This window comes from Bos mutus, chromosome 7 (assembly GCF_027580195.1).
Source record: "Bos mutus isolate GX-2022 chromosome 7, NWIPB_WYAK_1.1, whole genome shotgun sequence".
Classification (NCBI taxonomy): domain Eukaryota; kingdom Metazoa; phylum Chordata; class Mammalia; order Artiodactyla; family Bovidae; genus Bos; species Bos mutus.
Window position 1 is genome coordinate 26,533,244 of NC_091623.1, and position 1,059,192 is coordinate 27,592,435.

The following is a 1,059,192-nucleotide window of genomic DNA, read 5'->3' on the forward strand; positions in this document are numbered from 1 at the left end:
CATATGGTAAGTATATATTTATTAATAACTTTAAACTGTTAAACTACTTTCCAAAGTAGCTATCTCATTTCCATTTCTCTTTTTTGAGAGTTTGGGTTTCTCTGTGTACTTACCAACACTTTGTATTGTCAACTTTGTTTTTTGTTTTTAATTTTAGTCATTCTAGAGGATGAATAGTAGTGTCTTTTTATGGTTTTAATTTGTATTTCCTGAATGACTAATGACATAGGGTGCCTTTTCATATTTGCCATTCTCATATCTCCTTCTTTGAAGGATCTTTTCAGATCTTTTGTCAGTTTTTAAAATTGGATTGTTTGTCTTCATATTGTTGAGATTTGAAAATTCTTTGTGTAATCTGGATACAAGTTCTTTGTCAGGTATGTGATTTGCAAATATTTTTCCCTAGTCGCTAGCTTGTTTTTTAATTCTCTTAAAGTATCTTTTGCAGAGCAAAAAGTATCATTTTGTAGAGCAAAAAATGTTTTTAATTTTGATGAAGTCCAATTTATCAATTTTTAAAAAAGATATAGTGTTTTTGGTGTTAAATCTAAGAACTCTGCCTATCTCAAAGTCACAAAAATTCTCCATATGTTTCCCCTACATTAAAGTCTGTGGCCCATTTTGACTTAATTTTTATAAAAGATATAAGATAAATGTCTCGATTCATTTTTTTTTCCACGTAATACACCATTTGTTAAAAAGATGGTCTTTTCTGCACTGCATTGCCTTTGCACCTATGTCAGAAATCAGTGAGCCACAGTATTTATGAGTCTATTTCTGGACTCTCTTCTTTACTGATCAATGTGTCTATCCTTTCCCCAGTACCATACATTGTCATGATTATTGTAGGTTTATAGAATTAACTTTAGACATCTCTGCTAGGAAGAAACAAATTATAGCATTCTGGTCAATTTCCTTTAAACTCTTATTATTAAGCAAATGGATTATTTCTCAACAATTTCGTCTTCTGTCTTTATTCAGTTTATATATTGATATAAATTCAGAACAGGCTGTAGCCATACTTCTTATATCCCTTACCTGGATTGAAAAAGGTCCCCATGGACTATGATATTTAACTCAAGTTTTCTTTGCATCACAATTGTTAGTCACTCAGTCATGTCTGACTCTTTGCGACCCCATGGCCTGTATCCTGCCAGGGTCCTCTGTCCATGGGATTCTCCAGGCAAGAATACTGGAGTGGGTTGCTGTGCCCTCCTCCAGGGGATCTTCCTGACCCAGGGAATCAAACCCCTTTCTCCCATAATGCAGGCAGATTCTTTACCATCTGAGCCAAAAGGGAAGACCTCTGCATCACAGTCCAAATGCAAAAATTTGCAAAACAAGCAAACAAAAAAACCCATTACTAAGTTACTACCTGCAAAAGTTCCCTAGATGGGCTTCCCCTCCTCTCACAGGCCCCCCCACCACCCAGGCTGAGTTGCCTGGGCAGTGACACCCTACCACCCGTTGACAACCAGCTTCCTGTCTGGTGGAGTGGAAGCCAGCTGTTATGATTCATACCATTTAAGATTTCTGCCTTTTGCAAAGTGACGCTGATAGAGCCATGCTGAATGGTGTCTGATTGGGAAAATTTTCTTTATGAAGGGGGCTTGATTTCCAGTGCCTTAGCAGTAGAGTTTTTTTTTTTTTTTTTTTGGACAGGTACATTTCAATTTCTAGTTTCTGTGTGAGCTCAGATAGATAAATTTTCATCAAGTGTTTGTACTTGCTGTTATTTCTCCCTGAAAAACAAACGAGCATGGAAACTTCTGTAAAAAAGGTTCTTTCCTGTTACCGAGTCTTTAATAGTTTTATTTTTCAGGTTTCTGATATTTTCCAAAAGCCAAAAAATTCTCTGCCTATGATAGGATTATATTTTGGATTTGGTGAAATAATTCTCTTATGCCTGAGGGGATAGTGTCATGTATCTTGAAGGCACAGTCTTTCTCTTAGGCTCATGAAGCCAATTTCTTCCTGAGTTTATTGGTTCCTTTGTTCAAATTTTTCTCATTTTGTTAACTCAGTCAGTTCAGTCGCTCAGTCGTGTCTGACTCTTCGCTACCCCATGAATCGCAGCACGCCAGGCCTCCCTGTCCATCACCATTTCCTGGAGTTCACTCAACCTCACGTCCATCGAGTTGGTGATGCCAACCAGCCATCTCATCCTCTGTCGTCCCCTTCTCCTTCTGCCCCCAATCCCTCCCAGCATCAGAGTCTTTTTTGTTAGCTCAGTTAGACTTATTAATGGGGCTTCCCAGGTGGCGCTAGTGGTAAAGAACCCACCTGTCAATGCAGGTAAGATTTAATACACTCCAGTTCAATCCCTGGGTCAGGAAGATCCCCTGGAAAAGGGAATGGCTATCCACTCCAGTATCCTTGCCTGGAGAAATCCCATGGACCAAGGAGCCTGGTGGGCTACAGTTCATAGGGTTGCACAGAGTCGGACATGACTTAGCAACTTAGCACGCAGCAGACATATTTCAGTTCAGTTCAGTCGCTCAGTCATGTCCAAATCTTTGTGACCCCATGGACTGCAGCATGCCAGGCCTCCTTGTCCATCACCAATTCCTGGCGTTTTCTCAAACTCATATCCATTGAGTCGGTGATGCCGTCCAACCATCTCATCCTCTGTTGTCCCCTTCTCCTCCTGCCTTCAATCTTTCCCAGAATCCGGGTCTTTTCCAGTGAGTCAGTGCCTTGCATCAGGTGGCCAAAGTATTGGAGCATCAGCTTCAGCATCAGTCCTTCCAATGAATATTCAGGAGTTATTAATATTACTTAAAAGCAAAATATTTGTTGGGAGGTTGAAGAGTTTTGCCACCACAGGGACAAATTTTTGTGTCATTCAATCAGTAAATAAGCTGAAAAGAACAATACAATAAACAAATTAAAAATATCATCAAGGGACAATTGCACAGGTTTTTATATGACAGCTCAAATTAACACGTCCTTGCTTTAGAGAAACAGAGTACAATGATGAAGGAGAAAGACTGATGCAGTTTCCAGTTCCAGTTCAGTCGCTCAGTTGTGTCTGACTCTGCGACCCCATGAACCGCAGCACACCAGGCCTCCCTGTCCATCACCAACTCCCGGAGTCCACCCAAACCTATGTCCATTGTGTCAGTGATGCCATGCAACCATCTCATCCTCTGTCGTCCCCTTCTCCTGCCCTCAATCTTTCCCAGCATCAGGGTCTTTTCAAATGAGTCAGCTCTCCTAATCAGGTGGCCAAAGTATTGGAGTTTCAGCTTCAGCATCAGTCCCTCCAGTGAATACCCAGGACTGATCTCCTTTAGGATGGACTGGTTGGATCTCCTTGCAGTCCAAGGGACTCTCAAGAGTCTTCTCCAACACCACAGTTCAAAAGCATCAATTCTTTGGCGCTCAGCTTTCTTTATAATCCAACTCTCACATCTGTACATGACTACTGGAAAAACCATAGCCTTGACTAGACGGACCTTTGCTGGCAAAGTAATGTCTCTGCTTTTTAATAGGCTGTCTAGATTGGTCATAACTTTCCTTCCAAGGAGTAAGCGTGTTTTAATTTCATGGCTGCAATCACCATCTACAGTGATTTTGGAGCCCAGAAAAATAAAGTCAGCCACTGTTTCCACTGTTTCCCCATCTATTTGCCATGAAGTGATGGGACAAGATGCCATGATCTTAGTTTTCTGAATGTTGAGCTTTAAGCCAACTTTTTCACTCTCCTCTTTCACTTTCATCAAGAGGCTCTTTAGTTCTTCTTCACTTTCTGCCGATGCAGTTTGAGTCATACCAATCATGGTACCAGTCTAGAGGTGGGGAGGGAGCCTGTTTGCAGCAGCCTTTCACAGATGGACCAGATTCCTATAGTGATGTTGGTGGCATCTCAGCCATATGCTTAATCATGCCTCTAAATATGAGAAAGTCAAATTGTGACTGGAATTTTTCTAACACTAGGAATACTGATTTCCTGTAGCTTATTAAAGCTGTGCTATATGTTCAACATTTTATAACATTCAGTAGTAACAAGTGATACCCTAAGGCAGAAGTTCTCAAACTTTGAGGTATATAAGGATCCCCTGGAGAACTTGTTAAAATATAGGTCCCTAGACTCCAGCCCTGAAGGGTTGAATTTACTAGGCATGAGGAGTGGCCAAGAATCTGCATTTTAACCACAGCCTTACTTTGTTTGGCACTCTGAGTCATCTCTCAAGAAGTTACAAAATTCTCCTAACAAAAACTACTGTCCCTCAACTGAATTTTTAAAATACTATTTCACTTAGAACAGATAGGTGTTATGAAACCTAATGATTGAGCTTTAGAGTTCCAAAGCTGTTAGCAATAACTAGTTTAGATTCCCTACGTGTGAACTAAGATATAACATGCCATAAGCAGCATACAGAAGCTTAAGTTAGATTTCTTTCAATTAGAAGTTATTAGTTACACAATTTCCATTTCCAGGTCATCTGTGCATCCATAAAAGGTATTAGATAAGAGAGATAGACCGGCATAGATACCTAGGGAATTTCACTAGGTTCTTTATAATCATTTATTGCCTACTGTGCCCTTAATGATGCTATTCAGGATCCCATTAAGTTAGCTGTGAATGTAGTAATTGGTCCCTGGACAATAGCCAGAGGGTGTTAAATCCACCCCGTTCTGGTCATGTCGGAGACAAGATAGAAATTTTTGCCTATAATCCTTTCTGGGGACAAGGCTGCCTGTGCTCCACAGAAGATTTCTTAAAACACACCAGGAATCCCTAGAGAGTCTGCCTTTAAATTCAGGCTGATGACCTACTTTTAAAAGTAATTTGAAAATCCCATTAAACACAAGCAACCAAAATCTAGATTCTCCACCAGGTATTCTGTAGACCCAGCACTGCCTCCTTGATCCGTTTGCTTACACCAACAGCCTGAGTATATTTTGTTTAGAGTTTCCCCCTCTCTTTATTGACATTTAGGTAATGTGGAGAATTTCTAGTTTATGGATTCAAAGCAACTGCACAAATGGATATGATGTGATGGAAATTGATTCTTCCCATATGTAACAAAGGGAAAGCAATCAGATCGGCTGACTCAGTGTTCAAATTCAGACAAAGCTCTGAATTAGAACACCCAAGCCAGAGGTTCTTTCTCCCTCCTTGGAAACTTTGTGCTTGTGGTTTATGTAGTACCTTGTGAAATTTTTCTAACTTTGGCAAACAAAACTTTGATAAAGCTAAGAGATGCTTAGAATCTTCCAGATTTGAAAGATATTTTAAAGAACATCCAATCCCATCTCTAATCTTTGAATCTCATTTTGCTTCTACTTTGACTCTCCCACTTAACTGGCAGTTTCTTAAGGGAGAAATTCCTATTTTGTTGTTGTTCAGTTGCTCAGTCGTGTCCGACTGTTTGCGACCCCATGGACTGCAGCACACCAGGCCTTCCTGTCCTTTACCATCTCCCAGAGCTTGCTGAAACTCATGTCCATTGAGCTGGTGATGCCATCCAACCATCTCATCCTCTGTCATCCCCTTCTCCTCCTGCCTTCAATCTTTCCCATCATCAGGGTCTTTACCAATGAGTCAGCTCTTTGCATGAGGTGGCCAAAGGATTGGAGCTTCAGCCTCAGAATCAGTCCTTCCAAAGAATATTCAGGACTGATTTCCTTTAGGATGGACTGGTTGGATCTCCTTGCAGTCCAAGGGACTCTCAAGAGTCTTCTCCAACATTACAGTTCAAAAGCATCAATTCTTCGGCCCTCAGTCTTCTTTATGGTCCAACTCTCACATTCATACATGACTACTGGAAAAACCATAGTTTGGACTAGACAGCCCTTTGTTGACAAAGTGACCTCTCTGCTTTTTATTTTGCTGTCTAGGTTGATCAGCTTTTCTTCCAAAGAGCAAGCGTCTTTTAATTTCATGGCTGCAGTCATGATCGGCAGTGATTTTGGAGCCCACGAAAAAGTCTGTCACTGTTTCCATTGTTTCCTCATCTATTTGTCATGAAGTGATGGGACTGGGTGCCATGATCTTAGTTTTTTATTCACCATGAGATTGTATGAATAATCAAATTTAGCTTCTTAAAGAAGGCTTCATTTTGCACAGTTGGCCTAAATAAATATTTGTGAGTTTGATCACTAAGTTGGCTTGTTTTTCTCATTCCCTGTTTTCCAGTTGCATGGATTTGACTGCTACATTTCTTCAGTTCAGATCCCTGCCCTGTCGCTTAATAGTTGTTTGATCCTGGGCAAGTTACTTAACCTCTCTCTGCCTTAGTTTTCTTTTCTCTAAAATTGCATTCAATAAATGACAGCATTATCCTGGTCACTACCAGCCAGACTAGCTCCCGTAGTTTTTATTGTTTTAGGGTGTCTTTTACGAGATTTCTGTCATCACCTTTATTTTACTGTTTCTTTTAGCTCTCCTGCAAATCAGTCTGCATTTTCTACACTTATTCATTTCTGAGTGTATCTTGTGGGTATATATATTCTGGGCAAGAATGACATGGCAGTCCTCCAGTCTCTGGGAAGAGAGCTTGAGGGTTGTGAAACTGCATAGCATAAGGCAGGCTGTGTGCAGTCTGCCAAGGTCCTGGATGCTTACTTCAGTTTACCTCATTAGACCTCAATTCCTCAGAAGTAAGATGGAGATGATGAGAAATAGCACCTATGTTATGAGGTATAGTGTGAAATGATTATGTAAAAGCACTCAGAATGGTGATTAGTGTATAGATCACCATGCCTAAGCACTACTCCAAGAGTTGGATTTAATAGATCTGAGTTTGGACTCAGGCGTCTGTATATTTAAAAAAACCCTAGGTGACTCTAAGTGAGTACTGAGAACCACCCAACTGGATTTTTCTCAAAGTCTAGCTTCATTAGCCTTGTTACCACCTTAAATGCTTATGCTTCTCATCCTTCCATCTTATTAAATTCTATCTAGAAAATACTGTGGGAAGATAGAAGTTATTTGAAAGCTGTTGAAAGTAGGACATTCATAGTTACAATGATTTCGTATGTACGTACTGAATATACTTTATTGTGGTAGGTTCCCCATAATTCTAAGACAAACAGTTTTTCAGTTGAAAGTATAATAAGGAGTTTTCAGGCTGCCTCAACTCACTGTCCTCCAATATAATATGGAAATCACTGGTTTAAAAAAACAAGCTTGATGATTCAGTTAACAAAGTCAGGATGTGTATGCTCATGTAGAGGAGTTAATTAATTGAGTGTTTGGAGTCTGATAAGTTGTAATGAATTGGGTTATCAGATGGTGACTTAATTGGGCTGTTGAATGAATTAGCACCCCTTAAATGTGAGAAGTTCACACTTAGCTTTATCACTCCTGTTAGCAAACTGGTGGCTGTATCCAAAAGACCAAAGTACCTCTCTGAAAAAAAAAAAATCCAAGTTGTTCCTATCAAAAAATAATGAGTGTCAGAGGCATTGGGGCCCTACCTACCATGTAATGTTGCCAATGTCCTCTATAATATTCATTGCAGACAAACTGGGAAAATACGGAGGTAACAGTAAGAAGAAAACTAAACTCACCTGTTTTCCATACCCTAAGACAACCATTTCTAAGAACTTGCTACAAGACAATGAAGAATAAATGTGTGTTATTTCTGAATATCACTTTTTTTATTCATAAATATTAATAGAGTATGGGTAATAGTTGAAAAAGGCAAGCACTTAAGTTTATTTTTAGTGAAAGCTCTGCTGGTCTGGGACAGGCATGCCTGCCACACGCCTCGCCCTGAGATGTCTCAGGAGCTATGCAAGCCTTCCATCTGTGTTTGGACCCCTGCTGGGTTTGGAGGCCAGTAGCAATAGCTGGGTGAGTCCTGGGGGGTTGGGGTGAGGGCTTCTGAAGTGCCCGGGCAGCTGAGAGCCCGTCCCAGTGAGGCAGGGCAGTGGGCTCATTGGTGAGCTGAGGCTCCAAGCTCCGAGTGCATGTGCTGTGGTCTCACAGGACTTCACTAACAAAAGACAAAGGCAAAGGTCAAATTATTAAGAATTTCAAAACAAAGTACTAAATCTCATGTAGTAGGAGGGTCTTCTGAGCCAGTACCCTGTGTGACTATACTGGCTGCACACCAGTGAAGCAGACCCAGGCCTCTGAAATAGCCTATCTGAAGCTGAAAGGAAGAAACTTTTTTGAAAGAGTGAGGAATACTTGAATATTACTTTTGTCTCTTGTACACCAAACTTTAGTGTCCAAAGAAATCACCTGAGGTTCTTGTTAAAATGCAGATTCTAATTTAGTAGGTCTAGGGTAGGGCCTGAGATTCTGTATTTCTACCACGATCACAGCTGATGCCAAAGCTGGTCTGGGAACCACTCTTTCACCCTCCCCACCCCCACCATTAAAGCATTTTATCTTGAAAAAACTCGACTCACAAGAAATTGCAAAAATCGTTCATAGGCTCCTATGTAACCTTCATTCAACTTCCAATGATGACATCTTGTATGTGATACGATAGGTAATAAGATTGTAATATAATGTCAAAACCAGGTAATTAATATTGTATAATAGTGTTCACTGTACTACAGACTTGATTCCATTTTCATTATATTTTACTTGCATACGTTTGAGAGTATGTGTGCATGTGTGTATGGGATGCAGTTTCATTCCATGCATATGTTTGTGTACCTGCCATTGTAATCAAGGTATGGAACTGTTCTCGCAAGAGAGAGAAACTTCTTCATGCTACCCCTTTAATTCATGCCCCCAAAGATGTGTACAGTACATTGGAGATTCTCAATAATTCATAGAATAATGATGCCTATTCTTTTCTTATGGTGAGCATTGTCTCTAGAATGCAGCAGATCATGAGGTGGCAGTTCCAAGTGCACTGAAGCAATGAGGTAAGATGAAACTAAGAGTGAAAATACAGCACTGGCCATTGGAGAGAAATACAACATTCCTTGTGCTAGTGTTAATACCATCCACTCAATCTGGACCAATTTCAAATGCAGATTTGGGAGAATTGTTTTACTTAAAGGAGCCGTGATGAAAATAAGAACCAGAGACACCCTGTAGAGCTCCAGGGCTTAGTATAGAAGTTGAAGTATAGAAATTGACAAATATTAATTGATAAGGATGAAGTAAGATGCTTGTTATCATAATGTTCAGAGGACTTGCTAATTGCCTTATCTGTGCATCAGACAGCTTCCAACTTCACACAAGAGATAAAGCTTGTCACCCAAGAAATACCCTGTAAAAAGGCAATATATGCCAGAACTTCAATAAATATGACTCATAATTATCAGCTGTCCCAAGAGACTATGCTTGCTTCTGTTTGTATGTTGGTGGTATAGGCTAGTGGTTAAGCATATTACTCTTACCAGCTGTGTGACCTTGGCTAATTGACTTAACATTCTGTGCCCCAGTTTCCTTATCTGTAAACTGAAGATGATTGATTCTAATCATTCATGGCTCAGCAACCCTGGGCCTAACTCAGGGTTGCTGCAAGGGTGAAGCCCTTAGAACAGTGCCTTACAGAGTGTAAATGCTTAGTGTCAATTGATATTTTATCATTCTTACTAGGACTGGGCTAACCTTGAGTGTCATCTCCCAGTAATTGCCCCTAAATTTTGCTCCTTTATATCAAAACTCTTAATATCAGTCATTTTTATATTGAACATACATAGATTTTTAAGGACAGATGTTCTTTTAAATGTAACCCTTCACTGTGCAGACTAAGGTTAAGCACCTAGGCTTTGGGTTCAAGACTCAACCCTTACTAATTACAGACTAATTGTACAGCTTGGGCAAGGAAATTCCGTAAGTCATAGTTTTCTTATCTGTAGTCAAGGGGTGAGTAAATAGTACCTTAAATTTGTTGTAATGATTAAATGAAATAATTCATGTAAGATCCTTGGCACATAATTAGCACTTTGTTGATATTAGCTGATTTTGTTGTTCAGTCACTCAGTCATGTCCAACTCTTTGTGACCTCATGGACTGCAGCATGCCAGGCTTCCCTGTCCTTCACCATCTCCTGGAGCTTGCTCAAACTCATGTCCATTGAGTTGGTGATGCCATCCAACCATTTTGTCCTCTGTCGTCCCCTTCTCCTCCTGTCTTCAATCTTTCCCAGCATCAGGGTCTTTTCCAATGAGCTGGCTGTTCAAATCAGGTGGCCAAAGTATTGGAGCTTCAGCTTCAGCATCAGTCAGTAAGTGTAGGTAGCTCATGAGTTCTAGGGGTACTTGGGAGAAGGGACATTGAACCAAGTATAAAAGAGCACTTCTCCAGCCCAGTGACCAGACAGACACACCTGAGGACAGAGGACTTGGAGCAAGCACCTAACGATGTAGATGCCCAGGTGCTGCAGAAACTACTAATTGCCACCCCCACATCTCCATCCTCTTCTTCCTCTTAGTAATTGAACCCTGCCACTTGCCAGTGAAGAGGACACATGACCAGCAGAACCAAAGCCACACATTCCCAGCATGCCTTGTAACTAGCTGTGGCCATATTTCTTCTGGCAATGGAATCTGCAGAACTTGTGCACTTCCTGACAAATGGCTTTCCCTCTACTTGTTTTTCCCTTCCCTGTGCTGAAAATGTGATAGTCCATGGACATGGTCGGGGACCAGCTTCTCCCATGCCTCATAGATTAGCAGAGCAACAAGACAGCACTGATTTGTTGTGGAGTAGAGCTGCCTTCTCTATGTTGGCCAGCCCATGCTGTTCTGAACTGTTAAATGAGAAGGAAGTAAATGCCTATCTTGTTGGTGCCACTGTATTTTGTATTCTTGATTACAGTAGTTTAGACTGTATCCTAATTAATTTATCAAGACCATCTCCAAAGATGCTGAATGCTAGGAAATGTGCATTTTAATAAGATCCTCCAGTAACTGTGATGCTACCAATTTAGGACTATACTTTGAAAAACACTTCGACAATGTGCTCAAAAGATGTCTCTTTGCCTCTAAGCAAAGTTTAAGTTTTGGGAGGCAGTCTAGGATTTAGAAGATAGGATCATCCCTTGTTAAAATTTTATTGTATTGCAACTGAATTTGTTCAAGAATTCTGAAATAATTAACATGGCACTTCATTTCATTTTACATTAACAGTATGATTACTTTTTGAGTGAAAGTAATTGATTTATGAAAATGAATGCCCAAGATGTTCTTTATAATGTTATTCATAATGGCCAAAAAGAATGAAAATAACTTGATATTAGGTCATTTGTCCAATTCTATATCATGGAATTAAAAGGATGAGGTAATTCTCTATATATTGACTAAGATTCCCAAAATACAGTAAGCTAAAAATAAATAAATATTGCAAATAAAAGAGGCAAGACAAAAAAGAATACATATGGTATGACTTCATTTGCTTAAAAATCTAAAAATAGGAAAAGTTATATTTCCTTAATGATGTGTACTTAGGTGGTAAAATGAAAAAGAAAAACAAGGAATTGATTACTCTAAGTCTGGATAGCAGAAAGCTTTGAAACAGATGGTGGGAGAGGGCAGGGATTAGGATTGTAAAGAGGGCTTCTGAGAGGCTGTCAATGTTTTACTGTTCAGTCTGGGTGGTAATCTCAAGGGGATTCACTCTGTCATTTTGGATACTTATCTACATATATATTGATTTCCCAAATAAGTACCATATTATATATGTTTTAATACATTAAACATATATATATGTTCTATATATATTCATATGAATGTTGGGTATATGTATGTATGTATGTGTGTGTATATGTGTGTGTATTCTTGTGTAGTCATAGATAATTTCACAAAGAGAGCACACACACAAAAAGAACCGAGGGAACATTTTATTACCTTTGGGTAGAGGGAATGTGGGATAGGGAAAATTTTCACTTTGCATTTTACAGTTTGCTTTTTACCATAATTTGCATTTTCTTCAGAATCATGTGTTACTTTGTTTTAAGATCCTCCCTCAAATATTCTATGTGAATATGATTATTCCATTTTTATATGCTTCTGTGTTATTTGAATTTTCCTCATAATCTTGTTAATTTAAAATACTTTCTCAAAATTTGCGAATGTTTATACATCTGTGTATATGTATTTGTATATGCTTGGACAATTCTGGCATAAAATTCTGTAAGTGGTCACCTCTGAATGATCCACCTGGGAATAATGCATTAAGAGAGAGGAGAACTTTATATATTACTTTCTATACTTCTGAGTTGTTTGAATATCTTCTTTTACAATGAATTTGTACTATTTTTAAATTTGTAGCACACACTCAAAGTTGTAATATAGTGTATTTCAGCATATTTTGTTTTATAGGCAGAATAGACTTGGAGAGATAAGAAGGATTCTGTTTAAAAATGTGTCTGATTTGGGGATTTGTGGGGAAAGGCTTGTCTGTAGGAAAAGATACCCAGGGATGCAAAATTATACCCTTACTCCAATACATAAATTCCAGAGCCTCTAATAATGGGTTACTCTGATGGAATCTTTGAAATTAAACCACCAAGATAGGAATCCTCAAAACCAAGCACAGGTCCTGGCCTATGAAAGGTAATCAAGAGTTATTTGTTGAGTTTATTAAAAAACAGTACAATGATTAAGTAATATTTCACTTACTAAACTTTCATTGCTTGGTAATGCTATATGCTTTGTAATATGTTAGAGTTTTTTTTTAGTGAGAGGATTGAGAGGTGGAGAACATTATTGGTAGGATACAAGTGAGTGATTTAATCTGCTTTTAAAAGCTTGGAATACTTTTCAAATGGTTAATTAACAATGATACCTATCCTAATCATTCTGGATAGCTTGGGATAAATGATCTACAATTCAATAGGAATGACTCAGCCAGACAAGAAAAACTCACTTGAAGACTAAATGTATTATAGGAAAACAGCACTGATATTAATCAAAACTCTGATACTGAAACTCTATGAGTAGTCTAAATAGATTCAGCACTTAGTTGTTGATGATTAGATATTACTAACAAATGATAATCAACAATAATGTTTTGTTGACAACAGAGTCAATCAAGTATAGAGATGCAGAAGTGGGTTACACAGTGAAATAGAGCTTTTCTTCAGATAATGTCCGGCACTGATATAAAACTTTGCTGCTTAGATCAGATCAGTTGCTCAGTCGTGTCTGACTCTTTGCGACCCCATGAATTGCAGCACGCCAGGCCTCCCTGTCCATCACCAACTCCCAGAGTTCACTCAGACTCACGTCCATCGAGTCAGTGATGCCATCCAGCCATCTCATCCTCTGTCGTCCCCTTCTCCTCCTGCCCCCAATCCCTCCCAGCATCAGAGTCTTTTCCAATGAGTCAACTCTTCGCATGAGGTGGCCAAAGGACTGGAATTTCAGCTTTCGCATCATTCCTTCCAAAGAAATCCCAGGGCTGATCTCCTTCAGAATGGACTGGTTGGATCTCCTTGCAGTCCAAGGGACTCTCAAGTGTCTTCTCCAACACCACAGTTCAAAAGCATCAATTCTTCAGCGCTCAGCCTTCTTTACAGTCCAACTCTCACGTCCATACATGACCACAGGAAAAACCATAGCCTTGACTAGACAAACCTTTGTTGGCAAAGTAATGTCTTTGCTTTTGAATATGCTATCTAGGTTGGTCATAACTTTCCTTCCAAGGAGTAAGCGTCTTTTAATTTCATGGCTGCAGTCACCATCTGTAGTGATTTTGGAGCCCAGAAAAATAAAGTCTGACACTGTTTCCCCATCTATTTCCCATGAAGTGGTGGGACCGGATGCCATGATATTCGTTTTCTGAATGTTGAGCTTTAAGCCAACTTTTTTGCTCTCCACTTTCACTTTCATCAAGAGGCTTTTTAGTTCCTCTTCACTTTCTGCCATAGGGGTGGTGTCATCTGCATATCTGAGGTTATTGAGATTTCTCTCGGCAATCTTGATTCCAGCTTGTGTTTCTTCCAGTCCAGTGTTTCTCATGATGTACTCTGCATAGAAGTTAAATAAACAGGGTGACAATATACAGCCTTGACGAACTCCTTTTCCTATTTGGAACCAGTCTGTTGTTCCATGTCCAGTTCTAACTGTTGCTTCCTGACCTGCATACAAATTTCTCAAGAGGCAGATCAGGTGGTCTGGTATTCCCATATCTTTCAGAATTTTCCACAGTTTATTGTGATCCACACAGTCAAAGGCTTTGGCATAGTTTTGCTGCTCAAAACACTAGCAATTATTCACATGTGGCTCCTGAACACTTGAAATGTAGCTAATCTGAATGAAGATTTTTTTTTTGTCAAATACACACTAGATTTTGAAGACTTAGTTTGAAAAATAGAATATAAACTATTAATGTCAAATTTTAATGTTTTAATGTTGATTACAGGAAGCGTGGTGGCTCAGTAGTAAAGAATCCTCCTGCCAGTGCAAGAGACCTGGGTTCGGTCCCTGGGTCTGGAAGATCACCTGGAGAAGGAAATGGCAACCCACTCCAGTTTTCTTGCCTGGAAGATCCCATGCACATTGGAACCTGGCGAGCTAAAGTCCATGGGGTCTCAAAAGAGTGGGACATGACTTAGTGACCAAACAACAAACAACAACAAAACAAATGTTGATTGCATGTTGAGATGATAATATCTTGACTGTGTTGGGATGAAAATACTATAATTGCCTTCACCTTCTTTTTTATTTTTTAAATATGGTTATTAAAAAGTTTAAAATTATCAATGTGGCTCACATTTGTAGCTCAGTTGTGTTTCTGTTAGACAGTGCTAGTGCAGGAAGATTTGAATTCAGAGTGAACCAAGAACCAGCATTCTCATCTTCCTTACTTTTCAGACAAGGAAAAACTTTGCTGAAAGGCGCAAAAATGGTTGGGAAGAAGTGAGCAGCAGAGCCTCCAGCTTTTGATTTTCTGTCTCCTGTTTTCTAGCTTATACAACCAGCCCTAATAGAAATTATGAGTCCAGGGAAGCAAAGTTATGCACACTAGACACAATGTTTCTTTAATGTTTTAAGAGCTGTTGCTGCTGCCACTAAGTCGCTTCAGTCTTGTCCAACTCTGTGTGACCCCATATACGGCAGCCCACCAGGCTCCCCTGTCCCTGGGATTCTCCAGGCAAGAACATTGGAGTGGGTTGCCATTTCCTTCTCCAATGCATGAAATGAGAAGTGAAAGTAAAGTCGCTCAGTTGTGTCCGACTCTCAGCGACCCCATGGTCTGCAGCCTTCCAGGCTCCTCCATCCGTGGGATTTTCCAGGCAAGAGTACTGGAATGGGTTGCCATTGCCTTCTCCATTTTAAGAGCTAGACAATGATTTTTTTAAAAATTTTAGGAATTTTTAATGCTTCCCAGGTAGCTCAGCTGGTAAAGAATTTGCCTGCAATGTGGGAGACCTGGGCTCCACGCTGGGTTGGGAAGATCCACTGGAGGGAATGGCAACTCACTCCAGTATTCTGGCCTGGAGAATTCCATGGACTGTATATCCATGGGGTTGCAAAGAGTCATGACTTTGACTTTCAGGAATTTTTAATAGGATTAAGAGTAGAAAAAGGTTAGAAGGTTTTAACATTTTATTTTACATACCTCTGTGTTCTTTTTAAGCCTTGGGCATATATTACTATTACAAGAAAGGTGGGGGAAGGCCTGGGGTGAGGACAGGGAGTGAAGTAGACAGATAAGATTCAAAAGAAACCTTGGCTTGTAATTACAATCTGGAGATGTTTGAAATGACTTTTTCCTATCATTATCTTCTTTCACATCTCTAACATCCTTAGCTAATTCTTTCTGCTCTCTTTGGGGAGTTTTGCTTTTTACATTACTAAAGCAAAATCTAATGGTCCTAATTTTTGAATCTGCAGCTGTAGCTCAAAAAACCCTGTTTTCTTTACTTTTGTAAGCAGCAGGCCACAAGAATGATTGGTAATTTTGCTTCAAGAGAATTCAAGTCCTGCCTTCTAAAAAGCACTTGCCAACAGTCTAGATGTTTCTATTTGAAGCCATTTGCTACAATAATCCTTGAGATTTTTTTGCTCCTGGCTTTCAGAGCTGTTACTTCTAAAGGCAGATTCTTAGAACACAAGTTCATTTAGCTGCAGAATATACCCAGCCTCCTTATTGGCGCAGCTGTGCTGAGTTCCTAAATAGAGAGATGATTTCCATAGTGCATTTTATAGCACATACCATTGCTGAGGATAATCTAAATCACAAATTATTTTTATTGGTATTTATTGTAAGAGAGAGGGGCATACTTGGCTAGTCTGAAAGGTAATGTTGACAGCAGCAATTTTGTGGCAATTTCCTTCTCATCGTTGACTTTCTTTCCAACCCCTAGAGCTTGATTTAGTGGTCTCCTAACCTAGGATAAGGATAAATACAGGTTTCCAGTGCTTATCTGGACTCTTGAAATACATGAGTATGGTATAAATTCCTCTGCTTAACTTTTGGTCAGTATTCTCATTTTTTCTTCTTATTTTATCATATTCAAGCCTTTACAACCCCTGAAACAAAAAATACAGGCATACCAAAGAGATAACACAGGTTTGTTTCCAGGTGACCACGATGAAAGGCTTCCCAGTGGCACCAGTGGTGAAGAACTGGCCTGCCAGTGCAGGAAAGATAAGGCATGGGTTCCATCCCTGGGTGGGGATGATCCCCTGGAGAAGGGCATGGCCACCCACTCCAGTATTCTTGCCTGGAGAATCCCACAGATAGAGGAGCCTGGCAGACTACAGTACATAGGGCTGCAAAGAGTTGGACATGACTAAAGTGACTTAGCATGCATGTACGACCACAATGCAATAGATGGAGTCACATGAATTTTTTGGTTTTCCAGAGCATATAAACACTATGTTTATACTATATTGTAGGTTAAGTATATAATAGCATTATATCTAAAAAAAAAAAGCAAGATAGATACTTTAATTTAAAAATTCCATATCACTGAAAAAAAAAAAATACTAGCTATCATCTGAGCCTTCAGCAAGTTGTAATTTTTTTTGCTGGTGGAGGGTCTGGCCTTGACATTGATTGTTGTTCACTCGCTCAATCATGTCCTGACTCTTTGCAATCCTATGGACTGTAGCCCGCCAGGCTCCTCTGTCCATGGGATTCTCCAGGCAAGAATACTGGAGTGGGTTGCCATTTCCTTCTCCAGGGGATCTTCCCAACCCAGGGATCAAACCCAGGTCTCCAGTGTCTCCTTCATTGGCAGGCAGATTCTTTACCACTGAGCCACCTGGGAATATGATGCCGGTCTTAAAATAAGACAGTGATGAAGTCTGCCACATCAACTGACTCTTCCTTTCACTAATGAGTTCTCTATAGCATGCAATGCTGTTTGATAGCTTTTTACTTTTTTGAAAAGTAGAACTTTTTCAAAATTGGAGTTACTCCTGTCAAACCATGCCTGTTTGTTTATGAACTAAGTTTAGGTAATATTCTAAATTCTTTGCTGTCCTTTCAGCAGTTTTCCCAACAACTTTTTCTACCAGGACTTCCTTCTACCACAGAATCTACCTCTATCAGAGTAGAATTCATCTCAAGAAGCCACTTTCTTGGGGAAGTTCCCTGGTGGCCTAGTGGTTAGGATTCAGCACTTTTAAGTACAGAAGCCTCATTCGATGATCCCACGTCGGGGAACCATTCCTCAGGCTGCACAGTGTGGCCAAAGTACAAAAAGAAGAAAGAGAGAAAGTAACCACTTTCCTTGCTCATCCAGAAAAAGGAACTCCTCATTTGTTCAAGTTTTTTTCCTGAGATTTCAACAATATATATTCCGTCTCCAATTGTAATCTTAGTTTCTTACTATTTTCGCCACCTCTACAGTTACTTTCTACACTGAAGTCTTGAACCCCTCAAAATAATTTATGGAGGTTGGAATCAACTTCTTCCAAACTCCTGTTAAGTTGATATTTTGACTTAACCTATGAGTTACAAATGTTCTTAATGGCATCTAGAATGGTGAATCCATTAATGTTTTTCTGGATAATTTGCTACAGTGTCTGTGTTAGCACTTGCTGTTTCACCTTGCACTTTGATGTCATGGAGGTGGCTTCTCTTCTTTTAAACCTCATGAGCCAACCTCTGCTAGCTTGAAACTTTTCTTCAACAGTTTCCTTACCTCTCACAGCTTTCACAGAATTGAAGAGAGTTGGGGCTTTGCTGTGGATTAGAGTTTGACTTAAGGGAATGCTGTGTCTGGTTCGATCTTCTATCCAGACCACTAAAGCTGTCTCCATATCAGCAATAAGTCTGTTTTGCTCTCTTATCACTTGGTGTTCATTGGAGTAGCATTTTTAATTTCCTTCAAGAACTTTTCCTTTTCATTTACAACTTGGCCGACTGTTTTATGCAAGAGGCCTAACTTTCAGCCTATAACAGCTTTCAACATGCCTTCCTCACTGAGCTTAATCATTTCTAGCTTTTGATTTAAAGTGAGAAATATTCATCTCTTTCTTTCCTTTGAACACTTAGAGGCCATTGTATGGTTATTAATTGGTCTCATTTCAATGTTGTTGTGTCTCAGGAAGTTGAGAGGTTTGAGGAGAAGGAGAGAGAGTGGGGAACTTCGGGTCAGTGGAGAAGTCAGGACACACACAGCATTATCAGTTAGGCTTGCCTTTTTGAATAGGCATGGTTTATGATGTCCCCAAATAATTACAGTAGTTACATCAAAGATCACTGATCACAGGTCACCAAAACAATTGCAATAATAGTGAAAAGGTTTGAAATATTGTGAGAATTACCACAATGTGACAGAGACCTGGAGTGAGCACATGCTGTCGGGAAAATGTTTGCCAATAGATTTGTGTGATACAGAGTTACCACAAACCTCTGATTTCTATAAAATACAGTTATCTGCATAGTACAGTAAGAGGAGATATGCCTGTAACCCTGCCCTGGAAACTGACATCATCTTCTCCACCTACTTTTGTGAATAATGTGTAAAGGTTCTGAAGGGACTTTTTACTTTCCTTTTTTAAAAAGTTATTTACCAAACACATATTCGGATATCTGAACCCATCCAGAAGCTGAGTAATCTGTCTCTTGAATTGCAAAACCTGCTTAATTCATTTCATAGTCATAATTTTAAGCACATACTATGGGCCAAAGGTAAAATTATGTCTGTTAAGTATAACGTTGACAATTCATCACATGGCAAGGAAAAAATTTTTGTAGCTATTAATATGTTTGGTGGTCATTTTGTAATATATGCAAATAGTGAATCATGTTATAACGTTCTTTGTCAATTTTATCTCAATACAACAACAACAAAAGTATCTGAGAGAGTGAAAAATACTACAAAGAAGCCCTTGGATCACTCCTGAGTTCTTTGGAGCAGTGGAAAGAGGGGATAAGAGAAGGTGATGCTGACGAATCTGGAAGAGCCAGATATTCCCACCACTAGAAATAGTCAAATGTCACACACTCCTAGCCTTTGCTGCCTTGGGCTTCTCAGTTGCTGCTTAGGATTTTAAAGCCCTTAGTTGAGCTTTCCTGTCCTTTGCTTATTTGCTGTCCCCAGGGAACCAAAAACAGCAGCATTACATATAAACTTATACTTGGGTCCTTGTCTCAGCTCCATCAAAACACCAGCTATGTGACCTCATCCTAGCTCAGAGCAACTGCTCTTAGTCATTTACTTTGACCTGCAAAAGGAAGGAGTAGGACTCTGTTTAGCATTAAACTGTTGACCATGTTTAAGAGAAGAAATAGATGTAGAATTTCATTGCAGCTTCCTTTTGGAAACGGTTGTCTCCTACTAGAAGGTCTTGGTCACACTGGTGGTGTTGCATAGTGGAAATTTCAGAGGTATGCACATGCCTGAGCCCTGCCTCTAATTAAATAACAATTACTGGGTTATGGAACTTCAGTCAGTTCAGTTGCTCACTCATGTCCAACTCTTTGCAACCCCATGGACTGTAGCACGCCAGGCTTCCCTGTCCATTACCAACTCCCGGAGCCTGCTCAAACTCATGTCTATCAAGTCAGTGATGCCATCCAACCATCTCATCCTTTGTCCTCCCCTTCTCCTCCTGCCTTCAATCTTTCCCAACATCAGGGTCTTTTTCAGTGAGCCGGCTCTTCGCATGAGGTGGCCAAAGTATTGGAGCTTCAGCTTCAGCATCAGTCCTTTCAATGAATATTCAGGACTGATTTCCTTTAGGATTGACTGGTTTGATCTCCTTGCAGTCCAGGGGACTCTCAAGAGTCTCCTCCAATACCACAATTCAAAAGCATCAATTCTTTAGTGCTCAGCTTTCTTTATGGTTCAACTCTCACATCCATACATGACTACTGGAAAAACCATAGCTTAGACTACACGGACCTTTGTTGACAAAGTAATGTCTCTGGTTTTTAATATGCTGTCTAAGTTGGTCATAGATTTTCTTTCAAGGAGCAAGTGTATTTTAATTTCATGGCTGCAGTCACCATCTGCAGTGATTTTGGAACCCAAGAAAAGAAAGTCTCTCACTGTTTCCATTGTTTCCCCATCTATTTGCCATGAAGTGATGGGACCGCCAAAGTACTGGAGTTTCAGCTTTAGCATCATTCCTTCCAAAGAGATCCCGGGGCTGATCTCCTTCAGAATGGATTGGTTGGATCTCCTTGCAGTCCAAGGGACTCTCAAGAGTCTTCTCCAACACCACAGTTCAAAAGCATCAATTCTTTGGTGCTCAGCCTTCTTCACAGTCCAACTCTCACATCCATACATGACCACAGGAAAAACCATAGCCTTGACTAGACGGACCTTTGTTGGCAAAGTAATGTCTCTGCTTTTGAATATGCTATCTAGGTTGGACATAACTTTCCAAACTCCAGTACTTTGACCACCTCATGCGAAGAGTTGACTCATTGGAAAAGACTCTGATGCTGGGGAGGGATTGGGGGCAGGAGGAAAAGGGGACGACAGAGGATGAGATGGCTGGATGGCATCACTGACTCGATGGACGTGAGTCTGAGTGAACTCTGGGAGTTGGTGATGGACAGGGAGGCCTGGCATGCTGCGATTCATGGGGTCGCAAAGAGTTGGACATTACTGAGCGACTGAACTGAACTGAACTGAACTGATGGGACCGGATGCCATGATCCTAGTTTTTTTTGAATGTTGAGTTTTAAGCCAGCTTTTTCCCCGTCCTCTTTCACCTTCATCAAGAGGCTCCTCAGTTCCTGTTCGCTTTCTACCATAAGGGTGCTGTCATGGAACTTGGGGGTGAGTATTTCTGAAAAGCACACCAGCTGATAGCTAACCAGTGTTGGGAACCATTGGTAGTGAAAGCATCAGGCATTGAGAGGGACAGACATGGGTATAAAATCCAGAATTTACCACTTACTAGTTGTAAAGCCATAAGCAAGTCATTTTTTCTCTCTTAGCTTCAGTTTCCTTTCTGAAAAATGGGGGCAAAATTGGACCTTCCTCAAATGTAGTTTTGAAGCACATAGTAGATACTCAGTGAATGGTGGTTACTGAGATGAGTCTAGAGCTATTCTGTCCAAATGATAATCATTAGCTGTATGTGATGGTTTAAAATGAGAAAGTTAAAAAGTTTGTTCCCAAGTCACACTAGCCACCTTTCAAGTGCTCAGCAGACACCTGTGGCTAGTGGTTGCTGTATGAGACTAGGATGTTTAACGTCATATCCTTCATCCCTGAAAGTCCCTGAGACTGGAAAATGATAGCCTACAGGGTCTGCTTCACTAAGAGCTAAGTTTACTTGAGAGAATTCGTTTTTAATTCTGGTCTGGAAAGCCCACGACATTTGTTTCTCTTGGGTAAGCAGCAGGCCTTTTGGCTTGAGTAGAGATGGGAGGGAAATCCATGAACCAGCTCTTCTGTGGAGACTTTTTCTCTTATTCCTATATACTTGTAAATAAGTTTACCTAGAAGTAAACAAACAAGTGGGAGAAGATCTAATCGATTGTCAAATAAGAATCTCTCTTGCCCTCCCTACCCCCAAGGCTCTGAGGCCACACTTAGCATTTAGTCCATTTTTTGAATTAGAATATTACTTTTTCCTCCCCTATTTTTAAGTACCACCGATACTATTAGTGAAGCTGTGTGTGTATATGTGTGTCTGTGCATGCATACAAGTATGTTATGGAAGAGAAAGGGGCCAAGGGGGAAGAGTTAGCACTGGTAAGAGACGTCACTAAATATCTGTCAGTGGGAAAAGAAAGGCCACAGATGGGATGTGTTTTATGATTTTATTATCAGTCATGTTTATTTCGGGCTTCCCTTGTGGCTCAGTGGTGAAGAATCTGCCTGCCCATTCGGGAGACACAGGTTGGATCCCTGGGTAGGGAAGATCCCCTGAAGAAGGATATGGCAACCCACTCCAGTATTGTTGCCTGGAAAATCCCATAGACAGAAGAAACCGGGAGGGCTACAGTCCATGGTGCTGCAAGAATCTGACTTAGCAACTAAATAATAAGAACAATATTTATTTCAGGTATTTTTGTTATCGCTTCCATTCTAGAAATTCTTTGGTGTCATTTTGATTTGCCCACAATGGGTAAGAGCCACAGACTCTGAAGGCAGACCTCATGAGTCCGAACCATGCTCCAGTATTTAATCGTTGAATGACCTCAAGTCTCAGTTTCTCCATTTACAAAATGAATATAAATTCAGTCCTTCATAGGATTATTCCAAGGATTAAAGGAAAGAATACATGTAAAATTCTTAGTGCAATGTCTAACATTGGATAGATGCTAAGTGAATTAAAAAAAATATTTAGAGAAAAGAAAGATATTTTATTGTCAGTAAACAAATGACGTGATGCTTTTAACTTCAACAAGTTTAAGATGTATCTTCCTCAACAGGAGTTTTAAAAGGTAATGCTCTCAGCCCTTAGTCTTATCTTCTAGAATGAGTAGGCCCCTTTGTTTCTCAAAAAGATCATTTATAGTTTCTGTGTTACATAAATGTTCTACTTGTTCTACTGTACTTGTTTAGTTAAGCACAGGCCTAGCAGCTTGGGAAGTGTCAAAAGTCTGAAGAGCAAATGAGTTGTTGATTTGAGCTACTGTGTGTTAAAAATTGCTAATAAAACCAAGCAGTCTTACAAACAAGGGAAGTAGTGGTTCTTGAAGGAAAAGGGACCACAATCTACCTCTTAAATTCACTTTGTATTTGTTTTGTCTTCCTGCAATGATGTTTTTGTTGGCAAAGTTACTTTATTATTTTTTTAAATCTGAAAACATGGCATGTCTTTTGGGTTTTTTATTACTTAGATATTTCACACTCTTTGGTTTTATTATGCAGTGTGACATACTTTAAAAACTAACTCCCCAGGGAGTGGAAAGTGTTATCATTTATTTTTAGTAGGGAAGCTGTATTGGTTCATATAGCTGCTTTCCCAGCTGAAATAATATTGCAGATTGGTGCTGTTTGAATACCGTTAATTGCTTAAAGTTCTTAAACTAAGCCTGATTAGCTAGAATCCAAACAGTAACCCAAAGAGACCCGACTTTTGATAAGATAAACACTTTACTAACCTTATACATTCCCTTTGGATTATCTTCCAACGGTACCAAATGTTACACTAAAAATGTTTTTTATATTGAGAAAGACTTTAGGAAAAATTATTTGGGGTATTTGAAACCAAGTTAAAGGTTGTTATGTCCAATATATGATTAATAGATAATTATCAGTAATTTTGGCCTTATATCATTTAGTTCATGAGAGTTTAACAGTAAAAGTGAACCAGTTCATAACAGAAAGTCCTCATTTGTAAAATCACATTGTACCCTGTCGTTTCTGTTTGAGCAACTACGGACAAACAGGAGTAACTCGAACAAGGGAATAATGAGCTTTTAATAAATAAAATGTAGTGCACGCTCTTTAAATTTAAATCATGCATATTAAATCTCAAAACTAAAAAGCTTTCTAGGGTAAAACTCCTCTTTTACTCAGCATTTGATATAATCATTGGAAAAAACAACACTAAAATTTCTTCCATTTCCCAGATTCTAGGGCATCTATATAAAAATAACCTTGCTTGAGGTGTTTTATATAATAAATTTTAAATTGTTTTAAGTAAATATTGTTCATGTGAATTATGCCATCCCCTTAACCATAGAAATGGAGTCTGGGACACAACAGAAATGATCAGTATGTAGTATCATATCTAATGAGTCAGAATACAATCCGACTATACAATAGAGTACAAACAACATACTTTGTGTACTTAGACAAATATTTTAACTCTCTGTGATGTCTACTGATAAGGAAATTTTCTTATCATTGAAGTACAGGGGGTCAGCTAGTTTTATAAAGTTTTTTCCAGCTCAGAAATTTAATAATAAGGTAAATTTTTATAAAATTAAAACGTTTTATTGTTTTCTTGGCTCACTATTAAAAAACAGCAAGTAGGAAAATGAAGAAGTGAACAACTCCAGTCTCACTAGCCACCAATAAGATTATGGCATATTAACTTCTAGTCTTCTGTACTTAAAAAATAAAGCAGAACTCATACAGCATATACAAATATTTAATATTATAATAGGGCTTCCCAGGTGGCTCACTGGTAAAGAATCCGCCTGCCAATGTAGGAGACACAGGAGACATCAGGTTCGATTCGTGGGTGGGGAAGATCCCCTGGATAAGAAAATGGCAACTCACTCCAGTATTCATGCCTGGAAAACCCCATGGACAAAAGAACTTGGCGGACTACAGTCCATGGTGTTGAGAAGAATCGGACACAACTTAGCAACTAAACAACCCCACCACCAACAGCAATATTATAATACTAAATGCTTTTCATAAAATAATTTTTATTTATTTAATACATTTATTTTTGAAGTATAGTTGATTTGTTGTTGCTGTTTAGTTGCTAAGTCCTACTCTTCTGTGACCCCATGGACTGTAGCCTGCCAGAGTCCTCTCTCTATGGGATTTCCCAGTCAAGGACACTGGAATGGGTTACCATTTCCTTCTCCAGGGGATATTCTGGACCCAGGAATCGAACCCATGTCTTCTGCATAGCAGGTGGATTCTTGACCGCCGAACCACCAGGGAAACCTGATAGTTGATTTACGATATTGTATTAATATCATGTGTACAGCATAGTGATTCAGTATTTTTTACAGATTATACTCCATTAAACGTTATTACAAGATAATGGTTATAATTCCCTGTGCTATATAATATATCCTGTTTTTAAATATGTTTTATACATATTAATTTTTATATTTTAATTCCATACCCCTAATTTGCACCAGCCCCTTTCTCTCTCTACTGTAGCTACTTATTTGTTCTGCATATACATCCATTATAATTTAGATTCCACATGTAAGTGATATTATATACTATCTATCTGTCTCTGTCTGACTTATTTCATTAAGCATAGTATTTTCTAGGTCCATCCACACTGAGACAAATGGCAAAATTTCATTCTTTTTTGTGACCAATATTCCATTGTTTGTTTATGTACCACATCTTTTCTCTATTGTGTATTTTTGCCTCCTTTGTTGTAGAATAATTGCATAAACATCCTTTTTAAATGGCTGTGTGAATAGAATTATTTCTTTTCCTATTGGGCATTTAAGTATTATTTTCTTTACCTTATAAAAAAGTGCCATAGTAAAAATATTTGATTAAAGGGTAATTCTTCCCTCTGACTCTATTTAGTGTTGTTTTCATTGGATAGAGTATCTAAAGTGGAATTAATAGGTCAAGACAATAATTTTAATGCTCTTGTGTATTTGTGTTCCAAAAGTGTTAACAGAATGTATTCCCATTTAAAATTTATTACTCTACAGAGTTATGCCCATTTTACCCCAATGTGGACAACACTGAACAATTTTGTTAATATTTGAGTATAATTCTCATATGTTTGATCTTTTAGGATATGAAATTTTAACCATATATAAAGTCATCAATTTCATGTATTCAAACTCACTGACTCACAGAAAAAGTCTGTTTCTATTCAAACTGTGTATTCATTGTTGATGAATTTTAAGATTGCAGGTTGGCTCAGCACAGATAGTAGTTGCGATTCTATTTTAAGGGTATTTTAAGGATAATAATATAAATATGTCTGTCTACATTTCCCTGTCCACCTTTAAAAGTATTGAGGCAGTTTTAGGTTCTGTTTTCAGTAATGGCTGAGTTAGATCTTACTGAAGTGACCTTACCCAGATAACAACTGTACACTCTGGAACATATGAATAATAACCATAATAATAATGTCACTCCTTGAAGGTACAGGGCAGTGAACTGAAATACATGCTTAGAGGAGGTGAGAGAAATTAAAGAAGACCTAAATAAGTAAAAAGATAAACAATGTTTATGGGTTGAAAAACTCCATGTTATTAAGATCACAGTTTTCCCCATATTGACATGTGGAATCATTGCAATCCCAATCAGTGTCAAACAGGCTTTTGAAAAGAAACTTGACTTAAAGGTTAACATCATTAATGATGCCATTCTTAAAGAGATGGGAATACCAGACCACCTGATCTGTCTCTTGAGAAATCTGTATGCAGGTCAGGAAGCAGCAACTAGAACTGGACATGGAACAACAGACTGGTTCCAAATTGGGAAAGGAGTATGTCAAGGCTGTATATTTTCACCATACTTATTTAATTTCTATACAGAGTACATCATGAGAAACACTGGGCTGGAAGAAGCACAAGCTGGAATCAAGATTGCCAGGAAAAATATCAATAACCTCAGATAGGCAGATGATACCACTTTAATGGCAGAAAGTGAAGAAGAACTAAAGAGCCTTTTGATGAAAGTGAAAGAGGAGAATGAAAAAGTTGGCTTAAAGCTCAACATTCAGAAAACTAAGATCATGGCATCCAGTCCCATCACTTCATGGCAAATAGATGGGGAAACAGTGGAAACAGTGGCTGACTTTATTTATCTGGGCTCCAAAATCACTTTGGAAGGTGACTGCAGCCATGAAATTAAGATGCTTGCTCCTTGGAAGGAAAGTTATGGCCAACTTAGATAGCATATTAAAAAGCAGAGACATTACTTTGCCAACAAAGGTCTGTCTAGTCAAGGCTATGGTTTTTCCAGTAGTCATGTATGGATGTGAGAGTTGGACTGTGAAGAAAGCTGAGTGTCGAAGAATTGATGCTTTTGAACTGTGGTGTTGGAGAAGACTCTTGAGAGTCCTTTGGACTGCAAGGAGTTCCAACCAGTCCATCCTAAAGGAAATCAGTCCTGGGTGTTCATTGGAGGGACTGATGCTGAAGCTGAAACTCCAATACTTTGGTCATCTGATGCGAAAAGCTGACTCATTGGAAAAGACGCCGATGGTGGGAAAGATTGAGGGCAGGAGGAGAAGGGGATGACAAAGGATGAGATGGTTGGATGGCATCACCGACTCAATGGACATGGCTTTGGGTGGACTCTGGGAGTTGGTGATGGACAGGGAGGCCTGGCGTGCTGTGGTTCATGGGGTCACAAAGAGTCAGACATGACTGAGCAACTGAACCGAACTGAACTGAACTGTAGATAGTAGGTCTCCTCTGATACTATATGATGAGAAGTGTCATGCCAGGCATTAGTCTGGCATGATCCCAGTCTAATTATGAGAAAAATAATTTGAGGGACATTTTACAGAATACCTGACCAGTACTCCTCAAGACTGTTAATATCATATGTGAAAAACAAAGAAAGTTTGGGAAGAGAGAGGGGAAACATGACGATTAAAAGCAATGTGGTATTCTAGATTGGATCCTGAGACAGAAAGAGGATATTCATTAAAAAACCCAATGAAATTAAAATAAAGTCTTTAGTTAATAGCAATGTACCACTGTGGGTTTTTTAGCTTTACCAGGCGTACCACAATCAACCCTGAATGTTCATTGGAAGGACTGATGCTGAAGCTAAAGCTCCAATACTTTGGTCACCTGATGTGAAGAGCCAACTCACTGGAAAAGACCATGATGCTGGGAAAGATTGAGGGCAGGAGGACAAGTGGGCAACAGAGGATGAGATAGTTGGATGGCATCATCGACTCAATGGACATAAGTTTGAGAAAGGTCTGGGAGGTGTTGAAGGACAAGGAAGCCTGGCATGCTGCAGTTCATGGGGTGGCCAAGAGTCAGACATGACTGACTGAACAACAACATCTGGAAACAGAAACTGGGTGAAGGATAAATGGAAGCACTCCATAATATCTTTGCAACTTTTTGCAAATCTGAAATTTTTCAAAAACAGAAAGTTTATTAAAGAAAAAAAGAAATGGACAAGCTTGTTTAAAGATGTGTGGAAATGCAAAGGACCTGGATTAGCTGAAACAATTTTGAAAAAGAAGAATGAGGTGATTAGACTACCTAATTTCATGATTTATTTTAAAACTACAGTACTCAAGACTGTTTTATTGGCATAAGGCTAGAAATATGGAAATGGAATGTAATAGAGAGCTCAGTAATAGATCTCCATTTATAAGATCAAGTGATTTTTGAATAATGTCCCAAAGTAGTGCAATGAGGGTAAGGATAGTCTTTTTAACAAATGGTGCTAAAACAATGGGGCTTCCCAGGTGGCACCAGTGGTAAAGAATCTGCCTGCCAGTGCAGGAGATGAGAGACAAAGGTTTAATCCCTGGGTTAGGAAGATCCCCTGGAGGAGGAAATGGCAACCCAATGGCTAGAACAATTGAATATGTGTCTGGAAAAAATGCATTTTAATTCTTACATCAGCCTTACAGAGGAATTGACATGAACTATAAACCTAAATGTAGGAGCTAGAGCTATAAGACTTCTGAAAAAAAAAAAAGTTGTGACATTGGGTTCAGCCTGTGATTCTCAACCAGGGGCAACTTGTCCTTCAAGGGACATTTGGCAAACTCTAGAGACATTTTTGATCGTCACAATTGGTGGGGGGGATCCTGCTATTGGTATTTAATGAGTAGAGGTCAGACCTGTTAATAGATGTCCTACAATGTATAAGACCACCTATGTAACAAACAAGTATCTGGTCCAAACTGTCAGTAGTACAGAGGTTGAAAAGGCTTGGATTAATCAAAGAGTTCTCAAATAAATCACAAAAAATCTGAATTATGAGAGGAAGCATTTTACAAAGTTGACTTTGTGAAAATTGAAGGCTTTTGTTCCATGAATGACACAGTGAAGAAAATGAAAAGGCATCACAGACTGGTTGGAGGTATTTGCAAAACATATATCTGACAAAATGCTTGAGTTTAGAAGATATAAATAACTCATAATCAATAATAAGAAAACAAGCAACTTAATAAAAATAGGCAAAGAATTTGAATAGATACTTCAAAAAAGAATTTAAGAGCATGACCAATAAGCACCTGTAAAGATACTCAGCATCACTGGTCAGCAGGGAAATGCAAATTACTACAAACTTGGTAGACTGGCTAAAATTTAAAAGCCTGCCAACATCAAGTGTTGAAAAAGAACTCTTTCATCTATTGCTGGTGGGATTGCAAAATGGCTCAGCTATTTTGGAAAAGAACTTGACATTGTCTTATATGTGTAAACTTACCATAGGACTCCTACTTCCTAAGTATTTACCCATGAGAAATGAAAACATATGTCCATACAAAACTTGTATGTGAATGTTTCTAACCATGGTATTCATAATAGTCTCAAATGAAACAATCCACTTGTCCATCAACTGATTAATGGATAAACAAGTTGGTATATGGTATAACCATGGTATAACCATACCATGAAATTCTATTTGGTAACTAAAAATGTAATTAAATATTGATACACAACAACATGAATGTATTTCAAAAATCTTATGCTAAGTAAAAGAAGTCACATAATTACGTTCTGTGTGACCCCAACTCATTTAAAATTCTAGAAGGGATAAAACTATAATGACAGAAAGTAGATCAGTAGTTGCCTGAGGGTTGGTGTCAAGGGAAGCAATCAGCTGCAGAGAGGAAATTTTTTAGGGTGCTGGAAATGAGACAGTCTGGGCCTGGGACCTAGGACTCCTTGCTGCAGTGCTTGCAGCTGGACGGATGCCTGCTGGAGCAACAAAATACAAAGAAAGTATAAGAAACTAAAAAAGAAAACAAACAAAAAGAAAACAACAAAAAACAAAACAAAATGAAAACTGTGCATGCGCAGTTGGGGCAAATTATGGACAACAGGACACAAAAGACCAAAACAATCCAAATGACACTTCTGAAGAGTCAGGAGCAAATACAGACTGTCAAAAGCAAAACACATGCCATCTGCGCTCAACACCAGCAAAGGGGTGGGTAAACCAGCCAAGCCACCATAGTAAACACCCGGACACACCACACAGAAGGCATCAGCTTGCACGCACCTCAGGAAGCAGACAAGGGAAACTATTACTTGTTTTCACTCCCCACTGAAACAGGAGGGGCCCCAATAAAGCCTTTCCTGAATTTCTTGTCTGGGCTCTTATTAATTTCTATTGATTGGGGAAGGCCAAGGACCCTGATCAGTATCAGAAATATTCTATAATTTGATTGTGGTGACAATCCGTAACTGATTATATACAATTGTGAAAACTCATCAAACTGTACATTTAAAGGGACTGACTTTTATATTAAATTTAACCTATGGAAATATAAATTGAAAAAAATGAGACTTTAGAGTTAATAACTCTATTAAGAGAATATCAACCAAATAATAAAGGAAAAATTATATCAAAAAAAACAGCTAAAGGTAATTATTGCAGTTGAGCAGTAAATTTAGCTTCAAGGTTCCTGGTAGATAATAAAAAAAAAAAAAAACTGCATGTGCTATATACTTTTCATTATATGTCATAAATGGAAGGGTACTTGCCTGTCAGAAGACAACACATTTTTACAAGTAGGAGAGTAATTTTCTGTGAGAATCTTCACTTAAGAAGGTTAAGTATCACAATGGGTAATATTTTCTAAAGGACTTAAAAAAGTTAGAAATATTCTTCATGTGGTTGACTTTTATAATGACCATGAAAAAACGTTTTGTTTTTCTTTCTTTTTCTGGAAACAGAAGGAAAGTACACAGCTCCCCATTGTTCTACCCTCAGACCAGCTTTTTGGTTGTCAGTAACCTGACCAAGACAATTGAGATGAGCTCGAGAACAAAGGGCGTGTGGTTTAAGCGCATGGAGGAGGAGTGAGGTAGGAGCTAAAAATGAAGCCTTGTAGGTGTTCATGATTTTTTAAGAATAGAACACCCACCCCGGTGGAACTCATCCCATCCCACATAGGGTTTTACATGCTTAAATGTTTGGACAAGCATTGTGTTGAATTTCTTAAATTTTATATCACAAGCAGAAAAAAACAAGTTCCATTGATAAATATCAGTGGTTACCAGCTGCTTCTAGAGAACTGTAACATGAATCATGTACAATGTTTTAATTTGAGCTGATCTGCAGCCTGATCAGCCTACCAAGTTATCTTTAAGATATAACCTCAGATAATTACATTAGTTGCCTTGTTGAATGATTTAGTATTTGCCATCTGACTGCTGCTAAAATCTGTAAGTAGAAAATGAATATTTGGGTCTTGGCATGCATATTGGATTATTCATTTCTGAAGCAACTGATCAACAGACTCAGTTATTTCTTGTGATCTTAGGCCATTAACAGAGGGGAGGATTTTTGCATTACTTTTTACTGTGCCAGTTCAGTTGCCTTAGGTATGATTAAAGGAGAAGGGACTTTGGCAATAGCTATATTAAGTCCATTTGGGGGTTAGAATATCTGCTGTGAAGTGCTCATCCCTTCCTACTGCAAACATGTCTGCAGTGGACTGAATGTTTATGTCTCTCCAAAATTAATATGTTGAAATGCTAATCCTCAAGGTGATAGTATTGCCAGGTGAGGCCTCTGGCAGATGATGAGGGTGGAGTCTACTTGAATGGGATTGGTGCCCTTATGACAGGGACCACAGAGAGATCCCTCAGCTGTGTGAGGACACAGGGCAAAGACAATCTAGGAACCAAGAAGTGGGCCCTCAGTTCAGTTCAGTTCAGTCACTCAGTCGTGTCCAACTCTTTGCGACCCCATAAATTGCAGCACGCCAGGCCTCCCTGTCTATCACCAACTCCTGGAGTTCACCCAAACTCATGTCCATCGAGTCGCTGATGCCATCCAGCCATCTCATCCTCTTGTCGTCCCCTTCTCCTCTTGCCCCCAATCCCTCCCAGCATCAGAGTCTTTTCCAATGAGTCAACTCTTCGCATGAGGTGGCCAAAGTATTGGAGTTTCAGCTTTAGCATCAGCCCTTCCAATGAACACCCAGGACTGATCTCCTTTAGGATGGACTGGTTGGATCTCCTTGCAGTCCAAGGGACTCTAAAGAGTCTTCTCCAACACCACAGTTCAAAAGCATCAATTCTTCGACACTCAAGCTTTCTTCACAGTCCAACTCTTGCATCCATACATGACCACAGGAAAAACCATAGCCTTGACTAGATGAACCTTTGTTGGCAAAGTAATGTCTCTGCTTTTGAATATGCTATCTAGGTTGGTCATAACTTTCCTTTCAAGGAGTAAACGTCTTTTAATTTCATGGCTGCAATCACCATCTGCAGTGATTTTGGAGCCCCCAAAAATAAAGTCTGACGTTGTTTCCACTCTTTCCCCATCTATTTCCCATGAAGTGATGGGACCAGATGCCATGATCTTAGTTTTCTGAATGTTGAGTTTTAAGCCAACTTTTTCACTCTCCTCTTTCACTTTCACCAAGAGGCTTTTGAGTTCCTCTTCACTTTCTGCCATAAGGGTGGTGTCATCTGCATATCTGAGGTTATTGATATAAGTGGGCCCTCACTAGATACCAAATCTGCTGGGGCCTTCCTGTTGGACACACATCCAGAGCTGTGAAAAATATAGTGTATCTGTTGTTAGTAAATCATCCAGTTTATATTTTCATTATAGCAATCAGAACAGATGAAGACAACCTCTTACATTCTATGCAAGACTCAGAACTGGACAATAAGAGTACTGCACAGCCCTGGTGACAGTAGGAACAGTACAGCAGAGTGGCTGAAGCCTCAGGTTCTGGAGCTAGGCCTATGACATCCACAGCAGCCTAAAAACCTCTTCACCAGCCATCCACTCCATGTTTTGATAGTTCCCTTCATTATGAATTTCCCTTTCCCAGAGTAGCATAGAAACAAAAGCATGAAGCTACATTTCCTGTTCTCCCCTGTAGCTGCTGCTACTGCTGCTAAGTCACTTCAGTCGTGTCCGACTCTGTGTGACCCCATAGATGGCAGCCCACCTGGCTCCCCCATCCCTGGGATTCTCCAGGCAAGAACATTGGAGTGGGTTGCCATTTCCTTCTCCAATGCAGGAAAGTGAAAAGTGAAAGGGAAGTCGCTCAGTCATGTCCGACTCTTCGCAACCCCATGGACTGCAGCCTACCAGGCTCCTCCGTCCATGGGATTTTCCAGGCGAGAGTACTGGAGTGGGGTGCCATCGCCTTCTTCACTCCCCTGTAGCTAGTGTCTAGATATGTGGCTGAACGATACCAGTTTGCTGCATCCAGGAAGGCCTTGACTCAGAAATGAGCTAAAGGAAGATACAGGCTGGTTCCAAAGTATCTTTCTACTGGTTCCAGAGTGAATGGCAGAAGCCAACTCTTTTTAGGATCAGCAGTGGCAACAACAGCTTGATTTATCCAGTTCTTGAGTGTGATGCTTAGAAAATCATGACTCAGACAAAGCTGCAAAAGTGGCTGACCCAGCTTAAAGGTCTGGCTATAAGATCTAACTCAGGTGTTTCCTCTATGATACTTTTCCTGACTCTGGTGGATCCGTTTCATCCTGTTTTGTGTCCTCCTTTAACAGTGATCATTATTTTCATGGTATTGATAATTTTATACTGGCTAGAAGCTTATATGTAAACATTATCAGCACTGAGAATATTATACACAAGGGGACTCTGACACATAATTGGCAATAAATCTAATGGAGACATCTTGTATTCTGCTATGTTTGCTTATGATACAGATCATAAACATGTATGTAAAATTCCCTGTAGAACTTGTTATAGTGTATATTCCAGAGCTCTGCTCAGAGATTCTATTTCATTTTGGTTGAAGGGGTGCCCAGGAATCTGCATTTAAATGGCCCTTCAGGTTATTCTGAGTGCAGGTGGTCCACTGGCCATACTTTAATAAACACTGAACTATACTTGAATTTCTCACACATCTTTCATCCTTATTTATTTCATTCATCATGTTAGCCCAGCACTTGGTATATGGTATGTGCTACGTTTTCATTGTTCAGTTGCTAAGTCGTATCCAACTCTTTGTAACCCCACGGACTACAGCACGTCAGGTTTCCCTGACCTTCACTGTCTCCCGGAGTTTGCTCAGATTCATGTGCCTTGAGTCGATGATGCTACCTAACCACCTCATCCTCTGCCACCCTCTTCTCCTTTTGTCTTCAATCTTTCCCATGATCATGGTCTTTTCCTATGAGTTGGCTCTTTGCATCAGGTGGCCAGAGTATTGGAGCTTCAGCTTCAGCATCAGTCCTTCCAATGAATATTCAGTGTTGACTTCCTTTAGGATTAACTGGTTTGATCTCCTTCCTGTCCTAGGGACTGTCAAGAGTCTTCTTCAGCATCGCAATTCAAAGGCATCAATTCTTTGGTGCTCAGCCTTCTTTATGGTCTAACTCTCACATTTGTACATGACTACTGGAAAAACCGTAGCTTTGTCTATATGGACCTTTGTTGGCAAAGCAATGTCATTGCTTTTGAAGATGCTGTCTAGGTTTGTTATAGTTTTCCTTCTAAGAAGCAAGCATCTTTAAATTTCATGGCTGCAGTCAACATCCACAGTGATTCTGGAGCCCAAGAAAATAAAGTCTGTCACTGTTCCTATTTTTTCCCCCTTTTGCCATGAAGTGATGGAACCAGATGCCATGTTCTTAGTTTCTTGAATGTTGAGTTTTAAGCCAGCTCTTCACTCTCTTCTTTCACCTTCATCAATAGACTCTTTAGTTCCTCTTCACTTTCTGCCATTAAAGTGGAATTATCTGCATATCTGTGGTTGTTGATGTTTCTCCTGGCAATCTTTATTCCAGTTTGTGATTCATCCAGCCTGGCATTTCACATGATGTACTCTGTATATAAGTTAAATAAACAGGTTGACAATATACAGCTTTGATGTACTCCTTTCCCAATTTTGAACTGGTCCGTTGTTCCATGTAACTTGCTTCTTGACCTCAGGAGACAGGTAAGATGGTCTAGTATTCCCATCTCTTTAAGAATTTTCCACAGTTTGTTGTAATTCACAGTCGAAGGCTTTTGTGTAGTCAATGGAGCAAAAGTAGATGTTTTTCTAGAATTCTTTTGCTTTCTTTATGACCCAACAAATGTTGGCAATTTGATCTCTGGTTCCTATGCCTTTTCTTGTACATCTTGTTCCTCTGCCAGCTTGTACATCTGGAAACTCTACGTTCACATACTGCTGAAGCATAGCTTGAAGGATTTTGAATATAACTTTACTAGTATGCAAAATGAGTTCAATTATGCAATAGTTTGAGCATTCTTTGGCATTGCCTTTCTTTGGGGTTGGAATGAAAACTGACCTTTTCCAGTCCTGTGGCCACTGCCGATTTTTCCGAATTTGCTGCCATATTGAGTGCAGCACTTTAACAGCATCGTCTTTTAGGATTTGAAATAGATCAGCTGGAATTCCATCACCTCCACTAACTTTGTTTGTAATAATGCTTCCTAAACTCCACTTTACTTTACATGCCAGGATGTCTGCTATAAGTGAGTGACCACACCATCATGGTTATCTGGGTCATTAAGACCTTATTTGTATAGTTCTGTGTATTTTTGCCACCTCTTCTTAATCTTTTCTGCCTGTGTTAGAGCCATACCATTTCTGTCCTTTTTTGTGCCTATCTTTGCATGAAATGTTCCCTTGATATCTCCAATATCAAGGTACATAATTACGTACTGTAAGTATTTGCTTAATGCCTGAATTTGTTCATTGCATGATAAATGGTAAAGGACAGAAATGTTGAAAACAGTGACACTATCTATTTTCTTCAAAAAGCTGAGAATTCTTTGGAACCAAAGAAGCAAATAATATCCTTCCATACAGTGATTCAGCAGCTTCTCTAAGGGTCAAACTTCTGTTTTGGTGGGTTTCCTACCAAAGCTAGGGTTCATTTTCCATGCATGGTCAAACATAAGATACTACATCCTGACTTTTGATTCACATTTATTGGGGGAAAGTATACCCTTCTGGCATGTTTATCACTAATGAGGGTGTCTTTTTTCCAGAGCATTAGTGCATGTCTTCCGGCAGGACTTCCCCTTCTAGCCCCCTCTCTTTGACACCATCTCTTGGTGACAGGAGCTGAAGTTTGCGAAAAATATTATTTTTGAAATAGTACCTTCTAAGACACAATTATGTATTGACGATGTGGAGATAACCACAGGGCTGAAATGAAAGCTCAGTTATTTGCTTTTTGCCTGAGTTTGAGTAGTTAGCATGATAACAGAGCCAACAGCAAGTGAACATGGTTTGGCAAGAAAAGAGAAGGATCAGGAACAAAGATCTGTTGCTCACAGCACTCAGAGTAGAGGTACTGAGCCACTGGGCTGGCCAAGGAGGTCTTGTACTGTCCACTCCCAGGTGTGGGCATTCTGACTTTCATGCAGTGTCTTGTTTTGATGACGTCTCTTGCAGAAAGATTTCTCAAATTTCTCCCATCTGCATCCAGAAGGATCTTGCCATCCTCAGAACCTCTATCTCATGGTTGTTTGTGTGAATCCTAGTTTTTTTTTTTTTTTTCTGTAGAACTGTTAGCATTCTGAGGGCCAGGGACCCCTACAAAAATGTGAATGAGCCATTGTCAAAGGGTACATGTTTCTCTGTGAATTGAAGGACTGGGACAAGTGTGTTAAAATATAAGTGTGTTAAAATGTATTTTGAGAGAGTTTTGGTGGGGCTTGGGGAAAGGTGAGAATCTTAAAGATCAGGAGAATAGAGAGCTTCTAGTAATTGGTGCTGTATCCATTTAAGGGAATACTAAATGACAATGAAGAGAAGAATCTTTTCAATGGCTATAAATGGACCGGTGATCCAGTCAGTTGTCTTTTTCAAAAACAACATAGTGAAATACATTGTATGTATCATGAAACTCATCCATTTCAAGTGTACAATTCAATGATTATTAATAACTTTACCAAATGGTGTAACCATTGCTACAAATCCATTTTAAAACAGTTTCATCTTCCCAGCAAGATCCTGTATGCTCATTTACGATTATCTCCATCCCTAGGCCCAGGCAACTATTCATCTGTTTTATGTCTTCCAGTTTGTTTTTTCTGGACATTTCCTATCAATAGAATCATACAACAATATACAGTTTCTTTTCTTTTTTTAAATTTTATTTTATTTTTAAACTTTACAATATTGTATTGGTTTTGCCATATATCAAAATGAATCCGCCACAGGTATACACGTGTTCCCCATCCTGAACCCTCCTCCCTCCTCCCTCCCCATACCATCCTTCTGGGTCGTCCCAGTGCACCAGCCCCAAGCATCCAGTATCATGCATCGAACCTGGACTGGCAACTCGTTTCATACATGATAGTATACATGTTTCAATGCCATTCTCCCAAATCTTCCCACCCTCTCCCTCTCCCACAGAGTCCATAAGACTGTTCTATACATCAGTGTCTCTTTTGCTGTCTTATACGGTTTCTTGTATCTGGCTTCTTTCTCTCTGCCTAATGTTTTGAGTTTCTCTGTAGGTATCTTGTGTTGGTATTCCTTCCTTTGTCATGTTGAATAGGATTCCATCATATAGAAATACACATTCAATGTATCTGTTTGCCTGTTGACTGACCTTCAGGTTGTTTCCAGTTTAGGGCTCCTGTGAATAATGCTCCTGTGAGCTTTTCTCTGCTAGGCTTGGTATAGATGTATTTTGTTGTTGTTGTGTAGATATCTAGGAGTAGAATTGCTGGTTCTTCTGCTTAGCTTTAACAGACTGCTAAACTGTTTTTTTACAGTAGCTACCTGATTGTATATTCCCAGTAACAATGTATGAGGGGGTCTCATTTCTCCACACCTCATCAACATTTGTTATTGTCTGCCTTATTTATTATAACTATTCTAGTGGGTGTGAAATGATATCTCATACTTGTTTTAATTTGCATTTCCCCAATGACTAAAGATGTTGAACTTCTTTTCATATCTTTATTAACCATTATCTATTTTCATATCTTCTTTCATGAACTATCAGCTCATACATTTTGCACATTTTTAAGGGGATCATTTGCCCATTTATTATTGAGTTGTAGGAATACTTTATATATTTTGGGTGTAAATCCTTCATCATATATGTTTTTACAAGGATTTTCTCATAGTCTGTAGCTATTCTTTTTATTTTCTTAATGTCTTTTGTAATGCAAAACTTTTAAAGTTTGATGAGGTCCAATTTATCAATTTTTTTATGGAATGTGTTTTTGGTGTCTATCTGAAGAAAATCTTTGCATAATTTAATACCTCAGAGATTTTCTCCTATATATACTTTTCTATTTAGCTCTTATATTTAAGTCTCTGATCCATTTGAGTTAATTTTTCATTTATGGTGTGAGGTGAAGATCTAAGTCCATCACCTTGCATGTGATGGTCAATTGTCCTCACTTGTCTTAGAAACTGATATGTACTGAATGCGTGACTTTGGGGTAGGCACTGGTGATACAAAGATGAATGATACAATTTCCAGCTTCAGGTACAGTCTTGAGAGGTATATCTCCATAACTAAAGGACATAAAACAGAGGGGCACACCAACTCAAGATTTGGTGACTTCAAGAATAATGACTCTGAGGTAAAGTCAAGTGGGTGGTTTTGGTATCCTCAGGAAAAAGACCTATATACATTGGTCTAGTCTAGTGTAATGGTTCGGAGAAGGCAATGGCAACCCACTCCAGTACTCTTGCCTGGAAAATCGCATGGATGGAGGAGCCTGGTGGGCTGCAGTCCATGGGGTCACACAGAGTCAGACACGACTGAAGCAACTTAGCAGCAGCAGCAGCAGCAGCAGCAGTGTAATGGTTTCAGCTTATTTGGTGTCTTACATACTCATTTGTCACCAGGTGTTTTAAGGTATATCTCTAAAACCTTATAATTAATAAAAATTCACATACTAATGTTTGCTAATGATCATTAAAAAAACAAAACAAAACACTTGACATGCTAGAGTGGGGGCTACAGTGATATCTTAGAATTGACCACACATCAGTCTATGCCCTGAGAACATCTCTCCTAGGCACACAAAAATAGCTGAAAACTCTCATTTAGTGGATGAACATTATGGATCAAGAAACTTATTCCTGGGGTTCCCATTATTGGCTTTGTGTTCTTGGAACATTGCTTGACATCCCAGACCCTCAATTCTTCTTCCACTGTAAGACAGCAGCTCATTTCTAGCATCTTTTCCTTGGAATGCTCTACTTGTTCATTCAGCCAGCACTTATTGAAGACTCACCCTGTGCTAGACTCTGTGAGGCCATATCCCAGAAAGGTAAGACAAAGATGTCCGATGGACAGGGATGTGAGAACAAGTCATTAAATGATTATGTTGCACATTTATTGCTAGTTCTGTGATTCCCTGGGTCTAGAACTGCATACCTCTTTTGATTGAGGGATTAACTGAGGAGAATGAAGCAAGAGGGAAAATGATCCAAGGATCAGCTCACAGAATGTGCTCTGCAGAAGAGAATTCACACATCAGAAGAGTGACAGGAATTCCTGCCTATATAGCTGCAACCAAACTTTGGACAATGACATTTTTTTTTCACATTGCAAGAAAAAGATAGTTTTTCAGATTCTGAGTCACATACTCTAATTCATTTTATGGACTTTCTTTTTTAATGTAGTGCTTTCAGACTTGAACCAAAATAACCTAACAGTCTTTCATGTAGCATACGGACACTGAGCCTATGACTTCTGAAACTTTTCAGATTGGGGGAGCCTGTGCTTCTTTGAGTTCTCCATCTGATTTCCTCCTCTTTGTCTCTACATACTTTATTTTCTCTTCTTGAAAACAGACAGTGTGGGGCTGCTTATATGTGAGTAGTAGAAGTCTTTCCAAGGTTATAAGAAAAATAAGCTAACATTACATTCTTGTAACTTTATCATCTTTATTTGGCGGATGTACCATTTAGGAGCAAGTGTTGTTCAAGTGTACTTATATATACTTTAGTTATATGCTGCATTTGGAAAAGGCCTTGCCTTGGTCTGTTAGTCAGGTTGCTTTGTTATGAGTGACAGAAATCCAACTCAAATGAACTCAAGCAAAAAGAGAATTCATTGCCTCTTTTAACCAGAAGGGGCTTTGCAGGCGGCACTAATGATAAAGAACTTGCCTGCCAATGAAGGAGACACAAGAGATGTGGGTTCAGTCCTTGGGTGGGGAAGATCCTGTGGAGGAGGAAATGGCAACCCACTCCAATATCCTTGCCTGGAAGATTCTGTGGACAGAGGAGCCTGGTGGGCTGCTCCATGGGGCTGCAAAGAGTTGGACATGACTGAGAGACTCGCGCACTCTAACCAGTAAGACCAGGTGTAGAACTGACCGCAGCACAGCTCTATGTAAGGACGCAGCAGAATTCCTGGCTCTCTTGCCTCTGTCACTCAGTTCAGCATTCCTCTGGGTACCGGTATTAGTCTCAGACAGATTCTGTGTGTGCGGTTGTTAAAAACGGCCATTGGCACTGCCAGACTTACTTGGTCTGTATAAGTTGAGATCAGAGGGAGAGCCATCCTGTGTGCTGGGATTTCATCAGGGGACTCTGACTGCTCCTGTTTGAGTCCTACGTTCACCCTTTGCACCAATCTTTGCGAACAGCAGAAGATGGTTTAAAGATTTCCTGGCCCAGAAACTGTCCCAGCTCATGAAGCCAGAGCTGAGTAAGACCCTCTGATTGACAAACTCTCCAGATCCACATGGGGTAAAAGAGGAGGAGCAAGTGCCTAATGGATGCCAGGCAGACACAAACAACAGATGTCCACAGCATTTGGTAAGGTGTTATTAAACACTTTTAAGTGAAAGGAGCACTGGGTTTTATTTGCCACAAAAATGCAAAGCTGCTATTAATAATATTGCTGCATTTATTTATCTTTGAAAGCATCTCAGATATTCTAGGGATCTATTTAACTTATGCTTTCTTTATCTTTCTTATGGTAATGTAATACCTTTTCCGTGAATTAACATTCAGTGTCAATTTTCAATATCACTTTTTGAATTTTATCAAGTTTTTATAAATATTCTCATTATGATTGCTTGCACAGTCTGTTTATTTCACAATAAAAATCACAAGTGTCCTAGTTAAGAGAGATCATTTAAAAAGTAGTTCCTCTTTGATAACCTAAAGTGTGTTGATGATGTCTATTTACGTAGAGTTATACTTTTTTTTTTTTTTTTGAAATTTGTCTCAAATTCTTACTGAAGACTAGAAGACAGTTTCTAAGTGGCCACAATTTTAAGCTTCAGGTAAGCCATATTTTCCTTGTATAGAACATTCTCAGTTCTATAGACTTTCCGATAGGGGAAAATTCCAAAACACATATGAAGAAGAGAATTACATTCAGGAGTTTTAAATAGCAAGTCCAAATACAGTAATTTTTTTTTCATACTCGTAAATTAGGACAGCTCCAGCTTTTAAAATAGAGTAAGAAGAAAGGGTGGCACACGCACAGAACAAACCAGCATTTAAATATAGCACATTTAAAATTCTTTGCATATCAAAGACAAGTAATGAAATGTAAGTTGGTTTTGGCTTTAAAAAACATGATGGATGTTGGCTGGTTATGCCAAGTTGCTGTCTTCTAGAGCTTGGCGTGGGGTCTGTGTCACAGGAAGAAAGAAGAGGTGAGATCATTACAAAAAGGCCCTGCTATATTGTTATCATTAAATCTCGTTGGACTATTTCCAGTGTAGATACATTATATACAGGATTCCTATGCATGTGGTTAATTTTAGCAAGAACATATCTTGTTCCCTTAATCTACTGGTCATAAAATTAGAAGCATTATGTGATAGAGGGACTTGTTCTTAGGAAATACATGCTAAAATATTTAGTGGTGAAGGGCATGATGTCCCCAACTTGCTCTCAAATGGTTCACAACAATAATAACATGATGTTCTACTAGCTAAATGTTTAATAATTTATTTAATCAGTCCTTGTTGTTGTTCAGTCTCTAAGTCATGTCCGACTCTTTGCAACCCCATGGACTGCAGCATGCCAGGCTTCCCTATTCTTCACTATCTCCCAGCGTTTGCTCAAACTCATGTCCATTGAGTCGGTGATGCCACCCAACCATCTTATCCTCTGTCTTCCCCTTCTCTTCCTGCCCTCTATCTTTCCCAGCATCAGGGTCTTTTTCAATGAGTCAGTTCTTTGCATCAGGTGGCTGAAGTATTGGTGCTTCAGCTTTAGTATCAGTCCTTCCAATGAATATTCAGGACTGATTTCCTTTAGAATTGACTGGTTTGATCTCCTTGCTGTCCAAGGGACTCTCAAGAGTCTTATCCAGCACCACAGTTTGAAAGCATCAATTTTTTGTTGCTCAGCCTTCTTTATGGACCAACTCTCACTTCTGTACATGATTACTGGAAAAACCATAACTTTCTCTATACAGACCTTTGTCAGCAAAGTGATGTGTATACTTTTTACTATGCTGTCTTGGTTTGTCATAGCTTTTCTTTCAAGGAGCAAGCATCTTTTAATTTTGTGGCTACAGTCACCTTCCTCAGTGATTTTGGAGCCCAAGAAAGTAAAATCTGTCATTGTTTTCAGTTTTTCCCCATTTATTTGCCCTGAAGTGATGGGATCAGATGCCATGATCTTAGTTTCTTGAATGTTGAGTTGTAAGCCAGCTTTTTCACTCTCCTCTTTCATCCTCATCAAGAGGCTCTTTAGTTCCTCTTCACTTTCTGCCATTAGAGTGGTATCATCTGCATATCTGAGGTTATTGATATTTCTCTGGCAATCTTGACTCCAGCTTGTGATTCTTCCAGTCCAGCATTTTTCATGATGTACTCTGCATAAAAGTTAAATAAGCACGGTGGCAATATACAGCCTTGATATACTTCTTTCCCAATTTTGAACCAGTCCATTGTTCCATGTCCAGTTGTAACTGTTGCTTCTTAACCTGCATACAGGTTTTTCCAGAGACAGGTAACGTGGTCTGGTATTCCCATCTCTTTCAGAATTTTCCACAATTTGTTGTGATTCACGTAGTCAAAGGCTTTAGTGTAGTCAAGGAAGCAGAATTAGATGTTTTTCTGGAATTCCCTTGCTTTCTCTATGATGTTGGCAATTTGATCTCTGGTTCCTCTGCCTTTTTTTAATTCAGCTTGTACATCTGGAAGTTCTCAGTTCACACACTGCTGAAGCCTAGCTTGAAGAATTTTGAGCATTACCTTGCTAGCATGTGAAACGAGTGCAATTGTGCTGTACTTTGAACATTCTTTGGTATAACTGACCTTTTCCAGTTCTGTGACCACTGCTGAGTTTTCCAAATTTGCTGGCATATTGAGTGCAGCACTTTAACGGCATTGTCTTTTTTTTGGTAGTTTTTTGTTTTTATTTTATTTTTTATTTAAATTAAAATTATTTATTTATTTTAGTTAGAGGCTAATTACTTTACAATATTGTATTGGTTTTGGTATTTGAAATAGATCGGCCAGAATTCCATCACCTCCACTAACTTTGTTTATGGTAATGCTTCCTAAGGCCCACTTGACTTCACAGTCCTGAATGTTTGGCTCTAGGTGAATGACCACATCATTGTGGTTATCATGATCATTAATACCTTATTTATATAGTTCTTCTGTGTATTCTTGCCACTGCTTCTTAATCTCTTCTGCTTCTGTTATGTCCTTGCTGTTTCTGTCCTTATTTTACCCATTCTTGCATGCAATGTTCCCTTGCTTTCTCCAATTTTCTTGAAGAGATCTCTAGTCTTTCCCATTCTGTGGCTAATTACATGTGAAGGTGAATGAGAAAGCTGGATAACTTCAACTCCGGTGACTGGGTTTTCTTCAAAATAGCTTTATTATTTGGCTTGAAATACTATACATTTTGAAATTTTAGACCATATTCGAAAGACAATATACCTGCTTTTAGAATGAATAATTGATTTGACTAATGCATTTAAAATACTACCTCAAATGACTGCTGATAAAATATGGGGATGGTGTCATTAACAGAAAAGAGATTTCAACACAATTTTATAAGATAGAAAGCAGAGATCAAGATTCTGGAATATGAATCTTCCATTTGAAAAGGTCCTCTGGGTGCCTAGTACAGTGAATGAAAGTAGACCCTTATAAAGAAAGTCCTCATAACATTTTAGCACCCTAGGATTAAAGAGAAAATGCTGGAAGACCACGGCATGTATTATAGGAAATAAATTGGCACAGTACATCTTAGCAAAAGTTTTGAAAGATAGAAAACATGTCACTAGAAGTCTGAGAAAAATTAGTTTTCACCTTAGAATTCTATGCTCAGCTAAGCAATCAGTTGTGAGAGTAAAGACAATTTTAGATAAGTTAAAAAAAAAAAAGCTCCCTTGAGCCTTTTCTTAGGAAGATCTATTCCAGCAAAAATAAGAGCACAACCCAAGAAAGATAAAGTCTCAAGGTCCAAGGAGCAGGGAATTCCTATACAGGAGATTGGTGAAGGAAGTCTCAGCTTTGGCATCAGACCTAGAGTCACCAATTGCAGACTCGAGCAAGAAGGTAGGAGTTCCTTAATAGAAATGGGGAAGAAATGAAATGGATGGATTATCTTGTAACCCTAGACTGCTCATAAAATAATGTTGATAGGTCTATGATAAATCTGATGAAGCATTTGGAAAAAAAATCAGAATTTCTAATATTGATGAACTAAGGAATTTTAATATTAATAGGTTACTTAGAAGCTCAAAGGTTAAAAAACTAGAAGAAATAGCTAGAGATGGAAGTATTATGCATAGGGAAGAATAAAGTAAGTGCTGATAAATTTGATTATCAGTTTTTTAGTACCATTTGATTATATTATCATGTATATCAGTTATATTGATTAAGAATCAAGTGGAAATAAAAGTAGTTCAAACTAAAATAAACCATTGAAAGATGTTAATAGTGGAAACTGGGTATGGGGTAACTCTGTCATCACATTTTTCCTATCTCAATCTATTTTGAAAAATAAAATCTCAATAAATTTAATTGGAGAAACAAGAAAGATGAAACAAAGAAAAGAGTACAATATAATATGTACTATGTCACATATTATATATAATATAATAAAATTAATGAGCACCCAGGTATACAGAAAATAAAAATTAATTTTATGATTGATTTTTCAGAATAAACAGTTGAGATAAATATTGCATTATTTTTTAATAAATATTGCTTGTACATGAATGTTGTATATTTTGAATTATCCAGTATTACCAGTCTATTCTTCTGCATGGAAGCATATATTTTAAATAATGAATGAATATGTGTGTTTAGATTAAGTGACTAGCATTTTTACATCAGTGGATTGCTTTAGATTTGGATTACAATTATTTAAGTTCACTTCTGTCCTATTTAATCATCCTAAATCACTAAGAGCAGAGCACTTTGGAAGTTGTGTAGGACTCGCTGGGGGTGGAGTGGTCAGTGAGCGTATGTGGCTAGACCACATCTTCAAAACATTGTGCTTTTGTTGAGCATTTTGCTCCCCTGTTCATTTCTTTTTGGCTAAATGGTAAACTTATTCTATAGAAATTAAGCCATTTATTTGCTCATCTACCAGTAGAATGGGGTTTAGAAACCAAGCCTTCTGATGCCAGGAGCAGGAGTGTCCCGGGGCACCAAAGATACGTGGAGTTCACTGTTGCTGTCATCAAGACAGGCACTAAAGTTGGAGGCCTGAACGTTAGGACAGTGAGACTGAAGTGAAACCATGGTGAGCATACCGTGTTGGATTGAGCCTTCTAGCAAGTTTTAAGGCCAGTTTACTTTTTCTTTATTATAATTTTCTATCCTTTTAAAATCCCTTTTTATATGTTGAGAACTCGACATTGCAGGAAACTCCTCTCATTCTTTGTTTTCTCTCTGTAGATCTAGCAAATGAAAATGACAGCCCTGCAATAGCTAAATATCTAAGCTTTAAAAAACATTTTAAAAGCCCTAATTGGCACAATAACCTGTAATTTTCTTCTCTATTTTGGCATTACCCATTTTATATCTTGTACTTCCAGTTTCCCTCAATCACATAATTATCAGATATTCTTGTGGATTGTAAAAGGTGGTTTTGGTGTCATATTCTTCAATTAATTGACCAGTTTGCTTCCATTTTCTGTAATATGTTGTGACTTCAGCTTCCTGCCTGTGGGACATAGTTTATTTAGTTAGTTCCCTTTCAGGCTTTTTTCCTTGATTTGTTTACTTGTATACTAGTTCCTAGTCCAAGTGAGAAATCTTAGAGGTGCTACAGAGAATGTTTTTCTCATTGTATACGCACATTAAGCTTCCTTAAGAATAATGCTATTTCTGGGTGCAAGACTGAATGGAACGTTTGTTCTGTTGATTTTTATTGTGTGAATAGTAACTATATTTCATCCTGTTGGTCATTCCTTGACTTTTGAACTTGGTTACAGTTCTTTTCCTGCTTGGTATACACTGAATGTGCGTGTTCCCTCAAAATTTTTGTGTTGAAGCCATACCCCACAATGTGATAGTATTTGGAGGTAGGGCTTGAGGAAATATTTAGGTTTAGATTAAGTCATAATGGCAATGCCCCCATGGTGGAACTAATACCCTTACCAGAAAAGACACAAGAGCTCTCCAGTAGCCCATACTGAGGAAAGACCATCAGGGCACACAAGGAACAGGCTGCTGTCTGCAAGCCAGGATTGCCCTTACCAAGAACCAAGTCTGCCAGCACCTTAATCCTGAACTTCCTAGCTTCCAGAGCTGTGAAGTAAATGTTTGCTGTTTAAGCCACAGATCAGTCTATGGTATTTTGTTATAGCAGTCCAGATGTCTAACACACAGGCTTCTCCAACTTCTCCAGTTTGGGAGTTCATGAAGAGAATAAAGCAATTAAACCTTAGCCAGTATTGACCATGTGGAGGTGATATTCTCCTGCTTCCTTTAGACATAATACTAGTTCATTCACTTTTCCTAGGATCATGCTCTAAAAATATGAAAATATAAAAATACATATAAAATATACATACATATAAAAGTAAATTATCTTTAGAGACAATATCTTTATGTTTCTAAGTGCCTTTCATTTGACCATGCTGAGTATATTTTGTCAACAACCTAAATGACTGCTACAGTGCAAGTATCTCATTTTAACTTTCTCTGGTGTCCATTCTCTTACAACCTGGTTACAATGCTTTGTTTTCTTTGGGAAATTGTTTCCCTCGTCTTACTTCCTAGTCCACGTGGTTAGATGGAGGCCTATCTCATTCATGGCTCCAGACATGAGTATGTTATTCAGACAGGGACATTCAGAGAAATATATTCTCCTAACTCCACTGATTGGTTCTGAAAAGAACATGTGACTTATTTCAGGCAGAGAGCAATAAAAGATAGGTCCAAGTCTTTCTCTAAAATCACTGGGTCAGAGGTTCAAGCCCATACAGAGGAAAACAATGCTCAGAGGTAGGCAGAGGGAGAGCCCTCAGATGGTAATTGTTTGTTTACTTGGAGCCACATGTATCTGAATCTATGCTGGACTTTTTGATCATGTGAGCCAGTACATTTCCTCTCTTGTCTTAGGTCTGTTTTAACTGGATCTTTATTAATTATAACTGAAAGAGTGCTAAGTAGCATGATTACTAAGTTCACAAACAGTAAGAAGCATGAAGAAATAGAGAAATAGAGACAGAGATAGAGAATAGAGATAGATGATAGAATCAAAATCCAGAAAGATCTTAGCTAAAAGGAAGAGTAACAACTAATAAAACTAAAGTGTAATAGTGATAAATGTAAAGTCCCATGCTTACTTCAACACATCAACTGGGCAAAACAAGGATGATGCTGAACATGGATATAGTTACCTTTGTAAAAAAAATTATTGATTTTAGTGAACTCTCAGGTCAATCCCAATTATTAATGTGATGAGTCTGCCAAGAACACATTGCCTTCTGTTCCATTAACCTATTTGTCTATCCTTGTGCCATGCTGCGCCGTACCATACTGTCTTGATTACTGTAGCTATATGGTGAGTCCCAAAAATCAGGTGTGTCTCTCCCAACTTTGTTCTTCTAAACTGTTGGCTCTTCTATGTCCTTTGCATGCGTGTGTGCGTGCTCAGTTGCTTCAGTTGTGTCTGACTCTTTGCGACCCTATGGACTGTAGCCCACTAGGCTTCTCTTTCCATGGGATTCTTCAGGCAAAAATACTGGAGTGGGTTGCCTTGCCCTCCTATAGGGGATCCTCCCGACTTGGAGACTGAACCCACATCTCCTGCATTGCGGGGGATTCTTTACCCTCTGAGCCACTTGGGAAGCACATGTCTTTTGCATTTTGATATAAATGAAATATTGTCAGTTTCCTTAATTTAAAATGAATTATGTAAGAGTTGCATAAGTTTTCAAACCGATGGGTCTTGAAATTATGAATTGTTTTTTAAATGCCATTTGACACTTTAGTTGGTTAAAAAAAAAAATCTGTTATTTTTTAACAGCCCTATGTGAAAATAAGTATTGAAATTGTCCAGGTCTTTATCTCCATAAACCTAGAATGCATGTTATATTTATGGAGTAAAATAAGATATTGCTAACAGTGTTTTGCTTTGGTGCAGGGGGAGGGTAGAATTGGTGTCTGGTCAAAAAAAGGCATCTTTTGTATACCCTTGAAATCATTTAAATTAAAAAAAATCTAATAACAAATTTCAAAATAAATATATAATACACATTATTACTCATGTATGTTTGAAATTTATCTCTAAGTCAGAATTCCTTTGTCTGCATGAAATCTGTCCATATTTGTGACTGCGGGTACTGTTTGTAGTTAATGTCATTGGTGTTTGCCCTCTTTATTCCCTCAGGCAGCCAGTCATCTCGACTTTCAGGAAACTTGACCCGATCAATCTCTTATGCATCTTTGATGTACCTCCTAAGCTTATTATGACTGTTCTTTATTCCAGATAAACAGTTATGCTTTAGGGCTTACGGGTCTTTTTAGGTACTTCCTGTTGCTGTTCAGCTTATCTTATAGTTTATTGTGTATTCTAACTTTTATTTATCCTGGCGTCAGTTGCCTCATCCATGAAAAGTGTTGGGTGAAGTGTGGTCCAAAGTTCCTTCTCTTCCTGTGAGTTCCTAAGCCTGCCTTCCATTTCAGTCCATTCCATTTACGATCCAGATAGACAGCCATGACAGAATCTTGAAGACAAAATGTCACTAAATTTCATAGAGCTCAAACTTGAGAGAAGTTAGGACACTCTTTGCTACTCCTTAGGCCGGTGTTTCACAGTTCTAGCTTTAGAATGGTCAGGATGTTTGTAGTTACCAGCAGGTGTGATACATTGAACCATGGGCCCCTCCCTGCAGCCACACTCCTGTCATGACTTTGTTGTTTGGAGTGCACTTCCTCAACACTTGGCTTGCTTGTTTAATGGCATGTGATCAGCAGTTGTGCCATTTTTCAGTGATGGACTTAAGAGGTTTTAAACACTTCCAGCAGTCATATTATGCTTCTATTTCTGCTGGTTCAAGGAAAATGAGAGTCATGGGGGAGCAGACTTATAGGTCCGAGTGAGAAGCAGGGCTACCCTAGGCACTGAAGCCTGAAGAAGGATCTCTCAGTTGAGCCTAGGTGGAATCAGCTGAGTCCCAGCTGACCTATAAATCTTCAAGAGTAAATAACTATTATATCTTGGCATGGTCTGTGACAGCATTTTTGTGACAACTGATCCAACAGGCAACATTGAATTACTTCTATAAAAATGTATTTTTATTTTATTTCTTTTGAAGATTTGATTAATTTATCCATTTTTAGCTGTGCTGGATCTTCTGTGCCGGCTTCCTCTATTTGCAGGAAGCGGGACTACTCTGTAGTTGTGGAGTGCAGGCTTCTCATTGCAGGCACTTCTCTTGTGGAGGCCGAGCCCTAGGGCTCAAATGCTTCAGTAGTTGCAGCACACAGGCTTAGCTTCCCCATAGTATTTGGAATCTTCCCGGACCAGGGATCACATTTGTGTTTCCTTCTTTGGCAGGTGGATTCCCAACCACTGGATCATGAAGGGAAGTTCCAAAATGTATTTTTAAAATAGGAAACATCCACACAATTCATAAGTAAAAATATAAAAAGGTATACAGTAAAATGTTTGCTCCAAGCCCTGTTCTCCATTCCCCTGGGTCCCATCAATGTGCTGTCACCACAAATTGCCCATTTTATTTGTTTTTTTTTTTTTTGTATCCTTCTAAAGTTTCTTTATCTAAATACAGATAGACATGAATTTATAATCTTGGCCTCCATCCTCATCTTTTTTACATTGTTTTATGCTTTTCTTTTTTCATTTAATATACTTTCAATATATTTACATATCAATATACAGCTTCCGTATTCCTTTTTATAGCTACATTGTACATACCTTGAACATACTGTTTAGTTCCAGACCACTACAATAAACCAGATATTGCAATAAAGTGAATCACATGAACTTTTTGGTCCCAGAGCATATAAAATTTCTGTTTACACTGTGTTGTAGTCTATTAACTGTTCCATGTCTAACAAAACAAGGCCTATACCTTAATTTAAAAACACTACATTTCTAAAAAAAAATGCTAACCAGCATCTGAGCCTTTAGTGAGTTATAATATTTTTGCTGGTGGAGTCTTCCCTGGATATTGATGATTGCTGACTGATCAGGGTGATAAATGCAGAAGGCTGGAGTGTCTGTGACAATTTCTTAAAATAAGATTACAGAGAAGTTTACCATGTTGATTGATGCTGTTTCATGAGCAAATTATCTGTAGTATCCATTGCTGTTTGATAGCATTTTACCCACAGTAGAACTTTTTCCAAATTAGAGTCAGTCCTCTCAAACTCTGCTGCTCCTTTATCAACAAAGTTCATGTAATATTCTAAAACCTTTGTTGTCATTACAACAATTGTCACAACATCTTCTCCTACCAGGAGTAGAGTCCATCTCAAGAAACCACTTTCTTTGCTCATTAATAAGAATCAACTCTTCATTGTTTGTTTTTTTCATGAGATTGTCAGTCACATCCTTAGGATCTACTCCTAATCCTAGTTTTTGTATTATTTTCACCACATCTGTAGTTACTTCCTCCACTGAAGACTTGAGCACCTCAAAATCATTCATGGAATCAGTCAATCAATCCACTCTTCCAAACTCCTATTAGTGTTGATGTTTTGACTTTTCATATGAATTACGAGTGTTCTTAATGGCATTTAGAATGGTAAATGCTTTCCATGAGGGTTTCAGTTTACTTTGCCCAGATTCATTAGAGGAATCACTATCTATGCTAACTGAAGCTTTATAAAATGCTCTCAAAAATAAGACTTGAAGGTCAAAATGACTTCTTGACCTATGGGCTACAGAATGGAATGTAATGGGCTACAGAATGTTGTATTAGTAGGCATGAAGTCAACATGAATTTCATTGTACATCTCCATTAGGGTTCTTGAATGACCAGATGCCAATGAGCAGTGATATTTTGATTTTTTTTTTTCCTGAGTAGTAGTTCTCAGCAGTAGGCATAAAATATTCAGTAAAACATGTTTTCAACAGATGTACTTTTATCCAGGCTTTATTGTTCCATTTATAGAAAGCAGATTTAACGTAATTCCTAAAGGCCCTAGAGTTTTTGGAAAGGTCAGTGAATACTGGCTTCAACTTCAAGTCACCAGCTGCCTTAGCCCCTAACAAGAGAGTCCTTGGAAACCTTAAAGGCAGGCTTTGACTTTTCCTCTCGATGAAAGTCCCATCGGACATCTTTTTCCAATAGAAGTGTGTTTCGTCTACACTGAAAATCTGTTGTACAGTGTAGCCACCATCCTTAATGTTCTTAGCTAAATATTCTGGATAACTTGCTGAAACATCTACATCAGCACTTGCTGCTTCACCTTACACTTTGATGTTATGGAGAGAGCTTCTTTTTTTAAACCTTCTGAGCCAGCCTCTGCTAGCTTGCAACTTTTCTTCAGCAGCTTCCTCACCTCTTGCAGCCTTCATAGAATTGAAGCAAGTAAAGGCCTCATTTTGAATTATGGCTTGGCTTAAGTGAATTTTGTGGCCAGTTTGACCTTCTATCCTGACCACTAAAGCTGTCTCCATATCAGTAATAAGTCTGTTTTGCTCTCTTATCATTTGTGTGTTCACTGAAGAAGCACTTGTCATTTCCTTCAAGACCTTTTCCTTTGCATTCACAGCTTAGTCCTTTGGTACAACAGGCCTAGATTTCAGCTTATCTCAGCTTTCAACATGCTTTCCTTACTAAGCTTAATCATTTCTAGCTTTTGATTTAAAGTGAGACTCTAGTGTGGCTCTTCCTTTCCCTTGAACACTTGGAGGCTGTTGTATGGTTATTAATTGGCCTAATTTCAATATCATTGTGTCTCGGGGAATAAGGAGGCCAGAGGAGAGTGAGACCTGCCTGTTGGTGGAGCAATCAGAGCACAGACATTTGTCCATTAAGTTTGCTGTCTTATGTGGGTGTGGTTTGTGGCACCCCTTCCTCTCCCCCCAGTTTACAGAAGTAACATCAAAGATCACTGATCACAAATCACCATAAGTAATAAAACAGTAATATAGAAGTTTGGAATACTGAAAAAATTACTAAAATGTGACACTGAAACATGAATGAGCAAATGCTTGTTGGAAAAATGGTGCCAATAGATTTGCCTTACGCAAGGTTGCCACAAACCTTCAATTTTTAAAAAATGCAGTACCTATGAAGCTCAGTACGAAGAGGTGTGCCTTATATATAGGATGGATAAACAAGAAGGTCCTACTGTATAACACAGGGAACTATATTCTGTATCCCGTGATAAACTATAATGGAAAGGAATATATATATATATATATATGTAAGTAAGTCACTGTGCTGCGCTTAGAAATTAAATACAACATTGTAAATCAACTATATGCCAATAAAATAAAACAAGGGAGAGGTGTGCCTGTATACTATAGTAAAGAGAATCCTCTTGTTGGTCACTTGGTTTGTTTTCTGTCTTTTACTGCAGTGCAAGTATATGTATATTATAAATTCTCAGGAAAAAAGATATATGCAAATGGAATTTTGACAGTTACTACCAATTGTCCTTCACAGTGGAACAAATAAAATTTAATTTGTAAGAGATATTGTAAATAGATATCTATTTATGTAAACATATATCTATTTAGATATCTATTTGTAAATAGATATCTAAAAAATAGCCTTTCTTTAACCTGGAGGAAGTAATATTTCATACAGGAAACCATCCCACTGACCTTCCAGGAGGACATGAAATGATCTTTTCAGAGAGCTGACACCAAATAACAGAAAGTTCTCAGCACTTTACAGGTATCAGCTTTTTAAATCCTCAAAATATCCTCTGAAAGAGGTACTATTACTACCCTCATCTTAAAGATGAGGAGATTTCTGTGGAAGGAAGCTGAGTGACCTGCTTGAGTTCACTCGGCTAGAAAGTAATAAAACTGGGATTCTAACTTAAGCAGACTTACTCTAGGGTAAGACAGCTAAGCCATAAATTCTCTAAAATTGCTTTTAAGATAAAAGCATAATTAAACTAATATTACTATAATATCCTAAAATATTTTTTCTCACGTCGTGTTTTAATAATAGCTTTCAAAAAGTGATCCATAAATTGTGTGTGTGTGTGTGTGAATTTGGATGTTATTTGACTGTGTCTATAGGACTCTGGGGGAAATTCCATTTGTAAAACTGAAGATATATTAAGATATACTAGAAGCTGTTACGAGCTGGCCTCATTTTTAAAAGTCTGTGATTGTAATTATTGGTACTAAAATGTTTTGGAAAATGAATATAAGTTTCTATAATTTGCTAAGTAGCTAACTTGCCTTTGGCACAGTTTAAAAAAAAATCACCTCCTATATATTTACGGAGAAGGCAATGGCACCCCACTCCAGTACTCTTGCCTGGAAAATCCCATGGATGGAGGAGCCTGGTGGGCTGCGGTCCATGGGGTCGTTGAGGGTTGGACACAACTGAGTGACTTCACTTTCACTTTTCACTTTCATGCATTGGAGAAGGAGATGGCAACCCACTCCAGTGTTCTTGCCTGGAGAATCCCAGGGACGGGGAGCCTGGTGGGCTGCCATCTATGGGGTCGCACAGAGTCGGACACGACTGAAGTGACTTAGTAGTAGTAACTTGCCTTGGGCACGGTTTAAAAAAAATCACCTCCTATATATTTAATATTCATATCACTTCTGTGAATTGTAGGTATTAATATTCTGATTGTACAGGTGAGAAAATTGAAGCTCAGAGACAAGGGTTGATTTGCCCAGTTTGTGAGATGCTACTGATGCTGGGTAATGTTTACTGAGTATTTATTCTGCACTAGTCATGTTGCTAGGTCCAGTTTACAGGAGCTATTTAATCTTCACAACAATTTCAAGAGTAGTTATTCTTACTCCTTTCATTTTACAGATGATAAGGTAAGGATTTAAAGAAATTTAGAAGCTTTCTCGAGGCCACGTAGCTAGGACGTGGTAGTTAGGCACTTAATCTAGGTTTGTTTTGATGGTCCATTTAACGTATCTGTTTAGCTGGGCTCTGGTCCCCACAATAATACTCAGTTAAACACTGGTCTAGGTGTTGCTATGAAGAGTAGAGGTGATTAAAGTCCATCAGCATGTGACTTTAGGTAAGGGAGATCCTAGATAATCTGTGTGGGTCTGACTCAACCAGTTGAAAGGTCTAACGAGCAGAGCTGAAGCTTTCCCAAACAAGACATTCTGCCTGTGGACTGCAGCTTCAGCTGTCTGTGAGTCCAGACTGCCCCTCCTAATGGTTTGCCCTATGGACCTCAGACTTGCCTAGCCAGTCCCCAGTTCTTTGCAATAAATCTCTTAATATAAATCTCCTCCTGGATCTGTTTCTCTGGTTGAACCTGACTGATCCATTTGTCCAAATCTAAAGCTCAAGCACTAACCAGAATGCTAGTGAACCCAGGTCCTGAGCTTGTGCTGCTGTGCATCTGAACCACACATTACACTTATCACACCCTACTTCATACTGTTAGCATTTATATTTTGTATCCTCAGTCACGGGGTCTATGGGGTCTCAAAGAGGTGGACACTACTGAGTGACTGAACAACACCAACACCCACAATCATGATAAGCATATTGAATAAAGGCGGACACTAGATTTTACTTATCTCCTTGCACACCAGACCCACAGCTCTGCTGTCAAAATGATTTCTGTCATGTCTGCACACAGCCATTTGTCATTTGCCTTCTTGCTTTTGTCCGCTCTCATATTTGGAGGCCAGTGTTATTTTCCCTTTTCTATCTTTTCTCTCACTTTTCTATTTTAATTCTTAGCCTATAAGCTTTTAGTCAATATTGCTGTGCCCTGTCTTATCAATTATTAGATAATTTAAAACTTTAAGGGAGCAGGAGGTGATATTCTCTGAGTTGGGTGATGACTTGATTTAGCTGTTTAAACCTGTGCTACACTTTCTTCTGGGCCAGGCTTCTGACAAATATTGATATGTCAAATTCAAAACTTTTAATTCCTTAATGAGTTTAGTTGAATGGGAGGAATATGTTCCTTACTACAGATAAGCACTAATTCCATGATCAAAATATTGTAAGAGCAGATCCTAAGGGCTGGTTAAGTGATAGATCCCAAAAGACAACACTTTTCTGTTTTTCTTCTTCTCTATTTGTATTTTATTTAAGTAACATGGAACTCTCATCAATGTTATGTGGCAGCCTGGATGGGAGGGGAGTTTAGGGGGAGAACGGATACATGTAGATATATGACTGAGCCCCTCAGCTGTTCAGCTGAAACTATCACAGTATTGTGAATTGGCTATACCCCAGTACAAAATAAAAAGTTAAAAAAAATCCTTCTTTAACATTTTCTTATCTCCTGTCAATTAGGCTCAAAGTAAATGCTTTGCTAAGAGTATTAAGAGCTTATAACTTAGCTAGACAGTTTTCAGTGGTAATAAGTTCCTTAACTTTTATGTTTTATGGTCACATTTTCCATAGTTCTTAAAGATATTTCTGATATTAAAATTGATAATTTGCAGTTACATACACCTGGTGTTATTATCACGAATCAATAAAGCTTTTCTTCAGGACTTCAGAAAAAAAGATCTGTATGTTACTATTGTAAAGATTAAGAAAACAAGATATAAAGATAGTATGTCCCCTCTTAGCATTTACTTCAATCATAATAGAATTAAGACTAGAACTTAAAATTTTGATTCTGATTAGAGACTGTCATTCATTTTATTCATTTAGATGGATAATAGGCTGAGCCACAAAATGTGGAATGTGTCTCACTTTCCTAGGTTTATAGAAATTATATTAAATTTTACTTAGGATACATTTCTATTTTAGATAGAAAGTAAAACCATATACATGTTGTTTTGGAAAATCCTGGAGTCAGTATAAAAACCAAGGTAATTATTTAAGTTTACTCCAGGTAAGTTAGTTGCTGGTATTGTGTGGCATTCCTTACTTTGCCCTATGGAAAAAGTAGGTATCTATGCACTTAGACCTGTTGCTAATCTTGCTTTTCTTCTGCAAGAATTTTGTAAGGAACATTACCCTGCATTGGAGTCATGCAGAAGATATGTAAACATCCAACACACTTCTACAAATCTGTGAAGTATAAAGTTGGGAATGTTCTGCTCCTCCCAGTAGAAGCTACCAAGGAAAACTTGCAGAAAAAAAAGTGTTTTGAAATCTAAACCAATAAGATCCAATGCAAACTATCAAAAGAACCAAGAAAGAATAAAACCTCATTTGCTTATTTTCAAGTAATTTAGGGCTTCCCAGGTGGTGCAGTGGTAAAGAATCTGCCTGCTGATTCAGGAGACTCAGGAGATGAGGGTTCAGTCCCTGAGTTGGGAAGATCCCCTGGAGAAGGAAAAGGCAACCTATTCCAGTATTCTTGCTTGGAAAGTTCCATGGACAGAGGAGCCTGGTGGGCTACAGTCCACGGGGTCACAAATAGTTGCACACAACTGAGTGATAGAACATGCACAAATTGCTTAATAAGGAATTATTCAAATTAAATAAGCACAGACATGTGCTAGGGATGTCAGTGATTATTATTGTTGAACATACAAGGTTATAGAACACTTCATTAATACTAAAGCCAATTTCTTTTCTTAAAGAGATTCCACTTGTGTTATTCCAAGACAATGCAAAAGGCCATAGAAAATAAATTAAAATGATTATACTGTGTTGTTTCCATTGGTATTAAATGTAACTGCTAACCCCACGACTTGTACAAAGGGCAAGACTGCCTTCAAAGTTCATAATTTCTCTAGCATGATAGTATTTAAGCAAGACCTGGTAAAGAAAACTTTTGCAAGCAGCAAATGAAACTTTCTAAAGGATGTGGCTCACTTCTGTCTTTTCTTACTCACTCTCCTTGGTAGGCATACAAAACTTAAGAGATTTCTCTAGTCCTTACTCTAAACTCATATTTTTAGAATGCCTGAGTTTGAATCCTGTTCCCAAATTTCTAGTTGTGTGTTTGTGGCAAACAGTCATTAGGGCAATTCACTAATATTCTGGTCTCCTCCTTTGGACACATGGTAGGTTTGTACTTCTGCTCATTGAAATAGGTCATGGCCACATGACTGGATGGAAGGAGTCAGGGCATAAGTCACCACCCTTTTCTTCTCCCGGCATGGCAACCAGCTTTATTCCAGACAGTAGACACTCCGTCATTCTACAAAGAGCAGGGCCCTTGCCACGTCATATGGATAGGTATCATCAGTGAAAAATAAAGCTGTTGTCTTAAACCACTGAGATGTTAGAGCTGTTTGTTGTTGTAATCTCATTTACCTATCCTTACTAGGAAAGTGGCTTCACACAGCTACCTAACCTCTGTTAGTTTTCTTGTCTGTAAGGAAATGACAGTTGTACCTACCCTGGGTTTTGGCATGAGGATTACATGAAATTATCTAGGTAAAACACTTAACATGGTGTCTGGCAAGTGATAAATCCCCTATCAGTGTTGGCTGCTATTGTTGCAATCATTATCATTATCCAGAATCTTTGGGGCAAGATTATTATTGTTGTTGTTGTTCAGTCACTCAGTCGTGTCCAACTCTTTGTGACCCCATGGACTGTGGCACTCCAGGCTTCCCTGTCCTTCACTGTCTCCCAGAATTTGCTCAGACTCATGTCCATTGAGTCGGTGATGCCATCCAACCATCTCATCCTCTGTTCCCTTCTCCTCCTGCCCTCAATCTTTTCCAGCATCAGGGTCTTTTCCAATGAGTCAGCTCTTTGCATCAGGTGGCCAAAGTACTGGAGCTTCAACTTCAGCATCAGTCCTTCCAATGAACATTCAGGGTTGATTTCCTGTAGGATTGACTGGTTTGATCTCCTTACAGTCTAAGGGACTGTTAAGAGTCTTCTCTAGCACCACAGTTTGAAAGCATCAGTTCTTTGGTGTTTGGCCTTCTTTATGGTGAAAGTCTCACATCTGTACATGACTACTGGAAAGATCATTGCTTTGACTATATGGACCTTTGTCAGCAAAATGATGTCTCTGTTTTTTAAAACACTGTCTAGGTTTGTCATAGCTTTTCTCCAAGGAGCAAGTGTCTTTTAATTTCATGGCTGCAATCACTGCCCACAGTGATTTTGGACCCCAAGAAAATAAAGTCTGTCACTATTTCCATTTTTTCCCCATCTATTTTCCATAAAGTGATGGGACTGGATGTCATGATCTTAGATATTATTATTATATACTTATAAGTTAAATATACTTATTTAATTATATATAATATATATTATATATTTATTCCCAAAGTTTACCTTCTTTAAATGCAGCCTCTTTTTAAGAATTACTCTATTTGCATACATTTCTAAAAAATATTAGTCTTTTCTGCCTTAAATAGAGTTCTTAAGGACTTAGGTTCCTCATTGTTGTTGTTTAGTTGCTAAGCTGTGTCTGACTCTTTTGCAACCCTGTGAACTATAGCCTCCTAGGCTCCTCTGTCTATGGGATTTTCTAGCCAAGTTTACTGGAATGGGTTGGATTTCCTTTTCCCGGGGATCTTCCTGACCCAGGGATTGAACCCCCATTTCCTGCATTGGTGAGTTCTTTACCAGTGAGCCACCAAGGAAGCCCAGGTTGATTGTTATGAATGCCAGTTATTGTACTACAGTGTGATTTAAATAGACCTCCCAAGGACTTAGGGTCACCATCATAAATGTCAGCTATTATGCTGTAATACGATATAGTTCAGGACACTTTGAGGTGTGTAGGGCATCTGCTATGGTGTTTTGGGTTTTTTGTGTATTTTCATAGCATTTTTTTCTTCTCTGTCACCTATTGGCTATTCTCAGAAGATCCTCAAAATCTTCTTTCTAGTCCTATTGACCTCTTAATGTACAGCTTTCAATCTGCTGCAGTTTGGAAGGAATTAATCAGTTTTGTTAGGATTATACGTAACTTAAAGGAAATTAGCCTGAGGGAAGTGACCACTTGTTGAGTATGTGTTACTGTAATTCCTTGCAGTGGCTCACTGATACTTTTTTTTTTCTTTTAAGAAAGAATCCTATCTAATTCTCTGCTACTCTTGCGAAGGTTTCCACTTTACTGTAATTGGGAAACTAAACAGAATCTAAATTGGATAGTGTTCACATTATATCAGGGGCTTCCCTGGGAGCTCAGCGGTAAAGAATCCACCTGCAATGCAGGAGCCACAGGAGACACAGATTGGATCCCTGCGTGGGGAAGATCCCCTGGAGGAGGGCATGGCAACCCACTCAAGTATTCTTGCCTGGAGAATCCCATGGACAGAGGAGCCTGAGGGGCTACAGTCCATAGGGTCGCAAAGAGTGGTTCTTAACTGAAGCAACTTAGCATGCAGCATGCATATATTATACCAGTTTTTCCATCTATCAGAAATATGAGATGAGCATCACTAGAAGACCTCCAGTGTAAACAAATAAGCTTGAGTGTTTGTGGAGGTTCAAGGAACTGCCATTAATTGCTACCTCTCAAGCCCATCCAAACTGAAAGTTATAACTGGAAGATAGTGCCACCATTCCTGCCACTTTTGGAAGCCAGGGTGGCAAAGACCAGTAAAGAGGAGAAAAGAGGGTAGCTACCACCCTTATGGCAGAAAAAGAAGAGGAACTAAAGAGCCTCTTGATGAAGGTGAAAGAGGAGAGTGAAAATGCTGGCTTAAGACCCAACATTCAAAAAACTAAGATCATGGCATCCAGTCCCATCACTTCATGGCAAATAGATGGGGAAAAAATGGAAATAGTGATGGGCTTTATTTTCTTAGGCCCCAAAATGCTGTGGACGGTGACTGCAGCTATGAAATTAAAAGATTCTTGCTCCATGGAAGAAAAGTTATGACCAAATTAGACAGAGTATTAAAAAGCAGAGATATCACTTTGCTGACAAAGGTCTGTCTAGTAAAAGCTATGGTTTTTCCAGTAGTCGTGTATGGATTTGAGAGTTGGACCATAAAAAAAGCTGAGCACCGAAGAATTGATGCTTTTGAACTGTGGTGTTGGGGAAGACTCTGGAGAGTCCCTTGGAGTGCAAGGAGATCCAACCAGTCCATCCTAAAGGAGATCAGTCCTGAATATTCATTGGAAGGGCTGATGCTGAAGCTCTAACTCCAATACTTTGGCCATCTGATGCGAAGAACCGACTCATTGGAGAAGACCCTGATGCTGGAAAAGATTGAAGGCAGAAAGAGAAGGGAGTGACAGAGGATGAGATGGTTGGATGGCATCACCGACTTGATGAACATGAATTTAAGCAAGCTACGGGAGTTGGTGATGGACAGGGAGGCCTGGCGTGCTGCAGTCCACAGGGTCACAAAGAGTCAGACATGACTGAGTGACTGAACTGAACTAAACTGATGGTGAGCAGATTTTCCCAGCGCACTCTTAATGAACAAGTGGAAATGGAAATCTGTCATTACCCCTTCTGGGTGATAACAGCTTATTTGGGACTATTGCAGTCACCCAGAACCCTAGGTTCTCTATTATCATTGTTAGTGTATTGTGTATATTGAACATTAAACTACATAGTTTCTGACACTTATTTTCTATCGAATACATGTGATTATTGTAAATTGGCAGGGCATATGGTTTCTGAAAAACAGTAAAAGGCAGTACTTTTATACATATAGGGCATTTGTTTTCTCATTTTCACCGCTTTCTCCTGTGTAACAGCCCTTGGCCTTTGTTTGTGGGGGGACAAAGCAAACATGACTGGAAGTTCCACTTTCCTTCAGCCAGTCTAGACTGCTTAGATGTTATCTCTTGGAATTTGAAACACGAATGACAAAATGACTGAAGCAATTGGAATGGAATCAGCAAAATCCTGAAGAAGAAAAGGCAAGTCTGTTTAGACCTCTAGAACTGCCTTTCTTGATCTTTCCTGTGGCTTCTGGGGGTATTACAGCTTTCCAGAAGTTTATTTTCCATTTTAGTCTATTTCTGTTGCTTATAACAAGTTTTGTATTTTATGTTTCACAGTGGTGATAAGCCTAAACAGACATTTTATATGTTATTTGCTTTTAAAATATATTGAACAAGAAGATCTATTTTCTTAGAATAGAAGTTTAGTGACTTGGGGTAAAGACAATTTCTTAATTAGGAAGATATCTACCATTTATTGAGAATACAATATTTGCCAAAACTGTGCTCAACGCTTTATGTATTTAATGGGTATATGTGTATAGTTGCTTGTTGTTAAATATATGTATAAAGCTTTATTTTCCATTATAATGACTCACTGAGTAGGATATTACTGTCCCCAGTTTACGTATGAAGGAGCTGAAGCCTGGAGAGGTTAATTTGGCAAAGTCACACAGCTGGAAAGTGATGGAGCTAGATCTGGTTGCCTTAACCACCATGATATATTGCCTCTGATATCAGAAATAGTGTGATTTTTTGGGTTCAATTATAAGCCAATAACTGGTCAGAAATTAGATATATTTTCACTCTCTTTTAAAAACAGGGCTCTGAGAGCAAAGAAGACTAATAAAAAACAAGCAACAGATTTATAACACATCTTAAAAGTTAAAATGCTTGTAAATAGATCAGTCCTCTAGTCTTGTATGTTACTACATTTGCTTCACATTTTGTTTTCAAAAGAGAGATGCTTAATTCAATGACCCTAGATGATTCTAAGATTAGTCAGAACTTTGTTTAAAATTTTGTTCACATTTTAGTTGAATTAGAATTTCACTTCCTATTTTGTTAGGATCTGATATTTTTTCCTGTTTCTTTATAAACTATTGCAAATCTAGAATGTGCATAATGCAATATAGGGCAGGGAAGCAAGTGAGATTGTTCAACTAAGAATCATTAATAACTTCAGTATCATGGAATCAATGGAGAGAATTCTGTCAGTAAAACTGAGTGTTTTCTGAAGTTCCTAAACATTTTATGATGGAAAATTGGCTGACATGACATTTTTCACTAAAAGAATAATTAACGATTATAGCTGCCTCCGTGTATTTAGGATTCTAGAAGCATGCCACAGAAAACCAGCTTTATGCATAAAAGTCCAATTTTTCAGCTGTTAAATCTAGTATTACTTAAAAGATCCCTGATGATTATTAGTATTTTCTACTTTTACAATTCAGTCAGTTTTTGAAGCTTGTGTAAAATTTTCTAGGAAATGGGTTTGCATATTAAAAGAATGGCTGATTTTCAGTTAACTAATTAATGATCTAATTCAGTATAATTATATGAAATACACCTATACCCCAACACTATTAAAATGAAATACTTACATGCTAAAATATATGTCATACTGTCAATAATTATGGGTTTATATAACAAAAATATCTCGGAGAAGGCAAAGGCACCCCACTCCAGTACTCTTGCCTGGAAAATCCCATGGACGGAGGAGCCTGGTGGGCTGCAGTCCGTGGGGTCGCTAAGAGTCGGACACGACTGAGCGACTTCACTTTCACTTTTCACTTTCATGCATTGGAGAAGGAAATGGCAACCCACTCCAGTGTTCTTGCCTAGAGAATCCTAGGGACGGGGGAGCCTGGTGGGCTGCCATCTATGGGATCGCACAGAGTTAGATACGACTGAGGTGACTTAGCAGCAGCAGCATAACAAAAATATCTAATTTGTATTATAAATATTTGTCCAAAAATTAAGGCATATTTATGAGACCTTGCCAGTAGTGCAAATACAATTACATATTTAAAACAAGGTGGAAAAAAAAAAGCATAGGAAAGTCATCTATCTAATGCAGTAGTGCTCCACATATACATAGTCAAATATGGGATAAATCTGTGTTCTGGTTTCTTCCAGGAATCCTCCCAAGTATTAAACATAGTTCTTAGAACTGTAGTTATCCAACCTGAATATGCTTTTCTGTTCATGACTCCTTTTAACTCACAATATACAGCCCAATAAGGAAGAAGCAGGAATGAAATAAGGTTCTGTACCAGTCGTGGTTCTTCAGAGAAACAGAACCAATAGGTCTGTTTTACATGTGGGTGGTGGGCGAAAGGGCCTTCCCTGGTTGCTCAGTGATAAAGAATCCACCTGCAATGCAGGAGACTAGGGTTTGATCCCTGGATCAGGCAGATCCCCTGGAGAAAGAAACAGCAACCCCCTCTAATATTCTTGCTTGGGAAATCCACAGAAAAACCTGTGGGCTATAGTCCTTGAAATGTCAAAGAGTCAGACATGACTTAGTGACTGAGCATGAACACAGTGTGTGTGTGTGTGTGTGTGTGTGTGTGTGTATTTATAGGCCAGTTGGAAACTTAGTCAGAAGTTGATAGTTCAGTCTTCTTTCTTCTGGAAACTTCAATTTTTGCTCTTAGGCTTTCCAACTGACTGACTAGACCCACTCACATTATTGAGGATAATCTCCTTTACTTAAAGTCAACTGATTGTAGATGTTAACCGGATTTACAAAAATACTTTTACAGCAACACCTAGATTAGCATTTGATTAGATAACTTTGAACTAACTATAGCATAGCGAGTTGACAGGTAGATCTTCCATCACCAAGTCTCTGTGTGGCAATCATGATGGTGGAAGGAAGTCTCTGGAAGTTTTCCAGATGTAGCCCCACCTGTTCAAGGGTATCTGGGGAAGAGGGGGAGAACAGGTGTCATCTCTTGCCCATGCTTCCCTCAGGCATCCCTCACACTGCTTCCCTAGTGACTGTGTGGTCATGACGGTAAGCAAAGGGGAGGATGTGCTCTAGATATACTAGGAAACGACGTTTCAGTCACTTATGTGAAACCTAGGTGTACCGGGTCAGTATCTAGATTATTTTATGATGGCTTTCGAAAAATAGCTCTTGTCGGGTCAGGATGAAGGGCATTCTTTTTTTGCTGAAAATGATGTCCTTGGTTTCATTTTACTAATGAGAGTCTAAATAAGTTTTTACCTTGAAATGCCACTTGTGGAAGCTGTTTGGGCCTCCCTTCTCACCCTGGCCCAGTAATAAATTAATTTGCTGTTTAGTCGCTAAGTTGGAGAAGGCAATGGCCACCCACTCCAGTACTCTTGCCTGGAGAATCCCATGGACAGAGGAGCCTGGTGGGCTGCAGTCCATGGGGTCGCAGAGTCGGACACAACTGAGTGACTTCACTTTCACTTTTCCCTTTCATGCATTGGAGAAGGTTTTATTTATTTATTTTTATTTTATTTTTAAACTTTACAATATTGTATTGGTTTTGCCAAATATCGAAACGAATCCACCACAGGTATACATGTGTTCCCCATCCTGAACCCTCCTCCCTCCTCCCTCCCCATACCATCCCTCTGGGGCGTCCCAGCGCACCAGCCCCAAGCATCCAGTATAGTGCATCGAACTGGACTGGTGACACGTTTCATATATGCATTGGAGAAGGAAATGGCAACTCACTCCAGTGTTCTTGCCTGGAGAATCCCAGGGAGCCTGGTGGGCTGCCATCTATGGGGTCGCACAGAGTCGGATACGACTGAAGGGACTTAGCAGCAGCAGTCGATAAGTGATGTCTGACTCTTTGCGACCCCATAAACTGCAGCACTACCATCTCCTTTGTCCTCCACTATCTCCTGGAGTTTGCTTAAATTCATGTCCATTGAGTCGGTGATGTTATCTAACCATCTCATCCTCTGTCTCCCCCTTCTCCTTTTGCTTTCAATCTTTGTTAGTATCAGGGTCTTTTCCAGTGAGTCGGCTCTGCATCAGGTGGCCAAAATATTGGAGCTTCAGCTTCAACATCAGTCCTTCCAATGAATAGTCAGGGTTTATTTTCTTTAGGATTGACTGGTTTGATCTCCTTTCAGTCCAAGGGACTCTCAAAAGTCTTCTCCAGCACCACAATTTGAAAGCATTAATTTTTTGGCATTCAGCTTTTTTTATGGTCCAACTCTCACATACGTACATGACTACTGGAAAAATCATAGCTTTAACTATACAGACCTTTGTCAACAAAGTGATGTCTCTCCTTTTTAATATGCTGTCTAGGTTTGTCATAGCTTTCCTTCCTAGGAGCAAGCGTCTTTTAATTTTGTGGCTGCAGTCAGATACCTTCCGTGGTGATTTTGGAGCCCAAGAAAATAAAGTCTGTCACTGCTTCCACTTTTCCCTTCTATTTGCCATGAAATGATGGGACTGGATGCTATGATCTAAATTTTTATAATGTTGAATTTCAAGCCAGCTTTTTCACTCTCCTCTTTCACCCTCTTCAAGAGACTCTTTAGTTCCTCTTCACTTTCTGCCATTAGAGTGATATCATCCGCATATCGAGACTAGTGGGGCAATTTGAAGTTTCCAAATCTCTCTTGCTTTCAGAACCTCTGAATGTGTTTTTTTCTTTGGGCTGATTTACGCTAAAAACCTGTGAACTGGGACACAGAAAATAGGAACAGTAATGGAAATACTGGGTCCTGAATAAGCATAAAATTATTCTCTATTTAAAAGTCTTGAAGGTATAATCCAAAATATGGGTCATGGAAATTTTTAAGGACATAGCAATGTTATGAGACAATCTTACAACCCTATTATGTATAAAAGGCCAGTTAAATAATGAAAGGTAGGAAGAAAAAATAAGACTTAAGCAACATAATAAGGAGAAGAAATTTTTCTTCCACCTTTATCTTCAGAAACATGGATATTTAATAAAATCCCTTGGAAGTTACTTTCCTGGCTCCTCCAAATAAAACTGACCAATGAGAAAATGCAATGTATAACCCGTTAATGAAATAGTTACAAAATAAACACAGACTTTCCTTTATTTCAGGGTAATTTCAGCCAAGAAATGAAACAGCTAACAAAAACCACAGAATTATTATCACCCACGGAGGCAAAGTATATACTAAAACCGTAATCCCTAAAGTTAACGCTAACTTAAAACACTGCAGAATGATTGTCCAGTATTTGCCCCAAGTGACTTTTTAGCAGTCTATACCTCTAGAATACAATCAAAGTTTATTTTATTATTTTAAAGGAAAGGATTTCAATTTGCTACTCATATCAGAACCAGCACTTAACAAGTTCAGTCATTTCTTTGTTTATCCATGGTTAAAAAGTAACTGAAAAAACAATCCAAAGTGTGGCGGGGCGGGGGAGTGCAGAAAGGAAGAAAAGCATACTTACATGATGCTTTTGAAAAGGCAAAAAGTTAAGACATTCCTAAACTTGAAAATGATGAAAACATTTTAGTAATCTTTCATTGCCCAGTTGAAGCCAGGTGGGAAACAATATGGCAGTCCTATTTGGAATTCCTGGGAATTGGACAAGGCTTCAGTAGGATGTCTTCCTTGGCTCATCTCAACCACAGAGAAGAGTGCTTTGTTTGGTCTAAAGAGAACTTAGAAGCTCAAGAGAAACATCTGCTGTTTTATAGCAGATGAAACTGCTGAGGTGTGTCTCTTACAGCTAGAGGCAAGGTAATAGTCAGTTACTGCTGCTGCTGCTGCTAAGTCTCTTCAGTGTCCAACTCTGTGCGACCCCATAGACGGCAGCCCACCAGGCTCCCCTGTCCCTGGGATTCTCCAGGCAAGAACACTGGAGTGGGTTGCCATTTCCTTCTCCAAGTCAGTTACTAGTACCTCTGTTTCCATTGTACTACCTGATGAAAACAGATGAACTACACTTTCTACTTCTAACATATTACTTGATTTAAAAAATGTTAATGCTTTTTCTCATGAAGTAAAGACCTCAAAGCAATTTTGATCTTGTTTTTGTATGAGTTAAAAAAAAAAAAAGTGTAGATTTTTTTCCCCTTCTGTTTCTAAAGCCACACAGGGTGTGCAATGCATGTTTTCTCAGAACTCGATGGTACACTATTTTTGCCAGAATAAGTTCATTGATTACAAATGGAGGTCAGGCCTTCTGGCATGAGATATTTTTGCTAATTTATTTCTTAACACATTAACACGTTTCTTTGCTCCTGAGTCTTATTTAGTAAAGCTTCTGATTGGGCCGATGAACCAGAGCTTGCTCATTTGAGTTTGAGCAGAGTCTGATGCTTTCCCATATTTCCATCAACTAAGTTTAATAAAATCCTTCTTTGCCCTTCAGCGCCTTTGGGTAGAAAGTTCAGTTGTTTGAGACAAACTGGTCTGTCCCCCCAGGCCACATGGACACTCAGTAACTCATGAGAATGAGGTACCCCATTGACTGGATCCATCTTGACATTTCCATTATGCCATTGCTTAAAATAGATGAAGACTTAAAGTGAGAAAAAAAAATCTATCTACTAAAAAACTTTCACTGCTGATTCAACTCAACAACGGTTATTTTGTGGATTGTGATGTCAGTGTCCAATTATTATAGTCCAATTTTGCTGTCTTTCATTTTTTTTATTGCAAGGAAAATTGTGTAAAGAGACAGGGACCAAACATCCTATAGACGTGTATCAGAAAGCAGAAGAGGTAGGAATCTATATTAAAGTTTGGTCTGTAGTCACTAAATATTGGGAGCAGTGAGAAAATGGAGAGAGACCCTTTACCATCATTCTTGGTTCCTCTAGTTTTTCAAGTTCTCAGCAGAACCAGGATGAAAGTCATTCTATAATAAACAAATGATTTCATGGTAATGAAGTTAAATTGCAAAAAAAACAAAGAGTCAAGAAACTTTCTGGAAATATTTGTTTGTGTTTCCCTGGCTGCTTGGTGTCCAGGTAAAAATGGAATGCTGAGGATAAATCCTAAGCTATCTAAAGAAATGTGATCATATTAGAAAATGTATTTTCTAGTTCCCATGTCAGTCAGTGTTCGAAATACTTGATTTAGGGAAAATATACCTATTGCTAAAATTAGTCATGCTCTGTGTCCATCAGAGAAGGCGATGGTACCCCACTCCAGTACTCTTGCCTGGAAAATCCCATGGACGGAGGAGCCTGGTAGGCTGCAGTCCATGGGGTCGCGAAGTCAGACACGACTGAGCGACTTCACTGTCACTCTTCACTTTGATGCATTGGAGAAGGAAATGGCAACCCACTCCAGTGTTCTTGCCTGGAGAATCCCAGGGACAGTGGAGCCTGGTGGGCTGCTGTCTATGGGGTCACACAGAGTCGGACACGACTGAGGCGACTTAGCAGCAGCAGCAGTGCCCAAACTTAAGATGTGCTAAACCAGTGAAGTTTAGCAAAGTTTACTAAGTTTGTTGTAATGCAGTCTGCCCACCACAAAGCCAGTCTTCTTAGTGCAGTATTTTTTCACAGCTTTGGGGAGAGTTCACTGGAGCACAGGTGCTTAGGTGTAAACACATGATGTGAAATTATGTCGGGAGGCCAACTGGAGTTTACACTTTTTTCCAACATAAAAAAAAGGGGGGGGTGGTGGTATTTGAAGTAGTTAGTGTGGGAAAACTTTCCTGACATGATATTATTAAGCTGAGATCTAAAAGGCAAATAGATTTTTTTTTTAGCTGCATAATCGACCAACATCTAAAGGCAAGAAAGAAAACAGAATGTAAGATACAGCTGAGTGGCTCCCAGTTAATTAAATCTTGAGTGTCTTCTATGTGTGCAACGTGGGCTAAGCTCTGGGCATGTGATAGTGTGCTAAAACACACTCAGACACAGTCCTTGTGTCAGTTCTTCTCTATGGAGGAGACAAATGCTCGCCAAATTATGAGATGAATATAAAATCCTCGCTCTGTTAAGTAGAACTAGATGCTAAGGGGGCATATCCAAAGGGGATTGGAACTAATTGGGGCTGCCAAGGAAGGCTTTTCCATGGAAGTTACAACTGGGCTGAGATCTAAGTAAGTCTGAGAAGAGGAGAGCACAGTGTTTCAGATACGAGAACAGCACGTACAAAAGTGTGATGGCCTGTTCTCACTAGAGGGACTTGTGATCTTCTCACAAAGAATGTTGTAGAACTTGTGACAGTCTGAAGAACTTGTTCAGCTCAAATTCTCAATACATCATGGAGTAGCCAAAAGACTAAATCAATAAGTCAAGGCCTTAGCTGAGCTGAGGGGTGGGAGCCCTGATTCTGAGGTGCACTAAGTCAGTGGACTGGGAGAAGGCAATGGCACCCCACTCCAGTACTGTTGCCCGGAAAATCCCATGGATGGAGGAGCCTGGTAGGCTGCAGTCCATGGGGTCGCTAAGAGTCGGACACGACTGAGCAACTTCACTTTCACTTTCCACTTTCATGCATTGGAGAAGGAAATGGCAACCCACTCCAGTGTTCTTGCCTGGAGAATCCCATGGACGGAGAAGCCTGGTAGGCTGCAGTCCATGGGGTCGCACAGAGTCAGACACGACTGAAGCGACTTAGCAGCAGCAGCGGCAAGGCAGTGGACTAAGAAAGGGGGAGAGGAAAGATGGAAGCATGAGCTCAGTTTCCTACTTAGATCTGGGAAAATGAGGCTCTGGGCTCGGTGTGGCAAAGGACCCTCAAATCACAAACATATACAATACTTAGTAAGTTTTTAAGTGCCAGCAGGCCCTTCTGGCACTAAACATTCATGCTTGCGACCACCACTCATTAGCAATTGCATCCACATGCTCTGAAGTATCATTGGTTATGCTACCCTCAATATAAGAAAAGGAGAAAGCTTCAGCCGTCCAGAGAGAGTTTGAACAGCAGAACACTTAAAAAAGAGAAAAGATAAATTAATTAACTTGTCAAATCCTTTTCATAGCTTGAATACAATGGGTACTTGCATTATGAAGTTTCATTTCCCACTACTGCTGAGCATCTGTTTTCTTCCTTCTCTCCATATAAAAGCAATTCATGGTTCTGGACTTACTCCATATTTGTTTAGTATTTGCAGTTATTGCACATGATGGCTGAGGAATGTTTCACAGTATTAAACAATTCATATTACTCTTAAATTTGTATGCACCTGTGTCTAAACATAATATAAAGAATGATACTAGTTGTTAACATCGGCAACTAGATGGACGTTGAATGTGAGAGATGCAAATAGTTTTATTTTTGTAAAAATGTTTAATAAGATTAATTAAAATTTCAAATATTAAAATAAAAATTCCAGGATTATTTAATTTCATTTCATAATTTGATATTCATTACAGTTTGCATTGTATATACAAGTTTAATACTTGTATATATTTTAAAAGAGAAATAACTGTTAACACATGAAAAGTTTTTACTTTTCTGCATTTGAAATTTACTTTAAAAAATTTTTTGTTTTTTAAAAATATTTATTTATTTTTGGCTGTACTGGATCTTTGTTGCTGTGCGTGGGCCTTCTCTATTTGTGGCATTCAGGGATTACTCTCTGGGTGTGGTGTGAGGGCTTCTCATTGCGGTGGCCTCTCTTGCTGCAGAACACAGGCTCTTGAGGGCTTGGATTTCAGTAGATCTGGCATGTGGGCTTGGTAGTTGTGGCTCTCAGGATCCAGAACATGGGCTCGTTAGTTGTGGTACATGGGCTCAGCTGCCCCACAGCGTGTGGGGTCTTCCTGGGCCAGGGATAGAACCAGTGTCCTTGTATTGCAAGGCAGGTTCTTAACCTGGACCACCAGGGAAGTCCTACATTTTTGATTAATATAATCAAAATTTTATACCATTTAAATGTTAACATTTACTTTTAAATCTTTTAAATCATTGAGAATGAGGGCAGGGAAAGAATAATTATGATATAAATAAAGCTGGGGAGAAAAAAGAAATAGAAAAATTTCAAAGAAGAGTCCTGGGAAGTGAAAGGGTTAGTCGCTCAGTCATGTCCAACTCTTTGTGACCCTCTGGACTATAACCCACTAGGCTCCTCTGTTCATGGAATTCTCCAGGCAAGAATACTGGAGTGGGTTGTCATTCCCTTCGCCAGGGGATCTTCCTGACCCAGGAATTGAACCCCGGTTTTCTGCACTGCAGGCAGATTCTTTACTGTCTGAGCCAACAGGGAAGTCCAAGAAGATTCTACTTGATTTAAAATAAAAATATTGGAACAGTGGAAGTGAGCAGACTTCTGTTGAGTATGACCCTAACAGAATTTGCAAATAAGAGATTACAAGTTCTTATTTAATGAGGATTTAACCACTATTCAAAACAATGCAAATTAACATGAACATTATTCTCATCAAATCTACAACTTAAGTGGGTCAGATAAAAAACCTTGAAATTTTATATACTCTATTAAATGAAGATTTAATGACTAATTAAAACAATGAGAATGAAAAAGAATCAACTTTATATCACTTTCATAACTCAGAAACAACAAACATAACTCTGGCCTATCCTTTAGAAGATGGAGAAACAAATCATCTTAAAATCAGCAAATACATGAAGAAATCCAATTTGACTGGATGTTCTTGGAAATGGTGACACCATGTCCTTTTGACAGTTTGAATGTTGCTAATAAAACGCATTTAGTTTCAAATTAATGATTATGATTTTCCATTGCATGAACATGGCAGAATTTTTGTGTTTCATTTTATTCTGAATTTCTTTCAAATAGAATGTGATTTTATATTCTCTCTTTAGAAACTGTTTTGTTATCACTGTTAACATATTTCACAGTCAATCTTTATGATAGATTTCAGCCAATGAACGTATTTATAATAAGAAGCACTTAAATTCTCAATTAAAATGCCATGAAATGTCCTTTGCACACAAAAAATACAGATGTAATTACTAGAATTGAAAAAAGAGACAAGCAAATAGCAGACTAATAATATTTCACAAATAAATGTCAACTAGTATATGGTCATAATCTTTTTTACAGAATAATTGTGTGTCTAACATTCAACCAAGTTTAGTGATGCCTTTCATGGCAGAACAGCAAAATATTGATAGAATGTAATGGTAAGTGTTTAGGATTTGTATAAGTGGTTTTGAAATTTGAGGAAAGAATGACCAAAGACTTAGGATGAGTAAAAAATAATGAAACAAATGGTAATTCTCTAGTAAGGAGAAATAAAAATGAAATTATTAATTTAGGAGATATTAAAATGAGATAAAAAATCATCTCCCAAATTTTAAAAAGGGAAGAGTATTCAGTTCAACTTTGTTGTACCAGTATCCAAAGTCTAAGTGCCATGTGCTCAGTTACTAACTCATATCCAGCTCTTTGTGACTCCATGGACTGTAGCCCCCCAGGCTCCTCTGTCGTTGAGATTATCCTGGCAAGAATACTGCAGTGGGTTGCCATTTCCTACTTCAGGGGATCTTTCCAACCCAGGGACTGAACCCATGTCTCCTGTGTTGCCTGCATTGCAGGCATCTTCTTTACCTGCTGAGCCACCGGGAAGTCCCAGAATCCAAAGTATTGCTACATATATAACATTTATTTATTTATACACTGGTGACCAGGAGAATAAAGGAAGGAAGTTTAAATTAAGGAATCTCTCATTGGTTTCTAAACTGTTGTAAAAGTACAACTTTTTGACTGAAGGAAGAGTCAAAAAAAACCAATTTCAATTTTAGACTCTAATTTAAGAGATTGTTGAGAGCAAATCTGTGTTACTGATAATAACATGGTTGATAACAACAAAGGTGATTTTGGTGAAAAGTCCAGAAGGACTCTTCATGCCATTTACACTGCTGCTGCTAAGTCGCTTCATTCGTGTCCGACTCTGTTCGACCCCATAGACGGCAGCCTACCAGGCTTCTCCGTCCCTGGGATTCTCCAGGCAAGAACACTGGAGTGGGTTGCCATTTCCTTCTCCAATGCAGGAAAGTGAAAAGTGAAAGTGAAGTCACTCAGTCATGTCTGACTCTTAGCGACCCCATGGACTGCAGCCCACCAGGCTCCTCCGTCCATGGGATTTTCCAGGCAAGAGTACTGGAGTTGGGTGCCATCGCCTTCTCCAGCCATTTACACTGCATGGTTTGAATTTTCTACGAAGAGACATAGTCCCGATACCTCTGATATTGTTGACATTCTTTGGAACAGTTTAAACATTATATATAGTATTTTCAGGGTCCGTCCAAAGGTGGAACATCTTGAGAAAAACATAGAATTTGACCTAATAAATACTCACAGATAAACAATGGGAGTGCTGATCAAATGCTGCTAAAGTGGTTAGATTTAAACAAGGTTCAAAATGTCTTAGGACAGTCAAGTAAAATAACAGAAAGTTTCTCAAATAGTAAATTGTGGTTTTTGGCAGAAAATGAAATTAATTTTGAGTATGTCTAGTCACATATTTATTTTCTATTAATAATATTAGCAAAAGCTTAGGGAAAAAATCTAAATTTGGCTACTTTTAAAAGGATTGAAAAACTCTTAGAATTTAAAGAAGTGGTTTTTATAAATAGAAAGAAACTACATGTGCAATAAGTAGCAAAAATGACAATCCAAAAAAGTTAGAAAATTTAAATGAAGAAATAAAAATGCTCATATGACCCCAAAGGAGAAAATTCACATACAGAAAAACAAACACCCAAACTCACTTCTATAAAGGCTATTTTCTGACCATTAGAAACCAAAGAAAGATTTGAACAAACGAAGAGCACTACAATTTTAAATTTTTTATGATATTCTGAAGTTGAAAAATGTGAAAGCAGAAGAATTGAGAATTATTGTATGAATCTGAATATTGTCTTAAGAGATCCCGAAGAATCACATTGTGATAGCAACCTATGTGATGAAATTAAAATACTTTATAATATTTTTTGAGATGATAATTTATCACATGCAAACCCTTTACAGTGTTTGAGTCTGAAATGTGACATGAATGTTCACTTCTGAACTGAATGTTGCTTTGGAAATTTTATTGACAGTTCCATTTGCTACTATCTCAGCAGAGCTAAGGTTTTCCAAAGGAAATTAATAAAAAAACTCTGCAATAATTTCAATCTAAGAAAGGTCATCTATTTGGCATTTGCTGTCAGAATTCAAATTATGTGAAAGTTTTTTTTTTTTTTTTGCTGTGCCACACAGCTAGCCGAATCTTAGTTCCCAGACCAGGGATTGACCCTGGTCCCTCAGCAATGAAAGTGTGAGGTCCTAACCACTGGACCGTCAGGGAATTCCCTGAAAATCTTGATTTAACAACATAATTAATAACTTTGCTGAGCCAGAGGCAAGAAAAATGTATTTTATAGAATAAATGTATACTTTATAAATTATAGATGTCCTTATTACTCATCCAAATATCACTCAGACAGGTGCAATTATTCCCTTTAGTAGTCTTTGTTATTTTGCTGATTTTCAGTCACTTAAAACCCAAAGCTTCTGCACATATTTGGAAAAATTTTTGTTGGTATGAGAATTTCAAGGTAGGATGCTAAGACATTTTAGCTAACAGTTTTGTTAGCCTGATTTGTAGCTTTTAAATATGGCTCTCCATTTGTGTTCCTGCTCCAGTCCTGCAGATGTTAGAGGGGGGACCTGAGTAAACTGCTTCTCTCATGGGCCTGAGGTTGACTCGATAGAGGGCAATGGACCTGCCTGTTAAGGGTAACCTGGAGGCCCGTGCTGGGTCAGCCTCATTTAGGTTAATGATTGGTGGGATGGCATTGTGGACAGATTGGATTTAGGTCATAGGATGTACAGCAAGCAGCAGTATTTGCAGTCCCCTGACAGATTTAGAGCAGGATGGAAAGATCTTAGGAATACCAGAGTCCTGGGGATGAGGGTACGGAGGAAGAGGTTACTTTTAAGTAGTTTGCTTCACCACCTCTCCTCCCTTTCATCTCCCACCCCCATTCTGGGACTTGCCATATGAAAGACAAGTGCCCACGAGCTAGATACCATTACCCAGGTTTAGTTCTCAATGTTTATAGAAACCACTTTTGTACTTATCCAGCCCATCTGAGTTCCCTCATTTAGAAATTGTGAGTTGGACTATTAACCTATTATACCATATTGCTTTGATGGGTAGTAGGTACAAATAATGAAAAATATACTTGGCAAAAATAAAGCCCAAATGAACGTGCTGTGGTAATATTGGTATTCCTATGATATCATGTCGTTATGACCTGTTAGCTATATTTCCCTTAGGTATTCATTCCTTTCTTGGAAATATTTTTATATGGATGATTAAGAAATTATCACAGATTTAAATGAACTTTCTTTAGACCTAATTATAGGTTTCTTTTCCTAGAACATGACAAAAAAAAAAAAAAAAAGGAAAAGAAAAACAAAAAACATCTCCACCTTGGACGGAGGAAAATTCAGTTCCACTTATTTTTCTCTCTCTGGGTCTTCTGGTGGTAATTAACAGAATTACTTTGTTTTCTAGCTGATAAACCAATGAGCAAACATGTGCTTCAGCTTTAGCCTGAAGACATAGTTTGTCATTGGAGGCCATATGTCAGTTTGGCACAGCACTGAGCTGGGTTTACAAAACCACTTCTCCTGCCCACTTGGTAGGTTATTTTATTTTTCAGTCATACTGGTTCAAATATCAAATGTCGATATTTGCCCTCACTATTTAGTTGAAATGACCTTGCTCCGCTGCTTTTGTTCTGTTTTCCATACCAGTCCTTGATGAAGCAAAACAAAAAGTTAACAGTGTTTGGAAAGTGTAACAAAAGTCTTTTTAAAATACTTCATTTATTTATTTATTTTCAGGAAAAAAAAAATCTTACTTTTTTTTTTCTTATTTCAAGTGACTGTGGAATATATCAATGTAATAGAGGCAAATGCCTACTGTGTTTTGTTCTTCAATCCATGTATTAGAAACCTGTACTAGTTACATGTTGTTGTATAACAAATTACTACTACAATTAGAGGCATAAAACAATACGTTTGTTATTATCTTACAGTTTCTGTGAGTCAGGAATCTGGGAGCAGATTTGCTGGGGGGCTCTGACTCGGGGTGGCTTAGGAAGCTACAATTAAGAGATCAGCTGGGACTGCAGTCATCTGAAGACCTGACTGGTGCGGAAGGAGCTGCTTCCAAGGTGGTGCATTCCCAAGCCTGTTGGCACGCCCGACCTATGTGGGCCTCTCCATGAGACTGCTCAAGTCTCCTCACCTCATGGGAGCTAGAGTCTCCCTAACCTATCTTGGAAGTTACTTATCAGTGTGTCTTCTGTATTTTATTGTTTATACAAACCAATCCTGATATAATTTTGGAGGAGGAATATCAGAGCAGGAATGCCAAGAGGCAAGGTCACTGGGGTCAGCTTGGAGACTAGTGACTACAAAGAGAATTGTGTTCTGGCGTCAGCAACTAGAGTTGAAGACAAAATACATCCAGGAGAGTTGTGTCATTTGAGTTTTTCTTGAACATTCCTAATCTTTGAGCTATGTATTGGTTACCATTTGAGGCGATGCTAAAAAAATTTTGGACATAGGAGCCAGAAATGTCAGTTCAAATTCTAGTCTTTGACTCAATCTTTGGAAGAGGTTTGATCTAAAACCGACTGTCTTAGCTTTTCTTTAAAATGGAGGAAGTAATACACATTTGTCTATTCTAAGTAGATTGTAAGCAAGATAAAGCCTTAAAATATAGCACCACATATACAAGAGCTAAACAAATGCCACTTTCTTTTCTCCTTCCTCCCAAGGTACTTTCTTTTCTGCTTCCCCCCAAAGCAAAATTTCCCAACCATTGTACTATGAAATGCCACTTTTCATCTTGCCATGCTTCTAAAACCCCTGGATCTGTTGCTTCTGGCTGACAGTAGCCTCCTCCAGTGTGCCAAACAAGTATTAACTCTTAATATATTTATCATCATGAAAAACTTTGGGATGTTCTTCTCTAAAAGATGCCTTTAAAATAGCCATTAGAAAAAACACCTAATAAGATATTCAGAATCTAATTATAAGGACTAGTCCCTTAGAGAATTGTTTCAACATAGGCATGAAAATGTATTTAGCATCTTAAAACATTTTTCCCTAAAAGCATAGATTCAAATCTAGATAAGAATATCCAAGGGATGGGGGTGGGAATCCGAAGTTTTCACAAAACTCCTAACATTCTTGAGTCTAGGAAATTGCTTCTGTTTAGTTGCTAAGTCATGTCTGACTCATTTGTGACCCCTTGGAGTGTAGGCCATCAGGCTTCTCTGTCCATTGGATTTTCCAGACAAGAATACTGGAATGGGTTGCCATCTAGGAAACACTACATCTGGTAAATTCACCTCTGGAAAGTATAATGTGGAGAGTGGGCATAGAGGGGTTGGGCACTTAAAGAGAAGTGTTGAAATTTTCTTATTTAGGAATTCTAGCATGGTCACTGATTTAGTGTTTCCATGTCTGTGTGTGTGTGTGTGTGGGCAGCTAACAATCTGTGGCTGCTGTATTTGCAATTTGTTAATTGCAACTCATGTGTAGGATGATGACTTCTGATGTTTAAGACATCTTATTATGTAATGACCTCCCCACCCCTGCTTAGCTACTCTGATGTGATAAGTTGGGCAAAATAAGTCTCCTCTCCCACTCTGCCTTTGATAGTATTATCTCACTGCAGCTCAAATGGGATTCTCAGGTGGCAGTAGTGGTAAAGAACCTGCCTGCTAATGCAGGAGAAGAACAGATATGGGTTCAGTCCCTGGGACTGGAAGATCCCCTGGAGGATGGTTTGGCAACCGACTCTAGAATCCTTGTCTGTAGAATCCCATGGACAGAGGAGCCTGGGAGGCCACGGTCCATAGGGTCACAAAGAGTTAGACACAACTGAAGCGACTTAGCAAGTACACTTAACTCACACCTACCATGGCTGGGAATGAAATGTAGTGAATGAAATTGCCTAGTTTAGCATGACAGATAAAAAGATCTCTAAGTCTAAATTCAGTGAAAAAGCAAGATAAAAAGCAGCATGTATAAAAGTCTGTTGTTGTTCAGTTGCCAAGTCATGTCTGACTCTTTGTGACCTCATGGACTGCAGTATGCTAGGCCTCCCTGTCCCTCACCATTTCCTGGAGGTTTCCCAAGTTCATGTCCATTGAATCAGTGATGTTATCCAACTATCTCATCCTCTGTCGCCCTCTTCTCCTCCTGCCTTCAATCTTTCCCAGCATCAGGATCTTTTCCAAGTAGTCCGCTCTTTGTATCAGGTGGCCAAAGTATTGGAGCTTCAGCTTCAGCATCAGTCCTTCCAATGAATATTCAGGACTGATTTTCTTTAGGATTGATTGGTTTGATCTCCTTGCTGTCCAAGGGACTCTCAAGAGTCTTCTCTAACACCACAGTTCAAAAGCATCAATTCTTTGGTGCCCAGCTTTCTTTATGGTCTAACTCTCACATCCATACATGACTACTAGAAAGACCGTAGCCTTGACTAGATGGACCTTTGTTGGCAAAATGATGTCCTTGCTTTTTAATACACTGTCTAGGAACCTTCTTTCTCTAGACTCTAGTGGCCCTTCTTGGTGACTATTTAAAAAGAAGTATCCTTTTATTGTTTTGGCAACTTTAATTACTGTGTGTTTTTGTTGCTGTTGTTTTGTCACTCAGTTGTGTCTGACTCTTTCGTGACCCCATGGACTGCAGCCCGCCAGGCTCCTCTGTCCATGGAATTCTCCAGGCAAGAATACTGGAGCAGGTTGCCATTTTCTTCTCCAGGGCATCTTCCCATCCTAGAAATTGAATCCGTGTCTCCTACATTGGCAGGAGGATTCTTTACCACTGAGCCACCAGGGAAGCTTGCAGGTTAGCAGCGTGTATTTATAGACACAGTTAATATTTAGGACCCAAAATATTCTGACCTTAACTATTTGAAATAAACTCTTCTTAGCCTTGTTTATTCTATTAATTTGTTAGACAATACTTTGTTCATTATCTCAAGATAAACTTAAACCCAAGCCAAGTCAAATTATTTCAGATTTAGATAAAATGAGTACATAGTAGTGAAACTTAAGTATATTTGTAAATAAAATGAGAGCAAACTGTTTTCAATGAGAGATAGGAAATAAGAGTAAAGAGAGGAGGGGAACCGGGAGTAAAATAGAAATCCAAATTATCTTCTCTTGAAGGAAAAAAAAAATAGATGTCACAGCTTTCTTGAATCTGGTAATATAATCTGGACACTTATCTCTTCTGAAAGTGATTTTGGCTTCTTTCCTCACTGTGTCCTCGTCTCCCTCAGCCCCACCCCCTGTAACTCCCAGAAATGTACAGTTCAAGTAGAAAGGCAACAGTTTCCACCCCCTGTAAGAATGGAGACCTGCGTTCCCCACATCTCCGTGAAAGTGCCAATAGAAGTTTAGATTGTCTCAAATGTAGAAATATATTTCCCACCATGACACTAGGAAACACTTCTGGTTTCTGAATTCTTAAACATTCTGCCACCTGAAAATTCTACTCCAAAGTCTACTTTGCTGTGACTCATTGTTAGGCAGGCAACAGAGTTATTCAAGACAAATACTGCTGGTTTTGAACTGAGACTATTATTTTGAGAAAGCTCACTGTCCCTATGGAGCAATGTTTCTGATCAAAATGTTACCTCAAGAGCCCCAGAAGTTAAATAACTGTATTGGAGAAGAAAAAGATTCATTAACAGTTTTGTCACATATGTCTAGATAAATGATTTCTTCTGAGTGATAAAACAAGAAAATCATTACCATATGCTGTTTACTAAAACTTGTTCTAATTTGAGAGTTAATACTGCAGCTGATAGATTTTTGCATCTGTTTCAGTTATCTTTTACTGCATCACACCCCCTGTCCCCAAATTTAGTGCCTTAAAAGAGCAGTTCATTGTTGTCATAGATGGTTATGTAGATTGCCTGGACTCTGCTGAACTTGGAATTCTTGCTTGGAGCCTCTCATATAGTTGCATTCGGATGGTGGCAGAGCTAGAGTAATCTGAAGTCTTGAGTGGGTTAGATATCTAAGATGGCTTCTTGATTCACATATATGGGTCCTTAGCTAGAATGGCTAGATGGCTAGAAGAGTTAGAAGGTGGTATCTCTCTTTCTGTTAACACATGACCTCTTCATATGGCTAGTTTGGGATTCCTCACAGTACTACAGTCTCATTGCAGTTAGAATTTTAACAGGGTGGCTGTTTCTCCCAGAGTAAAGGTTTAAGATACTCTTGCAGAAGCTACAAAGCTTTTGATAACAAAGCTTTGGAAGACATATGGCATCATTTGTTTTATTCAATCAGTAGAAAGCTAAGGGCTTCCCCAGTGGTGCAATGGTAAAGAATCTGACTGCCAATGCAGGAGATGTGGGTTAGATTGTTGGGTTGGAATGGTCCCCTGGTGGAGGAAATGGCAACCCACTCCAGTATTCTTGCCTAAATTTCCGTGGACAGAGGAGCTTGGCGGGCTATAGTCCATGGGGTTGCAAAGAGTCAAATACAACTGAGTGACTGAGCATGCAAGTCACACACAGGTGCCAACCAATAGAACTCCCAACAGCCAAAGCAAAAATGATTTGAGCAATAAAACAAATACATAATATTGGATTATCACCGAAGTATAAGACAGGGATCCAGTGGATCCATACTAATAGAAATAAATGATTAAATTAATAAATAAATGTGAGAGAAGAGACAAACCTCCCTTGAAGAAGAACTCCAGATAATGTATGTGTGTAGATATTTCACTGCAAGAAGGGAAAGCATGAATCCCTAATTTGTTCATTTTGACTTCCTTCCAAATAGCACAGAATAGAACAGGGTAAATAAAGAGTATCTCAGCTGTATGATCAAGGTCAGTATCAACAGTGATAAGTCATGTTAACAGTATTTATCCTTGATATGTTGTGATAAAAATGGCACTTCTGTGCTGGTCCTTCCAAAACCCATGAAAATAGTAGTCAGTTATGTAGTCAGTCAATAATAGTAGTCAGTCATGTCCGACTCTGTGCGACCCCATGGACTGTAGCCCACCAGGCTCCTCTGTCCATGGGATTCTCCAGGCAATAATACAGGAGTGGGTTGCCATTCCTTTCTCCAGGAGATCTTCTTGATCCAGGGATCGAACCTGCATCTCTTAGGTTTGCTGCATTGGCAGGCGGGTTCTTTACCTCTAGCGTCACCAAAAACCCATAACCCCGGTCTAATTATGAGAAACACATCAAATAAGTTTCAGTAGAAGGAAATCCCACAAAATACTTGATACATATTCCCCAAAACTGTTAAGGTCATCAAAAGCAAATTTTGAAAAACTGTTACAACCAAGATGAACTGAAGGAGACAATGACATGTAAATGTAATGTGGTATTCTGATGTTAGGTGGAAACTAAGGAACTCTGACCTGCCTCTTGAGAAACCTGTATGCAGGTCAGGAAGCAATAGTTAGAACTGGACATGGAACAACAGACTGGTTCCAAATAGGAAAAGGAGTACGTCAAGGCTGTATATTGTCACCCTACTTATTTAACTTATATGCAGAGTACATCATGAGAAATGCTGGGCTGGATGAAGCACAAGCTGGAATCAAGATGGCTGGGAGAAATATCAACAACCTCAGATATGCAGAAGACACCACCCTTATGGCAGAAAGTGAAGAGGAACTAAAAAGCCTCTTGATGAAAGTGAAAGAGGAGAGTGAAAAAGTTGGCTTAAAGCTCAACATTCAGAAAACTAAGATCATGGCATCCAGTCCCATCACTTCATGGGAAATAGATGGGGAAACAGTGGAAACAGTGGCTGACTTTATTTTTCTGGGCTCCAAAATCACTGCAGATGGTGATTGCAGCCATGAAATTAAAAGATGCTTACTCCTTGGAAGGAAAGTTATGACCAACCTAGACAGCATATTAAAAAGCAGAAACATTACTTTGTCAACAAAGGTCTGTCTAGTCAAGGCTATGGTTTTTCCAGTACTCATGTACAGATTTGAGAGTTGGACTATAAAGAAAGCTGAGTGCCAAAGAATTGATGCTTTTGAACTGTGGTGTTGGAGAAGACTCTTGAGAGTCCCTTGGACTGCAAGGAGATCTAACCAGTCCATCCTAAAGGAAATCAGTCCTGGATGTTCATTGGAAGGACTGATGTTGAAGCTGAAACTCTGGTATTTTGGCCATCTTATGTGAAGAGCTGACTCATTTGAAAAGACCCTGATGTTGGGAAAGATTGAAGGCAGGAGGAGAAGGGGATGACAGAGGATGAGATGGTTGGATGGCATCACTGACTCAATGGACATGAGTTTGGGTAAACTCTGGGAGTTGGTGATGGACAGGGAGGCCTGGCATGCTGCAGTCCATGGGGTCACAAAGAGTCGGACATGACTGAGCGACTGAACTGAACTGAACTGAAGGAACTCTGGATAAACTACTATGGACTTTAGTTAATAATAATGCGTTAATAAGTTTTTATTTATTATAACAAATACACCATGCAAATATAAGATGTTATTATTAGTAGGAGAAATTCAGGGAGGGGGCATGTGAGAATTGTGTGTACTATGGCCTTATTTTTCTGACAGATCTAAAACCTTTCTTAAAAATTTTTGTTTTTGTTATTCAGTCACTAAGTCGTGTCCAATTCTTTGTAACTGCATGGACTGCAGCACACCAGGCCCCTCTGTCCTCCACTATCTCCCAGAGTTTGTTCAAATTCCTGTCCTTTGAGTCGGTGATGCTATCCAACTATCTCACTCTCTTTTGCCCCTTTCTCCTTCTTCCCTTAATCTTTCCCAGCATCAGGATCTTTTCCAATGAGTCGGCTCTTCGCATCAGGTGGCCAAAGTATTGGAGCTTCAGCTTCAGTATCAGCCCTTCTAGTAATTATTAGGGTTGATTTCCTTTAGGATTGACTGGTTTGATCTCCATGCAATCCAAGGGACTCTCAAGAGTCTTCTCCAGCGCCACAATTTGAAAACATCAGTTCTTTGGCTCTCAGTCTTCTTTATGGTCTAAGTTTCATATCTGTACGTGACTACTGGAAAAATCATAGCTTTGACTATACAGACCTTTGTCGGCAAAGTGATGTTAGTGCTGTTTAATATGCTATCTAGGTTTGTCATAGCTTTTCTTCCAAGGAGAAAATGTCTTTTAATTTCATGACGGCAGTCACCACCAGCAATGATTTTGGAGCCCAAGAAAATAAACTATGTTGCTTCTTCTACTTTTCCCCTTTTTATTTGCCTTGAAGTGATGGGACTGGATGCTGTGAACTTAGTTTTTTGAATGTTGAGTTTTAAGCCGGCTTTTCTACTCTCCTCTCTCACCCTCATCAAGAAGCTCTCCAATCCCTCTTCATGTTCTGCCGTTAGAGTGGTATCACCTGCCTGTCTCAGGTTGTTGATATTTCTCATGGCAGTTGACTTCTGCTTGTGATTCATCCAGCCCAGCATTTCACATGACACGCTCTGCATATAAATTAAATAAGCAGGGTGACAATATACAAAGGTCTGTTTTTTAAAAAGCTAGCTGGAGGCCCCCAAATTGAAGGGACAGAACTACAAAAGGTGTGCAAAACCGGAGGCGTGGTTCATTGGCACTGACATTTGCTTCACTGATTTTCTTCTGACGATCCACCTCTCTACATCTAATTTCAGATCATGTGGCTGAAGCCTCACTCTGGTGCTAAAGGTTGAGCCAGCGACTGTGGCCTAAGGCAACAAGTGAGTTTTATCTTCCTCACCAGAATCTCCTTGCTATGCTGTGCTGTGCTTAATTGCTGTTGTATCTGACTCTTTTCGACCCCATGGACTGTAGCCCACCAGGCTTCTCTGTCCATGGGATTCTCCAGACAACAGTACTGGAGTGGGTTTCTAGTTCCTCCTCCAAGGAATATTCCCAACCTAGGGATTGAGCCTGGGTCTCCCACATTGCAGGCAGATTCTTTACTGACTGAGTCATGGGGAAGCCCAGTGTTCTATGAATCCACTTTAATATAAAATAGCTTTTAAAGAACAAGCTGATGCTAATGTTTTAATTGTAATAGGACCATTTTGCTTGCAAGTAAGAAAATCTAATTAAAATAGTTTTCTCATCCGACAGGTCTGGAGGTAGGGTGGCTCCTGGCTTAGTGCTATAATGATTGACTCAGTTTTTTTTCAACTTTCATCCAGCTCCCTCCATGGTCAGGAGATGGTTGCAGCAGTTCTGGCTAACACAGTCTCACACAACTGTCCAGGTAAGAAAAGAGGGCCTCTTCTTTGTGTGTCTTGGAAACGTTTAGTAAGAAACCTTGTCAGAAGAAGGACCTTTCCACTGTTCCAGCCTGCACAGACTTCTCTTCAAGTCTCATTGGCTAGAACAGGGTCACAAGGGAAATAAAAGTACCAGATTAGTTTGGGTGACCTAAGAGTCACCTCTGGGGACTGGGGTTGGAGCACTTGTCCATGTAGATGAGCACAGTTAGTTGTCAGGATGGAAGAAGAGTGGAATGGGTGCTGAGCAAGCAAACAAAAACCTTCTACACTGACAAGTACAATTTCAAATAATCAGAAAAAATGATTCATTTATGAAGATATAATATTAAAATGTTATGCAGTAGTTAGAGGGAATAAGTCAGAGAAGGCAATGGCACCCCACTCCAGTACTCTTGCCTGGAAAATCCCATGGACGAAGGAGCCTGGTAGGCTGCAGTCTCTGGGGTTGCAAAGAGTTGGACACGACTGAGCAACTTCACTTTCACTTTTCCTTTCATGCACTGGAGAAGGAAATGGCAACCCACTCCAGTGTTCTTGCCTGGAGAATCCCAGGGACGGGGGAGCCTGGTGGGCTGCCGTCTATGGGGTTGCACAGAGTCAGACACGATTGAAGTGACTTAGCAGCAGCAGAGGGAATAAGTGAATAGCAACATACGTAGGTCTTAAAAGCACAGTATTCATGGCAACAGTGGGAAAGAGAACACAATCTATTGAATAATACAGTTATTTATGTTGCTTAAAAATACATGAACACTGGAGCTTTGACCTGCTGCTATAAGAAGTGTAAGGTGGTATAACCATTTGGGAAAACTTTTGGACAAAAGCATGCCTTACTTCCGAATAAATTCATCTTCTAGGTATATATACATGCATGCCTATGTGCTCCAGACATATCTGAGAGTTTTTATAGCAACACCATTTATACTAGTCCCAAACTAGAAACCAGTCACCCAAGTGTCCATCAGCTAGAAGAATGGGTAAATGAATGACGGTGTAGTTCCATGCTAGAAGACTAACTGAATATAGTATTCACTGGAATACTGTACGGCCATGAGAATGAATAAATGACTGCTCCATGCTGCAACTAGTGAAAGAAGTCTGTTACAATAGGGTACTAACTATATGATTCTATTTACATAGATTTTAAAAATAGACAAAATTAACCTATAATGATTGGAGTCAAGATAGTGACTACCTTTTGGGGAAGGTCAGAGTTATTGGGATGGACTTCTGGTGAACTGCTCATATTTCATTTCTTAATAGGGATGGTAGTTTCATGGATTTTATTGTGAAAATTCACTGAACTGTATATTTATGATGCTCATTTTCTGTTAATATATGCATGTTATACTTAAAACTTTTTCTGTAAAAAACTACATGCATGCAAAATAGCATTTATTTAATGAGTAAATGGGGATACAAAGAAAACTCAGTCCCTGCCTTCGTGAAGCTTAATTCTAATAATAAAAATAAATGTAGTAGTAGCAGCAGCAAGTAATACCTAAATAGTGTAGATTATGTTCCAGGTCAGACTGTAAGCATATGAAATAGATACTATTATCATCCCCATTTTAGAGCTTAGGAAATTGAGACACAGGGCTGCCTACTGAAGATCACACTGTAAGTGGTAGAGTGAGAAGGCAAGCCTTGTAACCCTGTCTCTACAGTCTAGCTTTTAACCAGGATGCCCTACTGCCACTCATGCTAGTGAAGGAGAAAGACAACAACAGATAGAGATAGGTACAAAAATATCTCAGTTCAGTTCAGTTCAGTTCAGTCGCTCAGTCATGTCTGACTCTTTGTGACCCCATGGACTGCAGCACACCAGGCCTCCCTGTCCATCACCAACTCCTGGAGCCTACTCAAACTCATCCAGTCAGTGATGCCATCCAACCATCTCATCCTCTGTCGTTCCCTTCTCCTGCCTTCAATCTTCCCCAGCATCAAGTGAGGTCTTTTCAGATGAGTCAGCTCTTCTCGGGTGGCAATAACTGCAACTGAGTAAAAGCAGAACACAGAGGCGGAAGGCGATAAGAAGGAATCGCTATTTAAAATAGGAAATTTTTCTCCCTCATGCTTGTCAAAAACAAAGCGATGTTTGGACGAAGACATGAAGGAAATGAGTGCGTCAAATGGACATGTGAGCAACTAGAGTGTTGGGCAGAAAAAAACAGCAAGAACGGATGCCCTGAGGTGCGCATAGTAAGTTCAAGAACTGGCTAGGAGGCCAGAGTGGCTAAAGCAGAATGAGATAGGGAGAGGAAGAGATAAAGTCAGAGCCAGCAGACACCAGATCGTGGGTTCCCTTTGGGCCAATGTTTGTATTTATAAAGAGACATATAGCCAATCATTTACATAGTAAACAGAGTGTACCTTTGGGAGAGGAGTGGCTGAAGGAACCTTGACCAAAAGAAATAGATACAAGGGAGGGACATAGCACCAGTCTATTAGACCAGAGTATCATGAGTATTATTAACTCAATTCTACACCTGAGTTGTGGGGCAGAGGTGTAGCTTGTTGTAGCTTTTAACCAGAAAGAACTCTATATTCCATCTCCACATCACCATAAATTATCCAAAAATTAAAATGCTGGCACCAAACCTCTTCTTCAGAGAAGAGAGATATACCCTCAGTGTGTTAAGACTTTTCCAATTCTGATGATTCATTCCCATACAGGCGGCAGTATTTATAATGGACGATACTGCCTTTGGCCTGCAATGTGCAAAATACCTCTTTTTCCTTATGACAAAGCATCTTACCAAAAAAGTAATAAGACATAGTTTCTACAAACATATTAACATTAACCTTTTCAAAACTATGTGATTTAATGGCTTAATTTTTTCCTGGAAATGTCAGGTATATTGAAAAACTACATGAATTGATGCCTAAAACATTGTGATTTCTTCAAAACAAATATTCTGCATGCACACCAGTAAACCCCAAGAAGGATCAAGCGTCATTATTTGTATTTAAACTTAAATAGGTTATTTTTTGCCCAGAAAAAAAGTTTACATTTTTACTGGTAATATGAAAGATCTTGCTTTAGGTTAGAGAGATTTTTAATCAGGAAAATTATTGCAAATTCTGCCTCCCTCTTTATTTTGGGGATCTCAAAACCCAGAAGAGTATCTTTTAAAAAGGAAAATTGTCCTGTAACTATTCAGATGAAGTTATATTTTAAAACATTGCCTCCTGGGAGTTCAGAAATTGAAGTTTTGACTTTTTCAAGGACTTTCAAAGAAAAAAGGGTAGGAAGAGACCCATCTTCTGTGATTTGACTCTCAGGCGAGCTTCTAGACTTCATAGCTATATTAAAATCTAATTGTAATAAGGGTGGGGACCCTGCATGTTAATTTATGATACATTTATTAATCTGTTCACTATTTATTAATCTGTTCACTGTCTTCTGAATATCAAACACTGTGCTAAGTACCTGGGGTATATTGACAGACACAGGGCTGCCGTCACAGCGCTACAGGCTAGGAGGACAGCAGACGTTAGTCATACAAGCACATATAAAACTGCAAGTGTGACGCGCACCGTGGAGGGGAAGCTCATGGTGCAATGAAAGCCTGTGCAGACGACTCTGGGCTAGTCAGGTCAGTTAGGGAAGGCTGCTCTGGAGACACGATGGTTACCTTCTGATCTGAAGGGAGAGGGTAGGAATTTTAACCTGGAGACGGAAGAAAGGAAGAGAGTGAAAAATAGAGGGAAAACCCTAGTGATTAGAGGGAATAGAACTGAAAGTCAGTTCTGGAATTCTTAATTAGAGAAAGGGAGAGTATAGATGAAGGTTATATTCATTCATTCATTTAATTAAAATGTATTGAGTAACTGCTCTGTGCCAAATCTTGTTCTACAGGTTGGAAATATTAAAGAGCTTTTAGTTTGTCATATGAGGAAAGATAAGACATTAAAAAGTTTTAATCATGCAGGGATGGAGGTGGAGTGGTGATGTGATCATATTTGTGTATGGCAAAGTTAACTAGCTCCAAAATGGAGAATGCATGAGAACAGGCCAGAGAGTATTCTAAGAGGCTCTCCCAGAACTCCAGGGTAGCTTGCATGAGGAAAGTGATGCTGGAGATGACCGGCATCATTGGGTGTAGACAGTTTCGAAACAGTTTAGGAAGCAAAATAGCACATTGTGATAGACTGAGGCGGGCAGAAAGGGAAATGTCAAGGATATGTCTGCGGGTTCTACTTGCATAGCTAGATGGGTTGTATAAGATAGTGGCAATAACAATAATTAGCATTACTAACCTCTTTGATCTGAGTTTTGGGATGGTGAGGGGCTGTGGGTGAAAATTACTGAGGTGCAGTCTGTAGTCAAAGTGGAGTCCTTTCTCCAACTCACCATCAGTGACCAACAGCAATTGCCTCAAATTTCCACTTTCTTTTTTTCTGGACGGAGTAGACATGTTCTAAGTATGTTAGGACTTCACTGGTGATCCATGTGAACAGCAGTCTCTCTCATGAGCTGTGCTGCTTTGGTCATGCAGTGTTGCCAAGAGTCCTTTTCTCTTTAGACACAGTTATCTTCTGAAAAGAGCAGTAAGACATGATTTCCCCAAAGCAAAGAAAGTATCCAATGGAGAGGTAAAGCAAGGAGTGGAGAAGAACCCACCCCAGATTCTCAGTTGGGAGCCAGGTCAGCTCAAAGTCCAGAGCGTGGAGATACGGTCTGTACTGCGGGAGCCTAGGGTGGGGCATGTGGCAGGAGATGAGCCAGAGTGCAGGCTGAGGTGGCATCCCAGAAGACCCTCTGCACTTTACTGAGGTTCGACTTTACCCGAAGGGCAGTGGGGAGACTTTGAAAAGGTTAGGAAAATGTCAGGAGTAAGATTAGATTTGCATTTTAGAAAGATGACTTTATAATAATTTAAGCTGTCATTTTATGAACTTTTTCTGATTAGGTGTTATTTTCACAATAAAAATGATTCTTAAAAAAGGAGAGCTGATTTTTGTCTGTTATATAGACTGGATTAGACTTGCAATGTGAGACAAGATAGAAGGAAGCTCGTTAGAAAGCTATCGCAACAGGAGGTTGCTAAAGTGGAGCAGAGGCTGTGGACTCTGGAGCCAAGAAGACTTGCATTTAGATAGACCCTGCCTTTGCCACTTCTCCACTGTGTGAGCCTGGGCGGCTGGTTCTCTTCTCTGGGTCTCAGTTTTTCTCATCTGTAAAAATATCGGCAACAGTACATCTGTACCTTCTTTTCCATTTTGCATATTATGTATATTAAGTTCTCAGTATCTAGTATTCCCTGTAAACATAGTTCTTATTTTAATGATGAAAAGAGTCTGAATTAAGGCAGAAGCAATGGGAATGGAGAAGGGAGGAGAGATGACAATGGTGTTAGGTAGGTTGATTGTATAAGCCTCAGGGACTGATGAATGGATGATGGGGAACTGCCACCATACTTCCCAGGGATCCCACTTGGGTAGAATTAGGCAAATAGCGATTCCAGTGTCTTTGAAAGAGAAATCAGGAGGGCCAGGTTACTGGTTTTGGTGGGGGAGGTTGGGAATGAGGGGGATGACGAGCGCAGTGTGAGCCTTGGTTCACACTTGAGATGCCCTGAAGACAGTTGGCTATGTGGGTCTATTTCTCTATGAGGAGGTGGGGCTTCGGAATGGATATTAGGGAGGAACTTGCTAAGGAAAATATGCTGAGCGTGATTAGTAGAAGGCCAGGCTTAGGGTCATGGGGAGCGTGAGCATTTTAAGAGGACAGAAGCAGAATAGGAGACAGGAAATAGGGGGATGGGGAAAGGCAAAATGCCAGAGAGATGAAGAGGAGGAGCAAGAATTATGAGTCAAGAGAGAAGAGAATTTCAGGAGGAAGGCAGTGGTTAATACTGCCAACTGACACAAATAGGTCAGCTAAGGTTTTCATGCAAAGGAAAAAAAAAAGCATTTGATTTAGCAACTTGGGGGTGGAGTGTGAGGGTGGTGTTCCAGTTTTGCCAGAGCCCCTTGAGTAGAGTTGTTAGGGTTGGAATCCAGATTGCAGTCTGTGGAAGAGTAGACAGGAGGTAAGACATGGATATGGGCTGAAATTGTCCTCTGTTCTTTTTATGAGGGGAAAGAGAAATAGAGGGATGGTAGGGTTTTGTTTGTTGGTTTTAAGAATGAACACTGGGGTGTGCGGGGAAGTAGCCAAACTAGGGAGAGAAAGAAAAGGGCTGATTATGCACCGTGTGGGAGGGGGGGACTTCGCCGGCACAGGTGAAGGAATTAGCCAGAAACCAGAAAAGGGAGCTCACTTCCTCTGGAAAGAGAGGAGAGCTGGCATGGCCGGATGCAGATAAAAATAAATAAAAGCGTGGGATGGAGAGGTGTGAGATGTTGAGGAAGTTCATGCTGATGATCTCAGTAGTCTCTGTGAAGAGAATGGCATTGGCCACAGGGCAAAAAAGGGTAGGATCTTGGTTCTACTGAGCTGTTTGTGGGGTCATGAGCAGTTGGTTGCTCAGTGGTAAAGAATTTGCCTGCAATACAGGAGATGCAGGAGATTTGGTTCAATCCCTGGGTTGGAAAGATCCCTTGGAATAGGAAATGGCAACCCAGTCCATTATTTTTGCCAGGAGAATCCCATAGACCGAGGAGCCTGGCAGGCTACAGTTCCTTGGGGTCTCAAAAATAGTCAGATGGGACTGAGCAACTGAGGCTGAACACTGCTTCTGTCCGGCTCTGGCTCTATAGGGCTCCAGAAGGCACCGTTGAGTAGCACTGCAGATCCTGCGGGCTGGGTGTCCTCTGCTGAAGGTCCTCATCGCAGCCTTGAGGAAAGGGGTTTCCGAAACAAAGGAGCTGAGCGGGATGGGAGGGCAAGGCTGAGTGCATGCGAGAGCTGACTGGGAGGCAAGGTGGACGGATGCGCTTGGATCCAGAGAATGTGGACCATGGTGGAGTGTGGTGAGGACCGGGGACTGTGTGTTTAGGAATTTGAGGCTGTGGTTTTAGCAAAACGCAAACCCTGAGCAGTTAACACCTGTAAACTGAACAGAAGGGTATAGGATGGGGGGTGGGGGGTGGGGCTGTGGTTATCTACATGGCTGGTTTTAGTTAGATGGTCCCTAGCTGGTGGTCCCGTTTTTCTCTTTCCTGAGTGGAGGCAGCAACTTTAAAAAACCGAATTAAAAAAAATGATTTCTGTAATTTGAGGTCTTTGGACAATGGTAACACCAGAAAAGATGATAAAATATTGATGAGACCAAAGCAGTATTTATACAGGCATTACAAAAAGCTTGGGCCATATTCTAAATTAAATTTAAAAAAAATCATTACAAGACAATGCATAGGTTATTCTTTCTTCTTTTCCTAAATTGCTTTAAATCTTTTATGTCATATCTTAGTGAGAGAAAATAAAATGGGCTACATGTAGCTACTGAAACTGGATTTTTTACTAAGGCTACTGTGTGTGTATGTGTGTGTTTACCCATCAAGGAGTCCATCTGTGCATTTTTGGAGCACTCGATGTCAAATATTAGTGATAAACAAGATTATGTATTGGAGTTAATATCAGTAGCTAAAACTCTCTTTGCAGTTGACTTTTTAAAATAGTAAGAATAAAGTATTGAAATCAAACTGTTCAGAAATTTGTCTTTCAAATAAAAATATCTTTAAAATTCTGGCAGGTGGGCAAAGTAAGCAGCCAGCCTGAGGTTGGAGGTAACAGAATAGTTCTGGAAGGGGCCAGTTATAGCAATAAATGTTTGCTGCCAAGAGCTGTCTTTTAAAAGGAGTGCTTTCCCTTTTCATAAGTTTCCTCCCTTGAACTGGTCTGGTTGCAGGAGGGACTGGGGAGAGAAATTAAACCTTTTAGGGGAGCCCATCAGTGATTCTTGTGGGTGATGGGGTTAGTGTGATGGAAGTCAGATTTCCTGCCAGAAGTTGACTTGGTGCTATAAAATAAGAGGAAGAGTGTGTATAGTACCACTGTTCTTGGCAGCCCAAAATGGAAACACGAAAATGCCGACTATAGGAGAATAGATAAATACACTATGATTAATCCTCACAGTGGAATATTTACTTGCCATCAAATAAAGTGCAGATAGACATGACACTCGGATGAATCTATCACAAAATGTTGGTGAAAAAAGAAAATCCCCCAAAACTATTTATAGTACAATGCTACTTTTGTAACATTTAAAAACAAGCAAAGGAATAAATAAACACAAAGCTCAGGACAGTGTTTACCCGTGAAGTGGTGAGGCTAGAGGACACACAGGGGATGGCGTGGGGAGAGCACATAAATAGATGTTAGCTGTTAGTATCACTGCGTTAGATGGTGTGTGCGTGTTTATACGTTATCTAAAATAAATAAAAGAAAGAAACATGAACGGATTGGTGGAGAAAGTGCATCAGAAACCAAAGAATTGTATGTATTCAGCAGAATGACATCACGGGCAACAAGTATGACCATAACTTGGGCCCTGTTGACAAGCCCAGCCCTTCTCACTGGCGAACAAGACTGAAGAGCCCCTTCCCACAGGGCTTTACCTTCTAGTATGAAGATAGTCTGCAAACAAAGAATTTGAGAAAGTAATAAGTTCTTTGAGAGAAAAATAAAACCAAAACCATAATAATATCTCTTTATGTAGGTATGTGTGGGTATGTCTCTAGGCTAGGTGCCCGGAAATGGATTAGTTGGATGGAAGAGTATGTGCATTTAAATTTTTGATAAATACTGCCAAATTGCTCTCCAAAAGAGGTTGTCCTAATTTATATTTCTACAACCTTCTTTTCCCACATTTTTGCCAACACTGGTGATTATCGATGATTATCAGTCTTTTGGTTTAGCCAACTGGCAAAATATGGCATCTTATTTTTGCTTCAAACAACCAATTTTTAGATGAGCGTTTGGCAGGAGAGTCATTAGTGAAATGAAGACTCTGCATATTTCTTTTCCATTATTGGTGAAAGAATGGCTGTAGTTGTCAGTCAGTTCAGTTCAGTCGCTCAGTTGTGTCCGACTCTGCGACCCCATGGAATGCAGCACGCCAGGTTTTCTTGTCCATCACCAATTCCCAAAGCCCACTCAAACTCATGTCCATTGAGTCGGTGATGCCATCCGACCATCTCACCTTTCTCAGCATCAGGCTCTTTTCAAATGGGTCAGCTCTTCGCATCAGGTGGCCAAAGTATTAGAATTTCAGCTTCAGCGTCAGTTCTTCCATAAATATTCAGGGCTGATTTCCTTTAGGATGGACTGGTTGGACCTTCTTGCTGTCCAAGGGCTGCAGTTGTATTTGCCTAAAATTTTGGGGGGAACAGTTGTGCTCTGTGTTTAGAGCTATTACTCTCTAATCCATTTGGTCAGAAGTAGTGTTTCCCTAAAACACTTGGAGGGATGGAAGCGGGGAGAAGGGAGATTTATTCAATGCTTTTATATGGTATTTTTATGTGGCATTAATGCTTTTAGGTGCTTTCACATGTTCTTTCTTTTAGTTTCTGCTTCATGGCAGCCCTTTGAGGAAGTTGGGAGACTCAGAATTGAAGACTTGCCTTAGTCATGGAGTTAGGAAGTGTTTCAGCTAGCTCTCACTTCATTGCACATACTCCCCACTCCATCCACCCCCCTTAAACCTTACAGAAGATGGCATTAATTTAAGGATTTAGTCCTTTAATGGTTCTATTCCAGTTGTTTCCAACCTTGGCTATATATTGAAATCTCCTGGAGAACCTGAAAAAATACTCACACCTGTGTTCTACTCCCAAAGATTCTGAGGTAATTCATCTGAGGTGTACCCTGGACATTACAATTAAAAAAATTACTGTTCAGCCAAGGTTGAAAGCCACTGGTCTAATTCTATGATCTCTTTTTAGACTTGTGTTCGTTACCTATAATGCAGTTTTGTGATACTCTTTTGCTATCTTATCTCCTAAAAGTTTTTCAAGTTTTTTTTTTTTTTTGGCTTGAGACTGTTGGAAAAATTCCATAATAGGCTTTGGAATAACTGCAGATATCCTGTTGTGAGATGGGTAGAAAGACTGCATTACTAAATTGGGGTTGGGAATTGCTGAACAAATTATTTCTCAGGTCTTTATTTTGCAGTTTTAAAAAATCAGCAAACCAACTGCAGCATGACATAAGCAGTCTCATCTTGAAGAAGAGTATCAGCAAAATATTAGTATCACAACTTTTTCATGAATATATTTTCATCTGTTACTGAAGATAAAATAGCACAGAACAGAGCTCAAGAAAGGAAATATGTCAGCTACAATAAATGAAATCTCATTCAAATATTATTCAGTTTTTCTGGGGATATTTACCCACTGCCCTATGAAAGTAATGGCTGCTGCTGCTGCTGCTAAGTCGCTTCAGTCGTGTCCGATTCTGTGCGACCCCATAGACAGCAGCCCACCAGGCTCCTCTGTCCCTGGGATTCTCCAGGCAAGAATACTGAAGTGGGTTGCCATTTCCTTCTCTAATGCATGCATGCATGCTAAGTAGCTTCAATCGTGTCTGACTCTATGTGACCTCATGGACAGCAGCCCACCAGGCTCCCCTGTCCATGGGATTCTCTAGGCAAGAATACAGGACTGGGTTGCCATTTCCTTCTCCATATGAAAGTAAAATACCTACTGATGGTCTACCCCATATATGATGAGCTTAGAAGTAAAATCATTTCTCCCATCTGTGATATCAAGATGCTCCCCCCACCTGTAGGACATCTTTAGAAAAGCTAGACATAATTATTTTGGCAACTTAAATGGGAATAATCATGCTTCTTACCTATTCAGTTGTTGTGGTTTATCCTCAATATATGTTGATCTTTGATGCTGATTTTCTTGGTGATGTGGGCTACAGTTATAGGAGGACTGTGTGGAGACTTTAGCAGAGACCTTGTTTTTTTCCTTTCCAAAGCACTTATTGTGGTTGTTGCTATTAATATATTCACTTGTAGGTTTTTTCATGTAATTCTGAATATGGAATCCTATTTGATCTCCGCATGTGCTGTGCATGGTAGCATAGGCCAAGCCAGACTTGGTGGACTTTGCTTTTAGTTCCACATCAGTGATTTCCTATAGAACTTTAAGTTATGCTATGTCATAATTTCCTAAATCTATAAAATGGAAATCACAGTTCCCGAAAAGTAAATAATAGACTATATGTGAAAGCGCTTTATGAGATAGTTCAGTACTATTTATTTTTAAGTAGTCCGTTTTCCTTCTAATATCTGTAAAATAAGCTGTTCTTGAATTTGCTCTCTTGTGTGTGATGAGTGTGTAAAATTGGAGTTAAAAGACCTGGTGTGAATCAGGGCAAGTCATTTAGTCTCAGCCTTACTTTCTGTCTTTAAGATGAGAACAGTAGATAGATGCTGCCTCAGGTGGTAGATGGATTAAATACTATCATCAGGATGAAAGTACTTTGTCAAGGGCAAAGCACTTCACAAGCATCAGCTAATTCCTCATTTAAATTTGGGTGCATGACCCATCCTTCAAGTCATGTATCTTTTTTCTCTGCACCACGGCCCAGAATCTCAGTGCTACCTCCAGAATTCCCATCTCTCTCCCACCTTACTGCTGCTTCACTAGGTCCTTCCATCAGGGCACCTCCACCTTTTGACCTTTTCTTCTTTCACCTTCATTAGTCCCATCCCTCTCCCACATTATATTGGCATTTTCTTTCCCTAGATTTCACTTTCTTCATTATAAAATTACACTTCTATTAATATAGATTAGGATTACACTTACTTTTTGACAGCTGATTTACTGCTGCTTGTGGCTAGCATTTTAGATGACTAATCTGTTGATTATCCCAAAATAAGCGTTACTCAATTGTGTTGTCCTTTCAGAGCGTATACTGTATTTTAGCAGTGACCAGAGTACCAGAACCCACAGTAATGACAAATATAAATATTTCGGATCTGTGTTAGATCTGACTACATGTTTAGGAATGTGCCTTTTGTTACCATCCAAGATACTCCTTATAGTCAGCACTCTAACTGGAGTGCTGCTCCGAGATGGAAAAAAAATCCATCCCCCAGCACCCCCCCTTTATTTTTGGCCTCACCGAGCCGCTTGTGGAATCTTAGTTCCCCAACTAGGGATCAAACCCAGACCTTAGGCAGTGAAAGCGCAGAGTCCTAACCACTGGATCTCCAGGGAATTGCCTTTTCTGGATTCAGATGAAAAGTTATTTAATAATATCTTGATTATATTTAAATAATTTTAACAACATCATATAATAATATATATTTTAATTCTTTTGTTGAACTTTGATTCAAATGGATGATAAACTTTTAAAATATTATACAAATCTCCTGAAACACATGTGTAACATAACATACCTGTCCTTAAAAAAAAGTTCCAGTCAGTTCTGTTCCTGTCATAATAGTATTTGTAGTCTACGATGTTTCCACCACCCCCAGAGTTTCCTGCTGCTGCTGCTGCTAAGTCGCTTCAGTCTTGTCAGACTCCTAGCAACCCCATGGACTGCAGCCTACCAGGCTCCTCCGTCCATGGGATTTGCCAGACAAGAGTACTGGAGTGGGTTGCCATTGCCTTCTCCTCAGAGTTTCCTAATGTCTCCTTTTTTTAAAAAAAAGTCATCATTTTTAGGTGGTTTTTTTTTTTTTTTTTTTAGCACAGAGTTCCTAAAGTCAGCTGACTTCCCCTAGTCATGTATACCTAACGCAGAGCAATTGATTTTTGAAACTTTTCTGTGAACTCACAGGAAAAGGTAAAAATGAGTAAAAACCAAGCCAAACACTCTGATTACTCTAGAGATTTTTCTTCTTGGGAGTTCTTTATCTTTTGCTTTCTTCTGGGTGTTTTACTAAGTCATAAATTTTAACAACAAATCTTCTACAACTGCTTTGTATAGCTACATCAACACACATACAAATTTGCTTCTAGATAACTAATAAATTTTAAGTTGTTCTTGATAAAAACAACGCCTCCTTCCTTTGGGCTGTGAGACTGCTTGGGCTGAAAGAGATCAAGCGATTATTTAGCCCTGACTCCTGTATTTATTACCAGAAGGGGAACTGGGCTCTAAGGAGGTGACAGTTTAATTGAGTTCACATGATGACTCACTTTATTGGGGAGTTCTTAAGAAAGAGTATTGTTAGGCATATCTATATAAGAGATAAAAAACATCTGAGTTGCATTGGTTTACTCATGAGCTGTTGGCCATTTCATCTTTCAGATGTTATTTAGCCATTCTTCTGTTCCCTTGGTAAGGGGAATAACAGAGGCAGAGTTCCTGCCCTGAGCTTGGAAGTTATAGGTAGGTAGGTAGATAGATAAATAGCTGGTTAGATAGATGTTCAAGGAGGAGTGAAGGAAAGTTAGCCTCTCTTTTTGAAATTTACTTTTCCGGCCTTGTATGGTCTTTGTCAATTCTCAACCTTAGAAAAATGAGATTTTAAAGGGTATGTCTGGGGAGGAGGACCCCAGCATCCCTGAAAGAAGCCTTGGTTGAGGCACTTTCAGGGCAGGGCTGTTCTGGCTCTGTTGTCGAACAGCTCTAATTGTTTGAAAATTTTTCATTATATTGTGTTGAAATAGTCCCTGTAATTTCTACCCACAAATCCTAGTTCTTTCTGGAAAAACTCAGACCCAGTATATTCAGTTGACTTCCTTCCTCCTCATGGAGGCCTCTTGTCTCTGGAGTAACCACTCCCACACCCTTCAGCTTTTCTCCATAGGGCATTATTTTCAGACCTCTGATTGCTATTCTTAGGGCTCAGTCTGGTTTTGAATTGTGTCTTTTAAAATGTGAGGTTGAGAACTGAGTATCTCTCCAGATGTGGTTGTCTCTCCATTATGGAATGTATGGCAGAACCATAACATCTGCTAGCAACTACATTTCTATTAATAGAGACTAAATGCATTTGCTGTCTTGGTAGCTGCCTTTGTACTCTTGACACATATTAAGCTTGAAAACAACTAACTCCCCTGGATATTTTCTGCATGAAATGTTATCATATCAGTTCTCTTCCAGTCGATGTTTGTGCAGTTAAATATTTTGAACTGACGTTTATCTATGTTAGAGGTTATATTATGGTTTCATTGGAGCAAGAGCATCTCAATTCTTGACCTTGTCCTTGATTTAAATTATTTGTGTACTTTCCTTGTAGTAAAAGAATAGTTTTCAGCATTTTGAAGGGAGGGTGTGCTTATTTTTGTTAGAAATACCTAGCAAAAGAAGCACTGTTACTTGACCTTAACATTAAAAAAAAAAAAAAGCTGTGTATGTATAGTATAGGGTTTATACTACATAGTGAATAGTATGGTGTATTACCCAGACTTCTCCTTCAGAACCAAGTCACTAGTAACCGGGAAAGGGTCCTCTCTGGACGTTGCCCTCAGGCAAAGGTTTATCTCACATAAATCATGCCACCTTCCCAGGGACCGCCTACATACAGTGACTGATCAGGCAGGAGAATGAAGACTCAGTTTCTTTGTTTTGAAGACGAGCCATCCTAGCTCCAGAGATCCCAGGGTGACAGCTGAATCCTTTATTGTGAAGGCACTGAAGTTCAACCTTCTCTCTGTTCACACCTGCTTCTTTGACTCCCTCAAAGGTGTGGATCCCAAATATACTGCAATAGACAGCCCTGTTGTGTGGTCTTACTTAGCTGTGGGCTGTAGCAGGCACTCATATGCCTTATTTTATTTAATCCTTTTATTTAATTTAACCCTGAGAGGTAGCTACATGTCATTCCCAAGTTACATAGGACAAACTGACGCAAGAGAAAGTGAGGTGTGTTGTTGAATGCGTATAAGTGTTAGCACTGACATCGGGATTGGAGGTCCATCATTCTGCCTCTTATTCTACTATGCTTTCAGAGGCTTTCAGAACACAACGTGTGCATGTTTTGCTGGAGGCTTCTAATCTACCCTTAGTTTGAACTGATTATGTGAGACTGTCGATAAGGTCCCCCAAGCAGTACATGGTCCATCCATAAGTTTACCTATAGGAAAGCTAGTCTAGTGGTCATTGTGGTTTGTTCTCTGATGGAGAGAAGGGAGTAATTTTACTTGGTAACTTCTTCAGGGTGGATACCTAGATTTGTGTCTCCTATAGGCCATGAGAATAAAAAAGAAAATGGCAGCCAAGGAACAATAGTTTTTTCTGCTTTGACCCCAGTGTTTCTTGACACTATCGACCAGGTAGTAATTGGAAGCCAGGCTTGGTGTTTCGTTGCCATGAACAATAGTGAATGTTGAATAGAAATTATGTCAGAGAGTGCAGAAAGTTACAGACCCTCATAAACCCAGGGAAGATTCAAAGCTAATTTTGGTTCTATTATGTAGCAGATAAATTTGGCGTTAGAGTACTGCAGACACCTGTTGAGTGGTGGGCTGATGAATGTAATTGCAGCTCTTATAAAGTTTTCAGTCTTGTACTTTCAGTAAGTTGATAATGATTAAATCGAAAAACTGCTCCTTGGAAGAAAAGCTATGACCAACCTATACAGCATATTAAAAAGCAGAGACATTACTTTGCCAACAAAGGTCCATCTAGTCAAAGCTATGGTTTTTCCAGCAGTCACATATGGATGTGAGGGTGGGACTATAAAGAAAGCTAAGTGCTGAAGAATTGATGCTTTTGAACTGTGGTGTTGGTAAAGACTCTTGAGAGACCCTTGGACTGCAAGGAGATCCAACCAGTCCATTTTAAAGGAAATCAGTCCTGAATATTCATTGGAAGGACTGATGCTGAAGCTGAAACTCCAATACTTTGGCCACTTGATGCGAAAAACTGACTCATTGGAGAAGACCCTGATGCTGGGAAAGATTGAAGGTGGGAGGAGAAGGGGACAACAGAGGATGAGATGGTTGGATGGCATCACCGTCTCAATGGACATGAGTTTGGATAAGTTCTGGGAGTTGGTGATGGACAGGGAGGTCTGGTGTACTGCTGCTGTCCATGGGGTCGCAAAGAGTCAGACACGACTGGGTAACTGAACTGGACTGAACCTTTACTAATTGCAGAATGTGCTTCAAACACTAACCTTGGGGGGCTATCTGCCTATAGCTTATTGCGTTTGTGAAACTTCTCTTCATTTTGCCTGATTTTCACCAGTGATATTTCTCGACTGTGGTTGGTATTATGTGGCCTAGGGGAAAAAAGCCACCTGCTTAACTATTTAAATAGTCATAAGTCTATAGTTTCCTGAAATAACCCAGTCTTACTTTCTTAGAAAGGTGTGAAATTCCCTTTTCTGGGAATTGTTTTTGCTTCTGATTCTTGTCCTCAGTGACATCTATGCTGGTATTTTATTTCCATGCTAAGTAAGGTAAAGTTAAAGCATAACAATTAACAAAAGATTCCACAAAAATATAGCCAGGGGACTTCCCTGGAGGTCCAGTGGATGACTCTGTGTGCTTCCACTGCAGGGGGCACGGGTTTGATCCCTGGTCAGGGAACTAAGATCCCTCATGCTGGTCAAAAAAAAAAAAAAAATTATATATATATATATATATATATATACATACATATATATAGCCAGACCAGATGACCCCTTTGTTCAACCCCCTTTGTCCTCTTTGCACTGACCGTACATGTTGGTAATGGCTGTATATTGGGGTATGTTTCTGACTTAAATTTTTTAAAGGCTAATAATTGTCTCCTGGTACTTGTTATTCCTATTGTCAATATTTCTTAGATATGATATTTTTCTAAAAATATATTTTTTAATCCCTAATGAGTGCATTCAAAAAGCTGGGGTTTGATGTGAGGGATAGGACAGTTTTTTCCTGGTGTAAACCAGGAACACAATAATATTTTTGCTCTTTTCCATCACTGTTTCTTGGAACTTTGAAAGCACATCAGTGAATCAGCTTTCCCAAATGTCAGTGGATTGAGCATAGCTGGGTGTTATTGTTTCTAACTTTAATTTTTATTAAAAAAGTCAGTGGAATGAAGAAAAAAAATTATTGAGAGGAGGCGCAGGAGAGTCTTTTGGGCTTGAAATGCTATATATCCTGACCTTGAGTGGTGGGTACATTCACTGAGCCTTGTGCATAAGAGCTGGGCTCTACCTTGTATATATATTATTCTTAAATAAAGGAAACTGATATTTCCTATTTTTGAAGAGTCTTTTATTTGAAAGCATTTAAGACATGAAATAAAGCAAGGGAAAGAAGATTTTAAAGTATAATGCACTGTGGAACTAAAAAATACCATGTTCTAGAAATATAACTAGCAATATTTGTTATGCAGAGTGGGTAGCCCTCCACCTTCCAGCCCTAGATCTTTGTGTTTTTTTTTGTTGTTGTTGTTGAACTATAGTTGATTTACAGTGTTGTGTAGTTTCAGGTGTACAGCAAAGCGATACACATACATACGTGCTGCCCTGATATCTCAGTGGCAAAGAATCCTCCTGCCAAAGCAGGAGACACGGGTTTAATCCCTGGGTCAGGAAGATCCCCTGTAGAAGGAAGCAACCCACCTCAGTATTCTTGCCTGGAGAATCCCATGACCAGAGGAGCCTGGTGGACTGAATCCCATGACCAGAGGAGCCTGGTGGGCTACAGTTCGTGGGGTCGCAAAAGAGTTGGATATGACCCCGTGACTAAACAACAACAAATATGTATTTAGGTATACACACACATACCCTTGCCCTGAAGCTTTTAGACTCTGTTTCAGCCCCTTGGCCTGGTGCCAGAGAGGAAGTGCTCTTTGTGCCAGATTGTTCTTACGTCTGCCCCTCCTGTGGGATTTAAAGCGTTAATTCTAGGGCAGTTAACCTGCAGCTCTTTCTCCATGTCTGTGATCTTACTACGAAGATGTACTACGTTACTACTATGTAACGAAAGAGCAAATATTGTCCCTGGGATGGTCATGCACAAAGTTTCCAACAGTCAGAGGGGAATTCAGTGAAGTCAGGGGTGGCATTAAGAATATCTGTTATAGAAACAGGAAGCGTCATGAGTATCTGTTATAGAGACAGGAAGCGTCATGAGTGTAATGAGGATGAGAACAGGCTGGAATACTTCCATTCCTGTTAAGACTTTATTAAGCATTTGTGGCAGAAAACTGCTAGTGCCGGCAGAATCAGGAAGAGAGAAGGAGGAACAGGGTTCTGTGAGTTCCAGGCTAGGTCCACCATTAAAAGAGGTTTGAATGTCACTGGGACACTGTGGAGTTTGCGCACCCTCTGACCGTGAATCCTGTGGAGAGAAGGAACCTCAGCAGCAGGGCCTGAGAGCCAGCCTGGTTGTGTTTGGCTGTTCTGGACCTTTTCTTAGGATTTGGGACTCTGTTTTCCCCTCTGACTCTACAGTGTTCTGTTCCTCCCCATAGCTTACTATGTGATCATAGTTTCTCTCCTGACATCTGTTTCTCTTTTTAAACTTCACTTTTTACCTTTTCTCTTCTATTTTTGAGTCCCATCCTGGACATTTTTTAAAGTAGCTTGGGTACAAATTCTTGGTTCAGCAGCCAGCTCAAGTTTCATTTCTCTCGCCACTTCAGCTGTTATTGGTTTCCCTTTTCTTGTTTTGCTTACTATCTGTTCTTTTTTTTTTTTTTCCACGTGGCACACTATAATTTCTGACCTTATTTCACAAGTGGTTCATATGACTTATGAAGAAGAATGATTTACTTCTTCAACTTCTTTGGAGGGAAAAACATAACCTTTATTTTGTATCCACTTCAGGGGATAGCACATTACTTTAGAAGTATTAAGTAACCAAGATTTATCTGTTGTTGTTCAGTTGTTAAGTCATGTCTGAGTTTTTGCAATCCCATGGACTGCAGCACACCAGGCTTCCTTGTCCTTTACTATCTATTGGAGTTTGCTAAAACTCATGTCCATTGAATCGGTGATGCCATCCAGACATCTCATCTTCTGTCACCCCCTTCTCCTCCTGCACTCAATGTTTCCCAGCATTAGGGTATTGTCCAATGAGGTGGCTCTTGCATCAGGTGGCCAGAGTACTGGAGCTTCAGCTTCAGCATCAGTCCTTCCAATGAATATTCAGGGTTGATTACCTTTAGGATTGACTGGTTTGATATCCTTTCAGTCCAAGGGACTCTCAGGGGTCTTATCCAGTACCACAGTTTGAAAGTACCAATTCTTTCGAACTCAGCCTTCTTTATGGTCCAACTCTCACACCCTTAACATGACTACTGGAAAAACCATACCTTTGACTATACAGACCTTTGTTGGCAAAGTGATGTCTCTGCTTTTAAATATGCTGTCTAGGTTTGTCATGGCTTTTCTTCCAAGAAGCAAGCGTCTTTTAATTTCATGGTTGCAGTCACCATCTGCAATGATTTTGGAGCTCAAGAAAATAAGATCTGTCAATGCTTCTACTTTTCCCCCATCTGTTTCAGTTCATTTCATTCACTCAGTCGTGTCTGACTCTTTGTGACCCCATGGACTGCAGCATGCCAGGCTTCCCTGTCCATCAGCAACTGCTGGAGCTTCCTCAAACTTATGTCCATCGAGTCGGTGATGCCATCCAACCATCTCTTCCCCTGTCGTCCCCTTCTCCTGCCTTCAATATTTCCCAGCATCAAGGTCTTTTCCAATGAGTCAGTTCTTCGCATCAGGTGGCCCAAGTATTGGAGCTTCAGCTTTAGCACCAGTTCTTCCAATGAATATTCAGGACTGATTTCCTTTAGGATGGACTGGTTGGATCTCCTCGCTGTCCAAGGGACTCTCAAGAGTCTTCTCCAACACCACAGTTCAAAAGCATAAATTCTTCAGTGCTCAGCTTTCTTCACAGTCCAACTCTCACATCCATGCATGACAGCTGGAAAAACCATAGTTTTGACTACACAGACATTTGTCAGCCAAGTAATGTCTCTGCTTTTTAATATGCTGTCTAGGTTTTTCATAGCTTTTCTTCCAAGGAGCATGTGTCTTTTGATTTCATGGCTGTCGTCACCATATGCAGTGATTTTGGAGCCCACTGTTTCCATTGTTTCCCCATCTACCCCATCTGTTTACCTTGAAATGATGGAACCATATGCCATGAACTTTGTATTTTTAGAGTTGAGTTTTAAGCCAGCTTTTTCATTTTTCTCTTTCACCCTTATCAAGAGGCTCTTATTTCCTCTTTGCTTTCTACTGTTAGAGTGGTGTCATCTGCATATCTGAGGTTATTGATGTTTCTCCCAGAAATCTTGATTCTAGCTTGTGATCTACCCAGATCAACGTTTCACATGATGTACTCTACACAGAAGTGAAATAAGCAGGATCACAGTATGTACTTTTGATGTACTCCTTTCCCAATTTTGAAGCAGTCCGTTGTTCCATGTCTGTTTCTAACTGTTGCTTCTTGATCTGCATATAGGTTTCTCAGGAGACAGGTAAGGTGGTCAGGTATTCCAATCTCTTTATTTCCCAGTTTCTTGTGATCCACACAGTCACAGGCTTTAGTATAGTCAATAAAGCAAAAGTTGATGTTTTTCTGGAATTTTCTTCCTTTTTCTGTGATTGGACGAATGTTGGCAATTTGATCTCTGGTTCTTCTGCCTTTTTTCAATTCAGTTTCTACATCTGTAAGTTCTCAGTTCACATGCTGTTGAAGTCTAGCTTGGAGAATTTTGAGCATTACCTTCCTAGCATGTGAAATGAGTGCAACCGTATGCTAGTTTGAACATTCTTTGGCATTGTCCTTCTTTGGGATTGGAATGAAAACTGATCTTCCAGTCCTGTGGCCACTGCTGAGTTTTCCAAATTTTCTGGCCTATAGAGTACAGCAGTTTAATAGCATCATCTTTTAGGATGTCAAATAGCTCAGCTGGAATTCCATCACCTCCACTACTTTTGTTTGTAGTAACACTTCCTAAGGCCCACTTGACTTCACACTCCAGGATGTCTGGCTCTAGATGAGTGAGCACACCATCGTGGTTATCTGGGTCATTAAGACCTTTTTTTTATAGTTCTTCTGTGTATTCTTATCATTTCTTCTTAACCTCTTCTGCTTCTGTTAAATCCTTGCTATTTGTGTATACTTCATTGTGCCCATCTTTGGTTGAAATGTTCCCTTGGTATTTCTAATTTTCTTGAAGACATCTCTAGTCTTTCCCATTCTATTGTATTCCTCTATTTCTTTGCATTATTCACTTTCTTATCCCTCCTTACTATTCCCTGGAACCCTGCATTCAGTTGGGTATATCTTTCCCTTTCTCCCATGCCTTTCATGTCTCTTCTCAGAAAAGAAGACCTTCTCAGACAACCATGTTGCCTTCTTGCATTTCTTTTTCTTAGGGATGATTTTGGTCACCGCCTCCTGTACAATGTCATGAACCTCCCTCCATCCATAGTTATTTAGGCACTCTGTCTACCAGATCTAATCCCTTGAATCTATTTGTCACTTCTGCTGTATAATCATAGGGGGTTTGATTTAGGTCATAGCCGAATGGTCTAGTGTTTTTCCCTACTGTCTTCAAGTTAAGCTGAATTTTGCAATAAGGAACTGATGATCTGAGCCACAGTCAGCTCCAGGTCTTGTTTTTGCTGAAGATGGAGAAGAGCTTCTCTATCTTTGGCTGCAAAGAATATAATCTATCTCATTTCTCTATTGACCATCTGGTGATGTCCATGTGTAGAGTCTTCTCTTGTGTTCTTGGAAGAGGGTGTTTGCTATGCTCAGTGTGTTCTCTTTGCAAAACTCTGTTAGCCTTTGCCCTGCTTCATTTTGTACTCCAAGGCCAAACACTACTCCAGGTATCTCTTGACTTCCTACTTTTGCATTTTAATCCCCTATGATGAAAAGAATATCTCTTTTTGGTTTTAGTTCTAGAAGGTAGGTCTTCATGGAACCATTTGATTTCAGCTTCTTTGGCATTAGTGGTTGGTGCATAAACATGGATTACTGTGATGTTGAATGGTTTGCCTTGAAAACAGACCGAGATCATGCTGTTGTTTTTGAGATTGCATCCAAGTACTGTATTTCGGACTCTTGTGTTGACTATGAGGGCTACTCCATTTCTTCTAAGGGATTCTTGCCCACAGTAGTAGATATTAGTGGTCATTTGAATTAAATTCACCTATTTCCGTTCATTTTAGTTTCCCGATTCCTAAAATGTCAATGTTCATTCTTGCCATCTTCTGCTTGACCATGTCCAATTTATATATGTGGAATGAGCAAATAATGTATTCATGGTTTCTGTAATATTAGGTACTCAATCTTTTGTTGAAAGTTAATGCCCTGTAAAAATGAGTCCATAAGGATATTATTTTGAATCTCAAATAATCTCATTCTTAAGGTTGCATTCTTTATTTTCTTTTAATTTTCCTTTTGCAAATCAATCTGACAAGAGAGACTATTTGTGTGTGTAGGAAATCCTTTGCCCAATTTAGGCTTCCAGTAAACACAAGTTTTAAATAATGCAACATGGATATGGCTCATTTTAATCTCTAAGTAATTACCTGGACCCTTCAATAGGGAAATAACTTTTCAGACAGATCATTAGAAGCACATTTGTGGTAGACTTTTAAGGCATTAATAATCATAGAGATTGTCTTAATTGCTTTTGGAGTGAAGAATTCTTTTATAAAATGAAGAAATACTTTCTCATTCATCTGTTTTGCTAGGCTGGGCTTTCTTAAATTGGCTTGCTTTAAAATGGGCATACTTAAGATTAAAAAAGCTCCAGAGACCTTCCATCCATTTACAAATACAAAAATAGCAATAATGACTGACAGAGACACCCCTTTTCGCCTGTCAGTTATGGGGACTATTTAAGGTTCTTTCTTTTTCATGCTCTAGAAGTAATGTGAGGTTTAAATTCAACTCCCTTTAATCTGAAACACTGACTGAGCTCCAAACCACTTAGCAGCCTGCCATTTTTCAATGGGAGGGGAAAACAGCGATATAATTTACTGTCCACATTTTATAGTTTTCCCTTTAAAAAACCTGCTTACACAGTTCCTGTATTTGCAGAAACTAGAGAGTTAGATGGCTTTTAAATGCAGCCCTGGCTGGGCAGTGCTGGCAAACTCAAAGCAGCTGAAGGGCCACCCTAGCTGGTGCAAGGTGCTGAGAGATAAGGGGCTCTGGTAATAAAGTCAGGGGAAGTATGAAGGAAGATGGAGGCATCATCAGGTTGATGAGCCGAAAGGGGAAGCAGTGTTCAGGAAGGACAGAGGGTCATGGCTGGGCTCCACTGCTGAACTGAAGTGCACACCAAGATAAAAGTCGTGTCATTGTTTTAGTCAGGCAGCAGCATTTACTGGGCACTGACTCACTGCTGGGGAGTTTGTTCTCCATTACCCTATCTGAACCCTGGTCTCTTAGAGATTCAGCCAAAAGAATCTCTGGCCTCATGATGCTTTTATTATTGAGCAGGCGGTGTCTGCCCTGGGCCTTGTCTAGGAAAACTGGAGAAGAGGTGGGATTCGTGAGGCCTCACCAGCAAGATGGTGTTCTACCCACCTGGACTTTTCCCACTGTCCTTGTCCCCAGGCTACCTTGCCTCACGTTCTTCAGCAGTTTTCATCTTCTCCTGTTCACTTCCAGCTCACCTCTTCATGAAGCAATTACTGAGTACATACCATGAGAAGGCAAACACTGGAGAAATACTGTATTCACCAGGGTTCTCAGAGAAACAGAATTAATAGGATATCCTATGTATGATATAGCATTTAGATATAGATATAGGTAGATACATATGTGTGTGTGTGTGTGTGTGTGTATGTGTGTGTATGTGTGTGTGTATCCCTGTCAATCTATCTATCCATCTGTCTCTACAGTTGACTCTTGAACAACATGATGGGAGGAACGTTAGGAGCACAGACCCCTGCACAGTTGAAAATCCGTGTATAACTTTGCACTTGGCTCTTTGTATCCAGGGTTCTACACTCAACCAACTGCAGATAGTGTAGTAGTGTAGTCTGGATTTATTGAAAAAAACTCCATGTATAAATGGACCTGCACAGTTCACACTGTGTTCACACAGTTCACACTGCTGTTCAAGATCTCTCTCTCTCTCACACACACACTAATAGGATTGATCAATCTGTTTTTCCATCTGTCTGTCTATCTGAACATCATCTATTTAGATTTATTTTAAGAAACTGGACTGTGGAGAATGGCAGGATCAAAGTTTTCAGGGTAAGCTGACAGGCTGGAGACCCAAAGAAGAGCTGATGTTGTATCTCAAGTCTGAAAGCAGTCCAGAGACTGCCTTTCCTCTTCACTGGGGGAAGTCAGTCTTTTTTTTTTTTTTTTTCTGTCAACATTTCCAACTGATTAGATGAGATCCATCTAAATTATGGAAAGTAATTTGCTTTTTGCAAAATTTGCTCATTTAAAAAAATATTTCACAGCAACATCTAGATTAGTGTTTGACCAAATATGTGTGTACCATAGCCCAGACAAGTTGACACATAAAATTAACCATCATGAGTCCTATGTATCTTACAAAGGAAAGTAATATAGGCCCTTGTCTGGAATGAAAATGTGTTTAATAAGAGAGATGGTCACATAAGTAAATGAAGTGAAGTGAAGTCACTCAGTCGTGTCTGACTCTTTGCGACCTCTTAGACTATAGCCCACCAGGCTCCTCCACCCATGACATTTTCCAGCAAGAATACTGGAGTGGGTTGCCATTTCCTTCTCCAGGATCTTCCCGACCCAGGGATTGAACCCGGGTCTCCCACATTGTAGGCAGACGCTTTACTGTCTGAGCCACCAGGGAAGTCACATAAGTAAGTAAATAACTATAAATCAAGCCATGATCTTTGTGATGAGTTCTCTGTTGGCTCTCAACAAAGAACTTTGGGAATCTAGAGCAAAGGATAATCAATTCTGACTGGGGGTCATCAGAAAGGCTTAATAAAAGGAGTGTGATTTGCGGTGGATGTTGAAAGCTAGATAGGAGTTTGCTAAATGAAAAAAGGTAAGGACAAGTGAGGGGAAAGCAGTCTAAGTCCAATAAAAACAGAATTTGTCCATGAATTCATATATTCTCTAAAAATTCATGAAGCACAATTTCCATGTCTCTTGTTTAGGTACTTATGATATATAGCAGAGAAGCATCTCTGCTCAGAATGAATAATGATAATGGTCACTATTTGTGGAATGCTTTGTTTATATGTATTATCTCAATTACTGTCCCACCATCGGTGGGAATGGTTCTCGTGGTGAAGCTCAACAGTAGAGTACAGTATCTGTGGAATGCGGAGGGTCTACTGAGCACACTCCTGGGACTAGGAGGACAGGGAGTTGCTGGCCTCGGAGGCTTGGGCTGAAAGGCATAGCCTTTCCATTGGCAGGCAGATCCTGAAACAGGCGAGTCTTAAGCCCAGCTTTTCTTCACACCCCAGGTGACTCTACAGGTGTTCTAGAATAGCTGGAAGCTTGTGTGACAGTATCCAGGGGAATGGAACCTATAATAATCTTGTCTTTGGTTCTCTTCCTCTAAGGCTAGTTTTCACTCCAACTCCAAAGAAGGGCAATGCCAAAGGATGTTCAAACTACTGTATAATTGCACTCATTTCACATGCTAGCAAGGTTATGCTCAAAAAAACTTCAAACTAGGCTTCAACAGTATGTGAACCGAGAACTTCCAAGATATACAAGCTGGGTTTAGAAAAGGCAGAGGAACCAGAGATCAAATTGCCAACATTCATTGGATCATAGAGAAAGCAAGATAATTACAGAAAAAATATCTACATCTGCTTCCTTGACTACATTAAACCCTTTGACTATTGAATCACAGCAAACTGTGGAAAATTCTTAAATAGATGTGAATACAAGACCACCTTACTTGCCTCCTGCAAAACCTGTATGCAGGTCAATAAGCAGCAGTTAGAACTGGACATATGGAATAATGAACTGATTCCAAATTGGGGAAGGAGTACAACAGACTGTATATTGTTACCCTGCTTATTTAACTTATACATAGAGTACATCATATGAAATGCCAGGCTGGATGAATCACAAGTTGGAGTCAAGATTTCCAGGAGAAATACCATCACCTCAGATATGCAGGAGATATCACTCTAATTGCAGAAAGTGAAGAGGAACTAAAGAGCTTCTTGATGAATATGAAAGAGGAGAGTGAAAAAGCTGGCTTAAAACTCAACATTCAAAGAACTAAGATCATGGCAACTGGTCCTATCACTTCATGGCAAATAGAAGGGGAAAAAGTGGAAACAGTGGCACATTTTCTTTCCTTGGGCTCCAAAATCACTGGGGACAGTAGCTGGAGCCACAAAATTAAAAGACACTTATTCCTAGAAAGGAAAGCTATGACAAATGTAGGCAGTGTATTAAAAAGCAGAGACATCACTTTGCTATCAGAGGTTCATATAGTCAAAGCTATGATTTTTCCAGTAGTCATGTAGAGATGTGAGAGCTGGACGACAGAAAAGGCTAAGCACGGAAGAATTGATGCCTTCCAAACTGTGGTGCTGGAGAAGACGCTTGAGACTCCCTTGGACAGCAAGGACATCAAATCAGTCAATCTTAAAGTAAATCAATCCTGTATTCATTGGAAGGACTGATGCTGAAGCTCCAATACTTTGGCCACCTGATGAGAAGAGCCAACTCATTGGAAAAGATCCTGATGCTGGGAAAGATTGAGGACAGGAAGAAAAGGGGGCGAGAGAGGATAAGATGGTTGGATGGCATCACTGACTCAATGGACATGAATTTGAGCAAACTCTGGGAGATAGTGGAGGACAGAAGAGCCTGGTATGCTGCAGTCCATGGGGGTTGCAAAGAATCACACATGTTTTAGTGACAATGGAAATGGAACATTAGAGAGATTAAATGAATTTCTCAGAATTCCACAGCGAGTAAGTTGAGGTTCAGCCACTGACTGCCTAACATCAAAACTTGTGCTGTCTTCACTAAGCCATAACGCCTTAACACCCAGGCTAATGGGAAAAACAGTAATTGTTATAGTCTGAATTTTTGGATTTCCCTACATCTAAATTCATATAATGAAGTTCCAGCGCTCAATGTGATAGTATTAGGAGGTGGGGCCTGTAGGAGGTGATCAGGTTATGACAGTTGAACCTCTAAATGGGGTTAGTGCTTTTATAAAAGAGATCCATAGATCATGTGGGGATACAATGAAAAGCCTGCAGCTCAGAAGAAGGCCCTCACCCAACTATGCTGGCACCTTGATCTCAGACTAGAAGTCTCCAGAACTAGGAGAAATAAATGTCTGTTGTTTGTAAGCTGTCCAATCTGTGGTATGTTTTTTAATAGCAGCCTGACAGACTAGGAGAAATGATTGAACAAATGGCTCCAAAGGAGTGGGGTCAGTGCTATCATGGAGGTATCTTTAAGGCTCAGATGATGGAGATGTGAACAAAGGTGTATGCATTGCAAAGTGTGCTGAAGCGAGGGGGCCAGGAGTCTATGCAGCTGATAAAGCCAGAACCAAGGTAGAGGCTCTGGGAAGAGGAAGGAGGGACTTGGCATTAGATGAGCATTCAGTAAGTCTAGGAGACAAAGTTTAGTAACTGATTTTGGGAAAGTAGAGCAACTTAGGTATTCAGATCAGATCAGATCAGATCAGTTACTCAGTCGTGTCCGACTCTTTGCAAAGGTATATCCTCAGCTAATTGAAGTAGAAGAATTATGAAAATATGTTTCCTAGGTTGTGGGATTTCCAAGAGGTCCAGAGAGTCAGGACTGGGAGCCATGCAGCCAGGAACTGTGCTCGTACCACACCGTGGGGTTGCTACAGTGAAGAGTCCACTATGTGTCACACCACAGATGACCACTGATGCTGGGCATGGGATTCCAGAACCTCCACCACTGCCTGCTCCAAACTGCATACGTCTACCTTCGACCTCATGAAAGTAGGTACTGTGCAGCTCTGGCTTCCTTCCTCACTGGGTCAGAAGCTTGCATCCTGGTTACAAGGGAGACAGGGAAAGGGGCATTCAGCCTTTTCTACTTTTGAGGATTTGAGGAATTTCTCAAATTTGGAATGGATGATCAAAAGATGCTGGTGGTCAGCAACATTCCTACTCAGGTGGAGAAGGAGAGGGAGGGCTCAGAACTGACCCCAAGGTTTCCCGCTTAGTGATTAGAGATACTGTGACTAAGATCAGGGGACTGGAAAGAGGAATATGTTTGTTGAGCTAAAAAATTTAGTTTGTCTTCAAATAGATTGAATTTAAGATATCTGAGCATATCAGTGTGGTGACAGTTATGCAAAAAGCAGCTAGAAATTTGGGTCCCAGGCTCAAAATCATCAGTATGGCTAGAGATGTATATCTGGGAACCAGTATACAGATGTGGGGGCTTCACAGGTGATGAGTCTGCCATTGCAGGAGATTCAAGAGATGGGGTTCAGTCCCTGGGTCAGGAAGATCCCCTGGAGTAGGAAATGGCAACCCACTCCAGCATTCTTGCTTGGAAAATTCCACATACAGGGAAACCAGGGGGGGCTATAGCCCATGGGGTCAAAAATTCATACACAACTCAGCACGCACATGAGCAGATAGATGTGGGAATGGACAAGGTTGATTGGGAGGTACATAACCCTGGTGAATGTTGCCTCTGAAGGGCAGATAGGAGAGAAGGAAGACCCACTCAAAGATTTTAAGAGGTAGAATGAGAATCTAAAGACCGAAAATTAGAGGGTCATAGAGCTCAAAGGTACACAGGAAGAAGATGGTGCTCAAGAGAGTGAAATGCTTGATCAGAGAAATGAATATAGTGAGGGTTAAGAGTCACTGTGTCTCTCAGTTAGGATTTCATTGGTGGTATGTAGAAGTTCTTTTACTTCGGGCCAAGACCATAACGAGTTTAAAGGCAAACACTCATATACCCTATACTTTTCTTTAGTTATCCTATATACAGCTTTCCTCCCTTTGTCTCCATCTGGTCCTCAAATTTCCTCCTCTTAATCCTTCCAGTGTCCCCTTTCAAGACCAGCTTACCATACTTTTCCTACTAACAAAACCTCTCCTCAAGCAGGATCCCATTTTAATGTCAGTCCCCAGCTATGCCTCTCCCACCCTCGCTGCTCCTGTCAGCTTCCACTTTCTTCTTCTGTGTCTCCAGTCCGTCTCTGTTTCCCTTTGGTGTTTCTTCAGTTGCAGCGTCCCTCATCTAGCACCCCACGTTGGTGCCTAGGCCCGACCTGGTTCCCCAACTCCTCGTTCTGAGTGTATTTCCCATCCACCAGTGGGACTCCCATTTGCCCCAGATTCTGCTCGTACTCCACGTACTGGAGCCTTCACCTGCACCCACCATCTACTCCCGTACTCCACGTACTGGAGCCTTCACCTGCACCCACCATCTGCTTGGCACTGGAGTTGGTCTCATTCTTTGGAGACTTTCCTGGCCAGCCATTGCCCTACTTTTCTCTGCCTCTCTCTCTCTCATTTCTAGTCCCTTCTCTCACTTTGCATTTTTTTTTTTTTTCTCTCCAGACTATGTACTTTTATACTTTGTACCTGTCCTTTTCCTTGATCTGCTAATTTTAGAAAGAAGTATACCTAAAGAAGTTCCTTACCTTTCAGAGGCCAACACTGATGTATTTATTGGTGCAATGATATGATGACTGGGATTTGATTAAAAATGTTCAGGATGGGGTTTGGTATAATTGGAGAAATGACTGGTTATGGATTGATAATTGTTGAAGCTGAAGAGTACCTAGGGGCTCCTTATGGGCTTCCTACTCCATATACTCTCTATTTTTGTATATGTTTAAAATTTTCCATTAAGATGCCTTAATGAAAATAGCTTAAATGTTTATACGTAAATGTATGTGAGTAAATAAAATGAATTGACATAAAAAACACTGTTAAGTAATACTAGCATAAATATGATTTGGCAAAAATTATGAAGGTGATATTTGATTGCTTGAAGTGGGGAAAACACTAAGATATAGACAATGAGCTTGGAATGAGTGGGGATATAGAGAACTTGAGGAAAGAAATCTCAGCAATTGCATCATTGGGGCTTGACCCTCTTGGTGAAGGGGTCCATATGCTCTCCAGGGAATGCGGGGGTGGGGAAGTCTGTAAGACTTGAGAAATTCTCAGACAGCTTTTGTGGGGAAGTGGAAGGAGCCAGCTAGAGATACACTGCAGCTGAGTTTAGAGAATGTGCTTCTGCAAAGGGCCACTCACCAGTATCTTAGCAATCTAAATAGTCTTCTTAGTGACTCCAGGGATCCTCATGGGTGCTTCATGAAGAGGAACTGAAGAGCTTCTTGATGAGGGTGAAGAGGAGAGCAAAAAAGCTGACTTAACAGTTAAAAAACTAAGATCATGACATCTGGTCCCATCACTTCATTGCAAATAGAAAGGGAAAAAGTGGAAAGAGTAACAGATTTTATTTTCTTGGGCTCCAAAATCACTGTGGAAGGTGTCTGCAGCTATGAAATTAAGACTCTTGCTTCTTGAAAGAAAAGCTATGGTAAACCTAGACAACATATTAAAAAGCAGAGACATTACTTTGCAAACAAAGGTCTATATAGTCAAAGCTATGGTTTTTCCAGTAGTCATGTATGAATGTGAGAGTTGGACTATGAAGAAGGCTGAGTGCTGAAGAATAGATGCTTTCAGATTGTGGTGCTGGAGAAGACTCTTGAGAGTCCCTTGGACTACAAGGAGATCAAACCAATTAATCCTAAAGGAAATCAACCCTAAGTATTTACTGGAAGGACTGATGCTGAAGCTGAAGCTCTAATACTTTGGCCACCTGATGTGAAGATTGAAAAAGACCCTGATGCTGGGAAAGACTGAGGGCAGGAGGAGAAGGGGATGACAGAGGATGAGATGGTTGAATGGTATTGCTGACTCAATGGACACAAGTTTGAGCAAACTCCAGGAGATAGTGAAGGACAAGGAAGCCTGGTGTGCTGCATTCCATGGGGTCGCATAGAGTCAGACACCACTTAGCAACTGAACAATGACAACAATGGATGCTTCATGTTTTCCGCAAAACAAGAAAAGTCTTTTCTGTGAAGACGTAAACTGCCTGTAGAACCTATTTGTTTAGAAAATCTGTTTTACATACTGAGTTTCAGGGAAGACATTTATTGCAACAAGTTCCATGGCTAAAATGAAGTTAATAAGCGTTGTCTCTGGCATAACTGTACTTTCTGGTGTATTAGGCACTTGTTGCTTCTTTTCTTGTAGATATTAGTGGGATACACTGTAGGATCGTGAATATTTGAGTCCACCTGAAAGGGAAGAAACATTATTTTTTACAATTTTTAATTAATTAATTAATTTGGGGGGTTTAAAATTTAAATTTCCAATTTTAAATGAAATCGTGTCTGACTCTGTGCGACCCCATGGACTGCAGCCTACCAGGCTCCTCTGTCCATGGATTTTCCAGGCAAGAATACTGGAGTGGGGTGCCATTGCCTTCTCCGAAAATTTAAATTTCCAATTTTAAATGAATTTTTATTAGAGTATAGTTGCTTTACAATGTTGTGTTCATTTCTTGCTATACCGCAAAATGAATCAGTCATACGTTTACATATATCCACTCTTTTAAGGGAAGAGAATTTGAAAGTGGCTGTTGCTCTTTGGAGTGGCTCATAGAGGTTTATTTGCTCTCTCTTTGGTTAAAGCAGTGGTTTTCGACCTACATGTATGCATGAACACACACAAATACACAATCAATTTCACATATAATTTCAAGAGTTCAAAGATCAGAAATCCCAGTTAAATTCCTAGATCTGAGCCGCTTGGCTGGAAGCTTTAATAGGGAACATGTCCATTGTGTTTAACAAACAGAAGGCTCATTTTTGACTCAGAAATGATGAGCAATATTGTCACTGAGACTGTTTATTCTCCATGCCTCAGAGGTCAAAGCTTGACCTTCTTACCTTAACCCGAGATTTACCAAAAGTTATTCATTTAAGTCTGACTCAGCCTGTTATCCCTTTGATTTCACATAATTGGCTAATATGCAAAACACTTGTAACAGTATAACATGTCCACATAGTACAAGTTGTATTTTATTTTGTAATTTAAAAAATAACCTGGCTTCTGAGGTGGCTCAGTGGTGAAGAATCCACCTGCCAAGCAGGAGACACAAGTTTGATCCCTGGGTTGGGAAGATCCCCTGGAGAAGGAAATGGCAACCCACTCCAGTGTCCTTGCCTGAAAAATCCCATGGACAGAGGAGCCTGGAGGGCTATAGTCCATGGGGTCACAAAGAGTCAGACACGACTGAGTGACTAAGCAGCATCAGCAGCATGTGTGTACAGACTAAAACAGTGAATCAGCAGCTCTCCTGCCATATTTAAGAATGAGAAGGAAGGGATCTAACCTTTATTGAGGATTTAGGACACATTAGTTGCTCTGTGAATAACTTACTTAGTCAACACAGTGTTGCCATTAGACAGATATTACTTTTTCCCTTTGCATGATGCAAAACCTGAGGTTTGGTAAGTCTAATAAATTTGCCTAAAATGACCAGTTAATGAGCCAGCATTGAAACCCAGGTTTCTTGTAAGTCTCTACTGAACAGAGAACACTGGATATTTGTTGCTCTTCGGCTACTTGTATTCATCTCTCTCTTTTCTGGAGAATTAGTTCTCCTGTTCCTATCTGCTGCCCCAGTCTAGTCTATGATGTGTCCTTATAAGTATTAACCAAGTTACCCTGCCTCAGGACTAAAGCTAGGATAATCACATTCTCTCTGATTTTTTTGTATCTTGCATGGAGAGACTCGAAGACTGAAAACTTAGTTAAAACTAATTCTTTCTAGTATTAACGTCATGAATGAACTAACTGTTGACTCCTGTTGCCTACCCACCCTCAGCTACCCTATTTGTTCTTTAGAATTCTTTTTGTTTCTGTGAGCTACTCAGTATTTTTTAATAAACTTATTTCTTCTGTAGGTTGTGTAGTTCTGTGGGCTGAATTGTGCTCCCCAAATTCGTATATTGATGCCCTGACCTCTGGTGTGATTGTGTTGGGAGATGGGGCCTTTGGGAGATAATTAAGTTTCAATCAAGTCATAAAAGGCTTCCTTGACAGCTCAGTGGTGAAGAATCCGCCTGCAATGCAGGAAACATGGGTTCAATCCCTGGGTCGAGAAGATCCCCTGGAGGAGGAAATGGCAACTCACTCCAGTATTTTTTTTTTTTTTTAATTGGAGGCTAATTACTTTACAATATTGTGGTGGTTTTTCCCATACATCAACGTGAATCAGCCATGAGTGTACATGTGTCCCCCCATCCTGAAGCCCCCTCCCATCTCCTTCCCCACCCCATCCCTCTGGGTTGTCCCAGTGTACCAGCTTTGAGTGCCTGTTTCATGCATCAAAGTTGTACTGGTCATCTGTTTCACATATGGCAATATACATATTTCAATGCTATTCTCCCCAATCATCCCACTCTCACCTTCTCCCACAGAGTCCAAAAGTCTGTTCTTTACATCTGTGTCTCTTTTGCTGCCTTGCATATAGGGTCGTCGTTACCGTCTTTCTAAATTCCGTATATGTGCGTTAATGTACTGTATTGTTGTTTTTCTTTCTGACTTACTTCACTCTGTATAATAAGCTTCAGTTTCATCCACCTCATTAAATCTGACTCAAATGCGTTCTTTTTTATAGCTGAGTAATATTCTACTGTATATGTATATGTACCACAACTTCCTTATCCATTCGTCTGCCGATGGACATCTAGGTTGCTTCCATGTCCTGGCTATTATAAACAGTGCTTCGATGAACATTGGGATACACGTGTCTCTTTCAATTCTGGTTTCCTCGGTGTGTATGCCCAGAAGTGGGACTGCTGGGTCATATGGCAGTTCTATTTCCAGTTTTTTAAGGAAACTCCACACTGTTCTCTGTAGTGGCTGTACTAGTTTGCATTCCCACCAACAGTGTAAGAGGGTTCCCTTTTCTCCACACCCTTTCCAGCATTTATTGTTTGTAGACTTCGATGGCAGCCATTCTGACTGGCATGAGATGGTACTTCATTGTAGTTTTGATTTGCATTTCCCTGATAAAGCCACTCTGGTATTCTTGCTGGGACAATCCCATGGACAGAGGAGCTGGGTGGGCTACAGCTGTGGGGTTGCAGAGAGTCAGACAGGACTGAGCACGCACACACGTATGCAAGATCATGCATGAAAACATCTCAAACCACTCCTGGCACACTCTAGGAAAACACACGTCATACAGGTGAGACTTTCATGGTGAGATTAGTGTCTTCATAAGAAGAAACACCAGAGAGCTTGCTTTCTTCTCTCTCTGCCATGTGAGGACATAGTGAGATGGTGACTGTCTGCAGGCCAGGAAGAGAGCCCTCACCTAGGAAATGAATTGGCCAGTGCTTCGATCTTGGACTTCTCAGACTCCTGACTCTGAAAAGTAAATTCCTATTGTTTAAGCCACCTGGTCTTGGTGCAGGAGACTTGGGTTCGATCCCTGAGTTGGGAAGATCCCCAGGAGAAGGAAGAGGCAATCTACTCTAGTATTCTTGCCTGGGCAATCCCATGGACAGAGGAGACTGGCAGGCTATGATCCCTGGGGTTATATATGGATATTTTCTGTTACTTGCTACCAACGAATTGACTACTATATAAAATGGCCAGTGAAAAGACATAGGTTTAACTCTTAGTACCGTGGTTTTGAGATGAAAGAGAAAAAAGGACAGAGGTCACAGCAGCAAATTTAATGACTTACTATCATTTCTAGGAGGAAAAGTTTTGTGAATAAGATGGGAGTTGAAACTGTTTAATAGTGTAGGATTTGGAAGTTATTTCTGGATTATGGCATGCTTGCTCTCGCTTTATCTCGGTTGCATGTTCCTCAATTCCAGCTTGACTGTGATTTAACCCTCCATGGTGTGCAGCGTTAGAAAATAAATTGGCTCAGGTTAGCTTTTCCTTTAGGCTGCAGAGGCGGGGAAATGAAAACTAATCCCTAAAAAGTGATCTGCCAGGGGGAAAAGCTGCACTGAAACGGGCACCTGAACTTTTTCTTTCTACTTGTTTGCTTTGGTCTTAAAGAATGAAAGAAATTCTTACTGCAGGAATTTCTTCACTGGCTCCTAGTCACTCTTCCTAATATAGGCTCATCTTTTATTTTTAGAGCTTTGTTTGGATCTATATGTCTTTTAGGTCTGAGTAGTACCTTCCATGAGATAATTCAATTCTGAGAAATCAAGTCAAGAGAAGATGAAATGTAAGGTTTGCCTCACCTCTGCTATACTTTCTGTCTGCTTTTAAGGTTGACAAAATTTAAAGTTTTAAATTTCCTCCAGGATTTCTTGGCATCATCTATATTTTTTCCTCTTAGTTACAGAACATTTTAAGTTTGATGGTATCCTAGCAATCATGCAGTCCACCCTTCTTATCTTACAGAAGAGGAAATAAAGGCCTAAAAAAGTATTTGGCTTGTCAATAATTATATACTTAGTGACTGAATGGGGACTTGAACACAGTTTTTTCAGATTTCCAGTTCTGCGTGCATTTTGCTTCCACAACCAGCCAACTAATTGACCAAGCCAAGAGAATAAAAGCAATTACCATTCAACCTAAACTAAAGAAAAAAATATGGAAAAGAAGAAGAAATAAAATTTTCAAAGTATTGAGTTTTACTAGGCAAAGGGGAAGATTTTGAGCCATGTGGAAGAAAGAGGCAGAGAGCTATCGGTTTTGGAAGGATTGCTTTTAAGCCCACTACCAGATTGCTTTATCCTCTGGGCAAGTGCCTGAATGTGTATTTCATGGGTTAAAGGATCCCTTCAAGGTGAACGAATGAAACACTGTCTCATTTCTATGTGAACAAAACTTTAAAAGGAATTTTTTCCTCTTGGGAGTTTGTCACATTAAATCTGCTTGGTTTGAACATCTATGTTGAAAACAGGCTAAGAGAACTTCATCTTATTTCTCTCCTTGGCTTTTTGCCTTCCTGTCTTGCAAGAAGTGACGCTGTCTGGGCGCCCTGTTCCTTCCACAGCTCGAGACTGAACGTCCCCTGTCCGCTGGGTAGCTCGTCTCTTTCTGGGGAACCACACCCTAGGTCAGGATGGTTTGTTTTCACTATAGGGCCAGCTGTTCCAGGATTACTTTTTCAGAGTTGGAAACCACAAATTTGAACCCTGAGGCAAAAGGCTGAGAATAAAAATGTAAAGAAAAATGTCAAAGAACTTTTTGTCAGACTGTCACCTTTCTGTTCAGAACTGAGTCTGTCTTTAGTGTTATTCAGTATCCCTGCTATAAACATATTGCTCTAAAGAACGTATGATGAAAAGTCCTAAGTATAAAGGGAAAACACACGTCCCTCTCCTTTCCTCTAGGCAACAAAAGCAAATATTAAGAAGGAGTAGAATAGTTGGAATTTATACTCTTCCTTTTGAATAAAGAGGCATTTCTTGATAACATGAAGGGTTTGGGCTCTGGGGTTGGACTCTCAAGTCCTTCGTTGTGTAATTAAAAGACAGTGATCAAAGCCAACATTTTGGTGAGGAAAACAACTTTGGAGCCATCCTTACCATAATGGGTTGCTGAAGTTGAGTAATTAGTAGCTACAGAATTTAGAGCAGGGTTTTAGGAAGTCAGTTTCTGTGGTTGAAAGCATATGCCATGTCATGAGAATTTACTGCACCATAAAAATATTCAATGAATTCTTTAAGACAAAGGAAAAAGAAAGAGATAAATATCAAGTTCAGTAATTGAAGCTTGTTGTGTTTTGGAAAGTAGGTTATTTTTTCCTTTGTATTTCGATTACACTTAGAAACTTTTGAATCATAAATCCCTGTGATTTTTAATAAAGGTCACCAACAATATAAACACACATTTAAAGACAATTCATAATCACATTTTCCCATTTAATGATACATATTTTTGCATAATAGTTTCTATAGTTCTTTTCATAAGCCTGTGTGTTTTATATTTTCAACCCCACTATTTTATGTTATGCTTTTTAAATATAACATTCTGTCTCTCACTATTAAAATTTCCAGTTTTTATTTATTTATTTTAAATTTTATTTTGTAATTTTACAATATTGTATTGGTTTTGCCATATATCAACATGAATCCACCACAGGTATACACGTGTTCCCCATCCTGAACCCTCCTCCCTCCTCCTTCCCCGTACCATCCTTCTGGGTCGTCCCAGTGCACCAGCCCCAGGCATCCAGTATCGTGCATCGAACCTGGACTAACAGTTACTATTTTAAATGATTGCATAATATTTCATATTATCTATCTTAATTTGCTAACTTCTACTGTTGAACCTTTAGATAGCTTTATTTTGGCAATTAGATGTGTGTTATAGATAACATTGCATTGAGCATCTTCTTGTTTGTAGGTATTTATTTTATTAGTGTTCAGTTTTGTCTCATAATTAAATTCCCACAAATGATTGTGATTATAAACATCTTTATGGTTCTTGCTGTATAACATGACATGTTGTTTTCTGAACTGTTTATGTAACATGACCGTATGACATCCTCGACAGTGCTACATATGTTGGATGTTGTTATCATTTCTTTGTTTTAATTTGCATTTCTTTGATTATTACTGGAATGAACATTTTTCCTTTGTGGATTTCCTTTTATTGTTTTTGCCAGTTGTATTTATTTGAATGTGCACTGTCTATGACAGTTCAACAGCTTATTTTTTCCTGTTTAATAGCTTCTCTGAGGAATAGTACACTTTGATCTCTGGACACTTGACTGTCTATTCTGAAGTCATCTTCAGGCCAGGAACACTTTTTTCTTAGGTGAGATTTATCTGAAAGCATCACACTACATTTTAATTGCAGTAACTCTTTGTACCATGAGGAAACTATTCCACGTCCTCACTGTGTCCTCTGAGAGAGAGAGACACCTCTGGAGACTCTTATACAGGCATTAACCCCATCATAGAGCTCCACCCTTATGACCTCATCCCACCCTAATTACCTCCCACAGGCTCCATGTCCACATATTACCACATCAAAGGTTACGGCTTCAACACATGAATTTTGAGGGGGATGCAAACATTCAGTCCCTACACTCTCTTTCTCCCTCAGGTCACTCCAACCTCTACCCAAATACACATCTTCTTAACTAAGGGGAACTTGATATGTGTTAAAGACAGAAGTACTAATAAAATTTCAGGAACACTTGATTGAGCTTATAAAAATTTAATCAATAGATATAGAACAAAATGAAATAAACAAGCGAAAGAACAGTGTGGGAGGAGATGGGGCATTTTATAGCAGGGCCAGTCTCGAAGCATGATTTGCCTTGTGGGTATGATGGCAGCATGTGGTTTTAAGAGTCCATTTAGAAGAATATTTTCATGTCTTGTAACTCATGCATTCTGAAGTTTGAGTCTCAGTCATGAATGGTAGGAATGGAGCTTCACAATACAGGGATCTCAACAGCACTAGGAATTACCCCTTGGGTGCCTCCACCCCTCCCCTCCCCTTCTCTCCCTTCCCTTCCCTGCATTCCCTACCCACGTCCCTTGCCCTAAGCTCCCACATTCCAACTGGCATCAGGCTAGTTACACATCTGGCTATTTCTTTATTTTCTTTTGTGAGTCAGAAATGAATCAATACCCTGGCAAGGAGTTAAAAAGGCTAGTCTTTACGAAGTGCTATTTTGTGGGTAAATACAAACACGATAATTTGAGTGTTTAAAAACTTAAGCTTGAATAGTTATTTTATGATTTAAAGAATCCTATTACTGATCATTAAAAAAAGTCAATTAGCTTGTAGGATCTGAATAAATCTTATTTGTACATGGTAAAAATGCAAGCATTAGAAAAAGGTGTACAGTCAAAAACAAATTTCCTTCCCATTCTACAACCCCAGTGCCTTTGTCTCTCTTTTTCTCAGAGGCAACCATTACTAATTTCTTGCTTGTGCCCTATGGAAACACTCTCTATATAGTCAAACTTAAATATTATTTATATAGTCCCCCTTAAAAACCCAAATAGGAAATACTGTATATACCTTGTGTTTATTCTTGTTTTTTCACTTTTAATTTAACTATGTTTTGCTTCTTGGAAACTGGTCTATATCTGCACACATAGTTTTATCCCATTCTTTTTACTGGCTGTATGATGAGAATGTGTTGTAATTTATTAAATTAGCCCCCTGCTAATAGGTACTTAGGTTATTTCTAGTCTTTTAAAAAACAAGCCCTAATGCATTGTAAAGACTTGTGTGTTTGTGCAAGTATGTTTGTAAATATATTTGCATGCTGAATAATCACATGAAGATAAATGTGGTATTGCGGTGATTAAAGCATGAATACTGGAGTTTTACTATCCACGACTACCTGCCTACCACTTATTAACCTAGGGGCAAGTTACTTAACTATCTGTACCTTATTTTCCTCATCTGTAAAATTGGTATAAATACAGATATAAATAAAGAGATATTGGAGATATACATATTACTGGTGCTAATACAAGTACAGCATTCTGACATCAGCATAAAAAATGGCCTCTATAATTTTCTTGTTGGGATTATTTCTTGGAAGCCAGAACCTTATCTTTTAGAAGTATCAATGCTATTACTGGAGAATACCTTTATTCCCCTCAACTTTGATAAAGAAGAACTCACTTCTAAACTTGTCCTAAGTATTGACATAATTGATGCTTAATTTTGGCTCAGAGAAGATGGTTGGGAAGGTAAACTGAGAGTAAGAGTTCCTGCTTACTCTCAGGTAGAAGCAGGAGGTTGAATTTAGCCTCACTTGTTTTTGAACGTTGGGTTGAAAGTCATCATTTTGGGCCTCAGTGTCCTTACCAGTTATACGCAGGGATTAGATAGATGATTCCTAAAGTAACTTCCAGCCCAAACAATTTTGTCTGTGCTTATTCCAGTCTCAAAATGAGGTATGATTTATATGACTTAGGCAATTCTGAGAGAGAAGTCTAAAACCTGACTCATAAACAGTGTCATTTTGCACATGTTGTTCCCTCTGTGTGGAATGACCTTCCCCCATCTGACTGTGTAGCTGAGCTCTGACTCATCCTCATAGACTTAGCTCCAGCTGGCTTTTCACCGTGAAGCCCTCCCTGGGTGCCCCAGCTCAGTTAGGCTCTCTATCCCTTTGAACTATCTTGGCCTCTGCATTACGTGGTGGGGTAAGGAGATCCAACCAGTCCATCCTAAAGGAGATCAGTCCTGAATATTCATTGGAAGGACTGATGCCAAAGCTGAAAATCCAATACCTTGGCCACCTGATATGAAGAGCTGACTCATTGGAAAAGACCCTGATGCTGGGAAAGATTGAGGGTAGGAGGAGAAGGGGACGACAGAGGATGAATGGTTGGAAGGCATCACTGACTCAATGGACATGAGTTTGAGTAAACTCCGGGAGTTGGTGATGGACAGGGAGGCCTGGCGTGCTGCGGTTCATGGGGTTGCAAAGAGTTGGACACGACTGAACTGAACTGAAGGGTTTTTAATTATTACCTGATAGCTTTTATTTGTCACCCCAGCCTCAGCCTTGATTTTGCATCTTTGATGCATCAAGGATGAGATGACACAGTCATTTCTTGGATTTTAAGTGTCAATCGAAAGTCTGGGCCCTTCAGAGAGGAGAAGGTATGTGTACGCAGATAAACACACTACCAGGAGAACACATGCTGAGCAACTAAAGCTCTGATGTGCCAGAAGGGAGAAAGCACTCTGGACAGGAGGGTGCCAGGGCTGAGGAGACGCTGTGGCCTCCGACAGAGGAGTGAAGCCCTCTGCCTGGTCCTCTCACCTGGTCCTTTCCTCGAACTCAGCACAGGACTAAGGAGAGTGACAGAAATACCCCAGGGGCATGAAGAATCTGAGCCCAGAGGGAAACCACGTTTCTTTTCCTCGAGAGTGCCCAGTGAGATGGGAAGAACCCAGAGTGGACATGGCCATGCACAGTACCCAGGTGCCCAGGCCTGAGGGGGCTCACAGAGGCTCAACAGTGTGGCAAGGTGTGGGAGCAGAGGGTGACTCCTGTGCTCCATCAGAGAGGGGCATGGGTGGAGAAGGGCTGAGCCTGGCTTTGCTGTATGTCCTGGGGCCCTGTGTGATGTGGGAGCCACCAAATGGTCCTGTGCATTGTAAAGGGGCAAGGAGATTAAACAGGGTTGGGCCCCAAGGTACTTTAGACCAGGAACATGGACAGAATCAACAGTTTGACCTACATGGCCCAACTCCTGAAGACCAGATGGAGAACAGTTCAGTAAATACCTGGACTTGTTGTTTACCCGCTCCCAACCTGCCCTTGACAAATGGCAGAATCCCAATTCAATTGAGATTCAGTTTCCATAACTTGGAGAAATAGGAACTCCGTGAAGTTTGGTAGAAATGGATGCTTTTGAACTGTAGTACTGAGAGTCCCTTGGACAGCAAGGAGATTAAACCAGTCAGCCCTAAAAGAAATAACCCTGCATATTCATTGGGAGGACTGATGATGAAGCTGAAGCTCCAATACTTTGGCCACTTGATGCAAACAACTGACTCATTAGAAAAAAAACCCTGATGCTGGAAAATATTGATGGCAGGAGGAGAAGGGGATGACAGAGGATGACATGGTTGGATGGCATCACCGACTTGATGGACATGAGTTTGAGCAAGCTCTGGAGTTGGTGATGGGCAGGGAAGCCTGGCGTGCTGCAGCCCATGGGGTCCCAAAGAGTCAGACACGACTGAGTGACTGCAATAAACTGAGAAATTAAAAATGTTTGATAAAGATTCCAAGGACTTCTAATTCTTCCATACTGTCTCAAATGTTTGACTCCTTATCTGCATTTCTGGATCATGAACTCTTTGAGGGCACTAAGTCTTCGGGCTTCCCAGGTGGTAAAGAATCGGCCTGCCAGTGCAGGAGATGCAAGAGACGTGGGTCCAGTCTCTGGGTCAGGAAGATCCCCTGGAGTAGGAAATGGCAACCCACTCCAGTATTCCTGCCTGGAAAATTCCACGGACAGGAGAGCCTGGGGGGCTAGAGTCCATGGGGTCTCAAAGAGTCCAACAGGACTAAGCTCAAACACACTGTATCCTCTATTTTATTTTTCCCTATGCTTTGCAAGTGCTGACACAGAGAAGGCCTGTAGTAAGCTTTTGTTGAATAAGTAAATGGACCTGTACTGGATAGCTCTTCTGTGCCACAACCTGTCCTAGGTGCCTTCAGAGCCCTGTGAACAAGACACTATTATCTCCATGTCGCAATCGAGAGCACTAAGTGAAGCACAGGAAGTGATGTAACCATCCCTGGGCAGATGGCAGGCAGATCTCATTCACATTCTAGGCCCTCTGACACTCAACTGCTTTCCTAGGCAAAAAGGATTCTCTTAGAGTCTGAATCGGAGAAGGCAATGGCACCCCACTCCAGTACTCTTGCCTGGAAAATCCCATGGATGGAGGAGCCTGGTAGGCTGCAGTCCATGGGGTCGCTAAGAGTCAGACATGACTGAGCGACTTCACTTTCACTTTTCACTTTCATGCATTGGAGAAGGAAATGGCGACCCACTCCAGTGTTCTTGCCTGGAGAATCCCAGGGACAGGGGAGCCTGGTGGGCTGCCGTCTCTGGGGTCGCACAGTCAGACATGACTGAAGCGACTTAGCAGCAGAGTCTGAATATACCTATGGAATTAGGATGAACATTAGTTTTTCACTTACTGTAGTAGATTTTTTTTTACCTATTTCTCGATTACTTTGAAAATAAACAGCAGGGTGTTCTCATTTTACTTTTCTTATTGATTACAAATTAGAAAAAAGTACCTATCACAATATAACTGTGATACTATATGATACTATAAGCATAATAAAGGTATGTGTGTGCTTAGTCGCTCAGTTGTGTCTGACTCTTTGTGACCATATGGACTGTAGCCTGTAGATTGAATCCATGGGATTCCCTAGGCAAGGATACTGGAGTGGGTGGCCATTCCCTTTTCCAGGGGATCTTCCTGACCCAGGGATCAAACCTGGGTCTTCTGCATTGCGGGCTGATTCTTTACCGGCTAAGCCACTAAAGCTTAATATTCTTGCTAATACTGCTTTGTTTGTTTATAAAAGAAATATAGGTTTTTATAGATGATATATAAAATTAGAAAAATACAAGAAGTTAGAATTCACTTATGATTTTACTTCATATAGATACCCACTACTAACCTTTAGTTATATTTCACTCTGATTGAAGAAAAATTAAAAAAATTGATGCTGACACTTTATATGTCATTATATCAAGAATGTTCTGCATAGTGTGGAGTGTTTAATATTCATTGAACCAAATCTATTTGGACTCTAGTGATCAGTGGGAGAAGTTATTAGAGTTACGGCTTCACAAGTAAATTGAAATATTCAATATGCAAATTCTTGCTTTAGATACTCTTCTGGAAAACTTCTAAAATTTCAAGGAAAAAAAAAAAAAAAAAAAAAAAAATATATATATATATAAAATTCAATAAGACTATCATGACTATACTAAGCTTTAATTGCAATTTGAAAACCAAGAAGATGATAAAAATCACCTACCTACCTGGTTTAGAAGTGGTTTAACAGTTCTGTGGGAGAGAGGAGGGGCCTCATGTCCCGGAGGACACAAGAGTGATTGAACAAGTGCAGTAACATCTCCCTCCACTCCAGAGGTGGTAAAACACTGGATTACAATAGGGAGTAAAAGTTTAGGACTAGATTTACATTTCAAGCTTTCTAAAAAATTAACATGTCTGTTTCAGGCCAGTTAAAGAAGCAAGGTACCTTCTACTTAAGGCATCAGAATTTTCTCAGTATGAATGGAAACTGCTATAGGATTGTTTTGGCTTGTGTCCATGGAGTTTAAGAAAGAAGGAGGCCTGGAGGGCAAGCTAAATTGACTTGATGTTTTTAGGTTTTTTGACATGTGGGGACTAATCTTATTTCCATGTCAATGGACCCTGTCAGCTGCTGCAGGTTAAAATATGATTAGCCCTTCCCTTTAATTGGCCATGTAATAAACTCATCATCCCCAAAGCCTGGCTTGGTGGTTCAGAGCACAGACTGAGAACCGGATTCCAATCCTAATTTTGCTCTTTATGGGTGTTGACACTTGGGGCTGATAAAGACCTTTATGCCTCATCCTGTTTGTCCTTATCTCACGGGGGGGTGGTTTATAAGGATTAAATGAGTAAAAGCACTTTGAATAATGCCTGGAACAGAGTAAGAACTCTAAACTTGTTAAATAAGAAGTAATATAATTAGGCTCCCCATTTGTGACTGCTGGTGAACCAAGAAACTGGGAGTGTGCTAATGACATATGGCTGACTTGGGAATCTCATAATAATGAAAAAGTGCCCATGTTTTTGTGGCAAAGTAGGTGGATATTTAAGCAACAAACTGGCAGGTTCGGGTTGAGTACTGCAGGGATCTTCAAGTCAACTGGGTTGTTTCACTAAACATGGTGTTGGGGCTGCCCTGGGGAGTATGTGGGACAGCTGCTTTACTTTAGGAACAGGATGCATATTTGAAAGGAGGATTTGTATTTCTCAGGTTATTTACCTGGACTGGGTGAGGTAAATTGAATCTGGGGATAGATTGGAGATATCCAGGGTTATTCTTTCTTGCTAGATTTTCAAATAAATCAGATAGAATTTTAATCTTCAATTCACTGTTTCTGTCAGTTACCATTTGTTGGCTGCTATCACATAAGCAGAATTGAAGTAGAAAAGTAGCTTATTGCAAGCAGAGAAGCTCAAACAAGCAAGAGGAAAGTCAAGGCAAGAGGCTTCGAAGGACCAGAAACTGTGGCTACGGGAGGTCTGGAAAGCAGGGGCTGCTGCTCTTGTCCCTTGTTCATATTCCAGAGATGAGAATCTGATCAGCTTTGCTCCAGCCAGGTACCCACCCTTGGCTAGAGGGCAGGGCGTCTAAACTGGCAGTCACACTTGCCTGTATCTGATGGAACAGTTCCTCCAAAGAAAAATCAGGATGCTATTTCCAGAAGAAGGAAAAAGGCAGCAGAGTGGAGAAAAACAGCAGATGTCTACCACGTTACTCTGTATTGCTTCAAGCAACTGATAAGGAAGACAAAAATCATAAGGAAGTAAAGAGGCACTGATTTTCAGTCTTTCTCACCTATTCCAGCTGCCTCTTCTCTGACCTTGAAGCTTGTCTCCAAAGCCTGGACTTACACCAGAAGATATCCTCTGATTCTGATGGAATTATCTCGTGATCCTACTGCAATCTGATTGAAAGAAAACAGCTTAAAACATCATATGGATTTTTATCAAAATGGTGATAGTTGTTTTTCCGTTAAGCACTTATTAGGTGTCTACTATCCATCAAAAAAGGCAAAGAGCCCTGTCTCCTGCATTTTAGAAATTTATAGTCAGGGAAACAAGACAGGCAAATTACATGATTACAATGTGGTGTGGAGAATAGCATAACAGAAACAAAAACCACACAGCCTAATCTGCTTAGGGGCTTCAGTGGAGGAGGTATTAGAACTAGGTCTTGAAAACTGAATGAGCATTTACAATTTCAAATTGAAGCATTTAGTATAAAGACAAAATTGTGACCCCAAATTATAAACATTATTTACATTGCTGTCAGTGGCACCAATTTCATCTACTGGCAGCAAAAATATTGTTCTCTGGTCTTCTAAGGTTAAGAAGTGAGCTCATCAAAAGAAAGTCAAAAACAGGAAAAAATACGCTGTTGCATTCTAGTAACAATTTTTAAACAAAGCCCTACTCCTAATCACCCTAGTTTCATGAACTTAACTAGAAGTAAAACGTGCCAGGTCCCTCCAGGGCTTCTGGAAGCCCTCAGCAGCTGTCACTCATTGACTGCGCAGCTTGAAGGTCAGAGCCCATCCTGGATGAAGCAGGAGCCTTGGGTCAGCTACTGACTTTTTAGTAGAGGCGCTACTTATGCATTTAACATTCATATCTTGGCTGGAACTCATTTCCAGTATGCTTTTGGGTTAGCGATGTGTCTGTATTTCAAGCTTCTGTGGAGACTGAAATGAGATTCAGGATATAATGGTTAAAAAAAACTGAAAATGCACATGGATAAGAAGAATCTCATCACAAAATGGAGTTCTAAAGCCTCACAAACTAAGTTTATTATTATTATTTTTTGCTTTTATATTCCCTTCTGTTATGGTTTATCACAGGACACTGAATGTAGTTCTCTGTGCTGTACAGTAGGACCTTGTTGTTTATCCATTCTGTTTATAAAAGTTGACATCTGCTAACCCCAACCTCCCACTCCATCCCTCTCCCAACCCCAGAACAGTTACAAGTCTGTTCTCTATGTCTGTGTGGCTGTTTCTGTTTCACAGGTAGATTCATTTGTGTCATATTTTAGGTTCCACATATAAGTGATATCATATGGTATTTGTCTTTGTCTTTCTGACTTACTTCACTTAATATACTCTTCAGATCCATTCGTGTTGCTGCAAATGGCATTATTTAGTTCTTTTCCATGATTAAGTAGCACTCCATTGTATATATGTAACACATCTTTATCCATTTGTCTGTAGATGGACATTTAGGTTGTCTCTATGTCTTGGCTCGGAGAAGGCAATGGCACCCCACTCCAGTACTTTTGCCTGGAAAATCCTATGGACGGAGAAGCCTGGTAGGCTGCAGTCCATGGGGTCGCTAAGAGTCGGATAAGACTGAGCGACTTGACTTTCACTTTTCACTTCCATGCATTGGAGAAGGAAATGGCAACCCACTCCAGTGTTCTTGCCTGGAGAATCCCAGGGACAGGGGAGCTTTGTGGGCTGCCGCCTATGGGGTCGCACAGAGTCGGACACAACTGAAGTGACTTAGCAGTAGCAGCAGTATGTCTTGGCTATTGTGAACAGCGCTAGCAAATTATTCTTAATTAGTGAAACTATTGTCAGAATTTCTTATAATGGAAGTGTGTTTTCCTGTGCCAAACGAATATTCCTAAAGTGTTGGAAAAAATTTTTTCTCTTATACTGATGCGTATGCTTTGCCTTGTTGCATCACATGTGTCTCTGTCTCAGATCACTTTTCAGACCAAGGTGGGAGAATAAAGAGGAAATAAATGAATGTAGGAATAAATAAGCTCCCAAAACAATTATCTAATGTGAGTTAATGAAACTGTTCTGAGTCCTATAAAATGAAAACTGTTCAGAGTCCTGTAAAATGGTTCCTTTAGTCTCATTCATTTGCAACAGGTTTACAAGAAGTTAGAATACCTGAATTTTGTCTTGGCTGTGCACCTACCTACCTGTGTGAGTTTAGGTGAAATACTAGGAGGACCCTGATGGATGAACTGACCTGTGAGGAAGTTTCTACATGAGATGGTTAGCCCTACCTTTTGTAATCTCTTTAAGTTACTTATCAATTTACCTCAAGTCTCACCACTACTTAAATCAACTGAATTCACATAATTTGTGTGGTTTAGTCTGAACATATTTGATTGAGGTCTGCTTTCATTTTAGTAAACATTCCTACCATCCGTTTTGCTTAAAACCTCTCTGAAATAAAATTTAATTTAAAGGCCATGCAGGCAAAAATAGCATCTTTAAAGGCTGTTGGTGGGCAGGGAAAGCTTTGAGGTGACCTGTGGATTTCCCATTTGTAGGAACACAGAACAACGTGCTCAGCAGTTACATGCTTACCTCTCATATAACTACTGTAATTGATAGTTTCCTCTGAGTTTAGTGGGCAGAAATCCTTAAGCATTACATATTGATAGATTCAATTTAGGTATTGAATCGCTTTATTATCAGAGGCTGTACTTACATTTTCCCAGAGTCATCTCAAGGTATATCACAGAAGAGAACTAAGAGTATATGCGCATTTTTTAAAAAGATGTATTCCACCTAAAACTTTGAAGACCAGTCTTCTTAGGTGAAATTTGATCTTCAACTTAGTTATTTCCTTCTGTCAGGATTCTAAATTTTCTTCATCTTTCTATTTTTTCTTAGATTCTTGCTCATTCTTGCTCATGGAAACTTTCTCTATCAGAGGTACCTAACAGAGAAAAGGCTCAGCAGAATGGAGGAAGAGAGATAATCATAGAAACCCACATTGAGCTAAATGATCCCTGGAATGCAATTTGAAGATGAATGTTCCAAATTATTTTTTCTCTGTCTAGTTGACAGACTAATAAAGAAATCCATCAATCAGTCAATCAGGCTAAATCAATGAGAACTGGAGTGAAGTTCATCTGAATAGTGATGGATGATACTTGAAAGTGAATTAGTGACTGATTTGGAGAGATTTCAGAGGAGTACAGCTAACAGTGGCAAATCAGGTTAACTCATATGTACTGCTGACAGGATGTGATCTGGGCAACAGAAAATTCTATCCAGCAGCCTCCAATTGCCTGTGAAGCTGACCTGGAGACTACTCCACATCCGATGAATTGAAACAGGTCCATCTGAAATAGTTTTTTTTCAGCCTTGTAATGTTTATAATAATATGTATCTAGCCTAGAAACCTACATTTAAGTATCTAAATACATCTGCAGGAGGCAAACAACTCCCACCAATGCCTCCATGACAATGTGCTGTTAGTTGCTAATTGGGAAAAAGCACAAATAATAATTAGAAGGCATTCTGTTGCTTGCTGGGGGAGGGGGGTGGTGGTGGGGGGCGGCTCCTTCCCTCAGTGATTAACATATTCAGCTCTATTGGGCAACCACCTGGTTTAAAAATCTTCGACAGGTGGTGTTAGCAATGCATATTTACTTGTTCACGTCATATCTGTGCAAAAGCTCAAAAATCAAGACCAGCTTCGAACAATCATTAATATGACCACTCTTGGGACCTCATCACGTCCTCTAGAGATAAAGTTCCTTCCATGTCAGTTCACCCTCAAAGATCTTCTAAGCCGCTGCCCTTCCTCTCTGTCCTCTGCAGGCCATGGTGCCATCAGGATATTTTTCCCAGGTGTTGATAATCAACTCTTAAGCAAGGTGATTGCCAAGTAGCAGAGGAACATTTTGTAATGCATCCTGAAAGGATGTCAAACCCAGGCTTTTAGCAGGTTCAAATAAGTAGAATGAAGACAAAGTATGTGGCTCATATCCTCTTAGCCTTTGAAGCCCAGGGTTCTGGCCCAGATCCTATAGTTTTGATTGGATTGCCCCACTGGATGGAGATATTAGTGTTGCAAATCCACTAGGGGTTTATTCACTCTAGAAGATTTTTATAAAAGTAAACTATAGGCTGTTCCATTTTCTACTATATCCATTTCCCCCTCATTTCAATAGTCAGGAAGTTGTTCAGTACTTGGCAGTATCTCTTTAGTTTTAAGTTTCTGGTGTATTGTCCCTCGCTCATGCTCTTTTCCCCCAAGAAACAGGGACTGAAAGTAGGTTGTGAGTGCTCCTGCTTGTGGCGGGCCTTCTCTTCCTGGCTCCCAGTTCACCTGACCATTTTAGACAGCAGGCTGGTGGGGTTACCTGGATACCCAGGGGTCACTTGTGTGGCTCTGATGGTCCCTTGGTGGATCGAGCTGATTAGTCATAGCCAATTGCTTATTTTCAGGGATTTTCCTACTTTGCCAACATCATCTAGCTGAGGACCAGATGCTTTTAGTCAGCATCTTCTACAGTTTAAGAATCTCCAAAAAATCTCCCATTACTCTGGGAATCTAATGCCCAGGTCTGAACAAATAGGTTTCTCCTCTTCTCTCTGAAGGAAGTATGTGATTTTTAAAGGGAGCAGATGAGCATATGGGTGCTTTTCTTTTCAACACAGGATGGAACAGTGTTTTAGAGACAGTGGGGGAGCAGGTATAAGTATACACTTTAAAGACTGTAAATTGGTGCACACTTTTTCTGGAGGCTATAATTTGATTCTATATCTACCAAGATTTAAAATGCAGATACTCTTGACTGAGGAATTTTACTTCTTACTGTGTATCCCCAAAGTATACTAGTGTGTGTTTAAGGGCAAATATATATTTATACAGTATTGTTTACAATAGCAAAAGATTTGAAGCTATCTACATGTCCACTTAATTGGGAACTAGTTAAATGATCGCACATTCATATAGCAGATTCTTTTACCAATTGTTAAAAAAAGTGAGGCAAGTCTATATATACCATTGTGGAAAATTTCCAAGATATACTTAGATACTGAGTATCTAAGAAGGGACAGACCATGATGCCATTTATTAAAAAAAAAAAAGCCATATATACACATGTGTATATTTGTGTACATGCAACCTATTTGGATTATCAGCAGTTGACTCTGTTGAAGGAACTGGGGAGCTGAGAGCCTTTTTATAAAGCTTTAAGTGTTTTCCTCGTACATGTAATTGCTATTCCAATAAATAGGTAATTAAACAAACAAACAATAAAGATGTCCATTTTTAAAAATCTCATCTTTACGATTTCTTCTCACTGCTCGCTTTCCACAGAAAGGATCCTCTTGCTGGTCATTGAGATCAGAGAGATCTTTAGCTCTGGCCCCCACTGACTAGTTGTGTGATACTCAGCAGATTATTTGGTATTGTCCAGAGCCTGACCACTTTTTTTCTCCTCCAAAAAGGATGAATAATATCTCAAGACTTGTGAGGCTTACATAAGTTCTCTTGCATCATACCTAGGACTCCATCCTTGATGGGGCCTTGAGTAAAGGAGGCAATGCTGGTGGGTCAGGTATTTCTAGCACCTTACTGCAGGCAAAAATCTTTCCTTTGCGTTTGTGTGAAGCAAGTCTTCTCCTCACAGGACACTGAACATTTTATGGCGTACTAGATTAAAACCAACAACAACAACAAAAATGAGGATACCATAAGGTAAACAAGCAAAGCCCCTTCTCCACTGGTGTTATGATTCAAAACAGGTCTCCCATGAGGGCCTTAGGCTGGCGTTAAAGCAGGTGGGGCCATGGTCCCACTAAGCCTGAAGCATCCTCTCCAGGGCCCCCGGAGCTTTACGGTTCTTTGCGGCCATGACCCTTAGAGGCTCCTCTTGGGTCCTCTTAGTTTGGCAGCTGCTCTGTCAGCCTAGGAGGACCAAACAGCCACTGAGCTATTCAGAGTCTTTTTTCCCTAGTCTCCTGGGGTCTTAACTTTCAGGAAGAGGTTTTGTGTTTTTGTTTTCTTTTTTTTTTTGCGTTCTATTTATTTTTAGTTTTCAAACATGTTTAAAATATTGTTTCTGTTTTGGTAGGAAGAAGGTACTTTTTCAATAACCTACTCTCTGGGGGAACTGTGTGGCAATGGAGTGTGTGTGTGTGTGTGTGTGTGTGTGTGTGTGTGTCTTTCAGAGTTCAGCAGAGACTCTGAAGCAAGGAAAGTGTTTTGTGTTCGTCCCGCTGTGGCCTTGGTCTAGTTGTAGATTACCACATCCTGGGTAGTTTTACACACACCAACTTCATGTGCTGCTGAAGCCAGAGGCTGTGAATCCGCAGAAAAAGACCTAGTTCTTTTGAGCTCTGGTGAGAGACCTGATACCCAACCATTTATTCCAGCTTTTCTAATTTGTGCTGGTTGCAGGTTCACAGGTACGTCTTGGTGAGGACGGATATGTCTGTGAGTAGCAGAGACCAGAGTATTTGCACCTGTCTCTGTTCCCACACATCACGTCAGTGTGTTGTGTGGGGCTGGGGTGGAGAGTGCTGGCTTTGGAGGTAGACTGACCTGGGTTTGAAAGCCCAACTTGTTACTTCCTAGCTGGGTAGCTTTTGCTGTCTTAGTTTGTTTCAGCTGTTCTAATAGAATACCATAAACTGTGTGGCTTATATACAACAGGCATTTTTCTTACACTTCTGAAGGTTGAGAAGTCCAAGATCCAGGCATTGGCAGATTTGCTGTGAGGGTCCATTTCCTCCTAGATTGTTCCTTCCTGCACGTAACCTCATAGGGCAGAGGAAGAAATGAGGAGTTTCTCTGTGATCTTTTGTAAGGGGACTAATCGGATTCTAATCACAGGCCCTGCCTCCTAATACCATTGTAATGGAGGTTACTATTTCAACATGACAATTTGTGGGGAGGACAGAAACGTTCAGATCGTAGCACTGGGGTAAGTTATGGAAACTCCCCAACTTAGTCTCTTCACCGTGGCACAGGGATAGTAAGGGTAGCTGCCTCCTGGGGCTGGTGAGCTCAGCACAGTGCCCAGCATACGATGAGTCCTCAGTCAGATGCAGTGCTAATGTAGACCCTGGTTGTCTTTCCACTCCATAATGAGTTCTCGCGGGGCAGACACTGTGTCTTTCCCTTTATTATATTCCAAGTGCCCAGCATATTACCTCAGCCCTTGATGAGTGAATGAATGAAAAATGAATCCATGCACTTGATCTCCAAAGCTGAATCATACTATGACTGATTTTGTGACACATTTGCCAATCTTACTTAACTAGCATCCATGGAAGAACTCCTTTTAACTTCATTTCCTTCTTGACTAGTCCTCTCCCCTTGGAAAACTCTCCTGCTTCTATGTATTTTTCTATAAATTATTTTTCACAGGTACCTTATGATAGTTTGTTTCTCTTTATTTTGTCTTTAAAAAAAAAAACTCTCATTTTCAAGATGAAAAGGAAAGAAAAAAGATCTCAAAGATTTATAGCAGATTTTGTTAGTATTTCTTAAAATACTGGCTAGAATATAGGAGAAATATTTGTTTTTCGGGATTTTATGTAGGTCTATTTTGTGGCATTCAACATGTATCCTTAGAGTCTTTCCTCTCCAAACTTGAACTGGGTATCTGTTAAATTTTCATGTAACTTCCTGAGGTAGCCTCATCATACCCAAATTCAAGAGTCACCATTACTGAGTTGATTCAAACTATACATTATAACTTCCGAATAGTGGAAACCAACCAGTTACCTGTTTTGTATTTGACCTGAAAATTCTTATCCTACCTAATGGTGGTGGTGGTTTAGTCACTAAGTCATGTCTGACTCTTGTGACCCCATGGACTGTAGCACACCAGGCTCCTCTGTCCATGGGATTTCCCAGGCAAGAATACTGCAGTGGTATGTCATTTCCTTCTCCAGGGAATCTTCCCAACCCAGGGATGGAACCTGCGTCTCCTGTATTGCAGGCACTTTCCTACGCTGCAGGCGGATTCTTTACCATTGAGTCACCAGGGAAGCCCTATACTACCTGCTGCTGCCGCTGCTGCTGCTGCTGCTGAGTCGCTTCAGTGATGTCCAACTCTGTGCGACCCCATAAATGGAAATAATTTGATATGAACTTTCCCCAAAATGTTAATATTTTGGTTACAAAGAGAAGGCACTGGAGTTTTTCTATTTCCTGGAGAGAAACCTCTTTACTTCTGCCTTTCAGACATGGCCAAATAGGGCTCTGATACCTTGTTGGCAGCTTTATAATCATAGAAAGAAAAAGCTGGAAGAGATCATAGAGGTCACCCAGTCCAACCCCTTCATTTTACAGAAACGCTGTGGCTTAACCAGGATCACAGAGCTGGTGACAGGGTGGTGCCTAGAAGCCGGATCTCTTAAACCACTGTTCAGTGATTTTTTTCCTAATTCATGCAATGCCTGTTCTCTTACACTCAAGATTTAGAAGCTCTAATGATTCACAATCTCATATTGTTATTCTTAAGTTTGATAATTTGGGGATTGATGGCAGAAGATTGATTTCACTGAGGAAATTCCACAGATAGTGATGAGGGTGTGCCAAAATATTAAAATGGGAAAAAGCAAAGATGAGGGATTGAACAAAATGTGCTTGGGGTTATATTAGATATGAAGACCAGCAATTTATGACCTAATTTATTATCTAATTATTGAGATGAGTCTAGTGCTCATGTAATAAGTGGTGAACAATAAGCAGATGGTTTGTGAAATGATAGATTATAGGGTACAGAGAAGATGCTAAATGAGTATTGTAGGAGTGAAAGAAGGCCTCGTGGAGGATGGAAACTAAATCCAAGTCCTGAAGAATGAGAAGGGTTAGGATTACATAGTTGGCGAAGCAGGGCATTTTGTACAAGAGCAAGCAGCGTGTGTGCAGCAGTGGAAGGCACAGTGAAGCGGTGTGGGTGTGTGGCCTGTGTGTTCATGGGAGATTGGTGAGGAAGCCAGTCTGACTGGAAAGTAAGGACAGGTTGGTAGGGTGGAGTCAGATTATAAAGGACTGCTTGTCATGCAGAAGAGCTCAGACCTGTAGACCACAGAAAGTTCACCTTGCGTTTTGTTCCAAAGTGTGACTATATAGACCTGTTCGAAACGGTCGCTTGGGCAGTTTGGGTTGGAGACTCTGAAACCCTAATTACCAGGCACTTGAGTGTAAAGGCAGGAGATGGTAAGATGGTAGAGACAGGTAGAAGTGGAAAATAAGAAGAAAATATATAGGCTCTCAAAGGAATAACCACTGGGGTATAGGTTTGGTAGGTCGAGAGAAGAAATTGTTCAAAGTTGGGTCCAAGGGTTTTATCCTGGGTCACCAAGCTCAGAAAAGTTTGTCTGTGTTCCTGAATTGCTTTTCTTGCCAAGATTAGAGTTTGAGCTGATTTGCTCTAACAGATCCTATTCCTATTGGCCAGTCTTTCTTTCCCTACATCTCTTTGCTTCTTGTTTCAGGTTACAGAACTGTTATGTTAAAGGTGTGTCTAATTTCCCTTAAGGAAAAATAATATTTGTAAAAAGGTTCTTGGTTCCTTGCACCTGCCCTCTGATTATTGTTGACTTTGCCACTTAGGTATCTCATGGTTAAATATATACAGAAAGATCCCTGGAGCCCATTAGTTCACTGCAGGTGAGAATGTATTTAATCTATGGGAGAGAACAACATTACTTACTTGGAATGTTTGTTCTCTGACTAATAATTTAGTCACATTGATCCACCCTCTATGCCCAATGAGTTCCCAAAAGATTTGGTATTGGAGGGGGCATAAGACATGGTTTAATTTACATATATAACTAAGGAGTTAGTTGAGGGATGTTGGATATTACTCACTAGGAGACTGATGAAGTTAAAAAAATATGTAGTGCACAGAGGCCTGAAGATCTTACATAACAGAGTGATACTTTTTTTCTGGTCCAGGAGACATCTCTTTCTACCACTGCCATATCCCCTTCATCCTGAGAGAGACTGAAAAGTAGGCTCAATAAAAGAGGACGGTGCTGCAGGTTTTCCTAATGCCAGCAAACATTTACATAGTATACATATTTATTCTTGCCGTTACTTAATCCTCCCTGCCGTTGTCATTCTCACTTTACAGATAACGATACCGAGAAAGGCTGAGAAATGATACTGAGAGAACTAAAAGGAGATGGGTGTCAAACCGGCTCTCTGACTTTAAATCCGAGATGCTTCACTCTGCTGTGGAGAGCATGGGCAGGAAGTCAGGCTCGCAGAAGCTGCCAGCTTGTTACATGTTTTATTTTTCAATTATGTGACACTGGTTCTTTATGGATTGTTTGGACTTGTCTATTACAACAAGTAATTCAGAGGGTTGTATATTTCTTTCCACCAGCTATTAGCTCCTGGGAACTAATTATGCTACAAGAGTCATCCTTACAGCTGTCTAAATTATCCAACAAATCCAAAGTCTTGTTTTGCTTTTTTTTGAGGTCCTGCTTGACTTGGGAAAAACTGGGTATTCCATTTCTCTCACTATATTTAGCTGTCTGGCATGGTAACTTCTACCTGCTCTTTGGGCGTCTGGCTCAAAGCCAAGGTGTTTGGGCGTGGGAAGGGTGAAGCGGCTAGTTTAGGCTACATCTTGGGTCAGCCATTTTTACAAGGGCAGCATTCTGAGAAAATGTCACCACATGGCTGAAGGAAATGCTGGTTTGGAAATATACTTGATGTGGTTTTCTATGAGTTTACTCATTTTTTTTTTTCCCTCACCTCATTAGGCTTTCTTAATCAGCTTGTCTTTTGGCCATGTGTTACTCTAAAATAGAATTCCACGAAAAGTGAATGTCCTTTCCTTGAATATGTGCAAATCATCAACATCACTCCTTCTAAATTCCAAGAAGATATCCTAGGCACCAAGGAGAAATTAGCTTGGATTTTTTTCTGCATGTGATATAATCATTGCCTTCCTTGACTGGAGGAGACCTTGAGAAGGCCAGCTTATGCTCATACTTTCTACCTTGCCCCTATCTTCTTGACATGGATCCATTAAAAACATCCTTGGGGAAAGAATCACATTGTGTTAAACCCCTAAAGACAGTCCAACTTCTTTTTATTATTCAGTCTACTGTTTAGCATTTAGACTGTGTTTAAATAACAGAAAAAAGCAGATGATGACAAAGCCGACCAACTTTGTGGCCATCTTCCTGTTTGTTTTGGCCTAAACACAGCCAGATGAGTTGATTATGTAAACAGCAGCTATTCACATAGAAGAAGATTGGAGTACGTGACACTCAGGTCACAAAGAAAGACCTAACCTTAGTGTCAGTAAATTCATCTTTGGGGGGTGTTATTTAAATAAATCTCCCGTGAAGCTACCCTAAATGGAGATGGGAATACCTTCCTGCCAACTACTGTATAGGAAACTTCTATAGGTACTGGAAGATAAGATAAAGAAGCTTTTGGATTCTTAGAGTAAATCATCAGAGATCTTTTTGTAGCTCAAGTCATCCTAGGGACCTAAAGTTGCTCATTAAATAAAATTGCTTATAAACAGTTTAGCACAAAGTCTAGCAGTTAATATATTTGGCAAAAATTAGCTATTATTCTTTAAAGAAACTGGAGCTTAAAATGAGCCCTCCACACAAACGAGTACAAAAGAAGGTGACAGAACAAGCTGAAGGTGTTAGGAACAGAACCAAGCCATTGGCCTGACAATTCCCTCTGAACAACGGTCATAACTTTAGGGAAGAGGCACTGTCACTCCCTGCCCAAACACACTTCTGTGCAGTACTGTGGCATTGCTTCCATTTTCTTTAACCACTTAGTAATCTGTTTCCTATTGACCCATGGCTGATCTTGTCATTCTCAGGTTATTTTGTTTGAAGACTCTGGCTTTAAGACCCTATTCCATTACCATCTGCAACAGAAGTGTCTGAAGCAAGACGGCCTCTGTCACCGAGCAGGGCTGTTCCTACTTCAGTCCAACAGATCCCTAAAGTGCCTGATCAGGTAACATCGGATGAGAACCTCACACCCATGCTCTGAGCAGGCCAGTGTCATGCACCTCCATCAGAGATGGCAGAAGGACGCAGCTCTGGGGAATATTCCCATCAATGGACTCCTGTTGGCAGTGTTTTGCATGGGTTCATGTAGATGAGTCACACAGATCACCAAAATTATCCAGGACACTTAAGGAAACCACAATTTCCTGTGCCCTACCACCTGATATTCTGATCCTTTAAGTTTGGGACAGGACCCAGGATAAAATTCTAGAAGCTTTATAAATGATCCTAGGGGCCTTTGATCTAAGTAATTGAGTTTTTCCAAAGGGATGATTCATCTTGAATGGGGAAGCTCTTTGAGCTTTAACAATTCACTCACCTGTCTACAAATGTAATGTTTTATATGGGGGGTGGGTGGGGGTGCCTGTGCAGGGCTCTGCTTTAATTCTGTGATTAGCCCTTACTGAATTCGTTGTGCCTTCTACAAAGTTCATGGCATCACCAAGGTCTTCACTGGGATTTCAAGGTAGGACAGGCCCTTCTTAAGTCACCTTCAGTTTCTGAGGCATGGGCAGGTGGACTGCATGAGGGGTAGCAGTGTCTGGTCAGCCCATCTTCCCAGGCCCCCTGCTGCAGGATTAACCTCTTCATTGTCACAGTCTTGCCCAGGCCTGGAAGTAGCCCTAGCTTTAACTTCCTGGGCCTGGCATGAGTTCTGCCACATGCACGCTGTACCTCATTTGCTGGATGTGAGTGCTGTGTGACCTCCCTGCTGGAGCCTGTCCTTCCTCTAACATGCTGGCTTCTGCCTCAGTTTCCCAGCCTAACTCTCCAGTTCTTCCGTGGGTCTTCAGCCTACCTTGAGCCTTATCCATTGGCCCAGCCCCCTACCTTACTGCCTAGCTCTTGCCTCTTCCCTCCTGTGGCCGCTCTCTGGATTCCCTACTGTGGATGGAGTGGAGTGTCCTGTGAGGCTGCCAGTACATCTCCAGACTTAAACCATGTTGCATTGGAAGCTTGGCTTGAGCACCTTCTAGCTGGAAGAACTTGGGCAAGTCCCCTAACCATTTAGTTTCTTCATCTTGGTCTCTCTATTTGTAAAGTAGAGAAATTATAGTATCTACCTCACAGAGTCATAAGAATTAAATAAGACAACACACGTAAAATACTTTAAAAGTGCTTAAGTGTAAGCTGCTCTCATCTTGTTGTTACTGGCTTACTTGGAATCATGAAACTGTTGCCCACTCAATCACAGATTTTGTCTGCTCTCTGAAGTTGAGTTCACCACACCCTTTGGTCATTGCTCTGCCCAGCACATGAGTTCCCAGCTGCTTATCCTCCCCTGTCCCCCAGCAGTGTCAACTGGGTTTCGGGGGACCCTGCAAATATCTCACCCAACCAGCCTCATTTATCACAATTTGTTCTCGTCAGTTGTTCTCTTTCCAGACTGAACTGACCAAGTTCCTCCAACTTCATAGGTTTTAATTTCCGGTCACTCAATCATCCTTCTCCCTCTACTTCAACCTTTTCCAAATTCTTTTCTCATTTAGTTGCTTCCACCAAATGCCATTTTTAAAAGGCTACACACTAGACGGAGGGCAACGGAAAGTCTATCTTTGAGTTTCTACTTGCTTCCCCTGATTCTCCCTTCAGGAACATGCTAACACGATGAATCTCAGAATGCAGCTGCTTATGTGTTCTCACTCATAACCAAGAATTTTCTGTATTTTGTTTCATTATTTTACAAAAATAAATAAGATCTCCTCAAGAAACTACCCATCTATTATGGGAAGCTTAGTGATAGGCTGCTGCCTTTTTTTCCCCCAGCCAGTGCTGAGGATGGAGAAGGCAATGGCACCCCACTCTAGTACTCTTCTTACCTGGAAAATCCCATGGGTGGAGGAGCCTGGTGGGCTGCAGTCCATGGGGTCGCTAAGGGTTGGACACGACTGAGCAACTTCACTTTCACTTTTTACTTTCATGCATTGGAGAGGGAAATGGCAACCCACTCCAGTGTTCTTGCCTGGAGAATCCCAGGGACAGTGGAGCTTGGTGGGCTGCCATCTATGGGGTCGCACAGAGTTGGACACAACTGAAGCGACTTAGCAGCAGCAGCAGCAGTGCTGAGGATATGGGAATAGTGATGAGAGGACAAAGAGTATAGGACATAAGACACTGAACATTCTTCAAGAGATGGGAACACCAGACCACCTGACCTGCCTCCTGAGAAATCGGTGTGTAGGTCAAGAAGCAACAGTTAGAACAGGACGTGAAACAACAGACTGGTTCCAAATTGGGAAAGGAGTATGTCAAGGTTTTATATTGTCACCCTGCTTATTTAACTTATATGCAGATTATATCATGTGAAATTCCAGGATGGATGAAGCACAAGCTGGAATCAAGATTGCTGGGAGAAATATCAATAACCTCAGATATGCAGATGATACCACCCTTATGGCAGAAAGTGAAGAACTAAAGAGCCTCTTGATGAAAGTAAAAGAGGAGACTGAAAAAGCTGGCTTAAAACTCAACTTTCAAAAAACGAAGATCATGGCATCTGGTCCCATCAATTCATAGCAAATAGGTGGGGAAACAGTGGAAACAGTGACTTTATTTTTTGGGGCTCCAAAATCACTGCAGATGGTGACTGCAGCCATGAAATTAAAAGATGCTTGCCCCTTGGAAGAAAAGCTATGACCAACCTAGACAGCATATTAAAAAGTAGAGACATTACTTTGCCAACAAAGGTCTGTCTAGTCAAAGCTGTGGTTTTTCCAGTAGTTATGTATGGATGTAAGAGTTGGACTATAAAGAAAACTGAACTGTTTATAATAGCCAGGACATGGAAGCAGCCTAGATGTTCATCAGCAGATGAATGGATAAGAAAGCTGTGGTACATATACACAATGGAGTATTACTCAGCCATTAAAAAGAACACATTTGAATCAGTTCTAAGGAGGTGGATGAAACTGGAGCCTGTTATACAGAGTGAAGTAAGCCAGAAAGAAAAACACCAATACAGTATACTAATGCATATATATGGAATTTAGAAAGATGGTAATGATTACCCTGTATGCAAGACAGCAAAAGAGACACAGATGTATAGAGCAGTCTTTTGGACTTTGTGGGAGAGGGAGAGGGTGGGATGATTTGGGAGAATGGCATTGAAACTTGTATAATATCATATATGAAATGAATCGCCAGTCCAGGTTTGATGCATGATAATGGATGCTTGGGGCTGGTGCACTGGGATGACCCAGAGGGATGGTACAGGGAGGGAGGATGGAGGGGGTTTGGGATGGGGAACACGTGTACACCCGTGGCGGATTCATGTTGATGTATGGCAAAGCCAATACAATATTGTAAAGTATTTTTAATAAATTAAAAAAAAACCCAAAAAACAAAAAACTGCCCAAATACAGATATTCCCTTGTTTTCAAGTCAGGTCTCAAAAAATAAATAAATAAATAAATAAAATAAAGAAAGCTGAGTGCTGAAGAATTGATGCTTTTGAACTGTGGTGTTGGAGAAGACTCTTGAGAGTCCCTTGGTCTGCAAGGAGATCCAACCAGTCCATCCTAAAGGAAATCAGTCCTAAATATTCATTGGAAGGACAGATGCTGAAGCTGAAACTCCAATACTTTGGCCATCTGATGCAAAGAGCTGACTCACTGGAAAATACCCTGATGCTGGGAAAGATTGAAGGCAGGAGGAGAAGGGGATGAAAGAGGATGAGATGGTTGGATGGCATCACTGACTCGAAGGACATGAGTTTGAGCAAGCTCTGGGAGTTGGTGATGGACAGGGAGACCTGGCGTGCTGCTGTCCATGGGATTGCAGAGTTGGACACGACTGAGCGACTGAACTGAACTGAACTGAAGACACAGAAGACATAGGATCCAACTTTTAAAATATTTCCTTCCTAATTACCCAGATAGAAACCCCATTTTCTCTCTCCTGTAATCCCCCAAAACTACCTTTTTTTTTTCCCACCAGCCTTCCCACCTGAAAAATCCTTGTTCTTCACAGTTGCCCTCTCTTAGGAAATATTTAATTAGTACCATTTTGTGCCAGGCATTGGTCTAGGAGTGAAAGTCACTATCAAAAATGGACACAAAATAAATAATTGTGTTTTAATAGAAAATATAAAGATTTGGAGGATAGAAATATTTTAAGATGTTTTAAAGTTTAAACAGATCATCAGGCATTGGGAATTATGACATTTTATAACATACTTGGCAAAATACAGATGCTAGTGATGTTTGAATTAGTAAATAATAAATATAATAAACAGTAATTATGTAATTACCTTGATTTTTTTTACATTTTCAAAAGTGAAACTGTATAATTAAAAGTACATAATTTTATTCTGGCAATCTGGAATCTTCTAGGAAATGTTGATAAGGCTCTAAGGTAAATTGTATGTGGTAAAATTTACAAATTTGACAGTGGTCAGCCATCCTCTATGAGGGACTGGAAATTTTGGGACTTAAAAAATCAGATCTTCTTTATTATGATTTTCTGAGTAGTAGAGGTGGCAGCGTTCCTATCTAAGAAGACTTAAGGATGACGGCAGCAAGAATAGGGGGTGAGGGCAGGTGTGAGTGCGGTTTAATCATTTTCTTCTCACATCTATGTTTTTAGGTTGTCTGGTGGATGTAGGGGTTATTTCAGGACACGCAGGGGGCAGCAAAACTGACGGAGGATACGGAAAAGAGAGAGTAGTCCCTTCCAGCCTTTCAGATCAGATCAGATCAGTCGCTCAGTCGTGTCCGACTCTTTGTGACCCCATGAATCACAGCACGCCAGGCCTCCCTGTCCATCGCCAACTCCCGGAGTTCACTCAGACTCACGTCCATCGAGTCAGTGATGCCATCCAGCCATCTCATCCTCTGTCGTCCCCTTCTCCTCCTGCCCCCAATCCCTCCCAGCATCAGAGTCTTTTCCAATGAGTCAACTATTTGCATGAGGTGGCCAAAGTACTGGAGTTTCAGCTTTAGCATCATTCCTTCCAAAGAAATCCCAGGGCTGGTTTCCTTCAGAATGGACTGGTTGGATCTCCTTGCAGTCCAAGGGACTCTCAAGAGTCTTCTCCAACACCACAGTTCAAAAGCGTCAATTCTTCGGCACTCAGCCTTCTTCACAGTCCAACTCTCACATCCATACATGACCACAGGAGAAACCATAGCCTTGACTAGACGAACCTTTGTTGGCAAAGTAATGTCTCTGCTTTTGAATATGCTATCTAGGTTGGTCATAACTTTCCTTCCAAGGAGTAAGTGTCTTTTAATTTCATGGCTGCAATCACCATCTGCAGTGATTTTGGAGCCCAGAAAAATAAAATCTGACACTGTTTCCACCGTTTCCCCATCTATTTCCCATGAAGTGGTCGGACCGAATGCCATGATCTTCATTTTCTGAATGTTGAGCTTTAAGCCAACTTTTTCACTCTCCACTTTCACTTTCATCAAGAGGCTTTTGAGTTCCTCTTCACTTTCTGCCATAAGGGTGGTGTCATCTGCATATCTGAGGTTATTGATATTTCTCCCAGCAATCTTGATTCCAGCTTGTATTTCTTCCAGTCCAGCGTTTCTCATGATGTACTCTGCATAGAAGTTAAATAAACAGGGTGACAGTATACAGCCTTGACGAGCTCCTTTTCCTATTTGGAACCAGTCTGTTGTTCCATGTCCAGTTCTAACTATTGATTCCTGACCTGCATACAAATTTCTCAAAAGGCAGATCAGGTGTTCTGGTATTCCCATCTCTTTCAGAATTTTCCACCGTTTATTGTGATCCACACAGTCAAAGGCTTTGGCATAGTCAATGAAGCAGAAATACATGTTTTTCTGGAACTCTCTTGATTTTTTGATGATCCAACAGATGTTGGCAATTTGATCTCTGGTTCCTCTGCCTTTTCTAAAACCAGCTTGAACATCAGGAAGTTCACGGTTCACATATTGCTGAAGCCTGGCTTGGAGAATTTTGAGCATTACTTTACTAGCGTGTGAGATGAGTGCAATTGTGCGGTAGTTTGAGCATTCTTTGGCATTGCCTTTCTTTGGGATTGGAATGAAAACTGACCTTTTCCAGTCCTGTGGCCACTGCTCAGTTTTCCAAATTTGCTGGCATATTGAATGTAGCACTTTCACAGCATCATCTTTCAGGATTTGGAATAGCTCAACTGGAATTCCATCACCTCCACTAGCTTTGTTCGTAGTGATGCTTTCTAAGGCCCACTTGCCTTCACATTCCAGGATGTCTGGCTCTAGGTCAGTGATCACACCATCGTGATTATCTGGGTCGTGAAGATCTTTTTTGTACAGTTCTGTGTATTCTTGCCATCTCTTCTTAATATCTTCTGCTTCTGTTAGGTCCATACCATTTCTGTCCTTTATCGAGCTTATCTTTGTATGAAATGTTCCTTTGGTATCTCCGATTTTCTTGAAGAGATCCCTAGTCTTTCCCATTCTGTTGTTTTCCTCTATTTCTTTGCATTGATCGCTGAAGAAGGCTTTCTTATCTCTCCTTGCTATTCTTCGGAACTCTGCATTCAGATGTTTATATCTTTCCTTTTCTCCTTTGCTTTTCACTTCTCTTCTTTTCACAGCTATTTGTAAGGCTTCCCCAGACAGCCATTTTGCTTTTTTGCATTTCTTTTCTATGGGAATGGTCTTGATCCCTGTCTTCTGTACAATTTCACAAACCTCATTCCATAGTTCATCAGGCACTCTATCTATCAGATCTAGGCCCTTAAATCTATTTCTCACTTCCACTGTATAATCATAAGGGATTTGATTTAGGTCCTACCTGAATGGTCTAGTGGTTTTCCCTACTTTCTTCAATTTAAGTCTGAATTTGGCAATAAGGAGTTTATGGTCTGAGCCACAGTCAGCTCCTGGTCTTGTTTTTGCTGACTGTATAGTGCTTCTCCATCTTTGGCTGCAAAGAATATAATCAATCTGATTTCAGTGTTGACCATCTGGTGATGTCCATGTATAGAGTCTTCTCTTGTGTTGTTGGAAGAGGGTGTTTGTTATGACCAGTGCATTTTCTTGGCAAAACTCTATCAGTCTTTGCCCTGCTTCATTCCGTATTCCAAGGCCAAACTTGCCTGTTACTTGCAAAACAAGGTGTTTCTTGACTTCCTACTTTTGCATTCCAGGCCCCTATAATGAAAAGGACATCTTTTTTGGGTGTTAGTTCTAAAAGGTCTTGTAGGTCTTCATAGAACCGTTCAACTTCAGCTTCTTCAGCATTACTGGTTGGGGCATAGACTTGGATTACTGTGATATTGAATGGTTTGCCTTGGAAATGAACAGAGACCATTCTGTCGTTTTTGAGATTGCATCCAAGTACTGCATTTCGGACTCTTTTGTTGACCATGATGGCCTCTCCATTTCTTCTGAGGGATTCCTGCCCACAGTAGTAGATATAAAGGTCATCTGAGTTAAATTCACCCATTCCAGTCCATTTCAGTTCGCTGATTCCTAGAATGTCGACATTCACTCTTGCCATCTCTTGTTTGACCACTTCCAATTTGCCTTGATTCATGGACCTGACATTCCAGGTTCCTATGCACTATTGCTGTTTACAGCATTGGACCTTGCTTCTATCACCAGTCACATCCACAGCTGGGTATTGTTTTTGCTTTGGCTCCATCCCTTCATTTTTTCTGGAGTTATTTCTCCACTGATCTCCAATAGCATATTGGGCACCTACTGACCTGGGGAGTTTCTCTTTCAGTATCCTATCATTTTGCCTTTTCATACTGTTCATGGGATTCTCAAGGCAAGAATACTGAAGTGGTTTGCCATTCCCTTCTCCAGTGAACCACATTCTGTCAAATCTCTCCACCATGACCCGCCCGTCTTGGGTTGCCCCATGGGCATGGCTTAGTTTCATTGAGTTAGACAAGGCTGTGGTCCTAGTGTGATTAGATTGGCTAGTTTTCTGTGAGTATGGTTTCAGTGTGTCTGCCCTTTGATGCCCTCTTGCAACACCTACCGTCTTACTTGGGTTTCTCTTACCTTGGCCGTGGGGTATCTCTTCACGGCTGCTCCAGCAAAGTGCAGCCGTTGTTCCTTACCTTGGACGAGGGGTATAACCTCACTGCCGCCCTTCCTGACCTTCAACGTGGGATAGCTCCTCTAGCCCCTCCTGCGCCCGTGCAGCCATGGCTCCTTGGACGTGGGGTTGGTCCTCCCGGCCACCGCCCCTGGCCTCGGTCGTGGGGTGGCTCCTCCCCGCCGCGGCCCTTGGCCTCAGGCTTAGGAGCCAGCCTTTAAAAATACAAATTGCTTGGGGGAAGAATCATATCTTAATTCTTTTCAAACTAACATCTTAATGTTATAGGAAGCAAAACCACATAAAACTGTGTTTTGGAATGGTTCTGATATTTTAGTATATTTACATTTACATATTAAAATATTAGAAAAAAAAGCACAGCTCTTAAAAGAAGTAGAGTGGAAATTTAGAAATTCAGAACAAATTCAACAAACTGTTATTGAAAATCCAGCCTGTATCCAGCATTTTGCCAAGGCTCTGCGAATACAAAAGTTGGCTAAGACACATCTCTATTTCTCAAAGAACTCACAGTATGGTAAAGTGGGAGGGTGAGACAACACCAAATAAATACTATCCAATGTTGTAGATGGTCTAGATTGCCTCAGATTACAGTGGGGTGGAGGAAGGGCTGGTCCTGGGAGTCAAAGTATCAGGTTTTTTCTCTCTCTCTCTCTTTTTTTTTAATCTTTATGGTTTGATTATATATGTGGCTTTTTGTGCAATTCATCTCAAGTTCTTTTAAGTAGGAAATGTCCTTTAACAGTCAATCAATAAAGATAATCCTCTGATAAAGTGGATTATCTTGAATGTGAATACACAAATTATATTAATCTTAAGCCATAATATAAAAACACCCTTCAAACAAATAGGCTGTTCAGAAAGAATTGCAGAATGAATTATCTGGAGGATTTATTCAAGGTCATGGTTTTTCCTGATTCAAAGAGATTCTCCCTAGGTAATTTCCTTGCATTCATATAACATCTCCTGTTCATTTTACTGTAGCTGAGGCACAATGAATCTGGCCACAATTGGGAAGAGAGGGCAACTGTGAAGAAGGAGGATTCTTCAGGTGGTAAAGCTGATGGGGGAAAAAAAAGATAGTTTTGGGGGATGGTAGGAAAGAGAAAATGGGGTTTCTACCTAGGTAATTAGGAAGAAGGTGTTTAAAAAGTTGGAACTTACCTATGTCTGATCTCAGAAAACAGGTTGAGAAGCTAAGATTTCACTGCATATCCCCAAAGCACAAAGATGTGCTTAGCTGCTCAGTCGTGTCTGACTGTTTGCAACCCCATGGGCTGTAGCCTGTCCATGGGGATTCTCCAGGGAAGAATACTGGAGTGTGTTGCCATGCCCTCCTCCAGGGGATTTTCCCAACCCAGGGATCAAACCCAGGTCTTCTGCACTGCAGGTGTTTCCTTTACCATCTGAGCTGCCAGGGAAGCCCAATCAGATGAGTATAGCCTAAGTGTTTCCAATTCTAAAAATTAAGACAGGGAGAAATTTTGGGTGTGAGAGGCAACACTGAATTAAATTAAACAAGTAGTGACAGCCATCAAAAAGTCATGTGATGGAAGGTACCAACTTATTTGTGTGACCTTATTTTATGTAGTTTTAAGAATATTTTATATTGTTTATAATTAGCAACGCTAATGAGTAGCTTCTTATTTATGTTTTTGGTTTAGTAAAAGCTTCTTTTATATAAAAATTAACTCAATTGTGTGCTAAATATTCTGAGAAACTTGTCTGAGGGAAAGTCAGCTGGAATACATGACATGATCCAGACTCTATTGTGTCCCCTACTGTCATCAACGCAAATTGAAGGCATAGGAATCCTGCCCAGGAAGAAGTATTAATACTAGCCTTGCAGATCCAAACCTATTAGTGACAGGAAACAGCAAATCATGGCAGGGATTGCTTGACGGCCACTTTAAATCAAGAATGGAGCACGCTACATTGTCATTGTGTGTGTGTGTGTGTGCAGTTGCCCAGTTGTGTCTGACTCTTTGCAACCCCATGGACTGTAGCCTGCCAGGCTCCTCTGTCCATGGGATTTTCCCAGCAAGAATACTGGAGTGGGTTGCCATTTCCTATTCCAGGGGATCTTCCTTAACCAGGGATCAAACCTGTGTCTCCTGCACCGGCAGGTAGATTCTTTACCACTGAGCCAACTGAGAAGCCCATATTGCATTACTTTTTCCTGTATTTCCCATTGGGTGATAAGTTTTGTGAGAGCAGGAACTGTATTTGATTTATTTAAAGTTACATCTCTAGAGCCTAACAGTTTGTGATGCATAGTTTGTATTTGAGAAAAGTTATTAAATAAATGAGACGCTAGGGTGAAGGGTAAGGAGAGAAGGAGAAAAAGGAGATAGGAGGGCCTCAATGCTGAACTATATTTATTTCCCAAATTTGCCTAGAATCCCCTTTGTCTTTTCCCATGAGCCTGGATGTTTAACTCCATCTAGAAGGGCTTGTCTAGTACTAAAAAGAGTCTTTATTTTAGTTTTCAAAGTATTGATTTGTCTCTATTGACAGCATGTTCTTTAATAACTATGTTAGTAATTTGATTTCTAATTTCTTTGCAGTCTTAGAACTAAGAATTCAGGGCAAAGATATGAGATTTCAGACCAAAACTTATTTTTCGTACACCAAATTGAATAAGATGACTGTCTCCAGAGAATTCTCAGCATGCAGGCCTATTTTATAGAGAGCTGGTAATGTAGCACCTTTATGAAAGTGCCTATTTATTTCATCCAAATTAAGTGGGAACAACAAACGGGAGAGATTTAACCACAGAGATAAAGTAACCATCTGAGTTACAAAGCCAAGAACGAGTCCAGGTTAATGGACACACATTAGGAAAGACTTAGGAGAGCCCATTAGAAGAGGCACTGCAAAAATACAAAGTGAGGTCTTACAAAGGATCTTCTCCATAAGGATTAAGGATTAGTGCTCTGAAAATACAATAACATGTAGAAAAATAGCATTAGGAACTGAAAAAAGCCATTTTCTAAAACAGCCGTCCTCACCCTGAGTGCAAAAGACGCCTTTCAGCCAGAGCGGCTTTTGCCATTGCTGGTGCCAGGGAGCTGCAGCATTGGCAGGCAGCTTCACATGGCTCCTTCCCTGCAAGAGTGCCAGCAAGGAGAGGCTTCCAGAGCATGTCTGCACAGGAGACCAGAGGGCTCAGGTTCCTGAAGGTCTGAATAAGGAGATTGATTCTGACTAAGATTCTTCCTGAGTCAATCCTTAATGACTGTAGAGACGGCAGTCCTTCATGTTTCATTATTTTATTTAAAAGAACATATGAAAAATGTTAATAGGACCCCATGACTAACTCTTGTACCTGCATTGTAACACAAGATAAGGTCAGTTTTACACACCCTTTGTCATCATGAAATCTATTTGATGTACTGCAAGCCAGACTCCATAGGTCTTCCTAGAATGTCAGTGAACAATTTCAGATATCGAAGAAACTTTTTTTTTTTTTAATTAAAAGTACTGTTTTTCAATAACTACTATACGAAAATAAAAACAGTTTGACCATGACCTCTCGGCAAAGGTACAACATTTTTAGACGGTCAATAAACAGAACGTTGTTTTAAGGTGCAGTAAACCTAGGCAAAAAAAGTAGTCTGGAGATGAATGCAAGAGCAGGAGGGAGGGTAGAAAGGGAAGAGAAATCCCGATGGTAGTTCTACAATCCTGTGGCTCCACTGTGCTCTGGGGGCCAGGGACATCTGCTACGACTGGCGGAGTCTTGGGGCCCCTTGTCGCCCCTTCAGTCGACTGAATGTTCGAAGGATTCCCAGGTGACTTGGATGCACACGCTGAAGTTTGAGAGCTTGGCTCTGGGAGAACTGGGAGGCTGGGTTCTGAGCAGTAAATCTATAGTTCTCAGGGCTTCTCAAACTTTGTTATGCATGAGAAACACCTGGGGAAATTGTTCAACAGGGAAGTTCAGGGCCCAGACCAAACAGGTTCTGATTCCTTAGGCTTCTGTGGTACTTAGCAAACTTGTATTTCTAATACATTTTCCAGGGGGCTTTGGCACAGATCGTCACTGGAACACACTTTAAGAAACCTTTGCCACTGATATTAAGATCTGGCAAAGTAAATGCTTACTAAGTCTATTGAAGCAGTGTGCGTGTTATTTGCTCAGTCGTGTCCGACTCTTTGTGACTCCCTTGGACTCTAGCCCGCCAGGCTTCTCTGTCCCTGGGATTCTCCAGGCCAATGGGTTGCCGGTTCCTTCTCCAGGGGATCTCTCTGACCCAGGGATTGAACCCCGATCTCCCACGTTACAGGCAGATTCTTTACCATCTGAGCCACTGGCAAGTAGGCCTTGAAAACATCCCGTCTGGGAGTAGTAATGGATTTCCTTGTCTGAGACATGATAACCAGTTGCGGTACCTCAAAGCACTCAGCTTCCTTGTTTGATTTGTGTTCTCTTATCTGTGTCACACTGAGCTTTTTGCTCTTTCCTACGATTCTGTGAGCTTTGACACCTGAGTCTTTGCTGCAGTTTTTTTTTCTCTCTGAGCAGGTTTCAGAGTCTGAAAGGCCGTGTTTGGATTTTAGCTTAAGGCATGCACTAATTTGGTAACCTTGGAGAAGTGATCATAATCTGTTTCCTCAAGTGTGAAATGGGTACTGTAGTATCTGGCTTATGGAGTTACTGCAACAATTACAAGAGAAATGGCCTGTGTCAGATTTACAGCACAGCGCGCAGCATCTAGCAGACCTCAGTGCTTGACCACAGCTACTGTTTGTACTACTTTCAGGGGGGATGTCTGGAGAACCCCCATTTTTTTCCCCAAAGTTTGCTGCTTGTAGCGGTCCTTCAAGAGCTTCCCTTAATTCCTTCATGGATTGCTCACACATCCACATTCTCATAGTACTTAACGATGTCTCTCTTTGTGTTCCTTTTTATTATGTATTATTAATTTGTTCTCTGTCTTTTCACTGAACTGTGAGCTCATCAAGACAAGCAAACAGCAACCATGAAAACAAACTCTTTCTTACGCTTGTAGTTTTAGCACCTTGCATGTAATAATTGTGAAGGCAGGGTGTTTGTTTATGTGCTACACACTGTTCTAAGCACTTTTAATGGATTAACTCATTTAATCCTCAGAACAAGCCTATGAGGTAGATGCTGCTATTATCTCCGTTTTATAGATGAGGAACTGAAACACAGAGGGTTAAGTAATGTCCAGGGTCATGCTGCTAAGCCATAGACCTGTAATTTGAACCTAGGCAGTATGGTTCCAGAATTTAAAACTTAGCAGACCCCAAACAAATGCTTGCTGAATTTCATTATATTGTGACTACATTGACTTTAGGTAAGGTCTTCTTCAGAAAATAATGTTCTGAAGATGAAAAATAAGCAAGTCAAATCATTGTTCAGTTTCTGAGGTGTCTGGTTATCTCGAAACAATATCAAAACAAATCATAGACATGAAATGGCTAGTGAGTGCCTTCTGAAAGGAAACCTCAGATCTAAGTACTGTGAATGTGATGATTAGTATTCAGATTATTTCTAAAAGCAAGATTTTGTCAAACGGCAGGAATAAATAAAGATTTCCTAACACTGAGGTTTCCTTTTTTGCTGCTGCTGCTGCTAAGTCGCTTTAGTCGTGTCCGACTCTGTGCGACCCCATAGACGGCAGCCCACCAGGCTCCCCCGTCCCTGGGATTCTCCAGGCAAGAACATTGGAGTGGGTTGCCATTTCCTTCTCCAATGTATGAAAGTGAAAAGTGAAAGTGAAGTTGCTCAGTTGTGTCTGACCCTTAGCGACCCCATGGACTGCAGCCCACTAGGCTCCTCCGTCCATGGGATTTTCCAGGCAAGAGTATTGGAGTGGGTTGCCATTGCCTTTTCTGAGGTTTCCTTTTTTAGCTTTATTGAAATATAACTGACATATAATAAACTTTCTCATTTGAGTGTACAGTTGGATGAATTTTGGTAATTATGTGTAGTTGCAAAATCCTCACACTGTCAAGATATAGAAAAATTCCATCATCCTAGAAAGGACCCTTGTGCCTCTTTGTAGTTGATCTTCTTCTCTGACCCCTGGGTCCAGGCAACCATTGATCTATTTTCTGTCTCTATAGTTTTACTTCTTCCAGAATGCCATATAAATGGGATCATATGATATGGTAGGCTGTTGTATCTGGATAGCTTTGCTCAGCCTAAAGCCTTTGAGATTTATCAGCGTTGTTATTTTTATCAGCAGTTTTCCTTTCTTATTGATATGGAGTGCTTCATATTATAGCTATACCGTGCTTACTTACCCATTCAGTAGTTAGTGAACATTTGTGTTGTTTCCAGTTTTGATTATTATGAATAGTGCTGCTATGAATATTCATGTACAAGTCTTTGTGGAAATCTGCTTTCGTTTCTCTTGGTTAAATATGTAGGAACAGGGGTGCTGGTCTACATGGTAAATCTATGTTTAACTTTATACTATCCCGCCACACTGTTTTCCAAGTGGCTGTACTTGGAATACTCTTCTGTATCTCCCGCAGCAACGTACTAGACTTGATAGAGTTCTGGTTGATTCTGTCTTGACATTATTTGACGTTGTCAGTCTTATTAACATTAGCTATTCTAGTAGCTCATTGTGGCTTTAGTTTGCATTTTCTTGATGACTAGTGATGTTGAACATCTTTTCTCGGTCTGTTGGCCATTTGATATTTTCTGTGATTGTTCACATCTTTTGTTCATTTAAAAAATTTAGAGTATCCTTTTCTTATTGATTTATATATATATATCTTTTCAAAAGAAAAAATACTGTTAATATACTCTTTTGTTAAATACATGGTTTGCAAATGTTTTCTCATAATCTGTGGCTTGCATTTTCATTTTCCTAATTGTGCCCTTTGAAGAGCAAACCTTTCACATTTTGATTCATTTTATCCATTTTTTTCTATTTTGCACTTTTGTGTCTTGTTTAAAAAAATATTTTTCTAACTCAGTGACACAAGGATTTTCTTCGAGAAGGCCAATTTTTTTTGCACTTAGGTCTGCTGTCATTTCATGTTAATCTTGAGTCTGACGTAGAGGTTGAAACTCTCTCAATAGAAATGCTTTCACTGGGGTCCTCTTTTCATTATTTTTTAATTAAAAAACTGTATATGTTTATTTGGCTGTGCTGGGTCTCCGTCGCTGCACAGGCCACTCTCCAGTTGCGCTGTGCAGGCTTCTCGCCGCAGTGGCTCCTCTCGTTGCTGAACACAGGCTCCAGGGTGCACAGGCTTTCGTCGTCGTGGCTTGTGGGCTCACGAGCACAATCTCGATAGCTTTCGTGAACAGGTTTAGTTGCTCCGTAGCATGTAGGATTTTCCCGGACTAGGGATTTAACTTGTGTCTCCTGCATTGGCAGGCAGTTTCTTTACCAGTGAGTAGTGTAGAAAAAATGAGAAGAAAATTGCTCACGGTAGATATGGTAGTTAAGAAATTTTAAAACATCTTTAAACTTTGGGTGGAGAGATATGTTTGAATCAAAGTTAACTAGCTAGGATAAGGATGACTGTACTTAGGACTCCAAGTTTTATTGAATTTTCTAAATATTAGGCCAAGTGATATTGTTTTGCTTGGTTTTTCCTTTTCTGCCCATTTCCAGGAAGCACAAAGTTTTTATTTAAAGAGAACAAACACTTTTCTTCTTGCTGCAAACCTATTTGAAACAGGGAAGGACCAGTCTCAGGAAAACTTTTCAGCTGATGTCTTTTTTCCTAGCCTGCCTTTTGCCCAAAACCACTCCCACACACTCTGTTCCTAAGATAGTCTGAAGTTTCAAAATGCCAACAAAAAATTCTCTGTGTTTAGGTTGTTTTGGATTGTTAATTATTGGTGGCAATGGATGAGTATTCAGCACCTTGGAACTTTTGCAAAAGAAACTTAATAAGGATACATTTGCTGTAGTTGGAAAAGTATTTGATGAACAGCTGACCTTTCAAATGTTTACATGAGTTGAATCTCTGAACTGCTAATGTTAGGAAGGTCCAAGTTCTAATTCAGACTCAGACACTGAATCTCTTTGTAGGGAAAGCTTTTAAATATCTTCAGTTTTCTCATTTGTTTTTTAAAAAAAGGCTGACTTCACTCACCCATTAATTGGTTAATGCTTGTGAATGTTTTGAGAGGATGAAAAGCACTTTCTCAGAGCACTGCCCTATCGTTCCCTCTCATGATTGTGGTTTGTCATCCACCTGAAGTAAGTGGGTAAGTCATGTACCAAGTTTGCATTGTAGAAAGGAAATGATTCTACAGATCCTTAACCACGAGAGGAAAAAAAATATGTTTCTTTCACGTGGAGTTGGCGAATAAAGCTTCCACTGTTCTGAGAGGAAAATGCCAAAGGAAGTCTGCTTGTGTGAATTAAGTCACTTATGAATACTTTTAAAAATATTTACATGAGTCTCTACTGACTAACCAATTCTCTGAGCACATTCCATAAAAATTTCTTCTCAGGCAATTTCTCTTAGAAATTCACACACATATATATTTTGTCCCTCGTGTCTTGCATGAGATTGTTTACGGTGCCCAACTGACAAAAGAAGCCAATGCAAGCAGCTAAAAGACCTAGGGAGATGTGCTAAGGAAGAAAGTGGGGTTGAGAAATTAGGAAGGGCTTCCTTTCTACTGTGGCCTTCCCCACCAGCACCCGCCACCCCTCCCCCAGGTCCTATTTCAGCATATTTTTTTCCTTAGGTTCAGTTGCTTCATTTCTCGAGTTCCTCGTTTAGATGACCTGTGTTCCTCTGCACGTGTCCCAGTCAACATGGCTGTCTCACCCTGAAGCCGTTCACTCCCTTTGTGGTTCTGGACATTATCCAGGGAGCAGTGAGTTGGTGCTTCCAAATCTTCATCGAACATGTCATCCTGAAATTGTTCTGAAAGCATTGATCATCTTGGTTGCAGCTGGAGTATGAAAGGAGTTCTTGGGGAATCCATGTCTTTGCCAAGTCCACATCTGGTTCCCATGAAGGGAAGAAAGAATTGTGGTTGTTAATTTTGGAAACAGAAAGAAAAGAAATGCAGGCATCTGCTTATCTCTGTTAAGGTTTGACCACACCTTGATGCAATGAAGAAAAGAGGTCACCTAAATTTAGGTTTTTATTTTACCTATAGACTATTCAAAAACTGAAAAACAAACAAAAAACCACACCAACTACAAGAACAACAAAACCCAAACTAAAATTTCCAGCATTTAAAAATCTAGAGGTTTCATGTAAAAATCTAGAATCTCAGCTTCTTTTGAAAAATCGGAAAGTCTGGCATCTCTGGAGCTGCATTCTGACATGGCAAGGGTGACTAGATTGGAGCATTGGCTGCCCCCTTAGGATGTCTAAAGTCTCATATCACCAGCCTGTCCTCTGGAGACATTATCTGTAAGGTTTTACATATTCTGATCCAAACATATTATTTTAAAATCGTTCTTTTCACTCTCTAGATAAGTTCTTTTCTTTTGAACAGGAAATAGACATGAGAAAGTAAGATAAGAGAATGAATGACGTTAGCATGTTTCCCATGTCTGTTTCCTGTTCTAAGAGTAGGAGTTACCTAGAAAGAGTGAAAAGAATGATTTAAAAGTATATATTTGGACCTTTATTCAGCTATTTACAGTCAGTAATTCACAAAGTTACCCTATAATTCAAATTCAAATATACTGATTTAAATATACATCCTTTGATTCTTCTGAGAGAAAGCTATACATGTGTTATGTATTGTCTGGCTTAAAAAAATGAAATTTCTTTCAAAATGTTTTATCTAGACATTTAGGACCTTTTAAGCAAAAACCTTCATGTGACCGCTTGACAGCTAAATAATCTCCACCATAGTCTGTTGAGTACCAGGGTTATCTTTATATCTAGAAAGAGTAAAATGACAATTTTACTGAAAATACCTTTTTGCTGAAAAGTATGTGTCAATTTATGAGACCACTTTTATTTTGAGCTATCTTTTGTCTGTAATTCTGCATTTATCCATCAGACATAAATTGCCTTGTCGGCTAGGTTTCCTGGTGTTCATCTGTCCTTCCTAATAGCATCCTGATTTCCTTTTGGCCTGTTGTCTCTCTCCCATGTAATGCAACTTGGGAATCTGGGTCTGATGGTGGTAAATAAAGCTTGGTTCTTAGTCTCTATTGCTGAGTTCAGTACAGTCGCTCAGTCGTGTCTGACTCTGTGACCCCATGAACCGCAGCACGCCAGGCCTCCCTGTCCATCACCAACTCCCTGAGTTTACCCAAACTCATGTCCATTGAGTCAGTGATGCCATCAACCATCTCGTCCTCTGTCATCCCCTTCTCCTCCTGCCCTCAATCTTTCCCAGCATCAGGGTCTTTTCAAATGAGTCAGCTCTTTGCATCAGGTGGCCAAAGTATTGGAGTTTCAGCTTCAACATCAGTGCTTCCAATGAACACCCAGGACTGATCTCCCCTAGGATGGGCTGGTTGGATCTCCTTGCTGTTCAAGGGACTCTCAAGAGTCTTCTCCAACACCACACTTCAAAATCATCAATTCTTTGGCGCTCAGCTTTCTTTATAGTCCAGCTCTCACATCTATACACGACTACTGGAAAACCATAGCCTTGACTAGATGGACCTTTGTTGGCAAAGCAATGTCTCTGCTTTTTAATGTGTTGTCTAGGTTGGTCATAACTTTCCTTCCAAGGAGTAAACGTCTTTTAATTTCATGGCTGCAATCACCATCTGCAGTGATTTTGGAGCCCAGAAAAATAAAGTCAGCCACTGTTTCCACTGTTTCCCCATCTATTTGCCATGAAGTGATGGGACCGGATGCCATGATCTTAGTTTCTGAATGTTGAGCTTTAGGCCAACATTTTTACTCTCCTCTTTCACTTTCATCAAGAGGCTTTTTAGTTCCTTTTCACTTTCTGCCATAAGGGTGGTGTCATCTGCATATCTGAGGCTATTGATATTTCTCCCGGCAATCTTGATTCCAGCTTATGCTTCATCCAGCCCAGTGTTTCTCATGATGTACTCTGCATATAAGTTAAATAAGCAGGGTGACAATGTACATCCTTGACATACTCCTTTTCCTATTTGGAAACAGTCTGTTGTTCCATGTCCAGTTCTGTTGCTTCCTGACCTGCATACAGGTTTCTCAAGAGGCATATTGCTGGGTATGTGCCAATAAATGGGCATGTGACTGAAACTTAGAAAGCTGAAGTCGCCTGGTTATTTGAATCTTGAGCAGAGTGGTACAAAGTCAGAAGCAACAGTTAAAGCTCATGCACTCCAGGAGTATTGCTCTGATGGTCATAGTTTCTAGCCTTATTCCTGTCCAGTTCCTAAGTCTGGTTCTTCAAGGCTCCTTGTCAGTTTCAGGAAATTCCCCAATATTCTGTTTCATTTTCTTTTCTTTTCTTTCTCTCTGTTTTTGGTTGCATGTTTTTCTCTTGCATATAATCAGAGAGCTCTAACTGATGGACCCTGTCTCACCACTTCCCCGCTACTGCCCTAGTCTGTTCCACATTCCATACCATCTCTTGCCTAAAATGCTCAAGTAGCCTCTTCACCAATTAAGGCAGATGTATGTATCTGCTTTATATGCATCTGCTAAAACATTTCTAAGTCAAATCAGGTCATTTCTCTGCTCAGAACCTTCCAATGGTTGCCCACTTCACTCCAGGTTAAGGCCGAAATGCTTGATGGACTATAGGCTTTGCAAGGGCACATAGCATTCACTTCAGTATCCTCACCATATAGAATAATCCTTGGCATATTAATTTGTTGAATGAATGACGTGCTCCTTGGGAAAGCAGTTATGTTTTATTTGACTTGAATACTTAGTATGTAGCATGGTGCATGGCACAGAATAGGCACATAGTAAATATTTGTTTTTGCTGTTGAGCCTAGCTGCTTTAACTATTAGAAAGGACAGAGTCATCAGAATCTAATCCTTTCATGATTTCACTCTTGTTGAAACTACTGGTTTGTGACAGTCATGGGGACTAACTCCACCTAGTATTGAGCTTATATTCATTTTGATGGAAAACAAAACAAACATTAATGGCAACCTGATCAGGATGGAACTTGCTTAAAGAAAGGCTCAGATTAGTTTCAGCAAGTTGACATAGTCAGCATTGTGGAGGTGAAGCTCTCAAATTGAAGCCAGCCAAGAAATACAATTGATCCTCCTAGTCTGCAAATTTCATTTGCAAGTTCAATTGAAGTGTAAGTAGAGTGGGATCATGTTATTAGTTCTCTTAGAGGCACAGATTCCAGGATAGGGAAATGTGTGTGTGCTTGCCTGGCGAGGCAGACATGGACTATCAATGCAGTGTTCCCAGGAACACTCCATGGAGTGGCAGCAAGGACATAAGAAGGGACTATGCTTAGTAAGATGTTTGATCCCTCCATCCTCTTCACACGCCCCCCTTCCCAGCACACACCAATTAGACCAAATGGTTTTAGTACTGTGACAAAAAGATAAATATAATTCTAATCTAAATTTAGTCTATTCTTTCAGTCAGACTATTTCTTTTCTTCCCTTTGCAATTAAGCATTCTAATTTTCTTTTCCTACTGCAGAATTGTGTCTCTTTAGGTTGGCAGGGCTTCAAATGGTTTTGATCATAATTTCTAAGTATTTAAGTTATTTCAGTGATTGAAGAGAACTCCTATGATTATAGGACACTGTTGAATAATGGATTCTTTCAAAATCTCCTCGGTCAGTTTTAATTTAGTTAGGAAAAATAGTTACAAAAGCAGAAGTATAAATTTTGAGAAGCTACCCTTTTTTAGTTTTGGAGAACCGCTAGATTGTGTTTTTCTTGTCAGAAGTAGAGGAAAGGTTTCGCTGCAAACTTGGGAGAATACTGCCTAATAACTTCCTTATAACATGATGAGACCTTTCCTTTCTGAGTTTCAGCAGTTTTGAAATGCTGAGATACTTTCATTTTTCCTTTATAACTCAACTCTGGAGTTCAGAGTTCTTCCTTGCATTGTGAATTCCCAGAGCTCAAGAGCATTTTGAATTTCTAAATTTCTTTTTAATAAAATAATAAAATGGTACTGACAATATTTTAGTTAAGGTCAAGTCCATCTTGTTTGAAACCTGCTATTCCAATCAAAACCAGCTGGGGCCAGGGATGGCTCTGTTGTGCCTGCATATCCAAGCAAATAAGTATGGAGCCCCATTAATGGGCGGTAGACAGTTGGCTCTCAGCCTTCATCTCCATGTATCAGCTGAAGAGATAAGGCCACTGTACAAACCTTGAAGCAAGACTTACTGGGTTTTTTTGGGTGGGGGAGGCAGAGAAAGGGGAGCATTGTTTGCTTTTTTGTTTTAGTCAAGTTTACACATTTATGAAAGTGGAATTTGTTCTGCGGGTTTTAAATGGATATTCAGATGCAGCATCAATTTTCCACTTTTATTTTGTGTCAGCTTCAATAAATGTTCTTATACGTGTGAGGTCAAATAAAGTAACTATCCAGATGGTGATATTTTTTTCATTATTTATGATAATGTACATTTGTAGTCAGTGGTGCAGTTGTAAGTTCCAGATTGCAGGGCCCATTCGTATTCATTTTTCCATCCTCAGAGCCTTGCACAGTGCCCAGCACATAGTAGGTGCTCTATACCTGCTTAATATGAATTAACTGAACTAATGGAGTGGTTTGTTACTATAATCTTATCTTTTTGACCTACATAAATGGCATCTATTACTACTGATATTCTGTTCTCATTATGCCATTTAGAAGTTCTTAGGATACATATATTATGCGAACATCTATTTCTGCTTTATTGACTATGCCAAAGCCTTTGACTGTGTGGATCACAATCAACTGTGGACAATTCTGAAAAAGATGGGAATACCAGACCACCTGATCTGCCTCTTGAGAAATTTGTATGCAGGTCAGGAAGCAACAGTTAGAACTGGACATGGAACAACAGACTGGTTCCAAATAGGAAAAGGAGTTCGTCAAGGCTGTATATTGTCACCCTGTTTATTTAACTTCTATGCAGAGTACATCATGAGAAATGCTGGACTGGAAGAAACACAAACTGGAATCAAGATTGCCAGGAGAAATATCAATAACCTCAGATATGCAGATGACATCACCCTTATGGCAGAAAGTGAAGAGGAACTCAAAAGCCTCTTGAAGAAAGTGAAAGTGGAGAGTGAAAAAGTTGGCTTAAAGCTCAACATTCAGAAAACGAAGATCATGGCATCCGGTCCCACCACTTCATGGGAAATAGATGGGGAAACAGTGGAAACAGTGTCAGACTTTATTTTTCTGGGCTCCAAAATCACTGCAGATGGTGATTGCAGCCATGAAATTAAAAGACGCTTACTCCTTGGAAGGAAAGTTATGACCAACCTAGATAGCATATTCAAAAGCAGAGACATTACTTTGCCAACAAAAGTTCATCTAGTCAAGGCTATGGTTTTTCCTGTGGTCATGTATGGATGTGAGAGTTGGACTGTGAAGAAGGCTGAGTGCCGAAGAATTGATGCTTTTGAACTGTGGTGTTGGAGAAGACTCTTGAGAGTCCCTTGGACTGCAAGGAGATCCAACCAGTCCATTCTGAAGGAGATTGGCCCTGGGATTTCTTTGGAAGATCAGATCATATCAGTTGCTCAGTCGTGTCCGACTCTGCGACCCCCATGAATCGCAGCACGCCAGGCCTCCCTGTCCATCACCAACTCTGTTTTCCAAAATTGAAAACAGAAACAGAAAATAGCTATTTTCCAAGATTGAAGTTCAGCATAATGGAAAAATCAACTGTGGGCTACCTTGAGAATTGTTTACTTGGTGGATTAGACAGTTGTTGGCTTATTCCAAGTTTGTATTCACAATGGGGGTCCCTGGAGGTTGATATGTGCTCCCAGATTACAAAGTAGTTTAAAGAGCAAATTTAACATAATGGAATGTCTTCTGAATTATTAGGCTGATGTACCCATTTAACTCCCGATTGGGGAGAATTGAGAGATGCTTTTGTGAATCCTTGTACATTAAAAACATTTCCACTGTTTCCCCATCTATTTCCCATGAAGTGGTGGGACCGGATGCCATGATCTTCATTTTCTGAATGTTGAGCTTTAAGCTTATAGTAATAGATCCTTGAATTTGAATAACTTTATAATAAACAATAATCGTATTGATTATTTTAGCATGTTCTTACCACATCTCTATGAAGTCAGGAGGCAGAAAAGCCTGGAGATTAAGAGACTATTCATCATTCTTTATTCTGACTCTTAGGCCCATTTTCCTGTTTTACTAGCCATGTGGTGGGCATAATGAACACATTATTAATTTCTAATGAAAGACTTCCTTTCTAAAAGCTTGTTGGTCTATACTGTTAAAACCCTGATGCAGGGGGACTTCCCTGGTGCTCCAGTGGTTAAGAATCTGCCTTTTCACGCAGGGCATGTGGGTTTGATCCTCGGGCAGAAAACTAAGCTCCCACACGCCCTGGAGTAACCAAGCCACAACTATTGAGCCCGCGTCACAGACGGAGAGTTCACTTGCCACAACAGAGGTCCCCCATGCTGCAACTAAGACCCCAGGTAGCCAAATTAACTAATTAATTTAAAAAAAGCAAAAGCTCTTAAAAAAATACTGATGGGGAATTCAGAAATCAAGCTTCTGACACCTTTACATTTTTGGCATGAATTTAAGTTTTTTTTTTAAGTAGCTATTTTCCAAAATTGAAGTTCAGCATAATGGAAAAATCAACTGTGGGCTACCTTGAGAATTGTTTACTTGGTGGATTAGACAGTTGTTGGCTTATTCCAAGTTTGTATTCACAATGGGGGTCCCTGGAGGTTGATATGTGCTCCCAGATTACAAAGTAGTTTAAAGTGCAAATTCAACAAAATGGAATGTCTTCTGAATTATTAGGCTGATGTACCCATTTAACTACCGAATGGGGAGAATTGAGAGATGCTTTTGTGAATCCTTGTACATTAAAAATCTTATTTAAGTTTTGTAAACATTAAAAAAATGGGCCGTTTCTTTCTTAAAATTGTTTGCTTAATTTCCCCATCCCAGCACTGCTTTGCCTGTTTCAAGGTCTTTTTTTCTCCTCTCAGAGTATGAAGGCCTCTGGTTCTATTCAGCTGCCTCCTCTTTCGGTGAGTAATTTTTCTAGTTGGTACTTTCAATAATACAAGAAATATTTATTTGACTGGTTGATTGAGTTCTCAGAATCTTATATCTGGAAAGTATTATGTCTCCCCCTGACAATGTACTCATCCTGATTAACAGCATTGTCCTTATGTGTGTTCAGACCAAACTCTTCCCATTTCTTAAAAATTTTTATTAATATAAAGCTTATTATTACCATAAAAACATTAAAAAAAAAAAGCTTATTATGAACTTAAAGGAGACCATAGTCTTTTGTTTTGCTCTAAATGACCTAATCTCAAATCTTTAAACATTTTTTATTCCTTTTCCTTTTTTATATTCTTTAATTTTAAATATTTTCAAGTATATACCCAACTATAGGGCTGAGTCAAATTTAACCAGAATTCATTATAACCTTCAAATTTTTTTCATCTAAATGTGTAAACCCTTTAAGGGTAGAGACCATAGAGACCTTACTTGTCCCATATTCCACTTTACATTCTTTTCCTATAGGAAGTGCCTGGTACCTTTAGACAAGGAGCATCATGCATGGTTATTTGCTTAATGAGCAAATGGATAGTAGTTCATATTTGTATTTCTTAATATCAACAATAAGCCCTTTGAATGTTGATCTTATATAAATGTTAGACAAGTTATAAGAATGGTAATGAAACAATGCGAATTGTTTCACGGAACTGACAGTTACGGCAGCTATTAATGCATGATTATGTGTACTGAAGATATTGGTAAAGTTATCTCAGTCTCATTTTATTTTATATCCTATCCCCTTGCTTACCCTGTGCTTTGATGTTTGAATAGGACATCAACTGACTTTAATGACTAGTCTTACATAGTTGTGTTCTTTTCTCCCTTGTTTAATTTTAAAGGACTGTCCCCATTCTTAAAACAAAATGTCACAAAGATGTGACAGTTTCTGGGCATCGCAACTGTCCATATCTTACCAAATCGGGCTCTGATTCTATGTAGATTGTTCTGAGACCGTAGGTTAACTAGGAGGATTTTGCAGCCTTTAAGATGATGTTTGGCTTTTGCTTAACATTTTACATGGTACCTAAAGTGCCCTTAAATTTAGAGAATGAAATTTTGAGTCACTAGCCCAGTGATTAAGAGCTTTATAAAATGTCATATTTTATGGATAGATATGAATAATTGCAGTTTCTTATTTACAGTGACCTCAATGATTTCCCTCAGTGGTGGGGCAATTAGCTCTTTAAAGTTCAAAGCTAACTTAGATGGTGAGATACTGGGTCACGTGTGTGAGTGGAGTTTTCATCTGATGGGAAGCTTTATGAGAGAGCTTTGGGGTTAGACTGACTAGTTTGGTGTTGACTCTTGGTTTTGCCATTTGCAAGCTGTGTGGAAGTGCTGGCAAAAGATTTGACTTTCGCGTCAAAAGCAGAAAGGTAATAATAATAAAAGTACTTCCCTCTTAAGGTTGTTGGGTTTCCCTGGTGGCTCAGATGGTAAAGAATCTGCCCGCAATGCAGGAGACCCAGGTTCTATCCATGGATTGGTAAGATCCCCTGGAGAAGGGAATGGCAAACTGTTCCATTGTTCTTGCCTGGAGAATTCCATGGACAGAGGAGCCTGGTGGACTACAGTCCATGGGGGTCGCAAAGAGTCAGATACGACTGAGTGACTAACACTTTCACTTTCACACTTTCATAAGGTTGTTATGAGCTTGAAATGGTATACTTAGCTTAAAGCGCTCAATTAGCACTCAGTAAAGGTCAGATATTACTCTCTGTCTATGAAGTAGCTCTACTTTTCTTTTCTTTTTTCTTTGGCATTGGTATGCCGTTGGCCAGGAATTATGGGAGGGACCCTGAGGACTATTTCAGTATCTACTCCTCAGGATTCCCCCTTTCTTCCCCTTCTCTTCTTTCCTCCTTTCCAGACTGGCAGTGCTGGGGAAGGCATCTTCCTAATTTGTTGCCCCTTTCATTTTCGGAGTTTTGATATTACTTCCTAAGAGAAAGCAGAGTTTAACAACCACGGTGAAATGACAAAGCTTAAATTCAACAGCGTTCTTACAACCTTGATCCCTGGCATGATATTTGCCTCCCTCACAGAGATATCGCCTCTCATTTAAACTATTTAATGGCAAAAGCACCTGCTTTCTCCTTTCTCCATGAGTGCCCCCTCTTCCAGAAAGATGAGTACAGAGGGTGGTGGGCTTTATCTGAGGTGAGATTCATTACTCTGTTTTATGTAGGAATAGTGCCGTGGGGGAATTCTTTGCAAACCCAGCACAAAGTCTATTATGTAATTAATTTATCAAATTCAAAAAGTACGTCTGGTTGCTTAGTATGGGATTTTTGATTTTATTTAAAAAATGTGTCACTGCAATTTGGTGGGGAGTCTGTACTGAGAAAGTCTGTGAAATTTATCTCTTGTAAGGATATTGTTGAAGATAGTTTTCATTCTTTGTTGTCCTCTTTTGGAAGACTCTTGAAAAAAAATTCCTGTTTTGTTTTAGTCTCAGCTAATTATTGATTTATTTTCCTAAGTAATTGTTCTATCTTAGGAATCATACTGTATAAAACTGATGAAGCTCATCTTTTCTGACATTTTGCCCCTTTAAAATTAATCCCATCGTTTTTACTGTCTTTTTGTGTTCACATTTTGATTTAGTGACTTTGTATTTCAAATATCTTTGTAAGCTACCTTAAATGTTTCCTGAAACCAAGGTAGTATATAAAAGCTGTCATGTTTATAGGTATTCAAATTATGGTATTCTAAACATCTTTCATCTCCTCAGAATTACAGTAATCATTTGTTCATTTCTTTGTGTCGCAAATCATGCAAAACACGCTGTAAATTATCTCTCTGAATCCCCAAGACAGCATTACACAGAGGATTTTTTTTTTTCTTTCTTTTTATAGGTGGGAAAACTAAAGTGTAGAGAGGTTAGGGTCATAAAATTAGTAAATTAAGAAGCCAGATTTTGAACTTAGCCAGACTGAAACTTGAACCCTAGTTTTTAGTATTTTTAATTACTTGAAAAAGATGAGTTGGTCTTCCATGTTTTCATTGGCAATGACATTTGAACAATTCAATGTCCTGGGCCTTTAAAATATGTTGAAATAATTTAGCAATGTTATCAAATGTCAAATTAAAAGTTAAAGAGGGCATAATAGACATTTTTGGACTTCCCAGATGGTGCTAGTGGTAAAGAACCCGCCTACCAATGTAGGAGACTTAAGGGACATGAGTTCGATCTCTGGGTCAGGAAGATCCCCTGGAGAAGGAAATGGCAACTCACTCCAATATTCTTACCTGGGAAATCCCATGGACAGAGGAGCCTGGTGGGCTACGATCCATGGGGTCACAAAGAGTCAGACGTGACTGAAGAGACTTAACACTCACACAATAGACATTTTTGTTTGTAGTCACGTCCAAGATTATTTTATTGAGCTTCTTTAAAATTTGTAGATGGTGGTAGGTCACTAGAGATCATTAGATACGTTACTACAGATTATGTTTTCTTATGAGACTGTGAAATTCAATAATTGCTCACATGAAGACAGGTACTCTTAGGGATCAACCTTCATTGTTGTTGTTTTAAAAGTAAACTGTAATATCATCTGAAAATGAGCTAATGTACTTGAGGTTACCACTTGCAGAGCTGGAAAGCTGGAGTGATTTATCTCAGCCACACCTCTGTGTTGTACTGATGAACTGCAAAGAAGAGAAAGGAAGGACTGTTTTCTTTGGCCCTTGATTGAGAAGCTCAAAGCTCTGTTTTCTTTATTTCTGAGTACCCTTTATGGTCTTACTCCAGAATATTAAATGACAAGAAGAAGGTTCCCTGCCCCCACCTCTTCTCAATTCCTTTTATTTCTTTTTTATTTTTTTCCTAACAGTTTTGGAAAGCATCCTCCTTCCAGGCATTTAAAAGCTTTTTTGGCATCTTATGCTGCCAGTGTTAACACTGGCAGTTGGTACAATTTACAATAGTGCATTAAATAGAAATCTCATTTTTACATCACTTGCTTAAAGTTGATTTGTGATACACCTTTACTGGTAATGATAGATATGTATGATGAATTATTGCATGTTTAGTCCATGCACTTAAACTACATGGAGGTAAGCGATTACACGTTTATTTCAGAAGTATTAATGCATTTCTACAGCTTAATTTTTGTCATGTCTCTGTCAGCTTTGCAAAAGGCCATGATCAGTTTTTATGTCCTTGAGTTAGGTCATTTCCGTTCTGGGAAAGAGACACTGAGCAATTAGAATAAATGATTTTAAGCCCTTTTTAGAATTTTAAATTAACTTCTGACACAAACCTTTCTCATCTGGGTGACTTCTAGGCCTTGAGAGTTTTTGTGGCATGCCTTATTGTCTTTGTGAGATTAGAACATTGTTTATAGGATATGTGAGTGTGTAGCAGTTTATTTCAAATGTTTTGGGGCCCCTTGAGGAGGACAGAAAAGCATAATATTTTCTAAGCTTTTTCTGGTGTGTCTCTTTTTTTGAATGAGAGCATGTGTTTTGGTTTCAGCTGCACCCGTATTTGATTTTAGTCTAGCTGATGTTTCCTTCACCCTGGCCTCTGCAGAGTTCTATTTTCCTTACAGCACTCACCTTCAGTGAGTCTAACTTTTCTCTTTGAATCCTTAGTCCTCTAGAGACTTTCTGGCTTCTGGTTTATTTTTTATTGTTGTTTTAGGGTCTCTGCCTTTACCAGATTTGATCTTTCCCCCGATTTGACCTTGCTTTTTAAAATAGAAGTTGAAAGTGATACTGTCCTCCAGTCTTTCTTAACTTGAGCTAACTTTATGTGAGAGAACTAAGCTCTACTGAAATTGATTTGAGTGGTCGTTTTTTCAAGTCTCCCAAGAGACTGAATGCATTAGGAGGGAATTCATTCCTTTCATCCAATGGATGCCTTTGGGCATGAGGACTTAATTCCCTTGAAGAACCCCAATTTAGGACAGTAAGACTATGGTTTTTCCAGTGGTCATGTATGGATGTGAGAGTTGGACTGTGAAGAAAGCTGAGCGCCGAAGAATTGATGCTTTTGAACTGTGGTGTTGGAGAAGACTCTTGAGAGTCCCTTGGACTGCAAGGAGATCCAACTGGTCCATCCTAAAGGAGATCAGTCCTGAATATTCATTGGAAGGACTGATGTTGAAGCTGAAACTCCAATACTTTGGCCATGTGATGCGAAGAACTGACTCATTTGAAAAGACCCTGATGCTGGGAAAGATTGAAGGCAGGAGGAGAAGCAGACGACAGAGGATGAAATGGTTGGATGGCATCACCGACTCAATGGACATGAGTTAGAGTAAACTCTGGAAGTTGATGATGGACAGGGAGGCGTGGTGTGCTGCTGTTCATGTGGTCGCAAAGTTTCAGACACAACTGAGTGACTGAACTGAACTGAACTGAAAGAAAATCAAAGTTCCCGTTTGTTAAAAATGCACCAGTGGGTCCTCTTAACACTGAGGATGATTCAAACCTCTGCAGTGCTGGGGGATGCTAATCCCTCACCCTATGCCACCCACTATCCACTGGCTCCAGCCACACTCCTTGCCTGTGTTTTGGGTCCCAAGCTTCCTCCTGCCTTAGGGCTTTTATTCTTGCCTCCTGCACACATCTTTTCCCTTCTTATCCTGTCCCTGGTTTCTCATTCTTCCATATTGATTAAAATATCCCTCTTTGGGGATATCGTCCTGTTCCATTCTACGGAAAATTGTCCCCATTTAGTACGTTGCTTTATTTCTTTCACAGCACTTATTAAGATCTAGAATTTATGTTCTTATTTCTGAACTTGTGGCTTTTTCACAACTGCTGTAGTCCCATTGCCATTGTTTAGTAAGCAGTCCATAAATACTGGTTGAGTGAAAGAATTCTTTATTCAGATGTTTGCTTTCCTTACAGGTAAGAGAGTCCTTGAGACTTGATATCTTGTATTTTGACTTTCACATGCCTCTTTTCTGTTCCTCTCATCAAGTGAACCTCCTACTAATCGATTCATTGCCCACTCCAGTGCGGGGTGGGCAGCAACCCCTCTAGTCATCAAAAAGACCCAGCCATGGCTGAGTCCCACCCAGTAGGGGCACAGATTGGGCTGAAACTGGACCTCACTTTTTAAAAAATTTATTTTATTGAAGTATAGTTAATTTACAATCTTGCATTAATTTCTACTGTACAGCAAAATGTTTGCTATATATATGTATATATGTATGTGTGTATGAATATTTATGTTCCTTTTCATATTATTTTCCATTATGGTTTATCACAAGATATTGAACATAATTCCCTGTGCTGTAAAGTAGGACCTTGTTTTTATTCATTCTATGTATAATAGTTTGCATCTGCTAATCCCCAAATCCCAATAAATCTTTATGTTTCTGTGGTATCACTTTTAATAGTTCCTCTTTCATTTTTAAAAAATTTTATTTATTGAGTTTTCTTTTTCTTTTTTCTTGGCAAGTCTAGCTAAAGGTTTATCTATTTTGTTTATCTTTTAAGAAGTTAAGCATTACATAAGTCTTGATATGTTGTGTTTACATTTTCATTTTTCCCAAGATTTAAAAAAAAAAAATCTCTCTTTTGATTTCTTTACCCACTGGTTATTCAATAGCATGTTGTTTAATCTTCACGTATTTGTGAATTTTCTAGTTTTCTTTTTTTGTGATTGATTTCTAGTTTCATACTAGTGTGATTGGAGTCACTTAAATTTATTAAAACTTGTTTATTAAAGCTTAACTAAATTTATTAATAAATTAATTTATTAAGGCCTAACATATGATGTCTCCTGGAGAACGTTTCATGTGTACTTGAGAATAATATGTTTTCTGCTGTTGTTGGATGCTATGTTCTATAGATGAATGTTAGGTCCTTCTAGTCTAACACACAGTTTAAATACAGTGTTTGCTGGTTGATACTTCTGTCTATCCAGAATGTCTCTCCAATGTTAAAGTGAATTACGGATGTCTCCTACTATTGTTATACCACTGTCTGTTCCTCCTTTCAGATCTGTTAATATTTGCTTTGAATATTTAGATCACCTCCATGGTGGCTCAAATGGTAAAAAATTTGCCTGCGATGCGGGAGACCCAGATTCAATCCCTGGGCCAGGAAGATTGCCTGGAGAAGGCAATAGCAATCCACTCCAGTATTCTTGCCTGGGAAATTCCTTGGACAGAAGAGCCTGGCGGGTGACAGTCCTTGGGGTTGCAAAGAGTCAGACACGACTGGGTGATTAACACTTTTGTATGTTTAGGTCCTCCAATGTTAGATGCATAAATATATATGAATGCTTTATACTTTTGATGAATAAATTCTTTTATAATTACATAATGACTTTTTTGTGTGTCTAGACTTTGACTTAAAGTCTAATTTTTCAATTATATCACTTTAAACCTGAAAGCTGAGATAGGTCTCTGGTAGACAGCAAATCACTGAATCTTGTATGTTTAGCCATTCAGTCATTCTTTTTGACTGGAAAATTTAGTTGCTTTACATGTAAAATCGTTATTTATAAGTATGAACTTACTCTTCCAATTTTGTTCACTATTTTCTGCCTGTTTTATAATTCTCTGCCTCTTCCTCTTTTATTCTCTTCCTTTGTGATTTGACTTTTTTTGTAGTGGTGTACTTTGATTCCTTTCTTCTTTTATGTATCTGCTATAGGTTTTTACTTTGTGCTTACCATGGGGCTTATATAAAAAAACATATTAATAACAGTCTGTTTGAAGCTAACAACACCCTAATTTCAAATGCACTCAATAACTCTAAATTGTTATCTCCCCCTCATTTAATGATTTTCACTAACAAATACTGCAGTTGTAAATATTTTCAATACTTTTGTATTTTAACTTTATAATAGAACTGTATTACCACAACTATTACAATATTAGACTGTTCTGAATTTAACTATATATATCTTTACCAGTGAGTTTTATGCTTTCATATGTTTTCCTGTTACTAGTTAGCATCTTTCTAATACAGCTTTGGTTTTATCTTTATTTATATTTTCATTTTGATGGCATTCTAAAAGAAATTTTACTTGAGCATATTTTGGATGACCTGGAAACCTACTTTGTAACAGTGGACTGTAGCAGCCTTGCAGTATGCTCATTTGCATTTCTGTTTGTGATTAATCTATACCAAGTGAAGGCCAACTAATATTAGTTCCACTGAAAAAGAGAAGTTTTGCAATAGTTTAAATACAGTTGTGTTCCTTGACCTTTGTTTCCAAATACGTATGCCTACATTACTCCTGTGTGTGATAAGCTGTCACAGAATGTTGATGTTCTCAAGGTTGCAGTGGCAGTCCTCAGGGACCCCTGGAAAAGCACAGTGGGGAGGTGGGGTGAGCAGAACTCTACTCTTTCTCCCCTGTATCCACCCCTCTTATCCCCTCGTGCTTGCATGCCTGCTCAGTCACTTTAGTCTTTGCGACCCCAAGGGCTGTAGACTGCCAGGCTCCTATGTCCATGGAATTTCCCAGACAAGAATACTGAAGTGGGTTGCCATTTCCTCCTTCAGGGGATCTTCCTGACCTGGGGATCAAACCCGTGTCTCCTGCACTGGCAGGTGGATTCTTCACTACTGGGTCACCTGGAAAGCCCTCCTACTCCCTCCTATTTCCTCCTCAGCAAAGTGACTTTCTTTTTCTATTTTGTATATCAGTCTTGTTTATGACAAGTCTGTTGACCAATGGTTTCATGCTCTCAAAACAAGTTTTTTTTAAAACCACTGGCCTAGACCATTGCAGCTTCAGGAGAGAATTTAAAATATTATAGGAATTTGTAATAAAAAACAATTGGCTAAAATTTGACTATAACCTTATTTTCAGAAGCAAAATATGGGAAACTCAGAAGTATAAACGCAAGTAATTTTCCATTTAAAAAAAAACAGAACACATTTCAGTAACATGAAACATTGGAGTGGGATACTTCATGTCTGTCATGTGAAAGAGAATTTCATAGACACCTTCAGGACCCCTCAGTGAATCAGAGGCAGAGCCAAGACTAGAACAGACTAGTCCTGCTCTAGCACTTTTCCCATTTTTCTGCCTCTTTCTCACACTCTTATCTCTCAAAACTACGTCACTTAAAAGTTCTAGGGAAAATTAAGCTTTTCTCATGAGGGTTTTGAGGCATAAGGACTGAAAGTGTCCTTTGAACAAGAGAGAATACATTTGTAAATCTCTTAAGTTTCTTTTTGTCTGGTGACAGCTTGTTCTTTTCTATCCTTCCTTCTCTTTGCTGCAGCAAATGCCTTAGTACATATAAGGCTTTGGAGTATAGCCCGCCAGGCTCCTCTGTCCATGGAATTTTTAAGGCAAGAATACTGGAGTGGGTGGCCATTCCCTTCTCCAGGGGATCTTCCTGACCCAGGGACTGAATCCAAGTCTCCAAAATTTCAGGCAGGATCTTTACCATCTAAGCCACCAGGAAGCCCATTTAGGTATAAGTAAGGGTTTTAAAACATTTTCTGTTCATTTGTGAGATCTTTTGGAGTTAAGATGTATAGGCATGGTTGAAAAAGAAAGCACTATAATTTTACTGCCCCTGGGGCCTGATTCTTGCCTGTCAGCTTCTTAGTATCTTGGATGCTCTAATCTGAAATACACTGATGTTCTTATTTGGTATGAAGACTGCTCTTTACCCTGCCCCTTGTAGCATGTCGTCTTTGGTCCACTTGTCTAGAAAACTGAAGTCCAATGGGTAGGCTTCAAGCTTACTCATAAAATTCGCATTCTGGGGGTTTACTATGACTGGGACATGTTTTTCTTCTATTTGCAAGATTGATGCTAACCAAGTGGGCTATAAAACTGTAGTGTTACTTCTATTTATTCTTTTAGTCTACAGAAAGTCTAGAAGTTCCTCCTTTTAATGTTCATATCTTCACATTTCAGATTAGCTATTTTTGTATTAACATTTGCATTATTCTCCTTACTTTATCAGGTAGCTCAGCTGGTAAAGAATCCACCTGCAATGCTGGAGACCCTGGTTTGATTCCTGGGACAGAAAGTTCCCCTGGAGAAGGGATAGGCTACCCATTCCAGTATTCTTGGGCTTCCCCGGTAGCTCAGACAGTAAAGAATCTGCCTGCAATGACCTGGGTTTGATCCCTGAGTTGGGAAAAGGGCATGACAACCCACTCCAGTGTTCTTGCCTGGAGAATTCTCGGGGACAGAGGAGCCTGGCAGGCTAGTCTATCGGGTTGCAAAGAGTTAGACATGACTGAGTGACTAAGCATAGCCTATTTTTCTAATGAACATTTTCATTATTCTCTTTATTTCTAAGTAATTTCCTTTCTCTTTCCCTGGCTTCTTCCCTCCCCTCCCTCCTTAAAACATAATTATTGACACTGCTCTGTGTCAAAGAGTGTATGATTATAACTGTAGCCAGAAGTTTAATGATTAAATCGAGTAGCTCCAGATGCCGTCTTTCTTCTGTGTCGCTGAGTGAAGTTTTGACTGTGTTGAGTACGGAGGAAATGGAGCCCTTGGTTCTCAAGTATTCTGCTGGCTTTTCTCTTTTCTGGTTTCCCCCCCTCTAGATTTACCCCGTTGTGCTTGTGTTTATTCATTATGCCCTGTGACTCTTGCTGATTGCACTTCTGACTTCAAAGATTACCCATGTTTGTCAATGTCTCCTGGATTGAATTTATTGTTTTTGGTTTTCTGCTCTATGGTTTCCTACTTACATACACTGGACTTCATTTTATTTTTGAAAATGCTGTTTCTCTGAATCATCCCAGCCAATCGGAACCCTTTTCCAACTCCTAGAAGCTTAACAATTGTACCCCAGTGAAGACAAATACCGACTGACTGTGCTCCTTTCTCTCATGTAGGTCACTGATAAAAATTAATAATTTGGTGCTTTTTCTCTTGATGTAGAAAGTAGGTTACTGTGGGCCCATAGAAAACATCTTATTTTACTGTGTTACAATGTTGCTTGTGATCATGTGAGTTGTTCTGGCATTCATTTACATCTTTATATTCCTGTCACAAGTAACATAAGACAATCATGCTTGATGTTTTGTTTTATTTTATTTTAGAATATGTGTGTAAGAGTAACGAGATTAAATCTAAAGCTCCATCTGACTCTTGTTGGTAGCATGTTATCAGCTAGGTGTGCAGTTTGCCAAAAATATTTCAACATAAAGGCACATTCAGAGGGTTTTTAAAAATAGTTTCACACCATGCATACTATACTGTGGTTTTCTTTTACCATTTAAAATAACATTATTGTATTTCTCCAGATTAATAGATCTGCATTATGTTTTCTCTATAGCTGCATAATGTTCTATAATACAGATATACTATAATTTATAGCCATTACCCTATTAATATACCTTAAGATTATTTCTAATTTTTTTGCCACTCACTAAAAATATTGTGTAACAACAATAAAATGTTACAGTGATAACCCTTATGCATACATATGTTTTTATTATGGTGCTTTTACTGCTATAGGATAGATTCCCCAAAGTATAGTTGGTAAGTCAAGGTATATACGTTTCTTACTGCAATAAATATTGCCACATTACTTTGCAAAAGGCTGTAGCAGTTCATGCTTCCATCAGTGATGTAGGAGTGTCCATTTTTCTGTGTCTTTCTGAACACTGGATATTTTTACTCTCTTAAACATAGGCCAAAAACTGATGGTTTAGAAATAATATGTTTTATTTTCTGTTTCCCACCGTCCACTGATAAGGTCAATGTTTTTTGTGTCTTTTTTTTGTTTTTTGTTTGTTTGTTTAAGTTTTATGGCCATTTGGCTTTCCTATGAGTATCCTGTGCATAACCTCTGCTCAGTCTTATTTTGAGTTGTTTATTTTCTTGTCAATTTGTAGTTCTTTATATTTTAGAACTAGTAATCTTGTATTTGTAAGGTTTTAAAAATAAACTTTTAATTTTAGGACAGTGTTAGATTTGGAGAACAATTGTGAAGATAATCTAGAGAGTCTCTGTGTTTCCCTCATCCTCCCTGCCCCTAGTTCCTGTATCGGTAACATCTTAACATTTCCCACAATTAATGAGCCTACGAAATACATATTAATAACATCTTAATGCTTATCACAGTCAGTGAACCCATAAAATACATCATTATTAAATAAATCTCATACTTTATTCAAGTTGTTGTTGTCGTTCAGTCGCTAAGTCACATCTGACTCTGTGGCTCCATGAACTACAGCGCACCAGACTTGCTTGTCCTTCACCGTCTCCCGGAGTTTGCTCAAACTCATGTCCATAAAGTTGCTGCTGAATGCCATCCAACCATTTCATCCTCTTTTGCCCCCTTCTCCTCCCACCCTTAATCTTTAGCAGTATCAGGGTCTTTTCCAAGGAGTTGGTTCTTTGATTCAAGTGGCTAAAGTATTGGAGCTTCAGCTTCTTCATCAGTCCTTCCAATAAATATTCAGGGTTCATTTCCTTTAGGATTGACTGGTTTGATCTCCTTGCTGTCCAAATAGCCTTAGTTATTTTCCCTAATATTTTTTTTTCTGTTCTGGGATACCATCCAGGGGACCACATTGCTTTAAATTGTCATATTTCTTTAGGTTTCTCTGTGCTGTGAAAGTTTCTCAAAATTTCCTAGTTTTTGATAACCTTTTCAGTTTTAAGGAGTACCATGCAGCTGTTTGTCAAATGCCTCCACAGTTGAGATTTGTGTCTGTTTTTCTCGTGATTGGACTGAGTTTATGGGTGTTTGGAAGCAGGATCGCAGAAGTGAAATGCCATTGACATTGAATCACATCAAGCGTACATGCCATCAACATGAGTTATCTTTGTTGGTGATCACCTTGATTGCTTGGCTGATGCAGTGTTTGCTGTGTTTCCTCATTGTCCAGGTATTCTTCCCTGGCCTCCCCGCTTTCCGTGCTAACTGCACTCTGGGAAGAAGTTACTATGTGCAGTCCAAACATGTAAGGAATGGGGAGTCATGTCAACCTCCTTCGAGGATGCAGTATTTACGTAAATTATTTGTAATTCTGCAAGGGAGATTTGAATCTTTCTCCCTACTTTTTTTATTTGTTAATACTCCTATCATTGTTTGTTTGTTTTAGCAAGAGTACTTCCTGGCAGTTTCTACAAGATCCTCCAGGCTCATCTACTATATTTCCTGCTGCGGTCCTAGAATCAGCCATTTCTCCAGGGGACCATGATTCCTTTACTATACAATATTAGAAAATAATCTGGCTCTACCTAAGATGACAAATTCAGCAGACAAGGCAAGGAAATGTATGTGTATACATTTCTATACAAATGAATATATCCTTCTATATGTAACTTTCTGTATCTATATTACACTAATAAGTTCATACTGATATCTCTCAGTTCAGTTCAGTTCAGTTGCTCAGTCATGTCCGACTCTTTGCGACCCCATGAATTCCAGCACGCCAGGCCACCCTGTCCACCACCAACTCCCGGAGTTCACTCAGACTCACGTCCATCGAGTCGGTGATGCCATCCAGCCATCTCATCCTCTGTCGTCCCCTTCTCCTCCTGCCCCCAATCCCTCCCAGCATCAGAGTCTTTGCCAATGAGTCAACACTTCGCATGAGGTGGCCAAAGTACTGGAGTTTCAGCTTTAGCATCATTTCTTCCAAAGAAATCCCAGGGCTGATCTCCTTCAGAATGGACTGCTTGGATCTCCTTGCAGTCCAAGGGACTCTCAAGAGTCTTCTCCAACACCACAGTTCAAAAGCATCAATTCTTCGGCACTCAGCCTTCTTCACAGTCCAACTCTCACATCCATACATGACCACAGGAAAAACCATAGCCTTGACTAGACGGACCTTTGTTGGCAAAGTAATGTCTTTGCTTTTTAATATGCCATTGAAAGTTGGTCATAACTTTTCTTCCAAGGAGCAAATGTCTTTTAATTTCATGGCTGCAGTCACCATCTGCAGTGATTTTGGAGCCCAAAAAAATAAAGTCTGACACTGTTTCCACTGTTTCCCCATTTCCCATGAAGTGGTGGGACCGGATGCCATGATCTTCGTTTTCTGAACGTTGAGCTTTAAGCCAACTTTTTCACTCTCCACTTTCACTTTCATCAAGAGGCTTTTGAGTTCCTCTTCACTTTCTGCCATAAGGGTGGTGTCATCTGCATATCTGAGGTTATTGATATTTCTCCCAGCAATCTTGATTCCAGCTTGTGCTTCTTCCAGCCCAGAGTTTCTCATGATGTACTCTGCATATAAGTTAAATAAGCAGGGTGACAATATACAGCCTTGACATACTCCTTTTCCTATTTGGAACCAGTCTGTTGATCCATGTCCAGTTCTAACTGTTGCTTCCTGACCTGCATACAAATTTCTCAAGAGGCAGGTCAGGTGGTCTGGTATTCCCATCTCTTTCAGAATTTTCTACAGTTTATTGTGATCCACACAGTCGAAGGCTTTGGCATAGTCAATAAAGCAGAAATAGATGTTTTTCTGGAACTTTCTTGCTTTTTCGATGATCCAGCAGATGTTGGCAATTTGGTCTCTGGTTCCTCTGCCTTTTCTAAAACCAGCTTGAACATCTGGAAGTTCACGGTTCACGTATTGCTGAAGCCTGGCTTGGAGAATTTTGAGCATTACTAGCGTGTGCTGCTGCTGCTGCTAAGTCGCTTCAGTCGTGTCCGACTCTGTGCAACTCCATAGACGGCAGCCCACCAGGCTTCCTCGTCCCTGGGATTCTCCAGGCAAGAACACTGGCATGTGAGATGATTGCAACTGTGCGATAGTTTGAGCATTCTTTGGTATTGCCTTTCTTGGGATTGGAATGAAAACTGACCTTTTCCAGTCCTGTGGCCACTGCTCAGTTTTCCAAATTTGCTGGCATGTTGAATGCAACACTTTCACAGCATCATCTTTCGGGATTTGAAATAGTTCAACTGGAATTCCATCACCTCCACTAGCTTTGTTCGTAGTGATGCTTTCTATGGCCCACTTGACTTCACATTCCAGGATGTCTGGCCCTAGGTGAGTGATCACACCATGGTGATTATCTGGGTCATGAAGATCTTTTTTGTATAGTTCTTCTGTGTGTTCTTGCCACCTCTTCTTCATATCTTCTGCTTCTGTTAGGTCCATAACTCTCATCCATTACCACTGGATCATTTCTAATCTCCTCCTCTCATTTATTTGTAACCTCCAAAAGAGATGGGAATACCAGAGCACCTGACCTGCCTCTTGAGAAATCTGTACTCAGGTCAGGAAACAACAGTTAGAACTGGACATGGAACAACAGACTGGTTCCAAATAGGGAAAGGAGTACATCAAGACTGTATATTGTCACCCTGCTTATTTAACTTATATGAAGAGTACATCATGAGAAACCCTGGCCTGGAAGAAGCACAAACTGGAATCAAGATTGCTGGGAGAAATATCAATAACCTCAGATATGCAGATGACACCACCCTTATGGCAGAAAGTGAAGAGGAACTCAAAAGCCTCTTGATGAAAGTGAAAAAGTTGGCATAAAATTCAACATTCAGAAAACGAAGATCATGGTATCTGGTCCCATCACTTCATAGCAAATAGATAGGGAGACAATGGAAACAGTGTCAGACTTTATTTTGGGGGGCTCCAAAATCACTGCAGATGGTGACTGCAGCCATGAAATTAAAAGACGCTTGCTCCTTGGAAGAAAAATTATGACCAACCTAGACAGCATATTAAAAAGCAGAGACATTACTTCGCCAACAAAGGTCTATCTAGTTGAAGCTATGGTTTTTCCAGTAGTCATGTATGGATGTGAGAGTTGGACTATAAAGAAAGCTAGAGTGTCGAAGAATTGATGCTTTTAAACTGTGGTGTTGGAGAAGACTCTTGAGAGTCCCTTGGACTGCAAGGAGATCCAACCAGTCCATCCTAAAGGAAATCAGTCCTGAATATCATTGGAAGCACTGATGCTGAATCTGAAGCTCCAATACTTTGGCCATGTGATGCGAAGAACTGACTCATCTGAAAAGACCTTGAGGCTGGGAAAGATTGAAGGTGGGAGGAGAAGGGGATGACTGAGGATGAGATGGCTGGATGGCATCACCGACTAATGGACATGAGTTTGAGTAAACTCTGGGAGTTGGAGATGGACAGTGAGGCCTGGCATGCTGTAGTCCATGGGGTTGCAAAGAGTCGAACACGACTGAGCCACTGAACTGACTGACTGAACAACAAGAAACCTAGCTCCCCGAACTGACTATTCATTTCCTTATTTGTACCATTGTGTATAAATTGTTAACCTACACTTATTTGTAGGGGAGAAGACTTTGTCAGCTTGAATTCAGCTTTAGTCTTGTAGATTCTACTCGTTTCCATTTGTTTAGGTCAGCACCTTTTGCCTTGGTTCCCTTCTGTGGGGCTGTTTCAGGCATTTGTCATGCGGTTAGAATGTTTTTTCACATTCTACATTCCTTCCTGAGGTTGCCTGACCTACTAAATTGTTTTTAAAATTTGTATACATTAAGGTTCACTCTTTTTGCTGTAAAAGGCTATGGATTTTGGCAAATTCATGGTGTCATTTATCCATCATTACTATAACATACAGAATAGATTCAGTGCCCACACTATTCCTGGTGACTCACTTATTCACCTCTTTCTCATTCCATAGCATTGATCTTTTTACCATTTCAGTAGGTTTGCATTTTCTCAAATGTGATACAATTGGAGTCACTGAATAAGGTGCCCTCTCACACTGATTTCTTCCACTTAGCAGTATATATTTAAGATTAACATGTCTTTTCATATTTTTCTAGATTATACCTTTTTAAAATCACTGAAAAACTCCATTGTATCATATTTTACCTATCCATTCACTTTAGGGGGAATTTCTTGGTGGCTTCCAGTTTTGGGTTATTGTGAACAATAATAACAATATTATAATTGTTATTATAATTATAATTATAATTACTGTGTAATAATGTTACAGCTGCTGTAAACATTCATGTACAGGTTTCTGTGTGGACATAAGTTTTTAGTTAGGTAAATACCTAGGAGAGCACTTACTGGGTCGTATGGTAAAATGAGGTTTAATCTTGTAAGAGTTGCCAAAGAACCTTCCAAAGTAGCTGTGAGTACCAGCAAGAGTGAGAGTTCCTGTTGATTTGCACTCTAGTTCCCAGTTGGTACTGTGTCAGGTTTAGGGATTTAAACAAATATTCATAGGGTTTTATTCATAATTGCCCAAACATAGACGCACCTGAGATGTCAGTAGAGGAAAAGATCCTATTTGGGTACATTCAGGCAAGGGGATGTTATTCAGTGAAAAAAAGAAATCACCTGTGGATCTATAAGGAGACTTGCTGCTGCTGCTAAGTTGCTTCAGTCGTGTCCGACCCTGTGCGACCCCATAGACGGCAGCCCACCAAGCTCCCCTGTCCCTGGGATTCTCCAGGCAAGAACACTGGAGTGGGTTGCCATTTCCTTCTCCAATGCATGAAAGTGAAAATGAAGTTGCTCAGTTATGTCTGATCCTCAGCAACCCTATGGACTGCAGCCTTTAAGGCTCCTCCGTCCATGGGATTTTCCAGGCAAGAGTACTGGAGTAGGGTACAATCGCCTTCTCCGAAGGAGACTTGCAGGGAACCGTAAATGCTTATTCCTATTAAATGAAAGGAGCATCTAAAAAGTTTACACACTGTATGATTCCAACTACAGAGGACGTTCTGAAAAAGACACAACTATGGAAACAGTAAAAAGATCAGTGGGTTGCCAGGGGTTAAGGTGGTGAGAAGGAAGAACCCAGGTAGGTGTTTCTCATCCCAGGACTCCTGGAGTCTTGGTAGAACTGAGATCCTGTGAAATCTGGCTTCCTCCGAGAAGTCCAGTGCCTTGAGTCATGGTTCCCTCATTTTTCAAGCCACCCGTGATTGCTTCCGGCAAGGTTTTTTTTTTTTTTTCCCTGCATGATAGCCATTTTAAGAGGTATGTAGGTGTATCTCGTTTATGTTTTATTTGTAGTTCCCTAGTGACAAATGAATTGATGCTTGTGAACTGTGGTGTTGGAGAAGACTCTTGAGAGTCCCTTGGACTGCAAGGAGATCCAAGCAGTCCATTCTGAAGGAGATCAGCCCTGGGATTTCTTTGGAAGGAATGATGCTAAAGCTGAAACTCCAGTACTTTGGCCACCTCATGCGAAGAGTTGACTCATTGGGAAAGACTCTGATGCTGGGAGGGATTGGGAGCAGGAGGAGAAGGGGACGACAGAGGATGAGATGGCTGGATGGCATCACTGACTCGATGGACGTGAGTCTGAGTGAACTCCGGGAGTTGGTGATGGACAGGGAGTCCTGGCGTGCTGCGATTCATGGGGTCGCAAAGAGTCAGACGGGACTGAGCGACTGAACTGAACTGAGTGACAAATGATGTTGAGCGTCTTTTCATCATATATTTATTTGCCATCTTTGGTAATCTACCACATCTTTTGTCAGTATTTTATTTGGGCTGTTTGTTTTCCTAGTGTTGATTTTTAAATGTTTGTGTATATTGGATATAAGTCCTTTATCAGATATGTATTTTGTGATTATTTTCTCCTAGCCTGTAGTGTGTCTTTTTGTACTCTTCACAATGTCTTTGCAGAGCAGAGTTTTTCACTTTAATGAAGTTCCAACTTATCCATTTCTCCTTTCATGAGTTGTGCTTTTGGTGTTGTGAATAAAATTCGCTACTAAATCCAAGGACATAGTATTTGCTTATGCTTTCTTCTAGCTTTTATAGTTTTGAATTTTACATTTTGGTCTGTGATCTATTTTGAGCTTACTATTGTGAAAAGTGTAAAGTCTATGCCAAGGGTGTTTAATAATTTATTTTTTCACATATGAACATCTACTTGTTCCATCATCATTTGTTGAAAACAATATCCTTTTTAAATTAACTTGTCTTTTCTCCTTCATCAAAGATTAGATGATTATATTTGTGGGGACCTATTAGTGTACTCTCTGTTCTGTCCATTGTCTATTATTTTTCTAATACCATGCTATCTTGATTACTGTGGCTTTATAGTAACACATGAAATTGGGTAGAGTGAGGGGGGTTATCCTTGTTCTGGATCTAAGGGAAAAAACAGCCAGTTTCTTTTCAGTAAGCATGGTGTTATTGCTGCTGCTGCTGCTAAGTCGATTCAGTCGTGTCCGACTCTGTGCGACCCCATAGACGGCAGCCCACCAGGCTCTGCCGTCCCTGGGATTCTCCAGGCAAGAACACTGGAATGGGTTGCCATTGCCTTCTCCGATGGTGTTATTAGGTTGGTGCAAAATAATTGTGGTTTTGGACCATGAATTTTAAATCATTCTAACAAGCTTTATTAATTAGTCAAAATAGAAATCATTACAATCAACACATTTTTGCCAGCAAGAAGTAAGTTAGCTTATTCCCGTGGCATAAAAATCTGTGCTTCAGGATTCTACAAACTCTTGGAAAGCATTTCCTGCATCCTGCTGATTGTGGAAGCATTTTCTCTGCAAAAAGTTGTGAAGATGCTTCAATAGGGGGTAGTTGGTTGGTGAGAGATCAGGTGAATATGGCAAACGAGGCAAAACTTCATAGCCCTGTTCATTCTTGTGTGACATGCGATCAAGCATTGTCGTGGGGAAGAACTGAGTCTTTTCTGTTACCAGTGCTGGCTGCAGTGTTGCAGTTTTCTTTGGTTCATCTGATCGATTTGCTGAGCATACTTCTCAGATGTGGTTTCACTGGGATTCAGAAAGCTATAGTGGATCAGACTGGCAGCAGACCACCAAACCAGGACCTTTTTTTCTGGGTGCAAGTGTGCCTTTGGGAAATGCTCTGGAGCTGCTTCTTGTTCCAGCTGCTAAGCTGGTTGTCGTCAGTTGTCATTTAAAATCCACTTTTTGGCGCACATCAATCCAACTGAGAAATGGTTCATTGTCTCATAGAATAAAAGAAGACAACACTTCAAAATGATGGTTTTTTGGATTTGCAGTCAGCTCATGAGGCAACCACTTATCAAGCTTTTTCACCCTTCCAATTTGTTTCAAATGCCAACGACCGACCATGGAAGTTCTACAGCAACTACTTGTGTAGCTGTAACGGGATCAGTTTCAACGATGGCTCTCAGTTGGTCGTTGTCAACTTCCAAAGGCCAGCCCCTCATCTTCATGGCTCTCGTCTCCTTTGCAAAATTGCTTGAACCACCACTGCACTATATGCTCATTAGCAGTTCCTGAGCCAGATGCGTTGGTGATGTTTGTGAGTTCTTTCTGCTGCTTTTTGAACTCAAATAAGAAAATTGCTGTAATTTGCTTTTTGTCTAACATTATTTCCCTAGTCTAAATGAAATATAATTAATTAGACTGAATTAGACTAAATAAATATAAATTAAATATAAATAAACATAAAATACACAGCAAGTAATAAATAATTTGCAAAAAGCATAAAGCGAGAAATGCACATTAAAGTGATATATAACATAACCACATTTATTCAGAATGTATTCCAGTATCAAATGGCAAATTTCAACAATGCATAAACCACGATTACATTTCCACCAACCTAACAGTTGTAGATCTCTTGTAGATGTTCTTTATCAATTTAAGAATGTTCTCTTTAAGTTCTTAGTTTGCTGTTTGTCAAAGATTTTGCAAATATTATCCCTAATCTATAATTTGTATTTATATTTTGTTCTATCTTTTGTTGTCATATACACATCTTACACTTGTTTCCCAAGATTATTACATACAGTGAAAGTGAAAGTCACTCAGTCATGTCTGACTCTTTTGCGACTCCATGGACTGTAGCCCCCCAGGCTCCTCTGTCCATGGGATTTTCCAGGCAAGAATACTGGAGTGGGTTGCCATTGCCTCCTTCAGGGGATCTTCCCAACCCAGGGATCAAAGCCAGGTCCCCTGCACTGCAGGTGGATTCTTTACTGTCCGAGCCACCAGGGAAATCCAGCTCTCAGATAAACTTTGAGCTTCTTTGGATCATTTTCATTCTTCCTTTATGTGTCTCTCCAGTGCCTAAGACTTCTTAGTGGTCAAGCATGTGGACATAGGGGTCAGATTTTCCTGGGTTCAGTTCCTAGATTTCCCTGTACTAGTTGTCTGACCTTGGGAAAAATTATTTTACCTCTCTGAGCCTTAATTTTCTCTGCTGAAAAAGTTGGTATATTACGCCTTTCTCAAAGCATCTTTGTAGCATAAGTACTCAATAAGTGGCTGCATTTATGGAGAAAGTAAATGTATTTTTTTCATTCTGGAAAACATTAAGATATCCAGTTGTATGACATTTCTAGGCAATGAAAGCGACCAGATTAGAGTTGCATTTACACAACTCTTTTCTTCTGTGAGTGGAGAAATATCTTGGTCAAATTCTAGATCCATTCATGCTATGTATCACTATTATAAGTAAGTAATCTTCTAATTACTAGCCTTAACCTGGGTAATAGAAGTGGTATTAAGTTTTTGTTGTGGGGAAACTTGATGGGGACAGTCTTTCATGGATGTGTATAAAGTGTGGTGGCTATAACCTGGAAAATTGATTGTTTAAATGCTTTATAGAAATTATAAATCAATGCAAAGAACATTATTAACAAGTTGCTAATACACAAAAGAGAATCCTTGGTAGACTAGTACTTCATTATGGCCACTCAGATGGGATTTGTGGAACCTGTGCACACAGTTGGGAGCAGGGATGAAGTTGGTGACGGCTGTATTTCTTTATCACAGTGCTGATTTTGTATTTCTCAGATTGACATCACTAATTAGGAACAACTTGACTAGAAATAGCTAAGGTTCTCCTGGGAAAAGGCTTTAATTAGGAATGTGCTCTTGGAATTTCTGGATTTGAAGAAGTATGATTGTTGAAAGCACACCAAGTGTTTGGAAAGTAATACTTGCCAACCATGTAAAACCAGCATGAATCCTGGGCTAGAAATTAAGCCATTTGGGTGCTAGGAGCCCATTATTTGCCTTGCTTTAAATTACTTAACCTTTCTTGATTTCTCCAGATATAAAATAGTAATCATACTTTCCATTATTTAGCTCACAGAGTGTTATAAGAACAGAACAGAAATAAGATTCTTCATTTGTTTTCCATTTCTTATAGGCTGTAATCCAAATTCCTTAGCAATATCATAGTGGCTGAAAACACAGGTTTTGGAGTCAGACGGATATCGTGAGCCCAGATTCTGGCTGCCACACACAGTCATGTTCTTGGACACTTTACTTGACCTTTCTAAGCTTCAGCTTCCTCATCTATAAAATAGAGATAGTAATTATTTTTCCCCTCATGAGGGTTGCTGTGAGAGTTAGATTGGGTATTGTGTGTGTAAGGCAAGCACAGTGTTTGGTACATTTTATGTACTCAGTAATGGTGGCTGCTGGTTTTTGCATCACCTTGTCATATGAAATTTTGCCAGCTGGTCTTTCGAACCTCATCTTCCATCACTGACTCCCTAAATTTACCCCATTTTTCTGTTATAGCACACCCAACTTATCTCCTGACTTTTCTCTATCATTAGACAGTATCTCTTTGATGTCAGAAATGTTAACCTTGTCATAGTTGAATTCTCATTAGTTAACATGAGATGGTAGCCAGTTTACTTAAGAAAACTGTGCAGGATTAAGCTAGTACAGGGATAACCGTAAATATATAAGAATTGGTCAGATAAGTATATATTCAGTGCATTAACAATAAAGTGAATAAAAATCCCTGTGTATATGAGACATCTTAAACCAGTGGTCAAAGGGCCAAACTCAGTATATGGAGTTGTTTTGTTTGGTTTCTTGTGATGTTAAAATAAATCAGAGGAATTGACAAGAGTTTGAATTTCAGGCTTCTCTTGAAAAGATTGGAGATATAGAAATTGAACCTCCATTGCTGCATAGAAATGGTTGGGGTTCTCCTGTTAGACTCACTCTTCACTCAGGTGATAAGCAGTATAGACACTTCGCAATAGACACTCTTTGTTTGACTATTAGTAGAGAGTTCATATTCTCCTCCAGAAAAGATACTTTGATTAATGCAAAATAGGGAAGAATACTGCTCCTTTTTCATTCCCAGATAAGTAGGGCATAACTGACCTACTTGAAGAAGCAACAGCAGCCACCCCACACCACATCCCAGTTTCAGTTCAGTTCAGTTCAGTTGCTCAGTCGTGTCCAACTTTTTGTGACCCCATGGACTGCAGCACACTAGGCTTACCGTGTCCATCACCAACTCCTGGAGTTTACTCAAACTCACGTCCATTGCGTCAGTGATGCCAAGCAACCATCTCATCCTCTGTTGTCCCCTTCTCCTCCCGCCTTCAATCTTTCCCAGCATCAGGGTCTTTTCAAATGAGTCAGTTCTTCGCATCAGGTCGCCAAGTACTGGAGTTTCAGCTTCAGCATCAGTCCTTCCAGTGAATATTCAGGACTGATTGCCTTTGGGATGGACATCCCAGTTTACCAACTAAATATTCTTTAAAATGTTTGATCTTGGTAAAGCCCATATTTTTATACGTGTATAATTTTGCTGCTGAAAATCCATTGAAATTGCTATAGTTGTTTCTTCCGAGAAGTCCTACAGTGTGTAAGGATGAGTTTGAGTTATTTATAGAGATGGTTTGTTTTTGGCTTGTTTTTGGTGAGCCCAGTTCTCCTGCAGCTCTATGACAGTGGCAGGTGGTGACAGCCTCTGTTAGGAGGCTGTGTAGAAACATTTGACCTGGGCATTAGGCCAGTTTACAAGTTGAGATTTTGGGGGGTATACCTTCAAATTTTGATCACTTGAGTAATTAAATATCATCTCTCATGACTATAAGTACATCCCATAAATTCCCATGGTTAGTAGAATACCCACAAAGAACAAAGGGAAATGATTTAGCAATAATCTAGTTAATTTAATGTAGGCACCCCAGTTGACTATATCATATTCTGTTTTGAAACTTGAATTTTTTTTTACAATTTTTTTTTTACACTGACTCAATTGAGCATAAAATTACCAGATCACTTTACTCCATATTTTACAGATCCAGCCTAAAGGCCCAGATTAAACAAAAAGATAGTATTTTTCTCTGAGCAGAGTGTGGGAATTTGAGGTTCTTATCAGACTTTGAAACCTGTGAATGTTAAATGATCCCCAGTTGGCACTTCCTGCTTTTACTTGTCATTGAATTTATTTTCTTCCTCTGAAGCCCAAAGCAAACTTTCAACCGTATATCCTTCGGTGCAGTGGTGTGGGAAGAGATGAGGTAGAGTTGCAGCTGGGAAAATATTTAAAAATTTAATCAAGAAAATTTTGATTATTCAGCTCAAGTACAGGAACAAACATGACTTGTGTAAGATCTGGCAACCTCTCATTCCTTTCAGGATGAAGCACATCCAGAACACCTTCATGAGGCACGTACTAATTGGCTCTTGCTGCTTGCTGGTTATTGTGTTATTACCTAATCTTATCCATTCAGATGTCCAAAAGGAGGCCCATTTACAAGAGACAGTATGATTCAGTGGATTAGTACAAACCCTAAAGCTTAATACTCTGGTGCTGCTGACTTACTTGCCAGACTCTTAGGAATATGGGTCAACATTACAATATCTGAGTTTCCATAAGGAGCATAATGGTTTTCTTTCCCCACCTCCCGCATAAAGATATTATAATGACTTCAAGGTAAATTGCCATAAAAGAAAATAATGCAATTCGATGAATGTGATAAGAAATAATTATGTGTATATAGACTATATGTATGTTAGGGGATATAACAGACTAACTTAATTTTCATCCCCACATGACTCAACCACGTGCATGATCTTTCTTATATAAGCAGTAGTTCTACACAAACACTCTTTACTTCTTGTCTGATCTGTGAAATGGGCTTGATAGGTTAACTTAAACTCGACTGAGATGGTGATATTGTCCCTCAGGTATGCACTTTTGATATCTGGCTAAAATCTCCTTCTATGAGAAGTCTTCTCCAAGTAATCTCCTCAATCTTATCTCCTGACCTAGTTGGATTTGCTCTCTTGTAGGTAATACCACTTTTCTTACAGAAGTTGTGACCCAGAATTGCATCTTTCAGTTTTGCTGAGGTTTGTTCCTAAAGAGAGTGTCTTGAGGGTGGGACCCAACTTCTCCACCTTTGTATCCCCTAGGACAGGTGGTGTGTCTGGTCTCTAGCTGTCTGCTCAATATATGATTATTAAACAGATGAATCTATCCATTAACAGTAGTGCTATGATAACCATTTACTCTAACAAGGTTAAGTTACTGCAGCTCAGTAGACCTTAGACTTTTCTGTGAAATGAAGATTTGGACTAGCTAGTAAAAAGAAGTTTCCTTACAGCTCCAAAATTTGACTCTGTGATTTTATGTATTCTATTACACGGCAAATATGCATAACCTAAAGTGTTTCTGAGGCCCTGGTATGAATGATGCAGGAAAACAGAAATATTTTGAGTTTGATTTATTGAAGTATTATTGTTTAATTTTAATTAATTGGTTTATTTATGTTCGTTTGTATTTCTGAAAGCATTACAAAATAATTAGGTGACCAAATGTTTGGGGAACTCTTTGTTTATATACATTTACTTAATGGATTAGCCATTAAAAATTGTAGTAAAAAATGAACAATGACTTGAATAATATACTTATAGACAGTTAAATAGTGAAAATAAATTAAAACAATAAGACATAATTTAGTATCTTAATGGCCAGCAAACATCCATGATTGTTAGCATATGACTATTTAAAAATTGAATCAAGAAAATTTTGTATTATTTAGTTCAAGTACTTTTTCTAAGTGAAAATTTGTCCTGTTTAGTGGATATTTTAATGTTTGAAAGTTTTTTCATCAAGAATTTAGGTATATTAAAAATTCCCATAGAGGGAGGCTTCTGTATGTATGGAATTGACTTTGACTTAAATCCAGGTGACACCTCTTATGACATGACTCAGTTCAGTTCAGTTCAGTCGATCAGTCGTGTCCGACTCTTTGCGACCCCATGAATTGCAGCACGCCAGGACTCCCTGTCCATCACCAGCTCCCAGAGTTCACTCAAACTCATATCCATCGAGTCGGTGATGCCATCCAGCCATCTCATCCTCTGTTGTCCCCTTTTCCTCCTGCCCTCAATCCCTCCCAGCATCGGAGTCTTTTCCAATGAGTCAACTCTTTGCATGAGGTGGCCAAAGTGCTGGAGTTTCAGTTTTAGCATCATTCTTTCCAAAGAAATCCCAGGGCTGATCTCCTTTAGAATGGACTGGTTGGATCTCCTTGCAGTCCAAGGGACTCTCAAGAGTCTTCTCGAACACCCCAGTTCAAAAGCATCAATTCTTTGGCTCTCAGCTTTCTTCACAGTCCAACTCTCGCATCCATACATGACCACTGGAAAAACCATAGCCTTGACTAGATGAACCTTTGTTGGCAAAGTAATGTCTGTGCTTTTCAATATGCTATCTAGGTTGGTCATAACTTTTCTTCCAAGGAGTAAGCGTCTTTTAATTTCATGGCTACAATCACCATCTGCAGTGATTTTGGAGCCCAAAAAGATAAAATCTGACACTGTTTCCACTGTTTCTCCATCTATTTCCCATGAAGTGATGGGACCAGATGCCGTGATCTTCGTTTTCTGAATGTTGAGATTTCAGCCAACTATTTTCACTCTCCTCTTTCACTTTCATCAAGAGGCTTTCTGCCATAAGGGTGGTGTCATCTGCATATCTAAGGTTATTGATATTTCTCCCAGCAATCTTGATTCCAGCTTGTGCTTCTTCCAGCCTAGTGTTTCTCATGATGTACTCTACATATAAGTTAAATAAGCAGGGTGACAATATACAGCGTTGACATGCTCCTTTTCCTATTTGGAACCAGTCTGTTGTTCCATGTCCAGTTCTAACTGTTGCTTCCTGACCTGCATATAGGTTTCTCAAGAGGCAGGTCAGGTGGTCTGGTATTCCCATGTCTTTCAGAATTTTCCACAGTTTATTGTGATCCACACAGTCAAAGGCTTTGGCATAGTCAATAAAGCAGAAATAGATGTTTTTCTGGAACTCTCGTGCTTTTTCCATGATCCGGTGGATGTTGGCAATTTGATTTCTGGTTCCTCTGCCTTTTCTAAAACCAGCTTGAACATCTGGAAGTTCACGGTTCTCATATTGCTGAAGCCTGGCTTGGAGACTTTTGAGCATTACTTTACTAGCGTGTGAGATGAGTGCAATTGTGCAGTAGTTTGAGCATTCTTTGGCATTGCCTTTCTTTGGGATTGGAATGAAACACAAGAGAAGACTCTATACGTGGACATCACCAGATGGTCAACACCGAAATCAAATTGATTATATTCTTTGCAGCCAAAGATGGAGAAGCTGTATACAGTCAGCAAAAACAAGACCGGGAGCTGACTGTGGCTCAGATCATGAGCTCCTTATTGCCAAATTCAGACTGAAATTGAAGAAAGTAGGGAAAACCACTAGACCACTCAGGTATGACCTAAATCAAATCCCTTATAATTATACGGTGGAAGTGAGAAATAGATTTAAGGGACTAGATCTGATACATAGAGTGCCTGATGAACTATGGACTGAGGTTCGTGACATTGTATAGGAGACAGGTATCAAGACCATCCCCATGGAAAAGAAATGCAAAAAAGCAAAATGACATGACTACTGATTACCTTTTCTTATAGATGTGAGGGACTAGCCAGGAAGGAGTGTGAGACCTTTCCTTTCTTTAGGTCCTTTTAAGGTACTAAAAGTTTTGTTTCTCCTCTGTCCAGGCCTGACTTGCCTGGGGCAGCTCAAAGCTGCAGGGCCTGTTTAGCTGCTGCTATTTCCCTCTGCTGACCAAGGTTTATATTCTGATTGCTTATGTTGAGAAAGCAGCTTTGAAAAAGTCAGTGATGCCTGTTCCAGGAGGGATTTTTAGTTGAAATTCTTGCTTACTACTCATTCCTCTTCATTTTGGTCTCTTTTTCTTTCTTTGTCATGACTCTCCATTTTTTCACTCATAAACATATACTGGACAACTTCATATACCAAACACCTTATTGGGTCATGAGAACAGAGAGCTAAAGATATGCAGATATGCTTCCCACCATCTAAGAGCTTATTGCACAGTATCGTTTTTTTTTTTTTTTTTTGGGTGCAAGTTCTTTGCGAGATTGGTCCTTTGTTATTTATAACCATTGGGCATGTGCTTAAACTTTCAATGCTTAGCTTTTGATTCTTCACTTTAAATAGTTGATTCCTAAATTCTGTTAAGTATCTGTGAAAGTCAATCAGCCAAAACTGTCTTTAGCCAACTGTTAAAAAAAGATATGGCCACCTAATATTAGTTTTCTTTCATTTTGCACGTCTCTTTTTCAATGAGAATTTCAAATCCAGGATAATGCTTTTTCTTTTTTAATATAGCTTTAAGCTTTCTGATAACTAGATTCTAATCTTGCTGCTGCTGCTGCTAAGTCGCTTCAGTCGTGTCCGACTCTGTGCGACACCATAGATGGCAGCCCACTAAGCTCCTCTGTCCCTGGGATTCTCCAGGCAAGAATATTGGAGTGGGTTGCCATTTCCTTCTCCAATGCATGCATGCATGCATGCTAAGTTGCTTCAGTTGTGGCCGACTCTGTGCAACCCCATGGACAGTAGCCCACCAGGTTCCTCTGTCCAAGGGATTCTCCAGGCAACAATACTGGAGTGGGTTGCCATTTCCTTCTCCAAGGTTCTAATCTTATTGGTTACTAAATTTGAGTGTGGATGTTGAAAGAAAATTTTTACATAAGTTACAAAATCTGAATCCTCCATTACACTTTATTGAAGCTATAAACTTTCTGCCTCCAGTTTTTTAGTTCTTTCTCCTAACAGTTATGGATATAGAAGACAAAATGCTTAGATTTCTGTTTGAAATTTGTGAGGTAGTTAGTAGAGAAATTATTACAAGATTGCAAATTTGAGGATGGAGAAACTACTTAAGGTTATTATTGTAGCTAAGCTGAAGAAGAGGGAAATAATAGGAAAAGGCATTATAAGAAACCATAGGAGTCAGTTTCTTTGAGCCAAAGAATGCTTTAATTCTTTATTGCTTCATAACTCTCTGCTTCCCTAAAACTTGGTGGCTTAAAACAACGGCCATTAATCTCCTAATTCTGTGGACTGACGGGGTTCAGTTGCGTGGTTCTTCTGCTTCATATGAAGTCATCTGGGGCTGCAGCTACCTTGGATCTCGTCTGGATCAGAGCACCCAAGATGTCATACTTAGGTAATAGAGATGCTGTCCATCAGCTGGTAGCTCAGCTAGGACTGTCAGCTGAGGGTCTTGATTTTCCTCAAGACTTCCTGAGCGTCTCCTTATGATTGTTTAGGCTCTGTGTAGCATGGTGGTTGGATTTCAAGAGGCAGAAGGTGGAGGCTGCCAGTCCTCTTAAAGGCTAGCCCTGAAGTGAAAGAGCTTCCCTTCTGCTATATGCTACAGGTCAAAGCAATCACAGGCCCAACTTATATTCAAAGGGGTGAAGAAATAGACTTCACTTCTCATGGTGAGGGTGGGGAAATGACAAAGAAATAGCAGTTAACTTTAATCAACTATAGTAAATCTATGTGTAACTAACCAATATAAAAGCTAGTGTTTGAAAAAAAGAGAGGAATATAAAAAAGACTAGGTATCTCCTGAATGCATGTGATAAAAAGGGGGAAACTGGCTGCTCATGATCACATTTGGTTGGATTTTAAGAAGTTTACTTTAGATCATTCATTCTCAAACTTGAGTGTTCAGGATTTCTAGAAGGGCATGTGAAAACACATACTGCTGGACTCCACCCCTAGAGTTTCTGATTAAGCAGCCTGGGGTGGAGTCTGGGAATTTGCATTTTTAACTAACCGCCAAATGAATCCTGATGCTACTGGTCTTTGGAAGCATGCTTTGAGAACCACTACCTTAGACACCTGGAGGGCCAGAAAAAGAAAATTTAAAAAGAGAAAAGAAGGAAATATATTCTTTTCCTCTAGCAGTATCTTCAAAAGCCAGGAGTACAAGTGTAAGTTGCAGGCCACCATGAACAAGTTAACATGGGCCTTTATGTTTGTCTTGGTCATTGATCCTAGGGCTGTGCTGTCAACCCCTGAAATCTCATTAGCTTAACACAGCAAAGGTGTATTCTTACTCATGTTAAGTCCAGTGTGAGTCAGTAACTTTCCTCTGTATGTCCCTACAGCATCTGGGACAGGCAGCCCTCAGTATTGCTCAGGAGGGGAAAAGGAAAGAGAGACGAACAAGGCACATTGGCTCTGAAATGCCTCAGCCTGGAAGTGATGCAAGTTACCTTCTCCCAGAGGTGATTGGCCAGAGCTAGTCACATGACCTCCACCTAAATGCAAAAGAAGCTGAGAGATGTTGGGAACACATGGGTAATTAGCAAACCCTGACCATCTCTGCTAAAGCACCCAACTAACTTTAATGTCCCGTATCCTGTGATTAGGCAGGTCTGGAAGTGGAAAGACTCCCACAGGCCTTCAGAACCATACGTACACCTCTGCTTACAATCATTTAAAAATTATTATCAGGACTTTAAGATACTTGTTCTCATCTATGGGTAATTTCTGGTTTTATTCCTAATTTTCTGTGTGGAAATAAACAGGAAGCCTAGTGACATCCTTATCTCAAAAGAAAAATCTGTTGTAACAACTCTAGTATTACCAGTAACTTGGTAAGCCTTTGTTCCAGGCCATTTTAGTTGTTCTGTTAAAGAGTAGTGAATACTATCTCTTTTTCTTCACTGATTTCCCCAAGCACATGATTCTTGAGGTAATTATCAGGTGATTACTTTATGCTGCTGAAGCCTGGACAGCTTGTGCTGATTGACAACAGGGCATTAGCAGGAGTTTAAAACCATCTTGTGGGCATTTTTGAAAACAAAGAAATGGAATCTATTTTTGTCCTATCCATACAAATCCCACTGTTAGCCAAGTATAAGATAATTTGGTACCGAGTGTTGTCAGTGAGAAACAAAGCACAGACTGGGTTTAGTTTCTTCGTCAGTTTCCCTTTTACTGCCGTTGCCTACCTTTTCTTTTTTTTTACAGCGCCTCCACAAAAAGTGATATTGGTGATCAGGACTCCAGCCACACAGAGATTATTTGGTCACGCGAAAGCAGTTCCTATTTTCCTCTGCTGGTGGGAAGATTTTAATTGGCAGATAAGCTTGTTTAGTAATGTGCTATACAACCAGTCTCAGTAGCTTTGAGGCAAATTTCCATTTCAGTTTTGCCTCTTGAATTCTGCAGGCTTAATTAATACCTCTGGTATTCAAACAGTATGATGATGAGATGATTTCTGTAGGAACATGCTTGACTGGTAGTCACCTGTCTTTGTTTGGTAAACTAAAATAATGTATGTCACAATTGTTAGAAAGCATCTGTTATGTCCTTTGATGTCCTTTGATGCTTTAGTTATATGGTCTCTATATATAGTTGATACTTAGAATCGTTATAGAATTCCACCCCCCCGACCCCACAATTGTTTAGTAGCTACCAGATGGAGAGCCTCTTTAAATTAATAAGTGACAGATCAGCATAACTCTTCTTACTGAACAGATGAAGAAACTGAGACAATTTCATGACTAGCCCAAAGTATCCTAGTGAGTCAGGGGCAGATTTAGTATTAAACTTTAGTTCATGTGCTCAGGGCGAAGCACATTGTGTAACTCTGATGTTAAATATCTGGAGGCAAGGACACTCTCATTTTAATGTTTTCTAGAACAATAAGATGATATGCAATTAGAAAAATTGGAGACTATTTAAATAAAGTTATGTGATTCATTTCAGAAGCGTGGCTATATTTGTCTACCCCAGTGGGCAGAGAAAGACTTGAGCACAGACAGAAGACTGCTTAATGTGGTGGAAAGAGTGAGACGCTACAGCTGGAAGAAGCATATTCCAGTGAGAGCTGTGTGACCTTGGCCATGTCACGTGACTTCCCAAGAACCTCAGTGTCTTCACTTGTAAAATGTGAGGCATCAGGGTAGATGTTCCCTAAAGTCTAAATTTCTATTGCTGATGTTGAAAGCTGTTATGTTTGTGTTAGGAAGTATCCTTCTTAGGTGAATCTTAATCCAGGCAAAAATTCCCTTCTTTTTAAGATTTATTTTTAAGTGCAATTGGTATGAGAGAGAGTTTCCTTGGCTCTGGCTTGGCATCTGGAATCTTCTGTCTGTCATCAACTCTGCTGAAGAGCACAGAAGGGAATTGGGGAGTGAAGCTTGGGTCTACAGAGGCTGAGTGTACAGAGCAGGCACAGACTTGTACGGCCAGGCTGTCTTCACAGCCCTGCTTTCCATTTTTCCCAGAGTTGGAGGCTAAACTCTAAACCACCTCCTGCTACCCATGGTAACTAACTGATGGACAGAAGACATCTTGGCATGGGGAGAGCATTTGCCAGGTTATTTTGGTCGTAGCTCTGGTATTCACCCTCACCCCCATATGCTTGGTTGGTTTGCCATGGAAAGAGCCTCAGGGAATTTGCTTTTTCAACTTTTTCCTCTTCTTCCATCCTTGTGCCAAGTGAGAAGAAGAATGTGGTGTCAACCTCATTGCAATACAGTGGTACCTCCTTACTTCTCCATCTGCCCCTGGGGAAGGGGGCTTGGTGACCCTCATCAGGGGCAGAACATAGGGGTTGGAGTCCCTTTGAAGAGTATTCTCTGCAGAGGTCCAGGCTTATTTCTGAATATCAATTCACCCAGAGGCCAGTTTCACATCCTGCAAAAAAGCTTCTGAGAGGATGTGTCAGCAGAACTGCCATTGCATGTCTAGACAAAGAATTGATATTAGCATCATCAGCCAGCATCCAATCTGTTAACTCTTGTGTAAGCATTTGCTGTCTGTGCCCCAGGCATTTTTTTTGGCTTAAAATGAAAACCATGGTCCTAATATTTAGACTTAGGTCTTTCCAGAGGTTCTTTCAAGGGAAGGAATCACAAAATACCTTACTTCAAGATCAGATATTTTATTGAGTAATATAGAAATCCCCTCTTCGTTGTTTTCCTTCTTCAGTAAAATGGTGCCTGTGCCATCACCATCTTCATTGTATTATATGTTCATTATCTTAAAAAAATATGTATTAAACAACCTCTTGAAACCGATGTGGGACATTCTGCTAGGTTCTGTGCACACGGTGGTGAATAGATCAGCTCATGTCCCTGCCCCTCTGGAGTCTGCAGCTTAATGCAGAGACTGAGCACAAACAAGAGGAACAGGATGTTTCCGGCTCAGTTTCGACTGAGGCACCAAAGAACAAAGCAATAGGTGTCGAGTTCCTTGGCTTTCCCATCTGAGGTGGCAGACTACCTCTGCAGGATTTGCAGAAAGGGTACCTCAGAACTGGTTCTGCCAGCCTGACCCATTACCTCCAGGGCACCGATGAGAAGGCTTAGTGTTCTTGGAGGTTCCAGTGCTGGTAGGGAGAGTGCCTTTGAGGAGAGCTGTCCCTGTGCAGTGGTGGCTTTCCTCACCTCGGGGAGGGGCTGCGTGTCCCCTCATTCAGACCTCTTTGGAAGAAAGAGTCTAGGGATCACTGAGAGAGAGTACTGTCCTGTGTTCCCTGGACTTTGGGAACTTGGTATCTAACATCTATGGCATCTCAAGGCAGAGGCCAAAGTGGAGGAGGATGGGACCTGGTGATGAGGGTCACAGCAGAGAAGAGGTGGCTGCGTTGGGAATGCCAGCACTTTGGCAGTTGACTGGGCAAGAACAGACTCTGAAGGAGGAACAGATTGAGTCACCTTGAAAGTAACTCGACAAAGAGGACCATAGGGAGGGGCTAGGTGACTTTAGAAAAAAAAAAAGAGATGGGTCTCTAGACTGGGGCTTCCTTCATAGCTCAGTCAGTAAAGAATCTGCCTGCAATGCAGGAGACCTGGGTTTGATTCCTGGGTTGGGAAGATTGCCTGGAGAAGGAAATGGCAATCCATTCTAGTATTCTTGCCTGGAAAATCTCATGGACAAAGGAGCCTGGTGGGCTACAGTCCATGGGGTCGCAAGAGGTAAACATGACTTAGTGACTAAACCAACCAACTAGACTGGGGCAGCTGAGTGGGAATGAAGGGGAAATTTCTAATGGACCAACCGCAAAGGGCTTTGCCTAGCAAAGCTGCTGCAGATGAGACATTTGGCCTGATGGGAGTGGCTGGAACCCCAAGAAGAATGGGCTTGAGAAGCTTGGTTGCCCGCCAAGTTCCTGACAAGTGTGATCTATTTCCCCTACTCTATTCTACCCCTGCCCCAACCTGAAGGGCCTGAATCCACACAGCGAGGTGAGAGGAGGGAGTGTGAGGAGAAGTTTGCCCCACTGAACAATCCTCCAAGCCTGAAGCAGTCTGAGCTGGCAGAGAGGAGAAATGGCCTGTTAACTTAGGTTTGGGGTCTTGCCATTAAAATGACTCCGGAAAAGGGACTGCTTGTTTACGATCATAAAGTGACTAGAATGGCTACGGGACCGGTGGGAAATGTCCGTCTAAACCACGGGGAAGGACATGTGGAGGGGGCAGATGTGAAGTAGCAGAAGGAGGAGAGGGTAAATGGCTTTCAGCTCGCACCATACTGATCCTGGTTCCTTTAACAACTGGGTAATGCTGTGAGTGAATAAGACATAGAGTTACAAAACTCTGTTCTTTAAAGATAGTGGGGAGGGGGATAGGGAGGTGGTCTGGTGTTCATGTAGAGAGCTCGACACGGGTGACCTCTCAGGAAATGGTAGTGAATGAGCAGGAGTCAGCTGTGCTGTGTTTGGCGTGAGCCGGGGAAGGAGGTGCCTGTAGGTCCAGACTGAGGAATGACGTTGGTTAACGTTCATGCGGACTCATATGATCAGCATCCAGCAAACATTCGAGTGGCGTCAACCAAGGCTCCGTTCATTCTTTGCACAGGGCACTGAGCTGAATGCTGTGACTACAAACAGGATAAATAGCTCCTTCTCGGAGGTTTAAAGCTTAACTGCTCAACACTGAAAACAAAACGAAAAACAAATTATGATAAAAGGTTGAGATCTAAAAGCTGTGAAGAGCAGAGAAGCTCTTGCCCTCTGCCCTCCAGCTCCTGATGGCCCCAGATAAGGATCTCCCCTTTTCAAAGAACTGCCATCGTAAACAGCCTCTCCTAGCGCACTGGTGACCTTTTATGGCGTGTAGGGGCACGGGGTAAAGAGACACAGAGCTCCTTGGCAGTCCCAGGAGGGAGGGAAAACCTCTGAACATGTTCTCTGGCTCTGTTTATGTGTGATTCAGAAAAGACTACTTGTTGTAAGCGTGCCATCCAAAATAACAGAGGTGAGATGTCAGCATCTCTGTCGATTGGGTCAGATACAACTCCTCTCATTGACACAATGCTTGGAAAAGTGGCTCGCCTTCTCTGGCGTAAGTTTGTTCACTTAGGGAATAAAAAGAGCATAAAGCTGAACTGGTGGCCTGGCCAAGGCCTGGGGAGAGTTTCTGTCGGAACGTGGACTCTTCCACTTAAAGCTCAGATCCCGGGCAGACCTCAGACAGTGCAGGTGTAGGGGGCACTTCCCCAGCCTTGCTGGGGTTGCAGTTGGCCCTCAGTCTCCACTCGGAGAGAGCATTTCAAGGCAGGGAGCAGAGCACTAAGGCCTGTGGAGGCTGGGGAGACAAGGACGGACAGCCACGGCTCCCAAGGAATGCCTTGGTTGGGAGATAGAATGGCCATTCTCAACACATCTGGTGGACACAGGTACAGAGCCAACTCAAAGAGGTGAAGAAAGAGGTGAAATGTGCTTCCTGTGAATACAAGAAAAGACAGCGCAATCTCAGTGACCAGAGCCTTCCATGTCACTAGCTTTTGTCTGTCCACTTTCCTGATAACACATTCTCAACAGAAAAACTAGCAAGTGCATTCAGAGTGCAAAACCAGTTATGTTCATTTTACAAGAATATTTTGTAAATAGAGAAAACACTTCTGAATTTTGGAGGCAAGAGTTTGTGCTATGTCTGTCCTCTTTTCCCCGTGGTGGGGAGAAGGAATCTGTCCCATGAGAACCTGTGCCTTAGAGAGGAGTCACTCTCCAAACAGGCAGCCTGGTTCTCAGAAAGTTCTCAGCAGATACATTTAAAAATCAAAGTCGATGGATTTAGGGATCTAAGAATTTCAATTAGAATTCTTTTTGAATTAGAGTGCTTCATGACTAGTCTGTCTTGTCAGTACTATACAAGAATATCGGACCCTAAGATGTGTTGATACTCTTTAATTTACAACACAATGTATTTCAAACACCAGTTTTCAAGTTGATATTGCAGTCCTTGGGTATACTTTTCTCTTGGCAACACACACTAGGAGAAAGCGCATGAGCATTTGAATCAAGCAAACATGCGATTCAACATCGGCTTTCCAACCCGTAGGTCTGGAGTCTGGGACCCTGCTCTAGCTTCCCTCTTTGGAGGGTCCTCTCTGACCCTGTGACAGTTGCAGTCCTTCTCACAGGGAGAGAAGTCCAAAGGGCTGAGTACACATGACTACCTGAACCCTCTGTTGGTGTGCTTTCAGGACTTGAATTTCCTGGCCAGGCAACTGGGAACACACTACCAAGGACCGTAGGGGCCTAGGACAGGCTGGCTGGGCTATCCACCCTTGGAGGGTGGGGCCTGACCAGGACGGGTGTGGGGTGAGGAAGAGGAGGATGGGGCGGTGGGCTGCGGACTTCCACGTGTCCTCTGTATTGAGTCCTGAGGGTGTCAGGGGTGGGGCCTTCATATCTGAGTCTGGGTCACATTACTTGCAAGCAACTTGATCTTCCTGAAACTCATTCTTCTCCTTTGAAAATGTGCATAAGTATTCCTATCTTACAGATATTAGGGATTCAGTCAGATTATTATATAAACTTAATTGTATGGAACATTGTAAACGATAAGTTCTTATCACTGCTACCAATCATGGTGAGAGTTTCAGGCTAAACTCAAAATGTCTGCTAAATCACAGACATTTTGCATATTACAGTGCGTATTACAACTGATACGCTCTGCTAATTGTATTATTAGCACCAACAGTATTTCAGGTACATATGGTCTCTTATCTAAAACCTTTGGGGCCAGATATTTTCAGAATTCAGAAATTTTGGGGTTTTAGAACTATGTACGTAAATTATATATTGCATCATGCTTAGAGTATTTGAGGCAGGGCCATGTTATCAAATACTTTAGTATTTTTATCGTGAAACCTATTGAGTGAATGTGTGGTAAATAAAGACTACACATGGCCTCTTGTCAATTCAGGCTGGTTTGTTTTAAAAATAGCTTTAAAAAATTTAGAACAGTTTCATATTTATAGAAAGATTGTGAAGATGATACAGAGAGTTCCCATATTCTGGTGTCCAGTTATCCATATGGTTAGCATCTTGCCTTCCTGTGGTGTATTTGTCACAACTAATGAACCAGTACTGATATATTATTATGAGCTAAAGTCCATACTTTATTCAAATGTCCTTTACTTTTATGTGATTTCCTTTTCTCTTCCTGGATTCCATCCAAAACACTCCATTACATTTCTAGTTGTTATGATTCCATAAACTCCTATTGGTGATGACGGTTTCTTAAACTCTTCTTGTTTTTCATCACCTTGGCAGTTTGAGGAGTACTGGTCAGATATTTTCTAGAATGTCCTTCAACTGAGACTTGTCTGACAGTTTTCTCATGATTAGACTGGGGTTATGGGCTTCCCTGGTAGCTCAGAGGGTAAAGCATCTGCCTACAATGCGGGAGACCCGGGTTTGATCCCTGGGTCAGAAAGATCCCCTGGAGAAGGAAACGTCACCCCACTCCAGTATTCTTGCCTGGAGAATCCCATGGACCGAGGAGCCTGGTAGGCTACAGTCCATGGGGTCACAAAGAGTCGGACACGACTAAGCGACTTCACTTTCACTTTATGGGTTTTGGGCAGGAAGACCACAAAAATGCCATTCTCGTCACATTTGTAGGGTACATACTATCAGCATGAATGATCACTGTTGATGTTGTTAAGTCACAACCTTATCACCTGATTGTGGCAGTGTTTTGTCAAGTTTTCCCACTGAAAAGTTGCTCTCCTGTTTTTTCTTGCCTTTTCATTCTGTACTTGTTGGAAGTCACTCTGCATGACCCATACTTCAGGGAATTAAGGCCCTCTTCCTAGAGCGGGGAGTATCTGTAAATTGTTCGGAATTCGTCTGCATGGGAGATTGGTCTCCTCTTTCCATAAATCAGATTTTGCTGCCAAATGGGTTAAGAAATCTTTTTTTTTTTTTCTTTCTTTAAAATCTTTGGTATTGTGGATAAGGGATTATGGACCAGAACCAGCACTGTATCTAAAACAGTCTTACAACATGCTTGCTCACTGTACCCCCTGGTGACAGAAGAATGATTTGTGGTTCTTTATAGGAAGAAAGCAGAGAAGGCAAGGGCACCCCACTCCAGTACTCTTGCCTGGAAAATCCCATGGACAGAGGAGCCTGGTAGGCTGCAGTCCATGGGGTCGCTAAGAGTCGGACACGACTGAGCGACTTCACTTTCACTTTTACTTTCATGCATTGGAGAAGGAAATGGCAACCTGCTCCAGTGTTCTTGCCTGGAGAATCTCAGGGACAGTGGAGCCTGATAGGCTGTCATCTATGGGGTCGCACAGAGTCGGACACGACTGAAGCAACTTAGCAGCAGCAGCAGCATCATAGGAAGAAAGAATGAAAGGGACTAGTGGGAAAGGATTGGTGGCCTGTTTCCCAGAGCCTTGGATGGCCCCCTCCCATCATACCTGGCTTGGCTTTCCATTTCTAAATAAGAAGTACATTTGGTTGTTTCCATACCTTTTTAACAAATTTATCCTGAAAGGAAATCCTGGGAGATATGATGATTGACCGAGTTAAGAGTGTAAGTTTTTAAAAATAAGACAGATTTTCCTCTTTGTGTATTTGTTAGACCTTTTTAAATATGCCTTTTCATAGAAACTCTTAAGTTGGAATTATTTTTTTCCTTTTACTTACTAGGAAAGGTGTGTATAGAAAGAAGTGTAAGTGGTTCTTGCTCTGTGCCTGCAGTCACCTCCCATAGTCACCAGAGACCCGGTCCACCCTCCTACGTTCCCACTTCCTTCTTAGATGCCCCATATGTGCCACACAGTCCCAGGCTAAGTCTTTTCTCCTCAACTCTTCTCACTTGCCTTGCCTCCCAGCTAGATGAGACCCTCTTAAGATTTTTATCTTCCAGTCCTAGCTCCCCTTTGGTCTCTATCTGGCTTCTGAAACTTGCTTCTCCTCAGGGATAGTATTCAAAATGTGTGACAACCTGGGCCCTGGAGCTGCAGCTGTGTCTTTGTGTGCCAGGCACTGTGTCTTTAGGTACAGAGGGTCCAGTGAGAGGGGACTCACTGAGGGATGTGTAAAGGGACATGGAAGTGGCTGAAAGCAGCTGCAACTTACCAACCTAAAGAGGAGTCTTGATATTTAACGCGCAGGGAAAGTTAAATATTATTAAATATATTTTGTATCCTATTGGTCATAGGAGCCTTCCAGAATTAAGCTCTAGCCTCCACTTACTGATTACTAGCATCATGCTTACACAGTCTCAAGGTTGTCTTTCTAGCTTTTGGAGTTGCTCACTGATGCCCCAAGAAGGCATTCATTGTAATCAGGGCCACAGTGTGACCTAGTATTGACATGTTACTGTTCAAACTTGCCTCTAAAGCCTAATAGCCAATATCATAATGATCTTAGGGCTAATTCCCTAGTTGGTATGAGCACCAGAATTGTTTTAGATGGGACGACAGGAATATATCTTCAGTGATGTTTTTCTATTTCAGTCTTCAAAGGAGCACAGGTCAGGAAATTTCTCTTCTATTAATTTCACTTAACCCATCTGCAACCTATGACTTCATTGCCCACATGTCTTTAGTATACTGTGGGTGATCCTATCTCTTCCACCTAATTTAGAGAAATAATGCAGATGTCTTGAAAAGGTCTGAACTTCTGAGGAAAAAAAGTATAGATAATTTAGATGATGAATAATCTTCAAATAACTGCCTGAATTTGAGTTCCAATTAGGGAGAAATAATTAAGCATGTTGGCATTGAAGAAATAAAATATTTCAAACCACTCTCTGATCTTGGTCATGTCTGTTTTTCAAAGTCCAAAAATTAAACATAATGAAGGACTAGATAAATAAGTTTATTATTCACCATAAGTTTATAATTCACCATATTATTATGCCACTTGCTGAACTGACTGGAGTTTCTCAGAGACCTTCTTTTCAAAGGCTTGTCTGGGGGCACAATCCCCTGAGGTCTGATTTCTGTGGTGTCTTTAAAGCACAAGTCATTGGGTTTAATTGCCTTTAGCAAAAGTCTGTCAACTTTTTTGTCAAACCTTTATCCCTGGTGGCTCAGAGGGTAAAGCATCTGCCTGTGATGCAGGAGACCCAGGTTCAACCCCCTGGAGAAGGAAATGGCACCCCACTCCAGCACTCTGGCCTGGAGAATCCCGTGGACAGAAGAGCCTGGTGGGCTACAGTCCATAGGGTTGCTAAGAATTGGACACAACTGAGCAACTACCCTTTCTTTATCCACAAAAATTATTTGACTTTTTAAGTCTTATAATATACTTTATATATTTACTACCAAAATAATACATTATGTATTTCATAAAGTCTTTACATAGTTCACTTGGAAATTTCTTGTGTACTGCTTTGTGAAAATCTGTTGTATCCTGAAGTATTTTTTAAATAGTCAGTCATGATTTACATTTTCATTGGTTTATGTTTTCTTTTTCTCTTATTAGATTTGAACTAAGGTCAAGAATTTTTTTTTTTAAGTTATTCTTTACAACGGAACCTTTGCTCAACTGGAGTCTTGTCTGCTTTTGCCCCATTCATGTGATAAGCAGCAAGACACTTTACTTGCACAAGCCCTGCTTATCTCATCCGTAAAGGAAGGGCTTGGACTAGATGATTTCTAACATCCCTCCAACTTTATAATTTGCATGATGATAGGATTTGATTTGGCAAATCTCCCAGATGTTCTCTGAGTTTGAGAAGGGTGTCCTAATTTGACCATGGATGTTATGAATTTAGAAAAATGTATTGGGAAAACTCCCCAAAGACAAACGCTCTAGAGGCTTGGTGTCCTAAACCATCTTTCTGCTGCGTGGCTCAGATAGTAGTTTGTGGGGTGGCCACTGTGGGATGCCACACCTAAAGCATCACGGTGGCAGGAGGCTGGTTGCACATGTGATTCACGAAACTGTCAGCAATATTCATAAAGGGAACCTCAGCTGAGAGTGAGTTCAATAATTTTTAGCTGAATATGCCAGCAGTCGGCCTCTGCACTTTTATTGGTTGCATTGTGTTGAAAATCCTTATTTTATTTTCTAATCCTACGTGTGTGCTCTGTGATGTTTAGAGAAATAGACGCATAAAAAATACAAACGTCACATCCTGTAAACATATCTCAAGCTGATTATTTTAAATGTTTTCTTTACTCAAGCAGGTGGATTTAGGACATGATAGTAATAATAAACATTCATCTAAAGAACAGATTTTGATCAAGGAAGTCTCCCATTGGTTATTTATATAATCTTTATTCTGTTGGTTTTCCTAGGGCAAAAATTGCACAAAAGAAGCAGACAACATCTCCTGCTATATAATACCAGTAAAACAAAACAAAAGAAAAAGCAGTCATGAAAGCAGACAAAAACCCCCTCAAAGCAAACAGAACCTCAAGACAAAAACTGGCCTAACAATGCAAGCTAAAACTTAAATAAGATCCTGCCACACCTAGGCAGCCACCCATATGCAGTCCGTATCCTGGAAAGACTTATGACTAAGCAAAGAGAGGAGAGGCCATGAAAAGAATCAGTCATGGATTTTTAATTTGTAAGCACAGACTGATCCAGGAAGACTTACAGCAAATTTTATTCCAATGCCTCTTACTGCGTTTTATCATACAATCTGTATCTGTCAGCAACAGCCTTTGATTGCTTCTTTAGCCAATCTGAAACACTAGGAGGATCCTGGTTTAACCAGTTTTTAATAACTGCATCTCTATGCCACCCTCACCATCATTTCATTTGTTTTCAGGACCAGAGGTCTTTACTCACATTATATTTAAGGATCTGTTATAATATGATTAAGGAGGGTTGGCAGTAATTATACAGGAAATGAAAAATCAAGAATCTTATATTTCTGTCCCAGGCAAGGACCATAAATTATAGTGTCACAGCAGTTCTCTTTTCCATGGGATTATTGTTATAACACTGATGATAACACATTTGACATTTTGTGTAAAAGATGCCTTTATTTTTGTCATATAGAAAATATGACTGTGCAGTCAGCATGGGCATCTAATTGTAAACAGATGTAGATGCTGTGGTTAAACACAGAAGGAGATTTCCTATGAAAGTGGACAAATATGCTTTACATGAAAGTGATTGTCAGCACTTTAAGTAGATACTCTGGCCTTCAGTGAGAAGAATGTAAAGGAAACGCTAGTTGTTTTTATTTCATGCTTAGGTTTTGTGTCTTAAAAGTCCAGTTAGTTCTCTGTGTATATGACTTAAATACTTGGATTGATTCAGTAGCATTAATAACTTTGAATTTTGTGACCTCAGTCGCTCAAGCCAAGTGTTTTGCTTACCAAGTGTGCTCACACTGGGGAGAAAGGCAAAGTCTATTAGTCAGCTGAAGTCTGATATAAACTTTCCTTTAGATTTAAAAAGAAAAAATTTAAATCATGATATTCCATTGTGGGAAATATACTCTAGTATAGTTTTTTTTTTTTCAGATACCAATGAAATCCCTACAGCATGTTCAAGGTTAAATAAGCAGAGAGGATGCAGATCATGCTTATATTTTACAGTCTGGATATTTGGGAGATTCTCTGAGTCAGCACCCTTTCTTTGCGCCTTCTGCCCTCCCTGCCTGGGAGGGCCAGTGTGGGTAGGGCTAGTCTTAACTGTGGGGATAGTCAGTAGGTGGCTCTCTTAAAATTGCTGTTTTCTCCTCTATTAATTTCTCCTTTTAATCTTTCTATGATATACATATATATATGATATCATATATATAGGTGTATATATACATATATGTATAGACATATATGAATATATGTAATTTACTCACTTGATAAAATGCACTAAGTACAAGATAAGTGGAATATAGAAGATAAGAAAACAATTATCAGTGAATCCCTTTGCTTCCAGAGATGTGTGAAAAATGAGACATAGTCACCTACAAATATAAAGTAGAAAGTGTCAGGTACCATTAAAGGGCAGGAACTGAAGTGTTGTTTCCTTTGGGTTAAATGAAGGTATATTCTGGGTGCAGTCTCATTATGGCTTTAGTCTAGATGACTTGTCTGGCTAACCTCTCATCTCGTAGAATCTGAAACAATAGAAGCCATGAGGACTAAGATTTGCTAGAGGACGCTTCACAAAATCAGATCAGGAAAATGGTTGGCTGATTGTTAACCATCTATCTGTAAATCTTTACTGACTCTCCGCTTTGTACTGAACAATGAGGCGATGGAAGAGAACAAGACAGATGTGATCTCTGCCTTCCAACAGTCTGGAAGTTGTTTTTGTGAAGAACATGGTCAACCAGCAAGCAGGAGATCATGCAGAGAGAATAAACTGGGAAAAAAAGTAACTTTACTTGGTCACTGTTATGATTTGGATTGGCGCAGAATCTGAATACATAAGTCTAGATCTAATATTTTCCTGTTATTTTCTCTTTACGTTGAATCTGTCTGTGAATTAGGCAGAAGTACTAGGAGCTGTCTAGGTTGGTCATAACTTTCCTTCCAAGGAGTAAGTGTCTTTTAATTTCATGGCTGCAATCACCATTTGCAGTGATTTTGGAGCCCCCCAAAATAAAGTCTGACACTGTTTCCACTGTTTCCCCATCTATTTTCCATGAAGTGATGGGACCAGATGCCATGATCTTAGTTTTCTGAATGTTGAGCTTTAAGCCAACTTTTTCACTCTCCTCTTTCACTCTCATCAAGAGGCTTTTTAGTTCCTCTTCACTTTCTGCCAAAGAAAGATATGCAGGTGTCATCTGTATATCTAAGGTTATTGATATTTCTCCTGGCAATCTTGATTCCAGCTTGTGCTTCTTCCAGCCCAGAGTTTCTCATGATGTACTCTGCATAGAAGTTAAATAAGCAGGGTGATAATATACAGCCTTGATGAACTCCTTTTCCTATTTGGAACCAGTCTGTTATTCCATGTCCAGTTCTAACTGTTGCTTCCTGACCTGCATATAGGTTTCTCAAGAGGCAGGTCAGGTGGTCTGGTATTCCCATGTCTTTCAGAATTTTCCACAGTTTATTGTGATCCACACAGTCAAAGGCTTTGGCATAGTCAATAAAGCAGAAATAGATGTTTTTCTGGAACTCTTTTGCTTTTTCGATGATCCAGTGGATGTTGGCAATTTGATCTCTGGTTTCTCTGCCTTTTCTGACCAACCTAGATAGCATATTGAAAAGCAGAGATATTACTTTGCCAACAAAGGTATGTCTAATCAAGGCTATGGTTTTTCCAGTGGTCATGTATGGATGTGAGAGTTGGACTGTGAAGAAAGCTGAGCACTGAAAAATTGATGCTTTTGAACTGTGGTGCTGGAGAAGACTCTTGAGAGTCCCTTGGACTGCAAGGAGATCCAACCAGTCCATCCTAAAGGAGATCAGTCCTGGGTATTCATTGAAAGGACTGATGCTGAAGCTGAAATTCCAGTACTTTGGCCACCTCATGCGAAGAGTTGACCCATTGGAAAAGACTCTGATGCTGGGAGGGATTGGGGGCAGGAGGAGAAGCGGACGACAGAGGATGAGATGGCTGGATGGCATCACCGACTCTATGGACATGCGTTTGAGTGAACTCTGGGAGTTGGTGATGGACGGGGAGGCCTGGTATGCTGCAATTCATAGGGTTGCAAAGAGTTGGACACGACTGAGCGACTGAACTGAACTGAACTAGGACCTGTAGTGGCAAATAGATTCTGGAATGGTCCAGAACCTGGCATGAGGTAGGCTGAGGGAAGGGGAAGAAAATTGGTGGGCAGCATTGGTAGTGTGGTGGGACATGAAAAATAGGAATTCTGGAAAGAGATATATGCATGATTCTAGACTGAAGATGCTGCCATTTATGGTTATATTTCTAAATATTTTGATTTTGAGAAGATCAGAAATGACTGAGGAGAAAGTGAGAGCTCTGAGAGGTATCAGGCAAATGGGTGATAGGAGAGGAGAAAGCAGAAGTGAAGCTGACAACTCAGCAAATTCCTCCCTCTTTTTGCCTTATTAGCTCAAGAGATAGTGTCTGGGTTGGTGATAAGAGAAGATGAATAGAGAAGGAAGATAGAGCAGAAACCTGAGCCACAGTTGGGCTGAGTGCCCTCCGCTGGGGAGGATATTTGTATGGAGAGGGGTAGAGGTTGACTGAGGACAGATTTTAAATCAAGAAAGTTTATGTGAAAATGTATTAAAAACTTTAAAGAGTTGCATAATGTAAGAATTAATTGTATTCACCATTTTCATTTATGTCGTAAGTCTGCCTTCTCTTCCTGTTTTGCTCCCTTCCTTTCATCCCCTCCTCCTTTTTAAGTACTAATTGTTGTTGTTATTGTTGTTTACTCATCAAGTAGTATATGACTCTGCAACCCCATGGACTGCTGCGCACAAGGCTTCCCTGTCCCACACCATTTCCCAAAGTCTGCCCAAGTTCATGTCCATTGCATCGGTGATGCCATTCAACTATCTCATCCTCCATCGCCCTCTTCTTCTGCCTTCAATCTTTTCCAGCATCAGGGTCTTTTCCAATGAGTTGGCAGTTCACATCAGGTGACCAATGTTTTAGGACATATAATTTCTTCTTTTTTTCCTGGTGAGTAACTTCCCATATACCTAGCGGTATGCTGGTAAAAATATATATATATTTATGTACACACATTTTTTATGCACTTTTTTGATATGAAGGATAGATGTCACCCAATTTTCACATAATGAAATGCACAATACTCCTTGTTGTAAATTTCATATAACCAAAGGATTCTCACCGACTGCTTTTATTGACTTTTTGCTGAATTCCTATATCCTTAGCCAGCCTGTGGTTGCAACTGATGAAAGAGCATATAGCTCTGACATGAATGTTGGTTTCATTTTCATTTAAGTTAACAAGTAGAACAAAGGTAGATCAATAATGACAACTGTTAGAACTTCACTGGTTTGTCAATGTTATGATTACTTCTGAACTTGCTAATACCGGAAGAATAATTCCTGAAGAGCTTTTGTTTGTTGGCTTTTGTTTTTGTTTTATTCATAAGTTGATAGCTACAAATAGGACAAACTTTTGTATTTTATCTGCATTATTAACATTTTCTCACTTTCATCATTTATTATGAACATTTTCATCACTTTCTTAAATCTAAACAATTAACAAAACAATAAATCAATCCCTGATTGGTAGCTTTTGGCAGTTTCCATAGCGTAAATAACGTGGTGTCAACTGAACATGCAGTTGGCAAGCAAAGGGCAGTGACATACCACAACGTATGGCCCATTTCCTCCAGTTCAGATACAAAAGATATAAATCACCACAAGAGAATAGACAGCAGTAAATGTAGCAAAATAATTAGAAAATGATTACTTTTGTATATTTATGGCCTTTCTTTTAATACATTTAATGGCAACCCACTCCAGTGTTCTTGCCTGGAGAATCCCAGGGACGGGGGAGCCTGGTGGGCTGTTGTCTATGGGGTCGCAGAGTCGGACACGACTGAAGCAACTTAGCAGCAGCAGCAGCAGAGAATTTATTAACTTAATTTTAATATAATAAATTTAGTTGTAAGTTTCTATAATTTAATTGTTAATCATGGTGGTGTTTAACAAATAACTGAAAAGTTCCTAAAACTGTAATAGGCAGCTCCCTTGGGTCAGAATGACCTACCAATTCATTGTTAGTTTAGGAACCTAAGTCTCAGAGAAGTAAAAAAATAAAATTTAAGTCCTATACCTACTAGGTGATTCATTTTTAATTCAGACTTCTTTGTGCTTCAAATCTCATGAAGATAGTCACTCCGGAGAATCTGGATAAAGGGCTCCCTATCAAATACGACACGGAGAAAGTCATGCGGAGAGATTTGGAGATACCCAGGAACCTCTTTGGGTTACATAAACTTAGCAGTTTGCTCTGCTCTGGGCATTTGGTTCTATTCCACCAGAGAAATTTCAGTTCTGCTTCTTTCTGGACCATACACCACTAGGTCAAGTTATTGCTCTGAAGGATATCCTCCAATTTACATAGTCTGTTAAACAATCAATTCACAAGTGTTTGTCGAGTAGCTGTGAACAAGGTCGTGTGCTGGTCATTCATCACTGCTACACTTCTGCCAGGTCACTCTTCCTCTCGCTTATGCGGGGGAAGTGAAAAAATGAAAGTGTTTGTCGTTCGGTCGTGTCCCACTCTTTGCAACCCCGTGGACGGTAGCCCGCCAGTTTCCTCTGTCCCTGGGGTTTCCCAGGCAAGAATACTGGAGTGGGTTGCCATTCCCTTCTCCATTATGAGGGGGAGAAGAGCCGTGTCAGACTCATCGTGTGGCAAGTCTACTGCTCATTGGATTATAAAGGTTTATGTTTGGACACAGGTTATAATTTCAGTTTATAAAATTACAAACTAGAGAAGTTTCCCTCTCTAGTCAGAGTCAGTAGTTTAATATAGGAACACTTTTTTTGGGTGCCTCTAATTTGTTAATGAATTTTTAGAGGAAATACAATTTCTCTCTCCCCTGCCCTTCCTTCTTGTTCTTCTTCCTTCTCTCCTTCCCTCCCTTCCTCTCTCTCCTTTTGTGTAGCTTCTAACTTGTGATTTGTACTCTTATTAATCTTCTCTTTTCTAACCAATAAAAATGAGTAGACTATTGATTCCATATTGTTGCCATAGAACTAATAGGATCTGACCATATACAATCCCTGTAATTCATCCCCCAGATTGGATATATGGTATCCTAACATTTCACCAAAGTATATATTTAAATTTTTTTGGCTTTTAACAAGTTAAAAACTTTTCTCCTCAATCAATTTTTTTCTATTAATTTCAGATTTATCTAGGCAAACTGAGATTAGTAGTTTGCAATAAAGTCAATAGGAAGATAACACATTTTGACTGGATATTTCAATGTATGTGAAAAAATACTTAGCCTCATATGTATCTTTTTATGTATCAAAACAGAAGAAGATCAACATAAACTTTTTCACTTTCTAAGACATAAATGTTTCTTACTTTTATATCCAAGAGTAATACTCAGAACATGTAGTATAACCTAATTATGAAGTATTACACTTGAGTGAGTGAAAGCAGTACAGTACCCAACAGTGGTTTTTCATTGGTTAGGACTCATTAGTTGATGAGAAGAGCCCAGTGGTGCATACGAATGTTTGATAATGCGCAATGGGTGTCCAGTTCTTTTTTTCTGGGCAACCAGTGCCACTGAAGCCATCCTACTGCCAAGATGGAAATTACTTTAATTCTGAGATTTCTTGTTGCACATTTATTAAAAAAAAAAATTATTGCACATCTGCTGAATGCCAAGCAATCATCTAGGTTCTGGGAATGTAAAGCGCTGAACTAGACATACAAGGTCTCTGCTCTTGTGGAGAGTATCATCTAGAGGGGGAGAAGTAAAAATAAACCAGTTAGTCTGTTAGCATTCCATGCATCTGCCATTCTTGTTTACACTTTAAAGGTTAGACTGGGGGGATGCATGTCTTGCGTGGGAGCAATAAGTCCAGAGATGTGTTAGTTCTCTCACACCTTTGTGATTTTCTTCTGATATATCCTTACTAATTTAAAAACTTTTATGCCACTACCAAGAATACATAGTTAATTTCCTTTTGAGCTCCCAATTGATGCCTAACTACTGAGTGGTAATTTTACAAATACCATTATGCTTCTAGTTATGTTGCTGCTTTGCAGCAATGATAGTCCAAGTAGTGTTACCACAGTGGAAATCACAGTGGGTTATAAGCCTGTCTAGCTCCATTTTGGATACCAGGTAAAACTTTTTTGAAATAAGAGACCTCTAAACTGATACCTGAAGGAGCAAGAGGAGTTTCCCAGGCAAAGGAGCAGGGGAGCAGGAGAGAAAAGTCTTGCATACAGAGAAACAGGTGCAAAGGTCTCCAGGGAGAGAGAACATGATGCATTTAGGGAAAGAGAATAACCTGAATTTGACTGCAGGATGCAGCACAAGAGGAAAAGTGGGAAGAGAGATGACACCAGCAGGGCTGAATTAAGAGAGACTGGTGAGTCTTGTTAAGAAAGTAAGACTTTAGATGAAGAAAAGGACAATGCTCATTCAACACATTTTTATTAAGTGTTTCCTGTGCACCATGCACTGTTCTAGAACCGAGGGCATATCATTGAACAGATAGAAGTCCCTGCCCTCATTCAGTCTATATTCAAGTGGTGGAGAAAGATTGATAGCAAACACAGAACATTTTTTAATCAAGTAGGATGCCAAGGTTTGCAGGATTTTTGAACTTGATGCAATATGAAAACAATTTTTCATCTGAGAACACTCAAGAGATTATAAGTCAACACCACAGAATATATGTATTGTTGACAATGGCACTTGAGATTGTGATGTACTCTTCACTTTTCTGAGTGAAACTAAACTACCATTTCACAGACACAAAGACCCCTTCTGATCAGGACTGCTCCGAAAGCCTGAATCTCTTGAATCCTCAGTAGTAAGTATTAATGAAATAGAAAGAGATTGGTGGATAGACTGGTAGCAAGGGTACTATTGATATCTTAAAGTTATTTGGAACTCACTGAAATTGTATTATTTCACAGAGATTCTGTAGTAATGTGCCTTTAAGCTTATGGCTGCAGTGTTATAGCTTCTCTGCTATAGAACTTTTCAAAAGCTGTGCTAAATTTGGAGGAATATACTATTATAATACATAGCAATTCAAGGGAACGTCTCATTTTCCAGTGCATTTGTCCTGTCATAATTAAGAGTTGGTCACATATGTAAGTTGAATTTAAGAAGTGAAGGTTTGTGGTTAAAGCAAATTTTTGATTATTATTATTATTATGGAAACAGTGAAATAACATTTAGTTTAAAAAAAAAAAAGAAGAACAAAAAACTACACTTAACCAACAGAGTAGATTCCAGTGAAGCACCAACCAATTGCTGTAAAGATAAGTTCGCAATTGCCATCAACTTCCTATTTTTGGAGAGCAGAAAGGAAACCAACTTTAAGCCCTGTCTCTTTAACACAAAACGCGAGGTGGTGAACTACGTGGCACTTTTGATTATATGTTGAAACTGCACTAAATCCCTGAAATCCAAGAGAATATTGCACTCTGGTCCTTTGTGCAGAATGCTCACATGAGTGCTCACAGGAACCAATCCAGAAGCAAATTGCTGCTGATAGTAACTGACAGCGTGAATTACTGCACTCTCAGAGACTCTGCCAGCATCAACCGTATGATCTCACTTTTGCTCATATGGCGAGCCGAATTTGTGCATGTGCTGGAACCAGCCTCCCAAGTTCAGAGAACAGCAGGGTTTCTCAGCTGTCTTTTAAAAATAGCCAGCACCTTTGAAGTGAATCACCTTGGCATCTCATCAGCTCCACTCTTATAAAACTGCAGATTTTTTTCCTTTGCTGAGTCTTTGCCCCTAATCACATAGAGTCCCTTAGAAAAAGGAGAAACTGACTCATCTGTTTGTCATATGAAAACCAGACAAGTCAGTGAATGCGGAGGACAACATCAATTTCTGTTCTGCGAGAGGAATTGCCTCTGGGTCTGCCCCTTGCTATGGTCCATTAGGAGACATTCTGCTGCTGGCATTTGCTGTGTTGATTCATAACAACCCTCAGAAATCCTTCTCTAATTTGGAATGAATAAGAATATTGAAAGAAGAACTAATACTCTTCATTAGTAATGTTCAATTGAACTAAAAGATAAATAATGAGAAACTAAAAATAAATTTATATTTGTATATACCAAGACAACCAAGATCACTAAAATGTAATTTGAATTATGAGAGGGGCTCATCCCGTATATTATATATATATAAAACTGTATAAAAATCAAGAACTATAATCAGGAACTGTAATAGAAACATTCTTGCAAAGGATAAAATCATAGACCCAATATCCACAACCCAAGATCAGTCTTCAGATTTCTTCTCTTATTTCAGTTCATTACAAAACTCACCTAAATAGTATCAAAATTATAGTGGGGAACCCCTTATGGTTTAATGCCTTCACCCATCATTAGCAATATAATCTACCATTTCTGGGAAAACGTAGGCCTTCTGAGGTCTTGAACTCTATTCTTGGCAGGTAAGAAGCCTTCCAGGTCATCTTTAAAGGCATGTTTATTTTTAATTCTCAAGTCTACACATGTTTTCTGTTAACAAGTTGGAATCTTAAACAAGATTGTTATTCACATTCACTCTATTTACCTTAGAAAGTATTCAGTTCTCCTGAAACAATGGCTTCTTTGAAAATGGGTGATATTAAAATAAAGGCAAACCAGGGTTTCTCTTTTCTCAGTCCATGTTTCTGCTCTCTCTAGAAGGGGTGATGAACTTCAGCTCTTGTAGGATATTTCTTCTAAGTTAGCACTGCTCTGATGAGAGACAGAGGAAGAGATGGCATCACCGACTCAATGAGTTTGAATCAACTCTTGGAGTTGGCGATGGACAGGGAGGCCTGGCGTGCTGCAGTCCATGGGGTCGCAAAGAGTCGGACACGACTGAGTGACTGAACTGAACTGAATGGGAGACAGGAAAAATGAGAGAGCCTTGTTTGTCTTGGGCTAGTTGAGGGCACCTTGAAGGGGAGGTTTGGGGACTGGTCCTTCCTGTCTGGAGAAAGTCAGAGGTAGAAGACAGACAAGTGCAACAATGGAAACACGAGGTAATGCAACAGGGTAGCAAGCACACAGTAGAAGGACCACTGACCTCTCCATGTGTATGTCTCACAGGTCTCTCCTATTTACACAGATTCAGAACTCAGCCCGTCACCTCTTCCTCCTCCTCCTGAGTTTCTGATCTCAGTGAGAGTCTCATGTCCACTTTGGCAAGAAGGCAGAGAAGCCTGGGTTTCCCTCTTGTCTTTCTGTGCCTCGTGTACCATGGCCCATCCATGACTAAGTCCTTTCCCTTCTCACTCATTCATCTCTGTCAAATTCTCTCCCATGTTAATTCCCATACAAATTACACATGTTATTTTCTTTACCAATAGGTCTCCTAACTGCCCCAGTCTCATTCTCTCTAATCTTCACACCTTCTAAAAAAAATACGTCTAGTCATCTCATTCTTCTGCTTCAAAGGATCCTCATTGCCTTCTAGAAAAAAAAAAGTAGAATTGAAACTCCCTTGAAGGACATATTGACCTCTCAGCCAGCGTTCTTTCTCTCCACCCTTGCTTCCTCCTAGTTTCTTTCTTGAATGCCTTCCCCTCATCCTTTCTTCTCTTGGATAATTCCTGCCCAGCTTTCAGATTTTGATCCAGCTGTTACCTCCTCCAGGAAACCTTTCCCCGGCCCCATCAAGAAATGTTCCCACCTTACCTCTTCTGACCACCGTGCATCACACAACATGAGGGCAGGAGTACTGTTTTTGTGTTACTTACTCAGCATTTAGCAGAGTGCCTGGCGAGTTACAGGTGAATGAACACAAAGAGTAATCGGAGAAAGTCACAGAGAAGGTGGAGCTGAACTGACTCATTTTTTAATTTTCCTTTTGTTTATTGTAGGCAATATACAGTATTAGGATTTGGTTTACCATAAACAGGGTACATGCATTTGAAAAGTAGTGCTGTTTTTAATGAAAACTTTTAAAATTAAAGTAATAAGAACAGTGGGAATGTTTTATATCATTTCAATGACTAATTCCTATTCAAAATTAATTTCTCCAAAGTTCCACATAATATATTCATAAGACTTATCAAGATTTGTTTATTAAAGTCACGAACTGACTCACTCTTGAGGAAGAAATAAGACAATGTATTTGAGGCAGACAGGATAACATGTACCGGTGCTTGAGACAACTGGCCATGTTTCGAGAAATTACAAATGGTTTAGAGCTGCTAAAGAATCAAAGGTGACATACAGAATTCTGTGGCACGAACCATACTCATAGTTATGACACATTTGTTATCATCTGTGGCCAGCTTCTCTCAAGGGTTGGAAAGGCTTCCTGTTGCTTTTCTTGAGACTCTAGGTACAGCTAAAACTGAAGCAGCGTCTGAACAGAATTACACAGGTAATATTCTTACATACTTACATTTAACAAATTAGCCCTTTTGACGTAAAAAATTACAATGCAGTTTAATGTTATTATTAATGAGAAGTAATCAGATACACATACAAGAAATATAGTACATAAATATGTATATAGCACACACATATATATGTGAATGACTTTTTTTTTTGTAGACTGTAAGAGGTATGATCAGGTAATGGACTTGGACTACAGATTAAAATTTTTGAGATGAATGTCTCTTGTTACTATTGTTGCATGTCTCTAGGGCTATATATAGAGCCTCCTTGGGAGGTTATGTCAAATGTCTAATTTTGAAAATTTGATCTGGGAGCCAAAGAGTCCTTCATAACTCTTGGTCCCTTATCCCCTTCCTGTGGATCCTGTCTATGAAATGCTTCTTGGAAAAGTCAGGTTGAATGCATTACTCCTGGGAGCTTTCTCAGCTTATTTCCATTTTTTCCCATTTTTGACTGCTTAGAAAGTGACAAAAGGGAAAAAAAAGTTACAGTGAGAAAGGGGAACATTTGAAAAATGAGAATAGAAAAGGAAAGACACATTAAAGAAAATATTCAGGGAAAAATGATTAAAATTTGAGGTAAATAAATAATAAAAAATAGAAAAAAACCCCATATTTACTTAGAAAAATAAAACAAATTCACAATTTCAAGTAAAATAGGTTGCCAACTCAGTAGAAATATTTAATTACCATCATTGAAGAAGATGGGCAAAGTGTAATTTCTTCATGAAAACAGTGGGTGCAGGAACAAGTAAATCCGGCTTGGATCAAGCTAGTGAGCAGACAGACCTCCCTGACCTGGCCAGCAGGTTCAGCTGTCCATCCTCCAGACTCCTGGAGAGTGTGAACTGCATCTAAAACCAAGCTGCCAAACAAATCTGTTTATTAAAGATAATTGTTCTATATGCAGTTGTGTGTGGTTCAGCGAGAAAGAACCCGCCTGCAATGCAGGAGCCACAGGAGACTTGGATTCAAATCCCTGGGTTGGGAAGATCCCCTGGAGGAGGGCATGGCAACCCACTCCAGTATTCTTGCATGGAGAATCCCATGGACAGAGGAGCCTGGCAGGCTACAGTCCATGGGGTCGCAGAGAGCTGGACATGACTGAAGTGTCAGACTTTATTTTTGGGGTCTCCAAAATCACTGCAGATGGTGATTGCAGCCATGAAATTAAAAGACGCTTACTCCTTGGAAGGAAATTTATGACCAACCTAGATAGTATATTCAAAAGCAGAGACATTACTTTGCCAACAAAGGTCTGTCTAGTCAAGCCTATGGTTTTTCCAGTGGTCATGTATGGATGTGTAAGTTGGACTATGAAGAAAGCTGAGCACCGAAGAATTGGTGCTTTTGAAGTGTGGTGTTGGAGAAGACTCTTGAGAGTCCCTTGGACTGCAAGGAGATCCAACCAGTCCATTCTGAAGGAGATCAGCCCTGGGATTTCTTTGGAAGGAATGATGCTAAAGCTGAAACTCCAGTACTTTGGCCACCTCATGCGAAGAGTTGACTCATTGGAAAAGACCCTGATGCTGGGAGGGATTGGGGGCAGGAGGAGAAGGGGACGACAGAGGATGAGATGGTTGGATGGCATCACCGATTCAATGGACGTGAGTCTGAGTGAACTCCAGGAGTTAGTGATGGACAGGGAGGCCTGGCGTGCTGTGATTCATGGGGTCACAAAGAGCAAGACACGCCTGAGCGACTGAACTGAACTGAACTGAAGTGACTTAGCACTCACAAGCAAAGTTTTTTCATAGAAACACACAATAGCATATGGAACCCTATTTTTTCTTTTTCTCTTTTACACTGTTAATGTACCTATTTTCTCTTCTTGCCATCAGATAAAGAATGCATGGGCATCTCTGAGAATATTCACAACAGGAAACATACTTACATTTTTAAAATGATCAAGCTGTTATGTCTTCATTCTCTTGACAGAATTTCTTAAATTCTTCATCTGGGGTGAAATTTTCCAGATTACTTTTAGTACCTGATGCAGCTTCATTAGAAAAATTCAAAATTTATACATCAAGATTTTTCTCCCTCTGGAGTCAGTGCAAATTTTTTCTTCAAATGAAAATGTGGGCAAATCCTGATGAGTTTCCAGATTCTGTGTATCAGGGTCTGCTTTTGTCCTTTGCCTCCTTCCTGGGGCTGCTGTTACCTTCTGAGGTGGACTTGGGACACTAGGCATCAAACGGTCTTGAGGATCCACAGTTAACCTCCCAAGAAGATTGGTAAGACTTGCAAGCCACCATTTGCTATTTTTTCTCATTTCTGTCTTTGATGTAACTGTGACTCTGGTCTTTGTTTCTCAGACGTAGAAAAGTGAGGTGTGGGCAGCTGGAGTATAACTGGTGATTCAGTAGTAGAAGCTAGTTTAGGAAGAATCGTTGTTATTTAGTTGCTCAGTTGTATCCAACTCTGTGCAAACCCACAGATGGTAGCCTACTAAGGTCCTCAGTCTATGGGATTTTCCAGGCAAGAATACTGGAGGAGGTTGCCATTTCCTTCTCCGGGGGATCTTCTTGACCCAGTATCAAAATTATGGCTCCTGCCATGTCTCCTGCATTGCAGGCAAATTCTTTACTGCTTAGCCGACAACTTCCCTAACTCTGGCATAATTCAGTTCAGTTCAGTTCAGTTCAGTCGCTCAGTTGTGTCCAATTCTTTGCAACCCCATGGACTGCTGCACGCCAGGCCTTCCTGTCCTTCACCAACTCCCAGAGTTTACTCAAATTCATGTCCATTGAATCAGTGATGCCATCCAACCATCTCATCCTCTGTTGTCCCCTTCTCCTCCCGCCTTCAATCTTTCCCAGCATCAAGGTCTTTTCAAATGAGTCAGTTCTTCGCATCAGGGGGCCAAAGTATTGGAGTTTAAGCTTTAACATCAGTCCTTCCATGAATATTCAGGACTGATTTCCTTTAGGATGGACTGGTTGAATCTCCTTGCAGTCCAAGGGACTCTCAAGAGTCTTCTCCAACACCACAGTTCAAAAGCATCTTGTGGCTAAGTGGTAAAGAATCTGCCTGCAATGCAGGAGACCCAGGTTTGATCACTCAGTTGGGAAGATCCCCTGTAGAAGAAGATCCCCTGGAGAAGGGAATGGCTACCCACTCCAGTATTCTGGCCTGGAGAATTCCATAGTCAGAGGAGCCTGGTGGGCTACAGTCCATGGGGTCACAAAGAGTCAGACACAACTGAGTGACTAACACTTTCACACTTTTACTTTCCCTAACTCATGCTCCTGTGTTTTTATTCTTCTCAGTATTTCTCAGGTTTTTTCTTTACTAGTGGAGTAGGGGAAATATGGTTTAATACTTAAATGACTTTATATACAGGTAAGTGGAAAAAGAGTCAGACTTGCAATATTTCATTTATAGTTAGTTGCATAAGTACACAGACACTAAATAGGAAAGTCAGAAGTTATAACATTCATTGTTGCTATATAAAACATTCAAAGGAAGATTAGAAATGGCAGCTTTGTCTGTTTTTGTTTTAAAAAATTTTATTGGATTATAGTTGATTTACAATGTTGTGTTAGTATAGGTGTACAGCAAAGTGAGTCAGGTTTATATATACCCACTCTGTTTTTAGATTCTTTTTCTAAAGAGATCATTACAGAATATTGAGTAGAGTTCCTTGTGCTATACAGCAGGTCCTTATTAGTTATTTTATATATAGTGGTGTGTGTATGTCAATCCCAATCTCCAAATTTATCCCTTCCCCTGCCCCTGTTGTTGTTGTTTTAAGCAATTGGAAAACCTCAGTGACACCAGTTTTCAAAACGCAACATTTTTCTCATTTCTATAAAATATATGAGGAAGATAACAAAGGTGTGTTAACTTCTTATATACATATATATATGCATAACACTTAAATAAGGTCCTTGTGATTAAAAAAAGCCTTTCATATTTAGTTTCCATCTTTAACTTCCTCAGTGAGGTTCTTAATATCCTTGAAAAAACTTAGAGTTTCTCTCTTCCATTTGTATGCCCTGGCAAATAGCCCTCTGGATCAGAAGTCCCTTCATATTTCTTAGGGTGTTTCCTAATTAGTCTGTTAGTGGCCTGTAAGGCACTAATGAGAAGGCATCTGGTGATATGAACTGGACACTCATGGCCAGTTAAGAAGTCCTCACTCATGCTTGGGAGTAGGGTCTGAAGTCAAGCATGGGTTTCACCTCTAGAGCCCTCCTCTGGGTTAGGGTGAGGAAAGAGGAAAGCAAGATTCTACTTCTGCTTCAGATTCAGGTTCTGGCTATCACCTGGGACTTAATTACAGGTGGGACTAGAGAAAGACTTAATCATGGAATCTTCTTTGGAAAAGGATGGATTGCTTTTATTTATTTTTTTAAATTTAATTTAATTTAATTTTTTAACTTTACAATATTGTATTGGTTTTGCCATATATCAACATGAATCTGCCACAGGTGTACATGTGTTCCCCATCCTGAACCCTCCTCCCTCCTCCCTCCCCTTACGATCCCTCTGGGTCATCCCAGTGCACCAGCCCCAAGCATCCAGTATCATGCATCAAACCTGGACTGGCGACTTGTTTCATATATGATATTATACATGTTTCAATGCCATTCTCCCAAATCATCCCACCCTCTCCCTCTCCCACAGAGTCCAAAAGACTGTTCTATACATCAGTGTCTCTTTTGCTGTCTTGTATACAGGGTTATTGTTACCATCTTTCTAAATTCCATATATATGTGTTAGTATACTGTATTGGTGTTTTTCTTTCTGGCTTACTTCACTCTGTAAATAGGCTCCAGTTTCATTCACCTCATTAGAACTGATTCAAATGTATTCTTTTTAATACATTACATTACATTACATGAGTAATACTCCATTGTGTATACGTAACGCAGCTTTCTTATCCATTCATCTGCTGATGGACATCTAGGTTGCTTCCATGTCCTGGCTATTATAAACAGTGCTGCGATGAACATTGGGGTACACGTGTCTCTTTCAATTCTGGTTTCCTCAGTGTGTATGCCCAGCAGTGGGATTGCTGGATCTATTTCCAGTTTTTTAAGGAATCTCCACACTGTTCTCCATAGTGGCTGTACTAGTTTGCACTCCCACCAACAGTGTAAGAGGGTTCCCTTTTCTCCACACCCTCTCCAGCATTTATTGCTTGTAGATTTTTGGATCGCAGCCATTCTGACTGGCGTGAAATGGTACCTCATTGTGGTTTTGATTCGCATTTCTCTGATAATGAGTGATGTTGAGCATCTTTTCATGTGTTTGTTAGCCATCTGTATGTCTTCTTTGGAGAAATATCTATTTAGTTCTTTGGCCCATTTTTTGACTGGGTCATTTATTTTTCTGGCATTGAGCTGTAAGAGTTGCTTGTATATTTTTGAGATTAGTTGTTTGTCAGTTGCTTCATTTGCTATTATTTTCTCTCATTCTGAAGGCTGTCTTTTCAACTTGCTTATAGTTTCCTTTGTTGTGCAGAAGCTTTTAAGTTTAATTAGGTCCCATTTGTTTATTTTTGCTTTTATTTCCAATACTCTGGGAGGTGGGTCATAGAGGATCCTGCTGTGATGTATGTCGGAGAGTGTTTTGCCTATGTTCTCCTCTAGGAGTTTTATAGTTTCTGGTCTTACATTTAGATCTTTAATCCATTTTGAGTTTATTTTTGTGTATGGTGTTAGAAAGTGTTCTAGTTTCATTCTTTTACAAGTGGTTGACCAGTTTTCCCAGCACCACTTGTTAAAGGATTGTCTTTAATCCATTGTATATTCTTGCCTCCTTTGTCAAAGATAAGGTGCCCATATGTGCGTGGATTTATCTCTGGGCTTTCTATTTTGTTCCATTGATCTATATTTCTGTCTTTGTGCTAATACCATACTGTCTTGATGACTGGCTTTGTAGTAGAGCCTGAAGTCAGGCAAGTTTATTCCTCCAGTTCCATTCTTCTTTCTCAAGATTGCTTTGGCTATTCGAGGTTTTTGATATTTCCATACAAATTGTGAAATTATTTGTTCTAGCCCTGTGAAGAATACCGTTGGTAGCTTGATAGGGATTGCATTGAATCTATAAATTGCCTTGGGTAGTATACTCATTTTCACTATATTGATTCTTCCAATCCATGAACATGGTATATTTCTCCATCTATTAGTGTCCTCTTTGATTTCTTTCACTAGTGTTTTATAGTTTTCTATATATAGGTCTTCAGTTTCTTTAGGTAGATATATTCCTAAGTATTTTATTCTTTTCATTGCAATGGTGAATGGAATTGTTTCCTTAATTTCTCTTTCTATTTTCTCATTATTAGTGTATAGGAATGCAAGGGATTTCTGTGTGTTGATTTTATATCTTGTAACTTTACTATATTCATTGATTAGTTCTAGTAATTTTCTGGTGGAGTCTTTAGGGTTTTCTATGTAGAGGATCATGTCATCTGCAAACAGTGAGAGTTTTACTTCTTCTTTTCCAGTTTGGATTCCTTTTATTTCTTTTTCTGCTCTGATTGCTGTGGCCAGAACTTCCAAAACTATGTTGAATAGTAATGGTGAAAGTGGGCACCCTTGTCTTGTTCCTGACTTTAGAGGAAGTGCTTTCAATTTTTCACCATTGAGGATAATGTTTGCTGTGGGTTTGTCATATATAGGTTTTATTATGTTGAGGTATGTTCCTTCTATTCCTGCTTTCTGGAGAGTTTTTATCATAAATGGATGTTGAATTTTGTCAAAGGCTTTCTCTGCATCTATTGAGATAATCATATGGTTTTTATTTTTCAATTTGTTAATGTGGTGTATTACATTGATTTGCAGATATTGAAGAATCCTTGCATCCCTGGGATAAAGCCCACTTGGTTATGGTGTATGATCTTTTTAATGTGTTGTTGGATTCTGATTGCTAGAATTTTGTTAAGGATTTTTGCATCTATGTTCATCAGTGATATTGGCCTGTAGTTTTCTTTTTTTGTGGAATCTTTGTCAGGTTTTGGTATTAGGGTGATGGTGGCCTCATAGAATGAGTTTGGAAGTTTACCTTCCTCTGCAATTTTCTGGAAGAGTTTGAGCAGGATAGGGGTTAGCTCGTCTCTAAATTTTTGGTAGAATTCAGCTGTGAAGCCGTCTGGACCTGGGCTTTTGTTTGCTGGAAGATTTCTGATTACAGTTTCAATTTCCATGCTTGTGATGGGTCTGTTAAAGTTTTCTATTTCTTCCTGGTCCAGCTTTGGAAAGTTGTAGTTTTCTAAGAATTTGTCCATTTCTTCCACGTTGTCCATTTTATTGGCATATAATTGTTGATAGTAGTCTCTTATGATCATTTGTATTTCTGTGTTGTCTGTTGTGATCTCTCCATTTTCATTTCTTATTTTATTGATTTGATTTTTCTCCCTTTGTTTCTTGATGAGTCTGGCTAATAGTTTGTCAATTTTATTTATCCTTTCAAAGAACCAGCTTTTGGCTTTGTTGATTTTTGCTATGGTCTCTTTTGTTTCTTTTGCATTTATTTCTGCCCTAATTTTTAAGATTTCTTTCCTTCTACTAACCCTGGGGTTCTTCATTTCTTCCTTTTCTAGTTGCCTTAGGTGTAGAGTTAGGTTATTTATTTGACTTTTTTCTTGTTTCTTGAGGTATGCCTGTATTGCTATGAACTTTCCCCTTAGGACTGCTTTTACAGTGTCCCACAGGTTTTGGGTTGTTGTGTTTTCATTTTCATTCATTTCTATGCAAATTTTGATTTCTTTTTTGACTTCTTCTGTGATTTGTTGGTTATTCAGCAGCGTGTTGTTCAGCCTCCATATGTTGGAATTTCTAATAGTTTTTCTCCTGTAATTGAGATCTAATCTTACTGCATTGTGGTCAGAAAAGATGCTTGGAATGATTTCAATTTTTTTGAATTTACCAAGGCTAGATTTATGGCCCAGGATGTGATCTATCCTGGAGAAGGTTCCATGTGCGCTTGAGAAAAAGGTGAAATTCATTGTTTTGGGATGAAATGTCCTATAGATATCAATTAGGTTTAACTGGTTTATTGTATCATTTAAAGTTTGTGTTTTCTTGTTAATTTTCTGTTTAGTTGATATATCCATAGGTGTAAGTGGGGTATTAAAGTCTCTCACTATTATTGTGTTATTGTTAATTTCTCCTTTCATACTTGTTAGCATTTGTCTTACATATTGCAGTGCTCCCGTGTTGGATGCATATATATTTATAATTGTTATATCTTCTTCTTGGATCGATCCTTTGATCATTATGTAGTGACCTTCTTTGTCTCTTTTCACAGTCTTTGTTTTAAAGTCTATTTTATCTGATATGAGTATTGCTCCTCCTGCTTTCTTTTGGTCTCTATTTGCATGGAAAATCTTTTTCCAGCCCTTCACTTTCAGTCTGTATGGGTCCCCTGTTTTGAGGTGGGTCTCTTGTAGACAACATATGTAGGGGTCTTGTTTTTGTATCCATTCAGCCAGTCTTTGTCTTTTGGTTGGGGCATTCAACCCATTTACGTTTAAGGTAATTACTAATAAGTATGATCCCGTTGCCATTTACTTTATTGTTTTGGGTTCGAGTTTATACACCGTTTTTGTGTTTCCTGTCTAGAGAATATCCTTTAGTATTTGTTGGAGAGCTGGTTTGGTGGTGCTGAATTCTCTCAGCTTTTGCTTGTCTGTAAAGCTTTTGATTTCTCCTTCATATTTGAATGAGATCCTTGCTGGGTACAATAATCTGGGCTGTAGGTTATTTTCTTTCATCACTTTATGTATGTCTTGCCCTTCCCTCCTGGCTTGAAGAGTTCCTATTGAAAAATCAGCTGTTATCCTAATGGGAATTCCCTTGTGTGTTATTTGTTGTTTTTCCCTTGCTGCTTTTAATATTTGTTCTTTGTGTTTGATCTTTGTTAATTTGATTAATATGTGTCTTGGGGTGTTTTGCCTTGGGTTTATCCTATTTGGGACTCTCTGGGTTTCTTGGACTTGAGTGATTATTTCCTTCCTCATTTTAGGGAAGTTTTCAACTATTATCTCCTCAAGTATTTTCTCTTGGTCTTTCTTTTTGTCTTCTTCTTCTGGGACTCCTATGATTCGAATGTTGTAGCATTTAACTTTGTCCTGGTTGTCTCTGAGATTGTCCTCATTTCTTTTAATTCGTTTTTCTTTTATCCTCTCTGATTCATTTATTTCTACCATTCTATCTTCTAATTCACTAATCCTATCTTCTGCCTCTGTTATTCTACTATTTTTTGCCTCCAGGGTGTTTTTTATCTCATTTATTGCATTATTCATTATATATTGACTCTTTTTTATTTCTTCTAGGTCCTTGTTAAACCTTTCTTGCATCTTCTCAATCCTTGTCTCCAGGCTATTTATCTGGATTCCATTTTGATTTCAAGATTTTGGATCAGTTTCACTATCATTATTTGGAATTCTTTATCAGGTAGATTCCCTATCTCTTCCTCTTTTGTTTGGTTTGGTGGGCATTTATCCTGTTCCTTTACCTGCTGGGTATTCCTCTGTCTCTTCATCTTGTTTATATTCCTGAGTTTGGGGTGTCCTTTCTGTATTCTGGAAGTTTGTGGAGTTCTCTTTATTGTGGAGTTTCCTCGCTGTGTGTGGGTTTGTACAGGTGGCTTGTCAAGGTTAATTGGTTAGGGAAGCTTGTGTCGGTGTTCTGGTGGGTGGAGCTGGTTTTCTTCTCTCTGGAGTGCAATGAAGTGTCCAGTAATGTGTTATGAGATATCTATGGTTTTGTAGTAACTTTGGGCAGCCTGTATATTGGAGCTCAGGGCTGTGTTCCTGTGTTGCTGGACTGAAGATTGGATTCTTAAAGGTACAAAATTGGTAACAAATACCAAAAAGCAAAAATTAAAAATCTAGAGTAGAGTTTGGAATTTCAAAAATACAATGTTAAAGAAAAGAAGAAGGAAAAGAAAGAGAGAAAAAGAAAAAAAAGTCACAAAAATTATAAAGAAAATATAGGTACAAAATTGATAACAAATACCAAAAAGCAAAAGTTAAAAATCTAGAGTAGAGTTTGGAATTTCAAAAATACAATGTTAAAGAAAAGAAGAAGAAAAAGAAAGAGAAAAAACAAACAAACAAAACAAAGTCACAAAAATTATAAAGAAAATATAGGTACAAAATTGATAATGAATATGAAAAAGCATAAATTAAAAATCTAGAGTAGAGTTTGGAATTTCAGAAATACAATATTAAAGAAAAGAAGAAGTGAAAGAAAGAGAAAAAAGTCACAAAAATTATAAAAAAAATATAGGTACAAAATTCATAACAAATACCAAAAAGTTAAAATTAAAAATCTAGATTAGAATTTGGAATTTCAAAACTACAATGTTAAAGAAAAGTAAAAAAAAAAAAAAGCAAGAGAAAAGGAAAAAAAAAACAAGGTCACAAAAATTATAAAAAATATATATATGAAGTTTGCTTTTAAAAAAAATAGGGTCTTTTTTTTTTTTTTTTGCCAAGTAATAGTAGGTTATAAAAGTGAAAATTAAAGGAGTAATAGAGGATTAAAAAATTTTTTTAATTAAAAAAAAAAGAAAGAATGATCGTAAAAATAGTAAAAATATATCTAGGACTTTCTCTGGTGTTGTTGTGGGTATTGTGGGGTCAGTTCATTTTCGGCTAGTTCCTTGTTCTGGCTTATATTTCTCAAGATCTATAGGCCCCTTCCTATGTAGTCGGTACTAACCACAGGGTTTTAATCTATTGCCTGTTGTTTCTAAGGCAGTTCCCTCTGTTATAGCTTCTTCTCTTTGCTGGTCTCTTCAGTGTCTGGTTTCCGCCCTGACACAAAGGGGGTGGTGGTGGACACTTTTTTTTTTTTTTTTAAGGCTCACTTGTTCAGTCACGCTGTGGGGAGGGAGGGACGCTGCAAACAAATAACACTGGCGTGTGCTCGCAGTGCCTCAGCCACACTGGGCCTGCCCCCACTCATGGCACGTGTAGCCTCCCTGCCCAGGCTGCTCAGGCTCTAGGTTGCTCCGCCGGGAACCATCCGTGGCCGGCCCTGGGCTGCTTGCACCTCCCAGGTCTAAGCCGCTGAGGTTCAGGCACTCAGGTAGTCCTCAGAGGTGCAGAGTCAGTTGGGCCTGAGTTTTGTGACCTTCCCAGGTCCCAGCAGCTCAGGTGATGAGGTGTTTGGCGAGCGCAATTGCTGCGACTTATCGCCTCCCCGCTGCTCGGTTTTCTGGGTGTACAACCGGTGCACCTTCTCAGGCGGGTGTTGACCGTCCAGAACCCCAAGAAGTCTTAGTTAGCAAAGAAGCCTGCTTATTTTGTAGATAATGTTTCTCTGGGGCTGCGATTGCCCCCTTCCGGCTCTGGCTGCTTGTCACTGGAGGGGGATGGTCTGCAGCCGGCTATCTCTGTTCAGTCCTTTGTTCCGTGCGCGGGCCTAGCGGTGTCTTAGGTTAGTGCGCGGGCCTAGCGGTGTCTTAGGTTAGGGCTGGCTTTTCGCGTGGTAGTTATCCCAGTCTGGTTTGCTAGCCCAAATTAGTTCGCTCAGTTAGCGCTTGGGGCATTCAGGCCAGATCCTTACCTAAGCGATGCAGCCCACACCTCCCTGCCCAGCTCCCGCTTGCTAGTGGCGGGTGCAGGCGTCTGCGCTGCTTCTCTGCTGGGGGAGTTACCATTGGGCTCGTAATCTGTGGATTTTAATTGTTTATTTATTTTTCCTCCCTGTTATGTTGCCCTCTGTGCTTCCAAGGCTCGGCACAGACTCGACAGTGAGGGTGTTTCCTGGTGTTTGGAAACTTCTCTCTTTTTAAGACTCCCTTCCCGGGACGGAACTCCGTCCCTCCCTCTTTTGTCTCTTTTTTTGTCTTTTATATTTTTTCCTACCTCCTTTTGAAAACAATGGGTTTCTTTTCTGGGTGCCTGATGTCCTCTGCCGGCATTCAGAAGTTGTTTTATGGAATTTATTTGGTGTTTAAATGTTCTTTTGATGAATTTGTCAGGGAGAAAGTGGTCTCCCTGTCCTATTCCTCTGCCATCTTAGCTCCTCTCCCTGGATTGCTTTTAAATCAAGGGTAGCTGAAGTTTTGAACTCTTCCAAATTTTAGTGTTACATATCAGATTTTTATCATCTAAATACTGGACATAATATGTAATATACAAAGGTTGCTGGAAAATTTTAATCCTGGAGGACAGCATGGCAGTATTAACTAATTTATTTCTTCAACTAAGATATATTGAGTATATATATTCCATAAGCCAGATGCTATAATTCAGTTCAGTTAAGTCATTCAGTCATGTCCGACTTTCTGCAACTCCGTGGACTGCAGCACGCCAGGCTTCCCTGTCCATCACCAACTCCCAGAGTTTATTCAAACTCATGTCCATCACGTCGGTGATACCATCCAACCATTTCATCCTCTGTCATCCCCTTCTCCTCCTGCCTTCAATCTTTCCCAGCATCAGGGTCTTTTCCAGTGAGTCAGTTCTTTGCATTAGGTGGCCAACTGGAGTTTCCAACTGATGCTGGAGTTTCAACTTCAGCATCAGTTCTTCCAATGAATATTCAGGACTGATTTCCTTTAGGATGGGCTGGTTGGATCTCCTTGCAGTCCAAGGAACTCTCAAGAGTCTTCTCCAACACCACAGTTCAAAAGCATCAATTCTTCAGTGCTCAGCTTTCTTTATAGTCCAACTCTCACATCCATACATGACCACTGGAAAAACCATAGCTTTCACTAGATGCACCTTTGTTGGCAAAGTAATGTCTCTGCTTTTTAATATGCTGTCTAGGTTGGCCATAATTTTTCTTCCAAGGAGCAAGCATCTTTTAATTTCATGGCTGCAGTCACCTTCCAAAGTGATTTTGGAGCCCCAAAAGATAAAGTCTGTCACTGTTTCCATTGTTTTCCCATCTATTTGCCATGAAGTGATGGGACCAGATGTTATGATCTTAGTTTTCTGAATGTTGAGCTTTAAGCCAACTTTTTCACTCTCCTCTTTCGCTTTTATCAAGAGGCTCTTTAGTTCTTCTTCACTTTCTGCCATAAGGGTGGTGTCATCTGAATGTCTGAGGTTATTGATATTTCTCCCGGCAATCTTGATTCCAGCTTGTGCTTCATCCAACCTGGCATTTCGCATGATGTACTCTGCATATAAGTTAAATAAGCAGGGTGACAGTATACAGCCTTGACGTACTCCTTTCCCGATTTGGAACCAGTGTATTTTTCCATGTCCAGTTCTAACTGTTGCTTGTTGACCAGCATACAGATTTCTCAGGAGGCGGGTCAGGTGGTCTGGTATTCCCATCTCTTTCACAAATTTTCCACAATTTGTTGTGATCCACACAGTCAAAGGCTTGGCATAGTCAATAAAGCAGAAATAGATGTTTTTTTCTGGAACTCTCTTATTTTTTTGATGATCTGACAGATGTTGGTAATTTGATCTCTGGTTCCTCTGCCTTTTCTAAATCCAGCTTGAACATCTGGAAGTTCACAGTTCACATACTGTTGTAGCCTGGCTTGGAGAATTTTGAGCATTACTTTGCAAACATGTGAGATGAGTGCAATTGTGTAGTAGTTTGAACATTCTTTGGCATTGCCTTCCTTTGGGATTGGAATGAAAATTGACCTTTTCCAGTCCTGTGGCCACTGTTGAGTTTTCCAAATTTGCTGAAATATTGAGTGCAGTACTTTCACAGCATCATCTTTTAGGATTTGAAATAGCTCAACTGGAATTCTATCACCTCTACTGGCTTTGTTCATAGTGATCCTTCTTAAGGTCTGCTTAACTTCAGATTCCAGGATGTCTGGCTCTAGGTGAGTGATCACACCATCATGGTTATCTGGGTCATGAGTATCTTTTTGGTATAGTTCTTCTGTGTATTCTTGCCACCTCTTCTTAATATCTTCTGCTTCTGTTAGGTCCATACCATTTCTGTCCTTTATCGAGCCCATCTTTGCATGAAATGTTCCCTTGGTATCTCTAAATTTGTTGAAGAGATCTCTAGTCTTCCCCATTCTATTGTTTTCCTCTATTTCTTTGCACTGATCACTGAGGAAGGCTTTCTTATCTCTCCTTGCTGTTCTTTGGAACTCTGCATTCTGATGGAGAGTTTGCTTTTCTTCTTTGCTTTTAGCTTCTCTTCTTTTTCTCAGCTATTTATAAGTCTTCCTCAGACTACCATTTTGCCTTTTGCATTTATTTTCTTGGTGATGGTCTTGATTGCTGTCTCATATACAATGCCACTAACCTCCATCCATAGTTCTTCAGTCACTCTGTCTATCAGATCTAATTCCTTGAATCTTTTTGTCACTTCCACTGCATAATTGTAAGGGATTTGATTTAGGTCATACCCGAATGATCTAGTGGTTTTCCCTACTTTCTTCAATTTCAGTCTGAATTTGGCAATAAGGAGTTCATGATCTGAGCCACAGTCAGCTCCTGGTCTTGTTTTTGCTGACTGTATAGAGCTTCTCCATCTTTGGCTGCAAAGAATATAATCAATCTGATTTCAGTGTTGACCATCTGGTGATGTCCATGTGTAGAGTCTTCTCTTGTGTTGTTGGAAGAGGGTGTTTGCTATATCCAGTGCATTCTCTTGGCAGAACTCGATTAGCCTTTGCCCTGCTTCATTCTGTACTCCAAGGCCAAATTTGCCTGTTACTCCAGGTATTTCTTGACTTCCTACTTTTGCATTCCAGTCCCCTATAATGAAAAGGGCATCTTTTTGGGTGTTAGTTCTAGAAGATCTTGTAGGTCTTCATAGAACCATTTAAATTCAGCTTCTTCAGTGTTGCTGATCTGGGCATAGACTTGGATTACTGTGATATTGAATGGTTTGCCTTGGAAGCAAACAGAGATCATTCTGTGTTTTTGAGATTGCATCCAAGTACTGCAGTTTAGACTGTTTTGTTGACTCTGACAGCTATTCCATTTCTTCTAAGGGATTCTTGCCCACTGTGTAGATATAATGGTTGTCTGAGTTAAATTCACCCATTCCAGTCCATTTTAGTTTGCTGATTCCTAGAATGTTGATGTTCACTCTTGCCATCTCCTGTTTGACCACTTCCAATTTGTCTTGATTCATGGACCTATGGAGTTGCTATGGTAGATGCTGGTAGATGATATTCGTAAGCAGACACAGCACAGACTCTGTTCTAATTTTTCTAGTCTATTTTTAAAATACAGTGTCTTTAGATATAAATATTAAATAAATATTGAGTTGTTGTTGCTGTTCAGTTGCTAAGTCATGTCTGACTCCTTGCAGCCCCATGGACTGCAGCACTTCAGGCTTCCCTGTCCTTCACTGTCTCCTGGAATTTGCTCAAATTCATATCCATTGAGTCAGTGATGCCATCCAACTATCTCCTGGAATTTGCTCAAACTCATATCCATTGATTCAGTAATGCCATCCAATCGTCTCATTCTGTCACCCACTTCTCTTCCTGCCCTCAATCTTTCCCAGCATCAGGGTCTTTTCCAATGGGTTGGCTCTGAGATATTGAGAGTGTCTATTTATTATTGAGAGTACTTATTTTAAACATTGAGAGTACCTATTTTAAAATATTTCCTGTTTTTGCTTTTAGAAAGCAAAAATTTTATGTATGTGGATGATTAGCTACTTACCATTTCCCTGGCTACTTTAACAGAATACAAATTTATGCTTTTAATAATTATTTAAAAATTAGTTAAAATAGTTTGAAAAGAAATATTTTGTATTTTGGTAACCAGTATGTGTTTATTTTGTCCAAGTAGAAAACAGCAATGGCACCCCACTCCAGTACTCTTGCCTGGAAAATCCCATGGGCGAAGGAGCCTGGTTGGCTGCAGTCCATGGGGTCGCTAGGAGTCGGATACGACTGAGCGACTTCACTTTCACTTTTCACTTTCCTGCATTGGAGAAGGAAATGGCGACCCACTCCAGTGTTCTTGCCTGGAGAATCCCAGGGACGGGGGAGCCTGGTGGGCTGCCGTCTATGGGGTCGCACAGAGTCGGACACGACTGAAGTGACTTAGCAGCAGCAGAAAACATATTAAAAAATATGGATCCCTTAAAAGCTTTTTTGAAATTTATTTCAGAAACACTGATGTTTCTACATCTATTGGTAATGACTAAATTAAGCATTACGTTTAATTTCTTTATTATCTTTGATTTTTTTCCCTATCCTTTCATTTTCCTTTTGGTATATAGTATCCAGAAAAAAGAGCTTCTGGACCTGCACTTGGAAACTTGCTTTACGTCCAGACTTTGCTCCTTGTGGTTGTGTAACCTTGGGAAGTCACACTTACTGTATCTTGGCCTAATTTCATCATTTGTAAAATGATAGGATTGTGTTGAATAATAGTTGAGGTCCTTTCCAATTTTAGTGTTCTCTGGTTCTTCTATCTTCGGAACTTGAGAGGACAATGTAGACACATGGCCACAAACACATGTTGAGATACAATATTCAAAATAGAAAGTACCCAGAATTTTGGATTTAGTTGGAGTTACGAGTGACTTCTGGTTTGCTTATACCATAGCACAGACTTTTCTGTGCTAGGTTTATACTTTACCAATTCATACTTTCCAAGGAAAATGCCTGTGTGTGGGTAAGTGAGGCATTTGAAATGAATGTAGCATTTAATCACTTAATTTAATCAGAAATCATTTAATCAGAAATTCAGAGCACCCCAAACTGGAGATCCCAACATTGTCCTTGACCAGGGCAGGCACAGATCAGATAATATTGCTCTCAGATTATATTCCAAGTCGCAGCAGCATCATGGCACTAGCCTGCAGGCATCCTGTTGATGAAAGGCCCAGGGTTCCACCTCACTTTGACTTAGTCTTTCCTGATCCCTTTCTAAGCTGGACACACTTTCTTCCTTCTTTATGCTCCAATCCACTTGCATTCAATCTTGTATTAAGATTAGCTGCATTCAGTTCTCTCTTGCTCAGTGGTTCCTAAGCTCCCTGAGAGAACATATCTGTTTTATTTATCTGTGTGTTTCCCTTGGTGCCTTGTGCAAAGTAGGCACTCAGTCAATTTTGTTGAATAGCTCAACTCAGCTGCTGAGATTACTGAAGTTAAAACCAACTACAAAAGTTTTATGTTTTATCTCTTTTAAATTCCAAAGCAAAGTTAGAGCTTACTTGAAGTACTGAGACTTGGGCTTGATAGTGACAGAATGATGTCCAGTAATGAACGTCATCTTACTAAGGTATGGGAATCTTGGCAGCTCAGTCAAGATGAAAACAGATTCTTGCCTGGCCTGGGGTTTTGGAAGGAGACTCAAATGCTTTTGTAGTCACCCATGGAATGACTGGCTCACTTTGGTTAGCCAGTCACTGGTCCACTCTCCCATCTGGGGCTGTCTGCATTCTCCTATAGAGCCTGGCTATAGAACATACTACTATTTCCTTACATATTCATTACATGCTGACTCTATAGGCCTAAACCTTTATGTTGCACCAAAAGAGTACTAGCCTGAATGGAGACTGAGATGCCAAGTAAAAAAGTCATCTAGTGTAGAAAGATTTAGTAATAAAATATACTACTCAATGGACATGGGTTTGGGTGGACTTCAGGAGTTGGTGATGGATGGGGAGGCCTGGCGTGCTGCAGTCTGTGGGCTCACAAAGAGTCAGACATGACTGAGCGACTGAACTGAACTGAACTGAACTGATACTACTCTCTGTCCTTTTTGGAGAGTACATTCTTCTCAGTTAAAATCACTCCTAACTTTTTCAATAGTTTCTTCCATAAATACGGTAGTATATAGCTATTTCTTGATCAAATAAACTTTAATTAGTGATGTTTTCCTGCTCTATATCCTGTGGATTTAACTTCTTGAAGCACTACTCAAATTTTCTTTCTTCTAGTGTTTGGTATTATATTATTAATTTTTGGTTTTCTGTTGTTACTTGTCCATGCCTGCAATAATACCAATAATATGTTTCATTTTTTGTTCCCTCTGCTTTAGATGTACTTCTTGAATCAGTACTAAGTTAGATGGTGATAATATTCATAAGCTTTTCATTATGATCCTGTATCTTTTTATATTTTTTAATTTTTTGGGAAACTTTACTTTTCTCTGTTCTCTCTGTTCTTTTTCTGGAACCCCAGTTGGTTGAACACTGAAATTTATATGTTGACATTTTATGGCTTTTATCAGCTCTTGATTTGTTTCATATTTTAATTTTTCCATTCTATGTTCTGATGTATTTTTATTGATATCTTACTGCCCTTTTATGAATTTTTGAACTTTGCATTAAAAAAAATTAGGAATTAGTTCTTACTGTGATCTACCCCATTTTTTTGTAGATCTTGTTTTTAAGGTTATAATATCATTTAAAAACTCATTAGGAGTCTAATTGAAATTTAAGATAAAGATTTCTTCTGTTCCTTGTATTTCTGTTATGTTCTCCTGGAACTACGGCTCTGATTTGATCTTGATCTCTCTTTTTTATGCTGTTTATCTTCCTCATATGCTGGTAGTCTTTGATCATCAGTTTCTATTTTAGACTAAATGTTTAGGTTGATTATTCCAGGTTGGGGTGCAGGTTTCCTTGACTACTCTGTAGGTCCTTTCTTTCTCCAGGATGCCTCTTCCCCTGAAGTGAAGGCTCTTTCTATGTACGTAGGGCTTATTATCTGCAGAATTTTCACAAGGGTGAGTGGATGAGAGAGTGAGAAACCAGGGCTCATACTAGCAACCTGTATTTTGCCCTGCAGCTTGCTCAATTCCTTTAAGTGCCTGCACTATTTTTCTCTTATAGAAGTGAACAAAGAACTACCTTTTACATGAGGTCCTGAGTGTGTTAGATGTATGTGTGTGTGTGTGTGTGTGTGTGTGTGTATGTGTGTATGAGTGAACCAGTGCACCTGTTTTATTCAAGGACCTTTGATGACCCCCTGTAGACATTTATTTCTGCTTTATTGACTATGCCAAAGCCTTTGACTGTGTGGATCACAATAAACTGTGGAAAATTCTGAAAGACATGGGAATACCAGACCACCTGACCTGCCTCTTGAGAAACCTATATGCAGGTCAGGAAGCAACAGTTAGAACTGGACGTGGAACAACAGACTGGTTCCAAATAGGAAAAGGAGTATATCAAGGCTGTATATTGTCACCCTGCTTATTTAACTTATATGCAGAGTATATCCTGAGAAAAGCTGGGTTGGAAGAAACACAAGCTGGAATCAAAATTGCTGGGAGAAATATCAATAACCTCAGATATGCAGATGACACCACCCTTATGGCAGAAAGTGAAGAGGAACTCAAAAGCCTCTTGATGAAAGTGAAAGTGGAGAGTGAAAAAGTTGGCTTAAAGCTCAACGTTCAGAAAACGAAGATCATGGCATCTAGTCCATCACTTCATGGGAAATAGATGGGGAAACAGTGGAAACAGTGTTAGACTTTATTTTTCTGGGCTCCAAAATCACTGCAGATGGTGATTGCAGACATGAAATTAAAAGACGCTTACTCCTTGGAAGGAAAGTTATGACCAACCTAGATGGCATATTCAAAAGCAGAGATATTACTTTGCCAACAAAGGTCTGTCTAGTCAAGGCTATGGTTTTTCCAGTAGTCATGTATGGATGTGAGAGTTGGACTGTGAAGAAAGCTGAGCGCCGAAGAATTGATGCTTTTGAGCCGTGGTGTTGGAGAAGACTCTTGAGAGTCCCTTGGACTGCAAGGAGATCCAACCAGTCCATCCTAAAGGAGATCAGTCTTGGGTGTTCATTGGAAGAACTGATGCTAACGCTGAAACTCCAGTACTTTGGCCACCTCATGTGAAGAGTTGACTCATTGGAAAAGCCCTGATGCTGGGAGGGATTGGGGACAGGAGGAGAAGGGGATGAGATGTCTGAATGGCATCACCAACTCGATGGACATGAGTTTGAGTAGACCCTGGGAGTTGGTGATGGACAGGGAGGCCTGGTGTGCTGCAGTTCATGGGGTTGCAAAGAGTTGGACACGACTGAGTGACTGAACTGAACTGAGTGAGAGCCACTTATGTGACAGGCACTGTTCTAGGTACTTTATGTACATTATTCAGTTCTTACAATAACAGTATAGGGAAATACTGTAATTGTCCCCATTTTATAGATGAGGAAATTGAGACACAGAAAGGTTGACTCACTTGTTCAAGGTCACAGAACTCATGAGTAAAAAAAGCCAAGGTTCAGATTTCATCTCCTGAGATTGAACTCTTAAACTTTATGCCATATTGTCTCTCATAATCACATCATTAAAAAAAAAAAAATAAGCCATGAGGATAGAATATGGATGGAGTTTTGAATAATAGCTGATAAAATATTTTCTTTAAAAAACAGACACTTTAAAAAAGAGAGAAAAGATTAATACAATTCTGTGGTGGTAAAGAATACTTGAGTGGGTTGCCATTTCTTTTCCAAGGGATCTTCCCAACCCAGGAATTGAACCCAGGTCTCCCACATTGCAGGCAGATTCTTTGTTATCTGAGCCACCAGGGAAGCCCCCAAGGAATATTTGAATTATGGAATTCTGGCTACACAATTAAACATACTCTCATTGGAAAGAAAATGGGAGGCCTGAAGAGAAGCTGGCATATTTGCACTGAAAACTGATAAGGCTGGAAAATATCTGTGTAACTTGTGGATAGGAGAATACATAACTAAGGGGAATACAAAAGAATAGGACAAGAATTTCAAGAGAGTTAAAGCCAAGGATTAGCTGAGGCTCACAAAAACCACTAAAGACAGCAGCAGCAATTTTTAGAGCTATTTTCAGAACAATAGATAGATCAAAATTATAGGTCCATTGCTTGAGAATGAGGGTATCATGTTAAAAGAAAACACAGTACTTCCGTTTTTTTTTTTTTTCCTGTCTATACCGAGAAAGATGACCTTTAAGCTGGCAACACTGAGAAATCATTGTGTTTAGAGGTCATTGACATCCAGGGTAAGAGAAACTTTTGATAACTTAAATATTTTAGATGAGCTCAAATTCCAGGCCCAGACAAATTACATTTTAGGCAATAAACAATCTTATTGATATGATCATAGTACTATCATATTGTTTGGAAAATTTTGGAAAAGACAGAAAAAAATACAAAAGATTGGAGAAAGGTGTGTAAGGCCCCAATTTCAAATAAGGAAAGATGATCAATTATGTTGTGCGTTTTAAATATTTACTCCCCTTTCCTGCATGAACCTTTCATTTAGGCCCTTTTGTGTAGAAAGAGTCTACTTCCCACCCCATCAATGTCAGACTTCACCATGTATCTTGCTATGGCCAGTGGAATGTGAAAAGTGACATTAGCCACTTTCAAACAAAATCTTTAAGAAGCTCTGTGTTTTCTGCTATCCCTGTTAAAATATATGTTATCAATTATTTGAATGACTGTATAGAAATTGTATTTCTCAAGTTTATTTAACATTAGACCATTACGTAAGATAATTCTCTGGAAAAGAGTTTCAATGTGTTGGATGGAAAAGTTAGCATTGAAAATGCTGTAATCTGTTGAAAAGGTACTGAAAATATGTGATAGATTTTAAAACCTGAAGTTCTGAATAATTTCATGTATAACTTGAATAAATATATAACTTGAAGTTGTATTTGTAAACATCAGTCATATTGGATAAAGGAGAACTGCTTACTGAAATTCAAGTAGAGCCAAGTAGTATGGATTGGTCCAGACCTCAGATAGCATCAGTTTGCTGGTGTCTCTATAAAACTGAAGGTAATTTGAAGCTATAATAATAGTAGATATTTAATATCCAGTTTATTAAAAGGTGATTATGCATTAATATTATGTCCTGTTCAAGTATTATCCTTTAATAGAAATGTTGATAAAACCCAAGAGTGTTGAGGTCAGTTTATTGGGTAGAATTGGACAGATAGAGCTAGTGTGTCTAAAGCTGAAGGGAGAACACTTGGTCTATTAAGAGAAGGCTTACCTTCTTACAGAGGAGGAGGAAAGGATACCAATTGCAGATGTGTCCATATCTAAGGGAGGAAGCTGACTACACATTCATGTATCAAGACCTGCTTGGCTGTGTTAACACTTGATCAGACTCCTGCTTTCCTAATCAACTCTGCTCCCTGGTGATACTAAGCTATAAATACACGGGAGAGAGTCACTGAATAAATGCATATCATTTATGATAAAAAACCAAAGGTATGGTTTTTCCAGTGCTTTCTAATTCTAATTCTTTCTAATTCTGGATGAGCATCAGGATCTTTGGGGAGCTTTTAAAAATGCAGATACCAAGCCTCACGTCAGACCTACTGAACCATAATTTCTGGTGGGGGGCCCTGGATGGAATCTGTATTTTCATAAAACTCCATTGATCCTAATGATCTAATGATTTGTCAGCCACTGTGTCTTGTTAGGTGATAGGTGTTCCAGAGGCAAGAGCTGGATTAGAGAACAGTGGTAACACAAAAGGCAAGTCCAGGGCAGTGGTTCCTAGAGTTTGATCTTTATGGACCATTACAGCTGTTCAAGAAATAGAATTCATCAGCATAGGATGGCTAACTTTCTAGTAAAACCAACCAACCAACCAAGCAAACTAGTATCCTTCTAGTTTCATTTAAAACAAAAATTTCAGAAGGACCTGGGCAGATCATGATATAGGAAGAAAGTACTAGAATCTTTTAGATGGAATGAACTTAGCTGTTTTTCTCCTTTCACCATTTTCCCTCAGCCTGTGGCGTCACTCGGCATGTCAGCCTTTTAGAGGCAACAGTGTAGGATGTGTACAGTTCCATATGATCTCCCAACATGCTGCTCCACTGCTGGGCAGGGCTGAAAGGCTCATAGCTGGGTTAGGGGCTCTCCTTCTGACTGGTGGAGGAGAGGCTCTGAAAAGAGTATGTGGGTGGTGTGGGAGGGTGCAGAGATACCTCGGGTGATACAGGATCTGAGAGCAGTTGTTTGGGAAACCGGATGTCCAGCTATAGAAGAAAAACTTGAGGGTCCCCGAAAACTGCATTGAAATGCATGGACAGCTGTCATATATAATAACCCTTGTTGTGCCAGAGGGCAGACCTGTGGGAGGAAGCCACCAGCACCCATTTCAGTTTAAAGTAAACAAGTTTTCTGACAATCAGACCTTTCCAGTAGATGTTAACAAACTACATGGAGATGGGATTATCTCCTCTGGAAGAGCTCAGAACATGTCTGAGTAACAATTTTTTAGAAATGTGATAAATTAGGAGTTTGGAATTAACATATACACATTACTATGTATAAAATAGGTAAGTGATAAGGACCTACTCTGTAGCACAGTAGTATTATAAGATAGTCAGTATGATGGAAAACAATCTGGAAAAGAATATATATATATATAACTGAATAATTTTGCTATATATTTGAAACTAACACTTATAAATTAACTATACTTCAAATTAAAAAAAACGAAATGTGAATAAAAGTGTTCTGGTCTAAGTTGGAAGCTGGATGAAAATCACTGTTTGTGAAGCCTGGAAGGCCTTAATAACAACTTGGAAAGCCTTTTAAACAAGTAGAGATTCCTGGATCTCTGCTTAGATCCATAAAAACAGAAACTCTCTGAATAGGACTAAGGAATCTGTATGTTTAATAGGTACCTCAGGAGTGGAGTGGAGTGAACTGAAGTGAAGTGAAGTGAAGTCACTCAGTCGTGTCTCACTCTTTGTGACCCCATGGACTGTAGCCTACCAGGCTCCTCCATCCTTGGGATTTTCCAGGCAAGAGTACTGGAGTGGGTTGCCATTGCCTTCTCCAGGAGATCTTCCCAACCCAAGGATCAAACCCAGGTCTCCTGCACTGTGGGCAGACGCTTTACCATCTGAGCCACCAGGGAAGCCCAGGAGACTGTAAGTTAAATTGCCTGCTGCTGGAGAAAACAATTATATGAAGTGAACTCCCAACATCTTGAAGCATCTGTGATTAAAGATTCTACAAAATTTATAAAAAGAGCATTTTTTAATGACATTAACATTTGAATATCCACTTAATATCACATTTTATTATTAGTTATTTAAAAGTTACATCTGAAACAACTGGTTATCTGACCATCAACACAAAATAAAAGCACTGAACTGTTTTTAAAATATGGTTTGATTTGAGCTTGAAAGAGGAATTAGCTTCACATGAGGAAAAAGAGTTATGGACCTGATTGTGAAATATGGTTATGTAAAAATGTCAAACAGACAACATGTTTGTGCCAAAATTTTTAATTTATAGGGATTAGTGATTCATTCTTTCCAATTTCAAATAACCTATTAGTTTAAAATGGTAGTAAATATATGTTTATTTTTGCAGAAGAGGACTTTAATTGGGACTTTTGTTATTTTGAAGTAATTTTTCCTTTTTGAGTATTTCATTTTATTATAGCTTGAGTGACTGTCTCAGTAATACCATTATGAAGGCAGACTAGAAGAGTAGCCCAAAGGCCCTCTGAGTAGTTTTTAGAGTCTAGTCTTATCTGGACTATTATCTCTTTTGAGGGTTTTTTTTTCCTATTGAGTTTCTGTTCCAGTCTTCTCTGTATGGATGATCTAAAAGGCTTTCAACTGTTGACAAGAGGCTAGGCCTTAAATTATAGGTATAAGAAACTAGACAGATGCCATCAATCAATTGAATATATAAACATTGCTCAAATTTTTTTGAAAGTCTAACTCTTGAGAAAAATTTTTCTAATATCTTTTGAGCTGTTCAATGCCTTAGAAATGTTTCTCATAAACATATTTTCATTCTCTTAGCATCTAGACTCTATTTGAATATTATTCATTTACATATTCAGCAGAAACCTAGTGGGAGCTAACTTTATGCCAGGCATAAGGCTAGGTATTGGGTAAATAAGACCCCTGCTCTCAGAAAGCTATGTTCTGATAAAAGGAAAGAGATAATAAGATTGTGGGTAAATATATAAGAATTTCAGCTAGTGACAAATGTTATAAGGGAAATCAGTTGGATCAGAGAACTGTTGGGGGACTTTTCTTTAGATGAGGTAGTTTGGAAAAGGAGGTGATATTTGGGCCAAGACCTGAGCAGTTGTGAGAGAAAAGCTTCTGGGAGAGACAGTATCCAGTTCAAAGGCCCTGAGATCAGAATAAGCTGAGGAATTGAGAGGTTAATATAGTACCATTGTAATGAAAACTTTGGAGGAGGGGACAAAAGGAAGTTAAAAAAAAAAAAAGGCAGGGGCTAGATAATGCAGAATCTCACAGGCCATGATAGGAGTTTGAATGTATTCTAAATGTGATAGGTTCTAATTAGGCAGTGATGTTGTGGTTTTGTTGTTGTTCAGTTGCTCAGTTGTGTCCGACTCATTGCAATCCTATGTGTGACTACAGCACGCCTGTCCTTCACCATCTCCCGGAGCCTGCTCAACCTCATGTCCATTGAGTTGGCAATGCCATCTAACTATCTCATCCTCTGTCGTCCCCTTCTCCTCCTGCCTTCAATCTTTCCCGGTATCAGGTCTTTTTACTTTTGTATTTTACAGAGATAATTCCAGCTCTGTGTAGAGAAGGGACCCCAGTCAGAGTGGAATGAAGACCAGCTCGAAGGCTATTGCATTAGTTCAGTTTATACATGATGCCTGCTTGTTAGAATAAAGCTTTTAACTGAGAGAATGTGTGTGACAATCACATATGTGCCCCTTTCAATAGACATTCACAATCAATAAAGTCATGTGTGTGACTCGTACAACTTGATTCTTGAGTTTGCTTTTTTCAGCCTTGATGTTCACATGTCTAGCAAATATCGTCAGTTTCCTTTCTCCCTGCTCTTAGCTTACTACTGCCTTCAGTTGAGAATCACTTGGTTAGATGACTGAACAAGAAAACTTGGTCTTTATAGGCCAAACGTGTATCCCAGTTAAAATCCAGAGACCAATACTCAGTTTTTTCTGCCATTTCCTTTTTTTTCCCCACAGGCTCCTTCCTTTTAGTTGCTACCTTTTAATTTCTGTCCCCAGAGGAACATAGCCACCCAACTGCCCCCCTTCTCATCCATCTACTCTAAAATACACACGGATCTTAATTGTTATCCTGTCATTTTGAGGGATTTACTTTTTGTATGTGGAGGAACACAGAGATGAATACAAATAAAAATGTAGGAAACACCTTAATTTATTCCACTGGAGGAAGGGAGGATGAACAAGTTACCTTTCCTTTTCATTAAATCATAGGTAGAGCTGAAGGGGGTGGGGACACATTTTTAACACTTTTTTTTTTTTTTTTTTTTAAAAAGAAAAGTAATATGTTGACGTGACAGTTGATAAGAATATAACAAAATCTAAAGTTTATTGAGTGATTGTTATGTGGCCCAGGGTTTTCTTGGATTGATTCTCTTATTGTTAGCCCTCTTCACAGATGAGGAAACTGAGGTTCAGAACTATTAAGTGATTGGTTCAAGGCCCCATAGAGCAGCGGTCACCAACCTTTTTGGCACCAGAGACCAGATTTGTGGAAGACAATTTTTCCACTGACTGGGGTAGGGGAATGGTTTGGGGATGATTCAAGGACATTGCATTTCTTTATTTCTGTTATTCCATCAGCTCCACCTCAGATCATCAGGCATTAGATCCTGGAGGTTGGGAACCCGGCCACAGACTGAGAGGGGTCACCCAGGATTTTCTCTTCTTTAGGCTACGCTGTCTCTCCAGGCGGGAGGACTTGGGGATCTGCAGAGAAGGGAGCCTTTGCAGGTGTAGTGCTGAAGACCCATTTACCAGTAGGTGTCTTGTCTTCCTGACTTCCAGTGTGGCCCGTCTCCTCCTTCGGTCTCTCTGTGAGGTCACCCTTGGGCCTTGCTTCAGCCCCACTTTGCGTCTACCTATCCTTCCCTTGGGTCTTTATTGATAAGTATCTCTTTCATCATCTGGCTGCCAAAATGACAAGAAACATTCCCCCTCTCCTTATCCCTGAATTCCCGACTCAGATGGTCCAACACTCATTTGCTTCACCAGCTGCCGTCTGCTTCTCTGTGGGTGCTCTCGTTATGTCTGAAGCGGGGAGCAGGAGAGCAGAGCCCCGTAAGCTACGGGGACACAATGCTTTCCTTTCTGTGGTTTGTCCCCTTGGGTGCTGGGACATTCATTTATCAGCTTGTCGCTCTCACAGGTATACTCCTGCTCACAGCAGGCTCCAGGAGATTGCTTGTCTCGCTACTGAATTTTCTTTATATGTTTTTTTTTTTTAAGTATGTATAAAATTATAGTCTTGAGCTTTCCTTTTTCATACACAAACTAATCATTATGAAACCCAATAATGATCCCTGAGGGAAAAACCACATGGAGCAAAAGGGCTCAGACGTGGAGTGAGGGTGTTGGACAACAGACATCATTCTGGGACCGTGGACACAATTCCTTCCGGGGGGTCGGTGCACTGCATTTTTATGACTTGAAGCTATTTTTCAGGGTATTACGCCATAGTTTCCACAGAGCACAATTGTGTGCTGTAATGTCCATTTTGCATCCTCTATATCAGTCGTGAGCCTGAAATTGCAAGGCTTGAGCATCATGTATTATTGATCCGATGTTTTGACTTTAACACAGGAGAGGGGAAAGCTTAAAGGACCAGAAAATTCAGAAACACTTCATGAGATAAAGGGACTGATTTTCTGTAATCTCTTTGACAAAAATGCTTTAACAGTTTCTTCCTATAGGTGATGTGACTATAGGACAAGTTAACTTGATTATTTGCTTTTGAATATAAGAAAGGAGTGTGAGGGAGAAGTTTATTTTAAATTTGAGATACAAATATAATTTCTATTCCAAGAAGTAGAAGATGAGTGTACATCAATATTTTACTTTTGAGAGAGAGATTTTGGCATTTCAGTCTTAAAGGCAGAGCATCCCTGTTCTTCGGCCAAAATCAGAACAAGGAACATTCTGGCTTCTCTGCCTCTAGGAAAAGAGGAAGAAAGTCTCACTTTTTATCTTCTAGCGAAATCTGTTCTTAAGAAAGCCTCAAGTACATGTTTATACTAAAGTGAAAATGATGAACACTGCTTAAAACACCATCTCTCTCTCCCAAAGAATGATATAGTTTCACAAGGATCAAATCTTTAGGTGAAAGAGTGGAAAATCCTCCCAATTATTGATTTATGTATTTGTTTGTCTGTTTACTTCTTTCTAAAAATTTATTTTTGTACTTTGTTCCGAATGGGAGATTTAAGGCCATGCCTCATATGATTAAAAACAGTAAAAATAAATAATTGAGAATATTAGGATGACTCTAATATTGAGAATTTGGTGCTTTAGGGAGACATAGAAAGGACTCTTTGTTTTGTTAGAGTTGTTGTGTGTTAGTTGCTCAGTTGTGTCCGACTCTTTGTGACCCCATGGACTATAGCCGGCCAGGCTCCTTGGTCCATGGAATTCTCCAGGCAAGAATACTGGAGCGGGTTGTCATTTCGTTCTCCAAGAATTGTTGTTAGAAATTCTTATTTTATCTTGAAATATTACTGGGGCGAGGAGTGGGGTGAATTTATTAACTCCCTTATACAGATTAGCTTTTCAGCACGTTTAGGATAATTTTTGGTGAAAAGTTAGTGTTTCTTAAACTCTCAGCTTGCTTGGGGCATTTAGTATGGTTTACTATTCTAAGCTCAGTTCTTTGATAGTCTTCTCGTTGGTTATTGTTTAACTTCCCTTTAAACAACTTAATCTTCTCAGGAAGGTACAAAGTTCAGTTCATGTTTCTATTGTTTCCAATTATGATAGCATAAAAGACCACTGTATAACTAAAAATGCCTCCTAAAACAAAAAATTCATATGTCAAACAATTAGTCTGACTTTGGATATATCAGCATTATGCAGGGTAATCCTGCACTAACAGGAAAATGCTGCCATGTCAATGAAATGTTCATATAGATAAATTGTCTGTGTTCCATACTGTCTGTGTGCTTCATTCCTAACTTCCACCACCTCCTCCTGCCCCTGTTGCTCTCCTTACAAGGACAGGATGTCAAAGGAGATCAAATACTCCCCTAGAGGGATCCAGAAAGAAAAGTGGTAGATCTCCTCCTTTCTAGAGGTATGTCTATTTTTCAGTTCATCGAGGAGGATGATTGCTTAGGATCCAGAATTCAAACTCAATACAGGGGTTTAGTTTTTTTCCCCTTTTTAAAAGTAGAGGAAAACAGAGCCCTAGGAAACTTGAGTTAAAAGTGCTGCATGTAACAAGCAGAAGGAGATGGTGGTTCCCTTGCCGGTCCTCCCAGAACCTAGAACAGTGCCCGCATATATATATGTTCAGTAAATACTTGTTAATGTGTAATGAAATCTTCCTTCTGAAACCTCGTTTCTAAATGTCAATGTAATAGGAGCTCTGAGGTACTTTCCAGGTATGAGAAATCCTTCAATTCCTATCTTGCTGATTGACTGAAGATGAGCAAGCCTTGACTCCTTATACTGTGTTGGTCAAGGGTGCTCAGCTCTGAAATCAAGTTACTTGGATTCCACTGGTACCTTTCCCATTGTCTAGCTGTGTAAATATGGGGAACTTGCAGAGCTACTCTAGAACTGAATTTCCTCAGCTACAAAAAGGGTGGTTAGGAGAGGGAAGGGATGTATTAAGTGCACAGCACTAGACACCCACTGTGCTTAGATGCTCGGTCGTGTTCGACTCTGTGACCCCGTGGACCACAGCCCGCCAGGCTCCTTTGTCCACGGGGATTCTCCAGGCAAGAATACTGGAGTGGGTTGCCATGCCTTCCTCCAGGTGATCTTCCCAACCCAGGGATCGAACCCAGGTATCCCACATTGCAGGCGGATTCTTTACTGACTGAGCCACCAGGGAAGCCCTGACCCCCACTGCCTGAAAAATATTGGCCAGCAGGCTACGGTATAGTAGCCCTAGGCCCAGGAGAGCTCAAGTCCTATGGGCTAAAAGGAAGACTCTTCTTGGCTGGAAATAATAGGAGCTCCCAGGGGTTTAAAGACAGATCGACAGCTACCATGACTTTCAAGATAGGTAATAGTTAAAAGATCATTGTAAAGGATTGCTTTCGAGAAAGAAGTAGGCTGCTATCAAAAGGTTTTGAGTCAGGAATAAATGTTTGTGGATTTCTTTCTTCAAAGAGGTTTTTAGAATTATTTCCAATAAAATAAAGACAGTTTATGGGTCTAAAAAAATAACTTTTAAAAACCTTAAAGATGAGATTTTGTTTAGAAGTTACTTTTCGTTAGCAAATATGGCATTCATTCAGCAAATACTTACTAAACAACTACTATATCTCAAGCACTGTATTAGGTGCTAGTGAGAAAAAGTAAAAAAAAAGTATGGTGCTTATTCTTCATAAGTTTAGAGAAACATTCATATAAGCAGTGCCCTTCAAAGACATTATCCTGAGATCCTATACATTTGTTCCAATGTTGCTGCTGTTGTTCTCAACACCTTCTAACAACTTTTGGGCAAGGCCCAAACCCCATAAAAACAGCAGTGGTCTCTACTTTTGGAAGGACCAATATTCAACTGACATTAAAATACCCCAAATCTCCTTTGTTGGTTGGTTATTGCCATAGTTCAGAAATGGAGAAGGAAATGGCAACCCACTCCAGTGTTCTTGCCTGGAGAATCCCAGGGACGGCGGAGCCTGGTGGGCTGCGGTCTGTGGGGTCACACAGAGTCGGACACGACTGAAGCGACTTCGAATAGCATAGTTCAGAAGTCCCCAGGTGCCCACACATCCCCACCGCTACAGTTTCCCTATTGGATCCTCTAGAAGGACTCACAGTCCTGCCACTAAAGAGTCGGTATTTGGATCTTGGTCAAAGTCCCCCGGCTCAGTGACACCTGTTTTGATTGATCTGTGCCCTGCCATACCTATTGCTGAGTATCTAATATATCACCCCTAATGTAGTGGCACATTGAAAGTGAAAGTGGTAGCCACTCAGTTGTGTCTGACTCTTCCATGGAATTCCCCTGGCAAGACTACTGGAGTGGGTAGTCATTCCTTTCTCCAGGGGATCCTCCTGACCCAGGGACTGAACCCAGAGCTCCTGCTTCGCAGGCGGATTCTTTACCATTTGAGCTACCCGGGAAGCCCATAGTGTCACATTACATTTAGTGTTATGTTGCGTTTCCCCTAATCCAGGTGCTCAGGGGGTAAGGAATCTGCCTGCAGTGCAGGGGCCACATGAGACACCGGTTTGATTCCTGGATTGGGAAGATCTGTTGGAGTAGGACATGGCAACTCATTCCATTTTTCCTGGCTGGAGAATCCCATGGACGGAGGAGCCTGGTGGGCTACAGTCCATAGGGTTGCAAAGAGTCATAAATGACTGAAGCAACTGAGCACACATGCAATCCTGTCATATTCCCTTTTTTTTTTTTTTTTAACCTGGTGCACCTAGGATCCCATCTCCTACTCTAGATTACCTTTACCTGACTTTAAAGGGCAATGCTTTGCCATCTTTAAAGACATTCGTTTTTTAAAAAAGGAACAGAGCACAATCAAGTCTAAAAGAGCGGTCCTAAGATTGTTCTGAACAAAGACAAACCTCATCAAGGTTTGTCTGAGGTGTCCCAAGGTGACTGCTCAGAGAAGATGACATGCATTTCCTATGTAAAGTCTGGTGCTTTTATGAACAAAGAGAATTATATCAGGCTAATTCCTTAAAGTCACATCTTGCATATTAGATGAATGTCTGCTTTTAGAAAAGTTGTATTTAAAAGTCATAAACCTCATTTAGGAGCATTATTAAAACCTAGCATATTTTTTCTAGCTAACAAAATGTTAGCACAAAGGGATATGATATGCATTTTGGAATTCCTAATACCCAGATATAAAAATAAAATAACAGTGAATATTTTTTCCAGTGCCAATGACAATGTGATCCAGAATCAATCAAAATTGTATGGTGTGGCACAATCATAGAGAAAGGAAAAGCTTGTGTTTCCAGGAATGTGAATTCAGAAACATGTATTGTTATAAAATATGCTGATTTTTAAGACGAGAATTGATATGAAGGGATCTAAATTTATATTTACTTTGTTAAATGACACTCAAAAAACAAAAATGCCAATCAGCAAAACAAAATAAAACAAAAAGGACTTTATGAAGATAAAATTATTTAATGATTGGTGGGACACAATTTTGAAAGTGATGAGTATATGATATTTGTGCCAATGGCAATTTACTTTAGGTTTCATAGCCTATAAAGTTGATAAATGGTGCCTAATTAACCCTTCTACTAGTTCAGCTGCTAAATCATTGTATGAAAATCAGTAGATTTTTTTCCCCATAATGATGGGAGATTTTATAGATAGCATTAATTCATTTTATAACACTGACCATTGAACTGAAGTTTATTTGTTGAATGACTGTACACAGAACTGATCAGAAGTAAGAATAGCATATCTTTATGGATATTTCCTCAGGGCTTTATTTAAAAATAATAATTTTAAAAAATTTTCTTGCAAAAATAATTACAAATGTGTAGAAACTTTTTACAAATGAGATAACAAGATTATCTACAGTTTCTACCAACTGTAAGCAACCACCATAAGCGTTTTTGTGTGTCTTGATACACATTTTCTGTCCATGTATACTATAAGTATGTATATATGTGTATGTATGTATGATTTACAAAAAAATGATCATATGCACTTTTTCTTTTAGACAATATATTGTGATATCTATCCATGTAAGCCATTAGTGTTCTATAGAATTTTGTTTAGTGACTGCATAATATTCTGCTGTATGTATATATCATAATTGATTTCACTAATCTTCTGTTATTAGCATTTAGGTTGCTTTTAATCTTTTAACTATTATGTTGTAGACACTTTTGGCCATTTCAAGAATTTAAAATCATTTTTGTGCCATTATTGTCTTGGACAGTTTAGTTGAACCTGTGAATCCCTTCTCAGAATAATCTTTTGCATAAAAATATAGGCTAACAGAAGAAACCAATTATATCAAAAGGATTATCAAAATATTTTTTTAAAATTTGTGATATATGTGCCTCTTGTTAAATAACAATATCTAATGGCACATCTAATAATAACAATAATTTTAACTGGTGATAAACATAAATGAATTTTGAGATACCTAAAGCAATGAGAGTAATAGTAGCTGCTATGCTCCATTTACTTCATTGTAATCTGTTGCTTATTTTAGTGATAAAGGAAACACTCAGTTTCAGTGAGAGGTTAATAAAAATAAAGAGGTGAAACATGTCCCTTCCAGACTCACAGATAGCTTGAATTTTATATGTGAACCTTCATTGCTACAGGCCTCAGATTAAGAACCTTACTAAATTTATTAGATTAAAAAGATTACTTATCAGATTATTGAGAGCACTGAAACTAGTAATCAGGGAGAAGTATTGTATGTTCCCCAAAGATTAGCCATATGGGCTTAAAATAACAAAATGGTACTAAACTTGGTGAAACCAATGGAGGCTGAGAATCGTAATCTGTAACACAAATAGACCAGGATGATGAGTAATGGTGGAAGAAACCAAGGAGAGTTGTGGGAAGCTAATTATGAGTAGGGTTTCAAAGGAATGGAAGGGCAGAGAAAAACCCTGCTATTTAAGGCTTCTAATGAAAAGACAACGGGTTATTGAAAAGGGGAGACTGAACTTTTCTCTTAGCTTAGTGAAACCAAACGTCCCTGCTTCAACAACCAATATTTCCTAGTCACGAAATATTATCTTAAGTGAAGTGAAAGTCGCCCAGTTGTGTTTGACTCTTTGCAACCCCATGGACAGTCCATGGATTTCTCCAGGCCAGACTATTGGAGTGGGTAGCCTTTCCCTTCTCCAGGAGATCTTCCCAACCCAGGGATTGAACCCAGGTCTCCTGCATTGCAGGCAAATTCTTTACCAGCTGAGCCACAAGGGAAGCCCAAGAATACTGGAGTGGGTAGCCTGTTCCTTCTCCAGTGGATCTTCTCGACCCAGGAATCGAACCGGGGTCTCCTGTGTTACAGGTGGATTCTTTACCAACTGAGCTGTAAGGGAAACCCTACGAAATATTATCTTATTTCCTCTAAATACCCAAGCAATACAAGCTCTGGTCTCACAGGCCTGCCTGCCTGAAATTGGCCCCTCCCGCAAGATTTCCTCTAAGTTTCCTTCCCTTCCCCAAGGATGCTGTCCTGGGGATGCACAGAATAGAGCAGATCCTCGTGTTTTTCCACCTGGCTTTCTGCAGAGCCACCATGCATTGCCTCTGTTGTCAGTCACCCTCATGAGGTTGATATGAAGATGTTTGTTCTACCTCTCTGACTTGGTGTGGGGGCAGGTGTGCAGGAGTCTTCTCTGTGCCTCAAGCACAGACCAGTTCTCCTAATTCCACACAGCAGAGACCAGGCTGCAAGTTCCCACAAAACTTCACCCGTTGTGGGATGTGGGCCAGGTAATGTTGGGAAGTACCACCCAGAGTATAACAACTTATATCTAGGACCAGCCTTTCCTCAGGGCAGCTAAAGGGATTTCTCACTCTCTGGCTCAGTTTGGGAGTGTTGTTAAATACTCCCCAAAAGTCCCCAGACAGATGAGAATTTCTCTTCTCTCAGTGAAAGTCCTGCTCCTCATAGTCTACCTTTCCGACCCTTCCTGGGATCGACCGTGAAAATACTGTATGGAGAAGACCCGAGCTATACCCACAGAGATCAGCCTGTAATTTATTAGTTCATCATCTGTATATTCTGGATTATTTAGTACAAAATAACATCTTGAGTAGAAATGCCAAAGTCTAGCCTTTTTTTTTTTTTTTTCCAATTTCTCTTCTAACATTCAGCGAAGTTCATACCTGCATATATTTTTTATGTCTTTAAGTCTTCTGGCAACAACTACTGTGACAAACACATCTTCATGTCTTTTGCCCATTTTCTAATTGGATGATTTGTTTTTTTACAGTTTGGCCTTGAAAGTTCCTACGCAATAGGCTTTTGTCGAATATGTGGTTTGCAAATATTTTCTTCCAGTCTGTTTTTCTTTTTTTTTCTTTTTTGGTCTTTTGCAGAGTTTTCCTTTTGATGAAAGGACAGTTTATTGATTTTCCTTTTTATGGGTTGTGTCAAGTCTAAGAACTCTTTGCTTGGATCTCAAACCCAAAGATTTTCTCCTGTTTTTTTCCTACTAGTTAGAAGGTAATATAGTTTAACATTTTACATTTAAGGTCATGATCCATTTTGTATTAATTTTTGTATAAGACACTTAGGTTGAGGTCTCTACCTATTTATTTTCTTTCTCCCTCTCCCCTCCTTTCCTCCCTTCCTTCTTTCCTTATCCAATTGTTCCAGAACCATTGGTTGAAAAGTCTATTCTTCCTACATTATATTTCTTTTGCACTTTTGTCAAAAGTCAGTCAGGTGTGGGTGTACTTCTTGGTTTTCTATTCTGTTCCACTGATCTGTATGTCTGTCCTTCCATCACCTCACAATTTTGATTACTGTAGATACACAATAATTGGCTAGACTGATTTCTCCTCTATTATTCTTCTTAATTTTTTTTAAGCTATTCTAATTCTTTTGCCTTTCCACATAAATTTTAGAAAGAATAATCTTGCCTATATCTTTGGAAGGACTGATGCTGAAGCTGAAGCTCCAATACTTTGGCCACCTGATGCGAAGAGGTGACTCATTAGAAAAGACTCTGATGCTGGGAAAGATTGAGGGCAGAAGGAGAAGGGGGTGACAGAGGATGAGATGGTTGGATGGCATCACCAATTGAATAGACATGAACTTGGGCAAATTCCAGGGGATGGTGATGGATAAGGAAGCCTGGTGTGCTGCAGTTCATGGGGTCATGAAGAGTTGGACACAACTTGGCAACTGACAACAACAACATATCTACAGAAATTCTGGCTAGGGTTTTGATGAGAACTGAATTAAATCTATATATTCATTTAAGGAGAACTAACATCTTTACTATGTTGACTCTTCCAGTCCAGAGACATGGTGAGTTCAGTTCGGTTCAGTTGCTCAAATGTATCCAACTCTACAACCCCATGGACTGCAGCATGCCAGGCTTTCCTGTCTTCCACTGTCTACCGGAGTTTGCTCAAACTCATGTCCATTGAGGTTCATTTTTTCCCCATGTGTTAGCCATGAAGTTATGGGGCCAGATACCATAATCTTAGTTTTTTGAAAGCTGAGTTTTAAGCCAGCTTTTTCACTCTCCTCTTTCACCCTCATCAAGAGGCCCATAAGTTCCTCTTTGCTTTCTGCCATAAGGGTGGTATCATCTGCATATCTGAGGTTATTGATATTTTTCCTGGCAATCTCGATTCCAACTTGTGCTTCATCGAGCCCAGCATTTTGCATGTTGTCCTCTGCATATAAGTTAAGTAAGCAGGGTGACAATATACAGGCTTGACAAGACACAATATGTCTCTACATTTATTTAAATATTTTTTATTTTTATTTCTTTCATTAGCATTTTGTAGTAGTCAGCATATACAAATCTTGTTAGGTTTACACCTAAGTATTTGGGTTTTCTTTAATGATTGTAATTAGTATTATATTTTTAATTTTGATATTTACTTCTAGTATTTAAGAGTGGGATTGATTTTTGTATAATCAGTTTATTTTGTATCCTATGCCCTTGCTAACTGACATAGGATTACTAGAAGCTTTCTTGTTGATTCCTTGGGATTTTCTATGTAGACAGTCATGTCATCTGTAAGTAGGTAGTCCTATTTCTTTGTTTTTGATCAGTATGCCTTTTATTTCCTTCCCTTGCTTTACTGTATTATCTAGAACTTCCAGTAGTATTTTGAATAAGAGTATGGGTGTCTTTGCCTTGTTTCTGATATTGTAGAAAAACATTTTGTCTTTCATTATTAACTATAATATAAGCCTTATCAAGTTGAGGAAGTTCCCCTCTATTTTTAGTTTTCTGAGAGTTTTTATTATGAATGGGATTTTATTATGGGATTTTGTCAAATGTTTTTTCTTATCAAGTGATATTATCATGATATTTTTATTAGCCTGTAGGAAATCAGTCCTGAATATTCACTGAAGGATTGATGCTGAATCTCCAATACTTTGGCCACCTGATGCAAAGAACTGACTCATTAGAAAAGACCCTGATTCTGGGAAAGACTGAAGGCAGAGGAGAAGGGGACGACAGAGGATGAGATGGTTGGATGGCATCCCTGACTCGACAGACATGAGTTTGAGCAAGCTCCAGGAGTTGCTGATAGACAGGGAGGCCTGATGTGCTGCAGTCCATGGGGTTGCAAAGAGTCAGACACAACTGAGCGACTGAACTGAACTGAATTGTTGGTATACTACATTTGTTGTTTTTCAGTCCCTAAGTCATGTCAATGCTTTGTGACCCCATGGACTGCATCACACCAGGCTTCCCTGTCCTTCACTATCTCCTAAAGTTTGCTCAGATTCATGTCCATTGAGTCAGTGATGCCATCAACCATCTCGTCCTCTGCTGCCCCCTTCTCCTCCTGCCCTCAATCTTTCCCAGCATCAGAGCTTTTTCCGATGAGTCAGGTCTTCGCATCAGGTGGCCAAAGTATTAGAGCTTTAACATCAGTCCTTCCACTGAATATTTAGGGTTGATTTCCTTTAGGATTGACTGGTTTGATCTCCTTGCAGTCCAAGGGACTCTCAGGAGTCTTATCCAGCACCTCAGTTCAAAGGCATCAGTTCTTTAGTACTCAGCCTTCTTTATGGTCCAACTCTCACATCTGTACATGACTACTGAAAAAAACATGGTTTTGCCTATACAGACTTTTGTCCACCAAGGGATGTCTTTGTTTTTTAATATACTGTCTAGGTTTATCATAGCTTTCCTTCCAAGGAGCAAGCATCTTTTAATTTCATGGCTGCAGTCACCTTCCACAGTGATTTTGGAACCCAAGAAAATAAAATCTGTCACTGCTTCTGCTTTTTCCCTTTTAGATTACATTGACTGATTTTCAAATATTGAACTCTCTTTGTGTCCCTGGAATAAACTGTACTTTTTTGTGGTATATAATTTCTTTTATTTATTGCTAGATTTTATTTAGTGTTTCCTTTATGGCTTTTTACAAGTGTGATGTTGGCCTGTAGTTTTCTTTTCTTGTACTCACTTGGTCTGGTATCACGGTAATACTAGCTTCATAAAATGAACTGGAAGTGTTCTTTCCTCTTTTATTTCAGGAAGAGATTGTGTACAATTGATGCTAATTTTTCTGTAAATATTTGGAAGAATTCTCCAGCGAAATCATCTGGACCTGGAGATTTCTTTTTTGGAGATTTTAAATTACGAGTTTAATTTCCTTTATAGTTATTGGGTTATACAAATTATTTATTTAATACTGTATCACTTGTGGTAGTTTGTGCTTTTCAGAGTTGGTCATTTCATTTAAGTTGACTTATGTGTATAAAATTTTTCACAGTACTCCTGTATTACCCATGGCCTATTGTGATATCCCTTGTATAATTCCTAAGTTTGCTAATTTGTGGATTCTCTTTTTTTTTTCTTTTTGATCTTTATTATTTATTTTGGATATGCTTTTTTCTTTTTTTCTAGGTTCTTCTGGTAGGAGCTTAGATTACTGATTTGAGACTTTTCTTATTTTCTAATATAAACATTTAGTTCTAGAAATTTCCCTGTCAGCATTGCTTTATTTGTGACTCCCAAGTTTTCATATATTCTACTTTAATTTTCATTAGGTTCAGTGTTATTTTTAATTTCTCTTGAGACTTCCCCTTTGACTCATGGATTATTTAGAAATGTATTGTTCTTCTTTCTGTTATTGATTTCTATTTTACTTCCATTGTGGTCAGAAAACAAACTGTATGATTTACATTTTTTAAATTTGTTGGGATTTGTTTTAAAGCCTGTGATGTGGTTTATCTGGGTATATGTTCCATAGTTTTGTAAAAGAATGTGAGTTCTGCTGTTGTTGAGGAGACTGTTCCATAAATGTTGATTCCATTCTGTTGGTTGATGGTGTTTTGAATTATTTTTATATTCTTGCTGATTTTCTATATAGTTGTCCTACCAGTTGTCGAGAGAGGGATGTTGAAGTCTCAATTACAGTTGTAAATTTTTCTGTTTCATCTTTCAATCTCACTGGTTTTTGCTTCGGATATTTTGTAGCTTTGCTGTTTACCTACCCAGGATTGCCATGTCTTACTGATGGTTTGACTCTTTTATCATTTTGTCGTGTCACTCTCTGTCTCTGTCACACTCTTTGCTCCTTAATTTATCTGATATTAACACTTGCTTTCTTCTTCATTTTTTAGCCTTTATTTATTTTTGGCTGTGCTGGGTCTTCGTTGCTGAACAGGCTTTTCCTGGGGGAGAGGGGGCGACTGTTCCTTGCAGTGTGTGTGCTTCTCATTGGTTGCAGAGCACAGGCTCTCGGCATGAGGGTCATGTTGTTGCACTTCCCAGTTGCAATTGCCAGGCTCTAGAGCAGAGGCTCAATAGTTGTGGTGCAGGGGCTTAGTTGCTCTGTGGCATGTGAGATCTTCCCAGACCAGGAACTGAACCTGTGTCTTCTGCCTTGGCAGGCGGATTCTTTACCACTGAGTCACCAGGGAAGCCTCGCTCCTGCTTCCTTTTGAATAATGTTTGTATGATTAATTTTTTCTATCTTTCTACTTTCATCTTATGTATATTATATTTGAAGTGAGGTTCTTATAGGCAGCATATAGTTGGGTCATGTTTTTTAAATCCCACTGCTAATCTCTATCTTTAATTAGTGCATATAAACATGCTTTTATGTCTGACATTTATTTTCTAAACCTTAAATAAGTAATACAGTGTACAAAATTCAAAAGATATCAAAGAGAACATATTAAAAATCAGGCTCCTTCTACTCTTTCCCCCAGTCTTCCCATCTAAGCAACTATCTTCTTCAGCCTTCTATCATCTTTCAGAGCCATTCTGCTGCCGCTGCTGCTGCTAAGTCGCTTCAGTCGTGTCCGACTCTGTGCGACCCCATAGACGGCAGCCCACCAGACTCCTCTGTCCCTGGGATTCTCTAGGCAAGAACACTGGAGTGGGTTGCCATTTCCTTCTCCAAGTCAGAGCCATTCTACGTACATATAAATACTTATAGGACTGTATATCTTTTCTTTAAAAAGAAAATACAAATAAGAGCAAAGTATATATACTGTCCTATGTCTTGCTTTATGTATGTGGGGGAGTGCTAAGTTGCTTCAGTTGTGTCTAACTCTTTGTGACGCTATGGACTGTAGCCCGCCAGGCTCCTCTGTCCATGGGGTTCTCCAAACAAGAATATTGGAGTGGGTTGCTATGCCCCCCTCCAGGGGATCTTCCCAAGCCAGGGATCAAACCCAGACCTCCTGCATTACAGATGGATCCTTTACTGCTGAGTCACTGGGGAAGCCTTCTTTGCATATACTTAATACCATATCTTAGAGATCTTTCTATGTTGGTATATATAGAGCATGCTGGTAACATATAAACAAAAGTATTTTCTTCTAGCTTCAAAAGTCTTAAAAGCCAGTCTCAGGGGCACTCTCCATCTCTCTTCTGATGTCTTGTCCGAAGCTTTCTATTTCCCGTTTCTTACTTTAATAAAACTGTGCTACACACACACAGAAAAAAAAAAAGCCAGTCTTGGTAAGTGTGCTGTTCTGCACAAGAAGATTAAATCTGAAAATCGACATGAATTGAAGACATTTAAGGAACAGAATGGAGAATATAATTTATCATGGAATATGTAAATTGCTAAATGTATATAGCTTGAATAAGAAATAATTTATAAGAAACATGATGGGAATCTATTTATAAGTCATAAATTTCCAGGGAGTTGTGAAGTTATTGAGCATCAATATATACATGGCTAAGAATAATGGAATGAAACCAAAAAAAGGAAAGGTTATATTGTAAGTAAAAATGTATCTCCTGGAAACTTTGTAGAATACTTTATGCTCTTATTTCTTACATTGCCAGATTGGAAAAGCCTAATATCCCATGAACTAAAAGACAATTTTAAATCTTGGAATTTTCATTTGCCTTTTATGAATTGCAGAATAAACAGATTTATGAAGAGGAGATGTTGAATCTATTAAACAAAAATATATTAGGTACCTACTGCGCCCCTGACACAGTTTCAGTCAATAAACAAGGCATGCAAGGTTCCTGCAGTTTTACAGCTCATATTCTGGGGAAGGTAGTGAGGAAGAATGAAAACAAAGGAATAAAAATCAAAGAAAAAAAAAACAAAACAGGTAGTGTTCAGCATTTCGGTGAGAACAAAACATGAGTTATGTGTTACAGAGACACAGGGAGAATGTTTTAGAGTTGGTGTTAGGAGATGCTGCTAAACGGAGAAGCCCAGCAAATCATATCCATAATCCAAGAAAAAGTCTTGTGCTTACATTGCTCTAGTTTGCTCTGTCCTCCTCTGACCTCTTTCTGGCCAGATCCTTAAGCCACAGCACAGTCCCACATTCTTGGTAAAGCTTTCTGGGATATTCCTGCCAGGAGGAAGAAAGCGCACCTGATGTAACAGCCACTGTAAGGACTGAACTGGAGGATGATCTGATTGGCCCGATGCAGGACGGGTTGGAGAGCAGAAGAAACCACAAGCAGAGAGGCCAGATGAGGAAATTAAGCTAAATATATACTATCTCAAGGATATTCCCAGAAGTTACTGTTAAAATTAAATCCTTGCTCACAATGAAATACTGTACAGCAAAGGTTCTCAAACTGTTTGGTCTGAGGATTTTGCGCCCTTAAATATTACTGAGGACTCTAAAGAGCTTTTGAGTATGTAGATTATAGCTATCCATGTTTACTGTATTCTTATACAAAACTGAGAAATTTAAAAAATATTTAAACATTAAAAAATAATGCTAAACTCATTGCATGCTAGTGCAAATACCATATTTTTATTTAAAAATCTATTTTCCCCAAACAAAAAATTAGTGAGAATAGGGGCCCTGTTTTACATTTTGCGATCTCTTTGACAGTTGATTTTGAGAAAGTAGCTGGCATATCACCCCTGCTTCTCCAGTGATCTATTGATATATGTTTTATTTAAAGCATGTGAAGAAATCCCAGCCTCATATAGATAAACTCATTGTTTCTTTTTTAGATAAATGTGGTTATTTTTTGATACTACATTGAAAGTTGACAAGTGGTCAAAAAGCAAAGGAGAAAAGGAAAGATATAAGCATCTGAATGCAGAATTCCAAAGAATAGCAAGGAGAGATTAGAAAGCCTTCCTCAGCGATCAATGCAAAGAAATAGAGGATAACAATAGAATGGGAAAGACTAGAAATCTCTTCAATAAAATTAGAGATACCAAGGGAATATTTCATGCAAACATGGGCTCGATAAAGGACAGAAATGGTTTGGATCTAACAGAGGTAGAAGATATTAAGAAGAGGTGGCAAGAATACACAGAAGAACTGTACAAAAAAGATCTTCATGACCCAGATAATCACGATGGTGTGATCACTCACCTAGAGCCAGACATCCTAGAATGTGAAGTCAAGTGGGCCTTAGGAAGCATCACTATGAACAAAGCTAGTGGAGGTGATGGAATTCCAGTTGAGCTATTTCAAATCCTGAAAGATGATGCTGTGAAAATGCTTCACTCAATATGCCAGCAAATTTGGAAAACTCAGCAGTGGCCACAGGACTGGAAAGGTCACTTTCATTCCAATCCCAAAGAAAGGCAATGCCAAAGAATGTTCAAACTACTGCACAATTGCACTCATCTTACACGCTCGTAAAGTAACGCTTAAAATTGTCCAAGCCAGGCTTCAGCAATACGTGAACCTTGAACTTTCAGATGTCCAAGCTGGTTTTAGAAAAGGTAGAGAAACCAGAGATCAAATTGTCAACATCTGCTGGATCATCAACAAAGCAAGAGAGTTCCAGAAAAACATGTATTTCTGCTTCATTGACTATGCCAAAGCCTTGGACTGTGTGGATCACAATAAACTGTAGAAAATTCTGAAAGAGATGGGAATACCAGACCACCTGACCTGCCTCTTGACAAACCTGTATATGCAGAGTAAATCATGAGAAACGCTGGGTTGGTTGAAGCACAAGCTGGAATCAAGATTGCCGGGAGAAATATCAGTAACCTCAGATATACAGATGACACCACCCTTATGGTAGAAAGTGAAGAAGAACTAAAGAGCCTATTGAGGAAAGTGAAAGAGGAGAGTGAAAAAGTTGGCTTAATGCTCAACATTCAGAAAACTAAGATCATGGCATCCAGTCCCATCACTTCATGGCAAATAGATGGGGAAACAGTGGAAACAGTGGCTGACTTTATTTTGGGGGGCTCCAAAATCACTGCAGATGGTGATTGCAGCCATGAAATTAAAGACACTTGCTCCTTGGAAGAAAAGTTATGACCAACCTAGACAGCATATGAAAAAGCAGAGACATTACTTTGCTAACAAAAGTCTGTCTAGTCAAGGCTATGGTATTTCCAGTAGACATGTATGGATGTAAGAGTTGGACTATAAAGGAAGCTGAGCGCCAAAGAATTGATGCCTCTGAACTGTGGTGTTGGAGAAGACTCTTGAGAGTCCATTGGACTGCAGAGAGATCCATCCAGTCCATCCTAAAGGAGATCAGTCCTGAATGTTCATTGGAAGGACTGATATTGAAGCTGAAACTCCAATACTTTGGCCACCTGATGCTAAGAGCTGACTCATTTGAAAAAACTCTGATGCTGGGAAAGATTGAAGGCTAGAGGAGAAGGGGATGACAGAGGATGAGATGGCTGGATGGCATCACTGACTCGTTGGACGTGAGTCTGAGTGAACTTTGGGAGTTGGTGATGGACAGGGAGGCCTGGCGTGCTGCGATTCATGGGGTCACAAAGAGTCGGACATGACTGAGTGACTGAACTGAACTGAACATTGGGTGCAGTTGAGGTCCTTTATGCATACTTTATATCACACGGAATATTAAAAGCAGTACTCATGGGTTGAAAGTGACCATGTCGTTAGATGCCTTTCTTCAGGAATCTCATCAGGAAAAGGTCTTTTCAGTTTATTCCTGAGAGAGTGGAGTGAGGAATCACGGTATATACTCTGCCAGGCCATTAATAACCTACTTTTAAGGGTTGTTTGCCCACAGCTCCTTGCTATTCAGTATGTAGGTAGGAAATGAAGAGAAAGTGAGACAGCAGAGTATATGTAATTAATATAAATTAATTATGTTAAGGGCTTTCTAAGAAAGAGGAGTAGAGGGGAAACACATTTATTGTGGATCTTCTGTATTTCAGGCACTATTTAGGCACTTTACATGTATTCTCTCACTTAATCCTCAGAATGTACCTCTGAAGTAAGTATTATGCCTATTTTACAGATGAGGAAACTGAGCCCTGTAAGGATACTAAGTAATTAATCCAAGGTCATAAAGCTAATAAGTGATATTATATAGGCCATGCTGAAGTTGTTGGTGTGACTGACAAAACTGATATCTCTGAAATTCTTCTCGCTCACTGAATCCACTGAAGACCCTGCTCTGTCTCTTGCTAGGAGGCCATCAGAATCTGTCAAAAAGGTTCTAAAGTCACTTTCTTTGGGGGCCTCTGACTAGCCCTATTTGTTTCCTGATAAACAATTTTCTCTCCCCTTTCTGCCTTGCTATCTGTCATGGTAGAGGCAGAAAATGCTAAATACTAGTTTTCCCTTCCTCCTTTGTTGTTATGGGGTGGACCTGTGAATCAGTCCTGGCTAATGGAACCAGAGGAGAAGTTTCCTTGGAGACTTCTGAGAAAGGTTCACCTCTTATTATAAAGATACATAAGAAGAGTCTTTACCTTTCCTATCTTTCCTGCTTTGGACATTGATTTGTGAAGATGTGATGTTTGGAGCTGTAGCAGCCATTTTGTGACCATAAAATTCCCTTATACTTTTCTTTTCTGCCATGCTATATGGTTTGTGGGATCTTAGTTTCATGACCAGGGACTGAACCCAGACATTTGGCTGTGAAAACCCAGAATTCTAACCACTGGACTGCCAGGGAATTTCTTCCTCATGCTTTTTATCTTCACATGGTAAAATATACCATCAGGCACACTGGAACTTAACTATAATTAATCTCTTTTATTGATCTGTGAAGCACAGGCTATGTAAATAAAATGACTATAGTAAAAAATATAATTTTATGCAAGTATTTTTTAGGAGAAAGAGACTTTTGAGATTATCTTGATTATCAGCTCTTCGTTTTACTGAGAAAAGAAACCCAGAGCAATTAACAGTCATTCCCAAAGTTACAGAGCTGGCTAGATCCTGTACTAAAACATGGGTCTTCTGACTATATTCAGTGTTAGTTCCAGAAGACATTCCTTGATGAGTAAGACATCACTCATATGTAGCTATGCCATTGAAAATATTTGTGACTAGTTAAGTTGACTATCTAAAATGATTCAGCTTGTTTGGTTCATTTTTATTTCTAAATAGTTCTGAACTTAGTTGGCTATTTAGTGATATTATCCGACATTCTTTTCTTATGACAGTCTTCCTTGAGTTTAATAAGTTATTTGAAATTAAAGTACCATGATTTCACTTATTCTGCAGAAAATAGACCTAATATATTTTCTCTGATGCCCTTGGCTATCAGAGAAAGAAGAGCTGTATCACTTTCTGGTACCATGATATATATAAAGTTTATGCTTTACTGAAGGAGATTATAGTTAATTTCGTTCACAGGATATATTTTCAGTGCTAAATTAAGCAGTGTCAGGTCATTATGAATGACCTGAAGGTCACTTTGTCCTCTGTAGCCTATTCTGGGTTGATTTGTGTCCCCTAAGAAGATATGCTGACGTGCTAACATCTGATGCCTGTGAATATAACCTTATTTGGAAATAGGATCTTCATGGATATGATGAAGTGAAATGAGGTTCTACTTGATTAGGGTGTGCCCCACATCCAGTGACTGATGTTCTTATGAGGAAGCAGGGATTTGGACACAGAGACACAGAGGAGACGCTAGAAGCGTCCCATGTGAAGATGGAGGCTGAGATGGTAGTGATGTGTCTATATGCCAAGGAACACCAAGAATTGCTGGCAACTACCAGAAGCTATGGATGTGAGAGTTGGACTGTGAAGAAAGCTGAGCACTGAAGAATTGATGCTTCTGAACTGTGGTGTTGGAGAAGACTCTTGAGAGTCCATTGGACTGCAAGGAGATCCAACCAGTCCATTCTGAAGGAGATCGGCCCTGGGTGTTCTTTGGAAGGAATGATGCTAAAGCTGAAACTCCAGTACTTTGGCCCCCTCATGCGAAGAGTTGACTCATTGAAAAAGACTCTGATGCTGGGAGGGATTGGAAGCAGGAGGAGAAAGGGACGACAGAGGATGAGATGGCTGGATGGCATCACCAACTCGATGGATGTGAGTCTGAGTGAACTCCGGGAGTTGGTGATGGACAGGGAGGCCTGGCGTGCTGCAATTCATGGGGTCGCAAAGAGTTGGACACGACTGAGCGACTGAACTGAACTGAACTGAACTGAACCAGAAGCTAGGAAGAGGCAGAGAAGGGTCTTTCCTGGAGTCTTCAGAAGGAGCATGGCCCGGAGGATACTTCAGTTTTGAACTTCATACTTCTACCCTCCAGAACTGTGAGAAAATACGTTTTTGTTGTTTTAAGATACCAAATTTGTGGTAATTTGTTTCTACCGCCACAGACTACTAATTCATCTTCTCAGATGACACACGGTGGCAAGTTGCTTGTCAGAGCTCTCCTCAGGGTTCAAGTCGGTTGAAAAAGACAGCGTTTGTTGTTATGGCTTGCACACAAGTGGTAGAATTCACTTTGACGTGGCCAGCTTGGGTCACCTGCCCACCCCTGAATCAACTGGTACCGTCTAGGTAATTAGCTGTTCTGATTGGCTGCATCTGAGTCACGTACTCAGGGGTGAAGGCCCGCCCATCCACTTGCACTGATTTCCCAAAGGAAATTTACCAGTTAGCTCCGAGCCAACAAGTATCTACCATATGACCCCTGCCAGAATTCCTTCATGTCTTGATGCTATCCTCTTCTCAGTCCTTATTAGTTTGCTTTGGATTTATTAGATCATTTAAAGTACTACACTATGGTTTGTTTTGTATTTATCTGGCTTCTCTTCTTTTTAAGGAGAAAAATTCCTGTAAATTCGTGGAGGTTAGTGAAATGTTTATTTTTAGTTGGTGGCCCAAATTGTACATAATATTTTCTTGTTGGTGTTGTTGAATTTAAAATTAAAGGGGTACTTAACAGTAAATTTAGTGTTATAGTGCTAAATGTCTTACTGTAATAGCAAAATTAGCCAGGAATACATCTAGAATACATTCAGACTAATTTGGTACAGTATGACTTCAATTCTATCTTATCTGTTATGTATCAACTCAGTATACATGTCCTTTCTTTTACTTTCTCCATCAAATTATCTTTTTATTTATGCACCACACCTCATTTTTTTAATGATGTAAACATAATCAATGTTTTATTTCATCATTATAGCAGAGCCTACAATGTTCAATATATAATCATTTCATTAAAATATATTTCATATATATGGATGTTTTGTTTGTCAAGAAATTCATGTTGATCAGCAGGTAGGGCTTTGAGGCAATCACTAGATCAAGTGTTGTAAGAGCAACTTTGAAGACTGAAGGAGAAGATATACTTGCTTTTTTAAAGAGGTGTGTCATTTGCTTGCTCTTTTCAGGTTTTATTCAGCCAGTGCATCAGTAGCTTCTGTTCTTTATGCCATGAAATTTATCGTTTTTTAAACAATAGTGGCAAGCAGACATGTATCTTCATGGTCCTTAATGCTTTGTTTTTGGCCTTTAATGTTTGTGTTATAGGTGCCTCAAGAAACAGAAATTTATGTTTCAGATCTATTTGAATTATATTCTCTCATCCATTGTAATATAGAATGTAAAAGGTGAATTTTCTTTCACACATTCAAGTAATCAATATATGTGCCACCTAACATTTAAATGACAACATATTCTGTCCTCAGTGAAGACAGAAGGAAAGATTGTTAGAAACCCTCTTCTCCTTAGGTGTATGAACTTGACATTTATCTATACTGTTGGCTGATAATCAGGACATGCATTTTTATAAGGGATGCCTCAGATCTGTGAAGTAGACCAACACCAGATGAATCCAAATGACTTGAGATAGAATAAAATAGTCAATAGTCACCCAGTGAAGAAATGAAAAATGAAGTTTCAGATCTATTTGAATTATATTCTCTCATCCATCGTAATATAGAATGTAAAAGGTGAATTTTCTTTCACACATTTCAGTAATCAATACCAGTAATAGTCTTTGAAAGGATAAATAAAATTGACAAACCATTAGCCAGACTCATCAAGAAACAAAGGGAGAAAAATCAAATCAATAAAATTAGAAATGAAAATGGAGAGATCACAACAGACAACACAGAAATACAAAGGATCATAAGAGACTACTATCAACAATTATATGCCAATAAAATGGACAACGTGGAAGAAATGGACAAATTCTTAGAAAAGTACAACTTTCCAAAACTGGACCAGGAAGAAATAGAAAATCTTAACAGACCCATCACAAGCACGGAAATTGAAACAGTAATCAAAAATCTTCCAGCAAACAAAAGCCCAGGTCCAGACGGCTTCACAGCTGAATTCTACCAAAAATTTAGAGAAGAGCTAACACCTATCCTGCTCAAACTCTTCCAGAAAATTGCAGAGGAAGGCAAACTTCCAAACTCATTCTATGAGGCTACCATCACCCTAATACCAAAACCTGACAAAGATGCCACAAAAAAAGAAAACTACAGGCCAATATCACTGATGAACATAGATGCAAAAATCCTTAACAAAATTCTAGCAATCAGAATCCAACAACACATTAAAAAGATCATACACCATGACCAAGTGGGCTTTATCCCAGGGATGCAAGGATTCTTCAATATCCGCAAATCAATCAATGTTATACACCACATTAACAAATTGAAAAACAAAAACCATATGATTATCTCAATAGATGCAGAGAAAGCCTTTGACAAAATTCAGCATCCATTTATGATAAGAACTCTCCAGAAAGCAGGAATAGAAGGAACATACCTCAACATAATAAAAGCTATATATGACAAACCCACAGCAAACATTATCCTCAATGGTGAAAAATTGAAAGCATTTCCTGTAAAGTCAGGAACAAGACAAGGGTGCCCACTTTCACCATTACTATTCAACATAGTTTTGGAAGTTCTGGCCACAGCAATCAGAGCAGAAAAAGAAATAAAAGGAATCCAAATTGGAAAAGAAGAAGTAAAACTCTCACTGTTTGCAGATGACATGATCCTCTACACAGAAAACCCTAAAGACTCCACCAGAAAATTACTAGAACTAATCAATGATTATAGTAAAGTTGCAGGATATAAAATCAACACACAAAAATCCCTTGCATTCCTATACACTAATAATGAGAAAACAGAAAGAGAAATTAAGGAAACAATTCCATTCACCATTGCAACAGAAAGAATAAAATACTTAGGAATATATCTACCTAAAGAAACTGAAGACCTATATATAGAAAACTATAAAACACTGGTGAAAGAAATCAAAGAGGACACTAATAGATGGAGAAATATACCATGTTCATGGATTGGAAGAATCAATATAGTGAAAATGAGTATACTACCCAAAGCAATTTATAGATTCAATGCAATCCCTATCAAGCTACCAATGGTATTCTTCACAGAGCTAGAACAAATAATTTCACAATTTGTATGGAAATACAAAAAACCTCGAATAGCCAAAGCTATCTTGAGAAAGAAGAATGGAACTAGAGGAATCAACCTACCTGACTTCAGGCTCTATTACAAAGCCACAGTTATCAAGACAGTATGGTACTGGCACAAAGACAGAAATATTGATCAATGGAACAAAATAGAAAGCCCAGAGATAAATCCACGCACCTATGGACACCTTATCTTTGACAAAAGAGGCAAGAATATACAATAGACTAAAGACAATCTCTTTAACAAGTGGTGCTGGGAAAACTGGTCAACCACTTGTAAAAGAATGAAACTAGAACACTTTCTAACACCTTACACAAAAATAAACTCAAAATGGATTAAAGATCTAAACGTAAGACCAGAAACTATAAAACTCCTAGAGGAGAACATAGGCAAAACACTCTCCGACATACATCACAGCAGGATCCTCTATGACCCACCTCCCAGAATATTGGAAATAAAAGCAAAAATAAACAAATGGGACCTAATTAAACTTAAAAGCTTTTGCACAACAAAGGAAACTATTAGCAAGGTGAAAAGGCAGCCTTCAGAATGGGAGAAAATAATAGCAAATGAAGCAACGGACAAACAACTAATCTCAAAAATATACAAGCAACTCCTACAGCTCAACTCCAGAAAAATAAATGACCCAATCAAAAAATGGGCCAAAGAACTAAATAGACATTTCTCCAAAGAAGACATACAGATGGCTAACAAACACCTGAAAAGATGCTCAACATCACTCATTATCAGAGAAATGCAAATCAAAACCACTATGAGGTACCATCTCACGCCAGTCAGAATGGCTGCGATCCAAAAGTCTACAAGCAATAAATGCTGGAGAGGGTGTGGAGAAAAGGGAACCCTCTTACACTGTTGGTGGGAATGCAAACTAGTACAGCCACTATGGAGAACAGTGTGGAGATTCCTTAAAAAACTGGAAATAGAACTGTCTTATGATCCAGCAATCCCACTGCTGGGCATACACACTGAGGAAACCAGAAGGGAAAGAGACACGTGTACCCCAATGTTCATTGCAGCACTGTTTATAATAGCCAGGACATGGAAGCAACCTAGATGTCCATCAGCAGATGAATGGATAAGAAAGCTGTGGTACATATACACAATGGAGTATTACTCAGCCATTAAAAAGAATACATTTGAATCAGTTCTAATGAGGTGGATGAAACTGGAACCTATTATACAGAGTGAAGTAAGCCAGAAAGAAAAACACCAATACAGTATACTAACGCATATATATGGAATTTAGAAAGATGGTAACAATAACCCTGTGTACGAGACTGCAAAAGAGACACCGACGCATAGATCAGTCTTATGGACTCTGTGGGAGAGGGAGAGGGTGGGGAGATTTGGGAGAATAGCATTGAAACATGTATAATATCATGTATGAAACGAGTCGCCAGTCCAGGTTCGATGCACGGTACTGGACGCTTGGGGCTGGTGCACTGGGACGACCCAGAGGGATGGTATGGGGAGGGAGGAGGGAGGAGGGTTCGGGATGGGGAACACATGTATACCTATGGTGGATTCATTTTGATATTTGGCAAAACTAATACAATATTATAAAGTTAAAAAATAAAATAAAATTTAAAAAAAAAAAGAAAATTGAAAGGGAGGATAAAGGGATGTAACAATACAAGTAATAAAATTATATGCAACTTATACTGTAAAACACATGAGGAACCTACTAAATAGTAAAGAGTTAATGGGAGTCCAAAAATAAAGGGTGGAAGAAGCTCACTCATGTTGCTGTAGAAGAGGGGAGAGTATTGAGTTTACTTGAAAGCAGTGAAAGTAAAACTATAAATATGTTGGAAGTTTTCTGAAAAGATGTTACTTATGAACTATGAACCTCCTTAAGAATGTAGATAGCTAGTTATCTCTCTTGGGTGATTTTTTGTTGTTGTGGTTTTTGAATATTTGTAGATATAACAGAAAGAGTAATGAAGACAAATTATTGCTTAAAGATAAATGAAGTGAAAGTTAGTTGCAGTCATGTCTGACTTGTGATCCTGTGGACTGTAGCCTTCCTGGCTCCTCTGTTCCTCCCTCCATGGGATTCTCCAGGCAAGAGTACTGGAGGGGGTTGCCACTTCCTTCTCCAGGGGATCTTCCCCACCCAAGGATCAAACCTGGGTCTCCTGTATTTCAGGCAAATTCTTCATCAACTGAGCCACTATGACTGATAAATACTATTAACAGGAAGTAAGTTGGCTGTATCAGGAAGTTTATACTTAGAGCTATTCTATAATATGAATCTATTGAGGAAGAAAAACCAATTTAGTTATTAATAATTCTCTTTCATCCTCCCATCTCTTCCCCTTTCTATGTTTTTGAATGTCTACAGCTCTTCAATTACTAAACTACCTAACTTAGCATCCCTCTGAGGAAGGTCAAACTCCTAATATGGCACTAACTAGATGGCACCCCACTCCAGTACTCTTGCCTGGAAAATCCCATGGATGGAGGAGCCTGGTAGGCTGCAGTCCATGGGGTCGAGAAGAGTCGGACACAACTGAGCAACTTCACTTTCACTTTTCACTTTCATGCATTGGAGAAGGAAATGGCAACCCACTCCAGTGTTCTTGCCTGGAGAATCCCAGGGACGGGGGAGCCTGGTGGGCTGCCGTCTATGGGGTTGCACAGAGTCAGACATGACTGAAGCGACTTAGCAGCAGCAGCAGCATAAATATATTTATAGTTAAACAATAACTATAGTTATTTCCTGAACAGCCTCTATTTTTACCTGTTTTCACCTTGTACTTCTCAGATAGGGTGAGAATAAGAATCAGTACAAGCATGAGTCTTTCTGAACCTGCAGAAATTCTTACCAAAAGACCTCAATTGCCTGTTGGCTGTAGCAGCTGGGAAATAAGGACAAGAAGTACTCATCTCTTGTCTCTATACAAATTGGATGTCTTTCTTTAGTCATTTATCAACCAGGTAATTGACCCAAAGGTGACGGCAGATTTTATAATCATTGGGACAAAGAGCAGTAGGGACTCCTTAAGCATAAACAGCCTTCTGAGTGATGACAGTTAGAGGGAAATAATCAAATTATTTTGGATTATAAGAATTATTTTATTGCAGAAAGTAAGTAATATTTTCACCTTTTCCAGTTTCTTGTTGTCTAAGTTTAACTGCCCCCACCCCCCTGCTCTTGATTCTGCTCAACAGCCATCTTGGCAACTATGCCATGGAATCATTTCCTGTCATGACATTTTTGGAAACCAAAATAACAGCATTTACAATGTAACAGCTAAATATTCTCATAGGATACCTGGGTAAAACAAGCATTTTTGCACAGTAGTTTTGAGTACACCATTGGGTGTGTATTCAGGTGGAATATCATCTGGGTGTCCACAGTTTCTAACTAACCAACAGGCTGATTGGAGCATTGCTTGCTGTCATTCTAAATCATACCTCATGTACACAGCTGGCAATATTCTAGCCTCCAAGCTTTTCCCATTTAGTTCCTTGTTTTAATTTTAGTGTGAATGTATATTTGGTGTTGGATGCTTTTAATAAGAAAAGGCTGCTGTGTAATTTTCTGTAAAAAAAAAAAAAAAGTAGAGGTACATTGTAATATTTCATGGGCGTATGAGACATCATAAATGGAATGTCAGTTGGACAAATTCAATACATTTTGAATTCTTTGGATTTTTTTTTAAAGAAAAAGATTAGTCGTGTTTTTCCAATAGAATTATTTACTCAACCTTTTACATCATCAATTTTCCATTTCAAATTTAGTGCAGAGTAAACTCAGAGAGGTGGTGGGAAAATCATCTGAAGTGTCTGTAGACAGTCAGTGCTCTTAAACCACGATGGCAAGACCTCAAAAATAGATGCAGTCCCATCAAAGTTAAATTGAATGACTCAGTGTCTGGACCACTCAGAAGTGTTTTTTTCCCCCTAGTTAGGAAAGGGGAAACACTTGTCACTTTAGAACTTCAGATTCATGGATGGAGGAAGTTTGTTTGGTTTTGTTTTTAGATGGAGGAAAAATTCCATCACAGGAAGCTTGAAATAAAAACTGAAGCCTCTTAAAAACATATAAAGTAGAAGTCAGATGACTTGTTTTTCATTCATTAGTCTAGAGCTATGCCTGAGAGATCAGTTGATCCAATTCCCACATTTTTTAGACAGAGCTATGAGGCTCCCTTCTTCCTCGTCTGTCATCTTCTTTAAGAGACTGGATAAGCCAGATCCTCACTTTGCCAGACTCTCTTGTATATACAGGTGGCCATGTGACCAATTTTTGGACAACAGTATAAAAGGAACAATTTGCTGGATTGTTTCAGGAGAAAAACAATCTTTTCATTGTTAAGGGGAAGTAGCTAGATGGAAGATAAAAATCTTTCTCAGCCTTCCTGGCTTTATGTTTTTGAAAAGGAGTGTAATACTCAGAGGTCGGCAGCCATCTGGGGACTGTGAGGTGGCAAGACTAGGGATGGGGTGACCACAGAGCAGAAGGATGGGAAGAGCTTGGGTCTTTGGTTCCTGCAGCAAGCCACTGCAACACATCTGGAACATCTTGTCTCTGGTTCTTCTCCTTCATGAGACAATTAAATGTCTTTCTTTCTTAAGCCACTTTTCGTCAGTTTTTCTATTACTCATATCTCTGCACATTTCTAATGAATACATCTTGAGAAATTAATCTGCTCAAGTTCATAAGAGAACATGGTAACATAGTCTTGACTCGAGTACTTGATTAGCCTTCTAATTTCTCATTTCATATATTTTCCTCACTTCTTCTACCCTGTTGCATCACTAGATTATTCTCTGCATGAATAAATGGCTTATTGTCTTGATTAAACCTATTTTTAAGTGTGGGACTCCAGCCTTCTAATTTCTTATTTCATATGTTTTCCTCACTTCTTCTACCCTGTTCCATCACTAGATTATTCTTTGAATGAATGAATGGATTGTTGTCTTGATTAAACCTGTTTTTAAGTGTGGGACTCCAGTAAATTTTATTTGTCCTGTAGATTAGTGTCTGCATTTGCAATCCATTTATCCAAAGAAACTTATGTAAAGTTTATAATCCATCTCTGCACAGAAAGCCTTGACAAAGTAAGCTCTGGATTATTGCATGATTCATTTACATACTGAAAACCTTGATTTGAAAAGAAGATATAACTATTCTGAGTCACAGTAATACTCAGAGAGAATTTAATGTGTCAGCATGCTTGCAAAGTTGATTGTATTTCAAAACCTTGAATTTCTATCCTGGAGACTATTTTAAGGAACAAGTAGATGACATTATACCAAAATAGAAAATTATGAGCAAATATTTTATGAAAAATGTGAAAGTAAGAATAAAATATGTAGGAGACAATATCTCAAAATATAGGGAATTTTAGATGAAAATTACCTGAATATTCAGTTCTGTTCCTATATTTATCCATTTTGTGTAAAAACAAAAACAAAAAACAAAAAACAAAACCTTTTCTGGTTGGTTTGCTCTCTGTTTAAAATAACCATTTTGTGACTCCACAGAATCCTGGGGTTGGAAAGACTGAAAAATTCAGGTTATCCACTATCCAACTTTAAAAGAGAACCCATCAAACCATTCCACTTAGGTGAGGATAGATTCTCTTCTAAATGCTCTCTGTTTCTCTACAGAATAGAGAGTGATCCTGTGTTATGAAGATGTATCAAATCATGTGTTGAGTACTTCTAGATTATTACATGAAGGATGCCAGACAGACAACACTTTGCTCTTTTCTCTATCAGGTCCTTAGAAAACATTTTGTTTTCCACTAGGCTGGCAAATGACCTTTCACATTTCACCATTGTGTTGTGATTGGGTTTGTTTTTCATAAATGATGCCTTCTAGAATGCCTTCAGGGTATAGTGACTTAGTTGTATCACATAGTTCACAGTGACCCTTATGTTCCTTTTGTGTTTTGAAGTGAAGGAATAAGGTTTCAACACAGTGTGTGCTGTTTTTCACTCCTGTGATCCATTCATTGAATTAGGAGACATTTACTTTTCACATAGTACCGGAAATGTGAAGGGGAAACTAGATTCAAAATGCCCATGATACTCATTTCTTTTTATTTTGACAGGCCATCAGTAAATTCTTCTCTTATCCTCACCCATGTTCCTTCTGTTGTAAAATAATAGTATCTTCCTGGTTCTTCTTCCCATCTGGACCAAGGAGAACAGTTGACCAATGACTCTTGGTAGTTGGCTGTTGGACTGATACTTCCTTGTGCTCAGATATACCTCTTAACCAGTTGAAGAAAGAAACCTCTCATTCTTATGGTGACAAATGACTGATCAAGCCAGTATGGTATCAAGCCTGAACTTGGTTGTATAGCCTGGAAGTGACTCCATTCCCTCTAGCTGATATCCTACAGTATGAGGGCAGGAGTTAGGGTTCCTGACTTCTCCTTTATGATTGGCAGCCATTAGAACTGCTTTGGAATGTCCCCCAGAGGTGCCCTGGGCAGGGAGACAAAGTCCTCTGATTTCTCACTAATCCAGGTTCCTACCTATTCCTTAAGTGTTTTTAGGTTCACCATGACTTTTCAGTTCTCTCTTTATTGATACTTCTTCTATCAACTTATCTGTAGTTGGAGTTAATGCCCAGAAACTATCCCATAATCCTAGTAATTATTATCTGTAAAATTAAGTAATTGAAATATTTTCCCTGGATAGTTCTTTGATTATACCACTTTAAATTTCACTTCCCATTCATTCATATCTATAAAAGTAGTCATGGTAATAAAAATTGTGGAAGAAAACACAGAAGTAACTCTTCATCTTGGATTAGGCAATGATTTCTTAAACACAACAGCAAATGCATAAGCAATAGAAGAGAAGACTGTTAACTTGGACTTCATTAAATTAAAAACTTTTGTGCTTTAAAGGACATCATTAGGAAGAAAATAGACAGTCTATTGGCCGAGGGAAAATACTTGTAAATCATATATTTAAACATATATCCATACTATATAAAAAACTCTTACAACTCCATAAAAAAATGACAATAGATTTTTTAAATATGCTAAGGATAAGAATAGACATTTCTCCAAAAAATATATACAAATTACCAACAAGCATATGAAAAGATGTTCAGCATCATTAGCCATTAGGGAAATGCCAATCACAGTCACAATGAAATACTACTTCACATTCACTGCTACTGCTGAGTCACTTCAGTCGTGTCCGACTCTGTACGACCCCATAGACGGCAGCCCACCAGGCTCCCCTGTCCCTGGGATTCTCCAGGCAAGAACACTGGAGTGGGTTGCCATTTTCTTCTCCATTTCCTTCACATTCACTAGCATGGTTTTAACAAAAAAGACACAATATATAATAGCAAGTACTGTCAAGGATGTGGAGAAATTGGAACTCTCATACTTTGCTGGTGGGAATGTAAAATGATACAGTCATTCTGCAAAACAGTTTGGCAGCTCATCAAAATATTAAACACAGAGTTACTGTGATACAGAAATTCTACTACTAGGTATGTACCTATGAGAATTGAAAACAGTCTAAATAATAACTTGTACATGAACATGCATAACAGTATTACTCATAATAGCCAAGAAGTGGAAATATTCTAACCGTCCATCAACAGATGAATGGATAGACAGATGTTATATTGTCACACAATGGAATATTATTTGGCCATAAAAAGAAATAATGATATGTGCTACAACATGGATGAACTGCAAAAACACTACACCGAGTGAAAGAAACCAGTCATAAAAGACCACATATTGTGTGATTCCATTTGTATGAAGAACGCACAAGAAGCAGATCTATAACAACAGAAAGTAGATGAATGGTTGACCAGAGTTTGTGGGAAAGAGAGGGACAAGGATGAGAAGTGACTGCTAATGGGCATGGGGTTTCTTTTTGGAACGATGACAGTATTTTAAAATTAGAATATAGTAAGTTTCACAATCCTGTAAATATTTTAAATACCATTGACTTACATACTTACGTGTACTTAAACAGGTAAAATTTATGGTATAAATTATATCCTAATAAAGTTGTTAAAAATAGTTATGGTAAATAAACTGAAAACAATGACATTAGTATTTTATGATTTATTATTTTCATTGTAGACCAAAATGATTAGATTATAAATAAAAATATTAAAAAAGAAAGGCAAAAACATGCATATTGAATTTTGGCAGTGACCTAGGTATTTAGATGCTATTCAGTAAAGCACTGCATGTCAGAGCAGAAGAGATAGCCAGAAGGTTATGTAAAATAAGAACTTGGTGGTGGTTTTGTTGCTAAGTTGTGTCCGACTCTTGTGATCCCATAGTCTGTAGCCCTCCAGGCTCCTCTGTCCATGGGATTTTCCAGGCAGGAATATTGGAGTGGTTTGCCTTTTCCTTCTCCAGGGGATCTTCTTGACCCAGGGATTAAAGCTGGGTCTCCTGCACCGCCGGCAGATTCTTTACTGACTGAGCTACTAGGGAAGCCCCAAGAACTTGGTGCAGGATGCCAATCTCAATTAAGCAGATGCTTAACCTATTTTTTTTTTTTTTTACTAATCAGGATTGAATGGAGAGAGTTGAGATGCCAATAGGGTCACTGTGCTTTAAAGAATATGTTATATGTTGATGGTAAAAGGACTAAAAATCAGGGATTTGGTATAGACCACAACTGTGGGTGTATACTTTATCTTCAGAAGTGTTTCTATGAATCAGGGTCAATTCCCATCAGTATTTTGGGTGGAGAATACTTATCAAAAATGAAAATTTATCAATCTCACCCTAGACCTATGAATCAATATCTTTGCAGGGTAGGGTGATAAAAAAAATGGAAGGAATTTTAATGTTGCTAGGTGATTCTTTTTTATTTCCATCTTTATTGAGTTATAATGGACAAATAAGCATTGTATGTATTTAAAGAGAATGACCTGGACTTGATAGTTCAGTATACATATACATTGTGAAATAACGAGCTAATTAACACATCAAGCTAATTAACATATCCATACCTCATATAGTTAACTAGGTAATTCTGAACACTGACACTAAGCAAGAAGGCCCTGTTGATTGGATTTATGATATTTGTTCTATGAAGTCGCAGAATGTAACAAAGCTTAATTTGAATCATCTCTGGTGGCTCAGAATCCAGCTGCAATGCAGGAGACCTAGGTTCGATCCCTGGATCAGAAAGATCCCCTGGAGAAGGGAATGGCAACCCACTCCAGTATTCTTGCCTGGAAAATCCCATGGACAAATGTACAGTCCATGAGGTTGCAAAGAGTTGGATATGACTGAGCAACCAATACTGGGCTAAGTAAGCCTGAGAATCTCAGAATCTTGAATCAAGGTTTTTATTGTAATTCTAAATGAAAATAGTTTAACAGTTTAAATTAAAGGATCTGATTTAAAGGAGACAAACTGTTGTCACTCAAGGTCATTCACCTTTCCTTCCCAACAAATGCATAACTCCTTACCCTGATCATGAAGGTCTTAAAAGTGACCTTCTTATAAATTACCATTATAGAGGTATGTTATAAGTGATGGCTTGGTATAGTTGAAAGAACGTATTTTGTACTTGTTTCTGGTATATCATGGAATAAATAGATTTTTATGAGTTAGTGTGAGAATTTAACAATTTTTTTTTGATTTTCAAAGTAGAATTTTATTTTATTTTATTTTTAAATTTTATTTTATTTTTAAACTTTACAATATTGTATTGGTTCTGCCATATATTGAAATGAATCCACCACAGGCATACACATGTTCCCCATCCTGAACCCTCCTCCCTCCTCCCTCCCCGTACCATCCCTCTGGGTCGTCCCAGTGCACCAGCCCCAAGCATCCAGTATCATGCATCGAACCTGGACTGGCGACTTGTTTCATATATGATGTTATACATACTTCAATGCCATTCTCCCAAATCATCCCACCCTCTCCCTCTCCCACAGAGTCCAAAAGACTGTTCTATACATCAGTGTCTCTTTTGCTGTCTCGTATACAGGGTTATTGTTACCATCTTTCTAAATTCCATATATATGCGTTAGTATACTGTATTGGTGTTTTTCTTTCTGCCTTACTTCACTCTGTATAATAGGCTCCAGTTTCATCCACCTCATTATAACTGATTCAAATGTATTCTTTTTAATGTCTGAGTAATACTCCATTGTGTATATGTACCGCAGCTTTCTTATCCATTCATCTGCTGATGGGGAATGTTTCCATTAGAAAATATTTTGCATGTGCATGATAATCTGCTTAAAAAATGAATTTTAAGATCATTTGCTCCTCACAAGTAGATTATCTTTTGGGCAAAGAGCAGTCAAGAAGTTGCCCCATCTTTAGGAAAAATGACCCCAAACAGATTAGACAAGCCAGTAATAACAGTAAAGTGGGATATTACCATGTTTTGCCTTTTTATTCTCTGTTTTTTTAAACTGAAGTATAGTTGATTTATAGTATTGTGTGATACAGAAATTACACCCATATTTATTTATATACACTCTTTTCCATTGCGGTTTATCACAGGAGATTGAATGTAGTTCCTGGTGATATAGAGTAGGACCTGGTTGTTTATTCCTTCTAGATGTAATAGTTTGCAGCTAGTAACCCCAAACGCCCAGTCCATCCCTCCTCCTCCCTTCTGCCCCCACCACCCTATCACCCCCTTGACAACCACAAGTCTGTTCCCCATGTCCGTGAGTCTGTTCCTGTTTTCATTTGTGACATATTTTACAGTCCACGTATAAGTGATATCATATGGGATTTGCCTTTCTCTTTCTATCTTTCTTCACTTTTAATGGGATACTCTCCAGTGGCCTCCATGTTGCTGCAAATGGCAGTATTTCATTCTTTTGTGTGGCTGAGCAGTATCCCGTTGTACATGTGCACTACATCTTCACTATCCACTCATCTGTCAATAGATGTTTCAGTTGTTTCCATGCCTTGGCTATTGTGAACAGTGCAGCTATGAACATAAGGGTGCATGTATCTTTTTGAATTATCCTTTTGTCCTGGTATGCCTAGGAGTGGGATTGCTGGATCCTATGGTAATTCTAATTTTAGTTTTCTGAGGAACCTTCATACTGTTTTCCATAGTGCCTTCACCAACTTAATCTTCCTACCAACCTGGACTTTTAAAAAGTTGCTTTAAGTGTTTAGAGTTAATTTTGATTATTTGCCTATGTCCTATCAAAAGAGTTAATTGTATTAGTAGATGGAACGTATTAATTATGTGCTGTTTCATCAAGTGAGATGACTTTAAAAATTCCTGTTAATATTTGAAATTCATTTTTAAACTATTTAGTTCTCAAAGTTCCCCAGACTTTTTGAAGGAATTTTGGACTGGGGCTTCAAGATATGACCTGATGTATAGAAAAATTATTACCCATGTCTATTTAGAACAATCAGATTAAAAAAAAATTTTCATTATGGTCATCTGTTATTTAAACACTCTATTTCTGGACATTGATAATGAAACTTGGAAACTTATAAAATGACCCACTGATTAATGATAGTAATTGATAACAAACTAGGATCATTAGACCTAGAACCATTAGCTGTATTTTTTTAAAGGCAAAACAAAGACAAAGATGCTTTTTTTCCCCCAAACTTTTATTCTATATGATAATATAAGTTCTAGCTAACAAATTAAGATAGGAAAGATAATGTGCGATGACTGAAAAGAAGTGACAATGTCCTTATCCACAAATAATGTGTTTCTGAAAGAAAACCCATGGGAATCTGCAGACAAAAGCTTTTGGAAAATCCAGAAACATCCTGAGGTAAATAAAAGAACCTTTAGAATTTATAGTGTTCATCAAGTTTGCTGAATACAAAATTAAGACCAGAAATTCAATGTAAAAAAAAAAAAAAAGCAACTCAGTAGAGTATGTGTATAACAGCACAACCTTGTAAGAATGCAATACGAAAAATGGTAAAGTGTAACTCAAAAATGCAATAAGTTTAAAAAGCATGGGGAACAGTGTGGAGAGAGAAAATATACAATATCTAGGGAAAAAATCTCACAGAAACTTTTCCTTTTTTCATGCATGAAATTATGAAACTTTATTTACAGACATAAAGTAGATGATCTTAGAATTTTCAGAGACATACCATATTCACAGGTAAGTTTTAGATTCCTAAAAATATTAAGTCTCCTTAAATTTATCTAAAAATTGAATGCCATTCCAATAAAAATTCCTATAGAGCCTTTGGTAAAAATGCACAGAAGTGCACAGCAATTCTACTTTAAAATACAGTCACATATTTTAGTGAAACACTTGCATATATGTACACAAATATTCTTTTTTAAAGCATTGCTGGGTATAGTGAAAAATGAGGAACAGCCTAACTCTCCACTAATCAGGGGATGGATAAGTTAACTGTAGATTATTACTAGCTAACAGTTAAAATAAAGTACTTGTGTCAATCTTCCTATATCAGTAGGAATAGACTTATAAAACAAAATACATGCAAGTTAAATTTAAAAACAAAAATAATAATGTATATTAATTCCTGCATATGCATGTGGTAAAATTATACAGTCTTGCATGGAATTGCTCCCCCCCAAATTTAGGATACCTCTGGAGAAAGAAGAGAGAGAAAGCCTGGGGTGGGATTAGCACTTTAGCTGTGTCTAGAATACTTTAAAGAGTAAATAAATAACATCAATATACAAAAATTGATTTCTGGAGTTTACAGTACTGATAAAGTTTTGAAATGAGCTGACACAAAGCCCTATACTTAGTTAAAATCCTCTCATCAGTATTTGCCATACCTGAAGGCTGCACAGATGGCAAATATAATATTATTTCTCTTTGACAGATGGGTGAACTGGGAGGTTTAATTAGTTTCTCCTAGTTACATAACAAGTAGCTCTGGAAACGAAATATTTTGGTCAATAATTTGTGGGTTTGGCCAACACACAGAATGTTAGATCACAGTGATAAGTCTTTATCATAACATATTTACTTATATATTCTGTTACATATATAAAACTTTATATCTTCATGTATAATCAGATATGGTAGAATAGGAAAACTATTCTTAAAAGTTTGATTTTTCTCATAACCACTGTTGTAAATGAGCTTTTCCATTCTAACATTCCAAATACATAACTTATTAATCATTTTTTTAAAGGTGATAGTCTTTCATATTAAAAAAAAAAGCCAAGAGTATATCAGGTCTCTTACCAGAGCATTTGATTTTCCTACTCCAGAAATGGATATTTAAGGCAAAAGCATCTGGCTTATATTTAGAAGACAAAATTTCTTCTCAAGTCTTCCACTGGCCACTGTGATCGACATAAATTCTTTGAATCTTCCAAGGCCTGTAAAAGATTATGGAAGGAAGACATATCAGGTTAGGAAAACAGCATTAATCTTAAAATACATTGCTTATTTGGAATAAGGGAAAGAGCCTGCTAGGGTTGGAAGGACGTGTTTATGAAAGGCCATAGTAGGAGATAAGACTAGGGAGGCTTGGGTCTTACAACTGAAGATTTTTTGAGGAATGGTGCAGGGTTCTCTTCTTTATGCTTTGCTTGGGAATACTGTCACTCAGCAATTGCAAGCAGCATCTGAAGAAACCATGCAGTGTCAGGTCAACCAAATAGAGATTTATTTTTCTCACAAAGCAAGAAATCAGGAGGTGGGCCAGCCAAGGCAGGTGCAGCCTCTCCAGATAGTTACCAGGGACTAGTGATCAGGTTCCCTGTAGTCTCACAAAGCAAGAAATCAGGAGGTGGGCCAGCCAAGGCAGGTGTAGCCTCTCCAGATAGTTACCAGGGACTAGTGATCAGGTTCCTTGTAGCTTGCTGTTTCACTGGCCTTAGCTTGAGGCTTCTGTCCTTATTCTCTCAGGACAGCTGTTCCACCTCTAGACAGAAAGAAAAGGGAAACTCAAAGGCAAGAGTTCATCCATCTGAGCCATCAGGGAAGCAATATGTAGACAGCAAAACCTCTGCTATTGTCAGGGGCTGTGGTCAATTCATGATTCCGTGTAGTTTTACAGACACATTTTCTAATCCACACTGAGGACCTCCCTGTAGAGCTGAGGAAGGCCCTGCTATTAAAATGATTGAGTGGAATTTCGTGTTATTAATATTCAAATTGAACAGTATCACAATAGCTTTAATGGAAACCCTATCTAGTAGACTTATGTACACTTATGAAATCTTCACGACAGTTAAGCTACCAAACATTTCTCATAGGTGAATGCATAGATCAAAGTTCTTTTAGCAAGGGGAAGATAAGATGCTTGAGAGGTCACGAGCAGTGTCTGCCACAGCGTTTTGCTTCGTAGATTCTCCACAGGGTGTCCTTCCAAGTGGTTTTCCCAGTTGGTAGAAAAACTTGGTGGACCCCAGGACAGGCTGGAGGGAGACAGCCAGGGCAAAAACTTGCATTGCAGTAGCTTCTGGCCTGTGTGTTTTGCCTGGCAGTATGACACAGGGGCAAGTGTGGTTCTGAGCGTCAGACTAGGGTTCAAATCCCAGCTCCTTCCACTAACTCGCTGTGTGGCTTTGATGATTCAGCTCAGTGAATATTTATTAAGTACCAACTATGTGCCAGGCACGCTGCCGTTCCTTAAGCATATGCAGTGAAAAGGGGAGACACAGTCCGTCCCTTCACAGAGCATACTTTCTGGTGGCGACTGAGCCTTTTCTATAAACAGGAGTTGTGGTCAGGGTAAATTTAGTCCTTATAGCATGGAAATGTAGTTAAAATGGTAATTGTTCAGAAGCTGTCCTAGATTTGGTTTCATCCTACCGAAACTAGTACTTACAATTTGGGAGCTTGGATCTCTCCACCAGAAGTTCTGCTTGCTTTTGGATTAATCCCAGGAGTCCTGGGCTTTTTTGGGAGCTAATTAAGGCCAACTATCTTCTCTCTCCCTCTCCACTGTGACCCTAAACCTCATTGGGTTAAGAGCACACGACCTAGTTTCTTCCCTCTGGGGGAAGAACGTTCTCAAATATCTTCTTGGAATCTCAGAAATTCCCTGCTTCTGAAAATTCTTCTATTTTGAAGTCGCTCAGGGACTGGAGTGTATTTCCCCACCCCTCCCTGCTCTCTGGGTAACTCTGGTTTCCTCTCCTAACAGCAAGAACCTGAGAACACTCTGAGCACTCTAGAGACATTGGATGCCTAGGGATGCTGGAATGGGTCCTAGATGATGGCCCTTTGATTCTGGCCCACATGATTCCTGAGCTCTCTCAGGGGTCTAAGGAAATACTGAGAAGAGCAACAGTTCTAACTTTTTTTTGTCATTTCTTTTGCCTTTGGTTACTTAGAACATCCTGGAATATTATAGAGATTACCTCTTACTAAGTAACTTCTATGAGCTAGGTGTGCGTGTGTGTGTGCTCAGTCACTTCAGTTGTGTGACTCTTTGCAACCCCATGGACTGTAGCCCACCAGGCTCCTCTGTCCATGGGATTCTCCAGGCAAGAGTGCTGGAGTGGGTAGCCAGTCCCTTCTCCAAGGGATCTTCCTGGCCCAGGGAACCCACAAACTTCTGTGTCGCAGGTGGATTCTTTACCCACTGAGCCACCTGGGAAGCCCATGAGCTAGGTATTTTTTTAAAATATTATCTCATTTAATAACCTTGCGATTTTCCCCATTTTACAGAAAGGAAACTGAGTCTGCAGAGATGACTTACACTCTGTCCAAGGTCATTTGACTCACAGTGGGTGGGGTCGGGACTAACACCCAACTCTGACTTCAGACTCCATTTTTCAAACCACTATGCTCGACTGGTTGTTTTTGGAATTACCTATTCTTGTGAAATATTTATCACAGCCGTCTTTGGACACAGTTTTGTGGAAATCCCAAATACCATAATGGTTAGCTCTCTTTCCCTTTTAAACTCACAATTCAGTGATATGTCCAGGAAAAGCAACTGTCGTTGCCAAGCTCCTGGGTTTTCTGCCTTCAGCCTGGCTCTCTGCTCGCTTGCCTGGCCCAGTGGGCAGTCACCAGTTCTGAGAGCTTGGTGCACTCTGTGTCCTGGTGGTGACCAGAGCTGGACTCACTACACACGTGCTTCTCTAGGACTGCCTTCTGAAGGTACTCTGGAGGCCTTCCCTTTCCTTAGCCCAAAGTTATGTGCTTGGATGGCACTTCCAGTGTACCTCTCTGAATTGTTGTGAGTTGAGGGCTAAGGAATGGAGGAAAGGCAAAACAAAATCATGCTCTGAATGTCCAAAGAGCAAGTCAAAGGCATTCCTGCTGAACTTTCTGGTATTCCATTCCTAGCTCTGTGGTGGTTTCTACCCAAGGTTGCATGTTTTGGGCATACTTACACTAAAAACTAGGCTTCCCCAGGGGCTCAGCAGTAAGGAAGCTGCCTGTAATGCCAGAGCAGCAAGAGACATGGGTTCCATTCCTGGGTGGGGAAGACCCCCTGGAGGAGGGCATGGTATTCCACTCCAGTATTCTTGCCTAGAGAATACCATGGACAGAAGAGCCTGGCAGACTACAGTCCATAGGGTCTCAAAGAGTCGGACACAACTGAAATGACTTACCACGCACATACTAAAAATTATTTGCTTATCTAAAATTCAAAGTTAACTGAGTGGCATGTATCTCATCTGGTGGTCCTATGTTGGACAATATCTTGTGAATCTTTGAAATACCAACTCAGATGCCACCATCTCTTTCCTGATTCCTCATCCTTCCAATCAGAAGTAAATCTTCTTCCACTGAATCCTTTAGCCCACCTCTAGTTTTCTTTGTGTGTTTAACATAGAGTGATGGAAGCATTTCTCAGAGAGAAGCTGAGACCCAGGTGCTTCTGGTCATTGAGTTCAGCCCTCTGGCCTTCTAGCAATTCAAATCCATTGATGTTCAACAGGAACTAAAACTGTGTGAGTTCTGTCCACACTGAATCTGCACCAGGGGCTGTGGTGACTCTCAAGAGTCTTGTTCTGTAGGGAGAGGAAAAAAACAACCCTGAGAAGAGGGCTGGCATAATGAGCCACCTCAGAACCTTCCTACAGGGGTGAGTACCCTTGGCTTGTCTCTGCTGGAATTTTACGTATATGAATCTTTTTCAAATATGTGTTTAAATTTTTTTTAGGTATATCTGTTTTCTAATTTTGCCTAATGTGGGAGTTAGGGGTAAATTGGTTTCTTAAAATGCTGTCCAGAAGTTTGTGGAAGCAATCACTGGCAGTTTGAAAAATCATCAATTCCTTGGACATTTTCTATCATTTGTACATAAAAATAAAACGGACCTGGAACCATATTCTGGAAATGATCTTTGACAAAGTCTTAAATTCTTTTCATAATCATTGATCTGTTGAGGTTGCCTCTATCTTCTTGATTGAATTTTGGAAATTGGTATGTTTTTCTTTAAGCGTATCATTTTTATTCACACTTCAAGTTTATTTTTCATAAAACTGAATGTATGTATTTTAGCAATGGGGAAAAAAAACCTCTCTGTATCTGTTGATTTGTCTCCTTACTCATTCTTAACTTTTCATAAAGCTTATTTTTATCCAAAGGATTTGTCATGGATTTATTTTTAATTTTATTTTTCTATTTTTGAATTTATTAAGATATATTTTTACCTTTATACTTCTTTTTTGTTCTTTTCAAAAAACATTCTATGTATTTTGGCTGCAGGCTGCAGGATGGTTGGCTGCAGCATTCAGGCTTAGTCGCAGCATGTGGCCTCCTGGCTGCAGCATGCATGCAGAAGGGATCTCGTTTCCCCACCGGGGACAGAACGGTGCCGCCTGCCTTAGGAGTGTGGAGTCTTACCCACTGGACCACCAGGGAAGCCCCTCTTTTTGTTCTCTAGGTTTGCTTTACCTTCTAATTTATTGAAATTGTGTACTTAATTCTTTCATTTTCATGGTTTCTTGGTTTAATAACGGAAGATCATGTGAGTATAACCCCAAAGTTTAAACCATCTCCCTCAACTAAGAAAGAATTAAACACAGTGCTACTTTTTTCAAATCATTTCGAGAAAAGTGAAAACAAGACAAAAGTGTAATCTGTATAACCTGGTTTAACAAATGTTAGGCTTTTGGGGGCATATTGTTTTGGATTGTTCTCTTTCCTCTGCTTTCGTTTTCCCTCTGTACGTATTTTTCAATGACATCTTATTATATACAATTTTGCATTTCTTCAATTTTTAGATAAATTTTAATGTCATAAAATTAAAACCTACTCATCATTTTTGATAGTTGCATAGTTTTCCACAGTTTGGATACAGTATAATTTATTTAAACTATCCACCACTGATGAATATTCACACTGATGAATATTCATGAATATAAATACTAATGAATATTAAATATGCTTCCTGTTTCCTATGTTAATAGGTTCACTATTTAATAAGGGCTAGGAAAGTAATAAGGCAGGAGCCAATAAAAATACTGCCTTAAAAATGATGCTACATACCTCTTTGTGCAGCTACCTTGGTATTTCTAATTTTATTTTCTGCAGTGTTCACATAGGTTAAAGTTATGATACTACATCTTTTGGTCTCTGTATGATATTACCTCCCCCTTTTAACCAAGTAAACTTCCATCGAATTTATAATCTAATCCCATTTCATGTATTCTTAATCTTCTTGGGGACATGAAGGTCATGTTTTCTAACATTTACTTGTATTTCCCTGTGTAGTAGGTATGTAAGTTTGATTTTTAAAAAATCTTGAATGCTGTCTTCAATTTGTTATGCCATAGAATGTCTTTATAAACCAATCCTACGTAGTATTTTTTTCTCCCTGTTTCTCATTTTTCTGTGAGCAGTGGGCTATTCATGTTTGTTGTCTCCCCACATGCTGGTAGGTTAGATTCCAGCTTTCTTAAGCTTGGTATTAGTTATTTTGTTGATTAGCAGATTCCTCTCCTGAAGACTGTAGAGAGAAGGAAGGGAGAGGGACACCTGTGTAGTCCAATAGAGGAAGGTTGATTGGGCCGTGTTTTCTCTCCATATTTGGTGAAGGTGCTATGCAGGCTTCTTGACTGCCTGTTTGTTAGCCAGCTTGCCTCATGCTATATGTAAGCTGCATCTATGCCCAACTGCAATCTTACAACTTGATACGGCCTCTGTAATAATTTGAGGGCTTCAAATGGTGCTTATTCAAATCTTTGAGATACCAATTGAAGGGATGTGTTTTTACTCTCTGCTGTCTTAGAACACCCAGCTATTAGATCTTGTCCTTACAAATAAGTGACTAGGTGCTGGAGAATTTGAGAGTTATTCCTTGACTGTTCTTGTATGCTTTATATCTTATCTACTTTATATAGCTGAAACTCCTCTAAGTGTTTGCTTTGTGGAAGATTATTACCATGGCTTCTAATTTGAAAGTGACTTTCTCATCTTTGATAACCCTTTGAACATCAGTGGAAATCTAAGAATAGGGGGTGTGAGGCACTTACACTTTGATTCACATATCGAGTTCTTTTAACATTATCCTATTGACTTGAACGTCACAAGCTTTTAAAGAACATGTAATGACGAAACAAAGGATGAATATCACCTTGAACTTAAAGGATACGAATTATCATTGTATAACTTTTGTATTATTCTTCATGTGTTGAAAACTTTAAGGTTTCTTCATGTTTCTAAGATACTTCAAATGGTAGTAATGACAATCAGGTTTTGATTAGAAAAAAATGGGGACTACTCTTGAAATAGCTTCGATTGTTTGTTCTTTTCACTTATAACTTTTGACTTGTTCCTACTATCCTGCAGGAACCTCACATATAGTTTATTGGCAGCAACTGCTTTTTCCCCCCCTTTTTCAGGTCAAACATCAGAACTGATTTTTGAAAATGAAAGTTTGCGGGATAATAGAATGTCTTTTTTTCTCTGGCAGTGGGAGTCTCGTTTATTTGAGTAACTCAGTGAAGGGATTGTTTTACCAGGGGCTTACAAGAGATTGGGAGAATGTTTATCTCACTAATCCTGGGGTAATGGAGGGAGAATTTCCTTCTCTCTTCTATGGTTCCTAGACCCAGTGAAGTCAGGAGTGCTAAACTTGACTGAATTTACAGTTTCTTTTTGTTGTTGTTCAATACCTATTTTTTAATTTTATTAATCACTGGAATCAGTGTGCAATCATATATTCATTTTGAGTATTTCTGTATTTCTATCCACATATATAATAGAAGACAAAGTATAACTTCCACTTCTGGAAGATAGGCATTTTATTTTTGAACTTTCTAATGACCTGCCTCTTGAGAAACCTATATGCAGGTCAGGAAGCAATAGTTAGAACTGGACCTGGAACAACAGACTGGTTCTAAATAGGAAAAGGAGTACGTCAAGGCTGTATATTGTCACCCTGCTTATTTAACTTATATGCAGAGTATGTCATGCGAAACTCTGGGCTGGAGGAAGCACAGCAGGAATCAAGATTGCTGGGAGAAAGATCAATAACCTCAGATATGCAGACGACACCACCCTTATGGCAGAAAGTGAAGAGGAACTCAAAAGCCTCTTGATGAAAGTGAAAGAGGAGAGTGAAAAAGTTGGCTTAAAGCTCAACATTCAGGAAACGAAGACCATGGCATCCGGTCCCATCACTTCATGGGAAATAGATGGGGAAACAGTGGAAACAGTGTCAGACTTTATTTTTCTGGGCTCCAAAATCACTACAGATGGGGACTGCAGCCATGATATTAAAAGACGCTTACTCCTTAGAAGGAAAGCTTTGACCAACCTAGATAGCATATTGAAAAGCAGAGACATTACTTTGCCAACAAAGGTCCGTCTAGTCAAGGCTATGGTTTTTCCTGTGGTCATGTATGGATGTGAGAGTTGGACTGTGAAGAAGGCTGAGCGCCGAAGAATTGACGCTTTTGAACTGTGGTGTTGGAGAAGACTCTTGAGAGTCCCTTGGACTGCAAGGAGATCCAAACAGTCCATTCTGAAGGAGATCAGCCCTGGGATTTCTTTGGAAGGAATGATGCTAAAGCTGAAACTCCAGTACTTTGGCCACCTCATGCGAAGAGTTGACTCATTGGAAAAGACTCTGATGCTGGGAGGGATTGTGGGCAGGAGGAGAAGGGGACGACAGAGGATGAGATGGCTGGATGGCATCACTGACTTGATGAACGTGAGTCTGAGTGAACTCCGGGAGTTGGTGATGGACAGGGAGGTCTGGAGTGCTGCGATTCATGGGGTCGCAAAGAGTCAGACACGACTGAGTGACTGAACTGAGCTGAAATGCTCATCAGTGCATATCACTAATAGAAAATATTTTGCCAACTAGAAATAGAGACATAGAATCTTTCAAAGCCAGACATATGGGTTCTATCAAATGTAGTAGATATTTGTGGATTTTACCTACCCAGCCACGCTTAACCCTTCTTTTGCTAAAATTACCATGGCGTTGGCTATTCCATCTCACCTTGGTGGGACTATCAGATGAGATACATCCTTACCCAATGCATAGGAACATGACTCAAGGTATACTGATGAGACTTTACTTTTTTCCTGAGAATTACCCTGTCTCATAAATCCTCATTAAGTTAGGATTGACTTAATGCATGCATAGTACTTAGAAGCAGTATTGGCACAGGGTAAGCAGTATACAAGTGTGAACTTTCTTATTAAGCAGAGTGACAGAACATTAGAGAGTGGTTAGACTTGGAACATTCCACCTGGCTGCCCTAAAGCTCACTCCTAGTTCCTCTACCCTGGTCTCCAGAGTGACCTAGTTCTGTCAGTTCCTCCAAGGCAAGATTATAAAGCATTTCCTCCAATTCTGTGAACTACCCTGTATCCTTCTGATAAATTCATTTTGACTCAACTTTCTCTTCTTGCAATCCAAGAATCCTCATGGATAAAGAAAAACTCTCAGTACAGTTCCAAACATTGGAATTCAGTAATATTCTAAGATTTAAAAATTATTTATATTTACTTTGGAGTGTGTTTTCTTATATCTTCTGAATATGCTGCTCTACTGTTCTGGGAAGTTATGTCAAGCAAAATAAAATATTAGTAGGATTACCTGGCATAGAAAAAGTTGGGACATTCAAAATGATGGAAATAACGTGCTCTTAGTATTATTTTTTAAAGAAAACTAATCATCATCATTAAAATGATATATGCAGACACTGTGCTTAGAGATTTCCAGATATTATTTCTAATCTTTCTAGAAACTCTGCAAATGATTAACCTCATTTGATGGATGGGAAAGCTGAATGTTTGAGGCTTGTACATTAGTTAGCCTCTAACGAGACTTGTAACCCAGTTCTAATCGCTGCAAAACCTGTACTCTCTCCTACAATGACTCAAGATAGCATTCTTAAATTGTGAACATCTTTCTGTTTCGATACTTGAGATATTTGGTTGAGTTTTTTAAATGGTGTGTATTCATTCCTTGATTAAATACGTACTGAGTGACTGTGTGGGTAAGGCCTCTATGAATGTAGTAAATATAGCCTCAGAGAATATGTTTTAGGAAGCGGGGATGGCAATATGTAGAAGAAGGAACTTTGTAGGTTATTTAGAATAAATGTAAAATATATCTACTAATCAAGGAAAGAATAATAGCTGATTTTCATTTTTGTTCAGATAATCCACTCAAAATTTGTTTCAGTTGACTCCAGAGAAATATTTTTCATTGTTCCCCTGAGCCCAATCTATCCTACTCATCGAACATGCGTACATATAGTAGTGTGTTTAGGAGCCATACCATGTTCTAGAGAATTTTAGTTCACTTAATTTCAGGGTATTACTATGCAGGAATAATGTAAAGGGTGTTATTTGATGAAGACAGCTGGAAACTTCTAGAAACTGGATAGAGTCCCAAGTTTACCAATCCTGCTGTTACAATTTTAAACACATCGGAGATGAAAAGCCACCATCCCACCCTCCAAAGAGCTAGAATCTAATGATTGTGTGGAAACTTTCATAGCATCTCTGGACAAATCAGGCAAGTACTTTATTCTTGCCTTTGCTAGCACTTATAATGGGGATCTTTCAGAAAGGGACAGAATACTGTAAACTTTAATCTGTTCCTTCCCTTCAGTCTCACACTATGTAGTATACCTGTTTAGCAATAGAAGGAAAGAGGTTAAACAAGCTGCCCTCATTGACAGTAGAGTTCACCTAGTTTAAGCAGAAGAAATTTTCTGTGTGCTCACAGATATCAATGTTTGCTTTCTATGTAATGGAAAAAGACCATAATGGTAATGAGTATGGCTGAAATGCCAAAGAAGCATAGCCAGGCTTTGGTTCTACCCATTCTGGAAGGTTTTGTATGTATATTCAAATTCATTACTAGTGATTCATTTTATTTTAAAGACTTGGTCTATGTGTGATTGTATTTGAAAAATCTGTGCAGTTGGGGAGACTGTAATATTTCTGTGGAGAAATCAAATTGATAAAAGAAAATAAAAGAGATTCATTAAAGAATGAAGCCAAATAGAGAGTACAAATACCTGAATAAATGATCGAGGGATAAACAGGCTAAGCAGTACCTAAGTGTGAGCTTTTATTTTTATTAAATAGACTGCCAGAAGGCTAGAAAGTGGTTAGAATTGGAACATTCTGATCACCGTGGTCAGTTTCCTGAAGAAACTTTAAAAAAACTCCAAAACTGTATTTTTCTTATAACTGATTTTGATGCAGTAAAATATTCAATCTCCTTTTAATTTTTTTCAAGTATTTTTCATTGGTGGTGGAGGGTGGGGATCAATTACTTATAATAATATAAGAAAACCAAGTTGTGGCTAGTTTTATGTTTCTTATTCTGCCTTAATCTCTTGCAGCTAGCTCGGTGCTAGTTGCACCTAGCTCGAGGGTGCTGGCTCGGAGTCTCACCGGGCTCCCCTGGGAGAGGGTGGGCTCTGTGTGTTCACGTGGGAGGCAGGCTGAACAGAGTGGTCCCAGAGGCAGCACCACGTGCCTTTTGGATCAGCGGCCCCTCAGGTGGGAGGTGCAGAACTGAGAAGTCCAGGCACACAGAGCTCCTCCCCAGAGCAGCATCCCCGGTCAGTGGTACCAAGCTTGGCCAAGGTTTAAAAGATGCAGGCTCCAGGGATCCAGACAGACATTCCAAGCTAGCATATCCAAGAGTGGATCCTGGAAAGCTGCCTTCTTAACCTGGAGATCAGCTAGAATTCCACGCTTCTATTCTAAGTTCTTTGTGTAGAAGGAGTGACCCCCCACCTCTTTGCTCCACCGGCGTGGTTGCAGCCACGTAGGGCCCATGAATAACCACCACCATGTTCTGGAAAAGTAAGACTTGTCTTCGGGGCAAGCTTCTCAGTACATCCTCCTCTTAAGCCTCCATCCACCTCTCTCAAGTCGACAGCTTTGCTGCGTGGTAATCTGAATTTGACAGTTTCATCCAGTTTCCCCATTTTGCGGCTTGGCTTTGCCCTGACCGGTTATTGCTGCTGCTGCTGCTGCTGCTAAGTCGCTTCAGTCATGTCCGACTCTGTGAACCTCATAGACGGCAGCCCACCAGGCTCCCCAGTCCCTGGGATTCTCCAGGCAAGAACACTGGGGTGGGTTGCCATTTCCTTCTCCAATGCATGAAAGTGAAAAGTGAAAGTGAAGTCACTCAGTCACGTCTGACTCTTATTAGGTGGCTAATAACCATGTACCTTAAAGATACATATTGGTGTATAATCATTTCAGTAAAATTACTTGGGAATTGCAGAAAATGGAACTTTACCTAATGAAGTGCCATGACTTTTTTTTAAAAAAAGTTAAAACTCCTCAGCTTTCACCAGGCATTGAAGCTTTGTATGTTTCCTGATGATTCAGAATTGTCATTAAAATATGACTTATTTTACTGAGCTATGCAGTATATTATGGAAGTCATTGAAGCAGATAATTTTCTCCTGCATTTTAATCCTATGTTGTTACGGGTTTTGGTTTGCTTGTGTGCTGCTGTTAGCTCTGCCTTTTCCTTGAAAGCCAGCTGTTTCTGTACCGCTGTCAGTACGTACACATGCTTTCATTTCTGTTTCTGATCTCTGTGGGCTGTACTCCCACATAGCCAAACTGCTGAGAACTAGGTCTTATTTAGAATGAGCTGGATTTTGGGCAAAGCTCTGGCAATCTTTCCTGAGAGTCACTGTCCAGCTCTGGGAGAGGAATACTGTGACTTGTATTCTGGCTGCCCAGAAGGTTTTGTTTACTTGTTGGCTTTGATTGCATGGTTGTGTCTCAGAGGACCCTGTGTTGTTGCAGTGGTTAGTTCTGAATTGCTGAGGAGTTATTGTTTAGAATGTAAAACTTGGAACAAGCATGTGTCCACATGTGTCAGCATGCTCCTGTCTCGCACACTCAGGATGGAGGGAAAGGATGCAATGTCCAGCTGGAATGCGGAGCAGACACAGTCCGATCAGTGATTTTTCTTTCCCTCTTGGGATGGCGGCCATGCTTGGTCCTGGGCTGCAGCAGGAAGGAGACCCAACTTCTCTCTTTCCTGTTATTTTGCCCCCAGAAAAACTGCTTGGCAACTGTCATAACTTCACAGCCCCTTGCATGCTTGGTAGTTTAGGAAAATGCAGCTCCTTTAAATATGCTGATAGTCTAAGCAAAGAAAAGCACCTGCAGGGTTACCTTATGGGAGCAAAGGGCCGAGGCGCAATGTGCAGAGAAAAACTGCCACTGCCCTGGCTGTTCTGAGCAAGGCGATTGGTGCCCCAGAGCGGCCATGTGAGACACACGGCTGGGGGACAGGAGGAAGGACGTTCCTAACTTACAGGCTCAGTCATAGTAGACCCCTTGGTGGTGACAGGTAGGGCCACTGCTTATAGGAGACATATTTACCAAAGCCCATAATTGATGCATGTATTTTTGAGGTCAGTGAGAAGGACCTCCTCCTGGCTTTCTGCTCTTTGCCATTAACACCATAAATCCACCTGCCAAAAAATGAGAGCCATCACCAAGCTTTCTTGGCTTCACCTTTATTTATTTATCTCTACAAAGCTTACTTCCTCTCTTTCTCTCTCTTTCTTCCTGCCTCTCTCTTCTTTGCTCCTCATTCCTTTTGGACCTAGTTCCAAAGTATATTTTATTGAACTACTTGATGCACATTGACTGGGTGTGAAGAGAGGGAAAATCATATTCATGACTATCGGGGTCTCCGTGCCTGTAGTCAGGATGATACAGGGTGCACTAAATAGGATGGTCTCCATGGTGAGGGGGTCACAATGTGCCAGGCTTTTGTGAGATGAAACGCATGGCATATGTCTGGGCATACTTGAAGTCTGCGGTTTCAGAGTTCTGATCCTGAGTTTATCTTGACTGATCAGCATGCAAGGCAGAATCAGAGTGTATCAGAACAAGTGGCAAAATGCGATAGAGCTTCAAAATGACTTAAAAATGAAACCAGAAAAAAAGAGGTTAGAATAAAGTTAATAAATTAATATTTTATTTGTTCAGCTGTAATGTCAGTGGCTATTTTTTTAAAAAACAATTAAGCAGTTATTTCAGCTTTTAAGGGACAGATTTTTAAGTCCTGACAAGGATTTATGATGAAACACTGTGCCAGCTCATATTCTTGTGTTAACGATTATGTAAGAGAAAAGTTTAGGACCTTTGCAATAAGTATCTTGTTTTTCAAATATTAAGCTAATTTCAAATATTGACTTTTAAATTTTGTTGTCAGATTTGTTGTGAAAAATTACTGTGTTTTTATACTTTCAAGGTTTTTTAATCTGTGGGCCTCCACTCAGTCATCGATGGGAGAAGATTTCGGTTGGAGCTGCTCTGGCTTACAAAGGTAATTGTAGCTGTTTGTGGAGAAAGGCTGACCTTCTAACCCCTCACCAATTTATCCAGAGACTAAGTACCGTCCTTTGTCGTATAGCTGCCATATACCTTTTTAATGTGCATTATTTCATATTTGTTTTTTACCAGGTGATACTTAGAGACAAGGATAAAGTGACATTGAATGTAAAAGAAGAAAGTATTGGTAAAGAAATATTCAAGGAGGTGTGTTCAAGTGGAAGGGGACGAGGATAAACCTGTGGCTGATTCCTGCCGAAGTTTGGCAGAAAGTAACACAGTAGTGTAAAGCAATCACCCTTCAATTAAAATAAATAAATTTACCAAGAGACATATTCAGAAACCACAGGGTATTTGACTTCATCCTTTGATTTTATGGTCCCTGTAATTCACTCTTGGTTTTACTATGATCCTTGGATGTATATGTCTTTTTGAAGCCAGACATAGAATAGGTGTCAGGAGTATGGGATCCTAGAGTCTGATTGACAAGTTCCATTCTGGCATCACCCTTAGTTATGTGATCTTGAAAAATTATTTAAGCTCCCTGGGCCTTATTTTACTCCTTTAAAAATGGAAGCAATGAAACTGTTTTCCTCATAGGATTGTTGTGAAATTATAGATCATGAATTTAGAGCACATGGCTCAGTGCTTGGCATGCAATTAGATGCAGCGAATGTCTGTAACTTCTGCTTAGTCTGTTCTAGCTGCAAATGAATTTCTTTTCAAATTCTGACAAGCTAAAGACACTTCTAAGATTAAGTGAAAAGGCAGTTGTCCTTGAAAGAGGCCTACAGATGGCATAAGTTAGGTGAATTAAACACAATAAACAGAGGAAAGCAATAAAATCCACCTCACAGGCATTCAGAAAATATTTGTTATAGTAGAGAGAATTGATGATTAGGTATTAGGAACTCATAGATTTATAGACTCTCTGGATTGGGTGTGGAAATGTAAGTAAATATCATCCTGCCCAACTATCCCATTTAGTGTTTTCTTGTCCTTACTGTATTCCTGTGGGATAGACATTCATCCTAATACTTGAACCCTTCCCCTGATGGAACCCCATCCATGAGCAGCTAGGTCTTATTATGTGAAAAATCTTTTAGTTTGAGCTGGTCTGCTCCTCTTGTTCTCACTCATCCTTTCTAACTTGGCTTCTGTGGCTCTTCATACATCAGTGACTCACAACTTTGAATATACTTATTTTCTATATTTTCCACTTCCTTCTTTCCAGATGTAAATCCCCAGTTCCTTCAACCTTTCTCAAATGACATGATTTCAAGTCCTCTTATGTTATGATTGATAACTTTAGGACTAGACTTATTTCAGTCAGAAATTATATTTTGCTATGAACCAATAGGAACCACCAAACTAGAGGCTTAAAACAGAAGGGAGTTTATTTTTCTCTCACATAGCAGAGACCCTGCAGTAGACAGCTCCGTGGTGACTCAGCAGATTCATCAGGGACCCAGGACCTTCTAGGTTTCTCCTCTGCCTGAAGGTGTGATTCTCGTTCTCAGGCTCTGGAGGTGGCCACTGTGGCTACAGCCACCAGTGTTCCCATTGCAGGCAGGGAAAAATGGGAAGAGCCCAAAGCAATAGAGTGCAAGCCTCCTGAGTCTGCTTCTCCTTTTAAGGAGCTTTTTAGGACACATTAACAGCAACTTCTATTTCTTACTGGTCAAATTGTATCACATGCCCAATTCTAATGCAAGAGAGGTGAGAAAATGTAGTTTTTAAGCAATGTTTTGTTGCTACCCTAGATAAAAGCAGGGTTCTTTCGGTTAAAAAAAAAAAAAAAAAAAAGAGTAGGTTAAATATAAGATATGCAGTGGATAGTCTGCATCAGGATGTCCTCTTAATATATCCTCTTCTGAATTGTGGCTCCCCTGCTTCAACAACAGTCTAGATATGGGATGACCCTGAGGAGAAGAATGGGACTGTGTCTGTCTTTGGAAACCCAACTTCAGAATGTGGTACTGATTGATGGAAGATCAGAGAAAAAACACAGAGCAGTCCTTCCTTACTTGGGCAGATCTTTGTTTATCCAACTGATCTGAGCTCAGAGCCAATAATCTAACTGTTTACTAAGGCTTCCTATCTGTTGAAAGTTGAACACCTGCTCTTTGCTGGCCTGTTTTCTGCTCTACAGTATCATTGGTGCACAAATATAGCAGGACCATAAACCAGTTTCCAGTTGTGCTAATTTCTTCATAAAGGCATAACTTATTAAAAGCTTATCAATAAATAGCATAATTGTAAAGTCATTTTATAAACGTGTGTAAGTTACTTAATAAAGTTCTGTATGGCATATGTGTTAGTACCAATGATATTTTAATAAATTACTCCAAAGTACAGTCCTGTTGGGATGGATGGCACCTAGAAAATTCATCCAACCACATTTTGATAGCTTTTTTTCTGTCCAAGAATCCCAGATTCACTGGAAGGGGAATGGGAAGGAGGAAGCATAGTAGTAACCTTTCAGAAACACTCTAAATAAAAGCAAAGAAAATGCATGCTTACTATACAAGGAGTCTTGGAAACTTATTCCTGGTCTCTGAAAGTAAAAGATGAGATGAATTGGTGTATCACTGACATCAACCAGTCACCATTCTCTCTAGAGAGAAACTTAGACCTCGATAGCTCAACTAGTGGTTGTGGTATAATAGTCAAGGGCCTTCTTCTTGCCTAAGTCTAATGAATACAAGCATGTGATGAGTAACTTCATTCCAAAAAACTTGAAAAATGCCTCAATTGGTTTGTTCTCTGGCCCATTAGACAAAGATTGTTTTCAGCACCAAGAATGCTGGCATTTAACATCACTTAGGAGGCCAAGTTGAAGAGTATACTCTTTTCATGTTGTTTTCTACTTCATTTCTGTGTTAGAGATAGGAGTGGAATGTAAGCTCACAGTCCAAGAATAGGTGAATAGGTGGATGAATGCAGATTGCATCTGGTCTCCACATACTCTTAGTTGATTCTTGGAGAATTTTATGTGACATTCAATGAAAGCTTCTCTTCGGGAGGTTTTCCTATTAGCTCATAGGAAAAAGTGGCAAAAAAAAAAAAAGTTAAATATATGGTTACTGATTTCATAAAGGCAATGGTAGCTTTTGTGGTAGGGGGAAAAAAGTCCAAAAATGCATTTTACTTATAATCATTAGCTCATGTTTTCTGTGAGTTTCAATATGATCATATATTTTGCAGTGCTCCCAGCAGGTACTAGTGGTAAAGAACCCACTTGCCAATGCAGGAGATGTAAGAGATGTGAGTTCAATCCCTGATTCAGGAAGATCACCTGGAAGAGACCATGGCAACCCACTGCAGTATTCTTGCCTGGAGAATCCCATGGAGAGAGGAGCCTGGTAAGCTACAGCCCATAGGGTCACAAAGAGTCGGATGCCACTGAAGCTAGTTAGAACGCACACATTCATTTATTTAATGAATATTGCTCATTTACTTTGTACCTACCATATGCTTGGTATTGTGCTAAGTTTGGAGAATGCATAAATCTGTGAGAAACTGTTTCTGCCCTCATAAAACTTATGATTAAGTGGCTACTGATAGCTTACCTTTGTATTGTGTTTTGAAGTTTTTCAAGTGCACAAGCATTGTAACAAAATCTTTAAGAAAATCTCAAGGGAAGTAGGGTAGACAATAATAGTCCCATTTTAAAAATGAAGAAATTGAGGCTCACAGAATATTAAGCAACCTATCTGATTGCACAGAAAGTTAGTAGCAGAGAGTGTTGATTGTTAATTCTTCTAAGTTTCACATTTTAATGGAAAGAGTTATTTTATATGTGAAATTTTCCTGTAAGAACCTTAGGTGAAGTTGGATGTCTGTTTTTAACCTCTTACAGTAATAATAATGTTCTGACCTAGATTCCTGAAATATAGGTATTTCATCCAGACTGACTTACATATTGCAGATCTGTACTATTGATCAAATGTCATGAAAAGAAATAGCAATTGAATTTGTTGGTTGTTGAACCTACTTTGTAGTCAAAATTCTAGTGGTCTCAGAATGACTGGAGTCTGCCAGTTAAGGTTTGACTCTTATCATATGGCAGCTGTGGTAAACTTCATAAAGACTCACAGGCAGTTAAGAAGTATGTAGTTCAAAGTGAATCATATTTAAAGGATTACTTAAGAAAATGGGATCATGTCTCCTATATCCCAAAGAAGTCAGATAACATGTTTTTTTGTTTTTTTTTTTAACATCACCAAAAACAGACTTTCCCTCCTTTAATCTTCTTTCCACACAACTTTTGTTTCTTATTTCAGAGTAGATTTTGTGATGGTTTCTCTCTCTCTTAATATAGCCTTCTGTGAGAAAGGTTAATCTTTGCAGGATGGAAACCACAGAAAATACGGACATGGTCAGCAAATGTTATTACTTCTTTTTACAGGAGGCAGAGTGTCTGAACCAGTGATTCTCAAGCCTGGCACATACCAGGGCCAGCTGGGTGCTTATAAAATGTGCTGCTGCCTAGGTCCTAGTATGCCAGAACCACACCATCTCTGGGGTGGGGCCCTGGCATTTGCATCATTTTCAGATATTCGTGGGTGATTCTCAGTGTGCAGGCCAGGGTTGAGAACAGCTAGAAGCTGCCATTTCTGTTGAAAGGATAGAAATCAAATCAAGCTAACTTACACTAAAGTGCAAACAGCTTTTAGTGTCATTTGAATTTCTGAAATCAGTATCTAGTGGATATTTTGGTCAGTGTGATGAACTCTAATGACAATAGCCAGGCAAGGGCAGAAAATGTTTCGAGCAGGAGACCATTTTGTACGTTTTGAATTTCACCAGTGTGATGGCTATCCCATCTCAGCTTAGACAATTGCTTTCCTTATGCGGCCCTGGCTTTGAATTTAACTTTAGCTTCCTAAAACCAAATGTGTTAAGACACTTATTTGATGCCCAGATTTGAGTAGATTTTTCTTAAAACTGGAATTAGAGGAAGAACCCCATGGACAGGGGAGCCTGTCAGACTACAGTTCATAGGGTTGCTAACTGTTGGACACGACTGAAAAGACTTAGAACACACACATAGAAATAGATTGAGTGCCCAGAGCCCTGGTGCCCACCTGCTTTACTCCTGTATCATTACAGCTCTATCTGTACAGGGAAAGCAAAACGGACACCCTGAAATAGTCAGTGGGATAGCAACATATGTGAAACCTAATTTTTTTTTTAAAGGTATTTTAGCTAATAAGGAAGAGTGTGGGTATCAAATTATCAAAGTATTTCTCAGATCTTCTAGTCACCTAAAGTGTATTCACCTATTTATTACATTTTCCTGTGCGTTAACCTGAGCTTAGCATTTATACATTCAGATTAGAATGCCTATTAGTTCAGTTCAGTGCAGTTCAGTCGCTCAGTCGTGTCCAACTCTTTGCGACCCCATGAATCACAGCACACCAGGCCTCCCTGTCCATCACCAACTCCTGGAGTTCACTCAGACTCATGTACATCGAGTCCATGATGCCATCCAGCCATCTCATCCTCTGTCGTCCCCTTCTCCTCCTGCCCCTAATCCCTCCCAGCATCAGAGTCTTTTTCAATGAATCAGCTCTTCGTATGAGGTGGCCAAAGTACTGGAGTTTCAACTTTAGCATCATTCCTTCCAAAGAACACCCAGGGCTAATCTCCTTCAGAATGGACTGGTTGGATCTCCTTGCAGTCCAAGGGACTCTCAAGAGTCTTCTCCAATACCACAGTTCAAAAGCATCAATTCTTCGGCGCTCAGCCTTCTTCACAGTCCAACTCTCATCCATACATGACCACAGGAAAAACCATAGCCTTGACTAGATGGACCTTTGTTGGCCAAGTAATGTCTCTGCTTTTCAATATGCTATCTAGGTTGGTCATAACTTTCCTTCCAAGGAGTAAGCGTCTTTGAATTTCATGGCTGCAATCACCATCTGCAGTGATTTTGGAGCCCCAAAAATAAAGTCTGACACTGTTTCCACTGTTTCCCCATCTATTTCCCATGAAGTGATGGGACCGGATGCCATGATCTTCGTTTTCTGAATGTTGAGCTTTCAGCCAACTTTTTCACTCTCCTCTTTCACTTTCATCAAGAGGCTTTTGAGTTCCTCTTCACTTTCTGCCATAAGGGTGGTGTCATCTGCATATCTGAGGTTATTGATATTTCTCCCGGCAATCCTTATTCCATCTTGTACTTCTTCCAGCCCAGCGTTTCTCATGGTGTACTCTGCGTAGAAGTTAAATAAGCAGGGTGACAATGTACAGCCTTGATGTACTCCTTTTCCTATTTGTAACCGGTCTGTTGTTCTATGTCCAGTTCTAACTGTTGCTTCCTGACCTGCATATAGGTTTCTCAAGAGGCAGGTCAGGTGGTCTGGTATGCCCGTCTCTTTCAGAATTTTCGACAGTTTATTGTGATCCACACAGTCAAAGGCTTTGGCATAGACAATAAAGCAGAAATAGATGTTTTTCTGGAAATAGATGTTTTTCTGGAACGCTCTTGCCTTTTTGATGATCCAGCAGATGTTGGCAATTTGATCTCTGGTTCCTCTGCCTTTTCTAAAACCAGCTTGAACATCTGGAAGTTCCTCTCTTAGCAGTTTCCGAATAGCAGTTTCCAAATTCGAGGATCATTACTTCCTTAGCTCTTGAGGGTAAAAGCCAACCATGTTTCCATGTATAGATCTGTGGTTGGAATCTTACTCAGTTATTCTGATAGTTACAAAAGAAGGCATTGATTGATGTGTGATAGGAGAAGAGTATCTAATTTCAGGAATATTTTATTTTGGGAGCAGGTGAGAATTAAGGTTTTTGTTTTACTTTTTGCTTTTGTTTTATGTCTCGATGAATTCACCATTAAATCACTAGTAAATATTTTTATGGGGCTTCCCTGGTGGCTCAGTGGTATAGAATCTGCCCTCAGTGCAGGAGCCGCAGGTGATGCGGGTTCAATCCCTGGGTCAGGAAGATCCCCTGGAGGATGGCATGGCTACCCACTCCAGTATTCTTGCCTGGAGAATCCCATGGACAGAGGAGCCTGGCACTCTATAGTTCATAGGGTTATGAAGAATCAGACAGGACTGAATTGACTTAGCACATACATACACATACCTTTACAGACTATGCTTTTTCTATTCCTGTAACTATTGGAGTTTATTCTCACCTTTCCTCTTTTATATTGGGCATGTTTGGTTTGGGACTTCCCTCGTGGTCCAGGGGTTAATACCCTGGTGTGGGTTTGATCCCTGGCCAGGGAGTTCCACATGCCTCTAGCGTGGTGAGGCCAAAAAAGATTTTTAAAAAATGTATATATTAGGTATATTTGCTCATTGCTAAACCTTTTCAGTTATTCATGATCCTAATTCAAATTTTTAGGTGAAATAAAATGCATTTCCTTTTAGATTATGTTGCAGACATCAAATGATTTAAAAAAATAAGAAAACACAACAAAGTAATTATTCTACCATGAGCTTAATGAGTCATGCTCTGGGGCAAAGTGGGGATTGGCAGAAGAAAGCAGTGAGGTGAAGAAAAGCAAAAAGTAAAAGCAGGCATGTATCATGAAAAACTCCAGCCAGGGCTGAGGGGCTGAGCGCTATTGATGCTGCTTTATGATATGTGTCAAAATAAATGCAGGAAACAGCTTTTGCTTCAAAGTTTGGAATGCTGTGGTAACTGATATTTAAGTCAAGGAATGTTACAATTGGAAGAACTGACCTAAAGCTCTTTCCAAAACCATCAATTTTATTTATTAAACTTACTGACGAAAAGAAAAGTGACAAGACATAGATCATTTATTTATTTGACAAGGTACTCAGAGTTCTTTTCCTTGGTAGAGCAGCAATTAAGATGGGTTTTATTATGCTCGGCATGTGCATTGCCCTGCTTTAAAATTGTTTACATATTTACTGGCAAGGCACTAATGAAAATAAATCAGCCCAAAGGACTTTTATCTCCCTGTCTGTGGAACACTGTGAAAATTGCATTTTTAATGGATGATGACCACAGTTGTTTTTAGGATTCCTGAATGAAGTCATGAAGTCTTAAGAATTTTGGAACCCAAAATTTTGACTCATGTTACAATTTGAGTAACTGCTTTATAGAAAAGGGCCTGGTCTAATTTTGAGCCCGTGGCTTCATTATCTCAAGTTGGAGGCTCATTTGCTGAGAATGATGATTGTAAGTCCCATAATTAAGGCAAATTTTTACTTCGAGTTACTCAAGTTATGAGAAAAGAGATACATAGAAGTCACTATTTCTCAAATCAGGTGTCCTGTGCTACACTTTGGAAGTTATGTGTGCCTCAAAATAGAGTGTGGGTCCCTCTGCAAAAAAGGCTTAAATTCTCTCTCTCTCTCTCTCTTTTTTTTTTTTTTTTTGGAGCAAGATTTCTAAGAGACTTTAACATGCAAGTGGACATTGCGAATAATCAGGAAAGGACATGGCATTCAGCATTTCCCAGACTATTATCAAGCAATATCTATTGTCATCTCTTAGAACTCTTTTTCTCAGAACATAGTTAGGGGAAATCTGCCAGGAGCGATAGGGTTCCTCGTAAGTGCACAGCTGGCAATGAGCCACTCTGGGTCGCTGTCTTCCAGATGGTCATTGGTGCGCCTGATTCAAGAGCAGGGCTTGGGAGCCTCTTCTCTGTGCTACTTGTATTTGTACTTTCTGAGAGAGCGCATCCAGAGGAGTCTACTGGCCACTATCCAATATGTACATGCTAAGTTGCTTCAGTCCTGTCCGACTCTGTGCAGCCCTATAGACTGCAGCCAGCCAGGCTACTCTGTCCATGGGATTCTCCAGGCAAGAATACCGGAGTGGGTTGCCATTCCCTCTTCCAGGGGATCTTCCCAACCCAGGGATCAAACTCACATCTCTTATATTTCCTGTATCAACAGGCAGATTCTTTACCACTGACATCACTTGGGAAATCACCATCCTATATGGTCCACTCCTTTTGATCTGTCTTTAACCATGGTGCCACAGAGTACTTTGGCCTTTATACATAATCTTTTGGCCTTAGCATGAATTTGTGGACCAGTTGGTGATGGACAGGGAGGCCTGGTGTGCTGCAGTCCATGGGGTTGCAAAGAGTTAGACACGACTGAGCAACTGAACTGAACTGAGGACAGGTAATTAAGCATTAGGACTGTTCTGTTCAGGTGGCATCCATCTTCATGTAAGATATTTGTTCAATCATTCTTTCAGCAGTATAAGATACCTATTATATATTGAACACCACGTTAGGCTATGGGGATACAAATATGAATAAGGCATCCTCCTGGTTCTCAAGCAATGTATGGGTCATTTAAACCATTTATATAATGGTTGTTCTTGCTTGCTTCTTAGGATCTTATTTGGATATACAATTGGCCACTTCATTTTTGAAAGTTACTTTGCCAACAAAGGTTCATCTAGTCAAGGCTATGGTTTTTCCTGTGGTCATGTATGGATGTGAGAGTTGGACTGTGAAGAAGGCTGAGCACTGAAGAATTGGTGCTTTTGAACTGTGGTGTTGGAGAAGACTCTTGAGAGTCCCTTGGACTGCAAGGAGATCCAACCAGTCCATTCTGAAGGAGATTAGCCCTGGAATTTCTTTGGAAGGAATGATGCTAAAGCTGAAACTCCAGTACTTTGGCCACCTCATGCGAAGAGTTGACTCATTGGAAAAGACTCTAATGTTGGGAGGGATTGCGGGGAGGAGGAGAAGGGGACGACAGAGGATGAGATGGCTGGATGGCATCACTGACTTGATGAACGTGAGTCTCAGTGAACTCCGGGAGTTGGTGATGGACAGGGAGGCCTGGCGTGCTGTGATTCATGGGGTCACAAAGAGTCGGACACGACTGAGCGACTGATCTGATTTGATCTGACAGATGATTGAAACATATACATCCTGCTCCTGCTGTAGCTTCAGTCGTGTCCGACTCTGTGTGACCCCATAGACAGTAGCCCACCAGGCTCTGCCGTCCCTGGGATTCTCCAGGCAAGAACACTGGAGTGGGTTGCCATTTCCTTCTCCAATGCATGAAAGTGAAAAGTGAAAGTGAAACCGCTCAGTCGTGTCTGACTCTTTGCAACCCCATGGACTGCAGCCCACCAGGCTTCTCCATCCATGGGATTTTCCAGGCAAGAATAGTAGAGTGGGTTGCCATTTCCTTCTCCAGGAGATCTTCCCAACCCAGGGATTGAACCCGAGTCTCCCACATTGTAGGCAGATGTTCTACCCTCTGAGCCACCAGGGAAGTCCATTGGCAGGTCAGTATAAACCACCCGCCGCCCCCCACACACACAGGGTTTTTGCCATAAGCCGTATGGGGTCACCGCTGAACTGCAGAGCAGGTCTCCTCACTTGCTTTGTGCAGAGCATGTCATTCATTCACACAAGCACACTGTAGAGTTAGTAAAGTACAGTGGAAAACATGTTCACTAGAAGAACAAAGAACTAGAGCTCCAAGTATCCTTACTTTGTCCTGAAGAGTCCTGGATGAACCCCCAAGATGACAGGTTGCTGTTGAGCCACAAAAGATGCCAGGATTCCTGGCCTCTGGAGGAGAAGAATTCAATCCAGGGCCAGAGACAAGGCTTGATTGCTCAGAGCTTTTGTGTAATAAAGTTTTATTAAAGTATAAAAGAGATAGAGAAAGCTTTTGACATAGACATCAGAAGGGGGCAGACTGATACTGAGTCTAAATTTTCTGCAGTATTCCCCCACAGAAACCAGCACCAGGCAGTGCCAGCCCGGGCATGGGCGACCAGGAATGCACTACTTGTTGGGTGTTTAATTGGTAACGAAGGTGGATTATGTTCTCTTCCCCCGGCAGGAGACATGGTGAAATCTGTATGATGCCATATTTTTTCCCTTGTGCATTCTCAGGCCAGGCAGCCCAGATGGCTCCTGACTGACTGTAGGCCCGGAAAGGAACACAGCAGTAGCACCCAGAGCAAGGCCAGAAGGAACATTTCAGCAGCAATTGCGTGGATCTTTGCTGCCCGGGGGCTCTTCATCCCTGTGCTTCAGTGCAGGCCTTGATGAAGAACAGAAGTCCAGGGCAAGAGAAAAATTAATTTGTTCTCTTATCTGCGTTTAGAAGGATCCTGTGCTCAAGGCTTCTTGGGCTTTAGATTCAAACACTGCAGTGTAGAGGGATCCCTGCACCGTTGGGTTCTGATTAAATATGTTGTAAATTACATGCTGGAACATCAGCAGGTTACAGGTGTATTTGGGTTTAAAAAAGGAAAGATTTCCACCTGAAAAGTTTAGATACATCTATATGAATATACTTCATAGTTAAAGAAAAAGTTGGGATGTCTTGGGATAGAAAGGATACAAGGCAAAAATGACTGAATTTACTATTGATATTGACACCAGTTGCTAAAAAGATTGTTTTGGATTACTTTTCATTCATAGCCTGAGAGATAGTGTGTGGGAAAGGTACTCTTCGTGGGTCTTCTCCTCAGAACCACATCACTCACCCTTCTTTTTGAATATTCTGCAAAGCAGCAATCTCATGCTTTATTCTTTATGGGTTCACTGGGGCTTCCCCTGTGGCTCAGCTGGTAAAGAATACAACCGCAATGTGGGAGACCTGGGTTTGATCCCTGGGTTGGGAAGATCCCCTAGAGAAGGGAAAGGCTACCCACTCCAGTATTCTGGCCTGGAGAATTCCATGGGCTGTATAGTCCATGGGGTTGCAAAGAGTCAGGCATGACTGAACGACTTTCATTTTCACTTTCTCACTTAGGTAGCTACTGACCCCAGAACTAAGTTTTTCCTTCAATAGTTCTTTGCACATATGTTTTTCACAGTCCTCTGAGGGCTTACTCACCATGTGGCAGACACAAGTGCAAGGCCCTTGAGGAAATACAGCAGTGCACAAGACACACTCCCTATTGAAACACACATGCAGGCAGATTCTAGCCACTGATGGAGTGGTGTGAACAGGTGTGTGAATATGCTGCTCAGACTTCCACACAATTGCACTCATCTCACACGCTAGTAAAGTAATGCTCAAAATTCTCCAAGCCAGGCTTCAGCAATACATGAACCATGAACTTCCAGTTGTTCAAGCTGGTTTTAGAAAAGACAGAGGAACCAGAGATCAAATTGCCAACATCCGCTGGATAATCAAAAAAGCAAGAGAGTTCCAGAAAAACATCTATTTCTGCTTTATTGACTATGCCAAAGCCTTTGACTGTGTGGATCACAATAAACTGGAAAATTCTGAAAGACATGGGAATACCAGACCACCTGACCTGCCTCTTGAGAAACCTAAATGCAGGTCAGGAAGCAACAGTTAGAACTGGACATAGAACAACAGACTGGTTCCAAATAGGAAAAGGAGTATGTCAAGGCTATATATTGTCACCCTGCTTATTTAACTTATATGCAGAGTACATTATGAGAAATGCTGGGCTGGAAGAAGCACAAGCTGGAATCAAGATTTCCAGGAGAAATATCAATAACCTCAGATATGCAGATGACACCACCCTTATGGCAGAAAGCAAAGAACTAAAGAACCTCTTGATGAAAGTGAAAGAGGAGAGTGAGAAAGTTGGCTTAAAGCTCAACATTCAGAAAACTAAGATTATGGCATCCAGTCCCATCACTTCATGGCAAACAGATGGGGAAACAGTAGAAACAGTGTCAGACTTTATTTTTTGGGCTCCAAAATCACTGCAGATGGTGATTGCAGCCATGAAATAAAAGACTTACTCCTTGGAAGGAAAGTTATGAGCAATCTAGACAGCATATTAAAAAGCAGAGACATTACTTTGTCAACAAAGGTCCATCTAGTCAAGGCTATGGTTTTTCCAGTGGCCATGTATGGCTGTGAGAGTTGGACTGTGAAGAAAGCAGAGTGCCAAAGAATTGATGCTTTTGAACTGTGGTGTTGGAGAGGATTCTTGAGATTCCCTTGGACTGCAAGGGGATCCACCCAGTCCATCCTAAAAGAGATCAGTCCTGAGTGTTGACTGGAAGGACTGATGCTAAAGCTGAAACTCTAATACTTTGCCCACCTAATGCGAAGAGCTGACTCATTGGGAAAGACCCTGATGCTAGGAAAGATTGAGGGCAGGAGGAGAAGGGGACAACAGAGGATGAGATGACTGGATGGCATCACCGACTCAATGGACATGGGTTTGGGTCGGCTCCGAGAGCTGGTGATGGACAGGAAGGCCTGGCGTGCTGCAATTCATGGGGTCGCAAAGAGTCAGACAAGACTGAGTGACTGAACTGAACTGAACTGAACTGATGCTGCTTAAGGACTCCAAGAGACAAAACAGCAACCTCCTTTTGTATAAACACGGATCGCATGTTCTTATGTTCTTTCAGAACTACACTTTGCGACTTGTACGCACTCTTGAAGCAGCAGGACACCATAGCCCTTGTTCCCTTTGGACGCTCACCTTCTGGGACCATAAGTGCATACTTGGCATATTTAGGCCATCAGCAGCCTCCAGCGTGGCTGATTGTCTTGTCTGGCACTCTGTTTCAGAAGCAAGTCTATGATACATCTTTCTTTAAGATAGATTATTCTCTGATTTATGATAATAGTTTAACATTTTAATGAAGGGGCTTTCTAACTTTTATTACATGTTGCCTCATTTAAAAGATCATATTTATTTACCATATATCATTGATTTTAAAAACACATATTTTTTCGTATGTTAACAGTTTTTAACAGGATGTTTTACAGTCAATGGCATGCCATCATCTAGTTACCAATATGCCTCCCTATTCTTTAAAAACACCTCTTTCAAGACACATGTCTCAACTGGGGGAGCACTGGAGGCCCTTCACCCTGCCGATGTTTCTGGTACCTGACACACTAAAGGAATCCAGGCATCCATGCTGCTTGGGTCCAACAGTTGTAAGAAAACCAGGGCACCTTATCTTATATCCTGACATATTATTGTGTCTCCCTTTTGAGAGAGGGAACAATGGCATAGTTAATATGGGATAAAATTGATTTGTGAATTTAGACTATGTCACGGGCTTCCCTGGTAGCTCAGCGGTAAGGAACCCACTGCCAGTGCAAGTTCAATTCCTGGGTCGGGAAGATATCCTGGAAAAGGAAATGGCAAACCACTGCAGCATTCTTGCCTGGGAAATCCCATGGACAGAGGAGCCTGACTACAGCCTACAGTCCATGGAGTCACAAAGAGTTGGGCACAACTTAGCGACTATTAATAAAAACAGCAAACAACAGAGACTGTGTCTAACATTCAGTGAATGCTGCAAAGTATGTATTTTTCTACTATACACACGGGCATATTTGAAGAATATAACAGGTGGAAAAGGCACTTCCATATGATAAGCTAAATGATTATGGAGAGGTGTAGTAATACAGTATATGGATAAAACCAAATGAGGGATCAGTTAATCAATATGAATCCTGAGCAGGAAGAGGCTATTTTGGGGTTGGGAACAGTTAATGGAGGATATGAGAAGTAAACTGGCTTTTGAAAGCAGTAAAGGATTTGTATAAGAAGAAATGGGGGTGAGGGAAAATATGTTTTTTTCCCTAAATTTTTTTACACATGTATCTCCGGTAGAGGAATTCAAAGTAAATGCGTATTTTTAGGCTCTGAACATGCACTTGAAAATACATCATGCATTTATGAAATTGACTGTTTTACTAAGAACCAGTTAGAATACTTCTGCTTTTCTGGGAATTTTGAATATTTTTCACTAACTCCGGGTGGCAGAGGAAGGCGGCAAAGCACTGACTCATCTCTGAGATAGTGCAGAAAGGATTGGCTGGGCAGACTTAATTCCAGAGAGGTTTCAAGGGGGCCTGACTATCTCAGACCTGAATGTGAAATGAGTATAACCCATGACTCACAGAAAACTCTTGAAATGGGTAAAATGACTAAGCCATTCTCATCTGAAACGAGCTGGACTAGGCCACACTTGGATTATTTAGCAGGAAATCACAAGGTCTTCTCAATAAACAAGCCGCAGTTTGGGAAGACAGTGTCGGCTTCCCCTGTGGTTATGCCGCTTATCTTTCATATCATCACAGTGAGCCCCTTCTTCCTGCCCTCAAACTGTGAAATGCCATGCCACCTGCTGCGCTTAGCTGAGGGCTCATTTCTGTTATTAAATGGGTCCGACTTCCCCCTTCCTTTTTCAGTCATTTCCTTCCTTCCTTGCTTCTTTTAACACTTTAAAGCTCAGTTTGAGCACTCCAGAACAGTTTTATCAGTAAAGTCTGATGTTATGTGTTTATATTTTTAGTATAATTCTAAACTTTAAAAACAAATGATGAAGACCCACTCTGCTCTGGTGAATACCCGATCATGTTGCTTAACGTTTTTGTTTACCTTTGGTTCTAGTGGTTAAAAGGGCCGCGCAACACATTTTAAAAGTCCGCTTCCATTTTGACAAATTTTCCCCAGACTTGGGGCATCAGGTTCCTCTTTTATCCATCTGTCCGTCCTGTTCTTTCTGTCTGCTGGAGGAGCAGTTATCCACCATGCTGGACTCTAGATACTTTTATAAAATACTGGTCTCCAGGCCCTATCCAGAGTGATTTTAATTTATTGCTCCAATCTGTGGTTCAGAATCAGAATTCTTTAAATTGAGGTATACATAATATATAGCGTTACGGTAGTTTCAGATGGATAACATAATGATCTGATATTTATATACATTGTGAAGTGTTCACCACAATAAGTCTAGTTAACATCTGTCATCACACATAGTTACAAATTTTGTGTGTGTGATGAGATCTTTTAAGATTTACCCTTGGTGCTGTGCTGTCCTTAGTCGCTCAGTCATGTCCAACTCTTTGCGACCCCTGTGGACTGTAGTCCGCCAGGCTCCTCTGTCCTTGGCATTCTTCAGGCCAGAATACTGGACTGGGTTGCCATGCCCTCCTCCAGGGGAACTTCCCGACCCAGAAATGGAACTGTGGTCTCCTGCATTGTAGGCAGATTCTTTACCAGCTGAGATACCTGGGAAGCCAGGCAAGAACACTGGAGTGGGTTGCCATTTCCTTCTCCAATGCATGAAAGTGAAAAGTGAAAGTGAAGTCGCTCAATCGTGTCGGACTCTTAGCGACCCCATGGACTGCAGCCTACCAGGCTCCTCCATCCATGGGAGTTTCCAGGCAAGAGTACTGGAGTGGGGTGCCATTGCCTTCTCCCAGATTTACCCTTAGCTTCTTTTAAATATACAATATGACTTTATAAACCATAGTCACCATGCTATGCATTACACTTCCATGATCTATTTATTTTACAACTGGAAGTTTGTATCTTTTGACCACCTTATCCTTTTTGCCCACTCCTCACCATCTGCCACTGGAAAGTACCAATCTACTTTTTTTATCTAAAGGGTTTTTTAAAACTCCTCAAGGAATTGTAGAACCAGATTTGAAAAACACTGTGTTAGTCTTGAAACCTGGTCAGAACCAGTGTCTAGATCTGAGGTCAAGGCTGGTCCAGTTAGTGAGTCATGAGGCAGAATTTCCCCGGCAGCTATTGAAACAAAGAATTGCTGTGGATGTCCAGAACATTCTTGGGCCCCAATGCTGAATTGTCCCCAAATGAAGGATTCTGAATTCTTTGTTTCTGGCCGCTAGCTACAGAGTGGCCCGTGCAGTCGCCCTTGCAGCTAACATACACAGTACCTTTAAAAAGACAGAAAAAGCTACTCCTTATTCAAGGCACTTTGCTGTTTTCTGGGAAGCTGTTGGACTAAGTATACAAATTTATGATGACTTTGTAAACGGTACCCCATGGAATTGTGCAGTGCACAGCCTGTACAACCACACCCTGTGACCCATCGCATTCTTGTGCTTCTGTTAAACAAGTCATGACCTGAACTAGTGACTTGGGGATGCAGACAATTGTTGGCACAGCAACTAAGATAAAAGGCAAGTTTAAAGTCTGAGATAATGGGTTAAGATGTTCTTGAAAGGCTCCCTGCCTCATGGCTCTGTCGTATTGCTTAATTTAGCCCAGGTTGCTAGGGAAATGAATTCAAAATTGACCAATGCAGTGTCTAGAAGCTGTGTGTGAATAATAAGTAAAATTCATGGCAAATATACCCTTTGCTTGACAACCTTGGATGGATTTATTTGCTTACCCAGAGCTGAACACTAACATAACCTGTCCAGCCTTGGCAAAATTGCTGAGTAAGTCATACTTCTTTTCAGGTTCCTCAGCATCTTCTTTTTTACTTACTTAATATTTTTTAGCATGCTGATACTTTTAGTTTAATTAATTAATTTTTATTCAATTTATATAAATTGAAAAAACAAAACAAAAACAGTTCACCCATTTCTCCCACTCCCTACCACCCCACCTCTGGCAACTACCAATCTAGTCTCTATATCAGCTATGCTATGAATGGAATGGCTCCCCTCATAGCTCAGTTGGTACAGAATCCGCCTGCAATGCAGGAGACACTGGTTCAATTCCTGGGTCAGGAAGATCTGCTGGAGAAGGGATAGGCTACCCACTCCAGTATCCTTGGGCTTCCCTTGTGGCTCAGCCGGTAAAGAATCTACCTGCAATGTGGGAGACCTGGGTTCGATCCCTGGGTTGGGAAGATCCCCTGGAGGAGGGAAAGACTACCCACTCCAATATTCTGGTCTAGAGAATTCCATGGACTGTATAGTCCATGGGGTCACACAGAGTTGGACACAACTGAGCAACTTTCATAACACACAATGAATAGACTATTCTGACAGAAGGATTTAGCCCTGAACCTCACTACTGGCCAGTGGGTTACATGGATGGTTCCTGCCTTCACTGTAGTTGCAGTTAGGCAGGCCGGATGGTATAATTATGCTGTCCATTAGAACATTCTATAGTGACAGAGATGATCTATAATCTGTGCTAGCCAGTAAAATATGGGTGTGTATGTGTGTGTGTGTGTGTGCACATCACTGTGTGTGGCTATAGAGCACTTGAAACGTGACTAGAGAAACTAGGACTTGAACTTCTAATTTTAAATGCTTTTAATTAATTTCATTTAAAATTTAAATAGCTACAGGCGGCTAGCGGCGACCATACTGGACAGTGAAGGTCAGAGAGTTGTCTTCTCTAGACAGTGAGAAAACTCATGCTTACTATGCACCTTCCCATTGTCAGCAATGTTTTTTTATGATCTTCTTTAATCCTCAGGAAACCTTGCAAGGTAGGTATTGTCTCCATCTCATAGATTGAAAATAACTGAAGCTCAGGGAATCAGTGGCCCATATTTTAAGACTGATAAATGATCAAATCAGCATTCAAACTTTGGTAGCTTTGGTTCTAAAGCCTGTGCTTGAAGTTTACTTGGGGTGGGGGGTGTCTTCCCTGTGAAGAGTTATTATAGAATCTAAATTTAAAATTAAAGCAGTAATGGCAACCACCAAAACACTCCTGTCAGATGTCACTGTATGATAAAAGGAATTGTCCAGAGAGAGTGAGAAGGGAATGTGTGCCGACACTGGACAGACACAACATGTGCAGTGGACAGGAGGGTGGTGTTGGAGGTGGGCAATGGCAGGAAGAGAAGCGGCCAAAGGCGCTGTGCTGCTGGAAGTTCCCTCTGCATGGCCTCCTCAACTTGTCATATGCAGAATCGCATACTCCGTCCCTACTCTTTCTTTTCTCCCTCAGATTAAAATTGGGCTTTAGTTCTCCAAATAGAACCATCAGAGGCTGACTGGTTGGCAGCTGCTTAGGACTGAGTAGAGGTGCATCTGGGAGTTGCCAGCTTCTTTTCATTGGAGCCCAAACCCTGCCAAGGGCAGGACCTCAGTTCTCTCCTCACTCCCACTTCCTTCCTGTATTTCTTAAGATGTCTAGAGTCCATTATTTACTGCCCTGTGTGTTCTGCTTCATTAACAGCTGTTCCCCACATCTAGGGAATATGCATTTATCCTCAAGGCCGTGGTTCTCAAGACCTGACTAGAAAAAACTGTTGCACTTTAAAAAGTCCAGCTGCCAGGGATCTGCCCAAACAAACCAAGTTTGAATTTCTAGGAGTGGAGTCCCGTCATCAGTACGTTCTGCTAGTTTCCTGAGTGACTCCGGTGTGCAGGCAGGGCTGAGAAGCAGTCCTTGCCTATGAGCCATCTGCATGTCTCCCAGAGTTGCACTGCTATCAGATGTTTTGAACCTAGAGCACTTGGTAGGTGAGGGCTGTGGGTGGAAAGGGTGAGTGTTGCAGAGGGTAGGAAACAAGCAGTTTAAAAGTGCCTCTGAAGGACCCTGCAGGTGAGGAAGACAGAAAAAGAGATGTGGAGGGACCCTTCGAGGGGCTTCTGTCACAAAGCATTAGATGGGTGGAAAGCAGGAATCCCTGATGAGAGAGAGAGCTTCAGAGTGAATTATCAATAGTGACATTTCTTCCATTTGACATCACTTGTTGAGAATGTTTTGTACCAGCCCCTGCTGTAGGGGCACAAAGATAGATCAGAAGGGTCCCTTTCATGGAAAAGGTTCTCAGGTCTGGAATCAACAAAAAGAAGAGAAAAATTAGGGGGAAAAAACCCTCCTTTGACCAAGTAAGAATAACCTTTGTTTAACTCCATTTTTGTACATTTGCCAGGTAATCCCAACACAACTAGCTCCCAGACACATCATGTGTCGGATTCTCTCTGCCGTGGTCGTGTTCGGTTGCAGCAGTATCCTCTTGTTTATATCTTTTTAGCCTTCATGTGGTCTGTTTGTGCACAGTTTAACCATACTGAAAGGAACCTTAGAGCCTTGTCTACCTGCAACTTCTCTTAAAAGGATTATGTGTAAAGTAAAAGTCTATAATGGTTTTTGGAAATGCATTAAATAAGTCCACTCCTCTTCTTTGTCACCCCTTGCCAACTCATTCCCTCTGCCACATCACAACTAACAAGTTTCCATTTCTAACCATAGCCTAAATCAAAGTATTTTCTGTGCTTTAACAGGGCTATAAATTGGAGAATTAAAGACAAAGATTTCTGATGGTCTCAGGGGTTTGTGTTTGGAGGAGCAGCACAACGTCCTTGTCTGCCCCGGAGGCTACATCAAGCATGTCTCTGTGGCTCTGTGCCTGCTTCATGTGCTTCAGCATCAGTATTCACTTGAAAGGCTGTCTTCATTTTATCGTGAGTGTAGTGCTTGGGGTGGGGGCCTTGCACAGGAGAAGGCGGGATCTTAGAGGATGACGAGTCCTCCCATCCTCTGGGCACTTGTCTCCCTCTTTGAACCTTCATAAATACAAACAAGGCATCAGTTAGTTTCATCTGTCTTTGTATTTTATGTAAATGGAGTCATGCATTATGTACTCTTGTGTCTGGCTTCTTTCATTTAACACTCTGCTTGTGAGATTCATTGATGTTGTGTGTGGTTGTAGATCATTTATCATCATCATGGTAGAGTTTTCCACTGTGTGAATATTTATCCACTCAACCATTGATGTGTATTTGGGATTGTTTTCAATTTGAGGTTATTGCAATTGCTCCTATGAACAATCTGGTAAAAGTAGTCCAGTGAATGTATATACAAATTTCAGTTGGGAGTATACCTAAAATTGGGGTTGTCAGTCAATAGGGAATGTGTATATTCAGTTTAAATAGGTACTGCCAGACAAATTTCCAAAATGGCTGTACTAATTTTCCTGTCCACCGACAGTGTATGAGAACTCTGGTACTTCCACTTGGCCTTTTCTGTCTTTCCATTTTAGGCATCCTGGTATATGTGTAGGATCACACTGTGATTTTAATTTGCAATTTCATGGTGACTATTGAAGTTGAGCATCTGTCATGTTTACTGGGGGCTTCCCATGTGTCCCAGTGGTAAAAAAAATCTGCAATGCAGGAGATGCAAGAGACATGGGTTTGATCCCTAGGTTGGAAAGATCCCCTGGAGTAGGAGATGGCAACTCACTACAATATTCTAGCCCAGAAAATTCCATGGTTAGAGGAGCCTGGTGGGCTACAGTCCAGGGGGTCACAAAGAGTCAGATACACCTAAGTGACTGAGCATGCACATACATTTTTATTGGCCATCTATAAATAATTTCTGTTGCTTGTTTCATTATGGTTATTTTAATAGCATAGAGACAAATTTTGTATCCTACTTTTTCACTAGCAGTTTTCATAACATTTTTGCTGCTTAATGTCATGGAGAAATCAAATTCCGTTTTCTTAGGCTAACTTAATACAATCGTTTTCTTAAATTGTTCAGTTTACCTGGTCATAAAAGGAACAACTCAAAGTAAAGAGGAGGAAATTAAATGACTTAATATATAATAAATGTGAACAGATTGAAGGAAAATTATGCAGTTATTTTGGAATGTATGATTGATATGTCTTTAGATATTTTGCATCATTTATATCTTCCTCAGCCTTAGTGCTGAGAGAAAGAGCAAGCTAGAGAGACCTTATCCTGATGAAGTTTACTTTCTGAGTGAAATTACTGTTCTAGGGTTGATATGTCATTGATAAAATATGGTTCAAATCAAATGAGCTATTGTTTTAGAGGCCTTTTCTGTTATTGGAAATCAAGGCTGCCAAGCTATTCTGTGAAGTGCAGTGATGGAACTTCAGAGAAGGCTTCCACAGTTAGGTGAGTTGGATAAACTCATTAAGCCAACAGATTCGATCATTTGGGGCTTTGCTCAAGACCACCTGGGCAGTGTGATGGTCGAGAATAGAAAAGCCGGAGAATAGCAAGAGTCATGGAAATCTGACAAGCAAGATTATCTGGCCCTATCTTCATTTTTCTGTTCTAAGAAAATGCCAGACGGATTTATTGCCTGCCAGTCAGTGACACCAGTATATAGAAAGGACTGGCTCTACTTGGAGAAAAACATTTTAGTTAGTCATATATTGCTGACTGAACCTCTTTATCCTTTGAAGCATCAATGGGATTTAAAATGATCCTACATCTTTCCAAATGGCTTGTTGGGATATTTTTCTAGACATGGAACATTCTTAAGAAAATGTCTAAATCAAGGACAGCTTTCTCCGGATTTTAATTCCTTTGACCTCTACTCCCTGGGTCAAGAGTACCCACAGTGCAGTTCTCTCTCTCCACCTGTTGGTTCTTGCTCCTGTGTGTTCAGGGTTGGACTGAGCAGGAAATGCATCAGTGCTGTACTGAGAGGGCCCTGAGGCCCGACCATCTACCTACCCTCTCATCCTTGTCCCTGTCATTCTAGAGGTGCTGTACTCCTTTGAATTATGGAGGCTTTGGAGTTTTGGAATGAATTTTTAAAAATACATGTAACCTTGAGAGAGGACCAACTTGAAATAGTTCTCATTTGACATCTTAGTAAGGTTTTGCTAAAATAAATCCTTCAGAGGAAAAAGGAGGAGATGAGAGGGAAGGTATGAGAAAGTAAATGGATGAGAAAGCCAGTTTTACAGTCCAGTCGTGACTATGTCCACAAAATTTACCAAAAAATAACACTTCTAAAAGTATATGTACATACAGTTCTCATCCCAGAAGCATCACAGATTTGAGGGTAGAATGTATTTTGGGACAGACATCAAGAACTGTGATCAAATATAGTTTCTGCCATTATTGAATTGGCCCTTAGGTCAAACATAGATTGTTTTGTGTGTGTGTCTCCATTTCTTCCCATTTCCCTCCTAGAGATAATGGGTTTCACAACAAATTGGAAGGGAGGCAATTAATTATTTCTCTTTGTTACTGGCCTTTGCTTCTAAAATTTCTTCTGGCTCGTCAAATTGGCACATTCCCTGTGCCTCTAAACACCTCATGTTTAAAAAATATTTCGAGAGGATTGTTTCAAGGCTTTTTCCATTCTGTCTTGAAGAGCCCTGGCTTTATGTTCTAGAGAAATTTGATATAAATAAACAGGAAAAGAGGCCGCCAAAAAGACCACCTTCCAGAGCTCGCCTTGAGCTCCAGATTGGCTCTCTGATATCCCTTTTTCTCCTTCCTTTCTGTAAATTTCTGAATTATACCTTTATGGATGGTAAACACTTTGTGTTTCAAGGAGAGAGAGACTAGGATATGCTTGACTTTTGTTGAAGGCTGATAGCAGATGTTATTACCTTGAAGATATATTGACATTTGGTTTGAAAGGAATCAGGGCTTTCGTTTCAGATAATCTTGTCTTAGATAATTCACAGCTGATCCAGGGCCTTTGGCTCTTTCATTGACAATAAGCCATATTTTAAGTCATCCCCAGATGTACAAAGTCTATTCGACTCAGTGAGTCACTAATTGCCTCTAAGGTTTCATTAAAAGCAAAGACATCACTAAAGAGCTTGTATTAGTCACAATTTGATCCAGGTTCACTTAGACATTTGAGGGAGAAATGGACAATGTAACCAGTGTCAAAAAAGAGAGGCTAGTGCAGCTATTGGATTCTCAACTCTACATGTCCAACAAGCATGGAAAATGTGAAGGACCTGTTGGAATGGCATCTGGTTGGCCAGGGTGATGGCTGCAGGGGGCGGGATGTTACATTACCGAAGATGATAATTTGTGTAAACTCTCGTGTTGCCCATTTCAGCCTCCTTTCCTTGTCTTCACTTCTACTACAACATTCTTCACTGTCATTCCTTCCAGATAAACAGCACATCTGTTTCAGCCAGAGTTTCTTTTGAAGGACACAACTCATTCAAAAGCTATTAATGTTCAGATATTACTTAACTATTTTAAATAGCCCAGCCATGATGAAATACTAGCATAGCAGAATCTAAAGTAGTTTGGGCCAGCTTATTAAGTTGTTATGATGCACATTACAGGCTCATTTGCTGTAATTAATTAGCGGAGCAAGGATAGAGCCTCAGCATTAATTGCTTCTATCTAACAAATATTTTAGAAGAGAGTTCATTTATTAAGAAGAGCACAACTGGAAAGAGTATATATGCAAGATGCTCCTTATGTTCCCCTTTCACTTTGCATTCTTTTCCAATGTTATCTAAAACTAACACCAAAGAAAAGATGTCCTTTTCATCACAGGGGACTGGAATGCAAAAGTAGGAAATCAAGAGATAACTGGAGTAACAGGCAAGTTTGGCCTTGGAGTATAAAATGAAGCAGGGAAAAGGCTAACAGAATTTTGCCAACAGAACGCTCTGATCATAGCATAACACCTCTTCCAACAACACAAGAGACAACTCTACACATGGACATCACCAGATGGTGAACACTGAAATCAGACTGAGTATATTCTTTGCAGCCGAAAGTGGAGAAGCTCTATACAGTCAGCAAAAACAAGACGGGGAGCTGACTGTGGCTCAGATCATGAACTCCTTGTTGCCAAATTCAGACTTAAAGAAAGTGGGGAAAACTACTAGACCATTCAGGTATGACCTAAATCAAATCTCTTACAATTATACAGTGGAAGTGAGAAATAGATTCAAGGAATTAGATCTGATAGACAGAGTGCCTGAAGAACTATGGATGGAGGTTTATGATATTGTATAGGAGGCAGTGATCAAGACCATCCCCAAGAAAAAGAAGTGCAAAAAGGCAAAATGGTTGTCTGAGGAGGCCTGACAAGTAGCTGAGAAAAAAAGAGAAGCTAAAGGCAAAGGAGAAAAGGAAAGATAGAGCTATCTGAATGCAGAATTCCAAAGAATAGCAAGGAGAGAATAGAAAGCCTTCCTCAGTGATCAATGCAAAGAAATAGAGGAAAATAATAGAATGTGAAAGACTAGAGATCTCTTCAAGAAAATTAGAGATACCAAGGAGCATTTCATGCAAAGATGAACACAATAAAGGACAGAAACGGTATGGACCTAACAGAAGCAGAAGATATTAAGAAGAGGTGGCAAGAGTACACAGAAGAACTGGACAAAACAGATCTTAATGACCCAGATAACCACGATGGTGTGATCACTCAACTAGAGTCAGACATCCTGGAGTCAGAAGTCAAGTGGGCCTTAGGAAGCATCACTATGAACAAAGCTAGTAGAGGTGACAGAATTCCAGTTGAGCTATTTCAAGTCTTAAAAGATGATGCTGTTAAAGTACTGCCTCCAATATGCCAGCAAATTTGGAAACCTTAGCAGTGGCCACAGGACTGGAAAAGGTCAGTTTTCATTCCAATCCCAAAGAAGGGCAATGCTAAAGAATGTTCAAACTACCACACAGTTGCACTCATCTCACACTCTAGCAAAGTAATGCTCAAAATTCTCCAAGCGAGGCTTCAGCCGTAAGTGATTTGAGATCTTCCAGATGTTCAAGCTGGATTAGGAAAGGCATAGGAACCAGAGATCAAATTACCAACATCCACTGGATCATAGAAAAAGAGAGTTATAGGAAAACATTGACTTCTGCTGTATTGACTATGTCAAAGCCTTTGACTGTGTGGATCACAACAAACTGGAAAATTCTTCAAGAGGTGGGAATACCAGACCACCTGACCTGCTTCTTGAGAAATCTGTATGCAGGTCAAGAAGCAACAGTTAGAACCGGACATGGAACAATGGACTGGTTCCAAATTGGGAAAGGAGTACGTAAAGGTTGTATATTGTCACCCTGCTTATTTAACTTCTATTCAGAGTACATGATACAAAATGCCAGACTGGATAAAGCAGAAGCTGGAATCACGATTGCCAGGAGAAATCTCAATAACCTCAGATATGCAGATGACACCACTCTTATGGCAGAAAGGGAAGAGGAACTGAAAAGCCTCTTGATGAAAGTGAAAGAAGAGAGTGAAGTAGTTGGCCTAAAACTCAACATTCAGAAAACTAAGATCATAGCATCTGGTCCCATCACTTCATGGCAAATAGATACACAAACAATAGAAACAGTGAGAGTCTTTATTTTTGGGGCTCCAAAATCACTGCAGATGGTGATGGCAGCCATGAAATTAAAAGATGCTTGCTCCTTGGAAGAAAGGCTATGACTAACCTAGAGAGCATATTAAAAGCAGAGACATTACTTTGCTGACAAATATCCATATAGTCAAAGCTATGGCTTTTCCAGTAGTCATGTATGGATGTGAGAGTTGGACTATAAAGAAAGCTGAGTGCAGAAGAATTGATGCTTTTGAACTGTGGTGCTGGAGAAGACTCTTGAGAGTCCCTTGGACTGCAAGGAGATCCAACCAGTCAATCCTAAAGGAAATCAGTTCTGAATAGTCATTGGAAGGACTGATTCTGCAGCTGAAGCTCCAATACTTTGGTTACTTGATGCAAAGAACTGACTCATTTGAAAAGACCCTGATGCTGGCAAGATTGAAGGCAGGAGGAGAAGGGGATGACAGAGGATGAGATGGCTGGATCGCATCACCGACTCGATGGACATGAGTTTGAGTAACCTCCAGGAGTTGGTGATGGACAGGGAGTCCTGGCGTGCTGCAGTCCATGAGGTCGCAAAGAGTCAGACATGACTGAGTGACTGAACTGAACTGATTATTTTAAAAAATATTTTTTTAAAGTTCCAAATAGAAGTAAGCATTGTGTTTGTTTGCCAGTAGTCTTTTTGACTAAACTGACATATCCTAAATCACCATCTTTACATGTTGTGTGTTTTTTTTTTTTTTCTCCAAGTAGTTCCTGGCTGACTTTTGTGTTTTTAAATCTTTCAAATCCTTAGAGTGTTTAGGGGACAGAGATGGAAGAAGGATGGGACACAATTTTCTCCCTCTCCTTGTCAAGCCTCCAGAGTAGGATTAGATGACTAGTATAATTTTGCAGTCAAAATAGCAGTACAAAACCCATAGTTAAAATATACACAGTATGTTGATATTAGTTTCCCAATGTAGCATTAGTATTTTTTATGGATATCTGTTTTTCTTACATGTCAACACACAAACAGTAACAATTATTTAATTATTTCGCTCTTAATAGTTTTCAAAGGGGCTGTTTTTTTTTTTTTTCATTTAGTCATCTCTCAAACACTGAAACAGATTAGGCAAAATGCTATTACCTTCGATTTACAAATAAAGGAACTGAGATGAAAATATGCTAAGGGATTTGGCTAAAAGCATAAAACTGCCTTCAGAGGAAACCAGAAACAGGACTGGATATCAGATGGTCAGCTGGTGCATACTCTTCTACATAACTGTTGCCCAAAATTTTAAACATACAGAAAACTGTTGTTTCAGATACCCGTATTTCTACTTCCATAGGTTCAACGAATGTTAGCCTTCTGTTTGTTTGCTCCAGATCATTTTTGTTTGGGGTTTGTAACCAAGCTTTGCCAATGCATCTAATATTGTCCTTTCTCCATCTTTTCCCATCCCTCTTACCCTCCCTCGTTGTTGTTCTGTCATCAGTCACGGTCAGCTCTTTGTGATCGCATGGCCTGCAGCATGCCAAGCTTCCCCATCCTTCAGTATCTCTTGGAATTTGCTCAGACTCATGTCCATTGAATCAATGATGCCATCCAGCCATCTCATCCTCTGTCATCCCCTTCTCCTCCTGCCTTCAATCTTTTCCAATGAGTAGGCTCTTCGCATCCGGTGGCCAAAATATTGGAGCTTCAGCATCAGTCCTTCCAATGAATATTAAGGGCTGATATTTCCTTTAGGATGGACTGGTTTGATCTCCTTGAGGTCCAAGGGACTCTCAAGAGTCTTCTCCAGCACCGCAGTTTGAAAGCGTCAGTTTTTCATCACTCAGTCTTTTTGTGGTCCAACTCTCACATCTGTACATGACTACTGGAAAAACCATAGCTCTGACTCTACAGAGCTTTGTTGGCAAAGTGATGTCTCTGCTTTTTCATTCACTAAGTTTGTCATAGCTTTTCTTCCATGGAGAAAGCATCTTTTAATTTCATAGCTGCATTCACCATCCATAGTATTTGGGGCCTAAGAAAATAAAGTCTGTCTTTGTTTCCTTCTTTTCCCCATCTATTTGCCATGAAGTGATGGGACTGGATGCCATGATATTAGTTTTTTGAATGTTGGGTCTTAAGCCAGCATTTTCACTCTCCTCTTTTACCTTCATCAAGAGGCTCTTTAGTTCCTCTTTACTTTCTGTCATAACGATGGTGTCTTTAGATGCTTTTCTGAAATTCCCTGCGTATCTGAAATTATTAATATTTCTCCCAGCAATCTTGATTCCAGCTTGTGATTAATCCAAATCAGCATTTTGCATGATGTACTCTGCATGTAAGTTAAAAGAGCAGGGTGACCATATACAGCCTTAATGTACTCCTGTCTCAATTTTGTACCAGTTTGTTGTTCCATGTCCATTTCTAACTGTTGCTTCTTGTCCTGCATACAAGTTTCTCAGGAGGCAGGTAAGGTGGTCTGGTATTCCCATCTCTTGAAGAATTTTCCACAGTTTGTTGCGATCCACACAGTCAAAGGTTTCAGCACAGTCAATGAAGCAAAAGTAAAAGTAGATGTTTTTCTGAAATTCCTTTGCTTTTTCTATGATGCAGCAGATGTTGGCAATTTGATCTCTGGTTCCTGTGCCTTTTCTAAATGCAGCTTGTACATCTGGAAGTTCTCAGTTCGTGTACTATTGATGCTTAGTTTGAAGGACTTTGCATACTACCTTGCTAGCATGTGAGATGAGTGCAATTGTGCGGTATTTTGAACATCCTTGGCATTGCCCTCTTTTGGGTTTGGAATGAAAACTGACCTTTTCCAGTCCTTTGGCAACTGCTCAGTTTTCCAAATTTTCTGGCACATTGAGTGCAGCACTTTCACAGCATCATTTCTTAGGATTTGAAATAGCTCAGCTGGAATTCCATCAGCTCCACTCATTTTGTTTGTAGTAATGCTTTCTAAAGCCCACTTGACTTCAGACTCCAGGATGTCTGGCTCTAGATGAGTGACCACACCTTTGTGGTTAACTTGGTCATTAAGACCTTTTTTGTATAGTTCTTCTGTGTATTCTTGCCACCTCTTCTTAATCTCTTCTGCTTCTGTTAGGTTGTTGTTTCTGTCCTTTATTGTGCCCATCTTTGCATGGAATGTTCCCTTGGTATCTCTGATTTTCTTGAAAAGATCTCTAGTCTTTCACATTCTATTGCTTTCCTCTATTTCTTTGCACTGCTCACTGAGGAAGGCTTTCTATTCTCTCCTTGCTATTTGGAACTCTGCATTCAGATAGCTCTATCTTTCCTTTTCTCCTTTGCCTTTAGCTTCTCTTCTTTTCTCAGCTATTTCTTACTCCTCCTCAAACAACCATTTTTGCTTTTCGCATTCCTTTTCTTGGGAATGGTTTTGATCATCCCCTCCTGTGCAATATTACAAACCTCCATTCATAGTTCTTCAGGCACTCTGTCTATCAGGTCTAATCCCTTGAATCTATTTGTCATTTCCACTATATAATCATAAGGGATTTGATTTAGGTCATACCTGAATGATCTAGTGGTTTTCCCTACTTTCTTCAATTTGAGTCTGAGTTTTGCAATAAGCAGTTCATGATCTAAGCCACTGTCAGATCCCGGTCTTGTTTTGGCTGACTGTATTGAGCTTCTCCATCTTTGCCTGCAAATAATGCAATCAGTCTGATTTTGGTGTTGACCATCTGGCTATGTCCACGTGTAGAATCATCTTTTGTGTTGTTAGATGAGGCTGTTTGCTATGACTAGTGTGTTCTCTTGGCAAAACTCTGTTAGCCTTTCTCTGCTTCATTTTGTACTCCAAGGTCAAACTTGCCTGTTGCTTCTGGTTGGGAAGTATTCCCATAATTATTTTGAGAGTATGACTCTACATATCTATGTCTATGAACATAAATAGAATTGTTGTGTTTTTAAATTTCACATATGTAAAATTATATGTACCATTTCCAATTGCACATTGGTCCTGTCTCTTTGGTAACGTTTTTGAAATTTTCCCATGTACCTACAATTCATTCTTTTCAGCAGTTGCATAGTATTCCATTCTATGAATAAGCCACTGTCTAATTCATCTAGTTCTTATTTATGGACATTTAGGTTATTGTCCATTTTTTCCTGTTTCAAACAATGCAAGAAAAAAACATCTTTGTGTAGTTCTCCTTGGCCACAAGTGTAGTGATTTCTCTAGGTCTGAAGGTTATATCTGGATGTTTAATTAATGTCCTGTGTACATTTTAAGCTTTTCTAGGTATTTTCATAGTTTTTCTTCAAGGTAATTGTACCAATTTGTTCTCTCATAAACAATACATAAATTCTCTTTTTCCACAAACTCTCCAACTATTGGTATTATCAACTTTTGTATTGTTCTTCCCCCCATCCTATACCATTGGTGTGTAATGATTTCTCCTTGATTTAGTTTCTCCTTGTTTTAGTTAAGTTTGCTTATCTTTTCTGATATTTATTGATCATTGAGATATCTTCTCCTACAAATTAACTGATTATATTGTTTGCTTGATTTGTTTTTTCTATTAAACTTTTTTGCATTTTTCTTATTGTTTTTAGGAATTCCATGTATATTATAGATACTTTAGCAATTGTATACTTTGCAAATATCTTCTGCCTCTCACCTTTGTCTCTTGCCTCAACTTTGCTTATGTTGACTTTTTTTGATACAGAGATTTTGATTGTAATGTGCAAGATGATTTATCAGTATTTTCTCTTAAATTTTATAGTGTTCTGCCTTTTAAGTATTCTTCCCTAGACTGATATCATAAATATATTCACTCATATATTTTTCTAAAAATTTAAAACTTTGCATTTCACAGACACGTCTTACATTCATTTTGAACTTACTTTTGTAGATGATGAGAAATATAGAGATTTATTTTTATCTTTTCCTTATGGATAACCAGTTGTCCCAGTGCCATCTAAAAAATAATCCACATTTAAGCCTTTGATTTTAAAGAATTTGCTTTTAATTTTCTATCAAATTTGTATATGTACAAAATATAGGTATTCAAGAAATCTATCAGATCAGTCACTCAGTCATGTCTGACTCTTTGGGACCCCATGAATTGCAGCACGCCAGGCCTCCCTGTCCATCACCAACTCCCGGAGTTCACTCAGACTCACTCAGTCCATCGAGTCAGTGATGCCATCCAGCCATCTCATCCTCTGTCGTCCCCTTCTCCTCTTGCCCCCAATCCCTCCCAGCATCAGAGTCTTTTCCAATGAGTCAACTCTTCGCATGAGGTGGCCAAAGTACTGGAGTTCCACCTTCAGCATAATTCCTTCCAAAGAAATCCCAGGGCTGATCTCCTTCAGAATGGATGGTTGGATCTCCTTGCAGTCCAAGGGACTCTCAAGAGTCTTCTCCAACACCACAGTTCAAAAGCATCAATTCTTTGGCACTCAGCCTTCTTCACAGTCCAACTTTCACATCCATATTTGACCACAGGAAAAAACCATAGCCTTGACTAGACGAACCTTTGTTGGCAAGGTAATGTTTCTGCTTTTGAATATGCTATCTAGGTTTGTCATAACTTTCCTTCCAAAGAAATCTATACTCATTTTTAAAAATGAAAAATGAAAGTTTCTTGCTACTACACTTCTTACCATTTCCCTGCCCTTAGATACAAACATTATTTTACTCTTTATAAAATTAACAAAACCCCTTTTATCTTTTAATAGTATGCTTGTGTTTTCAATTCTTAATTTTTCATTTTGGGAATTATTTTGGAAAGATTTTGGAAGATTAGGGTTCTCCCCTATTTCCATTCTTGTAAAATAGTGTAATTGTAGTTGGATTATTGTTCTGTTCCAGATTTAAATTATTTTACCGTGTAAACTCTGTTTATCAATGAACTATGTACTGTAAGAATTACTTTCCCTTTTCTGCATATTTTTGGTATCTTTTTCCTAGAATTAGTGTCTTATTCATATTTTTTTCCTATGTTCTTGTCATAATTATACTCAACTTTTCTCTAATTTATATAAATCTCCTCTCATATTTAAACACTTCCATTTTCTGAGGGTATCATCTTAAATTTTTCTATTTAGATATAATTCACATTACATTTTATTAGCTTCAAATATGACATAATAATTTGATATTTGTATATATTACTAAAGGGTCACAATAAAGCCCAGTTACCATTTGTTGCAACACATAACTGCAATTTTTTTTCTTGTTTGGTGATGGCGTATTTATTAAACCAAAGTTACAATAATACTATTTCAGGAGAATAGAAACAGAAAAGCACCCTCATCTTCCAAAGTTTGAAGTTACAGAATGATGCCTGAACACAAGCATTTTATTAAGAGATAAATTTGTTTTTATGTTTCAGTTCAGTTCAGTCGCTTAGTCGTGTCCAACTCTTTGCAAACCCATGGACTGAAGGATGCCAGGCTTCCTTGTCCATCACCAACTCCCGGAGTTTACTCAAACTCATGTCCATTGAGTCGCTGATGCCATCCAACCATCTCATCCTCTGTTGTCCCCTTCTCCTCCTGCCCTCAATCTTTCCTAGCATCAGGGTCTTTTCAAAAGAGTCAGCTCTTCGCATCAGGTGGCCAAATTATTGGAGTTTCAGCTTCAACATGAGTCCTTCCAAAGAATATTCAGGACTGATTTCCTTTAGAATTGAATGGTTTGATTTCCATGCAATCCAAGGCACTCTCAAGAGTCTTCTCCAACACCACAGTTCAAAAGCATCAATTCTTCTGTGCTCAGCTTTCTTTATAGTTGAACTCTCACATCCATACATGACCACTGGAAAAACCATAGCCTTGACTAGACAGACCTTTGTTGGCAAAGTACTGTCTCTGCTTTTTCATATGCTGTCTAGGTTGGTCATAACTTTCCTTCCAAGGAGTAAGTGTCTTTTAATTTCATGACTGCCATCACCATCTGCAGTGATTTTGGAGCCCCCAAAAATAAAGTCAGCCACTGTTTTCCTGTCTATTTGCCATGAAGTGATGGGACCAGACACCATGATCTTCGTTTTCTGAATGTTGAGCTTTAAGCCAACTTTTTCACTCTCCTCTTTCACTTTCATCAAGAGGCTTTTTCGTTCCTCTTCACTTTCTGCCATAAGGGTGGTGTCATCTGTGTATCTGAGGTTATTGATATTTGTCCCAGCAATCTTGATTCCAGCTTGTGCTTCTTCCAACCCAGAATTTCTCATGATGTACTCTGCATATAAGTTAAATAAACAGGGTGACAATATACAGCCTTGATATACTCCTTTTCCTATTTTGAACCAGTCTGTTGTTCCATGTCCAGTTCTAATTGTTGCTTCCTGATTTCTCAAGAGGCAGCTCAGGTGGTCTGGTATTCCCATCTCTTTTAAGTTTATAGAGAGTAAGAGAGTATTTGGAAGCACCTGATGTGTGTTTGGTGTCTTTTTCTTGCCTGGGAGAACTGGGCTGGAGGCACTCAGAAGGTGTTAGTTAGGAGAAAAGTCAGTAAGTGGGAGGAGCTGATACTTTGGAAGACCAAGGATATACGCATTTCCTGTGAACGGGATGAAGGTAGCCGGGCTTGCCTTGTTTTCAGGTAAACTCTCAGGACCTTCCTCTTAGGCAAGGAGACCCTAGTGGTAGGAGAGTATGAATGTACTTTGGGGTCAAGATCTGGGAGGTACACAAGAGAGCAAGTGTAAACTGAATTTTTGCCATATGGAGGCTCCAAGATAGCTGGCTGCCCCTCAAACTGAATTTTTGCCATATGGAGGCTCCAAGATAGCTGGCTGCCCCTCAAATGACTCTGATATTAACTTACGAGTGCCCACCACCCACAACCCATGATCAGATTTCAACAACGCCACAGAGGGTCCAGTGGAGATGGTCACAGTCATAACAAGTTTGCCACACAGAGAACCACTTTGTAAATACTCCTGGAGGAAATACTCAAAAAAGAAGAAGAAGAAAAAAACTCTAGGAGATACAGCCAAAGATATAAGAAATAAATATGAGTAAATAGATATATTAATGTTTATTTGTCTAAAAATTTATCAGGGGGTGAAAGGGAAGAAAACAAAAAGCAAAACAAGAAAGCTTCCTAACATTCTACAACTAAAATTCTAGATATTATTAGAATAGAGAAGAGAAATAAAGATGAAAGGGATATAAATGTGTCTTAATATAGCCTCAAAATCTGCAGAGCATCATGACTAAGTAAGGCTTTTTTTGTTTAACCACCAGAAGTATATTTCAATATCAGCAAATTTCAATGAATTAGTTGTATTATTAAAAATAAAAACCATATATTTACATCAAGAGATGTAGGAAAAATATTTGATAATAGCAGTCAGTGAGTGGAGTGAGTATAGTGGGAAGCTGGAAATACAGTAAGAAAGTATCCGCTTCTCTGATGGTTGATGACCTTCCTATAGACAACTCTTGAGTGAATGGCAGAGAATCATCACTTTAAATACAAGTAGAGATGTTTTGTTTTGTCTTAGATCAAGTTCTCTAGAAGCAGAAACTGAGTGTAGAGTTCAGGGGCAAACAACCTTTTGAGGAATGCTCTTCAGAAGAAGTCAGTAAGTTTAAGGATAAGGAAGTGGAAAAGCAGAACAAGGATATGATTTCAGGTAAAAGTCTAGCCTTCGTGTGATATGTGAGGGAGAGGTCTGCCATGTAACTTGTAGTCCTCTCTCAGGGGCTCCTGAGAATATTCTGGGAGCCATTCATCGACCACCTGCACAACAGCTGAGAGACGGGTGTGCGAGCCCCGTAAATGAGATGGAACAGGGTTGGGGGCAGCACCTAGCTTCTGCCACACTGATTTATATCTCAGACTAGCAATTCTAGTTTCTGAACCACAATCCTATTTTACAGCTTCAAGTGATTGTAAGATTTTTCTGTATCCTAAGTGTGCTCAGAAAAGGCATGAGATTGTCCATGTTTCCATCTGGAGCAGAGGAAGATGTCCCCAGACTCAAAAGCACAGAGGAGTACAGAATACAGAAACAAAATGGCTTTTTTTTTTTTCCAGTGGAATGCTATGGATTTATTTCATGTTTTCAAGGTTATTTAATAACATGGAAAACAACATAATATTAAGTGAAACATTGTAGGTAAAACTGTACTGAATGCTTCTCCCAGTAACATCATGTTTCACTGAAGGATATACAACCCCTGGAGGTGGCAGACGCTGGGGTGAAATTGTTCAGAAAATCAGTGGAGATGTGGCAGGTGAAGCTGGAGGCCCTGATTTCGTCAGAGAGCCAGGAGATGGCCAAGGTTTTTGACCAAGTCTTTGAGTACCTGAAACCTCAGATTTGCCTTCCATTGTGGCTCACTTGGGCCCAGTGGAGTGAAGATGCTGGAAAACAAGAAGACACTTAAGCGATTTATAAGAGAGCTATCTTTGGTCTCCCAGGAGCTGGCTCAATCCCTGCAAAGGAAATATATCTGGATTGGGCTTATCGAAGTGGTAGTTACAAAAAGGCCAGAGATGTGTTTAAAAGTTTACAAGAAAACCATCCATTTTCAGTTGATTTTTTCAGGAAGATGATCCAGTTTGAGAAGGAGCAAGAATCCTGTAAGATGGAGAACTTAAGAGAGTATTACGAGAGGGCTTTGAGAGAATTTGGAACAAAATGGCTTTTTATGATTATACCTCATGAGTCCTACATGCTCAATAGGCCACATGTGTGTATACACACATATATCATGCATATATGCATAGGTTTACATATTTTATCATATTTCATACTATACATACAACACATATGCATATCTATATATTTCACCTACTATCTCTTGTTTTATAGCTCAGAGAAGAATATTACATTCTTTCAATGATCTTGAAAGTAGCCACTGTTCACATCACTATTGTACAACACTAAAACCTATGTGGCTATTATTTCTATAGCAATAGTACAGATGACACTCATATTTGCTTGTCAGCATTCTACTTCTTTGAAACAGAGAAAGTTGAAAAGAGGGCATTTCTTTTTCTGCCAAAGATCTGGAAACACTTTGTCCCTGGAGTGGACTTCCAGCCAAATGAGGATCTCCATAGGAATGGAAGAAATCACACGCTCTGCTCCAGGATCCTGTGTTTGCCAGGTCACATTGCTTTACTTTGGATTTCTACCATCTGAGCGAGGGTCAGTCCAAAGGCCTGAGACCTGCTGTGGTGCAGCCGACTGCTACGCGTCGCCAGGGCAATGTGTCCTCTTGTGTCTTTGCCAGGTAAGGATCTGAAGATGAGATGTTTGCATCCCTGGCGCCTCCCATTTTGTGCCAAACCAGGACTGCATTGCAAGAGATCTCCCTGCCAATTTTCCTTTATTAAAAAGATACTCCTTTCCATGCCCAAGAATAACATTATGGAAAAGGATAACCATTTAACTGTGTTTGACCATGGTCCTGAGGAATTCGGCAGGATCCCACAGAGTTCCAAAGTACGCATTTTTTCAATTCACAGGCAAAGGATAAATGATATATCAATGACATGAGAATAGAAAATGTGTAATTCTTTAGAAGGCTTAACAATGTCACCATAGTGCCAAGCATCCGTATTATGACTGTTGTCGTTCACCCTGGCCATGTACATACATGTATGTAAGTGTGCTTGCATTACGTTTTGAGCAGTAATAGAATATACTTCTTTGGAATCTGTGAAAGCTGCGCTGCCATTAAGGATTTGGCATTTCATTTTGCTATATGGAAAGATATTTAGCACGTGGTTTGACACCCAGCATTTGGGAGTTCATCCAAGTTCAGTGGTCCTAGACTGTTAACATCGTCTTACAGAGCTTAGATATCCCTGCTAGCACGCAGAATCTCCAGCCACACACTGCACCATTATGTTAAAGCACACCTTTTAGTGCCAGACAACAGGCAAATACTAGTGAAGTTCCAGGTAGAGGCATGTTTATTTGTTTTCTGTGGTTCAGAAACCATTTCCTTTTGCTTGAATAAGACAGTGTCTAAAAGCAATTTCCTTTCTCTTTCCATGGCTCCTTGAAACGGTAAATTACTAAAATGATCAGGCTGCTGGTATGATAGTGAATGAGAGGTGATCTCACATTGGAGGAGGTACTGAACACAGAGAAAATTTGAAAAAGTAATGTAAATCTCTTTTAAGAGACTGAAAGTTGAGATTTTTTTGTTACTGGCGGCTCCTCTGTCATCCGTGATACACACACACACACTCCTTGGTTCCAATACTGCAGAGTAAAGATGGTGCATCTCAGGATGAAGTTCTGTCTTTTAGCCCATGTCACTGTTCAGAAGAGGGCATGAATATGAACCCCTTTTGGCTTGAGCTGAGACATCCACATTTTCCGCTTTTGAAGAAATATTTCGGGTCTGTAGGCCTTTGGACTGAGACTGAATTACACCACTAGCATTCTGAGTTCCCCAGTTTGCAGATGGCAGGCTGTGGACCTGTTCAGCCTTCATAATCATATGAGACAATTCCTATACTAAATCTCCATGTATACATCCTATTGGTTCTGTTTCTCTGGAGAATATTGCCTAATACAAGGAGGATGTCTAATATCATAGAAAAGAGGAAGGGGTGCTGGATGGGTATGAAGAACAAATGTTCACCTTAGCTTCTCGTCTCTAGCTTCAGCACCAGAATATTTTATTTTATTCTTTGTCAGCTGAGAAGCAAAACACATTTTCTACACTGAGAGAAAAGAATCTCCTGTAGTATAATTTCTGTACAAATTAGGGTAACATTTTATGATGTATGTCTAAATAAGACAAAAGCCTAAATATTAAGCTACACTCCTATTTCCCCAATGAGATGCAAATGTTGTATGAATGCAACCCCCTGGAGTTGTGCAGTGCATAACATTAAAAACCTTACCAAGCATCCCTAGATGCTATCAATGGAAAATTTACCCCAAGTGTCAATCACCCATTGGTATAATACTAGGAAGAGTTTTAATTTTCTATGACTCTTGTGGGTGAATATTCACAATCACTGCAACCTAACCATGCATTGTATTTTTTTTTAATTCTTTTTACATAGCCACCCATCAATGCTTAAGTGAAACCCAACACTTGTCACTGTGAGGTTATCATAACCTTAGGAATATTTACCACATCTGTTCTTTTAAAAATTGCTGATTTTACCAGATTAGTGCTTTCCAACCTTGGCTGTTGCCCCTTAGAATTACCTGAAGGACCTTAAAGAAGAAAAAGGATTCCAAGGTCTCATTGTCTATTGATTTATCAGACTATCTAAGAAGTGGGGCTTACTTGCGGTCCTATTTTTAAAATGTAAGTTTCATCAGATTGACCTCTGCAAGCAATTAAAATTAGCATTGGTTAAGGTCTATGTTGGCTAATTGATCTTCTATTTAAAAAATAGGCAAACACATAGTGTGAGAAATTTCATAAAGACTCAAATATGAAGTGGTGTGTTTTTTTGCCTTATATACAGGCACATATAAGACAGGTTTTCTCAGTTATCTTGGTTGTCTGAAAATGCGAAACTCTGTACATCTCCTTAGTCATGGATACTTGGACACACTCCCAAGAGGAGGCCAAGCTGCCTGTCCTTCCCACCTCCCTGGCATTTTAACTGGCAGGACTTAGGCTGCTGTTTGAACCCTGCGGTTCATCTTTGCTGGTGAACAGTCTTAGTGTCATGTTCATCTTGTCCAGGCTTCAACTTATACTGTTTAACAATTGAATGAAATAGCCTGAGCTCAGCCCTGTCCTAGAACACTCCACTGAAGCTGCCAGTCTTAAATGTGCAGAATTAGCCTTCTCCCAAGCAAGTGCATCTTTCTTGTCCAGGGTCATAAACCCACCAGTGAACCTGTGTCAATTTAACTCAGTTCCTGTCTCAAATGACTTCACAAATGGTCAGTTGCAGAATTTATTTTCATGGTCAGATCAGCATTTTCAGTGACAGAAACCTGATTGCCAAAATATCTGTGTCCCCCACCCCTTCTCTTCAGCCATTGTTTAGGAGGTGCCATTTTTCCTCTAATGAGATGTGATGCACCAGTTTAGAGGTAGAATTTGCACTGACTGTGGGGAGGGACGTGAGTCAAGAAGGGTCACTTTCTGCAGCTGCTCACTACTAGTTCTAAAAGGCATGAACTTAGTGTTTCACTAAGAAGAAAAGGAAAGAAAGAGCAGGGGGTGGAAATGAAAGCACATTATCCTTACAGAATTGTTTTGGTGTAGTGGATGAAGGGAGGAAAGATAAACTTAATCCACTCATTACCACCAGGGACTGTGTCCTCCCAGAATGACTATTGCCTGGATCGTTGCCTTCCTTCTCATTCCAATCCTAAATTGAATCCTGAGGGATATTCAAACACCCCAAGCCTTTTACAGACTCTAGGGTGCTAATAGTCTCTGAGTGCATGCGTGCTTAGTTGCTTCAGTCGTGTCCGACTCTGTGAGACTCCATGGACTGTAGCCCACCAGGCTCCTCTACCCATGGAAGTCTCCAGGCAAGAAAACTGGAGTGGGTTGCCATGCCCTCCCTCCTTCAGGGGAACTTCTCAACCTAGGGATCGAAAACTCATCTCTTACATCTCCTGCATTGGCAGGTGGGTTCTTTACCACTAGCACCATCTGGGAAGCCCATTTGGGTCTCTAGTTGCCTGCATAGTGCTCCTACAACACCACACTCCTACATGTATCCATGCCTGCATTCTAAGTTGTTTCCATCATATCTGACTCTTTGCGACCCTATGGACTATAGCCCGCCAGGTTCCTCTGTCTGTGGGATTCTCCAGGCAAGAATACTGGAGTGGGTTGCCATGCCCTCATCCAGGGGATCTTCCTAACCCAGGGATCAAACCCACATCTTATCTGTCTCCTGCATTTGGCCAGCAGGTTCTTTACCATGGCACCACCTGAGTTAATCTTTTCCCCTGTCGAGGGGGCAGGTGGCTCTGTCCTGGGGCTCCCAAGGATTGCTTCCAAGAAGCCAAGCCTTTCAAGGGAGGCAGTGTAGTGGAATGGAAAGAAGCCAGGCTTGGGAGCCTGATAGATCTGCAGCTTCCTGGTTGTGAGTGGACAAAGTAGTAGAATTAAAATTAATTTAATACTCATTGCATTAAGCTGGGCTACTTTAAAATGGAACTCTCTGTGTTAATATTCGGTAGTAACAGCTCATTCTTTCTTGTTCTAAGATGCTTTAAATACTCTCTAGTCAGTTTTTAGTTACCACAGGAAGTTGGCCTACAGAAATATTTTCTAGGCCTTTTAAGCAATCCTAAGATAGTACCATTGTCTCAAAGGCCAGGGAGGGTCAATGGATGGATGCTGTGGATAACTCCTATAGTGAAATCTTCCTTCACTTTCCCTCTGGACTCAAAGAACAAATATTAAAAGAATCAACAGAGTATTTTATAAAAGAATGAGCCCCTAAAGTTACAGGCAGGATATGGACTATGTTGTGACTTTGAAAACGCCATGTTTCGCCCTGATAACCAATATCGTTAGCTTTAAACTGTCCTCCGAGCATAAATCCAGGGATTTTTCCTAAGTTTGTTTCTCTGAAAATTTCTGATTTGTCTAAAGTGGGAAAGACTCTTGCATTTTTAAGCAATATTTATTTATTTGGATGCGCCTGGTCTTTGTTATGGCGTGCGGTGCCTTTTAGTCGCTATGTGGGATATTAGAGTTGTGCGTAAGCTCTTAGTTGCAGTATGTGGGCTCTAGTTCCCTGCTGCCTCTGCTGCTAAGTCGCGTCAGTCGTAATAGACTCTGTGCGACCCCATAGACAGCAGCCCACCAGGCTCCTCCGTCCATGGGATTTTCGGGCAAGGGGACTGGAGTGGGTTGCCATTGCCTTCTCCAGGGGATCTTCCCGACCCAGGGATTGAACCCAGGTCTCCCACATTGCTGCTGCTGCTAAGTTGCTTCTGTCATGTCTGACTCTTAGCGACCCCATGGACTGTAGCCCACCAGGCTCCTCCGTCCATGGGGTTTTCGGGCAAGAACACTGGAGTGGGTTGCCATTGCCTTCTCTACAGGATCTTCCCGACCCAGGGACTGAAACCAGGTCTCCCACATTGCAGGCAGACGCTTTGCCCTCTGAGCCACTAGGGAAGCCCCAGAAGTGGGGGCTTGCTGGCAAAAGGGGGAATTCTGTCAGGTACACTCTTTTTCTATTTCCCACCATCTTGACCAGATCTTCTCTCTGTCCATATTCCAATCTCATAATTTGAAAAGAAAAAAGAGAACGTTGTTCCAGTTCATTCTGGCTTGGAATAGGCCCAGTATTTACAAAGAGTCATCTCTATGACAGTATCAAAGTCCTCAATTTCCATTCCTTATTATATAGAGGAAAATCTCTCCTTTGAGTGGCCCTTTAGACCTGTATTTTTCCAAGGTGTCAGATCGATGTGAAATGAACTCATAAAGAAAGTGGTTGGGAAGAACCAAGAAGCATGCCCTGGAATTCTTTCCTGGGGTGTTAAGGGATTCCATGTAACCTCAGCTATATTTGCATTGGTCCTCTGTTGAGTATAGGAATTATAGAAAGCACTTTAGATAAGGAAATGGAAACTTTATATACATCTATTCTAGATTCTAATGAAAGCTCAGACACATCTAATAAAATAAAAACACATTTGTATAGACAGTGGCACTTTTCTAAGAAATTTAAAAAATTCAAATGACTAGGGAATTTGCTACATTATATTTAAAGAACAGTCATTTCTGTTGTCTCTTTAAAAGTCATTCTATTTCTGCATTGTTTTATAACCTTAAAATATTTTTAAAAATATTTTCTATAGTGCTAGAAGCAGAAAACCTTTTTATGGTGAAGTTTTTGAGTAGTAATTCTGCTTTTAATACTTTTAAAAATACTGAAGATAATAAAATGAAAAATAAATAAATTAAATTAAAATTTTTCCGTTTTTTAAAAAGCTGTTTTGAGTTTCAGATGGGATTTCAGCCTTTCCTATTTTGTGGGAAAGATTTTGGCTTTTAAATTGCACAGCACATCTGTCAAGGGCAAGCAAATCTTGGAACCATGTTGTCCTAATGCTATAAATTTTCTTATATATCTTCAAATATTTTGGAGAAATTTACAGGAGGCAAAGGACTGTTTTTTTTTTCTTCTTCTCCTTTTGGGAAGTAAAAAGTACTGTTGAACACAGAGTTTCATAATAATTGCATAATTATTTTTGTTTTCTTACCAATGCCAGCATGCTACTGGTAAAGTACAACAGTACTTAAAAGAATTCATCTGAGAGCTGAATTCTAACCACTTAAAAAATATTTCCTGCAACCTTCTCTCTGCTTTGCAAAAAGCTATTTCAAAATTTTCTGAGCAGTGACACAGCTGCACAGAATGATCCGATAAAATAGAAATTATATATTTATAACTCCAAAGTCAATGTAATAAAATAATAAACTTCTCCATTGTTTTAGAACCTTAAAATGTGTGTGTGTGTGTGTGTGAGATGCCTCATTTTCCAAAAACCTGGGAAACTTTGGGCATATGACTAAGTTACAAGGACAAGTAAAGTACTATATGTACATGGAGTCATGAAGCAAAATTATGTAGCAAATTCCGTTTGTGTGGCTTAGGAAGTGTTGAATTCCCTTGCCTTGGTTTTTCTATTAAAAACACGGATAAAGAGGTGATTGGCTATTAAGGACAAACATTCAAAGTTCTCAGAGTTGAGCTTTCCTTCTGAATTTGCAACTAAATGAGAAGGCAGAAATATGGGAGGTAAGGAATACATTGTAGAATGAAGGCCACTGAGGTTTCCTTTGAGGTGAACTGGTTAATGAGTAGACCATTTCGGTTACAGGTGATTTGAGCTGTTTTGCAGTCAGTACCTGGGACTGCAAAGCCCATGTGTGGGAAGGAATTTTTCAAGTGTCACATTTCTTATTTATTTATTTTTATTTACTTGCCTATGTCAGGTCAGATGTTAGTTGCGGCAGCAAGCAGGATCTTCACTGTAGCCTGAGGGCTTCTCTCTAGTGGCCTGAGTTGCAGCATGTGGTCAAGTGTTACATTCTATTTTTGCTGCTGCTATGCCACATTGCTTAATTGTAGAGATATATATGTATTTCATATATATATATTTATCTACAAATGCATATAAATAAATAAATAATATCTTAGAGTATGGTCGGGCATAGTGGGTACCAGTTAGGATTGATCATGATTTTCTTCTCCTTCTGTGTTGTACATATGATATATTTACAATGTTTCTATTGTAAATATTTTCCTCAGTGTATTTGAAATTTGCTTCTGTTCAAAGAAGGAGACCACTGTACTGGAGACAGTGTGCTTAGTGGAATGAAAATAGGTTTTTGAGTCAGGAATTCCAACCTGGCTTTAATAAATATCCTTGGATAAGTTATTTAAACTTTCTGACTCTCAGATTTCTCATCTGAAAATTGGAAATAATAATGCACAATTCTCAGTTTTGTCGGGAGACAAATGAGATGAAAAAAGATGCCTAGTGTGGTTCTTGGCATACAAATGATTTATTTTATAATTTCTGTTTTTAATAGAGGCAAAACTCTGCTATCTACTTTCATTTAAAACTTTCTTTGAAGATTTTTTGAAAAATTGAGTTGACTAAATGGCATGATCAAAATGGGTTAAGTTACCCAATTTTTTTTTAATGTATATAGCATTAGGGATTTTTTTCCATCTCTCAAGCATTGGTTTCATTTTTATCAGAATGCTTGGTATTTTAGACATGTGTGAAATAAATATAAGCTACATTTTTTTCTGCATCTTCATTTTAGCTCGTGCCTTCATTGTGCTGTTTGAGGTTCTGCCCACCTTTCCAGGGTTAGATACAGGTTTGGGGGGCTTATACAATACCAGGACACAGGGATGGGGGTAGACAGATCCTCCTTTAGTTTTTGGTAAACACCAGTCACTGCTGGAAATTCTTGGACAAAGATCGGGAAAAACGCCCTTCTCCGTGCCAAGTCCTAAGTTAGTTGGATGTTTTCATAGAGCAATAAGTGAAAGTTTCAGGGTTTTAAGAAACAGACATTAATCTGAAGAGATTTTATAGCAATTCCCCTTTTATTTTCCATTCAAAATAATATTAAATAAAAATCAGGTATTATCCATGCTGGTTTCTCAATGCTTTACTCATGAGGTTTCACTTTTATTTCTTTCGTCTAAGCCAAAAACCTGAAGCTTCCCATATGCACCTGATGCCTTCTATTCAGAAGACAGACCGAAGAAATTTATTCAGAGTCAAGTTCAAAGAGTGCAACCTAACCCATTGTTTCCTTTTGAAAATGAGGTGAACTGCCTGCCTTTTTTATATCTGAGATGACTGACAGGGATGACATTTAATTAGAATGTTTTCTTTTTCATTTGAGGCAAGCCTCTTTTATTCCCTAGTGGAAATATCACAAAGCAGCAAGCTGTAGTAGCCAGCCTCCAAGATGGTTCCTAATGAGCCATGTCATGTCATATTTTTCAACTTGGATAATCCTCTACCGCAATCAGTAGCTTGACCTGTGTAACCGATGGGATCCTAGAGTAAATGACAAGTGTGCAGCTTCTGAAGCCCGGTCAGAAAAGCCACATTGCGGTTTCTGCCTTGTCGGCTCTCAGGTCTCTCTCTTGAGGGAAGCCAGCTTCCTCACTTTGGAAGAATCCTCAAGCAGCTCTGTGGGGACTAGTTAGGCCCTCCTGCCGAGAGCCAAGGTGAACTTGCTAGTCTTGTGAGTGAGCCGTTTGGAAGGAGATCTTTCAGACTCGGTTCAGCTGTTAGATGCGTATAGTTGCAGCTGACATTTTGAGTCATGAGAGAGCCTGAGCCAAAAGTCACAGAGTTGGGTCACTCTCAAATTTGTGACCAACAGAAGCTGTAAGAGATAATACTGAGTCATTGTAATTTAAGCCATTACATTTTGGAGTAATTTGTTACTCAGCAATAGATAACTAATACACGCAGTGTGTTAGTATAGTAAAATGTTTTGTATCTGAATGGATATGAAGACTTTGTTGATAGTCCCTGAATTCTTTCCTGTCCCTTTGTAAAATATATACACTATCTGTTGCAAATGAATGGCTCAAGTTTTGTGGTCCTGCACTCTCCGAACAGTAGCCCATATCTGTCAAGCCCATTATTTCCCCCCAGAAGAGAGTGCGTATCAAATGACTAAAAGTTTTAGTCAGTTGAGGCAAGATAGTTCAAAATTATCCTGTTTGTATCCACATGTCTCTCTCAATTCCTCCAAGTACCACTTTGGGTAGAAGTGGGTAAGTGGGACTCAGGAGACTTTTACCTGTTTCTGTGTGGGGGTGGGAATAAGTATGGGGGATTCTGAACTTTCTGGGTTCTCATCTACTTAGGTCCACCATTGTGTTGCTTTATTGCCAAGTCATGTGATAGTGTCATCCTTATAGAACCTTCCAAAATCTCCACTCTCATCATGAACTAGGGGACTCATTTCTGTTTTTATCTGTGTGTGTAAATGTGTGTGTGTGTGTGTGTGTGTGTGGTGGGGGTGAATGGAGGTGATAAGTGTTACATCTTCCTGTTTGTTTCAAATATTTTTCTCTATCCCAGATATTTTCTATTTAAATTTTTAAACATTTGAAAACAAAAGTCAGAAAGACTCTCAGATTTTTTCTGCTTTTTGCCTTTATTTCAATACCCCTCTTAGGCATCCTCTTTCTTTGAATGAAGTGAAGGAAAGAAGGGAACACTGGGAGAAAAAAAGAAACATATCAATAATTCAAAAATATCCCAACATATTTAAAATAAAGCAGGAATTTCAAGTTTCCTCTGGATATTACCTTAAAATTATATGTGAATAAAAGTTATCTGAAGGTGGGAATATACATTAAGAGTGAAATTTAAGGAAAGCTTAGAGAGTTCTGTGGGTCCTAGGTGTTCTTGAAAACTTGAAATATCTATTCTTAGGACTCTTCAAATAAAAAGTTTTGTAATAGTCTAATTTAGATACATTTTTAATATCACAATAACTATTGAATTCTTTTAAATATACCACAACTTCAGGCAAGTTAGTTCTCAGTGCTGTCTGTTAACTAGGCAGGCTAGTGATCTTACTCAGAAGTATCATCTAGAGAGCTGCTAAAAATGCTCAAGCTCCACCCCAGTGACTCTGATTCAAACTAAATTGCCTCCATTTCATTTAAGGGTGTGGTCATTTTTATTCCTCAAGATACTTATTTACCTATTGACTAATAGGTTAATGTTCTCGCAAGATGATTGTGTTGAGTTTAGAATTAATAATAAAGGTAGGAGAAAATGATGCCTATTAATTGGGAGAATTTTTCCTTTTAGTAGTTTGTCTAGCACTAAACAATTCACAAAGTACTGTCATAAGTCAACACAGAGGAAGCGAAGTCAAGGGGTGAGAGACACACAGGGTTCTGATGATCTGAGCAGTTCACCTGAAGCCAGGATACTCCTGGACTGTTCAGTTATAGGAAAAAGGAAGTTTCTTTTTTTGACTAAGCCAGTTTGAGTCAGGTGGTCTGACATCTCTTACTGAGACTCTATGGGTACAATTCTCTACAAATGGTTGTTAAATGCTTGAGTGAAAGATTCAAGTGTGCGTGGAGGGAGGAGAGCTAATAGTAGCCAACTCCTCATGACATTTTCCTTTGTCTGGGAGACATCTCTGCCATGCTGCCCAGTTCCAGTGGCCACTGGTCACGTGGAATGTATAGGCATATCATCTCAATTTATTGTTCTTCCCTTTATTGCATGCACTTCACAGATACTACGTTTTGCACAAACTCAAGATGATGGTTGGCAATTTTTTTTTTTTTTAAGCAATAAAGGTGTAGTGGTAAGTGCAGGAGATGCAAGAGATGTGGGTTCAATCCCTAGGTTGGGAAGATCCTCTGGAGGAGGAAATGGCAATCCATTCCAGTATTCTTGGTTGGAAAATCTCATAGAAGAACCTTGAGGGCTATAGTCCTTGGGGTTGCCAAGAGTCAGACACAACTGAGCACACACACACATTTGTTAAATTAAGGTGTGCATGTTTTTTTTTTAAAGATCTAATGCTGTTGCACACTTAAAAGACTACAGTATAGTGTAAACATAACTATTGTAGGCATGAGGATACCCCCCCAAATTCATATGACTTGCTTTACGGCAATATTCATTTTACTGCAGTGGTCTGGAACCGAACCTCTCCAAGGTATGCCTGTCACATGAATGTTGTTCCCCAGAGGTGCGCAGAAATGTAGCCTTGCGGGAAGGTGACTGTGGTATAGGAGAGAGCATCTGTGGGTTCTTAGTTCTTGAACATGTAGTCCCTGGAGTCCCATTTTCCCGAAGCGAGCAGGCCCAGTTCTGTAGATTCCCATGTATAATGGATCCAGTACTCTTCACTAGTTCCATTCAGTTGTTTCTTCTTCTTCCAGAAAACTCCAGAAGCATATAATTTGGCTATGCTGTTATGACCAACCTAGACAGCATATGAAAAAGCAGAGACATTGCTTTGCCAACAAAGGTCCGTCTAGTCAAGGCTATGGTTTTTCCAGTGGTCATGCATGGATATGAGAGTAGAATTATAAAGAAAGCTGAGTGCCGAAGAATTGATGCTTTTGAACTGTGGTGTTGGATAAGACTCTTGGGAGTCCCTTGGACTGCAAGGAGATCCAACCAGTCCATCCTAAAGGAAATCAGTCCTGAATACTCACTGGAAGGACTGATGCTGAAGCTGAAAGTCCAGTACTTTGGCCACCTGATGCAAAGAACTGACTCCTTGGAAAAGACCTGATGCTGGGAAAGATTGAAGGTGGGAGGAGAAGGGGACAACAGAGGATGAGATGGTTGGGTGGTATTACCAACTCAAATGGACATGAGTTTGAGTAAACTCCAGGAATTGGTGATGGACAGGGAGGCCTGGCGTGCTGCAGTCCATGGGGTTGAAAGAGTTGGACACAACTGAGCGACTGAACTGAACTGAACTGAAATAGTATTTAGAATATGTGTATTTCTGAAGCTTAGGCATCATTACCACCTACTTGATGCATAATTTAAGTAAATGTCAGATTATTTTTATTTTAAGTTTCATTCTATTAAAATACTCTTTTTATTGAATCAATTCATAGTGACTCAGGATTCATACTGTACTGTTCCCTGAAATGTTCAATTGGCTACAACTTAAAAAAATTGGGGAATTCTTGCTTTATACCCATGCTTGACTTGGGTTAAGTCTTTTCTGTTTTGGAGGGGTTGTTCTGTTTTGTTTCATTTCTGTATCTTGCTCCTTTGTGTACTTACTGAGTGGTTTGAAGAGACACAGGGAAGAAATCTGGGAGAAGAAAACTGGCCTCTTATTACAGTTTAAAATTTGGCAGTATTTTTCCTCAACATAACTCACTTCAGAAGTTTTCTCCTGGAATTCTGCAAACCTTATTACTTTTGGTTTTAAAGTGAATGCTTTTGTTTGACTAGTATTGATCCAGTTGAACCAGTTCTCGTCCCAGTGCCCAGGAAGTTGAAAAATATGATTTCTTTTTCCCTATTTCCAGAGAATGAGCACATTTTGCTATGCACAAAAGGAAATTGCCAGTCTGAAAATTTCCCTTTGTGGTGTCTAATGGAGTAATCCAGGCAAGCAATTTTTGTGGGGTCTGAAAATACTTCATCTTGTAATACTTTTGCAAGTGGCCTGTATAAGCAATATGTTCTGTACATTTTACAATGAAAAATTGAAGTCATCTGCCAAGATTGTTAGCTTTTCATTGAACATTTCTAGTCACCAAGTTTTGGAAGGGTCGTTCTACTCTACATGGTAGAGGAAGGTACCTACTTCTGCCTTGTGGCCAGCATAGATACCATCTCTCCTGGACTTAATCTTCATTGAAATGTCCCATCTCCTTACCATTGCCCCAAGTTTCCAGAAACAGGAGAGCCAGGAATAAAATATTTGTCTTCTCGTGACATTTTGCCAAAGGCTGCTGGACGCATGAGCATCTCCAGAGGAGAGCTTCATCAGTTAATAGGGAAACGTTCATCAATGCTACCTTTTTTTTATTTGTGAAACACTCACTACAAAATGATAAGGTAGTTCTCTAAGTCTGTTTCTATGGTGAATACTGAAGTAAGCAAGCTATAGATAGAACTTTTGAATAAGAGATTCAACCGCACAAATGAATAGAACTTCCTTTTAAGGAAGAAAAAGAATTGTCATCTTGAATAGCCAGATTGAACATAGTGGTGCTTTTTAAACCTCTCTTTTGAATTCTATGCCCCCACCACCCATGATACTGTAGTAAAACTGAACTACTGCTTTTGTGTGTGAGCAGGATAACCTGATTTTGGAAGGGGCACGCTGGACTTTGGTCCATGTCACAATACTTAGGGAGCAATGGAAAGTGGCCCAGTGCCGCATTTGGAATCAGTGGGCTCACTGGGGACTTTATGCTCTTGGTGTGATTCAGTTCATTCATATGAGATTTGATAATGACATTGACAATGGGAAAGAAAATTATCTTCTCATTAATTTAAAGACAAGACTGCTAGTTTCCAAAGTGAAACAGGAATACTATAGAAGCCCAGAAGAAATTTGGAACCAGTAATAAAGGGTTAGTCCTTTGTCAGGATGCTTCAACAATTTTAGTTCGGTTCAGTCGCTCAGTCATGTCTGACTCTTTGTGACCCCGTGGACTGCAGCACGCCAGGCCTCCCTGTCCATCACCAACTCCCGGAGTTTACTCAAACTCATGTCCATCGAGTTGGTGATGCCATCCAACCATCTGTAAAAATTTATCTCTGAATATCTTAGTCTTGGAAACCAAAATGTGCCAATATGAAGAAAAGAGATTAATTCAGCTAAGGGTTATTACTTTCAGACTATAAAACTAGGGATTTTATTTTGTAATTGCTCTTACTTGCCAAACGTAATGGGAATTGGGGAAAAAACAAAAAACAAAAAAAAAAAAAAACACCATAAAATCAGAGCAACAGAAAAAGTCCTATAAAGCAGATTTTAGTTTTAAAATATTGAAAGTGAAAAATATACAAAAATGTGTGCAGCGAGATATCTAATTTTATGTTAGAGTAAGACATATTATTGATGCACATTCATGGTAAAATTATGGAAAGGCTGGGAGTGTTACAGTGTGCGCATGCTCAGTCACCTCCGACGCTTTGTGACTCCGTGAACTGTACCCCTCCAGGCTCTCTGTCCATGACATTGCTTTTAGGCAAGAATACTGTAGTACGTTGCCATTTCCTCCTCCAGCGGATCTTTCCGACCCAGGGAGCAAACCCATGTCTCCTGTGTCTCCTGCATTGGCAGGCAAACTCTTTACCATGGGACCACCTGGGAAGCCCTAACAGTGGTTATGTCTAAATAATGATATTATGGAGGATTTTAAACCTCTTTTTTGTATACAAATTTTCTGCCATGAGCAGTTGTTACTTTTACAACTAGAGGGAAAGTAAATGCTATAAAATAGCTAAAGTTTTATACAGCTTTTTAAAATAGTACTTTTTACATAAGAACTGTATTGTTTCAAGGGTAAAATCACCCAACATACAAAATTCAAGCTGGATTACAGATTCTTTATTACACTATTTCCTTCTATCGGGTTTGCTACATTTTCTGGTTTGGGTAAATCCTCTTTTATTGCTCCACACCCAAGTTTTCCACTAGAAAAAAATACAATATCTTTGCTTTTGCTGGTACTTTTCACTCTTCTCTCTGAAAATTGCTGTCTTCAAGTCCCTTTAAAATGTGCCCAAAAGCTATCTTCCTTCAGGAGTTCTTTTCTGATTCTACCTATCTCAGTTTGATTGTTTTTTTTATGAAAATCTTTGGCTCTGATGTGTTTAATTTTTAAGGTAACTTCATGGTTGTTGTTATGTTGTTTTATAATTCTTCATCCTGTTTGTTTATTGCTTTATCATCTTTTCATATGATTTTCTACTGAAGCATCATTCTGTATCTATAGGATAAATTCTCAGAGTACAGAGGCCAGAGCTTTGTGATTTTTGTTTTCTATTAAACAACTGAAAGAGTGAATCTATACTAATTAAGTGGCTGAAAATATGTAGTAACAGATGAACTGAGAATCCTGTGAGAGAAACTGAGCAAAGGTATTTTGATCAGCTTCTAAACTCTTGGCTGTTGGTTGAATCCAGTCTCTCCTGCGAATATCTGCTCAGCTGTGTTGATTACATCCAAACTATTGCAATACTGTGGGTTTGGAGGCCATGATATATTGGCTATCTGCTTCTCATTTTTTATCATAGACTGACTGGTTTGCAGAGACAGGAACCTGGAACGTTGGCCCAACTTCAGATGTCATAATGGCTTGCTGACCACCTTCTGAGGGTTCTTACACCCTAATTAATAGTTTTCTATTGCTCCTCTATATTAGATAGCATTTGGTAATTGGATATTGTGTTCTTTTGAATTATTTTTATGTCTTCCCATGTCAGCTGTAGACTCAGAGTCATAGGGTTAGAGGATATTTTCACTGTGAACAATGACTTATGGTCTCTTAGAAAGTCTTGTAATACATAGGTTGGAAGTTAGTTCTTTTTTTTTTTTTTTTTTTTTGCTATTATTTAAGAACCTCTCTCTTTTTTAATAGATCCTTTACTCACTGAAATGTGGCATTTGACAAAGGGTCAGTGTCAGCCAGAAAGTTTTCAGCAGTGAGTTAATATGGTGCTGGTTGCTTGTCCTCTCCCAGAATGTTAGTTTTGAAAGAGAAATTCAGGTAACAGTTGCTCTATACAAAAGAATAATCTGAGGGGGAAAATTGGGTGTTGGGGAGGGAAGTTACCTAATAGATAATTTCTTATTTCTACCCTGATTGAAATTAAAAGATGCTTACTCCTTGGAAGGAAAGTTATGACCAACCTAGATAGCATATTAAAAAGCAGAGACATTACTTTGCTAATAAAGGTCCGTCTAGTCAAGGCTATGGTTTTTCCAGTGGTCATGTATGGATGTGAGAGTTGGACTGTGAAGAAAGCTGAGTGCTGAAGAATTGATGCTTTTGAACTGTGGTGTTGGAGATGACTCTTGAGAGTCCCTTGGACTGCCAGGAGATCTAACCAGTCCATCCTAAAGGAGATCAGCCCTGGGTGTTCATCGGAAGGAAACTCCAATACTTTGGCCACCTCATGCAAAGAGTTGACTCATTGGAAAAGACCCTGATGCTGGGAGGGATTGGGGGCAGGAGGAGAAGGGGATGACAGAGGATGAGATGGCTGGATGGCATCACTGACTCGATGGACATGAGTTTGGGCAAACTCCGGGAGTTGGTGATGGACAGGGAGGCCTGGCGTGCTGCAATTCGTGGGGTCGCAAAGAGTTGGACACGACTGAGTGACTGAACTGAACTGAAGGTTTTTCTCCATGTCAAGGCAGATGTATGCATGTTTGTGTCTCATGGGTCTGCTGCCACCGTGGCATTCTTCTGGTGGTCAGGGAGCTCCTGTATAATGCCTACGTTTCCCTGATCCAGCAGAGGATTTTGACATGAAACATGGTTCTTGGGGTGGCAGTTTGCAGGAGCCACATCAGCTGGCAGCATATTTCTTACCCTCTCTTCAAGTCCTGCATTTGACTAAGCAGGAAGATAATTCGGAGCAGTGGGAATTGGAAAAGTGTGCTTTGCTTGTAACAGAGGAGCCAAGGATGGACCAGGCTCAGGTGGTCTGAAATAGCTGTCTTGCTTCCATTTCATTTTATTCTGTCTTCTCTTTTTCTTGGGTAGTGATACAGCTATGCCTGTCTTCCAAGGTCTCAAAATCCTAGTAGCCACAGGAAGACATTTCTTCTCAGCTCACTGTATCTCATGTCATTGACAGCACTGGAAACAGTTTTCAAATATAAAGCTCATGAGCAAGTTAGAATTGACTGGAGCTCATCGCCTATGGTCCTTTCTGCAGCGAGTGTGCTTGTGCCCTCAGAGAACAGAAAGACGTGGAGGCATCTGACTCGCGTACCTCTGACTCCGGCAGACTCCTGTCTGAGCACAGCTTACAGCTGCCTTGTCGCCCAGTGCTATCTGCTGGACAGGCAATAGAAATCTGACTACACTTTAAACTTACGTTTGCTGGCTGACCCTAGGCCCACTGAAATATTTTTATACTTCTTCTTTAGATATTTTTGGAAGCCAGGATTCTCTGTATTATCCTTGACATAAAACTTGCAAGTAATATTTGCAAAGAAAGGATAGAAGCAATCCGCAGTGTTGGGGCCTGGCCTTAGAATGATGCCTTTCTCTTCTTTGGCTCTAAATCCAATCCATCTAGTTGCTGCTTGGTGAGAACTGATTGCATCAAAGTAATGCAGGCTCTTCTTGCCAGGCACTTCAGTCCATTCACCTTTGTTTCAAATTGCTATTTGGCAGGTTTTGTTTCTCATTGTCTAACATGGGATAAATGTAACTTGTCACCTAGATGGCAGAGACACGTTTATGCACAAGGATGTGTGACTTCCATTCCCATCCCGTCCCAAAGTAATTGTACCAACTTCAGTGGACTGTTGTGAAGACCATAGAAGTTAGTATAAGCCAGTGCTTAGGACAGAGCCTGACATGTGGTTAGCTATTATTATTAATTCATTTTATAATTTAGGAATATTAATGTCACTCTCCAGTATCTGAGGACAAATCCAAACAGACTTCTGGAAACTACTGGCTATGAATTGAATTATGAGGGTCTTTAATCTGTAAATTAATGTTTAGGACTTGAAAAATTATAATTAGTACAAAAGTTATAATGCCAAAGTTTTAAATAATGGGTCCAGATATTAACTTCTTTAAGCAGTTTCAGTAAGGGGGAAGATTGATGAAAACTACAAAGCTCTCAGGACCTTAAGTGAGGTACATGCGTGTGTGTGTATGTCAAAGATTAAAGACAGAGCAGAGAAATTCTCTATTTATAGGAAGGCCTATTCATTTGTTAATTGATTCAGTACCTGGGATCAAAATCAACAGGGCACCAAAAGAGAAGGCAGGGTAAAAAGACTGAAATATTCTAGCAAATTCACTTTGAGGTGGTGGCTTCCAGTAGCTAATTGAAATGATTGGGAGAGCAAATCGCAGTGCTAGGAGACATCAAAATGTTCTACTCTTTGGTAAAATTGTGTTCCATGCCTCATGTTGGCTGTGACCCTCTTGCCTGCTCCACCACACATTGCCTTCTGCTCTGTTGGAGCTTGCACAACTCATAAGAGCCCTACTACCAGAGTCACTGGGTGGAAAAAGAAAGTGAAAGTGAAGCCGCTCAGTCCTGTCTGACTCTTTGTGACCCCATGGACTGTAGCTCGTCAGGCTCCTCCATCCATGGGATTTTTCCAGGCAAGAAAACTGGAGTGGGTTGCCATTTCCTTCTCCAGAGTATCTTCCTGACCCAGGGATCGAACCAGGGTCTCCCACATTGCAGGCAGACACTTTACCGTCTGACAGGGAAGTCACTGGGTGGAAGACCAGTGTAATATAAATGATAAATGATGTAAAGTAATATTTATAACCAGCAGCTCACAAACGCATCCACAGCACCACAAGTCAAAATTTTGCCTCAATAAGATTCTGCTTTATAACTTCCGTGCTACAGGGATTTTAAGGTTAATTTTCTCCCTGCCTCTCATTTGATGAGTACATGGTTGTAAACTTAGTGCCAGATGCCTCCTGACCGGCCTCAGATGTTGCCAGAGGATATTAGTCTAAAGGTTACTCCTTCATTGTATTTGTCAATACTGATTAGTTTTTTTCTGCTCCTTTGATGAGCATTTTATGGATTTAGATTAGCTATTTATAAAAGAAGCATGGCCCAGTGCACTGGAGGAACACCTCAGGAACTAACAAAACAGAGGAGATAAGAAACCTGTTTTGGAAGCGACAGGTTGGCTGCCCTGGTGAATTAGTTTGGATTTTGTGCTTGAGACTTGTTTTTGTCAATGCTCTTACTAAGTAAGCAAAAGGACTGGTGCAGAGAAACAGTAGTAAAATAATTCTTTCCATGTTTCCCCTCTATGGTACTCCGAACTACTTCATGAAATGAAGACGTGCTTAAAATACATGACTTACTCAGGCTACCACTGTATGAATATCCTCAAGTAGTCCCTTTTTTGCTGTTTTAATCCCTCTAAGCTATAGGTTCAGTTGGAGTTCCTCCTCTTAACCATAAAACAGAAAATGATGTAAATGACTATATCCTCTGTCCCTTCAAAGATGCATTGGAGGGAAGTTTGTTCATTACATACAGTGGGTACCATAGCCAGTAGGGCTTAATTCTCTCAAAATTATCTAAATTTCACTAAGAGACATTCATGTCTACTTGAATGTTGGATAAGAATTATAGGATACAACTAATGGTCAATAAAAGACTAAAGATCAAAAGCCTTCGGAGCTGGAAATAGTCAAACAAAAATTCAAGATAATGCCTCCGTCAACTCCCAAAGTTTTTTTGTTGTTTGTTTCTTTTAGATATACAAATTAGTTTGGTTGTTGTTTATTACAGATGGTAAAAATTCACATTTTTTTTAGGTGTAAAGTTTGAGGAATTTTGACAAACTTATGCAATCATGTGCATGCTTAGTTGCTGAGCTGTGTTTGACTCTTTGCTACCCAATGGACTGTAACCCACCAGCTCCTCTGTCTATGGAATTCTCCAGGCAAGAATACTGGAGTGGGTTGCTATTTCCTTCTCCAGGGGATCTTCCCGACCCAGAAATAGAACCCATGTCTCGCAGGCAGATTCTTTACCATTGAGCCACCAGGAAAGCTGGTATGCAACCATGTAACTACAACCAAAATCAAGATAAAGGATAATTCCTCACGATCCTTTATAGTAAATTCCCTTCCCTCACCTCCAGCTCTATATCAGCAACCACTGATCTGATTTTTTTCTAGTCTTTTCCTCTTCTAGAATGTCACATAAATTGAGTCATTCACTGTGTACTGTCTTTTTAAATTTTTTTTAAGATTATTTAAATTGTCTAGATCTTTGTCACTTTGGTAGGTTTTCTCTAGAGACTTCCTTGGTGGCTCAGATGGTAGAGCAAGCATCTGCCTGTAATGCGAGAGACCTAGCTTCAATCCCTGGGTTGGGAAGATCCCCTGGAGAAGGAAATGGCAACCCACTTCAGTACTCTTGCCTGGAACATTCCATGGACTGAGGAGCCTGGTAGGCTACAGTCCATGGGGTCGCAAAGAGTTTGGACGCGACTGAGCAACTTCGCTTTCACTTTTTCTAGTTGCAGTGAACAGGGCCTCTGTTCATTGCGGTGCATGGGCTTCTCATTTAGGCGGCTCTCTTGTTGCAGAGCACAGGCTCTAGGCGTGTGAGCTTCAGTATTTGCAGCACACAGGCTCAGTAGTTGTGGCACACGGGCCTTAGTTGCTACGCAACATGTGGAATCTTCCTGGACCAGGAATTGACCCCAGGTCCCCAAGTTTGGCAGGCAGATTCTTATCCACTGAACCACCAGGGGAGCCCCATATCTAGTTACCTGAGTCTGACTTTTTTTTGCTATTAGCATAATGCTTTTGAGACTCATTCATATTGTTTTATGTATCTTTAGACCTTTTTTCTAAATTGCTATGTATCAACTGATAACATAATTTATTTACTTACCAGTTGATGGACATCTGGTTCATTTTAGCTTTTAGTATTTAAGGGCACCCCACTCCAGTACTCTTGCCTGGAAAATCCCAAGAACAGAGGAGCCTGGTAGGCTGCAGTCCATGGTGTCGACTTCACTTTCACTTTTCACTTTCATGCATTGGAGAAGGAAATGGCAACCCACTCCAGTGTTCTTGCCTGGAGAATCCCAGGGATGGAGGAGCCTGGTGGGCTGCCGTCTCTGGGATCGCACAGAGTCGGACACGACTGAAGCGACTTAGCAGCAGTTAGCAGCAGCGTTTTTTAATTTGAGCCATTGTAATAGGTGTGCAATGGTATCTCATTGTGTCTTTCAAGTTTTCTCAGTTAAGTTTATAAGATAGGTTTTGAATTACACACTAAATAATTGAAGGCATGTCAGACATCAGAAAGACAGATTCTGTTAGCCTTGGACTTTGGCTGTTCACCGTCTTCTCCTACCAGTGCTGCACCTCTGGGCTATCACTAATCATACGTTACAGCGATTCAGTACCCAAGCATACATATTAATAGGCTCAGCAGGCACAGTGTCTTTACTTTCTAGCCAGTTTTGGATCCTTGTATCAGAGGATTTATAACAGAATCACTAGAAGCTTTTTGCTCCTTTTTTTTTTTCCACATAGTGTATCAGGGAAATGCCTACCAGGGGAATATTTCTGCTCATCATCTCCAAAATGGAAAAGCAGCCAATTCTTTTCTGCTGCTCTCCAAGCTAGCCTCACATAGAAAATTGGCTCTTGCCACAGTGAGAGGAGAATGAAATAAAAGTTGCTGGAGCTACAACAGCACTTTACCGTTCATTCCTGTAGGAGTTGCGCACCTTTCCTCTCGTCTTTATTTTGGTTATTTGTTCGGCCCTGTGTTCACTTGCTCTTATTTCTCTTCCTCAACTAATACTAAGTTTTGACTTGGATAGAGGTCCCCCTCACCCTTCCTATGCAATTGTGATATGCGTGAGATGGAGTGAATAGAACTCTGGTCCTTTCTTTCCAGATTTGATTAGATCAGAACCTTCTCGGTTACATCAGCATGGCGGGTCCTTTGCTTCCCGTCTGCCCCTTGCCCCCACACACCTGCACACTGTTTAAATGTTTTTGTTCTCCTTCTCTGCCTGCAAAATCCTACTTGCCTTTCAAGATCAGATAAAATGTCACCTCCTCTATGATGCCAAATCCCCTGAGTCCTGTTAGCCACATCCACTGAACTTTGAGCTTGTTTTGTTTGAAGACTTATCACATTGCCTTGTGGTTATTTGTTAACATTTCTGTATCTCTCCTAGACTCTGAACTCCTTTCAGGCAAGAACCACGTGTTAATTTTCGTGGGCTTAACGCATAATACACACTCAATAAATAATTTTTGACTGACTCTTTAAATTTGCAGTGAAGGTTTTTTAAATGCAGAGATTTTCTTAAGCTTAGAAAAGGAATGATAGAAGCATCTGCTCAACAGATATTTTTGCTGAGTAAAAGCCATTCATATATATCAATACTTTGGCAAAATGGTAGTTCTAAGATGCGATTGATTTCAGTTAGAATGAGATTCCTCTCAGCCTCATCTAATCAATGTAGTTATAAACCTCTTCTAATAGGAAAGAAAAATCAAAGCATTAAAAGAATTCTTTGATTCCTGTCTCCATTATCAGATTATGATATGTATGTAATTGCTTTAGCCACATCAGCAAAATGTTAGGCCTTGGGACTCAACAAACAATTGTTTAGTATGAGTATATCCCATGCAATATTTGGAACATACTTATACTGAAAAGCAGTTTCCTGTTTATCTGAAATTTAAATCTAATTAGGTGTCCTGTATACTATCTGTCAACCCTAGCCAACACAAATCTCTTTACACAGTGTAATGAATTGTAGGAAATAGTGCTCTTGGAAGTTCCGAAATACATGGTGGACAATGCTATTATTGACCCAGGTTTGCCAGTAAAGAAAATGTAGTTGGACTGATCATCTTAGCCAGTTTAGGATGCAAGACCAGAAAGAGAACTGAGATCAGAAATGAGTGGAGTCACTGACCCTGTGGCCTTTTGGGTCATGTAAAGGTCTGCCTCTACAGTAGACTAGAGAAGTCCACATATTCCATGCTACTTTTCTCATTGAGAGGAGAGGCCTATTGCCTTCCTTTTGAAGGCAGGCAGCTTTAACTAATAGAATAATAGAAATAACACTGTTTCGGTTTCTGAGCTTAGACCCTACTTGTCTCTACTTGGTTTCTACTTCCTGTCTCTTAGAATCCTCTTCTGGGAGCTGAGAGTTTATACAAGAAGTCCATCTTCTCTGACACTGCCATCCTAGAGAGGCCTTGAGTGGAAACTTTCGTTGACAGACCCCGCTAAGCTCACCCTTCTTGCCATCCCTATCAAGTAACATGAGTGAGCTGTTGTGGACCCTCCAGACCCTGAGAGTTGAATGTCACCAACCGAATCCTTCAATGGCACTTGGAACAAAAGAATCACCCAGTTGAATCTTGTCTGAATTTCTGACCCATGACACCTGGAGATTTGACAATAGGGCGTCTTTTTAAGCTGCTGCATCTTAGAAGCTTTTGTCACCCAGCAGTAGATAATCAGAACAGTGAACATACATAGTAAGTTTCCTGACCCGGGAGTGACGTAGTTAAGAAAGGAGTGCCTTTGATCACTGAGTATTCAAACCTCTCCGTTTGCTTGTTTGCCAAGGAAATCATACTTGCAGTAGAATCTTAACCTATAGCATTACATGTGCTAGAGCTCAAAACTGAGTCATAGCTAGGAGTCCAGAGTGATATCTTCTCTGTCTTTCTGTTGTCCCCAACTCCCCAGAGGTCCAGAGACCTTCTGCAGTCCAGCTGAGAATATGTCTCCAGCTAAAACATGTCTGAGAGCTAACCCAAGCTAACAGTTTTCTTGTTAACAACAAGAACATGTACAAACCTGGGATGAGATGCAGAGAAGAGCACAGCAGGGGAGCAGAACTGTCAGTATGAGAGAAAGCCGAGCATCAGTGTGCAGGGAGTAGCAAGACTCCAGCTGAAATCACCTACAGCTGCACTTGCTGTCTCCAGGAAACTTTCTGCAGGTAGACGGGAAGGCTGAGAAAATGCAGAGAGAGTGTGAGAATTCCCCATGGAAGGTGTAATGGGAATCCCAAAGGCGAATGATGCAAGAAGGGAACTCACGCTCCCATCCAAGCCACCCAGGGCCAGAAGAGGAGAGAGGAAATAAGTGAGGAGAGAGGAATTAGAGAGGAAATAAGACCATACCTGGGTTATAGATGCTGTAATATGTATGTGATATGTGTCTAATTGAATTGTCAAGTAAATCTGTTTCTAGTTTTACTTAGGCTCTTTTAAGTAAGGTTGCTTTTTCTATTACACATAAGGTCTCTGTTTTACATATGGTTGAATGGGAAGTACCCAAACTTGGGTGGTCTCAAAAGATTACCTAGCTATGTTCTTGGTACCAAGGGAGGGACTAAGTTTGAGTCATTAAGGGCCCTGAATACTAGATGCCTAGGGAAAAGCTTGGGGCTTCCCAGGTGGGGCTGGTGGTAGAGGACCCGCCTGCCAATGAAGGAGATGTAAGAGGTGGGGGTTCGATCTCTGGGTTGGGAAGATCCCCTGGAGGAGAGCATGGCAACCCACTCCAGTATTATTGCCTGGAGAATCCCATGGACAGAGGAGCCTGGTGGGCTACAGTTCATGCGGTCACAAAGAGTCGGACACGACTGAAGCAACTGAAGACACACACACACACACACACACACACACACACAGATGGTCACACACACACACACACACACGGAGAGACTTGCCCAGTTGGGCATTGCCAGGTAAACTTTTCACACATTCAGCTGTTCTGAAAAACCACTGGTTTACTTTAACTGAGGAGCACTGCATTAGAAAAATGCCATCCTATTTTACAATTAAAATCTAGGATACTTTATTCTGTATGTACTTGAAAAAATGATCTTATTTAATGAATATGTATGACGATGATTATAATAATTATTTAGTCCTATTACATGAAACCCTCTTCCAAGGAAGTGCAAAGCGTTTTAAATTAGCCACTTCTAAAAACCATCACATCCCGTCGCTCCATTGCACGCAGCAGCACTCGGGAAGCTTTGACTGGGCAGGTTGCTATATTAACTTAATAGGTGGAGTGAATTCCTGGGTCAGCTGAGGTGGGCCCCTTTGGGGAGAGCGCCTTAAAGAGTTTTGTCAGGGAACAAAGAGCACATAGAAAGCACGCAGAGAGGTTTGGTAATATCCGTACTCTGGCATCATTCATGATGTACATTTATAGCCTGCAGAGCTAATGCTTGCTTCAGAGCCAGTCATGCTGCGTGTTGGAAGGCAGATCAGCAGTCGCTCAAATTTATTCTGAATCTATAATGCTGACCACATAACAACAGAAAAACAGTCCTGAAATGCACTCATGGCATGGTCAGTTATCATCACAATAGCTCAGTGGCTTGACATTTTCAGCAGTAAAATATCCAGGCATCTGAACTCAAAAAAAAAAAAAAAAAAATCACAGCAATCTTTAGTCATAGCAGCAAAAACATTAGTAACCATAAGATGATTCTTTTTTTTTTTTTTTTTTGCCTGTTAGTCTTCCTGCCAAAGCGTTTGTTCCCCTGGCTGGCTTGTTTGATGATGAAGTGATCAATTTCAGGACATCTAGCAAGTCACTGTGTCTTTGAAACTCCTCAGGGCAGGAGTGGGCAATTATTCTGACTTAAAACGTACTTAGTATGTTGGGCTGAACTGAAAGAACTCCCTGTGGGGGATGAGCCCTTCTTTGCTCATGTCAGAACACACGTATCCAAGCTAACAGTGGTAATAGCTTGATGAGTTTACAGGGAGCTGCGCTTCTGGACTGATGGACTCTCCTCCTCCTCCTACTGGTCTTGGCTGTAGAGGGCTGTGCCTTTCTGGGACATCAGTCCATCAAGACACTCAGCTCTGTTCACAGTGAGAGGGGACCAGCTGCTGTGTGGTCCACATATTTTCACTTTCATCACCTGTTCTCTCCCACATGCTGTGATACCCAAGGGCTACAGGGTGAGGTGGAAAGATGCTAGACCTGGAGTCAAGACTCCTGGATTCCATATCCTTGTGTGATGAATGACTGACATATCATTCAGCACCTTGTTTCCTGGTGTCTTCATTGAGCCACAGTGAAATGATTGCAAACCCTGTACTCAGATCACCTGGGTCACTCTGTGCTTCGGTCGCTTCATCTGGAAAATGATGGTAGTAACAGCTAACACTATAGTGCTTACTTTGTCCCAGGCCATTCCCTAAGTGCTTTACATGTTTATCAACTCATTTAATTCTCATGACAACTCTGAGGTAGAGTATGATACTACTATTCTTATTTTTCAAATATGGAAATTTGAGGCACAGGGAAATAAAGTGATTTGTGCAGGCTTGTACAGCTGATGTGAGTCAATGTCAGGGTTTAAACCTGACTCCAGAGCCCATGCCCCACTACCTGCCCTAGAGGGTGTTACAGGGATCAAAGTTTGGCTAGTCTATCTGTGAAATGGGTATAATAAGACCACACCTACTGTCGTCACAGGATGTTCTGTGTATCACAGTCCCAGCAGATGTGACAACAACATGAGAGCTGCTTAAAGTGTTTTTTTAAAAAAATAGTACAGTGTTACCATCCATGCAGTGCTGTTAGCAAACAGCTGTCACCTTTGGGTTCCATAACTTATCAGATGACATTATGTGCTAGAAAAGTGAATCACTGCATCAGTGTTAAGTCACTCAAGAAAGGAAATGTTAGGTGCTCCAGAGTGCAAATATCTGGTATCAGAGTCAGATGACTGAAGCTGGAGAAAGCCAGATGAAGTTCCCCTCACATGCAGGGTAACGCCTGTGGCCAGCCTAGTGGGTTTTGATTTATAATACAGATGAAGAGCCTTCTCAGGTATGAAGAGGTGTCCACACCTTTCTTCTGTACTAGATGTGTCAGAGATCCTTTGGGGCTCATCCTGCTGAAAAAGCTTCTGGAGTCTTCAGGTTTCAAGTCCTGGTGAAGCAGGAAGGGTTAGCCTGTACCTTTCCTCCCGAGCAAGCCACAGCATCCATTGCAGAGCATTCCATTGCAGCTCCCCGTCATGTGCTGTGTGTTTCTCCTAGTTATGCAATTAGATCGTCACCCCCCTCCTGTCTAAACCGATCTTGTAGTATTGTACAATGGCTCAGATGGCTGCATTTCTTTTGAACACTTTTTCTTTAAGGCAAGGGAATGCTGCAAGTTAGTTTTTGCCATGTAAGATGAGAGGGTGGCAAAACTAGCAGCCTGCAGCCTGAGCCTGATCTCCCCTTTCCCCTGCTTAGGGAAGTCTGGTATTTTCAGTTCAGTTCAGTTCAGTTGCTCAGTCGTGTCTGACTCTTTGCCACCCCATGGACTGCAGCACACCAGGCCTCCTGTCCATGACCAACTCTTGGAGTTTACTCAAACTCATGTCCATTGAGTTGGTGATGCCATCCAACCATCTCATTTTCTGTCATCTCCTTCTCCTCCCACCTTGAATCTTTCCCAGCATCAGGGTCTTTTACAATGAGTCAGTTCTTCACATCAGGTGGCCAAAGTGTTGGAGTTTCAGCTTCAGCATCAGTCCTTCCAATGAATATTCAGAACTGATTTCCTTTAGGATGGACTGGTTGGGTCTCCTTGCAGTCCAAGGGACTCCTAAGAATCTTCTCCAACACCACAGTGCAAAAGCATCAATTCTTCAGTGCTCAACTTTCTTTATAGTCCAACTCTCACATCCATACATGACTGCTGGAAAAACCACAGCTTTGACTAGACCAACCTTTGTTGACAAAGTAACGTCTCTGCTTTTTAACATGCTGTCTAAGTTGGTCATAGCTTTTCTTCCAAGGAGCAAGCGTCTTTTAGTTTCATGGCCGCAGTCACCATCCGCAGTGATTTTGGAGCCCTGGTATTGTGGAGTTCTGGTATTTTGAAAGAACTGAATTAGTCATCGTCAGTATTGAAAGCCAGATGAGTTCAGCAAAAGTCTAGATTTATGAGGTTGGAGGAACTGGAAGGCTTGGCAACAGGAGGCCCTCATCCCCACATGGTCACAACTTGGTTGAGGAGAGAGGTCACAACCTGCCTCTCCAGCTTACCCCCCAGTCTCCCAGCTAAGCTACCTGCCCAGAATATATACACAGAGCCCCACCTCAGAATTCGTGCATTTGCGGCCAGATCATCCTTTTTTGGGGTGGGGGCTCTCCTGTTAGTAGTATCCTTTATCCCTTACCACCCACCTCATCCCAGAGGAGACAATCAAAAATGTCCAATGCCTATGGCTTCAGTAGATAACAGCCGACTACGTTAGCATCTGCAAGCTAATGAAACAGTATTATAAGTTCTTACACATTAGCCTTGTTCCTTTCTTATGCTCAGAATGTCACTCTGGGGGGTAATTTGCAGAGACTGCCCAGACTGTGTGCTTGTTTTGAAATTCCTGACCAGGCTGGGACATCCAGCCCTCCAGCCCTCTTAAAATCACAGTCCAAGATTATTTGGGCCATTAATTGACACTGAAGGAATTTTAAAGATCACAGTGTCCTCGCTTTACAGGTAAGAGAAGTGAATCCCAAGGAGGTGAATTGCCCAGCTCGTGCAACTGGCTAATGGCTTGAACTACAACCTAGATCCAAACCCCCAACTTAACTATTCTCTCCACAACATCAAGCACTTGAGCATAAAGAAAAATCTACGCATGAGATAGAGATGTCCTGCTGACTGAATTTAGCTACATTTATCTTGGCTGCTTTTCTCAGTGACTTCAGGTCGATTATAATTATTTCTGTGTGCTGCAATGATATGATGTCTCACCTCTCCAAATAAACTGCCAAAATGACCTTTACGTTGCTTGGGGACCTGAAAGAAAGGGCTCCCCTCTGGAGTGCAGGCCCCTTAGAAGGAAGTCAGAGGGGACTTTTCTGCCCTGGTTTATTTGGGTGTCTGCTCTTGGAATGTACATCACCACGCAAAGCATGCCCCAGTGCTCTGCTTGGAAAAGAAAGATGCAAGTAGGACTTTGGAGTTGGGTTAGGATTCTTCAGTGGCATATTTGAGAGGCCCCTGGTTGACCTTGAGGGTGCTATACAGGCAGGCAGGCTGTGTGGGCAGCCTGGGAGAGGAGGCAGCCTTGACAGATGGTACCCAAAACTCCCATGGTCATTTGCATGGGTGTGAACAGTCAGCTTCCCCCACCTCACAGCCTGTCCCTCATCCCTCTCAACCCTAACCTGGGCCCTTCTTTGCATACACGTGCTTTGCAAGGTGCCTGTTGCCATCTGCAAAGTGACTCATTTCCCCTAAGAAAACTGACCTTCCTACTCATCCTTACCAAGTTTTACTGGCGCCTGGGTGCTTTCTGAGAAGAGCAAACATTGAAGCTATTGAGCTTTCTGACAAGAGCAAGCTATTGAAGACCCTGGGGAGGGGTCTGTTATTGAGATGTTTGATTTCTTCCCATCTCCCCACATGTGTGGCAGTCTCCAGCCTGGGGGATAACAAGGGACTTAGCACTCACGCATGGGAGATATACCGTGGTCCAGGCAGACAAGCAGCTGTCTGTTTTCTTGCTTTCTCTGCATTCAAGAGATGTTTTATACCCATCTTCAAAGGGTCACCTAACCAAGGAGTATCTGGTTAGCAAAGACTCTGTAGTTTAAAAAGTTCCTGGATTTTTAAGCTTTGGTTTCCAGAGAACCTGTCACAGAGCGGCTTGAACTTTGAGGTGAATGCTTTATGTTATTTTTTATAACAAGGGGCATTTTGTTGATAGCTAGACCCCTTACAGCAGTAAATTATCTGCTTACGAGTATCAGGAGTTGCAAAGAGAAATAAACCACAGTCCCACACTTTATTTCTTATGTTTGTTTTCAAACACATGACTTAAGAAAATGGGACTATTTTTATATTTTCCTTTTCAAATTTTTTCCTTTTTCTTTAAAATCTGGGTCTTCAGTACCTCTTGGTGCCTATTCAACACCCTCAGCCAACAATACCACCCCGGTTCTGGCCTGACTGTTCATATTTCAGCTTTTTGTGGCTGTCGTTGTTAAGGAGCTGTGTTTATAATTCAAATTTCAGAGCTGCAAGAAATTGTCGAGGTCATAGAGTTCAGTCACCCTGTTTGGCTAATGAAGTGGAGACCTGAATGTGAAGTACTTTGTTTCAGATTGTTCAGCTAATCTCTAGCAGAGATGAGAGGAGAACCCAGACCCTCACTCTAGGCCAGGTGCTATTTTCATGTAGGACATTGTGCCCCCCTTTCCCTCTCCTTGTTTCTGGCCCCCTTTCTTTGGGCTCTCTAGAATGTAAAATTATTGGACATAAAATTATAAGCCATAAAATTCCAAGAAGCCCTGCTTAATCTGAGTTTTATTTTTTTAAGCAGATGGCAGCAGATACTAACCCCAGCTGGCTTAAACAATAGCCCATATCTTATTGATGGAAATTCTCCATGCCAATCTTTATTTAATTCACTGTTTCCTAGGATCCTCATCCTTTCCAGCTGGTTATTAATTATCAGGCAATATCCTCTTCAGCTGTCTCTACTTCTTAATTACCTTATTAATTGTATTCACATGAATTGATCTCTCTGACATTCTAACTCTGACTCACTGAGGAAATAAGTCTAATATTCACAAGAGACTCCAACAATCTCATGACCTTAACTTATTATTTCCATTATGCAGACTGATATCACTAGAAGCCAGATGAGACTGCTTTGCTGAACGGGCCTTTATCCTAATCATAATTAGAATGTCCTTTAACAATTCTCTCTTGCACACCTTTCTTGCTTATTCAGATACACGTGAGACTTATCAGTTCATTTCCACCCTACCTGCACTCTTAAATCTTTAACAAAGAAGGAATTTCCTCCCTCATATTACCTTGCAGTAATCCTTTATTTACAATTCAAGGCAATTATAGGAGAGTAAACATGTCTGTGTTCTTGGGTTTTTACTGTAACACTGCACCCTGAGGGCCTGATGCCAATTAAACATTTAAAAACAATTTTTAAGTCAAGTTTTTATATATAAAGATAGTCTCTTAATGTGTGTTACTTGAGAACTCATTTTTTTCCTTCATGATCGGGTACATTACTGTTAACCCCACCCTTTGGCCCTGGTGCCATTTAACTTCTGTGAAGTGACAAGAGTAAACAGGTCCTTATGTAAAAGTTGGTCATCATTCCATACAGTTCCTTGGGTATTTGCATTAGGAATGCTTGATTGGCAGGAATTAGAACTGAACATGAGAATCGCTATGAAAAAAACAAACCTATGGAAAGGAAAGGAGTTAGAGAATTCCTGTGCATGTTTATCTGCAGTTGTGGGAAAAGTCAGCTCCAAAATCTTAGACGGAAGGATAATGTAAATTCAAAATGCCAGTATTTTTCATGATGAGAAAAATGGGTCACCTGGATACCATAAATGGACAGATTTTATTTTGGCTGGGGATTCAAGGATCTAACTGAATGGTCTACATGAGTGACCATTGGACCAATGGACTACATGAGTCTCTCCATGTGTCTACACACTGCAGAACGTTCACCAGAGATCCTCTCCGTTCAGTTGTTCAGTCGTGTCTGACTCTGCAACACCATGGACTACAGCATGGCAGGCCTCCCTGTCCATCACCAACTCCTGGAGCCTACTCAAACTCATGTCCCTAGCGTCGGTGATACCATCCAACCATCTCATCCTCTGTCGGCCCCTTCTCCTTCTGCCTTCAATCTTTCCCAGCATCAAGATCTTTTCCAATCAGTCAGTTCTTCGCATCAGGGGGCCAAAGTATTGGAGTTTCAGCTTCAGCATCAGTCCTTCCAACAAATATTCAGGACTAGTTTCCTTTAGGATGGACTGGTTTGACCTCCTTGCAGTCCAAGGGACTCTCAAGAGTCTTCTCCAACACCACAGTTCAAAAGCATCAATTCTTCAGCACTCAGCTTTCTTTATGGTCCAACTCTCACATCCATACATGACAGCTGGAAAAACCATAGCTTTGAATATATGGACCTTTGTCAGCAAAGTAATGTCTCAACTTTTTAATATGCTGTCTAGGTTTGTCATAGCTTTTCTTCCAAAGAGCAAGCATCTTTTAATTTCATGGCTACAATAATAATCTGCTGTGATTTTGGAGCCCAAGAAAATAAAGTCTGTCACTGTTTCCATTGTTTCCCAATCTATTTGCCATGAAGTGATCGGACCAGATACCAAGATCTTTTTTTTTTTTTTTTCTTATAAAAATCCCCCAAGATGTTTTTAATTTATAGACAAGCACATGTTAAAACTTATACAGAAAACCAAAGGAAAAATTGACAAGGGAAGGTAAATCAATTTTAAAAACTATTAAGAAAATACAAGCACTTTATCCAATTTTAAGGTTTAATGATAGCTACAGTATTCAAGATAATGTGGTATTGCTGCTGCTGCTGTTAAGTTGCTTCAGTCGTGTCTGACTCTGTGCGACCCCATAGACGGCAGCCCACCAGGCTCCCCTGTCCCTGAGATTCTCCAGGCAAGAACACTGGAGTGCGTTGCCATTGCCTTCTCCAATGCATGAAAGTAAAAAGTGAAAGTGAAGTCGCTCAGTCTTGTCCAACTCTTCGCGACCCCATGGACTGCAGCCTACCAGGCCCTTCCGTCCATGGGATTTTCCAGGCAAGAATACTGGAGTGGGGTGCCATCGCCTTCTCTGAATGTGGTATTAGCACAGGTTTAAATACACAGATCAATAGGATAACATAAAGAACTCAGAAACAGACCAAAAATCAATATGTCCAACAGATTTTATTTCAACTAAGTTCAGTTTAATAGAGGTAGGATAGTCTTCAACTATTCAAATGGTGCCAGAACAACTGAACATCCTTAGGCAAAACAAGAAAAACCCACTACGTAAACTGCACACGGTTAATTCAAAAAGTAACTCAACGTGTATCAGAGATTTAAGAACCCAGAGCTTGCTGAAGACTTCTTAGACAAGACATGAAACACCATGAAGAGGGGCCTTCACAATAATGCCATCGATTAACACAACAGAAATGACATGGCCTACAATGGCCATACAAAACTAGGCATGTAATCATTGTAAGACCCCAAGAAGGGTTCAGAGTGAATACATGAATATTTTTATGTCTTTCTGTACAGTATATTTCTTAACATGAGGTAATACTATCACATGTTGCTTAAAAAAATAAAAGGAAGGAATCTCAAAATACCCTGGCAAACGATATTAGTCATTAGTCCTTATACTGGGACAAAGTCAATGGTGACACTTGTGGAACTTACCTGTATCTGTACTGACACACACTTATTTCAACCATTAAAATTCTAGTCACTTTACTTGACAGGGAATCTTCATACAATCTTTTGTAAGATTAAAAATGAGATTCCTTCTCTGAAGGTATTGTTATCATTTAGCTTAATTTAGCTGTGTGTTTTGTTTTGTTGTGGCTGCAATTCAACCTCGAGAAAATCACTGAATTGTTCCTGAAGCCTCTCTAAGGAGGAATCAGAGGGAAGAACTGGGATTCATCTGGGAAGGTTGTGTAGTTACACTGTCCTCCTCACCCAACAGGCAAATAAAAAAATAAGTCGATTAAGTGTGAGTGTTGGCTGGTTAAAGACACATGACACATGATGTTTCAGAAATATCAGTTATTTCAGTAAAATGGGTTCATTCATACATTTATCTTTATCTCCTTAAATATGAAAGTGTATCGTAAGCCAAGCCTTCCTATTTCTCATAGAGACACATGCTACTCAAGGGTAGAGACAATGCTGTAGTTAGTCGCTCAGTCGTGTCCGACTCTTTGCAACCCCATGCACTGTAGCCCGCCAGGCTCCTCTGTCGATGAAATTCTCCAGGCAAGTATACTGGAGTGGGTTGCCAGCTTCTGCTCCATATCTTCGTTTTTTGAATGTTTAAAGCCACCTTTTTTTATGCTCCTCTTTCACGTTCATCAAGAGACTCTTTAGTTCCTCTTCGCTTTCTGCCATAAGGGTGGTGTCATCTGCATATCTGAGGTTACTGATATTTCTCCTGGCAATCTTGATTCCAGCTTGTGCTTCCTCCAGCCCAGCATTTCTCATGATGTGCTCTGCATATAAGTTAAATAAGCAGGGTGACAATATACAGCCTTGGTGTACACCTTTCCCAATTTGGAACCAGTCCGTTATTCCATGTCGGGTTCTAACTGTTGCTTCTTGACCTGCATACATATTTCTCAGGAGGCAGCCTTTTCTAATTCAATGAAAGTGTGAACCATGTCGTGTAGGGCCACCCAAGATGGACATGGTCATGGTGGAGAGTTCTTAAAAAATGTGGTCCATTGGAGAAGGGAATGGCAAACCATGTCAGTATTCTTGCCTTGAGAACCCCATGAGTAATATGAAAAGGCAAAAAGATTGGACACTGAAAGAGATTCTATGGATACCACTATTTAAAATTACTCTCCATTGAATTCCTCACCTTTTTCCTGCCTTACCCATTCACTCATCCGACCCAAACTCAGAACCTGAGTGTCCTCCTTCCAACTGTTCCCCTCTCCCTATCACCTGGCAGACCCCTTCTTCTGATCAGTCATTAAGTTCACTTCTCTTGATTTGGCTTCCGTATTACTTTTCTTCCTTAACTGGTTTCTTCTGGTCCTGCTGCCTCAGCCCAGATCCTCATCCTTTCTTTCCTGATCTATTGCAATAGTCTCTCTTGCGGCATCTCATCTCCCATTGGTTGGCTTGCTTACAAAGCTTTCCATGACAAGCCTCACTGGTCTTCTATTTCTATGCCAACACTTTAGCCAGGTTGAACTACTCACGTGTCCCCAAAACTCCTGTGTGATTTTATATCCCATCCCTTTGAATCTTTTCTTCCTCTTTTCTCGGAGTATCATTCCCACAAAGTTTTATCTGTCAGACTCATACTCATACTTCCAGACCCAGTTCAAGCATCCAGACTGGGACTGGGACCCCAAACAGAGTGGATCGTTCTCATCTTTGAGCCCCCTCTTTAATTTGTACATATTTATTAGCTGTATGGCAACCGTTTGTGTGCCTGCATTTCCTTTTAGATGTAAGTCCTCAGAGGCAGGAAGGATGACTTTTCTTTTTTCCGTCTTTCGCTTCTAGTGCATTATGGGGCACATGGTAGGTTCCCAGTGGAGATTATTGGAGTGAATGAGTCTATAATCTCTTGAGATTCCTTCAGGTTCCACTCTTGTATTATTCATGACTTTGTACTTATTTTTAGTTTCGACATTGATTCAGATGTCAGGGACCAGCTCGTTGCCCAGCCATTTGTTTTTGTTAGCTTGCTTGCAAGTCTGCTCTTTCTCTGCAATGGTTGAGGGTGGGCTGGAGGAGAAGCAATCAAGTCATGCAGTGAGAATGGGAGAATGTACCTTCCGATGCAGTGTAGTGTAAGGGGCCAGGGGATGGCTTTGGAGTAAAATTGATCTCAGCTTAAATTTCACTTCTGCCCCTTGTTCCATGTGTAACTTTGGGCAAGGTTAATTGACTTCTCTGAGCTTCAAATTTGTTATCCGTAAGATGGTAATAACACCTGCTTCCCAGTTTTCTTCTGAAGATGAAATGAGATATGTGGACGGCATGTATGCTAGTCCTTGGCGTGTAATAAATTCTCAATAAATGACAGTTGTTATCATTACCATCATATTGTAAAATCCTCCATAGCACATAGGCAGGTCAAAGTGCGATACTTCCTTCTGGCCGCCAAGGATTCCTCTTCAAAAATAAGTGTACTGCCAGGATCCTCATCCAAACCATAGAACAACAGAAATAGTTGAGAAACAGTTTTGTCAGCTCTCCTAAGGATGACTAGTGTCATTCTTTGTATAGGGGAGATGTTAGTTAATCCATTATGTATAAAGAGTGCCTGTAAGTGTGAATTCTCTCCCTTTTAAAAAAGGCATGGTGATCCCCCCCCCACACACACACACACACACTGGCCTAAATTTGGCAGGATATTAGGTTTGCTGTTGTTGTTGTTCAGTCACTCAGTTGTGTCTGACTCTTTGTGACCCCATGGACTGCAGCACGCCAGGCCTCCCTGTCCATCACCATCTCCCAGAGCTTCCTCAAACTCATGTCCATTCAGTCTGTGATGCCATCCAACCATCTCATCCTCTGTCGTCCCCCTTCTCCTTCTGTCTTCAATCTTTCCCAGCATCAGGGTCTTTTCTAATGAGTCAGCTATTAGGCTGGGAATGTATTTTTTAGAATCAGTAATGAAGTCTTCAAGACACTTAAGAACATCTTTGATTAGCCAAAATAAAAGACAAAGTTCTCTTTATATTCATTCTTTTAGCTGTTTTGTTCCTCTAAGGTAGAGGAAAACAATTCTGTAGTCAAAGAAACCACTGGACCAGAAGTTGGAAGAGCAGGCTAATGAATAACTCTGGGAATAACTTAGGATGGTTATGTACACGGGCACTGACAGCATCCATATCTCTAGAACGGGGATAAGAACCATCCCATTGACCTCACCAGTTTTGCGAGTTTTAAATCACATCATGTGTTTTGAAAGTGTTTGATGATTTATAAGTGACATATAGATCCTAGTTGCTTTGATGATGGTTTTTCTGCTTTACTGCCATCCTACTTCCTTCACCAGATGGCACTGATCAGCCCAGATGTCTAACAGCAGTACAGCTGGTTCAGAAATGAGGAAGTGAGCGGCTTTGCTTAGAATTGCCCAACTTTTGTCTGTTCTCTTTCTGTCTTCTGTTCTTGTGCTTTGGGGTTTCCCAAAGTCTTTTCATTGACTACTGAAGATTTATTCATATGATCCCAGCTATTATTTCTAACTACTTTTCTGAAAAATGTGAAACACTCAAAGCATCTGTCAGCTCTGTCAGACCAATACCAAGCTATGAGACCAAAGGGAATACCCCAGGAGGCCCAGATGAGTCTTAAATGTGCTGAATGGAGTTATCTTTTTCATTTGTCTTTGCAGATTAGAAACATGAGTGAACTTAGTATTATTTCCCTTTGTGGATGTGAGCTGAACTGCTTTACAAAACTGTGTATTTGGTACTAACCCATTGCTGGGACAAAAGTTACATCGCCTCTAACTCTGACTTATGACTAGAGTTATGTCTTACCTACTTTCAGAAAAAATCTGGCCCTTTATTCCAGCCAAACTGATCTGTACTCACTAACTTCCAAAGATGCCATTTCCTGCTTTTTCATTTTTGCTTGCCTTGGCTTTCCACTTGGTAACCCCTTCATTTCCTCTCTCGCCATGGAAAAATGAAACTCAGCATGAAGCCGTCAGTTAACGCTCTACCTCATCAATGCTTCTTGACTCCTCCAGCCCCCATTTGAATTTCTCTCCCTCCTATATTGTTCATTGGCTCTATTATACATTTTAGGAATTATTGCTCTAAGTCCCATTGATAGCTCATTTGGTAACTTTTAAAATTATTTTATGAGTTCTTTTTCTCTAACCCACATGGCAAGAATCATATCTTAAATTTTATTTCTCAGTATAGAATTCTAGCTGGTCTTGTATTATTATAGTAGTTTATTATGAAATAATTAATACTTACTGTATGCTATTACTATCATTATTATTAATACCTGTGGATTCACTGTTACTGAGGCTCTAGTGGGGACTGTATATATGGATATGGATATATGCATATGCATGTGTATATGTACATGTACATGCATATGTATATGGATATGGATATATGCATATGCATGTGTATATGTACATGTACATGCATATGTATATGTGGGGCTGCAGTTGGCTTCACTATTGCATTAGGGAAAGAAATGCTCAGAAAACAATGCGACAGTGTGTGTACTTTTAAATCAGTATAAGCTGTGAATTTAAAAATTGTATGCTTGTCAGCATATTATCTGTTTTAATATTTTGACTCAACCACAAAGCTTGCTCTTATTAGAGGGTTTAACCTATGAAACTGTTAAACTCTAATAAACTGTCCCTTTCTGGCTCCCTCAGGATAATGCTGAACAAACGAATGGGCCTTCTTTGGAGAAGAGCCCTGCTCCTGCTGGCAGAGGTTGTAAATATTACTGGTGACCCCTCGAGAATCTAGGCTCCACTGCCCAGTTTCCCTACGTGCCCATATTTAGAAATGATGAAGTCGAAGTCTGTCTTTGATACCCGTCTTTGGACGCCCAATAACCAGTAACACTAGCACGGTAAGTTCAGGTCTGCTGTCCATGCTCCTGAAATTTTCTCCTCCTAACAAGGCTTTAATGGTTATTGTCATGATCAAACCATTTCAGCTACGCGACACTAAAAAGCTTCTGCGCAGCAATAAAAACCATCAACAAAATGAAAAGGCAACCCACAGCATGGGAGAAAATATTTGCAACTTTTATATCTGACAAGGGTTCACATCTAAAATATATAAATATATATAAAAGATATGTGAATATACAAGGAACTCATCCAACTCGGTAACAAGAACAAAAAACCCCAACACCCCAATTAAAAAAGTGGGCAGAAAAACTGAATAGACAGTTTTTTAAAAAAAGACACACGGATGGCTAACAGATAAATGAAAAGGTACTAATCGTTAGGGAAATGCAAATCAAGACCACAGTGAGGTATCACCTCACACTTGGAGGACATTAGGCTGACTGAAATAAGTCACAGGAAGACAAATACTGTATCATCTCACTTATACGTATAATCTAAAACATCAAACTTATAAATACAAAGAGTAGATTGCTGGTTGCCAGAGGCAGGGAGTAGTGGTTGAGGGAAGTGAATGAAGGTGATCAAAAGGTACAAACTTTTAGTTGTAAGATGGAGAAGTTCTGGAAATATACAGCATGGTGACTATAGCTAACAGTAATATATTGTATATTTGAAAGGTGCTAAGGGAGTAGATCTTAAAAGTTCTCATACAGGAAAAAAATTATACCTATGTGAGGTTATGGATTTTTAAATATATATATGTAAAATCATTATGTTGTATGCCATACACTTATACAATGCTATGAGTCAGTTATATATATCGGTAAAACTGGAAAAAAAGATACCCAATGCTTTAAGTTAGCTGTTAGAAAAATGATCTTTTTTATTTATTTATTTTTGGGTCTCTTGAATTATTTGGTTCTTGCTGTTAGTAAAATACCAGCTCATAATACAGTAATTGAGTACCTGTTAAATGCAAGATATTTCGTTGAAAGAATTTTAGATTTGAAGTCAGAGACAAATTACTTAAAGCTGCCACACTAAAAGTTTTGCTTTTTTGAGAAACTCTATTCACATTGTTTGTTTCCTCATTTTTATAATGTACCTAGTATTAATTCTTAACCCTGTTATCAACACTACTGAAAATAATTATATCAAAACATTGTGTGTGCTCAGTCATGTCTGACTCTTTGCAACCCCGTGGACTGTACCCTGCCAGGCCATTGGTAAAACATAAATTGCTGATTAGATTGCTAGCTTATTCAAGGTAAATTCAAGTTACAAGTATGGCATACTGGAACCTCCATCACGTAATACTAAAAAATATGTTAAATACCATCCTTACCCAAATTCCTGTCTCTACCCATTACTCTAGTTATAACCAATTGCTTTCAGTGGCTTCAATATGCTTACATTTTGTCTTAATTTTTCTTTTTTATTCTGATGAATTTTTTCTTTGGTTTATAGTTGATTTACAATGTTGTGTTTGCTTCTGCTGTAGAGCAAAGTGAGTCAGTAATACATACACATTATCCACTCTTTTTCTGGACTCTGTTCTCATACAGGTCATCACAGAGTGTTGAATAGGGTTCCCTGTGATATCAGTAGGTTCTTATTAGGGGAAATGATCTTTTAAATTGGTATATTCTCTAGGAAAACCTGGGAACTTTGAATTGAAAAATAATTTAAATAAAAATGTAATCAAGCTGGTGAAATCAGAGTTTCCCTTGGGTTTGTGGGGATAAGGACCGTCCTTAGTCTCACAGCCTTGGTTGAAATTGACTCGAGAGGAACCACTAGACTCTGTCCTTGTGGGAAGCTGAGCAGCTGACCTGAATGTTTCTTCCATCCACTCCTAAACTCATAGAAAATTTTAAACTTTAACATTTAAACTCTAGTAGTTGTCAAACTTCCTTGACATAAAATAGCCTTTGCCAAATCGTACTCTTTTAAATATATAAGAGTATTATTTACAGAAAAATTAGTAAATACAAGAAGATTAGAAATAACCTAAATATCCAGCAATTGGGAATTGATATTGATATTGGGGTTGATATTGATACTATAATTGGGAATTATGATATTAATATATCCAGACCGATGACTATTGTGATTATATGCACAAAAGATTACTTTTTAAAAAATCTAATAATTTTGAAGATGATGGTGATAATCCAGAAACCTTTCTTTGTTAGCAAATAATTCCTGAGGTATTAGCTCTTCCCCGTTCATGGAAGGGTTTCTTTCTCCCTTCCTCTAAGATTAATCCCAAGTGGTTATATAGTTAGCAGCCTGTGCTTTGTACAAAAGTTTCTTCACAGAGGTTTGTTCAATTGAATACTATAAGACACATAACTATTTCTGAGCTGGCTTCAGAGATGTCTTGGTGTTTGAACATTTCTTTTTAAACATTGTCATGATCATTGAGGATGGACTGACTTGATTTCACAGTGAGTTAACCATCTCTTGTCTTTTTCTCCAGAGTCTCAATTATTTTTGCCAATGAAAGATGAGTCAGGAGCACCTTGCTAATGCCAAATTGGCTAGAATGTCCTCTTTGGAATTATTCTGCATACTAGGTTGAGCCGTATGACATTGCCAATGTTTGACCAGTGTCTTTTTACAAAAATAGTAGTTTATATGGTTCACCCTAGGACATCTTTTCCCTCTGTGTCTGGTGAGTGTTAGCTGGGCCCTCAGAGGTGGACACAAAAGAGATGCGTCCGCTGGCTTCCTCCCAGTTATGCTCTGTGCCAACAGGAAGTGGGGGAGGGGTGATGCCAGCTAGCTTTCTCATTAGCTTATTAAGGACAGAGTGACTGTGGGGTATCTCCAAGGGGCTTCATTTTTTTTAGACAATTGTGCCAGTTTGGGGTTTTTAATTGCGGTATCTTTTTTTTTTTTTAATTACGGTATTTTATTATTGCTTCTTCCCACCCCTGTCCTCCTCAATTCCCATTCAGATTACTGACTCCTGTTGTTTTAAACAGTTATCAAAACTGTTTAGAAGAAGCCCCAACCATCAGCATGGTGGCTTGAGTCATTCTGGAGTTTCACTTGAAGCTGTCATGAGGATTTTCTTCTCTGTCAAAACTAATGAAAATAATATGTGTTAGGAATTGTGCAAATCTAGTTTGTGAAGGTCCAAGAATTCTTTTATGAATTATTGACATAAAACTAGTATACTTTGTATTCTGCACACAAGATTCCTTTCTTTTGAGGAGATAGCCCATGACTTATGGATATGTAGACCCTGGAGTGACTTTGGGGAAAGGTGAACAAGCACCCTTAGGTGCTCAGGATTGGTGGTAGAAGGAAAACAATAACTTCTCTGCCTTCTGTGTTTTCTGTCGTTCTGACCCATGGCTGTTAACCGCTTCCTCTGATTCTCTGCCTGTTGCAGTAATAAGATACAAGATCAGAAAGTGACCATATAAATCATCCAGGACAGTGGTTGTTAACAGTTTTTATTCAGATAAAAACTATAGATTCTTCTCAACCCTTAGAAAGTAAATTGTATATTCACTATATTTTGTCCTTGTTTTAAGAACATTTATATTGATGCCTGGAAAATCCCATGGACTGAGGAGGCTGGTGGGCTATAGTCCATGGGGTCGCACAGAGTTGGACATGACTGAGCGACTTCACACACATCACATGTCGCTCTTACAGAATCTGTGAATTCTAGATTAAGAATTCGTGACTAAGGGTCCTACTACTTTATTTACATGTGGTAAAACTGAGCGCCAGGCAGACGCAGGAATAGAACAGAAAACTTTCAGTCATAAGTTGGAGAGAGGCTCAAGTTCTGTTCTATTTTCTCTACTTTATTTCTCTTCTCTTTCTTTGAGTGTCAGGTTATATCTCTCATTCTCCTTCCCTCGGGCTTCCCAGGTGGCTCAGTGGTAAAGAATCCACCTGCCAATGCAGGAAATGTGGGTTTGACCCCTGGGTCGGGAAGATCCCCTGGAGGAGGGCATGGCAACCCACTCCAGTATTCTTGCCTGGAGAGTCCCGTGGACAGAGGAGCCTTCAGGGTACAGTCCATGGGGTTGCACAGAGTCAGACATGACTTGGTGACTAAAACAACAACTCTTTCCCTTTTCTACAGGCAGAGCCTCGTAAAACCAAACTGGAGGAGGAGGGAGGAAAAATTGACAGACGGGGAGTTTTGTGGGATCTTCCACATTCAAACTAGGAAATGCAGGCAGAGTCTACACCAAAAGCAGTAAAGAACTTGGTCAATTTGTTGAAAAAAATTCAGTTCTTTTAGCCAAAAAATCAAATTATTCATGTTTTTATTTCTCAGCTGGATCAACCAACTTGTGCTCTATTGTAGCCAATTTTCCTTATTTCTGCACATTCATCAGCACTAATATAGCTTTAGCTCTTCTTGCTTTTATTTATCTTCTCTTGAAAGAAACCAGCTAAAACAAAGGTCAGAGTTTAAGGAAATTATTTCCTTGACAACATTCAACATTTGATACATTTCAACTTTATCCCAGCACTGAACTGAGTTACTATCTCCGCCTGGTGGGTATGTAGACATAAATCTCACTGATTTGGAAGACTTTATGATGCGGAGGTTACTACGGACTAATCCTTGTCTAACTGGTTTTGCTTTTCCACCCTTAAATAATGAAGAGATGACAAGGAAAGGCAGGGGTATAACCATTCATGGGCCAATGTTTGTCTTATGTCACAAGTGAAAATTAACGTGGCCTCCCTGTTTGGCATTCAACATGTCGTTGGAAAAAGATGGAACAGTTACTCCTCATACTTCGCTATTCCTCTTGAAGGAGGGAGGCCTTTGGAACCAGAAGCCCTTCACGGCTCTTCTGTCACTGGTTCTGTTAAGGGATTTGGGACGAAGGAGGCCCCAGAGTCCCCCAACTGTAATATGGGAAAATAAAATGTTACTCTCTGGAAAGTTAAACAAGAGATCAATAAAGAGCCCCCCACAAGCACACACAACAAAAACAAACCTCCGGGGTGTCCACACTGAGTGGGCGAATTCACACCATGTATTATTTTATGCTGTTTCCAACCTTGCATTTCTCTGGCACTCTTACACAGCAGACTGTAGCTAACATTGGTCCCTGCTTGGGAAGGTCCTAGGCAGTGTTTCCCAGATTCAGGGCTGTTGTATATCACCTTCATTTTTTTTTTTTGGTCAGAATAATGCTGTCTGAGTTGACTCAGACTTTTTTCCTTTTGAATAACTTTCCCGCTCATAAACTGAAAATTTAGTGTTGATTGTTATAATTAATGGACTGAAAGGAGATCCAACCAATCCATCCTAAAGGAAATCAGTCCTGAATATTCATTGGAAGGACTGATGCTGAAGCTGAAACTCCAATACTTTGGCTACCTGATGCGAAGAACTGACTCCTTGGGAAAGATCCTGATGCTGGGAAAGATTGAAGGCGGGAGCAGAAGGGGCTGACAGAGGATGAAATGGTTGGATGGCATCACCGACTCAATGGGCATGAATTTGAGTAAACTCCGGGAGTTGGTGATGAACAGGGAGGCCTGGCGTGCTGCAGTCCATGGGGTCGCAAAGAGTTGGACACGACTGAGCGACTGAACTGAACTGATAGATGTTGTAACTATTAAAATGAAAATTGTTGTGTACCCTTAAAATCATTTTGCATACAGAGCATGTTGACTCTCCCGTGAGATACCCTGGTAGTGGAGATCCTAGATACCAAGGTGTAGGTCCCGCCTGGGGATGGAGCAATGGCAGGGAGTCTCTAGGAATGACAGCACTGGAGTGGTTTTATTTCTAGCTTCCAATAGGGAGAGGGTAATCAAAAAAAAAACCCAACAAGCTGTCTTGCCTCACACAGCAAACTCACTTGGGTCCATGCCAGTCCTGCCCAGCCTTTCTCCCCTCCCACCTAGCTCGGTCTCCAGGCTCGGGCCCCATCTGTGCCTTGAGCTTCAGCCGCTGGGCTTCCTTTTGGCCACCAGCGCTCACAGTGTAGATTTCTGCTTTGGTTCTTGTTGTTTGGCCTTTCTCTCCTGAAGGACCCAGGGCTTGGGGTGCCAATTTTATTGGGGGAAGCCCTAGTCTTTTTCTAGCTTCTTTCCTTGCCTTTCCTTGATTCCATTCATATCGCAGCAGCTGAACGCAGAGTGCTGCTTTCCCCAGTCCTCTCTCAGCGTGGAGCGCGACCCAGTTAGCTGGAGGCTCCTCTGGCCCTGCTAGCTCTCCCAGGACTCAGCATGGGCCTGAGTTAGGGTGACCTGGACAGTGTGTTCTCGGTGGGGAGTTTAACCCAGGGCAGCTCCTGCTGTCCTCTACATAGTCCGTTGAGGAGCTGCCTGTTTGGAAAAGAAGCTTGGAAAGAGAAAAGCCAGAATGAGCGGGCTTTTCCTATTGATTTAAGGCTCCCTAGGTGTGTGGGCAAGTCCTGGCGCTGCTCAGAGGCCTCTGTTGCCTCTGGTGTGAAGTGAAAGCCACATGAGGCCGAGGACTCAGCCTGGCGATGTGGTGGTCACCTTGCTGTCTTTCTGTGCAGCATGCAGCTGAGACTGGCGGGGGCTGGCCAGGGCTGTCAGGTGGGGCCAGAAACCAGGTCCAAAGCTGAGATACCTCTGTCCTGAGGCTGGAGGGCAGCTGTGGGAAGGCAGCCGGACAGCCCAAGCTGGTGTCACTTTGCGTGGTGAGCCCTGAGGTCAGGGCAGCTTCATGCAGGGGGACCATGGTGGGCGAAGGGGCACAAGCAGCATGTTGGTGCCAGGAGGTGGGTGCTGGAAGGGGCGGCTGCTCTGAGGATAGAATGGATGAGACTAAACCGGCTGAAGCGCTGTGATGCTGGGTGGCCTTAGATAGAATCCTTAGCCTCTCTGAACTCTATATTCTCATTGGTAAAATATTATAAATATTCTAAATATTTATAATATTATATTTATATATAAATCTAAATATTTAATAATATTTAATTTATATTTAAATCAAATATTATAAATATTTATATAGAATATATAAAATATTCTGCAGGAGATGCAGCAGAACCTAGACTGAGTTCAGCAGATCTCTTCCAATATCAGCATTCTTTGATCCCATGAGTCTAAAGATTTAAAAACTGATTTTATGTGGCTCAGACCCTTCATTCAACATGTATTCCATGTTCTCCTCACTTTGAGCAAACTTTCTGTCTGCTTTGTCAAGAAAATAGCGTTGTGTTGGGGATGAAGTTTCTCCATGATGCTCAGGTGCAAGAATGGTCATATTGCACTATTAAAAAAAAAAAATCAAGCTCCAAATTGTCCCTTAAGAGTGGTGTTAGGAGTCATTAACACAGTGCCTTCTCTTTAGGGATGGTCAGGCCTCCTTGGAGGATGGCCCAGCCCAGAAAATTCAGAGAGAGATATCTTCCCCCTCCAGCTTATCAGGGTCATTTATTATCTGGGCAGAATGGTCCCTGGTAAGGCTGGAGGCTCTGTTCCCCACGCCTACTCCCACACTCTACCCTGCCCAGTGCAGGCAAGGTGGCCAGGTTCTTGTGGCTGGGGAACTCAGGACTGCTCACAGCTACCCGCCACTTCCCTAGAGAGCCTGCCGTCTTCAAGAAGCTGCATGGCTTTCAGCCTCTTGCACAGCTTGCTACCTCGTCTGGCCCCTTTCTTCATTCCAGGGAAGTCACCCCCAGGGTCTCACACTTACCTTCTTCAACTGCAGTACGCCAACTCTGTCTCCTCTCACGTCACCTGTGAACCCAGTCACACAGTAGGGTTCTTCACTCCTAATGACCATTTGGAGAAACCCAATATGTTTTTTCCAGTAGTCATGTATGGATGTGAGAGTTGGAGTATAAAGAAAGCCGAGGACTGAAGAATTGATGCTTTTGAACTGTGGTGTTGGAGAAGACTCTTGAGAGTCCCTTGGACTGCAAAGAGATCCAACCAGTTCATCCTAAAGGAGATCAGTCCTGAATATTCACTGGAAGGACTGATGTTGAAGCTGAAACTCCAATACTTTGACCACTTAATGTGAAGAACTGACTCATTGGGAAAGACCCTGATGCTGGGAAGGATCGAAGGCAGGAGGAGAAGGGGACAACAGAGGATGAGATGGCTGGATGGCATCACCAATTCAATGGACTTGAGTTTGAGTAAACTCTGGGAGTTGGTGATGGACAGGGAGGCCTGGCGTGCTGCAGTCCATGGGGTCGCAAAGAGTCGGACACGACTAACTGAACTGAGTTAAATAAATATTTGAAAGGAAAGGCTGGGAGGGAGTTTCCACCCTGGTATCCCAGAGACTCGCTTGCGGCCCCAGAAGCACAAAAGTCATCCCAGTTCTTCGAGGCGGGACCAGGAAACACAACACAAAGGCTGACTTGTTCATTCACTAGAGATTACTACAGTAAAGTGAGCAATATCGAATGTGATATCTCAATGGATTTTCCTGCCGCAGAAGCAGCGGGGCATGAATTCCCTCAGTCTCTCGCCTCCCCCACACCCGGACGCGGAGCTGCACTGACAGCTCTCAGACTCTTCCTCCAGTTTCCTAAGAGGTGGTGCCCCCTTTCGTTCTGGCCAGGATCAGGCTCCAAAGCCATTCTCCTTGAAACTCCATCTTTGCCTCTTGCAGGTATGTGTTCCCTTCAGACGGTAAGCTTATTCGTTTCCCTGCCATTTATTAAAAAGGAAATCTATCTGTGACCTCATGTGCCCTGGAAAATATCCCATATCCTCTTCCCCCTTATTCAAACTTCTTAGAGGAGGAACACGTACTCAGTGTGACCACTCGAGGTGCCATTCATTCGCTCTGCGCCCCCTGCAGTCTGGCTTGAGCCCTTGTTAAGGCCCCCAGTGCTCTTCTAATGACAAACTCCAACGGACGTTTTCCAGTCTTTGTTTTGCGATGCGTTTCTGGGGCATTTGGCAACGTGGGTTATGCGCACTGCTGCTCCCCCAAGGTAACAGCATCTTTCCCAGTTTGTCTCATTCATTTCTGTTTCTTCTTAACCACAGGCTCCTCTCTCTACACTCACCACTCACATGCTTATGTTCCCTAGGTGTCTGTTTCCAGCTCACTGCTTCTCATTATAGCTACTCTTCTTGGGTGAATTTATCTCCTCTCTGGAGTTCAACTACCACCTGTATGCTAATGACTCTCTAATTCGATCTCCTGCTCAGATTCCTTCCCCAAGCTTCAGACTCAACAATTCCATTACCTGTCAGGTACCTTCCCTGGGGATTCATCAGACTTTTCAGATTGGAGTTTTCAAAAACCAAGTAGCACATCCCTCCAAACTCAGTCTCTCTCTGTCATGTCACCACCTCTTTACCCGGTGATCCAGATTATAAAATAATAGCCTTAATGCTTCTGTCTTTCTCACCCTCTTCATCCAACTGATCATTACATTCTGCTGGTTTCCCCTCCCTTGGATTCCTTAAAATCCATCCTCCCATCTGCCATTGCTCCTGTTTCCAAATGTGCCTTCTCTTCCTGGATTGGCACAGCCACCTCAACTGGCTTCCTGGTTTCTAGACTTGCTGCCCTCAATTTTGCTCAGTTCAGAGCTACCTCAGTGATCCACATGAAACCAAGTCTGACCCTGTCCCTCTCTGCTTCCTGGAATCTACATGAGCAAGTTCAGCTTCCCTTCCGGGCACACATGGCCCTCTGTGGCCGTCTCTTGCCTAATTCTCAGGCCTTGGCTCCTACCACTTGGGTTCCAGCAACAGTCATCCGGAGGTAGTTCCTTGTACACATCTCATTTTCCCTCTATTCTTTGCTTCTGCTTTTAAAATTAAGTATCAGGCTGGTATTATAAGGGAAGTTTCAAGTTCAGCTGCTATTAAATATTACAGGCTCTGTGCTTGGGGAGGGAGGAAAGAGAAAAGACTCACAGTTATATTCTCATTTCAGCCCCCTTTCTCCCCCACACAGACAAAAAGTATACCAGGCTTGATAGATTTGTGGGTTCTACTTATTTAAAGCTGTTAATAAGTATTTCAAACCCCGCTCGGTTTTCACGCCAGGCTGTTCTTCCAAACCGAGGAGATTCTTGTTTGTTACAAAGAGTGTGCTACCCTCTAGAGGTGGCTTTCAGAGACAGAGCAGATACCCACATAACAAACCCATTCTGCAGTTTCTCCTGTGAAAGAACTTCATAGTAAGACCTGTACTATTATTGCTGTTTGTCCAAAATGTGTGTTCCCCAGTTGCATCATTTTGATTCACAGAATTTTTATGTGCTTCCATAATAGGGTTTGGGGATAAAGCACACAGTGTACCTCCAGGGGCACTCAATTTGGAGTTAGAGAACTCAAGCTCCAGTTCAAGTTGTTCCACTAAAGTCTCCGAACTTAGATCTCTGACCTGTTAAACAAGGAGTGGAAGACCCCATCCAGAAAACTGTGAATCATCTGAAATTATATTTTGGCCAAACAACTGGGAACAGACTTAGCAATAAATACGTGTTATACACTAAGTATACACAAGGCAGTAGGCTAAGAGCTGTTTTGCAGAGGTTATATATTTACATTTGATTTCTAGACAGTTAAATGAAAAATATTTGAAAAGAATCTGGAAGACATTCAAGGTTTCAATTTAAATGGAGGAGTTTAACCCTGACCCTGAAAATAAAACTGAGCTAAAACAAATTAAGACTTACTCTGAGGTTTCCAAGAGTCTATTACAATATGAAAGCAGAAGTTAATCACACAACAACACACACACACTTTAATTTGTCAGTAAGCTCTGGTGTAAACCACCTTTAGCCTGATCTTCCCTCTGTTTTCAATCAAAAGAAGAAAAAAGAAGTCTTTTATTTAATGACGGAGCCAACTGTGATTTCTCTGTATCTGTGTAATGATGACTGATGATAGGTAAAATTATATTTATTACCTTACAATGGCAGTGGACTCCTGAGAATTTCTTTGACGTTTCCCCCAGAAAGGGAAAAATGATTAAGACACCATGGGTGTTCATAGTCAGATTCGGAAGAAGAGGCCACAAAGCCCAGAACACAGTAGCTGGGAGACGAGAGGTGTGTGTTCTTGTGAATCCACTGGGGATGTGGGCACCAGGTGAGTCTTCTGAGTCGTGGGGAGCCACATCTGTGTGCTGTGCTTACGGTGCTGCTGCTATACTGTGTAATGCCCATGCTCCCTCTGGCATCTGCCTCTTTAGGTGGAAAATGCTGCCAAGGTCAAAGCTGGCCTGCTGTGCCAGGAGACCGGTATGGCAGACTGAGTGGATGGAATCTTCTTCTCAGTTACCCGTCTTGGCGTCTTTGGACATGATCTCTCACATCAAGCCCATCATTCTCCCTCTCTTCATCCGTTTTACTCTCTGTAAACTGCCAAAGTCCTGTGGACAGTATCGGAGAGATGTACCTAAGAGAGTATCCCAAACATTTTGAACACATACAAGGCACTCTTACTTAAAATTATCTCTTTAGATTCTGTAGCTAAGGAACCCTTTGAAAATCTTTTGGGGGCCTTGACCTACTCCACTCAGAATTCCTTGCTGGAGGCACAGCTGGGGAGAAGGTCTTGGACTGAGAAATGAAGAGAGTGAATAGACTTGACTGATGGTGCTTATATTTTCCTTCCAGAAAATCGTGGCACAACTGTTGGCTAGACCACGGTCGTTAAGAAATTCTCAGTGTCATCCTCCACGTGTCAGGCTGAAAACACCAAAACAAAGAAACAAACCAAAATGCTAGAACCGAATTTTATCCTGCTCTCATATTTCAAATGCATTTCAAAGTTCGGCTCCAAATCCTGTGAAGGTAAGACCCTTTGCTTGCTGTTCATCGCTCTCTGATTTCTGACAATCACCATAGGCTATTACCTCCACCTTTGTCATGTTTTGTGCTACTTATTATTCTCCTCTTTCCTTTCTTTTTTCTTCGTAATGCTGATTTACCCTATTAATAGAACTTTAAGTTTGGTGGAGTGAGGTCACAGTATAGGTAGCTTGTAAGACCTAACAGTATATCTAGATACCTGATAATATAGAATGCTAAGTCTGGAGGAGGAAAAGTTATTTGTATCACTTCTCGCACAAAAACACACTTCTCTGTGATTCAGTCTATATTTCTGGTTGGGGGGGGAGCCACTTCACATGTGCATCATGTGGAATCCTAGATCCCTGATCACAGATCAAACCCATGCTCCCCGCGTTAGAAGGGCAGAGTCTTAACCACCAGACCACCAGGGCAATCCCATGAGTTCTGGTCTAAAGAGACTGCATCTTCAATGTCAGGACCGTGATTTGGTGGATGGTCTTGTAGCTCTTCCGAGGGAGATCCCATTGCTTTTCCTGGCAGAGGGGGCGTGTGGTGAGCAGGAAGCGGATGCCCTGCCCAGAGGCCAGGGTAATGGGAACTGCAGCAGAACATCCTGTTCCTGGGAGACCTTCCGCCTGGTTGTTTGTGCTCTGGAGACTTGGCTTCTGGTATTTTTGCGCAGACCTTTGGACCTTGGCAAGGCCACCTGTGTTTCTGTCTTGATGCGTGTGCTAGCCTGGCTCTGGTTATGTGTGTGGTGTGGCAGTGGAGACCGCCTGGACTCTCTCTGCTGAGTTTCCGAAGCACTTTACTCAGAAATAGAAACTATTACTTGGGCAAAAAAGAAAGAGTTTCTTTCCTAATTCTTGCCTGAAGAATGAGGGGATAGGCTTCTGGCTTTAGTGGTGATTTTTAAAGTTTCTGCCTATTGTCAGATACCTATGCAGAATACTTTTAGCTGTATAACTTGAATAATATATACCAGGAAAGCACCAAAAGAGGCTTTTGATAACATAGTGCCAAGTGAGGATAATAGCTTAATGATCCCAAGAAAAATCTTTCCAACAACTTGGTGCTTGGTATTTGTATCAGTAAAATGGAACCAAAATGTAAAAGCAGTATGAATAACAAAACCTTCCTCACTAGGGCTTTGGGAAGGATGCCAGGTAGTCCTCATGAATTATTTTAAATCTCCTAGAAGGAGGGCCCATTTTAAACTCAAGTTATTGCTGTCACTCATTCTTTGTCATGACATTGCACACTGTAAATGGGAAATGAAAGAGTGGATGAGTTAAGTGATGAAGCTAAAACCACACAATAAGCTGGGGAAAACCCCTAAAAGCAAAGAGGTATATTTGCTTCATCAAGAAACACAGCCATATCTGGGCAAATCCCCAGAGTTTAAAGTGACAAGGACACTTAACATAGACCCTGAATTCACAGACATGTAGACAAATAATATAATTACACTGGTGCAATGCACAGGAAATCACCATGGTCCTTTTCTTAGGAGGAGACAGGAGGTGGGACTTGCCCAGGATGAGACTCTTCTGTGATTGATTTGTGGGTGCAGGGAGCAGGTGACCTTGGGGAAGCGCCCCCCCCCCCAGGTTCCTGATGGAGACTGGGGGGAGAGGCTGCAGGTGGGAAGGGACAGATGCCTTGAGCTCTGTGTGGTGGGATCCTCAACTTCATCCCCCCAGACACTTGAAGTCTGGCTTGAACTCATGGCCTTTCAACCAGAAAAGCATTACAGAAACACGTTATGACAACAGGCTGTGGAACGGAAAAGATGACAGGGCGAGACTTTGTGAGCAGTCAGTATGAAGAGAAAGAAGGAGATTCAGCCAAGTATTATCTTTACTGTTTGCCCCAAGGTTATTTTTTGCAATACATAATGACAACAATTAAACAAGGACACAATATTATTTAATTTGTGCTGCTGTCTCCCTGGAACTGGAACATATTCTGCAGGAGCCCACTTTTATCTCGAAGGTCCTCTGGCTAACAGTTCCCTTTCAACCAGGTCTCTTTGTGGAAGGAACTTGATACCGAAAACCACTGGTTCCTTTTGCCCTCACCTCCCCCTGGTGGTTACCATGTTTTTCATCTTTGTTCCAAGTTATACCAGTCTGCTTCAATTTTTATTTCTGTTAATTTTTAATGGTTTAGTAACTCAATGATCCTGGCTTTGAATCTCTTGAATGTGGATTGTCAGTAAGGATTGAATCAGCCTGTTGGCTCCAAATAGACTCTGAAATCCAGTAACACTCACGGTGTGTTTATTTACTCAGGTGGCTATTGGATCCCAGAAGGAGAAATGGCCAAAGAGTAGAATCCAGTCAAAGCATCTTTGGTTGCCAAGAGAGTTCTGGTTGCATAAGCTCTGCCTTCATGGAAGCATTCTCCCTTCCAAGGAGGATGTGACTGTCCTCTTTTCTTATCACTTACTTTATTTTACAGGAAGCTTTCATATCCTCCCAACCAGTAATCATATCAGATTTGGTTCCAAGCTCTACAAAGAAAATGCTATGATGATTTTCTGATTAGAGATTAACTTATATTACAGCTGTAACTCTATATGCTGAGCCTTATGCAGAATAATGGAAATTAACTGAGTAGTCAGTAATTTATATCTAAGTGTTACCATCACCACATATGCTGAGGGGAGCATTAGTGAGTGTACTTGAGATGTATTTACGTGGAAAAAATTAAAACAGTGTAATAGAGAAATTCTGGCCCTAGGATTAATAAAACTGTATTTTGTTAAACCCTACTGCCTAAACTATTACATACAAAAGAATACTTTGTCATAGCATGTAAATAATCATGATTCTCAGTGCGAATTATTTGCATTTTAATTGTCACCAGTAATGAAGAGTTTGTATCTTACTCATCCCCTTGTCATTGGAATGGATACATTACCATAATTCACATTTTTATCATAAAAATGTTATCCTAAAAATTTTGGTTACAATCTCCTTTTGTAGAATGACTTTCTGTCTGACTGTTTTGTTTTGTTTGTTTGTTTAAATCAACTGTTGTAACAGTTGATTAAGCTCAACGTGGCTTTTCTGAAAGCCAGCCTGAAGGTTGAATTAGGGATAACAACTTTCACTTTGAGGAGAGGAGCTGAATTTGAGTTCTCATTAGTGTAAGCGCCAGAATAACAACCCACAGTCTTCCTTAATATAGTGGTTCCATTTACATACCATATCCTCAGACTACCTCTACTATGACTTTCTCATGTTGTTCTTTAAAATGATGCATCTCTCACTTAAATAAACTTTCCTTAAGTGGAACTTTTAGATAATGACCTCAGATGAAAAATCAGAATTCCCTACCACAATAGAAGGTAACTGTGAAAAGAAATAATGGTGAAAACAAGAAAATATTATTGAGTTCCAGCTAGAAACAGGAGCCTACCAAGGCACTTGAGCCTAAGGATTTCTATCTTTTGGTCTCTGTTTTGTAGAGAGTTAAAGACACTAAATGGAGACTTTCCTTAGATGTAATGAAGAAAAGAGTGTAGGAAAACATTCTCACACTGTGCTTGAGTGGTGCTGATGCTGAAGCTCCAATACTTTGGCCACCTGGTGGGAATAGCCAACTCATTGGAAAAGACCCTGATGCTGGGAAAGATTGAAGGCAGGAGGAGAAGGGGGCTTCAGAGGATGAGATGGTTGGATGACATCACTGACTCAACGGACATGCGTTTGAGCAAACTCTGGGAGATAGGGAAGGACAGGGAAGCCTGGAGTGCTGCAGTCCATGGGGTCACAAAGTCAGACATGACTGAGCAATGGCGGAACAACAACAGTACCTTCCCTAGCCCCAAGTCACCTTCAGCTTAGAAAACAATACCTCGGTAAAATGAACTAAACCCTATTAAAACCTCAATGTTTAACAACTGGAGTTTCAGTTCAGTTCAGTTTAGTTGCTCAGTCGTGTCTGACTCTTCATGACCCCATGGACCACAGCACACCAGTCCTCCCTGTCCATCACCAACTCCTGGAGTTCACTCAAATTCATGTCCATTGAGCCGGTGATGCCATCCAACCATCTCATCCTCTGTCATCTCCTTCTCCTCCTGCCTTCAATCTTTCCCAGCATTGGTGGTGTACAGCTCTCCAAGTGAGATCACGTTGAACCTATGGCTCTTATTCTCCAGAAGTCTCCTTCCTCTTGGGGATTCTCACTGCTGCCGCCGTTGCCACCAGGGTGGCCTCGGGATGTGTCCCCCTGGACATCTTGGCTCAAGTAGGAACAGAGCCTTGCTCCTTCACTCCTCTGGGGACATCTGAGAAGAGACTAGACATGTACATAAAACCACAAACCCATGGGATAACAGAAAGGAAATAAGCAGGATAACTTCCTTTGCCTTTTTATCTTTGGAGTTCCCCTGAGGCAGTGGTTCTCAAACTTTCACTTGCATGGAAATCACCTGGAGGGCTTGTTGAACCAACAGCATGCGGGGTCCACCCCAACATCTTCTGATTCAGCAGGTCTGTGCTGGGATGTGAGACGCTCACCAGAGCCCGAGGCTGCAGGTCTGGCGATCGCACTGGGATGAACCCCTGTCCAGAGGAGAGGAGATGCGGTGTCCACCTGCCTTCAGCCCAGGCCCCTGTTGGAGGTTATGTGGGCATGGATCCTAGTTCCAAAGTGGAGAGGCAGCCTATCTCATAAATGAGTTTGAATTTAATTCTCTGTCTCAAGCTAGAACAGCTCTTCCCTCCTGGCTGCCCACATGGCTCCCTTGCACTGAGGTCAGGCTGCCGTGTTTCTCAATCCTAAGGTGCGCATTTCCCTCATTTTTGCATTTCTGAAACTGACATGTATTTCACAGGCATTGTCGGTCATACTGCAAATCCGGTCTTAATTGTTCAAGTTATTTGCACGTGTTTTGGTACTGCCTGAGTGGATTTCATTGTGGCTTAAAATGTTTTTAAAATGATGGTCTTGTGACTGAGCACCTAACCAGAAGTGATTGTGTATGAAGAAAAGCATGGGAACAGGACATTGGGTCCTACAGTTGGTATTGAAGCAAATATTTTGTTACGAGAAGAGTGATAGCAATTCTGTACTTCTAAAAAGCTATGACGTTAAGATACTTTTAAAATAGTAACATTTATAACACAGCCATTTAAATGATGGTGAAAATGTTACTCTCAAAAATAAGGCATACGTAGAAATTTAAAAATTCCTTTAGGGGGATACATAAGCAAAAAAAATTGAAGACCTCAGTTCTACATTGCAGTTCTCTAAATGGTCCTCACAGAACTGACATCTGGCCAAAATGAATTCTTGATCCATTGAAAAATGTGAAAGTAAGGACAGTTTATTATTAAAAAAAAAAACTAAGCTTTTCAGTTAAAGTTCTGAATTCTGAATCAGGTCCTTTCTACATTTTTTGATTAGAGGAAGTTAAAATATTCTTTAGTTTCAAAATAGTGATGTTAATACAGAACAGCTCCCCCTTTCCCGTATTTCCTTTTAAACAACCATGGCTTCATAGAGCCTATGTGAAGAGGCTATATGAATAAAACCAGATTTCATTTTGCTACTGTGATACACAAGTATGACCATAACTTGAAAAGTATTGCAGTTGAAAGCAGAAAAAAATTGTGAGATCCCTGAGAATACATGGGATAAATGTCAGCATCACTAGATTGTTTCAGGCATTGCAGCACAGTTCAACTGACATTACTTTTCTTAGTGGTTGATGATGCTTTAGGTTTGATCAGCCATCCCAGCACCTGGATGAACCCAGGTTCAATACATATGTGCTGAATGAACTGATCGCTAAAGAACTTGGACTAAAGCTCCTACATGGATTATCACTTTATATTTACCCTTATGAACTTGATAGAACTAGTGTTGTTCAGTCACCATTTCCTCCGCCAGGGGCTTTTCCCAACCCAGGGATCGAACCCACATCTCCTGCATTGGCAGGTGGATTCTTTACCCCTTGAGGCACCTGGGAAGCTCCTCTTCTTGTATAGCCTGGTATATAGTTAATGCTAAAATGTGTTGAATATACGAGCAATATGGAACAGTTGAAAATTTCTCCCAATACGAATTTTTTTCTGATTAGCTAATAGTTAGCTTTTTTGAGTATTAATCTCATTACTCATCCAGGGTCAAACACGAGTATCAATCAAATGGCGTGAGAAGGAAATCACTTATTAACTACAAAAGCAAGCAGTGGCTCATATGTCATAAAGATAATTCAGATTAGAATGAATGAGAATCAGGTAGATGGAATTAATATTCTGACAATTGGACCATGATCTAATGAGAAATGAAACATAGTCTCCTTTTGCTTTATGTCCTCATTTATTTTTGTTGGGGCTTGTGGGGATATGCTGGCTTAATTTGCTTTTTGTTGAGTGTATTTCTTGGGACTGGAATAAACGACTAATACCTGGAAAGTGGGTGGCAGGCACGCTGAATTGAGAGGCAGAGCAGACATAATTTCTGTGTCAAGCACAGTTTCTCAGGCTGGATTATATTTGAGATTTGTTTGTATTGGTTCTTTCATTTTCTCTTAACACAAACCTCTGAAAAACCACTTCAAGTGGTTAAGCGTGGAATCACAGGATGCAACGTCTCTTCGACACAAGAGGTCAGCATTTCAACACAGATGAATGGGGTGAGGGTTTGCCTTCAGTTCTGCTGCTTTTCACGGGCTTGATGTGCTTACGTGTGCAAGGGTGTAATTTGTCTTTTGCACGCCGCTTTCATTTCCAGTTTAGAATGTAGACGGCTTCCTTTTAATCAGTCTGCTAGTGCTGTGGGAAATGGTGTCTAACAGTGAGTCTTCCCAGTATTATTGCCCCCACCCCCGCCCCTGCCATGGTTTCAGAAAGCTTCAGTCACCTCTTGATTTATATTAATTTTCCTTTCCCTAAAAGAGGTTCTTAAACTGAGAAGTCTTTAATCTGTGCTTGCTTAATAAATGTCTTGGATGATTTCCTAGACTGCACTATTTTATTGATTCCAATTTGCCAAGAAAAAGGGCCATGGGATGAGTGAGACTGTATATCGATTCTGGGTTTATTTGGGACTTTTGACTTGGCATTGGGTTTCATGATCATGACTCTTTTTTTAAATCGAAGTACTGTTGGTTTACAGCACTGTGTTTCAAATGTACCGCAAAATAATTAAGTTATGTATGTGTGTGTGTATATTTACTTTTTCAGATTATTTTCATTACAGGTTATTATTAGATATTAAATATAGTTCCTTGTGCTATACAGTAGATCCTTACTGATTATATGTTTTATGTATAGTAGTGTGTATCTGATAATGTTAAACTCCTAATTTATCCCTCTTGGCCTTTCCCCTTTGGTAACTATAAGTTTGTTTTCTATGTCTGTAAGTCTATTTCTGCTTTGCAAATAAGTTCATCTGTATCATTTTTTTTTAATTTTAATTTTTAAACTTTAAAATATTGTATTAGTTTTGCCAAATATTGAAATGAATCCACCACAGGTATACATGTGTTCCCCATCCTGAACCCTCCTCCCTCCTCCCTCCCCATACCATCCCTCTGGGTCGTCCCAGTGCACCAGCCCCAAGCATCCAGTATCGTGAATCGAACCTGGACTGGCGACTTGTTTCATACATGATATTATACATGTTTCAATGCCATTCTCCCAAATCTTCCCACCCTCTCCCTCTCCCACAGAGTCCATAAGACTGTTCTATACATCAGTGTCTCTTTTGCTGTCTCGTACACAGGGTTATTGTTACCATCTTTCTAAATTCCATATATATGCGTTAGTATACTGTATTGGTGTTTTTCCTTCTGGCTTACTTCACTCTGTATAATGGGCTCCAGTTTCATCCACCTCATTAGAACTGATTCAAATGTATTCTTTTTAATGGCTGAGTAATACTCCATTGTGTATATGTACCACAGCTTTCTTATCCATTCATCTGCTGATGGACATCTAGGTTGCTTCCATGTCCTGGCTATTATAAACAGTGCTGCGATGAACATTGGGGTACATGTGTCTCTTTCCCTTCTGGTTTCCTCAGTGTGTATGCCCAGCAGTGGGATTGCTGGATCATAAGGCAGTTCTATTTCCAGTTTCTTAAGGAATCTCCACACTGTTCTCTATAGTGGCTGTACTAGTTTGCATTCCCACCAACAGTGTAAGAGGGTTCCCTTTTCTCCACACCCTCTCCAGCATTTATTGCTTGTAGACTTTTGATCGCAGCCCTTCTGACTGGTGTGAAATGGTACCTCATAGTGGTTTTGATTTGCATTTCTCTGATAATGAGTGATGTTGAGCATCTTATCGTGTGTTTGTTAGCCATCTGTATGTCTTTGGAGAAACGTCTATTTAGTTCTTTGGCCCATTTTTTTGATTGGGTCATTTATTTTTCTGGAGTTGAGCTGTACGAGTTGCTTGTATATTTTTGAGATTAGTTGTTTGTCAGTTGCTTCATTTGCTATTATTTTCTCCCATTCTGAAGGCTACCTTTTCACCTTGCTAATAGTTTCCTTTATTGTGCAGAAGCTTTTAAGTTTAATTGGGTCCCATTTGTTTGTTTTTGCTTTTATTTCCAATATTCTGGGAGGTGGGTCATAGAGGATCCTGCTGTGATGTATGTCAGAGAGTGTTTTGCCTATGTTCTCCTCTAGGAATTTTATAGTTTCTGGTCTTATGTTTAGATCTTTAATCCATTTTGAGTTTATTTTTGTGTATTGTGTTAGAAAGTGTTCTAGTTTCATTCTTTTACAAGTGGTTGACCAGTTTTCCCAGCACCACTTGTTAAAGAGATTGTCTTTAATCCATTGTATATTCTTGCCTCCTTTGTCAAAGATAAGGTGTCCATATGTGTGTGGATTTATCTCTGGGCTTTCTATTTTGTTCCATTGATCTATATTTCTGTCTTTGTGCCAGTACCATACTGTCTTGATGACTGTGGCTTTGTAGTAGAGCCTGAAGTCAGGTATGTTTATTCCTCCAGTTCCATTCTTCTTTCTCAAGATTGCTTTGGCTAATCGAGGTTTTTTGTATTTCCATACAAATTGTGAAATTATTTGTTCTAGCTCTGTGAAGAATACCGTTGGTAGCTTGATAGGGATTGCATTGAATCTATAAGTTGCTTTGGGTAGTATACTCATTTTCACTATATTGATTCTTCCAATCCATGAACAATGTATATTTCTCCATCTATTAGTGTCCTCTTTGATTTCTTTCACCAGTGTTTTATAGTTTTCTATATATAGGTCTTTAGTTTCTTTAGGTAGATATATTCCTAAGTATTTTATTCCTTCTGTTGCAATGGTGAATGGAATTGTTTCCTTTATTTCTCTTTCTGTTTTCTCATTATTAGTGTATAGGAATGCAAGGGATTTCTGTGTGTTGATTTTATATCCTGCAACTTTACTATATTCATTGATTAGTTCTAGTAATTTTCTGGTGGAGTCTTTAGGGTTTTCTATGTAGAGGATCATGTCATCTGCAAACAGTGAGAGTTTTACTTCTTCTTTTCCAATTTGGATTCCTTTTATTTCTTTTTCTGCTCTGATTGCTGTGGCCAGAACTTCCAAAACTATGTTGAATAGTAATGGTGAAAGTGGGCACCCTTGTCTTGTTCCTGACTTTAGAGGAAATGCTTTCAATTTTTCACCATTGAGGATAATGTTTGCTGTGGGTTTGTCATATATAGCTTTTATTATGTTGAGGTATGTTCCTTCTATTCCTGCTTTATGGAGAGTTTTTATCATAAATGGATGTTGAATTTTGTCAAAGGCTTTCTCTGCATCTATTGAGATAATCATATGGTTTTTGTTTTTCAATTTGTTATGTGGTGTATTACATTGATTGATTTGCGGATACTGAAGAATCCTTGCATCCTTGGGATAAAGCCCACTTGGTCATGGTGTATGATCTTTTTAATGTGTGTTGGATTCTGATTGCTAGAATTTTGTTAAGGATTTTTGCATCTATGTTCATCAGTGATATTGGCCTGTAGTTTTCTTTTTTTGTGGCATCTTTGTCAGGTTTTGGTATTAGGGTGATGGTGGCCTCATAGAATGAGTTTGGAAGTTTACCTTCCTCTGCAATTTTCTGGAAGAGTTTGAGCAGGATAGGTGTTAGCTCTTCTCTAAATTTTTGGTAGAATTCAGCTGTGAAGCCGTCTGGACCTGGGCTTTTGTTTGCTGGAAGATTTTTGATTACTGTTTCAATTTCCGTGCTTGTGATGGGTCTGTTAAGATTTTCTATTTCTTCCTGGTCCAGTTTTGGAAAGTTGTACTTTTCTAAGAATTTGTCCATTTCTTCCACGTTGTCCATTTTATTGGCATATAATTGTTGATAGTAGTCTCTTATGATCCTTTGTATTTCTGTGTTGTCTGTTGTGATCTCTCCATTTTCATTTCTAATTTTATTGATTTGATTTTTTTCTCCTTTGTTTCTTGATGAGTCTGGCTAATGGTTTGTCAGTTTTATTTATCCTTTCAAAGAACCAGCTTTTGGCTTTGTTGATTTTTGCTATGGTCTCTTTTGTTTCTTTTGCATTTATTTCTGCCCTAATTTTTAAGATTTCTTTCCTTCTACTAACCCTGGGGTTCTTCATTTCTTCCTTTTCTAGTTGCTTTAGGTGTAGAGTTAGGTTATTTATTTGACTTTTTTCTTGTTTCTTGAGGTATACCTGTATTGCTATGAACTTTCCCCTTAGGACTGCTTTTACAGTGTCCCATAGGTTTTGGGTTGTTGTGTTTTCATTTTCATTCATTTCTATGCAAATTTTGATTTCTTTTTTGATTTCTTCTATGATTTGTTGGTTATTCAGCAGCGTGTTGTTCAGCCTCCATATGTTGGAATTTCTAATAGTTTTTCTCCTGTAATTGAGATCTAATCTTACTGCATTGTGGTCAGAAAAGATGCTTGGAATGATTTCTATTTTTTTGAATTTACCAAGGCTAGATTTATGGCCCAGGATGTGATCTATTCTGGAGAAGGTTCCATGTGCACTTGAGAAAAAGGTGAAATTCATTGTTTTGGGATGAAATATCCTGTAGATATCAATTAGGTCTAACTGGTCTATTGTATCCTTTAAAGTTTGTGTTTCCTTGTTAATTTTCTGTTTAGTTGATCTATCCATAGGTGTGAGTGGGGTATTAAAGTCTCCCACTATTATTGTGTTATTGTTAATTTCTCCTTTCATACTTGTTAGCATTTGTCTTACATATTGTGGTGCTCCCATGTTGGGTGCATATATATTTATAATTGTTATATCTTCTTCTTGGATTGATCCTTTGATCATTATGTAGTGACCATCTTTGTCTCTTTTCACAGCCTTTGTTTTAAAGTCTTTTATCTGATATGAGTATTGCTCCTCCTGCTTTCTTTTGGTCCCTATTTGCATGGAAAATCTTTTTCTAGCCCTTCACTTTCAGTCTGTATGTGTCCCCTGTTTTGAGGTGGGTGTCTTGTAGACAACATATGTAGGGGTCTTGTTTTTGTATCCATTCAGCCAGTCTTTGTCTTTTGGTTGGGACATTCAACCCATTTACGTTTAAGGTAATTACTGATAAGTATGATCCTGTTGCCATTTACTTTATTGTTTTGGGTTCGAATTTATACACCATCTTTGTGTTTCCTGTCTAGAGAATATCCTTTAGTATTTGTTGGAGAGCTGGTTTGGTGGTGCTGAATTCTCTCAGCTTTTGCTTGTCTGAAAAGCTTTTGATTTCTCCTTCATACTTGAATGAGATCCTTGCTGGGTACAATAATCTGGGCTGTAGATTATTTTCTTTCATCATTTTAAGTATGTCTTGCCATTCCCTCCTGGCTTGAAGAGTTTCTATTGAAAGATCAGCTGTTATCCTAATGGGAATTCCCTTGTGTGTTATTTGTTGTTTTTCCCTTGCTGCTTTTAATATTTGTTCTTTGTGTTTGATCTTTGTTAATTTGATTAATATGTGTCTTGGGGTGTTTCGCCTTGGGTTTATCCTGTTTGGAACTCTCTGGGTTTCTTGGACTTGGGTGATTATTTCCTTCCCCATTTTAGGGAATTTTTCAACTATTATCTCCTCAAGTATTTTCTCATGGTCTTTCTTTTTGTCTTCTTCTTCTGGGACCCCTATGATTCGAATGTTGTAGCGTTTAATATTGTCCTGGAGGTCTCTGAGATTGTCCTCATTTCTTTTAATTCGTTTTTCTTTTATCCTCTCTGATTCATTTATTTCTACCATTCTATCTTCTAATTCACTAATCCTTTCTTCTGCCTCTGTTATTCTACTATTTGTTGTCTCTAGAGTGTTTTTAATTTCATTTATTGCATTATTCATTATATATTGACTCTTTTTTATTTCTTCTAGGTCCTTGTTAAACCTTTCTTGCATATTCTCATCCTTGTCTCCAGGCTATTTATCTGTGATTCCATTCTGATTTCAAAATTTTGGATCAATTTCACTATCATTATTTGGAATTCTTTATCAGGTAGATTCCCTATCTCTTCCTCTTTTGTTTGGTTTGGTGAGCATTTATCCTGTTCCTTTATCTGCTGGGTATTCCTCTGTCTCTTCATCTTGTTTAAATTGCTGAGTTTGGGGTGTCCTCTCTGTATTCTGGCAGTTTGTGGAATTCTTTTTATTGTGGCATTTCCTCGCTGTGTGTGGGTTTGTACAGGTGGCTTGTCAAGGTTTCTTGGTTGGGGAAGCTTGTGACAGTGTTCTGGTGGGTGGAGCTGTATTTCTTTTCTCTGGAGTGCAATGAAGTGTCCAGTAATGAGTTATGAGATGTCTATGGTTTTGGGGTGACTTTGGGTAGCCTGTATCTTGGAGCTCACGGCTGTGTTCCTTTGTTGCTGGAGAATTTTCTTGGTATGTCTTGCCCTGGAACTTGTTGGCCCTTGTGTGGTGCTTGGTTTCAGTGTAGGTATGGAGGCGTTTGATGAGCTCCTGTCAATTAATGTTCCTTGGAGTGAGGAGTTCCTGGAGTCAGGGTGTGGACTTAAGCTTCCTGCTTCCAGTTATTGGTCTTATTTTTAACAGTAGTTTCAAAACTTCTCCTTCTATACAGCACCATTGATAAAACATCTACATTAAAGATGAAAAGTTTCTCTACCGTGAGAGTCACCCAGAGAGGTTCCCAGCATTACATGAAGAGAAGAGGGAGGAGGGAGTTAGAGGTGACCCGAATGAGATGAGGTGGAATCAATAGAGGAGAGAGTGGGCTAGCCAGTAATCACTTCCTTATGTGCACTCCACAACTGGACCGCTCAGAGATGTTCATGGAGTTATACAGAGAAGAGAAGAAGGAGGAAGGAGACAGAGGTGGCCAGGAGGATAAAAGGGGGGAATGAAAAAGAGGGAGACAGATCCAGCCAGTAATCAGTTCCCTAAGTGTTCTCCACTGTCTGGAACACACAGAAATTCACAGAGTTGGGTAGAGTGGAGAGGGGTTAGGGAGGAGACACAGGCAACCTGGTGGAGAAAAATGAGAGTTCAAAGGGAGAGAGAGCAGTCAAGCTAGTAATCTCACTCCCTAGTGAAAAATGGGTACTGAAGATTGGGTTCTTAAAGGTACAAAATTGGTAACAAATACATAAAAGCAAAAATTAAAAATGTAGAGTAGAGTTTGGAATTTCAAAAATATGATATTAAAGAAAAGAAGGGAAAGAAAGAGAGAAAAAATGAACAAACTAAAACAAACAAGGTCGTGAAAATTATAAAGAAAATATAGGTACAAAATTGATAACTAATACCAAAAAGCAAAAGTTAAAAATCTAGAGTAGAGTTTGGAATTTCAAAAATACAATGTTAAAAAAAAGAAGAAGAAAAAGAAAGAGAGAAAAAACAAACAAACAAACAAAAACAAAGTCACAAAAATTATAAAGAAAATACAGGTACAAAATTGATAACAAATACCAAAAAGCATAAATTGAAAATCTAGAGTAGAGTTTGGAATTTCAGAAATACAATGTTATATAAAAGAAGAAGAGAAAGAAACAGAGAAAAAGAAAAAAAAAAAAAAAACAAGTCACAGAAATTGTAAAAAAAAACAAACAAACTATAGGTTAAAAATCTAGAGTAGAGTTTGGAATTTCAAAAATATAATGTTAAAGAAAAGAGGAAAAAACAAAAACAAACAAACAAAAAAACAAGGTCAAAAAATTATAAAAAATATATATTGAAGTTTGCTTAAAAAAAGGGTCTTTTTTTTTTGCAAAGTAATAGGTTATAAAAGTGAAAATTAAAGGAATAATACAGGACTTAAAATTTTTTTAAAAAATTAAAAAAAAAAACAGAAAAAGAATGATCGTAAAAATAGTAAAAATATATCTAGGACTTTCTCTGGTTTTGTTGTGAGTATTGTGGGTTCAGTTCATTTTCGGCTAGTTCCTTGGTCCGACTTATATTTCTCAAGATCTATAGGCCCCTTCTGATGTAGTTGGTACTAACCACAGGGTTTTAATCTATTGCCTGTAGCTTCCAAGGCGGTTCCCTCTGTTATAGCTTCTTCTGTTTGCTGGTCTCTTCAGTGTCTGGTTTCCACCCTGACACAAAGGGGACGGTGGAGGACACTTTTTTTTTTTTTTTTTAGGCTCACTTGTTCAGTCGCACTGTGGGGAGGGAGGGAGGGAGGGATGCTGCAAGCAAATAACACTGGCATGTGCTCGCAGTGCCTCAGCCACACTGGGTCTGCCCCCGCTCACAGCGCGTGTAGCCTCCCTGCCCACACTGCTCAGGTTTTAGGTTGCTCCTACGGGAACCATCCGTGGCCGGCCCTGGGCTGCCTGCACCTCCCAGGTCCAAGCCGCTTAGGTTCAGGCACTTGGGTAGTCCTCAGAGGCGCAGACTCGGTTGAGCTTGCGTTTTGTGCCCTTCCCAGGTCTGAGCAGCTCAGGTGATGAGGTGTTTGGCGAGCACGATTGCTGCGACTTATCGCCTCCCCACCGCTCAGTTATCTAGGTGTACAACCGGCTCACCTTCTCAGGCAGATGTTGACCGTCCAGACACCCAAGAAGTTTTAGTTAGCAAAGAAGCCTGCTTACAGTTTTATAGATAATGTCTCTCTGGGGCTGCAATTGCCCCCTTCCGGCTCTGGCTGCCTGTCACCAGAGGGGGATGGTCTGCAGCCGGCTATCTCTGTTCAGTGCTTTGTTCCGTGTGCGGGCCTGGCGGAGTCTTAGGTTAGGGCTGGCTTTTCACGTGGTAGATATCCCACAGTCTGGTTTGCTAGCCCAAATTATTTCGCTCAGAAAGCGCTCAGGGTATTCAGGCCAGATCTTTACTCTAAGCGATGCAGCCTGTGCCTCGCCTCCCTACCCAACCCCCACTTGCTAGTGGCATGTGCTGGCATCTGCACCACTTCTCCGCTGGGGGAGTTACCATAGGGCTTACAATCTGTGGGTTTTAATTGTTTATTTATTTTTCCTCCCTGTTATGTTGCCCTCTGTGCTTCCAAGGCTTGGCACAGATTCAGCAGTGAGAAGGTTTCCTGGTGTTTGGAAACTTCTCTCTTTTTAAGACTCCTTTCCCAGGACGGAACTCCGTCCCTCCCTCTTTTGTCTCTTTTTTTGTCTTTTATATTTTTTCCTACCTCCTTTCGAAGACTTTTCTGGGTGCCTGCTTTTCTGGGTGCCTGATGTTCTCTGCCGGTATTCAGAAGTTGTTTTGTGGAATTTGCTCGGCATTTAAATGTTCTTTTGATGAATTTGTGGGGGAGAAAGTGTTCTCCCCATCCTACTCCTCTGCCATCTTAGCTCCTCCTCCCATTTGTATCATTTTTTAAGATTCCACTTATGGGTGATACCATATGCTATTTATCTTTGTTCCAGTTACTTCACTTAGTATGATAATCTCTAGGTCCATCCATGTTGCTGCAAAATAGCGCTAGTGCATTCTTTTTATGGCTGAGTAATATTCCATTGTGGACTTCCCAGGTAACTTGTTAGTAAAGAATCTACCTTTCAAAGCAGAAGACTTGAGTTCAATCCCTGGTCAGGAAGATCCCCTGGAGGAGGAAATGCAACCCACTCTTGTATTAAGGAAATCCTGGGAAATCCCATGAGCAGGGGAGCCTGGCAGGAAGGGGTTGCAAAGAGTTGACACAACTTAGTGACTGAGTAGCAGCAGCAGACACATTATTCCATTGTGCGTGTGAGTGTGTGTGTGTGTGTGTGCGTATGTGCGTGCATGTGTGTGTGCTTCCCGGGTAGCTCAGCTGGTAAAGAATCTGCCTGCAATGCAGGAGACACTGGTTCGATTCCTGGGTCAGGAAGTTCCCCTGGAGAAGGCAACAGCTACCCACTCCAGTATTCTGGCCTGGAGAATTCCATGGACAGAGGAGCCTGGCAGGCTGCAGTCCATGGGGTCACAAGGAGTCAGACACGACTGAGTGCCTTTCACATATATATATGTGTGTGTGCACACCACATCTTCTTTATCCATTCATCTGTCGATGGACAGTTAGGTACCTTTCCTGTCTTGGCTCTTATAAATAGTGCTGCTATGAATGTTAGGGTGCATGTATTTTTTCAAATCAGAGTTTTCATTTTTTTTCTAGGTATACGCCCAGGAGTGGGATTGCTGGATCATATTATTTTTAGTTTTTCAAAGAACTTTCAGACTGTTGTCCACAATGGATGCACCAATTTACATCCCCACCAATGGTGTAGGAGGGTTACCTTTTCTCCATACCCTCTCTGACATTTATTATTTGTAGACTTTTTGATGATGACCATTCTGATGGGGTGAAGTGATACCTCATTGTAGTTTTGATCTGCATTTCTTTAGTAGCAATTTGAGCATCTTTACATATAAGAGCATCTGTCTGTCTTCTTGGAGAAATGTCTATTTAGGTCTTTTGTTCATTTTTTTTGGACTGGGTTGTTTGTTTTTTAATATTGAGCTGAATGAGCTGTTTATATATTTTGGAAAATAATCCCATTTTGGTCATATCATTTGTGAATATTTTCTCCACTTCCACGGATTGTCTTTAATTTTGTTTATGGTTTCCTTTATGCAAAAGCTTTTAAGTTTAATTAGATCCCATTTGTTTTTATTTCCATTACTCTAGGAGATGTATTCAAAAAATATTGCTGCAATTTACGTTAAAGAGTGTTTGCCTATGTTTTCCTCTAGTTTTATTGGAGAAGACAATGGCACCCCACTCCAGTACTCTTGCCTGGAAAATCCCTTGGATGGAGGAGCCTGGTAGGCTGCAGTCCATGGGGTCGCTAAGAGTCAGACATGACTGAGCGACTTCCCTTTCACTTTCCACTTTCATGCATTGGAGAAGGAAATGGCAACCCACTCAAGTGTTCTTGCCTGGAGAATCCCAGGGACAGGAGAGCCTGGTGGGCTGCCATCTATGGGGTCGCACAGAGTCGGACACGACTGAAGCGACTTAGCAGCAGCAGGAGTTTTATAGTATCCAGTCTTACATTTAGGTCTTTGATCCAATTTGAGTTTATTTTTGTGTATAGTTTTAGAGTGTTCTAATTCTTTCTTTTACATGTGGTGTCCAGTTTTCCCAACACCACTTTACTGAAAAGATGGTCTCTTCTCTCTTTATATTCTTGCCTCCTTTGTTGTAGATCAGTTGACCACAAGGTCGTGGGTTTATTTCTAGGCTGTCTATCCTGTTCCATTGGTCTATGTATCTGGTTTTGTGTGTGTGTGTGCCAGGACCATACTGTTTGATTACTATATGGTAATCAAGTCAAACTTTGTAATCTGTTATGAAGTCATGGAGTATGACTCCTCTAGCTCTGTTATTTTTCAAGATTGTTTGACTATTTGAGGCCTTCTGTGGTTGCATACAAATTTTAGTTATGTGAAATATAGTGTTGATAATTTGATAGGCATTGCTTTGAATCTATAGATTGCCTTGGGTAGCATCGTCATTTTAGCAACATGGATTCTTCCAGTCCAAGGATGTGGTGTATCTTTCCATCTCTTTATGTTATCTTCAGTTTCTTTTATCATTGTCCTAATAGTTTTCAGAGTGCAGCTCTTTGTCTCTTTGGACAGGCTTATTCCTCAGATGTCATTGCTTTTGGATCTGCCCTTTCACTGCTGTTCCTAACTCAGTGTAAGTGCATGCTGCAGTATGTCTTGGGACATGCTGTATGTTCCTCATAATTTAAAAAGAAATTGCAGTAGAGTTCACCCCATTTGGTGAAAATTTCTATTAATTTTGACAAGTGAATAGTCATGTAGTGAAAGTGAAAGCAACAGTCAGAACTGGACATGGAGCAACAGACTGGTTCCAAACAGGAAAAGGAGTACGTCAAGGCTGTATATTGTCACCCTGCTTATTTAACTTATATGCAGAGTACATCGTGAGAAACGCTGGGCTGGAAGAAGCACAAGCTTGAATCAAGATTGCTGGGAGAAATCTCAATAACCTCACATATGCATATGATGGAGAAGGCAATGGCACCCTACTCTAGTACTCTTGCCTGGAAAATTCCATGGATGGAGGAGCCTGGAAGGCTGTAGTCCATGGGGTCGCTGAGGGTTGGACACGACTGCTCGACTTCACTTTCACTTTTCACTTTCATGCATTGGAGAAGGTAATGGCAACCCACTCCAGTGTTCTTGCCTGGAGAATCCCAGGGACAGGGGAGCCTGATGGGCTGCAGTCTATGGGGTCACACAGAGTCAGACACGACTGAAGTGACAGCAGCAGCAGCAGCATGCATATGACACCACCCTTATGGCAGAAAGTGAAGAGGAACTAAAAAGCCTCTTGATGAAAGAGGAGAGTGAAAAAGTTGGCTTAAAGTTCAACATTCAGAAAACGAAGATCATGGCATCTGGTCCCATCACTTCATGGGAAATAGATGGGGAAACAGTGGAAACAGTGTCAGACTTTATTTTTTGGGGGCTCCAAAATCACTGCAGATGGTGATTGCAGCCACAAAATTAAAAGACGCTTACTCCTTGGAAGGAAAGTTATGACCAACCTAGATAGCATATTCAAAAGCAGAAATATTACTTTGCCAACAAAGGTCTATCTAGTCAAGGTTATGGTTTTTCCTGTGGTCATGTATGGATGTGAGAGTTGGACTGTGAAGAAAGCTGAGTGCCAAAGAATTGATGCTTTTGAACTGTGGTGTTGGAGAAGACTCTTGAGAGTCCCTTGGACTGCAAGGAGATCCAACCAGTCCATCCTAAAGGAGATCAGTCCTGGGTGTTCATTGGAAGGACTGATGCTGAAGCTGAAACTCTAATACTTTGGGCCACCTCATGCAAAGAGTTGACTCATTGGAAAAGACCCTGATTCTGGGAGGGATTGGGGGCAGGAGGAGAAGGGGATGACAGAGGATGAGATGGCTGGATGGCATCACTGACTCGATGGACATGAGTTTGAGTGAACTCCGGGAGTTGGTGATTGACAGGGAGGCCTGGCGTGCTGCAATTCATGGGTTCAGTCAGACACGACTGAGCGACTAAACGGAACTGAAGCTTTTATAATGCTTTTAATTCATTAAAGAATTGTTACTTTTGTCATAACCTGTCCCTCCCTAGTTTTTCCCATCTTGGTTACCATCACCTCCATTCATCCAGTTACTCAGGCAAGAAACTTCATTACTGTCTCTGTTCTCAGCTTAGAAAATTTCCCATCAGAAAGCAGACATTCAATAAATGTTTGTGGAGAGAAAGAGCACTTGGACAAACATATGCACTTGAATGTCTAAAGTCTGATTGATTCGCACTGCTTTCATATCCTAGGTTGTAAAGGCTTTCGCATGAGCAGTCAATCTCAGACATTTGGCACATAAAGCATGGGATGCTTTTTGGTGTGCTTCCTCGTGTTTAAGGTGGTTTGAAATAATCGACCATATTTTGTCATGCTGTAAGATGATACATTTTTCTCAATTCGTTGGTCCGTTGCTTCCCTTCACGAATAATCAATTTATGAGGTTGTTGCCGTGTACCAGACCCTGTGTGAGCCCTGGTGATGAGGACGTGAACAACGGAGTTATCTTCTCTGCCCTCAGGGCGTTTGCAGTTTGGCAGGAGAGGCAGACAGAACAAATAATGACAAATATCCCTTGTCATGTTGGGGTGGTGTATTATGGCAATGTGTCACGGGCAATGCTCAACTTAGCCTGAGATGGAATCAGTAAAGCCTTCTGGGGGAGGTGACATCTGAGACGATCTGAGAGCAGGGTGGCAGTGAGCAGGCGAAGAACAGGGGTGCATGTTTCAGACGGAGGGAACAATGTACAGAAAGGAGGAAGAAACGTTGCTTGTTAAAGACAAAACAACAACAACCCCAACAATCTGGAAGAAGGCCTGAGGGGTTGGATCAGGGTGAGTGGATGGGAAAAGGGATGTGAAATGAGACCAAAAAAAGAAAAAAGCCAGCTAGAGCCAGATCACGGGGGCCTCAAAGGGCAGAGTAAAGATTTTTGGCCTTAATACCAACAGCAGTAGGCAATTTGAGGGTTAATAAAGAAAGCAACACAACTGTAGTTTTCTCTTGTAAAGGGAGACTTTGGCTTCGGTGAGGAGATTGATTAGAGAAGGTAAGAATGAATGCACAGGCGGACACCAGTAAGATGACTGTGTTCAACCTGTTGAAAGTGAAAGTCGCTCAGTCGTGTCAGACTCTTTGCAACCCCATGGACTATACAGTCCATGGAATTCTCCAGGCCAGAATACTGGAGTGGGTAGCCTTTCCCTTCTCCAGGGGATCTTCCCAACCCAGGCATCGAACCCAGGTCTCCTGCATTGCAGGTGGATACTTTACCAGCTGAGCCACAAGGGAAGCCCAAGAATACAGGAGTGGGTAGCCTATCACTTCTCCAGGGGCTCTTCCCAACCGAGGAATCCAACCAGGGTCTCCTGCATTGTAGGCGGATTCTTTACCAACTGAGTTACTCTTGCTAAGTCGCTTCAGTCGTGTCCGACTCTGTGCAACCCCATAGACGGCGGCCCACCAGGCTCTCCCGTCCCTGGGATTCTCCAGGCAAGAACACTGGAGTGGGTTGCCATTTCCTTCTCCAATGCATGAAAGGGAAAAGTGAAAGTGAAGTCGCTCAGTTGTGTCCAACTCCTTGCGACCCCATGGTCTGCAGCCTACCAGGCTCCTCCATCCATGGGATTTTCCAGGCAAGAGTACTGGAGTGGGGTGCCATTGCCTTCTCTGAGTTACTGTTACTGTATCACAAATCCCTCCAAAGCTTAGCAGCTTACAGCAAACACCCTCATCGTTCGTGGGTTGGGATCCTGGCCCAGCTTGCCTAGAGACACTGGTTGAGGCTTCACAGGGCTACAGCCCAGGTGTCTGCCAGGATGATGCCAAGTCTCAGGCCCACAGGAGGGAGGGCCACATCCATGCTCACTCATGTGGCTGTTGACCAGAATCAGCTCCTCTGGGACTATTGGACTGGGGACTTCTGGTCCTTGTGTGATAGTTGTTGTTGGAGGCTTCTGTTCGGTTCTGTGCCATCCAGGTCTCTGCGGGGCGGCTCTCAGCACAGCGGCAGCTGGATTCCTTCAGAACAAGCAAGTGAGAGAATGAGAAGGAAATGAAAGCTCGAGTAATCTTGTCACCCTCTCAGCAGTCGCATCCCATCATGTTCACTGTGTTCTATTAGAGGTGGAGGGCGAGAGGGCCATACCACAGTGTGAACAGCAGCGGGTGGGAGTCCCTGGGGGTCGTCATAGAGGCTGCCACCATGTGGCTGTTCCAATGATCTGACTCAGAAAGATGCAGTTTGACCTTGGAGGGTAGGAGGTAGAATTGGCAAAACTTGATCATTGCTTTGGATATGGTGGATAAAGAAATGAGAGATTTTAAAGACTGCAGATTTCAGGCTTGAGCTCCTGAGTTGATGCCAGCACTGTTCACTTGCAGTGACATCCTGCAAGAACGGAGAGATAAGTTCAGTTCTGGACATACTAGGTTTCAGGTGACTCTGCAGTATCTAATTTGAAAATCAGACAGGTGGTTCTGTATTCAGATTTGGAGCTCATAAGAAAACTATGGGTCAGATGATTGTTGTTCAGTCACTCAGTCGTGTCTGACTCTTTGCGGCCCCATGAACTGCAACCTGCCAGGCTTCCCTGTCCTTCAGTATCTCCTGGAGTCTGCTCAGACTCATGTCCATTGAGTCAGTGATGCCATCCAACCATCTCATCCTCTGTTGCCCCCTTCTCCTCCTGCCCTCAATCTTTCCCAGCATCAGGGTCTTTTTCAGTGAGTCAGCTCTTTACATCAGGTGGCCAAAATATTGGAGCTTCAGCTTTAGCATCAGTCCTTCCAGTGACTATTCAGGGTTTATTTCCTTTAGGATTGACTGGTTTGATCTCCTTGCAGTCCAAGGGACTCTCAAGAGTCTTCTCCAACACCACAGTGTGAAAGCATCAATTCTTCAGTGCTCAGCCTTCTTTATGGTCCAACTCTCACATCCATACATGAGTACTGGAAAGATCATAGCTTTGACTATATGGACCTTTATCAGCAAAATGATGTCTCTGCTTTTTAATATGCTGTCTAGGCTTGTCATAGCTTTCTTCCAAGGAGAAAGTGTCTTTTAATTTCATAGCTGCAGTCACCATCCACAGTGATTGGAGCCCAAGAAAATAAAATATATCCCTGTTTCCCCATCTATTTGCTATGAAATGATAGCACCAGATGCCATAATCTTAGTTTTTGAATGCTGAGTTTTAAGTCAATGTTTCACTCTGTTCTTTCACTCTCATCAAGAGGCTCTTTGGTTCTTTTCTTTCTATCATTAGAGTGGTATCCTCTCCATGTTTGAGGTTGTTGATATTTCTCCCAGCAATCTTGATTCAGATGATAGAGCTTGCATTTGTCAGCATGGGGATGGTAATTAAAGTCTGTCTAGGTCCCTGGAAGTGCAAATTTCCCAAGAGACAAGAGGCCACTGGGAATGGGGTGAGTAGACTCTAATTCTACCCTGGTTCCTGGATTCATCCGTTCTACACACTGGAGACAGAATAACACGTAATGAACATTGGCATAACATGTTACATCCTGAAAGCAACACCCTGACCTCACTGGGTGTCATCTCCAGGCTGTAACCTTAGTTGTCCCTTCATGCTATTCCAGCCTGTTTCAGGACAGCAGTGTCTGGGTTATGCAGGGTGTGAGAGACTAGCAGCAGTCTGTGTTTAGTTTGTACCAGTGTACCAAGCTGACCCAGACCTATGAACCAGACCTAGCTACTTTCTTCCTCCATCACCAGATGGGTTCTCGGGTATTATATAACAGGGCCATTCCAAAATGCCCACATCTTGGAGCCTTTAGATCTTCTCCTTGGAACTCTAATGAGACTGTCCTGGTATCTTCACCTCATTTAACATGAAGCAGTGTCTTTGACACTTACATCCTAAGAGTCATCTCAGAAATGCGTTAGAACCAACTCCAAAGCTTGAAGGAAACTGGAGGTGCCACTGAAAGAAAAAAGACCCAAAACCAAGGGAGAGGCCCACAGACTGGTAAAAGTGATTTGAGGGGACCAGCAGACCCCCCTTGATGTCTACTACAAAGTGATAGGGGTGGATGATGTGAAGAGAGTGTAGAGAGAGAAGAGCAAAGATTTCAGATAAAGCCCTCCCAACATGACCCCAGTAGTCAGTGGTTAAGGAGAAGAGATTGCCAACAAATGAGACAGGAACAAAGTTGCATAAGAGACGATGCTCAGGTAGGAAAAAAGGATCAGTCTATTGAATTGGCAGGTGCTAAGTCATTAAGTTAGCTGAGATCTCAGATACCTTCAATGGATGTAGTGTCAAGCGACAATGATGACCTTGGTGAGAGCAATGCCAGTGGGATAGTGAGCCCAGGAACCAGATTTAAAGTGAAGAGGGGAAGAGAAGAAAATGAAGTCAAATTAAAAAAAAAAAAATTAACACCAGAAGGAAGGAAATAGGATGGTGGATGGAAAGACTATGGGGTTATCTAGGGTTTTATTCTGTATTTGATTTTTAAAGAAAAAAGTTTGCAGAGACATGAGCATGGCTAAATGTTAGTGGGAAGGAGCTAGGAGACATAGAGGGAGAGGGGAATTTTGGGGTGGGGGGAGAGAGAGAGGCAAACTGAGATTCTTTTGTACACAATTTTGGAGAAGAAAAATCTAGAAGAGTTTAAGCCTGGATGGAGGGATTGATTTTGATGGGAATAGGCAACCTCTGCTTTGAAACAGGAGGGAAGAGGATGGGAGAGTTTAGGGCTTTGGTGTGAGAAGCTGAAATTATATAATTTAAACCTGATGGCTTATTTTCCTTGAGTAGGAGTTAAGGCCATTTGAGAAGAGTCTCAGGGTCAGAGGAAGTAGGAGGTGTGAGGTTGGTGGACAGTGTCTAAAAGGAAGCTCAGCTATTGTGCAGAAGGTGGACAGATGACTTCAGCAATGACAATTAGAGAGTGGTCTTACCAGGTAACACGCAGCTCAGCAGGGTCAGTTCAGCAGGTCCAGGGTTGGCAGAGAATAGACAATATGTGTCTGAAGCATGGACATGCTGCCAACCCTGAGGTTCTTGGGAAACTAGAAAATAAGCAACTTTTACTAGAAGGGAAGTGGTATTAGGTTTAGTTAGAGGAAGATTAGAGGTTAGGTTAGAGGAAGTTGGGTTTAGTTATGAGCAGGAAGTAGAAAAGTGCGAAGTTTGAGGTTGTGGAGTTGTTTGTAGTAGAGCTGGGCCTTCTAGAGGGAAAACCCAAAGGGAGCAAAGATTAGAGCGCATATAAGGTCAGGGAGAGGGCTTCCCTGGTGGCTCAGAAGGTAAAGAGTCTCCCTGCAATGCAGGAGACCTGGGTTCTATCCCTGGGTCAGAAAGATCCCCTGGAGAAGGGAATATCAATCCACTCCAGTATTATTGCCTACAAAATCCCATGGACAGAAGAGCCTAGTGGGCTAAAGTCCATGAGGTCACAAAGAGTCAGACACAACTGACCCACTAATACCCAAGGTCAGGGAGAAGAAAACAGAACATTATACAAATAAGCTAACAAACAAAAATACTCTAAATGTGTCTTTTAACCAGTGAAAACACTATTGTTTTCTACTCAACAGTATAAACTTTCTTAGCCAGTGTAGCCAATTGGGATGATTTGAAAAATTGAATTAAAATAAATCTTACCAGGAACTGAAGTTTATTAGTTGCTCAGGTCCAAACTAAGCTATTGGTTTTAAGGCTACATTCATGTTTGGGTATTAAAATACACCGTTTTTGCTGTGATGATAACTAAATATAATCATTTCTTCTTTCTATTCTTGACTTCACTCTGATATGACTGTTTTAAGATAATTTTTAAGTGATCTACTTTTTATTTTTAAATGCAACATATATAACTGTTTATCAAAAACTGGCTGCAGATATTCCGTTTCTATCTGGAGGCCTGTTATCAATGAGTCTTTCAAAGACCATTTGGGTCAGTGAAAAGTGAAAGTCACTCAGTTGAGTCCCGCTCTTTGTGACCCACTGGGCTGCAGCCTGCCAGGTTCCTCTGTCCATGGAGTTCTCCAGGCAAGAATACGGGAGTGTGTTGCCTTTCCTTCTTTAGGGGATCTTCTCAACCCTGGATTGGATCCAGAGAGACATACAAGTTTATGGAGAAGAGCAGCTATACCTTTATCTTTCAAAACCAGGGCATGTTTGCAGCTGAGAAGTGTTCACTGTTGTCAGTTTCATACTGCACAAAACCTGAGTGTTTTGGAAAATAAAGAATGAAAAGTAGGTTGGATTGGAATTGTTGACAGAATGTTGTGCTTAGGGTCTCTGTAAGTAACTCTGTGTTGCATTCTTTAAGCAATAAGGTGCCACTAAACTCCTTGCTGATGGTGACTTTCACCATCAGAACTGAACTTCAGTAGGATAACTCTTGGCTGCTTTGTGGAAGTTGGAGTGAAAAGCAAAAAGCAGTGAGACTAGAGGCAAAAAAGAAAAGTGACATAGTCTAGGGAAGAAATATCGAATCGAGTCTGTACAAATGACCACTATATGAAGATGGTTGGCAGGCAAGCTTTTTTTTTTTTTTACCACCAGTGCCACCTAGGAAGATACCATACAAAGATGGTAAAAGAACAAAACTCTTTTCTGTTTCTCCTCTCCTTTAAACATTTCTGACACCAAGTGTCTGTTTTTTTTTTTCCCCACACCAACTAATTTTCCAACTTCTTGGACACCGATTAGATAGGTGCCATACAATTCAGTTATAACACTGTCTGGAGTCAGCTTAGACCCCACAAGTTAAGAACTCAGTCCCCAAAGGCTGCCCTCCCCAGAGCGTCAGACATCAGTCACAGCTCCATGCTGTCATCTGTGTTCTGGCTGACCAGCTATGAATCAAAGGTTTCTGTGACCCCCCGCTTCCCTTCAGTTTGACAATTTGCTAGAACAGCTCACGGGACAGGACTCAGAAACAACAATTTATTTACTATATATCTATATGTATATCTACTATATACTATATATACTATTTATCTACTATATATTTATATATAATAATTAATAATTAATTAGTATTAATTATTAATTATTAATTGTTATTTATATATTTGTATACTATATATTTACTATATCATTTTATTATCAAAGGATACAACTCAGATGCAAGAAGGCACAAGGCAAGGCATGGGGAAAGGGAGGGGAGCTTCCATGTCCTCTCCAGGGGCACTGCCTTCCAAGTACTTCCATGCATTCACCAGCCAAGAAGTTCTCTGAGCCCCTTTGGTTGTTAGGATTTTCACGCAGGCTGTATTACATTGGCACGATTGATCAGATCATTGGTCATTGGTGATTAACTCAACCTCCAGCTAGGTCAAGGGGAAAGACTGAAAATTTCAACCCTCTCAACGTTGAGCCTTCTTGCGCCCAGCCCAACCATCCAGGAGTCACCACATTAGCATCAAAACAAGTATGGTTGAAAGGGGCCTCTCATGAATAACAAAAGCTGCTCCTCTTACCCCTGCCACTTAAGAAATTTCAAGAGTTTTAGGAGTGCTGTGCCAGGAACTGGAGACAAGAGCAAAATATTTCTTACTGTATCACAATATCACAGATGGGGATGGAGTAAGCTGCGGATTTACAACCTACACTTGATTGGCAACTGGGTGAACTGCCTGATTTGTCCAATTATACTAGAAAGGTCATGATTCCTGAACTTCACTGCTCCTACTTCAATTAAATCCTTCTCCACATGCACCCAAATATCTCCCTGAGCCATGTAGACTCTGTCAGAAAGAACAGCACGTTTCCTGACACCAATAACATTAGGGAGAAGGGAGGGAAAACAGTCGCATAATTACTGTTGCACAATTGCAATTGGAACTGATTCTGCCAGCCAGAAATTGGCTCCTGGCCTCCCCTGCTGACATTTCAGACCTTCATTATAAGTGAAGAACCTTGGTAACCGTGTCACACATTTTCCTGTGGTCTGAAACATACTCATTTAATGAGATGATGACCTTTATTTATCTACAGAATGTGACACCATTAGCCAAACACACAGAGTGAGGTTGAGACAATGATTTGGAACTCACAATTTAGATGTTTTTCTGAAAAACATCTAGGCAAAAATGAACAGAATGTCCTCTATTACTAGGGATTGTGATTTAAGATCAGATGCACTGTAACTTGGGTGTAGAGTGTGAATAATAGGGTGTATAACTCTTCACTCATATTCAATGCCCCTTTTGCAAAAACATTAATGCTTACCTGACCCTTTGAAATGAGGTTTGGTCACATGACTTGCTTTGTTTGAAGAAATGTGATGGCAGTGATGCGCATGTCCTTTCCAGATGGACGTTTAAGAACCAGTGCATTTTTTTCAGGGCTGCCCTTCTCTTCTGCCTTGGCAACTGATAGTTGTAGCGTCTCCAGCTGGATCTTTGGGTGAGGACGCAATGACATGGAGCTAGCACGTAAAGGAAATGTATTATGCGCGAGAGAGAAACCTTTGTTGCGTTAAGCCACTGGGATTTGGAGCTGTTTGTTACCACAACATAGTCAACCTATCTTAACTGATAAAAGGTGTATATTTCTACTGTACACCACTATTATATATATGGAGTCATTTTTATAAGAAAAAACATTGGGGGGAAAGGCAGTGTGGGTGTAACAAGAAAATTTGGTAGAAAATAGTCTTTAAATTGTCACTAGAAATTGGTGAAAATAACCTACTTGTTCTTTCATGTTTAACTATATACTGCTATAAACATGATCAAATATTTTGTTTCAAGTGCTTAGGGGTAGAGAAAGAGGTGGAGGAGTTGGAACTTGAAAATAATAAATGTACAAAAAATGGAAAGTTCTCTGGATTTTCTAAAAGGATCAAAGAAGTGTGAACTAATAGAAATGTCTGTAACCGCAGAGAGCCAAAAAAAACCTGTTGGCTGGGTGTTTTTCTGACTCCTCATCTAGAATTAGCCTGTGAAGGTCAACCCACTCTGCTTGGCTCATCTTAGAGGATGATTCCAATGCTTGGAATATTGAAGGGATCTATCAGATCTGCCCCGACACATGAGGTAGGTCAAGTACAACAGCCAAAAACTAGTCAGAACTCAAGAAAAGTCTTCAAAGAGCCTTTCTGTAATTGCTTAAGACCTTATCAGGTCAATATGTTTTCTTGGTTCAAAAGGATTTCTTTATGTCTCTTAGAGTGTTTCTCAGAGTGAAATGTGAATTGAAAAGTCAGATGAGATGCATTTATGTATTGCAGTATGATTACCACCATAGCAGGGCTTTCCTGATCGCTCAGTTGGTAAAGAATCTGCCTGCAACGCATGAGACCCTGGTTCGATTCCTGGGTTGGGAAGATCCGCTGGAGAAGGGATAGGCTACCCACTCCAGTATTCTAGCCTAGAGAATTCCATGGACTATACCCATGGGGTCACAAAGAGTTGAACATGACTGAGGGACTTTCGCTCACCACCATAGCATCAGCTAACACCTCTGTCATATCATGTAGTTTGTGTGTGTGTGTGTGTGTGTGTGGTAAACAAAATAAAATATGGAGAACAGTTAAGGTATAATCTCTTAGCAACTCTTAAGTTTATGGTATGGTATCGTTGACTATAATCATATATGAATGTATCAAATCAACATGTTGCACATGTCAATTACAGCTCAAAAAAAGTCTGAAAAGATAAAAGCAGGACCTGACTATAGTGATCTTTGAAGAATGTAAGCTTGAGTTGCTTCATCTGACTTGAATGTAGTTATCTTTAATTGCTTTGGTGTGTGTGTGTGTGTGTGTGTGTGGAGGGAGTGCCGAGAAATTAGACATGATGTTATTGACCAGTCAGCTGTTTGCAGGGGCTTCCAGCAGGTTACTTAAGAGATGTGGCATCCATCATTCAATGCAGAAAGGAGCCCTGGTTTTAGATTTTTCTCCAAGCAGGATGTATCCACTTTCACAAACAGGGTTTATAGCATCCCTTTAAACACAATACTTAGAGTAGAATAATTCTGCCTAAAAGAACCAAAGTCTAAGTGAAACATGCTTAGATTTACTGGAGGGGTATGCTGTCTTACTTTGCTGTAATGTGCATTTGCTGACAATGCCTGGCTGCTGTGGTGGCAGTGGCACAGAAGTGTGATGGCAGCAGCGGCAGCATACAAGCATTGCCGAGAGGAGCAACCCCATGCCCAAGGTCAGGAGCAGCCATGAAGAGATACCCCACCTCCAAGGTAAGGGAAACCAAGTAAGATGGTAGGCACTGAGAGAGGGCATCAGAGGGCAGACACAGTGAAACCACAGTCACAGACAACTAGCCAATCTAATCACATGGACCACAGCCTTGTCTAACTCAATGAAACTAAGTCATGCCATGTGGGGCCACCCAAGATGGATGGGTCATGGTGGAGAGGTCTGACAGAATACGGTCCACTGGAGAAGGAAATGGCAAATCAATTCAGTATTGTTGCCTTGAGAACCCCATGAACAGTATGAAAAGGCAAATAGGACACTGAAAGAGGAACCCTCCAGGTCAGTAGGTGCCCAATGTGCTACTGGTGATCAGTGGAGAAATAACTCCAGAGAGAATGAAGGGATGGAGCCAAAGCAAAAACAACACCCACTTGTGGATGGGACTGGTGATAGAAGTAAGGTTTGATGCTGTAAAGAGCAATATTGCATAGGAACCTGGAATGTCAGGTCCATGAATCAAGGCAAATTGGAAGTGGTCAAACAGGAGATGGCAAGAGTGAACATTGACATTCTAGAAATCAACAAACTAAGATAGACTGGAATGGGTGAATTTAACTCAGATGACCATTATATCTACTACGGTGGGCAGGAATCCCTTAGAAGAAACGGAGTAGCCATCACAGTTAAAAAAAGAGTCCAAAATGCAGTACTTGGATGCAATCTTGAAAATGACAGAATGATCTCTGTTTGTTTCCAAGGCAAGCCATTCAGTGTCACAGTAATACAAGTCTATGCCCCGATCAGTAATGCTGAAGTTGAACAGTTCTACAAAAATCTACAAGACCTTCTAGAACTAACACCCAAAAAAGACGTCCTTCTCATTATAGGGGACTGGAATGCAAAAGTAGGAAGTCAAGAAACACCTGGGGTAACAGGCAAATTTGGCCTTGGAGTACAGAATGAAGCAGGGCAAAGGCTAATAGAGTTCTGCAGAGAGAATGCACTGGTTATAGCAAACACCTTCTTCCAACAACACAAGAGAAGGCTCCACACATGGACATCACCAGATGGTCAACACCGAAATCAGATTGATTATATTCTTTGCAGCCAAAGATGGAGAAGCTCTATACAGTCAGCAAAAACAAGACTGGGAGCTGACAGTGACTTGGATCATGAACTCCTTATTGCCAAATTCAGACTTAAATTGAAGAAAGTATGGAAAACCACTAGATCATTCAGGTGTGACCTAAATCAAATCCCTTATGATTATACAGTGGAAGTGAGAAATAGATTTAAGGGACTAGATCTGATAGATAGAGTGCCTGATGAACTATGGACTGAGGTTTGTGACATTGTTCGGGAGACAGGGATCAAGACCATCCCCAAGAAAAAGAAATGCATAAAAGCAAAATGGCTGTCTGAGGAGGCCTTACAAATATCTGTGAAAAGAGAAGTGAAAAGCAAAGGAGAAAAGAAAAGATATAAGCATCTGAATGCAGAGTTCCAAAGAATAGCAAGAAGAGATAAGAAAGCCTCCCTCAGTGATCAATGCAAAGAAATAGAGGGAAACAACAGAATGGGAAAGGCTAGAGATCTCTTCAAGAAAATTAGAGATACCAAGGGAACATTTCATGCAAAGATGGGCTCAATAAAAGACAGAAATGTTAGGGACCTAACAGAAGCAGAAGATGTTAAGAAGAGGTGGCAAGAATACACAGAAGAACTGTACAAAAAGTCAAGTGGGCCTTAGAAAGCATCACTATGAACAAAGCTAGTGGAGATGATAGAATCCCAGTTGAGCTATTTCAAATCCTGAAAGATGATGCTGTGAAAGTGCTGCACACAATATGCCAGCAAATTTGGAAAACTCAGCAGTGGCCACAGGACTGGAAAAGGTCAGTTTTCATTCCAATCCCAAAGAAAGGCAATGCCAAAGAATGTTCAAACTACCGCACAATTGCGCTCATCTCACACGCTAGTAAAGTAACGCTCAAAATTCTCCAAGCCAGGCTTCAGCAATATGTGAACCGTGAACTTTCAGATGTTCAAACTGGTTTTAGGAAAGGCAGAGGAACCAGAGATCAAATTGCCAACATCCTCTGGATCATGGAAAAAGCACAAGAGTTCCAGAAAAACATCTATTTCTGCTTTATTGACTATGCCAAAGCCTCTGACTGTGTGGATCACAATAAACTGTGGAAAATTCTGAAAGAGATGGGCATACCAGACCACCTGACTTGCCTCTTGAGAAATCTGTATGCAGGTCAGGAAGCAACAGTTAGAACTGCACATGGAACACCAGACTGGTTCCAAATAGGAAAAGGAGTAAGTCAAGGCTGTATATTGTCACCCTGCTTATTTAACTTATATGCAGATTACATCATGAGAAACGCTGGGCTGGAAGAAGCACAAGCTGGAATCAAGATTGCTGGGAGAAATATCAATAACCTCAGATATGCAGATGACACCACCCTTATGGCAGAAAGTGAAGAAGAATTAAAGAGCCTCTTGATGAAAGGGAAAGAGGAGAGTGAAAAAGTTGGCTTAAAGCTCAACATTCAGAAAACTAAGATCATGGTATCCGGTCCCATCACTTCATGGCAAATAGATGGGAAACAGTGGAAATAGTGGCTGACTTTATTTTTCTGGGCTCCAAAATCACTGCAGATGGTGACTGCAGCCATGAAATTAAAAGACGCTTACTCCTTGGAAGGAAAGTTATGACCAACATAGACAGCATATAAAAAAGCAGAGACATTACTTTGTCAACAAAGGTCCATCTAGTCAAGGCTATGGTTTTTCCAGTGGTTGTGTATGGATGTGAGTGTTGGACTGTAAAGAAAGCTGAACGCCAAAGAATTGATGCCTTTGAACTGTGGTATTGGAGAAGACTCTTGAGAGTCCCTTGGACTGCAAAGAGATCCAACCAGTCCATTCTAAAGGAGATCAGCCCTGGGTGTTCTTTGGAAGTGAAAAGTGAAAGTGAAGTTGCTCAGTCATGTCCGACTCTTTGCGACCCCATGGACTGTAGCCTACCATGCTCCTCCCTCCATAGGATTCTCCAGGAAAGAGTACTGGAGTGGATTTCCATTTCCTTCTCCAGGGGATCTTCCTGACCCAGGGATCGAACCTGGGTCTCCCGAGTTCCAGGCAGACGCTTTAACCTCTGAGCCACCAGAGAAGTCCTTTGGAAGGAATAATGCTAAAGCTGAAACTCCAGTACTTTGGCCACCTGATGCAAAGAGCTGACTCATTTGAAAATACCCTGATGCTGGGAAAGATTGAGGGCAGGAGGAGAAGGGGACGACAGAGGATGAGATGGCTGGATGGCATCACTGACTCGATGAATGTGAGTCTGAGTGAACTCCAGGAGATGGTGATGAACAGGGAGGCCTGGCCTGCTGCGGTTCATGTGGTCACAAAGAGTCAGACACAACTGAGTGACTGAACTGAACTGAACCAGTTGATAGAAAATAAAATTTTACTTTTGTTTGAGTATGTGTGCAAACAACAAAAAAAGGCTTACTTTATTACTATCTATAGAAGCAAGCGAAAAATTACCCTACTGTTAAAGGGGGGAGATAGGAACATGAAGAAACAAAGCCACACTTGACCTTTGGTGTAGCTAGAACAGAGCTCCAGGTTTAGGCAGTCTGCCTGCCAGCCACGCCCACTTGGGCATCTAATGGGATCCTGACGTCCATCTGTGTCTCGCCTGCACTCCTGATGTTTTCCTCCTTTAACCTGCTTTCCCTGCAGACTTTCCATTGCCGGAAACGGAAACTTCATTTTCTGGCTGCTCAGGCTGAACACTTTGGAGTTACGTTTGACTCTCCTTTTTCTTTCATGCTAAATCCATGGGAAGATTTGAGCAGCTTTTTAAAAAATATATATCCTGTATCTGGCCACTTATCACCACCTCCATTCTTCTCAGTCTAGTCCAAGCCATCACCAGTCCCCTTCTGATCTATGAACAAGCTCCTACTCATCTCCTCCTTCCCAGTCTTGTCCTCTTAGGGACATTTCTCCACAAGGCGGTTGAAGGAATTTTTTTAAACATATATTTTTTTAAATAATGTATGAAAAAAGTGAAAGTGTTTTTCCCCTCAGTCCTATCTGACTCTTTGTGACCCCGTGGACTGTGGCCTGCCAGGCTCCTCTGTCCAAGGGATTCTCCAGGCAAGAATCCTGGAGTGGGTTGCCATTTCCTCCTCCAGGGAATCTCTTGACACAGGAATTGAACTGTTGCCTCCTGCACTGCAGGCAGATTCTTTACCATCGGAGCCAACAGAGAAAATAATGTATACCTAGACATAATTTAAAGAGTCAGTTTCAAAAGTTTGTTACTTAAACAGTAGTCCCTTTCACCCGCCCTCCCAATTACTGCTTCCCAGAGGCAGGCAGCCAGCCTTTGTCTGATTTTAATATTGGCCGCATTTCATTCAGTCACTAATGCCTGTGATTATATGATGCTATAAAGGCTGCCAGTTACACTGTGTCACACCATGGGTTGAGACATAGCCTCATTATGGACATGTTGAAATGCAAAAAAGTTGTCTCAGAATTGAAGAAATATGGTACTTTCATTTCTTTGAATAATTTGGGGATATATAAATATATTTTATTTCTTCTAAAATTGCTCAGTTAGGTCCAACTCTTTGAGACCCCATGGACTATACAGTTCATGGAATTCTCCAGGCCAGAATACTGGAGTGGGTAGCCTTTTTCCTTCTTCAGGGATCTTCCAAACCCAGGCATCGAACCCAGGTCTCCTGCATTGCAGGCAGATTCTTTACCAGCTGAGCCATAAGGGAAGCCCAAGAATACAGGAGTGGGTAGCCTATCCTTTCTCCAGCAGATCTTCCCAACTCAGGAATTGAACTGGGGTCTGCTGCATTGCAGTTGGATTCTTTACCAACTGAGCAATTACGGAAGCCCCATATAAATATATATATTTTATATATATATATATATATATAGCTTCCAGGTGGTGCTGCTGCTGCTGCAGCTAAGTTGCTTCAGTCGTGTCCAACTCTGTGTGACCCCATAGATGGCAGCCCACCAGGCTCCCCCGTCCCTGGGATTCTCCAGGCAAGAACACTGGAGTGGGTTGCCATTTCCTTCTCCAATGCAATGAAGTGAAAAGTGAAAGTGAAGTTGCTCAGTCATGTCCGACTCTAGCGACCCCATGGACTGCAGCCTACCAGGCTTCTCCATCCATGGGATTTTCCAGGCAAGAGTACTTGAGTGGGGTGCCATTGCCTTCTCCCCAGGTGGTGCTAGTGGTAAAAAATCCCCCTGCCAATGCAGGAGACACAAGAGGCTCAGGTTTGATCCCTAGGTAGGGAAGATCCCCTGGAAGAGAATGGCTACCCACTCCAGTATTCTTGCCTGGAAAATTCCATGGTCAGAGGAGCCTGGTGGGCTACAGTCCATGGGGTTACAAAGTGTCAGACATGACTGAATGACTGAGCAGCAGCAGCGTGATTATCTATATTCCTAATTCTTGGGTTTAGCCATTAAGCACTGACTTCCCACTATGGAAGGTGAAGGTCTATTATGCTTTATACCCTCTCCGCACTATGGAAGGTGAAGGTCTATTATGCTTTTATAGCCTCTCCCCTACTGTCGTATCCCTCATCCACAGTAAGACATCATTTGATTATCCCATATCTTCATAGTATGACTATATAAACATTTTCATAGCTGGATCATATAATACTCTTTAATTATCTTGTCTTTTCCTCCCCATTCCTTTCTGTTTGCCACTGGAGTTTCTAATCATCTTTTTAAAACTTTCAGTTATTTATTTAATTTTTTAAAGTCACTCAGTCATGTCCGACTCTTTGCGACCCCATAGCCCATGGAATTCTCCATGGCCAGAATACTGGAGTGGGTAGCTTTTCCTTTCTGCAGGGGATCTTCCTAACCCAGGGATCGAACCCAGGTCTCCCGCATTACAGGCAGATTCTTTACCAGCTGAGCCACAAGGGAAGTTGAAGACTGGAGTGGGTTGCCTATCCCTTCTCTATGGGATTTTCCCACCCGAGCAATCACAATGGGGTCTCCTGCATTTCAGGCGGATTCTTTACCAACTGAGCTATTATATTTACTTATATTTCTGTGTAATTATGCTCAAGCTCACTCTCCTGTGTATAAATTTTAGGCACTCAGGTCTTCATCCTAGAGTCTTCTGAGTTCTCTAGCCAGGTTGCAGAGTTGTGAGCTTGGCATTTCTTTTCACCATCTCTCTGGTATTCTTGTTCCCTATGTCAACAGGCTCCTGTTCCTTGGATTTTGTAATCTTTCTTGTTTTGCTCCTTTGTATGGAACATCTATTGTATTACTTTTCTGAGTAAGTTTTAAAGTAATGTTTTGAAACCTTGCATGTCTAAAAATAATTTTATTCTACTCCTGCGTTTAATTGCCTGGGTACGAAATTTCAAGCTAGAAAGAATTTCTCCCAGTCTGGATAAAGTATTGCTTCATTTCCCCCAGTATAGTCCAGGATCGTTGTGTGAAACCTGTCTTCTCCCCTTTCTGAAAATGCTCCTTTCTTTGTGCCCAGGGTTCTGAAACTTCATAATGATTTTGGTAACTTATTGAATTATTTAACTGAAAATTTCATTCCCTCCTCCCCAATATTCTCTTCTCTCTATTTTAAAACTTTCATTATTTGAATATTGACCTTGTGGATGGTTGTCTTTTTTAACCTATATATTTTTTTTCTATTTTTATTTTTCACCTTTGTCTACATTCCTCTATTTTCTATAATTTTTAGTTATTTTCTAGGAGATTTGCAACCACCTCACTGAGTTTTTTTTCCTTCATCTCCAGTATAGATTTGTTTATTTCTTAGAATTATTTTATTTTCCAAATTTTTCTTTAAACAGTTAAGTATCCATTTCTTCTCTCCTCTCTCTGAAGACATCAAAGAACTTTGACCTTTTCTTTTTGTGAAGTTTTGTTTCTTCTAAGTTACTGTTAGTTGGTGTTGTCTCCTGACCTTAAGATGAGCAGCTATCCTCAAACACCTGTTAGTCCCGGATGCCTGTTTATATTTAAGAGTTGTTGTTTGGTCACCCAGTTGTGTTTGACTCTTTGCAACCCTGTGTACTGCAGCATGCCAGACTTCCCTGCCCCTCACCATCTCCCAAAGTTTGCCTGAGTTCATAACTTTTGCATCAGTGATGCCATCCAGCCATTTCACCCTCTGTTGTCCCCTTCTCCTTCTGCCCTCAATCTTCCCCAGCATCAGGGTCTTTTCCAGTGATTCAGCTGTTCTGTTCACATCAGGTGACCAAAATACTGGAGTTTCAGCTGTAGCATCAGTCCTTCCAATGAGTATTCAAGGTTGATTTCCTTTAAGATTTACTGGTTTTATCTCCTTGCTGTCCAAGGGACTCTCAGGAGTCTTCTCCAGCACCACAGTTCAAAGGCATCAATTCTTTGGTGCTCTGCCTTCTTTACGGTCCAGCTATCCAAACCATATGTGACCACTGGGAAGACCATAGTCTTGACTATATGCACCTTTGTCAGCAGAGTAATGTCTCTGCTTTTCAACACACTGTCTAGCTTTGTCATACTTTCCTGCCAAGAAGCAATTGTCTTCTGATTTCATGGCTGTAGTCACTATCTGCAGTGATTTTAGAGCTCAAGAAGAGGAAACTTCTTCCACATTTTCACTACTTCCACATTTCCCCCTTCTGTTTGCCATGAAATAATGGGACTTGATGCCATGATCTTAGTTTTTTCAGTATTTAGTTTTAAGCCAGCTTTTTCACTCTCCTTCACCCTCATCAAGAGATTCTTTAGTTCCTCTTCACTTTCTGCCATTAAAGTGGTATCTGCATGTCTGAGATTGTTGATATTTCTCCCATCTATCTTGATTCCAGCTTGTAACTTATCCACTCCAGCATTTCTGATGATGTGTTCAGTGTATAGGTTAAATAAACAGAGTGACAACAGACAGACCTGTCATACTCCTTTCTCAGTCCTACACAAATCAGTTGTTCCATACAGGGTTCTAACTGTTGCTTCTTGACTCACATACAGGTTTCTCAGGAGACAGGTAAGATGGTCTGGTGTTCCCATCCCTTTAAGTGCTTTCCATAGTTTCTTATGATCCACACAGCCAAAGGCTTTAGTGTAGTCAAACAGAAATAGATGTTTTTCTGGAATTCCCTCGCTTTCTCTATGATCTAGAGAATGTCAGCAATTTGATCTCTGGTTCCTCTGCCTGTTTTAAACCCAGCATGGATGTCTGGCAGTTCTTAGTTCATGTAATGCTGAAGCCTAGCATGCACGATTTTAAGCATGACCTTACTAGCATGGGAAATGAGTGCAATTGTCCTGTGGTTTGAACATTATTAACATTATCCTTCTGGCGAAGGGTTGAGGATTGACCTTTTCCAGTCCTGTGGACACTGCTGGGTCTTCCAGATTTGCTGACGTATTGAGTGCAACACTTGGATAGCATTATCTATTAGGGTTTTGAATACCTCTACTGGAATTCCGTTGCATCCACCAGCTTTATTGACAGCAGTGTTTCCTAAGGCCCACTTGACTTCACCCTTCATGGATCACTGCCTTGTCATAGTGAAGGGGCTTGCATGACTCAATGAAGCTATGAGCCATGTCGGGCCACCGAAAATGGTTGGGTCATAGTGGAGAGTTCTGACAAAACGTGATTCACTGGAGGAGGGAATGGCCAACCACCCCAGTATTCTTGCTGTGAGAACCCCATGAACTGGCTGCCCAGCCGATGTAGTGCTCCTATTTTCCTATCTCATCGTGGAGAGTTGCTGCCGACTGGGCGCTCGTGTTTGGGTTGTCAGGACAAGTTCTGAATACGTGAGCCCGGAGCAGCTGGCTGGCTTTGATAAGTACAAGTACAGTGCTGCGGATACCAGTCCACTCTCTCTGTATGTCATGCACCCATTTTGGAACACTGTAGTACAGGTACTTCCTACTTGGCTGGCTCCAGATCCGATAAGCTTCTCTGGCCTTCTGCTGGTCGTGTTCAATTTCCTACTTATGGCATACTCTGATCCTGACTTTTATGCTTCAGCACCAGGTCACAAGCATGTACCCGACTGGGTCTGGATTGTAGTGGGCATCCTCAACTCCATGGCCTGCACTCTAGATGGCGTGGATGGAAACCAAACCCACAGAACCAGTTCCAGCACCGCGCTGGGGGAGCTTTTTGACCAGGCCTGGGGAGTTGGTCATGTGTTTACTTTGTCGTCACCGTGTATTCCATTTTTGGATGAGGATCATCTGGTTCCAGTGTTTTTGTTCTTTATCTCCTGCTATGGGTAGTTTTGTTCTCTTTCATCCTGTCTCACTGGGGAAAGTATAACACAGGGATTCTTTTCCTGCCATGGGGACATAACATTGGCCCAGTGACTATTGCTTTTGTCTACATAGTGACTGCGGCCTTGGGAGCTGAGGCCTGGTATGAACCTTTCCTGTTTAATTTCTTACATAGAGACCTATTCACTGCCATGATCATTGGTTGTGCACTGTGTGTGACTCTTCCAATGAGTTTGTTCAATTTTTTCAGACGCTATAAAAATAACACGTTGAAACACAGTTCAGTCTATGAAGCTGTGGTTCCATTCTTTTCTCCATGTTTGCTATTCATTTTGCCTACAGCATGGATCCTCCTGTCACCTTCAGCTATTTTAGAGTTACACCCTAGAGTGTTCTCCTTAATGGTTGGAACAGCCTTTGCCAACAGCACATGTCAGCTGATTGTCAGATGAGCAGTACCCGGTGCCCAACTTTGAATTGGTTGCTGCTTCCTCTTTTTGTGATTGTCATGGTGGTGAATGTAGGAGTAACCCCTTACGTTGAGAGCACTCTCCTGTTTGCCTTGACGGCTGCTTTCACTCTGGCCCACGTCCACTATGGAGTACGAGTGGTAAAGCAGCTGAGCAACCATTTTCACATTTACCCCTTCTCACTGAGAAAACCAAACTCGGATTGACTGGGAGTGGAAGAAAACAATATTGGCCTGCAATCTGCAGAAAGAAGTACTGTAAATAAGACGCTTGTAAATATTCATCCATCACCGCTGAGCTAAACTGATCTGCTTAACAGACATGGGAACGTAGTGTGTGTGGTACTTGGACAGCAGGAATGATACATATCTGAACTTGTGGGATATTGGACCTAGTAACTCCCAGCTTACTTTTTTTTTTTTTATAAAACCATGTGTTGTTTTGGTTAAATGTAATAGCCCAGCAAAATGTTCCTTGTAGTTTAGGAGTCCATTATGCTTTGGTTCATACAGAGTTAAAAATGCTTGGATTTTATTTTTCAAACCCTCATATGTGTTTAGGAACACTGATAACATTCAGAGGACCCAAGTCTCTGAGAAGGCAATGGCAACCCACTCCAGTACTCTTGCCTGGAAAATCCCACGGACGGAGGAGCCTGGTGGGCTGCAGTCCACGGGGTCGCTAAGAGTCGGACACGACTGAGCAACTACACTTTCACTTATATAAGTATTAGACACCAAAAAACTCTTCTGGAAGCTGTGCACTGGCTGTCACTCTAACGTGATTTGGGCGAGCCACTTTGTTAACAAACATTAGCCACTTTGATAACAAATATTAACATCTAACATTAGTGTCTTTAGATCTTTTCTCTTGGGGTAATAATATTCCTCAGAGAACAGGATTCTAATAGTTGCTTTTCTAACGTCTGTCACCTTCCTGCCAGAAATCTGGAGCAGCGTAAGGAAAGACGCTGAGGGTCTCCACATTCAGTAGGTAAATTTCTCTCAGTCTCTCTAGTCTGAGTATGTACCCATGCTCTTAAGTAATTCTCTGCCTCTTTATCCTGTTTTATTTTCCTTCTTGGTGCCCTTCACTGCATGACTCATGATATATTCATTTGTTTGTTTATTCTTTGTCTTCTCCAAGTAGAATGTAAGGCCAGTGCCTCTTTTTGTTCATTACTGAATACCCAATATCTGACAACAAAATGTATGTAGGAGGTGCTCAATGAAAATTCATGTAATGAGATAGGTTAAATCATTTGAAATTTCTGCTATTCAGCTATTTTTGACCTTCAAAATGCAACTTCATATAGTTCAAATGAAATTAAAGAGCATCCTCATGGCTAAGAGTTCTTAGTGATTGGGAAGTGGTTATAGGATATATTGAATATCTTTTATATAGTATATTGTATGAAAGTAATTAATAAATAGTAAGTGAGGAAACTCAAGCCCAGAAAAGTTAAATGACTTGCTCAAGACCAGGGTGTATTAGGCAGCGTGGAACCAAGACCAGAATCTTATATGTACCAGGCACCGTTGGAGGCTCCGGGGGCACACCACTGACTGAAGCAGACATGGTCTCTGCTGGGTGTTTCTGGGAGTGAGAGAGGCAAATGCCAAGCACACAAGCATACGAGGATATTGACTGGAATTGTTCTCAGTATCTTGCGGTTTCAGCCCCAAGCAATGGGCCATGTGAGCCCTCAAACTAAGGAGAGCAATGTGGAGCTGTCACATGCCCCTCCAGGGCCAAACTGGTCCTTCAGCTCTCACCCTGACAGCCGCAACCAGCCTGGACACTCAGAATGCAGAAGACAGGGGGACAGCCCCGGATCACGGTATAGTTCTCAGAATCAAAAGCACTGTGGCTTTATCTGTACTGTCTCTGTATTCAGACTGGGGATATGGTAAGGAGTGCCTAGCCTGAATGCTTCTACAACTTGGTGCAATTATGACTCCAGAGAGATTTAATGTGGTGAAATTATGAGTGTATATGAATCCTAAATGTTTAAGCAAAATGACAGAATAAAGTACATATCATTCCTATTTCTCCCAGAGAAGATCAAGAGAAATCTTGAGGTGCTGAGTTAAAGATTCCCCTGTTCATGACTTAAATCAAGTAGGAGGGCTCTCCAATCATCTGGGCCTGAAAGAAGCAAGGTTGATGTCCATCACACTTCCAGTTCTTGGTATCTGTGTGCATGTTGAAAGGAAATGAAAGACATTCAGTGAGCAGATGGCAGTCTGCATCAGGGCCTACCGAGTACACCTGTGTGTCGTGGGCCACAGTTACAATGGAAACAGCTGTTGACCTGGGCCAGCGTGTGTTAGTTTTCCATTAGCTCACCTTGTTCGCCAGGCCATTTGTAGCTCAGAGCTAAGTAAATGGAGTCATATTGCCATGACTGGCTTATTTCCATAGGTCGTTATGTAGAAAAACTGATAAAGCATGATTGCTTCAGAGGGGGGGGAGGAAAACCTGCTCAGAGATGCTGGCAGAGTTTCCAGGAAGGTCATCATTAACAAGGCTATTCAATAACCTCCCTGCCACCTGGAGGTTCTTCACTGATCCCATGGCAGCCAGTTGGGGGTGGGCGGGGAAGTCCGCTTGGATTGCTGTCAAATGTCAATGACGTATGGGCCGGAAGCTTAGCATATCCATGTCTATGTTATTTTTCGATGGCGCACTTCCTCCTCTCTCTCCCTTCCTTTTCCCTTCCTTCTTTCAGGAACATTCTTGCCAGTGATATGGGAATGAAGTGTTTTATAAGGTGAATGGACTCTCAAGGGGTGAAACAGCACTTTTCTTCACTTATCTTACAATAGGAATCTCTGTGTCTCTTTTACCTGTTGAAATATACTTTCCAGGAAGGAAGGAACCATTCTGAGTATCGGATCCTCATTGCCTGCCATAGCGTCTAACATAGTAGGTGCTCAATAATGCCCACTGGCTGGAAGCATGGATCAACTGTGTACTAACACCGGAAGGAATCTGGGCCGTGAGCCTAGATGGCCAACCTACGGAAGTCTTTAAATAGCACACTAGACATATAGCCATGGGCTGAAAATGGAATAAAAAATAAAGACAAGCAGGAAAAACCTCTAAACACAACAGGATTTGTAACCAATATAGAGGTAAATGGCACTTGAAAATCTAATACTTAGGAAGTAATTTGTTATTTGGCTGCTTTTGTTATCACTGATAGAAATTCCCTAGCTCACTTTCTGGTTTTCCTTCTAATAAATTGACTTTGATTAAGATTCTTTTCTTGAAATTTATATTTATTAATTACAGATACTCTGCCAGGATGTATCTTTGTTTTGTCCTGTAAATAACAGGAAGCCGATTCTATCACTATTTTTGAGATAAAGAAATTGAGGCTCGTAAATAGAATGGCTAAGATTTGAACCCAGGCTTGCTTGACTGCTATATCTCACTGTCTATTAAATATCAGAAGGCCCCTTTAGTGCTCCCTAGATATACCTCATCCTCTTGAATTCTACGTAGAATAGAATTTCCTGAGAGCTTTGTTCTTCAGTCTTGCATTTGTTTCTTTGGCTCATGAATTTGATGACCCTGAAGTTGCACCCATGACCTTTAGAATTTGACCCGACCTGGGGTAGAGTTGGCTTTTCTAGCCAGTGTGTACTGTGGTAGCTCTCTTCAGAAGCCATGAGAAAATAGCACTTAGGGAAGATTAACTCCACTTGCTCAAAGACACACCAGGGAGCGTGGCATTGGTCACAAAGGTGGATATCATGGACTTGGGTAGAAGATGAACCAGTCAGATGCCAAGGTGAAGGGTAAACTGGGAGGTCCTATTTCCAGATTTAAATGTTGCTCTTGTCTCTACAAAAGCAACACACCCTGCTGGGGGTTCCTTCACGCCATCCTGGCTGAAGTCTGCCATCTCTCTGCCTTTCCTTGGGCTGTTCTTGGGAGCCACTCTCTCATTTCTTCTCTCTTCTGTGGTCTTTCTTCCTTTCTTCATGGATGCCTGCCCTGGACCCCGTCAGTGCACACTGAAGAGAGCACCTTCGTTGTCTTAGAAGATTAGCTCCTAGATGTCTTTTCATCAATTTATACTCTAGCCCAAAAAAACAGAGCTTCGCTGACTTCCTGACAGCCTCTCTGCCCAGCGTTTGGAACAGGCATGGAGCCGCACCACCATTTCTGAAAGGCAGGGTTGTTTTCTGTTCCTCACATCACTGACACCTTGCTTTCAGCCTGTCCTCTCTTTGTTCTTCCTGGTCAGGCTCCCAAGCTGAACCGCAGCAGTTGTTTTCTCAGGGGCTTTGGAATTTCTTTAGTGCAGACGTTGTTTGCGAATAAGGACATACAGCCCCTCTCTTTTGAGTCGGTCCTCCATTTTCTTTGCTTTCTTCCTATGAGAGCATCAGTAGCATCTGCTTGAATGCAGGCAGGCCTATCTTTCCACTGTGATACTTGCTCTTCATTTGACAGGCAGGACTGTCTTAAGGCAGAGCTGAACACTCTGACAGCTGATAATGTTAGACGCCTTTTAAAATTTTGTTCCTTAAAGAGCATTGGATGACAGTGATGATGACCTATGGAAAGCAATTAAGGCTTCAGGATCATTTCTACCTGTGAGCTGGGAATGAGATGGCAGGGATCACCAAGGCACTCTTCATGATGAGTAATAGCTTCTCTGGGTAAGGTAGCTTCTGTAACAGTGAGTTTTTTTTTTCTGTTAAAATAGGTAGATAAATGCACTTGAACTCTCAGATGCTGGTAGATTAATCTTCTCTATTTTGCCAAAATATTCTACAGAGAGTGTAGCCACTTCCCCCTCCCCGACCCCCCAGCCAGGAACACCAAGTTTTCCTCTCTTACTAAGGTGTAGGGCTTTCAGAAAATTGCTTATTATCCCAGAAGATTTACAGCCCTGTAGAAACTTCCCTAGGGAATAAAAGCAGCTACTGCTTTGAAGACTTGTGAATAGCTTCACATCTAAGAGTGGAACTGTAGTGTTCAAAGGCACAGCATGAGCAGTTTTGTCATTGGTGAGGCTGGTTTTTCTGGATATGGAGCATGTGATTTCCTGTTGGTAGAACCTGAGTTGTTGGAGAAATGGAAAGTCTTGTCATTCTTTGAGTCACCGGCAGAAGCACCTTGACAAATTATTGACCTATTTTAGTGGTGGGAAGAAACATGATTGAGATTTCTCAGTCTACCAGGATTCCAAAAATCTTTGGGCTTCCCTGGTGGCTCAGACAGTAAAGAATCTGCCTGCAATGCAGGAGACCAGGGTTTGATCCCTGGGTTGGGAAGATCCCCTGGGGTGGGGGCATGGCAACCCACTCCAGTGTTCTTGCGTGGAGAATCCCATGGACAGGGGATAGCCTTGTATGCTATCTTAAACTGATTGTTTTTGCTGAAAAGAGTTGACATTTTGCCTATTATGAATGTGGGCAGTAGGACTTGCAGTTGTTCATTTAGAGTATGAAGTTGATACAAAACGTGTAAAAACATTAAGATTGGGTACCTTGTGTAGAGAACCTCTTTTGCACCACTGAAAATTGGATAATTGCCAACTATTTAGATATACTTGGTGGAGAACAGCTGTTTCCATGGCATTGAAGCAATGTCTGCCTGAACCATATGTTTTCCAATACAAATACAAGGTGTTTGTTTGTTTTTTTTTTTTAATTCAGAATGTTCTCATTCTTTATTGGAGTTCTGCTATTATGACAAATTAAAAGACAGCAGGAAATGTTTAGGACCACATAACACAGATCCATTTCCATAAAACAGGTCAGTCCTTTAGAAAAGGACATTCCAGAAAAAATCCATTCTATGCCCATAGTAAGTTTCAGAATAGATTAAACACTTTGGACATAGAGAAGGTGTAATAGAAAGCAATGTGGACTGAAATAATTTGATTTCCATTCTCCAGGCTCAGGTTGAAGGAGGTGGGAATGCTAGACGATGAGAATACCATCCTGAGCCTTCTTTGTGACTCAGCATATTATCAACTTCAATCTGAATAATTATGTGTCTGTGGGTACAGTGGGCACCTATGGCTGTTTAACGTGTTTTGAAAATACTCTTGTTTGTCTTGATCATGTCCCCATTTTTTTTGTTCTACCTGTTGGGATATGATGCAGAAGTCTGCACCAGAATCCCTTGCTGCTTAGGGTACAAAAAGAGCTCATAACCTAGATTTCCTCATTTGGACACACCTGCACTGGGGGCAGCTGAGGAAGGAACAGGACTGGGATGTGTTCCCACATGGACTCGTCTCCTGGCACGCGTCGCGGCAGGTGGGGTCTTGCTTGTCTGATGCCCAGGCCCAGGTATGCTCAGGGTTGGGCACTGGGGGTGGCAGCAGTGGCATTTTCATTAGGACGCTTCCCCATGGGTGGATAGGGATTGTTCTCAGGCACTTGATGACTCACTGATTCTCCCTGTAAGTCTTCTTATCTGCTTCTCCTTGAGATTCTGGACACAAAACATGGTAACAGAGAAGTCATTTCACTTCAGCAGAAATAGATTAGAAGTGCTTCGGAAAAGGAAGAGTCAAAGTTGTCCATAGCATAGGGAGGTGGGAGGGGAGTTCAGGAAGGGGAACACATGTACACCTGTGGCGGATTCATGTCAATGTATGCCAAAACCAAGACAATATTGTAAAGGAATTAGCCTCCAATTAAAATAAATAAATTTATATTGAAAAAAAGATAATGAGAAAAATAAAAAACCTAGGCAGATTTCATCTGCCTTCAAATTTGAAGGTTCTTTTCTTAATTAAATATGAGATTTTCCCTTTTAACTTTTCCCATAGCTGTACAAGGAAAGGCATTACAGAAAAAGATCTTGAGTATTTTCAGGGCTTGTAAAATAGTATGAAGGAAATAAAAATTATCTAAATTCATCATTTGGGATAATTTGTCATTAGCTTTTTTTTTATGCTACAGGTTTATTGAGATATAGCTGACTTACAATGTTGTATAAGTTTAAAGTGAATAGCCGATGATCTGATACATGTATGTATTGTGAAATGATTCCCACAATACAGTTAGTTAACATATTCATCACTTCATAGTTATCTTAACATATCCATCACTTCATAGGTATCGTGTGTGTGTGTGTGTGTGTACAGAGAGAACTTTTAAGATCTACTATCTTAGCAACTTCCACATGTAAAAATACAGTATTGCTAATTGTAGTTGCCATGTTGTATATTAGATCCTCAGAACTTATTCATCTTGTAATTGGAAATTTGTACTATTTGACCGCTTTTATCCATTCCCTGCTGCCGCCCCTGCCTCTACCTTATTTCAGTTAACATAGTGCTCTCAAAGTTCATTCATATTGTCACAGATGGCAGACTTTCCTTTTTTATGGGTGAATAATATTCTTTCATCTATATTATCTATCTATCTCACCTTTTTTCTATTCATCTGTCAGCAGACACTCAGCTAACTTCTTCTTGGTTATTATAAATAATCCTGCAGTGAAAGCAATGAATAATAATTGCTTATTATTGCTAAATAATTCAGCTTATTTAGGCTACACTCATCTGGACAGCCCTGGTTCAAACTGTGGGTTGACTGGATTTGGTTCCAGAATGTGAATCTGCTCCATATACATTTGTTTTGGAAACAGGCTGAAGGGGCTGTAGCTCCCAGGGGCATACTCTTCTCATAGCACTGACACACTGAAAAGCAAGAGCCAAGCCAAACTGTGGGAACAGATTTAAGACCTTGATTGTATCATGTCCACTGATAGACCAAAGCAGATCGAACTTAGCATCCATAGGCCATGAGAGTACACTGTCCACTGGGGCAGAGAGAGTAGCATGAATACTAATGATCAGCAGTGGCACCAACGACATCGCTAGTCATTATATTCTTCACCATCATGAATTCATGGGTAAGAAAACCCCCTGAATCCCATGACACTTAAGACTACCCTTGGTGGAGCACTTTGCTGTGTACCTAATAATCATGGTTGTCTTGAGGAAGAGCATTTGTGAAGTTTGAGTTGCACGTTGAATGAGCTGTTTTGTTTTGTTTTTTGACATATCATCTTTACTTAAAAAAGAGTGGCTGGAAGACAAGCTAGTTATTCTGAATTGGATATTTGGCAGAAATTTATTGATAATGAATAAAGTGAGCCTGCTACTTCATGGCAGACACCACTGGCAGTATTTGTGGCAAATGATACAATTTTAGCTTTCTGGTGAAACTAAAATTTTGGAAAATTTGTATCTACCATCATGAGCTTGACAACTTCTTAATACTTAAAGACTTTTATGAGATTGTAATCATAATAGCAAATGTGCTTTTAAAAAATATTGTATGATAAAAATGTGTCAACAGTTGAAATGTGTATATGACTCATTGAATCAATATTTTCCAACTAACAGTGCATGGTCTTAGAAAATTATGTGTGGGTGAAAATTCTATTTAAAGTTTAAGATAGACCAATGGATTTTAGTCTTAGAGAGTGCAAAAGGTTTGATTCCGTTTCAGAGTCTACTTGCTTCTACTCTTTGAGAAGCTGCTGGTTGAGTTTTGATGCAGCATCAAAGAAGAATATCCATAAGTATACTGCTTCCTTTCTTCCATTTGCATGTATATTTTTGAGAGACTGCATTTTCTTTATATACTTCAACCAAAACATAATTTTGTAGCAGGCAGAATGCTGAAGTAGGTAACAGAATCCAACCTTCTATTAAGACAGTAAAGAGATTTGCAAAAGTATAAACCAATGGCATTCTCACTAACTTTTTGTTTTGGAAATAGTTATTATTTTTTTTAAATATGTCATTTATGCTGGTATACATTCACTTTATTATTGTAATTCTGGAATTAATAGCTTAAACATTTTTTAATTTAAAAAAGTTTCAGTGGATATAACCCACATTAACAAAAGCTCTTTGAGGTCCTTAGTAATATTGAGTGTAAAACAGATTTGGTTCCAAACAAATTTTTAATTGCTACCTGAATAAATCATTCTTGGGGAATTTTGCATTTCAGTTTTATGAGGCTATACCAAGCAAGTTATATAGTCAGCAGTAGATTAGGATGACCTCCCAATTTGGATATGAAACAGGGAATAACAATCAGTATCAGTCACATAAATAATTAAGTCCAAAAGAAAAACAAAGCTTTAAAAAGCCTGACCCTTTGTTCACACGCACTAAAGACCGATGAGCTTGGTTACTGACACGAGATGGTAAATGCCACTCTTGGTCTCTAGGGAGGCTCTTTGCTTTGCCATGTCACATACATGCTTTTTTGATGTCAGATACTGGTCTTCTGTGTGCTTTCCTTGTGTTTAATACCTCCAACATATGGCTTGTTTCTCTGTCTACCTTTTATAATGTCATTTCACTGGGGGCTTTGAGACTAGTATGAGGAATAATCAGAAGACTACAGTTCTGTTTCAAGTGGGTTTCCTTATCAAAAATACATAGCATTATATGACATTCTTAGGACTCAGTGCTTCTGCTGATGGCATATAATACAGAGTTGAATAAAACTATTCAGTTCGACATAGTCAAGTGTATTATTACCTGATATAGAGCATAAAAACAGAAGAGGGAAAGCAGCTGGGTGAAAATAGCCAGAGAAAGGAAAGAAAGATGTTTTCCTGCTGCTTTTCTGATGTCAGCACTTCTTTTTCTGAGCTTTGAATGTATCTCTTCATTTCCTCTCTCCCTGGGACTCTGGCTTCTCAGCTAGAGTTTGATAGAACTTGAAGCGTGCCATCGGTACAGTGAAGTCACCTGTGCTCAAATGTGTCCTCGCCACTTATTAGCTCTGTGACCTTGATCAAGTGACTTCGCCTGTCTGTGTTCCAGTTCCCTTCCTCTAGGATGGAGATAATAATTGAGTCTACATCACTGAATGGAGATTAAGTGAAACAATCCACGTGCCACGCTCAGCATCTTACCTGCTACCAGTGAGTCCTCCGTGGATATCAGCCGCGACTCGTGCCCTCATTGGTGCTTTTATCTCAACTGTACTTTAAATGAGTAGGAAAAGCAAAAGAGCTATATTAGATACTTCAACAAATGCATGTTAAATTAATATATACCAGGCTTTGTGCTAGGGTTAGGAGATACAAGATGAATGAAAACAGTGTCCAGAAGGGCAGATGCCTTGTCCAGGTAGCATATTATTTTATTCCTAGCCTCTATCCAGCTGTCTGACATAGAGTAGATATTTTAAAAATGTGTGCCAAAATCAAATAATCAGCCTATGAGGTAACTATAATTACTCTTACCATTTTGCAGGTAAGCTAAAAGGTAGGAAGATTCATTTATTCCATGTCACCTAGCTGTTGCTGCTGCTGCTGATGCTAAGTCGCTTCAGTCGTGTCTGACTCTGTGCGACCCCAGAGATGGCAGCCCACCAGGCTCCCCTGTCCCTGGGATTCCCCAGGCAAGAACACTGGAGTGGGTTGCCATTTCCTTCTCCAGTGCATGAAAGTGAAAAGTGAAAGTGAAGTCTCTCAGTCGTGTCCGACTCTTCGTGACCCCATGGACTGCAGCCTACCAGGCTCCTCTGTCCATAGGATTTTCCAGGCAAGAGTACTGGAGTGGGGTGCCATTGCCTTTTCCCGTCACCTAGCTAGTAAGTGACAATCAGAACTGAAACCACCTCAGGTTGACTCAGCTTGGAGTTGGTATGCTGCGTCTCTAGGAAGGCAATGCTAACACTGGCTATCATGGTGCTTGAGAGGTATGCATTGGGATCCTTAATTTCTAGTTTCTAAAGAGTGTCATCACCCTGCAGGTAATCCAGCTGTTCCACAAAATATATCCTAAGTATTTACTGAGTATTCACGTTTGTGAATAGGACACTGTACTAATGTTTGCGGACCTATCAGTTGACATGAAAGATGTTAGTGAAACTTACACCCCATCCAGGGGGACAGCCACTAGTTAATTAATTATGTGATTTGCCTTTGTGATGAATTCTGTATGTGAGTGTTTATCAGAAATTTTAACTTAATCTGATTGAGTGGTCAGAAAGTCTATCCCAGTGAAGGGGTTTTTAAATTGAGCTCTGAAGGGTAAATAGAAAATAATTAACTAGACAATAAATTGAGAACCTTTCTGGCAGAATAGTAGGTACCCAACAAGGACTTGGGACACTGCTGTAAAAGGAAGAAGGCCAGGGGTGAGAAAGGCAGTAAGATGCATGAAGCTGTAGAGACAGGATAGGGCCAGGTTATCCAGAACTTCAGAACCAGGTTAAGCATTTTGGTCTTCCCCTAACTTCAGTAGGATTTATAGAAAAGTGTGTTGTGACAAGATACACAGTTTAGAAAAATCACAGTCTGAAAGGACTCACAGGCGAACGCTGTTGAAAGATGTCAATGTAGACCAGGATAATGAACTGGAGGTGGAGAAAAGTGGGTAGATTTGAAAGCTATACCCATGGGATAGACTTTATAGACTCAGTAACATAGATCAGGTAGATGAGCAGGAGGCCAATCCTATTTTGTGGGACCTGAAGCTTATGGAACTGGGAAGCTCCTCCAGAAATTGATTTTCTATAAAAAGGGAGGTCCACAGACCTTGCATGCAGAACTCAATGAGGTCGAGATGATTAAGGGAAGGGGCTTCCTTTCCTGCAGCTCGTTTTATTGAGGGACAACCCTTTCCCCAGAATCTTTTGCAGCATTTCTCTCAAGCGTAGGAGGTTGGATAGAAAAATAGATGATCCATTTCAATTTTAAGACTCTCTGACTGTGGCGGGTAGAAAACAATCTAGGCAGGCACGTTATCTGTGAGACAAAAAGGCAATCCACACCCATGCTCCGGTAGCAAAATACAATTATTTAACAAGATACTTTTGAAAGAATAATGTATGCTTGGACAACAGAGATAAACTGAGTGGTACTCAACAAACTGGGACAATGACCAGTCTGTCTATTATGGACATGAGTGACTGGGTGGGTACCTTCTTTTCTCTTCTCAGTTGTCGCCCCTCATGAAGATGAGTTCCAGCTCTTCCTGGGATCACTGTGGGTGGACTCTGACTCATCCCCTCGTTGGTAATGGTTGGCACCTGTTTTCTGTCAGCTAATGTGTGCTGCAGCATTTTGTACTGAGGCAAGGAGGAGGCACGAGCTGTACACGCTCAGAAATAATCAGGGATGTGGTGGTTGTAAGCCTTACTTGTGGTAGAACCCAGAATCATGCTGGGAAAGTATTAACTGGAGATGGTTTGCTGGAAGATCACGTCTCCCCACATGAGCTGAGAGAATACTAATCCTGGAAGATGGTCCAGGAAACAGGGGTTATGTCTGGAGAAATGAATATCCCTCTGGAAGAGTGAGGATCCAAAGCATTGTTTTGAGAGGACTTCTGAGAACTCCTACACAGTAAAGGAATAAAAAAAACTCACTGTTCATTCACTTTTTCACTACTGCACTTGACCAGGGAGTCCCTTTTTAAGATACCTACCCACACACCACAGATTAAGAATATACTTTGGGGGATAAAAAGATACATTAACATCAAGACAGGAAGGGCAAGGAGTGGGGAGAAAAATAAAATGGCCCACCATAGTAGAAAATGCCTAGAGTTTATGCCCAGCCTAGCGACATCCTGGTTTTCAATATGTTTTGGTAGCCCTTGGGCTGGACTACACATAAATTTATGTGGAGCTGATTCTTGATCCAAAGGATGCCTGAGCTAGTGGGTTGGTCTCTTGGTCCTTTAAGAAAAGGGCTTTGGTTCATTTCAAAATAGGTCAAAGTGATTATTGAGAAGGACAACTGCCTCTCTCATTTTTCAATATATTGAGATTTGAAATTTTGAGTAAAGAAGCAGCATAAAACTATCTAGTTGTTCCTGGAAGTGTAAGATTGTCTATTAAGGTATCAGTTTGAAAAATTTGGAGCTACAACTGAAAAGTCAAAGAGGATGACATAGTGAAGAGTCAGGGTCAGATAGACTAGTTTTAAAATTCTGGCTTGGCTCTGTGATCTTGGGCCAGTGACCTCACCTCTCTGAATCTCATTTTCAGTATCTGTAAAAACATTTCCCTTGTAGCATAATGCAAGCATTAGAAATAATACCTCCATTCTCATGAATTATCTCATTATTGACAAAATATAGAACCCATATGCTTAATATGCAGTAAATGTTCACTTAATAAAAAGCTATTTCTATTCATTCTAATGGCAGAAAAGAATTGATAGTATAGGACACACAGTATCCATTTGATCCCATGCTATAAATATTTTCTAAGATATATGTCCTCTTTTTGTCTTGCTAATGTAAGGCAATAGCCTGAAATTTCTGCCAGGTTAAAAACCTCATTTCTGCTGCTTGTTATCTATGTGACCTTGAGCAAATCACAGCACCTCTCTCTGCCTCAATTCTCTAATCTAAAAATAGGGACATGTATTATTTATCTCCTATTTCTTTTGCAATTCCTGGGTGCCTTCAGCTGAGCAATGCACTGTGCTGCTGATACAATAAAGGACTCGTTGTTTTTAACATCAACATTTCTCAATATTTTATAAAATGCTTGCATTTGAAAATTCCCAACTCATTTCACACACAAAAAATGATTGGCCATGAGACAAATTTAGCCCACGATTTCCTTTTTTCTTCATCTCCTTTCTCTTCAGTTGTCACCTCTAGCTTTCCTTGGCTTTGAGTAGCTGTTCTTTGACACTCTCTTCTCATTGTGGTCCAGTCTTCATTGGCTACAATTAAATGGTTTCCAATGTGACCCTAGGAGAAATTTCCCATTGGAATGACAATTCTCAAGGCACCATCACTTTGACCAGCAATAATTTATGGTATTTCCATCTTCTTTATCGATTCTAATTTTTTTTCCTTTCTTAAATTTGTAGACAAGAACTACAAATTCACATCTACTTGACTCTCTTTTCACAGCACCACGATAATAATACGAGCAGTAGTTTCACTAATAATAAAAACTAACATTTATTGAAAATTTATTAGGCATAGGAACCATACTAAATAACTTATCTGCATTATCTTATTTAATTTTATGAGCAGTAGACTTCATTGTCATAAATGAAGAAGCAGAACTCAGAAAGGTGAAGTAACCTCAAGAGCACACAGCTAGAATACGGTAGAGTCAGAATTCACATTCACTTGCGGCTGATGGAAGAGCCTACACCTTTAGCCACTTTGTGTTGCTGTTGCATTTTCAGACTTGCCCTTTTTAAAAGCCTCTTGATGAAAGTGAAAGAGGAGAGTGAAAAAGTTGGCTTAAAGCTCAACATTCAGAACATGAAGATCATGGCATCCGGTCCCATCACTTCATGGGAAATAGATGGGGAAACAGTGGAAACAGTGTCAGACTTTATTTTTCTGGGCTCCAAAATCACTGCAGATGGTGACTGCAGCCATGATATTAAAAGACGCTTACTCCTTGGAAGGAAAGTTATGACCAACCTAGACAGCATATTCAAAAGCAGAGACATTACTTTGCCAACAAAGGTTCGTCTAGTCAAGGCTATGGTTTTTCCAGTGGTCATGTATGGATGTGAGAGTTGGACTGTGAAGAAAGCTGGGTGCCGAAGAATTGATGCTTTTAAACTGTGGTGTTGGAGGAGACTCTTGAGAGTCCCTTGGACTGCAAGGAGATCCAACCAGTCCATTCTAAAGGAGATCAGCCCTGGGATTTCTTCGGAAGGCATGATGCTAAAGCTGAAACTCCAGTACTTTGGCCACCTCATGCGAAGAGTTGACTCATTGGAAAAGACTCTGATGCTGGGAGGGATTGGGGGCAGAAGGAGAAGGGGACAACAGAAGATGAGATGGCTGGATGGCATCACTGACTCGATGGACATGAGTTTGGGTCGGCTCCGAGAGCTGGTGATGGACAGGGAGGCCTTGGTGTGCTGCGATTCATGGGGTCGCAGAGTTGGACATGTCTGAGCAACTGAACTGAACTGAATAATGATGCAAGAAGTAAGTGTCAAGGATATAAGGCAGAACCAGACATAGAGGCTACTCTCCTCACATCAGAACATCATCTAGATTGATGATCAAAACAGATAAGTCATCTGATGCTGGGGCTGCAAGAGACAGCGATAGAGCTAACGGTAGAAGAAAACAGTCACAACAGCCTTGGAGGAACAGATCTGAGATTGTTTCCCCCTACCTTCTCCTATGAACAAGAACCCTTTTTGAGCCTGTGGGCCCTTCCCCAGGTAGGTAAATGTTCAATGAAGATACCTACAACATGGGCTCTATGGAGGTAGAGGGTGTGTGGCTGTGGATGAGAGTGAAAGTGCTTTGTGGAGTTCCGGGCAAACTGTTTGGAATACAATGGAGGCCGGTTTTAGAAACCAGGAAGTGATTTTTGCCTCCTTTGCACATGCCCTGGGAATGGTGGACACATAATGGCCATAGTCACCTCTTTTTCATGCACTGATGATAAGGTTGCGTGTGTTAGTCACTCAGTTGCATCTGACTCTTTGTGATCCCATGGACTGTAGACCGCCAGGCTCCTCTGTCCATGGGATTTCCCAGGCAGGAATACTGGAGTGGATTGCCATTTCCTGCTCCAGGGGATCTTCCTGATCCAGGGATCAAACCCAGGTATCCTGCATTGCAGACAGATTCTTTACCATCGGAGTCCCTAGGAAGGCAAGAATAGTGCTCACTTAGGAGAAGGCAATGGCGACCCACTCCAGTACTCTTACCTGGAAAATCCCATGGACAGAGGAGCCTGGTAGGCTGCAGTCCATGGGATTGCGAAGAGTCAGACATGACTGAGTGGCTTCATTTTCACTTTTCACTTTCCTGCATTGGAGAAGGAAATGGCAACCCACTCCAGTGTTCTTGCCTGGAGAATCCCAGGGATGGGGGAGCCTGGTGGGCTGCCGTCTATGGGGTCGCACAGAGTCGGCCACAACTGAAGTGACTTGGCAGCAGCAGCAGCAATATACAAGCAATACAAATTATACAAATGTACAAATTGCAGGCTAAAACCGAAGTGAGCCAAAGCTTCTTCATTATTTTGTGACAGAACTTGATTTCTGTTAAAAGTTGCTTTTCTAATTAGTGGTATGAACTTGATCTCAGCCAATCACGTTTTCTTCCCTTACTCTGGGGTTTCATCTAGCTTCTGAGAGAGGCCAGTGGACTGTGACAGTTTTGGATGAGGGAGAGAGGGGAGCATAGATGTCTGCTCTGAGCTACCTTCTTCTGAAGCCATTGTCAGCTGAAACATCCATTCTAGTCTTTGGGAAGTCTTGTGCTGATGATCAGTGTGGCTCCATTGTGTTACTCCTTGCAGGTTTGTGAGAGTCAGTTTTTCTCTCTGCTTTTGTTTACCTCCTAAATAAACTACCTGAACCCAGTCATTCATTGTCTGAGGCTCTGCTTTTAGGAGGAGCTGAACTAAGATCTTTAAAGATGAAAATTTCAGAGCTTGGGTAGGGTCTTTGTTTATCCTTGGGATCAGTATTAAGAAGTTTATGGCTTAATACTGGCTCTTTTTTGTACTTTAGGCTCAGGAATGGAGAAGGCAATGGCACCCCACTCCAGTACTCTTGCCTGGAAAAATCCCATGGACAGAGGAGCCTGGTGAGCTGCAGTCCAGGGGGTCGCGAAGAGTCAGACACGACTGAGCGACTTCACTTTCACTTTTCACTTTCATGTGTTGGAGAAGGAAACAGCAACCCACTCCAGTGTTCTTGCCTGGAGAATCCCAGGGACAGGGAGCCTGGTGGGCTGCCGTCTATGGGGTCGCACAGAGTCGGACATGACTGAAGCGACTCAGCAGCAGCAGCAGGAGGCTCAGAAAGGCACAGTTTGAAAGGGTATCGGTAGTGGAATGAACATGTGGAACTTTTTCTTTCATTATTTTGTGATACAGTAAGGCTGTGTAACCAACTACTCAAAGACTGTTGTCAAGGTGACAAGTTCAGTTTATTTAGGCTGCACTCATCTGGACAGCTCTGCTTCAGACTGTGAGTTGCCTGGATTTAGCTCCAGAATGTGAGTCTGCCTTGTATACATTTGTTGTGGAAACAGGCTGAAGGGGCTGTAGCTCCCAGAAACATGCTCTTCTCATAGCACTGATGCACTGAAAAGCAAGATACAAGCCAAACAGATTTAAGATCCTTGATTGCCTTCTGTCTGCTAGTATTTCACTGACCAAAGCAGATCAAGCTTAGCATCCATAGGCCACGAAGGTACACTGTCCACCAGGGCAGAGAGAGTAGCGTGAATAATAATCACCATCATGTGTATTAGTGTTATAGCCTTGCAAAATTATCAGGCAGTTAGGAAATGCGCTTCCTTCTTCTGGGTTTAAATTTATATTTAGGAATTGTCTGTCCTTGAGACATGTGTGTGTGTTTGTGTTTTTACTTGCAGCCTGCGCATGGTTAATCCAGGACTTACTAAGTGGACATTCCAAAGAAATCAAACTATCTTTAATCCCCCTGGTGGGAAGACTTTGAAGATGGCTAGATGTGGAGAACAAAAACAAGTTGAATAGTCCTTCTGGAATTCTTGAGAAATCATTTTGGTTTTACTGAGTATTTATGACTTAGGAAGGGGGAATGCAGTCTGGGGGGGAACCAACCTCTGCGTAGGAAGGCGTCAGATTCTGAAATGGTGGGTGCAAAATCCTGGAATAAGGGTTTGGAGCAGGAGAGAAAATGGGCTGAGAATAGGAGATCAGAATTAGAAACTAGCGGGCTTCTGACGAGGGGCCCCTGAGAAGAATTTAATGCTGAGTTGCTGTAATCTGGCTGGTAAACAAAGTCACAATTAGTAAACTGTTGCAAATGACTGCTCTCACATGCTGTCCCTGTAGTTATTATTTTTTTCCTCAGCACTTCAGTTAATGCTGTCACACAACTTTGTGTGTTGTCAAAAAAAAAAAAAAAAAGTGGAAGACTGGCCTCTAAAGCAAGGGAAATATACCTGTTAAAGTAGATTCTTAAATTGCCTTTAAGAAAGCCCAGTGAACTTAATGGAAACCTTCGCCTTTTAGTTTTTACAGTTCATTTAGGAAATATAATAAGAGAAGGAGATCCTGTTTTTGTTGGAAACATAAGCTTCTTTTTTCTTTTTGCCTTAGTGAGGAACCATTTATTCTTCAGATTTATAAGCATATTGTACATATTCTGGTTAATACATCAAGCGTATAATGTGGGAGTTCCTTTAAAAATGTTAAGATCGCACATGTTAAACTCAGCTACACATTATATTAGGTTATGAGACAAATGTCACTTTTAATACCACAACATATACATATTACACTTTTTTTTTTTTCTCACTGACAGAGGAACATGCCTTTCAAAAATATTTTATTGGATGAAATGTTTTTACTCTCAGGAAAATTTTGGTTTTTAATATAATTTATTATGCCTTTTAAAATTCTATTTGATAAAAGCATTTGGTAAAGCATTACAAATACCTGTAAAGAAAATATAGTTTAAAATTCTGAGGGAAATATTATATAAGTTTCTTCTTTTTACATTTTCACAAAAATCCACACAGGTACTAAGAAAGACTGACAAAAATATTTCAAGTCTGAACAATATGTTCCATGTTGGAAACATTCAAACATGACTTTATTTAACTATTAAAGCTTCTCTTGATTGAACCTTTGGCTATGGTCCAATGGTTGGTTGGGGTTTTAACCAGAAAAAGATACTGTTAGAAGGATGAAAAAGAAAGCTTCATACAAATTAGCACTAGTTTGGGAATGGGGTCAGGAGGTGTTTTCATCTGTTATTTTTTATTGGCCTCTCTGGGCCTTAGCTTTATTTTTTCATTGATTTATTTTTAACTCATTGAAAACTTAGTTATTTTTTTTTCATTGTAACTCTCTGGTACTTTTCAGCTTTATGTAATACTTTTTGATGTGCTGCAATTTTCCAAAATTCTATTTAACACTGTGAATCATACAACATGTGATACCTCCATGATAGAGAGATACTGCCATTCCTTCAGGGGGACATCCTCAATACATCGTGCGTATTGCTCTAGAAATACCCTCATTCTGCACAATCGGGGGTGAAAGTCTGTCTTACCAAATTCACTTTAAAGCAAGTGACAGACCCTAGGGTTCCCCTGATCTACTTCAATGGTGTTCTCTTCCTGGTCCAGCAGCCTAATGAAGTTCAGAGTTCATGGAAGGATCGCAAACAGCCGACTGAGTGGGAGAATGCCAGTACTGTCAGTGACTGGAGCCTTTGTGAGAGCGAGAAACTAGGGCCTCGGCCAATTCATGAATTAGAATATGTGAGCATCTGGGTGAGGTGAGATAAAACACGTAAGTAAAACAAGATTTCAGGGGTATTTTCAAGGGTCTAAAATACCTTTTCTTTTTTGGCCAATAAATTAGATCATGACAAATTCTTGTAATTATTGATTATCATACAGCTCCTACCTGAAAGAAGTTGGGGATATTTTTTCCCTAATGCCTTTACACTGTGCATGTTCGTTTAGTGCAGGAATAGGCAAAATCAAATGCCTAATGAACGCGTGCCGGTCAGGCGGCCATGATAAGCAGCATGGGTGGAGAGGGTACCATGGGACGTGTGTCCAAGTCTGTAACTGCTCGGCAGCTGCTACTCAGCTCCGGTCAGCTGCTGCTGTGAGGGAAGATGCATCTGACAGTCAGGTTTTATGTGAAATCTTACAGTTCCAATAATCACTCCCATTTTTAAAACATTTAACATGCCAAACAAAATCTAGCTGAGGGTCAGATGCTGCCTGTGGGCGGCCAGCCTGTGTCCTCTGAGTTGAAGCTTGGAAACAATTTGAGAATTTGGAGACTATCATCCGTAAGACTGGAGAAGCGCCTTCGGTGTCAAAGAACATAAACTCAAAGATCCAGAAAAACCTGCTCTAATGAATGTAGTTTAAAACACAACAAAACCTTCCATTGGCTCTCCCTATGATGAACATGTTCCTCTTATTACATTGCTTTTCCATGTTATGAGTGGTGATTTCCTGTTATGACCATTTAAAACAAAAATTATGACTAGGAATTGGCCAAGTCCCTAATACAAGCTTGTTCTAAGAAAGTGGTATCAATAGCTCTCTCAGTATTTAGTCTGTGGCTGAGAAAGGAGAATGTGAGGGGGAAGAGAGGAAGGCCAGCACTCACAGCCTGAGTCGCAGTCACCTTCAGATCCTTGGAGGCCTCTCCATGGTACACCAAGCAAAGAATATTCTGAAACTGCTCACACCAGCCAGTGCAGGGTTTGAGGCCTGTTTCCGGATCTGAATAACCCAGCCTTTCCCCAAAGTGACCTAACGGCCTCTTCCTGAATGAGCAGCACTTTGGAGCAGAAAAGCCTGGGATATGAATCTAATTAAGAGCTCCTTCATTAGAGACTTTCCAAGCCCTTCTCTGGCATCAAAATTTGAAGAATCATATGGCAAAGACAGGGGACAAGCTATTAGAAACTGTCTTCCTTCCTCTCATTTTTTTTTGCAGGTTGCTTTTTCAAAGTAATCTGTTGCCCTGTGTACCTTTTATTTTGAGACATGAAATGGGAGGCCCGAGTAGGTGTTCTCGTGTGGTATGAGGACCAGGTGTGAACTGTGGCCCCAGAAAGAACAAAACATTTGACTTGTGCAAGCAGGGAAGACGTGCTTTGTGCAATCAATTCAGGAAGTTGGATTTACTGCTTGAGCTCCTAGCTTTCAAATATCCAGTTTAGGGAGAAAAAGAAAAAGTACCACAAAGGATATTAGAAGCAGAAGAATCAATGACAAAACACCCACTTCAGACACAGGCAGAATCTAAGGGGGAAGGAAGAAGCGTGACTATCTCCAGCTTTGGACCAGCACGCATTTTAGTTTTCCTCCCTCAGAAGGTCCACCAGAGCTTGGAGCAGCCGGTCGTCCCTGTGCTTGTAAGGTTTCGTGTTGTAGAAGCCATCGACATAGTCGTTATACAGACTGTCCTCAGAGTCTTTAAGCTGGGAGGGTTTGTTCAGCCTTTCCAGGGCTTCATAGAAGTTTTCATAAGGGATGTTGGGCTTCGCGCTTGGGGGCTTCTTTGGTGATTGCTTTGAGGGTGAGTTTTTGCTGAAAGCGCTCTGCAGGAGTCTCAGCATGGCCTCAGAAGGGGCGCCCTCTGCCAGCTCATCCCTTCTGCCCCCGACTCCACTGCCACTGGGGCTTTGGGATGCCTGAGCGTTCTCATCCAGGCCCTCTTGTGTAGGCTGCTCCTGAAACACAGAAAGCCACCGGCCAAGGGGAGAAAGCTCGTTATTTAGGAGCCAGCAAGGCAGCTACAACACACACCCACTGCCTGTCCCTCACGAGGCTGTCTGGGGAGCAGAGAGAGTGCAAAGCTTGGACTCATACTAACTGGGGTTTCAGTCTGCATTTTCCCATTCACTAATTCATCTTTGAAGCGAAGTGAAATAAGAGTCACTCAGTCATGTCTGACTCTTTGTGACCCCATGGACTATCCAGTCTATGGAATTCTCCAGGCCAGCATACTGGAATGAGTAGCCTTGCCCTTCTCCAGGGGCTTTGGCACCTTTTTAAGTGGGGAAGTTCAGAGGAAGTTCTCCCTGAACTTCCCCTGTCATATGGCAGGAAGAATTCCTCCGTTTCTTGTGGGTTTTGAAGTCTGAATGGGATGATGTAGGTGAGTGCGCGTACCTGTTGGTTTCCTTTGCTTTTCGGCCTGCTATAGTAGAATGCATGTTATTTAATAACACTGAATTCATTCACTTTAATGTCTTTTTTTTTTTATCATATATATAATTTTTTTATTTTTTTAAATTTTATTTTACTTTAAAGTCTTAAGTTCTGGATGGAAAAGTTAATTGTAAAAGATAGTATGGCCTTATCATATGGAAAATCAACAGTGTGGCAATCCCTTTCCTCCCATCCATGTTTTGGGAAGGAGCTGCTGCTAAGACAGGCAGGAACTCCTGCAGAGGCACCAGTAATGCTGTTGTGTGGCAGCTCTCTGGAGGCCTCTTGCTCTGTTAGGAGCTGCCCTTTCAGCTGTTGAATTGTCAGAAAGGGTCTGGGAAGAGCCTTGGGCAGTGGTCTAGGAAAGGGGGGCACTGGAGAGATCAGAGAAGCGTTTCTTGGTCACCTGTTGTGGAACTATTTCACTATTTTAACAATCAAAAGAAAAGTGAAAGTGAAGTTGCTCAGTCGTGTCCAGCTCTTTGTGATCCCATAGACTATAGCCCACCAGGCTCCTCCGTCCATGGGATTTTCCAGGCAAGAGTACCGGAGTGGGTTGGCATTTCCTTCTCCAGATCTTCCCAACCCAGGGATTGAACCCAGGTCGCCTGCATTGTAGGCCGACATTTTACCATCTGAGCCACCAGGGAAGTCCTTAACAATCAAAGGGCTCTGTTAATACCCCTTAGGGAATCTTGGAGGAAAATTTCCTGCAGGGTGCCCCCTGCCTCCAGGACTGTGATGAGGAGGCCTCTGTGATAGGGCCCCAGCGGAAGCTATTTTGCAGAATGTAAATGGGGCTAGAATATGAGCTGAGGCCTTCACACAGCTAGTTTATACCTTTCTTGAATAAAGAATGTCTTTGTATCTTCCAAAACACCCGTCACAGAGCCAGGCCTGTTCAGGGAAGGTCGTCCTGGAAACTCTGATAACCTACCTGCTACGATCTGAGGCACAGTGCCAGAGGCCTGGGGGGACACACAGATAAAGAAAATGTGTTTTCTGCCCATCATCTGATAAGGGAGAAGCCAGTGGCTTCTGGCTGAGACCTGGGAATGTAACTGACTGACTTCAGCTTTCCTCAGCAAGTTTCTGAGAAAAACCGGAATTCTGTAGCTCCCCTTGGAGTTACCAAGAAGCATCAGTTAAGGAATTAGTAAAGAGAAGCGTGCATGATTTGGTCACTTGACCCTTGGTCTTCTTTCTGTAAAATGAACATACTGAGATCTATCCTTTTTAGGTTATAAGCATTATAAGTTAAATGAGACAGTGTGGAAAATCCTTTAAAACTAGGTGCAATACCAACATTAGGTATATGTGAGCCTACAAAAAGATAGCTTTCTTTAAAATTTGATACTGTTCTAAATGGAGAAAATTCATGTTCAAGAATTGAATAATATTGAATTCATTCATTTTAATTTCTAAATTTTGGATAAAAGAAGAAGTGAGACAATTTTTTATCAAAAATAAAGTTCACTTCTACTCCCTTTCCTCCCAACCCATTTTTTAACTCACTTCCTGCCTAAAAGGGGCAGGTTCACCCACTACATTGTTGATTGCGCGTGCATGCTAAGCCGCTTCAGTCATGTCCAGGTCTTTGTGACCCTATGGACCGTAGCCCACCAGGCTCCTCTGTCCATGGGATTCTCCAGGCAAGAATCCTAGAGTGGGTTGCCCTGCCCTCCTCCAGGGGATCTTCCTGACCGGGGGATTGAACCCACATCTCTTATGTCTCCCACATTGGCAGGCAGGTCCTTTACCACTAGCGCCACCTGGGAAGCCCAGTTCAGAGAAGAGCATGCCAGGAAGAACAGAGCCGCACGGACCTCCCCAGAGTCCACCACCTTTTCCACGCCTCTTCGGTCATTCTGCACGGTGTTGTAAGACGTGTACACCCGGGGCTGTTTCATGTGCTCTGGCTGGGAAGAGGTCCCGTGCAGGATCAGCTTCCAGGTCACAATTCTTCCTTCGTTTTGCATTCTTCCAGACTAACGAATAAGCATACATAATGTTAGTGTGTGTTCTGAGCAGTATAAAACACACGGCTTCAAGATAGCTGAGAGATTTTATAGTGAAAACCTAACTTTCAAATTCTGTGCATTCCGTGTGTAGAGCTCTGTGTACAAAGACATAAACCACTAGACTCACTCTTGTGATGAAAACGAGTAGTTGACAGGTTCAGAGATTTACAAACTGGTTGTTTTTAATTTATAAAGGAGAACTCTCTGTGTGAACCTTCTTTTCTATATTGCGTGTGTTCTTGAAAAGTTGACAGTACCTTATATAATGGGAATTATATTTACCAATTATCAACTTGTAGAAACATTCCATTGGAATGAAAGTCTAGAGTATTATAAATAGCCTTCAACACTGAGCAGTCCTTAAGAACTGTATATTTGTGGGAATAATAATTTTTACAGGCTCGACAATTATGTTAAAAATAATGTGCTAAAATCTAAAATATCTAAAAAAAAACCAAACAAACTCTAAAACTGTAGCCAGATTTTGCAAACTTGATATAAAACAGTCCCATCTTGGTTAACAGATTTTCTTAGTTTCCTTGTGGTGACATTGAGTTAAAGAATGGAGGCCAACTTCAGGAACAGAACCATCAACTAAAAACGTTTTCTTCTGCCCCGTATGAGAGCAGAAATTTTTACCACTTCCATGGCTAAATCACAATTTTAACAGTCTTTAGGTGAAAGCTATTCTTGGAGAAAAAAGTAACAATGACTGTAGAATTTCTATTAATTTAATGGACATCTTCAAGGATTTAAAATCATTTATTTTTGAAAAGTTATCTAGACATTAAATCTGGTACTACTGATACTTATAACACTGCTAGCTCTGGAGAACTTGAACCTGAAACACCATTCATTTATATGCTCACCTATAGAAAATGCTGGAGAAATGATATAAAAATAAATGACTCAACTGAATTTGAATTTTGCTCCGACACTATATTTAGGGACTGTGTCACAATTATAGAAGAATATCAGAGTGTTAGCAAACAAAGAAAACTGAGAAATACTTTTGCTTGTTTCATAACTGAAATAAAACAAAAAAAATCATATTAAATAAAATATCTTGTCTAACAAGTAAACTACTTCTAAATAACCACTGTGGTAATATTGTTAAGAGTTTCTTTATATGACCCCAGCAGATGTTAGTCACTCAGTCATAACTCTTTGCAACCTCTTTGCAACCTCATGACCTGTAGCTTCCCAGGCTCCTCTGTCCATGAAATTTTCCAGGCAAGAATACTGGAGTGGGTTGCCACTTCCTACTCCAGGGGATGCTCCTGACCCAGGAAAGGAACCCCCATCTCTTGCATCTCCTGCATTGATAGGCAGATTCTTTACCACTAGCACCACCTGGGGAGCCTTGACCCCAGCAGAGTGTCATAGTAAAGCTGGTGTAGTATTTACAGCCATGCTTGTAAATACAGCTGATTCTGGTGTCTGAGTAGCTCACGTGGCTGGCTGTGTTCTGACATGGAAACATTTGTCCCACAGTCTGTCACGATGTGTATCAAAATGTTTTTTCTTCCTTCTTACATGGCTGGTGCCTAATTTTTTTTTTAATTATTATTTTTTTAGCCAAGTGGGCAGAGCTTAAAACATATATACCTTCTCCTTGGCCTCTCTAAGGAGTGATCAAAGTTCCTTTGGGTCCTTACTGTTGGGCTAACTTTAAAAGTGCCTCTGAGTGTTTAAAAGTGAGCTTGTGGGTCAGTAGCCTTTCATTCATACTTACCATGTCTGCAATTCGCAAAGTCCAAGTGCCTATGGGGTTCTCTCCCCACGTGTGAACAGACATGAAGTCCCAGTTCTTAAAGCCATTGGGAGAGGTGTCCCGCTCTCTTTCAGCCAACAGTACGGTGCTGGTTCCTGTTTTCATGCAAGAAACACAAGTTAATGTGTGTCCTGACAGAACCGATAGCAGGACGCACTCCAGCGTTTGATAACTGAAAAAGAAAGCGGGGAGACATAAGCCTTAATTTCCCTTTGAATATAATGCCAGGATGACAACATGCCCAAGGGAAAAAAAGGTTTATTCCCAGTACGTAGTGCATTGCCTGGCATATAATAAGTTCTCAGTAAACATCCTAGAAAAATACATAATGGCTGGATATATTGAATAAGGTTTATTTGAATAAGGAGAACTCAGAGAACTATGCTTATGAACTACATTGAAGAAGAGGATCAGAGACCTAACATACATATTAATGGAACTATCATTTTGAAATTTAAGAGAAAAATTTTTAAATTTAATAGATTCCTGGGTCTATAATATAGCATAGACATAATAAAACCATGTATAATTTACTAATATCTTTTGATATAAAAATTCCTAGTAAGAGTTACTGTAAATGTTCACATCCAAGTTCTCTATAGATCAGTAAATAATATTTTCAAGAGAAAATGTCAGTAAAAAAGCATTCTACCAGTATTTGGGGCCAGTTCCCAGATATTAAGAAAGCACATTTCCAAAATTAACAAAGCCAGCTCCAAACCTCTAGTAAGTTCATATTCTAGAAGGATGTTATAGGGATAGCTCATCTTTTTCATACATTACTTATAGGAATTGAATTTAGTCACTTGAATCCTATTAAAGTATAAAAAAGGATTGGGACAGCTTCTCCTAGTTGGATTGTAGCTTATATTTCACAAACTACCACTCATGATCTTGTTTGATTTAGTAACTTTACAGGAAAGGACAAATATCAATATATCATATCATATACCCTTAATCATGTAATTGTGGAAAATTTCTTTAGTCTTCCTAACTCTCATAGATCAGAATTCTCAGTTTTTTAATTAATTCCTTGGATGTGTCTGATGTATCTGTCAGTTAAATTATTAGACTAACTTTCACTAATGAGAGAAATGAATGATATGGATCAGTGACATGGGAAAATGAACACAGTTTCAAAATGCATAACTCAGAGGGTTTATTAATTGGTATTATCTGAGTAAATGTCATTCTTCGCTTATCTAAGGATCAGTTGAAATAAACAGGGTAGATAGAGTTCTGATGCTAAAAAAAATAAAGCATATTTTTTAAGTCCTGAAAGTATCTATTGAAAGACTTAGGCCTATATATAAGCAAAAATCAATCATCGATTTGAAATCATTTAATTTATGCTTAAAAATTTAAACACATAGTTTAGAATAAATTGATTTTTTTTTTTTTTAAACTTACCAGCGGCCGAAGTGAGGGTGACATGAAGGTCTCCTCTGCGGGAATATTCAATTGTTGCTTCAAATTGCACATGTTCCAGTGACTTGATAGCATTTTCTTGACCTTCACAAGCTCTTGTTGGAATTTCTATGATGACTTCTCCATTAGCTTTCAGGGCTCTAAATACATTAAAGAATCATCAGTGAACAAAGTTGCATCTCTTCCTTACATTTTATGGAAATGTGTACACAGCACTCTTAAGTAGATACTCGGCTAGGCGTGTTATCTCTGTTATGAGTAGAACCCCATGAAGACAGACCGGTAAATCTCTGGAGGAGGAAATGGCAAGCCATTCCAGTAATCTTGCCTGGAAAATCCAAGGACAGAGGAGCCTGGCAAGCTATAGTCCATAGGGTCTCAAAGAGTCAGGACTGAGCATACCAGCACGCATACATACAGATAAACAGAGCAGAGTAGAAACCCAGAAATAAACCCACCCATTAGACCTGAAACTGTAAAAGTTCTAGAAGAAAACATAGGGACAAAGTTTCATGACATTGGTCTTGGCAGTGATTTAATGGATATGACAATAAAAGCACAGGCAGCAAAAGATAAATAAAAATAAACGAGGACCACAACTAATACAATTATGTAAAGTTTAAAAATAAAATAAAATTAAAAAAAAAAAAGTCAACATTCAAAAAACTAAGATCATGGCATCCGGTCCCATCCCTTCATGGCAAATAGATAGGGAAACAATGGAAACAGTGAGAGACTTTATTTTCTTGGGCTCCAAAATTACTGTAGATGGTGACTGCAGCCATGAAATTAAAAGACGCTTGTTCCTTGGAAAAAAAGCTATGACCAACCTAGACAGCATATTAAAAAGCAGAAACATTACTTTGCCAACAAAGGTCTGTCTAGACAAAACCATGGTTTTTCTAGTAGTCATGTATAGGTGTGAGAGTTAGACAATAAAGAAAGCTGAGCACTGAAAAATTGATGCTTTTGAACTGTGGTATTGGAGAACACTCTTGAGAGTTCTTTGGTCTGCAAGGAGATTCAACCAGTCAATACTAAAGGAAATCAGTCCTGAATATTCATTGAAAGGACTGATGCTGAAGCTGAAATGCCAATATTTTGGCCACTTGATGTGAAGAACTGACTCATTGGAAAAGACCCTGATGCTGGAAAAGATTAAGGGTGGGAGGAGAAGGGGACGACAGAGGATGAGATGGTTGGATGGCATCATCGTCTTGATGGGCATGAGTTTGAGCAGGCTCCGGGAGTTGGTGTCGGACAGTGAAGCCTGGTGTGCTGCAGTCCATGGGTCACAAAGAGTGGGACATGACTGAGCGGCTGAACTGAATTGAAACACTGGATTCATTAAGTCATTATTTCAAATAAGTTTTTGTTTGTTTTAGAGCATCTACCATGATTCTGTCTCTACTTTAGTTGCTAGGGTTCCAGAAAGAACAATACAGAACTTAAATTTTTCCGGGGAAAACACACAGGATAATTTTCAAATAAATATTCTGTAAAAAAAAAAAAAAAAAGCTTCTGCACAGCAAAGGAAACAGACTGAAAAGGCAGCCTAAGAACAGTAGACAATACGTGATAAACGGCTCATCTCTAAAATACATAAGAACTCCTATAACTTGATAGCAAAAATCCTAACAATCTGATTCAAAACAATGAGCTGAGGACCTGAATAGACATTTCTCCAAAGAAGACATACAAATGGCCAATAGATATGTGGGGGGCGGGGGACAAAGTTCACAGTAATTAATCATCAGGGAAATTCAAATCAAGACCCAAATCAAGATACCTATCAAGATCAGGATGACTATTACTTAAAAAAAATTAAGATAAAAAAGATAAGACAAGTGCTGGTGAGGATGTAGAGAAACTGGAGCTCTTGCACAATTGGTGGGAATGCAAAATGGCACAGCCAGTATGTAAAACAATATGAAACTTCCTTAAAAAATAAAACTACCATATGATCCAGAAATCTCACTTCTGGATATTTATTCAAAAGAATTGAAATCAGGGTCTCAGAGAGTTACTAGCATCCCCATGTTCATTGCAGTATTATTCTTAATAGCCAAGCTGTGGGGACAACCTAAATATTCCTCAATAGATGAATGGATAAGGAAAATATGATATTCATATACAATGGAACATTAGCTTTAAAAAAGAAGGAAATTCTGCTATATGTGACAGTATGGATACAATGTGAGGATATTATGCTGGGCGACTGAACCAGCCACAGGTAGATAAATATTGCATAATTCTATTTATACAAGATGTCTAAAATAGTCAAATTCATAGACTCAGACAGTGAAATGTTGGTTGCCTTGGGCTTGTTGGGGTGGGGGGATGGAGAGTTACTAATCAGTGGGCATCAAGTTTCAGTTAAGCAAGATGAGTAAGTTCTAAAGATCAGCTATACATTGTACCAATAGTTAACAGTTATGTATTGTACACTTAACAACTTAAGGGGGTAAATCTCATGTTGAGTTCTGAACATAAGGGGAGAAAAGTAAATGGTAAGGAACACAAACACAGATATTTAAATGCAATAAACTATTTGTTATGGCATCAAATCCAAACAGGTTTGTCTTATATTAATCCAAAAATGGTCCATTACTGAAACATACCTTTTTCAGAAATGATTTTATCTCCCTGACGCATGCCCTCCAAGCCTCCCACCCTTGAGTATTTTGTGTGAGTGTGCCTTCAGTATAGTTGTGGTTGTCTTGATACCAGATTCTGCTTCTGCACCTAGATGTAGTTGGACAAGTATATTCTAAATGAAAGCCTTGGGGCATAAAGCGGGGTTCTTTTGGAAGTCGGTTTTGGGTAACACTGGTTGGCAAGTACTGCATCTCATCAATTCTAAGATGCATTAAAAAAAATTTAACATCTTTGAATTTGGGATGAATTTTAATAAACTGATGATTTGTAATAGTTTAATTGGCAGTGATTTTTCTTAGTGGTCTATAGGACAGTGGAGCACATTTAGTTCAATCACTCAGTCATGTCCGACTCTTTGCGACCCCATGAACTGCAGCATGCCAGGCTTCCCTATCCATCACCAACTCCCGGAGCTTGCTCAAACTCATATCCACCGAGTTGGTGCACATTAGCTTACTGCTATATTGTTGGAGATGGGCTATGAAAGGAAAATACAAGTGTGTTGTTAACATGATTTGCAAATCTTCGGTCTCTGTGACTTCTCATGGAGCCGAGGGAACACTGGCAAATGCCATCCCTATCTACTTCAGAAGGGCAGGGGAGAAAAATTAGGCAGAGTGACAAGCATCATTCTCAAATAGTGCCATGGCACACAATTGTTTAAAATTCCTGGAGACACTTACCTGGGCTCAAAGTCATTGTCCTTGACAACACATTCCTTCTTCTCAGGCACACTGCTCCAGGTGCTGGGATCAGCCAAATCCACCAGAGCTTTGGCATTTAGCAGCCCGAATCCAAATCGACTGTTCACCATCAAGCCTGCTCCGTTCTTTTTCCATCCAGGGTTATTGGCCAGTGGGTCATACTCAGAGGTCCATACAACCAAGTGCTGCATATCTCGCCAGGTGAGATTTGGACTGGACAGGAAGTGACCGAAAGAATGTTCAGGGGCAAAAGGGAGTTTCGTCGCAAAAGCAAGTGTTAAAAATAAGCATCTCCATTCAGAGATGGTAAGGTGTCTTTTTGCAACTGTGCCTCTGTAATTTTAATGTGCATCACTATTGGTATATCTTTCATTCAGAATTAAAAATTCAGTCTTATAAATTATTAAATTTTGGTTTTCAGTGCTGTAGAAATGTAGGACCAAGTTCTAATGACTTACACTTGACTGGAGCAAAAATTGAAAATGATGACACTTCCTTTGTGTCCTCCATCCTTATGCTGTCCCTTATCAGCCTTAGAATTTTCAACATTATGAACCCACAGTTGAGGTCTTGACTTAGATTTAGACACAGACTGGTTACCCACTCCTAAATATTTTTTTGTCTCTTTTTTTATATGGCAAAAGTGTCAAGAAGCTCTTAGCGACTTGAGCTCATTCTTACAAGCACCATGCTGAACAGAGTGGGAATATGCAAGAAAGTAGTTCATGTCTTTAAGAAGCTTCAGTCAGTTCAGTTGCTCAGTCATGTCCGACTCTTTGAAACCCCATGGACTGCAGCACATGAGGCTTCAAATCCAGTAAAAGAACTAGTCTTTTTAAAAACTGTATCTATTGAATCCTGTATTCATAGCATAATGTACTGTTGGACTTACACCCATGGTGGATTCATATTGATGTATGGCAAAACCAATACAATATTGTAAAGTAAAAATAATAATAATAAAAAAATGATAAAAAGGCAAAATATTCAGATTAATACTTGTTTGGCCAGTAATATAGCATGTAATCAAATTACTTAAAAAAAGAAATAATTCTTTGGGAATGGAAGGGTTCTAGGAAGGCTCTTCTAGGAGGAAATATTTTGAGATGAACTTTAAAGGATGGGTAGAACATTAAGAAGTGGAGAGAGAGAATGAGAGATGAGGCAATGGAGCAAAACCTCTGAGCAGGGGAAATATAGGATATGCCCAGAGTATGGTAACAGTCTGGTTTATTGGAGCAGGGAAGAGGTGAGGAGGAATACTGAGCCAGGTGGTGAGGACCTTGAATGCCAGGAAAAGGAGCTTATACTTTATCCTTTGGGCAAGGGGGCGCCATCGAGGATTTTTGAGCAATGAAATGGTATAATCAGAAGTCTTGGTAAAATTAATTTCATAGCAACATAAGGATAAATCAGAGGTGCATGGGTGTGTTGGGTCTCTTAATAATGAAGACAAAGCCTTCCCTGATCACCTTATTTAAGATTTCAACTCCCCCCAAATACTCCTGTGCTCTCTTATCTTGCTGTACTTTGTTTTTATTCTTTTATACTGCTTATCATCTAGTAACATACTGAGAAACTCATTTCTTTTGTGTGTTATTAGCATCTGTCTCACCTCCTAGAATCAGCAATGAAAAGGGCTGAGATTTTTTTCCTTCTTGTTTTCTGATGTGCACCAACCACTCAAAAGAATGCCAGGCACAGGGTATATGCTGGGTAAATATTAGCTGGTTGGATGGTTGAACGTGTCTAAGTGTTGTTGCTGCTGCTGCTGCTGCTGCTACTAAGTCGCTTCAGTCGTGTCTGACTCTGTGTGACCCCATAGACGGCAACCTACAAGGCTCCCCCGTCCCTGGGATTCTCCAGGCAAGAACACTGGAGTGGGTTGCCATTTCCTTCTCCATGAATGAAAGTGAAAACTAAACATTAAGTCGCTCAGTCATGTCTGACTCTTCGAGACCCCATGGACTGCAGCCTCAGATCAGTCGCTCAGTCGTGTCTGACTCTTTGCGACCCCATGAATCGCAGCACACCAAGGCCTCCCTGTCCATCACCAACTCCCAGAGTTCACTCAGACTCATGTCCATCGAGTCAGTGATGCCATCCAGCCATCTCATCCTCTGTCGTCCCCTTCTCCTCCTGCCCCCAATCCCTCCCAGCATCAGGGTCTTTTCCAATGAGTCAACTCTTCACATGAGGTGGCCAAAGTACTGGAGTTTCAGCTTCAGCATCATTCCTTCCAAAGAAATCCCAAGGCCGATCTCCTTCAGAATGGACTGGTTGAATCTCCTTGCAGTCCAAGGGACTCTCAAGAGTCTTCTCCACAAGACTCAAAACAGTTCAAAAGCAGTCCAAGGGACTCTCAAGAGTCTTCTCCACAAGACTCCACAGTTCAAAAGCATCAATTCTTTGGTGCTCAGCCTTCTTCACAGTCCAACTCTCACATCCATACATGACCACAGGAAAAACCATAGCCTTGACTAGACGAACCTTTGTTGGCAAAGTAATGTCTCTGCTTTTAAATATGCTATCTAGGTTGGTCATAGCTTTCCTTCCAAGGAGTAAGCGTCTTTTGATTTCATGGCTGCAGTCACCATCTGCAGTGATTTTGGAGCCCAGAAAAATAAAGTCTGACACCATTTCCACTGTTTCCCCATCTATTTCCCATGAAGTGGTGGGACCAGATGCCATGATCTTTGTTTTCTGAATGTTGAGCTTTCAGCCAACTTTTTCACTCTCCACTTTCACTTTCATCAAGAGGCTTTTGAGTTCCTCTTAACTTTTTGCCATAAGGGTGGTGTCATCTGCATATCTGAGGTTATTGATATTTCTCCCAGCAATCTTGATTCCAGCTGTGTTTCTTCCAGTCCAGCGTTTCTCATTTTGTACTCTGCATATAAGTTAAATAAACAGGGTGGCAATATACAGCCTTGACGAACTCCTTTTCCTATTTGGAACTAGTCTGTTGTTCCATGTCCAGTTCTAACTGTTGCTTCCTGACCTGCATACAAATTTCTCAAGAGGCAGATCAGGTGGTCTGGTATTCCCATCTCTTTCAGAATTTTCCACAATTGATTATGATCCACACAGTCAAAGGCTTTGGCATAGTCAATAAAGCAGAAATAGATGTTTTTCTGGAACTCTCTTGCTTTTTCTATGATCCAGCAGATGTTGGCAATTTGATCTCTGGTTCCTCTGCCTTTTCTAAAACCAGCTTGAACATCAGGAAGTTCACAGTTCACATATTGCTGAAGCCTGGCTTGAGAATTTTGAGCATTACTTTACTAGCATGTCAGATGAGTGGAATTGTGTGGTAGTTTGAGCATTCTTTGGGATTGGAATGAAAACTGACCTTTTCCAGTCCTGTGGCCACTTCTGAGTTTTCCAAATTCGCTGGCATATTGAGTGCAGCACTTTCACAGCATCATCTTTCAGGATTTGGAATAGCTCAACTGGAATTCCATCACCTCCACTAGCTTTGTTCGTAGTGATGCTTTCTAAGGCCCACTTGACTTCACATTCCAGAATGTCTGGCTCTAGGTCAGTGATCACACCATCGTGATTATCTGGGTCATGAAGATCTTTTTTGTACAGTTCTTCTGTGTATTCTTGCCATCTCTTCTTAATATCTTCTGCTTCTATTAGGTCCATACCATTTCTGTCCTTTATCGAGCTCACCTTTGCATGAAATGTTCCTTTGGTATTTCTGATTTTCTTGAAGAGATCCCTAGTCTTTCCCATTCTGTTGTTTTCCTCTATTTCTTTGCATTGATCACTGAAGAAGGCTTTCTTATCTCTTCTTGCTATTCTTTGGAACTCTGCATTCAGATGTTTATATCTTTCCTTTTCTCCTTTGCTTTTCGCTTCTCTTCTTTTCACAGCTATTTGTAAGGCCTCCCCAGACAGCCATTTTCCTTTTTTGCATTTCTTTTCTATGGGAATGGTCTTGATCCCTGTCTCCTGTACAATGTCACGAACCTCATTCCATTGTTCATCAGGCACTCTATCTCTCAGATCTAGGCCCTTAAATTTATTTCTCACTTCCACTGCATAATCATAAGGGATTTGATTTCAGTCATACCTGAAGGACTGCAGCCTACTAGCCTTAAATACAATTTTAAAACTTACTGCCATTAGTCATTAGAAGTCTTTCATGATCCCAGGCCTTTCCTTAGCTTTGAGACCTGCATTGTTTCTATCAGGCCAGTCAAGCCTTATTTAGATAAAGAAATGCCTAAGTTGCATCCTCCAGGCTTCTGTCTTATCACCAGGTTGTGAAACAGCCAACAGGGGAGTCTGGCTCAGTTTGCTGTTGTCTCCCCAGAGCTGATCATGGGCGGATTTAACAATCCCTCAGTGACAACAGGGGGTGGTGCACACTCCTAAACATGGAGGAGTCTGCTCCTGGTTACAATCCCAGTCCTCATAAGAAGCTTTACAAAGTCTGTATCTGGTGGCCTCGTGGGCACGCTGCCCTCTGCATGCCAGCCTGGGTGCCAAGCCCACGTATCGCCCTCTGTTAAGGGAGCTGTAGTAGTCAAGGACTCCAGTCCTCCTCTCCCAGCAAGCTCTTCACATATTTACATTCCTGGGCCTTCTTATCTGAGGTCTTGGGCAGCTCGGCCAAGGCCTCCTGATGGGGGCAAGAGGGGGAAACCTTGAAAACACCTCTCCCCACTCTGACTCAGTGCCCAGGACTTCTCCACTCCCAGCCTTACCCATCACCCCCACCCTATCCCAGAGGCTTGCGTTGGCTCCCTCAACAGCGAGACAACAAGCCCCCACGTCCATACTTTTAACCTGACCTTCAACTGGTGCACCTTTCCATGGTGGGGGTGGGGGGATGGATCAGGGAAAGTTGGTGTTTTCTCTGGTTTTAGACTCTGGCTTACACCATCATGGTAAGTCGTTGAAGGCTTAACTTTTTCATTTTTGGTGTGTTACTTTAAAGCTGCTCTGACTCCTAGAAGCTTAATATGCCTTCTCTCTGCTCAGCTGAGCTCCTGGCAGATGTCAGGCTTTAACCCAGGGAGTGACTGATAGAGCCCTTGGAAAGACTCTAGTTCAGTGATTCTCCAAGGTTCAAGGCTGCTTGCATCATAATCACCCGGTACACTTGCAAATAATGAAAATTCTGGAGTCCCACCCTGAACCGACTGAGCCAAAATACTTGAGGGTAGGGAGGGATTTTATATTTGAAAAAGCTATCCAGCCAGTTTTGTGTTACAGCTACAATAATAGGAGTTGAAAGAAAGAATACAAGTATCTATCTAATTAAGGTAATTAGAAGTCACTGGGGTCAGAATCATGGCGTCAGAATAGGGAGTAGTAAAAAGCACATTAAATTATATTCTATTACCAAGGACCTGTGTGACCTTAAGCAAGCCACTTCGTCTCCCTGGGCCTGAATGGACTCACCTCTAAGATGAGAGGTCGAGTATGACAATCTGACCTCCAATCTGCCCAGGATCATATATATTCTCCTTCATTGTAGATCTCGTATCCACACTGGCCATCCCACGTTGATGAATAATTAACTAGCTGAGCGGAAATGGCTGTTTTCTCCATGTGGAAACTAATTCTGGCCTATATAGCATGTTATTGAAATTCGTGCTTCCTTCTAGTCTTTTAAAAGGAGTTTTAGGTCAAAGCCTCTTACCAAAGGTGGTCTCACTGAGCTAGGCTGTGGGCCACATGCCAGTTTACCTCTTGGACTCTCGTGTGTGTGTGTGTGCACGTGTGTGTGTGTGTGTTGGGATGAGGATAGGTACCAAGGAGGTAAAAGTCATGGTCTTGATAATCATGCTAATCAAACACGAAGCAGATTTCTATAGTTAGAGCATTGGTTTTTATTCCCTTGCAGGTTTTGTTTTATTTTTGATTATTTTCTTTTACCTATTCTTTGCAAAATATCCAAAGAGGCTTCATTGTCAGGCAGTTAGGAAAATTAAGGCTATTTCTCTAACAGAGTTATTTTTCATTTGAGTGATTGCATTTCATAAAGTGAAAGGGACCTTCTAACAGCAGTGCATCTCATTCCTGACAGCCTTCCTCTGTTAATTAGCATCTCGCTCCTCGATGGCATCCACAATAATTAAATTTTTAAAAATCTGCATTGGGTTGCTAATCAAGGATATGTTTACAGAAAATAAGGGCTTTGGAATTAAACATTGGAATTAAGCATTGCTTCTAATTAGGAGAATGTAGGTAAAGTATTCTGGAGACAAAATTCTAAAATGAAAAAGTCTTAGAGGCTACCTGGTTTAGCCTCTAATCACAACTAGGAAAGCCTGGATGTTAAAGATTTTAGTTAAAGATTTCTTGGTTACATTTCCCAACCTCTCGAAGCCTCAGTTTCATCCTTAATAAAATGCAATTAATAATTTATATGTCACAAGGATGTTGTAAGAATTAGAGTTAGCATTGTATATAAAGAGATTAGCACAGGTTATGGCCCATGGTAGTAGCCTGATAAATGCTGAATGCTGTTATTCATGATAAATTTAGCCCAGAGTTGTTCTTCATTCTCCATAGTTGTTACTTAAGGAAGAACACATGGTTAAATGATTCTCCCAATCGTGTTTGTCTACGGACTCTTCTAGAAATTCTGGCATTCCGATTTTCTGAAATAATCATCTGGTATAGACAACTGAATAGAGCAAAGAAAACTGTCCATCTGAGAACAGACATCTCAATAATTTGTATGTACTTTGGCAGGAAGTTTATAAATGTTGAGTTGGATTATGTCCATCTTACTGATGACTGAATCAAAATGAAAGGAATTAAATTCTTATGACGTGCACTAGGGAGATCATAGACTCTTAATGTCTCTCAAATCATGAGCAGCGTAAGAATCTGATGGAACTGCAAACCATTCTCCCCAAAATGCCAGACACACACTCCTAAACATGTCTGCATCTAGTCGCAAAGAAGTTCTTGGGCCCCGTATGTTTTGTAACAATCCGTGGGGCCCCTGCTTTATAAAGTAATCCATTAGGAATCAGCTGAGATTAATGGGCTAGATCATCCTTAGATAATTTTCTCTGTATACCAAAAGAGGAGCTTTGAAATTTTAGAAACCAGATATGACAATTTTAAAATTTCAGTTCTTAGTCAAAATAACATTACATCTGTTCAGCTAGATGAATGTTTCTACTATTCTGGTCACTAGACAAGATGGTTAGGTCTGGCTGGTTATATTTGTACACATCTGATAGGTGTTGGATAGGGAAGACAAGATCTTTAAGGATAGTTTTCTTCTAAAAGCTCCCTGGAGCTAAAACTTATATCCTAAAATCATAAAAAAGATGATCTTTTTTCCCACCTGTGTAACTGCTTGCCTTCATAAGACCTTACTTCTTCCGCTCTGGACCTCTTCCCACCAATCTCAGCAATTCATGTTAGATGATCTGTATAAGCTGACACCTTCAATTTCAAATTGGAGGATCCTTTTAAAAGGAAAAGGCTAGAAAAAAAATGATCTGATCTGACCCCTCTATTTTATAGATGATTAATTGAGCACTCAATTGGAGATTACTTTGCCTAAGGTCACATAGCTAGTGGTATGCCTGGGACTTGAAGCCAGGTGTTCCCTGCCCTTTTCACTGCTTAGATGGTCTTTCCTTCAATTTGGCTTGGGGCTGCCGACGCTAGTCTTAGCTTGTGCCTGTAGACTTTGCTCTCTGTCCATCCTCTACCTGTTGAAACTGAGCTCAGATTCTGAGCACAGCTTTTCTTCTGGACCCAAGAGCTTCAGATTCGCTTGTTTCTGATTGAGCATCTGGATTTGCTCTTCCGTAATCAGATATCTTTCCAGCTCCTCCAAGTAGGTCGGCCTCACTCAGCCTGTCTTGCTTAGCTGCCGTGGCCATCATAACTGAGATACCAGAGACTAAACCGCAACTCCACAGGTGGTCCCAGGGCTCCTGGAGTGATGCTGGGCTCTCTAGCAACTGCACATCTTTTCCAGCTACGGCCCAGGCCAAGGCACTCTGTTCTTCTGCTACCGTGAACCTCATCTACTGAACGTGACATGAGGGGACTGCTTTGTCTTCTCTGTAGAGAATATGGATGATATTCTAGGGTAACCTGCTTATTAGGAAGGATAATAGTAATCTGTAAGTTTAAACACTTCCTCTATCACTCAACCATGGCACCTGACTTAACATTTAAAGATTTCTCACCACACAACATCAGAAAGCAGAAATAAGGATGAATAAAAAGGTGTGGCCATATAGTGTGAGACAGACTTTTTTTCCTCTGTATTAAGTATTAGACTATTGAATAACTATTTTGAAGGGGAAATGTTGCTAAATCCCTTTTTGGTAGCATACACTAAGATAAATTCCAGGGGGATTTAGAAAATAAATATCTAATAAAAGACACATAAATGTATATTTATATAATTTGGGGTTGCAAGGATTTTCCTGAGCATAAAAAAAAGGAAAAAAAAGAACTTAGAGACTGATAAAGGTAACTGTATACATAGTAACTTCATTAAATTAAAAATTACATGTAAATAAAATTAAAAGATAAATGTCAACTAACCGAGCATTAGTAGCTTTTCTAACTAAGACCATAAAACAAAATCAAGGTCATAAACAGCAATCACAGATGATAAATGGCAAAAGAATATAAAATATTTGAGCTTCATTAGTAATGAAATAAAAGCATATAAAGATGAGATGCCATTTTCACCTATCAAAGTAGCAAACATTTAAAAGATAAATATAGGTTTGATAAGGCTTTAGGAAACTGGCACTTTCACACATATATTGCTGATGGGAATATAAAATGGTACAGTCTTTCTAGACTAACTTGACAATATGTATCAGGATCATTAAAGTAGGCATTCCCTTTGACACCAAAATTTCAGTTGTAAATGTTTATCTTCAGGAAATTATCAGAAACAGTAACTGCTATCAATGGACAAGGGTGTTTAAGCACAAATGGCTTTAGTAAGATTTGCATTTACATAATGACTCCCCTTGTGGCTCAGACGGTAAAGCATCTGCCTACAATATGGGAGACCCGAGTTTGATCCCTGGGTCAGGAAGATCCTCTGGAGAAGGAAATGAAAAGATAAAAGTCCTGTTTTTAATTCTTATGTCCCCTGATGTGTTTTGTCAGCTTTACGACTGGGCTAACCCTAACCTAAAAAGAAAAGGGATAGTTTTAAAAACATGGTATTCCTAATACTACCCACAGGAGACTATCTGTGGGTAGTCTCGGTGGGAATAACCAGAAGTGAGAAGGCCTTAGAGCTGAGTGGGAGGAGGGCATGCGTTTCTAAAGGTCAGGGAAGATTGATTTGGATACAGACGGATGAAAAAATTTGCAGAATAGTGTGTGAATTAAGATCCCAATTTTGTAAGACAAGTGTGTGCAAGAAACCTACCTCGAGATGTTAACTGGAAGAGAACTTACTATTTTTGGTAGTTTTCTACTATAACCGTATATTCAGAAAAGAATATATGCTATTTAAAAAGAAGGAGAAGCAGCTTCTTACAGGTGATCAGAAGCTTTCTGGGCCTTACTTTGCTTCCAGGGCTAGAGCGAAGATGCCAGCGGCCAGGGGTGCAGAGGCTGAGGTGCCCGTATGGGTCTCCGTGCAGTCATTGTGCAGGTCAGCGCTCGTCTGGGGGGTATCAGGAGAGAGAAACGTGGGAGAACATGTGAGGCGTGTGATCCTGGCCCTGGGGGTTAACCCTACCGAGGGCTGCATCTGCTCTGATCAGGAAGCCCAGCTGATGCGATTCCCTACTTCCTCTTCTGAACCACAGGCGGATGTTTGCCATCTGCTGATATTTTATCTCCCTCTCCTCTATATGCAACTTGTCTATAATTCTGGCATCAGAATGCCTTTTCTGGGGATGAAGTCCTCCCACTGTGAATTTTTTTTTTTCCTCTACTGAGATTCCCAAATGAAACGCTGTCTGTAAAAAAGGGACTGTTTCAGAATCACTGTGAATCATGCTGGCCCATTAATCATCAGGTCCATTGTGTTTGGCCTGGCATATTTAGAAATTTTGCCTCATTCCCAGCTCCCCATTGCCTTCAGATTGACATTTGCCTGCCTCTTCAGCAAAAGGAAGTTGTGCTGATTTTGGCCACTTGAACTGCTTGTGCAAAACGTGTTGAGTGTGTTTCGCTTGCACTCACTGTTGATGTCTTCTGATGGCCAGGAGTTAGCATCATATTTTCACTTTGAAAATGGTGAGTTTTTCAAATGAAAGTGTGCTAGACACAGACCTGGGCTCAAATTCTAAACTTGCCACTCAGTAGATGTGTCCCATGGGCAAGTCACTTGGTTGTCCCTGTCTGTCAAGTGAGGTTGACACTTCTTGACTCATATTCTGAAGCTGAAATGAGATCCTGTCTGTGAAAGCAAATTTTCACACAATGCCATTGCACGTAAGGAATTACCTGGGCTAATTTTAGCTTACTGAAGAGGTTGCTGAAATGAAGGGAAGAAACCAAAAAGACTTCCAATTAGTCTTCCTTAAGGACCACTGTGTTGTTGGTTGAACCAGAAGTTGGGCCAAAGGACTGCTAGCAAGACACCTACCCAGGCTCTTGCACTGTGATTTTCAGCTAGAGATTTCAATGTGTGGGAGGGAAGTGTAAAAAAATAATCTGTTCCATTATCACCTCCTTTGGCTTCCCACTTGGAGTCGCTGAATATCTCAGGTGACAGTGGCTGTGCTCCTCCGAGGGCTGCGGAAGCAAGTTTGCCCTTTTACCTGTTGACGCGAGTAAGCCCCCAGAGATGACTCTGCTGAGGAAGAGGTTTGCGTAAGACAAAGGCTGTGTTACTGCAACTGTCTCAAATAGACACCACCAGCTGTCTCTTCTATGGCTGGTGTTCCTAAAGAGGGATCTTTACAAAGATGCAAATTCTTCCTCCTGCTTCGGAGCAGAGTGGCTCAGATGAGGGTCTGTCTATGAAATGGTGACTCTGTGATGGACAACAGGCCATTTTTTTTGAAAAGCTACTCTGGACACCCCTGGGATCATTAAGAGCTGGAGGCTGTGCATGCAGGCAGGACACACGTCTCACAGGCTCCTTTCAAAGGCTCTAAGTTATCTCTGCTGTCAAGAGGCCCTGGGTGGAATGTCACCGTCTCTTTGAGTAATTGAAAATACCAGAATGAGAGGTAGGCCAGGGCTTCCAAGTTGAGACCCCAGTTTTACTGTCTTAACTAGAGTAGGTTGCAGAGACAGAGTTCTAGAAGAGTGATCCTGCATGAAGATCTTAGTTCTGACAATTGTGTTGAGATGTCATTAATATGAATTTTACACACATTCCAAAGGCTAATTATTAGGGGGTTGACCCACAATCTAATTGGATCTTGACCTATTATTTTATTAAGGTCTACATGCTTTAGCTAGTTGGTTCTTCTCTGTGTCAGGAGTTAAGTTTGAGGCTTTCCATTTTTAAATTAAAAGTGCCTCTCTTTGTTCTCAAAGCCCCCGAATGGCCCTTCATCATCATGCCCTTGAAGGGAAATCCAATAATTGCCCTTGGCAGTCTGACTCATGGAAGAGAAGGCACAGCCAAGCGTGGGCTGGAGATGCTCTCTGAGCATATAACCTTCCTAAGCTGCTTATTCAGATGCTGAGAAGTTCACCTCAGGGGAAACTTAGGCTGTTATTTTCCTGTAGGTCATCCGTTCTTAGGAGACATAGCTGGTGCATGCTCCATACTTTTATTGTCCACTAAAGGGCAAGTCAGACATTCTCCCTGCTATTAGAGGATCAACAAGTACAAGGATGATAAGCCCCTACAACCCTAAAATCTCCTTTAAGGCTGTTTTCAGGGAGGCATCACACAAGCTGAAGAGCCATTTAGAGTCTTGGTCGTTGAATGACAAGTTGGTGGCTTCTCAGGGCTGAGTTTAGACATGACCGAGGGGCAACAACATCTTAGCAGATGTATCATTATCCCTGAGAGAGAAGACTTCCCAATACATACCCACCCTTCAGGTGAGTAACGTGTGAGTCTCCCTAACTGAGACAGGAAGCTTAAGCAAATCCATCTGACCCAAGGATCCTTTGGAAGGCGAACTGTGCTCTCCTACCTAAGCAGAGAGAAGCAGACAAAAGCAGCTTACGATTCGCTGGTCGGTGTAGTCCCCACTGCTGTACGAGGTGGCCAGCGTGGAGGAGCACTTCTCTGCGTACCAGGGGGATAGGCCTTGCTGCGAGGCACTGCTGATGGAGATGGTATAGATGCTGTCCGTGTACCCGTCGCAGTCACAGTTGTCTCCCTGACGCCCCCCGTTCCCGGAGGCCCAGACGAAGATAGAGCCCTTTCCTTGTCTGCCCTAAAGGAAAAGCCAAAATTTACCATGTCTGTTATCATCTGCTGAGATTGCTGTCATCGCCCAATAAAATCCCCAAGAAGTATATAAATGCATGCATGAGGTTCTCAGAGACAGGAATTTGTGATCAGTTTTGTCTCCAGGTCCTCCAGCAGGAGGACTCTCCCAAGACTGTGTGTTACAAGCCCCTGGTGGGCTCTGGCATGCTGGTCCTCCTCCATCCTCCTCTCTGGGATGGTGTGGAGTGAGGACTTTTCTTTTCTTTTTTTTCCGTATTATGTGGATTCATAATCTGGCCTTTAGCACTCACTCATTATTATTATTAGTATTTTGGCCGTTCCCTTGGCTTATGTCACTCCATTTGAGTCTTTGAACTTCCTCTCTTCATTTCTGGTTGAATCTTCTGGCTGACTGATAGCGTGACAAAATCAGGCATTATTCAGATCTGCTTTGCAGCTGCGTTAAAAGGGACTCTTCAATTGAATGGAACTCGTCAAGGCTACTCTTTCTATGGTTTTTCAATTTGTGCTTTCCAAAGTTTCTACTTTTGTTCCATCCTGTGCAGAACTAGGCCTTAGAATCTTGGCAAGGATGCCCTCAGCCCCAGTTTTAGAGCAACACAACCAAGGCAGAAGTGTCCACCAGGCACGTGTAGAGAGGGAGGCGGCACGCTCCTGCATTGAAGGCGCCTTTTCAGAGTGTCTGAAAGAAGTCTGGGGAGTAGTTTACCTAGGGTAGACATTCAGAAGCAGCAGGAAAATGAGAAAGGACCTATCCAGAGTACTTTTTTTTTTTTAAGTAAATATTCTAAGAGGAATGAATATCTGTTGAATGTCAGGCCCAAATGGGGAAAACATTAACTTCCATCTCTCTGAAGAATGATTTGGGTCTCTAAATGCAGTTCAAATCATTAACAGCAGCAAGAAATTCACAACCATTTCTTTGCACGTAAGCTAAGTGTTCTTCCCTTCTCTTCCTTTTCCAGTGGTCAGCTTTCATTTCAACTGGGTCTGTGTTAAGCATCTCACCTGTTTGACACCATATTCAAAAGCCTTCTGGGCCAGTCGACCAGGCCCCTCCACAGTTTTCCCATCATCGTTAGGGCCCCAGCTTGCGCTGTAAATATCCACATGCCCAGGATTAAATCCAATTGAGCTGGCTTCAATAGCATCGGTCACAATGCCGTCTAGCATTCTTATGCCTGAACAGCAAAACAGACAAATACAAAATATGTTGATGTCAGTGTGTGCATGCAGGATGGCACAAGGCTCTTAATATTTTATTCTTCAAAGGACTATCCAAAGAGTCAAAAACAGGGTAACCATTGTATGTCCCAAATGCCTGTGACCCAGCTGCTAACAGCACCATGGGGAGATACAAGCCACTGCCTCCAGAAGCTTTCTTTATCTGCCCTTTAGAGGTAACTATTTGTGCTATGCAGTGGGCATGGTTGTTGTCGATTATAAAATGTCATGGGCATGTAGACACTGCTGTACTTAAATTGGGTAACTGACAAGGACCTACTGTGTAGCACAGGGAACAGTGTTATATGGCAGTCTGGGTGGGAGGGGAGTTTGGGGGAGAGTGGATACATGTATATGTATGGCTGAGTCCCTTTGCTGTTCATCTGAAATGATCACAACATTGTTTGTGAATTGGCTCTACCCCAATACAAAATGAAATGTTTTTAAAAAAGCTAAAGTATAATCAGTAAGAATAAAGGCTTATTTTTCCACTGGAAAAAAATGTCTCCCCTCCCCCTGCTGACCTAATAAGCTGAAAATGATGGGACAGTTTTCAGAAAGAGGCATCAAACAACCCTCTGTCAACATGCCTGCTTATGACTATCCCATCAACGGCTGTGGCCCAGCCAGCGCTTTACAAAGGGCTCTGTACGGGAACCTGTGCAGCTTGAGAAGACCTACCTACAAAAGAAGACTAACAAGTAGGGAAAGAACTCCTGTTTCTAAGCACTGATTGAAAATAACCCAGAGGCCATTCTTTTATGTGTTTGCTAAGAAACATTTGCAAAGGAACATGCTTCCTTTTCTCCTAAATAATTTCAAGGATGAAATCATTGCCATGGATTTCACTCCTGAGGGGGAATCGTTTTTCATCCGGAGAAGGCAGATGCAGTGGCTCATTGTGCTTTCCAACAGGCTGTCGCCCATCATCAGACTCACGGACGCAAGAGCCAGGAAGGCAAAAGCAGTTTAGACAGATATCGGCAGCTACCTGGTTAGTGCTGGCTTCAGGCTAATGATGCAACGGAGTGCACGGCCTCAGGTTTTCACATGACTGTTTACGATGGAGCATGGGTAAAGGAACGTGGAGCTGACATGACTAATAGAAGTCACATTTATTTTTTTTAAGAAAATTGTTTAAAATGCATTTGGGGGGAAAAAAAATCCCAGCTTTACTATTTGCTAGCTCTATGATCTTGGGCAAGCCACTTCTTTGTGCCTCAGTTTCTTCAACTGTAAAATGGGTTTGATCACAGCTCATGTGCATTGAGGATATATTGTATGCAGTTACCATTACACAGGCCTTAAATGTGTGAACTCATCTATCCATATGAGAACCATTTGAGGCGGATGCTGTAATTTTTCCCAGGGAGAGAGACTGAGGTCAGAGAGGGACGGGGACTTGTCCAAGGCCACATGGCTTGCAACTGGGACTTGAAGCCCAGAAATCTGGTGCTCAGATCCATCCTGTTAACTTCCAGGATGTAGATCCTGTCTTGGGAGTTAAATGATGGACACACAGTAGGTGTGTTTTAGTTTCCTTGAGGATCTTGCTTCTGATTCCTCCTTTGTAAAATGAAAGGGTGAGATGATTCTCTCACAGACTATAGCTACTTTGTTCATCACTCCTTAGAAAGGGCTTTCTTTTTCTAGGTGATAATGTAATTTGTGCTCCTGCCTTCATTTTCTGTAGATTAACATGTCACTTTGACAACGCTGGCATCAAAGGAATCAGGAATGACACCTAAAACCTAGGAGTATGTGCTATGTTAGTGAGAGATGCATTCTGTAAGCTAGGATGTATATTTATTTGATTTCTGAAAAGGATTACAAAACCACATTCAAGGTATGCTCATGTAGAGCTTGAAAGAGTCTCACCATCATGGCCATGTTCTACAATGAATCTTTTTTGTTGTGATTTTAGAAAGCAAATTAAGTGCAAAACCAATAATGTCTCCATGAGCTCCAGAGGAAAGGCTAGTGTGAAGAGGAGAGGCAAGTGCTTTATTCTCTCTGATCCCCTGCAGATCCAGAGGAACCTGGATGGCAGCATTGGGCTCTCTTGTCTTCACGTCGGTGTCAGCCAACTGACACGGCGGCAGGAGGTTGGGGGGTGAGGGGAGAACGAAGTGCTCCTTTCAGGATCCTCCCTGCCTCGAAGCCCCTCTGCTGTTGTACTCCGGGCCCCAGCTCTTGTCCTGTGGCTGTCTCATGTGGCCACAGCTTTCTCTTCCCAGGTTCCATGACTACTTCCTCCCGCGGCTCCACTAGGTCTGAAGGTGGTAACATCTGCTTGCAACAGCCACTTGTTCCCTTGGACTCTTGTAAATAGTTCCTTTATCAAATTGTGCTGATGGAACTTACCGTATGCTTACCCATAAAGACATTGAAACAACCAGAGATTCTAAATTCTTGCTACTACAGATAACCTTTGTCTTCTTTCTGTGATACATATGCATTCTTTTTATTTAATTTTTGACTGTTCATTGTGAACTGAAGGACTACAGAACCGAGAGGCAGGGAAAGTCTTTGCCTAAATTTACCTTTTCCTTCTGTTCTCTTAGCCAGAACTCAATAACAAGCCCTTCTAAATCAGAACACAGAGAAAATCAGATTTGCTTCAAAAGCTATTCAACATTTCCATCCCGCCCTCTCCTCCCCCAGAAGAGAGGTATGGGCTTTATTCAGGTATCATTTTTTGAGAACCCAGATCCACTGATTTGCAGATTTCAAATCACACTCAAGCTCTGTAGTAAATTTTGCATGGGGTTCACTTCTCCCTCTGGTTGTTGAAAAGTCCCCTCTGCCCACCCCATTTACACCAGTTAACACAAGACTCAAAGCGCGAATCTACGGGAACGACCCTCTGCTTTACCTCCAACTTTGGAATTGTATGCAACTCCGACCCCACACTTGTGATTATTTGCTTGCATCGCAATTTCTCCTGCACATCTGGTTCCATGTCTGAGGATGAGAAAATAGAATTTATAAAATGTAAATGAGGGCAAACATTGGTTTTGCATACAAATCGATGGTCCATGGATATACTAACTTTTCGTCAGCCTGTTGCTGGTTTTTATCCCATCAGTGTTAGATGACGTGTAGATAGGTGAAGGGAACAAGTACCAGAGCCCAAGTATATGAGTTTAAATTCTAGCTTCTGCTAGGTATATGACCTTGGGAAAGTGACTGGTCCTCCAAAAGATGTGGCATCCCATGAAACACTAAGTATTCAGAACACTTAGAACAGTGGCTGGTATACAGAAAGAACCAGGAAGTGTTAGCTATTAATACTTCCTATGAGCAGTCCCATGCTTTTTGGTGTTGAAGTGACCCCTTCCCTCCGGCTCCCCCACTAGTGACTTCCTTGGATTAGGTTAATCTGGACCAGTCTTAAGGGGATATGTAGAACAGAGCCCCCCTTTCAAGGCCTCCTCTCCTCTTCTAACCATACACCAGACTAAAACATCTGATGGTTTCCTGGTCCCAAGGGGATTTCGAAATGTTTAACAAGGCACTCCAGGCTATTTGGGATGCCAGGGTGCTCCTGCAACTCTAATTGGGACCAGAAGCCTGAAAAAGACTAGTTTTGCAACCAGATGATGAAGGTAATTTACGATTTCAGAACATTTGGGGGAAAAGAAAATCCATCTTAAACAGACCAAAGTATAAAAGTATCATTTCTGAAATTCTAGACATAGTGATTATCTTTTCCTGTCACCTTCCTGACTTGAGGAAGGTAAATAAGTTGAGGGAACTTTAATGTGAAGTTGGTTGCTTCATGATTTTATTCCATTGTGAAAGCTTCCAGGAGCAGCACAAAGGCTGTGGACACCTTTGGAGGAGCCGCTGACCACATATGCTGACACAGGGAAAAAGAGCAAGGGTTAGGTCTGAGCAAATGTCAGCCAGCTCCTTCTGATTACTACTCTACTGGACATCTATTTAGGCCAGAATGAAATAGAAAATTTCTGAATTGACTGGTCTTTTAAAATAAACCAGTTTCACTTTTCTTTTTTTACCTAAAATACCAAAGATGATTTCCTGGTCTCCTTCCACTGAATGATGGCCTCCTTTATGTTAATACTGGATAGGAGTCCTAAGTCAGAACAATGCAATTCACAGTCTTCCCTGATGTAGCAGGCACCAACTTGTTTTCGGTCTTCCAGCATTGTCCCATCTGGGGAAGTAACCCTCAGCCATTCCTTGTGAGTCTCTATCATGAGACTTGTCCTCCCAGACATCTTTCAAGAACTGATGCTTAAGTGCCTTGTGAGCCTTGTGGATCTTGCTATGAGGCATTCTCTGTTGAAAATGAAGCTAAGGGGAGGTGAGAAGCGCCAGGAGATGGAGCTAGAGTAATTGGTGTCCTCAAGGCATATTATTTGAGTTTCTGGATCTTGCCATGCCTACAGCTGATCATCTCTTGGGTAAAAAATATTTTTAAACCTCCATTTTACTTAATTTTCAAGTTAGGATTCTCTCACTTGCAACTGAAGCTGTCCTGACCAATATACATCTATTCTCTGCAAAATGCATGCATATTGAACATGAAGAAGGCATCTTATGCTTCTTTGGGGGCTTAGCCCTCTCTACCTTTGTAGAAGGGAAAATTCAGTTGCCATTCTCTGAGAAATATGCTACCAGAAGTCACCGTCACCTGAATTTCTGTTCATACAAAATGGAAGACAGGACCCAAGATAGCAAAGTCTCCAGGTGGATAGATAGAACTTACAGAAGCAGCCTGTGAGCAGACATCTGCAGCATTATACCTCTGTCCTAAAAATGATGCGGCATGACACTACCTATTATCTCTCTTTACATACTAAGGACTATTTTCTTTAAAAAATGTAGGATCATGTACAAATAGGGATTGATATCTTTTCCTCCTCTTATCCTCACTTCTCACCTCTGTTCCTTGAGAAAAAGAAGACTTTATCAAAGTGCTTCCATGTCATTCTTTTTAGACCTATGGCTTTCTTCCCTTAAATCAGCCTCTGGGGTAAAAGCAACCTCTATTATCTTAGAACAATGGTTGTAACTGGCATTTAAACAAATTTATGTTTGAAAAATTATTTCAGAAGGTAATTTAAAGACTACCACGGCACTTGTTAAAATATCCTTGCCATATATGTTATATAGCTAGAAAAATAATCTGAAATTTTTGTTGAAATATTGATTACAAATTCATGCTAGATTACTAGTAAGGGTTACCTGTACTTTTAAGATTTTGTTATTTAGTGATGCCTCTCTTGATTTCCAGAGGAGAATTCAAACGCAGCTTTTATTAACTTCATTTACATAGTAATAAAGAACAGCAGCAACACAGATCGTTTGGAGAGATAAAGCCCTTGGAACTGGGAGATAATAGGTCTCTAACTGCTGTGAAGGCCAAAACAAAATGGGGCAATTCATTTTCTAAACCTAAGGGATTTATTTCTGACACTATGCTGGAAGGGTAACTAACTCTATTTTTTTATTGTGCCTTTTGATAAATGATGGAGATGTTAGCTTTTTGGTTGATAATCAAGAGGACCCTGAGAGATAGTTGCTTTTTGTGTAATTTTCAAATAGCAGATTCCGAATTGGCTCAGAAAATTGACTTGTCTCTGCTTCTGCTCTTATCAGATAATATTATTCTTGTCATGCTTTTTTCCTCACTGAAAGGAGTTCTACCTTAGTTGCTAAATGAGAAGCCTTAATCATCATTATCATAGTACATGTTTAACTTGTTCTATGTACCAGACACGATCCAAGTCAATTATATATATAAACCTATTTAATCCCCACAAATCCCCAATGAAATAGGTACCATCATTATCTCTTTGGTTGTTGTTCAGTCGCTCAGTGGTGTCTGACTCTTTGAGACCCCATGGACTGCAGCATATCAGGCTCCCCTGTCCTTTATCATCTGCAGGAGTTTGCTCAAACTCAAGTCCATTGAGTCGGTGATGCCATCCAACCATCTCATCCTGTGTCATCCCCTTCTCCTGCCTTCAGTCTTTCCCAGCACCAGGTCTTTTCTAATGTGTCAGCTCTTTGCATCAGGTGGCCAAAAGTATTGGAGCTTCAGTATCAGTCCTTCTAGTGAATATTAAGCATTGATTTCCTTTAGGATTGAGTGTTTTGATCTCCTTGCAGTCCAAGGGAGTCTCAAGAGTCTTCTCCAACATCACAGTTCAAAAGCATCAATTCTTTGGTGCTCAGCTTTCTTTATGATCCAACTCTCACATCCATACAGGATTACTGGAAAAACCATAGCTTTGACTATACAGACCTTTGTCAGCAAAGTAGTCTCCCTGCCTTTTAATATGCTGTGTAGGTTGGTCATAACTTTTCTTCCAGGGAGGAAGTGTCTTTTAATATCATGGCTGAAGTCACCATCTGCAGTGATTTTGGAGCCCAAGAAAATAAAAGTCTGTCACAGTAGATGATAAAACTGGTCACAAAGTTAAATAATTTGCTCATGGTCACTCAGCTATTAAGTGAAAGATCTAAGATTTGAACTAAATCTAACTGTAAAGTCTGTGCTCTTAAGTGTTTGGCTCTACTGTCCTAATCCTATGCTACGTGCATGGTCCATGGTCTGCTGTGCTCTAGAAGCTCACAGTTTTCAGGCACAAATTAAATAAAATTGTATAGGCTGCTATTTTGGGGCCTTTGAAACTCTGTGAATTGGCTATCATCAGTACCATGAGTTGCAAGTCCCTTTTGTTTGGCAGTGGGAAAGAAGGACACCTGAGTTCCCCTTTTCACAAGTACAAAACTCCAAGAATATCATTTCACCAGGTATTCACCTATCACGCGTCTGCCACACAAATCATCACCCATGTTGGATCCTGGACCAGACCCAAGGCACTGCCTAAGCAAGAGGCTGGGCTGACACCTCCAGCTAACAGTGTCCTCAGCTGAACCCATGTGGGTGGGAGCGGATTTCCCTCTTAGTCTTGACCAAGGGAAAGGAATGAGAGTTGTCACTTCTAGTTCATTCTAGGAAGAGTGCCCTTTTCTTCTCAGCACTTATTGCCCATTTCCTAAGGTAGTTTCTTTTAGGAGAGTAGGTAAACAGGGACCTTGTCATCTTGTTTTGAGACAAAATTAAAAAAAAAAAAAAAAGGCAGAGTGAGGTGAGTGACTTCCTCAAAGCCATCCTCCTTTCTGGTGATTGGCAAAGCTGTCACTACCAGCCAGGCTAACATTGCAAGGTCCTGCTGTAAAAGGATAGAAGTTCCTCCTGCTCCCACACTGCCCTCACTCAGAAATATGGCTGAACATTTGTCTGGGGAGTCCTACTCTAAGCTTCTGAGACATCCCACTTTCCTCCAAGGGGGCCCCCCTCATGGTTCCTATTGTGTTGTTAATGGAATATTCTAACCTGTAGGGCTGCTTGCGGTTGACCCCTTTAAAAGATAAATGCTAGAAGAAATAAGTGGTACTGAAGGAAAGTAAATGGTGCCTCCCCAAACCTCCCCTTCCCCCCGAGGGAAGAAATAACCACCCAGAAGTTGAAGCCAAGTCCTTGAGCTCCAGACTCCCTCCCTGGGGTTTGTGAGCCTTCTGGAGGAGGACAATCCAATGTAACAGCTTTCAGTCAACAATACCACACCAGCCACGTGGGAATTCTGAGACAATCAGGGAGAAACTGAGAGGGAAAGTGAAAGTGAGAGAGAGAGAGAGAGAACTGATTGACCCAAGTTGGATACTAATCCAAGAGGGAGGAAGAAAGGAAAGGGAAGTATATTACATGACAGACACAAAGAGCTTTTCCCTGCTTGCTCTTTCCACCCCATCTACCCCACCCCCTCCACACACCTTGTAGCAGTACTCATTTTGCCTTGACTTTTTTCTCTTTTGGTATGAGTTTCTTTTGGGTGAAGCAAATGAAAGAGTGAAATGTCTCCTTCAAGTCTGTGAAAGATGTCTTTATGCACAAAGATGAGTTTTCCCATGGGCATGGACATGGGGCTGTGTGCCTAGAGGGTGAAGTTCCTTTGGAGCTAAGAAAAAAGGCTAAAATGTCTCCTGCCTTTGGGTCTTCATTTGCCTTGTTGCTTTGCCAAGTCTGGCTCTTAGCCTCACTCACTACCCGGTGGATACTCTGGAGAGTTAGTTTAGGGGTCAGAAGATGTCCTTTGCCTCTTCCTTTTAGCTTTAAAATAACCAGAAGAAACTCTGGAACAGACTAATTAGCCCAGTGCCCTGGAGACTGTGTTGGATTTGAGGGCCAAGCCTTATGGTGTATTTCTCTTGTCTGGTGTCTTTCCGCGCTCTTCTGAGGGGCCTAGGAAGCATGGTTGTGGCTACCATAAGAAGTCGTAGGGATTTGTTATTTTGGCCATCTCTATTTCTCTTCATGGCTAGCAACAAGCATGTTGGTAATAGTAAAAGATCCATAGAGGAAGTAGGTGCAATGGTAATGGAGTGAAGATTTTTATTCTTTAATGCTTTGGACTGCAAGCAAATCAAACCAATGAATCTTAAAGGAAATCAGCCCTGAGTATTCATTGAAAGAACTGTTGCTGAAGCTGAGGCTCTAATAAATACTTTGCTACCTGTTGTATGGCTGACTCGTTGGAAAAGACCCTGATGCTGATAAAGACTGAAGGCAAAAGGAGAAAGGGACAGCAGAGCATGAGATGGTTAGATAGCATCATCAACTCAGTGGATGTGAGTCTGAGCAGGCTCTGGGAGATAGTGAAAGACAGGGAAGCCTGGTGTGCTGCAGTCCATGGGATCTCAAAGAGTCAAACATGATTTAGTGACTGAACAAGAATAAATGTCCCAAATATTTCTTCTAAAGCCATAGATATTCAGTAACATTTTGAGGGGAACATTTCACAGTATAAGAAGAAAGTTTAATTGAAATATAGTCCTATAAGCCAAAAGGAATATAAAAATAAAAGCTTCTGTTTCCTGTTTTAAAAGCAACAAAATGTTGTAGTATGGATGGTGTACATGACCATTTTCTGAGAGCAAAAATATGGATCATAGTTATAGTGTAATTTTCTCAAATAAGATGAAAGCATTTTAAAGCACTTACCCCACCCCCAAATCCACATTTACTTACTTGTTCTCATTTGTGGGATCATATCGGGGAAATGGATCATGGTCATTATCGTTAAAATCATAGCTGGCCTCCGGATCCTAAAGAGAAAGCAAAAATTACACTGTAGCATCAAAAAAAAAAAGCAGTGTTTTCCAAGTCTTCTTCAGTTCAGTTCAGCTCAGTCGCTCAGTTGTCTCTGACTCTTTGCGACCCCATGAATTACAGCACGCCAGGCCTCCTTGTCCATCACCAACTCCCGGAGTCCACCCAGACTCATGTCTATTGAGTAGGTGATGCCATCTAACCACCTCATCCTCTGTCATCACCTTCTCCTCCTGCCCTCAATCCCTCCCAGCATCAGGGTCTTTTCAAATGAGTCAGCTCTTCTCATGAGGTGGCCAAAGAACTGGAGTTTCAGCTTCAACATCAGTCCTTTCAATCTACCCCTGTCCTATTCCCATTCTGGCTGATGGCTTGAGAGTCTGCAGTTTAGAGTTTCTGGCCCCGTTTTTTATCATTCATCATAGCCAGAAACCAGGCAGAGATGACGTGCACAGAGAAGTGAGCCAACAATTCTCAGTGAATGTTTCCAAACCTATAGAATCTCATAGGCTATTAGAACAGGAGGAGTCAGAGTTTACTTAGTTCAATCATGTCATTTTCCAAATGAGAAAATTGAGGTCCAGAGAAGTGGAATGGTTCAACTGGCTCCAGAGCTAGTTAGTAACACTTTGACACTCATCTTTCCTAAGGATACAGGTGTAAAGAGCTGGCTGTGGGGTGGGGCTCAGGTCTACAGTGAGCTCCTTCAGCCACCCCAGTTACACTAAATAGACTTAAAACAGACTGCTATTCTCTGTATTTCTCTACTGCTTCTGCTTAGTCAGTCCTGTCCGACTCTTTGTGACCTCATGGACTGTAGCCTGCCAGGCTCCTCTGTCCGTGGGATTCTCCAGGCAAGAATACTGGAGTGCGTTGCCATGCCCTCCTCCAATAAAGAAGGCTGAGTACCAGAGAACTGAAGCTCTTGAATTGTGGTGCTGGAGAAGACTCTTAAGAGTCCCTTGGACTGCAAGGAGATCCAATCACCTTTTAATAATTGTGTCACCACTCAGGCTGTTCTTTATGTTTCTCTGTCTTAATAATTGCTAATCTTTTTTGTCTCTTTTCCACCCCATTTCCTTTGCTCTTTAGCTTTAGAACGTTGGTTGAGTAGAAAGGCTGGCATAAAGACAGGGGGTAGTATTCAAGATAAAACACAGATCTTTAAATCAAGACCTGAAATATTTTTAATTCATTAGTTTGCCTGTGCTGGGTCTCAGGTGTGGCTCATTGGGTCTTTGATCTCTGTTTCGGCATGTAAGATCTTTTAACTGTGGCCTGTGGAATATTCATTTGCAGGGTGTGAGCTCTTAGTTGTGGCATATGGGATCTATTAATAGTTCCTTGACCAGGGATCGAACTAAAGACCCCTGCTTTGGGCACATGGAGTCTTATCCACTGGACCATCAAGGAAGTCCCCTAAAGACCTAAAATATTATGGAGAACTTCATAAACAAGTAAATAATTTACTTCCCATTTTTGGTAAACTTTTCTCAGCTTGTCATTTTTGCAGTATGAAGTACATGCTTTGATTTGCATGGATGGAGTCACGTTCATATAACTTCACAATGTGAGAGCTATTGACCCACAGGGAATGTGAGGAGGATGACTGTGAAAATGATCTCAGACGTGAGGCTTGATCTGATTGCTTTCATGTTCCCCAGTACTGAGTGGCATAGAATTTGAATGGCTTTTTAATAATCTAGCCGGTATAAGTGCCTCCTCCAACCCCAACACACATAACTTTTGTACAGTCCTTGGCTTCAGTGAATTCTTTCAAAGTCTAGTGATACAAAAAAAAAAAAAAAGAAGAAGAAGAAGAAGAAAGAAAGAAAGAAATTTATGTGCACTGGCAGAGGGGTGAGGGAAATAGCCAAAGCTTGGCTCATCAACCCCAGGGCTCACTCAGAGCACCTCCTGCTTGAGGGAAGTGAAGCCTTAACTGTATGTCTGTGTAGACAGCTCCCTAAGCTGCAGCAATAGAAGGGCTTAGACTCACATAGTTGGCATAGATGTCTGTGTGATTCCACTCCAAGCCATCATCCAATACAGTGATAACAACACCTTTGCCTGTGATGCCTTTTTGCCAAACAGGTATCACGTGGAGATCCAGCTTGGGCAGGGTTGCAGTCATCCTTGTATCTTGCTGGTGAAAAAGAACAAAGAAGCGTTGGTAAAATCATTTGCTGCACAATGAGAACTGAAGCTCCAGTCTTGAGACCCATCTTTCTTTTTCTGGGGGTCATTCTATTCTTTAGAAGCAGGAAATTAGGTGAAATAAAAGACAAAGTTGAGGGGAGGACCAAGTGAATCATCATAGTTCTGCTCTTTTTCCAGTTGTTCCAATGGAAAATCACTCGAAAAGATGAATCACCCTGTGCCCCTTGTCTTTGAGCTGTGTGGCTTTGAAGAAGTTTATCCCTAAGTTGCTTTCATTTATAATAACATGCTCAAGCTTTTCATCTACTGAAGCTTTATTTGCTGCCCCAAGCTTCCATCTCCCCCAAATCCTAAACCTCCACTGCCACACTGAACATACTTTATTTTGTCTGGTTCACAGTTACTCGTGGATTTACAGTACCTGGAATGCCCACGAAGCTGTAGTCTTACCAGGACTTGGAATTGAACTGCCTGTTTCCAATTATAAGTTATTTAGGGAGTCAGTATCTGTGAGAGGTGATTTAGGATTTTTTTTTCAGGTAACTTTTCTGAGAGTTACAGTATGTGGGGCTGTAGGGAAGAGAGATTGGACAGCAAAGGCATACAGATATGAGCACATCTCCAAGCATTCAAGAGAGACGCATTAGAAGAAAGCCAGGTTTTTAGTGAAGGGATCAACAGGAAACTTACAAATGACAGCAATCAAAAGTATCAATGAATGCATTGCCCCCTGGCCGATGCCCATCAGAAAGAGGAGGAGCAAAACCAGAATTTTCTAGGCCAACATGAAGCTGAATCCCAGGAGGCTGGAACTGCACACAGATTGTTGGCCAAAGCCAGAGAAGGACTCTCTGTCAGTGGGAGGAACAATCGGAGACTGTGGCTGTTAAGAGTATGGCCTCTGGAACTATGAACTATGGTCCCACCACAAGAATCATGTGATTTTTGGCAAGTTATTCAACTTGCCAATGTCTCTGTTTCTTCATCTGTTAAAAGGAAATACTTATTATATGAACAACAAAATGTTGCGTGAGAACTAGATGAGTTAATTCATGTCAAACAGGATAGTATTAATATTTGGCACATGGTAGATGCACAGGTGTTAACGAGTGTCTTCTGCAGCAAGCAAGTATCACTTAGGTTAGGAGAGTTTCAAGAGGAATTGATCTCCTTTCCCATCCTATCTGCAACAAGGACGTCTAGACCTCAGCTTATGGTTCTCATGAAATTTTATCTTTTACAGTATTCTCAACAATAAGCACATCTATTCCATGTGTTACTATAGTAGAGGCTTAATGTGAAAACAGAAGGGAGAGCACTCTGCAGGCAGGCAGGCAGGAGCATGTACAGTTTCTCCACTCACTGCCCACATTCCTGTAAGGATTTAGTAACTGTCTTAAAGGTGGACTAAGTGTGTGTTAGTTGCTCAGTCGTGTTCGACTCTCTGCGACCCCATGGACTGTAGCTTGCGAGGCTTCTCTGTCCATGAAATTCTCCGGGCAAGAATACTGGAGTGGGATGCCATTTCCTTCTCCAGGGGATCTTCCCGACCCAGGGATCAAACACATCTGCATTGCAGGCAGATTCTTTACCATCTGAGCCACCAGGGAAGCCCTTTAAAGGTAGAACTGGTTTGCAAGTCTAGACATTCACAGATAGATGCCTTTTGTCTTTCCTCACGTTCCTTCCTTTAGCCTAGTTCAGAGATTCTCACCTGGGAGCATGTAAGAATTGTCATTCAGGGCTATATATCCTGAATCACGTTCACTGTCCTCTTTGGATAATTTAAAGGGTTCTCAGGAGTAACCTTGAGCAGGTCTGATTTTTGCCATGAATACTGTTTTCCAACCCTACCTTGCAAGACCCAATTCTTCTGTACTTATTCCAGATAAATGTAAGGAGACTTCCTCTTGTAGAAGCTAAAGATCTGTGTTTTCAGATGTTCTCACACAGCCAAACAGAAGATCCAGATCATGGAAGGTCCCATTCACCCTGATCTCTGGGTAACACAGCCCTGTACTGAATTATCTGTTACTTAAAAATATCTAATGTTCAGAGATAACAAGTAACCCGGGGCCTATGCAGTCCTCATGCAGGTACTTACCAAGTACCACTGCTGATTCCACATCGGATCATTGAAGAGATCTAGTGCTGAGTCTCTTAGAACTGAACGTTTACTTCTTTCTTTTTCATACTGTTGTTCCGCCCATATCACCTACCAGGAGTTTTATAGCAAGAAAATCAACAGTTAAACAGCCACCTCTGGTGTAATCATCTTCCCTCTAACTAGCTCTAGTATTCTCTCCATCAGTGTTTCCACCTGACTACAGATCACACTGGCAGCTCAGTGAGAATAAGGGCTTGCCCTCTGGGGAGATGACCATTTCCTCTATTATGGTAAAGTGTGCCTTTACGAGGAGGAGAAGTAGTCAGTGAAGTGATGGTTCCCTCAAATTATTGACACTGTGATTCCAGTGGAAGTAAAAGTTCAGCCTGCTTTCATCAGCAAATGGACCATAATACCCATTTTTATATTGAGGTTCCAGGGTTCCATAGCTGAAAATTTGTCCATTTGCATGGAATGAGTCAACAAGCTAAGAGATCTCAGAGACTGCTGTTATGTTGCTCTTACAGCTTAATGTCCCTTTCTTTATTCACAAAAATAGAAATTGCAGATGTGACAAAAGACAGGAAAGGTGCTGTGTCTTTGCTGATTCAAAATTCTGGCTCCCCTGTGCTTCAGCCTTCTGCTTAAGAATATTTAATATGAGAAACAGATCTGGGATGATGGATGAGCCTTACTGGCCATGCACACTTATCATTAATTTTGTTTCATGTATTATGCAAGGAGATCTGACAATACAAAAATTACCTTTCCAACATTTATAGCATAATCCTATTATACTTGAGGCCCCAAGAGGTGAGGGGCTGCCTTGTGGTTATATTCATTATGAGATGCTACTGTGCTCTGATTCTGCTGAGCAACATGACTGTTTCCTACCCAAAACATATCCTCTCTTTCGTACACACGATGATAGTCCAGTGTGTGATAGGATATTGCTAATGTGAGAATACTAATGAGTCAGATCCAAAAATAAAAACTGAAAAGTAATTTGCAGCTAAAGGATAAAGCCATCCAGTAACACCATCCTAAATTTCCAATTAGAAAACATACTGCAAACCTATTATAAACATTGGGAGGGACTTGAGGGTTGGAAATTAGTCATTATAATTTATTTTTAAAGTGCCTGTATTTTCAAGCTTAATTGTTTTGGCTTAAAATACCTCAATGCTTGGAATATACTGCCTGCCATTTGAGTTGGTCTTTGGAAGCTGGCTGCTAGGGAACAAGTACTAATCTTTGAGGGAGAGAGTCACTTACAGTTAGAGATTTCATTAACAGACTTGCAGATAGCATATTGGTGCACTTCAGAGTGCTAATTTGGAAGAATAGTATCCCTATCCAAAAAAAAAGAGCAATAAAATGAAAATCAAGAGCATTTTTTTAAAAGTGGAATAAAAGAAGAGGCACTCTGCCATCTGATCAGGTAAACAACCAATTGGTGGAAACAGAGTTGTGATTAATGTCATTAACTCCAAATCCCATATTAGTCTCTGTAAGAGCAGACCAAATGGAACAGAGCAAATTGGTAGCATCCTTCTATTGTATATATAGTAAGTATCATGTACTTAATGGTAAATAATCCTTTTGGGATTTAATGCCCTTTGCAAAGGGCATTAAAAAGCATCTAGTCCAACCTTCCACTTCAAGCTTCAATGGGTTCTAGAATTTTTCCTGAAATTAAATTATTCTGGGGATAACTTTCATAGGATTATATAGACTCCCTTCTAATGAAGTTATGCTAGAGAGTAAATTCTTGGCTCTTCTTCACTATGTTTTGTGATTTCTCCCCCAAGTCAATTACTAAGGAATTACAAATCAATTATCTAAAGAATAGAACTGGGCCATCTGTTCATTTTAGTGAGATACTTTGAATAATAACTGCTTCACTCTATCCAGTTTTCTCCTGTGAAGATGAGAAGGGAGGTCGGTTTGACTTCCTTGTACATTACTTAACGTCAGGCATGCATTTAGGCAGACAAGGAAATAGTTCTCTTGGGTTTTTGCCCAAAGACTAAGCCTAGCTAGAGTACTGGAAGTTGTCCTACTTTCAGAGCCGATATACAATTAGCCATCTGCCTTGGGACAGTAAAAGGAAGATTTTATTGGACAAAAAACTTTTAAAATGATGTTAGGGGCCTCTGCTTAGGTCTGTCACTTCTAAGCCGTTTACTCGAGTAAAAGCCAGCAACGGTTGTTTATGAGCTGCGGGTTGCCGTCCATGGTCCTGATACAACGTTCTTGGTCTGGGTTAGGTTGCTGCTTTCATGTTGGAACACTGGTAACCCAGGCCCAGTCATTTCCTACTCTCATAATTTGTCTTCTTTTCCCTCTTCTTTCTAAAAATTCTATCAGGTGCATAACAAAGTAGCAAACTATTGTACAGTGGTTGTGAGTTCCATGAACTTTCAACAATTTTAGCCCTGTTCTGTCACTTGTACTTTTCTTTATGGGAAGTTGAACGTGTATGTTTCATCTCTCACAAAGCCTTCATAATTCTTGAGAATGTCCTAGACAACAGAAATCATGTATCCAGATATCAGGCTTCCCAGGATAAATTTTCATCAGTATGGCATATTCTTGAGAAAAGGCAAATTTTTCTCAAATTTTACTTCAAATTTTTATTTCATATCAGCATTTCTATTGATGTTTATGACCTTGAAAACAGACTTCAAAAAGACCCTGAGTGATGGGATGGGGAGGGAGGTGGGAGGGGGTTCACGATGGGGACCACATGTACACCCGTGGCTGATTCATGTCAATGTATGGCAAAAACCACTACAATCCTGTAATTAGCCTCCAATTAAAATAAATAAATTAATTAAAAAAATCAAAAGGTACATTAGATATACATGAAATTGGCCCCACACTTTACCTGTGTTCATTCTAGACTTTTCCTGCTGGTACCTTATCGTTGAATATGTATACAAACCAGAATAAAAGGAGATCAAATACTCTGGGTCAGATAATATAATACTTATGGAAACATTTGCCTCCTGAAGACATGGATTTAAAACTCTCTCAAAAACACTAGTTCCCTATATAACCAAATCAGATAGAAACAGCAGAATGCATTTTCAGATAACACTGAAATGTTATTAAGAATGGAGTTTCTGCATTATATTTGTTTGGCATCATCACATTGAATATCAAAATGCTTGGTACATAGATAGCCATATAATAAAAGGCTGTTCATTGATTGTATTGTCAAACAGTTCATTAGTGCTGCCACTTGATTCTCAGGATTCATTTTCATGCTCTTAGACTGAATTTGTGAACTGATATTATATAGTTCATATGTGTGTGTGTGTGTGTGTGTGTGTGTATGTATATACACACATATACTGTAGTCAACCAATTAGATTCAGTTATTATTATGTGCATTTATAACCCTATGGAAATGATAAGAAACACTACAGATAAATAATTGTGAAAACAAGAAAAAGAATAATATTCACTTTTGTTCTTGTTAGCAAGCACAAAGAAAGCAGATAAGTCAGGTTACTGGCTTGAAGACAAATGCACAATACTTACACGATCATCATCAGACAATCTCTTAGTGATGTGAAGGGCACTCCTTCGAGACCTCCGAGGATGGTTTCTGTGTTTGAATAAGTAGTGATTTTCAAGTGATCCAATCTATAAAAGGAAAAATTAAAATAAAAATCCTCTTTCCAAAATAAGTGTGTATAGGTCAGATTAAAACCCAGCTAACTTGCAAACAGGCAATTTTTATTAAGTCCATTTCTTGTATTTGAAGGTAACCTTTTTCTTGATGAGGAAGACACTGTTAGAAGCCTTCCCTTTCTTCTTAGTCTGTTCAGTGAGATGAGCTTCCCAATATTATCATTTGGGGTCACAGCATTCTTAAGGGCTGATGATGCTTCTGTCTTTTATATTTCAGAGAAACCACATTTTCTTTTCTAGGTGATGTTACGTAGATAGACATTTCTAAAAAATATATTCACTTTACAAAATGTATGCTGTCAGAGAACGATACTGTGTAGAAAGCAGGAGAACTCTTCGGTACTATATATGTGTAGTGCTGCACTCAGCTAGAACAATTTGTTGTTATAAAATACAGTGATTGAATCCATAGTGATGATTGTTATAAGCTACTAGTAATGACTACTTGACTTTCCAGTAGTTCAAAGCTTTGAGCAAGATGTCAGCATGCTACATTTAGCACAGGTATTCCACTTTAGAGTGTGTAAATTTCTCTAGATGACTATCAATACATTTGTTATCAATACAAATGGTCCAATTTAGAGCTAAGTTCATTATTATTTTAAGATAATTTCCCTTTATTCCAAATAGTACTTAATTTGAACCTACTAAATTCTGTAGATGCCCTGCATTTTTTTTAAATTGAGACAAGCAATTGACAATGGGTTATTTCATAAGAATTACTTTCTTTAAATTGATGTTTCTCATCACCTAAAGACTTTTTTTCATAGAGATGCTTAGGTCCTGCTCCAAGCCTGAATCTCTGGGAGTAAATCTGCTATAAGCTTTACGTGGAGTTGGGGGGAGAGAATAGTAGCCTTAAGAAAAGATCACCAGTGCTTAGCTCTGTTTCTGCTATCAATTGGTTTTGCCTTTTGTCACCTCCTACCTATCCTAGCTTTATTTTGAGGCCTTAAGAAGTTCAAGATGGTGATACATCTAAGTGTAAACAAAGGAAGAAATAAACAGAACCAGGAAAGCACCATCAGTCTTTTATAAGGAATTATTATTTTAAAAACATTTATTAGTAATGTCATTTAACTGGAAATATGTGTATGCAACTCTAGGTAGGTTTTCCCACTCTTTTCTAAAGTTTCTTGTTACTATGCCACCCTTTCCTTGAAGATCCTACCAACAGTACTGATTTACTGTTATTTATTTGTTTACTGGGACTTGTGATTTTAAAAAGCAGTTCCCACAATGAATGGTCTGGGTTTGGATGAATGTCTGAGGCTAATAGGTGAGAAAAGGAAGAGGGAGTTATTTTTTGCTCTCTCCTCCAGTCTCCTTCCACACAGTTATCAATGCTATTTAGCTTTAGTCCAAAGGATTAAGTTCCCAGGGTTTTTTTCCCTTCATAGGACACACAAGATGTCCATGGTGCCCACAGTACCCACCAGTACAGTTCTACCCACTACTCACTCTCTTTTTAGACTCCAAGAATTCCTTGCAGTTTCCTGACTTCTAAATAAGTCACTTTCTTTGTATCTCCCTGGTTTCCCACAAGCCGTTTTCTATGCCTTGGGTGCCTTCCCCAATCTCATCGTGTTCCCACCTTTGACTCTTCTTCTTAAACCCTGTGCAAATGTTTCCTCCTTGGATTGTCTTCTTTCCCCTCTTCCCAATTCCCTTCCATCTTCAGTCTTTCAATCAAGACTCCAGGAACAGTTTCTGTTGCTATACCAATTACTTGCAATTGCAATCATTTATTTTTAAATCAGTCTCTAGACTCTTGGTTTCCTGAAGGTTTCTTTTCCTCCTATTATTCCTTAGCCCCCAACGCGGAGCCTAGCACAGAATAAGGACTTGGCAAAAGCAAAACTATTGGTCTGCTACTGGTACACAGAGAAGAGAAGTCAATATGGGCATTGACTTTCGTGCTGGGCATTTCAGGCAGTTTGGCTCATAAAGTTGGAGCATGAAGCCTCTGGCAAGGAAAGGCACATTCTCCAGAGGATTTGAATCTATGGAATCGCAACGCCCACACCGATTACTCATCCCTGACTTCAACTACATCTCTACCACCACCTCTAGAAAAAACGCGCCAAAATGTTTTACAACTCCCTTCTCCCTCATTTCAGTGAACAACTTACAAGGCAAGAAATAAGGGCTTGATTCTGAGCCAAGGGAAGTGAAAGCTTCCATGAGAACTCACAGCCCCCTACACAATGGCTCAATGCCCATACCCCCCCAGCTATTTATTAACCCAGTCCTCACTTGAGCAGGCAACAGTTCCTTCCCCACCCCCCGCATCCCCCCACATGGAAACCCCTGGGAAGCTAAAACACATTTGGCTGAGGAACAAGAAAGAAATCCTTTCCCCACCGTCACTTCAGCAGCCTGACCCTTCAGGGGAACTGACCGGGCAAAGTTATGAGGCTCGGACTTTGCAAGTTTCCAGTGAGAGTCCGGTGCTTGCAGTAGAGGGCTGGAGAGTTGGTCCCATGCCTCTCACCCACCTCATCTACCACTCCGAAATCCCCAGCCCCAGGTTGTGAGTCGAGGCCACTGGCACTCTCCAGAGAGAGATGAGCCGTGGGCGTATCTGAGAAGGCTGCAGCGAACATCTCCAAGCCTACTTGGCCCCTTGCAGCAGGACTTGGATCTGATGCTGCCATATTGAAAAGAAGGAAACAGCCGGCTCCTGACGCAGACCTGCTGAGACCCAGGGGGACAGAGCGCACTGCCTCTCCCTGCCCTGGCGCTGGTTGGTACGAGCCTGCATGCATCTCAAGTTGCGTGAACGACAGTTGAGGGATTTTTCTTCCAAACCGCGCGGGAAACGGATTTCAGTTCCAGGAAGGACAACAGCCAAGACTAAGCTGTACCCAGCTGCGGCGGCTGGGTTCTGCCTGGCTGCGCCCAGCCCAAGCAATAAATAATGCAAGGCTTCTGCAAGCGCGCCAGGGGCGAGAGCCGGAAAAGCTCCTGCTCTTTGCCACTGGGCTCAGGAGAGTGCAATCTGGGACTACCACTTGAGAGATGGCGCTCCAGTCCCTCCAGTCCCTTCGGGCCCCAGAAAGTTTCTTGAAAGTGCAAACTCTTACCTGACCCAAAAGATCATAGCCTAGCTCCTGGGCTATCGCCGAGGCTGCCTCAGGTCCCCCGGGGATCTCCGCCGCCCATTCATTCACAAACTGCCTCTTCGCTTTTACACTGTTCATTGCACACCAAGCGCAAAAGAGAGAGAAAGCAGTACACTGCAGAGTCCAGGCTCTTCGCCCCATGGCTTTCACACCGGTTCGCACCCAAGTGGGGAGGGAGGGGAGCGAGACGCAAGCCAGAGAAGCCAGAAACGATCACCCCTTCCACTGCGAGGCTCGGGACCACTTTCGCCCCGGCTTGCTCTGCGATGAGATAAGAGACGCGCAGGAGACGCTGGGCGGTGGCGAGCGCTCAGTGCAGCGTTTTGGTCTCCCTGCCGAGTGGAGCCCCAGCCCTTCCGAGGAGGAATGGAAATGAGTGTTTACACGTCAAATCTACGAAAGCCATCTCTTGACGTCAGATCTACCTGGACTGAGATCTGGATGGTATTCCCGGCGGGGTGGAGAAGCTGCTAAAATAAGCAGCGAGGGATTAAGAAAAGGAAGAAACATTTGCTGGTATTGGTTAAGTCGGCTCCCTTTCTGACTGTAAATTTTGCAGCCGCGAGAAACACCTTCACTTCTCTTTGAGAAGTGCCCCCCATTTGAATATAACTACCAAGAATCAAAGACCTGGAGCGCAGAACACTTTCCTTCCCTTTTGTCCTTTTGTCCATTTTCTTGATCTATGCTTAATTATCTCCTGTGTTAGGGGAGGGAGAGAGGAGGATTTTTATGACGACCCTGTGGATATCAGCACCTGCTATGAAGAACAGGGCCTTTCAGTCTTTCAAATGGGACAGAGGCTGGGAAGGCAGAGACCAGAAGGGAAGCTTCTGATCTGATTTGCCCAGGAGAATGAGCACCTCTGGGAAGACAATGTTAAAGCAACATTTTAAAGAACATATTTTTAGCCATTCAAACCACCTTAGTTAACAAGTTTACATCCTTCTCTCCTCTGTTTCTTAACCTCAGTAAAACAATATCTAAAATTCTGTCTCAGATATTGCAGCACCCACTACCACCCACTTTACAGTCTTTATCAGAAAAAATGATTAATCACATTATTTTAAAATTTTATTTATTTTTATCATACAATTTTTTAAAAGTTTCCTTTATTTATTAACAAGGAAGTGTACCCAAGTAGTATTGTGTTGATTCAGAGAGAGGAAGAGTAGGTTTCATTAACTCTGAAATTTCCATTCTTCCTTCAGGAGACCTTTTCACTTTGGTGTTGAACTGAAACTGTGCCATTACTTTCCCGTAAGAGGCAGTTTCTTTTGGTGGAAGAGTGTTTTCTTATGGAAAGAGAATAAGGAGATGTCTAAATGGTCCTCTATCCCAGAAAAGGGAAGTGAGTACAGTGTACTGTGGATGAACTTTTCTGATCCTGAGAAGCTGAGCCTGGTGGTAAATGCCAGGGTCTCTCTGCATTCAGCACCAAGGAGTGGACAGCGCCACCAGCACGGGTTGCCTGCGGGAGCTCCGCTTCTGAGTTCCAAGAATCGCCGTCCCCCCCCAAGAATCAAACTATTTCCTTTTGACTGGTACCACCCCCCTCTTTAAAAAGGAAAAACAGGAACTTGACCACAAGGGAGAAGTATGGTTAGGTCATAATCGTGACTAATTGCATTGGAATTCTTGGGAACACAATGCATTCAGCCCCAAAATAAAATTGCAGGGGATTCAAAGTCACCCGAGAAAGGTTTTTTCTTTCTTGTTTTTCTTTTTAAAGCTCCCAACCGCTGGGGGGCGCAGCCTATTCTAGAGAAAAGAGAAAAGGGTTAAGAGTGGGAGAAAGCATATGCGCTTGTGGAGAAAGGAAGCAAGAGATAACTCTTGACAGAAAGCAAATGAAATGGAGGCTTGATGGAGGATAAGGCTAGTACGGATTTTTCATTTGCCTGCATGTTTTCATAAATGTGGAGGAGATCAATAATTTCTTTAAATATAAAGCTTCTTAATGAGAACAAATGCCAATGTTAATAAACCATGTGATGCAGTTAAGTCTATTACAATAATGTAACTCTCACATGAGCTGCTGTAGAATGGACTCAGATTGATAGTTTTTCTGTTGGCACTGTAAATTCACATGTGTGAGTATTGATGGCTAGGTGAGCTGTCTTTTCGTATCTCAGCTGAGTTGTGGACTCAAGCTCTCTAGGGTATTTCATTCTTACAGTAGACAGATGTTAACTGTGTGCTAGCAAAACAGGAGACATTTGTTGCAAATGTTTAATAATGGTAGGAATGGTTAGAGCAGGAACATGTTTGCCCTTATTATTCTTCAAGCAAATCAGTTGGCAGTTCAAGTAAATGATTAAGGAGGCCAGTGTCTCATTAATGAATCATTTATCTTAAACGGAGCACCCAACGCACCTGGAATAAACATTCAGTTGATATACTTAAAAGTACAAACTAAATTCTCACAGTAGAAACATAATATCCCCATCCAAATATATATATATATATAGTAATTTATTTTGAAATTCTCTGAATTTTATCTGATGGACTTTAATTGCCACAGTTTCTGGGATGCAGAAAGGATGAATGTTTGCCAAGGCTAAGGGTGCAAATATAGATGTAGGAGTCATCTTAAATTTGTCATATCAAGGGCTAACCCTGTCCTGCTATGAAGATCATAGTAATAACCTCCAAGCCCATCACTGTCATATTTTATATCATAAATTAGAAGTCCCAATTATCACCCTTAAGTTGGTTTTAATAGCATTTGATTCATCTGATTAATTTATGCAGGAAACAGGATAATTCAGAAACTGCAAAGGACTGTTTCTATTATGAATTATCAAGTCTCATGCCTTTCATGACTGCTCCCAGCTGCACAGTGATACAGTTAATCATTTATTAGGTTTTCTTGGAGGGTAGTGAGGTATTATAAACAGGAGGTAAAAGATGTTCAGAGATCTGTAGATCACCATATCTCTTTAGTATTAGAAAATAAAAACTTCAAACCTTTTGTTACAGTGAAATAAAGTAGATATACTAGAGTGTATAAAACCATGTACCCAATGATTTATCACAAAGTGAACACCATATAACCATTCAGGTCAGGAAAAAGAGTATTGCCAGCCCTTCAGAGTAATTTTTCAGTTTTTTTTTTCTTCAAGAAGCATAAGGAAAAGAGTGAGGAAATAACTTAGGTCTAACATTTCCCAACTGTTATATAGACTTACATGTTTTCTTTGGGTAAATTTCCAGTTTTTTAAGGAATCACCACACTGTTCTCCATAGTGGCTGTACTAGTTTGCATTCCCGCCAACGGTGTAAGAGGGTTCCCTTTTCTCCACACCCTATCCAGCATTTATTGCTTGTAGACTTTTGGATCGCAGCCATTCTGACTGGCGTGAAATGGTACCTCATTGTGGTTTTGATTTGCATTTCTCTGATAATGAGTGATGTTGAGCATCTTTTCATGTGTTTGTTAGCCATCTGTATGTCTTCTTTGGAGAAATGTCTGTTTAGTTCTTTGGCCCATTTTTTGACTGGGTCATTTATTTTTCTGGAATTGAGCTGCAGGAGTTGCTTGTATATTTTTGAGATTAGTTGTTTGCCAGTTGCTTCATTTGCTATTATTTTCTCCCATTCTGAAGACTGTCTTTTCACCTTGCTTATAGTTTCCTTTGTTGTGCAGAAGCTTTTAATTTTAATTAGGTCTCATTTGTTTATTTTTGTTTTTATTTCCAATATTCTGGGAGGTGGGTCATAGAGGATCCTGCTGTGATTTATGTAGGAGAGTGTTTTGCCTATGTTTTCCTCTAGGAGTTTTATAGTTTCTGGTCTTATGTTTAGATCTTTAATCCATTTTGAGTTTATTGTTGTGTATGGTGTTAGAAAGTGTTCTAGTTTCATTCTTTTACAAGTGGTTGACCAGTTTTTCCAGCACCACTTGTTAAAGATATTATCTTTTCTCCATTGTATATTCTTGCCTCCTTTGTCAAAGATAAGGTATCCATAGGTGCGTGGGTTTATGTCTGGGCTTTCTATTTTGTTCCATTGATCTATATTTCTGTCTTTGTGCCAGGACCATATTGTCTTGATAACTGTGGCTTTGTAGTAGAGCCTGAAGTCAGGCAGGTTGATTCCTCCAGTTCCATTCTTCTTTCTCAAGATTGCTTTGGCTATTCGAGGTTTTTTGTATTTCCATACAAATTGTGAAATTATTTGTTCTAGCTCTGTGAAAAATACCATTGGTAGCTTGATAGGGATTTCATTGAATCTATAGATTCCTTTGGGTAGTATACTCATTTTCACTACATTGATTCTTCCGATCCATGAACACAGTATATTTCTCCACCTATTTGTATCCTCTTTGATTTCTTTCACCAGTGTTTTATAGTTTTCTATATCTAGGTCTTTTGTTTCTTTAGGTAGATATATTCCTAAGTATTTTATTCTTTTAATTGCAATGTTGAATGGAATTGTTTCCTTAATTTCTCTTCCTGTTTTCTCATTGTTAGTGTATAGGAATGCAAGGGATTTCTTTGTGTTGATTTCATATCCTTCAATTTTACTATATTCATTGATTAGCTCTAGTAATTTTCTGGTGGAGTCTTTAGGGTTTTCTATGTAGAGGATCGTGTCATCTGCAAACAGTGAGAGTTTTACTTCTTCTTTTCCAATTTGGATTCCTTTTATTTCTTTTTCTGCTCTGATTGCTGTGGCCAAAACTTCCAAAACTATGTTGAATAGTAGTGGTGAGAGTGGGCACCCTTGTCTTGTTCCTGACTTTAGGGGAAATGCTTTCAATTTTTCACCAATGGGGATAATGTTTGCTGTGGGTTTGTCATATATAGCTTTTATTATGTTGAGGTATGTTCTTTCTATTCCTGCTTTCTGGAGGGTTTTTTATATCATAAATTGATGTTGAATTTTCTCAAAGTCTTTCTCTGCATCTATTGAGATAATCATATGGTTTTTATTTTTCAATATGTTAATGTGGTGTATTACATTGATTGATTTGCAGATATTGAAGAATCTTTGCATCCCTGGGGTAAAGCCCACTTGGTCGTGATGTATGATCTTTTTAATATGTTGTTGGATTCTGATTGCTAGAGTTTTGTTAAGGATTTTTGCATCTATGTTCATCAGTGATATTGGCCTGTAGTTTTCTTTTTTTATGGGATCTTTGTCAGGTTTTGGTATTAGGGTGATGGTGGCCTCATAGAATGAGTTTGGAAGTTTACCTTCCTCTTCAATTTTCTGAAAGAGTTTGAGTAGGATAGGTGTTAGCTCTTCTCTAAATTTTTGGTAGAATTCAGCTATGAAGCCATCTGGACCTGGGCTTTTGTTTGCTGGAAGATTTCTGATTACAGTTTCAATTTCTGTGCTTGTGATGGGTCTGTTAAGGTTTTCTATTTCTTCCTGGTTCAGTTTTGGAAAGTTGTACTTTTCTAAGAATTTGTCCATTTCTTCCAAGTTGTCTATTTTATTGGCATATAATTGCTGATGGTAGTCTCTTATGATCCTTTGCATTTCTATGTTGTCTGTTGTGATCTCTCCATTTTCATTTTTAATTTTATTGATTTGATTTTTCTCCCTTTGTTTCTTGATGAGTCTGGCTAATGGTTTGCCAATTTTATTTATCTTCTCAAAGAACCTGCTTTTGGCTTTGTTAATTTTTGCTATGGTCTCTTTTGTTTCTTTTGCATTTATTTCTGCCCTAATTTTTAAGATTTCTTTCCTTCTACTAACCCTGGGGTTCTTCTGCCATATGACCCAGCAGTCCCACTGCTGGGCATATACACCGAGGAAACCAGAATTGAAAGAGACACGTGTACCCCAATGTTCATCACAGCACTGTTTATAATAGCCAGGACATGGAAGCAACCTAGATGTCCATCAGCAGATGAATGGATAAGAAAGCTGTGGTACATATACACAATGGAGTATTACTCAGCCATTAAAAAGAATACATTTGAATCAGTTCTAATGAGGTGGATGAAACTGGAGCCTATTATACAGAGTGAAGTAAGCCAGAAAGGAAAACACCAATACAGTATACTAACACATATATATGGAATTTAGAAAGATGGCAAAAGAGACACAGATGTATAGAACAGTCAGTTGGAGTCTGTGGGAGAGGGAGAGGGTGGGACGATTTGGGAGAATGTCATTGAAACATGTATATTATCATATGTGAAATGAATCGCCAGTCCAGGTTTGATGCATGATAAAGGATACTTGGGGCTGATGCACTGGGATGACCCAGAGGGATGGGATGGGGAGGGAGATGGGAGGGGGGTTCAGGATGGGTTCAGCCATGGGGTACACCCATGGCTGATTCATGTCAATGTATGGCAAAACCAATACAATATTGTAAAGTAATTAGCTTCCAATTAAAATAAATAAATTTATATTTAAAAAAAGAAAAATAAAAAAATAGTAGCTATATACTAAGACAAGTATGTGATTAATTAGTCTGTAATTATACTAAGATATTTGGTAATAGAACATATTATAGAGGGAAATATACCCATAGCAGTATTTTTTTCCCAAATAGAAAATTATAATATTTGCATGACACATGGGGTAAGCTGGAAGACATTTAGGAATATCTGTACAGCACTTACTAAAGCTATTTTTTGCATTTTTAAAAATGTGATACAGTTTTGACAAGAAAATACAATATAATATTTGGAGCAATATATTAAAATTGAATATGCTGCTGCTGCTGCTGCTAAGTTGCTTCAGTAGTGTCCGACTCTGTGCGACCCCGTAGATGGCAGCCCACCAGGCTTCCTATCCCTGGGATTCTCCAGGCAAGAACACTGGAGTAGGTTGCCATTTCCTTCTCCAATGCATGAAAGTGAAAAGTGAAAGGGAAGTCGCTCAGTCGTGTCTGACTCTAGCGACCCCATGGACTGCAGCCTACCAGGCTCCTCTGTCCATGGGATTTTCTAGGCAAAAGTACTGGAGTGGGGTGCCACTGCCTTCTCCAAAAATTGAATATAGGTAACATTAAATTAAGAACTATAAATATACTTCCACCAATGTAACCATTTAATCTCAGATTTTATGCTTGAAAGCCTATATCATTTCTAATCAAAACATTCCAGTGTCAGTCTTTTTTAATTGTTTATGGCTGCTGTCAATGAAAAAACAATTTTGTAGAAGAGAATAAAATTTTGAAACAACTTTTACAATCATTAAAAATTTGCAACATTTGATCTTAAATATAGCAATTCTTCCTTTTAGCTCCTTGCTAAATTTACCTTAGGAATTTCATAAGAGGTTGCTGTAAATTTAGAATTCACCTAAATTTTATAAAGCATTACAAAATCATTTTTCTATATTGAAAAATACATGTGCCTTTTAGAAATGTTACAATGAACCTACTTTGCCACAAATGGATAAAGGTATTTAATGCATGGGAAGACTGACATTGGTGCCATTGCCTAAAGATATACCTGCCAAAAGCTTCTTTCTCATCGTCTAACCTCCCATGGCCAAATTTTGGTGGGGATGGTATGCTAATTAACAACTTAGGACATGAACTTCTCCAACAGATCCATAGTTCCTTCTCCTAAGATAAAAACTGGCGTACTTGCAGCACAAAGGTGATAGCAAGACAGACACCCAGCTTGGTTGAGCTCACTCTCTTGAGGCCAGGCCAATGAGTGCTAGGTGTCACTAATCATGATTGACTAATTGCCGACCTGGTTGAATCTTCTCCCCAGGAGCCCAGGATCAGGCTGCTTGCATGGCCCTCTCAAAGGATGAAAAGACCAAATATCTTGAGGCACATCTATAATCCTACAGGCTAGGAAGTTCTATCTACAGGAATGAAGGTAAGAGGATAATAAAGCAAAGTCTGTACACTGAAAGGCTCCAGAGTGGATAAGTAATTATAAAGGACTTATTGAGTGAACTGGACAAAGTATTGAATTTAATACAAAGTTGAATTATTAAAATTGAAGAAATGAGTGTTATTAATTCCAATTATTGAACATGACTTGTCACTTCCAGTGAAAGTAGATAATTAAATGTAGTCATATGCAAATATTTATTAATATTTCCTTTTTTACTTTAGAATGGGGTCCTTAAAAATTTGCATTTACTGAGAAAGTTTTGAATTCTAGGCAATGCTCCTGCTTCCTCTGTGCTCTCAAACACTACCATTTTCGTATGGAAAACACAGAATATAATTGCTTTTGCTGTTCCTGTAAGTGTATTTTTTTTTTTTTTTTTTTAGTGAAAATTATAGACTGTCAGTATCAAAAAGTAACCTTAACAGTTATCTGGTTCCTTGCTTCTCAGAGTGTGGTTCACATACTACATGATAGGCATCACTTTGGAGCTTTTTAGAAATTCATTTGGTCTATCACCCCCCACCCCAACACTACTGAATCAGAACTGGCTTTTCTAATGAGTCCATGTTGATTCATATACAATTAAAGTTTGAGAAGCATTGATCTAGTTAACACATTCTTAAATATATGAAACTCCTAAGGAATATTCCTTTTCACCATTGAGAATGACATTAACTATGGTTTGTCATACATGACCTTTTTTGTGTTAGGATAAGTTTCCTCTATTCTCACTTTCCGGAGAGCTTTTTATCATGAATCAGTATTGAATTTTGTCAAAAGCTTTTTGTGCATCTGTTGAGATGATCATATGGTTTTCATTCTTCACTTTGTTAATATGGTGTTTCACATTGATTGATTTGTGGATATTAAAGAATTCTTGCATCCCTGAAATAGATCCCACTCGATTGTGGTATATGATCCTTTTAGTGTATTGTTGGATTCGGTTTTGTTGAATATTTTTGCATCTATGTTCATCAGTGTTATTGGCCTATAATTTTATTCTTTGTGTGTTATCTTTGGTTTTGGTATCAAGGTAATGGTGGCCTCATAGAATGAACTTGAGTGTTCCTTCCTCTGTGATTTTTGGAAGAGTTTCAGAAGGGTAGGTGTTAACTTTTCTCTAAATGTTTAATAGAATTCACCTGTGAAACTATCTTATCCTGGACTTCTGTTTGTTGGAAGTTTTAAAATCACTGTTTCAATTTCAGTACTTGGGATTGATCTGTTCATATTTTCTATTTCTTCCTGGTTCAGTCCTGGAAGGCTTTATCTTAAGAATTTGTCTATTTCTTTCAGGTTGCCCATCTTTTGGCATGTAGTTATTTGTAGTAGTCTCATGATTCTTTTAATTTCTGTAGTGTCAGCTGTAACTTCAAATTTTACAGACTTAAGTGGATAAAAAATACGTGGTGCAAATAAACAATGAAATATTATTTACCTATAAAAATAAAATAACACCATGAGTCTAGAGATTATCATAATAAGTGAAGCAACTCAGAAAAAGACATGCAAGTGATATCACTCATGTATGGACTCTAATAAACAAATAAAGATAAAAATGAACTTATTTACAAAACAGAAGCAGACTTACAGATAGCGAGAACAAACTTACGGTTACCAGAGTGGAAATGGAGGGGGCAAATCAGGAGCTTGAGATGAAGCAGCAAGGACCTACTGTGTAGCACAGGGCACTCTACTCAATACTCTGTGATAACCTATGTTAGAAAAGAATCTAAAAAAATAAACAAATGTGCATATATAACTGAGTCACTTCGCTGTACACCTGAAACTAACACAACATTGTAAATCAACTATATGCCCATAAAATTAGAAATTTTTAAAAAGGAATATTTCTATCAAATAGGTAATTCAGGGTCTCTCCCCAAACAGCCTGTTCTTTGGTTTGGGTTAGCTCAAATGGTTACAAAACCTTTCCTTATAATGACATAAATCTTTGCTCATTGTTTTCCTCCAGTCATGCTAATTTTTCCCTGCTGCACCACACTGGTAGGCATTAAGCTTTTTTGTGTGTGTGACAGCTTTTCTGATTTGGAAGACAGATTTATTATGTCTTGTCTAAGTTTTCTTACTTTAGGTTAAACATTCTCAATCTGTTTTAATGATTTAGCATTCTGGTTACTCTTGTCTGAACAGGATCTTTCAAACATACTTTTAAAAATATGGCACCCAGAATTAAATGTAATATAGTCAGCCAAACCTGTGTTGATTAGAACAAGAATTTCACCTCTTTCTCGAAACTATCCATCTGCCACGATAGCATAAAACTGAGTTAGGTTTACTTTTTCCTTGTCGAACAAATAATTTACAATAATCTCTATTTATAGTCACATGTGCTATTAATCCACATTTCCACCCTGATTTGCAGTTTTTGTGTTCTTGTTATCTGTGTATATGGATGCAGGATGTTTGGAATCTTGATTTTATCATCCATTGATTTGCTCTGAGCTTTATGGTGTATACAAATGAAGTCAGCTTTCTATTAGTAGCTTTGTTCAGGTTATTTATAAAAAGATTTAAGTTAGTTAATTTATTGAAAGAGAAAAGACATAACTACTAGAAACTTCCTTACAAGTTAATTTAATAATAGTATACTTTAGAAGCAGTTTCAACTCTCCCTCACCAGTGACTATTCAAAAGAGTAGCAGAAGACCTTGTTACATGTTATGTAGAAGTCTAGATATACAGTTTCTATAGGCTTGACTCTCTCCATGTCATGCTGGGTGTCAGTGATCAAAATTTATTTTGTGAGTAATTCAAACCAAAACTTTAATACTTTGATCTGAAATTGATGATTGCCCATTGATCTAGTTCATAAAACTTACTTTCTTTGCATTCTTGGAACTGAGAATTTTTGACCAGCTCATCTTTCAGCACTGATCTTTATTCTGCCTTCTAATATTCCTCAGTGATCTTTGACGCTGGTTCAGGTGTCTCCCTTTTATAATGGATTTATTCTTCATTGACATTTACCTGTATTATCTGGCCCCTCCCCTTGAATTAGTCCCAGGTAGTATTGGTATACAACAAAAGGCATCTTGGATGAATCAAAATTATTTTGGTTTCAAAAGACAAAGAGCTGTGTCCTAACTAAAACCAGCTTAAGCACAAGAAGGGAAATATATTGGGTTATGTTATTAAAGCATGAAAAATGAAATATAGAACTGGCCCAAGAGACTGGAATCAGAGACTTAAATAGCTTTTATCAAGTGCCCTCCTCATCCCCGCTCTCATTTCTCAGCTTCTACATCTTCATAGTTCTCATTTCTCAGGCTTTTCCACAGGGCGACATATGTGACCATTGACACTTCTGAGATCACAGCTTTTGAGTTCATAATATAAGGGGGAAAAGAGGATTTCCTTTCAGTCCTCAATGTGAAAGTCCCAGAGCAAAACTATGCGTGCTAGGCTTCACTGATACTGATACCTTCACCCTGGGTCAGTGTGTTCTGATTGGCTGGATGTAGACAGTGTGACCGATACTGTATTTGAAAGTGTAAGGAGGGTATTAGCTTTAGTATGACTTGTAGTTACATCATCAGTTCAGTGTTTTCAGTAAGGAAAGAGCAATTCCCCAAAGAAAGGGTGAAGTGGAGATTTGTATAATAAAGAAAGCAAAAGTGTTTAGAAACAAAAGGAAGTTCCCATAATAAAAAAAAAAGAAAAAAGTCTAGAAACATAAACAATCACCATGCCCTTCAGCAGACAGAAAGCAAGTAAAAAATAGTCATTGACAATCCATATTTTCCCATTCTGTGGTATTCTCTCTCCTGTGGTTCATGCATTTAAGCATTGTTCAACATTTAAAAGCAAATACTGATGTTGAATTAGTTAATTTAGACAACATAAATATAGCAAGTAGTAGATTTAAATCCTTTTAAATTGTTTAAAAAAGACTTAGGGGTGAGGTTATAAAAACAAGATCTTTTCTAGCTTTTCATCGTGAAGTAATTTTAGATTTACAAACAGTTGTAAAGACAGTATATAGGGCTCATTTATCTTTCACTCAGCTTTCCCATATTATGTAACTATAGTACTAGTTAGCTAAACCAAGACATTACCATTGGTATACTACTATTAGCTATTCTAAAGAGCTTCTTCAAATTTCTCATGATTAGGTTAGAATTATGCTTTTTTTTTTTTTTTTTTTTTTTTTAGTAGGAAGTGATGTTATGTCATTTTCACTGCTGGTGTCAGGAGGTACAGATATCCACATGTCTAAATTACTAGAGATGCTGTTTCCGACCACTTGAATAAATTGGCATTGTCCAGGTTATTCTCCACTACAAAATTACTGTTTGAGAAAGAATATTTCAGTGCAAAAATAATTGTTGAAGTCGTGATGAAAAGAACCAAAGTATATTAATAATATCCAATTTGATAAAATGAAAATAATTTCACTTCCACAGGCCCTTGTACCTTGTGATCCTCGTTATTTATTATTCCACAAGCCAGGAGATGGCTTTTCAGTCTTACTGAGTGTATTTCTTACTTGTCATATCTGGGATCAGGGTTGGTCCACTCTTAGAACCACAGTTAGAAACAATTGTTTGAGGCCTGCTTTTCCTTGCGTATTTACAACAGCTTCAGTGCAGTCCTTCAAGGATTACGTTTATTTAAACAACAGGCAGATTAATCCCAGCGTTCACTGGAAGGAGATGAGAAGCAAAGGAAAAGTTAGGTTCAATCTATTACTGTTGTTTATCCCTCAGTGGTCCTGCTAGAAATAGAACCTGAAGATGACCAATCCTACAACTGACGCTGGGGAGTCTTAGATTGCTTTCCACTCTAGCGCAGAGGTCTCAGTCCTCAGTTGCCTTCCCAGGCCTCTTTGAGCACCACTAACTCACTGCAAAGAGCAAACAAGTCTGTGAAAGTAGAATCAGTCCACTGCGCATTACCTTAAAATTCTAAGCTGATTTCTGACACTTAAACTTGACAATTGTCTAGTGCAAATCTGGTTTTCTGGCTTCTTAAAAAAGACATTAAAAAAAAAGAAAATTAAGAAATACATTATCAGTGTCTGATAATGGTGAATTCCCACCATTATCAGACATTGAGACAAAGGGTAAATTTCTGCAATTTTGTTTACCTCCGCTTTTTTTTTTCTTATGATAAAGTTCAGGTATCCTTGACTCTATCAAAAGTAGGAAAACAAAGCATAGCAGGAGTCAGAGATTTAAAGAAAACTTTGTCTTAAGCTTGACTTACACAATCAGTTGTGGTATCTGCTGTCTCCTCTGAGCATTTGTGTCTGTACTCTTTTCCCTGAAGCCTCCTGCAGACTCTTTCCAAACCCAGTCACACTGCAGCCATAGCTCTTTACTCACAGCAAGGAAGAGGACAACAGGTCCAATATCTTAAGCAAACGTGTATTGGCCAGGTCTGGCTTGTTACATCCCAGGAAGAAATTTGTATCCCAGGAAGTAATGTTATGTCATTTTCATTGCTGGTGTCAGGAGGTACAGATATCCACATGTCTAAATTACTAGAGATGCTATCTCTGATCACTTAAGTGGCATTGTCCAGATTATTCTCCACTACAAAATTACTATTTGAGAAAGTATATTTTGGTGCAAAAATAATTGTGGCCAAGAGTTCCTTCCCAGCCCACAAATTTGGGAAAGAGATGGACTTGTGTGTGTGTGTGTGTGTGTGGTGGTAGGGGAGATGGAACAGATGTTAGCAAGGTGAAGGAGTCAATTTAGGCTATTCATGTTCTGACTCTTCAGTCCAGGTTAATCAGGATTCTGGGGCCACACCTACACTTGGGGAAATATGGGGCTTTGTCACTGGGAAAGCTTGGGAAAAATAGCTTTGAGAAAGTGGCTTGTGGAGGGCGGTGGCTGGTGATCCGGTTTATTCTTTTCTGGTGCTTTATCACTAGAAAAAGCAGAAGCAGTGCCTTTAATTTTATTTGCAAGGTGAATTGAGAGTTGATTGGAAAACTGACAGCATTTGCCAAACGGATCCCAAACTTGACATGGACACTCTTTTGAGAAGCAGTAAGTGCAGAGGCAAGAGCGGGCTCTGGGGCCAGACTGCCCGGGGTAGGATCCCAGTTCTGCTACTTTTATTCCCTCGGGAAGTTTGGTCATGGTTTTGATGCTTGCGTGCTTTCATTTCTTCATATGTAAAAAGGGCTGTAGTGGGAACTCACCTGATGCAGTTATATGATATACCTAGTGCAAGTTAATGAGTTACTTTTATTAAGAAAGTAGCACCTTAGTAGGACACAGTTCGCTGTCAAAGCGTTTTTCCAGTGGGGAGGATGTGGCACGGTTTTGGAGGCACATTGGTTGCTTGATTTCCAAGCTTAAGCCTGCCTGGCTCTGGTACCCAATTCACACATCATTCTCTTCTCTTCTTCTACTCCAGTATGCTCCCCTTCCTCTTTTATTTCTTTCGATCATAGTCTTGCATATTCTGAGTAGATTTTTGCTGTAATCCTGCTGAGAGAAGCAAGACAGATTTGATGGGCTCCAGTGCGCTGAAATGCAGAAGAGTGAAGTGAGTCACCTGTGGCTCATGCAGCTGGTGTGACCAGGGTACCAGCTCCTTCCTCTTTGAACTCTTGGCATTTGATTTCATGGTGGAAAATAGTCATTGAGTTTAGGCTAATGGGAAGAACTAGAAAGACTAGAAAGCTGCTCCTCCAAACACAGTCTCTAAAAATGGCACTTTAAAAAAATTAGGTACTATATTGAGTTGATGTGTGAAATATGATGGAAATGTATTGTGAAAGCTTGAGCCCAGTGGATCCTGCAGTCAGTATCAAGAGTGGCAGTCAGACCTTGAGGCACACATAGACAGCCGTCAAAGGAGCATCTTTTAGAAAACTTGGCTTCACCCCTCCATTTTGCCCTCCTGCTGTTAGAACCTGCCTATGATTCTGTGTGATTGAACAGTAACACAGTCACTTCATTTCTATTTCTTTACTTCATCTGGAAGGTTTAGATCTGGCCCATGTGCCCCATGATTATAGGAATATAATGATAACTGGCACTTATACAGTACTGTATGCTCTTCATAAGGACTTAACATTTACTAGCTTCTCACTACACTGGTACCACCAATTTCATTTTACAGACACGTAACCTCAGTCATAGGCTGAGTCTGCCAGAGTTTGCCTAATTGATCTGATAGAGCTAAAAGGAGAACTCAGGCTTGCAGTACTTCTATCTTCATTCGCATGGACTATTTTGACGTTTAGTAGTTTGAGCAGTTGAGGGTATGAGTCCCCTCTGCCCCTTACTAGCACTGTTGTTTTAACGTGAAACTTCAGCTTCCTTATCTGTGCACTAGGGGAAATAAAACTGGCGACTCTTCATAAGAACTGGAGGTGACTCAGTCATGTAAATCTTTTAGAACAGGGCTTGCCACATGCTAAGTGCTCAGTAAAGGCTAACTGTTATGATTCCCTCTTTGTCTTCTCTGGTCATTTTCTTGGTGTTGCAGCAAAGAGAACTGCCCATGGTTTGAGATTAATCCTAGAAACACCATGTTCCTGAGTTTATATTACCTGAAAAAATGATTACCCTTTGTTGCTCTGGAAAGACTGGGAGCTCAAAAAATAAATTGATTAAATTGAACAGCATCCCTGACCGTTGGTACTAGGCATATCTTGAGGCCAGTAATTTTCAAACAGTTTATTTTGCGTAAAGCTCATCTCGGGTGCTTGTCTAAAATGCAAATTGCTAGGTGTCCCTCTTCCCATTCTGATTCTTGTATAACATGGGGCCTAGGAATCTGCAATCTTTAACCAATACCCTTGGAGGACATAGGAAACTTGGAAAGACCCTCAGCTAGTGTTGGCTCCTATCCTGCTGTTGCTTCTCCTACTCCTTTTCCTTCTGTTCCTCTTTTTTGTTTTTGCCATCATGACCATTGTCCTCTTCATCACCTTATCTTCTCTCTCTTCTCATTGCTTGCTTCTTCTCCCCACCCTTTCAAATAGACTGCCTGAGGTTATTTTCCACTGTTACACTAACTCTATTATTATCTCTCTAGAGAAAATGCCACTGAACCTGGGGGAAAAATACAGAGTAATTACTCAAAGGAAAAAATATATATATATAACTTCCCTGGATCCAATTAGGAAGACAGTCATTAAGTCGAAGTGATCATTTTGCCCTCACATCATTGTAAGACTCTGGCCCTCTCACAAAGAGTAAAATAGCCCATGTTTGTTTCCTGAGCTTATCAATGTTAGAGCCCAATTTAATGCCCTGAGAGTAAATTTTAAAGTCTTTCCCATTAAGATGCGACTAAGCACACCCACACAGGTATAGGATTGTTATCCAGACAATCCAATAGAAATCTTACTTATATTGCTATTTTGCTTCAAATCATTCAGGCATCCCCAAAAAGATATTCTGGGTTCCTGTCTCCCCATTCCAACCCCCAGCTTATTGTACCTTATTGCTGAGAAACTAGAGAATAGAGCCAGGTGCTAGCTATGAAACCACTTTAACAAAGTATGGTCACCTATTTGGACACTATATCTAGATAACTTCAGAGTAAGCAGATATTTAGCAATTACCAGCTTTGAAAGAAATATAAATAGCTGATCCAAAGCATGAGTTTCAAAGTGTTTTTAGCCCAAATTATAGATGTGATTATCAGTGGTTTTCCGTTCTTTCTGTCCATTAGGGTCATTTAAGTAGCTTTTAGACAATATCAATGCCGTGGCCTTACACCTAGAGATTGTGATTGAATTAGTGTGTCACAGAGCATGCTACTGATGCTGCTGGTGTTCAGTTGCTAAGTCGTGTCTAACTCTCTGAGACCTCATGGACTGAAGCCTACCAGGCTCCTCTGTCCTCCGCTATCTCCCAGAGTTTGCTCAAATTCATGTTCATTGACTCCGTGATACTATCATCTAACCATCTCATCCTCTGCTGCCCCCTTCTCCTTTTGCCTTCAATCTTCCCCAGCATCAGAGTCTTTTCCAATGAGCCAGCTCTTCGAATCAGGTGGCAGAGTATTGGACTTTCAGCTTCAGCATCAGTCCTTTCAGTGAATTTTCACAGTTGATTTCCTTTAGGATTGCCTGGTTTGATCTCCTTGCAGTCCAAGGGACTCTGAAGAGTGTTCTCCAGCACTACAATTTGAAAACATCAGTTCTTTGGTGCTCAGCCTTCTTTATAGTCCAGCTCTTACATTCATACATGACTATTGGAAAAACCATACCTTTGACTATATGGATCTTTGCTGACACAGTGATGTCCCTGCTTTATAATATGCTGTCTAGGTTTGTCATAGCTTTCCTTCCAAGGAGCAAGTGTCTTTGAATTTCATGGCTATAGTCACTGTCTGCAGTGATGTTGGAGCCCAAGAAAATAAAATCTGTCATTGCTTCCACTTTTTCCCCTTTGATTTGCCATGAAGTGATGGGACTGGATGCCATGATCCTATGAGCATGGCATGGCTCATAGCTTCATTGAATTATGCAAGCCTCTTTGCCATGACAAGGCTGTGGTCTGTGAAGGGGAAGCCAGTGATAGGGACAGAGTAAAGGGACAAAGTAAGTGGCTAAATAGTTAATCTCACTAGGGGATTGTCAGTAAAAATAAATAAATAAATATATATATAGGAAACCCCTGTAAGTTAACGATTACTCAAAAAAAAGCAGGTTTGCCTAACTGCAAAACCAAGCAGGCTTACTTAGCTACAAAACGGTTTAATGGAAACAAGAAATATCCCTGAACAATGGAACAATGCTGGTGTGAGACCCACATCCTATCCGGTGAGCTCGGTAAATTAATGATTCCTAGGACATGCTCCTCTGTGTGCACTAAAAACAAAAATATAAGCAAAAGGTGACAGTATACCAAAACCTGAGATGATTTACCATTTATAGCATGTGTTATGGCTTTTTGGCTCATTTCCATTGCACCATGACAGTCCCAACTTGACCATGTAAGACAAGAAGACCCCCCTGTCCAATGTGGAAGAGGAACTGATGATGGAAGCATGATGTCTACTCAAAAATGAGGAAGAAGATGGCCTTTTCCCTCTGCATTTTTCCTTTGATTATAAAACTGTAGCCCCCTAAGTTCTCAGGGCAAGGGACCTTCTCATATGTCTGCTTGTAAACCCCACAAGAATCCTATTCTATCTAGTAAATCACTTCTTATCTATCACTTTGCCTCTTGCTGAATTCTTTCTGCACTGAAATATAATCAAAAAAACCAGAGTTCCTTGGAACGCCCCCAAATACCACCTAGCAATTTCACTGGGAATTCTCCTGAGCACCAAGGGGTAGTTATTAATATACCTGTGTCAGATTTACTTGACCATTGCAGCTTTCTGCCTCCTTCTGCAAGGCTGAGGCACAGATTAAGATTAGAAATAAACTAAAGCAGAGAATTTTAAGAACATTTTACCCTCAATTCCTGTATATTTTAGGGAAAGTGAAATACTTGGTCTAGGATTTCTTCTTAATTGCCACAATTTTCTGTTTCATTTTGCTAGGGTATACTTGATCTTGTCAACATACTCTGAGCACCTAACAGTATGTGGAACCGCAAGGACATTCCATGTGAATCTTAGCAATACAAAGAATAAAGGTAAAAGGCAAGTTACATCTGCTGGTCAATAATTCCTCATGGCTGAATCTGAGTAGTCCTAGAAGCAGCCACAGGAGTTGAGAGTTCATTTATTCCTCACCTCACCCTTTCTGGAGCTTGTGAAGATTAGCTGGAAAGATTTACATAAAGAGGCTGTTCTTTGCCCTTGTCTTCATTTTTGGCTTAGGCCTTTTAAGCTCTCATTGAAAATAGGTGCATTTAAACCATGATTTGCCAATGTGCCTCATGTAAAAGATTTTTAACTTTGCAGGTGTTAGGCATTAAATTTACTTAATTTAGAAAGATTGCTAATTGAGTTCCAGTACTTGCTATCTACCTAGATGTTCTGGCACTTGAGAATAAACTTTTCCTGTTTTCTGTGTTTTAAAGGTTCAAAACTTTTTAGGAATTGAATTCTTTTCTGATTTTATCCAATACTACAAAATCTGTTGGCTTATATAGTTTAAAATCTTTCTTTCAAATATTTCCACCAAACAATTTTCTGTAATAAATTAAAAAAAAAAATCCTGTCTCATTTACAATCTTTTTTTTTTTTTGCTACTAGTTCTGGAAATTTTTATTATATTCCAGCTCTTCCACTGAGTTCTTCATTTTCGTTTTTGCCATCATGTTGTTAATTTCCAAGAGATCCTCTTTGTTTTATGAATGTTCCTTTTTATTTGTCCTTGTTCTCTCATCACTGCAAAATGTCCTCATGCCTTTGAGAATATTCATGCCAGTTTTTTGCTTTCAAGATGTTTCCTCCCCCCGTGCAGCCCACCAAGTTGTTGTTTTCTGTTTCTGCTCTGTCAGAGCAAAGGCATTCTTCAGATCTCTGGCAATCCTTGATTGCCAGACCTTGTTTAAGTGTGAGTCAAGGAAAGGGTGGTTGGAAGCTGTGGTCCTTGCGGAGGGAAGTGGCGACCATGACCTTTGCTGTCGGATGGCCTAGCAGATAGTTGAGGTGAGAAAGCTCTGATTCCGGGTCTTTAAGTCTCTCCTCTTGGGTTGTTCAGGTGCCACAGAGAAGATTCTAACCTCCAACCTTCAGTCTGGAGGGAGCGGGGCTGGCTGCAGAGGGAAAAGAATCCTGGGAACCTTAGCATCCATTTGCCTTGCTCAGTTCCATATGAAAACCCCACCTTTAGTTGTGCCTGTGTCCTGGTGAATCCCTGTTTTACTCTCTCTAGGGAAGAATCCTCTAGTCTTTGGCCGAGGTAGCAAGAGGTAGCAAATAAGTGGTTTTCTGAGAGTGATGAAGGGATCCGGGAGTATGGTTGCTTCTGAAACAGACTTTCGAGTAATCCATTTTATTTTTGCGTGTCTTTTCATCTCAGCTTCCAGAGCTATTTGGTGCCACCAATTCCCAAGCCGTAGGGGAATTCTGAAATGTAGAAAGGCTTAGTTCTTAGCTTTCCCTTCTGCTGACTGAAGACTCCATTTTCTTGGGTGTGCTAAATTGTTTGTTTTTCTGCTTCCATAATTCTATTGCTAGTGCTTCCACGCCTGTTCTCATTCCAGTGAGTTTATGCCTTTAAAAAAAATCCCTTCCCTGTAGTTTTTGAGAGGTTTGGGGAGGGAGTGCATATAGATATATATATTTAATCAGCTAACTTTACCTAAAAGGATAATAGACAAATGAACACAGTCTAACTGACCCCTAATATTTGACTAGTTAAATAAACCATGCACATGTGCATGCTCAGTCACTTTAGTTGTGGTCGCCTCTTTGCAACCTGATGAACTGTAGCCCACCAGGCCCCTCTGTCCAAGGGGAGCTCTCATAAAATGGAAGGCTATTCATAATCATTAAAGGATTATGCCAATGAATAGTTATGGACATAGTAACCTACAAAATTCCATGTGGGAAATGACAGGTTAATAGTATTAATAATAGTACCTAACAAAGAACTTTCTCTGGCCTCACGCTTTGCTAAGTTCCCAAAATTTATAGGGAAGTTATCTTTATTATCCATTTTATAGATGAAATAGAGGCTTGGAGAAATGAGGCAATCCGCCAAAAATCACAGGGTCTTTGTCCCAGATTTGGGATGACTGTGACTGGCTTCAAAAATGACAGAAATACACCCAGACACAGTAGGAAAAGGAGAGGGTGGGCCACACTGAGAGAAGCATTCATGTATATATACATTGGTGGTGGTGGTTTAGTTGCTCAGTTGTGTCTGACTCTTTGCGACCCCATGGGCTGTAGCCCGCCAGGCCCCTCTTTCCGTGGGATTCTCCAGGCAAGAATACTGGAGTGGGTTGCCATTTCCTTCTCCCGGGGATCTTCTGGATGCAGGATTTCAACCCGGGTCTCTTGCATTCAGGCGGATTCTTTACCGACTGAACTATGAGGGAAGCCCCACTAGATCGCTAGTGGGAAGCTGCTATATAGCACAAGGAGCTCAGCTCCATGCAGAGGGTGGAAGGGAGACCTAGAGGGAGGGGACATGTGTTATACATAGAGCCAACTCACACTGTTGTACCACAGAAACTAACACAACATTGCAAAGCAATTATACACCTTGTTTTTTGTTTTTTGGTTTTTTTTTAACAAAAATGACAGAGAAGTCAGAGGCAGCAATGAGTTCTATTTACAACTGTATCCAGCATCAAAAGGGTATGAGGACAGTGTTGACTAGGATCCCTCTGACCAAGAAGTGTGCCTCTTCTTCCCCCAGGGACAAGGCAGTAGTCAGCAGCTTGAGCAGGTGAGAAATCTGACACGTCTGAGAGGCCCAGGGCAAAGAGTGGTCAGGCTTGCTTCCTTTTATGCTTCCAGGTCATTTCACTGCCTCTTCTACTGTGTAAGGTAATGTTTAGCAATCTTACCACCTGGCTATGTCCAGGTTCTAGGTCCAGAGATGCCTCTAATGGCACACTTTTGTGATCTTCTCGATTCTATACCTTCACTGGGTGAGTCTTCCACCTACGTTGTATTTCGTGGTTCTCCATAGCTAGGTCTAGTCACAGCCTGTTTTATAAATTAATAAGCAGAATGTGTAGTATATGAGTCAGTTTCCATAAAGTGAAAAGAAACATGCTAGGTTCTGAGAAAAACTGAACCCCGGTCTCATTATTGTGTGTGATATCAGGGTACAATGTCAGGGGGCTGGGATTCCATTTGGAATTGCAAAATAATTTTGTGCTGAAAAAGCATCCGATTCCCTCCCTGCCAGAACCCTCATTGAGTCTGTATAAGAAAGCCATCCTTCTGTTGTTAACTTGACTCTTTACTATGGTGCGGGAACCATTTACTCATGACCCTGAGTTACATTATGAACTTCTCTACTGTTAACATTACTTCGAAGGGTACCATGGCCAGTTGCTTCTCTCTGATTTCTTGGCCTTCTTCTGTATTTGAAAAAAGAAAGGACTGGATAGGCCCATCACTTTTACTGGTGTGGCAGGATCAAATTTTGAGATATTAGCCAGGGTCCAACCTCCTCACTGGGGCTTCCCTGGTGGCTCAGACAGTAAAGAATCTGCCTGCAGTGCAGGAGACCTAGATTCGATCCTTGAGTTGGGGAAATCCCCTGGAGAAGGGAATGACTACCCACTCTAGTATTCTTGTCTGGAGAATTCCATGGACAGAGGAGACTGGAGGGCTACAGTCCATGGGGTCACAAAGAGTCAGACACAGCTGAGCAGCTAACTACTACTGGTCACTTCCTGTCCTGTCCAGTCAGTAGCAAGCATTGCTTCAGAGAAGATGTGGGGTTTTATACCAAGAACATAAAAAGAGAGTAAGCAGTCAATGCTTAGTTTTGAATCTCTAAAAATAAAACCTCAACCTCACTGCAAAGAGAGTAATCTGTAAAGACAAGGATATTAATATTCAAGTTTCCTTTGAGCTGCAAAAGGCCAAGCCCCAAAGGAGTTTGGACATAAAGTTTGTGCTGTAAACAATAGAATGGAAAGAAATTGGGGACGAGTTACAGTGCCCTATCCTAGGGACTAGATAAAGGTTATCTAGGCTCAGGGATCAGTCCTGGGTATTCATTGGAAGGACTGATACTGAAGCTGAAAATCCAATACTTTGGCCACCTGATGTGAAGAGCTGACTCATTTGAAAAGACCCTGATGCTGGGAAAGATTGAAGATGGGAGGAGAAGGGGATGACAAAAGATGAGATGGTTGGATGGCATCACCCACTCAATGGACATGAGTTTGAGTAAACTCTGGGAGTTGGTGATGGACAGGGAGGCCTGGCGTGCTGCAGTCCATGGGGTCGCAAAGAGTCGGACATGACTGAGCAACTGCACTGAACTGAGGCTAGGGGAAATAGTTACCTTGAAGAAAAAGCAACAGCAGAATATGGACATGAGACTTCAGCTCCAGTCCCAACATCTAGGAGAGAAAAGAGGTGACGGAGCTTTCTGTCATTTCAGAGATTTGAGAGTAAAGTCATCATTCTGGGTTTTTAACAACCAGAATAGCACAAAGATTGGCCAATTAGAAAAGACAGCCAATCAGAGCAACTGATCATTCTGGTGTGTGGTGGCTAAATAACAGACTTGGACAGAATGCAGTGATGCCAGATTTCCATTTGAGAATTCACGGTGGCAGAAGACTTGTATATGTGTTTCACCATACAGTGGCAAGAGAAAAGTGAAATAAATGAGCTGAACATGAGAAGGCATTAGATACCTCTTTGAGTTTCTCTCAGGCTTCCAGTCACGTGGTGACAGCTGAAAGTATGCAGCCCCAAGGGGGCTTGGAAGTGGCTGAGAGCACCGATGAACTCTAAGAAGCTTGAACCCATGTTAGGATCTCAGGCAGTAGCAGAAGTCGTGGGCATAACATCCAATTTCTAAAGGGTAGGAAAGACAATTTAAATAGCTGATGCCAGCAGAGAATAGAGAATGCCTATTGACCAGACACATGCACACCCTGTCAAGCCCTCTTTGGAATTTCCGTGTCATTCAGGGGAGAAAATAGAGTAAGGCAGAGTCTTATCATTGCCCAAGTTTGGACTTAAAATAGCTGAGCAATAGTTTTACTATGTTCTTGGGAACAAGTACAAAGTACTTGTATTTGATCAGGTTTTGTGCATTTAGACAGCAATGTGGATTTGTGATAAACATTACATTTATTCACTGATAAATAAGGAAGCACTTTACCCACTGGGTGCCTAATCAGGTGTGCATGTGCGCTGGTACTTATGCACTTATTTATAAAACCCAGGTGTCAGCTGAAGGGCCGACATCTCTTTGAGGTTCTAATTAAATCTGCTCCCATGCTGTCCACTGTGTGGTGAGACTGCATTTCTGTCCCAGCCTCTCTAGTAAATGCGCAAGAAGTAGGACGCCGCTCTGCTAGAGCAGCACATTTCTGCATCGGTGGTTTCAGACATTGGAAGTGGTAGAGATGTCCTGTGGGATGGAACTCTCATATGTAAAAAATGGTAAAAGCCGGGTCACCCTGACTAAGCGGAGAGGAGGGACCAGGAAGCAGCTTGGGGGCATCTGTCTGGAGTATTTTCATGGAATAAAGGTGTCTCTGTAAAGAACAGCATTTTGAAAACCATTGCTCTATTTGTGCCGCTGGATATGTTACAGAGAGTGTATTAATGGGTGGGGGTGCTATCAATCTTCAAGGCCTAGGTTTGATTCCAAATGGAATGCAAAGTTTGTGCAGAGAATGTTTCTAATTATGTCCCTTGGGCTTATAATTTCACTTGAGTCCTTCCCTTGCTGGATTTAAAGGAGAAGTGAAAGTTTTACCCTGGCATATGTAGACCATCCTGTCGGCTCTCTCAGAAGAGCTTGCTATATTTCACTCATTCATGTATTGGTGTACTCATTCACTCATGCAACATATGTTTATTATGCTTTCACCAAGTACCAGGCATAGTGCTTAGAAACAGTTTCCCTGCTCCCTCTTGACCATGACATCCTTACACGAATCCTTGGGACTATAAATGCTTTTGCCTTTTCAAGATCAGAACAAGCTGGGAATGTTTGGATATGTTTCTGTTGTTCGGTTGCTAAGTCATGTCCAACTCTGTGTGATCCCATGGGCTGCAACATGCCAGGCTTCTCTGTCCTCCTCTGTCTCCTGGAGTTTGCTTAAATTCATGTCCACTGAATCAGCGATGCATGCAAAGAGGCTTGTGTAAATCAGTGAAGCTATGAGCCATGCTTTGCAGGGCCACCCAAGAATGATGGGTCATAGTGGAGAGTTCTGACAAAACGTGGTCCACTGGAGGAGGGAATGGCAAACCGTACCAGAATCCTTGCTGCAAGAACCCCGTGCACAGTATGAAAAGGCAAAAAGCAGATGTGCTTCTAACAGTGTTTAAATTCTTGAAGCTCTTAGTGCAGTTAGTGCCTTTTGGAAAGAGAAACCCAGAAACTCAGAATATCTAGAGCTTGTCCAGGTTGTCATGTTCACATAAAGAAGGATTCTGGTCTAAAGACACAGGGACACAAGGATTATATCACTGATCAAAACAGGTAGGCCAGCAGAGACCCTCAAAAGCATTTCTCTTTGCTGATTATTGGATCAAATGCCATTTAAAAATGCAGCCATGCTCTAGACCTAGATTCCTGGGTAAATTGTGATGAAAAATAATACCTTTAAAAATATCTGGCACTTTATTTGTATCAAGTTATACACATAGTTAGATTGCCTGTTTTCTGCTGGGCTCATTATGAAATGAGGAGTCTCTCCCATCTCCAGCTTCTCCACCTTCTTATCTTTCAGTATTTCAGCTTCATTTTATTTCCATATCTTTAAATTACCTTATTTTCCATTTTTTGTTGATTTTTCATTTTATGCATTATCTAGCCTAAAAGCATCTAATTTTCTTCAACCATCATTGCACTCCAGCCATGCACAGTAATTTCTGTCTCTTTATACAGGTTATATGACAACCCTACTTAAACACCTATTCAGGGTTTACATGATTAGATTATGAAAAGTCTTTTCGCCTCTGAGGCATATTCTCTACTATGATTGATTTCCCCTTCTTCTGCACTCTGTCCTGTGAGTTCTTTCCTTAGTTTTCTATGTGTTTCTCACCAGTTCATCTCAAAATTCTCCCTGATTTATCTAAATCTCCTCCCCTCTTCTTATGTTCAAATGTATCAATGTATCTGTCTGTCTCATCTTCCTAGGGATGTTCTTCCAGAGCCCTCCTGGTCTGTCCTGTTGGGACAAGACTTTCTTTGTACCTGATGCATCTGGGATACCTTCTTCATCATCAGAAGTTCTCTTCACCATCCTTTTAACTTGGAGCCAATTTCCTGGATTCTATCTCTTCTCTCTTCTTGTTATTTTCCCTTTTGTTTATAGAATACTGTTTAAAATGTAGTCCTGAAAAGGGGCATATATCTAAAAATACCTCAGATCTACCCTCACATTTCAGTAAGAATTTAATTGGATATATAATTTCACGTTGGAAAAAATAATTTTCCTTGGAAAACTGTAAACATTTCTCTAACGTCATATTACTGGCAAAAGTTTTGTCCAGAAGTTCAAAGTTATTTATGATTCCTGTTGTTTGCTCTTTTTTCTTTCTGGAGGTATTACATTTTCTTTAGAAAATTATCCCCAGTATTCTGAAATTTCACAGTGAAGAACCTTGGTGTCCATTATACTGGGCATTACATATATCTTTCAATCTGAAAACTCATGTCCATCAGGAAATCTGAAGGACAATCTGGAAACTCATTTCCTTCCCATCAATATTCCTGGTTCTCTCTTTATAGGACTTCTATCTATCTATTATTTGGATGCTAGATCTCCTGGATTGGTCATTTTTATGCTCTGGTATTATTTTTCATTCATGTTTTTATCTCTCAGAGTCCCAAGTATCTTATCCTTAGCAGTTGCTCTGCAAATGACGGTTCAGTCAGACAAAACTGAAGGAGTTCATATTAAGAAAATTCTCTCCTGCTGGGATGCCCTCCTTCTATACTTCTGTATAATATTTTTTACATTCTCACATTCTGCCTTTCCTCTAAAATCTGAGCTGTGTCCTCTCTTCTGATTCTTCTACTCTTTCCCCACAATACTTCAATACATCTATTATTTACTTATGTGGTATATATTTTAGTGCTTATATGAAATCTATATAAGCTTAGATTGCAAACTCTTGAAAGGCAGGGACCTAGTCATATATCTTTGTGTACCACTTACTGCCCACACATTGCCTCAAAAAATTGACTCAGTGCTTACCACTGCCTAGTTCTTAATAAATGTCTGTTGAATGAATACATAAATGAAAGAAAGTGAGGAAATGATGTATTTTTATAAATCAGGTCACAGAAATTCCAGGTAGCTAAGGAATGACTTCAGCCAGTGAACAACCATGACCCCCAACAACTATAGGTTAAAAAAAAAAAAACTTTAATTTCAGTCGAGAAAGAATGAAGAAAAATAGGCCTGTTAAATATGATGAAGGATAAGGCCTCAAAGTTATTGTTTCTGAGTCTCAAAACACAGCAGAAACAGCTATTTTAAAAAGCCAGTTGAACACTTAACTGAGAAGGTGAAAGACCTGTACTGTGAAAACTATAAAACACTGATGAAGAAAATTGAAGATGATACAAATAAGTGAAAAGATATCTCATGATCCTGGATTGGAAGAATAACTATTGTTAAAATATCCATACTACCCAAAACAATCTATAGATTAAATTCCATCTCTATCAAAATACCCATTACATTTTTCACAGAACTAGAATAAATAATCCTAAAATTTACATAGAATCACAGAAAACCCTGAATAGCTGAAGCAGTCTTGAGGAAAAGGAACGTAGCTGGAGGTAACCTGCTCCCTGACTTTAGACTAAACTACAAAGCCACAGTTGGAGAAGGCAATGGCACCCCACTCCAGTACTCTTGCCTGGAAAATCCCATGGACAGAGGAGCCTGGTGGGCTGCAGTCCATGGGGTCGCTAGGAGTCGGACGTGACTGAGCGACTTCATTTTCACTTTTCACTTTCATGCCTTGGAGGAGGAAATGGCAACCCACTCCAGTATTCTTGCCTGGAGAATCCCAGGGATGGGGGAGCCTGGTGGGCTGCCATCTATGGGGTCGCACAGAGTCAGACTTGACTGAAGAGACTTAGCAGCAGCAGCAACAAAGCCACAGTAATTAAAGCAGTTTGGAAGGACAAGTTACTGAATGAAAGAAAATATTTGCAAATGATATGACCACTAAGGGATTAATATCCAAAATATATATATATATGTTTATACAACTCAATATTAAAAAAAAAAAAAACTCAAATGAAAAATGAGCAGAGGACCCAAACAGATATTTTTCCAATGAGGGCATTCAAATGGCTAACAGGCACGTGAAAGGATGCTCAGTATTGTTGATCATTCAGTTCAGTTCAGTTCAGTTCAGTTGCTCAGTTGTGTCCGACTCTTTGCAACCCCATGAATTGCAGCACGCCAGGCCTCCCTGTCCATCACCAACTCCCGGAGTTTACCCAAACTCATGTGCATCGAATCGGTGATGCCATCCAGCCATCTCTTCCTCTGTCGTCCCCTTCTCCTCCTGCCTCCAATCCCTCTGAGCATCAGGGTCTTTTCCAATGAGTCAACTCTTTGCATGAGGTGGCCAAAGTATTGGAGTTTCAGCCTCAGCATCAGTCCTTCCAATGAACACCCAGGACTGGGTGTTCCATCTCCTTTAGGATGGACCGGTTGGATCTCCTTGCAGTCCAAGGGACTCTCAAGAGTCTTCTCCAACACCACAGTTCAAAAGCATCAATTCTTCAGCGCTCAGCCTTCTTCACAGTCCAACTCTCACATACATACATGACCACTGGAAAAACCATAGCCTTGACTCGACGGACCTTTGTTGGCAAAGTAATGTCTCTGCTTTTTAATATGCTATCTAGGTTGGTCATAACTTTCCTTCCAAGGAGTAAGCGTCTTTTAATTTCATGGCTGCAATCACCATCTGCAGTGATTTTGGAGCCCACAAAAATAAAGTCAGCCCTGGTTCCACTGTTTCCCCATCTATTTGCCATGAAGTGATGGACCGGATGCCATGATCTTAGTTTTCTGAATGTTGAGCTTTAAGCCAACTTTTTCACTCTCCTCTTTCACTTTCATCAACAGGCTTTTTAGTTCCTCTTCCTTATTAGAGAAACACAAATCAAAACCACAATGAGATATCACCTCACATCTGCCAAACATCAGGAAGTCTACAAATAACAAATGTTGGAAAGAATGTGGAGAAAAGGGAACCTTTGTACATTGTTGGTGGGAATGTAAATTGGTACAGCCACAATGGAAAGCATTATAGGGATTCCTCGAAAAAACAACATAGAACTACCATATGATTCAATAATCCAACTTCTGGGTTTATAGACAAAAAAATAAAAACTAAAATCATTTAATTTGAAAAGACATAGGCACCCCAATATTCAAAGCAGCGTGTCAAGATATGAAAGCAACCCAAGTATCCATCAACAGATGCATGGATAAAGAAGATGTGGTATATATACACAATGGAATACTGCTGCTGCTGCTGCTGCTGCTGCGTTGCTTCAGTCGTGTCCGACTCTGTGCGACCCCATAGACGGCAGTCCACCAGGCTTCCCATCCCTGGGATTCCCCAGGCAAGAACACTGGAGTGGGTTGCCATTTCCTTCTCCAATGCATGAAAGTGAAAAGTGAAAGTGAAGTCGCTCAGTTGTGTCCGACTCATAGCGACCCCATGGACCTCAGCCTACCAGGCTCCTCCGTCCATGGGATTTTCTAGGCAAAAGTACTGGAGTGGGGTGCCATTCAACCATAAAAGAGAATGAAATTCTGTAATTTATAACAACACGGATGGACCTGGAGGTCCACGTGAAATATGCCTAGTGAAATAAGTTTAGGCAGATAAGGACAAATACTCTAGGTTATCACTTATGTCAGATCTAAAAAAAAATAGCACAAATGAATATATATGATAAAATATAAACAGAGTCACAGATATAGAGAACAAACCACTGGTTACCAGAGAGGAGAGGGAAGGCATGAGGGTCAAGATAAGGGTATGGAATTAAGAGATACAATTGCTATATATAAAATAAATAACTACCATATATAAAATAAATAAGCAACAGATTATATTATGCAGCATAGGGAAGTATAGTTATTGTTTTATAATAACTTTAAATGGAATATAATCTGTAAAAATTTTGAATCACTGTGCTATACACCTGAAACTAATATCACACTGTAAATCAACTGTATTTCAATTAAAACAATGTTAAATGCCAGTTGATTATTATGTTATTTTTCCCCACCATGTATATACATAAATCCAATTTTAATCCTATTTGGCATTGATTCAGGCAGAGATATTGATTATATTTGAGGAGAATATATAAACAGTAAGGTTTATAATTAGTCTACAAAATGATTTTCCAGAGTCACTTTATTTTGCCGTTACCTATGTGTGGTAAACCTTAACAGAGCTCTTCTAGAGAGGACTGTAAGTAAACTGCGAATTTTAATTTTATTTGAGGGAATAGAATTGCTTTATGAAATCAAGGATGGAACAGTGTGAGAAGGGAAACACCTCTCCTGGCTCTATCACAGTGCTGTGTCAGTGTGGCTACAGGAGGTATTTTGGGCATCACCATAAAGCACTGTTGAGGGAGATCCAAGTGTGAGTTTTCTGCTGACTTTGACAGGCTTCCCTAGTGGTTTAGACAGTAAAGCATCTGCCTGCGATACAGGAGACCTGGGTTCTATCCCTGGGTCGGGAAGATCCCCTGGAGAAGGCAATGGCACCCCACTCCAGTACCCTTGCCTGGAAAATCCCATGGATGGAGGAGCCTGGTAGGCTACAGTCCATGGGGTTGCAAAGAGTCCGACACGACTGATCAACTTCACTTTATGACAGTGTGAGCTGAGGTCTGAATGTGTAATTGTTTCCAGAATGTACACGGAGTGTGATTCATTGACCTTTCAGCTAACTAGACACAATCAAAAGTGGTATATTGATTTAATCAGAAGAAAGACTTTGTCAGCAAGTAAAAGCCTTAAATATAAAAATAATTCTTAAGTATGCAAAAACATCCCTGAAACACAAATGGGCAGAGCACTGCATCTGGTGGTCCACACCAGAACTGTGTCCCTGCTGCCCAAGGGACAACTCAGGAAGTCAGCAAGGCGAAGCAAGATGGTAAAAAACAAACAAAAAAATGCAAACTGGCTTGCCTTAGGTTTTTTTTTTTCTTTTGCCTTAGGTTCTGCTGAGCGGGATTTCTTATCTGAAATGCCTACATAATTTCTTCAAGATTTATCTCTAATTTGTATCCATAGAAATGCTTTTTTGACTTTGTCTAATTCTTCAGATATAATTTTTTTCTTGCTCAGCTATTATAAAGGGCCTTGGAGCCTTTGAAGCCTATCCATCTGGTATCCTAAAAATAGCTCCATATTGTTGCAACCCTACTATGTGACAACCATCATATATGTATGCCTCATTAGTCCTGATAACATCTCTAAGAGAAAGATTTTATCAGACCCATATTACAGACAAGGAAAGCCAAGCCAGAGAAATTAAATAACCTGGTCAAGGTCATGAAACGAGTGAGTTGCTAAGTAAATATTGGAACGTGGGCCCAGAGTTAATCCCCTTTGAAATGCTATACTGCTACATTCATGTCATTATAATACAAAAGAGGTGTTGGTTATTGGTTCACTGTCAACAGAAGCAGCACTGTGATTTTATTATCCAGGAGATCAGCCATTTTACTGTGTCCAAATTTTTGCAACCAAAAGATGCAATGTTGTGGATATCTGGCAGAGGCAGGGATATAGCTGTGGTGGTCAAGTTGGCAGTTATGGGGTTTATGACCCACTCCCTGTGTGTTGAGCCTGGTGGGACAGACAGAACACTGAAACGCCCAGCCCTCTTCCTTGGTAAGCTAATCAGACATTGTTTCTTGGAAAAATTCCCTCGTTTCCCAAGCATTTCACCAGTGACAGGTGAAATGATTTTAGCTGGGCCACTGACTGCTGAATTAAACAATATTGAATCTCAAAGAGAGATGTATTCCCTTTTCTATCTTTCCAGGGACCATGAAGAAGAATGGCTCAGCTTGATGGTAGTGTGCTTTTTAAAACTCCTGCTAATCTCTTTTGCCAATAAAGTGAAAGCAGGCATTTGATTCAGAGGCTTTGGCAAGCAACAGAGCATTTATTTTATTAGTAGCTTCCATTTATGACAGTTGATGCTGTGACAGTGATATAAATTGTCCTTTCTAAATGAATTTAGACTAAAAAGTGAGTCAACTGAAGTAATGATATTTCACAAAATAATCATACAGACACATGGCGATAATACATGTTAAAAAATAGTACAGTTATATGGCAAAATAGCCAACCCAGAACCTGAGTGACTGAAATACAACATGAAGAGAATAGGCAGGGTCTCAGACAGTCCATCCTGCAGCAGGTCCTGAATTAGACTCTGCTCCAGCTCAGTTGCAAGGAGAAGATGTCCTCAACTTCTTCTACAAAGATAAACAAGTAGGAAGTTCTTTATTACAGGAGAGAAATTGTGCATTAAAAAAAAATCATGTAAGCCTTGCTCGCAATAATTAGGTGCTGTCATAAATAGAGTGACCAATCGGTGACTTTTGTTCTAGGTAAACTATAAATAACCTCTGGAAATGAGATGAAGTTGTTTATAAAAAGATAACAGATAATGAACCTTGACTTCAAAGTTCTACTAATTAAGAGCTTCATCTGAAGGGATGAAACCAGAATATGAAGGTAATACATGTTGTCATGAGAAGCAGCCTGCCAGTGCAGGAGACACAGGTTTGATCCTTAAGTTGGGAAGATCCCCTGGAGCAGGAAATAGCTATCCACTCCAGTATTCTTGCCTGGAAAATTCCACGGACAGAGGAGTCTGGCGGGCTACTGTTCACGGGGTTGCAAAGAGTCAGACACGACTGAGCAACTGAGCACGCACACAACTAAGCAACTGAGCATGTGTCACAACTAAAGAGCGTCTTGCTTCCTGTACAAAGTCTCTCCTGAGGATGCAAATATGGGGAACTTAACAATGGCCCTCCTACCCAGCATTAGCTGAGAACGTACACGCCATGTAAAGCAAACATCCTAGATCCGCACTTGGTGATCTGATCCCGTCATCTGGCTTTGAACACCTTCTCCGTGCTGCTGCTCCTGTGTGAGCTCCATCAGGGTGAGATGCCGTCTCTTTGCCACTAGAACATGTGGTAAACGCTCCTGAATATGTGCTGATTGAATCAATGCAGCCTGCCACTAAAGCTCCTGATTTTCTACAGTCATTCCAGGAAGAAATTGTCCTAAAATGTTTTGCACTCTTCCCCAATCTCTAAAGTAGACTCTCCATAGCACGACATGACGTCATGTCCATGTGTCAGGGTTGTCACTAGGAGAACTGAATAAGTAAGGCCTAGCAACACACACACTGGCCTCCTCAGGTGCTGGGAGCCTCATGGAGCTGGTTCCCTCACCAAACAGCCAATGTTGATAAACCCTCCAGACTCTTGCCACTGCCTTTTAATATTTTTCTTTCTCTATCATTATTATAAGACTGATAGGTATCATTATTTTTCACTGCCGAAGTACCTGACTTCAGCAGCCTTCTTTAAAACTTCTAGAATGGCTCCTTCTAGATAACTAAGCTTGTTAGAAATCTGGGATATGTAATTATTCAATATAAATAAATAAAACAATGACCACAGCCATGAAATTAAAAAAACACTTGCTCCTTGGAAAGAAAGCTGTAACAAACCTTAAAGTGAAAGTGAAAGTTGCTCAGTCGTGTCCAACTCTTTGCAACCCCATGGACTGTATAGTCCATGGAATTCTCCAGACCAGAATACTGGAGTGGGTAGCCTTTCCCTTCTCCAGGGCATCCTCCCAATCCAGGGATCGAACCCAGGTCTCCCTCATTGCAGGTGGATTCTTTACCAACTGAGCTATGAGGGAAGCCCATAACAAACCTAGACAGCATATTAAAAAGCAGAGAAATCCTTTGGCCAAGAAAGGTCCGTATAGTCAAAACTATGGTTTTTCCAGTAGTCTTGTATTGATGTGAGAGTTGGACCATGAAAAGGCTGAGCACCTAAGACTTTTGAACTTTTGTGTTGGAGAAGACTCTTGAGGGTCCCTTGGACTGCAAGGAGATCCAACCAGTCCATCCTAAAGGAAATCAGTCCTGAATATTCATTGGAAGGACGAATGCTAAAGCTGAAACTCCAGTACTTCAGCCACCTGATGAGAAGAACTGACTCATTTGAAAAGACCCTGATGCTGGGAAAGATTGAAGGTGGGAGGAGAAGGGGACGACAGAGGATGAGATGGTTGTTTGGCATCACCGACTCAGTGGACATGAGTTTGAGCAAGCTCCGGAAGATGGTGAAGGCAGGGAAGCCTAGTGTGCTGCAATCCACGGGGTCACAGAGAGTCAGACATAACTTAGTGACTGAACAACAACAATATGTATATGAGCACACACATATGCACACATACATACATACATATTTCTTCTGGTTGGACTGCAGTGCTCTGGAGAAGCAGGGGGAAGCTTTTTCATGACATGATTAGTAAAGTGTGGCATGAACTTAATGTGTGGGCTTTGTGACATTTGTTTTAGCTGCTGAGAACCATTTTCTTTTCTTCTTTCCCTGTTGTGATCAGTCTAGTTGGAGTTTCCAGATAAATAACTGCTGAATAAGTAAGGTGCTGGTATAAACATTAATAAGTACAGCCTAATCATATTTTGAAGCTCATTCATTTTTTTACAGCTTGAATTTAAGCCTGTCCCAAGTGATTTCCCAAGGTGAAAAGTGAAAGTGTTAGGCGCTCAGTCGTGTCCAACTCTTTGTCACACCGTGGACTGTAGCCCATCAGGCTACACTGTCCATGGGATTCTCCAGGCAAGAATACTGGAGTGGGTTGCCATGCCCTTCTCCAGGGGATCTTCCTGACCCAGGGATCAAACCCAAGTCTCCTGCATTGCAGACAGATTGTCCAAGGTCAAATCTGTTTTACCCAAGTACATCCTTTCAGAAGTAATGAGGTCTTCACGTTCCAGTCTCCATGAGCTCTGCTGATTCATTTCAGTGTGCCACAGATCATTTATTCTATCAATTAAAAGTTTTGTTTACTATTAAAATATAAATCCACCTCCACCAAGAAAGGTAACATTAACTCCCACTAGTGAGTATGCTGTTGCTGTTGCTAAGTCGCTTCAGTCCTGTCCGACTCTGTGCGACCCCATAGACGGCAGCCCACCAGGCTCCGCCGTCCCTGGGATTCTCTAGGCGAGATCACTGGAGTGGGTTGCCATTTCCTCCTCCAATGCATGAAAGTGAAAGTGAAGCCGCTCAGTCGTGTCAGATTCTTAGCGACCCCATGGACTGCAGCCCACCAGGCTCCTCCGTCCATGGGGTTTTCCAGGCAAGAGTGCTGGAGTGGGGTGCCATCGCCTTCTCCAACTAGTGAGTATAGTTTAACACAAAAACATTCCATATCCCTCCTTGAAAGCAAGTTGTGATGATGATTATGGACCTATTACTTGCCATGTGGGCCTCAGGGCTTTTGATCGTATCCTGTCCACCTGGCACAGTCTTCTCCCAGACGTCCACATGAGTTGTTCCCTCATCTTTCTTCTGGTTTTTGCTCAGATGTCACTTTGTCAGTGAGGCCTGCCCTGAACACTTCACAGGAGGAGTACTCAGGCCCCTTATCCTACATTATTTTTTCCCATAACATTTGTCACTATCTTCCTACTTATGTACTTGTTTATTAGCTTAGTACCTGTCTCCTTTACTAGAATTTAAACTCCAAGAGAACTGAGAGTTAATTTTGTAAACTTTTATATTGCCCTTACCCAGAACAGTATTTGACACTGCAGGGTCTCAATAAATGTGAATGGATGAAGATACAGGAAGATACAGAATGCTCTAGAAATATCTCACCCGGACTTGGCATGTCATGGAAAGCTTCTTGGAAGAGGCCATATTTAATGTTAGCTCTGAAGGACAACTAAGAGATGTTGGGCTGTGGAGGGATGATGAGTGTGTGTGTGTGTGTGTGTGTGTAAAATGAGAGCATGATAGCTTCATGATAGCTTCAAAGATCTGAGAGAAGTTACTATAGGGTTGTATTGAAAAATGAATGAAATGAGACAGAAATGAGTCAGTAGGAATTGGAACTGTGGGATACTGGGTTATTCATATTCTTATAAGATCATAGGAATGTTGGGCTAGTATTGGCAGATCTTTTAATTTTTCAAGAGAAACTGGACTTTGAAAGATTGCCTCGAATTTATAAAATGCTATAGAGACTAAATAAAACATCCATATATTAGGTATAGCTCCTGACAATTCCTTTTAACCTCTGCTCTCCATAGTAACATACATATTTCTAGCCCTCCTTAAGCTCTCCTCTAGCCATGCTTGCAAATGTATATTTAATTCTTCCTGAGCCCAAATCCCAGCCTATGACTTATGCATTGTCTTTCAAACTCAACATGTGTTCCTACCTGCACAACTTTGTACGAGTGAGTCCCTTAGAATTCCTGACTCTCCTATCTTTCACGTTTCCTTTATGGGACCAGAAACTTCCTCGTCCCCCGGAACTCAGGGTGGATCAGTTACTGTCCTCCATCTGGAAGCCACCCCGCCCAGCAAGGTCTTCTGCCGGGATGTGCACCTGACGAAGGCTGCCTCGGCAGGAGGCCGGGCTTCTTTGGCTGGGTTTATATCTCCTTCATGCAGCTTTCAGGTGGGCTTTAAAACTTTATGCACTTCCTCTTTCTTATGTTGTTGACTTTGCTCTGGAAAATAGATTTTAAATCATATATATATATGTTTACATGAAAGGAGATTGTCAAGATAAGTCACGTTCCCTGTTTTCATGAACTAACAGCTTGTCCAGTCTCCTATCACAGAATTACGGACCAAGGGCCAAATCTGCCCAGTCACCTATTCGTATACAGTCTGACAGCTAAGGATGGTCGTTGCATTTTTAAATAGTTGAAACATCAAAAGAATAATAGTACTTTGTGGCACATGAAAAGTTTATGAAATTCATATTTGTGTTCATTAACAAGCAGCTACACTTACTTGATTAGGCGTTGTCTGGGACTGCCTTTACACTATAGTAACAGAGTTGAGTAATTGCAAAAGACTGCAAGGAGATCCAACCAGTCCATCCTAAAGGAAATCAGTCCTGAATATTCATTGGAAGGACTGATGCTGAAGCTGAAACTCCAATACTTTGGCCACCTGATGTGACGAACTGACTCATTTGAAAAGACCCTGATGCTGGGAAAGATTGAAGGAGGGAGGAGAAGGGGGCAACAGAGGATAAGCTGGTTGGATGGCATCACTGACTCAATGGATGTGAGTTTGAGCCAACTCCGGGAGTTGGTGATGGACAGGGAGGCCTGGCGTGCTGCAGCCCATGGGGTCACAAAGAGTCGGACACGACTGAGCAACTGAACTGAATTGCAAAGATACCATATGGCCTACAAAACCTAAAATATCTACTATCTAGCCCTTTACAGATGTTTAAATCTAGAGAAATAATTACTAGACTTTGGGATTTCCTGGGTCAGTAAAATTAAAGAATAGGAGGGGAGAGGAAACAAGCACAGGGCTTGCCAACATTTAGTTTCTTACCAAGTGAAGACAAGCAAATGTTGCTTTCATCACCAGAACCTAACAAAAGAAAGTGTATTATAGCACGAAGAAATGAGAATGAACATACTCATAGAATAAAGATAATATTGTGCATTTCAGAGCATGGGGCATTAGAATTAAACCTAACTGGCTTGAGTCCAAGGTCCAGTTTCCTTTGAGTCCAAGGTCCAGTTTCCTATATCTGTGGAAAATAGGTCTCATTACTTAGCCCTTTTAATCTTTAATTTCCTTAATTTAAAGGATGTCATAAAAATTTCAAGACTTAATCTTTTTAGTGTTATCTCAATAAAATGAAAGGTTTCTAGGTCATCATGTTGTTTTCACCCAGCTCACATCCTCAAATCTCAGCATACTGAGCATGCCCATAGCATGGGGATATATCCCGTGTTTTGGGATTTATTTTTCATCGCCTTTATTTGTACATTCCAGTACCAAATTAGTCTTAATATCCTCAAAGGCGGAGACCACAATTTGTCATTTTTGCACCATTTTGGTGCCTAATATGATACCAAAAATACAGTTAGTGCTCCTATACCATGTACAGTTAGTCCCCTTGATGCAGCAGACTCCTGGCTCTCAACATCTCTTCTGCATTAGCCAAAGAGAATACTGAGGTTGAGAAACAAGTGCAATCATAAGTCTTTTCTACTTGCTAGAAATAAATGACTGCTCTCCAGGGCTGCTCAGCATGATCCAGTGTTGGCAACACAAACATGGCAGAATGCCTCCTTTTATTTCTTTTTATGTAATTCATTTCTCCTATGGTCAGATAACTGAGCAGTTCCAGATGTTCAAGCTGGATTTAGAAAAGGCAGTGAAACCAGAGATCAAATTGCCAACCTCTATTGGATCATCGAAAAGGAGAACTCCAGAAAAACATGTACTTTCACTTTATTGACTATGCCAAAGCCTTTGCCTGTGTGGATCACAACAAACTGTGGAAGATTCTTAAAGAGATGGAAATATCAGACCACCTAACCTACCTCCTGAGAAATCTGTATGCAGGTCAAGAAGCTACAGTTTGAACTGGACATGGAACATGGAACAACGGACAGGTTCCAAATTGGGACAGGATTCGTCAAGGCTGTATATCGTCACCCTGCGTATTTAACTTATATACAGAGTACATCATACAAAATGCCAGACTAGATGAAGCACAAGCTGGAATCAAGATTGCAGGGAGAATTATGAATAACCTCAGATATGCAGATGGCACTACATTTATGGCAGAAAGAGAAGAGAAACTAAAGAGCCTCTTGATGAAAGTGAAAAAGGAGAGTAAAAAAGCTGGCTTAAAACTCAACATTCAAAAAACTAAGATTGTGGCATCCAGTCCCATCACTTCACAGCATATATATTGGGAAACAACAGAAACAGTGACAGACTTTATTTTCTTGGGCTCCAAAATCACTGCAGATGGTAACTGTAGCCAAGAAATTACAAGACACTTGCTCCTTGGAGGAAAAGCTATGACCAACCTAGATAGCATATTAAAAAGCAGATACATTACTTTACTGACAAAGGTCCATATAGTCAAAGCTATGGTTTTTTCAGTAGCCATGTATGAATGTGAGAACTGGACAATAAAGAAAGCTGAGCTCCAAAGAATTGATGCTTTTGAACTGTGGTGTTGGAGAAGACTCTTGAGAGTCCCTTGGACTGCAAGGAGATCCAACCAGTCCATCCTAAAGGAAATCAATCCTGAATATTCATTGGAAGGACTGATGCTGAAGCTCCAATACTTTGGCCACCTGATGTGAAGAACTGACTCCTTTGAAAAGACCCCGATGCTGGGAAAGATTGAAGGCAGGAGGAGGAGGGGACGACAGGATGAGTTGGTTGGGTGGCATCACCAACTTGATGGACGTGAGTTTGAGGAAGTTCCGGGAGTTGGTAATGGACAGGGAGGCCTGGCATGCTGCAGTCCATGGGGTTGCAAAAAGTTGGACATGACTGAGTGACTGAACTGAAACTGAATGATCAGATGCTATAATATAGATCACGAGTTAAGGGACATTGCATATCGACCCATATTGATGGCACAAATTGAGGTTCCTATCAAAATGGGTAACTGAGTTAATAAAGCCTATGATTATTGAGAGGAAAATTAATACAGTAGTTGAAATATATAATTGCTGGCTAGGGAAAAATGGGCCATGATGGCTCCTTTAAAAAAAAAAAATGAACTAATTACAGGATTCAGCTGCTTAAGCTTTAATTCGGCAGAGGACCAAAGAGCCCTCAGACTCCCGCGGAGCTTTCTCTCTCCCTCTCTGCTGGAGCTAACCCTTCGTCGTAATTAAGAAATAATTTCAGAGTGGCCACACATGTAGGCAATCAGACCCAATATAAGAAACACCTGTTTTTACTTCCATTCTGGCCCGCTTACTAATAGGGCATATTTGTCTTGGGACATTATGTTTGCTTGTGTAATTGTGCATAGCACATTTTCAGATTTGACCACAGAGGAGTCCTGGAAGCAGCTCTGAGTGAGTGTATCTGAGTAAGCAAGGCACAAAAAGCTTTCCTCATCTTCTGTACACACAGCGTAAGCATAAGGAGGCCGTGTGCTACCCTCTGCCCACATCATGCAGAGCAAACAGGAAGCTGTCCGTGAACTGCTTTGGTCTCTTCAGACTTAGCAACCAGCCTCCTTTTGTTTGGTTAACAATTCCAGACCTATCCAGGCAAAAAAGAGGTGGAAAATACACAACAACGGTTAAACATTGAAAGTGCTGACAATGGCCCGGATATTAGACAAGTGCAAGAGGCTCTCTGATCCAGTGGGAGGACATGTTTCAAGTGTTTGGAGTTTCAATGTCGTGCACTTTAGCTACACTCTGACAAGCATTCTCATGACCTAGCTCAGAAGAAGGATGTTCTGAGAGTCACAGAAGAAGGGGAAGAGTTGCTTGAGGACATGGAGAACACAGAGATGGTAGAACTGCAAGAAGGACATGATCAGAGGAGAAATAAAACTCAGGTCCAAAGAGCCAGAGCAGAATGAAAAGTGGTGTCCAGTTGCCTTGTTTATGCCAATGAATGGAAATGAAGTGGAGAAAAAAGGCAATGGGATGGAAAAAGTCATGCTTGCAAAAAGTAGCTGCATATTCATGGTAAAAAGTATTTTTAGGCTTGAATTATCTCACATTTTCCTCAATTTTATACTTTCTTTTGTGGGCAGAAATATATAAAAATATAAGCTATTTTCAGGACTTTTGTAGAAACTGTATGTTGTTAGACATAATTTCTGAGATAAAAGTTTTATAGAGGTATAATTCATACTGTAAAATTTATCCTTTGAAAGTATACAGTTCAGTGGGGCTTTTTCATATATTCTCAGAGCTGTTCAACTCTCACCACTACCTAATTTTAGAACATTTCATCCCTCATCCCCCCAGATCCCATGCCAGTAGGAGTCACTCTCCATTTCTGCCCCCAACCTCTTCAGCCACTAACCTGATTTCTGTCTCTGTGGATTTGCCTGTTGTAGATATTTCATAGAGATGGAATCATACAATATGTAACCTTTTGTGTCTAGCTTCTTTGACCCATTATGATGTTTTCAAGATTCCTCCATGTTGTAGCATAAGCCATTACTTTGGGCCTAAATAATATTCTAGCAATGAATATCTCATATTTTATTTCTCTGTTCATCAGTTGATTGATGTATGGATTGTTTCCATTTTTTTGGCTATTATGAATAGTACTACTTTTGGCATCCTTGTGCAAGCTTTTGTGTGGATATACATTTTCAGTTATCTTGGGTATATAGAAGTGGAATTATTTGATCATGTAACTGTATGCTTAACTCTTTGAGAAACTACCCTCTCTCTGAGATATCAATTTCTTAATAAAAATTTAAGAAGTCTGAACGAGCATCTCCAGAACATGCTTCCCAATGCCAATATTCTGATAGTATGTTTGTTAACATGATAACCGCTACCCATTGTGATTCTGAATATTTCATTTCTGGGGAGGATGGCATGGTTGAACATGTATGTAAGAGCTTGATAACAATGAAAGCACCCAGTTTCATTCATGGAGACAAAATTCCATTTGACAACTGATACTTTTCTCTAAATTCATTTGTGATTTGAAACTCAGCTTTATTTTCCTCTTGTATGTTAATGATACACAGTGAAATACTTGAATGAGCTGAGAAAAGTTTAAGAAAATGTCAAGTGTCCTTTTTGGTGAAATCAAAATCCTGTGGGTTGGTCGCTTTTTGATTTAGGAAAGGTTATTATCATTGATTTTATCAAAGTCCCAAAGTGACTTTCAGAACACATTGCTCCTTGGGGGTAGGACGAATGCCAGTCCTTTCTGTGAGTCCCTGATCTTACCCAAGAGAGAAATCCAGTATTAATTCCTGTTCTTCTGGAAGTATTTTCTTGAAAATAACAAACCTCCACTTAGAGAAAAGCTGTTACTCTGATTCTGTTCATTCATACTGATACTGATTTATGTTAAAGGGGCATCCATATGGCTTCATCAGTCATAAACACATTAGTGGAACATAGATAATAGTGCCTCAATTGAGCCTCACAGGCAGATTTCACTCCCGCAATCTTTGGGTTTCTCCTTCCTCTTTCACCTCCCTTGTCCAAATCTGAACTTCCCATCTACTTCTCTTTTATTTTTCTTTATTTAACCTTCTACGATCACTTGACTTTGTTTCACCTCTGTCTCTTATTCTTTTCAAACCTTTTGACCCTTTAACCATTCTATTTTAACATGAGGACTCAGAAAATGATAATGAGAAAAGGGAGGAAAAAGTAGAATGAGAAGAAGAATCTGGAGGAGGATGTAGAAGCAAAGATAACTGTGCTTGGGGAGCATCAAGTGAAAGGACAAGCTACTCAGTACTTAGAGAAACATTTGATAATGTGCTATCATATAAAAATGTGATACATTTTCTGGGAAGGCAAGACTAGAGTGTTTAAAGAAAAAGTACCCAGGCTAGACACAGCACACTTTTCCCAACACTGCAAAAGAACTGCAGAAACATGCTATCTGACTTTTTAATAAGCTCACTTCCTCTTTGAAATAGACAACTGTAAGCAAAGTATTTTCCTGGGTTATTTCTCTCCCCTTGTTACTTGGGAACTCTTTTTGCTCAGCCAAAAATGAGTACATTTTTCGTACAGTATGTATGAGTACATATGTACTGTCTCTGATGTATTTGTAGGGTTTCATGTAAGGAGTAGTTATTTAATTGAATTCAAGTACCAGGCTTCCCAGAACCCACTTGCCAATGCAGGAGACATAAGAGACACAGGTTCAATCCCTGGGTCGGGAGGATCCCCTGGAGGAGGAAATGAAGACCCACTCCAGTATTCTTGCCTGAAGAATCCCAAGGACAGAGGAACTTGGCAGACTACAGTCCATAGAGTCGAAAAGAGTTGGACATCAGGTCCTATACCTTGTGTGTGTGTGTCTTTTGGTAAAAGTCCTAGGTTTTACATAGTCATTTATTACATATTAATGTCAGTATACTTGAGATTTCCATAGCTGATTCCATGTAGGTCAAAAAGCATATAATCAAAATAGCATTGAGCAAGTCACATATTATATTGCTTTGAGCCATTTGCAGTCCAAATACTTAATACCCACTAATTAATGTTGATTGTAATGACAGAAAGAGAAAAAACCTTAAAAAAAACATATTTCTTTGTCAACCCTTTTATTATGAAACATAGCACAGTAGAAATCTATTCCATAATAAAGTGAGTAAACCTAAATATATACTTTAATGTATATTGTAAATACTTGTATGGTCATGCATGACACAGGTCAAGAAGTAGAACATTGCCAACTCTAGCTTTACAGGAATCTGGACATCTGCTCTGGTCTGAATGTTTGTGTCTCCCTCCCAGATTCATACCCTAGCCCCAAAGATGATGGTGTTCGTTGGAGGGGCTTTGGGAGGGTCATTAGATCATGAGAGTGGAGCCCTCGTGAATGGATTAACGGTCCTCCCCTTCTGCGATGCAAGGGGACCCTCACCTGACCATGCTGGAACCCTGATCTCAGACTTTCAGCTTCCAGAACGGAGGAAAGTCATTCTCTTTTTTATAAGCTCTCCTGAGATATTTTGTTAAACAGCTGCCCAAATGGACTAAGATAACATATAACAGAGCAAGTCCCCCCATCTTGTCCTTCTGGGGTGGCTTCCTTCTTCATAATTTGTTGTTCTATTTACATTTTAGAAATAGCTTTTCAAGTTCTAACAAAAATCCTGCTGGAGCTTTCATTAGAACTGCATTGGATTCATAGATTGATATGGAGAACAGAGTATATTTATTATTTATTTAAGTCTTTTTCCTGTAATTTTACAATGATCTCTATAGAAGTCTGGCATATGTTTTGGAAGATTTATTTCAAAGTATTTGATCTTACAAAAATTATGTCAAAATTTTATAATTTTATGTAAAGAAATCTTGGACAGTGATAAAATTTTCCCCTAGACATTTGATATTTTATAATACTGTAAATACCATCTCTATTTATCTCTCTCTTTTATATTTTGTCATTTAGAAAGAAAATAGATTTTTGTGTATTTGATTTTTTTATCCTGCTGCTTGCACAGCTATAGATTCCTTTAGATTTTTAATGTATAAAACCATTCATCTATAAATAATAATTTTTGCTCTTCATTTTTAATCCTTATACATTTTCTTTTCTTACCTTACAATACCAACTAGGACTTCCAGTACCATATGAAATGCAAGCGTTATTCTTATCTTGAGAGAGAGACTTACAGTATTCTTATCATTAAACATAATGTATGTGATAGGTGTTTATAGATAATCTTTGTCCAATAAGGATTTTTGGGTTTTTTACCCTTCACTTGATATGGGATTTGATATTTAAATCATGATGGATACTGAATTTTCTTAAGATCTAGGTGTGAAGGTGTTCACTGTTAACTGGAGTCTCATTGCTCCTAGACCATTTTAGTGAAAAGAGCTGGGAAATACAGGTATGGGTAAATACACTCACATGTATATATGAATATATATACACATATATATCCATCTGTGTGTGTGAGAGAGTGTGTGTGTGTGTGTGAGAAGGAGTGTGTATGTGTGTGCTTGTGTACCTTTGAGTTCATAATCGATAAATCCAATTCCAATCTGTACACACGGTTCATTCTAGCCTTTCTCCTTGCCTTATTTGTAATTTTTCCTTCAGGAAAAACCTGGATCTCATTACCCAGAATATACTTATTTTTTCAAACCTAGAACATAAAGTAATTTTAGATTTTCTAACCCACAACTCTTTAAAAAAAAAAAAAAAAAAGCAAAAACAAATGTACTGATTAGAGTACTATATTTGTGTATAGTTCCTTTTGTCCTTAGCCTTGGAATTACTGTGAAAATATTGTTTAAAGAATTGCTTAGATTCCTCTTCTTTTTCCCCTACCCTCTTCAATGTGATTTTATTGTTGTTGTTTACTTGTTTTATAGTTAGGTGCCTTTGGTTACTCTTTTCATTCTGTTTGGAGTTGCTTTCATGCGTCACTTAATTTAAAATTTTTGACACAAACTAAGATTAAATTAATGGTTGTGAAACATTAAGTTAAGTCGCTCGCTCAGTCGTGTCCAACTCTTTGCGACCCTGCGGACTGTAGCCCACCAGGCTCCTCCATCCATGGGATTCTCCAGGCAAGAATACTGGAGTGGGTTGCCATTTCCTTCTCCAGGGGATTTTCCCGACCCAGGGCTCGAACCCAGTTCTCCCACATTGCAGGCAGACGCTTTAATCTCTGAGCCACCAGGGAAACCCAAGTTAAGTTGCTCACTCAGTCGCGTCCGACTCTTTGTGACCCCATGGACCAGGCTCCTCCATCCATGGGATTCTCCATGGGATTCTCCAGGCAAGAATGTGAAATATTACCATGGTTCTAAAAGCCAGAACTGTATGAAAGGGTACATTCAGAGCAGTGTCGCTCAGATCATTCCTCTTTTCTGTTTTATTCTCCCATTCTTTCCAACCCATTCCCACTCACCCTTTGTAGATAACCTATCTCATTATTTTATCTTTTGTCCTTTCTGTATTTGTTTGCACAAATGAGCAAATAAGTACATTTAATCTCACATCCAGTTTCCCTTACAAGAAATCTTACCATAGGTACTCAAATTTTGCTTTTTTATATTTATCCTGGAAATCATCCCATATTAGTTCATAAATCTCTTCATTATCTTTGTGATTACTGCTGCATGCTGCTAAGTCACTTCAGTTGTGTCTGACTCTGTGCGACCCCACAGACAGTAGCCCACCAGGCTCCCCTGTCCCTGGGATTCTCCAGGCAAGAACGCTGGAGTGGGTTGCCATTTCCTTCTCCAATGCGTGAAAGTGAAAAATGAAAGTGAAGTCGCTCAGTCGTGTCTGACTCTTCGCGACCCCATGGACTGCAGCCTACCAGGCTCCTCTGTCCATGGGATTTTCCAGGCAAGAGTACTGGAGTGGGGTGCCATTGCCTTCTCCATTACTGCTGCATAGTACTCCATAATTTATTCAGCTACTCTATAAGAAGTTTACAGTACCTCCAATATTTTGCAGTACAAACAGTACAACAATATAACCTCATATGCATATATTTTTGTATTGTTGGGAATGTAAGTTCCTAAAAGTCACTTGGTCAACAGGTAAATGCATACATAGATTTATTAGAAATTGCCAAATTCTAGAATGGTTGTGCCAGTTAATGTTTGCTTCAGCAGTGTTCCTTACAGCCTTGCCAAAAGAGTGCATTGCCATACATTTTAATAACTGTTGATTGTATAAATGAAAAATGTTATCTTAGTGTTTTAATTTTTATTTATCTAATTATTAGTAATTTTGAGCATCTTTTCAGATGCTGAAGGGCTATTTTATATTATTTTTTCTGTTAACTGTCTTTTGTGTCTTTCTCCCATTTTCCTATTTGCTTTTCATTTTTGTTCCTTAAATTTTAAGAATTCTTTTTACATTAGGGATGTTAGTCCTTGGTCTGTGATATAGGTTGAAAATATTTTCTGTGAGTTCAGTTCTCCTGTAATTATCAGTTCTCCTTTGATTATGGTGTGTGTGTTTTGCCGTGTACAAATGCTTATTGTTGTCATCAGAATTATTAGTCATTTCTTTTATTCCATCTGTATTTTAAAGCGTAGTTAGAAAAACTTTTCCTACAGTGAGATTAAAGAGAAATTCACTCATGTTTTTCTTCTAATATTTATATTGTTTTATTTTTGCCTGTATGTATAATACTATTTTTAGTATTTGTCCCTAATCTTCTTGAAGTTCATTCTTGTGTGTGGACCTAGTTTTATATTTTTCCAAATGGCTACTCAGTTTTTTCAGCACTATTTATTTAGAAGCCCATCTTTCTAAAAGCAATGTGGTACCCTGGATTGGATCCTAGGACAGAAAAGAGCATTAATATCTGAGACTCTGTGTTCTCTGGAGTAAATTGTTGATAATCTCTGTCTCAAAATACTGGTGTGAAGCTTAAATGATGTAACCTATACACTACACTGGCCACTTAATAAGTGCTGCTGCTGCTGCTGCTAAGTTGCTTCAGTCGTGTCCGACTCTGTGCTACCCCGTAGACAGCAGCCCACCAGACTTCCCCATCACTGGGATTCTCCAGGCAAGAACACTGGAGTGGGTTGCCACTGCCTTCTCCAATGCGTGAAAGTGAAAAGTGAAAGTGAAGTCGCTCAGTCGTGTCCAACTCTAGCGACTCCATGGACTGCAGCCCACCAGGCTCCTCCGTCCATGGGATTTTCTAGGCAAAAGTACTGAGTGGGGTGCCATTGCCTTTTCCTAATAAGTGCTAATTTCCTTCTTATTAAATAGCTACTGTCTGTCAGCTCAGTGTATCTAGATGAAGCACTGTCTAGAGCAGTGTTTCTCAAATACTAGTGTTCATGAACCTCTCCTGGCATGCTGGCTACAAGGCAGATTCCCTGGCCCCGTCCTTCAGATATTCTAGCTGAGTGGGTCTGGTGTGATTCAGGAACCTGCATTGTACTCAGACCCATGTGTTATTTTGAAGCCAAACCCCAAGAAGCATGAGCCTAAGGGGAATGCCTATCTCATCCATCCCATGGTAATGAGTACAAATATGCAAAAACAAACCAGCTAGGATCATAAATCACTATATTCATAAAACTATTTTACATCAGTTACAGACCAATATGTGATAAAATACTAAAGATTTAAAAGCTAAAATGCAATTAAAATTGAAGTGCCATTGCGATGAAAGTGCAATTAGAGTTTATTTGAAACAGGTAATTTTTGAGACAGATTACAAAGAACATTAGGAATGAGGGTCTAAAGGGAGCTGTTGTTTGTGTGTTTAGTAACTTTTGGGTACATTAGTACGTTGCCTACACCAAAATGTATTGAATGGAGGAAATATGTCAAATATGTCAAATGGAGGAGAATACATCAAATGGAAGAGAAAGACAGAAAATGCATTGTTCTTTGGCATTCCAAAACTAACTAGACAAAGCAGACGATAAAGGGGATCTCGCCTAGAACAGATTTTTTATTTTTAATTCCAGTTAAGCTAAAAATCCGCCTCCAGTGCAGGAGACCTGGGATCAATCCCTGGGTTGGGAAGATCCCCTGGGAAAGGGGAAGGCTACCCACTCCAGTATTCTGGCCAGGAGAATTCCATGGACTGTATAGTCCACAGGGTCATAGAGAGTCAGGCACGACTGAGCGACTTTCACTTCACTTAAACTAAAAATAATATGTGCTTGACTTATACACAAATTTAAATTTTATGCCAGAACATGTCTCCCCTGCTTTTGACTTTGATTAATAGATTGATGCTAAAAGCACACTTACTCTTCAGAACCCCTTACAAAAGAATTATGTCTCTATGTCTCTTACTCCACTACTGAGCCAGGCAGGAGGTGAAAGGGAGACCTCAGCTATGATTCATTCACGAGTATTGTGTCTAAAAGTAATTTTTGTGGCAGCTCAACCACCGAGTGATTTCAAATTTCTGAATAGGTGGTAAAGTACATCAGCGTGATTAAATGCACTCCCACAGGGGGAAGTGTTCTTAGTATCGTCATGTAGCCTGTAGACTCTAACCTGAGAGTCTAGATGTTCAAAAACACCCGTCACAATACGTTGAACATGATTATGTTTTCTGTGGAGAGATGGTGTATGCCGGTCAGGCTCTGGACTAAAGAGTAAAATCTGAAGTGACCTCCTTCCAAAAAAAATTCAGCTGCCAAGGTTAATTTTTTTTCTGTTATCTAGGAATTTCCAAAGATTAGAAACCAACTTTGCATATTTAGAAAACTTGGTCATTTTATTCCAATTGGGTGATTCCTCAGCTAGGTGACTTTGAGGAATCAAATACAAGTTGAGATCAAACCACCTTTTGTCTCATTCTAATGGAGACAATAGAATGCATTGGAAATAACCGTCAAGGTCCTATACAAATAATATACACTATGTATATACATGTATCCATATGATTTATATCAGACACTGTCTTCTAGTTTGATGATGATTTGCAGTCTTTTGAAAAAATTGTATCTCTGTAAAGAAGCATCCCTCACAAATAGAAGGGGAGAAAGGGCAAATAGATGTGTATTTTGTGTTTGTAGAAAGTTTCTGAAAACGTTAAAATTGTTAAAAAGATGATGTGAATACAAATGTAAAGCTTGAGTATCAGCTTTTCATAAATCTGTTATCTCTACCTTGTTCTGTTACATCGCACCCATCTGTTACAATGTGGCCTTCTTTGGCAGGATCCAAGATCCCTTGCCAACCCAACCACCCCACCCATGGCCCACTTCGCAAAGGGAGAAAGAATGAGGTGAAGAGAAGGAAGTCTCACTATATAAGCAAGCACATACTGGGAGAGAAAAACAGAGAAAGAGAAGGCATTCTGATTTTAGAAATGGTAGAACGGATGATTTGTACCAGAACCACAGAACACAGATGCATAAAATCTAGTCATTATAGAAATCATGGGCCATAGGCCAAAAATACAGTTTATGCGTATATGTGTCACCATGCACTGTAGCATTAACCAAGCTACCACAGTAAATAAACATAATCGCGGAGCTAAAATAATGATAAATTAGAATGCAAAGGCAAAAAAGAACAGCATCTTGAAATGGCATCTATTTTAAGCCAACACTGGCGCTGCAGCAATACTAGAATTAAATTATGTATATGCATGAAATATTCAAACTCTGCCACATTTGATAACAGCATGGTCTTCAGAGTAGAATACTGAATTTATGTCCTCGATATGCCCAGTTAATGTGCTAATTTATTTTGCAAATATAAAATTTAAATAACTCTAATAGCTCACCCATTAATTTAGCCATAAACAGCCTTAAGTCCTATGTGAAAATAAAAGTCTATGGTTTTGTGTATCCCTTGCATGTGAGAACTGAGAAGGAATGTGTGTTTGATGCTAGTAATTCACTTACAGCCTTGGAGCTTATTTTAAGAGTCATTGGTTATGTGGCCAAAAGGAAAGTACATATTTTTTAAAGCACCCAGAAATTAGTGTATGCAGATGTCACATGTCATTTGGCCTGAGATTTTCACACTGTTAAGAGCTTAATGAAATTCAGTGCTCTGTTGTCAGTGGTTAAGCTGACCTCAGGGCCTCTTAGCACAAAAACACATTACAAAATTGAAAAGGCTTTGAGGCTATGGGGAGAGGAGATTCCTCCCAATAGCTCTGCAGCCAGATTAGACAGATGTGGTGGTCTTTGTAATTGTGTTAGGACCTGAGGGTTACAGAAGTTATAAGTGACTTGACTGAGGTCACAAGCCAGATTGAAGACAGGTCAAGTTTGTGCAGTTCCGTAATTCTGAACATTGAATCAGTAACTCCCAGAGTCATATTCCACAGATATCAGCTGACCAAGAATAGAATGCTTGCCAGAATATTTACCAGAAAGGTCAAGCCATACCTCACCTTGATCTGTTACCAGGACCTTTCCAGATTCTTGAATAACAATATTATAGAAATGAATACAGCTGCCACAAGACTCTTAGCAAGCAAAGCTTTTTTATTAAAAGAGCTTGTGCATAAGGAAGAAGGTGGGGGCAAAAAATGCCAGCTCTCCAAGTAGAAGGGATGGGTTGCTTTTTATATCAAAAGGGAGGGTTGTCTCTTGATCACTGATAATTTCCAGAAATCCTCAAACTTCTTTGATCAGTAGCAGGTGTCTCCATGGTGGCAGTCAGGAATAGGGAGCATTTCTTTGAGAGGAAAGAAATGCATAAGAATTTTCTGCAAGAAAGCACAGGAGCAGATATGGTAGGAATTAAAGCTGAGCTTCTTGTGTTGTGGCAACTGTTGTTCAGCCGCCAAGTCATGACCGACTCTGCGAGCACCACGTCACGCTTCCCTGTCCTTCCACCATCTCCTACAGTTTGTTCCAACTCATGTCCGTTAAGCCAGTGATGCTGTCTAACCTTCTCATCCTCTGCCGCACCCTTCTCCTTTTGCCTTCAATCTTTCCCAGCATCGAGGTCTTTTCCAATGAGTCACAGGTGGCCAAAATATTGGAGCTTCAGCTTCAGCATCAGTCCTTCCAATGAGTATTCAGGGTTGATTTCCTTTAATATTGACTGGTTAGATCTCCTTGCTGTCCAAGGGACTCTCAAGAATCTTCTCCAGCACCATAGTTTGAAAGCATCAGTTCTTCAGTGCTCAGCTTTCTTTATGGTTCAACTCTCACTAGGGATGTGTTCTGTGTTTTGAGTCACTTCAGTCATGTCTGACTCTTTGCAACCCCATGGACTGTACCCTGCCAGGCTCCTCTGTCCATGGGATTCTCCAGGTAAGAATACCAGAGTGGATGGCCATACCCTCCTCCAGGGGATCTTCCTGACCCAGGGATCATACCCCACATCTCCTGCAGCTTCTGCACTGCAGGCAGATTCTTTACCTCTGATCCACCGGGGAAGTACCTCACTAGGTATACTCATGGCAACTAGGTATACTCGTCAGTGTAACAGGAATAAAGTTCACCTTTTATCCCTGCAAACCTAGTTTTTTTCCTCTGGGAGTCAGGCCCCCAGGGTCTTTGTTCTCTAGCTTGCAGGGCCTGTATTGGTCAAGGCCGGTCCCCATTCCTTTTCCAAAGTGGATATACTCTTGTCTTCCTGTGTCAGAACCGATGTGTCCCCCTGAGGCTACCAAAATATCCTCGTATTTCCTCAGCCTCTAGCCAAAATTATGTTCCATTTTCTCTTTTCACAAGCAAATTATAATGAAAAAAAAAAAAACTTTGCTTCAAATACTGTAAAAAGGCCTTAGATACAGTCAAGAAGAGATGATATATCATGTATTGAGGTGTCTGGCATGATGACATAAAAATTCTCCACACAGATTGGAGAATTTATGACTTACAGACAGTAATATTCTATTAATCTGAAAAATAAATATGTTTACACAGCACCTGTTTCCAGTTGATTCCTGACTCTCACCAAATTTTAAAGCCAGCTTGACTGAGAACATTTTCAGTTCAGTTGAGTACAGTCTCTCAGTCATGTCCGACTGCAACCCTATGGACTGCAGCACACTAGGCTTCCTTGTCCATCACCAACTCCCAGAGTTTACTCAAACTCATCTTCATCGAGTCAGTGATGCCATCCAACCATCACATCTTCTGTCGTCCCCTTCTCCTGCCTTCAATCATTCCCATCATCACAGTCTTTTCAAATGATTCAGTTCTTTGCATCAGGTGGCCAAAGTATTGGAGTTTCAGCTTCAACATCAGTCCTTCCAATGAATATTCAGGACTGATCTCCTTTAGGATGGACTGGTTGGATCTCCTTGCAGTTCAAGGGACTCTCCAGCACCACAGTTCAAAAGCATCATTTCTTCGGTGCTCAGGTTGCTTTATAGTTTTCTTTTCAAATTGAATATATGGTGTACATGTGTATGTGAATTTTGCATTTGCAAATTGAACCGATTAAATCTAAATTTAGCTTGCACTTTTTTTTTCCTGTTATTTCTCAGAAGTTCAACTAAAGACATGGTCAACCTCCTACCAGGCTTGTTCTGGACAGCTCTCCACAGCTGTTATTTTAAAGTTATCTACATACCTTCCAACATCTAGTTTTTACTCTCTGATGGAAAATGAAATTCTTTGCTTCACTGAGGTACATTGAATTTCTTGAGATTATGATTTAGGCAAGAGAATGTCTTTAAACTCTTCTGGGTTCTAGCAATCTGTCTGGTGTCGCACCAAGCATTCAACCCCTCCTCATCAAACTGAGGTCTTCTACTCTTGTGCTCTTTAAACATTAAAACAAGAAAGAGCTGCAATCAGACCTAATTGAAGTGAATTGTTTAAATGAGATTCAAAGAAGAGATACAGACAATTGTAAAACTGCCTGAAAATCCAATGCTAAGGATTTGGAAGGACGGTAGGTGGAAGGTAAATTCTTCAATTCCTGCCTCCCATGTTTGTGGAAGACATCTTTACTTAGTCAGGACACTCTTTCCAGGATCAGCTGTATGGAGACAAGGATTGATAGAGTGGTTGATTTCTTTCTTTTGTGTGTTTTGGATTCCCGGGACATTTCCTGGCATATTCACATAGTAGGCATTCTGTAAGCAACTGTTGAATGAAATGACCCAAATGCAGCCTCAGCATCCCATGCCACGCATTGTACCGCAGTGTGGTACACTGCGATCCTATGCACTGCATAGCCTATGCGGTGCTCTAGGCAATCAAAGTGAAGACCCGCTTGCCATCCTTGGATTGTCGTTTCTTAGATGCTGACTTCATTATGAGGATGCCAGGCCATAGCATACGGAGTTAGCCAATTGTTGCCTCACAAAGCAGGCCCAGTATCTCCTCTGGCTCTGATCCACCTGCATTATGGCTTGAGGGCTGACCTGCTCTCAGAGAAGTACTAGCGTTGGTGACTCAAACATAAGGTGACATGGTACAAATCTGAACAATGCAGGCATGGGTACCATGTTAGATTTCTGGGACTGCTGTTAGCAGTTTACCAACTACTGTATGGCTTAAAACAATAGATATTTATACTGTCTCATTTCTGGAGGCTAGAAATCGAAAACTGACGTGTTCACAGTGCCACACTCCCTCTGAGGCTCTAGGAGGAAGCCCTGTCATCTCTTCCAGCTTCTGGAGGCTCTGGCTGTTCCTTGGCTTGTGGCAGCTTAACCCTAGTCTCTGCTTCTATCATCACATGCCCTGTCCCCCTGTATGGGTCTTTGTAGCCAAGTCTTCTTCTTTGTTCTCTTGCACAGACCCCAGTCACTGGATTTAGGGCTCTAAGCCAGTGAGATTCCTCTTAACTTGATTACATCTACACAGATCCTATTTCCAAGTGAAAGTCACTCAGTTGTGTCCAACTCTTTGTGACCCCCATGGACTGTGTCCAAGGAATTCTCCAGGTCAGAATACTGGAGTGGGTAGCCTTTCCCTTCTCCAGGGCATCTTCCCAAGCCAGGGATTAAACCCAGGTCTCCTGCATTGCAGGCAGATTCTTTACCAGCTGAGCCACAAACAAGATCCCAATTCACCAGTGCCGGAGGTTAGGATTGGAATGTAACTTTGAGGGAACACAACTCAACCCACTCTAGTCACTGTCCTCATGGAGCTTACCATGGAGAGTGAAGATACAGATACATACATAGGAAATCCATAGGGGGAATAAAGGATGCTGTGAAAACAACTCAGAAGAGCACCTAGTCAGAGTGCCTGATGGACTCAGAATTGCACTCCGAAGTCTGACAACAGCGGCCTAACAAGAGATTTATTTGTATTACTCAACAGGAAATTGGAGGTAGGCCGTCCACATCTGGTGCAACCATGCCAGGAAATCACTTCCTTCTCCCGCACTGTGGTTCTTACGGCCTCAAAATATTTCCAAGCTGGACATCAGGTCTGCATTACAAGTAAAAGGGGAAGGAGCAGGGAGAGGGCATCTGTGGACTGGGTCTGACCCTTTATGTCCTGGAGTCCCCACCTGACCAGCTTCTATTTGTAACTCATTGACCAGGACTGAGTCACATAGCCATTCAGAGTTTCAGAGAGACTAAGGAGGTGAGTATCACTAGTTGGGCCACACCAGTCTCTACAAAATCACGGTTCTGTTGACATAGAGGGATGAGGGGAACTAGCAGATTCTGCCAGAGAAGCTGTCCCAGTGATAGCCAAAGCTGAGACTCAAAGGATAAGTTAGTACAGAGGGCACAGAGGGGATTTCCAAAAGGAAGGAAGGAAGAGTGTTTATATGGATCTGGAAGTAAGAAAGAGCTAGCAAGATGAAATACTTTATGTCTAAATTGTAGCATATGCAGTGGGAAGTCACACTATGAGATGAATCTAGGGAGGAAAGTAAGGGTTGAATCATAAAAGGGCCAGTAAGGAAGAAGATGTCTGGAGAAGGAAATGGCAACCCACTCCAGTATTCTTGTCTGGGAAATCCCATGGACAGAGGAGCCTGGCAGGTTACAGCCCATGGTGATATATATATATATATATATATATATATATATATAATTTGGGGCTTTGGGATATAATAAGAAACCAACTTTGGCTGTTTTAAGCAGAAAAGGAAATGTATTCAAATGTTCTGAGCGAGCTCACAGAACTTTCTAGACCTAAAGAACCACATAGGGCTGCATTATCAGGAAGAAGGTCCAAATCAGGATGCAGAACTGATGAGTCAGGCTGCCCCTGCCACCGCTGCTGAGCCCTGACCCCACGAAACACCAGATGCTACCCCCTAAGCCATGCTTCCGAGGGCCTGGGAAGGCTCCCCTCCTGAAGTTACTTGCTAATTACAACTTGCGTCACCTCCAAACTCAAAGTCTGAGCAAGAGGCCCCTGTCATGGGCCTGAATTCCAGCTTGCAAGGAAGTCTGCATAGTTGGCTATGTTTTATGTTTTTTTTTTACTTTTTAACTTTAACTTGGCATGAGAAGAGGCTCCTACTCTTACCAAGAAACTCCCCCAAATGTAGGAAGAAGCTTCAGATGCTGGGCAACCAGAATGGCCAAGGGACTCTGTGAGATCACAGAAAGGATGTCCAGGAAGTACCTGAGAGAAAGAAAGAAGACTGTGGTCAGGGAGTGGGAGAGGGGAGGTTGAATTTAAGAAGAGGAACCATCCTGGTGTCTGGTCAGGGTCTTGTTCTCAGGAAATGCCTTCACATGAGGAGATAGTGTGCACACTGAGACCAGATACTAGGTCTCTGGATGATGCCAAACTGCCTTGTGGACTGAGACGACTGTGATATTTCGCCCTTCTGTGCCTGTTTTAAAAACGATAGCAATAAGAAAAACTGTGCCGTTGGACAAGACGACGAGAAGAGGAGACAAGGCCTTGCCTGTCCTCTGCCTCTTGGCTGGTGCTCTCGGTCAAAGGCGTCAGACTCCCCATGCGGGGGAGATGGTCAGGAGCTCACCTCTGCCCCTGCCCCCAGGGGAAGCCCTAAATACAGCCTTGGTTCCCTGAGAACCTGACCCCACGGGTAGTTCCTCCTTTTGTTGCTGTTCAGTTGCTAAGTTGTGTCTGCATCTTTGCCACCCTGTGGACTGTAGCACGCCAGGTGCCTCTGTCCTCCACTATCTCCCAGAGTTTGCTCAGATTCAGAACCATTGCATCGGTGATGGCATCCAATCATCTCATCCTCTGTCGCCCACTTCTTCTCCTGCCCTCAGTCTTTCCCAGCATCAGAGTCTTTTCTAATAGGTTGGCTTGTCGTATCAGGTGGCCAAAGTATTGAAACTTCAGCAGCAGTCCTTCCAATAAACATTCAGAGCTGATTTCATTCAAGATTGACTGGTTTGATCTCCTTGCTATCCAAGGGATGCTCAAGAGTCTTACCCAACGCCATGATTTGAAGGCATCAATTCTTCAGCATTCAGCCTTCTTTACTGTCCAACTCTCACATCCATACCTGTGTGTGTGTGTGTGTGTGTGTGTTAGTTGCTCAGTTGTGTCTGACTCTTTGCAACACCACAGATTATAGCCCAACCAGGCTTCTCTGTCCATGGAATTCTCCGGGCAAGAATACTGGAGTGTATTGCCATTCCCTTCTCCAAAAGAACTTCCCATCCCAGGGATCAAACCCTGGTCTCCCTCGTCACAGGCAGATTCTTTACTGTTTGAGCTACGGGGAAGCCTGTATCCATAACTGACTACTAGAAAAACCATAGCTTTGTCAAGAAAGTGATGTCTCTGCTTTTTAATATCCTGCCTAAGATTTGTCATAGCTTTCCTTCCAAGGAGCAAGAGTCTTTGAATTTCATGGCTACAGTAATCATCCACAGTGGTTTTGGAGCCCAAGAAAATGTCACTGTTTCCACTTTTCCTCTTTTGCCATTAAGTGATGGGGCTGGATGCCATGATCTTAGTTTTTTGAATATTGGGTTTTAAGCCACTTTTTTCACTCTTCTCTTTCACCCTTATGAAGAGGCTCTTTAGTTCTTCTTTACTTTCTGCCATTAGAGTGGCATCATCAGTGTACCTGAGGTTGTTGATATTTCTCCTGGCAATCTTGATTCCAGCTTGTAATTCATGCAGCCCGGCATTTTGCATGATATACTCTGTGTATAAGTTAAATAAGCAAGGTGAAAATATACAGCTTTGTTGTACTCCTTTGCCAATTTTGAACTGGTCCATTGTTCCATGTCTGGTTCTAACTGTTCCTTCTTAACCTGCACACAGGTTTCTCAGGAGGCAGGTAAAGTGGTCTGGTGTTCCCATCTCTTTAAGACCTTTCCACAGTTTGTTGTGATCCACACAGTCAAAGGCTTTTGCATAGTCAATGAAGCAAAAGTAGATGTTTTTTTCTGAAATTCCCTTGTTTCTCTATGATCCAATGAATGTTGGCAATTTTATCTCTGGTTCCTCTGCCTTTTCTAAACCCAGGCTGTACATGTGGAAGTTCTTGGTTCATGTACTATTGAAGCCTAGCTTGAAAGATTTCGAGCATAACCGTGCTAGCATGTGGAATGAATGCAGTTTTGCAGTAGTTTGTGCACTCTTTGGCATTGCCCTTCTATGAGATTGGAGTGAAAACTGACCTTTTCCAGTCCTGTGACCACTGCTGAGTTTTCCAAATTTGCTGACATACTGAGCATAGCACTTTAACAGCATAATCTTTTAGGATTTTAAAGAGTTCAGGTCATCTTCCAGTGTCATATCTTGTTACTTTTTCATACTATTCATGGGATTCTCATGGCAAGAATACTGGAGTAGTTTGCCATTCCCTTCTGCAGTGGACCATGTTTTGAGAGAACTCTCCTCTATGACCCATCCATTTTGGGTGGCCCTGCACAGAATGACTCATAGCTTCCTTTGAGTTATGTAGGCCCCTTTGCTGTGACAAGGTTGTGATCCATGAGAGGGATTTGTCCTTTGAACCTCCTTTCAAACACTACACTGCCCCCCTCTTCCTGACTACAGTCTTCTTTCACTTAGGACTCCCTGTATATCTGTACACCCTTTCTGTTATCTCCCAGAGTCCCTTGGCCATTCTGATTGCCCAAAATCTGATACTTCTTCCTGTCCAGTGGTAGGTCTGTCAGAGTGTACCCTCATCCCAGCTTTTGGGGAAATGAAGACTAGGGTGAGTAGCTGAGGACGGGATCTGGGACCATGCTTCCCCATCTTTACCTCTCATAGTAGCATCTTCATTTGAAATGACTTCCAAAGTATTTGTTACCGTGGTACTTTTCTCCTGCTGCCCTTGAGGAGCTGAAATCTCTAAATCCCACTAATGTTAAGCCCCAGCTCTTGTTGCAGGAAGTAATAAATAATGAAAATCTTTGGATATTCTTCTTTCCGTCTCATACCAAAGCATAAGAAAGGAACCTGAATATTAACTTTAGCAGCTTTCAGAACCAGCTGCTTTTCCTGTTAAATAATGAGCAAACGCTGCAAAGCAGATCAGTGTGGCTGAGTGCCCTGAGGTTTGCAGGTGGGCAAGGAGCAGCAGTAGTGGGTCAGAGGGTGCCCTATTGATCACACAGATTACTTTGGCAAATTACTGGGTCCATGAGTTGCAAGGAGGGATCCTGGAAGTTCCCATGCCCTCAAGTGAGGGGACATGGATGGGCAAAGGATTGGGGGTAAAATAAGAGGTTGCTGCTAAAAAGATTGTCAAACAGGGGAGGTTTCTAGGACCATAGCTCCCGAGAGTAGGGGGCAGCTCATCTTCTCCAATGGCCAGATGGAAACAGTTGCAGCTTAAAGGTCAGCAGTGCAGGAAGAGAACAGAACAGTAGAGAGAGGAGAGGATCCAGTGTACAGTCAGGGGATCTAAGAGTTCAGCTACCCCTGCCATAGGGTCATGGTTCATTTCCCTTGATATACCAGAACTCCACTGCTTTATTTTGGTCAGGAAAAGGTAGTCTCCAGAAGAAACAATTTCAACCCTTCTTTACTTGTGATTGAACGTTTAGAAGAAAGTAAAATATTATTTCTTGGCAAGTCTTCTCCCTGCTGGTGGTGATCTCATAAGGAAAATCACTTCTACCATTAGAAAATAAGAAAGCTGCTCCTTTGGGTGCACATTTAGGGTTAGAGTGAGTAAATTTAACATGTAACTACATTTCTCATTAGAATTTATTTTTGTTGATTTTTTTCACGCCGAGGGCTTTTTGTTTTTATTTTCAGATAGCACCAAACTCATTTTTCTCCACGTTTATGCTTGTTTGCATCACTTGATTATTTCTTAACAATGTTCACTTGAAAGAATGTCATGGTTATCTGATGCCAAGTTGACCACTTACCATCATCCCAGCAACACTTCTGAAGTGATGCTAGGAATTATCCAGAAAGATGTTTTAGCTAGAACTATGCTCAGAAATTTTTATAGCCAGGCCAGAGCAGTATCACTCTACCTCTTTATTTCTATTCTTTTTTATTTATTCCAAATACTTGGAACATTTTAAATGGAAGCTCCAAGAAAATTATAAATGCATTTCAAAGACATCACTTCCTTGGCTAGCCCATTCTCTATGCTTAACCTGAAAGGCTACCCACATGAGTATCCCATGGGACAGTCCTGATATTCATGGCAAATAAGTCCAACTTCCAATCAGTAGGAAGATAATTGTTCAGTATTATACTTTTCTTTCCTCTTTCATTCAAGCACACACGCACACTCTATTAACACATCCTCCAGTGTTCTTGCTTGGAGAATCCCAGGGACGGGGCAGCCTGGTGGGCTGTCATCTCTGGGGTCACACAGAGTCAGACACGACTGAAGCAACTTAGCAGCAGCAGCAGCAGTACATACAGTTCACAGTTGTCTAATAATAAGTGGACAGATCTTAGTGTAGAAAGAAGCCATATCAATGCCAGTCATGATGTGAACAGCTAAAAAGAAAGTCTATTCTTAGTGGTCTTTTAATTAAGTCTGAAGATCCCAGCTAGACATCAATCTCTATTTCCTTCACAGTTGTTGATCTGGTAACTGGTAGATCAATGAGTTAAAAAAGGAAAAAACAACAACAGAAGTTTCACAGAATTTGCAAATTCAAAAGACTGCTTTTTATGTTTCATAAGGTAAAAATATACAAAGTCTGCTGAAAATTTGCAAGATCTCCATAATCTAGGCAGGGTACTTATCCTTCTGGTTTAACCAGATTTTGATAATTTACACCAGGGGTACATACATGGATATATGGGTAGAGAGTGTAGAGACATAGGCACACATACATACAATACGAGCATCTCTAGACTGGCTCTGCCTCTATGTGGCCCATTCAAGTCTTCCGTTTATTTTCCAAATGGATCCATCAACCTAGGTTAAGTTGTGTCTTTGTGAAACCTTCTTACACAATAGTTACTTCTTGGAATAATTGGACAACCACCTTGACAATTTGCTTTCACTAACATTATCAGCAATTATTTTGACAACAGTCACCATTGTATTTTGACTCATAGCGCTGCGACATCCAGGGATGGTGCCCAGTGTTCCTAGGGTGATGGTACAGGCTACATATGCTCTCAGTGCCACCGCTGGGCTATTTTAAGAGATGCTAACACAAAAATCTGCATGTCTTCTCTTCCTAGTCTTCTGCAGGTGAGAATATTCATTTTCTGTCCCCAATTTGATTCAATTATCCAGGTTGCAAATGCCAAATTTGAACTATAATCAAGAGGTCTAAAATGAGGATAAAGAGCATCAGAGAGGATGACAAAGTGGGAGGATAGGAGGGCCTGTAGATTTTCCTCATCAAGCAAACTGTGTAAGAAGGCACCTTCAGGCTCAGAAGCTGGAGATGATTACTAGACTCCAAGGCAGTGGGACGAGAGAGCGCATGCTACTTCAGGCTCAGAGGCCGGAGATGATTACTAGACTCCAAGGCAGTGGGACGAGAGAGCTCGTGCTACCCAGGGACACAAATCAAATGTTCAAACACCCATTTTTATGCCCCTGATTCATGCTGCTAATTTAAGCATTTCTTTTTAAGCAGTGATATAAGTATGTTTTTCCAGATAATTGATGACTTTGGGCAAATATCTCACTTCTCTTTTTAAGAAGCTTAAATCATTTGTATTTTCTAAAAGTTCACCACTTTATAACTTATTGCAATTTGCTTTATCAAAATAAAGTATGAATCCCCTTCTTCTGCTCTTATGTCTAAGTGAGTATATTATCTATCCTAACAAGGTCCCAATAGAAACCAATTTTGTTGTTATTGTTCAGTGGCTAAGTCATATCCGACTCTTTGCGACCCCATGGACTGCAGCACACCAGGCTTCCCTGTCCTTCACCATCTCCTGGAGTTTACTCAAACTCACGTCCGTTGAGTTGGTGATGCCATCCAACCATTTTATCCCCCTTCTCCTCCTGCCTTCAATCTTTCCCAGTATCAGGGTCTTTTCTTTCACATTAGGTAGCCAAAGTATTGAAGCTTCAGCTTCAGCATTAGTCCTTTCAGTGAATATTCAGGATTGATTTCCCTTAGGGTTGACTGGTTTGATCTCTTTGCAGTCCAAAGGATTCTCAAGAGTCTTCTCCAGAACCACAGTTCAAAAGCATCATTTCTTTGGTGCTCAGCCTTCTGTCTGGTCTAATTCTCAACATCCATGTATGACTACTGAAAAACCAATAGTATCGCTAATAAATGAAATATTTGTGTAATTCTTTGCTATGAAAAACTAATAGAATAAAAACTGAGTGCATTTTATGCCTCATTTTACCCCACATCAAATTTATCCATCTTAAATATTATACATCACTTGAAGTGAAGCACATTTGATACAAATGCACATTGGCCAAATTATAGGATTTAACTGCAAAGTGAAAATTGCCTCATTGTTTCCAATCATCTTGTCACAATCTGTTCTTGGTTTTCTGGAAGGTGTTACCAGTTTTCTGGAAGGTCTTTGGTCCTTACTCTATTGGTCAAGGTGAACCTTCATACCATTTCTATCTTTGCAGTTTTATCTGGTTAATTATTTGAGTACGATTGTGCTTAATATACATATATAGTCATTAAGAAACTACACTAAAACAGATTAACATAAAGTAGAAAGAATACTCTTTCTTGTTTCTAACATCCTAATTTATTTTACTGACGTTTATCCAATAAGCAGTTACTGAGCACTTACTTTATGTCCTGCGCGTGACTGGTGACAATGATGTATTAATAAGACTCTCTTTTCTCCAGAAAGCATAAAATGAGTTGGAGTGAGAGCCCAGCTTGGCCACTGAATACTTTATGATAACAAGCTTCAGTTTCTTCCTTATCAATAAGGGGTAATGACTAGTTCTCACAGCATCCTTGATAGAACCAGTTGAACACGTGAAGTGGTACACAAGGCATGGCTGGTGATAGAGATAAAGGAGGTGAGAAGGGAACTGTGACGTCAGTTGGGTATAACTGAGGCAACTGAACAGTAGCAGAAGTTGAAGAAGTGAGAAGTGTGCACTGGCAGGATGCACACAGAGCAGGGTGTCTGTCTATAGAACCCAGGTCAGGTCCCCAGGTCACTTGGGAGGAGACTGCATTTATCATGTACATGGTGCATTGAAAACTCTGATGTCAGCGTTAATAGAAGGACTCATGTCGTTAGCGGTTGCTTCTGGATTTGATTGTCTATTTAATTAAACTACCAGACAATCAACTTAGCAACACTAATTCAGCAGATCTTTTTGAAAGTAAGTGTGCACAGTGAAAATATTTGGGGAAAAGGTTGCTGTGAAGTTAGCCTTTGAAATTTATTCAATCGTTGAAAAAAGATATACTGAGTAACTACCATGAGCCAAACACCCTTACGTACTTTGGAGGGGGGAGGGAAATTACAAGAAATTATAAGAGGGCAAATGCATCTGAGGTCAAAAGGGAGAAAACCCACTTACTAGGTGAAGAGGGAGGCAGGAGCAGTCCAGCCAGTGGGGGTAGCTAGCCCTAGATAAGGACAAGCCAAGCTCTGCAGGAGAACTTTTTTTGGGGGGTGGATGCTGGGTTTATCAGAAGAGGCTAGAGAATTAAGAAGTCACAGGAACAACCAGGCAAGTGTAGATCATGTTACATAGCTGCATTTGATCCTAAGACCTTTAGAAAGACATTAATGGTTTTAAGGGAGAAAAAAAAAAAAAACAAAAAACCGCCATCAGATGTGCAGAGAAGTAAGTTGACTCTGGCTCCAGCGTGGAGCATGGTTTGCAGGGAATTAAGGCAGGGGTTAGAAAAATTTGGAAAGTCACTGGGGAGTCCAGGCAGGGAAATTTGGTGGCCTGGACTGAGGTAGTTCAATGGAAATGGGGAGAAAGGAATTGAATATGGAAATAAGGTACAGAGGAATCAAGGTTGATCCTAGTAAACTGCTGTACATCAGGATGGATAAAGAACACCATGTGTTGAAATGGTTGGGATTGGAAGGGACAGGGTGAATCCTATTCTGGGCAGGTTGACTATTTATTGCCTACGAATATATCTTAAGTTGATCTGACTTGTAGGCCATTGCATCAGTGGATTGAGTAACTCCAGCAATAGGCTGAAGTGAAGTTAGAGATCTGGAAATATTGACACTTACAGTCCTAGGAGGTGCAGTTAGGCAGTTGGATAAGATCATCCAGAGAAAGTGAGAAGACAGCCTGAGAATGAACTTGGAGCCGTTACATACAAGGCAGGAGCAGAGGACAAGAACTTCATAAAGGTCAAGGAAATGCTTAAAGAGGCAGGAAGAAAAGCAGGTAATTTGGTGCCATGGAAACCAAGAGAAGAGCATCTAGTAGGAAGGACAAGGAGTCTATACGATCATGGTTCACAGAGAAGCAACCAGTGACCTTTGGAAAGCAGTTTCAGCGAAATGGAACAGGAATGAGCTAAATTAGCAGATAGCAGATTAAAGGGTGGCGAGCACATGCTGATAGTGGGCACAGCTCTTTAAAGAGCTGTGGCCATCAAGGGGAAGAAACAATTAGGATGGCAGTCAAAGTGGGGGTGGGGGGTGGGGGCAGATTTAGACCACAAATAGCCTTCCAGAGAACAAGACAGTCCCTGGAGCGGATTTCATTGGCGCTAATGGATACCCCTCAGTAGCCACTGCCAGAGCAAGGCCTACAGCTGAACTGGTACGTGGAGAGAGCTCTCAACCTGAAAAAAGAACGTGAACGAAGGACGCAGTGAAGGGATGTTGGGATCCTTCTCACTATATTTAATAAGTAGAAAAAGGCAAATAGATTTACATTTTGATTCATGCTGTCTTTTTCCCTGCCTCCCTTCTAGTCCTCTCCTGTATGTGCTGTGTATTCCATTTAAGAAGACTCTCTAGTCTAGAGAAAAAGGAGCTCCTCATGGGAAGAAATGATCACCCAGTGTCACTAGCCGTAGCCCTGCCTTGTTCTCACAAAGTCAGTATCCAGCCCTGGTTTGTCATGTTCTGCTCAATGGCTTCTCTCTTTGCTCACAAAATCAAACTTACTGTGAATCTGCAAGAGCCAAGTGACAGGTGATTCTAATTCAGATCAGAGCCTGCTTTATACATCCATTAAAAGTGGTTTCAAGAATATCTTCTGGCATTTTGAGTAAATATGCAGATACTCAATTTGTAACCCAAGGAAACCAATGTAAAAATTCTTTATTGCCCACTCTGTTAAGAGGCAGTTTGAGCTGGATCGTCTGTGGAGCTGGGTTATGGCTTGCTTGGGGTCCAATAAGAAGCAGATGCATTATATAAGTGAGAATGTTTGTATTTATTTACAAAGCAGCAATATTTCAACCCCCTCGTAGCCATAACATTTCAGGAACAGTCTTTAAGAGTCTCTTTGGTATTTGATTTCAAGATGAACTCAAACAATTTTCTCATCTGTAGAATACATGAAAAGGTAAATAAGTGGAAAAATACTTTTGAAAGGATTTAAATTGGTGGCTTTCAGTGACTAAAGATAAAATCCTACTGGTTAAAAATTGCCTACTCATGTCTGAAGGGGAAGTAATAAAATATCATACCAATAAAAAGTAATAATCACAGTCACTGTGGATCTGCAAAACCTTATTAAATATCCCTTGACAACAATTTTGAAGAAAACTCTAAGTAATTATTGAGCCTCATTTTAAATTAAAACCTGGCCCTGGTGCCCACGTCATTCTTACGCATTCATGCTAACGAAGGAGACTTATGATGGCTTTGTGTATATTGCTGTAGAGTTAGCTGACTGGCCACCCTTATGATATAATCTCTCTCTACTGCAATTTAATTAAAACAGAAAGATCTGACCTTTGCTGGAGATTTTCTTATCCATAGTGCTAAAAATATCCCCTGGAAGCAATCTGTCAATATGATCTGTCAAACACAACCCTGCTAGTACTAGAGAAGAAGAGAAGGAAATGAGAAAAACTAGGACTAGTAAAGGTTAGCACATGGTTAGTTGTCATTGAACCAGAGTTGCAAAGTTGTCTATAAGGAGGATAAGAAATACATTTGAGTCACCAAATTACATGAAGCAATGGATGAAAGTCCTCCAGGCAGTGCCCATGTATAAGAAAGGCCTTATATAATAGAATAGGGTGATGAGAATTGCCTGTCATTCCCTCATCCCTCTTCTAGAATTATGCTTGCATCTGTTTTGCTTTGGATGACCCTTAGAGGATTCAGAGCCATGATTTATAGATATTCACAATATTTTCCTGTCCTATAGCCCCAAGAATTCTGTGCATCCTGTAACAAGATTTTGTAATGAAGAAAGAACTCTTCTCTTGATGGTGACAGGAGTTCACTACCCACTCTGTTCTGATGATTGAGATGTTCCTGTCTGGTCACAGGACGGATGTTATTTATCTTTATAGCTATGATGAGAGAGGAAATTTTCTCCTTTTCACCATGTGAATGTTGGCTTCTAATTTTGAGTACAATCTTATGGACGAGAAATGAAAGTGTTAGAGCGAAGAATAGATCAAGGAGAAACAGGGTCCATGCTGGTAAAGAAGTTCTGCTAATCATTCAATGGAGAATGGTAAAAAGGTCCAGATTTGAGGTTAGACAGACCCAGAGTCAACTTCTTTAGTACTTCGTAGTCATCACACCTTAGGAAATTTACCCATCACTTCTGAGTCCCTGGCTCAGCCTATTAAGTGTCTATTAAAACAGTTTTATCAACTTCACAGACTTGTCAAGATAATAAGGATGACTTTAGTATATTATCTGGTATTTGATGTTGAATAATAAGTACATATTTGATGTTTAATAATAAGTAGAAAAGGACTTCCCTGTAGCTCAAATGGTAAAGAATCTGCCTGCAATGCAGGAGACATGGGTTCGATTCCTGGATCAGGAAGATCCCCTGGAGAAGGGAATGGACAGAGGATACTGGTGAGCTACAGCCCATGAGGTTGCAAAGAGTCGGACGCGACTGAGTGACTTACACACACATAACACACACAATAAGTAGGAACTATTATAAACAGTCAAGAAAATGAAAACATCTCTAAAGAAGCTGTGGATCAAGATAAGAAGCCACAGATTCCCCAATAAAATACAAACATAAGTTAGATTCAAATGGCCAAACTCCTGTTGTCAGCCAATGAATCAGTCAGCACGTTGGTCAAACCTAACTAGCACTTCAACTATCTGTACTTTAAGTAGTGCCACTTACCAACTGTGCATTTGGAAAACTGAGACGATCTAAGGTGTGGACAAAGGCTAAGAGGAGTATGTTTTGTTCATATTTGTATTCAGAGCAAATTCTCAAAATCAGCATGGAATAAGCATTAGCCATAAGAATGTGTGCTGACTACTGACAAGTGAGGTAGCCGTGACAGTGTTTACAGCATGATTATCAGTCTTACCTCCTCTGTAATGTCTAGCATTGAACTTTAAATGTAGTAAATGCTCATTAATATTGATTGAATTAAACTCTTACTGTGTGTTAACCTGGTCATTTTTGCAAAGGTGAGGTTAATTAGGAAGAAAAAAGTTGAATTAAAAATGATCAATTTGAGGATTTATAAAATAATTATTCTGACTTCTTCCTCATGAAGATTTTTCTGTTTTTGTGTCTGTTGTCTGATTTAAATTTGATCTTCACTATTTTTTCTTTTGATTAAATAACCTTTTAGTTACTTTAAAAAATATATTTATTTTTATTGATAACAAAATTCATTGGTATATGACTTGTTCTAAAAGATATGAAACAACTCTGTCTTGATTTGTAGTTTACAAACAGCTGTCAGGATTCTTGTGACAACTCTTGCAAATTGAGAAAGCAAGTTCAGAGGGGTCAAGTAATTTGCCAAAATCAGATGACTGGTGAAGTGCAGACTCAAAGCTCATACCCAAATCACATGGACTCAAGTCCAGTGCTGTGTTCTATTTACACCATGCAGCTTCTTGACTGCTGGTATGAAGTCAATGCCAGGCTTTATTTGGGGCAGACTGTAAGCTTACTGACAATTCTGTTAGTGCTGTGTCCATCTTCTTTTGCTCCAAGCTTCAAAGAACCTGCATAAATGCGTGTTTAATAAGTCTGGTACATATACACAATGGAGTATTACTCAGCCATTAAAAAGATTTCATTTGAATCAGTTCTAATGAGGTGGATGAAACCGGAGCCTATTATACAGAGTGAAGAAAGCCAGAAGGAAAAACACCAATACAGTATACTAACGCATATATATGGAATTTAGAAAGATGATAACAATAACCCTGTGTACGAGACAGCAAAAGAGACACTGATGTATGGAACAGTCTTGTGGACTCTGTGGGAGAGGGAGAGGGTGGGAAGATTTGGGAGAATGGCATTGAAACATGTAAAATATCATGTATGAAACAAGATGCCAGTCCAGGTTCAATGCACGATACTGGATGCTTGGGGCTAGTGCACTGGGACGACCCAGAGGGATGGTATGGGGAGGGAGGAGGGAGGAGGGTTCAGGATGGGGAGCACATGTATACCTGTGATGGATTCATTTTGATATTTGGCAAAACTAATACAATTATGTAAAGTTTAAAAATAAAATTAAATTAAAAAAAAGTCTGTTACATGCGTTTGAGGACTCTTGTCGATCTTTTTACATTACCAGGATTCTGTTTCTCATGAGAGGCTGGAATTTCTCTGAGTATATTCCTCTCTTAGGCCTATGGTTACCATTACCAATGGCTTCGCTCATATTCACAACTGTTAAGTTTCCCCGACACATACAGTTGTGACTCTTAAAGACACTTTCAGCCCAGCTAATGATTTTGTATGAGCAGATTAGAGTTGTCTGAAAAGTGAAGCCATCAGAATTCAGTTGTAGTGAAACATATATACTCTGCCTGTCTACATCTGCTTTTAAATCAAGTACAAGCTTTCATAATTATGCTCAGCAGAGACATCTGGAAGAGGTGTTGATACTTGTTGGCAGTAGACACCAGATGGGTTATTCAGTATGGAGCAGATGGCAAATTTATATTAAATAATGATAAGCCCGGACTTCTCCACCAATCATGATGCTCATTTTTTATTGATAGTTTTCCCATTTGAGTTTAACTGAGTTTTCTAAGTTTCTTTTTCAAACATATATGAGTTAAGGAGAAAAAGAGGATAAATTTTCTCCTTGATCAGAGAATATTTCTGGCCCTCAAGATACTTGGGGCTTGAAAAATGAACTCTGATGAGCCTGTGATATTAAGGTAGAGCTAAGAGACTCATTGATCTCTCATCAGACTCATCAGTCAGTCTCTCTCATCAGGAAGCTTCCATAAGCCTCTTACCCTTTTCCATCAGAGGGCAGACAGAAGTGAAAACCACAGTCACAGAAAACTAACCAATTTGATCACATGGACCATAGCCTTGTCTAACTCATGAGCCATGCCCTCTAGGGCCACCCAAGATGAATAGGTCATGGTGGAGAGTTCTGACAAATTGTGGTCCACTGGAGAAGGGAACGGCAAACCACTTCAGTATTCTTGCCTTGAGAACCCATGAACAGTATGAAAAAGTAAAAAGATAGGACACTGAAAGATGAACTCCCCAGGTCGGTAGGTGCCCAGTATGCTACTGGAGATCAATGAAGAAATAACTCCAGAAAGAATGAAGAGATGGGCCCAAAACAAAAACAACACCCAGTTGTGGATGCAACTGGTGATAGAAGTAAAGTCCAATGCTGTAAAGAGCAATATTGCATAGGAACCTGGAATGTCAGGTCCATGAATCAAGGCAAATTGGAAGTGGTCAAACAGGAGATGGCAAGAGTGAACATTGACATTTTAAGAATCAGAGAACTAAAGTGGACTGGAATGGGTGAATTTAACTCAGATGACCATTATATCTATCACTGTGGGCAAGAATCCCTTAGAAGAAATGGAGTAGCCATCATAGTCAACAAAAGAGTCCAAAATGCAGTACTTGCTGCAATCTCAAAAACAACAGAATGATCTCTGTTCGTTTCCAAGGCAAACCATTCAATATCACAGTAATCCAAGTCTATGTCCCAACCAGCAATGTTGAAGATGCTGAAGTTGAACGGTTCTATGAAGACCTACAAGACTTTCTAGAACTAACTCCCCCAAAAGATATCCTTTTCACTATTGGGGACTGGAATGCAAAAGTAGGGAGTCAAGAGATACCTGGAGTAACAGACAAATTTGGCCTTGCAGTACAGAATGAATCAGGGAAAAGGCTAATGGAGTTTTGCCAAGAGAATGCACTGGTCATAGCAAACACCCTCTTCCAACAACACAAGAGAAGACTCTACACATGGACATCACCAGATGGTCAACACCAAAATCAGATCGATTATATTCTTTGCAGCCAAAGATGGAGAAGCTCTATACAGTCAGCAAAAACAAGACTGGGAGCTGACTGTGGCTCAGATCACGAACTCCTTATTACCAAATTCAGACTTAAATTGAAGAAAGTAGGGAAAACCACTAGACCATTCAGGTATGACCTAAATCAAATCCTTACAATTATACAGTGGAAGTGACAAATAGATTCAAGGGATTAGATCTGATAGACAGAGTGCCTGAAGAACTGTGGACAGTTCCTGACATTGTACAGGAGGCAGGGATCAAGACCACCCCCAAGAAAAAGAAATGCATCAAGGCAAAATGGTTGTCTGAGGAGGCCTTACAAATAGCTGTGAATAGAAGAAAAGTGAAATGCAAAGGAGAAAAGGAAAGATATATCCATTTGAATGCAGAGTTTCAAAGAATAGCAAGGAGAGATAAGAAAGCCTGCCTCAGTGATCAATGCAAAGAAATAGAGGAAAACAATAGAATGGGAAAGGCTAGAGATCTCTTCAAGAAAATTAGAGATACCAAGGGAACATTTCATGCAAAGATGGGCTCAATAAAAGACAGAAACGGTAGGGACCTAACAGAAGCAGAAGATATTAAGAAGAGGTGGCAAGAATACACAGAAGAACTGTACAAAAAAGATCTTCACGACCCAGATAATCACGATGGTGTGATCACCAACCTAGAGCCAGACATCCTGGACTGTGAAGTCAAGTGGGCCTTAGAAAGCATCACTACAAGCAAAGCTAGTGGAGGTGATGGAATTCCAGTTGAGCTATTTCAAATCCTGAAAGATGACTCTGTGAAAGTGCTGCACTCACTATGCGAGCAAATTTGGCAAACTCAGCAGTGGCCACAGGACTGGAAAAGGTCAGTTTTCATTGCAATCCCAAAGAAAGGCAATGCCAAAGAATGCTCAAACTACTGCACATTTGCACTCATCTCACATGCTAGCAAATAATGCTCAAAATTCTCCAAGCCAGGCTTCAACAGTATGTGAACTGTGAACTTTCAGATGTTCAAGATGGATTTAGAAAAGGCAGAGGAACCAGAGATCAAATTGCCAACATCTCTTGGATCATAGAAAAAGCAAGAGAGTTCCAGAAAAATATCTACTTCTGCTTTATTGACTATGCCCCAGTCTTTGATTGTGTAAGCCACAACAAACTCTGGAAAATTCCTAAAGCGATGGGAATACCAGATCATCTAACCTGACTCTTGAGAAATCTGTATGCAGGTCAAGAAGCAACAGTTAGAACTGGACATGGAACAACAGACTTTTTCCAAATTGGGAAAGGTGTATGTCAAGGCTGTGTATTGTCACCCTGCTTATTTAACTTATATGCAGAGTACATGATGAGAAATGCTGGGCTGGATGAAGCACAAGCTGAAATCAAGATTGCCAGGAGAAATATCAATAACCTCAGATATACAGATGATATCCCCCTTATGGCAGAAAGTGAAGAACAAAAGAGCCTCTTGATGAAAGTGAAAGAAGAGAGTGAAAAAGTTGGCTTAAAACTTAATATTCAGAAAACTAAGATCATGGCATCTGGTCCCATCACTTCATGGCAAATAGAAACAATGGAAACAGTGGCTGACTTTATTTTTCTGGACTCCAAAATCACTGCAGATGGTGATTGCAGCCATGAAATTGAAAGATGCTTGCTCCTTGGATGAAATGTTATGACCAACCTAGACAGCATATTAAGAAGCAGAGATATTACTTTGCCAACCAAAGTTCATCTAGTGAAAGCTATAGCTTTTCCAGTAGTCATGTATGGATGTGAGAGTACTATAAAGAAAGCTGAACACAGAAGAATTAATGCTTTTGAACTGTGATATTGGAGAAGACTCTTGAGAGTCCCTTGGACTGAAAGGAGATCCAACCAGTCCATCCTAAAGGAAATCAGTCCTGAATACTCACTGGAAGGACTGATGCTGAAGCTGAAACTCCAATACTTTTTCTGCCTGATGTGAAGAACTGATTCATTTGAAAAGACCCTGATGCTGGGAAAGATTGAAGGTGGGAGCAGATGGGGATGACAGAAGATGAACTGGTTGGATGGCATCACCGACTCAATGGACATGACTTTGAATAAATCCCGGGAGTTGGTGATGGACAGGGAGGCCAGGAGAGCTGCAGTCCATGGGGTCGCAAAGACTGGGACATGACTGAGCAACTGAGCTGAACTGAAATAAAGAGACTCATCATTGTTTTTATGGCCACAGATCAAGGATTTTTCTACTTCTGCTCTGCCAATTAGTGTAGCCTATTTCTCACAACCCTCCTTCCCCTATTCTGTACTATCAAAAAAATTCCCAGTTCAGTTCAGTCACTTAGTCATGTCTGCCTCTTTGCGACCAGAATTTTTCAGATTGTGTCCCTCAGAACCCTAGGGGCTCATGCAGTTATCCCATGAGCTGCCTCAAGGAGTGCCAGGGAAGTTCAACAGGCAGAGCCTCCCCCTCTACCCCATCCCCATTTCCACCAGAGTAGCTCACTTTCGTCTGTAGATTACACTGCAGTTCTATGTAAGATCTCTTGGCGACTGTTTCTGCACCTAAAAAATTTACAAAAATTCACTGCTTTGATAAAGTCAACTTGGATCCTCCCCCAAGGACTCTTCTGTGGTCCCCAGGTGGCCTCCAATTTATGTACCTTGGTATCTTACCATATATATGATGTGGGCCTCTGAGAGATTCTCTAAGAAAAGAGAAGCACAGGGTCATATAATCGCGGAAAAAAGCCAATTAAAAAGTGGGCATACCATACACAAGGTGTAGATTTTTAAGTTCTTGATCCTTTCCATTAAACTGGTGGATCTCAGGTAGAGTTGAGGCAGGGAAAGTGGAACACTAAAAGTATCTGAGACTGCTTTTGGCTGCTGTAATGATTGGGGAACATCATTGTGATCAATAGGGGCCAGGAATGCTAAACATCTATAATATGCTAGGCAGTTCTGTATAATGAGATTGAGTCTCTCTACCAGAAGGCTAATACTATACTTTGAAACTACTGTATAATAATGGTCTATTCTCTTAACATAGTAAATCATGGGGAATGCTCTTCAAATTCTCCCTAGAGGTTAGAGAATGCAGATTTGTTTATATAAATTAGTACATCATATTGTCATAGCATAATAACTTCAATGTTGGTTAGTCACTAAGTTGTGTCCGACTCGTTGTGATCCCATGGACTGTAGTACACCCAGGCTCCTCTGTCTTCCACTGTTTCCCGGAGTTTGCTCAGATTCATGTCTGAGTCAGTGATGCTATCTAACCATCTTATCCTCTGCCGCCCCTTTCTTTTGCCTTCAATCTTTCCCAGCATCAGGGTCTGTTCCAATAAGTTGGTTCTTTACATCAGGTTGCCAAAGTATTAGAGCTTCAGCAACAGTCCTTCCAATGATTAATCAGGATTAATTTCCTGTAGGATTGACTGATTTGGTCTCCTTGCAGTCCAAGGGACTCGCAAGAGTCTTCTCCAGCACCGCAGTTTGAAAGCATCAATTCTTCAGTGCTCAGCCTTCTTTATGGTCCAGGTCTCACATCCGTACATGACTACTGGAAAAACTATAGCTTTGACTGTATGGACCTTTGTTGGCAAAGTAATGTCTCTGCTTTTTAATATGCTGTCTAGGTTTGTCATAGTTTTCCTTCCAAGGAGCAAGTGTCTTTTAATTTCATGGCTACAGTCACAATCTGCAGTGATTTTGGACCCCCCAAAAATAAAATCTGTCACTGCTTCCACTTTTTTTCCTTCTATTTGCCATGAAGTGATGGGACCAGATGCCATGATCTTCATTTTTTGAATGTTGAGTTTTAAGCCAGCTTTTTCACTCTCCCCTTTCACCTTCATCAAGAGGCTCTTTAGTTCCTCTTCCCTTCCTGCCATTAGAGTGGTTATCATCTGCATATCTGAGGATGTTGATATTTCTTCTGGCAATCTTGATTCTAGCTTGTGATTTCATCCAGCCCGGCATTTCCCTCTGCATGATCTACTCAGCATAGAAGTTAAATAAACAGGGTGACAATATACGGCCTTGTTGTAGAAGTTAAATAAACAGGGAGACAATATACAGCCTTGTCGTACTCCTTTCCCAATTGTGAATCAGTCCATTGTTCCATGTCTGGTTCTAACTGTTGCTTCTTGACCTGCAAAGAGGTTTCTCAGGAGACAGGTAAGGTGGTCTGGTATTCCCATGTCTTGAAGAATTTTCCACAGTTTGTTGTGATCCACATTGTCAAAAGCTTTGGCGTAGTCAGTAAAGCAGAAGTTTTTCTGAAACCCCTTGCTTTTTCTATGATCCAGCGGATGTTGGCAATTTGATCTCTGGTTCATCTGCCTTTTCTAAATACAGCTTGAACATCTGGACATTCTCAGTTCATGTACTCTGGAAACCTAACTCAAAGGATTTTGAGTATTACCTGGCTAGCATATGAAATGAGTATAATTGTACAATAGTTTGAAGATTCTTTGGCATTGCCTTTCTTTGGGATTGGAATGAAAACTGACCTTTTTCAGTCCTGTGGCCACTGCTGAGTTTTCCAAATGTGCAGGAGAAGGCGAAGGCACCGCATTCCAGTACTCTTGCCTGGAAAATACCACAGACGGAGGAGCCTGGTAGGCTGCAGTCCATGGGGTCACGAAGAGTCGGATGCAACTGAGCAACTTGACTTTCACTTTTCACTTTCATGCATTGGAGAAGGAAATGGCAACCTACTCCAGTGTTCTTGCCTGGAGAATCCCAGGGATGTGGGAGCCTGGTGGGCTGCTGTCTATGGGGTCACACAGAATCGAACACGACTGAAGTGACTTAGCAGCAGCAGCGGCAGCAGGCATATTGAGTGCAGCACTTTAACAGCATCATTGTCTAGGATTTTAAAAAGCTCAGCTGGAATTTCATCACCTCCACTAGTTTTGTTCATAGTAATGTTTCCTAAGGCCCCCTTGACTTCACACACTGGGAAGTCATTGAACATAGAATTAAATCACCATTTCCTCATTCCATACTTTCTGAGCATCATTTAGAGGCTCATATGTATCTGCTGCTGACTGTTTCATCCCCTACATCAATTGTAGTCTCATTGTAACTTAATATATTAGCTAACAGGTTATTACACATTGATATTTCAACAGTTTGGATCAATGTAATGTGGTCTGTGAGACAGATCTATTTTCAGACACTGAATCAGGCTTTAGATCCTGTAGAACAAAGGACTCCTAAATTAAAGGTCTACTTGACCCAGGGATCGAACCTATGTCTCCTTAATTGCAGGCAGATTCTTTACTACTGAGCCACCTGGGAAACACATCTAGAATAAGCCACAAAGTTTAAGCCACTTTATAAGGCCTGGTTGGCCTCTGACCGTTCCTTGTATATCACTGTCTTAACCTGAACCTTATTCCAAACTATAACACAAACATTCCTCTTGTAGAAAGTACTTGGCCAAGAGCAGATTAAAGATTTAATTTTGGAGTATGGCTTTTGAAAGCATGTGAATGAAATTTAATTTATATTCTGTCATCACTGTGAATCCGGATGGCATCTGGAGATGGCACTGAACGCATTGTGTTAAATAGAAGATTAAGGTATATGGCATGACACGTTAGGAACAAAAAGTGCAAATCCTTTTAAAATAGTTTTTATTTGTTTTATTTCTTGCTGCACTGGGTCTTTGTTGCTTTGCGGGGGCTTCTCTAGTTGCAGTGAGTGGGGGCTACTCTTGGTTGCGGTTCTTGGGCTGCTCATTGCAGTGGCTTCTCTTGTTGCAGAGCACGGACTCGAGGGCGCGTGGACTCAGTCGTTACAGCTCAGAGGCTCTAGAGTGCTGGCTCAGTAGTTGTGGTTCATGAGCTTAGTTTTTCTGAGGCATGTGGAATCTTCCTAGACTAGGGATCGAACCTGTGTCCTCTGCATTGGCACACAGATTCTTATCCATTGCACCATGAGGGAAGTCCTGCAAACACTTGTATGTAAGATTTTTCTCTAGCATTCCACTCATTGTTAATAACTTCTTCCTTTTTGCTTTTATGTAACTTTACTTATGAGAATCTTATAGAATATGACTAACTCATAAAATTTTAATACAGTTGGACACATGACTAAAAATATCACCTGTTAGTATAATTAATTATCAACTGTAGGCTTCAGAGCAGAACCAAGTAGAGTTAGGAAAAATAATTCCTTTGAGAAAACTGTTTGCTAATTCAATGTGTTATGGGAAGGACTGCCTTTGATTCAATAGTCTATCCCAGGGTTGAAGTGATTATAATAATCTTTGAGGATTCCCTGATGTCTCAACTGGTAAAGAATCCTCCTGCAATGCAGTCGATCCCGGTTCGACTCCTGGGTTGGGAAGATTCCCTGGAGAAGGGAACAGCTACCCACTCCAGTATTCTGGCCTGGAGAATTCCATGGACTATACAGTCCATAGGTTCACAAATAGTCGGACACAACTAAGTGACTTTCACTTTTATGTGAATTCAGTATTCTGTTACAAACAGATATTTCTTTCTGAGTGACGAGAAGTCATCAACAGTATCTAATGATATCCAGAATAGAAAAGCAGCAGTCAAAAAACTGAGGATGTGCAATGAACATTGATGAACCATTTTCTTATTTTTGTTAACATCCAACAACGTATTTTCAATGTGAAAAATACTAAACCTAAGTATAATAGCAGCCTAATAATGACTGCCATTTTTTGAGTACTGGATATGAACAAGGCATTTTGTCAAATGAAGATGTAGTGTTTCTTTTAATCTAGAGAAGTCATCAGATAGTTGTTTCTAGATGAAGATAGCATGTTCCTTAAAATAGATCTTTCCTGGAAAAAGCTTCATTTCTTAGATTTTTGGAGTTATTATTCAAATGTACAAGAAGTGAGTGGTAACCATTATCTTGGAGGAAGGATGTAGCAGAACCTTCTGTGAGCTGACAAAGGTTTCTCCCTGGCACTAGGAAAAGTTTAGTAAATTTACCTAGAGAATAATGTCCTTTTGGAGAGAAGCAAGACAAAACCCCTCTGTCTCCTTTTGAGGCTCAACTCTACTGAAGCTTCTACAATGTTTGGGAATGGCACAAACTGAGATTTTCAGGTGGAAAAAAACCAAGGATACCAAAGAGCAGTTTGGGATGAGGGAAGGGGGCATATAATGATGAATAGGATCAATATCAGACCCACTACCTCTGTACAGAGTTCACCTTGGAAGAATTTAACTCAGCCCAATAATTGGGTTCGCAAAACTCCTGGAAGCCCCCTTTAGTTTATATAAGACATGCTCAGCTATCCAAAGCTCTCTGGACAAACTGAGTAAGGGAATGTGAAATTTTGAGAGGATAATTACAAATATTTGTCCTGCCCTTGCAAACATAAATCTAGGTTTCCACAGAGACTCATAGGCGTAACAATTTCTATTTTGCTTTTTAAGCCAGCTTGAGGCAGACCTGAGGGTGACTAGGGAGTAACAAGGGTTAGGTTTTTCTGAGGTCAAGCCCCTCCTCTTCCATGGATAAAGAAATTCATGGGATGTGATGCTTGCCATTTTTAAATGTGCAAGTTGGGTAATAAACAACCACAGAGAATCCCCTCCTCGTTTATTACAAAGGGAGTGGTTCTCCTGGTAATGCAGATTGTGAATAGTTCACGACATTTCTAAAATTATGTTGTGTTTTATAGTGTATACTATAATATATAGTAAATAATATGCACTCAGTACAAAATCCATAGTAAAAAGAGAATCATACTCCTGGATCACCGAGGTGCATCGTGTGTTAGGGCAACACGATCATGCAGAAGTCACGGCTGGGTGGAATGTCAGACACAAGATTCCGTGTGTGTGCTATCCTTCTCCCTTCCTGCCCTTCCCAGCCTCGCCCCTCTTCCATCCCAAGACTGTCAGTAACAACACATGGGCCCTCCTGTTTGCTGACAGGCTGTGACAGCACTTAGATAATGGGCCCCCTCAGCCTCTAGGAGATGCCATGCTCTCTCCACACAGCTGGGCTTAGAGGCAAGATTTCTGTCACACAGACACAGGCAATTAAACTGAGCACAGCTTATTAGTGCCACTTAGTTCAGGAACAGTGAATCTGAGGCTCTGGGAATAAGAGAGAATCTACTCCTCTGAGATGGACTTGATGACCTCTGGAGGTCACTTCCGTGTCCTTTTAAAAAGTAATGAAGAGGAAAATGCAGCTCAAGACCAGGCTTCGTAAGAGTTGACGTTTGGACGCGTGTGCTTCAGACATCCGCAGGGCAGAACTGCCTCCTTCCCGAGCCTACCACTGGAGAGGGCCTGGTGAGGATCACCAGTGATTATCAGATCACCTGGAGGTGGATTTTCACTGCTCTGGGAACAAAGCTCAAAATACCAAACATGATCTATTTCACCTTCCTTATCTGGACCGGTGAGCCTTCCAGCCTCCTCTCTTCTGACTCTCCCACGTGCTGCATATAGAGAAGACAATAGGCCACTACCCACATGCTCCAAATATTCAAGAAATTTCAACGAAAATTTCAACAGAGGGATATGTGTATATGTAAACTGTCATTTTGGCTTGCTGATCCAAAACGCATGTGAAGTGCAAAGAGCCAGGGATAGCAGCTCAGAGTCAATCTTGAAGAAGAGTAAAGCTGGAGGAGATACAATATGCACTCTCAAGGCATATTATGAAGTGATAATGACAGTGTGGTGTAGGCATAATCATATACAAATAGGCAGACTCACACGTGTGCATACAAATGATGACAAAAATCATGTTGCAGTACAGGAGGGAAAAGGTCATCATTACACAAATGTTGCTGAATTAACTGCACATCCCTAACAGAAAAGAAATGAACCTCGACCCCCACCTTTTACTATACACAAAACCAACTCGAGATGTTATAGATCCACATATGAAGTGAGAAACCATAAAACTTTTAGAGGAAAACATGGGAGATTATTTTGGCATAAACAAAACAATTTTAAATAGGATATGAAAAGTACTAGCTATTAAAAAAATAGTACATCAAAGAACAGTAGTAAAATAGTAAAAAGGCAAGCCACTTGTAAAATGTTTGCACTTTAAATGGTTTGACAGAAGACCCAGATGTATCAAAAATAGGTAACCCCTCTATTTCAATAAGAAAAAGGCTCACCAACCAGTAAAACAAATGGATAAGGGATTCGACAAGATGTTTTACATAAGAGAGGATAGAAACCATGAAAAGTTATTTAACCTTATTAGTCATCAGAGATATGCAAAAAAAATTATGGTATCTCTGCACACTCACCAGAATGACTGAAATTTAAAAGCTTGACAATACTGAAGCCCGGTGAGGATTGATACAATTTGAACTTTTATGTACTGCAGGTGGAAATATAAATAGAAACAACCAGGTTGGAAACTCTTTGGCAGTGTTTTTAAAAACTGATTATAAGCAAAACCCATGACACTGTAATTCCATTCCCAGGTATCTACATATATAGGAAAGATACATAAGAATACTCATAGTAGCAGCATTTGTAATAAGCCCAAACTGAAAACAGCCCAAATGTCTATCAACAGTTCAGTGGATAAATCTATTGTGATGTATTCAGACAGTGGAACACTATAAGTAATGAAGATGAATAAATTATAAAACTACACAAAGTGTATGAATCTCACAATGTTGGAAAAAAGCTAAAGACAAAGCAGTGCATACTACACAACTCAGCCATCTACATAATGTTCCAAAACAGGCAAAACTGACATACTGGCATGGAGTCCATGCAATCCTCATCTCCAGAGGGGCCAGTACTGGAGGAAGCACGGGGTGCGGGGTGTTCCGGGATGCTGGGTATATTCTGTGTCTTGACCTCGGTGTGTTGGTTATGCAGCTGTGCCCAGCTTATAAAAGTCATCAAGCTATACAGCTGGTGTGCACTTTACATATGCAATGTTTGAATAAGATAATTCACTTTTTATCAAAGTATTTGAGGAAGGAATCTGCAATGTTTCCACTTACTCTTGTTTGAGGGAGGCCCTGGTTCTCTTCAAACTCAGCCAAGGGAAGCTTCTGGGGACACTGTTTAGAAGGAAAAGGAGATCTCTGTAGAGTAATAACTCTTTCCATTGGACCATGGGTAGCATGTGATTTTATTATGTTGTTCTCTCTAACTTTGTATTTGCCTTTAATCTTCCATAATAAAACAATTCTTTTTCTAAAAATCTATAGAGTATAAAACCTGATTTTCACCAAAGCAAATCAGCAGCCAGTGTAGTCTCTTTCTACTCTGTCTAGTATGTTAGCTCCCTAAGGAAACATCTTTGATGCTTTTGAACTGTGGTGTTGGAAAAGACTCTTGAGAGTCCCTTGGACTGCAAGGAGATCCAACCAGTCCATCCTAAAGGAAATCAGCCCTGAATATTCATTGGAAGGACTGATGCTGAAGCTGAAACTCCAATACTTTGGCCACCTAATGAGAAGAACTGACTCCTTGGAAAAGACCCTGATGCTGGGAGAGATTAAAGGCAGGAGGAGAACAAGATGACAGAAGATGAGACGGATGGATGGCATCACCAACTTGTTGGACATGAATTTGAGTAAACTCTGGGAGTTAATGATGGATAGGGAGGCCTGGAATGCTGCAGTCCATGGCGTTGCAAGGAGTCGGACACGACTGAATGACTGAACTGAACTGAAAGAAAATATCATCATCAGAGCTCTTTGCTTACATTGGAAAGCTCCCTTTGTTCTTATGTATTCTGTTTTTCTCTCCTTGGAACTAAAGATGTTCACTTTTTCCTCTCACACAAGACTCCCACCAGCCAATTATATCATCTTCCATCCCAGTGCCTCTTCCATCCCAGGAGCCTAATGAATGACCAAATGATGAATATAAACTTCAGTGAAGAACGTGTAAGACAGTAGATAAAACTAAAGAACATGAGCTGAGAATAGACTAAATGTCAAGCTAACGCAAGGTCCCATGCCGAATCAACAAAAAGGAAGTGATTAATTATGGAGTGGAGCAATAGAGATGCATGCAAACATTTCAGTGAGGTCCAGTGATGCAGCTTAAAGTCCAAAACAACAGGCCAATTGATTTGGGGGTGGGAAAATATTTTTTAAATTCATATTTCATATAAATATTACCCTATTTTTACCACAAAAAATAATCAAGAAATGCTTTAAAAGATCGACAAAGTAAAACTGCAGATAAAAGCTACAGATAATTTTATTTCCTATATACCAAGATATTCTTCCTAAATTAACAGAAGCAGCACTTTGTAAAATTGATTTAGTTTGTAAAAACAAGGAGAGAACAGTTGCCATTCAAGAAGTCACACAACCCTCTATGTAAAAATACCCTAACTCTGATTTAGTTTTACTTTGAAATTATTGTTTTTATGTACCTTTTTATAACATTTTTATACTGTTCTCACTTCAGGCTTAAACGTTTGTTCATTTTTTTCTCCTCTTCAGTCTGGGTAAGGTACCTGGCTCTCCCAGGAATGGAGCAAAAGTGAAATTTCCCTTTGTCCTCACAATCTAATTCTACCCCTATCTCGCCTCTTCACCAGAGAGAGATTAAAGGGAAGTGGGTTCAGTTTCCTCACCAACTAAATTACAGTCTCCAGTTAGAAGTTGGGCAAGCTGCAAAAATGAACCTCAAATGTAGTTCAGTCCCTTGGAAATTCTAAACCAGTATGTATTCCCACCAACCCCGAGCCCCGTGCTGTGCATACTAAGAGACACTGGGCTTCAAACACGGCAGGGAGGAGGTTTAATGATGTTCCGCTGGAGTAATAGAGGATCCGTGTTTCTTTGCAGTGAGGAAATTCACTGAAATTAACCAAGAAAAGAGCTGAAATACAAAACATTTCAATTTTTTTATTTTTTTTTTTTTAACTCTTCATCGGTGTCTGTACTTCTGCTAAGCACGAGGCATAGAGGTGGGGAATAGGACAGGATCGGGGACAGTCCAAGAACAGCAAGGCCAAGCAAACAGGCTGACCCATTTCTAAGAGATTAAGAACAGAGCCTCAGGTTTCTTTGTGGATACTCAGCTCCCTTGTAGCAGCACAATATAAGGGTAATGATAGCTTGTGCTGGGTAGTTTCCAGCAGGTATTGAGGACGCATCCTTATCCATACTTGGAAAATGTCTAGAATTTAAAATGAAATACAAGTAATCACATGAGTAGGGGCTGAGATTTGTCTTTATCTGCAAATTAGACTCCCAGCATAAGGACATAATGGCATGGAGAGCATGGAACAGCAAGACGAAAAGAACGAAACCAGAAACAGTCTTCTTAAGCTATACTTGCTAAACCTTTTTAACTATCAAGTTTTTTAGGGTGGAAAATTAGTGTGAGTGAAATTAGTATCAAAAGAAACATCAACTTCCTTATTGATATTATCATTTTCTTTATATAATTACTTTGGGGGTTTCCCTGGTGGTTCAGACAGTAAAGCATCTGCCTGCAATACGGGAGACCTGGGTTGGAAGGATCCCCTGGAGAAGGAAATGGCAACCCACTCCAGTACTCTTGCCTGGAAAATTCCAGTGGAGGAGCCTAGTAGGCTACAGTGCATGGGGTTGCAAAGAGTGGACATGACTGGGCAACTTCACTGGTATATAATTACTTTAAGTTAACTATATAGTAAACATGTTTACAAATAGTTTCAACCAATAGTGAGAGCTCTCACAGACTAAGCTATTTTGTTTTTGTGCTATAGCCAGAAGACTTGCCTAGAATTGGCAGAAACTGTCCATTATGGATGTAGCTGGTTCCAGGACCGATTTTATCCATAACCCAGACTCTTTCTACCTTTCTGCTCTCATCTTGAGCATATTGATTTTTCTTCTTGAAGCTTGTCTCTTTATAGTAAGAGGATGGTGATTTCAGCTTCAGGCATCAGTTCTATATGCAATTACACCCCAAGACAGAAAAGCCCATTTCTCCTCAAGTGTCTTATTTTCTTAGAAATTTTTCTGAGAATCTTTCAGCAATCCTGCTGTATCTCATTGGTCAGATATGCCTAAAGGTAAAATTAATCACTGATGAGGAGAATAGACCATTCCTGGTCTAGACTCATCGTGATTTGTTCCCTGGGGCTGGATGGCCTTCCTTATATGCCATGCTTCTTAACACCTAGACAAAATAGGGATTCTCTTAACATGAGAGAAGGGAATATTGCCTGTTGAAATGGCAACAGATTCCATGTGCCACAGGTACGTTCATAAAGTTCTGAATTAAGGGGTCTACCAGGTATGATTACAGGTAGATATTGGAACTAGGTGTATAAATACTAACTATGACAATGACAGTCTTGTTCCCACAGCGGGACAACCAATTCATAGTAGTGTGTAAGGAAACCTTCTTTGAGTAACTACTCTGTTCCTGTCACCTGTGTTATGATAAGATACAATTATGAAGACATCAGTGTCAACCCTCAAGGATCTCACAGTCTAATATAGTTTTGAGGTATGATCAAGATTCTGGTGAGTAAGAAATCAAAGTGATAAGATAAGAAAAACTAAAAAAAACGGACAAGATGGAATTCCCTACAGTGAAAGATTATAATCTAGTTTAGGGAATAGAACTAATGCTAGAAAATCAACTAGAGAGTAATTAGATAAAGCTGAAATAGTAGATTAGGAATTCTACACTGACAGAAGATTTAAGTTGTTTGGAGAGCGATAGAAAGTTTTTGAGGGCAGTAGTGATATATCAGGTCGCGATAATGGAAGATGGGCGTGATGGCCATTAGACATACGCTGAAAATACTGTGTCTAGCACAGCCACTGTAGTTGCTAGGAAGTGCATAACTTGGAAGCACTAAGAACCTAAACTAAGGTTGGGATCGTGGTTATGGAATAGGGGGTGGAATAAAGACAGATTTTAAAGGAACAATGGTCAGAGTTTTGTTGACTGCAAAAGACAGAAATGAAGGTAAATCCAATAATTAGAGCCTGGATGGCAAGAATGCCTAATAGCTTCTCCCAGAGAAGCAGTAGCTGCAAGTACTGGATCTGATCATCCTCCTGAGGTTCCAGGGCCATATGGAGTGGGGTGGAGTGGGCTGCAGGATGTGGTACCAAGTGTAAATAGAATCAAGCTAAGAAAGTTGTAACTAAAAGTTAGGCAGTGTCAACCTAATTGAGGTGTCAACCTGAAAATTTAGGCAGAGAGGCTTGATCCAGATAAAGGACAAAGTTCAGACACCAGAGGCATCAGACATGGAAAGAAGTTATTAAATATGAAACCTTGGGGCAAATATACAAACAAGGTAATATGGTAAAAACAAGCATCAATATGTCAGTAAACACAATAAATGTACATGAACTAACATTGTTTTCAGTTAAAAGACAAAGATTAAAAATATGAATTTTTAAAAATGCTATCTATAAACAATTGACAAGAGACATACATGAAAGATAGGTATGGAAAGGAATAAACTTGTCATCCCAGTTAAATACCAATCAAAAGAGCATGTGTAACAACATCAATATCTGACAAAACTTACATAATAAAGTGTTACTAAGAATAAAACAGTAATCACATAATTCAAAATAGGTTTAAATTACCAGAAATATATAAAAATACTGAATTTATAATAGTCATAAAAATGCCAAAACTTAACCAGAAGAAAGTTTGTTTTGTTTCTATACATGTCAGATGATTACCAATGAATGTTTGTTGTGCAAGGTGTAAAGGTCAACAAAGCAATTAACTGACCCCTGTACCCACCACTCGATTTACATAATACTCAGAAAGAAATGAACAAGTTCACTGTCAGAGTAGGAAATGTTAATATACCTCTTTCAGTAATTTTCAAAGATAAAACCATCAGTAATGGTTTGGAAGATTTGGACAAACACAGCAAGATCGATCTAATAATCCCACCATGTATATTTAGCTTTTTTCTTCCCACAGCTCCCATAACACAAATCCTATACTTCAAGATCTTGGCTCTGTTGCTGCCTCCACAAGAAAATACAGAGTTCTACCCTCTTGCCTTGGCCCACATAGCTCTCCAGCCTCCAAAGGGACAGAGTATCTTGACATGTATGGTCATTTATTTTTCTTTGGTTTTATTCTCTTTGTTCATATGTTTGCAATTGTTTAGTAAGCTGACTGGTGGCAGAAATACAGTTCAAAATTTAGCAGGGCCTCAGCAAAGACCCTACTAAAATTAAAGCAAACTAAAGATTGACTAGGGCTTGCCTGATAGCTCAGATGATAAAGAATCTGCTTGCAATGCAGGAGACCCTGGTTCAATTCCTGGGTTGGGCAGATCCCCTGGAGACAGGATAGGCCTCCCACTCCAGTATTCTTGGGCTTCCCTGGTAGCTCAGATGGTAAAGAATCCACATGCAATGCGGGAGACCTGGATTCAATCCCTGGGTTGGGAAGATCCCCTAGAGAAGGGCATGGCAATCCACTCCAGTATTCTTGCCTGGAGAATTCTCATGGACAAGGGAATCTGGCTGGCTATTGTCCAAGGGGTCACAAAGAATCAAACACAACTGAGTGACTAAGCACAAAGATTAACTAAATGGATTTCCTTGTTTCAATTAAAAAGTAATGCATGTTCATTGTTACAAGTGAGCAATCCAAAGATGTATGAAAAAAATGTAGCTCTCTGTCTCCTCCCTTTTAAGGTGGTCCAGATGACCTAATTATATCTATATACTAAGTTATCTGTCCAAAATTATTCATATTATTTGGGGGGAAGTAAAGGATTTTTTCTACTGAATATTAGATATACTATATTACATTAATTAGAAGTATTTCTATATTGAACAGATCATGAAAATTTCTCCCAGATTAATAAATATGAATCCAACTCATTCCTTTTACTGCCTGTATGACACCTTATATTATAGATGCCTCATAATTCTTCATCCCTTTTTGATTGATTGGTTTGGGTTTCCAGTTCTTCTGCCTCCCAACATGGTACGTTTTCTTTTCTGTAGGACAAGTTACCAAGAGGGGAATTTGGGAGTCCTCTTTTATTATTATTATTTTCTATTTAACAAGGTCAATTTTCTTTCTTTTTTTATTATTATTTTTTTTTACTTTACAATATTGTATTGGTTTTGCCATGCATCAACATGCATCCGCCATGGGTGTACACATGTTCCCCATCCTGAACACCCCTCCCACCTCCCTCCCCATACCATCCCTCTGGGTCATCCCAGTGCACCAGCCCCAAGCTTCCTGTATCCTGCATCGAACCTGGACTGGCGATTCATTTCTTATATGATATTATACATGTTTTAATGCCATTCTCCCAAATCATTCCCCCCTCCCTCTGGGAGTCCTCTTTTAACTTTAAAAGTTAGTTCTGTTCTTTATGTCCGTTTCTCCATTGCTGCCCTGAAAATAAATTTATCAGCGCCATCTTTTTAGATTCCATATATATGTGTCAGTATGCGATATTTATATTTCTCTTTCTGACTTACTTCACTCTGTAGAATAGGCTCTAGTTTTGTCCACCTCCTTAGAACAGACTCAAATGTGTTCCTTTTATGGCTGAGTAGTATTCCATTGTATACATGTACCACAGCTTCTATATCCATTCATCTGTCGATGGGCATCTAGGTTGCTTCCATGTTCTAGCTATGGACATAGGGGGAGGAGAGGAGGGAGAAGGGGAGATGTATAGAGAGAGTAACATGGAAATTTACGATACCATGTGTAAAATAGACAGCCAACGGGAATTTGCTGTATGACTCAGGGAATTCAAACAGGGGCTCTGTGACGGGCTGAAGCACAGGATGGGGAGGGGGACGGGAGAGAGGTCTGGGAAGGAGGCACATGGGTATGCCTGTGGCTGATTCCTGTTGATATATGACAGAAAACCACAAAATTCTGTAAAGCAATTATCCTTCAATTAAAAAAAAATTTTAAGTTAATTATTATCTTATAAAAGCCTGCTGCAGATCACTTCCCTACAAGCAATATGTTGAAGGGGCTGCTTCCTATCTTCTGTGCACTGTTGTACCTTTTAGGTTTTATCAATCTGAAATGTGAGGACTAGTATCTCATGTTCCTTTGGTCTCTATATCCCTAGTCACCAGGGGCAATAAGCCTTTTCATGTATTAACTGTAATTTACATAACTTTGTCTGTGAGCTGTCTGTCTATATTCTTTGCCCATTTTTCTACTTTTTTGTCTTAGAAATACTTGTTCACCATATGTTCTTTTATGTGAGGTGGAAGTGACGGAGGAGGTGGGGTGGCCAAGACAGTCCTCGTTGACCTGAGTTATTATTGCTTTGCCTCAAACCTCCCTTTCACTTTGGCTGTAAAGACATGGTTCCATCTCTCTGGGAAGTTGAATGCTTCCATTTAAAAAAAAATTTTTTTTAAAGGAAAGAGAAGAAAGGGGGAGAAAAGCACTTCCCCAGAGCACATAATCCTCTTTGCTACCCATGAAACCTGCTGCTGCTACACAATTCATGTGGGATTTATATTCTGGCAACCAAAGAGCACAGCATAAAACCCACCTGCAGAGACCCTGCAGTCTGGAGTGCCAATGTTCAGGAACCATCCGCTTAATGTCATGCTGGTCTATTGAAAAACGTGGACTCCTCCTGATAGTCTCACTTGAGGGAATAGAAGCCCCAAGCATCGCAGCCGCAGTGACAGAGCCCCTGCCCTCCCTGACCACCCTTTGACTGCACCTTTTTACACAAGTCCACATCTGTCTTTTCTTCCCTGGCCTTGCACCCCACTTTTCCTATTTCACAAGTGTCTCATTCACTTTCCTAATCTTAATGAGCTTCAAGCTGGTTTTTTAAAAGGTGGGAAAAAAAATAGGAAAAGAAACCTCATTTTGCAGCCAATATGCCTCTAGCAGGCTTTCCCACAGAGAAGAGAAGAGTGAGTCTCAAGACTGTGGGGAAGCTGACCCGCAAGGCAGGAGGCAGCTGTCTGCTTTTATTAAAATGCCACCTGAGCCAGAGTCTGATTTCTTTGAGGACCGGTTGACTATCCTTCACATGCAGGACCTGTGACACACGCTTCTGCGGCTTTTGTCCCTAAGCCCTCAGGTCAGTTTTAGGGAGGAGATGAAAACCCTGCCACCCACTGGACGCAGCGGTAAAGAATCCGCCTACCCATGCAGGAGACACAAGGGATGTGGGTTTGATCCCTGGGTGGGGAAGATCCCCTGGAGGAGGGCATGGCAATGCACTCCAGTATTCTTACCTGGAGAATCCCATGGACAGAGGAGCCTGGCGGGCTACAGTCCCTCACTCTCCTCACCTCCCGCCTCCCTGACTCTGTCTGGCCCCATCAGCTGCTCTAGAAGTGGACCAGCACATCCAGTTTAGCACAGTTTCTGTTTGTCTCTTTCCTCGTTTCCTGTGTGCGGTGGCAATTTATTCTCTGATCCTGTCAGGAAGTCCTCCGGAGAATTCCAAGAACTTGGTAACATGAATGCACTTGCATATTTCAGCCCACACAGAGACCAGCTTGAAATGTCAGATGATAGCTGCGTTTGAGCAAATACTAATCTATGAGCAGATTTTAAAATTAAACCATATCCCAAGAATAGAGTTTGCATTTAGGATACTTCTTTTCCCTTAGTCTAATTTTTTTTGTTTTAATCTTAAAGGAAAACCATGCCTAAACAGTTTCTTCCCCTTCCCTCTTTTAAGAGATGTACTGAGGTGTCAGTTCAGTTCAGTTGCTCAGTCGTGTCCAACTCTTTGCGACCCCATGAATCACAGCACGCCAGGCCTCCCTGTCTATCACCAACTCCCGGAGTTCACTCAGACTCACATCCATCAAGTCAGTGATGCCATCCAGCCATCTCATCCTCTGTCGTCCCCTTCTCCTCCTGCCCCAATCTCTCCCAGCATCAGAGTCTTTTCCAATGAGTCAACTTTTCCCATGAGGTGGCCAAAGTATTGGAGTTTCAGCTTTAGCATCATTCCTTCCAAAGAACACCCAGAGCTAATCTCCTTCAGAATGGACTGGTTGGATCTCCTTGCAGTCCAAGGGACTCTCAAGAGTCTTCTCCAACACCACAGTTCAAAAGCATCAATTCTTTGGCACTCAGCCGTCTTCACAGTCCAATTCTCACATCCATATATGACCACTGGAAAAACCATAGCCTTGACTAGACGAACCTTTGTTGGCAAAGTAATGTCTCTGATTTTCAATGTACTATCTAGGTTGGTCATAACTTTCCTTCCAAGGAGTAAGTGTCTTTTAATTTCATGGCTGCAATCACCATCTGCAGTGATTTTGGAGCCCCCAAAAATAAAGTCTGACACTGTTTCCACTGTTTCCCCATCTATTTCCCATGAAGTGATGGGACCAGATGCCATGATCTTAGTTTTCTGAATGTTGAGATTTCAGACAACTTTTTCACTCTCCACTTTCACTTTCATCAAGAGGCTTTTGAGTTCCTCTTCACTTTCTGCCATAAGGGTGGTATCATCTGCATATCTGAGGTTATTGATATTTCTCCTGGCAATCTTGATTCCAGCTTGTGTTTCTTCCAGTCCAGCATTTCTCATGATGTACTATGCATATAAGTTAAATAAGCAGGGTGACCATATACAGCCTTGACGTACTCCTTTTCCTATTTGGAACCAGTCTGTTGTTCCATGTCCAGTTCTAACTGTTGCTTCCTGACCTGCATATAGGTTTCTCAAGAGGCAGGTCAGGTGGTCTGGTATTCCCATCTCCGTCAAAATTTTCCACAGTTTATTGTGATCCACACAGTCAAAGGCTTTGGCATTGTCAATACAGCAGAAATAGATGTTTTTCTGGAACTCTCTTGTTTTTTTGATGATCCAGCAGATGTTGTTAATTTGATCTCTGGTTCCTCTGCCTTTTCTAAAACCAGCTTAAACATCTGGAAGTTCACAGTTCACGTATTGCTGAAACCTGGCTTGGAGAATTTCGAGCATTACTTTACTAGCGTGTGAGATGAGTGCAATTGTGCGGTAGTTTGAGCATTCTTTGGCATTGCCTTTCTTTGGGATTGAAATGAAAACTCATGTCTCCATAAAAGCTCACCGATTCTAAGTGTGCAGTTTGTAAACTTTTGGTAAGTGTAAGTAATTGTGCAGCCATCCCCACAATCCAGTTGTAGAACAGCTCCATCACCTCAAAACTTCCCCCTTGATAACTGGAGTTGATACTTGCTCCTACTTCCAACCCAGGCAACTGCTGATCTGCTTTCTTTCTCTGTAGTTTTGCCTTTTTCTAGAAGTTTCATATAAGCGAAATATCACAATACACAGTCCTTTGTATCTAGCTTCTTTCAGTTAGAATAATGTTTTTGAGGTTCATCCATGCTCTTGCCTGTATCGGTGTTTCGGTCTTTACTACAGCAGCATAGTATGCCATTGCATGGCGATACCACATTTCATTGATTCATTCACCTGCAGACGGACACTAGGGTTGTGTCATAGTTTTGACTATGGCACCTCTACTATGAATATTTGCATGTAAGTCTTTGTGTAGACGTGTTTTCATTTCTCTTGGGTAAATTCCAAGTAGCAGAGTTGCAAGATCATGTGGTAAGTGTATGTTTAACTCTCTCAGAAACTGTCAAACAAATTCTGAAGACATTTGTTAATAAGTCTCATCTTTTTAAGGTCGCATTTGTCATGAAATTACCCAGTCTACAGGAATAAATAAATAAAAGTTCTGAGCAGCATTTTGTGGTTTTTAGGACTGGAATCATGGGCAGTCGTAGTAATGGAACTAAGGAAAGGGAGCAGTTTTAAGTCTTTTTCCATTCCTTCTCAGCCTTCATCCAAGAGCTCTTTAGAATCCTACTGACAAAGGAAAAGCACACAGCCACCACCAGCTCTCAGTCCTTTGGTTCCCTCTTTCCTTGTCCTGCCTCTGTGAGCCACCACTGAAGGTGCCCCTTTCAGATTTCTTTGGCTAAGAAGACTCCAGTGAGCCTTCCTAGGGGGCAGGAACAGAGGATTCTGGGTGCACATGCCTTGTTGTCCTATGGACACCAGCAAAGTGGAAGCTGCTACAGTTATCAGGTGATGACTGCAGATTGTGGACTCCTGAGATCAGGAGAGAAGTTAGTCCTTACCCAGGTGGTTTGGGAAGACAAGGCCATAGCCACAAAGAAAGAGATTTTTCAACTTCAGTTCTGCTACTTACAATTTTATGACCTTAAGCAAATTTTTAATCTTTATAATTCTCAGTTTTCACCTGACAGGGTTACTGTGAGGATTAACTGGGATAATAATACAATGCATATAATGTAAGGTCTTTGATGGCAGGAAATCTTTGTGTGAATCCCAGGAGCTTAGAACAGTGCTAGGCATGTAGGAGGTGTTTAGCAAATGCTCACAGATTGACTAAAGTACTTAATGTAATACGTGATACCTACAGAGATTATTCATTCATTCACTCATTGAATCTTTTGTTTAATATTTATTGAGTATCTACTATATCTTTGTTGAGAGCTGAACTGTGCCACCAACATATGAGTAGCTGATTAAGACAAGTCAAAATGAAACGGTCTAGCCTTTAACCACTTCCTGTGATAATATTAGCATGAGGTTATAGTAGAGAAAGCACAGATTCCCCCATCATTCCACTTTCCCCAGAGAAGGACACTGGTGAGGGTTAGATGGCTCAGCCCAGACATGGGGAATTGTCTCACTATCAAGAGTCCTGGTTGAAAGACTCCTGCCATGTTATGGACCCCAGAGCCATGGGGTGGGAGACGGGTAAAGGCGGAGAGGAAATAGCTGGAAGACAAAAAGCACCGAGTACTGAGCAGAGTGGAGAAAATATCTTCAGATTTTCATTTCTCTAGCATCTACCCCACCTCCTGCCGCCTGCAACCCTACTCCCAGCTCTCAGAGGCACCTAACAAGGCCTCTACTTAAGGATCTTGATAAAGAGACCCCCCCACGTAAAGATCCCTTGGCTGCAAATATAAATACCTGTAAGAGTTTGACCAGTCAAGGGTAGGGGGTGGGAAGGCTGATGATGTGAGTCTGATATGGGGAGGGCAGACTTTCTCCATCAGACTTTCAGGCAGAGCCTTGGTAAAGGCCTGTGGTTGGGCCTGAAAAAAATCACAACACAGGATTCTGGCCAGGAGTCAAACTCCTGAATGCTGCTGTTAGTGTGGATGTGGCCTCTGCCTTCACAAAAACCTGCAAGCTATTGAGTAGGCAGAATATAGACAAACAAGAAAATCCCTCACTGCAAATTGTGATGAGGGCCCTGAAAGTGTCAGGTGGCTGCGGGGCAGAGTCTGGGGCAGGAGACAGCAGATGCTCCTACACTGGCCTGAGCACTCCAGCTCGTGCCCTCTGAGGGGAGGCCTGAGCTGAGGATGGAGAGGAGCCTGCCAGACTGGGGGTGGGGGGCGGCGGGGTTGGGGAAGGCGGAGCACACAGGAAGCTAAATAAGTGTTCATTCGTCTCCGCTTTGTTCCATCAGGCTTTAACTAATTAAGGATGCTACGCTTGAGGGGCAATGTGACTTCTGCGGTGGCTCATCCGAATCTGTGTAATAATCCTCCACTCGGTAGCAATTATTTCTTTGATGTATGAAACTGGTGCATCCAGTCGAATCTTATCTGTAGTTATGCAGATCTCAAACACACATGAGTCAGATGTTCCTAGGATCCAAATAATCTTTTATAAATCTGAACAAACCTCTGTCGTGTAGCTATACGGGAGGGCCAGAATAATCAATTTAGCTAAAACTCCTTGGTGCTCTCGATTTCTCTTTGAATATTAGAGCCTGGAGATGCTGCGGAAAACAGTGGTTAAATTGACTTTAGGGAGGAAGGGAAGGGTCTCTGGTTATTTTCCTCTGAGAGGGTTCTGGAAGATGCCCTATACCCCTCAGCCTCTCTTCTGTAAGCCTCTGACATAAAGTTTACTGTCAGGAACAAACTGCTCCTTCAGTTAATTGTGAAAAAAAAAAAAAACATGTACACACAGTACAAAGCGACTGGCAGGTATTGTAAATCTTGTTTTTGCTCAAGATTATTTATCTTTCTAAAATGTCTGCTCCCTTTCATGTTCATTGCTTAGCGGTCAGCTCAAAGGAGTCGGTCCCTTGTACAAAGTCCCTAACATTACGCACCTAAATTTTCAAAACTTTGTTTTGGACGAGGTTGGACTGAGGTACTCAACTATTTATATCCCAGATTTATTATTTCTTAAATGAGTTCTGTTGGGCACTGCAGGGTGGAAGTGGGGCCCTATACTGGAGGAGGTATGTGGGCACTAGAGGATCCCACGAAAGCACAAGCTCACAAGTTGGCATGGGTCCCTCCCGAGCGGAACGCCACCTTAGGACTTTCCTGTAACTCAGTTCGAGAGATGAGCTTGTTAAAAGGAATTCTGGCCAAGTTGTGAGAGTGTAGACATCAAGTGAACTGTTGGGAGCAAATTGTCCCTGAAGTTTTCCTATGACCTGGGCTAAGTTACTTACTCAATCTCTGTCTCACCATCCTTGTTTATTAAAAAAAAAAGAAAAGGATTTGAGATTAATATTTTCTACCTTAGAAAGTTGTTCTGAGAATTTAATTCATAGATAATGCTTCAAGTCGCTCTTACCTCCTATTGCATTGGTCTGCGATTCCTTTTCTAAGTTAACTTCAAAATCTCCTTCCCCACTGTAGTTTTCGAAGTTTCTAAATGTGAAATTTAAAGGAAAAAAACATTTTTAGGAGTCTCTGTCATGTCTCATGCAAATGAGAATTAGCAGTTCTGTTTGCAATTAACAGAGTCAGTAAGTAGCTGAGAGCGCTGCTATCCTCGGAAGAAAGCTCTTCGAGTGGCCGTGAGGCTAAGCCACGCCTCCCAGAGCCCAGCCAGGGAGGCGGCAGGGTTAATTACGTACTATAAACCACCTAGTGGTTTCAATCCAATTTAAAACGGTCTGGATGTTTATAAAGCCTTATTTTTAATTTGGCTTTGACAAAGTGCTATCTCAATTTTAACAATCCCCCTGAGCTCTGTGACTCATATCATCAGAGATCTGACCTTTCAGCAGAAGTGGGAAAGGATCTTAAGTTGTTACCTTGACAACACAAGGTAAGCAGGATGCTTTGAGCTCTGGTGTTTCTGCTATAAATAATCTGTCTTTGACCAGACACTGGCCAGAGAAATATTAACATGAACACAGAGAGCAATGAGCTGGGTTGGCGATGGGGAGCATCTGCATTTCAGGAGACTGTTTTAATCACCATTTTTAGGAATTATTCCCAGAGGCACTTTTGAAGCAATTAACCAATAAACCGATAAGAGAGAATGGCTTCAATTTCTAAAAATGGGAATCCACACAAATGAAGATTGGTAATACTTGATTATGTGAGGGTTTCTCTATACTTATGTGTACCATTGTCTAAATTCTGTTTTCCTTCCAAGTATTTATTCTCTGGTTTCCCAACAGCCTGTAAAACCGAACAGAGAGAAGCTAACAACGAACTTTGGCCTTTCGGCCATAACTTATTTGATGTTACCCTGCACAGTAGCAGGAAAGGAACAGCAATAAAACTGGGTGGCTTTTAAAACACTGTGGATTATTAAAGAAAGAAAAATCAAAGCCTTTTGGATTAAAGTAACAAAATACTACGGAATTTTTTTTTGACCAGCTATACTCTTGGATCGGTTTGAGATTTATGGCTGTGATTATCCTTTTGCTTGCTGACGTAAATTAGTCTTCTGGGAAGTCCAGGTTATTTCTCAATAAGCTTTAATAGTCTGTGAGTCAGAGTAGGTGCTGCTTATAATGAGTCTTGCAGGATTTACAGGATGGCAAGGAAGAAATTGAGGAAGCATGCTCATCTAGTGGCCTTTGTAATAGTGCCAAAAAAATTTTTCTGAATAAGAGCCTTTGCTCCAGTATCTTCTTGCTGCTTTTTAACATAATTTACCCAGGAAGATTTCCTAAAGGTACCTTCCAGTTGCGTGAGATTCTATATGACTATTAATGCTTCTTCTTGTTGTGGGGTCAAAATATACACTCTCAGACTCATGTGAGCAAAATAGGATAATGATTTGTTTTTTCCAATTGATCTTGTTTTCTTAAATTCTTGCTCTGATGATTGCAAGGGAGCTGCTCTAAATTAAGAGACACTTAAAGAGACATTAACAACCAAACATAACATGTCACCCTTAATTAAACCTCAATTCAAACAAGCCAACAGAAAAAGGCAATGTGAAACAATCAGAGACATTTAAAACGGACTGTATATTAGATGGGAGAAGGCAATGGCAACCCACTCCAGTGTTCTTGCCTGGAGAATCCCAGGGACGGCAGAGTCTGGTGGGTTGCCGTCTATGGGGTCGAACAGAGTTGGACATGACTGACTTAGCAGCAGCAGCAGCATATTAGATAATTCATGAAATGGTTGTTAATTGCCTAAGTGTGATGATAACATTGAGGTAATGTTAGAAATTGTTTTTCTCCATATGCCTACTGAAGTCCATAGAAGCAAAATGGCATGAGGATTTGCTATAAAATATTTTTTTTTAAAAAAGAATTGAGTTATTAAGGAAACAAGAATGACAAAAACTATAATATGAATAATTTATATATGGAATTTATTATACTATTCTATTTTTCAAGTTTCAAAATATTCATAATTAAAAAAAATCTTTTCTAACCCAAAGCAGTCTCTCTCTCCTCTTTTTCAAGATAGTGCCTTGTAAAGATGGCTAGTGTCTTCTTGGAATAGAGGATGGTGTGAAGTCTGACTCTCAGGGCATTCTCTTCTCTGGGTCCTCTGCTTCTGAAGAGACTGTGACTTTCAGAGTTGAGTCAGGTTAACACGTCGTGGTTGAACCCTCATGGTTTCCCCCTTGCCCGCTTGTCTCTTTATTCTGCTTTTGGTTGTGCTGCTGATGCTTGGAGGCCTAGCTCTGATGACCAGTAGATTTGGGGCTTGGGTGATCCATGCTGTGGCTCCCAGCCCCAGAGCCATAGTGCCTGTCTGCAGCGAACCCTCCTGGCCAGTGAGTTCACCAGCTGATCAGTTCAGTTCAGTTCCGTGGCTCAGTCGTGTCCAAATCTTCTTGACCCCGTGGACTGTAGCACACCAGGCCTCCCTGTCCATCACCAACTCCTGAAGCTTGCTCAAACTCATGTCCATTGAGTCGGTGATGCCACCAGCTCGGCATCACTGACTCACCAGCTGATATCTTCAGTTATTTCCACATGCCGGCCCCTCACCCCAGACACAGAAATGTCTAGATTCCTAACACTCTGGGAGAAAGACATGGAGAATCAATGGAGCAGAGAGGATATTGCATACAATCTCTTAGCCACTTTTCTCAGCCGATTTTACTCTCCTCCCCCTGCCTGTTGGATGCAGCGGATAGTTTTAACCCCGGGGCTTCTCTGGGAAGCGCAGTCTTTTCAGACGGGCCTAGAGAAGGACAAACCAGGACTTTTTCTGAAATCAGCTCAACACATCTGAGTCCTTAAACCCTTCATAGCCAGCCTCTTGGGCTTCTCTTCCTTTTCTGCTAGCCTGGTTACCGGGCACAGAAAGGCTTCCCCAAAGGGCATGGTGTTCACAACTGTGGTTTCTCATTAGAATGTGTGCTCATGATCTGTTTCCCTCACTAAAATGAAAACTCCATGAGGGCAGAAATCGTATCTCTTTTATTTACTGCTGTATGCTCAGCATCTAAAGCAGTGTTTAGCACATGTTAGGTGCTCAATAAAAACATATTGAATAAACAGTTAGTGAGCAATCACTGTATACAATTTTCCATAGCACTTATTTTGGGAACCACACATGCTTTAGTGTAAATACTTTGTTAATGTCTATAGCTCCCATTACAAGTTTTGCTGAAACTTGCCTGGTGAAAGGTTTCCCAGGTAACTTGGTGGTAAAGAACTCACCTCTGCCAATGCAGGGGACACAGGGCAGACGAGTTCGATCCCTGGGTCAGGAAGATCACCTAGAGGAGAAAATGGCAACCCACTCCAGTAATTCTTGCCTGGGAAATCCCATAGACAGAGGAGCTTGGTGGGCTACATTCCATGGGGTCACAAAAGAGATGGACATAACTGAGTGACTGAGCATCCGAGCACTCCTGATGAAATTGAACCTGAATGCTTGCTGAACACTTGATTCCCAGGTCTTTTTCCCTGAGTTTCTGATTCTGTAGGTCTAGAGTAGAAATTAGGAGTCTGTATGTTTTACAGGTGCCAAGGAGCCTCCTCCTATTAGGCAGCTGTGGAAAACACTGCTCTAGAACATAAGCTTTACCTGAAAGTGAAAGTCGCTCAGTTGTGTCTGACTCTTTGTGACACCATGGTCTATACAGTCCATGGAATTCTCTAGGCCAGAATCCTGGAGTGGGTAGCCTTTCCCTTCTCCAGGGGATCTTCCCAACCCAGGGATCAAACCCTGGTCTCCCCCATTGCAGGTGGATTCTTTATCAGCTGAGCCACTAGGGAAGCTTTATCTAGGAGGTACCTTGTCTGGTTTTAATCATTGGAGAGATCTGGCACATAGCAAGACCTCATTACATTTTTGCTGAATGAATGAATGACTGATATATAGTGGTGAACACATACCAGCTCTTTCTGATGTGATATTCTCTTTTCAACAACCAAACTGAACTTCCTTAGAAAGATTAGATGGGTTAATTAGTGAAAAACCATCACTTGAGTTTCTGGCATATTATGTTTCAACCTGGTGGATGGAAATCTAGTTTTTTTTTTTTTTTTTAACTACCTCTTTAATAATAAGATAGAATATAGCTATCAAGAAATCAGCTGGGTTCTCTTCTGAGGCTGAAATCAAAAAGGTGTTTACCAAACTATGACAATTAAATCTTTACTATGAATAATCATAAAGAAGCAGTAAATCTGTCACCTTTTCAGATATCAGAAACGTGAATTAATATTTTTTCAGTTTTGTTCTGAAAACATTTATCAGATAAATAGTTAGATGGAATACATAAGAGCTATCATTTCTCTATTACCATTTTGATGGTAAAATTAAAATTCTTAACTCTTAAAATTCAAATACTATGATTACATCACTAGAGAGGCAGCCTGGAACCACAGAATGATCACTGGACTTGGGGGCAGAAAAACCTCAGTCCTAATCCTGACTCACTTGGCTGCTAATTGGCTATATGACCTTTCTCAAATCATGTCCTCTCTCGGCCTGGTTAGTTTCCTTGAGAGTTAAAACGTTAAGATTGAGTTAGTTAATGTTTGGGATTTATTATAGCTTTCACATTCCATAGTTCCTTTATTCACAGCAAGACACTCCTCTAGGCACTGGGGCTGCCACAGTGAACAAAAGAGACAAATATCTTCCTCTGGGGAACTTATGTTCTACTGAGAATCGAGCATAAAAAGTAAATAAACTAAGATAGTTAGATGGATAGAAAGAAATACAAAGCAGAGAATAGAGTGTAGAGTAGCAAGAGTAAATAGGATGGGCAGAAAAATCTCCACTGAGATTTTAAGTAAATACTTGTTGCCTTTTGACAACACAGAATTCATATATCAAGTCCATCAGATAAGGCTGTGACCAAAAGCAAAAAATAAAGCTGGAGACAGTGGGGTACGAATGCCAATTCCTATTAAGAGCTGTGGAAAATAAACCAGTTAATGTGGAAAATAAACCAGACAGTTACTGTAACTGGAGAATATAGTGGTTTCTCGGCTCCAGCACTGTGGCCATGTAGGATTTGGGTCCAGTTTTACCAGATCTGCTGTCTTCCAAGAGAAATAAAAAATCTGATTTTTTAAAATTGATTTACAATATTATGTTAGTTTTAGGTCCAAATCAAGGTGATTTGGTTATACATATATATATATACATACATATTCTTTTTTTTTAATTATTTTCCATGATAGATTGGAAAGCACACATGTGACTCTTCTGTCCCTTGTGTAAGGACACCAATGGTCATATTGAACTGTGGTGTTCGAGAAGACTCTTGAGGGTCCCTTGGACAGCAAGGAGATCCAGCCAGTCCATCCTAAGGGAAATCAGTCCTGAATATTCATTGGAAGGACTGATGCTGAAGCTGAAACTCCAATACTTTGGCCACCTGATGCAAAGAGCTGACTCATTGCAAAAGACCCTGATCCTATTAAAGATTGAAGGCAGGAGGAGCAGGGGACAACAGAAGATGAGATGGTTGGATGGCATCACCAACGCAACGGACATGAGTTTGAATAAGCTCTGGGAGTTGGTGATGGACAGGGAGGCCTGGTGTGCTGCAGTCCATGGGGCTGCAAAGAGTCGGACATGACTGAACAACTGAACTGAACTGGTTATATTGAATTAAAGGCCCATCCTACCCGTTGACCTCATTTTGACTAATCACATCTGCAGTGACCCTCTTTCCAGATAGAGTCACATTCTAAGGTATTGAGGATTTGGACTTCAACATATATTTTGCAAGGAAGACAAAATTTAGCTCATAATAGCTATCAATTAGTATGCATTTAAAAAATAGTGCCTTAGTTAACACTCTGGAAGAAATAAATCATATAGGTGACTCACAGCTTATTCACTTGGGAACTTTAGGCCAAACATTAAGGAGCCTCCAGAAAGGACTGTAAGCTCAATTAGAGCAGACATCGTTCTCTCTGTTTGTCTCTGAGACCCTGGCTCACAGTGCAGTGCCTGCCGAGTCTCTGCTGAAATAATGAGTAGATGAATGAATGGTGAGATTTCTTTTATGTACCAGATAATCTGGAACACTATGCTATTAGCACAGAAAGAATCTATCTTTACTTGCAATCGATCAAGACTGTACTCAACGTTCAATACTTTCTGTAGGTTTCCACTCAAATTTGGACAGAGCCGTATAGAATAGTAACCCCACTCCTAACCTGGCACTCCCATCCTGTTCCTCTGCCTTGGATTTCTGTGGATTGTGAGACTTGGGCCTGTGTCTGAGACACTGCTCTGAGATGCTGCCCAACCAGCCTGTTCTATTTTTCACTTGATCTTAAATGCCAGTCTTTCTTTTTCTGTGACAGAGATTGCCTGTGGTTTACCCAGTATCCCGTCTTCCCTTTCCTTAAAGGCAGAATGCGAGGGCCATTTTCCCAGCTGAAAAACAATACTTTCAAGCCTCGTTCACCAGCAAGAATAGCTAAATAGATGTAAGTGGCAGTCTTGGGGCATGGCTTCTGGAAAGCTCTTTATGTCCTATTCAACCATCCTGTTTTGTGCGAGAAGGTAAATGTGACAACCAGAGCAACAGCAGTCATTTGGGACCCTAAAGGAGTGTCAACAATGAAAGCTACACATTGAGGGGGGTGGCGTGAGAGAAGTAGCCTGGCTTCCTGCTAATATCTTGGAGTCACCATATTAACATCAGACAACTTACATCCATACTTCCTTCATGTGAAAAGAAAAGTGCAATCTCTGATTTGTTTCAACCCCAGTGCAAATCATACTTCTGTCTTCTCCTTCCCTTTTTGTGCTAAATTGCTTCAGTCATGTCCAACTCTTTGCAACCCTATGGACTATAGCCCACCAGACTCCCCTATCCACAGAGATTCTCCAGGCAAGAATACTAGAGTGGGTTGCCATGCCCTCCTCCAGGGGATCTTCCCAACCTAGGGGTCGAACCTGCGTCTCTTACATCTTCTGCAAGGGCAGGCGGATTCTTTACCCCTAGTGCCACCTGGGAAGTTCTGCTGTCTTTTTCAGGGAAAGACATTTCCCAGGCTCTCTTGCCTTCTCCTTTCCAGAAAGAGACAGCTAACAGGAAGCACTGATTGAACCCCAGAGGGCCAGAGGAGGGGAAAAGCCAGAGTCTGTCTTCTCCTTTCTCTCTGCTGCAGGAGAGGCAGTGGATATAGGGCTAACTCACACCAGACTAGCTTCTCTCCACAGGGAAAGCTCCAGCTTCTGTCCAGTGGTCCCCACTCCTGGGACCCAGCATCACCATCCCGCTCATCTCTGCATCTGACAGTGGGAGGGCCTTCCTCAGTTGCTAATCAGTAGGTTTCTCACTGAATCCCGCTTGACTTCTCAGCTCTTTCCTCATCTGTATAACAAATACCTGTATATAATGCCCTTTTTGACTGTCTGTTTTCTGACTGGAGCCTGAATGATCCAGTACTGAGGTCTGCAGGAGAGAGGAAATCCCAGCTGAACACAAAGCCTGCCTCTTATATCTCCCATCAGAATTTGTGGAAGCAGCAGAGCAGAAGCCTCCAAGATCTAAAGCTTGTCGATGCCGCAGTTAAACCGACAGATCCTGGCCACTTCCATCCTCCAGATCAGAGTCTTTCCTGAACCTTCTGAACCAATGTGAGAGAACAAACTGGAAGGTCTCATCTCTCCTGGGCCGTGCTGGGTGTTTGCTGTTGGCAATCACATCTCTGTCGCAGACTCTCCTTGGAGCCGGCAGACAGTCCCGTGGGCACCCTGCTTCTCCGCTTTTGCCCCTGGGGCCAGGTAGAGAGTGGGATCCTGGGGTCTCACCACGATCTTCCTGCATTGTCTGCTCTTTGAGACAGTCTGTTTCCTAGAGTATTTCCTAAATGTGTGCAAGCGGTGGTTTATGCTCCTCCCTTTGGCATTCAATCCACAGTCTCCACAAACACCTTGCTTTCCCACTTCATGTTCCGCAGTCCTGGCGGGTGTGAGGCTGGGAGGCCAGATTTGATGGTGACAGACCCTCCCACCAGTTCCAGCATTCCACTTGTATCCTTCCCGTCCTGCCAAGGACTAATGCCACCGTCTTTAAAATCTATATTGGCTGATATGAGAGTCCATAATTCCCACTCTTCCAGCATCCTCTGTAGGAAATATTCTGTGGAATCATACTGATGAGCCTTCACATCATAGCACAGTTCTAGATTTCTGCTAAGCCATTATCCACACAGCAGATTTCAGTGCTTGATGTTCCTTGTCATGGAAGGATATGCTGAGTACACCAGCAGCTCAGGCTGAATCTGCCCATCACTTGTCTACCGCAGTACAGCGGTCCTGGCTTATTTCACTTGATGTAGCCACTCCCCCTACTACATTTCAGCAATGCCACCCCCTTCCATGTTCGTAAGGTATAATTCAAGAATGAACTCAAATGTACTCATAGGTGATCGCACACATGCAAAGAGTTTGGAGGATGGCTCAAATATTCAATTCTTATTCCCACAAAGATTGCCTTTCAAACCATACAGAATTCACTGGCTGTTGACACCAGAAGTTCTTTTTCCCTTTATATTCTCTCCCCTGCCTGAGGTCTTCCCTGCCCCTTGTGATCATGGCCAGCAAAACCTGTCCCTCTTTCCAGCTCGAGGAAACAAAACTGGACCCTCGAATCCTTGAGTGAGCAGCACTTATGGAAGCAAACAAAACTCTTTTTGCTGATATTGATCAGTTCTCATCACGTAGCTTCAGTGTCTGTATGCCCTTGTTCTCTCCCTTCAAGGGCAAGAATGAGGAGTAATAAAAAAGTTCAAGGTGACACTGGATTCCATCCTGCTGCGGAAGAGAATAAGCAATGGATTAATTTTATACTAATGAGGAAAAATCAGTAAAATTAATTTTAGAAAGTTTTAGGGAACATAGAATTGGAAGAAACAGAGATGGATATAAGTCCAAAGGATTTCTAAGATAGAACCTTATAACTAAAAAGTCCTTTTTCCTTTAATATTTCTCTATATAACTGTGGTTTTATAAATACCATTCTTCGAGATAGACAGCTAGAGACTGACAGATAAACCTGCTAGGCAACCCAGCCTATCAATTATGAAACTGCCGGTGAGCAAGTCTTCACATCAAAGTCACCAAGTTGGAAAAGAATTATCTGTGAAGAAAGAAGCCTCAGCTAACATGGTAAACATGCATTTCAGGGGAATGAAAAAATCTTGCTCATAGTCCTTCTACAAAAACAACAATTTTTCTTCACATAGAAATGGTTGCAAGGGACATACAAAGCTGTGAACTGAAATGGAAGCACATCAATACATTATTTCTGTTCAAAACATCTCTGCTTGACTCACCCATCTCTGCAGTCTGGAATAACATGGTGAACCTTCCAGTTGTGGGAAAATAAAAGAGATTGGTTCTGAATAATCTCTATTTTTTACATGTGTTCGCTCATGCTGTGAAGCAAAGAGGTATACTGACCTTGCACCTTGTAACACCCATTCTTATTTCTCAGGCTGAGTCTGCACACCAGTGACTTTCTTACTGGTGGTTGGAGGTATTTTGCAATGGCAGGCTATGTGCCCTAAAAAAACACAATTGCTTTGAAAAATAAATGTTAGTCACTCTTAATCCCCCAAACAGATTTTCCTTATTTGGTGAAAATGTTTGGGGACAAGCCCAAGTGAGAAGAATGCACATGATTTAAGGCCGTTTGCTATAGTTCACAACTTAACTAGTTGCTTGACCTCTGTTGTACCTAGGCACACTCAGCTCTAAAAGAACTGCTCTTTTCACTTCTAATATGCATTTATAACTGGAAAATAAAGTACGATCTACCATGCTCACACTGAACTTGGATGGTCCTGGGGGGAAAATATCCAGCTCTATTTTGTACAATCACAAAACATTCAGTCTGGAAGGAACCACAGCAGTGGTTCTCTCCAGCACCCCGTAACAATGAAGAGAAAAAGGACACTTAGAGATGGCCTGATTTTAGCACTAAAGTCTCCTGTGCTGGGAAGCCCCCTTGATCTTGGAATGGTTGGTCAGTCTAAGATTAGGTCTCAATTTCAGGTCCTCTGATTACTGACTCGGTAATGTTTGTCCCACCCATCTTTGTTTTTACTGAGATTATAGTTGTCCTACCACTGAAGACAATTTGTAAATAATTGTAAGTGCTAATTATGCATTCTCAGTATATTTAAAGGATGAAATAAAATTTAGAGTTTTAGTTTCCCCATATGCTCTTTTAGTGGATTGAGACATGCCCTAAATATTATTTTACTTTATTCTCTCCCTTTTTATTCCTAGAAAGACATAAATTTGTGTTGTTATACATGGCTTAGGCTGATAACAATCAGTAGACGGTTCAGATAAACAAAATGAATTGGAGAGGTTATGAGTTATTTGCACATGTCACCGTGGAGACAAGAGAATGGATTGTCACCATGGAGACTTGTATAAACACTCTGCCTGTAATGATCTCCATGTGAAATCAGATGTAGAAGAGATTTGGGGAGGAGGGTATGTAAATGGAGCTGTATGACTGGAGTGAGTTGTGTAAGGTTAAGGATGTCAAAGTAAGTTGACAGATTCTGCATTCACCATTACTCCACTGCCAATGAGCAGGAAAAAGAACTGCAGGGAAAGCCTCAAAGTTCAGAGGGTGAGAAAAGTGTGTTTCATCATGTCCTAAGATACTGCAGGATTTGAGAAGTTTCCCATTCACTGTACAACTCCTTTTCTGACACTGGCTATTCATCACTGTCATTATAGCAAGTTCTCTGGAGTTAGCATGTGATAATAAGAATTGTTGTTGTTGTTCAGTCGCTCAGTCATGTCCAACTCTTTGCAACCCCATGGACTGCAGCACGCCAGGCTTCCCCGTCCTTCACCAACTCCAGGAGCTTGCTCAAACTCGTGTCTATTGAGTCGGTGATGCCATCCAACCATCTCATCCTCTGTCGCCCACTTCTCATCCTGCCCTCAATCTTCCCCAGCATCAGGGTCTTTTCCAATGAGTCAGTTCTTCGCATCAGGTAGCCAAAGCATTGGAGTTTCAGCTTCAGCATCAGTCCTTCCAATGAATATTCAGGACTGATTTCCTTTAGGATGGACTGGTTGGATCTCCTTGCAGTCCAAGAGACTCTCAAGAGTCTTCCCCAACACCACTGTTCAAAAGCATCTGTTCTTCAGCACTCAGCTTTCTTTATGGTCCATCCATCACATCCATACATGACTACTGGAAAACCATAGCTTTGACTAGATGGACATCTGTTGGCAAAGTAATGTCTCTGCTTTTTAATATGCTGTCTAGGTTTGTCATAGCTTTTTTCCCAAGGAACAAGTATTTTTTAATTTCATGGCTGCAGTCACCATCTGCAGTGATTTTGGAGCCCAAGAAAATAAAGTCCGTCAGTGTTTCCATTGTTTCCCCATCTATTTGCCATGAAGTGATGGGACTGGATGCCAGGATCTTAGTTTTCTGAATGTTGAGCTTTAAGCCAGCTTTGTCACTCTCCCCTTTCACCTTCATCAAGAGGCTCTTTAGTTCTTCTTCACTTTCTGCCATAAGGGTGGCGTCATCTGCATATCTGAGGTTATTGATATTTCTCCTGGCAATCTTGATACAAGCTAAAATCAAGATAATAAGGATAGCAGTCTTTATTCAGTCTTATCACATTGCCAAGATGGTGACAAGCTCTTTATGATTGTTATCACTTTGAACATTTTACCAATGAAGAAACTGGGGTGCAGAGAAGTTAAATATCCTGCCCAAGGTCACACAGCTAGAAAATGATAAAGCCAGGATTCCTATCAGGCAGTCTGGTAGCAGAGCTCATGTTCTTAAATACTAAACTCTCACGAGAAGATGTGCTTGTCTTTGAGGCAATTCAAATGTAACTAAGGAAATGAAGTAATGAAGAGTGGCACCAGGGAACTAGTACCTATACACATTTCACCTGGTATTTAGTTATAGCTTCAACGCACAACATGACTCTTATTCCTTTACCTCCTCCTCCTCTACAGATAGAACACTGGAGTGGGTTGCCATTCCCTTCTCCAGGGGATCGTCCCAACCCAGGGATCGAACCTGGGTCTCCTGCATTGCAGGGAGACTCTTTACCATCTGAGCCACCCGGGAAGCCCTTAATATACAATGTGAATCTTATTCCTTTACCTCTTTCTCCTCTACAGATAGATATACGTCAACTATTGGAGTTTTAGTTACAGAGAGCAGAATCCACAATTGCTAGCTAAAAGAAAGGAATATACTAAAGGGAATCAGTTTAGTCGTGGGATATCTGGGAGGATCAGAGAATCATCCTCAAAAGCTACAGAACCCTAATTATACCATCTGCCCGTTTTAGTGTACATCTGGGCTGTTAATAGGCATTTAAATCAGATTTACCTTAAAAATGTACATTTTCGCTTTCAGGTGGATTGACTCAAGGGTTGGACTCAGTTGGAAAAACACTTGACTTTTCCCCATAAATTCAAATACCTCACAGAACACTTGTGGACAGCATCCCATGGGCACAGCTGTTCTGGCACAAAACTGTGGATAAGGCGTTCCTGGTGATCCAGGAAGCTTTGTGTTGGGTCAAGCAACTCTCTTTGAGAAGGAATAGTATCGCGCTTTGCCTGACAGCAAGGATCAACAGAATGTATCGTAATCTTAAAAGACAGCTGCGAGTATCAATCATCTTGGATAAAGTCCTTTGATTCACATCTCATGGAAGATTCCTTCACAAATTATCGATACACACCAGGGGAATCAACCTGCGTTTTGTACTAAGGATTTAGCAGACAGCAAAGTACACAGGAGCTTCTTCTTCCTGAGGGAAAGCAGAGGATGATGGAAAGCCCACAGGATCTGGACTAAGAACAAAGTTGTTTGAATACCAAATCGGAAAGTATGGGGGTGGTGTCTGGCACCAGGCAGGCATGTTATAACTGATAGTTCATTTCTTCCACTGCATCTAACCCCTTGGCTCCTCTCTGAATGTGAACAGATTCCAGGCTGAACTTGTGGAAATCAAATTAAAAGAAGCTAATATGTTTTTAACCCTTTGGTTGCTGGTAGCTATGTAAAGAGATTCTGTTTTCCTTTTCTCATTGAATGAAAATTTATAGCCTAATTTGTGACACACTCTTAGCAAGTGTGTGGGATTTCATAGCATGACTTTTAATATACTACACACCTCATTTCATCTTTGTAATCTATTTTCTCTCTCTTTTAAAAAAATATTTGTAGCTCATCTTGTCATTTTATATGCACTTTTTCATGCTTATATCCAGTTTTGGAAAACAGTGGTAACTGCCCCCCGCCCCCCGCCCACTTGGGCACTCCTGTGATACCCCAGCCCCTCTTTGTTGTTTCAAGAGCACCTCTGGTCCCTATATTTGTTCTGGCTGTGCTCAAGGCTCCCTCAAAACCAATCCCACTTTTGCCTGAGTTTTAGGCCAGCTGGGATTTTCATCTTCAATTAATCCACCTGCTTCCATCTCTCAAAGATTTCTCATGATTTCTAATCCCTAAGAGTGTCCCATCGTATCTCCCAGCGCTGATTTGAGTTTGTTTTACTTTCTCGTTTCTTCCGCTGTTTCTAGAGGTGAGTCAGGAACTGGTGAATGTGTTCATGTGTCGTCTTCCCAAGGTAGCCCCTCCTCCCTTCTTCAGTTCAGATCTGAACTGCCAACAGTCCTCTGAACACACACACAGACGCGCTACAGGAGCTTCAACTCACAACATCTGAAATAAATGCCTCACCCCCAACAAATGTGTTGCGTGTATATGTGTGTGCGTGTGTGTATGTGTGCGTGTGTGTGCATGTGTGCATATGTGTGCATTTGTGTGTGTGAATGTGTGTACGTGTGCATGTGTGTGTGTTCCTTGTATAACCAAGGAAGATGGAAGATTGTGTTCTGGCTGCTCTCACTCTCTCAGCTCTCTCCCGTAATAAATATCCAAGCTTTTAGGTGTTCCACCACTTAAATATCCAGATTTATCCATTCCTTGTCATCATTTTATTGCCGTAGCAGAACAGAATTCAGTTTTACCCCTTCAGCCCATTCTCCAAGCTGTTTTCAAAGTGAGATGTCTAAAAGATACCGCCTTTCCAGAATCCTTCTGGCTTCCAGGCGTCTGCATGGTGCACGTGAGCCCTTTAGCAGAGGGCCTCCTTCAGCACCGAGCTCCTCGCTGGCCGCGATAGGCGCTCCTCCGCAATAGTCAAACTTTGTTGTCAGCTACGCACCCTCTGCTCTTTCATGCATCCGTGCTTTTGTGCATATTGTTCCTTCTACTTCAAAGGCTTTTCCTCGCCTCAGCCCACCCTTGCTGCCCGCCTGCTTCATCTCTCAACAGATATCTGTGTCACACCTACTATGTGCAGGCTTGGCTCCAGACATGGACCAGGGCACATAAGTCTTTGCTCTCAGTTTAAGAATGTATTGAATGCTACTTGGGCTGTGTGCCCAGAGCACGTCCTCCAGTCCAAGAGATTCCATTCTAGTCGGAGATGCACACCAGCCAGATGGGCTCTGTGAGGCTCAGCGTGGGTCCTCCTGAACCTCTTCTGCATCTCCCAGGCTGGCTAAGCCCAGCACATCCTGTGACCTGACCCCTGGATGTTTGTGTGGTCACCTCTGCCATGGAACTGTAGGATTCCTGAGCTGCGTTCTTCCTTTTATCTGCCTAACAGTGTTGGGCACCTAGGAAAAACTTAGTAAGTGTTGACTGAACACCTGCTAAGCTAAGTCAATTTGATCATGCCCTTCTGCTACTTAAAATCCTTTGCTGACTCATCACTGTTAAAGATTTTAAGTCTAAACTCCTTACCTTGGCATACAGCGTCCTTCAGGCTGGCCCTGGCTTCTCCTTCCGGCTTCTCCTTCCTCAGTCCCCAGCCATGTTTCTTTTGCTCCAGCCATACCATACTGTGTCTCCTGCTCCCCAAATAACCTCTAGGATTTCTCAAGGGGATTAGTGAAGTCGCTCAGTCATGTTCGACTCTTTGCAACCCCATGGACTGTACCCTACCAGGCTCCTCTGTCCATGGGATTTTTCAGGCAAGGGTACTGGAGTGGGTTGCCATTTCCTTCTCCAGGAGATCTTCCCGACCCAGGGATCAAACCCAGGTCTCCAGCGTTGCAGGTAAACGCTTTACTGTCTGAGTCATGAGGAACGTCCAATGTCCATAGTGAAATGCTCTATGCAGTGAGTCTGCCTTTAATACAACCTTGTTTGTTGTTCATAACCAAGTCAAAGATCACACATCCTCATATGTCACATGCCCATCCATAGGACTTGTCATTCCTGTACTTACATAGTCACTTGGATTCATTTACGACCTTCTATTGTAATCATCTATTTCTGTGTGTCTGTCTCTCTGTCTGCTTATTTCGTGTGCTTTGAGTTTTTCAAGGACAAGAATTATATCTTATTAATCTTTGACTTGCCTCTAATTTCCTATGGTATATATCTCAGCTGTTAGAATATAACATATGATGAGATAATTTCTGATTTAATGAATGGATTTTTTTATAACTTGTCATTGTACTACATAGGATGACAAGACAAGGGTTAAACCTAGTTTACTCAATGTTTTTGCAGACAATACAATTCAAGGTCCTATTCTCAAACCAAATTAGAAGATTTATTTTTAAGTTGTTGACCACCTGGTCTTCATTCGTCTTCCTTTTCTAATGTAAAAGATCAAATAATCTGTCCTTGCAGTATTTTATTTTCCCATTTCTAGCAGAACAGTATGTCAGTCTTGTCACCTACTTATTGCCTCCAACACACTGCATACATGAGACAATATCAGTTTCTTGAAGGCAAGTCTCTCTTACCCAATTTAAAATGCCTTTAGGTAGCTGTTGGAAAGGATCATTTTAGCCTGTCACAAACCCATCTATCGGTGAACTGAATGTGGCACAGTGAAAAAAATCACGAGAGTCAGTGTAAAAAAAGAGCCTTAAAAGAAAAAATGTAACCTATGTTTTCCCCAGGCCATGTGAGCACCTTGTCTCATGCCATCGATCCTAGACCGGCAATCTGTTTCATATATGATAATATACATGTTTCACTGCTATTCTCTCAGATCATCCCACCCTAGCCTTCTCCCACAGAGTTCAAAAGCTTATTCTTTACGTCTGTGTCTCTTTTGCTGTCTCACATATAGGGTCATCGTTATCATCTTTCTAAATTCCCTATATATGTGTTAGCATACTGTATTGCTGTTTTTCTTTCTGACTTACTTCACTCTGTATAATAGGCTCCAGTTTCATCCACCTCATTAGAGCTGATCCAAAAGCAATCTTTTTAATAGCTGAGTAATATTCCATTGTGTATATGTGCCACAACTTCCTTATCTATTCGTTTGCCGATGGACATCTACATTGCTTCCATGTCCTGGCTATTATAAACAGTGCTGCAATGAACATTGGGATACATGTGTCTACATGTGTCTCTTTCAATTCTGGTTTCCTTGGTGTGTGTGCCCAGCAGTGGGATTGCGTTTTTTAAGGACTCTCCACACTGTTCTCCATGGTGGCTGTGCTAGTTTGCATTCCCACTAACAGTAGTAAAGTGTTCCCTTTTCTCTGCGGACTTGTAATCTTCAGCAGTGCCTCTCGCTGCCTTTGAAGCCATCCTCTTTCTTGGGTTATCGATGCCGTGAGCTGACGCCCTGCCCACTTGTACACCACACCACTGCTGCTACGGTGCTGCTACCCCACTGCCACCACCGCCTGTCCCTCCTGCCACCACCTGCCATGACCCACCACCTCCTCCCGCCACCGGCATCACCTCCTCCCGATGCCCATAGTTACACCATGCAGGCCCCTAAACTCAATTCCCAATCACACCAAATATTTTAAGGAACATAGGTATTTTCGTTTTAACTTTCAGATCCTTCTCACTTTGTGGCTTGAGTGCAATCCAAGCATGTTCAGAAATGAGCTGAGTGTTACCTTTGGAGCATCCTGGAACTCTCCCTCTAGTCCAGGGACCTCACCAGCTTATGGACCTGTCTCGTTCCTTGCTTAGAATGGGCTCAGGCCCAGAGGCTCCACAGCCACTCAAACACACATGCCTGCTGGATCAGCCTAGAAATTCATTGTGGACACTCAAGCTAGCTTCCTTTCTATGCATCTTAGGAACACATGCACACATAGGTACATGTCCTTATTGAAAAATGTCAGAGAGAATGCAAAATTCACATGTTTGTGAAATTACTCTGTTATCCCCTGGTACTGTGAAATTGCTGATATTGTGGAATTCTTCTGAGAATATAAAATCTGGTGTTATCTCATTTGCCTTGAGGAATATCATCTGGGATATCTCAAAATAATAGTTAGGCTTGTCAAGATAGGAGGTTATTTCTCTGTAGGGTGGAGGAAGTCTGAAGCTAGGCCAGTCCAGGCCTGGTGGTGAAGCTCTGTGAGGTCACCAGGGCCTGGACCATACTCTTCTTTCTGATCCACCCTCAACACGCAGTGTCCACTGCAAGAACCCAGGTTGCTGCTGGAGCATTGGGAGCTGCATCCCAGTCCGCAGGAAAGAGGAAGGGCCAAGAAAGACGTGCCCCTTCTCTTTAAGGACACTCTACACTCAGAATTTACATGCTAGGTTTCCACTTACCTCTGATGGGTCAGAGCTTGGCTGCAGCACCACATTTAGCTGCAAAAGAGGCTGGGAAATGAACCCTTTACTACATGTATCCAGGTTTCCAGCCACATCAGCAGTTCTGCTGCCAGGAAGGAGGCCAAGAATACATAATCAAAGAGAACTGGGAGTCTCTGCGATAAAGAGATTTTTTTCCCTCCCCCTTTATAGATTTCAACCTGGCACATGCAAGAGGAAGAGGTCATTGAATTGTTTATGCTTATGAATTGTTATGTTCCACACCAGTGTGTGTGAAAGGATCACCTATTGATCACTTAATTCATATTCCATCTTGCTGCTGTTGATACATTTCCCTTCCCTGTCGTGAAAAGGTAGCTCAGCTATTATCCCCATGTCTAACAGGCTCTTGTGTTGTGGGATCAAGAGCCAACATTGACAGGTGCTCAGCAGGTAAACCCAGCCTCAACTTTTGCTTTCATGGCATAAATTCATGGAAACAATGATAGCAAAGTATCTGTAAGGGGAGAGGAGCTCCAAAGTTTGGGGAAAGCAGAAGTGGATTGGAGAGAGGTGTTGAAGCTTCCTTGAGGCAGAAGGGGTCAGGGTTTGGGCTGTCTGGCAGCTAGGAGGGACCAGAGCTGTGCTCACTCATAGCGCTCTGCATTGCCTTCAGAGCACATCCTAAGAGCAGCGGCCCTGTGTGTGGCTCAGGCAGCCAGATGTGAGTCGTAAAGCACCTCCCAGAGTTGAAAATGTTCTCTCTGCCCGAGCAGCCCATTTCTCAGACAGATGAACCAGACAGTGAAAGTGAAAGTGAAGTCATGTCCAACTCTTTGCGACCCTATGAACTGTAGCCTACCAGGCTCCTCCATCCATGGAATTTTCCATTGGGTTGCCATTGCCTTCTCCAGGAAAATGTATATTGTGGGAGTGGGTCTAGTGAAAGTGAAAGTGAGACAGTAAGGTGTGCCATCTCTATTCTGGACTTCAAGTGAACTGAGACTATCCTGTGACCCTGGGGAAGTAGAGGCTGAGCCCAAAATGAGATCAAGGGTGAATTTTCCTCCACGAGCAGATAGGAGCTCAGGGAGAATCTTTTTTTCCAACATAGTATTTTTTAAACCACCTATTGTCAGTTAATATTTACTCCTGCTATGAGGATAGGGCTAAATATAGAACTCAGGCCTCCTGAGTAATAACCTTGCACTCTCCTGGTGCAGCTTTGCTGTCTCTGAAGGCCAAGGTTAGAAGTGGGAACCATATTGATCACTGAAGAGTGATTCATCCTAACTCCTCAGCCTGCTGCTCATCATTTTTTGTTTTCCCACATTGATTTAATCCTACATAGTCACATTTTAGGCTATCAACTCCCTGAAGGCAGGTACTTGGTCTAGACTATGACATGGACCAAGGCGTGTTATGTTGCTCACACAACATAACACGTTGTTGTTCCATAACGTGTTGTTCCATTGACCCTTCCTCACATCATCATCGTGGTGAAATTCGTTAGGCATGCACCATGTTTCCTTCCCCTAATCTGGGGCTTGTTATAGAATTATACGTCAGAGCCAAGTCTCCAAGGGAAACCCAAGGTGTTATAACCAGTGATATTGATGATTTAATAGATGATGTTATTTTTCTGAACTTCAAATGAAACCAGTGGGTTATGAGGATTCATCCCTCAGCTGAGTCACAAAGACAAGTTTCTGCCCTCTTGCAGTTAAAAATTCATGAAGCATTTTCAAACGGCTGTTGAGAATCAGGCTCAGTTACATTTTTGCCCTTTCCTAACTTAAATATTATTTCTATGATTCACTGCCATTGGAGGTCTTCACTTTTGCCTATGAGTTGTAATCTGATGTTTCCGCTGAGTCAAGAATCTGGTTATCATTTAGTTAAGCTAAAGAAAAATATAAGCATTACAGGGAATCAAGCAATAAAACAAAATATAAACGGCAGTTCATTTCACTGTGTTTTGCTACAAAGGTTGGCAAGCTGCGAAAATTGGCATGCCAGGGTTGTCTCCCCAAGGTGGATGAACCAACAGCTAAAATGAGGCTAGAGACATTTGTCAGCAACTGCTTTCCTGCCCCTTGATAGTTCTCTCGATCAGAGGGAACTTTGGTTTCCAACCAGAAAGGTGAAAGTGAGAGGCAATTGATCCCCTGACAACGAAAGCTGATCTGTGTCTCATAACTGGCCCACATGCCACAGATTGCTGGTGCCTACGTTTGTACCACGTTACTGGGTTTCAGATAGCAAGTTTTGCAACTGCAATATCCTCTGAGATGCCTTTGCTTTTGTCTCTATGGCATCAGACTATTTCCCCATTTTTTGGCCAAGTTATTGGAAGGAAGGCAGGGACCTTGGAGAACTTGCTTTTTCAGGATTGTTAATGTCACATAACTTCCTGCTATCTTGCTGTTAATTATTCATAAAGCAATGTTTTTAAGTATAGTTAATTTAAAATTTGTGTTTTAAAATTTGTGTTAGTGAAGTAATTCAGTTATATATATATAAATACACACACACACACATATATATTCCTTTTCAAATTCTTTTCCATTGTAGGTTATTATAAGATATTGATTATTGTTCTATGTGTTATATAGTAGGTCCTTGTCCTTTACCTATTTTATACAAATACCAGTGTGTTTATGTTAAGCCCATAGTCCTAATTTATCTCGCCTCACTCCCCCCAGGAAATTCATGAAGCATTTTCAGAAGCCTCTTGATATATAACATGGGACCCCAAGTTGCACAGAACCTTGGCTGCCATCTGTTTTGCCAAAAGTTTTACTTTTGTTTTAGGTTCGAAGGACTCATTAACAAAAGAAACTACATGTCGCACACAATAAATAATTTCAATATTTAATAGAGGATTATTTAACTAAATTTCAATGTACAGTCATTGAAAGAAGAGCAATAGAAATAATAGAGAAAAGTAACAGCACATACATCACCAAATTGGGCTGACCAACATCCAGACTTAAACAGCACTGGGGAGTCCCTCCTTAACAGTAATCTGGAGTCCCAGTTGGGAAAAGGTCCCGGGAGGTGCATCCACCCCATGAGTGAGACTTCAAATTGCAGTTTTGGGGGCTCCTGCATATAACCCCAGGCCACGAACTGGCGGTATCATCAGTTTGGGAGCAAAAATGCAGCTGGCTTTCCTTTAACTTCTAATGCTCTTTGTTTACCTTACAAGTCATAAGATTTTCTGAACCCAGGGGTCTAGCCAGGCTGCCAGGAGCTCAAGAAGATCCAAGACCCACTCCCTCTTTTATCTAAAGTGCCACTTGACTTGCTGGTAGTGATTGGTGTGTTTGCAGTCAGGCACACCATTCAGGCAGGATCAGAAGTCTGTCAGAGGTCTGCTGTTGTGCTTCTGAAGCCTGAACAAGGTTAGTTCCATTTTAATTTCCCTAACATGATCCCAGTGTCTGACTGTGAGGATTCTTGTGGAGGTTCTAACCTTGTCTCTGTCCCTATGCTCAATGGCGAAGTTTAGTAAATTCCTTGAGTCTAGTCTGTGTCCAGTCTGACTCGTCCCTCTATGACAAAGGTTAAGGCCCACCAGAAAACCTAGAATTGTCATCTGCAATAATAATAATAAAAGAAATAGAGCTAATAATGATGATGCCACTTCCCTCGGAAACTTCTCTTGGAAAAGCAAGAATGTTTCTTTCTTAGGATTCCCCAGCAATCACTCAAGTCCCACTGGACCAAAGTAGATCACATACCCACCCTAGGACCAAGAACCATGGCCAGGAGGTGGGACTGTGTCGCTTAAGGCCTGAGCCAGGAATATTGAGCTAAGACCCAAATGCAAAGGACCTATAGGGTTGGTCATGCAAACCCAGACAAGAATGGGATAGTTTCCAGGAGAAGGAGAATGAGTGATGGGAAGATAGCAGCAATGCTCATAGCAACTAACAATATGCTTTTAGCACTTGATTTATATTTTCACAGTTCTAAGAACTTTTTCACTTAATACTCACCAAAAAAAAAAAAAAAAACCACAGAGAGAGGTTCTGACTTTATGCACATGTTCAGATAAAAAAAATTGAAACTCAGGGAAGCTGAGTTTACTTGATAAATTTACCCAGCCAAAAAGTGGTTTAAAGAAAGAAAGCGAAGTCGCTCAGTCATGTCTGACTCTTTCAGACCCCATGGACTGTATGCAGCCTACCAGGCTCCTCGGTCCTTGGAATTTTCCAGGCAAGAGTACTAGAGTGGGTTGCCATTTCCTTCTTCAGGTGATCTTTCCGACCCAGGGATCAAACCCAGGTCTCTCACATTGTAGGCAGACGCTTTACCGTCTGAGCCACGAGGAAAGCCCTAAAAGTGGTTTTAACTGGTATTCAAATCTAGGTGGTCTGACTTTAAAACTTGAATTTATTTGGTCTCCTCCTAAGGAAGTATTTCTAAGCTTAGCCAGAGCACAGTGAGGGAGGCATGTGTTGTCCTGGGCTTAGGAGACCAATGCAGTAGACACAGATCCAGTTAATTAGCACAACTTCCTCCCCATCTGTGGTTCTGTCAATAGCCACCTCTCCAAGCAATCATTCACCTCTCCACCAGGCCCCTCCAGTTTCCTTTATAGCTTCCTTGAGACCAGAGGAAGGCCTTACAAGGTGAATGATTTTCTATGAACCTCGTCCCCACAGGATAGGAGCTGCCTGCTGGAGACTAGGGCACATGTTTCAAGGGTCTTATAGGATAAGAGGGGCAGAAGGAGAGTCTCCCTAGCAGTTGGTTTCCTTCGGATGTGATAAGACAAGCTCTTATTACTACATAAAACAGCACTTATTGCTATATCAAATATATACCTTAAAAACTGGATTAAATAACAGTTTCCAAGAATTTGTTTCATTAAAATCAAGAATTACAACATAAAAGGTATTCTTTTCCTTTGACAGCTAGTAGCATTCGTAAGCTTAGTCCAAGTGATTCTTTCTAGTGCCAAGAGATAAAAAAAGGATCTTGTGGTGAAGACTGGTCTGGCCAAAATACATATTCAGAGCCGTTAATCATATCTTACTCTGTCAGTTCCCAGGGCTTAGTTCTCTGGGTAACCAGCTTTGTGTTTCTGCTTCTTCCCTGAAGAGGCAGGTGTGGGAATCAAGCCAAGGGTCTGTAGCAGGACAGTTGACACATACCTGATGAATACGGCTCTTCGTGACAGCGAGATCCTCTCGATCTGTCTGATCTATTTCATGATGTTTTATCTGGCAGGATTAAAGGAGTGAAATACAGAGAGCTGTCTGGCTTTAGCAGGAAAGTCTTGCTGCTTTTTTATTCCTGTGTTCTCAGTGATGTCATGATTCATAATCCATTTTGAACTTAACATTCATGGCCCTAATCAAGCAAGCCATATCAGTTTCATAAAGTTGGGTCAGGTAAGGACAAAAGGAAAAGACTGAGAGAAAATTCATTTGGAGCTCTCACCCTGTAGATGGCAAAGAGATGGCATATATCAAAAAAGATGGCATATACCACGTCAAGAAGTGGCATATGCCTTAAAATGCACTCACATTGTTCTCTGGACTAAACTGTATTCACAAGTATTATAGTATTCTGTCTTTTTAATTAATTTTTACTGGAGTATAGTTGCTTTATGATATTGAGTTAATTTCTGCTATACAGAAAAGTGACTCAGTCATCCCCTCTTTTTTGGATTCCCTTCCATTTAAATCACCACAGGGCATTAAGTAGAATTCCCCGTGCCGTACAGCAAGTTCCCTTTAGTTATTTTACGTATGTAGTGTATATATGTCAATCCCGATCTCCCAGTTCACCTCCTCCTCCCTTCCTCCCCACCCCCATATCATATACATGATATTATATGGATATTTGTTTTTCTCTTTCTGATTTACCTACTTCACTCTGTATGATGGTCTCTAGGTCTGCCTGTGTCTCTGCTAATGATACACTTTTTTTCCATTCCTCTGTTGCTGGACATTTTGGTTGCTTCCGTATCCTATCTATTGGAAATAGTGCTGCAATGAACATTGGGGTACAAGTATCTTTTTGAATTATGGTTTTCTCTGGGTATATGCCCAGGAGTGGGATTGCTGGGTCAAACGGTAGTTTCTAGGTTTCTAAGGAACCCCCATACTCTTCTCCATCATGGCTCTATCAATACAGTATTCTGCTTTAATTGAGTTATGTCTTCAGGTTGCAAGTAAATTTTTAAAAGTAAGTGATGGGATGAGTTTTTAGAATATTTTTGAGGCCCTTTCAGGCAGTTTTCAGATGATTGTAAATAAGGAAACATTTTGAGATCTCAGCATTCATTTTAAGCTGTATCTAACTATTCCACAGTATTTGTTAAATTCTTCCTATGTGTCAAGCACTATGGTAGTGCTAAAAGAGCAGTGACATATATGAGAGCACAGTCCCTACCTGTAGTGGGTCTTACCATTTAATAAGAAAGGGGGGAAATAAACATAATATTAATAAATAATTTCAAATTTAAAAAGTTCTATGAAGATTGATAGCAGGCTGCCAAGAGACAAAATACCAGTGTGGGAAGGAGGGAGAAACTTTGTATAGTTAGGGAAGTTTTGCCTAAGGATGAGAAGAAAGTAGCCATGTAGGTAGAGAAGAGAGGGGCATTCCTGGAAAAGGAAATAAGATTGGAAATCTCTGCAGAGGGAAAGGGCCCTTTCCTGAGACAGGGGCAAGCTGGAGAGGAGAATGTTGGAAACTAGCATTGAAAGTATCTGAAATGCTCGAGATTTCAAATAGGCAGTTGGATTAAAGAGCCTGGAGTCTAGAAGTCAAGTCAGGGAAGGAGGTGCAGATAAGGAACAATCAGCATATAGATAAACATTTAAGAATGATCCAGTGGATAAGATTGTCTTCGAAGAGAGTATAGAGAAAAGAGAAACTCCTACATGAAGCCATCAATACGAAAGAGGGAGCCAGTAAAAGAGTGAGCCCAGCAGAACTGGGAGAGCAGAGGTCATAGGAGTCAAAAAAAGGTTAAGGATGGTGGGGTGATGAGCACATCCCCCACTCCCCTTTCTATACCAAGACCTAGGAAACGATATCAGTGACGCGGTTTTAGAAAAGACATAAACCTGACTACAGCAAAGACACGGGGAAGAACCGCCAGTGGCTTCATTTCAGTGATTTCTGGAGGATGGAAAGGAGATGAAAGAGTGACTGAGTGGACCGAGGGAGACACAGCACAGAGAACACTGCAAGAGACGGGGTTACAGGGAGACCTGACCTGCTCTGCAGAATCCTGGAGGATTGTACCACAGAGAACACAAGTGAGGCTAAGGGCTGAACACAGAGGAATGGGTTGAAAGGAAGTATATACATAACTGTTGCTCTTCGACCACATTCACCCCTGCATTCTGAATCTCTGGCTAGAAAAAGCAAACAAACAAAAGCTCCTCTCTATAAGTTGAAGGCCTATACTCTACAGTTCCTAGAAGTTACCTCCTTTAAATAAAATCTACCTCCCTAACAGGCATGTTAGTTCAGTTCAGTTCAGCTCAGTCGTGTCTGACTCTTTGCAATCCCATGGACTGCAGCATGCCAGGCCTCCCTGTCCATCATCAACTCCCAGAGTTTGCTCAAACTTATGTCCATGGAGTCAGTGATGCCATCCAGCCATCTCATCCTCTGTCATCCCCTTCTCCTCCTGCCTTCAATGTTTCCCAGCATCAGGATCTTTTCTAAGGAGTCAGTTCTTTGCATCAGTCCTCCCAATGAATATTCAGGACTAATTTCCTTTAGGATTGACTGGTTTGATCTCCTTGCAGTCCAAGGGACTCTCAAGACTCTTCTCCAACACTACAGTTCAAAAGCATCAATCCTCGGTGCTCAGCTTTCTTTATAGTCCAACTCTCACATCCATACATGACTACTGAAAAAACCATAGTTTTGACTAGATGGACCTTTGTTGGCAAAATAATGTCTCTGCTTTTTAATATGCTGTCTAGGTTGGTCACATTGTTTCTTCCAAGGAGCAAGCGTCTATTAATTTCATGGCTGGAATCACCATCTGCAGTGATTTTGGAATCTGGATCATGGAGCCTGAAGCATGGAGAACTAACATGCTTTAATAAGGCATGTTAACCTCGATCTAAATCTGTGAGATGACAGGGTCTTCCATGTACCCAGAGCACCCAATTAACTTTTTATTGCCTCATTCTTAAATATGAATAGACAATTAAAGATCACTAGATTCTGAGAAGGTGTCCAACACAAAGAGATCATGATGAACAATAGGTAAATGTGAGTCTAGAGGAAGTGAAATTTTAATATATGGAACAGAAAAATCTTCAAAAAGCTTGCAGCAAAAAGAAAGGAATAATCAAAATGAAAGATGTTTGAATAATAAAATATGACTGCCAACGTACAACATTCAATGGAAGCATTGCAAATCAAAATGGAAATATCAAAAAGTAGAATGAGTCAGAGACAGAAAATATTATTTACAAATAAAAATAAGTGATGTAGAAAGAAAACTAAAGAAACCAGATGTTCCCAAAACTGACTAATGGAAGTGCCAGAAAGAGAACAAACAATAAACTATCAAAGAAATAATGCAAGGATACTTCAGAGAGACAGATTTAAAGGTCTACAGATTTTACAGGATCTGCAGTCCTACGTGGATGAAAGACCCACACCTAGGCACATCTTGTTGAAAAGTAGAAGCATCAAGGATATAAACTTGATCTGAAATGCTTTCTCAATGGGATATGGAGGAAACAACTTATAAAGAAGTAAGAATCACCTTCTCATCAGACTTTGCAATTAGCAATACCAAGGGCTAGAAGACAGCAGAGCAATGTAAAGTTTCAAAGGAAAATGATTTTCAAACTGTAATTCTGTATCTAGCTAAACCATGGTATATGAAGATAGAATAAAGATACTTTATGTATACAAGGACTCAGAAAACTTTGCCTCCCGTATAACCTTTTTCTGTGGTAATAAATCAAGGGGTAAATAACAACAAAGAGATGACATGGGATCCAAATAACAGAATCTCTAACTCATGCCTGTGAAGGGAAGGCTGGGGCTTTTGCTCAAAGAGAAGGACATTAGAAGGTGCCCAGAGGGAGGTCTCCAGACCCAGACTAGATTTCAAACGAGGCTCCACAGATTCCTAGGAAACACAGAGACCTTTTCAGGGAGTCTGTGAGATCGAGATCCGAGATAGACACTTTTCATAACAATACTAAGATATGCCTTTTGTATGGCTTTGAAATTTGCATAAGCCAAGATGGTTAAAATTGCTTACTAGCATAAATGCATTGGTGCTACCAAGCAGTATTAACAGGCACTGAATTCTCCTCTGCCATGCACTCTGGTGAAAACAACCAGGAACAAAAACGAAAAAGAACCCACCACCCTTTATTTTAAATGTCATAGACAAAACAGCACAAATTGTTGGTCTTCTTCATCTTGACTCTTGAGGATGTCTTTTTTAATATTCTTCGCATCAAAACAAATGTGCACAGCCCTCCATCAATGGCAGCATGAAGGTGTTCTTGGGGACAAGCACTTGTGCAGCTGTTTCTGAGCTAAATTAGACGCTTTTGCCATGAAGCACTATTTTTACTTGAGTGAACAATTGATAGACAAACTCTGATTATTCAAACTTGGAGTTTTGGCAGACATTTCCTAAAATGAGTGAAATGAGCCCGTCGCTTCAAAGAAAAGAACTGACAGTATTTATTGCCACTGTCAAAATGCAAACTGTCAAGCAGAAATGACAATCTTGGAAAACTTGTATCCACTACTATGAACCTGACAGATTCTCGATACTTAAAGACCTTCCTGATGAGATCAGTGGTGATATTAACAAATGTTATTTTTTTGATATTGTAAAGTAACATGTGTCAACATTGGGAAGATATGTATAACTCATTGAATCAACACTGCCTAAATAACCAGTGCATGGTATTATATCACACACAAGCAAAAGAGCTCCTGAAAGTATGCGATCAATAGATTTTAATGTAACAAAGTATGAAAACTGCATTGGTAGGGTGTCAAAATAATGTAAGCACTTTCTTGACTTGTAGTTTTTAGGATAAAAATATAAGCCTAGTTCCTATTGCAGAACCAATGGTAAATAGTATCAGCCTTGCCTTATCAATAGAATAAGTACAGAAGACAGAAAGTAGGAGCTGGAAGTGGAAAGAGGAGATAAAGAATAGGGCAGGAGCGCTAATTCCCTCACATTCCAAAAAGTCAGAAGATATAACCTGTAGTTGATCGAATAAGAAGTTGAAGCTGTTGGTATTTTAGAAAGCTTGTAAGGAAACAGCAATTAACATAGCAAGTATGATTCTATTGAAAAAAGTGGGGAAGGGAGAATGGAAATCATGCAAGGGAACTAAATCTTCATTCATCATCACAGAAGCAAAGGGATAAAGTAAAAAACCAGGAGGTTTTAAAATATTTATAAATAAGGAGCTCACTCCTAGAAGAAACTGCTTTTTTAAAATTAGAATTTATTGCCTCTGGAGAGTTGGATAAAGCATGGGATATGGTCACATGAGTTGCCAGAAAAAATATGAAATACTCAGTTAAATTTGAATTTCAGATAAACAACAAATACTTTTCTTTTTAGCATAATATACTCCCAATATTAAATGGGATGTACTTATATTTTTAAAATGCATTGTTTATCTGAAATTCAAGTTTAACTGGGTATCCTGTATTTTTATTTTTAAATCAGCAACTGAATGGACTTTTCTTTTTTTTAATGATGGACCCTTTTGCACATTTAAATTATATAGCCACAGATAATTAACAAGACCCTACTGCATAGCACAGGAATCCACTCAGTGCTTTGTGGTGACCTAAATAGGAAGATTCTTGAGAGTCCCTTGGACTGCAACATCCAACCAGTCCATCCTAAAGAAAATCAGTCCTGGGTGTTCATTGGAAGGACTGATGTTGAAGCTGAAAGTCCAATACTGTGGCCACCTCATGCAAAGAATTGACTCATTGGGAAAGACCCTAATGCTGGGAAGGATTGGGGGCAGGAGGAGAAGGGGACTACAGAGGGTGAGATGGCTGGATGGCATTACCAACTCAATGGGCATGGGTTTGGGTGGACTCCAGGAGTTGGTGATGGACAGGGAGGCCTGGTGTGCTGTGATTCATGGGGTTGCAAAGAGTCAGACACAACTGAGCAACTGAACTGAACTGAAATAGGAAGGAAATCCAAAAAAAGAGGGGATGTGTGTATATGTATAGCTTATTCACTTTGCTGTACAGTACCAACTCACACAACATTATAAAGCAACTTTTAAAAGAATATACATAGTATGATTCTAAGTATAAATAAATCACAACAGAGAAAACCAAATATATTTATAAAACCACATGTTAATCACCATGTATCAAATATTTAATTTTTTTTTTTTTTAAAGAAGAAGATGCTGGGCCAGTACTATCTAATGTCAGTGAAGGTTCAATAGATGAGGTTGCCAGATTTGTCTATTGCATTTTGCCACATGGAGCTCAATGGTGTCTTTGACAAGAACAGTTTTAGTGGAGCGATGGGTCTGCAGCCTGGATTTCAGTGGATTAATGAGTGAGCAAAAAGTGAGGAAGAAGAGGTAATTACAGGATCAGAGAAGAGGAAGGTAAGGCATGGATATGAGATTTGAAGAAGGCATAGGTATGAGATTTGAAGAAAATCTGTGGGTTATAGGATTGATGATATATTTTTCTTTCTGTATAGCCACCACATATCTCAAAGTAATCCATTTTTGAGCTGTCATCTCAAATCTGTGCCACATTATAAAGGATATCCTGACAATAATTTGGGATCATGCCACAGGAAGTGACCCCTTCTGCCCCCAAAGAGCTTAGTAAGCAAGGGCCCAACTTTTAGGTGGAGGAATGTTTGTGACAACATGAATGTTCTTTATAGAAAGGAAGAAGTGAGTAAAAATTCAATATAGTGATTTGCCATATCATATTGTCACAGGGGAGCCTGGGATGGGAATTTACAATCCCATTCTCACTAACAAAAGTTACCAAACCAGACTGTCTTCTTCCAGGAGAACCTCAAAAGTCTACCTTTCACATTTAAACCTACCCAGTGCTTGAATATGTAAAGTCTTAGGGAAATACAAATTTGACTGAGACATAGAGCCTGCTTCCAAGGAAGAAAACTTCACTATAGTAGCTAGTCAGATTTCCCCTGACTATTGACCAGCTGATTGGCTTCAGGCTGGATTGAAGCCTACCCTTGCTGACCTCTGTCCCCTGCACCCCTAAGTCAACTTAGTCACTATGCTTCACTTCTCCCAAAGCTTATCTCAGAATTGAACTTGAACTGGCTTCTTCAGCAAAAAAATATAAAAGCAACTTACCTCTTCTCAGTAGGTTTTGTAAAACTGTCTGAACACATTTTTCTCTCATTGGAACAACATGCAAGCCATCTTGCCCCCAGTTAGGCTTTCCAAGCACTCTCTCCTCCCCTTGAGTAGTGCTACGGTTTAAAAAAGCCCTCTGCTTTGTTCTACTGCAGTCACATCGGTGTATGATTAGCCATTGAGATGAGAACTTATTAAAACACAGTTTCTGTGAGCAACACAGGAAGAATGTTTTAAAAAAAATCCTTATCTAGTCAACTCTCATGGCAAATGACTCATCATTTCCTCTCCAAAGAGGTTAAGCTCATCTCATTTCTCCAAAAACTGCCATTTCTCTTTTCTTCACCTATAAACTCTGACATTTTGAAAGCAGCAGAGAAATGAAAGAGCAGCAATAAAAGGTGGACAACTTTCTTTTCCTTTGCTTTGGAGGTGCTACTTCCAGAGTAATCTGATTGTCACTAAGCCCCTCAGGCCATGTTTCTTTCTACCTGAGGCCAGTCTCAGTATGTATCCCCAAATAAAACTAGAGATGTCTAATATATATGTAGGAGAGACCCTTGAGAGTCCCTTGGACTACAAGGAGATCCAACCAGTCCATCTTAAAGGAGATCAGTCCTGGATGTTCATTGGAAGGACTGATGTTGAAGCTGAAAACTCCAATACTTTGGCCACCTGATGCGAAGAGCTGACTCATTTGAAAAGACCCTGATGCTGGGAAAGATTGAGGGCAGGAGGAGAGGGGGACGACACAGAATGAGATGGTTGGATGGCATCACCAACTCAATGGACATGAGTTTGGGTGAACTCCAGGAGTTGGTGATGGACAGGAAGGCCTGGCGTGCTGCGGTTCATGGGGTCACAAAGAATCAGACACAACTGAGTGACTAAACTGAACTGAACATATATGTTTGTGAGTATGTTTTTTAGGGGGAGGAAGGGATTGTCTGCACATCATACACCGAAAGTGTCCTTTATGTCCATAGATCATCTTAGCTCTTCCCCTAAAATATCTTCCTGTAGTAGCTTCTACTCGTCCAGCCCTATCTCCCATTGATCTCTCACTTCTCAGCCTCTTCTCTCCCTCAGCTCCCTGAAAACCCTGCTCAGTTCATGTGATGTACACACAAGGCAAACGCAACAGCTTGCAAAACAAAAATGCTTCATTAAACAAAGCAGGGCCACGTGGTGTCCTTCAAGCCCTCCAGGGAAGAGCTTCCTTTCAACCACAGAGGTTATCGAGAGCCGTTATCAGGTTCTAGGGATAAATTTACAATCACTACTTAATTTGAAGTTATTTAGGAAAGTAGGCCAGTGAATGGTGATTGATATAGATATAAAGTTATATAAGGATATGTGGATGTGAGTCTTACATCATGGTTATTTGTAGAAGGGGAAGTCCTCTTCTGTATTCATTTTTTAGGATAGAAAATGGTTTAAAGGTCCTTTGGAAACCAGTGTGGTTTGGAAAACATTTAAAAGCATATAAATGAATAATAAACACTGGACCAGCAAAGCTATGACCAAGGACCTTCAAAATCTTGGAAAATATTAAACTTTGTAACATCTCTTGAATTTCTGAATTGTTAGTAGAATCAGTAGGCAAACCAGGAAATGTTCAAATAGCTAGAAATAGGTCTGAGACTAACCTCAGTCTTAAAAGTTTTGCAACATGAGTCTTTTGAAATCAAAAGGAACAAAAATTGTAATATTGAATTACTATGTCATTGGTCACACATAAGACCTCTCATACCTCCCTCAGATGTACAGTCTTCTGGCCAGAAATGGAGTGACTTTTGGGATATCATCTCTGTTTCACACCATTGGATAGGGATATCACGTTACTGCACTCTGGCTGTGTAAGACTTTAAAAAATCCTCAAGAAGTGAAGATTAAAAAAAAAAAATCAATGTCAAATGACTCATAGAGGCATTATTTTTAATGGTTCTGCTGCTGTCATGTCACCCTAAGAGGAAGCTCTTCATATTTGGTCAATATGATGACACGAAACCATTCTGAATTTTATGTGAAAAAATACCACAGAACTTTCATTGTAATAATCCTTGATTGGTCCCATCAACAACTAACATTTGCAGTTAAAGTAAAGGCAAACTCTGTTCTCCCTTATTTGTATTTTCTCATAAAATATGTATGAAGACAATCACAGCAAATGTCAGAATATCACCCTTTTAAAAATTCATCAGCATTGACTCATACTGTTCAAAATTGAATAATATGTTGAATGGCTTAAAAAACCAGCAAAACTTGAGAGTCAAAGTCTTGAGACAATACACTTAATCCTGTTTGAATGGACCATGCAATCTTTATATCTTGCGAACTGTTTGAAAGTGAAAAAGTGGAATAATGAGAACTTATATTCTGTAATTAGGTTCTTAAATGTTGAAAATTGCATATAGCATAGGTTAATTGACACGTTTATCATTACAGTGTAATGGTCTTTGTCCTGAGTAATATTCTTTGCTCTGAAATCTACCTTGATATTAATATAGTCATTCCACTTTTATTTCAATTAATGTTAATGTGTTCCATTCATTTACTTTTAACTTGTTCATGTCTCTATATTAAAAGTTTGGTCTTCCTTTTTTAAGCTATCTAACAATCTCCACATTTAATTGGTGTTTTTATACCATTTATATTTAATGTGAATATTGATATCATTGGGTTTAAATCTTATCATCTTGATTTTTTATTTCAATGCATCTATCTTTGTTCATTTTTTCCTTTTCCTTTTCTCTGCCTTGTCATAGGTTAATTGAATATTTTTATTTTTTAATTTTATCCTTTTTTTGGCTTATTATACATATCTCTGTTATTTTAATGGTTGTTTTAGGGTTTCTAGTGTATATCTTTATCTTATTACAGTGTACCTTTTTTTTTTTTACCCAATTTCTTTTATTCACTTGCTTATTCACATGTTTTTTTTTTAATTTTATTTTATTTTTAAACTTTACATAATTGTATTAGTTTTGCCAAATATCAAAATGAATCCATCACAGGTATACATGTGCTCCCCATCCTGAACCCTCCTTCCCTCCTCCCTCCCCATACCATCCCTCTGGGTCATCCCAGTGCACTAGCCCCAAGCGTCCAGTATCGTGCATTGAACCTGGACTGGCATCTCGTTTCATACATGATGTTTTACATGTTTCAATGCCATTCTCCCAAATCTTCCCACCCTCTCCCTCTCCCACAGAGTCCATAAGACTGTTCCATACCTCCGTGTCTCTTTTGCTGTCTTGTACACAGGGTTATTGTTATCATCTTTCTAAATTCCATATATATGCATTAGTATACTGTATTGGTGTTTTTCCTTCTGGCTTACTTCACTCTGTATAATAGGCTCCAGTTTCATCTACCTCATTAGAACTGATTCAAATGAATTCTTTTTAATGGCTGAGTAATACTCCATTGTGTATATGTACTACAGCTTTCTTATCCATTCATCTGCTGATGGACACAGTGTACCTTTAATATTTATAGAATTAAAATCTTTTAACAATTTAGTCCTATTTCTCCCTTCTTTGTCTTTATCCTCTTGTTGGCATAAAATTTATACAGATATTATAAACTCTGCAGGATATCATTTTTGTCTTTGTTTCAAACAGTTTGCTATTTTTAAATGAAATTTAAATAATAAGAAAAAACTCAACCGGCGTAAGTTACCATTTCTGGTGCTTTGTATCCTTTGTACAAGTCTGGGTTCCCATCTGGTATCATTGTGCCTCTGCTGAAAGGATCTTCTCTAACATTTCTTGTGGTGCATATCTGCTGCTGATGGATTTTTCTCAGGTTTTGTAAGTCTAAAAAAACATTTATTCCATCTTTATATTTTTCTCTCAGTATTTTTTATCAATAGACTTTACTTTTAGAACCATTTAAGATTTATAGAAAAAAAAAACAAGTAGTACACAAAGTGCTCATATATCTCTCTGTACATACTTTCCCCTATTATTTATATCTTACATTAGTGTGGCACATTTGTTATACTAATAAAACAATATTGGTATGCCATTATTAACTAAAATCCATGGTTTATTCACAGTTCCTTAGTTTTTACCTAATGTCCTTATTCTAAGATCCCATCCAAGACAGCATATACTCATAGTTCTCAGGTTTCTTTAGAGTCAGTTTCTTAGACCATCCTTATTTTTGATGACCTTGACAATTTTGAAGAATAGTAGGATGCTCCTGCATGTGAAATTGTCTGATGTTTTCCCTCATTGTTTAGACTGGGGTTATGGGTTTTCGGGTACTTCCCTGGTGGTCCAGCAGTAAAGAATCCACCTGCAACGTGGAAGACACGGGAGATGCGAATTTGATCCCTGGGTCCGGAAGATGCCCTGGAGGAGGGCACAGCAACCCACTGCGGTGTTCTTGCCTAGAGAATCCCCATGGACAGAGGAGCCTGGTGGGCCACAGTCCCTGGGGTCACAAAGAGTCAGACACGACTAAAGCAACTTGGCACACACACATGGATTTTAGGATTTTAAGGAGAAAGAGCACAGAGGTAAATTCATATTTTCGTTACGTGGTATCAAGGGCATATACTATCGGTGTGATTTATCATTGACAGTACTGCCCTTGATCACTGGCTGAAGTAGAGTTTGTCAGGTTTTTCCAATGTAAGATTCCTCTTCCTCCTGCCTTTCCATACTGTACTCTTTGAGAGCAGATCATAAGGCTCAGGGCTGGGGGTTATGCTCTATCCCCTTTAGGAGGGAGCATCTGTAATTCACTTGGAATTCTTCTATATGAGACATTTATTTTTCAGTCATTTGTATCAGTATGTGCTCATGAATGTCTATCTTATATTTTGGATTATAATCCAATACTACTTTATTTTTTCATTTGAAGCATTCCAGCTTCAGCTATCAGGAGCTCTTTCAGCTGGCTCCTGTGCCCCTTTGCCATTCATCAGTGTCATCCTTTATCTGGTTTTGAGCACTTATTTATTTCTGGCACTACAAGCTGACAAACCACTCCAAGCTCATCTTGTGTTTTTCCTGCCCAAGTCCTAAAGACAGCCGTTTCTCCAAAAAGCCCTGTTTCCTGTTATTGGAGGACGGCATTAGAAACCAAGGTCTGGGTGCTGGAAATGCTCATGCTAAAGGGGTGTCATTTTGTTTAGATCCTCTCGGCTGACAAAGCAATATGAGTGTGTGTACTGAAGTGTATCTTCGTGTGCTGTCTACACATGTCTGTATATATTTCTAAATGTAATCATCAGTATCTATTGTAAATTAAATTGAGTTCGTACTGATGTCTTTATTACCAAATGGATCATTCTAGCCCACTCTTTTTGCTGATCTGTATATTTTTCCTGAAACAGTGAAAAGCCTAGATCCCACCATCTGCCATCTGTTTACTTAATTTTTAATTCCAGCATGGTGTTCATTGGAAGGACTGATGTTGAAGCTGAAACTCCAATACTTTGGCCACCTCATGCGAAGAGTTGACTCATTGGAAAAGACTCTGATGCTGGGAGGGATTGGGGGCAGGAGGAGAAGGGGACGACAGAGGATGAGATGGCTGGATGGCATCACCGACTTGATGGACATGAGTTTGGGTTGAACTCTGGGAGTTGGTCATGGACAGGGAGGCCTGGTGTGCTGTGATTCATGGGGTCGCAAAGAGTCGGATACGACCGAGCGACTGAACTGAACCGATACACATAAAGCAGAGTCAAAATTGTTAATACATACACCCATGACGGGAAAAAACTGTATTGACTAGAGTCAGTACTTCTGTGCACTTCTTTTGGCCTTTTGTCTTAAAAAACAAACTCCATTTCCACAGTTTTTTAGGTCAGTGCTTTTCCTTCACCCCTTTCTTTGAGGCTGTTTCATATGTTTGTAATACACTTAGATTCTCTTGTAATAAACTGCATTTTTCCCTGGGATTCCCTGAACCAGAGGGAATAAATGATTTTTTTCATGTCTATAGATTAAGTTTTGCTCTTTGTACTTTAAAATTCTATAGGTTTAACAAACACATGTTGATGTATCCACTCTGACAGCATCATAAAGAACAGTTTCATCTGTGTTTTACTTCTTCCATGTTTTACCTTTTCAATTTTCTCTTCTCCTCCAAACTCCTAGCCAGTGATTTTTTTAATTGTCTCTATAGTTCTGCTTTTTCAAGAACGTCATCTGATTTGAATCAGTACGTAGCAGTATATAGCCATCTCAAACTTATTTCCCTTACTTAGCAATATTATTTAAGGCTCTTCTGCGAAAAGACTCTGATGCTGGGAGGGATTGGGGGCAGGAGGAGAAGGGGACGACAGAGGATGAGATGGCTGGATGGCATCACCGACTCGATGGACATGAGTCTGAGTGAACTCCGGGAGTTGGTGCTGGACAGGGAGGCCTGGTGTGCTGCGATTCATGGGGTCGCAAAGAGTCGGACACGACTGAGCGACTGAACCAAACCAAACCGTGACTTTTTAATGGCTTAATAGGTCATTTCTGAATTATATGGTTGAATAATATCCCATTGTATAAATGTACCAAAGTGTATCTGTTTATCTTTTGAAGACCATCTTGGTTGCTTCAAGATTTTGGCAATGATAATACAATTGCCATAACCTTCATGTGTGGACATGCTTTAAACTAAATTAAGTAAATACCTAGGTGTGTAACTCCTGGATAATATGTTAAGACAAAACTGTGTTTAGTTTTGTAAGAAACTGCCAAACTCTCTTCCAAAGTGGGCTGCAATTTGCATTCCCACCAGCAATGAATGAGAGTTCCTGTTTGATGCATCACCGCCTTTGAGATTGTCGGCTTCAGGATTTTAACATTCTAATAAGTGTGCGGTGGTATGTGACTGCTCTTTTCATTTGCAACTGTGACAAATGAAGTTGAGCATCTTTTCATATGCTCACTTGCCAAATGTGTGTCACACACATCACAACAGTCAGCAGCAGTTAGCCAGGTCAGTCTTAGTAAGAGGAAGTCCAGATTGTTCAGCCCATGTAAGGTTTTATCTATGCCACTATGTCACTTATCTGATGCTACTTATCTCAGAGGCCTACTGAACAAGCATTGAGCAAGCATTGTCTGGGGAAAGAGGCTGACTGACATGCAAAACGTGTCCTTTTCTTCGTGGACTAAGAGCGTCCTCTGGAGTGAATGCTCTTTGCTGATCTTTTACTTGGTTCACAAATGTCTTCACTGTTTGTGACCGTTCGCCATCTTTAGTTCAGCCACATGTTTCTTCCTCAGGTTTCTTTGTCATTAAGCCCTCACCCTTGTTCCTTCTAAGTTACTGACAATCCAGCCAAACCGTTAGCCACTGCCTATGAATATATCTGTTTTTCTGGCTGTCTCTTACTGGCAAAATGTACAGCTAAATATACTGCTCATAGTTCTGACCACAATGACTGATCTTCCTTCACTACTGCCCTACAAGGTTATTTCTGAGAAGAGTACCGTGGCTCTCCACTTGCGGCCATATTAATATAATGGGCAGACCCATTTGTAAACTAGAATTTTTTTCTTTATATTTTGGGTAGTTGGTTATTAGAAACATCCCAGGTGACCAAAACCATGGAGTGATAGATAGGGGACGATGCAGTAGTAGCCAAGTGTTCAATGTCTGGGCCTCCTGTCCCACTACCTTGGATGTCCCCAAGCTTAGTCTATTATATTCCATTCCTACCTGATGCTGTATCGTTCCGAGCACAGTAAACCTTGTGGCTAGGTGGGTCAGAAATAGCCAGTTTCATGATGGCAAGCTCAGGCCATATGGTCATCTGATGACACATGATCAGAGATTCAAGCTCTTTACCAGTGCTTATTAGAAAGTCAGAAGTTGTTTCTCAAAATTAAAAAAAAAAGAAAAAGTTTTTCAGGAAGCTATTTGCTCCCAAATCCTAGGCTTCATTGTGATTCTCTTTTGGGGCTTGCCAGAGGTTCATATGCCATCTCTCATTTGCCACACACCACGAGTATTAGTGGATCTCAGGTCATGGTGCAGACTGCCTTCTTTTAGAGATCAAAGCAGCAGATTCAGATGTGGCATATATTGCCTAGGTAATATTCCAAAATCCAAAAAGTCCATCAAACATCACACCTCTTTTTAGTGGCAGGGATATAAGGGGCAGAAACTGGTCTTTCATCTTGGAATAGGTATTTCAACACTCCCAGGACCAACTCTCAGGAATGTCACTGAAGTGGGGGGCTCCTGAATCATCTTGGGGTTATCGCCTACTCTCTTCCTAAGTTCTCAGAGGTCTTCCTAAGTCATCTGAAGTGCTCGATATTTTCTGCACCTCAGTTCCAAGTAGCACATGTCATCAGTGTCATGGAGCAATGTGTTCCATGATGCTGACATCGTGGAATGTCAAGGTAATCAAGGTCTTTCTAAACTGTATTACAGCAAGAAGCAGGAGAACTGACACAGCTGTAGGGCAAGGCTGTGAAAGTAATTTGTGACAAATCAGACAAAACAGAACTGCTCCAGGTAGTCTTTACAAATGCCTATGGAGAAAAAGGAATTTGTTAGATTGAAGCTGGAAACCAAGTGCCAGAGACCATACTGGCTTGATCTAGGAGAGATACTGCCCCCGGGACAGGAACTGGAATTGGAAGTCACTTCCTGATTAAGTTTATGATAGTACATAGTCTTTCTCCAAGATCCGTCCTACTTTTGAACAAGTTCAGTTCAGTTGCTCTGTCGTGTCCAACTCTTTGTGACCCCATGAATCGCAGCCCTCCAGGCCTCCCTGTCCATCACCAACTCCCAGAGTTCAACCCAAACTCATGTCCATCGAGTCGGTGATGCCATCCAACCATCTCATCCTCTGTCGTCCCCTTCTCCTCCTGCCCTACAGTTTTTTCTAATGAGTCAGCTCTTCACACCAGGTGGTCAAAGTATTGGAGTTTCAGCTTCAGCATCAGTCCTTCCAATGAACACCCAGGACTGATCTCCTTTAGGATGGACTGGTTGGATCTCCTTGCAGTCCAAGGGACTCTCAAGAGTCTTCTCCAACACCACAGTTCAAAAGTATCAATTCTTCGGCACTCAGCTTTCTTTATAGTCCAACCCTCACATCCACACATGACCACTGGAAAAACCATAGCCTTGACTAGATGAACCTTTTTTGGCTTGAACAAGTTAAACAGGTAAATTAAAAGGGGTAATGATAGTTTATGACCCCTGCTTCTTTAAAGTCTCTGATGGTGTTAATATCAGCAGGTTCCCTGAGGATGCCCTGTTGTTTTTTGGTTCACTACCTTGGTAGGACACAGAAAACTAGTCAATCTAATCACACTAGGACCACAGCCTTGTTTAACTCAATGAAACTAAGCCATGCCCGTGGGGCAACCCAAGACGGGAAGGTCATGGTGGGGAGATCTGACAGAATGTGGTCCACTGGAGAAGGGAATGGCAAACCACTTCAGTATTCTTGCCTTGAGAACCCCATGAACAGTATGAAAAGGCAAAATGATAGGATACTGAAAGAGAAATCCCCAGGTGAGTAGGTGCCCAATATGCTACTGGAGATGAGTGGAGAAATAACTCCAAAAGGAATGAAGGGATGGAGCCAAAGCAAAAACAATACCCAGCTGTGGATGTGACTGGTGATAGAAGCAAGGTCCGATGCTGTAAAGAGCAATATTGCGTAGGAACCTGGAATGTCAGGTCCATGAATCAAGGCAAATTGGAAGTGGTCAAACAGGAGATGGCAAGAGTGAATGTCGACATTCTAGGAATCAGCGAACTGAAATGGACTGGAATGGGTGAATTTAACTCAGATAACCATTATATCTACTACTGCGGGCAGGAATCCCTCAGAAGAAATGGACTGGCCATCATGGTCAACAAAAGAGTCCGAAATGCAGTACTTGGATGCAATCTCAAAAACGACACAATGATCTCTCTTCGTTTCTAAGGCAAACCATTCAATATCACAGTAATCCAAGTTTATGCCCCAACCAGTAATGCTGAAGAAGCTGAAGTTGAACGGTTCTATGAAGACCTACAAGACCTTTTAGAACTAACACCCCAAAAAGATGTCCTTTCCATTATATGGGACTGGAATGCAAAAGTAGGAAGTCAAGAAACACCTGGAGTAACAGGCAAATTTGGCCTTGGAATACAGAATGAAGCAGGGCAAAGACTAATAGAGTTTTGCCAAGAAAATGCACTGGTCATAACAAACACCCTTTTCCAACAACACAAGAGAAGACCCTATACATGGACATCACCAGATGGTCAACACCGAAATCAGATTGATTATATTCTTTGCAGCCAAAGATGGAGAAGCTCTATACAGTCAGCAAAAACAAGACCAGGAGCTGACTGTGGCTCAGACCATGAACTCCTTATTGACAAATTCAGACTTAAATTGAAGAAAGTAGGGAAAACCACTAGACGATTCAGGTATGACCTAAATCAAATCCCTTATGATTATACAGTGGAAGTGAGAAATAGATTTAAGGGCTAGATCTAATAGATAGAGTGCCTGATGAACTATGGAATGAGGTTCATGACATTGTACAGGAGACAGGGATCAAGATCATCCCCATGGAAAAGAAATGCAAAAAGCAAAATGGCTGTCTGGGGAGGCCTTACAAATAGCTGTGAAAAGAAGAGAAGCAAAAAGCAAAGGAGAAAAGGAAAGATAGAAGCATCTGAATGCAGAGTTCCAAAGAACAGCAAGAAGAGATAAGAAAGCCTTCTTCAGCGATCAATGCAAAGAAATAGAGGAAAACAACAGAATGGGAAAGACTAGAGATCTCTTCAAGAAAATCAGAGATACCAAAGGAACATTTCATGCAAAGATGGGCTCGATAAAGGACAGAAATGTTATGGACCTAACAGAAGCAGAAGATATTAAGAAGAGATGGCAAGAATACACAGAAGAACTGTACAAAAAAGATCTTCATGACCCAGATAATCACGATGGTGTGATCACTGACCTAGAGCCAGACATCCTGGAATGTGAAGTCAAGTGGGCTTTAGAAAGCATCACTACAAACAAAGCTAGTGGAGGTGATGGAATTCCAGTTGAGCTATTTCAAATCCTGAAAGATGATGCTGTGAAAGTGCTGCACTCGATATGCCAGCAAATTTGGAAAACTCAGCTGTGGGCACAGGACTGGAAAAGGTCAGTTTTCACTCCAATCCCAAAGAAAGTCAATGCCAAAGAATGCTCAAACTACCGCACAATTGCACTCATCTCACACGCTAGTAAAGTAATGCTCAAAATTCTCCAAGCCAGGCTTCAGCAATATGTGAACCGTGAACTTCCTGAGGTTCAAGCTGGTTTTAGAAAAGGCAGAGGAATCAGAGATCAAATTGCCAACGTCTGCTGGATCATGGAAAAAGCAAGAGAGTTCCAGAAAAGCATTTATTTCTGCCTTATTGACTATGCCAAAGCCTTTGACTGTGTGGATCACAATAAACTGTGGAAAATTCTGAAAGATATGGGAATACCAGACCACCTGATCTGCCTCTTGAGAAATTTGTATGCAGGTCAGGAAGTAACAGTTAGAACTGGACATGGAACAACAGACTGGTTCCAAATAGGAAAAGGAGTTCGTCAAGGCTGTATATTGTCACCCTGCTTATTTAACTTATATGCAGAGTACATCATGAGAAACGCTGGACTGGAAGAAACACAAGCTGGAATCAAGATTGCCAGGAGAAATATCAATAATCTCAGATATGCAAATGACACCACCCTTATGGCAGAAAATGAAGAGGAACTAAAAAGCCTCTTGATGAAAGTGAAAGAGAAGAGTGAAAAAGTTGTCTGAAATCTCAACATTCAGAAAACAAAGATCATGGCATCCGGTCCCATCACTTCATGGGAAATACATGGGGAAACAGTGGAAACAGTGTCAGACTTTATTTTTCTGGGCTCCAAAATCACTGCAGATGGTGACTGCAGCCATGAAATGAAAAGATGCTTACTCCTTGGAAGGAAAGTTATGACCAACCTAGATAGCATATTCAAAAGTGGACACATTACTTTGCCAACAAAGGTTCGTCTAGTCAAAGCTATGGTTTTTCCTGTGGTCATGTATGGATGTGAGAGTTGGACTGTGAAGAAGGCTGAGCACCGAAGAATTGATGCTTTTGAACTGTGGTGTTGGAGAAGACTCTTGAGAGACCCTTGGACTGCAAGGAGATCCAACCAGTCCATTCTGAAGGAGATCAGCCCTGGGATTTCTTTGGAAGGAATGATGCTAAAGCTGAAACTCCAGTACTTTGGCTACCTCATGTGAAGAGTTGACTCATTGGAAAAGACTGTGATGCTGGGACGGATTTGGCGGCAAGAGGAGAAGGGGATGACTGAGGATGAGATGGCTGGATGGCATCACTGACTCAATGAACGTGAGTCTGAGTGAACTCCAGGAGTTGGTGATGGACAGGGAGGCCTGGCGTGCTGCGATTCATGGGGTCGCAAAGAGTCGGACACGACTGAGCAACTTATCTGATCTGATCTGATCTGACCTTGGTAGGAACTGGAATAAATTTCAGGGTCTGAAATCCAATGTGGGGACTCCATCCATTGCTAAGCATGTCTGTCCCAGTTATACGTCAAGAACTGCAGAAATAAACACAAGGTGGGTCCTTGGGCCTATGTGGTCACTGTTAGACTTAAGATGTTACCTACAGTCATAGCCTCCACTCTGATTGGTGGGTCACAATGGCATCTGGGAGTCAGTCAGTTCAGAGCAATGGGTGGTAATTCCCCAAACATCTGGGTACTTTTCTCCAAGTCCTTTGGAGAAGCCTTAGAGAAATATTTATATCATGTACTTCTTCAACAAGATAAGACCCAAATTACCCTCCAACCAAGGAATTCAGGGCCTATGAATTGACTTCAGTCTGTCACTGAAGCCTGATTCTCCACTATGGTGATGCTAGTCATCTTTTTAACAACCATAGCTAGAGTTTTGTGTCATACAGACCAACTAATACTCCAGCAGACATCCCATCTAGAGCATGAGACACCCCAAAGATCTCTGGGATCCTGTGCAGGAATCCCCTATGACCATACCCTGCCTCCACACAGGGAGCAACTATAGCATTTTCAAGGATGCAGTACTTCTCTCTCTAATTTGTTTCTCAGTGCTTCAGTGAAGTGAGTATGTATTCTGAGTATGATTGCCAGATTTAGCACAAAAAAAAAGAGAGAGATCCAGTTGAATTTGAATTTCAGATAAATAGCAAAAAATGTAGCAGAAATACGTCCCTGCTCTGGCCCTGAGTTCTCCCCAGGCCAGAGCTATTCACAGCTGGCAGGCAGACTCTTTGGCAGGGCAGGGAACTGGATGCAGGAAATCACACCACCAGGATGCTAGCGCACTAAGACTGGTGGACAGGAAGCCACACACCAGGCCAGGCAAGCTTGAAGGTAAGCATCATTGTCACAGGAGAAAGGCAAGAAAATCAGGAAAAAATGCTCCTTCTTCCTGCACTGACCCTCCAGCACCCTCTCCTGGCAAGGGAGAAATACTTACTGGAGCCAGCTCCCATACCACCAGCAAGGCAATAAAGGATAGATTGAACCCCCTTCTGTGCCACTGGTGAATAGGGACTGATGAATGGGTAGAGTTGAGCTAAACCAGTAAGCCCGTTGCGGTGCAGGAGACCTGGGTTTGATCCCTCCATTGAGAAGATCCCCTGGAGAAGGGCATGGCAACCCACTCCAGTATTCTTGCCTGGAGAATCCTATGGACAGAGGAGCCTAGCAGGCTACAGTCTATGGGGTTGCAGAGAGTTGGACATGACTGAGTAACTGACACTTTCACTTAAAACTGGCTCTAATAACTGACAGCGATACAAATGATAAAACCCTGCACTAGTAGCATGTGCTGCTGCTGCTGCTGCTAAGTCGCTTCAGTTGTGTCCGACTCTGTGCGACCCCACAGACAGCAGCCCACCAGGCTCCCCCATCCCTGGGATTCTCCAGGCAAGAACACTGGAGTGGGTTGCCATTTCCTTCTCCAATGCATGAAAGTGAAAAGTGAAAGTGAAGTCGCCCAGTCGTGTCCGACTCCTAGCAACCCCATGGATTGCAGCCTACCAGACTCCTCTGTCCATGGGATTTGCCAGGCAAGAGTACTGGAGTGGGGTGCCATTGCCTTCTCTGATTAGCATGTGAATAACACACAAGTCAGTGGAATGGACCCCTAACACCAAACAGACTTCTGACATTTGGCATATGAAAAATTAAGCATTTAAGTAAATGGGGAATAATGAATTATTCAAAATTGGTGTGCAAAATTATTAAAATTATATGTACACACACTTTCCCTCAGCATTTTGCACTTCTACAAACTTTACGGTTGATGTACTCATTGCACTATTTTTTATGATAGTGAAAGACTGAAAATGACCTTCAATGTCTTCTATGGCTTGAATGCCATAAAATTCATACATTGACTCCTACCCTCAAGGATGATGGTATTAGGAGGTGGGGGCTTGGGAGTTGCTGAGGTCATGAGGATGGAGCCCTCACAAAATGGATTATTTTCTTATAAAAGAAGGACCAGAGAGATCCGTCAACCCTTCCATCATGTGAAGGTACAGTAAGAAAGTGCAGGCTATGTACCCGAAAGACAGCCCTTGGGCATGCTGGCATCCTGACCTTGGACTTCCAACATCTAGAATTTGACAAATAAACTTCTGTTGTCTATAACCTGCCCATTCTGCAGCATTTTGTTAAAACAGCCCAAGTGGGCTAAGACAATATCCATTGTTGGCGTTGGTGTTGGTTAAATGCTTATATGTCCATTCAATGGAATATGATGTAGCTCATTAAAAAAGAAAAAAGGGAAGCAGCTCATTTGGAATGTGGAATGATGTCCAGAAATATTTTTAAGTGAAAAAAATCATAGTGCAAAAAGTTTGCATAATATTATACTACTTCATAAATATTAATATGTATCTATAAGCATGAGATCCCTGAAAACAGGAAACTAGTAATCGCAGTTTTCTCCAGGGAAGTAAAATGTTGAACTGTCAGGAATGGAATGAGGCGTACTTGAACTGTGTCCACATTTAGATACTTTTAGAATTTTGTACCATATTGCACATATTACCTATGCAAAAATATGTCACTTTTATAAGTTATTTTTAATGCTTGCAATACACCAGTGATGCTTGCTGCTGCAGTTGCTGGACTCTATTGTTAATTGGATTTTAAGGAGCACAGTTTGGCAAGGACTGTCCTCTCCATACCAGGCCTGCCCACCCTGTTCAAGGCAGAGGATGCAGGCAAGGCCTCTTGATCCTGCACAGACCTGTGTCCTGATCTGTTCTGCAGACACAGTGACGCATGCTTCTTGCCTTTCTCCGAACATGTTGGCAATACTCTTTGCTGTAGGCAGGCTGTCGAGAGCGTTCATCTTAGAAGGTGCTGCTTAAATATGTGAGCTATGTAGTGATACAGGCTCAGTAAGAAAGGACTTTTCCAGTCCATGATAAATAATGTTGCTTCCATCACGAGGCCCTGGTCCACGATACATTTCATAAAGAACACTGTCTTCTATGCAATGGCTTCATGAAGCTGTTGCCCCTACTTCTGAACAATGATTGATATGCAGGAGAAAGAGATGCTTTTGTTTATCCCACAGGGTCCCCAAATACTGAATTTTGTAGAAAATAGGTGCAAAGAAGGATCCTTTTATTCCCAACCAACTCTAAGGACCATAGAACACTTTTGTTCAGTATAGTTTTCTTTGTTGTTCAATCTTTGTTTTCTTTGTTTGCTTCAGAGATATAGTGGAAGCCTTCACGATATATCAGTTCCAGGGAAAAGGTTAACTGACAACAAGATCTTCGTATCTGTCAACTTTTTCACTTGGGTGTACTCTGACTCCAGAGACTATTGTCTGAATCTGGCTTTGCTTTCCAGAATCTTTCCTTTTTGAAACAGACACTCATCCTGGTGGCCAGCAAATACTTTTGCATTCAAGAGAATTAATATACTTTTTAAGAACAAGCTAACTTTCAACCAGGCAAAACTTTGCTGTCACCAGAGTCCTTCAGGCTCACCTCAGCTCTGAATCAATGAGGCGTTCAACTGGAGAACACATTCGCTAAGACTCCAACTTAAATATCACCTCCTTTCTGAAGTATCTGCCAGCTGACTTCCAGGCAGAGTCACTGTCTCCTTCTTCCTTTGAAAACATGCCTAGACCTCAACTAAAACATGTGTCAGATGGTATGATAAGCTTTTATTTATACTCTTGCTTCCTTCCCTGGCCTGCCCTCTAGCTATTGTGAATACTAGACCCCAAATCAGCCGCTAGCTGTGCTGTTTAACATGATGCTCGGTCCGTCGTAATTGTTGCCGTTTAGTTGCTCAGTAGTATTGGACTCTTTTGCAACCCCTTGGACTGTAGCCCGCCAGGCTTCTCTGTCCAAGTGATTTCCCAGGTAAGAATGCTGGAATGGGTTGCTATTCCCTTCTCCAAGGGATCTTTCCAACCCAGGGGTCAAACCTATAACTCCTGCATTGGTAGGCAGATTCTCTACCATTGAGCTACCAGGGAAGCCCCCATTATAATTACTCTGCAGTTAATAAATAGAGGGAATAAATAAATGAAGTGGTATTGAGCACACTCAGAAGGCAGCTTTTAAATGGACAGAGCCTTGGGTGAGTCAGGGAGCACAGAAAATAGATTGCCTAATTTTTCCGGCGCCAACACTCGCTTCAGCAGTACATATACTAAAAATGAGTACATGAGAGGTCTACAGTCTCCCCACGAGACAGAGCAGAAGGGAATACCTTCCTTCCTACGGGGTAATTGGTGCTCAAATCAAACCTCGAAATCCTATATTCACTCTCCCTTTTAGTGGGAAGGCTCTCTGCCTGGCTAGAATTTCAACAGACATATTTCCAACTGGCTCTATTATCGTGACCCAAATATAAATATCATGGCAGGAGCCCATGAGGTGGGAGCACAATTTATCCTAACTGAAAATAGAGGCGGAAAAGCATCAGCCCTAGTATCCTTGATACTAGAGTGGGGTTTCCATAGCAACCAGCTGAGTCACTAATGAAAAAAGAGCAGTTGCACTGTGACTAGGCTGACATTCTGTGACATTCTCTTATTTTACTGTAGCTCTAATGATGTCTTAGTAGGAAAGACGGGGAGAAAAGGGTCTGACCTCTCTATTAAACCTGCAACTAGCTTGACACGCTCTGCCTTTAGCCTAATGAATGTGAATTTCTGTGTGCAGATTCTGCCTCAGAGAAAAGCACTTTAGGAATTTGTCTGATTCATACATCAGACTTGTTGATTCCATTGTTCCCTTAATGCAATCCCTTCTCTTCTAAATTAAGATCGCAATGAAGCAGATGAGCCCCAAAAGCAAAACAGGAAGGGAAAAAATGAGTGAAAAGTTGTGTGACAGGGTGATGCTAATCCATCACTGATGACATGAAATTGAAGAAAACAACCAGAAGCAGTTTCTGACCCTTCTTCAAACAGGATGAACCACAGGCAGTTAAGCAAGAAAGCTAGGAACCTCTGCAAAGACAGAGGGAACCTGTTGGAAATACAAGCTGAGAGCATCACAGTCCATGTGTTTATGTGCTGGTCACTCTTTTCAGAGCACTGAGCCAGGCACAAAGCGGGTGTAACAAAGAATAGCTCAAGTCATCTAAAGCCTAGAGTTGACAGAGGGAAGGAAAGGGTTAGCAACCTAAAAAATACATACAAACTATACATGACCTCTACCCCTGCTAGGGCAGATATGGAAACCAATGCATTTACAATTGGAAGGTTTAAAAAATTGAAGTTGATAAAAAATTTTAGTAAAAAGCTGACACAACTTTAATTGCATATACAAATGGAGTTTAAAAATAGACACTGTCATTGAGTTTGCTAAATAGTAAGAATGCTTTATTTATGTTTTCCCCCCCACATGGACTTGTTTGCAAACATGTGAATTTGTTTTAAACACAACACTGGGTTGCTTTCATCTGCACAAGAAGGGCCACAAAAATGGGTGTCAGCATTTGCTGCAAATTACGTGGGCGTTTCTGAATCTGAGTGTAGGCATATACATCTCTTTCTCAGCAGGAAAGAAGAGAACTCATTCATTCCTAAAGCAGCCTTCTAGCCTCCCGTCTTTCGTCAGCATAACACCGCTAGACTCATTTTCTAGTCTATGACTCAAATCACGTTATTCCCCTCCTCCAGATCTTCATTTACCCCTTTTATCAAGTCACTCTCCTAGTTAAGACCAGATGATGGCTCCGCACTGAAAACCAAATCACACCCAATTCTCCCTGATTTGTAACACCCCCCACAGTTTGGCTCCAGCACATCTGTCCATCCTGAGCTCCTGTTTCCCACAATGCTAACCCTTCCTTCCAAACCGTATTCTCTCCTTCCTAACCACAAAGCGGCATTACCAGTTCTCACCTCCACACCTTCCCTCTGCCCACCCAATCCTCACTCATCCTCTGAGAAACTGCAAGCTCCCCCTCCTCCACGGGGTGTCCTCTGGCTGTTGATTTTGGAAATGGGAGTCGGGGGCTTCCACTCTTGACTATTCACCATTTTCCTTACACGTTCTTCGTGTGTCTCTTGACTACAGTGTCCTTGAGCACAGGCTCTGGCTCATATTGTCTTTTCGTGTATATGCTGCTGTAACACATTAATTCAACAAATACTGGTTGACCATGGTGGGAAAGATGGGTGAGCAGGGTCAGAGCAGGCAACTGAAGACCAGTCAGCATCATTTTATGTTCGATTTTGCAGTATCCAGAAGGTGGGGAGGGCGTGATACCTATGGGCAGGGTAATTTGGAACCAGATGATGCAGATGTTTCAGAGTCACCTAAGGATCTGGACATTTCATTAAACCCTGCTTTAGCAGAGCTTCTGAGTCCCATGGAAGGGGAGGGGATAAAAGAGGAGGCAGGTGACATGCCTTTTCCTGATTTAACCTAGGCAGTTTTACCTTTATTGACTCTACACATTTAGACTTCTTGGACTTTGGGGCAAAATTTCTTTTGAAGAAAGGGCACTTTTTGAAAACACCCAGTTTGAAACTTCTATTTCTGGGTAGGAAAATATGTAATATTTTTATTATATAAAATTAATTTTATATGAATTTTAATATTAAATTAAAATTTAATGTTTGTAAGTGGGTAGGGACGAACAGGTGTCTAGCTCTGAGTCAAGGCTGAATCCCCACCAGAACGTTGGTGGATGGCTTAGCCTTCCAGAGACTCTCACACCACCGTACACCTCTAACAGATGCTGTTTCACTTTTTTCTTGCCATTAAGAAGCCGAAAGTAGAGGTGGTTGATTTATCCCTCTAATACTGAGCAGGATGGGGAGTGTTCTGGCATTATGGTTTGCCTTCAGGTACCGAGAAGTGAGGTGCTTCTTCCTTCCTTTTTCTTTCTGTGCATATTTCTTTCATTTTCATAGGGATGTTTCCTTCCTGTGCATGTTGCACAAGGGAATATTTCAAAGGGCTGGTGAAAGGCAACTAAAATGACTGGATGTCTGCTAACGTGTATCATAACTCAGTCTGTACTTACGTAGAATATTGTGAACAATATTCTGCGTAACAACATTCTACATGAGCATAAAAGCCAAACAGAAGGGACAGTGAAAATTGTATAGAAGGGAATAATAATACATGTGTGAGAAATCAGCACAGAAGCAGCCTTTGTTGTTCTGTCAGAGCCCAAAATAGAAGAGCGTCCTGGCACAGAGCAGCGGCAACACTCTGTACAGACAGACCAGCTCTCCTCTGGACCCGCCGCCCCCAGAACACAAGCCTGAGGCTGCACCTCCTCAGCTGTTGCTGTTACACATTTTAGGATAATGAGTGGAAGAAACTCCCTGAGGACTTCTTGATGCCAAACCAAGAGAAATAAAACTGCATTTTATGGAATGCCTATTTGCTGAAATAGGCATTCAAAACACATTCCTAACATTCTAGCCCTTGAAAGAACAGACACAGTGAGGGACCTCCTCACTCAGAGTTCTGTCTCTGTCACAAAAATGTGACCTGTGTGGTAGTCACGTCAGAATGGGAAGTATTCATGCTTGGGGGTCAGAAGGAGCTGAGTTCAAATTCTGGCTCAGCCGCTTGATGATAAAGAGAAAGTGAAAATCACTCAGTCCTGTCCAACTTTTTGGGACCTCATGGACTATACAGCCCACGGAATTCTCCAGACCAGGATACCGGAGTGGATAGCCTTTCCCTTCTCCAGGGGATCTTCCCAACCCAGGGATCAAACCGGGGTCTCCTGCACTGCAGATGGATTCTTTACCAGCTGAGCCAGAAGGGAAACTCAAGAACACTGGAGTGGGTAGCCTATCCCTTCTCCAGAGGATCTTCCCAACCCAAGAATCGAACCGGGGTCTCCTGCATTGCAGGCGGATTCTTTACCAACTGAGCTATGAGGGAAGCCCTGCTTGATGACAAATGAACAATAAATAGGAATAGCTATTATTTTGCTCCCTGTGACTCATGCATGTGAAGGAAAACCCCCTGGGAGACCCACAAGCACCCTGTTTCTGAGACCCAGAGGCCAGCCCCTCTGGCTGTCTTTGTACGTCACATCCCTCTTGCTTCTGTCACCCTGGCCCAGACGTACCAGCCTCTCTGCAGCCCCTCTCCCTGAGGTCCACATGGATCTTCAGTTTCCCTTTTTGTTATTTTCAGTTTTGTTTCACTGCTAACTTAGGAATACTCAGATTTGGGAAAGTCTCTCCTTTGAAGGGACTAAAAGTCTTGAAACAGTCATAAACAAGTCATCAATAGTGACAAGATAATGACTTCTCTGGTCGAATATCTCAAGCTGGCTATGAAAGCACCCACAGTTATTGCATTTTTCCTTTGTACCCCCCTCAGCGCTGTTTTACTGTTTGAAGAGAGCAGTTCCCTCCTGCCTACCCTCTTACATGTGCACAAAGCACACTGTTTATATTTATTTATTTTTAATTAGAGGATAATTGCTTTCCAATACTGTGTCATTTCTGCCATATCCACATGAATCAGCCGTAGGTATACGTATGTCCCCTCCCTCTGGAACCTCCCTCCCACCTCGCACCCCATCCCAACCCTCTAGGTTGTCTGAGAGCCCCGGGTTGAGTTCCCTGCATCATACAGAAAATTCCCACTGGCTGTCTGTTTTACAAAAAGTAATGTATATGTTCTATGCCACTCTCTCAATTTGTCCCACCCTCTTCTTCCCCCATTGTATCCACAAGTCTGTTCCCTATGTCTGCATCTCCATTGCTGCCCAGCAAATAGGTTCATGAGTACATCTTTCTAGATTCCATATGTGTATATATATACACACACACACACGCATTAATATATGATATTTTTCCTCTCTCTGACTTACTTCAGTCTGTGTAATAGGCAGAGCACATTTCTGCTTGGAATCTGTAAACAAGACATCTGATTATGGCTCCCGTTTGACATTATGCCTCACCTGTTTCAGTCGCTGAAAGCAGGTGGCACCTGTCTCTCAATCACATCTCTCAGTCTAAGACCTTCTCAGTCTAATTCCATCTGACTGACATCACAGTGACGGGTTGTATCCTCAGCTATAACAAAAATAAATTTATAGCTTGATCTAAAATCGGTAGCTCACTTGTGAATGTCGAACAGCACTGCAGTTGAGAAGCACATTTATAGACCTGTTTGTCTGCTTCCACAGACTCTGAGAGCCTTAGGATCCTTGGGGAAAAAAAAATGCTTGTGACTTGTTTACCACAGTGAACATGTACCCAACCGAGGAGGCCCTCAAAAATATTTATGAAATGACTTTTGAGACCAATAAAAATAATAGCATTTATGTATTCACAACTGTTTCCCCATCATGCTAGCTGAGAAAGAAGGAACTTTTCTTCACCGATCGTGGAGCTGTGGCCTAGATTACTTCTGTAGAGATCAGGGAAATGAGAACAGTGGCTGAATTGGAAGGATTGGGGGAAAGCTAAGTTAGTTCACATTAGAATGGATCTGAAACTCACATAAGGACAACTGATTATAAAGATGAAAAACAGAGGGAATGAAGGAGAAAAGCTTAAAAAGGTAGAGCTGGAGAAGGGATAGAAAATAGATAGATAATAGATAGATATCAGGGGAAATCCTTCCATAATGAATATTCTGTACTGTTGCAGTGAAAATACAATGAAGGTAAAGAGGATCCTTAGGGCATGTGCAGTGTACCTTCCAATGAGTTACCCCTTTAGCATTTCTTTAAGCAACTTTAGTAAAGATTTACATCCATTTTCACAACTTTGGGGAGAATGTTAAACTGATATTTCTTTTGAATGCCGTACAATGCTGAAATTGACCACACAATGACCCAAGTTTATCCGATTTGTAGACAGAATAACTCGGTTAAGTGGAAGGGTGAACTTAGATGATCCTCAGGCCAACACTGTCAGGAACCAAAAAATTCAGTGTCAATGGCTCCCAACTTTTGGTTAGCAAGATATGGTGATCCCTAGAACTCTGAATGGTGTTATGAATTTAGGGCCTTTCTGCATAATGCTGCCACACTGGGTGAGTCCATGTTCGGAGAAGCAGAGGTTAGCCAGCAGAGCTTAATTCTGTCAAACTGCTGGAGTGTCTTAGCCTCTGATTTTGAATGGTAAACCCTGAGGAGTGATCTCAGAAGCCAGAGCTGTCCTTTGTAACGGGTCCAAGTTCAGAGCTATAGATAAAATATTAAAAGCTGGACCTCATTCAGGCTCCATGTTTTGCAGGGCTCAATACTGCAGCTGGGAGGCGGGGGAGGGCGCAGAGAGGACATGTAAAGAAGCTACTCTGTCATTTGCGACTTTAAAAACATCTCAGGAGGCTTAGCTCTCTTTCTCATTAATACCTCTTCACTTTGATCAGAAAAAGAGTGGAAGCTGATTTCTCTTCTTCACACAGGTAGTCTCTGTCATCTTTTTGTTGTTGTTGATTTATTTGACATATCAATGCTATGAATTTTGAGACTATTCCATATAGTTATTGATGGGGCTCGTAGGAGAATGAAGTTGATAAAGAAACATGTTGAGTTTTGATCTAGGTTGATTCACCCAGGAATGGTTATAATTGCCTGAACAGACCGTTGAATGGAGTCAGTATGCTTGATAAGTCTTCTGTTATCAATAACCATTCCAGGGGGAAAGGAGTCACAGATTTTCAGTTCATTGCTCCTTCATGCCAGTCTGGCTTCTCTTCCACTGTGATCTCCACAGAGGGGGGTTTGATAAGAAATAGCATCCTGCACCACTTTCTATACCCCAACCCTGCTTTACTTTCCTTTATCGCTCTTATATTACATGCTCATTATAGTATGTGCTTGTTTACTTACCTGTTCATTGCCTATCTCTCCAAATGGAATATAATTCCTTGAGGGTAGGAGCTTTGCTGTGCTCACTGAGGTATCCTAAAATGCTGCCTAACATGTACAAGGTGCTGTTTTTATTGAATATATAAATATAGGATTAATTAGTAAATGAATTGTTGAATGGAATTAGTGAATTAGTTCATACATGAATGGACATCTACCATGTTCCAGCAGTAATAGCTTTATAACCATTAAACACTTGAATCCGATCCCAACCCTGTCACCTAAGTATTGCTTTCTAGAGTTAACAGGTATGGAAACTGAGGCTCAGAGGGGTTAAAAAATTTGCCCCAGAAATATGCACGCAGTAAGTTACAGACAAAGAATTTGAAGCTGATTCTTTCTGATTATATAACTTGTGCTATTTCTATGACACGTTACTTTGTAGAAAAGCTGTAAGCCAGGTAGTTTAATATGCTTCAAAACTGCAACCCTGGAGAGGGTTTTTTTAGAGAAACCATTCAGTAGTACCTTTGGTTTTTTAGAGAAACCATTCAGTAATACCTTTGAATCTTGAGATCTCTTGGTCTCCCTTTCCCGATCCCCTCTAACTACATCTGACTTGGACATGAAAACAAGACTTGCATAGTTCCCTTGGCTGAAAATAAAGCTTGCTTGCTGCTGGTCTCTGCACCTTGGACAGGCTCCTCTTGCTTCAGTTATTTGCCAGCCAGCAGAGCAGCTGTGAGCCTGCCAGAGCTGAAGGGAGTCTGTATTTGTCTACCAACTGTCTGCAGCCCTGGAGGATATGGCTCACAGCATTATGCACAGCCTGGCGGGACTTGGTAAAACAGCAGGAAGAAAGGTCAAATGAATAACAAGTGTGTTCAGGATGCAATAGAAATAAGCCAGGCAGGGTATTGAGTGGTCACAGGAACAGGTTACTTGATGACTAACTGGGGAGAAGGACAGGAACAGTGATATTGAAGGACAAGGAGGTAGGTGACTGCTGTGGTTGCTGAGTCTATCCCATTACAGATAGGTTGTTTTGGGTTTTTTTTTTTTTTTTGTCTTTTATGCTTTATGCCCTTGGACTGTACACTGGGTGTGATGACTCAACTGGGTAAGAGCCAGATGGTTTTCTATCAGATCTTTATGGGAGTCCCCGGAAGATGAGAAATTTAAACTTCAATAACCTTAAGTAAGGTTCTTCTTCAGTAAAACATCTTCAGTAACCTTAAGACTGTTTTTTTCTTCTTTTTATTTTGTCTTTTTGTGCTTTTTAATGAAGTAAATTTGTAAGAAATGTCAAGCACAAATCATAAATGTACAGTCTGATGAACACCAACAGATGTGCATACCCATGTAACCTTCAGTGCAAACAAGACAGAAAATACTGACAGGAGTTTAGAAAGTTCCTTTGTGCCCCTTCACAGGTAAGCCCCCGACTGCTCCCTCAGACAGCCACTTCTGAGGCCATGTAAGAGATTAGTTCTATCTGTTCTAGAGTAAAAACTTGTACTCTTTTCTCTTGATCAGTATGATGTTTTTGAGATTTTCCTATGATCTATGCCTTAGTATTTAATTAAAAGTGATTTGACTGCTGAATGATATTCCACTATAAATATCCAAACTTGTTATCCAAACCCTCATATGTTTTCCCATCTCTAATTGGATTGATTGGTTTTGTCCTGTTGGGTTTTGATAATGCTTTATATGTTTTAGGTACTCAGTTCAGTTCAGTTCAGTCGCTCAGTCATGTCCGACTTTTTGCGACCCCATGAATCCCAGCACGCCAGGCCTCCCTTTCCATCACCAACTCCTGGAGTTCACTCAAACTCATGTGCATCGAGTCGGTGATGCCATCCAGCCATCTCATCCTCTGTCATCCCCTTCTCCTCCTGCCCCAATCCCTCCCAGCATCAGAGTCTTTTCCAATGAGTCAACTCTTCGCATGAGGTGGCCAAAGTACTGGAGTTTCAGCTTTAGCATCATTCCTTCCAAAGAAATCCCAGAGCTGATCTCCTTCAGAATGGACTGGTTGGATCTCCTTGCAGTCCAAGGGACTCTCAAGAGTCTTCTCCAACACCACAGTTCAAAAGCATCAATTCTTCGGTGCTCAGCTTTCTTCACAGTCCAACTCTCACATCCATACATGACCACAGGAAAAACCATAGCCTTGACTAGACGGACCTTTGTTGGCAAAATAATGTCTCTGCTTTTCAATAGCTATCTAGGTTGGTCATAACTTTCCTTTCAAGGAGTAAGTGTCTTCATGGCTGTAATTAACACCTGCAGTGATTTTGGAGCCCAAAAAAATAAAGTCTGACACTGTTTCCACTGTTTCCCCATCTACTTCCCATGAAGTGATGGGGATGCCATGATCTTCATTTTCTGAATGTTGAGCTTTAAACCAACTTTTTCACTCTCCTCTTTCACTTTCATCAAGAGGCTTTTTAGTTCCTCTTCATTTTCTGCCATAAGGGTGGTGTCATCTGCATATCTGAGGTTATTGATATTTCTCCCAGCAATCTTGATTCCAGCTTGTCCTTCTTCCAGCCCAGCGTTTCTCATGATGTACTCTGCATAGAAGTTAAATAAGCAGGGTGACAATATACTGCCTTGACGTAATCCTTTTCCTATTTGGAACCAGTCTGTTGTTCCATGTCCAGTTCTAACTGTTGCTTCCTGACTTGCATACAGGTTTCTCAAGAGGCAGGTCAGGTAGTCTCGTATTCCCATCTCTTCAAGAATTTTCCACAGTTTATTGTAATCCACACAGTCAAAGGCTTTGGCATAGTCAATAAAGCAGAAATAAATGTTTTCCTGGAACTCTCTTGCTTTTGTGATGATCCAGCAGATGTTGGCAATTTGATCTCTGGTTCCTCTGCCTTTTCTAAAACCAGCTTGAACATCTGGAAGTTCACAGTTCATGTATTGCTGAAGCCTGGCTTGGACAATTTTGAGCATTAATTTACTAGCGTGCAAGATGAGTGCAATTGTGCGGTAGTTTGAGCATTCTTTGGCATTGCCTTTCTTTGGGATTGGAATGAAAACTGACCTTTTCCAGTCCTGTGGCCACTGCTGGCCACAAACTTGCTGACATATTGAATGCAGCATTTTCACAGCATCATCTTTCAGGATTTGAAATAGCTCAACTGGAACTCCATCACCTCCACTAGCTTTGTTTGTAGTGATGCTGTCTAAGGCCCACTTGACTTTACATTCCAGGATGTCTGGCTCTAAGTGAGTGATCACACCATCGTGATTATCTTTAGGTACTAGTTATATATTAAATATATGGTTTGCAAATATTTTCTTCTGTTGTATAGCTTCTCTTTTCATCTTTTTAAGAAGGGTTTTCGTATAGCAATAGTTTTCATTTCGATATGGTCCATTGTATCAAATCTTCCTTTTACAGATTATACTTTCTGAGATGTTGAGTCTAAGAACTCTTTGTTTAGCCCTAGATTCCCCAAATATTCTCCTTTTTGTTTTTCTAATGGTTTTATTACATTTCTGTCAATGATCCATTTCTGGTTAATTTTTATATAAGTTATGGAGTTTAGATCAAGATTCATCCTTTTGCCTATACACCGGTTGCTCTGGCTGGCATCACTTGTTGAAAAGGCTAGTTTCCTCCATAAATTTATTTTTGCACCTTTGTCAAAAACTAGGTCAGCATATTTGTGTGGGTCTATCTCTAGGTTCTCTATTATGTTCTACTGATTTATGTATCTCTCTGCTTGTGCTTTTCAAATAAATGACAGAATAAGTTTGTCTATGTCATAAACAAATAACAAATAATTTTGCTTGGGTCTTGATAGGAATCAAATTAAACCTATAGACTACTTTGGGGAGAATTGCAAACTTCACTTTGTTGAGTCTTCCAAATGAAGGGTATATGCTTTCATTTATTTGAGTCCTTTTTTATTTCTTTCATCAGCATTTATTAATTTTCAGCATACAGATGCTACATGTATTTTGTTAAGTGTATACTGAAGTATTTTCAACTTAATTGCAGTTTCACATATATTATTAGAATATGAAAATGAGATTAATCTCTGTGTGTTGATCTTATATGCTATGACTTTAAAACACTAATTCTAGGATTGTTTTTTATTCATTTCTTAGGATTTTGCATGTAGACAGTCATGTCATCTGCAAACAGAAATTATTTCATTTTGTCATTTTGAGTCTGTATATGTCTTTATTCTTTCCCTTACTTACTTACTTTAGTGGCTAGAAGTCCCAGTACTGTGTTGAATAGAGTGCTGAGAGTAGATGTCCTTTCCTTGTTCCTCATTTTAGAGGAAAAGTGCTCAGTTCTGCACCATGAAGTATGATGTCAGTTGTAGGATTTTGTGTTTATCAAAGTGAGACAGTTCCTTAACTTACTGAAAGGTTTTATCATGAATGGGTGTTAGATTATATTAAATGTTTTTTCTATATCAACTGACACAACTATATGATTTTTCTTGATTTTTAAACAACTTTGTTGATATGATGAATTACACTGGTTGATTTTGGAATGATGAATTGGTCTTGCTTGCCTGGAATAAATCTACTTGATCATGGTATAATTCTTTTAAATCATGTTCATATTTGATTTGCTAAAGGATTTCTTTTTTAAAAAACTAAATTCATGAGATATATTGATCTGTAGTTTCTTCTGTGTACTATATCTGTCTGGTTGTTATCAAGGTAATAATAGACTGATAAAATGACTTGGAAAGTATTCCCTCTTCTATTTTCTGAAAGAAAAAAAAAGCTTGTGTAAAATTCGTGCTAAATCTTCTTTAAGTGTTTGGTAGAATTTTCCAGTTAAACCATCTGAGTCTGGAGATTTATTTTTCATAAACTTCTTCTTTATGAATCTAATTTTAAAAATATTATGAGGACTATTTGGATCATCTTTTTCATCTTGGTTGACTTTTGGTAGTTTGAGGGTTTTCAAGTAATTGATTAATTTATTCTTAGTTATCAAACTTATGATCATAGATCATAAAGTAGCTCATAGTTCAGTTCAGTTGCTTGGTCGTGTCCGACTCTGCAACCCCAGGGACTGTAGCACACCAGGCTTCCCTGTCCATCGCCAACTCCTGGAGCCTACTCAAACTCATGTCCATCACATTGGTGATGCCATTCAACCATCTCATCCTCTGTTGTCCCCTTTTCCTCCCACCTTTAATCTTTCCTAGCATCAGGGTCTTTTCAAATGAGTCAGCTCTTCCCATCAGGTGGCCAAAGTATTGGAGTTTCAGCTTCAGCATCAATTCTTCCAATGAATATTCAGGACTGATTTCCTTTAGGATTGACTGGTTGGATCTCCTTGCAGTCCAACGGACTCTCAAGAGTCTTCTCCAACACCACAGTTCAAAAGTATCAATTCTTCGGTGCTCAGCTTTCTTTATAGTCCAATTCTCACTTCCATACATGCCTACTGGAAAAACCATAGTTTTAACCAAGTACCTTTATTGGTAAAGTAATGTCTCTGCTTTTAAATATGCTGTCTAAGTTGGTCATAGTTTTTCTTCCAAGGAGCAAGTGTCTTTTAATTTCATGGCTGCAGTCACCATCTGCAGTGATTTTGTAGGCCAAAAAAACAAAGTCAGCCACTGTTTTCATTGTTTCCCCATCTATTTGCCATGACGTGATGGAATCAGATGCAATGATCTTTGTTTTTTGGATGTTGAGTTTTAAGCCAACTTTTTCACTCTCCTCTTTCACTTTCATCAAGAGGTTCTTTAGTTCTTCACTTTCTGCCATAAGGATGGTGTCATCTGCATATCTGAGGTTATTGATATTTATCCTGGCAATCTCGATTCCAGCTTGTGCTTGATTCAACCCAGCATCTCTCATGATGTACTCTGCATATAAGTTAAATAAGCAGGGTGACAATATACAGCCTTGACGTACTTCTTTCCCTATTTGGAACCAGTCTATTGTTCCATGTCCAGTTCTAACTATTGCTTCTTGACCTGCATACAGATTTCTCAGGCAGCAGTTCAGGTGGTCTGGTATTCCCATCTCTTCAAGAATTTTCCACAGTTTGTTGTGATCCACACAGTCAAAGGCTTTGGCATAGTCAATAAAGCAAGAGTAGATGTTTTCCTGGAACTCTCTTGCTTTTTCGATGATCCAGCGTATGTTGGCAATTTGATGTCTGGTTCCTCTGCCTTTTCTAAATCCAATTTGAATATCTAGAAGTTCATGGTTCATGCACTGTTGAAGCCTGGCCTGGAGAATTTTGAGCATTACTTTGCTAGTGTGTGAGATGAGTGCAATTGTGCGGTAGTTTGAGCACTCTTTGGCATTGCCTTTCTTTGAGATTGGAATGAAAACTGACCTTTTCCAGTCCTGTGGCCACTCCTGAGTTATCCAGATTTAGTGACATATTGAATGCAGCACTTTCACAGTATCATCTTTAAGATTTGAAATAGCTCAACTGGAATTCTGTCACCTCCACTAGCTTTGTTTGTAGTGATGCTTTCTAAGGCCCACTTGACTTCAGATTCCAGGATATCTGGCTCTAGGTGAGTGATCACACCATCTTGCTTATCTGGGTCATGATGATCTTTTTTGTATAGTTCTTCTTTGTATTCTTGCCACCTCTTCTTAATATCTTCTGCTTCTGTTAGGTCCCTACCATTTCTGTCCTTTATCGAGCCCATCTTTGCATGAAATGTCCCCTTGGTATCTCTAATTTTCTTGAAGAGATCTCTAGTCTTTCCCATTCTGTTTTTTCCCTCTATTTCTTTTCACTGATCACTGAGGAAGGCTTTCTTATCTCTCCTTGGTATTCTTTGGAACTCTGCATTCAGATGGGTACATCTTTCCTTTTCTCCTTTGCCTTTCACTTCTTTTCTCAGCTATTAGTAAGGCCTCATCAGACAACCATTTTGCCTTTTTGCATTTCTTTTTCTTGGAGATGGGCTTGATCACTGCCTCCTGTACAATGTCACAAACCTCCGTCCATAGTTCTTCAGGCACTCTGTCTATCAGATCTTATCCCTTGAATCTATTTGTCATTTCCACTGTAAGGGATTTGATTTAGGCCATTATCATCTTTTTGATAATTGCAGGATTTGTAGTGATATCTGCTATTTCCTTCCTGATTTTGATAATTGTCCCAGTGAAGAAGGGGAGTCTCTTTCAAGAGGAGGTGAGAGGCATCTTAGTCTGGCATTTGTTGTGATAGGGTCCCCTTCATGGTAACCCCCCACCTCAAGCTCCACGATGACCCTGGGCAGAGTATATGAGATCAGAGAGGCTTTGCGGCCAAGTCACATGTTGTAATGGGTCCCTTTGGCCTGTTTATCGCACTAGCTTTGGTACTTGGGGGGAGTGGAAGGGTAGTCCCTAGCCTGACAGCAACTGAGAGATCTTCTTGGCCATGTATTATTCGGAGGGTCTCTAGTTCTATTCCCCTTGCCCAACGTGTCAGGCTGATTTCAGAAGGATATTTTCAGAGGAGCTCCCTTTCAACCCAGAGGAGGAATGAGTCCACTTGGGCTGCCATCTACTGCTAGGTTGGGGGCCAGGGAAACGCCAAGTTTGAATCACCTTCTTCTGTTGGGTAGGACCTGCAAAATGCCTTGCCATTGTGCTGTTTTGTCTGTCTGGGGTCCCAAGCAAGTTTCCCTTCTTATCACCCATCAGGGTCTCCTCTGGCTGTCTTTTGAGTTATTTCCAGTGTAGTTAATATTTAGGGGAATGAGCAAGGAGAAAGAGGTCTCCACCATTCTGTCCAGACCAGAGTTTGTGTATATTTTTAAAAGAGGAGTTGTCGTTGGTTCTCAAATGTCTCCTATCTGTGTTTAAAAACTTCATCATTCCAGGGACCAGAGTCATTTTTGCACTCGTGGTTCCTAGCCATTGCTGCTTTGAAGCAGCCACATGATCCCCAAATTTCTTCTGTGACTTGGTGCCTGGATCTGTCATAGAAGCAGCTTGTGAGGATGAGTGGTCAACAGGTTATTGTTTGGGGAAAAACCAATAACAAAGTCAGTCAAGTCCCAACACATGGATAAATATCTTCAGTTAAATGTTTATATTATGAACATGGCCTTCCTTCTCTTTTCTCTTAAGCCTGTCTTAAGATTCATCTTAACTGGATCTAATGTGTCCATAAGACAAAGGAATGGGCTTCCTTGGTAGCTCAGTTAGTAAAGAATCCACCTGCAATGTGGGAGACCTGGGTTCGATCCCTGGATTGGGAAGATCCTCTGGAGTAGGGAATGGCTACCCACTCCAGTATTCTGACCTGGAGAATTCCATGGACTGTGTAGACCATGGGGTCACAAAGAGTCAGACACGACTGAGCCACTTTCACTTTCACTAAGACAAAGGAAAATATAAAGGGACTTATCTGGAGTCTTACCACACCTATTTACTAAAGGTTTTAGATTAATTTCCCCAAAAACTGAGTAATGAGAGCCTGTGTATTAAAATGCAGATTCAGTATTCAACAAGTGTATCATAAATCAGAATTATGATTTTACATGAATATAATAAAACTTAATGAGAATAAATGTAAAATCATATATTTAGGTACAAAATATTACTAAGTGAATACAGGTCAGGAAGCAATTTATCAACAGTTTTATTTGATAACCAGAATAAAAGATTTAGTTACTGTGACCTAAAAAGCTATGATAATACAAAATTAATACAAATTTTGGAACTGGGGCAAAAGCTGAAGATCCTTCATGCTCTATCATGGTGCTTCTCAAATTTTAATGTGCATGCAGATTACTTGGATATCCTGTACAGCAGAAGATTCTGATTTAGTAGACACTGCATGAGGCAGGAGATTCTGTAGTCAAAAAATCTCCAGATGATGCTAGTTCTGTTGATCAGGGAACCACCACACTTAGAGGAGCAAAGCCCTATACCATACAGATCACTTCTAGGGTGAGATATTCATTTATGAGCAATCACCACATCTTCAGAGAATCTTTGAGTAATAAATTTGTTCAGAGAACATAAGGCTGGATAGTTAGAAGTTAGACACTAAAAAAGAAAGTAGATCAAATTGGAAATGATGGTCATCTCTGATTGGCGTGATTCTAAAGGAGATTTATTTTATTTCCTTTCCTTGTATGTGTTTAATAAACATATTTCAATGACAAAAGAAGTTAGACACTAAGTTCCATGAGTATCAGTAGAAAGATCAACCTTTAATCAAGTAAGAGCTCGTTCAAATTGATAATATAAACCATCCAAAGACAAACTGACAAACAATTCTACAATGACAATAAAAAAATTTTTAAAAAATCACAGAAGACCAAACACAGATAATAATAAAAACTCAGTTGGTGGACAGGCAAACGTTTAAAAACTTGATAAAAATCCAGTGGGAAATAGGCATCTTTGGTAGAATATGAATTACAACAATCTTTTTGAAAAGTAATCCAGCATTATCTGTTAAAATACAAAATGTGCACATATACTTTGTCTCATCAATTCCAATTGTGAGAGTCTTCTCTAATGAAATAAACCTAGAATTAGGAAGATACTCACCAGTAAGTTCACTGTAACACTTTTTTGTGAAAAGAGCTTGGAAACAACCTGAATGTCCATCATCTAGTGACTGGGTAAACAGTGGCATATGCAATCGAAGGGAGAACTTTACATAAATACTTGGGTGGAATAATGAGGTAGGAAGCTCCTCATACTAGAATGTTCCATCAAAGGCTGTTAGAAATTCTTTCTGGGGAATTCTTTTAGAGAATTCTAAACATATTAGTCTGTGTGATTTCTTAGTTTCCTTCTGACTCAGAAATTCTATAATTCTATAAATTCAGCACAGTGGCCTCAATGAGAGAAAGGAAGGAAGGCAAGTTTTCTACCCTATTTTTATCTACTCTCCTTATTTTAGAGTTGGGACTTTGGGAGCAGTCGTAAGGGGTGAAATATTTTCATTAGCATGTATGCAGGCCACAAACTGAAGCTATTTCATTTAGATATATAATAAATGAAGAACAAATGGTTATTGGTTCTCTATGCCTAATTGTTGAAATAAGATCCATATTTCAAAAAATGCCTCTTTTATATTCATAGTCACTAGCAGAAAGTGACTAATTTGTGACTGTGCAGGGACACAGCATTAAACACCCTGAGCATATGGATAAGTGACTCTGTGTGTCTAAGATGGATGGAGCCCGACGCCTGCTCCTTTGCCAGGAGCGTGGGCCAGCATAAATGTACTCAGGAAGCAGAGAAAGCCATCTCCTTGTGTACTGGACGGGGGTGAGCAGCCGGACGCCTGCATTTCCCTCCATCAGTGATTTGCAATCTGTGATACTTCCTCAGAGGTGCTTCGGGGGCCCAGCAAGCATTCATTGCAAGTGTTTGAAATATGTTCAAATAGTTATTTTTAAGACTGTAATTAAAAACTAGCTAGCAAACACATTCAAATATGATACATATCCAATTTTAACACACTGGAAACCATCAAAATATGAATATACATTCTCACTGATTGGCTGTTTAACAAGTATCATGAATGTCAAAGCATGAAATAAGGTTGTGTATTAAAATTCTATTGTTTGTTTTATGATTCAGTATAATTTGGAAGATAGGAAATTTCACTGCTAAAGCTCTTGATAATCCCTGCCCCAAAACACAAGCAAGGGAAAACAGGAAAGTAAAGGTAGGGTGAGTGAAGCTCGAAACATTTCTGTTAGAGTGATTTCTTCACATAACTCTCAAATCTTTCAGTTACTTATTTATTTATTCATTTGGCTGCACTGGGTCTTGGCTACAGCCCGTAGGGTCTTCATTGTGTCATGCAGGATCTGTCATTGCGGTGCACGGACTCTCTAGTTATGATGCACAAGTTCTGGCACAGGGATTTCAGTACTTGGGGCACAAGGGCTCTGGAGTTGCAGGCTCACCAGTTGTGGCTCAGACTTAGTTACTGTGCAGCATGTGAGATCTTAGTTCCCCTCCCAGGGATGGAACCCATGGCCCCTGCATTACAAGGCAGATTCTTAACCACTGGACCACCAGGAAGTCCTTAGTCCTCAAATCTTTAAATGGTCCTTACTTCCTTCAGAACACCCCACCTTAAAATATAAAAGCTCTTTATCCCACTGGAGAATATCTGTTTTGTTCTTTTCAGTATCTGGTCATCCTTCTTCCCTGATTCTTATTTTATGCTGTCATTTGGGGCGGAGGAGGGAGTTGTTACTGGGAGTTGGAGTTAAGTTAAATGTTGGTAAATGACTTGCACGACAGTTTCTATTTGAAAGAAAGGAGTTCCTCTTGAAATAGTTCTTTTTCTATTGCAAATGTATTTTGAGAAATTAAGTGAGCTAGGAAACTTTCCAACACAGACCTAGAGTTTGAGTGTTTTGGTTCAGATTCTAGTTCCACCATCTTTATGGTACAGTGTAACACGCGCACCTTTTCTAAGTGCTGCTGTTTCCCTTTCAGCAATCTGGGGATAATATTAGTACTGTCACGACAGGGTTCTTGTGAAGGAAACAATATCCAGAAAGTATTTAGCATGGTATCTAGCATGGGATAAGCATTCCACATATATTAATGCCACTATTGTTTTGTACATTTTTTTGCCCAAATTTAAATACTATGAGAACTATGGATACCAAGGAGAAGAATAAAGGGGAAGGCTAAGAGGCACTCTGTGTGCAATCATTTATGCTATAGAATTGTCATAAGACTTTTGCATTTATTATTTTATTCCTCAATAAAACTTTGTGATTAAAAACCAATGTTCTGAGAAGACACCAAACAGCAAGTGATGAAGGTAGAAGACAGCAGATAGAAATGAGGTCTTTTAAGGTAAATCTAGTACTCTTTCATACTCCCCATGAAGTTCTCCAGGCAAGAATACTGGAGTGGGTTGCCATTTCCTTCTCCAGTGGACCATGTTTTGTCAGAATTCTTCACTATGACCGGTCCATCTTGGGTGGCCTGCATGGCATGGCTCATAGCTTCACTGAGTTACACAAGCATCTTCACCATGATGAGGCTGTGATCCATGAAGGGGTTGACCAAACTTGGGAAGATAGTGGACGACAGAGGAGCCTGGTATGTTGCAGTACATGGAGTTGCACAGAGTTGGACGACAGAGGAGCCTGGTATGTTGCAGTACATGGAGTTGCACAGAGTTGGACACGACTTAGTGACTGAGAAACAGTACTCTTTCTTCTATGGTGTGCCTTCTGTCATAGTTGCAAGACAGAGCTGTTAAAGTTAATAACAGGTTGCTGGGTTTTTTCTGCTCATTATTTTTCATAGGTATGGAATTCTGATGCCCCCTAGATGATAACTAATGCTGGCCATTTTTCACTCCTCTGATATTAATTTTTGTGTAAATATAAGACAGTTGGTAACCCCTTCACTGCATGAAGCAGAGGAGGGAAGAATTTCACAAAAGGAAGATGTTACTTCAGTTGGGAAAACAAAACAAAATAACCTCACTTACTTTAACAGACAAAATGTTATATAGGAAATTGGTTGAAAGGCACTGGAGGACTGAAAAGGCAAACGGGGACACACGGAGTTAATACAGAGAAACTCAGTGTAGGAAGCAACTTTCACCCATAGGACCAGAGAAACACAGGGCAGAATCTGGGATCATTAACCCGTAAGTTTGGAGGAGGAGCCCAGATTCCTCCTCCCTTATCAAGCCTTGTCATTTCTCTTGAGCGCCCTCTATTGGCAGAGCCTCAGTAGCAACCGGATGACAAAGCAGAAAATGGCGGAGTCCCCAGCTCCAGCCTCACAGGCAGGTTTGGAACTGAGAGGCAGTCGCTTAGTAACCAGTACCGATGTATGCACGCACCGTCATGGTTAAGTGCGATTAATATATAAGATGTATGTTACAGGATGAATTGTGTCCCTCCTAACTGATATGTTGAAACCTCACCTTCTAGTACCTTAGAATATAACTGTATGTGGAGATAGGCCTTTAAAGAGGTATAAGGTAAAGGGGGCTGTGAGGGTAGGCCCGAATCCTTTATGACTGGTGTTCTTACAGGAGATCAGGACACAGCACAGATCAAGGGACAGCTGTGGAAGGACACAGCAGAAGAGGTGGCCATATGCAAGCCAAGGAAAGCAGCCTGAGAATGAAACTAAGCAGACTGATACCTCGGTGTTGGACCTCTAACCTCTAGAACTGTTCAGTTCAGTTCAGTTCAGCTGCTCAGTCTTGTCTGACTCTTTGCAACCTCATGAACTGCAGCACACCAGGCCTCCCTGTCCATCACCAACTCCCAGAGTTCACTCAAACTCATGTCCATCAAGTCAGTGATGCCATCCAGCCATCTCATCCTCCGTCGTCCCCTTCTCCTTCTGCCCCCAATCCCTCCCAGAGTTAGGATCTTTTCCAATAAGTCAACTCTCCACATCAGGTGGCCAAAGTATTGGAGTTTCAGCTTCAGCATCAGCCCTTCTAATGAACACCCAGGACTGATCTCCTTTAGTATGGACTGGTTGGATCTCCTTGTAGTCCAAGGGACTCTCAAGAGTCTTCTACAACACCACAATTCAAAGGCATCAATTCTTTGGTGCTCAGCTTTCTTCACAGTCCAACTCTCACATCAATACATGACCACTGGAAAAACCATAGCCTTAACTAGACGGACCTTTGTTGGCAAAGTAATGTCTCTGCTTTTTAATATGCTATCTAGGTTGGTCATAACTTTCCTTCCAAGGAGTAAGCATCTTTTAATTTCATGGCTGCAGTCACCATCTGCAGTGATTTTGGAGCCCCCCAAAATAAAGTCTGACCCTGTTTCCACTGTTTCCCCATCTATTTCCCATGAAGTGATGGGACCAGATAATAAATTTCTGGTGTTTAATCCACCCAGTCGGTAGCATTTTGCTACAGTAGCCCTAGCCCACTAATACCGTGTGCTACAGAAGAAGCAATTATTTTATACTGGATGTCCTCTAGACTCCATTATATTCAATTGTTTTTATTGCTATTTACATTATATATTATCTCAACTCTTCAGCCCCTATCTGTCTTCATTTCCACTGGATTAGGTTCTTATGTCCCATTCAAATTATACCCAATTAATTTACCTACCACCGGTTTTCCTACCTTCAGTTTGTCCTGCCTGCACAGAATAACCCCGATTACTCCATAGCTTAAGCCTTTTAATTCACTTCCTATAAACTGTAGATTAATGCCCAAATTCCTGTGTATGGATTCCAGGCTGCTTCTCCTCCTTCTGTCCTGCCAGATCTCATCTGCTGAAGTCTCTCAGAGCCTTTGTCTTAATATCATATATAGCAAGGTGGTTTACGGGTGAGGGCTTAGAGTTTGGAGCTATAGAAAAGCAAAATGTATATAAAATGGAAGAATTACCACAATCCATCAACATGCTAGGAATCAGCAAACTGAAATGGACTGGAATGGGTGAATTTAACTCAGATGACCATTATATCTACTACTGCGGGCAGGAATCCCTCAGAAGAAATGGAGTAGCCATCATGGTCAACAAAAGAGTCCGAAATGCAGTACTTGGATGCAATCTCAAAAATGACACAATGATCTCTCTTTGTTTCCAAGGCAAACCATTCAATATCACAGTAATCCAAGTCTATGCCCCAACCAGTAATGCTGAAGAAGCTGAACGGTTCTATGAAGACCTACAAGACCTTTTAGAACTAACACCCAAAAAAGATGTCCTTTTCATTATAGGGGACTGGAATGCAAAAGTAGGAAGTCAAGAAACACCTGGAGTAACAGGCAAATTTGGCCTTGGAATACGGAATGAAGCAGGGCAAAGACTAATAGAGTTTTGCCAAGAAAATGCACTGGTCATAACAAACACCCTCTTCCAACAACACAAGAGAAGACTCTACACATGGACATCACCAGATGGTCAACACCGAAATCAGATTGATTATATTCTTTGCAGCCAAAGATGGAGAAGCTCTATACAGTCAGCAAAAACAAGACCAGGAGCTGACTGTGGCTCAGACCATGAACTCCTTATTGCCAAATTCAGACTTAAATTGAAGAAAGTAGCGAACACCACTAGGCCATTCAGGTATGACCTAAATCAAATCCCTTATGATTATACAGTGGAAGTGAGAAATAGATTTAGGGGCCTAGATCTAATAGACTGCCTGATGAACTATGGAATGAGGTTCATGACATTGTACAGGAGACAGGGATCAAGACCACCCCCATGGAAAAGAAATGCCAAAAAAGCAAAATGGCTGTCTGGGGAGGCCTTACAAATAGCTGTGAAAAGAAGAGAAGCAAAAAGCAAAGGAGAAAAGGAAAGATAGAAGCATCTGAATGCAGAGTTCCAAAGAACAGCAAGAAGAGATAAGAAAGCCTTCTTCAGCGATCAATGCAAAGAAATAGAGGAAAACAACAGAATGGGAAAAACTAGAGATCTCTTCAAGAAAATCAGAGATACCAAAGGAACATTTCATGCAAAGATGGGCTCGATAAAGGACAGAAATGGTATGGACCTAACAGAAGCAGAAGATATTAAGAAGAGATGGCAAGAGTACACAGAAGAACTGTACAAAAAGGATCTTCATGACCCAGATAATCACGATGGTGTGATCACTGACCTAGAGCCAGACATCCTGGAATTTGAAGTCACGTGGTCCTTAGAAAGCATCACTACAAACAAAGCTAGTGGAGGTGATAGAATTCCAGTTGAGCTACTCCAAATCCTGAAAGATGATGCTGTGAAAGTGCTGCACTCAATATGCCAGCAAATTTGGAAAACTCAGCAGTGGCCACAGGACTGGAAAAAGTCAGTTTTCATTCCAATCCCAAAGAAAGGCAATGCCAAAGAATGCTCAAACTACCGCACAATTGCACTCATCTCACACGCTAGTAAAGTAATGCTCAAAATTCTCCAAGCCAGGCTTCAGCAATATGTGAACCGTGAACTTCCTGAGGTTCAAGCTGGTTTTAGAAAAGGCAGAGGAACAAGAGATCAAATTGCCAACATCCGCTGGATCATGGAAAAAGCAACAGAGTTCCAGAAAAGCATCTATTTCTGCTTTATTTGCTATGCCAAAGCCTTTGACTGTGTGGATCACAATAAACTGTGGAAAATTCTGAAAGAGATGGGAATACCAGACCACCTGATCTGCCTCTTGAGAAATTTGTATGCAGGTCAGGAAGCAACAGTTAGAACTGGACATGGAACAACAGACTGGTTCCAAATAGGAAAAGGAGTACGTCAAGGCTGTATATTGTCACCCTGTTTATTTAACTTATATGCAGAGTACATCATGAGAAACGCTGGACTGGAAGAAACACAAGCTGGAATCAAGATTGCTGGGAGAAATATCAATAACCTCAGATATGCAGATGACACCACCCTTATGGCAGAAAGTGAAGAGGAACTCGAAAGCCTCTTGATGAAAGTGAAAGTGGAGAGTGAAAAAGTTGGCTTAAAGCTCAACATTCAGAAAGCGAAGATCACGGCACCCGGTCCCATCACTTCATGGGAAACAGATGGGGAAACAGTGGAAACAGGGTCAGACTTTATTTTTCTGGGCTCCAAAATCACTGCAGATGGTGACTGCAGCCATGAAATTAAAAGATGCTTACTCCTTGGAAGGAAAGTTATGTCCAACCTAGATAGCATATTAAAAAGCAGAGACATTACTTTGCCAACAAAGGTTTGTCTAGTCAAGGCTATGGTTTTTCCTGTGGTCATGTATGGATGTGAGAGTTGGACTGTGAAGAAGGCTGAGCACTGAAGAATTGATGCTTTTGAGCTGTGGTGTTGTAGAAGACTCTTGAGAGTCCCTTGGACTGCAAGGAGATCCAACCAGTCCATTCTGAAGGAGATCAGCCCTGGGATTTCTTTGGAAGGAATGATGCTAAAGCTGAAACTCCAGTACTTTGGCCACCTCATGCGAAGAGTTGACTCATTGGAAAAGACTCTGACGCTGGGAGGGATTGGGGGCAAGAGGAGAAGGGAACGACAGAGGATGAGATGGCTGGATGGCATCATTCACTCGATGGACGTGAGTCTCAGTAAACTCCAGGAGTTGGTGATGGACAGGGAGGCCTGGTGTACTGTGATTCATGGGGTTGCAAAAAGAGTCGGACATGACTGAGCGACTGATCTGATCTGATCTGATCTGATCAGTTCTATGATGAATTCCACTCAGCATTCTGTTTCTGATAGAGGATCTAAAAGTTAAGAGACAGTTAGGACTTTCAGAGGGCTGGCCCATCTTCCAAGTGTCTCGTGAAAATCTGCAGAGGGACTAAAAGCATGCCTACCTAGTAGGAATTAATCAGGGGTTAATTCAGAAAGGGAAGAGAAGAAGAGGAATAATAAGAGCTCCAACTGGCCAGGCACCTATGATGTTAGCCAGTCACTGTGTTAAGCCCTCTGTATACGTTATGTATACCATGTAAGTCTCAAGCAAAACACCCTAAGGTATTTTTATCTCCATATTACAGAACAAGCTCAAGATCATTGAGGTAGGAAAGCTGCCTTCAAGCCAAGATTTATTAGAGTTTAAAGCCTATGATCTTTTCACTGTGTCAAGCTGCCTCAGCTATTACTGAACATAGAGTGTTATTTGTTTCTATAATTGCTCTGGTTATTTAAGCAATAGAGTTTTGCTTTCAGAAAATAAGACCCTCATTCAATTCACCACATCAGCTAGTAAAGCAGCTCTTTGTATAGAAAGCAAAATTAACCTATATTTAATAGCAACCCATTATAGCTGCCAGGGGCATTGTCTCTGTAGCACAGAAGGTCTATTGCAGGTGCCTAGAGTTGCAGCAACATAATAATGCATTTTGTCTTTCAAAGGGTAAAGACCTAGGATTGAAAGTGGTTGGCTGGGGAGACTGATGAAGACTTCTGACTAGTAAAAGAATAGTCCTGCTGGTAAGTATAAGAAGAAACTGTTAGAAATATTATTTCTGGATTGGCTGCTGCACATATAAGTTGGTAAATATTTTGAGTGTCCTCTTTGTGAGTAGAGAATAGTTTGGGCACAGAACAAAATGGCTGTTTCTTTGACTTGTTAAATGCATCTGTCTTTTAAGCAGAAAAGTGGGTAGAAAATGAGTAATAAGAATGTTGAGCTTAATGAATCCTGATACATGGCAAATCTACTGACAATTTCAGCTCTGTGGACATGTTCAAAGAGATTTCATCTTCAAGAAATAGTTCGAGATCAATCAGGAGGAAACTGTTGATGGAGAAACACTGAAGATCAATTCCTGATACCACTAAGGTGAGGGTATTCTTTGTTGCTAGTAACATATGGTATTTAAATAAGGAATATTCTGGCAGATTTGCTTAGCTGTTTCGGAAAAGCTTCAGTTCTCATGGAAAGTAGTCTTTCTTACATATAATCTTTCTTGCAGTATTTAATGTAGAAGACATAGCACAGTGCTTGTCACAGGTGTAGTTCAGCTTTCTTGTCCTTATTGAAACTCTAGCTGTTCAGACTTTTGTTCCACAATCCAGCCACCACCTGGGTGTAATTACCTAAACTGTAATCACTTCAGAGGAAACAATAGCTTCTAGAATGCTGTTATTTCTTTTATTAACCAAAACCTGTACATACAATTAAGTTAGATGTTCTAACCTATGTTAAATTTATATTTTCTTCATTAAAATAAGATAGCAGTTCAGGAGGTTTTGCCATTTGATACCTGTAGTTGTCCAAGTCTAATAATTTCAATGCCGATAAGGAAAAAGGTGCTTTTACCAACTGGATGAAAGTGCAGTAAAATGGCCAGAAAAATTATTTATATTCAGATCCCAAGAGAGTAATCCATTTACACTCAGAAGCATGAAATCTGATTGCCCTTTTCTCTAATGTGAAACACCATGTACTACAATTTATTGACTATAAAACTACTCATCCATGGTCAAAGTATTTTGTGCCATGATTTCTTAATGAAATTTTCTGAGAAAGGATTGGTGTGAAATTGATCAACAGTTACCCCATATGGAGAAAGTCCCACCCCCATTTTTTAGCTCTGCATAGAAAGAGAAGTCAACGGTGCCCCACTCCAGTACTCTTGCCTGGAATATCACTTGGACAGAGGAGCCTGGTGGGCTGCAGTCCATGGGGTCACGAAGAGTCAGACACGACTGAGTGACTTCACTTTCACTTTTCATTTTCATGCATTGGAGAAGGAAATGGCAACCCACTCCAGTGTTCTTGCCTGGAGAATCCCAGGGACGGGGGAGCCTGGTGGGCTGCCGTCTATGGGGTTGCACAGAGTCGGATACGACTGAAGCGACTTAGCAGCAGCAGCAGCAACATAGAAGGAAGACCTCCATAAAAATGGTAATGGAATTCTGCATTTCACTTTCATAATTTATTTGAAAATGAAAGCAGTAATTTTTTAGGCCTCCAGAATCACTAAGTTGTCTTCCCACATATTCTTTTTTCTTCCCTGTTTGTTGTAAAGATAGATGTTTTCTTTTCCAGCTTTTCTAGCTTATTACTTCAACTACCCTTCCTTCCAATGACCTTTTCATTCAGGAAACAGTGAGTTCAGTTACAATACTTTAAAGATAGTAGATTTCTAAGTAATGTTAAATTCACTCCCTGTGAATCAATTTAGATTCATCTAATGCTCATATTACAAAAATTGATGTACTAAATTGCCAAATGTTCCATAAACTTTTCAAAGAGGTTGAAGTAAAGTGTTTGGGTCTTATATAAATAAACACTTTTGTAAAAATTCCCAATTTTCCACAATTTGAATTTGAATAGAGATATATTTCCTTTCAGTCTCATAGCGTGTCAGTGCTTTTTATTATTTGAAAACTGGTTTGTGTAAAACTAGGAGGTTTAAGTTTTCATTTTCAAAATGTTTTGAGTCTTGGGAATTCATTTCTTCTTTCAAGAAATTATAAAGCCATTGAGTTTATATTAAATGCCACTTTTCACTTAGTCTGAAAGTCATTTTTACATTTGCCATTAAATTTATTTCCACTTGGAAATAGAACATTTCATCTGAATCTGCATTTGTTGACAGTTGGGAAGAAACAGGAACAGTTTCTAGAGCAAATGGTTTAGTCACAATCTTAGGAGGAAAGGATATTTTGTTTTAGGTTAAGGGATTCTTTTAATGGCAGAATTTATCTGCATCAAGGATCATGAGAATACAATAATTTTCAACATAATTATGTTTCTTTGAGTATGTTCAGTCTAGTACAAGAGTCTTGCTAAATAACCAGCTCTCACCTCTCTTTGACAAGGATCTTTCTTTGATTACAAGAAAGCCAAATTTAGTCCTCTGCACTCCAGACAAGTGTTCCTTATAATAGGAACTGTCAGTTATAATCACTTTACATGGGTTTTAAAAGAGTGTTACCAAGAACAATAATTTGAAGTTTCTAATTAGATGTGTATAACAGAACCGAGGCAGGCTTAGCCAAGTAAGAGTGTTGGACTTTACCTACAATTTGACTTTACAATTTGGACTTTACCTATACTATTTCTGGCATTCTAGTAACTAATCTAGTGTGTGTGTGTGAAGTCGCTGTAGTAACTAGTATTAAAAAATCAAGAAATTTTATAATTTTTCAAGGCTTCCCTGGTGGCTCAGAGGGTAAAGAATCTGCCTGGAATGCAGGAGACCCCGGTTCAATTCCCCAGATTGGGAAGATCTTCTGGAGAAGGGCTTGGCAACCCACTCCAGTATTCTTGCCTGGAAAATTCCATGGACAGAGGAGCCTGATGGGCTACAGTCCACAGGATCGCAAAGAATCGGACATGACTGAGCGACTAACACACACACATAAATTTCCAAAATATTGTTGTTTTTCCAGAGCAAGCTGAGTTAATGAGCTATCTAGCTCCTTGTTACGTAGCGTATGGTTCAGGAACCCACCTGGTGTTGTCTGGGAGTTTGTAGGAAATGCAGAGTCTCAGACCTGTGGAATGCTCTTCTTTAATGAATCCCCCAGGTGTTGCATGAGCATAGTAACGTTTGAGAAGCAGCATATAGTGAACGTGGGTACTCGGAAGGGCTGAAGAATGTTTATTGCAGAGAGTGTCCCTGTTTATGTGTGAGGCAGGCTGCTGTGCAGCAAATGGTCTGCAGGTGCACGGAGGCAATGACCGCCCGAGGGTGGGGACTGGCGCAGCCAGAACCCGGGGCAGCCCCTGCAGGTGCAGGCGACCTTGCCCACTGACCCCCAGGCATCACACAGATCACATCATTAGCTGTGTGCGCTGCTACCTGGAAAGGCAACAGAATGCAGCTCAGATGAATTAGATTTAATGGGGGTATATTTTCCTGAGAAGGATTAGAGACAGAAAGTGTAGAGAAGCAGTAAACCGCTGCTCTTAGAAAAAAAGTGAGAGTGAAATCACTCAGTCATGTCCGACACTTTGCGACCCCATGGACTGTAGCCTGGCAGGCTCCTCCGTCCACGAGATTTTCCAGGCAAGGATACTAGGGGGTGGGTTGCCTTTCCGTCTCCAGCGGATCTTCCCGACCCAGGGATCGAATTTGGGTCTCTCACATTGCAGGCAGACTCTTTACCATCTGAGCCACCAGGGAAGCCGATGCTCTCGGGCAGAGACAACTCAGCAGTGGGGAAGCCAGGATGAGACAAGGTTTGGTTGCGTTCTCCAACTCCTTACATAGTTAAATAAGCAGAACTTAAACAATAATCACATGATGTTGGAACAATAGCTCCTGCCTGGCGGATTTGTCGTTCATAGCTCTTGCTTTAAGATAAAGTAGCAGAGCCAAAAACATGCATAAATTTTTTCAGCAGTAAATCCTTGACAATGGCAACGGAAGGATCACTGAATAATACGATAAAGAGCAAATCAGAAAAAGCATTTCTCTAAGCTGTATTTGTCAAAATATTTGTCCTGTGCTTTGAAGAGGGCAGCTTCAACATTGATATAAGAGCCCAACTCCATTGCGATTGTTATTGCTGTAAATGGCCTTGTGCTTTAGTAAATTTTTCAGTTAATATTTTAACTCTTGTTCCTTAGTATGGGTCGGCCTTTTTCAATTAATATGTGTATTTTTTAATTTTAAAGGGACAAAACTAAAGAATTCCACAGTCTTGGCCTCTCAGAGCACAGCAGTGGCCTCCAATTGACTTCTCTAGGTACAGTTTCCCTCTTTTCAACCCGTTACCCACGTAGCTGTCGGAGAGAAAATTTGCAAATACAAATCCTTTAATGCCACCTTTCTGCTTATACTTCTCCAATGATAATTGCATCGCTTTACGGAGAGTTGAAACTCTTTCACGTGATTCTCATGGTATTTCTTAAGTCTCAGCTTCCTTTACAATCTCACGCCCACCAGCATTCCAGCCACATCATCAGCTGAGTTCCCCACACGTGCAGGGCTTTATGATGCCTCGCGCCTTCTTTGCACCTGCCGTCTCTTCAGCTATAATGCGCTTCTCCTCCTCTGTTCACTTGGGTAAACCTTTCTCATCCTTGAGACCTCAGCCCCAGTGCCGACCCCTCTTGGAAAGTCCTCTTCTTTACTTCCTTTCTACTGAGTTGTTCCTCTGGAGCCCTGTATACGTCTTGATCGTGGATTTCTCATAGGATTTTGAAATTCAGACCAGCCCTGTGAGCGTGCAAGCTGTATAGTTTACACAGAACTCTGCTGTCTGGAGGGCCCTGTACTTTACCTCACGCTCTGGTATCACCTCTTTGAAATTCCTGATAATTTCATCTTTAAATTTGTGTTTTGAAGTGAACTCCCATAGGACAAGGGAATGTACCCCTGAGCAGAGGACACCCATGCAGTGTGTGTGTGTCATTCTTTAAGCAGCTCCATCCACCTAAAACGTTGGCAACTCCGGGACTCCCTAGGTGGCTCAGTGGTAAAGAATCTGCCTGCCGTTGCGGGAGGTGTCAGAGACATGGGTTCGATCCCTGGGTCAGGAAGTTCCCCCGGAAAAGGAAATGGCAACCCTCTCCAGTATTCTTGCCTAGAAGATCCCATGGACAGAGGAGCCTGGTGGGCTACAGTCCATGGGGTCACTAGACATGACTCAGCAACTGAGCATGCACGTCTACTACTGAGTAAGCAGTGGTATTTACAAGCCCAAAAGGACATGCTTTCTTTTCCAGCTAGAACTTGCTTTGAAGACAGAAAGAAGCCAGTGATGTTCTAACAAGGAAGAATGAGCAAGGAATCCTATCTTCCTTCCTACTCTTCTCAACGTCCCTGTGTTAGCAACCACTCACACCAGAAATGATAGCACAGGGGAAAAAAGGGAAAGGTAGGCAGCCCACAGTCCCTTTACTTCCATCCCTTACTGATTCGCCAGGACACTAAAGGCAGAGAGTACACGCGTGGCAAGAAGCTTTACATTATAGGGTTAATGGGGACTTTTATTCTGATTTTTTAAAGAGAGGTTTCACACTTTCATGCTGCAGCTGACCCTGCTGACCCAGTCATAGTCTCTGCTGTCCTTATCTGTGTGCCTCATTAGATTAGGGGTTTCCTGAAGGGGGGAGAGTGTTTTTCACCTGAGTATTCCTATTGCTTTCACGAAGCAAACTCTCACATGATGAATTTTAAAAGGCAACTGTGGCTAATCTTAATGTTTCTAGAAAAGGAGCAACAAAATAAACAACTCTCATACCAGAATGAAAGTGAAAGAAAGTGAAGTTGCTCAGTCGTGTCCGACTGTTTGCGACCCCATGGACTGTAGCCTACCAGGCTTCTCTGTCCATGGGATTTTCCAGGCAAGAGTACTAGAGTGGGGTGCCATTTCCTTCTCCAGGGGATCTTCCTGACCCAGGGATCGAACCCAGGTCTCCTGTGTTGTGGGCAGATGCTTTACCCTCTGAGCCACCAGGGAAGCCCTGAAGGAGTGCCTGACAAAGTACCTTTTGTCTTCAAGGTGCCAATATGGGGTAGGGAGGAGAAAACCAAACCCCCAATCAGTTGGTGCTGGTTTTGAACATCTGCTGTATCTGTGCTAGGTGTGTGAGAGAGCCACATTATATCTAAGAGTCCATCATGAGGTCTGGCTGCTTCCTCCCAGAAACAGGATAAATGGTGAGGACTTAATGCTCACAGGAGATATGTATATACATGCAGCATCACAGGGGCCAGGGGCCAGGAGATCTGCCTAAGATACCAAAGTGGATGTCTATGTACACAGAGAAAAGCATGATTCCTGCATGGGCAACTCAGGGTGAGGTGGAAAAATCCTGGTAAATGGTCTGGCTTCAGCCTCAAGGCCAGGCTGTAGCCCAAGCCCCCAGATTCCTATCAAGCAGGTATTGTCTGGAGTGTTTGTGTGCGTAGACCTGGGGCCTGGTCACCAGGGAGATAGAGACTCAACAGCAGAACCGCAGGTCCCAGGAAGGACAACTGAAAGGATCAGGACCCTGGTCTTGGAAGGCAGTGGAGTCACAGAAGTTTCAACAATTCAGGAAGGTTCTCAGAACAGTATCTCAGACAGGACCAAAGCAGGAAACTGACCCACAACCAAGGCCAAGGATGGAATATGGGGAACGAACAAGCAGGGACCATGGTGGGTTCGGGTACTTAGTTGGGGAGTGGCTCAGACCCTGTGGGCATCGGTGAGTCCAGCTGAGAAGGAGACCTAGAGGCTAAAGACATTGTTTAAGGAATGGAGGGGAAGAAAGCAGGGGATATGCACAGAACTTAGATAGGAAACTTACAGTTTAGTTGCAGAAAGAAAACAAACACACGCAAAACAAAATAGGGTTGAACTCAGCCTAACACTGGAGAAGGCAATGGCACCCCACTCCAGTACTCTTGCCTGGAAAATCCCATGGATGGAGGAGCCTAGTAGGCTGCAGTCCATGGGGTCGTTAAGAGTCGGACACGACTGAGCGACTTCACTTTCCCTTTTCACTTTCATGCACTGGAGAAGGAAATGGCAACCCACTCCAGTGTTCTTGCCTGGAGAATCCCAGGGATGGGGGAGCCTGGTGGGCTGCCATCTATGGGGTCGCACAGAGTTGGACACGACTGAAGTGACTTAGCAGCAGCAGCAGCCTAACACATTAGAGCCAAATAATGAAGTTCACTTTTTAAGTAGTATGAACATCAAAGTGGATTGGAGGAGTGAGTGAAGGCTTCCGGGAGGAGGTGGCACGAGACTTGAATATTAGAGAGACTCAGTCCAGGCAGGAAGGCTGTAATAAACCCACAGGAAGCTGATCTCTGTGGCGGTGATCTCCATAAAGGATCTCTGCCTGGGAGTATGGAACCCTGGGGAGGCCGGTGTGTAGGCTGACACTCCTCCATACATGGCCATGTCCTAGAACCTGCGAACATTAGCTCACGTGGCAAGAAGAACAGCAGATGAGATCCGATTATGAGGTGGGCTGATTATCTGTGTGAGCTCAGGGCAATTCACAGCAGCCCTTAGAAGACAGATGCCAGCCAGGTCAGAGGAGAGGGAAGCAGAGATTGGAGTGATGTGCTTTGAAGATGGAGGAAACAACGTCAAACTAAGGAATGCAGGCAGCTACCAAAAGCACAGAAAGCAAGGAAACAGATTCCCCCTCAGACCCTCCAGGGGGAACCCCTGTGACCACCTTGACGTTAGCAGTCAGACTGATTTTTGACTTTCTAACCTTCGAAACCATAAGAGAATAAATCTGTGTCATGTTAAGCCACTGAGAGTGTGCTAATCTGTTACAGCAGCAATGGGAAGCTCACAGAGGTGCTGAAGAACACGGACTAAGATGCTTAGCCCTTTACAATCAAAAGGCTATGCCAAGTAAAACCAGATGCAACCAAGTGAGTGATAGAACTTGCTGAGACCCTCTTCCCTCCTCCACACAGATCACAGAGGGGGCTTCGACCTCACCCCAGTCAGCCCACAGCCCAGTGTCCCGAGCCCTTGGGTGCCAGCAGGTCTGGGATAGGTCAAGTGCTGGGAGTTTGGTTTGGGGCAAGGTCTCTCTTCCTGGCTTGCCAAAAGCTGCCTTGCCACTGTGACCTCACGGAGCTTTTCCTCTTTGTGCGTGTGGAGAGAGACGTCCCTTGTGTCTCTTCTGACAGGACCCCCGTCCTATCAGATCCACCCTTATGATCTCACTGGGCTTTAATCCTCCTTCAAGAGCCTGTCTCCAAATACAGTCACACTGGGGGTTCAGTTCAGTTTAGTCACGTCTGACTATTTGCAACCCGATGAATTGCAGCATGCCAAGCTTCCTTGTCCATCACCAACTCCCAGAGCTTAATCAGTCTCTTGTCCATTGAGTCAGTGATGCCATCCAGTCATCTCATCCTCCATTGTCTCCTTCTCCTCCTGCCTTCAATCTTTCCTAGCATCAGGGTCTTTTCAAATGAGTCAGTTCTTCACATCAGGTGGCCAAAGTATGGGAGTTTCAGCTTCAGCATCAGTCCTTCCAATGAATATTCAGGACTGATTTCCTTTAGGATGGACTGGTTGGATCTCCTTGCAGTCCAAGGGACTCTCAAGAGTCTTCTCCAACACCACAGTTCAAAAGCATCCATTCTTCAGCGCTCAGCTGTCTTTATAGTCCAACTCTCACATCCATACATGACCACTGGAAAACATAGCTTTTAGCGCTCCAAAATACGAATGGGGGTTGGGGGGGGGGTGACATAATTCAGTCTGCATCAGATGTTGACAGTCAGGATAGCACCATTTTTTACTTCTAGGGTCCATGACCTCATAGTTATTATTGTGATGAAGACCATATCAGAAAACAATATGAAAAATACTTTCAGGACACCTTTTAATATTCATGCATTCTTAAATCTTTCTAATGCCACAGTTTTCCCAAGAATTCACCCATCTGCCCTAAGAGAGAAGGGGACCCCATTGCATCCTGTCACCTTTTGCTCATCCCCTTTGTGAAAGGCTAATTACAGTGAGTACAATAGAAGAGATGCTATCTTTTTGTAAAAACTGTACAGCTGAGGGCTGACTGTCAGGAGGTAATTATACAAACAGGAGTTGGTCTCAAGCAGGACATGAGGGTTTACCATCCCAGGTACATAGAATGCCTAGGGAGCTCCACTAATTAACACCGGCTGGAGATGTAGCCTTCTGTCTCTTTCAAATAACGTCAGCAGCAGCAGTGACAAGCCTGCAACTTCCAACATCACCCTCCTTCATTAGTTTGCTCTGACTCACCCTCCTCACGTCCTACCACCCAATAAACCTTCCATCGAGTGATTTATCTTTCCATGTGCTGGGTAGCACTCAAACTACTGCCTTTTCTTGTCCTTATTTCCTACTGAATAATTATCCAGTGTCCGCTCTGTGCAAGGACATTCATATGTGCTATTTTATTCAGCCTCATTGTAATCCGGGTAAGTAGACATCATCCCTCTATGAATGAATACAGTGAGGAGCAGAGCAGTGATGTGGTTCGGCACTAGCATTGAGTCATCCCAGTGGGCATCCGGAGGCATGGAAGGGGCAGGGAACAGGGAGAGAAGGCTGGAGGAAGGAGGCGACGCAGCTGCAGGTGGGGGAAGCCGCGGTGCACCAGCTGAGCTCATCTCTCCCATCCCTGAGTCAATATCGTCCTTCACATTCCCCAGAGATGCTCAGCCCAGAGAGTTATTTTATGGGAATCCATCGTAACAGGAACTTGTGCAACTGGCTTGATGAGAATTGGTTAGACTAGCTGTCCAGACATGGCAAAACTCTGTTCTGTAAATAAGCTTGTATGCCTAAGGAGAGCTTACAGTCAGCCTACAGGAAAATATGCTCTATTTTTGCTGTATATTTCCTTGTCCCAAGTGAAATGACAAAAGACCCTTTTTTTTTTTTTTTTTTTTTGCCTTTGTCCCAAGTATTTCTCCCCACACAAGTTGAGAAAGAGCCCTAAATCTGCGCACAGGCCAGCCAGTTCCCTGCACTCAGCCTCCATCATGTTCAGGACCGAAAAGGATGGTCACATCCCAGCCGTGCCACCACTGGAAAAAACAAGTGGGAAACCAGCTTCCCTCCCAGCTGTGCTTTCTCTAGGACAACAGCCTTGATCTTTGGGAAGACAGGCCATGGCTTGGCTCTGCTTACTTTCTTTCTCTCTGAGCTGGGCCACGTGGGCTGGGTGCCACAGAGCAAGCCAATAAATACTGCTCCTATTTTTCTATGAGAAAAAGTGATGATGGTCACTATTACGAACCGAATGTTTGGGTCTTTCCGAAACACCTATGTCGAAAGCCTACCAGGTAGTGGTATTAGGAGGTGGTGGTATTAGGAGGTGGTGGTATTAGGAGGTGATGGTATTAGGAGGTGGTGGTGTTAGGAGGTGGTGGTATTAGGAGGTGGTGGTATTAGGAGGTACCTTTGGGAGGTAATGAGGGTGGAACCCTCATGACTGGAATTAGTGCTCAGTTGCTAAGTCCTGTCCGACTTTTTGTGACCTCGTATACTGTAGCCCGCCAGGCTTCTCTGTCCATGGGATTTTTCCAGGCAAGAATACTGGAGTGGGTTGCCATTTCCTCCTCTGGGGGATCTTCCTAACCCAGGGATCAAACCAACATCTCCTGCATTGGTAGGTGGATTCTTTATCACTGTGCCACCTGGGAAGCCCCATGAATGAGATTAGTGACCTTATAAGAGTCATGAGAGAGGTGCTCCCCTTTCTGCTCTGGGCCATGGGAGGATACAAGTGTGACTTGACTATCTGCATCCCAGAAGAGGGCTCTCACCAGAACCTGAGCATGTTGGCACCCTGGTCTTGGACTTCTGGCCTGTAGTAGTCCTGTGGGAAATGAATGTCTGGTGTTTCAGTTCACTCAGTTGTGTCCAACTCTTTGCGACCCCATGGACTGCAGCATGCCAGGCCTCCCTGTCCATCACTAACTCCCAAAGCTTGCATAAACTCATGTCCATTGAGTCAGTGATGCCATCTAACCATCTCATCCTCTGTCGTCCCCTTCTCCTCCTGCCTTCAATCTCTCCCAGCATCAGACTCTTTTCAAATGAGTCAGCTCTTCGCATCAGGTGGCCAAAGTATTAGAGTTTCAGCTTCAACACCAGTCCTTCCAATGAATATTCAGGACTTATTTCCTTTAGGATGAACTGGTTGGATCAATCTCCTTGCAGTCCAAGGGACTCTCAAGAGTCTTCTGGTGTTTACAAGCTACCTAATCTAGGGCGTGTTTGCTGTAGCATCTCAAGAAGAATAAGAAATCATTGATACAGAACTTTTGTGAGACTTCTAGAGGTATGGTTGTGTTTATAGAAAAATCTTAAGTCACCAAACAGACAAGGTAAAAAGCATGATTTGACCAAGGCCTATCTTAACTTAGGACTTTGAAGAGTAGTGTCCCAATCTGTTCCCCAGGCTTAAAAATGTTCAAGTGGTACAATTTTCAGTCTCTAAACTCAGAGATTCAAAAATATCTCTATTGGTTTATTTCCTATAAATCAAATGAAATATGAATTTAAGCAAACATCTTCCCAAGCTGTCAGGGAATTCACGTCAGGTAATATTGGAACTGGCTTCCTATTCAGGTCTGATGAGTACCCGGAAGCCTGCAGTATCCTGTAACATCTGTTTTCTATCTGCCTTTCTGGGGTCTTCATCCCTCAAGCCATCAAGGACGCCATGACAGCTGCGTTGCTTAAATCCATAGTGGTCTGTCAGAGTCCCCAAGCTTGAAGCCAGCCTCATGGGAGGCACGGAAATGCTTGCAGAGGCTGGAAACCCCCCTCCCAAGGTGTCCTGATCCATCATCTCTGAAGTATTGCCACTCCCTTGGGTTCAGATGTGGGCGCAGGTAGGTCCACAGACCTCCCTCCCTCTCTCACCAGAGAAAAATCTCTTTTCTTTCCCTTCTCTTTCTCCCAAACAGCTTCTTCATTTCCTGTATTTCCCCTTTCCCTCTACTCAAAACATTCTGCATTATTGCTTCATTGGGCTTAGGTTTCAAAAACATTCAAAGTGTTTCAAACACTTAGGTTTGAAGTGATTCATGTTATATCTCCTGGTTGTAGTGGCTAAACTTGGCCCTGGGTTTGTGAGGTTTAAGTAGGTTTAGTACAATGTGGGCAGTGCTGAAGCCATATCTGCCCCCTAACCCCCACCAAAAAAAAAAAAAAAATATGATTGATGGGCAAGCCTGGGATGCACTGGTCCTACCAACCAGTGTGCCTTTTGGTTTTATCCCTTCCCTTTCTGGATTGCTGCCCTACCGGCTCCATAATACAGAAAGGTCTCTCACATACGTGTACCTCCTAGTCCTTCTTATCCTGATGAGACTTACTTGAACCATGAGTGAACACCTAACCCAAGGCCCGCCATTCTCTGAAATGGCCTCAAGAAAGAGTTCTGCCCCTAAGGGCACCCTAAGTGGGTGGTGATGACCACACCTGGATATTCTGCTGTACCCAGTTTGAGTCCAGAGACAGAGAGAAAATGGTGGATAATGGGGAGAATTGCAGACGCAGAGCTGAAAAGTGAAGTGACAGGAATGGAGAAGAAGCCAAGAAAGAACAGGAGATCTGTGCTGCTGACCTAGTGACAGGACATGTGGTGGCTCGAACAGTGCAAGTGAATGACGCTCAGTCGTCTGACTCTTTGCGACCCCATAGACTATACAGTCCATGGAAGGCTCCAGGCCAGAATACTGGAGCGGGTAGCCTTTCCCTTCTCCAGGGGATCTTCCCAACCCAGGGACCAAACCCAGGCCTCCCACACTGCAGGCGGATTCTTTACCAGCTGAGCCACCAGGGAAGCCCGAGAATACTGGAGTGGGTAGCCTATCCCTTCTCCAGCGGATCTTCCCAACCCAGGAATCGAACTGGGGTCTCCTGCATTGCAGGCCGATTCTTTACCAACTGAGCTGTCAGAGTGTTCTCACCTAAAAGATCCTCCAGATCTGATTTTTTTCTGAAGAGCCTGTCTACACATGGTTCCTGTTTTCCTTCCATCTCTGCAGATCCCTTCCACACTCTCTAATCCTCTGACTCAACCCGAGCCTCTCTCTGGTCCTTGCAACCTATGAGAGGCTCATTCACATCTATCCGAAGCAAGACTCCCGAGGCTTAAGTATTAGGGCGGTCAAAGAGCAGTAAACAATGATTCACTGATTAATAAACATCTCAAAGGGCAGCAAATAACAGGTGATTTTTTTTTTTTTCCTTTTTTCCTTTCTGAAGTTTGAAGATAAGGAAGCCCTGGAGAAATAGGCGCTGATGAAAACATTTGGAAACCTGTTAGACGTCTCCCCTGCTCCTCCTCCTCTGGATTTTTCCTCCTCCTCTCTGTGTTCCTCGGCTTTCCTTACAGTTTTCTGTTCCTGCTCCCCACCTCCCTCTAAGATTTATCTTCCCTGTGTGACTCTCCTCTCTCTCTGCCTCTTCGCATTCCTTCTCCCTCTGGTTTCCCCTTCTGTGTCAATGTCCCCCCACCCCACTCCCTTCACTACCTCTCATTCCCTCGCTCTTTCACCCTCTTCCTTCTCTGGCTGCCTCTCCTCTCATCTCTTTCCTTGCTGCCATTCTTTAATGACTGCACATGAAAAGGAAATCTATGTATTGGGATTTCTTGTGTTTATTGTATTTTGTATTCTGTTTTCTTAATTTAATAGCAGGCGATCTGAGCATTTTATTTGTGATTAATTAAAAGAAATACCAATGCAATCCACTTTTGCATGTGTCCCTCCAATTGTTTTCTGCCATGCACTGTGGCCTTGGCAGAAAATAAAGGCTTTCCAAGCCCAGGACTGTGCATAGAAGGTTACCAGGGAAACAATGGATTCCCTGATCAGTTTCTATTTGAAAGACTTTAAAAAAAAAAAAAAGAAAAGAAACACTCCCTGGTGTTTAAGTAGAAAAGAGAACAGAAAGAGAAAGATGTGATCAATTATTTGCTAAATTAGATTATTAATTCAAAAGGTACAGAATTCTTATTACAGTGCAAATAGCAATTTTAGCCTTACTATATAGACATTAGCTCTCTCGGTGGTCCCCTGTAGCTGATATAAATCTCTCTGCTAGATTAGTCTTTTAATTTTTCCATGCTGTACATTTCCTTCGTGAATCTGAAAGTAAAATGTTTCAGAATATATCCTACCCTTCATAGGCTCAGGCCAAAGCCCCAGTCATAATTCTTACCATCCTGTCAAATGATTATAATTCCTGGTGACATTAATGTCACCAGAGAAAGTTATCCATGGTTTCTTAAGCATTATAATGCTAATTGCTCATTTGTCTCCAAGAGCATAGTCATCTGCCACCTAGTGTCTTAATTAAAAAACTGCAGTAAGTGATGCCTTCAGCCAGGTTCCCCGTGAACTCCCGGCTGGACGCTCTGGGTTTAGCTTCAGACTCTTCTGGGCAGCAGACAAGTCCCTTTATGAGCGGCCACCAGACCCAGCCTCTCCACTCTGAGCGGCAGAATCCCACCTGTGACGTCAGGTGGGGTCTTGGGGTCTATACGTGAGAGCATCCAGAGGAGTGAGCTGACTCAGAACTTCACGGGGGAGCCAGGGGGCCCTGAGAATGGGCAAAACATACATGGCGTGAGAACTGTTCAAAATGCATGCAGTCCATATAACAGGTTACCTCAATGATACTTATATGCGGTGAGCGAAACTATGTCTTCACTTAACATTTCAGAAATGTTTATGTGTTGACTGCAGGCTGGGCATTGGGAATGAGACAGGCAGTGTCAGAAAAGGGTCCCGCCCTTGGAAAGCTGAAGTGAGGAAGATGGGTAACAAACAAACAAGACAAGTTCATATTAGGATGTATATATATAAAGGAAATAAACAGGGTCGGCAGGTAAACTTCCTCGACAGCTTTGTTTAAGGTGGCCAGGGAAAACCTACTCCAGAAACTGGCCTTTGAATGCGACTCACATACCGAGAACATGCCAAGCATAAAAGTAGCTGGGGAGAGTCCTTCTAGGCAAAGCAAACAGCAAGTGCAAAGGCCTGGAAAAAGAAAGCAGCCTGGCATGTCCAAGGGCCAGAGAAAAGGACAGTGTATCAATTTCTGAAGTGTGATGACGGGGACCAAGTGGTGTTTGTTCTCTAGACATTGCCAGTTCGGGACAGGAGAAGTAAAATTGCCGTCTGAGACTTAAATTTTGAGATCAGTACATGATGGATTGTATATTTATCAGGACTCTTTTTGGTTCCAAGAGGCAGAAATCTAAATCAGACCAAATTAAGAGAAAACAAAGTTGATAGGGGAGGGTTTATTGGAGGATTTTTCATGGAATCGGAAGGAATACTCTCTGGGGCTGCTGGAGCCAAGGGTTCTATGTCACCAGCTCTCTCTGCCTCTGTGTGCATGTTGAAGTCAGTCTGTCCTAGGACTAGGCTAGAACTATAGATGCTGGTACCTCTGAGCTTCATACAGCCTCCTAATCAAGCAAGAAACAAAGGGTTTTTCCTCCCAACCCAGTTTGAAAAACACAGGGAGGGACTCTGATTTCCTTGACTTTGTCTTACTCCTTGAGCCGATTGCTATGGTCAGGGAAGCGAGGGATTATGGCCCAGGTAGCCTTTGTCCTGTGCCCACCCCTGTGGCCAGTTACTGCAAATGCAGAGGAATTATGTGGGAACGGGAACATGGCCCCTGGGATATCAATATTACTCTGATTTGTCTATCAGAAACGAGAAAAGAAATATGCCACATCGTATGAAGGCTAGCACGTCAGTAAGATGTTTCTTTAGATTAAAAAGAAAAAAGACAAGGAGGTATTGAGTGATATTAATACTACCCAAAGAAAGAATGTATTTTTTCTGAGTCTTGTTCAGCCATTAAAATACAGAAAGAAAAAAAAAAAAATCCTGGAGCTGAAATCTGGTGATTCTCCCCTAAATGATATCTGGGGGCAGGGAGTCTTGGCTACTGTCCCCTCTGGTGAGGCATATTGATGAGCCAGCCACTCTCTCTGAGCTGGCCCCTCTGTGCCCCTATCCTTTTTCATTCAGCATGATCAGTGAGTTTCTGATAGTGAGAGGGTAACAGGCAGGAAGGCCAGGGTCTCCAAATAGAGGAAATAGCCTGCAAGTGTCAGACATTTTTATCTCTCTTAAGCGGCAGGAGGAAACAAACTAGCAATATTTTTTCCTTCTCTATACAAATTTAAAGGGAGGTTTCTCTTAAAATACTGTGTTGCCATAATGACACCCGGCTTCGCCTGAAGTTAGCTATTCTCGAGTCTAGAGATAACCAATGCCTTTTTCTTATGGAAATGTTTGTCTTAAGCTATGCTAATGTACTATGCCTTTACCCCAAACTCTGTCTCCAAGTCGGTTCTGCCTCTTGGCCCAGAACCTACTTGACAAACCAGTATGGATATTGTTCCCCTAATCTATGTAAATGAAACTATTTGTATGGTGGTCTGCCCTTCTTCAAGATTCAAGTTAATCATTTTATGGCCCAGGATAAACCATTTGGTGCCAAGATTATCCCAAAATGCATCTTATGGGTGAGGGGCCTGGTGCCATTCTGAATTTTAAGACACTCCTTTCTTTCATTAACAGACTGCTAGTGACTATATAACATCCAGCTAAAGACTAGCAGGGGGGTACTCTTTCTGCCCCCTTCTGATGCCTATGTCAGAAGCTTTCTCTATCTCCTTTATACTTTAATAAAACTTTATTACACAAAAGCTCTGAGCGATCAAGCCTCGTCTCAGGCCCCGGATTGAATTCTTCTCCTCCGGGGCCAAGAATCCTGTGTATTCACGTGATTCAACAACAACCTTTCAATAGTAATTTGAAGTATATACTCACTGAAGAACTTAAAAGGCTCTGTTGGCTTGAACATAGCCAGGGATAGTCTTAGTTCTTTTCCCAGTGAGATTTTTTCTTCTTTCTTGACCCAGGTTCTGTTGATATGCTTCTATGTCCCACACTGGTTCGCTTGAGATTTTACTCTCTTGTAATATCATTAACAAGCATATCTGAGTCTGCATCAGCTGTTTCTGTTAGCTTATGTAGAATTTGGCATCCTTTTCACTAAGAAGATTTTACTTCCATCTAAAGGGTCCTACAAAATGCTCTCCTGCTAGTTTACTTATGATAGGAAAATATCTTCTCCTTCAATTTTTATGACACTACAGTTCATCTGTGTGTGTGTGTCCCTCTGGCTACCTGCCTTGTCTTCAGCATGGTCAGCGTCCACTTTTTTGGAGAAAGTTCTATATTCCATTGCTTTTGACATAAAAACAACCATTTAACTACTGAACATGGGTTCAATCTTGGACAAAATTATGAATGACAATAAAGATTGAGTGCAAAATATTAAATACCTTTCTAGACTGCATAGAGTTCCTCATTATTTTCCCCATGTATTCACTCATCAACATGACTAGTGTTTATTGTACTGGGAATACGAGGGGAAGACAGGATCTCAGTAGTCATTATGGTCAAAATGTACTGCAATCACTTGATTCTCAATAATATCTGGATTCCACCACGGCTGAAAAGATGATGAATAAGACTTGGGTTCTGATGTTAAGACCTTTTAAATTTGGGACTGGAACAGATAAATGTGTACAGATAAGGTTGATGCTAGGGCTACATGGTGAATTTTAAACAATGCAGCAGAGATGTATTCAGGAGGAAACAATTCATGGTGATTGAGGTCTGTGGGAGGAGGCACTGAGGCCATGGTGATGGAATTGCCTTTGTAGGACTTGAACAGCTTGAACAGGTGAAGAGGAAGAGAAATTCCAGGTATGGGGGATAGGGTACATAAAGGAACCTCCATTCAAGGGATTTTCCAGGCAAGGATACTGGAGTGGGTTGCCAGTTCCTTCTCCGAGGCATCTTCCTGACCCAGGGATTGAACCCGGGTCTCCCACACTGCAGGCAGACTCTTTACCATCTGAGCCACCAGAGAAGCCCATAAAAGGACTGAAGAGGAGTGGTAAAGAATCCGTTGGAGGAACGTGGACTCATAGGAATGAATCACTGAGTCCATTAGAATGGAGCAAAGAATTTGGGACTGATGGAAAATTAGGCTTAAAGTCCTAGACGGCAGAATGTAGGCCACTCAATGTCCATGCAGAGGATCTAGAATTTGTTATGTAACAATGGCAATCCATCAAAGAGGCGTGATCAAAACGATGTCTTTGTCAGCCGCTCATAGAATGAGCTCAGTGGACAAGAGGCTGAGAAGGCTGGAGGACAAAGTATCCCTTAGCTGTCGCCTTGCCATTTGTGCAGGCAGAAAATAAAAATCTGACTTCTGCTGGTGCCTGAGAAAACAGGAAATGGTTCCGGGAGGCCTCGGAGATGAAGAGCAGCAGGCAGAAAATAAAAATCTGACTTCTGCTGGTGCCTGAGAAAACAGGAGATGGTTTCGGGAGACCTCGGAGATGAAGAGCAGAGGGGCGAAGAGGGGAGGGAGCCACTGAGCGTGACTCCAAAGACCCTCGCCATCCAGGGGGCCGAGGGATGCTGAGGCCACACTCAGAGGCAGAAAACTGGAGGAAAGAGCAAATTGAAGCTCCTGACACATCACGTGTGAGACTTCAGGGAAACGTTCAGGTGGGGCTGTTCAGCCTAGAACTAAGTCTCCGGCACGTCGTGGTACGTACTGAGAGCTGCCTTTCATGCACTGTCTGCCATGTGCTGGTAAGTTTTATAACAACTAAAGTAGATATCAGGAGCCACATTCTTCAGATTAAAAAAGAGAGAGAGAGAACTCAGACACTCAAATTTCCCACATTCACACAGCTAATGGGGGCCAAAACCAGAATTTGAATCCAGTTTTGCCTGATTCTAACATCTGCGTGATTTTCAATATTTTGCTTTCTCCTGCACTTCTCCTCCTTATTTCTTGAGGGACAACTCAGCTTAATTGTTTACATAGGTGTATACAATAATTCTCAGCCTGAAAAGAGAAGTTTTAGGTCATTCACTTCATTGTTAGCCAGGGTAAAAGGAAAAATAGTAAGAATATTTCATGTATTTCATGCTCAAAGGCTTCTAACTGAATTCTGCCAGGGGAGTGGTGAGCAAACAGAACAAACAGGATGCAGTTTTCTGAGTTCTGTTTTTAGGCTCTAGAAACAACTATGCCGTCCCACAGGTGTAGTACATACTGTACTAATAAGGAACCATAATTTTAGAAAAGTGAATAACCATCATTATTAGTTTTATGTTAAATAGCAGGCTCAGTATAGAGAGATTGGGGCTCTACTTCCATTGAATCTAGTAACTGTGTTGTAAAAATTTAGTATTTCAAGATCGTAATGTCCCCACCTAGTAAAACAGCTTGTGACAACGTGTTTTCAAGAAGATTTTGTATGTCTTAGACAAAACTGCTCCTGCTGGTGAGATTTGAAATTATCCCTTAAATATACAGATACGGGAACATTCTACCATTTCTATTCCTTTGGGTCAATGTCAAAGGGGCAGTATCACTTTAAAATCTATATGTATATATGTGTGTGTGTGTGTGTATACACATATATGTGTTTGTGTTCGAATATATCTGTAATGATCTATAATGGAGTCAAACAGATACCGATAAGGCAGCTGTTCTCAATCCTGACAGCACATTTGAATCATTTGTGGAGATTTAAAAAAAAAAAAAAAAAAACCAATAGCACCCTTGGCCCCAGCTTTGAGATTCTAATTCAATGGGTCTGGGGTGGGGCCCTGGCATTAGTGGATCCTAAGAGCTAACCAGCATGAACAAGCACTGCCCTGAGGAGAGTGCTTTGCAGGTGGATAAACCTGAATTTTCTTCCAAGGAGCAAGCATCTTTTAATTTCATGGCTGCAGTCACCATCTGCAGTGATCTTGGAGCCCAAGAACATAAAGTCTTTCACTGTTTCCATTGTTTCCCCAGCTATTTGCCATGAAGTGATGGGACCAGATGTCATGATCTTCATTTTCTGAATGCTGAGTTTTAAGCCAACTTTTTCACTCTCCTCTTTCACTTTCATCAAGAGATTCTTTAGTTCTTCTTCACGTTCTCCCATAAGGGTGGTGTCATCTGCATATCTGAAGTTATTGATATTTCTCCTGCCAATATTGATTCCAGCTTGTGCTTCATCCAGCCCAGCGTTTCTCATGATGTACTCTGCACAGAAGTTAAATAAGCAGGGTGACAATATACAGCCTCGACGTACTCCTTTTCCTATTTGGAACCAGTCTGTTGTTCCATGTCCAGTTCTAACTGTTGCTTCCTGACGTGCATACAGGTTTCTCAAGAGGCAGATCAGGTGGTCTGGTATTCCCATCTCTTTCAGAATTTTCCACAGTTTATTGTGAACCACACAGTCAAAGGCTTTGACATAGTCAATAAAGCAGAAATAGATGTTTTTCTGGAACTCTCTTGGTTTTTCTATGATCCAACAGATGTTGACAATTTGATCTCTGGTTCCTCTGCCTTTTCTAAATCCAACTTGAACATCTGGAAGTTCATGGTTCATGTACTGTTGAAGCCTAGCTTGGAGAATTTTGAGCATTACTTTGCTAGCGTGTGAGATGAGTGCAATTGTGTGGTAGTTTGAACATTCTTTGGCATTGCCTTTCTTTGAGATTGGAATGAAAATTGACCTTTTCCAGTCCTGTGACCACTCCTGAGTTTTCCAGCTTTGGTATCATACTGAGTGAGTGCTTTCACAGCATCATTTTTTAGGATTTGAAATAGCTCAGTTGGAATTCCATTACCTCCACTAGCTTTGTTTGTAGTTATGCTTCCTAAGGTCCACTTGACTTTGCATTCCAGGATGTCTGGCTCTAGGTGAGTGAACACACCATCATGGTTATCTAGGTCATGAAGATCTTTTTTGTACAGTTCTTCTGTGTATTCTTACCACCTCTTATTAATATCTTCTGCTTCTGTTAGGTCCATACCATTTCTGTCCTTTATTGTGCCCATCTTTGCATGAAATGTTCCCTTGGTATCTCTAATTTTCTTGAAGAGATCTCTATTCTTTACCATTCTATTATTTTCCTCTATTTCTGAGGGGGAAAAAAGCCCCTGAGGAAGGCTTTTTTATCTCTCCTTGATATTCTTTGGAATTCTGCATTCAAGTGGGTATATTTTTCCTTTTCTCCTTTGCTCCTCAGAAGAAAAGTTATGACCAACCTAGACAGCATAATAAAAAGCAGAGACATAACTTTACCAACAAAGGCCCTAGTCAAAGCTATGGTTTTTCCAGTGGTTATGTATTGATGTGAGAGTTGGACTATAAAGAAAGCTGAGCCCTGAAGAATAGATGCTTTCAAAATGTGGTGTTGGAAAAGACTCTTGAGAGTCCCTTGGACTGCAAGGAGATCCAACCAGTCCATCCTAAAGGAAATCAGTCCTGAATATTCATTGGAAGGACTGATGCTGAAGCTGAAACTCCAATAGTTTGGCTACCTGATGCAAAGAACTGAGTCATTTGAAAAGACCCTGATGCTGGGAAAGATTGAAGGCGGGAGGAGAAGTGGACAACAGAGGATGAGGTGGCTGGATGGTATCACCGATTCGATGGGCATGAGTTTGAGTAAACTCTGGGAGTTGGTGATCGACCCAGAAGCCTGGCGTGCTGCAGTCCATGGAGTCACAAAGAGTTGGACACGACTGAGCTGAAATTTGAATTTGAACTCTACTTCACTACCTGTTGGCTTTGTCTTTTTTTGGTCAATTATTTAACTTCTCTGGGTCTCAGCATTTCATCTGTGCACGAAGAGCGATAGCTATTTTGTGGAGTTACCCCAAAGATTAGGTATACAGAGGGCCCAGTGCCCCATGCAGGCCATTCTGATGGAATGACTGAGAGCCAGGCTGAGGAGCTAAGACAGAGGAAGGGGCTGGAGGAGCAGAGAGGAGAGGTGGGAAAGGGCCGGGCAAAGCCAACTGAGGCTGCCTCCACCTTATAAAGACATGTGTCCTGCTCCTCACGTTTGGCTTGGAATCCAGTTAAAAGCAAGAGGTTGAAAAAAAAAAAAAAAAGCAAGAGGTTGGCTCAGAAAGAATGAGCAATTTCCCCCAAGGAAGCCCTGCAGTGTGGAACACCAGGTTGCTCTGCCACCCTCTCTCTCTCTTTTTTTTTTTTTTTTTTTTGACCTGGGAAGGTTTACAGTACCTGTGTGCAACCTGAAACCTTGGTCTTGGGTTTGACACTTACTCTGGAACATCGTCCCATCCCAGTGGTCCTCAAGATGTCCCCAGCCCAGCAGCACCAGTATCGTGTGGAAATTTATCAGAAATGTGACACTGTGGGACCCCTCCCCTCTGACCTTCTGAGTCAGAGATTGGGGAAGGGGCCCAGCAAACTCATTTACAAGCTCCCTGGATGATTTTGATGCTAAAGTTTGAGACCCACTGTACTGAAGTCTTAGAGCAGGTGCCCTCAGCAGTAAAAACAGTTACAAGACAAAGCCACAGAAATTTGTATTTCATTCACTAGTGTATCCTAAATTTTGTCTTCTTGGCTCAATGAATTTTATAAATGGGGGAATATCCCAATTAATTTTCCTTCAGAAAGAAATATAAAATCATCTTTTATTTTTTTTAATTTAAATTTATTTATTTTAATTGGAACCTAATTACTTTACAATATTGTATTGGTTCTGCCACACATCAACATGAATCCACCACACATGTACACGTGTTCCCATCCTGAACTCCCCTCCCACCTCCCTCCCCGTACCATCCCTCTGGGTCGTCCCAGAGCACCAGCCCTGAGCATCCTGTATCCTGCATCGAACCTGGACTGGCAATTCATTTCTTATATGATATTATACATGTTTCAGTGCCATTCTCCCAAATCATCCCACCCTCTCCCTCTCCCACAGAGTCCAAAAGACTGTTCTATACATCAGTGTCTCTTTTGCTGTCTCGCATACAGGGTTATCGTTACCATCTTTCTAAATTCCATATATATGTGTTAGTATACTGTATTGGTGTTTTTCTTTCTGGCTTACTTCACTCTGTATAATAGGCTCCAGTTTCATCCACCTCAGAACTGATTCAAATGTATTCTTTTTAATGGCTGAGTAATACTCCATTGTGTATATGTACCACAGCTTTCTTATCCATTCATCTGCTGATGGACATCTAGGTTGCTTCCAATGTCCTGGCTTTTTTAGACCTCAGTTGCTAAAGTTCTCAGACTTAAAGTTACAAATTACCATATTTACCTGTGTATGTGTGTTCTTTCATATGCTTAAATATATATTTAATTATTGATTCAGCTTTGCAAAGCTTTCCTTTCACAGTCACTTCTTTAAATGTTGTAGGTTACTCTGCTGCACTTCCCAATTGGGTATGTTCTTCCAGTCAGGTTGGTCTGTCCTAGTGAGCCTGATTTGCACTGACAGCGCCTTTTATACAAGGAGAGACCACCAGTGCAGGGTGTAGAAGCTTAGATTCTAGAATCAGCCACCACACGTATACATATGTGTGTGTGTATATATATTATCAGAGACATTAAACTTGTATTTTGGGGTGAATTACTTAATCTCTGAGACCGTTATTTCCTTGTCTATTGAAAATGGAATTAATAATTAATACCTGTGCCTATCTTATGGGATTTTTGCAGAACATGCTAAATACTCAGTAAATGCTACCTGTTGGTATTGTGACTTCAAGAAGTCTCTCAATGAGATATAAAACACGTGTCAATTTTTGAAGTAAGAAGAAGTGAATGATAGGATTTTTGTGGGATTTGTAATAAAGTATTCAAAGCAGTGCTTTTTAAACCTTAGCAAGTATACAGATCCCCCAAGGTTCTGGTTAAAAGACAGACATGGGTCGATCCGGTATGTCTGAGATGGGGGTCTGACATCCTTGATTTCCAACAAGCTCCCCAGGGACACCCATGCTGCTTGTCCCAGTTAAAAGCAAAGGGCTTATGTCCTAGGATGTGTTAAATACTCAGTAAACATTAGCTATTGATATTGGGACTTCCAGAAGTCTTGTGCTTTTAATAACAATTTGAAATTTCTTTCAAAACTCAGAATTTTTAATCAGGTAGACATTATATAAAATCTGGGTCTTTCAAAGCTAGGGGATGTTTACAAGATCTGGCTACTCTTAATTGCTTTGTTTGGGTTTTACAAAGGGGGAGAAGAGTATTTTTCCTCTTTGTAAGGAGCTGCTTTCCACCCCAGTCAGAGGTGCTCACCCATGTGCTCCGTCATACCTTCTACCTGAAATGCCCTCCCCTTTTTCAGCCACGCAAATCCTAACCTGACCTCAACATCTAGCTCTTTTAGGAGAAATCTTGCTCAGCACGTGAGTGACTTACCACACAAGTTTGCACGGTGTAATTCTAAAATAGCAGTATCACATTTTAAGTAAAACCACGAGTACTGATACACTTGGCAATCAGTGTTGTCCTTCATACCATTTGAAGAGACTTAGGTATTTATGGACCCACTCCAGTGTTCTTGCCTGGAGAATCCCAGGGACGGGGGAGCCTGGTGGGCTGCTGTCTATAGGGTTGCACAGAGTCGGACACAACTGAAGCGACTTAGCAGCAGCAGCAGCAGCAGTAGGAGCAGGGGTTTATGGAGTTTCCCAGGTGGCGCTAGTGGTAAAGAACCCTCCTGCAAATTCAGGAATCATAGGAGACACAGGTAATCCCTGGGTTGGGAAGATCCCCTGGAGAAAGGAAATGGCAACCCATTCCAGTATTCTTGCCCGGAGAATCCCCATGGACAGAGGAGCCTGGTTGTCTCCAGTCCTTGGGGTCACAAAGAGTTGGACATGACTGAGTGACTGAGCATGTATGCATGCATGCATGGGTTTATGATGGTGCTGCCATTGCTTCAAACAGGTTTGGAGCTTGTTTTACTCTTTTGGAGTTGTCTCTCTATTAGTACATACTAGGCTGTGTCACATGACAGAAAAAGATTCTAATACCTCATTGCCTGAATGCTATAAAAGTTTATTTCTCAGTGGCATCCTGGCCTAAAGGCAGGTCTGGGGCCTTTCCTAAAGACTCTTCTTCAAATACTGGCTCAGGAGTTAAGGCTCCTTCCCGCATGTGTTTCTGGCCTGTTGGAACACTGGGCTGCCGGCTAACGAGGTTGGGGAGAGCATGGACAGTGGCGCGGGAGGACTATGATCAGGGCCGGAATGACTGTACACAGGATCCTGCAAACCTCTGCACCCAGATAAGGAAACAGGGCTGGTGAGCGCTCGCTAGGGTCTGCCACAGAGTCATTTCACAGGATGTGTTATAACGACCTTCCCAGCCAGTGCAGGAGGCTTGGCCAAGCGCAGTGCTTGATCCTGAGTCAGCGGAAACACCATGTCCTTCCCCCTTAGGGTGGGCTGGCAGAGACTGTGGCATCAGAGTCTAACCACCACGTTTGGTCATAAATAGCCTCATCCATAGTATCTAGTGTGCCATGCAAATACCATTTTGTGGTTTGAGAATGGAGTGTAGGGGGGAAGACACTCGTATTTGGTCATACCTAGCTCTGACCATCCTAGACAGCATATTGAAAAGCAGAGACATTATGTTGCCAACAAAGGTCCGTCTAGTCAAGGCTATGGTTTTCCCAGTGGTCATGTATGGATGTGAGGGTTGGACTATAAAGAAAGCTGAGCACTGAAGAATTGATGCTTTTGAACTATGGTGTTGGAGAAGACTCTTGAGAGTCCCTTGGACTGCAAGGAGATCCAACCAGTCCATCCTAAAGGAGATCAGTCCTGAATGTTGATTGGAAGGACTGATGCTGAAGCTGAAACTCCAATACTTTGGCCACCTGATAGGAAGAACTGACTCATTGGAAAAGACCCTGATGCTGGGAAAGATTGAAGGTGGGAGGAGAAAGGGACGACAGAGGATAAGATGGTTGGATGGCATCACTGACTCAATGGACGTGAGTTTGAGTAAACTTCGGGAGTTGGTGATAGACAGGAAGGCCTGGCGTGCTGCAGTCCATGGAGTCGCAAAGAGTCAGACACGACTGAGTGACTGCACTGAACTGAGCTATTGACCAAAAGCCATTTTATCTGACTTGGCCACTCTTCTTGACTCTTCCCCAAGTCAAATTTATCTCCCAGTTATCTTCCCATTAGAGAAACTCAAGTTAGAGTAGTATATATTCTGACCATAATTCTATAAAGAGTTCCAGAAGTGTCTTATTAGTGAAATCATCAGGATAAATGTCTCATGTCATGAGGAGGCTGCACTAACTTCGTTTTTATCTGTGAAATAGTCTGCTTGTTAAAATAGCCGTGTGCGAGTTGACTCCATCCTGCCGGGGATATCTTCCCTCCTCTTCCTCTCCTCCCCGTCCCCTCTCCCTCCTGTCCCTCTTCCCCCTCCCCTTTCTTTCTTTCTTTCTTTCTTTTTTTTTTCTTTATTTCAGATATGTTACAGGCGGGCTGTTCTTTCCCTTGTAGCCTCCCCATAGTGAGTAGCTTACTACTAGACCCCTGACAGGTGCCCAGAAAAAAAAGTTATTTGTTGATTAATGTGCTCTGTAAACATGTTCATAAAAAAAAAATAGGTTTAAGGTGGATCTTTTATGATGAAATTAAAAACATTCCTTCCAAGATATAATTATTTAATCTCACAATCAATTATTTGGAAGCATTTCAATCCTCATTAATGATCACAGCCATATTTTAATATATGTCATTCATTTCAGGTACATTGTCTTTCCTTCTATGTAGTATGTATGTGTTAGTCGCTCAGTCATGGCTGAATCTTTGCAATCCCATGGACAGTAGCCTGCCAGGCTCCCATGGAATTCTCCAGGTAAGAATACTGGAGTGGGTTCCCATTCCCTTCTCCAGGGGATCTTCCTGACCCAGGGACCGAACCCTGGTCTCCTGCATTGCAGGCAGATAGTTTATCCCCTGAGCCACCAGGGATCCCTTCAAACATAAAAATTCTAGAAAATATTATTTTAAAAGTATCTACCATTGACCTTAAATTATTAGATGATACAGATACTACTGAGATATTCGATGTTGCAGATCTTTTCCCTGTAAGGATACAGTATCCTCAGTGGAATGCCATCACCTCTCCCTCTCCAAAAGCAGCATTGGTGCTGTTATTCAGACATCAAGTTGTGTCCAACTCTTTGTGACCCCATGGGCTGCAGCATGCCAGGCCTCCCTGTCCCTTTCTATCTCCCAGAGTTTGAAGATATCTCCCAGATATGAACTCTCCAAGTTCACGTCCACTGAATCAGCAATGCCATCCAAACATCTCATCCTCTGTCGCCCTCTTCCCCTTCTGCCTTCAGTCTTTCCCAGCATCAGGATCTCTTCCAATGAGTTGGCTCTTCTCAACAGGTGGCCAAAGTATTGGATCAGCATCAGCATCAGTCCTTCCAGTGAACACCCAGGACTGATCTCCTTTAGGACAGACTGGTTGGATCTCCTTGTAGTCCAAGGGACTCTCAAGAGTCTTCTCCAACACCACAGTTCAAAAGCATCAATTCTTCAGTGCTCTACCTTCTTTATGGTCCAGCTCTCACATCATCAAGAGACTCTTTAGTTCCTCTTTACTTTCTAGAAGGAGCTACCATCCTAAATTTGGTGAGTATTATTCATATGCCTATATTACTTTTTAGTGCATATGTATAGACACAGAAATACTATAATATTATTTTGCAGGTTAGAAATTTTACAAATGGCATTTTCTTCCTATGTCTTTGGCAATTGCCTTTTTTTCCCCCAATGTTATTCTTCTGAGGTGTGTGTTATTATATACATCTCTAATCCATTTCTTTTAACTGCTGTACAGTAATCAATACTGCAAGAAAATGTATTCATCTATTCTACTATGTTAGTATGCTTCTAGGTTCTTCCCAATATTTTTATTTTTACAAGAAAAGAGCTTCTATAAAATCCTTGTAAATGCCTCAGTGAGAGTGTGTGCTAAAGTGTTTCCAGAACAGACCCACAGGAGTGGGAATGATGGCTTTACAAGGTCTTGCTGTTAACTTCACAGGGTCATGCCAAATTGATTTATAACGCCACCACTGTCATATACCAAATCCCCAAATATGTGCAGAACTGTTTCTGAACTCTATTCTGTTCCACTGGTCACTGTGTCCGCCAGTGTATCACACCACACCGCCTTCACTATTTTTATATTAATAGTTGTATAGCAAGTTTTTATATCTGGTAGAGTGACTCTCCCATCTGGTCTTCTCTTTCAAAGTTGTTTAAGCTATTCCCAGCCATTTTATTTTACATAAGCTTTAGAATGAGCTTGTCAAAGTTCAACAGAAAGCCCAGTTAAAGGTTGTCACTTGAACTGCATGAGAAGAGATGAACCGGAAGAGGACTGACTGCTTTATAGTATTGGGTCTTCCTATCCTTGAACCTGGTTTCCTCTCTTGCATTAAGTCTTCTCTTTAATGTCTTTCTAAGAAATTTTGTACTTTCTTTTCTTTTTTAAAACTGAGCATCTTTTATTAGTTTTAATGTAGGCACAGTCTATTTTTCTTATGTTTCACTCTTGGGCTTCCCTGGTGGCTCAACTGGTAAAAAACCCGCCTGCAATGCAGGGGACCTGGGTTCAATCTCTGGGTTGGGAGGATCCCCTGGAGAAAGGAAAGGCTACCCACTCCAGTATTCTGGCCTGGAGAATTCCGTGGATGAATCGGACCCATGGGGTCGCAAAGAGTTGGACATGACTGAGCGACTTTCACTTCACTCACACTTTAAATGTTCACAATGTTATGAGTTAGATATTTTCTTGTCTATTTTATAACTAGGGAAAGTAAGGTTCAAAAAGATTCAATAACTTATCACACATCATTGGTGGCAAGTGACAGGGATGGGATGCAAAGTAAGTGCTGTCTGACTCCCCAGTCCAGGGCTGTTCGTCTCCAGTCCATACTGGCTTGTGATGAGTTTCTTCAGTGACAGCATTTTCAAATTAAACAACTTTGTGTTTAAAAGTGTAAAGTAATAATAAGAAGAACAAGAATAAACATCTATCTCTCTGGGGAAAACATCAAGAATAGTACTTCTTGCTGCTACTAAGTCGCTTCAGTTCTGTCCGACTCTGTGTGACCCCATAGACAGCAGCCCACCAGGCTTCCCCATCCCTGGGATTCTCCAGGCAAGAACACTGGAGTGGGTTGCCATTGCCTTCTCCAATGCATGACAGTGAAAAGTGAAAAGGAAGTTGCTCAGTCGTGTCCGACCCTCAGCGACACCATGGACTGCAGCCTTCCAGGCTCCTCCATCCATGGGATTTTCCAGGCAAGAGTACTGGAGTGGGGTGCCATTGCCTTCTCCGATAGTACTTCTTAAACTTTAATATTTATATAAATGACCTGGAGATCCTGTTAAGTGTTCCTCTTGATCTAGTAAGTCTAGAGTCTGAGATTCTTCTTTTCCAAGGAGCTCTTTTATGTAAGTATAACAGAAATGTTATACCTGTTTTCATAATTACCAGTTTTTTGTTAGGTTTAATGCTAGGCTCCTTAACATCTTTTATTATCCCTGCTCGTGTTATCTGTGTTTTCTGTTTAAATCCTCATTAATGCTGTGAATTAGACATTTATAACTAAGGAAACTAAGCTTGAAAAGATTAAGTTACTCTCCAGTTGTCATAGGTAGTAAGTAAATGACCAGGTAATGCCCATACTGCTGGTCCAAGGAGCTCACTTGGAGAACCATGACTCTATAGTTTTCCTCTAGAAAGTGACCCTTTAATTAACAATGATTAAAGGAGAGAACTCCACCAGATGGCAGCAGAAGCTCGTACAGTCCAACCTGGACTGTTGGACCGTAAAGAAAGCTGAGCTCCAAAGCGTTGATGCTTTTGAACTGTGGTGTTGGAGAAGACTCTTGAGAGTCCCTTGGACTGCAAGGAGATCCAGCCAGTCCATCCTAAGGGAGATCAGTCCTGAATATTAATTGGAAGGACTGATGCTGAGGCTGAAACTCCAATACTTCGGCCACCTGATGCGAAGAGCTGACTCATTTGAAAAGACCCTGATGCTGGGAAAGATTGAAGGCAGGAGGAGAAGGGGAAGACAGAGGATGAGATGGTTGGATGGCATCACTGACTCAATGGACATGGGTTTGAGTAAACTCCAGGAGTTGGTGATGGACAGGGAGGCCTGGCACGATGTGGTTCATGGGGTCGCAAAGAGTCGGGCACCACTGAGCGACTGAACTGACTTACTGGACTGACTCCACTTTCCTGCTGATTGTTCCTGGTGGATGTCTGACTTAGATTACTTCAAAGAGAGGAATCTTGTTCTCTTCCCCCTGCGTTTCTGTGATCCCCTCCCTACCACAGGGCTTAACTGTGGACGATGGGTTTTCAGCAGGAGCATCCAGCTGGGCACAGGGTATTGTGCCCACAGCTCCTCTCAGAAAGCTTATTTCAAGAGGCTTGTAAATGAGAGTGAAAAATTGTTTCCTACCCTTTACTGTTTCATCATAGTAAGGTCAATTTAGGCACTTAACCAAGAATGGGAGGCATGATTTGAAATGTTTGGCAGGATATGAGAGGAGGAAATGATTCATTCATTATGGGGCAGGGCGGGGGGTGGGGAGGGAAAACTGTTCAGGCAGATAAACCTGCAGCAGAGTCCAAAGATTTAGGGAGAATTCAAGGAATATGTGGGCAGACCAGTCGCTTCAGGCAGGAGCCCAGACCCAGCTTTGCTGAGGGTCCTCAGACCGGCCCTCTTACTCAGCTCTTCTTCTTCTTCTTGTTTTTTTTTTTTTAAATTCTTCTGAACCTGACTTCCCTGGTGGTTCAGATGGTAAAGCATCTGCCTACAATGCAGGAGACCCAGGTTCGATCCCTGGGTCAGGAAGATCCTTGGAGAAGGAAATGGCAACCCACTCCAGTATTCTTGCCTGGAGAATCCCATGGATGGAGAAACCTGGTGGGCTACAGTCCACAGGGGTTGCAAAGAGTCGGACACGACTGAGCGACTTCACTCTCACTTTCTGAACCTGAAGAAGATTAATTATGGAAAGGAATTCTCATGTTCCCTTCCTGAGCTTGGGAAGGTGAAAACAGAATGACAGACTCCTGACTTTGACTCACAAGCCTGAGCCTGGGCCCTGGGGAGGCCCCAGGGTGCCCTGAGAAGGCTCCAGCATGAGGAGGTGTTGGTCAGTCGCTGGGGAAGGCCCACCTCCTTGTGGTCCTCATTCCGCAGTAATCATCTCTCCCACTGGTGTAGTCAGCACACATGTCTCTGAGCTCTCTGCCCGCATCTCTCAGATGGCTTCATCAGGGGGCACATGAGCTCATGGAGAATGAAGCAAACCAAAGAGGGTTGTTGGAGGCTCTGCTTGGCTGAGACCAGCACTGAAGGAGAATATAACCTAGTCCGCTGCTCTGGAAACCAGGCAGGCCAGAGAGCCTAAGAGGGCTGGCCAGGGGATCGTGGTGATGAGGCTCTCACTGGCCCTTTTAGTTAAGGACCACTACTTCAAGCCTTTGCTGGGAAGGAGGGCTCAGGGGACAGGTTCCATGCCAGTGAGGCCCAGAAAGCTGAAGTTCAGCAAGGTCAGGGCCACTGCTCCAAATCCTATGGCTGCAAAGTGTAGACTGAGCTATGAACGCAAGACTCCAATGTATGAGCTCTCAGACGCTGGGCTACAGCCCCCAATAGTTGTTTTATTGAATTCATTTATTTTGCAAAACACACACACAGAACACCAGAAATAAAAAACCAATCATCTAGAGACAGGTGAGTGGCAACAAGACTTAGAAGATCTTAGACAATCAGCTCTGAGCCCCACAGCTTTCCTCTGGGTCTGAAGATTCTGCCTCTGTCCCCATGAGGCGTGGTGCCCTGGGCTCTGGAACTTTCAGCCACATTTCCCTGCTGTGGCTTTGACCACACCTTCCTTATGGCTCTCCACCTTCTTCCTTTGATATATGTCAAGGCCATAGCCTGAATCATAGGTTAATATCCTGGGATTAGTTGCTACTGTGAATCATTTCAGAAAACAAACACATCTTTTGTTAAAAAAAAAAAAAATTCTTCTCAGTTAATTCTTGTTATCTCACCAGTGGTTCTCAACTCTGTTCTGGTCACAGATTCTCCTGAGAATGTAGTGAAAAGCTACAGACCTGCTACCCTATAAAACACACACACACACACACACACGGACACACAACTTCAGGAAGGCTCATATACCCTATGAATTCTATCCTGAAACCTCAAGCTGGGAACCCCTGCCTTAGATGGCCATTATTTGGTGTATTTAAATTGAGGCACACTCACAAAATGCCATTGGCACCCTTCAGTAAGGAATAAGAGAGAATAGGAAGGGACAGAATTTGGAGGTTATCTTGAATCATACATTTTACATCTTTAGGTGAGCATAAATAATAGTGCTTTAAAAGCTCTAGAAGAAACATTTTCATAGGAAAATGTTAAAGGTAATTTATTGTTCGCAGTGGTTGCATCAGGTGAAAAATGAGGGAGCAGGATTTGAAGGACACTTCACAGTGGGGCAAGGACCCGGGCTCTGCCCCACAGAGTACATGGACCTGCTCCTGGATAGGACTGGGCTCTCCCTTGCTGTTAGCTACTGGGTGTGTGGAGCTGGGGGGTCCTATCTTGGGTTGGGGGAACAGACCAGGGGAGACTTTAGTTCCATCACACAGTACTGCTAAGGCTACTCAAGTCCACCTCTCAAGAGGGGAGCAGACTCCCAAGTCCAAGGTAAAGTTGAGCACCTTAGGAGGCTAGAGCCAGCCCTTGAGGAGCTCTGTCTGGGCTCTGTGCTCCTTGGGGTTTAAAGATGCTATGACAGGGCTTTGCCATCACTCTTCCATCTTGGTTTGCCTGATGCTCTCCTGAAAGTCTTGCATCTCAGGAAACCCTAGTCTTGGGCAAACCGAGATAGTTGGTCACCCAACTTGAGCCCTGGATAGTGACCTTCAGCAAGATCTTTAATCTCTCTGAATGTCAGCTTGCACATCGATAAACTAAGGCTATCAAACCTGTGTTTCAGAGTTTATGAAGATTAGATTGGTGGTAACGCATGTCCAGGGCTTTCCAGGTGGCTCAGAGGTAAAGAATCCACCTACCAATGCAGGAGATGCAGGTTTGATTCCTATATCGGGAAAATGCCCTGGAGGAGGGCATGGCAACCCACTCCAGTATTCTTGCCTAGAGAATCCCATGGAAGGAGGAGCCTGACAGGCTACAGTTCATAGGATCACAAACAGATATGACTGAGCACACGCGCACAAATGCATGTACAGGTCTTTCTCAATTTACAATGGGGTTCCTCCTCGCTCCAGTATTGTCCAGCCTGGAGAATTCCATGGACTATATAGTCCATGGGGTCGCAAAGAGTCAGACACGATTGAGTGACTTTCACTTTTTATCCCAATAAATCCATCATAAGTTGAAAGTATCGTAAGTAGAAAATGCATTTAATACCCCTAACCTACTAAACAGTATTCTTAGCCAAAGACCCTGATGCTGGGAAAGATTGAAGGTGGGAGGAAAAAGGGACGACAAAGAATGAGATGGTTGGATGGCATCACCAACTCGATGGACATGAGTTTGAGCAAGCTCCGGGAGTTGGAGATGGACAGGGAAGCCTGGCGTGCTGCAGTCCATGGGGTCACAAAGTGTCAGACATGACTGAGCGACTGAACTGAACTGACAGCTACTAGAATACCTACGTTTCCCTCCTCAAGTCTCCCAGGGCCTCTCGGGCAGGTAATGAAGCCCAGCATCCATCTGGAGTCAGGAGTACAAGCCTAAGGTTAAAATGTGATGGCGGCTAAGTCAACTATTAACTCCCTTTCTAAACTCTTTTCTCTTCCTTCTTAGAACTCTTGAAATTTCCCACAGGAACCTCAGATTCTCTGCCTTTCCCTTCAAAAATTTGCCCTCAGGAAAGGAGTTGCTAGCAGACATCTGTACTTTAAGTGATTTAAAAGAAACTCCTAAAAGGGTTGGCATTTTAAATGTCTTGTAACATACAAGGCCTTGTCTCCCTGTAAAGGAAATTCCAAGGCTTCCCTGATGGCTCAACAGGTAAAGAATCCACCTGCAGTGCAGGAGACACAGGTTTGATCCCTGGGTTGGGAAGATCCCTTGGAGAGGGAAATGGCAACCGACTCCAATATTCTTGCCTGGAGAATCCAGTGGACAGAGGAGCCCAGCAGGCTACAGTCTGTGGGGTCACAGAGTCACACACATACAAAAGAAATTCCCACACTGGGAAGTTTGACTCTTTGATGGCTGTATGCATTCCATGAAGTTCAGCTGCTCTTAGGAGTAAGCAGTTAAGATTGCAGCAGTTAAGCAAGGTGGAGATTCATTTCCACTCCTTCCTGAAAGGCCAGGGCTGGCAGTTCTACAGCTGTCATAGACCAAAGCATTGTCAGTCTTTCTCTCCCTCCTGCTCAGAGCTGGCTTTCATCCTAAAGGTCACTTCCTAGTCCCCATACCTGCTGGAGCTCCATTGTTACAGGCCATTTAAGGCATAAGAAAGAGGAAAGGTCAAGGGCTCAGAGTCAGACTGCTGAGTCAGTCCCATTTGAGCAGCCTTCCCAGAAGTCCAGGCGACACTTATGTGCGCATCTCATTGGCCGGAGTTTAATTACATGATTACCACCAGTTGCAAAAGATATTGGGAAATAGACTTCTTTCTGTGTAGATTTCAGCCTTACCTAAAATCAGGACTCACATACTAAGAAAGGGGAGCATGCACTTAGAAAATGTACCAAACGGGGAACCTACTCTTAGTGAAAGCTTTTGTAGTTTTCCTTGGGGGCAGGTTGACTAGAATCACTGTAGCTTCAGGTCTCTCTATCTCCTTGTTCTGGTGACCAGCCCAAATTTAATCACCCTACAATGATCAATAAAAGAAAGAATGAAGGAATTAAGCTATTGCAAGACTTTGCTTCAGTCACTAATCATTGGGTCAGATTTCCAAAGGATGTTTGGTCTCGGGACTTAAAAAACCTACAGTATAGACTTTTCATTTATCTGGGGTTTTAAGGATTATTGTGTTCTCTTAGGTTCTATATATAGCTTCCTGATTGTTCCTCATCTCTGAAATGAAATTAAATTCTGAAAGCAGCCAGGAACTCTTAAGAACAGAGGCTATTTCTTCTCTAACATCTATTGATCGTGACTCACATAGGAAATATAAAATGACCAATGAGCCTTCAGCCCATGACTTAGAATTGGTAATATAGTGGTGGCTGATTGCTGTGGAGAAATAAATCTTATGAGACAATTTCTAGCTTGTCCAAGAAGGAGTAAATCATTTGAGCTCAGTTGCTATGTGCAAGCTGGAGCTAACATTACCAAAGACGTCAGCCGGGTGCAATGCACATAGTATTGGGCCTGATGCTAAAGAAATTCTTCTGATTCTTTTTCTATGGACACATGGTTCTCTCTAACATTAAGGGTTAATCTCAGAAGTAAAGGCAATGAACTAAATCAACCTTTGAGGTAAAAATAGTAGTAAGTAAGTGCTAGAGTTGGCTTCACAAACATCACGGCTCTGACCCAGGGTGGAAGCATTATTAGATATGTGAGTTTGATTGACTGGAAAGAGAGTTTAGAAATCATTAAGTGCTCTATTTAAAGAAAGCATTGAGAACAAACTAAACCAGGAGGTATCTTCATTTTAGACTGAAAAGCAGGGCCTTTTTCTCAAGCAAGAAAAAGCAAAATTTGCATTGTGCAGGCAGTTGCCATTTGCTGACTCATCTTTTGTGGAACCTTCTAGAAGGAGATGATATACTGCAGGGAGTAGCAATAGCAGCCAGAGTACATTAGCCCCGATGGAGAAGGAGCATTTAGTGCTGTTTCCTGAATTCAAAGCAGGCATTGTCCAATTGTGTCTCTTTGTGAAATGCCTCATTATGCAAGAAATATAAATTCGTTTTCCTCCACAAATAGATTGTGTTTCTGGTGTTTCACAGATTGCGTCATATGCAGCGTGCCTCAGCGATTCCTATAATGTGACACTTTTAGCTGTCCTCTTCTGCGCTCTCATCTAGCTGGCAGGCCAGAGAATCTAAAAGGTAGTAATGGCAGTTGTTTTCAGCAATTCCATAGCAGCCAGTGAAGAGAACATTAAAGCTAAGTGGCACTGCTAAATTCATAGGATAGTAAAATACTGGGGGAGAGCATGGAGCCCGTGGGTTAATTCTTTCCAAAGTCAGTAATGGTAAAAACAGCAGCTAAGTGAGGCACCCATTCTACAAATAGCTTTACGTTCATAGGCTCATTTAATTCTCCCAGCAATGCTCTAAGGAATATTTATGCCCCCCACTTTTCAGAATAGGAAAGACAGTCTCAAGGTCTCATTGAGGTTAAGTGGCAGTGCAATTATTTACATCCGGACCTGTCTCAATCCAAATCCATGCTGCTTTCTCCTCCATTTGATTGCCTCTTGAAGATTCAGAGTCCATTCTCCTCTAATATTATTTTAACATAACTTTTTGGAAGAAAAGAAGAGAGATGTTAGGTTTTTTTTTTTCAGAACACGATAATTTTGTTAATTTTTCAGAGACATTTAAGCGACATTATTTTAGCCAGATCTAAGTTGCTCCCAAGCATTCTGTACATTTTCTAGATTATTATTGGACCTTTTATCCATGTGCTATACTAGGGCTTGCCACAAATATTTATAGGTGTAATGAGGAAATAACCACTGCTGCTGCAAGGGGAAGTGTTCCGATACCAAGCTTGTGTGTGTGTTTTCTCGGCATACCTTTCTGTGGGAAAGTAGCAACTACTCTTAGTCAGACCATGGAGTCTCTACTCAATGACTAAGTGTCTATCATTGAACAAGTTTTGAACAGTCTGGGAAAATAGTTTAATGAGATTCCAATCTTGTCAATACACAGGTCTAGTTTGTCTTTTACACATGTAATCTGGAAAGAATTATATAAGAATTACAACAATAGTTACCATTGACCAGTAGGATTCCAAGTGTGTTTTTCTCTTTGGTGTTGTCCAAATTTCCTAAAATAAATGGATATCCCTAATATAATGTATCCCAAAGTGATATTTTTAATGGACATGAAAATTCCCAAAGCATGGAATGAGTGGCTGGAGGCACAGATATATAGCATGAAGCCTGTTAGTATTACACTGTCTCTTGTTTATGACTGTGATCACTAATAATAACGATCTTTGATATCATCTTTGCCACTTTTCAGAGGCTGAAAAAATAAACTGATCTCAAAAAAAAATGGCAAAGTGAAAGATTTTGCCATAGAGTTAATCACTATGAACCGGTATCATTTAGGGAGCAAATATTCTCATCCCTTCATATGGCTTTGTGTTTGTATTCCCTTTGTACAAGGATTGCTTCTAGAGATAAGAAACGGTGGCATCATTTTGGTTATCTATTTCCATGGCAACACTTGGATTCAGGGAAGAGCTCTTGGTGTCTTTGCTACTTATCGTGTGCAATTTTCATGGGCACAGGATCTTTCTAAGTTAGTGAGGTTAATTTCGTGTGAGACTGTCTTATTTGTTGTAAATATCTGAAGCAGAAGTGAGATGCGATTTTGACTTGCAGAACTTCTGTCTATGTCAGCAATTCCGTGAACAGCGACAGACAGCACTAACTAGCACTGTGAAAAATAACTCGATTTTTATGAGAGCTCTCTCTTAAAAGGATTTCAAAACAAAATTCTTTTTAGGATTATGACTTAGAGTGTGACAATGAGGGTGTTTTCAGTTTTCTAGTTAAGTTTCTGCATTTCTCTCTCTCTCATACACACATATACACTTCATAAAGTAGAATATGAATTCTCCTTTAATCTCTACTGAAATTGGATAGACCAAAATTTTGTCCAAAATTCTCTCCTTCTAGTGTTTTCCTGGTAAATGCTTGAAACTAGCGACAAAATTGTAGAGAGAGTTCGGAGGCAGAATTCTGGTCTTATTTTGCCACAGCCTCTGTGATCTTGGGCAGTTTTCTTCATCTGTCTGTACTTCCAATTCCTCATCAGTAAAATCATCTAAGCTAATAAAAGTAAGGAAAACCCGTTTCAAAGAAGAGTGATAAAATAGAAAACAGAAAACGAGGATTGCCTCTATCGCCACTCCAACACAACGTCTGTTCCCGTTTCCGCCACACGCACAGGGTCCATAGAAGGAAAGAAGGAATGAAAGCGGTCACCCCACTGCTGGCCAAGCGTGCATATGACCCCCAAGCAATTTTCAGATTACTGTTCACTTCAGATTCAAGCAGTGTATTTACAGCCCCCACACATCCATACAATTTGAGTGATATAAGCTGGTTTATCTAATGGCCCATTAAATTTATACCCACCAAATCATATTACTTTGCCAACAAAGGTCCGAGTAGTCAGAGCTATGGATTTTCTGTCATGTATAGAGGTGAGTGTTGGACTATAAAGAAAGCTGAGCACTGAAGAATTGATGCTTTTGAACACTGGTGTTGGAGAAGATTCTTGAGAGTCCCTTGGACTGCAAGGAGAGCCAACCAGTCCATCCCAAAGATCAGTCCTGGCTGTTCACTGGAAGGACTGATGCTGAAGCTGAAACTCCAATACTTTGACCACCTGATGCGAAGAGCTGACTCCTTGGAAAAGACCCTGATTCTGGGAAAGATTGAAGGTGGGAGGAGAAGGGGATGACAGAGGATGAGATTGTTGGATGGCATCATCGACTCAATGGACATGAGTTTGAGTAAAGTCCAGGAATTGGTGATGGACAGGGAGGCCTGGTGTGCTGCAGTCCATGGGATCACAAAGAGCTGGACACAACTGAGCAAATGAGCTGAACTGAACTGAAATTTATCTTGACATTCAGGGATGTAGGTCTAATTTCAGAATAAACAACAACCCCTTCTCTTCTTTTTTTTATTCTCCCTAATATTTTTTAGGAGGAAGGGGAATTTGTTACAGGGTACTAGGGAGTTCATAGGCTTTCCAAGAGGGCCTAACTCTGAAGAGCAGTGTATCTTTTTCTCTGGAGAATGCAAAATCATGGGGAATATCAGGCACAAGTGGCATTCTGCTGGTTCAGCCAACTGGACCCTGGTTGTAATCTGGGAAATCCAGGAAAGACACAGAGTGACCCGGCCTTGAGGAGGTCACTCTAACCTGCAGATGAGTCAAGAACAGGCACCTGAACCAGTGAAACTTAACCTGCCCTTTGGCCCTCCAGTAAAACCAGGGGCCTCAGGGCAATCTGATTGCAGTCTCTCATCTAGGGCTTTCTGGTGTTACTAAAATGTCCCCGAGCTCTCCCAGCTGGTGAGCATCAGCAAAACCCAGCATTCCAGCCCAGGGTCTGTGCTCTGACGCCCAAAGTGTGGTTTGTGAATGAGCCATATCTGCGTCCCCAGAGCTTGTTACTTCACCTTCTGGCCCACGTTTCATGACAGGTAAGAGGAGAGTAATACCTCCTTTGCCTGCTTTAGAGGCTGGTTGTGAAAGTCTTCGACAAATTTTTTTACTGCTCTGCAGAAGAGTGAGAATATTCAGGGTAGTATCATGAATCTGCCAAGAAGTCCATCTTAGGCTGCTTTAAGGACTCCTTATATGAATGACCTCCTTGCTCCTTTGCTGTGATCGGAGCTTCTTTCATGAGTGATGGTGATTGTAGAGAGTAACATTTTTTCTCTCTTTAATATTTTCTTTGACAAAATGCAAAGTTTGGAACTCTGATGATACTCTTCTTTTTTGTAATTTTAGTTAGTCTATGAAATAAAAGTCTGCAATCCACCATGTGAAAATGGTTGGAAAACTATAAAAAAAAAAATGAGGTGTTAGTATTTTCTTAAGCAGAAAATACTTCCTGAGAAAGCTCCTGTCTGAAGGGAAAAAGGTTATGCTTATTGGCCAGAAATGTAAATATCTCTATGGTCTCCTGTATTAATTGCAATTGTGGGGTTGTTGGGAAGGCAGAGGAGGATTCAAGGAGACCATTAGTTCCTCATGCCCCATGAGGTACTACCAGAAGTTGTGGGGCTCCTCTTCAGGTCCCCTTCCTCAGGCACTCCGAGCTTCCTGGTCATAAAGCAAATCCCGAAGGTGAAATTTTGGGCTTCTCTGGTGGCTCAGATGGTAAAGAATCTGCCTGCAATGTGGGAGACCTGAGTTCAATCCCTGGGTTGGGACGATCCCCGGGAGAAGAGAATGACTACCCATTCTGGTATTCTTGCCTAGAGAATTCCATGGACAGAGGAGCCTGGGAGGTGACAATCCATGAGTCACACAGAAGGTGAAATTTACCTTTTTGTCATTCTTTTCCTTTTCATTTCATTGGGCAACTGCCTTATCCTACAAGGTGAAGAGGAAAGATTTTTTTCCCTCCATTGATTGCTTTTGGTAGGAGAATACCTGTTTTAAGTGAAAATAGATGTTACCATTTCTTATACAGACATTGAGAAAGAAGATAAAGTCTTTTAAGCATTGTTGATTTTTAAAGCATCTTTTTCCCTTTTTTTAAGCATCCTTTTAAAGTGACCATCTCAGTGCACAAACTTTTCTCCACTTAAAATTATCTATTTATCTTTCACTAAACAAAGGCCCCATTTGTAATCAGATCAGATCAGTCGCTCAGTCATGTCTGACTCTTTGAGACCCCATGAGTCACAGCACGCCAGGCCTCCCTGTCCATTACCAACTCCCGGAGTTCACTCAGACTCATGTCCATCGGTCAGTGATGCCATCCAGCCATCTCATCCTCTGTCGTCCCCTTCTCCTCTTGCCCCCAATCCCTCCCAGCATCAGAGTCTTTTCCAATGAGTCAACTCTTCTCATGAGGTGGCCAAAGTACTGGAATTTCAGCTTTAGCATCATTCCTTCCAAAGAAATCCCAGGGCTGATCTCCTTCAGAATGGACTGGTTGGATCTCCTTGCAGTCCAAGGGACTCTCAAGAGTCTTCTCCAACACCACAGTTCAAAAGCATCAATTCTTCAGTGCTCAGCCTTCTTCACAGTCCAACTCTCACATCCATACATGACCACAGGAAAAACCATAGCCTTGACTAGACGGACCTTTGTTGGCAAAGTAATGTCTCTGCTTTTGAATATGCTATTTAGGTTGGTCATGACTTTCCTTCCAAGAGGTAAGCGTCTTTTAATTTCATGGCTGCAGTCACCATCTGCAGTGATTTTGGAGCCCAAAAAATAAAGTCTGACACTGTTTCCACTGTTTCCCCATCTATTTCCCATGAAGTGATGGGACCGGATGCCATGATCTTGGTTTTCTGAATGTTGAGCTTTAAGCCAACCTTTTCACTCTCCATTTTCACCTTCATCAAGAGGCTTTTAGTTCCTCTTCACTTTCTGCCATAAGGGTGTTGTCATCTGAGGTTATTGATATTTCTCCCAGCAATCTTGATTCCAGCTTGTGTTTCTTCCAGTCCAGCGTTTCTCATGCACTAAATAGTTCTGGAAACTTTGTTTACAATTGCTCTATAGAGAAGAAAGAAAAGAAAGTTCATTCAGAAACTCCCCCACAGCTATAATGTTTGAAAGGGTGTCATAATGTTATAAAGTTTGAAAGGGTGTCACTCAGTAACTTGCTGCTCAGAATTTGTTGTTGTTTTTAGTCACTAAGTCAAGTCCGACTCTTTTGGGGCCCCATGGACTGTAGCCCGCCAGGCTCCTCTGTCCATGGGATTTCCCAGGCAAGAATACTGGAGTGGGCTGCCATTTCCTTCTCCAGGGGGTCGACCCAGGGATCGAACCAGCGTCTCCTGCTTGGCAGGTGGATTCTTCACCACTAAACCACAGAGGAAGCCCACTGCTGAGAACAGATGCCCTCAACAATGGTGAGCATCAGCTTTAACCCTGTTATAAATCACAGAGCATAAAAACTGTGTTTATGCACTGAATGAGGTTTCTACTTCTCTGTGATAAGTGTGCCCTGACAACATATGGAACGCTAACAATGGAAGGAAATAACAGAGATCAGCCCGTCAGCCTCCTCATTTTAAGAATCTAAGAGACTGCCTGATGTAGTTGAAAGTATGTTGGTTTGAAGCCAAGCAGGCAGATCTGCCCAGGCTGGGCTCAGCCATTTGACAGCTGCGAGGCCTCAGGATGTCATTCGTCACTCACACCCCAGCTTTCTTATCTGTGAAGCGAGGATAATAATATCCTGAGATAATCCAAGTCCCAGAAAGCTGGGAAGTTAAGTGACTTTCACAATTAGTTTAACCTTCAGAGCCCAGATTAGAAAGCAAGAACGGGATGCTGTTTCCCTGCATGATGAGACCACGACCAGTTAACAAAGATCTTTTCGCTGAAGGAACAGGTCATGTGATCATACAACTGCTTGTTTTCTGCGTTCTGGCCCTTCTTGGTTCGTAGTGAACTGGGAGTCTGCACCTCTCGTGCTGAAGTCCTTAGAAGAGTTTAGCATCTGTAACAAATGATCCCTTGACTTCACAGGCGTAAGAGGCAGGGAACACCTTGACTCCTCATATTCAGTGACCTATCTGTGAAAGAATTCCTTCTAATTAAATGATACCTAATATGGAAAGTTCGCCTCTGAGAGCCTAGCACTGGGACTTCAATGAACTTCATTTCCTCCCTGCCTTTCTTTTTTTTTTCTCTCTCTCTCTTGAGGATGATAGCATGAAAGGCAGAATTAAAGAGCATCTACTCAAGCAGCTTGGGCTTGCCTACTTCCTGTCTTTCGATCCACTGCTCTGCTGCCTTAGAGAAAGGACCTCCCTACCCCTTTCTGCCCAACCCTGACTTTCCCAGGCTGGACTGCATGTCACAGCCCTTATTTGGTGTTGACTTTGGCAGAGGTGAACTTCTTTGCACTCAAGTGCTATAAATTTTGCAAACACAGTGTTAAGCGACAGCCATGCCCTAGACCAGCAAAGCCTCGGATGTTGTGGAGGAGGCTCGACAAGATCAGTCTCAGAAGAAGGCAGTGCCAGGCCACTGGGCACCTCAGCCTAGAGGAGCCTGGGTCTCCTGATCACAGCTCTCTGCCTTCGCAGTTAGGCATCCATTCAACTAATCTGTGTGGAGCCCGGCCCTGGGCACCTGGCATGTATCAATGACACAAACAGTTATGTTCCCTGACTTCAGCGCTTTCTATCAGATTAGAAATTGGAGAAGGAAATGGCAACCCACTCCAGTGTTCTTGCCTGGAGAATCCCATGGACGGAGAAGCCTGGTGGGCTGCAGTCCTTTGGGTCGCACAGAGTCAGACACGACTGAAGCGACTTGGCGGCAGCAGCAGCATCAGATTAGAAACAAGAACCCAATAAACTGCAGATCAACATAACTGCCTGTGCAGGATAAAGTTCAGTTCAGTTCAGTCACTCAGTCACGTCCGACTCTTCGACCCCACGAATTACAGCACGCCAGGCCTCCCTGTCCATCACCAACTTGCAGAGTCTTCCCAAACTCATGTCCATCGAGTCAGTGATGTCATACAGCCATCTCATCCTCAGTCGTCCCCTTCTCCTCCTGCCCCCAATCCTTCCCAGTATTAGGGTCTTTTCAAATGAGTCAACTCTTTGTGTGAGATGGCCAAAGTATTGGAGTTTCAGCTTCAACATCAGTCCTTCAAATGAACACCCAGGACTAATCTCCTTTAGGATGGACTGGTTGGATCTCCTTGCAGTCCAAGGGACTCTCAAGAGTCTTCTCCAACACCACAGTTCAAAAGCATCAATTCTTCAGCACTCAGCTTTCTTTATAGTCCAAGTCTCACATCCATGCATAACTACTGGAAAAACCATAGCCATGACGAGATGGACCTTTGCTGGCAAAGTAATGTCTCTGATTTTCAATATACTATCTAGGTTGGTCATAACTTTCCTTCCAAGGAGTAAGTGTCTTTTAATTTCATGGCTGCAATCACCATCTGCAGTGATTTTGGAGCCCCCCAAAATAGTCTGACACTATTTCCCATGAAGTGATGAGACCAGATGCCATGATCTTAGTTTTCTGAATGTTGAGCTTTAAGCCAACTTTTTCACTCTCCTCCTTCACTTTCATCAAGAGGCTTTTTAGTTCCTCTTCACTTTCTGCCATAAGGGTGGTATCCTCTGCATATCTGAGGTTATTGATATTTCTCCTGGTATTCTTGATTCCAGCTTGTGCTTCATCCAGCCCAGTGTTTCTCATGATGTATTCTGTATGTAAGTTAAATAAGCAGGGTGACAATATACAGCCTTGATGTACTCCTGTTCCTATTTGGAACCAGTCTGTTGTTCCATGTCCAGTTCTAACTGTTGCTTCCTGACCTGCATACAAATCTCTCAAGAGGCAGGTCAGGTGGTCTGGTATTCCAATCTCTTTCAGAATTTTCCACAGTTTATTGTGATCCACACAGTCAAAGGCTTTGGCATAGTCAATAAAGCAGAAATAGATGTTTTTCTGGAACTCTCTTGCTTTTTCGATGATCCAGCGGATGTTGGCAATTTGATCTCTGGTTCCTCTGCCTTTTCTAAAACCAGCTTGAACATCTGGAAGTTCATGGTTCACGTATTGCTAAAGCCTGGCTTGGAGAATTTTGAGCATTACTTTACTAGCGTGTGAGATGAGTGCAATTGTGCAGTAGTTTGAGCATTCTTTGGCATTGCCTTTCTTTGGGATTGGAATGAAAACTGACCTTTTCCAGTCCTGTAGCCACTGCTGAGTTTTCCAGATTTGCTGGCATATTGAGTGCAGCACTTTCACAGCATCATCTTTCAGGATTTTAAATAGCTCAACTGGAATGCCATCACCTCCACTAGCTTTGTTCGTAGTGATGCTTTCTAAAGCCCACTTGACTTAACATTCCAGGATGTCTGGCTCTAGGTGAATGATCACACATTGTGATTATCTGGGTCGTGAAGATCTTTTTTGTACAGTTCTTCTGTGTATTCTTGCCACCTCTTCTTAATATCTTCTGCTTCTGTTAGGTCCATACCATTTCTGTTCTTTATCGAGCCCATCTTTGCATGAAATGTTCCCTTGGTATCTCTAATTTTCTTGAAGAGATCTCTAGTCTTTCCCATTCTGTTGTTTTCCTCTATTTCTTTGCATTGATCACTGAGGAAGGCTTTTTCATCTCTCCTTGCTATTCTTTGGAATTCTGCATTCAGATGGGAATATCTTTCCTTTTCTCCTTTGTTTTTCACTTCTCTTCTTTTCACAGCTATTTGTAAGTCCTCCCCAGACAGCCATTTTGCTTTTTTGCATTTCTTTTCCATGGGGATGGTCTTGATCCCTGTCTCCTGTACAATGTCATGAACCTCCATCCATAGTTCATCAGGCACTCTATCTATCAGATCTAGTCCCTTAAATCTATTTATCACTTCCACTGTATAATCATAAGGATAAAGTTAGCTTTCGTAAATAGTGTGAGGAAGGAACACGTGGTTCATTCTTTTACATTTGGTTATTCCGTTGGAGAAGGGAATGGCAACCCACTCCAGTGTTCTTGCCTGGAGAATCCCCATGTACAGAGGACCCTGGTGGGCTACAGCGCATGGGGTCGCAAGGAGTCGGACACAACTGAGTGGCTAACACTACTACACTACATTATTCCATACCATTCGTAAAAACAGACTATCTTTCTCCCCCATTTAATGTTCTTGATACTCATAAAAATCAGTTCACCATAAATGTATACGTTTACTCCTGGATTTGCAGTTCTCTTCCGTTGGTCTATATTACCGTCTCTATGCCAGTATCACACTCTCTTGATCACTTAGACTTGTAGTTAGTTTTGAAATCAGGAAGGCCATGTCCTCCAACTCTGCTCTTCTTTGTCAAGATTGTTTTGGCTATTCTGCATCCCTTGCAGTTGAAAATTTAATAGGGATTGCATTTAATCTGTAGATTAATTTTCATAGTATTACCATACAAACAGTAGTAAGTCTTAACAATTGATTTATTCAGGTCCTCTTTAATTTCTTTAAACAATGTTTTGTAGTTTTTGGTATATATACAGTAGTTCATTTAAGTGGTTTTTTTTTTCTTTTGATGCTATTGTAAATGGAATTTTTTCTTGGTTTTCAGATGAAGTGTCTTCTCTTATGTAAAACTTTCCCTGACCTTTACTCCCCAAAGTGAGAGCAAATAACTCTCCACTCCATACTCCCTGCCTACCCGCCATATACCCATAGTAACCCACTGTAATATATGAAATGGCCCACATCTGTGAAATGTCAATTTCCCTTACCTGTAGGGAAGAGACCATGTTCTATTCACCCTTTCTTTTTCTGAATACTTTCAGTTTAGTTCAGTTCAGTCTCTCAGTCGTGTCCGACTCTGTAACCCCACGGACCGCAGCACACCAGGCCTCCCTGTCTATCACCAACTCCCGGAGCTTGCTCAAACTCATGCCATCCAACCATCTCATCCTCTGTCATCCTCTTCTCCTCCCACCTTCAGTCTTTCACAGCATCAGGGTCTTTTCAAATGAGTCAGTTCTTTGCATCAGGTGGCCAAAGTATTGGGAGTTTCAGCTTCAGCATCAGTCCTTCCAATGAATATTCAGGACTGATTTCCTTTAGGATCTGGAGAAGGGAATGGCAAACCACTTCAGTTTTCTTGCCTTGAGAACCCCTGAATACTTACTTAGGGGCAATCATTCAATAGCAACCCAGTAAATGTTTATAGAAAATATAAGAGAGGAAATAATTTCCATCACTGAGGCTTTTAAATGAGACTGGGCAGATCAGTTAGGAGCACTGGGGAGAGGGAAGATTGGGGATTGAGTCTGGAGATGAAGGTGACAGAGGCTGGAGCTGGTCTCCCACTATCCGCATCAAGGGAGCAGCAATGTGAGGATGATTCTGCCAGTGTTTGAAGATGATTGATAGATTGTTTATATCAGAGGAATGTCAACCTGGAGAGTTCCTTCCAGGAACTTGCTTACACATGGTTATGAGAAGGTGAGTCTGATGTGTGTTAATATGTGTAGAAATAGGAAAGAATGTGAGACGTGTTGGGAATTCATAATTTTTGAGATTTAGTAGCTGGTTAAATTTGAAGAGGAGGAAATCAATGGTTATAATGTTTTGATTATGAGAGGCCAAGAAAATGGACAGAAATCGCCAAGTTTTAGAATGAAGCTAGGGATGAAAGTTTGATGGTCTTGGCAATTTTAGCAAAAGGCTCCCCTTCACTCAGAAACACAGTCTCCACTGATCATTCTGGGAGACAGCATCTCAAGTCTTCACTTTCATAAACTCTGTTCCTCTCTGTTAAATCACAGCTAGTGTATATCTTGTCTCTAATTTTCCAACCATTTAGAACAACTCATGACTCATCCTGATTCCTCCAGTCTGAAAATGGAGAGGAATTATTTCTTTATTCCCATAATGTGTTTCTGAGTTCAGGCTAGCCTGGTAGTATAAATTCCTTGAGCATGCCAAATATAAAATGGTGTATACAATGTTTGTGTTGTCTGACTACATAAAGAGCTTATCTTTTGTAAGGACACAAAGCAGTGTTTTGATATTGGAAGAATGCACTGATATTTTTTAGCAGAGTAGGCATGTTCCATTTAGCTCTTTATTGTACTTTTTAAATCAATGTAACCTTCATAGTAGAATCAGAATGAATAAAAGGGGTTCAAGTCTTGGTTCTTTTATTCATTGACCTATGCACATTATCTGAGTTTCATGAAAGTCAATTTTTACAGTGTAGGGTTGTTGTAAAGATTATGTGAAATTATGCATGAATATATCAAGTCCCTTACAGAGAGATGCTTACACACATATTTTCAAAATATGAAAATATTTTCACACATATTTTCACATATGTCACACATACACACATATGTGTGTATGCTTACACACATATTTTCAAAATATGAAAATATTTCTCCTTCTTTTTCCAAATATGGCATGCTTTCCACCCTTAAACTTCAGATAAACCAAGTCGAGTGGAATGGGCTTTTACCTTGAAATAGGGAACCAGAGAGCTGGGGTTGGAGAGGATAGAAGCAGTCTCATTTCCTGAACCTTAAGGGCCTTTCCATTCTGAATCCTACTAGTAAAAAAAATCAGTAGTGCTCCCTCTGAAATGAAATATATTGTACCCAACATAGTTTCCATTTTTGACCAATTTCTGGTATATTCTACCAGGACTATAATTTTTTAGTCTTTTTGAGCTTTTACATTCATTAAACCTCAAGGGTGAGACCTACAAAACTACGTGTGATTAAAAACAAACATTTGCATTCTGACTGTTCAGCAATTTAGAGGATTCAGAAGAGCACTGGGCAAGGTGTCTTTACTTAAAACACTCACTGTCTATTTAGAAGGATAAATATTGTGTAATGATAACGAATCACAGTAATTTGGCACTAAACGTTGTGATTCAGACTTTAGGTATCATAGAAATTCTGACAGGAGGATTATTTTCAGAGGCTTTATGGCTAGAGAGAGACCTTAAACTCTAAGTAGAATATGACACCTTAGGTGGGTGGATTTCCTATGAGAAAGAGCGCCTGAAGCATGGACAAGCATGATAGCAGAGTCATTGTACCTGGTAGGAGATTTAAAATATCTTGACCAAAGGGAAGCTTTTTTGATGGGAGTTATGGGGAAATGATAGGAGCTAGAATCAATTCATGGAGAAGGAAATGGCAACCCACTCCAGTATTCTTGCCTGGAGAATCCCAGGGACAGGAGAGCCTGGTGGGCTGCTGTCTATGGGGTCGCACAGAGCCGGACACGACTGAAGCAACTTAGCAGCAGAATCAATTCATACAGACTTTGCTCTTTTCTTTGTTTCCAAATCTGAACTACCTGTTTGTTTTGAGGGGGAGAAATGAGAATGTCTAGAAGGAACAAATATTACCAGGCACCCAATGAAAGAAGACTTAGCTACAACCACTCTCTGAGTTGGTTGGGAACTAAGGACTATTTATAAGATCAAGAAGACTATAAAATCACATTTGCTTCTGTCTTAGTGGGTATCAGGAAGAGATGCCTGCCTCCAATTCCACTAGCTACTCCAAGACTGGGCAGCTGCCATTCAAATGGCAATAGCCTCTTTGAAATAGTAAATGACTTTTATTTGTGCTTAGTGAAAAAATTGCTTCTGCTTCAGGTTGAAGATTCTTTGACTTGGCTTATGAGAGATAAACTTGAATAGCTTAATTTCTCCCTACTTTTTACATCAACTCATCCTTCCTACTGCTTTCTAAGACCCTGGTCAATAACTAATCCTGGTCAATATTTAATCTTGGTGATGTCAAACTCTGCTTGGTACAGGTACACAACCACACGTCAGGAGCAGGATTTTGAAAGTCAAAAACACCTAAATGCCTGACTTGACCTCTCTATGACTCAAGTTTCCTTATCTGCAAAAGGATTATAATAATAGTACTAACAATGTCATTTCTTACCTAAAATCTTAAACTTGCAAGAAATTGAGATTTTTTCTTTATTTCATCAAAGCCTATGTTAAAACTGCCACCAAAATTGGGAAAAGTAAGGATCATCTCTTGACCAGTGAGATATACTTTTGCTTCTCCTGCATTGGCAAGCGAATTCTTTACCACTCTGCCACCTGGGAACCCTCTTCCTGTTCCTCCTCTAATAGACAATTAATATGAGTGGCTTCCTTTATGTCTTCCATAGATTTTGTCATGTCCAACTCTTGGTAACCCCATGGAGTGTAGGCCACCAAGATCCCCTGTCCATGGGATTTCCCAGGCAAGAATGCTGGAGTGGGTTGCCATTTCCTTCTCCAGGGGATCTTCCTGACCCAGAAATCGGACCCGTGTCTCCTGCTAGGCAGGTGGATTCTTTCCCACTGAGCCACCTGGGAAGCCCATAGATATTAATACTTTTATATAGTACTAATACTTTTTCTTAGTATTAAGTATTAATACTAATATATATATATTAATACTATATATTAATACTAATATATAATACTAACACTTTTTTTTTTTTCTCCCCTTTTAGCCAAAGAACTGCCTCTTTTTTCATATTGCTCTGAACTTTGCATTTTATACTTTGGAGAACATTCCATAGGAGTATAAGAAGAACTTCCCCATTGTTTTTTATAGATGTTTGCTCCATAATTTATTTAATGAATGCCCTATTGATAGAAATTTAGGTTGCCTCCAAAATATTCTCATTAAATGCAATACTTCTATTAAAAACTCAGATATCATTTTGTATATGTGCAAATATGTCTACAATATATAATTCTAGAAGTTATGTGAGTCAAAAGTTCGATGCACTTGTAATTTTTATAGATATTGATAATTATTTGATACCCTGTTTCTCTGTGTTCTTCCCAATGCATCATTATTGAAATTTTCTACATTTGCCAGTTCTGAAAGGTAGAAAAAATGATACTGAGGTACAATTTTAATTTTCATTCGCTTATCATGAGTGAATATGAGCATCTTTTCGTATGTTAAGAGGTGCTCATAATGTTTTTAATAAAATTTCAATTAATGAGACTCAAGATAAAAATTATGTAAAAACAAGATAATAGCATAGTTTAATGATGTAAATAAATATCTTTTCTCTCTGAGCATCTTTCCTATTCAGATAACACAGTTTTGCAGGAGTGAACAAAGCATAATCTTTAAGAGAAGCTGAGTAGCTGGCCGACTATGTCTTGGGTCATCCCAACATCCGTTGTACTAATGCTAGTGTAATTTTACTACTGTGTTTACTACGTGCTGAGTGTGATCCTAAGCACTTTGCATTTCTTTTCTCAGTTAATTTCCGTAGCAACCATATTAGATAAGTTCCATTTCACAAATGAGAAAGGAAGGCCCCAGAGGCCAGGTAGCTTGCCCAAGTCTACTCAGCCAGGACATTCACACAGCTACTCAGAGAGGGGCTCACATAACCCCAAGTTTCTGTAATGTGGATTTCCAGCCCTCCATTGTTCCATTTTAAATAATCCCAATCCAGGAGTAAATAAATTCAGCTTCTTAGGACACATCTTTCAAGCAACTTCTCCTGGTGAGCTGTTGTAGGATCAGTAACCAAAGGAATTTCAAGACCATAAAGTAACATTAATCACATAAAGACTGGCCCAGCTTTGTGAACCTTGAAGAGTTACGGTAACGATATCTCCCCAAAAGAATAACCCCAAAATATACACAATCAAAGAGCTCATTTTTCTCGTCTGAATACAAATTTTTATTTTTTATTAATAACTAGTTGATGTTATTTTTGATACAGCAATCTTACAAGATAAATAAGCTTTACTATTTAAGCAAAATATGATAATGGAGTATTATCCACATGAGTAAATTTAAAAACTTAAAGGTTAAACTTATGTACAGGGTTCCTAGTGTGAAGAAACATGTGAATGGGCCTTACATAAAGATGGCCGGCCCTCTGGGTCACCACTGTGTTTTATAAAGCCTTGATGGAGACCTGAGACAGGCCTGGGTGGCCCGAATGGACCACCACCTTCCCTGATGGAAGTGTCGGGCAGAGCGTAGGGCTTGGCCATGGAGAGTTCGGGCCCCTCATTGGTGTTTTACGAGATGCACAGCAGTAAGTAATGCCCTTACCTTACCAGGCCCTTCACCTCAATTGCTTCTCTTCCTTTGAAAAAAAACAAAACAAAACAAAACCCATTTGTATCCTTCAGAGGCTCCCTAAGACCGCCCCAAAGACCTTGGGTATTTTGTGCCAGACAGTGTCAGTTGGGAGGTACACACGGCAGCTCCTTTATTTTCGGATCAGTAGGCTCAAACCCTCTGTTTGGGTGTAGCCAGAAAGAACATTACAAACAGCCCAACTTGTCCGTCTCCCAGCAGTGAACACATTCATGGCCATTGTCAACACCAAGGCAACTTTCAACTTCCATGAGACTCATGGGTCTCAGTATTTTATATCTGCTCCATCTAGTTCCAAGAGTTTCTTCTGCACAAAGCGTACATTTGTTGCAGAGGAACCTCTCACCACCACGCATTTCTCTGTCCCTCTCAGTTTCCTCTCCTTCTCTGTCCTACAGCCCCCAGGGAGATTATGAGCAAACAGGCCCAGCCTGCCGCTGAGGACTTCTCCCCTTCTCTAGACACACTGGGCCTGGCATGTGACTCCTGTCTTCTTCTTGAGAACTTTTTTCTACCTTTCACTTTTCAGTCCACGTGTTGCCTCTTGGTCCTGCCCCTTTTCAGCATCAATAAGCATCCACCAACATTAGATAACTCTTACGTGTAGGCCTGTTCATCCTATGCATATGGGAAAGAGGAAATCACTCTAAGCCAATGAGAGGGTATGAAAGGAGAGAGAGTTCCTAGAAGCTCATACAGATTGAACTACAGGGACCCACACTTGTGATCAAGGTGGTTGAGCACTACAACCTGTGCCTAGAGTTATGAACACCACAGTGAGCTCTTTGCTCCATGGAATAGAAAAGTCAAGTCTCAGCCAAACACTCATTCGTGCTTTTAAGGACATACGAAACTGTTTGAGAAACATGTAAGTTGGCTTTTCTTGGGGTTTCCTCTGTAGTCTGTTGCTTTGAGCTGGTGGATTGTCCTCAGTTGTGGGCAGGCATGTACATTAGGAGCCAAAATGTTTACAGAGGAATGCTGCACCTGCTGCCTGACGTTCGGGTATTTATAGCTAGGGATTTCTTTTTAACCAACAAAGCAGGATAGTTGCCCTAATAGCTTTCTCTACAGAGATCAGCCTTGATATAATGGCTATTCAGGTCCTATTAATAGAGATGAGGGCAGTTTCATATCTGGACAACTTAAAGAACGTAAGTTCTCCTTTACAGGAAGTTAGATCACCAGACAGAAATGGGTTAGAAGTATTTTTGTTGTTATTCAGTTGCTCAGTTGTGTCCAATTCTTTGCAACCCCATGGACTGCAGCAGGCCAGGCTTCCCTGTCCTTCACCATCTCCCAGAGTTTGCTCAAACTCATGTCCATTGAGTTGCTGATGTCATCCAACCATCTCATCCTCTGTCGTCACCTTCTCTTGCCTTCAATCTTTCCCAGCATCAGGATCTTTTTCAGTGAGTCAGCTCTTCGTATCAGGTGGCCAAAGTATTGGAGATTCAGCATCAGTCCTTCCAATGAGTATTCAGGGTTGCTTTCCTTTAGGATTGACTGGTTTGATCTCCTTGCAGGCCAAGGGACTCCCAAGAGTCTTCTCCAACACCACAGTTCAAAAGCATCAAAGTATTTTAGATCCACTTAAATGTACTGGAATTATTTTCTATACCCTTGGCTTTTATTAAGGTTCAGTTTATGAACATGTTACAGCATCATTTCTAAATCTTCTGCAGGACCACTGTTGACTACATTGCTCCTTTGATAAAGTACATGAACACAGAGATATATGTATATGGAGGGAGCTAATACAGAAAGATAAACATATAAAATAGAGATAGAGGAAGAAAGAAGGACAGCACCAAGATATTAACAGTGGTTAATATAAGATTATGGAATATCCTTTAAACTTTGCTCTACTTTTCAAACATTCAACAATAAAACTATATATGGTTTCATAATAAGAAAATAATTTTTAAAAATAACTAGGTGACTTTGGAAAGCCGTGTTTTAACTACCCATTAAGGGAATTTCATATTAATTCTGTACTGTAGATAATAAAGCTCTTCCTTACGGGGTAAAGATCAAGAATTCTGAAACTACTGTACTTATAAGCTGGGATTGAACAAGTAAGTAAGTAGTGGCAGATGATGAAATCCAGTTCACTCAGTTTTGCAGTTGAAAGTTCCAGATAAGCCTTCTCTTTAGAAGGCTAGAATGGACCCTGTGGAATGCATCAGAGTTGGATATATCAGTATAAACTCATGTTAAGCTTAATATAGGTACAGTAATAATTATAGATGTGTGTATAAACATGGATTAGTATACATATGCATATTTCCTAGCTCTGTCCTGGAAGTTACGACACTTCAGTAGCAATGATCACAGCCAACTGCCAGATCTTGGTTTCTAATAAAATTTTTCCAATAAAAGGAATCAGGACTACTTGAAGAAATGGCTAATGCTTGTGCTGCAACAGGGAATGTAGATGAGCCTGAAGCATCTTGTAGTGGCAGAAAGTAAGGGAGTGTTCACAAGTAAAACCATGGAGTATGTCAACGATAAACCTGAGCTGACCTGAAAGAGCCCTCAGTGGCCAAAGCTGTGACAATTTGAGCAACTAAAGAAACACTGTAATATTAGATACAACCCAAAGTACAGAGTAAATATCTATGAGTCCACACTGATAAAAATAAATGGTTGAGTAAATAAGTAGGGGAGAAGAGACAAATATCCCATACAGGAGAACTTCAGCAACTTTATGTAGATACTCCATCCTCAAGTAGTTGGGACGTTAACCCTCCAGCCCTTGAGTGTGAGCTGTGTCTAGTGGCTTGCTTCCAAAGAGTGTAGAGAAGTGTACAAAAGTAACTTTCTGGTGGAGGAAGCTGATGGACACCATGACAGCTAAGTGATCGAGATTAACACATGGTTTAGTCGCTAAGTCATGCCCAGTTCTTGCAACCTCAGGGACTGTAGCCCACCAGGCTCCTCTGTCCATGGGATTTCCCAACAAGAATACTGGAGTGGGTTGCCATTTCTTTCTCCAGGGGATCTTCCCGACCCTGGGATTGAATCCAGGTCTCCTGCATTGCAGGTGGATTCTTTATCTACTGAGCCACCAGGGAAAATAAGTCATGTTGATAGTGAGTATTTGTTATAAGAATGACCCTTCACTTCTATAGAACCTATTCTCCAAATTCATAATCCCAGACAAAAAAAAAAAAAAGCATCATCAGACAAATCCAAAGTGAGGGACATTGTTTAAATACGTAAGCAGTATTCCTCAGAAGTGTCAAGTTCATCAGAACACAAGGGAAGTCTGAGAAACTTTTATAGTACAGGAGCCTAATGAGACTTTTTGACTAAATCTAATGTGATATCTTAGATGAGATTCTGGAGGAGAAAAAGGACGTCAGGGGAAAACGAAGGAAATTAGAATGACGTATGGAGTTTAGTTGATAGTATCGTGTTCGTTGGGTATGACAAGTGTACCGTGTACCATGCAGTGCTGCTGCTGCTGCTGCTGCTAAGTCGCTTCAGTCGTGGCTAACTCTGTGCAACCCCATAGATGGCAGCCCACCATGCTCCGCCATCCCTGGGATTCTCTAGGCAAGATCACTGGAGTGGGTTGCCATTTCCTTCTCCAATGCATGAAAGAAAGTGAAGTCGCTCAGTCATGTCCCACCCTCAGCGACCCCATGGACTACAGCCCACCAGGCTCCTCCGTCCATGGGGTTTTCCAGGCAAGAGTACTGGAGTGGGGTGCCATCGCCTTCTCCGCCATGCAGTGCTAACAACAGGGAAACTGGATGCTGGCTGTATTGCAGCCTTTCCATGCTTCTGAAATTATTTAATATAAAAATATTTTTTAAATAATTAGTAATAGATTTTCATACAAATATATATTTGAATCAGAGTTCCCATAGAGACGTAAAGAGCAGAACAAAGCGAACACCAAAGTGAACATCAGTTCCGTTTGCCTAAGGCTGTCATAGTTTGGCAAGACAGCATAATGGATGAAAAGTAAGTGCTTTAGCTCCACACAGCTGTGTTCAAATCCCAGCTCTGCCGTTTACCAACTGTAGAACCTTGAGCAAGTTACATAATCACTCTGAACCTCAGTTTCCTTATCTGTTACCTCTGGAGAAGAAAACTGAATACCTGCTTCCTAGGATTATTCTGATAATTGAATGAGGTGGTGCATAAAAGCACTTAGCTTAGCGCCTTCTGTCTTATAATTGTGTAACAAATGCCAGTTGCAATTATTGCATTGTGTCTGTCATCATTATTAATTGAAAAATTTTAAACTATAGAGTACCCTCTTGACAGGGACAAACCAATTTTGTCTGGCTCCCAAGTCAGAAGCAACCTCTTTCCTAGCTGTTGAATGTTCTAGATCTGTCCCCATTCAGCCAGTGTTCCAGACGTTCCCTGGACCACAGAAGGATCCAGAGGCGAGCAGTACTCTAGGAAAGTGCTCCTCCAGACCCACACATCTGACTGAGCTAGCAGGCAGAACTCACCCTGATGTATTCATCCCTGATAATGGTACTTTTTTCCATTTCCTCAGGAAATATAAACTTGATGGAGATAACTTGTTTCATTTGTGTGTGTGCTAACAGAATGGCTGGTTATCTGAAATGACTCTAACATTTGCTAGGCAACCAGGAAACAAGTTTGGGCCGATGTATTCATGGTAATGAATACACCAAACACTAAGTCCTATAGTTCCCATCCTGGGGTAGGGACACATTGGTTATGATTCCTCAGGCCTGGAGGCAACACAGGAAACAGTCATGCAATTAACTATTCTGGCTGGGAAGTGGCTCTCTGGAAATTGAGTTCTAGTCTTGAAACCTGGCTCCTTCCCTGTAACTTCCATTCTTCTTCTACTCACAAACACCGTTTTTATTAATTTTCTAGGTAGAAATTTTAGCCAGTCCAGTTCTCTCAACAGCCCATAACGGCTTGCTTCAGATTCTTAACAAATCAGGATTAATTCTTTAATGTGTTGTTTCTGTCTGGAATTTACCAAGGCAAAGTAGTTCATAGGAGTCAACTTTTATTTAAAAGAGTTATTATATTCTTGAGATATAGAAGTTTTCAAATGATTTTCTTATCCTTTCTATATGGCTTATTCTACCCCTCCCACTCCAAAAAATAGTCATCTAAATTTTCCTTAGGCCTGACCCTCATTTCCTTTCTCAGCGTGTCTTTCCCCCACTAAGCACTGTTTCTTGAAGCACGTCCAGAAGGTCTTTAGACTGGCTGATACACTGAGCAAATCATATTTCTTCACCACAGAGAAAAAGAAACCACAATTGGTCAACAGCGTGACTCACTCAGGCTTCCACCACCACACCCAAACCACACAACACTGCAGATTCTTTGGTTAGGTCTAGTCAAGAAATTAAAGCTGTCATGCAGGGCAAGCTTTTGTTTAGCCTTGTGTGCTTAGTGTCACCTCTCTCTAGAGTTTATAATAGTCTTGTCCTTTCTTGTTGCAGATCACTTTACATAACATAATTAGTGAGGATTTTTATCACGCCCCCAGCCCCCCAACATTTCTGTTGTTTCAAGGACTACAAGGAGACCCAACCTGTCCATCCTAAAGGAACTCAGTCCTGGATATTCATTGGAAGGACTGATGCTGAAGCTGAAACTCCAATACTTCGGCCACCTGATGTGAAGAGCTCATTTGAAAAGACCCTGATGCTGGGAAAGATTGAAGGCAGGAGGAGAAGGGGACAACAGAGGATGAGATGGTTGGATGGCATCACTGACTCAATGGACATGAGTTTGAGTAAACTCTGGGATTTGGTGATGGAGAGGGAGGCCTGGCGTGCTGCAGTCCATGGGGTCGCAAAGAGTTGGACACGACTGAGCAATTGAACTGAACCATTTGTCACATGTGGACAATGAGCTCATTCTAAGAGATTTTTCATTGGCTTGTAAGCTCATCATTGGTCCAGGCTTCCTTTTGCTGAGAGAATGTATATCTTTCGTTATAATACTCAAAGTTATTTTGGGCATTTGCATAACCTTGATTTTTTTAACCCAATATATGAGAGATCCCCCACTTTCTGGAGTGGGGAGTTGACAACATGCCCCAGGAACCCTGTGTGGCATCCTTCAGCCCAATCCAGGTCCTCCTTCTCTGGGTGGAATCCCAGAGCCCATTAGGATTTCATCACTCTACCCCATTGCTTCCAACCCACAGTTGATGGGAGCAGAGGTTGACCTGATTACACTGACCTAAATGGGTTTGCTTCCCTCATTGGGAGGTAGGGACAGGATGAAGAAATGAAGGAGACAGAGAAAAACTAAGTAGCAAAAATTATGACATGAAGCATGTATACCTGAGGTTTATTGTGGGAACTGATAGTCCTTCAAGCCAGCCTGCAGTGAAAGGGCATGGCAGGTGTGCCAGGGGACCAGAGGGCAACATTGGCAACAGAGGAGGCGAGTGTCCTTGCAGCCTCCAAGCTATGAGCTCCAGTCCCAAAGGAGGCCTTGTTGCTTGAGTTCTGCGTGCGTGCTTAGTCGCTCAGTCGTGTCCGACTCTTTGCCTGACTGTCGCCTGCCAGGCTCCTCTATCCATGGGATTTTCAGGCAAGAATACTGGAGTGGGTTGCCATTTCCTCCTCCAGAGTCTTTAGTTCTGGAAGCCCTTAAGTCCTCAATTGATCCTGTGGACTGTAGCCCACAAGGCTCCTCTGTCCATGGGATTCTTCAGGCAAGAATGCTGGAGTGGGTTGTCATGCCCTTCTCCACAGGATCTTCCTGACCCAGGGATTGAACCCAGGTCTCCTGCATCACAGGCAGATTCTTTACCACCTGATCCACCAGGGAAGTTCTCTTTAGTTCTGGGGGCCCTTAAATCCATGGAATGAAGCTGCCCTTCATTTTGTGGAGTAAAGTTGGCTTTTTTCTGTTACTTAACAACGAAGGTCTTAACAAATTCAGAGCATCACTTGAGAATTCCCTCCTCTCGCTCCTGCATATCCCATTCACAAATTTCTTTCTGGGCTGCCATTCAAACCTATTCCTAGAGACCTCCTAAGAAGAGTTGTTCCAAGCCCTCCCTGCACCTGGGTCCCTGCTTCTCCCAGCGGTCCTCACCCTTCTCTGCAGGAAGTCAGCTGTGTCCGTGCTAGGAGGTCTCCTCCCTGGACCAGGAGTCTTGCCCCTTTCCCCTTCCCTGCAGTTTTCCATGTTGTCGTTCTGCCTGGAAAGTCCCACCCCCTGATTGTCTAAATCCTGCATGTCCTTCAGGGCCCAGAATAAGCCCACTTGCCATGAGATCTGACCAGTCACTGCCCCACATTTTGTCCTTTTCCAACCTTGAAGATTCTGCCACATATTTATTGACACTGAAAAGCATTCAAAATCTTGTGTTAGATGAAGAATGCATTTCACCATGTAAATTATGGTGTTATAAAGAGAAATCTATGTGTCAGCAAATTAACTGTATGATGAGATTTGAGGGTAATTTTCATTTTGTTTTCCCAGTTTATGTTTTCTTAGTTATTTCTACATTAAACACCTAAGGTACAATAAAAATAATAAAATGAAAATTTTTTCTTTGAATTTTAAGGACTTCCATAATTCGTGTTGTCTCAAAATAGAGAACAAACCTACATGGTCTTGAATTGTTTTCTTTTCATTTATTCAGGATGGCTTTCACTCCCAAGTGCATTGTAGCATTCAGATCATACATCCTTGGTTTTTCTTAATCTTTCTGTTCTGCTCATTTTTATATGATCCATTGATCTTTCTGTTTTCTTAATTGATCTTTCTATTTTCTTAATCTTTCTGTTCTGCTCATTTTGATATGATCTGTTGATTGATTAGCTTGTTCTTGATAATATCTGAGTGAAATCATGTAAAAGTTTATACTATGTATGAGTGTGTGTGCTCCCTCTGAAGGATGAGATAGTCAGGCTTTCATTGCTGCGATCCCTGTGACCATCATTTCTGTCACCAGTTTTTTTGGGGGGAAGACTTCAAGTAGCACTTCTTACATTTTGCATTGCATTGTTCTAATACAGACGAGATGATCACATATCCAAATATATATGTCAAGTGTGGATTTAAAAAAATAAACAAATGGTATACAAGTCATTCCTTGAGTGGGTTTGGCCAAATGCTCTATGTCAGGAGGCTCTATGACATAGGGTGTTTAAGTGGAGGTGTCACAGAGGAGTCACCTAAACATATGTCTTCGTCTCTGTGTGTGGCAATGAGCTGATTGTATCTGTAGCTAAATGTATAATTAAGTACTGTGGATTACTCAGTGGCCTTTTCTGCGTTTTTCCCCTTCCTTAGGGTTTTAATTGAGCACTATTTAGTGCTTCAGCTAAAATGATATAAATCACTTGTCTTTCCTTAAAAAGATCCCTGTAACCCACTCGCTTTGATTATCAAAAAAGCAAAGGCAAATAATATGGCCAGAGTTGGAATAGACCCTAGGGTTGTCTAGACCTTGCATTACCTGAATGGTGTCATCTTAGGACCATCCCTAACCGTGGTCATCTGGTCTCTGCCCAGGTGACTACTGCAGGTAGGATTCTGCACTGGCATGGGCTTTGGACTCAGTTAAATATAGGTCTGAGTCACAACTCTGGTGCTTGGCTGTGAGCTCTTTGGCAATTTGCTGAATCTCTCTGAGACTCAGTACCTTTATCTGTAAAACAAGCCTACTATTCCATACCTTACAGGGCTATTATTTTTTTAAACAGGTTACAGGGAACTTCTGACCAAATACACAGACTGAGCATGTCTCTTGATTCCTTTTCTCCTCTGAAGCTCCACTAAAAGGAGAGTAAAGGAATTTAAAACAAATAGGAAAATTATAAGCTCACAAAGATAGAGAGAATAGAACAGGAGACAATTACAGACATGCCTGGAAAATGGGCAGTGAGAGTGGAATATGGAAACTGACTTAGAGATTGGAGGAAGTGGCAGCCCAACCACCAGAAGCTACTGCCAGAAGTGAGCCAGGCTGAATGCCAGGGTGAAGTTTGGAATTTAGAGGTGGAGCATGGGCTGAATCCAGGGAAATGGCTGAGTATCTCCAGACTGAGGTTAGCCCCTCAGGCCCTTTCTTCCATCCCACACAGCAAGATAACTACCCCTTTCCAACCTCAGATAATATGAGAGACTCACCAAGAAAAGAACCAGAACAAGGAGAAGATAAGGAAATTAGAGGATCAAATCCAGACGTGCAATAGAGGGAAGGATATAATCAAACAGTGACATTAAAAAAATAAAAATAAAACAGAGGAACTGACCAACAGTCATTTACATACACACAAGAATCAGGTAGATGGGAAATAGGTAAATGAATAGGTACATGGAAAAAACATCTTAGGTTGATGGGTGGAGAAAGTAGAGGAGCAAACTTTACAGATAAATTAACTTTGCAAATGAAGCTTTTGAGGAGGAAGCCCATTGGAGGAGGATTGTCTGATTATTATCTTTGAATGTCTTTCTACATGCCAAGGAGAAATACTAACACATTTGCTTCAAGAAGCAGCAGTTTATTAGGACAGGATAGGCTGTAATGCAGTAACCAGCAAATTGGAAACTTCAATGGCTGGTCAAATAGAACATTTCTTTCTTATGCAAAGTTTACTGCAGGTCCATCGGCTCCCCAAGGCAGCCGACTTCCAAGTTATCCGTGTTGTCTTCTACCTATAATGTCATCATTTCACCTGAGACCTAGGCAGGGGGATGCAGAAGGTGTGGAAAGTTCATAACCTCTCTCTTTTTTTTTTAAATATTGAAGGATAGTAGTTGATTTCCAGTGTTGTGTTGGTTTCTGGTGTACAACGAAGTGATTCGATTAGTCATGTGTGTGTATGTACATATATATTCTTTTTCATTATGGTTTGTTACAGGATGTTGAATATAATTCCGGCTGCTATATAGTAGGTCCTGGTGGCTTATCTGTTTTGCATATAGCAGTGTGTATATATTAATCCCCAACTCTTAATTTATTCTTCTCCCATCCCCTTGTCTCCTTTGGTAAACTTAGGCTTGTTTTTTAGGTCTGTGAGTCTGCTTTTGTTTCATAAATAAGTTCATTTCTGTCATATTTTAGATTCCACATGTAAGTAATATCATATGATATTTGTCTTTCTCTTTCTGACTTACTTCATTTGGTGTGATAACCTCTAGGCCCACCCATGTTGCTGCAAATGGCATTATTTCATTCTTTCTTTTTTGGAGGGGTAATAGTCCATTGTGTATATGTACCACGTCTTCTTTATCCACCTTAGGTTGACGGATATTTAGGCAGCTTCCATGTCTTACCTATTGCCAATAGTGCTGCTATTTACATCAAGGTGTATGTATCTTTTCAACTTATAGTTTTCCCTGGATACATGCATGGGGGAGAATTGCTGGATCATGTGGCTGCTATTTACATCAAGGTGTATGTATCTTTTCAACTTATAGTTTTCCCTAGATACATGCATGGGGGAGAATTGCTGGATCATGTGGTAGATTTAGGGCTTCCCAGGTGGCACTGGTAGTAAAGAACCCACCTGCCAATTCAGGAGATGTAATAGACATGGGTTTGTTCCCTGGTTTGGGAAAATCCCCTGGAGGAGGGCATGACAACCCAATCCAGTATTCTTGCCTGGAGGGTCCCATGGACAGAGGAGCCTGGCAGGCTATGGTGCACAGGGTCACAAAGAGTTGGGCACGACTGAAATGCCTTAGCACACACCTAGTAGATTTAATTTTAGTTTTTTAAGGAGCCTTCCTACTCTTCTCCATAGTGGCTGCACCAACTTACATTCCCACCAGCAGTGTGGGAGGTATAATCACTCTTTTATGTTCCAACCTGAAATAACCCACATCATCACTGCACTTCCAGTCAAGTAGCCAGATCTACCCACAAGGGCAGCATAATTACAAGGGAGTCTGGGAAATGAGGGGTTTCACATGGATATTTGGTGAGCATTAAATGTCTCTACCACAGGCTGAAAGTGTGGATAAGTGAGTGCCTGGCTCTACCAGGTATTGTGTGATTTACTTAACCTCTCTGTAGCTCAGTTTCTACAACTATAAGATGCAATGACGTCTAATTTATGGTATTGTTTGTTATAAGGATTATGTGGGAATATTCAAGTAAAGCATCTAGAGCAGTGTCTGTCACAAAGTTCTCAGTGATTATTGATAGCTATCATATTCTCATCAGTAGTAACTACCTTGCTATGTTCACCAGAGTTTGGCTAATCTTCATTGCCTCTAATAATTTGAAGTTTAGCCACAATGCTAAGGAAACACATTACACATGAATAGCATTTTATGGTTTAAATAGCCATAATAAATATGTAAAGCATGCATGATGAAGATAATTCCCATGTAATTAACTAAGAAAGATAAGAAACTGCTCAGGTGGGTCAAAGTCCCCCTGCTAGCTCTGGGAGGAAGATTAGAATCCATTCCTCATAAGTCTTTGGTCCCAGACTGTCTTACCAAGGTAGAAACCAAGATGGCAAAGGTTGCTGTCTTATCAAGGTAGAAACCTAGATGGCAAAAGTTGCTGAATCTGAGCCACAGAGCAGATCAGTGGAGGAGAAAGAGTTAAAAACCTGGTCTCTTGATGTCCAATATTTAAGAGAAGGTGGTCATCAGTGGATCCTGGGAGAAGCAACATTCCCAGTCTCAGGCACCAGTGATGCTTCATGGCAGCAGAACTTTAACCATGCCTATGCCAGCAAATTTGGAAAACTCAGCAGTGGCCACAGGACTGGAAAAGGTCAGTTTTCATTCCAATCCCAAAGAAAGGCAATGCCAAAGAATGCTCAAACTACCGCACAATTGCGCTCATCTCACACGCTAGTAAAATAATGCTCAAAATTCTCCAAGCCAGGCTTCAGCAATACGTGAACCGTGAACTTCCTGAGGTTCAAGCTGGTTTTAGAAAAGGCAGAGGAACCAGAGATCAAATTGCCAATATCTCCTGGATCATAGAAAAAGCAAGAGAGTTCCAGAAAAACATCTATTTCTGCTTTATTGACTATGCCAAAGCCTTTGACTGTGTGGATCACAATAAACTGTGTTAAATTCTGAAAGAGATGGGAATACCAGACCACCTGATCTGCCTCTTGAGAAATTTGTATGCAGGTCAGGAAGCAACAGTCAGAACTGGACATGGAACAACAGACTGGTTCCAAATAGGAAAAGGAGTACGTCAAGGCTGTATATTGTCACCCTGTTTATTTAACTTATATGCAGAGTACATCATGAGAAATGCTGGACTGGAAGAAACACAAGCTGGAATTGAGATTGCCAGGAGAAATCTCGATAACCTCAGGTATGCAGATGACACCACCCTTATGGCAGAAAGTGAAGAGGAACTAAAAAGCCTCTTGATGAAAGTGAAAGTGGAGAGTGAAAAAGTTGGCTTAAAGCTAAACATTCAGAAAACCAAGATCATGGCATCCGGTCCTATCACTTCATGGGAAATAGATGGGGAAACAGTGGAAACAGTGTCAGACTTTATTTTTTGGGGCTCCAAAATCACTGCAGATGGTGACTGCAGCCATGAAATTAAAAGATGCTTACTCCTTGGAAGGAAAGTTATGACCAACCTAGGTAGCATATTCAAAAGCAGAGACATTACTTTGCCAACAGAGGTTCATCTAGTCAAGGCTATGGTTTTTCCTGTGGTCATGTATGGATGTGAGAGTTGGACTGTGAAGAAGGCTGAGCACCAAAGAACTGATGCTTTTGAGCTGTGGTGTTGGAGAAGACTCTTGAGAGTCCCTTGGACTGCAAGGAGATCCAACCAGTCCATTCTGAAGGAGATCAGCCCTGGGATTTCTTTGGAAGGAATGATGCTAAAGCTGAAACTCCAGTACTTTGGCCACCTCATGCGAAGAGTGGACTCATTGGAAAAGACTCTGATGCTAGGAGGGATTGGGGGCAAGAGGAGAAGGGGATGACAGAGGATGAGATGGCTGCATGGCATCACTGACTCGATGGACGTGGGTCTCAGTGAGCTCTGGGAGTTGGTAATGGACAGGGTGGCCTGGCGTGCTGTGATTCATGGGGTCACAAAGAGTCGGACATGACTGAGTGACTGATCTGATCTGATCTGATTGAAACAAAATGTCTAGATGTGAGACAGCTACTAAGGTCAGGAACACACACTAACAGAAATACAATAATGGACTCTCCTCATCAGAATCCAGGGGTGCAGTGGGAATCACAGCTCATGGATATGGCAGGAATGTTTTTTTTTTAATTAATTTTTTTATTGAAGGATAATTGCTTTACAGAATTTTGCTGTTTTCTGTCAAACCTCAACATGAATCAGCCATAGGTATACATATATCCCAAATCAAGCAGCTGAACTTTCTTTCAGCTTAAATCCTTTTCACAGTTGAACAACCAGTCCATGCTAAAGGAAATCAATCCTGAATGCTCATTGGAAGGACTGATTTGAAGCTGAAACTCCAATACATTGGCCACCCGATGGGAAGAACTGACTCATTTGAAAAGACCCTGATGCTGGGAAAGATTGAGGGCAGGAGGAGAAGGGGACGACAGAGGATGAGATGGTTGGATGGCATCACCAACTCAACGGGCATGAGTTTGAATAAACTTCGGGAGTTGGTGAGGGACAGGGAGGTCTTGTGTGCTGTAGTCCATGGGGTCGCAAAGAGTCAGACACAACTGAGCGACTGAACTGAACTGAACTGAAATTGTATGAAATGCTCATCTCAAGCATTTTGAATGTAAGCAATTTTGCAGCCTCATAATTGGGGTAGAGCAGTTTCTTCCCCTGTGATACCTCTTTTGTGCAGCATAGTCGTACCCACACAAAGCCACAAACACCTCCTGTAACAAAAATGTGACTAGTGCACCTCCCTCGTGCTAACACTCTTCTGGGCCCTGAGGAAAGATCAGTGAGCAAAAGAGACAAAGTCGCCACTGCTCTATTAGTCAGACTTGGCTTAACAGGTCAGCTTTACTGTGTGTGATTCCCAGAGTCAGGGCTTCAGAGTTGATCTAACCTGTCCTGATTCCTGGCTCTGTGTGACCATAAACAAGTGTTTATATATCTCTCTTTATAGACACTATATATGTGTATATACATATATATTATACACTATATATGATATATATCATATATATGGTATATATATTATATATATACCATATATATAATATATATACCATACATTGTATATACTACATATATAATTTATTATATATGTGCTATATATAATACTATATATTATACTACTATATATAATATATAATACTATATATTATATACACTATATATGTATATAAATATATATATTTGTCACATCCGATCTATGGTGATTCCTGGCTCTGCATGATCATGAAGACGTGTGTATATAGAAGTTCATAGCAGACATGTACTGAATAAAACACTGCATAAATCGTAACCATTATATTTATGAGCATTTGTTGAAAAAACCCTTTCTTCAAAGATGTTGCCATTTAAAGGAGAGCCGCTAAGTCGCTTCAGTCATGTCCGACTCTATGTGACCCCACAGACAGCAGCCCACCAGGCTCCCCGTCCCTGGGATTCTCCAGGCAAGAACACTGGAGTGGGTTGCCATTTCCTTCTCCAATGCATGAAAGTGAAAAATGAAAGTGAAGTCACTCAGTCATGTCTGACTCTTAGCGACCCCATGGACTGCAGCCTACCAGGCTCCTCCGTCCATGGGATTTTCCAGGCAAGTGTACTGGAGTGGGGTGCCATTGCCTTCTCCGTTAAAGGAGAGCAATATCCCCCAAATACTAATTTAAGAACTGAAATTTCACCCCAGAGAGAGAGAGAAACGGACGGGTTTGTGAGGGCGGGAATGCGGAGGTGCCACCACAGAGCACGGGGTGTCGCTGGGTGGCCCTGTTCTGAGAGGGCAAGACTGCCAAGACCCGTGAGGAAGTGCGCTTCAGACAGGTTGTGAAAGGGAGTGTTGAAAGAGTGGAAGAGGAAAACTTGAGCAAGGAGATCCAAAGCCTCATAAAGACAGCCTAAAATGTGAACTCAGTCACACAGAGAGAAGGAAGCCCTTCTTCCTAAGAATGTTGTGGAGACACAACCTGAGTAAAGGTGGTTAACTCTTTCTAGCCTAGATGCTCAAATCAGAGTTCAGATTTGCAAGAGGCATTTCCTGGTACAGGAAGAAACTGCGAAAGGTCTGAATCATTTCTGAGCTGGGTCTTTATGCCTGTGTCCAGCATTCTGCCTCCTGGGTGTATTTGTTGGCTAAGTCTGCCATAACAACAGCTAGGGCTGGCTTAGAACAACTGAAATGTATTCTGTCTTAGTTCTGGAGGCTGAAGCCCAAAAGCGGCGTGTTGGCAGGGTCTCAGTCCTTTTGCAGATGCCTGTCTCAGGTCTCTCTCCAGCTTCTGGTAGTTTCTCAGCTTTTAACAGCATAACTCCAGTCTGCACACAATGTCCACCCTGTGTGTGCATCGGTACCCCAATTTTTTCTTTTTATGACATCCATCATCCTGGATTAGGGCCCATCTAATGACCTTATTTTACCTTTTCTATTTCTATAAAACCCTATCTCCAAATAAGGTCAAATTCTGTTGTATGGGGTTAAGATTCCAATGTACCTTTTTTGGAGGGACACAGTTAAACTCATAACACAGAAAAAAGGAAACAGACCTCATCATTAAAGTACTATTGGTTTGAATAGTACAAAGTGAAGTGAAGTGAAGTCGCTCAGTCGTGTCCGACTCTTTGCGACCCCATGGACTGTAGTCTACCAAGCTCCTCCATCCATGGAATTTTCCAGACAAGCGTTCTAGAGTGGACTGCCATTTCCTTCTCCAGGGGATCTTTCCAACCCGGAGATCGAACCCAGGTCTCCTGCACTGCAGACAGACGCTTTACCGTCTGAGCCACCAGGAAAGCCCCAATAGTACAAAGCAATACCATATTTGCGAATTCATATCAAGTAAAAATCCTATAGAAGCAAACGAGTTTTACAATGCAATGAAGCTTCTTTGCAAGAAGGCTGTTTTTACCACAGAACTACTCTGTGTTGATTTGAATAACAAGTCATGCTTAAAGCAAGATCTCCTGTTATCCATACTTTTAGAGTCTGAACTGGGTCTAATTAACAAACAGTGTTATGAAACCAAAAGGGTACTTTTGACCCTGCGGATACAGAGAACTGGGCTGTTAGCAGAGTAGAGTTTCCTTTATAGTTCTCTGTGTGTAACTGGGCAGCAACAAACCACCCTCCACTAATCCCATTGCAGACATGACAGCTGCACCAGCAGAAAAGTCAGGCCACTTTACAGAAACAAAAATCATCCAAGTCTCAAAATTATTCCAGAAAGAGGTGGCAGGACACGGGACAAACATATATCCCCTGTCCTGCCGTCTTTTTCTGGAATAGTTTTTCAGTATTCAAAAAACTTTTTACCTGCCTGTTAGTTCATAGCAGAGAGGCTTAAACTTCACCCTCCCAATTGTAATCACCTTTGTAAGTTTTATAAAATAGTTCAAAAAATAAGAATAATGTTTTTATATTTTAAAATAATTTGAGTGTAAGCTGGACTTAATGACTTGCTTCCGAAGAATAGCGTATAAGAAGGGAGAGACTAGAACTCCTCAGTGGAGGAACCCAGCAAACACCACCTTACTTAAGTGATGGAGATCACCATTGCTAGTGACAGAGCATGTGGATATCATTGTACCTTCAAGAGGATGTGATGAGAAGCCACTCACTACTGTAGTATTCTTCCCCCAGACCCACAGCCCCAGCCTACTCACCAGAAAAACATCAGATAACCTCAAATTGAGGGACATTCTACAGAACACCTGACCAATACTCCTCAAAACTGTCAAAGTCATGAATGCCTGTCAAGGAAAAACTGAAGAGCTGTCACAGTGCACAGAGGAGTCTGAGAAGATGTGACGATAGTGTGAGATCCTGGATTACAGCCTCAAACAGAAAGAGGACATTAATGAGGTAACTGGTGAAATAAATTCTGGGGTTTGGTGAACAGTAATATACTAACTAAGGTTGGTTTCTTAGCTTTGATGAATGTGTCACATAAGATGGTGACATTAGGACGACTGAAACTGGGAACTTTATACTACCTTTGCAGCTTTTTTCTAACTCTAAAATTATTACAAAATAAAATTTTACTAGAAAAATGATTTCCTATTTTAACAAGAATTTTCTGAGAATAAACACCCCTAAAAATTTGAAATAAACTTTTATTTGTAATCACCATGTTTAAAGGTTTAAAGATAATCTTCCAGTCGCACATTTACTGCTTGAAGGAGGTAACCAACATACTACCTGAATCTGCCAGGTAACAAAAGCACTCCTGTGGTGAGTATCTCTTCCAAAATCCTTGAAGGAGCAGCAAATATAAGTGGGTAAACAGAAGTTTAAGTGGAAGACCTGTACTCCAGAAGGATCCTAAAGTGTTCTTTTGAAATTCATAGATACCCATCGTGATGAAATAGATTTGTTTTAAAGGAAGTATTTTTTTAAAAACAGCTTAATCGAAATATCTTTCACATACTACACAATCCACTCAATTTAACTATGCAATTCAGTGGTTTTTAGTATATTCACGAACATGGAAAGCACTAGTCAATTCTAGGATTTTTTTTTATCACCTCGAAAAGAAACCCCAAACCCTTTAGCTATTGCCCTCCTGTCATAGGGCTTCCCTGGTAGCTCAGCTGGTAAAGAATCCACCTGCAATGCAGGAGACCCCAGTTCGATTCCTGGGTCAGGAAGATCCTCTGGAGAAGGGATAGACCCACTCCAGTATTCTTGAGCTTTCCTGGTGGCTCAGCTGGTAAAAAATCCACCTGCAGTGTGGGAGTGGAAGACCTGGGTTCAATCCCTGGGTTGGGAAGATCCCCTGGAGAAGGGAACGGCTACCCACTCCAGTATGCTGGCGTGGAGAATTCCATTGACTGTATAGTCCACGGAGTCACAAAGAGTCAGACACAACTGAGCGACTTTCACTTTCTCCTGTCCTTACAACCTTCTCTCCCCACCAGCCAACCCAGAACAGTTGCTAATCAACTTTTTGTCTCTATAGATTTGCATATTCTGAGCATTTTGTATAAAAGGAATCATATATGACCTTTGATGACTGGCTAGCCATATTATTTTTATAATCTCCAGATGTACTCTGAAGAACAGATAGTTAAGGTACCTTGGAAAATTCACTGTTATCATTACAGATATTGAATCACCCATTTTGAAATATAATCTCAATTCCCAACCCACAAGATATATGTAGCCATCCACATTCCACTCCCCAGGCCATTATCAGTGTCTGTATGTAGCAAAGAATAACCTTAGCATAGTGGTTAGGCACCCACACCAGGAAGCGAGACCTCCAGATTCAAATGCTAGGGCTGTCACTTAGCAGCTCTGCAACCCAGGGCAAATTATTCAGTTTCTCTGGGCCTTAGTCTCCTCATCTGTAGCATGGGGGAAGTAACGGTCCCTACGTCATAAGGGTGAAACGAGCAAATATGACCTAGTGTGGAGAGCCATTCGGCGCAAATAGTACCACTGAGTGTTTAGACAGTACTGCTGACTTCCTGATCTTATGTGATCAGAGACGGTTTCAGTCATAAGCGTCTTTTTAAATTACCCAGTCCACTCCTTTCATCTTTTGAAGACGGAAGTTTAGCTTGGAAAGACTCAACAGTGCATTCTTACTCATTCCATAAATATTTTTTGAGGACACAGTCTGTGCCAGGGAGAGTCTCAAGTGTTGTGCATAAGATTGAAATGGTCTGTTTCATCATGGAGTCTAGTGGAGGATATGGATAAGCAGGCAAAAGGTGAATCAGAGAACATTAATATACACCTTTAGGAGGAATTGCATCATGGCAGAAGGAAACAAGGGGGATTAGAACAAAAGAACATCTGGTTGATTTCTGAAGTGTTTATAGAAGAACTTTCTGAGCAGGGGGTTGGGGGAACGTAGTTAAAGTAAGATACAGAGAGAAAGGATTTTAAAGATGTTTTGCTGAGTGTTCAGATTCTGTGCCCACTCAGGCACCTTCAACTGCAGTGAAGATTGAAATGCTTTTAGTTCCTTTTGGAGCACTGAGCCACTATTTCTTTAAATATAAGCCAAATTTAGGATTGAGCCGTGTCCTGGGCTGCAGTGCTGGGGAAGGTTAGAGCCTTGGGGATGGGAAGGCAGGAGTATTTCAGAAGGAAAGTGAGTGAAGGGAGCAACTGGGAAGAGCGGGCGTCCCCCAGGACCTGAAGGCAGGAAGGCAAGGCTGGAGAATGGTGGCCTGAATGTACAAGGTTGCAGATAGGGCTGCCTGGGACAGGACCATCCTGCAGGTCCTGGGAGGCCATGTTAAGGGATCACCCCCATTGGCACCGAGGAACCAGCAGGGACCGTAAACAAGAAAAGGAATGACTCACACATGGATCGTTAGCTGTTGGCCCACAAGCATAGTGCACTAACTGTGCAAACTGAGCCCTTTTTAGGAACCCGTACTCTCAGGATGGAAAGTTGCAAACTTACTTTTTGGGGAAACTAGCAAGGAAACTTTGGGAAATTAGCAAGGAAGGCAGAAGAAGCTGAAGGCTTAGAGCTTCGGGGCAAACAAAGGATGTCTTCTACCCACCTCCTCACCTGCTGCTGGACCTAAAGAGCAATCTTTTTGTTTGTTTGCTTGTTTTAATACTACGAGACAAACCTAAAAAAAAAAGGTTATTTTCTCTTTATTTCTACCCATTCTTAGCAATAACAGTTGTAAAATTGTTGTTTCCATGTATCTAGATACTAGTATTGACAGCATGGCTGCTCTGTGAAACAAGGTGTTCCTCTCTTTTGCCTTCTTGAAGACAAACTCAACTGTAAAAGGAGGAAAATTTTAATTAAATGGGTTATGCTTTCAAGCCTAATGTTCTGTTATATAGCAGTTTGACAGCACATATTTGCAACATTTATCCTCTCCTCCATTCTTTTTGCAAAGTTCTATGGTGTTACATAGCCTTGAGGGGTGTAGCAGATGTGATAAACTACCTGAATTCCGCCCAGGGATGAAAGAGCCCTACCCAGGTTCCTACCCCAGCTCCTTGGAGTGCTGCCAGCTGGTAACCCTCATCAGCCCCCTTAGGGGTTCCCACCACTTAAAGGAGACACCCCCCCCCTTCCTTAAAGTCACACTCCCTCCCCCTTCAACTGCATCTAAGGACTGGTTGATGCAGGCTTATTAAGGCTCAGCTCTCTCTTGCCAACCCTGGACATCTCTAAAGGGTACCGCATCTTCGTCATTCCCTGCAGGATTATGTGAGACTTCTGCCAGGTCTGCACTCCAGCTCAGCTTCTTCCTTTGCCCATCTTTCCTTACCTTAACCAGGTATTGAGCCCAAGAGGAGTCCCTAATATCTCCCTGAAACTCAGCCCTCTGTGTTCCACCGAGACAAGAAGCAGAACATTGTGTCCAGCTGAAGAACAAGGCCTGAGGGTATATGCGGGTGTCTTACTCCCTTCAATTCAGTTCAGTTGCTCAGTCATGTCCAACTCTTTGCAACCCCATGAACCACAGCACCGCAGGCCTCCCTGTCCATCACTAACTCCTGGAGCTTACTCAGACTCATGTCCACTGAGTCAGTGATGCCATCCAACCATCTCATCCTCTGTTGTCCCCTTCTCCTCCTGCCCTCAATCTTTCCCAGCATCAGGGTTTTTTCAAATGAGTCAGCTCTTCACATCAGGTGGCCAAAGTATTGGAGTTTCAGCCTCAACATCAGTCCTTCCAATGAACACCGAGGACTGATCTCCTTTAGGATGGACTGGTTGGATCTCCTTGCAGTCCAAGGGACTCTCAAGAGTCTTCTCCAACACCACAGTTCAAAAGCATCAATTCTTTGGTGCTCAGCTTTCTTTATAGTCCAGCTCTCACATCCATACATGACCACTGGAAAAACCATAGCCTTGACTAGACAGACCTTTGTTGGCAAAGTGATGTCTGACTCCCTGGAGGGACGTAAAGGCTGGGAAGTAAAACCTGAGATCCCCTGTACAGGTGTGTGTATGATTCAAGCTCTTGTTTGGTAGTAGTGAAAACTAAAAGCTATCTCATCTGCTCTTGATTCTCTTTCCTGTCTTCCTCCTCTGACCCTCCAATCTTCCATTCTTTCTCCCTCCCCCTCCTCATCTGCCATTCACGCACAAGCCCGGGGTGAGCTGAGAAGCAAGGTGTCTTAGTCCATTCAGGCAACTATAACAAAACACCACAGACTGCAGGGCTTAGGAACAACAGAAATGTTTTTTCTCAAAGTTCTGGAGGCCAGAAGTCTGAAATCAGAGTGCCAGCCTGGTTGGGTGAGGGCCTCTTCCAAGTGGCAGACTTCTTGTTGCATTTTCATAAGATGGAAAGGACAAGGGGGCTCTCACAGGGATATTGCATAAGGGCATTAATTTCATTCATGAGGGCTGTGTCCTCAGGACCTAACACTTTGGAAGGTCTCACCTACTAACGCCACCAGCTTGGACACTGGCATCCCAATTTAGGAATTTGAGGGGACACAGACATTAAGGCAACGGCAAGCCTCCTGTGGTCTAAACATCTAGTCCTCCAGGTCAGCACTCCCATTTCCTTTATGCACAGAACTTCAGGGCTTCCCTGGTGGCTCAGCTGGTAAAGAATTCGCCTGCAATGCAGGAGACCTGGGTTTGATCCCTGGGTTAGGAAGATTCCCCTGGAGAAGGGAATGGCTACCCACTCCAGTATTCTGGCCTGGAGAATTCCATGGATTGTATAGTCCACGAGGTCACAGAGAGTCAGACACGACTGAGTGACTTTCACTTTTCACTTTTTCACCCCTGACGGCATTCTTCAAGATAATTCAAGTCAGAAGCAGGAAGCTCCTACTCAGATACATGTTTGTTAAAAGGGAAAGGAGACTCTGAGAGCCTTTGAATATTTTACTACTCAGTCTTTGCTGGTGTGCGCGAATGTTTATTTTCTGGTTTACTTAGGCAAACATTACTATGGAGTGGAGCAAACTTGGCTGTGAATGTTGAAATGGCCAACAGGACAGGCACGTTTCAGTAGCATCAGAGGGCACTTGGATGCCAGCCAGAAGATCCAGGTTTTCAGGGGTAAATTCCCCTCTGGGGGTGTAGAAAGAAATACCATCCAAAGTGAAGGGCACTGTGCATCCCTTCGAAAAATGCTCTGCCTCCTTTTAAGTTTTTACCCGCTGCGTTACCAAAAACCTCTCAGCTGTCAGAGCCAATGGACACTCCCTGCTTTGTCTGACCCAACTTTTGAGTGAGGTTTTATACTATGGGGTGGAGAAGGCACTGGCAACCCACTCCAGTACTCTTGCCTGGAAACTCCCATGGACGGAGGAGCCTGGTAGGCTGCAGTCCATGGGGTCGCTAAGAGTCGGACATGACTGAGTGACTTTCCTTTCATTTTCCACTTTCATGCATTGGAGAAGGAAATGGCAACCCACTCCAGTGTTCTTGCCTGGAGAATCCCAGGGACGGAGGGGCCTGGTAGGCTGCCATCTATGGGGTCGCACAGAGTTGGACACGACTGAAGCGACTTAGCAGCAGCAGCAGCAGTTATACTATGGAGTGGGGCTTCCCTGTTAGCTCAGCTGGTAAAGAATCCACCTGCAATGCAGGAGACCCCAGTTTGATTCCTGGGTCGGGAAGATCTGCTGGAGAAGGGGTAGGCTACCCACTCCAGTATTCTTGGGCTTCCTTTGTGGCTCAACTGGTAAAGAACCCACCTGCAGTATGGGAGACCTGGGTTCCATCCCTGGGTTGGGAAGATCCCCTGGAGAAGAGAAAGGCTACCCACTCCAGTGTTCTGGCCTGGAGAATTCCATGGACTGTATAGTCCATGGGGTTGCAAAGAGTCAGACACGACCGAGCGACTTTCACTTCCCTTCCCTTCATTTACACCGGGGGTCAGCCTTTCCTTTCAGAAGGCCCTCCTCCCTGAATCTTAGGGCTCACTTTTCCACCATCTTCCTTCTGCTCCTTGCCCGCACCTTCTCAGGCTGCCCTGGTTTCTTCTCTGGACATCATCCTGCCTTTATTTTTCTTCTTCATGCATTTCCTGATGAAAAGTGATGGAGGAGGGGAGTGGTGAGGCTGGGGAGGAGATACAATGTGGAGATTGTTCAGAGCAGGTTTCAACTCAAGTCAGAGATGAGGGAAGGATGCAGCCCTGAGCTCTCTCCTGTCCCCAGACCACCTGTCCCTCAGTCAGAAAGAGAAGCCCCTCCAGGGAACCAACAAGGCTCTTAGGCTGTCTCTGCTGGCAGCTGCCCTCATCGCATGGTCATTGTGGATTCATTCGTCTGTCTCCCCTACTAGATTCTGAGATCCTTGAGCTCCTGTTGCCTCCCCAGAGCCTGACATAGAGCAGGCATCCTGTTACAGACTAAATAAAGGAATAAAACAGAGCCATGTGTCCAGGCTCTATTGCAACCTCACTTTACTGTGCATTAAGGGCTTCCCTCATTAGCTTTCCCAGTCTTTCAGTCTGGGAAAGACTGAGGGCAGGAGGAGAAAGGGATGACAGAGCATGAGATGGTTGGATGGCATCACTGACATGATGGACATGAGTTTGAACAAACTCCAGGAGTTGGTGATGGACAGGGGAGACTGGTGTGCTGTAGTCCATGGGGTTGCAAAGAGTTGGACAAGACTAAGTGACTGAACTGAACAGAACTGGTTAGCTTAGACAGTAAAGAATCTGCCTGCAATGCAGAAGACCCAGGTTCAATCCCTGGGTTGAGAAGATCCCCTGGAGAAGGGAATGGCAACCCACTCCAGTATTCTTGCCTAGAGAACTTTGTGAAAAGAGGCTACAGACCATGGAATCACAAACAGTTGGACATGACTGAGCAACGAATACACTTTACTGTGCATTACAAAGACCTTGTTTTTTACAAATTGAACATTTGCAGCAACCTTCCTTGGATCAAGTCTATCAATGCTATTTTTCTAGCAGCATTTGCTCATATCATGTCTCATATTTTTGCAAATTCACCAATTTACAGACTTTTTCATTATTATTATAGTTATGGTGATCTATGATCATCGATCTTTGATGTTAACATGATAATTGATTTTGGTTTATATTTTTAAATTAATACATGTACATTACTTTTTTAGAAATGTTGTTTATTGCACACCTAATGGATACAGTGTAAACATAACTTTTATCTTTAGTTCAGTCAGTTCAGTCAGTCATGTCCAACTCTTTGTGACCCCATGGACTGTAGACGCAAGGCTTCCCTGTCCATCACCAACTTCCAGAGCTTACTCAAACTCATGTCCATCGAGTCAGTGACACCATCCAGCCACCTCATCCTCTGTCATCCCCTTCTCCTCCCACCTTCAATCTTCCCCACCATCGGAGTCTTTTCCAATGAGTCAGTTCTTCGCATCGGGTGGCCAAAGTATTGGAGTTTCAGCTTCAACATCAGTCCTTCCAATGAATATTTAGGACTGATTTCCTTTAGGATTGAGTGGTTGATCTTGCAGTTCAAGGGATTCTCAAGAGTCTTCTCCAACACCACAGTTCAAAAGCATCATTCTTCAAAATCATCAATCAGTTGTGGATGTGACTTGTGATGGAAGTAAAGTGTGATGCTGTAAAGAGCAATATTGCATAGCAACCTGGAATGTTAGGTCCATGAATGTTAGTTCCAGCTTTCTTTATAGTCCAACTCTAACATCCATACATGACTACTGGAAAAACCATAGCTTTGACTAGATGGACCTTTGTTGGCAAAGTAATGTCTCTGCTTTTTAATATGCTATCTAGGTTGGTCGTAGCTTTTCCTCCAAGAAGCAAGCATCTTTTAATTTCATGGCTGCAGTCACCATCTGCAGTGATTTTGGAGCCCCCCCAAAATAAAGTCTGTCACTGTTTCCATTGTTTCCCCATCTATTTGCCATGAAGTGATGGGACCGAATGCCATGATCTTAGTTTTCTGAATGTTGAGTTTTAAGCCAACTATTTCACTCTCCTTTTTCACTTTCATCAAGAGGCTCTTTAGTTCCTCTTCACTTTCTGCCATAAGGGTGGTGTCATCTGCATATCTGAGGTTATTGATATTTCTCTCAGCAATCTTGATTCCAGCTTGTGCTTCATCCAGCCCAGCGTTTCTCATGATGTACTCTGCATAGAAGCTGAATAAGCAGGGTGACAATACACATCCTTGACGTACTCCTTTTCCTATTTGGAACCAGTCTGTAGTTCCATGTCCAGTTCTGACTATTGCTTCCTGACCTGCATACAGATTTCTCAGGAGGCAGATCAGGTGTCCTGGTATTCCCATCTCTTTCAGAATTTTCCACAGTTTGTTTTGATCCACATAGTCAAAGGCTTTAGCATAGTCAATAAAGCAGAAGTAGATGTTTTCTGGGAGTTTCTTGCTTTTTCAATGATCCAATGGATGTTGGCAATTTAATCTCTGGTTCCTCTGCCTTTTCTAAATCCAGCTTGAACATCAGGAAGTTCATGGTTCATGTACTGTTGAAGCCTGGCTTCGAGGATTTTGAGCATTACTTTACTAGTATGTGAGATGAGTGCAATTGTGCGGTAGTTTGAGCATTCTTTGGCATAGTCTTTCTTTGTGATTGGAATGAAAACTGACCTTTTCCAGTCCTGTGGCCACTTCTGAGTTTTCCAAATTTGCTGGCATATTGAGTGCAACACTTTAACAGCAATCATCTTTCAGGATTTGAAATAGCTCAGCTGGAATTCCATCACCTCCACTAGCTTTGTTCATAGTGATGCTTCCTAAGGCCCACTTGACTTCACATTCCAGGATGTCTAGCTCTAGATGAGTGATCACACCATCATGGTTACCTGGGTCATGAAGATCTTTTTTGTATAGTTTTTCTGTGTATTCTTGCCACCTCTTACTGTCTTCTGCTTCTGTTAGGTCCATACCATTTCTGTCCTTTATTGTACCCATCTTTGCATGAAATGTTCCCTTGGTATCTCTAATTTTCTTGAAGAGATCTCTAGTCTTTCCCATTCTATTGTTTTCCTCTATTTCTTTGCATTGATCACTGAGGAAGGCTTTCTTATCTCTCCTTGCTATTCTTTGGAACTCTGCATCCAAGTGGGTATATCTTTCCTTTTCTCCTTTGCCTTTCGCTTCTCTTCTTTTCTAAGCAATTTTTAAGGCCTCCTCAGACACCATTTTGCCTTGCTGCATTTCTTTGTCTTGGGGATGGTCTTGATCCCTGTGTCCTGTACAATTTCAGGAGCCTCCGTCCATAGTTCTTCAGGCAGTCTGTCTATCTGATCTAATCCCTTGAATCTATTTCTCACTTCCACTCCGGGAGTTCGTGACGGACAGGGAAGCCTGACATGCTGTAGTCCATAGGGTTGCAAAGAGTCGGACATGACTGAGTGACTGAACTGAACTGAACTGATCCCCACTTTCTTCTAACCACATCCCACCAGCCAGTCAGCCAGCTCAAGCCTGCTTTCCCTTCCTATAGTCCCCCAAACCCACAGAACCCCAAATTCCCAAAGTGCGTTTGTATTTATTCACCCACTGTGTGTCTTTCAATGCCACCCAAATGATCATGGGTTACAAATGCTATATGACTTCAGCTAAACTGTGAAGTCCCTGGAGGGCAGGAAATATGTATTTTAACCTTTATATTGCTCCCTCTACAGTCCTTTTCATCGTGCTTTACATGGAAGCCTTTCAAATATGACACTAGCCAGTTTAAGCTCAGTTTTATTTTTATTTTTGGTCGCGCTGGGTCTTCACTGCTGCGCACAGGCTTTCTCTAGTTGGACGAGGGGCACTACTCTGTTGTGGTGCGTGGGCTTCTCATCTCTGCGGCTTCTCTTGCTGTGAAGCACAGGCTCTAGGTGCGTGGCTTCAGTAGCTGCAGCCTGTGGACTCAGTAGTCATGGCACAAGGGCTTACTTGCCCCGTGTAGCATGTGAAATCTTCCTGGACCAGGGACCAAACCTGTGTCCCCTGCATTGACAGGCAGATCATTATCCACTGTACCACCAGGGAAGTCCCAAGTCCAATTTCAATACTCCATTAAAAAATGACTCAGACTTTAATGGGAACTGTTCTTTCAGAGTCAGAATAATGTACTCGGGGATACTGAATCTAGGCCCTTTAGGATCCTGGGAGAGGTGGTTCCAATTCCTGGGCCTGGAGGTAGGGCCATTATATCACTCCTTTCGTTTTATGTATGCTTAAATTACTGTAGGTGTTTGGTCACAATCATAAAAGCATTTTTCAGGTTTATGACATATTTTCTTTAATTGTGAATGTAACTGATGCCATCAATCAGTTTTTCTTGAATGGGCAATCATAGGCCCCATATTCAAGTTGATTCAAATTATGTATAAGTTGTCTTAGGTTCATCCTAAACAGCATTTCCTGGTTTGGGGCTGTGAATTATAACAAGCCTGAAGTGAAATGTTGCAAGGTGGACTAGAAAAGGCTCCTCTGCAGTGATTGCCTGCCTGTGGTTGCTGCCGGTTTGTGACAATCCAACAGAAGTAAACCTGTTAATGCTATTTTTTGGAAATATCAGATACACAAATATTTCCTTAAAGAGGAAATGCATTGCAATCATCCCTCCCTGCTCCCCCCTCAAGAAGAATGAAGCTAGCCGGTCCCTTGAATAAAGGGAAGTCAGAATGCCCAAAATGAGAAGGGAGAAGGAAACAAGGATTCCATTCTGCCAAGGTCCATTCAGCATGACCTGTCTTTCCTTGTAACCTGCACCCCCTCTCCCCAACTGTCTGAAACACAGCACCGCAGACAGCAGTGACCCCGAGGCTCACATTGTCAATGCCATGGCAGGGTTAACAGGTTTTCTTCTGTCAGATCTTCACAAACTGGCAGCAACCACAGGCAGACAATCACTGCAGAGGAGGAGCCTTTTCTAGTCTGGCTTATAACATTTCACTTCAAGCTGGTTATAATTCACAGCCCCAAACCAGGAAGTGCTCTTTAAGACGAACCAAAGACAAAAGCAATCCGGCCTCCTCGCAAACAAAATTCAACAGCCTCCTGAAAGGCAATGGGGTTTAAATTTAGGACTGTTCTTGGGTTTTTATTGGAACCCAAGACTTGTTCCACATGAAACATCATTGCACTTTCAAAACAAGTAAAGCCGCACAAAACACACCCAGGCCCGTGTGTGTACACACACACACACACACACACACACACACAATTACAACACACGGAGTCACACACAGACCAATTTGTTTCTGCAATCCGCTTCCTCATCCAGAGGGTCCAGGCCCCGGGCCATCTGAGTTGGTAAATTCTCCTCCTAGTTAACTCAGAGCAGATTGCAGAAATGCTGTCTAATTCTTGAGATTCTTAGGGAGGGGGGCTTGAGATGTAGATGGGGCCACGCCCCGGTTCCGCTCTCCTTGCTCAACTGCAAGCCAAGTCTAGGCAAGTCGAGGGGAAAACCCCGCCATCTCCAGCCCCTCCTCTCTGCGACCCACTGGGGCACCAAGGCGACCTCGGGTGGGGTGGGGTGTCCCTGGGAGAAGATACGGGACCCAGGGTGTGAGTTGCAAACAGGGAGCCCCGGGCCGCTGCCGCCCGGGCGCTGCCAACTGCAGGCAGGAAGGGGAGGGCCCTGCCAGGCGAAGGGGAGCTCCCGCGGGTCGGGGCTGGGTCGGAAAAGCTGCCTCACAGGCGCGCCCGCCAGCCCCTCCGCGCCCTCGCTCCCTCCCAGCGCTCCCCGGCTCGGGCCTCCCTTCCAGGCTCCGCCGCGCCCGCCCGGAGGCAGCGCTCGCACCGGCCTCGCCATGTCCCAGCCGGGCCCGAAGCCCGCCGCCTCCCCGCGGCCCCGGCGCGCTGCCCGCCACACCCAGGAGGTGAGTGGCGCTCCTACCGCCGGGGTTGAGCGCGGGGAGGATCTCGGGGCCCCCCGAAGCCTCGGGTCCACCTTCAGAGGAGGGTTAGCCTTCCTGGCCTTCTGTCCCTGGGCGCCACCCCTCCCAGGCCCGGAGAAACATCTGGAGAGAGAGGGATGTGGACTCAGAACCTGCCTCTGGGCAGGTGACCGGAGGGGCCCGCGGATAGCCCTGGGTCCCGGCCAAGTTCACTGGGCGCGGCGCAAGCCACATTGGAGTGGGCTTCCCTGGCGGCTCAGCTGGTGAAGAATCCGCCTACAATGCGGGAGACCTGGGCTCGTTGGGTTGGGAAGATCCCCTGGAGAAGGGAACTGGCTCCCAGTATCCTGGCCTGGAGAATTCCCTGCACTGGATAGTCCATGGGTGGCAGAGTCAGGACACGACTGAGCGACTTTTGCTCACTTGTCACTCATGCGTTGGGAAAAGTTGGTGGATGAGACAGAGGTGGGTGAGAAGCGGATAAGGGTAAAAGGAGAATGAAATTCATTTGGGACCCCCCGGGATTCCGGAGTCTGTAGGACAGTTCAGCAGAAAAGTCGGGTCTTCCGCCCAGTCAGGGCTGCAGGGCGTGGCTGCCTGGAGCAATAACACTTCTTCCCTAAGCAGCTTTGAGCCAAACCGGCAGGACGGGGCGGGGAGGGGCGGGGCGGGGGCGGGGAGAGGGCGGGGTCAGCCGGAGGGGCGGGGTCTGGGTAGGCCCCGCCCAGCTGCCTTGCCCACCCCCTGACAGCCTAGGTGCTTACAGAATTAGTCCCAGTCAGGTCTGCGGCAGGTGGAGTGCGAACCGGTGGCCCTTTGCTGCGCTGCACCCGTGTCCTCGCCGGGTCCCTCGGGTCCCTCGCTGCGTCTCTCGGAACACATCCATCGTCGCCATGGCATTTGCAAGCTGGTGGTACAAGACGGTAAATAGGAGTGATCGTCCCTGGGCAGGACTGGGAAGGGAATGTGCTCTGTCTTCCTGGGCTGTAGGCGAGGTCACTGTTCAGATTTTCGGGCGAGGGTTGGGGAGCAGGTTGTGACCTCCTCTCAGACCTTCAGGGGAGGCTCCGGGAGAGGCTGAGACCCACCCTGCTGTGGAATGTGGGAGCCAGCTGGACGTACACGTGCTAGTCGGCGTGAGTTCAGGCTCACAAGTTGAATGGCTTAGGGATTGTTGCTGGACGAATTCTGCCCTCGGACGCGGATTCCTGGATGAACGCGGACTCAGAAAGCGCTCAGCTCTAGAGTTTGTTTTTAACTCATAAGTAAAGCACAAAACTTTCAGAGGCGTGTTGTTGGGCGTGTATTTTCCAGCGCCAAGTAGACAGGTAACTAAGATAGTGGGGTGGGGCAAGGAAAAAAATCCCAAAACTCCAAGGAACATAAACAACTGAGATCAAGACCCTTGTTGAGAATGAGAGAGAGAGAGGGAGACTCTATACTTTATTGCTTGGATCGGGGGCAAAGATGTTCCATTTATTTAATGCACTGAATGCTTGTCCAACTATGTAAGTGTGATATCCAGTCAAGCTGGTACTTGTAATGTTTTGAACCAGGAAGCATGCTTTAATATTAGGATGCTTTCCAAAATAATAACAATACACATAAGTCTTGTTGACAGAAAGGATAGAAATATTTATATCCCATTGATTTATGATGAGAGTTGGAAAAAAGAAGTATACCCTTCTCTTTCATCATGTGGTACTGGGAACAACAAGAGTGTTGTAATCAGACACTCTTTAGAGGGAAACCTTGTACTGGAACCAGTAAAATGTCCCTTTTCATCCCGTGGCCATTCACTGAGCATCTACTATGTGTCAGACTCAGTGTTAGCCTCAAAGTGGAAAATGGACAGAATTCTTGTTCTCTTTTTTCAACCGGTTTCCACATCTATAAAACGTGGGTGATAATAGGTACCACATAAGGGTTGCTGAAGACTTAATTCCTGAATAAAAGTACCATACCCATACATCGCTGCTGCTGCTGCTGCTAAGTCGCTTCAGTCGTGTCCGACTCTGTGCGACCCCATAGAGGGAAGCCCACCAGGCTCCCCCATCCCTGGGATTCTCCAGGCAAGAACACTGGAGAAAATTTCCATTTTCCTTGAGATGTTTCTTCATGAATGCTTCCTTGTACATTTTCTGGGTTTTTTTGAATGTAGCATCTTATTGATGTGCTAAGAGCAAAAGTTTACTTTGAGTCATTATTGTCTTAAGCTCTGAACTACTGTTATTGATATTTGCAGATAATTCATGTGGTGCATTTTGATAAGAACATGAATTATCTGCAAATATCAATAACAGTGGTTCAGAGCTAACATCACTTTTCTTCCAAATTCATGATTCTTCAAAGGAAATTATGCCTGGATTATTGGGATGAAAATAGTTTAAAGGTATGTTTTTAACCCTATTATGTTTAGGCACAGTCTGACATCTTTGCTGAAACCTCTCTTATAATTCAGTGTCAGAACTATTCTAAATTTTCTTTTTCTGCTAGTAGGAACCTCCTAGAATCAGTAACCTGCCAGTGATGAAGCGCTAACTTTCCCCCAACCAGAGCTGTTCAAATATAGTGTGAGCCACATATGTGATTTTAAATTTTCTAGTAATTACATTAGCTGACAGAGGAAATTAAAACGACATATTTTAATTAGCCCACTATATTCCAAATGGTACTATTTCAACATGGAATCAATGTGCAAATCATTGGGATATTGTAAATTTTCTTTTTCATTTTCTTCAAAATCCGGTGTGTATTTTACACTTAGAGCACATCTCAGTTAACACGACATATTTCAAGTGCTTAATAGGCATGAGTGGCTAATGACTACTGTATTGGACAGTATAGCTCTAGACATTGGTTTCTAACCACTTTCCTTTGGTGGCTGTGAGGGGATGACCACAGCCATTTTGAGAATTAAATGAAAGTCGTGGACCACTTTCCCACAACAAAATGTACACACATACAGAAGACCATCTATAATCCCTTAAAGACCCGTGGAGCCAATTTATATATGTGTATACACACATATATATGATTTATATTATATGCTATTAAATATAACATTTATGCAGTTTATTAATACAAAAATTTTATACAAAAACACGATATAATACATATCTGCATATATGTATATCATGCTTCAGTAAGTCCTATAATTAAAATGTCTTTACTGAGATCCTTTAATTACTGAAAAAGATTGTGAATGAGCTAACTTTAAAAATTTAGGCAGAATAAGGTAAAATAATTGAAGGGTGTATCTTTTGTTTTGTTTTGTTTAAGGGATTGCCACCTATAAAGCCAATCAAAGAAACGCTTCAGTATATATTTTCCCAGTGAATACCATCAGTATTATGGATCTGATCTTTTGAAGAACTATGTGGTTTTAGTAAAAAAAAAAACAAACAAAAAATTTACAAAGCTAGATTTGAAGGACATCTGATGACCTTCATAATGATGAAGCATGACGGAGAGTAAATTTTGTTGGCTGACACCAGTAATCATATTCCTGAGTCATAAGTTGACTCTATTAGACCGTGTTAATTAAAGATGTTTCTTGGCCTAATTAGACCTATTGGTCCAACGGCAGAGTCATCTAGGAGCAGTCATTTGGGAGGCCCCGCCATTGTGACCAGCCTGGGAAGAGTGTCACAAACCTTCCCTGGCAGGACAGACCACTTGGCTGCAGCGACTTTTAAGAGTAAGGAATGTAAATTATAGATTCTGCAAAAAGGGCACAGCACCGCCACCTTCTGCCTCGCCCCCAACCCGCCCCTCAACCCATCCCCCGTCTCTGAATTGGTTTGCTTCCCATTGCAGATAAGACTTAAGAGTACACCTGATGATATTATTCTTTAATCCATTTTGATACTTCCCAGAAATTTAATTGTATAAATACTTTTTAAAGAATGACGTAGCTTGCCGCTGGTGGTATAAATGGTGGGTGGCCACTTGAGGTTCCCAGGTGAACTAGTGGGTAACTAGTTCTGAGTAGACTGTCTCAATGGAGTATAAAACCTCTAAGCAAACCATCTTTGTTTTGTTTTTTCCTTGAGGTTTTAAAAAAAAATTTATTGTGGTAACGTACAGCAAATGTGCCGTCTTTACCATTTATAGCTGTAAAGTTCAGTGGAAGTAAATATTCATAATTCTTGTGCGACTATCACTACCATCTAGCTTCAGAACAATTTTTATCTTGCAGAACTGGGACTCTATACTCATTAAACAATAAATTCTCATTCAATTTTCATATCTACATTTAAACGCATGGTACTATATTCCAGTATCTGTGTTCCTTATCATTTTTATTGTATTATGAAAGCATTTAACCTGAAATGTACCCTTTTAACAAATTTTTAAGTATACAGTGCATTATTGTTCACTGTAGGTACAATATTGTACAGCAGATCTCTAGAGCTTATTCATTTTCCTTGACTAAAACCTTATGCCTGTTGATCAGTAACTCTGAATTCCCCTCTCCCCTCAGTCCCTGCCAGCCATCATTCTACTTTCTCTATGATTTTGACTATCCTAGGCACCTCACATCAGTGGAGTTTTATAGTATATGCCTTTTTGTGACTGGCTTATTTCATTGGACTTCCCTGGTGGCTCAGATGGTAAAGCGTCTGCCTACAATGTGGGAGACCTGAGTTCGATCCCTGGGTTGGGAAGATCCCCTGGAGAAGGAAATGGCAACCCACTCCAGTATTCTTGCCTGGAAAATCCCATGGACGGAGGACCCTCATAGGCTACACTCCATGGGGTCACAAACAGTCGGACAGGACTGAGCGACTTCACTAATCCCCTCAAGATTCATCCATGTTAAAGCATATATCAAAATTTTCTTCCTTTTAAGGCTGAAACACACACACACACACACACACACACACAGAGTATTGTGCTCATCCATACAACTACTGTGGAAAACAGTAAGGTGGTTCCTCAAAAAACGGCCATCCATGGAAGCAACCCAAATATACTTGATGACGTCTCTCAGGTCCTGTAGGCTCTGTTTGTCATTGCTGTATTAGTCCCTCAGTCGTGTCTGACTCTTTGCAACCTCATGGACTGTAGCCCGCCAGGCTCCTCTGTCCACCGGATTCTCCAAGCAAGAATCCTGGTGTGGGTTGCCATGCCCTCCTCCAGGGGATCTTCTCAACCCAGGGATCAAACCTAGATCTCCTGCACTGCAGGCAGATTCTTTACCATCTGAGCCACCTGGGACACCCTGCGGGCTCTATTTACTTTAATCATTTTCCTTTCTGTTCCTCAGACTCTATAATTTCAGTTGTCCTATTTTTTGATTGCAATGATTCTTTTTTCAGCCTCCTCAAGTCTGCCTTTGAATCCCTCTAGTGATTTTTTTCATTTCAGTTATTATATGTCTCCACTCTAGAATTTTTTTTTTGGTTTCTTTTTAGATGATCTATTTTTTATTGGTATTTCCATTTTGTTTATGCATTGGTTTCTTGACTGTCTCCACACTTGCTTTAGTTCTTTGAGCATCTTTAAGGCAGTTGTTTTAAAGTTTTTATCTAGTGTATCTACTATCAGCTCTTAGGGACAGTTTCTGTTTTTTATTTGTTTTTTGTTTTTCCCCTTGATTGGGCAATACATCTCTGTTTCTTTGCATGCTTTGTGATTTCTTTTTTTTTTTTTTTTTTGGTTGAAAACTGGACATTTGAATCATTGAAAGTCTTGGAAATCAAATTCTCCTCTTTCCCTAGGGTTTGCTGTTTTGTTTTTGGTAATGATGGGATCTTTTTGTGCCAAGGTTCAGCCAAAAGTGTACACTGAAGAGCTTCTCAGGTCTTTTCTGATTCTGCACCTTTTCCTGGGCGTGAGCAGTCTGTGATCAGAATACAGATCCGCAATATCTGGAGGGCAGAGTCCTTTCGAATGCTCCAGGGCACGCTTGCATGAGCTGTGTGTGCACATTTGCTGTGAGTTGTGTGTGCTCAGTCACTCAGTCCTGTCTGACTCTTTGCGAGCCCGTGGACTACAGCCTGCTCAGCTCCTCTGACAACTGGATTTTCCAGGCAAGAATAATGGAGTGGATTGCCATTTCCTCCTCCAGGAGATCTTCCCAACCCAGAGATCAAACCCACGTCTCCTGAGTCTTCTTTACCCCTGAGCCACCTGAGCTGTGAATTGGGGAGGAGGAATGGGCAGCTGCTGCTGAGCAGAGCTAAAATGGATGCAAATTAACCAAAACTTACCATTTAAATGTTCCCCTGGAAGTTGCAAGTCTTTGATAGACTCCAGAACTTACAGTAGTTACATCAGACAGATTCTGCCAGGGAGAATTTGTTCCAGGTCAGGGGATGGATTCCTGGTACCTCTTACTTCATCTTCCCAGAATCTTCCCTTTAAACTGTTTTAAGGATTGAAATCCTGTTAATGTGATTCTAAACCTCTATTCTTCAAGTTGTCTCATTTTCTTTTCATAAAAAATGACCCAGAAGGCTTTGCAGCTACCATAAAGAAAAAATATCCAGTGTCTTTCACTTAAGAGAAGTGTGAAATTACTTGATCCAATGAGTACCATCTATGTAGGTTGCTTCCTCAGATGGGAGTGTCATTTAACTCCAGAAAAAAAAGGGTCTATGGTTAGTTTTCCTAAAATGTATGGAATTCCTTCTGACTCTGGAGAACTTACAGAATATAAAAGTGCTTTGGTAAAGGCCAAAGATGTTCACAGTTGCTTATTGCCCATCTACTATGTGTCATGTGTTGAACAGGGTGCCCTGGACACAAAAATTGTGCTGATGGTCCATTCCTGGTCTTCTCTTGCCTTTCTCATAGATAAAAATCACAAGCACAGCCTAAAGACTAGTACAAAAGTAGCAGAGTAGCTATTGAAATTCTCATGGCGTCGTCTTTGACTCAGAGGAAATTAAAAAAGCCTTACTACAGTGGAACCCCTAAGCTAAACAAGGCAGAAAGGCAATCAATGTTACTTCTGAAAACTGGGCAAAAAGAAGGTGCACCCTTACACTGCCACCTGGGCATATCCACCAGAATGTTAAAATGTTAGAGAAAAGCAAACGGAGTTCAGGGAAACATGAGGATTTCAGAATTATACATATGCTGCTGCTGCTGCTGCTGCTGCTGCTGCTAAGTCGCTTCAGTCGTGTCCGACTCTGTGTGACCCCATAGATGGCAACCCACCAGGCTCCCCCATCCCTGGGATTCTCCAGGCAAGAACACTGGAGTGGGTTGCCATTTCCTTCTCCAATGCATGAAAGTGAAAAGTGAAAGGGAAGTCGTTCAGTTGTGTCCGACTCTTTGCGACCCCATGGACTGCAGCCTACCAGGCTCCTCCATCCATAGGATTTTCCATGCAAGAGTACTGGAGTGGGGTGCCATTGCCTTCTCCGTATACATATGCATTTAAACCTTAATTTGCGTCTTCTTTTTTATGAGAACCCCAAAGAAGCTTATCCTGTATTTCTATAGTTTAATAACAAATGTTTTCAGAGAAGCAGAAAGATACCATGCATCACACCTTTCATTTCCTTTCTTTAAATAATTATTCCCCCTATAAAACCTAGCACACAGCAGCTGCTCACTGATTATTTTTTTAGTAAATGAATTCTTCCTCTCATACTAGCCTTCTCCATTATTTTGGGGTTTTCAGTATTAAAAGCAAGTAAAAATGGCTAGGATATTCCCTTTGTGTGACTCTGTTGTTGTTCAACTGCTAAGTTGTATCCAACTCTTTTGCAGCCCCATGGATTGCAGCCTGCCAGGCTCCTCTCTCCCTGGGATTTCCCAGGCAAGAATCCTGGAGTGGGTTGGCATTTCCTTCCCCAGGGGAATCATCCCTTCCCAGGGATTGAACCCATGACTCCTGCATTGGCAGGTGGATTCTTTACTACTGAGTCTCCAGGGAAACCCTTTGTGTAACTTTAGGGAGATACAAGCTCTCAAGAAGATTCAAAAAATTTTTAAACTTTTTTTTTTAGCACAGAGGCAGAGAGAATAATATAACACCCTCCTCTTGTATCCATCACCTTCTATAATTATCAGCGTAACACTGTGCCTATCCTGCCTTATCTATCTTACTAGAAGCCCCACAAACACACACACACCCCACACCCTTGAAGTATTTTATAGCATGGGAATTGCACAATAAGTGCTATCCCTGTGACCAGCTTGGTGTTTGTTGTGTGAAAAACTGAGTTCTCTGTTCCCTGTGTACTTTGTTTCCTCATCTGTACTATGGAAATGTGAGACTAATGTAACACAGTGTCGTGAGGTAGGCAAAGTACTAAACATAAACTTAGCAGATGACTCTCGCTCCTTTGTACTTACGGCCAGTTAAAATCTAAATTCCCTGCTATATTATTTATAGCCTTAGAAAATGAAAGCTTAAACCTTTGTTTCTTCTCATATTCATTTTATTGTCTCATAATTCAGCATGCCAGTGAAAGGAGTGAAATGACCTTTATTGTGTTCTTAAAATGAACGAGCCAATGGACCAGACTCCTCATTAACAGTGGACTGGGCTCCTCCTCACTTGTTTTGTACGTAAGCCAGCCCCTGGGGTAGGCATCATGACCTGCATTTTACAAGGAGAAAACAGAAAGTTTAAATTATTGGCTCAAAGTCTCATAGCATTTCAGACCCACATTCTTCCTGTCTTATCCGAGTTTGGGGAATGGAATGGAATGCAGGGAGCTGGTTGCCAGGTAACAGAAAAGGCCGGAAAGCCAACTGGGGTGGATGAGGCAACACAGGGGTTAGAAATCTAGGAAGCTGCTACCATTCCTAGACTGGAGGGGAAGCAGGATCACCTTGCAGAAGCTGAAACCACTGCTGGCCTGTCCTGCAGGAGGCTCCCATGGAGGCAGCCATCACACATTCCTACTACACCAACTGACCGGGGTCAGGGCAGGGAGTCCACCCTAGGGCAAGCAGGTCCACTTCGGTCTGCACCAGGGAGCCTGTTTTAAAGCAAAACCAGCTTTCCATCTTGAGCCTTATGTTTGTTTGCTGAACAGTCTTGTTTTAGAAAGTAGAATACATGGAAAAATAGATTTTTAAGGAACTTTGCAGGAAATCCAATTTGCATATTGTCTCTTAATTTTTCAAGCTATTCTTTTTTTCAGCTTTAAAAAAAGTCTTTTACCTAGTCTACTAACCTGAAAAGAGCAAAAGTACTTCTCAAGGAATGTTTAGAGGTTTGTGGAAATGCAGTCATCAGTCAAGAATTGTTTGTCGGACCGCTGCCACGGTACTAGGAAAAAAAATTTAATCTACCATCTGGCTGAGCAGGCAAAATACACATTTATGAAGTAATCAGTGAGCAGGAGCATATATAATAAAGTGCTGATTGGTTTGCTTTACTAAGAAAATAGAGACTTACATGCAACATGAAGATCTGATGTGCCATTAGCAGGACAAGGCTCAGAACTAGTCAGGAAATGCTGGGTTGAACACAGGGCACTGGGTTCCTGCCTTGAGCAGTTGGTTTACCCAGGAGGCCCTGAGCTGCCCTGGCCTGTCTGACTTGGGGAAGCTCCCATGGGTGCTGACTCAGTGGGGTGATTGGAGGAGTAGAAACCTCCACTTCCTGACATGGTGCCCACAGAGCTCCTCTCCAAGCAGTGGTTTCAGTCCTAGCCGGGTGTTAGTTTCAGCTGGGGAAGTTCAGGGATGTACATCTGTCCCCAGCATCACCCTGGATAAACTAAATCTGAATCCCCAGACTCTAGCTTAAGCGTTTCCAAAAGTGCTTGGGCACTTGTGACCTGCACTGAAAGACGAGTTGTTGTTCGGTCGCTAAGTCTTGTCTGACTCTTTTTGACACCATGGACTGCCACACACTAGGCTTCCCGTCCTTTACCATCTCCCTGAGTGTGTTCAAGCTCATGTCCGTTGAGTCAGTGATGCCATCCAATCATCTCATCCTCTGTCGCCCACTTCTTCTCCTGCCCTAAGTCCTTCCCAGCATCAGGGTCTTTTCCAATGAGTTGGCCAAAGTACTGGAGCTTCAGCTTTAGTATCAACCCTTCCAATGAATATTCAGGGTTGGTTTCCTCTAGGATTTACTGGTTGGAATCTCCTTGCAGTCCAAGGGACTCTCAAGAGTCTTCAGCACCACAGTTCAAAGGCATCTATTCTTTGGTGCACAGCCTTCTTTATGGTCCAACTCTCACATCTGTACATGACTACTGGAAAAACCGTTGCTTTGACTATACAGACCTTTGTCAGAAAAGTAATGTCTTTGCTTTTTAATATGCTGTCTAATTTGGTCATAGCTTTTCCTTCAAGGAGCAAGTGTCTTTTAATTTCATGGCTGCAGTCACCATCTGCAGTGATTTTGGAGCCCCCTAAAATAAAATCTGTCACTGTTACCATTTTTCCCCGTCTATTTGCCATGAAGTGATGGAACCGGATGCCAAATTTTAGTTTTTTCGGATGTTGAATTTTAAGCCAACTTTCTCACTCTCCTCTTTCACCTTCATCAAAAGACTCTTTAGTTTCTCTTTGCTTTCTGCCATTAGTGGTGTCATCCGCATATCTGAGGTTATTGGTATTTCTCCCGACAATCTTGATTTCAGCTTGTGATTCATCCAGCCTGGTATTTCACATGATGTACTCTGCATATAAGTTAAATAAGCAGGGTGACAATACATAGCCTTGACATACTCCTTTCCCAATTTTGAACCAGTCCATTGTTCCATGTCCAGTTTTAACCATTGCTTCTTGACCTGCATACATGTTTCTCGGAGGTCAGGTAAGATGGTCTGGTATTCCCATCTCTTTGATATGCTGTCTAGGTTTGTCATAGCTTTTCTTCCATGGAGCAACCCACAGCTAAACGAAGGCTTTTTGATCCTTAGGGAGCACCCCTACCCCACCCTCCCCAGCAAGCCTTTGTCTCTGTGTGCAGCAGTGGTGCAGGGAGGGAGCAAAGCGGTGTGCACCAGGCTCCAGAGGGCCCTGGGATTACGTATCATTACTTCTTGATTTTGCCATAGCTGTCACTGGACATGCAAACATTGATCTCCGTCAGCATTCCCCAAATTGCAGAAGGAAGATCTTCCAGCTGTTTTCACATAATCTTTATTATTTTCTTAAACAGCTTTATTTGGATATAATTCATAATTTACCCTTTAAAATACACAATTCAGTATTTTTAATATTTTAATATTTTATTATTGAAAGTGAAAGTGAAAGTTGCTCAGTCATGTCCGACTCTTTTCAACCCCATGGGCTATACAGTCCATGGAATTTTCCAGGCCAAAATACTGGAGTGCGTAGCCTTTCTCTTCTCCAGGGGATCTTCCCCACCCAGGGATTGAACCTAGGTCTCCTGCATTGTTGGCGGATTCTTTACCAGCTGAGCCACAAGGGAAGCCCCATTTTATTATTAACTCAGTATTATTATTTTATTAGTACTGAGTACAGAGTTGTCCAAGCATCACTTTAAGATCATTTTACAATGTTTTTGTCACCCTTAAATGAAACTCAGTACCTTTTTGGGGGGGGTTTAAATCTAACAGAGGCATTTCAGAAGCACACTAGCTTTTGATGCTCTTTCACAGCTGAGCTTAGGCTTGCAGAAGCTCAATTTTTGTCTGTCTTCCTTCTCTTCTTGTATGTGTAGAAGTTCGAGCTTCAGCTCATCCTGTGACACATACCCTTGTCTCTGAGTGTGTCAGGGTGTATCTGGGTTGCCCTGGGGAGGCGACCCCAAAATGCTGCAGAGCCAAAGCCTGGCGCTGGCATACGTCCTTAGCTGGGTGGGAGCACAGTGCCAAGCTTCATGGCTCCTTGCTCCTGTTGATTTCCTGAGACGTTTGTGAGATTGCTAGGGCAGAAAATTGTATGCATATTAGTGCTGTCTTCTAGAATGAGGACAAAGGACAGCTATGCTTACCAAATATATAGCAATGCCAGGAGGTGGAAACAGGTTGGAAAATTCTTTTTGAAGCAAGACCAAAAAACCCTTTATCTGATATTTTCTCTGCCTCTAAACTCCTGTCACTCTTGTTCTTTCACGTGTTTTCATCTTAGCTCCTGGCTTCCAGGGCCGTATCCTCCGAGTGAAATGTCTCCTACTTTAGGACCGGCATCCTGCACTTCCTGTCTTTGCTCCCGTCCAGCTCCTAAAACTTCCTAAAACAGGATGACACTTTGGTAGTGTGTGTCTGATTAATTTCACACACACACAAAAAAGAACAGTTTTAGAATAGGAAGGCTTTATCTGGGTTTTGTTGATTTTTTTTTGAGTTGTTTTCCTTTTAGAGCATTGGATTGAGACTTTCTTGACAGGCATCAAAAGTTTTCAGCTAGCTTAACCAGCCCAGTCTCTGGCTTCCAGACTATAACCCACACATGTAGCTGACATGTAGTGTGACTGAGGAGGATCTTACGTTTCACATTCTATTTCTTTATCAATAAAATGAGCTGCCAGTTGTGTCTCTTTTTTACTGCTATGGCAGTCAAGGAGACCACAGAGAGGAAATGCCCAGTGCTGGGCTCACAAAGGAGATGCTTAGAACATGTTAGTTTCTTTCCACTCTTACAGAAAAGTCCTGCCTGGATATTTCAGGTTTGTGGTTCAGTCCCTTTTCCATGTTTCTCTCAGCTCATCCTGACCCACCAACTACATGTAGTGATAGTAGACAAAGGTTTCTTTCTTCACTCTTTGAGATACTTGCTGCAGCTTCCTAAGCTGGATCAAATCTGAAATGTATAATTTCCAAACATTTATTTCATCAGCAGAATGGAAAGTATGTGGAAAGTACACAGTTATTCCATGAATGTAGAAATCAGGCACTTTGAATCTCTCTCAATGAAAAGATATAACTGATTTTGTATCATTAATAAGCTACTGAATGGGGTTCCCTGGTGACTCAGATCGTAAAGAATCCGCCTGCAGTGTGGGAGACCTGGGTTCGATCCCTGGGTTGGCAAGATCCCCTGAAGGAGGGCATGGCAACCCACTCCAGTATTCTTGCCTGGAGAATTCCATGGACAGAGGAGCCTGGCGGGTTACAGTCCATCGGATTGCAAAGAGCTGGACACGACTTAGCGACTAAGCACAGCACAGCACCAGCTACTGAATATGAATAAGCGCCATTTCTTGGTCAGGGCAATGATTCACTTATAAAGTTTCCATTTACTGGAAATTGAATGGCATTAGGTAATTCTTATTAATTCTATTAGAGTTTTGTTAGAGTGAGGATGTATTGTAATTATAGAGGAAAAAGTCCTCAGTTTAAGGACATGCTTGATAAAATGTTTAGGGGTAAAGTCTCAGGATATCTTCAATTTACTTTCAAATGCTGGTACATATGCAAATATATGTAGATCATGTGTCTGTCCATAATATATGATGAGATGTCAGTATATGGCAACAATAGTTAATAGTTGTTGACTCTCAGTGATGGGACTATGGATATTTTTCTTTCAACTTTTCTGTATGTTAGAAAATTTTTATAATAAAAAGCCAGGTTAAAAAAACTAGAAAAAATATAATCCTGATAGTTACTAAAAAATGTCATTTCACTATGTGATTTTTATTTATATTATTATACTTACTCTATTGAGAGCAAATCTTTCTTTGAAGTTAAAAAATGACAATTCTTATAGTACATAATTTTTATAATTTGTCATTACAATTCAACATTTTAAAAAGCATTTTCTTTTTAAAACCTCATTTTGTAAAACATATATTTATAATAGACATTTTAAGCAAAAAAAGCATTTGTTATATATTTATATATATATATATTTATATATATCCCTCTCAAACTATTATTTGGAAAGTATGTAATTGTGAGAGATTTTGAGCATTTCAGTGGAAGCAAGTAACTGATGATGTTGGTTAATCTGGAGGACTGCAATTTTGAAATACCAGGGAATCAACTTTATAAACGTTTTATAGTAAGATATCTATCTACCTTTATTTTAAAGAGAAAAGGCTGTCTGCGTGTTTACTGTAGGGTAGATCGTAATGTATGTTTCCCACCTGAGCAAGAACCGAAATGGGACCTTGCAGAGAGCATGGAGCCTTGCCCAAGACAAGAGCGAGTTGTGTGTCTGTATTCTCATTTCTAAAATGGAACTTCACACGTGGTGCTAGTGCAAAGCATCCGCCTGCCAATGCAGAAGACTCAGGAGATGTGGGTTCAGTCCCTGGGTTGGGAAGATCCCCTGGAGGAGGAAATGGCAACCCACTCCAGTATTCTTGCCTGAAGAATCCCATGGAGGAGCCTGGTGGGCTACAGACCTCGGGGTCACAAAGAGTCGGACACGACTCAGCGAGTAAGCACATTTCTAAAATGGAGTAATCATACTTCCTAAAAGTAAATGAGGCTGTATGTTCAGTGTGTATGCTCAAACAGTGGGTATTGTTGTGACTAGATATTACCTATATCTAATCTGAAAAATATATAGAATTGGTGATAAAAATGAATTTGATATCATGGTTCTAAATTTACCAGTTCTGAAAGGAGACAAATTGAATAAATTTGTGTCATGTAGACCCATCCCTCTCAAATTCTCTCTCCAAACACTGAATAATTCTTCTCTTTTGCTCACCTATTATTCTTAAAGCTTATCAATGGCCATCTAGCTCTGACATATATATGTGGGCTTTTAAATGGCTCTTGTTTTTTCAAGATTCATTAATTACTCAATAGCTATTGCTCTCAACTGTGGACAAACTCTTTTTTTAAAAAACACACACCACATCTTCTTTATTCATCATCTGTTGATGGATACAGGTTGCTTCCATGTCTTGACAATTATAAATAATGTTGTAAATGTAAACATGAACATTTTTGTTGTTGCTAGGTTGTGTCCACCTCTTTTGTGACCCTATGGAATATAGCCCGCTATACTCCTCTGTCTGTGCTTCCCTTGTAGCTCAGTTGGTAAAGAATCTTCCTGCAATGCAGGAGATCTGGGTTCAAGTCCTGGGTCGGGAAGATCCCCTGGAGAAGGAAATGGCAACCTGCTCCAGTATTGCCTGGAGAATCCCATGGACAGAGGAGCCCGGTGAGCTATAGTCCATGGGGTCGCATGAGCAGGACACACCTTAGTAACTAAACCACCACCCCCTCCTCTGTCCATGAAGTTTCCCAGGCAAGAATACTGGAGTGGGTTGCCATTTCCTTCTCCAGGGGTGGGCAAACTCTTGACTAGGTCATCTGGGTGAAACAAGCCCTGTAGAGAGCTTCATTCACCAAGCTACTGCAGTCTGCCTGCTTTTCTGTGGGCAGAAATTCATGAGAGGTTTCTGTTTGGGGGAAAGTTTTCCATTTGTGAAAGTGATTTATTTCTAGTTTTTATACAAAGAACTACTGCACATATCTAATATTGCTTAGCCTTCTTATTTTACAAAAATATCTGTTGATATGATTTAAAGAAATATTATCTTGTTTTATTTATCATAGTATGTGTGATATAGTTGGTAAGTCATGTCCAACTCTTTTGATCCCACAGAGTATAGCCTGTCAGGCTCCTCTGTCCACTGGATTTCCCAAGCAAGGATACTGGAGTGGGTTGCCATTTCTTTCTCCAGGGGATCTTTCCAACCCAGGGATCAAACCCAGGTCTCCTACATTGCAGGCAGATTCTTTACCGACTGAGCCATCAGGGAAGCTCTTATCATAGTATAGAGACAATAGATTTGCTGTCAGAAAACCAGCTTTGCAAGCTTTTCTCATTTACTGGGTGTATCTTTTTGTGAAAAGCACATCACATGACTTTTATTCTTAATTTTTTTTAATCCATGAACTCACGTGAGCATCTTTTTTTGTATCAGATAAAAATATATATGAAAGTTCCTGTAAGTAATAAAAAATGATAAACATTATTATTACTATTATTACTGTTATTGCCATTCTTTTTAATTTGAATAACTTGAGTGACATGCATATCCAGGTTTTGATTCCACTTTAGGGAACATGATGGGGTTTTATGTTTCAATGTAACTAAAGATGATTGGGCTAAGACCCAATAGTGAGCTTTTCATTTTCTTATATTTAGGTTCCTTTTCCCACTTTCTTGTGTATCCCACTTGTATAAGAAATAATTCTTTGTCCCTAATTTTCAGGAACATAAAATATTTTCATTTCTCAAAAAAATTCAAGAATGAGAACTTCCCTAATGGTCCAGTGGTTGGGAATCTGCCTTTCAGTGCAGGGGGTGAGGGTTTGATCCCTGATGGGGGAAATAAGATCCCACATACTGTGGGGTGACTAAGCACCACCCCAGCAACTAGAGAGGCCACACACCTCACCTGAGACCCAATGCCACCAAAAGTAAATAAAATAAATATTTTAAAAAGTACAATAATGTTCATGGCTTCTTTTCTTATCAAACCAAATAGCGTGTAAACTACTTGACGCTTTTATATACCACATAAAAATACTTCCTTGCCAACGCAGGAGATGTCAGAGAAGCATGCGAATTGGCTCCCTGGGTTGGGAAGATCCCCTGGAGGAGGGCATGGCAATCCCCTCCAGTGTTCTTGCCTGGAGAATCCCATGGACAGAGGAGCCTTCCTGGCTGCAGTCCATAGGGTCGCAAAGAGTCAGACATGACTGAAGCAGCCCAGCATGCATGCAAAAATACTCCCATTCATCACCAGTGTTCTTGTGAGAAAAATAATTCTGATTTAGGACATAATGAAATCCTAAAGCCATAAATAATGAACGTTGGAGGTATGGTCTTCCCGATGCACGCTTTATCTTTCTGTTTTGGTAAGTAGACAGAACTCCAGAGAATTTCCTCCCTTGAGTTTATGCTGAACTGAGGCTTAAGTAATGGCTTCAGCTCAACATGGTCCTCAGACATCTCATCTCCATGAGGAACCAAATGTCGCCTATGCTGGCAATTTGGGCTTTGAAATTCCAGGAGGCATTTTGTAGGAGACGAGATGCCGCCTTGGCACCACCATCAGATCTATGTCTGGTTAATTACAGACTTACTTTCTGCATCCCAAATAAATGTCTATAGCTTCCCTTTATTTTTGAAGGCCACCTATGTCAATGGAGAATTATTAACAGTTCTCAGGAGGAAGATTAAAGGTGTCCTTGTTTTTACAGTCTGTGTATTTAGCCCTTTGGGATTAAAGTCACTATTATATAATCTTGTATCACCTCCCTCTATTAAACGTTATCTCTTTTAATATTTTTACAGCATGTCAGTGGAAAAACCAGTGGATCGCCTTCCAAGTCAGGAGAAAAGAAAGGATCAGATGAGGTAATTTCTACAATACTGAATTTTCATTTTCTCCTGTTTTTAAATTGTGAATTCTATCATGAAATAAATAATGAGGTAGCAAATATCTCCTACTAAAATGTTGGCAAATTTAGTTTTAACTAAGAGCTGCTTCAATGCTGTAAGTGGAAATCATTAAAATAAATAAAGTGTTCCTCAGAGAGGATCTATTTCCTCCAGAAATAGTTTTCATTTAGGAGAACTCAGTTATTTAGGGTGTTGTCTCTATAGGAATTGGTGAATCTTAACTGTTTTTTCTGTTTTTTTTTTTTTTTTTTGAACAAAAACATACAGAAGGGAAACCAAATGCTACTGTTGAAAAGGAAATCTTTTTTTATGAGAGTCATTGTGAAAGAACAGTGATAACCTAGACTAAACCAGTCATTCAGGTTCACAAACAAAAGGGAGAGAAAAAGACTATTTTTATTTGGTTCCATCCTGTGGAAATACTAGTGGAAGCAAGCCTCACTTTCAGATGGGTTGTCTTTGAGTCAGTGAATTTCTCCTTTCACTGAACGATACCCCATTATGTTCACTATCAGCATCGTCTGGTCTCCATGAATGGGTCGTGTGAAAGTGCTAGCCTCTGAGAGGGTCCTAGGCTTGCTTCCTTTTGCTGCTTTTTACATTTTAAATCTCAATGGAATATTCATCTTCATTCAGTAGAAATAATTATCATCATTCATCCCAGTTTGTAAAAGAGCCAGGTCCTGAAAGGTACCTGGAAATTTAAAAAGCATAGAGTAACCATTTTGGTTTTTCTCTCTTATTAACATGCTTCCAGAAATCTAGCTTCTCTTTCTGCTTATTTTCTGCAGTTTTGAAATAGTCCATATATTTCTGTATATTCAATATGAAGGGAGCCATTATGACTAGATCTTGCTATGAATTCTGCACGAAGGTTTAGTCCTCAGCTGTCTACTATTGTTTCCATTACCAACACCCAAGTCAATATAATTTAGATTATTTCTTACCATGCAAATCTGCAGTGAATATTTTTGTTTCCATGGAAGAAAATTTTCTTTACAAAGTAAAAATAAACTTTTATTAAGGTTTTATCCTGGCTCTTAGTTAAATTATTTAAACTTTTTTTCCATGAGAACAAGCCAACTTTTACTAGCATGAAGATCTATGTACCTAATATCACTCAGTTCCCCTATCAATCCTTCTCTTTAAATATCTTCCCAGATAAGTTATCTACCAAATAGGTTTCCTGTTGAATAAAGAGACAACTATAGTGTCTCTTTATTGTCCAGATCAGGAAATAATGTTTTTAGATGTTATTCTTTATGTTAATATTAATCAAGTTGAAAACATTTGCACAAGAAAGGAAATCTTCCAGTTCAATCAAGTGGATAGTGACCTAATTCTAAGAATCCTAGATCTTAGAGGATTATTCTCAACAATTACGTTTTTATGTGGAAGCTTAAATGTTATGTCTTGAATGTACAGATATCATTGGTTAAGGCAGCAGCTGCTCCCCCAGTGTTAGATCTCTTTTAATATCTGGACTATAAAATGCCTCATTTTCATTTTTATAAAGGGCTTGGGAAAATTGATAAGGAGTCCTGTTATCAGTACAATCAGAGGAGAATTCAAGACTTCTGTGTCTGTGTGATGACTGTGCTTGCAGTTCTTTGAAAGTGAAAGGCTAAGCTTCCATCTCAGGAGAAGAAAGAAAGAATTTTTCTTTTCTTTATCAGCAGTTGAAGCAAGTCTGACTTTGTTTCATAACACGTCTGGGAAATTCAGATTCACAGCTCTTGCGTTTGTGCCAGAACCTGGTCATCTGGGTCTGTTCTGCTCCACCCCAGCTGGCTGACAGAGAGGAGAGCCAGGCTTCGCCCTGCTCCCGTGACATAAATCACTGCAGAGGTTCAGATAGCCTGAGACTGAAGACTGCTTATTATCTCGCCAAATTCTGCCCGTATCTATTTGATAGGGTGGACGGATGTGTAAGTTGAATCATCTAGTGGTCTAGTTATATTTCTAATGTAGTCTGTCTCCAAGGAGTCTCTCATTTCGTATGTCATGGATGACATATTCTGGCCCTGGAGACCATTCAAGGAAATCATCCGTTAGGCATTATTTTTACTCTATGTTCGTGATTATAAAACCACGTGCAGTCTGGACTTGTCATCTGCCCTGCCTACCATCTACAACCAGTTACTATCGTCTTCAGATTACTAGGGAAAGATTTCCTAAAACTGATTCTTTCGCACAAATGCTTTCTTATCTGCTGTTCTGTTGAACAAGAAGTAAGATTAAGAAGCTTATTGGGGGGGTTTGGTTATCCATTTTCAAACTAGCATCTACCTCCAAAGAGTAAACAGCTTGTTGTCCCCAAGCATATGCAAACATACTAGTTAAGCTTCCAAGGACTAAGCCAGGCCTTTGAAATAAAGTCAGTTTGAAAATGTGCTTTCTCTGCTCAGGGATACTTCTCCAGTGCCTTTCATTTGGAGGTGCAAGAAAAAGGGTACAGAGAAGGGCTTCGGGAAGATTTAACCAGGATTGAAAATGATTAGGATCAGACAAGAACCATTATGATATTGTCATAGGCAAAACTACCTGGGGATGAATGCAGCTGTGTGAATTTCAGAGTTCTTTCTCTTCTGCTGCCATAAATGGTTTTTATTTATCTTGAATATTACTCCTATACACCCACTAAGTGATCCTAGGATGTCTGCAGTTATTTTAATAGACTATTGCAACTAAAATATCATTTGTCATGTTGCATTTGCAGTATAAATGCTTGAGGATGGAGTTGAGTAAGTTTCTTTGAAAATGTATGTTTTGTTTTTTGTGACAGTTGTTAAGAACTTAAGTTCTTCTCAGGTGTAGAGGAACTGTAAGACCAAAAGTTGAATGGACTAAAAAAACCAAAGATAAAATGACTACAGAGTAGGAAAGAGAAAAATGAAAACATTTAGCAGCACCTTTAAATACAGTGGAACAAAGTTGTCTTTCCAAACCTGCAATCAAATCTATTTAAAGTGTTTGACTGACACATCTGACCACCCTGGGGGAGTGTGAGCATCTTAGCAGCATATTTCCGTGACGTCCTGAGAAATAGAATTTAAGACATGGGATGCACACGATCTCACAGAGCCTGTTTTAAGGACTTCATATTTAATGATGGATATATTTTATAGGTAAAGAAAGGGAGATGTATAGAGTCTAAACTGCTCCTTGAAGGTATTTGATAAATTCTCTGTACCATAACAGCTTTCGTGGTATTCTTTCCCTCAGTGTGTTTACCTCTCCTGCTTCTAAAGTCCATGAATTACTCCAACATTTTAAAATTTCTTTCTAACATATTTTTTCTCTTGATGAGATTAGTCTTTTTTAATTGCAAAAGTAATATGTACTTGTGAAAAGCAAAAGTATTTACCCTGTCTTACCACTTAAGTTATCACTGCTGCTACAAAATTTTGTGTGTACTCTCAAATCATTGTGATGATATTATATGTTCATAGTTATTATATATACTGATTTTTGTAGCTTTTAAATAATGATGCAGCTCTTACATATCATTATAGAAACGTATTTCAATATGTTTCTTCTAAAGAAAATTTAGAAGGTATCAACAATTTTAAAGAAATAAACACTGTCATCTAGAATTCCAGCCCTACAGAAATGGCCACTATTTCTATCTTTGAGTATTTTCCTTCATCTTTTTTCTATGTGTGTTCATGTTAGTCACTTAGTCTTGTCCTACTCTTTGCGATCCCATGGACCACAGTCCACCAGGCTCCTCTGTCTATGGAATTCTCCAGGCAGGAATACCGGGATGGGTAACCATTCCCTTCTCCAGAGGATCTTCCCGACCCAGGGATCTAACCTGGGTGTCTTGCATTGCAGGCAGATTCTTTACCATCTGAGGCACCAGGGAAGCCATATTTTATGTTTAAGCTGAGATAACAAAGGAACATTACTAGACTAAAAGGGCCTAGACTAAAGATGATAAACAATGTGCTTTGTGATAGATAAATATTTTCCAGTTGAGAGGAGTCATCATTGTGTGTGGCTTTTAAATACATGGGGTTTTCCAGGTGGCGCTAGTGGTAAGAATCTGCCTGCCAAAGCAGGAGATGTAAAAGATGCTGGTCCCACCGAGTTGGGAAGATCCCCTGGAGAAGGGAATGGCAACCCACTTCAGTGTTCTTGCCTGGAGAATTCCACAGACATGGAGCCCACTAGAGGAGCCTGGTGGGCTACAACCCATGAGGTCACAAAGAGTCGGACATGACCGAGCGACTAACACTTCCACTTTTAAATACATAGAAAATCGTATTTAAGTACCTTGGCATTTCACATAATATTTAATCTGGTTATTATTTGGTGCTGTGTGTTTGAGAGAGGAAAACAAGTTTCTTGTTAACAAGTTTTCTGGGACAGTGTTCCTGCCAACAAGTGATAAAGCCGTCCTTAGCAAATTCTGGAAAAGTGCCACAGCAAATGTTATTTTAGGGGGTGTTAAGTCATTACAATCTCTTGTCCACTTTAATTGTGGGGACTTGATTGTGCTCGACAAGTTCATGTCCCAGTGCCAAGAAGGAGGCAACTCTGAAAATGTGCCCCAAGGGCAGTCCCCATCTGTCTTACCTGGAGATCCAGAACTCTGCTGGGTGTCCGATTTGAAAGGCTAAACTCACTAAAGGAAGTTCCAAAATCCTTTTCAATTGCAGTTTCCAATTTTTTTTAATTCTAAATTTTTATTATTTTCCAATTAACTAAAATATTTTTAAGATAATTTATTTTTCAATGAAGGCATATGGATGGTGATTTTCTGCATCTGTGTGGATCTCAGCATGCTTTTCTGCTGGCCTCACACAAGGTGCTACTACAAAATTGTATGTTTTGGGGTACCAGTTCTGTTCCCTTAAAATATTCTACCTGTTGCTCCATAGTTTTCTGACTTTTTGTGCTATAGAAAAGATGTCTGAGGCAGCCTAATTGTTATTTATTTTTAGAGAACTTGTTTTTCCTGCTTTGGTGCATTTGTGATTTCTTTTTCTTTTATTCTTACAATTTAAAAAATTGCCAGGATGTGCCTACATGTGTGTTTTTCTATTAATTTTTTCCTAGAGTGTCTATTATGTAATTATCGGTCTTATTTCAGTTTCTTTTTAACCATACATATAGTTCTGAGATCAGACATTCATTAGGCACCTGCCTCAGTTTTCTCTTTAACCTTCACCTTTGTATTCTGCTAGAGTTTCTGAACTTTATCCCCCATATTTTTATTTCTGTCATTTAAATTCTGCTCCTTGAAACTTCCAATACAGGTTTAAATTTTGCCTTTTCCCCTGTTGCATTGTACCCCTCTCTAATCCAGTCTTCCTGACCTCTCTCTCTGTTTCACTCTGTTATTTTCCCATCTCCATCTTCTCTGTGTCTGTGGCTCTCTACCTGGCTTTCACGGGGGCAATGCCATCTCGTTTCCTATTAAGGATGCAGACAGTCTTCTGAAATTTTCTTCTTGTAGTGTATCATTTTATGAGATTTACTGTCTCAGTCTTCAGGAAAACGGCATCTTTCTTGACTGTTTTCCTTCTTCTCACTTATCTGATTAAATGTCTTTTTTGGAACTCAGGCAAGGCCTAGGAGGCCAAAGTTTTTCTGCAAACCAGAGGCAGTGGAGGATGTGGTGAGGGGGTGGGAGGTGGTCTTTCCCGGGAAGCCTCCACAGGGTCCTGCTCAGTTACTGTCAGGGTGGAGATTTTACCTCAGTTTTGGCAATTCCCTGACTTCCTTTGTTGTTGAGTCAAATTCCAGCCTCTTCTGTGAGAAGATGATTAGAAAACTGCTGTCGAGATTATTTTGTAGTAGCAATTCCCGGAGTGGTCTCCTAATGACTCTCTTTCACGTCTTGAATCCAGTCTCCCCTTTTCTAGCCTCCTTCGGGTATAACCTGTGAAGTAGGCCTTCACTGCGGACTCTGTTCTGTTTATTAACTGTGTGTAGCTCCTCATGAGTTTCACCAGAAGGGCTTGAGGTGTAGGGCTTCAGGAGCATTCCATGTCGCCTCTTTTCTGGAATTTCTCTGACTGGTTTCCGGTGCGTGGGCCTCGTTCTGTGCGTGTGTCGTCATGACGTGCTTTAGGTACTGCTTGCGTCTCAGCGCCTGATACTTGTGTACGCACGTAATAGAGTTTGTATTTTCTTACGTGGAGCCTGCCATATGGGTCTTCGCCAGCCATCTATGGATTTAAGGTCAAAACCTACGGTTAGAATACCAGCCATTATGTAGCCATTCACACAGCCTGTTTATTGGAAGACATGTTTTCAGGTTGAATTCTGAGAAAAACACAGGGAGTTTCTCAAATTCAGGACAAAAATTCTTTGCCGTCTTGAGACCACTGTAAGAGCATCTTCTTTCTCATGTGCCGTGGGAGCGCTGAAAAGCTCCCCAGTTAGCCCGCCCCCAGTCCACGGTGCCTAAAGAGGCAGCACGCTGTAGTTGCTGAGAGCAGGCCCTGGAGTCCCAGTGTGTGGACTTGTCCCCAGCTCTGCAACCTCCTAGCTGGGTGTTCTTAGGCAGATTCCTTTGCCTCCCTAAGGGTACCTTTCTCATGTGTCCATGGAGACAGCGATAGGTTCTACATGAGTTAATGTGAAGATCAATGAGACCAAGCAAATGAAGTGTCTAGAACAGTGCCTGGGACATGCGACGGTGTTAGCTGCTATCACGGTTATTATTATTACTACTGTTATTACTTTTACTAGCCAATGAGGAGAACTTGTTTGGCAATAAAGGTAAGCCCCTTATTGCTTTAGAGCCAGGACTCAAATTCTTTTGTTGACTATATATTGCCAAGCCTTTCCCATTAAAAAAGGAAGGAAGTTTGGTAGTTCATTAAGCTTAGTAGTCTTTCTTTGTTTCAAAACAACTCTGTTAACACCCAAAAATATATGCCAGTTGCTAGAAAATACAGTCCCTCTGTAACCAAGAACATGAAAATAATTTGCTATTAAATTAAGAATCTGTGATATACAAAATGTTATCTAAGTAGTAGTGAGTGACTAATAAAAATAGTTATTATTGCACTTCAGAGTAATGAGCCTAACTGCGTAAGATCTTAGGTCCTACCAAAATTGTCTCTGAAGACTATACCTTATAGCATAGGGAATTAGAATAAAAGTTAAAAAAAAATCAAAGGAATTGAATAGAAGTTACATTTCTTGGCTTTAGAATAGATCTTAAGTCCTGGAAACCCGAGGGACAAATCAATTAAATATTAATCCTGAAATACACTGTTTTAACATTTATATCTTTTTCAGTCTTCTCTCTAGACTTTATTAGCTTCTAAAAGATAATGGAATGACTGATTCAGAAGGGAGGATGACCTAAAATTGTGCCCACAGCAAGAAACCTTTATCATTTAAGGACTGAATATGTATGATTCTTGTCATAAAGTCAGTAATATTTTATCATATACCAATGTACATAATAACTTGTTAAGACCTTCCAAAAACAGTTCACTTGTGAAGTCAAAATCTCTTAGCAAGTTGACATCATAAATTAGTCTTTTATATTTCAATCCGCATTATTACAGAACCCTTAGTAAATGTATAGAGCGCTGTTCATTTCAGTTCAGTTCAGTTGCTCAGTCGTGTCCAACTCTTTGTGACCCCATGGACTGCAGCACGCCAGGCCTCCCTGTCCATCACCAACTCCCAGAGTTTACCCAAACTCATGTCCATTGAGTCAGTGATGCCATCCAACCAGCTCATCCTCTGTCATCCCCTTCTCCTCCCACCTTCAATCTTTCCCAGCATCAGGGCCTTTTCAAATGAGTCAGCTCTTCACATCAGGTGGCCGAAGTATTGGAGTTTCAGCTTCAGCATCAGTCCTTCCAATGAACACTCAGGACTGATTTCCTTTAGGATGGACTGGTTGGATCTCCTTGCAGCCTAAGGGACCCTCAAGAGTCTTCTCCAACACCGCAGTTCAAAAGCATCAATTTGTTAGTATCATAAAAATTTATTTTAAACTTTGTTCCTCATCTCCTAGGACATTACATGAGATTATGCAATATTTCTCAAGTTTAAGCATGCCTATGAATCACCTGGACATAGTATGAAAAATTCAGACTCCTGGGCCCAGATCAGGGTGAGATCAGGCTTTCGGTATTTTTCCCAGTCACTCAGGTGACTCTTCTGACGGTGGTCTTCTGAGCACTTTTCGAGTAACACAGATAATTCTTACAGATCTCATAATGCAGTTCCTGGAAAATATGAGCTTTTCTTCCTTTTTTTCCTTTCTCATTTCCTTTTCTTTTTGAAATGCCTGCCAACCCCACCCCATCCCTCAGCCGTCTCCTGTCTCCATGTCCTGGGGACAGCGTGGCTCTGAAGCACATTGAGGGCACTGTGGTTTCAAGGAGTCATTGGACCAGATGGGGAGGCTTTGGTTGCAAGGGAGAAATGCAGAAATGCAAACCCTATTTCTTCCTACTTCTCCTAGGACCTCGTTCCTTAACTCTTCCCTCATTCCTTTTGTTATTGTTGTTTTTGAGTCACTAAGTCGCATCCCATTCTTTTTTTTTTCTTTTTACTCCTTATTTAATGACTCCTCTTTAGACGACATTTCAGTTTAGTCTTCCTCATCATGAACTATTTTAAAATATTTCGTTTGAAGCTGCTCAAGCTTCCATTCCATCTTCCTTTTTAACCCTCACTGCCAAAATTCTTGGTTGAAATTATTGAAGAAGCGAGTAGGGAGAAAGAAGAGAGAAACTAAAAGCAAATGTTGATAAATGGCTGCCTGAAGTAGGTAGGAAGGAGACACCAGTGAACGAGTCAAAGAAGCAGCAACAAAAGGGGTGGGGGAGCCTGGATGTTGCCAGGTCATGGGTGGGAAGGCTGGAAGGAGCACCTAGGCTGAGGATAGACCCGGGACTGGGGGCTGAGGGAGCTTTCTTGTTTGGAGACTGGGATATCGTCGGTTCACTTGAGAGCTATTTCTGTTACGAGCCAGAGGCTGCTGAGTCAGTGGAGATTCGGCACCGATGACTCTTTTCCTCCAGTGTACGTGCCTTTATAGTGAGCATCAGATAAAACAAAAGAAAAGAAAAAGTTTAAATCAGTGTTTATCTACACAGAAAGAGATAAGTGTTGCCATGTGTCACATGGTACAGATTTCTTGGATTGCTTGCCAGGTGTTTATAGGTAAATGGATTCATTTATCAATTGACCAATATCAAATAAGAAAGACATGATTTGGGAAGAGCTCAGAAATGAATTCTACACATATGTTTATCTTAATCATTAGGACTGTGGGCTTCGTTGTTGGTTTTTCACATTAAGGTGGGCACCCCTGTTCTCTTTATTTTTCAAATCAAGTCTCTGATTCCTAAGCGATCTAATTTGAGCTCAAAGTACGTAATGTTTGGACTTCAGCACCTTCCAGAAATATATCACTCTGAAGTCTGCAAAGTACAGTTTCAAAGAAAACACTTTTTTTACAGGAAACAGAGAGCTAAAGTGATCTCATGTTCACATTCCAATTTTGGTTTCACTTAGTGCTTGGGATAAAAATTACTTCTCTGAGTGCAATATTGTTACTTTTTTTTTTTTCCTGCTTACCTTCTTAAAACACTGAGTTTACTCAGTCAAGTCTGAAACCATGCATCTCTTTCCCAGAAAAATGAAAGCTGACAAGAAAGTTGAATGACTAATTTTTAAAATATTGCACTTAAAAAATAATGAGGGTTCCTTGTACCAGCTATATGATGAGAGATTGCTGAACTATTTGTTAGATAGGATCTGGTGATACCTGCCTAACTTTAAAAATAGGATTCAGGGGACACCCAGTGGTTAAAAGGAGGAAATTCCTCCTGAGGTGCAGTGTTCAGTTAGAATAAGTATTTCTTGTCTCAGCAGTCAAAATGTTGATACATTGCTGATTTTGTCTTTCTGAATAAGCATATGTTAGCTGTATGTGTGTGCTTTAAGAAGAAAGGGACTTGGTTTTGACATTTATATGAATTTTCTTCAAGTATTTGAAAACTTACAAATTATAAGGTTAGAAATGTTAGAAATGTGATTAAACTTTTCTTTTAATGAAGACATAATAATATTAATAAATGAGAAATAAGCAACCCAGAGTCATAAATAAGAAAAACAATTAAAATTTTTGACCCAGAAATTCCACTTCTAGAAATTTGTTTCAAATACATAATCAGAGGTGTACTTGATGCCTGTGTACAAAGTATTAACCATAGCTTTATTTACAGTGATAACAAACTAGAGAAACAAACATACAGCTTTAATGAACTGGTGATGTTAACAGCACAAAAATAGTGAGTAAGGTATCTTTAACACCATGCTTTCAAGAACATTTAACAATGGAGGAAAATGTTTATGATAGGTAAAAAACGATGATAAAAGACCAGTAATTCCATGTATTTAACATATTGTGTATATTTTGATTTGCATACAAATAGAAAAATAACTGAATGTGGTTGTCTTGATTGGCAAGATTTCGAGTAATTTGTATTCTCTTCTTTATACTTTTCTCTTTATTCTAAACTTTTTTTTTTCATTAGAGGGAGAAGAATAATAAACAGCATAGATAACAAAAGGATAATGGAAGAAAATGTTTTAACAATGATCAAAGCTAAATCTGTGAATCTATCTGCTTAGACCTTAAAGGGAGAAATGTTTTATGTGCCTTTTTCCTTTGGAACCTTCAAGAGATGTTTCCAGAGTAAAGCTGCTGCTGCCACCCTTTGTGTGTGTGTGTGTGAGTGTGTGTGTGTGTGTGTGAGTGTGTGTGTGTGTGAGTGTGTGTGTGCACACGCGTGTATACACACATGTGTTTGGCTAGAAGGGCACTTCTTATATACGGACAGAGAATCAGGATTTAAGCACTAAGGCTGCATGGAGAGCAAGGATTGTTAATTATTTTTAGTTTATGTTCCTTTTGAAATCCAATGAAAACTGATTGTTTTCTCTGAAAAATGACACATGTATATGAATAAAAGAATTTTTTAAAAAGTGACATACAACTTACATAGGTTCAGAGATACACACCATCCCTACCTGGGACGGGGGAGGAATCTTATTGAGTAGCTATGTTTAGGAGGTATCATCTAATATTTTCCCAGTTGGATTAGTGTTGATGTCTGAAATTCCACCAGTAGCAACTTCCTTAACCTCTGAAGTAAGGATTGCCTTCCTGTGCATCCTCTTTTAAATTGTAGATATTTGTAGGAGGGATAATATATTAATTATTAACATCTCGGTGAGAAGTAGTTTAATAAGAGAGAAAGCAAATTATGTAAACACTATCTTTATAGATTTGATAAAGGTAGTAAAGAACTAGTGATCATTTGATATTGAACATATGTAGGGGTTACACACACACACCTTACAACAACCCCCATTCTCCTAATGAGAAAATTGAGGCACAACTTGATTAAATAACCTGTCCAAGGTCACACAGTTATATAATAGTGGACCCCAGGATGGAACTCATTTTCCAGAGTCTATACTCTTAACTCGGAGAAGGCAATGGCACCCCACTCCAGTACTCTTGCCTGGAGAATCCCATGGACGGAGGAGCCTGGTGGGCTGCAGTCCATGGGGTCGCTGAGGGTCGGACACAACTGAGCGACTTCACTTTCACTTTTCATTTCATGCATTGGAGAAGGAAATGGCAACCCACTCCAGTGTTCTTGCCTGGAGAATCCCAGGGATGGGGGGGCATGGTGGGCTGCCGTCTATGGGGTCGCACAGAGTCGGACACGACTGAAGCGACTTAGCAGCAGCAGCATACTCTTAACTAGTATCCAAAACTGTTTATAAAGTTATCTGTTTAAAAAGGTCTACCTAATGCCAACTCCATAGACTTTCTTAAGGCTGTTGTCAGTTTTTGTAACTCACTTCTCTGACTCTTCATTGCCGTCTTTCTTCCTCATGTCCTCTTTTTACTCAAAAGATCTTTAAGCGAGGTTAAATCATTCCATTCCCTTGGCTCTAAAATGTAAGGGAGTGTAAGGACAGCTGCGCCCTCCTGGTGGACAGGAAGTGGGGCCCCAGGGAAACTGAGTCCCAGCACAAGTGGAGTGGGAGAAGAAAGCATCCTCCCAACCCCCTGTCAGTGCGGCCACCTCAGATAGAGAGACCTGAGCTAGACCACCCCCAGGCCTTCTGCCTGGAGACCATGCATGGCGCTGAGGAATTGGGAAACAACTCCACGCTGGCCACCATAACGTGCGTTACTAAGACTGCTGTGGACGGGATGATTCATTCAGTGAGTGAATTTCTGTGTAATAGGTTATGAGTTGATCTTAGGGCTTATCATTGTGACCTATTAAGCAGTGTTTCTCAGGGGACTAACATAGCCTATTTACTGAACTGCATTTGGGGTAACACCATTTATACGTGTTTCTGTAGTGAAAGCAACTTGTATTTGTCCGTAGACTACTTACAACCATGGTGTAAAAGAACATTTGTGAATAAAAGTCACAGGCTTATAATTGCTAGTATTGGGGAATCTGTCTCCTTGGAAAGAATCTTTTTCTAGATACTATTTTCCAATAAATCATGTGTTTTCATGTGGAAGCACAATATTTGCTTTTCATTTTATGGGATGACTTAACTAAAGGAACTGACTTGTCAACAAATATGGCAAAACATTTTAATGAGAGTCCTTATGCTGAAAAATACTACATTTCATCAAGCCTAAGACACCACTGATCTAAAAATGCACTGATTAGAAAATGCTAAGAAAGAAAGAAAGATGACTATCAACTAATCTCTGACCAAAGCTTTATATTGATTTTAAGATGCATCAGTATGCAATAGGAAAGCAAATGGTGACTTAAAATCAATAAAACAAAATTCAGTAGTAACTTGAAAACTTATGTAATTACGATGTCCATTGTTCAAATAATTCTGAAACTAATTTCACTTTTGCATTCAGTTCACGAAACTGTTTCATATCCCCCTTTGATAATTTTTTCATTAAAATCGTGATTTTTCATTTTGATAGCCCTCCCATATTTATCAGATATGAATCTGATTAACTTCCGGTAGTTTCAAACACTTAAATTGACATTCAGAGGATGAATATTTGTTTTGCTTTTAAGGATAATCAGATAATGTGTTGCAGACCATTCAACATACAGGATTTTTAAAATAGCTTAAGCAATTATTTGAGTATTCCAGCTACCAAGGAGCTTCCCTGGTGGCTCAGTGATAAAAAAAAAAAATCTGCCTGCCAATGTAGGAGGTGCACGTTTGATCCCTGGATCAGAAAGAGGCCCTGGAGAAGGAAATGGTAACTCACTGCAGTATTCTTGCTTGGGAAATCTCACAGACAGAGGAGCCTTGTGAGCTACATTCTATGGGGTTGTAAAGAGTCAGACAGGACTTAGCAACTGAGCACACAGGCACACCAGCTACCAAGTTAAACCTTTGAGTGTTCATTTAATACAAAAGTTTTGGGGTAATTGTGTGCTCACAAATTCCATCAAATGTAGCATCCGATCTGTTACTTAAGAGATTGTTGCAAGCTGAAGAATCCCTAGTCTGCTTCCTCTTGAGGGCTGTTACTTTGGTGGAAAGGTAGACAAGCTCCCTTCTCACCTTTGGGGTGGAGAGGAGAATCACTGGAACTCTGTGACACCTTCACAGCGGTGGATGGCACCATGACTTAGCTGGGGCAGAGGAAAAGCTGTCACCCATGGGTTGACTCCATTATCTCTTGAATCTTTGGGGGATGGGAGTCTAAAACCCAGCTTGCTCCTTCATACCCAACTCATCACTCTTAATAGGTATTTGTTGAGCTTCTTGTGAGTTTATATTTTCATGCAGTTTGGAAATGTTTGACCATTATTTCTTCAAGTATTTTGTTTTGTCTCCTCATCTCTCTATTCTTTGGAGGCTGTGGCTGTGCATGTATTAGCGGCATGGGATTGCCCCACAACTCAGCGATGCTCTGTTGTCTGTCCTCTAGCCCTTCACTCTCTGTTTCATTTTGGGTTATTTCTATTGCCATGTCTCCAAGTTCACTAATCTTTTCTTCTGCAGTGTCTCATCAGTTTTTAATTGCAGTGTGTTTTTCATCTCATACTTTTTTTTTTTTTTTTTGGCCGTGTGAAATCTTAGTTCTCTGACCAGGAATGGAACCCATGTCCCCTGCAATGGAAGTGCAGGGTCTTAACCACTGAATCGCTAGGGAAGTCCCTGGGTAGTTTTATTAAGATATTTGCTATTTTTCTCCTAAACATACTTTTAGAAAGCTTTTTATTTTGAAATAATTATAGATTGCCAGAAAGTTGCAAAGATAATACAGCTGGTGCGACATACCGTTCACCTCGTTTCCCCACTGGTTACGTGGTCTACAACTATAATATGATATGAAGACTAGGAAACTTATATATATTCTATGCCATTTTATTACCTGTAGATTCACGTAGCCAGCCCTGCAATCAAGATACTATGCTTCTTGCACGTTATAGTTTTCCTGTGTATGGAAAAGCCCAAAGTTGCATTTTTCTGCTTCTAGGCATGCCTTGTAATTTTTTATTAGATAACAAACAGATGTGATTTTTATATTGTGCAAGTGCTTTTTGTTACTGTTGCTTTAAGTTTTCTGGAGCTTGGTTTTGGAACATAGTTAAGTTACTGGAGACACTTTGATCACTTTGACACTTTGGGGTTTGCTTTTAACCTTTGTTTGGCTGGACCAGAGCAGCTTTTAGAGGAGGAGCCTTTTTCTTCTTCATTCCCTACCCAGTGGTTCTGACTGCTGGCAACACATCCTGGTCCTGGCTCCCGGGAAACCCTTTGATATTGTCTCTGCTTCTTCCTTCTGGGTCTTCTTTCCCCACATTCAGGCTCTCTTCACATGCACATCTCTGGAGCTAACTTTTGCACCTCCCCTCTCTGGTGCCCTTCCCTTGACCTTTGAACTCCCAACTTCATCTCCTCAGCCCAGACAGACAGACAGCCACCGCATAATCCAACAGCTGGAAACTCCGTGGGCAGTAGACGGTGGCAATCACAGGGCATCCCTGGTTTGTTTTCCCTCTCTGGGGGACCCCGTCCTTGCTGACTGGTGTCCAGCATCTGGAAACCGCTGTAGCATATAGTGGTCTAGGGTTTTCTTTAGTTATTTAAGGCAGAAACACTCCTTCCTTTTTAATCTCAATTTACTTACATAAGACTGTCATCAGTGTAAAAGGGAAACAAACCTGTGTTTGCCAGGAGGCTGTGGCCCAGCTTACAAACCGAAGTTCCTTCTTTTACTGTGAAGGGATTTGAGTTGTGACAGTTTTCTCATTTATACGCCTGGTCACTGACTTGCTTCTTTGTTCATTTAGCAATGCGCTTGAGTGTTCTGCAGGTATTTTACTAATATTGAAATGTGCCGCAAAGGCTGTTGAAATCGCCTATCCCATATCCTGTCCTGACACCCTGTAGTACCTCAGAAGGAGGCTTGCCACTCCCAGAAACACTGAGATCATGTTTATTCCTGCGGATCTTGATGACGCTGGATCACCCTCCCACACACACACTCACACACCGTGTGAGGCCTAGGGGAGCGAGGTCCAGAGGGGCCGGCATCTGTCACAGCTGACGCACGAGCACCAGGACCTGCTGCTCTGGCTCTGGAAGGCCACACTCATCACGGAAGCCTTTCAGCATTGACCCCGGAAGTGATCCCAGGTTCCCCTCAGCTAGCAGTTATCGGGCTTCCCAGGTGGCGCTAGTGGTAAAGAACCCGCCTACAATGCAGGAGACTTAAGAGACATGAGTTCAGTCCCTGGGTTGGGAAGATCCCCTGGAGGAGGGCATGACAACCCACTTCAGTATTCTTGGCCTGGAGAATCCCATGGCCAGAGGGGCCTGGTGGGCTAGTCCATGGGGTCACAAAAAGTCAGACACACCTGAAGTGACTTACCGTGCACAGCAGTTATTGAGTAATCACAGTATCTCTGAGTGTGGGCTTAGATGCATTGTATGTATAATTTCATATCATCTCCAGAGTTCCTGTCACAGAGAACAGTCACAGGACATGTTCTCACCAGTCAGAATCGCTGGGTACAGTACTCACTGTATTGAAAAAAATTAGTTCTGCTCTGAAGGCTGTTCTTGTTCAACCTAACAAAGCTTAAAAGCAAATCTCAAATGGATCAAATTGTTTCCAGGTAATAGAATCATGACCAGTCCTTAAAAAAAAAAAATCACTTTCTTTTCAATGAAAAAACTATTCTTCTATTATATAAATGGGCTTCCCTGGTGGCTCAGGTGATAGAAAATCCGCCTATGATGTGGGAGACCTGAGTTCGATCCCTGGGTTTGGAAGATCCCTTGAAGGAGAGCATGGTAACCCACTCCAGTATTCTTGCCTGGAGAATCTCCATGGACAGAGGAGCCTGGAGGGCTGCAGTCTATGGGGTTGCAAAGAGTCGGACATGACTGAGTGACTAAGCACATGTATTATATAGATAACAAAGCTCAAAAAAAATTCTCAGCAGCCACTAAGACCCATTATGAGTTAAAATTAGATGCACAGGGGTTGCCCTGGGTTGATGAGTCTGTCCCAGTGCCACTGGTTCAAGGCCTTGGGCCTCTCTCTCCCCCAGAGCAGGAATTTCTAACCTGTGAGCCACAGACTTCAGGCCACACTTCATTTCATACAGTCCTCTCAGTCTCTCTCTGAGATACAAATAGGATTATTTTCATTGCTCAGGTGAGAAAGTGAGTGTTTAATAGTGCTCATAAACTTGACCGAGGTCTCATAGTTGGCATTTGGTTGCAGCCAGGATTTTCCTGCCACATGTATCAAAGAGCAGGACCATTATTCTAGAGGATTCGGCACTTTTCTGTGTAGAGCCATCAGGTCTCAGGCTGGCATGAGGCCTCACTTAAGGGGCCTTTCCTGAGATTTTAGAAGATAGTGACACAGCAGCTTTGCCTGGCTCTCGGAATTTCATTGTTACTTTGAAAACTTGAATTCTTATTTTGAGACTTGAGTTCTGATTCATTCAATAAAAACTTTTGTTATGAACCACAACAGACATCCAAGAAAGGCATGCCGTTAATTCCTTTCATGTCCTCCTGCAACAGCGGATAGGATGGATGTAATCTGTGCGTTCTTTATCCATCTTGTCTGCTCAAGACAAGGTGCCCATTGTATGGGTCTCCTGGCCGGCAGACTCTGAACTTCTTTCGAGATGGGAGAGGCAGCTTCTAGCAGAAGGTGTGGATTCATGGTCCGTGGAAACAGGGTCTATGTCTTCTCAGGAGTCTGCACCTGAGCAGGAAAAAATCACACAAATTCCCTATAAATGGACCGGACCTGATGACCTGGAGTCAGAGTCCAGTAGAGGCAGATCTGGCATGGATGGTGACACTTCTGTCAACTGTTTTTAAAACTGAGGCCTGCCAGGAAGCGTGACTCAGCCATAGACGAGGGGCAGACCATTCCTGACCATTTCCTTTCTATAAAACTTAAGTAAAACAGAGACGTGCTCGTAAATGTTAGAAGGAATGCGGTTGAATGGCAAGGGAGAATCTGTTCAGTGGCCTCGAAGAAAAATTAGTTGAACTCAAACTTTGAATTGTCCTGGTACCGGTGTTCTCACGTAACAGCTTAATCCTGTAGAGACCAGAGCGTGTCTGTGTGTGAAGACAAAGGCAGAATCCTACAGGAGTGAGCTTGTTGCGAGTTTTCCCTTACTGTGAGTAAATGAATTCCATTCTATCCAGGGGTAGACCCAGCCCTGTCAGAGCTGTGAATGTGCAGACCTAGCTGGGTGAGAAACATGTCCAGGCCAGACTGCGATTTCTAAGGACTGATGTTCATGGTTGGGGGGAGAGAGGGGGTGAGGATGAGGAAGACTGCACAAGTTAAGTTCACGCTGACGTGAAGCCAAGGGACTTTGAGAACTTTTCCAGTGGAGACAAGAAAGACTCCCAAGGACTAGATGGTAGGTACCCAGAGAAGGCAGGAAGCCAGCCAAGGCCTGCAAGAAACTGGTGGTCCCAGCCCACCTGACTATGGGTCTGTCATGAACCCATCGCTTCGGACTCAGCATCTTGATTCAGCATCCTGTATCACCTTGTTCCATGCTTGCTGGTGCCCACCTTGCTTCAGCGGCAGCAACTTCCCTCTGTTCCTCCAGCTTGCTAAACCCAGCCCAGGACCCTTATCCGTGCCGCCCTATCCACCTCGAATGCCTCCCTTCCCCCGTGCCACACTTTATGCTTGATTTATTTATACCAGATCTCAGTCAAATGTCACTTCTTTGTCTATCCTGTCTAAGGAACCCTTAGCCAGTTACTCTCTGTTACATGACCCTGTTTTATTATCTTTACAACACTCTTCACTCTTTGAAACCATCTTGATTTTTATTGACTTATTTAGAGTCCAAGTCCTCTTACTGGAATGTAAGCAGTACAGGAGTAAGACCTGTTTTGTTCAATTGGTCATTATATCACCACTGCCTACAGTAGGACCAGGCTTCTAGCCAGGGTTCAGTAAATGTCCAGTGAGTAAAGGGATGGTGGTGATGGGTAGTTTAGTCGCTAAGTTGTATCCAACACTTGCGACCCCATGGACTGTAGCCCACCAGGCTCCTCTGTCTGTGGGCTTCTCCAGGCAAGAATACTAGAGTGGGTTGCTATTTCCTTCTCCAGAGGGGTCTTCCTGACCCAGGAATCGAACCTGGGTCTCCTGCATTGCAGACAGATTCTTTACCAAATGACCTACAAGGGAAGCCCGGAGTAAAGGGATGCATGAAGTCAAATACAGCTGAAGAGAGAACCACGTCATGTATGTGTGGTTCACAGTGAAAACAATGTGTAACAATACAAATCTGAGAATAAGGGGTTTGTGCTGTGGTATATGTGTGCATATCTAAGCTTTTGTGCTGTGTTTCAAGTGCCTGACATTGTTAAGAGCTCTATAAATATTACATAATGGAAGATCATTTTTTACAAATTCTACTCCTGTTTCAGCTAAACTAAATTGGTCCTTTGTAAACTAGGTAATTCAGTTGTCTCAAAGAACAAAGCAAGGTCATACCCACAGGAAAGCTGAGATACCCATCCTCAGTTGAGTTAAAAGATACTGAATTTAATAATAATTTTAAAATTACCTTTTAAAGTAAACGTTAAGTTTATACACAGGTAAAATAAAAATCATTATGTATGTTAAGTTTATAAAAAAAAAGAGGCATGGTATCAAGTTATTTTTAACTTAATGGTTTTGTAACTCAGCCAAAAGTTTTTAATTTTTGTGGGCAAATCTTAGCTAACGGGTGGAGTAGAATTCATTTACAGATAAGTCTGGGTCTGGTATGTGCATTCTGATGTGAGAATTGAAGCTGCAGTTAGTGCAGGATTGCAACGTGACCTTCCCTGATTACAGCTGGGACCACAAGTTAATAGCTGGAGCAGTGGACAGTGATTGGACTTTGCCAGGCTTCAGTCTCCTCACTGGAAATGAGGAGGTTGAAATGGAAAATGCAAGTATAATGAATAACCCCAATGCTATATGCTTGTCTTCATTTCTTATATCCAACCCCTTACACGGAATCCATGTTATGCACTATGATTATCAGAAGCTGCTTGGCTCCTCTGTCCATGGTATTCTCCAGGCAAAAATATTGGAATTTGGTAGCCATTCTCTTCTCCAGGGGATCGTCTCCAACCAGGGATCAAACCCAGGTCTCCTGCATTGCAGGCAGATTCTTAACCATCTGAGCCACCAGGGAAGCCCTCTTTAATTTCTATCACATTTATCTAGGATTTTTTTCTTCCTCTGGTTGATGGTAGTGCATGAATGCTTGGGAGAGACTACTTAGTTTACAGTTGATACTTTGGAGTCTGGGGCCCCTGCAGAGGCCTCTGAAGACCCTCAGACACCCATTAAAATGTGTCCACCCTGTTTATTCAGTGGGCACCCTGCAGGACTCTGAGAATAGCCAACCAGTGGACACGTGACCATTGGACTTTGAGGACAGCAAGCTGAGTTTCATCTTTTCTACTTGCTAAGACAGTATTTGCCCTGAAGGGAAACAAGGCTTCAGCTCAAACTTCAGCTCAAATTGTGGCAGACAGTTTCACAAAATTAAGCAATATAAATTTTGCTGAATATCTTCTAAATGTTAAAGAATTCAACCAAATTCTTCTCAATTATATATTTTTCAAAAAGTGTCCAAAGTTGTGTGTAAGTGGAAATGTAACTCTTTACAGTGTTATATATCACCTAATCGGCATGATAACCCCTCCTATGTATTCAATGCTTATAGTACATGCTTCATGTTTTATACATACTGGATCATAATCTCACCATGTTGCATTATAAACTTTATATGCTTGCTTCTCTGAAATACATAAGTAAAATTCATAAGTAAAAGATACAAGATATCAAGTCCTTGTGGAGAAAGCAACTGTATATTTTATCTTCCCCCCTTGTTTACTATCCATTTGTCACTTAAGTAGTTATATGCCACTGCCGCTGCTAAGTCGCTTCAGTCGTGTCCGACTCTGTGCGACCCCATAGACGGCAGCCCACCAGGCTCCCCCGTCCCTGGGATTCTCCAGGCAAGAACACTGGAGTGAGTTGCCATTTCCTTCTCCAATGCATGAAAGTAAAAAGTGAAAGTGAAGTCGCTCAGTCGTGTCTGACTCTTAGTGACCCCATGGACTGCAGCCCACCAGGTTCCTCTGTCCATGGAATTCTCCAGGCAAGAACACTGGAGTGGGGTGCCATTGCCTTCTCCAAGTAGTTATATAAGAAAATACAAAAAAAAAAAAAAAAGAACGCTTAACCCCACTATCAGAAAATAACCCCACATGAACTTCAGAGATCATACTATGCATGTTACTTTATAATGTGGCTTTTCTTTATGTAAAATATAAGTTAAATATTTTCATTTAACGCAGTGTTCTTCTAAACATGATCTTTAAACAACCACATGACATTTTATCCTGTAGCTGTTCATAGCATGACCTCTTATGTGGGAGGCAGTGTAGGTAGGTGAGAGAATAAGGTCTGAAATAGACATTTTGCTTTTTACGAGCTGTGACCATGGCCAAGTTATATACTCACCCCATTCCTCCATCTCTTTACCCATAAAATGGGGATAACAATAGTAACAGCCTTATATTGTGTAATTTTAAGATTAACTAACTTGTTATACATGATACATGTTACATATTTATCATGTTATATGATGTTATACATGTTACACATGATGATGCTTAGAGCACTTACAATAGTACTGTAATATATTGTATTATTAGAGCATTATTTTATTATTATCTATAATTTAGTTATTCTGATGGAACAATTACCTGATACACATTGAGTAAGAACTCAATGTGCAGTGAAAATGAAGTGAAAGTCGCTCAGTTGTGTCTGACTCTTTGAGACCCCATGGACTATACAGTCCATGGGATCTCCAGGCCAGAATACTGGAGTGGGTAGCCTTTCCCTTCTCCAGGGATCTTCCCAGCCCAGGAATCAAACTGGGTTCTCCTGCATTGCAGGCAGATTCTTTACCAACTGAGCTATCAGGGAAGCCCTTATGGAGTGGGTAGCCTTTCCCTTCTCCAGGGGATCTTCCAGCCCAGGAATTAAACCTAGGTCTCCCACATTGCATGCGGATTCTTTACTGGCTGAGCCACAAGGGAAGCCCAAGAATACTGAAGTGGGTAGCCTATCCCTTCTCCAGCGGATCTTCCTGACCCAGGCATCGAACCGGGGTCTCCTGCATTGTAGGCAGATTCTTTACCAACTGAGCTATCAGAGAAGCCCAAGAACTCAATAAACATTTCTTATTATGCATCATTGTATTCTAACTTCAAAAAGCAAAAAACAGTATAGGTAATAAAGGACTCAATAAACATTCATTATTACCTATATTGTTTTTTGCTTTTTGAAGTCAGAATACTGTGATGAATATCTGTGAAGAAAAAAAGGCTTTTGCTCTTGTACTATTATTTCCCTAAGATAAGTTTCTTAGACATAGGATTGCATCTTTGATCCTTGCTGCTGAGTCACCCTCTGCAGACTGTGCTAACGCCTGCTCTGCAGCGCTCAGGGTAAGAGAGAAAGAACGCACCCTGTCCCAGTGAGTGATGCTGTTCTGGGAATGCATGGCAGTGGAAAATGGCACCTGGCCATGTGAGGAGTTCGGCAGTTTTCCAAAACCATTGACTATTGAACAATTGCCATTTACTCAATGCACTCTTTCTTTTTAATATTTATATAGTCTTCAGGCTAAGATATAACAAATTAAAAACTTGTTTCACTTTTTGTGTGCTTAGCATTGAGTATATTAGTCTGAATTTTGCTTGAAAAGATATTTGTATTGATAGAAAAATTTACGCTTGACCACACTGTTAAGGTATCTTCCCCCATCGAAGCTAATATTTTCTTTTTTCTTTTTTCAGAAAAAAGCAACAAGCCTTGGGAGCAGTCAGCTCTCCAGAACTCAAGCTGGTGAAAAAGCCCCGGTCCCCAAGGTCAGTCATTTCCTGGACATGAAAAGACACCTACTTTACAGATGTATCACTAGTGGGGGGTGGGACTTGTAGGGAAAACAGACATGTCAAATATGTCACTGAAAATCGAACAAAGTATCATTTCTGGGCAGGTGGGGGAAGTACAAAGCAACAGGCATGACATTTCTTAATAAGGACTTGATGATTTAAGACCTAATAAAGACATTTGTGTTATTATTCTTACTGGCATCTAATAGTAAGCGTCCAAAAATATTAATCATTATTCTAAATGTTTATAAATAATATTTGATTTTTGCACATATTATGAGTAGAAATATAGTTTTTTCATTTCTTCAGAAAATAATTCAAATTATCTTTATGAGTATTAAGCATAGCAGGCTCTTGCTAAATGTGCTGTGTAATTATCTTATGTAATCTGTCACAACCTTATAATTATTATTCCTTTATACTTGAGGAAACCTTGGGTCAGAGAGCTTAAGTAACCTTGACAAGATCACAAAGCCAGTAAGATGGAGGTAGGGTTCAAACCCAGGCTTCCAGTTCACAAAAGATCCTGGACCTTTTAAAGTCTGACCAAGCCTTCTTCGGCAATATAACACTACCAAGTTTTGCAGCTTACAAAAACCACTGAAATTTCATCTTTCAAGATAAGCTGTAACTCCAATTTAAGCTAATAGTTTTCAATATATAAAGTAAAAGCTATCTATGCTCCTTCCACTTCAGCTGGTGATCTTCCAGTATGTCCAGGATTATCCAAACCTTAACCTGTTTCAGGATTGCCTATATGACTACTGAAAATAAGCATTTTTTTTTCCATTGAAACTGGTAGCTCTCCTTTGGAGGGCTGTGGACTTCCTCATTCATGTATGTTACTTGCTTGGTGAAGAGTTCATATTTTAGAGCCTCCTGGAGCCTCAGCTGCTGTCCAAACCCCTTATAAGTATCCAAACTAAAACCCAGCTGAGACATGAGAAGAGGCTGGGCCAGGGTATCTCTGCTGCCATTGCCCTTGTTAGTCTTCATACTCTCTTGTTTGGAGGTCTCCAACTAAAATATATTTTCTAGACATGTCCTATCTTTTGTAATATTATGACTTTTATTTAACTTGCACTTAAGTTATGCCTCTAAAAATTTGAAGCTTCATTAGTTCAGTCTCTCAGTCGTGTCCGCTCTTTGTGACCCCATGGACTGCAGCATGCCAGGCCTCCCTGTCCATCACCAACTACCGGAGTTTACTCAAACTCATGTCCATCGAGTTGGTGATGCCATCCAAACATCTAATCCTCTGCTGTCCCTTTCTTCTCCGGCTTTCAATCTTTCCCAGCATCAGGGTCTTTTTCAGTGAAAAGACTGGTTCTTTGCATCAGGTGGCCAAAGCTTCATTAGCCAGACCTCAATCTCAAGAGATTTTTAGTGAATCATTTGTAAATGGTTTCTAGAGTTGTCATTACCTAAACTCTTGGAGTTTCAGTACATTGTCCAGATCTCCTGCCTGGGAAGGGCCTTTATTCATTTCATTCATTCAAACTCTTGGAGGGTCAGTCCATTGTGGAAAATCACACTTAGGTATTTTTGTTTCCTTTATTTCCTGCCCACCCCCTCCTTGAATTTAGTGGTAAGAAGCAGTCCCTTTTACATTTTTTTTCTACCCAGGAGTATCATACACTCATTTCTAGGTAGAATTCTTGTGAAGAATTTGGCAATTCTCCTCAAACCTTGCCCCTGCCTCAGGAAGCTGTGGGAGGGAGTGTAGCTAGGAGGCAGAGACATTTAGCCACACAGTGACTGATTTAGTATTTACTGGCAGACTTGTAATTCTCTCCTTGGCTTCTCCCATCCCATTCTTCTATTGTTCTTTATCACTGTGGTTTCCTGATTGGAGTTCCTTCACCAATTTCCTGAATATTGTTTTTTCCAGGATTTAATTCTTCATTCCTTCCTTTTTATATCTTTAACCCTTACAGAGTATTAGAAATACATATATATATATACACTTATATATGTGCATAATATATATACTTATATATGTGCATACATATATATTATATATATATATATAATATATATATACTTTCTTAGTTTTTAACTTTGTCTTTTGATACTAGATTGAAAGTCCTCAGTATCATCATCACTTAAAAATGACCATTCCCATGCATCATTTAATAGCATTTGTGACCCCTTGAAGCCTTTTATTACACAATAAATTATCACAACACACAGGCAAATGATATTCTCCCGACACATAACATGACAATAGTAGATATAATTGGTAGTGAGAATTAGTTCTGGTTTTCTTGATTCTGGACACATTCAACTCAAAGTAAGTGACAATTTTACTTATTAAGAAAAACTTCAGTTCAGTTCAGTTCAGTCGCTCAGTCGTGTCCAACTCTTTGTGACCCCATGAATTGCAGCACGCCAGGCCTCCCTGTCCATCACCAACTCCCGGAGTTCATCGAGTCAGTGATGCCATCCAGCCATCTCATCCTCTGTCGTCCCCTTCTCCTCCTGCCCCCAATCCCTCCCAGCATCAGAGTCTTTTCCAATGAGTCAACTCTTCGCATGAGGTGGCCAAAGTACTGGAGTTTCAGCTTTAGCATCATTCCTTCCAAAGAAAAACTTAGTCTGTATTAAAATTTCAGTATGGCAATAGCACCCCACTCCAGTACTCTTACCTGGAAAATCCCATGGACAGAGGAGCCGCAAAGAGTCGGACAGGAATGAGCCACTTCACTTTCACTTTTCACTTTCATGCATTGGAGAAGGAAATGGCAACCCACTCCAGTGTTCTTGCCTGGAGAATCCCAGCGACGGCGGAGCCTGGTGGACTGCTGTCTATGGGGTCGCACAGAGTCAGACACGACTGAAGCGGCCTAGCAGCAGCAGCAGCAGCAGCGAGCTGTATATAGCTGTATATTAGAAACTGGTTACCATGTATTGCAGAAATGTTTTATGAGAATTCTTACAAAATCAGTAATTATGTGTACAAATAATATCACTTCTGCCATACAGTCCTGGGTTTGGAGGTCCAAAATACTTAAGTGGCATAGATATTTCTAATTCAAAATCATTATTTTAAGGTGTTTAGTGCTTAAAATCGGAGAAGGCGATGGCACCCCACTCCAGTACTCTTGCTTGGAAAATCCCATGGATGGAGGAGCCTGGTAGGCTGCAGTCCATGGGGTCACTAAGAGTCAGACAGGACTGAGCTACCTCACTTTCACTTTTCACTTTCATGGATTGGAGAAGGAAATGGCAACCCACTCCAGTGTTCTTGCCTGGAGAATCCCAGGAACGGAGGAGCCTGATGGGCTAACCTCTATGGGGTCGCACAGAGTCAGACACAACTGAAGCGACTTAGCAGCAGCAGCAGCAGTGCTTAAAACTGAATTTTTATAAATTAATAATGAGGTCTAATGAGGCTACAGAAATTAGACTCTTACTAAATAAATAGCTGGGGTCCATAATCAGTCATGCAGTTGTATTTTACTGAAAGAGTCTCAGGCAACTTCTATTGTAACCACCAACTAACTCTGGTGAGGAAAACCAGAGAACATCTCTGCGGAAAACTGTGGCTATAAGATGTGCTGGGTAAAGTTATCAGTTCCCATTGGAACCCACTCTGACAACTTCACACTAGAGGGATTCTTAAGGGCTAGCAGGTAGCTCCTGCTGCTGCTGCTGCTGCTAAGTCGCTTCAGTCGTGTCCGACTCTGTGCGACTCCATAGATGGCAGCCCACCAGGCTGCCCCGTCCCTGGGATTCTCCAGGCAAGAACACTGGAGTGGGTTGCCATTTAGAAATCCAAAAGGCTCCAGCAGAAAGAATCTATTTCACAGCAGGGAACAACGCCCTGCCTCTCTCTGGCAGCTCCTCCTCGCCGCCACTGCAGCTCAGCACCTATCACGTTTAAACCTGGAAGCCGGGAACTTGGACACTGCCAACCTTCAAGGCTGGAAGGCCTTCTACTCAGACCTACCAGTGGGCGGTGCCTCCACTCGGCTCATTTCCAGGCTCACTCGTGTGAGGCACAGCTGATTGGCCAGTGCAGGTCACGTGCCTTAATGCTGCTGCAGAGGAATCTGGGGCTGGGAAGGCTCTCACTGTATTGACTGGGCTTCCCTGGTGGCTCAGCTGGTAAAGAATTGCAGTATTCTGGCCTGGCGAATTCCATGGACTGTATAGTCCATCGGGTCATAAAGAGTCACACACGACTTTCAGTAATGAGGATTTTCAAATGTATTGCCAGCTGCCAGCTATTTACTATGGAAAGGAAAACAGGAGAACTGCCTAATTGAACTGGAGGAAAAATCGCTGGTTACCACACCAGTATTCTTGGCAGGAAAAATCCCATGGACAGAGGAACTGGTTGGCTGGGCCACTGTCCATGGGGTCACAAAAGAGTCAGACATGACTGAGTGACTAAGCAACAACAAACAACAGGTTATTTAGCAACATGGAGAAGGCAATGGCAGCCCACTCCAGTACTCTTGCCTGGAAAATCCCATGGACAGAGGAGCCTGGTGGGCTGCAGTCCATGGGGTCGCTAAGAGTCGGACAGGACTGAGTGACTTCACTTTCACTTTTCACTTTCACGAGTTGGAGAAGGAAATGGCGACCCACTCCAGTGTTCTTGCCTGGAGAATCCCAGAGACGGGGGAGCCTTGTGGGCTGCTGTCTATGGGGTCGCATAGAGTCGGACATGACTGAACCGACTTAGCAGCAGCAGACCTTTTAAATTGAAGAGGGCACATAGCTTTGCTCCCAGTTGGAGGGGAGAAGATCTGTGCAGGAATAAGTACCCACCAGAGAATTCCTTCTGTGCTTTTGGTCCTGATTCTACCATAAATACCTGTTAACTTTGGCAGCACAGCCCGACTTTTCTCATGCATAATGTGAATGAGGGGCAGGGGGCGGGGAATAAACTCAGCATCCTGTGGGTTGCTCAGGACACTCACGTTCAGCTGACATCGAGCGCTCCGGCATCCCAGGGTTCAGTGTCAGCCTCACCCCCAGAGTCTTTGGACCACATGTGGTGGGCGAGATGATTCTGTGTGTTGTTAAGTAAGCAAGCATTTTTATTTCAATAGTTCTGCATGGGTTTCAGTGTTCTAGAAAAAGTAAAGTAGAACTTCCAAACTCATGATCTCTTGGATCAGTTCAGTTCAGTTCAATCGCTCAGTCGTGTCTGACTCTTTGCGACCCCATGAATCACAGCACGCCAGGCCTCCCTGTCCATCACCAACTCCCGGAGTTCTCTCAAACTCATGTCCATCGAGTCAGTGATGCCATCCAGCCATCTCATGCTCTGTCATCCCCTTCTCCTCCTGCCCCCAATCCCTCCCAGCATCAGAGTCTTTTCCAATGAGTCAACTCTTGGCATCAGGTGGCCAAAGTACTGGAGTTTCAGCTTTAGCATCAGTCCTTCCAATGAATACCCAGGACTGGTCTCCTTTAGGATGGACTGGTTGGATCTCCTTGCAGTCCAAGGGACTCTCAAGAGTCTTCTCCAACACCACTGTTCAAAAGCAGCAATCCTTCGGCGCTCAGCTTTCTTCACAGTCCAACTCTCATATCCATACATGACCACTGGAAAAACCATAGCCTTGACTAGATGGATCTTTGTTGGCAAAGTAATATCTCTGCTTTTCAATATGCTATCTAGGTTGGTCATAACTTTCCTTCTAAGGAGTAAGCGTCTTTTAATTTCACGGCTGCAATCACCATCTGCAGTGATTTTGGAGCCCCAAAAAATAAAGTCTTACACTGTTTCCACTGTTTCCCCATCTATTTCCCATGAAGTGATGGGACCAGATGCCATGATCTTCGTTTTCTGAATGTTGAGTTTTAAGCCAATTTTTTCACTCTCCTCTTTCACTTTCATCAAGAGGCTTTTGAGTTCCTCTTCACTTTCTGCCATAAGGGTGGTGTCATCTGGATATCTGAGGTTATTGATATTTCTCCCGGCAGTCTTAATTCCAGCTTGTGATCTCTTGGATAGTTTTGCTTAAAACAAGGCTAAGTGAAGTTGCTCAGTCGTGTCTGACTCTGAGACCCCACGGACTGTAACCTACCAGCCTCCTCCATCCATGGAATTTTCCAGGCAAGAATAGTGGAGTGGGTTGCCATTTCCTTCTCCAAGGGATCTTCCCAACTGAGGGATCAAACCTGGGTCTCCCACACTGCAGGTAGACTCTTTACCGTCTGAGCCACCAGGGAAGACAAGGCTAGATATGGTTAAAATGTAAATTGGTTTTTAAAATATTAAGTAAATATAGTTATGCCAGATTAAAAAAAATAGTGGCTTAGACAGTAAAGAGTCTGTCTGCAATGCAGGAGACCCAGGTTCAATCCCTGGGTTGGGAAAATCCCTTGGAGAAGGGAATGGCAGCCCACTCCAGTGTTCTTGCTTGGAGAACCCCATGGACAGAGGAACCTGGTGGGCTACAGTTCGTGGGGTTGCAATGAGTTGGACATGACTGAACAACGATAACACACATACACAAATAACCAAGGTTTGGGAAACAATATGCAGAGCAGTATCATTTTAATGTGCATATTCAGTCAGTGAGGTTTTTATTAAAATGCAGATTCTGACTCAGGAAGTCTGTGGTGAGACTGAGACTCTTTCTGCTTTTCTAACAAGCTCCCAGTTGCTGCTGGTGGTTTGGCAACTGTATTTTGAGCTGCAGAGATGCTGAATTGTGCTGAAAGTGGGTAATTTAGATTACTTGTATCTTAGATTACCTAAACTGATCAGGGAATCAGATTATCTAACAGATATAATCGGGTTGAAATGCAGATTCTCAGGTTCCAAGCCACAAAAACCTGATTCCTCGTAAGGGGGTAAGGCCCAGGATTTTCTCTATTTGATAAATACCTTCCAGTTTTTCAGATGCAGGTGATGTGGGGGCCATGCTGGAAGAAAGAACTAGAAGAGGGACTGGAATAGACACAGCTTATCTGGGAGCAATACCGTCCCTCTCCATCTCCAACGAGAAGAGGCCCTTTCTACCTGTCCTGCAGGATAAGCATCTTTGGAAGTTTTATTTCATAACCATGTAATTAGTAATCTGTACCCTTGAAGAGCTCAGATATACTCACCCTCATTGACAGAGATATGCTGCTTACACCCCTGCAGCTGTGGGACTCAGGGCTCATCCCTCTTGAGAAGCAGGCCCAAGTAAGTCATGTTGGTTATTTGAAATGTCACTGATAAGCTGAGGTTAAGATAAGCTGAGGTTAAGAAACAAAAAAGCAGAGAAAATACTGACCATGAACCAAAAAGGAATTTAAGCTACATTTTCATCTAGAAGAATTATGAGGACGGGGTCTTCTCCTCAGGGAATTATAGAATATTAGAGTTGGAAGGGCTTTTCTTTCACCACCTTTATTTAACAGAAATAAATGAAAAATGATAATAAGGTGGCTGTGGGGAACACCTTGCAGGAGAAGTCAGTGGGACCCCGCCTGCTTTGATTGCGGGTGGATGTGGGTACCAGCCTGCCCAGATGAGCTCTCTTCTGAATGCCCGCTGGCCGTCACCTCTGCCTTGGCTGGACACGGACTGAGTCGCTGCTCAGCTGTTACTAGTGAGGCCTGAATTTCTGGTCCTTAACCACCTGCTGCCACTACCTCCTCCACTCATACCCCCAGCTCCCTGTCTAGAGCCTTTATTGTAACTGATTTATGGCTTTAGGGAAAACTGGCTTCTCATATTTCTTTAAAATTTTTTAAGTATTTTCCCTAACCCCAGGCACTTATTTTATATTTATTAGTTAGCATTCTATTGACTTCCCAGGTGGCTCAGACGGTAAAGTGTCTGCCTCCAATGTGGAAGACCCAGGTTCAATCCCTGGGTCGGGAAGATCCTCTGGAGAAGGAAATGGCAACCCACTCTAGTACTCTTGCCTGGAAAATCCCATGGATGGAGGAGCCTGGCAGGCTACAATCTATGGGGTCGCAAAAAGTCGGACACGACTGAGCAACTTCAAGTGTAAGTGTATTCTTCCAGAAGGAAAAGCATTTCCTTATCTCTCCTCAGTAACAAAAGGATATTTATTGGTGGGAATACGGCGGGGAGAGATTGCTACCTGTGTAAGATTAAAACAGAATAGTGACATTTAGCAAAAGCATTCCAGGCTAGCCAAGGCTACATCTCCCAACTGATAGAGAAGGGGTAGCTGGCCAACAGAAGAAGGGGTAGATGGCCAACGTTGTCTGCGTTTCAGTTCGCATGCTTTGAGAGAAGATTCTCAGGGCGGAGAGGAATTTATTAGTGGTCGATTAAGTTTCTTGATTGCCCATGAATTGGCTGAGTATATGTATAAACACATTTATTTATGGCAGTATGAATTCATGCATTCTTATTTTATTCAGTAGTTTAAAATCCATTCTTATTTTGAAATGTTTAGTCATAATGTATAATGTACAGTAATTCAGTAGAATTTTGGTTCTGGTAAACCACTCTTTAGAAAGCAAAATCTGTTATGGGATATAAAATGTTAATTTACTCCGTAGTCTAAAAAGCGACATGTGGGGGCGTGTGTTCGCACAGAGACAGCCTTGGAGCGGTAGACCTCTGCCATCAGCGGGTGACCTGCCTCGCGTTGTTTTGTTAGCCAGCCCGGGGGATGCCAGCCCCCCAGTCAGAGCGGGCATCGCCCCCTCCACGAACCGCGCGGGGCTCCGGGGGCGGTGCTGCCCGGGGCGGGCAGAGGCGGGCGGGGAGCGGCCTGCGTCGCGCGTCCCGGGACCGCCCCGCCGCGTCCCTCTCCTGGAGCTCGGCTGCGGCTGCAAACTGAAACCGCGGGGCCGAGCGCAATCGGGAATGCAAACGTTCCGCAAGCTGGGCTGAAGTCTCCGGGGCCCCGAAGCCGGACGCAGAGTGAGTACTGATTTCGGCCGCTTGTCCCCGAGGCTGCGGCGGCTTCCCGGGCCGGCGGGCTCCCAGGGCCTTGGACGTGCTCCCAGACCAGTCCCTTGACCTTTAAGATCCATCTCCTTCCAGTGGGTTCTAAGCTCCCTTGTGTTACTTGCCGACCCCTCCTCCCTGTCGGTGCCGCAGTGGCTGGCTGCTGGACTGGGAATGAATCTGGTGATCGTACACGGTAGGGTTCCAAAACCAGGGATTTGTGTGACCTGGAAAAAATGCTGAAAGACAAAAAAGAAAGAGCAGCAGCTCTGTGGATTCGGTTTGGCCCTGTGATCTTTAGGATTAGACCCCGTCTTCTCCCCGCGCCCTGCCCCCTCCGCCGTGGTGACCTCCGTTTTAGAGAATGACTTCACTTTGTGTAACCTCTCCGGGAGTTGGTGATGGACAGGGAGGCCTGGCGTGCTGCGATTCATGGGGTCGCAAAGAGTCGGACACGACTGAGCGACTGAAATGAACTGAACTGAACCTCTGAGTGTACCTGATAACATGCTGGGTGTGGCGTGGCCGATGTTGTGACTTGTTTTGGTTCTGTTTCCTTGAACACAACCTGAGGCTGTGGTCGGATGACATCACAAAGAGCGGTGCTTTGTACCTGTCTTTCAAGAATGCAAAATGTTTTCGTGGAGATTTGACAGTCTCTTCTGCGCTGTTGGTGTGGTCCCGTGCTTCAGTTATAAACGCGTACCGGGCTGGTTCTTTATTCCCATTTTACAGCTTGAGAAAAGGAGGCTGAGAGTTTAAGAAGCGTCCTCCAAGGGTGGGACCTTGGGACCTCTGACTAGTCCCCTGGGAAATCCACCTGTACGTACAACAGAGGAATGGGACTGCCTAATCGGCAGTTCTGGAAATTTCCTGTTATATGAGATGTTTTCTAGAGGGAAAACCTCTGCATTGCAGGGAGGGTCAGTAAGGAGTGGCACCTGCTGTTTAAAGCTGGCAAGTTTATTTTCTAATGAAGAGTGCCTCTTCCTGACATGTTGTTTGTGGAAATTGAATTTAACTTTTGCATGCTGATATTCAGTATCTAAAGGATATTTATTGCTGGGAATGCGGTGGGGAGGAGATTGCTGCCTGTGTAAGATTAAAACAGAAGAGTGACATTTAGCAAAATCATGCTAGACTAGCCAAGGCTACATCTGCCGACTTGGAGAAGGGGTAGCTGGCCAGTAGCAGTGAGGGTAGAGCGGGAATCCTGGTACAGGCAGCAAGAACTCTTGATGACTTTTTTTTTTTTAAGTGAACTTTGCAGACTGCCTGACATGTTTACGAAGCAGTGCCTTCAAGTATAAACATTGTCTGTTTCAGTTCTCATGCTTTGAGAGAAGATTCTCAGTGCGGAGAGGAGTTTATTAGTGGTCAGTTAGGTTTCTTGATTGTCCATGAACTGGTTGAGTATAATTCTTCTCTCACCAATGAAGATTTAAAAGAGAGCAAGTAAACTGATCATTTGAAAAAGATTTAGGAAAACATGGGAAGTTAATTTGAATTCAGTTCATAAAGTCAGCCAAATATTTGTGTTCCTATTCATTGTTTATAATAACAACTATCTGTAAGGCATCACTACTTCTTAGCTGGAAATATTTACTTTTCCCACAATATGAACCACTTAATCATTCAGTCCTATTTAAATAAAAAGCCCACAACCTATGTTCTCTTGTGTACGTAGATATCTTTGTCTCTTCTCTTTACCTCACAGTGCCCTCATTTTGGAGACCATTTGAATCTGGGATATGTGGTTTAGCATCAGTGTGTCTGGCCTCATAAGAAGGAGCTATTTTATCCTGTAGTTTTTTATATATTGAATTAATAATCTGTATACTGGGAAAGTACAATGGGTCTTCACAAACAGTTGTTTTTTTTTTTTTTTTTTTTTTTTTTGTGAATAGCTTTTAACTAAAAAATGTCAGTTACCCAGTGTTTCTCAACAGAGTACTAATGGCATTTGGGTTGACAGTTCTTAATTGGGCGGGGCTCTCTTGTTCCCACTAAATGCCAGAGCATGACAAAAATGCTATCATGCACACATTTTAAAATACCCCTTCATTGGGTGCTGCCCCCCATCCCCCACCATGGTTAAGATCAGTCGATACACTATTTTGATGGAAAGCCATAAATATAATTACTCAGTCCCATTGTTTACAATCTTTAAGGGTCCTTTACAGCATCTCTTAAGACAGGTTGACTTCTGAGCAAGTCCATACATATATTTGAACCTTGGAGATTTGGGTGGAGGCTATGTGTAATCCTGTTGCTGAAGTGACATTGTTAGCCTTGTGCCCTCCTGTTTACATTAGGCAATAATAATAAATTATTAGCAAGTGACTTTAATAGGTTTCAGAAAAAGAACAGATCAACACAATGTGTATTAGATCAGCGTATTGGCTAAGTGGTTAAGATTCCGCCTGCCAAGCAGAAGACGTGGGTTCTATCTCGGGGTTGGAAAGATCCCCTGGAGAAGGAAATGGCAACCCACTCCAGTGTTCTTGCCTGGAGAATCCCATGGATGGAGGAGCCTGGCGGGCTACAGTCCATGGAGTCACAAAAGAGTTGGACACGACTTAGTGACTAAACAGCAAAAAAAAAAAAAAAAAAATCAGCATTAATAGTTATAACTACACTTACTGACAATTACTGTGTTCTAGTCTAGTCAAGGCTATGGTTTTTCCTGTGGTCATGTATGGATGTGAGAGTTGGACTGTGAAGAAGGCTGAGTGCCGAAGAATTGATGCTTTTGAACTGTGGTGTTGGAGAAGATTCTTGAGAGTCCCTTGGACTGCAAGGAGATCCAACCAGTCCATTCTGAAGGAGATCAGTCCCTGGGATTTCTTTGGAAGGAATGATGCTAAAGCTGAAACTCCAGTACTTTGGCCACCTCATGTGAAGAGTTGACTCAAATAAGGAAAAGGCCCTGATGCTGGGAGGGATTGGGGGCAGGAGGAGAAGGGGACGACAGAGGATGAGATGGCTGGATGGCATCACTGACTCGATGGACATGAGTCTGAGTGAGCTCCGGGAGTTGGTGATGGACAGGGAGGCCTGGCGTGCTGTGATTCATGGGGTCGCAAAGAGTCGGACACGACTGAGTGACTGAACTGAACTGAACTGAGGCATATGTCGAGCACTTTACATGATCTGATGATGAGAAAGGGAGGAGGCAGATACCCTTATCATGCCCACTTTCCAGATTAAGAGGGTAAGAGCCTGATCTTTTAACCATTGCCCTGTGTTGTTTCTCAGGACGTGTTTAACAGCTGTCCATAAAATAGTTCCTAAAAAATGAGTTGCAGTGGGTGAAGTTAATGCACACTGAAGTCTCATTTGACTATATCTTCTCATTTGGCTATGGTTACTTTTCTTAGAATACCAGCTTTTTATTCTACTGTGAGCCCTTTCAATACAAGATCCACATCTTTGGACCCACTGCATGTTCCGTGGTGCCTTCCGCATAGTAACTGCTCAATAAATGTTTGTTGAATTGAAAAAGAAGATTTTTTTTTTCTTTCAATTTGAACAGAGCCCTAAGATACTGTTGCACTAGTGTAGAGATTTACCCTAGGTAGGCAGAAAAGTAAAACAATATTCGTTTTTGTTCTCTAAGCTTTATGAGCATTTACAGCTTAACATCTGTTTGTCCATTAGCTAAAGATTAGGTAATCAAAAAAGATCCATAATGAACTCTTTTTGTTTAACTTCTACAATGTCCAGTCATGGTGCAGAGGATACAGACGTGAAGTATGGCCCATATAACAAATATAAAAACACAATGTAAAAAGTGCTAAAAAGCATTGCTGTCAAGGTGCTGTGAAGCAGTGCAAGTTTGAGGGAAGGGGGATGAGGTTAAGATGGGCCTGTTTTTCTGGGAATAAACATTAGTAAAATGAGTCCCTTAAAGGAGATCTGTAACCAGTCAGTTCAAGGCCGGACTCTTCAGAGATCTGAATACATCCAACTTCCCAAGCATTGGCTTGCCTCGTTCATTATTTTCTCAATCCATCTTTCCAGACTTACCGCTGACTCCCAGTGGAGTTACTCTGATCTCCCGCCGCACACTTTTCCGTATGCTGTTATGTGGGGCTGAGAGTTTGGATTCATTTTAGGGCTCTCTCGTGAGATGTTCTTGACAACGGTCCCCTGCAGACAGGATTCCCATCAGATGGCAATGACAACCTGAGGTTTCCATTTGCCCTGCACAGTGCACAGATTAACTGGAGACTCCATAGCTGCCTGAGTCTGTGCTGTCTGTCTGCCAAACCAGCTTTGAGGGTGACAGGTCGTCCTGTTCATCTTCCTGTTGCTTCACAACCCAAGCTGAGATGCAGGGAGGCCAGACAAGCTCACCAACAGGATAACGTGCCCCTGCATTCCAGACACTTACCTCTAAGGGCACATTGTCTCCATTTTGTTTCTGATTGAATATTTCATGTTTCCCAGCTGCCACGTGGTGGATACATATCCTTAGCAAAACAAGGAAGAAGCTCAGATGCTCATCTGCTCACCCTTTATCATTTTTGTTGATTCCTTTGCTAGCAGTAATTGGCACATCTTAGTTACAAAGGTGCCTCTTGGTCTCTTTTGTTGATAGTGTTTGTTTATTTTCCCTTAGATGCTTTTGCAACACTTACAAAACCCTAACAATCAGTTTTATTTGGGAGGATTTCTTATATATTGGAAAGAAGATTTGGGTCTGCTTTTACTGATTAGTCAAGTTAGCTTTGGTAAACTAACTTTACATATTGCCAAAACATAATTATCCTCAGTCCTCTAGGTCCCATGGTACATACTGATCATAATGGCTAAGATGTGTGTGAGTGGTGATAATTCCGTGGCTCGTCATCATCCGAGTTCTGGAACGTAAGGAGTTTCCCAGGGAGTCCTGCAAATGGACTAGTTATACTAAGCAATGGGGAAGTTGACTGTAACTGAAGCAGGGCTTCCTTAATTGCACAGGGCTGTGTTTTAGCAGCAGGGTCTCTTCAGAGGAGAGAAGTTCTTGTTTCTTAAATAGAGAAGGCAGTGTAGTGGGATAATCCCAGGCTAATCCATGGGCCTGGGACTCTCCTGACCTGTGTCCTGGGGTTGTACTTCTTCCTCCCTCCTTGGAATGCTCTAATGCAGTGTTTCATGATATGAAGTCTGGAAAGCATCTGTGTGAAATTCACCTGAGATCCTTAATTAAAAATGGAGAGTGTCCAGGTCGCACCTCAGACCTACCCAGTCAGCATCACTGGAATCTATGGCCCAGTAAGCTTTCAAGGTAAATCCTTAAACCTGTAAAAGTGGAATGAGCGCTGCTTTAAGAAGGGAGTTGGCTCACCAGAGTCGGTCTGTGAGCAGCCGTGCAGTGCAATCTTGCTGAGAGTTGTGGCTCTTCTACTGACAGGAGCTGAGACTTCTGAGCCATCCTGAGTGGCCTCCCTGAACTGACCTGATTGATGTTCGTGGCCCTCTGTTGGAGCCTAAGAAAGGGCCTGAACCACTCCTCTTTCACTCAAAGCTGGTATAAGAATGCACCTGGGCGAGTAAACAGGCATACTCTTTGGACTCTGTCATGGATTGAGCTCCTTAGTATAAATACCTCGATGAGATCTTGATCCCTCCAGAGTTGTCCAGAATAGAGTTGCTGGGGCAGAAAGTTGCTCCTACAGAGAAACCAGAGACTCAGCCTCCTGCATATTGTTCCTTCATTAGCTGTACTAATGAAGGGTGGCCAGAGTAGCAGAGGGGAAATTATTTGTATGGTTTTCAGCCGTATAAGTCTTTTCTGTTTCCTTCTTATCGTGGGATAGGAAAATTCTGTTTATATCTAACAAAGCAAATAAAATTGTCTAATATAATGCCATTACCATGACTTGTCATTATCAGAGTCCTGGGATATATGCTTTTGGACATGCTTCTTTTCATAATATTTTGTTTACAAAGATGCATGAGGTTCAGAGGGCTTGGTCTATAGTGGGGAACTGAAACTTGTGGCCAGAATTTTTATCTTCCAGAATTCTCAACTTCTCTTTTATACTTGCCATCTCTTGATTTATCTCTTTAATTAATGTTTCAATGTTAAATTTTATATTTATGTGTCTAGAACAGAAAGGGGCTCTTGAATCAGAATTCAGATTAATTTTATTAAGCCTGCGCAATGGTTTTAAAATTTTTGAAAGCCTTTAGATAATAATTGCACATTCTATTTTGTCGTGAAGCCTCCTACCCCCTCTTCATTCTGGCCTGATACACTCATTCACATCCCCCGAAGTATATTTTCATTTGAGTGTTAGAATCCTGATCTACAGAGATAGACAAATATTATGTTTCTGAAATGTTTTCAGAAAAAAAATTTACTTTTTTCTTAAATAAATCCTGTATACTAGATGTGTGGATATGTGTAGCATTAAGAGTTCCTCTAGTGGGCCAGAATATCTGCCTATAAGATGACAGTGCTATTGAGCTTGGCGAAGCCTATATTCTACATTTTTCTAGTGTAAGAAAGATGTACACTACAGGCATAATCCCAATTATCAGTTGTCCTCAGAGTTTGTGGTCATGAGACTGGAGAAGACAGATATTCTTGGAGTATTGCAGGACTGTTTTTTTAGGGAGCATCTATGCTGTTTAGTAACTCAGACTCGCCATGTCAGCACCACAAATCTTCATTTCAAAACCAGCTGGAAAGTACTTTTGAAAAGTAATTTTGTGAATCTGACCCATTATCTAATGAATTCTGGTACCTTTCTCTTGACCAAATGAAAGCAGGAAGAGACTTAAGTTTGTTACCGGAAGAAAAGTGCCCATGGATAACGATAGATGGTTTTAATAGAAAATACAGGCCATTCCACCAACCCCCTATAAAGCCATCTCCTTTAAAACTACCTAAAGCAGTCATTCTCAATGTCAAAGAGTTTCAGAATCCCCTGGGGTGCTTACAGCGTTTTAGGCTGTAACCCTTCCTCTGTCTTCCTCCTGCCTTAGGCTTTTGGACAAACTCCTTTGTAAGTTTCTAAGTGTCCTTTCCTGCCCTGCCCCTCCCCACACAGTGCCCATCAGTGGTTCTGCTTCTGGGCCAAAGAGCGCTGAAAAGTGAATTCTCTCAGTCGTGTCTGACGCTTTGCAACCCCATGGACTCCCTGGAGCCCACCAGGCTCCTCTGTCCATGAACTTCTCCAGACAAGAATCCTGGAGTGAGTAGCCATTCTGTTCTCCAGAGTATCTTCTGACCCAAGGATCGAACTCAGATCTCCTGCATTGCAGGCAGATTCTTTACCACCTGAGCCACCAGGGAAGCCCCAAAACCACTGAACTAGGTGTTAATCGTCTGTGACCACCAATTCTGAGACCCTCCCTGAAGCAGAGAAGTATAACCCTGGTGCCCAGAACGTCTCATTAAAAATGCCAGAGATAAAAGGCAAAAACTGTCACTCCTTGATGAACCATGTGAAGAAAATCTCTGAGTTAGCATGCCTGTCCCTCAACAAGCTGGTGAGCATGCTGGGGAGCACTTTGAGTACCAGGCAGCTCTGTGACTTCACTCACACCTCCTATGCAGAGGTCCTGTCCAAAGGGAAACTGGAAAACTGAGCAGTGCTGCCTGTTTTCTTAGCCTGTGATCGTGCTTCTCAGCCGCTCTTTGCCTGCCCTCCACAGGGCTCTATTAATTATTAGCCCATGGTAAAGAATCCGCCTGCCAGTGCAGGAGACACGGATTCAGTCCCTAGGTCAGGAAGATCCCCTGGGGAAGGAAATGGCAACCCACTCCAGTATTCTTGCCCGGGAAATCCAAAGGACAGTGGAGCCTGGTGGGCTACAGTCCATGGGGTCACAAAGAGTCAGACATGCCTCAGCAACCAGACAAACAGCAAAGGTGTTAATGCTTGACCTGGCACAGTGCCCAATAGCTGGATATAACATTCATTGCCAGCAATCATTATGTATAATTTTAGTATAAAATAATTAAATATGTATGAATTCCTGCATATTTCACGTAGTTTCACTGATTAAAATTAGTGATCATTTTTCCCTAGCAATATTATAAAATTATATCATCTTCTATGTGATGTCCTACTGTAACTTGAGTTTTAACTCAATTGGTTCATTAGCTAATTATTGTTAGAAATTTTAGCCATAAAGTATCCACACATTATTAAGAAACAGTGTACCCCCTTGTTGAATATTTAGAGATCGTAAGGGAAAGGCTCCCCTCTTTTGGCTGTTGAGTTTGAGTTCTTCCTTGGTTTCAAGAATTTTTTTAAATTATTACAGTAATGGGTGCTGAATTATTCTCAAATAGTGTTCTTGTGGTAGGATTCCTAGCCTGGCAAATTAGAACTGTCTCATTCTCTATAGTCCTCTGACAATCATATTCTTACACCTCTACTTGAGTTTCCAAAGACTGAATGTGATGAACATTGATCTGCGTATTTGCAATTAAAATCTTGGCAAAATACCCCAGTTGATTTCCAGTTGAGCCAGTGATAAACCGTAACTTTTCTCTGTGTGTATAACTTCTCCACATTCTTCTACTGACCAATGAACTGAAGACTGGGTTACTATTTAAAGTGGAGAGACAACCAATAGGAAACAAACAATTACAAAGGACATTCTGATAATCTGTAGATAATTCTGGAATGCTGTGGGAGAGGGGTTAGGTCCAGCAGTATGTATGTAGTTTGGAGAAACTATCCAGGATCTAGATAAATGGAAAATAAATGAAAAGAAGAAAACCCAACTGTTTATTAATTTGTTAAACAACTACTGTGCTAAGTGATTTATGGATTTCATTTAATCCTCTTAAGAGTTGCATGTTTTGCAACTAGGTAAATGGGTATTAGGACAGGTTTTAAAATGAGAAGACTAAGGCTTAGATTAAATAATTTACCCTGGGTCACATGGATAGCAAGGTTCTATTTGATTCCAATGCCTTTTTCAGTAGACCAGTCTTCTAAAATCCTAGACTCAGTAGTTTATATTCAGGCAGTTTAAATAACTGAGAGAGGAATTTGTATCTAAATTCAGAAAACCACTAGAAACTGATATTATGGCCTCAATATTATGCTCAACATCTTAATGCTGTGGAAATTCTGATTGATTAAATTTCCTGCTTCTGTGAAAGAGTATATTGTACACTGATTGGAATTAGCAAAGAAGAGTTTTGTTGACAGAGTTTCTTCAGATGTCTTAGTGGGCAGTAAAGAAGGAATAAATTGCACATCCGAATATAGGGAAATTTAAGGGAAAAAAACAGGTAAAATTCATAGTGAAAAACATCCTTCTGGTGTCGGAACGCAGAACTTTTGTTAAACTTAAGGGTAAGCAGCACTGTTCATATTTTTACAAATGTTTTACATATTTAAAATGAAACCTATTTAAAAATCAATTCTCCTATTCTATCGAATTTTGTTTTTAATTTTAGGGGAAAGTGGGATGAAATGTGGAAGGTATTGATAATTCCCACTGTACACATGAGGAAACTGAGGCACAAAGCAGTTAGGGAATTTGCGCAAGGTCATACAGCTGGTAGCAGAGCTGGAATTCAAACTCAAGTGGTCAGGCTCCACAGCTGCTCTCCTGACTAAATAACTTACCTCTTTAATATTTTCAAAGATGAAGCTTGCTGTTAGTGTACATTCGTGAATTTGTTTTTCTTATGTGCTTTCTAGAACAATGCTTTATTTCACCCTGCATTTTCATTTTCATTATTTGGAAATCAGCTTGGAGAAGGGAACTTTGTACTAATTCCTGTCAGTTAAGTCTTCTTATTAAGAACATGCTTCATGGAGAAGCCAGCTACAAGAATGGCCATGTGACAGACTCATCTCTCAGGCACCGTGCAACTGGCTCCGTCTCTGTGTTTCCTTATAGGTACCTTCTCAGTTTCGGTAAGAGGCACTTTGAGCCTATCATCCCTGTGGAGATTGAGATGGGCCGTTGGTTTTATTACACAGCAGTCCATAAAAAGTTCATAAAAGTCCATAAAAAGTTTGTTAGGTTTGTGCCTAAGGAATGAATTTGAAAGCACTATGAAAACCAAGCTGAAAGGCTTTCAGGCAACTGTTCACCAGAGCTCAGAATTTTTTATTCTTGTACAATAATCATATCACCAGTAGCCATATATGCTTCAGATGAGTTCATAATCTTTTAGGATAAATAAGTGATGCATTTCAACCCAAACAAAATTTTGTCATGTAAAATAATATTGCCCTTTCTCTGTAGGATAAACAATATGAGACTTCTCAAAGCAGTGGTCACCTCTGAAGTGCTTCACCATTCTGAGACTGAGGAGAACTTTTGAAAGTGAATGTCACTCAGTCATGTCTGACTCTTTGTGACCCCATGGCCTGAATCTCCAGGCCAGAATACTGGAATGGAGAGCCTTTCCCTTCTCCAGGGGATCTTCCCAACCCAGGGATCAAACCCAGGTCTCCCGAACTACAGGCGGATTCTTTATGAACTGAGCTAGGAGGGAAGCCCAGGCAATTGATGTTTGTAAAATGATACAAAGTACTTTTGTTTACTAACTTCTGATGTGCCAGGCCTTATGAACACACCCTCATTAATCCCTCACTACCATCTTATGAGGTAGACGTCACCTTTATACCATTTAACAAATAAAAAAAGCGCAATCTTGGAAAGCTTAGTACTTCCCTGTGGCTAAGATGGTGAAGAATCTGCCTGCAACACAGGAGACCTGGGTTCGATCCCTGGGTGGGGAAGATCCTCTGGAGAAGGGACTGGCAACCCACTCCCTGGAGTGGAGAATCCCATGGAGAGAGGACCCTGGCAGACTACAGTCACAAAGAGTCAGACACAAAACTTTAAGCAACTTGCCTGAAGTTACACAGATAGTGTGATTCCCCAGGTCTATGGGACTCCAGAAGCTAAACTCCTATGTTTCCCCTTTGAACATCTATCACTGGTTACATTATTTAATAAGCTTTACATATTTATAGCATATCATATTAGAGTTGCAGAACTCCAGAGTTCTCAAGCCTGACAGTTTACAGATGAGGAAACTGTGTTCTAGAGAGGTTAAGACTTAAGTTCAAAGAACTTATCATGGGCTGTCTTCCTCATTGTTCATTATGTCACTTCTAATGTGCTTAAATTGCGTGACTCACAAGCTTAAGAATGTCCTAGCCAAGCAAACCTTTTCTAGGGGAGGGACCACAAGAGGAAAGCAGGCTGTCTTTTCCAGGTCTAACTTCTCTGGCTTGTTTGGGGCAGCCAAAGTCAGACAGAGTTGGAATTATTCATGCATCAAGTAAAGTAACCAGGCTCCCAAAGGCATGAACACAACTTGAAAAAAAAGCTGCATTTCTCCTCTTTGATGACGAATCCAGGCCTCGTGGCTTGCTCTCTTCCTTGCCTACAAGATAATCAGCCCCGGTGGGGGAGGGAAGGGGAACACTGGAAAAGTGGGGCTCACAAAGCAATGAGAATGAAGCAGTTGTCTTAGGGTACATAACTTCCACCTTTTGTGGCTTTTTTCCTAAGCGTTTGGGGTGCTCCTGTGTCACAGCTCATAATCAGGCACTCACAGGGTGTGGCCAAATGTTCTAAGGTCTCTCGGGCTTGGATTTCGATCACAGATCAGCTGTGGCTACTGTCCCAGTTGCCAGGCAACGTGTGGATGTTTATTTTGAGGTCTGCCCACAGGGTTGCATCAGAGGCCAAAGATGCATGTGCTCTCCACTTCCCAGAGCAAGTAGAGCTCAGGCTTTCTATTTTTATCTTAAGGCTGTGCAGTCCCTTTTAATGTATTTCATAAGTGTATAGCATCCTCAGCCTGGATAGAACCACTTTCTGTTTCCTCCAGGCAGTGTTCAGGTCGCCTCATTTGGCCATGTTCTACTTTATCCAGCCGGTCAGACTCTGGACTGATGATCTCTGGTACTTCCCCGCCTCTGAGTCTTGCTCAAGCTGTTTTGCTCATCTGGAATGACTACCCTGTCCCTGGCTCCATCTCATTGTTTTGTAAAACAAATATTTCGTTTTACTTTTTGAAAGTAGGGGAGTCAACTTGTTATAGCATAAAACTTATGGACCTTATTGTCAGTGTCTGTGTTCAGATCCGAGCTTCTCAACTGTGAGGTCTTAGATAAGTTACCTAACTTCTCTGAGCCTCAGTATTCTCCTTTGTAAAATGCAGGTAATAATGATTGGGTCCTAGAATTTTATAAAGATACACTGAAATCAGATGCCTAAAGCACGTGCCATAGATCCTGGCTCACGGAAGGTTCTATAGTCCTTACCTACCTCCCGATCCCAACTGCCATGAATGCTAAGTAAATTGTTCCCATCTCCTCTGTGAAGTTTTCCCTAGCCATCTTCAAAGCTGCATCTCAGAAATACAGTCTCCCTCTTCTGATCTCTTATAACTTGGTGCTGTACTTAGGATCCTCTCACAGTTGACCTGGTCTCATATTGCACATGTGCGGAGGTGGAAGTTGGTGCCTAACTAGGTCTGCTGGCACCAAGCCATGTTCTCCCTGAAAGAGATGGCTCAGCTTCATTCATAAATGACCCATTTCATGGGAGTCATATTTTTTGTTAGGATTAAATATACTTTTTTAGGTAACTGAACTGTGGTTCTCTTGAGAAGCATCATTATTATGGTAAATAATTAAAAGCATTGTGAGACAGGATGGTATGTCATGGTGTGATTGCAGGGTGAACAATAGACAGTTAAACATCTGAATATTCATTTCCTAAAGTGAATAGTCCATCCCCATAAACGTGTTCTCACTGGGTCCGTGAGCGGTGTCTGTGAAGAACAGCAGTGCTTTCTTTAGAAAGCCCCTCATGGGCCATCTATTGTTTGTTCCAGGTGTCTCACAGGAAGCAGCTAAGGGTTTTGTTGTGTGCCTCTGAGTACTTTTTTGAAGTTTTACAACTGCCGGGTAATGCCAGTAAGGGTATAGAAGACTAGATGTTTGTTTTCCTAACTTGTTTTCTGACCTGTGCTTTAAACAAAATTTCTGGTGATTGAATAAAACTAATATAATGTTGATTTGAGCCATCACATAATACTCATGTTTATTCATGTACAAATTCATACATTAATTTATTTAACAAATACTTACTAGGTACCTATTGTGTGCGACATTCCCTGGTGGCTCAGAGGGTAAAGCGTATGCCTGCAGTGCGGGAGACCCGGGTTCGATCCCTGGGTTGGGAAGATCCCCTGGAGAAGGCAATGGCACCCCACTCCAGTACTGTTGCCTGGAAAATCCCATGGATGGAGGAGCCTGGTAGGCTACAGTCCATGGGGTCGCAGAGAGTTCGACACGACTGAGCGACTTCACTGTCACTGTGTACGACGTTGGGTATGTGCAGCTGCTGAGACAGGCATGGTCCCTGGCCTCACGGAGTTCAGGTTTGGGTCTCTGACAGAAACTGTAAAAAAAGAAGTTTTGAAAGAAAATCTATGATTTTTTCTTTAACTTTTTTTGAGATGAGTCATTAAAATAAGAATCTCATTATGGTTCAGAAACAAATTATACATTTCTCTCTTGTGCGTCTAGCAGACCTAGTTACTGATTTGTCAGAACTTCTTAGTTTTATTTTTTTTAATATTTGTTTTGCGCTTTGCTCACATTGCCCTAGTATTTGGTATCAGACTCTCTCACCGTAACCCTGTGGGGCACATGGTATTCCCATGTGGGAAACTAGACGCTCTTCGGGTTTAATTGACTTGCTCATGGACTCCTGGCCATAAGAAGCAATCAGATTGAACCTTTCTTCTGATTTATTAATTATTTTCTTGATTTTAGCTTTCTTTTTTTGAAAAAGCAAGGTATTAGAACCATACTTCATTCTTTGTTTAAATGAAACTGATAATTAGCAAATGGAAACAAAGATTGGAATCAACAGTGGATTTTGAGCTCCTCTCTGCTACTAAACACTGTGATAGGCATCCTGGGGAGTGGAAGTGATCTGTCTCTTGGTCAGTTTACAGCTTTGTTGATAAGACATGACTGAGACATAGAAGAGACTCAGTAACCCTCAACAGCATATAGGATTAAGTATTCAAGTAAGAAGTACAAACATATAAGGGAGTTGAGAAGATAGGATGAGCTGAAGCAGATACAGGTGTTGCATTTTGAGCTAAGTCTTCAAGGGTAGGAGGAATCTGAGCAGAGAAAGGCTTCCTTGCCATGGGGATGGCAAGATGCAAGGCTCAATGGTAGATGGGAGCGTGGTGGTGATGCTAACACTGACTAGCCTTTGTCCAGCATTTGCCACTTCCCATGCATTGTTATTCGGAGAAGGCAATGGCAACCCACTCCAGTACTCTTGCCTGGAAAATCTCAGGGACAGAGGAGCCTAGTGGGCTGCCGTCTATGGGGTCGCACAGACACGACTATGGACATGACTTGCCGTCTATGGACACAACTGAAGCGACTTAGCAGCAGCAGCAGCATGCATTGTTATAATGGGTTCGTGTACATTAGCTAAGTCTTAAAACAATGCTGGAAGGGAAGAATTGTTACTCTTCTCATTTTACAGATGAGGACACTGAGGCACAGAGAGGTTAAGGAACCTGCTTGAACTTGCATATGAATTCAGTGTTGGCTGAAATTCTACCAGTCTCGAGTCCAGAATCCGCTCTCGCTCTCTTAGCCAGTGAGTGATGCTGTCTGATGAAGTTCTCCTAAAACAGGAAGGATAGCATCCTGGGGTGGGGAGAGTGGTGGGGAGATATGGTACAGGACATAGCAAGAGGTGCAATGGAATCAACAGATGAGGTTGAATACGAAGACTCTAAAGTCCAGGTGGAAGATATTGGACCTCATCTAGGATGGTTGGAAACCCCCAAGAGTGTAGTGTTTCATCAGAGTGGGAAGCTGGTGTGCATTTATTTCAGATAAATCAGGCAGTGATAGAAAGACTGGGAGCTGGAGGTTGGGGTGGGGTTGGGGGTGGGAGAGAACAAGGCATGAAAGCTATAGAAAGGACTCGATATAATCCAGGTGTGGGAGCTGCCTGATGAGACCAGGAGTGTGAGCAGGAAACCAAAGCAGAAGGATGGGATGGTGCCGAGCACTGGAGGCAGCCCTGTGCCAACTCCAGCTGATTCAGAAGAGGCGAGTTTCCCCCATTATATCATTGGGCGACTCCAGAGGCAGGTAGTATTACTTTCCTTTTGCAGATTAGGGTGACGGCTTCTGGGAGAATAATTAAGTGCTGGAGCAGGCATTTGAACCTGCCTCTCTCTCGATTTCCTCCCTTTAAGGTAAAAATAATGTTTGGTAATAAAGCAAGGCTGCTGTTAAAATGTCAAGAACTGTTCACAGAGGAAACGATAAAGTCATGGGGATTCCTACATCTCCAAGGACGCAGGAATATGAGAGAGGAGGCAGAGGGTTGGTGACTACATACTAAAGAATGCAGAGCAGAATGGAGCCAAGTGGAAGAGGCTTCCAGATGGAAACAGGTTGGAGGGCTGGGCATTGGCCCTGTAGCTCTCCAGGTCACAGTAACCCTGGGGGAAGAGGATGATCAGTGATTCAGAGTGAAACTGCGGATGGACTGTCAGGTGGGGAAGGCTGGCGTGGACTTGGGCCAACGATCTTCATCACCTCCCCAAACAAAGGCAGCTGGGGTGGGAAGGGTGACTGGACATGCTGCCAGCGAGGGGTGGGGAGAGGAAGCCAGGTCTAGGGTGAGGCGCGGCCTTTGACTCATCTGCTGGCATCCTCTGGGTGTACTCTCTGAACTGAGCTGGGGGCAGGGAGGGCGATCACAGGGAGGCGGAGAGAGTGGAGGGGAGAGACTGAGGATCCCCGTGAACCCTCTGACAGTGTCTGGAAAGAAGGTGATAGGAGCCCACCCAAGTGAAAAGACTGTGCCATGGGAGATGGAGAAGTAGAGGGCCAAGGGATTGACATTTTCATCAGCCGCACTTCATGGCAGAGGAGTGGGTGAGTCAACCATCTAGGACACCACCCCTTCTGAAGAAGCCCTTGCTCTCTCAGCTGGGACCCATGAGGCCACTCACACCTAGCATCGCAGGATGGTGGGCTTGATCCCGCGTCTTGCTTCTCTTCTCCTGCAGCCTCACGAGGCACCCTGCAGAATCTAGGGAAAGCCTTTGACAGAGACCTGCCTTGAGTAAGAGTAGGGTCAGTAGATGAATATACCCAGCGCTGATCTTTTAAACGGACCCCAAGGTGGTGGAGGAGACACCTTGAGATGCAATTATGTCATTATCTGTCTATATAAGGAACTATGTACAAACAAAGCTAGTGGAGCTGATGGGATTCCAGCTGAGCTATTTAAAATCCAAAAAGATGATGCTGTTAAAGTGTTGCACTCGATATGTTAGCAAATTTGGAAAACCCAGCAGTGGCCACAGGATTGGGAAAAGTCAGTTTTCATTTCAATCTCAAGGAAAGGCAATGCCAAACAATGTTCAAACTACTGTAATTGGGCTCATTTCGCACGCTAGTAAGGTAATGCTCAAAATCATTCAAGTTAGGCTTCAGCAGAATGTGAACAGAGAAACTCCAAATGTACAAGCTGAGTTTAGAAAAGGCAGAGGAACCAGCATTTATTGGATCATGGAGAAGGAAAGGGGTTCCAGAAAATTATCTACTCTAGTTCAATGACTATGCTAAAGGCTTTGACTGTGTAGATCACAACAAACTGTGGAAAACTGTGGAAGAGATGGGAGTACCAGACCTCCTTTCCTCTCTCCTGAGAAACCTGTAAGTGGGTCAAGAAGCAACAATTAGAACTGGACATGGAACAACTGACTGGTTCAAAATTGGAAAAACAATACGTCAAGGCTGTAGGTAGATTGTCGCCCTTCTCATTTAACATATGCAGAGTACATTATGTGAAATGCCAGGCTGAATGAATCGCAAGCTGGAATCAAGATTGCCAGAAGTATCTTTTTTGTTTGTTTGTTTGTTTTAATTTTATTTTATTTAACTTTACAATATTGTATTGGTGTTGCCATATATCAAAATGAATCTGCCATGGGTATCAACCTCAGATATGCAGATGATACCACCCTTATGGTAGAAAGTAAAGAGGAACTAAAGAGCCTCTTGATAAAGATGAAAGAGGAGAGTGAAAAAGTTGGCTTGAACCCGAACATTCAAAAAACTAAGATCATGGCATCTGGTCCCATCACTTCATGGCAAATAGAAGGGGAAAAAGTGGAAACAGTGACAGATTCTATTTTCTTGGGCTCCAAAATCATTGTGGATGGTGACTGCAGCCATGAAATTAGAAGAAGCTCCTTGGGAGAAAAACTATGACGAATGATTTTGCCAACAAAAGTCCACATAGTCAAAGCTATGGTTTTTCAAGAAGTCATGTACGAATGTGCGAGTTGGACCAGAGAGAAGGCTGAGCATCAAAGAATTGGTGCTGAGCTCTCGAATTGTGGTGCTGGAGAGGACTCTTGAGAGTCCCTTGGACTGCAGGGAGATCAAACCAGTCAATTCCAAAGGAAATCAATCCTAAATAGTCATTGGAAAGACTGGTGCTGAAGCTCCAATACTTTGGCCAGTTGGTGCAAACAGTCGATTCATTGGAAAAGACCCTGATGCTGGGAAAGATTGAGGGCAGGAGGGGAAGGGGATGATAGAGGATAAGATGGTTGGATGGCATCACTGACTCAGTGGACATGAGTTTGAGCAAGCTCCAGGAGATAATGAAAGACAGGGAAGCCTGACATGCTACAGTCCATGGGGTCACAAAGATTCAGACACAACTTAGCTACTCAACAACAGCAGCAGTAAGGTACTTTGAGAAAGCAAGTGGGGATTAAAGAAGATGTATGGATGCCCACTTTGGATTGCAGTGGTTTGCAATGTCAGGGCTGATGCTAGTGAGATGTACTTGAAAGAAAGGCATTTAGGATTTGGATATTTGAGGAAGAGAAGCATCCCAACCAGTTGCACTTTTGTGAAAAAAAAAAAAAAATGTAAAGGGAGAGATGAGTGAGGTGTGCTCTGAGAAAGGGAGGGGCTGGCTGCCTGGAGGAGATGTTCTGTGCTGGGAGATGGTTGGGATTGGAGACTGGGGGTCTTTAAAGGCAAGAGAAAGGCTTTCTGTGTGATACAGTGGTTTACAGATGTCATGGCCCCTGCATCTACTTTAGAGGGAGGCTTGAGAGTGACACGTGGGAAGCCTCATATGGCCAAAGTGGGTGAGAGAGCTAAACGGCTGTAGTCGGGGAGACCTTTGCCAAATATATGTGAACAAGAAAATCAGTTTCTATTTCTGAAGGATCTGAAAAGCATACCATCTCCCCTTCATATCTCTCATCATTTCCAGCAGTAAACTTCCAAAATTCTTACTGTAGCAGGTGAACAAATCTAAAGAGGTTTTGTTGAATAATGCCAGAACATAAGAAGCCAACCTGGGTAAGTGCAGGAGTAAACATTAATTTTTTATGGCTGCACTTTTTTTTATCAATAATTGCTCATTTTAATGGTATTTGATAACCCAGTAAGATTATTTCAGGTGGGCCTGCAGCTGACATAGAACTAAAACATTTGTCCAGTCCCATAGGATTTTCTCCATACCTGTGAGAGCATTTAAGCTGTAACTAAACCTGCTTGATGTCTGTTGCACAGACTGCTTATTGTCTGTTTATTATGAACTTTTTCAAAGCTGTGATGGAGACTTATTCATTGTGTATCCTCGGCCCCAGGCTCGTTGCTTTTTAAACAGTTGTTGAGTGGGTAGTTGGAAAATAATTACTTTTTCTCTGCTGTTACTGCGATTTATACGTTAATTTAAGATTATACATAATAAACTCTGTATGTATGTCAAGAGACTTGCCTGGGTCATTTAGGAGGGAGAGCACGGTTATGGCTGCACTTTAGTCTGATATACAGTCCTGCTCCCATAGAGAGATTTTGGTATTTGAGCACTAGCATGGCTTTAAATCTGGATGTCCCCCGATGTCAGGAGCCACTAGGTGGTAGATCCTGCAGCAGAGGCAGTGGTTTAGAAATCAGACAGCTCAGAGGGGCCCTCCCACCTCTGGGCGATGCCCGCTTATCCTTCAGTCTGCATGTCAATTGTTACATCCTCAGCCTCACCTGTCCTAACTGTCTCCTCAGCTAGATCTGGTTGCCTTAGTCTGTGTTCTCATTGGACCCTGTGATTTTCCTTTATAGCACTTACCACAAGTAGTTACTAAAGTGATTATTCTTTTTTTGATTTATTTTATTGAAGTATAGTTGATTTACAATGTGTTAATTTCTGCTGTACAGCAAGTTTATTCAGTTATACATATGTATACATACGACAAACCTAGTTCAGTTCAGTCGCTCAGTCGTGTCCGACTCTTTGCGACCCCATGAATTGCAGCTCGTCAGGCCTTCCTGTCCATCACCAACTCCCGGAGTTCACCCAAATTCAGGTCCATCAAGTCAGTGATGCCATCCAGCTATCTCATCCTCTGTCGTCCCCTTCTCCTCCTGCCCCCAATCCCTCCCAGCATCAGAGTCTTTTCCAATGAGTCAACTCTTCACATGAGGTGGCCAAAGTACTGGAGTTTCAGCTTTAGCATCATTCCTTCCAAAGAACACCCAGGACTGATCTCCTTTAGAATGGGCTGGTTGGATCTCCTTGCAGAGACATCACTTTGCCGACAAAGGTCCGTATAGTCAAAGCTTTGGTTTTTCCAGTAGTCGTGTATGGATGTGAGAGTTGGACCAGAAAGAAAGCTGAGTGCCGAAGAATCGATGCTTTTGAACTGTGATGTTGGAGAAGACCCTTGAGAGTCCCTTGGACTGCCAGGAAATCCAACCAGTCAATCCTAAAGGAAATCAATCCTGAATATTCATTGGAAGGACTGATGTTGAAACTGAAGTTCCAATCCTTTGGCCACCTGATTCAAAGAGCTGACTCGTTGGAAAAGACCCTGATGCTGGGAAAGATGGAGGGCAGGAGGAGAAGGAGATGGCAGAGGATGAGATGGTTGGATGGCATCACTGACTCATTGTATATGGGTTTGAGCAAGCTCTGGGAGATAGTGAAGGACAGGGAAGCCTGGCTTGCTGTAGTTCTTGGGGTCACAAAGAATCAGACACGAAAGAGCAACTGAACAGCACCAACAATACATATTCTTTTTCATTATGGTTTATAACAAGATGTTGAATATAGTTACCTGTGCTATACAGAAAAGTGTTAGTCGCTCTGTTGTGTCCGACTCTATGCAAACCCAAGTACTGTAGCCTGTAAGGCCACTCTGTGGAATTCTCCAGGCAAGAATATTGGAGTGAGTTGCCATTTCCTTCTCCAGGGGATCTTCCCAACCCAAGGATCTAACCTGGGTCTCCTGCATCGAAGGCAGATTCTTCACCGTCTGGGCCACCAGGGAAGGACCTTGTTGTTTATCCATTCTATATATAATAGTTTGCATCAGATGATCCCATCCCTCTCCTCCTGGGTGACCACAAGAGTGTTCTCTACGTGAGTCTGTTTCCGTTTCATAGAGGCATTCATTTGTGCCACATTTTAGATTCCACATGTAAGTGGTATCATACAGCGTTTGTCTTTCTGTTGCTGACTTACTTCACTTAGCATAGTAGTCTCTGGGTTCATCCATGTTGCTGTAAATGTCATTATTTCATTCTTTTTTATGGCCAAGTCATATTCCATTCTCTCTATATATGTATATATACATATACATGGAAACAACCTAAATGTCCATCGACAAAAGAATGTATGGAGAAGATGTGGGGTATATACATTGTTTCCATGTCTGCCTGTTGTAAATGGTGCTGCTGTGAACGCAGGGGCTCATGTTTCATTTTGAATTATAATTTAATCCAGATGCATACCCAGAAGTGGGATTGAAGTCTTTGTTCTATTAGTATCATCTCTGACCAGGCTGTAACTTTCACAAGGTCAGGGACATGTCTGACAGTTTCCCATCATTTAACATTTATTTAACACAAACTATGTTCTGAATAAATGTTTATGGAGCCAGTGAACTGTGGAAAACTTCGACAGGTTACTTCATCTTTATGAGATACCATTTTCCTCATCTGTTTAAAACCTCCATATTAAAAGTTTTTTTCTAAGGTTCTTCAAAGAATTATGGATTAACGCTTCAAAATTTTTGAATTTTAAGTTATCCACACCTATGATCAGAAGTTCAAACCACATAGAATATTTAAAATGAAAGTGTATATAATCCTTCAGTAGAGGTAACAGTAAATGTTTCTTGTCTTACAAATAGAATAAAAATTAAACACACCACAGTTAGCCAGAGTTGAACCACTCCTTAACAGGGTGGGGTTATTTTCATTTCCAGCCCCCATGAATTGGTTTTCCTCTTTTAGTTTCAAAATATTTAATGCCCTAGGGGTGGGATAAAACTTTAAGGGAGGAATCTATGCTGAAAACAGGTGCAGCCAAGGCTGCAGTTCAGTTCCCATTACAGTCTGCTCCATGCTTATTTATAGGCATTCCACGGAGATTTTACTGTTCTTGGTGAGCCTTTGAAGGTCTTCTCCTTTCTTGGATTTAAGGATCCCTTCCAGCTATTGCTTAATAAAGCAGTAAGGCAGACTAGAAAACCCAAGGCTATGGAATTGCAAGAATGTTTTAATAAATTTGGATGTTTAGAATAAGTGACTTCACCCGCAGATCTGCAGCTTAAAAAGCACTTTTGTGTGGAGTGTTTGGTCTTGGGTGGTTTTAGATGGCTGAGGGAAATCATCGAAGGAGTGGGATATAGCTAAGTGGAGCTTGAGTTTGAATATAAATTTGCACAACCAATTGCACCTGTGGAAGGACAGTCATTAATATATAGATAGTGAAAGTGAAACTGCTAGTTCTTCAGTCGTGTCCAACTCTTTGCAACCCCATGGACTGTAGCCCACCAGGCCCCTCTGGCCATGGGATTCTCCAGGAAAGAATACTGGAGTGGGTTGCCATTTCCTTTTCCAGGGGCTCTTCCTGGCCCAGGGATCAAACCGTCGTCTCCTGAATTGGCAGGTGGATTCTTTACCACTGACCCACGGGGGAAGCCAAAAGGATATGTTAATTCCGACATATTAAAAAAAATTCTCATGGAAAACTAAATATTCACATATTTATTTGCTAGTTTGATGGGGGAAAATCTACTTTGGTACATCCTCCAGTTCTTTATCCTGAAGGGAAGGTAAGAGAGACCGTGCGTGCCTGCCACAGTGGCCAGGTATATGTATATGTGTGTGTGTGTGTCTGTGTGTGCTTTGGAGTCGGAGTGCCCAATTGGTGCCTAAGGGTGCTCAGGAATAATTAAGTTTATATAACTGTGTTTGAAAAATCAGTATAATAAAGCTTTGGGCTTTGATCTGTCAATTGTGGCAATTTAACTGTAAGCACCACTCTGTTCAACATTAAGTGAGGTCAGTAGGAGAAGTGATCGTATTCATGGGCCATGGGTTACAGTGGGTTCATGCAGTCACCCTGAGAGTGGTGTGTCCGAGCTAGGGGAGCCGGGGACCAGTAGGCATGGGTGCATCCTGCCTGGGGACTCAGCCTTGGACGTGGCTCCAGGGCAGCCCTCAGGCCCGGGGCTCCAGTTGCTGTTGGTAGAGAACTGGTTGGTAGAAAGACAGCCAGTTATTTAAGAAGGCAGCTGTGCCAGATGGAACCCCTGAACTCTAAAACCCAGTGGACTCATATGTTAAGGAGGTTTAGATGAGCCTGAGTTAGAATTCTCAAAGATAGTAATTGTGTGTTTAATATTAGCCAGTGTAATACAAGTTAAGTACTAGAATACATAGTTCTCAGTACCATGCACGTTGTCCTGCTTGGGTGATTAGATTGCAGGGACTGATACCACACCACTAGGGAAGGGGTTTCTTGAATATTTCGGTTACCGTTTATCGCCTTTTGCCCTCCAGGGAGGAGTCTGTTTTGCCCTCCAGTTCTGATCTGCTAAGTTGCTTCAGTTGTGTCCGACTCTGTGCGACCCCATAGACAGCAGCCCACCAGGCTCCCCCATCCCTGGGATTCTCCAGGCAAGAACACTGGAGTAGGTTGCCATTTCCTTCTCCAATGCATGGAAGTGAAAAGTGAAAGTGATGTCACTCAGTCATGTCCGACTCTTAGAGACCCCATGGACTGCAGCCTTCCAGGCTCCTTTGCCCATGGGATTTTCCAGGCAAGAGTACTGGAGTGGGATGCCATTGCCTTCTCCGAGTTCTGATCTACTTGAGTCTACTTCCCAGAGCTGTGCCTACTCTTCTGTCTGGTATAATACCTTAGAAATAATGCCCTGGCAATTTTATGAGCACCTAGAATGTGCAGGCGTTTTACCCACATTATCTCAAATACATGCAGCCCTGCAAAATAGGTATTATAGGCTCCATTTTATATATTTGGAAAAGTTAAGACCCAAAGTCACAGAGCTAGTAATGGGGAAAGCTGACATTTGAACAAAATTCTGTAAGTTTCCAAGTCGATGTTCCTTCTGAAAATAATACAAACAAAAATTAGAATGATATTTTGTTGTTGTTGTTCAGTCACTCAGTTTATCTGACTCTTTGCGACCCCATGGACGGCAGCATGCCAGGCCTCCCTGTCCATCACCAACTCCTGGAGCTTACTGAAACTCATGTCCATTGAGTCAATAATGCCATGCAACCATCTCATCCTCTGTCGTCCCCTTCTCCCGCATCTTTCCCAGCATTAGGGTCTTTTCCAATGAGTTGGCTCTTCGAGTCAGGTGGCCAAAGTATTGGAGCTTCATTTTCAGCATCAGTCCTTCCAATGAATATTCAGGACTGATTTCCTTTAGGATGGACTGGTTGGATCTCCTTGCAGTCCAAGGGACTCTCAAGAGTCTTCTCCAACACCACAGTTCAAAAGCATCAATTCTTTGGTGCTCAGCTTTCTTTATAGTCCAACTCTCACATCCATACATGACTACTGGAAAAACCATAGCTTTGACTAGATGGACCTTTGTTGGCAAAGTAGTGTCTCTGCTCTTTAATACGCTGTCTAGGTTTGTCAGCTTTTCTTTCAAGGAGCAAGTGTCTTTTAATTTCATGCCTGCAGTCACTGTCCATAGTGATTTTGGAGACCAAGACAATTGTCACTGTTTCCATTGTTTCCCCATCTGTATGCCATGAAGTGATGGAACTGGATGCCTTGATCTTAGTTTTTTGAATGTTGAGCTATAAGCCACTCTCCATTTTCACTTTCATCAAGAGGCTCTTTGGTTCCTCTTTGCTTTCTGCTATAAGGGTGGTGTCATCTGCATATCTGAGGTTATTGAGCACTTAATTACCAGGCAGCAATAGACTTAGAAGGTCTTTATTTCCTATGGAAGAAAAATCAAGCAGAAACTAAAGATCAGACAGTTTAAGTAGCTTGCCCAAGATTATTTACTATGTAGCACACCCAAAATTTGAACCCATTTGGAGTGATTACAAAGGTTTTACCCACTGGACAACAGCATGTACTGAACTTTCATGGGAGTGTTACTCTCAGTTCAGTTCAGTTCAGTTGCTCAGTCGTGTCCGACTCTTTGCGACCCCATGAATCCCAGCACGCCAGGCCTCCCTGTCCATCACCAACTCCCAGAGTTCACTCAAACTCATGTCCATCAAGTCGGTGATGCCATCCAGCCATCTCATCCTCTGTTGTCCCCTTCTCCTCTTGCCCCCAATCCCTCCCAGCATCAGAGTCTTTTCCAATGAGTCAACTCTTCACATGAGGTGGCCAAAGTACTGGAGTTTCAGCTTTAGCATCATTCCTTCCAAAGAACACTCAGGGCTGATCTCCTTTAGAATGGACTGGTTGGATCTCCTTGCAGTCCAAGGGACTCTCAAGAGTCTTCTCCAACACCACAGTTCAAAAGCATCAATTCTTAGGTGCTCAGCTTTCTTTACAGTCCAACTCTCACATCCATACATGACCACAGGAAAAACCATAGCCTTGACTAGATGGACCTTTGTTGGCAAAGTAATGTCTCTGCTTTTGAATATGCTATCTAGGTTGGTCATAACTTTCCTTCCAAGGAGTAAGCGTCTTTTAATTTCATGGCTACAGTCACCATCTGCAGTGATTTTGGAACCCCAAAAAATAAAGTCTGACACTGTTTCCACTGTTTCCCCATCTATTTCCCATGAAGTGGTAGGACCAGATGCCAGGATCTTCATTTTCTGAATGTTGAGTTTTAAGCCAACTTTTTCACTCTCCTCTTTCACTTTCATCATGAGGCTTTTTAGTTCCTCTTTACTTTCTGCCATAAGGGTGGTGTCATCTGCATATCTGAAGTTATTGATTATTTCTCCCGGCAATCTTGATTCCAGCTTGTGCTTCTTCCAGCCCAGTGTTTCTCATGATGTACTCTGCATAGAAGTTAAATAAACAGGGTGACAATATACAGCCTTGATGTACTCCTTTTCTATTTGGAGCTTATCTGTTGCTCCATGTCCAGTTCTAACTGTTGCTTCCTAACCTGCATATAGGTTTCTCAAGACGCAGGTCAGGTGGTCTGGTATTCCCATCTCTTTCAGAATTTAACACAGTTTATTGTGATCCACACAGTCAAAGGCTTTGACATAGTCAATAAAGTAGAAATAGGTGTTTTTCTGGAACTCTTGCTTTTTCAGTGATCCAGCAGATGTTGGCAATTTGGTTCCTCTGCCTTTTCTAAAACCAGCTTGAACGTCTGGAAGTTCATGATTCACGTATTGCTGAAACCTGGCTTGGAGAATTTTGAGCATTACTTTACTAGTGTGTAAGATGAGTGCAATTGTGTGGTAGTTTGAGCATTCTTTGGCATTGCCTTTCTTTGGGATTGGAATGAAAACTGACCTTTTCCAGTCCTGTGGCCACTGCTGAGTTTTCCAGATTTGCTGGCATATTGAGTGCAGCACTTTCGCAGCATCATCTTTCAGGATTTGGAATAGCTAAACTGGAATTCCATCACCTCCACTAGCTTTGTTCATAGTGATGCTTTCTAAGGCCCACTTGACTTCACATTCCAGGATATCTGGCTCTAGGTGAGTGATCACACCATCGTGATTATCTTGGTCGTGAAGATCTCTAGGTGAGATAAAACCAAGGTAAAGAGTTAAAAGTAAGTATGGTTAAAAGGGACTTCCACCATGACTCATTTGGTAAAGAATCTGCCTGCAATGCAAGAGACCCAGCTTCCATCCCTGGGTCAGGAAGATCCCCTAGAGAAGGGAATGGCAACTTACTCCAGTATTCTTGCCTGGAGAATTCCATTGACAGAGAAACCCGGCAGGCTACAGTTCATGAGGTTGCAAAGAGTCGGCCACGATTGAGTGACTAACACTACTACGCTGCTGTGGTTAAAAGGAGGTGGAGGACAAAGCAGGGTGTAGGTTAACTAGATTCAAACTTCCTGTTTCTTTTCTTTCTAGGTAACTACTTCCTCTGCGTCAGCCAGCAAGTCTTCCAGTATGAATCCCACAGAAGCCAAGGTATGGAGAGTCTTCAAGGGTCAACTTGGGTGAAAGCCCTTCATTTTGTAAAGCAAAATGAATAGAGACTTTGACAGATAGCTTGTGTGTCCTAGGAGACTTACACTATGGAAGTAAATATTTTCTTCTTAATTAATGAGGGTCTTTGAAAACTCAGCTTTGCTTTCAGTATTTGCCTCAAATACCATCTATATACTTATACAGGATTTTAGAATATCTAGAAAAGTGTAGTCCGTGAGAGTTCTTTTGGTTCTAGCCTTGAGTTTTTTAAATTGTAAGGAAGTATCTCTAAGTACATTTATCAGGATCTAGATAGAAATATAAATTCTTAATTTCTTACTAAAACGGTTTTATTATCCTAACCATTTAAAACGAAATCCAAGAATGAGAAAGTTTACAGTAAATGAACATAGAAAGAAGTGACACAGACTCTGGTTATTTCAGATGCTTTCTGAAGTTTTTTTCTGACATTTGAGTCATGTGGGTCACCATCTTATTGATAAACTGTGGTTGAGCTCTTGGGGTGTATCCTGATAATTTCTTGGAATTTCAGAATTATAAATAAAAGAATGGCCTGCAGTGGGATTGCCGCATAGAATAATAAGCCTATTTCTAAAGAGTTGGCTGAGCGACCTAAACACTCTCACTGACTTTCTGTGACTCGAACTGAGTTTCTTGGGAATGTTCTAGGATGGAAGATTAAAGAGGAAGCATTTTTCAAGATGCTCGCAACTAATTCTTATGAGCTAATATTCTTCAGTGCCTGTAGGAGCTACCCCAGCTCCATTATTATCAAATTGCCCTTGTTTAAAATTACCAACACACTTTTGCTTTGTGTTTTCCTTGTTACTTTACTGTCCCAAGTAGAATCCTATGCCATAATTTAATACTGGCACCATAATGTAGTACTGTTTAGTAATCCTGTGGCATCATCTTGAACTGTATTTAAAGGAGATTGAAAATATCTTGAAACACACTGTCAAACTCTAAGCCCTTATCCAATGTCATTTAGCACTCATTTTTATTTTTAAATGTAAAATTATGTTTTTATTTAGTAATTAATTTCTTAATTTTTTCAAAATACATGTTATCTGATTCGTGATTAACCACCTATTAGGTGTCACTACTTATTTATACCAAAGTGAAGTGAAGTCGCTCAGTCGTGTCTGACTCTTTGTGACCCCATAGACTGTAGCCTACCAGGCTCCTCTGTCCATGGGATTTTCCAGGCAATAGTACTGGAGTGGATTGCCATTTCCTTCTCCAGGCTGATCTTTAAAATGATCTTAAGACTATAGAAAAAAACATTTAGCCCCTGCCCCCGAAAAATTCTCATTGAACTTAGAGTCCGTGAAAATTAAAGTAAGGAGATAAAAAGGAGAGCCAGAAATATGAGATTTCCTTTTTCTTATTATTTTGGTTCACATTTGACACGATGCCTCATTATAATTCATCCCTGCTGACACTCAGCTTAAGGGCCGATGCTTATTTCAAGTGTGTCCTGTTTTCCAGAGTAAATGTCAGCAAATGCTTCAGCCATTGCTGAGCGTGAATCATGAGAATTCTTGGCACTCCTATAGACGTGGACTGAGGGGAGAGAGAGAGGAAAGTAGGAGAGGGAAGAAAGGGAGGAACAAAACTAAGATGCGCCAGTCGATGACTCAGAACCACTCTTGGCCTTAATTCTCTGTCCTTGGTGGATTTCAGTCATACTGTTCTCATTGATCATCTTATCTTCGTGTGCTTCTTTAATTTTTTTTAATTTTAATTAATTTTATTTAATTTAATTTGTATTTTATATTGTAGTAGGCTTCCCAGGTGACTCAGTGGTAAAGAATCTGCCTCCCAATGCAGGAGCTGTAGGCTTGATCCTTAGGTCAGGAAGATGCCCTGTAGGAGGAGATGGCAACCCACTCCAGTATTCTTGCCTGGATAATCCCATAAAGAGGGATAATCCCACAGAGGAGCCTGGCGGGCTGCAGTCCGTGGGGTCACAAAGAGTCAGACACAACTGAGCGACCGAGCAGCCACACCCACAGTTGATTTACAGTGTTATGTTAGTTTGTGGTGTGCATACTTTTTCCATTTATTGCAGAATATTGAGTAGAGTTCCCTGTACTATACAGAAGATCCTTGTTGGTTATCTATTTTAAATACTAGTGTGTATATGTCAATCCCAAACTCCCAGTTTATCCCCCCTCCTTTCCCCTTTAATAACCATAAGCTTCTTTTCTGTTTCTGTTTTGTAAATAAGTTATTTTGTATCGTTTTTTTAAGATTCCCCATGTAAGAGATACCATGCTATTTGTCTCTCTGTGTCTGAATTAGTTCACTTAGCCCAGTAATCTCCAGGGCTATCCATGCTGCCACAAATGGCATCATTGCATTCTTTTTAATGGCTGAGTAATATTCATATATATATATATATTTTAATCCATTCATCTGTTGATAGACTTATAGGTTGCTTCCATGTGTTGGCTATTGTAAACAGTGCTTCAATGAACATTGGAATACACGTATCCTTCTGAGCAATGGTTTTCTCTGGACCTGTCGCCAGGAGTGGGATGACTTGATCTTATGGTGGTTCTTTGCTTAGTTTTCTAAGGAACCTCCATACTGTTCTCCATCGTGGCTGTACCAATTTAACATTCCCACCAACAGTATGGGAGGGCTCCCTATCTCACACCCTCTCTGGCATTTAGTGTTTGTAGACTTTTTGATGATGGCCATTCTGACTGGAGTTAGGTGATATCTCATTTTAGTTTTCATTTGCATTTCTCTAATAATTAGTGATGTTGCACATCTTTTGATGTTCCTCTTGGCCCATTTGTGTGTCTTCTTTAGAGAAATGGCTATTTAGGTCTTCCCATTTTATAACTTTTTTTTCTTTTAATATTGAGTTGTGTGAGCTGTTTGTAAATTTTGGATATTAATCCCTTGTCAGTCACATCATTAGCAAACATTTTCTCCTATTCTGTAGGTTGTCTTTTCACTTTGTTTGTGGTTTTCTTTAATGTGAGAAAGCTTTTAATTAGGCCCCATTTGTTTATTTTCATTTTTACTCCCATTATTCTGGGAGATGGATCCAAAAATATATTGCTGTGATTTATGTTGAAATGTGTTCTGCCTATGTTTTCCTCTGAGAGTTTTATACAAGTATCTGGTCTTGTATTTGGGTCTTCAGCCCATTTTGAGTTAATTTTTTATATGAAATTACAGAATTTTCTAGCTTAATTCTTTCACACGTAGCTGTCCAATTGTCCTGGTACCACTTTTTGAGGAGACTATCTTTTCTCCATGGTATAGTCTTGCCTCCTTTGTTGAGATTAATTGACCATAGGTACATGAGTTTATTTCCAGAATTTCTATCCTATTCTGTTGATTTGTATTTCTCTTTTTATATATTTCTGTTTTTATAGTTATTTGGTGATTGTAGCTTTGTAGTATAGACTGAAGTCTGGGGGCCTGATTCCTCCAGCTCCATTTTTCTTTTTCTAGATTGCTTTGGCTATTTGGGTTCTTTTGTTTCTCCATACAGGTTTTAAAATTTTTTGTTCTAGGTCTGTGAAAAATGCCGTTATTTTGTAGAGATTGCATTGAGTCTGTAGATGGCCTTGGGTAGTAGAGTCATTTTGACAATATTGATTCTTCCAATGCAAGAACGTGGTGTATCTTCCCATTTGTTTATGTCATCCTCAGTTTCTTTCATGAGTGTCTTACAGTTTTTGAAGTACAGATCTTTTGCCTCGTGAAGTAGGTTTATTCCTAGGTATTTTATTATTTTCGATGTGATGGTAAATGGGATTGTTTGCTTAATTTCTCCTGATCTTTTATTGTTGATGTCTTGAAATGCAGCAGTTTTCTCTGTGCTGATTTTGTATCCTGCAACTTTACTAGATTCATTGCTGAGCTCTAGTAGTTTTCTGGAAGCATCTTTTGGATTTTCTACATACAGTATTGTGTCACTATGCCAAAGCCTTTGACTGTGTGGATCACAATAAACTATGGAAAATTCTGAAAGACATGGGAATACCAGACCACCTGACCTTCCTCTTGAGAAACCTATATGTAGGTCAGGAAGCAACAGTTAGAACTGGACATGGAACAACAGACTGGTTGTTCCCATGTCCAAATAGAAAAAGGAGTACGTCAAGGCTGTATATTGTCACCCTGCTTATTTAACTTATACGCAGAGTACATCATGAGAAATGCTGGGCTGGAAGAAGCACAAGCTGGAATCAAGACTGCTGGGAGAAATATCAATAACCTCAGATATCCAGATGACACCACCCTTATGGCAGAAAGTGAAGAGCAACTAAAAAGCCTCTTGATGAAAGTGAAAGAGTAGAGTTAAAAAGTTGGCTTAAAGCTCAACATTCAGAAAATGAAGATCATGGCATCCGGTCCCATCACTTCATGGGAAATAGATGGGGAAACAATGGAAACAGTGTCAGACTTTATTTTGGGGGCTCTAAAATCACTGCAGATGGTGATTGCAGCCATGAAGTTAAAAGACACTCACTCCTTGGAAGGAAAGTTATGATCAGCCTAGATAGCATATTGAAAAGCAGAGACATTACTTTGCCAACAAAGGTCCGTCTAGTCAAGGCTATGGTTTTTCCTGTGGTTATGTATGGATGTGAGAGTTGGACTGTGAAGAAAGCTGAGCACTGAAGAATTGATGCTTTTGAACTGTGGTGTTGGAGAAGACTCTTGAGAGTCCCTTGGACTGCAAGGAGATCCAACCAGTCCATTCTAAAGGAGATCAGCCCTGAGTGTTCTTTGGAAGGAATGATGCTAAAGCTGAAACTCCAGTACTTTGGCCACCTCATGTGAAGAGTTGACTCATTGGAAAAGAGTCTGATGCTGGGAGGGATTGGGGGCAGGAGGAGAAGGGGACGACAGAGGATGAGATGGCTGGATGGCATCACCAACTCGATGGACATGAGTCTGAGTGAACTCCAGGAGATGGTGATGGACAGGGAGGCCTGGCCTGCTGAGATTCATGGGATCGCAAAGAGTCAGAAACGACTGAGTGACCGAACTGAACTAAGTGTGGGAAGATGCAAGAACCTGGGCTCACCTGCAAACAAGGGCATTTGTAGGTCTTGTTTTCCAATTTGTATTCTTTTTATTTCTTTTTCTTCTCTGATTGCCATGTCCTAGACTTCCAAAACTATGTTTAATAAAAGTGGTAAAAGTAGACATCTTTGTAGTGTTCCTCATATTAGAGGAATTGCTTTCAGCTTTTCACTGTTGAGTGTGTTGTTAGCTGTAGGTTTGTCATATATGGCCTTTATTATTTTGGAGTATGTTCCCTCCATGCCCACTTTGCTGTTTTTCCCTTGATGCTTTCAATATTTTCTCCTTGTCTTTAATTTTTGCCAATTTGATTGTGATATTTGTTTAGTTTTTTGTGGCTGCTGGTGTTTGATTTTTGTTGATGGCTGTTCAGCGGTAACTTGTGATTTTAGTGTGTCCGTGAGAGCTCATGTCCTCCCACTCCACCATCTGTCTCCACCTCCCTTCATATACTTCTGGTATTTGGCTTATAACATTTATACTAGCCTCCTCCTGGGGATTTTTGGAAATTGTATGAGCATATTTCTATAAATATTTTGAGCTTTTAGAGAAAAGGTGTTAATGCAAGGTAAAGCCTGTATCAAATCTTTGTCATGTTCGGCACCTTTAAAATGAAAGTCAGTCTAACGTGGCAGTATGTCTGGGTCTCAGGTCTCTCTCTTGTCCCTCATACTTGTTAGGCACACTGCTGTGTGTAGGGTGAAAGGTCAGATCATTGTTAATAAGGGGAGATCCCTTAGAGATTATGTATAGTGGACACTGGAGCCCAATGGCTTGGCTTTTATTCCTGGTTCCATGCTGGCTATGATATTGGAAAACTCCTCCTAACTTAATTTTAAACTTAATTGAACTTAATTTTTACTTTATGTTAGCGTACAGTTGATTGACAATGTTGTGTTAGTTTCAGGTGTACAGCAAAGAGATTCTTTGTGTCATGAAATGGGGATGATGGTGGTGATGATAATAATGATACTCACCATACCTTTCTTACAGGAATATTGTGAGGGCTCAGAGAGTTTAGAACAGTCCCTTGTACTGAGGGGCTATCAATAAGCATTAGTTATTATTGTCATCAATCATTACTATGTTCATCAGACTCACTGCCACCAAAAATAAAGAGATGTGTTAGTGATTACTGATTAAAATGTATATTTCATTAGAACCTGCTTGATTCTGTGATTATACATTCTTTCTTGTGATTATACATTCTTAACTGTATTGTAGCATTCTTCCATGCTAAATATTGCCATAACGCCAGATTACAAATTAGAAGCTATTGATAGACTCAAACCACTACAGTACCAGCTGGCTTATTTTCCTTGTTAATCATTTAATAGATTACATTTGCATAAACTAAAAAAAAGCAGTGTTGCAAGTATAGAAACTCATTAACAAGGATCCAGTTTGAAACGAACCAAAATTTTAAATTTTAAAAACATTTCTTTGTTCATGAACTTTGTTTCCTTCCCAAAGCAATGTGTGCTGGCATAAAAGTGTTGTTATGTGAAGAGCACATGTACCTTCATTACTGAAGCATAAGACCTGATAAATTAAGAGGAGTTTTAATCAGTGTCTTCAGATAATATAGTAAAATATAGAAGTTTGTGCTGATACCACCAAGCACATATAAAGGAAAGAAATAGCAGGAAGCATCAGGCTTCATTTTTAATCTCTTCTTTTGAGAAGTTCATAAACTGTTTCATCAAGTTTTATTCTTGTTTTCATTTCCTCCCTATATGGAGAAGGGATGTACGTACTTAAGGAATTGTCTTTTTGACACAGGTAACTTTGGATTGGGTGAAACTGTCAAATACTCCACTAAAGAACCTGAATCACAGCCAGCTCTTCAGAAGCATTCCTCAAACTTTAGATTTGATCACAGATTTTTATTGTGCAACAAAGAATCTATGCACTGTTTGATAAAACTGTCGTAATATTGTGCAGACAGCATTTCAGAAAACTTTTGATAAAACCTTTAGCTTTGTTAATTCGTGTTGCTTACTTGACTGTCAGATAAAATAAAGTCACACTTGGGGCTGTGCTCTTATATTAGGCTATTCCAGGCAGCAAACAGCTGGAAGGACCGCATTCTCCTAACAAGAAAAGACACAAAAAACAGGTGATGTGGTTCATTGTACCAGGGAACACGTATGTTTACTAATGGTCACTGCAGCTGCCTAGCACGAGCTAATAATTTCAGTTCACCATCTTCTGTAACGCTTTGGCCCATCACAGAATTCTAGTAGGCTTAGTTACCCATCACTCACATTCTGGCACTAAAAATAAACTTCACTGCTTCCTATGTTCTCAACACTGTCAGCATCCCATTCTTTTACCTCATCAGCTGAAACCTGTGCTGAATATTCCACTCATAAAGAGGTCAAACATGTTAATGGCTTTGAGGGATGAGGGTTTTTATTTTCATTTATGTGTTAGCTACAATGTTCATGGTAATAAATCTCTACATATCTGTAATACACGCAGAAGTAAAATGCAGATTGCCATCTCAGTCGTAAGAGCTGACTGTTAATTGATGTGCTTTTATCTAAAGAGTTGCAATTCCGGGAATTCCCTGGCAGTCCAGTGGTTAGGACTCTCTGCTTCCCCTGGAGGGGACACAGATTTGACCCCTGGTTGGGGAACCAGGATCCCAGAAGCCATGTGGCATGGCCACATAAATAGCAGTTCCAATTCCAAGAAAAGCATAATAATCTTAACTCACAACACTTACATTGATAAATACATAAAACTTATCTTTTAGCTCCCTTAGTTGAAGAAAATATATGATAAACTTTATAAACTCTGTTTATTTTTCCTTCCCTTCTTTTTCTTTCTTTTGCATTTAGGCTGTAAAAACAGAACCTGAGAAGAAGCCACAATCATCTAAGGTAAATGATTTAAGTCGACTAATGAATTATTGGGATTCTTTGAAATAATAATGAATAGCTAATTTTCTACATTGATTACTGAATGGTAAAAAAAAAAAAAAAATGGTCAGCTAACTAATTTTGGATTCCCCTTTTGATCATGATTATATAGAGTGTATATAAAATAATTATAATGTTATCTATATATATATATTGTTAAGATGAATAATATTTTATAAATGAAAACAGTTTACTTCAGAAAGCATTTTGTTCAAATCTAGGTCTTCGTTATAGCTGAAGTAATTAAAAAGAAAAAAAAAAAACAGGAACAAAGGACAAGAGACAAAGGGTAATGAGTATCTGATTAATGATGAGACATGGAGGACAAAGGTGTCTATTGAACCCGGCACCTAGATAACTAAAGATGACAGCCTCTCCTCAGAGGCCCTGGGTTTACCGTGGTGGTCTCACCTCCGTCGGTGGACTACTTGTCAGTTGCTCAGGATACAGCTCTCACTTGCCCTTGGGAACGGCTTCCCTTTCTTTCCTGATGCATGGCTGTCTAGACTGAAAGCCGATTCCCGTCTGTGTGGAGACGGACCCCGGAATGTCTGCAGATGGGGCAAGTGTCTCTCTTCTGAAAGGTGCTGTGCGTTACTTCTCTCAAGCACACTTGAGCAGTTGCTCAGATACGATTGCAAGGTTTCCTGTCGGAAAGCACAAACGTGGTTTGGGCTGGAGTACTTTAAGTGCAGGCAGGGGTCGGGGCGCCAGGGTCATCTGGGTAAAAGATGACGCTTATGTGATTCTGTGTAAGACCTCTTGGTGGCCCCTGTAGATGTATAATTCAGCAGCTGGTGGAAGTTGTCTTCTATTCCAAATTTAAATGTTTTTGGTTACCCAGCCTCAAGAGAATTGGGTTTCTGGTGATACCTGTCTTCTCTACTTGTAACGCAGAAAAGATCATGTAAATCATTTAACTGAAAAAAATATAGTGTTCATCTCCTATGAAAGGAGTTTTTTTTTTTTAATTAATTTTAATTTCTAGAGTAGGATCCCCCTATAAACAAACTCAGTGTTCAGAGTGATCTTTTTGATGTTTCTGTGGATGGACTTGCAGTTACCAAATGATCTACATGAATTGTGAGAAACAGCCTATAATGTAGATACATACCTGTGTGAAAAATCATTCCAGATGAAATACTACATTTTCCATTATTTTTTTAATAATTATTGTTTTCAGACTGTTGCTAGGATTATTATCAACCAGACACCAACAGCCATTTCTCTCCCTAGGCCTTTCTCAAGAGAGGCAGAATGGTCTAATTGGGATCTTTGTTTCTGAGCTTATTTGCAAAACAAAAACAATGGCCTAGAATGTAATTGCAATTTTATCTTTTGAAATTGACAGCCATCTGTGGTTCATGAGAAAAAAACCCAAGAAGTAAAGCCAAAGGAACACACAGAGGTAAGTAATCATTATTAGGACTTGATATCATAAGATGAAGCCTTTTTTTTTTTTCCCTTATTTTTGTGAAGGATAAAATTTTGAACTCTCATCTTTCAACACTTAAGTCCTACCTAGAATGGCAGTTATTTGTTTTTCTGTTAAAATGGCACCTCTGTGTGGCATCAGCAGGTATTGCAATTTGCTTGTGTGATTCTTGCTGAATTTGGAGGGAAGGAATTGCATTGTTTCAAATTTTGTACCCAAAGTGAAATTTGTCACATGTAAATCATACTAATTTAAATTCTCACAATTGACTACATAAAACACAAGTGTTATGAATTGCTTTCTACTCCTCAGAGAAAAGTAGCAATATGTGTCATATTATTAACCCCATGGGGTGTATGCGTGTTTTCAGCCAAAAAGCCTACCCAAGCACTCATCAGATACAGGAAGCAAGCATGCTCCTAAGGAAAAAGCCGTTTCCAAATCAAGCGAGCAGCCACCATCAGAGAAATCAACAAAACCAAAGGTAAATAAAGCAGACAGATGAAAGAAAGAAAGAAAGTGAAGTCTCTCAATCGTATCCAACTCTTTGAGACCCCATGGTTCCCCCAGGAACCTACCAGGTTCCTCTGTCCATGGAATTTTCCAGGCAGGAGTGCAAGATTGGATTGCCATTTCCTTCTCCAGGGGATCTTCCCGACCCAGGGAGTGAACCCAGGTCTCCTGCATTGCAGGCAGATGCTTTACCAGATGGATAGATGGGAAAACGCTAATGTCAGCTAGGGAATAAGACACAGATCCTCTACCTACACTGATGTGTGTAGGTGACTCTTCGGAGCTATGCCAAATGTATCTAGTATAGTCAAGATTTGGTGCTGTCACTTCCCTGGTGTTGGAAATAGCCTTGAGGGGACCTGGGACTATGTAAGGCCTGAGGAGGGCATCAGACGGGTCTGGGGGATGTTCCGCCATGCCCTGTCACTGCCCAGCAGTACTCAGTTGTGACCAGGGAGCAGGCTCCGGTGTCTTACAGAGAGGAAGCTGGGAGTTGAGGCTGCCTCCTGCACCCCTCTTCTTGTGGCAGTTTAGTTGCCAAGTCGTGTCTGACGCTTGCTGTAGCCCACCAGGCTCCTCTGTCCATGGGATTCTCCAGGCCAGGCCACTGGAGTGGGTCACCATTTCCTTCTCTAGGGGATCTTCCCAACCCAGGGATTGAATCCGGGTCTCCTACATTTCAGGTAGATGATTTACCGACTGAGCTATGAGGGAAGCCCTCTCCTTATGGGCTGTGGGAATTCAGATGCCCTGCGTGATCTGCTCCTTACCTGGAGGTCTTAGAGTTTTATGGCTCTTACTGGAGACATCAACTTACAGAGCCAAAAAAATCAGAAATATATTGTGTATTTCCAGAACTAACAGGAGTCATATATAAGAAGAATAAAATCTATGAGAAGGACTTTTTCGTTATGAGCTCTTGGAAGACCGTGTATCTTGTATACAACATGCCTTGTATCAGGATTGCCGTGTGGCCCACTGACTGCAGCCACTTGTGTATGTTATTTGGCTTACTGGAATTAAAATGAATTTTAATTAGCCGCTAACAATTACAGTCAGAATAGTTCATATAAAATGCCAATTTCTAGCTTCTCTTGAAAAACTGGAATCGCTGGCAGCAGTGGGCCCCCATGGCAACACCTGACTGGCGTCCTTACAGCCTGGTGTGAGCCTCCCCGGCCCACCTCACCCGCGTGGCCTCTGTAGGCTCTGGCGTCCAGCTCTGTGTGCCCCGCCTTGCATCATGTCCAGCAGAAGCTAGTGACCATTTCCCTACAAGATGCTCACTAGGGGAAACGGGCTCCCTGGTAACATTTGAAATGTTTGATCTTGAAAATGGTCATTCAAAGTTAACTTAGTTCTGTCGATCTTTTAGACCAAGTCACAGGACAAGATCTCCGGTGGTGGAAAGAGCGCTGTTCCTGCTGCTGCTGCTGCAGCATCTGCCGAACCAGCTGACAAGGTGAGCACACGTGAAAGATACGGCGTGTGCGTGGGCCCTGACACTTGTCAGGTCTGTTTATGAGAAACATATGCTCAGCGAAGACCCCTTCTCCCTGGGTTGGCCTCTGTTTAACCATTCAGTGTTCCAGCGCCGTCATACCCAAATAACCTGTCGTTCGGTAAAACTGAACACGTCGTGTGTGACATTTGATGAAGAGGAGCGTGCGTCTAAAGAATAGAGAAGAGAGCAAGGCACCAAAAATGAATTTAAAATTCCTGTATTCAGTACAGTTACCGGGCACCTGCCATGTGTAAGGCCTCATGTCAATACCAAGAAAATTAAAATGCAGGTGGACTCAGACCCTGCCAGCAGGATTTATAGGTTTGAAATGAAGCAGATAAAACTGCTGTGAGCATTTGAATTAGCATTACTCTCAGCGTTTCATATGAACACTACCGTCCTGAAGCAAGTAAACCATGTGCGGTCACAGCACCTACATGAATTGATAGGGGAGATTTTCGACGGGGGTCTCACAAGCCCTCTCAGGAGTATATGTGCCCTGCTGGCAAATTATGGGCAGCTTCTCGAGATCCTTTGAAGGGACTAGCCTGAGACTGTAAGACAAGAAATGGTCTGCTGGTTCTACTCAGAGCAATACAGAGTTAGCAGTTGGTTAGTAATCAGTTTGGAAGTCATCTTGTCCCAGAATTGCTAGTACTTATTTCTCTTAAAGCCACAGGTAACTAATTGCAGTAACAATAAGATGGAAATGAAAGCAAAAAAAAAAAAAAAAAAAAGTAACGTGTTTATTTTCCTGCTTCTCAAAATGGGAACTGTTATCCCCCTGCAGGCTAGATGGTAAGGAAAGTCATAGGATAAAAGTATGGCCCAATCTCCCTGAAACATCTGTTTTTCTTAGATTTTGAAAAGGATAAAGCACGCTTATTTTTCTCCAAACTAATGCAGATACCAGGTGGCATGATGGCAAAATTTACATGAACTTTAAATGGAAATACTCAAATTTTAAACTGTTTTGTTTTTCCCAGCAGACCCCCCTGTATGTCCCTTGAGACTCCCCCTCCCTACCCCAGGGTACACCTCACTCTCTTGTGTTGATGAGAGATACTTAGATGCTACAGATGGAAAAGTGGATAGCTTAAAGGCGGAGGATTGGATCTCTTGGAATAGATTTAAAATGCACTCAAAATTTGAAAATGTATGCCACACTTTATTTAGCCAGGGTTATCTATAAAATCAAACAGTAAAGTCAGGCAAGGTTTATATGGGATTCTGCTGTGCATTGGCTTGTGCTGGGGCTTGGGGCAAATTATTTCACTTTTCTTTGCCTCTAATTTGTCTCCTAGAAAATGACGTTGATGAGACCTGCTTTTTCTTTTTCAGTCCACACTGTGTGTAAAGCACTGTGGACTGTGGTCTGGCTCTGCAGGACATTGAGCTGCAGGCTGGCCTCTCTTTTTTTGGATGTGCTGTGCTCAGTCATGTCCAGCTGTTTGTGACCCCATGGACTGTAGCCCACCAGGCTCCTCTGTCCTTGGGGATTCTCCAGGCAAGAATACTGGAATGGGTTGCCATTTCCTCCTCCAGGGCTTCTTCCGGACCCAGGAATCAAGCCCGAGTCTCTTGTAGCTCCTGCATTGGCAGGCGGGTTCTTTACCACTGAGCCACCTGGGTATCCCTGGCCCCTCTAATGTGCCTGGGGCTGCATTCAGGCAGATTGAAACAGGCCCCCACAGGGAGCTGTTTGTGGAGACAGGGATTCTGTCTGATTTGGAGAACCCGGGAGGACTTTGAGTGCGTATGGTCTGAGTAAGTCATAAAAGGAAAGCTGGGCTTACAGGCTTGCAAACATAACAAGAGAGAAAAATAGAAGTGTGATCTGAGTGCAAAGGGCATTCCAGTGTGGGTGAAGCACAGGAGACATGAGTGGGAGTGTAATACCAGAAAGACAGGTCGAGGCACTGCTGAGGAGGACACTGAGATGCATTAATCCCTGTGGTAATGATAATAGCTGGCCCACGTAAACACTGGGGATCAGAGAACAGATGGAGCGATGTGATGGGATTAAAACCAGGCTGCAGGAGGATTAAGTGACTTCAACGGCTACAATGAGACAGCATAGAGACTGGAAAGAGAGAGGCTGGTCAGGGGCTGTTCTGGGGAGTCGAAGTCAGCCTGAATTAGAGCTAGGATAGAATCAGTGAGTAGGGAGCAAGGCAGGAGGTGTTGCAGAGGTGCAAGCTAAGAGTCGGACACGACTGAGCGACTTCACTTTCACTTTCCACTTTCACGCATTGGAGAAGGACATGGCAACCCACTCCAGTGTTCTTGTCTGGAGAATCCCAGGGACGGAGAAGCCTGGTAGGCTGCAGTCCATGGGGTCACACAGAGTCGGACACGACTGAAGCGACTTAGTAGTAGTAGTAGTAAGATCTCAGATGTCCTGGGACCTCAGCGTCTGAATGGACTAGGTTGGCAACCCTAAGGTGAGACAAGAGAGCCGGGTATCACTGCTAGGTTTGTGCCTAGTGCAGAGTCAGCACCCATGAGGCGAGCATCTTCTTAAGCGGGGAGCCCGGCCCTGGTTACCACTGACGGGTGGACAGAGGTCAGAAGGAGGGGAATTGGTGGAGGTGGAAAACGGATGCCTGCCTTTGGACAGGCTGAAGTTTCTGAGGTGTCCCAAGAGAGAGGTGATTCAAACATTGCTTTGGAGCCCAGGTGACGATGGAGAAGGAGAAGCGGGCTGGGGGGAGAGAGTGACACTGAGTGAACACCTGCCAGAGGCTGTGGATGAATCGAGGAACTGAATTCAGTTGCCAGGACTTGGGTTCACCCTGGTGCCTCCACAGTATCTTTAATACAATAATCACAGCAACTGCTTATGTAGTACTTCGGAAGAGCTTAGCATGTGCCCAACCACCAGCTTTCTCACTGTGATCGATTAATTAGTTGAACCCTCACAACCCTCTGCAGTAGGTGCAGTGACTGCCCTGGTTCTCACACATGAGGATACAGAGGTTCAGAAGGAGACGTGACCTGCCGGCAGCCTCTTGGAGCCAGTGTGTGTTGGGGGCTGATGTGCAAACCCAGAGCATCTGAGCCTGTACGCTCCGCCTCCAAGCTCTGCTGCGTGGATTTCAGAGACCTTCAAATAAGACAGTTTTCTATTGTCTTCAACCCAATGACCTCACCATTTAGTTCCTGCCTGGCCCCGAAAGCATCTGGCCCCTGATCCTAGAGAATGATTGCCTGGGCCCAGCAGCACAGTAGAAACACACAGAGTGTGTGGGGCAAGGAGCAAAACAGAAGATTTGCCAGAGGCGGCAGAGAACAGAGGCCACAGGTGCCAGCGTGGAACCAGGGTGGTGCTGAGAGAGATAAGAGTCAGGAGACGGGTGCTGGGCAGAGGAATGGAGGGAAGATTATGATGTCTGGGTAAAGGCATGGAAATCGCAGGTTAGAAAGTTGTCAGCAGTTACTGACAGAGCAACTGACGCAGTGGTGGGAAGGGCATTCATTTCACGGAAATGAAAGAAACAGTGTGTGATGATTTGACAAAACAAGGGGTGTGGAGGTCTTGATGTGTGGGTACAAAGACTGAGAGAACAGCGCCTAGAAGCAGTGGCTGCCTTGTGATAAGAAAGAATTCATGAGCGTTGCAAAGACTAGCTGTGGGTCCTGGGAGAGGCAGCCAAGAGCAATGAAGAGATGGGTAGACCTGGATTCAAATCCTAGTGCTATCCTTTACTGAGTGACCTGAGAAGTGACTCAGCCTCTCTGAGCCTTGTTTGTTGCATCGATAAATGAGATTAATATCATTGTTATTATTACTTCTGCTGTTCTGAAAAGTATATAACACGTATAATGTCTGGCACAGAGCAGATGTCCAGTGTATGAGCGATATTATTTATGTTACAGCATATTCATTTTCAAGTATGTAATATTATTAAACTTGATGAAAGTATATGAGGAGTTTTTATCTCTTTCTCAACCCCACCAGAATAAAGAAAATAAATTGTTAACATCGGCCGTACCAGCTGAATCCAAACCAAGTAAACCGTCTGGAAAGGTATGAAGACAGCAGGGCATTTTTGCATAGGTATTTCTTCACAGTCTCTGTGTTTGTCATGATCCGATTTCTCGAGGGCAAACAATATGAGGTGAGGTTAGCTTAAAGGACCTTTTTAATGAATTGTTGTTTGAAGCTAATGAAACTGGGTTGGAAGTGTGACTTTCTTCATGTATGTCTGTAACATTTTATATTATAACCCTCTGTTCTGAAAACTCCAATTATATATCGAGGAGTTTACATTCCAGTTTCCCTCCTGCAAATGTACTTTCTTTAAACAGAGGTTTAAAGGAATCTAAAGAATGCCAGGCACTTCTTTATTCTGAAATTTCCAATTGAATCACCCCAGAGCTAACAGACCCCAGATTCTATTACACAGTCTGGTGAGTTCCTGAAGTTGTAGTAGATATATGGTAGTTGCAAAAAAAAAAAGTAAGCGAGCATTTTTAAGCTGAATTAAATAGTAAAGGGTCTTTCTTCAACTTGTTATTTTTCCCTTTGAAAGCAGCTTAGTCTTCACAATGAATCATTAAAAAATAATAATAATAACAAGTTGTTTTATTTATTTGGCCATACTGTGAGACATGTGGAACTTCTCTCACCAGGAATGGAACCCTTGCCTTGCAATGCCCCCCTGCCGTGGAAGCGCGGAGTCTTAACCACTGGACTATAGGGGAAGTCTCACAATGTATGATTCTTAACCTCAAAAATAGGGTGGAGTCACTGTTTCTTTTACCATTTTAAGCCCATATCGACAGAATAAACTGTCTCTTCTTATAAATTTAACATCCCTTTCAGGAAATTTCTATTTGTAAACATCCTCAGACAAGCAAGTGAACAGAAAACCACAAATGAATAAAAGAGCACAGGGCAATCCGTTTATGAGATGCATTTTATTTGGAAGAGGTGGAAACAACTGATAAAAAAACCCAAGCATCTTCCCTCTTTCATATAGCAACATGGTCATCATTCTTTGCATTTTGTTTTCTTCTTTCTTTTGACTATCGGTACAGTGGTCTGGCAGCCATAATGAACCATATGCTTGTTCCCCTAGTTAATAATGCTGCTTATTTTGCTGCTGCTGCTAAGTCGCTTCAGTCGTGTCCGACTCTGTGCGACCCCATAGACGGTAGCCCACCAGGCTCCCCCGTCCCTGGGATTCTCCAGGCAAGAACACTGGAGTGGGTTGCCATTTCCTTCTCCAATGCATGAAAGTGAAAAGTGAAAGTGAAGTCGCTCAGTCGTGTCCGACTCCTAGCAATCCCATGGACTGCAGCTCACCAGGCTCCTCTGTCCATGGGATTTTCCAGGCAAGAGTACTGGAGTGGGGTGCCATTGCCTTCTCCAAATAATGCCTTTAGACTTACTGAAATTGTGATTCTTACTTGAATGTGCTTTCTATCTTGCCAACCTAGAGTCTGTACTCTGGGACTTTAATAGGTTCTATTACAGGCCAGATTTTAACCATTTTGATAGCTGAAGAACTTTTGGTGTTTGGCATTTTTCTACATAGAATTTCTTTTGATGATTAAAATGTCAAAGTGAAGGATGTGCAGCAAGTAGCATTTACATATCTGCTCTGTTTTCCAGTCAGACATGGACACTGCTCTGGATGACTTAATAGACACTTTAGGAGAACCTGAAGAGATGAAAGAAGATAACACAATATATACCGGACCGGAAGTGTCGGTACGTGACCTTGATGTCTCTAAAGATTCGTACCTAGTGAGTAAGAGGGCTGGTAGGTCATGGCCCTGATGCACGCAAGGATGCACCGTGTTCTGTCACTTGAAGAGAAAGAGGATGCTGTTAGCGTCCGTGGTAGCAAATGAACATGAGTGTTGTGGTTGGAAACTGTCCCAGGGAGCTATGCAAGCTGTGTTGATCAGCAAACACCGATTGCTTGTTTCTTCTGAGACTACAGCTGGGATGTACTCTGTTGAGTCACAAAGACTTACTTTCTGTCTTCGAGGTTTACATCCTCATGGTTTCCAGATATTTCCATCCTGTGACTTGAGCTTATTCTGACGTCTAGATATTTTCTGCCCTCAGTTCATTTCTATTCCTGATTCATAAAAAGCAATTGTATATTCTTTGGTATTAAGAAAGATGTTCCATAGATTGGAAGAAAATATTGCAACAGACACAACAAAGGACTTGTTTCTAGAGTTTATGAAGAATTTTTGAAAGTGAGAAAAAACAATCCAGTATAAAATTAGGAGAAAATTTGACCAGTAGACACATGAAAGTCTCCCTAGTAATTGGGAAAATGATACTAAAACGCAGAGGGATAGCACTTCACGCTTACCTGATTGGCAGAAGTGTAGACGTCTGACACGTGACAGAGGCTGTGGATGTCACCTGAATATAAGCATTCCCTCTAACCAGCACTTCCACGTCTAGACAGATTCCCGGGAGGGGGCCTTGCACAGTGTGTAAGGAGTTATAAGAACAGGTGAAACATTTGGAAATAATTGCATTCAACAGGAAACAAGATGATGACAAGTGGAATGCTTTATAGTGGTTAAAATGGTTTGTTCATGTATCAATATGGTTTCATTACAAAAGCATAATTTTTGAATGAAGAATAGTACATTGCAGAATGATAGTAGAATTTGATCTGATACCATTTATGTAACACTTGAAAATAGGCAAAGTAATGGTGTATATTGTTTATGGATACTTATATGTGGAATAATTGTTTTAAAATATACTCAGCTTTATACTGATGGATGTGATAAAGTTTGGGGTGGTGGCTATCTCTGGAAAACAAGGAAGAAAAATTGGATTGGAGAGTGCTAAAACAGAGATATCACTCTGACTTTTTTTCATTACATAAGAAATAGCTAGATCTATTGAGTTATATAGAAATTCACTGTTACCAACTACTCTTTTATAGGTATATAAATATTAGATAATGCAAATTATTTAAAAATAAAATGTATTTTATATAGGAATCAAATTTAATATATTGGTTTGAATATTTTATAGCATTATTTATGGGTTAAGCCAATTAAATATGGGCAAGTATCTGTAGAAACATAAAATTTCAGAGTTGCATAAACTGCTGGCTTCTTAATGATTTATATTTAATCTCAATAGTTCCATAAGTTAATAATGCAATAGTACTTTGATTTAAGAGTTATGTATACAACATTCTCAGCTAAAATCCCTATACGTACTTTTTTTTCCCCCTAGGATCCAATGAGTTCTACCTACATAGAGGAACTGGGTAAAAGAGAATCCACACTTCCTCCAAAATATAAGGAACTTCTGAATGTAAGTTAAATAGTTATGTATTTACACCTTATTGTTTTCTCTTTGGAATTATAATTTTTATCACATTAATATATCCAATTATTTTAACTTAGATAAAATAAGGGGCTTGTGAAACTATCATTACTCTGAAGCTCACCGTATTAGTTTGATGAGGCTGCCGTGTCAGAGTGTTACAGATTGGATGGCTTAAACAACAGAAACTTACTATCTCACAGTTCTGGGGGCTCGAAGACTGGAATCAAGATGTGGGCAGAGCTGGTTCTGTTTCAGGCCCCTCTGCTTGGTCTCCACATGTGGATACCTCTGTGTGGAATAACTCTACATCTTCTTTCCATGTGTACATATCTGCATGTCATCTTTTCTCTATGTGGATCGCTGGGTCACTTCCCCCTTTTATAGGAACACTGGTCATATTGAAATAAGACCGATCTTAATGTTGTCATTTCACCTTAATTACCTCTGTAATTAAATTCAATACCACTTCATGGCAAATAGATGGGGAAACAGTGGAAACAGTGGCTGACTTTATTTTTCTGGGCTCCAAAATCACTGCAGATGGTGATTGCAGCCATGAAATTAAAAGACGCTTACTCCTTGGAAGGAAAGTTATGACCAACTTAGATAGCATATTCAAAAGCAGAGACATTACTTTGCCAACAAAGGTCCATCTAGTTAAGGCTATGGTTTTTCCAGTGGTCATGTATGGATGTGAGAGTTGGACTATAAAGAAAGCTGAGCGCCGAAGAATTGATGCTTTTGAACTGTGGTGTTGGAGAAGACTCTTGAGAGTCCCTTGGACTGCAAGGAGATCCAACCAGTCCATCCTAAAGAGATCAGTCCTGGGTGTTCATTGGAAGGACTGATGCTGAAGCTGAAACTCCACTACTTTGGCCACCTGATGCGAAGAGCTGACTCATTGGAAAAGACTCTGATGCTGGGAAAGATTGAGGGCAGGAGGAGAAGGGGACAACAGAGGATGAGATGGTTGGATGGCATCACCAACTCGATGGACATGGGTTTGGGTGGACTCCGGGAGTTGGTGATGGACAGGGAGCCTTGGCGTGCTGAGGTTCATGGGGTCGCCAAGAGTCAGACACGACTGAGCGACTGAACTGAACTGAAAGGCCCCATCTTCAAATAGAGTCCCATTCTGAGGTTTTGGGGGATGGGACTTCAGCATGTGAGTTTTGGGAGGATACAGTTCAGCCCATCCCATTCACTGAGGTATGCATTTTGCTGACTGTAAGGATTAATCTTGCCTTCTCAGCATCATCAAACTAATATTTGTTTCAGAAAGAAGAAGGGATCGCAGGGCCTCCTCCAGACTCCTTGGTGAGTTTACATAAATGTCTTCCAAGATCAGATTTAACATTTTTCATATCTTTGGTTGGGGGAATAGTTATCAATTCTGTATTTTTGGATTATGACTATAGTGATCTCTGAATCAGATGAAGTTTCCATCTATTCAAAGGAAGAGGGTGGGGTTGGGGGTCATTTCAGTGCTTGTTTATTTCCTAATTAGTTTTTTTTTGAGGGAAAGAAGAATGGGACAAGAAAGTTTTAGGACAGAATAAATATTATTAAAAATAGGATGAGAATATCCTACCAGCATAATAACAAGTACGTTGAGAGAAACAGAAAAATATGCACTGAGCATCCAATTTCCTCCCAAACATAGGCTTTCATCTGAGTTATTTCATTAAGTATCTCCTTTGGTAGTCAAAGACTTGCACGAGTGCATTCACCATTTGCTGGGTTTGTAATCTGTTCTGTCACTTAAATGGTTCCCATGTGTGACCCGTCGTGCTGCCTGTTTCTTTAGAAACCCCTGGGGCCCAATGATGCCATCGATGCCTTGTCATCCGACTTCACCTGCAGTTCCCCTACAGCTGATGCAAAGAAAACTGAGAAAGAGGTATGGTTTTTAATGCCCTTAGGGAAGCTTGTTAGAAACTACCTCCCACTTTAAGACAACGACTTTTTTTTTAAACTTCATTTTTCACTTCACTGCGTCTTCATTGCTGTGTTCGGGCTTTCTCTAGTTGGGGCAAGCGAGGCCTGTTGTCTAGTTCGATGTGTAGGCTTCTGCAGGGGGCTTCTCTTGTTGCAGGGCCGGGGCTCTAGGTGCACAGGCTTCAGTTGTTGTGGCTCGAGGGCTCTAGAGCACAGGCTCAGTGGTCTTGGCGCACGGGCATGGTTACTCCAATGCATGTGGGATCTTCCCTGGCCAGGGAGCGAACCTGTGTCCCCTGCATTGCAAGGCGGCCTCTTAACCTCTGGCCACCAGGGAAGCCCCAAGATGCCAAGGCTTTTTACTTCTGGTTCTTACCGTTTGGTTCATATGTTTCCTTCATCTGCCAGTCAAACCTTCTTCTGTATTTTATTTTTCAGAAATCTACAGAAGAGGCTTTAAAAGCTCAGTCAGCTGGGGTGATCAGAAGTGCTGCTCCACCCCAAGAGAAAAAAAGGAAAGTGGAAAAGGTATCAATAATTACTTCTTTGAACTTCAGCACGGTGCCCTGGATAGCAGTTTGGTTTCCTGAGGCTGATCCAGCTGACTGGGGGGGAAGTCTCAATAGTGCATTATACCCGTAGACCTCCTTTACTCCCCTCAGGCCTTGGGCCTGCGTGGCATAGTGAAACCAGTCAGGCTTATGTTGGTCGGGCAGGCCTTCTCTGTTTCTACAGATGCTTATGGGTGATTTTGGCACACGTGCCTTGGTTGTGGGAAAAGACTGTCTCACTGTTACATTACACAGAAGGGCAGGACCCCAGAGACACCACTCTCTGGGGACATCAGATCTTTGACTTGATTTTCTAAAAGGCCTAGAGTCCTGTGACCCTCAAAGGGAGCGTTTCTGCAGTTACTCTGTTCACCTTGACCACAGTCAGCTATAACCTGCTTCTCAGGAATCCTGAAAGGCGGCCCTGCAGCTCTGGGCTGGATGAGAAGACCTGCCCTGTCTGCAGATCACCCAGATACTGCAGGGAGGAGTTTTCTGTGGGTGCTGCTCTGCCTCTGGCTCGTGGAGTGGCCAGTTTATTTTTTATCTGGAGGAGCAGAGAGCACCACACCCCTGAGAGTGGGAATTCCTACAGCTGTGAGCCACTTCAGGGCCCCCTGCTTCCTGGGCTCCGCTGGGCTACAGGACAGGGTTATCAGAGTCATTTTTAAGGGACCTAAGTTTAGAAAAAGAAACACAGTACTTTGATACGAGTATTTTACAATTATTACTCTACGTGCACCTCTCGCCTCCTAAGAGGTGAAGTGCACACCCGTACAGGAGCCCCGTTACTGTGCAAACGGGTCCTACCCCATGTTTCCTGTCACCGGTAAGTTCTTATTTCTTTCTCCTTTTTTTGCTGGGTTTCAAGTAGCACTGCCTTCCTAGAGTCCTTCCTCAAGCCACAGCTCATTCCTAGAGATTTACTGACAAAATGTGAATGTCATGAAGAAGTAGGTGGCTTATCGAGGTTGAGGAGAGCGTCTCGTTTTTCATGTACAGAATTCTTTGCTTCTCCGCAGGATGCCATGACTGAGCACGCCCTGGAGGCCCTGTCAGCCTCCCTGGGCACCCGGAAGCCGGAGCCGGAGCTCGACCCCAGCTCCATTAAGGAGGTCGATGAGGTACTGACCTGGGGGTTCACGTACAAAGCCTGTTAGTCTGCAGCTTACAAGGTTACGAAACTAATGCCCAACATATGTTTAGAACTTTTGTACCACTTTTGTTTTTATTAGAGATCTCAAATGAACTGTGCTTTGTTCTGCTGTACTTTCAGAGTCTGGCTAATTCAGGTATTTTATTGCCAGGGAGTTAACAACCAGGAAGGATATTTGAGTGTTTGTCTTATAAACCATCTAGAATTGTCATACTTCAAATGAACGACTAATCTCCTTTGCCAATTCTTAAGTGACACCTGGCTAAACAAGATAACATAGAGGTGGTGGCCTGATGAGAAACAGGTTGTCTGCTCGTATGGAAATTAGAAATCTGTCTTTGCAAAAGGGTTCTAGGTGCTTCTATTTATAAAGAAAGAGAGGAGATGGCTGCAGATGGGGGTGGGAGATCTTTATATAACTCTGGGGAAAAGTGTTGAAACCTTGTTGCCAATTAGAATAAAATCAAGCAATAATTGCTTTATAACTAAAAGGAATGCATGTTTAGAGTATGGAGCTGGGGAGTTGCTCCTGTTTGGTAGAGGAGTTTTCATGTTAAGTTTCAGTTTTTAAGGGATTGCTGAGGAGTCCTCTTGGGGGAAAAGAGGAGGGGAAGCAGAGGGATGTCCTGGGGCCACCCTTGGCCAGGCAGTGGTGGGGAGACCCTCCGGAGCGCCCGCCTACCAGCTCAGGTGGGACCTGGTGGCTGTCGCTGTCACAATGCTGCAGCCTCTGCTGTCACTTCCTGTTCCGGGTCTCCGGAGGAAGGTGGGTCTCCGTCACTTTCAGCAGCTCCTGGAGTTTGGGACCACCCAGTCCCCAATGGGCCAGTTTCTATCCTCAATCTTTTTTGAGGACTCACTGGGTGCCGTATGGCACGAAAGGCTTTACGAAGGCGAAGGCAAGGGAACGGGAGAAGCCGCCTTTGTCCTCCAGGACCAAGTAATGTACAGGGAGAAGGGGAACTTGGATTGCAGCGGGGTGCGAGGGGGCACAGCATCTGGAGGAAAGGGTGGTCCTGGCAGGACCCTGGGGGTCCACCACTGAGGGCTCCGTGGCAGCCCGCTGAGGGCACTTCTGCCTTGGGGCTGTTTGATTAGGGTGATTTAAGAAGATGATAATTTGGGGAGGGAACGTATAGACATAAATCCCAGGATGAAAAGACTCTTAGGAGTGACTAAAATCAGATGAGTGGATATGAAACAAGTTATGTCAAAATAAGTTTTAAACAGTTTGGGTTTACAGATGTAGAGTAATTAAAGTGTTAGTCACTCTGTCGTGTCTGACTCTTTGGGACCCCCTGGACTGTAGCCTGCCAGGCTCCTCTGTCCATGGACTTCTCCAGGCAAGGATACTGGAGTGGTTTGTCATTCCCTTTTCCATGGGATCTTCCCAACCCAGGGATCGAATTCAGGTCTTCCACATTGTAGGCAAGTTCTTAACCCTCTGAGGGACCAGTTCAGTTTAGTCGCTCAGTTGTGTCTGACTCTTGGCGACCCCGTGGACTGCAGCACGCCAGGCCTCCCTGTCCATCACCAACTCCTAGAGTTTACTCAAACTCATGTCCATTGAGTCGATGATGCCATCCAACCATCTCATCCTCTGTCATCCCCTTCTCTTCTTGCCTTCGATCTTTCCCAGCATCAGGGTCTTTTCCAATGAGTCAGTTCTTCGCATCAGGTGGCCAAACTATTGGACTTTCAGCTTCTGCATCAGCCCTTCCAATGAACATTCAGGACTGATTTCCTTTAGGATGGACTGGTTGGATCTCCTTGCTGTCCAAGGGACTCTCAAGAGTCTTCTCCAACACCACAGTTCAAAAGCATCAATTCTTTGGCACTCAGCTTTCTTTATAGTCCAACTCTCACATCCATACGTGACTCCTGGGAAAACCAAAGCTTTGACTGGATGGAACTTTGTTGGCAAAGTAATGTCTCTGCTTTTTAATACCAGGGAATGTGTTAAATTTCCTCTAGAAAGCTAGCAAACTCTTAAAATTTAAACAAAAAGAACAGTTCCTTTTCACTCTTTCCACTAGTTTTCCTTTTAAATTATATATAAAGTATGAAGATTTTCTAATCCTCTGGATCCTTACATTGAGTTTTAGTACCTGATCGTGAATTCACTACTTTGGTTAGTCTGCTGTGATAACCCCATAAAGATTGATATGGTATAGGAGTCCATGGCCACTCCAGCACATTCTACGCCAGGGGATGCTTCAGAGAGGAGGTCCATGCCTGCTTGTCGTTCTCATAAATAATGTACCATGGCATATTTATTCTGTAGTGATACCTCATTATTAATCTCCCCGGATTCTAGGGCTTCGCTGGTAGCTCAGTTGGTAAAGAATCTGCTTGCAATGCAAGAAACCAGGGTTCTATCCCTGGGTCTGCAAGATCCCTTGGAGAAGAGAATGGCAATCCACTCCAGTACTCTTGCCTAGAAAATCCCATGGACAGAGGAGCCCAGCGGGCTACAGTCCATGGGAGTTGCAAAAGAGTCAGACATGAGTTAGCGACTAAACCACCACCATTTTTAGTGCTGTTAACTAGTCTGGAACTATGTCAATTCAGGGATGTTTGTTTTCATTGCCTATTGAATACAGACCACAGTGCAGACATTTAAGAAATATAAAGATCAAAGAGGAATAGAAAGGTATCTAGCTGTGCATATGACTCACTGTTCACAAGCCCAAGTGGGGGCACAGTCCTATATGGGTGACTCTTCCATGAGGACTGTTTTATAGCTGGAGACCTCACAGATCCCTGAACTGGGGAGAACTACGGTGTAATAGGATGTCCACTATATCCTGAAATAGAATATAACTGGAAACATTTTTTTTAAAAATCCTTTCATCCCTTAATGACGGCTATTATTCTATAGAAAAATAAAACTATAATACCAAAGCCTAGAAAAAGTACCTGGCTTATTAAAAGTGCTCATTAAATATTTTAAAATTAATCAACTAACTAAGCATTCGATGGAGAACCACGATCTTAGGCTGAGACGTAGGTGGGAGCAATAAGGTGAGCTAGAATTAGCTAAATACCACCCACCCCACAAACACGCACACATACATACACACACTTTTGTGCCCAGTAGCTCCTTGGCTTGTGATTTAAATCCATGTCTTGATACTGATACAGATTATTACATAGCATGAAACTTCACATTACCCACCAGTAACTTAAAATGTAGACGTTCCGTCCTGAAAGCCACTGATCTGCTGCGGCAGTGCACTTCTACGTACGTGCATTCGGTTGCTCGTGGTTCAGTAATCCAGTGAATCTTGGTGTTACTGAAGGGAGTTCTTGTAAAAGAGGTAAAACCAGTTATCCATGTATCAACCAGATTTGTGATGGGATGTCTCTCCCATTTCTCATCTGTTTAACACTGAACGAGTTTAACACTCTTGAGCATTGTTTTTTTTTTTTTTTTTCTCCCCCTTAGGTAAGTACCTCATTGAGTATGACAGATGAAGGCTGTAAAATCATTGCAACTAACTTGTGCACTCTTCTTAACTTTCTTCCAAGAATATTTATTTAATTTTCTCTGCTGGTCTTTACAAATCAAGAGAGCTAGGTAAGGGTTCTTAAAGAAGTAGCCCCGTTTTACAGCTGAAGAAACTGAGGCAAAGAAAGTCTGGGTGGCTTCCCAGGGTCACGGAGACAGGGCAGGGACGCCTCCCCGGGACTCCTGGCTGGCTTGTTTTTCCTCCACCTCCAGTCTCCCTACACCACCTCCTCCCGGCCGCTCACTAGGCCCTTTAATCTGATTGGGTCTTCTCCTCAACACCCATGGAGTACATAAAGTGATGTCTTATTTTACCTGTATTATCCAATTTTTTTTTTTCCTCTCCACTTTCTTTAGGCAAAAGCCAAAGAAGAGAAAGTAAAGAAATGTGGTGAAGATGAGGAAACAGTCCCATCGGAGTACAGATTAAAACCGGCCACAGTACGTTGCTCACCTCGTTGCGTGCCGGCGGCTCGCTGCTCCTGCCCGTGTGTCCCGTGGCGCCCTGTCTGTCCCCAGGAGGCTTCAGGGCATGTCTGGCCAAGTTCAGATAACAACTCTGGAAACCCTGAAACTTTTATTTTCTGTCCTGAACAGTTGAACCCTTTAAAAGAGGGTTTCCTAAGTAGCGACCATGTGTGGTCACTAAAATTCCCACAAATTCAAGAGTTTCAGCTATTAACCATACTTGACATAGATCCTTAACCTTAAAGTGGAAGGAATAATTTGGAGTTTATATTTTCTCTAACTGCCAATGGATAAAAGCACATAGATCTTGTAAGTGGTAGAGAAATGTATAATGATTTACCAGTGTCTTCAGTGAAAGTGGGTTTGGTTTGGTGTAAGGAGACTGGACTTATCCCTGTAATTATATTTGTCATTTATCTTTGAAAGAATGCACATAAATGTATGATGGGAAATAGTTGTAATGCTTATATATGGAAAGTATAAAGTATCTTAAGAAATATTCTAGAATGTGAATGTCCAAACAACTAAAACAGTTTTATAGGAATGAGATCTACCTCTTCACCCTGGTTGGAGAATCAAAACCTTTTTTTCAGCCTTTCTTTGATGAAGCTGCATCTTTCTTGCCAAAGAACCTTTTAAAAAATTCTACTTCCCTATCCAAAGATGGAAATTATTTTCTAGTAACTTAAAAAAAAAAAAGTACTTGCATTGTACTTTATAGCATTGGGTCTTGATTTTTATAACTCAGCTCCTTATTCTGATACGTTAATTTAAAAAATTAATTTGAAATACAAACTCACTCAAACATATCAGAAAAAGACAGTCTCTTCTCTCATATCCTGGAATTTCAAAAACAAACTTAATGGAATAAGAAAGCAAAATTTTTTGTTTCATTTTAAATGAATTTTCAATTTCATTCACAGGATAAAGATGGAAAACCACTCTTGCCAGAGGCTGAAGAAAAACCCAAGGTGAGGAAATAAGTTTTTTTCTGATACTTAAAAAAAAAAATACAACTGTAAGATATAAACAGATAATTTTCATAGACCAGATCTCACTGTGGAGACTCATATGCCAGCCTAGTATTAAGGAGAAAGGAACCTTTGACAGCAGCATTTGGCCATTATATTTTAATGATTATTTTTAATGATTATTTACCTCATGAATTATTACCTATTACAAGTTTATAGGTGACATTCATTGTACATAGGAGCTGATATCAAGAGGGCCCTCAAATTAGGTCATTAGCATTTACTTTGATCCTATTTTTATCATCAAATGCTCTGATTCTACACTACCTTTACTTAATTTGGTATTAGCCAGCATAGTGACCTGTCATGATGATACTAAGCAACTACATATATTAGTCACTTACTGTGTGCCTGACACCACACTAAATGGTGTTTGTGTGTTAGCATTTTGAGAACTCGCTGAATGAGGAAGTCACTATTATTATCCCCACTTGACAGGTGAGGAAATTAAGACATAAAAGGATCCTGTAAATAGCCCAAAGTCAAATAGCTAGCAAGTAGCAAGGCCAGGGCTCAAAACTCAGCCTGTCCATCTCTGGGGCCGAGCTTCTGAATTACATGCCATCTGTCTGTCTTAGATTAGGGCATGTGGAGATTTTGACCAATTACAGTAAATAAATAATACTACTTCACCAGAAGGAACTAGGGATAACAGAACTTTCCTGCCAAACCCACGTTCTCATAGAAAGGGAACATATGATCTGTGTTTCCTCTGACTTATTCATTACGGAAGTCAATAGGAAGTAGAAAAAGCAATCACATAAAAAAAACCATGCAGCTCTTCACTGGAAATGGGCAGTTTTATTTGAACAAAATTACTTTGAAATTGAAGTATCAGGAAAACTTTTAGCTGAATAAACCTTTAACATTTTTTATGGTACTTGGTGTCAATATTCATTATTTGTTGCGTGACATTTATCTTATATTGATAAATGATATGTATGCCCTGTATAAATTAGCTTTGGGTTTTAGATCCTAAAATGCAACCTAATACATGTTAACTAGAAAAACTTTTTCTCTAGGAAAGCATTTTTTCTTCTATCAAAATAAAAAAAAATATTGATATGGCCAGAGCCTTCTTTTCATACTATATAATATTCCTTATATTACAGCCCCTGAGTGAATCAGAACTCATCGATGAACTCTCAGAAGATTTTGACCAGTCTAAGTGTAAAGAAAAACAATCTAAGCCAACTGAAAAAACAGAGGTATGTTTCTAAAACTTAAAATCTCCAGTTTTGGTCGTTTTTCAGTGTTTGTCTATGATCTTGAAAATGCCAAGACCAAAAGTATTTTAACAGGAAGCAGCTGATGAAAAGGCCTGTTTTGCCATATTTTTTCACATGCTGTGTTCATCTTGCCTGTTTATGGATGTGCTTTGTTTTCCCAAGCTGATGCTGATACTCTTGCAGTTTAAGTCCTGTAATCAAGTATTCCCTTCAGGAGAGCCTTCACACCAATGTTTTTCTTTCCCTTCTTGCTTCTGTAACTGACCTATTTAAAGCTGTCATCGCTCATCACCTCAAGACGGCCGTGGCCTCTGTCTTTGGTCTCCTTCCAGCCCACCCCATGTGTCCACTGGCATTATTCTTTCTCAGGCATGTTTGTAGCCACAACATCCCCCTGTTCCAATGCCAAGAGCTTCCCAAAAAAGTTCCTGCTTGTTTATTTGGGTCTGGAGAAGGAAATGGCAACCCACTCCAGTGCTCTTGCCTGGACAGTCCCATGGACAGAGGAGCCTGGCGGGCTATAGTCCACGGGGTCGCAAGAGTCGGACACGACTGAGCGACTAAACACCACCACCACCAGCTTCCTTCCCTACCAAGATGTGTCCCCCATCACTAAACTCTGATAGTAAGTACTTATGTATCTTCAAGCTTTTCTCATGTGGTTCCTTCTGCTTGGAATAATCTCTCCAAATTCTAGATCAGCTAAAATTGTAGTCAGCCCTAAAAGGCTCTGCTAAAATATGGCCTTCGTCTCCTGCATGTCCCTCCCCAAACCTTACCACACTTCCAACTCTTAAGAAGCAGAATACAACACACCAGGGAAGTCTGTCATGCTTTCTTTTTATATCCCTGTTGGGACATTTGTTGCAAACAAGCTTTTAGCTGCTTTGATCTTTACTTCTCACATGTGTACATATTTTTACATAGTAAATTTCTTGAAAGAAGAGATCATACACTATTAATGATCATCTGGTAAGCACCTTGCATATAGGATTTGCTTCCATAAATGTCTGGAATAAAAGCAACCTGTTTGAAATTTTACTCTTGTGACAAAATGATAGTGACTCTCAAACTTCAGTGTGCATCAAGATGACTGGGAAGGTTTATCAAAGTACAGATTACTGAGCCCCACCCCCAGAATTCTTGATTTAGTATGTTAAGGTGGGGCATACAAATTTGAATTTCTAACAAGTTCCCTAGCAGTGCTGAGGTTGGTGGTCGCAGGACCTCATTTTGAGAACCCCCAGGATAGTCTTACCACCTTGCGTTTGTTTGTACCTAGCTATTTACAACTGACAGGGTGCTGTTAGATATATGAACATGATATATTTAAATATTGCATAATTGCAATATATATATATAGTACAGCTATATAATATTATTTTATATAACATTATGTATATATGATGGCAAATCATCTAAATAATGACAGTTGATAACAATCTTTGCGCTTACTGTGTTCCCACGTACTATGCAAAGCGCTTAGCGTGTTTTGTCTCATTAAAGGCCTTGAGATGTAGGTACTGTCATTGTTCTCATTTTACAGATGTGGAAACTGTGTCTCAGAGAGGTTAAGTAACCCACCTAAGGTAAGAGGTAAAACCAAGTGACGTAGTGGTAGCTGCAGAGGTTTAACGTACCTTGAGTTATTCACTGCTCAAGATCCTTAGGCATTCAAGAAAATCATGCTCACAGCGGGTAGGGTAGCAGACCTTATTGTTGGTTCATTGTTGTCCCATTTTAATAACTGGGTATTTCAGAAATCCTTCGTTGTGGCTGCTTCTTTCTGCAGGCATCCCCGGCTGCTGCCCCCGTGCCCGTGGCAGAGGACGTGCCTCGGACCTCTATGTGTTCTGTGCAGTCGGCTCCGCCCACAGCAGCTCCAGCGGTGAGTGACCCTCTGGGCCTTGGGAAATGTCTCGAGAAAGCAGTGTTCTTCCTCTCCTGCCCTTCCTGCTGTGTATTACCAATGTATTACCTTGTTCTAACAAGATAAAAATTAAATCTTAGATAGTGGTATTATCCTCCTCCAAGGAGGAGGATATTATCCTCCAGAGAGGATAATACAGCTCCAGAGAGGAGCTGGAAACTCAGGCTAGATTTAAAGGTTTCCACTATTTCAGGTGGTTTTGTTTTTAACCTCTTGACATGCTTTCTAGCTCCTCAGCTACTGTGGATAATCATGCTTCTTCACTTTCTTGGGTCTTTCAAGCTGATTTGGAGCCCCACCAACAGCCAGAAGCACTTTTTATTGACTGTCCTGATGGAAAAGTCTGCACCTTTATCATCAGTTCAGTCACTCAGTTGTGTCTGACTCTTTGCGACCCCATGGACTGCAGTATGCCGGGCCTCCCTGTCCATCACCAACTCCCGGAGTTTACTCAAACTCATGTCCATCACGTCAGTGATGCCATCCGACCATTTCATCCCCTTCTCCTCCTGCCTTCAATCTTTCCCAGCATCAGGGTCTTTTCCAGTGAGTCAGTTCTTCGCATCAGGTGGCCAAAGTATTGGAGTTTCAGCTTCAACATCAGTCCTTCCAGTGAATATTCAAGACTGATTTCCTTTAGGATGGACTGGTTGGATCTCCTTGCAGTCCAAGATACTCTCAAGAGTCTTCTCCAACACCACACTTCAAAAGCATCAATCATTTAGCATTCAGCTTTCTTGGTAGTCCAACTCTCACATCCATACATGACCACTGGAAAAACCATAGCTTTGACTCTACAGACCTTTGTTGGCAAAGTAATCTCTCTGCTTCTCAATATGCTGTTTAGGTTGGTCATAGCTTTTCTTCCAAGGAGCAAGTGTTTTTTAATTTCATGGCTGCAGTCACCATCTGCAGTGATTTGGGAGCCCCCCCAAAATAGTCTGTCACTGTTTTCATTGTTACCCCATCTATTTGCCATGAAGTGATGGGATCAGATGCCATGATCTTAGTTTTGTGACTATTTTAAGCCAACTTTTTCACTCTCCTCTTTCACTTTCAACAAGAGGCTCTTTAGTTCTTCCCTTTCTGCCATAAGGGGTGGTGTCATCTGTATATCGGAGAAGGCAATGGCACCCCACTCCAGTACTCTTGCCTGGAAAATCCCATGGATGGAGGAGCCTGGAAGGCTGCAGTCCATGGGGTCGCTGAAGGTCGGACACGACTGAGCGACTTTACTTTCACTTTTCAATTAAATGCATTGGAGAAGGAAATGGCAACCCACTCCAGTGTTCTTGCCTGGAGAATCCCAAGGATGGGGGAGCCTGGTGGGTTGCCATCTATGGGGTCGCACAGAGTCAGACACGACTGAAGCAACTTAGCAGCAGCAGCAACAGCAGCATCTGTATATCTGAGGTTATTGATGTTTCTCCCGGCAATCTTGATTCCACCTTGTGCTTCCTCTAGCCCAGCGTTTCTCATGATGTACTCTGCATGTAAGTTAAATAAGCAGGGTGACAATATACAGCCTTGTTGTACTCCTTTTCCTATTTGGAACCAGTCTGTTGTTCCATGTCCAGTTCTAACTGTTGCTTCTTGACCTGCATACAGATTTCTCAGGAGGCAGGTAAGGTGGTGTGGTATTCCCATCTCTTGAAGAATTTTCCACAGTTTGTTGTGATCCACACAGTCAAAGGTTTTAGCGTAGTCAATAAAGCAGAATTAGATGTTTCTCTGGAACTCTTGTTTTTTCCATAGTCCAACAGATGTTGGCAATTTTATCTCTGGTTCCTCTGCCTTTTCTAAATCCAGCTTGAACATCTGGAATTTCTCAGTTCATATACTGTTGAAGCCTGGCCTGGAGAATTTTGAGCATTACTTTACTATCGTGTGGGATGAGTGCAATTGTGTGGTAGTTTGAACATTCTCTGGCATTGCCTTTCTTTGGGATTGGAATGAAAACTGACCTTTTCCAGTCCTGTGGCCACTGCTGAGTTTTCCAACTTTGCTGGCTTATTGAGTGCAGCACTTTCACAGCATCATCTTTTAAAGTTTGAAATAGCTCAACTGGAATTCCATCACCTCTACTAGCTTTGTTCATAGTGATGCTATGGCCCACTTGACTTCACATTCCAGGATGTCTGGCTCTAGGTGGGTGATCACACCATCATGATTATCTGGGTCATGCAGATCTTTTTTGTACAGCTCTGTGTATACATAGAATTCTGTGAATACACAGAAGAACACAGAAGAACCTTTATCATCATGACTCCTTTTTTCTCCCAACTGAATGGCAACAGATGGACTCACTTCCTTTCCCTTTCTTCTTTTTGTGTCTCTGACTTTTTGACTTTTGTATGAAGTGTGATATTTAACTGGTTGAATCTGTGTTCTTCTGTTTTCATTAGCAAGTAGATTCTGACTCAGAGGATACCAGCTGATGGAACTATGTTTCCTTACTATAGACTTAGTGAATCTACAGGCTAAATAACTATCTTCTAGATTCTTTGCAGTATCTTCTCATTAAATTTTCATGAGGACACTGTGAAGTCTGTTCTGATCATGTCTCTCTTATTAATGAGGAAAATGAACTTTGAATGGACCTTGAGCAATTCACTTCACCCTTTAGAATCTCAGCTAGATTTAAAATAGGGTCCTGCACTCAGTTCCCCCTCAAGCCTGGTGTGGATATGGGCCAGGTCTGACACTCACAGCTCAGTTGGATCATTCTCCTGTGGAAAAAGGAAAGTGGGTGAAGAAACTCCTCTCCTGGTGGAACTTGGAAAGGCTTGCATGTGGAGGACAGGATCCTGCTGAGAAGTGGGAACAGCACTGTTTCCTAGGGAGACCAGTGAGCCCAGGTCAGGCCAGCACAGAGGTGTGGAGCCCTTGGGATACTGGGGTCTGTGCATTTAGTTGTTTGAGAGAAGAGGGCCTTGGGGAAGGTGTGGGACGTGTGTCCTGGGTACCCCGAGTGGGTGCTTCCTGCCAGGGAATCCTGGGTGCCATCGGCAAATCCCGTCACAGCCTTCCTCCTGCCTTGGACAGGACGTGACCTCCTTTTTGGCGTGGGAGATTCTCAGGGTACCCTCCAAAAACTATGAGGTTGTGGGAGTCAAGCCACAGGCCAGAGTGGTAAAGAACAGAAGTGGGAGAGAGAATCTTGGCGGAGACTGTGCAGGGAGTAGGCACAGAGTCAGTGACTGGAGTCAAAAAGACAGTAGCCAACATTCCAGTGCAGAACTCTCGTACCTAAACATGGCCACTACCTGTCGTCCTGAGTGTGACTGCCAGGGCTTAAGAGCAAGTTAGCTCCTTTCCAACTTTACCTTGACTGTAGAGACTCAAGCATTGGAGAGCGGGAAAAAAAAAAAGAGCCATTCTCTTACCCCCTCTCCTGGGCCTCTACTCCACCAACTCTGGTTACCACGGTTGCGGAGTTTCTCACCACTGAGGTCAGTTGGCATTTCTGGGGTTGTGACGCCCACGGGAGCCAGAAACAATAGGCGCAGAATGTGATAAAGGTCAGAGAACTCCAGAGAGGCTGGAGGATGAACGAGCAAAAGCAGACAGTAAGCCAGGAGGGCAGGGATGAGTGTCTGCTGTCTGCATTCTTGTGGTAGAAAAAGAAAGTTTCCGGAGATTTGAGTTCTAGTTCTGAACTTGACAATGGAGATAGAAGCTTTTGTCCGTAGTCCTGTTTCTAGATCCATTAGTTATTAAGACTGCTGCTTCTCCTAGTTCTTCTAATGCTGTTTCACTTATTTCTTGAATCAGAGGACACAGAATAAGGCAGCGTTGGTTTCCAAAGATTCTGCAGCAGAGACTAGAAAACAAAAGTGTGAGCAAGTGACTGGGATCAGGTAGCAATGAGATTGTTTGGCTAAGACTTGGGGACCCCAGCAACTCTTGGTTACAATCCCAAGCAGGTTGAAGACATCAGGGGTGTTTGTTGTCCCTGGGCGGGGGGGAAAATCTATGGAGTTTCCAACCACTCAGTTCAGTCCAATTGCTCAGTCGTGTCCAATTCTTTGCGACCCCATGGACTACAGCACTCCAGGCCTCCCTGTCCATCACCAACTCCCAGAGTTCACTCAAACTCATGTCCGTTGAGTCAGTGGTGCCATCCAGCCATCTCATCCTCTGTCGTCCCCTTCTCCTTCTGCTTTCAATCCTTCCCAGCATCAGGGTCTTTTCCAGTGAGTCAGTTCTTTGCATCAGGTAGCCAAAGTATTGGAGTTTCAGCTTCAGCATCAGTCCTTTTCCAATGAATAATCTAACCACTAGATGGTGATAAATCCCTTCCCACTTAACTGCCCTTTATTCCCTGGTCATCTTTTGTGGTGCAGCTTAGCAGCAGAACAAGTTTTCTTACTTAGGAGGGTAGCTAAGCTATAGAAAACAGAAAGACGCTTTTACTCCAATATATACTCCATGTGAGGTCATATATCTTTTACGATAAGAATAATCTTTGAGACTGTTTAATTCAGGAGCCTTTACTTTGGATCAAGACCAACTGTGGGAAATTCATCAATTCTGCAACCCACACAGTAGAAACAATAGTTTAGTCAATGGTACTTATCCTTGATATGCATGATGTGTTCAGTTTTATATTCTTCATTAAAAATAAGCCTGACCAGCACCTGCTGAATTGATTTAAGTGCTGCTCACGTATGGATCGTGACCTATGGTTTGAAAAAAGCCAGCTCAAGGCAATGGCACCCCACTCCAGTACTCTTGCCTGGAGAATCCCATGGACGGAGGAGCCTGGTAGGCTGCAGTCCATGGGGTCGCTAAGAGTCAGACACAACTGAGCAACTTTACTTTCACTTTTCACTTTCATGCATTGGAGAAGGAAATGGCAACCCACTCCAGTGTTCTTGCCTGGAGAATCCCAGGGACAGGGGGAGCCTGGTGGGCTGCCGTCTATGGGGTCGCACAGAGTTGGACACGACTGAAGCAACTTAGCAGCAGTAGCAGTCCTATCTTTTAGCCCAAACATAATTTATTCTTTATTTTCCCTTTATGCCATTTACATTCTGTGTTCATCCAGTTTTTTTTTTTTTTTTAATAACACTGTGTCCGGTGTTATTACTGTATCTTAGGGAGCATGTTTCATTTTCATCAGCTGGACCACAGGCAGACTGCTCTCACTGTGTCACTCAGGTTAGTAGGTCACACAGACCGTCACCTGAACTGGCTTGAGTCCACTCTGACCAGTAGAAGCCACACAGAGAACGCAGGCTTCTGTGCCTACAGGCTCAGCCAGAGTCATCGCCTCCAGGGCAGGTCTGGCTGTTTCAATGGGAAACACGTCCTCTCGAGGGCTTTTCTGGGCCTCTTTCCTGTGCCATCTCTAGGACAGTTGCCTGAAGATCATGTCTTTTTCTTCTTTCCTGGCTTTCGGCTTCTCCGTGGTCCTCCCCATTCAGTGAACTGCCTTATTCCTGAACCAGAGTGCTGGTTAGATCTTATAAGCTTCTCAGTGCCAGCTCACAAATTGCACACTCTTAATGTTTAATGTAAGAAGCTTGCCCTCATTTTTAACATGTCAGGTTTTTTAAACCTAGATTCTAATTCCATAGATTTTCCAAATTATTAAAAGATGACCTGTGCTTCTTATCTAGGCCTGAAAGAAGGATGTGCTCATCTGAGTTGTTCGTTGTAGTCTCTTTTAAAAGGCATGGTTAACCATCTACTTAGTATACCCTCTGCTGTGCTTTCAGAAGGGCATGGTGCCAGACGATGCTGTCGAAGCCTTGGCTGGAAGCCTGGGCAAAAAGGAAGCAGATCCAGAAGACGGAAAGCCTGTGGAGGATAAAGTCAAGGTAATGGCAGCTCAGAAACTTCTAGAAAGGAGCTATCATTGGTCACTCCAACTCCCCAAATAAATCAGTTTAAAAAAAAAAAAAATTCCTGCAGCACATGGCCGGCTGGACCCCTCTGTTACGATGCATGTCCTGCTTAATAAGTGAAGCAGAGCGAGCGCCAGTGTTTAGGTGTGGCAGTGGGTGGCCGGCGTGCAGAGATCGGGCTTCTGAGTCTCACGTTGTCCACCCGGTTTCCATTGCCAAGGACCAAGGCGGGAAGTGGTACTGCCTGCCGCTCCTCACAGCTGCCCCTTAACCTGGCAGGCTGAAAACAGTGGTCTCTGAGCCTGCTAACCCAGGAGGATACAGCGTCAAAGATACAGTTGCTGTGGGAACCTCACAGTGGAGTCACTGACCTCGGATATAGTCACTCAGGCATCCACTTTATCAGAGAACGAGGTACTAACACTGAAAACGGTTTAATTTTTATTCAGGAGAAAGCCAAAGAAGAGGATCGTGAGAAACTTGGTGAAAAAGAAGAAACGATTCCTCCTGATTACAGATTAGAAGAAGCCAAGGTAAACAGGCCGGGATCTTTTTTTCTAACTTATTTTCATTCATATTGAATTTCATATACATAAAGAAGGGACATGCAACAGACCTGGGATATAAAAGTCATGTTTCTTAGTATTTCAAACATCAAGTAGTATTACTTAACTCACATCCTGTTAGCACACCCACTGTAAAGCTAAAATATTTGTCAGTGGCCTGTCACTCCTTCCTTAGGGGAAAGAAGTCTAAGATTTTCTTGTCTGATATGTGGTTTGTTACAATACCAGAAATAAACAAAACTCAGGAAATCTTTATATGGATAGATAGGAAAACCAAAGGAAAGTAAAGTCGCTCAGTCGTGTCCGACTCTTTGTGACCCCATGGACTGTAGCCTACCAGGCTCCTCCGTCCATGGGATTTCCCAGGCAAGAATACTGAAGTGGGCTGCCATTTCCTTCTCCAGGGGATCTTCCCAACCCAGGGATCGAACCCAGGTCTTCCGCATTGCAGGCAGACGCTTGACCGTCTGAGAACCAATTACTTCCTGAAGAAGGATTTACAAAACTTAGATAAAGTTGAAAAATAGCCCATTTGACATTGTATTATAGTGAGCAATATGGCCTTCCTTGGTGGCTCAGATGGTAAAGAATCTGCCTGCAATGCAGGAGACCCAGGTTCAATTCCTGGGTCGGGAAGACCCCCTGGAGGAGGAATGGCATCCCACTCCAGTATTCCTGCCTGGAGAATTCCCATGGACAGAGGAGCCTGGCAGGCTACAGTCTATAGGGTTGCAGAGAGTCAGACGTGACTGAGCAACTCAATATAGCCAGTGATAAATTGACCCATTTCCTTTATTTTGAGTATACAGATTGTACAGAATAAGTGATATGGGAGAGACCACTACTTAAGAGAATATTCTACCAGACTTCATGAATAATGCAGGAAAATCAAATTGATACTCTTTGTATTCATCGATTTGCACTAGTCCATCTATGTGGCAAAGATAGGAACTATACTGAGCGCTCTCCCTGATCGAAAGTTTATTATGCTGGGTCCCTTTAGTCTGCTTCCTTTCTGCATTTCACAATTCAGTCGAAACCATGGCATTTCTATTTGTTTGGGCTTGTATGTTTATAAGGTTCTTAGACCACGTGGCCCGTAAGTAGCTGTCACATTCGATAAAGCTGGTCAAGTGCCTGTAACTCTCTTTAGAGTAGGAGGTTGGTTACTTTCTCTCTCCCTTTGCTGGATTTTCATCGTAACTTCTAAGAACGTGGCCAGTTAGCTTTCCTGACCACTTTGTTCTGTGGTTGTCTCATCCTCAACTATGGATCTCACCCATTATGAATTACCTATGGCTTCATAACATGTCCAGGTGCTGCTTGATTTCGGGGTTAAATCTTGTGTTGTTCTTCAACTGCTCCCATCAGGCCTCCTCAGGAGAGTCAGCTCCCCAAGGTAGATTGCAGGTGTCCCCTTCCAAACTTGGGATGATCTCAGTGTGAGTGTGGAACAAGTGTGCCCCCTGTCCCCACTCCTGTGTGCCCCTTAGGAGATTTGCTGCCTTGGCAGCTAAGGGGTGGCAGAGAGCACACCCTGGGCTCTGTTCCCCTCCTAACTGGACAGTGATTAGAAGGTCCATGAGGACGCAGAGGACGTGGAAATGGGGGAAAGCACTTTGAGAAAAGGGAAGCTGGTGATACTCTTGACCTCTGCATCTCCTCGAATGTTAAAGCAAACGAAAACCACCTTGATCAGTGTATCAGGGGAACTGTGCAGTTGACCCTGGAGTGACACGGGTTTGAATTGCCTGGGTGCACTTCTGTTGGGACTTTTTTCACTAGTAAACACTACAGCATCTCACCTTCTGTGGTTGACTGAATCCACAGATACGGAATTGAGGATACTGAGGGCCAGGTGTAAATTACACATGGATTTTTTCAGCTGCTTGGGATGTCCGTGCCCTAACCTCTGCAGTTATCCAAGGGTTAACTGTGTGTACAAACAGAGAATCTTGTGCTTACACATTTTTGCATGTGTAGATAAATGGGATTTTACCATTTATTTATAAATCGCCTTTTACTAAAGAGCCCCAAATGCTTTATTGATTTTGTCCCATTACTCAGAAGTGGTACTTAGGGTCATTTGAAGGTTGGCATCATCTGAACTGTAAGTTTTGAGCGTCATACCCCTAGGGTGAATTTTCCCAGTGCTTGGTATCAGTGCTTGGCACAGAGTTGGTGCACAGTGGTTGGATGCACTGCCTCTAAAGTTACCCGGCTTTTCCCAGGCAACTCGTGCAAAGCCCCCTCCCCAGGCCAGCGAGGGTCTCATCCCCGTGTTCCCTCTGTGTCCTGTGCACGCTGTAGCCATTGTCCGTGGGCTTCTGGAGTTGGCAAGCCCCATTAACAGCCCCCATGCCTAGGGGATGTCTGTCAGCTGTTTCTTGACATGAGCTCATGAGAGCCTATTTCCTGGTGAGAGAATCTGTTTCCTGGAATGAGGAATCGACTTCATAATGTACATCATCAGCTATAACCTGTCAACCTCTTATGCTGTTTACAGAGTGCACACTTAGAATACATGTGAAATGACTCAATGCCATGTTTTTCTCCGCCTGCACAGGATAAAGACGGAAAACCACTGCTGCCAAAAGAGGTCAAGGAACCGCTCCCAGTAAGCAAGCCAGTTTTTCTCTGTGTATCTTTCTCCTTTAGTCCTGATGGTTAATTTAGGAAGGGCAGAGCTTTCTGTGTAATGAGCTGATCAGCATATATGCAGTGACAGTACTTTGGAGAGGAGACTGACGAGGTAGCGTTTGCTGACACGTCTCCTGGTTCTTTGCAGCCCTTGAGTGAAGACGTCCTCCTCGATGCTCTGTCCAAGGACTTCACTGTCCCCTCAGACACATCATCGCCTGTAAGTCTCCTGAGAGTCCTGGTTTTAGTGCCTCACTTTTTAGGGTAGCAGAAATAAGTGGAAACCTGTGACTTAGAATCCGACATGAGAGATGAGGAAACAGTCATGAAATTAGCGGCCCTCAACCCATTGTGGCCATTAAAGATGTATTCCATCAGGAAATACGGTCCAGCACACTGGATGTTTTCAACAGTGTAACTAATAGAGCCAGTGGCCATGCACTCTGTCAAGTATATGCATGGAAAGAGAATTTAAAACTGAGCTGTCCAATATATTTGAAAAATAAATGCATAAAAATATGGAAAAACTGAAAAGCATTTTATTTTTAGGGAAGATTAACCCAACTAAGTGCCAGGATTTATTATACAGTAATGTTAAAAAGTAAAGTTCTGATTCAGAAAGTGAAGCCAAAAGCCAATGGGAAAATAACCCATCGATGACAGATTTAGTATATCTTTAAAGTGAGAAACGTCATTATTTCAGAAAGATTCTAAAATAATATACTACTTAACATTAAGAAAAAAATGATACAACTGAAACCTCATCCTGTATGCCAAATATTAAAGCAATAGTAGCACTTATTCTGGAGAAGGCAATGGCAGCCCACTCCAGTGTTCTTGCCTGGAGAACCCCGGGACAGGAGAGCCTGGTGGGCCGCCGTCTATGGGGTCGCACAGTCAGACACGACTGAAGCGACTTAGCAGCAGCAGCAGCAGCACTTATACAGAATTAAAAATAGGATAAGTATCTAATTTAGGCAAGCAAGGCTATTGGAGACAGGCATACCCATTCACTGCTTTTAGCAGCATGATTTTCTAGCAGCTTTTAAAGAGAAGTTATTTGGTGCAATATAGCTAGCACCATACAGAGAGAGAGCCACTTCTAAAATTTACTCAGAGCAACTCATTACAAAGAGCAAAGCTAAAACACTTCCATCAGCCTAAATGTGCAACAAGAAATGTATAAGCCATAAAACTCTTAAATAATTAGCTTATTGAATATTTAGGATAATAAGCAGGAAGAGAAAATAGGAAAGTGTATAAAATAACGCTTGGAGTAGAAAGTAGAATAAAATGGCTCTTAAGCTGCTGTGTTGCTGTGCTTCCATTCGGATCAAGAGAACAACCATCATAAAGCTGTCCCGAGGGTTTTATTTAAGTAATGGCATTGTGGGCATAATTTGCTACAACATATTACGGGTCAAATCTTTTTTCGTGATTGTTTTCTTACAAAAGCAATTTGAAGATGCTAAACTTTCAGCTGTCGTCTCTGAAGTGGTTTCCCAAACCCCAGCTCCAACCACCCAGGCAGCCGGTCCACCCCCCAGCACTGCGGTAAGCAGCATGGCTTATAAGTACTTGGTTTTTGAGCAGCAACTAGAGGGTCAACAAAATTGTTACCACAGTCACCTTCTGTTTCAGAAGAGGTAAGACTGGCAAGATAGGGAGATGACAGAGATTATCTAAAATGATTAAATAAAACAATTCCTGTGAAAGTATTTTACACACACTGAAGGAGCTTAATATATTATTGCTTTATTAGAATTGAAGTGCAATAATGCATATTGTGTATATATTCAGATTTTTAAAATTGTTTCGTTTTCTTGACAATGTTTCCTTCCTTTATATTTTTTCTGATACATGCTGTAAGTACTACTCATTATTTAACCTCAAGTTTACTTTAAGGAATTGTTCAGTGTTTGAGCTTCTCTCTGCCCACCAAATCACAGATTCCTGGTAGAAAAGCATTGTTTTCCTCCCAGTCATACCAGTAAAAACTTGTCATTTTCATGCTAGTAATGGAAAAACCTCAGTGTCAATATCGTTTTAATTATTTACACGTTCTGAGGCAAGACTGTGGGACCAAAGCTTTTCCTGACTTCCTTGATTAATTTTCTTTACGATACCAAATTATACATGATGCCGGAGACCACGGCACATCAAAAGATAAAGAGATTGCCCTAAACCAAACCCCCAGCTCCTTGGGCTGAGATAGAAGTGCTTCATGAGCTAGTTGGAGACGAAGTAGCTTGAGTGAAGTCAGCTAGGCTCCCTTGCCTTTTGATGTAGCATCAAAGCTTGCTTCCTGCTGCACTCTGAGATTCTGAGTGAATTTTCCTCCTGTTGGGTCAGTCGTGGGATCATCTGAAAATATCCAGAGGCACAATGACAAAGCCCAGATCTGGCTGTGGGCGGCGCCACCATTCGCTGCTATAATCCTGGGCGCTCATGACGCAGTTAAAACCAGTAAAATGCCCTCTCTCCATGTGTCTGTGTGTATGTCTGCACACACACCCACAGTGACAAAAGTCCCTGTGCAACAGAAGGAAGACTCATTAATAACCAGGCTGCCGTTTACACTTCAGTTCTTAATACTCGGATTTTAGGAGTCCCTAGAATAGTGATCGAGGCTGTTAAGAAACATCCACAATCAAAAAACCTTTTTGGCCTTCCACAGTATGTTTTAGAATGATCCCTTTCCCATCACTTCCTCCGTCAGAGTTTTTAGTTTTTGTTAATATTTTATTTGAAGCTGTCATTAAAACTAGGTATAAAGCTTTATTTACAACAATACACTTGGGAATCAGAGAGTAAACTTAGTGATTTTGCGGGGAACATAATGTTACATGTACTGAAGGCATCATAAGACTTCTAGAAATCGGGCCAAGAACCCCATCTTTTTAGGAAGGACCTATTTTCTAGGAAGAAAAATGCATCTAGGGGTGGGGAGGGTAGCCAGGTGCAGAGAGGTGCTGAGTGAAGCGAGGGACAAAGAGCCGGCGTCTCTGCCACCTGCCCCCTCCCTGGGGAAAACCCACGAGCTTACGGAAGTCTCAGAGGCACTGTTGGGGCTGCAGGTGACCTAAGGTGGCTAACCAGTGACTAATTCAGATTTACTTTTTAGCAGCGTGACAACAAAGAACTTGACGATGCCCTGGATCAACTTTCTGACAGTCTCGGGCAAAGACAGCCTGATCCAGATGAGAATAAACCCGTAGAGGATAAAGTCAAGGTACAAGAAAAAAGTGATTTAAATTGAAAGTTTTTATAGCCCTCTTTTTTTGGGGGGGAGGCGGGTGTTAGTTCTAAAAGCTCTTGTAGGTCTTCATAGACCCATTCAACTTCAGCTTCTTCAGCGTTACTGGTTGGGGCATAGGCTCACCGTGATATTGAATGGTTTGCCTTGGAAACGAACAGAGATCATTCTGTCGTTTTTGAGATTGCATCCAAGTACTGCATTTCGGACTCTTTTGTTGACCATGATGGCTACTCCATTTCTTCTGAGGGATTCCTGCCCACAATAGTAGATATAATGGTCATCTGAGTTAAATTCACACATTCCAGTTCATTCTAGTTCGCTGATTCCTAGAATGTCGATGTTCACTCTTGGCATCTCCTGTTTGACCACTTCCAATTTGCCCTAACGTTCCAGGTTCCTATGCAATATTGCTCTTTACAGCATCGGACTTTGCCTCTATCACCAGTCACATCTACAACTGGGTATTGTTTTTGCTTTGGCTCTGTCCCTTCATTCTTTCTGGAGTTATTTCTCCACTGATCTCCAGTAGCATATTGGGCACCTACCAACCTGAGGAGTTCCTCTTTCAGTATCCTATCATTTTGCCTTTTCATACTGTTCATGGGGTTTCAAGGCAAGAATACTGAAGTGGTTTGCCATTCCCTTCTCCAGTCAGTTTTCATTCCAATCCCAAAGGAAGGCAATGCCAAAGAATGCTCAAACTACCGCACAATTGCACTAATATCACACGCTAGTAAAGTAATGCTCAAAATTCTCCAAGCCAGGCTTCAGCAATATGTGAACTGTGAACTTCCAGATGTTCAAGCTGGTTTTAGGAAAGGCAGAGGAACCAGAGATCAAATGGCCAACATCTGCTGGATCATGGAAAAAGCAAGAGAGTTCCAGAAAAACATCTATTTCTGTTTTATTGACTATGCCAAAGCCTTTGTGTGGATCACAATAAACTGTGGAAAATTCTTCAAGAGGTGGGAATACCAGACCACCTGACCTACCTCTTGAGAAACCTATATGCAGGTCAGGAAGCAACAGAACTGGACATGGAACAACAGACTTGTTCCAAGTAGGAAAAGGAGTATGTCAAGGCTGTATAATGTCACTCTGTTTATTTAACTTATGTGCAGAGTACATCATGAGAAATGCTGGGCTGGATGAAGCACAAGTTGGAATCAAGATTGGTGGGAGAAATATCAATAACCTCAGATATGCAGATGACACCACCCTTACGGCAGAGAAGGCGATGGCACCCTACTCCAGTACTCTTGCCTGGAGGGTCCCATGGATGGAGGAGCCTGGTGGGCTGCAGTCCATGGGGTCGCAAAGAGTCGGACACGACTGAGTGACTTCACTTTCACTTCTTACTTTCATGCACTGGAGAAGGAAATGGCAACCCACTCCAGTGTTCTTGCCTGGAGAATCCCAGGGACAGGAGGAGCCTGGTGGGCTGCTGTCTATGGGGTTGCACAGAGTCGGACACAACTGAAGTGACTTAGCAGCAGCAGCAGCAGCCACCCGTATGGCAGAAAGTGAAGAGGAACTAAAAAGCCTCTTGGTGAAAGTGAAAGAGGAGAGTGAAAAAGTGGGCTTAAAGCTCAACATTCAGAAAACGAAGATCATGGCATCTGGTCCCATCACTTCATGGGAAATAGATGGGGACACAGTGGAAACTGTCAGACTTTATTTTTGGGGGCTCCAAAATCACTGCAGATGGTGATTGCAGCCATGAAATTAAAATACGCTTACTTTTTGGAAGGAAAATTATGACCAACCTAGATAGCATATTAAAAAGCAGAGATATTACTTTGCCAACAAAGGTCCATCTAGTCAAGGCTATGGTTTTTCCAGTGGTCATGTATGGATGTGAGAGTTGGACTGTGAAGAAAGCTGAGCGCCGAAGAATTGACACTTTTGAACTATCATGCTGGAGAAGACTCTTGAGAGTCCCTTGCAAGGAGATCCAACCAGTCCATCCTAAAGGAGACCAGTCCTGGGTGTTCATTGGAAGGATTGATGCTGAGGCTGAAACTCCAATACTTTGGCCACCTCATGTGAAGAGTTGACTCCTTGGAAAAAACCCTGATGCTGGGAGGGATTGGGGACAGGAGGAGAAGGGGATGACAGAGGATGAGATGGCTGGATGGCATCACTGACTTGATGCACATGAGTTTGGGTGAACTCCGGGAGTTGGTGATGGACAGGGAGGCCTGGCGTGCTGCAGTTCATGGGGTCACAAAGAGTCAGACACGACTGAGTGACTGAACTGAACTGAACTGATAGCCCTGACTTGCCTGGAGTCGGTCTTCCCTGGTGGCTCAGCTGGTAAAGAATCCACCTGCAGTGCAGGAAACCTGGGTTTGATCCCTGCATTGCAAAGATCCCCTGGAGGAGGGAATGTTAACCCAGTATTCTTACCTGGATAATTCGTCATTGACTTGATGGACATGAGTTTGAGTAAACACCAGAAGTTGGTAATGGACAGGGAAGCCTGGCATGCTGCAGTCCATGGGGTCGCAAAGAGTTGGACACGACTGAGTGACTGAGAATAATTACTTAAAAGCTTATTTCAGTTTAAAATACAAGTAGAAAATTCATAGGTGTGGAATGACAAACAGAAGCACTGGGTTTGCTTTTTTTCCATCAACTGGAAATCTGTTGACATTGTTGCTCTAAGTTACTTATAAAACTTAGAGGGACTATGTTTTGCCTCAGAAATATCCAATAAATGCTGAATGCTGCATTTTCGAATGTGCTAGATGAAGGTAGAACAGAATAGTAATTCTGTATGTTCAATGTTTACAGGAAAAAGCCAAAGCTGAACACAGAGACAAGCTGGGAGAAAGAGATGACACCATCCCACCTAAATACCAACATCTTTTGGATGACAACAAGGAGGTAAATGAAGGTGGTGTCCAGGTTGGATCTATACTCCAAAGCTTTTGAGATTCAAACCTCACTTGAACAGAACACTGTAACAATAGCATAAAAATGTAACATGACTGACACATTTAATCTGTCCCCACTGAGCAGGCTGTCTAGAATTCTGTTTAATATTTATTTGAGCCAGTACCCTTGCATGTTTACTGTGCTGGGCACTGTGGCGTAGAGAGAATTGAAGAACGTTCCATCACTCGCTGATGCTTAACAGTGATTCCGAGGCAGGTACACAGATGAATTCTCTGCAAGAAAAGGCTGTAATAACAATGAATGATATTTGTAATCTTACCTGACACAGAGTCTCTCTGTTGAAGCAGAACAGAAAAAGAGCTAGGATGGAAATAATTCATGGGGCAAATACGATCCAAGGCCTGCTGTCTCTCTTTCTTCCCCAACACCACCACCACCGGTGCTGTTGAGAGCGAAGACCGGCAAAACCATATTCCCAATCGAAAGCTCTGTTGCTCTATCTCAGTACAGCAACAGTATCGTCAAGAAGTTTATCTGTCTTTGTGTCTCTCCTGGTCAGCCTGCTGTGTTCCCTGCCCCTTCCTGTTTGGCTTCTAGATATTAAATAACCCTTTCCAGATCTGTTCATCAGATAAAAACAAGGAAGTCCAAATGACAGTTTCTGTCTCTGCACTGATGATTTGTGAAGGGTTTGACTGTATAGAATACTATCAGCTTCACTGTCTTCTGTTACAGAAATCAGTTCCCCTCGCTTGCATTCAGCATTCATGACAGCGCTTGTACACCCTGCTAGAATGCCCCTGCTCCGATGGTCCCATCTGACCCTGTTGTGTTCTTTGGGAAATGTGTTCATTAGTGTCCTGGCCTTTGCCGATGGGAAAATCCCTGATGAGTTGTCCTTGGAATCCTCACTGAAAAAAAATCACCTACAGACCATTTCAGTGCCTCAAATCCTTTTGAAGTGTAATAAGCTGTAGTGGATACATATATAGTAAAACAGCAAATAAGACATAAAAACACAAGTTACCTTTTGTGATGTTTTAACTAGAGTTAAGCAGTGACAGAGTTGCTAAAATAGTATTTCTTTCACTTCCAGGAACAGATTCATCTTTGCGTTTTCCCCAAGGCTATTGAAATAGTTATGAGATAGTCATTAAGCAAAGCTGGTGAAGAGATAATACGGACCCAGGTTTATCAGTTATGCAAAGTATACAGTTGTCCCTTGGTATCTAGGGGGGGTTAGTTCCAAGACCCCCAGAGACCAAAATCTGAGGGTACTTTAGATCATCTCTGCATCACTCAGAATACCTAATACAGTGCAAGTGCTACATAAGTAGTTGCTAGCATGTGGCAAATTCAAGATTTGCTTTTTGGAAATTCCTAGAATTCTGTATCCCCAAATAGTTTCAATCTGCTGGTTGGTTGAATCTGCCAATGCAGAAGCCACAGATGCAGGGGGATGACTGAACTCCACTGGATAAAGATCATGTAAATACTGACTTACACCTGAGTAAAACCTTTACAACAATTTGTTTAACCAACGGTCTGCTTTGCTTCTAAGGGCACACCCGGGAAGCCAAAGGCATCAGAGAAGCCCAAGGCATCAGAGGTAAATATCATAGCTGTGTATTTCCAGAAACAATTTTTTTAACCTCTAGCTGCAGCTTTCACATTTTAGAAATCTAAAATTCAGTGAATGCCTACCTTGTGCTTGGTCTGATGCCAAGGCATGTATATTAGTATATTATTTCTGTCTTCCCAAGAGCCACTCAACATAGGCAGTTCCATTTTCCAGATTAGAACATCATAGCTCAGAGAATACTCAGCACCTTGTATAACAGAGTGGAAGAAAATGGAGCTGTCAAGATTTTCCTGTTTTAAGATCTCTTTTATAATAGTTTGTTAGGAAAAGAATGCAGCAAGGCTTTCTTTGAACACATTTTCAGGGCTGTGGGGAAATAACCCACAAAGCATCTTTCCCTTGCTTCTCCAAAAAGCAAATCTTGATGGTTATTTCTGTTGATATCTCAGAAACCTGCAGGTGCCCAGGACCCCATTGATGCCCTCTCAGGGGACTTTGACAGCTGTCCCTCGACTACAGAAACCTCGACAGACACACCAAAGGTACTGGGCTTTTTCTTCTTGGCTTTTGTTTTTAATGTATCTCTGTACAAACAACACACACACACACATTATATAATTTTATACCGTAAAATAAACTGATTAATGCCCTAGGAAACTTGAAAAAAATTCTACTTCTCCCCAAACACCATTATTTGGTGTTATTTCTTGTCTTTTTGCATATGTAGGTTTTACATAATTATACTTAGATTCTATATATATATTATATAGAATATATATATTGTATATAGAATATTCTATATTCTCTACTTAGATTCTATATATAATACATTTCTTAAGAGTATATCATAAATGTTTTCCATGTTGCTTTATAAGCTCCGTTGCCACCATTTTTGATTGCCACACTATATTGGCTTGTAACAGTACTACTTTATCTGTGGTCATTTAAAAGGAGAGCAGTCCTTCACTGTATACACCATGCCCCTTGCCCTCTGGGCTTTCCTCCCCTTTTCTGCCCTGAGCAGCTCTCCTCCTTACCCCTCAGAGACCAGTTCAAGCATCAGCTGCTCCAGGAAGCTCTCCCTGTCTGCTTCTCCCTTCCCAGGTCAGGGGCTTCTCCTCTGCCATCCCTGCGCTGTGAGTTACCTGTCCCATGGGCCTCACTCCACTGAGCTGTGGGCTTTAGATAGCAGTCATGTGTCTGGTAGCTCTGTGGCCAGCATCAGCAAAATGCCTGGTGCATAGCAGAGGAGATCGAATGTGAATGGGGAAAAAAGTGTAATCCACCAAATAGGAGGAAAAGTGAAATGAGTGTCCTCCATTGTTATTTTCAGAATAAAATGCATGTGGTTTCAGCGGGTACTAAACATATTTCCCAGTCACTGAATTGCGAGTCTTCCCTATCTTGCGTGATTTAATTTCTAGATCACATCAGTATCCTATTTCTCAACTCCTAGAACCTCACCAATAATGCCTTTTTGGTGAATGGACTTTACTTTTGTATGTGACTGGCCCTAGCTCACTCTGGTTGCTTCCACTGTTAGATTATTCTTCCATGATTCTGAAAGCAGTGTCCTCTTGGCACATAGAAACCAGTCCTGATAGAACCAGGCTCTATTTTGATAAGCAAAATACAGTCTGAGTGCATCGTGAAAATTGGCAGGGCGTCAACGTGAGTCGCCTTTTCCTCATTTTTTTCCCTTCTTACCTCCCACTTTGAACACCTGTGTGTACATTCACTGTGGTTCAAAAAGTCATGACTGTGAAATACTCAATTTTTCATTATTTAAACTGGAGATTCCAGGCTCCTAAAAAGAAGAGTCTGGATCGATTTGCTTGCAGCAGCAGTTAATTGCTAGATGGAGTGTTGACCACAGCAGCTTCATTACATCTCCTCTGCTCTAGGACAAAGACAAGAAGCCTGCTTCCAGTGCCGAAGCACCTAGGAATGGCGGGAAAGCAAAGGATTGCACAAAGGTAAGTTCAAAGCTCGGTCATGTCCGACTGTTTGTGACCTTCATGGACTGTAGCCCGCCAGGCTCGTCCATCCATGGGATTTTCCAGGCAAGAGTACTGGAGTGGGTTGCCATTTCCTTCTCCAGGGCATCTTCCTGACTCAGGGATCCAACCAGGGGCTCCTGCACTGCAGGAAGACTCTACCATATAAGCCACCAGGGAAGCCCCCACCAGAGCAGTAAATAGATGACAAATGAGCTTGGCAATTACAGGGAACGGCACGTTCTTAGTCATTTACTTTCTGCTTGGGGTCTATTTAGAATAAGACCATTTTTAAGTACTATCTATACCTTAGAACGTCTTGCCAAAGAAACTGAAGTTTTAAAGATGTTTTTTTTTAATTATTTATTTTAATTGGAGGTTAATTCCATTACAATATTGTAGTGGTTTTTGCCATACATTGACATGAATCAGCCATGATATATATTATTTTTTAAAGTAATCGATACTTAAGTATCAATATTACTTATCAATAATCAGTATTCAGTAAGTATCAACTTACTGAAGGAACAAAGATTCGGAACACAATTGAAGCGTGCTGCATTGCCAGCCCTTGTCACACAAAGTCCCAGTGTCAGCTGTGCTAGTCTGGGGTGAGCGGAGGCCCTCTCCCTTCATCAGCCCCAAACGCCTTGCACTCCCTTGTTGCTACTCTCCCCTACCGTATGCAGAAAGCCTCGCCTTCTACTTAAAGAGAAAACCGAGGGTGCCTTGCAGGAAATAACCAAGACCCCTTCCTATCTTCCTCCTAATAAACCCACTCTCCCCTCCTTGTCTGCAGCCCCTTCTCTCTCTTTCTCAAGGGGTCACTAACTCTCTCCAGGCTTCCCTGGTTGCTCAGCTGGTAAAGAATCCACCAGCAATGCAGGAGACCAGGGTTTGATCCCCAGGTTGGGAAGATCCCCTGGAGAAGGAAAAGGCTACCCATTCCAGTATGCTGGCCTGGAGAATTCCATGAACTGTGTAGTCCATGGGGTCCCAAAGAGTCAGTCCTGAATATTCACTGGAAGGACTGATTCTAAAGCTGAAACTCCAATACTTTGGCCACGTGATGCAAAGAACCAACTCATTGGAAAAGACCCTGATGCTGGGAAAGATTGAAGGAGGGGGGAGAAGGGGACAACAGAGGATGAGATGGTGGGATGGCATCACCAACTCGATGGACATGAGTTTGAGTAGGCTCCGGGAATTGGTGATGGACAGGGAAGCCTGGCGTGCTGCAGTCCATGGGGTCGCAAAGAGTCGGACATGGCTGAGCAAGTGAACTGAACTGTCTCCAGTATCTCTGTCTCAATTCATCTCCTTTGTAGCACAAACATATTCAAGCTCTTTAACAACTCAAAGCCCTATTCCCTCCATCCCTTCACCTCCTTGGAAGATCTGTCTGTGACCCCTGCTCCCCCTCCTTGGGCTCCCCCTGAGAACAGCAGTGACATGCTGGTTGCTGTATTGTTTCCTTATCAGCCCTTAGTTTGCTTGTTCTCTCGGGGTGTGCTTTGGGACGTTAGATTTGATGCTGTAATGACTGAGACTTCGGGATGGGTGAATATTTTATAACTTCACCTGCCCAAAGACCCAGACTAACACTTCCTACCTCACATTTCCACTTGGATAAACATTGACAGTATAGATCCGTATACATTATTAGATCAAGTCTAAATTGCCACCAATTATTAAGAAAAAAGTCAACAGTTTGATTACGATGTTAGTCATCATAACAGCAAATTACGACATGTTAAAATATGTGTGCGTGGCAAAGGAGATGACACCACCAGAGAATGTAGTTTCTGTGAATCTTCGAACAGGAAAGTAGTATAGAGAACTAGAGAAGCTCTTACAGTCTCTGAGATCCAATATACTCATATTAAATACTAGTAGTCTTTCCTCCCAAGTGGTACCTCATTTTTCACATTGTTATAGAAAGCAGAACTGAGACTAATGAGCGGATCTGGTTTCTTAGAGCTGGGCGTTAAAGCAGCATGGCACTTTGAAAGTTTCCTATTATTAAAATGACTCAAACTGTGGTTAGGAAAGGGATGGAAGTTGGATTGGATAAACAACTTCTGGGTCCCCTCCAATTCTAAAACCGTAGTATTCAAATGGTTATGACTGTTAATTCCAATTATAACGAGAAATAAAAGATACAGGTCCAGAAATAATCCAGCTGCATCCAAACTCTTAAAAAGCAAGATAGTGAGTTCTGGTCCAAGGTGGTGATGTAGAAAAGATCAGCTCGCCTCGTACCATGGAAACACCAGATCTACAGCTGCATACACAACAATTTCCTCTAGGAAAAAACTCCTACAGTGATATGAATGACTCCTATCCATCAGGCCAATAAAAGAAGGCCAGCATTAAAGAAGGTAGAAGAGGCTGGGACAGACTCTTGACATAAATCCAGTCCCAACACAGTCAACTCACCGTCAGAAGGAAACTCAAAACTCAGAGCTTCTCCTGAGGAGCAAATTAGGTTGAACCCCCACGGCAGCACCCCAACATTTAAAGACCACCTGAGAAATGAGCACACAAAACCTCTAGCTTTGGGAAGCCAATGGAGCTTGTGTCCAGAAGGCCACAGCAAACTGAGGAAAGCTTCTTCAAGAGCTCATGAGCTCAGATGCACCCGCCCCCCCAACCAAGCAATCAGAGCTACAGTTCTTAGCCGGCCACTATCCCCAGAGTGCTGCACAGACCACAGACCAAAACACGCCCCAGCTTTCTGTGTAAGAGGTCTCCTTGCTTGTCCTGAAGCTCCGCTGTGCGAAGCAGGCTTCCGATTTGGCAGAAGATGCCCAGATGTGCTCTTAGGAGACATCAGCTGGGTGCTCACCACCACTGAGCTATTTCTCCATCTCACTCCAGGCCACCAGTATCTCCCAGAAAAGGGGCTTTGACGCTTACCTAGAGGCCAAATTTTTGTAACTGCCCCCCAGAGGGATACTTCCTGATCACCTGCTGTGGCCCTTCAAGACTATTATGTTTGTATATTGAACCAATGAAGATAAAATAGGCTGCTTACAGTGTTTGGAGATAATCAAGAGTCAGGGCAGGGTTTACCAGTAAAGTTCATCTGCTACACGAGGCTACTCCTTCAAGACTGGGAGAGGTGGCTGTTTTATCTAATGCACACAGACCAACACAGAGAGTCAAAGAAAATGAAGAAGTGGAAGAATACATTCCAAACGATTAAAACCGCAGGATAGAAACCTTAATGAAGCGGTTTACCTGATGAGTTCAAAGTAACAGTCATAAAGATGCTCACCAAACTTGGGAGAAGAATGGATGAACACAGTGAGAACTTCAACAAAGATATAGGAAAAATACAAGAAAGTAACAGACAGTCACAGAGCTGAAGAAGACAGTAGCGGAACCAAAAAACACACTGGAGAGGTTCAACAGCAGACTAGAAGCAGAAGTACGGATCCAGGAACTCAAGGACAGAGCAACGGGACTCACCCAGTCAAAGCAGCAAAAAAAAGATAGCCAAAAAGACTTATCAGACAATATCACGCAGACCCACACAGATGAACATTTGCATTATAGGAGTCCCAAAAGGAGAAGCAAGAGAGAAAGAGACCAAGAACTTATCGACATAAATAATGGCTAAAACCTTCCCTAACCTGGGGAAGGAAACGGACATTCATAACCAGGAAGCCCAGATGCTTTCAAATAAGAAGAATCCAAAGACACCCACACCAAAGACACATTAAAATGTCAAAAGTTAAAGACAAGGAGAGGAATTTGAGTATACCAAAAGAAAAACAACTTTTTACATACAAGGGGCCTCTGTTAAGACTCTCAGCAGATTTTCAACAGAAATTTTGCAGGCCAGAAAAGGAGTATCATGATATATTTTCAAAGTGCTGAAAGAAAAAAACGCCAAGAATATTCTCTTCTTAGAAAAACTGTCATTCAGGAAAAAAATTTTCCCGATAAGCAAAAGCTAAAGGAGTTCATCACCATTAAACCAGTTTTACAAGTAATGTTAAAAAGACTTCTTTAAGCTGAAAAGGGTGCTAATTAGTAATGGGAGAACAATCAAAGTACAAATCTCACTGGTAAAGGTTAATATACAGCAAAATTCAGAATAATTTAATGTAAAGGTGGTGTATTAATCACTGATAAAGCTAGTAGGAAATTTAAAAGACAAAAGTAATTTAAAAAACAGCTAACTATAATAAGGGATACACAAGATTAAAAAGACATAAAATGGACATCAAAAACAAAACATGAGGGTGATGAGTAAAACTGTAGAGCTTTGGAATGCATTTAAACCTAAGTGATTGTCAACTTAAAACATAACTGTAACCCTTATGGTAACCACAAAGTAGCTGCACGAAAACCTTTGGTAGATACACGAAAGAGAAAGGAACCTACTGTAGGAAATCATCAAATCACAAAAGGAGAGAGCCAGAGAAAAGAGAGCAAAGAAACTACAGAACAGTCAGAAACAGTTCACAGAATGGCAATACGTACACACTTATTAATAAATACTTTGAAAATAATGAGCTGAACTCCCCAGAATACAGAGAGGCAGAATGGATAAAAAAAACATGACACATCTATGTATACTGCCTATAAGAAACTCACTTCAAATTTAAAGACAGACTGAAAGTGAAGAGATGGAAAAATAAGCCTTGCAAGTGGAAACCAATGATGTTGGCCTTCAAACAAAAAACGAAAGTCTAGAGTAAAACATTTAGAATCACTTAAGGTTATTTTTAGTTTATAAACTTCAAGGGGAAGAATTCAGTGTTTGGACTAAATAAAATACTCAAAAAGGACTATCTTATTTTCCCCTGCTAACTGCCATCTTTTACCTTTTTAAATCTGAAAAACATTTTTCCTCATAAAGCTCTTCTGGTTGATCAGTTTGGGGTACTCAATACAGAAAATAAAGAACTCATTGATGGTTTTTGCTTGTCCTTTTAGGCAAAGGAGGAAACTTCCAAGCCAAAAGCTGATGGAAAAAGTACAAGTTAAAGTTCACACTATTTGGTAAGTTGGGTGTTTGTCACAAATGAAGACCACTGTACCTTCTACCAGCCCGTGTGTTATAGGTGAGAGAAACTAAGTCCATTTCTTGAGTATTTCATGTTCTCTTTATGCTATTGGCAATGAAAGGGACACTGAAATCTGTAGAGTAATTCCCTGAAAAGCAATAAATGGTGCTTCCAGAATGTTTAAAAATATTAATCTTGTAATTAAAAGCTCTTTAAAATATGAGGCCAGGCTTTTAAACAAAATGACCATCTAAGTCTAGTTGACTCTTTGAAACCCAAATGCTCATGACTGCAGGTTACTGTGGCAAAGCAAAATTGACAAGTTACATCTTATGGTGAAATGGCCTTACAATCTAGATATTACCCAAAACACTTGTGGGGTGAGGAGAAGTGCACGCCTACGGTCTGATGGTAATTGCAGGGTTTTGAGAATAGGGCAAAGGAAAAGACTGATAACTTGTGATCATCTTAGTTTTAGAAAGTAAAGCCCTGTGTTTGATTCTACTTTACAGTAACTGAAGAGCTGGTTTGGATGAGGGAGACTCTGACATCTGTCTTGAGAGCTAGGCCCTTATTAATGTCAAAGAGAAGAGGTCTTATTCTAAATGACAAAAGCATATAACTACTTGCTGCAAAAAAATCTAAAAGAAATAACAATGTAGATTAAATTGGATTGGGCTCTCTCACTGTGATTCACTTTTATTTCCTGTAGACGAAGGTATACTGATTAGAACTGCTCCAAAGATTTTCTCCAAAAAAAAAAGTTCTTCTAATTTTCTACTCTAATATCTGCTTAAAGTAAATGCCTCCTTAGATTTATTATGCCTGTAATAAGAAAATAACCTATCAAATGGTTCACTGGATTTTCTTCTTTGAATTTTTCAAGGTATCTGCATATAAAATCTTCAGCGGGTAGATGGTGACTTCTGAAGAAGAAAAGGCTTTGATAACAGAAACAATTTCTGGGTGGCTTGGAGACAGTGGTATTTGCTGAGTCTTTTGACCTCCTAAACATTGTCTGTTATTCTTTTCCTGAAAAGAAACTGAATTTGTCTGGTTCACCTGTGTTATTCTACTGAGTATTGATAAACTTTAAATTTTTAAAAATTGCCTTCAGTTGGGAGAGAAAGGAACTTTATATTTCTAAGAGATACATTTGATAGTTTCTTAAAGCAGCACACAAAAAAGGAAAAACCTTTGCAAACTTTTGCACATTCTCCCCACAGTGCCTGTAAATCTCATTAGCATTTTCAATTTGCACTTATTTTTGTTGTTAGCATTTGGAAAACGATGCCTCACGTGTTCTTCAGTGTTCTGATTTCTCATGACCCCTTTCCTCTTGGACTTGTGGACTGTGTTTGATGTTTCTTTGGGTTGTTGTTTATAAGTCAGTCATAAAATACTGTGCATTGGGCACATGTCTCCTCTTGAGCTGCTAATCGTAGAGACCCTGGACAGACCAGGAAGCACCGCATCCCCCTTTCAGGTTGAACTTCTCTTTGCCAGAGGTTAGGACTTCCGCACCTTGTCCGCAGAGACCCACCGGGACTTGACTCAAGTCAGAAGAGCAAAACGCAGACTCTGTCACTGCATAGCAAGTTTCAAGAATAACAAAACCTAATGCTTAGAATACTCACATGGCTTGATCTCTGCCGCAGTACTGCCTTAAGCTGGGCTTGCCATCCTCTCTCTGTGAAACCGAGCAGCCGCTGTTAGCACAGAGCCATTGCCACGTCAGTCTTGCGCTGTACAGCATGTGGCTTAATGGAAGTTGGGTTTATTGCCAAAAACAAAAACAAACTTCTGCTTAAAAATAAAGAAAAAAGATCTTTTTAACATTAAAAAAATAATCTGTTTTTTTTTCCCCCATAGCCATTTAAGAACTAGGGAGGGTCTGATATCCGACAACTTGGAAAGGTTTCTCATATTTTTCTGAATGGTTGATGAACATAGCACTGATGAAATTAAATTATCAAAATCCCATCTTCATTTTCTGATAGTGAACGCAGGAAAAGATATCAGGTACACATCATAAAACTGATTTGGAATTCCTGCTTTCAGAGAGTACAGCCTTCCTTAGCATCTGTTTAAACTATTTCTTAGGACTTGGCAATTTCACTAAAAATTAGTAGTATCACTGATACTGTCTAATGGGGTAGGAGGCAAGCAAAATAACAATACTATTCATAATGGGTATCCAATTCTATTAATACTAACAATTCTCTTTAAAAATCATGCATATGCCTGAGATTGCAAACTTCATCCACTTCAAATGCTCTGTCTTCATCTCATGAGAGGTAAAGGCATTATTAGTCTAAATCTGGGAAAGATAAGCCAGGATTATGGTAATTTAAACAGACCTTTTCAAGGCACTAACAAGAAAATAAACACTTTTCCTGAGGGATTTTAACTATGTGTCTGTAAGTAGTACAAAGTTGTTTAAAAAAAAAAATGAAACCTTTGACATTGACAGATGTGTTTGCAAAGATATGACTCCAGTATTACTAATTTACATGCATATATCAAGTGTTTTTTTAATTACATACCAAATCCAGAGATTTTAAGAAATGCCTGTAAAAGTAAACATTTATTTAAGGTTCTCTGAATATGCCTTTTGTTTATTCAAAATGTCTTCAAGACTTGGGTGTCTGCTGGTAATTAATGATGAACTGAGTAAGCTACAGGATCTAAATCAGTCCTTTTTACCCATCTAATTCGCAGTAAATAATTGCAAATACTTGCTTAGAGGTAAATAACATTTTTTATTACCAAAAAGGGTTTTGCACATTGTTGCGGTGATGTGTGTCTCTTTAGAAAACGGACTTCTCCAAAAGCAAATGAAAATAGGTTCCTCAGGTGACCAAAACGGAAAACCACTATGTCCATGTTTCATTACTCAAGATACAAGATGCAATTAAAGGAAAGTATTTTACATTAAAATCTTGGCTTTGTATGTTTTTTAGAAGGAAAACACCTGGGGGGTAGAAATGACCAGTGATTTCTGTTTTTTCGTTCTTAAACCATGAAGTCAGGCAGTATATATAAAAATGGAATTATAAACACATTTATGTCCTGAAAAGACCTTCTATTCCATAGTGTGTTAGAACACATTGACATTTTTCATATCCTATTTCTTTATCTTAAGTTTTGCAATATATTAAACTCATAAAAGATTTCAACTCCAACAACACCATACCTGGTCTTCGCTTAGGCTGATATAAGCAAGTCGTTTCCATTTCACAGTAGCTTACATTTAGTAGAGTCTGCAGTGCTCACTCGGAGAAGGCAATGGCACCCCACTCCAGTACTCTTGCCTGGAGGATCCCAGGGGCAGAGGAGCCTGGTGGGCTGTGGTCCATGGGGTCACTAAGAGTCAGACATGACTGAGCGACTTCACTTTCACTTTTCACTTTCATGCACTGGAGAAGGAAATAGCAACTCACTCCAGTGTTCTTGCCTGGAGAATCCCAGGGACGGAGGAGCCTGGTAGGCTGCAGTCCATGGGGTCACACAGAGTCAGACACAACTGCAGCGACTTAGCAGCAACAGCAGCAGCAGTGCCCACTGGCAATAAACAACAAGTTATTTAGGGATTATAAACCAGACCATCTCAACTTCTGTCAGCCCCATCTCCTCCTACCTTCAGTCTTTCCCAGCATCAGGGTCTTTTCAAATGAGTCACTTCTTCAACGGTTGGATGGCATCACCGACTCAATGGACATGAGTTTGATTAAATTCCGGAAACTGGTGATGGACAGGGAGGCCCGGCGTGCTGTAGTCCATGGGGTCACAAACAGTCGGACAGGACTGAGCAACTGAACTGAACTGAACTGAAACCAGACCAAATAAGAAACAGGGAGGGAAGCATTGCCTACCGAAGGATCAATAGCCCTCAGGTTCAACTTCCAATGAAAGGTTTCTCTCCTAGACCTGAAAGCACTCTGCTTTTTCAGAAGGGACACTGCTGGTCAGTGGCCTTGAGGAAACAGATGGCACCCTCTAATTAGGATTATCTCAGGAGGGGTCTGTGGAAGGTGTTTGTGGAGTTTTTGTTTTGTTTTGTTTTTAACAAGAATATGAGCAGGCTGTATGAAAACCACAAGTCCAGACAGGACTAATGAAAGCCAGGCTTCCACTTCTCCCTGCAGAGTTGAGAGAAGGAAGCATCTTACTAGCACAGAGATGCAGAAGGCTGGTGGGAAAGAGGGCCACCTCCCTGGAGCTGAGCCCTTCGGCTGGAGGCCAGCCTGAGGCTACCTGCAAGGGAGGGGGCAATAAAGACCCTCACCTGCTCTCTCCCCAACCCCAGCTCTGATCTGCCCTCCTGGGAGTGCAGCCGAAGCTGGAGGACAGGGAAGCCTCGTGATGTGGCCGGACAGGTCTGCCCCTGGGCAAGCAGCAAGCGGGAGAAAGTTGGATGGAGAGGGGGCATTCTGGCTCAGTGAGCGCCCCAGGGGTTCATGGTTCAGTAGTCATCACTGTTGAGTCTTCTCAGGAGACTGATGCAGCAGCGTACGAATGACAAACGTGTGGGGAGCAGGGGTGTGGAGACCACGGGGCTTCAATATACAATATAAGAAGAAAAAGGAACTTTACTTCTCCACAGTAGGGAACCCCCGACCTGGGTGTACATTTCGGGGTCACACCTATAATGGAACATGTGGTGGCAGCAACTCCCTGAGGAAAACGTGAAGCAGTGGTCTTCACGAAAAGGAAGGAGTGCAATGAATTGAAGGGGCAAGAAGCATCTTCAGTGGGTGCCAAGCTGGCCCATCTCCACTTCAAAAATATTCACATTCAACAAAAGTTTGCAGATTACACATCACAGGAACCAACCAAGAGCCGAACCATTATAGCAGATTAAGCTTCTCATTTTGCAGCCACGCTCTGATCTTATCAAAATTCTTATCCATCCAACGTATGTTTTCCTCGATAGTTTCGATGGTTTGTTGAACACAACGGAGCTGAGACCCGTTTTCCTTCAAAGAGCTGAAGAATTCTTTTACCTTGTGGGGGAAAAATCAGGCTTTTAAAATTTTGTTTTCAGGTTACACAAATGTAAGTTCAGGCTAGTTAAAACTGAAGCCAGAATTCCAGCATTTGTCAAAATTCTACAGAGAAGGCAGGGCCAGGTGTCTGGATACGATTATGTACATAAACTTGAGCTCTGAAATGAGCTCATGCCTCATGATGTCAAGCGTTGTGTTTTTTGTTTTTTTTTTTTCTCTCTGCAGCTTTTTAAAATTTATTCACAGTTGCCAGATTCTAAAAGACTTTGGGGTTTACCATTTTATAATTAAGTTTTAATCTTGTGTATCTATTTTATGTGTCGTCTGTGACATATGCACTGATGCAAACTTAACATTTTTAAACGTGTCTGAAAAAAGCAGAATGTGCAGAATCTCTTCTTTGCCAAGCCAAACAGTTTCAGCCACATAAAGTGCAGTCTTTCTCTATGGCCCTGGCCACGTATGTTATTATAGAAACACTGCAGGGAGTGGGGTTCTTAGCAAGTTATGGTGGTAATACCCCAAACCTTGCCAATTTTTTTTCTCCTAATCCACAATTGATGTATTGTTCCCTCAAGATAAAATCCACACATTCCCCACGGTTTTAGAGAGATAAGAGTTGTTTGGCTATCTCCTCGAAAATATCTGCTGTTGTTTCTCTGCTGGGTGTTTTATCCCCTTTAAGCTCACAGGAGGAATAGGTTGGCTTGGCAACAGCATTGACCATTGTGCTACTCTCTCTCACCGTCAAGGGTTCTTAACTTTTTCCCATAAATTTTCACAGCATTAATCCATCAATTTTTGATTTCGTAGACAGGAAGCAAGTCTCGGCCAAGATGTTTTATTTATTCAGCATGGATTCCAGACAGTTAATTCCTTAAAAACCCATGTCATAATCATAAGTTTGGGGAGAGGAGGTGGGGAAGAATAGGCTTTTGAAAGATCAAATTCCAATTTTAAATGATTCAGGGTTGTTTTAAAATTAAATCTCAGTAGAACTTTTCAGCGAGCTGAAGGCATGCCTTCCCGCTATAACAACCTAGAGAACACCCTGCTTCACTGTCCTGCCTTAAATTGTAGCTCAACCTACTGTTTTTCTATCAGAATTCAAGGTTAATTAATATGCTATTTAAAAAAATCACTCTGGGCAATATCCTTCGATAAACCATCAAGGAAAAAAATATGAAAAAGAAAATGTGTGTGGCTGAGTCACTTTGCTATGCAAGAAAAATTAACATTGTAAGTCAACTATACTTCAATAAAATGTAAAAAATTTAAAAATCACTCTAGGCACACTTTAGTCAAACCACATCAACGGTTTTACTAATTGGTCAAATTAATTAGTCCTAAAGAAGCTTAACACAATAGTACTAAAAGATACCTATAAGAGCTCTAATAAAGCCGGTTGTTAACCCCTGCCTTTCAACTTTTCCGGACCCAGATTTATCACTCCTATCTTCATCTGCCTTGGGAAATCCAGCATCTCAGCTGAGGACATAGATGATTCACACTTGCCTCCTTGAGAACATTTTCTGTGCAATAAGCAGCCTGATCTATGGGTGGAGTAAATGATTAACTTCTCCAGGACTCAGATTGCTCATCTGTAACACTGCAGAGTGATGGTGAGGATGCCGTTGTGTAATGTGGGTGAAGTGCAGAACCTAAAGCCCAGAGGGTGTACCAGGGACTCACCCACATCCGTTTCTTCATGAACACTGACTCTGCTACTTACTCACTCCTCTGGCTTAATTACTGCACGACACTGAGGATGAGGCCATGAGTCAGGCAAGCACCCTGTCCTCACGGAGCTTACAGTCTGCCAGAGGAGATAAGAAGTGAACTAGGATGACTCTGCACTGCAGTGGAGGAAAATAAGCCCAGGCCATGATCGCAACTGGGGAGGAGGTGGCCTGCCTTTGACAAAGTGGTCTGCAGAGGTAATGACACTTGAGCTCGGGCCTCTAAAACGAACCTTCCCAGTCTAAAGCTGGGGACAGAGCAAGCCAGGAAGAAGAAGGAAAAAGTGCGGAGGCTTCGAGCTGGGAGAAACACCCAGTGGGGCCCAGGAGCAGAGGGAGGCTGAGTGGCTGAGACGAGGAACACAGAAGTGTGCGGGAATGAGCCGAAGAGGTGGGCCGGGGCCAGGTCATCGCGGACTCACCCACACGGGAAGGAGAGGTTTGAGACGTTAAGAGCAACGGGCGAGAGTTCCAAGAAAGGGTCAGTCCGCCATGGGTTGGTTTTCAGGATGGAAAATGGTTTGGTGCTGGCCAAGTGGCAGGAGGAAGGCCAATCAGGAGGTTATCACTGTAGACCCAGGCAAGAGATGAGAAAGGCTTGGCTGCGATAAGAGCAGCGAGGCGCAGAGAGGATGGACAGCCAGAAGCAGAGCCAACAGGACTCAGGAGGAAGTGGAGGCAAGGGGAAGGAAGGGCTCGGGATGGTGCCTGCATTTAAATGTCAGCACCACACGTCCCATTCTGATAATATGTCAGGCTCTTTCATTTACATGTCCTGAAGCAGGGGTTTTGTACCTGATGCTTCCTCTGCACACAACACTCTCCTAAACGTCTCCATTTCCGTCTGCACCTGCTCACACGCCCACTCGTCATCCCACAGAACAGCATCATCCCTTACCCACTCAGTCACTTTCCTTCCCCTTCCTTATTCATCTTCAGGGCATATAACTACCCGACATAGGCTGATGTGTCCCTGACTGTCTGATTCTCCTGGTAGAATATAAGCTCTGTGAGGACAGGGACTTTGTATATCCTGTTTCATCACTGTAGCCCTGACACCTAAAACCATAACTGCTGGAGAGTAAGAATGAAATATGTCTTGAATGAATTAATGAGAAAATAAATGAATGATCAATCAATATATGAAATCTTTTGTTGCTACACATCGTCACAGCCCCTGGCTGGTTCTGCAGTCATCACACAGAGTATGTCTGCCGTAGACCTCACTAGAAGGTCAAGCTTGAATTATTGTGTGCAAGTTAATTTTACAAGCCTGGGTGAGACTACTGAAAAACTGGAGAAATAAGGGGTGTCATATTTCTTTTTCATTTTTCAAAGCAGTCTCTATCAAGTTAGATCATGGAACTACACAACTGAACCATTCCTAAAAAAGTGAATATTAGGCTCTTGGCTTTTATCTAAACGCTACATTTTTCAAGCCATGTAAAATGTGTTCTACAACTTTACCATAGAGAACAAACACTGTTAGAGGAGAGCCAGGCTTCCCAGGTGGCTCAGTGGGTAAAGAATCTGCCTGCAGTGCAGGAGTTGTAGGAGCTGAGGGTTTGATCCCTGGGTTGGGAAGATCCCCTGGAGAACAGCATGACAACCCTCCAGTATTCTTGCCTGGAGAATCGCACGGACAGAGGAGCCTACAGTCCATAGGGTCGCAAAGAGCTGGACACAACTGAAGTGGCTGAGCACACACACATGCACCACAACAAAATGACCCATTAAGACTGAAGTTTGCTTTTGTGGAAACCTTGCATGTTCCATGGGTCTCTCTTGCCTGACAATAACTCATACTGTTTTCTCATCTTTCCTTGGCTGCTAGGAAGCTGTGATAAATGTAGAGTACAACTGCAATAAATTGTCCTCAGCATAAATCCCTCATAAAATTACCTCTTTCTGAACATTATGCAGCTTTTTGTTAACATTGCTTTATATATAGACCTTACAAGTGGCCTAAAATTCTTTCTGAAAGTAGATAGTACATAAAGTAAGTAATGGGAAACCATGAGCTTGAATAATGGAGAACCTAGTTTCCAGACCGGCCTCTTTCAAAATAACGTAGATGATCACTTCAGTCACTTATTCCTCCAATAATCACTTTTAATATCCTAAACAGGGATTAGCGGAGAAGGCAATGGCACCCCACTCCAGTACTCCTGCCTGGAAAATCCCATGGACAGAGGAGCCTGGTAGGCTGCAGTCCATGGGGTCACGGAGAGTCGGACATGACTGAGTGACTTCACTTTCACTTTTCACTTCCCTGCATTGAGAAGGAAATGGCAACCCACTCCAGTGTTCTTGCCTGGAGAATCCCAGGGACGGGGGAGCCTGGTGGGCTGCCGTCTATGGGGTCACACAGAGTCGGACATGACTGAAGCGACTTAGCAGCAGCAAACAGGGATTAGATGTCTAAAGTAATTTTTTTTAAGCCCTAAAATTTCCAGTGTCAGAGCTAAGACTTCTATGTATGGGGAGAGGAACAGCTTACAATTATTTGTAACTGATTTTTTGCTAAAATCAAAACCACCATACTGAACAAAACACACATCCAGAAAGAACATGTACTCAGTGACAAAATTCACTTCTAACTCAGCAGGCCCTTCAAGTATTTTGCTGATCCCCTATTTATCAGATAACCTAGTAGCTAACTGTCACTTAGGTTTAAAAAGAAATATTTTTATTTATTTATTTTTTTACCTCTTCGAGCCGTGCTCTTGTTGAGAACTGATCTGTTGTTCCCGTTACCATGTAGGCTATGGAATTTGAGCCAAGTTCAAACCTAGAAATAGAAATTGTCAAAATGTATTATGAAGTATTTGCTCATTCTATATGTACTTTTAAGTGCCTCAACAAATGTTATAGCAATCCACCAAACACTAGTTAGGCATGAAAAAGATACAACATGATCCTTAGCTCCAAGGGGCTAAGATCTAGTTGTAAAAAATAAACGCACCAGCCACTGAATAAAAGCTAAAGTACCCAAAAGAAAATGACACAAGTAATAAGTGCTACTTATAAAGGCAGATGCAATGCGCAAGTACTAAATAGAAGACTTGGATTGAACTGTGCAGAAGAAGGCTTCATATAGTTCACAGGGTACAGGAAGAGATTATTCCACGTGGCATGAAAAACTTGACCACCCAGATCCACTAGTTAGCACTGAATTAGAGTTTCATATTTTCTAAGGATATTTTGGGTACCTCTATCTCCTATCTTCAGTCAAAAGAATCCCTTTGGATAACCCCTGATACCTGACAAACTCGGCTAAAACACAGCGAGGTTCAGGAATTTTTCCCAGTCACGGCACAGTTTTTGGCACGACTTACTTTTGCACAAGTTTGTTCCAGTTTTCCCTCAGAAACTGCCAGGCCAACGGATATCCCACTGGGTTTCTGCCAATAGCTCTAAGAATATCTGGAAACTCTTGAGTTTTTATTACATCTCCCTTAAAACTTTGATCTAGTAGCCTAGAATGATTAAGAGACGTGTTAGCAATGAAGAGGCCCTGGAAAAAGTTCTGAACTTTTTAATACAATGATTTGTGAAAGAAAAAAAAGCTGAGAAACTCACTATAGCTACATAATAATAAAAACTAACATTTATATTTACAACACCCCTTCTCATATATTCTCTCTTTTTGCTCACAAGTGGCTAAATAAGGATACCAAGTATATATTTCTAAATGTGTTAAAGATACACAAATACATACTCCTCAAAATATTTTTCCTAACACTCGCTGCTCCCTAATTATTTACCATACACATTAGATGTGCACTCTCCTGCATAAATGTTCCCAGCAGAAAACACGGTTCCTGGCCAAGAGAACGAAAATAGATGCCAGAAGGATCTGCTCTCATTTAGTTCCTCTTGGCTACATGAACATGAATGAATTACTCACCACTGAAGCTTTTCTTTATTTTGGCTGATACAGAGAGCAAATTCAATTTGGTTTTTCTCAGTACTGGACAATGACGACTGGTATTTACTATAAAGAAAATCCCATCCTTCGAGGGTCTGGGCCCCCACGGCAAACACTGCCAAGGTCACATCGTTGGGCAGGCTGTGGAAAAGAACACACCAGGAGAGAGGCTGGGATGAAGGAAGTGTGTTTGCATGCAGGAGACTTACTTATGAAGTGATAAACTGTTCCACAATCAGAGATGTGTGCTTGAAAATATAAATAAAAACAACCTCTTTCCTTCAGTAACATTTTATGAAAGAGGCAAGAAAGAGTAACTGAAATTAGGTTTTAAGTAGCTTTCTCAAAAATATACTGTGAAATGCCACTTCTTTAAATACATCTGTTTCTAACATACTTGAATGATGCCAAGTGACTCAATAGGTAGTCACTTTTCAAGACAAAAGAAAAAAAATTCAAACTAGACTTAAGATGAAGTCTATGAACAAAAGTCAGGAACCCAAAAGGACCACTGTTTGCAGGCACTTCTTTAAATGGAAGTGCGTATGTTGTTAGCTTAGTATTTCCTGCATGGGATTTAAGCCACAAATGTAAAAGGACTTGGTCCCTGCCCCGTATCCCTCTGTGTCCCCTCCCCACCTGTCTGGAGCTTGAGAGGCCTGAAAAAGCTCTGATGAGAGGCACTGCCTCTCTTCCTGTCCAGCACAGCTGTCTCAGTCTAACAAGGTTTTGTATCCTTGTGTGTGTGTGTGCACGTGCACGCACTCAGTCATGTCTGACTTTGCCAGGCTCCTCTGTCCATGGGATTATCCTGGCAAGAATACTGTAACAGGTTGCCACTTTCTACTCCAGGGATCTTCCCAACCCAGGGATAGAACCTGTGTCCCTTGCGTCTCCTGCACTGGCAGGCAGGTTCTTTACCACTAGAGCCACCTGAGAAGCCACCTTTGTATCCTTGAAGTGAAGTGAAAGTTGCTCAGTCGTGTCCGACTCTTTGCCACCCCATGTCACTCGTGTGAGAGTCATGTCACACTTTTCCACCTAGTCCATGGAATTCCCCAGGCAAGAATACTGGAGTGGGTAGCCTTCCCTGCTCCAGGGGATCTTCCCAACCCAGGGATCAAACCCAGGTCTCCTGCATTGCAGGCGGATTCTTCACCAGCTGAGCCACCAGGGAAAACCAAGAATACAGGAGTGGGTAGCATATCCCTTCTCCAGCAGATCTTCCCGACCCCAATAGAACTGGGGTCTCCTGCATTGCAGGCAGTCTTTACCGACTGAGCTATCAGGGAAACCCAAAAGAAAGGATTATCTGGGGCCAAGTGAAACTCACTCAGTTGTGTCCAGACTCTTTGTGACCCCATGGACTATACAGTTCATGGAACTCTCCTGGCTAGAATCCTGGAGTGGGTAACCTTTCCCTTAGCTCCAGGGGATCTTCCCAACCCAGGAATCAAACCCCAGTCTCCCACATTGCAGGCAGATTCTTCACCAGCTGAGCCACAAAGGAAGCCCTTTTGTATCCTTAGCTATACAAAACCCCAGTAAATATTCTAATCCCATTCTAACTGTTCAGATATTTGACTTTTATGCATAGAAGTTTCCTCTTAGCATTTCTTTGAGCAGACAATTGAGAGGGGCATAGATAAATCTAAAAGAAAAAAATATATATATTTTCCCCAAAGAGCACAAGAGTCTTATCCATACTTGTTTCTTTTTTGCCCCCAACATTGAGTCATAATGATGGAAAACAGAAAAGATACCCCTTACATGAACAAACTAGTTGGTCAAAAAAAACAGACCTGAGGTTTCCACCGGCTTCCTGCCACTGTCTGAAATAGCCTTCTGCCTTCTGCACGCAGGGCTGGTACTTGCGCACGCAGGCGAGGAGGAGCAGCTGACTCCGCAGCATTCGCTCCGAGACGGAGCCCTCATCCGTCCACGTCTGCTTGTCAATGAGGTCCCTCAGCAGCCTGATGAGAAAGGCCTGTGGGAAAGCCACACCGGTCACCAGTCATCTCGTGGTTTTATAGAACTCAGTACACCCTCGGGTGATGGGAATTGCTTCTTAAAGCTTAGGCCAACTCAGATTTTCAAAACCATGCGGTTTGGTTTCTATTTAATTATAAAAGGGGTCAAAAGCAAGAAATGATGCACGATTCGAGTATTTTCCTAACCATCTTATAAACATATACTTAGTCTACTTAAAATCAGGATGGGCTGTCACTTTCAAAACACAGTAAGAGAGACAGTCGATGTGACGTTTTGAGAGCAAATTATACAACAAGACTTCATGACATTTTACCAAAAGTAACAACTGTGTGCCTCCTGCTTAAGTACCTGAGTCCCAGAAAATCTTAAGAGCAACCATCACAATACAGAAGTAAAATGACAAAAAGAATTAGCCACACAAGGGAATGACAAGCCCCTGAAACTTAAGAAAAGGATCTGACAGTACCATGCCTGTTTTTAGTGCCAAAATAAAACTGAAATCTTCACGGGTCAACTCAGATATGGAGATAATGGCGATTTTCTTTAAAATATGTCAAGACATGTATAAAATATACACCGTGGTAAGAAATCTTTTCCACATCCACACCAAAGCAAACCGGTTATCTAAAACTATTCAGTTTATTCCAGCCTTTTACCTTGAATTGAGTTTCCACTTCATTCATCTCTCTCTTCTCCATTAACTTATACATCGGTATCAGCTCATTCAAACCTTGAAACACTGGCATGATTTCAGTTTCATGCTTCAGGTACAAGGTTAAATCCAAGGCTTTTTCAATTGACAGCTTTCCAATGCTGGTCAAGAGACACCGGGGTTAGCAGTTTGAAAGAAAAATCCAGGAAATCAACTATTTGCTTCAAAAGTTATTTTAACAAGCTTCCAGCAAAATATTCAGTCAGATACAGACAACTCCTTACAGATAATGACCTTTATTCTAATAGCTTTCCTGTCAAACATAACACATGTGGCATTTTGCACTGTGAAGGAACTTTCTCGAATAGCAGAGCTAGGGTTCACCAGCTCTGCTAGTTGTGGTTAAGACACAATGGCAGCAGGTCAGCATCTGTCCCTCTAGGAAACATCGAACCTTGCTGGACTGCCAGTGTGAAACGGGAACTGTGACCAAAGATCCCTCAGGAAGCTTCACCAGAGAGGCTGCCACTCAGTCAGCAGTATGAGTCCCTGGAGTTAACACATCCTGGTCTCCGTTTCAAACAGAAACTGAATATAAGAACAGAATTTTGGACTCTGTGGGGGAAGGCAAGGGTGGGATGATTTGAGAGAATAGCATTGAAACATGTATATTATCACATGTGAAACAGATCGCCAGTCCAGGTTCGATGCATGATACAGGGTGCTCAGGGCTGGTGCACTGGGATGACCCAGAGGGTTGGGATAGGGAGGGAGGTGGGAGGGGGGTTCAGGATGAGGGACACATGTACACCTGTGGCTGACTCATGTCAATGTATGGCAAAACCAGTACAATATTGTTAAGTAATTAGCCTCCAATTAACATAAATCAATTAAAAAAATTTTTTACAAATAAAAAAGAAACTGAATATACATCTAAAAAATTCATCATTATAATGAGAGTTGGTCTTAAAAGCCTCAGTGGTAGGGTACACACTCACATAAGTAAACGCAGTGATTTAAGCAGCGGTGCACTTCGGAGGGGAATATATTCAGGCAGGCAGAAACGGCTTCATACGCAACCCCTATCTTTACCCCCCACTGATTTCTGTCACTGGAAGAACTCAACATTTTAGAGCAGAGAGACATGGAGCTGAGAATTACAGTATTCTCTCCCACTTGGGGGATTCCTCTTGAACGTCACTTCTACCTAAAGAGTGAAGAAGTTTGAGTTTTAGGCATGGGGAAGATTTCCTGAAAAGCCAGTGTTATGGGGGAAAAAAAAAAGTGAACATTATCCTCTCCCACTCAAAGGTCATTTGGCTGGACCATGTCCTATGAGCTGCATGCCATAAAGATGCTGTGACGTCCAGGCATCCAGTTTGGGTAGCGTGGGAGCATGGGGATGGGACAGGGGAACTGCTCTCCTTTAGTCCAAGAGATGTAATGACGACAGCTTGGGTCTGGGCAACCTTAGTCTTCTAAGAAGCCTTCACCCGGCAGGGAGAAACCTGATCTGTTACATACAGCAAGGCCAGGAAAAGCTGCTGGGCTAGGATTTAAGGGCCAGGCAAAGGACTTCTCCGGGATGTCGGTCTCGTGGTTTTCTACACTTCTGCCTTCATCTGATCCAATACAGATTCCTTTCTTTACCTCGGTCCTCAGCAGACACAGATAAGAGGTTAATCCTGAGGCTAAAAGCAACCCTGAATTGTTAGGAGAACTTGGGAGAAAACATCCTTCAATTTCTTATTAGCAATCAATCGTTTTCATCTTTAGAAATCAGAGATTTGAACGATAACAGCAGCTTTCAGGAATAAACCAGGACTGTGAGGGGGGCTTGCATTACCTGACAAGCTGAAATGCATTGTTAATGAGACTGGCCCGATCGTTACTGCTGATTGCCGTGTGTGTTCCTTTTAAAAGGCCAGTCAGAGAGTCCCATCCATCATCCTCATAATGCACAATGTAATAGCCATTCATTCCGACATTAAATTTGATCCATTCCACCTCTTCTGGGAGGATGAGCACATCTAGAGCAAATAAAGTAAATCACAGCTCCGTTTTCTCTCTTGTCTGGTAAAAGCTTTTCTGATCAGAGACGACAAGGAAACTAAAGGCAGGCTTAATACTCAACAACTTTAACACTGAAATGAGTTTCATATTGAACGCACTGCTTTAAGAAACCAGAAAACAGCATCCCAATAGACAAAAGCCAATACTAGTTTTTTTTTTTTTTTTTATTTCAGACTGTGCTCTATTTTGATAAATATTACCTTTTACATGCACATCACCTCAGAAACAATTACATATATTTTTAACATAGCATTCTAGGCCATAAAACACAGTCAAAATACATGAATTTTGTGAGATTTATAGACTTATGAGAAGAATGCTGCCATGTTTCAGGCCACATGTATGATACAACCCATCAATGTTAATGTCAGGGGGCGATTTTCCCAAGTGTCTCTCCTCCTCAGCATTATATAACTCACCTGTTTTATTCCCTACCTGGCAAGATATTGGCCTTCTTTTTTGCAACTGGACAGTATTTTCAAACCTATATTCTTCACTAGAAATTGAAAGTCAGGGATCTGCTGAAGATGAAGTCTGACCCGATCATTTTTGTTTTAACCAAGATAAATACCCAGGAAAACTGATTATCTAAATCCTATACATTTAAACGGTTCCTTCTTGAAGTACACTAGTTAGGTCTACAACAAATTACCTGTTCTTGTCTTCAGCAAAAAGCGTTGGACTGCGTCTGATTTGCTGGTAATGAATGTCAGTGGGACATGCCACAGGAACCTAAGAAAAGGAAGACAGACAGTTCACTTGCGATTCAATGCAAGCAGTTCCTAAATCACCCACCATGTGCCAGGCACTGGCTTGTTTAAACAAAGAGGGTACCCGAAACAGCTAGAGTTAAGAGCTCAAAACATCCCAGCCCATTTCCAGCTTTGTGGGAGCTGCCAGTTCGGATTCGATTCATTCTTCTTGGACTCCTTGAATAGAGCTAGGAATCTGGGCTCAAGGGAGCCCTGATAGTCTCACAGGGATCTCAGGGGGCATGACTGTAAAGTGAGACCACCAGAAGTAGGGGAGTTGACAGCCTGTGCCTTCCATATACTCAGAACAGCACAGCATCACTTCCATGGAATTCCTGCCAAGGATGCACAAGCTGAATCTGACTGTGAAAAAATAAAACCAGCAGAAAACCCAAATTAAAGGACAGTCTTTAAAATAGCTATCCTCTACTCTTCAAAAATATCAAGGTCAAGAAAGACAGACTGAGGAGCTGGTTCAGAAATCAAAGAACTAAAGAGATGTGACAAGTAATACAATCTGATCCTATATTAAATCCTGAACCAGGTTTTTTCTTTTTTTTTCTTTTGCTATAAAGACATGATTAGGACCACTGAGTAAAGTTGAATAAGGTTGATACATTTGATAATAGTATTATATCAAGTTCATTTCATAATTCTGATAAAGGTTCTGTGATTATATAAATCAATTTTCTTCTTTTTAGAAAATACTACTTATGACAAATAGATGGGGAAATAGTGGAAACAGTAACTGATTTTATTTTCTTGGGCTGCAGACAGTGACTGCAGCCAGGAAATTAAAAGACACTTGCTCCTTGAAAGAAAAGCTATGACAAACCTAGACAGCATATTACAAAGCAGAGACATCACTTTGCCAACAAAGATCCGTGTAGTGAAAGCTATGATTTTTCCAGCAGTCATGTGTGGATATGAGAGTTGAACCATAAAGAGGCTGAGTGCTGAAGAATTGATGCTTTTGAACTGTGGTGTTGGAGAAGACTCTTGAGAGTCCCTTGGACAGCAAGGGGATCAAACCAGTCAATCCTAAAGGAAATCAACCCTGAATATTCATTGGAAGGACTGATGCTGAAGCTGAAGCTCCAATAATTTGGCCACCTGATGTGAAGAGCTGATTCACTGGAAAATACCCTGATGCTGGGAAAGATTGAAGGCAAAAGGAGAAGAGGGCAGCAGAGGATGAGATGGTTGGATGGCATCACCAACTCAATGGACATGAGTTTGGCAAACTCCAGTAGACAGTGAGAGCCAGAGAAGCCTGGCATTCTGCAGCTTATGAAGTCACAGGGTTGGACACGACTTAACAACTGAACAACACACTGAAGTATTTCAGAGTGAAGAGGAATCATGCCTCCAACTTACTCTCAGTTAAAAATATGTTTGCCATATATACAGAGAAATAAAGATCATATTTTTGGAATTGTTTGATATTTTAGGTTATATATAGACATATAAAATAAATGTGGTGAAGAGTTAACACATATCTGGGCCAAGATTATACGGGAATTCTTTGCTCTCCTTCTAACTTCTCCAGAGGTCTGAAATCATTTCAAAAAAAAAAAATTTTTAACAGTGTCCATCCAGCGACTGAGCAACTTCACTTTCACTTTTCACTTTCATGCATTGGAGAAGGAAATGGCAACCCACTCCAGTGTTCTTGCCTGGAGAATCCCAGGGACGGGGGAGCCTGTGGGCTGCCGTCTATGGGGTCTCACAGAGTTGGACACGACTGAAGCAACGCAGCAGCAGCAGCAGCGTCAGTCAAGTTGCAGTGTCTCATTTCCAGCAATGTCCTCTGTAGTGTTAAGCTGACAAACAGGTTTGGGGATCCAAATCAGACTGGCAAAAAAGAGAATCAAGTCTCTTGCATTTCCTGGAAATCACCTGAATGTTTATGTCCTTGCTCCTACCCTACTGACAGGCATGGTTGTAATTTAGTGACAAATGCTTAGAGCTGACTTCAATCCAGTAACTGAAAATTACCATCATGTCTAACTAGAAACCATGAGAATGTTAAAGTAATTATATATCATCTTTATCCTTTTGAAAAGATGGTGGTGTGTAAGTCAACTTCATAGGGTATTTAGATTTGATTAACGTGTTTTGCAACAAAGGGAAGGGTACTAGTTCAAAAACAAGGGTTCATCCTACCAGGCAGATGTCATTACCGAGGCAACAAATGAGCTTCTCCCTGTGAACCTTACCCAGTTTCTGGGGCATCGGCCATGCCTTTCACATAGTACTCTTGCTTCATATGTACGTTCCTGCCTCTCACGGTGATGGTTATCAGGGGGAAACCCTTCTGCAGCGTCCAGGTGTTCATCATGGTTTTCACATCAAGGCCTTCCTGTCGCCAGTGCTGGTTTATGAGAAAAAGGCAGATACGTGAACTAGTCGGACCCACCTCTAAGAAGAGAGCCCAAACTTGAGCTTGCAGAGGCTGCAGCCGGTGAAGCTCTTCTCTGTCCCTTCCTCTGCTCCCAGCCCCAAGCCCGCTCCCTTCTCCTGCTGGCTCCAGCCATAGCATATCCATCAGAGCACTAACTGTTCGCTTTTCATTCTCTCCCTTTCTTCTGTCTTAAAAACAGGTACCACACCTGGTTCTCCTGGGCAGACCTTGGGTTTGGCATCAGGCACAAAAGCAGACATGTGTATGAAGTCAGGGAGAGAAAGGGCAGAAAGTGGCCAGGTGTGCAACACCTCCATAAGGATGCTGTCTATCCAACAAGCAAGACTCGGGGAAAAGTGCTCCATCGAGAGCCCGTACTTCCCAAGTGATAAAACCGACGTGGCCCCCAACCCAACACCCAGCCATTAATGCAAACGAGCATTTATTCTTTGATACTAAAAAAGCTTTCAAATAATATTTAAGAGCTAATGAAAGGATAAAACATTCCACGGGACACATCTAGAAACTATGGAATAAATCTGTCTCTGAAAGCAAAACAGCCAAGAAAATAAAAATCGAGTGGATATAATTCTGTTGAATCTCCAGGCTCACACTGAGTTACCTGTGAAAATATCCCACAGGCCAGATAAACAGAGACTCAGGCTGCTTTGTGATTCAGGTGTTATGAATTCTTTATAGCTTAGCAGTTAAAGACATGAGTTAGATCTCAATTCAAATCCCCGCTCTGCAATTTACTAATCATATGCCTTTGGATTTCATTTCCCCAGCTGTAAAAATAGGGGTAATAGCATTTGCTCATAGGCTTATTGTGAAGAATAAAGCAGATTATACACGTAAGTGCTTCACACGTGCCTGACACATCGTAAGTGCCTGAGAATGCTCACGCCATCTATGTTTTTTTTCCCCACAAATGAAGGGCTATGGAAACAATCGACACAGCCTGATGGATATAGTCCTAATCTACCACAGAAGCACATCATAAATCTACTGCTTTCCAGAGAGTAAAGCTGAAGAAATTAATATCAGTGAGATAATGTTCCCAAAGATGGCTGGAAAACTTCCTTGTATAGAGAGACTTAAGAAAAACTGTAAAAGGCTGTCACTCTGGTATAGTTTAAATGCAGCCTTATCTACAGAGAGACTGATACGATCCAGGATCTTGGAAAGCTTGGCACAGAGTTATCCTTCAAAGAAGATGGAGTAAAAGAATGGGCTTTGGGGTAACACGTACAGACGTGAAAACTTACCGCGGTTGAAGATGCATGTTCACCTCTAGAACAAAATCCATCCATGCGTTGTGTGTCATCTGTAGGGCAAATCTAAAAACCAAAAATAAACACATCACTCAGTCCTTTGGGGAAAAAAAGAAAAACCACTCGTGATTCTTCTCAGAGGAATGAATGTGGTACAGAACAAAAACAAAATAAGGCAATAGGCCTGCCAACCCCAAACACAGAGACACATGAAAACATACTCACGCTCGCCATACTTTTCCACAGGTCCTCGTTTTTCGTGTTTTTATAGCTATACTTCTGCAGATACTTTACAATGCCACTTTTAAATGCATCGGCACCAAGATAGTCCCTTAGCATATTCAGAATACAAGCTCCCTGAAAAGACCATATAAATAATTGTTAGCTATAGTCGGCCTCCGTCTCATATACTGCCACTATGTTGGAGCCACTCGTTAAGATGCTGTAACATTTTTAGCATCTGATCACTTGTGGAACAAATAGAAAAAGTGGGTTACACCTGGACCGATTGAGGCAGGGGATCAATACGACTCTTCATGCTTTAGTCACCAGGACTGCTATTTTTTGTCAGTATTCAAGCTTCCCCATCATCTGCCAGCTTCCATGATTCACAGGCGAGTGGGAGACTGTGCAGAATAAACACAGGACTTTGGACTACCACGTGGCCCTCCTGCCGCCCCTCTAGGGCAGGAGTGGGGAGAGATGGAATCAAAGTTGAGAACAGGTGAGAAATGGCAGAGCCCGTTGGGCAAGAATTGGCAGCCTTGAGCACAGAAAACTGGTCCAGCAAGAGCAACGTGAGAAAGGGCAAGAGAAGTCCCAGTCACTCTGCACTCCTGTAATAAGAGCTCTTCCTCCTCCTCGCCCACTCTCCTAAATCACGGGTCACAAACTCGAATACCTCCAGTGGTCAGACAGGTGACAAACGAGCAACAGAAGTCCAAGGAAAAGAAAAATGCTTTCACGTTCTTTGTCTCCCCCTGAACTTTTCATACAACTAACCACCAAGAACTTTTCCTCCTTCCTCCTTCCCTCTCGCTCAAAACACCACCCTGAGTTTTCTAGGAAATCATGAGTCCCCCTTCCTAGGAAACCCTTCCTACTTCACTCCCTGAAAAGCCTCAATTCATCTTTAAGACATAACTCAAAATCTCCTATTCCAAGAGAATGTCTTAGGTCCCCTCAAGGTAGAGACAGTCTCTCTCTCTCTCTGGTTCTAGGAGACAGTAGAGTCACTAGATGGGCAGAGCCTGGGTCCCTGAAGGTCTGCATTGAGTGCATATCCCTGCCAACAGGACGAGGATTTGTGAGGTATAATTTATGGAGGTATAATTGATAGATAACTTCAGCTTCGGGTATATAATACTTGCATATACTGCACAAGGATCACCACAGTACACCTTGTTAACACCCATCACGACACAGTTACAGTTTTTTTTTCTTGTGAGGAGGACTTCTAAGATTTCCTCTTAGCAACTTTCAAACACACAATACAATGCTTTTAACTACAACTCCATGCTGTACATTATATCCCTATGATGTATTTTATAACTGCAAGTTTTTACTTTTTGACATCTTGACCTATTCCCTAAGCCCCTGGCAACCACCAATCTATGAACTCACTCTTCGTGTGTTTTTGCTTTTAGATTTAACCTATAAGTGAGGTCATACCGGGTTTGTCTGACTTAATTCATTTAGCATAATGCCCTCAAGATTCATCCATGTGGTTACAAGCGCCAAGCTTTCCTTTTTCTTTGGCTGAATAGTCCACCATGGAATGGACACTTTAGGAAACAGCTATCTGGCCTATTGCACATAAGGCTGCCAGGAACATGGGGTGCATGTCTCTCTTTTAGCTACTGTTTGTTTTCTTTGAATAAATTCCTCAAAGTGGAATTGCTGGCTATGATATCTCTATTTTGTAATATCTTGTTTTCTATCCTGTCTTCCATGGTGGCCAGACCCAGTTACATTCCCACCACAGTGCACATGGGTTGCCTTTCTCCACGTCCTCTCAACACTTGCCATTTGTTTTTTTTTTTTTTTTAACTTTACATAATTGTATTAGTTTTGCCAAATATCAAAATGAGACTAGCCATTCTAACAGGTGTGGAGTGATGTCTCATTGTGTTTTGACTTGCATTTCCCCAAAGATTAGCGACATTGAGCACTTTAAAATGTACCTATTGGTCATATGTTTGTCATTGGAAAAGTTTCTATTCAGTTCTTTTAAAATCAGATTGTTTTTACTCAGCCATTACAAAGAATGAAATAATGCCATTTGCAGCAACATGGATGGAGCTGGAGATTACATCATACTAACTGAAGTAAACCAGATAGAGCTAGACAAATGTCATGTGATATTGCTTAAACGTGGAATCTAAAGCAAATGATACAAATGAACATATTGATAGACTCACAGAGAACAAACTTACGGTTACCAGGAGGGAAGGGTGGTGGGGAGGGAGAGGTTGGGAGTTTGGGATTGACATGTACACAATGCTCTATTTAAAATGCCTTTCCATGAAAAGCATTTAAATTAAAAAATAAAGTGTAAAAAATAAATAAAAATAAAATCAGATTGTTTTATTTAGTAATCCAGTTGTATGTGTTCTTTATATACTGTGGACATTAATCCCGTGTCGGACGCCTGGTTTTCAGATACTCTCCCCGTTCAGTAGGCTGCCTTTCACCCTGTTCTTGTTGTACACGTGGTTTTTAATCTCGTGTGATTCCACTTGTTGCTTTTTGCCTTTGTTGCTTATGCACTTATGCTTTGGGTGTCACATATAAAAAAAACAAAAATCACTGCAAAGACACATGTCAAGAAGCTTTTTCTCTCTATTTTCCATTTAGGAGTTTTATGGTTTCTGATCCTAACATTTAAGTCTTTAATCCATTTCAAGTTAGTTTTTGTGAGTCGTATAAGACAGTGGTGCAGTTTTATTCCTTTGTATATGGTGTCAGAAGAACTAAATGATCATTTATTTAAGAGACTCCATTTACCATTGTATATTCTTGGGTCCTTTTTCATAAGCTAAACTTATATTCATGAGTTGATTTCTGGGCTCTACTCTATTCCATTGATCTACGTGTGTGTTTATACGTCTGTTTTATGTCTGCTTTTATCTACTCTGCACTATTGATGGAAACATGCAAACATGAAATACTTTTCCCTTTGTTACACATAGAGCAGCGAAGCTTTATGATAAATGGCACGTTCTCTGCCTCGGTGAGGATAATGGAAATGGTTGGAATGGAAGGGAAAGTTGAAAAGCAGAATCCTGATCTCCTAACGGAGCCATGACTTAGCTCCAGTCCACATTGCTGAGGGAAACAGAAGCCTGGTATGACCAGAATTCTATCCCCTTCAAAGAGAAGCCAGTAATATGGATTTTTACATAAAATCTCCCAACTATTATATGCAACAATTTCCAGTTCTTTTATTAAACACATTTTGCATGACAACTGTTTCCGAAGGCACCCAGAGCTACGAAAGGGCAGGCGTTTTTGCCTGATACAAAGCTAAAGCTCAATCAAGACCTATTTGTTGAAGGATAAATAAAAAGTTTCTGCAGACTGCGAATATTCACTTACGACAGTAAATGAAGAACTGACAACAGTATCGCCTTTAGGGTTTTAAGCCAACTTGAAGTTAGGCCTTAACAAAGTTGACTCTGGTCAGCCTGAGTGAGAAGAGAAAGCCTTCAGTCCAGGTCGGTCCTTATGAAGGGAAAGTCCCCCCACAGCCCTAGCTACAGCCTCTCCACTCCAGTAAGTTTGGTGTGCAAACTGTATCCCTAGAATACATTTTTACCTTGTCATAAGAAACTTCATCAAACATCTCCCGAATCTGAGCAGGGTTCTCCACGGGTGTGGACACGGGGTGTGAGGAGTTTAATGCATCCACCTCCATTGCGTTGAAACACTTACCAAAGAAATAATCTTCCTATTAAGATCGAAAGACAACATCACCAATGATTCACATTTAGATCAAAAACTATGAAATAAGGCTGGCTGCATGTGGGATAACAGGTTTACACTCCAAATTTCTGATGTGACCTATTATATATTTATTATATATTTACAGAATTTACAAAATTAAATAGAATTATCTTCTAAGAAACAGACAGGAAACAGTGATTTTTAGATCAGTATTGAAAATTTGTTTAAATATTCATCACCTTAGAATAAAGAACATTCCTATAAAAATAAAAACATTAATGCCTACAGCCCAATAGTACCCAAATATGAAACTAAAATATATAATGATTTTAGTATCTCCAGTCTTCATCTATACTATTTTTTTTTGTAAATTAATTAATTTATTTTAACTGGAGGCTAATTACAATATTGTAGTGGTTTTAAAGCAAAGAAATTTAGCTTTAACCATGTAGTGAAAAAAAAAGCAATGGAGAACAAATTCCAACTATAATCTGATTAGGGCATATTACACAACAAAACAATAAGCATACATGATTACTTTTACTATTAAAGACTATATGGAAACAAGAAAATACTTATTATGATCCACTATACTGTAATCAACCCACTCCAGTATTCTTGCCTGGAAAATCCCATGGATGGAGGAGCCTGGTAGGCTACAGTCCATGGGGTCACAAAGAGTCGGACACGACTGAGCAACTTCACTTTCACTTTCTTTTCACATATAAGTTATGTATATAGGAAGATGAAAATGGGAATATGAATATGTACAAATGAAAATTAAAGTATGGTAAAGGATTGTTTTTACATAATGTTTCTTTCTAATTATACTGCATTTGATTTTCACAAGTTAAACACATGACTTTTGAAATCATCATGTAGAGATTCCAAACCAGTAAGTTTGTGACCCATGAGTCTAGGTTCTTATACAATCAAATGTACAATTATCTTAATACTCATTTGATTTGGCAAGTAGGACCCTATTGAAATAACATCAATCTATACCTAATACTTCTCCAGTGAGCAGCCTAAAGGAGGGAAAGCGATACAGAACAGACAAGTTGTCATTATTTCTGTTTCTTTTTCACTCAGGGAGGACAATTTAGTACTAACTTCATAACTCATAGATTTGGAAATAAGCAACTGAGCGTGGAAATAAGTCTTTATGAGATATCTTTAAAGTACACTAGCATTTTGGAAACCTGATCCATATTTAAACTCCCAGGGAGGTTATCAATCTTTATATAAATTCCATAATCAAGCATTGGTAAATATACTATTTTCCAGCAACAGATTAACCTAAAATGTAAAAAAAAGAAAAAAGAAAGTAAGTAAATACAACTTACAACTTTCAGTTCTGGATGAGTCACACTGACTGACACGAACTCCATAAACTTGGCAAATCCCTCATTTAGCCAAAGATCATTCCACCATTCCATAGTGACGAGGTTCCCAAACCACTAAAGGAAAATATTACTCATTTTATCCACAGATTTCTATGGCAACTGGATTATCTACACGGCCATAAACATCAAACATTCAGAAGGAAATATATTCTATATGTGTAATGTCAGTATATGAATGTTAACATATTTATGAAGCTAATATTTTTTTCAAAATAAAAAGAAAAACTTTTCAATATGTATTTTAAAACATGGTACCTAATGTTTTAAAGACATAAATTTTCCTCTGGGAGAAAAAGACAAAGTAAAAGTGAATCCATAGCATTCATGTATCAATATAAATAACCTATGTCCCAGAAGAGCAATAAAAACATAGTTTATACTTTTTTGAAAAGTGTGATTGAGCTCATTTACCTGGTGGGCGAGTTCATGAGACACAATCATCGTGATGCCAAGCTTACTTGAGGCGGAAGACTTCTCAGCATCAAACAGTAGAGAAGATTCCCTGTATGTCGTCAGTCCCCAGTTTTCCATTGCACCAGATTGGAAGTCGGGAATCGCAGCAAGATCTTGGGAAGGAAACAAAAAACATCTTATCAGTCTTAACCTACACATGGCCCAAACACACTAACTCTCAGAATGGATGGATGCAGGAATCAAAGAGAAACTAAGTGACCCACACAGAATCTTGGGTCCTGGATGAAGAACCTTTCACAATGAAGTCAAAGGGCTCGGTGGCTCATTCAGAGTTACTCTGCTGCTGCATGATAAAGTCACACTTGGCTTTCAGACCTCCTGACTCCATTTCTAATTCTCTGACAAGGTGTCTGGGGACTGGACAATCTTAAAAATTGTCTCAATAATCCACTCTAGCTGGGATGCCCAAGACTCCCACACACTACAAACTCAAACACATAATAGTTTTAAGGGCTCATGTAAGAAAGAAAATGCAGATTTTCTTATGCTCTATCAAGGAACTCATTGAAAAAATTTACTGAGTACTCTATGTTCTTACCAAATGCATGCCAATCATGGAAAAAAATGCAGCCTCTGTCCTTTGCTATCTGCCCACTAATAGGGTCATGTTTGTCTTTAAAATCAGAAGGCAAAAGTTTCCGCATGCTACATGCCTCAAAAACCTGCTGCGATTTTAATGACTTGAGAGGCTGCTGAGCTGATGGGGGAAGATGCCAGTTAGGAAGATATAATCTACTGTGGGGGTCATTAAATGCCAGTTTGAAACACCTGTGCAAGACCTATACCTTGTTTGGGTAACGGATACGGGATGCTGAAATAATCTTCATAAAATTCTAGAAGAGTCACCGCGGCATCCAGTGCATAGTCTGCCTGATTTATCTTGTCTGGAACAGCATATACGGAAACCTGGAGAGGAAGACACAAGGGAGTGATCCAGATGCCATCGTGGCTTCTCGAGAAGCCTGACACTAACAGCTTCCTAGTGTGGGACATGGTTGCCAGTATTAAAGATGACAATGGCAGGCTGCTATTTCTTATATTAATGCTGATTGTTCTCGATCAATTCCCCTACTGAAAACAACAGATAGATGATGAGTAACAAATATAAAAATGTCTTCCTAAATGTTTACATGAGATAGTGAAAAGGTAAAGACAACTTAGTGTCCCAAACTGAAATGACCGCAGGACCCTCGGAAGTCAGCAGAGGGTCACTGCAGCCAGCTTTTGCCCTGAAGACACTAGACCACTACAGATGGACTTGAGCTGAGGTCTTCATGGCACTGGAGAACTCAACAGGGAAAGGAGACAAAATCCAGAACCTGCTCAAGGTGGGTAGGAGATGTCCCCTGCTAGACCCCAAAGGACCAAGCCCTTACTGGAAGTCTAAACTAGAAAGAATCACCAAATTCCTCCAGGAGACTGCAAGGGGGGAAAAAAAGCCTTATTCAAACCCTGGTGATGTATGAGGAATAGTGAGAGACTCTCCTCAGAGAATTTATGGCTAAAAGCTAAACTTCATGCCGTCTAACAGCTGAACTCACAATAAACCTAGGTGGTCCAAAAACCTGAAGCCAATAATTTAAAGTGATTCCCAAGGCTGCAAAGTCTCCAGGTCACTTGACAGGAGCGAAATACAAATTCTCTCTGGAAAAATTCACCTTCAAGTCAGGTAAGAAAAGCTCATAGACACGATTCACAGTACATAGCATGAAGGAACAAGACACCGTGAACAAGAGCCAGCAGAAACAACAAATCACAGAACCAGCCACACTAAGACTTCATATATGACAACTTCTAGACACGATATAAAGTGTGAGTTTAATGTGTTAAAGAAAATGACTCAAACTATTGGCACACAAAAGGGGGTCTGGGGACCTAACCCCAATGTAGATATATGTGGGAGGGGGCGGTTCCCTCACATCTCCAAGCAACATTCCAACACCAGTTGGGTATCTTACAATTCAGTTCCATGCTGACACTCCTGGTGTGAGAGCATCATTCTACAGGATTCAGTCTTACAAGCCTGCTCCCTAACCCGATTTCAGATGCCAATCAAAAGTGCAAGTTACCACCCGTGCTTCTGACTTAGCAGCTGTTGGCTGGAGGTTCCCAACCCCCTTCTTGAGTTTAATTTGCTAGAGCAGCTCACAGAACTCAAGAGTAACATTTTACTCGACAAGATTCCCAGTCCATTATAAACAAACGTAACTCAGGAATGAACAGCCACACGCGAGCGGTGCCTTAGAACAAGGTTTGGAAAAAGGCACTGTAACGACCACGTCCTCTCCTACCAAACCACCTTCCCTATACCTCCACTGGTTCACCAACCCAGAAGCTCACAGGAGCCACCCTTTGAGGTTTTATGGAGTTTTCACAACAGGCATAAATGATTGACCTTTGGTGACGAAACTCAGTCTCCAGTCCCAACTCTCCCATCACATGGTTGGCTCCCAGTCAACCAGCCTTAGTTAGGTTACCTAGGAAATTTTTATTAACATAACAAGAGATAATACTTATGGTTCTCAACACATAGGACATTCTAAGAGTTTTAGTAGCTCTGAGCCTTCATCAAGGATGAAGACCAAATACATATTTCTTATTATGAATTACAATATCACAGTATGAAAGACACATAAAAATAACCATTCAAAAAGGATTCACTGAAGTGGGCAAATCAGTGAGTGGGTGTTTTTTACTGTTAATTTCACTGCTGAACTTAGGCTGCTTCCTACAGTCAAGTCTCAAGCCTTAGCTTCAAATCCCCAGGTAAGCAGAGATTATCTTCACAAGGATAAGAAGACCCTTTATTCAGGACCTTATTCAGGCCCTACAGAAGACAAGGCAATTCAGAAGAGAAACCCTAACTATCCCAGGCCTCAGTTAAATAAATGAGGTCATTTTAAATAAAAAGTCACCTGCTTCCTCTTTGAAAATCTTCTTTGCATTCAGGGCCGCAGTGTACAATTGTGTAGGTTGCTCACTACACAATGAGACCCACCCAGTGGCAAGAACTCCTTGAAACAAGACCTCTTCCCCTGACACTCCAGTACTCCCTGACCCAAATGCTCTCCCCAGAGCCATTTAATACTCCAAGCTGTCTTCTCTTACTTCCTTCCCGTGGCTAGAAATCCCCAGCTCGGATAGTCAGTGACATTCACTTCCAAACTGCAGAAAGTTATAGACAGAAGAAGCAACCTGAGAAACCACTGCAGGATCTAATCCAACGTATACATTTTACAGAATGTAAGCTCATCTCCAAAGGTAGCAGAAAGCCAGTTAATGGTGGAGCCAGCACCATGACCCAGGCCAGGCCACGTCTCCCCATGTGTTTCTGCCAGTAGAACCCCACTGTAAACACGAGCATCTGTGACAGTGGGATGGCCCACAAACTGGTTTGTCCGAGAATGAGGAGTGTTTCCAGGATGTGGGACTTCCAGTTATAAAACCAGGACCGTCCAAGGCAGACCAGGGCAAGTAGGTCACCCTATGTGACAATCACAAGTTCACCTTGACTCCGCTCTTGGTCATCTTGCTGACAGACTTGAAATCCGAAACAATGAAGGCCACCAGGTAGGTGCTCATCCTCACGGTGACGTCAAAGTGGTCTTCTATGAGTCCTTCAGCCACAGTCACAGATTTAACCTAAAATCAGGATAACTGAGATCATCAAAGAATCCAACTACCCAAGACACTGAAAACATTTTATAAAAAGAAATAGTCCTAAGTTTCGGACATACTGAAAGCATATGACATGACATTTGTATAGTTATTTAAGAATATCTCTTTCAGAGACTTCCCTGGTGGACCAGCAGTTGGGACTCTGCCTTCCAATCCAGGGGATGTGAGTTTAATCCTGGTTGGGAAGGTAAGATTCCACACGTCTCACAATCAAGAACCAAAACATAAAACGGGAGCAATACTGTAACAAAATCAATAAAGACTTTTCAAAAAACGTATTTCTTTCTTAAGTAATTTAGATAGGAAAGCCAAACCATTCTCCTCCATGTTTTTATTGAGATATAATTCATATACCATAAAATTCACTGTTTTAAAGTATACTATTCTGTGTTTTTATTTTTAATTATATTCACAGTTATATAACCATCACCACTTAAATCTCTTCTAAATAAGCCAGACGATTACAAACTGACTCATATTTGCACATGAGGATTGGTAACGTGGCTGGGAAAAAGCAAAACTGAGACTGCTGATTTTGCCAAGATGTAGCCCACATAATACAAAGTGCGAGAATAATCTGGAAATGCAGTGTCTAACTGGGTGCATGTGTCACCATGGATAACCTAAAAGAGCTTCTACTTTCTTAAACAATTCGAAGAAACCCATGCCTGGGCCTGACCCTGCAAAGTCTCCTCCAGACTCTAATCTGCTTCAGTGAAGTCAGGTTTTGCAGTGTAATCAGGGAGCAGCCTTGCAGAGTGGGGTTGGAGCCACAGAGGTACAGGCTAAGAGGTCGGCTTCCCAAGAAGAAAGTCTACTACCTCAGCCAACAGAAAGCAGTGGGCAGGATCCTGGAGAAAAGACCAGTCGAAACTAGTCTGAGAACATCCACATTAACGATGCATTTTTCCTATAATCCCATTTCCACCTCTATTTCTATGTCCTTATCCTTCTTTGTGATACCCACCAGCCACAAGCTATGGTTGCCTGCTCACCAGCCTTTGGGCATTCATATCCTGACTCTGACAGCCAACCTAGGTTTATTCTTAAAGGGCCAGAAATCACCTTTCTTTTTAAAATGTCTTCAGCTTACCCCTGACAAAAATTTCTGTTCTTGAAGTTGCGCTTATTAGTAGGGAAGTAAGCTAACTAAACGAATTCAAATTTAGATTTGATTAACTCTTGCCCCAAACACTTCGGTGTTCCAAAGGTATATTTTTCTTCTCTAGCCTCCAAAAAGACCCTTTGAAACCCCGCTGTCCTTCCTCTCAACCCCATGTCTGAAGCTTAAGTTCAGGCACCTCTGTTAGATTTCTGCCAAGAGGAGGGATGGCCCATCCAAGGGCAAGATTACATTAGATATTTTTGGATCCTCAACAAGTAGGTCCCGGACTTGGATTCATGGATTTGGATTCATGGATTTGGACTCCAGCACCTTTGTGAAGCCTCTGGGCTTTGGCCTTCCCCCTACAAACCTATGAAATCTATACCAGTCTTGTTTAGTGGGTCAGTCTGTCCCTCACTTCCAAACCACCCCTGTTCCTTTATTCTTCTTAAGCTGTAATTTTCTAATTAGAGAAGTCACTCCCACCCCAGGCAGCAGTACCATAATATTTGGGGAGGGAACTATAATTTGAAAAAGCATTTTCTCTATCTCAAATTTATATTAGGAAAACGGCATAACTGTTTCTTACCTTTCTATATACAAGTGTGTTGGGGAAAGAGACAAAAGTTCTTGTCTGGTAAGGATTCACAAGTCTGCCTTTCATATAGGCTTCTGGTGCGGAATGTCAGAATCTCTTTTAGGGGGTCCTTAAGGCAATGGCACCCCACTCCAGTACTCTTGCATGGAAAATCCCATGAACGGAGGAGCCTGGTAGGCTGCAGTCCATGGGGTCGCAAAGAGTCAGACACGACTGAGCGACTTCACTTTCACTTTTCACTTTCATGTACTGGAGAAGGAAATGGCAACCCACTCCAGTGTTCTTGCCTGGAGAATCCCAGGGACGGGGGAGCCTGGTGGGCTGCCGTCTATGGGGTTGCACAGAGTCGGACACGACTTAAGGGATTCGATGAGCAATATAGAGTTCTAAAGGTTGGGAAATACTACACTGGAGGTTGGTTCATGGCTCTCTGAGTCCCTTCATGTGAAGATACTGCCTCCCCAGCCAGCATAGGGATGAGGTATGATACCCTTCCGGACTCTGGGCAAAGCCTATTCCAGCCTGAGTCTCATCCACAGTGAGCTTCTCTGAACAAAGGAAGTGTGTGCTTCAGCAGTGGTATGTATCAGCGGTAGACCGACAGCTCAGCTTCTGTGTTTCCAGTGCTACCAGAATCATAGGGGAATGGACCTCGCTGAGTAATTTTATTCATTTGGCAAGGTCATCTTCTCCTTTCCGCTTTGAAAAATCAGAAGGGCTTCAGCCTAACAGATGCAGACTATTATATTTAGAATAGATAAACAACAAGGTCCTATTTTATAGCACAGGGAACTATATTCAATATCCTGTAATTAACCATAATGGAAAACAAAAAAGTAGAATAAAAAAATAAAACTCAAAGGGAACACTGTCCACATCTGCTCTGGAACTGGAAAATAATGACTTCTTTAAAGGCGACTTAAGATTACTTTTTTAACTTCCATCTGCCCAACTTCATGCCAGTTATTTTTAATACAAACTGTATAGCTAATATTAGTAATATAGTATGCAGAAATTATAGGACATAACTAAATCATAGGAATATGGCCTTATCCGACAGAGCATTTCCTTTAAAAATCCTTTTAAAAGATCTTATGAGAAAAGTGTAAGTGCTTTACGAAAGGCACTCTCACTTGAACCTGACCTGAATTTCCTATACGGTTTCTCTCTTGTCAACGTGGATGACCTGCAGTGTCACTCTTACCTAATTTTGCTTGGTTTTAGGGAAAATGTTTTTTTCCTTTGACCATAAATAAATTGCTGCTTGAACCAAAAGCATAGGTTAGAAGTGAAAAAGAAAAATTAGCTATCTGTCAGGCAATGAAACAAACAAAACAGGTAGCCTGAATGTTAACTGGCAATGGGGAGAGGCAAGCCACAGGGAATGAATGGACTCCTCATCAGAGATACACAATTTAGACTCACCAGTGGCATATTGGAGATGGCGAGGTGTCTTGGTTCCCTTCTGATCTTGATTAAAAAACTCGCCTTGAAAGCAGGTTCATCAAAGCAGGGAAAGGCCATTCTGGCTGCAGTTGGTTCGAACTGTGTTGATGCAAGTATCCTAAAATTCCGTAAAGGGGAATAAAAACACAGCAGGAAGTACCAGGGACTGTAAGTGAGGTGTATGATCATGTCTTAATTCCTAAAGCTATCACAATCCTGATGAATCTCACTACCAAAAAATCGTTTATATGACAAAAGCTATCATAAACTAAAAGACAAGTAAAAGAACAGGGAAAATTGATCAAAAGGTATTTAACAAAGTGTTAACATAACCTGAACAAATAATGAGCTCTTAAAAATATGTAAAAATTCACCCACCAACCAAGCAGAATAGCAGGCAGAGGTCATAAACAGGCAACTCACAAAAGAAGAACATACAAATAGTCAATAAACACATCAAAAGCTGCACAGCTTCATTAATAATCAATGTAACAAATTAAAGGGGAAAATCTGTTGGTACTTTGGCTCTAAAAGGATTGCCACTACACAATATTAGTGAAAAATATGGCAAGGCATATCAAAAGTTTGTTGACCCCTGACTGAGCAATTTTACTTCTAGGCATTTATTCTAAAGAAATGATTTACAAAGATGCTTGTCCAAGTGTTGCTGATGCTAAAAAGTTGGAAACAACCTAATTTCCATCCATAGGAAGATTAGTTAAATAAATCAACACAGAAACATGCATTTTAATAACGTTGTTAAAATGATGTAAAGTGACAGTCATCATGTAAAATACATGTCAACATATATTTTTAATAAAAAAGGTCCCTCGTGAAACTTAAAATACAACATAGTTCCATTTACATAAAATGACATGTATGTATATCCAGAAAAAAGTATAAAGGATGTTCCCCTAAAACAGAAGCAGTAGTTATCTCTAGGGGTTATAATGGGGATACATTTTATCTTTTCAAAAATTCTTTTCTGTAGTATTTGACTTTTCTTTAACCTCAAAAAATAATATGGAATCAGAAAAGTAAGTATAAGCTACTAAAAAATTTTGATTTTAAAATTTAGCATAAAATCTCCCAAAATATATTGTGTTTTTAAAAACGGAACTAAAACAAGCAGGAGAGGATCCCTAAAATGGTTTCAACTGAGACAGAAATATTTCCTCTAATAGGCCATTACAGGTTGAATTGAGTCTTCCCAAAATATATTTTGAAGTCTTATTACCTAATATCAGTGAGACTTTATTTAGAAATAGGGTCTTTACAGATGTAGTCAAGTTCAGATAAGGCCATCGGGTCAAGCCCTAGTCCAATATAACTGGTGTCCTTAAAACAAGAGGGAAACCTGGAGAATGGCCGTGTGACAGGCAGGCAGAGACCACACTGATGTAGCTGCAGTTCAAGGAATGTCAAAGATTGATGGCACCACAAGCTAGGAAGAGGCAAAGAACGAGGCTATTCAGAGACCTAGAGAGCACAGGCCTCCTGACACCTTGATTGGACTTCTCGCCTCCAGAATCGTGAGATACTAAATTTCTACTGTTTTAAGTCACACAGTTTATGCACTTTGTTAAAGCGGCCCTTGGAAACTGGTACCTAGGCCAAGAGAATTTAAAACATATATTCTATCCCAGAAGTCTAATTAAATAAACAAGTAGGTATTTACTCTAATAGAGCTGGAGGAAAGAAAATTGGTTCAAATAGAGTGAAAAATGAGATTTAAAAAAAAAAAAGAAAAAGACTATAAGCCATTTTTAAATATGCAAAGACATGCAAAACAAAACCAAAGAAAGAATTCAACAATCAAGGAAGTTTTAAAGGACAAGCCACCTGAAATAATAAATTTAGTGTGGGTAGCACTTGAACTTTAAAAAAAAAAGACAAAAATTACCTCACTTCTCCTTCCTTGGTTCTGTAGGTACTTTTATAAAATCCATGGAAACTCTCAGAAAGATTGCCAGCGTAGTCGATGACAATGGTGTATGGGAGGCCGACGACCAGCGGCTCAGAAGCCAGAAGCGCAATCTGCTCCTGAGGTGGGTTTTCCAGGACTCTCAGTGGCTCTTCAGCCTGCCTCTCGCCACCTCCCTTCCTCAGGGCGGCCTTGGATATTTGTAGGCGGTGACTGTGCAGGATGATGGTACTGGTGGGCTTGCTGGCTGTGATTTCTATCTGTGTGGTTCCCCCGAAAGTCAGAGTGGTGAGGTTTGCGTGAATCATGAGATCGTAATGAGCTGGGATGATGTGCTCTGGAAGTCGAATTTTATTCCAAGGAAATGGTGCCCCGTTGCTAGCTTTTGGAGATGTTGGTTCCCTGCTCTGACATGAGGATGGAGTTGCCACCGTTAAGAGAATCAGCAGTGTCAAAAGCAGTAAGGGCCTGGGTGGAGATATCATCTTGCTTGAAATGGCTAGAGGCACAAATGTACAAAAGAAAAAAAAATCACTAAAATATTATCAAGAGAGCATAATTTCAGAATGCATCCACCCATAATTAACATGATATAGATAAACTTAAAAAAAATACTAGGTCTTTCCCTGAAAGTAAAATTATCTTTCCTATGTTAATGAGTCACAAGAAGAGAGAAGTTTATGGTCAACAACAATTATTAACATCTACTACAAAGCATCATCTAGCTTTCAAAGTTTAAATTAACTCTATCAGTCAGGATCCTCCGCTGAGAGCAAGAACAAGCTCTGGCTGAAGATCCTTAAATGGATCACAGAACTGACAGGTCATTTGGGAAGCCAGGCTCATAAAACAAGCAAAGATGGGCAATTAGAACTATATTAGACAAATATGTGATTAGATGACCACTCCCTGCCCGCACTAGACCTTAGAGGAAGCCACCCCAATGCGTAGAGATCAGATGCTAACACCTGTGCAGTCATCAAAGGAGGAGGTCTCTACTAGCCTGCAACTTCCTGTTGTGTCAGCAAAAGTGAGGTGTCCAACCACCAGCAGGGAGGACACAAAGCAGGCATCTGGCCTTGCTGCTTCTCCGTGGGAGAAAGGCCTTGCTTCCCACTGAGCTTAAAACACAGAAAGTAAAGGAAGGAAATACATGCTCAGTAGCAAGGGGGAGTGGGAAGGCACGTATTTGCAACAGTAAGCCTTAATAATATAATCAATCTGATTTCGCTATTGATCATCTGGTGATGTCCATGTGTAGAGTCATCTCCTGTGTTGTTGGAAGAGGGTGTTTGTTATGACCAGTGCATTTTCTTGGCAAAACTCTGTTAGCCTTTGACCTGCTTTGTTTGGTACTAAGGCCAAACTTGCCTGTTACTCCAGGTATCTCCTGACTTCCTACTTTTGCACTCCAGTCCCCTATAATGAAAAGGACATCCTTTTGGGGTGTTGGTTCTAGAATGTCTTGTAGGTCTTCATAGAAGCATTCAACTTCAGCTTCTTCAGCATTACTGGTTGGGGCATAGAATTAGAATACTGTGATATGGAATGATTTGCCTTGGAAATGAACAGAGATCATTCTATTATTTTTGAGATTGCATCCAAGTACTGCATTTCAGACTCTTCTGTTGACTATGAGGGCTACTCCATTTCTTCTAAGGGATTCTGGCCACAGTAGTAGATATAATAGTCATCTGAGTTAAATTCACCCATTTCAGTCCATTTCAGTTTGCTGATTCCTAAAATGTCAACGTTCACTCTTGCCATCTCCTGTTTGACCACTTCCAATTTACCTTGATTCATGGACCTAATATTCCAGGTTCCTATGCAATATTACTCTTTACAGCATTCAACTTTATTTCCATCACCAGTCACATCCACACCTGGGTGTTGTTTTTGCTTTGACTCTGTCTCTTCATTCTTTCTGGAGTTATTTCTCTACCAATCTCCAGTAGCATAATGGGCACCTCCCAACCTGGGGAGTTAGTTCATCTTTCAGTGTCCTATCTTTTCCCCTTTTCATACTGTTCATGGGGTTCTTAAGGCAAGAATACTGAAGTGGTTTTCCATTCCCTTCTCCAGTGCACCACATTCTGTCAGAACTCTCCACCATGTACCGTCTATCTTGGGTGGCCCTACATGGCATGGTTCATAGTTTCATTGAGTTAGACAAGGCTGTGGTCCATGTGATCAGTTTGGTTAGTTTTCTGTGATTGTGGTTTTCAGTCTGTCTGCCCTCTGATGGAGAAGGATAAGAGGCTTATGGAAGCTTCCTGATGGGAGAGACTGACTGTGGGGAAACTGGGTCTTGTTCTGATGGGCAGGGCCATGCTCAGTAAATCTTTAATCCAATTTTCTGTTAATGGATAGGGAAGTTCTATACAGTCAGCAAAACAAGACCAGGAATGTAAAGTCAAGTGGGCCTTAGGAAGCATCACTATGAGCAAAGCTAGTGGAGGTGATGGAATTCCAGGTGAGCTATTTCAAATCCTAAAAGATGATGCTGTGAAAGTGCTGCACTCAATATGCCAGCAAATCTGGAAAATTCAGCAGTGGCCACAGGACTGAAAAAGGTCAGTTTTCATTCCAATCCCAAAGAAAGGCAATGCCAAAGAAAGCTCAAACTACTGCACAGCTGTACTCATCCCACATGCTAGCAAGGTAATGCTTAAAATTCTCCAAGCTAGGCTTCAACAGTACATGAACCGTGAACTTCCAGATTTTCAAGCTGGATTTAGAAAATGCAGAGGAACCAGAGATCAAATTGCCAACATCTGTTGGATCATTGAAAAAGCAAGAGAGCTCCAGAAAAATATCTACTTCTGCGTTATTGACTCTGCCAAAGCCTTTGACTATGTAGATCACAACAAACTCTGGAAAATTCTTCAAGAGATGGGAATACCAGACCACCTTACCTGCTTCCTGAGAAATCTGTATGCAGGTCAAGAAGCAACAGTTATAACTGGACATGGAACAACAGACTGGTTCCACATTGGGAAAGGAGTACATCGAGGCTGTATATTGTCACCCTGCTTATTTAATTTATATGCAGAGTACATCATGAGAAATGCTGGGCTGGATGAAGCACACGCTGGAATCAAGATTGCCAGGAGAAATATCAATAACCTCAGATATGCAGATGACACCACCCTTATGGCAGAAAGTGAAGAAGAACTAAAGAGTCTCTTGATGAAAATGAAAGTGGAGAGTGAAAAAGTTGGCTTAAAATTCAACATTCAGAAAACTAAGGTTATGGCATGTAATCCCATCACTTCATGGCAAATAGATGGGGAAACAATGGAAACAGTGACAGACTTTATTTTGGGGGGCTTCAAAATCACTGCAGATGGTGACTACAGCCATGAAATTAAAAGACGCTTGCTCCTTGGAAGAAAAGTTATGACCAACCTAGATAGCATATTAAAAAGCAGAGACATTACTTTGCCAATAAAGTTCCATCTAGCCAAAGCTATGGTTTTTCCAGTAGTCATGTATGGATGTGAGAGTTGGACTATAAAGAAAGCTGAGCGCCGAAGAATTGATGCATTTGAACTGTGGTGTTGGAGAAGACTCTTGAGAGTGTCTTGGACTGCATGCGATCCAACCAGTTCATTCTAAAGGAGATCAGTCCTGGGTGTTCATTGGAAGGACTGATGCTGAAACTGAAACTCCAATACTTTGGCCATCTCATGCGAAGAGTTGACTCATTGGAAAAGATTCTGATGCTGGGAGGGATTGAGGGCAGAAGGAAAAGGGGACGACAGAGGATGAGATGGCTGGATGGCATCACCGATTCGATGGACGTGAGTTTGAGTAGACTCCAGGAGTTGGTGATGGACAGGGAGGCCTGGCGTGCTGTGACTCATGGGGTCGCAAAGAGTAGGACACGACTGAGCAGTTGAACTGGAACTGGAGAAGTAAGGACTGAGGGAAAGGACAGGATGTATCAGAATGGCTGCCAGGTTTCTAGAATGAACGTCTGGATGTTGGTAGGTATCCTTTATTGAAATGGAGAAGGCCAGAGGTGGAAAATATTTTAAAGGGAGGAGAGGGAACCAAGGCTTCATTTTTCAATATGTTTAATTTGTGATGTCTATGAGATATCCAAGGGGAAATATCAAGAAGGCAGTTAAATATACACAGACTGAGACATAAGGGCTTTAAAGGAATTTCCTGTTCTTGACTGTACTCCTTTAAAGTTTTAAAAAGTATCTTCCTTTGACATCTGATCTTACTAAATCTTCTTTGACAATCAATGGTGTGGATTAAAGCGCTGCAGTAACAGAGTTCCTAACTTTCTTTCACAGCCAGAAAAAGTTCAAGATACTAACTGCCTTTGGTGATTCTGACTTCTCCCACTCACACAGGAAGTCAGGGCAACTGGTCCTGGGCTGTCTCCTCCTTCCCTTTTTGGGACACCATGGAATGTCATCATCAAGAGGTAACAGGCCTTCTTCCAAAGGCTCTGAGCAATGAAATTAACAGGCACTGATGATAGCTAGTTACCGGTAGTAAAAACTTTTAAAATATTGATTCAATTTTTTAACGTATTAGAACTTTTCTACTTAGGCCTACCTGAAAATGCGCTGCCTATCAGTACCACTGCAACTCCGTGCAAAAAGAGACAAGTTGGGCAATTTTTCAGTTTTTTTTTCTTAAGTCGTTGACTCCATCCTGAATAGAGAGCAAATACTTCGGGGATTTAGTAGAAACCAGAGCACTTCTTTCTAAACCTGGCCTCACAAAGAACCTCCAAGAAAAAGGTAAGGAAGTGTCTGCACTTTCTCCTTCCTCCCGAAATTAACTTGCAGACCCACCAGGCTAGTAAGACACCGAGAGAGAATTTTAACTTGCTCCAACAGGAGAGCCTTTAAATTCAATAAACTCCTGGTTGAGCCACAGCGAAGGGAACTATTGGCAAGAAGTGCAGAAGAAGGGACAGACTTGAATGGATCTAAAGGACGCTTAACTGTCATTGCGACGATATCCCTGCGCCTGCAACTCACCGAACTCAGGTTTGTTTTCTCCAACTACTATCCGCCAGATACTCTCTTTGGCCAAACCTCAACCCCTCTCCCCGCCATCCACCCACCACCTCTCTTGACCCTCCTCTGGAGCACAGCGGGCGAGGCTGGCAGGAACCCAGCCTCAAGGAGAAGCGCAGAGGACGGCTCCCGCCTGCCTGCCGGGAAGTGGCGGGGCTTAGGGGAGCTCTGCGCCGCTGGCCAGCTCCCGGTGCAGAAAGAGGCAAGGCCACTGTTGAGCCTGCGCCAACCCCACCACCCTCCCCGCGGACACGATCCCCAGCCTCGCGACCCACCCACCACCCCTACCCCCCGCACCCCCCGGCTCCACTTGGCCGCCGCCCGCTGATTCTCTTCCTCCCCGGGTCCCTGGGCCGCCACAGAAAGGACGCCCTGGCCTCGCTCTTCCCGCACTCAGCTTCCCCCAACAGCGGGGCGGACTGGGGTCTGTCTCACTCAGTACCTGGGACTCGGGGACCACGCCGCCGTCGCCTGCCTTGGCCGCCCTGGGACCAAAACTGAAAGCGAAAGTGAAGCCGGAGCGGCAAGCACAGGCGCGCGGGGCGCTGGGCCGAGCCCTGCGGGCGCAGGGGAGCCCCCGCCGAGGAGGTGGCTAGCTGGGGCAGGGGAAACCCGGCAGGACGAGCAGACCCCCATGTTCCCAGGACAGTTCAGTTCCGTCGCTCAGTCGTGTCCGACTCTTTGCGACCCCAGGGACCGCAGCAAGCCAGGCCTCCCTGTCCATCACCAACTCCCGGAGTTTACCCAAACTCATGTGCATCGAGTTGGTGATGCCATCCCAAGACAGGGACTCACAAAACAATAAGGCGTATGGTGCAGGGGGAACCAGCGGGGAGAAGCACCCCTTTAGGGGTGCAAATTATTTTCCCTGCACTTGTCTGGAGATTTGGTGTCGGGGGCGGGGTCCCCCATGGATTAGCCTTTGGGGCAGCGGAGGTTTGGGGGCATAAGGAGAGGGCTGGCACTCTGAGAGCACTTGGGTGGAGCCGAGCTCCCCTCATTCCCCCCCCCACCGCCTGAACCAGCTCACAGCCCCGTTGGACTCAAGGCATGTCCATCATCTCCCCTCCGCAAATGAGCGGAGAGCCCCGGGCCCGCCTCAGAACGAAGCAGGAACCCAGAACTGCTCTGCAAAATGCTGGCTTGTGCAGGGTTTCCGTTGCAGAGAGGTTAGGCTGCAGACGCGGAAGAGGAAGAAACGGGAAACAGAGGCGCAGAACTGCCCCACCTATATACAAGGGGCCCTCGGACCCCGCGGAGATGGTCCACCCACATTACGACTTTCTCCCTGGGCTTCCACGTGGCTCCGTGGTGAAGCATCTGCCTGCCAATGCAGAAGACATGTGTGCAAGCCTTTATCTCAGAAGATCCCACATGCCTCAGAGCAGCAGAGACTGCGCCCCAGCTCCTGAGCCTGTGCTCTGGAGCCCAAGAGCTGCAACTACCGAGCGCAGGCACCACGGCTACTGAAGCCATTGCGCCCTAGAGCCCCTCTCTTGCTCTGCAGCAAAGCAACTCTGTGCTTTGCAACTAGAGAGTGGTTCCCACTTGCTACAACCAGAGGAAAGCTCATGCAAGAACGAAGAGTCAACCCAGCCAGTAAAATAAATCTCAGTAAAGAACTTATTAAAGTTCTTTAAAAATAAAGAACTCAATAAAAGTTCGGCCTACTTTTTCAAATCAAATGACCATTTCTGTGCTCCCCTTGGAACATTAAGACTGGATGAAATGTCCCAAGAAGCCCACCTTTAAACAGTTGAGGGTGAATGGGGTAAGAGGCCAAGAAGACACAAATGTTCCTACTCACCGAATGCTGCCCTGGCCTCTCTCTGAGATCTTTTTCTCAGTAAATGCAGGCTTTCTCCTCTCATTTCCTTCTCTGCGGCCTTGCCTTTGAAACCCTGGGGTTCTAAGTTACTCGAAGAGTATTTCTCAACTTCTTTTCCCCTCAATCTTATGCCTCCTTTTAAAACATACAATTTTTTCCTTCTGCATAGTCAAGGTTATTTTGTAATATAAAATTAACGCCCTGTCCCTGAGCCCAACCAGAGTGGGACCAAGGGAACTATTTTCAATAAAATTCAACAATAAAACCCACTCTGGGATCAGGTAATTTCTGCCTGTTTCCCAGGATGTCAGTGTATAGCTTATAGCTCCCAGGCCTCTGGGTATCAGGGAATGATCCCAGTTTGCTCAGATGAGAGCTACTGGTCCAGTAAACTTTTGCATTTCTTTGTTTTCATATTTGTATTTTGGGACTTGGTGTTTCCCTTCAGTTTCTAATAAGCTTAGTTTCTTTGAAAAGATTTCTTAAAATGGTCAGGATGGAAGGAAGTGAAGGTACCAAACAGGTGGGAAAGAAAGTGAAATTTGCTCAGTTGTGACCGACTCTTTGCAACCCCATGGACCATGGAATTCTCCAGGCCAGAATACTGGAGTGGGTAGCCTTTCCCTTCTGCAGGGGATCTTCCCAACCCAGGGATCGAACCCAGGTCTCCTGCATTGCAGGCAGATTCTTTACCAGCTGAGCCACCGGGGAAGGCCAGAGGATGCTCTAAATGACCAGTTAAGGCAGGGAGAGGGGAATGCTTTTACCCATACTGGGCAGAAGGTAACTGAAATGTCAGTAAGGAGAAAGCTGGCCACCAGACTTCTTTCTCACAGCCATTCCCTTGCCCAGACTTTAGACTCAGTTACAGTGCTAGGATTCCCTCTTCAGAATCCAAGGACACTACAAATAAAGCAATTAAGACAAGGATTTGGCAGCATTCCCTTCCCGTTTCAAAGCTCCAGCAGGGATCTGTGGGATGCAGACCTTGGAGTAAGGACTTTAAACTTGAAGGATTCGCACTTGCAGAGGCCTTGAGATCAAAAGTTAGCAGCCACCAAGCTCAGAAATGGTCTTAGAGGGAAGTGGCCAGAAAGAAGGGGCATCTAGGATTATTGATTACTTAACAACTGTTAGATACTGTGCTAAATGGATTTGTGTGTATGTATGTATAATTTAATCTTTTCAGCAATCATGTAATGTAGGTATTATGCTTTATAAATTTAGAAAAGTAAGAGAGATTGGCAACTTGCTCAAAAAAAAAAAAAAACACCTAAATTTGAACCCTAGGTGTGTCAATTTGAGTCCAAAGTACATGTTTTTTCCACTGATTCACATCCCTTCCTCAGCTAGCTATTATGTACTCCCCACCCGCTTCACCTTGCCACCGCTTCACTTGGCAGTTCTAGCTTTGCTCTCTTCCAGGCAGCCCCTGGGAATTTCCCACCTTGAAAAACCTTCCTGGAGCCTCCCCATTTCCTCCTGGTGGATATTCAGTTATGCTGCTCTAACTACAGTAGTAGCTAAAGAATCCAAAGCTTTATACCTCGCTCATGGTGCACTGTCCGTAGGCAGGGTCCTCTGCCCTGCACAGCCAGTTGGGGCTCAGCGTGCTGGAGGACCATCATCTTGTTGGTACCTCCATCTGAAGCTTTTGGCCTTCTTGATCACCGCGGCAAGGAAGAGTAAGTCCAAAGAATTAGGCATCAGCTTTTTCCCACCTCATTGCTGAATAATATATATCCCTTCCACTCACATTTCATTGACCAGAACTAACTACATGGTCTTCTGCAAATACAGGGAGAGGCTGGAAAACACTAATATTGTCCTCAACACAGTGTAACAGGGTCAGCTGAGTCTTACCTATCAAAAGTTCAATGTCCTTAGTCTCAGACGGGACCCGGGAGGAGGAGGAAGTCCGTCTCAGGCTTTAGCCATTGCAACACATACAACCATGGCTTCAGTTCAGTTCAGTCACCCAATCGTGTCTGACTCTTTGTGACCCCATGGACTGCAGCACACCAGGCCTCCCTGTCCACCATCAACTCCCAGAGTTTACTCAAACTCATGTCCATTTAGTTAGTGATCCATCCAACCATCTCATCCTCTGTCATCCACTTCTCCCCCTGCCTTCAATCTTTCCCAGCATCAGGGTCTTTTCCAATGAGTCAGTTCTTCACATCAGGTGGCCAAAGTATTGGCATTTCAGCATCAGTCCTTCCAATGAACATTCAGGACTGATTTCCTTTAGGATGGACTGGTTGGATCTCCTTGCAGTGGCTTATTGTTGATCAATTCTCTTTTGCCAGCTTGGATTCCAGATGTTGATCAAGTAGTGTTCAGTTTTGCTCTGATTAATTGCATCAGTTCTGTCTTCATTCAGTTCAGTTCAGTTCCGTCTCAGTCGTGTCCAACTCTTTGCGACCCCATGGACTGCAGCACACCGGGCCTCTCTGTCTTCATTAGCTTTTGTCAATTAATGTCAGCATTGAGTTCATTTCTTCTCTTTGGCTGCCAAAGTTACTACCATTTGAACCTGTCACCACTTTCCTTTTTGATGTAAAGTCTTACCCATAATCATGATGTCGAAACCAGACAAAACAGAGCTATTCTGATGAAGAGGAACAAACCCACCTGTTCAGTCCTTGCCAACTGGCTCTCAGCTCCATTCCCACATCTACCCCCTCACACACACTGTGAATGCTTAGGTACCTCCATAGGCTCCTATGACCCCAGAACTTAATTTGTTAAACACCACCTTAAAAAAGAATAAAACAAACAAACAAAAAACAGCTATGTCCCTCATTCTTGATATTCCTGATATCTTGATATTAACAAAGAGAATGATAGTTTCCTCCTCTTCAGGCCAAATCACAAGCCAGGCCTACTCAACAAAATCTATACCATTTTACTGAAAAGCAAAAAAAAAAAAAAGGAAGAAAATATAGATGTCAAGTTAAAAGAAGCACTACTTCAAAGAAGGCCATTGACCCCAAACAACCAATAAATCCCTCTAAAACATTATGGTTTGAAAGTATTTACATGTACGCTTTCTCATTGAATCCTCAGAGTGTACCTGTATAAGTGGGTTCTATTAAGAGTGAACAACAAGAGTTCTCACTAAGTGATCAAAACTGCAGCCAGACTACTAGGACTCCTGAAGAACTTTCTGCGTGACTTGAGGACTGATGACTTGTTTCCCATTCCCCCCACCCCAGACATCTATCTGACAAACTTCTGCCATCTAGAGTAATCTGAGCGTGCCCCTCCTAGTTCCTGCAGCCTGATGGAACCCAGAGACCTCACTCTCTTCTGTCCCTCTTCAGTAAATGACAGGCCGACCTCACCCCTCTCCAGCCGACAATCTGTATTCCTATGGGTTTTCCCTCTGTTCATTTCAACTAGGAAGTAAGTCATCGTTAACACGTTTTTAAGCTTTGCACTTCTTTCATTACTGTGAGATTCAACACTACACTGAATATATGTTGATTAGATGTTTTACTTTTTATTTCCTGTTTTGAGAATTATATGTTTATGATTGTTGCCCATTTATCTACTAGAATGTCATTCAGTTCCGTTCACTTCAGTTGCTCTGTCGTGTCTGACTCTGCAACCCTATGAATCGCAGCACGCCAGGCCTCCCTGTCCATCACCAACTCCCAGAGTTCACTCAGACTCACGTCCATCGAGTCAGTGATGCCATCCAGCCATCTCATCCTCTGTAGTCCCCTTCTCCTCCTGCTTCCAATCCCTCCCAGCATCAGAGTCCTCTCCAATGAGTCAACTCTTCACATGAGGTGGCCAAAGTACTGGAGTTTCAGTTTCAGCATCAGTCCTTCCAAAGAAATCCCAGGGCTGATCTCCTTCAGAATGGACTGGTTGGACCTCCTTGTAGTCCAAGGGACTCTCAAGAGTCTTCTCCAACACCACAGTTCAAAAGCATCAATTCTTCAGTGCTCAGCTTTCTTCACAGTCCAACTCTCACATCCATACATGACCACAGGAAAAACCATAGCCTTGACTAGACGGACCTTTGTTGGCAAAGTAATGTCTCTGCTTTTCAATAGGCTATCTAGGTTGTTCATAACTTTCCTTCCAAGGAGTAAGCATCTTTTAATTTCATGGCTGCAGTCACCATCTGCAGTGATTTTGGAGCCCTAAAATATAAAGTCTGACATTGTTTCCACTGTTTCCCCATCTATTTCCCATGAAGTGATGGGACCAGATGCCATGATCTTCGGTTTCATCAAGAGGCTTTTTAGTTCCTTTTCACTTTCTGCCATAAGGGTGGTGTCATCTGCATATCTGAGGTTATTGATATTTCTCCCACCAATCTTGGTTCCAGCTTGTGCTTCTTCCAGCCCAGCGTTTCTCATGATGTACTCTGCATAGAAGTTAAATAAGCAGGGTGACAGTATACAGCCTTGACGTACTCCTTTTCCTATTTCATTAATTCATAAGAATGTCATTACTTAGTTACATAAAAATTTTCTATGACAGTCAAAAGAAATCCATGAATGCTATTAAAAATATAAAATATCACAATCAGTAAGGCTTTGTTGCTTCAAAGCAATCCCGCAAGTATGTCTAAATGAATCATGTCAGTTTATTAAAATCCCAGACCTGTACCTGCTTTGTTAAGTTATTTGAGATGTTGGAGTTTATTTACCAGATATTGTTAGCTTGAACATTAAACACATAGTGGTTCAGGAAATCTGATATTCGGGTTTGATCTTGTTTATGACTCTTTCTGCCACAGCAACTGAACATTTCATCCAAAAAGGAAAAGAATACATGTTCTTTTCAGCCATGAAATTAAAAGACGCTTTCTCCTTGGAAGAAAAGCTATGACAACCTAGATAGCATATTAAGAAGCAGAGATATTACTTTGCCAACAAAGGTCTGTATAGTCAAAGCTATCATTTTTCCAGTAGTCGTGTATGGATGTGAGAGTTGAACCATAAAGAAGGCTGAGCATCAAAGAATTGATGCTTTTGAACTGTGGTGTTGGAGAAGACTCTTGAGAGTCCCTTGGACTGCAAGGAGATCAAACCAGTCTATGCTAAAGGAAATCAACCCTGAAAATTTATTAGAAGTACTGATGCTAAAGTTCCAATACTTTGCCCACCTAAGGTGAAGAGCTGACCCATCAGAAAAGACCCTGATGTTGGGAAAGATTGAAGGCAGGAGGAGAAGCAGACGACAGAGAATGAGATGGTTGGATGGCATCACTGACTTAAAGGACATGAGTTTGAGCAAGCTTCTGGAGATGGTGAAGGACAGGGAAGCCTGCTGTGCTACAGTCCATGGGGTCACAAAGAGTCAGACACGACTGAGTGACTGAGCCACAATATGTTCTTCTCAAGGGCACGTGGAGCATTCTCCAGGATTGATCACATTCTGGACAACATACTGAGCTTCAGTAATTTTAAGAAAAGTGAAATCATATCAAAAACCATTTCCAACCACAATACTATGAGATTAAATATCACTATAAGAAAAAAACTAAAAAACACAAACATGTGGAGGTTAAATAATACTCTACTTAAAAATCCAATGGATCACTGAAGAAAGCAAAAAGTACCTAGAAACAAATGAAAATGAAAGCATAAGCATGATGATCCAAAATTATGGAATGCAGTAAAAGCAGTTTTAAGAAGGAAGTTTATAGCAATACAATCTTACCTCAGAAAGCAAGAAATATCTCAAATAAACAATCTATCCTTATACCTAAAGCAATTGGAGAAAGAAGAGCAAACAAAAGTCAAAGCCAGTGGAAGGAAAGAAATAAAGATCAAAGCAGAAATAAGTGAAATAATGATAAAGAAAACCACAGAAAAGATCAATAAAATTAAAAGCTGATTCTATAAAAAGACAAGCAAAATTGATAAACCTTTAACCAGACTCATCAAGGGGGAAAAAAAAAAAGGGAGAGGACTTAAATCAATAAAATTTCGAAATGGAAAAGGAGAATTTACAATGGACACCACAAAAATGTACAGGATCGTAAGAGACTACTACAAGCAACTATATGTCAATAAAATAGACAATCTAGAAGAAATGGACAAATTCTTAAAAAGGTACACTCTCCCAAGTCTGAAACAGAAGAACTAGAAAATATAAACAGACCAATCACAGGAACTTAAATCAAAACTGATTTTAAAACCACAAAACATAAGCCTGGGACCTAGCAGCTTCACAGGCAGATTCTATCAAACATTTGGAGAAGAGCTAATACCTATCTTTCTGAAACTATTCCCAAAATTGCAGAGGAAGGAAAACTCCCAGCTCATTTTATGAGACCACCATCACCCTGATATACCAAAACCAAACAAAGATACCATAGAAAAAGAAAGTTACAGGCCAATAGTATTGATGAAAATATATGTAAAAATCCTCCACAAAATACAAGCAATCTGAAACCAGCAATACATTAAAAGGATCACACACCATGATCAAGTAGGATTTATCCCAGGAATGCAAGGATTTTTCAGTACCCACAAACCAATCAATGTGATACACCACATCAAAAAACTGGATAGAAACCATATGATCATCTCAACAGATGCATAAAAAGTTTTGACAAAATTGTACACCCACTTATGATAAAAGCTCTCCATAATGTGGTCACAGAAGACTCTACCTCAACATAATAAAGGCCATGTATGACAAACCTATAGCTAACATCATACTCAACAGCAAAAAGCTGAAACCATTTTCTCTAAGATCAAGAATAAAACACAGATGTTCAACCTCACCACTTTTACTCGGCATATCTTTCAAAGTCTTAGCCATGGCAATCAGAGAAGAAAAAGAAATAAAAGGAATTTAAGTTGGAAAAGAAGTAAAGCTGTCACTGTCTGCAGATGACATGATACCAAGAGAGTCAGTTCCTAGGTAGGTTGATAAGAAGTCCTGGGTCCCCAAGGAGGAGAAAGGGGTCTGAGACTCTCAAAGTGGAGATAGGGGTCTAGAATTCTCAAGGAGGAGGATAGGAAAAATATCTTTTTTTTTTCTCTACTCTATGTTCCTTAGTCTTAGTCACATAAAACGTTTTTTCCTCTAAGCCTAGAACTGATAATTATACAACAAACAACTCAGTTTAAATTCTGTACTAAGGATTATATAACAACATGTATCCTGCTTGAGGACAGTTTCTCCTTCCTGAAAACCTTCTGGCTAATCCTGTTATCTTAAAAAGTAAATTATGGGAATGAGTCTAGTAAGATCTTTACAACCTTGAGATATTTTTCGATTTATTGCAATAACTAATTAAAAATTATATGACTCCTTGCTTAGACTAGTGAGGGGGACACTTTCAATCCCCTTCTGATGTCTATGTCAGAAGCTGTCTCTGTCTCTTTTCACTTTAATAAAACTCTGCTATACAAAAGCTCTTGAGTGATCAAGCCTGGTCCCTGGTCCTGTAGTTAAATCTTCTTTGGAGATCACAATTCTGACACCATAAGCCATCAATTCTATACATAGAAGATCCTGAAGATGCTACCAGAAAACTACTCAGTTCAGTTCAGTTCAATGGCTATTTCTCCCACCAATCTTGGTTCCAGCTTGTGCTTCTTCCAGCCCAGCGTTTCTCATGATGTACTCTGCATAGAAGTTAAATAAGCAGGGTGACAGTATACAGCCTTGACGTACTCCTTTTCCTATTTCATTAATTCATAAGAATGTCATTACTTAGTTACATAAAAATTTTCTATGACAGTCAAAAGAAATCCATGAATGCTATTAAAAATATAAAATATCACAATCAGTAAGGCTTTGTTGCTTCAAAGCAATCCATAAGTATGTCTAAATGAATCATGTCAGTTTATTAAAATCCCAGACCTGTACCTGCTTTGTTAAGTTATTTGAGATGTTGGAGTTTATTTACCAGATATTGTTAGCTTGAACATTAAACACATAGTGGTTCAGGAAATCTGATATTTGGGTTTGATCTTGTTTATGACTCTTTCTGCCACAGCAACTGAACATTTCATCCAAAGGAAAAAGAATACATGTTCTTTTCAGCCATGAAATTAAAAAGACGCTTTCTCCTTGGAAGAAAAGCTATGACAAACCTAGATAGCATATTAAGAAGCAGAGATATTACTTTGCCAACAAAGGTCTGTATAGTCAAAGCTATCATTTTTTCCAGTAGTCGGGTATGGATGTGAGTTGAACCATAAAGAAGGCTGAGCATCAAAGAATTGATGCTTTTGAACTGTGGTGTTGAGAAGACTCTTGAGAGTCCCTTGGACTGCAAGGAGATCAAACCAGTCTATGCTAAAGGAAATCAACCCTGAAAATTTATTAGAAGTACTGATGCTAAAGTTCCAATACTTTGCCCACCTAAGGTGAAGAGCTGACCCATCAGAAAAGACCCTGATGTTGGGAAAGATTGAAGGCAGGAGGAGAAGCAGACGACAGAGAATGAGATGGTTGGATGGCATCACTGACTTAAAGGACATGAGTTTGAGCAAGCTTCTGGAGATGGTGAAGGACAGGGAAGCCTGCTGTGCTACAGTCCATGGGGTCACAAAGAGTCAGACACGACTGAGTGACTGAGCCACAATATGTTCTTCTCAAGGGCACGTGGAGCATTCTCCAGGATTGATCACATTCTGGACAACATACTGAGCTTCAGTAATTTTAAGAAAAGTGAAATCATATCAAAAACCATTTCCAACCACAATACTATGAGATTAAATATCACTATAAGAAAAAACTAAAAACACAAACATGTGGAGGTTAAATAATACTCTACTTAAAAATCAATGGATCACTGAAGAAAGCAAAAAGTACCTAAAAACAAATGAAAATGAAAGCATAAGCATGATGATCCAAAATTATGGAATGCAGTAAAAGCAGTTTTAAGAAGGAAGTTTATAGCAATACAATCTTACCTCAGAAAGCAAGAAATATCTCAAATAAACAATCTATCCTTATACCTAAAGCAATTGGAGAAAGAAGAGCAAACAAAGTCAAAGCCAGTGGAAGGAAAGAAATAAAGATCAAAGCAGAAATAAGTGAAATAATGATAAAGAAAACCACAGAAAAGATCAATAAAATTAAAAGCTGATTCTATAAAAAGACAAGCAAAATTGATAAACCTTTAACCAGACTCATCAAGGGGGAAAAAAAAAAAGGGAGAGGACTTAAATCAATAAAATTTGAAAAATGGAAAAGGAGAATTTACAATGGACACCACAAAAATGTACAGGATCGTAAGAGACTACTACAAGCAACTATATGTCAATAAAATAGACAATCTAGAAGAAATGGACAAATTCTTAAAAAGGTACACTCTCCCAAGTCTGAAACAGAAGAACTAGAAAATATAAACAGACCAATCACAGGAACTTAAATCAAAACTGATTTTAAAACCACAAAACATAAGCCTGGGACCTAGCAGCTTCACAGGCAGATTCTATCAAACATTTGGAGAAGAGCTAATACCTATCTTTCTGAAACTATTCCCAAAAATTGCAGAGGAAGGAAAACTCCCCAGCTCATTTTATGAGACCACCATCACCCTGATATACCAAAACCAAACAAAGATACCATAGAAAAAGAAAGTTACAGGCCAATAGTATTGATGAAAATATATGTAAAAATCCTCCACAAAATACAAGCAATCTGAAACCAGCAATACATTAAAAGGATCACACACCATGATCAAGTAGGATTTATCCCAGGAATGCAAGGATTTTTCAGTACCCACAAACCAATCAATGTGATACACCACATCAAAAAACTGGATAGAAACCATATGATCATCTCAACAGATGCATAAAAAGTTTTGACAAAATTGTACACCCACTTATGATAAAAGCTCTCCATAATGTGGTCACAGAAGACTCTACCTCAACATAATAAAGGCCATGTATGACAAACCTATAGCTAACATCATACTCAACAGCAAAAAGCTGAAACCATTTTCTCTAAGATCAAGAATAAAACACAGATGTTCAACCTCACCACTTTTACTCGGCATATCTTTCAAAGTCTTAGCCATGGCAATCAGAGAAGAAAAAGAAATAAAAGGAATTTAAGTTGGAAAAGAAGTAAAGCTGTCACTGTCTGCAGATGACATGATACCAAGAGAGTCAGTTCCTAGGTAGGTTGATAAGAAGTCCTGGGTCCCAAGGAGGAGAAAGGGGTCTGAGACTCTCAAAGTGGAGATAGGGGTCTAGAATTCTCAAGGAGGAGGATAGGAAAAATATCTTTTTTTTTTCTCTACTCTATGTTCCTTAGTCTTAGTCACATAAAACGTTTTTTCCTCTAAGCCTAGAACTGATAATTATACAACAAACAACTCAGTTTAAATTCTGTACTAAGGATTATATAACAACATGTATCCTGCTTGAGGACAGTTTCTCCTTCCTGAAAACCTTCTGGCTAATCCTGTTATCTTAAAAAGTAAATTATGGGAATGAGTCTAGTAAGATCTTTACAACCTTGAGATATTCTTTCGATTTATTGCAATAACTAATTAAAAAATTATATGACTCCCTTGCTTAGACTAGTGAGGGGGACACTTTCAATCCCCCTTCTGATGTCTATGTCAGAAGCTGTCTCTGTCTCTTTTCACTTTAATAAAACTCTGCTATACAAAAGCTCTTGAGTGATCAAGCCTGGTCCCTGGTCCTGTAGTTAAATCTTCTTTGGAGATCACAATTCTGACACCATAAGCCATCAATTCTATACATAGAAGATCCTGAAGATGCTACCAGAAAACTACTCAGTTCAGTTCAGTTCAATGGCTCAGTCGTGTCCGACTCTTTGTGACCCCATGAATCGCAGCATGTCAGGCCTCCGTGTCCATCACCAACTCCTGGAGTTCACTCAAACTCATGTCCATCGAGTCGGTGATGCCATCCAGCCATCTCATCCTCTGTTGTTCCCTTCTCCTCCTGCCCTCAATCCCTCCCAGCATCAGAGTCTTTTCCAATGAGTCAACTCTTTGCATGAGGTGGCCAAAGTACTGGAGTTTCAGCTTTAGCATCATTCCATTGGATCTCCTTGCAGTCCAAGGGACTCTCAAGAGTCTTCTCCAACACCACAGTTCAAAAGCATCAATTCTTCAGTGCTCAGCTTTCTTCACAGTCCAACTCTCACATCCATACATGACCACTGGAAAAACCATAGCCTTGACTAGACGGACCTTTGTTGGCAAAGTAATGTCTCTGCTTTTCAATATGCTATCTAGGTTGTTCATAACTTTCCTTCCAAGGAGTAAGCACCTTTTAATTTCATGGCTGCAATCACCATCTGCAGTGATTTTGGAGCCCCCAAAAATAAAGTCTGACACTGTTTCCACTGTTTCCCCATCTATTTCCCATGAAGTGATGGGACCAGATGCCATGATCTTCATTTTCCGAATGTTGAGCTTTAAGCCAACTTTTTCACTCTCCTCTTTCACTTTCATCAAGAGGCTTTTTAGTTCCTCTTCACTTTCTGCCATAAGGGTGGTGTCATCTGCATATCTGAGGTTATTGAGATTTCTCCCACCAATCTTGATTCCAGTTTGTGCTTCTTCCAGCCCAGCATTTCTCATGATGCTCTCTGCATATAAGTTGAATAAGCAGGGTGACAATATACAGCCTTGACGTACTCCTTTTCCTACTTGGAACCAGTCTGTTGCTCCATGTCCAATTCTAACTGTCGCTTCCTGACCTGCATATAGGTTTCTCAAGAGTCAGGTCAGGTGGTCCAGTATTCCCATCTCTTTCAGAATTTTCCACAGTTTATTGTGATCCACACAGTCAAAGGCTTTGGCATAGTCAATAAAGCAGAAATAGATGTTTTTCTGGAACTCTCTTGCTTTTTCCATGATCCAGCGGATGTTGGCAATTTGATCTCTGGTTCCTCTGCCTTTTCTAAAACCAGCTTGAACATCAGGAAGTTCACGGTTCACATATTGCTGAAGCCTGGCTTGGAGAATTTTGAACATTACTTTACTAGCATGTGAGATGAGTGCAATTGTGCGGTAGTTTGAGCATTCTTTGGTATTGCCTTTCCTTGGGATTGGAATGAAAACTGACCTCTTCCAGTCCTGTGACCACTGCTGAGTTGTCCAAATTTGCTGGCATATTGAGTGCAGCACTTTCACAGCATCATCTTTCAGGATTTGGAATAGCTCAACTGGAATTCCATCACCTCCACTAGCTTTGTTCGTAGTGATGCTTTCTAAGGCCCACTTGACTTCACATTCCAGGATGTCTGGTTCTAGGTCAGTGATCACACCATCGTGATTATCTGGGTCATGAAGATCTTTTTTGTACAGTTCTTCTGTGTATTCTTGCCACCTCTTAATGTCTTCTGCTTCTGTTAGGTCCATACCATTTCTGTCCTTTATTGAGCCCATCTTTGCATGAAATGTTCCCTTGGTATCTCTAATTTTCTTGAAGGGATCTCTAGTCTTTCCCATTCTGTTGTTTTCCTCTATTTCTTTGCATTGATCACTGAGGAAGGCTTTCTTATCTCTTCTTGCTATTCTTTGGAACTCTGCATTCAGATGCTTATATCTTTCCTTTTCTCCTTTGCTTTTCGCTTCTCTTCTTTTCACAGCTATTTGTAAGGCCTCCCCAGGCAGCCATTTTGCTTTTTTGCATTTCTTTTCCATGGGGATGGTCTTGATCCCTGTTTCCTGTACAATGTCACGAACCTCAGTGTATAGTTCATCAGGCACTCTATCTATCAGATCTAGTCCCTTAAATCTATTTGTCACTTCCACTGTATAATCATAAGGGATTTGATATAGGTCATACCTGAATGGTCTAGTGGTTTTCCCTACTTTCTTCAATTTCAGTCTGAATTTGGCAATAAGGAGTTCATGGTCTGAGCCACAGTCAGCTCCTGGTCTTGTTTTTGCTGACTATATAGAGCTTCTCCATCTTTGGGTGCAAAGAATATAATCAATCTGATTTCGGTGTTGACCATCTGGTGATGTCCATGTGTAGAGTCTTCTCTTGTGTTGTTGGAAGAGGGTGTTTGCTATAACCAGTGTGTTCTCTTGGCAAAACTCTATTAGCCTTTGCCCTGCTTCATTCCGTATTCCAAGGCCAAATTTGCCTGTTATTCCAGGTGTGTCTTAACTTCCTACTTTTGCATTCCAGTCCCCTATAATGAAAAAGACATCTTTTTTGGTTGTTAGTTCTAAAAGGTCTGGTTGGTCTTCACAGAACCGTTCAACTTCAGCTTCTTCAGCATTACTGGTTGGGGCATAGACTTGGATTACTGTGATATTGAACAGATTGCCTTGGAAATGAACAGAGATCATTCTGTCGTTTTCAAGATTGCATCCAAGTACTGCATTTCAGAGTATTTTGTTGACCATGATGGGTACTCCATTTCTTCTAAGGGATTCCTGCCAGCAGTAGTAAATATAATGGTCACTAGAGTTCAGCAATGAATTTGGAAAAGTTACAGGATGCAAAATTAATATACAGAAATCTGTTGTGTTTCTATAAACTAACAACAGCAGATCAGAAAGAGGATTTAAGGGGGAAATCCCATTTTCTATTGCATCAAAAAGAATAAAATACCTAGGAATAAAGCTACCTAAGGAAGCAAAATGCCTGTATTCTGAAAAATATAACTTGCTGGTGAAAGAAATAAAAAATGACACAGATAGGATATGCCATGTTCTTAGATTGGAAGAATCAATATTGTAAAATATGAATATACTACCCAAGGCAATCTACAGATTCAATGAAATCTCTATCAAATTATCAATGACATTTTTCACAGCACTAGAATTTTTTCAAAAATCATAAAATTTGTAGGGAGACAAAAAAGACCCTGAATATCCAAAGTAATTTTAAGAAAAAACAGAGCTGGAAGAATCAGGCTCCCTAACTTCCAATTCTAGTACAAAGCTATAGTCATCAAAACAATGTGATACTGGCACAAAAAAATAGAAATATATACCAAATGGAACAGAATTAAAAGCCCAGAAATATTCTACAGTCAACTGATGCACCTATGGTCAACTCCTGCAGTTACAGTCAATGAATCTGTAACAAAGGAGGCAAGAATATACAACAGAGAAAAGACAATGACTTCAATAAACGGTGCTGGGAAAACGGAGCAGATACATTTGAAAAAAAAATGAAGCTAGAACATTCTTTAATGCCATACACAAAAATAAACTCAAAATGGATTGAAGGTCTAAATGTAAGACCGGATACTAAAAGCTCTTGGAGAAAAACATAGGCAGAACACTCTTTGATATAAATTACAGCAACATCTTTTTGGGTGCACTTCCTAGAGTAACAGAAATTAAAACAAAAATATATAAAATGGGACTTAATTAAACTCAAAAATTTTTGCACAGCAAAGGAAACCATAAACCAAACAAAAAGACAACTTATAGAATGGGAGAAAATATTTGCAAACAAAGCAACTAAGCAACTGACAAGGGCTTTATCTCCAAAATTTAGAAACACCTCATGCAGCTCAATATCTAAATAAATAAATAAATAAACAATCCAGTCAAAAAAAAAAAAATGGGCAGAACACCCAAAGAAACATTTCTCCAAGGAAGACATACAGATGGCCAATAGGCACATGAAAAGATGCTCAACACCACTATTAGAGAAATGCAAGTCAAAACTACAATGAGGTACCCCCTCACACCAGTCAGAATGGGCATCATTAAAGTCTATAAACAGTAAATGCTGGAGAGGATGTGGAGAAAACAGAATTCTCCTACCCTGTTGATGGGAATGTAAATAGATACAGCCACTATGGAGAACAATATGGAGGATCCTTAAGAAACTAAAAATAGAGCTTCCATGTGACCCAGCAATCCCACTTCTTGGCCTATATCTGGAGTAAGCCATGGTTCAAAAGGATATACGTACCCAATGTTCATAGCACCACTGTTTACAATAGCTAAGACATGGAATGAGCCTAAATGTCCATTGACAGATAAATGGATAAAGAAGATGTGGTACATATATACAGTGGAATATTACTCAGCTATTAAAAAGAATGAAATAATGCCACTTGCAGCAACATGGATGGATCTGGAGATTATATCATACTAAGTGAAGTAAGTCATAAAGACAATTATCATATGGTATCTTTTATATGTGGAATCTTTAAAAAATGAACTTATTCACAAAACAGGAACAGACTTAGAGAATGAATTCATGGTTACCAAAGAGTTGGACAAGACTTAGTGACTGAACAACAAAAAGCTAAAAAAAAAAAAAAAAAAAACGAGTTACCCAGGAGTGAGCATGTTCTTTGCATATTCCAAAAGAAATAATAAAAATATTGGTTTGAAAACATAGATTGTTGTTCAGACATGTCCAACTCTGCAACCCCATAGACTGCAGCAAGCCAGGCTTCCCTGTCCATCACCATCTCCCTGAGCTTGCTCAAACTCATGTCCATTGAGTCAGTGATGCCATCCAACCATCTCCTCCTCTGTCGTCCCCTTCTCTTCTGGCCTTCAATCTTTCCCAGCATCAGGGTCTTTTCCAATGAGTCAGTTCTTCACATCAGGTGGCCAAAGTATTGGAGCTTCAGCTAATTTCCTTGAAGTGATGGGAGTGGATGCCATATCTTATTTTTTTGAATGTTGAGTTTTAAGCTTACTTCTTCATTCTCCTCTTTCACATACATCTAGAGGCTCTTTAGTTCCTCTTCACTTTCTGTCATAAGGGTGGTGTCATTTGCATATCTGAGGTTATTGATATTTCTCCCAGCAATCTTTATTCCAACTTGTGCTTCATAGAGCCTGACATTTTGCATGATGTACTCTGCATTTAAATTAAATAAGCAGGGTAACAATATGCAGCCTTGACGTTCTCCTCTCCCAATTTTCAACCAGTCTGTTATTCCATGACTGGTTCTAACTGTCATTTCTTGACCTGCATATGGATTTCTCAGGAGGCAGGTATCCCCATCTCTTTCAGAATTTTCCAGTTTGTTGTGATCCTCACAGTCAAAGCCTTTAATATAGTCAAGGAAGCAGAAGTAGATGTCAACTATATTTTCTACAGAACCATAGTATCATGCTACCAAACAGTTCTCATGCTCTCTCACATGAGACAGGGGAGAGGAAAATGTCTATTTGCCACATTAATATTACTGTACACTGTACATCTAGGTATTTCTGTTATTGTAATCATAGGATATGACAGCCTATCTCATTGAGGCAAGAAGGATATGTAGATCTGGGAAGTGATTGATGAGGGAATACTTGATCAGAAACTAAGGAAGGACCTTGATTCCAGAAACGAAAGATTTGATTCTTCATTTTGCTAAAAATGTGAATATCTCCCAAATAAGAAATGAGAAATTAATAGCAGGCTGAAAATGTTCACTGATGGATAATGAGTCAGCTTCTATCAGAAGAACTGATTCCAACCTCAGAAGAAAGATGACATCTGAGATTCTAACCAATAAAGAGATCAGAGCTCAATAAAATAATCTGAACAGTAAATGGATTCGATAAAGAAGGTGACCAAAGGTAGAGAGAGCTTTTACAGGATAGGGAATGTATTATAGGTCCAGTAATAACCCAAAGTCAGAGAGTCCGGGCAAGATCTGAGAAGGCCGGGGCAGCTGCAGAGAAGCACTGCAGAGCTGAGTCACTTGGGCCCAACATCAGAGATTCTGGTTGTTCAGTCGCTAGCCTGCTTCAGCGGCAGGGCCACAAGGAGGGGAAGAATCCAGCCGTGAGTGGGTGGCTCAGCCAAAGATGTCAAAATGAAACTCGAGTTAAATTAGTGAGAATACTGGGCTCTTCTGTTTCTGTAGCATTGTGTTGGCTTTGTTTTCCCTCTCTGAGCTTCCCAGTCCTGGTGGTGGTTTGCTAAAGTTTTACAGCATCTATATTAGCCTAGCCGTCCAACAGTCCCCCTTTCTAAAGAGTGAACACTGAAAAATTGTAATACAGTACAATTTTATATTACTCATTTAACCTTTGTAGTGCACTAGTAAATAAAATACCCAAACTACTGAAATTTCTTTTTTTTTTCCTTTACCTTCCTTCTTTTCAACAGATATTAATTGAGGCAGTGAGTAAAGAGAAGCAAAGAAATGCACCAGAATAATTTAGGGAAGTTGTCTTAGCAAAAGAAGATTCCTTACCTCCACCATGAGAAATTCTGATTCAACTGATCTTGGTTGATATATACATTAAATTCAAGGGAAAGTATAAACTTTCTCTGAGAAAAAAAAATTTTTTTTTTTTTTTTCCCATTTACACAGCTGCCCTGAGGACAAAGGGAATTCTCCATGTCTTAGCTGGAAAAGTAGGAGGATTAGTGAACTCCTGAGGGCCAGACCTCAAAAGTAGGCAGCACCAGCTATTTGAGTTCTGGAACCTTGGAGGAACTACTGAAAATATTGCAGATAGAGGAAGAAAGAGAGGCGAACTACTGGGGTCCAGCCCCGGTTGGATCCAGGGATTCCCTCGGGAGGACGGCGTTGTCGAAAAGGATAGCAAAGCAGAGAGATTAGGGGCTCATTATAACTGGTTTATGCGGAAAGTCAATAAAACCCGTGACATCAGGTTTGCTCTGACCACGGAGGCCACAGGCGCCCTCTCAAATCGCTGAAGGTGCCCCACCTTAGGCACCTTCTCAAGTGGGTCTTAGAAGCCCAGGCAAGTAAGTGGTCCCAGAGGACCCCCACGCTCCAATTAAATGTCCTGAAGGAAGAACAGAAAAGAAAAGGAGAGAAAAGGAAGCAAAAAAGAATGACATGGGGAGACCAAGCTTTGAGCAAGGCCCGTAGCTTTATTTTCAAAGGGAGCTTATATACCTTAAGTTGTGCATAGAGGGTAATAGGGAGTGTAAAATCATGCAAAGTCAGCAGTCTTTGATCCTTATCGAGACCAGGCTTTCTTTTCTGCAAACTTATCGTATACAAATGGTTTAGGTGATTTACATCATCTTCTGGCCAGAAGGCCTATTAACATTTTATGATTCTGATAAAGGTTTGTCAACCATAAGACTTATTTTCTCTAAGAGTAATTATTTTAAGGTTTGGCGCCATCCTCCGAAGGTGTTAGATAAAGTTGCATTTCTATAGGGCAAAGGTGCAGTGGGCTTACAACAAAGGAAAGAATTTATTACCTTAAGTGTCTAAAGTTGTTAGCACCAAGGCCACTACTTATTTTTTCTATATACCAACTATATTAATTAATACACTTCTAAGGATACAATACAGGGGATGTGGAAACTTGGCAGCAAGCATTGGCTCAACAATGAAATCTTCTACTAGTTCTGTTCTAATAATTTCTAACTCTCCGAGAGGCTCTATACTATTCGAATATCTTAAGCTTCCCATGCCTCTTGCCGTTGGGAGACTGTAAACAATCCTATGCATAGCTCTAGGAATCCGGGTAAACCTGTCAGGCAAGTTAGAAAGTCATCAGAGGGGTTTGAATTGAAACACTCCTATTATGCCCAAGAGGCTAATTAACTAGAGCTCTAAGTTGATTTCCTTCAGAGAAAGGTGATTGGTGATAGCCCCCCGTTAATGTCAGAGGAGTTGGTGAAAGTTGTAAAATAGTAGAACAGACAGATTCTGGTTTTGGGGTAGACGCTCAGGCAGATCCAGGGGGGGGCCCCTCGAGCTCTGACTCGCCTTGCCCGTCAGGGCTCTCCCTCATGACCTTGTCATGGGTGGGAACTCCCGTGCTGGCTCCCAGCAGCAAACAGTGTCTGGAGTCTGCTATGGTTGTTGACAACTGTCTAGAGCGTTCCATCAAACTCCTCTTTACCAATGAAGAATGGGAAAATTTCAAGTTTGGAGATCAAAATTTGTGCATTTAATTCTGGGAAAGGGCCAGAGAAGGCATTCTCTTTGTGGGTTTGGTTTCTGAATCCTCAGCTTGTGAAAGAGGCTGTACAGGGAGAAATTAATACATGTAAACTGTTCCAAGAGTTCGAACTCTAGGGAGAAAGATGGCCCACAGATAGGAGGGCTAAATCAGCAAGGAGACGTTTGACATACAAATTGAATGCCTCCCTGATGGGGAGGGGTAGTGGGGGCCTGGAGGGACAGAGGACCAGCATAAAGCAGGCCCCCTCACTGGCAAAGTCAGAGTACAAGGGAGCCCACTGCTGCTGGGCAGGCCTAGGGTGTGAAATGGAATGAGAAGGGTGGCCAGTGGATCTGGAGATGCAGATGGGAGATCTCAGCATAGGTATATTGAATAATAGTGTGTGTCCCTGGGAATCTAACTAACCACAGGTCAGTTAGGGACAGTGATCACCTTACAACTGACCAGTGCATTGAAATCAACAAATAATGCCAACCTCACTTCAGGCTTTGTATCCATGTAATTACAAAGATGAGAAAAAATGAAATTGCCAAAAAGACCAGTGACATTTTAAAATCTAACCTCTATGCTGAATCAGTCACAGAGAACCGAATCTATTCAAGCTATTTAACCAGAAAAGGATTTATTACAGGCTATTACATAATCATTCAGTTCAGTTCAGTCGCTTAAAACACACACACTGGAAGGAGCTTCCAGAACAAATCCCAAAGCCACCATGTAGAACTTGGCCACCAACAAAGCTGCTTCCCTTGCCATGACCCAGAAGCTATCTGCTATTCTGGGCAGCAATTACCATAGCTGCTGGCTCCTGAACTATGTCAGGGATGCTACAAACTGTCCCAGCCAAAGGAATAACTCAAGCTTTGCCTCTCTCCCCACTTAACTCAGTTCCAGATTCAAGTCTCCGACCAGTGCCTCTATTTGGCCGAGCCTGATGAATGTTCAGAACCTGGGAGCGAGGGCCTCTGGGAGACGAAGTTTTTGCTTTCCAGACTCTGCAGTGGAGTAAGGAATCCTGAAAAGGGGCTGGATGAGGTACTGAGTGAACCAGATACAATCTACACCCCTGACGTTAAACGGTGTTGAGACTGAACAAATGAAAAAGAAAGAAAACAACAATGAGGAAACCTCAGGGAATTTTGAGTGTTTTTATGGACAAAAACATAACTGGGAAATCAATGGTACCTTTAGATTATGAGAGGCTCGGGGTACTTTGGAGTGGGATGAGTACTGCTGTGATGTAAGCACATTGTCAAGCAACAGGGTATGATGTGGTATCTCTGAAATGTCTCTAGGGGCTCGTTTTTTTTTTCCATTTTACCCGTTCAGCACTGGTTCTTCCCCTCCTTCTGGGAAATACACAGTCATGTGGCTCAGTGTAAGTCTGGGATGATCAGGGCATCTGTGATCTCTAGCTACAGTGATTGGTCCAAGGACAGGCACGTGACCCAAGCCAGAGCAATCAGAGGCCTTGCTGAGGGTTATTCTGGCTAGAGCTCCAGGAGAAGCCTTGAGTGTCCTGCCCAACAATTCAGAATCCACATCCCAGTCCACTTCTGCTGTTCTCAAGTCAGCATCACAGGCACAGTCAATTTCTGAGGTGATAAAAGCTAAAAAATTTGAAGCTGCATTGTACAATTTCATTAAGTATCTTAAAGGGGTTACTTAACATTCCAAAATTCATTTTTGTATATTTCATGGGAAAAGTGCATACTCAAATGACGTTTGAGACTGAAGTCTTAAGAAAATATGCTATCGTCTAAAAATTACCAGTTTTCCTTAAGCTGTTGATGAAAGCATAAATCATGAATAAGACCACATAAGGTTTTTTTAAGAGTCCTATAAAACTGTGACTATTCCTGAAAAAGAAATTTTCTTTCATTTCTCAAAAAAAAAAAAAGACTCATATCCTTTGTGAAACTGCAAACAGAAAATTCTGGTTAGTTGCCAGATCAAATGCTCTTTTTTCACTTTTTACCCTGTTAGTTTTTGTGCAGTATTTGATGTCATTTATAACGTCTCCCTTGTGCAACAGGAGGGAAAGAGGCAGGGCACAACTTCTGAAAGAATGACATAGCCCAAGGACACAACATAAACTGATTAGAATCAAATGGGACCAAGATGGCAGACAGGACTAGACCCTAATTCAATCAGCAAGTGAAAAGGCACACCCAGAGGCACCACGACGGCCCTGTTAAATGACCAAGGAATGGGCAGTGGCCCAAATTCTGGAAATCTCCACTCCTTCCCAAAAATAGTTGGAATAACCCTCCTACTCATTAGCATATGAAATTACCCAGCCTATAAAAACTAACCACACCAAATTTCACGGCCGCATTCACCCTCTGCGATGGCCCACACTCTGTCTGTGGAGTGTGCTTCTCTCTCTGTATCTGAATAAATCCACTTCGTACCTATCACTTTGTCTCTCACTGAATTCTTTCTGTGACATCAAGAACCTGAGCTTCATTAGGTTCTGAAACCAGGTACTATGGGTTTTGTTGGGGTTTGGGTCCCAGCCACATGGGTTCAAGTCCCAAGCAAGGTTTTGGCTGGGTTTGAGTCCCAGCCATGTGGGGTTGAGTCCCAATCTGAGGTAAATAGTTTCACTTGCAATCTCTTACCTCCCTTGGTTTTAGAGATACCACTCTTGATTTCTCTCCTGAACCGTGTATCTCTATTAACACTACTTATTTTGGAAAGTTTTCAACAGACTCCAGAAGAAGCTGCCCTCATCCCTCACAAGCCCATAACTCCCTTCTATCTTCCGTTTTTGATTCTTGACCCCATTGGTGAATCTAGAAGAAAGGCAGGACTCATCATTCAGTCCCACGGACTTGAGAACACAAGACAAAGTAAAGGGCAAGCCACAGAGGGATTCCTTGTCTTTGACCAGCTACTGACGATCATGTCTTATACCTGGATGAGTGCCAAAGTCAAAGCAAGTAAAACAAGTCTAACCTAGGAGCTCAGTGGAAATTAGGAGATAAAACATACAGCTTAAAAAGGAGATCTCAAGGACCTAAACAGACATTTCTCCAAAGAAGACATACAGATGAATGACAAACACATGAAAAGATGCTCAACATCACTTATTATTAGAGAAATGGAAACCAAAACTACAATGAGATATCACCTCACACTGGTCAGAATTGCCATCATCAAAACACTACAAACAATCATGCTGGAGAGGATGTGGGGAAAAGAGAATGCTCTTGCATGGTTATTGGGAATGTAAATTGATACAGCCACCATGGAGAACAGTATAGAAAATCCTTAAAAAACTAGGAATACAGCTACAATATGACCCAACAATCCCACTACTGGGAATATAATCTGAGAAAACCATAATTGAAAAAGACACATGTACCCCATTGTTCATGGCAGCACTATTTACAATAGCTAGGACATGGAAGTAACCTAGATGTCCACTAACAGATGAATGGATAAAGAAGTTGTGATACATAAATACAATGGAATATTACTCAGCCATATAATGGAATGCATTTCAGCCAATACTAATGAGGTGGATGAACACAGAGCCTATTATACAGAATGAAGTAAGTCAGAAAGAGAAAAACAAATATTGTATATTAATGTATATATACAAAATCAAGAAAGATGGTACTGATGAACATATGTGCAGGGCAGCAATGAGCTGCAGACAGAGAATAGACTTATGGACACAGGGTGGGGGGGTTAGGGAGGAAGGAGAGGGCGGGATGTATGGAGAAAGTAACACAGAAACTTACATTATCATATGCAAAATAGATAGCCAGTGAGAATTTGCTGTATGACTCAGGGAACTCAAACCAGGCCTGTGACAACCTAGAGAGGTGGGAGGGACGTTCAAAAGGGAGGGGACATATTTATACCTATGACTGATTCATGTTGATGTATGGCAAAAACCCTTTTCACTTTCATGCACTGGAGAAGGAAATAGCAACCCACTCCAGTGTTCTTGCCTGGAGAATCCCAGGGACGGGGGAGCCTGGTGGGCTGGGCTGCCGTCTATGGGTTCGCACCGAGTTGGACACGACTGGAACTACGGGATCGCACAGAGTTGGACACAACTGGAGCTACTTAGCAGCAAGCAGCAGCATGGCAGGAACCAACACAATATTGTAAAGCAATAATCCTTTAATTAATTTTTTTTAAAGGGGCTCTCAAAACAGTAGGAAGTCTGAAGAGCTTCCCTGGTTCAGTTCAGTCACTCAGCATGATCTTAATTTTTTTTACTATTGAGTTTTAAGCCAACTTTTTCACTCTCCTCTTTCACTTCGTCTAAAGGCTCTTCAGTTCCTCCTTGCTTTCTACCATAAGAGTGGTGTCATCTGCATATCTGAGGTTATTGATATTTCTCCCAGAAATCTTGATTCCAGCTCATGCTTCATCCAGCCTGGCATTTTGCATGATGTACGCTGCATTTAAATTAAATAAGCAGGGTGACAATATGCAGCCTTGATGTACTCCTTTTCCAATTTTGAATCAGTCCATTGTTCCATGTCTGGTTCTAATTGTCACTTCTTGACCAACATACAGATTTCTCAGGAAGCAGGTAAGGTGGTCTGGTATTCCCATCTTTTTAAGAATTTTCCACAGTTTGTTGTGATCCACACAAAGGCTTTGGCATAGTCAATAAAGCAGAAGTAGATGTTTTTCTGGAACTCTCTTGCTTTATCTATGTCCCAATGGATGTTAACAATTTGATCTCTGGTTCCTCTGCCTTTTCTAAATCCAGCTTGAACACCTGGAAGTTCTTGGTTCATGTACTGTTGAAACCTCTCTTGGAGAATTTTGAGCATAACTTTGCTAGTGTGTGAGATGAGTGCAACTGTGTGGTAGCTTGAACATTCTTAGGCATTGCCTTTCTTTGGGATTGGAATAAAAACTGACCTTTTCCAGTCCTGGGGCCACTGCTGAGTTTTCCAAATTTGCTGGCATATTGAGTGCAGCACTTTAACAGCATCATCTTTTAGGATTTGAAATAGCTCAGCTGGAATTCCATCCCTTTCACTAGCTTTGTTCATAGTGATGTTTTCTAAGGCCCATTTGACTTCACATTCCAGAATTTCTGGCTCTAGGTGAGTGATCACACAATCGTAGTTATCTAGGTCATTAAAATCTTTTTTGTATAATTCTTCTGTGTATTCTTGCTACCTCTTCTTCTGCTTTTGTTAGGGCCATACCGTTTCTGTACTTTATTGTGTCCATTTTCACATGAAATGTTCCCTTGGTATCTCTAATTTTCTTGAGATCTCTAGTCTTTCCCATTCTATTGTTTTCCTCTATTTCTTTTCACTGATCACTGAGAAGGACTTTCTTAACTCTCCTTGCTATTCTTTGGAACTCTGCATTCAAATGGGTATATCTTTCCTTTTCTCCTTTGCCTTTTGCTTCTCTTCTTTTCTCAGCTATTTGAAAGGCCTCCTCAGATAACCATTTTGCCTTTTTGCATTTCTTTTCCTTGAGGATGGTCTTGATCACTACCTCCTGTACAATGTCACAAATGTCTCTCTATAGTTCTTCAGGCACTCTATCAGATCTAATTCCTTGAATCTGCCTGTCACTTCCACTGTATAATCATAAGGGATTTGATTTAGGTCATACCTAAATGGTCTAGTGGTTTTCCCTACTTTCTTCAATTTAAGTCTGAATTTGGCAATAAGGAGTTCATGATCTGAGCCACAGTCAGCTCCTGGTCTTGTTTTTGCTGACTGTATAGAGTTTCACCATCTTTGGCTGCAAAGAATATAATCAATCTGATTTCAGTGTTGACCACCTAGTGATGTCCATGTCTAGAGTCATCTCTTGTGTTGTTGGAAGAGGGTGTTTGCTATGACCAGTGCATTCTTTTGACAAAACTTTTAGCCTTTGCCCTGCTTCATTTTGTATTCCAAGGCCAAGCTTGCCTGTTACTCCAGGTGTGTCTTGACTTCCTACTTTTGCATTCCAGTCCCCTGTGATGAAAAGGACATCTTTTGTGGGTGTTAGTTCTAGTAGGTCATATAGATCATCATAGAACTGTTCAAATTCAGCTTCTTCAGCACTGCTGGTCTGGGAATAGACTTGGATTACTGTGATATTGAATGGTTTGCCTTGGAAAAGAATAGAGCTTATTCTGTCGTTTTTGAGATTGCACCCAAGTACTGTATTTTGGACTCTTGTTGACTATAATGGTTACTTCATTTCTTCTAAGAGATTCTTGCCCACAGTAGTAGATATAATGATCATCTGAGTTAAATTCACCCATTCCAGTCCATTTTAGTTCACTGATTCCTAAAATGTCAATGTTCACTCTTGCCATCTCCTGTTTGACCACTTCCAATTTACCTTGATTCATGGACCTAACATTCCAGGTTCCTATGCAATATTGCTCTTTACAGCATCAGACTTTACTTCCATCACCAGTCACATCTACAACTGGGCATTGTTTTAGCTTTGGTTCCGTCTCTTCGTTCTTTCTGGAGTTATTTCTCCACTGTTCTCCAGTAGCATATTGGGCACCTACCAACCTGGGGAGTTCATCTTTCAGTGTCCTATCTTTTTGCCTTTTCATATTGTTCATGGGGTTCTCAAGGCAAGAATACTGAAGTGGTTTTCCATTCCCATCTCCAGTGGACCATGTTTCGCCAGAACTCTCCACCATGACCGGTCCATCTTGGGTGGCCCTACATGGCATGGCTCATAGTTTCACTGAGTTAGACAAGGCTGTGGTCCCTGTGATCAGTTTGGTTAGTGTTCTGAGATTATGGTTTTCATTCTGTCTGCCCTTTGGTGGCTTCCCTGGTGGCTCAGTGGTAAAGAATCTGCCTGTCAATGCAGGAGACATGTGCTCGATCCCTGGTCTGGGAAGATCCCACGTGCTGTGGAGCAACCAAACCCATGGACCACAGCTAGAGAGTGGCCCCCCTGGCTGCAACTAGAGAAAAGCCCCAGCAGCAACGAAGACCCAGCACAGCCATAAATAAGTAAATAAATGTTATTTTTTTAAAAAACAAATAAACAGTAGGAAATCTGAGACTGGTAAAAGCATGAGTGGACCAGAGAGAGCACATCTCAACAATAAGATCTGGAATATTTCTAGCATTTCCTGTGTGCCAAGCACCATCCAACACTTTATATGAACTGTGTCATGATTTCTCACACCCCTACAGGGTATATACCATTATCGTTTCCATTGAGAAAATGGAGGCTCTGAAAGGTTAGCTGTGAGATATATGGCTTGGAAATGACAGAGCCAAGTTAGCGATGGGACAAGGATGAATTCTAGAGATTAAGTGCTCCTGGTTTCTACTTGTCTGCTATCTTGGCATCAGTGAGGGGTAGACTATTTCAAGTGGGGTTATGATTTTGCCTTTGACCTAGTCCTCCAAGCTAGGTCAATTAAGTAACACCCTCTAGGACCCTTCATTCCTTTGCCACTCAGCCCCACCAGGTCCTGTCAATATTACTTCCAAAAGTTGTCTTGAATCTTTTGTTTCCATTCCCACAACCTCCAATCAGTTCACTTATGTTATTATATCAATAATATCGTCTTCACTAGTATTTTAACTTAGAATCTCTTTGCCTTCTTCAGTCTGTTCCCCTTCTGTCTCCTGTCTAAACTACCACCCGATACAAGCAAGGGTCCCATAAATCTTACCTGGGAAGCCAGAGATTGGCAAGGGATTAAGACAGAACAACTCCTGATGGGGAAGGAGGGCAGGGAGTGTAGGAAAGTGGGATTAGGATACAGGAGGATTGGTGGAAAGGGAAATAGAATAAAAATTATCATCCAGGGAAATGGTGGGCCCAGACAGCTACATAAAGTCCAGGGGAGGTATCATTCCAACTAGGATCCTGCACAGATCCAAAACCCAGGTCTTAGGCAGAGAGGCTATAAGTAGTTCAGTAAGATGAACAAGTTGAGAAAGAGTGCGAATAGAAAGTCATGATTTCTTATCTGAGAATTAAGATTTGCCTGTGGGTGGGAACAGACAGATGCTCTTAAGGACACTGTATTTGTTTCCTATTTTATGTAACAGATTTATCAGCTTGAAACAATATACATCTATTGTTTCAGTTTCTGTTGGTCTAGAGTCCATACAACATCTCTGGGTCCTATGCTAAAAGTCTCACAAGACTGCATTCAAGGTGTCATCCAGGACTGTGGTCTCATCTAAGGCATACAGAAACCTGTATGCAGGTCAAGAAGCAACAGTTAGAACTGGACATGGAACAACAGACTGGTTCCAAATAGGGAAAGGAGTATGACAAGGCTGTATATTATTACCCTGCTTATTTAACTTATATGCAGAGTACATCATGAGAAACGCTGGGCTGGAAGAAGCACAAGCTGGAATCAAGATTGCCGAGAGAAATGTCAATAACCTCAGATATACAGATGACACCACCCTTATGGCAGAAAGTGAAGAACTAAAGAGCCTCTTGATGAAAGTGAAAGAGGAGAGTGAAAAAGTTGGTTTAAAGCTCAACATTCAGAAAAGTAAGATCATGGCATCCAGTCCCATCACTTTATGGCAAACAGACGGGGAAACAGTGGAAACAGTGGCTGACTTTATTTTTCTGGGCTCCAAAATCACTGTAGATGGTGAATGCAGCCATGAAATTAAAAGACACTTACCTCTTAGAAGGAAAATTATGACCAACCTAGACATCATATTGAAAAGCAGAGACATTACTTTGCCAACAAAGGTCCGTCTAGTCAAGGCTATGGTTTTTCCAGTGGTCATGTATGGATGTGAGAGTTGAACTATAAAGAAAGCTTAGTGCCGAAGAATTGATGCTTTTGAACTGTGGTGTTGGAGAAGACTCTTGTGAGTCCCTTGGACTGCAAGGAGATCCAGCCAGTCCATCCTAAAGGAAATCAGTCCTGGATATTCATTGGAAGGACTGATGTTGAAGCTGAAACTCCAATACTTTGGCCACCTGATGCGAAGAGCTGACTCATTGGAAAAGACCATAATGCTGGGAAAGATTGAGGGAAGGAGGAGAAGGGGACCACAGAGGATGAGGTGGTTGGATGGCATCACTGACTTGATGGACACAGGTTTGGATGGACTCAGGGAGTTGGTGGACAGGGAGGCCTGGCGTGCTGCAGTTTGTGGGGTCATAAAGAGTCAGACACAACTGAGTGACTGAACTGAACTGAACTGATTGACCAGGATGGTTTTTGCCTAAGTTTTATTTGTTTTTTAATGTCTATTTAGGAAAAGCGAAAAAAGAAGTAAAACTCAAGGATTTTACCCCAGTCAAATAAACCCTATCCCTTTTTACCTCCTTTATACAGGACTATTTTAAAAAGAAGGATCCCAAATGGGTTCCTTTGGGAACCCATATTTACTGTGATGGAGTAAATATGGCCACTCAGTTCAGCCAGCGGGGTGCTTTTTAAACATGTGAATTGGCAGGGCATTCTCCCATTGGCCAGCACGTCATTTCTGAACAATTTTACTGCGGTAGTTTCACATATTCCTATTACCCACAGGACACTTGAAAGTATCTGAATTTTTGACCCCTGGCTTGAATGTGTGGTTTTCTTCTCCAGGAAGACCTCCAGCTCACCATGGCCCCTTAAGTTTTTCACCGTGATTTTGAGATTAATTGGCCATTAGAGATGGTTCCGTTTCTCTAACTGCAGAAAAAAACGATACCCTGAAGTTGAAATAAACTGGGTTATAGAAATGTTTATTAGATATACTTATTGGTGCAGGGTGTAGCTGTAAAAATAACTCTTGCCTCTATTCCCACAAGGTTTAAACACCCACGGTATTTATGAGGTAGTATTGAAGAGGGGAGGGGACAGAATAAAAAACAGTGTCACGATGTTAACGTTTAAAATTGTATCAAGCGTTTTGGGATCTGAGACCTCCCTCTAAACCCTAGCTCTAATTCACACCTTCCCAAATAGAGCTTTCCTGTGTTTTTGCTTAGATTTTAATAAAGCCCAGGCAGAGGAAGACAGTTTTGGATGAAACTGCAAAGACTTGGAGTGGTTCTAGGGAGTCCTTTAATTCATGGCCACAAGGGATAAGTGCTCTTTTGTATCCTTTTAAAAGTCAATTGGCTATAGAAGACAAGTGATTACGAAGTTAAAAATAAAACTGAAATGCTTCCCTCTGTTTTAAGGAACGAAAATACAAAGACATTCTGTGGAATTGGCTGCTTTTCATCTTTTAATAGCAGTTTCCATTTCCTTTTCCCCTCCACCTCACCTTTCCCCCTGCCTCCTCTTCCCTGCATGCTCCTCACCCCTGCAAAAACAAAAAACAAAAAAACCCTGAAGCTCTCAAATGCTCATCTAAAGAACACTAGACCTCTGTATTGGTTAACTCAGAGAAGGTAACAGAAGAGTAGTGGGTTCTGAAACAGTAACCATTATTTTTTCTACTGGGCCAGCTTAAAGTCAACTTTATTAGGTTTTAGAATTATTTTCCAAGTAAGACTTTTTAATTCACAGACTAACCTATTTAAAGCTACTGTGATAAATTAGGTCTATTAGAAATGACCCATACTCAACTTGTAAATTATTTTAAATTTCAGCCTGAAATTCTCCAGGCTTTTAAATAAAAATAGAAATTTCCTATTAAGCACACAAATAGAACCCTTGAAAATACAGGCCTTTCTCTCCTGCCTTTTGTGATGTCTAACTCCAAGTACCTTTTTATTTTCTACCTCTTACAGGATCAAGCCTTTATAGGTTTTTTGGTTATTGAGATATAACTGACATATGAATTTGTGTAAATTAAGGTGTGTGACATGTTGATTTGATATATTTATGTATTAAAAATGATTAACAACATAGCATCAGCTAACACTTCCATTCCATCATATAATTACCATTTGCATGTCTTTTATTTCTTTATCATGCCTGATTTCTGTAGCTCAGATTACTAACTGAATAAGATTAGTGAGAGTGGGCATCCTTGCTTTCTTCCTGATCTTAGAGGAAAAGCACTCAACCTTTCACAGTGAGTATGACATAGGTTTGTTATACGTGGCCTTTATTATTTTGGGGTATGTTCCTTCTATAACCAACTTGTTGAGGATTTTTGTCCTAAAAAGGGTGTTACATTTTCTCGAATGCTTTTTTTCTTTGTTGAGATAATCTAATTTATAGGTCTTTTATGTATCATTTGTTGTTTAGTCGCTAAGTTATGTCCACCTCTTTTGCGACCCCAGGGACTGTAGCCAACCAGGCTACTCTGTCCGTGGGATTTTCCAGGCAAGAATACTGGAGTGAGTTGCCATTTCCTTCTCCAGGGAATTTTCCTGACACGTGGATCGAACCTGTGGCTTCTGCACTGCAGGCAGATTTTTTACCATTGACCCACCTGGGACATAACTACAAAATAAACACTGATACATTTTTAAAGTTTATAATCAACTATTTAATTTAAATGGATAAAAATAAAAATAAATGGATTACTAATAATGTAAAAGTCTCTAGACTCAGTATTAAATGTATTTTAGTAATAATAATAAGCATTTATTGGACACATTAGGTGTTAGTCTTTTAGATATTAAATTCTCAGTTATAAACATTACTTACATGTTACATTTCAGCAACTCTAGATACCTGATAGGGAAAAGCCAATAAGCTTCCAAATAATCTAGATTTTAAGAAATTACTCACTCACTGCAATCAAAATTAACTTTGTATTCTTCTTCCTGGCATTTTAGTTCTGCTCTTTCATTGCTTTAAACAAATTGCAGTTCCCTAGGAGCTCATCCCAAATAACTTACACATGTGTAGATATTATTGCCCTAATAGAAGATTACTTGTTTTTTTTCACATACTTAATAAAATACAAAGGATTTTCAGAATTCAGTATGAGTTTCTTTAAACCATTGTATCCTACAGCATTAGCATTACTGGCATGCTGACCTGTTTTAAATTTTACTAAATCCAAGAATGCCTTTAATGGAGAAGGAATTGAAACCATCATTTTCCCCATAGCAACAAATGAACTAGCCATTTTTCTATATACATTAAGACTTCCTGATTGAATTTTTCCCATTACTGTGATCTTTTTATACATTCTAATCCAACAACACTAACCATTTTAGATTCTATGAACACAGACATTGTTATCTATAAAAAAAAGTTTCCTGGCTGACATAATAATCAGCTCAATATTGAATTAAAGAAAACACTAGGAAGCAGGATTAAGAAATTGCAACATGTGGTTTAGCTTCCTTGAGGGCAAATTGCCTTATAAATTAATGATGATTCACTCTTTTATTTTTCATGTATTTTTTGAATAACTAATATATGCCTGAGCACAAAAGGCAAAGAGTACAAAATGGTACAGATGGGAAAGTAAGTCTCTCTCACCAGTGAGAATGCTGTTCTCCATTAGTGAGTACATAAAACATGTTTGGATAGCAAGTTGGCATTAACCAGTAGGGTTGAAAGTGTGGAATTTCTACCTCTGCTAATGATGAGTGAAAGCAGACCAATTCTCCCAATGATGACTAAAAAAGCTTGACAATTCTTAAAAGGAGTCTTAAAAAAATTTACCAAACAGCTAATGAGATGTCAAATAAAGATATTTGGGGTCACTTTGAAAGAAATTTTGAAAAAGTTGGAGTCCGGTTCAGTTCAGTTCAGTTGCTCAGTCGTGTCCGACTCTTTGCGACCCCATGAATCGCAGCACGCCAGGCCTCCCTGTCCATCACCAACTCCCAGAGTTCACTCAAACTCATGTCCATTGAGTCGGTGATGCCATCCAGCCGCCTCATCCTCTGTCATCCCCTTCTCCTGCCCCCATTCCCTCCCAGCATCAGGGTCTTTTCCAATGAGTCAACTCTTCACATGACGTGGCCAAAGTATTGGAGTTTAAGCTTCAGCATCATTCCTTCCAAAGAACACCAAGGGCTGATCTCCTTCAGAATGGACTGGTTGGATCTCCTTGCAGTCCAAGGGACTCTCAGGAGTCTTCTCCAACACCACAGTTCAAAAGCATCAATTCTTTGGCGCTCAGCCTTATCACAGTCCAACTCTCACATCCATACATGACCACAGGAAAAACCATAGCCTTGACTAGACGGACCTTTGTTGGCAAAGTAATGTCTCTGCTTTTCAATAGGCTATATAGGTTGGTCATAACTTTCCTTCCAAGGAGTAAGCGTCTTTTAATTTCATGGCTGCAGTCACCATCTGCAGTGATTTTGGAGCCCAAAAAAAGTCTGACACTGTTTCCACTGTTTCCCCATCTATTTCCCATGAAGCGATGGGAAGGGTCATCCAAAGGTGGGAACCCTGGGAAACCCTATCTCGCTGCCCCCCAGGAATAAGGATAAACCTGGAAGGAAAGAAACATCGCACCAACTTCAGACCAGTTCCAGGTCCTTAAGGAGGCCCTGAAGTTGGATGACAATTCTGACACTTGATAGAAGGAAATGAAAATATTCTCTGGAAGAAAATAACATCATCCTATGCCCCAAATTTTCTCTAGAGAAGAAAATGTGCACCATCCAGCTATTTAACTTCAGAAAACTGTAGCAACATGTACCAGGGGACATGCAAAGGATGTCCACAGCAGTATAGGGATGACTAAAAACTGAAAACAATCCAAATGTTCATCAACAAGATGAGATATTCATGTAATTGAACAATATAAAGCAGTAAAAATAAAAACTACTGCTGCATGCATCAGTATAGGTAATTTCATGAATATAATATTCAGCAGAAAAATTATGTAGCAGATTACATACAGTGTGATATTAATAATACAAAATTCTAAAGCAAGCAGCATTAATAACATATTGTTCAGGAATATATAATGTAGTCAAACTTAAAAAGCAAGTCAACAATCATAAAATTCATAAAATTCAGGGTAGTATTGACTACTGGTGCAGGGAGTTTCAGCCATATTAGTTATGGCTCTCTTCAGAGTCTGACTCTCTGAAGAGTCATGTTCTCTTCAGAGACATTCTCAATGGAATTTTCAATGAAAACAGTGACAGAGTTTATTTTGGGGGGCTCCAGAATCACTACAGATGGTGATTGCAGCCATGAAATTGAAAGACGCTTGCTCCTTGGAAGAAAAGCTATGACAAACTTAGACAACATATTAAAAAGCAGAGACATCACTTTACTGACAAAGTTCCATATAGTCAAAGCTATGGTTTTTCCAGTATCATATATGGGCATGAGAGTAGGACCACAAAGATGGCTGAGCACTGAAAAACTGATGCTTCAAATTGTGGGGTTGGAGAAGACTCTTGAGAGTCTCTTGGACAGCAAGGAGATCAAACCAATCAGTTCTAAAGGAAATCAACCCTGAATATTCACTGGATGGACTGATGCTGAAGCTGAAACTCCTAAACTTTGGCCACCTGATGTGAAGAGCTAACTCACTGGAAAATACTCTATTGCTGGGAAAGATTGAAGGCAGGAACAGAGAGGGGTGACAGAGGATGAGATGGTTGGATGGCATCACTGACTCAATGGACATGAGTTTGAGCAAACTCCAGGAGATAGTGGAGGACAGAAGAGCCTGGCATGCTACATCCCATGAGGTTACAAAGAGTTGGACACCACTTAGCTGCTGCTGCTGCTGCTAAGTCACTTCAGTCTTGTCCGACTCTGTGTGACCCCATAGACGGAAGCCCACCAGGCTCCGCCATCCCTGGGATTCTCCAGGCAAGAACACTGGAGTGGGTTGCCATTTCATTCTCCAATGCATGAAAGTGAAAAGTGAAAGTGAAGTCTGTCAGTCGTGTCCGACTCCTAGTGACCCCATGGACTGCAGCCTACCAGGCTCCTCCATTCATGGGATTTTCCAGGCACAAATGCTGGAGTGGGTTGCCATTGCCTTCTCCACACCACTTAGCAACTGAACAATAACAATACATATTGATGATTACCTTAAATGTGAATAGGTTAACTGCCACCAACTAAAAGACATACTGGCTGGGTGGATATGAAAGCAAGACCCATATATATGCTGTCTACAAGAGACCCATCTCAAACCTATAGACATTTACACACTGAAAATAAGGGGATTGGAGAAATTATTCCATCAAATGGAAATCAAAAGAAAGCTGGAATAGCAACACTCATATCAGACAAAATAGACTTTAAAACAAATACTGTTATAAAAGACAAAGAAGGGAAATATATAAGGATCAGGGATTCAATCCAAGAAGAATATATAAGAATTATATATGCACTCAACATAGGAGCACCTCAATATGTAAGGCAAAACTAGCAACCATAAAGGAGAAATCAACAGTAATGATAATAATGGGTGACTGTAACATCCCACTTTCATCAACAGACAGATCATCCAGACAGAAAATTTAAAATGAAACACAACCCTTAAATGATACTTTAGACCATCTAGACTGAACTGTTATTTATAGAGCATTCCATGCAAAAACAACAGACTATACCTCTTCTCAAATGTACACTGAACATTCTACAAAATTGACCACATGCTGCACCACAAAGCAAGCCTTGGTAATTTTAAGAAAAGTGAAACCATATTAAACATCTTTTCTCATCACAATAGTATGAGATTAGAAATAAGCCACAAGAAAAAAACTATAAAAATCACATCACAAACATGTGGCAGCTAAGCAATATTCTATCAAACCACCAATGGATCACTAAAGAAATCAAAGGAGGAAATGAAAAAATACCTGAAGACAAATGAAAACAAAAACACAACAGTCCAAAACCTATGAGACGCAGCAAAAGCAGTTCTAAGACTGAAGCTTATAATAAAACCATACCTTAAGAAATAATAAAAATCTCAAATAAACAACCTAACCTTATACCTAAATCAGTTAGAGAAAGAAGAATAAGCAAAACCTAATGTTAGTAGAAAAGAGAAATCATGAAGATCAGAGTAGAAATAAAATATAGACAAAGAAAACAATCACAAGTATCAGTGAAACTAAAAGCTGGTTCTTTGAAAAGATAAACAAAATTGATAAAAACAATAGCCAGATTCATTACTTAAAAAAAAAAGGGAAGAGGACTCAATAAAATTAGAAATGAAAAAGGAGAAGTTACAACTGACTCCACAGAAATACAAAGGATAATAAGAGACTACCATAAGCAACTATATGCCAATAAAATGGATAACCTGGAAGAAATGGGCAAATTTTTAGAAAGATCCAGTGTCCTAAGACTGAGCCAGGAAGAAAGAGAAAATATGAACCGATCAATCGTAAGAACTGAAATTGAAACTACGACTTAAAAACACCCAACAAACAAAAGTCCAGGACTTGATGGCTTCAGAAGTGAATTCCATCAAACAACTAGAGAAGAATTAACATCTATCCTTCTGATTCTGTTCCAAAAAATTGAGAGGAATGAAAACTTCCAAATTCATTCTTTGAGGCCACCATTACCCTAGTAACAAAACGAGACAAAGATACCACAAAAAAGAAAAATACAGGCCAATATCGTTTATGAATCAGTTCAGTTCAGTTCAGTTGCTCAGTCGTGTCTGACTCTTTGCAACCCCATGAACCACAGCACGCCAGGCCTCCCTGTCCATCACCAGCTCCCGGAGTCCACCCAAACCTATGTCCATAGAGTCGATGATGCCATCCAACCATCTCATTCTCTGTTGTCCCTTTCTCCTCCTGCTCTCAATCTTTCCCAGCATCAGGGTCTTTTCCAACAAGTCAACTCTTCACATCAGGTGACCAAAGTATTGGAGTTTCAGCCTCAACATCAGTCCTTCCAACGAACACTCAGGACTGGTCTTCTTTAGGATGGACTGGCTGGATCTCCTTGCAGTCCAAGGGACTCTCAAGAGTCTCCTCCAACACCACAGTCCAAAAGCATCAGTTCTTCTGTGCTCAGCTTTCTTTATAGTCCAACTCTCACATCCATACATGACCACTGGAAAAACCATAGCCTTGACTAGATGGACCTTTGTTGGCAAAGCAATGTCTCTGCTTTTTAATATGCTGTCTAGGTTGGTCATAACTTTCCTTCCAAGGAGTAAGCATCTTTTAATTTCATTGCTGCAATCGCCATCTGCAGTGATTTTGGAGCCCCCCCCAAAAAAGTCTGACACTGTTTCCACTGTTTCCCCATCTATTTCCCATGAAGTGATGGGACCGGATGCCATGATCTTAGTTTTCTGAATGTTGAGTTTTAAGCCAACTTTTTCACTCTCCTCTTTCACTTTCATCAACAGGCTCTTTAGTTCTTCTTCACTTTCTGCCATAAGGGTGGTGTCATCTGCATATCTGAGGTTATTCAGATTTCTCCCAGCAATCTTGATTCCAGCTTGTGCTTCCTCCAGCCCAGTGTTTCTCATGATATACTCTGCATATAAGTTAAATAAGCAGGGTGACAATATACAGCCTTGACATACTCCTTTTCCTATTTGGAACCAGTCTGTTGTTCCATGTCCAGTTCTAACTGTTGCTTCCTGACCTGCATATAGGTTTCTCAAGAAGCATGTCAGGTGGTCTGGTATTCCCATCTCTTTCAGAATTTTCCACAGTTTATTGTGATCCACACAGTCAAAGGCTTTGGCATAGTCAATAAAGCAGAAATAGATGTTTTTCTGGAACTCTCTTGCTTTTTCAATGATCCATCAGATGTTGGCAATTTGATCTCTGGTTCCATGAATACAGACACAAAAATTCTCAGCAAAATATTAGTCATCAAAATCCAACCATACATTAAAAACATCATACAGCATGACTAAGTGGGATTCACCTAGGGATGCAAGAAGTTTTCAGTACTTCCAATGAGATTCCACGTCAACAAAATGAAAAATGTTTTAAATATATATCTCAAAAGATTTGGATAAAATTTATGATAAAATCCCTCCAGAAAGTGAACATAGAGGGAACATATCTCAACACAAGACAGGACATCTATGACAAACCTACAACTGACATCATACTCAACAGTGAAAAGCTGAAAGCATTTTATCTAAGATTAGGAACAAGACAAGGATGTCCACTCTTGCCACTTTTATTCAACATAGTTTTGGACGTCCTAGCTACAGCAATCAGAGAAGAAAATGAAGTAAAGGGAATCCAAAGTTGAAAAATAAGAAGTTACAGAGTCACTACTTGTTGATGACATGTTGATGACTACTTGTTGATATAAATAGGAAGCCCTAAATATACTACCTGAAAACTACTAAAACTCAATGAATTTGGTAAAGTTGCAGTTTACAAAATTAATACACAGAAATCTATTGCATCTCTATACTTAGTGTTAGTCAATGAAAAATCAGAAAGAAATTCAAGAAACTTTTCAACTTACCATCCCATCAAAAAGATAAAATATCTAGGAATAAACCTACCAAACCTGTGTTCTGAAAATTATATCTCACATGCTAGTAATATAATGCTCAAAATTCTCCAAGCCAAGCTTCAGCAATACATCAACCATGAACTTCCAGATGTTCAAGCTGGTTTTAGAAAAGGCAGAGGAACCAGAGATCAAATTGCCAACATCCGATGGATCATTGAAAAAGCAAGAGAGTTCCAGAAAAACATCTATTTCTGCTTTATTGACTATCCCAAAGCCTTTGACTGTGTAGATCACAATAAACTGTGGAAAATTCTGAAAGAGATGGGAATACCAGACCACCTGACATGCTTCCTGAGAAATCTATATGCAGGTCAGGAACCAACAGTTAGAACTGGACATGGAACAATGGACTGGTTCCAAATAGGAAAAGGAGTATGTCAAGGCTGTATATTGTCACCCTGCTTATTTAACTTATATGCAGAGTACATCATGAGAAACGCTGGGCTGGAAGAAGCACAAGCTGGAATCAAGATTGCTGGGAGAAATATCAATAACCTCAGATATGCAGATGACACCACCCTTATGGCAGAAAGTGAAGAGGAACTAAAGAGCCTGTTGATGAAAGTGAAAGAGGAGAGTGAAAAAGTTGGCTTAAAACTCAACATTCAGAAAACTAAGATCATGGCATCCAGTCCCAACACTTCATGGGAAATAGATGGGGAAACAGTGTAAGACTTTATTTTTGGGGGCTCCAAAATCACTGCAGATGGCGATTGCAGCAATGAAATTAAAAGACGCTTACTCCTTGGAAGGAAAATTATGACCAACCTAGATAGCATATTCAAAAGCAGAGATATTACTTTGTGAACAAAGGTCCATCTAGTGAAGGCTATGGTTTTTCCAGTGGTCATGCATAGATGTGAGAGTTGGACTATAAAGAAAGCTGAGTGCTGAAGAATTGATGCTTTTGGACTGTGGTGTTGGAGGAGACTCTTGCGAGTCCCTAAAGGAGACCAGTCCTGGGTGTTCATTGGAAGGAATGATATTAAAGCTGAAACTCCAATACTTTGGCCACCTTCTTGCAAAAAGTTGACTCATTGGAAAAGACCCTGATGCTGGGAGGGATTGGGGGCAGGATGAGAAGGGGATGACAGAGGATGAGAAGGCTGGATGGCATCACCGACTCGATGCACATGAGTTTGGTTGAATTCCGGGAGTTGGTGATGGACAGGGAGGCCTGGCGTTCTGGAATTCATGCAGTGGCAAAGAGTCGGACACGACTGAGCAACTGAACTGAACTAAATGAAAGAAATCAAAGAAGACACAATCATATGGAAAGATATAGAATATCCTTGGATTGGAAGAATCAAAATGATCAAAATCACTAAGCTACCTAAGGCAATCTATAGATTAAATGAAGTTCCTATCAAATTACCCATGACATTTTTCACAGGACTAGAACAACAACTAAAAAAAAAATCAGAATTTGTATGTAGACATGAAGGACCTTAATAAAAAGGAAACCAAACACAATCCTGAAGAAAGTCATCAAATCATAAGAGAACAAAAGAGCAAAGTAAGAAAAAAGGTCTATAAGAACAAATCCAAAACTATTAATGAAATGGGAATAAGAACATATATATTGATAATTACCTTCAATGTAAATATATAAAATGCTCTGACCAAAACACATAGTCTAGCTGAATTAAAAAGAAGATCCAGATATATGTTATTTATTAGAGGCTCAATTCAAATCTAGAGACACAGACAGACTGAAAGTGAGGGGATGAACACTGGAGACAATGATGGACACTACACAGTGACCAAGGGATCAATCCAAGAAGATATAACAAGTGTAAATATATATGCACCCAACACAAGAGCACCTCAATATATAAGGCAAATATTAACAGATATAAAAAGAAATTAACAGTAACACAATAATAGTGGGGGACTTTAACACACCATTTATATCAATGGACAGATTATCCACATAGAAAATCAATAAGCACAACTGGGCTTTAAATGACACATTAGAATAGGTAAACTTAGTTTATATCTATAGAACTTTCCATCCAACAGAAGAATACATACTGTTTTCAAGTGCATATGAAACATTCTCCAAGACAGATCACATGCTGGGCCACAAAGCAGGCCTTGGTAAATTTTGGTTCAGTCGCTTAGTTGTGTCCAACTCTTTGTGACCCCATGGACCGCAGCACCCCAGGATTCCCTGTCCATCACCAACTCCAGAGTCTACTCAAACCCATGTCCATTGAGTCGGTGATGCCATCCAACCAGCTCATCCTCTGTCGTCCCCTTCCCCTCCGACCCTCAATCATTCCCAGCATCAGGGCCTTTTCCAATGAGTCAGTTCTTCACATCAGGTGGCCAACGTATTGGAGTTTCAGCTTCAGCATCAGTCCTTCCAATGAATACCCAGGACTGATCTCTTTTAGGATGGACTGGTTGTATCTCCTTGCAGTCCAAGGGACTCTCAAGAGTCTTCTCCAACACCACAGTTCAAAAGCATCAATTCTTTGGCACGCAGCTTTCTTTATAGTCTAATTTTCACATCCATACATGACTAATAGAAAAACCATAGCTTTGACTAAATGGACCTTTGTTGGTAAAGTAATGTCTCTGCTTTTAATATTCTGTCTAGGTTGTTCATAACTTTTCTTCCAAGGAGCAAGCATCTTTTAATTTCATGGCTTCAGTCACCACCTGCAGTGATTTTGGAGCCCCAAAAAATAAAGTCTGTCACGGTTTCCATTGTTTCCCCATTCTTGGTAAATTTAGAAAAATTGAAATCATCTTTTCTTACCACAACAATATGAAATTAGAAATCTTCTACAATAAAAACTGCAAAAAAGACAGACACATGGAGGCTAAACAATATGCTAATGGATCATTGAAGAAATCAAAGAGGAAACCAAAACATGCCTAGAGACAAATGAAAACAAAAATACAATGATCCAAAACCTGTGAGATGCAGGAAAGCAGCTCTAAGTGGGAAATTTACAGCAATACTGCCTTACCCCTTACCTCGGGAAACATATTAAAAAAAAAAAAAAAACACCCAAAACCTCAAATAAATAACCTAGCTTTACACCTAAAGCAAACAGAGAAAGAACAAAAAAAACCCCAAAGTTAATTGAAGAGAGATCATAAAGATCAGAGCAGAAATAAATAAGAGACCAAGAAAAAAATAGAAAAAAAAAAACAATGAAACTAAAGGCTTATTCTTTGAAAAGATAAACAAAATTGATAAATCTTTAGCAAAATTCATCAGGAAAAGGAAAAGGGCACAATAAAAAAAAAATTTAGAGATGAAAAAGGAGAATTTACAATGGATACCACAGAAATACAAAGGATCACAAAGACTCTTATAAGTAACTATTTGTCATGTCAATAAAATGTACAAGCTAGAAGAAATGGACAAATTCTTAGAAATGTGAAATCTCCCAAGACTGAATGAGGAAGAAAGAGAAAATATAAACAGAGCAATCACCAGTACTAGAATTGAAACTGTGATTAAAAACTCCCCAATAAACAAAAATCCAGGACCTGATGGCTTTGCAGGTAAATTCTACCAAATATTTAGAGAAGAGTTAACACATCCTTCTGAAACTGTTCTAAAATTTGCAGAGGAATGAACACTCAAATTCATTGTATGAGTCCTAAATCACCCTGGTATCAAAACCAGACACACACACACACACAAAATTATAGGCTAATATCACTGATGAACACAGATGCAAAAATCCTCAACAAATAATAGGAAACCAAATCCAACAATACATTAAAAGGATCATACACCATGATCAACTGGAATGTATTCCAGGGATGCAAGGATTTTTCAATATCCAAAAATCAATCTGTGTGATACACCACATTAACAAAGAATAAAAAGGACATGATCATCTCTATAGATGCAGAAAAAGCTTATGATAAAATTCAACACCCATTTATCATTAAAAAAAAAAAACCTCTCCAGAAAGTGGGTATAGAAGAAACCTACCTCAATATAGTAAAGGACATATATTATAAGCCTACAGCTAACATCATACTCAACAGTGAAAAGCTGAAAGCATTTCCTCTAAGATAAAGCATAAGACAAAAATGTTCACTCTTGCCACCTTTACTTATAATTTTGGAAGTCCTACTTTACAATATTGTATTGGTTTTGCCATACATTGACACAAACCCACCACGGGTGTACATGTGTTCCCCATCCTGAACCCAATAAAATATTGTAAAGTAATTAGCCTCCAATTAAAATAAATAAATTTATATTTAACAAAGTTTTTGGAAGTCCTAGCCATGGAAATCAGAGAATAAAAATAAGTAAAAGGGATTCAAATTGAAAAAGAAATACAACAGCTACTATTTACAGATGATACAACATTATACACAGAAAATCCTGAAGATGCTACCAGAAAACTATTAGAGCTCATCAATGAATTTGGTAAAGTTGCAGGATGCAAAACTAATAACATAGAGCTCTGCTGTGTTTATTAACAAATAAGATTCTGGATTTCTATGCACTAACAATGAAGTATCTGAAAAGGAAATTAAGGAAACAATATCATTTATCATTGTATCAAAAGAAATAAAATACCTAGGATTAAACTTATGTAAGGAGGCAAAGGATCTGTACTCAGAAAGCTGTAAGATGCTGATGAAAGAAATCAAAGATGAAACAGATGGAAAGATATACCATATTTTTAGATTGGAGGGATAAATATTGTCAAAACAACTATACTATGCAAAGAAATCTATAGATGTAATGCAACCCTTATCAAATCATTAACGGCGTTTTTCACAGAACTAGAATCAAAAAATTTTCTATTTGTAGGGAAACACAAAAGACCCCAAATAGTCAAAGCAATCTTGAGAGAAAACAACAAAATCAAACAAAAAAGGGTGCGGGAGGAATCACACTCCCAGACTTCAGAGTATACCACAAGGGCAGAGTCATCAAAACAGCAGAGTAGGGCCACAAAAACAGAAATACACACCAGTGGAGCAGGACAGAAGCCCCGAAATACACTCGTGAACCTACGATCATGAATCCACAACAAAGGGGGCGAGAAAATACAATGTAAAAAGGACAGTCTCTTCAACAAGTGGTGCTGGGGAAACTGGACCTGTAAAAGAGTGAAACGAGCATGTTCTGTAACAGCACACACAAAAATAAGCTCCAAATGGGTTAATTACCTAATATAAGACCCAATATTGTAAACCACCTGGAGAAAACATAAGCAGGACACTCTTTGACATAAATCACAGCAATATCTTTTTGATCTGTCTCTCGTAGTAACGAAAATAAAAGCACAAATAAACAGGACCTAATTAAACTTAAAAGCATTTTCACAGCAAAAGAAACCATACATAAAGAGACAACCTATAGAATGGGAAGAAGTATTTGTAAACAATGTAACTGAAAACCAATTAATCTTCAAAATATACAAATAATTCATACAGCTTGACATCAAAAACAAGCAAGCAAACCAAACAAAAAATAAGCAACTCTAAACAGACATTTCTCCAAACAAGACATACATGTCTTCTTCTCCAAAGAAGACATCTAAAGATGATCAAAAGGCACATGAAAAGATGTTCAACATTGTTAGTTATTAGAGAAATGCAAATCAAAACTACAATGAGGTATCACACTATTCAGGACAGCCATCATCAAAAAGTCTACAAATAATAAATGCTGCTGCTGCTGCTGCTGCTGCTAAGTCACTTCAGTCGTGTCCAACTCTGTGCGACCCCATAGACGGCAGCCCACCAGGCTCCCCCGTCCCTGGGATTCTCCAGGCAAGAACAGTGGAGTGGGTTGCCATTTCCTTCTCCAATGCATGAAAGTGAAAAGTGAAAGTGAGGTCGCTCAGTCGTGTCCGACTCTTAGTGACCCCATGGACTGCAGCCCACCAGGCTCCTCCATCCATGGGAATTTCCAGGCATGCGTACTGGAGTAGGGTGCCATTGCCTTCTCTGTAATAAATGCTAGAGATGGTATGGAGAAGAGGGAACACTTCTACATTATTAGTGAACATGGAAATTGTTTTAACCACTGTGAAGTATAGTATGGAGGTTCCTTAAAAAACTAAAAATAGAGCTACCGTGTAATTCTACAATCCCACTCCTGGGCATAGACACAGAGAAAACCATCATTTAAAGAGATGCATGCACCCCAATGTTCATTGCAGCACTATTTACAATAGCCAAGACATGGAAGCAATCTAAATATCCATCGACAGATAAATGGTTAAAGAAGAGGTGATACACACATACACACACACACATACACACACACATGGAATACGAATCAGCCACAGAAAATGAAATAATGCCATTTATAGCAACGTGGATGGACCTAGAGGTTATCATACTAAGTAAGTCAGACAAAGAAAGATGAGTACCATATGCTATCACTTACAGGTGGAATCTAAAAAAAAATGATACAAATGAACTTATTTATAAAATAGAACCAGATCCACAAAGAAAACAAACTTATTGCTTCCAAAGGAGAAAGATGGTGGGGTGTGGGGGAGATAAATAAGGAATTTGGAAGTAACATAAACACACAACCATGTATAAAATAAACAAGGACCTACTGTAAAGCTCAGAAACTATACTCAATATCTTATAATAACCTATATTGGAAAAGAATCTTTAAAAGTGTATATATATACATATATATAACTGAATCATTTTGCTATACAGTTGAAATTAACGCATTTAAAATCAACTATACTTCAATTAAAAATAAATTAATTTTTAAAAAGAGTTGCTTTAAATTGTTAGTACCATAGGATTTGGGGCTCCTTAGTAACTCAACTACATCCATAATTATAGCGGGATTTCATCGAAGACAAATGATTTGATTGGCTCACTGTTACAAGAGTCTCCTTCTATACATGAATTTTCTTTTTTGCAAAGATGTGTGTGTAGTTTGACAAACAAGCTAAACTCATGGGTTTGCAGTTTAACAGACTGAGTTTCTATTCCAGCGCTGCCAGTTTCTATCTATGACAGTTCCTTACACTTTCTAGCCTGGGTTTTTTCATCTGTAAAATGGAAATAATAACCCCAGTCATAAAGAGCACTGTGCATAGCAGGCATATCATTAATATTGATTCCTTCTTTCATTTTAACACAGTTATCAGGCCATGACCAATTTAAAGAATTTAATTTAGTTGCTAAATTGTTGTATGGTAAGAGGCATCCTGAGTTTGATGGATATAAACTTCCAATGAGACAGAATTGTCACATTTTGCCTGGTACACAGCAAAATGAATTACTTGAAGAAGAATAAAGATAGATTTAGGAACATAATCAAAATGAAATCAATGAAAATCAGTGGCTGCAATTTGCTGATATTCTTCTGTAAAGAACATTGAGAACAGACCTGGGCGTGTGATCACTGAAAGTGTTTGATGCTGTGTGAAGAAATAATTTTTCTATTTCACTGTCATTACTGAATGATTGCTGCATTGTGTTGAACCCAAACTGTCTGTCATTTAATGAAGATTCATTTCTAATGTTTTGTTAAGATACAAATATTGATCATGCAAAGAAACATGAGATAATAATTCCCTAGTAACATGCAGTTTTTCAGATCAACTGAGTCAAACTGATTGAAGGACATTTATTTTATTTATTTTTATTGATATACAGTTGATTCACAATGTTGCATTAGGTTCAGATATATAGGAAAATGATTCAGCTTTCAGATTCTTTTCCATTATAGGTTATTACAAGATATTGAAAATAGTTTCTTAAGATATATAGTGGGTCCTTGTTTATCTGTTTTATATATAACAGTACATATCTGTTAATCCCAAATTCCTAATCTATCCTCCCCCTCCAACTTTTAATTTTACATTTTAAAAACCCACTCCCACATGATTCTTATGTATACAACCAATTTGGAACCACTAGAATAGTAATTGCTGTATGTTGGACACTTCCTGCTGCTGCTAAGTCACTTCAGTCGTGTCCGAATCTGTGCGACCCCATGGACTGCAGCCTACCAGGCTCCTCCATCCATGGGATTTTCCAGGCAACAGTACTGGAGTGGGGTGCCATTGGACACTTCCAGATCTTAAGAAATACTGTGAAGCTGTTAGAAGTATACAGGTGGTTGAGAAGTTTGCTTTGATACCAGTGAAAAAGGTAACACCATGACACTATCTGTGGCTTGAGGTAATATAACATTGCCAGTTGAGGAAAGCATAACCTGTTTGTTGACTATCCCAGAAAGCTCAAAGGTAACTGGAACTGCCAAGTGGGTTATGACAAAAGCTGCTCTGGAACTGCTCTGGGGCTTGTTGAGTGATTCTTGCTGCATCAGGGGTCCTCAGGGACTTACCAAGTTCCCTAAGGACACTGAGGTCAGGACATTTCCCTCATTTAATGGTATGAATCACTAGAAGGACCTTGAAAAACACAAATGAAAGCCAGATAGAAGCTCAGATGCTGGTCTCAAATATTAATCCTGTGGTTAGAAATCTCTACCAAACAGTTTAACAGTAAAATGTATGCAATCATATAAAAAAAGACAGATGCTTTAAACATTTTATTGCTGATTATTTTATTATTTGGTACTTCTATGTACATGAATTTAAAGTCAAAGTTTATAGTGTGCCCTTTTCCTGTATAACCATGTTTTAAACTGCATGATGACAGCTACATTCAGTTATAGAAATGTAAATAAATCATCTGAAGCCAGCAGAAGCAGTAAGGGGCCAGGCCCATCCTCCTTGTTAGTTACTATAAACCTCATTAGCTAGGTCATTAGCCAGGTCAGAGTCTTCAATAGGAGTAATCAGGCCTCTGGGAATACAGGACTAGCCAAAGGATACCCAGGCAAACAGGTGGCTCTCAGGGGATCAGTTTCTAGAACCCCAGCTTCACACATTATCCAAGCACCTCCTAAGGTTTAGAAGTCATACAAGATCTTCTTTCCACCTTTGCTTTACTTTACAAAGAAAAGCCAACCTCTCCCCATGGCTAATCTTTCTATGATGCAATCCCTAGGTTAAGAAAACCTCTGTGATGCAAATAAAAACATGAAATATTTTTGTTGAAGTTGAGAAAATGAATGCCTCTAATGATTGGGTAATAAATCCATTTTCATTTCTAAATGACTTCAAAGTTTGCTTTCAACAAAATTAAAGGAATATATAGCTAATAGATAATTAGAAACAGTTCTTAATGATAGATTGAGGTATGATTTGGGGTTTGTAAGTGCAGAATAGTTCAAAGAATAGAGTGACGCCATCAGAATAAAACTCATTACATTCTCAACTAACTTACGTGAACAAAGCTCTTCAGCAGTTATACAATAATAATTTAAAATAGAAATAAAATTGACATTGAATTCTGACTGTTTCTAGCAATAAAGAATCATACACAGATGCATTGATTGAAAAGTAAGACTCATTCATCTCCTTAATAGATAAAGAATGATAAATAATTGTCAATGTTTGTTTTGTCAATTGTCAAAAAATTGTCAATATTTATGTTATTTTGGTTGTAATGATAGTGCAAACCAGAGGTTTAAAAAATAGTTTCAAGAGGGAGCACTCCTACACTGTTGCTTGTAGGGATGTAAATTGATACAGCCACTATGGAGAACAGTATGGAAGTTCCTTAAAAAACTAAAAATAGAGCTACCATCTGACCCAGCAATCCCACTCCTAAACATATATCCAGAGAAAAACACGATCTGAAAGGATACACATACCCCAATGTTCACTGTGACACTATTTACAACAGCCAAGACATGGAAGCAACCTAAATGGCCACCAACACAGGAATGGCTAAAGATGTGGTACGTATATACAATGGAATATTACTCAGCCATTAAAAAGAATGAAATAATGCCATTTGCAGCAACGAGGATGGACCTAGAGATTGTCATACTGAGTGACGTGAGTCAGAGAAGGAGAAATATTGTATGACATTCCTTATATGTGGAATCTAAAAAGAAATGATACAAATGAATTTACTTACAAAACAGAGTCTCACAGACCTAGAGAATGAACTTATGGCTTTTGGGGGTAAGGTTGGGAGAAAGGGATAGTTAAGGAGTTTGGGATGGACATGTATACACAGTTATATTAAAAATGGATAACCAACAAGGGCCTAATGTATAGCACATGAAACTCTGCTCAATGTCATGTGACAGCCTGGGATGGAAGTCTGGGGGAGAATAGATATATGTATGACTGAATCCCTTCTCTGTTCATCTGAAACTATCACAACATTGTCTGTTAATAGCCTATATTCCAATACAAAATAAAAGCTTTCAAAAAAGAATTAAATGGTAGGAAAAAATAAAATATCCTTAAGGTTATTGGAAATTAAATCTTCATTTGCATCTCCATTTATATACATATTTTTATTTCAGAAGATCATGATTGAGTAAAGACTGTCAATCACAAATTATATTAGGTTAAAATTCTGGGGAAGAAGTGAAGTGGGGACAAAGGAAAAAATTTGACTATTAAAAAAGGACATTTTCATTTTTTTAGTATATATATGATAGGTATCAAAGCTTAGTCACATTTTTGTCCTACTGGACATATTCTAAAATGTAATATAAGAGTTGTAAATGCCAATATTTATAACATACCAGAAATTACATCGTTTTCAACTATGGAAAGTATCTAACTAATTTAAATATGTGAAATTTAGATAGAAATTTAAATTGTCTCAAATGCTGGGAGGGCACATAGCTTTTCAAAATTATAAGAAAAAGCAGCAAAACACTTAGGACCATTGGTGGGCTAACAGTGATACGCTAATATCTGGATTGCTGAGTGGGTTGTCATGACTGCAGGGGGATTCTGATGCCAATAGTCCCAAGGACTACAACTTGGGGAGAACACTTTCATCTAGGCTCTCTTTCTCCCCCGTTTGGGGAAACAGTAATTTAGAGGTGTAGATTTACCCATACACACATGCTAATAATATAGTAGTTCTTGTCGTGCAGTTTGAATTCTGTACCTCGTGGGACCTTATGAGATAAAGTTTTCCAGTTTTATTACTTCCTTACTGCTATCCAGATACTTCTTCCCAAAGTCCATCCATGATAACAATGTGAAGCTATGTAAGAAGCCATAAAAACTGCTCAAGTTCAATGAGCAGGGCTCTGCCTGTATTGCCTCTAACATTTTGCCAAAGAATGCTCAAACTACTGCACAATTGCACTCCTCTCACATGCTAGTAAAGTAATGCTCAAAATTCTCCAAGCCAGGCTTCAGCAATACGTGAATCATGAACTTCCAGATGTTCAAGCTGGTTTTAGAAAAGGCAGAGGAACCAGACATCAAATTGCCAACATCTGCTGGATCATCGAAAAAGCAAGAGAGTTCCAGAAAAACATCTACTTCTGCTTTATTGACTATGCCAAAGCCTTTGACTGTGTAGATCACAATAAACTGTGGAAAATTCTTGAGGAGATGGGAACACCAGACCACCTGACCTGCCTCTTGAGAAATCTGTGTGCAGGTAAGGAAGCAACAGTTAGAACTGGACATGGAACAACAGACTGGTTCCAAATAGGGAAAGGAGTACGTCAAGGCTGTATATTGTCACCCTGCTTATTTAACTTATATGCAGAGTACATTATGAGAAACTCTGGGCTGGAGGAAGTGCAAGCTGAAATCAAGATTGCTGGGAGAAATATCAATAACCTCAGATATGCAGATGACACCATCCTTATGATAGAAAGTGAAGAAGAACTAAAGAGCCTCTTGATGAAAGTGAAAGAGGAGAGTGAAAAAGTTGGCTTAAAGCTCAACATTCAGAAAACGAAGATCATGGCATCTGGTCCCATCACTTCATGGCAAATAGATGGGGAAACAGTGGAAATGGTGACTGACTTTATTTTTCTGGGCTCCAAAATCACTGCAGATGGTGATTGCAGCCATGAAATTAAAAGGTGCTTACTTCTTAGAAGGAAAGTTATGACCAACCTAGACAGTGTATCAAAAGCAGAGACATTACTTTGCCAACAAAGGTCTGTCTAGTCAAGACTATGGTTATTCCAGTGGTCATGTATGGATGTGAGAGTTGGACTGTGAAGAAAGCTGAGCTCTGAAGAATTGATGCTTTTGAACTGTGGTGTTGGAGAAGACTCTTGAAAGTCCCTTGGACTGCTAAGAGATCCAACCAGTCCATCCTAAAGGAGATCAGTCCTGAGTGTTCATTGGAAAGACTGATGTTGAAGCTGAAACTCCAGTACTTTGGCCACCTGATGCGAAGAGTTGACTCATTGGAAAAGACCCTGATGCTGGGAAAGATTGAGGGCAGGAGGAGAAGGGGGCGACAGAGGATGAGATGGTTGGATGGCATCACCGACTCAATGGACATGGGTTTGGGTGGACTCCGGGAGTTGGTGATGGACAGGGAGGACTGGGATGCTGTGGTTCATGGGGTCACAAAGAGTCGGACACGACTGAGTGACTAAACTGAACTAACATTCATTCATTCAGGGCCTAGGATGGGGCCTGAGGATCTGAGGAAGAATCAGGCAATCTTCCTGCCTTCAAGTAGCTTCCAGCCAAATAAGCCATGTGAACCAGTTATTTTTCATACATTGGATAAATCAGAACAAAGAAAAGAATGAAAGAGTTTGGGAATGCAAGTACAGTAAGAAGGTATAAATGGTGCCTTAAAGAGTTGGAAAATTTTTTAAGAGGAAGGAAAAATGAGAAACTAAGTCCAGAAGTTTGCTGAAGTCCTGTGATTAGTAGACCCAGGCAATTGGTGTTAGTCACACAGTCGTGTCTGACTCTGAAATCCCATGGACTGTAGCCTGCCAGGCTCCTCTGTCCCTGGAATTCTCCAGGTAAGAATACTGGAATGGCATTATCAGAGAAATGCAAACCAAAACCACAGTGATGTACAATTTCACACTGGTCAGAATGGCTGCCATCAAAACGTCTACAAACAATAAATGCCAGAGAGGGTGTGGAGAATAGGGAAACCTCTTACACTGTTAGTGGGAATGCAAACTAGTACAGCCACTATGGAGAACAGTGTGGAGAGTCCTTAAAAAAATAAAGAGAACTGCCATATGACCCAGCAATCCCATTACTGGGCATACACACTGAGGAAACCAGAATGGAAAGAGACACGTGTACCCCAATGTTCTTTGCAGCACTGTTTACAAGAGCTAGGACACAGAAGCAACCTAGATGTCCATCAGCAGATGAATGGATAAGTTATGGTACATATACACAATGGAGTATTACTCAGCTATAACAAAGAACACATTTGAGTCAGTTCTAATGAGGTGGATGAAACTGGAGCGTATTATACAGAGTGAAGGAAGTCAGAAAGAGAAACACCAATACTGTATATTAACACTTATATACGGAATTTAGAAAGATGGTAACAGTGGTCCTATATGCAAGACAGCAAAAGAGACACAAATGTAAAGAACAGACTTTTGGACTCTGTGGGAGAAAGTGAGGCTGGGACGATTTGAGAGAATAGCATTGAAATGTGTATATTACCATATGTGAAATAGATGACCAGTGCAAGTTGGAAACATGAAGCAGGGCACTCAAAGCTGGTGCTCTGGGACAACCCTGAGGGGTGGGATGGGGAGGGAGGTGGGAGGCATTTCAGGATGGGGGACACATATATACCATGGCAGATTCATGTTGATGTATGGCAAAAGCCACCACAATATTGTAAATTAGCCCCCAATTAAAATAAATTAATTTTTTAAAAAAAGAATACTGGAGTGGGTAGCCATTCCCTTCTCCAGGGGATCGTCCCAACCCAAGGACAGAACCCGAGTCTCCTTCATTGCAAGCAGATTCTTTACCATCTGAGCCACCAGGGAAGCCCTTCTAAGAGGAAGTGACACAACTGTTTGAGCCCAGTATAGAAACATGAAAGAACTGAGTAAATCACTTGCCATAACACACACAGACACTCTATTTGCAATGCAATTCTTAGAGTAACTATCTAGAGTTAGTGCACTTCCCAGGTGGCTCAGTGGTAAAGAATCCACCTGCCAAGCAGGAGATGCAGATTCACTCCCTGGGTAGGGAAGAAATCCTGGAGTAGGAAATGGCAACCCACTCCAGTATTCTTGCCTGGAAAATCCCATAGACAGAGGAACCTGGCAGGCTACAGTCCATGGGGTAGCAAAAGAGCTGGACACGACTTAGCAACTGAACAGAATTGGTGCAGATTCACAGGTTAAGGATATAGCCTCCGACAGGGCTCCCCTCATGTCAGACATAATTCACAGGCTTGGGGATTCCTTGCTGTTCATACTTCTCACCAACTGTCTACAAATTCAGGGGTTCCCATGACCCCTCAGTTTTGATAATTTGCTAGGGTGACTCACAGGAAAGTACATATTTAGGATTACAGTTTTATTGTAAAGGATGCATCAGGAAGAGACAAATGAAGAGACACAGGGGCAAGGTCAGAGAGTCCCAAAGCTTCTGTGTCCTCAGGACATTTCACCATTGGGCATTTGATGTCTATAACTGACCAGAAGACTCACCCGAAGGAGTTCCCTGGTGGCCTACATTTAGGATAACAGGCTTTACTGCCTTGGCCTGGGTTCAACTCCTGGTTGGGGAAGTGAGACCCTACAACCCATACAATTGTGTGTGTGTGTGTGTATGTGTATGTTTTTAAGGGCAGGGGAGAAAAGGAAACTCACCCAAGCTCTTCGGGTGTCCAGAATTTTTATTAGAATCTTATTACCTAGGCATGATTGATATTTTACCTTCTAGAAACAATCTTCATCCTCAATTTTCCTTAATAAGTCTCACAAATTTTCAGATTTTAGCTCAAACACCACTTTCAGAAGGCTCCTCTGACATCACCTGACTTCCCAGGATTAGGTCTCAGGTCTTGTATCTTCCTGTTCATGGTCTCATAAAATCTGTCCTTCTCTTTCATAGCACTGTTCACATTTGTAACTAAATGCTTAATTGTGTAATGATTTATTTCTTGGTTCTTCTGCTAAAACGGAAATTCAGCAGGATTAAGTGCTACTTTACGAGAGGCTAACACAGCATCTTGCATATAATACCTGCCCGATAAATATTCACTGGATGAAAGAGAGAGCGGAATAAATGAGCCAGTCAGTGCTGCTTTTGTGTGCACGTGCTCAGCCATGTCTGCCTGTTTGCAACCCCATGCACTGCAGCCCACAAGACTCTTGTTCATGGGATTTCCCAGGTAAGAATACTGGAGTGGGTTGGCACTTCCTACTCCAGGGTATCTTCCCGACCCAGGGACGGACCCTGTCTCTCCTGTATTGGCAGGTGGAGTCTCTTCCACTGCATCTCTTGGAAAGCTGACTAAAATGCTGCTTTTAAGCATTCTTATCTTTCCAATAGTGAAAATCCCTTGACCCGTACTATCTGTCTCAAAACTTTTAAGATTCAAACATAGGTATTATATAATTTATTAACCCCAGCAGGGAGCCTGACACTTCATTGCCAAGTTCCTAAGTCCATCATTTTTCAGTTTATCAGCCTGAAATTGCACTCTTTCTCGCTCCCTGGGGAGTGAGCTTGTCCCTGACCCAGGAGGGCATGTCAGTTGCTTTCCCCCAGACCACGATGAATCAGGAACCACTTCAGAATCTTTAACATCATGTAAAATTTAAGTCTGTGTGGTGGTGTAAGTCTATAGATAAGGCTTCTGACTTAGCAGCAAGCGACAAACGTGTCAAGATTTCACTTCCCTGATTCTCATGCTGTCACAAAGATTCTAGGCTCCACAACAGACTTCCCCACCTGGGGATCGGGCAAAGGGACTGTGAATCCCCAGGGAATCTGATTTTGAAGGTCAGCAAGATTTGATTATAGAACTTCCACAGGACTGGGGAAATAGAGACTCTTGGAGGACACAGACAAAACCTTGTGTGTACCAGGACGCAGGGGAAAGGAGCCATGACTCCACAAGGCACTGAGCCAGACTTGTCTGTGAGTGTTCGGGAGTCTCTGGAGAGGGCATGTGTAGACAGTGGCCTGCCACGGGGTCAGGGGCGTTGGCAGCAGCAATCCTGGGAGGCGCAGCCTGCTGGCATAAATCCTCTTGGAGAAAGTCACCATTAGTCCTACCACAGAGCCTGTAGCCCTGCCATAGAGAAAATGCAGACTCCAGGACGGGGCGGCCTCAGGTCAAACTACAGGGAGTGAACACAGCCTCACCCATCAGCAGAAAATTGGATTAAAGATTTACTGAGTGTGACCCTGCCTACCAGAGCAAGACCCAGTCTTTCCCACAGCCAATCCCTCCCATCAGAAAGCTTGCACAAGCCTCTTATTCTCAACCATCAGAAGGCAGACAGAAGAAGCAAGAACTTCAATCCCATGGCCTCCAGAATGAAAATCAAAATCACAGAAAACTAACCAAAATGATCATATGGATCACAGCCTTGTGCAATTCAATGAAACTATGAGTCATGCAATGCGGGGACACCCAAGATGAACGGGTCATGATGGAGAGTTCTGACAAAATGCGGTCTGCTGGAAAAGGGAATGGCAAACCACTTCAGCGTTCTTGCCTTGAGAACCCCATGAACAGTATGAAAAGGCAGAAAGATAGGGCACTGAAAGATGAGCCCCCCAGATCAGTAGGTGTCCAAAATGCTACTAGGGAAGAGTGGAGAAATAGCTCCAGAAAAAATGGGGACTGAGCCAAAGCGGAAACAATGACCAGTTGTGGATGTGTCTGGTGCTGAAAGTAAAGTCCAGTGCTGTAAAGAACAATATTACATAGGAAACTGGAATGTTAAACTCATGAATCAAGGTAAATTAGATGTGGTCAAACAGGAGACAGCGAGAGTGAACATCAACATTTCAAAAATCAGTGAACTAAAATGGATGGAAATGGGGCGACTTGAATTCAGATGACCATTATATCTACTGCTGTGGGCAAGACTCCCTTAGAAGAAGAGTCTGAAATGCAGTAGTACTTGGGTGTAATCTCAAAAATGACAGAATAACCTCAGTTCATTTCCCAGACGAACCATTCAACATCAAGGTAATACAAGTCTATACCCAACCACTAATGCCAAAAAGGCTGAAGTTGAATGGTCCTATGAAGACCTATAGGCCTTCTAAAACTAACACCAAAAAGAGATGTCCCTTTCATCATAGGGAACTGGAATGCAAAAGTGGAATTCAAGAGATATCTGGAGTAACAGGCAAGTTTGGCCTTGGAGTACAAAATGAAGCAGGGCAAAGGCTAACAGAGTTTTGTCAAGAAAATGCAATGGTCATAGCAAACCCTCTCTTCCAACAACATAACAGATGACTCTACACATGTACATCACCAGATGGTCAAAACCAAAATCAGATTGATTATATTCTTTGCAGCCAAATATAGAGACACTATTTAGTCAGCAAAAACAAGACCAGGAGCTGACTGTGGCTGAGATCATGAGCTCCTTATTGCAAAATTCAGACTTAAAGAAAGTAGGGAAAACCACTAGGCCTTTAATGTATGACCTAAATAAAACCCCTTATGATATGGTGGAAGTGACAAATAGACTCAAGGGATTAGACATCATACAGTGCCTAAAGAACTATGGATGGAGGTATATAACATTGTACTGGAGGTGGTGACCAAAGCCATCCCTAAGAAAAGGAAATTCAAGAAGGCAAAATGGTTGTCTGAGGAGGCCTTACAAATAGCTGAGAAAATAAGAGAATGCAAAAGCAAAGGAGAAAGGGAAAGCTATACCTAAATGGATGCAGCTCTAGAGAATAGCAAGGAGAGAAAAGAAGGCCTTCTTCAAAGAACAATACAAAGAAATAGAGGAAAACAATAGAATGGGAAAGACGAGAGATCTCTTCAAGAAAATTAGAGATACCAAGAGAACACCTCATGCAAAGATGGGCACAATAAAGGACAGAAACTGCAAGGAAATAACAGAAACAGAAGGTATTAAGAAGAGGTGGCAACAATGCACAGGACTGTACAAAAAAGGTCTTAATAACCAGGATAACCATGATGGTATGGTCATTCACCTAGAGCCAGACATCCTGGAGTGTGAAGTCAAGTGGGCCTTAGGAAGCATTACTACAAACAAAGTTAATGGAAAAGATGGAATTCCACCTGAGCTATTTTAAATACTAAAAGATGATGCTGTTAAAGTGTTGCACTCAATATGTCAGTAAACTTGGAAAACTCAGCTGTGGTCACAGGACTGGAGGTCAGTTGTCATTCCAACCCCGAAGAAGGGCAATGCTAAAGAATGTTCAAACTACCACACAATTCCATTCATCCCAGACTGTATATTGTCACTCTGCTTATTTAACGTATATGCAGGGTACATCATGTGAAATGAATGTACCTGGCTGAATCACAAGCTGGAATCAAGATTGTAGGAGAAATCAATAACCTTAGATATGCAGATGACACTGCTCTCATAGCAGAAAACAAAGAGGAACTAAAAAAAAGCAAAGAGGAACTAAAGAGCCTATTGATAAGGTGAAAGAGGAGAGTGGAAAAGCTGGCTTAAAACTCAACATTCAAAAAACTGAGATCATGGCACTTAGTCCCATCACTTCATGGCAAATAGAAGGAAAAAAAGTGGAAACAGTGACAAATTTTATTTTCTTGGATTCCAAAATCACTGCGGATGGTGACTGCTGTCATGAAATTAAAAGATGCTTACTCCTTGGAAGAAAATCTATGCAAAGAGTGTATTAAAAACAGAGACATTACTTTGCCAACAAAGGTCTGTACAGTCAAAGCAATGGTTTTTCCAGTAGTCATGTACAGACGTGAGACCTGGACAACAAAAAAGCCTGAGCAATGAAGAACTGATGTTTTCGAACTGTGGTGCTGGAACAAACTTTTGAGAGTCCCTTGGACAGCAAGATCAAATCAGTCAATCCTAAAGAAAATTAAACCTGAGTATTCATTGGAAGGACTGATGTTGAAGCTGAAACTCCAATACTTTGGCCACCTGAAGCAAAGAACTGACTCATTTGAAAAGACCCTGATGCTGGGAAAGATTGAGGGCAGGAAAAGGGGATGACAGAGGATGAGATGGTTGGATCAGATCAGATCAGTCACTCAGTCGTGTCCGACTCTTTGCGACCCCATGAATCACAGCACGCCAGGCTTCCCTGTCCATCACCAACTCCCGGAGTTCACCCAGACTCACATCCACTGAGTCAGTGATGCCATCCAGCCATCTCATCCTCTGTCATCCCCTTCTCCTCCTGCCCCCAATCCCTCCCAGCATCAGAGTCTCTTCCAATGAGTCAACTCTTCGCATGAGGTGGCCAAAGTACTGGAGTTTCAGCTTTAGCATCATTCCTTCCAAAGAAATCCCAGGGCTGATCTCCTTTAGGATGGACTGGTTGGATCTCCTTGCAGTCCAAGGGACTCTCAAGAGTCTTCTCCAACACCATAGCTCAAAAGCATCAATTCTTCAGCGATCAGCCTTCTTCACAGTCCAACTCTCACATCCATACATGACCACAGGAAAAACCATAGCCGTGACTAGATGAAACTTTGTTGGCAAAGTAATGTCTCTGCTTTTGAATACGCTATCTAGGTTGGTCATAACTTTCCTTCCAAGGAGTAAGCACCTTTTAATTTCATGGCTGCAGTCACCATCTGCAGTGATTTTGGAGCCCAGAAAAATAAAGTCTGACACTGTTTCCACTGTTTCCCCATCTATTTCCCATGAAGTGATGGGACCAGATGCCATGATCTTCGTTTTCTGAATGTTGAGCTTTAAGCCAACTTTTTCACTCTCCACTTTCACCTTCATCAAGAGGCTTTTTAGTTCCTCTTCACTTTCTGCCATAAGGGTGGTGTCAATCTGCATATCTGAGGTTATTGATATTTCTCCTGGCAATCTTGATTCCAGCTTGTGTTTCTTCCAGTCCAGCGTTTCTCATGATGTACTCTGCATAGAAGTTAAATAAACAGGGTGACGATATACAGCCTTGACATACTCCTTTTTCTATTTGGAACCAGTCTGTTGTTCCATGTCCAGTTCTAACTGTTGCTTCCTGACCTGCATACAAATTTCTCAAGAGGCAGGTCAGGTGGTCTGGTATTCCCATCTCTTTCAGAATTTTCCACAGTTGATTGTGATCCACACAGTCAAAGGCTTTGGCATAGTCAATAAAGCAGAAATAGATGCTTTTCTGGAACTCTCTTGCTTTTTCCATGATCCAGCGGATGTTGGCAATTTGATCTCTGGTTCCTCTGCCTTTTCTAAAACCAGCTTGAACATCAGGATGTTCACAGTTCACATATTGCTGAAGCCTGGCTTGGAGAATTTTAAGCATTACTTTACTAGCGTGTGATGTGAGTGCAATTGTGCGGGAGTTTGAGCATTCTTTGGCATTGCCTTTCTTTGGGATTGGAAAACTGACCTTTTCCAGTCCTGTGGCCACTGCTGAGTTTTCCAAATTTGCTGGCGTATTGAGTGCAGCACTTTCACAGCATCATCTTTCAGGATTTGGAATAGCTCAACTGGAATTCTATCACCTCCACTAGCTTTGTTCATAGTGATGCTTTCTAAGACCCACTTGACTTCACATTCCAGGATGTCTGGCTCTAGGTCAGTGATCACACCATCGTGATTATCTGGGTTGTGAAGCTCTTTTTTGTACAGTTCTTCTGTGTATTCTTGCCATCTCTTCTTAATATCTTCTGCTTCTGTTAGGTCCATACCATTTCTGTCCTTTATCAAGCCCATCTTTGCATGAAATGTTCCTTTGGTATCTCTGATTTTCTTGAAGAGATCTCTAGTCCTTCCCATTCTGTTGTTTTCCTCTATTTCTTTGCATTGATCACTGAGGAAGGCTTTCTTATCTCTTCTTGCTATTCTTTGGAACTCTGCTTTCAGATGCTTATATCTTTCCTTTTCTCCCTTGCTTTTCACTTCTCTTCTTTTCACAGCTATTTGTAAGGCCTCCCCAGACAGCCATTTTGCTTTTTTGCATTTCTTTTCCATGGGGATGGTCTTGATCCCAGTCTCCTGTACAATGTCACGAACCTCATTCCATAGCTCATCAGGAACTCTATGTATCAGATCTAGTCCCTTAAATCTATTTATCACTTCCACTGTATAATCATAAGGGATCTGATTTAGGTCATACCTGAATGGTCTAGTGGTTTTCCCTACTTTCTTCAATCTAAGTCTGAATTTGGCAATAAGGAATTCATGGTCTGAGCCACAGTCAGCTCCTGGTCTTGTTTTTGGTGACTGTATAGAGTGTCTCCATCTTTGGCTGCAAAGAATATAATCAATCTGATTTTGGTGTTGACCATCTGGTGATGTCCATGTGTAGAGTCTTCTCTTGTGTTGTTGGAAGAGGGTGTTTGTTATTCCCAGTGCATTTTCCTGGCAAAACTCTATTAGTCTTTGCCCTGCTTCATTCTGTATTCCAAGGCCAAATTTGCCTGTTACTCCAGGTGTTTCTTGACTTCCTACTTTTGCATTCCAGTCCCCTATAATGAAAAGGACATCTTTTTTGGGGTGTGAGTTCTAAAAGGTCTTGTAGGTCTTCATAGAACCATTCATCAGCTCAAAGGACATGAGCTTGAGCAAACTCAGGGAGATAGTGAAGGATGAAGGGGAAGCCTGGTATGCTGCAGTCCATGGGGTAGCAAATAGTTGGACACAACTAAGCGACTGAACAACAAGAACAACAAAGGCTTTAATGAAGCCATCTCGTAACTTCAGTTGTTTTCAGCCCTGGTTTTCTCTGGAATTATATGAGATGCTTTTTTCTTTCTTTTTTTTTTTTTTTAATTTTATTTTATTTTTAAACTTTACATAATTGTATTAGTTTTATAATTGATGTGTAATCTTATATTTGTTTTACGTGTAGAAGAATGTGCTTTGATATATGAAATGATTTACTTAACATTCATCCCCATCTATAGTTACAATTTGATTCTTCTTGCAATGAAAACACAAGAAAAATCTACTTTTTTTAGCAACTTTCAAACATACAAAACAATACTCTTATAAAGGAAATTAGCTCTGAATATTCTTTGGAAGGAATGATGCTGAAGCTGAAGCTCCAATGATTTGGCCACCTGATGCAAAGAGACAACTCATCGGAAAAGACCCTGATTCTGGGAAAGATTGAAGGACAAAGGAGAAGAGGGCGGCACAGAATGAGACGGTTGGATGGCATCACTGACTCAGTGGGCATGAATTTGAGCAAACCCGTGAAATAGTGAAGGACAGGGAAGCGTGGTGTGCCGCAATCCATGGGGTGCAAAGAGCTGGACACGACTTAGCAACTATACAACAACGGTCTCCATGCTGAGGTGCTTTTAAAACTTGGTGACACTCGGTTCAAGCATGGATCTGTCTGATGGGGCCCAGGAATTGGTCTACTGTTAAAGGTCCCAAGCAGTTATAATGTGCAGTCAGTTGTAACACTCTGAAGTGAGTGTGAGTGTAGCATTTATCACAGTCATGGCTAAGTACATAAATTCTCTTCCAGTGAGGGAAACACGTCATATTTCATAATTTCCTAATTGTTTAACCTTGTTTAAGAAGCAAATATTTGAAAAGGGATAGAAACTGCAGAAAGGCTTTGGGAGGCTTCCCAGTTCATAAAGAGCCCCTTTCCTGAGGGTACCATTGATATACAGTGCTTGCTGTGTCTATATATTATAACCCTGTTCTCCTTGCTGTCCATAATTAACAAAGAAATGGACACTTAAAATGCCCCACTCCAATACAACCCTTCAGAATCTGAAGTTCGGAACAAAGATGGACCTGAGTGGTGGTATGCTGGTAATGCTTTTTGTAGCAGCTGCCAATTTCCTTGGTGTAAATACCTTATGGCCGATTTCAAGGTACTAACGTAATGTCATTTGGTTTGCAAAACTCCAGAAAATATCACTTGTTCTGCCAAGCCTCTCTGAACCAGCTCCAACACAGCCATGGAGAAAGTCACTTTACTTTCAGCTCCTCTGGTAGGATTCAAGTACACTTTCTGCCCTGTTCCTTGCCTTTTCCAGGGCAAAGCGGTGCAATTCTTTCTTAAATTCTCTGAGACACTCCCTCCCTCCTGTTCATTTTCCTTTGTAAATTTTTTTTTTTAATTTAAGTCAGTTACAACCAGTTTTTCTGTGTGTGCAAAAAAAAAAAAAAAAGCTTAAAATAATGTGGTCACTCATTAATGCAGAATTACCTACATGAATCTAAATCAAAATCTATCAGATACTCAAGTCCCTGAGAGATGTAGGAAGAACTACTAGGGGGTGGGCCTGGTAGAAGAATTCCAGTGGGGAAATACCAAGCAGCCTAGGGCAGCTCAAGGGCACCGTGTGCTTCTTGGGAGACACTGAGGAGGTCACATGTGGAGTGGATGGCAAGGGAGCGTGAAACAGAAGCCTTATTTTCAGAAATCTGTCCAGCAGGGCATGCTCGACTTCCTTTGGAGAGAATTGCTCAAATATTTAAGAAGGGCAATTGATCCAAACACTGTGGACACCAGGTTTGTCTATTGACAAGCATTCATTTTTGATTCTGTAAGAAAGCTGAGAGACAGCAGCTTTGAGGAGCAGAGATGGGAGCCAGAGGAGTTTTAGAGCAAATGGGGCAAAGTCAACTGAGTCTCTTCTCAGAGATGCTGGGGTACTAAGGCTTCTTCTCAACATTTACAAATGACTACAGAATGACATGCATGTTTCATAAGATAAACTGTACACTACTGGGGAAAACTAAGCTCTTGTGCTGGTTGTTGTGATATATAACACAGACTTTCACTGGGGATAGAAAAATTGATAAAAACAAGGATGCCAGGATGAAAGTAACATTAATTATAGCCATCTATTCAAACGCCTCACCATTTGGGCATAATTTTGTTACAAATGATCGATTACATGCACGTCAGTAAATGTATTACCTGTAAACTTCATTCTTTTATTGGACTAATTTATCTTTGTAATAATTAACCACATGGTTTAGGCTGAGGTTGCAGGCTTATCTGCTCAAACTTTTAAAGATTATCAGAGCTATTGCTCATACTCTGCCATTCTCTGTGTGACCTTGGGGTACTCACTCACTCCCTCCCACATAAAAAATGTTCTTAGTAGCACTACGCTAGCAAACAATCAGGGCATGATTTAATCTCTGAAGAATCAGTTCTAGATACTTATTAGGTGATAAAATAGGGAGTTAATAGAATGCTCACACAGATACTTGTATCAGTGTTCTCACCAAGTCATAAAAACAGAACCAAAGGGGGATTCCCCAGGAATGTCAAAGAGACCCTGAAAGCTGCCTGATAATTATGTATGCTTTCCTGGTTGAGTGGTTCTTAAACACTGGTGTTTGTCAGAGCCAGTGGGAAACTTGGCACATACAAGAGCTCAGGGTGAATCCTAGTCCATCAGCCTGGCTCTCTGTATTTGGTGGTGATACCACAAAGATTGAAGACGACTGTTCTGGTCTATTTAGCCTTTCACTCTCCTTGACCAGTGATTCTCAAAGTTTTCTGCACATTAGAAAGACCTAAGAAGTTTTTCACAAATCCTGATGCTTAAACCAGACCCCATGCCAGCTGAATCAGAATCTTCTTAAGAGGAAGCTAACCAGCAGTAAGTTTTAATAACTCCAGGGGTTATTGCACTATGCCACCAAGTTTGAGAACTGGTCTTCTTAAACTTTAACATGCATATGAATTTCATAGGAATCTTGTCAACATGCAGATTCTGGATTCAGTAGGTCTGGGATAATTAAATTATGGTCTGCATTTAATTAATCCTTTATAGTAATTAAATGCTGCTGCTGCTGCGTCGCTTCAGTCGTGTCCGACCCTGTGCAACCCCATAGACGGCAGCCCACCAGGCTCCTCCATCCCTGGGATTCTCCAGGCAAGAACACTGGAGTGGGTTGCCATTTCCTTCTCCCATGCATGAAAGTGGAAAGTGGGAAGTGAAAGTAATTAAATGAACTTTTCTTCTAATTGAAGGCAGGATTTTGAGCTGATTATCTCAAAGTGATTTTCTAAGCAATTACTCGATTAAAGCATGAGTTTGAGAATGGGGTGAACTTACACTACACAAGCCTGACACTGGGGTCTCCTTCTACTGATGAAGAATGAGCCAGTTCATCAGAACCTACATATTAATTAGGTTAGAAACTAATTACGAGAAAACAAAAGTCTAGCGTCCTCTGCAAACTCAGGAGACAAATCAATGCTTGGCATGGTCTAGCTCTATAATTAGACTGGAATGCTTGATCACTAGATAATGTCAAACATTTGTTTATGCAGTTTTTCCTCTTTTGGTTTTGTTGGCCCAGTCTGGGTCCTACAGGTCTGTGTTCAAACACCCTGCAAGCACGACACAGCAGACCTACACACAAACGCGGATTCTGCCTGACGTATGCAGCCAGCACCGTGAGTACGATCTCTGTGTTCTGGCAGTCTGCCTCGCGAGCCCTGGGACCGGATTATGACACTGAAGAAGCAGATACAGTCATGAGGAGCCAAAGAACACAGCTCTGCTCCTTACACTGGGGCCGCTAGTGCAAGACTAGTCTGGCCGAAAATGGCAACGCAATATCAACCTTTTCTCAGGAAAGCCAAGGCATACAGGAGAAAGAATAGGAGCCAGGGGAAATAAAAAGAAAAAGCAAAACAAAACAGGAAGAGTAAAGGAAACCAGTGGCAGGAACGGCACAAGGAAAAGGCAAGCAGCAAATCCTCTGACAGCTGAGAGCAAGCGATAAACAAACAGACCGGTTCTGTCCTGTGGAAAGAGAGACAAGTAGCTTCCTGGTTCTCAAAACTGTAGCAACGGAAACATTTACTTATTTATGTGTTCATTCATTCATCCAACATCTGTAGTAGAAGCCTAAATCTGATTCACTTCCAGAACTCCTACTTCTTCTTTTGCCACGGACCAAGGTTATCAGATTCCCTGATCTGCCGTAACAAGGGGAGCTACATTTTTCTGGCCATGTATACTCAGGAGCATGAAACCTGACGGTGATAACATAAACGAGTATGATTTTTATGAGAAGATAAATGTTGTTTGAGGACCAGGCCCCTGTCTCCAACAACCGCCCCCATCTGTGTGTAACTTAAAGCCCTCTCCCCACTTCCAGGTAGTAAATAAACCCTGAACAAGAAACACATAATCCCAGAATTCACTAAGAAAATCCTGACTTGACTCCTGAATTTCTAAAAGTAATTCTCTATTATTGGGTGTACTGGGGGCTCCAGACAGGGAAAAAAATACAATTTTTGAATATCTAGGTCTGTAGCTTAAGAAAGATTTGTTCTTAGGTTTGAGAGAAATATTGAAAAAAATCCATTCCCAGAATTTTCTAGTTAAAATTTTATGACAAGATATATGAATAGTACTTTCATTTAATGCTCCAAATGATATTCTGTTTCCATAAATATAATTTAGGGCTTTCCTACTTTTGAAAAAATAACTTGTGTTAGATGCAAAGTCTCACATTCAAGTCTGACAATTAAAATAGATTTTTCAAATAACCATATTACAATTTCATAGTTTTTAATTTAGTTTTACAATGTTCAGATGGTAATGGGAATAGAAATGGTGACTCAATTGCTTTTCAAGTGAAGTACCATGATGAAATATATTCATTTTCTCCTGACAGGGAATTATTATTGCCTTAAATTTAATCTTAGTTCTGCACATGCTACAGGGATTTTCATGGCTAAATTGTTTTAAATTAGCTTATGATTCATCCACCTTGAAAAATGAATGCACTCTACACACAATAAAATAAGGCAGAATAATATGTTACAGGCTGTAGATGATTTTAAATTTGATTTTCTAGAGACATTTTATTAAAACATTTTTCTTAGGTGGTTAAAAATCATGTCCTTTGATTTGTTTCAAGGAGCAGGGTTGGGAGAGTGGACTGATCGATGTGTACTTGTTCATTCACTCAACAAATACAGAGCAAAGCAGATGAAGGATCGAGGCCCAAAACTCTGCTGAAACCAGGAAGAGCAAACTAATCGTCATACCCAGAAGCCTGCCAAAGAAGGGTGGGAAAACCAACGCTCTCTTTGGACAGGATTGAGGCCACTGATTCCAGGGCAGAGGTCGTTTGCTCTCTGCCCTAGTTTGAAACAACATGTAGACAGAAGGTAGAAGAGAACCAGAACTAGACTGCAGTCGAAATAGACCAGAAGTCTGCAGGTAAATCTGATTCGATGATGCCCAAACAGAAAGGCTAAACTTCCTTTCACCTCATATCAATGCTAAAAGGTTCCAAAAATTATTCCCAAAATCAGTATCAATGGTTGTGTACTTATCTCCAGTCAGAAATGTGTAAAAAGGGACAAATACCAAGAGCTCAAAGCTATAAAGTCACCCGTTAGGTAAGAAGGGCCGCTATGAGCAGCTTAACTGGGCCCAGTGGACCCATTTTCTCCCAGAAAGGGTTTGAATAATATGAGTTGTATTTATTCACATTGTAAACAGGATAACAAACTTGAAAGGCAAAGTTCCTTTGGATAGCTTACGGTGAACGATGTTGGATTCATGGCTTCCGAAGAAGAAGATTTAGCTTCGGGACCAGGGACCAGGCTTGATCACTCAAGAGCTTTTGTGTAGCAGAGTTTTATTAAAGTGAAAAAGGGACAGAGAAAGGTTCTGACATAGACATCAGAAGGGGGACAGAGAGTGCCCCCCTCGCTAGTCTAAGCAAGGGAATTATATACTTTTCTAAATTAGTTCCTACAATAAATCAAAAGAATGTCTCAAGCTTGTAAAGACCTTACCAGACCCACTCCCATAATATACATTCTAAGATAACAGGGCGGCTGCGACTGGTGCACTAAACGTGGCCCAGAGGAACTACCCCACGCCGAGGTCAGGGGCGGAAGCCGGGAGGACCCCATGCCCAAAGGGCGGTGGCCAAAAGGAGTTACCCCACTTCCGAGGTCAGGGGCAGCAGCTGAGAGTGCCAGGCTGCGACGGTGCAGGAATGGCCGAGAGGAGCTACCCAAGTCTGAGGTCAGGGGCGGCGGCCAGGAGGAGCTACCCCGCGTCCAACGTCAGAGGCGGCGGCCGAGAGGAGCTACTCCATGCCCCCACACCCAAGGCCAGGGGCGGCAGCCGGGAGGAGCTACCCCATGCCCAAGGCCAGGGGCGGCGACTGGGAGGAGCAACCCCACATCCAAGGAGTGGTGGCTGCGTGGGTGCAGGTGGGCCTAGAAGAGCTATCCCACGTTGAAGGTCAGGAAGGGCGGTGGTGAGGAGATACCCCTCATCCAAGGTAAGGAGCAGCGGCTGCACTTTGCTGGAGCAGCCGTGAAGAGATAACCCATGCCCAAGGTAAGAGAAACCCAAGTAAGACGGTAGGTGTTACAAGAGGGCAGCAGAGGGCAGACACACTGAAACCATACTCACAGGAAACTAGTCAATCTAATCACACTAGGATCACAGGCTTGTCTAACTCAATGAAACTAAGCCATGCCCATGGGGCAACACAAGATGGGCGGGTCATGGTGGAGAGATCTGACAGAATGTGGTCCACTGGAGAAGGGAATGGCAAACCAGTATTCTTGCCTTGAGAACCCCATGAACAGTATGAAAAGGCAAAATGATAGGATACTGAAAGAAGAACTCCCCAGGTCAGTAGGTGCCCAATATGCTACTGGAGATCAGTGGAGAAATAACTCCAGAAAGAATGAAGGGATGGAGCCAAAGCAAAAACAATACCCAGCTGTGATAGAAGCAAGATCCGATGCTGTAAAGAGCAATATTGCATAGGAACCTGGAATGTCAGGTCCATGAATCAAGGCAAATTGAAGTGGTCAAACAAGAGATGGCAAGAGTGAACGTCGACATTCTAGGAATCAGGGAACTAAAATGGACTGGAATGGATGAATTTAACTCAGATGACCATTATATCTACTACTGCAGGCAGGAATCCCTCAGAAGAAATGGAATAGCCATCATGGTCAACAAAAGAGTCCGAAATGCAGTACTTGGATGCAATCTCAAAAACGACAGAATGATCTCTGTTCGTTTCCAAGGCAAACCATTCAATATCACGGTAATCCAAGTCTATACCCCAACCAATAATGTTGAAGAAGCTAAAGTTGAACGGTTCTATGAAGACCTATAAGACCTTTTAGAACTAACACCCCAAAAAAGATGTCCTTTTCATTATAGGGGACTGGAATGCAAAAGTAGGAAGTCAAGAAACACCTAGAGTAACAGGCAAATTTGGCCTTGGAATACGGAATGAAGCGGGGCAAAGATTAATAGAGTTTTGCCAAGAAAATGCACTGGTCATAACAAACACCTCTTCCAACAACACAAGAGAAGACGCTATACATGGACATCACCAGATGGTCAACACTGAAATCAGATTGATTATATTCTTTGCAGCCAAAGATGGAGAAGCTCTATACAGTCACCAAAAACAAGACCAGGAGCTGACTGTGGCTCAGATCATGAACTCCTTATTGCCAAATTCAGACTTAGATTGAAGAAAGTAGGGAAAACCACTAGACCATTCAGGTATGACCTAAATCAGATCCCTTATGATTATACAGTAGAAGTGAGAAATAGATTTAAGGGACTAGATCTGATAGATAGAGTGCCTGATGAACTATGGATGGAGGTTCATTACATTGTACAGGAGACAGGGATCAAGACCATCCCCATGGAAAAGAAATGCAAAAAAGCAAAATGGCTGTCTGATGAGGCCTTACACATAGCTGTGAAAAGAAGAGAAGCAAAAAGCAAAGGAGAAAAGGAAAGATATAAGCATCTGAATGCAGAGTTCCAAAGAATAGCAAGAAGAGATAAGAAAGCCTTCCTCAGTGATCAATGCAAAGAAATAGAGGAAAGCAACAGAATGGGAAAGACTAGAGATCTCTTTAAGAAAATTAGAGATACCAAGCGAAGATGGGCCTCGATAAAGGACAGAAATGGTATGGACCTAACAGAAGCAGAAGATATTAAGAAGAGGTGGCAAGAATACACAGCAGAACTATACAAAAAATCTTCACAACTCAGATAATCACAATGGTGTGATCACTCACCTAGAGCCAGACATCCTGGAATGTGAAGTCAAGTGGGCCTTAGAAAGCATCACTACGAACAAAGCTAGTGGAGGTGATGGAATTTTAGTTGAGCTATTTCAAATGCTGAAAGGTGATGCTGTGAAAGTGCTGCACTCAATATGCCAGCAAATTTGGAAAACTCAGCAGTGGCCATAGGACTGGAAAAGGTCAGTTTTAATTCCAGTCCCAAAGAAAGGCAATGCCAAAGAATGCTCAAACTACCGCACAATCGCATTCATCTCACGTGCTAGTAAAGTAATGCTCAAAATTCTCCAAGCCAGGCTTCAGCAATATGTGAACCGTGAACTTCCAGATGTTCAGGCTGGTTTTAGAAAAGGCAGAGGAACCAGAGATCAAATTGCCAACATCCAATGGATCAAAAAGCAAGAGAGTTCCAGAAAAACATCTATTTCTCTTTATTGACTATGCCAAAGCCTTTGACTGTGTGGATCACAATCAACTGTGGAAAATTCTGAAAGAGATGGGAATACCAGACCACCTGACTGGCCTCTTGAGAAACCTATATGCAGGTCAGGAAGCAACAGTTAGAACTGGACATGGAACAACAGACTGGTTCCAAATAGGAAAAGGAGTACATCAAGGCTATATATTGTCACCCTGCTTATTTAACTTCTATGCAGAGTACATCATGAGAAACTCTGGGCTGGAAGAAGCACAAGCTGGAATCAAGATTGCCGAGAGAAATATCAATAACCTCAGATATGCAGATGACACCACCCTTATGGAAGAAAGTGAAGAGGAACTAAAAGCCTATTGATTAAAATGAAAGAGGAGAGTGAAAAAGTTGGCTTAAAGCTCAACATTCAGAAAACGAAGATCATGGCATCTGGTCCCATCACTTCATGGGAAATAGATGGGAAACAGTGGAAACAGTGGCAGACTTTATTTTTCTGGGCTCCAAAATCACTGCAGATGGTGATTGCAGCCATGAAATTAAAAGACGCTTTACTCCTTGGAAGGAAAGTTATGACCAACCTAGACAGCACATTCAAAAGCAGAGACATTACTTTGCCAACAAAGGTCCATCTAGTCAAGGCTATGGTTTTTCCTGTGGTCATGTATGGATGTGAGAGTTGGACTGTAAAGAAGGCTGAGTGCCAAGAATTGATGCTTTTGAACTGTGGTGTTGAGAAGACTCTTGAGAGTCCCTTGGACTGCAAGGAGATCCAACCAGTCCATTCTGAAGGAGATCAGTCCTGGGTGTTCTTTGAAGGAATGATGCTAAAGCTGAAACTCCAGTATTTTGGCTACCTCATGCGAAGAGTTGACTCATTGGAAAAGACTCTGATGCTGGGAGGGATTGGGGGCAAGAGGAGAAGGCGACGACAGAGGATGAGATGGCTGGATGGCATCACTGACTTGATGGACGTGAGTCTGGGTGAACTCTGGGAGTTGGTGATGGACAGGGAGGCCTGGCGTGCTGTGATTCATGGGGTCGCAAAGAGTCGGACACGACTGAGCGACTGATCTGATCTGATAAATTCACAGTAATCAAAACAGTATGGTACTGACACAAAAACAGAGCCATATGGTTCTGTTCAATGGAACAGAACAGAGTCCGGAAACAAACGTATGCACTTATGGTCAATTAATCTACAACAAAGGGCGTAAGAATACACAACGGGAAAAGACATTCTCTTCACTAAGTGGTGCCTGAAAAATCTGACAGCTACATGTAAAAGCATGAAATTAGAACATCTTCTCATAGCATTTACAAATATCGGATTCAAGACCTAAATATTAATACTGTAAACTATAAAACCCCTTGTAGAAAATATAGGCAGAATACACTTTGACATAAATCATAGCAATATTTTTTTGAATCTGTCTCCCAAGGCAAAGGAAACAAAAGCAAAAAAAAACTAATGGGACTGAACTGAACTTAAGAGCTTTTGAACAGCAAGGGAAACTGTTTAGACAAAATGAAAAGACAACTTGCAGAATGGGAGGAAGTATATGTAAATAATGTGACCAATAAAGGGATAAAATCCAAAATGTATAAACAACTCATACAATTCAATATAAAAAACAAAAAACCCAACTGAAAAACTGCAGACCTAAAAAGACAGATAGCTAACAGGCATATGAAAAGATGCTCAACATCACTAGCTACTGGAGAAATGCAGATCAAAACCACAATAAAGATATCTCCTCACACCTATCAGAATGCCTAGCATCAAAAAAAGACCACAAATAACAGATATTTGGTACAGATGTAGATAAAACAGAACCCTTATAAATTGCTGGTGCAAATGTAAATTTGAAAATCCACTATGGAAAACAGTGTGGATGTTCCTCAAAAAACTAAAAATAGAACTACCATATAATGCAGCAATTTCATCCCTAGGTATGTATCTGAAGAAAAATAAAACACTAATTGGAGTAGATAAATGCACTTCAACATCCATAGTAGCATTATTTATAATAATCAAGATACAGAAGCAATCTAGTATTCATTGATGAATGGATAAAATGTGGTGTATATATATAATGGAATATTACTCAGCCATAAAAAGTATGAAAATTTTGCCTTTTGCAACAATATGGATGGACTTGGAGGGTATAATGCTTAGTGAAATAAGTCAGACAGAAAAAAGACAAATACTCTATGTTACCACTTATATGTGGCATCTACAAAATAAAACAAATGAATTAATATAACAAAGCAGAAACAAGCTCACAGATACAGAGAACAAGCTAGCAGTTACTGGGGGGAGATGAGAGCAGGGAAGGGCTAGGAGTAGGGTATTTATCAGCACAAACGATTATGTATACGTATATAGGCTTCCCTGGTGGCTCAGACGGTAGAGAATCTGCCTGCAATGCAGGAGACCTGCGTTCAATCCCTAGGTTGGGAAGATCCCCTGGAGGAGGGCATGGCAACCCACTCCAGTATTCTTGCCTGGAGAATCTACATGGACAGAGGAGCCTGGCAGGCTACAGTCCATGCCAGTCCATACATGTACAGTTCATACAAAGAGTCAGACATGACTGGGTGACTAATCACATACATTATATATAAAATAAATAAGCTACAAGGATACACTGTAAAGTGCAGGGAATGTAACCAATATTTTATAATAATTTTATATGGAGTTTAATCTATCAAAATTTTGAATCACTATGTTGTATATCTGAAACTAATATAATATATAATATATAATAATATATATTGATAAAAATATGACTTTGAAATCAACACCCTAACAAAACAAATTAGAATTCTAATAAAATTATGCTGCTACTGCTAAGTCACTTCAGTTGTGTCCCGGACTCTGTGCGACCCCATAGATGGCAGCCCATGAGGGTCCCCATCCCTGGGATTCTCCAGGCAAGAACACTGGAGTGGGTTGCCATTTTCTTCTCCAAGGAAGAAGGAATATATAATAATAATAATTATAATATATAATTATATATATAATATATAATAATATATATTGATAAAAATATGACTTCAAAATCAGTACCCTAACAAAACCAATCAGAATTCTAACAAAATTATGCTAGCATGGTTAAATTTCCATGGGCATTTGCCTTAGAACCTCAGTCACTCAATTTTTTTTTTAATTTAAATGTATTTAATTGGATGCTAAGAAAGCTGTGGTACATATACACAATGGAGTATTACTCAGCCATTAAAAAGAATACATTTGAGTCAGTTTTATAGCCTTTTGAACTAGAATCATGCTTTCTTTCTTTGAAATGAATGTCCTTGAAGACAAGCAGTTCCACAGAAATCATTTAACCAAAATTTAAAATACAATCCAAGAATGGCCTAATTTATCATTCTCTTTTAACATGGAGTAAACATCTTTCCACTTGTCCTCTCTACCTGAAACTCCCCAGAGAGCTTAACGAGAAAATGAAGCAATTCTTGAAGCTTCTAACAAGCCACATTTCATACAAAGAAAAGGTATTTCTGCAGAATTTTTAGCTTTTATCTTAAGTTTTAATACTCTCAGAAGCTTCCTCACTAATTGTGAGAAAGCTTGGCTTTGAAACATTAACATGCTGAGGAAAATTATGTATGAACCCACCCAGCTTCCACAATATACTACCCTTATTCTCCAATTTACAAATACATATACTAAGTCAATCAAACAAGTAATCAACAGAATGAGATGGTTCTAACATATTAGCAGTCTACTAAGCAAACCAACCCCAAACCTATAAATGTCTCAAGGTTAAGAAATGGAAACCGAAGGACAACCAATCACAAATAACCAACCAGGCTTATTCAAAGAAAGCAACTGCTTAAACTATAGCCAATCAAGTAATTTCCTTGCTTTGCCTCTATCTCTTCTCTGTTAAAGTCTTTCCCCTAGCTCCTGTTGGTACAGCATGCATGACACGTCTGTTTTGATGCTACCTGATTCAAATTGTTGCTCAAACTCTTAACATTTTTAACAAGCTTCGATTTATTTTCTAACACACTTGAGTGAATTGGCATTAAAGAAACACATAAGAGAACAGACTACATGTTCGCATCATCATTATTATGATAACAACGTAATGAAGGTACTCACCACTAGGACTTCTTACCTGTGATGAGGAAAATTGAAGAAATATCCCATGAACTTGAGCTGCAAGAATGTAAACAGTAATTCTGTCAAAGCTATTTTCACAAGATACATTGACTCTCTCACTCTTGAAACAACTATGTATCAGGAAGGCTTTGGAGGAAAAATCAACCCAAGTTGGTGGGCAGAGCTGTTACCTGACAAAGGTGGCTGTGGGGCTTCCCTAGTGAATTGCACAGCAACTCCTGATTTTAGGGTAAAGACTATGCTTCCTCTCCAGCAGGAAGCAGCAACCAGCCATTTTTCTCAAAAAAAAAAGCGGTGATGCAGTTTTTAAGCTTTAGCTCACCACCAGAGGAGATTGCATGGCACCCCACTCCAGTACTCTTGCCTGGAAAATCCCATGGACGGAGGAGCCTGGTGGGCTGCAATCCATGGGGTTGCGAAGAGTCGGACACGACTGAGCGACTTCACTTTCACTTTTCACTTTCATGCATTGGAGAAGGAAATGGCAACCCACTCCAGTGTTCTTGCCTGGAGAATCCCAGGGACGGCAGAGCCTGGTGGGCTGCCGTCTATGGGGTCGCACAGAGTCAGACACGACTGAAGCGACTTAGCAGCAGCAGCAGCAGAGGAGATTGCAGCAGACTTTGGTCACCTTTGGGTTATTTCCACCTTTCTCCCATTTAAGAGCTTGAACTACACTTAGATTTGCTTTCACAGTCAAGTGAATTTGAACTCTAAGACATCTCCTTCTTGGTCTTATAGGGAAAAGGAATAGAAAGGTAAAGAGGAAGGGAATTTTCGGTTCTCTGGTAATCAGTGCAAATTCACTCACACACGCACACGTGTATGCACGTATGTGTTTGCAGGTTGTGTTTTTTCTCCTCCAGTAAACACCCAGCGTGTCTCATGTAGATCATCTGCCTTTCTGCCCCAGGACATCTCCTCTCAGCATCACAGAAGCCCACAGCTGGACTCAGAAAATAGTAGAGCTAAGTGCTTTACCACAGCACCAACCTCTAATGGGTGTCAAAACCAGAGCTGATGATTAACAGATACGAACAGCATAATTGCTCCAGTAGTTCAAATGTTGAAATATTTCCATATGGTTTTTCTGAGCCTGCAGGTCTCTAGACCCCTGTTTTGGTCTCCCTAGTTTCTACCCTGGGACTTCCAGAAGTTCCCCACCACCCCAGCTCATCCCACTCTGGACTTCTTTACCAACCAGACACAGAAGGTTTAATGTCTGGCCCAGCAGTCATCCAGGCTTTGCTCTGCACTAATGCAGATGCCATTCTAATTGGTATGTGTATAGTTGTTTTTAGTTGATAAGTCATGTCTGACTCTTCTGTGACCCCATGGACTGTAGCCTGCAGGCTCCTCTGTCCATGGGATTTTCCAGGCAAGCATACTAGAGTGGGTTGTCCTTTCCTTCTCCAGGGGATCTTCCCAACCCAAGAATCGAACTTGCATCTCCTGCATTGGCAGACAGATTCTTCACTACTGAGCCACCAGGGAAGCCCATGTATATAGTACCGAGTATTAAATATTTTAAATGTCACTCCTTGCTAAAACCTCATGGGAAATGTCATGAGAGGGGGGAATTTGCAAATGCTGAAATTTTTGTAAAGAAGACCACTGTATGGAGTTTGAAGGAACAGTGTTAAAATTCCTGAGATGCAAAACAGGATGAGACCTCAAGCTACGTGCTTGACTGTCATCTAAGAAAGAGAGGGTCTTATTAATTACAGTGCTGGGAAAGACCGTGGCCCACATCTGAATTGCTGGGACCATTGGGGAAAAACTATTTTCTCTTCCTTACATGCAGTATGCAACCCCCCTACAAACACATTTTATCCAAATATCAATATTTAAAGAATATTAGTTTGGGAAGAGATAAGTTATTAGCCCCTCTGGAATGTGAATATGCTAGAGTCTAATTCAGTTTGAGCACTCTGATATAAACTTCCACCTTGCTTTCAACACGCTCAGAGTCTCACATCCCAGCACCCATCCTGCGCTCAGGAATATTGAAAGAGCTAGTTCACAGTTCACTGTAACCATTCATATCAATTTGGTTGCTGCTTCTGCTCTGTTGCCCTCATCCCATTAATTAGCCCTTGGCTATAGATTCATGGCCGGTCCCCCCAGCCATGTTTGGCCCGCCCCCTTCCCCCCACCCCAGGCTCTGTTCTCACTGGGGGCACTGGTATCATCCGTCTCTCCCATGTAACACTATATGAAATGTGTGCCACTGACTTTATTGTGAAAGACTTTATTTTCTTGGGCTTCAAAATCACTGCAGATGGTGACTACAGCCATGAAATTAAAAGATGCTTGCTCCTTGGAAGAAAAGTTATGACCAACCTAGACAGCATATTAAAAAGCAGAGACATTACTTTGCCAACAAAGGTCCATCTAGTCAAAGCTATGGTTTTTCCAGTAGTCATGTACAGATGTGAGAGTTAGACTATAAAGAAAGCTGAGCACCAAAGAATTGATGCTTTTGAACTGTGGTGTCGGAGAAGACTCTTGAGAGTCCCTTGGACTGCAAAGAGATACAACCAGTCCATCCTAAAGGAGATCATTCCTGGGTATTCATTGGAAGGACTGATGCTGAAGCTGAAACTCCAATACATTGGCCACCTGATGCAAAGAACTGACTCATTGGAAAAGACCCTGATGCTGGGAAAGATTGAAGGTCAGAGGAGAAGGGGATGACAGAGGATGAGCTGGTTGGATGGCATCACCGACTCGATGGACATGAGTTTGGGTAAACTCCGTGAGTTGGTGATGGACAGGGAGGCCTGGCGTGCTACAGTCCATGGGGTGGCAAAGAGTCGGACACGACCGAGTGACTGAGCTAAACTGAACTGACTTTCTGATTAAAATGTCCTCATTTTACTAATTTCGGTCTTCTGCTGGGTTCTGCGTCTCTTACCTCTTCTGGACCTTGTGAACACTGACCAGTCGCTTCTTTTATCTCCCTCCTCTGGACCCTGACTGCCATCTGCTCTTTCTGCATCCTGATGGCTGCAATCTCACCGGGCTCCTTCCCTCAGAGCCTCATCCTTACAGATCTTTCTCGTTCAGGTTGCACCACAATCACTCCACTGAACAAGTTACTCTCCCTCCCAGTGTGACCCATTTTTTCTTCTGCCTCCAGACCTCTGCACATGTTGCTTTCTTTGCCTAGGATGTGATCTTCTCTCTGCCTGGCTAATGCCCTCTCATCTTTCAGGATTCAGTGTCATGTCACTTCCTCGAGGAAGCCTTCCTGGACTGCCCATGGCTGGGTTCAATTGGGCTCCTACATGCTCACAGAGCATCTTGTCTTACTCCTCCTACACACTTATCACACTAAGCATTGCTGCATTTTTGTTTTTCCCAATAGAGATGAGTTTTCTGGGGGAAAAACTGCATCTTATGCTCATTTTTCCTCAATAGCTAGCACACTGCCTGACATAGAAAACTCTCAACACATTTTTTTCTGTAATGAACTAAGAAAGATGTAACATAAACAGTTAAGATTTCTCATGTAACCGTGAGGCAGCTATCTTATCATTCCCACTTTACAGGTGAGGAAACTGGACTCAGAGAAACTAAGTGACTTCCCCAAAGTTACACAAGCAAGTAACACAGAACTGAGTTTCAGATCCCAGTAGCCTGTCTCCAGAGACTCTGTAATCACCACTCTATGCCTCTTGCTTTTGAGTTATTAGGGGTAAAACCATACCAGTAATACAGTATTGTGTTCCATTAGCTCAAAATACCCTTAAATTTAAGAGACATGTATCTGGTGAGAAACATGTATTTATTCAGCCTATCTTAATCCTGACTAAATAAAATTTATTTTATATCCAGGCCTAGATGGCAAGTCCCTCAGGGCCAGAGAAGAGCGTAAGGAAGAAAACAAGTGAGCTCAGAGGGAAAATATTTTTTAAATTATGTCCAAAGGTTAAGCCAAGATCAGGTCCCCAATATGTGTTCAAAATGGGTCAGAGGGCAAAGCTGAGACGGGAATTTGTGAGAACAAGAACAGGGAGCAGCAGGTTGGAGGGGCGAAGAGGCTGAACTGTAGCTTCTACATGCTTTTGCCGTTAAGCCACAATGGGAGGTCAGTTTGGTTACGGCAAACACTGAGTCACGGTGCAACCATAAACTTTCTCTTTGTTAAACTGCACCTGATAACCTCAAACTAATAATTTGATGATTGGTGACAGCCATTCGACTTGTGGCTTATGCCAAAGAAAATTGAGCATTTCTTGGATATCTCTGAGCCTTAAATTTGGCTGACAGCACTTGTCTGCAGTAACAGAGTTAACCAGATTTACAGCACATGGCAACGCTCCCCGGGGCCAGCATTTCACTTGTCAGATGTGCTGACTTAATAGAGCCCAGAGAAACCCCTAACTTAGATTAACCATGGTATGCAAATAAATAATCAATATCCCTAATATTTCATGCCCAGAATGGAAGGCCAGCAAGGGAATACAAGTGAGAAAAGAAAGAATAACAAAGTCGAATACTGGCAAGACGTTCTCATTTTAAAACTCCCCTGTGTGCTGCATTCATAGGTGCACACAAATCAAATGGTATCAGCCACCAAAGAATGCTAAGAACCCTGGCTCTGAAGGCTGCTCCTTCAGAACGTATTATGGGCTTCTGTGCTTCAAATGATGAAAGTGAAAGAGGAGAGTGAAAAAGTTGGCTTAAAGCTCAAAATTCAGGAAACGAAGATCATGGCATCTGGTTCCCATCACTTCATGGCAAATAGATGGGAAAACAATGGAAACAGTGACAGACTTTATTTTTTGGGGCTCCAAAAATCACTGCAGATGTGACTGCAGCCATGAAATTAAAAGACGCTCGCTTCTTGGAAGAAAAGCTATGACCAACCTAGACAGCATATTAAAAAGCAGAGACATTACTTTGCCAACAAAGGTTTGTCTGATCAAAGCTATGGTTTTTCCAGTGGTCAAGTATGGATGTGAGAGTTGTAGTATAAAGAAAGCTGAGTGCTGAAGAATTGATGCTCTTCTCCAATTGTGGTGTCGAAGAAGACTCTTGAGAGTCTCTTGGACTGCAAGGAGATCCAACCAGTCCATCCTAAAGGAAATCAGTCCTGAATATTCATTGGAAGGACTGATGCTGAAGCTGAAACTCCAATACTTTGGCCACCTGATGTGAAGAGCTGACTCACTGGAAGAGACCCTGATGTTGGGAAAGATTGAAGGCAGGAGGAGAAAGGGACAACAGAAGATGAGATGGCTGGATGGCATCACTGACTCAATGGACATGAGTTTGGGTAAACTCCAGGAGTTGGTGATGGACAGGGAGGCCTGGCATGCTGCAGTCCATGGAGTCGCAAAGAGTAGGACACGACTGAGCGACTGAACTGACTGATGCTTCAAATGAAAAAGATGAAGCTCATGTTAGATCACCTCCCCACTCTATACACATACACACACACGGGGCAGCAGAACGCCTTTCTTCACCTCTGGCCCCCCGTAACTAGCACAGAGGCTGGCTTATTAGGCATCAGATGTTTGCTGACCTGGTCTCTGAGCCACACAGGAGCACTCTTCTCGTCCCTTGCAGGCTGTTCCCGGGCTCCCTTCCACGGGAGCACAGAGCCCTTCAGAGTCACCGGACAGCCGCCCACAGCAGGCGGGCTCCAGCTTCACCCTCCCAGCTGCTCTTTTGCAACTGTGTACTGAGAACAGGGGATGGTTCTGCTGGCTGCCCCGTGCTACCAGACTGTGCTCTGTGAGATGAGACGGGCTGAACCAGGAGGAATGTTCTCCTCTATGAGGAGGGTGGCCCTTGCTCATCTCTCTCCAGAGTGGGGACCTTCTGGCCCTCAATGTCCCTCTGGTTGCCTTGTAACGTGGAGAACGCCCTGGACAGAGCTGGAAGGCTAGACCCCTGCCTTGATGCTTCCAGTGGTCACTAGTAAGATCCCAACAAGTCACCTAACCACATCAAGCTTCAGTTTACTCATTTGTAAAATGAGGTAATACATGCCATGAATTCTGTACAGAACTGGTCTCAGGATCAATGGTACAATATATATGAAAGTGCTTTTACAACCGTAAAGCAAGCCTAATAAATGTAACTGGTATTATTGGTAGTATTTGTGGCATTCTCAATGTTGACTGTTTTCTGCAACTCTGACCTAGTGACCTCAGCTTCATAAAATCAGTAATATCAAGTAGGCTGTGTTGCTGTTTGAGGGAGATTTTTCACATGTGAAATTGGAAATATAGTTCGAATGGTATAAAAGGATGGCCAGCATATTTTCTGCCTGGGGCAGTCGGGCAGGGCTAAGGTTTAGTTACTTGACATAGGATGGCATTCCATGTGTGTAATTTAGTGTCACTCCGAGACAAATTTTAGCCCCCAAATACATATATCTCTACCAATATGACAGTATTTTATATGTCCTAATTATAAATCAGGCCTGGGTTGCTGGTTGTGGTGGTATTAGGCTGGATTTACAGAAGAGAACAAATAGCTCATATTAATTTAACTGTTTGTGAGAGCTCAACCATAAAGAAGGTAGAATGCCAAAGAATCGATACCTTCAAACTGTGATTCTGAAGAAGACTCTTGAGAGTCCCTTAGACTGCAGGAAGATCGAACCGGTCAATCTGAAAGGAAATCAATTCTGAATACTCATTGGAAGGACTAATGCTGAAGCTGAAACTCCAATACTTTGGCTACCTGATGCAAAGAGTTGACTCATTGAAAAAGACCCTGATGCTGGGAAAGATTGAAAGCAGAAGGAGAAGGGGGCAACAGAGGATGAGATGGCTGGATGGCATCACCAATGCAATGGACATGAACTTGGGCAAAGTCAGGGAGATGGTGAGGGACAGGGAACTCTGGTGGGTTGCAGTCCATGGAGTCATGAAGAGTTGGAGATGATTTGGCGATTGGGGTTTCCCTCATAACTCAGTTGGTAAAGAATATGCATGCAACATTCAGAAAACTAAGATCATGGTATCCAGTCCCATCACTTCATGGCAAATAGATGGGAAAACAGCAGAAACAGTGTCAGACTTTATTTTTCTGGGCTCAAAAATCACTGCAGATGGTGACTGCAGACATGAAATTAAAAGACGCTTACTCCTTGGAAGAAAAGTTATGACCAACCTAGACAGCATATTCAAAAGCAAAGACATTACTTTGTTAACAAAGGTCCATCTAGTCAAGGCTATGGTTTTTCCAGTAGTCATGTATGGATGTGAGAGTTGGACTGTGAAGAAAGCTGAGCACAGAAGAATTGATGCTTTTGAACTGTGGTGTTGGAGAAGACTCTTGAGAGTCCCTTGGACTGCAAGGAGATCTAACCAGTCCATTCTAAAGGAGATCAGTCCTGATGTTCATTGGATGGACTGATGTGGAAGCTGAAACTCCAATACTTTGGCCACGTGATGCAAAGAGCTGACTCATTTGAAAAGACCCTGATGCTGGGAGGGACTGGGGGCAGGAGGAGAAGGGGACGACAGAGGATGAGCTGGTTGGATGGCATCACCGACTCGATGGACATGAGTTTGGGTGAACTCTGGGAGTTGGTAATGGACAGGGAGGCCTAGTGTGCTGTGGTTCATGGGGTCCCAAAGAGTCAGACATGACTGAGTGACTGAACTGAACTGAACTCCTACTTAACCCAGCCTCCATATAGCAAAGTGGTATTCTCAAAATGCAAATTGGATTATGTCACTTTCTTGTTCTATATCCCCCAGTGGGTTTCCAATGCACTTATGGAAAACACCCAAAGCATATGTTGTGGGCTTATCTCCAGAGCTAAACTTCTACCCTATTTCCATGTGCTTTCTCCAGAGTCTCACGCTGTCATTTCCTCTCTTTCCCCTTGCTCAACAACATGTTCAAGTTTCTTCTCAGTTCAGTTCAGTTCAGTCGCTCAGTTGTGTCTGACTGTCTGCTACCCCATGAACCACAGCATGCCAGGCCTCCCTGTCCATCACCAACTCCCAGAGTTCACCCAAACTCATGTCCATCAAGTCGGTAATGCCATCCAGCCATCTCATCCTCTGTCATCCCCTTCTCCTCCTGCTCCCAATCCCTCCCAGCATCAGGGTCTTTTCCAATGAGTCAGCTCTTCACATTAGGTGGCCAAAGGATTGGAGTTTCAGTTTCAACATCAGTCCTTCCAATGAACACCCAGGACTGATCTCCTTTAGGATGGACTGGTTGGATCTCCTTGCAGTCCAAGGGACTCTCGAGAGTCTTCTCCAACACCACAGTTCAAAAGCATGAATTCTTTGGCGTTCAACTTTCTTCATAGTCCAGTTCTGACATTCATACATGACCACTGGAAAAACTATAGCCTTGACTAGACAGATCTTTGTTGGCAAAGTAATGTCTCTGCTTTTTAATATGCTATCTAGGTTGGTCATAACTTTCCTTCCAAGGAGTAAGCGTCTTTTAATTTCACGGCTGCATTCAACATCTGCAGTGATTTCTACTGTACTATTAATATAAGCTTTTCTTCAACCTCTGATCATGTTCTCACTTCCCAAACACTGTCCTGTTTTTCTTCTTCCTTTAAACAGCAGGCTTCCTTGGTGCCTCAGACGGTAAAGAATTAGCCTGCAATGCCGGAGACCTGGGTTTGACCCCTGAGTCTGAAAGATCTCCTGGAGAAGGGAACGGCAACCCACTCCAGTATTCTTGCCTGGAGAATTCCATGGATAGAGGAGCCTGATGGGCTACCATCCATGGGGTTACAAAGAGTCAGACACGACTGAACAACACTTTAGCAGTGAGTTTCTAGTAACAGTGGTCTACATTTCCATTAGCTGTATTCCCTTCATTAACCACATGCATACTCTCTCAGTTCTCTGCAGTGTGGTTTCAGCCTTTACATTCTTCTGAGGCTAAGTGGTCTCTAAAAGCTGTAACCTGAGCCACCAATCCAGTAGGTTTTTCTCAGTCGTCACCCTCATTCACCTTTCATCTGCTGGTTTGATCACTCCTTGGCTGCTGTGTCATCTTCTTGGGATCCTCCCCATGTCCTGAGCTCTCCAATGCCCCTTTCCTTTTCTTGCCCTCTAAATACTCCTTCCTCTTTTTGACCTCTACTTTCTCAGCAGACTCATCCATTGTCATGACTTTATCACCTTTTAATGTGATTTTCAATCCTGAATTTTTCATTAATTTCTGATTGCATTTCTGATCACTCACTGATTTCTACGTGGAAATTTTCATTAGTTCAAGCCACAAATGATCAGGCTCAAATCACACCTTGATGAGGAAAAATCTTAAATTTCTCCATGGCAGGATAATCAAACTAAGTCAGAACTGAAACACACATTTGTGATGGGCCTTTTCTCAACACACTATGTGCATCTACGTTATACATTAACCAGACATCCTCAAGGCAGGAGGAAATAAGCAACCTTCAAGAAAAATGGTCGCTTTTACCTGATGCCAGCATTGTAATTTTTAAGATTACTATTACTTTTTCATCCTGTATAGGGGGTCGAATTGACCTAATGTCTCACTCTGTTTATGCATACGTGACCAAAACATGAGTTTTATGCATAGTGTTAACCTGTCAATATGGTTCATAATTCTTTGCCTCAAAAATATATAAAACTGCATCTGTAGCACCTAACCAGTGGAACAGTCATCAGAGCTTCTGAGAGTCTGTCTTTCTATGTTATAATACTCAGTTTGGCTTGAATAAAATTCTATTTTTTCCTTCGTAGGAAAAAAAGAGATTGCAACAGATTTTGATTGCTAATTGGATTTTGGAACGTTTGCATGGTGTAGTCAGAAGGATACCAGAGAACATCTAGAGGATGCCTGGATCCTGTGCTCGGTACCAGCATGGGACCATCAGGCCCCACAGGCTTCTCCATATCTCTCAGGTATTCTAGTGAGTTCTCTTGACATCAGGACCTCATTGCTGAAGTGATGATCCTAAGAATTTTGAGCTGTTTCTACTTAAAACTTGGAGTCTTCAGGGGCGAGGACCTAGAGGGGGATCTAGGGAGGCAACTAGGAAAACATAAGTCACTAATCTTGGTTAAAGTTGGCTCAAATTGAAAAACAAGTTGGTATACAATTGAACAAACTGCTAGTGAAAGAGAGACTGTGCCTGAATTCACCTCCGAACAGATACCTGCTTCTTCCTCGCACACAAAGCATTCTCAGATGACTGAGAGCCTAGTGAAGGTGTCTGAGGATTAATCCCGGTGCTGCGCAGTGGTCCCCAGAGAACCCCACCGTAAGCACTAAGTAAACACTGCTGTTCCAGGGAACAGGACAGGGACTGATCAACTAGCGCTCGGGGAACCCACAGTGGTTTTCGATTCTTGGAAAGAGAAACTGAGACATAATAGAGTCAAATCGACCCAAAGGTAGCTCCTTAGAGAGCTAGACTCAGAAGCAGCACACATCCAATCTATCACATGGTTCTTAGAAAGCTGTTCAGATCATATCTGAATCAGGCTACCTAACTAATAATGGGAAACCATGCTTCAAAGGCAGACAGACAGCCACGTGAGGGAACACCAGCTGGGTTTCTGTATAGTGGCCTATGGGCCTAATACTTGCAACTTTTAACTAAATGGAAAGATATAAGAAAGATAACTTCTCCCTGAGATGGTCAAAACGGGGCGCTTTTGGATTCAGAGTCCAGAGTGCTAACCGTCACCCCACGGGGCCTGTTGTTAAAACGGGGCACTTCCGGTTGACCTAAACTGGCTTATTTGCATACTCAGAAAAAAAAGGCTATAAGATCCAACAACCAGAACGGGAGACATGTTTACTAGCTACCTGAAAGCCTCAAGATGGGGAAACGAGAAAATTTCTTCACTCACTGACGCAAATGGAAAAAGCATGACTAATGGTGGCCAAATCAGCAAAAAAACTTCAGAAGCCATTCCATTCAGAAGCCTCCGCCCCCACTTTGTATTCTTGCCTTTCCCCTGCCCTGCCCTGCCTGCCCTCCCATCTCCAACACCAAAAGAAAAAAAAAAAATCTGAGTCCAAGGCAGAAAATGAAAGCAGCCCAGAGGTAACAGCAGCTCCCTTTAAGGAGAAGTCCAGAAACAAAGGGGAACTCGCTCTTACATAGACTCCTTGGACTGAGACAGAACCTAACTAAAGATTTTCCAGATCCTTTACAGGATCTTTCTTACAGTAAGAACATATAAGCCTGGATATTCAGACTTGTACCAGCTCGTACATTTACTAGTCTCTGGACATAAACCAAAAGAATGGCTCAGAGAGCTAAATTAGAAGATGCCTATGGAAGATTTTCATAAACATGAGGCTTCAGACCACCAGAAATGAAGAGAAATTGCCCACAAGCTATATCAGGCTATACCAAAAATCTTCCCAAAGAGAATGGATTGGGCAAAAGTCCTTATTCACTGGCCTCTCCCTCGGAATAAAGAATTCAAATGGTTGCTGCTGCTAAGTCGCTTCAGTCGTGTCCGACTCTGTGCGACCCCAGAGACGGCAGCCTACCAGGCTCCCCCGTCCCTGGGATTCTCCAGGCAAGAACACTGGAGTGGCTTGCCATTTCCTTCTCCAATGCAAGGAAGTGAAAAGTGAAAGTGAAGTCGCTTAGGTTGTCTACTTGAAAGTTATACAGTCGTGTCTGACTCCTAGCGACCCCATGGACTGCAGCCTACCAGGCTCCTCCGTCCATGGGATTTTCCAGGCAAGAGTACTGGAGTGGGGTGCCATTGCCTTCTCCTCAAATGGTAGAGGTTTCAAATTTTCCTGTGCAGGTTTTTAAGTTAAAGCCAGTAAGTTTTCAGCTAAGAACTATCACAGGAAAACATGTGTTTCTTTTGGTGAAATTGTGCTCCAATTAATATGATGAGTCCTTTTCAGTTCAGTTCAGTTCAGTCACTCAGTTGTGTCAGACTCTTTTCGACCTTTTAGAGGCATAGAATTCCCATATTGCCTTCTCACCTGAGGGTGAAATGATTTTAGATTTGGAAGATGTAGATAGAGGTCAGAGTGTGATAACTGAGAGATTGTTGGTTATGAAAACAAAAATTCAAACAGGTCAGCAGGAACTGACACTTTAATAGTATGTGTACCTGAGAAATTATGGTCATCTTCTTTTTCAAATAGTGGGAAAATTAAGACAGCCACTCTAACTAAAGCAACTACTGATAATTCCAAGCTTCTACCCAATATTTGACAATATCCATTTAAAGGCATTAAATAGAATAATACCAATTACTCAGAAATTCCCTGAGAAAGGACTTGTAATTCCTTGTTCCAGTCTTGGCAATACCCAGACCCCCACCCACCACCACCATTTTACCAGTAAGAAAGCAAAATGAGAAAGGCTGGAGGTTTGTTCAGATGTGAGCACCATAAATAACAGGGTCACCCCTTACCAGCCTGTGCTTCTTAATCCTCACACCCTGCTCTCATCCTACCTGTTGCTTTTCAGGTAGGATGCTCTTTAGTATTCCAGCGGAAGAAGGAAGCCAGGAACTCTTTGCCTTTTTGTGGGAAGATGGTCAGTATACATGAACAGTTATGCCACAAGGCTATACTGAAAGCTCTACTTATTTTTCTCAAATACTTAAAGCTGATTTGACTGATGTACACTTTACTAATGACTCTGCTTTAATTCAATATGTAGATAATCTTATTTTGTGTTCTGGAACTGAATAGGACTCCCAAACAGACACTATCCATCTGCTACAATAATTAACCTCTAAGGGACTGGTAAGCCACTCCAGTACTCTTGCCTAGAAAATCCCATGGATGGAGGAGCCTGGTAGGCTGCAGTCCATGGGGCCCCTACAAGTCGGACACGACTGAGCGACTTCACTTTCACTTTTCACTTTCACACAATGGAGAAGGCAATGGCAACCCACTCCAGTGTTCTTGCCTGGAGAATCCCAGGGACGGCAGAGCCTGGTGGGCTGCCGTCCATGGGGTCGCACAGAGTCGGACACGACTGAAGTGACTTAGCAGTAGCAGCAGCAAGGGACCTAAGGTTTCCAAAGTCAAAAGACAATTCTGTTAGTTAATTATGAAATATTTAGGTCGTCTGTTATCTGAGAAAGACTAGTTAACTGATCCTGAAAGAATTAAGGGAATCCTAACTTTCTAACTTCTCAAAACAAAACAAACTGAGATTTCTGGGTCTAACCAAATATTGTAGGAATTCAGTTCAGTTGCTCAGTTGTGATTGACTCTTTGCAGCCCCATGGACTGCAGCATGCCAGGCTTCCCTTTGGGTAGTTCTTTTTCCCCTTATTGCCCAACTTCTCTATGCATTACTTAAACCTGACAAACCATACCCAGCTGAATGGATGACAGAGGAGAAAAGGCTATAGGCACTTCAAAATCTGCATTGACTCAGGCTCCAGCAGTAGGCCATTAAATTACCATTCTTTTTTTCTCTTTTGGCATGAAGGAAAAGGAAACCCTGGGTGTACTAACTCAGAGGCCTGGTGACCAGCATCGATCCACAGATGGCATAATCAGAAGCTAGATTAGGTGTCAAAAGGACTCCCACCCTGTGTGAGAACTATTTCAGTGACAGCTCTCTTATGCTAAGCTAGTGAAGAATTTGTAATGGGGTCTCTATTTATGTTCCTCACTCGGTTGAATCTCTCTTAAATTCTCATCTTACTCAGCACTATTCTGTGAGCCAGTTGGCTTTTTATGAAATACTGTTACTCTCTTCACTCAATATTATTTTCTTTGCTATAACAATTATAACCCCACAACTTTGCTTCCAGCACCTAAAGATGATGACAACCACGACTACATTATGTTAACTGACTTCCTACTGCTAGGACTGACGTTCAAGAAATTACCATTGATAATGCTGATTTAATTTGGTTTACCGGAGAAGGAATGGCACCCCACTCCAGTACTCTTGCCTGGAAAATCCCATGGATGGAGGAGCCTGGTAGGTTGCAGTCCATGGGGTCACTAAGAGTCGCACACGACTGAGCGACTTCACTTTCACTTTTCACTTTCATGCATTGGAGAAGGAAATGGCAACCCACTCCAGTGTTCTTGCCTGGAGAATCCCAGGGACGGGGGAGCCTGGTGGGCTGCCGTCTATGGGGTTGCACAGAGTCGGACACGACTGAAGCGACTTAGCAGCAGCAGCAATTTGGTTTACAGATGGATCCTATTTAAAGGAGGACAAGGCATTATCAAACTAGGTACACAATAACCTTGATGGTATAAATAAAAGTTCTTATTTACCAGACATCAAATTGATTCAACAGGCTGAACTAGCTGTGTTAATTAGGGCTTGGCAGTTATCTAAGGATAAAATAGACATTTACACTGACGGTCACTATGCCTTTGGAGTGGCTCGCAATCTTGGAATGGTGTAGAAATAAAGAGGATTTCTCACCTCTTCTGGCCAATCCATTAAAAAAAAAAAAAATGGATAACTAGTTTCAAAACTATTAGAACCCATTCAATTTCCCAAACAGCTGGCTATCATTCAAACACCTGGACACTTCAAAGCTGATCCAGTGGAAACCAAAGAGAATCAACTGGCTGATGCTGAAGCTAAATCAGATGCCTTAAGCTGTGAGTGTGCATGCTAAGTCTCCGCATTCATGTCCAACTCTTTGCAACCCTATGGACTGTAGCTCACCAGGCTCCTTTGTCCATGGGATTCTCCAGACAAGAATATTGAAGCAGGTTGTCATGCCCTCCTCTGGGGGATCTTCCTGTCCCAGGGACTGAACCTGCATCTCTTATGTCTCCAGCATAGGCAGGCGGGTTCTTTACCACTAGCGCCACCTGGGAAGCCTTGCCTCTGTCCATTTTCGAGAATAACCTCTTCACACATGATTCTGGTGAAACTATTAAGAAATTCCTTTTGCAGGGTGAAGAACTGGCTTCAGAAAGTGAAAAGCAGGCCTCAAAGAAAAAAAGGGGGATTTTTTTTAAATCCCATCCCACAAATATAAAAGGCCTATAATACTTAGAAATGCCCAGTTACTTTCACTCAAACATGTGCATTCCCTGACCCACTGGACACCTGAAAAAAAATGATATTATGGAGAATGCAATGTTTCTGGAAACTTTATCCCACTGTAGCTCATAAGGTTTATGATCAATGGTCTATCTGTCTAAATATAATTCTGGTAAATCCCTCTCAAGGCCACTTTCCCCTCCCTTAGGGGCCCTTTGAAATTTGGCAATTGGACTTCATCCAGGTACCTCCCTTACAGGGCTGCAAATACATCCTGGTAATGGTATGCATGTCTTCATATCAGGTGGAGGCATTTCATTGCAGAGGAGCAATGGCTTTAACAGTAGGCAAATTATTTTTGGAAAGAATAATTCCAGTGTGGGGAATTCTTTCTGAATTGTGAAGCAACTGAGGAATGTATTTTCCTGGACAGACTATTAAATCCATTTGTAACATGTGGCTGATAATGCTGTATTTTCATTGTATTTATCACCCTCAATCTCCAGGGCTGGTAGAAAAGAACAATAATACTATTAAACCCCAACTGGCTAAATTTTCAGAAGCTTTTAATCTTCCATGGACAAAAGCTCTTTCCTTGGTTCTCAACCTTAGGTAAACATCAACTGTCTCCCTTAGAAATAATTAATCAATGACCTATGCATTTAGATGAAGTTATATATGAACCACTTCTTAAAAGTGATATTTTAAATTTTTGTCAGGGACTCGAAGTGTTTTAAAGAAGATGAAACTTTAGTTAACGGACTCCTTCAAAAGTGAGCTCCATGAATACAAAGACCTTAAGGACTACAGGTGAAAATCTAGAGATTTTGTCTTTCGGAAACACATCAGATAAAGGACTCTTTACTGCCGTGTTGGAAGGGGCCATATCAGATTTTACAAACAAACCGCTGTGCTGCAAAACTCAAAGGAGTAAACTCTTGGACTCACCTTTCTTACCTCAGAAAAGCCTCCTTCCCTGAATGTACTGTTTCTAAAACCTGGCTTCGACTGAGACTGACATCACCAAGCCAGGATGAGAAGACAACAGCAATGGCAGACAGCTAACCCACGTGTCCAAACCAGGACTCTAAGACCTCTTTTATTCTTTCAAATTGTGCCATTTACCAAATGCCTATCAAAATTGCAAGTTGTTTTATTTCTAGCTATGTTTTTGCCCCAGTGTTTAAAGTAGAAAGAAAACTCTTAGTAAAGTTATCACAGGCGCAATTTAACTAATTGTTGATTTGTTATCCAACTCCTCATTCAATTCAAGGCTGCTTTAAACCCCTGTAATTCCTATTACTGATTTCAGATGTTCCTAATGTTACTATTTACTCAGATTGGCCTCCCTCTAACCTTTCAGGTCCAAATTCTCCAGTGTATTAATATGTCCATCTCCTGCTCGACACTATCGTAGGTCCTTAAGAGTCTAGACACAACTTGTCCTAAGACCACCTCAGTCTGTCCCTTACTTGATTAACAACTGTCTTAAAGAGAAGCATACAGGTCACTTATGCCAGCAACTCTCTCACATCATACAATAGATGTCGGAAAGCCTGCAAAGAGACCCATGATTTAACTGTGTTAACAAAACTTCCAATTGATGAAGCTAATGAGAGCACTAAGTGAATTACCTGTGCTCCTCCAGGTTCTGTCTCCATATGTAATACTGGAATCAACCCACCTTCCCAAGGATGGGCACATAAATGAATTAATAGCTAGCAGGTAGAAAGTTTACACTTACTGGGGTGTTATGTTAGCCCACTGTCTACATACACAGAGACAGATGGATCTTCTCTCTCTTCTCAATGAAGTCGGGAGATCCATACTAGCAGGGTATCAAGAGAACTGATGGCAACAGCTTTTGGGAACCTTGCTTCCTAGTGCAAGAATATATGTAAACAGGGGTATGTGCAAAAATCTACCAGCCACCATTGGTCGAATGGCCAAAGAGACTACAAAAAGCCTTGCAGCGTAACAGACATTCCTAAACTCCTTAGCCCAAGTAGATTTTCTACTGGCCAAATCACTGTAGATTTTCTACTGGCCAAAAAAAGGAAGTGCTTGTACTACTGTTCAGATTATTCAAGACTTCTGGAGAAGTTGAGATGCACCTAGAAAAAAAATTTCCAAATTGCAAAATGGTTACAAGATGTAAGAAAGACTGATCATTTAAATCATCTGTTCAGTTGGTTCCTTTCAGGACTAGGCAATTTTTTCTGCTCTGCTCTACAGATGATTACTATTTTCATAAAATGTGTCATTATTCTTTTCCTAGCTATCAAGTTACTCATGGCATGTATCACTTCTTGCTTCAAGTCTGCTGCCAACAGCACTGTTGAACAACAATTGTACAGCAAACCAAGATGATTGATCAAGTCTCTAATCTACAAAATGTTTCCCCATCAATACATCCTTCTCTGTGCTTGTTGGGCTTCCCAGGTGGCTCAGTAGTAAAGAATCTGCCTGCAAGTGGAGGAGATACAGGTTCTGTCCCTGGGTTTAGAAGATCCCCTGGAGGAAGGCATAGCTACCCACTCCAGTATTCTTACCTGGAAAATCTCATGCACAGAGGAACCTGGTGGGCTACAGTCCATGGGGTTGCAAAAAGTGGGACATGACTTAGCAACTGAGCATGCTTGTTTATGATATTTGATTAATTTACTCAGTTCTAAAGTTCCATGATGAGAGAAAGTGGAAGTCACTCAGTTGTGTCCAACTCTTTGTGACCCTGGACTATACACTCCATGGAATTCTCTAGGCCAGAATACTGGAGTGGGTAGCCTTTCCCTTCTCCAGGGAATCTTCCCAACCCAGGGATCAAACCCAGGTCTCCCACATAGCAGGTGGCTTCTTTACCAGCTGAGCCACAAGAGAAGCCCAAGAATACTGGAGTGGGTAGCCTATCCCTTTTCCAGGGGATCTTCCCGACCCAGGAATCGAAACAGGGTCTCCTGCATTGCAGATGGATTCTACCAACTGAGCTATCAGGAAAGCCCATGATGAGAGAAACAGTTTTATAAAACTGAATGGCTCTTAATTTAAAAGCAGCTTTACAGGGGGGAGTTTATACTCTAATCCTGAATGAATGTTGTATTTTCATACCAGATGAGCCCTCTAATATGGCTCATTTAATGACTTACAGGAAAAATCACATTTCTACATTGAAGGATACTCTGCCTAAATGAAATCTCAGGCAAATAATTCAGCACTGGGATTTCTGGTTTAATCTCTGTTCATGACTTTACTATTGTTTTTGGCTATATTGATCGTGTTCTATATTATTTATAGAGTGATAATACCTTGTGCTTTTTGATGTATATTTGCAACTCCAAATAAAATAATAATGTTTAAATGATCTGAAACTATTGATCGTATGTATAGTTCTACTTAGGGTAATGGGCACACACAATGCACATATGGGATACAATTGGCATAAATTCTATTGGACATCCTAGAACTGAAAATCCAGTCCCTGGCAAGCATTGTATTATTAATAGTATAATCCCCAGAAGAAAGAAAGAAAAAACTGAACTATTAAGACCCAGCTTAGAGGGACATCATGGATTCATGATGGTAAGAAAACACCCTGGCATCAAGGGACAAAATGTTTGATCACTTAAAACTTTCTTTCCAAAGATTCATGCTCCAAAGGGGGGAAATAATGAGGAAAAATCATAAGTTTCTCTACGGCAGGACAATCAAAGTAACTGTCAGAATTGAAACACACATAACATGCCCCCAGTTGTGTCGGCCTTTTCAATACACTGAGTATATCTGTCCCTTCTCCAGGGGATCTTCCTGACCCAGGGATCGAATCCAGATCTCCTGCATTGCAGGCGGATTCTTTACCATGTGAGCCACCAGGGAAGCCCACGGGTTAACCAGACCTCCTCAAGGCAGGAGGACAGAAGCAACCTTGGAGAAACATGATCCCTTTTTCCTAAGGCCAGCATTGTAATTTTTAAGATTAAAATTACTTTTTAATCCTGCACAGCAGGTTGCGCTGACCTAAAGGCTTGCTCTGTATGTGCATACCTGACCAAAACATCTCTGATGAACTTTATGTATCACGTTAACCTGTCAGTGTGACTGACAATTCTTTGTCTCGAAAATGTATGAAGTTGCACCTCTAGCTTCTGACCAGTGGACGAACTCTCAGAGCTTCTGAGAGTCTGTCTCCCAAGTTATAACCACTAGTTTGACTTGAATAAAATTCTTTTTTCTTCTTAGCTTGATTGCTAATTGAATTTTCATTGACACACTCCTCTAGTGCAAACCACTTGCTCTAAGCTGGCAATTTAGCAATCTCATCTCTTAGGAAAAAAAAATTCCCATCTCTATCACTTCGCTCATTTTGTATCATTTCCCTTTTCAAATTCTTATCTTTCTTTAAGGCCCAGTTTACACTCCCTCATCTCCTCAAAGCCTTCTTTGACCCCAGGAATGTTGTAAATTCTGTACTATAAATTCCTAAGGCAAGGGTCAAGGGTCTAGACAGTACTGTATTTCTTACTGTAGTCATCTCTACCTCCCTTCCCCAAATTCCAAAACAGCAAACTTCCAAAAACGTTTCTTGATCATATAAAAGAAGAAATGAATGAAGGAAGGCCTTCAAATATTTCAAGATATAGAAAAACTAGTCCTGGTACACTTGCTTCTGCTCGGATGAGTGCTGAGCCCTTAGCCACGTCTGACTCTGTGCGACCCCGTGGACTGCAGCCCACCAGGCTCCTCTGTCCATGGGATTCTCCAGGCAAGAATACTGAAGTGGGTAGCCATTTCCTTCTCCAGGGGAGCTTCCTGACCCAGGGATCGAATCCACGTCTCTGACATTGGCATACAGATTCTTTATCACTGAGCCACCAGGGAAGCCCCATTTTAAGATACAGTGTTCCAAAATACTATTGAAAATTAGGGTAAAAAAAACCAGAAAACAAAACAGAGAAGCTTACAGATAGTTGCTTCTGGAAAACGTGACTGGAAGAAGGAAGGAGGAGAGAGCGTTTGTTTCCATTGCTTTTCATTGTGACTTTTCTACTATAAATACTTGATTTTTCTTACCATGTGCATATATCACCGTGGTTTTTAAAATGTGGAAGCATTCATGCACATTCACACTCAAATGTACAAGATGTATCAAATAGGCACAAGGATTGTTTCACTCCCTGGATGAACCTAATACAGCATTTTGCCAAAATATAACCACAGTAAGCACCTGTTAAATAATGTTGCCACCCTCGCTTGTATTTTAGTAAGGTTTGACACTGTTATTTGACGCTGTTACCTTCCAAAGCAATTATGATTGCCTTATTAATACGGTAACTCAGCTAAACATTATTTAACTTATGCCAAATACATCAGCCTCTGAGTCTTTGTGTTTTCACTTAGATTATCAAACAAATGCTCCTTCTTCTCTCAAAGTAATACTCTGTGTTCTCAGAACTTCAAGGAAAATGAATGTACACTGAAAACGACATGTTTCTCAGTACAAAAAAAAAAAAAAAAAAAGATGATAGTGATAAAGTTTTCAGGTTACTTTGCTACCTTTTGTATGCATCAGTTCAGTTCAGTTCAGTCACTCAGTCGTGTCCGACTCTTTGAGAACCCATGAATCACAGCACGCCAGGCCTCCCTATCACAAACTCCCGGAGTTCACTCAAACTCATGTCCATCAAGTCAGTAATGCCATCCAGCCATCTCATCCTCTGTCGTCCCCTTCACCTCCTGCCCCCAATCACTCTCAGCATCAGAGTCTTTTCCAATGAGTCAAATCCTCGCATGAGGTGGCCAAAGTACTGGAGTTTCAGCTTTAGCATCATTCCTTCCAATAAACACCCAGGGCTGATCTCCTTTAGGATGGACTGGTTGGATCTCCTTGCAGTCCAAGAGACTCTCAAGAGTCTTCTCCAACACCACAGTTCAAAAGCATCAATTCTTTGGTGCTCAGCTTTCTTCATAGTCCAATTCTCACATCCATACGACTACTGGAAAAACCCTAGCCTTGACTAGACAGACCTTTGTTGGCAAAGTAATGTGTCTGCTTTTGAATATGCTATCTAGGTTGGTCATAACTTTCCTTCCAAGGAGTAAGTGTCTTTTAATTTCATGGCTGCAATCACCATCTGCAGTGATTTTGGAGCCCCAAAAAATAAAGTCTGACACTGTTTCCACTGTTTCCCCATCTATTTCCCATGAAGTGATGGGACCAGATGCCATGATCTTCGTTTTCTGAATGTTGAGCTTTAAGCCAACTTTTTCACTCTCCTCTTTCACTTTCATCAAGAGGCTTTTTAGTTCCTCTTCACTTTCTGCCATAAGGGTGGTGTCATCTGCATATCTGAGGTTATTCAGATTTCTCCCGGCAATCTTGATTCCAGCTTGTGCTTCTTCCAGCCCAGCGTTTATCATCATGTACTCTGCATAGAAGTTAAATAAGTAGGATAACCATATACAGCCTTGACGTACTCCTTTTCCTATTTGGAACCAGTCTATTGTTCCATGTCCAGCTCTAACTGTTGCTTCCTGACCTGCATACAGGTTTCTCAAGAGGCAGGTCAGGTGGTCTGGTATTTCCATCTCTTTCAGAATTTTCTACAATTTATTGTGATCCACATAGTCAAAGGCTTTGGCATAGTCAGTATGCATCAAGTTGGTACAAATTGCTTGGAAACATTCTAGCAAATGATAAACAGAAATCATATTTCAGGGTTTAAGATTATTTTTCACAAAACATAATTGTAAAGCAAAATGTTAAAAGTCAATTAATTATAAAAGGGACTTATCAAAGGTCTTATAGGGATACAATGCTTTGAAATGGAATTCTGTTTTCGGTAAGCTATATTTTATCTGATCATTTGGATTTGGATGTTTTGAAGATGCAATTTCAGTAGTAACTTCCTTAGAATATTGGAAAGATTTAATAGGTTGTGCAAGAGAACAATATAGATTTTTTCAAAGTGATTTACTTAGGTGTAGGCTAAAACTTTAAACATTTTCTTAGCAGCTGTCCAATTCATAGAACCATGTGTGTGTTCAGTAATAATCTTATTGATATACGGAAAACTGGCCTAGTAATTTGAAAGACATTTAGGAAGGAGCAGAGAGCCAAAAACACCAAGAACAAATCCACAAAAGAGAAAGCGTATGCAAGCATGTCACACTCAGAGAGCTTCAAGGACCAAAGAGAGCTGGGTAAGCAGCATCCTGACAAGCACAAGAATCTTTCTCCTTTGCTTCCAGTCACCTGCCTATGCTGCTGATCATAGGAAAGATCCAGAGAAAAACAGGAGGTGGAAAAAATGAAAGGAAGAACATAAAATTATTGAAGGCAATGCAAATTAGCTTTTTAATTATTAATACAAGGAGGAGGAAAAAGAGAAGAAAAAGGTAAATTTCTTGTCAACTCTTTTAATATCAAATAAGCTTATCTGGAGATAAAAATAAAAGGTATATTTCTCTCCAGAAGAAAAAGAATCCTGGATTAAAGCTAATATTGTATTTCAGTATTTCACCTTGTTCTCTATTTCCAGAACTCTTTCTATTGATCTTTTAGGCAATAATTACAAGTACAGCGGGGGTGACAAGAGTGTGGTCCCTGAGATAATGCTGGTCTTCGTGCCTTGAACTGACATGTGACCTCCTCAATCCTCCTTATTATCTTCAAAACAAGTGAAATTCTTATCCAAATAGTGGAAAAGGTCTCTGAATATTCTTGCAGACACAGGAAAAATCATTCAAGATCTGCAATTTGTAGAAAACTTTCTACTTAAAAAATGTGGTTAAAGCACCCAAGCAGGACAGGTTTGAAGGGAGGTCCAATTCTTTCATTTCTAATGTCCCCACAGATATAAAGAAAGCTGGAATTCCAAAGCACAGTTATTCAAGTATCCAAGTTACGTTTAGTAGTAGACTCCTGTAAGTTCTGATCCCTAGTTCTCAAGCTCACATGTCAAAAATCCAAGCCTATAAATCTGATTATCTTGGGTCTGGGTTGTACACTAGATGAATGCGTCTAATTGTTTTTAGGATTGTGTGATTTCCCTAGGATGTATGCTTGCCTGAAGGGTCAGCCAGCACGATGAATGACTCTCTGCAGTTATAATTGTCACCACTAGGTGAAGCTACTGCTGCTTTTGGTCTCCTCTCAAGAATTTGTTGGTTGGCTACTGGATGACTTTGATGTGAAATTTAGGGTTGCTTTGTTCTGAGAGCAAGGTGACAAGTCTATTTTGCTAATTTCAGTAAGTTCAAAGGGCTAAGTATTGAAGTACACATAAATGGCCTTAACACTAACACATGACTTCTCTGTTAGATAAATTTATTAAAAAAAAAAAAAAAATTTCCTACTCTACATTCCCTACTCTACACTGACTAGTTTTATACCAATTACTAATTTGAGGGATGTATAAACAAGATATATCAGGAGAAAGAACTAACTTCTAATTCCTCTTGGATAAAACAGAATTTGCTCACTTAACATAATTTGAAAAGTGTAACCATAAGCCCACTCACTTTTACGTCGTTTACAGATTTACTAGAGGGAACAGGTAGACTGAGAATTCCCATAAAAGAAGGTGGCAGGAGCAATCCAGCTGCAAGAAGGACTGAGGGCAGGGTATTTGTAGCTGCAATGGCATATGAAGGACATGGTTACCTGATTTTCTGGAGAGTTCAGAGAGAGAGCTGAAGGAGGTGATGAGCGTTGAGTTAGGAAAGACTAAACTTGACTGGGATAAAAACTACTCAGTCTTCCGACCATCAACTTTGGGGAGCTATTATAAAGTAATCAGACAGCTAGTCAGATTGAAACAGTTCTGGTAAATGAGGATGGTATCCAAGTAAAAGTTCTTGTAAGAGCCTTTCTGAGACTTAGGGAAGTTGGGGGAGTGGGCCGGGAGGGACCAACCTCCTCCCACTGAAGACAACAATAACACTGACAAAATCTATGAAAACATCTTTAAAGCATCAGAGACTAAGAATTACCAAGTTAAGATTCACACACACACAAACCCTGCACCGCCTGGCATCCAAAATAAAGCAAACTCCTTCCCATCAGCCTGGGCTCTTCATAGGCTTTTGAGCGGTGAGCAGCCAGGCCTCATTTTCGGTTACCCTGGGACACAGTGTGATACTTCCGGATCTTGCCTTTAAGATTTGTTCCAGGGGGACTTCCCTGGTGGTGCACTGGATAACCATCAGCCATGGGACTTGATCCCAGGTAGGGGAAGATCCCACTTGCAGCCGAGCTACTGAGCATGAGAACCACAACTCCTGAAACCCGTGTGCCTAGAGCCCTGTGCCCCCAAGAGAGTAGCTCCCCGCCCCCCACCACAACCAGAGAAAACCCTCCCGCGGCAATGAAGACCAGGGGCAACCAAAAATTAATTTTTAAAAAATGATTTGTTTGATGGGACCGAAGCAGGGCTTTGTCTAGAGCTAACTGCTCCCCGGAGAAGGCGATGGCACCCCACTCCAGTACTCTTGCCTGGAAAATCCCATGGACGGAGGAGCCTGGTGGGCTGCAGTTCATGGGGTCGCTAGGAGTCGGACACGATTGAGCGAGTTCACTTTCACTTTTCACTTTGATGCACTGGAGAAGGAAATGGCAACCCACTCCAGTGTTCTTGCCCGGAGAATCCCAGGGACAGAGGAGCCTGGTGGGCTTCCGTCTATGGGGTCGCACAGAGTCGGACACGACTGAAGCGACTTAGCAGCAGCAGCAACTGCTCCCCACTGCTGAGACAAGACCCTTCTGGGTACTTTACCTGCGGGCCCCGCAGATCTTGAGGTTCTCCAGTTTGACCGGTGGGTGCAGGTCCTTCCGCTCCCCAAGCTCTGGGCTGGAGCGGCGTATGAGCCGCAGCCTGTGCTCTTTTTCCAGCGGCTCAGCCTCGGACTCTCTTTTCCGCACATGTTTGTGCAGCTCAGTGATCAGCTGAATACTCAAAGGGAGCGGGTCTCCCAAGTGCTGGCTCTCTCCCTTCCTCCCTCTCGTTGTCTCAGTCTCTCTGTCTCTCTCCTCTCCTCTCTCCGTCTCTCTCTCCAGCTCTGTCCTCTCTGGATCCGTCCTGTGAACTCTCCTCTCCTCGGTCTCCCACACCCAGCTGCTCTCCCTCTACCTAAAAGTTCCTCGGGCTCTGCCGCGGGCTTCCCTCTCTGCACAGCGCGAGGAACCTGCCTCAAGGCGCTGAGCTGGGACAGTTGCGGCCCTGAACGCCTTTCTGTGCATCTTTTGGGGATCGCTGCCTGCACTTACCTGAAAACTGTCTTTTATCCATTTTGGGGGTGGGGGTGAGGTGGTGTTTAAAGTGAGAGGGTAAATCCATGTCCCTACTCGTTAAAGGCCAGAGTAGAAGTTCTTATAAACTTTTAAGTCTTTTTAGTAATGGGAAGCCAAGCAATATTCATTGACATCAATTGGTTTTATCAGTTGGAAGCATAAAATTTTCCTTTCAAAATAAAGTATGTAACAAGCACAGAATCACTGGCTTATTTTGCAACATTGTTTCTTGTTTGAAAATGTATGGTCAGTTATTTAGATAATCTTTCACTTCTGGAAAATGCCAGAAGGACCAGAAATTTTCACTTGTTTATTCAATAAAAATTTAAAATGTGGGTACAGTCACCCATCGGCACACCTGGGGCTTTGGTTCCAGGAGCCCCACAAGCACCAAGACCCCGCAGTGCTCAAGTCCCTGCTATGAAATAGTATCACAAAGGCCACAGTCAGCCCCCAGGACCTGCAGGCTTCGCATCCAGGCTCTCACCCACCTGTGTATCATTCATGATTCAAAGTCAGGTTTGCTTAATTTGTGTTCTTCTTCAGCAAAGCAAGATTGTTTTTATTGTTGCAGCCTTTTGTTGTTGTGTAAATGTGTGTAAGACTTAACTAAAGCTCTACATTTTTGAAAAACCGTCTATCAGTTACTGACTTAAAATTCTACCATTATGCTCATTTAATTTTCTGCTGACGCTGAATTTTTAAAAAACTATAAAATGCTTTCACGATAAAATGTACCACCTTGTATTTTGCATAGACCCTCGGTCTTTGTGGTATCAGAAACCTTTTTTTCTTTATTAAAGCTTTTAAAACCATGTTATAGATTCTGACGTCATTTTATTTGAAGTTGTACAGAGACATAGCAATAATTCCATGAAGTGCTTTCAACAGAGTTTTAGAGATCCTTTTGAAAAGAAGTGAGAGGCAGAGAAGAGGAAGTGGTTTTAAGCCCGTAGGTTGGCGGGTGTTCAGCGTGATACCATCTACCCTGGACAAATGCAGAGCTGTGTTCAGGGGAGGAAATTCAATGGCAGAAAGCAAGGAGGAGATTCAGGGACATCGCATTTGTCAGGAGGCCATTTATCATTTCATTTATCCTGAACTCTCCCCACCTGCAACACAGGCAGCACTAGAAAATAATCTTTAAGGCATCTGGGTGTCTGAAATAGTGTCCAGCTAGCTTCATTTGCTGATTTTTCACCTTGCAGCCCTGTAGAAGGGACAGTCTGGACACAGGTCTAGGGAGAAAGCTGAGGATGTCTGAAGGTAACAACAAAAGGCAAATAAAAATTTGATTATAATGTGGAACCTGGAATAAACATTGCATAATATCCTTAACAATTCAGCAACATAGGAGTATTTGTTACCTTTCATTTGCCTCAAGGGCAGCACTTTACTACAACCCAACAGAATCACTGGTTATTGTTATTAAGGTAGCTGATACATGTCAACAAGTTTAAAGTTTATTTTATAAAACATTTATAAACTGTCTTCCACATTACCTCAAATTGATTCCAATAGACAATGCATGCATGCATGCTAAGTCGCTTCAGTCGTGTCCGACTCCGTGTGACCCCATAGACAGCAGCCCACCAGGCTCCTCTGTCCTCAGGATTCCCCAGGCAAGAACACTGGAGTGGGTTGCCATTTCCTTCTCCAAATAGACAATAATCCTATGTAATAATTAGGAAAGTATTCATGCCTCTAATTTGGAAAAGAAATGATTTATTTTCAGAAGATGGCTTTAAGTCCAATTCTCTTGATTCTAGGTCCAGTTTGTAATTAAAAATTTGGGTCACTATGATTCTAAATCTATTGGGGATACCCTAAGGGTATAGAAATAGCTGTGATTTTCATAAGAAAGATTTCCATTAAAATTAATTAAAAAAAAAAAACTTTGAGCATTTTGAAAAATAAGTGTTTCACCTTTTTGGAAATTTCGACTCACTCACTCTCGCCCGTTTGTTGAGGGCCTCTGCAGTGCGCGATGCTCTGAGAGGTGCTGGAGAGGGGTGCGGGCATAGTGCTTGCCCCCAGGCTTCTTCAGGAGTTGATAGTTTAAGGAAGGACGTGAAGAACAAGCGTCAGAGCGTGAAGTAAGTGCCAATGGAACTGACTTAACAAATGCCTACAGTTAGGGACTGGAATGGAAGCACGTGTCACTTTCAAGTTGACTTCCTGGAGGAGGCATTTGCCTGGCAATGAGAAGTTTACACAGGGGACATTGAGAAAGACGAACTGCTCATAGTGGCAGCCTCAGTAAAGGTGAGAGAACACTGGGTTCGCGCAGAAATGGAAAGTTCCCTGGTTTGCTTGAAACAAGGGGCATGCATAGGGCAATCTAGAAAGAGAAAACAAAAAGTATTGCAAATGCGCTCACCTGTCCAGCAGATATTTATATGTGTTTCCTGAAGGTCTCATACACCAGGCTCTGCTCTAGGCTCCGGGTGTTAAGAGGCAAGCAGAGCAGACAAACTCCCCGCCAGCAAGGAGCGCTTGTTCTAGAGGCATGCTGCTGCCAAGCTGTGCTCCGTCGTGTCTGACTCTTTGCGACCCTATGGTCTGTAGCTCGCCAGATTCCTCTGTCCATGGGATTTACCAGGGAAGAATTCTGGAGTGGGTTGCATTTCCTCCTCCAGGGGATCTTACTGACCCAGGGACTGAACCCAGGTCTGCCGCATCTCTGGCATTGCAGATGGATTCTTTACCGCTGAGCCACCTGGGAAGCCCATGTTCTAGTGGGGAGACAAATAAAACAAATAAATCAATACATAGTTACTCAGGAATAAGAGAGCAAGCTAATGGATAGACGCTGGATAGTGGCAGGGGTGGATTGAAGACTGCTACTCTTTTTAGAGCCAAAAAGGAGAGTCTCTGAGCAACAGACAGATCAGAAGACCAGAAGGAAGTGGTGTGTGAATTCTTTGTGGCAAACACCCAAAGCTTATTCTCTTATCAGGAAATTAAAGGATTAGAAACCCTTTTTGGTGAGAAATAGTTTTAAATAATACACTATGAAGTCACCTGGACCCTACTCATCTTCCTCTTCTGGAACTCAGTAGCTCAATCTGACAGCCTCTTCTCTCCATTCTCTGTCATCACTCCCATTCTCACAGGTAGGGGAGAGTTCTGAGCGCACACAGACACACACGACTGGGCTGGGCCTGGTGACAAAGTCACAGAACCACTCCCAGCTTGCTACACTTCCTCATCCCCCCTCCCCCACTGCAAAATGAGACTTCCGAGAACTGGCACCAAGGGCCAGTTCACCCCAGTCTTCCCTGTGGCTCAGATGGTAAAGAATCTGCCTGCAATGAGGGAGACCCAGGTTCAATCCCTGGGTCGGGAAGATCCCCTGGAGCAGGGAATGGCGACCCACTCCAGTAATCTTGCCTGGAGAATCCCACAGACGAAGGAGCCTGGTGGGCTACAGTCCGTGGGGTCACAGAGTCAGACACGACTCAGTGACTAATACTTACCCCAGTCACCTGTTTCCATCCTCCACCCTGCCCCGTGGTACCCCTTTAACCACAGGAGATTCCACTCTGAGGGATTCCGTTCAGGCCTGTGCCTCTGGCCCCAAGTATAGGCCACCTCCTTGGTTTTGCTCCTTCTGCTTTATTAGGGTTGGAATGATAAAACGAAGTCTTGAGAGCTAAGTAGGATTTAACCGTGGCAGGATTTGAATGTCAAACCAAAGCACAGGTTACATACAGAGATGCACCACGGAGAAGGCATGAAAACCAGTGTGTGAAGGAGGCCTAAGGACAATAGGAGCCAAGCCTGTTACATTTCACGTGAGAAAACGTGTGTGTGTGTGTGGCCCTCTAACGTACTAGGATCTAAACAAAACCCCAGACAAGCCTTGTAAGAGGTCCCGTGGCCTTTAGGCTGCCAGAGGGCCAAGCACCGTCTCTACACGGGAACTGCCCCTGTGTGTAAACAGGGGAAGAACCCATGGAAAGGTTAGGCACAGGGGCGTGGCGTGATCAAGTGAGTGTGTGAGTGTGAGTGCATGAGAGTCGCTCAGTCGTGTCTGACTCTTTGCGACCCCATAGAAGGCAGCCCACCCGGCTCCTCTGTCCATGGAATTCTCCAGGCAAGAAGACTGGAGTGGGTTGCCATTTCCTTCTCCACATGGCATGATCAAGCAGTGTCTGAAATAATCTGCTGCCCGGCACCATATGAGTGGACTCCAAGGACATGTCTCGAAAAGCAGGAAATCTTTTTTGAGGGCCATTGTGAGGAGTGATGAGGGCATGGTCTGCTTTCATGATTGTGGAGAACAATTTTTTATGTTGGATACAAAAAGATTAAGAAGGAAGAATCAACAGAAGTTGGTAGCAAACCAGAGTGGAGCAGAATCAAAACAGCGATATGGTCCAAATCATCGACAGCGGCGGAAGACGTGAAGTAGATGAAGCTAAAGCAAAAGGCTGCAGTCTGGGGAAAGAGGACAACGTGTGAGTTGTTAGCAGAACATCCGTGCCAAGGCCGTCCACCGGGCTGTTGGAATTGCAGCAGCAGAACCTGGAAGGAGAGACTGGGAGAGAGAAAAGTGGGATGGTTGAGGGTAAATGAGAAAACTCCTTAATGAACATATTCTCTGAGGAAAAGAGTAAAGTGAGACAAGAGCAGAGAACAGAGGCTTTTTCTCTGTGGAAGGCCCATACACAGGGTGGAGAGGAAGAGAAGACTCATGAAAGATGGGGAGACGTGAAGGTAGGACACAGCCCCTTTATGCCCAGGAGGCAGGCAGTTTACAGACGGAGGGAAGGGGGTCTAGCCCCTCTGTTAAAGGCCATTAAACCTGGCTGGGAGCTACCCTTTCCAAGTGGCTGGACCAAAGTCAGATTTGTTATCTTTTCCAAGTGGGTGGACAAAGGTCAGATTTCATGGTAATATGGTATAGAGAAATTAACTGAGAACACAGAGTCAGTCCGGCTCTCCTGCCCCACACTCTCACAGCCTCATACCTTATGTTCTGTAAACAGCAGTATTGCTGACCTTGGTAGCAATGGGCCTGCGTGCCCCTTTGGCCACGGGCCACTTTTGTCTGTGTTAGTATACCAACGTTCTTTGAAAACTCGCTGTTGCTGCTGCTACTTCTGCTGCCTGGAGAAAATAAACATGTGTGCAGTCCCCACAGCTCCTGAGTCTTCTTCCAACTTCGCCGGTCATGCCTTATCTACCCTGGGTTCAGTGAAGAGTGAGAGTGGCAAGACATAGGGACACAGCACGGGGAGGAATACAATATGGTGTCTTAAAATAACCCAGCATCAAAATAAAACAAAGCTAGGTTCTGAAGGTTTTGCACCTGGGGACACGGGGGTGGGGAAGATAAAACAGCAGGAGCAGCAGCCGCTGGGGTGTTGGAGTCCTATCTGGCCTTGCCGTGGTCTGGCTTTTACTCTGAAGCTGCTTGTTCATTGCAGTTATGCAAAGTTCTGAATCCTGCCGGAACAGAAAGTGAAAGCAGAAATAAGTTCCCCTCCATTCAAATCTGCAACGACGTGGATTGAGGTAACACAGCAACATTTCTCTTGAATCTGTCTTAAAATCCTCATCTTTCAGTGAGAATAATGACCTGAACTGAAGGTATAAAACTTCTGTGTTGAGGGGCTCTTGTAATCTAAGCCGGGGATCTGGGGAAGGTGGGTGTATCTGGCACTGCTGTTTTAGGACGAATGTGCAGTTAGGATGAGATTTAAGAATCCATTTGACTGACTCACTCTCTTCTGGAGAGTCTCTTAGCTTTTCCCAAATGTTTGCTGCAGTTCTTGGATCTTCTATCTCCGTGTATTTTGTTCAGTGCAGCAAAGCACCATATAAGGGAAACTCCTCTGACAAACGGGCCGAGAGCTACATTTCAGTCCTGATTCTGCTTCAGACTTCCTTTTGATTCTGGGAGACACACTCACTCTCAGTTTCTTTATCTCACTGAGAACTCGTACTAGCCAGCCTTTAAAATTCTTACCAGTTCTAAAGTTAAAGGCCACATCAGTAAATATTGAGGCCTTTCTCTCTTCTCTTACCAAAAAAGAAATATAGGTGTATATATATACTTTTCCTTTGGTGTGTCTGCTACACGTGGGGGAGAGGCTCCATAATTTAGGCCAGAGAATGTGTTATAATAATCACAATAATTTAATGTTTAACATTAATTACATGCTTTCTGTATGCTAGTTGCTGTGCTCTACCAAATTCTTCATGTGAACTATTTCACTTAATTCTCCCACTGTTAGTGTAAATCATTACACTATTTTATAGGTTAGGAAACTGATGCTAAAAAAAAATCAGAAAATTTGCCTAAGATCATTCAGCATAAGTACAATGACGCTAGAATTGGAACCCTTGCGCTCTGATTCCCAGGCCTGGGACCTAACAAACAAGTTATTTCATTTTTCAAATCATCAGAAATTCAAGCTAATTGACCAGTTATGGTTTTATGTATCAGAGGCCCTTGGAACATCGGGATTTGGTAGCAATAATTTAATACTTGTCTAAAAAAGAGGGCAGAAGTGTTGTTATTCAACCATATTTAACCGTTGTTTTCTTTGCTTCTTCAATAATATTTGTTGATCTGGATTAATATTGCAAATTGCAGTAACTCTTTGGACAATTAAATCAAGAGAATATGTTACTGATTTGAAAAAAGGAAATGGAAAGAGAGCCATTCATGGGTTTAAGGTGAAGCAGGGAGGAGGTAAATAGAGGCAAATGTTTTCAACATTTGCCCACATTATTTCATGAGTGTGTCTGGACATCTGAAAGTAAGCTGCACAGGTGTCTCTATTTTGTCTTAATAAGTCACGAAGAATATTCAGTATTCTTGGGATACTAGATGTTAATATCTAGATACTACACATGGGGGAGAAGTTCCACAATTTAGGCCATAGAATGTGAGTTATAATAATCACTATAATTTAATGTTTAACATTCATTACATGCTGGGTATAATGAACTAAATACCTAAATTATTTAGTGGTGGGTGTCAGAACTGAATACCTAAACTACAACGTATATTGTTTGTCCTTATTTTATATGTTTTGTAGTGTTACCCTTCTAATGAGAAGAAATTGCCTTAGTTTTATTTACAGAGGCAGTGAGTTCAATTTGATTTGTGTTTTCAAAGGTAGCCTGTGATGAAGACCAAAGTAACTTAACATTAGTTAATAACTTAATAATAACTTAATAATCAATTTGAATATTATAAATCCAAGCTTATTTCCATGGTTTTTGATATATTGGAAATAAACTGAAATAAAAGTTTAGCTTTAACAGTATTCTGTATACCAGCAACTTCACTTGCTCAGTCGTGTCCGACTCTTTGCAACCCCGTGGACTGTAGCCGACCAGGCTTCTTTGTCCATGGGATTCTCCAAGCAAGAAGACTGGAGTGGGTTGCCATTTCCTTCTCCAGGGGATCTTCCCGACCCAGGGATTGAACCCAGGTCTCCCATATTCAGATGCTTTAACCTCTGAGCCACCAGGAAAGTCTCTATAGAATAGGGCCATTCAGCCAACCTTATTTATCAAAAGAGGGGAAATTCAATGCCATTAATGATAGTAATATCTAGTATCCCAAGAATATTGACTATTCTTCATGACTTATTAAGACGAAATAGAGACGGCTGTGCAGTTTACTTTCAGATGTCCAGACACACTCGTGAAATGATGTGGGCAAATGTTAAAAACGCTCAGCATGCAATGATTTTACACACCTACCATCTCTTCGTTGCACAGGAATGCAGAGGGGATTCCACAGATGCAATTTTAAGGCAGAGTCCTTTCATTTGAGTTCTAAAAATGTTTATTTGTAATAACCAGATGATAGCTCACTTTCCACTTTATTTTGTGGAGATTTGGCCTCATTATGACAAAGTAGATTTTCCCCTTTCACATATATCCTTTTGTTGTTTTAAGGTTTTATTTATGAATTGAAATGTTTTTATTTTCATGCTATACATGCTTATTTTTTTTCTTTCTAGATTAAATCTGTTTATTGAAACATATTGTCCGGATCCTGAGTGACCTAACTGGAGCCAACACGGTGCTATGGAGGACTATTAGATTTAGCCTGAACATTTGTCTTCCGGAAAATTGATTTAGTATTCTATTCCTCTATCATGGCTAATTCATGCAGAAAATTAATATTTAATATTTACATAGTATTTTACTGCTCAGCAGTCATCATGCCCCAAATATGTATTTGTTCTCAGTTCACAAGTTCACCTATTGATCAGTTCAATAAGGACCCCAAGGCTTTTCCAGTAGCCACCAATGGGGAAATGTTTCCTTGGCATGAGCTAAGGCTCCCCACTGTGGTCATTCCCCTCCACTATGACCTTCTCATTCACCCAAATCTCACCTCCCTGGACTTTGTTGCATCCGAGAAGATCGAAGTCTTGGTTCGAGATGCTACCCAGTTCATCATCTTGCATAGCAAAGATCTTGAAATCTTAAATGCCTCTCTTCAGTCAGAGGAGGATGTGAGATACAAGAAACCAGGGGAAAACCTAACTGTTTTGAGTTATCCTGCTCATCAGCAAATTGCCCTGCTGGTTCCAGAGAAACTTAGGGCTCACCTGAGATACTCCGTGGCTATTGACTTCCAGGCCAAGCTAGCTGATGGTTTTGAAGGCTTTTATAAAAGCACGTACAGAACTCTTGGTGGTGAAACAAGGTAAGAGGCAGCTCCAATTGTTTACAGTCTTTTGTAATACTTTCCTCATGGGTTATGTCTCTACCAGGAGCAAGCTTCAGTAGCCATTTATGAAAAGTCAAAAAAAACCTGGAAAACTCAGAAGGAGAAGTTCTGCCATTCCTAAAGTAAGTCACAATAAAGATGAAAAGACAGAACGCAGAGGCATAAATTGCTAGAGGAAAAATAACCAACAGGAAAGGCCAGTATTTGACTATGACAAGATTGACATGCTTATCTGCTAGGGGAAATGATCCGTGCAGAGAGAGCTAAAGTATGGAAGGCTTCTCAAAGAGGGTGAGCCTTGATCTGAGACCAAAAGGAAATGTGCGTAAGATTTGGGTTAGGAGGGAGGAAGTGAGATCATGTACTTTGCCCAAAAACAGCATAACTCAGATCCAGGAGGCAGGAACAAGTTAGTTTGGAGAACTGAGAAATATAGTCTATTCCATCAGCTCATACTGAACACATGCTATGTGCCAGCACCATTCCAGGCACTGAGTGTATAGTAGCGAGATATAGACAAGGAATTTGGAATAATTTAGCTGAGTGGTCAGAGAAGTTCTTGCTATGGAGGAAGTATACTTAAACTGAGATCTGAACTTTTTTTTTAAAGGAGACAATCCTGAAGACACCTAAGCGCACAGTGTTCCCAGGAAAGGCATCAGCAAGTGCAAAGTCTGTAAGGCAGGAGTAATTCAGAGATGAAGGCCAGTGAGAGTGAGGGAGAGATGTAGAGGAGAGAGAGGTCAGATCATGCAGAGACTTAGAGCCTCTTGTGTTAGGCTTTGACTCAGGGACCATGGGAAGTCATTGGAGAGTTCTGATGTGAGGTATGCTTTATAAAGATAACATGTATGTTGATGGTAGATTATAGAGAGGAAAAGGTAGAAGCAAACTCATCTTTCAGGAGGTTCTTGCAGTTGTTCTTGTTCGGGTCAGAAAGGATGTTGCTTTGGACTGGCTGATAGTGCTTCTTACGAAATGATTGAATTCGGCATTTGTTCCAAAGAAGGGTAAAACAGAATTTGCTGACACTGGTTATGTAAGGCAAGAGGAATCAATGATGCTTCATGGTGGGGGATGACTGACTTGGCTGTCCAGGGCCGGGGTCCATCTCAGGGGTAAAAAGGAGTCTGGTTTTGGTGTTCTCCTCTTTTTTTCGGTTGCTTTCAATTGACAATTTGAGAACCCCCAGTACGATGGCTTTGGCATACAGGGGGAAGGGGGTGTCTTTCTCATGCAACAAGAAATCTGGAAGCAGAGCCTCCCAGGTTTGCTCCAGAGTTCACTAATATTATCCAAGACCTAGACTCCTTTTAACTTTCTGCTTAGCCATCTTTGGTAGATGACTTTCCTCTTAATACAAGATGATTCCTGCACCTCTAGGCATCAAATTCACATTCCAGGCAGGAAAACAGGGAAATGGGAAAGAGAAAAATGCTAAAAGAAACATTCCAGTCGAGTCTGACACCTTTTCCCAAGCTTTCTCATCCAGTAATTTCAACTAGATCAGAACGAGTCATGTGCCCACCAAGCTGCAAGAGAATTTGGAGAAATGATTCTTTTAACCAGAGACATTGTCTTCCTGAACAAAATCAGGATTCTGCTGAAACTGAAGAAGGGGAATGGGTATTGGTAGGTGATTTTAGCAGCTCAGTGTCTCCTGCCACAGTGTCTCCTCTCCCCTTCCCCACCCCAGATGCTTACTGCCCTCTGGGACTCACGCATGCACCCCACAGCCCCCAGCAGTCCACTGAGGACAGCCCGTCCCCAGCCCATTCTTACCCTCCCCCTGGGAATGCATTCCCCTCATTGTATCCTCAGTTCTCAGAGGCCTGTTCTCAGATCTGGCACAGTATTGGATAGGAAAATTATCAACTCCTCACTGAGGTGCCACAGGACTAGTGATGATTTATTTCACTTTCTCAACTGACAAAACCTTCACTTAAAGGAAATACATTTTAAGGATATCATTTAGGGAGACAAGGGAGACCAGTTCAGTTCAGTTGCTCAGTCATGTCTGACTCTTTGCCACCCCATGGACTGCAGCACGCCAGGCCTCCCTGTCCATCACCAAGGTTTACCCACACTCATGTCCATTGAGTCGGTGGTGCCATCCAACCATCTCATCCTCTGTCATCCCCTTTTCCTCCCGCCTTCAATCTTTCCCAGCATCAGGATCTTTTCCAGTGAGTCAGCTCTTCACATGAGGTGGCCAAAGTATTGGAGTTTCAGCTTCAACATCAGTCCTTTCAATGAACACTCAGGACTGATCTTCTTTAGTATGGCCTGGTTGGATCTCCTTGCAGTCCAAGGGTCTCTCAAGAGTTTGTTCCAGCACCACGGTTCAAAAGCATCAATTCTTTGGCACTCAGTTTTCTTCACAGTCCAACTCTCACATCCATACATGACTACTGGAAAAACCATAGCCTTGACTAGACAGACCTTTGTTGGCAGAGAGGGTTGTTTTTTAGAGTAGCAGTTTGAAAAGTAACTACTTTCCAGCATGTCTCTCATAATTAACTGAAGGCTATTTCCAACTCGTCCTACGATTATTATGTCAGCTCTCTTCAAACTCAGTTACCTAGTAGGTCTTAACGTGTAAGATGATTTGCAGGACAATGTCAATGGATTTTATGACCTCTCTGTCTCTCTTTTTCTTATTTACACACACATGCGCGCACACACACAAGTTAAAATGCAAAAATAATTCAGTCGACAATAATTCTTTGAGAAGCAGGAAGTCCCTACTTTACATGCAGCACTAAAATTAATTGTGTAAATAGCAAAGAAAATCTTAAACTTTTGACTTTTTCAGTGTTAGACTTTCTAAACCAAAATTTCACATTAATAAAAATTATTGCAGGTACTTGGGACTCCTTTAAATGTGTAGGACCTGCTACCAAATCCAAGTAACATCCAGGCCCCAGATAAGACAGTTAGATCCCAGCCTCACTTTTCTGGTCTGAAGTAGGGAATTAAACTGAGGCAAAAATTATCCTAGCAGCTCCTCTTTAGTCCCCTCCTGGTCCTTCTCACCCTTTCTCTGTCCCTTGAGATTTTCTATTCTGCCCTCCTCCTCCAGTGGCAGTATGCTCTCTAGGTTGGCTTCCTAATTAAAGTCTTCAGGTCCAAAGAATAGATTTGTAATTATACCATTTCAAACATCTTCAAAGTGATGGGGTATAGAGGTTTGCCAGGATACCTACCTACCTGTTATAGTCTGAAAACTGGAGCTGCTTTGCTTGCAAGTAGAGAGAGCTAGAAATGTCTAAGTGGAGCTTGGGTCCTCCAGGAGGAACCTTAGCCCAGCTCCTGCCTCTAGTGGGAGGAAAGTTGAAGATGTAGTTTCCATGCAGAGCTGCCCAGGGATGAAGCTAAAGCAGCACCTGGCCTGACTTCTTCCTCTTCCCTGTCCTGCTTCCTCTACTTCTTGTCTCTTGGGCAGCATGTTCTCATAAATCAGGGTCTGCTTCCTGGGAACACAACCTAAGACATCACTCATCTCACAAATATTCAAAGGGCTGATTGAGACCTGCTCAGGCTTATTGATGATACTAAACTACTAACTTCTAGTCAATTTTGAAGTCAAATTGGGCATATCTGTTGAGAGGGTAACAGGCAGGAAGGTCAGGGGTCTCCAAATGGAGGAAATAGGCTTTAAGTGTCAGACATTTTTTTATCTCTCTCTTAAGCAGCAGGAGGAAGCAAACTACAAGTGTGAGTTTTTTCCCCTTCTCTATACAAATTTAAAAAGAGGTTTCTTTTAAAATTCTGTGTTGCCATAATGACACCTGGTCCCACCTGAACTGTACTTTTCTCACACCTTGAGCTCACCAGTGCATTTTTCTTATGGACGTGTTTGTCTTAAGCTGTGTTAATGAGCTATGTATTTACCCTAGACTCTGTCTTCAAGTTGGTTCCACCTAAGACTCAGAACCGACTTGACAAACCAGTAAGTTTTCCTCATACAATTGCTCTCCTAATCTATGTCAATGAAACCATGTATTTGCTTGGAAACCTGCCTTTCAAGATTTCATGGCCTGGGACGACTCACTTTGTGCCAATGTTATCTCAAAACGCATGTTGTGGGTGAGGTGCCTGGTGTCTCTCTGAGTTTTGACACATTTCCTTTCTCTAATTAGCAGCCTGCTAGTAGCTGTATAACATCCAGCTAAAGACTAGCAGGGGGGCACTCTTTCTGCCCCCTGCTGATGTCTATGTCAGAAGCTTTCTCTATCTCTTTCACACTTTAATAAAACTTTATTACACAAAAACTCTGAGTGTTCAAGCCTCTTCACTGGCCCCAGCTTGAATTCCTCTCCTCCAGAAGCCAAGAATCCCGGCGTCTTTCACGGCTCAGCAGCAACCTTTCACTATCTCAGCAATTTGTCAATACTAGGTAACAATCCTAGTAAAGTCACTTAAGTTCTCAGAGCCTCAGTATCCTTATCTGCCATAAATATGAAGACAGCCATGTAAATGGAGTGCCAGGCACAGTGTGTTATTATGATTGGCAGCTGCTAAAGACGGACACAACTGAACGACTGAACTGAACTGAACTGAAACAAATTTTACCTTCATTTTCTTCAAAAACTAAGAATCACTAAGATTATAGTTTGAGAAATCAAACACATCATTTCCAGGTTTGATAAGCTGTGTTCTGAAGATAAAATTCTTTCCCTTTCTTTTATGATTTCACTTATGTATTCCCACTGGATGTACTTCTTTTCATAGAACGATTGCAGTAACGGATTTTGAGCCAACCGAGGCACGAATGGCTTTCCCTTGCTTTGATGAACCATTGTTCAAAGCCAACTTTTCAATCAAGATAAGAAGAGAGAGCAGACATATTGCCCTCTCCAACATGCCAAAGGTATTGCCACGTTCAGAAAATTTGGGAAATTGTTCTCAAAATGAACTTTGGTTTTTGCTGTGTTTTAATATTTGCTTTGTTTGCAGGACTTCAGCCATTAATTTGTTCTTACTCCATCTACATATTGCATAATAACTCCAATCCGTCTATATCTTAAAATCATTCTGTTTGGGCATTGTTACATAAGACACTTTTTGTTTTAAAGAAAGTGATCTATATTTCACTTGTGTTTATATGGAAGCAGTGTTCTTTTAAATCAGTGTTACTTGGCCAGCGATGAAATTCAGAATCACCCAGAACAGCACTTCTCAAACTTTAATGTTCGATGAATCATCTGAAGATCTTATTAAAATTCAGGTTCTGATTCAGTTGGCCTTGCTGTGAGGCTCAAAATTCTGCCTTTTTATTAATAGCAAGTTCCCAGGTGGTACCACTGCTGCTGGTCCAAGCACCACATTTGGAGTTGCAAGGATCTAGAGAATGCTCCATCGGCCCATCCTGCAAATCCTGATCTAGGAGTCTGTGATGGAACTCAGAAATCTTTTTAAGTTCCAAGAGTAGTCCTTAAAATTATTTATGAAAATTGTTTGAACATCATATGAAAAGCTACAAACTTTTTAATTGAAAGAGACCTCTGAACACTTTTGTTTGGCTCATATTTATGCTCAAAATGCAGAGACTCTGAATGACACAGTAGACCCTTGAGTCTTATTTGATATTTCCTCACTAATGATGTACTTGCCTTTTTTGCTGTTGAACAAAATGTAAAATATTTCTCCATTGCTACCTAGAAAGTTGGATAAAAATAGAGGCCCTCCTGACAGTGCTTCAGGAGGATGAGCTCAGAAGCAGCCAGATCATCATAACCCAGCCAGTGACTCCAGCCCATTTTCCTTTCTGCCCTCTTCAGTGACCGTCTTCTGTGGATAAAGCAGGAGATGAGTCCGTAAGCTAGAAACTGAATTTCCCCCAGATTTCTGTTTAACACTGGAAAAGTTTTTGCTTTGAAATGCTTGCAGAGCAGATCAAGGGGGAAAGTAACACACTCCACATGACATATATCCCACCATTTTTTTTTCATGATCATGCAGACAGCAATTTAATTAGCCTACTCCCTTTCAGGTAAAAAGGATTTGCTGCTTAACTCCAAGTCTTCTTTTTAATGGAATGTTCATTTAAGGGCCATTCAGTCTGTTTCCTGGCAGCTTTTTATTACTATAATTTTTCACATGAATCATCATGGAGGATAAAGTAAAAATACAAATAGTAATGCCTTTTAATTAAAATGTGATGCAAACATAAATTGTCATTTTGTTATATTAGAATTTCAACTTTCTGAAATGTTCAGTGTCTCATATTTAAGAAAAATAAGTGAAAAAATTTTAAATATTTTATATAATCCTTGAACTTTGCATTGCTTCAGTTGACTGGGCCAGTTTTTTACATCATGGCTTTTTCAGTAAACACTGGCTTAACTTTCTGCTCCATATTGACATGCCCTACCCAAGTTTCCCTGGTTATCCAAAAAAACAAAAGGGGGGATAGAGAGAGCTGAAGTAATGCTATGATCATACTCTTTGGATAATACCTGTGGCACTTAAGATGGGTTGTGGACTGGTGAGAAGTAACACACAATACGTTCTCAGTTAGCTTATTTTGAGAAGAAAAGAATACAAGTTAAGAATACGAGAAGGTGAGGAGTCAGCCAAGTGCTAGGAGAGGCAGTGTATATCTCTGGGGCATTCCTTTGTCCCCTTCATTCCTTAAGGGAACACACACCTGCTGCTGACACTTGCTATGTAAGTAGAATCCTGCCGAACTTGAGAAAACAGCTAAATCCTTCTCTAGCAACAAGTGGTTTATACTTGGAGCTTACATCACCATCCTGGAAGAACTTACGCTAACACCGCAAATACTTCTATTCAAGGCAATGCTAATCTACATGAGTGACTCCAGGTTCCTGAACCAAATTCAGCTTCCATGGGCTACATCTTTACCTGGGAGGAAGAGATAAATCACAGGGAATGCCCACCTGTCTCCTCACCAGCCCTGCCACCAGCTGTCCAGTGTCACAGACCCATTTCTCCATGGTCCCACAATCTTTCCTCTTCCTCTCCTCACCCATCTACACTCTTGACTAAATGGTTTTGCTGCTGAGCTTGGTCAGAGGACCACAATAATAGTGTCCCCTCCTCAGCCCCTACCATATCCTCTCCTCTGCTAGGGGAATGTACCCATAGAACTGTGGTTCAATTAGACTCCTTACAAAGGAGATTGTTTTTGGACAAAATTACCTTTCAGATAGAGGTGAAACTTAAAGCCCTATATATACTACCACTTTTTCTAGGGTACTTGGTCAGTGTTTCCTATGTTATTGGAACTTAGGAATTGAATTTTTGATAGAATTCTGTAGAATCAAATTCTGTAGAATTTAATAGCACAAACATTTGTCATTGACATAGGCTAGGCAGTTTGTGATAATCTTTCAAGCTATTTTTTCTCGCCAAAGCAAACTGCAATCTTATACAAACACACAAAATATGCTTAATAATCTGTGGTTAGCACTGCCACAACCCTGATGCCTTAAAAGGGGTTTGGAGGGGGTGAGCAAGAAGCCAGTTGAAGACTTGTTACCAATTTGAAGAAAGTGGTATTTTCAGATAACGGGATCTGTGTCCTTTCAGAATTCAGGGGCATTATACCATGATGAAGACCATCTTTGGAACCAGCTATCCAGAGCAAATAAAGATAGAATTCAGTAATTACTCAGTGAATTTGATGGATGCAGCTGACCAGTCTATAGACTTAAAACTTTTTACTTCCTCAGTAGATAGGCAGAAGCTTAAATTACTAATGACCTCCTTGGCCTGACTGCTTTCATGGCTGAATCAATGAAGCAAAGATAAAATAAGGCTATGACTCAAGCTGTCACACAGCAAGTGCCAGAATGAGCAACGTCTTTGGAGTCACACAGCCACATCGACATCTTGGTCCTACCGTGAAACTAGCCGTGTGATCTTGGGCAATCAGTTAACATTTCTGAGACTCTGTTTCTTCACCTATCAAATTATACCTACCTCATACACACATAATAGGAGGATTAAAAGATGATGCAAAACATCCAGCACAGTTCTGCTTCCCATTTCCTTCTGCAACAGAAATTTTATTTATTATGTAACAAAGGGAAGGGGACTATTCTCTGGCACTTTTGCTTAGAAGTACAAATGTTGAATTGATGCCAGTGTTGGAGATGATTGCATTTCAAGAATATGGAACCATCTAAGATATTTCTATGCTTTCAAACAACAAAATAGGCATCATTTTCAGGTCCCTAAAGTAGCACATTGTGTCTTCGAGGAAGTCTAGAGATAAAAGAAACAGAGGGAGGCGAAGCCACAGAATGTTGTGAAGAGTCCTCTAATCTATATGGACATCACACATCCTTCAGAGCATCAAGCTCTCCTCTAACTTACATAGCCTACGTCGTAGGCATTCTTATAAAATACTCCAGTTTTCAAATATCGATTCTTTCCCTCCCTGTAGGTTAAGACGATTGAACTCGAAGGAGGCCTCTTGGAAGATCATTTTGAAACTACTGTAAGAATGAGTACCTACCTTGTAGCCTACATAGTTTGTGATTTCACCTCTGTGAGTGGTACAGCCTCATCAGGGGTCAAGGTGAGTTTGAGTTCTCTTTTCATACACAGTGCAGAATAGTGTCCTGAAGGCAATGAGCTCTTCTTTAAAATTTCCCCCCTTATTATCAAAATATCATGTAAATATATTATTTACAAAAATGGAGAGAGATAAAAAGTAAAATAACCTGTGAGCACTACAGGGGCGTGTCCTGGTGTAGTCCAAGTATTTTCTGTAAGTCTGTCAGTATACGACTGTATATAATAACAATATATACTGTATAAATCAATATATACTTTTTCAAATAACATGCAATTATTTTAGCTCACCATGCTGCTGTTGTTAAGTCGCATCAGTCGTGTCCGACTCTGTGTGACCCCATAGATGGCAGCCCACTAGGCTCCCCCGTCCCTGGGATTCTCCAGGCAAGAACACTGGAGTGGGTTGCCATTTCCTTCTCCAATGCATGAAAGTGAAAAGTGAAAGTGAAGTCGCTCAGTCATGTCCGACTCTTTGCAACCCCATGCACTGCAGCCTACCAGGCTCCTCCATCCCTGGGATTTTCCAGGCAAGAGTACTGGAGTGGGGTGCCATTGCCTTCTCCTAGCTCACCATAATATGCTATAAAAATTAAATGGCATTAAGTATTTTTCTATAATATTAATGATTGCATAGTACTGTACTCTAATGCATAGAGGTACCATACGGATTTTTTAATCAGCATCTTATTCTAGGACATTTACATTGTTTCCAATTGTTTTCTATAATTTTATTTCCTTAATGAAAGGAGGTCTTCATCATTTTTAGAGCATTCGTTGTTTACAAAAAGTTACACTACCCAATAACTGGGGCTTCCCAGGTGGTGCAGCAGTAAAGAATCCACCTGCCAGTGCAAGAGACACAAGAGACGCGGCTCAACTCCTGGGTCAGCAACACTCCCCTGGAGGAGGAAATGGCAACCCACTCCAGTATTCTTGCCTGGAGAATTCCATGGACAGAGGAGCCCGGCAGGGATCGCAGAGTCAGACAGGACGGAGTGACTGAGCACAAACACACACAATAATTATCTGATAAAGTTTTGTGAATATCAATGAATACATGAAAAATAAAAAAGAACTCCTTACCCTGAGGAACTGTTACAGACACAAAAATATATTCAAAGAGCCATAAAATAGTGCTTATGAAAAATAGCAATAAAACATTGATTATAATTTCCATACATACTAGACCTATGGATACGCAGATATATATTATCAGCAATGTGTCTACATGCATCGCTGCATACAGATATATATGTAGATAGATATAGGTGTGTGTGACGTCAGACTGCACTTTACTTTAGGGGACAGGGTCCTGTCAGTTTCCTTGGGTTTGTACCCCAGCTCTACAATTTTCCATTTGCGTGACTTGAAGCAAGTTATTTAATCTCCATGTGTTTTCATTGCTTCACTCCTAATATGAAGAAAATAGCTTCTACTTCAGGAGGTGGCTGAGAGGACTAAGTTAGACTTTACATGTTTTACAAGTATACATTTAGCACAGTGCCTGGTAAAGTACTGTGGCCATTAACTTATCTTTCTTATAAAATTTCTGAGGGACTTCAGTTAATTCAGAGCATGAAAGCAGATTATGAAATGAAAGCAATACTGTACTTGAAACCCAAGAAAATTGGAATCTAACTTAATTTTTTCCACTTACTAGCTAGTAGTTACTGTGCAGGGAGACAGTGAACCTATCTGGGCGTTTTTGAGTTTAAAGAAAACACAACAGCTTTGGGTTTTGCTTTAGGACCATGATTTTAAGTTACTGAGAGCATTCATTGCAGGGATCTTTCGTTTCCCTGGTATCTTTCTTCAGACAACTCAGAAATACCACTCCATGTTTCACCTCTTGAATCCTCACAGAAGCCCTGGGAAATAAAAACACCACTATGGTTAATCTATGTTTTAAAATATGTGCTTCTTCTAATAAGGTGGATGAAACTGGAGCCTATTATACAGAGTGAAGTAAGCCAAAAAAAAAAAAACACCAATACAGTATACTAACACATATATATGGAATTTAGAAAGACGGTAACGATAACCCTGTATGCGAGAGAGCAAAAGAGACACAGATGTATAGAAGTCTTTTGAAATCTGTGGGAGAGGGAGAGGGTGGGATGATTTGGAAAAATGGCATTGAAACATGTATAATATCATATAAGAAATGAATCGCCAGACCAGGTTCAATGCAGGATACAGGATGCTTGGGGCTGGTGCATTGGGATGACCCAGAGGGATGGTACAGGGAGGGAGGTGGGAGGGGGGTTCAGGAGGGGGAACACGTGTACACCTGTGGTGGATTATGTATGGCAAAACCAATACAATATTGTAAAGTAAAAAAATAATAATAATAAATTAAAAATAAATAAATTAATTAAAAAAATAAAGAAAACACAACAGAGGGTGGCTCCAATAAGATAATGAAGGCTTTTCCACCTAATACAAATGTTTTATTGAAACTCTTTTGGTGCTCATCATTTTGGAAAGCTAATTCTCAAGGGCTGGAATACATGATCTTGATGAACTGAAGTGAGCTCTCATGATGTGAAGGGTTTATATAGCTTGAAATGTACAGATTAACACCTAGGGAATATACTGTAACAGAAAGTACAGGGTTGTCTATAGTTTTCAAGAGGGACTTTTTCTTTAATACTTTACAAAACAACTTACCCTCTGTTGATGACATGTTTAATGGTACTCAATGCTTTCTTTTTTTTATTTTTTTTTAAGTTTATTTATTTTAATTGGAGGCTTTCTTGAAAAATACAGTCTCCATTTTTGGGTGAAGGTTGTTAGGAATGGAGTCATGCCAAGGAGCTGTCATTCAAAGATCATTCTTCTCACCAAATTTCCCAGGTGTCCATCTATGCATCCCCAGACAAATGGAGTCAAACACATTATGCTTTGGAAGCATCACTGAAGCTGCTGGACTTTTATGAAAATTACTTTGATATCCACTATCCACTCCCCAAACTGGGTAGGTTCAAATTCTATCATTGTCTTTATTTTTAGAACTTGCTTTGATTTCATCCGTCTTTATATGTGATTAAAATGAGCACTGAGGAACTTCAGTTAGCCCAGAAAGCAGTAATTTATACCTGAGAGATGTCTTTGAGTGTAGAAAATAAAGTATTTATGAGAAACCCAAGTACTTGGGTTCATTTTTCTATTCTTTTATCAGGTTTAATATTAAAATATCTGCATTTTATATTAGATTTAAATGGATGAATTTCTGGAGCATATATTTCCTTCTATATCATATTCATATAAGACTAGCAATCTTTTATAAAAGTTGCCAAAGGTTTATGTAAATAGCTGAAAACTGTCCCTCCATCTGTTATCTACAGAGTGTTTGAGGCTGGAAGATAAGACTGTGGCACATACATTTAAAAAAAAGAGAGAGAGAGATTTGGAGGAAATAGATAATTTGAATGTGGTGGTAGTTGATCTTTATATGAGAGGATGCAAATAGCCCATCTTTGTTGGTTTCCATTTTCTATCTTAAAAAATAAAAGTTGTGATTTTTATGATGTTGCAGAATATATAAAAACACTGACAAATATTATAACATATAGATTAATTTTTAGAGTTTCGGACAGTGACAAAACATTGTTTTCCTTTGGGACTTGACAACACACACCTTATCATGTCCTTCTTCCCCTTTTCTGACCAACTTCATGCAGTTTTTCTTAGAGAATTAAAGGACTATCAGAAGACATGTCCAGGGGCTTATTCCCATAGTTCTCGAGTCTTGTGGTATCATTATAGTGCAGGTTCTATACACCCTCTAGTACAGACATACTAAATCAGGTTGCCCACAATCCATTGCTGTCCTCTGTCAAAAATCAAGGAAAGATCAAATAACAGCCATCAACAATCCTAAGTTGTTCTTCAAAAATGCAACCTCAAAGACCATATGAAATGAATGCATTTAAAATAAAGTTAACTGAAAGGAAGCATCCAGCTTAAGAAAAAGTAGAGCAGATATATTTAGCAAACAGAATTCAGCAACACATCAAAAAGCTCATATACCGTGATCAAGTTGGGTTAATTCCAGGGATGCAAGGATTCTTCAATATACGCAAATCAATCAATGTGATACACCATATTAACACATTGAAAGATAGAAGCCATATGATCATCTCAGTAGATGCAGAAAAGGCCTTTGACAAAATTCAACACCTATTTATGATTAGAACTCTTCAAAAAATGGGCATAGAAGGAACCTACCTCAGCATAGTAAAGGTCATATGTGATAAGCCTACAACAAACATTACTCTCAATGGTGAAAACCTGAAAGCATCCCCCTAAGATCAGGAACAAGACCAGGGTGTCCACTTTTCCCACTGTTATTCAACATAGTTCTGGACATCCTAGCTGCATCAATCAGAGAAGAAAAAGAAATAAAAGGAATCCAGATCAGAAAAGAAGAAGTAAAGCTCTCACTGTTTGCAGATGACATGATGCTGTACATAGAAAACCCTAAAGATAATATCAGAAAATTACTAGAGCTAATCAGTGAATTTAGCAAAGTTGCAGGATACAAAATCAATACACAGAAATCACTTGCATTTCTATATACTAACAATGAAAAATCAGAAAGAACAATTAAGGAATCAATCCCATTCATCATTGCAACAACAAAAAAATTAAATATCTAGGAATAAACTTACCTAAGGAGATGAAAGAACTGTACACAGAAAGTTAGAAGACACTAATGAAAGAAATCAAAGATGATGTTAACAGATGGAGAGGCATTCCATGTCCCTGGGCAGGAAGAATCAACACTGGGAAAATGACGATACTACCAGATTACAGATTCAGTGCAATCCCTATCAAATTACCAGTGGCGTTTTCCACAGAACTAGAGCAAAAAATGTCACAATTCATATGGAAACTCAAAAGACCCCCCAATAGCCAAAGCAGTCTTGAGAAAGAAGAATGGAGCTGGAAGAATCAAGCTTCCTGACTTCAGGTTATACTACAAAGCTACAGTCATCGAGACAGTATGGTACTGGCACAAAGACAGAAATATAGACCAATGGAACAAGAGAGGAAGCCCAGAGATAAACCCATGCACCTACGGGTACCTTATTTTTGACGAAGGAGGTAAGAATATACAACGGAGGAAAAACAGCCTCTTCAATAAATGGTGCTGGGAAACTGGACAGCTACATGTAAAAGAATGAAATTAGAACACTTCCTAACACCATACACAAAGATAAACTCAAAATGCATTAGAGACCTAAGTGTAAGACCAGAAACTATAAAACTCTTAGAGGAAAACATAGTCAGAACACTCGATGACAAATCAAAGCAAGATCCTCTATGACCCACCTCTTAGAGTAATGGAAATAAAAACAAAAGTAAACAAGTGGGACCTGATTAAACGTAAAAGCTTTTGCACAGCAAAGAAAACTATAAGCAAGGTGAAAAGACAACCCTCAGAATGGGAGAAAATAGCAAATGAAACAACTGACAAAGGATTAATTTCCAACACACACAAGCAGCTCATACAACTCAAAACCAGAAAAACAAACAACCCAATCAAAAAGTGGGGAAAAGACCTAAACAGACATTTCTCCAAAGAAGACATACAGATGGCTAACAAACACATGAAAAGATGCTCAACATCACTCATTATTAGAGAAATGCAAATCAAAACTACAATGAAATATCACCTCATACTGGTCAGAATGGTCCTCATCAAAAAGTCTACAAACAATTAATGCTGGAAAAGGTGTGAAGAAAAGGGAACACTCTCCCACTGTTGGTGGGAATGTAAATTGATACAGCCACTGTGGAAGACAGTATGGTGATTCCTTAAAAAACTAGGAATAAAACCACCATATAACCCAGCATTCCCACTCCTAGGTATATACCCTGAGGAAACCAAAATTGAAAAAGACACATGTATTCCATTGTTCATTGCAGCACTATTTACAATAATAGAACATGGAAGCAACCTGGATGTCCATCGACAGATGAATGGATAAAGAAGTTGTGGTACATATACACAATGAAATATTACTCAGCCATAAAACGGAACACATTTGAGTCAGTTCTAATGAGGTGGATGAACTTGGAACCTATTATACAGAATGAAGTGAGTCAGAAAGAGAAAGATATATACCATATTCTAACACATTTATATGGAATCTAGAAAAATGGTATTGAAGAACTTATTTACAGGGCAACAATGGAGAAACAGACATAGAGAACAGACTTATGGACATGGGGAGAGGGGATGAGAGGGTGAGAGGTATGAAAAGAGTAACATGGGAACTTATATTACCATATGTAAAATAGATAGCCAACAGGAATTTGTCATATGTCTCAGGAAACTCTAACAGGGGCTCTGCATCAACCTAGAGGGGTGGGATGGGGAGGGAGAGGGGAGGGACGTTCAAGAGGGAGGGGATACATGTATACCTATGGCTGATTCATGTTGAAGTTTGACAGAAAACAGCAAAATTCTGTAAAGCAATTTTCCTTCAATAAAAAATAAATTAAAAAAAGAAAAAGTAGAGCAGATAAAAGCATTTCTAATGGCTTTGGGAAATAATATAACAAATATAAAATCATTGATGAAATTTAGAAAAGGAATAATTCCCATATTTGAAGTGCTAATGAATACTAATCTTGATTAGTGCTAGTTTACTTTTTGATTGCATTATACACATTTGCTTTTATCCACTAGAATTAAGCAATACTAATTCAGAAAACGAAGATCATGGCATCTGGTATCATCACTTCACGGGGAATAGATGGGGAAACAGTGTCAGACTTTATTTTTTTGGGCTCCAAAATCACTACAGATGGTGACTGCAGCCATGAAATTAAAAGACGCTTACTCCTTGGAAGAAAAGTTATGACCAACCTAGATAGCATATTCAAAAGCAGAGACATTACTTTGCCAACAAGGTCCATCTAGTCAAGGCTATGGTTTTTCCAGTGGTCATGTATGGATGTGAGAGTTGGACTGTGAAGAAAGCTGAGTGCTGAAAAATTGATGCTTTTGAACTGTGGTGCTGGAGAAGACTCTTGAGAGTCCCTTGGACTGCAAGGAGATCCAACCAGTCCATTCTAAAGGAGATCAGCTCTGAGATTTCTTTGGAAGGAATGATGCTAAAGCTGAAACTCCAGTACTTTGGCCACCTCGTGTGAAGAGTTGACTCATTGGAAAAGACCCTGATGCTGGGAGGGATTGAGGGCAGGAGGAAAAGGGGATGACAGAGGATGAGATGGCTGGATGGCATCACCGACTCGATGGACGTGAGTTTGAGTGAACTCCAGGAGATGGTGATGGACAGGGAGGCCTGGTGTGCTGCGATTCATGGGGTCGCAAAGAGTTGGACACGACTGAGTGACTGAACTGAACTGAACTGAATTCCAGACAGTGAAATTTCAAGCCAAGTGACTTGATTTATTTCAAATTATTATTATTTTTTTTAATTACCTGGCTTTTCAGCCAAAGAACAGTTTTTTTTCCGATATGACTTGGCAGAATAAAAAGAAGTCTAAGATTAAATATTAGCCAGAAGTTTTCTAATCAATATGAATTCATCGGCAAAGGATATATATATATATGTATATATATACTCTCACAGAAACATGATATAAATTGGTATATATTAATTAAGCTCCAGGAGTCAATGATGGACATGGAAGCCTGGTGTGCGGCAGTCCATGTGGTCTCAAAGAATCGGATGTGACTGAGCAACTGAACTGAACTGAACTGAATATACATTATATCTGAGGTGCTAAAAGATGATTAAATTTTACATTTTTTCTCTAAAATTTTGTCAAGAAGTAGAGGAAATATTAACAGTAAAAAGGAAATTGAGGTCAGAAAGAATTGATGCCTACAGTTTTTTCCCTTTACTGCCTTAGAAGGACACTTAAGAGGCTATATGTGCTTGAAATATTGACTATAGAGATGCTTCTAAATGGTGTTTTCCTGAAATTTAAAAATCCCTTATTTTCTCTTTTTTTTAATAGAAATAAGTTCATTATATGTTTTGTTGAATCCAAATATTTTAGAGATCATTTGATACCTTATATTTTTAAAGTCTTTCTGTAATACTAATATAAAATACAATATGAATGTTTTAAAATGAATGATTTTCTCAGCAGTAATGCACCTAAGGTAATTTCAGTTTAGTATTAGGAAACAATGATTATGTCACTAGGCTACTTCACCTAGAAATAAAACTTTACCAATAAACTTTATTCTGCTTGATGATGGATACTGATTATTTTCCACAACTACAAGACAGCATATCAGTGTTAAGAAAAAAAGATACTCAGTGTTTTCAGAATGTCTGCTTATATATACTGAAAGGATCATAGCATAGTTAAGAAAGAAGCAAATCCCACTTCTGGTGTAGGAGCCGTAATTATTAAGTATGGTTGTTCTTATTTCTCAGATCTTGTTGCCATTCCTGACTTTGCAAGTGGAGCCATGGAAAACTGGGGCCTCATCACGTACAGAGAGACGTCACTGCTCTTTGACCCCAAGACCTCTTCTACTTCTGATAAACTATGGGTCACCAAGGTCATAGCCCATGAACTAGCACACCAGGTACCTGGCTCTCACGGCATTCTCTTAGTGTCGGTTCCAAAGAGCATTATGCAGAACACCCCCAGTATTCCCCAAACAATGTAAAATCATGTCATCTTATTTCCAGGGGGGACCTTAGGGATCCTCAAACCAAACACTATATGTCAAGTAGCAGAATGTTCAATCTCTAGGCTATGGGTCTCATACAAGAATTTTATCACAGGAGAACTGGCCACTATGTCCTCTAAAACATTTCAAGGCACAAAGCATCCAAATGTCTTTTAGTAAAGAAGGGTGGAGATCATACAGGTACATAGAGCACAGTACTAGAAACCCCTACAAATAGAGATTTTTATTATTTCCCCATACACCCTCTAGTACAGTGGCATTCCAGTCTAGGACAAAATCAACTCCCTTCAATTGGAGTTTGTGATTATTTGGCCATAATGAAGTATTTCAAGTGCATGTACTTCCAGGCTACTGACCCTGGACGCACTACCTACCTCTCTAAACTTCAGTGTCCTCATCTATAAAATTAAGTTCATAATAGCTCCTGCTTCTTGAATCTGTTGTGAGGGTTACAGATAAGTGTCTGTGTCTGTCATACACCAGGTACTCAGTAAGTGTTAGCTAGTCACCATAGTGACAGTGACCACCACTGCCACCATTTCTTACAGAATAAGATTTCCAAGGCCTGTCTATCAACCTGGTATTACATACAATTATGAAACAGTAAAATCAGCTCTTAAGATACCAGAGACTTTTTTTTCATTCTGTTTTATTTCTGCAAGTTCCCTGTTATGCAGTGAATTATTAAAGACACCAGAAATTCTCTTTCACCATATAGGCACATATCATTCAATTGTAGAAACTGGTAACATCTCTTATTTTTTAATTTTTAACTTTATCCTTTATCATGACCATAGTAATAAGAGAGGTTGTTTGTTTTAAGCAGCAGACGAAGAACCCAGAGCCATGCTCAGCGCTGTACTTTGAGAGCATATGAACAGCTTCCTCTGGTTTAGCATCTCCCCGCTGGCTCATCTTAGGGGATTGGATTATTAGTCACTGGAAGCTCTAAAGCACAAGCACTTAATTGAGTCTGGAGATCCCTAATTTTCTACCCAGTGTTCATAGGGAAATAAGCAGAGAACTCTCCTTTTGAGGCTCCATGCTGCCTTAAGGCCTTCCTTTGAAAGCTTCTCTTTCAATAAAACGCAGAGTCCAGGGCTGAAGCAGCAGGCTCCACTGGAGTTTCTGCCTTGACTATTTTGTCTTCCCATTAATCTCCATCTGGCCATGTCAGTCCTCCACGTAAAGCCCTGGCGAAGACTCTCGATGCTGGGTTAGTCAAGGATCCATAGTATGTCACATAAGGCCCAGATAACCCAGCTCCCCGCCACCTCTCCAGTCTCTTCTCTAACCTTCAGCATTAGCCATCCCAGACGACCTGCCATTACCTCCACAAACCCAGGTCGTATCACTTCTCTGTGCTCTTGTTCCTGCTACCTGATCTGCTTAGAGCACACCCCACTTCCAACGTTCCTGGGGACCGCTTGTAAGACTCAGGAAGTGAAGCATTTCCCAGTTATCCTACACACTCTCTCAGTGAAACTGATTTTTTCCTTCTGGAATGCCCACTGCCTTTTGTACAGATATAAATCATAGTGCCAATAACATTTTATTGCATGTATATGTCTACTGGTTGACCTCCACCATCTGTATTAAGGTAGTGGCACCATTACATACCGGAGAAGGCAATGGCACCCCACTCCAGTACTCTTCCTGGAAAATCCCATGGATGGAAGAGCCTGGTGGGCTGCAGTCCATGGGGTCGCTAAGAGTCAGACACGACTGAGCGACTTCCCTTTCACTTTTCACTTTGATGCACTGGAGAAGGAAATGGCAATCCACTCCAGTGTTCTTGCCTGGAGAATCCCAGGGACGGGGGAGCCTGGTGGGCTGCCATCTATGGGGTCACACAGAGTTGGACACAACTGAAATGACTTAGCAGCAGCAGCAACTATTACATACATCTTTGTATTTCTCCCATATAACAAGGTCCTTCATTTGCTACTTAAAAAAAATAATAACCCTCTTATTACTATGGTAATGATAAAGGATACAGTTAAAAATTAAAAAATAAGAGATTTTTCCATGGCATAGTGCCAGGAACATAGTAGATTCTCAATAGATATTCACTGACTGAATGAATGAATAAAATACTCTTCCTGACTGGTGAAATGACCGTAACCAGCTTGAACTTCTCCTGTTATTCACTTCTCAAATTGAGGAAACACCCACCATTCCTTCTCACAGATGTCCTTCAGAAGATTGGCGCACATTTGCAATATGATCTGAAAGCTGTAAGAAAAGTATAGAGCTTGAGCAGTTTCTAGAAGCTATGGATCTAGTGACTTCTGTTCTATAACAAGGCTCTTTTGAATCTTAAAATCTTGTTATTTAAGCTTCCAATCCATCTGGAGACTGCACTCTTAAAATAGATAAACTAGGGGCACATTAAAACAACAAAGGCCAAATAGGTAAAATATAATAATATATAAAAAATAATATTTAAAATGTGTTATAGATCAAATATAGGTCAAGGATAAATTTCTATTTAGCTTATCTTTTTGCATTCTTTATTTATATATATTTAAAATCTCAGACTTTTATTCTCATTAGTGGCCAAATTGATCCCTAGAAGTAAACTGGGACAGAGGTCAACAATGACATTTGCTCTGTAGTAACATTATGTAACAATCTGAAAGTCCTAAATGAATTCTTATCCTTTTAAGTACCTGCTACTTAATACATAAAGATGACTTCATCAAGAATATTCTGGCTTATATTTCTCCTTAGACCCTCACTGTGAGTCAGTGACAAGGTGAAATTATACTTATTGTGCAAAATGTTTAAAATAAAATGTCTCATTCTCTTCCTTAACATTAAGTCTAATATCTAGGAAATATACGGAGGATATAATGGAAGGTAGGGCATTGGAGGCAATGTGGACACAATATAAATAATCAAAACAAGCAAAAATGTGGTGGTGAGGGGAGAAGGCAGGGAAACCAGTAGAAAGATGCTGTGCAGAGAGAAAGTGGTAGCAAAGACAGAGGCCTCAACTACTAAAAAAGAAGTTACCACCCATCGTATTTTTTTTGCTACAGTTAATAATTGTTTATATTTGTTTAACATTGAGTTTTTACCTCCCAGTGGTTTGGTAACCTGGTTACAATGGAATGGTGGAATGATATTTGGCTCAATGAAGGTTTTGCAAGATACATGGAACTTATCTCTCTCAACATCACATATCCAGAGCTACAGTTTGTAAGTCACAACTTTGTATCTCATACTATACGTACTAAGAAATCATTAATTCACTATTATAATTTTTAGAAAATGCCAAAGAGAACACGGCATTGCGTTTTTGAATCTCTGGTATTTTCTTTTGTATAAACAGATTGTATCGGTTTGCTAGGGCTGCCATGACAAAATTCCACAGACTGGGTGGCTTAAGCCAGTTTACTTTCTCACAGATCTGGAGGCTGTCTGGCTTCAAAAGACTCCAAATTGCCAAAAAGAAAATTTCAGGCATTATTCTGTATTTATCCAAGAGTCTATAAGCAATATGTCTGTTAACATAACGAATTCTAAGATGGTGCTTCCCTGATGGCTTAAATGGTAAAGAATCTGCCTGCAATGCAGGAGACCAGGGTTGGATTCTCCCTGGAGAAAGGAATGGGAACCCATTGCAGTATTCTTGCCTGGAGAATCCCACGGACAGGGGAGCCTGGTGGGCTACAGTTCACAGGGTCAAAAAGTGTCCGACATGACTGAAGCCACTTAGCAAGCATGAAGGGGTCTGAACAGCACATAAAAAGGTAGTGCTAACTAGTAATGGATAATTAGCTCTTTGGGGTAAATATTTGGTCCAGTACAGTTACAGACAGACATGGATTCAAAATCAGTGTCTTTTTTTATTTTTTGCTATGTGCCGAGTCTGTGGTTTAATCCAAAAGCTTCATGAATTCTCACTTGTAAAATGTGTACAATGCCTCTTCCTTGCAGAGTGTTGAAAGGACTGCAGCTGAGGAATATAAGAGCCTGACACATAGCACATGCTCACTAACTGGGAACCCTTGTTTTATTTCTGTTTCCAAGGGCCTTGCTCATGGTAAACATTCAGGCAGTGTCTGAGGAAATATCACATTTATACCTTTAACAAAACAGAGAATTGGTGAACGGGGACTATATAAGGGGAAAGAAATGTTTTGTAAGAAATATTGTTTGAATACTTACTTCTGAGAATATCTTGCTAAACCTAGCATCTTTGCTATCGCTTTGAGTGTCAAATGGCAATTGAAGAAAACAAATGTTCTCTCCCGTTTAGGATGACAGTTTTTCGAACACGTGTTTTGAAGTAATTAAAAGAGATTCATTAAATTCATCCCATCCTATCTCCAATGAAGCAAAAACTGCTACTCAAATAAAGGAAATGTTTGATGCTGTTTCGTACAACAAGGTAGGAGATGCTGTGGACTGGTGGTAAATGCTCTGCCCTGGGAGGAGTATAATGAGGCCAGTACCTCAAGAGCGGAAGTTCTTGGTGTCAGGTTACCTCTGCGTCACTTTTTGTTTTATTTGCGGTTCATTTATCAGACATTACACATGTTCCACGGCATGTAAGCTTCCTTTAAAAACATATGCTACCCTTTACCTTCTTTTTCTTTGTGTTTTTATTTAGGGAGCTTGTATTTTGAATATGCTCAAGGATTTTCTGAGTGAGGAGACATTCAGGAAAGGAATTATTCACTACTTAAAGAAGTTCACCTATAGAAATGCGAAGAATGATGATTTGTGGCACAGTCTGTCAAATGTAAGTCATCGGTTAAGTTACAGGAGACTGCTGGTAAGCCTAAACAGTGACAAGCTAATTATGAAGGCTTTTAAGGAGCCTGGTAGGCTGCAGTCCATGGGGTCCGAAGAGTCGGACACGACTGAACGACTTCACTTTCACTTTTCACTTTCATGCATTGGAGAAGGAAATGGCAACCCACCCCAGTTTTCTTGCCTGGGGAATCCCAGGGACGGGGGAGCCTGGTGGGCTGCCGTCTATGGGGTCGCACAGAGTCGGACACGACTGAAGCGACTTAGCAGCAGCAGCATAAATAGATAAATTGTCAGGCAAAAGATGTTTATTGCACTTGCCACACTTCCAGGGTTAAGCAGGTAGCACCTGTCTATTTCCTCTGGCACCTTGCTAAACCAAGATGCTATACTAGCTTAGCCGCGGGGGTTCAGTATTTGACCTCGTTCTCGTTGGTTTCCCTCTTCTGGTTCACCCTACATTTTGTCTTCTGTTTCCAAACCTTTCATGACTTTGTAATTCCTTCATGTAACTCCTAATCTTCTCTTCCCAAACTTAAGTTTAAACTCTACTTGTTCAGCTTTATGTCCCAGCCCGTATTCGGTTGAGTGAGACCCACCTTCTCCCTCTCGCAGGAAATCCTGCTCATCCCTGTCATCACGCCTTTGTTTCTGGTGCACTCGCTGCCTGAAGTGTTCTTCCTTCTTTTCAGCAACTCAGGTGCTGTCCATCCTTTGAGATCTAGCTGAGGGGTCACCTCCTTCTCATAGCCAGCTCCAGCACTCATTGCCTTTCTGCTGAATACCTAGAAGGGCACTCGTGAATCTGCTCCATCGAGTGACGTTCTCTTTTATTGGTTTCCATTGATTTAATGATAACAGTGATAATAATAAACAAAATCTGCTTACGAGAAAGAATCATGTCAGGCCCTAATATTCTATTGTCCCTATAATCATGGTTAAGAGACGGTTAATGTTTGATTGAGGAATATACGGTCTCTTTGTCATTGAGATTCCTGTAGGATAGTAGGTAAGAGAAAACATGCAGTCAACTCAGATGATTCTAATAATTATTCAAATATTTCTAGATTTCCAAATGCAAGGACAGTACTTTTTATGGAAATAATAAACTGACAGAGCTTGTGCCTGCAAGTAGAAATACCCTAGGGTATTTGTACACAAAGTGAAGTGAAAGTGAAAGTCGCTCAGTCATGTCCGACTCTTTGCGACCCCATGGATTATACAGTCGATGGAATTCTCCAGGCCAGAATACTGGAGTGGGTAGCCTTTCCCTTCTCCAGGGGATCTTCCTAACCCAGGGATCAAACCCGGTCTCCCACATTGCAGGTGGATTCTTTACCAGCTGAGCCACAAGGGAAGCCCTTTGTACACAAAAGAGGTCCTCTATTCTTTGTAAACACTTTTGTCCCAGGGGTAATAATATTATTCAATATTTGTACAGCACGTCATAGTTTAAAAAATTCATGCACATTATCTTATTTGATTTTTCTGTGCCCTTGTTAAGCCTGGATCCTTAAGGTTTAACTTATGTGTGATTTTGTGGTCAAAGAAGCAAATGCAAGTAATTAAAATTTCACAGTAGCTCAAAACTTTTACTGACATTTCTCTAAAACCCTAAAAGGGATCAAATACACCATCCTTTGTAATACTTATAAAAAAGGTTCTTTCTTGGGGCTGCCCTGGTGCTCAATGGTAAAGAATACACCTGCCAACGCAGGAGACACAGCGTTGATCCCTGATCTGGGAAGATCCCATAAGCTGCGGAGCAACTAAGCCCACACACCGCAACTACTGAGTGTGTGCTCTCGAGCCAGGGAGCTGCAGCCACTGAAGCCCAAGTCCCTAGAGCCTGTGTCCTGAAGCAAGAGAAACCACCGCGGCGAGAAGCCCACCCACTGCAACTCCAGAGTAGCCCCTGTTCACTGCAGCCAGGGAAAAGCCCGCACAGCAGTGCAGACCCAGGGCAGCCAAAAAACAGAATGAAATTTTCAAAAAAGTCTCAAGAAAATGCTCGTTCTTCATCACCTCCTGCAGGTGATCCAGATGATTTTGTCCTGGTTCCCTCCCAGGTTCTCAACAAGAACATTGCTTTTCCCTCCCATCCTTCTCCTTCCCTCGTCCTTCACAAGGATGTGTACTTGAGTGTGTGTGTGTGTGTGTGTGTAGACCTTGCCCGAGCCTTTTTTTTGTCCCAAAGAGGAAGAATCCATCTTTTGTGTGGTTAGTGAGTGGAAAGAGGATTAAAGGAGAGATTTGGCCAAGAATTACAGGACTGTGAACAATCCTATATTAATTTTTGTCACATTGTGCTTATTACCATCTCAAGAAGGTGAGGTAGGCAGTCTTAGCCCATTTTTTTCAATGAGTTTTCCCACTTTTTAAATGGAAAAACTAATGCTAATGGAGAGATTCGTTCAAGATCTTATACAAGTGAGTGATGGAGTCGTTACTTAAAATCTGTCTTCTGACTCAGTCTAGTATTCATTCTCTCAATGACATCACAACTTCTTCCCAGTTACTGTAGGAGTCTCCCATCTAACCTTCCCCAAAAGGTCCTAAATTCTTAGTTGACCCCCTTCTGATGTCAAACGAAATGGTGGCACAAAAATGATAAATTTCCCCAAATACCTAACTCAGCACGGTGTCACATAATATCAATTAAATATTTAAAAGAGTAACTTTTATGCATTTTAATGAATTGCTATGCTCATTATCTGGAGAAGGCAATGGCACCCTACTCTAGTACTCTTGCCTGGAAAATCCCATGGGCGGAGGAGCCTGGTAGGCTGCAGTCCATGGGGTCGCTAAGAGTCGGACACAACTGAGCGACTTCACTTTCACTTTTCACTTTCATGCATTGGAGAAGGAAATGGAAACCCACTCCAGTGTTCTTGCCTGGAGAATCCCAGGGACGGGGGAGCCTGGTGGGCTGCCGTCTATGGGGTCGCACAGAGTCGGACACGACTGATGCGACTTAGCAGCAGCAGCAGCATGCTCATTATCATGTCTAGATGAATTACATTTTCGTACATTTAAGCTAATAATGTTTGCACTCATGTCAAATGTTCATTTTAAGCCAACTCTCAGAGGCCAAATGGCAGCGCTCTTTTATTTTTGTTTTCTAGAATTGTTTAGAAGGTGATTCCACATCGGGTGGATTTTGTTATTCTGATTCCAGGAAGACAAGCAACACAGTAAGTAGAAAGAGACTTGGAGGGTGGAAGAGATTTGGCTCATCTCCAGACCTGGAGTGAGTCTGTAAAGTTGTCCGGCTGCCCCTTTAAATAACTGGAGAGAAGGAAAAACTCCACAATTTTCCTTGAAACAAAGTTGACTGAAGAAGGAATGCTCAGGCCATTAAGGGGAGGGTGGTGCTCTTACTACTGTATTTTTGTTGTTATAATTCAGCTTTCCCACAATCCCACCAATGGCTAAAAATATCTCAGCTCAAAATTCCTCTGAGTGGTTATTGCTGTACTGGTATCCTCAGGGCTCTGCAAAATGCCAAACCAAATATGTTAGGTTTGGAAATAGTATGAATGGCTTTCTTGAGGCCCCATCTTTTGTTTACTTCTGGGAAGTTATTGGAACATTTTAGGAGAGAGAGAAAAAAAAAACAGTCATCATGGAAAAAAAAAAAAGAAAAGGCAAACTTTTTTAAAAGTGTCACGGTAATCCCATCAAGTATGGTTTTAAAGGAAGATTCGGCATCATACAGTGATCAGAAACCCGTACTAGACACTGTTAATAAAAAGCTAGAGGTTTTGTCCTCCACTCCATATACCTCTATTGATATAATACTGTTCTATTGGAATTTTTAAAAGAGACATTTCTTCCTAAACCTCTTTGGTGGGTCCTTTTTTTCTTCTGTTTTGAAAGGGAGCAGTGAGGGGCCCCAGTCTCAAGCCCTTCCTCTTGGCCTTTCTTGTCCTGTATTAACCCTCAAGCTCCCAGACATGTCCCTCCTTCAGGCAGCTTTCCAGGAGCACCCGTGGATGGGGAGGGAAGGGGCAGGTCCAGCCCAGGTTCTACATGGCCCGGCTGGGAGACTGCAGTTGGAGTCCGCTCTTCCTGCCCAAGCCATGTCCCTAGCATCCGAGGAGGCCTAAGTATCTGATCTCTCTCTGGTTTCTCTCCTGTGTCTCTGGTTACCAAAGTCACTTGTCGTTTCAGCTCGCGTTTCTGCGGGAAAATGTAGAGCTCAAGGAGATGATGGCCACATGGACTCTGCAGAAAGGCATCCCCCTCGTGGTGGTTAAACGAGAAGGGCGTTCCCTCAGACTGCAGCAGGAGCGCTTCTTGTCTGGGGTTTTCAAAGAGGACCCCGAATGGGGGACTCTGCAGGAAAGGTGGTTGCTTTTCTTCCCTGTCGGTCTAGTTTACCTCATCTCAGTTTACTGACAATTGCATTAGCTTTCTTTCAGCTTCTCTGACAATTTTATGGGATGCTATTTCTGCTGCTGCTGCCGCTAAGTCGCTTCAGTCGTGTCTGACTCTGTGAGACCCCATAGATGGCAGCCCACCAGGCTCCCCCGTCCCTGGGATTCTCCAGGCAAGGACACTGGAGTGGGCTGCCATTTCCTTCTCCAATGCATGAAAGTGAAAAGTGAAAGTGAAGTCGCTCAGTTGTGTCCGACTCTTCACGACCCCATGGACTGCAGCCCATGAGGCTCCTCCGCCCATGGGATTTTCCAGGCAAGAGTACTGGAGTGGTGTGCCATTGCCTTCTCCAGTGCTATTTCTACACAGGACTTAATAGGCTAAACTAGCCTCAATAGCAGCCTTAAAGAGCTTCAGGTGACCCAGACTGCGCTGGTGAGCAGCATATTCTTGCTAATCCTGTGGCCACCCTTAGGACCTCAGTTCTGATGCAGAAGTTATATTTCTAATATAATGTTCCCTGACTGTCTACTAGCCTTCTTTATGCTGTGTGTGCTCAATTGTTCAGTTGTGTCCAACTCTTCACAACCCCATGGACTGTAGCCCTCCAGGCTTCTCTGTCCATGGAATTTTCCAGGCAAGAGTACTGGACACTAATAAGTTATGAGACAGTAGACTAGACTTCCCCGCTGGCTCAGATGGTAAAGTGTCTGCCTACAATGCGGGAGACCCAGGTTCAATCCCTGGGTTGGGAAGATCTCCTGGAGAAGAAAATGGCAACCCACTCCAGTATTCTTGCCTGGAAAATCCCATGGATGGAGGAGCCTGTAGGCTACAGTCCATGGGGTCACAAAGAGTTGGACATGACTGAGCAACTTCACTTCAAGTTATGAGACTGACCCATACTTAGGAAGATAAGATGTATGACAGCTATACATCTTACCAGAAAAGGCATTTCCTGTGTGTTAAGTCATGGGCTTCCTAGGTGGTGCAGTGGTAAAGAATCTGCCTGCCAATGCAAGAGATGCAGGTTCGATCCCTGGATCGGGAAGATCCCCTGGAGTAGGAAATGGCAACTCGCTCTGGTATTCTTATCTGGAAAATTTCATGGACAGAAGAGCCTGGCAAGCTATAGTCCATGGGGCCGCAAAAAGTCAGACATGACTGAGCACACACACATATGCACGCACACACACACACACACACACGTGTTAAATTAGATAAGACCTTCAGCTCCCTTTTATTTTTTAATAAGAGACTATAAATGTAATGTCTTAAAACATGATGTTCTTGGTAACAATAAAAGCAAATCCAATTACCCACTCTGTTATCTTGCTCACAAGCCTGTCCTAAGAAAACTTGTTAAAGGTTTTACTAAAATCAAGAAATACAACACTGTCCAGCTTCCTCTGATCTCATTCAATAAGATGAATGAGATTAATCTGAAAAGAAATAATCCAAGTGAATCAGTGCTGGCTTTTATGATTATTACTTTTTCTAAAATCTAGCTGTCTAAAAACAGTTTTAGAATTTTTTCTGAGAATCAGAAGCAAACTCAAGGCCTTTAACACATAGAATGTAACATTTTCCATTTTGATCTCATCAGATGTCTATTTCCATCCAACAGCAGCCTTTATGCCATTTAACTGTGAACACATCCATCCATTTCTCTGTATGCCCTTTTGAGGTCCAAACCTCAGAGAGCTTAAACAATTTGAAGCTTGGCAACACAGGCTGGAAAATTTAATGTTTGATTTATTATTGGGAAAGCAGGACTCACAATTCTGCAACTTATCAAAATGTCACGAGAGAGTTTAATAGTGTGAATGGCTCAGAATAACAAGAATCTATCTGAAGCAGGATTTGGATTTCTCATATAAAACTATTGCCCTCCGATCCATGCTTATCCAAACTTATGAATGGCTACTCTTTCTCTCTTTACTCCCAGGTGGAAAAATCTGGAAAAATCTCTGTCCTTCTAGAGCCAAAATCTATCCATGAATCTTGATCCATTACATCTTAGTGATATCTGTGTGTCTCTTTTTACCTTTTTGTGTAAATATTTCAACTGCTTTGTTGATTATCGATACTCTGGGTTGGCAGGTAGATTATTTCTTCTGACCTTTTATTAAATCGAGTCTGTGTCTGTTGTCTCTTTTACTCTTTTAGGTTTTTCTGAGGACTAATGGGCATATCCTCGGTTACTATTCTTTCTGTTTTATACCTATTGGTATTTTCAAGCATCTGATTTTATAGGATTACTATAGCTAATATGGCTTACTATGTTAGAGGAAATGAGCTCTAGAGGCAGCTAGAAATTAGTCAGGAAAAAATAGCTAATTTCAGTTATTTACCATAGGAAGGCCCTTCCAAAGTAACTGAGCCCTTTTCCTTCAATCCGTTCTGCTTCTCTGCTCTCTGCACTTGGCCAAGGAGCAGCTCCTGACTTATCTCTGCTTGCTGACCACTTAGCAGGCGGGGTTGAATGCGGATAGCTTCACTGAACAAAAAGATAAGTGGAAGAATCATGCTAGAGGAAGAGCTGTACCTTTTGGGGTTTTTTCTACAGCTTTGATTTAGTTATTTGAATAAATATCAGACTGTGAGAATTTTTGGAAATGTGAAAGGAAGATTTTTTTTTTCTTTTACTTAGAAGAAAACAATCAGCAGGAATTGTGGTGGTATAAAATTTGGACTGTAAATGTCACCGGTAATTGTGACAGAGTTCAACTAGGTATATATTACTGCTCCTTCATAATCATTAAAGAATTTTTGCACACCCAAGGAACCGTTAGTCTTAGCCTGTAAAATTTATAAGGCCAATGATAGTGTGAAGGACGGGCGATTAGGTGTCTTTTATAGCCTCTCTGAATCTGACAATGTGGACATTGAAATGGCCATTGATTTAATCTGTAACAGTCTTTACTTTCAAACGTAGGTATCTTTGGCATATCCCAGTGACCTACTCCACGAGTTCCTCTCAGGCGATTCACAGACACATTCTGAAACTGAAGACAGGTAAAATGAACTAATTAGCCAAAAAACCTTTTAATTCTGAAATTAAATGTGTTCTGAGCTATAGGGAGGACAGTTGCTGCTGCTGCTGCTGCTGCTAAGTTGCTTCAGTCGTGTCCGACTCTGTGCGACCCCAGAGACTGTAGCCCACCAGGCACCCCCGTCCCTGGGATTCTCCAGGCAAGAACACTGGAGTGGGTTTCCATTTCCTTCTCCAATGCATGAAAGTGAAAAGTGAAAGTGAAGTCACTCAGTCGTATCTATACCTATGTGTTACTAAAAAAACCCTTAAGCTAAAAAGTCTGGGTTTTTAATTCAGGAGAAAGTTCTCTTGTGTTTTTAGCACTTAGAGATGGGTTTCAAGAATTGATGGTGTCTGATCTTATGTCTTTTAATGCCTACTGATTCAGTGGGAAAAGGTGTTCACTTTAGAACTGATTGGCCCTGGATTCAAATCCTGATTCTGTCACCTATTGGATGTATGGCCTTAAGAAAATTTTTTAACTCCTGAGCTTCAATTTTCTCATTTATTTTGAATGAGGACTAAGCCTCAGAGTTTTTGAGAGTATATAGTAATGTTATTTTACCACCTACTACAATGTCTGAAATATTAAAAATAATATAATTTTAACTTCTCCTTTAAACACGTCACTGAAATTTTAAAATGTTTCCCTCATAATCTCACGTTCAACCTGCAGCCCTTATTTTGCCCCAGATAAGAACTGGACAAATGGATCACCTACTTACATATACATATTTCAACACGCAGCAACCAAACCGTGAGACAAGGCTACCAGAAATGCCTTTTAGACCCGCATAGGCTGCTTTCGAGAACACATTCATTGGCCCATCTCCTAGGAATTAGTTTATTTATTAATTTAATAAAATCACCATTCCCAAAATAAGCCATCCAGCAGACTATGAAAATAAATATCATCATGAGTCTTCCAGAACTTTGTCTTCCCATTGATTTATTACTAATGATATGAAGAAGAATACTTCTGGAGATATTCATGATGTGTTCTTTGATGAGGAAATGCCCATACCAATTTTCTCCTCCTAGATACTGTGGATTTATCTGAGAAGACCGACTGGGTGAAATTCAACGTGGACTCCAATGGCTACTACATCGTTCATTATGAGGGACAAGGATGGGACGAGCTCATTACGTTGTTGAATCAGAACCACACACTTCTCAGGCCCAAGGACAGACTAGGTCTGATTCACGATGCGTTTCAGCTAGTAAGGTAATGCAAAACTCCAACTGATTTCACAGGACATCACTGCTCCCTAACCAGATATGTTAGATTTCAAATCAAATGTTCAGTGTTAATCATTCATATGATATGGATTTGAATGGAGGTCAAATATTGGCCATGAGTCAAAGCCTACCCACTGATAAAATATTTTTATTCACCTAATGTTTAAAAATTTAATTCAACATTTCAAAATCTGGAGAAATGTATGTAAAAACCCTGACTTCTGGAATCCCTTAAATAATGAGAAGATTTGGCAACTTCGTTTCCACAGGGCAGCCATAGAGGAGGGTACAGTGGGCAGATCTTCCTTTAAGCCAGGTGTGCGTTCACCTCGGTACCCAAGTCCTAAACGATACACTTGTTGGGTGTGCTTCACTCCCTTATGGTAGCCTCCAGGCATTTACGCTTTTGACCTCAAGTTTTAAATTGTTTATGCTAGAAGCTTGCTGTTTCACTAAATACTGACATAATCTATTAGACAAAAGGTTATAATCTTTGTAATTTTAAAATCTGGTGCACAAGCCATTCCTTACTTTGCTCACTTCAGGGAAATCAATATGAAACTGGTAGAAAAATTAAGGAAGAATTGGCTACTTCTGTTTATTCCTCTTTAGACTTTCCTGGGAAGATACAGTGTTTTCTTTCTTTTTTCCTACTTGTCATCAATGGAATAATAGGTAGAATAAATCAAGTCACCAGGTCACCGGTGGAAAAAAGTTGGGGATCAGGTGACATATCATGCTCTGTAAACTTTTCCTATTCTGAGAACTACTGTAATGCACTCATTATATTCAGTGTGATGTATTATTTTCTTTCACATGCTTATTTAGGTCAAATTAAGTAAAAGTAACCAGCAAAACATCTCTCAAGCACAGCTTCTCTGTACAACAGAATTCCCCAGTTAGAAAAGAGAGAGGACTGGGAGCTTAACCCCCAACCCCAAAGGTCTCAGGAATATCATGAGCTATCCTACTTCTGACTGGATGCATGCGAGACCAACTGAGGAGCGGACTATGGTTAGTTGAGGGAGGTTTGTCTGCTCAAAGGAGAAACTCTGAGAAGATTGCAAAGAAAATAGATTAAAAATTTTAAACTAGGCAGAATGAAGAATACTTACAACTCAGAATATGAAAGCCGATCTTTCCAGTAGCTGAAAGTCTTTTCTGTTGTTTCTAGCCTATAAATTTACGGGTACTCTCAATTTAGCAGCAGGAATCCTGCAGTTACTGATGTATCAGTGGACAAGCAATCATCATTTCTTTACCAACTAGATAGGTTAATGAGATTCTGAGTACAAATTTTGGCTTAAAACAGGTCAACTATCAATATGTACTACCTCTTCACTTATTGTTTGACTTTTGACAAGCTACTTAACCTTTTTAAACCTAAATTTTCTAGTCTTCAAAACTTTTTTAGTGTTTAAAACTCCAGTAATAATAGTGTCTATCATATGAGGTTGTTTTGAGGGTTGCATAAGGTAATGTAGATACAGCCCTAAGTACAGTAATAAATGCTCAATAAATGGTAGCTGTTAGCATTATTAGTCTTATCTAATACAAATTGTTTAAAAGATCATGTACTAAATAGGAAGATGAGGTGACAACATAGAAAAATGCATTTCAAATAATGTGAAAGTGAAAAGAAAAAGCAGAATGTAAGCTTAAGTTAGCAACTACATGAAAAAAAATGAGCTAATGGTAAAAAAAAACAAAAGGAGAAAGAAATATTCCAAAGTCCTACCAATGAATGTGTAGGGGTAATGAAATTATGTGTTTTTCCCCTTCTTTAATTTCCAATTGTCTTGAAACTTGTCTATATTACTTTTATAAGAAAACTAATTGTATAAGAAAACAATTTTAAAGTCTCATAATAGGTCTACTTTTTTTTTTTTTTCTTATTCCTCTGCTTTAGTGATATGTAGTTTTTCTTTCCCTGCTTTGTGAAATGTCTACTTAAGAGTTTAAGGGTATAATCTGGACTGCATTGAGCTTAGAGACAAAATTTGACCCAGGAATGCATATTCATTTTAACTGAGTTTTCATACTTGTTATTAAATATTTAATACTTGGATCTCCTCTGAGTTGAGTGGAATTAAGATGACAACCATAAATTCCTTACAGGTAAACTATTTATTTTTTTATTCCAATACCCTAGAAAGAAGTCCCAGATTGTTTCCTCGGGGATATAGTTTATTTCAAAAAGGTACCATTTAGCTGAAACCTTATACAAATAAGTAGATATAGATTTTTTTGTTGAGCTAAAATGTATGCATATACATAGGTTTAGTCTTTAAGGTAAACAGACATTCAGATAACATTTTGTGCATTAAATGAAGCAGAAAGCAGGTGGTGAGAGGCTGGATTTTTATTAAATAATAACTCCATGAAAATGATTCCCTCTTTGATGAGTATTAACATTAAAGTATTTTAAGTAGATAAGTACGAATAAATAATGGAATTTGTCTTAGTAAAAAATAAGTTCAGTTCAGTTCGGTCGCTTAGTCGTGTCCTACTCTTTGCAACCCCATGAACCACAGCACACCAGGACTCCCTGTCCATCACCAACCCCCAGAGTTCACTCAAACTCATGTCCATCGAGTCGATGATGCCATCCAGCCATCTCATCCTCTGTCGTCCCCTTCTCCTCCTGCTCCCAATCCCTCCCAGCATCAGGGTCTTTTTAAATAAGTCAGTTCTTTGCATCAGGTGGCCAAAGTATTGGAGTTTCAACTTCAACATCAGTCCTTCCAATAAACACCCAGGACTGATCTCCTTTAGGATGGACTGGTTGGATCTCCTTGTAGTCCAAGGGACTCTCAAGAGTCTTCTCCAACACCACAGTTCAAAAGCATCAATTCTTCAGTGCTCAGCTTTCTTCACAGTCCAACTCTCACATCCATTCTTCACCACTGGAAAACCTATAGCCTTGACTAGACGGACCTTTGTTTGCAAAGTAATGTCTCTGCTTTTAAATATGCTATCTAGGTTGGTCATAACTTTCCTTCCAAGGAGCAAGCGTCTTTTAATTTCATGGCTGCAGTCACTATCTGCAGTGATTTTGGAGCCCCCAAAAATAAAGTCTGACACTGTTTCCACTGTTTCCCCATTTATTTCCCATGAAGTGATGGGACCAGATGCCATGATCTTCGTTTTCTGAATGTTGAGCTTTAAGACAACTTTTTCACTCTCCACTTTCACTTTCATCAAGAGCCTTTTTAGTTCTTCTTCACTTTCTGCCATAAGGGTGGTGTCATCTGCATATCTGAGGTTATTGATATTTCTCCCAGCAATCTTGATTCCAGCTTGTGCTTCTTCCAGCCCTGCATTTCTCATGATGTACTCTGCATATAAGTTAAATAAGCAGGATAACCATATACAGCCTTGACGTACTCCTTTTCCTATTTGGAATCAGTCTGTTGTTCCATGTCCAGGTCTAACTGTTGCTTCCTGACCTGCACATAGGTTTCTCAAGAGACAGCTCAGGTGGTCTGGTATTTCCATGTCTTTCAGAATTTTCCACAGTTTATTGTGATCCACACAGTCAAAGGCTTTGGCATAGTCAATAAAGCAGAAATAGTTGTTTTTCAGGAACTCTCTTGCTTTTTCGATGATCCAGCAGATATTGGCAATTTGATCTCTGGTTCCTCTGCCTTTTCTAAAACCAGCTTGAACATCTGGAAGTTCACGGTTCACGTATTGCTGAAGCCTGGCTTGGAGAATTTTGAGCTTTACTTTACTAGCGTGTGAGATGAGTGCAATTGTGCGGTAGTTTGAGCATTCTTTGGCATTGCCTTTCTTTGGAATAGGAATGAAAACTGACCTTTTCCAGTCCTGTGGCCACTGCTTAGTTTTCCAAATTTGCTGGCATATTGAGTGCAGCATTTTCACAGCATCATCTTTCAGGATTTGGAATAGCTCAACTGAAATTCCATCACCTCCATTAGCTTTGTTCGTAGTGATGCTTTCTAAGGCCCACTTGACTTCCCATTCCAGGATGTCTGGCTCTAGGTGAGTGATCACACCATCGTGATTATCTGGGTCGTGAAGCTCTTTTTTGTACAGTTCTTCTGTGTATTCTTGCCACCTCTTCTTAATATCTTCTGCTTCTGTTAGGTCCAGCTTCCCTGGTAGCTCAGACAATAAAGCATCTGCCTACAATGCAGGAGACCTGGGTTCAATCCCTGGGTCAGAAAGATCCGCTGGAGAAGGAAATGGCAACCCACTCCAGTGTTCATGCCTGGAAAATCCCACGGACTGAGGAGCCTGGTAGGTTACAGTCCATGGGGTCACAAAGAGTTGGACTCGACTGAGTGACTTCACTTGATTTCACTTTCTGTTAGGTCCATACCATTTCTGTCCTTTATCAAGCCCTTCTTTGCATGAAATGTCCCCTTGGTATCTCTAATTTTCTTGAAGAGATCTCTAGTCTTTCCCATTCTGTTCTTTTCCTCTATTTCTTTGCATTGATCGCTGAGGAAGACTTTCTCATCTCTCCTGGCTATTCTTTGGAACTCTGCATTCAGATGCTTATATCTTTCCTTTTCTCCTTTGCTTTTCGCTTCTCTTCTTTTCACAGCTATTTGTAAGGCCTCCCCAGACAGCCAGTTTGCTTTTTCACATTTCTTTCCCATGGGGATGGTCTGGATCCCTGTCTCCTGCACAATGTCATGAACCTCCATCCATACTTCATCAGGCACTCTATCTATCAGATCTAGGCCCTTAAATCTATTTCTCACTTCCACCGTATAATCATAAGGGATTTGATTTAGGTCATACCTGAATGGTCTAGTGGTTTTCCCTACTTTCTTCAATTTAAGTCTGAATTTGGTAATAAGGAGTTCATGATCTGAGCTATAGTCAGCTCCCGGTCTTGTTTTTGCTGACTGTATAGAGCTTCTCCATCTTTGGCTGCAAAGAATATAATCAATCTGATTTCGGTGTTGACCATCTGGTGATGTCCATGTATAGAGTCTTCTCTTGTGTTGTTGGAAGAGGGTGTTTGCTATGACCAGTGCGTTCTCTTGGCAAAACTCTATTAGCCTTTGCCCTGATTCATTCCATACTCCAAGGCCAAATTTGCCTGTTACTCCAGGTGTTTCTTGACTTCCTACTTTTGCATTCCAGTCCCCTATAATGAAAAGGACATCTTTTTTGGGTGTTAGTTCTAAAAGGTCTTGTAGGTCTTCATAGAACCGTTCAACTTCAGCTTCTTCAGCATTACTGGTTGGGGCATAGGCTTGGATTACTGTGATATTGAGTGGTTTGCCTTGGAAACGAACAGAGATCATTCTGTCGTTTTTGAGATTGCATCCAAGTACTGCATTTTGGACTCTTTTGTTGACCATGATGGCCACTCCATTTCTTCTGAGGGATTCCTGCCCGCAGTAGTAGATATAATGGTCATCTGAGTTAAATTCACCCATTCCAGTCCATTTTAGTTCGCTGATTCCTAGAATGTCGACGTTGACTCTTGCCATCTCCTGTTTGACCACTTCCAATTTGCCTTGATTCATGGACCTGACATTCCAGGTTCCTATGCAATATTGCTCTTCACAGCATTGGACCTTGCTTCTATCACCAGTCACATCCACAACTGGGTATTGTTTTTGCTTTGGCTCTATCCCTTCATTCTTTCTGGAATTATTTCTCCACTGATCTCCAGTAGCATATTGGGCACCTAACAACCTGGGGCATTCCTCTTTCAGTATCCTATCATTTTGCCTTTTCATACTGTTCATGGGGTTCTCAAGGCAAGAATACTGAAGTGTTTTGCCATTTCCTTCTCCAGTGGACCACATTCTGTCAGACCTCTCCACCATGACCCGCCCATCTTCGGTGGCCCCTCAGGGCATGGCTTAGTTTCACTGAGTTAGACAAGGCTGTGGTCCATGTGATCAGATTGACTAGTTTTCTGTGATTATGGTTTCAGTGTGTCTGCCCTCTGATGCCCTCTTGCAACACCTTGGATCTTACTTGGGTTTCTCTTACCTTGGACATAGGGTATCTCTTCACGGCTGCTCCAGCAAAGCGCAGCGGCTGCTCCTTACCTTGGGCATGGGGTATCTCTTCACGGCTGCTCCAGCAAAGTGCAGCCGCTGCTCCTTACCTTGGACGAGGGGTATCTCCTCACAGCTGCCCCTCCTGACCTTGAACATGGAGCAGTTCCTCTCAGCCCTCCTGCACCGGTGCAGCCATGGCTCCTTGGACATGGGGTAGTTCCTCCCGGCCACCGCCCCTGACCTCGGGTGTGGGGTAGCTCCTCTCGCCACGCTTCTGCATGGTCTGTCGCAGCCAGGCTGGGCCAAAAAGAAAAAAAGATTAATATAAAGTAGTCTTATGTGTTAAACATTCTTTTCAGAATTTTGACCCTAGAATATAATACCTAGTTTTGTCCTGTTGCTTATCCTCTAAGTAGAGTATATAGTACCGGTAAAGAAATAATATGTCACACTGAATAAAATGAGTACTTTTCAGTAATTCTCAGAATAGGAAATGTTTCCAATGCATAATACTCCACCTGATCCTTAATATTTTTTCTGTTGGTGACCTTGTGACCTGATTTATTCTATATATTCTTCTGTTGATGGTAGATAGAAGAAAACAGCTTGTTTTTCCAGGCAAGTCTAAACATAAGCAGTCAATTCCTCCTTAATTTCTCTACCAGTTTCATATTGATTTCCCCAGTGTGAGCAATGTAATGAATGGATTGTGTACTAGATTTAACATTTAAAATTGTAAAGGTTGTGGCTATATTTATACTTAGCTAGCGTACCACATATTATGACACTTGCACATGTGGAAGGAATAGTGACATTTTGTGGATTTGTATTTTTAAAAATACAGCAGACTATAAAATCATAGTGCATATGGTCCGGCCCTCTGTCGTCAGACGAAATTTTTAGAAAATCTACTGTGGGTCTGTTTTAAAGCTCTATGTCATTGTGACTGAGAAGAGTACAGTCACAACAAAAGTTGGTTCTTTTTGATGCCACTTCTTTCTGGTTTCAGTTCCCTCATTTCAGATGAGCATTTAAAATTTTAAAAATCCCAAAGGAGGGAGGGCATTATATTAATGAAAAATTCAACACAGGTATCTTTGTTCTGGAATCTGTTTCCATATCAAACTATTATGCTTAATATGGGAGTTGGATGCTGGCAAGAATAGGTTATAGACGCTGCAGGGACACAGGTCTTCTCAGAAACATGAGTGAGCAACCACGTTATGAAGCTGACAATATAATAACTTACTTTCTCTATAAAAGACACACTGAAGTTTTAGTACTCAGAATAATAGTTTTGTTGTTTGTTTGCATTAAAGGAAAATATAAAGAAGACATATCACTTTAGAATCTAAATAGATTCTTTAAAAACAAAGAAAATCCTTGTTTTGTCCTACTCAGAATAACTGTGGCTTCTCTGTTAGGTTCTAGGAAGGGACGAAAAAAAAAAAAAAAAAGATATGGCACCTGTCCTCAAAATTTCCAAATACACGTGGAGGAACAATTCAAAACCACAAATTAAGCAATTAGAGAATGACAAATACATGAAAAGTTTGATATTATTTGTTACTAGATATTAATATTAGCTGTTTATTTCATTTAGAAAACTCTTATTTATGTTTAGGCAATTATTCTAAGCACTTTACCTATATTAAATCATTTAGTCCTCACAACAGAGATTTAAAGTAGATACTAACATTATTCCCATTATATAGAGGAAGCAGGTGAAGCTCAGAGGTTAATTTGCCCACATCAGTGGGAGAGCTAGGATTTAAACCAAATGGTTTGAATTATAATGAGCTGCTTCTGTTACTGGTCTCTGTCTCATATTTGCCTTACTACTTAAAATATTGAGAGCTGTAAGATATGCACAAACCTCCGACATCTGTTTCATACCTCAGCGCAGGAAGGCTGACCCTAGACAAAGCCCTTGACCTGACTCGCTACCTCCAACATGAAACAAGCATTCCCGCGCTTCTCAAAGGTCTGGAATACCTAGAATTGTTTTACCGCATGGTGGAAAGAAGGAACATTTCAGATGTCACTGAAAATCTCAAGGTTTGTATTCCTTTCAGAAGGTTCATTAAGTAAAAGACACGGCAGCTGGATGATCAGTGAGACTTGTTCTATTTTGTGTGAACTCTTGGGGTTAAAGCTTGGCGAATCTAAGGAAATCGCCTGGGAGCACAGTCACCACTTAAGTATCTAATGGTTGGTTATCCCCTGGTCTTTGTCACCATCACCCTAAGAGCTGGGTACCAAGGTCATAAGCAAAGCATCCCTCCTAAGGGGATTTTATCTTACATCAATTGATAGTCCCCTCTCAGATAAGAAATAAAATTGTACTTCTAATGGAGAAAGGAACTGTGGTGGGTGGAGACCACACACCAGAAAAAGAAGCAAAATGTAGCAATTAGTAGTTCCATGCTTTGGGAAATGTTCATGCAGACTGTTTAGAGTTGAACCCATTAGATGGGTGAGTGAGGGCTGTGTTAAGAACTAAATTTAGCCTCTCTGTAAACCATCCTATGCTTTCTGCAGCATTACCTTCTCCAGTATTTTAAGCCAGTGATTGACACGCAAAGCTGGCTTGATGAGGGCTCTGTCTGGGACAGAATGCTTCGCTCCACTGTCTTGAAGCTGGCCTGTTACCTGAACCATGCTCCTTGCATCCAGAAGGCAACTGAACTCTTCTCTCAGTGGATGGAATCCAGTGGAAAATTAAAGTAAATCTGGACTTCTGTTCTTTGTTCCTTTCACTTTGATGTAAAAGTCTTTGATCATGCGAGACATTAAATCTAAAACCTTTTAGTGAGGATAGAAAAAAAAAAAAAAACCATGCTGGGAATTACGTACCCTTGTCTCATGCTCCCACATAGTAAGTGCTCAATAGATTTTTGTGGGAAGTGAGGTTTAGTTCCCTGCAGGGAAAAGCTAATAAACATTAGCATGGTTTCAGAAAGACAGCCAGCAGGTGAAAGTGGGGTAGACTAGAGTGGTGCCCGGCTGCCAAGAGTAATGCCTTTTAAAGATAAAAAGCAATGTGAAATGTGCATGCAATCAAAACGCCAATGATCAATTGATGCAACAAAAAACGAGGTGGTGGGGAGGGAGCTTTGTTCAATGTATTTACTTCCTCATTAACCAATACCATACCACACGCACCACATACCACCGTCTTAGCCTCAAGTTTCAGCTTTGATAGGAAACTGATGATTTGGGCCATCTAAAGGATGTGTAAGGTGGCAAAGTTGATTCCAGTGGTTGTTGTAATCAGGTAAATGCCCAGTGATCAAATCGATTCTGTTGCAGTTCAGTCTAGCAGCCGCAACCCATAGTATTAAAAGGCCCCACAATCTTTTCAATGTAAGCCTTAATTTCTGTCCAACACATGATTTTATATTGTTGCTATTAAAACTCTGAATTTCAAGCTGGATGTTTTGAGAAATCAAATCTGTATGTGAAATAAGGAAAATTCATTTTTTAGAATAGAAAAAAAAATGCACAGCTTTAGTAGCAGGTAAAGCAATAGTGTCAATTTTTCCTCTCCCAAATTGTTATGAAATGCTATCACAATTTGTCTCCATGTAACTAAATCTCCATGAGCTTTTTGAAATCTTTTCTTGACTTCTTATTTTTTAAAAAAGTAATTTGCTTTCTTCTTTTTGGACTTTTTCAGTCTTTAGGATTTAGGCCTAAAATCAGTTTCAGAAAAAAAAATCTTTTAGCTGTATTTTTTTCTTCTTTTTGTTCATGTTTAAATAAACTGTATGAATGAGGCTAAAATATAAACATTCTGCTGCCCTATAGCACGTCAGATTATATTCTGTCTTTATGCTACTTACAAGAAGAATGATCTTACCTGAAGTCACTCAAGTCCAGTAGATATGATGGTTCAACATCCTATAGTATAGGATGCTATACTATGAAAACATTCTAGGAAAATCTCATTTAAGCTTGTAATCAAGACTACATAATCAAATATTGTAGGTTTATTTTTTTAAAGTTTAAGACCATCAGTATTAATCCTTTAGAGAGATTACTTCCTTTATTCATGAATTCAGAATATAATGCTTTGCCTGCTGATTTTGTGCTAGGCGCCGCAGTTAGTGCTAAGAATAAGCTGGTGAGAGAAACAGCTAGGTGTCCTACCTTCAAGGGACTCACGATTCATTTGTTACCAATTTTTGTAAATTTGTACAGTTCAATTCAGTTCAATTGCTCAGTCATGTCCGACTCTTTACAACCCCATGAACCACAGCACGCCAGGCCTCCCTGTCCATCACTAACTCCTGGAGTTTACCCAAACTCATGTCCATTGAGTCGGTGATGCCATCCAACCATCTCATCCTCTGTCGTCCCTGTCTCCTTCTGCCTTCAATCTTTCCCAGCATCAGGGTCTTTTCAAATGAGTCAGCTCTTCACATCAGGTGGCCAAAATATTGGAATTTCAGCTTCAACATCAGTCCTTCCAATGAACACCCAGGACTGATTTCCTTTAGTAAAATACACTAAAATAAAAATAATGTGGATTATAATTTGGTTGCTTTTTGTTTTATGATTCAAAGGCTCTTGGGATATTTATGTACATATAGTACAGTGGAAATAGTACAGTTTTAGAATCATATGTCTAAATCCCATCTCAAAAAAGGCTAATATGTCACCTCAGTGCAAGTTACTTAAACTTTCTGAACTTTATTTCCACTTTTAAAAATTAAGGTAACTTTTACATCTCACTGGGTAACTTTGGCAGTTAAGTAAGTTGTATAGAGACTAGTACAATGTTATGGACCCTGTATGATAAATGCAAATTTCCTGTCCCATCCCTGCTTCTCTGTACTGTACTTTTCCAAGCCATCAATATGGATATTGGCTATTACTGATCAATTATATTTGGAATTAAAAATCATAACTAAATTAAAATAAAGACTAGTTAGTATCCTTTAGGACAATAAAACTTGAAAACCATGGTGCCTTCTTTAGGGGGACAGAAAATAATAATATTGCATGTTATCATTTTACAGAATTATAATATAAATGACTGAACTCTAAACAACTGTGCTAAATTACAATTTTTTACACCTAGAGAGTCAGATAGCTCTCAAACAGGCCTACTAGAAAATATTCCTAATGCGACATTAAAGCAACAAGTAATAATTTTTAAAAAAATCATATAGTACCAATACATGCAATTTATTGACAGAATTCTATATAAACCAGTGCATTTATATTTCAGAAATCACATTTTTATTGATTTCATCTTCTCATGAAGATTCTCCATGTAGTTTAAATTTTTATGATTATTATTCTTTAAACATTTTATTATCAGTAGGAAAAAACACAAATAGTTTGCAAAGTAACAGTACATAAAATTTTCCATAAAGAAGGATGGACAACAAAGAATTGATGCTTTTGAATTGTGGTGTTGGAGAACACTTAAGAGTCCCCTGGACATCAAGAAGATCAAACCAGTCAATTCTAAAGGAAATCAACCCTGGATATTCATTGGAAGGACTGATACTGAAGCTGAAGCTCCAATACTTTGTCCACCTGATGCAAAAAGCTGACTCACTAGAAAAGACCCTGATGCTGGGAAAGACGGAGGGCGGAGGAGAAGGGGACAACAGAGGACGAGATGGTTGTATGGCATCTCTGAATCAATGGACATGAGTTTGAGCAAACTCAGGGAGATTGAGAAGGACAGGGAAGCCTGGTGTGCTGCAGTCCATGGGGTCGCAAAGAGTCAGACACAGCTTAGTGACTGAACAACAACAGGAAATAACTCAAAGGTGATTCTGTTTTAGAATTTAAAATCATAATAAGAAAAACTAATTTTTTCTTTCGTAGAACTTTTTTTCACTTTTGTGCTTAATATTACAGTATCCCAACAGATGTTTTAACGATCGTGTATTCCGTGGGGGCTCAAACAACAGCAGGATGGAATTACCTTTTGGAGCAATATGAACTGTCATTGTCAGGGGCTGAAAAAAACAAAATTCTGTATGCATTGTCAACCAGCAAACATCAGGAAAAGTTAATGAAGTAAGTGAATTTAAGTTGTTAAAAATGAACTTACACATATTCAGGAAAGTTACTAAAATTCAGCCATCAATTTCAAAGGCATATAATAATAACTAACTCAGGATTTGAACCATTTTGAATTTTTTCCAAAAACCGTGTATTGACAAAATGCACATAGTGAAAACAGATGTTCCTTAATCATGTGATTGATACTAAGCAAATAGCTATGTTTTAGTGTCAACCTTGGAGGTAAATTATTATTATTGAAAAATACATTTTTGTGTATAAGATGCTAATTGAAGTTTACTGAAATAATAAGTGGATAAAATTACTTCTAGAGAAATGTAAACGTTTAACTGGAATATTAAAAAATGTTAGCCAGTAGAGAGTTTATTACTGTTTTGGGTATATTACACTTTCATTGTGCCTCTTTCTCTCTGATGCTTTTAATATACTGATAGCCTGAGTTAATTTCCATTACAGATCACATGCCGTGAAAAATTAAGTGATCTTTGTTCCTTCAGGTTAATTGAACTAGGAATGGAAGGAAAGGTTATCAAGACACAGGACTTGGCAACTCTTCTTTTTACGACTGCCAGAAATCCCAAGGGGCAGCAACTAGCCTGGAACTTTGTAAAAGAAAACTGGACCCATCTCCTTAAAAAGTTGGTATTTGTTTATATCCTAATAGCTCAGTTGGTCAAGAATCCGCCTGCAATGCAGAGACCCAGGCTCAATTCCTGGGTCGGGAAGATACGCTGGAGAAGGGATAGGCTACCCACTCCAGTATTCTTGGGCTTCCCTGGTGGCTCAGCTGGTAAAAAATCCACCTGCAATGCGGGAGACCTGGGCTCAATCCCTGAGTTGGGAAGATGCCCTGGAGAAGGGAAAGGCTACCCAGTCCAGTGTTCTGGCCTGGAGAATTCCATGGGCTGTATAGTCCACGGCGTCACTAAGAGTCGGGCACAACCGAGTGACTTTCACAATGTGTATTCTTCCACCCAGATACTTCAGTTGCCTAAAACCAAGTGTAATCAGATGTTCCCTAAAGCATATGAATGATACTATTTTTACTCAAATGGTTTGATGAAGTGTATTGATTTTAAAACTCACTAGCCTGCTGTCCAGGTATAAGGGAGAGGAATGAAAAGAAGGGGATGGGAAACAGATTTCTGTTACTCATCTCAGGCCATGAAGAATTGCTGGGAACAAGTAAGAGCTGAGTTAAATCCGGTCATCAACCCCATCCCCTTTTCCCTTCTGGCTCTCTCCCTAGCTCAGAAGAATGCAATGAAGTCATATATGGTACAGCAAACTATTTCATTTACTTTGTTAATATAGTTTTGTTCTGGGGGAAAAAAAACTTCAGAAATTTTGAAGAGAACTAATCCCTACCTCCAGTTCCCTTGGAGAGGTGATACAGTGGAGAGCTTGGAGGCAGTAGAAGAAATTAATCAGAAGTACCTGGGAAGCTCCCCTCCAAAACTGGATAGGTTATGAGTCTTCTCTGGGGTTTCAACTTTTGGGAGAACTATAGCTCACTGCAATATGCTCCTGGCCTTAAGATAGTCCCAGAACAAAAGCAACAATGATTAGATTTCCTCGGAATGTACAGGATGGCATGGCTTTCTCTCACAATAGACCCCCTGCGAAGGTGCTCAACCATTCCTCATCCAAATCCAAAATATCACTTATTAACTCTATGGAAAGTACCCTAAATGAAAGAGCTGTGCAATTTGCTTATTTTTGTGTCATTTAGCATGTCTGATGCCAGTCATCCTCAGTCCCTCATCCCTCTCATTTCTTAGTCATAAAGGACTGAGAGTTCTCACTGATAGCTTTTTGTGAGCAAAAAGCACATTTCTACCCCTTCCAGACCTTAAAGGGGTTAACATCCACATGAGACCAGATTAGTTAGAAACTGTTTTTTTAAAACAAAACAAAAATCACTTTCCTTAAACACCCTACTGGAACCATTGGTTTTGTTGTTTACGTGACTCTCTGTTCCCTCCTGGATGATCATATTTCTCTGCAATGCTGTAGATTTATTTTGTAACTGGAAATTATTCTCCTCTCCGAGTGTGTACAGAGCCCAGACTTGGCAGCATGTCTGAGATGTATCTGTGCTCTGCTTTACAGCATGAACCCCTTAGACCTGTGGCCAGATTCTCTATGTAAGACGTAGAGAATAGACATAGAAGGGGTAAAGAATGCCATCTGTGGCTTTGAAAAAGAGTTCCACCAACAATGCCCCAATAAATACGATGTTTAAACACAGTGATATCCAAAATGAGTTGGGGAAGTTTGCAAGACAATGCCTTAGAGCGCAAGAAGAAAATATTACTACCTGTATCATTTCTTATCTCATGCTCTTATCTTATTCTTATCTTATGTTTTCCTTTTTACCTTTAAGTTAGTGTATACATATAATTCATAAATAAAAATATGCACATTGGGAAACTCTTGGTCAAAAAATTTTGTTGATGGAATGCATAATCAAAACTTGTAGGGTGCTGCTTTAAATATGAACTTAAATTTAAACATAAACATTCATCATGTTTCCTATAAAAGCTTTATCTAAATTTTAATCTTATGGTCAAATTTGATAAATTTCATAGCTTTCAGATTTTCCCAGATGCATATGAGCTATTCTTGTGGTAATTGATAGTATCCATTGTAACGTACAGGCTTATCATATAGTTACCAATGTTACATAGTTTAAATATATATAACATGTTATAAACATAAGGTCATTGTTCCTATTACTTACATCTATGAAATTCCTTTTATTTTCAGATTTGAGTTGGGCTCATTCCCCATAAGAATGATCATCTCTGGTACAACATCTCATTTTTCTTCCAAGGATGAGTTGCAGGAGGTTTGTGACTCTCTATTGCCAACAATTTAAAAATAAATGTTCAAGTTATAGAATTGAAAGTAAATTTAGATGCAATCTGGTTTTAAGTTGTTGTTTTATTAAAAGAAAATAAGCTGTGTGTCCAGTGTCACCTAGAAAGCAAATGGAAGAGACAGAATTAATGTTCATAGCGTTCAAAATGAAAATTACACTTGAGGAACGAGTCCTTTTGTATTTAGTTTGCATTGTATCATCACTTGAGTGATTATATTGAAGTTTGAAAGAGTGCTTGAAGGTCTTTTTAACAATATTGCTCTTTATGGTAGTTCTACTAACCTCTTTTTAAAAAGCATTCTTGTGTTTTACATTGCCTTTCCACAATAAATTTATTTACTTTTAAAGCAAATTCAGAACTTAAATCCCAGATCACTGCTTACTTTATGAACTTGACTCTATCTCTTACCTTTTTTTACCTACAGTGTGCTTACTTGTAAGATTTGTCATTCCTGTCTTACTTTACCTATTGTTTGAAGATAAAGTGAAATAATTATGCCCCCAAAAGAGATGAAGAAAATAACTTTTTTAGAAGTCGTCAGAGAAATGCTTGCACCTGTGTTTGTATAATCTGCAAGCTGTTTTGAAACCCTTTGAAAGATAAAGTGTTTTATGAACCATATCAGTAATTCTTTTCTGGCTTTTTTTTTTTTTTTTTCAGGTGGAACTGTTCTTTGAATCTCTTAAGACCCAAGGATCACACCTAGATATATTTCAAATTATTCTGGAAACCATATCCAAAAATATAAAGTGGCTGGAGAAGAACCTTCCCACCCTGAGGAAATGGCTACTGACTAGTATTTAAATGGTCAATAGAAACAGCACATCAGATGCTGTGTTTGTGGGAAGTGTGCAGAGCCAGTGTTCCAGATAGTTTAATCTGTAAAGAGCCTCAAGAAGTCAGTCTACACAGCTGCCTGTGCTCAGCTATCACTTCTAGCTGACAGACATATGATGCTGGGGTGGAGCCCCAGTAGCCTATTTTAAAGTAAACCTCCTGAATAATGGAGATATGTGGAGATATATATAGAAGTAGCTGCCGCAACACAGACTGTCTACACTGCCCCACGTTAGGCAACTACTATTTTGCTTCTTTGATGCTTTTTAAGCCTTGCATAGTATCCTGGAGTTTTCCCAACCAGGTTACTTCCAAGGAAACATAACCAGTCTGCAAAAAAAAAAAAAAAAAAATCTTTCTTTCACATCTTTCCATCTCCTCACCCTTCTGCTTTCTCAGCTCAGCCTGAATAGTTTATTTATTTTTTATCATTCATGTAAAATCTCAATCAAAGTATGAAGCATATGGATCAGGAAAACATGCTGCTGCTACTGCTGCTAAGTCATTTCAGTCGTGTCCGACTCTGTGTGACCCCATAGATGGCAGCCCACCAGGCTCCGCCATCTCTGGGATTCTCCAGGCAAGAACACTGGAGTGGGTTGCCATTTCCTTCTCTAAGGTATAAAAGTGAAAAGTGAAAGTGAAGTCGCTCAGTTGTGTCCAACTCTAGCGACCCTGTGGACTGCAGCCTACCAGGCTTCTCCGTCCATGGGATTTTCTAGGCAAGAGTACTTGAGTGGGGTGCCAGGAAAACATACTTATTGCCAAATCTCAGGTTATTTCAAACTAGACGTCAGGGTTTATCAAAGAAGCGAGGAGGGCCTTTTGGCTTGAGCCTAACATTCATGAAGAGCCTTGAAAGCAGACTTCTGAGGTCATCTCTAAATGAAGTTAAATCTGGAGTCACAGTGGTACAGGAGAGAAAGATGATATCACCCCACTTTAACCCATGCCCTATTGCATTTGTAATAAATCTTTTGAAAATTGCAGAGTTAGATCATACTATTGGATCTATTTTGGCTTAAATATATTTTGTATATATTTTGGCTTAGTTTGATGTAAATATTTAAAGGTATCACTATATTTTGTAAACCAGTTTTGGCATTTCTTCATATTTTAAGGGAATCTCCATCTTTGAAATTGTTTGACTTAATGGTTTGACTAAGGTATTAAGAAATAAAACGTCACTCTAAATAAAGGTAGTAAATTTATCAAATTCATGATCCACGTATAAGTGAGTATAAAGTATAATAAGTTCTTATAAGATTTGAATCAATACACAGATTACTGGCTTATCTTGGTTATCAAAGAAGGCTGGGATTATTTGGGTGGGAGTAGGGTGGCAGGATGTTATCCAATCCCTTTTAAATTATTTCATATCATAAAGGTCTGTAGACCTTTCTCTACTGCCACAGTCAGAGACAGGATACATTTTGGATGGACATGGGCATGATCCAGCACATATTTTGTTGTTTGTTTTTAAATAATTTCTTGAAGTCTTTCAAGCATCTTGGACTCTAGAGTTGGCCTGTTCATGGCTCTACAAGGTTTGCATAACATCTAAGTGATGTCCCTGTAGAAGTGTATTTTTGCATAAAGAAACTGAAAGAATAAAGAATACTATATTTTCCCACCAAAATAATATGTAAATTAAGCAGTAAAATGTATATGAGTTTTGGTTGAATTGTGCCATTAATCTTGCTGTTAGTAAGAAAAGTTCTTTCTCTTATGTAATAACTTACCTGCCGTAAGTTTCCAAGTTTTTAATTCTCTTCCTTTTAGTTAATCTCTCTGATTCTTAAGAATTGAGTACAGAAAATGGAAATTTTATTATTTGATGAGATTGAACATGAGAAGTGCTATGCCAATGATGTTTTAATGAATAAAGAATTTTTTTAAAAAAAAGAAACATATTTATTAGTGTGGTATTTCAAAACCTTTATGGTGGATGCCAGACCCCTAAAACAAACTAAAGCTTGGCTAACGTTAGTTCTAGTTTCCTTTACCTTGAATGAGGACTTTCCTGGTGGCTCAGAGGGTAAAGCGTCTGCCTACAACGTGCAAGACCTGGGTTCACACCCTAGGTCGGGAAGATCTCCTGGAGAAGGAAATGGCAACCCACACCCGTACTCTTGCCTGGAAAATCTCATGGATGGAGGAGCCTGGTAGGCTACAGTCCATGGGGTCACAAAGAGTTGGATGACTGAACAACTTCGCTTTCACTTTCACCTTGAATGAACAAACAAGTCATGAAAAGGTTATATACAATATCACGAATAATGATGGTGTGACCGACCAGACCCAACTTCACCATGCTTCCCTGACTCCCCACAGAGGCACAGGGAAAATTTTGTGGTTTCCAAAGCCTACTCAGAGTGAAAACCTCCCATATCAGGGGAGCCCAGAGCAATGGCTTGTTCCCTTTAGTGTCTGTGTCGGACAGAATAGGTCTTTCAGCCCTCAGAGTCCAACTCACTACCGTGATATGAATTTCTTTACCTACTTCATGTACCTACTTCTGCATTTAACTCTTTGCTATGTCACTGGGGTCTATTTGAAGTTGCAGAAAAGCAAGCCTGGCAAGGAACTTCCTGGAGAGATCCTAATTTTCTGAGGGAAGTTCTTAGGTTTGTTTTGTGTTTTGAAAATTTTTTTGGCAGGGAAAGGGGTTATTCCATTTCAAGAAATAAGGAGAGCCTCTATATAGTCACAGGACCTAGTTTTCTTCTTAAACATTAATGTCTATGAAATACAAGATTGTTTATAGTGGCCACATTTGTACTCTGCAACAAAATACCCCTTTATCGGAATTCATTGTGACCTTATTTCCATTTGACAATGTCACTATTTTTCATTCTACATGTAATCACATTTACAGACTTCCAATCAACCATCTGTTGTCTGCTTGCTAAAACCTTAATCTTATCAGTCATGTCTCCAAGTCCTAAAGAAAAAAGAGTGAAAGGGATTATGAAAGAAGTGGGTTTGCTGGATTTGAAGTATATGTATATTTTACATAATCTAATATTTTAATAGGTAATACCAAATTATTTTCCTGAAAGGGGGTCTTAATTCACTTTCTTCTTACCCTTATGGTCTTACTTGTCAGTATTCAATGGTAATTTTTTTGTGTCTAATAATACTTTCCACAGTAAGGGACAGTTTCCCCAGCTACTTACATAACTATGCCACTGGTTTCTTTTGGTTTGTGTTTGCTTTGAGCATCTTCTTGAACCCTGTTTGAATTTTTCTGTATGCTTTAGTTTCATATGAGTCGTTTGTAAACAGCCTACACCTGAATTTTGTTTTCTATTATGTTCCCTAACATAAGCCTACTCCTTGGAAGAAAAGTTATGACCAACCTAGATAGCATATTCAAAAGCAGAGACACTACTTTGCCAACAAAGGTCCGTCTAGTCAAGGCTATGGTTTTTCCAGTAATCATGTATGGATGTGAGAGCTGGACTGTGAAGAAAGCTGAGCACCAAAGAATTGATTATTTTGAGCTGTGGTGTTGGAGAAGACTCTTGAGAGTTCCTTGGACTGCAAGGAGATCCAACCAGTCCATTCCAAAGGAGATCAGTCCTGGGTGTTCTTTGGAAGGAATGATGCTAAAGCTGAGACTCCAGTACTTTGGCCACCTCATGCTAAGAGTTGACTCATATGGAAAAGACTCTGATGCTGGGAGGGATTGGGGGCAGGAGGAGATGGGGACGACAGAGGATGAGATGGCTGGATGGCATCACTGACTTGATGGACATGAGTCTGAGTGAACTCCGGGAGTTGGTGATGGACAGGGAAGCCTGGCGTGCTGCAGTTCATGGGGTCGCAAAGAGTCGGACACGACTGAGTGACTGAGCTGAACTGAACTGAACTGAACATAAGCCTGGCTGGCTCTAGCTTCAACCTCAATCCCCTCTACTCTCAAGCCTTGAAAACTAAAATTTTAGCCCTCAAGGTTAACATTGGCTTCAGCCTTCTGCTAACCCAGCTTTCCTGCTTGCACTTAGCTTTTTATAGACGACTATTCTCCACTACTTTTCAGGTGACCAATGCACTCAAATAGTTTGAAAAAATATATTTCATTTTACAGTTTTAGTTATTTTTAGCAAGAAGGTTAGTCAGGGTACCTAGTCTAGCATATTCCCAGAAATCATTATAACTTTTTTCCAATATGCAAATGCCTTACACTTACATGAGAGGCTCCTTAGAGTGGAAATTGGTTTGTGGTATTGATTGTGTAATATCGATTTCTCAGAAATAATGTTGTGGGGTGCCTAATCGTGTATCAAACTTAAGTTAGCAGTATAAACAGACTGTTTGTTCAGGATTTAAATCAGGAAAATTTTCCAATATTCATTAAAGATAAATGGTTAGAAAGTCTGAGAAATGCAGACTTAACAAGATAGGAAAACATTTCTGTCTCAATCACTTCTGCAAACTTTACTTCGAAACTGTAATTTCAAGATCTTTGGCTAATTTGTTTTCCTTCCCCCTAAAGTCCTTTTCTTCTACCATACTCCCAGATAAGTTCGGATAACCAGTTTTCTATTCTCAGTACATGACTCATTAATTCTCATCTTTAGGTATTTACACACATGACTTCCCACACTTCAAAGTTCATATCTTCCTCTTTTGAATTATACCATATTTTTTGTTTTCAATACAATATCTTGGGTTGATGCCTCTGTAAGGAGTTCCCATGTTAATACCACCTGGCTTGTCCCTCTAGTCATCCAAACAGTCCTCAATTGTAATCACAAACCTCATTTTAAAGTAGGCAAAGCAAATTGCCTATGAAAAGACTTAAAAGATACGAAGGACATTATTTCTCAGTTTTAGAACCGTGCAATCTGCTATGTGCTCAGACGCTCAGACATGTGCCCTTTGAGACCCCATGGACTGTAGCCCACCAGGCTCCTCCATCCATGGAATTCTCCAAGCAATAATAATGGCGTGGGATGCCATTTCCTCCTCCAAGGGATCTTCCTGACCCAGATGGGATCCAACCCGGGTCTCCTGCATTGGCAGGCATATTCTTAGCCATTAGCACCCACTGGAGAGCCCCTTTAGCACAGTTCAGTTCAGTTGCTCAGTCGTGTCCAACTCTTTGCGACCCCATGAATCGCAGCATGCAAGGCCTCCCTGTCCAACACCAACTCCCGGAGTTCACCCAGACTCATGTCCATCGAGTAGGTGATGCCATCCAGCCATCTCATCCTCTGTCGTCCCCTTCTCCTCCTGCCCCCAATCCCTCCCAGCATCAGAGTCTTTTCCAATGAGTCAACTCTTCGCATGAGGTGGCCAAAGTACTAGAGTCTCAGCTTTAGCATCATTCCTTCCAAAGAACACCCAGGACTGATCTCCTTTAGAAAGGACTGGTTGGATCTCCTTGCAGTCCATGGGACTTTCAAGAGTCATCTCCAACACCACAGTTCAAAAGCATCAGTTCTTCAGCTCTCAGCTTTTTTCACAGTCCAACTCTCACATCCATACATGACTACTGGAAAAACCATAGCCTTGACTAGATGGACCTTTGTTGGCAAAGTAACGTTTCTGCTTTTGAATATGCTATCTAGATTGGTCATAACTTTCCTTCCAAGCACAGTATTCTCTTTTAAAAACTGCTTTCTAGTAAACCAGTGAGTTAGGAAACCCTAACTCATTTCTATTATTTTGAGTTGGAGTTGGAATAAGGATAAATAGAACACTCTAAAAACTTAATATAGAAAGAGGTGGAGAAAGGGGGTGGGGGAACTTTTTCTGAAAGAGAAATAGTTGTCTCCATGGTATAAGGCTGCAGATATGAAATTTTATTTTCTTCCTATTCATATCTCCAGATGTAGAGTCAAAGAGTAAAAGCAGAAATCTTAGAAGAATAAGCAGAATTTTTTTAGCTGGGAAAGGGTAAACAAGTAGAGATATGTCAGCTGATAAGGATTAAAGAAAAGCTCTGGTCTGAAATAAGTATGCACAATCTATGTGATCCAGACAGTTCGAACCCATTGGAGTCAGACCCTATGTTCTGAGTGAGTTAATTCAAGTCATGCTCAGGGACTGAATTAGGTCATTTAAGCAGCAATGAATAAAAGTGAAAGTGAAAGTCCCTCAGTCGTGTTGGACTCTTTGAGACCCATGGACTGTAGCCCACCAAGCTCCTTTGTCCAAGGGATTCTCTAAGCAAGAATACTGGAGTGGGTTGCCATTTCCTTCTCCAGGGGATCTTCCCAACCCAGGGATTGAACCTGGGTCTCCTGTATTGCAGCTGGATTTTTTTACCATCTGAGCCACCAGGGAAGCAATTAAAGGTTTGTATTTGTTTATTCTTGTTCTCAGTTCAGTTCAGTTGCTCAGTTGTGTCTGACTCTTTGCGACCCCATGGACTGCAACATGCCAGGCCTCCCTGTCCATCACCAACTCCCAGAGTTTACTCGAACTCATGTCTGTTGAGTCAGAGATACAATCCACCCATCTCATCCTCTGTCATTCCCTTCTCCTCCCACCTTCAATCTTTTACAGCATCAGGGTCTTTTCAAATGAGTCAGTTCTTCTTCTAGAAAATAGTTTTGATACTACTGATCAAAGCACAGTCTTAAAAATAATGCTCTATATTCTAGAAATGCCATTACCAGGTAGGAAAAGCATGTTATTCACCTACTTTCAGTTGACTATTTCTCTGGGATGCCAAAGTATTTGGATTTTAAGTCCAAGGGAGGTGGTGTTGGCTCCACCACCTCACTGAGGACCTAGAAAGAAATAACACCTTCACTACTGACCTTGCAAAGCCAAATCTATCTAAGTGCTGCCTAAAAAGGGAAACTCATGGATTTTTTTTTCCCCAAAAATACATCTCTCCTTATCTAGTGGCCTCTTCTTCTATAATTCCACAATTACAGATTCATCCCTTTCAGTTAATGAAAGTTGAAATATTAAATTGTAATTCATTAATCATGCTTTAGTGTGACTTCTTAAAAGATTTTTTTATATGGGTCGTTGTAAAGTCTTTATTGAATTTGTTACAATATTGCTTCTGTTCTATGTCTTGATTTTTTAACTGGGAGTTATGTGTGATCTTAGCTTCCTGACTAGGGGTCAAACCCACAACCCGTACATTGGAAGGTAAAGTCTTAACCACTGACCACCAAGGAAGTCCCTTGATTTCATTTTTTTTAATTAATACTTATTTCTTTATAGCTAACTGGCAAAGGGTCTGTAAGGAAAGAAGACCCTCAAGCTGGAAGAGGATTGGGGGAGTGGATTTTGGAATGAAAACAGTACCCCCAGAAAGGACTGTTTGGGTAGGAAGCTTGAGAGGGCAGGATCTGTTACTTATTTATGGATACTGTGTACAGAGGGCTGTATTGACTATGTGAAGCAGCACCTAGAAGTGAGGAAGGAAAATAGAAAATGAGACCTCGGAGAACTCAGAGACAAGCCCACTTGGCAATTTTGCCTCAGAGGCTCCTGCCGGTATATGATTGTATAATTGCGCATCATGTATTATGCATTGTGAATGAATCCCGTGTGCTGGGCCTGGTTGTAAAGCCTTAAAAGCAAAACCTTAGCTCCCGTTTTGTTTTCAGTTCTCTTTGGTCTCTGCACACCATGGGCATCCCACAAACAATGCTGGCTGAATAACAGGCTGTGCAGGCAACCGTCAGCCAGCAGGAGGAAGAAGGCATCTGAGTCAGCCTAGAGTCAGCCAAGAACTGCGGCCAAGTGTCATTTCCTGCATAAATATTGCAGGACCTTCCCCTGGTCAAAAACAAACAAAAACCTGAAGGACATATTCTACAGGAATGAACCAGAGGCGCACGTCTGTTTCAGCACAGCTGTAAGAAATAAAGGAAAACGAAAATCAGTATCTTCAGAAGTGTAAACATCTCCCTAGAAAGAGTAAGCCGTTCAAAAATTCCCGCAGGAGATCATCTCTAAAAAGATTTTTTTATATCCTCTGATTTGTAGGGCCTGTGCTTGGTTTTCACAGCTGGAGTAGGGCCTACCATCTTTGCTGTGCTTACGTATCAACTCGACACCAAAAACCTGGTTTTCTCAGGACACCGTTATTTTAAATCATTAGGTTAAAATATGTCAGTGTTAGAAAAATTGGTTTGCTCTTGTAGTATACCTTGTGAGTCTACTCTTTTATCTTTTC

General features: G+C 40.9%; 4 protein-coding genes, 1 long non-coding RNA gene and 1 pseudogene across 15 annotated transcripts; 4 read left to right on the forward strand and 2 right to left on the reverse strand.

The window, feature by feature from the left end:
* The first annotated feature begins 83,815 nt into the window (after window positions 1-83,815).
* Window positions 83,816-648,891, forward strand: LOC138988609 (uncharacterized). Its single transcript, XR_011464881.1, has 11 exons — window positions 83,816-83,885; window positions 84,336-84,400; window positions 111,964-112,168; window positions 294,896-294,970; window positions 295,108-295,182; window positions 298,183-298,340; window positions 368,289-368,491; window positions 380,075-380,251; window positions 491,398-491,508; window positions 647,747-647,824; window positions 648,068-648,891. It is a non-coding gene; the product is annotated as an uncharacterized lncRNA (long non-coding RNA).
* Window positions 418,496-419,851, forward strand: LOC102268438 (ethanolaminephosphotransferase 1 pseudogene; annotated as a pseudogene).
* PCSK1 (proprotein convertase subtilisin/kexin type 1) lies at window positions 437,718-484,030 on the reverse strand. 2 transcript variants are annotated; one of them, XM_070374773.1, is made up of 14 exons: window positions 483,665-484,030; window positions 480,426-480,530; window positions 476,874-476,984; window positions 474,609-474,755; window positions 472,529-472,605; window positions 466,337-466,425; window positions 463,246-463,418; window positions 462,008-462,220; window positions 459,431-459,531; window positions 449,874-450,107; window positions 446,515-446,672; window positions 445,066-445,199; window positions 443,154-443,297; window positions 437,718-440,828 (listed from the first exon to the last, which is right to left on the reverse strand). In XM_070374773.1, exons 1-14 carry the CDS (start codon window positions 483,842-483,844, stop codon window positions 440,451-440,453), a joined length of 2,244 nt encoding a protein of 747 aa, XP_070230874.1. In that variant the 5' UTR covers window positions 483,845-484,030; the 3' UTR covers window positions 437,718-440,450. The 2 variants fall into 2 exon arrangements, with proteins under 2 accessions (XP_070230874.1, XP_005899361.1); XM_005899299.3 differs by having other exon boundaries at window positions 443,136-443,297.
* Window positions 648,892-727,819: 78,928 nt separating the features above from the next.
* On the forward strand, window positions 727,820-859,539 carry CAST (calpastatin). 8 transcript variants are annotated; one of them, XM_070373165.1, is made up of 32 exons: window positions 727,822-728,158; window positions 745,343-745,405; window positions 767,852-767,923; window positions 803,213-803,272; window positions 810,408-810,473; window positions 811,201-811,242; window positions 812,633-812,689; window positions 813,087-813,200; window positions 814,605-814,691; window positions 818,695-818,763; window positions 820,354-820,452; window positions 821,962-822,042; window positions 823,336-823,374; window positions 823,865-823,957; window positions 824,434-824,523; window positions 825,569-825,670; window positions 829,571-829,654; window positions 830,605-830,652; window positions 831,825-831,920; window positions 833,734-833,829; window positions 839,595-839,696; window positions 840,173-840,256; window positions 842,856-842,906; window positions 843,078-843,149; window positions 844,385-844,483; window positions 846,057-846,161; window positions 848,985-849,077; window positions 850,651-850,698; window positions 851,121-851,213; window positions 852,576-852,647; window positions 857,619-857,684; window positions 858,576-859,539. In XM_070373165.1, exons 1-31 carry the CDS (start codon window positions 728,090-728,092, stop codon window positions 857,667-857,669), a joined length of 2,397 nt encoding a protein of 798 aa, XP_070229266.1. In that variant the 5' UTR covers window positions 727,822-728,089; the 3' UTR covers window positions 857,670-857,684; window positions 858,576-859,539. The 8 variants fall into 8 exon arrangements, with proteins under 8 accessions (XP_070229267.1, XP_070229266.1, XP_070229269.1 ...); XM_070373164.1 differs by having other exon boundaries at window positions 727,825-728,158; window positions 846,054-846,161; XM_005899296.3 differs by lacking the exon at window positions 727,822-728,158 and adding an exon at window positions 728,944-729,099 and having other exon boundaries at window positions 846,054-846,161.
* An 892-nt stretch (window positions 859,540-860,431) lies between these two features.
* Window positions 860,432-897,777, reverse strand: ERAP1 (endoplasmic reticulum aminopeptidase 1). Of its 2 annotated transcripts, XM_070373163.1 has the most exons (20): window positions 897,579-897,777; window positions 896,667-896,765; window positions 892,071-892,590; window positions 890,147-890,285; window positions 886,848-886,982; window positions 884,126-884,246; window positions 883,278-883,432; window positions 882,807-882,920; window positions 881,333-881,464; window positions 877,741-877,872; window positions 877,510-877,581; window positions 876,057-876,211; window positions 873,738-873,817; window positions 872,859-873,042; window positions 871,017-871,173; window positions 870,171-870,355; window positions 868,348-868,509; window positions 867,776-867,916; window positions 867,147-867,228; window positions 860,432-862,695 (listed from the first exon to the last, which is right to left on the reverse strand). In XM_070373163.1, exons 3-20 carry the CDS (start codon window positions 892,574-892,576, stop codon window positions 862,540-862,542), a joined length of 2,808 nt encoding a protein of 935 aa, XP_070229264.1. In that variant the 5' UTR covers window positions 892,577-892,590; window positions 896,667-896,765; window positions 897,579-897,777; the 3' UTR covers window positions 860,432-862,539. The 2 variants fall into 2 exon arrangements, with proteins under 2 accessions (XP_070229264.1, XP_005899357.2); XM_005899295.2 differs by lacking the exon at window positions 896,667-896,765 and having other exon boundaries at window positions 897,579-897,753.
* A 103,507-nt stretch (window positions 897,778-1,001,284) lies between these two features.
* Window positions 1,001,285-1,052,937, forward strand: ERAP2 (endoplasmic reticulum aminopeptidase 2). 2 transcript variants are annotated; one of them, XM_005899293.3, is made up of 19 exons: window positions 1,001,285-1,001,422; window positions 1,003,891-1,004,585; window positions 1,009,344-1,009,482; window positions 1,013,026-1,013,160; window positions 1,016,016-1,016,136; window positions 1,021,589-1,021,743; window positions 1,024,942-1,025,055; window positions 1,026,119-1,026,250; window positions 1,026,473-1,026,604; window positions 1,029,741-1,029,809; window positions 1,030,789-1,030,964; window positions 1,033,934-1,034,013; window positions 1,035,074-1,035,257; window positions 1,043,169-1,043,325; window positions 1,043,809-1,043,993; window positions 1,047,148-1,047,309; window positions 1,047,813-1,047,953; window positions 1,050,085-1,050,166; window positions 1,050,861-1,052,937. In XM_005899293.3, exons 2-19 carry the CDS (start codon window positions 1,004,029-1,004,031, stop codon window positions 1,051,002-1,051,004), a joined length of 2,865 nt encoding a protein of 954 aa, XP_005899355.2. In that variant the 5' UTR covers window positions 1,001,285-1,001,422; window positions 1,003,891-1,004,028; the 3' UTR covers window positions 1,051,005-1,052,937. The 2 variants fall into 2 exon arrangements, with proteins under 2 accessions (XP_005899355.2, XP_070229273.1); XM_070373172.1 differs by having other exon boundaries at window positions 1,001,390-1,001,497.
* The last annotated feature ends 6,255 nt before the right edge of the window (window positions 1,052,938-1,059,192 follow it).

Bases quoted from the DNA above. Each gene is read 5' to 3' on its own strand.
- PCSK1 (XM_005899299.3), bottom strand. From the start codon at position 483,844: ATGGGGCGAAGAGCCTGGACTCTGCAGTGTACTGCTTTCTCTCTCTTT. The intron at 466,426-472,528 runs GTAAGTAAATGT...TCTCATCCTCAG, and splicing joins GATCCCACAAATGAGAACAA to ACATGGAACCAGATGTGCAG. The intron at 450,108-459,430 runs GTAAGGCCCAGA...CTTCCTGTCCAG, and splicing joins GCTCTAGCCCTGGAAGCAAA to TCCAAATCTCACCTGGCGAG.
- CAST (XM_070373164.1), top strand. From the start codon at position 728,090: ATGTCCCAGCCGGGCCCGAAGCCCGCCGCCTCCCCGCGGCCCCGGCGC. The intron at 728,159-745,342 runs GTGAGTGGCGCT...ATATTTTTACAG, and splicing joins CTGCCCGCCACACCCAGGAG to CATGTCAGTGGAAAAACCAG. The intron at 849,078-850,650 runs GTAAATGAAGGT...TTTGCTTCTAAG, and splicing joins TTTTGGATGACAACAAGGAG to GGCACACCCGGGAAGCCAAA.
- ERAP1 (XM_070373163.1), bottom strand. From the start codon at position 892,576: ATGATATCTCCACCCAGGCCCTTACTGCTTTTGACACTGCTGATTCTC. The intron at 881,465-882,806 runs GTAAGTTGTATT...CGATCTTAATAG, and splicing joins CTCATCCAGAACTGAAAGTT to GAAGATTATTTCTTTGGTAA. The intron at 871,174-872,858 runs GTAATGCAAGCC...TCTCTTGACCAG, and splicing joins AATGCATTTCAGCTTGTCAG to CATTGGAAAGCTGTCAATTG.
- ERAP2 (XM_005899293.3), top strand. From the start codon at position 1,004,029: ATGGCTAATTCATGCAGAAAATTAATATTTAATATTTACATAGTATTT. The intron at 1,016,137-1,021,588 runs GTAGGTTCAAAT...CTTATTTCTCAG, and splicing joins CTATCCACTCCCCAAACTGG to ATCTTGTTGCCATTCCTGAC. The intron at 1,029,810-1,030,788 runs GTAAGTAGAAAG...TTGTCGTTTCAG, and splicing joins CCAGGAAGACAAGCAACACA to CTCGCGTTTCTGCGGGAAAA.